The sequence below is a fragment of the Rhinatrema bivittatum genome, chromosome 3 (assembly GCF_901001135.1).
Source record: "Rhinatrema bivittatum chromosome 3, aRhiBiv1.1, whole genome shotgun sequence".
Classification (NCBI taxonomy): Eukaryota; Metazoa; Chordata; class Amphibia; order Gymnophiona; family Rhinatrematidae; genus Rhinatrema; species Rhinatrema bivittatum.
In genome coordinates this window covers 417,380,288-418,533,720 of record NC_042617.1, presented here as the reverse complement: position 1 = coordinate 418,533,720, position 1,153,433 = coordinate 417,380,288, and the positions used below count along the sequence as shown (strand labels likewise).

Here is a 1,153,433-nt window from a genome sequence, read left to right as displayed (position 1 = left end):
GAGAGGGATGAGGAAAAATGACTGTGGAAAGGTGAAGAACTTAAGATTTTCCATACTGGGTCTCACCAAAGGTCCATCAAGCCCATTATCTTATTTCCAGCAATTGCCAATCTAGATCACAAGTACCTGGCAGAATCTCCAAAGGTTGATAGAGTCCATGCTGCTTATCCCAGGGATAAGAAGTGGATTTCCCAAGTCCATCTTAATAATATGTATGGACTTTTCTTTCAAGAAGTTTTCCAAATCTTTTTTAAATTGTTCTACACTAACATATTTTACCACATCCTGTGGCAACAAATTCCAGAGTTTAATTATTCATTGAGTAAACAAATATTTTCTCCTATTTGTCTTAAATGTATTACCTAGTAACTTCATTGAATGAACTCTAGTCTTTGTTTATTCTTTCAAAAAGTACAATCGATTTGCATTTATCCATTCCACGCCACTCATTATGATATAGACCTCTATCATATCTGCCTTCAGCCGTCTCTTCTCCAAACTAAAGAACCCTAACTTCTTTAGCCTTTCCTCACTGGAGACTCATTCCATCCCCTTTACCATTTTTGTCACCCTTCTCTCTATCTTTTCTAATTCCACTATATCTTTTTTTGAGATGTGGTGACCAGAATTGCACACAGTACTCAGGGTATTGTCCCACAATGGAGCAATACAGAGGCATTCTGACATTCTCTGTTTTATTCTCCGTTCCTTTTCTTATAATTCCTAGCATTCTATTTGCCTGCCACATACTAAACAGAAGATTTCAACATAGTATCTTTTCCTGGGTGGTGACACCCAATCTAGAACCTTGCATCGTGTAGCTATAATTTAGGTTTCTCTTCCCTATGTATTTGTATACATTAAATGCCATCTGTCATTTGGATGCCAATCTCCCAGTCTCACCAGGTCCTCTTACAATATCTCTCAAACCTCTTGTGATTTAACAACTTTAAATAATTTTGTATCATCAGAAAATTTGATTACCTCACTCATTGTTCCCATCTCTAGGTCATTTATAAATATGTTAGAAAGCAACATTCCCAGTAAAGATCCCTGGGGCACTTTACTAGTCACCCGTCCTCATTGTGAAAAGTGACCATTACCCCTAAATTGTTTTTGCTATATTTTAACTAGATCTCACTCCACAATAGAATTTTGCCTTTTATCTGATTACTTTTTAATTTCCTCAAGTCTTCCATGAGGTACTTCGTCAAATGCTTTCTGAGAATCCAGATACAGTACATCAATTTTATCCATATGCTTATTCATTCCTTCAAAAAAATGTAGCAGATTAGGAAGGCAAAATTTACCTTGTCTAAATCTATGTTGACTTTGTCACATTAAACTATGACTATCTTAAATATATTTTGATCTTTAGAATAGTTTCAACCATTTTTCTTAGCACTGATGTCAGGCTCATATTTCAGTAGTTTACTGGATCTCTTCTGGAACCCTTTTTTTTTTTTTTGGGGGGGGGGGGGTAACACTGTCTACCCTCCAATCTTCAGATATCATAGCTGATTTTAATGATAGTTTACAGGTTAATAATAGTAGGTCTGTACTTTTATTTTTAAGTTCTTTCAGTACTCTGGGATGTATACCATCTGGTCCAGGTGATTTGCTACTCTTTAGTTTGTCTATTCTCCCTATTACATGTTCTAGATACACTGAGATTTGTTTCAGTTCCTCTGAATCATCACCTTTCAATATCACTTCTTGGATGGGTATCTGTTTTGCATCTTCCTTAGAAAAGACCTAAGCAAAGGATTTATTTAATCTCTCTGCTATGGCCTTATCCTCTCTTAGTTTCCCTTTTACCTCTTGATCACCTAATGGTGCAATTGACTCCCTTGCCATCTTTATTTTCAAAATTTACCTGAAAACATTTTTATTATGAGTTTTTGCTTCCACAGGAAGCATTTTTTTCAAATTCTGCCTTTGCCTTCCTTATCAATGCTTTGCATCTAACTTGCCAGTGCTTATGCTTTTTCTTGTTTTCTTCATTTGGATCCCTTTTCTATGTTTTGAAAGATGCCCTTTTGGCTAGAATAGTCTTTTTCCTCACCTTTTAACCATGTTGGCAGTTATTTGGCCTTATTTCCACCTTTTTTAATGCATGGAATACATCTGATTTGAGCTTCCAAGATGGTATTTTTAAACACAATTGATGCCAGATATAAATGTTTAACCTTTGCAGTTGATCCTTTCAGGTTTATTTCTAACCTTTTTTCTCATTTTATCATAGTCTACCTTTTAAAAATTAAATTTAACTGGAGGGAGGAGATTTTCCTCCCTCCAGTTATCAAATCAAATTTGATCATGTTATTATCACTTTTGCCAAGAGGACCAAATATTGCTACCTTATGCACCAAATCATGCATTCCACTAAGGAATAGGTCTAAAATAGCTCCCCCTCTTATTGATTCTTGAACCAGCTACTCCATGAAACAGTCATTTTTAAATTAATTTTCAAAATTTACATCAAGAACATCTTGACTACAGAACCAAACTGAAAGATCATATACAACATGTCCTAAACAACAAAAAGTAAAAAGGAAACATAAATCTTTATAATACTTTCAGTATATATTCCTCAAGATGGGGGAGCTCAAAATGAAGAGAAATTATAATAAAGAGAAATACAAATTCCAGCACTATACATTATAAAGCTTTCAGCATAAGACCATGCCTCTCATAGTTTTGAGGTTTCACTAATAGTGAATCTGCTAAAACCTTATCATACTCACACACAGATAACTGACCTCATGCCAGAGGAGTCTCAGAAAAATAGCTAGCATTATCCTCCCTGGAGCTTCCAAATTACTCTACAGGGAGATGGGTTCCTCTAAGGCAGCATGCTGAAAGGAGCAGATGTTGCTTGTTCCAGTGTCTCCATGAAGTGATATCAATTAACACATGAGAATGCATAGTTATAGCAGCTAAAATATAAAACTTCCACTAAGGACTGCTCAAGTACCATACAACTGGGTTACATATGACCTTTCAACCACTCATGCATGTATACACTCACACACACATTCCATACTCCTCTAGCCACACACACACCACACCCACACCCAATCATTCATGCATGTACACCTCACAGTCACTCATGTGTGCACGCACGCGCACACACACACACACACACACATATTCTCCACACTCCCCAGCCACACATACCCTTGTACTCCCAGCCACTCACAGAAAGACCTTTCATACTTTCCTGAGCCACATGCACCCATGCCCTACCCTACCTATATACATATACAAACCCCTTACCACACTAGCCACTTCTGCTCCCCATACCAGCTCCACACATTTACAGATGCTGCCCACCAGTACAGATCTGCCAACCATAAAACTTCAGGTTGGGATGTATTCCAGTTGAAAGGCCATATAGTATATCTTTTTAGGAGTGATATAGGCAGCAGGAGATAAGGGAGCAGGAGATTATCTGTCTACCCTATCTTATAGGTTTCCCATCATTCAATGACGGACCTTTTTGGTAGTCCATATATAGAATTTCCTAGCATTTGTGTGTTGGTGACTCAGTCAGTCATGCTCATAATGACCTATTTGAGAGAACTTTAGGGCACATCACTTGATAGATTTGGGGTCTTTAGCGCACCTCATGATTTCCCACCAAAAATGGGGCTGTAGGGATGAAAACATTTGGGAGAATAGATAGTTACGGGATTTGGCAACTAGCATGGTACTGGCTCTGGCACAGCACTTCTCTGAGCCATGTGCTGGCAGGATTTTTTCATCCTCAAACGTTTGGCACTTTTCCTTAATGGAAGCACTGGTCCTGTGCACATAACAGCAATAAATGTACATAGTATGCAATGATCGCAAAAGGACAAAGAACACGTGTGCACAGATGGGCTTTGGCACCTTGCAAATACTTTAGTGAGATAGGGGTCATGGAGGGTGAATCATTGAAAGGGCCAGTCATAAATGTTCTCTGCCCAGTTTGATCCTAACTTTCGCCCTCTCTTTCACTCACTCTCACACTTTCTTGTCTCACGTATTCTCTCTGTGTCATACAAGCAATCTCACACACAAGCATTCAGTCTCGTACACATTTTCTCATACTCTTTTCCCGCATAGTGACACACATTCTGCGATCCTCATTCTCAGACACACTCACTGACACGGTCGCTGCCCCTCTCTCATTGTATTTGCGTGTACCAAGGCCCTAAATGATATACATAGAAACATAAATAACACAAAATTTAAAACAAACGTACACAGAGACTATGACAATTACTATTTATGAGAGAAATTGCCATCCTCAGGTTTGTATTCAAATTGCTTACAGAATCAGTAATGGAATGAAAGCAAAGAGTCAAACAAAAGCCAGTCCTAGCAAAAAAAGATTTTAGGAGTGTTTTAAAAATGTTCATGCATTTTGTAAATCTTGGGTTGCAGAACTTGCATTCCATAGCAGCGGTGTAGCATTGGAGAATGCACAATCCCTTGTCACAAACAATCTTGCTGCTCTTCCTGATGGGACTTCAAGGAGGCCCTCTATTGAGAATGAAGAGTTCTTGTGGGTTGGTAAATTCATAACAAACAATTTAGGCATGGGAATGAGCTAGTACTGAGCAATTTATGAATTATCAGTAGAACTTTTTACTGAATCCAAAACTGGACAGGTAGCCGCTGGAGCCGGATCAGTGTCGGGGTGGTGCAATCAGTACATTTCTTTCCACTAATTAGGCAAGCTGTAGAATTTAGTAGTAACTGTAATAGTTTTAGTGCACATGCTGGTAGACCTTTATATACTGCATTGCAATAATCTTTTGTAGGTAGTACAGATGCCTGAACTACCAATTTAAAGTCATCACTTTCTAGGAGATTTTTTTAGGCCACAAAATACTCAAAGCTTATTAAAACCATTCCTTATGACCATTTTGATATGATTGTGAAACGATAATTTAGTGTCTAGCCATACCCCAAGGCTTCTTGCATGCAGGAGAATAGAAAATTTATGATCATCCAGGGTTATTGAGCAAGAAATGGAATCATCACTTGAACATTGAATTAACATGAACTCAGTTTTAGAAATGTTCAGGGTCAATTTGTATCAAAGCCAATGTTTGATGGCTGACAAGCAGATTCCAATTAAGCTGATAGTATAGATCATGTAGGAAGTACTTTGATGAAAATCTAGATGTCATCTGCAAATATTCTGTGACCTTCACATAATCCTGCTAAGATCTTACAAATGAGTACAAGGTAAATGTTAAATAGTAGCAAGGAGAGGGCAGAGCCTTGGGGTACACCAGTGTAATTTATAAACTATGCGAAGCTCTCATCCCCTATTCTTATTTGAGACAATTGTTGAAACAGATACGTCGAAAACCATAATACATGACCAGCAATGCCACATTCTCTCAGCTGAAAAGGCAGAATGTCATGGTTCAGCATATCAATTGCAGAAGATATATCTAGTATTACCAATACATAACTAGAACCACCATCTAGACCTCTCCTTAAATTGTCAAGCAGTGATACCATAAGAATTTTGGTATTCAGGAATTTCCTGAGGCCAAATTGATATGGGCCAATCACACGCTGTCTCTCATTCACATAATGCCACAACCATCTACTTGCCCGATTAGAAGGCATTGCTATCTCAGGCCTGGCGATAACATGGCTCAAGTCTTACTTATCCAATAGAAATTTCTCAGTCAAAATTGGTAATGCTATCTCCTCTCCCTACCCCCTACAACAAGGTGTCCCTCAAGGCTCTTCCCTCTCCTCTACACTCTTCAATATTTACCTTACCCCCCCTATGCCACCTTTTAACAGAGCTTAAACTCAAGTTCTATCTCTACGCAGATGACATCCAAATCATAATCCCTATCCAAAATTCTGTTTCCGATGCACTGCAGGTACTGGGAATCCTGCCTTGTTCCCATAAACTCTCTCCTCACGAACCTCCATCTTGCCCTGAACACTAACAAGACTGAACTCCTTCTTATTTCCCCTCATCCCCACCCCAAACCCTCCCCTTCCCCTGACACATCTAAACCCCCAGCATCTTCCATCTCACTTTGCCCTTCTACCACTAACCACTCCCATGTAAGAGATCTCGGAGTCCTCTTGGATAATCAACTAAATATGAAAAAATATGTGAGCTCCATTCTCAAAGTTGGTTTCTATAAACTCAATGTTCTAAAAAAAACTTAAGCCCTTACTTCACCCTCAAGACCTTCGTACAGTGATTCAATCCTCTCTTTTATCCAAACTTGACTATTGTAATTCTCTCTTCCTAGGACTCCCACATGCGACTATAAAGCCTCTCCAAATGTTGCAAAATGCAACTGCCAGAGTCATCACTAACACCCGTAAAACAGACCACATCACCTCTATACTGAAGGACCTACACTGGCTACCCATACCATCAAGAATAATTTATAAAACTCTCACTACTATACACAAATCCATTTACTCCCACAACTCCCTCTGGTTGGACATACCCTTCAGTGCTGTCCAACAGACCCGACCGATTAGATCAATTCACAAAGGTACTTTGCACGTTCCTTCCTTAAAAATTGCTCATCTCTCTGCCACCAGGGAACGAGCACTGTCCATTGCTGGCCTTACTTGCTAGAATTCCATGCCCATGAAGCTCCGCATTGAATCCTGCCCAAACAAATTCAGAAAGCAATTAAAAACCTGGCTGTTTCACCAGGCCTACCCAGATTAGCTTTTCTGCATCCTCTTCCCTACCTTCTTGGTCCTGCTCTCCTAGCCCCTCTCCCCCCTTTTTTTATTTTCTCTGTTCCACCCACTCCTACGAGGCTGTCCCTCGTCATATCCCTCCTGAATTTTCTCAGCTAAATCTTTCAAGTCTTTTGGAACTTCTAATATTTGAGCTACATAACTTCGTCTGTTAAAGCCACCTGTCACCTTTAGTTATTTATGTAATGTCATCTTTAGTTAGTTTATGTAATGTCACCTTATGTAATGTCACCTTATGTACTGTTGCATTGTAATGTTGCCTCACGTAATGTTGGCTCCCTGATTATCCCTCCGATGTAATGTTTCTTTATACACTGTTGCCTCCTGCAAATTTGATTATATGTACAGCCGTCGTAAGCTTTATTGATTAATGTAACTGGTTTTTTTTCTTTTAAGCCTGTTCATTTAATCTATGGTTGAATTCTGCTACGTTAACTCAGTTTTTTAGATCTGTATCTTCATAGACTGTCTTTGGTTATTGTTATCCTGTTTTTCCCCTATCCCTTGTTACACTGTATTTTCCACACCTTTTGTTAAAATGTGAACCGGCATGATGTTTCTGACGAATGCCGGTATATAAAAGCAGTTAAATAAATAATTACTTTTTCATAGAAAATCAGATACCAAGTCAATGGTAATGCAGAAATTGTCTTTTTTTTTTTTTACAGTTTTGACGGTCCCTTTAGATAGTATTTAAATAAGACTGAGTGGTGTCTGAAATCAAGTCAAGCATTTTTGTCTTCCTGTCATGAGTTCATATTGATGTCACACTGCAAGCATGATCTGTAAACTTCCTCCAGGAGTGGGGGTTGTCTTCAAAATCCAAATAAAAAGGGATTTATTCCGTTTCTCTGAGCTGCACATGGACTTTTACCTGCCTTTTCTCAATGTTACATGTGACAAACATGGCAAATACTTGTTTGCTAGAAATCTTTCTAAATTATTTTTCTAAATGATTTGCTTTGTCAGTGTTTCTTTTCCATTTCTGTGTGAAAATGCAGCAGGCTTTTCTAAGAAGAAGCTGTCAGTAGCCCAGACAGACTTTGGCAACACTGAGTGACCTCAATCCTGTACTAGTTAGTACACAAAAGTATGACTATCTTGATGAGTATATACTATCTCTCTATATAATATTTGTAAATATTTGCAGCTCCAGCACTGCTCTGGCAGGGTTGAAAGGAAATTAGATCCAAAAAGTTACCAATAAGGGCCCTGACCTCAGCAGTCAGAGTAACAGATAAGTATGAGAAAAATAACTGTGAAAGATTGCTGGGCAGACTGGATGGGCCGTTTGGTCTTCTTCTGCCGTCATTTCTATGTTTCTATGTAAAGGAGTTTTCCTTATTTGTAACAATCAGAAGAGCAGGTTTGCGGTGTTAGTTGCTGCTGTAGCTCACACAGAAGAACTAATGAAGCAGGTAGTAACAAGGAGGCTGACATAAAAATGTTTGAAGTGCCTATAGCTGGAAAATTGAATGTATGCCCTGAGTGCTTACATTTAGACAGCTAAATTCATAAGACCCCCCTATATTTAGGGGTCTTAAAAGTAGGCAAGGCCCAGAGACTGGCCAGGTTGAGGGGGTGAAGTTAGGAGCGCAATGCTGAATTCCAAACACTTAAAACTGGCTGAATATAGGCACCTAAAGTTAGGATTTGAGCATTCTCTGAATATCAGGTTTTAGTTGCTATATTTTAACTGGAACTGCACCAGAATACTTTGTTTTCCATATACTGGTAAAATTGTTCTCTGTGAGGTCCTTTCTCACAGGGGTTCATCCAGATAGCTTTTGAGTTAGCCAGACAAACCTTAAGGTTTCAATATCCAGCTCCTGAAACTGAATAAATTTTATCTGGCCAAGTCATTATTTGGATACAATTTATCTGTATAAGCTACAGGCATTCCAGGAATGTTCCAAGGTCATTTCAGGGTTGAATTAAGATACAGGGTCATTCTTTAAAATGGAATGGGCCATTATGGTGTGCGTTAGGGCATTATCACACGCGATAACGCCCTAATGCATGCAATAATGGGCAGCAGTAAAATTTAAATTAGGGGAAGGGGTGGAGTTAGGGAGGAGTTTCAGCGGAGTTAAGGCTAATGAGGTGGCGGCACCGCTGCAGGCGATAATGTTTTGGATATTTTGGATGACTGATAATGTTTTGGATATTTTAAGATGACTGATAGAAGTTTAGTGGAACTTATCATGCCTCTAGAGAGATGGGCACATGGGTGGATTAAATTCATTCTAGATTGCTTTTGCACCATATTTGGGGTCCTCATATGGTGCCATATAATCCAATGTTCATTTTGATTTTTGGACACAGATTTAGAGGACAAGCCCTCTTTCATTAAGGAAATCTAAAATGCTGATTTCCAAACTATAGCATTATTTTAAAAATGAATTATGCCTAATAAAGATACTGAACTACAATGATGCTATAAAGTTAACCGTTCTTATACTGTAATCCACAGCATTTGCATTGTATAGTAATAGGTATTGGAAGAATGAGACCTCCCAATAGCAGAAATCTCCATGCTTTAAGTTGTTGACCTTATTGCTGTCTATCCTTTTGAGACACGTAAACGCACATACACCAGTTGAAACTGACACACCAGGTACAGTCTAAAGTAATGATGTGTATCTCATGACCTAATTACTCTTAAATCATAGTTGGTCCATGGTGTATTTTAGTGTTATACAGTGTCTGCTGTACAGTAAAAATGTAAGAATTTACAAGAATAATACCATAATAATATTAGCTATTCAGTCTTCTAGTTCTTTATTGCAAAAGTAACATTATACTGCCTGATGAGGTATCTGCTCTTGAATTAACTTGTCCCTTTCAGAGCACTGATTATTTCTTTATCGTCTTCATTAGTATAAATTACAGGACAATCTCTGTTGATCCCAGGGTGGCAGTAAGGGTAGATGTTCAAGTAAATTAGATCAAAGGTAAATTTAAGTGCAATAAAACACTAATAAAGCTCTTCAAGCAACATTTCTTGTGATGAAAAGGGCAAAGAAATATATTTTCACTCTATAGGAAGCACGTTTTAATTAATTGTACAAGTATGTCATCCTCATTTTTATATAAAACCTTATAAATTTCAGTGAGACGGGATTTTGAGATTTTGAGTAATTAAAGTAAATGTGTTTTTCAGGTAAGTTAATCTCATTCTGCTTATGCCTGTGAGCTATATATTGACTTTTCTCATTTGTATTAGTACATAGAAACTGTATTTAATTAGGTAAACAGAGTTTCTCATTAGCTAAAAGTTAGCATGTTACACATTCAGCCTAGATATTTAGAAGTTTTCCTGGAAAGTTCACCATCATTTAGTTTAGTTGTAAATATCACATATTAAATAAAATAATATGGTTGCCATATTTTTCACTTGGATATATAGAAATGAAAGTCAACAAGCAAATTGTAGGTGATATGTTTTTATTGGACAATAATATATTTGTCTCTAGCTTTCAAGAGCTATGTTCCCTTTCATTAAAAGATAAATAAAAAATTAATTAATTAAAAGATAAAAGTGGAACTAGAAAAGGATTAGAGAAAGCCAACAACAATGATAAAGAAGATGGAAGAGCTTCCTTATGAAATTTAAACAAGTTAGGGCTATTCAGCTAGTGGGAAGAGACAATTGAGAAAGAATAGGATGGATGTTTATAAAATCATAAGTGGAGTGGAACAAGTTAATAGGGAATGGTTATTTACCCTGTCAAATAGAAATAGGGTATTTTTAAAATAGCACAGAGGTAGTACCAAAGCTACCATATAGCTCCAGGCTGCTTGTTGATATTTTGGTTTCCTTTTCCATGATAGTGAGAACAAAAGGTAAGGTGAGCGTAGATCTCTCAGAATCCTTATCTATATTGCATTTCTTCATAGAGTGATCCGGGAAACTATAGATCGATGAGCCTGACTTCAGTGCCAGGAAAAATCATTGAAACTGTTATAAAGAATAAAATCACAAAACATTTAGATAGACACAGTTTGATGGGACACAGCCAGCATGGATTTACCCAAGGGAAGGAAAAAGTAAGATAGATGCCAGGTGTCCAAGTGTGTTAAAATGTTTATTGATAAAAAATTAAAAATTTTAACACACTTGGACATCTAGCATCTATCTTATTTTTTCCAACCTGACGGCTTTTATAGATCACCTTCCTTTTTGCTTTTTGGGTCCCTTTACCCAAGGAAAATCTTGCCTCACAAATCTCCAACATTTTTATGAAGGGGTGAATAAACATGTGGACAAAGGTGAACTGGTAGATGTGGTATATTTGGATTTTCAGAAGGCATTCGACAAAGTCCCTCATGAGAGGCTTCTAAGAAAACTAAAAAGTCATGGTATAGGAGGCAATGTCCTTTGTGGATTGCAAACTGGTTAAAAGACAGGAAACAGAGAGAAGGATTAAATGCTCTGTTGTCACAATGGAAAAAACTAAACAGAGGAGTGCCTCAGGGATCTGTACTTGGTCTGGTGCTGCTTAATATATTTATAAATGATCTAGAAAGGGGTGCGACGAGTGAAGTGATCACATTTGCAGATGACACAAAATTATGCAGAATAGTTCAATCTCAAGTGGATTGTGATGAATTGCAAGAGGATCTTGCAAGACTGGAAGATTAAGCATCCAAATGGCAGATGAAATTTAACATGGACAAATGCAAACTGATGCATATAGGGAAAAATAATACTTGCTGTAGTTACACAGTGCTAGGTTCTATCTTAGGAGTTACCACCCAGGAAAAACTCTAGGCATCATAGTGGATAATACATTGAAATTATCGGCTCAGTGTGCTGTGGCAATCAAAAAAGCAAACAGAATGTTAGGAATTATTAGGAATGGAATGCAAATAAAACAATGCATGTCATAATGCCTCTGTATCACTCCATGGTGAGACCGCATTTTGAATACTGTGTGCAATTCTGGTCTCTGCGTCTCAAAAAAGATATAGTTGCAGTGGAGAAAGTGTAGAGAAGGGTGACCAAAATGATAAGGGGCCCTATGAGGAAAGGCTAAAGACGTTAGGGCTGTTCAGTTTGTAGAAGAGACAACTGAGGGGGGATATGATAGAGGTCTACAATATCATGAAAGGACTTGAACAAGTTAATGTAAATTGGTTATTTACTCTCTCAGATAACAGAAGGACCAGGGGGGACTCCATGAAGTCAGCAAGTAGCTCATTTAAAACAAATTGAAGAAAATTATTTTTCACTGAGTGCATAGTTAAGCTCCGGAATTTATTGCCAGAGGATGTGGTTACAGCAATTAGTGTAACTGGGTTTAAAAAAGGTTTGGATAAGTTCCTGGAGGAGAGATCCATAAACTATTAATTAATAAGCAATAGTAGCTTGTCATTTATTTAATGTTTGGGTACTTGCCATGTACTTGTGACTTGGATTAACCATTGTTGGAAACAGGATTCTAGGCTTGATGGACCCTTGGCCTGACCCAGTATGGCATATCTTATGTTCTTATGTTAATTTCCAATAATGGTGTGGATTCAGTAGAGATATCCACTGCAGGAACTGGAATGCGCTCCTGCTTGGATGTTGGGCCATCTTTGAGCCCTGACATTTGAAAGACACCTCCAACTTTAACTTTTTTCAAGGGAAAGTTCACCAAGTACATTAGTAGTGACAGGAACAGCATCTATTGACACTTCCTTTCATGGGAATGATTAAGTCTTTTCATCAGAAGCTGTTAGGTCTTCTTTAGTGGTTGTTGGATGCTCTGGAGTCCTCTGCAAATCTGCTACTCTGGGATCAGTACTGAATTTGAGACTAGCTCTGAGGAAGATATGGACCTCTGGAATCATAGGCCCCTATGGAGCTATTTGCAACCCTGCTTTCTTAGTGAGTCACAACAAAACAGAGAATAGAGCATCTTTGGATGCCATAGTTACTCTGTAGCAGTCTTTTGCCAAGAGGGTAGATGATTTAATTAGTTTTTCATCAGTTGTACAAGATAATCTCTCATCATGATGCCATCTTGTTCAGAACAGTAAAGGAGAGAATTGCTTTTTTACATCAGCATGTCTTGGTTATTCAAGTGGGAAATGTTATTTTAGTTCAAGACAATGTGGCAATCCATCAGAAACTGAAGACCTTGAGAACAGATAAACACAAAAATTTAAAAACACCAAGGCGGTCCATATATCAGTGAGTCATATAACTTGTCATGGATATTTAGTGGGTCAAGTCTACCACTAAAAATACTGAACTAAAGTTATCAACTAATGTTAATTGCATAAATTGTAAGCAGCTATATTATATTTGAATATAAACAGGTTTAAAGTTATCCAGCTATGTATACCATATAGCTGACATCTTAACTGGTTATATTCTGAGCCAACAAGCCTGATCCACACAATGCTCCTCCCCCACACAAAAACAGTAAAAATGATGTTGGCCATAGCACTAGCAATCTAAAACCACAAAGAGCAACACTGTGAACCTGTTAATTCAATCTCGTAAAGATACAAAAGGTATCGCCACAAAACATTTTTAATAAATAAAGGCTTTCACCTTCAATGCATAGAAATGTATTGTAGAAAATATTTATAAAACAACGGGATCGCATCAGCAAGCCTCTTGACGACGTGCTTGGTGCAACCAAGCCGTCCGATCTTATCTATCACTTGTGATCCGTTGTTTTGTTAGCTTTTTAGGTCCACCATCCGGCGGTTTCGACCAAACATGTAAGTTGACTATTTACTCTTATAGTCCTCTATACCACGTTCTTTCATTGATTTTGTTGTAAATCTATTTGATATTTTTGTGAATCTATAATTTAAACTTGTGACCCGACAGCGGCCGTGTTTCGCAGACGTATCGCTGCTTCTTCAGGAGTCATCAATATATTGTAGATTCATCGGGAACCGAGTCTCCTTCAGTGTTCACTTACAGAACGCCAGCCCGGCTTAGTTGCACCGAGCACGTCGTCAAGAGGCTTGCTGATGCGATCCCGTTGTTTTATAAATATTTTCTACAATACATTTCTATGCATTGAAGGTGAAAGCCTTTATTTATTAAACATTTTTTGTGGCGATACCTTTTGTATCTTTACGAGGCCATAGCACTAGACCAGTGGTTTCCAATCTGGGGCCTGCCGACTCCTAGGAGTCCTCCAGACTATAACAAGGGGTCCGCGAGCTGTGGGAGAAGACAAAAAAGCCTGTGCCAAGAAAAAGCCTGATAGGTCGCCACCGGACCCCAACACACTATGGTTGTGAGAGCTGGCTGACAGGTCCCTGGCACACTCCATTTCACCGGTGGCCTAAGAGTGAAGAAGGCCTAACAGGCCGCTAGTGGCAAAAGAATAAAGCAGGCCATGGGGCTACCAGTAAACCTCATTTTGCCAGCAGCAGAAGGATGAAACACGTCATGGGGCTGCTGGCAGCCCGAGAGAGGAGGAGGCCCAGTGAGAAGGTATGTGTGTGAGAGAGAGCCTGTGTAAGCGCATGGGAGCTTGTATGTGTGAATGAGAGAGACAGAGCATGTGTGTGTGTGAGTATATGTATATGAGAGAGGGAGCATATTTGTGAGTGTATGAAAGTATGTGTATTTGAGAGAAAGGCTGCATTTGTATGAGAAGAAGTGAGTGTGAGTGAGAGCATGAGTGTATGAGAGAGAGCATGTATGTGTGTTTGAGAGGGAGTGTTTGTGTGAGAGGGAGGGAGTATGGGTGTGAACATATGTGTGTGAGGGAGTATGTGAATGAGAGACAGCATGTGTGTATAAAAAAGAGGGAGCAATTGTTTGTGTGTATATGTGTGAGCATGTATATATGAACGAGAGGAAGCATAAGTGTGTGTGAGAGCATATGTGTATATGAGAGAAGGCTCATTTGGGAGCCAAATGTTTACACTAAATTGTGTTACATTCTATTCAACTGAATTAATATGGGATTTGTAACCCATTACAAAGTGAATTGCTCACCACCGAATATGTATAATCATTAGGTTTGTTGCTATAGATTTCCTTGAAAACAAGTGTACCCAATTAGTTCTATTTTTTCTATTATTTTCTCTTGGTATTTTCTCTTAGTATTTTCTTTTCTTTAAATAATGTTCATTGCTTGTACACTTTCTCTTTAAATAATGTTCGCTGTATATACACTGTCATTTGTAGGGATGTGAATCGTTTTTTGACGATTTAAAATATCGTCCGATATATTTTAAATCGTCAAAAATCATTAGAGCCGCGATACAATAACAATTCCCCCGATTTATCGTTAAAAAATCGTAAATCGGGGGAAGGGGGAGGGCGGGAAAACCGGCACACTAAAACAACCCTAAAACCCACCCCGACCCTTTAAAATAAATCCCCCACCCTCCCGAACCCCCCCAAAATGCCTTAAATTACCTGGGGTCCAGAGGAAGGGTCCCGGTGTGATCTTTTACTCTTGGACCTCCGTGCGTTGTAGAAATGGCGCCGGTGCTACCTTTGACCTGTCATATTTGACCTGTCATATGACAGGTCAAAGGTAGCGCCGGCGCCATTTTGGTTTTTTGTCCCCCGACATCAGGAGCATAGGAGATCGCTCCCGGACCCCCGCTGGACCCCCAGGGACTTTTGGCCAGCTTGCGGGGGCCTCCTGACCCCCACAAGACTTGCCAAAAGTCCAGCGGGGGTCCAGAACGATCTCCTACCGCGAATCATTTTTCCGTACGGAAAAATGATTCGACTGCAGGAGGTCGTTCCGGACCCCGCTGGACCCCCAGGGACTTTTGGCCAGCTTGGGGGGGCCTCCTGACCCCCACAAGATTTGCCAAAAGTCCAGCGGGGGTCCGGAACGACCTCCTGCAGTCGAATCATTTTTCCGTACGGAAAATGATTTGCGGTAGGCCGGCTGGCACCATTTTGCGCAAAATGGCGCCGGCCGTATGGCAACACGATTCGACTGCAGGAGGTCATTCCGGACCCCCGCTGGACTTTTGGCAAGTCTTGTGGGGGTCAGGAGGCCCCCCCAAGCTGGCCAAAAGTCCCTGGGGGTCCAGCGGGGGTCCGGGAGCGATCTCCTATGCTCCTGACGTCGGGGGACAAAAAAACAAAATGGCGCCGGCGCTACCTTTGACCTGTCATATGACAGGTCAAAGGTAGCGCCGGCACCATTTCTACAACGCACGGAGGTCCGAGAGTAAAAGATCACACCGGGACCCTTCCTGTGGACCCCAGGTAATTTTTGGGGGGGTTCGCGAGGGTGGGGGATTTATTTTAAAGGGTCGGGGTGGGTTTTAGGGTTGTTTTAGTGTGCCGGTTTTCCCGCCCTCCCCCTTCCCCTCCCCCCCCCCCACTGGACCCCAGGTAATTTAAGGCAATTTGGGGGGGTTCGGGAGGGTGGGGGATTTATTTTAAAGGGTCGGGGTGGGTTTTAGGGATGTTTTAGTGTGCCGGTTTTCGATTTACATGATTTACACGATATTTAAAAAACCCAAACTGCGACGATCCGATTCCCTCCCCATCCCAGCCGAAATCGATCGTTAAGACGATCGATCACACGATTCACATCTCTAGTCATTTGCATCTACTATATGCTTAACCGCATTAGAAAGTATATTCACAGAAAAAAGAAGCACTTATCGTAGTGTGAAATGGCAGCGGCAACAAACTTCTGTGCCCTGCTCTGAAGACCTGACTGTTTACTGCAGTTTAAACTTTAGACTGCTTACAATGCCCGACACTGCACATGTTTCGTGGAGAAAACTTCATCAGGGGCACGGGCTTCAACTTTGGTATTTTTCTGCGGGTAGAACTCCTCTCAGCGTTTTCGCATGTTTCAAAACGGAGCCGCCAAAAAAGCAAACTGGGGGAGGTATTTAAACCATTTGATGGACTCTCAAAAAGAACCAATGATGGTTCTAGAGCTGACTATCAGTAACCAATGAGAACATCAGAAATTGGACCTTTAAATTAGAGACATCCATTCAATAGTATCATTCATTCCATTAGGATGTTCAGTTTGTAATTTAAAAATCCAACGTTGCTCCTTGTAATTTAGAGAAGAGCATGTATCACCACCTCGAGGAGATGGAGGAATGTGATCTATAATTGTCCAATGTAAATCTGTAAAATCATGTCCCGCAGCCAAGCAATGTTGCACAATAGGGACCTCCATATTCTTTGTATTGAGACGACTTCGGTGCTCCCGTAGGCGAACTCTGATGGATCTTGATGTTCGTCCTACATACAGTCACATGAAGAACACAGACAGATCCTTGCCAAATACAAAATACAGAGACCAAAATACAGAGACCAAAAGTATAAATACAAACATGCAGAGAAAAACATCTGGAAATCGCAAGAAGTCAGACTCTGTTTGCATTGTAACAGTGGAAAAAAAGAAACATTGTTGTTCCTCATACCACATAAAATAATACAAACATGGAATATAAAAAATCAATAATAGTAAAGCCATAATAATAAAATGAATATTTTAAAACAACTGACATAAACAACATCCAATAATTAAAAATGTATGTAAATTATTTTTAAATTTCCCAAACAATAATAAAATATTTCAAAACATCAGACACATCAATAAAAGCCAACAATTAAAACTAGTAAAGATTTTAAAATTCCCCACTCTCCATACCTGGGAACTTTCAATTTTCAGCCATCTTGAGATTGCTGTGGATTAGTAGGGGTGTAGAGGAAGGCTCACAAATTTTCTGTTCTCTCTCATACACACACACATGCACATGTGCATTCTTACATATACAAACATGCGCCTTCTCTCGTACACACATGCTCTCAAACACACTCTTCTGCTCTCTCATAGACACTCACACTCCCTCCCTCTGTCTCACACACATGATCTCAAAAGCACATGCTTTTTCTCTCACACACACACGCTCCTTCTCTCTCTCAAACACATACATGTTCCCTCTATCATATAAACACATGGTCTCTCATACACACATGCTTTCACACACACACATGCTCCCTCTCTCTCTTACACATATATGTGTACACACATATATATAGGGATCTATAGTACCTGACGTGATCTGATTTCCTAATAGGAGGTGTATTGGTGTTTTAAGGCCTGATGTAATATTTGCAGTGTTGCCTTTTCATAGGTAACGTGGTTACTGTTTGAGTCTAGTAGTTAGGGTGTTATGGTATGGCAGATTTCCTATAGATTCTGAGTTACTTTTTGCTGAATTTTGTATTATATAATATTTATGGTAGTGGAGGGAGTTTGTGTTGCAATGAAGTTCCAAGCAGAGAAAAAGACTCTGGATTATACAGGCTGTGAAATCCTTACACAGAACTTACTGATTTGCGGCTGCTTTGCCAACAGAACTTTTAATTCTTGCAGTTCACTACACCTGTGGACTAGCAAACGTAGGACTGAGTTCCTTGCTCTGCATAGCCGTTAATCTTGGAGTAGCTGCCTTGTTTTATTTGCAACTTTATTTCTGACAGAAGCTTGGCAAGCCAAGTTCTTCTTTACCCTGTTCCTGCCAACATATCTCACAGAGAATGTGGTGTATCCTGTCATTTGCCTGCTGGGGTTGTTGCTGGGTTATGCCATGGCGGGCTGTGAAATAGATCCAGAAATTTTGCAAGATCATGTCCCACCAATGGGTAAGGGTGAGATAAAACTGGCTTAATTAATCTTTCAGCTGCCTTAATTAGTTGGCAAGCATTATGTATTTGTCAAATGTAGGTTGACTTGAAGATCACACATGAGTTCATGCTTTTTTTTTTAATAACAGTGCTTTGCTCCTTAAAACTTAGAAAATAAAACCAAAACTTAACAAAACCATATTAAATCTTGTCCATTCATATGTTGGACAGACCAAACAAGTGATTCATGCAAGATTAATGTTCAACCCTCTGTTGCGCTGGAGGTGGACCCTTGGCCTGGCGCAGGATTGGTACAGCCCTCTGAGGGATCCCAGAGGGCACCTGCCGCCAGGAGGCGGAGCACATAAGGTGACAGAGGCAAGGTGGAGCTTCACCAATAACGGTCCAGGGGCTCCGCAGGTTGAGCCCTTGGATTCCTGGGCTGCCTGGGCTTAGGTGGGCCTCTGGGGGTCTCCCAGAGAAATGACAGAGAGGTGTGCCCACAGAGTAGAGGTGCGCGGCTGACAGTGAACAGACGAGCTAGACCAGAACAGAGAGTACTGGAGACCACGGATACGAGGCAGGAACTGAAGGTCCACCGGGCAGGGTAGGCAGCGCCTACTTGTCTAGCTCGAGGAAGGCCTCAGATAGCGTCAATGCAGGTAAGCCTGGTGGTCTCAGGAGAAATAAAGAGTGTCCGAATGGAGTGCAAGGGTATCTGTCCGAGGATGGTCAGCCAAAGCAAGGGTCAGTTCCAGGAATCAATCCGAGTGTGGTCAGGGCAAGCAGAGGTCAGTTCCTGGTATCAGTCCAAGCATAGTCAGAGGCAAGCAGAGGTCAGTACCAAGTATCAGTCCAAGCATAGTCAGAGGCAAGCAGAGGTCAGAGGCAAGTGTCAGTTCAAGCGTGGTCAGAGGCAAGCCAAGGTCAGTACCGGATATCAGTCCAAGAAGGTACAACCTGGACTGCAGAACGTGGAACGAACACAGGAACAGGTGCTGGAACACAGGAAGGACCATGGGAACACAGGAGCAAATGCAGGAACACTGGAACGAGAACGGGAACACTGGAACAAGCACAGGAACGCAGGACAGAGGACAGCAACTAGCTCACACATCCATGCTTCACTCCTGATGCAGAGTCTGAACTTCAAAATACTCGGTCTGTTCTACTTGGATGAGCACTTCGATGCAGCATTGAAGATTAAGATAAGTTTTCTGGGATTTTGGCATTTAGACGATGTTTATGGTACAGCTTTCCAACAGAACATGCCCAAATTGACAAACATTGATTGAATATGCCTGTATTTGAGTATTTTTGGCCATTTTATTTGCATATTTAAAAAATAAATCTTTTTCATTTTACCAATGACTAAAACACAAATGCTATGAGCAATTCACAAGCTATAATGTTGGGTGCTTTTGCATCTTTTATATGATGGTAGTTATTAAATAAAGAAGGGCTTGTTGAGTTAATTTTTTCTAGAGTAGAATATTTGTGTGTATTTAACTTTATCCAAGTCATAGTTCCCTTTATAACGTCTCTGTGACTGCCATTATATCCATGACTGCCTCTGGATCTAGTACTTTATTTCCCATACTATGAGCATTAGGAGACATAGCTTTCCAGATGTTGCCCTTTTTTCTCATATCTCTGTAACTTACCTGAGTACTTTTACTTAACCTTAGCGCTTTGTGCATCCAACCCTGATGATCTGAGTTTAAAACCCTCCTCATTAGGTTTGCAGTCTGTTTTTGAAGATGAGGCACCCCTTATTCAGTGGACCCCATCTCTGATCAGCATTCCTTGGAATATCATCTCATGGTCCAGGAAGCCAAAATGTTCTTGTTGATATCATCTATGCAACCATTCTTCTCCAGATTGCAAGCTTCCTTGCCAGGATTTGCATCCTTGAGCGGGAAGACTGAGGAGAATTCTACCTGTCTAAAAAAGGGATAAGGTACATATATAAAGAAATGAGGCAATTAATATATTCTGGGTCCAGGAACTGAACAGAATCATTAAATGTTCCTTCCCCTCTCCTTCCCTTCAGTCCAGGGGGCAACTCCTAATATGGTCAATAGTCTTCTTCATAAAGCATATATGGACACAGACTTCAAGAGCTAAACAAGTATACCCTAGAGGAAAGAAGTAAAAGGTAGACATTTAATAGAGACATTTAAATACCTCAAAGGAATAAATGCACAGGAAGTGGGCCTCTTTCAACGCAATGATACTCTGGATCAAAATGTCATGGGATGAGGTAAAAAGGGGTAGAATCAGTAGTATTTTAAAGAAATATTTCTTTACAGAGAGGGTGTTGGAAGCACGGGAATGGTCTTCCTGTGGAGGTAGAGAGACAAGGACAGTATTGGAATTCAAGAAGATATGGGACAACAGAGGATCTCTGAGGAAGAGACTATAAAGCTGAACAGATGTGGGTGGACAGAGTGGATGGGTCATATGGAGGTCTATATTCAGACACAGTCCGGATAGCAAAGTTAGCCGGATAAACTGGCTAACTTTGGAGGCATATTCAACAGTGTAGCCACACTACTGAATGTAGCCGGCTATCTTTAGGACAGCTCTTTGACTTGGCCAGACTTAGGGGGTCATTTTCAAAAGTGATTGCACGTGAAAAGGGGCTTTTCACACGCAAAAAGTCCCTTTTTGCGTGCGATCACTAAGTGGGGGCGGAGTCAGTGCAGCGTCAGCCCCGGAAGAGGAGGAGTCGGGGTGGCATCGGGGTGGATGCCGCAAAGGCATCGCAGATGGCGAAAAGGTAGGAACCCTTTTCGCTGCCACTAGCACGGCCAATAGCACCAACCACCTTTTACGATGTCGCTATTGGGTGCGAAAGCCGGCAGCGATCGCACTGCGGAGGTGTGATTGCTGCTGGCTTTTTCAGGCCCGTCCCCCGCTTCACTACTCCGCCCCCCATTATCACTGGATTTTCTAAAGTCTGCGACCTTAGAAAATCCAGGCCTTAGCCAGCTAAGTCATCTGGCTAACTTTGAATATCGGAGTTAGCCAGTTAACTTAGCCGGCTACCTTGATTCCCCCCCATTTATGCCCCTGGACTATCCCTAACTTATCTGGCTAATTTCTAGTCATCTAACGTATAAGCTGGCTAGAATATATCCAGATAAAGGCTGACTATAGCCAGGTAAGTCATTTAGATGGATAACTATTATGTTACAACAAACAATGGCTCAATTCCTCAAATTAATTTTAAAACACAATCCAAACTTGAGGAAAACCTGCAAACTAGCAGAGTACGTGAATCTTTAAATCTTTATTTTATACAAAATTCCAACACCAATAGGGAGCGGTATCAGAACAGTTAGTGCTCCAGTCTCATGGGTTCTTGCCCTTACAGGGCTACAACCCCTCTCTTGCATTAGCACTGTCCAATCACGTCACTTACCACTTCCCATATGGTGTGAAGATTTTTTTAAATTTTTTTCACTATTTCACCCGTTTCTTTGTGCAATAAAGCCTCCAAACTCCCTTTTAAAAAAACCTTTTTTGTAAAACACACACTCCCATTGAAGCCACAAACTGGCTATTCTGTTATCATGTAGTCTAATTTCTATCTCTTACTTCGCTATTAATGTAACAAATAACTTATCTCATGTCTCAACATATGATCTCCTTCCTTGCCAGTTATTTCATTTGCCTGCAAGAGCCCATGAGCCTGGAGCACTAACTGTTCTGATACCGCTCCCTATTGGTGTTGGAATTTTGTATAAAATAAAGATTTAAAGATTCACGTACTCTGCTAGTTTGCAGGTTTTCCTCAAGTTTGGATTGTGTTTTAAAATAACTATTATGTTATCCATCTAAATGGCTTTTGAATATGGACCTCATGGTCTTTATTTTCTGTCATGTTCTCTGTTTCTGTGTTTCTAACTACTGTTCATATCTGATGCACATTTTAGTCTTGAATTGATTCTATGCAGTTACCTTGACACTTTAGCAATTTTCTGATGTATCAAGCTAACTCTTAATTATTAAATTCTGTCTCTTATGCAGAATCAGTTCAGACAACAAAAATAATGGAAGAGTCCAATTTTTTTCTGCTACTGTATCACAAAGATGACAGTTTTTATGGTTTAGAAGTAAGTTATAGACCTTTATTTCCAGCTGGTTCTGCACATACTGTGATGTACAGGTACTTTGCATAGGCTACAATGGATTGCCTGACCATTGCACATTTCAGGGAGCTTTTCTTTTTTTTTTTTAATTTTTTATTTATAATCTTTTGACAAATATACAAATAAACATTTGTATTGGAAATACAGAGATATAGTAAACAAAATAATCTGGGCTAACCAGCCTTATAACTTACAAATCAAAATATCTCTATCTAAATCTCTTATTACATAGGAAAAACAGGAGAGAACAGAAACTCTTACGAGGAGTACAAAACATAAGCATTTTCAAGTCTAGGAGCCCTGACCACCAACTTATTTATATATACCCGTTATTCCTCATCAGGATGTCTCCTACCAGAAATAAAAGCCCTTAACTGTTCCGGTAAAAAGAAAACATAGGTATTTCTGGCCAGTTGAATGATACATTTACAGGGATAGCGTAACTTAAAGCTACCCCCTAATGCTATGGTCTCAGCTCTCAAAGTTAGGAATTCTTTTCTACGCAATTGCGTAGACTTAGCTAGGTCTGGATATACTCGAATTAGGGCCCCATGAAAAGAAACATTGATATTTTTAAAATAATTCTTCATTATCAGTGAGACCGCCACTTCATCAAAAAAGGAAACAAAAAGCACCGCACGATCCATTATTTCATCATTAGAATTTTCCAAATAATCTGTCAGGTTCTGGAAGTCTGACTGTGGAGGAAATGTTAACGGTGTGCTGCTTCTCTTAGGCAAAAAGAATAATTTTTTAACAGGTGGTATCTCTTCACATGGTATTTTTAATACCTCCATTACATATTTCCTAAAAGTCAATAGGGGTATTTCCCCTGATATAACTGGAAAATTTAACAGTCTTAGATTAAGATGTCTCATGAAATTTTCAATAGACTCTAGCCTTCTCAAAGAAGATACTTTTTCTAAGACCATTGTAGCATTTGCGTTTTGGAGGCTTTTTATATCTTCATTAATTTTCCTAATAGAATTATCTTGCTCTTTAAATTTAATTCTTGTGTCCTTTTCAAGAACTCCGACCTTAGCGGCTATCTCGTCAAGTTTTTGAGCTTGTACATCTAGTTTGAAAGACATTCCTGCCATGAGTTCCCAGATATTATCCAGGGTTATTACCGCCGGTTTGTTCAATTGCCGGGAGAGACTTCTTACCCCGAGACCGACGACTTCGTCAGATTCACCCGATATTCTGGGGGTTGCCACTGCCGTTCCACCTTCTCCACCCGGCGTTTCAAATTCTCGGGGATCCAAGATGACTCCCTGCTCTCCACTCGTTCGGTCGGCGTCTGGGCCACCCAGCGAGTTTCTCCCGATGATGTCATCGGGCTGCGACTCAGCTCCTCGGTCGACTGTTGGAGGCAAAGTTCGCGGCGGTGTTCTAGGTTCGGGAGGGCTCAGTGAAAGTTCCCCAGGGGTGTAAGGCTCTCCTCCAGCCCGCTCTCCAGCGGGGTCTGCCGCCCTTAATTGCGTTGGTTGGAGGGCAAAGTCGGAAATCAATCGCTGTCCGGCAGCAGAGCTTGGGTCCGGTGGAAAGACCCGGACTTTACCTTTCCTTTTATGAGGCATTTGGAAATTTCGATATCTACGGCTCTCTCAGCCGAATAAAGAAGAAACTGGAGCCGGAGCTAGCGAAGGTACACCCTCTCAGGGCGCCATCTTAGGTCCTCTCAGCATCATCTCTTCAGGGAGCTTTTCTGATTAACACCCCCTGCTCCTCTTCCCCAAAAATGATTGTAATTGATACATTTTCAGTTTTCTTAGTTGTAATAATACGGTGTAAACTGGAAGCCTATCCATTTGTGGTTTAGCTACCAAACAGAATATGTTATTTCTACTTTTTACATTCATTCTGCCCCACCCCTACCACCTCTGGATAAATAGTTACTTAGTTAATTTCCCTTGCTGAGTCCTTCAGATCCATCATTTTTGCCAATGGCAATGATCCTGGGCCAGTAGCTTCCCCCTAGGCTTTGAGTGTTTCTCCTCCATTATGTGTCTTTATCCCAACAGCAGCAGTGAACAGGAAACATGAATCTGAGTCTCCAGTCATAGGAGGTAGTAAAGTCACAGAGCTAACGGTGAGCTAAATGTTTAGAATATATAAGGCAAAAACGCACAATGAGGTCTACTACAACTGTGTACATGAAGCACTTCATGACATTAGTATACGATCATTTCACAGTACAGAAATATAATTAAATATGCCATCATACTAGGCACTACCAGCATGACACCTTCATTGCCTTTCCAATAATCAAATGGCATCAACAGTAACATCCCAACACATTTTTTGCATTTTTTTTGCAAATAAAAGGCTTATCTTTGTTTCTCTCTGCTTATTCAGCTCGAATCATCAACCTGACTCAGTCTGTGTTTCGAAGCACACTATTCTGCATCAGGGGGCCATTCACAAGTATTTTTCCAGTGTAGATATTAAAATCACTACAAAGTGAAAGAATAAGTCAGTAAAATAGTCAAAGTCCTCTATTAAACACAGATTGCATCAAAGGCGCACACCCTTCAAACTGGTGCCAAATTTCCAAACCAAAAGTAGCCCTAAATGTGAGAGCATTTAAATAACACCGGTAAATTATATACAAAAAAAAATTTCCATTAAAATTATTCAGATAATTGTGTACCATTCTATCTCCAAATTTCATCCATATGATGTGACAGTTTTTAAAAAATAGTCCAAAATTGTTCACAGATATTCAGAAGCATCTCACGATCACGATGCTTGTATATGGCCCCTGATGCGGAACAGTGCATGCGGACCGTGTCAGGGTAGTGAATTAAGCTGAATAAGAAGAGAGAAACAAAGGAGCACATTTTCAAAGCCCACGCACATAAATCCTATTTTCAAAAGACCCAGCGGCATGCGTAAAGCCCAGGGATGTGTGTAAGTGCCAGGACTTGGAAAAAGGGGTGGGGTATGGGCGTGGGCAGGGCGGGTGGTCTGGGGTGGGGACAGGAGTGGGGACAGAGCCTCCAGGCACAGTGGCCATTTGCTGCTGTGCCTGGGATCGCGGGACGGCCATCCGCTGGCACGAACAACCTACGCCTACTCGAGGCAGTTGCAACTTATAAAATAAAGGTTGGGGGGGTTTAGGTAGAGCTGGGGGGCGGGTTAGGTAGGGGATGGGAGGGGAAGGTGGAGGGCGGAAGTAAAGTTCCCTCCGAGGCCGCTCCGATTTCGGAGCGGCCTCAGAGGGAACGGGGAAAGCCAGCAGGGTTTCCCAAGGGCTCGGCACGCACAAGATGCACTATTGTGCACCCCCTTGCGTGCGATGACCCTGGATTTTATAACATGCGCACGGCTGCACGTACATGTTATAAAATCGGATGTACATTTGTGCGCGCCAGGTTGTGCGCACAAATGTACACCTGCGCGTAGGTATTAAAATCCAGCCCAGGGAGGTCGGAGTCAAGATGGCGGCGGTGTAGCAGCGTGACTCAGAAAGCTGTCCCAGTTTTTCTGAAACTTTTTGATTCTTTCGATTGATTATGGCTCTGAAATGGAAAGGAAAAGTCAGGGTATACCCCGCGGAACCCCCTTTACCTCCTGGACAGTGTACCATCACTGAGCTAGCTGCCGGTTATGTAAAAGTGGAGATGCTAAGCCCCGCGGAGACGATCGCAGGAGGAGATGCGGCCTTCTCAGGGGAAACCAGCTTGAGTCCTCCAGACTCACGAACACCTCCGGTGCCGATTCCCCAGGAGTTCTCGAGCCCGGTGGGCGCAAAAGCAGACCCGTTGAGGTCAGGCATTGCAAACGCGGGACCCACCGCGGGAATTAGGAGGAGCGATCCAGGCACTGAAAGGGAAAGAACGGCAGGATTGCAAGCAGCAGGTGGAGTTATGGCAGGTACCTTTTCTGTTGCCTCTTCAAACGATTCTATTGTAGTATCTGCACCTGGGCTAGGAGTCATGAATGCCCCCTTTCCTAAACCAGCCAGTGACGTTGGACTCCCTGTGGGAGCTTGTAGCTAATCTTGAAACAGCACTGCAAGGTTATGCTCAACAATAAGTTTCCCTTTCTACAAAAACAGAAGAAACAACTCGGGACTTTAATGTCAAACACTCTGAACAGCACGAAAAGATCCAGCTATTAGAAAATCAAGGAAAGAAATTACAAGAAACATAGCCTGCTTTGGTTCAAGAATGTTTAATTTTGAATAGAAAGCTGGAACAAATAGAGAACAGGATGATACATCTGATCCTAAGGTTCTTAAATTTCCCTAAGATATTAGGGGAACAACCTCGGACCATACTTAGAAAATACATGACTGAAATATTGCAGATAGCTCCGGAGAATATACCAGCATTTAACAAAGTGTATTTTCTAGAGATGTGAATCGGAACCGGTATCAGTTCGGATTCCAGTTCCAATTCACATCGTGAAATTTTTATCTTGCAGTCCGATAACCTAAAAACACAATCTGACCCTTTAAAATGAGTTTGTTAGTATCCCCCCACCCTCCGGACCCCCCCCCCCAATCTTTAAATACATGGTGGTCCAGCGGGGGTCCCAGGAGCATTCTCCCATGCTCGGGCCGTCAGCTGCCAGTAAACAAAATGGCGCAGATGGCCCTTTGCCCTTAGCATGTGACAGGGTATCCGTGCCATTGGCCGGTCCCTGTCACATGGTAGGAGCAATGGACGGCCAGCGCCATCTTTAAAAATGGTGCGGGCCATCCAGTGCACCTACCATGTGACAGGGGCCGACCAATGGCACCGATAGCCCCTGTCACATGGTAAGAGCAAAGGGCCATTTTGATTAGTGGCAGCCGACAGCCCGAGCACGGGAGAATGCTCCTGGGACCCCCGCTGGACCACCATGTATTTAAAGATTGTGGGGGGGTCCAGAGGGTGGGGGGATACTAACAAACTCATTTTATAGGGTCAGGTTGTGTTTTTAGGTTGTGTCCTTTCTTCCCGCCCCCCGCCCCCCATAACGATAAGAAAACCCACTAAATTAATCGTGGGGTTTCCTATCGCTATCGGGGACCCCTCTGATATCTGACGATATTGAAAATATCGGACGATATTTTCAATTGTCAGATAAACGATTCACATCCCTAGTATTTTCTACCTCGTTCAAGATTAAGGGAAGAAGCAGCACCTCAGTCAATTGATATGGGAAGTCTTACAGCTTTCCTTGAGACCTCAGCACCAGAAATAATAGAGAGAGATCTACTCTCTTAGGGGTACATTTTAAAAAACAGCGTGCACTTAACTTAAGCGCATAACCCTTTTAAAATCCGGCCCTTAGTGTCTTTTATCTATGAGCAAGATCTTAGCATGATAATGAGGAATTATTTCCAATATATGCGAGTTAAGTTTCTTGGTAAAATAGTGCAGATGTTTCCAGATTTATCAAGGGCAACACAGGAGAGGAGGAGGGATTCCTGGCAATGAGACAGGATGCCCGCTCCATAGGCGCTAGTTTCACTCTCAGGTATCCGTGTCATTGTATATTAAAATTAGATAGTTACTTATGTCTTTTTTATACCTGAACAGTTAAAGATTTTGTTAGACAACAGAAAGAAAATTATGGCCGAATCCTTAGTCCAAGAGATGTCCATAAGTGAGCAATAAGTAAAGGATGCATAACACATTAAGCTTATTCTTAGTATCTATGATTCCAGTGAAAAAGTTACTCCTAATAATTTCTTTAAATCCACCCCCTCTATTCAAGATTGGGGACTGATAATTGAAAATTGTTTCCTGTGTTGCAGCAATGTACTGTCAAGTTGTATGTAAAATGTCAACTTTTATGAGTTTCTGTACGAAGTGAATATCCTTTGTAATTTTGTTGAAATTAATAAATTGAAAATTGAAAAAAAAATCCGGCCCAAAGTCTTTTATTTGCAAAGAAAATACAAAAAAATGTGTTGGGATGTTGCCTATTGATGCCATATGATTAGAATATGTAAGGCTGATTTAGTGGTGGCTTGCTTTACTGAGTATGTTGTTGGGGTCACTTTTAGGAATTTCTTATTGTAGTCTACTTGTGCAAACTGTACTAATCAACCACAGTTTTTAATTACAGGAATAGACTTAACATCATTATATCCAACTGTTATCCAGCTCAGGAAGAGCCCAATGATTCAGAGCAGCTAATCCGTCAGAGAGACAGAGAGTTGATGCCGAGATGAAAGGGGAAAAGAGGTAATACCACTTTAGGAAAAGACTACTGTGTAATGGGTAGTGTAGTCCCAGAATAACAGAGAGGCACAGAGAAAGAACCCAAAGAGGGAAGAAAAACTCATAACTTCTCTTCTGAAGTTTTGAAATCTTTATCCAAAAACTGTAGCAGGCCAGCAGCAAACAAATGGCAGTTTTTTAACCGACCTGACTCAGTCTCCATCTCCTCCAGTGCTGGCTCCTCCCTGGCCTCTTGTCTCTCTAATTTCTTGCTTCTCTGAGCTCTCCTCCTTCCTTCTTGGTACCTTTTTCTAAATTTGAAAGCAATTGCTCTCCCTCTATTTTTTTCTCCTGTGGTGATGAGATTGGAACCTCCATCCAGCCAGTTCTCTGAGGCTCTAATCCCCCAGGGACCCAGTCATACTCTCTTTTTCACTTGGGATGCTGAGACTTGAAGTCTCCTCTAGTCTCCATTTTTCTCTTGTTCTGGGGGTCTTTATCAGGCTGCTTCTATCTGTCAGCATATAACCTCCACCTCCCTGCTCTCCAAGAGATGATTGAGAATTCACTCCATCATCACAGTAGTCACTTAAGTATTTTAACAGCATCTTAATAGTGTGGACCACAATCTCTTTGTTCATGCTCCCTAACTATAAGACTGATGCACTAAAGTGTGGTATGTTTTTAATACAGAAAACCTGCCCCTATTAGTGAACAGCTTCCACTGAAGAAAACAAGAAGTACAGTAAATAATATGGCCTTTCCTCATTAAAAGCTTACTGCACCTTAGTAACTCAGCCTCTATGTGATGTATTTTTCTGTTCTCGTCTGTGCTCATCATTTACAAGTGTCAGTCTATATACTTCCATGTTTCTTGGATATCCCTGTTAATATTCTGTATGATCTGACTTCTTTTCCTTTCCCTGGCAGCTGTCATTGGTCTAAGAACTCTTTTCAATGGTCTATCTCATGGCATTTTCAAATTCGTATTTGTTGTTGAAGGGAAAATAATGGGATAGGAAAGTGGTGATTTGCTCCTGAACCTCAAGACATACTATTGTAGCAGGGCCTTGCCATTGCCACTAATATATCGCCTGGGAAGATTTTTTTTTTGGGGAGGGGGGGATTTTTGCATATGGAGATCCTCCTCAGTGTTCATGGCCAGTCCCCTAGCTTTTTGGGATTGGTCAACTCCATCATATAAAATGTGGTTGGAGCATGTGCAAAGGGTCTTTCTACTCTCTGGGTGATTGATCAAGAGGAATCTGGAGATTGTGGTTGTGATTCTCCAGAGTAGCAGTGTTTTTAGGAGAGAAGATTTTTGAGAGATTGGATTTTTGCTACAGTTTTGTCCAGTTGCTGACAAAAGGGCCAGTTTTCCCCCTTGTTGGAAGAACTGGAAGTGGATGATATCTGTCCACAACCAGTAAGCAGTGGGTTGAAACTACTGAAAACTGCTATTTTGGAAAGATACTTTGTACCTTCTGATATGAGAGGGATTTTTGGATTTAGGTCCCTCCTTACATATGTTGGAGGAAGGAGAAAATTTTCCCACCCTAGTTGGATAAGGTTTGGTGTGAAGGTTAGAGGATTTATTAGACTATGAACCATGGGTAAAAAAAAAAACTGGCTCTGAAATTATGATTTTCCTGAAGCTAATTATGATTTTTGCCTTACTTGCATGGATTTTATTTTTTTAAACTTAAGTAAAGTTTTTTAGTTGAACAGCACAGCTGACTCCTTGCTGTGTTTTTGGAGCTGATTTCATCAAAAGGTCTTCTCTACCTGTGAGTACAATACTGTGAGTACATTACTGATTGTGATTGGCAGTGAAGGTTATTGATTATGATACAGATTCCCACTACTGTATCAAGGTCCTGGAGGTGCATACCTCCTCTAGTTAGTGAACCCCGATACCCAGGGTTGAAGTCTGATGTTTTTTGAGAGAGATCCAGGAGAGAAACTGTAGCCCTAGGACTTTGCTATAGCCTCCAATTAGGTGACTTCAAACAAAGAGCGAGAGTTACACTACATTTCTTTTAGATTATTTCAGATCATTATTAATGATCTTCTGTATGTGTGCTGAATTTCAACCCTTCATTCCATCTAGGAGTGCCCAAAAAGTGTGACAGATCAACAGACAGACCTTGTGAATTGTATGCATAGCTTGCATAGAACTCAAATTCATTGTGAATATTGCAAACTTTTACATTATTGCTAATGACCCTATTGTAGTTTTGTTGCAATGATAAATGTAATGTTTGTTGCGAAATCTGACCGTATTGTCAAGATCAAATGTTGCATAATAATTTATATAAACAATTTGCAACATACAAAAAACAGCAATCTGTGAAGTCTCATTTTAGATTTCACCAAAACAGTTTAGCTAATTTTCCTGAGGTTATTGCTTACAGAAGCTGCAGGTTCATTTGTATTTAGATGATTTTACTAGAAAATAATAGCACTTCACATCAAATATCTAATTTATAAAAGTGCTTTCAAGAGTGATGAAGTACAAGCTCTTTTTCTAGCATAGCAGTACTTCATTAAAAATGTAATCCATACAAAATGGCACCCACAAGCCTAAAATAAAGAAAAATACTATCAATTTATGAGGATATATAAAAGAAAGGAAAAAGAAATGTCATTGTAAAAAATGATATTGCAGGTACCATGAACATAATAGAAAAATTGCTATTATTTCCCTGTTTCACTCATAACCCTGTTTATATTATTAAGACAACTTGAAACAAAGCTCATCAGTACTAAAAAGGGAATGAAATGGGGTATCTATGTAATTTATCAAGTCCCTAATGATGTGAATCCAACTCTGACCTCCTTGGAGGAGACAGTTTCTGGCCTGGTACTGGTATCCCCCAGGCTTCGTATTCTGGGGTAATTCAATGTCCATGCTAAAGAACCTTTAAGAGTTACTTACATCAGGCTTCCAACAAGTGATTTAGAAACCTACCCACAATGCAGGACACTTCGGGTTTTTTTTATTCTTTATTTATAATTTTCATTCACATATACATTAAAGTGAATAAAGTGGTTCTCACACCATGAAATTCCCCTAAAGGATAACATAACCTCATTAATACAATGTTAATAGGAAAATCTGTTTTTTACCAACAAAACTATACAGAGTGATTTAAATCATCTAATCAAGAAGAAAAATAAGGCTGATTTGAGTAATTTGGCAAATACTGGAGATTACTCATATTAATAAAACATCAAGGCAAACGCTTAACACAGATCACATACTGGTTTCCTTACATACTTGCCTACCTAAGCCTACTCTTCTATTGGTATTACACTAGTAGATGGTACTTCTGTTGTGACCGGCATAACTAATATATCATTACTAGATAAAGGAGAGGAGGCAGTTGGTAACTGCGCAGCCAAAACCTGCTACAATTGCTCTATTTGATGAAAAACATAAAAGTGTTCACCTTTTTTTAGCTCACACTTACAAGGATAGCACAATAAAAACGTAAAACCTAAAGAGGTTATCTGAGATCTCATTGCCAAAAATTCCTTGTGTTTCATCCTTGTAGCCAGAGCCAAATCAGGATAAATCTTAACCACTTGTTCATGGAAAGTCGTAGGGAATTTCTGAAAGTAATGCTTCATTATTTATTTATTTATATATACCAACATTTGACCTCAATTGAGATATCACTCTGGTTTACATTCAGGTACTGTAGGTATTTCTCTATCCCCAGAGGGCTTACAATCTAAGTTTGTACCTGAGGCAATGGAGGGTAAAGTGACTTGCCCAAGGTCACAAGGAGCGACAGCAGGACTCAAACACTGGTCTCCTGGTTTATAGTCCACTGCTCTAACCACTAGGCTATTCCTCCTCCCTGATATTAATAAGGTAATGTGCCATTACCTTATTAATATCCTGAGCAATAATAAAAGATACTACTAGTGTAGATCTATTGAGAACTTCTTGGTTGGAGTCTTCCAAAAATTCAGTAAGATTTGTTGGAACAAGAGATTTCTTTGTTAGGAAATAACAATTATTTATTGAGGGAATTTCCTCTTCTACAAATAATAATATTTCTCTAAAATATCTTTTTAAGGAAATAAGAGGAAGTTCTCCTTAAACTTGAGGAAAATTTGTCAATCTAATATTTAAGTGTGTTATATGATTTTCTAGAGACTCCAACCTTCGTAAACTAGCTATTTGATCTTTTATTAGACATACATTAAATTTTTGCAAAGATTGTATATTTTTTTCATTATCCTTTACTTTTTAAGAAATCAAATTATTTTGAGTTTGAACACTTGTTAATTTCGTTTGAAAATCAGAAGTTACTGCATACATATTTTTTTCAAATCTATTCATAGCTGAGCTTAAACCTGTAACTGCTTCCCATATTGTTTCCAGTGTAACCTTCCCAGGTCTCGTTAATACTTGGCTTAAATTTTCCACTTGAGATCCTGGGCCCCCTGGTTCTGACGCCACCCCCATATCTATGGTTGGAGTCTGGACCACCCCATTTTCCTCACTTCGCTGGACTAGTGGAGGTCGGCTATCTGGGCTCAGAGACACTTCATCCAAGGTGCCACTCAATTCTCCAGCTTGTGTGGCTCCAACGGATTCCTTAGCGTCCTGATTTTCCAGATGTGTCAGGAATCTATTGATTTCCAATTGGGTCAGGGAAGAAGTAGTGGGTGCTGGGGGAAATACCCTAACCTTCCCTTTCCTTTTTGGTGGCATAATACTTCTCTTATATAATCCCTGAATTCTGTGTCGCTTAAAAACTCAAAACTGAGGTGAGATAAAATCTTAGAAAATAAACAAAGGGGAAAGCCGACAGTTGCTCAGTAGTGCGTGGTTCGGAGAGAGGTATCTTTAAAGGATACGAATGATGCATTAGAATTAGGGCATCCTGACAGTGAGGTTCCAATAGTTAGAAAAGTAGTCCAAGTGCCTGTAACTAAAAACTCACCTGAGCTAAAAAATTCTAACTTATCCCTATCAATTAAAAAGTAGAATGAAAATACAAACAAAAAACAAACTTTGAAATGTTTGTATGCTAATGCCAGAAGTCTAAGAAGTAAGATGGGAGAATTAGAATGTATAGCAGTGAATAATGACATAGACTTAATTGGCATCTCAGAGACATGGTGGAAAGAGGATAACCAATGGGACAGTGCTATACCGGGGTACAAATTATATCGCAATGACAGAGAGGAGCATTCGGGAGGAGGTTTGGCGCTTTATGTCCGGGATGGCATTGAGTCCAACAGGATAAACATCCTGCATGAGACTAAATACAAAATTGAATCTTTATGGGTAGAAATCCCTTGTTTGTCGGGGAAATCTATAGTGATAGGGGTATACTACCGTCCACCTGGTCAAGATGGTAAGACGGACAGTGAAATGCTAAGAGAAATTAGGGAAGCTAACCAAATTGGTAGTGCAGTAATAATGGGAGACTTCAATTACCCCAATATTGACTGGGTAAATGTATCATCGGGTCACGCTAGAGAGATAACGTTCCTGGATGGAATAAATGATAGCTTTATGGAGCAATTGGTTCAGGAACCGACGAGAGAAGGAGCAATTTTAGATCTAATTCTCAGTGGAGCACAGGACTTGGTGACAGAGGTAACGGTGGGGGGGGCCGCTTGGCAATAGTGATCATAATATGATCAAATTTGATTTAATGACTGGAAGAGGAACAGTGTGCAAATCCAAGGCTCTCGTGCTAAACTTTCAAAAGGGAAACTTTGATAAAATGAGAAAAATTGTTAGAAAAAAACTGAAAGGAGCAGCTACAAAAGTAAAAAATGTCCAAGAGGCATGGTCATTGTTAAAAAATACCATTCTAGAAGCACAGTCCAGATGTATTCCACACATTAAGAAAGGTGGAAAGAAGGCAAAACGATTACTGGCATGGTTAAAAGGGGAGGTGAAAGAAGCTATTTTAGCCAAAAGATCTTCATTCAAAAACTGGAAGAAGGATCCAACAGAAGAAAATAGGATAAAGCATAAACATTGGCAAGTTAAATGTAAGACATTGATAAGACAGGTTAAGAGAGAATTTGAAAAGAAGTTGGCTGTAGAGGCAAAAACTCACAGTAAAAACTTTTTAAAATATATCCGAAGCAGAAAGTCTGTGAGGGAGTCAGTTGGACCGTTAGATGATCGAGGGGTTAATGGGGCACTTAGAGAAGATAAGGCCATCGCGGAAAGATTAAATTATTTCTTTGCTTCGGTATTTACTGAAGAGGATGTTGGGGAGGTACCCGTAATGGAGAAGGTTTTCATGGGTAATGATTCAGATGGACTGAATCAAATCACGGTGAACCTAGAAGATGTGGTAGGCCTGATTGACAAACTGAAGAGTAGTAAATCACCCGAACCGGATGGTATACACCCCAGAGTTCTGAAGGAACTAAAAAATGAAATTTCAGACCTATTAGTAAAAATTTGTAACATCATTAAAATCATCCATTGTACCTCAAGACTGGAGGATAGCAATTGTAACCCCAATATTTAAAAAGGGCTCCAGGGGCGATCCGTGAAACTACAGACCGGTTAGCCTGACTTCAGTGCCAGGAAAAATAGTGGAAAGTGTTCTAAACATCAAAATCACAGAACATATAGAAAGACATGGTTTAATGGAACAAAGTCAGCATGGCTTTACCCAGGGCAAGTCTTGCCTCACAAATCTGCTTCACTTTTCTGAAGGAGTTAATAAACATGTGGATAAAGGTGAACCGGTAGATATAGTATACTTGGATTTTCAGAAGGCGTTTGACAAAGTTCCTCATGAGAAGCTTCTAGGAAAAGTAAAAAGTCATGGGATAGGTGGCGATGTCCTTTCATGGATTGCAAACTGGCTAAAAGACAGGAAACAGAGAGTAGGATTAAATGGACAATGTTCTCAGTGGAAGGGAGTGGACAGTGGAGTGCCTCAGGGATCTGTATTGGGACCCTTACTTTTCAATATATTTATAAATGATCTGGAAAGAAATACGACGAGTGAGATAATCAAATTTGCAGATGACACAAAATTGTTCAGAGTAGTTAAATCACAAGCAGATTGTGATAAATTGCAGGAAGACCTTGTGAGACTGGAAAATTGGGCATCCAAATGGCAGATGAAATTTAATGTGGATAAGTGCACATGTAGCACCTAATATGTAGCACATGTAGCACCTAATATGGAACCCACAATGTTGGGTTCCATATTAGGTGCTACAACTCAAGAAAGAGATCTAGGTGTGATAGTGGATAACACATTGAAATCGACGGTTCAGTGTGCTGCGGCAGTCAAAAAAGCAAACAGAATGCTTGGAATTATTAGAAAGGGAATGGTGAATAAAATGGAAAATGTCATAATGCCTCTGTATCGCTCCATGGTGAGACCACATCTTGAATACTGTGTACAATTCTGATCGCCGCATCTCAAAAAAGATATAATTGCGATGGAGAAGGTACAGAGAAGGGCTACCAAAATGATAAGGGGAATGGAACAAATCCCCTATGAGGAAAGACTAAAGAGGTTAGGACTTTTCAGCTTGGAGAAGATACGGCTTAGGGGGGACATGATAGAGATGTTTAAAATTATGAGAGGTCTAGAACGGGTAGATGTGAATCGGTTATTTACTCTTTCGGATAGTAGAAAGACTAGGGGGCACTCCATGAAGTTAGCATGGGGCACATTTAAAACTAATCGGAGAAAGTTCTTTTTTACTCAACGCACAATTAAACTCTGGAATTTGTTGCCAGAGGATGTGGTTAGTGCAGTTAGTATAGCTGTGTTTAAAAAAGGATTGGATAAGTTCTTGGAGGAGAAGTCCATTACCTGCTATTAAGTTCACTTAGAGAATAACCACTGCCATTAGCAATGGTAACATGGAATAGACTTAGTTTTTGGGTACTTGCCAGGTTCTTATGGCCTAGATTGGCCACTGTTGGAAACAGGATGCTGGGCTTGATGGATCCTTGGTCTGACCCAGTATGGTATTTTCTTATGTTATGTTCTTAAACCACGACACTAATTCTAGGCTTAATTCAAACCAATTCGAACCAAGTCAAACAAATTCACGCATGCCCCTTGGCGCACGCGGCTTCGGCGACACGCCAGCGACAGCACCGCGCCGCAGGGGGCGCGTTCTTTATTTGATCTTCCAGCACCTCCCCCCTGATGACAGGTTCAGTCTCCTTCATGGCGCAGTCTTTTTTTCACAGGAAATCACAAATTGCCCTCATGACCAAGAGCAAAACAGGTAAAACTCACTCCGACAGCCTCAGGGAAGGACCGCAGGGGGTGCATTCTTTATTTGATCTTCCGGCGTCTCCCCCCTACATCAGGCTCGGTCTCCTTCATGGCACAGTCTTTTTTTTCACAGGAAATCGCAAATTGCCCTCATGGCCAAGAGCAAAACAGGTAAAACTCACTCCGACAGCCTCCAGGACACTTTATTTTTAACTTGGTTTTTCACTCTTCAATGCCTGATTTTTCCTTTAGGGTATCAAATACTGACATTTTTCCTGGGACATGGTCAAATCTCCATTTTATAAAATTTCTTCTATCTGGTTTTCCTTTTCTATTTGCTAGGGTAACTAGATAACAGGAAATTAAGTATCACCCTTAGATTATTCCACAAAGTTTTTCATTCATTTGGGAACCTTATGCTAGATACTGAGGCACCAATGGAAGATCTAGTAGAGGCATAGCATAAAAAACTTGACAGTGTGTTCCATTTTTTATTCCCTCTTATGATGCTTGTCGTGCATACTTAAAAGTATGTGATATGAATTATGGGGAAACTGTGGGAGTTCAAGAGAGTTAACTGAATTTTTGAAAGCCATTGGAATATGTCATAATTAGACGGGGATAAGGAAAAATGTACTGAGCAGTTGAAAACATAAAAATGTTTTTTAAAAACTCTGATTTGGTATCTACTGTTAGGAAAGCTAATAGCAATACATGAAAATTATTTGGAACAGTAAAAGATTTATGGTCAAATTCTAATACCTCTTTCCTCTATGAGGGGCCTATTTACTAAGCTGTGATAAGATACATGAAATCAGTAAACAATACATATTAACAAAGAAATAACGAATTTTATCCTGCAATTTTGCATGTTATTTGACTTATTTATTTTATATTCTGCTTTTTGCACTTTTTTTTTCAGCCCTTCAAAGTGGATTATATTCAGGTACTGTAGGTATTTCCCTATCCCCAGAGGGCTAACAATCTAAGGCCAGGATTCATCATTCAATGCAGAATGATGAATCCTGTGAAAACGAGGGGCGGGGGGGGGGTAGCCCTGTGAAAGCCCACAGCCTTTGCACCACTGCAGAGTGCCGGCTGCCGGCTTTTGCACTGAATAGCACCACTGTGAAAGATGGTGCTATTCACCGAGCTACTGCCAACGATAAACACTGCCGACTCCGCCCCCCCCCCCCAATTTGCATCATATCACATGCGACATGGGCCCTAACGCACACAATAAGGATTTAGAAAATAAACCCCTAAGTTCGTACCTGAAGCAATGGAGTGACTTGCCCAAGGTCTCCAGGAGCAACATGGGACTTAAACCCTGGTCTCCTGCCTCATTGTCCGCTGCTCTAACCACTAGACTACTCCTCCACTCCACTTAGCTAGCAAGTGGAGTGGAGGAGCAAAAATTTAATGTATGTCTAATAAAAGATCAAATAGCTAGTTTACGAAGGTTGGAGTCTCTAGAAAATCATATAACACACTTAAATATTAGATTGACAAATTTAGAGTCACTTAGCTAGCTTAAATCAAGTGCAACCCCAGTCAAAAAAATATTGAACAGCATCACATACAAATGTATGCAAGTCTGCACATTACTATGCAAAGCAGTAACATGGCTTGCACAAAAACATTGTGAGCTGCACAACTCATGAAAGTTAATTTCACCTCAAAAGGTGTAGCTTTTCCTTTGGGTGCCTGCCAATGGTCCTGGGGTAGTTTCTTAAAGAGGCTGCTAACCACTATTAAATGTTTTTCTACTAACTCCCTCATCAGTGAAAAAAAACACATGATGGCCTATGGGATGTCCCCCTTTTATCAATTAATTCCACCTCCTCAACAAAAGCCCAGACCCCACTCAATACAAAGTTCACTAGCTCCTCCTGCTCACCCCAAAAAAGACCCAGGTCCAAAGTGGGCAGAAGTGATATCATGTGATTGTTCCCTGCCATTGCCAAATTTCAAAAGGCCCTGGCTTATCCGAGGCTTCTCTTTCCCACAAATGGGAGCCTCAAGTCAACCAGTAACATTTTAGAGACTAGTGCTGATTGGACAAGGGTAAATGGGGAGCAATTCTGCCTATACCTGGGCCCTTTTGGGGGGTGAGCTGGGAGGGTGTAAAGGTGAGGGGTGGGGGTTCAGTGACAGGACACGGCTTTATTGAAGGAATGGAGGAGTGTAATATTTATTTATTTATTTATTTATTTATTTGTTGTTTTATATACCGAAATTCATTTATTTATTTATTTAACATTTTTATATACCGAAATTCATGTAGCAATGTTACATATCATTTTGGTTTACATTATAACATTAAAACACACATGAAAGAATGCGATTACATCAAACAGGTGGATAAACTTGGATCAAGTAACTTGGGAATAACGTACAATGAATACTAAACGGTAATGAGATTTTAGACTGAAACCTGGCTAAGTGTCTAGGAGTCACGGTACATGGTGTACTAGGGATGTGAATCGTTTTAGGACGATTAAAATTATCGTCCGATAATTTTAATATCGTCTTAAACCGTTATGGAACACAATACAATACAGATTCTAACGATTTATCGTTATAAATCGTTAGAATCGTGAGCCGGCACACTAAAACCCCCTAAAACCCACCCCCGACCCTTTAAATTAAATCCCCCCCCCTCCCGAACCCCCCCCCCCAATAACTTAAATAACCTGCGGGTCCAGCGGCGGTCCGGAACGGCAGCGGTCCGGAACGGGCTCCTGCTCCTGAATCTTGTCGTCTTCAGCCGGCGCCATTTTCCAAAATGGCGCCGAAAAATGGCGGCGGCCATAGACGAAAAAGATTGGACGGCAGGAGGTCCTTCCGGACCCCCGCTGGACTTTTGGCAAGTCTCGTGGGGGTCAGGAGGCCCCCCACAAGCTGGACAAAAGTTCCTGGAGGTCCAGCGGGGGTCAGGGAGCGATTTCCCGCCGCGAATCGTTTTCGTACGGAAAATGGCGCCGGCAGGAGATCGACTGCAGGAGGTCGTTCAGCGAGGGTTCCGGCGCCTCGCTGAACGACCTCCTGCAGTCGATCTCCTGCCGGCGCCATTTTCCGTACGGAAAATGGCGCCGGCCATACGCGTATGGCCGGCGCCATTTTCCGTACGAAAACGATTCGCGGCGGGAAATCGCTCCCTGACCCCCGCTGGACCTCCAGGAACTTTTGGCCAGCTTGTGGGGGGCCTCCTGACCCCCACGAGACTTGCCAAAAGTCCAGCGGGGGTCCGGAAGGACCTCCTGCCGTCCAATCTTTTTCGTCTATGGCCGCCGCCATTTTTCGGCGCCATTTTGGAAAATGGCGCCGGCTGAAGACGACAAGATTCAGGAGCAGGAGCCCGTTCCGGACCGCTGCCGTTCCGGACCGCCGCTGGACCCGCAGGTTATTTAAGTTATTTGGGGGGGGTTCGGGAGGGTGGGGGATTTAATTTAAAGGGTCGGGGTGGGTTTTAGGGGGTTTTAATGTGCCGGTTTTTCGATTTTTCGATTTTTAACGATCCGCAGGTTATTTAAGTTATTTGGGGGGGGTTCGGGAGGGTGGGGGATTTAATTTAAAGGGTCGGGGGTGGGTTTTAGGGGGTTTTAATGTGCCGGTTTTTCGATTTTTCGATTTTTCGATTTTTAACGATTTTTAACGATTTTTCACGATATTTTACCCCCCCAAACGGCAACAATACGATTCCCTCCCCCTCCCAGCCGAAATCGATCGTTAAGACGATCGAGGACACGATTCACATCCCTATGGTGTACATGTTTGGAAAGATTGAGGGGAGATTATTGGTATGGATGAAAAGCTTGTTCGAATAGCCAAGTTTTGAGTCTCTTTTTAAAGGTGATTGGGCAAGGTTCCTTCCGGAGTTCTGGAGGTAGAGAGTTCCACTGCGCAGGGCCTGCTGTCGATAGAGAACGTTTATTTAATGAAGTTTTGATGGGTGGGGCGAGGAGAGTATCTCTGTAAGCTGTTCTCACCGGTCTGGAGGTTATATGTGGATGCAAAGAGATATTGAGATCCAGTGGAATGAGCTTGTGTATAGATTTATGTATTTTGTAAGAGATTCTGAACTTAATTGGAAGCCAGTGAAGGTTTCTTAAGATGGGGGTAATATGATTTCTTTTGTTAGACTTTGTCAGAATCCTGGCTGAAGCATTTTGAAACATTTGTAAAGGTTTTATGGTGTTAGCTGGGAGGCCGAGTAGGAGGGAATTACAATAGTCAATTTTTGAAAAAATGATTGCTTGTAGAACTGACCGGTAGTCTTGGAAGTGGAGGAGCGGTCTGAGCCGTTTCAGGACTTGCAGTTTATAGAATCCATCCTTAGTGGTATTATTAATAAATCTTTTTAGGTTTAATTGATTGTCCATGATGACTCCGAGGTTTCTGACTTGAGTGGAGAGGGAAGGTTGACTAGTAGGGAGTAAGTTAGACATAGTATAGTTACTGTCCTGTGAAACGAGGAGTAATTCGGTTTTATTGGAATTAAGGATTAAGTTAAGGCTCATGAGCAGGTTGTTGATGGCTTGGAGGCAGTTGTTCCAGAATTCTAGTGTTTTTTGTAGAGATTCCGTAACCAGGATGAATATTTGCACGTCGTCTGCGCAGATGTAATGGGTTAGTTTTAGTTTGGAGAGGAGCTGGCAGAGAGGTAATAGATAAATGTTGAAGAGGGTGGGGGATAAAGATGAGCCTTGAGGGACTCCCAGAAAGGAGCGGACTGGGTGTGATTCGTTATTGTTGACTCTAACCTTGTAGAATCTGTTTTGTAGAAAAGATTTGAACCAGCTGAGAGCAGTGCCTTTTATGCCGATGTCTGATAGCCGATCCAGAAGTGTTGAGTGGTTTACCGTGTCAAATGCGGCCGATAGGTCGAGGAGAATGAGTAGACCGGGTTGTTTTTTATCTAGATTCAACAGTATTGTGTCTGTTAGAGAGATTAAGAGAGTTTCTGTATTTCAGGTTTTTCGGAAGCCAAACTGAGAGGGGGATAGTATTTTGTTATCCTCTAAGTAATCCGTGAGTTGCTTATTGACAATTTTTTCTAAGATTTTGGAGATGAAGGGGAGTTTATTAATCAGGCGATAGTTGGCTGGGTCATCTGGAGACAGGTTGGGTTTTTTCAAGAGTAGTTTTAGAATTGCGAGTTTCAAAGGGTCAGGGACTGAACCTTGCATTAGTGAGCAGTTAATGATGTTAGCAATTGGTTTGGAGACTGTTTTTGAGATGGCGATGAGTAAGTTGGTAGGGATTGCATCTGTGGGGTGCAAGGCAGGTTTGAGTTTCTTTAGGACTGTTTCAACCTCTAAGGAGGAAGTCTGCTCGAAGGTTTCCAGACTAGTGTTCTATTGAGTATTTGAATAGTAGGCTGGTGGAGGAAGGAGAGCGTTATTGGTGTTTAAAGGTTTGATCAGATCAGAGATTTTATTCTTGAAATGTGTGGCTAACTCTGAGGCTTTGCTGGCCGCTTGATCATCCGGGATGGTCGTGGGGGGAGATTTGGTGAGAGACGAAACGAGGGAGAATAAAGCTTTAGGATTGAATATGAAGTGGTGTATTTTCTGTGAGAAAAAATCCCTCTTAGTTTGTAGTATGGATAACCGGTAGTGGTGCATGATACATTTGTAGGCTTCTAGGTTTGAAGGGGAAGGATTTTTTCGCCATGCATGTTCGAGTCTTCTAAGATCTTGATTCATCAAGGATATCAAATCGGTTTACAGGATAACACAAACATATGCATATTAGGCGTTTTACAAATAACAAGCGAGTGAAAATGGAGAACATAACTGGCAACTAAGGGGAGAGGAGAATTAATATAAACAGGAGAACTATGTACAGAGATTAACAGCATTGAATTGTAAGGTTGTATACATTATTGAAAATGAGCAGTAATGGGATATACAGAGGTTGAGTGCTTAAGCTCCCTATGCTTTATTGTATATACTGCGCTTATACATACTCTATCGTATTTAATATATACTTTATTGTATATACTGTGCTTTATTGTTTTACTTTATTTTTCAATACTATGATACCTATTGTTTTATTTGTTACTATAATATGATATTGAGTTCAAAAGTTTTTCTTATAACTATTCTATGCCATGTTCAATTTGTACTGTGTTTTATAGTTATGTAAAGCCCCTCCCTTTTGGGCATCTCACTGTTTTATGTAAACCGGAGTGATTTGTATCTGATACATGAACCTCGGTATATAACAATAAAAAATAAATAAATAAATAACAGAATACATGGCTGAAATTGTATCCAAGGTGGAGAGGTAATGCAGGGTTAGGAAGGGGAGAGGGTCGTCTGAGATAGAATTTAGGCTGATTGGTGCTTTCGTGAACAGCCACGTCTTTAGTTTTCGTTTGAATGTTTTTTGGCAGTCCTCCTGGCGTAGCTCTACTGGCATTGTGTTCCAGAGTGCAGCCAAACAGGGGATTGAAGCATCCCACAGGTTACCAACAAGGGGGTATTTAAAAGGGGCATTCAGTCCCAGGGCCATGATCAAGATTTGCCCCTGGCTATATTTGTTCATTCATTTGTTCATTCATTACTAGTGACAGTAATACATACATATACAATGCTGGATTTACTAAACTGTGGAACTTGGGTCAGGATTCATCATTCAACACAGAATGATGAATCCTGTGAAAACGGGGTGGGGGGGGTGAAGGGGGGGGGGGCCTGTGAAAGCTCTCAGCCTTCGCACTACTGCAGTGTGCCAGTGGCCGGCTACTGCCGACGATATTGAAACATTATCGTTGGTAGCAAAAACACCGCCAACTCCGTCCCTCCCCGCCCTGAATCCTCCCCTCCTCGCCCCCTCTCCTCCCCCTAACTTGCATCATATCGCATGCGAAAAGGCCCTTTTCGCATGTGATATGGCCTTATCGCGTGCTTTAGGGCCCTATCGCAAGTGATAAGGGTTTAGAAAATAACCCCCTTGGGTACCTAAGTTTAATAAATCCTTCTATGTTCTTACCTATGGTAAATAGGCCCCCTGAGTAAATAGGCCCCCTGTTATCAGTTTTCTGAATGTTTGGGGGGTTTTTTTGTGGAAAAAATTGATGGTATTCATAGGAAATGAGATACTGTAGTGACTGAAGCATATTCTGTATCTGAGGCTTCTTGGGTTAAGTTTTCTGCTGCACGGCCTACTTTCAGACTGATTAATTATTCTCTGGTCATACCTTGCCTGAAGAAATTTACATCCACCTCCAGTTTGCTGGACCCCTGCCTTCAAATTTTTTGCAACCAACTAATTAAGAATTTCTGAAATAATTTAGCATTATAATAAATGCATCCTTTATACAAGGTGTCTTTCTGACTATATTAGGATGTGCTACTGTATAGCCAGTCCTGAAAAACAGTATCTTTAAATAGTAATTTATGTGAAAATTTAAGACCGGTGTCAAACTCTCTCTATTTTTTGAGGAAGATCACAGAGCATGTGATTTTCTAGCAGCTATCAGAGTATTTAGCTCAACTACTATTTTTTAACCTCATTTTTATCATTTCAGAATTGACAAGTAGTTAAAGGAAATAAATCATCATTTTGACAATATCTTTTTTAAAGGAGTCCCTCAAGGCTCTTTGCTACCATCAACATTATTTAATATTTATCTGAAACCAATTGCCTTGTTGTATATAGAATTTATGCAGATGATCTACAATTTTGCTTGTTATGCAATTTAGATGGATCATTACCATATGAAAAATGTAATGAATGCTTTGAAACTGTGCAACATTGGTTAAAAATGTTTAATCTAGTTTTGAATATGAAGAAGATGGTAGTTTTGCAAACTTCTTGAAAAACTCCTTGTGACAGGGTGTATACTTAGGGACCCCGGAACACCATAAGAGCAAGACTCAGCTATCTGGATCCAGTCCACCTTAAAACAAGGAATTCTGGATAGAGGCTGTCTCCTCTGCCCCAAGGATATAATGTGGGCTGAGAGGAAAGCAAAGGGGAGACCCCAGACTTGAGAGAGAACATCTTGTGGATTGTCCGTGAATAAAAAGGGAAAGTCAGCCCTTTTACAGTAGCTGGCTTGTTTGATTTTGTATTATTGTGTTGGAATTGTGAATGTAGAATACTGTTGGTTTATTTACATTGTAAATAAAGCACACAGAGAAAAAGGTGTTGACCACTCATTTCTGTACCACATATGGTCCTAGCTTGGGGATTTTCTACACTAAGCATTGCACAGCCAGAAATCCATGCATCAGAGGAAAATTCTGAAGTGTACATTAGTACAAGAAGAAAATTTATTTTTTATACAACCAGAAATTTGACCTCAAGGCAGAAAAGAAGTGTTTGGTGCTTGATAAAGGCTGTGTTACAGAAAACACTGCAGAACATAGCGATATAGAGCAGTGTTCATGAAATTTATTTTTTTTTAAAGTTTGAGGCCTTGCTGCAACAGCCTGGGAGTTTTGTACAGCAGGCTAAAGGGCTAGCCCTGCTCAGCATTGTCAGATAATCAGTGAGTGAGTTAGAGCTAAACTGGCAGGAGTTTATTTTGTGTACAAACTAGGAAGGGTTATTTTTTACCTCCCCTTCCCTGCTGAAGAGAAATAAAGTGGAAAACTTTTAAAAATGGAGTTGGTGATTCAGGCCCTCACTGAGGCACAAATACAATTACAGACCATTTTACAGGGCCTGGGGCAGAACAATAGTACTTCCTAGAAAATTTGAGCACTCTACAAGCAACATATGTCATTTACAGAATGTTTTCAAGCTATCACCAAATGATGTACCACAACAGCTCCCATAATCCACAAATTAGGACTGGGAAAAGAGCCAGAAGCTTTTCTGGTGAACTTTGAGCAGACTCATTGACTGGCCAGTTGGCAAGCCTTTTGACTGATCCGAGCCAAACAGCATATCAATCTACAAACCCAGAGCTAGTTATCTAGACATCAAGATGATTATGCTTGAAAGGGTGGAGTGTAACCCAAAATATATCGACTGCTATTCTGGAAATGGACCCTCCACTTTGGAGAAAGCCTAGGAATCTTTTCCATCATCTCAAGGACCTTGACTGGAAATGGCTACAGCCTAATGTGAAGTCAGACTGAGAAGTGGCTGATTTAGTCTTGCTTGAAATATTCATAGAGATCTTACAACCATCCATGCAGTGAAGGGTATGCCAACATACGAAGCTTAACCTGAAATTAGCCATAGAGTTGGCTGACACTTTCCATCAAGCCCAGCTTGCAACAGAGTATCCTGGGATAAGTCTGAGGACAGAGGGATTCCCCATCCAGATGCTTGTTCCTGACAAGGTAAATAGGAGGACCCAGAAACTGTCCTCAGGACATCAAGACCTGTGCATTGACATTCAAAGGATAGCCAGGAAGCTCCACAAATTGTTTCATAGGTGAGGCCATTTAGCCAAAAACTGTTGGCATGCAGGAAGTGAGGCCTTGGATATTGGTCTGGCATTCCTGCGTAATTGAGAGGCTCTAGAGCATGTTAACCAGAGAGAACATAAAAACATAAGAAATAAGAACATAAGAAATTGCCATGGGGCGGATTTTCAAAAGGTTACGTGCGTAAGATACGCACGTAACCCCCAAAAAGCTGCCCCTTCCACCCCCTGCGCATGCTGAGCCTATCTTGCATAGGCTTGGCGGCGCGTGCAAGCCCCGGGACGTGCGTAAGTCCCGGGGCTTTCCTGGGGGGGGGCATGTCACGGCCGGCGCGTTGTCGGGGGGCATTCTAGGGGCAGGGCCGCGGTCGTGGTTCCGGCCCAGGAGCATTCTGGGGGCATGGCCGCGGCCTCCGGACCAGCCCCCGGACTGGAACATGGCGCACTGGCAGCTGGCCGGCACGCGTAACTTGTAAAATAAAGGTGGGGGGGGGGATTAGTTAGGGGGGGGGATTAGTTAGGGGTCGGGGGTGGGTTAGATAGGGGAAGGGAGTAAAGAGTAAATAACCAATTCACATCTACCCGTTCTAGATCGCTCATGATTTTAAACACCTCTATCATATCCCCCCTCAGCCGTCTCTTCTCCAAGCTGAAAAGTCCTAACCTTTTTAGTCTTTCCTCAAAGGGGAGCTGTTCCATTCCCCTTATCATTTTGGTAGCTCTTTTCTGTACCTTCTCCATTGCAATTATATCTTTTTTGAGATGCGGCGACCAGAATTGTACACAGTATTCAAGGTGCGGTCTCACCATGGAGCGATACAGAGGCATTATGACATTTTCAGTTTTATTCACCATTCCCTGTCTAATAATTCCCAACATTCTGTTTGCTTTTTATACTGCCGCAGCACACTGAACCGACGATTTCAATGTGTTATCCACTATGTTGCCTAGATCTCTTTCTTGAGTTGTAGCACCTAATATGGAACCTAACATTGTGTAACTATAGCATGGGTTATTTTTCCCTATATGCATCACCTTGCACTTATCCACATTAAATTTCATCTGCCATTTGGATGCCCAATTTTCCAGTCTCACAAGGTCTTCCTGCAATTTATCACAATTTGCTTGTGATTTAACTACTCTGAACAATTTTGTATCATCTGCAAATTTGATTATCTCACTCGTCGTATTTCTTTCCAGATCATTTATAAATATATTGAAAAGTAAGGGTCCCAATGCAGATCCCTGAGGCACTCCACTGCCCACTCCCTTCCACTGAGAAAATTGTCCATTTAATCCTACTCTCTGTTTCCAGTCTTTTAGCCAGTTTGCAATCCACAAAAGGACATCGCCACCTATCCCATGACTTTTTACTTTTCCTAGAAGCCTCTCATGAGGAACTTTGTCAAATGCCTTCTGAAATTCAAGTATACTACATCTACCGGTTCACCTTTATCCACATGTTTATTAACTCCTTCAAAAAAGTGAAGCAGATTTGTGAGGCAAGACTTGCCTTGGGTAAATCCATGCTGACTTTGTTCCATTATTTATTTATTTATTTATTTATTTATTATTATATACCGACATTTGATCTCAATTGAGATATCACATCGGTTTACATTCAGGTACTGTAGGTATTTCTCTATCCCCAGAGGGCTTACAATCTAAATTTTTGTACCATGTCTTTCTACATGTTCTGTGATTTTGATGTTTAGAACACTTTCCACTATTTTTCCTGGCACTAAAGTCAGGCTAACCAGTCTGTAGTTTCCCGGATCGCCCCTGGAGCCCTTTTTAAAGATTGGGGTTACATTAGCTATCCTCCAGTCTTCAGGTACAATGGATGATTTTAATGATAGGTTACAAATTTTTACTAATAGGTCTGAAATTTCATTTTTTAGTTCCTTCAGAACTCTGGGGTGTATACCATCCGGTCCAGGTGATTTACTATTCTTCAGTTTGTCAATCAGGTCTACCACATCTTCTAGGTTCACCGTGATTTGATTCAGTCCATCTGAATCATTGCCCATGAAAACCTTCTCCAGTACGGGTACCTCCCCAACATCCCTGAAGCAAAGGAATCATTTAATCTTTCCGCGATAGCCTTGTTGAGCGAACAAATCTACTCCCTCATGCACCTTTTAAAATCTATCCCATACTGTTTCCAACAGTGGCAAATCCAGGCTACAAGTACCTGGCAAGTACCCAAAAACTAAGTATATCCCATGCTACTGATGCTAGTAATTGCAGTGGCTATTTTTCTAAGTCAATTTGATTAATAGCAGGTAATGGACTTCTTCAAGAACTTAGCCAAACCTTTTTTAAACCCAGCTACACTAACTGCACTAACCTCATCCCCTGGCAACAAATTCCAGAGCTTAATTGTACATTGAGTGAAAAATATTTTTTTCCGATTAGTTTTAAATGTGCTACATGCTAACTTTATGGAGTGTCCCCTAGTCCTTCTATTATCCAAAAGAGTAAATAACCAATTTACATTTACCCGTTCTAGACCTCTCATGATTTTAAAGACTCTGTCATATCCCCTCTCAGCCATCTCTTCTCCAAGCTGAACTGCCCTAACCTCTTTAGTCTTTCCTCATAGGGGAGCTGTTCCATTCCCCTTTATAATTTTGGTCGCCCTTCTCTGTACCTTCTCCATTGCAACTATATCTTTTTTGAGATGCAGTGACCAGAACTGTACACTGTTTTTAAGGTACAGTCTCACCATGGAGCGATACAGAGACATTATGACATTTTCCTTTTTATTCACCATTCCCTTCCTAATATTTCCTAACATTTTGTTTGCTTTTTTGACTGCCACAGCACACTGAGCCGACGATTTCAATGTATTATTCACTATGACGCCTAGATCTCTTTCCTGGGTAGTAGCTCCTAATATGGAACCTAACATCATGTAAATACAGCATGGTTTATTTTTCCCTTTATGCATCACCTTGCACTTATCCACATTAAATTTCATCTACATTTGGATGCCCAATTTTCCAGTCTCACAAGGTCCTACTGCAATTTATCACAATCTACTTGTGATTTAACTACTCTGAATAATTTTGTATCTTTGCAAATTTGATTATCTCACTGTTAGGAATCCTGGCCGTGCTGGCTCGCAAACGGTCTCCCTCACCTGCGCAAGCTGGAAGCCCGACTCAGCCGCCGCTCCTGGCCTCAGAATCCACTCATGTCCTACTCCGGTGGTGCCCAGTTCGCCACCGACTCCCTCTCCTCATGGTTTTCTCCATAGGCGCGTGCACGCCGAAGCACAGGATTTAAAGGGCCAACGGTAGGAAAGTTTCCCGCGGCCCGGATTGATGATGTCAGCCTTACAGGGTATTTAAACCCTGCCTCTCCACTCTCAATTCGTCTCAGCAATGGGTCCTGCTCTCCGGTAGAGTGCAAGTTGTCTGTGTTCCTGTGTTCCTGTCTTCGCCTTGCCTCACTCCTGATCCTCAGTTCCACCGCCCTTGTTCCTGTCTCCAGTTCCTGCCTTCTCCTCACCCCCCTGGATTGTTCTCTCGGTTATGACTCCTTGCCTGGTACTCGACTCTGCTTGAACTCCGCCTGCCCTGACTCCTCGCCTGGTATCCAGCTCCTTGTCTGTGGCCTTACACTGCCTGTCTGACTCCGGCTCATCTGTTGGACCTCTCCTTCACTTCATCTACTCACCCCCTGGCATCGCTGGGTAGGCCTGTGCCCTGCTCTGGCGGTGCCCAGGACACTGCCGACTCCTGCTCCTCGTGGTTTTCTCCCTAGGCGTGCATGCATGCCGAAGCACATGATTTAAAGGGCCAATGGTGGGAAAGTTCCCCACGGCCCGGATTGATGACATCAGCATTACAGGGTATTTAAACCCTGCCTCTCCACTCTCAATTCACCTCAGCAATGGGTCCTGCTCTCCGGTAGAGTGCGAGTTGTCTGCATTCCTGTGTTCCTGTCTTCGCCTTTCCTCACTTCTGATCCTCAGTTCCTGTCTCCGGTTCCTGTCTCTGGTTCCTGCCTTCTCCTCACCCCCTGGATTGTTCTCTCGGTTCTGACTCCTTGCCTGGTACTCAACTCTGCTTGAACTCCGCCCTCCCTGACTCCTTGCCTGGAATCTGGCTCCTTGCCTGTGGCCTTACACTGCCTGTCTGACGCCAGCCTCCTCTGTTGGACCTCACCTTCGCTTCATCTACTCACCCCCTGGCATTGCTGGGAAGGCCTGTGCCTAAGTCCTGCCAGCCCAGTACCCAAGGGCTCAACCTGCGGGGAATGAGGGATGGTATAGGTGAAGCTCCCATTGGGCCTTCCCTCCTGTTCTGCCTCGCCGACATCAAGGACCTCCAGGGGCCTACCCCTGGGGGTAGCAACAACCTCACCTCGGCTCAGGGTCCACTTCCCTAACATTCACTTGTCGTATTCCTTTCCAGATCATTTATAAATATATTGAAAAGCACGGGTCCCAGTATAGATCCCTGAGGCACTCCACTGCCCACCCCCCTCCTCCACTGAGAATATTTTCCATTTAATCCTATTCTCTGTTTCCTGTCTTTTAACCAGTTTGTAATCCATGAAAGGACATTGCCACCTATCCCATTACTTTTTACTTTTCTTAGAAGCCTTTCATGATGAACTTTGTCAAATGCCTTCTGAAAATCCAAATACACTACATCTACTGGTTCAACTTTATCTACATGTTTATTAACCCCTTCAAAAAAGTGAAGCTGATTTGTGAGGCAAGACCATCCTTGGGTAAAGCCATGCTGACTTTGTTCCATTAAACTATGTCTTTCTATATGTTCTGTGATTTTGATCTTTAGAACACTTACATGAATGAAGCGACAACTCCGGAAAAGAAAAAGAAAAGGGTCAGAGAAGTACCTCTCCACTTGAGTGGTAATGGTACATATCCTTTTTCCTTTTGTGTCTTCTGTGCAGGAAATGGACATGGAGAAGACTGTTGCCCCTAGATAAGGAATGTCTTGGGGGAACCCACAAGAAAAACAATGAGGGTAAAATGAAAGATGCCCTCCAGGAATGTTTCTATTAAAAGACTACAGACCACACCAGCATATAATGCTTTCAGAACACGGGTGGAACTCTTCAAATTCACCAGGAAACTAAAAATCTTAGAATTCTTTTCAACCACCGGATCTAAATACATTAACAAATCTATTGTTAAAAAACCAAGTACAGGGATACCTACAGGAACTGTTAACCCAATCATTCAAACTTATGAGACCTTAATTTTGCAAGATTTGGAAAAAGCAGACCATTCAGATGAAGAATGCTTATGGCCTTATTTCTCCACAGCAGGGAAGGGAGGGGAAAAATAAATATTCCCATTTTGTACACAAAATCAACTCCAGCCTATTCAGCTCTAACTCACTCACCTGATAATGCCTGTGGTACAAAACTCCTAGACTGCTGTGGAAGGCTCCAAGCTGGAATGGGAATACCACCTAGCAGAGCAGAGTGAAAGAGACCATAATCAACCAAGAGAAGAGAAGGATGAACTCATGTTGGGCACTGTCAAATATAAAGCAAATAAGAAATTTAGCAAGGAGGTCGCCCACCTCAAAAATGAACAGTGGGAACAGGAGTAGGCAAGTACCTTTACAAAGCTGCAACTTGGTGGAGGGGCCACATCTGGGACTGATGGACTTCGTAATCCCAGTTGAGTTGAATAAAGTCCCCAGCCAAGCTTTGATATATTCTAGGTGCAGCAAGACACTTGTGAGAAAGGAGCTAAGTATAAGAGTAGGAGTTAGCTATAAGAGAAAAGTAACCCTTGCATGTGTGTATAGAGATCAACAACAGTACCCCACTGGTCAGGTGGGACTGACAACTGTAGGACAGGCCTGTATGGAGGTCAGAATACTGCCTCATCTCCCATATTCAGTAGTAATAGGATGGGACTATCTACAATTTGAGGCACTTTGGGATCATTTCAGGACTAGCCCAAACAGAACAAAGTGGTTGGATCATGGAAGAACCAAGAAAGGGAGGAGTCCAGGGTTCAAGGACTGTGGGGAGAAGGACTCCTAGGGAAGAAGGACAAAGATCTTCACTTGATTAGGAAAAAGAGGTCAGTTGCAGTTAAGCCAAATTATACACCATAGATGGCGAAAGAGGGCTTTCATACCCCACGGAGGTAGCTCTGGCACAGGCAAGCGCTCAACCTTGTAAGCTTGAACTGAGGAGGAGGGTGTGTGATAGGGTATATACCCAGGAACTTCAGAACACCTTACAAACAGGGTTTAGCTATCTGGACCCAGTCTACCTTAAGACAGGGATTTCTGTGTACAGTCTATCTCTTCTGCCCCGGGATATAATGTAGGCTGAGAGATGAGCAAATGCAAAGCCCCATACTCAAGAAGAGAACAGCTTGCGATTAATCATGAGTAAAAAGGGAAAGGCAGCCCCTTCACGATAGCTGACCTATTTGAGATTGTATTACTGAAATTCTGAATGTGGAATAGTGTTGGTTTGTTTGTACTGTAAATAAAGCACACAAAGAGAAAAAGCCTTGACGGCTCATTTTTGTGCCACACTCCTGAAGTTGTAGAAAATGAGATAAAGTTTAAGGGCTTTACAATTCCAATAGTCTCAGAAACTCAGAATTTATGGTGTTTTTAGTTATTAAGTTTTCATTGAAACCCCATGGTTTCAACTTGGTAAAAAAAGATAGCCAAGGCCACCCTTTTTAAATTAACAATGATTCAACAGCTTACTAACAAATTTGGATTTTCGTTCAGTCCTCCAGGCTTTTATTTTGACTAAAATTGATTATAGTAATTTGTTGTATATGGATTTATCCAAGGTTTTGCTTCATATATTATAGCTTGTCCAGAATACTGCAGCTCGCGTTTTAACAGGGGTGACATATCATAAGCATATATCCCCTGTATTAGAAGAGTTGCATTGGTTAACGGTTGTAGAGAGAATTTGTTTTTAAAGTTATTACTCTGCTTTTTAAAGCAATAAATGTGGATGGCTATTCACTGGCAGAGCCAATTGAAAAATATTTTGTGGTTTGTTCTGCTTGACCGGGCTTCGGCAATCTGTTATGCCGGACCAAGGTGAAGCGTTACTTGGAGCTCTCCAGCAGAAGCAAAGAGAATGTGTGCCCTTTATGGTGGAACCGTCCAAGTCTGAGAGGTTTGGAGTAGGCGTGATGACTTGGAAGCAGACATGACGACTTGAGACTGGGTCAGGCAAGATGAGGACCTGGAGCTTAGGAACAAGGGAGAGTCCAAGCAGTGCTCAGCGGATCTGGCCGACTGGCCGACTGGAGACAAGGTCCGGGGCAAGCGGGTGAACCAGGAAAGGACTCAAGACACAGTTCAGGGAGGTGGCAACCCAACAGCCCTCCGAGGCCGGGACAGGATATGGGAGTCTCAGCAAAGACTCGAAGCTCTGGAAACAAAGGTCCTACGGAGGCATAGGCTGCAGGAGAAAAGAAGCAACAAGGCAAGCAATGTCCCTCAGGCACCCTACACAGCCCACCACAGGGTGGACCCATGGGGCTGGTCACGGACCACACTGTTCCTCTAAGCACCCTACACAGCTGGATAGCTGGTCACGGACCACAAGGGGAGCGGAACAGGCAAGCCTCAGTGCATCTTGGAAACATCAGGAATCACGAACATTTGGAGAAGACATGAAGGAATTTGGTCATCACGAACTGGAACATCCATGGACGAAGATCAAAAATGCCAGGCAGGAGCTGAAGATGGGATGTCCTTGAGAGAACACGCCCCTTGCCGAAGCAAAGCCTGAATGCAGAGGAAGTCCTTTTGTAGGCAATTCCCTGGAAGGAGTCCCGATGGGCCACACCTGGATGGCCCTATAACTGAGGAGAAGTGCTGCGGGCCGGCCCCTAGAGAGAAGGGCGCGGCCCAAACCAGAAAGTCCATGCAGATCAGAGCAGGCCTCAGGCATCTAAGGCCTCCCAGGCCCTGGAGCAAATCCTGGACAGTTCGTAGGCAAGACCCCGGCTTAGGTGTGGCCTAAAGGAAAGAGGTGAGAGGCCTCCTGTATCACAGCTACAGGAGGATTCATAACACAGTTTGGTCGCAGTGTTCAGCTAATCAAAATGTACTATGTATTCCTAGTTTTAAAAAAATTAAAATGCAAGAAACAAGAAATAGAGCATTTTCTCTGGTTGGACCCACTAGGTGGAATGTGTTTGACTAACAGCTGACAGATGAAGACAATTTTATGATTTTTAGAAAGAAACTTAAAGTACTTCTTTTTAAACAGGCTTTTAAGAAATTATGTATTTTATGTTGAATGTGTTTTTTGTCTTATGTTTATTTATGTATGTTCATCCCCCTTATCTCCCATTGTTTCCCATGGAGTTGAGATATATGAGAGCATATTTAAATGAAGCTGTGTGGTGATTAAAATGTAAACATACAGTTTAAGGTGAAGTTTAAAAGAGTTGCCTATGTAAAAATCAGCACATGCACCTGTAAATGGCATATTCTTGCATATATGCTGTTTTATAAACCTCAAAATACACAGGTAAGTAAGGATATGTAAGTAGATTTGCATGTGTAAAAGAGGAGCGGGCCAGGGGCATTTCAGGCTGGTGCCAACATTTCCACCAGTAAGTTGCTATTTTATAAGCATTTTATGCTTATAAATTTGGCAACTTACTGATATTTACAGCTGTTCCATATCTGAAGTGATCATAAACATCTTAATGTCATACTTGTTAAGAAAGTGGGAGGAGTTTGGGCAGAGTTAATGGTAATAAAGAGAGAGAGACTGACTTGTAACTTTACTATTTATACCATTATAAGACGAGGCACTTTTAACTTGGGGTGAGGTATGGGGGGGGGGGGGGGTGGGATAGGGTTTGGGGGGGGGGTTATATACACCAGTTGGAGGTACGAACAGGAAAGTCAACATCACTGAAGATTTTCTGCTGTTTGAATCGATGCACTCTCTACCTAGCTTGTTTGAAACTAGGTAGAGAGTGCATTGTACAATTTAACTCCTCTTGTACCTTTCATCAATTCAAACAGCAGAAAATCTTCAGTGATGTCGACTTTGCTGTTCGTACCTCGTACTGTGTATGTAAAATGCCAACCCCCCCCCCCCCCCCAAACCTCACTCCGACTTAAAAGTGCCCCCACTTACAGTAGTATAGTAAAGTTACATTTCTCTCTCCCCCCTCCCTCCCTCCCTTCCTTCCTCCCTCCCTCCCCCCCCCCCCCCCCATGCAGTGGACTTTGCCACAGGTGCTATTTCTGCTATAAATATAGCATTTTGATAAATCTAGGATCTTCATTTATGAACTGTTGGAAAAGGACAGGCATTATACACTTTCCATTTCTTGTATGAGAGCCATAGGAAGGCAATAAAAAACATGTACAGCCTAACACATTATTTAATTAAACCCAAGTTCTCTAGAGCATCCAACAGAGAAAGTACTAACAGCCTGAGGCTGTCCAGATAGAGCTATTTTTTTCAGAAACTTTTACATGAATAAACAGTGATTTACCCAAGTAGGACACAAACTTTAGTCAGATTGAGGGGAGGCATTCTCAGGGTTTGTGTTTTTAGCAGTTTCAGAAAATAAAGCAAGTCAAATGTATTTTCAAATCTATATAATTTTCCTTTAAAAGTTTTCCTTAACAAAAAAGCTGATGCAAAAGTCTGTGGGTCTTTCGTACTCATGGGCAATTTTAAAAGGGGAAGTATGCACGTACTTTCCCTTTGATAATTAATCACTCTTTTCATTAAGGCCAACAGTCTGAAAATCCCCCTATTATGTAAAGCTCACAAGTAAATATTAAACATAGTTGCACCTTACAGAAGACCAACCACACCAACACCTTCTGTGCTTGTATGTGTGCTGTTCATTACATCATCCACTTATAAGAACCTAAGATATGCCATACTGGGTCAGGCCAAGGATCCATGAAGCCCAGCATCCTGTTTCCAGCAGTGGCCAATCCAATTCACAAGAACCTGGCAAGAACCCAAACATTAAATATATCTCAACCTACTATTGCTTATTAATTAATACAAGTTTATGGATTTTTTCTCTAGGAACTTATCCAAACCTTTTTTAAACCCAGTTACACAAACTGCCGTAACCACATCCTCTTGCAATGAATTTCAGAGATTAACTGTGCACTGAGTGAAACAGAATTTTCTTTGATTTGTTTAAATGAGCTACTTGCTTACTTCATGGATTGCCCCATAGTCCTTCTATTATCTGAGAGAGTAAATAACCAATTTACATTAACCTGTTCAAGTCCTTTCATGATTTTGCAGACCTCTATCATATTCCCCCCTCAATTGTCTCTTCTCCAAACAGATCATCCCTAACTTCTTTAGCCTTTTCTCATAGGGGAGCCATTCCATGTCCCTTAATATTTTGGTCGCCCTTCTCTGCACTTTCTCCAGTGCAACTATATCTTTTTTGAGATGCAACAACCAGAATTGCATTCGATATTCCAGGTGCAGTCTCACCATGGAGTTATACAGAGGCATTATGACATTCACAATTTTATTTGCTATTCCCCTCCTAATAATTCCTAACATTCTGTTTGCTTTTCTGACTGCCACAGCACACTGAGCTGACGATTTCAATATATTATCCACTATAGAAACGTAGAAACATAGTAACATAGAAATGACAGCAGAAAAAGACCAAATTGCCCATCCAGTCTGCCCAGCAAGTCCCCATACTTACTTATCAGTTTTACAGACCGCCAAGGTCAGGGCCCTTGTTGGTTACTGTTTGAGTCCAATTTCCCGCCACCCCCTGTCATTGAAGCAGAGATTAATTTGTAGTTGCATCAAATGAGAAGTATCAGGCTTATTGATTAAAAGTAGTAACTGCCACATCAAGCAAGTTACCCCCATGCTTGTTTATCCAGACTGTACAGTTCAATGCCATGTTGGATGTTGTCTGAATCTAATTCCTCTTTTCCATATGTAGGGTAGTAACCGCCAAATAAAGCAAGTTACCCCATTTTTGTTTTGCCAGACTGTACAGTTCAATGTCCTTGTTGGTTTTTGTCTGAATGTAAATCCTCTTTTCCACATTTCCCTAGATCTTTTCCTGGGTGGTAACGCCTAAGATAGAACCTAACATTGTGTAACTGTAGCAAGGGTTATTTTTCCCTATATGCATCATCTTGCACTTGTACACATTAAATTTCATCTGCCATTTGGAAGCCCAATCTTCCAGTCTCACAAGGTCCCCCAGCAATTTATCACAATCCGCTTGAGATTTAACTACTCTGCATAATTTTGTGTCATCTGCAATTTTGATCACCTCACTTGTCACAACCCTTTTACAGATCATTTATAAATATATTAAAAAGTACCTTTCCAAGTACAGATCCCTGAGGCACTCCACTGTTTACCTTTTTCCACTGTGAAAACAGACCATTTAATCCTACTCTCTGTTTCCTGTCTTCTAAGCAGTTTGCAATCCACAGAAGTATATTGCCTCCTATCCCATGACTTTTTAGTTTTCTTAGAAGCCTTCTGAAATTCCAAATGCACCACATCTTCCAGTTCACCATTATTCACCCCTTCAAAAAAATGTAGGAGATTTGTGAGGCAAGTCTTCTCTTGGGTAAATCCATGCTGACTGTGTCCCATTAAACCATGTCTGTCTAAATGTTTTGTGATTTTTATTCTTTATAACAGTTTCCATGATTTTTCCTGGCACTGAAGTCAGCTTTTCAGTCTATAGTTTCCCTGATTACCCCTGGAGCCCTTTTAAAATCTCAGGGTTACACTGGCCACCTTCCAGTTTTCAGGTACAAAGGATGATTATAATGATAGGTTACAAATTAATTGAAATAGGTCTGAAATTTTATTTTTTAGTTCTTTCAGAACCCTGGGGTGTATACTATTGGTCCAGGTGATTTACTACTCTTCAGTTTATTAGTCTGGTCTACCACATCTTTCAGGTTCACCGTGATTTGGTTCAGTTCATCTGAATCTTCACCCTTTAAAACTGTCTCCAAAATTGGTGTCTCCCCAACATCCTCTTCAGTAAACACCAAAGCAAAGAATTTGTTTAGTGTTTCCACAATGGCCTTATCTTCCCTAAGTGTTAATTTAACCCTGTGATTAACTAACCATCCAATCAACTCCCTCACAGGCTTTCTGCTTCAGATATATTTTTAAAAAGTGGTGGTTTTTTTAATGAGTTTTTTCCTCTACAGCCAACTTCTTTCCAAATTCTCTCTTAGCCTGTTTTATAAATGTCTTACGTTTATCTTGCCAGTGCTTATACTTTATCCTATTTTCTTCTGATGGATCCTTCTTCCAATTTTTGAATGAAGATCTTTTGGCTAAAATAGTCTACCTTATGAGATCAATTTTCCAAAGCTATTCATTTGGACAAATTGCTTTTTAAAATTTGCCTTTCCTCCCCACAGATAAAAGGCAACAACAAATATGCTTTTACTTGCATACAGCTGGGGGAGGAAATAAAGTGAGGAATGCAAATTGCACATAGTTTGGAAGGGGAAAAGTATCTGCAATAAAAGCAGATACAAATCTTTGCTGGTACCTTTTCCCTAGGCAATTCTCAAAGGAATAGTATTTTCCTTTTCAAAACTGGTGCAAAGTTCATGCAGGCACCCACATATTTGTGAAACTTGCCCTAGATTGTATTGACTTGTATTTACAAACCTTCTTCAAATGGCACATTCATTTTTTTAACTCTGCAGCTACATATCATTTGATGCTACTAGCCAGAAGCATCCTCATCCTATCTCAAATATAATTCTTAAAATTATGTATTCTTGCATAGAGTATTTTGCATTGCTACCTACTATTTGTATCCTACATTCTCTTACATTTTCCATCTTTAGCACAGTGAAGTTAGCAGAATGGATTCTCTGCAAGTTTCACTGAATTGAAAGAGAATGACACATAACTGAAACAACTATTATGGGAATGATTTACCATGCACCGGATGATTGATGGAAAATAATGATATTCAATTTCTAGTCTATCCATGCTCTAAATGCCTGAAAGAATAGGCAGCAGTAAATACCATTTCTTTCAAAGAATATATATTTGCATGCTTATGTTTGCTTTTTCCCATGATACATTGCAGAAAAGTTTGCAGGTTTTAACTTTGTTAATTTATTGTTAGTAGGGAGATCAATTAATAGAGAAATATATTGTTATCAATGGTACATATTTCTGTTTTGATTTGCTATATGCATTTACCTACCTCACTGTAATCCACCTTCAAGTGACTAATCACCCATGAAAGGTGGAATATTAAATTAAATTTAGCCCTGAATTAAGCCTGCTGTGATAATCCAGGGGACAATTTTCATACAACCATCCTAGGTGCAAAGCCCACAGGTATTTTGTAACTGTGGATCCTATCCCTAAATTACAGAGAAAATTCACACATTGTTTCACTTTAAAAATTGCCCTCAGGTACAAAGGACTCAGACATGCTTTTTCTACATGTAAATTTGGCTGCAAAATAATGCAGATATATTTGAAAATCCAATCTACATGTGTCGCTTTCCAACCCACTCTAAACACACCCCTTGGGAAAGTCTCTTCTCAGTCTGGCTAAAAAGTATGCAAACTACAAAAACCCACACATACTTATAGCTGGATTGAATAAAGAAAATTTTCAGACAGTAAATTTACCTTGCTAAATTGCTTTATCCAGGAAAATGGCTTAGAAAATGTACATAGTTCTTTTCCATTTTTATGTCATTTACTCTACCAAGAGAGTGGTGGTGACCTATAGGCATCACATAAAATCAAACATAATTAATCAATTAACACCAGAACTAAACAATATTAAAAAACTATATAATATAATAACATTTCATCCAGATAACAAAACATAAGACAGAACATTGCATACCTAGTGAATTTTATATTTGACAATCACATTTTACATCAAACATTATAATGCCAGATTAAACATAAAAATTAAATTAAAAATGCTCCCTTAGGACCATAAAATTCTCCAGGCAATACCGGGCCTATTGTAATACCCATTGTTAGAATCCAATTATATATACCTCCTAAGTAAATAATAAAAATCAAACAAAACACCAAGACATCAGAGCACTTAACTAAAAAATGGCATGATAAAAACACATAGATAAACACTAAATTAAAAACTACGTCTTGCATAGTTATCTAAAAGCTATATAACCACAAGTACACCTTGTCTCCTTTGAAAGAGAATTCGAAAGAGTTGGGCTACAGAATGAAAAATCTCATTTCCTAGTGTCACTTTATTTTACATTGGCCAGAAGGAATGTAAAATAAAACTTTCTTCAAAGAGCATAAAGCTTAAGTTGGGATATAAAATTTTAGTTTACTCAAATACTCGTTGTCTTTAGTTAAAAAGAGCTCTGAAAATTAGTTCTAAAGGAAATCAGTAGTGAGTGAAGGCTTACAAGTACAGTCTGATGCGGTCATGTGACTTCAGGTCCAACAGAATTAGAGCTGCCATATTCTGAACATATTGTAATCTGAAGATTTTTTGTTATGAAGACTTAGTTTGCATTTATAAACTGCTTATCCAATATAGGCTCTAAGCAAAAATAAACAACACAACTGTAACACCCCCTTGACCGTTTACCTCGCAGGGCATTCCTGGGTCCAGGACCAACCTGGCAGGAGCCCCCCTTCCTCCTGGAGTACTGTTCAATCTGCCGCTGGGGTCTCCTTGCTCAAGAAGGACTGCTCCACCTCCAGATATGCCACTGTCCTTTGGTTCCTCTCCCTTCATAGGAGGACTTTTCCTGGCTTGAGTTTATAGCTCAACAGTGTTCAGTGATTCAGGTCCTCCACAGTTTCAGCTTTTATTGATTTTACCTCCAGTAAGCTCATGGCCAGTCATTCACTGTTACTCAGCCTGGATGGGTCACCTTCTCTCAGTCAAAAGGCCAAAACCAGGCAGGATCATGGGAAGAAAATGTGCATACATCCTTCCATCCTGCCTGGCTTTTTTTTTTCTGCTATCTGAATACTAGGGGTGTGAATCGTGTGATCGATCGTCTTAACGATCGATTTTGGCTGGGGGGGGAGGAAAATCTGATCGTCGTGTTTTGTTTTTTTTTAAAAATCGTTAAAAATCGTAAATCGGGGGAGGGCGGGAAAACTGGCACACCAAAAAAACCCGTCGCCCGTATGACATAGTGAGGGCAAAGGTAGCGCCGGCGCCATTTTGAAGATTGGCAATACGGCCCGCGTGCAGGAGGTCGCTCACGGACCCACGCTGGACTTTTGGCAAGTCTTGTGGGGGTCAGGAGGCCCCCCCCCAAGCCAGCCAAAAGTCCCTGGGGGTCCAGCAGGGGTCCGGGGGCGATCTCCTGCACGCTACCTTTGCCCTGTCACATGATAAGGGCAAAGGGCCACCGGCGCCATTTCTCAATGCAGCCGTGGCCAGAGAGAGAGGGAGATCGCGCTGGGAGCCCCCCACTGGACCCCAGGTAATTTAAAACATTTTGGGGGGGTTCGGGAGGGTGGGGGATTTGTTTTAAAGGTTTGGGGTGGGTTTTAGGGTTTTTTTGGTGTGCCGGTTTTCCCGCGCCCTATTTAACGATACAATACAAATGCCCCTGACGATAAATCGGGGGCATTTGTATTGTATTGTGCACTCAAACGATTTTGGACATAGTGAGGGCATAGTGAGGGCAAAGGTGATCGGCGCCATTTTGAGACGCAAAGTGATCGCGTCTCAAAATGGTGCCGATCACCTTTGCCCTCACTATGTGTGACATAGTGAGGGCAAAGGCTCCCGGACCCTGCTGGACTTTTGGCAAGAATTGTGGGGGTCAGGAGGCCCCCCCCAAGCTGGCCAAAAGTCCCTGTGGGTCCAACGGGGGTCCCGGAGCGACCTCCTGCACGCTGGCCGTCCGATGCCAGGACTCAAAATGGCGCCGATAGCTTTTGCCCATACTATGTCACAGGGGCTACCAGTGCCATTGGTCAGCCCTGTCACATGGTAGGAGCACAAGATGGCGCTGGTGACCATGTGACAGGGGCTGACCAATGGCACCAGTAGCCCCTGTGACACAGGCTATCGGCGCTGTGATGAAACCGGCAAACGAGGGTGTGAGAATGCAGGGATGGCTTCTAGATTCCCCGCTGGACCACCAGGGAGTTTTGGTAAGTCTTGAGGGGGTTGTCGTTAATTTTAATTTTAGCTGGGACACAAATTTAACTCGCCGTATTAACGCATCGGGGCGCCATACGGCCGAATGTAACACATTTGCGCCCCGATGAATCCGAATCACGAATGCAACGAAAACATTTTGGCTGCACATCCCTATGCAGCTTGCATAGACCAGAGGTCTTAGTCCTTCTGGATGTGGCTGATATAAAACTGCCTCTAAGCCCTTCAGGCAAGCATCTATATGCAATTCATAGGGTTTGCCTGGGTCAGCAAAAGCAAGTACTGGTGCATTACACAGATACTGTATGGTCCCTGTAAAGGCAACCTCACTTTCTTGAGTCCATCTTACACTAAAGGACTCTGATACCTTGTAATATTCCCTCTTGTCAGTCACCCTATGCTTCTGCTTTTTGTTCATGGGTTGACAACCATGCATCATCCTCAAAAACAGACTTACAATCTTTGAATAATCTTTCACAAACCATCTGTAATAACCACTAAATTCAAGAAAGGACTGTAACTTGCTGAGATTAGCTGGATGGAGCCAGGTAGTGAGGGCAGCTACCTTCTCGGGGTCTGCCACCACTCCCTCCTTATAAACAATATGCCCAACATACTTAACCTCAGCTTGACAAAATTTACATTTGTCCAATGATAATTTTAGGCCACACTGTGCCAACCAATCAAGTACCTTGAGTAGCTTTCTTCATGCTCCTCTAGGGTTTTCCTGAAAACTATCAGGTCAGCCAAGTAAACTAGCACTTGAAACTAGCGGGACCACCTGTGACCCCCTGGGGGAGTCAGTTAAATTGATAAAACTCTAGTGGACATATAAATGCGGTTTTCTCCTTGTCAACCTCACTCAAGGGTATTTGGTAATATCCACTGCATAGGTCCAGGACAGAGAACCATTGACTTCCAGTCAGAGGGTCAAGGGCATCCTCAACTCATGATGTAGTATACTGGTCAGGTATGGTCCTGGAATTTAGGGTATGGTAATCAACACACAGTTGTACTGTTCCATCGTTTTTCCTAACAACTACAATGGGGGAGGCATAAGGACTATGTGATTCAGTGATAATCCCTGCCTGCCTGAGTTCCTCCAGATGTCTTCTCACATCAGCTATGTCACCTGGGGCTATTATCTTTGATCTTTCCTGGAATGGGGTGTCATATGCAAGATGTATGTGGTATACTACACCCTTTGCACACCCCTCATCCCACTCAGGCCACGAGAATACGCTAGCACTTTGTGCTAATTTTTGCTGTAGTCTGGCCTTCCAAGATGGGGGTATCAGGGAGTCCCCAAACTGGAAAACATTTGGGTCAGTAGTCTGGGTACACCTTCCTTTAGGTTCTATTCTCTGCACAGCCTCCACTCGGTTCACTGTGGCCACTCTGATGCCTGGGGATAACTGGACAGGGTGGTTAGACTCATTCTTCAGTCTAACAAACACTTTCTGTGTTCGTCCCCCATCTAGTGTTAGTACACCATTCTGCACCAGTACCTCTGCAGGCAATCAGTCCTCTGCTGAGTCCTCAATTATCACTGTGCTATGTGCAAAGGTGGCATTGACTGTCAAGTGGTTACTTAATTCCTTCACATCTCCTGGGGGTATTTCAATAGGGATTTTGCTCCTTTGCTGTATCTCCTCTACTAAATCCAACACCTCATTTTTTTGCTGTCCCCCTACAAAGTACGCTTATAACAGCATTACATCTGGGGAAGGATGCCAGTCTTGGTTGCCCATGGCCTCCTGGCATGCCTGTGCCAATCAGCCATACACGTGTGAATTGGTACCTAATAATACTGGGATATGAGTTCCAAACTGGGAATCTGGACATACTAGCATCAAAGCATCTAGCTGCTGGGCTCCCCCAGTAAGCTGTTGGGGAAACTCCACTGTCACCACTATATAACCCTCATAGGGACAACTATGGTTATTTATGCCCCTCAGCACCAGTCCCTGCAATGGTTGGAGTGGAATGTGTGACAACCTAGAATCATAGAAGTTCTGGTATACAAGGGAGGCTTGGGACCCACTATCCAATAAGGCCTGGGTGACCTCACCTTCAATTCGGATTGGGACAGCTGTTTTGGGCCCCTCTGGCATAGGGTCTCCTGCCCATTTGGATGGGTTCTGGGGTGACTGAGTACTATCAACATATAGGACTTGTCGCGATGTGGCCCATGGCTAGAGCCACGAGCCACCTCTTACCTCCATCGCCGTCCCAACTAGGCCGCAGCCTGACTTCCTCGCAGCCCGGAGGCTGCTATCTTCGCCACTCCCACGGCCAGCCTGGAGCCGTCTACACCGCGGACCTCCGTGGCCCGGCCGCCAACTTGCTGGCATGGAGGAGCCATGCTGGGTCTCTCCAATGTGGCCTGGAGGCCGCTGAAGCCGGGACCTGTTCAGCTGTGCCACTCCCGGACCTCTCCTGCGTGGCTGACACCTCTGCTGACATCAGGGCCTGCCCTGAGGCCTAGTTCTTCTGCTCCGTCTCCCCTCTGCACAGCGGCAGAATGGCTGCTGTCCAAGGTCCTGCCCCTTTCCTCCTAAGGGGCAGGCCCACAGCTCTTCTCTTTATTTAAAGGGCCAGCCAGGTGTGGCCGATCTGAACACCTCCCAGGAAGTTGCCTGCTTCCTGCCCTATAAAAGGGCTTCTCCTTCAGTCAGTTCTTGCTTCAGCAAGGAGCTAGTCCTCCTGAGCTACTTCCCCCAAGGACTCCTTATTCCAGCTCCTTCCTGGCATCCTGATTTCGTCCTTGGACTTCCATGTATCCTGTATCCTGTATCTTTGTATCTCCATGGTCTCCTTCATGTTCCTGACATTTCGTGATGTTTCCAAGTTCCTGATGTTCCTAGATGTCCTGAGATTCCTTGATGTCCTCATGTCCCAAGTCCCGTTATGTTTCCGGTCCTAATGCTTCAGGTCTGGTGGGACCCGTGCCTCCAGAGATTCCCTGCTTTTAGTCTGAGTGTCCAAGCTCCAAGGTTTTATGTGATTCCCAAGTTCCGACTCCGGAGGATCCTAAGGGTTTCCACTAATCTGCACTGTGAGACTTCCTGAGCCTGTCCCAATCTCCTCGTGGTCTGCAACCAGCCATCCGGCTGTGTAGGGCGTGAGGGAGACAGTGTGGTCCGCGACCATCCCCCACGTGCTGTGTAGGGCGCCTGAGGGTCTTGGTCATCCCTCTTGTTTCCTGTCTTCGTCCCAAGCTCCACATAAGAGTCTTCAAGTTCCAGTCTTCACTCCGTTCCAGTCTTCACTCCAAGCTCCAATGCTTACGAACTTCTTCCACTGTGATCTCTGTCCGGCCTGCAGCCTCTGCTACACCCTGTGACAGGTTCAAAAGGGCTTGGAATGGTCGGTCTTATGGGCATGCAGGTTGGCGGAGGATTTGAGACTTGGACTGTCTTCACTGCAAGGGCACGCATTCTCTTTGTTCCATCCTGGAGAGCCCTAGGTTGTGCTCTGTCCCATCGTCAGCGTAACAAGACTGCCAAGCCATGAGCGTCCCAAACTCGAGACCGACATAAGCTCCAACAGGACTCCTGGGTGCTTCCCTTCTCTGGATCCTCCATGGCTCCTCTGATTTTGGGAGGTCCTCAACCGTCCTCATGTGGCCTGGGAGAACTTACATTCTCTTGTATAGTGCCCTGGCTTCCCACACCTGTGACACACACCAGAATGCTTAGTGTTTCTTCCTGATGTGAGCGCATTGTTTCTGGATTGTCTGGGCAGTTCTTCCCCCCTCCAGTTCCTCTGGGGGGGGAGGGGGGAGCAGCCCTCATTGGAGAGTTGAGTCTAGTCTGAAGGGCCTTCAGCCTTGATTCCAATTCATGGATTCTAGCCTGGTATTCTTTCTCAGGGGTTGAAGTGGGTTCATGGTGCCCTCCCCCACTCCTTTGTTCCTATGAATTCTGAACCATAGCAGAGGTTTTTGGATGATCCTGGAGATCCTTAACCTCTGGTACTATTCTCCTTTCCAATTTGAGGTAGGGTCCCTCTCTGTTGGGGTGACTTAGAGAACTCCTCATAGCCTCTCTGTCTTCCTCTTCCTGATCCCCGTCATTACAATAGCAAAGGGAGGAGTGTCCCTCCTCTTTTCTGCTAACCCAATTTTCATCACAGTCACATCCCAATATAAGGCCCTGCTGACTATCTGTTCAATTCAAGTCCTGTCCATACCCTATGCCGTGATTGTCCCCTTCTTCACAGCTTTCAGTAGGACATGCTCTAGATGGGATGCATATTGAGAGAGCTTTTCCCCAGGCCTCTGCATGTAGTTTTGAAGTGGATAAAGAAATCTTCTTCTGTACTACCATATATGCCTTCTAAAATGTCCAAGAAATCCTGGGCAGTAGCATCAGACTTGGAAAGGGTCAGAGACATTACTGCATCAAGGGCAGGGGCATGCAAACTCTATACCACCCTCTTCCTTCTCTCCAACTCAGTGCATTGCCATTCTTGTAGCATCTGAAAGGCCAAGACCATCCAGTGGTTAAACTCCTCTCCTGGTGAGGTAGACTTAACTCCTGAGAATACTCTCAACCTCTTGTATGGGCTGGTATCATAATGGGGCTACAGGTACTTCTCTAACACCTTCCCCATGGTACTAATCAGTGTAACAGGGGAATTGGCTGGCTGTCCCACCTGGGGCAGAATCCCTGCTACATCCTGCAGAGTTTTTCCTTCACTTCTTAATAGGGCCTGAACTTTTTCCAGCCAACTACTAGGGATGTGCAGCCAGAAAGTATACACTGGATTTGGGATACGTATTCGTCAGGACCCAGATATGTTGCATTCGGTCAAGGGGGGAGAAAGCCCGATCCATTAATACATCGAATTTGGCATTTGTTCCCTTTAAATTTAATTAACTACAACCCCTCCCCATCCTCCTGACCCCCCCCCCCCCAAGACTTGCCTAAAGTTCTGGTGGTCCAGCGGGGGTCCTGGATCGATCTGCACTCGCGCCGTCGGATGCCGGTATTCAAAATGGTGCCGATAGCCTTTGACCTTACTATGTCACAGGGGCTACCGGTGCCATTAGTTGGCGCCTGTCACATGGTAGGAGCAATAGACAGCCGGCACCATTTTGAATACCGGCAGCTGACGGCGCAAGTGCAGGAGATGATCCAGGACCCCCCAAGACTTGCCAAAAGTCCCTGGTGGTCCAATGGGGGTCCTGGAGTGATCTCCTGCACTCGGGCCGTCGGCTGCCAGTATTCAAAATGACGCCGATAGCCTTTGCCCTTACTATGTCACAGGGGCTTCTGGTGCCATTGGTCGGCCCCTGTCACATGGTAGGAGCACAAGATGGCACCAGTCGTCCATTCCTCCTACCATGTGACAGGGGCTGACCAATGGCACCGGTAGCCCCTGTGACATAGTAAGGTCAAAGGCTATCTGTGCCATTTTGAATACCGGCAGCCAACAGCGCAAGTGCAGGAGATCGATCCAGGACCCCCGCTGGACCACCAGGGACTTTAGACAAGTCTTGGGGGGGTCAGGAGGGTGAGGGGTTTATTCGTTCAGGATTCATTGCATTCGTGGGGGTTCGCCATACGTTTCGTGAACCCACGAATGCAACAAATAGGGACCTATTCGTTGCGGATTGCGCATTTGTTCACAACGAATGCACATCCCTACCAACTACTAGAAAGTGGAGATAGTTATCCATCCTCCCACTGGGGTTAAGGGGAACAGACACTTTACTCCCCATAGTGACTAAGGGAATAGATACCTCTTCTCCCAGCAAAACTGTAAGGGGTAGTTTGATAGGATCTAAATCCATAGAGCAAGTACAGAAAACTTTCACATTGCCCCGTGCATCATCAAAAAATCTCCCCCTAATCTTTATTTGCCCCAGCACCTGGAGATCTTCTAGGGCCTACTCAATGGCAGCTGACTCCATGTCCTCGGGGACACCATTCACCAATATAGCCCATGTCAAATTAATGCCTTCACCTCTAGACCAATTTTTCAGCACCAATACATCATTAGCATCCATGTTTCCCAATTTTCCAGTGCTGTTCACAGATTGAAAAATCAAAATTTATCAAATTGATCCCAAAGGTTGCCTCCAAAAATGTACGTAATGCCCCCTTTACTGCTTAACTCATGGTGTGTTCCTGAGTCCAGGGGACTGCTCTGTCTCCAGATCTGCTACTGTCCTTCAGTTCTTCTCCCTTGTAGAAGGGCTTTTCCTGGCTTGAATTTACAGCTCCACAACATTCAGTGATTCAGGCCCTCCACAGTCTCAGCTTTCAGTGGTTTTAGTTCCACTAAGCTCATGGCCAGTCATTTACTATTACTCAGCCTAGATTGGTCACATTCTCTCAGTCAAAAGGCCAAGACCCAGGCAGGACCTTGGTAAGAGAATGTTTGCACACCCTTCCATTCTGTCTGGCTTTTTTTTTCTGCTGTCTGAGAACTGAATACCCAAGGGTCTGACTCCTCTTGTTAGACAGGGTGGGAATCTGTTTTCTTCCTAGGACTGGTTTTCAGTACATTTTTCTCACAAATCTCTCATTCAGAATTCTCCAATGTAGGACTTTTACAGTCATAGTTATGAATGATTTAAAGTGGTATTTCACTGCAAGGTACCACTAGTAGTCCAGGGGTCTGTGACATGGAAATTTCCCTGACTCATTTATTCAATGGTCATTTAAGCACCTTTACAGTAAGTGGTCTGGCAATCTTTTCAATCTCATTCTGCATTTCCTGGGCTGGCAGCTCATGTTACATAGCTGCATTGTCCTCTTTTTTCTCTTAAATGATAGCATGCTCTTGATAAACAAAAAGAAACATAACATTAAGCTACTTTCTCCCAAAATACATAGTGAAGTTCTCAACTACATGTAACTTCTAGGTCTTTATTCAACATTTTATATAGATATTTTGCATTTGTAACTATCTACATCTGAAAATACCCTAATAGCTTGAGGATTTATTTATTTATTTATTAGAGATGTGAATCGTGTCCTCGATCGTCTTAACGATCGATTTCGGCTGGGAGGGGGAGGGAATCGTATTGTTGCCGTTTGGGGGGGTAAAATATCGTGATATATCGTTAAAATCGTTAAAACCCGCTAAAACCCACCCCCGACCCTTTAAATTAAATCCCCCACCCTCCCGAACCCCCCCCAAATGACTTAAATTACCTGGTGGTCCAGAGATTTTAAGTAAAAATCCTGCAACAAGCAAAGACCTCTTTTTTGGAAATATCTAAAACGTTAATGACCCACATACTGAGGGCCCAAATTCTGCAGAGAATTAAACACCAGTAAGGGAATCTTAAACTTCACTCACGAGATTAAAAGCAACCAGCACAAAGAGGAAATAACTGGCGGGATATGATCATACTGTTTTCAATTAAGAAAAATGAGTGCAGTAGTATTTTGATAAAATGGAGACAGTGTAGCTGTACCTTAGACTGGCCTACAATGAATTACAATACTCTAATGGTCTGGTAATCAGAGCATAAATCACTGTCACCAGGTTGTCCTGAGAAAAATATGGACAAAGATTTCGTATTAGCCATAGCTGTGCAAAGTATGATCTTACCAAGCCAGTAATCTGTAAATTTAGTGTAAGTTCATAGTTAAATATCACCCTTAAAGTATGAGCCTCAGTCTTCCCACAGAGAGAAAGAGACTCTGGACAGGAAGAAAACTAAAACAGCATATTGCCTCCAACACTACATACCCTCAGTCGATCAATCAGGATTGCATGGTTCACGAAATCATAGACCACGGACATGTCTAATAAACTCAGTATATTATCAGTCCCCCAAGATTTCATCACAAATAATCAACAAGAGCCAACAGCAATGTTTCTGTCTAGTAATTTTTATGAAATCCTGATTGAGATGTAGAAAATTCTGCTCTTCAAGAATAGTAGAGAGTTGAGCAGCAGCAGCCCACTCAATTAATTTACTAAGAAATACCGGATTCGACACATGACAATAATTGGCACCCTGCCAAGTGTCCAAATGGGATATTTTTTTAACAAGGGAGAAATCACTGTTTTCTTAAGTTCTTTTAGAAATACCCCAGATAATAAGGAAGAATTAATAATACATTGGACAGGTTCATCTATAATGGCTGAGCATTCTTTAATTAGGTGCAATGGACATGAGTCCAGGCAGCAATTACTAACTTTGCTTTAGTTAAAATCTGAAGTAGTTCATTTACAGAAACTAATTTAAAATTATAGGTAGAAAAGATGTAGGTAAAATCCAATGGAGAGGAGTCACAAATGCAAATCTAAAGGTAGCCGGATAATTTTAGACTTAAATCGGCTATATTTAACATAGCATTTAACAAAATATAGCCAGTTAAATGGTACAGGATGGGGGGGGGGCAAAAAAAAGTGATACATTGGCCTGTGGCCCCATTCCCATATTCCCAACCAATGTGCTAAAAAAGTGTACCTTGCCAGATCAAGCACCCTTGTCACCAAATCCCTACCAAAGATGGCTGTCCCTCCCCTTCCCCCCACCTCCAGTTCAGAAAAGTCTTCAAGCAATGTCTCCCTCCCTCCATCCCCAAACCCCACCCCCAACCCTAACCTTCTCACCCACCTGATGCCTTCACAAACCCCTTTCTTCCACTGGGATCATGGTATATTCATACCACAGTTCCAGCAGCTTTCAACATTGCTGTGCCATCGATGTGGAACTCTACCTCTACACTTGGAGGGGTTTGAGGGAATAGGAGGTGCTTGTTTATGCAGGTCCCATTTTTTTACATATTGGCTAAGGATATGAGAATCGGGCCACAGGCCTGCGTGTCACTTTTTCGGCTATGCCATCTGTCCAGAGAACATTATTTGAAAAGACTTGTGGGTCATTCATAGGAACCTTCGTTTTCAGTTTTTATTTTATTTTTCCTTGGAATTTCAATATTATTACAACAAAAACAAACAGAAAAAAAAAATCTGTGAAAAAGTTATTTTTCCACTGAGTTGTTTTTTTTTATTATAACATTGAAATTCCCAGGGAAAATAAAATAATTTAAAAACTGAAAAAGAAGGTTCCAGTCATTCAGATGCCCTATGGCAAACCTGAGGTTTTGTCCTTTTTAGAGAGAAGCGATTGGATAAGTTCTTGGAGGAGAAGTCCATTACCTGCTATTAAGTTCACTTAGAGAATAGCCACTGCCATTAGCAATGGTTACATGGAATAGACTTAGTTTTTGGGTACTTGCCAGGTTCTTGTGGCCTGGATTGGCCACTGTTGGAAACAGGATGCTGGGCTAGATGGACCCTTGGTCTGACCCAGTATGGCATTTTCTTATGTTCTTATGTTCCTAGATATCATCTTGTGAATGCCATTCCCATTCAGTTTTTTCCTGATAATAGGATAAGAACAACCATACTAGATCAGACCAAGGATCCTGTTTCCATCAGTGGCCAATCCAGATCTACTTGGTTAATAACCTTTTATGGACTTTTCCTCCAGGAACTTGTTCAAACCTTGTTTAAACCCATGTACACAAACTCCCTTTACCACATCCTCCATCAATAAATTCCAAAGCTTAATTGTGTTTTGAGTGAAAATATATTTTCTCCAATTTATTTTAAATGTGCTATTTATTAGCCTCATGGAGTTTCCCCAGTCTTTTTATTTTTTGGCAGAGTAAAAACACAATTTGCATTTCCCTGTTCCACTTCACTCATGATTTTATAGACCTCTATCATACCCCTCAATTTTCTCTTCTCCAAGCTGAAGACCCTTAATCTCTTTAGCGTTTCCTCATAGGGGAGCCATACCATCATTTTGGTTTTCCTTTTCTGTACCTTTTCTAGTTCCACTATATCTTTTATTTGATGGTTTGTATATGACCCCTTACATCACTTACAGTGAGAGAGGCCTGCAGATCTTTAGATGTTTGTCTGGGGTTCCTTATGATTTTGTGGATGATTATGTAGTTTGTTCTTGGTGTGATACTGGCAGGATGACAGCTCCTGGATGCAGTCACTGTAGTCTTCAACTTTTCCTATTTGTAGACTATCTGTCTGACAGTGAATGGATGTAGTCTCAAATGTGTCCCTATGCACATAGATGAGCATCAACTACTCTTTTTCATAGGCCCTCTGAAATTTCTTTTGATCATGGCATGATGTAATCCCTACTAACTTTTATGGTGAAGACCAAATTCAAAACCTTTTGGACTGTTTATATAGAACAACATTCTCAAACATGTTTATATACAACAAACATGCTCAAACATGCTTAAACCCTTGCTGCATCAGTACGTTACTTGAACTTATTTGTTAAGTTAAGTTTTGTTTGCCAGTTTCCGGCTACCCTTCTCTCCTGTTCTTGTAGTCCCATCCCCTGTCCCTGTTTGATGTACTTTCTACCTTCAGTTCAGATGTAAACCAGTATGATGTAACCACTAATACCGGTATAGAAAAGAATTAAATAAATAAATAAATAAATAAGACGCAGTCGTGCAGATTTACTCAGCAGGATGGTTTACTTGTTACCCATTTAAGAGCCTTACCAATTAAATGTATTAAGTAATCTCTGGGTTCATCTTCTATATCACATGCACTGATTCTGAAATAGTCTTGTTCCTATAATTTTTCAGGCATTATACATTATGGTGAGTACTTGGATATGTCCAATTTATCCTGCTAAGTGCCTTTTCAGCTGGATAAATAGCATCTAAGTTTTTGAATATCAACCTCTATGATTCCTAAAACATGCAGGGAAATTGCAATAACTATTCAATAAGATTTATATTGAACCAAATCAGAATTCTGAATTACTCAATCAGCCATATTGAACAATGTATAAGTTTTGCAATTGTTTCTAATGGGCTCTTTAGAAACCTATATTCCATCAGAGCAATGCACAAAACAGAGGGTATAGAATAATCCATTTTTGAAAAGTTAATGATACAGACAATTATGGTTATGAAAGAATTATTGGATGTGATGCATTTCTAAAGCAGAGATATCAGCACATTAGTTCAGTAACAAAATGAATTGCTGAACATGAGAATTTCACAAGCAAGCAGTGTTAGAGGAAAACAACCATAATATACAGAGAGCAACAACAGTGTAATACACAATAAGGGCTATTTTTAAAACATTTTAGACACAGAAATGGGCTCTTTGAAAATTGCCCATCCTCAATACAAATCAGTTTTGTCTATACTTTTTGGAAGGATTCTTGTGGAGGGGGGATTAACGCAATCCATGTTATATTTAAATTAAATGATTAGCATTTGTTTTGCATTTTAATCAGCTTTTTTACATGTTAAGGTAAAAATTCATGTGAATGGGAACAAAACAAGCTATCATTAAGGCAAAAATGTTAACACCCAAAACAAATATTCAAGCAACTGATATGCAAGGGATGTGGGGTAGGGAAGAAGCAATATGGGCCGTCCTAAACAAAGAGGATGGTACTTCCATTTACATCAGTGTGGTCCACAGATCTCTGACTCAAACAGAAGAACTGGACAGAGATCTGGTTGAAGACATCTGAAAGGTGGGAAAGAAGGGCAAAGTGTTGCTTGTTGGAGATTTTAATCTGCCAAATGTGGATTGGAGTATCACTTCTGTGGAATCTACGAGAAGTAGAGAGATAGTGGATGCCCTTCAAGGGGCTCTGCTCAAGCAAATGGTAGTGGAGCCCATGAGGGAGGGTGTGATATGCAATCTAGTGCTGAGCACCAGTGATCATCAGACGGTATAGTTTGTTATCACAAATAAGATGCAGAGAAGTCACAAGAAGGCTTGAGTTTAAAAAATAATGACTTGGTCAAAATGAGTATGTTCATGGAGGAAGAACTAGAAGAATGGGTAATAATGGACAAGCTGGAACAATAGTGGGCCAAATTAAAAGGAGCTATTACAAAGGCAACAAATCTTTTGTGTTAGAAAAGTAAACAAAAGTAAGAGGAAAAAGAAACTGATCTGGTTCACAAACATATGAACATAAGAACATGCCATACTGGGTCAGACCAAGGGTCCATCAAGCCTAGCATCCTGTATCCAACAAATTCCAAAGTTTGTGCGTTGAGTGAAAAATGCAGGCAAAAAGAGCATTCAAGAAGTATAAAGGATCACAAAAAGAGGAACACAGGGAATAATATCTGGTGAAACTGAGGGAAACAAAGAAAGAAATTAAGAAAGCAAAAGGTCCGGCAGAAGAAAGGATTGCCAAAGAGATACAGTGAGGTGCCAAAACATTTTCAGATATATTAGAGAAAGAAGGGAGGTCAAGTGCTTTAGTGAAAATGGAAGATGACGAGGAGTAATGTATGGAAAACAACAAAGAAATCACTGAAATATTAAACACATACTTCAGTTTGGTCTTGACTAAAGAAGACCCTGAAGAAGGACTGCTGCTGGTTGACAAAACTGTAGATGGGGATGGGGTAGACGAATGTTTGGGAAAAGCTAGGCAAACTGAAAATGGGCAAAGCTATGGGGCTGGATGAGGTACATCCTAGGATACTAAGGGAGATCAGAGATGTGCTGGTGGGTCTGCTGAAGGACCTGTTCAATAGATCCCTGGAAATGGGTGTGGTGCCACAGGATTGGAGAAGAGCGGTTCTGGTCTCACTTCATAAGAGTGATAGTAGAGAGGAGGCGAGGAAACTGCAAATCAGTTAGCCTCACCTCAGTGGTGGGAAAATTAATGGAGATGCTGCCAAAGGAAAGGATAGTGAACTATCTAAAATTGGGTGGGTGGCTGGACAGCATGTATTCACCAGAGGAAGATCCTGTCAGGCAAATCTAATTGATTTTTTGATTGGGTGACTTGAGAATTGGATCAAGGGAGAGCTCTCGATATGATCTACTTGGATTTCAGCAAAGCTTTTGATATGATCCCGTATAGGAGGCTAGTGAATAAAATGACAGGCCTGGGAATGAGTGCCAAAGTGGTGGCATAGTTTACAAACTAGGTGACTGATAGGATACAGCATGTAATGGTAAATGGAACTTACTCTGAAGAGAGAACTATGTCAAATGTAGTGCCACAGGGATTGGTATTGGGACTGGTTCTGTTCAAAATCTTTTTGAGTGATATTGCAGAAGGGATAGAAGGAAACATTTATCAATTTACGGTTGATACTAAGATCTTCAACAGAGTGGGCATGCCTGAAGGAGTAGAAAGAATGAAAAGTGATTGTTGAAGAATAAAGATGGACTGTGATACAAGTGTAATAGACACATGTTTCAGTTACCATAAGCCTAGGTGTTTCTTAGTTAGCTACTGCAGGTTAGGTTAATAAATAAGAATACAAGGTTTGCCATACTGCGTCAGACCAAGGGTCCATCAAGCTCAGTATCCTGTTTCCAACAGTGGCCAAGCCAAGTCACAAGTACCTGACAGGATCCCAAGAGGTAGATAGATTCCAAGCTGCTTATCCCAAGAATAAGTAGTGGATTTCTGCAAGTCTACCTTAATAATGTTTAATGAAGTTTTCCAAAGGTTTTTTTAAACGCAGCTACACTAATAGCTTTTGCCACATCCTCTGGCAAAGAATTCCAGAGCTTAATTATGCACTGAGTAAAACAAATTTATTCCCTTATTAGTTTTAAATATATTATCTAATAATTTCATTGTTGAACTAGATCTTTGAAGATTAAATTTCCACCTGCTCCGGAATCTACCAGAGCAAGGACTGGAAAGGACCGGGAGTCCCAAATTAGAGTAACTGGCAAAGACAGTTGAGGGGCTGTGACGTTGCGCCCAAGTTCAGGACCCCAACTGAACTTAGGCTGGGTAGTTTCCCGACTGACTGGGCAGGCCTGCAGGTGATGGCCAGGACTTATCCTCCACAGTACAGAGGCCAGTTTGTCTCCGCCGGAAGCGCTCTTTCGGGGACAGCCCCCCACGGCCCAACTGCATGGGTTCTTCTGTTTTGGCCAAAATGGAGACCCTACCAGTGGCAGGGCTAGTGGCCGGTGGCAAGTGGGAGTGAACCCAAGAGGGCCTTCTGGGCATCCAATTCTCCCGGTGGCACACTTGGAGATGACGATCAATTCGGCCAGTCAGATCAATGAGATCCTCAAGTGAGGGAGGGAGCTCCTGAGCTGCCAATTCATCCTTCAGCTGCAGGGATAGCCCATCCAGGTAAATAGTACGTAGGCAGTCTTCCTGCAAGAGAGTTCTGTAGCTAAGGTCCAAAATTCAATTGTATAATCAAATAGGCTTCTTTGGCCTTGTCGAAGATGCAGCAAATTAGTGCTTGCCACAGCATGCCGCCCAGGATCAGCAAAGGTCCACCGGAACATGGCCACGAATCAAGGCAATTCCTGTAGGAGAGAATCCGATCACTCCCATAAGGGCGAAGCCCAAGCCAATGCCTTCCCTTCCAGATGAGACAAGATAAAGGTGACTTTCGTGAGTTCATCTTGAAAGATGGAGGGCTACAGAGTGAACTGCATATAGCATTGGTTAATGAAACCTCTGCAGAGCTTGGAGTCACCATTGAAATGAGGCGGAGCTGGGAAAGCCAGCAGCAAGGCTCAGGGAGAGGAATGAGACAGCTGTTGGTGAGAGGAAGCTAGTACTGGAATTGAATTACCAGACAGGGCATCAAGCCGGGCATGCAGATGCTCAAGGGAGGAAGCCAGTGCCTCAAGAAACTGTTGCTGTTCTTGTACCTTTGAAGCCAGACCAGGAATAGCCTGGAGGGCATACGGCTCCACCGAGTCCTTGGCCTTTGCAACCTGTTGCACCAGAGGTGAACCCTTGGGCCGAGGTGGGGTTGATGCAACCCATAGGAGGGATCTTATGGGTCCCCACCTTTGGCAGGTGGAGTAGGCTGAATGATGAAGGCCGGCTGGTGCTTCACCAATACCAGCCCTCGTTCCCCGCAGATTGAGCCTTTGGGTACCGAGGCCGGCTGGATTTAGGTGGGCCTCTGTATGTCGTCATCGGTGGAAGATCAGAGAGATCAGCCCAGAGGCAGCAAAATTGGAGTGGAGATGTCTGTACTGGATGAGGTTGAGTCCCGGAGACCCGGGCGCCAATAGAACCAAAGTCAGATAGGGGGGCGCCCGAGCAAGAACAGGCCGAAGCCTGAATAGGCCAAGTCCAGAACATAGATTGAAGAGGCATCGTAGAGCATGCTGGAGTCAGGACCGGCGGTAAGAAGTGGTGGCAAGACAAGGCTGAGGTCTGGATGATGAGAGAGTCAGTAGCGTAGTCAGGCAATGCAGAGGTCCGGGCTTGGAGAGTCAATGGCATGGTCAGGCAATGCAGAGTTCGTGTCTGAGAAAGCAATCCGAGGAGAGGTCAGGAATCAGGAATCAGGAACTCAGGGGTGAAGGGGAAGAGGAACAGGAATTTGCGAGGATCAGGAACCAGGAATGCAGGAGGATCACCAGGAGGCAACAAGTACATGACCAGCGTGGAGACCTGTTGCAAAGACAATCATTGGAAGCCAAGCCCGGCCTTAAGTACCAGAGCTCCGGCGATGTCATCATCCGGGGCTGCAGCCAAGTTCCCACCATGGGCCTTCCATAAGAGTCAGAGATGCACGTGCGCATGCCTAGGGAGGGGTGCGGCGCTGGATGGTGGCGTCTCTCTGCGGGCCACAAGGAGAGACCCGACGCAGAGCACAGGAATCTGTAGCTGAAGTTGAGGCACCGGGGGCGGCCCGAGGATGGAGACGGTTGCCCACTGCCACCAGGGATGAGGAACCAGGCACTGGATTAGCCAGAGAGAGTTGAGGGGACCAGTCCATGGGTCTGCCGTGGCCGGCACTCATAACAGGAAAAATAACAGCTATGGAAAAAGTGGGCAAGATTAGATCAGCTGAGTGAAAATAGGCATGGGGATTGCATTTTGAAATCTGCAAGCATACTTTATGGCATGTATTTGCATCTGCTTCAATGAAAGCACAATGTACATGAGTACTTTATACCCACATTGTGCACACCAACATGTCCCCTGAGCTTCAACTCTGAATCATTGACTTCCTTTATTAATAAATCCATACCTACTGAGTTTGTTATATTTTTCTTTTTATTGTATGGGTCCACTGACCACAAAGTGAAATTAGCAAGCAAAAGACAATAAAGGGAAGAGGGTTCATGTCCTATATTCTGTATTAAATATAATACAAGTGAGTCAAGATGTTGTCTCTCTTTGCACTCCATATTTAGACTTGATAGTGAATGTTTCAACTCAGGAAACCCATAACTAGTAATATAAATCCCTTATATGTGTAGCACCCCTATGCCATAGAGTGTATGGGAGTTGAAGTTTCATTATGTGATATGGATAAAAGTGAACTTTTCCCCCTTATGGAAGACATGGCTGTCAGAGTTGATAGAGGAAGTGAGAATGTTCTAGCAGAGAAAGGTCATCTTTTGGTAAGGGGGTGCGACCAAAAATGTGGATGGTCTACGACCAAAAAGGTGGATGGTCTTCATCAAATGACTTATGAGGAGAGATTGAAGAATCTAAATATGTACACACTGGAGGAGAGGAGGAGCAGGGGTGATATGATACAGACTTTCAGATACTTGAAAGGTTTTAATGATCCAAAGACAACGACAAACCTTTTCCGTTGGAAACAACTCAGCAGAACCAGGGGTCACGATTTGAAGCTCCAGGGATGAAGACTCAGAATCAATGTCAGGAAGTATTTCTTCACAAAGAGGGTGGTGGATGCCTGGAACGCCCTTCCAGAGGAAGTGATGAAGACCAAAACTATGAAGGATTTCAAAAGGGCGTGGGATAAACACTGTGGATCCATAAAGTCTAGAGGATGTGAATGAAGAGAAGAGGCATGGGGGTGGCTTGCGGGAATGACAGCTACTACCTGGAGATTAATACCCTTATTCAATAAACATACACACGGTTAATGCGACTCCAACATTGCTCTATGCTTCAACGGCAAGAGGAAATGTGGAAAAAAGGATTTGCATTCACAAAAAAACGGGGGAGTAGCTTGCTTGTTGAGGTCAATTAAGCCTGATACTTCACTTGGAATACATATCCAGTGCAGCTCACTGCTTCAACAGCAGGGAGGAATGAAGAAAAGAGGATGTATATCCAAACTACAACCAACAAGGACTGAATTGCATAGGCTGGGTAAACAAATAAGCATGGGAGTAGCTTTCTTATTGCGGCAGATACTACCCCTAACCAATTAAACTAGATACTTCACTTAGATGCAGCTCCTGCACTGCTCTCTACATCAATGGCGGGGGTGGAAGGTAAACAGAACCAAAAAGTTACTAATAAAGACCAAGAGTAACAGATAAGTATGAGAAAAAAATATGTGTGAAAGCTTGCTGGGCAGACTGGATGGGCCGTTTGATCTTCTTCTGCCGTCATTTCTGTGTTTCTATGTTACATTCATTTCTTGGAAGGACAGTGGGAATACAGCCCCTATGGGCTCTGTCTAGGAGTAGGTAATGAAAACCCTGACTCTACTGGGTCTGGGGTGACTCCAGCGTGAAGGGACAGTTAAAGGATGTGACTGTGATTCTCTCCCAGGATTACAGAGGTGGAGTGGCAGAAAGAGGGCAAGGATTCTCACCCAGAATCTCAGGCAGCCTGAAAAAGAAAAGAAATTCTTTAAAGAAGTATTAGTAAACAGAAACAAGAAGAAAAAAAGTATCTTTTAACTAGGGTAGGAACTTATGTGGGCCAGAAGTCAAACTGTGCCAGAGGGAACTTGCCAAGGGGTTCAGAGAGGATCCTGTCTGCAGTCTCAGAGGGATACTTTCCTTGAGCTGACCAGGTCACAGGAAATTGTGAGTAAACTGAACTGGAAATGGAAAGGAAGAGAGGGCCAGCAAAGGCCTAAGAACATTAAGAGAAGAGAGCATCAGCATGTCTTAGCTTGAGTAGAACATTAAGAGAAGAGAGCATCAGCATGTCTTAGCTCGAGTAGGTAAAGTATTATTGAGGAGAGAAGAGTTACAAGGAACCTTATTTTTTGTTGAAATGTTACTGGCTCTGCTACACTGCTACAATGTATTATTCTGAAGATTACATAGTAAATTATTGTTTGGTTGGAGCACACTTTCTGAGTGGACAATGGTTTATTTCAAAGGAGTGTACTTAGCCCAGCACTGGCCCTACAGGTTATCCTGCCATCAGCTCATGGTCCAAGAGAAGTTTTCCTCCATCTTGGTAATGTGACCCCAATGTTCCCCAAGGCTGAGAAGGTGAACCCTGGTGGAACAGGGGCTATACTTGTTTTGTAGTGTTTTTGTGCTTTGGATGCTAATGGACTTTGTGTATCTCTCACCAGTATATTTTTCAAATACTACTAAAAAATATTAGACAAATGCATGGTAAATTTTCATTAGATATGTATTCACTGATGTTTGTTTCGTATAAATAGAAAATGTGAGGACAATTATTGGTTTCCCATGGCTAAGTATTTACAGACCTGAAACGCACTCACCAGCCTCACATTGAGCATTTGCAATGATGTAATTACAATGTTATAGCTAGGAAGCTGATTTCATCTCTGTTATGATATAAAGTCCTGTATCTGATCAAAATGGAATTGCTACTCATATAGGAATTCTGAGAAATGTGATAAATACCTCTTTTGATCAAACTTCAAAGATATAATTTTACTATATTATCTTATGCATATTTTGTTTGTTTACTGATATGTAGATGTTTTTCAGATATCTAAGAATTCTGATCTGTACAATGACTAACCAAATAGCTCTCAGCAATTTACTTGTGATTGCTATTTTAGTACAGCCCTGATTCTTAATGCCTTTTTCTTTTACACTATTCCAAACCGAAATTGCAAATTTAACTGAGCAATATGTTCCATACGTTTGCCTTGCATTCTACAGCATTGGCTTGTTAATCTGAGCATATCTATAGATGGGATTGTTATACCCAAACCCAGAGGCTTATATACTGAAATGTAAAGTAATAATGCAATAGATGGCTTTGCATTAAAAAAAAAAGCGCCAAATGCAATTTTGGTGTTTTTGCACATTTTGGGGCATGTTCCACATTTTTTCATGTGAAGCCCCCTTACATAAAATCACTTTGAACTTTCTCCCTCTGCACATAGTACATTTTTGTGCATTATGTGCCATGTGTGAAATTCTAAGTTGATGAGCTGCTGCAATGGAATGCAGGCAAAGAAGCTCATTAACACAGAATTTGGCCAAAAACCAGCCCACGAAGACATCTTTTCTTTCTCTGACCATTTCAGCAGCTCAGGTTCACACACAAGTTTTCTATCTGTGCCATTAATAGAAGGACTAGGGGGCATTCCATGAAGTTAGCAAGTAACACATTTAAGACTAATCGGAGAAAATTCTTTTTCACTCAACGCACAATAAAGCTCTGGAATTTGTTGCCAGAGAAGGTAGTTAGTGCAGTTAGTGTAGCTGGGTTCAAAAAAGGTTTGGATAAGTTCTTGGAGGAGAAGTCCATTAATGGCTATTAATCAATTATACTTAGGGAATAGCCACTGCTATTAATTGCATCAGTAGCATGGGTTCTTCTTAGTGTTTGGGTAATTGCCAGGTTCTTGTGGCCTGGTTTTTGGCCTCTGTTGGAAACAGGATGCTGGGCTTGATGGACCCTTGGTCTGACCCAGCATGGCAATTTCTTATGTTCTTATGTTCTTATTTGTTGGGTAGAAAACTTTCATGTGAGCAAGGCCACTAACCCAGGGGAACCCCCTGTAGCTTACTGCATTCACTCCCTGGTGTTACTTATGCAGCTATATTGGAATATTTATTTTTTTTATCACTACTTTCAGTTTGTTTATTTATTAAAATTTGATTACACACTTCTCATCAACAGACATTGAAATATAGTACAATAAAAATATAAAATCCTTTCCTCACACTCCACCCCAATACAGTTAATCACATTAATAAAACACATCTACAGTAATAACATATACTAATTATGAACCCTTTTAATGGCTTCTGACTTTCTTTTGTTTAACCAAATGACTCAAATTTTCTTCAAGGTGAAATTTAAAACATAGTTGTAAAATATAAGACTACATTGATGGACAGCTCAGCATTGTTAGAGTAATTTTCCAAAGACAAGTACCTGGGTAAATAAGAGGTCAATTTTTAAAGATATCCTTTTATATAAGTTAGCCAGGTAAGACTTATCCAGATAATTTACATGGCTATGCTGCAGAATATCCCTGTATTTGCCACTACATAGCTGGATACGTTATATCTGGCTAAGTTTAGACCTACTATTGAACAGGTCTAATTTATCTTGTTAACTTAACCAAATGTAGGCAATAATCCGGCTAAGTAGCTGGATAAATAGCATCGCTTTGATCCACCCCTGAATTATCGGCTTACTACTTTACTGGATAAGTGACTTGCTGAATGTATTTATTTATTTTATTTATTTTAAGTTTTTCTATACCGGCATTCGCGATAAATATCGCATCATGTCGGTTTACAATTAACAAGTGGATAGGGAACAAAGTCAAAAAATAACATTTAGTAATAAATAATAATAATAATAGTAGTAAAAAACATAAAACAAGCGAAGGCTAAGGAATGCAGTTACAATAAAACAAGGGAATAAAGTAACTTGGATCGGAGAAAAGAAGCAGGGGTTTAAATAGAAAGAACATATATGCCAGTCAATGTGCTTATAGCACTGATGAATTGCCCTTAAGAGGTAGGGATGTTAATTACCATGATTAAGGCAAAGTCTGGGCGACTGGTTGATAATGGAATAGGTTCAGTTTAGTTCAGGAAATGCTTTCATGAATAGCCACGTTTTAAGTCTTTTCCTAAAAGTAGGAAGGCATGGTTCCTGTCGCAAATCTGGTGGGATGGAGTTCCACAGTGTTGGTCCTGCAGTGGAGAAAGCCCTGTCTCTGGCGGTTATGTGCTTCATGGATTTGGAGTGTGGTACTTGTAGGGTTTCTCTATAGGACTCTCTGATTGGTCTTATGGACGTGAATTTTTTGAGAGGAATTTGAAGGTTGAGCTGAGATTGTTGATGTATAGCTTTGAAAATAGTGGTTATGGACTTATATATGATTCTGTAGTGAATTCTGTAGTGAATGTATATATGATTGTATATATGAATGTATATATGTATATATGAATGTATATATGATTCTGTAGTGAATGTAGCTGGTATCCTACTTATCTGGCTAATTAGCATTTAAATATCAACCCTCTAAATATTTAACTTGGTAAAATGAGCTGACTAAAAATTCTCCTTCTGAAATGCAGCTAGCAGAATGCATGGTTTCCAAAGAACATGTGGTTTTTAACCGAGAAATAAAAAGATGCTCCCGTGGGCAGGAAAATAGCACACGTACATTTGATTTCAGGAAGGAGAGTTTTAAAAGTCATTTTCTGTAGGTAAAACAGTGCTTTAGTCATGGAAATGGTCATCAGGAACAAAAATTGTGTTCTTTTTTCATATCTTTACATTTATCACTATTCTTGCCATGGCATTTTTCACACCCTTTCGGTAGCAAACCACATAAATCAGGTATTCATTTTACTTTCTTTTCTCTCTAATTGCGCTTGGCACATGGCCACCCAGTGAGTTGGCTGTACAGATGTGTTCCTCCAGTTTTTAATAAACTGCTTTCTTTAACATTCTTATTATCATTATTAGGTTGGGTCCCATTTTCTTTATTATTCATTTTTTGCTGAGCTGCTTCAAGGATGGTTGGTCTTAATGCCCAACCCCAGGGCTGCTCTCCTGTTGCATTCTCAAAATTCTGTTAGCCCATGCTAGTTGTGTATCTGCTCCTCTTGCTTGTTAAATCCTTTTTTCTTTTTTTTAAATGGATTTAACTCATGCCTTCTCACTGATAACTCGAGGCAAGTTACATTCAAATACTGTAGGTATTTCCAGTCACTAAAGGTTTAAAAATCTCCGTGTGTGCCTGAGGCAACAGAGAGGGAAGTGACTTGCCTAAGGTGGCAAGGAGCAAGATTCGAACCCTGGCTTTCCTGATTCACAGCCTGCTGCTCGAACTTCAAGGTTATTCCTCCAGTTGCTCTTTTGTTTCCCAGCAGGCTGTTGCTTTCCCAAGTGAGGGCTGATGTAATTCTGGTAGCAGGTCATGCAGCTGCTCCGCTCTTTAGACAGCTAAGGCTGGCCACACTGAGATCACCAGAGTTTTGATTTGGAGGTTATTGTTGAATTTTCTGGATGGATGCTTGCTCTGGTATAAGGCTGCCTCCCAAGCTGTGTCCCACCCACTTTGGGCCTCTGTGTCACTGCTGTCCAAGACCATGACCTCTTTCTTTTCTCTACTTTTACCTTCTCTTCTTTGCCAGCCGTCTTGAAGACTATAAAAGGCCAGTCAGTAGCAGTAAAATAGCTGTTATATCTGGTTCACTGCTGACTGATGCCAGTGAGAGCCTGCTACAAAGGCAAAAGTATACTAGTGGTGCTGCACTGAAGTCCAGAGTCTCTCTGATCCTGGCATCTGCTTTCAATCTCTCTCTCTAACTCTTTCTTTCAGTCCTCAACCATGGTGAATGCTTCACTGCTTTCTTATTTCCTTGCAGCTCTGCTGCTTCATTTGCTTTACTGCTGGCCCCTAAACCTCTTTCCTTTTAAAATTTTCCTTATCTTGACTCCTATTGAGACTTTCTTAATCCTGATAGAAAACTGCTAATTAACTCCTTTCAGCCACCCCTGAACTTCCATAACTAATGGGTTTAAACTTTCTATCCATTAGCCCTAATAAATCTAATCCCATCAAAAAGAATCCATCCATGTTGTGCTGACTCAGCCCGGAAAAGGTGATCTTTCCCTCTGTTTTCCTTCCCAATGACTCCTATTTCATCCTCCTTCTTCCTTGTATAACCCCCACCCCGGGGATCTTACTGCACTCCGGGGGTGGGGGTGGGGGGTGTTCCATAAAAGATTTAATAGTCTTTTGGGGGCTAAACCCACTTCTGACTTGCTGATACACACAATGACTTCCCCCCCAGGGATGGGATCCTTTGTTGGTGAGGTGAAAAACTTAACTTTCAGGGCCCAGAGTGACAGGGGTGATGCTTTTATTACTCTGTCCCCAGCATAGGTGTGTGCTGCAAGAGCCAAATAATACACTGGAGTCACTGGTCGAGTGTCCAAAACCAAAATCCTTTACTGGAGATAAAACAGGTGAAATAGATCAGTCCTCAGCACCATAGGAGCTTTTTTAGTTACAGTTTGTTTCCTCTGTATCTGTGCATGGGTCTCTCAGCACCAGTACAGGGGAATCTCTCACTCTCCAGGTCTTGGCTAAGCAAAGTTCCCAGGTGGTCAGGGTATCCTTAGTTGGGCAGGAAAACCCCTTCCAAACTGGCAAGAAGGATAAACCCAGTCTAATTCACAGGGGTGAAGACTGTTTGGGTGTCCTCAAAGTTCTCAAATAGTTCTTACTCACAATTAGGTAATGTTCTCTTGTTTCTTTCTCCCTCAATTGAATCCCTGATGTGAGGGATCCTTTCAGGACACTGCAGTTCTCAGGGTTCTTCTTCAGGCAGGAAGGGGGGGCAGCAGAAATCTTCCTTCTGATTCTTCTAACCAAAAACTTATTTTCCTCCAAAATGAAGTTAACACAGGAGTTGCTTTTTCCCTTGGGTCACCATCAGACTACCTGGCTTATTGAGGATGCAGCGGGGCAAGTCTTCCCTAAACTGGGCAGTTCCAGACACAGGGTTCCTTGTACCCTGAATCCAAGTGGTATCCAGGGTCTCACAAGGCTTCTACCACAAAAAAATGTAAAAATCCCAAAACAATCCAGTGGAAAGCCCCAGCCAGCCAGTTAGTGGACTGGTAGGAACCCCTCCCAACCTTGCTTAGGATCCCTAGGCAGAGTTTGCCTGGATCCTCCAAGTAGTTCTGAAAACCAACGCAAAAAATGCTCCTTACTACCACTTAACTCTCCAAAATCTAAAAGCACTGCCCCTTGAGTCTCTGACGAGAGCTGCTTAAAAACCTTGCAGAAAGATGGCCATTCCAGACCCCTTAAAGGGTAGGGATGCATTTCAATGGTAACCTCTCCCATCTTGAGTATTGTGTGCAGAACTAGTCACCATATCTCATGAAAAATATAGAAGAATTAGAAAAAGTGCAGAGAAGGGCAACCCAAATGATAAAGGGGATGGAACAATTCCCCTATGAAGAAAGGCTAAAGAGGTTAGGACTCTTCAGCTTGGAGAAGAGACAGATGAGGGGGGATATGATAGAGGTCTATAAAATAATGAATGGAATAGAACGAGCAAACAATCAGTTGTTTACTCTCTTGAAAAGTACAAAGATCAGGGGGCACACAATGAAATTATTAGATAATATATTTAAAACTAATAAGGGAATAAATTTGTTTTACTCAGTGCATAATTAAGCTCTGGAATTCTTTGCCAGAGGATGTGGTAAAAGCTATTAGTGTAGCTGCGTTTAAAAAACCTTTGGAAAAGTTCATTAAACATTATTAAGGTAGACTTGCAGAAATCCACTACTTATTCTTAGGATAAGCAGCTTGGAATCTATCTACCTCTTGGGATCCTGTCAGGTACTTGTGACTTGGCTTGGCCACTGTTGGAAACAGGATACTGAACTTGATGGACCCTTGGTCTGACGCAGTATGGCAAACCTTGTATTCTTATTTATTAACCTAACCTGCAGTAGCTAACTAAGAAACACCTAGGCTTAATGGTAACTGAAACGTGTCTATTACACTTGTATCACAGTCCATCTTTATTCTTCAACAATCACTTTTCATTCTTTCTACTCCTTCAGGCATGCCAAGAAAAGTTATGCATATACTTTTGAAAAGTCAAAAGTATGCGCTTTAATTACAAACCCTGCTCCAGCCCTGCTCGTGAGAACACTTCACAACAGGTAAAGGTAAGCACCTAGAAGCTCTATGCATGTACATTTATCAGCATAGAGGGAAGGAAATTTTCAAAAAGCCCATTTCCATGGAGAAAGTACAGTGTTACCCTCACAACTGGCTTTGAAAAATACCCTCCCTGGGATAGTTTTCATTTTTGGGGCCATTAAACATTTTCAACCAGTAATCAGAGATTAAACAAAAGTAGGTCTCTAAAAGCCCTGAGAGTCATAGTCAGGAGATCTTCCATGAGGGTCACCAATAATAGCTACCACAAGGACAAAAATGTTTTAAATATAAAGTGAATTTGCATTTAATATTGTATGCTAAAGGAAGGTAAACTGCCCACAACAAGAATGCTAAATAAACTCCTAAAGCTACAAAGAAGAACAAACAGCACCTCATCCAGCATAAACCTCTTCAGAGTTAAATCAGGTGATTAGTCATACTGAAAGGGAAAACCTTTAATTTCTACAATGCATGCATGAGTATCCTTGTCTCTGGCTGCCTGATAAGGTTTCTCTGGTCTGTTCCACTTGGTATGTCCTGCTTTACTCCCAGTGTCTGAGCAGTTTTTTTTTTTCTGGATAAAATATTGTATACAAACATTTTAGGGACTCTTTAAAGCAAGAAATATTACTGTCAGGGAGAGCATAAGGACCTGTCAAAAAGAAATATCATTAAAACAGACTGCAGTACCTCAGAGAAATGTATCGTTCAAGGGAAGAAAAGACACATAAAAAGTGCCTGTGACAAGTTAAATAAATCAATGATTCAACAAAAAAAAAAAAAATTGCATATTCATCTTAAAAAAAAAATGTTTTATTGCTATGAAGGGTTCTGCATAATGAAAACGATAAGCCATAAAAAAATGTTTAGCAATTACTCTGTTGCCTTCTTTTAATTTCATTGTTCTGTTTGACGGCCCCCTTTTGATGTGATCAATATTTTTACCTAAGAGAAAATGAAAATAAATTGCAGAAGAACAACTGGTCTATTGGACATAAATTCCACACACCAAACATGAACAGATTCACACCTCGCTATTGAGGTGTATATTATTTAGAATCAAAAGGACTGGTGGGCTTGATCAAGGGATTGCTTTTCTCCAGTCATTAAATTATCAGTAGTCAGCAAACATATCAAAACTGGTAGCAATCAAAACTAAAATACAAGGCATTGATTGTATCTATGCCTATTTATCCTTAACCGTAGAGGAATAAAAACTGAATTAAATAGACGAATCATTGCACATCTCTGTTAAATAAAACTGATAAAACAAAAGGCACAAAAGTTCCAAACCACTACAAAAGAGATTTATCTTCTCATCCCCAAAATGAAAAGCACTACTCGTGTGTCAGAAACTGGAAGAGAATCCTTTTTCCTGAATAGACTCATAATCAATATATGGATCTCCCACCTGTAAAATATATCAAAATAAGTCACTTTACATGGTTATTTGGCTTTTCATAGCCACAGCAGAAGTACTTGTTGATGACAATTTTTATGTAAAAATAAAATCAGAATCAGACAGTTGCATGAACACAAAAACCTACATAAGAACATAAGTTATGCCATACTGGGTTAGACCAAAGGTCCATCAAGCCCAGTATACTGTTTCCAATAGTGGCCAATCCAAGCGCCTAGTACCTAGCAAATACCCAAACATTAAATAGATCCCATGCTACTAATGCTGGAAACAAGCAGTGGCTATTTGTTATGCTAGTAGACCCTTGGACCAAGGAGGAGTTGGCGCTATCTCTGGGGAGGAGCCCCACAGATCCCCACCATTGGTAGGCAAGGCTGATGTAAAGCAGAGACCCCCACTGGAGCTTCACAACTACCAGCCCACGTTCCCTTTAGGTTGAGCACTCGCGTGCCGGGGCCAGCTGGACTTACGTGGGGCCTCTGCCGAGATGGAAGTCCAGGAGGAAGAGGAGGTGCTGAGGTGCAGGCCAAGTTCAGGAACAGGCAGTGAAGCACAAGGTCGGGATCCAGGCAAGGACCGATGCAGGCGACGTATCTTGTGGTCAAGTTCCAGGCGAGGGGCGTGACAGGCAGCGTAGCTCGTGATCAGGTCCAATCCAAGTGAAAGCCAAGATCAGTCCGAGAAATGAAGGAAGGAACTCAGAACGGCAATCCACTTTGCAGGAGTGAGTAGACCTATTGCCAAGGCAAAGGTTGAAAGCAGGGTCCAGCCTTATATAGTCCCCAGGTGGTGATGTCATCAGGAAGGACCGGCAGCACTTTCCTGCCACGGACCCTTTAAATAGGAGAGAGAGACGTGTGTGCACCTAGGAGGATGCCCAGCACAGGAGTAAGTTGGCGGCGTCCCAGTCGCTGAGAAGGAGAGGTCAGCAGTGTCGGTCTGGAGGCTCAGCCTGTGGAGTTCGCTGCATCGGGCTGGCAGCTCCGGGCCGAAGAAGGAACAATGAGTCAGTAGTGGCTTCCCATTGCTGCCAAGGAACCCGGGCCTGCTTCTGCCAAGGTGCAACGGCGGGTGAGTGAGGCCGACCGCTGGGCTCCACGGCAGCAAACATAACACTATTCCCTACTGATTAATAACAGTCTATGGACTTTTCCTCCAAGAACTTATCCAAACCTTTTTTAAACCCAGCTACACTAACTGCCTTAACCACATCCTCTGGCAATGAAGTCCAAAAATTAATTATGAGTTGAGTGAAAAAGAATTTTCTCCAATTTGTTTTAAATGTGCTACTTGCTAACTTCATTGAGTGCCCCTGGTCCTTGTATTATCCAAAACAGTAAATAACCAATTCACATTTACATGTTCAAGTTCTTTCATGATTTTGTAGACCTCTATCATACCTCCCCTCAGACGTCCAGATAACTATAGTTGGCTAACTTTATACCTAACTGGCGATATTCAAAAGAATATTCAGTAGTATAAAGTAGCCATATAACTTTAAATCATAGATATTCAGTGGGATGTTTATCGGCTTACCGAATATTAACTCCTAAAGTACGTTAACTATAAACAAAAGTGCACATCATGTCTAAGACAAGTATTAAATCGTGATCACTGCTTTGATTTTTAACCCACCCCTTCCAAATAATGCTCATGGTGACTTACAGCATTTATTAGCCATTCAGGTACAAAAGAAAATAAATGTACTCTTCTCATAAAGTAAGTTCTCAAAATGGCAGGATTTCAAGGTGTAACGCTTTCTTGGTGAATAGCACATATCCTGAAGGGCCATAAGAGAATTTATAACTGAGGCTGTCCTCACACTTCTCATTCTACCTTTCCTGAGTCCTCAAAGTGTGGGTCCTTTCTGTGGAAGTGAAAGCTAACCTTCTTGGCCTGGGCAGTAGTATTCTCCCATGTGTGCATTACCATAGCTCCTCGAGACAGGTACATTTATAAACCAGGCAGGACTCACTGGAAGGGTGTTCAAATTAAAGTTTACTGTAATTCCTCTTAAAAAGAATCAATAAATGCAAAACATAAAGTGTCCAGATACTCCCAGTGTTCTCAGATTTACATGAAACATGATCTGAATGTTCTTTAAGTCTGTGGAAATGGCCCTCCAGGCAGGGGCTTGGAACAGGGGTATCCTCTGTGGAAAGGAAAGATGATTAATCCAGTGTGGCTGGGGAATCCTAACAGAGGCTGGATCCCTTCCACGGTACCTGTGGGATTCCACGTTGAATCCCAAACTTCACCTGGCAGTATCCTGTGTCCCAGGGTGGAAACTCTGGTTGGGGGCCTCCTGATGTTTCTCCCTTGATGATTTCTCTTCAAAAGATAGAAGCTGGCCTCCCTGGAGGAAAGATCTATGCTGGAAACCACTACCAAAAGTCTCCAGTGCGGGGGGAAAAAGAGGGGGCAAAACAATTCTCCTTTTCCCCAAAGATGGAAAAATATAAACTTCCAAAAATTTGAATCAGGATCTCCTCTCACACAGGGTGCTGCAACCTCCTCTAATGCTGGTCAAAAAAGATGTATAGTTCCTCCTGACCACCCTGAGCAGGGAATTCTGCCTGCTAGGGATGGAGCAGATAAAAAAATGTAGAAACCTGAAAAAACTGTAAAACTTCATAATATCCCTCTCCCTTCCAGCCCTACTACAGGAACTGGCAAGGCATCTGACTCTCTGCTCCTATGTCAGACTGGGTGGGCTAACTCAGAGAGCACACATGAAACACAACCTTCCCTTCTGAAAGCAAACATCTGCACTACTCTCTCCTAAACTAGCCCTACCCTCCTTGTGCCTAAGGGATGTCCAATTCCAGACCAACTCTGGGAGAAGATGCTGTAATGAATGGTTCATCCCCCTGCAGCTGACTACCCAAGGGCTGGGACTAGGGACATCTAGTAGAGACCCCAGAGGATCTCTGCAAAGTTATAAATATAATCATCTAGAAATCTCTAGTTGAGTGTTATAAATCTGCTGCTCGGAGTTAGCAATCTGTTATCGAGCTCCTCCTGTAGGGGGAGGAGTTAGCAGTCTGTTATGGATCCCCTCCTGGAGAGGGAGGAGTTAACAATCTGTTACCAATTCCTGCTGCTAGGAGTAGCAATCTGTTATAAGTCCGCCAGGGAGGTAGCAATCTGTTATGGATCACTCTGCCAAGGGGAAGAGCTAACAATTGTAATATTCCGTAGGCGGAGTTAATGATCTGTGGTGGGTTGGCTTCCCACAGAGTGGCAGGCGTATAATACTGCTCTAGTAGTGTAAGGAATGAACACTTAAGGTAAATTGGTGAATCCCTGGGCCGATGGCAGACAACAGCACCCCCAGGAGGACATCCCGAGAGGGACCACCGGCCAGGCTGGAGTATGGAGACAAACACAGATAGTTCTTTATTAGACAGGAAGTAGAATCACCAGAGGTGGCAGTAGTGAGCTGATGTGCCTGGCAGGGCTGAAGTCCCTCTGATACTGGAATTGCGGTCTCTGGGTTGCTGAGCTGTAGAGAGAGACTATAGGTAGTGAGTAGACAGGATATGCTGGATACATAACCAGTAGTAGATGATACACTCACAATTGTAGATATCTGTAATGGCTTCTATGCAACAGAGAGTCTTCAGTATATTCAGGAACAGGAGCCGTAGGCGAGTACTGGTTCCTTTATGCAGTCTGGAATGAGAACTCACAATATCTGTGTATGAGATGGCTTATGGAATAGAAGAGAGTCTTTGGAGGGTTTTAGGAACATAGGCCCTCGTGGAGCGAGTACCGGTTCCTATCTGCAGTCTATAATAGTAATTCACAAGATATAGGTATATGATAGCCTCTGATATAGAAGAGAGTTGAGAGGGGATTTAGGAACATGGGCCCTCGTGGAGCGAGTACCGGTTCCTATCTGCAATCTGCAATAATGACTCACGATCTCCATACCTGCGATAGCATCTTAGACAGAAGGGAGTCTTCGGAGATTAGGAACATAGGCCCTCGTGGAGTGAGTACCGATTCCTATCTGTAATAGAACTCACAATCTTCATGTCTGCGATCACTTCCAGGTAATAAGGAGTCTTCTGAGCATTCAGGGACGTAGGCCCTCGTGGAGTGAGTACCAGATCCTGTCTTAGCAATCTGAAATCAAGAAGAGAGAGCGGGGCCCCCGAGGAGCGGGTACCCCTAGGGAAGGTTGTGGAGGCAGAGCAGTGGAGAAAGAATTCCCCTACTGCAAGTAGTCTTGGACAGCTGAAGCTAGTCCAACAGAGTCCTCGCTAACTCGCTTCGTAGTTGCAAGCAAAGACCTTTTAAGGTGGAAGCGGATGACGTCACCACGGGGGAACGCCCCCGAGGTTCACGCCCTTGCCGGTACAAACTCTGGAGCGCGTGTGCGCGCACGCCTTTACGTCATCAGGAACATGGCAGATCCGCAGTGTCAGACCAGCCCGGGGATTCCAGGAAGTACGGCGAGGAGAAGCCACAGCAGCATCTGTCCGTCAGACCCGAAGGGAGTCGCCACTAAGGTAGAGAGGGTGGAGAGAGGGCAAGAACAGGCACAAACGCAACATTGAGCAAGAGAGATACTTAAAGATGAAAAGAGATTAGTGGCATTAAAACAAATCTTTTTTGTAAATACTTTCATTTAAATATTACAGTATAAACACAATTATCACTCCACTCAAACCAATATGAGTGGTTAAAGAACATTTTACACACATTTTCTCTCCGCAAACCCTACCCATTGCCTTCCCTATAAGGGAAGGCAATTTTCAAAAGCATTAAACAGGATAAAATGGCCTGGCTGAAAATTGTTGTCCCTACATGAAGCTACAATTACATGTAGCTGCCATGGTCCAGGTACGTTTTGTTGCATTAAATGAAGTCAGTCCTGTTGACATGTTTAGATCGGAGAGGAAAATAGTGTACATACATGAGATTTCCAAAAGTATTTGATGCTATTTTACTCCCATTCAGCTATCTGCATAGATAGCAAATGCAAGGAAAGTAGACACTTTTTAGCATACGGACTTTGAAACTGTTTATTTTTAATAGGAAACAATGTGGGCTGCTTTCCTTTTAGAACAGATCGAAAACACGCAAGCAACAATAGTCTACATGCTTTGAACACAGCTCATGCTATTGAAAATAGGCCCCATAGAAAGATGCACTTCATGATATAGTTAAGTTTCTTATTTGGTGAGTATGAAAGCTTTACAAAAGCACCCACGGAAAAGTCTTTAATGTGGAGGAGGTCTTCATAGGATGTGTATTGATTGTGTCATTTCATCCATTAAACCTATAAGTGAATCCTTTGAACAGTTCCTTCAGTACAAGAGTAAATGGGTATTTGCATTCATTTATAGGAATATGAGTAATGGGGAGGCAGCCAAGCCAGGTCCTACTTGCTATAGACATGTTGATGAGAGGGATTGGTTGGGTCTGCTGTGGGGATAAAAGGAGGGGGACATATTGTTCCTTCAGCCTTTGCTAATTACATTGCAGCATCCAACAATGCTTGTAGTAGCTGTGGTTCAAAAACAAAAGAGATGTCAAAATGACTGCCTTTCAGTGTAATGTGTTCTAGTGACATGCTAATGCACTGCAGCAGGTCAAAGGGTGTAAGAGTCTGAGGAAAATGAAGCCTCATTGTATCAATTTTCAATAAAAGCAGCCATTTACTACTACAACTTAACAATCCAGAGGGAGCACTGAGCGGAGAGGATCAACTTGCTGGTGGCTATTTGCAGTTCTTTATTAGACAGTTTTGCTTGGGAATTTTTTTTTTTAAGTATTGGGGAGAAGTAAATTATTGGGGTATATTATTTAGCGTGTTTGTGCTTTTAATAGTCAGTAAGGCAGCTAATAAACAGAAGCTAATGTTAATTTTTAAATAGTCAGTAAGGCAGATAATAAGCAGAAGTTAGTGTGTTTATTTTTAATACTCAGTAAGGCAGCTAATAAGCAGAAGTTAGTGTGTTTGTATATGTAAAAAAAAAAAAAGAAAAGTTAGCCAGAAGCTAGAAATAAGCTTGGAACAGTGTATACCTAAGTAAAAAGGTTGGAAGGGTGTTAAGATAGTGTGATTTGGTTTGATTAAGTACCAACATTTGTTAATCAAGACAGCAGTGAGTCACTCAGGACAACTAACTGCAGTGTAAATCTCCAAAGGGAATGTTTTACACTAATTTACTACAGAAGCACAATACATATTGCAAGGGATGAGCTCAGTAACCCTTAATCCAGTGGGAGCATTGAGAGGAGAGTATCATCTTGCTGGTGGCTGAAAAGAATCAGTAAGTTTTGCTTGGGAATTTATTTATTTTTTTAAGTATTGGGGAGAAGTAAACTATTGGGGTATATTATTTAGTGTATTTGTGTATTTGTGCTTTTAATAATCAGTAAGGCAGCTAATAAACAGAAGTTAGAGTGTTTGTATTTCTCAACCCTCCCACCTCTCACCCACCCACCCCCAGCTCATCCTTTAATTTATAGACAGGTGCCACTTTCACACTAAAAATAAAAACAAAATCCGCCTTTTAACCACTTCAAGAATTCCCCACACCTTATTGAGAGTTTGATCATTCCCCTATAGGCCACTACCAGACATATAGTGAATTCACTAATACATTTAAAGGACACTAATTAGACACATTCATACTCCCATAGCAACCTAAAACTTAACTAAGAACTGAACAAAGTTGACATGAAGGCAGCAGACCAGCAGCAAGAAGGGGGCTCCCAGTCTTTTGCATCGAGAGTCACATGTATGATTTTTTTACCCGCCGTTGAGAAGTTGTACATGTGCATCTGATGCAAAGAGCTCCTGTCTCTCAGAAAGTGAGTCTGATCTCTGGAGGCTAGAGTGGCAGACCTGGAGGAGCTGAGGCAGACAGAGAGAGACCTTCAGGGACATACTAGCCAAGTCCCAACTTCAGACTGACAGCCCTGGTGCTGCCTTGGAGGAAGAAGGTCTCATGATCAGAGAGCAACAACCTGGTGCAGCAGGAAAGAATCCTGTAGCAAGGACCTGCTCTCTAAGTTGTGCATTGTCCTTTTGCACCGAGGATGTGTCACCAAGGGCTACTACCCAGGAGGGAAGGGTTAGGTCAATCGTCATGGTTAGTGATTCGATTATTAGGATTGTAGACAGCTGGGTGTATGTGAAGTGAGGCAATGCAGGGAGAAGTGACTTATCTAAGGTCTGAAGGAACATCAATGGGATCAGACTTATCTAAGGTCAGAAGGAACATCAATGGGATTTTAACACTGGGTTTCCTGGTTCTCAGCCTATTGCTCTGGCCACTATGCTACTTCTAGATTTCTTAAACAGGGATTCTGAACCTACCCCTGCCAGATATCCTTTTTGTTTTCCCAAAGAGCAGGAAGGATGGAAGGGCTGGCTCCAGCCCCAGCAGCATGGAAGCAGCAAACATGTGCCACTCTCTTCCTGCTGGTAGTGGGGAGAAGGGAGGGGCAATCATGCTGGAGAGGCACAGTCCGCTTGAAGATCACTGTGATGTTGGGCTTGGAGAAGATTTTCATCAATAGGGATAAAGATGTTTGACAGTGGTGGAGTAAAAATTGTAGGTCTGGTGAAAGAGAGGCAAAGATAGATTTGGAGCTGGTAGTAGGACAGATCAGATGAAGAACCTAGGATCAGAGTGAGGCAAGTCAAAGAATGGTAGTAGGGAGAAAGAATATGATCATGGTGGGCAAAAAATTAATGAATCTCATATTCTCCATCCAATCAAGTCCTTCCTCCATTTTTCCAAGCTTCTGCTCTTTGCATTTGCTGTGGTAGAGTTGAAGATACACACTAAAATGAGAATAAAATAAAATAAAAAACTGTAGCATAATATGTCTCAGAATATAAGGGAGTTTTTTAAACAAAATCCAAAACAGGATAAGGGAATGAAATGGAATGTTTACACTGTAAATAGTGTAAATAGTGTAGCATCAAAACTAATTCCTGGTCTGACCAAATTAAAGAATATTTGGAGAGCAAATGACGCTTATAATTAAATGAAGATGGGGAAAATAGAAATAAGCAAACTGGAATCTGCATTCATAGCCTGCATGGCAGAAAGAGCAAGGTCGCTATAATGTAATATATGAATATGTCCATGTGCTATATTTTTCAGGGGAGCAACTAGACTTTGCAGATGTTCCTTTGGGAAAATTTGTTAAAACTTCTGTCCAGCTGCAAAATCCTTACTAAATTCAGTTAACCTGACCAAGAAATATTTGGAAGACAATGAAGTTGCCCTTACTAACAAATTAGAGGGAAGTTGATTGGAAATGCAGTTAGTTCTTTCATTTTTTTATGAATTATCAGACATTCTTGACCTCTCAAATAGCAGTCTGGTTTTCATTTTGTTATGGAGAAGCCTGCACTAATGTTGGCAAATTTGCAGTTTGTAACATCAGCATCTTGTGTCAATAACATTTTAATTGAATATCATCCTTCCTGGAATGATGTTGCAGCAGTGAATAGTGACTCAGCTTCCTACTGCCCAGAGTTCACACAGAATGTGAAACTGAATGACAAACCTGAATTGCTTCATCTGTCTTCCCTGCCCATTGATTTTGGTACAGTTTCAAGTATTCCAGTAAAACAAAAAAAATATCTTTTATGATATCTGTGAAGAGATCATGTTTGAATGCAGTATTCCAATTCCTATTGTTCCAACAAAATGGTTTAGTTTGTTTTTGGTTGCATAAAGGGTGCAAAAAACATGGCAGGTCCTAATGCGTCTTTTAGATCAACAGTGGAAAAAGCCAAAAGTTGAGAAATCAACAAACTACATAAGAAGCTATCCAAACCTTTGTACAAAGTTGAATTTCTAATTGAAATATTTCAACCATTGCATGAAGCACAGAAGAAACTGGAATCCTGATGTTCTGAGCCAGCTGCTTTCTCTAATACAGAGGTGTATGGCATTCTGGCTAACAATATCAAGGCAGAACTTCCTTGCAAAAGAACATCTGGAAAGATTTTAGAAAACACAATTATTTTCATGTCCATGTTCTAGTTAACAAGCAGGAGACACTCAAAAATTGTTTTCATGAAGAACTGTTAAAGAAGCTGGAAGTTACTGTCACTTGCAATCTGTCCCCTGAAGCTTTTCATAGTGATGTATCATTCTAATAAGTAATTGTGCTGTTTGACCTTCATCGCTAAAGTGTGGCCTTAACGTATAAATTTCAAGACTATTTTCATGTTATGTCACCCTTTATGGCTTCACTTGAAAAACGCGATAAAGTGAGAAGTGAATTCCCTGCATGCAGGGCAATGCCTTATCGCAGAGAACAGCACCATCACATCTCTTGAATTGTGGAAAATCCACTGCACCAACTTTCCAGCTTTGAGCTTGCTGCTTCTTGCATCCTCAGTATCCCAGCTGGCTTAGCCGATGTGAAAATACTGATCTAAAAATGTGGCGACATCAAGACTGCAGAGGAACAAATCTTGGAAAAGATACTTCAAATCAAGTGCTGTGAGCCCTTCTTACATAGGATTTTTGGAAATGACACTGAAGTCCCCCAAGTGTTTGTAAAGACACAGATAATTGAACTCCAAAAAAGGAGCAATACGTCCACACCTAACAAAAATCAAATGAAGCCAAAAACTGAAGCTATACACGCTATTGATGTGTGTTACTATAATCCCAACCAAAGTAGCATCACATTGCTGTACAGAATAGTCAATGAATTTTGTTGTGAACATTTTGACTACAAGCAGCACAAAGCCTTCAACCCTATTACTACAAGCAAGCTTTACACTTAAAGCTTGTAGTCAGACCTTTCATAACAAATATGTTCACTGACTGTTCAGCAGCATTAATTTATAATGCCACTTTAGTTGGACCTATATTTTCATATATATAGGTGAATTTTCAAAGGAGTTATGCATGTACAGTAAATGTAACACACTATCGTAGCAATTTTCAAAAGCTATTTATCCATCTTAAGTGCACTTAACAAGGGTAAAACCTATGGACAATTCAATGGCATATATTGTCACAATTTTCAAAAGCCCACTTACATGGATAAAGTGCATTTACATGTGTAAAACCTAATTTTAAGTGTGTAAATGCTTTTGAAAATCAGGCCCATAATGTACCGTATTTGCTAGCGTACAGGACACACTTTTTTCTCCTCAAAATAGGGGAAAAATATGGAGTACATCCTATGCGCCGGTAATCAAAATTAACAGCGTCCGGTGGGGGGGAGGTGATACGGTGAGGAACAATCCGGTTGCTTATTTTTCTAAGTGGCTTTCTAAGCGGCCTATTAAAATTGATCATGCTCATAGAGCCCTAGCACCAGCGCAGGGTAATCGCCCATGCGATGTGATTATTCAGCTGCACAATTTTACTGATTATACTAACAGCGTCCGGTGAGGGAGGAGGAGTGACACGGTGGCGTTGGGGAGCGAGGGCGCACCACCCAATTGGCCGGTGCTGAGAAAAAGGAGCTTGCCGAAGTGCAGCAAGCCCCTTTTGCCCAGCACCGGAGAATGATGCACAAGACAGGGAATTTTGATTATCTACACAATTTTAAGGAAAAAATAATTTTCTAACTTGGCCGGTGCTGGGGAAAAGGGGCTTGCACTGGCCAAGTTAGAAAATTATTTTTTCCTTAAAAATGTGTAGACAAAAGGGAGGGGGGTGCATCTTATACGCCACCGCATCCTATACGCTGGCAAATACGGTATATATTTCTCAAAGGCACACACAATGCTGGATTGTGGTACCCCAGTGAATATTTTTTAGGGGAGACTCCTTTGACTTCAGCCAGAGTTTCCTGAGACTGAATGTTCTTACAGTCATTTGCACATCCCTATTATCTTTTATTTTGAATGATTTTTTTTTATTTTAAGTGAAGGTGATGATGCATCCATTCAGTCAACAGCAATTACAACTGCAGATGGAAAGCACGTCTTGTTGGAATGGTTCCACTGTATCTGCACTAAAAGGAAACCATATACTCTGCACACCTGTATAAATATATCCTCATCTTCAGGACAGAGATATTACCAGGCCATGTCTGGGGTGGCCCATTACAATAATTTGACCTACTTATTCAATACAAATGGTTAAATGCTCAAGTTTTTATTCAATAGTAAGCTGTTGATTCCAAGCAAATTGCTGTCTGTTGAGGATTTGTTAATGCATGGTGGCACAACTGTTTACAGGTTTGTTTTACTTTCTACAGCAAGCAAACAGTAAATTCTGTTCATTAAAACAATTTGCTTAATGTTTTCTTCTAACAGTACTCGCTTCTGTCCACCAAATTAAACTTGGATATTCACCCGGAAAAAAATGAGTCATTGTTTCTCCCATTTTTATTCTTACCATAATAAATCCTGATACATTTCTGGGAAAATAAAATAAAAACCAAAAATGGAGGTCCCTATTTATGATTTAACTGAACTGGGACAATAAAACTTGTTTCTGGAAGTAGGAGTTAAACATTCAGACAACATGACTGGCACAGTGAAGTTAATCACCACATATCTGTAGGGGTTACAAACAATGGGGAAGATTTTAAAAGACATACGTGGATAAATCCAGGTGGATTTACGCACGTAGGGGGGTATGCACGCCGGGCCTATTTTCAAAAGGCCCGGTGGCACGTGTAAAGCCCCGGGACACGTGTAAGTCCCAGGGCTTGAAAAAATGGGTGGTCCGGGGGCGGGGGGGTGAAGCCAGAGGCCTCTACAAGGCCTCTGGGCTGGGAGATCGCACTCCAGCAGTTGGCCGGCGCGCGTAACTTGTCAGATAAAGGTACGGGGGGTTTCGGGCTGGGGGGCAGGACACTAGTATGCACCCCCTTGCGTGTGCCGACCCCTGATTTTATAACATGCGCGCGGCTGTACGTGCATGTTATAAAATCGGGCATACATTTGTGCGCCAGGTAGCATGCACAAATGTATGCCACCCGTGTACATTTTAAAATCTGCCCCATAGTGTCACATATTCAACTGAATTATATAATATGTGTAATATATGTAATATTAGTTCAATCACTTTATTACATAATATTACTCACAATATTTTATTTCAATAATTTTTATTCATATACATATACTCAAACATATTACAACTGCTTTTATTACACTATAAATACATATAGGCATCTCATTAATCTTTTAACACTTAACCTCATGGACATGCCAAGTACAATTAAGCTCTTAAAATAACATCCTATATTCATATTCCCACATACATTCTTCCCCCATTCACACAACCCCTAAATGTACTCACCCCCCATATAAAACACACCTAGAAAAGTTTTCACTTGTGTGGTGCTCCCTCAATTATTATTCTATTCTTCCTACACAGGTACTCTCCATATCCTTGTATTGGATCGTATCTTGTTCACACAGCCTCGTTTCTTCATAAACAAGATGTTATTTTAAGAGCTTAATTGTACTTGGCATGCCCATGAGGTTAAGTGTTAAAAGATTAATGAGATGTTACTCATTGTTTGTAACCCCTACAAATATGTGGTGATTGTTGTGAATAGGGGAACATTATTGTTTGTTTACCATAACAGTGAAGTTAAAGTTGGATGAGCATTACTTTAAGGTTTGTGGTGTTTGCTTACAAGAGGAAGTCAATATTGTTGTATCTGGATTCAGAGGATCTTCCTCAGACAATATTACTTCTCTGGTGTTTTGAGGTGTTTCCTGAACATTATCCATATCCCAGCTCCATACAGTAGGAGGAGATCACAACTGCTAGATAAACTATAAGCTTGATTAATACATTCAATGCCATGATCATTGAGCACTCAGTTCTTCAGATGGCCAAAGGCTTCACTTGCACATTTGAAGTGATGTTGAATTTCTTTGTCCTTGTCTACCTTCTGTGAGAGCAGGCTTCTGTGCTACAAGAAATGGTCAATGTTCAACAGAGTCATACTTGTGAATTTGAATGACTAGAGCTGGTGACAAATAGAATCCACTGATCAGAACTGATCTTTTGTAACCTAGATTTACTGATTTGGTATGAAAAACTGTTGCTGCTTATCTGTCAGTACTTACCTACTGTGATATCTTTTTGATTTTCAAATTTGCCTTCTTTATTTTGTCTCTTCTGTGACGGCAATGGAAAGGTTTTTGCCTGGGCTAAACTCAGCCACAAGGTTTACTCCTTTCTTCTCAGGTGATCTCTAGTCTCATGGCTGCAGGGAGAGTTCTCTACCCTGGGAGAATTGATGAACTGGCCTGGCTCTGCCCTATTGACTTCACTAGTACAGATTAACTCTTTTTTAATATACTGCCCATCTGTGCTTTCTGATTATTTTGGAAATGCTAGCTGGACTGTTTAGATAGTTGAAAAGTCCAATAAATCTGGCATTTCTATTTTGAATTGTTTTGCCTATTTTTTCTTTTTCTGCTCTGTCTAATTGTTGGAATCACACTAACTGGGAAATTGAGACACGCTGTTTAAGCACTACTTGTTGCCATTATTTTTTTCTTTACTTTTCATTTCATTTATTACAATTTTATATCCCACCTATAAAACACATTATCCAGGAGATGGTACAATAAAATTCATAAGTAATGTAAATGCTTTTCTGACCTGGAACATTGTGAGCACATTAGCTAAGGTTACCACTGCCCTGGGTCAGGAAACAAGGAGCTGCATAAGTTATAATCATATATATTTCATTAACTTGAACATACATATTTTTAAGTTCTTAAGTTGGGTGAATCAAGTCCAAAGTTATTCCAGATTAGGCTTGTACAACATCAACAAATTTTTTTCAGTTCATTCATTCATTACACAGGTCACAGTCATTTGTTAGGCTCATTTCAACAAAAACAATTTTTTATTTGTTCATTTTATTAATTCATTTGTTTACCATTATAGTCAATGGAGGAAAGCAATGCAGGCTATTTTGTGTTTCCCAACTGTATTTACTAATCATTTCTAATGAAACCAGTAGATATACAGCATCAGAAGGGAGAAGGCATGCCAATGCATCAAGACTAAGTCAATGTGGCATAAAAAGTGGCATGAAGAGCCCAAGGACCCACAATGGGGCAAAATGGTACCAGCATTAGCAGGAGTCCTCCAAGGTACTAGCAGAGGAGCAAAACAGCAGCAAGAGTGACCAGATCACCCCAAGACTGTAAAAGTGGAGCTAAGGGCACCAAAAATCAAATGAATCCCCCCCAAGGCTGAATGAGAAGGGCAAAGTGTCACCAAGTATGACATGAAGAGCTCAAAGTACCATGAAGGAGGAACAAAGCACCAAAAGATTCATAAAAACCCTCATGGCAGTGATAGAGAGTCAAAGAAAGTGAAATTGTGGCATGAAGACCCCTAAAGCATCATGACAGGTGCAAAGCAGCCACCCAGAGTGGCACGGACAGCCCAAGGCTCCAGATGAGGGTCAAACGGCACCAAACAAATTGGTGGAAAACCTTAGGCAAGGAGAAGCCAGAGGAGATCCCTGGAGGAGGCCTGATGTGACTTCTGTATGGCATCATTACTTGAAGGATCTGGCTGTTAGGGCTTGAAGTTGGTCTTCATTGGTGGCTAAGATTCTACTGATTAGACACTTCAACTATTCTTTAGCCACTAGCTCTATAATATCCTGTTATTCAGGGAATCCAGGATATGATTCTTATTGCAAATAATGCCTTCATTACTTTAGAAGTCGTAATCATGAAGGAGCACTGTCCTGGTTGCTGCACTTCTGGATTTTGCAGCAATATAATCCAGTGAAGGCTAAATATCAAATGAAACTAACAATTGCAAGAACAGTAAGAGAATGTAGTTTGAAGAAAATGTCCAAGTAGGCATGAAATTGTTAAAGATAACTGGATGGGTAAGGCCTGTGTAAAGCATAAGAATCCCAGGGCAAGACCAAAAGACAGCAAGTATTTAATTTGATTTTTTTATATTACATCTTTCATCCACTTCAAAGCAGATTACATTCAGGTACTGTAGTTATTTCACAGTTTCCAGAAGGCTCACAATCTAACTTTTTACCTGAGGAAATGGAGGGTGAAATCACATGCCCACGGTCACAAGGAGCAACAGAAAGATTTGAACCATAGCTTCTCTGGATCAGAGCCTACTGCTCTAACCATTAGGCTATTCCTCAACACCAAGTACTGCAGGGGAAGGGTATTTGGAAGCCAGCCAGAGCAATAGAGGAAGGACCCTAAATTACAAATAATGGCTTGGAATGGTGGTGGCAGCAGTGACACTGGTGATTACAAAAAAATGAAATGGTAGAAGAAGAGCAACACAGCAATAAGAGTATCCAAAAACTTGAGGGCTAATACAGGAGGCAGATTGGTATCAAATGTCTGAGGAGTGGTGCAGCAGATGTGCAAAACAGATGGCCAGGGAAAGACTAAAATTCAGCAAGTACCATAGGGGAAAGGGATTTTGAAAGAACCTTGAAGACAGTTTGAGTAAGGGATGCCTATCTCAGTAGGAGGAATGTGGTTCATTCTAGCAATAGCATATGCTTCTGTCAAACTGTAAAGATTGAGACATACATATGTTAAGTACACACGGTCAGTATAGTCAAACTGTGAATGGCTCATTAAATCAGTTATTGTTCCATCTGTTACTTGTATAACTTTTGTGATTGTAGAGCTAATACCTACCAGTGAGGGCTGCTGCACCTTTGCTTCCTCTGTCCATCTCCTTGCCCCGCTCCAATACAAGAGGGATAAAAATGTATGGCAGTGGCACATGCTCTCCAAATTTCAATTGTTTCTGCCTTGAGCTGCCTACCTCTCCTGCCATTCTGCACCTAAAAATGTCTCTTTTAAATTTAGGGGCAGGAATGACTTATTTTTTCATGCTACTAGGCTGTGCTGGCTCTCCACTACTTCCTCTGCCCCTACCAAAGCTGCCAAGCCTGTCATTCCCTCCTCTCCCTTTCCCTGACATGATAGAATTTGTTGACGTGCACTGTATACTGGCAGTTTGGATATTGCAAAGGAATTTATTTATTGCTGCTGTAACTGTATCACCACTCACAGTATGGAGAATTGTCTGTCTCATACACACATACATACACACGTACACATACAGAGGCAGATTTTATAAATCTGCGCACACGCGTACTTTTGTTCGTGCACCAGGCGCGAACAAGAGTACGCGAGATTTCAATAGATACGCGCGTAGCCACACGTATCCATTAAAATCCGGGGTCGGCGAGCGCAAGGCTGCCCAAAATCGGTAGCCTGCGTGCACCGAGCCGTGCAGCCTGCCTCCGTTCCCTCCGAGGCCGCTCCGAAATCGGAGCGGCCTCGGAGGGAACTTTCCTTCGCCCTCCCCCCACCTTCCCCTCCCTTCCCCTACCTAACCCACCGCCCCCCCCCCCGGCCCTATCTAAACCTCCCCCCTACCTCTATCCCGAAAGTTACGCCTGCTTCCAGCAGGCGTAACTTTGCGTGCGCCAGGCCGGCTGCCACGCTCCATGTTCTGGTCTGGGGGCTGGTCCAGGGGCCGCTGTCATGCCCCCAGAATGGAACCACGCCCCCCTGACACGCCCCCGAAATGCCGCATCACTCCGGACACACCCCCGAAACGCCACAACACTCCCGGTACGCCCCCGACATGCCCCCCCGACATGCCTCTCCATGCAAGCCCCGGGACTTACGCACGTCCCGGGGCTTGCGCGCGCCGCCGAGCCTATGCAAAATAGGCTCGGCGCATGCAGGAGGGGGTTTGGGTTAGGTTTTCGGGGGGTACGTGCGTATCTTACATGCGTACCCCTTTGAAAATCTACCCCACAGTGTATGTGTGTATTGTGTGCACCTCGTGTTGACTGACTCCTTTTACAATTCACACACACACAAAAACTGTTAAATACTAATAGAACCAAAAAGATTGGTAGCCTTTTAAGACTCTTTGTCTCTTCAGTCTATCAGCATGCTCTCACCTTATTGGTGTCCAGACAAACAAAAAAAACCCACTAGCACTGCTACAATCTCTGCATTGTCTCCTATCCTGACCCTCCCCCACTGAAGAGATAAAAATAAAAAAAAACAGCACCACTGTCTCTGTCCTTCTAGCAAAATTAGTGAGAGCACTACAACTCAGGAAAGATCAGAAGCAGCCTTTCACCAGTGTCAGATCCAAAAGGTTTTTGCTTTTTTTTTTTTTTTTTTTTAACTCTGAGAAGCCTTCTCACAGTTCTAGAATGTTAGAGTGTACATACACGCTTCTTAAACATGCTTAGAGTTTACAATGGGAGTAGGTCAGCGCCACTTAATGCAGATAGCAGCTATAGGCTAGATTAAAAATGCTGCACTGTGATTTGTCCTCTTTGTAGTTTTCTTGCCAACTTGTCTTGCCTCGGTTTTGACAAAGATGTGAGGACAAATAGGCAAGAACTGCTTACTAAAGTTATCAGGTTTTTTGGGGTTTTTTTGCTCAGCAGCAACAAAGCCAATGAATGAGACAAATGTTTTGGGACTCCCCTTCAATGATTTTGGAGGTCCATGAATGAAACAAAAATAAACAAATGGGTAAAGCATAATAAATGAGTCTCAAACAAATGAACAGCCCTACTCCAGCTACATATAGCAACTATGATGTCAACATGCAAGAAGAAGAGAGATTTATGCAAGCAGAAATACCTATAGATCCCATGAATTAGCTCAAAATGATCATACAACAATCCATTGAGAAAATGGTCATGCAACAATCTAAAGCACTGTGATAATATCCAAATATTTTCTAAGTGTGAATGAGTCATGAACTTGAATACAAAGTAAAAAACAAATATGCCCAATCTGAATAATCAACTGCCAGCTACTTATAGTATTAACTGAGAAAAAAAAGCAATTTATTTGTATAAACTATTGTTTTTGACAAACCCCACCTGAAAAAAAAATCAGATTTTTATTGCTGAGCAGAACACAATTATCTTAAATGCTATATTGAGAAAAAAATGTTATGTTTGAGATGCAGCATTGTATAACAGCATGCATCTGCTGTATATCATGTGACCTAACGTAGTATACTAACCACCCAGATCTGATAGCATTGACTGATGAGACTATACAGAATACAGAAGAAAGTCTGAAAGGATGTGATTTTCTAACAAGCAGAAGAAAAAGGCTTTTTTAAAGCCTTTTATGGATTTTGTGATTGCTCACTTGTAAATCTGAGCTCTGCCCACCAGTAATTGCTGGATTCAGTAAGAGGAAAATAGCCACAGTTCAGTGGATTTGCCATTATTTTGTGTTCACTGACACCCTCATTAAATGGAGTCTACCTGGCATAGATCCATACCAAACGAACAAGGCAATGCAAACCTCTTCAACAAACTAGTAATTAATGGTCTAAACTAGAATAAGAAGGTATTTGCTGTTCACATAAGACACTTTTATCTGATTTCGTGAAAAAAAAATAAAAAAATAAACTTTTAACTTCAAAAAAGTAGGTATGACTTTGACATTTTCATGTCATGTAGCTCGGCATGAACAGCTCTCTGAAATGGCAAATGGCATCAGGCATGATCCAGATGAGCAGTGGCATTTTGTAGGAATTTCAATTAACACAGAACTGGAATTTCCATTACAAAAGTCTAGCTTTCATCGGTTTTGAAGGTTTAATTTTTTTTTACATCATTAAGCATTTCAATCATGTTCAATAGCCCTCGAAGTTCTCTTTTTTTCTGCACATCAATGTTTCTCTAATTATATTGATTTTAGCAAATTGCAAACCTCTTCCATCCTGATTGTCAAATATATATATATATATGTATATATAAACTTTGAGTGAACTAAATTCATTGTGCTCCTATATTTGTTTTATACCATTAAACCTTTCACTGAGGTAAAACATGATTTGAAAACTGAAATGAGACAGCTTGACAAGCCAAAGAAATCACCAAAATAAGAACTAAAGCATTCAATGTTTTCCTTTCCCCCAAAAGCACATTTACTTACCATTTTTATTATTGCTTCCATCATTAACAAAACTGAACAATTTATAATTCAGCTCACAAGTAAACAAAGACAAAGGTTAAAGAGTAGACTCATATAATAGTAGTCAGGTTAAATCTATAGTAGCAGATCTCAACTGAAATATTAAATACTAGTGTAAGGGTCCATCCAAAATGTCATGTACATGCATAGATTCACTCCCCTGATCCCCCTCCATCCTTGGGGATTCTCTTCCTCACTGGCCGAAAGTATGTGTGCTGTTTCATCAATAAATGTATGCTGAATCAGGGTGTGAAATTTTCCCAGCAGGTACAAGTACTTTTGCATTCTTTGCCCAGTCTCTGTTTGTTTAAAAAAGAACAGTATTTTACACATGTGAAACTTGTAGAAAATGACCATCTTTGCCTCCCATCAGAATATCATTTTTCTTGTCTTTCATCTTTAATTAAAGCACAATTTTTTGTGTGATTCTGAAAGTATGCCCTAAGAAAATGAAAAAAATCATTAAGTGGTCTCTGCAATAAAACTTGCATGATCTGACAAAAATATTTAACATGCTCACAAAAACTCTGCTTAACATGTTATACAGTTTTCCCATCAGTATGCTAAATTTTGGCCATAACTGTGGCCACAGTAGGACATGCATGGTTATCTAAAAATAACTATTATTCAGAAACCTACTATATGAAATTCTCTGCTGCTAACCTGCCTGAAATGAACAGTTCGCTTAGCAGTGGGATTTCCTCCATCCTGCAGCAAGACGCTAAGCATTGTCTGGGGTACCCCCATCCCTACTTCCCTCCTACGGTGTTCACAACCACCCTGCTTGATAAAAGACATTCCCCTCCTATGGAGTCAGCAGCCCCCTCCTCCCCACTAACTATCCTTTATTTACTCATTCCACCCCACTCACGATTTTATAAACTTCTATCATGTCCCCTCTCAGCCATCTCTTTTCCAAGCTAAAGAGCCCTAGCCTGCATGGCCACTCATCATGAAGAGATACTCCATCCCCGTTATCATTTTTGTTACCTTTCTTTGCACCTTTTCTATGTTTACTATGTCTTTCTTGAGATGGGGGTGACCAGAACTGCACACAATACTCAAGATGTGGTATCACGATGGCTCGATATAGAGGCTATATGATATTTTCTGTTTTATTCTCCATTCCTTTTTGTATCATTGCTAACATTCTAGTTGCAGAATGGATCCTCTTGTGTTCAGTGGTACTATCTGATATTGTCTCCATCCTTCCTTCTTTGCTTTCTCTCTCTCCATGTCCCCCATTGCTATCTCTCCATCTTTTACTCTGTCCCCATCATCTTCTCTGTTCCATTTTCCCATCTCTGTCTATTCTATTATGTTTTCAGCTTTATGTCACACAGCAGATTTTTCTATAACAGTATGTCTTTTATTTATAACTTTATCTTAAACAGTCATGAACTACTACAAAAGTACCACCTCTATCTCTGTGCTCTGTTTCCTCCTTTCTGACCTTCAACCTCCTGCAGCTAGTTGGAGGACTGAGATGTTAAAGTTATAATGTCACCAATAGCCCACTTTTAACTTGTCATAGGTTGAAACCACTGTGAAAATCCAGCTCTTTCAGAAAGGGATAAAAGAGCCCTCCTGTTAGAGACTGGTCAAACCCTGCCAAAAAGCTCTAAACCTCTCAAAGGTCTTCCATAATCTTCCACTGGTAATCCTTGAGGCCCACCAAGAAAAAGCACGTCCTTAAGACTCCTTCCTTTCCAAACCCCAACTCAAGCAGATCCAGTGGAAATCCATAGAACACCTACAACAACAAACCTGAGCATGCTCAGCCAGTATATGTATACCACCTGGAGCCCATCCCAAAAAAAGGGAGGCTGAAAGCTGGGGTGTGTGTCCTCACAATGCAAAACCCTCCTGAAGGCTGAGCTCCGTCACACTTGGCTTGTTTAAATCAGAAGATATTGAAGGGATACTAGAAGAAAAAAAAATTGGGAGGCGTATTCAGTAGTGTCTTAGCATCCAGTTCATTGATGGGGGAGCCAGAGCAAAATGAGGATGGTGATGAAGAGCAGGCAGCACAAGTAGAAAGCATAACTGAGGCCTCTGGCATTTTTTCCTCGAGGTCCACCCTCTCTACCTCAGCTCCAGTGCCAGCATTTGCCCCAGAGATGTAGAGAAGGGATCGCGGAAGAAAGCCATGATATGTAGGCACTTAAGTCAGTGAGCCCCCATGTTTTGCACAGTGTATTCATTGAGCAAAGGACATCAATTAAGAAGCAAGTAAGGCATCTGACAAACACTGTGTACAGTATCACCTGCAGAAGCAGCACCTAATAGCATTAGCATCTGGGGAGGGTGAACATACTAATTGCCAGGGAACCCCCTTCTTCCTGTCAGAGGAAAATGGTTGAAAAGGGGAAAAGTGTGCCCCAAACTGATCCCATGCCCTCAACCCCTTCCAGCAGTCAAGCGGCAGGCCAGCAGCCCCCTGCCATATGTCAGAAGCAACAACCCACTCTGGAGGAAATGGGGTGGTGTTCAGAAGCACTGTCCTGGAGTAAGAGGCAGGCAGCATCAAAAGTTGTAATAAGGAGCACGGGGAAATGATTGTCCTCGATGAACAGCCCCTGCAGATAGTGGAAAATATGGGCTTTAAAGTCTGCTGAAGATGATATCACCAAATTACAAAGTCCCCTGCAGGACCACCTTTAGTAGGAAAGTCACCCTAGCCTGAACAACCAGTGTCATAGTTGTTGCGGTCCCGGTTGCTGGACTCGCGACTGGGTCCTTACCTCTTTCCTGCCCTGGGTCTCGTGACGGGATCCAGCGTTTCCTGGGCCTTCTCAGGCCTCTCAGCGGCAGCATCTCCACGAGGGAGATGCCACCGAGCTCCGCTGCCAAGCTCCGCCTCCCTTAGGCACGCGAGCGTGCAAGGGGGAGCCATTTAAAGGCATACTGGAGCGAAACCGCGGCCAGCCCCTAAGATGACGTTAGACGCCGGCAGGATATTTAAACCTGGCATCTGAAGACTTTGCCTTGCAACAGGGTTCACTCCTCGGAGTTACTAATTGCCTTGTGATCCTGATCCAGTTTCCGTGTTCCTGATCCAGCTTCGGTGTTCCTGATCCAGTTCCAGTGTTCCTGATCCAGCTTCTGAGCCCCGGAGCCTTGCTCCGCCATAGCTCCAGTTCCTTCTCCTGCTTCTGTTTTCCTGATCCTCGGACTGACTCCCTGGTATCTGATCCAGTATGTCTTCAGTTCCTTGTCTGCTGCCTGCCTTGAACTTGGACTGCTCCTATTGACTTTAGCCTGCTCCGGGAGACTGCTCCTAAGTCCCAGCGGCCTGGGTCCTCAAGGGCTCCTCCCGGGAGGACCACGGGCTACCAAGGGTGAAGCACTTCCCTGGTATCCGGGCTCCGTGCCACCACCCGGCCATCCTACACTGCGGAGACTTGTTGTCTTCTATTCATCATCCGCACGGCCAGCCCAAGGGTCCACCACTCCAGTGATAACAGTTTGCAAGGCTATGGACCCGGCAGACATCTCGGGACTGCAAGCCATTCCGGGAATGGCTCAACGTCTTCAACAGCAGCAACATTGTCTGGACGTTCTCGCAGCTACCGTTGAGCGATTGGCTAACCGCTTGGATGCCATGCCTCCCGAGGCGCCACCTGTGCACCCTCAGGTACCTGTTTTGGGAGTCACTGCACCTACTCATCTACCCGCCCCACTTCATTACTCTGGCGATGCCAAGGGCTAACGAGGCTTTCTGAACCAATGCTATAGAAGATTTTCACTTCTGCCAAGTCAATTTCCTTCCAATTCCATGAAGGTAGCCTACATTCTGTCCTTACTGGATGGAAAGGCGCTGAGCTGGGCCTCACCCGTGTGGGAGCACAATGATCCGCTGTTGAGTAATTTGCAACAATTCATAATTAAGAACATAAGAACATAAGAACATGCCATACTGGGTCAGACCAAGGGTCCATCAAGCCCAGCATCCTGTTTCCAACAGTGGCCAATCCAGGCCATAAGAACCTGGCAAGTACCCAAAAACTAAGTCTATTCCATGTTACCGTTGCTAGTAATAGCGGTAGTTATTATCTAAGTCAACTTAATTAATAGCAGGTAATGGGCTTCTCCTCCAAGAACTTATCCAATCCTTTTTTAAACACAGCTATACTAACTGCACTAACCACAACTTCTGGGAACAAATTCCAGAGTTTAATTGTGCGTTGAGTGAAAAAGAACTTTCTCCGATTAGTTTTAAATGTGCCACATGCTAACTTCATGGAGTGCCCCCTAGACTTTCTATTATCCGAAAGAGTAAAAAACCGATTCACATCTACCCGTTCTAGTCCTCTCATGATTTTAAACACCTCTATCATATCCCCCCACAGCCGTCTCTTCTCCAAGCTGAAAAGTCCTAACCTCTTTAGTCTTTCCTCATAGGGGAGCTGTTCCATTCCCTTTATCATTTTGGTCGCCCTTCTCTGTACCTTCTCCATCGCAATTATATCTTTTTTGAGATGTGGCAACCAGAATTGTACACAGTATTCAAGGTGTGGTCTCACCATGGAGCGATATGACATTTTCCGTTTTATTTACCATTCCCTTTCTAATAATTCCCAACATTCTGTTTGCTTTTTTGACTGCCGCAGCACACTGAACCAACAATTTCAATGTGTTATCCACTATGACGCCTAGATTTATTTCTTGGGTAGTAGCACCTAATATGGAACCTAACATTGTGAACCTATAGCATGGGTTATTTTTCCCTATATGCATCACCTTGCACTTGTCCACATTAAATTTCATCTGCCATTTTGATGCCCAATTTTCCAGCCTCACAAGGTCTTCCTGCAATTTATCATAATCTGCTTGTGATTTAACTACTCTCAACAATTTTGTATCAGCTGCAAATTTGATTACCTCACGTGTCGTATTTCTTTCCAGATCATTTATAAATATATTGAAAAGTAAAGGTCCCAATACAGATCCTTGAGGCACTTCACTGCCCACATCCTTCCACTGAGAAAATTGTCCATTTAATCCTACTCTCTTGTTTCCTGTCTTTTAGCCAGTTTGTAATCCACGAAAGGACATCGCCACCTATCCCATGACTTTATTTTTCCCAGAAGCCTCTCATGAGGAACTTTGTCAAATGCCTTCTGAAAATCCAAGTACACTACATCTACAGGTTCACCTTTATCCACATGTTTATTAACTCCTTAAAAAGGGAAGCAGATTTGTGAGGCAAGACTTGCCTTGGGTAAAGCCATGCTGACTTTGTTCCATTAAACCATGTCTTTCTATATGTTCTGTGATTTTGATGTTTAGAATACTTTCCACTATTTTTCCTGGCACTGAAGTCAGGATAACCGGTCTGTAGTTTCCCGGGTCGCCCCTGGAGCCCTTTTTAAATATGGGGGTTACATTAGCTATCCTCCAGTCTTCAGGTACAATGGATGATTTTAATGACAGGTTACAAATTTTTACTAATAGGTCTGAAATTTCATTTTTTAGTTCCTTCAGAACTCTGGGGTATATACCATCCGGTCCAGGTGATTTACTACTCTTGTTTGTCAATCAGGTCTACCACATCTTCTGGGGTCACCGTGATTTGGTTTAGTCCATCTGAATCATTACCCATGAAAACCTTCTCCAGTACGTGTACCTCCCCAACATCCTCTTCATATTACACCGAAGAAAAGAAATAATTTATTCTTTCTGCGATGGCCTTATCTTATCTAAGTGCCCCTTTAACCCCTCATTCATCTAACAGTCCAACTGACTCCCTCACAGGCTTTCTGCTTCGGATATATTTTAAAAAGTTTTAACTGTGAGTTTTTGCCTCTACGGCCAAATTCTCTCTTAGCCTGTCTTATCAATGTCTTACATTTAACTTGCCAACATTTATGCATTATCCTATTTTGTTCTGTTGGATCCTTCTTCCAATTTTTGAATGAAGATCTTTTGGCTAAAATAGCTTCTTTCACCTCCCCTTTTAAACATGCCGGTAATCGTTTTGCCTTCTTTCCACCTTTCTTAATGTGTGGAATACATCTGGATTGTGCTTCTAGGATGGTATTTTTTAACAATGACCATGCCTCTTGTACACTTTTTACTTTTGTAGCTGCTCTTTTCAGTTTTTTCTAACTATTTTTCTCATTTTATCAGTTTCCCTTTTGAAAGTTTAGCACGAGAGCCGTGGATTTGCTTACTGTCCCCCTCCCAGTCATTAAATCAAATTTGATCATATTATGATCACTATTGCCAAGCGGCCCACCACCATTACCTCTCTCACCAAATCCTGTTCTCCACTAAGAATTAGATCTAAAATTGTTCCCTCTCTCGTCGGTTCCTGAACCAATTGCTCCATAAATTGGAGGAACTTTATCTCTCTAGCGTGTCCCGATGATACATGTTATGGGAACTCAGTTTAGTGGACCCTTGGGCCAACCTGCAGGAGACTGGGAAAGGTGGTCAATGTCTCTAGTATGTAGCAGGCCAGGAGGCAGATGTTCAGGCAGGACGTGGAGGTGCTCTTCACCCTGGAAGCTGGTACTCCCCCGGGAGGAGCCCATAGGAGCCCAACCGCTGGGACTTAGGCAGCTTCACCCTTGGAAGCCGAAGCCCCCCCGGGAGGAGCCCGTAGGGGCCCGACCACTGGGACTTAGGCGAGTAGATGATCAGGACTGGGAACTGGAACCAGACTAGGACAATAGAAGTACTGTAACAAGGCTCGGGTTCTGGAACCAGGCAGGAACTGTAGCAGGGATCGGGTACTGGAACCAGGCAGGAACTATAGCAGGCAGGCAGGAACTGTAGCAGGCACTGCAGCTAGCAAGCAGTAACCAAGCAGGCACTGTAGCTGGCAAGCAGGAACCAAGCAGGCACGGTAGCTGGCAAGCAGGAACCAAGCAGGCGCTGTAGCTGGCAAACAGGAACCAAGCAGGCACTGTAGCTGGCAAGCAGGAACCAAGCAGATACTGTGGCAGGCAAGCAAGAAGGAGCGAGTAGCAAGGCAGCTCACTCTGGGGCACGGCGCAACAGGGAACCGGGAGGTAAACCCATTGCAAGGCAAAGACTAAGTGACCATAGACAGCTTATCAAGGCCATGGCGTCTGACGTCAGGAAATGGGCGGAGTCACCGCTGGTGGGAAACGGCCTAGAAAAGCGTCCAAGTGGCGCACGCGCGCGCCTAGAAGCAAGGCATCCATGGGAAGCTTCCCGGCGGTGCGGCCCCCGCGGGGACGCCACCAAACAGGGCGCAAACCAAGCCTCCAGAAGCGGGAGTAGGTCCAGGAGCACAGAGGTAAGGGTCTGGTCGCAGCACTCGCGGCCAGAACCGCAACAATACATTTACCCAGTCAATATTGGAGTAATTGAAGTCTAAATTCCAAAAAATCTCTTAATGAATAACCCCACGAGGGCAGTAAATTAAATTGAGATACGTGGTGTTTTTAAATTATTAGAAAAAAATTTTACGCTGTGCATATCAAAATTTACTTTGGAAATTTAAGGACCATCATACCACCCAGTGCTCACAAGTCAGACTTGCATTTCATGCACTTCATATGGGTCACTTTTAATCAACTGGTCCATGTAGCTCCACTCAATTTTTATGAATTTTTTAAATATTTTTCAAGTAATGAATTTTAAAAAGAAGAAGAACTTCCCTTATTCATCCGTTGTCGGGGTCATTTTTCCATAGCTGTCGGAGGTACTCGTCCGACGCGCGCGTTTCGCCAAAGTAGCTGCTTCAGAGACGTATATTCAGACTCTCCTGATCCAGCACTCCCCTTGTTTCAACGGGGGATATAAACAGATCTTTAAGCATTAGTAAATTCTTGCAAAAAAGAACTTCAGTGGTGTTAAGGGTCCATCAAATTTTTCTAAAAAACATTAAAAGCCTAAATCAAATTCAGCGATATTACTTTTTTGCAACAGAATGTCTTGACGATGTATACATTACAGAGGGAAATAAAAGGTAAACTTACCGAACCCAACGCCGTCTCTCCGCTCAGAGTTCTTGGCGGTAGAGCGGCTTGGGTCGGTCTGAATTTAAATACCATTGCATCTGATATCCACCTGACAGTCAGATGATTCCTAATTCTGGCGGGCAATCACCAGAAATGGAACCATTCGATGTCCTTATTCAAGCCACCAGGGGTTACTGATTTTAATTGAAAGATCCACTTCTGTTCGCATTGTCTCAAAGTCTGTACATGATTACCACCTCTCCAGTGCTGATTGATGATTTCTAGCACGGTCCATTTGATATCATCAAACTCATGATTGAATTCTTTGAAATGAGCAACTAAGGGTTCCTCAACTCGATTGGTATTGATGCAGCATTTGTGTTCAGTAAGACGAATCTTAACCTTCCTTTTTGTTATGCCTACATAAGTTAATGGGCACGGACAAAAGATGGCATAAACTGCATGGGTTGAGTGACAAGAAAATTCGGGCAGAAGAATAGTTTTCCCCGATGCCGTGACAATTTGAGTCTGGGGAGACTTTAAAGGGCAGAATTTGCATTTATCACATGTTTGAACAAGTTCCTTGTTCTGTATAGGTTTAGAACAATTTGAACGTACAACATGGTCCCGAATGTTTTTACCACGGGAGTATGCAATCCTCAAAGGTTGATTCAATGAAGGATGAATTTGTTGAACAATCTTCCAGTGTTCCCTCATAGCTCTACTAATTGAGGCCGACAAACAGGTATGTTTCAGCACCACGGTATGTGGGTTCGAACCTGGCTCAGGATTTCTTGGCAAAAATAAGTAGTCTCTGTTCGAATAAAGCACTCGTCGGTAGGCTTTTTTAACACAGTGTGTCAGATAGCCGCGTTGTAAAAAGCGGTTAGCCATATCTTTTGCCTGAGTTTTGAAGTCCTCTTGGTCTGCACATAATCTCCTCAATCTGAGGAACTGGCCCACAGGAAGATTGGTTTTAAAACTGGTCGGGTGAAAACTGTCATATCTCAAGAGATTGTTGCGATCATTTGGCTTACGGAATATGCTGGTGACCAAAGCGGTGTCTTTTTTCTTAATCAAAATGTCTAGATAAGAGATTTGATTATGGTGATGTTCCATAGTGAATTTTAAACAGGGATCAAGACTGTTCAGCCATATATGGAACTCTTGTAGCGTTGATAGGGATCCTTCCCATATGATAAAGACGTCATCAATATAACGTTTCCAACATTTCAATTGAGATCTCCATTGGCAATTTTCTATGTGTAGAGTCTCAAACCTGGCCACAAAGATGTTTGCCACATCCGGAGCCATGGCAGCTCCCATGGCAGTTCCTCGGATCTGTAAATAAAAGTCCCCATCAAACATAAAGTAATTCCTACTTAATGTAAATTCAAGAAGTTCAATAATGTAAATAATTGGGATCCTTTTTGGATGTGAGTATACTTTTAATGCTTCTGAGACTGCAACAAGTGCTTGATCCTGGGGAATAACTGTGTAGAGAGACTCGATATCAAACGTAACTAGCCAGCAATCTTGTGGTAAGTGTACAGTATCAAGAAATTGTAGCATGCTTGTGCTGTCTTTCACATACGTGGTGGATTTTGACACGCATGGTTGTAAAATTTTGTCCAAGAAAATTGAGATCGGTTCCAACACTGATTCATTCGCTGAGACGATTGGACGTCCCGGAGGGTTACAGAGTGTTTTGTGGATTTTAGGTAGTATGTATAGTACGGGTATCCTGGGGTTTTCATTAATTAGAAAACGACGTTCTGAATTTGTTAGATACCCACCATCAAAACCCCTCTCTATAATCTCTTTTACTTCAGAGAGGATCTCCTGTGTGGGGTCTTTTTCCAGACGTTGGTAGAAGTCTGTGTTGGACAGTTGTCGATTGACTTCTTTAAGATATGCGGATTTTTCCATTATAACTACTGCACCTCCTTTGTCTGCAGGCTTTATGACCAGCTCTTCATTTTCTTGGAGCTGATGTAAAGCCTCGGATTCTTGTTTAGTCATATTGTAGAAAATATGTTTTTTTGTATGTTCCAAGATTTCAACGTCATGTAAAACCAATTCTTTAAAGGTGTTAACTACGGGATCCCCCGGTGGAGGTGGACTCCATCTAGATTTTAATCTCACCAAAGATTCTTGTGTTGGCGGTGGTTCAGAAGGCTGCTGGGACAAGAATACAGTTCGCTGTAGATGTCGGATAAATTTTTGAAAATCACATCTAAAATTGAAAGGGTCATGTCTTTGTGATACTACAAAGTTTAATCCCTTATCCAGAACTTTTTGTTGCAACGGTGTCAAAAGGTGTTTGGATAAATTAATGACCGCAGATTCTATGTCCAGTCTCTCTGCCCCCCCTGGGGCGGGTACTTGTTCCCTGTGTATTGAGACCTTGTTTTTGGGCGGTTCCAATCGGTATTTTGTTGACCTCTGTATCCCCGTCTTTTGCCTTGCGTATTCTGACCCCTGTTTTGTACAGGACGTGGATAGTCCCCCGATGGTCGATCCTCATCACTGCCTGAAGAGCTCTCCGTGGTGTTAAAGGTGACCTGTCTGGGTTTGTAGTCTCGGTTCAGCCATGGATAAACTATGCCCTGTTTATAGTCTCCCTCATCTCGGTGAAACTTGTTGACCTTCATCACTTTGATTTCAGCTCGAAATTTTTCAGTATTTGTTTTAAATTCTTGTAGACTCGTGTCAAATGTATCCAATGCCGATTCCAGCTTTAATGTGTCCAGCATGGTTTGTGTTTGTTCACGAATCTCCTGGCCTACAATTCGAGATTGGCTGACTATCAAAAGCATCAAATCCATAGAACATTTATTGAGAATAAATGACCATTTCTCCAGGAAGTCAGGATATTCTGTGTACAGTTTTGGTGCTTTGACCATCCGGAGGCCACGAGGAATACGCTGGTGTTTCAAATATTCCACCATTGTTGCACTATGTAGCTCCGTCCGAATCAGACGTTTTTGTAACTCAATCAATTCTGTCCAGCTTGTTGGTGTTGGTACCGTTTCATCATTATTGAATAAGGATGCACTTTGAAGAGCATCATTTAACTGATCATGTGAAAAACTGTAAATTTTATCCCACTGTGTAGTTGTCATCATAAAAGAGATATATAAAGTAGAAACCAAATTCCAAAAAATCTCTTAATGAATAACCCCACGAGGGCAGTAAATTAAATTGAGATACGTGGTGTTTTTAAATTATTAGAAAAAATTTTTACGCTGTGCATATCAAAATTTACTTTGGAAATTTAAGGACCATCATACCACCCAGTGCTCACAAGTCAGACTTGCATTTCATGCACTTCATATGGGTCACTTTTAATCAACTGGTCCATGTAGCTCCACTCAATTTTTATGAATTTTTTAAATATTTTTCAAGTAATGAATTTTAAAAAGAAGAAGAACTTCCCTTATTCATCCGTTGTCGGGGTCATTTTTCCATAGCTGTCGGAGGTACTCGTCCGACGCGCGCGTTTCGCCAAAGTAGCTGCTTCAGAGACGTATATTCAGACTCTCCTGATCCAGCACTCCCCTTGTTTCAACGGGGGATATAAACAGATCTTTAAGCATTAGTAAATTCTTGCAAAAAAGAACTTCAGTGGTGTTAAGGGTCCATCAAATTTTTCTAAAAAACATTAAAAGCCTAAATCAAATTCAGCGATATTACTTTTTTGCAACAGAATGTCTTGATGATGTATACATTACAGAGGGAAATAAAAGGTAAACTTACCGAACCCAACGCCGTCTCTCCGCTCAGAGTTCTTGGCGGTAGAGCGGCTTGGGTCGGTCTGAATTTAAATACCATTGCGTCTGATATCCACCTGACAGTCAGATGATTCCTAATTCTGGCGGGCAATCACCAGAAATGGAACCATTCGATGTCCTTATTCAAGCCACCAGGGGTTACTGATTTTAATTGAAAGATCCACTTCTGTTCGCATTGTCTCAAAGTCTGTACACGATTACCACCTCTCCAGTGCTGATTGGATGGCCTCCGGATGGTCAAAGCACCAAAACTGTACACAGAATATCCTGACTTCCTGGAGAAATGGTCATTTATTCTCAATAAATGTTCTATGGATTTGATGCTTTTGATAGTCAGCCAATCTCGAATTGTAGGCCAGGAGATTCGTGAACAAACACAAACCATGCTGGACACATTAAAGCTGGAATCGGCATTGGATACATTTGACACGAGTCTACAAGAATTTAAAACAAATACTGAAAAATTTCGAGCTGAAATCAAAGTGATGAAGGTCAACAAGTTTCACCGAGATGAGGGAGACTATAAACAGGGCACAGTTTATCCATGGCTGAACCGAGACTACAAACCCAGACAGGTCACCTTTAACACCACGGAGAGCTCTTCAGGCAGTGAGGAGGATCGACCATCGGGGGACTATCCACGTCCTGTACAAAACAGGGGTCAGAATACGCGAGGCAAAAGACGGGGATACAGAGGTCAACAAAATACCGATTGGAACCGCCCAAAAACAAGGTCTCAATACACAGGGAACAAGTACCCGCCCCAGGGGGGGCAGAGAGACTGGACATAGAATCTGCGGTCATTAATTTATCCAAACACCTTTTGACACCGTTGCAACAAAAAGTTCTGGATAAGGGATTAAACTTTGTAGTATCACAAAGACATGACCCTTTCAATTTTAGATGTGATTTTCAAAAATTTATCCGACATCTACAGCGAACTGTATTCTTGTCCCAGCAGCCTTCTGAACCACCGCCAACACAAGAATCTTTGGTGAGATTAAAATCTAGATGGAGTCCACCTCCACCGGGGGATCCCGTAGTTAACACCTTTAAAGAATTGGTTTTACATGACGTTGAAATCTTGGAACATACAAAAAAACATATTTTCTACAATATGACTAAACAAGAATCCGAGGCTTTACATCAGCTCCAAGAAAATGAAGAGCTGGTCATAAAGCCTGCGGACAAAGGAGGTGCAGTAGTTATAATGGAAAAATCCGCATATCTTAAAGAAGTCAATCGACAACTGTCCAACACAGACTTCTACCAACGTCTGGAAAAAGACCCCACACAGGAGATCCTCTCTGAAGTAAAAGAGATTATAGAGAGGGGTTTTGATGGTGGGTATCTAACAAATTCAGAACGTCGTTTTCTAATTAATGAAAACCCCAGGATACCCGTACTATACATACTACCTAAAATCCACAAAACACTCTGTAACCCTCCGGGACGTCCAATCGTCTCAGCGAATGAATCAGTGTTGGAACCGATCTCAATTTTCTTGGACAAAATTTTACAACCATGCGTGTCAAAATCCACCTCGTATGTGAAAGACAGCACAAGCATGCTACAATTTCTTGATACTGTACACTTACCACAAGATTGCTGGCTAGTTACGTTTGATATCGAGTCTCTCTACACAGTTATTCCCCAGGATCAAGCACTTGTTGCAGTCTCAGAAGCATTAAAAGTATACTCACATCCAAAAAGGATCCCAATTATTTACATTATTGAACTTCTTGAATTTACATTAAGTAGGAATTACTTTATGTTTGATGGGGACTTTTATTTACAGATCCGAGGAACTGTCATGGGAGCTGCCATGGCTCCGGATGTGGCAAACATCTTTGTGGCCAGGTTTGAGACTCTACACATAGAAAATTGCCAATGGAGATCTCAATTGAAATGTTGGAAACGTTATATTGATGACGTCTTTATCATATGGGAAGGATCCCTATCAATGCTACAAGAGTTCCATATATGGCTGAACAGTCTTGATCCCTGTTTAAAATTCACTATGGAACATCACCATAATCAAATCTCTTATCTAGACATTTTGATTAAGAAAAAAGACACCGCTTTGGTCACCAGCATATTCCGTAAGCCAAATGATCGCAACAATCTCTTGAGATATGACAGTTTTCACCCGACCAGTTTTAAAACCAATCTTCCTGTGGGCCAGTTCCTCAGATTGAGGAGATTATGTGCAGACCAAGAGGACTTCAAAACTCAGGCAAAAGATATGGCTAACCGCTTTTTACAACGCGGCTATCCGACACACTGTGTTAAAAAAGCCTACCGACGAGCGCTTTATTCGAACAGAGACTACTTATTTTTGCCAAAAAATCCTGAGCCAGGTTCGAACCCGCATACTGTGGTGCTGAAACATACCCTTCTGTCGGCCTCAATTAGTAGAGCTATGAGGGAACACTGGAAGATTGTTCAACAAATTCATCCTTCATTGAATCAACCTTTGAGGATTGCATACTCCCGTGGTAAAAACATTCGGGACCATGTTGTACGTTCAAATTGTTCTAAACCTATACAGAACAAGGAACTTGTTCAAACATGTGATAAATGCAAATTCTGCCCTTTAAAGTCTCCCCAGACTCAAATTGTCACGGCATCGGGGAAAACTATTCTTCTGCCCGAATTTTCTTGTCACTCAACCCATGCAGTTTATGCCATCTTTTGTCCGTGCCCATTAACTTATGTAGGCATGACAAAAAGGAAGGTTAAGATTCGTCTTACTGAACACAAATGCTGCATCAATACCAATCGAGTTGAGGAACCCTTAGTTGCTCATTTCAAAGAATTCAATCATGAGTTTGATGATATCAAATGGACCGTGCTAGAAATCATCAATCAGCACTGGAGAGGTGGTAATCGTGTACAGACTTTGAGACAATGTGAACAGAAGTGGATCTTTCAATTAAAATCAGTAACCCCTGGTGGCTTGAATAAGGACATCGAATGGTTCCATTTCTGGTGATTGCCCGCCAGAATTAGGAATCATCTGACTGTCAGGTGGATATCAGACGCAATGGTATTTAAATTCAGACCGACCCAAGCCGCTCTACCGCCAAGAACTCTGAGCGGAGAGACGGCGTTGGGTTCGGTAAGTTTACCTTTTATTTCCCTCTGTAATGTATACATCGTCAAGACATTCTGTTGCAAAAAAGTAATATCGCTGAATTTGATTTAGGCTTTTAATGTTTTTTAGAAAAATTTGATGGACCCTTAACACCACTGAAGTTCTTTTTTGCAAGAATTTACTAATGCTTAAAGATCTGTTTATATCCCCCGTTGAAACAAGTGGAGTGCTGGATCAGGAGAGTCTGAATATACGTCTCTGAAGCAGCTACTTTGGCGAAACGCGCGCGTCGGACGAGTACCTCCGACAGCTATGGAAAAATGACCCCGACAACGGATGAATAAGGGAAGTTCTTCTTCTTTTTAAAATTCATTACTTGAAAAATATTTTAAAAATTCATAAAAATTGAGTGGAGCTACATGGACCAGTTGATTAAAAGTGACCCATATGAAGTGCATGAAATGCAAGTCTGACTTGTGAGCACTGGGTGGTATGATGGTCCTTAAATTTCCAAAGTAAATTTTGATATGCACAGCGTAAAAATTTTTTCTAATAATTTAAAAACACCACGTATCTCAATTTAAGTAATTGAAGTCTCCCATTATTACCGCACTACCAATTTGGTTAGCTTCCCTAATTTCTCTTAGCATTTCACTGTCCGTCTCACCATCTTGACCAGGTGGACGGTAGTATACTCCTATCACTATAGTCTTCCCCGACACTCAAGGGATTTCTATCCATAAGGATTCAATTGTGCATTTAGTCTCAGGCAGGATGTTTATCCTATTGGACTCTATGCCATCCCGGACATAAAGCACCACACGACCTCCCGGGTGCTCCTCTCTTTCATTGCGATATAATTTGTACCCCGGTATAGCACTGTCCCATTGGTTGTCCTCCTTCCATCATGTCTGAGTTCTTTGTAAACCGGCATGATGTGCTGCACGAATGTCGGTAAATAAAAGTTAATAAATAAATAAATAAATAAATAAATAAATAAATAAATAAATGTCTCTGAGATGCCAATTAAGTCTATGTCATCATTCACTGCTATACATTCTAATTCTCCCATCTTATTTCTTAGACTTCTGGCATTAGCATACAAACATTTCAAAGTTTGTTTTTTGTTTGTATTTTTATTCTGCTTTTAATTGATAGGGATAAGTCAAAATTTTTTAGCTCAGGTGAGGTTTTAGTTACAGGCACTTGGACTACTTTTCTTATTATTGGAACCTCACTGTCGGGATGCCCTAATTCTAATGCATCATTAGTATCCTTTGAAGATACCTCTTTCCGAACCATGCACTGCTGAGTGACTGTCGGCTTTCCCCTTTGTTCTAGTTTAAAAGCTGCTCTATCTCCTTTTTAAAGGTTAGCGCCAGCAGTCTGGTTCCACCCTGGTTAAGTGTTTGACGAGCCAGCACGGCTGTCAACAGCTATCTTGGAGCTTCTGCAACTACAACAGGGGCCTCGGTCCTTGGCTGATTATGCGATCGAGTTCCGCACCCTCGCCACGGAAGTCTGGTGGTGAGAAGACAGTTTATGGGGAGTCTTCCTGGAGGTGCTGTCCACCCACATTAAGGATGAGCTGGCAGCTAGAGATATCCCCAACAACCTTAATGGCGTAATTGATTTGGCTAGGCAAATTGACTGCCGACTTCAGCAAAGGGCTAAGGAAGGGCGCCCGCTGCGCATGTCAGTACCGTTGGCTCCGGCCTTCTCAAGACTTATGACATCTACCCCTGGCCATTCAGCACCTCATCCAGAGCCGTCAGCAGAGGAACCCATGCAGTTAGGATGGATCCCTTTCACTGCAGAGGAGAGGCTATGGTGTCTAGCGTTGGGCCTATGCCTGTAATGTGGCAACAAGGGCCATTTCCTGGCTCAATGTAAGGAACGTCCGGAAAACGCCAAAGCCTAGGTGCAATGAGGGAGCTACTCCTAGACTGTGTTAATTCTTCTCCTCAATGTACGGTTCCTGTGACTCTTGAGTACCCTGGAGGGTCGTTCTCCACACTCACTTTCATCGACTCCAGGGCAGGAGGGAACTTTATCCTGTCCGATTTGGTACAACAACTTCAGTTGCCCATTCTTCCTCGTAATCCACCGTTGCGGATCACCTCCATCCGGGGCATGGTACTACCAGGGACTATCTCTGCTTCCACCGCTCCCATTACTCTTCGGACCGGAGTGCTACATTCAGAAAAACTATCCTTCCTGGTCCTGGAGAAGGCAGTACATCCTGTAATACTAGGATTACTGTGGCTACAACAACACTCTCCGGTTATACATTGGGACACTCTACAAGTGGCAAAATAGAGTCCTTTCTGTTTTTCTAATTGTCTTGAGGTCTCGTCTCCTATTAGGATGGCCTTATTGAGCACATACGCTGAATTTGCAGAGCTTTTTTCCAAGAAAAAAGCTGAGATTCTGCCACAGCACCACCCATTCGACTGTGCAATTGAATTGCTGCCCGGGACCACGCCTCCCCGAGGAAGGGTATACCCACTGTCACTTCCGGAGACACAAGCAATGTCCAAATACATTTCCGAAAACCTTGCCAAAGGGTTCATTTGACCTTCCAGATCACCCGTAAGAGCAGGGTTCTTCTTTGTCAGGAAGAAGGATGGCACCTTAAGACCATGCATTGACTACAGGGGCTTAAACGCCTTTCCTCTTGTCGGCGTCAGACAAGAGGCGGAAAGAAAAAATATATTCATTCATCGTTTGCTGTGTACATTTAGATGAATATTGCGATGGCTGGTGTGATTCCCCACATTGTATCTCTGAAGGATTCAGGTGAATGAAGTTTAAATTAGTAGTTTTTGTAGCTACCTCTAAAACATTCTATTTTGGAACTAGCACTGTAATTGAAACCCATGAGGGTGGGACCATTTTCTTTATCTACTTTTCATGTTACGGTCCCGGGCCTTGCCCCGGTTCCTCCACCTACCTCGGGGACGGCCCGGGCCGTTTCGAGGCCTCCCCGGGCCTGCACGGTCTCCAGCATGTCCCTCCCTCCTCGGGAGAGACGATATCGATCTTCCGCGGCTAGCCCCGCCCCCTAGATGCGCGCGCGTGGGGAGGAGTCCCTCTTAAAGGGGCCAGTGCGGGAAAACCCAAGTCCTGCCTCGGATGACGTCAGGCACAATCAGGGTATTTAAACCCTGCTTCTGGACAACTTCAGTGCCTTGCAACGAGGTTCACTCAGTCCCCTGAGTTACTAGTTGCTGCGATTGGATCTTGGATCATCTCTTCTGTCTTCTGGCTTCTGACCCGGCTTCGTCTCCTGACTACATCTTCAGCTTCCGCCCCTGGTTTTGGTTTTGACTTCTGACTTCTGGCTTCCGACCTGGCTCCGTCCCATGACTCTGATTCCAGCTTCCGCCCCTGGCTCTGGCTTAGGACCTCTGACTTCTGGCTTCTGACCCAGCTTTGTTCTTGGACTCCGACTTCAGCCTCTTCCACCACCTCAGGTATCCAGTACTTGCTGGCCCAGAGGATTCTCCTAAGTCCCAGCGGCTTGGGCTCTCATGGGCTCCTCCCGGGGGAATCGCAAGCTTCCGAGGGTGAAGACTCATCCAACCTCCTGGACCCAGCTATCCTCATCGTCCATCTCTTCGGCCGCTGCCTGGATCCTTGGTCACATAGGGTCACATAGGGTCCCACCTAAGTCCAAGAGGTCCGGGTTCCTACGGGCTCCTCCTGGGGGAACTCGGATTTCCAATGGTGAAGTTTTCGCCGGAGTCTCTTCAGTGTCGCCTCCTGGCTGTGATGCTCCCTGTGGGTTCCCACAGTGTAACATCTGCAGTCTCAGCCAGCCCAAGGGTCCACGACAATAACAGTTTGCAAGGCCATGGACCCGGCGGATCTTGCAGGCTTGAAAGCCATCCCGGGCATCGCACAGAGGCTGCAACAGCAGCAAACTTGCCTTGAGTCCCTGATGGCAACAGTGCAGGGGTTAGCTGACTGCGTTGGCGGAGCCGCTGCTTCCAGTTCCCCGGTACCTGGAGCTGAGACCAATACCAGATCATCCGCACCCATACAGATGCCAGCACCCTCGCGGTATTCAGGGGACGCGAAGCTTTGCCGAGGGTTCTTGAAACAATGCTATATTCGCTTCAATCTCCTTCCAGCTCAGTTCCCGATGGACCGGGTCAAGATGAGCTATATTATCTCCCTGTTGGATGGGAGACCCTTGATGTGGGCCTCCTCCCTGTGGGAGCATCAGGACTCCCGTCTAGCCAATCTGGTTCAATTCGTCACCTCCTTTCGACGGATATTCGACAAGTCCTCCCGCAGACCTACTGCTGCATCCGAACTGCTCCAGCTGCGTCAGGGTAACTGGCCATTGGCTGAACATGCCGTGGACTTGCAGACTCTTGCTGCCGAATTAAACTGGGGAAGTGATAGCCTGCACGGCATCCTGAAGTCTCTCCCCAAGACTTCAGGATGAGTTGGCGGCCAGAGATCTCCCGGACGACTTGAACGATCTCATTGATCTGGCAGGCAGTGTGGACTGCCGTATCCAATGCCCGTTCCAGGAGAGGAGGCATGCTCACAGACCCGAGAGCTCTGGAACCATACCTTCCCGAAACGGGCACTCCCTTTCCGCCTCTCTGGGGGTTCAAAACTCCGAACCCATGCAGGTGGGCCAGGGGCCTATTTCTCAAGAAGAGAGGAGAAGACGTCGGTCCCTGGGCCTGTGCCTGTATTGTGGTGGCAAGGGTCATTTCCTTGCCCGCTGTAGCGAGCGTCCGGGAAACGCTCGGACCTAGGGACAGTCAGGGAGCTAACCCTAGGTCACACCACCTCTGCCTCCCCGTGCACCATTCCGGTGACCTTGCTCCTTCCTGAAGGAGAGTTCGATACGCTAGTCCTGATTGACTCCGGAGCCGGGGAAAACTTCATCCTCAAGGACCTAGTCCAGCAACTTCAGATTGGAGTCCAACCCCAAAGACCCTCCCTCCGTGTGTCTTCTATTCAAGGGAGACTTCTTCCAGGGACCATCTCTACTCGTACCAAGCCTCTCACGCTACACACTGGTATTCTGCACCTGGAGGAAATTTCATTCCTCATCCTGGAAAAGTCCATGCATCTGGTCATCCTGGGGCTACCTTGGCTGTGGAAGCACTCTCCTGTAATCTCGTGGGATACCCTCCAGGTGGCATCCTGGGGGCCCTCATGCTTCGACTCCTGTTTGGCCACTGTTCCTTGACCACCGGTACCTCTCCTGATGACTTCTTTGGCACTGCCACCCCAGTACCAAGATTACCTCGATGTCTTTTCTAAGGAGAAAGCCGAGATCCTCCCGGAGCACCGCCCCTTCGACTGTGCGATCAACTTGCTCCCAGGTATCACGCCGCCATGAGGACGGGTATACCCATTGTCCCTTCCGGAGATGCAAGCCATGTCCGCACACATCCGGGAGAACCTGGACTGAGGGTTCATTCGACCATCCAAAACCCCGGCTGGACCAGGGTTCTTCTTCGTAGCGAAGAAGGACAGGTCCCTCCGACCCTGCATAGATTACCCTGGCCTGAACAGCATTACCCGATGTGACCGGTATCCTTTGCCCTTGATTCCGGAACTTCTGGACAGACTACAGGGGGCAAAGGTGTTCACAAAACTGGATCTCCGTGGGGCATATAACCTAGTTAGGATTTGTCCCGGCGATGAATGGAAAACCACATTCAACACAAGGGATGGCCACTTTGAGTATCGGGTCATGCCCTTCGGTCTCTGCAATGCACCGGCGGTTTTTCAGAACCTCATGAACGAGGTTCTACGGGAGATGCTACATACCTCGGTCATTGTTTACTTAGACGACGTGCTTATATACTCCAAGGACCTGGAGACGCACTGCCACGATGTCCATCGAGTATTACAGAAACTGCGAGAGAATCGGCTTTACGCAAAATTTGAGAAATGCTTATTCGAACAGGAATCGCTACCCTTTCTCGGGTACATCATATCCTCTACCAGCTTCCATATGGACCTAGAGAAGGTCGCAGCAATCAAGGATTGGCCACAACCAGTAGGGGTGAAGGCACTTCAGCGGTTCCCAGGATTCACCAGTTTCTACCGGCAATTCATTCCCCACTATTCCCGGATAGTGGCGCCTCTCACAGCCCTCACAAAAAAGGGAGCGGGTGCCAGGAATTGGCCAGCAACAGCGCAACGAGCCTTTCAGGAACTGAAGACAGCCTTCAGGATATGTGCCTTCACCACCCAGATCCACAACGCCAATTCATTGTGGAAGTTGACGCCTCCAACTTGGCTGTCAGTGCCGTCCTAAGTCAGCTGTCCAACAGGGGTAAGGCCTTACCCTGTTCCTACTTCTCTCGCAAATTTTTGCCCGCCGAGAGGAACTACAGCATAGGGGACAAAGAGCTGCTGGCCGTCAAATTAGCCTTCGAAGAGTGGTGACAATGGTTGGAGGGGGCTCAACACCCAGTGGTCGTCTACACAGACCACAAGAACCTAGAGTATCTGTGTCGCGCCCAATGCCTAAACCCACGGCAGGCGCGCTGGTCTCTCTTCTTCAATCGATTCAATTTTTCCCTACGTTACCGGCCAGCATCCAAGAACGTGAGAGCGGATGCTCTCTCCCGCACGATGGAGACCGAAGATACCATCGACCCACCTCAATATATCTTGGATCTGGCCAAAGTTCTCCTAGCCACATCTGAAGTGGTTCCCGCGTGTAAGACAGTGGTTCCCTCTTGACTTTGAAAGAAGGTACTGGATTGGGCCCATGATTCCCTTACCGCAGGGCATCCAGGAACCGCCTGGATGCTGGAACTCCTGACCAAATTCTATTGGTGGCCGCTGGTCAAAAGAGAATTTACACTCTATGTTCAGTCTTGTCCCACCTGTACCCACCAAAAACCCTTGCATGGTCGTCCCTGGGGACTCCTCCAGCCACTGCCAATTCCTACTGAACCTTGGACTCACCTGTCCACAGATTTCATTGTGGACCTGCCCGCCTCCCATAGAGAGACTGTGATTTGGGTCACGGTCAACCGATTCTCAAAGATGGCTCACTTCGTGCCTCTTGCTAAGCTGCCTACAGAACCCGAATTAGCTGCCCTCTTCATGCAACATATCTTCCGTCTACATGGACTCCCTTTGCACATAGCCTCTGTTGTGTCCATCGGTTCCCGACGCCCTCTCTCCGCCCTCCTTACCTCTTTGGCGCCTCCCTCTTCGCCCGCGGTAAGATTGGCTGTCGCAGCGTCCTTCTGCAGAAGTCCTCCGGCATCCCCGGACCGGCTAGATGCTGCAACCCACCATGTTTCTTGGAGGCCTAGGGATGCACGTGCGGCACAGCCTCGACTAAAGTACCGGCGATGGCGCGAACCTCAGGGGCATCCCCCTGAGATGACGTCACCCGCGATGGATATATAAGGTCTTAGAATTTGCTAACAGATCGAGTTAGCAAGGATTTGGGTTACTCTACCTAAGCTTCTCTGCCTCCTCAGACTTACCAGGGGTACCTACTCCTCGGGGGCCTCGCTCTCTCCTTTGTTTTTCAGGTGACAGTCTGGAACCGGTACTCGCTCCTCGAGGGCTCTCGTTGCCAGACTTGCTCCGTATTCTCTTCTGCCTGGAAGTCATCACTGCCAACTACATCAGTGAGTTACCATCGCTCTCTCAGAGCTTTCCCTGGAACCAGGTACTCGCTCCTCGAGGACCTATACATTCCAGCTCCTGGGCTTCTGTGAGACATTGTGTGTGTTACCATCAGGTTCGGTACATGAACTCTGCATACCCTACCTACTCACTATATTTCAGTTTCTCTACAGCTCAGCCTCCAGGGAGTGCTGTTCCTGTATCTGAAGGACTACAGCCCAGCCAGGCATTCCAGCTCACTACTGCCACCTCTGGTGGTTCAGTATACTGTCTAATAAAAGAGCTAGTGTGTGTCTGTCTCCTAACTCTGAGCCTGACCAGTGGTCCCTCTCGGGATCTTCCCCCGGGGGCGTGGTCATCTGCCACTGGTCCAAGGATCCATCCACAACTCTCCTAAATAACAACAGCCTCTGACCGTGGCCCGCAGTTTACTGCGAAATACTGGAAGGCCCTTTGCAGGAAGTTCGGTGTGCAACTCGACCTAACAACAGCCTTCCATCCCCAAGGCAACGGGCAAGGCGAGCGCACTAATAGGACCTTAAAGGCTTTTCTCATTGCCTTTGTGGGGGACCTCCAGGATGATAGGGTCACCTTGCTACCTTGGGCAAAGTTCTCTTATAACTGCCATAAGCACTCTGCGAACGATCAGTCCCCATTCCATCTGGTCTACGGGAAGACCCTGAGTCCTCCTCTGACATTGCCTTTGAGGGTACCATCCCCTGCAGTTCAACTTACGGCACGACAGCTACACAATCTCTAGGACTCCACCCAAGAGAAGCTCCGTCGGACAACCACCAAGGCCAAAAAATATGCAGACAGGCTACGACGCCCTGCCCCGGTCTTCCATCTGGGGGATAAGGTATTGCTGAGTACCAGGAATATCTGGTTACATATTCCCTCCAGACGCCTGGCTCCCAGGTATATTGGCCCATTCACTGTGGCCGAACGAATGGGGGCAGTGTCTTACCAGCTATGCCTGCCGACCAATCTAAGAATCCATAATGTTTTCCACATCTCTCTGATCAAGCCTGTGGTCCTCTCTGCATTTCATGCCAAGCCTCCCGAGCCTGCCGTCACCACTGCCGAACTGGATGTCACCTATACCATGAAAGATGTCTTGGAATTCTGGTTCCACCACCGCCGGAGGGAATACCTCCTCTCGTGGGAAGGATATGGTCCGGAGGAGAATTCCTGGGAACCTTCATCCCATATCCTGGACAAAGGACTTCTCCACCAGTTCCATCTGGACCACCCGGCTAAACCCAGGCCCCCGATAAGGGGGCGTAGGAGAGGGGGTACTGTTACAGTCCCGGGCCGTACCCCGGTCCCTCCACCTAACTCGGGGACGGCCCTGGACCGGGCCTGCACGGTCTCCAGCATGTCTCTCCCTCCTTGGGAGAGATGCCGTCAATCTGCCACGGCTGGCCCCGCCCCCTAGACGCACGCACACGGGGAGGAGTCCCTCTTAAAGGGCCAGCGCAGGAAAACCCAAGTCCTGCCTCGAATGACGTCAGACGCGATCAGGGTATTTAAACCCTACTTCTGGACAGCTTCAGTGCCTTGCAACGAGGTTCACTCAGTCCCCTGAGTTACTAGTTGCTGCGATTGGATCTTGGATCATCTCTTCTGTCTTCTGGCTTCTGACCCGGCTTCGTTCTTGGACTCTGACTTCAGCCTCTTCCAGCACCCCAGGCATCCGGTACTTGCTGGCCCAGAGGATTCTCCTAAGTCCCCACAGGCTCCTCCTGGGGGAGCTGTGGGCTTCCGAGGGTGAAGACTCATCCAACTTCCTGGACCCAGCCATCCTCATCATCCATCTCTTCGGCCGCTGCCCGGATCCTTGGTTGCATAGGGTCCCACCTAAGTCCAAAATGTCCAGGTTCCTATGGGCTCCTTTTGGGGGGACCTCGGATTTCCAGTGGTGAAGTCTTCGTCGGAGTCTCTTCAGTGCCGCCTCCCAGCTGTGACGCACCCTATGGGTTCCCACAGTGTAACATCTGCAGTCTCAGCCGGCCCAAGGGTCCACGACCATAAAATTTCAATTCTAATTCTCTCTCTACTTGCTGGCATAAGAAAAATGGTATGTGGCGATGTGGTTGAGCTATTGGAATAACAGTTAAATCAACATGTAGATGAATTTGTTTGCCCTTGGGTTTACCAGATCTACGTGTGAGCCCATCCTGGGAAGCTTACTATTCTCCAAAGGGGCTATAAAAGAATTTTGCTTCTTGTCAGTGCTGAAAACACTCTGGCTAGCTGTTTTAGTGCCTCTTTCCTCTGGGTGTGGATTTTTTGTTGGGTGGGGGGGAAAGTCTTCCTCTTCAAGGCCTACAGTGCTAGGGGTGACTCTTGTGTCCTTCCTTTCCTTGGGAGGAGTCCTTCTCTTCACTGTGTGTAGAGTTGGTGCCAATAACAACACTTAAGACTTTGGTTTAATGTCCAAAATAAAAGATTTGGACTGATGGGTAATCAGATGAAAATATAGCACAAGTAAATCAGTCTTTAGCACCACCATTTTACTCTTATCTTCCAATATTTTTCCTTCTATCTGTGCATGGGTCACAGTACCAGGGCATGAGAAATATCCACTCTCCAGATCTGGGCTAAGTGGAGTTCCCAAGTGGGCAGGGTATCCTTTAGTTGACAGGAAAACCCCTTCCATAAACTGGTAAAAATGGTAAATCCCAGCCTCTGCAAGGAGAGACAAAAATCCTCTCTATAACCCCAGGGGTTAAGATTCTAGATGGTTGTCCTCAATGATCTGAAAAGTTCTTACAATTATGTGATCTTCTTTGTTCTCTTTTTTCTCTCTCTCCTGAAAATCCCAAATGTTTTTTGGTTGGGAAGGAAGAGAATCAGGCAAAACACTTCCTCCCAGATCTTTCAGCAAAAATTGTCCTTTGTCCAACAACTGAATCAATAACGCCAGAAGACACTGCAGTGGTCACTACCATTCCTCTGCTTCATGGAAAGGTCAGAGAAGGGCTGGTCTTCCTTACCCAGGACCCACCAATGAGAGGTTCCCCCAAGATCCCTCCTCAAGTGCAAACCTAGGGTCTCATAGTCCTCTTACAAAAAAGGTATAATTCCCTTAAAAGCAACCCGAGGCAAGCCACCCTGCATCTTTGGAGTAGGCTGCAGGTGTGAAGTCTCTGATCCGGCCCAAGGGCTACAGACAGGATGGGGCCCAAGCCCCCAGGCAGGCCAAAAAACAAACAAAGAGAAAACTCGCCAACCTTCTCCAAACCACAAAACTTAACTATATTGCCCCTAGAGCTCTCAGGAGAGATCTGCTTTTAAGCCCTCTCAAAGGGAATAGCCATTCCAACACCTTCAAAGAGAGGGGCTGTACAGAATGGTGCCTCCTTCTTCTCTCTAACCTATAGTGCTCTAGCTAAAACAAGGAGTTTCCCAGGGCTTAATGGTAATGTGCCCAGAGGGGCCATTACATGTGCAACAATCCATCATATTCTCATAAGAATATTTTTATTTGGAAATTAGAATGCTCTTTGTTATCTACAACTTTGACCGATCCAAGAATTTCAGTATTGTATTCCTGGTTCAGAAAGTGCAGTATAGGTTACAGGGAAAGAGACTGTAAACAAAGAGTAATTCTGTGGTGCTGAGGATTAAGTTAACTTGTGCCATATTTCATCCTGATTACCCATCAGTAAAGACTTTGTTTTTGGACACTAAATCATTGGCTCAAGTGTTTTATTTGGCACTCACAACACACATAGTGAAGATGAAGAACCCCTCTTCCCTGGATAAAAGAAAGTACCAAGAAGTCTTTGCTGTTACTCTGCGCCCTGAAAGCAAGTCTTTCTCTCCACCAACAAAGGATCCAGACCCTGGGGAAAAGAGAGTTTGCGTATCAGCTAGCCAGGAGTGGTCACAGCCCCAGCAGTAGTTAGCAAGAACCCAAAGATGAGGTTATGTTTAGATCACACAGCAGACTTTATTTATTTTTATTTTTTATATTTTTATAGTCCACCTTTCAGCCACATGAAAGTAGATTACATTCAGGTACTGCAGGTATTTTCCTGTCCACAGAGGGCTCACAATCTTACAGGGTCATTCATTAAAATGTTAAAGGCCGTTATCATACCGTTAAGATTTAAATGAGGGAAAGGGGAGGGCCTAGGGCAGGGTTTGGGCGGGGTTAGAGAAATTTTGATTCCGGTACCGCTGCGGGCAATAATGTTTTAGACATCATCACTGGCAGCAGCACCGGAAATAACACCTTTCCCATTGGCAGTACCAACGCGATGTGGCCGGGTGCACATTATCACCCCGCCCTTTTTTTTTTTTTTGCGATTCCCGGGGTAAGTTTGTATATAAGTTTTTTATAATGTAATGTCCTTTATTTATAGCAGTATCAAGAACAATCATGAACTGCTACAAAAGCCTAACCTCCAACTTTGTGCTCTGCTTCTTCCTTTCTGGCTTTCAAACTCCTGCAACTTAAGTGGAGGCATGAGAAGTTAAAGGCCCAAGCAAGTTGTTACCAATATAATAGGTATGGCAGAGATACAACATTTTCCTCTGTTGATCCTTCTCTCTCTAAATCCCCATTGCTCTTTATTTTTTCTCTCTGTCCCCCTGTTGTCCACCTTGTTTGCACCAATAATGAAAGCAAAACTAAGCAATAATCAAAGCAAAACTTTGATTATTGCCCTGACGGAAACATACCAGCAGAGGTTTGCACCTGGTTTTTCTGTGGGTACTTTTTTCCTTGGAAATAATGTGGGTTGATTTGACAATGTAATCTATGCACGTTATTTCCCTCCCTCAACCTATGGGCATCCTCGGCAGTATCTCCAGACCAAGAGATACCAAGATCGGGGCGGAGTCGGGGTGGCACCGGGGCTGACGCCGTGAAGACTTTGCCGACAGCAAAAGGTACGCGTCTTTTCCACTGCCAGTTTAGCGCCGAATAACTACACCTTTTATGGTGTAGTTATTTGGCGTGACGCCGGCAGCGATTGCACCATGGAGGTGCGATCGCTGCCGGCGATCGCAGGACCGCCCCCCCACCCCCGTTACCATGGGATTCAAAGAGCCCGGCGGTATTAGTAAATCCAGCCCTAAATGTAAAACCAAAAAAAACTTCCAAAGCAGCAGAATGACCATGCATTTTGCAATTTGCTATATTTTATGGAAAAAATATGCCACAAATAAGTAGACCTGCTTATTTTTTTATATTCATACGTAAAAACCCCATTCTGTATGCAGATACTATTGATATTGTTAATTTTACCTTTAAAATTGGCAGTAAAGACTATAGTTTATGCAAAAAAAAAAAAAAAAGCACATTAATTTTATAGCTTAGACATACATTCAAAATTCATGTTGGATTTTTGGAAAGTCTACTACTTGCTCATTCAAGAGATTTCACACTGTTCCATCATCTCATTTCGAATTTGTTTCAAAACCTGGTGAAGGGCAAAATACAGAAGTGGTAACAGGTGCATCTTAAAATGCAAGAGTGAAGATGCACTGGCAAAATAGAGAAATCAAAGCATACCCTTTAGGGCAATAGCTGACTGCAGCAGATGTATTCTTCAACTAATGAATCTGATTTTGAGATATTTTTATGGTCTCATGAAAAACAATATAGACATGAGAATAAACCTTATGAATTACAACAGGGCAAAAATGTCTCAGATGAGAAATTATATAGCCACAGGGTGCAAAGCTAGCTCAGCATTAAATTCAATTCTCCTAAAACAAATTTCAATTGGATCCAGGATTATTTTTATGAAACAAATTTATATTTCATATAGCAGACTTGATTAGTGCACTAACTTTGTAAAAAAAAATGTAGGTACAAGCTAAATATTGATTGTAAACAAGGCTCAAATGTCTAATACCATGCTTCGTCTAAACTAAGAATACGGCTGTGTGAAATTTGCATGAGAACATCACACTGAAAGTTAATAGAGTTAGTAGTGGTGCTGAAATCCAAAATTCTGTTTTATTAACTCTTTTATGTCTGGAGTCCAGGGGTTTTGGACTAAAATGATAAAAGTTTATGTAACCCCTTTTTAGCAGGTGGGGAATATCCCAAAGGTTTCATAAAATAATGTATTTCTGAGGCTAATTCTAATATCTCTTTCCCCACCTTCTTATCCCAAAGAGTAAGTTCTTTTCTATGAAGGGAAGAATGTCCTACTAGGCCCAGGTGGTTTAATGAAATCCCTTTCATGTGTGTGCCACTAAACGTCTTTAGGTGATGCTGTACAGCAGGGACCAGACAGGACACAGGTTTAGCTGTTCAAAATAAAAGTTTACTCTGATTTCTTCAAAATAAATAAATGTCCAAGCCACAGAAAAAAGTGCCATATTACAGCTGGGTTTACACTGCTTTCATTCACTGAACTTAAATCCTTACTATTTCTCTCTCTCTCTCTGAGTAAGTGTCTTTAGTCTCAGGATCCTGGGATGAGGCTTATCACTCCTGGATTGGGCGAATAAACTGTCCCAGTTGGGCAGGGAAATCCTAGTAGTGAGGTGAACCCCCTAGATCTACTATTACTACTACAATTTAACATTTCTATAGCACTACATGACATACACAGCGCTGTACAATCATGCAAAAAAGACAGTCCCTGCTCAATAGAGCTTACAGTCTAAGACAAACATACAGGACAAGAGACTTGGGGCATTTCATAAAGCTAGACAATTGTTAAAAAAGAAAAGAAAGATAATTTTCCATAATCCCATAAAAATGCTGCCTGCAGTCCAGGAGTCCAGTCTTTATATCCTAGCATGTGTCCTGTGTCCCCAAATGGCTGCAGTCCCAGGGATGTGTCTCCAATGATCTGATAGCTTCTCTCTTGTTCCAAGTATTCCAGACTCATTCTGCTGTGACCTCTCTTGAGGAAAGGTCGGCTTTTGAAGCCCAGACCCAGTGTGAGGAGGAGTGATGCTAAACCTCCTCATAAACAAAAAAGGTAAAACACTTTCAAAATCCAAAAATGTCTTCTGAGGGAAAACTGTCACCTCAGCCCCTTCACATGCAGAGAGGGGCTCCCAGATCTTCTGCTCCCTGGCCTCTGCATCTGGTATTGATGCTCACCAGACTGGGCCAGGGTCTCACCATAGGCAAATGAAAAAATATCCAATATTCACTCAAAGTCTCTCTACAAAAGGAAGAGGCAGATCCTCAGAGGCATGGGGTGCATTGAAAGGTCTCTCACAATGAAAATAACACCAAGTTAAGTTGATAGGCTCTAAGTTGAACAGAGAGTCATAATCCGCTAGGGGTGTGCATTCGGATTGACCGCATTAGTAAAACGCAACTCATATTTTTTTTTTACTTAAAAAATTGATTCGACATAAACGATCGGATTTCCCACATATCGAACATAGATATGTTCGATATGTGGGAAATCGCGATTGTTGAGCCAAAATAAAAATATAAACCCCCTCACCCTCCTTAATCCCCCCCCCCCGACTTACCACAACTCCCTGGTGATGGAGCGAGGAGTGAGGACGCCATTTCTGCAATCCTTGGCGAGAAGCATGTGACGTCGGCGGCACGTCGAGTGACGCCGGCGTCACGTGATTCCCGGCTCGTTCGCGCCGGACGGCTCGTTCGGCCCAAAAAGAACTTTTGGCCAGCTTGGGGGGGCCTCCTGACCCCCCCAAGCTGGCCAAAAGTTCTTTTTGGGCCGAACGTCACGTGATTCCCGGCAAGTTCGCGCCGGACGGCTCGTTCGGCCCAAAAAGAACTTTTGGCCAGCTTGGGGGGGTCAGGAGGCCCCCCCAAGCTGGCCAAAAGTTCTTTTTGGGCCGAACGAGCCGTCCGGCGCGAACTTGCCGGGAATCACGTGACGTCGGCGTCACGTGATTCCCGGCTCGTTCGCGCCGGACGGCTCGTTCGGCCCAAAAAGAACTTTTGGCCAGCTTGGGGGGGTCAGGAGGCCCCCCCAAGCTGGCCAAAAGTTCTTTTTGGGCCGAACGAGCCGTCCGGCGCGAACGAGCCGGGAATCACGTGACGCCGCGTCACTCGACGTGCCACCGACGTCACATGCTTCTCGCCAAGGATTGCAGAAATGACGTCCTCACTCCTCGCTCGATCACCAGGGAGTTGTGGTAAGTCTGGGGGGGGGATTAAGGAGGGTGAGGGGGTTTAAATTTTTTTTTTGCACATATGTACATATACCCAACTCATTGGATTTTTTTTATGTCCATATTGGCCGCAAGTGGGACCCCCTTTCGGACATAAAAAATATGAACATAAAATTTTGCTCTGCACATCCCTATAATCCGCTATCATGATGGGAGGAGCAATCAGATAGAAGTAGCAATCTGATGTATTCCGTAGGCGGAGTAGCAATCTGTTGTTATAGATTGCTGGAGATAGTAGTGGGTGGATCCTTGTGCCGGTGGAAGATGACCACGCCCCCCGGGGGGAAGATCCTGAGAGGGACCACCGGCTAGGCTTAGAGTATGGAGACAGACACACACTAGTTATTTTATTAAACAGGTCTTGAAACCACCAGAGGTGGCAGTAGTGAGCTGAAGTGCCCGGCAGGGCTGAAGTCCTTCAGATACTGGAACAGCGATCCCTGGATGGCTGAGCTGTTGAGAAACTGTAGACAGTGAGTAGGCAGGGTATGCAGAGTTCATGAACAGAACTTAGATGACAACACTCACATATTGGTCTCAGGGAGCTCAGGAGCTGGAAAGGATAGGCCCTTGAGGAGCGAGTACCTGGTTCCAGGGAAAGCTCTGAGAGAGCGATGGTAACTCACAATGATGTAGGCAGCGATGGCTTCCAGGCAGAAGAGAATCAGCAGAGTCAGGAACAAGGGCCCTCGAGGGGCGAGTACTGGTTCCTGTCTGTAAACCTGAAAGGCAAAGAGAGAGCGAGGCCCCCGAGGAGCGGGTACCTCTGGTAAGTCCAAGGAGGCAGAGTAGCTAGAATGAATCCTTGCTAACTCAGTTTGTTAGCGATATCAGAGACCTTTAAATATCGGAAGCAGATGACGTCATCTCAGGGGGACGCCCCTGAGATTCGCGCCCTTGCTGGTACTTCACTCGGAGCGTGTGCACGCACGCGCCCTAGGCTTCAGCAACATGGCGGATCTGCAGCATCGAGCCGGTCCGGGGACGCCGGAGAGAGATGGCAGGAAGACGCTGTGGTAGCCAGCCATCCTTCAGACCTAGAGGGAGTCGCCACAGAGGTAAGGAGGGCGGAGTGAAGACATCGGGCAGCAACAGTCGCAACACAGAGATAACACAAAGAGCTAATCACTCTCCGAAAGCCAAACCAAAAGACCACACTTGCTATTCTCCTAGCCTCCCCTTCTGGACTAGGACAAAACCACTGCAGCAGTCCTCTAAGGGAGATACTGTAGGGAATGGTTTCTCCCTCCTAGCTGGTTAACTGTAGGGCAGGAATCTAGGGCCATCTAGCGGAAACCTAGGGATCTGTACATTTAGAATCTGTGAAGTCCACTTATAATCTTGCAATGCCTGCATGCACAGACTAATTGAATGCTGTACACTGTAGAAAATTTGACTCTACACATATTGGGGTAGATTTTCAAACCAGTGTGCGGGCGTACGTGTGCGCACTTCCCGGCGTGCACACATGTATGCCCGATTTTATAACTTGAGCGCGCAGGCATGCGCAAGTTATAAAATCGGGGTTCAGCGCGCACAAAGGGGTGCATGCACACTAGTGCACCTTGTGCGTGCAGATGCCCACAGGCTTTCCCCATTCCCTTCCCCCTAATCAAACCTTCTCCCCCTTCTCCTAACCTTCCAACCCCCCAGCCCTTCTCTAACCCCCCAAAATTGTTGTCAAACCTGCCAGCACGCGACCCTCCGACCCAGCGGCAAATAACCATTGTGTAGGAGGCCTCTGTCCCTGCCCTGCCCCTGGAATGCCCCATCCCCACCCCTTTTTGTAAGCCCTGGGACTTACACGCATCCCGAGGCTTTACACGCGTCACCGAGCCTTTTGAAAATAGGCCCGGCTTGTGTAACCTTTTGAAAATCCAGCCCAATCTTTTAAAAACTTACACTTAAAATTTCCTAATAAGAACTTTTGATACATAGCACACTAAAACAATTTTGAGTTTAACATGGCCCCTTGTTCTTTAACCCTAAACATCACCACATCCTAAATGTTTTAGTATTTTAAAACTTCCTTATCTAACAGTGTCTGATTTATGCTGTAGAAAATGCAATCAGAAGCATCTACACCCTATATATTCTATTTTTTGTTTGGTCACACTTTTCTACAGTCAATAGACTATACTCAACATGTGTTATAATAGCAATAACAATGCATTATAAAATACATAGAGAGGTCCATATTCAACCTCTGGCAGGCTGGCAAAGTTAGCCAAATACATTCATCTGGCTAACTTAGCCAGGGTATTCAGCAATGCATCTGTGCCACTGAATATAACTGGCTATCTTAAAGTTAGCCAGATAACTTTAGAACTGTTCTTCAACTGTTCTTACATTATCCAACTATGTTAGCCAGATAAAGCAGAAAATCAGCATTATCTGGCTAATTTAGCTAAAATAATGCTGCTCCACCCTAGAATGTACCTAGACTGCCCCTAACATGACTATATCATGAATGGTCAGACTAGCAGGATTTTAAAATCTTGGATTTGTCTCATTAAGTACAAAACTTAGGCCTAGATTCATCAAAATGCTATAAAGAAAGAAGAAACATAGCATGTTAATGTCCTGCAATAAGAAGATGGACATGGTTAGGGAAATTACCAACATACCACATCGCATATGTAAATTTTGCAACTCGTGATACTCTATCAAGTTGCGCATCATTTTACATATGGTACATTATTTTTTTTGTTTAAATATACCAGTTTCCTACAGCTGCCTTTTTGAGGGTGTATCAGGCATTGGAGAGAGGAGAGGAGAGGAGGTTTATTGGTTGGAGCTTAGGAGTTTATTGCAATTATCTGAGTGAGTTATCCTGTTTTGTGTTTTCATCTGTTTTCTGTACCTTTCTCTCTTGTTTTTATCTGTGTGTGGAAGTTTTGTTAGTTTTTATTGTTTGTCAGTTTGTCCCTTTGTGTGGAGGTGAGGAGTGGTGGTGGAGGAGTGAGAACTGGTAGAGTAGTGGAGGAGTGGTGAAAGAGTGAGGAGTGGAGGAGGAGTAAGGAATGGAAGAGTGTTGGAGGAGTGAGAAGTGAGGAGCTGGAGAGGATGAAGCATGGAAGTCATGGGGAAATAGAAGAGGCGTAAGGAGAGAAGGGAGAGGAGGAGGGATGAGGAGGGCAGGAGGGAGGAGAGGAGGAGGGAGGAAGTAGGCAGGAGTGGTAGGACGAGGAGTAGGGATAGCAGTAGAGATAGGGAGGAGAGAAGGGAGAGGAGGAGAGATGAGGAAGGCAGGAGGGAGGAGAAAAGGAGGGAGGAAGTAGGCAGGAGTGGTAGGAGGAGGAGGAGGAGGAACAGCAGTAGAGATAGAGAGGAGAGAAGGGATAGGTGGATGCTAGAGGGGAAGGGGCTAGGCAGGCAACTGTGGTGGGAAGAGGATGGCAGGGTAAGGCTAGACAGACAAGGCAGGGGCAGAGATGGCAGGGCAGGTGCAGGAGGGGAAATAAGACAGGGGAGAGGGGAGTGGGACCAAAAGCGAGAAAAGTAACACCTCTCCAGAAGTGGATGTGGCAACCCAATCCTCAGGCAGCAAGTCGGCCTCATCTTTGCACCTATAAGTTCAGTGTTGAGGACAATGAGCTGCTCATCACTGGGGTACTTGAAAATTACAGCCAGCTGTTTGGAAACCAAGCAGCAAAGACATCTGGGGCAACCAAGGGCTAGATATAGCACACCATCACTTAGGCCATATCCCAGCACAGTGGAATCAAGAGAACCGGAAAATAGATGGCCCACCACTACCAGGATTTCAAGGCACAGTTGACAAACAAGGTAGCAAGCTGGAACAAATATCTGTGCCAGACAGGAGGAGAAGTGCCTTGCCCAATAGTCTGATGCCAATGTAGCACGTGCTTGATTCAATGGCTGGGACCAGATGTGTTCAAGGGATGGATGAGGCCCTGGATGTGATGTGAGCTGAGGCTGGTAAGTTCATATCACCTGTAAATGTCAAGTCTGCTACAGATATCTGCAAATTTTGGCATAACACGCTCACATTGATTGATGCAATGTGCACATTTTATGACAAACAGAACATGTGCATTTTTTAGCATTCATACTTAAGTCTTCTTCTTTGTTTCCACAGCTCTTGCCCAGGAAAGTGACCTCTATGTAAAGCTCATAGAGGCTGCTGTGTGATAACTGAGGAGGAGTCATAGAAGTGTGGAGAATAGAGATTGCCCACTGCCCAAGAGCATACAGTGATGAGGCCTGCTGTTGTCCCGGGTTCTACTCTGATAGGTTACTCCTTCTCCTTAGATCCCCATGTCATATAAGTTTAACAGATCATTGCTCCTTAGAAATAATGTATTAGGTGGGGGCAATACATTTTTATAAGATCACAGAAACTCAATAAATCAGTCAGATATTCCTAAAAAATATTTATTTATTTTACATAAGGAAATATTATCTTATAGATCAAGTCTTATCTAGATAAAGAAAGATAATTTAAAAAAATAGCATGGTCTTATCATATATGAGTTAAGCCTACTGGTCTCGGTCTGCCACTCATTTGAGAAATGGCAGACCCAAGTACCAATTTTTCATTATATTTATACTTTTCGTTTGTTAACAATTTATGGCTTATCATCTTAACAACACATAGACTCATAGTCTTAACATCTCAGAGACACATGAACTTATGATCTCATACCTAAATCCAAAATTTTAGGTACTGAATTTATCATTAAGCTCTAGTATATGTATATTCTATTTTAAACTGTGTAAAAGCCTCATAAGAGGAAGCAGTAGAATTAAAGTTGGTATATTTTTCAATATTTGTGTATTGTAATATGCTATTATATATATTTATGTATATAGATGTATTCTTCGCTAAAAAGCACCTAATTTTAATAGCTATTGCATAAATACTAAATCATATACTCAAAGGATTTAGCTACAAAGAGATTCATGATCTCGGATATAATGTTATAATGCCATATAACATAAATGCTTAGTTTAGCTAGCTGAATGCCTTGCTTTACCTTGCTATACAATTTTATTATTATGTGCTAGAAAGAAGAGCCTGTTGCTATATTAAAAGAAATCCTTATTTCCTTACATATTTATTTATGATAAATAAAAAACTCTTAATGGTTAAATACTTTAAGCACTGATCTATGACCTATACTTGCAGATTTAAAATGACTGGTGTCCTTTTATTTTTCTTTTCTCAAGTCTGAACTATGTATCTAACTTGTGCATAAGTCCTGGGAGCTTTGCCAAACCAGACTATCTGCTACTACTGAACTGCCTATTAATACTTGGCTATCTCCCAATTGTCAACACTGTTCATGTTAATGTATTTGAGGCATAGTGGACCCTTGGTCACAGTGGAGATGACTCAACCCATGGGGAGGAGCCCCGTGAGGAACCACTGTGATAGGCTAAGCAGATAGTAGACACAGCATGGAATAAGTCTTTATTATACTGCCATAGAGATGGTAAGGTAGGAAGGTAATGCACTGATCCACGAGGTGCCAATATGCTCACAGGCTCAGTAATGTAGTCTCACCCAGATGTTCACGACAGGCAGGAGTCCGCAGAGAGGGTAATGCTGCGGCTGGTGGGTGGAGTTGGAGCACCGGTTTGTAGAGGTACTCACGGAGAGCAGGCGTCTTCCTGTATGTAGAATGGAGGGACCGAAGGTCCGTGGTACAGGATAGAAGGAATAGGCCCTCGAGGAGCGAGTACCTGGAAGTCCAATCCTGTAATGAGAGAAGAGAGACAAGACCCCCGAGGAGCAGTTGTCTAGGTAGTGAAGCCCTGAAGGGTGGTAGAAGCGAAAGACCCCCATGGAGAGGACATCCAAAGCTTCAGTAGGAGCGAGGCCCTTAGCGAGAGATAGCATCTAAGCTGGCAGCTTAGAGCAGGCAGAGTAGCGAAGAGAAGACTTTGTTAGCTCGCTAGTGTAGCGGAGGTTTGATATACCCAGAGGTATTGATGTCATGCGGTGGGGCCGCCCCCGAGGTTCCCGCCATGACGTGTACTTGAGCGTCAGAGATGTGCGCACTCGTGACCTAGGAGGCCACGAGAGTGAGCATGGTGGATGGGGACACCCATGCTCATTTGAGAACGCCGAGGCCCTCGGCACTCGGCACCGGAGACAGCCATCTTGCCCAGAGAGGAAGGGGAGAGAGAAAGGTAAGGCAGAGCGGTTGCAGCGGTCTGCGACCGACAAACGCAACAGTACCCCCCTCCCTTCAAAGGGCCCCCTCCAAGACTTCTTCCAGGTGGTCTGGACTTGCGAGGGTGTGCCAAGTGGAATTGGCGGAGCATCTCTTTATCTGTGATGGCCAGTGGTTCCCAGGAGTTTTCCTCTGGGCCGTAGTTCTCCCATGAAATGAGGTACTCCCAAGTCTTGCCCTTTTTACGTACATCAAGGATGCCATCCACGGCATATTCAATGTCGTCTTCTTTATCCAGGCTGGTGGGCTCTGTTTCCTTTCTGGAGAACTCGGAAAGTATCACTGGCTTCAGTAGAGATACGTGAAATGCATTGTGTATCTTCATTGATGGAGGCAGTTTGAGACTGTATGTTAAATTTCCTAATCACCGAAGGATGGCGAAAGATCCCACAAAGCGAAGAGCAAAACTTGCATATGGCAGTTTGAGTTGGAGGCATTTTGTTCTTAACCAGACCTTGTCACCTGGCTGGAAATGGGGTGCCTTTTGATGATGGGCATCATAGGTTTTCTTCGCCTTTTGTCCTGCTTTCACAAGGAGATCCTTCGTCTGTCTCCAGAGTTGGGATAATTCTGCTGCGGTAGCCTGGGCAGCAGGAGAGGCTACTGTCAATGGTATAAACAATGGAGGTAAAGGTTGTCTCCCGTAGACAAGTTGGAAAGGGGAAGACCCCATTGAAGATGCAGGATGTGAATTGATGGCAAATTCTGCCCAAGGCAGTACTTCAGCCCAGTCGTTCTGTCTAGAATTGACATAGGATCACAAGAATTGTTTCAGCGTCCTATTTATCCTCTCAGTCTGGCCGTTCGACTGAGGGTGGTAGGCAGAGGTAAAGCGATGTCAAACTTCTGACATAATGCTCTCCAAAACTTTGCAGTAAATTGCACTCCTCTGTCGGATGGGATATGTTTGGGCATTCCATGAAGATGGAAAATGTGTCTGGTGAAGAGTTTAGCTAATTCAGTAGCAGAGAGTAGTCCTGGTAATGCTACAAAGTGTGCCATTTTAGAGAACCTGTCGATTGTAACCCATATGGTGTTGTTGCCGCTGGATGCTGGCAGGTCCACTACAAAATCAGTTGCGATATGGGTCCATGGTTCATCCGGTGATGGTAAAGGTTGTAATAAATGCCAAGGTCGCCCAGGTGGTGGCTTTTGCTTGGCACAGACAGCACAGGAACCCACATACCCTTGCACAGCCTTCTTCATGGTTGGCCACCAATAGCATCTTTGCAACATGGCTAATGTGCGACTCTGTCCAGGATGGCCTGCCAAGTGAGAATCTTGTGCCCACTTCAACAGTTTTCTTCTTAAACTTCTGGCCACTACTGTCTTCCCAGCAGGTATCGTGTTGGTGGCTGCGAGGACCACTCATGCCAGATCAATTTTATGACGGGGTTCGTCTGGCACGTCCTGAGGTGAGAAGGAGCAAGATAGAGCATCAGCCTGGGTATTCTTTTCTCCAGGACGGTATTTTAGAAGGAAGTTGAACCTGTTGAAAAATAGGGACCATCTTGCCTGACGATGATTGAGTCATTGAGCATGTCGAAGGTACTCTAGATTTTTGTGATCTGTGTGGACTACTATTTGGTGTTGAGTGCCTTCTAGCCAGGGACACCACTCTTCAAATGTCAGTTTGATTGCAAGAAGCTCCTTATCTCCTATCCCATAGTTTCTCTCAACAGGCGAGAACCACCTAGAAAAGAAGGAGCAGTGATGGAGTACATTGGATTCGCTGTACTGACTCAGGACTGCCCCCACACCTACGTCGGATACATCGACCTCTATTATAAAAGGACGGTGTGGGTCAGGATGGCAAAGATATGGCTTCTTTTGAAAAGCCTCTTTGAGCGTCATGAAGGCAGAGATGGCTTCAGGAGACCAGTTGGCAGGGTTGGCTCCCTTCTTGGTCATAGCAGTTAGAGGGACTGTCAATGATGAGTAGGTTTTAATGAAGGATCGGTAATAGTTGGTAAATCCTAAAAAGCGACGTAATGCCTTCAGGCCTGTGGGTTGAGGCCAGTCTCAGATACTCTCAAGATTCTTAGGGTCCATTTGAAAACCATTCTTCGAAACGATATATCCCAGGAAGGGTATAGCTTCTTTGTGAAATTCACATTTCTCAAGCTTAGCATAAAGGTGGTACTCACGCAGGCATCTTAGGATCTTCTTTACATCCTCCTGATGACTTTGTAGATCCTGAGAAAAGATCAGTATATCATCAAGATATAGTACTACACTCTGGTACAGCAAGTCCCGAAAGATATTGTTCATCATATTTTGAAAGACTGCAGGAGTGTTACTTAAGCCAAAGGGCATGATGAGGTATTCAAAGTGACCATCATGGGTGTTAAAAGCAGTCTTCCGGAGGTGGAGGAGGAAGAACATTATCTGACATTTCTTATGCCATCGTGTCTCTGCACAACTGATACCGGTGGTAAGGAGAGTTAGCCTGCCCGACGGAGCTACAGGGAACTTCCAGGGCCTGACATCATTGGGGAGGAGCCAACAGAGAGATCTTCAAAAGCAGACCCTCTTGCAGCCAGACCGGTGAGGTGAAGGAGGAAGAACATTACCAGACATTTCTTGCGCCATTGTGACCCTGCACAGCTGATACCGGGGGTAAGGAGAGTTAGCCTGCCCCGACAAAGCTACAGGGAATTTCCGGGGCCTGACATCATCGGGTTGGAGCCGGCAGAGAGATCTTTAAAAGCCGACCCTCTTGCGGCGTGCAGCTGATGCCAGCGTGCCATGCACGCCTTTTCAGATCTCCTCCACCTGTAGTAAGTAATAATTTGGTTTTGCTTGTATTTGTATATCTTTCTCTGAAGCCTCCAAGCAGGAATCAAAATAATTAATACTGGAAGTTGAAAACTTTCAAATTTCTTGCAGTTTATTTCTTTTTGGTATTTAAGAATGCCACATACAAAAAGGAAGGAGAAACTGAGGAAGATGACCACCACATCTACTCCAGTGAACCCCTCCCAGTTAAAAATAGAAAGTTTTTTCAACTCAATCCCTAAAAATACTCCCGCTGAAGGAGACGCTGTGGTATCCACAATTGAGCTGAATGTGGATTCATCAGCCTCAGTCACCTCATTGAGCCCGGGAGCGCTGAATTCCCCTCCATGTGGAGATAGACCATCTTCACTTAGAGTAACTGAGTTTAACCTTGTAATATCTGAGGAAAAGGTTCTACAAGAAGGAGGTGGAGTAGGACTTTGTAAACAAAGTGAAGGAGAAATCTCTGACACATGTAAAGACATGATTGGTGTTGGAGTCCCAGATTAAGCTGCCATTTTTAAAAAAAAAAGTGGAAAGGCCTTCAGTAATTACACTCGATAATGTTTGGACTGTGATTATGACCCTAGAAAGATCTATATCCACTTTGACTAACGTAGTAACGGATGTGAATAAAAAGATGTTGAAAATGGAACAACAGAATGAGTTACAGAGTATACAAACGAAGGAATTGGATCAGAAGGTAGTATAAATAGAAAAAATACAAAGTGGACTAATACAAGGGGAAACAGTTTAGCAAAAAAAGATGGAAAGAATTGAAAATGAACTGAGAAATCTGAATTTCAGGGTGATTAATTTCCCCCAAATTACATGTATCTCAATTCAAGAACAATTTAAACAATACATGAATATGATCCTAAAAATACCAGCAGAATCTATACCACCATTGGCGAAAATATATTTCCTATCTGGAAGAAGATCTAAAGAGGAAGAACAACAAGAGCCTCTTAACGGAGCTGAGCTCCTTAAGTCATCAAACGAGGAGATAGTTGAAAAAAGAGGAACAGTTCTGGTAAAATTTATATTTCCCTCTGATAGGGATATGGTATTGAAATTGTATTTGAAGAACCGGACTGTTAAGTATTATAACCAACAAATCTGGATCTTTCCTGATGTAACAAAAGTGACTCAAAATAGAAGAAAGGAATTTTTAGCTATGAAACATCTGGTAGATCAAGTGGGAGCTCAAATGACTATTCGTTACCCTAGTAAATGTATGTTAAAATTGAATAACATAAATTACATTATTTCGAGCCATCAGATTTTAAAAAGTTTCTGGAGGCAAAGAACTTGATTGGGGACATGGTAGCTGAATAAGGGTATTCGCATAGTATTAAATAGCAGGATAAATATTATTCCTGTCTAATTTAAATATTATTTTTCTTTGAAATTTGCTCAATCTAAAATTTTGATTCTTGCATATTTCATTGTAATAGGATATCTAATAATGAGATATACTAAAAGTTTAATATGATTTTCTTGAACTTTGTGATATAATATCTCCCTTCTTCTTTTTTGTTAAATATTTTGGTTTTAGAAGTAATGAGAAAATAGCATCCGTACTGTATTATGGCAGTGTATTGTCATGAATTAAAAAATTCAATAAAGTTTAAATTAAAAAAAAAGCAGTCTTCCATTCGTCTCCTTCTCTAATACGCACCAAGTTGTAAGCTCCGTTTAGGTCCAATTTGGAAAACACTTTGGCCCCTTGGAGTCTATCAAACAGTTCGGATATTAAGGGCAGGGGGTACCTGTCCTTGATGGTAATTTCATTCAGACCCCTGTAGTCAATGCAGGGGCATAGGGTGCCATCTTTTTTCCCTACAAAAAAGAGCCCCGCGTCCATAGGGGATTTGGAAGGCCTAATAAAGCCTTTTTGTAGATTTTCCTGTATATAGGTAGACATAGCTTTGGTCTCAGCTACAGAAAGAGGATAGACTCTTCCTTTGGGAGGTTCTGAGTTTGGCTTCAGATTTTTGGCACAATCGAACTCTCTGTGTGGAGGAAGCACATCAGCTGCTTGCTTAGAGAAAACATCCTGAAAGGAGGCATATTGTGGAGGTAAGCCAGGTAATGATGGAGTTATAGGCATGCAAATGAGCAGTGAAACTTCAGCAAGACACCAATCATGACAGTCTGGTCCCCACCGGGACAGTTCCAAAGTGGCTCAAATAAATTGTGGCATATGGTGAAGCCACAGCAGACCCAACACCACCGGATGCGTGGCTTTGACCAACTCTAGAAAAGGAATAGATTCTGAGTGGAGGGCACCAGTGCGCAGGCCAATGGCCTGGGTGATCAGTGACACTTCTCCAGGAAGTGGTTCACCTTGGATAGAAGACAATAAGAGAGGCTTCTCTATTGGTGTAGTAGGAATCCTCAAATGTTTGACCAAGTGCTTCAGAATGGAATTACCTCCGGCACAAGAGTCAATTAGCGTGAAAGTCTGGAACTCGAGACCTCTGCAGAGCAGTGATACAGGTAAGGACAATGGAGGAATAGGTGAGGTAAAGCCCAGGAGAAGTCCTCCTGCAGATCCTAGGCCCGTCAGTTTCCCGGACAAATGGGACAGGTTTGGACTGCGTGACCCGATTTGCCACAGTACATGCACAGGCCCATACGCTTGCGGTAACATCTTTCCTTAGAGGACAAGTGGCTTCGGCCTAATTGCATAGGCTCTTCCTCCTCTAGGAGTGTAGACGGTAAGCTGGAAGCAGCAGGCACAGGTTTTGGATGGTTTGCCCCCACTGTAGACTTTCGTGGACTCTTAGCCTCTTGAGTACGATCGCGGATACGGTGGTCAATTCTCCCTGCAAGTTCCATCAGGGCCTCAAGGGATTCAGGCAAGTCTCAAGCCACAAGTTCGTCCTTTATGTGGGAGTTGAGACCCTCCATGATTACGGCACATAAGCATCCAGTGTCCCAATGCAGTTTGGATGCTAGGGTCTTAAATTCAATAGCAAAGTCTGTAAGTGGCTTGTTACCTTGCTGTAGGTTAAACAGGATAGATCCAGCGATGGTCTGGCGAGCCCAGTCATCAAACACAGACTTAAACACTTGTAAGAATCCTGATAGGTCATTCAGGATAGGGTCCTTATGTTCCAATAGCGGTGAAGCCTAGGCCAGGGCTCGTCCTTCGAGGAATGACAGCATGTAGGTGGTCTTCGAAGGCTCACTGGGAAAGAGGGTAGGCTGTAAAGCAAAATACATGCTGCATTGAATGATGAATCCTCTGCACATCTTGGCTTCACCCGTGAAGTGGGTAGGTGTAGACAGAGGTACAGTGGTCTTAAGGGTCACCACTGGTGCCAGCAACTCCTTTACAGGAGGAGCTGAAGAGTTCAGTTGAGCGTGTAACTGATTAAAGGCAAGATTCTCCAAAGACTTCTGTTGTTCTGTAATCTGCTGGGCTAGGCCAGGAATGGCCTGCAGTGCTGCAAGTTGAGCCGAGTCCATGGAGTTAGCAATCTGTTGTGTTTGAGGCATAGTGGACCCTTGGTCAAAGTGGAGATGACTCCACCCACAGGGAGGAGCCCCATGAGGAACCACTGTGATAGGCTGAGCAGATAGTAGACACAGTATGGAATAAGTCTTTAGTATACTGCCGTAGAGATGGTAAGGTAGGAAGGTAATGCACCAATCCACGAGGTGCCAATACACTCGACAGGCTCAGTAGTGTAGTCTCACCCAGATGTTCATGATAGGCAGGAGTCTGCAGAGCAGGTAATGCCACGGTGGGGTGGAGTTGGAGCGCCGGTTCGTACAGGTATTCACGGAGAGCAGGCGTCTTCCTGTATGTAGAATGGTGGAACTGAAGGCCTGTGGTACAGGATAGAAGGAATAGCCCCTCGAGGAGCGAGTACCCGGAAGTCCGATCCTGTAATGAGAGAAGAGAGACAAGACCCCCGAGGAGCGGTTGTCTAGGTAGTGAAGCCCCGGAGGGTGGTAGAAGCGAAAGACCCCCATGGAGCGGGTATCCAAAGCTTCAGTAGGAGCAAGGCCCTTAGTGAGAGATAGCGTCTAAGCTGGCAGCTTAGAGCAGGCAGAGTAGCAAAGAGAAGACTTTGCTAACTTGCTGGTGTAGCGGAAGCGAAGGCTTGATATACCCGGAGGTATTGACGTCATGCGGTGGGGCCGTCCCCGAGGTTCCCGCCATGAAGTGTACTTGAGCGTCAGAGATGTGTGTGCTCGTGCCCAAGGAGTTGCCTCCGTGTTTACTAATGAGGATGTTGGGGAGATACCAGTTCCAGAGATGGTTTTCAGGGGTGCTGACTCAGACGAACTGAATGAAATCACTGTGAACTTAGAAGATGTAGTAGGCCAGTTTGACAAACTAAAGAGTAGCAAATCACCTGGACCGGATGGTATGCATCCTAGGGTTCTGAAGGAACTAAAAAATGAAATTTCTGATCTATTAGTTAAAATTTGTAACCTATCATTAAAATCATCCATTGTACCTGAAGACTGGAGGGTGGCCAATGTAACCCCAATATTTAAAAAAGGCTCCAGGGGTGATCCGGGTAACTATAGACCAGTGAGCCTGACTTCAGTGCCGGGGAAAATAGTGGAAACTATTCTTAAGATCAAAATCGTAGAGCATATAGAAAGACATGATTTAATGGGACACAGTCAACATGGATTTACCCAAGGGAAGTCTTGCCTAACAAGTCTGCTTCATTTTTTTGAAGGGGTTAATAAGCATGTGGATAAAGGTGAACCGGTAGATGTAGTGTATTTGGATTTTCAGAAGGCGTTTGACAAAGTCCCTCATGAGAGGCTTCTACGAAAACTAAAAAGTCATGGGATAGGAGGCGATGTCCTTTCGTGGATTACAAACTGGTTAAAAGACAGGAAACAGAGAGTAGGATTAAATGGTCAATTTTCTCAGTGGAAAAGGGTAAACAGTGGAGTGCCTCAGGGATCTGTACTTGGACCGGTGCTTTTCAATATATATATATATATATATATATATATAAATGATCTGGAAAGGAATATGACGAGTGAGGTTATCAAATTTGCGGATGATACAAAATTATTCAGAGTATTTAAATCACAAGCGGATTGTGATATATTACAGGAGGACCTTGCAAGACTGGAAGATTGGGCATCCAAATGGCAGATGAAATTTAATGTGGACAAATGCAAGGTGTTGCATATAGGGAAAAATAACCCTTGCTGAAGTTACACGATGTTAGGTTCCATATTAGGAGCTACCACCCAGGAAAAAATCTAGGCATCATAGTGGATAATACTTTAAAATCGTCGGCTCAGTGTGCTGCAGCAGTCAAAAAAGCAAATAGAATGTTAGGAATTATTAGGAAGGGAAAGGTTAATAGAACGGAAAATGTCATAATGCCTCTATATCGCTCCATGGTGAGACAGCACCTTGAATACTGTGTACAATTCTGGTCGCTGCATCTCAAAAAAGATAATTGCGATGGAGAAGGTACAGAAAAGGGCAACCAAAATGATAAAGGGGATGGAACAGCTCCCCTATGAGGAAAGGCTGAAGAGATTAGAGTTGCTCAGCTTGGAGAAGAGATGGCTGAGGGGGGATATGATAGAGGTCTTTAAGATCATGGGAGGTCTTGAACGAGTAGATGTGACTCGGTTATTTACACTTTCGAATAATAGAAGGACTAGGGGGCATTCCATGAAGTTAGCAAGTAACACATTTAAGACTAATCGGAGAAAATTCTTTTTCACTCAACGCACAATAAAGCTCTGGAATTTGTTGACAGAGGAGGTGGTTAGTGCAGTTAGTGTAGCTGGGTTCAAAAAAGGTTTGGATAAGTTCTTGGAAGAGAAGTCCATTAATGGCTATTAATCAATTATACTTAGGGAATAGCCACTGCTATTAATTGCATCAGTAGCATGGGTTCTTCTTAGTGTTTGGGTAATTGCCAGGTTCTTGTGGCCTGGTTTTGGCCTCTGTTGGAAACAGGATGCTGGGCTTGATGGACCCTTGGTCTGACCCAGCATGGCAATTTCTTATGTTCTTATGTTCTTATGAATGAGCATGGTGGATGGGGACACCCATGCTCATTTGAGAATGCTGAGGCCCGCAGCATTCGGCACCGTAGACAGCTGTCTTGCCCAGAGAGGGAGAAAGGGGAGAGAAAAAGGTAAGGCAGCGCAGTCACAGTCATCTACAACCGATGGACGCAACATTAGGATTTAAATAGGAGCCCAGGATGTCAGAGATTATTGTTTTCTTTTTCTGATTTTTAGAGGTAAGGGGCCCTTAGACATTGTCTGAGACCCAAGAAGCCCATCCCACCATGTCACTGTTGCTTGGGACCAGGCAGACTTCAACAGACTGGCTCCTACCCCTGTACTGCCTTGAGTTGTTAATCTGTATATACCTATTAATTAAGAATAATCTCAGATCATCTTTAGCTACCCAGCCTAATGAATATGCACCGATCTGGACATACCTATTAGCTAAAGATGATCTAATGAATCATCCTGAGATCATCCTTAATTAATAGGCATGTCCAGATCAGTGCATATTCATTAGGCTGGGTAATGGACAAGTGAGGCAGCTATAGTTAGCAGCAGAACCTGTCCTCTACAAATAGCAGGATAAAAGTGCGACCTAATCTACACACCCAAAAATAATGCAGCTACATAAGGCAGATTATCTGTAGGCCTAACCTGCCAGGGTGTAACTATGGCAGAGTAAACCTCAAGTGATGTGGCCTTGTGCTGCTAGCTCACTGTCTAGTTACCAGGATATCTTCTACAGATAATAGGATAAGTAGGCCTCTGTCTAGAAAAAAAGAACATCAAATAGGGGTCCTGGCAGACCTCTTCCCCCCCCCCCCCCACCCCCAGATATAATCAACCCACTGGCTCTGACCCCTCCCCAACCCATTAACCTTGTGAACATGAAAGTACCTGGCATGACAGCACCATATGCCCTCCACCTTCCCTCTATTCCCTAAATAAGTTGAAATCATCTAAATCCCCCCAAAACACCACTGCCTCCCCCGCAGCTGAAGCTCTTCCAACCAGGCACACTCCCCAACATCAATACCAATAGGCCCACTCAAGATACTGGGTGGGAGAGCCTCAGGTGACGGGGCGGGGAGAGGTACACTACAGGAAAATAATGACATATGTGACTGGAATGTAGTCAGATAAGTGGCTATGTGTGTCATATTAGTTGTTTAGAGTGCTCCCTTTACAGTTGGCAATTGATGAAGGACCTCAGGATATATAATGTAGTTAAATATGGAAAAAGGTGTATAGTCTACCCGTACCACCCGATCACCACTGCTCTTCTTCAACCCTGTGGCACCATTCCCATTTCCAGAGATCTACTGAATAGGTCCTTCAGCAGATCCGCCAGCACATCTCTGAGTTCTTGCAGTGTCATAGTCTTGACACTTTCAGTTTGCCTAGCTCCTTCCATATATTCTCTTCTGTAAATGGAGTTTTGTCTACTCCATTCCCTTCTATGTCTTGTTAACCAGCAATGGTCCTTCTCCAGCGTCTTCTTTAGTGAATACTGAACTGAAGTATTTGTTTAATATTTCTGCCATTTCTTTATCACTCTCTACACATTGCTCCTTGTCACCTTTTAGTTTCACTTACCACTTCTGACCTCCCTTCTTTCACTGATATATCTGAAAAATGTTTGATCTCCTTGCTTTACCTCTTTGGCCATCCTTTCTTCCGCTTGACCTTTTACTTTCCTTATTTCTTTCTTCGTCTCCCTCAGTTTTAATAGATATTTTTCCCTGTGCTCCTTTTTTTGGGATCCTTTATACTTCTTACATGCTATTCTTTTTGGTTTTATTTTTTCAACCACCTCCTTAGAGATCCAGATTGGTTTATTTTTCCTCTTATTCTTGTTTACTTTTCTAACATATAGATTTGTTGCCTTTGTAATAGCTCCTTTTAACTTGGCTCACTGTTGTTCCATCTCACCCATTTTCTCCCAGTCTTCCAGTTCTTCCTCCAGGTACGTCCCCATTTTGACAAACTCCATATTTTTGAAATTCAGAACTTGGGTCTTCATGTGACTTCTCTGAGTCCTATTTGCAAAATTGAACCATACTATCTGATGATCATTGGTGCTCAGGTGAGCCCCTACCCAAATATTAGAGACGTTATAACCATTAGTGAGCACCAGCTCGAGTATTAAGCCCTCTTTTGTGGTTTCTATTACTATTTGTTAGAGCAGAGCCCTTGAAGGGCATTCACTATCTCTCTTCTTCTCATAGATTCTGCAGAAGGATTACTCCAATCCACATCCGTCAGATTAAAATCTCCAATGAACAATCCTTCACCCTTCTTTCCCATCTTTTGGATGTATTCAATGAGTTCTCTGTCCAGTTCTTCTGTTTGAGTCGGTAGCCTGTAGATCACACCAGTAAAAATGGAAGCACCATTTTAGGACAGTTCACAATGCTTCTTCTCTACTCCATGTCCCTTGCAACTGAGTTGCTTGGATATTGTTTTTTAAATAAAGAGCTACTCTTCCCCCTTTTCTGTCCTCTATGTACTTTCTTACCAAGTTATAGCCTGGAATGGCTATATCTCAATCATGAAAATCAGTGAACCAGGTCTCTGTATCAGCAATAATGTCCAAGTCTGCCTGCACCATTACAGCCTGCAGGTCTGGGATTTGGTTACCTATACTATGAGCATTTGTAGTCATATCTTTCCAGCTGCTCTTCGTATTCACCTTTTCTGCTTTTTTGAACTGATTGATTTTGTTACTTACTCTTCTCTCTTCCTGTTTTGCTTGGGAGTGACATTCCAAATTCATTGGCCACCTCCTGCCACCCCACTCCCTAGTTTAAATGCCTGATAATGTATGATCTGAATTTTTCACTTAGCATCCTCTTTCCTGCCATTGATAAATGTAGACCTTCCTTATCATATAATCTTTTATTGCTCCATTCACAACCCCAGCCTCCAATGTATCCAAATCCACATTCTTTATATGGCATAACCTTTCCTTTTCCTTTCCCTTTCCATGAACAGTTAATACTTCTGGAAAGGCAATAGTCTTTGCCACATATCTAATATTGGGAATATGCACAATAAAGTTATATTAAATTAGACTGTTAGACTTATCCAACGCAGGAAACCATGAAGTAGTGCTAGAACCAGATGAGCTGTGCTAGAATTTTATGTGTCAAAAAAATCAAAAACACACATGAATGGGACTTAGAAGCCTTTCATTAAATTGAGATCTTGATATCAGATAATGGGCTTTTAGTACATCATTAATATGTGGTTAGAGGAATAAGGAATTCCTCTCATAGCCATTAAGATGAACAGTGCCCGACTTTTGTAATCATTGGTCTCATATTATTTTTGTAACATTTTTTTACAAATAAAATATTTATAATTGGAAGATGCCATAGACACTTATCTTAGAATGCTGTGTATAAATTCTTATATCGCCAAATAGAGAGCCCAGACACTTATCTTAGAATACTGTATTTAAATTTTTATGTTGTCAATAGGGAGCCAAACACGGCTTGTGTTTCTGGTTTCTCCTTCCGCAGGGTCTATTGTTACAGCGAAAAATTCAATAATTTTCCTAGAAAAATATTTAAATACTATGAATTTATAGAAGAAAACATTCAATGTGCATCATATATTTAAAAACCTTACGTGTCTAGGTCATAGAGTCCAGTTCATCTTATAGTATTATAGGCAGCTTCAGCATCCTACGTTTGGACCTACCATTTTGTTCACAACTTCTTATACTGCGTTCAAAATAACATAGCCCATAATATTTGAGAATATGATTGAACTAGACAATCGTTCATGAGTATTTGCAAATCAGGGGTGTACACAAATCTATCTCATGCATATTTATTGTAGATATCCTGAAAAACCTGGCTTCTTTGTGGCTCTCAAGGATCAGAGTTGGCCACCCCAGCAATAGTAAATAATGAGGTGTTGAAAACAGCTAAGGATCTTGGTACTAGGTCCCTGGTGAAATTTGCTTTGACAGGGGAACAAGAATGCTGTGATCATGCAGCAACTCTTGTAATTGAATTAGAACACATCTCTCCATCAGTTTCCCTAAAGGAGGGAGATTCAAGATTGATTGGTAAGTAACTGAATCAGAGAGCTGCAACAAATGCTTCTTTAACATAGGCTGGACTACAGCCACTTCCAAGAATCTGGAAGTTCCTGTTCAGAAAGAGAAGGATTTACAATCATAGTCAGAAAATCCTCAAAATTATGGTTAAAGCCATGTGTAATCCAAAATGAACAGGCATTCAAAGGATAAAACAAAGATTTGAATGATGACAGCATGTCAGCAACCTCAAAAGAATTGAACATATAAAATGTATACCAAATTGGCAGAGAAATAATGGCAGGAGCAGATATGAAAAACTTTCTGTCACTTCTTTAAAAGAGGAATGAAGAAGAGCTATTTTTTTTCATGCATAAACTAGTAAGAATCTTTCCATCAACATCACAAACAGGCTTAGACAGCATGGTTTCTCCAGCAACTCACTTGTAGCCATGAGTAACTCACTAGGACAGTTCATTGAATTTTAAAGTCTTAAAGTAAAAGAACTTGTTAGCAGCATCAAAAACTAGTTTGTATTGCCTCAAAGCAATCTCATATTGATCATTAATCTCAGGCTCTCAATTTTTAAGCCAACGGCGCTCAAGACATCTAACTTTTTTCTTCAGTATTTAAATATCATGCAAGTACCATGGAATGAGTCATAGAGACTTGTTTGAGTTCATGGTTTTTTTTAAGAAGAGTAATAGATTCAAGAGTCTGAGATAGGCTATGATTCAAGACAACAAAAACAGTGATGTTCATATGGTCTATACTATTTTGTGGCTGTGATCAATAAAATTAAAATTTAGAGAGATCAATAGGACCCCTAATGTGTTTACACAACACCATCTGGCAGGGAAGTAATATAGGGAAATCTATTATAAGATTAAACTGAATCATAAAATGATCAGTCCAGGCAACCTCCTCTGCACAGAGCCCCTGAACATAATCATTAACCACTGAGAAATCTGGGACAGATCTAGAGTATGACCAGCCAAATGAGTAAGTAAACTGATAACCCGCAACAGGCCAACCAAAGACAAAACCATTAAAAATTCTGCCCCAAAACCGCCAAACCCCACCTCAACACGTACATTAAAGTCATCCAAAATTAAGAGACAACTTTCATCTGGAGAGAGGCAAGCAGCTCAGCCAATGGAAGCTTGATGCCATCCTGGCCAGTAGACAGATACACAGGGCATTAAGCCCAGGTTTTAACATGTAGAATCAGGTTTTCATATTCTTTAACAAAGTAAAAATGAAGATGGGAAAATTAAAATATTTTTCTAAATTAGAATAACCCCTTCCCCCATTCTGCTTGCCAGCCATAAGTTGATGCTCATATGCAAAACCTGGGGGACAAAACTGGTTCAGTGTCAGAGTGTCCATATCAGAATGCCAGGATTCTGTGATACATAATAAATCAAAGCCCTGGTCTAGCAAAAGAAGAACAATTACAGGGCATTTGTTTTTAATTGATTACATAAGCAATCAGTAAAGTAAGTTTGTCAGCTGGAGCAAATCTTATCTGACAACAGTAACTCTGAAGGGCTTTTATCAATATACAAAGCTTACCAGAACAATAACCTTGCCAATTACATGGGTATGGGTAATATCTACCTCTCCCTGTAATAGTGGAAATATTGCCTCCACTAGGCCAAGTAACATTATCGAGAGCACATTGCAATGATAGCTTATCAACACACTGAACCTGTGGCACAATAAAATGTACAGGAAATCAAGGTAAAAACATATGCAGGACTGCTTGGTCCCTAACCATGTTGTCCCTAGCTTAAGCCCTAAGTTAGGAATTAGAGGAGGAAGGAGTTGACAGACCATCCCTTGCAGGCACTTCCTGCAAGGATGCCTTGAATTGGTCAGTCAGTCTACAATAAAAGCAGGTAATGCACAAGGAGCAGTGTGGCATTTTTCATTAGGTTTTTAGAGAGTAAAGAGTGACTGAAGTAATTCCCCATCCTAGGCCCCACATCCTGGTACCCGGGGAGAGAAGCATATTCCTAGCACAGCATCCCTCGGTCTGGCGGGAAGTGTCTCTAGGCATTGGAGAAATTCTGAGATAGTTTGTTTTTGAGAAGAGGTTTTGTTTTGAATGTAGATCCTGGTCCTGCCTCAGGAGGCTTTTCCCCCTGCCTGGATGGAGGCCAGGGAAAAAGAATTGTGATTCCCTGCCTGCACTACAAAGGAAGGACAGCAGTGTGTATTTTCCATTGAAGGTGAGTGTAGCATTTGTTGAGAAGCGTTTTATTCCTATTGTTATGGGAGGAATTTTTGCCACCAATTCCTGTCCGTGAGGAGAAATGATTTTTGGATTTGGCAGTACTGGGGACTCTCCAACCCAGAGGTCCCCAAACACATCAGAAGAGACAATCCAGCTCACACCAAGAGCCCACTTTCTACCATCTGGAGAGCTGAGTCATTTTCCTAGCGTTTGCCACCAAAACTGATACTGGCTCCACAATGCAGGTATGAGGCCATGAGAACTTTTGGGGGATTTGTTTTTGTGAACATTGATTGAAGGTTGGTTGATGATTGGACTTAAGTTAAAAGTATTTTTGGTTACAGGACATTTATTTTGGAATACCCCATCAGAGTGCCCAGCCATCTTCATTAAGAGTCAGAGGTGCTGTAAAGCAAGGATATCCTAAGCGTGAGTACTGTGAAGCGAATAATTTGAGAAATTGTGTGTTGGTACCCATCCCTGTGATGCTAGAGTCCAGGAACTTAAATCCCCACCCCCGCTGGAAAGAATCCAGGCACCCTGGAGCCTTTAGTAGACTGAGTAGAAAGAGTGGGAAAAGACAGGGAGTTAAGAGAAAAGTGGCCCCGGGAACAACAGTCCCTTTGCATTCTGGGAGGTAACCAAAGAGGGGGTTATACATAGAACAGAAAAAGAGCCATAAACAATAAAACAAAACTGCACAAAAGAAAGAATAAGCAGACTACATATTGAAGCTTTTGAAGGAAGGGACACTTAAAAGGGCATAGCCCTTTAGTGTGGCCCTTCAGCATCATCTTGCTAGCATCGGCCTTCCTAAACATGGGGACCCTTTTATGAGGTGGCTTAGACTGATAATCAGACCAAGATTTGGCTGCTGGCAGCAACAAAAGAATAGCAAAGAAGGTGATAAAAAGTACAGCCCAGGACCAGGCAAGCACTGTCCACACCCTCCTTAGACCTATTAACGTGCTGTGTACATCAGTGGGAGTCTCTTCTATCTTCAGGCCCTTTTACAGGGTGGTTTAGGCTGACATCATTCTTGGGGGGATTGGGAGGAGAAGGCCAAAGTCTGACTGTCAGCGGCAGAGCACAGCACAGCAGAAGAGCATATCATAGCATAGCACAGAAAGAGATGGTTTTTCCGCCTAATATTATGGGGTTTACTAAGGCTTAGAACAATGGCTATGGGGAAAAAAATGATCAATAACTGATAATATGAAATATGGCTTCCATCTATTGCATAGATTGCAAATAAATTTATGAACCGTTCTCACTTAAGATCTTTTTTTAAATTATCAGTCAAATCCATGATCATCCATTTTAAAATCTTCCTGACACTGCAACTTTGATTTCCCACAGTGCACATGCTTCTCTCATTTTTTAATCTTCATACTGCTATTTATTCTTTGATGACTGATATAGTTTTCATAACAGTTCTTGTACTTTTCCATTTCTTCTCTTATAGGACTTGTTATCCTGCCAATATCAGTTATAAAATATAGCCTTTACTCTACACTGAAATAGCTTGCTATATATTTTAATAAGCATGAATTTAAAAGCATGTCTTCTTTAACTAATGTATTTGATTTGTGTTCCAGTCACATCATGGGTTCTATAATCAGTTGTTCTACACTTCAGAAAGGGATTTTCACAGCATAGCAATTGCAAGCCATGAGTATATACAGTAGAACAAACATGCAAACCGTCTATAAACATTCAGCAAACATACAAAATCAATTCAATGCACTGTATCAAGTGATTCTAAATTAATCATGTACCAAAGGCAAGCTGTTTACTAAGGCCTACAGTTTCTCAGGAGATTTTGCTGTCAAGCAGCTAGAGATTGAAATTCACAAGGAGCAACTCAGTCTCAAAAGCAGACACCATAACTTTAAACTGATTTTGGGTGGCATGAGTGGAGCCATATGATTTAAAAAAAAAAAAAAAACAACTAAGTCCAATACAGAAAATGATTTTTTTTTCTTCCTGCAGTAGGTCTGAGTTCTAGTCTGTGTGTTCTACAGGACTGTAGTTTATTTGCTATTTTCCCACACAATTTTATAGTGCAATCCTGTACATCTGTTAGAATGCAGAAAGATTTTGCCCAGTATTTGCCCAGTAATTGTTTCAATTGTTTTAAACATGAGTGTTCCTAAAATATTTCTTATATTGAATTCTGTTACAAGTTTTGCCTCTACAAGCCTCACTGAGAAGTTGTTCAATTGATCTGCCACCCTTTCTGTGAATAAATATTTACTCCTAGGGGAATTATGCGCAACTGTGCAAGGCAGAATTTGCACAAAATTCTTCACCCGAGCAAACTTTTCTACTTACTGTGCAGAATATGGTGGGAAAGGAAGCAGCAGTGGTTGAAACATCCACCCAGGCAGCCAGAAGAGGAGGGAGGTGTGTGCATCAGCCCGCAGGGGCAGAAGAGAAAGGCAGTGCCTCCTTCAGCCTGAGGCTGTGGTGTGTTTTGTTATTTTTTTTCAACTTTGCCAGTCTTCTCCACTTATTCTTGATGGGGCAGGTGTAGGTGCTTCCTCCCCCACTCTCCAGCAACAAACAAATGACCAGGTTTGTAGAAGCCTCCCAGTGCTGTCTGACCTTCCCCCACCTCTCCCTCACTACCTGACTCACACCTACAGCTTTAGGCTCTAATGCTGACAACGGTTTCCTGCTCCTATGGAGATACTGCAGTTTGCTGGTAAGGAAGCTGGCTTGTTTGGAGTTTGTTTGGTGGGTTTTTTTTTGGGGGGGGGGGGGGGGGGGAATGCCTGCAAGCCTGGCGGAGGGAGAAAAGTATCTAAGTAAAACAAGTTTGTTTACTGTAAACAGTGTTTTCTATAGATAGCAGGATGAATTAGCCATTACATGTGGGTGACGTCATCCTGCGGCACTGAATGGACTTGTCTCTCCAAGCTAGTAGAGCTTTGAGCTCTATTGAGCATGTGTGGGAGTTTCCACCCAGCATTGCCAAATGAGTTGCCTCACTCTATTCCAGAGCTAATCTAGCCATGTGGTCCATGCTCCAGGGAGGCGGGTGGGTATTCCATGATTAATTCATCTTGCTATCTATGGAAAATAACATTTATGGTAAGCAAACTTGCTTTTCCCATAGATTAGCAGGCTGAATTAGTCATAACATGCAAGGAGTCCCAAGCTGAGGGTTGCAGAGGAATGTTTACTTAGAAAGCAAGCCCGCCCTCATTGTGGAAAGTGGACTACAGTCAGCTCAGATATTGCAAAACTGCTTGTCAAAATGTACTACCAGTCTTTGAGAGGTTGTCAAGACTGTAGTGGGACATAAAGGTATGAATGGAAGACCAAGTTGCAGCTTTGCAGGTATCTTCAATAGGTTCTTTAAAAAAATGAGCAACTGAAGCAGCCATGGCTTTCACTTGATGAGCCTTTACAGAGTCTGTGACTTGCAGTCCTACTAAGGTATAGCAGTGTTGAATGCACTCAGTCAGCCAGTTAGACAAAGTACCCTTGGCAACCGCTGTTGGCATCATTTGAGATGAATAGTTAGTAGGTTCTACGATGTGGCTGAGCTTGTTTCTTCTAATACACTAAGGCCCTTTTGCAGTCCAAATTATGTAGGGCTTGCATATGGGGCTTAGGAAAGAAGGTATGCAATACGATGGATTCATTGATATGGAAAGCCAAGACAACCTTTGGCAGAAACTTTGAGTAAGTACAGAGAACCACCAAGTTGTGGAAGAATTGCATGTACAGAGGATAGTGGATGAGAGCTTGGAATTCACTGACTTTCCTAGTTGAATCCATTGCAACAAGAAACACCACCTTCCATGTTAAGTACTTTAAAGATGATGACTTCAATGGCTAAAAGGAGGCTTCATTAGTTGGGAAAGGACCACATTCAGGCTGCAAGGAACAAGTGGCTTTTCAATTTGCTATCTACTTGAGTATGGTAAGCCACTATAGCACTGAGGTGTACTTGCACTGAAGAGGTGGCAAGTCAGAAAGGTGGAGAAAGTATTTCAGCAGATGCTTGGGGTTACAAGACAATATGTCCAAAGCAAGTTGTTGACACCATTTGGAGTACCTATTCCATTGAGAAGGAATAGTTTCTTCTTAGTTAAAGGTTGTTTAGATGAGATTAGTCCACAATCTCTGTACGTAAATGGAGATCAGCAATCACTAAGCACTCAACCTCCAAACTGTGACATTGAGGGTTGAGAGGTTGGGACACCACAGTGTCCTCTCTTCCTTAGTTAACAAAAAGTGTGCTGGCAGGTCAAGTTAGGAAAACAGATGCTCAATTTTATGAGCGTCCATTTTCCTAACCCATGGCTGTGCACAGGTTAGAAAAACGAATGCTCGTAAAATTGAGCATCCGTTTTCCAAACCCACTGACAGCCACCTCTCCTAGGCTTCTGCTGCTAAGGAGACGCTAGGGGCATAATAGGGGTATGCTATTGTCCCTAATGCCTCCTTTTCAGCGTGACCCCTCATTTAAATACGGTATCGCACCCCCAGAAGAGGTGGCTGTGCATGCGTTAGGAAAGCGGGTGCTCAACGCTGAGTGCCCATTTTCACTCAGTGCATAGTTAAGCTCTGGAATTCATTGCCAGTGGATGTGGTTACATCAGTTAGTGTAACTGAGTTTAAAAAAGGTTTGGATAAGTTCCTAGAGGATAAATCCATAAACTGCTATGACGGTAATTAATAAGCAATAGTAGTTTGTGATCTGTTTAATGTTTGGGTACTTGCCAGGTACTTGTGACTTGATTTGGCCACTGTTGTAAACAGGATACTGAGCTTAATGGACCCTTGGTCTGACCCAGTATGGCATATCTTAAGTTCTTACTGTATCAGCCTGTGTGTGTGTGTGTGTGTGTGTGTGTGTGAGTGTCTGTGTCTGTGTGAGAACCTGTGGGTATGTGTGTGACTGTGTAACAGCCTACATGTGTGTGTGTGTGTGTGAGAGCTTCTGTGTATATCTGTCTGAGAACCTATGTGCCTGTGAATGTGTCTGTGTGAGAGGTTGTGTATTTGTGTATGTTTGTGTGCATGAGAGAGCCTATGTGTCACATATAGGCTTACACAGGCATGCACACACACATACACACGTGTGCATGTTATAAAATCGGTCGTCCATGTGCACACGCTCGCAAGGGGGTGCACAATTGTGCAACTTGCATGGCCTTTCCCCGTTCCCTCCCAGGCCGCTCCAATTTCGGCCTAGGAGGGAACTTCCCTAGGAAACGGCCTAGGAGGGAACTTCCCAACCCCCTAACCTAACCTCCCTTCCCCTTCCCCTAACCTTCCCACCCCCTAGCCCTATCCTAAATCCCCCCGAACTTTATTTTACCTGTTGCGCCTGCCTGCCAGCACGCATTCCTCTGACACAGCGGCAAATGGCCACTGTGCCGGAGGCCTCTGGCCCCGCCCCACCCCCTGACCGGCCCCCCACCTCTTTTTTGAAGTCCCGGGATATACGCGCATCCCAGGGCTTTACACGCATCGTTGGGCCTTTCTAAAATAGGCCCGGCGCACGTAACCCGATTTATGCGTGTAGGCTTTTTAAAATCTGCCTCAAAATATATCTGTGAGGGTGAAGGAGAAGCAGCATGTGTATGTTAGAGAGAGGGAGTGTGTGAGAGAATGAATGTGTTACTGTGCATGTGTGTGAGAGAGAAGATAAAATTTGTGCGGCCCCACCTCCCACAATCCATAACAATCTCAGGGTGACTGGAAATCAGATCCCGGGTATGGAAAGCAGATTTTTAAGACCTTATTAGTTTTAATTATTGTGTATAATTTGTTTTGGTATGGGAGGTTTACTATATTGCAATGGTAATTCTGTTTCTTCATGGCTTTCTGAGGACCAAGTTCACATCCAATAGGCATTACAAAAAGTCTAATTCCATAGGAGCTCCAAGTGTCTTTTTTGCAGAGTTTTCTGGTCGGCACCACAGGAGTGCATATAAATATAATGGGCCGGATTTTAAAAGGGTTACGCGCATAAGGTACGTGCGTAACCCTTTTAAACCCCCCCCCCCCCCGCGTGTGCCGAGCCTATTTTGCATAGGCTTGGTGGCGCGCGCATGCCCCGGGACGCGCGTAAGTCCCGGAGCTTGCCTGGGGGGCATGTCGGGGGCATGTCGGGAGTGACGCGGCATTTTAGGGGCGTGTCCGGGGGCATGTTTCTGGCTCAGGGGCGTTTTGGGGGCATGGCCAAGTGCCCCGACACAGCGGCCTGTGTCAGGGCCTGCCGCGCCGGCGTACGTAAGTTACTACTGCCCGGAGGCAGTAGTAACTTTTAAGATAAAGGTAGGGAGGGGGTTTAGATAGGGCCGGGGAGGTGGGTTAGGTAGGGGAAGGGAGGGGAAGGTGCGGGGGGTGGGGGTGAATGGAAAGTTCCCTCCAAGGCCGCTCCGATTTCGGAGCGGCCTCGGAGGGAACGGGCAGCGCGCGCAGGACTCGGCACGCGCAAGTTGCACAAATGTGCACCCCCTTGCGCGCGCCGACCCCAGATTTTATAAGATACGCGTGGCTACGAGGATATTCACACAGAATATGCATAAGGTACATTTGCATGCAATACCTTTAATGTATGAAAATACATCCCATGCATATTCATTGTGGATATCCTGAAAATCTGATTAACTTGCAGCACTTGAGGACTGGAATTGCCTACCCCTGACCTAGGGATAGCAAAAGGGAATGGATCTCCTCAATTTTGGATCTGCTTTCAAAAGACATAAATTGGCTACAGACCCAGAGACAGGATGTTGGGCTTGAGAAGCCATTGATCAGATCCTGCTTGGCACTACTCATATTCTTAAGAGATGATAGTCAATTTACTTTCAAAAAATCATAGGGTCTACGCACAATTTCCATTGAGAAAACAATAATTTAAGAATAAAACATTCTGGGAGGAGGAGCAAGATAGCAGCATGAGGAGGACAGGGAGCCTTGGTCTGCCTAATTTGTTTGTTGTTGCTTCTGTTTTGCTGAGATGCCTCCTAAAAAAAAAAAAAAGGGTTAGAGTTTTCCTTACAGAGACTCCTTCCCTCCCCAGCCAGCAATACATCATTGGTTTCCTATCCTGCACTCCTGATGATGGGGGTTAGAATATCCCTATTGTGAAGACCAATGGAGAAATGTTGGGTTCATCTAAGCCCCTTAGACCTCCAGCTGCTGCCGTCTGAGTGGCGTACTCTTCCCTGCAGCGCTGGCACAGTGCAGATTGATGAGGTCACCACAGCTGATGCATCAGAGGGAGCAGGAGAGGAGTTGGCATTTGTGCAGAGGACTGTTCCATTGGCTGGCTCAGGAACTGGTGGAAAGCCTTTGCTTCTGCAACAGATGAATGCGGTGCGGATGGGAGACATTTCTGCTTCTAATGCTTCATTAGAAGCTGCATCCTCTATGTACAAGTTTCAGTCTTCACAGTGTCCCAATGCTGGTGAGTTATTGTCTTCATTGGCTAAACTCTTTCATGGACTGATTAGTAAAATTTGGCATCTCTCTTTCGGATTGCTCCAATAAAATCAGCCAGCTCTCTGGGAAACTTGACTCTTGGTTCCAAGACTTGCAGAACAGCTACAAGAACATACCGAGAGAATTCATGTTTTGGAGTGTACAGTGGGAAAGCATTCAGGCTGTTAATGCTTCTCAAATTCAGGAGCATGTTGCTCTTTCAAGAAGGGTGGAATTTTTGGAGAATCACCTGAGGCATCTAAGTTTTCATCTTTCCAAAAGTAACAGACGAACTGCCGTGGGTGACTCTTAAAAAATACTTGATGCAGGTTTTACATATGTCCGAAGATACTATTCTCCCTCTTAATAGGGTATATTTTTTATGATCTGGTGAACACTCAAAGGTTCAGCAAGATCAGATGTCTGTGGATATGTTACATTTAACATCTCTTTTGGAAAGTTTTTATCCTGAGATTTATGAGAGGGCTACTTTGTTAGTTTCTTTCATTAATGAGCAGGATATAAATGTCATTATGAAATCGTATTTAAAAAATATGAATACTAGTTTCAAAGGTCAAAATATTTGTATTTATCCTGATTTAACAAAGTCTACTCAGGAGAAAAGGAAACGTTTCTTGACTTTGCACCAAGAAGTCTGTGCAATAGGGGCCTTCTTTATTTTATGATACCCTTGTAAGTATGAACAACTGTGATCTTTTATAGATGCCTGGAAAGTGGTTACATCTTCTCCAGGCAGATTTAAAGATATCTGGTCTTTATTAAGGTTGCTATTAAGCCTTTTCATGCATTTGCTGTTTCTGAAGTATGTATTTAGTTTCTTTTGAATCTCCATTGTGATATTCCCCCTCCCTGTAAATTTGTGGGCTAATGTAATGGGAGTTTATTTCTGGCTTTATTTAGATTTTTATTTGTTAAGGTTTCTTTTTTATATCTCATTGTGATTCTTTATGCAAAGTTGGAGCTTTGTATATTGTTTCAAATCTAATAAATAGAAAGTAAAAAAAAAAAAAGAATAAAACATTCTACTATAATTTACATTTCCGAAAACTAGAAAATATGATTGAAACAAAGGTTTACAGCCCAGCTTTATCACAGAAAGTGTCATTCCTAACCCCCTTAAAATTATTATTATTTATTTATTTGATGTACTGCAAAAAATCCAAAGCAACCAAGCAGTTATCCGAAGCAATCAAGCAAAAATTATGCAAATCACAGTACATTTGCTTCAGCTGAAGGGAGCTGTGTTTTGCATGATAAATTTATAACATACATTCATCACTGTGTCATTTAGTCTGCTATCAAAAAACATAGTTTGTAGCAGTATTTGCCATTATCCAGCTACACAGTTTTCACAGGAAGAAAAGTTTGTGTATTTCATGTAGTTATGAAATGTTATGGTATCTATCCTCTCTTTTCCTTTTAAAAACATCTGCACAACAAGGCATCCAGTCAAAGGTTATAGTTTTTTAAAACCATATAGATAAGAGTTTTAGGAATTTGCAACATTCCTCCCCTGCAAAGATGTATTGACTAGACTAGAGCCTCTTGACCTGAAGACGTCTTATTGAAAAGTGCTATCAATCCACATCTTTGTTCCAGTTCAAAAAGGGTATATGAATAAAAACTTTAGGGGACAAGTATCTCATTCATTCCTGATATTTTCATTTTCTGTACCATAGGTGGTTCTAGGATACCTTAATGTTCAGACACTATATTCATTAGGAGAAGAGAGAATCAATCACAGAGTGTGACAGGCTGCAGCCCATGTCCTACAATAGACCATTGTCAGAAAACACAAAAAAACCAACCAGCCAGGCAATCTTGCATAAACCACATCTTTTATTTCCCTTTGTTCAAGCTGTCACTTCACTGGTAACAATACAATCCAGTTCCTTCTTTATAACAAGGATCTTCTACCCTATACAACAGGCATTACTCTCAAGTTTGCCCCAACTACTAAGCAATCATCTTAAAAAGAAAATTGGTTCTTACGTGCTAATTTTCGTTCCTTTAGTACAAAGGATCAGTCCAAAGAAGTGGGTTGTGTATCCTTACCAGCAGATGGAGTCAGAGAACCAAAACTTTGGGCACTGCCATATATACAAGAGTGCCACGTGCAGTCCCTCAGTATTGTCCTGTACCCAAGCCAAGATAACAGAACCAAGGAGCGAGAGATAGCTAACCACGCACCCGGACTACTCCTTCGCTCTAAATAAAACCCAACGAAACCAACTGCGCATAACTGCTCCATCAACCTTTCTGCCAAAAAAGGAGCTTCATGAAAAATATGTAGGCCAATGCTAGCCAACACAGTCTTTCAGAATCTGAAGTAAGGGGTGGGCCTCTGGACTGGTCCTTGGTACTACAGGAACGAAAATTAGCAGGTAAGAACCAATTTTCTTTTCCCTATACGTACCAGGATCAGTCCAGAGAAGTGGGATATACCCAAGCCACCCTAAACTGGGCAGGAACCCAAAAGATCCGCACTCAGAACACTCTCACTGAAGAGATGATTCATCAGTCGCCTTGATGTCCAATCGATAAAGCTTAGTGAAAGTGTGAATAGACGACCACACTGCCGCCCTACAGATCTCCCAAGGCGACAGGAATTGACACTCTGCCCAGGAAGTAGCCTGGGCCCTAGTGGAATGGGCCCGAAAACCCTCAGGAACTTGACGGCCACGGGCAATATAAGCCGAGCAAATGGCTTCCTTAAGCCAATGAGATATGGTCGCCTTAGATGCTTTATCCCCTTTCTTTGGGCCCCCAAAAAGAATGAACAAGTGATCAGAATGGCGGAAGTCATCAGTAATCTCCAGATAACGCAATAGAGTGTGTCGCACATCCAAGAGATGAAGGTCTTTGTCCTGAGCAGAGTCCCTAGACCAATGTGGAAACCCTGGTAGTTCCATCATTTGATTTAGATGAAAGGCCAAAACCACCTTAGGCATGAAGGACGGAACCATGTGCAAAGACACTCGATCCTCGTGAATCCTTAGAAAGGGGTCCCGACACGACAACGCCTGCAATTCTGAAATCCGATGAGCTGAGCAAATAGCCACCAAGAACACCGTCTTCAATGTCAACTCCTTCAGAGAAGACCTGCGGATAGGCTCAAACAGGGTGCCACATAATACCCGCAGAACTAAATTCAAGCTCCACGCCAGGCACACAGAGTGGACGGGCGGTCATAAATGCTTGACCCCCTTGAGAAAAAGCACAATATCTGGGTGTGCTGCCAGCAAAAAACAGTCGAACCTTCCCCGCAATGCACCTAGTGCCACAACCTGCACCCTAAGGGAACTGAAAGCCAACCCCTTGGCGAGTCCCTGCTGCAGGAAGTCAAAAACCCGAGGGATATCGGCTGCCAAGAAATCGCAGTCCTGCTGACACCATGATTCAAAGAGCTTCCAAATCCTCACATAAGCCATGGAGGTGGCCAGACGTCGCGCCTGGAGGAGAGTGGAAATGACCTGTTCGGAATAGCTCTTCAAGCATAAACGTCGCCTCTCAAAAGCCAAGCTGCGAGAGAGAAGTGATCCTTCCAATTCGAAAATATGGGAGCCTGACAGAGCAGACATGGCAGATGGACCAGCTGCAGTGGTCCCTCGAGAGCCAGATGCCCGAGATCCGCGAACCACAGATGATGAGGCCATTCCGGAGCCACGAGGACCACTAGCCCTGGGTGAAGTTCTATGCAACACAGAAGCCGACCTATGAGAGGCCAAGATGAAAAGGCATATTAGGAGCTACCACCCAAGAAAGAGATCTAGGCGTCATAGTAGATAATACATTGAAATCGTCAGCTCAGTGTGCTGCAGCAGTCAAAAAAGCAAATAAAATGTTAGGAATTATTAGGAAGGGAATGGTTAATAAAATGGAAAATGTCATAATGCCTCTATATCGCTCCATCGTGAGACCACACCTTGAATACTGTGTACAATTCTGGTCGCCGTATCTCAAAAAAGATATAGTTGCAATGGAGAAGGTACAGAGAAGGGCAACCAAAATGATAAAGGGGATGGAACAGCTCCCCTATGAGGAAAGGCTGAAGAGGTTAGGGCTGTTCAGCTTGGAGAAGAGACGGCTGAGGGGGGATATCATAGAGGTCTTTAAGATCATGAGAGGTCTTGAACGAGTAGATGTGACTCGGTTATTTACACTTTCGAATAATAGAAGGACTAGGGGGCATTCCATTAAGTTAGCAAGTAGCACATTTAAGACTAATCGGAGAAAATTCTTTTTCACTAAACGCACAATAAATCTCTGGAATTTGTTGCCAGAGGATGTGGTTAGTGCAGTTAGTGTAGCTGGGTTCAAAAAAGGTTTGGATAAGTTCTTGGAAGAGAAGTCCATTAACTGCTATTAATCAAGTTTACTTAGGGAATAGTCACTGCTATTAATTGCATCAGTAGCATGGGATCTTCTAGGTGTTTGGGTAATTGCCAGGTTCTTGTGGCCTGGTTTGGCCTCTGTTGGAAACAGGATGCTGGGCTTGATGGACCCTTGGTCTGACCCAGCATGGCAATTTCTTATGTTCTTATGTTCTTATGGCATGCAGGAGGATTCCCGTGGGCCAGTGCCACACGAGAGCATCGATGTCCACCAAGCCCTGCTCTCGTCGACGGCTGAAGAAGTGTTCCATCTTCGCGTTCACCCGCGTCGCCATCAAGTCCAATTGAGGAACTCCCCATCTGTCGCAAATGTGGTTCCACACCTCGGCGGATGGCTCCCACTCGCCAGGGTCAAGTTTCTGTCTGCTGAGAAAATCTGCCTGCTCGTTCTCCACCCCTGTGACATGAGAGGCGGCAATGCCCCCGAAGTGACATTCCGCCCAGGCGAACAGAAGCCGCGCCTCCAGCTCTATCGCTGGGCTTCGCGTCCCGCCTTGCCAGTTGATGTACGCCACCATCGTCGCATTGTTGGAGAAAACTCAAACCATCCTGCCCTGAATCCAGGGTAAGAAGACTTGTAGGGCCAGATGCACCGCTCTTTTCTCGAGACGATTGATGGACCAAGTTCTTTCTGTCGCCAACCACTGTCCTTGCGCAGACCTCTCCACACACACCACCCCCCACCCCGAGAGGTTGGCATCAGTGGAAATTATTAGCCAATCTGGCATGTCCAAATCCACTCCTCGTTCCAGATTGGCGCGAGACAGCCACCACGACAGTCTGGCTCTAGAGTCCTGAAGCAACGGCAATGGCAGGTGAAACTGTTCCAATACCAGACTCCACCGAGACAAAAGTGCATGTTGTAATGGACGTAAATGAGCTAACGTCCAGGGTACCAAGTCTAAGGTGGACGCCATGGATCCTAGGACCTGAAGATGATGCCACACTGTGGGCTTGTTTCTCCAGAGCAAGGAATGGACCTGAGCTTGTAACTTCGTCACACGTTCGGGCGCTAGAAACACTCTTCCCTTCAAAGTATCGAACCTTGCTCCCAGGTAAATAAGCTCTTGCGTGGGCTCCAAGTGGCTCTTCTGGACATTGATCACCCACCCCAGCAACTGCAACGTGGACCTCACCAAGCGAACCGACCTCTCGCAGTCTTCTTGAGACTTTGCACGAATCAACCAGTCGTCCAGGTACGGGCGGACCAAGATCCCTTCCTTCTGGAGAAAAGCCACTACCACCACCATGACCTTGGTGAACGTTCGAGGAGCCGTTGTGAGACCAAACAGTAGGGCTCAAAATTGGAAGTGTCGTCCCAGGACCTTGAAATGCAGAAACCTCTGGTGACTCAACCAGATAGGATTATGCAGATACGCCTCCATGAGGTCCAGAGACGCTAGGAACTCCCCTTTCCGAACGGCCACCATCACCGTCAGCATTTCCATCCGAAAACAAGGAACTCGAAGACAAAGGTTGACCTTCTGGAGATCGAGGATGGGCCAAAACGTGCCCTCCTTTTTTGGGACCACAAAGTAAATTGAGTACCGGCCCCGGCCCTGTTGAGTCACCGGAACTGGAACAATCGCTCTGAGGTTGAGAAGTCACTGTAGTGTCACCCTGACCGCTTTGCGCTTGCAGTGTGAGGCCACGTGGGATTCCACAAATACCTCTCAGATCGGACTTGAGAACTCCAGTGCGTAGCCGACTCTGATGACCTCTAAGACCCATTGGTCTGAGATAATCCTTGCCCATTCCGTATAAAAGTTGGATAATCTGCCTCCGACAGCTTTGATGATGGAATGGGTGCTCATAGCTTCATTGGGAGGTTTTGCTGTTGCCAGCTTCAATGTGTCCTGAGTCTCTACCGGGATGGCGACCTCTCTGAAAGGACTGCTGTCGCCCTGAGGCTGGTTTAGCAGCCGTCAGCGCGGAATATCTGCTATTCCAGTAACATCAGTTGTCCGGAAAACGAGCTCGAGAAGGAAAGGTCTTCTTAGAGGATCTCCTATCTTCCGACAACCTATTGCCCTTGGATTCCTCAAGCAGCTGATCCAGCTGATCCTGATCTTCCCCGAAAAGGAGCTTGCCTTTAAAGGGCAGATTGCAAAGCTGAGACTTGGAGGACAAATCCGCCACCCAATTCCTCAGCCAGAGGAGTCGTCGCGCTGACACCAAGGACACCATACTTCTTGCCAAAGGCTGCACCAGGTCATACAGTGCATCCAACACATAAGCGACCCCCGCCTCTAAATGGGCGGATTGCAATGCCCCGCTGGCCACTGTACCGGAACTAGCAGCTGTCTCCTGAACCCAACACAGACATGCTCTCTGCATCAGGCTAGCACAGATCACCGCTCGAAGGCTCAGAGCAGAGGCTTCAAAAGCCTGCATGTCCTTGAGGATGGCCGCTCCCACGACCGGGATAGTGGTCTTTTTTGTGACCACAGAAACTGCAGCGTCCACCTTAGGAATCTTTAGCAAGTCCACGACGTCCATCGATAGGGGATATAGCTTCGCCATCACTCTGCCCACCTTCAGCCCTGCATCAGGAGCTTCCCACTAGCATGTCACCAGTTTACGGACTTTCTTCGGCAGAGGAAAGAAAGTTGAAGGGCCCCTAATGCCATTGAGTATGGAATTAACGTCCTCATTGTCAGATTCTTCCTGTGACACCTTAAGGCCCAGAAGTTCAAGAACCTGGGGAATAAGAGGCCATAGCTCATCTCTTTTAAATAGCCGCACCACCGGAGGGACATCGGGGCCATCCACATCATCCGTATCCATATCTGTCTGATCCTGATCCGCCCCCGCAGGAGGAGCCGGTCTTGACGCAGGCGGTGGATCTCACGGTCCTCGGGGGCCTCCTCCCTCGGAGGCAGCTGATCAATGGGGCTCTGACTAGTAGCCGTACCCCGACCTCGTTTCTCAGCCGGTTCCTCACCGCCTCCTGGGGCACAAGACTTCTTGACAGCCGCGCATTTCCGTTGTAGGAAGGCCTCATGCTTCAGAAGGACAAATTCTGGAGAAAACCCCTCCGGATCCTCCTCTCCCCATGGCGACTTGGCTGGTGTCACATCGCCATTTCCCTGCATGGGATGTTCCCCTACCGGTGCCAAAACTGGCGGAGATGAGCCCTCCATCCCAGAGGCACAAGTAGGGCATAAAAAATCTGCGTGACAGACCGGCGACTTTGAGCGCGGTCCCATGCCGGCAACGTGCCGCCTCGCGGAACCTATGGGGGAAGAGAAGGCCCAATCACACTAACTTTCACTACCGCAGAAAGCGCGCCACCTCGCGGCACTATGGGGGAGGAAAAGGCCCGATCCCAAGCGCTGGCGCAACCGCGACTCGGGAAAAATTCCAGGCCACCCGAGTCGAAAAAATTATACCCTGAAAAAAATGGCGCACAGCCGCGCCGCTGACAGGCCACTGAAATGCAGCACGATCCCGGCCGCCCCGCCTGAGCCCAGCCACAGCGAACTGAAAAAGGCAACTCCTAACAATTCACCCCATCTTCCGAAGCAACCCAGAGCCCCGGGCGCTGAGGGACCAAAACGTTGACAGCCTCCCCACACGGTCTCAGAGGACCCGTTTCCCTGCACCGACTCCTTACCTCACCACAGAAAGCAGTCAGCAGACGCACAGAGGCTTACTCTTTTTTTTTTTAACTTTACTGAGCAAAAAACCAATAGAAGAAGCTCTTGCAGGGTTCGAGGAGCAGCTGCAGCCTCCTTGGTGGGGAATAGCCAGGAGCCCCTGGCCATCACCCACCAAATCATGGTGGGCGATACCCTGCCAGGGATATCTAATCCCCCGGATGCCCGGCTTCCACTGAGGGATGGCCCACAAAGGAGCCTAACACCTCAGGAAGCAACAGCAACTAAAGAAAAATAAATTCTACCTAACTGAAAAACTGAACTAAAGACTGCAGGAGTGTATCTCTACTATCTGCTAGAGTCAGAGAAATACTGAGGGACTGCAGGTGGCACTCTAGTATATATGGCAGTGCCCAAAGTTTTGGTTCTCTGACTCCATCTGCTGGTAGGGATACACAACCCACGTCTCTGGACAGATCCTGGTACGTATAGGGCAGTGGTCCCCAACCCTGTCCTGGGGATCCACCAGCCAGTCGGGTTTTCAGGATATCCACAATGAATATGCATGAGAGAAAATTTGCATGTTAAGGAGGCAATGCATGCAAATTTTCTCTCATGCATATTCATTGTGGATATCCTGAAAACCCGACTGGCTGGTGGGTCCCCAGGACATGGTTGGGGACCACTGGTATAGGGAATACCCTTTATGGTTCTAGGGTGTCCTTCCTCTAAGCCAGCTTTGATCCACACTATAGAAAGCTTTCGCTCACCTGGTGTGGTAGCCCTAAGCTTTCGATGCTCCTTCCTGACCTCCCCCTGCTATTCTGGCTGCTTTGGTTTCAGTATAACAGGACCTTGTCCCTTCAAAGCCTTGCTGTCTCTCTTTCCTTTCTTTCTTTGCAGTTTGGATTTTTTTTCCTTGCCTTGTCACATCTAAATCAGTGTCACCTGTGTAGCAATCCTGTCAGTCTCCTACTAGAATAAGCCAGAAGAATATACCATTGGTGTACGGAGAGACACAATAGTAACTTAATGGGTTTGCAGCTCCCCCATGAGGAAGCTTGTAATAGAGGTGTCCTTCTAGTTCCTAAAGCCAGATTGCCATTTTCTTGCATGGATTCCTTGTTTGCTTTTGCAGAGACAGTGTGTCTTGGCAGGTCTCTGATTTTTCCTCTTAATTGGCTTAACGTCTCCATGGAGATTTTTAGTTGGATGGGAGTTTATTTCCACCCTCCCAATTCATGCTATCTTCTTTAATTAACTTATTTCAGTTAGGAGTACCCAATCAATTGGGATTCAGTTAAGCTTATTTAATTTTGCTCTTCAATCTAATGGGAGAGGTTCCCTTCATGTAAGAGGAATCTGTGATTATCAAAGATCCTTAGAGAGGATGACTTCCAGCCATCCTGGGAGGAAGAAGGAGAAAGGGGAGAGAAGGAGTGGACCCCATCTAGGGCCCATATACTTCTACTGAGATTTGGAGAAGAGGAGTAAGTGGTAGCACCCTGATACTACAAGAGGAGAGAGAGGAGACTGATACAAAGTGGAGTTAGGAGGTAAAAGACTAAATAACTTAAATTCTATCTTTGATAATTCATCTTGCATTGGGAGGGAAACATCATGGCTTAGCCTGTATCCAATGAGAGGGAAAAAATCAGTAAATAAAAGAACTGAATCAATTGGATTTAACATCTGAAACTGAGAAGGACTGTAAGAAGTTACAAGCTCACTTAAAAAGCAGTTGTAGTATCTTGAAAGTGAAGTACACAACTCTAAAGACTTTAATTGATCACTTTATACTTTATTGGTAAAAGAGAAATGTTGGAAAACACCAAACAACTCCCATGTGTTTTATTGAGTCGGGACTTTAATGCTCATTTATGCTGTGTTATCATCTGTGATGTGTGCATGACTTTAAGTGGGAAAAAGCTAAGAGCAATGTGAAGGGCCTTGAAAGGAAAATTTTCCTCCACACAGGAAACCCTGGAAATACATCTTATGGCAACATAACAGTGTTGCATTTGAATAATAAATTTGAGATATAGCCTCTGGAACTAATATCCAGGTTCAACCATTACAGGGGTTAACATCTTTCTCCTAAGGTGTTGGCTCTGTGGGAATTACCTTAACCATGAGCCATCTCTGCAAGACCATACTATATATCTGTACTCATTTTGGTCCTTTCCCCTTCTGAAGCTCCCCCTGCTCTCTGAAAACTTATGCTGTTTTCCTTTCTTTCCACACTTTTCTCTCTGCAGAGAGTACTACTACTCTGACAAGCTGTTCAACTGGCCTTGCAGGACCAGTTCTGTGTGCGCGGAATACACATCATCACACACCAGCTTACAGTTATCTGTGACCATTGCCTATTTCTTCTGTGGGAACAATATCCGAACGATAAGGTGTATTGCCACAAGTTATATTGCCTGAAATTACTCTAAAAGACCTGATTGATCAAGGTATTTTTCTATAGATACAAAAAGGGGGGAATGCCTTACTGAAGCGGCCTCTAAATGTGGTTTCAGCTGTTAGCGAAAGTTCTTCGCTATTTAGAGTATGTTGGCCCATCAACTCCATGAACTAGGGTATTACTGCCAAAAAGTGGTGAAGCTCCAGGTATCTGTTTCTTTCCAGATAAAGAAGGATATTGATAAGAGAAATTTATGGAGGAAAAATATCTCACCATATCCCCAAATCCTCATTTTGCACAGTATAAAAAGATATCATATACAGTATCACTTATGGCAGGATGTCTCATTGCTAAACAAAGATGCCTAAAAAAAAATCTCCTACTATCAAAACAAACAAAAGAGGGGACATATATGTAATTGTACCCATTGGTGAAAATTTGTCTGGTAAAGTTTAATCAGCAGAGGTGGCTTTTCCTCTCACCCACTGAAAGATCACCATACCGTTTTTATTGTATTAATAAGTTTTAATAATGGATCATTCCCAATATTTATATTGCTTTGCAACTTTTTAAATGTTTTTTACTTATTAAAAATTGTTCCATGTATTGTTGAAATTCCTCCATATAATCCCGAATCTAATATCCAAGATCCATGTACTCATAAACTTGAAAAATCCACTACATCTCTCTCTCATTTTTTTTTTTTTTTTTAAAAGGTAGAAGAGTGGGTAAATATAAGCTTTTGTATATGTTAGAGATTAGCGGTGCAGCAGTTTACTCACATGCCATTCAATGAACCCACTCATTCTTCTATGCCCGACACTGCCAGCGTTTCAGCAGAACACCATCTGCCTCAAGAGCTTGAGAGAATTTTTGTCCAAGATGGCAGCTTTAAACTGAATCAACTACGACAAAAAATGCAACCCATAGCAGGATGTTTTATTAGAAACATACAAATATGATGGCAGAAAAAGACTTTAGGGCCTATCTATTCTGCCAGTGCCCATTCACATAACTGCTCAGTTCTACAATGCCTATCACTCCCTCAGAGATCTCATTTGCATGTCCCATTCTTTCTTGAATTCAGATATTATTCATAATGGCAGAAATGGCTAAGCAGGGCAACACTTTCAAAATCTTTAAACACATGCACTCCTCAATAACATAACACAAGCATCAAAATGAAAAATGGAAATACTCATACTTTTTGTTTAACTACCAACTAAATTGCATAAAAATAGTGTTGTTCGGTGTTGCTGCTGTTCTGAGGCATTGCCTTTGCCAGGGTAGTTGATCTCTTATCTACAGCTGCTATATGTACCACACCACCTACCCTGGCAATGGTGATATCACAACCCTGTGATGTAATAACTGTGATGATGTATGTGCCTCTGTGACATGCCAGATGTCTGGTACTATATCATTCTGCACTCATCTAGTTGGTCTTCATTTACCAGTGCAGCAGCTTGTGGACAAGAGGAATCATAAAAGGTAAAAATATATTTAAAAAACTGAGGTGCCAGGCAAAATATTTTAGGAGACAGGGAACATTTATTTCCTTACTTTTTTCTCACTTTTTCACTCTTCTTCTGTTGTAGCTATTTTGCTTACTTGCTTTGGCTTTTTTTTTCTTATTTTGCTTTTTTTTTATGTGAACCTTGTCTGGTAGAGGGAGGTTCAGTGGGGTCTCCAAAGCCAATCGGTCAACTCTATCAATAATTAATGCAACAAATCTTGGTGATCTCTGTGATGACAGCATCACTTCAGTATGGGATGAATCCAGAAATCCCATAGGTGAGTCTTCTGCTAAGAATCCCACTGCAAAAAGTGACTGTCTACCAGTGCCTCTCCATGCAGCAGGGAATGTGCGCTTCTACAATGTGGACCCAAGGATTGTGGTCCCCAATGGAAATTCATCTGCAAATCAGCCACCTGGAGCTATAAACCATTTGCTATTCTCTGAGGGCTTTTTCTCATCTTTTCTTGGGAAAGAGAATCTTAATTCTGATGAACAACCAAGTGGCCACTTTCTATATAAACAAACAGGGAGGTATGGATTCTTATTGCTACGAAGCCATCCAGATTTTGTGGTGGACATGACATCACAATGCCCATCTCTAGGCAACTTACTTTCCAAGGAATCCAGAATACATTGAGGGACTGCCTCAGTAGAGTATTATTACCACACAAGTGGTCCTTTGATCAGAGAGTTGCAGGTGACTTGTTCAGTTGCTGAGGAAAGCTGGTGATCAATTTGTTCACCTCAGAAGTCAACAGGAAAGTCAAAAAGTTCTGTTTCATGCATTCGAACAGCTACAGATCATCTCCCAATGCTTTTCTGCTAACTTGGAACATCTTTCTATTCCCTGCATACCCACTGATTTTTCTAAATGTCAGGACTATTCGGAAGATCCTTTTGGAAAGGAGAGGATAATCCTCATTGCACCAGCCTGTCCATGGCAAGTGTGGCTTCTATATTATTACTATTCAATTTAATTTACCACCCTTTGATAGTGTCATCCAAGTGGTTTGAAGTAAAATCCAATAAGTCATAAAAATACTTAAACACAACTAACATACATTATATAAAAATCCAACACAACATATACAGTTTACAAACTATTACCACAGATATCAGAGACATAGCTAACCTATGTTGATCAACTCATAAGCTTGTGAAAGGAACCAGGCTTTTAAATGCTGCAAAATTTTAGATAATTCTTTTCCTTTCTGATCACTATTGGTTTACTGTTCCATGTAGAAGAGGTGAAGTAGCTAAAAGCTGTAAAATAAGTACGCTCTAACCTAATAGAATGAGAGAGAATCATAAGCAAGTCCTGTTTTGAGGACCACAATAAAGTGAGTAGGCTGATAATGACAGAAATCCAGTTAGTCTGTCCTCTGTGATGAGCAAACTAATGTAATCACTGCTAAAAAGGAGGACAGCACAATTGATTGTAAGATCCAAGGTAGCATGGTTTTACCAGAGGTAAATCTTGTCAGACAAATCTGATCAATTTCTTTGATTGGGTGACCAGATTGTTGGATCAAGGGAGAGCACTAGACATAGTGTACTTGGATTTCAGCAAGGCCTTTGACACGGTTCCACACAGAAGACTTATAAATAAATTGTGCACCCTTGGCATGGATCCTAGAGTGACCGACTAGGTTAGAAACTGGTTAAGTGTGAGATGACAAAGGGTAGTGGTAAATGGAGTTTTCTCTGAGGATGGGGTTGTTATTAGTGGTGTGCCTCAGGGATCAGTCCTTGAACCTGTTCTTTTCAACATTTTTTGTGAGTGACATAATGGAAGGATTGTTGGGAAAGGTTTGTCTTTTTACCAATGATACCAAAATCTGTAACAGGGTGGACAGCCAGAAAGGAATGGAAAACATGAGGCAGGATCTAGCAAAGCTCGATAAATAGTCTAAGGTCTAGCAGCTAAGATTTAATGCTAGAAAATGCAGAGTAATGCATTTAGGATGCAAAAAACCAAGAGAAAGTTACAGTGTTAGAGATTAAATTCTTCTAAGCACAAAGGAAGGGCAGGATCTGGGGGGTAATTATATCTGATTAACTTAAGGTGACCAAACAGGTGGATAAAGCAATGGTAAAAGCCAGAAAGATGCTTGGCTACATAGGGAGATGAATTGTCAGCAGAGAAAGGGAGGTGATATTGCCCCTCTATAGGTCTCTGATAAGACCTCACTTGGAATACTGTGTACAGTGCTAGAGACTTGTTGCGACTGTCGCTGCCCGACGTCTCCACTACGCCCACTTTACCACTTTGGCAACTCCCTCTTTGCCTGTTGGAAGTTTGGCTGCCGCGGCGTCCTCCTGCCGTCTTCCGGCGTCCCCGGACCGGCTTGACGCTGCACACCGCCATATTTCCTCAGAGCCTGAGGGCGCGCGCACGGCGCGGCTCCGACTGAAGTACCAGCAGTGGCGCGAACCTCAGGGGCCTCCCCCTGAGGTGAAGGCATCCGCACCAGATATTTAAGGTCTCTGATACTGCTAACGTATTGAGTTAGCAAGGGATAGGGTTACTCTACCTAAGCTACTCTGCCTCCACTCCTCGGGGGCCTCGGGGGCCTCGTTTCTCTTTTGCTTTTCAGATCGCAGTCTGGAACCGGTACTCGCTCCTCAAGGGCCCTCGTTCCCAGACTTGCTTCTGAATACCACTTCTGCCAGGAAGTCATCACTGCCTAAACACCAGTGAGTTACCATCTCTCTCTCAGAGCTTTCCCTGGAACCAGGTACTCGCTCCTCGAGGGCCTACTTCTTTCCAGCTCCTGGGCTGCTTCCAAGAAACCATTGTGTGAGTGTTCCATCAAGGTTCTGTTCCTGAACTCTGCATACCCTGCCTACTCACTATATTCAGTTTCTCTACAGCTCAGTTATCCAGGATCGCTGTTCCAGTATCTGAGGGACTACAGCCCAGCCGGGCACTTCAGCTCACCACTGCCTCCTCTGGTGGTTCAATATACTGTTTAATAAAAGAACTAGTGCGTGTCTGTCTCCATACTCTGAGCTTGACCAGTAGTCCCTCTCGGGATCTTCCCCCGGGAGCATGGTCATCTGCTACCGGCCCAAGGATCCACCCACAACTACCTCAAACACTAACAAGACTGCACCTTCAAAAGGATATAAACAGGATAGAGTTGGTCCAGAGGGTGGCTACTAAAATGGTCAGTGGTCTTTATTCTAAAGCATATGGTGATAGACTTAAAGATGTAAACTATAATTAAGAATTGTATTGCTGGGCATATGAATAGGCATGGGTTAGTGGGAAAAAGCCAACATGGTTTTAGCAAAGTGAAGTCATGCCTTAGCAATCTATTAGAACTCTTTGAAGGTATAAATAAGCATGTGGATAAGGGAGAGCTGATTGGTATAGTGTACTTGTATTTTCAGGTATATTAAATCCACCAGTTCACTCCTATTAATCAGAAAATACCTAGTTTCTGTTGTGTGTCCCGTCTGCGCTTGGCCTGCACCTGGGCCTGCTCACCTCACTAAGTTCTCCACGGGTCCAGGGTTGTCCTCCCCATCTGAAGCAGCGAGTACAGCCAGGACTCGGCATCCCGCAGCGGTGGTCGCCAGGCCTTCCACCTCCAACCAGGCCTCACGGTGGGGCTCGGCGTCCTCCGTGGCATCGGCCCTGCTCCTAGGTGTGCGCGTGGACCACCCAGTCCCTTAAAGGGCAAGGGGTGGATCCCAGCTCCGCGGCGTGCCCTGATTGAATGCTGAACAAAAGGAAGTGCCTGCCTGCACTTCCTTGCCTTGGCAATCGGGTCAATCACGTTATGATATCAAGTTTGCGTCTGCGTTTCCAGTCTGTGTTCCAGCCTTGTTCCAGTCCTGTTCCAGTCTCGTTCCAGTCCTGTTCCAGCGTCCTTCTGTTCCTGCGTCTCCCCAGGTAGTACCTCTTGGACTGTCTTCTCGGTACTGACCTCTGCCTGTTCTTGACTACATTTGATCACCGCCTGGATTTGACCTTTGCCTGTTTCCTCAACCACATCTGCACGCTTCCTGGAACCGACCTCTGCCTGAACACTTACCACGTCTGACTGCTACCTGGAACCTGACCTCTGCTTTGGCTGACTATCCATGGACTGACCACTGGTATTGACACCTGCTTTGGCTGACTATATTACCTTGACTCTGGCCTTGATCCTTGCCATACATTCAGAGACTCTTTCCTGGTCTGCTCTTGCACCTCAGACTCCAAACTTGAACATTGACCGCACACCCTTGATCATGGTGGGCACACCCATGAACTTTCTCTCAAGGAGATCCTGCAAGGCCCACATAAGACCAGGTGGCCTGGGTAACCAAGGGATCAACCCAAGGGAAACCTGGGTTGCTAGTGGTGAAGCTCCAGCTAGCCTCTGTCTCCTCCTGTGCTCCGTCTTCTGGTGGAAGGCGCTCTCTGGGTCCAACCAGGGAGCCTACCAATCCTGCACTTTTCCAAGGGTCCATCTCCCAGCGCATCAGGTTGCCAAGGCCATGGACTCGGTGGAGTCTCCCGCTTCTCGGACCTTTCAGGGTCTGGCCGCAACTGTCCAAGAGCAACGACAAGCCATAGAGACTCTTATCATCTTCTGTAGAGGAATTCTGCTCTCAAATGCAGGATGCAGTAATGGCTAATCCTGTGCGCCTGCTACCAAGAGCATCACTGGCACTGCCAGCTCCTCCTCGCTTCAATGGGGATCCACACCTCTGCTGAGGCTTCCTCAACCACTGCTTCATGCAATTTACCCTTCAGCCACCCTTGTTCCTGAAGGAATCAATGAAAATCACTTTCATCCTCTCTCGTCTATAGGGGAATGCCCTGGCATGGGCTTCTCCACTTTGGGAGCATTCAACCCCCATCCTCACTCAACTGGGACAGTTGAGTGAGGATGGGGGTTGAATGCTCCCAAAGTGGAGAAGCCCACGCCAGGGCATTCCCCTATAGACGAGAGAGGATGAAAGTGGACCAGGATCTTCAAGTGGACCTTTGAAGATCCTGGTCATCAGGCAGTTGCAGGTCATCACCTTCTCCACCTCCGTCAAGGCTCAAGATCCCTCTCTGAGTTTATGGTGGAGTTCCGGACCCTAGCCACGGAACTGGGATGGCAAGAGCACTGCCTTGGGCACTCTATTTAGAAGTTCTATCTCCCACTCTCAAAGATGAACTCGCTGTCCGTGAGATTCCCATATCTCTAGAGGACCTGATTTCCCTCACTGGGAAAATTGACCATCGCCTCCAGCAACGGCACCATGAAGTGAGAGCATCCCAGCCTCCTGCTCAATGCCCAGCATGTGCCCCAAGACCTCAGCTGAAGCCTCTCCCAAAACCACCTCCATCTACTGAAGAACCCATGCAAGTCAACCGTGGGCGGTTGTCTCCCGTAGAGTGTCTTCGGCACAAAAAACAGGGCCTTTGCCTTTACTGCGGTGCTTCTGGACACCTGAGGCAATCTTGTCTGGTCCGTCTGGAAAACGTCAAAGCCTAAGCCTGGCAGGGGTCCCAAGCTTGGGCGCAACTGTCACTGGCCCCCAACTGTTACTTCCAGTTTCCCTCTCCATGGAATTCTGTTCCTTCGCTACCACTGCTCTGATTGACACGGGAGCCAGTGGCAACTTCATCATGGACAGCATCGTCAACCTCTTGAAAATTCCCGTGCAACTCTTAGGGGTGCCTCTCCACATCATATCTATCCAAGGGGGACATCTCCCTGGACGCATCACACATTGCACGGTGGCCTTCTGCCTCACCGTGGGGACCCTCCACGAGGAAGAAATATCCTTGTACGTCTTGAAACATAAGAACATAAGAAAATGCCATACTGGGTCAGACCAAGGGTCCATCAAGCCCAGCATCCTGTTTCCAACAGCAGCCAATCCAGGCCATAAGAACCTGGCAAGTACCCAAAAACTAAGTCTATTCCATGTTACCATTGCTAATGGCAGTGGCTATTCTCTAAGGGGCGGATTTAAGAGCCCTGCTCGCCTAATTCCGCCCAAATCCGGGCGGATTTAGGCGAGCAGGGCCCTGCGCGCCGGTGAGCCTATTTTACATAGGCTCACCGGCGCACACAGACCCCGGGACTCGCGTAAGTCCCGGGGTTCTCCGAGGGGGGCGTGTCGGGGGCATGTCGGGGGCGGACCCGGTCGTCACGGCGTTTAGGGGCGTGTTGGCAGCGTTTTGGGGGCGGGTCCGGGGGCGTGGTTACGGCCCGGGGCAGTCCGGGGGCGTGGCCGCGCCCTCCGTACCCGCCCCCAGGTCGTGTCACGGTGCGCTAGCGGCCCGCTGGCGCGCGGGGATTTACATCTCCCTCCGGGAGGCGTAAATCCCCCGACAAAGGTAAGGGGGGGGTTTAGACAGGGCCGGGGGGTGGGTTAGGTAGAGGAAGGGAGGGGAAGGTGAGGGGAGGGCGTTAGAGGATTCCCTCTGAGGCCGCTCCGATTTCGGAGCGGCCTTGGAGGGAACGGGGGTAGGCTGTGCGGCTCGGCGCGCGCCGGCTATACGTAATTGATAGCCTTGCGCGCGCCGATCCAGGATTTTAGCGGATACGCGCGGCTCCACGCGTATCTACTAAAATCCCGCGTACTTTTGTTGGCGCCTGGAGCGCCAACAAAAGTACGCCAACGCGCCTTGTTTGAAAATCTACCCCTTAGTGAACTTAATAGCAGGTAATGGACTTCTCATTCAAGAACTTATCCAATCCTTTTTTAAGCACAGCTATACTAACTACACTAACCACATCTTCTGGCAACAAATTCCAGAGTTTAATTGTGCATTGAGTAAAAAAGAACTTTCTCCAATTAGTTTTAAATGTGCCCCATGCTAACTTCATGCAGTGCCCCCTAGTCTTTTTACTATCCGAAAGAGTAAATAACCGATTCACATCTACCCGTTCTAGACCTCTCATGATTTTAAATATCTCTATCATATCCCCCTCAGCCGTCTCTTCTCCAAGCTGAAAAGTCCTAACTTCTTTAGTCTTTCCTCATAGGGGAGTTGTTCCATTCCCCTTATCATTTTGGTAGCCCTTCTCTGTACCTTCTCCATCGCAATTATATCTTTTTTGAGATGCGGCGACCAGAATTGTACACAGTATTCAAGGTGCAGTCTCACATGGAGTGATACAGAGGCATTATGACATTTTCCGTTTTATTCACCATTCCCTTTCTAATAATTCCCAACATTCTGTTTGCTTTTTTGACTGCCGCAGCACACTGAACCGACGATTTCAATGTTTTATCCACTATGACACCTAGATCTCTTTCTTGGGTTGTAGCACCTAATATGGAACCCAACATTGTGTAATTATAGCATGGGTTATTTTTCCCTATATGCATCACCTTGCACTTATCCACATTAAATTTCATCTGCCATTTGGATGCCCATTCTACACACCCAGTTATACTGAGCCTCCCTTGGCTCCAAACGCATGGACCCCAATTCGACTGGCAATCCCTCCAGCTGGTCCTAAAGATTACCACACTCGCCGGCCTTCCGGCTCAGTACTCTGACTTTGAGGACTTCTTTCCAAATCAAAAGGCAGACACATTACCTCCACTCCGAAAGAATAATTGTCCTATCAAACGTCTACCTGGCACTACACTTCCCAAGGGTAGTTCCTATCCACTCTCACTTCCGGAAACCCAGGCAATGTCCGAGTACATCAAAGAGAACCTCGAAAAAGGGTTCATTAGACCCTCTGACTCTCCAGCCGGAGCGGCCTTCTTCTTTGTCAAGAAGAAGGATGGAGGACTACGCCCCTGTATTGATTACCGGGGGCTGAATGCCATCACATGCAAGGATCGCTACCCATTACCCCTCATCAGCGAATTGTTTGACCACCTGCAAGGGGCCCAGATCTTCACGAAACTCGATCTACAGGGAGCGTACAACCTCGTACGCATCCAGCCTGAGGACATATGGAAAACTGCTTTTAACACCAGAGATGGCCACTACGAGTACATCGTGATGCCTTTCAGCCTTTGCAATCCCCCTGCAGTATTCCAATGCCTAATGAATGAAATCCTCCGAGATTTACTTTATTCATTCATAGTTGTATACCTAGATGACATCTTGATATTCTCAAAAGACCTGAAGTCCCATTGCTCCCATGTCAGAATGGTCCTTCAACGTCTCAGAGAGAATCACTTGTACACGTTTAGAGAAATACATCTTTGAGCAAAATCGTCTACCCTTCCTAGAGTATATCATTTCCAATCAAGGATTCACAATGGACCCTAAAGAACTTCAAGGAATTCGTGACTGGCCCCAGCCAGTAGGCCTCCGCGCCTTACAAAGATTCCTTGGATTCATGAGAGCTTTATTGCCAACTATTCCACATTAGCCGCTCCACTCACTGCGATGACCAAGAAGGGAACCAATCTCCAAGTATGGAGTCCCAAGGCTAAAGCGGCATTCCATGCATTAAAGGAAGCGTTCTGTTCAGGTCCCTGTCTATGACCCCCGACCCAAATTGCCCATTCGTCTTTGAGGTCAATGCGTCCGCTATTGGAGACGGGGCGGTGTTGAATCAGTACTCCTCCAAGGGTACATTGGTACCTTGTTCATTCTACTCCCACACATTTTCACCAGCGGAGCAAAATTACATAATTGGAGACCATGAACTCCTATCCATCAAACTGGCATTCCAGGAGAGGCACCCAACACATTTACTATATTCACAGATCACAAGAATCTGGAGCACCTCAAAGAGGTGCACTTATTAAATCCAAGACAAGCCCGATGGGCACTATTCTTCGAGAGATTCAATTTCGAGTTATGCTACCGGCCAGCCTCAAAGAACCTCTGCACAGATGCGCTCTCACGCTCCCTTGAGCCTGAAGATGCGCCAGACATACAAAGATACATTATTGATCTGGCCTGCGTGTCTCTTGCGGTAACCTACCAACTCAAGTTGCCGCGATCCATGGGTATCCATAATACCTTCCACGTCTCCCAGCTCAAGCCTCTCATCCTCTCCTGGCCTTCACGGAAAGATCCTCCTCTTCTGCAGGTCTCCACAGAACCAGACAACACCCTCCAGGTAAGAGAGGTCCTCGACGTCCGTCGGCATCGATGACACTGGGAATACCTTCTCTCTTGGGAAGGGTAAGGGGGCTGAAGAAAACTCCTGGGAGCCCTCACAAAATATCCTTGACAAGGATTTTCTTCGAGCCTTCCATAGGGCACACCCAGACAAGCCTCGTCCGAGGAGGGGAGGCCTAGAAGGGGGGTACTGTTGTATGTCCCATCCACGCTTGACCCGCACCCGGGCCTGCTCACCTCACTAAGTCCTCCACGGGTCCTGGGTCGTCCTCCCCAGCTGCAGCAGTGAGTATAGCCAGGCCTTGACGTCCCGCGGCCGCGGTCGCCGGGCCTTCCACCTCCAGCCAGGCCTCACAGCGGGGCTCAGCTTCCTCCGTGGCATTGGCCCCGCCATTAGGAGCATGTGTGCGGACCGCCCGGTCCCTTAAAGGGCCAGGGGTGGATCCTAGCTCCGTGGCGCACCCTGATTGAATGCTGTACAAAAGGAAGTGTCTGCCTGCACTTCCTTGCCTTGGCAATCAGCTCGATCACGTTGTGATATCAAGTGTGCCTCTGCGTTTCCAGTCTTTGTTCCAGTCTCATTCCAGCCTTGTTCCAGTCTTGTTCCAGTTCTGTTCTAGTGTTCTTCTGTTCCAGCATCCTTCTGTTCCTGTGTCTCCCCAGGTAGTACCTCTCAGACTGTCTTCTCGGTACTGACCTCTGCCTGTTCTTGACTACGTTTGATCGCCGCCTGAATTTGACCTTTGCTTGTTTCCTCGACCACGTCTGCACGCTGCCTGGAACCTGACCTCTGCTTTGGCTGACTACCCACAGACTGATCTTTGGAACTTGACCTCTGCTTTGGCTGACTATCCACAGACTGACCACTGGTATTGACCCCTGTTTTGGCTGACTACGTTAGCTTGAGTCTGTCCTTGATCCTTGCCATTCATTCAGAGACTCTTTCCTGGCCTTCTCTTGCACCTCAGACTCCAAGCTTGAACATCGACCGCGCACCCTTGATCGTGGTGGGCACACCCCTGAACTTTCTCTCAAGGAGATCCTGCGAGGCCCATCTAAGACCAGGTGGCCCGGGTAACCAAGGGCTCAACCAAAGGGAACCCTGGGATGCTAGTGGTGAAGCTCCAGCTAGCCTCTGTCTCCTCCTGTGCTCCGCCTCCTGGTGGCAGGCGCTCTCTGGGTCCGACCAGGGAGCCTACCAATCCTGCACTAGGCCAAGGGTCCACCTCCCAGCGCAACAGTTTCTGAATGTAATCTGCTTTGAAGTGCCCAAAAAAGTAGAATATAAATCGAATAAAATAAATAAAATACATGAGACACTCCTCTCATTTATCATAACAGCTGTAAAACATGAAAGACTCCTCAACATACATGACAGACTCCTCAGGAAATTACAGAACTAATAGGATAAGAGGCTATGTCCTATTGTGGATTAAAAGATAGGAAACCGAGAGTAGGAATTAATGGTCAGTTTTCCCAATTAAGAGAAGTAGTTGAGTGCCTTAGGGATCTGTCCTGGAATTAGTATTGCTTAACATATTAATGATCTAGAAAAAGGGGCAGTGAGTGAGGTGATTAAATTTGCAGATGACACAAAATTATTATTTATTTATTTATTTTATTTAAAGGTTTTTATATACCGAGGTATGGCTATGTGCCTTCACCCCGGTTTACATGTACAACAACCAATTACATTTGACAGTAGACATTTAACATTTAACAGTTTAACATTTAACAGTAACTGATTCAAAAATATTAAAATATGTAAATATAAAGATATTAAAATATTATATATATTAAATATATTTTAAATATAATATTAAATATAATAGTAAATATAAAGATATTAAATATAAAGATATTAAAGTAGTTAACAAAAAAAGAATGGATTATGAGGAATTACAAAAGGACATTGTAAGACTGGGGAACTGGGCATCTAAATGGCAGATTACATTTAATGCAGAGAAGAGCAGAGTGATAAAAAAAAAGAGGGAAAAAGAATACTAACTAGGTATACATAATGCTTAGATCTAAATTAGAAGTTACCAACCAGTAAAAGGACCTTAGGATCACTGTTGATAAAACATTGAAATCTTCATTTCAATGTGCAGTAGCAGCCAAAAAAGCAAAATGGAATGTTAGGAATTATTTGGAAGGACTAGAAAATAAAATTGGGAATATAATAATGCCTCTGCATCAGTCCATGGTGTGGCTACTCCACAAGTATTTTGTGCAATTCTTCTTGCCACACCTCAAAAAAGTTATTGCAGAACTAGAAAAAGCACAGAGACAGAAAACAAACCTGATTAAGGGAATAGATCGGCTCCCTTTTGAAGATAAGCTAAATAGGGTAGGGCTCTTCGGCTTGGAGAAGAGACAGCTTGGAAGAAATATGATAGAGGTTTATAAAATTATGTGTGGTATGGAACAGGTTAATAGGCAATAGTTTTTTACACTATCAAATTGTTATGGTCCCGGGCCATGCCCCGGTCCCTCCACCTACCTCAGGGTCGGCCTGGGCCATTTTGAGGCCTCCTCAGGCCTGCACTGCCTCCAGCACATCTCTCCCTCCTCGGAAGAGACGACGACGATCCGCCGCGGCTGGCCCCACCCCCTAGACGTGCATGCGCACGAGGAGGAGTCCCTCTTAAAGGGGCCAGCGCGGGAAAACTCAAGCCCTGCCTCAGATGACGTCAGACGCTATCAGGGTATTTAAACCCTGCTTCTGGACATCTTCAGTGCCTTGCAATGAGGTTCACTCAGTCCCCTGAGTTACTAGTTGCTGCTTTGGATCTTGGATCTTCTCATCTACTTCTGGCTTCCGACCTGGCTTCGTCCATTGACTTCGTCTTCGCTTCCGCCCCTGATAACCCAAATTGATCAGCAGCAAGCTCTGTGAGAACAGATGATGCAACAGCATACAGTGCTAACCTAGATAGTACAAGGTGTACAAACCATGGTAACCAGGCCTACTCCTGTGTCACTGACACTACCTAAGATGATACCAGGAGAAGAGCCCGATGGTTTCCTAAAAAGGTTTGAATGCACAGCACAACTAGCAGGCTGGCCAGAAGACAGGTGGGCTACCTATCTGAGGAATCTACTCACCAGGAGTAGTCAAGATGTCTTCCAAACCACCCAATCTCCTTCATCAGAGTCAGTTAACACTGCCTTCATAACTCTCCTAAGCATGAAAGTTGGCAGCACATATATACCTTTTTAAAACTTGGCTCAAAATTTTGCCTCATTTTGTAATCCTTTGCAAGTTACTAAATATGCTGATGTCAAATAAAAATTGTTGGAACTTTTATGTGAATATAAAATGTATTATACCTTCTAACATCTGCTCATTAAATAAACATTAATCTGTGATGCATAATATAAACCCACTAAAGTCAACTTTGCAAAATTTAATAATCCATAGAAAAGAAAATGAATGTCTTATAAAGTATATTTTCACATATCTGTTGGAAAAGATATCCCTTTCAAAGGATAAATGACTACAACAGAACTCAGTAATTTTACGCTGCTTTATTTGCATGCATTATTTGTATAATAAAATTTCATTAAAATGAATCTTATTATGAGTGAAAACATCTTTGAAAGAGGAAATATAATCTTGACCTTTGTTTTCCAAATTCAGGGCCTGACTAATGAAGCTTTTTTCTCATAGATACAGAGTGAGAGAAAAGCCTTTGTTAAACAGGCCCTTAGTCTTGCCTACTAATATCCAAATACCCATTTGCCATCATTCATCTTCCTGCAGCTCACTTCAAAATCAATTCCCAAAACATAGCTCACTCTTCACAGTTTAAGTGTATATATAGTATTACATTCATCTCAGATTTTATCACATATAAGCAATTTTAAAAGCACTCTCATTATTATTAAGTACCATTCTAAAATCTTAAATTATAGAAACAAATATTTGCATATATTCAAATTTTAAGGTGCTTATAAAGGGCTTGATTCACCCAACTTCAAGCCACAGAACATTTTTGGCAGATAAATATTTGTCAAAGTTGGCAAATAAAATAATCCAACCTTACATTGAAAAAGGTCAGCAGAGAGGCCCCCACACCTCTCTGAAAAACTAATTAAACCCCATTTGCTTGAGTTTTTAGAACAGCCCCTGCTCTCTAATGAATAATTCATTATCAGCTTCATTATAAAATGCATGGGCTTCATTATCTTTATTTGGATAGGTGGAATTGCCTCCTGAAATCAACAACTTCTATAATAAGGCAGAGGAAGCACACAGAGCATGCACACGGCATAGTATGAGCATGAACTAAGGGCAGGAAGACAAAAATATTTGCCTACACTTCACATATAGTCACCATACTGCTTCATTTAAATGTCACTGCCAACACTTCCATACACCCACTCCATATAACCGGCAGACACATCCACAGGAATGGCCCGCTACCAGCACAGCAGCACACACGTACCTAGGCAGGTTGCCCCACCTCATGCAGGTTTTCTGCTTTTTTTCTTCTCGTAAGATCACACATAGCCAAGGGCTACAGGGTGCCCCCTCCCTGAGCTTCCTGAAGTGCTTAGAAACCTGTAGTCTGGGTAACTGCCAACCCCTGCTTCTATTCCCACAGGGACACATTTCCTTGCAAAGACAGCTTGCAGCTGCTGACTTCAGGTTTTTGTCATGTAATAACAAAGGCTGCAGTTTCTGAGCCATAGGCTTTTTGCAGTTCAGTATTCTCCTTAAAGAGATACTAGCAGCCACTTACACCAGTGCATGAAAAACAAAATACATTTTTAAACCTTTTCACACTTTCACCTCAGATTACAGTAGCATTAATGTATATACAGTAGCTGTGGCAAATATTTTATCATTCTCACAAACTTAGTTGGTATATTTTAGCACATAGATGATTGAATTGTAATCTCAGTGCGGGAATACCCTGTTATTGAACCAGGAGGCCCACATCAAAAAGGGTAAACCTTTATTGCACAGTTCTCACCACCCAAATACCTTTCTGAGAGTTCAGGATCCCCTGAAGTGGAAAGTTTAGATTCAATGTCCTTTGCATTATTAACTCACACCCTTTTGTTCCACACTTTGTAGAAAGCACTGATGATCTCCCAGCACAGGCAGCAGCAATAATCATTCTGGAAACCATCTGGGTTTCAACTCAGTTTTACTGGTAAGTTGTAAAAGTGAATTGATGATTTCTTTATAAACTCTAAATGAAAATAATCCAATAGATTTCCACACTTTGAAACTTGATAATTTTTTTTACCTTTCTTTTTCCAGCATCCGGTTCTCCAACTACTTTAGCCAATTCCTTGAGTAGCAACTACTTTAGCCAATTCCTTGAGTAGATTGTTAAGCTGAGGCTTGTGGACCCTTGGGCCGATGAGAGGATGGAATACCTTGCGGAGGTTCTGTAGGTTCTCTCGTCGGGTGGTGAGGCAGAACAGAAGAGGAGCGCAGTTGACCCTCGGCTCTGGAGGCTGAGACGACTGCAGACAGATGAAGAGACTAGAAAAGGAGCTGAATCTTCACCCCTGGATGTCTGTGGTCCCCCCAGGAGGAGCCCGTAAGGGACCCAGACCGCTGGGACTTAGGTGGACCCTGAGGAGTCACGGTATCGGTGCAAGGGCTGACTGGAGCTTCACCCTGGAAGTCTGCGGTCCCCCCAGGAGGAGCCCGTAGGGACCCAGACCGCTGGGACTTAGGTGGGCCCTAGGAGACGGAGTCCAGGAGGGGTCCAAGATCAGGTGCCAGAGAGTCGTCACTTACCAGGCCGAGGACACACACTGAGGGATCAACGCTTGCCAGTCCGAGGTTACACCAGAGAATAACTGCTTGCCAATCCGAGTCGCACACCAGAGAAGTACCGAAGCCAATCCAAAGTCAGGAACCGGGAAGACCAAGCCGAAACAGGAACAGGGATCCAAGCTCAAGAACTCACCGAGGTGGGCAGACAAGACAACGCTGGAGGACGTTGCCAAGTCAGAGAATGAGCAGAGGAAGCTCCCTTAAATACTTCCTCTGCTCAGGCTGATCCAGGACAGGTGAGGTAGTTAAAGGGATCAGGTCCCTTTAAATTAGTGAAGGGGGTGCAGCCTCGCGCCTAAAGATGGTGGCAGCCATCTTTGATTTCCTCCGCGGAGGAAACGACTGCAGAGCGGTGCAGGGGCAGAGCAGGGACGGCTCTCCCCCCGATGGTCAGGCCGGGGATCCGCGCCGGGGCACCAAGCACCCGGTCAGGGATTTCCCTGGAGGCTGCCGCGGCGGGTCGCCACCGTGGGCGAGGTAGGGGACCGTGGTCGTGGCCTGCCACAGCCGCGGGACACAACATAGATTAACTACTTATTATCTCTTCACTATTCCAAGTTATTCATGTCCCAGTTACTCTTCAGATCCTACCAAGAGAATGGGAAGGAAAAAAGGTTTATCTCAAATTACTTCCAGAAATCAGAACCAAAGTCCCATTTCTCATACTATTCCCATAGTCCTCACTATTCTTCACTCTCTGCTTGGATAGGAGTCCATTCTTCCTTGATGACACCTCTTCTTCTCCCAGTCCTTTAAAAGGAAAGCATTTCTCCTCAGACCAGCATCAGCTGAGCCCCTGGACCCTAGGGTGCTCAGTAACACAAAAAGGCAAAATCTTGCTCAACAGGGCAACTCAAAGAGAGGCAGGAAGGGTGGAAAGAATATCCTCCAGCAACCAAAACAGTTACTAAAACATGGACAAAATAATACAGGAATAAGGCACTCACTCTCCTTTCTTATCCCAAGTCTCTATGTAGTGAGAGCCCAGAACCCTACCCCAGGAAAATAATCAGAATGGTACAGCATGGGATATGCTGCCCTTAAAAGGTTAACTTAGGAATCCAAAGGGAAATCCACACCCTAAAATGGTGGCAGTGGTTTATAAAGGCTCTGATTATACAACCTGAGGAGTAGACCAACCAGAAAGCAGCATCAAGCCAAACTCCTGACACCCTCCCCCAAAATCATCAAACACACCACAATCAGAGAAAGATCATTCATCATAGCAGGCACCTCCCACTGGAACAAAATGCCACCCCACTTACGCCAGGAACCTTGCCATAAAAGATTCAAACAGAATCTTAAAACCTGGCTCTTCAAACTTGCATACCCTGACTAACCGAGTACTCCAAAGACACGCCCTTTTAGACTGACACGCCTCTACCCTTCTTAATAATTCCCCGACCCCCCCCCTTCTCATCCCTGCCTCCCCATACATCCCTGCTCCCACTCCTACCACCCTCCCCTCTTCCCTCTACCTCTCACTCACCGTTTACACCCTGCCACCCTGTTAATAGTTAAAATTTCCCTTTTCCTATGCTCTCCTTTAGAGTTATTTATTTAACCATCTCTCCTCTCGAATTATTTATTTAACCATTCTTCTCAAGTTGATTTAGTTATCTGTCTCGTTACTATACTTTAAATTATTGTAAAGCTTGTTGCTATGTTACGTTACATTGTGAACCGAGGTGATGTTTCTAACGTGCCCTGGTATATAAAAAATCTTTAAATAAATAAATAACACCCACACCTCTGCTTCACCACTTTCTCTGCACCTCCCTAGAATTTTGATTTAGTCTCTCTGGTAAGAAAAGCAAATATTCCTTACAGATCAAACTAGCTGCTGGTAGACTGCAAGTTCTGTAATAACCAAAAGACTTTTTGGAAATGCAGGTGCTCACATAGCTTCATATGTCTGGTAAGCTACTCATGGGAAGCCAGACACTTTGGCAGTAGCCACACTAGAGTTGCTAGCTGCTTGGATTATTGTAGAGCTTTGTGGTTAGCATGAGAAAGTTGGGTGCTGGAGGGAACCAAATGGAGATGTTGAGTGTTCTTCTACCCAGGATGGTGGAATGCAAAAGAAGTAGACAAAAAAGAATGTCCTGGATAAAGAGAAATCTTGCAGAAGTTCACACTCTGTGGCTGGCAGCTGAGATACATCCTTGGCAGTGTGGATGGAGTAACTGAGCAGATTGGATAAGATAGATGGTCTTTTCTGCCTTCATGTACTATGTTACTATATTGGTACAATAGCTCAACAATAGTATGTCCAGACTGAAGAGAACCAGAAAACTATGGTGAATATATGTGTCCTCAATGGAACTAGGGTGAGCTTAATTGATTACTAATACATGCGACCAGTGAAGAGGCAGAAGCCAACCTTGTCTCACCACTCATTCTCACCTTTCTACCTTTCCCCTAGTTAGATGCTATACCTCCTCTCAGCATCACAACTGTTTCTGAAATCTTCCTCCACCCACTGCTCACTATACCTCTTCCTTTCCTTCCACCAGCTGCCACTACTTCTCCTTTCACTCTATTGACCACGATGCAAACTCACACTTTCAGGAAGTGAGAATTGAAAAGTTGTCAGCAGTGAGCTCGGGCTCCCTGCTGATAGGGAACATCGAACATAGGGAGCCAGCAGCATGGTAACCAATGTGCTGCAGCTCTGGAGTTAAGAGGCTCCACAGCACCAACACAGTCTAAGAACAGTTAAGCACTGTGCTGAGGGATTTAGTAACTTGTTTGTCCCTAAACACCTGCACTTTTTATCCATTTGTCCACATATTGCCCTCTATTACCCCTCCCATCACCATCCTCACAGCAACTGCCATTCTTCCTTCATCAACCACTGCCCTCACCCACCTCCTTATTTTCCCCCTAACTCTTCCCCATCCTACTGAGAAATTTAGGTTTTTGCCACTTCATGCATTGCTGGTCAGACAACAAAATGAAGCCTGGGGTCTATACAGGATGAAACAGAACCTCAATGTAAATCTGCAACTCAAGTTCAGTAAACATACCCTGCATTTACATAAACTCCCTTAACAATGTCTGCAGAGCAGAACTAGCTCACCATGCAAAACAAATGTTCAAATGTTCATGTCCCCTCAGTAACAGCAACACAAACTCCCTCCACTACCAAGCACTCAAGGATGCAGAAAAAACATGCAAAAAAAACTCTCAGTACCTATGTAGCAAATCTGCAAAACAGCACATGCTGCCAGAACTCACACAGCATTAATGCTACTAGGAAAAAGCAGCAATGCAATTATTACACTTTGCCCTAGAACACCAATACACCTCCTATTGGCAAAACAGAATGAGCTGAACTGCTACAGAGCCAAATACAGAAACTAAATGCTAGCAAAATATCTCATAAGAACATAAGATATGCCATACTGGATCAGACCAAGGGTCCATCAAGCCCAATATCCTGTTTCCAACAGTGGCCAATCCAAGACATAAGTACCTGACAATTACTCAAACATTGATAGATCCTATGCTACTAATGCTGGCAACAAACAGTGGCTATTCCCTCTTGATTAAAAGCAGTTTATGGACTTCTCTAGGAACTTATCCAACCTTTTTTAAACCCAGCTACATTAACTGCCTTAACGACATCCTCTGGCAATGAATTACAGAGCTTAATTGTGCATTGAGTGAAAAAAAATTTTCTCCAATTTGTTGTAAATATGCTACTTGCTAACTTCATGGAGTGCCCCCTAGCCCTTGTATTATCTGAAAGAATAAATAATCAATTAACATTTACCCATTCAAGTCCTTTCATAAATTTGTAGACCTCTATCATTTCCTTCCTCAGCGGCTTTTCTCCAAGTTCAACAGCCCTAACATCTTTAGCATGTCCTCATAGGGGAGCCGTACCATGCCCTGTATCATTTTGGTTGCCCTTCTCTGTACTTTCTCCAGTGCAACTATGTCCTTTCTGAGATGCAGCAACAAAAATTGTACACAATATTCAAGGTGCAGTCTCACCAAGGTGTTACGATTCTGCTTGTGGGAACAAGACCACAAGCAGCCTCTTCTTTCTTTCCTTGCCAGCCCTGGTGCCGTTCCTTCACGGCCTGGAGGCCCCTGACTCTTCCACTGCTGCCGCTTCCCCCGTGGCCTGAAACCACCGCCAGCCACCGCTGACACTCCTCTTTGTGGCCAGGAGGCCACTGCCGAAGACTTCACTCTTCATGGCTCTTTGTGACTTCAACATGGTGAGTCACCTCGTATTTACAGCTACACTCCAGATCTTGCTGTGTATACAGAATTTCAACCTTCCATCATTCCAAGTTCCAAAGATCTCGTCTTGCTGACCTTTCACCTTAGAGAGTTGTCTTACATTTTGAACTCACCACCATCAGTCATCAGTGTCCTTCACTTAATGTTCCGAGCTGCCAAGCTAAGGACTGCAGTTACCAATCTCCGCTTAATCTGGTGAGCCTGAATAGCCTTGCAATTTATCCACCTTGAAGGACCTTGTCTTCCTTGAAGGCTATCAGTGAGATTTCACTTCGCTGTCCTTGAGTTCCTGAGAGCACGTATAATCATTTTCTCCAGAGTTTTTTCACCCTTTACACCGTTGGGAACTGTTTCCGGTCCATCATTCTCGAGATTCCTCTGGTTGGCTTTATAAGGCAATTAAAAGTAATCACCAGCTTCTGTGTCTTTCATCAATGAATAGCCTCTATTAGGAAGTACGCCTTGGTTATATCCTTAACCATCCATCTCCATGGAGGAGTGCTCTTGATTATCTACCAGAACCCTCTGCTATCCTTGAGCCTTGTCCCCAAAGCCTAATTACAATTTCAAACAGTTCATCTGATTCTAATTTGAGAAATCCTCTCCTTGCTGTCATCTGGGAGATTCCTTACAACTAATCAATACCTTAAATAAAGTATCACATGACATCTTTTGATTACCAAGTCCCTCTTGAGATCAGCTTTACCAACATTGGAAATCTATGTGAAAATACAGACTCTTCGGACAGATAATCTTGACTGAGTTAAAGGGACTTCTCTTACCATCCAGCCTTGCCAACACCTGGAATCAATAACCTTGAAGTTCCTTCTGCTTGTTTATCTCCGTCACATGCCACCTATCTTCGAAAGGAATATCTATGCCTCCATGATCAGTTCTCCATCCTTGGCAATATTCGTAGGATTCCTTGTTCTACTGGGCATTTTTCGTATCCATGCCTACCCAAGGGCATGTGAAAACTTACAAGTTCATCTACCCATTCTCCATTGGTATCACTTTCACATTCAAGATTCCAGTTTGACATTTGATTGGTCTCCATCATTGTTACCACCTAAAGAATGAAGTGTGTGTGCTTTCTACTTCCATCTTGATCAACTAAGAACCAAGTATCGAACTACACTCCATGATGTGACCACTCATCTGTGCTTCTCGTACAACCTAAACTCCTTGTTTTCAAATTCCTTCACCCTGAACTGCTAGAATCTGAGATGCTGCTCGCTGTCCTGCAATTTCTGTATCATGCTAGATCGGCACCTTCAGTGTTTGTCTACAACTTCTCGAATCCTGTTCTTCCATGTCTTCAGCTCTTTGTCTTCCAGCCTTGAATTCTTCATCGCTTCAGCTCTCCATCAAGAAGTTCCAGCTTCAGTTCATTGACCCCTCTCTATTGTAGAAGGGGAGGGGGTCTTTTGAGGAGGGGGTGCTGTTATGATTCTGCTTGTGGGAACAAGCCCACAAGCAGCCTCTTACCTTTCCTTCCTCGCCAGCCCTGGTACCGTTCCTTCGCGGCCTGGAGGCCACTGACTCTTCTGCTGCTGCTGCTTCCCTCATGGCCTGGAACTGCAGCCATCCTGCCTCTCTTGCGGCAAGCCAGCCACCACTGATGCTCCTCTTCACTGCCAGGAGGCTTCCACCAAAGTCTTCACTCTTCGCGGCTCAAGCCACTGCCAACCAGCTCTTCATGCGGCCTGGATGCCACCAACGCCCTCTACGCGGCTTGGGAGCCGTTGCTGCCTTCTCTCCTGCGGCCTGATGCCGCTCCTGCTTCTCCTTCATGGCCAGGAGGCCGCTGCTGAAGCTGCTCCTCTTCGTGGCCTGGAGGCCGTCACCAAAGCCTTCCTCTTCTGTGGCCTGGAGGCCACCCCAGAGCTCCTCTTCATGGCCTGGAGGCCGCTGACGTCATCTCCCCTGCGCGGGGAGTCTCTTTCTTCAGTCTTCTTACTTCAGCGGCAGGAACCGTCTCCGTTGCTTCGGGCCTGCTTCTCCTGCTTACAGCATAGCTGCTGTCTGAGGTCCTGCCTTCTTCCTTAGGCACGAGGCCGCGCCTCCTCAGCCTATTTAAAGAGCCAGTTCTTCTGGCTCCTCCTTGTGATGTCATCGAGGCATTTCCTCTTCAGCCCTACAAAAGGGTTTAGCCTTCAGTCAGTCTTCTCCTTCGCAAGGAGTTGGTCATGGAGTCGGACCTCTCCTGGATTTTCAGTTCCAATTCTTCATTCCAGGAGTCCTCCATGATCCCTCTTCCCTTCTTCAAGGCACTCTGTTCCTCGTTGGTCCTCCTTGTCTTCGTCCATGATTCCTGAATCTTCGTTGTCGTCTTCGTTCCATGTCCTGGTCTCTCGATGAATCCTGTCCTCTTGTCTTCAGATATCCTGATGTCTCCATGTCCAGATGTCTCCCTATCTCCAGATGTCCTGATGTCCCCTTGTCTTCGGATGTCCAGACGTCTTTTTCTTCTGATGTCTTTGCCTGTCATGTTCCAGATGTCCCTGAGATCCTCCTCTCTAGAGGCCCCAGATGTCCAGATGCCTTCTATGTTCAGATGTCCTTTTGTATCTGATGTCCTACTTTCCAGTCCTGATGTTCCAAATATCCGAGTTCCAAGCCCTGACCTTGATGTCCTGAGTTCCAAGTCCTGATTTTGATGTTCCGAGCTCCAAATTCCAAGCCTCAATCCTGATGTCCTTCGCTCAATCCTAATCCTGATGTACCGTCAGTTCCTGGCTCCGGGTTCATCTTTGCTTGCCCCAGACCTTGTCTCCAGTTGATATTTCCTGGGAGTAAATTCGTATCAATCTGGTGTCCATTTCTGGTGGCTGGAGTCCTCTTCCAGCAGGACCTGTCTTCAAGCATTGCCCAGATTCCTCCTTCATCCTGAGCCTCAGTCTTGTGCTTGTTCTGCTCTCCACGTGGTCCGCAATCAGCCTTTTCAGGTTGTGTAGGGCATGCCATGGGACAGGGTGGTTTGTGAACAACCCACATCAGCTGTGTAGGGCACCCTGAGGGGCAGTGCCTGTCAAAATCTCCGAGTATCCTGAGTCCTTGTCCTCATGCCTTCCAAGTTCCAAGAATCCTTGTCTCATCCCATCTGAGTCCCAAGTTCCAAGAATCCTTGTCTTGTCCCATCTGAGTTCTGAGTTCCAAGTCCTTGTCTGAAGTCCTTTCAAGTTCCAAGTCTTCGCGTGAGCCTTTCCAAGTTCCAAGTCCTCTTCTGAGTCCTTCCAAGAGTCCTCGTCTGAGTAACCGGAATCCTCTCCTCAGACTACGTCTGATTTCCTTCCATGTCTGAGCATCTAGCATCTGAGTTCCAAGTTCCAAGTTCCCAGAGTCCTTGTCTTGTCTGAGTTCCAAGTTCCAAGCATCCTCGTCTTGTCTGAGTTCCAAGTTCCTAGAAACCTCGCCTTGTTCAAGTCTTCAAGCCTATTCCAAGTCTGAGGCCCCATCTTGTTCCTAGTTCCAGTACCATCACCTGCCTCGACCTCTGTCCATCCTGCCACATCTTCTGCTCCCTAGTGGCAGGTCCAAAAGGGCTATTGAGTGGCCAGAGGGCTACCCCAGAGACCAGCATTGCGTTGCTGGGTCTCTACCGGTGCGTGCAAGTTCAGCAGAGGTTAGGGCAGTGGTCAGACTGCTCCTCCCATGCTTGGACACATCTTGCCTGCTGCGGCGCTTCCACGGAGCTCCTCTCTGCAGTTGCACCATGGTCCAAGGGCACACATCTCCCCGGAATCGGGAGCGCTCCCTAGTGCTCCCTCCCACAGATTCCAACACAAGAAACAATACAGAGGCATTATGACATCATCCATTTTATTTGCCATTCGCTTCAAAATAATTCCTAACATTCTGTTTGCTTTTTTGACTGCCACAGCACACTGAGCTGACAATTTCAATGTAATATCCACTATGATGCCCAGATCTTTGTCCTTGGTGGTAACTTATAATATGGACCCTAATATTGCGTAACTACAGCATGGGTTATTTTTCCTTATATGCATCACCTTGCACTTGTCCACATTATATTTCATCTGCCATATGGATGCCCAATCTTCCAGTTTCACAAGGTCCTCCTGCATTTTATCACAATCCATTTGTGATTTAATTTGTGTCATCTGTCAATTTTTTTTAATTCTTTATGAATTTTTAACAATGATTACAAAGAATACAATTTGTACAGAAAAAAAGAGAAAAAGGTAAAAATTATATAAATACAAAGCAAACCTATACTTGAATTTGTCCACCATCAAGGAAATACAAGGGGGACAGAAATACAAGGAGATTAAAGCAAGAAATAAAACAATATAAGGACATACATTATGTGACAATAGGTTGCGTCATAACTTCAAAAAAGATGTTCTACAGAGGTTCTATAGGACTGGAAGTTAAGGCCATTCTAGAGTTGATGAAAACCTGAAGCTGTTCTGGAACAAAAAAATGTAAAGCTTTCATTAGCTAACTTACAAAACATTTGCAAGGAAACCTTATCATAAATGTAGCTCCAAGTGCAAATACATCTTTGGATAAAGCTAAGAAAGCTTTCCTCTAAATCTGAGTGGCATGAGAAAGTCAAGAAAAATTCTTACTGCCAAGCCCATGAAAGAAGCAGCAATATTCTTGAAATAAATCTTCATTATAAAATTCAAATCAGACTCAGAGAAAAAAGTAACAATGAGGATAAATCTTCACACAACCTCAAGACTAGACATCTCTAGGAAGGCAGTCAAGTCCAAATCTGGAACCTGTGATTGGGAACTCCTAGATTAAATAAAATATACATTATACAAAGCAGGAATAGTCTCTTTAAATATTTTCAATGTCTGAAGAAAGTAATGCCATACAGTCATCCTGGGAAGGTCTCCTACAACCTTAGGAAAATTAGTAAGTCTTAAATTAAGCTGACGAGATGTATTTTCAAGGAATGGCAGCAATGGACTCTGGTTTCCCACTGATTAGCAGAGTTCAGGCATGAAGGAAAGAGACAGAAAGCTGGCAGTAGTGGTTTCAGTGGCATGTCATGGCTCTTTGAAGCACAGCTCTACAGCAGAAGTAGAGTCTGAAAGCAAGTGAGTGCTGCACTGTGAAAAACCTTGCACCACCCCTGGATAGAACTACAACATTTCAACTCTATATTTTATACAAAAAGGGCCGGATTTTAAAAGGGTTACGCGCATAAGGTACGCGTGTAACCCTTTTAAAACGCCCCTGCGCGCGCCGAGCCTATATTGCATAGGCTTCTGGTGTGCGCAAAGCCCTGGGACGCACGTAAGTCCCGGGGCTTTCTTGGGGTGGGTATATCGAGGGGCGTGACACGGTCGGTGTGTCATCAGGGGGCATGTCAGGGGGCGTGACGCGGTTGGCGCATCATCTGGGGCGGTGCCGCGGGCGTGGTTTCGGCTCAGGGGTATTCCAGGGGCGTGGCCGTGGCCTCCGGACCAGTCCCCGGACCGGAACTTGGCGAGCGGCAGCCGGCCCGGTGTGCGCAAAGTTACGCCTGCTTCGAGCAGGCGTAACTTGTGCGACAGAGGTAGGGGGGGTTTAGATAGGGCCAGGGGGGGTGGGTTAGGGAGGGGAAGGGAGGGGAAGGTGGGGGGGAGGCGGAAGGAAAGTTCCCTCTGAGGCCGCTCTGATTTCGGAGTGGCCTCGGAGGCAACGGGCAGTGCGCGCAGGGCTCGGCACGCGCAAGTTGCACAAATGTGCACCCCCTTGCGCGCGCCGACCCCCGGATTTTATAAGATACACGCGGCTATGCGCGTATCTTATAAAATCTGGCGTACTTTTGTTCGCGCCTGATGCGCGAACAAAAGTACGCGCGCACGCTGTCTTTTAAAATTTACCCCAAAGAGCATAACTTGCACTCACATGATTTCACTATGTCTTGCAGTCATTTAGGTGAGCACCAGATGCTTTCCCTTCTGCTAAGGAAATGTTTCCTCTCTTATCTCTGTATCTTGTGATTATGAAGCATTGCCCAGTAACCAGTGTCGAACATACTTGGAATTCAAACTCAAGTATCTTATTTATTTTACCAACTTTACAATCAAACACCACAGTCCTTAGGCAGCAGAAATGTTTACTTAATGTTGCAACTGTTACAGATGTTAAACTCCAAATTGCTGATATATTTAACAGATGCAACTTGACTCTCAGTATTTAACCTCTACATTGCTGCCCAGTTCTTTTGTTCTTCCTGTTGATCTTAGTATTGAGGTTCACTACTTAATAGCCCATTGTACTCACATCTGAAAATTTACACATGGACCTCCAAGTTAGGAGGATCTTATCAAGATTTCTGACGTAACTTCACTGGAGCTTACAATTGCTCTACAGGGATCTGGATCCTTTGGTCCTGTATAATAGGCAGAGAGTTTAGAAACTTGCCCAACTTCCACTTTCAGCATAGAATTCTCTAGAGAAATAAATTCTAGGGATGTGTATTTGTTGCTCCATTCATTTCATTCATTTTGGCAGTGCACATGTATTGCACAAAGCAAATGGTATGTGCACACGTACCATAACACATTTTGGTAAATGACCCTGCAAGTTAGCTGGATAAGTTAGACCTGCTATTGAACAGGTCTAAATTTAATGGGATAAACTTATCCATCTAACTATTAGATAGCCGGGTGTATTCAGCAGTGCAGCCATGCTGATGAATATCCCAGTCAAGTTAGCAGGATATGTTTATCCAGTTAACTTGCTCAACTGGACAGTGGCTGGATTTGGATCTCTAGGTAAATAGGACCCGATGTTAGTAGGGCAAGGATAGATTGCTATTTTTAAACAAAATTTTATTTTCTATTTAATTTGAATTTAGATACTGTTGCTGGTGAAAGTATTTTTTAAATAAATATTTTAAAATATCTTCACAAAACACAGACGACAAAGGTAAGTACCCAAAATTGTATAGGTTTTTCTCACATAACCTTTCCTTTCAGATTCATGACACTAATATAATTACTTGATCATTAACATTTTCTCTTTCTCTTATAGGCACCTGCAACTTTTCAGAACATGAAGGAACAACTCAGATAAATATTCTACTTATTAATTCAGTACTATTGCAAAACACTTTTACTATTAATTGAATTTGAAACTTTCTGATATTCTTTTCCCTTTCAGATCAATGCAGTTTTAATTGGTATCTACAATAAGGTTTGTCAGGTATGTACATATAGTTTTCCTTATTTGTACTTCTATGAAATATATGTGTAAACTATAATGTCCTGGACAGAATATATTTAGGGATAGTTAGATTGGTTACTACTCTTGTTTCATTGCTAGGGTCGATGGGTTCCTATTTGGTTGGTTTCTTCTTCCCTCTTCTTCCTTCCAATCTAGTGTCATCATCATCATCTTGTTCTACTACAGTATGTTTAATGTAAATCAATAAGTAAAACTATCGCCCTTCTCACAAACCTTCTTCCAGAAGTCTCTGGCATAAATGTTCCCTTCTTGTCAGCAATCTAATTGTGTGATGAGGATCTCTAGCTAATTAAAATTAAATAAATGTGTTCCTTTCTAGTGTTCTCCCTCCTTTTTTCCTGTCTATCTTTTGTCTGTAATAAGACATTTATCACTAATTTGATGAAGTGTGATGAATGGGGTAAATGCATTTTTTTGTATTTAATATAACTGATGCCTTTTAATTATAACACTTCCTTTCAATGTAGAATTCTATGTCCATAATTCTCTGCTGCTAAGTCAGACACTTTAAAGAAAAATGTAAATATGCTGTCAAGTATTCTTTCTCTAACTGCGATTTTTGTTTCAGGACTTAGGTTTGGTTTCTCCCTGGAAAGTCATTCCAGAATTTAATAAGATATATTCTTCTCTCCAAAGGACACTATGTTGGGGGTGGGGTGTTTTATATCAGATAAGGCTTGATAGGGTTTAAGTTGGGTCACTGCCCTAAAATGACTTATTTGCTTTCTCAAGTCAGATTTTTTCAAGTATTTTTCTTTAGATATCTTACTATTAGTAATTACTGCCCTTTTATACTTAAGCAATCAACGTAAGGCAGACAATTGAATTCCACGGGTCTGCCAATGGTACTATTATTTCAAACAGCCCCTTATGTTCTATCAGGTCGCAAGTTAAGAGTTTCAAACAAATTCATTCACTAATATTCACGTCTTGTTCAATTTCCCTTTTTTTTAAATTGGAATTCAGCACCACAGACAGCACTCAGCACACGCTGACGGAGCTTCTCTGATTCAGCTTCTTTCATTTAGGTTTGTTCAAACACTGTAAAACGGATTTTCCACTGCAATCACTGTCAGCACTACAGCTGTAACTGGTTGTCTTTGTCATTCTCCGACCCCAGACCCCCAACTGGCAACTGCCCCTCAATGGATTTCTGTCCATCAAGCCGATCCCTGCCTGCAGTGTGAGTTGTTCTCAGCTGTTGGCTCATGCTGAGGAGAGGAAAGCATTTATCTGAGGTACCGAGGGAATTTGTTTCCTTCACCCATATTTAACTTCTGCAGTTTCCCTTACAGCAGCACTATGCCTGCAGAGTAGTCTCCTCCATAGAGGAGTCCTGTTGCAGATCCCCTTCTACAGCGTGAGCCTTCCGTGAAGCCCTTCTGATGCAATATGGATAACCGTGGCATTGGCTGCTCGGTGGCTCCATGGCCTGACCTTTACTCATGGGTGTGCGGGCCCCAGTAGACATCACTGCCTCAGCCCCAGCCATGCCTGTAGCAGTGGGAGCCATCGGTTCTCATTCCCACTGTTCTCTCCCAGCCTGTCTGATGCTTTTTCCACCACAGGGAAGGTAAACAGCTGCTCGTTCTGTAACTATTGGGGCCACAAGCCACAGCAGTAAAGAAAATCAAAAAACATTGGGGCCTCTTCCCTTTTTGGCCAGGCAGTTTTGCTCCGTTAATGTAAGTACATTTTTAACATGTATTTGCAGTTAGTAACCATGAGTTACAACAGCACTTAAGAAGAATAAGGAGGGAAGCTGCTAGCTTACAGTTCATAAAATCGATGCCTAGTGTTTGATCCATGTTGTACTCATATCAGGTCATAACCCAATTCCTACAGCCAGATAGATCTTAGAGCCAAAAGAAATGGGAAAAGAGCAAATGGGATATATTTGGCTGCAGAAAAAGATAGGGCATCTGTTTAGCTTTCCCATTTCCCCCTGATTATCTCGGCTGTGAAAATAGGTGCTGGTACAAGTTTGGGATAAAATATCAAGAGTTAAGAAACTTACACAAACGAAAAGGAGAATTATGGCTCATTGCTTGAAAATTGTCAGATTGTTTGCTTTGCCTTCTTGTTAGAGTAGTTTGCTTGGGGGGGAGGGGTTACATTGTAACCAATATAACAGGGCATTGCGTTTAATATAGGGTACCCAATTAAAGCAAAATCACTTCTGTCATGTTAATGTAGATTTCCTTTTAACTTCCTCATTAATAATTTTACATTGCTAGGAAAAGTGAAATGCATTATCCTAATATTTATTCATGCCATCAAATTATTTTATGTTAAGACATAAGTTGATCGGAATACAAAATTCTTGGGTTCATACAGCTTGGTTACAATACACTTTTTACGCATATTCTGACATCAGTCACTCAAGCTTAGTTAAAGATCCTTTCTGTACTCTAGGAAAAATTATTTCAGGAAACTCAAATTAGAAAACAGGCACATAACTTTGCCAAGTTCAACATTTTCACCTACATATAAATATTTACTGTAAGTTGCTGATATTATATCTCTAAGCTGGTTGTTCTTAATTGTAAAAGAATATTGAGTTCAATTCATGAGACAGTTATGCTTCAATTATGCAGAATCTCCTTGTTGTCTTAATAGTATACTGGTACTGACAACAGAGGCAGGTCATAAAACTGCAGAAAATTTGAGACAAGTAATAAATTTTGATTTGACAGTGCATGTAAATGAAAATCCAGGAGGTTTAAAGGTGGTTAAAGTAGATATTCAAGAAGTAATACATTGATACAAGATTTTGATAGCAAAAATATGTCTCTACACATTATAAAATGTCAAAATAATATTATTAAATCTCATAGCCAAAATATATCACTTTTTTTTAAAACTGATCCAGCTATCCTGCTTACTTATGACTGGACCTCTACCTTCTTTTCTATTTTTCTCATTATATTTTATTTCCACCTCAGGAGCTTTTAAATTAGTGTTGCACGCCATAAACATAAAAGCTGAGATGTTGATTGAAACGGGGTTGGTTTTTTTTGACAACGTACAAGAGATGAGATTTCAGATTTAAAGCCAAGTCAAAATACTTGGTAACTAATCAACAGACATGAGCTAGTTACTACATGTACATAGTGACTGTCTAACACAGGTAATGTCCATCAGATTTTAGACTTCTGTTCATGATAGTCCCTCAACAAAGGCTTGAAAGGAAGGTAAGTTAGCAAGGCAGGAAAGAATAGAACATGAGGGGAGGGGTGAATGAAGACAATGCGGGGTGGGAGGGATAGAGATGAACTTGCAGGAAGGACTGGGAGACAATAACAGGCAACGAGCAGAAAACAATTGACAGGAAGAGGAGGGGAGACACATAGGATGGGCAGAAGATAGACAGTGGAAAAAAGAAAAGAGGAGAATATACTGTACAAAGCAGAGGTGTAGGAGCCAACTTTTGAAAATGATTGGTATGCTAAACTTAACACAAATTAAAGCACCCCCAGCAAAAAGAAGAGGATTACTGACCAGCCTGTATGTAATTGTCCAGAGAGAAGCAGATAATGTGGAATTTAAGAAGACTCATGACCAAAGCAAAAGCTAGGGAAGCACTCAGTCCCAGCTATCATTTTCCCCATCCACAATTCATCTCCATCAGTCTTCTTCCTCCTGCTCCATTCTTTCCCCAACAGCCCATCCACGTCAATGTATTTTCCTTCATCCTCATCGAACACCACTCTCTCAATCTCCCATTTTCTCTCATTCTCCTAATCTTTTCTTCCTCCTCTCCCCATTTTTTCTGTTTACCCCCCCCCCCCCTTACTCCCTCTGCACTCTTAATTCTCCCCCATTTGCATGGGCATATTTTGAATTTTATATCTGGGGGAGGGGGCTTAATTCTACTCTTTCAGCTCCACTCCCAACATCCCTTTAGCCTGTACTATTCCTCATTTCCCACTGACCTGTCCTTCTCTGTTCCCCTCCGAGTTCCTCTTCCCATCACCCCACTCCCCAGCAGGTTCCTCCTCATCCCACCTTACCCTTCCTTAGCCAGCTACCCTCCTCTGCAGGTTTGGTTCACCATCCCTTCACTGATTCCCTCATCAACATATTACGCTTCCCTTCATTGTGAGGCTCAGCTCTCATTTCAGTTTGTGATTCCCCTTCTCCACAAGCTTGGATTACTTCCCTGTTCTACACTCTCTGAACCCAGAGAGTGGCCAATCCAAGACATAAGTACTGGCAATTACTCAAACATTGATAGATCCTATGCTACTAATGCTGGCAACATTATGTATACGCGCATAACCCTTTAAAACCTACCCCTGTGCGCGCCGAGCCTATTTTGCATAGGTTCGGCGGCGCGCACAAGCCCCAGGATGCGCGTATGTCCCGGGGCTTGAAACAGGGGTGGGGCGGGGGCGGGGCTGAAGTGGGGTTGGGGGCAGGATAGTGGTCCGGGGGCAGTCCGGGGGCGGTCCCGAGTCCTCCAGCACAGTGGCTGTGCTGAGGGTTGGTGCACCGGCAGCCGGTCGGCAGGCATAACTCCTGCAATAAAGGTAGGGGGGGGATTTAGATAGGGCAGGGGTGTGGGTTAGATAGGGGAAGGGAAGGTGGGGGGAGTGAAAGGAAAGTTTCCTCCGAGGCGCTCTGATTTCGGAGCGGCCTCAGAGGGAATGAGGAAAGCCATCGGGCCTCCCCTAGGGCTCAGCGCATGCAAGGTGCACAAGTGTGCACCCCCTTGTGCGCGCTGACCCCGGATTTTATAACATGGACACGGCAGTGCGCGCATGTTATAAAATCGGGTGTACATTTGTGCACGCCGGGTAGCACACACATATGTACCCTGCACGCGATTTAGATAGGGCAGGAGGGTGGGTTAGATAGGGGAAGGGAGGGGAAGGTGGGGGGAGCGAAAGGAAAGTTTCCTCCGAGGCTGCACAAATGTATCCCGCACGCGTAAGATTAAAAATCTGCCCCATAGCTTTTCCGGCAGTGTTCAATCTGTGGACAATCTCGCCTGATGCTCCAACAATAGTCAGCCATCATATGTACATCCCGTCTACCCTGATACCATGCCTCCATGACCTTCAAATCTTGGTGGAATCATTCACCTTGCTCATCACTGACTGCACCAAGGTTTTTTGGGAAGTCAGCAAGATGGCTATGTAGAAAATGCACCTTGATGCTCATGTTGCAATGAAGCATTTAGAAGCTCTCCAAGAGCTTCTGGACAATTTTGGTGTAATTCTGTGCTCGTGTATTTCCAAGAAAGTCCTTGACAAGGTTTTTGAATTACAACCAAGCATATTCCGATGAAATTTTCATCTTTAATGAGCTGCCGAATCTGTGGACTGTCAAACACACCGGCCTTTATCTTTTCAAACGACAGGCTAGGAAATGCCAAAATGAGATACTTGAAACAGTCTCCTTCAGTTGGCAAAGCTTTAACAAATTGCATTTCAATAAATCCAGGCCTAAGATAGGCTGTACAGAAAAAACTTGACGTGATAGAAGAAAACTAACTGCAGTTTTGAAATCAGCATGCCTATTTAAGTCTGAAACAGCTGAAAAATCGAACTCAACAGGAATTATGTTAAAAATTGTTCCCCAGTGATATGTGGTGTTCTGTACTGATGAACCATGTGCTCCAGGTTTTTTGGATAAACAAGCAGCTCTCCCTATAAACAACCCCATCTATGGTGATTGCAAAGAACAGTGAACAGCCAGCTCCCCCACAGGCCCACTAATCCTAGAACCACCAGTCTTCCCCACTTCCTGCCTCACAAGATGCTCCACCCAAGCGGGGAATACCCAAGGCCCAGATACCACATCATAAAACAGCATGCCCCCTTCCAAACCCTGCCCTAGACAAATAACAATGTGCAGGTAACACAGACCAACCTAAGTCAAACCCCACATTTATTAATAAAAGGATATAAACAATGCAGAAGCAGCAGCAAGGGTGCTCAGCATTGGCCTTCACAAGATTTGCACAAACAAATGAGCTTCCTTCACCGAGTCAAACATGAACATTTTGTCATCTTCTCAGTGAGGCAGGATACAGCTTGGCATATGAATAATATTGTCAAGGGTCAGAAGGCATTGTCTTTCTTAACGTTTCCTTGTGGCGCTGAATATTACCATCCACTCACAAACTACCCTCGAACTAAATTGCCCTCTTAGATCCCAATCAGCCTCCAGACCTATTAGATCAATGTATCTAGGAGGCAGGGGCAAGATGGCCGCCAGGTAGGACGCCAAGAAGCGAGCTCCGCGGCGTTTTTCCCTTCTGATTGAATTTTTGAAAAAAAAATGCCCCACATGAAACGCAAGGGGAAGGTTCGGGGGATCGCAACGAGTTCCCCAAATACAGACCCCTTTCAGCCGCTGATTGAAGGCTTCTTGGCGGGAGCAAGCGGGACGCCAAGCGGGCTGGTCGCTGGTGTGGAGCCCGTGGAACGAGCGGACTCCCCCTTGACCCCGGATGTGACGCTAAGCCCTGGCGAGCCAGTTCGGCCAGAGCGCCCGAGGAGCACAGCTGATTCTGTGCCTGAAGAGACCCAAAGCGTTTTGAAACTTGTGCTTGGGGAATCTGCTTCGGTGGACCTGGGAGAGGAAGGTGCGAGTATGCACACCCCCCAGAGAGAGCCAGCGAGTGCGATATCGGAGTTGAGGGCCGGAGGAGAGAGGAGGCCCCGAATTATGGATGGAACATCGGAGAACATCAGACCGGCATTGCTGCAGGAGAGGGGTGAGTCAGTTAAAGAAATCCCTGAACTGGAAATAAATGTTGGGAAACCAGAGGATGTGACTCTTGGGAAAATGTGGTATGCTCTAAAAGCCATAGACACTGCCTTAAAGTCAATTGCCCATTCGATGTCTGAATTAGAAATGAAAACTCAAAGAAATGCTACTAAGATTGGGACTATGGAAAAACAAATAAAGGTTCAGGAAGAAAATCTCAAGAAAATTGACTCTTTGCAACAGAATCTGGTGAAATCAGAAAGCGCCATGGGAAGAAGATTGGAGAAACTGGAAAACAGCTCCAGAATGCTAAATTTGAGAGTAATAAATTTCCCTGTGGTGAGATTAATTTCTCCAATTGATTTATTTAAAACATATATGAAAGAAATTTTAAAAATTCCTGAAACTGCATTTCCGGTATGCACTAGAGCATATTATATGTCTCAAGGAGCTCCTCAGGAAGTACAAGAAAATATACCACCTTTGGATATTTCAGATATACTGGAATTATCCATTGAGACAGAGGTTAAAGAAAGGAAAGTTTTGCTAATATTTGCTTTTCTATCAGATCGTAACTTTATAATGAAAAGGTTTTTTAGGAATAGAACAGCTCTGTTCCATGGAGCAAAATTATGGATTTACCCCGATATAGTAAAAATTACTCAACAACGCAGGAAGGAATTCCTAGTTATGAAACAGAGGGTACTTAATTTAGGTGCCCGATTTGTATTAAAATTTCCTTGTAAATGCTGCATAAGTTATAAAGGGAATAATTATGTTTTCTTTGACCCTAATCAGTTGAGGGATTTCTTGGTAGGACACCCCGTAGAAATCCCTGCAGAGTAACTGACTAAATTTAATGTGCTCTGCTCGCCTACCTAATTCCTATTTATATGTAGTAAAATATGCATACTTCATTCATTTTACTTACTTGCCCTGAATTCTTATATTTAGGAATGTATATGGAAGGTAATTTGTTTTCAAAACAGAACTGAGTGTTGTATTATTATATGCTGTATTCCAGAATATGTACCGTATTTCATTAAGAATAGTTTCATGATGTAATTTGTGAAAATTTGAAAACAAAAAAAAAAAAAAGAACAATGTATCTAGGCACCCTTTATGTTCCCCCTGCTAAGTCGTCTATGAAGAAATGTGCCTTCTCCATAGCTGGCCCTATTCACTGGAACAATCTGCCTTTGGACCTGCGCTTAGAACCATGCCTGCGGACATTCAAGAAGAAACTGAAGACCTGGCTCTTTACCGAAGCCTTCACTTAAACTCCCATGCTACCAATAAAGCACCACACTACCCTTACCACACCTTACATATGAATATTCTTACTTGCATAACACGCCATATTCTAGGTATACCCTATGCATTATGGTTCACCATTTCAAAATTTTTTTTTTTTAACGTTTTAATTCGTATTACCCTATGCTTTATGTATTCCTTATTTATTAATGTACACTGTTGACTGTTGAATGTTAATTGTTCTATGTACACCATACATATGGTAATTCTAATGCTGGTTATCTGTAAACCGAAGCGATATGTACTAGTACATGATCTTCGGTATATAAAAGTCCTTAAATAAATAAATAAAATAAATAAATATGAAATACTTTTCTCCGTAGGCTTTTCTTGATGTCTGCAAATTCTTGTATCCTTTTCTGAAGGAAAATCTTGAAAAATGTAAATCCACTTGCCTTGAAAACAAAGATCTTTAGCCTTCTGGCTAACAACTACATTTTGCATTTATTGTTGTAATTGTGCAAATGCATTATTACAGCTCTTGGGATGCCATTTTCCTTTGGGACCAGTGCTAAGAACCTGTAGGCCTGATCAATTTTGACTTTGCCATTCTTGCAAGGCAAGTTCAAGAAAGCTGAGAGCCAAGTAGCAAAAAATTCACTGGGTTAGTTCCCTCTTTTTGGGGAGCCCCATGATCTATATATTATTGCGCTTATTCCTGTTTTCCTGATTGTCCTTCTGCTCTGCCACCCATTTACAGGAATGCTCCAGGGCACTGAGCTTTTATCACGTGGTTGTCATGGACATTTCTAGCTCTACAACACATCTGGTAACATTGTCCAGTCTGGCTGTAGTTTCTCCAATAGTAGGACCAGCTGGGAAATCTTATCAACAATGGATTCTAACTTTCTGTCTAAGCTAGAATGAATTTTGTCACCAAGCTGACTCATTACCGCTTTCATGGCCTCTACCATTTCAGTGGGAAGAGCACAGTCTGCCATACTCTCGTCCTTCGATGCTATCTCCTGCTTGCTTACCATTTTCTCTGTTGCAGTTTTCCAGCTGAATCTTTTAGGTTGAAGAGCTTGCTCATCCCACATCATGGGAATTGATTTCTTAGCTACTTTCTTCTGACATGACTCTTGAGCCCAAGAAATGTAAACCGGTGTGATCTGTATTCTTTACAGGAATGTCGGTTATATAAAAATTCTAAATAAATAAATAAATAAGAAATATAGCAAACAAGATGTGAAATAACAAAAGGAAGCAAGAGCCACAGGAGTTAATGAATTCTCATAGCCAGCACATCCCAAACTGCCAATTTTTAAGAGAGAGTTTGAGCCTATGATATTCGCATGCCACTACATCTTCCTCCCTCATCCCCATCCTTCTAGTAAAATACCTTATTTGCCCTGGTGATTGCAGGGCTGGAAGGAAAAAGATACCACCTGCCCCACCACTACCCCCACCCTTGATCCTGCCCAGCTAGCACAGAAATCTTCACCAAACATCAAATAAACAATTTTCCAACCTTTTTTATTATAGTTTGAATCTATCTTCTGTCTTTGTTGGCTTTTGGCATTCTCTTGGTTTCTTCTCTGCCTCCTGTTTCCTTTTTCTTTTAAAGCTTATTTTCTGATCTTCCTCTAATTTCATTATCATTTGTTATTTTTCCTCCATATGTATATCTGTATCTACCAGCTGTCTCTCCACAGCGCATTATCTTCTCCCACCTCCTCACAGTCTCACCCACTCCTGCCACTTCCAACTCTCTTCTCATCAATTCTTACCTGTTTCCTCCACTATGATTCCTTCTCTTCTCACAGTCCTTCTCTTGGTTTATGTCCTCTGTCAGCCCCCCCCCCCCCTCCACTCAGCCCCACACAGCTCCTTTCCAAGTCCTCTTCATCACTCTTTTCCTCTTAAATTTATCTCCATCTAACCACCCCTGCTCCTCTTCTTATCACAGCCCATGTCCTCTCTCCCAGATTGTATTGTCTTTTCCCTTCTTTTAGCTACTTTCACCTTCTCATAGTCCTTGTCCTCTCTGTCAGCCCTCTCTGGCCTCACAGCCTGTGTCCATTCCTCTCCTTGCCCACAACTACTCTCCCACTCTCTCTTCCCTCACAGTTCCTTGTCTCCCCCTCTCCCAGCCAGAATTCTTTCTTTCAATTCCTCTCCCAAAACTTCACAGCAGTATTCTTTCTCCTAGTCAATATTAGTTAAATCATCTCCCAGCAGTTCTCTCAGTTCTTCTCTTATCCTCCTTATAGCTCCTTTTTCCTTCTTTCCCTTTCTAGACTCTCTATCAGCAGCCCTCCCTATCTCCACTACACATTAGAAAGCCTGTCTGTCCTACACTGCTGCTGCTCTTTGATCTCTCTGCAGCCTATTGGTCAGATATTCCACAGCCAGCCAATAGGCTGCAGGGGAAGGTGGGAGTAGTAACTGGGAGACAGAAGTGCAGTGCCTGACCTCCTCTGCTGTCCCTTGGTCATTTTACAGTCATCCAATATGCTGCAGGGGACACAGGAGCATTATCAGAGGAAGCACAGGCACATCATTCCTGTCCTGCCCTGAAGCCTATTGATTAAATATTCCATAGCCAGCTAATGAGCTGTAGGGGGAGGGGAAAGCAGTAAAGGAGACAGAAGCTGTTCCTTACTGCCCTCCCCTACAGCATGGAACTCGCAGCTCCCAATTTACAGGAGTATAGGAGACAATACTAAGGTTGCTCAAACACCCACGACACCCAACAAGCCTACACCTATGAGCAGAGCGAAGAGAACATAAAGCAAAAATGGAAGTGGGACAGGAAGAAAATATCTCAAATAAGCAGGGTACAGAAAGAAAAGAATGGAAAAAAAGTATCAAGCCAGAGTGCTGAACCCCAAAAGTAGCACAAACCTTAAATGTTATGAGAAAACAACAACAGACAAAATATTTTATTTTGTTTAACAATGTAGTAACATAGGATTAGTAATCTTCCCTTCAGTGACATGTAAATACCTGAAGTTAATGGTGAAAAATGGATCTAATAAAAATTGCTTTACAAAGTGGTTTGATTGCTTACTGCAAAAATGAGATTATACATCAACATGATGCAAAATGCTGGAATAAGCTATATAGCAATGTGTTTACACCTAATTCATTTAAGTGACATCCTCTGGAGTCTCAGACATGCACATCAGTAGATATGGGCAATTTACTGCCTCCATGGTATAGATTTTTGGGATTACAAGAGGATAATAATGCTATCACACAGGGGAAAAATAAATGGCAACACAATCTTAACAATAACTTCACAAAAGAGAAAATGGAGAGCTTTCTTGTCAAGCCTTTAAAATCCCGGTGACAGCCAGAATGCAGGGAATGCAATTTAAAACGCTGGACAGATACTATATCAATCAGGCTAGGGGCCATAAAAATAGGGTTGATGAAATCTAATATATTTATTAAGTGCCAAAGGGAACCAGGCACTTTAGAAAACTGTATCCCAAGATGGGTTAAAATTCAGAACTTGTGGTTTGAAGTAGTGGAAAAACTGAAATGTTTGTTTCCATTTACATACCTTTCTCTGCTCCTACTGAGGGAACACCTAGATCTATTATTGCACCAATCTATTAAAAAAAATACGTTTATTGAATTGGTAATATTTATTAGTAAGGAATGTATTATTTCCAAGTGGATTGAAACCAGCATGCTGGATATTAATCATTCAAAAAACGAAGGGTGTCACTTGCTCAAAAAACTAATCAATAATACAATAGAGAAAAGGTATAAAGCTACATCTAATACCATCCGCATTTATAACAATAATAAGTGTCACTTAAAAGAGTTTCAGCAAGCTGGCAACTCCGGTCTTCCCCATCATAAACCCCAATGAAAATATTTTTATGAGTGTTTTTTTATACTTGTGCAAAAGTTTCCATGTAATGTCGAAAAGTGATTTAAAAAAAAATGTCCTTATAAACAACACCAACACTGAAAAACTATTTTCAAGAAATAAATAAATAATACCACATGCTCAAACAGTCTCAAGAATTAAAATCTTGACAACACTTGGTGTTTTGTAACATATACTACATCAGGGGAACATTCTCAAGTTAACTTATCTGTAAGGGGGTGGTCAACATCGGGTTTACACCTCTCATCTTATAAACTAGATACGGACCACCGCTTACACATAAGTTGCCTTTAGAATGTTCCCCTGATCTTACAAAACACTACCTGGTATCGGGATTTTGATTCTTGAGACTGTATTGGAACATGTGGGGTTATTTTTTGGAACTAATTTTTAAGTGATGGTGTCATTTGGAAGGAAATTTCTTTTGAAATCACTTTTCTGCATTACATGGAAACTTTTGCACAAGCATAAAAAGCACTCATAAAAAAAGATTTTCCTTGGGGTTTATGACAGAGAATACCGGCATTAGCGTTTTGAAGCCAGACTGAATTACCGACTTGCTAAAACCCCTTTAAGTAATGCTTACTATTGTTATAAATGCAGGTGGTATTCAATATAAATTCAGTACCTTGATCTATTGAATTATTTATTGGATATTAATCATCAACACCAAACAGAATTTCACTCAAAAACTAAGCTGAAAACTACTTTTTCAGTATGTGAGCTTCATATAATATCCCACTGGACTGCATAAATTTATGACTAATGTCCTAATTTGTGCATCATTGGTTCTAATCATTGATCACTAAAATTAAATATCACTCAAGTATATTTTTTATTGTTTTCAAAATTGCAAATAAAAAATCTTGAGGCCAATAATCAGTATGACAGCTAATGCTGATTTAGCTGGCTAGGTTTAAAAGGACAAAGACTGAGTTGAAATATTCAAATACAAACATTTGTCCACATGGGTTTAAATGTCTGGCTGTATGTGGATAGATTAATAAACAGCTAAACTTGCATATAAAAATCACCATAGAGCCGGGTGGCTCACTTATCCAGCTATGTTCAGATATTGCCATATAGCCAGATAACTCAGTTATCCGACTGTGTTCGAATATCGCCATATATCCAGATAACGTTTTACTTGTGCATCAAGCAGGAGCAGAAAGGCTAATTTTCTGTCCCAGGTAAAGGAGTTTTTGGCATGCTTGGTGCTCCCACAAGCGAATGTACTTTGTCCAGCAGGACCCATCACGGGGAATTCAAGGGCCAGAACAACTGCCTGGGCCGGATTTTAGCACCGCCGGCCACAGCAGGCCGCAACCAGGGTCGAACCGGCGGTCGCGGCAAAGACAACTCACCTGAAGTGTCGGGTGTCGGCAAGGACTCCTGCGGTAGCAGGCAGTCCTCTTCAGTGTTTCTCCTGCAGCCACTTCCGCGGCCAGGCTCGGACGCTTGGTTCCTCGGCCGGGTCAGCTCCTCCCCCTTGGCTCCTGATGCCGAGGAGGCACTAGGGATGCACAATTTCCCCTAGCACCTCCTTTTTAACGCAGTGACTCATTAGCCTACTGCATCGTATGCCTGGGAGAGCTGGATGGGTTAGGAAAGCAGTGCTCAATCATGACCGCCCGTTTTTCCTGTGCGGATATTGCATCGGCCTGATGGTGGAGGAAACCATTGTTACATTCTGTGCAATGTTCCTGTCTGCATACCTTTTTCATTGACTTATAATGTCATTATGGAGTTAATATTTACCTAGAAATGTTCCTCTATTATGTTTTGTCTTACATTTTGGACAGTAGCTGACTGTAGTCTGGAGTCATCATCAGAGTCAGGAAGTTCTCCATTGCCCTCCTCTGGTCCTGGGATCCCTCGTTGGGTTGCTATGCTGTGGAGAAAACAGCAAGTGGCAAAGATCTGGCACACCTTGTCTGGACGATAAAGAAAAACTCCTCCCGTCTTACAAAGACATCTGAAACGTGTCTTCAAAATTCCAAAGGTTCAAAATGACAGATCTGGTATGTTTATGAGACTTATTGTACCTTTCTTGTGGATTTCTAAGGGGGGGGGGGGGTGAACAGCCAGGTTTTTTTGTGGGTAACCTCTATCACTTCTGTGGGTGAAAAAAAATAAGTAGATCACCACATCTAATCTTTAAAGACACCAGCATAATATAAAGTTTAGAGGCTGACAGGAGGACCCTCAGTATCATACATGTCTGTCTGTATGATGTGGTACATTACGCTAGACAGCAGGAAGCTCCTTCATATATGTGAGGTGACTATGGGCCAGAAGCAAACAGTACAGCTGGTTGCCAAGCTCCTGGTGGTACTTGATAAGAAGAGGGTTTGTATATCTTGGATTTTCTGCATTATTCCCATTGGCACATGCCAGACTTGTACATTCTAAGCCATATAATAATATTTGAAATAAGTTTTTGGGGGGAGCTCTTACTTACCTAGGAACCAAGCCCTTTTTATTTCTCCATTCTCAAACCTCTCTGCCAGTCCAGACTGCTCAAGAATGAAATCATCATGGCAGGATCCTGGATACTTGGCCAAGATGTCTGTGATTATGCCCCTGGCATTACAAACTACCTGCATATTCATTGAGCAAAAACCTTTCTTGTTCCTATATAGGCTCTTTCCTTCTGCACTGGAGTCCTTAATGCCACATGTGTGCAATCAATAACACCAATCACTGATGGAAAGTCCACTATGTCATAGAAGCCCAACATATTTTCTTCTCTCTGCTGTGTTGCATATGGAAAGGATATGTAGTCATTCATTCTTTGGCACAGAGCATGAATAAATTGGATTATACAATGAATGGCTGACTGAGTAATGCCAGCAGTATCACCTAGTGTGATCTGGAAACTGCAGTGGCTAAAAAGGTCAAGGCAGTAGTGTACTGGCAAGGCATGGCTTCTCTGTGTGGCATTCTCTAGATCCTCTTTAAGCAAGCTATAAATATCCAAAATAGTTTGCATTTTAAAACGATATCTAGTGAATGCTTGTTCTTCTGAGAGATCAAAATATTTTTTTCGGCACCTGTACACTCTTTCGGGTCGATATCTCCTTCTTATTTGCTGCCTCTGCTGCTGAGCCCATCTCTTTTGCTGTCAACGGTGCCACCACCACAAAATGGGAAGCATGTTGCTCCCTGGCAGGCCTACAACCCAAAGCTACCCTGCTACAGACACTTAAAATGCTATCCGGCTAAAGTTCTTCATGAAAGGCCCGCTGCTGCAAAATAGCTGTCCTAAGTTCAGCCAGATATACATTAGAGTTAAGTGCCTCAGAAAAACTGAGTATCTGACTTGTCTGGCTATATTTTGGTCACACCCATGACATGCCCAGTGACATGCGGCTAAGTGGCGTCGCTCATCTAAGCTATTCAGATAAATTGCAGCTGCTGAAAATGCCCGGTAGCTGGATAAATGCTATTTATCTGGCTAAGCGTTGATTTTATCTGGATAAGTGGTGCCTAGATTTTGGAATATCGACATTGGTATGGTGAGATTATAAGTCTTATAACATATCACTTATCTGTATGTAACTGGGCCAATATCAGTTACCATTAAGCCCTGAGATATGCCTTAGTGCATTCATGAAAGAGATAATTAGGGGAGGATCCATGCAATACAGCCCCTCTCAATGAGGGTGCTGGAATGATCGTCCCACTTCAGAGGTTTTATAGGGGCTCTCCGCTTAGAGCTCTGGGAGGCAGCATAATTTTTAGTTCTGGAGGGAGATAATAGATTTTTGCCTCAGTTGTGTTTTGGCCTACCTGGGCTCCATTTTGCTAGGATCTTTAGGGATGGGTAGAGGGCTCTGCTGCTGTCCTCTTCTCCCAAGGCGCAGAGTAGATGTCCTGGGAATATTTTGGATTTTGGACTTTTATGTGGTAGGAGCTTGCTGGACATCGGGGCCTTTCCTGGACTCACGGAACGGGGAACTGTATTTGGGATGCCCAAGGATAGGGAAGAGCTGCTCTCCGAGGTATTAACTTGCTGCAAGTGTTAACACTGGTGTTATTTCCTTTTTGGGGAACAGAAGAAATTGTTTTATAAAGATCTAGGAGGAATTCTTTTATGCCCCACTTCCTGCCCACTTAAGGACCTGTGAAGCTGCAGTTCCATCTCGGATCCCTCCCATCAAGGATCCCTTTCATGTCTAAAGGAAAACTCTAACTATCAGTAAGAACCTATTTACATCTTGGAAGACACCCATCTGGAGTCTTCTCCCTGGGGAGAGAAAGGGTTGCCCACTCTATGTATGGACAGGATTTTGGCCATCTTTAGAAGGGGTTTTCCTGGCCATCTTAGTTACCATGCCCACTGGGACCACCACTTTACCTAACCCAGACAGATGGATGGATCCCTTGCCTGTTTAAAAGATTCCTGCACAGATAGAGGATAATGACTGTAACCAAAAAAAAAAAAAAAGTCTGTGGTGCTAGATTCATATTTATTGTGCTATTATTCACCTAACCTCTGAACAGTAAAGTTTTATTTTAGACACTAACTCAGTGCGTCCTGCGTGGGTTTTTGGTAAATAGCACACAGTGGAGAGATTAACCCTCTCCCAAAGAAAAATCAGTAAGGAGGAAGTCTCCTGAAAGGTTTACTTTCAGGCCCCTGCACTGGGCCCTGAAAGTAAACCTTTTCCCCCAACCAAAGGATCCACACTCTAGGGAAAGGGGCACAAAGAAGAGCTCGCCAGGGTTCCTGCTCCAAAGAGCTTACAAATTATTTTATGGCCCCCACCCATGCAGAACAGGCTCACTGGGGTAGGGTTACATGTAAAGAATTCTACTGCTGAGGAATGCAGGATATCATCGATCTTAGATAGCTTCTCAAAACTGTGCAAGACAGCCCATCAAAAAATCCTGACACTGCTGCAGTTCGAAAATAAGCTCTTCTTCAGGGATGATTGAAAGTATTGTAAAACTACCCATTCATATATATATCCCAAACAGAAAATTCTTATCAGACTTAAGAACATAAGAAAATGCCATACTGGGTCAGACCAAAGGTCCATCAAGCCCAGCATCCTGTTTCCAACAGAGGCCAAAGCAGGCCACAAGAACCTGGCAATTACCCAAACACCTAGAAGATCCCATGCTACTGTTGCAATTAATAGCAGTGGCTATTCCCTAAGTAAACTTGATTAATAGCAGTTAATGAGATCTTTGTGAGCGACATTGCGGACGGGATAGAAGGTAAGGTTTGTCTTTTTGCGGATGACACTAAGATCTGCAACAGAGTGGACACGCCGGAAGGAGTGGAGAGAATGAGACGGGATCTAAGGAAACTGGAAGAGTGGTCAAAGATATGGCAGCTGAGATTCAATGCCAAGAAGTGCAAAGTCATGCATATGGGGAGCGGAAATCCGAATGAACTGTATTCGATGGGGGGGGGGAAGGCTGACGTGCACAGAGCAGGAGAGGGACCTTGGGGTGATAGTGTCTAATGATATGAAGTCTGCGAAACAATGCGACAAGGCGATAGCAAAAGCCAGAAGAATGCTGGGCTGCATAGAGAGAGGAATATCGAGTAAGAAAAGGGAAGTGATTATTCCCTTGTACAGGTCCTTGGTGAGGCCTCACCTGGAGTACTGTGTTCAGTTCTGGAGACCGTATCTACAAAAAGACAAAGACAAGATGGAAGCGGTACAGAGAAGGGCAACCAGGAAGGTGGAGGATCTTCATCGCATGACGTACGAGGAGAGACTGAAGAATCTAAATATGTACACCCTGGAGGAAAGGAGGAGCAGAGGTGATATGATACAGACTTTCAGATACTTGAAAGGTTTTAATGATCCAAAGGCAACGACAAACCTTTACCATAAGAAAAAAATCAGCAGAACCAGGGGTCACGATTTGAAGCTCCAGGGAGGAAGATTCAGAACCAATGTCAGGAAGTATTTCTTCACGGAGAGGGTGGTGGATGCCTGGAATGCCCTTCCGGAGGAAGTGGTGAAGACCAGAACTGTGAAGGACTTCAAAGGGGCGTGGGATAAACACTGTGGATCCATAAAGTCAAGAGGCCGCCAATGAAGAGTAGGTGACTCGCCAGAATGATGGCTACTGCCTGGAGACAATACTCTTATTCAATAAACATACACATGGTTACTGTGACTCCAACATCACTCTAAGCTTCAACAGCAAGAGGAAATGTGGAAAAAAGGATTTGCACTCACAAAGACGGGAGTAGCTGGCTTGTTACGGCGGTTACTACCCCAAACCAAATATCCAAATTACTACCTCCACCTTCCTCTATTCCTGATGCCTTTCAACTAGCTTGATCACTCCATTCTTATACTTCACTTTCAATGCATATCCAGCATAGTTCTCTGCTTCAACAGCAGGGGAGAAGAAAAACTGTTACTTCACACATCCAGCAGAGCTCTCTGCTTAAACGGCAGGGGAGAAGAAAAAACTGATACTTCACGCATATCCCAGCATAACTTCAACGGCAGGGGAGAAGAAAAAAAGGATTCACACTCACAAAGCGGGGAGTAGCTGGCTTGTTACGGCGGTTACTACCCCAAACCAAATGTGCCTGATACTTCACTTTCGATGCATATCCAGCATAGCTCTCTGCTTCAACGGCAGGGGAGAAGAAAAAAAACTGATACCTCACGCATATCCAGCATAGCTCCCTGCTTCAACGGCAGGGGAGAAGATAAACAACCAATAAGGGCTGTATAACATAATCTGGGTAAAAACAAATAGCATGGGTGTAGCTTGCTTATTGCGGCGGTTACTACCCCTACTACCTCTAACTAATCAAGCTAGATATTTCACTTGGATGCAGCTCCATCACCGCTCTCTACATTAATGGCGGGGGTGGAAGGGAATTAGAACCAAGAGCTAAGAGAAACAGATAAGTATGAGAGAAAAAATGAGGGAAGCTTGCTGGGCAGACTGGATGGGCCATTTGGTCTTCTTCTGCCGTCATTTCTATGTTTCTATGTTTCTATGTTAATGGACTTCTCTTCCAAGAACTTATCCAAACCTTTTTTAAACACAGCTATACTAACTGCACTGACCACATCCTCTGGTAACAAATTCCAGAGTTTAATTGTGCGTTGAGTAAAAAAGAACTTTCTCCGATTAGTTTTAAATGTGCCCCATTAAATTTCTGCAGGCTGAGTTAACAATGGAGTAGGAAACATCAAGATAATATATAAAGTGCTCATGACCGTGAAATACAGATGGTCTTTAGATAACAACGTACTAAGGAGATCCTCATTTCAACACAAGGCTCTTGGTGTGTGGCTGCAAAGCACAAAATGCTGCTACAAGGGGCCATATTTTAAAAAGACAAACTGTGGGAAAAGTAGCTGTCAGTCAAATTGATGTTGTTACTTTTTGAAAAAAAGTAAAAGCCACCAAAGAGTCATCAAGCAAACACCAGTCAATCTTATTTAATCCCAGTGGTGTGATTGCATTTTAAAAAAATCCAAAAGTACTCACATCTAATAATAACAGTCATAATATTACCCCAGCCCCACCCCCACTCCCTCAGGTGACTTATCTGTTCTAAACCACCCCATGGTAAATCAAAAAGTGTATGACCGTGAGTAATACAATGTGATACACCTGGAGCCTGCATATTCAGACAAGTGAATTGTCAAAAGAATTTACACGTCTAAATGTAACTACTATCATAGCAATTTTCAAAAGCCATTTATGCATGTAAAGTGCCTTATGCGTACAAATCCTCTGGACAATTCAATGGCATATATTGTAGCAATTTTCAAACGCACACATGATACCTAGTTGTACATGTGTAAATGCTTTTTGAAATCAGGACCTTAAGTGTTTAAATGGCTGTGGTACTTTAATGGAGTGAGGTTCACGGCCAACATAAATCTTTGAACAGGGACACCGAAGTGAATAGACTATCTTACAGCTCATGAGTTGCAGTCTGTTTGGCTTCAATGCTGAATTACCTGCCCCATTCTAGGGTGCTGCCATGGCATACCTGGCATGGCATTGGTGCATATAGCACATTGTCCACATTAAAGGCAATACACAAGGTGGGAACTAACGACCAAAAGGTGCACGAGATCTTTGAAAATAAAATTACCTCCTGCTCTGGAATCTACCAGAGCGAGAACTGGAAAGGATTGGGAGTCCCAAATGAGTGTTACTGGGACTGAGAGTTGAGGGGCCAGAGAAGTTGCATCCAAGTTCAAGACCCCTACTGAACTTGGGCCCTGGAGTTTCCCGGATGGATGGGACAGTTCTATAGATGGTGGCTTGGTGTTCAGCAATACAGACACAAGCTGGTTTGTCTTCGCCGGAAGCGCTATTCCAGTGTCAGTTGCCCACAACCCAACTGCATGGCTTCCTCCGCCTTGACCACTCTAGTGTCACTGGATGTGGAAATCGTGATGGCTGCTAAGCGGGAACGAACCCGCGAGGGCCTCTTAAGCATCCGACTCTCCCGGTGATGCTCTTGAAGACAGTGATCTATTCAGCCCATCAAGTCTATAAGGTCTTCCAAGGAGGAAGGGAGCTCCCGAGCAGCCAACTCATCTTTTAACTGTGAGGAGAGACCATCAAGGTAAATGGCTCGAAGGCAATCCTCTTGCCAAGCGAGCCTCAGTAGCCAAAGTCTGAAACTCAATTGTGTAATCCAAAAACGACTTTCGTTGTTCCCTGACGAAGGTGGAGTAGACTGGTGCTTGCTACAACATGCCGCCCTGGATCGTCAAAGGTCTGTTTGAAGGCAGTCATAAATTGAACCAGGTCCCTCAATAGGGAGTCCTGATCATTCCCACAGGGGAGAAGCCCAGGCCAGAGCTTCCTTTCAAGGCGAGACAAAATGAACGTGACTTTGTTACATCATCCTGGAAGATGTAAGGTTTGGCAGAGCAAATTGGCACATAGCCACTGCTTTATAAACCATCTGCAGAGCTTGGAGTCACCGTTGAATCATGGAGGCGCTGGAAGAGCCAACAAGGCTCGTGGCAATGATGGAGGGTGGCTGTGGAGGAGGAGGAGCCGGATCGCTAAGGAAAGCATCAACACCGGGCATTAAGACGGTCCCATATAGGAGGCCAGTGGCCTTAAGGAATTGCTGCTGTTCAATGCACCTTAGAAGCTAGGCCTGGAAAGGCCTGGAGGGCACACGGCTCCACCGAATACATGGCCTTTGCAATCTGTTTGCGCTGGAGGTGGATTCTTGGGCTGAGGTGGGGTTGATGCAACCCCCAGGCAAAGGGCCCTATGGGTCCCCACCGTCAGCAGGTGGAATGGGCTGAAGCTAGAGGCCACTAGAGCTTCACCTATACCAGCCCACGTTCCCTCGGGTTGAGCCTTTGGGTGCCGGGGCCAGCAGGGACTTAGGCGGGCCTTCGAGATAGGACATCGAAGGCCAGGTAAGTTCAGCCCAGAGACAGCAACATCAGACCGCGTAGTATTATCCTGGACTGGTCCCAATACAGGAACCCAAGCACCAAGGAATGAGGATTGACTGAAGATGCTTGAGCAGAGAAAGGCCGGAGCCTTAAGAGTCCAAGTCCAGAGAATAGGGACAGAGGCGTCACTGTTAAACTTGAATGAGAGCTGGCAGCAATGAGAAGGTGTAGCAAGCAATGTAGAACTCTGGACACAAAGGAGTCTATAGCGTAGTCGTTCGTAGCAATGGTCAGGGCACGGAGAAGGCAGGCGAGGTCAGGCATAGTAATGGTCAAGGCATGGAGAAGGCAGACATGGTCAGGCGTAGCAGAGGTCAGGCTTGGAGAAGGCAGGCGAGGTCAGACGTAGCAGAGGTCAGGCTTGGAAAAGGCAGGAGAGGTCAGAAGTAGCAGAGGTGAGGCTTGGAAAAGGCAGGCGAGGTTGAACGTAGCAGAGGTCAGGCTTGGAGAAGGCAGGCAAGGTTGAACATAGCAGAGGTCAGGCTTGGAGAAGGCAGGCAAGGTCGAACATAGCAGAGGTCTGCACCAGGAAGTCAATCGAAGTACAGATGAGATGAACAAGGAAACAAGAACTTGGAGACACTCAGGAACAGAGATCAAGGAGACACGGAGGCAACGAGTACTCAGAACCAAACAGGGAACCGAGGAGACCTGTTGCAAAGGCAAAGCTTAAGTGCAAGGCCTGAGCATTTATACGCTGAAGGATCTGACATCAGCATCTGGGTCCACGGCCAGGTTCCTGCTGAGACCCTTTAAAAGGTTTACTGCTGTGCACATGTGCACCTAGGGAGGGGCACGGTGCTGCTGGCGGCGTCTCTCCGTGAACCCCGCGGAGAGGCCTGATGGATGGAGACATCCTGGCTAGAAGTCCCGGGAAGTGGAGCAGGGCCGGAGGTGCTGGCGGGAATCTGAGGACGGAGCTAGCGGCCCACTGCCGCAAGCTGCGGGAAGCTGGAGCTTGGGAGTTGCTTAGAAAGGTGAGAGGGCTGCATTGTGAGGCTGCTGCGGGCCGCAAGCATAACACAAACATACCAAGGTCCCAAAGGAGGAGCAAAGAGCACTAATAAAAGTGGTATGAAGACCCCCAAGGGACCAAGAGGGGAAAATGGCACCAACAACAATCGCATGAAAACCCCAAAGTGCCATGAGAGGAATATGAGAGAGTTCTGGCTGTGCCATCTGTCACCCCATTGATCACTAAGGTTGGTTCAGTAGATCTGGATGGGTAGGTGGGTCTCTTCTTCCTCTCTCACTGCGCTATGCTTGTCCCTTCAAAAGCTGTGTGCCTGGTCAAAGAAGATGAACTTCTGCAATAGAAGAAATATTTTTCTTCAGTAATATAGAGTCAGAGAAAACTCTGGAGAAGGTCCATATCAGTCATGATGAGCAAATCGGACCACAGATCCATGTATTACTCCTGGGGGAATTCTGCACTATTGCGCATTGCAGAATTTGCACAGAATTCCCCCCTAATTCAGATTTTACCTTATACCACACAGAATCCAGCAAGCTCCCATTAAAATCCACCATTCAGAGCAGTATCACAGGTAGGCTTGCGTCAATATACAGTGTCTGGCTCCATGAGCCTGCCGGAAGAGAAGGGGCCTTGAAAGTGCAGGGCTTCACAAACCCACGGTTCTAGTTTTCATGGATTCATGGAATCCTGAACTTTGGAGGCACTTCTTCTAGCAGGCTGATGGAGACAGACTCTGTATATTGCCTGAAATTGGAAGAGCCATAGCTATGGCACAGGGCAGGCTCGCGAGAGCGCAGCAATGAAAAGAACTGGGTTCTATGAACCTGCCAGAAGACTTGCGGCCTCTGAAGATCTGAGCTCCGCAAACACAGTACAAAGCACTGAAAGAGCTCTTGAAAAGTGCAGCTGCTGTCAGCTTGCCTGAAGCTCAGCAATCCTGAAGGACTGAACTATCTGGTAGAAGACTGAGCATGCTGGAGGAAGAGCCAGTGTTAAGGAGGAAAGCATGTGCCAGGAAACTAGATTGGGTCCTTAGCCTATTACCAGTACACCTACCACACAGCAACAAGCTTGCTGCCTTCTGTCTCTATTGGCATCCTGCCCTTGGAGGATCAGGTAAACCTTTTATTTAGGCCTGATTAAGGGACAAGTTTGATGAACAGCTGCCCAGGGCACCTGCCTGTTGGGGGCATTGGGGGCATTGCGAGCTTGCAGCTGTAGAACTGGTGGCTGCTGCCTGGCTCTGTGCTGCAGGCCTCGTGAGGCTCTGGATCTTTCTGCCCATGGCGGACTGAGGAGAAGGGGGAAACAGTGCTGGCATGGCCTGGCAGTCCCTGCTCCTACTTGTTTTGGCATGGGAGGTAGAGCCAAGTTGCCAAGGACCACTTCCCAAAATACAAAAAAACACACAACTTCGGAAACTTTTTTTGAAAATAGTATATATAAAAAAAGGACCACTTCCCGGCATCGGCACTCAGGTGGAGGGGTGGTGGCAGCAACTGCTGCTGACAAGTCAAGTGGTGGCTGTCACTGAGAGCGAGTGGTGCTACAGTGATGCTGGGGTGAAGTGTGACCTTCTATTGCCAAGACTGGAGAGGTGGGTTCGGAGGCTGGACACGTATTTATCTCCACCACCTCCCTTGGGAAGCTGTTCCATGCATCTGACACCCTCTCTGGAAAGAAATATTTATTACATTACTCCTGAGTCTATTTCCTTTCACCCTCATACTATGATCTCTTGTTTGAGAGTCTCCTTTCCTGTGAAAGAGACTTTCCTCCTGACAGCACTGTGTACTGTGATGAATTCTCAAAGCTTGAGAACAAAAATCAGGATGAGTTTGCTTAAGTTCAAAAAGAAGCACTGAAGAGAAGCCAGTTTTGTTTGCCAACATAGTGTGCCATAATTGTCATAGCTCCAGGCAGAACTCAATGGGGCAAGACTCTGATGATGCTAGTATATATGTCCCACTCAAAACTTCCTCCTCCCTGTGGCCTCCAGCCCTGGTCCAGCCAGGAGAACAACTCTGCCACAAACCTGGAATAGCAGCTTTATGGATTGTGAGAACAAGGAAAGCCATGTTTCAAATATAACTTTTCCCACTGATATACCTTGGGTAAGTCATTTCACCCTCATTTACTCATGTAGACATAGAATAGGTGAAAAGCCCTAGTAAATGAGGACCTTAGATTTTAAGTCCTCTTGGGTAGGAAGATACCTACTGTACCTGATTGTAATTTGACTTGAGCTTGGATTTGGAAAGGTCATTAATTACATCTAAAAACCAAATCCACTACCACCCATGGCAGCCCTGAAAAAAACTGCATGCAGACAAGGACAAATTATTCTGTACACCCTGCAATGCGGTTCTCAGTCATGACCGCCGATTTGTGAATCACTTGGCATCCAAGAAACACAAACTGAAGGAAGATCTACTTCAACAGGCTGCTGGAAACAAATACCAGAAGACCATCACAAGTACACTGAAAAATAAAACGCAGGTGGAGAAACAATGTGGATATAAGTAAAAATCTAAGATAATTTTAAAATTAGCAATGGAGTCTCTTCACTTTTGCACTTTTAAGTGATTTTTATTATTTAGTGTGAGTCGCCTTGGATAAAGGCACTCAAGAATGTTGTACCTTCCTCTTTCAGATTTGTAAAGCATGGGTGAAGACACTCGCAGATGCAAATATCCCGCTGTCCAAAAATGAACACTCACTTTTGAGGGAATTTCTCAGCAACAGGTTTTGGAATGACATTGCAGTTCCAGGAAGGACACAACTGTCTGAGAAATACTTCCCAGACGTATACCATGAAAAAAAAAGAAATCCTAAAACTGATACTTAATGATAAAAAAAAATTGCAATTATCTTTGATGAATCTTGTGTTGATAATGATGCAAGATCAATTCTGAATTTACTGTTTGTACCATTAGAACCTGATTGCAGTGGGCACATAAACTCCTTTTTGGCAGATTCAGTGATTTTAGATGCTGTTAATCACTCAAATGTTTCTCAAGCTATAGTCAAAGTGGTAAATGAGTACCAGATTGATTATGTCAGCATTTTAGTAATTGATACTGATAATGCTAGTTACATGAAAAAAATCATTTAATTCTGTATTTTCTGCAGTTTCCAAATTCTGTGTATATCACTTGCTTGGCAGACATTGTCATCTTAGTTGGTGAATCATTCAGAAAGCCTTTTCAGTTAGTTGATACATTTGTAAGGTGTTTCAAAAACATGTTCTATAACTTTGGTAGTAGGAAAGTGAAGTACTTCCATTTCATGAAGAAAAACCTACAAGAGAAATCTCCAAAGGCCAAAGCATCCATGCCTCCTAGCCCTGTTGGAACGCGTTAGAACAGCAGGTTCCATACTGTACTGTATCACCCTGAGAACTTTACTTCTACAAAGAGCTCTTCAATGAGGGGTATAACAGCAGCTCTCCGGTTTCTGTTCACACTATTCAGAAAATGCTGAGTAACCCCACTGTATTTCCACTGTTAAGAGTACAGATCACTTTTCTAGCAAAAAAAAAAAAAAAGTGAACCAATTCTCTGTTTAAATCTGGCCTTTGAGAATAGGAAACCTTGTACTGTTAAAGCATTTGATCTTCTGGAAGAACTGCAGATATGTTTCGGTTCACATCTACAACTCCCTTCAGAATGCACTTCTAAGTTCTTTGAATTTAAGGAGGCCGAAAACTTATGTCCTGTTGAAAGAGTTGCCTGTCTAGATCTCTTTAAAGAGGCATTCTATGAAGCTTCTGAAAACTTTTGACAAATATTTGTCATTTGGACAACCAGGTCTGAATTTTCTGAAGGCTTGTAGGTTATTTGATCCTCATCGGTTTTATATCCTGCCAGAATACTATGAGCACTTTCAGCCAACACCTGGTTTCTCTGTACCTGAACATGCACTAAAATTGGACAGGAAAAAGATTGTGCCTGAAGCTATTCTGAATCAAGCTATGATAGACCTCCAAGTTTTTGGCTTTCAGTCAAAGAGAAAATTCCAAATATTGCCAAACTGGCCTTCAATTGTATAAACTCTATCTCCAACTCGACAGATATTTATTTATTTATTTATTTATTTATTTAACGTTTCTTTTATACCGATGACCGTTCGCACATCGCATCGGTTTACAGTGAACACAAACCATTGGGCAGAGCCCTTACATAAAACAGATAATATAGTGAACTTGGCAACGTATAAATAATGTTTGGGAGGAGCCCTTACATAAAACAAACATCCATGATTAGATGCCATGGGTATATGTTAAGTAATTGAACTATAACAATAACTATATACAAAATTAGTGCGCAGTACAAAATCGACAGGCAAAGAGGCGTTCATACCAGGATATCAGCGTAACATTCGTAGAGTAACATTCCTAGGGGGGATTTATGTAATAGGGGGTGTAGTGGAGTAAGCCTGCTGGAAGAGCCAGGTTTTAATCTTCTTTTTGAAAGCGGGGGTATAGGTCTCAGTGCGAATATCATGGGGTAGAGAGTTCCATATCGTGGGGCCGGCAAGGGAGAAGGCTCTGTTAATAGTGGAGGAGAGCTTAAAAGATTTGATAGATTGGGCTTGGAGTGTTCCTTGGAGTGCTGGGCGGGTAGGTCTCTTGGAGGTACGGGGTAAGAGGGGGGGGTTAAGCCAGTTGAGGTTGGAATTTAATAGACTCTTGTGTATGATCGAGAGAGTTTTATAAAGAATTTGTGACTGTATGGGGAGCCAGTGTAGTTCCATGAGTGTGGGGGTGATGTGATCTCTTTTCTTTGTGTTTGACAGAATCCGAGCGGCGGCATTTTGTAGGAGTTGGAGTGGTCTGGTGTGTACTACAGGAATGCCAAGCAAGAGCGCATTACAATAGTCAACCTTCGATAAAATAATAGCTTGAAGGACTGTACGGAAATCATTGAAATGTAGCAAGGGTCTGAGCTTCTTTATTGTTTGCAGTTTAAAGTAGCAATCCTTTATGATGGATTTGATGAATGGTTTGAAAGAGAGGTGATTATCAATAATAACTCCTAGGTTGCGAGTGTGTGATGGGAAGTTGGTAGCAGTGTAGGCAGGGGGGATGTCTGGGAGCGGTTGCTTATTCGATATGACTAAAAGCTCAGTTTTGTTGGTGTTAAGAGCTAAGTGCATGTCCTTTAGGAGCTGATTGATAGAGGAAAGACAGGATTCCCAGCTGTGTAGAGCAGTTTGGATGGTGTCCGAGAAGGGGAAAATGATTTGTACATCATCGGCATAAATAAAATGCTTGATGTGTAGATTAGAGAGCAGTGTAGTGAGGGGAAGCATGTATATATTAAACAAGGTAGATGAAAGTGAGGAACCTTGGGGAACACCTTGGGGGAGACTGATGGGATCAGATTCATTGTTGTCGATAGTGACAGTGAAAGTACGATTTTGGAGATATGATTGAATCCAATCAATGGCCTTGTCAGTGATCCCAATATTTCTGAGTATGTTGAGTAGGACATCGTGATTAACTGTGTCGAATGCAGCTGAGATGTCAAGTAATGCGATAAGGTAGGATGATCCTGAGTCGATTCCTTTGATAAGGGTATCGTGTAGGGAGAGGAGCAATGTTTCAGTACTTAAGTGCTTCCTGAAACCATATTGGGTTGGAGGGAAGATGTTATTCTGTTCGAGGTGATCGGATAGGTGTGTGTTTACTAGCTTTTCGAGAACTTTAGCTAGGAGGGGTAGGTTGGACACCGGTCTGTAATTAGAAAGGGTGGTGGGGTCAAGGTTGGCTTTTTTGAGGAGTGGTTTCACTATGGCTTGTTTCAGAGAATTGGGGACAATGCCATGCTCTAGGGAACAGTTAAGAATATTTGAAAGGGGTTTAGCGATCACATTGTGTATAGAAAGTAGGAGTTTAGAGGGGATAGTTTCAGAGGGGTGAGTGGAGGGTTTCATTTTCTTAAGTATGTTCTCTACTTCCAGAGAGGATGAGGACTCAAATGATGAAAGGGAGCTGGGGGAGTTGATGATGGGAAGAGAGATATTGAGGTTGTTGTGCGAAAATTGTGCTGTGATGGAAGATACTTTATAGAGATATAGAGAGAAGTTTTTCACTATACAATTGGATACTTTCTTCCAGAAAGAAATCACTAAGCGAGTAAAACATAAAGGCTCTTTGTTTTCTGTACTATAATTTAAATGAAAGTACTGGATTGCACTGAAATGCAGGATGATTTGCAAAAAATATTATTTATTTTGATGAATAAATGTGCAGAATTTGTGCACAGAATTTTCAATTTTTTGGTGCAGAATTCCCCCAGGGCAAGAAACTAATCGAACCATCCAGAAGTTGGAGAATAATGAACTTAGTATTCCTGGGCAAGGAGAAACCAGAGGAAATTTCTGGAGGAGGCTATAAAAATCAGATTTCACACCTGTGTATGAACAGACAAAAATGACTAATCAAACCATCTAGAAGCCAAAAGATGATGAACGTAGTGTCCTTGGGCAGGGAGAACCCAGAAAAAAAACTCTGGAGGAGACCTAACATAGTTTCCTAAAGGCATCATTTGGTGAAGGGGCTGGAGGTTAAGGCTGGGAGATGGCATTCCCCTTTGCTGTGATGTAATCCATTAAATGCTAATTATCAGATGAGACCTATAGTCAGAAAAACCATAAGGGAAAAGATTTTTAAGAAAATGTCCAAGAGGGCATGAAATTGTTAAAGGTAACTGAGCAAGGTGGATTGGCATGGCCAAACCAATAAACAAGTACCATAAGAGAATATTTAAAAGAACTTTGAAAACATCATGAACAGAGACAGAAATACTCATCACCCAAAGATGGTAACTTATAAATCAGCACGCGGGCACCCATGTGCATGCGTTCATTAGCCTGCACCCAGGGTTGCAGCTTTTTTATAACATAGAGCGCAGGTATGCACACATGTTATAATATAGCCTGGCTGCTTGCATATGTCACTGAATTTTAAGTGGGCACGCGCCTGTGTGTGAAATCCCACTTCTACCGTGAAAGTGGGGGGATTTTAAAAGGGACACATACCGATGCATTTGCCAGTTTTACCAGTTCATTTCCAGTTCACCCAGTTAACAGATAGGCCCTTTAAATCCCCCCCCCCCCCCCCCCCCACCACCTTGGTTTGATAGCCAATTATCCCAGACCCTTTAAACCCCTCCGAAATGGCTCGTGATTTTTTTTGTTTGGACTTATATGCCATCCATAGCAGAAGGAAAGTTATGTGGCAGGGGGCCTCCTTGATCGCATAAGTATTTACTCGTAAATTTCCGATTACAGTCCCGAAACATCCTCGTACTGCCCATGCCCCACCCCTTTTTGAGAGGTGCATGCAGCAGTATTGCGGCAAAATTGAGCGTCTGGTTTTCAACCCAAGAGCTGCGAGCTGATTTAACTTTTTTTTTTTTAATTTTAAATTAATTTTTACTTTTGGGCGGCTACAGTAAAAACTGCTCTTCTGTACACCCTCCGACTTAATATCATGGCGATATTAAGTCGGAGGCCCCAAAAGTAAAAAATAATTAAAAAAAAAATTTTTAAATCAGCCCGCGGCTCTTGGGTTGAAAACCGGGCACTCATTTTTGCCAGCGTCCGGTTTCCGAACCTGTGGCTGTCAGCCGGTTTGAGAACCGACGCCGGCAAAATTGAGCGCCGGCTGTCAAACTCGCTGACAGCCGCCGCTCCTGTCAAAAAAGAGGTGCTAGGGATGCGCTAGTGTCCCTAGCGCCTCTTTTTACAGCGGGCCCTCATTTGAATACTAAATCGCGTGCACAAGAGAGTGGCCTGTGCGCGCGCCGGGAGAGCGGGCGCTTGCCCACTCTCCCGCGACTTTTACTGTATCGGCCCGATATTTGGGCAGCTTTTAAAATCTGCTCGGCGTGCGCGAGCCTGATATATTAGCTCATCCCCTAAGTTCGGCAAGCATCAGGCTTTTAAAATTCACCTTAAAGATTCCAAGAGTCTTTTTTGCTGTATTCTTTGGTTGGCACCACAACAGTGCATGTAAATATAATATACATATTGATGTAAATGATATTTTTACTTCAGAAGACTGAATGTGCTTTTTCATGTAAAACCTATAATTGTGTGTGGGGAGGGTGGGACTAGGGGGGCACAAGGCTGCAAGATTCACTGAGGATGCCTAATACCTTTGTAAGGGTTCAGAGAGTGTGTGCCACACGCAGACCATTCACCTAGCTCCAACTTTCCCAGTGGGCAGATGTTGAAGAAGGGTGGGGAACGGGTGCCAGGATTGCCAGCTTCCTAGAAATATTATCACTGGCACAAAGAGTGGAGGAGTAGCCTAGACATTAGAGCAGCAGGCAGGAAGCCAGGGTTCGAATCCTGCTGCCACTCCTTCAGATCTTGGGCAAGTCAGTTCATCCTCTGTTGCCTCCAGTATAAATTTAGGGCCTGATATGCTAAAAGGCTTTTTCTCCCATTCTCAGACCAATACAATAAGACATGTGCAAAAATCAGGCGCTCATAAAGAGTGCGTGTTTTCCTAACATGTGCACATCCACATCCCCTGTGCGCCTCATGCGAGATTTAAATGAGAAAGAAAGTGGAGCGGTGTACAAAATGGGGTGCTAAGGAGAAGTGTGAATTTCTGCTGCTCTAAAAGTTTATTTCATCTGGCATACGGATGTCTAAATTCTGCACTCTTATCAAAAGGTGCATCGTTTACATGAAATTACGGAAATCTGCAATGCTTGCTGTTTACCAAAAGGAAAGCAATCACCCATGATTTGTTTAAGGTGTCCTTTAGCTAATCATCATGCTCCGCTCTACTGCTCCCTATATGCATTTTTTTATTTTTTGTTCTAACCCCAAATAGCTACATCTTTTACTAATCTCTCTAAACAACCCTATCCTACAAGCGGAACAATTTTCGCAACACAGAGGACCTAATTTTTTATATTTCTCATGAACCCTTGACTGCAAGTTAACTTAACTTCACCTCCAGAGCCAGAGTTACTTTTCTAGCGTAAAAAAATGTGCATTGGGCGCCCAGCCTGTTGGCGCGCTTTCCTGCGTCAAGCGGTAATAGCTAATGTCTTCATTTACATATAATTTAAATGTGATGGGCTCTATCTGAAATGCTTCTATTAGGGCATGCGTTTTAGGTGTGCTAATCTCCTTGCTGCCCGAATCGCGGACCCAACCACGAGTAAACCCATGCACTAGGCTGGGTGCACCTCATTGCATTGTCCTGTCTGTGTCTAAGGGCAAAATGCATAGTAAATGAGGAACTTAGGGGGTCATTTTCTAAAGGGATCACGTGCGATAGCTAAATCGGGGCGGAGTCCGCACTAGAAGGGGAGGAGTCGGGGCGTCGTCAGGGCGGACTCCACGACGACTTCGCTGACGGCGAAAAGGTAGGACACCTTATCGCTGCCAGTAATGCGCCCAATAGCACCACCTTTCATGGTGGCGCTATTGGTTTGCGAAAGCTGGCAACGATGGCACCGTGGTGGTGCGATCGCTGCCGGCTTTCGCAGGCCCTCCCCCCCATTACCGCTGAATTCATAGGGGCGGATTTTCAGAGCCCTGCTCGCGTAAATCCGCCCAAAACCGGGCGGATTTACGCGAGCAGGGCCCTGCGCGCCGGGAAGCCTATTTTACATAGGCCTCCCGGCGCGCGCAGAGCCCCGGGACTCGCGTACGTCCCGGGGTTCTCGGAGGGGGGCGTGTCGGGGGGCGGGGCCGGAGCGCGCGGCGTTGCGGGGGCGTGTCGGCAGCGTTTTGGGGGCGGGTACGGGGCGTGGCTACGGCCCGGGGGCGTGGCCGCGCCCTCCGTACCCGCCCCCAGGTCGCGGCCCGGCGCGCAGCAGGCCCGCTGGCGCGCGGGGATTTACGTCTCCCTCCGGGAGGCGTAAATCCCCCGACAAAGGTAAGGGGGGGGTGTAGACAGGGCCGGGTGGGTGGGTTAGGTAGGGGAAGGGAGGGTAAGGTGAGGGGAGGGCAAAGGAAAGTTCCCTCCGAGGCCGCTCCGATTTCGGAGCGGCCTTGGAGGGAACGGGGTGAGGCAGCGCGGCTCGGCGCGCGCAGGCTATACAAAATCGATAGCCTTGCGCGCGCCGATCCAGGATTTTAGTGGATACGCGCGGCTCCGCGCGTATCTACTAAAATCCAGCGTACTTTTGCTTGAGTCTGATGCGCAAGCAAAAGTAGGCTGATCGCGCTTCTTTTAAAATCTACCCCATAGAGTTCTGCGGTGTTAAAAAATCTAGGCCTTAGATTGTAAATCCTCTGGGGAGAGGGAAAAACCTACAGTACCTGAATGCAATCTGCTTTGAAGTGTCACGAAAGGCAGAATATAAACAAACTTTTATTTCCTCTGGAAACTCTGCCCCTGCCCTCCTGCTTCCCCAGCATTTCAAATTACCAAAAGGGCCAGACTCCAAGGGGGATCCCTTCTCGGTGATTTGACCTGCACCACACCAGGGGGTTGTGGTGCCATCTTATCCCTTGCCTCAGGCAGCAGATTGCCTTGAGTCACCCCTGAGTAAATGGCAGAGAGAGCCAGCATGGTTAAGACTTGGCATAGCTTCTGAACGCTTTAATCCCTATAAGCTCGGTGAATAAAACAATCCTCAAATGCAAACACTAGCTCTTACTATAAACATAATTATTTATAGTTCTGGGATAATCTTATATAGAAAAAACTGCCATTATCGCAGAGAAAAACCACATTCATATAATCAGGGTCACAGTCTTTTTCAATTTTGCAGTGCACCCCACTCGTGTCAAAAATATAGAAAGTGAACTTCATACTTCCCTTTTTCTTAAATGTTACTTTATGAAGACTGCATTCAACACAGCTGCATCTCGGTTCCTGCCTCAGAAGTGCTGTCTTCCATATCTTAATACTTTTCTAATGGATCAATTCGTTCACATATCTGTCCCTTCCTTAGAAGGTAAACACAAATTCCTCTTCTTATCAGAAGCTTAGGATTCTGCCACTGTTTACTTTTTTTATGTAATCAGGGTCTGTATTCAGCAATGTCCAGTCTTATGCCTTAGCCAGACAGATTTGAATTATACTTCTGCAGCATTCACAGTAGGGATTTTATCGCACATTGTCAGTTTTAGCCTTCATGCAAATCCCCCAGCCCGATAGATTCATATTAGATTGAAGATGTCTGTAGCTACTCCCTCCTACCTTTACATATTGCAGTTCATTTCAGCTAACAGTATATTTCCCACCCTTTCATCATCAAACTAGCAGGAGATGGGGGAATTCATAGCTAAATGCATATGATACAACAATTGGTAAAAATATTCCAACTATGAGTTTCCATTCAGGAAAGAGGGCGCTTTATGGAAATACTCTGTTTCAATCAGTTCAGGTGCAGCAGTGGTCAAAAAAGAAAACAAATGTTATGCATTATTAGAATGGAATAGAGAATAAAGCTGAGAATATCTAATGTATGTCTAAACAGCGCCTCTCCATGCAGAGACCTTCTCCCACTGTCACGTCTGAGATTAGTGGGGTACTAGTGCTGCAAGGTCTCTCGATGGAACCTCCAGGGTTGTACTGTTTGATGCTCCTTTTCCCTATTGGGTATCCTATACAGAAATGGGGTCCAAAAACCCACCCAGCAGTCTCCTAGGGGTAGGGGAAGGGGAAGCAAGGATAAAGTTAGGATAACCATCCTGAGGGAGGATGTTATCTGGAGAACCCTCTGTAATAAATAATTCCTGTGATAACAGGTTTAACAAATTTTATTTTCCTGAAAGGGAAAAGGATTAGGGATTAAAGATGAGCATTAACAAATATTCAAGCTCTTTCAATAGGTATCTATAAAAAAATATTTCAAGGAAAATTCCTTCATTTTCTTCTTTACAGTAATCAAAATTAAACAAATATTTGAAATGTAAATGGTTTTAAACTTTTTTTTTACATGTAGAAGTGCTAAACCAATATTAATAATTCCATTCTCTTTCTTGTAGAACTTCAAGGTGGATTCAGCTCAGAGTCAGATAAGTATCACTTTTTTTTAATCCTAGCTGAGTCCCAAACTTGTATCCAAACTTCAAATTTGTATTTTAAGTAATTGAGTCTTTGTGGGATATATTTTTCTCTTCTAGGTTCTGCTGAACCAAAAAGAGTCCCTTTTATGGTAAGTATCTTTGTCTTCCTTGGCTGTATATGTTTGTCTGTTTTTTCTGTCACTTTCCTACTGAGCTCAGTAATTTTTGCTAGTCTGGCCAGACCTAGGTTGTGTCCCTTAGATGTGTGTCTCACACTTCTCTGTGGTTCCGTGGTCTTAGTCCGAGCTCTATCTGTTGCTGTGTCTCCTCCAGCAATGGGCCCTGAGGTCTTTGGCGTTGGGCCCGCCTCTGTTGGTGTCTGCCTCCAGGGGGCGGAATCTAATAGCTGTCTATAAGAAATCAATAAAAAAAGGCTGCCTCCCTGGCACCGAGTATCTTCCACAAGCCTAAGATCTCTCTAGTGTGGGTGTCCAGGAGCTTGATGGAACTGATTATATCTAGCTATGGAAAACAAAAGATAAAAGATCAGCAGAGCAGGCCGGTCCTGCGCCGATGAAATAACATGGGAAAAATCACGCGAAGCAGGGAGGAAAGAGGAATAGCAGGGGAAGGGGCAGAAAAGGGGATGAGAGACAAGAAGCTGAAATGGAGGGGTAGGAGGAGTAAGGAGGAGGTGGAGCAAGGATGTCGGGAGAGTGATTCAAACCTATGCAGGGGATTGGAAGGCAAGACGGTGACGTGGTGGCAGTAACCGTCACAATAGCTGGGCCCAGCTAGCAAGTGAAGCACTTGGCCGATTGTGCCGCTGAACTTAGATTTCGGGGAGTGTTTTTGAGAAAAATTCATAAATATCTTTCACCTTTTTGGAATAGTGGGAGTTCAAGTATGCGGAAGGTTCGTGAGCGTGGCGGAAAGCCCGAAGCGCTCAGGGCTTTGGCAGGCAAAGCAGAACGTCGGGTGACTATGGCGGCGCGCTTCGTGAGGCAACCGGGGGCGGAGGCTAGGCCCGATACTCCCAGCTCTCATACTGATCAGGTCCCTGCCAGCTTGGGTGAAAGTGGCCCGGAGATAGGGTCAGACCATGAGGGCGAGTTTTATTGCAGGGAGGGGTGGGAGACCCCCGCGATCCCACTCGACCTCTCATTGAATGCGTCGGGGAGATCTTTCCCTCCCTCCCCTAGGCCTCCCCCAGCAGGAACCCCGCCCTTCCCATCAGGAACCCCCAGGCCCGGGGCAGGAGATGCAGTGAGCTCTTTCAAGGGAGGAGCTCAGGGCTCGGGCACCGACCGGGACGAGTTAACCAGGTGCAGTGAAGAAGAAAGGGTTCCGGCAGCGAGGAAAGAGGGAGGTCGGGCAGCGCGAAAAAGCCTGAGCGTTAGCGGAAGAAGACAGCCTGCGGGATCGACGGAGGAGAAGGTGATCAGAAGTAGGGCACGAGGCATCACAGGATGCAGCAGAGGAGGGCCGAGAACAGGTGCTGGAGACGTGGAGTCGTGAGGGAGGATGAGGGGCAGCCCAGAAGCCATGCGGTGAGTGTGGTCATAGGCTGCAGGGTGCTAGAGTTCAAGGTGAAGGTGCATGGGATAGGGAATCAGGTTTTGATAAGCAGGGACAGGGTGCAAGTGGCCCTACCGGATTTGGGGAATGGCCAGCATGGTCCCAAGTCGTGCGAGAGAGAAAGGACGTATTTGGAAGGGAAGAGAGGAGGTGGGGGGACTGGGGATTGGATCACAGACCCAGGGTGGAGGAGAGACAGGGTGGTGTCAGGCCTCGGGGAGCAGGGGAGGTAAGGGGCACTGGTGTTAGGGTGGATGCTGCCGCTGGTGCGCTTGTTTCCACAGGGGCAACGAGAGAGGAGTCTCCGGGACCGTCATCCGGAGAAGCCTGGAGGGAAAGGATGCCGGCACAGACACCTGGTTAGGAGAGGCAGCAGGAAGGACGTAGGGAAGGTGCAGAGGGAGAAGTCATGGTCGGGTTAGGAGGAGCAATGACAGGTAAAGAGGCTGTAGGTCGGACTAACAAGGGAACAAAAAAGGGTGGAAAGAGGAAAAAGGGGTCCTCAACAGAGTCTAGTTCTGAGTCTAGTTCCACGGAGACAACCTCCTCGGCTTCCAGCAGTGCAGGAGGAAGGGGAGGGGAGGGAGGAGTGGGACCTAGCCAGGATATGGGGCACCCGGCCCTGGCATCCTTGCCGGAGCTATGGGAAGAAGTGCCCAAGAAGTTATGGTGCAGGATTAAAAAATGGAAGTATGTGAACATTTTTAAATTGCTGGAGTGTAGAAGGGGAGGTAGGAAAGGGAAGAAGAAGAAGAGGAAGAGTGGTACCAGCGAGGGGCTCAAGGTGTCTAAAAACATACTGAACTGGGTCCGGGGGTTTTTCGACTAGCTAGCGCAGGGGTCGGGAACCCATGGCTCGCGAGCCAGATATGGCTCTTTTGAGGGCTGCATCTGGCTCGCAGACAGTCGCCACACTTTCCCGCTGACCCAGCTGCTCCCCGGTCCTCCTCCGCCCGGGCTTAAAATGCTGTCAGCCCGGGCGGAACGCGGCAGGACAGCTGGAGTCAGCGGCACCGGGGTGCTCTCTTCTTCCCGCCCCCCCGTGGCCCGGAAGAGGAAGTGGAGAGTATCGGGTGCCTGCGCGGCAAGAAGAGGCCACGCTAGTGCGCTCGGCATCGGCCCGAAGAAAAGAAGACTGCAGCGCGGCTCGGAGGAAAATGAAGAGGTTCAACCGCGGCCGAGGCTGCTGCTGCCGCGAGTTCCCGGGGTGGGGGGAGAGAGAGAGAGTGAATGAGCGAGCAAACACAACTTGCTCGCTCATTCACTCTCTCTCTCTCCCCCCCACCCCGGGAACTCGCGGCAGCAGCAGCCTCCTCCCAACGCTAACCTCTTCATTTTTCAGCCCTCGCGGAGGCGGAGTCCATCGGCCGCGGTTGAACCTCTTCATTTTCTCCGAGCCGCGCTGCATTCTTCTTTTCTTCGGGCGATGCCGAGCGCACTAGCGTGGCATCTTCTTGCCGCGCACGCACCCGATACTCTCCACTTCCTCTTCCGGGCCGCGGGGGGGGGGCCGTGTGTGTGGGGGTGTGTTGTGTGTTGGTGTGTTGTTTGTGTGTGTATGAGAGATGCATGTATGTGAATATTGAGAGCCTGTACATGTGAAGGAGAGTATGTCTGTGATTGAGAGCCTGCCTTTGAGAGAGAGAGAGAGCATGAATGTAAGTTTTACCATTGGGAACCTGTATGTGTAAGTTTGTGATTGAAACCTGTTGTGTGAAAGAGTATGTGTATATGATTGAGATCCTTTGTGTGTGAGAGAAATCATGTGTAGTATGATTAAGAGCCTGTGTGTATAAGTAAGAGAGAGATCATGTGTGTCTGTGTGTGATTGAGAGCTGGTTTAGGTGATGGAGCATGTGAGTATGTGATTGAGAGCCTGTGTGTAAATGAGAGAAAGAGAGGACATGTTTGTAAGCATGTGAATAAGAGTCTGTGTGTGAGAGAAAAAGCATGTATTTATGTGATTGGAAAGCCTGTGTGTGTGTGTGTAGCGTGAAAAAGATAGGCAGCATGTGTGTAAATGTGTAATTAAGAGCCTAATAAGTGAGAGAGAAAAAACGTGTATATGTGAGTACTGAGAGCATGTGTGTATAGGTGTGTCATTGAGAGCCAGTGTGAGAGAGAGCGGCTGGTATGTGACTGAGAGAGGAGAAAGTTCCAAGCAAACACACCCCATCCTCCTGCTAATTCAGAACAATCTCAGGGACACCTGATATCAAACGTTTCCCAGGTATGCAGAGCAAAAAAAATTTTTGTATCCTTATTTTTCATTACTGGGTCTTGTGTCTGCTATTTTGAAATATTTTGTTGGTATCTGGAAATGTTTTATATGAGTTTTTAATTATTGGATATTCCACTCATCAGCTGTTTCGAATATGTTCTTTTTGTTAGTACAGTTTTACTGCTGATGATTTTATATTTCTTGATTTGTTTATAAGGATGGGTGATGTTTCTTTTTTCCTTTGTTACACTGCATACAGAGACTCTGGCTTGTGCAGTTTCCAATTCAGTTTTTTATGCATGCTTCGGGGTTGTATGCGTTTTGGTCTCTTTTATTCTATGTTAGGTGAGGGACAGCACGTGATTCAGGTGAGGTTTCTGCTGGCGTGTAGTGTTCTGTGTAGGACTCTTATAGCAGCCTGACTTGGTCCGTTTTCCTAATAGGAGATGTATTGGTGTCTTAAGGCCTGGTGTAATATTTTCAGAGACTTATGTACTTTAAAAGTTTGATCTTACATAAAAATGCACACATTTACTTGTATTAGTTTTAAAACATATTGTATGGCTCTCATGGAATACATTTTTAAAATATGTGGCGTTTATGGCTCTCTCAGCCAAAAAGGTTCCTGACCCCTGAGCTAGCGTGTTGGGGTATTACCAGCCAGGGCAGTGTGGGGCGCTTCTTGCATATGAGGACAGTATCATAGGTGCATTCAAGGACTATGAGGGTTGGGCATGGTTAAATTACGATGAAAAATTCCATGACAAGATGGAAGGAAATAGGTTCATGTCCTGGGGCACATAGGATATAAATTTGTGGTTTACGCAGATGACGAACAAGAGCGCAGGGAATGTCAAGCGGGGAGCGACTGGAGCTCTGGGAGGGCAAAATGTAGGGGCAGGGGGAGGAAGTGGGGGGTGGGCTCCTTTCGTGGCACTGGGAATGTCCTCAAAGGGAGCGGAACGCAGAAAAGTGGTACGGGAAGTGGGGATGTGTGTTGGCGATTCAATAGGGCAAACTGTTCCCCGATTGCAAGGTTCGTCACACATGTTTAACCTGTAACAGAACGCACCCGGCGTCCAAGTGCGCACAGTTGCTTGGGAGTGCACCCACCAAAGGGGGAAGCAGTGAAGGAATTTTTAAAAAGGCAGATTCCCCGATAGTGGCTGGATCAATCTGGCTAGGTGATTGAAGCGCTATCCGGATAGGAAGTACCGCTAGGTTTCTTATTGGAGTTCAAGGACGGCTTCCGGATTCCTACTTGGACCAGGACACGGGAGGGGGGGGGGGTTGGGGGTGTAATGCTAATAGGTCAGTGAGGCAACTGGCAGAGGTGGCAAGGAACAAGCGCGGGAAGGGGAATTGAACATGGGGTGTATTGCTAGGCCTTTCCGGTCACCACCTTTTCAGCGGATGCATCTCTCACCGCTGGCTGTGATTCCCAAGAAGACAGCGGGCAAATTCGGCTTATCTTAAATTTGTCTTAACCGCCGGGAGCGTCGGTTAATGATTTTATTCCAAGGGATTGCTGTTCGGTGAGATATGTCTCATTTGATGTAGCATTGGCTCTGGTGAGATCTGCAGGACAGGGAGCCTTGATGCTAAGACAGACATAGAAGCAGCCTTCAGGCTTTTACCGATCCACCCAGATAGTATGCCTTTATTAGGTTTCAGTTTCGAGGGAAGTTTTTTTGTTGATTGCTGTTTACCGATGGGTTGCGGCGGTCTCATGTGCCTTCTTTGAGAAGTTCAGTTCCTTCTTACAATGGGTGACTGAGCAGCACACAGGAAGCAGGCAAATGTTACATTACCTGGATGATTTCATGTTTATCGGCCGCAAGGGAGTCGCAGGAATGTAGGCAGTTGTTGAAGGGATTTTTGCAGGGTGGCAGTGCAGTTAGGCGTGCCTATAGCAGAGGAGAAGACGGAGGGGCTGGCTACCCGAATTACTTTCTTGGGATAGAATTAGATACAGTGCACATGGTATCTCGGTTACCTGAGGACAAGGTACGGCAGCTAAGACAGCTAGTCCAGGAGGCGCGGAAGGCAAATAAGCTACGCTCAGGAAAATGCAGTCCTTGATATTTTCTTTGAACTTTGCGTGCAGGATGATTCCCATGGGGAGAGCGTTCATCAGGTGTTTATCAGCAGCTACGATGGGATCAGGGCAGGTCATCATTTCATCGTGTCACCAGGAAGATCAGACCGGGTGAGGTCAGCTGGCGGTCTGGGAAGGTTTTTTAGCACATTTTAATGGTGTGCAATTGATACCGGAGCAAGGAAAGTTCGAATCAAGATTTGAAGTTATTCACGGGTTGCAGCGAGGAGCCTCGGGGTTTGGATATATTTTCAGGGAAATGGTATGCACAGCCTTGGCCGGAAGATTGGGTGAGATAGGCCTGACACTAAACATCACATTTTTGGAGTTATTCCCAATAGTGGTGACATTGGTCATCTGGGGGCGAACAGTTGCGAACGAAGAGTAGTATTTTGGTGCGATAGCCTAGGGGTGGTGCAGGTTATTAATCGTTTGTCAGCACATTGTTCCAACAGGTGTCTGAGCTTCTAAGGGAATTGGTGCGGCTCACTTTGGCGGCCAATATAAATATCAGGGCAAAATATGTACCAGGCGTTCAAAATGTGGTTGGCTGATGTGCTGTCTCATTTTCACTGGAAGGTTTTTCAGCAGTGGGCACCAGCAGCGCAGAGCGAGGCGGAGCCATCCCCGGAATATTTATGGAACCTAGGGAGGATGACGAATGGACTTTGATCCAGCGATCAGTAGCACTGGCTATGTGGACAGCTTTCGTAAAGGGAAGTAACGCAGTGACAAGTTTTCTACAGGCGAAAGGGTGGCAAGGAGGGCCGGTGCAGGAGGGTAGTTTAGTGCAGCTTATTGTATGGGCGAAGCTAGCGGGTTACTCGTTGGCGACAGTGAGGACTCAGGTAGCGGGATTTGCGTTCTTCCAGAAAGTGAAGGGTTGGGGAAACCCGATGACCAGCTTTAGAGTGAGACAGGTGCTTGGAGGATGGCAGAGGGGGCAAGGGGATCATCAAGATACCAGGAGACTCATACGATATGGTGATTTGATAAGTTTGCTAAAATATTTGGGAGGTGTGTGCTGGTCCAGGTATGATGAGGCTATTTTTCGGGCAGCGTTCTCCTTCGCCTTTTTTGGAGCATTGCGAATCAGTGAGTTGGTGGCTAAGTCACGGTTCAGTATGAGGGCTATTGGGTTAGAGCAGTGGTTCTCAACCCTGTCCTGGGGACCCCCCCAGCCAGTCAGGTTTTCAGGATATCCACAATAAATATGCATGAGAGAAAATTTGCATACACTGCCTCCATAACATGCAAATTTTCTCTCATGCACAGTCATTGTGGATATCCTGAAAACCCGACTGGCTGGGGGGGGTCCCCAGGACAGGGTTGAGAACCACTGGGTTAGAGGCACACACTGTGTACAGTTTATCCCAAAATCCAAAACAGATCAAAAAGGGAAAGGGAAGTATATTACCTTAGTACCAGCACATTGTGAAAGGGCCTGTCCAGTACGGGCGGCGCAAGGTTATGTGTGGTTGCGCCCGGAGGTGTCGGGATCCTTTTTGGTGCATGAGAGCGGTTTGCCATTGACCAGATTCCAGTTCGGCAGGGTATTGAGTTTGGTCATTGACAGATTGGGTTGGGAAGGGAGAGGGCTTAGTTCTCATTCTTTCAGGATTGGAGCAGCCACATTGGCAGCAGAAGCAGGCATATCGGAAGATGGGATAAAGAGTATTGGAAGATGGAAGTCCAATGCATTCCGAGCATATGTGCGGTTATAGGCACAGGGGAAGAGTAAAGGGAGGGATGTGGGGGAGGGGACATGGGTGGAAAGGAATATTAATCAAGGTGTCTTCTGTTGCAGAGAGGCTGGGGGTGCAGCGTTCAACGGGGTGTGCCTGGATTATGGGCCACTCCTACATACACAGGGCACAGAGAAGTGTGCTGAAACGCCCTTACGGAGAACACCTCGATCTCGAGAGTGTGGGATGGCAACTAGCCTGGTTTAGCAGGAGGGGTATGGGGTGGGACGAACTCTTGTCTTTCCTGCAGGAGAGGGTAGACATGTGGGGTGTACCTAATATCATATTGATACATCTGGGAGGTAATTATATAGGTTCAAAATCATGTCGTAACTTACTCACGTGCATGAAGAAGGATTTGTCCCAAATAATGATCAGGTGGCCGCAGGTGAGGTTAGGGTGGTCTGACATCATAGCACGTTTAAAAAATAAAGGAGAGGCATTATGGGAGAAGGGACTCAAGAAGTTGAATAGGCAGTTAGGAAAGTGGATAGGGTGGGAATGGGGGATATTGACGTCCCACTCCACAGCTCAAACCTGGGGACAAGGTATGGTTGAGCACCCGCAATATACGACTTTGGGTATCCTCCATGAAGCTGGCACCCTGTTACATTGGCCCCTTCTCCATTCTGCAACAGATTACTCCAGTCACTTATCAGCTCCGCCTCCCCGCATCACTGAGAATCCACAGTCTTTCATGTTTCCCTACTGAAGTCAGTGATCCTGTCTTGGCCAACCCAGAGACTGCCCGACCCAGAAAGGATCTCCACTGAGGAAGATGAAACGTACCAGGTGAAGAAGATATTGGATGTCAGTCGCTGAAACAAGAAATGGGAGTACCTAATAGCCTTTGAGGGGTATGGTCCAGAGGACAACTCTTGGGAACCTGGACAAAAAGCTCCTCAAGAAGTTTTATACCATTCACCCGAGAATACCCAAACCCTTGGGAAGGGGCTTAGAGGAGGAGGTACTGTTGTGGTGGCCGGCAGGGAAGCCTCATGCCCGACCACACTTACTCTCTAAGCTGGCCTGAGCCTCCCAAGTGGCCCCCCAAGCCACCGCCGTTGCCTCCCTCCAGCGCGGTGGGGAGCCGATCTACCATCACCACGCTGCTGGCCTCTACTGCTGTTAGGCAGGCACACGCGCGCGGCTCTCAAATAGATTTAAAGGGGCCGTGTCGGGGAAAACCTCCCGCGGCCCTGGATGTCAACACCAACCTTGGGCCCTATTTAGAGCAGCTCCTGCTTCCCCATCCTTGCCCCAGCAACAGGTCTTGCTCTGTTCAGAGCTGCTGGTTGCTCCTCCTCCATGTGGTCTTGTTCGTATTCCGTGTGGCCCCATCTCTGTTCTGGCTCCTCGTCCCCTCGGATTGCTCTTCTGGTTCTTGACCTGGCCCATCCCCAGATTCTGCATTGTCTGTTGCCTGCCCTGACTGCTTGCCTGCTCACCGTCTCTTCTGCTAGCCGCCTGTCCAGATCTCTGGCCTGTTCCTGGATTCTCCTGCTCACCACCAGCCCTGGCCTCTGGTACGCCTGACCTCGCTTCTACCTTCTGTCTTCAGGATCTTCTTCATCCAGGAGACCCTCTCCTAAGTCCTGCTGGCCCCGGCACCCAAGGGCTCAACCTGCGGGGAACGAGGGCTGGTATAGGTGAAGGTCCGGCTGGGTCTCCGCCACCTGCATCACCTCCCATCAACGAGAACCTATAGCAAGCCTTCTATAGATGGCACCAACCTCATCTCGGCCCAGGGGTCCACTTCTCTGCGTAACAGTACTGTTCTGTTTTGTACTGTTGTTGCAGAGTTAATAAAGATATTTAAACTAAAAAGGGCTCCAGGGATGATCCAGGAAACTATAGAGTGGTGAGCCTAACTTCAGTGTCGGGAAAAATCATGGAAACTGTTATAAAGAATAAAATCACAAAACATTTAGATAGACATGGTTTAATGGGGCACAGCCAGCATGGATTTACCCAAGGGAAGTCTTCCTCACAAATCTCCTACATTTTTTTGAAGGGGTGAATAAATATGTGGACAAAGATGAATCAGTAGATGAGGTGTATTTGGATTTTCAGAAGGTGTTCGACAAAGTTTCGTATGAGAGGCTTGTAAGAAAACTAAAAAGTCATGGAATAGGATGCGATGTCCTTTTGTGTATTGCAAGTTGGATTGCAAGGAAACATAGATTAGGATTAAATGGCCTGTTTTCACAGTGGAAAAAGGTGAACAGTGGAGTGCCTCAGGGGTCTGTACTTGGACCAGTGCTTTTTAATATATTTATAAATGATCTGGAAAGGGGTCAATGAGTGAGGTGATCAAATTTGTGGGTGACACAAAATTATGCAGAGTAGTTAAATCTCAAGTGGATTGTGATAAATTGCAGGAGGACTTTGTGAGACTGGAAGATTGGGCTTCCAAATGGCAGATGAAATTTAGCATGGATAAGTGCAAAGGGATGCATATAGGGAAAAATTACCCTTGCTGTAGTTATACAATGTTAGGTTGTATCTTATGAGTTCCCACCCAGGAAAGAGATCTAGGCGTCATAGTGGATAATACATTAAAATGGTCAGCTCAGTGTGCTGTGGCAATCAAAAAAACAAACAGAATGTTAGGAATTATAAAGAAGGGAATAAGCAAATAAAATGATGGTTGTCATAATGCCTCTATCGCTCCATGGTGAGACCGCATCTTGAATACCGTGTGTGATTCTGGTTGCCGCATCTCAAAAAAAATATAGTATCACTGGAGAAAATGCAGAGAAGGGTGATCAAAATGATAAGAAGTATGGAATGGCTGCGCTATGAAGAAAGGCTAAGGAAATTAGGGCTTTTCAGTTTGGAGAAGAGATGAATGAAGGGGGATATGATAGAGGTCTACAGAATCATGAAAGGACTTGAACATGTTAATGTAAATCGGTTATTTACTCTCTCAGATAATAGAAGGACTAGGGGGCACCATGAAATTAGCAAGTTGCTCATTTAAAACAAATCAAAGAAAATTCTTTTTCACTCAGCGCATAGTTAAACTCTGGAATTCATTACCAGAGGATGTGGTTACAGCAGTTAGTGTAACTGGTTTTAAAAAGGTTTGGATAAGTTCCTAGAGGAAAAATCCATAAACTGCTATTAATTAATTAGCAATAGTACCTTGAGATTTATTAAATTTTTGGTTACTTACCAGGTACTTGTGACTTGGATTGGCCATCAAGCCGGCCCATTTTAAATGTTTTTTTTCTTTTTTTTTTTACTTTTTTTACTCTTCGGGACCTCCGACTTAATATTGCCATGATATTAAGTCGGAGGGTGCACAGAAAAGCAGTTTTTACTGCTTTTCTGTGCACTTTCCCGGTGCCGGCAGAAACTAGTGCCTACCTTTGGGTCGGCGCTAATTTCTTAAAGTAAAATGTGCGGCTTGGCTGCACATTTTACTTTCTGTATCGCGCGGGCATACCTAATAGGGCCATCAACATGCATTTGCATGTTGAGGGTGCTATTAGGTGCCACGGGTTGGACGCGCGTTTTCCCTTACCCCTTATTCAGTAAGGGGCGGAAAACGCGCGTCCAAGGGCAGGTTAACAGTGCGCTCCGACGGAGCGCACTGTACTGTATTGGCCTGTTTATTAGCTGTAAGAGTAGCCCAGATTAATAGAATAAACTACTTTTTAAGGAACTGAAGTGATTCATGTACTGTCTGTGATACAGCTGGGGAACTCACAGATGGTCATATTAGTGAACAATGGTGCAGATTGCTAGCTAAATTATAAAGAGCAGAACCACACCACTTTCCTTCTGTTATCTTTTATAAAATCAATAAAAATTGTTTCTAATTAAAAGCAATGGTGCACATGTATTCTTATACTCTATTACTAGTCCCTATGCCAATGGTATGCACATGAAATCATATGGATTGAGTTTTACATGATACGTAGAACTGCTAGCCAAGGGCCCCTGTGCAAATCCTTGTGAAACACCTATGTAATTTTGTTTCTTAATGGATGGCCCTGTAGAAGGCAGAGTCAGAGAAAGAGGAGAAACACATTTTAGCACATACAGTTAAATCTATGATTACAACAGAAAACTTTAATCTATTTAAAAACTTTTATAATGAAATGATTTAAAACATACATTTAATTTTGCTGTCATGTACAATATATTGGCATTTTAGCTTTGGGATTGCAATAGTAAAGAGTAAGCGCCATTCTTATAATTTTCTTTCTAAACAGAAAGACTCTCCTTGGGAAAATTGTACCCTCAAGCACTCATCACAAATAATTACCCTGGAGAGTGAACATAGCCTGGGAAAAGTTAGAACAATACTAATATTACTCTTTTGAATTAACTAATAAATATTTAAAAGAGTAAAGTTAGATGACATGACATGAAAGATAAACACCAAATACATTTGCTCTACCAAACAGCTAGGATTTTTAATGCTGAAACAGAAAAAAATAAAATGCACTAGCGTTGAGAGAAATTTAAACTATCCTAATATATAAAATCACAATTACGTAATTTATAACAAATCAGGGAGTACCCTAGCGGTTATATTGATGAATTGGAACCAGAGACTGGGTTGAAATCCTGCTTCATCCACTGTCACTCTTTGTGACTTTTGCTAAGTACCTTTATCTCCTCTTGCTTCAGGTACCCACTTAGACTGTAAGCTTTTTGGGGCAGGAATTATTTTTTTTATCTGTATGAAATTTCTTGGCAACCATCCTGATGTACAAAGCTAAACAAAAATTTAAATCTTTGCTACAACAGATACGTAATAGGTAATTTTAGGGGTAAGATGGTCACTCTAGGTCAGCGATCTTGACTACTTTTCAAGCAAGGACCACACTGCCAAAAAAAAAAAACCCCTTCAGTGTGAGAGTCAGATATGCATGCACTCCCTCCATTGCATTCAGGTTAATGTAATAAATATTCATTGCAGACATCCTGAAAAGTTGTCTGCCTGGGGATCCCCGAGGACCGATTTGGAAACTACTGCTTTAGGCGATCATGCTGCAACGCTGACACTTGGAACATATCCTAGATAGTTTGGTCAGGCTGGATGGATCAGTTAATTGTTTCTGCTGCCATCTATTCTGTTACTGTATGTTACTATGAATCAAATGCTGCATTAACCATAGAAATCACTGGTGCTGTTCCCACCATGCCTTCCCTATTTTAGATCGGTAGGGAGATATAATGGTAATCTCTACTACTTCATCAGAATTGTTTGCTGTGGACATTCATATTAGTCTTGACTTCACTTTATGGAATCTGATCTAAATCCAACCAAAGATGTTGTGCCAGCTCAGGCTGAAGAAACTATTTTAGAGACACATTTTAGAGTTGAAGGTAAGATTCACCCTGATCTTCCCAGGAAAGATGGTATATAAATATTTGTAAATAAATAAAGAATACATAAATATTCATATCAAGTAAGAGGGGCTTGGTATGAACGTGTATCTTATCTAGTTGGTTGCCCTCCCATTGTCATAGAAACATAGAAATGACAGAAGAAAAGGACCAAATGGTCCCTCTAGTCTACCCAGTAAGCCTGTGCCGTGTAGGTTACCCCATGCTTATATGTTTTCCAGACCATAAAAGTCAGGGCCCTCGGTTGCTGTTTGAATCCAGTTCCTCGTTACCTCTGCCCGTGCTTATCAGTTTCCCACACTAGCCCTTGTTGATTGCTGTTGAATTCAATTCCCTGTTATGCATTGCTGTTTAAGCAGAGAGCAATGTTTGAGTTGCACCACAGGCCCACACCGTCGGGAGGCGAGGTCAGGTACGGCAGGGAGCTCTGGGTGAGACTGTGGAGAGGTCCCGAGGAGTCAGGAGGAATTCCCCAGTAGACCAGCAGGCTGAAGATAGTATCTGGACTGAGACCCCTGAGGGGAAAGGCGCCAGGCAGGCTTCTATGACATTCCTTTGTGTACAGTGGACTTTATCTTCTCACACCTTCTTTTTGGCTTTGCTACATTTGATGAGTTGGTTGTGTCCTCTCCACTCCTTCCCTTTGCTATCTATTATATAGAGCCAAGCAAGTTGTCTATCCTGCCTTTGTGCTTTCCTTGGATGCAGCAGAGACATTTGATCAGGGGGGAATACATTTACCTGTTTAAAGTTTTGGAGTAGATGAGCTATAGACCTCTATTTCTTCAGATGGCTAAAGTGAATCAAAAGCCCATCTATATGTTAATAATAGTCTTTCTTCTTCTTTTTCTTTAGGTTAGGGTACTCGCCAGGGTTGCCTGCTTTCCCTGCATCTTTTTGACCTAGCTTTAAAACCTTTAGCTCTCGTCATTCACCATATTCCCCCAATCTCAGGTCTGACCTTCGATGCCCATGAATATAAGCTTTCTATATATGCCAATGATATTTTATTGTACCTTTCTTTTCCTGAACAGAACATCCCCAATTTATTGCAACTGAATGACCAATTTGGCAAATTCTCCAGATATAAGATTAATTGGGCAAAATCGGAGTTCATGCCTTTGAATGTTCACTATGGTAAGGCAATGTTCTTTGATTTTCCTTTTCAATGGACACCTTCTGGACTTAAATATTTTAGCATATGGTTTGCTTCAGACCTGGAATCTTTATTATCTGAAGAGGCCTCCACCCTCCTTTCTAAAGTGCAGGACCTTTGTACCCATTGGTCTCCACTGTATCTATCCTGGTGGGGTCGGTTGGAATCTCTTAAGATGCGTGTGATACCCTTGGTGTTATATGTTTTGCACATGGTTCCCATATTGTTTCCAAATTCCCTCCGAAAAACACTGGATAGAATTTTATTAGAGTTTCTCTGGAGGGTGAATCTGCTGAGAATTGCCTTATGTAAATTAAGGCTTCCAAAGAAGAAGGGAAGAGGGTAAACTTTCCTGGCTTAATTTTGTATCACAATGCCTTTTTTACTGAGTCAGAATTATTGGTGGCTGGAACAAGACTGAAGTTTTCCCCCACCTGCTTGGCTTCTATTTGAAAGATCCTTGGCTACACCATTTTCATTGTTGTATTTCCCTGCTGTTTTTCTTCCTGAGAGGTTTCGAGATAATCTCACTTTATGTTCTACCCATTGGGCTTTTGCTTTGTTGGAAAACAAATGGGAGTTAAATGGGAATAATCTACATATTGTCTTTTATGGTACAATCCCATACTTAAAATAGGTCAGAAATGTATTCATTGGACAGAATGGATGTCTCATGGCATCTGGTTTCTCTGACATGTCCTGCATGATGGTACTTTTATGTTCTTTCAGGATCTTTATGTGAAATTATAGTCTCCTGTCCTCCTGCTATTTTCAATGGCTTCAGTTAAGGCATTGTGTTTCTTCTTCGAAGGTTGACCTCTCTGACCCTTGTGATGAACCTACAAGTATTGCTATCTGTTTAAAAGTTGTGGCTAATGGGCATGAAGCTTCAGGCTTTCACAAGGTGTTAAAAAGCACCCTTGCTCTAACTTCTAAGGGAATGGAGAGGTCATGGAAACATGAGTTGAATGTGACTTTGTCTGATCGGCAGTGGGAATATTTTTAGGTGAAAGTGCTTTGTTCTCTCTCTCTCTCAGCTTCCTTGACCCAATCTAATTTTTATTTTGCTCATCAGATCCTGTGGTCTCCAGTTAAGCTGCATAAGATTGATTCTTCTATTTCTAATTTCTGCTGGTTCTGTAACTCTGGAATGGGTACCTTAGATCATATTCTTTTTTTCTGTAATAATGTCCAACCTTTTTGGTACAAAGTAGGGAATATTATTTATAAAATGTTATCACTACAAATTCCTATCTCTTATTCCATTATTACTTTGATGGCTTCTATCCTCTACTAGTCTCTCTTCTCCCCCACCAGAACTCTTCTAAATGTGAACAGGTTAAAAAATTATTAAAGTTTTCTGGCTGCTGCAGGTGCATGGTTAGGCAGAGACAGCATGCTGCTCTTTTGTTTGGGTACTGTCTCTTCCCAGGTGTATCAGCTGTTTGAAGCAGAGAGAAGGGCTGCTGCTGCCAGCAAACAGAGCTGCTGGTTTACTTTCACTTTAGCAGCCCAGCAACAATGATGTCATAGCCTGGACTCTTAAAGGAGCCAGGTTACATCAGCACTGCAGGGACAGGCGCAAAGTTAAAATAAAAGAAAGTAAAGTAAAACAAAGCTAAGACAGATTAAAATAAAGGCAAGGGGGAAAGGACAAGCAGCAGAGGGCACTTACCAAGCTCCTGCAGCAGTGACAAGCTACCACAGTCCCCCTCCCTGGGAGTGATAAAGGCACATCCAAGCACGGAGCATAGCAGGAACAACAGCAAGGGATGCTAGGATAGCTTCTGCTGCTCCGCTGTATGAGAGAGGATCCTGGAGACAAAGATGAATCCTGGCAAGCAAGTCCATGAGGTCCTGGGAAAAATAGTTTAAAAATAAATGTTTGGACCAGATTGAGTGTTGGGATGACCAACTTGTTCAAGGCTGGTTTGGTGAGTTTATGGAGCCAGGTAATGCTCCCGTATTAGGATGCTAGTCTAAGCAGGAATCCAGTCCAGATTTTCCTGCAGGCACCCTGTATGTGTATTGTATAGCTCAAAAAACAAGAAGGAAGTCAGTCTAGCAAAGCCATGAGGAATATAAAACAGAGAAGTGTCAAGCACATGTTGTGCACTGGTATCTCTACAGTCGGGACATGATTTCCATAATCTTCAGATTCCAAGCCATTAACTCAAAACACTGTGTGATCTGGAGCAAGTCATTCTTGAATGTACCTGAATTATGCACATTGTTGCAAGTTTAAAAGCATCTTCGTAAACAAATTGGAATGAGCACATCAATATGATAATTATAGACCTGCCACCAATGTTTTTGGACTCTGGTTGGTGTCAATCTGAATGAGGTATGAGATAACTACATTGCTTCCTGTCATATGACTAAATCTGTCATGAACAGCCCCTGAAGCAGCCCTCCCATTGGGCGAAATTCAGGCCTTGAGTCGGGCACTTACTGGAATACTGTTTTACTAATACTTTTGAGGACTTCGGCTTCTCTGTTTTATATTCCTCCTTGTATAGCTCAAAAGCATGGGGGCTAGCTTCCTGGCTTTTGTCAGTAATTTTCCTAATGTAGGAGCACTAAAAAAGTAAAATGACTAACCCTTAGTACCTTGTTTTGGGACAGTACAGCTATTTTTTAAATATAAAGAAAATTTAATAGAAGTGGCTGACGCCTTTGCTCTGTTACCAGAAAGGCTGAGAATGGCAATTCCAGGAAAAGTAAAGATTTTAAAAAAATTTATTTTTTTTTTGCCTGTTCTAATTAGAGGGGAGTGGGATTTTGTTTTGTATGTAAAGTAACTGCTATTCCCCTGAAATTAAAGACAGGAATTTCCTGATTATCATTTACTTTCTTGAGCTAGATGAAGCAGTTTCGCCAAACTGCCAGACACCCGCAGCAGAAAGACTTTTAGCTTGCAGAAGATAACTCGGTGCCAGGGAGGTAGTCTTTGTTTTTGAGTTGGTATAGTTAGGTAGTAGGTACCCCTCTGAAAGAGGACACCGATGGAGAAAATTCGGACACCAGCAACCTCAAGCCCTATCACATGCCAGAGACCATCGCATCAGAGATTGCATCACAATGGACTGAGCTTGAATCCCAGATAAGTGTGGGCATACACGTACAAAAAAAAAAAAATCACATCTTAGATCTGGCCAGTCTAGCAAACTAGCAAGCTAGCAGAATCTAATTGAGCTCAATAGAAAAGTAACACAAAGGTACAGACAACATGGCAAGTGGGCAGTAAACACAAAAGACAAAAAGAAAAATAAGATACTTACTCTTGGTTTTAGAAGAGCCTGGAAAAAGAGAAAAAGTACTCACAAAGACTTAATTTCTTATGATACAGATCTGAAGATTAAACAGAGTAAAGTGAGTTCCAACACACAAAAGAATAAAAGTAATACTTATCTGACTTGGAGTTGAATCTAGCAGAAGGTTCCTGGAAACAGAATAGAATTGTTAATATTGTTTTTGCACTGCTACCATCAAAGAAAAATTTGGAAAGTATATACAAGTTCTGATATTTAAATTGTCTCCAGTTAATAAAAGATTTTTTGAAGTATTATTCCAAAGATACATGCAAAAGAACTTGAATACTTGTATTGTTTACTAAAGATTACATCTACTCCTTTTCTTTTTGGTAAAAATAAACTTGTTAAACTTTTTCATCAGCAATTATTTATTTCCAAGGTACTCCAGGTAACATCCTCTCTCAGCACAGTTACCCTAAATTTTTCCCTGCCCCTGGGAGACTTTGATGGGTGCATTCTGGACCCCATTCCTGTGCAGGAGACCCAGTAGGGAAGAGCTTATCAAATAGCCTACCCTGTGAGGTTCCATCTAGAGGCCTTGCAACACAGCAACTTTTAGCACCCCACCAGCCTCAGCCACAACAGTGGGAGAAGGTCTCTGCCACAGGGGGCGCTGTTTAGATAAACATTTTATTGTCTCTTGTCAACGTATTGGAAAGATTGTTCTCTTTTGAATGTTACGTTTTGAATGATAACATTCAAATATGAGATTGCAGCTCCTTATCAAATTGAACAAGCCACTGTGTAGAGCTATCTTGTTAGTTTTTGAGTCATATCCATTCTGTATTTTAATGCCATTGAGTAGTTAAATGATGCATACTTTTCTCCCTTTATCCTTACCTCTCAATGTACTCAATATACGGTGTCTCCAGGCTTGGTTGATTGCACTAGTTTTTGTTCTTCCTTTTTGTATTAAAAATAAACAGTTTTAACTTAAAGAAATCTCCCAACATACATGCATAAAAGCCAACTTTTTACATAGGTGAAAACTCCACACACATATTTTTATAGTTAGACGTAAAATACGCAAGTGAAGCAGCTGCAGGCTACTTGCCTGCATAAACTCTGACTTATCCTGCCAAGTAGCAACACTTATCTGGACAAGTTCAAATTTATTTAGATAAGTAACAGCAAAGTGTTGCATTTGTCCTATCACTGGTCTAACCCGCAATCGACCGCTGTTACCTGCTGCTCCGAGTCAGGGGGGGGCTTTCCCCTTAAACTAGAACAAAGGGGAACGCCGACAGTCGCTCAGCAGTGCATGGTTCGGAGAGAGGTATCTTCAAAGGATACTAATGATGCATTAGAATTAGGGCATCCCAACAGTGAGGTTCTAATAATTAGAAAAATAGTCCAAGTGCCTGTAACTAAAAACTCACCTGAGCTAAAAAAATTCTAACTTATCCCTATCAATTAAAAAGCAGAATGAAAATACAAACAAAAAACAAACTTTGAAATGTTTATATGCTAATGCCAGAAGTCTAAGAAGTAAGATGGCAGAATTAGAATGTATAGCAGTGAATGATGACATAGACTTAATTGGCATCTCAGAGACATGGTGGAAAGAGGATAATCAATGGGACAGTGCTATACCGGGGTACAAATTATATCGCAATGACAGAGAGGAGCACCCGGGAGGAGGTGTGGCGCTTTATGTCCGGGATGGCATAGAGTCCAAAAGGATAAACATCCTGCATGAGAATAAATACAAAATTGAATCTTTATGGGTAGAAATCCCTTGTGTGTCGGGGAAGACTATAGTGATAGGGGTATATTACCGTCCACCTGGTCAAGATGGTGAGATGGACAGTGAAATGCTAAGAGAAATTAGGGAAGCTAACCAAATTGGTAGTGCAGTAATAATGGGAGACTTCAATTACCCCAACACAACAAGTGCAGAAGAACTCGTTGGATCCAAAGTTTATTAATTTTGCAAAAATTCATATGGCAACTCCATTGTCAAATGTTTACGTATAGTTCCAATCACAGGTAGGGGTCCTTTGCACAGTCCTCTTCGGACGATTCAGCAGGCGAAGAAACGAGTTTTGGCACAGTTCAGAGGGACCGGGTCTCCGTCCCTCCATCAGACACAGCATTATCTTCATTATCGAACTATACATCAGCACCCTCTTTTTTAGAGGGGACTCAACTACATCAATCTTCTCGAAATCTACGGGGTCGCGGCCGCACTGCACCCTCTCAACAGGTCCAACAAAGAATTACACGAGCCACTCGCCGTCAACAGGATCCTTGGCAACAATAATACAACCTGATGATGCAATATTTAATTTATCTTCTAGACGGTTGTCAGGACCAGAGAAGGATCTTTTGGCTAAAGGTCTTTCTTTCGTATCGACTGTGAAATATGATGATTTTAATGTTCAAATTCATTTGTATCGATTTTTTCGAACGCTTAAGTTGAAATCCTACTTTACTGATTGTCCACAAATACCTGATCAGTCTTTGGTATATTTGAAATCTAGATGGGTACCTCATGTGGCTCCTGATCCTTTATTGGTAGCCTTTGAGAAACTTGTACGATCCGACGTGAAAGATCTTACCCGGTCGAAAGATTATGTATTCTTTAACCTTTCTAAAGATGAATGGCAAGCCATTAGATCTCAGGCAGATGATCCTGGAATAGTTATAAAACCAGCCGATAAGGATGGGGGAATTGTAATATTGAATAAGACTGAATATGATTCTGAAATTTTGCATCAATTGAACGATAGATCATTTTATTATCCCTTAGCAACTGACCCCACATCATCAATCCAGGCTGAAATAAAATCTTTAATTCAGGAAGCATTAGATCATAAATTTATTACTACTCGGGAAGCCCAATTTTTACAATGTGAGTTTCCTGTTACACCGGCATTTTATATTCTTCCAAAGGTCCACAAATCACTTATAAATCCACCAGGGTGACCTATTGTGTCGGGGCTTGGCTCCCTCTTAGAGCCCCTTTCAAAATTTATTGACTGTTTTTTAAGACCATTTGTTCCAAAAATTAAGTCTTATGTGAGGGATTCGTCACACTTGATTTCCTTGTTGGAACAGTTGCCTACACCAGATGACACTGTATTTCTAGTTACCTTAGACATTGTCTCGTTATATTCAAATATTCCCCAGACAGAGGCTTTGAACGTGATTCAAAGTACTTTAGAATCAAGACCTAATCCTATTAGGACCCCTACAAGATTTTTGATGGAATTAGCGCGTTTAGCTCTAACCAAAAATTTCTTTACATTTAACTCACAATTTTATCAACAAATTAAGGGCACGGTGATGGGTGCCACGATGGCCCCAAGCCTAGCCTACTTATATGTCGCTATGTTTGAAGAGACATTTATCTACCCATCCGTATGGTCACAGTTTTTTTCAGTTTGGCTGAGGTATATTGACGACATATTTTTAGTCTGGTTAGGAACAGACATACAATTCTTTGTTTTCTTAGATTGGTTAAATAGTTGCAATAGCAATCTTCAATTTAACTTTGACATACAGGCTAATAGTATTCCTTTTTTGGATATTCTAATCTCTGTCTCAAAAAATGGTTTTGAAACTACCATTTTTCGGAAACAGGCGGATAAGAACACCCTTTTACAGTATAAGAGTTGTCATCTGCGTTTTCTTAAACAGAATATTCCCACAGGACAATTCTTGAGGTTACGTCGCCTATGTTCCTCGAGAGAGGAGTATATGCTTCAAACTAAGCAGATGTTGATGCGGTTCACTCTGCGGGGGTACCCGCATAGAATTTTGAAACGTGCATATAAACGGGCCCTCTATGTTAATAGAGATCTTTTATTTTTACTGAGGAATTTATCTGAAGATAACTCTATTAACTGTATTTTACCATTCTCGGTCCAGAGTAAGACTATCTCAGACCTTATACGTAGACATTGGTCAGCATTATCGTTAGATCGTTTTTTTCAAGCTACCCTTCGTTTTACATACCGCAGGGGAAAGAATTTGAAAGATATGTTAGTCCATACAGTACAAAATCCTGTGACTATTGATAGCATTGGTGGCCATAGACCATGTGGTCACTGTACAGTGTGCCCTTTGACAATGACTATATCTGAATTCACCCATCCTGTTACATCTAAGGTTTTTTCCCTTCGGGGTACATCTGATTGCACAACCTCCATAAAGCTATCATTTATTTCATCCATCCAGGAACGTTATCTCTCTAGCGTGTCCCGATGATACATTTACCCAGTCAATATTGGGGTAATTGAAGTCTGAACACCACACGGGCTGGAACTGCACTCTCAATCAATAATCCAAAACACAACAAGTGCAGAAGAACTCGTTGGATCCAAAGTTTATTAATTTTGCAAAAATTCATATGGCAACTCCACTGTCAAATGTTTACGTATAGTTCCAATCACAGGTAGGGGTCCCCCGACACGGACCCCGTGGTTTTGCCCACTGGCTGCGTCGGGAGGGACAATACCATGTAATCACACAATTTGAAAATTAAATTTTAACAGGCGGCAGGCAAAGCAAAGTCCGGGTTCAGGCAGGGTAAAGGCAGGCAAAGCAAAGTCCGGGTCCAGGCAGAGTTAAGGTAGGCGGCAGGCAAAGCAGAGTCTGGGTCCAGGCAGGGTCAAGTCAGGCAGCAGGCAAAGCAGAGAAGAACCAGTAAGCACACAGGAACCTTATTGCAAAGGCGTCTGCTGGAACCCAGGGAGAGGTTTAAATCTCTCTGGGTCTTGACGTCATCTTCCAGGGCTGGCCTGGACCGCACACCGTGGCCCCTTTAAGAGGCGGGACCTGCCACGCTCTCCCCAACGCAGTAGTAGAGACGCCGGGGAAAGCATGCCACGGTCCGTGCGCCGCCCGTCGCGCCGGGGGAAGGCCCCACTCCGGAGCTCCGAGGGAGGTAGGGGGTCCTGGCCGAGGGCTACCTTGGCCAGGAATCGCAACAGTACCCCCCCCCCTTACGCCCCCTCCTGGAAGGACCGGGTTTCTCAGGATGCGTCAGATGAAAGTGCTGAAGTAAGGCTTTATCCAAAATATTCACTGATGGTTCCCATGAATTCTCCTCTGGACCAAACCCCTCCCAAGCAATCAGATATTCCCAACGCCTGCGATTACGACGGACATCCAGAATTTCTCGTACTTAATAGATCGGATCTTCCTCGGATGCAACAGCCGGTGATTGAGGAAGAATAGCATGGAAGAAAGAAGAAACCACTGGTTTCAGCAATGAGACATGAAACGAATTATGGATCCGAAGACTGGTTGGAAGTCGAAGGCGATAGGTCATGGGTCCCAAACACTTACTGATAAGGAATGGCCCAATGTACTTGGGAGCGAGTCTCATGGATGGGACCCAAAGGCGAATGTGGCGGGTACTGAGCCAAACTCGGTCTCCTGCATTAAACAGAGGGGAAGGTCGACGATTCTTGTCCGCCATCCGCTTGGCAGCGACAGCCGATCGTAAAAGTCTGGTATTGGTGGCCTTCCAAAGTTCATGCAACTGTAATGCGGAAAGGTGAGCTGCCAGAGAGGCAACTGAAAGAGGTAGAGGAAGAGGAGGGCGAGGCTGCTTGCCATAAACAATCTGGAACGGGGAATTCCCAGTAGCGGAGTGAATATGGGAATTATGTGAGAACGCGGCCCAGGGTAATAGCGTGGACCAATCATCCTGGCGGTCGTTCACGAATAGGCGAAGAAACAGCTTTAATCCTCTGTCGACCCATTCAGCCTGCTCATTCCCTTGGGGATGAAAGGCAGTGGTAAAGTCCAGTTGTACACCAAATTTCTTGCACAGCGCACCCCAGTATTTGGCAGTAAATTGCGACCCCCTGTCCGATGTTATGTGAAGTGGAAGACCATGTAGACAAAACACATGAAGAGCGAAGAGCCCAGCCAACTCAGGGGCAGAGGGTAATTTGGGCAAGGGCACAAAGTGGGCCATCTTAGAAAAACGATCTACCACCACCCATATTACTTGATGACCGGAAGAAGGAGGGAGGTCCACAACAAAATCAGTGGATATATGGGTCCATGGTTCCTGAGGTGGTGGAAGAGGTCGGAGGAGGCCCCATGGCAGGCCAGGTAACGGTTTTTGTTGAGCACACTTCGGACAGGAATCAACGTAGGCACGCAAATCCCGGCGTAAATAGGGCCACCAATAGTAATGTGATAATCTTTCCAAGGTACCCGTTCTCCCGGGATGGCCAGCCGTAAGGGAATCGTGTGCCCATGAGAGTACCTTGGGGCGAAGGCGGAGAGGAACCATTGTTTTCCCTGGTGGTGCAGTCTCTGTGGTGGCCAAGATCACCTTGGCTGGATCAATAATGTAGCTGGGGAGGTCAGGTGTGTCATCGGTCTCATGAAGTCGGGAAAGGGCATCTACATGAACATTCTTGGTTGCGGGGTGATAGCGTAATACAAAATCAAAGCAACTGAAGAATAGCGACCATCGAGCTTGGCGTGGGTTCAGTCTTTACTAAGGTATTCCAAGTTTTTATGGTCTGTGTAGACCGTAATTGTATGTTGTGCACCCTCCAGCCATTGCCTCCATTCCTCAAAGGCCATCTTTATAGCTAACAGTTCCTTGTCTCCAATCCTGTAGTTCTTTTCGGCTTGGGAAAATCTGCGTGAGAAGTAAGAGCAAGGGAGTAACTTCCCCTGATTAGAATGTTGGCTAAGTACGGCTCCTACTGCCACGTCCGAAGCATCCACCTCCACAATAAAAGGACGTGTGGGATCTGGGTGACGGAGACAGGGTTCTTGTAGAAATACAGTCTTGAGATCCTTAAAGGCTTGAATAGCCTCGTCAGGCCATTTCCTGGGATCCGCCCCCTTCTTAGTCAAGGCCGTGAGAGGTGACACCATGTGAGAAAATCGAGGGATAAAGGTCCTGTAAAAATTAGCGAACCCAAGAAAATGTTGTAGTGCACGAATAGCCTGACGAGGCTATTCAAGCCTTTAAGGATCTCAAGACTGCATTTCTACAAGAACCCTGTCTCCGTCACCCAGATCCCACACGTCCTTTTATTGTGGAGGTGGATGCTTCGGACGTGGCGGTAGGAGCCGTACTTAGCCAACATTCTAATCAGGGGAAGTTACTCCCTTGCTCTTACTTCTCACGCAGATTTTCCCAAGCCGAAAAGAACTACAGGATTGGAGACAAGGAACTGTTAGCTATAAAGATGGCCTTTGAGGAATGGAGGCAATGGCTGGAGGGTGCACAACATACAATTACGGTCTACACAGACCATAAAAACTTGGAATACTGGTTGTGGCCATTCCCGAATGCTAGCCAACTTGTCAGGGTCCATTTGAAACCCAGTGGTAGAAATGATGAATCCCAGAAAAGGTAGTGATTGTCTTTCAAAGAGACATTTCTCCAGCTTTACAAATAACTGGTTCTCTCTCAGGCGTTGAAGAACGTTTCGGACATCTGTGCGATGAGCACCCAGGCTTTGGGAATAGATTAAGATATCATCAAGATAGATGATTACTACTTGATTCAACATGTCCCGAAATATCTCATTCATTAAGTTTTGGAATACCGCCGGGGCATTACAAAGTCCAAATGGCATCACCAGATATTTATAATGGCCGTCACGTGTATTAAACGCCGTCTTCCATTCATCTCCCGGTTTTATCTGAACTAGATTGTATGCCTCGTGTAGGGCTAGTTTGGTAAATACTTTAGCTCCATGAAGGCGATCTAGTAATTCCGGAATTAGTGGAAGAGGATATCAATCCTAGCGAGTTATCGCATTAAGTCCTCGGTAATCAATGCATGGTCTCAACAACCCATATTTCTTGGGGACAAAGAAGAACCCTGCTCCCGCTGGAGATGACGACGGTCATATAAATCCTTGTTCAAGATTGTCTTTAATGTATTGAGACATAGCCAGGGATTCTGGCCCAGATAATGGGTACACTTGCCCTCTAGGTGGACATGTATTAGGCAGCAGATTTATGGTACAATCAAAGGTACGGTGTGCCAGAAGGGTCTCCGCTTTTTCCTTGGAAAAAACATCCATGAAATCTGCGTATTGCGGAGGGGGTCGGAGTCTAGTAGCCGCTATTTGGATCTTGGGTTGAGGTCTCTGATTCAGATAGGTAGAGAAACATTCTGGTCCCCAAGCTGTAATCTGAAGAGTTCTCCAGTCAATGATGGGTGCGTGTTTCTGTATCCAGGGGAGGCCCAATACCACCGGATGAACTGTTTTTTGCAAAATGAAGAAGGATATCTCCTCCCTATGGAGGACCCCTGTATGGAATGTTATCGGGGCGGTACAAGAAGTGACTTGACCCGGAAGATTCTCCCCCTGGATTGACGAGATGTATAGGGATGTCTCGCGAGGAAGTATTGGAAGTTGTAGTTGGTGAACCAAGTCTTCTAAAATAAAGTTTCCTCCTGAACCTGAATCGATGAGGGCTAGAGTTGTAAGGGATCCATGGAGGTAATATAGTGTGACCAGAACAGTACAGTGGGGGGCGAGATTGGTCCTAGGGTCAGCCCCTCTAAGACACCTAGGTCCGATAGTTTCCCGGACGTTCGGGACATTGAGCTAATAGATGTCCCTTATTACCGCAATAAAGACAAAGTCCTATCCGTCTTCAATGTTGCTTCTCTTCGGTAGTCAGATGGCTCCTACCCAACTGCATGGGCTCCTCCCTGCCCTCGGAAGAGGTTTTGGAAGTGGTAGGATGAACCATGGAGCGGGAGAAGGTAGGGGCCAATGGAACTGTAAGACGGTAGGATCTAGACTCTTTGGCTCGTTGCTGAAGCCTTCGATCGATATGACCCGCAAGAACGTTCTCTAAGTTGATCTTAGCTGTTTCATAATAGATTTTACCTTGATTATTATCCGTTCATTATATTCGATATGTTCCATGTAAACCGCCTCCCCGGCGATAGTTATTTCTGTTAAATGTGAACCGGAGTGATATGTATTGTATACAGGAACTTCCGGTATATAAAAACCAAAAATAAATAAATAAAGATCAATTAATGCCTCAAGGTCATCTGGAATCTCTCATGCTGCCAACTCGTCTTTGATGCGAGGAGAAAGTCCTTCCAGAAAGATCCCTCTTAAGCAATCAGTCTGCCATCCCAGCTCAGATGCCAAGATGCGGAACTCTACTGCGAAATCAGCCAAAGTACGGGTGCCTTGATGGAGATTAAGGAGTTCCGAGGAGGCGGTAGACAGTCGTCCTGGTTCATTGAATATTTGGCGGAAGGTCCGAACGAATCATGGCAGGTCACCCAAAATGGAGTCCCCACGTTCCCAGATCAGGGATGCCCAGGCTAGGGCCTTCCCATCTAGCAAGGAAATGATGAAGGATGTCTTAACCCGATCTGTAGGGAATTGTTGTTCCTGTAGCGAGAACTTGATGAAGCAATGGTTCAGAAATCCTCGACATTGTTTGGCATCCCCGGCATAACAAGGTGGAGCAGGCAAGTGGGTTACAGCACTAGCACTGTTCGGAATTGCAGGAGTAGGAACAGCGGCCTCTGCTCCTTGGACTGCATCAAGTCAGTTTGCCAAACATTCAACCGTGGCAGTCAAATTCTCTAGGCACTGTTGTTGCTGTTGCTGCTGTTGCCTTTGTTGCATAAGTTGTTGAGCCAGGCCTGGAATAGCCTGGAGACCTGTCAAGTCCACCGGGTCCATGGCCTTTGCAATCTGTTCTCAGTTCTATGTGGACCCTTAGTCCGGAAGGTACTCACCGAGGAATGGTCCTGATGAACTCCTCTCCGGAAGGTGGAGCAGCAATGTCTAGGGTTGTGTCTAGACAAGTGGTAGCAAGCAGGAACTGAGTCCAAGCAGGATCAAGGCAGGCGGCCAGCAAACAAGGTCTGGGTCCAGGCAGGGTCAGGGCAGGTGGCTGGCAAAACAGAGTCTGGGTCCAGGCAGGGTCAAGGCAGGCGGCAGGCAAAGCAAAGTCCGGGTCCAGGCAGGGTCAAGGCAGGCAGCAGGCAAGGCAAAGTCCAGGTCCAGGCAGGGTCAAGGCAGGCGGCAAGCAAGGCAGAGTCCGGGGCCAGGCAGGGTCTAGGCAGGTGGCAGGCAAAGCAAAGTCCGGGTCCAGGCAGGGTCAAGGCAGGCAGCAGGCAAAGCAGAGTCCGGGTCCAGGCAGGGTCAAGGCAGACGGCAGACAAAGCAAAGTCTGGTTCCAGGCAGGTTCAAGGCAGACGGCAGGCAAAGCAGAGTCCGGGTCCAGGCAGGGTCAAGTCAGGCAGCAGGCAAAGCAGAGAAGAACCAGTAAGCACACAGGAACCTTATTGCAAAGGCGTCTGCTGGAACCCAGGGAGAGGTTTAAATCTCCCTGGGTCTTGACGTCATCTTCCGGGGCCGGCCTGGACCGCGCGCCGCGGCCCCTTTAAGAGGCGGGACCTGCCGCGCTCTCCCTGACGCAGTAGTAGAGATGCCAGGGAAAGCATGCCGCGGTCCGCGCGCCGCCCGTCGCACCGGGGGAAGGCCCCTCTCCGGAGCTCTGAGGGAGGTAGGGGGTCCTGGCCGAGGGCTACCTCGGCCAGGAATCGCAACAGAGAGCTTTTTTGGATTTTTTTCTTTAAATACAGTTATACCTTTTGGCTGAATGAGAAGATAGATTACATTCTTTGTGATGTATTCTTCCTCATTTACATGTAGTGTAAGCTTCATTGGGCACAAACAATATGGTGATTGACAGTTCCCTTCTCACCTCTAGCCTTTTAAAAATGGCATCTGCACAACACACAGAAGAAAACCTCTGAAACTAGAAAGGATTTTCTAAATAATCATGATGCCAGCATATGTTATTTTAAGTCTTTCAGAGATGTCTTTTTAGAAATCATTTATCTAGAGGTATCTGTGCAAAGTTTGTGATATTTGATAGCATGCAGCACTAATGTGTTTTCCAGTCCTGTAATGATATGCTCAGCTTTTTCTTTGGATTCAGCATGATTACATTTGTATATTTTGAAACTAGATTTGAAGAAGATCGTGATTTTGGGATACGTGACAGGATGAACAACCCTCAGGAAATCTTTATGCCTCTGAAACAGATATGCAATTTTTGAAATGCTGAATCAGCGCAGGACACTCAGTGAGTTATTTTCTGCGGCTTAACATCTTGCCTTAAGTCCCTCACACATAAGTGCTTAATTTTTTTGATATAATGCACCAACCTAGAAGATTTTTTATGTGGAACTTAAAATGTTCCCAAAAAAATGACTAAAAAGAATCATACAAATTTCACAGTTGTTGCGGAGGTGGACCCTTGGCCCGAGATGGAGTTGACGCTACCCGTGGGGTAGCCCCCACCGGTCCCCCACCATCAGGAGGCGGAGCAGAACGGGAAGCGGAAGCCAACTGGAGCTTTGCCAATACCAGCCCTCGTTCCCCTCAGGTTAAGCCCTTGGGTACTGGTCTTAGGTGGGCCTCCGCATGGATGATCCCGTGAAGGATGTTCAAGGCAGGGAGCCAGGAAGCAATGGGGACACAGGGTCCAAAGGAGCTGAACTCAAGACAGGGCCTGGATCCAGAAGCCTGGACAGGCTGAATCAGGCTAGAGAACAGGAACAGATTAAGTCCGGACTTGTAAGTAGGCAAGAGCCTAAGAAAGGCCAAGTCCAAGTAGTCAGATGGAGGAAAAGTCATGTTCAAGCTGGAGTCAGGGCAGGCGGCAGGAGACAAGGTCAGGAGCAAGCTGAAGTCAGGGCAGGTGGCTGGAGACAAGGTCAGGTGCAAGCTGAGGGTCAGAGCCAAGGAATCCGTCCAAAGCATGGTCAGGAACAGCGAGGGTCAAAGCCAGGAATTCGTCCAAAAGGTAATCAGGAACAAGCGAAGCTCAGGAACAGGAAACTGGAATTGGAACAGGAATGCAACAGGTCGAGCACAGGAGCAGGAACACGGAGGAGTAGCAACTAAACACATGACAGGAAACATGGAGACCTGTTACCAAGGTAAAGACCGAATGGCGGGGCCTGCCTTAAGTAGCAGGACCTGGCGACATCATCATCCGGGGCCACGGGAAGGTTTCACGCCGCGGCTCCTTTAAAGTCGGGGAAGGTGTACACGCGCCCGCCTAAGGTAGAGTGACTGGAACTACATGATAAATTTATACACTGGGCAAAGAATTCCAAATATCTCCTAATCGTTATACAATCATAACGATCATGGCGAATACAAGATAATAGTCTTGAAGCAATGGAAATGAAGCCATTGTAAATTAAAGAGATACAAAGTGTTGTATTTGAAAAACTGATTGTTAATAACTAATAAGCAAATTTTCGCAATCACAATGTACTGGAAATGTTTTTAATATGCTTTTAGGTGTGTGTGAATGTGTTTGAATGGGACAGTGAGTATTTTATTTTGTCTAGATAGAATTAATAAAGTTTTGCACATTAATATCAAAAAAGTGGAATACTCCTTGTGTTTATTATGATTGGAGCTACATGACGGCAGTGTCTCCCCTCCACGCATGTGGGGAGACCCGACTGGGACCGGAGGAGGCTGCGGAGCTGCCGGAGGTACCTGGGAATGTGGTAGGAGCATGAGCGTGTAGGTGGCTGCCAAAGAGGAAGGGCCAGGTCCGGGACCCGGGCATCAGGGTGAGTAGGGCCGGTCGCGGACCTGCCGTGGCCAGGACACGCAACAACAGTACTGTGACCTATGATTAAAACTTATGACACTGCCACTGGACATAATTCTTATAACTATGAATGCTGTCCTGTATCTTGATTTCTGATGGGCAAACGATATATTATAGCATTTCTGTTTGCTAAGTGGTAGGGTAGAATTGTCATTATTTATTGATAATTTCACTTCAGTGTTCTATATATTTTTAGTATGTAAACCTACATATGTGAACAAGCATGGCTCTTTCAAGGCCAGATGTACTAGGCAATTTTCCCATAGACAGCAAAAGGAAAATATCTTTAAAAAAAAAAAAAATTAAAGCCCACCTATATCAACATCATTTGTTCTAGGTAGATAATTTGAGAACATGCATAATAAAACTTTCTTTTCAGACACAAAAAGACAGAAAAGGAATTTACAGACATATTTTTCCCTAAATGTTTTTTATTGTGTATTTAAGAATAAATCCAAACTAACCAATTTTATTGAGATACTACTTATACCATAATCCATGACCGAAATATAGTGGCAACCTTTGCTAACAATCTCTCTATTTTAACTTACAAGGGAAAAACAGCATTGCTGAAAGTGTTTGTCTCTACGAATCAGTAAAACCAATTTGAACTGAGCTGAATCAATGGTACAATGTTAGTATGCTAGTGCCTTATGCAATGCTTCAATCACCAAGTATCAGTGTGGCTGTGCATATAAAGAAATCAATACAAGACTACTACTGTTCAGATCCTGTGAAATGAACTTGATTCACATCCCAGAATTAATAAAAGGAGACTTTAGATTTGACACGTTAGTCATATCTAGTGGGACTACCTGCAAACACTGTTTTCAGTGGCAGGTGCATCATGATGGGGAACAGAAGGACAGGTAAGTAGTTAAAAAAACCCAAAACATACTCCCATGTAACACCATATTGGGGCACATAAAAATGATGAAGTGTCTAATGCCAGTTTTGCAGCCTTAGAGCAGTCTCTGTGGGTTTAAAATACAAATATGGTCAAATAGATGGTATAGTGCAGTGGTTCTTAACCTTTTTTTCGGCTGAGACACACCTAACAGATGGTTCTCACATGCCTGACACATTGAACATGTGTCAAGGGTCTAAATGTAAATATACATTCTGCATCCTCAGGAACCCCCTTGACCCCCAACAATGGGTGCAGAGCAGAACTAGAGCATTACCTGTACAACTCACCATACAAAAAAGATATTCTGATTCTGATGACATCTCAGAAAATGCAAAACAAACTCCCTTTACTGGCAGGCACAATACCCCTCCTTATGAAAAGACAGTAATTTACCACTAATGCATGTCCTACTGAGAAAACACAATAAATAAGATTGATTTAAATGCCTACATGCTAGTAAAATACCTCACCTCGGTCACACATCCAGAACTGACCTTCACCAAGTACAGAAAGACCACAAATTATAAATATGGAGTCAAACTGGAATGGAAAACCAAAACAGTCACTCTGCATGCGGAGCAAACCTGGAGAAATGGAAAGAGAAATATAGCACCTAACATAGTCCCAGGATCTGCAATAATGCACACAAACTAACCCGCACAAAGTTACACCTATATTATGGAACACACTCAAAACAGTAACAACCCTATCTATGAAAAGGCAACACTACGAATATTAAACCAGGCCCTAAACACTGATAAACCTCCTATTAGGAAAACAGAGCAAGCCAAGCTGCTATAGAGCCCCACATAGAAATAATTATAAAAACTATACTAATAAATGTTACAAAACAGTTGATGAACAGAATGACATCCACAATTAAAAACTCATAAAATTATTAACAATTGTCCAAATATCAATAAAATATTTCAAAACAGCAGACACATCACGAAATACCCAATAATTAAATAACAGTCAACCAAGAAAAATAAACTTAAAAAGCCACCTTTATTTACCCTCTCCAGCAACTCTCCTACTCCTTTCCCTTGCAGGCCAATAGCACAAACCAGAAGCAGCAGTGGCTGCTGAAGTTCTGTCCTCACGGTCCTCTTCCTTAGGGCCCACAACCAGTCACTCACACACACAGGGGCGGATTTTAAGAGCCCTGCTCACCTAAATCCGCCTAAATCCGGGCGGATTTAGGCGAGCAGGGCCCTGCGCGCCCGTGCGCCTATTTTACATAGGCCTACCGGCGCGCGCAGCGCCCCGGGACTCGCGTAAGTCCCGGGTTTTCAGAGGGGGCGTGTCGGGGGGCGGGCCCGATCCGCGCGGCGTGTCGGGAGCATTTCGGGGGGCGCGCCCAGGGGCGTGGTTACGGCCCGGGGCAGTCCGGGGGCGTGGCCGCGCCCTCCGGACCCGCCCCCAGGTTGCGTCCCGGCGCGCTAGCGGCCTGCTGGCACGCGGGGATTTACGTCTCCCTCCGGGAGGCATAAATCCCTCGACAAAGGTAAGGGGGGGGTTTAGACAGGGCCGGGCGGGTGGATTAGGTAGGGGAAGGGAGGGAAAGGTGAGGGGAGGGCAAAAGAAAGTTCCCTCCGAGGCCGCTCCGATTTCGGAGCGGCCTCGGAGGGAACGGAGGTAGGCTGCGCGGCTCGGCGCGCGTCGGCTATACGGAATCGATAGCCTTGCGCGCGCCGATCCCGGATTTTAGCGGCTACGCGCGTATCTACTAAAATCCTGCATACTTTTGTTTGCGCCTGGAGCGCCAACAAAAGTACACGAACGCGCCGTTTTTGTAAATCTACCCCACAGTCTCTGTCTCACACAGACCAGTAACCTCCCTAACCAGTCTCTTCCTCACACACACACACCAGACACCTCCCTGACCAGTCTGTCTCTCTCACACACACACCAGTCACCTCCTTGACCAGTTTCTGTCTCTCAGACACACATACATACCAGTCACTGTCTTGGCCAGACTCTCTTCCTCACACACACACTCCAGTCACCTTGCTGACCAGTCTGTTCCTCACAGACACCAGTCATCTCACTGACCAGTCTCTGTCTCTCTCACACACACCAGACACCTCCCTTACCAGTCTCTGTCTCTCTCATACACACACCAGTCACCTCCCTGACCAGTCTGTCTCTCACACACCCACCAGTCACCTCCCTGACAAGTCTCTGTCTCACACACAACACACACACACACACACAAGTCATCTTGCTGACCAGTCTGTCTCTCTCTCACAGAAACACATCACCTCCGACCAGTCTCTCTCTCAGTCACACACATGCTCTCTCACTTACATACAAGCTCTCAATCACACACAAATGCTCTTGCTCCCATTCTACCACATACCCACAAAGCTGCCACTCACGCACTCAGACACTCATTCTACCACACACACATAAAGCTGCCGCTCACATATCCAGGCACTCATTCTAACACACACATATAAAGCTGCCTCTCATGCACCCAGGCACCCATTCTACCACAGGCACACAAAGCTGCCACTCACACACATACACAAACAAAAAGCTGCCACTCTCACACACACAAGCTCACGTGGAGCCTCTTCTCATTGTTTGGCCCAATAAGCCTGGCCTTCGCTCTTCAGCCGCTGCCGGCTTGGCCTCCAGCGGTGGCACGCAGCGTCTCTCCAATCTTCAGCCACTGCCGGCCTGCTCCGCTCTTCAGCCCCGTCAGCCTGGCCTCTGGTGGCAGCCAGCAGGGTCTCTCCAGGCACCGGCCTGGCCTCCAGCAGTGGCACGCAGGGTTTCTCTGCACTTCAGCTGCTGCCGGCCTGGCATCCAGCGGTGGTACTCCCCTACCAACCGCATCGGCCAGTCCGCCCCTGGGGAGAAGGGAAGCATAAGTGGAACAGTGGGACACCGGGAGCCGCAACACACCTGCCGGTGCTTGGCGACACACCAGTTGAGAATTGCTGGTACAGTGGACCTCGCATAGAAGCAAGTGCTCTATTTCTCAAACTGGAAGGAGAAAACAATACCAATGTTTCTTTCTTCTCTGTGACCCATTTGACTACACCCTACTATTCTGTTGACTGCAAGATGCCTCACACAAATACATACTTTGGAAATAAGGAGGATCTCACTCAAAAGCATCTTCAAACAAAACAGCTTTTATTGCCAAGTCTGGTATTTTCCTGCAGTCAGAGAAAATAACTCTCGGAGAGAGGAAACTCACCCAAAGATGAGATTTGTGCAATGTTCTCTCAACCTAGCTTGATGGACTCTCTACCTGGGTAACATCAAGCTAGGTTGAGAGAATATTGCACAAATCTCATCTTTGAGCAAGTTTCTTCACTCCGAGGGTCATCAAATGTTCACAAGAGAGCACTGTTCTGTTCGTACGTCTCACATTGAATGTCAAAGTGGCCCCTAACCCCCTACACTAATATCTAAACCTCACCTCGAATTACTGGTGGGCCTCCCATAGAGATATAAATACCTATCTAGGGTGAGGGCATTATGGCAACTCTCACTCACTCACTCACTCACTCACTCTCACATAGCTAGGCAGGAGCTTTAAATCTAGTCAAACAGGCCTTTGAGAACACAATGCAACCTATCACACAGCTTACCACTACTTTAAAAGGCATAGTTAAAGCCATGCAATAGGACTTCACAAAATGGTAAACTCCTCCTCTGTTTCAGATTTGCATCGCACCATACGATATGATGCGATCGCAAGCATTAAGGGCTTACTGCATGCATTAACAGCGCTTTTCGCATGAGAAAACGCCTTATAGCATTTTGATAAATGATGGTGGATAAATGGTAGAGAAAGCAAATATTGAGGTGAGGCATGTGGGACGAAGCCGTCTGAGTCCGATGGACGCAACAACAGTCCTTAATATAGACCATGTTATGTCACCCAGCTAGCAACGCAGATCATAAATTCACACAATCCCAAATCTATGAGTAGTGGCCAAGCAAGGGATTGAAACAGAGCTACAGATTCTCAGCATCCCTGTCACTTTGAACTCACAGTTCATGCCATGACAAAGCTTTTCTTTTGATAGTAGTTTCCAGGCCCCCTCCTATAGCTTCCTCCTAGGCAGCCTGCAGGATATTTTTAAACTTCTTTAACCAAAAATATTCTGTACTCGGCTACTGCCAGAAGGGATTTGGGTTGCACCCTTCTTCCTACAGCCCCATCCCAGGAAACCAATCCAACAATACACATAAGCTGGCTTCTGCCAGTACATTTAATTTTAGAATGCTTCCCTAGGGTTGTATTTTCTGCTGCACTCAGCCCCTGTGCCCTGTCACATGGAGAAATTACCATAAGGCCAATAAGTTAATACTCAAAGATTTAAATATGTATAACCTATAGTGGTCATCATTCTTAATTTTGTATTCACTTTTTTTTAGTTATTTATTAATATCAAATCCAGAGTGACATTTCTCTTTCTGGGCTCTCTGATTATTTAATAGAGTTGCTCCTTAGCAAATCAATAAACCCCCTTCCTTAGCTGTCAAAATGGATAATTAACATCTCCCACAATAAATAGACTTTTTCTTCAAATTGTTTGTGGTGGTAACAGCAAGAAAAGTGAAAGCATTTACATAGCTGTTCTTTTGGCAAACCTTGCATTATTGAACTATGTTTAATTATTTTGTAAATCAGACAAGAAAAGCATAAGATACCAAGTATTACTAAAATTAGTTTGCATAGACTAACATGGCAGCCAAACTACTACAACTACTACTCAACATTTCTATAGCGCTATACGACATACGCAGCACTGTTCAAACATACAAAAAGACAGTCCTTGCTCAATAGGTCTTACAATCTAATAAGACAAACATATAGGACAAGAGACTTGGGGTAGTTCATAAAGCAAGACAATGGTTAAAAAGAAAAGAAAGTTAGTGAAGACTAAAAGCAGAAATCAGTTTGGGATAATTGCTCCTTATTCAAATGGCAGGGACTTTTTTGAGATGAGTCTGGTAATTTAAATAAGACTAGAAGCCGCACAAATACTTTTCCCAGTGGTCATCATGGGATTTTTGTAGGTAGGCTTTTTACGTATCCTGCACCTCCCCAGCTTTTGGGACATCCTCTTTTTGGGATGGGTCTCGGGTGCATAAATTGCAAATAAGCACGTGCAATAGTCAGAGGCAATGAGAAAGCCAGAGGATTGGTGGTACAAGGTTAGAGGAGAGAGAAGGCGAGACTGCAAAAAGCAGAGGGTTACGAGAAATCAACTAAGCCTAAAGATTTGGAGAGGAGATTTTGAGTAGGTCCTCAAGGCCTAGTCAAGTGAAAAGGTTTTTAGAGACTTAGGGGGTAATTTTCAGAAGAATTTACACTCATAAAACTGGAATTTACACATGTAAATGCACTTTATCTATGTAAATGGGCTTTTGAAAAATGCTACTATATATGCAATTGAATCGTTCATAGGTTATATACATGTAAGTGCACTTTATATGCCTGAATGGCTTTTGAAAATTGCTACGATAGTATGTTACATTTACATATGTAACTCCTTAGAAAATTGCCTCCTAAGAGTTTTTGAGAGGTTTGAGAGGATTTTTTTAATATTTTTGGATCAGCTTCTGACTGAGAGGAAGGACCCCCTGGAAGGAAGATCTGGTTCCCTGTTTTTGCATCTTGCACCCAGTTAACAGCAAGGTGGAAGACAGATTGGAGATTTTGAGAGATCTGGAATTTTGAGAGTTTTGAGAAATACTTTGGAGATTGTTGAGCCTTTTATTCAACTGTGACCTTTTGGATAAGCAGACCCTTTCATTGTGGGCCTGAGTTTCAAAAGCATTTTTGTGCATAAAACTGGGTTTTACACATCCAAATGCACTTTACCCGTGTAAGAGGGCTTTTGAAAATTGCTACTATATATGCCATTGAATTGTCAATAGGTTTTACCTGCATTAAGTGCACTTAAAGGTGAATTTTAAAAGCAGGACATGCGCCAAAATCTGGAGATGGGACACATGTAGCACATTCGCAGGTCCACCCAATTTTATAAGCCGCTCACATGCACGCATAAGTATCAGTGAGCGAATATCTTGATTTGGGGAAAAAAGGGGCAGAATGTGGGCGGTCATGGGTGTTCTGGTGCAGGACCAAGAAATATCCATACAAAGAGCGACGCACCTGGGCCCGCGCTCAGGTATACTTGAGCGCAAATTTACTTCTGTTACGGAGGAGGTGTAAGTCTTTATAAAATTATTTCCTGGCATCTCTGCATGTTTGAGGGGTCTTGGTTAACTGGGGGGAGTACAGGGGGTTTGGCGGGCCTAGCTCTACAGTGGGCAAACTGGTGGACGAGCTGCCTGGTGAAACTGGTAATGGGCTGGAGGCGTGTCTGTTATAAAATTCCAACACTTATGCGTCCCAAAGCGACTTACGCTGCTTTTCACGCACAAGATTAAAATTAGGAGCACACATACATGTGCCAGGGTTAAACATGTGCACATATGCCTGTGCAGGATAAAAAATTGCTGCGCATCTGGCTGCGTACCCATACAAACATGTATATGTGCACCCATAAGCTCGTTTGAAAGTTACTATCCCTATGCGGGTACATTGCTTTTGAAAATTGCTATGATAGTATGATACATTTACACGCATAACTCCTTTGAAAATTCACCTGTGTGAGTATTATTCAAAGCGTGAGAGTGACTGTGTAGCCTGGTTACCTCACACACAACAATTAGGGCCCAAGAGGCTTAGGACTCCTCCCTGCCAGGAGTAAGAGTGTTTTGGAGATCCAGGACAGTCAAGACAGCCCCGGGATTTTGCTGTAGCCCCCTGCATCAGGGACCCTCCACCAGGAAGGGGGTTAATATACAAATTAAGAATTATATTAAATTTACCTCACAGAAAGTTACATTTCAGGTATGCTATGTATTTCCCTGTCTCCAGAAGACTTCCAATCTATGGGCCTGAATTACTAAGCATTTTTCCCTTAGACACAGAATGGGAGAAAAGCCTTAGTAAGTCAGGCCCTAAGTTTGTATCTGAGACAATGAAGGTGAAGAGATTTGCCCACCATCACAAGGAGAATCAGTGGGATTTGAACTCTGATTTCCCTTATATTTAGGATAATGCTCTACACCCAAGGCTGTTCCTCCACTCTGTAGATATGCCACACATATACGACTTAAAATGCCTTTGACACTAATCTTTGTAAAGCAATAAATTATTTATCTTCAATAATTCATTTGTGTTTAGCATGTGATTTCCTTTTCCTATGGTCAGTCCTCTCTTGGTATGTAGTAGCTTTTCAGTTGATTAAATATGTGAGAATGCTATATAAATCATCTTTCATAAAAATACTATATAACTGGAATGATGCAATTCATTTGCAGGAATTACAGTATAAGTTAGGTTTTAAAAGCCTTGCGCCCGCAAAAATGGCCACATGCATAAGTGGGCCGCACGGGAGCTACGCGAATTTTAAATAGGTGTGAAAGACACGCACGTACATCGATGTACGCGCGCCCAGAAAAAGTAGGCAGAAAAGGGGCAGGGCATGGGTGTTCCAGAGGCGGGGCCAGCACTGACGCACATAACTCCTAATTTTCCTCAGAGTCCGGGGAAAGAGAGAAAGAGAGGCACTTTGAATCAGGGCGCGTTTTCAGGAGGTGGGTTGGGGTTGGAGGGTGGTGTTACAGACACATTCTGAGGTATGCATTGTAAAATTGACATCGGTAGAGAAGTTTTGACCTTATAAGTGATGAAAATTCTAACAAGAGGAGTGGATTTGTACACTGCAGTGGCTGCTCGCTGCATTGTTCAAATCAACTCTTTTTCATCACTAATAAGGTGTAAAATTCTTTACTGATGTCAGTTTTACAATGGATACTTCTGAATGTGTTTGTAACAACACCCCTGTAACCCCAACCCACCTCCAGAAAACTCACCTTGATCTAAAGTGCCCCTGTACAATGGTCCATATATAAAGTATCAGACTGAGCCTTATAAAGAATCTCTCTCTCTCTCTCCCTCTCTCTCTCTCTCTCCCCAATGTTCACCAGACTCCTGCACCTACTAAGAAAGTGGCATGTGCAGATATGTTCACATAGGTTATAAAATAGTGTGCTTTTATGGGCACATGCATATCCCTTTTAAAATCTACCCGTACATTTCTATTTTTCTACTCTCTATACAATAGTTTTAAATCAGTATTTCAAAAAAGCAAAACTCTGCCCTTTGATACATACAGAATCCTTAATAATACAGCAATAGCATGTACTGTATACATGTAAACATGTATGTGAAAGTGGAAACAATAAATAGGGGAAGAATGTGCGAATCACTGTGAGGAACTGCAGGAGGATCTTATGAGATGAAGAGATTTAGTAGCTAAATGGCTAATATGGTCAAGTACAAAGTAATGCACGTAGGGAAAAATAAACCGGAAAAATAATCCAGTCCAGTTCCATGTTAGGAATTATCACCCAGGAAAAGGACCTCGGCGTGCTTGTGGACAGTACCTTGAAATCTTTGGCTCAGCGGGTGGCAGCGGTCAAAAAGACAAATAGAATATTAGGAATTATATGGAAAGGAGTAGAGAACAAATCTGAAAATATTATATGGCCCAATTTAGAAGGGCATACGCGTAAAAAACGGGGGTTACATGCATGGCTGGGCCTTGCGCCCGCCGCACACATTTTAGAGCCAGCCCTGCCACTCGCGTAAACCTCATTACCACGCCGTCGTGCTGAGCCCTGCAAAAGAGGCAGCCTGGGGGTCATGGACTGCGCAGGGAGGGGTTGGGCAGGGGATGGCCATTAGTCGCTATCCCAGGGAAGCACGCACCAGCAGCCGGCCAGGGCACAAAGATTATTTCTGCTCCTAGGGAAACAGTATAGTATTTAAATTAAATAATGAGGGATAGGTAGGGTTAGGTTCGGGGTTGGGGAGGAGAGGAGACGAGGTCGGACGAGTAGAGTTAGGGATAGGAAAGTTCCCACCCATTCGCTCTTAATTTGAGAGGCCTGGATGGAACTGGGGGAGGCTCGATTGTGGTCCACTGCGTGTATTTTGCTAAAATCCCGCCTCTGCGCTCGCAAGTCGTGGGCCACCTGCACATGGGTACGTGGATTTTAAAATCCGGCGCTCATGTGCGCACGGCCATCAGATTTTATAACATGCGTTCGCCAGCGCGTGCATGTTATAAAATCAGCGTGGCCATGTGCGCACCGGGAACCGCACACACATGGATGCATCCGCGCGGGCCCTTAAAATCAACCCATAATGTCTTTATATAGATCCATGCTCCTTCTCAAAATAAAAACAAAACAAACATGGCGGACATAGAAAATATACAGAGGAGTGTGACAAAAATAATAATGGGGATGGATAAGTTGCATTATGGACAAAGGCTAATACATTAGTTGGAGCTACGTGCATACTGTTGCATTTCAAAGTATGGGAGTAGTTTTTGCTAGCAGAAATACCCACATAAATTAGCAGTGCAAATATGTGTAGGTGCTTTTCCTTAGGTAACTTTCAAAGTTAAAGTATGAAAGCGCATTCTTTCACTTTGAAAATTAGTGTACCTGTAGACTTTGCACGTATGCAGCCTGTCTTAAAATTGCCCCCCAGAAAGGGAGAAAAGCCTTGATGAAATCTGTCAGCCAGGTCTCAGTCCACGTCTGGGCTTGTCAAGCGCTTGAGCTCTTCACATTTCTTAGTCCCTTGCTCTTTTCATTCCACTTTGATTGTGGTTGGCGGAATTGAGCAGTTCGTCTTTTCCTGGTATTTCGGCCAAGTAATATGAGCTCTGCTAAGACAAATAAGAAATTGTATCATTTTTCTTAATCACAGGCAAATTGGGGGCTCTGGATTGCACACACGTTGTAACAGTGCCCACCTCATGAAAGGGAAGACTGGAAAGGCACTTTTCATTCTCTCAATGTGCAAATGGTTTGCCAACTCACACATGAAACTTCTGAATAAGATGGCTAATTCCTGGAGTTCTGCCATGCTTCTTACAGCCTGCATCATTCTGTCCTCTTCTGGCAATTTGAGGTTGGCATGATGGCCCAATGATGGTTGTCAGGTTAGTACAGCACTAGTAGAATGAGGTGCATATCAAATTCAAAGAGAATTGACTTTGCAAGCTGGAATGTCGCATATATCAAGTATGTCTTTTTATTCAGTGATCATAATAAGCAGACCTTTCATAAGCATTCCTTTCAACCAAAGTCAGTCCATCGCAATGATCGTGTGTTTCACATATACGCTGCATTGGGAAGGATGAGTACTGAATGGATGGATGTTTAACAAGCAACTGACCACTGCTTTATACCTTTCTTTTGGATCATTTTACATACACATGATGCCTCTTTACCACATGTCAGTGATATCTGGAGGCAATGCCAAGGTGTCATGCCTTGCAAGGAGTACGTCATTAGGTTGCTAGCAACATATCATATACACCCACACATGACTACCTCATATCCTTATTGGGACTTGCTGTATCTGCTGCATTGTTGCACTGACCTGAATCCCAGAGGATGTCCTGCTGCTTAACAAATTTCTCACTGATTTGTTTGGTTTCAAAGATGAAGCAGGATATGGATAACAACCATGATTGCTCAATCCTCTAGCTATCCCAAGGAGGCCAGCAGAGAAGAGATATAATGAGGCATACAGAGACACTTGCTCTATCATTGAGAGTACATTTGAACTGTTAAAAATTCAGTTCAGATGTTTGGACAAATCAAATGGTGCTTTATAGATATTCTCCTGAAAAAGTATCTTAACATTGTACATGCCTGCTGTATGCTTCATAATATTATAGTAAGGCATCATGTTATCTGACATGAATTCGGACTTCCCTCGTATCCCTGAAGTCAGAGAAACTACATGGAGTGGAAATCAGATCTGAACAAGATTAATGTGCATTACTTCACCTGTAAGCCTTTGAAAACTCAAGATACTTAAGATTAAAGCGTATTGGGGGAATGGGCGGAGTGGGTAGAGATCAAGTGCCCTATAGGGCTGATTAGATTTTCTTCCTTCATAGAGCAATGCTACTCTCTTGCTCTCTTGATACTGTTGTTCCTTACAAACATCCTGATTGCCACTGTTGACATCTCAGCTTATTGGTTGCTATGTATGTATGAAAGGAGCCATGTCTTGGTGTTACTAAGCAAATGGATGCACGTTTATGGGTTTTAGGAAAGATGGCTATGATAAAAAAAAAACACAGACAGCATATAATCTTCCATAATAACTTCTTTTATTGTCATCATAGAAGCAAACTAGTGGCAAAGATTATTAGTATGAAAAGTACTTTATGTACAAGAAATAAAGTTTAGAAAATCATGTACAAGGTACAATTAATTGACATACAAGCTTTACTTTCTATTATTACTACAGAAAAAATGTTAGAAACATATATTTCTAAGAACAAAAGTGGCACCATATATCATTATAAGTCTGAGAGTAAAAAGGCATCAACACAGAGTCCTTGGATAGCAAATCCAGCAAGAGAATTAGGGATACAACATGGCAGAGCAAACACAAGTCCTCCAACATACAGTTCAATGCAAGTAACTCCAGGTATCACAGCATCACAATCAGCCAACAGATCCAGGGTATATCATTCCACAGTCACCAATTCCAGGGCCAGTCAGTAATTCCAGGGCCAGATAGCATCAGTGTCAGACAGCAACTCAAGCCAGAAACTCCAGGGAAAGTAACACCATGGTCAGCCAGACACTCCTGGAAAGGTAGCACAGACCAGATAGCAAGTCCAGTAGGCAACCGCTGGGAAGGCAACAACAATCAGGCAGGATGTAGGGATGTGCAGGGGAAAAATGTTTCATTTTTTTGTTTCATTTCAGAGAAGTTTCAGTTGTATTCTCATTATCACCCTCCAGGGAAGACAGCACACAGTCAAACAGCATCTCCAGGGAAACTGTTCCATCAGACAGGAACTCCTGGCAAGGCATGCAGATGTACTTCTTTCTTACAAGCCAAAGACATAAAAAAAACAGCAAGCTTACAGGGAAAAAAACAACCAAGAGAGACTCATGCTTATTCCTGTTCTCTAGCAGACAAGGCAAGTCAATAGGAAGGGATACAGTCAAGGAAAATAAACAGAAAACAGCTCACTCAGAAATCACAAACCTCCTCTCTTTCATTTTCCTACCTCCCCCCAAAAAAGCCTATCCTCCATGTCTAAATCCAACAGCTTTCCTTCCGTCTTAGAGCAGTGATGAGTTGCTATGAAGGCCAGCCTGTTTCACTTTTCAGGAGAGATAGCACTCTTCTATATTGCTTTATACATTTGTACACAGTGACTAGTAAAATGTCTTTATGATAGTTCAAATGTTGGAGTTCAACCCAAAAGGAAATCTCTAGAAGAATTTCTCCGTACTGAGCAGTTATTGGAGGCTGTAGGATGGTCCCAAATTAGGCAACTGCACAGCTGACAAGTGTTATAGGCCTCTGTTTATACAACAATGATTTGATTTGTGGTCTCTGCAATACTAAATAAGGCCTGGATTTTCTAATGGCACACGGCTTTCTGAATCCCGCGGTAACGGGAGGCGGGGGGGGGGGTGAAGCGGGGGGCGGACCTGCGAAAGCTGGCAGTGATCATACCATCGCGGTGTTATCGCTGCCAGCTTTCGCACCCAATAGCGCCACCATGAAAGGTGGCGCTATTGGGCGCGCTACTGGCGGCGATAATGGGTCTTACCTTATCGCCGCCAACGAAGTTACCGCCACGTCCGCCCCAATGCCGCCCCAACGGCACCCCGACTCCTCCTCTTCCGGTCCCGACTCCGCCCCTATCTAGGGATAGAAAATGACCCCCTAATAGACATTATTTTGCAAGTATCTGTTCTCAGGAGACTTTTTATTTGTACAAACCTATTTTGCAAGAGGTCCATATTCAGTGCCATTTGTCTGGCTAAGTTCGGAATTAGCTAGACAAAGGAGGGAATTTGAAAATTCCATCACACTGACGGCCCCAAGATAATCAGATAATTGTTTATCCAGCTAAAAAGTTATCCGGCTACCTTAAGGGTAAGTGGGGGTGTTCTGGAGTTGAGCCAGCTATCCAGTTAAATTATCCAGATAAATGCCAATTTCAGGGTTATCCAGCTAGCATAGCCAGATAACTTTAGAATTGAAGAACAGCAGTTTTAATGTTAGCTAGATAAACGTATCTGGCTAATTTTGACATTGCCAGACATATTCAGTGGCAAGGCTGCGCTGCTGAATATCTCAGCAAAGTTAGCTGGACAAGTTTATCCAGTTAACTTTGCTAGCCAGCCAGCATCTGACTATGGACGTCCAAATATTTCTAAAAATAAGCCTCTGAAGCAGAAATTTTCTACAGAAACAAAGCCACATTGGATTAATTTTTTCAAAGTTCTTTTAATGGTACCTTTTTATATTTATTTTTTATATAGATATATATATCTATATAAAATGCATCTTCATCAATGCTTCACTTATCCAGGGCCTAGTGCCAACCTCACTCAAACTCGCCATCCTGAAACCACTGCTAAAAAAGCCAAATCTCTCTCCGGATATCCTAGCTAACTTTCGGCCAATAGCAAATCTCCCTTTCATAGCTAAGATCCTTGAAAGAATTGTAAATCACCAACTCTCCGAATTCTTAGACGACAACAACATTCTAGCCTCAAAGCAATTTGGCTTCCGTAAATCCAGAAGCACCGAATCCCTTTTAATTTCACTGACAGACAACATTCTTTTCAACCTTGAGAAAAAACAACCGTGCCTTCTCATACTCCTTGATCTATCAGCGGCATTCGATACTGTAAACCATGAGATCCTCCTTAACCGCCTAGCAGAGATTGGAATCAAAAACACCGCTCTCAACTAGTTTAAATCCTTCCTTCGAGACAGGTTTTATAAAGTTAAGATCAACCAGAAAGAGTCCCAGCCGATCAGCTCAACGTTAGGCGTCCCTCAAGGTTCCTCCTTTTCTCCGACCTTATTCAACATTTACCTGCTCCCTCTCTGCAACCTACTAACTAATTTGAATCTAACCCACTACATAAATGCGGACGACGTCCAAATTCTTATTCCAATAACCAAATCACTGCAAGAAACCCTCCAATTTTGGAATTCTTGCTTCTTTTCCATTTCCAAACTTCTTGAGGACCTCTGCCTAATTCTTAATGCCAACAAAACCGAATTCCTCCTCATCACCCAAGATGGCAACTACCAGCTCTCTAATACTCTTCCAGTGGCAACCCCTTCTCTATCTCCTCAGGTCAGAAACCTAGGAGTTATCATGGACACCAACTGAATCTTAAAAGCTTTATTAGGAACACAGTGAAAGATTGCTTCTTCAAGCTCCAAGTCCTAAAAAAGACTCAGACCATTACTCCACCCCCAGGATTTCAGATCAGTTTTGCAAGCAATCATATTCTCAAGAATTGATTACTGCAATTCTCTCTTACTTGGTCTCCCAGCAATATCCCTAAGACCTCTACAAATGCTACAAAATGCCACTGCTAGGATCCTAACTAAAGCAAAAAAAAGGGACCACATCAATCTTAAAGAATCTCCATTGGCTTCCTATAAAACACAGAATACTCTACAAATCTCTTTCAACTATACACAAATCTATCTACAAAAACTCGCACCTCGATCTCAGGATCCCACTGCAGCTACACTCATCATCCCGCCCATTGAGATCGGCACAAAAAGGCTCGCTAAAAGCCCCTTCAATCAAAATATCCTCAAACAATAGAGCCTTCTCCACAGCAGGCCCCAAACAATGGAACTCTCTCCTTTCAGACCTTAGGCTCGAACAATGCCCAATAAACTTCAAAAAAAGACTTAAGACTTGGCTTTTCACCCAAGCATACGACTGATTTCGACTGCACTATCACTCTCCCGTCTTGGGCAATACATCATGTACCCCAACACTTAATATCCCCAGAAACAAATTCAATCTCCTCCTGCCTAAGACTGACTGACTACTTGTTACTTTACCGATCCGAATCGCTAGTATGCTAGTATGTTAGATTTCATTAAGTTAAAATGTTGTTTCTCTTAATGTTTTAAGCAATTTAATTTAATTTATTTAATTATTCACCCAGTTCTTCATTTCCTTGTTATATGTAAGACACATGTGTTATGTCATCCCAAAGTTATATGTAAACCGGAGTGATTGGTAACTTGTTACCAGAACCTCGGTATATAAAAAATGTTAAATAAAATAAATAAATATATATATACATATATATACATACTCACACACACATATCTATATACATACATATAAAGTTTATACAATGTGTTTGGGTAAGTGACTTCTTCCTAAGTGTATCCAATGGTAGGGGGGCACACTTGATACAGGGGATGAATCCTAACTCATGCCTTATAATCCCAGTAGGGTTCTCTGATGAAGAAAAGGGTTCATCTTCAGGGCCTGAGGTATTGGCAGATTCCTTAGCTTTTACCAATAAACATTCCTCACATGGGTTTAATGTTCCAACACAAAATAAACTTTACTAAGGTTTTTCTTTAACAGAAAGATCTGGTACATTTCTTGTGTGTGACATCCGTATTACATGATGAAACATTACAGAGAATTTGTTCTTTACTTTCTCACTCCCTGGGATCCCCTTAGTTCCTGCCTGGATTTTAGGATTCTACCTGGGATAGATGATTCAGTTCCTCCTTTCCGAAAAGGATTCCTCTGTGTAACTAAGATACACTGCTTGCTCTGTGCTGTTAATACTCTTTCATGTAATTTGTTGACACTGACTCCTTCATGTAACTTGGCTGCATGAGCACCTAGTTGATTGCTCACTTCTTTCTCCTGCTAAAGGGTGTTGACTGGGCACCTGCTTCTCCAAAAAGATTTTTGCCATGTTGGCACTAAGTCTCACGAAATGAGTGACACAGGGGTAAACTGCAAGATTCCCCAAAACACTGGGGCAAGCTCCAGTCACAAAAAGACAAATCCTACTTCCAAATGTGATTATTAGGCTCCCTCACGCAACAGGACAAGAAACTTGAGAAAAATTAGGCTTTTTTTTCCCCCAGTTCTTAGGCAAACTCTATCCTTGTAAGAAAAAGGTGGCACAAAATTCCTTCCAAAAGAAAAGACAGAGAATCAGTTCACCAGCCCCCCCAGCAGAACTCAAAGGAGCAGGCCCTTTGGCGAAGGCCTGCCGCCAGATCTGCCTTTTAAAGAGTGAATCAGACAGGGGGCGTGACATCATCCACTGGTGCCGGAGAATCCTGAGATGGAATCTGTCAGCAGCAGATCAGGATTATCTGGGTTCGGGTACTGAAGCTCACCAGCAATAGAAGTAGCATCAGGAATAGCAGCAAGCCAGTTTAAGGTGTCATAGTGCTATTAAACATATTTCATCCAGGCCTGCATTTTAAAGAGGGCATCAGACAGGGGTGTGACATCAATAGTACCAGAAAAGTCTATCAGTGGCGGATCGAGATTATCCAGATTCAGGTACTGGAGCTCACCAGCAATAGAAGCAGCATCAGGGAGAGCAGCAAGTCATTTTAAAGTGCCTTAGTACTACATATACCCCACGGTCCTTTGGGTTATTGACATTGTAATTCACAAAACTGAGGCACTAATAGGCTTCAGCTATCCATTCACCTCCTGACATCCCTTACTGCAGGTTATCCAGGACACTACTCTACCATGGGAGGACCAACTATGCCCTGCCATTCCATTGCCACTGTCTCTCCACCAGACCCACCTCGGTATTCCCTGGGAAAGGGGGCATCCAACAGTCCATGCCCATTTGATTCCTCTTCTCTGCAAGCGCTTTAGAAATCTGCATACTATAGAGACCCAGCTGCAGAAAATAAGGATTGAGATCTGGGGGAATTTCTCCCTTGTGTGTGCTCTTAATGTCAGCTACAGTATATGGACCTGCAAACCCCCAGCCCCAGTCACTGAAGCCCTCTCAGCCATACCAAGATGTGTTGCTTGTGGCTTACTTTTTGGTGGAACCTCCCACTTCCTTGGCTGAGTGCCCCATGATCTGGGATGTCTGTGCTTACCCCAGAGGGTGCCTTTCTATAATTTATACTCTTATCTGTGAAGTATCACTACAGTTTCCAGCAACCCATGCCTTACCACCTATTTATTTGTGACATTTATAACCCGCATCATCCAAACCGATTAAATTGTGTGGCCCTTCTCAGGACCCTTTTGTCACTTATGGGGCCTAGTCATGATCCGCTAACTCCTCCAGTGCTGGAATCACAGTAAGTTCTGAAAGAGCTGGTTGTTCATTATGAGTTCCTGCCTCATCCTCCTGCCTGATCCCCTCTGACCTTCCAGCAGTGAATATGTTTATTGGACAAATGGTAACAGAAACACAAAAGGGTGGAATCGGTACAAGTTTCAAATTTTGAAAAGTAGTGCCAGTCATCAAGGCTTCGTATCTCAATAGCTTGTATATTAGGGATAAACAAATGGTAATCCAAACCAAAGCAACATTTTCATTTTGTTTCATTTTACCCTAAAACAAAAGAACAAGCCTTTCAAAAATCCCAAAAATTCATTTCAGAAAATAGTCCATGCTATTTGCTAAGAGTGAGTGCTAGTTGCAAATAGTGCATGCAATTTTCCAAATAACAACAACAATGATTTTAGAAAGTCCACAAAATGAAAATAAATGAATAAAAACTGGAAAAAACAAAAAAATAAACTGAAATGAAAGAAAATTCCCTGGACAGCACTATTTATTTATTTATTGCCTCTCTCAAAAGGTTACAAGGTGGTTTACAATAATAAAATAAATAAAATTAAACCCAAACACAAAATTACAACCAAAAATCACAATTAAGCAAACACTTGTGAAACAACAGAAACATATACAGCAAGTTACAGCAAATACTTGCGAGAATAATTAGGCCTTACACATTTTTTCTGTAACTTGACAAATCATTTATAGTTAGGGACCTTCATTTTCAGTTTTTATTTTATTTTGTCTGGAAATTTCAATATTATAATGGTTTAATAGTTTATTAAGTTTTATATACCGATACATCGGCAAGCCTTCACATCGGTTTACAAAGGATAAAACAAAGTCAGAAATACAATATTCATAAAATAGTAACAGCTAAAAACTACACAAAGTAAAAGAATAAATTAGCTGTTAAGAAAAGATAAAAACTCATAAAAACATAAATCAAAATAAATAAGATAAACACAGTTATAAAACACTAAAGTTAATACATATATTAAACTAGATGATATACTAGTAAATAGAATAAAATAAAATAAAAGGTAGCTCATCAGGATGGTTTAGAACAAAAGCGTGCTTATGCTGTACTGCTTGTTTCTAGCATTGCTGATTAATCGTTTCGTGCTCTGCAAAGGCGCATTTAAATAACCAGGTTAAAGATATCAGTGAAAAAAATGATTTTGATAAAACACACAGGAGAAAAATTGGTAGAAAATTCATTTTTCCTCTGATTTCTTTTTTGTGCTAACATTAAGGATCCAGCTGTTGAGAAGTGGACCCCTGAGCCGGCTCGGAGATGGATGACAACCGCTGAGGGAAGGCCTTCAGGGGAACCCGAGACCGGGAGGCGGATCAGGGCCAGGAGATCAACAGGGCCTTCACCTATACCAACCCCCGTTCACCGCAGGTTGAGCCCTTGGTTACTGAGGGGGCCGGCAAGACTTAGGTGGGGTCTCCTGGTGAAGAATAGTCAGAACACAGTCCAAGTCGAGGCAGGCGGCAGTGGAGCGTAGTCAAGGGAATCCGGAGGTCGAGGCAGGCAGCAGCGATGCAAGTTGAGGAAGCGAACCAGGAGTCAGGACAGGCAGCAGGCTAGCGGAGACTGGAGACAAACCAAGGATCAGGGCAGGCAGCAAACAGGGGTTCCAGGAGCGAAGCCGAAGTCAGGAACCAGGGGGCATAAGCCGAAGAGGAATCAGGAAATGGAGCTGGAGAACAGGATCAGAGCAGGAACACGGAGGCTGGACAGGCAGGATCAGGAACGCAGGATCAGGAACGTAGCAACTAGTAACTCAGATGAGTGAACCTCGTTGCAAGGCAAAGCATAGAACGAGCTGCTGGGTTTAAATACCCAGTGGCGTCTGACGTCATCCTAGGGGCTGGGCCAAGGTTTCCCGCCACGGCCCCTTTAAAACCCGAGCCCTTGCGCGTGCAAGCGCCTAAAGGGGGCGGGGTTTTCAGCAGGATGTTGGCAGCGTCTCCCTCGTGGAGATGCCGCCACGGAGAGGCCGAGCCATGGCCCGGGAAAGGTCGGAGAATGCCGCGACTCAGCAGGAGCCGACAGCATGGCAGGTGAGAGCCCGGCTGAGTCCCGCGGCCGGGATTCATAACACCAGCACCTGAGGGTGGGTATTTTTAACAATGGTGATGGGCTGGAGGATGGGGTGGGGCCTGTGACCGGGGGTTTATTTTACTTTTGGGAGGTAACGGCCACCTTCAGGGGCAGTGGGGAGAGAATGGAACAAGAGATCTCTGGAGACTCCCGGTTTATGCTGTTTGTTTTGGATAACCATACACACTGTGTGCAAATAGTGCACAATCCCCACAAATTTTTGTTTTGTTCTGTTTCGAAAACGAAATGAAATAAACTGTTTATGCCTCTCCCTGTGTAACCTAGAATCTCTCTGTCTCTGATCACCACCTTATCACACAATTTCACTGCCTTTAGATCATCAAACTTAATCACCCTGAGGCCTGGCTCCTGGAGATAACACCTATTGTGTCCTGCTCCTTTACATTTCTGCACCCCAAATGCATGATTCTACAATTTTCTTTCATTGAATATTATCTCAACCACTCCTTGAGCTTTCTGTAGTCACTTTTCATTCTGTCTATTCCCTCACAGGCCGAGGCACGCGTTAATCAGGCGCTCCTGATCGAGCGCCCGCTCCCTTAATGCGCACTGATCCACCTCTCCGGGGCGCCCAGTGCAAAAAGCAAATGGGCTGCTGCGGTAAAAAGAAGGCACTAGGAGAAATTGTGCATCCCTAGCACTTCCTCGGCAGCGGGCGCCTAGGAGAGGTGGCTGTCAGACGGTTAGGAAAACTGATGCACATTTTTTTTTTTTTTTTTTGCATTGGGGGGAATAGATAATAGCCGTTTTGTATAGGGGGTTATGGACACATGTCCAAAGCATGCATCCAGTCACGGGTTGAGCCATGTGCTGCAACCAGCACATGGTATTGCATGGGCCTGTCAGTTATCCACTATGTCACAAATCTTAGTGTCATCTGCAAAAAGCCAGCTTTTCCTTCTAAATCCCTCTACAATATTGCTCATAAAGATCTTTAACAGAAGTGGCTCCAGGACAGATCCCTAAAGTACTCTGCCAATCATGCTTCTTTCCTCAGAGAAAATTTCATTTATCACAACCCTCTACCTTGTGTTCCAGTTCCTTGCCTGATTTTAATGGACCCACTGGGCATGAAAATGAGAACTTTATCTTTATAGCTAGGCCAGAGAACTTAAATATTCCTAATTTAGCTGATAGTAAGTTTCAACAACAAAAAAGATAAAAGCAACCAGAGACTGCCAAATCTGTGCTTAATTTTATATTTTGTTAAACTTACTAACAGTTAATGAAAGACTAGACAAGGAATTAGGCTTAGCTAGAAGAGATAGGACTCATATTTTTATGACTGAGAGGACCAGCAAAAAGTAAGCTGAAAGCCTGGAATTGGGGCAGAAAAAAATGGGAGCATTAGCATGACAGGGAAGCATGGGATGTAAGGAGATCTAAACTTTTGGGGGTTAAGGAAAATTACTGAATTGAAAACATGGAAGACCATCACTCCAAGGATGATCCAGACTGGCTTGTATTATTGTACTGGGTCATTGATCACAGCCCTCAGTAGTGGATTAAGAAACATTTAATAATGTATAACTAATAATTAATCAATGGAGTGACCTAAATGCCCCTTTCCAGGCATTTGTCATTATAGGGGTTCATCTATTCACAAACAAATAAATACACAGTCAATTGTGCAAACCAGTTGTAATGTGCCACCAACGCGGCCACCATGCTGCCTCCTTCACTGCTCATTCCTTGCCTCCCATAGGCACATGCAGGCACTCACAGAACAGTGATATCGGTCCCTCAGCAGGAAACCTCTCTGCGGCACCGATGGATGACATTATCACTCTTGGCTACTTAAACTCCCACTGGACTGCATGTTAATGCCTCAGCAACAGGTCCACCTGCCTTGCAGTGCGTGTTGCTACTCCTGTTCCTTGTCTCGCTGTTTCTGTGCCTCCTTGGTTTTTCCTGTCCCTGCCTGTGCTCCTGCTTTTCCTGGTTTGTTCCCTTGTCCTTTTCCCTTCTTGTCCTCCTTGTCCCAGTTCTCAATTCCTTGTCTTGTCTGTCTTGTCTCTTGTGTCTCGTTTCTGTCTGTCTTGGCCTGACTTTCCAGTTCCGACCCCAGCTTGGTTTCTGACTCCTCTCTGGTTTGCTGCCTGCCCTGACCTTTGGCCTGGACCCAGACTCTGTCTTCTCACTGCCTGCCTCAAGCCTTGGACTGGATCCGGATATCCTCTACTCACTGCCTGCCTTGACGTTTGGACTGCACCTGAATATCCTCTACTTGCTACCTGCCTCGACCATTGGACTTTCTGAAGGATTCTCACCTAAGCCCTCCTGGCCCCTGGAACCCAAAGGCTCAAACCGCAGAGAACCGAGTTGGTATATATGAAGCTTCAGTTCCTGTCCCAGCAAGGGCATGTCCTCCAGCTGTTGTTATGGGCCTAGTGGGCTCGCTTACCAGGCTGCGACAACCATGTCACAGCCTAAGGGATAGTCAATGCTATCTTTCTGGAAAAAAAAATGTGCCAGTGCTCGCATACATGATGTATGGTTTGTTTGTTTTTTTGAGGGACTACAGGTCAAATCTAGCAGGGGAGGAAAACGGTACTAGTACTCAGTACCAGTAAGTACCCCCAGAAAAAAAAGCTCTGTGCATAGTTACAAAAATTGCAGATGTATCCCTTTCAAATTTCTCAGAGGATTACTTCCTTTCCAGTTTATATTTAAAAGCAGCATTTGAAATTCATACCTGCTGCAGATAAGTTCAGCTTATTTGTGCTGCATTTATTCATGACTATGTAAAAATTAAACATTGAGCTCCATCTACTGGGTACTGTATAGAAAACAAATTTGATATTAAATTATAAAATGCATTATATGTTTCATGCACACCACAGTATCATGGTTCCTGATGTGTTTGTTCCTCATGGTAAGGCCTACTCTGACCTCACCCAGTGTTACATTCAGGGCAAATTCTTTTTTTTATTCTTTAGTTATCTCCCGTACTTATTGCAGCAGGCAATTTTCAAAGAGATCTAGCTAGATAAGTAAGAAGTTAGCCAGTTGCATTCCCCAGGGATAACAGCTAGCAAGCAGAGTATCTAAAAACAGCTGCCCAGTTTCACTACCCAGGTAGTTTCTCTTGATAATTTGCTAAAGTTAACCAGGTAGAAATGTACTCGTGTACTTTATTACTAGATAGCTCAACCCCCTTAATGTCAAGTTGTTCAAAACTGGAGCCAACATTTCTTTTTTTCTCATTCATTTTTATACCGATAATTTTTAGCAAGTATTCAAAACTAAAAACCTTAAGATTAGAGCTGTGGGCTTGTGCTGCTGTTACAGCCCATATTTCATCTTAAAACATCCCATCAGTTTTGCAAGCATCTTATGAGTCTTTTTTGGAAAGAAAAAATATTCCGTGATCAGTTCTTCCCCTGATCTAATTTAGGAATAGAACAGGGTTACTTTAATGATACATTTTGGGTGGTATGAAAGCATAATTAAAACTTACCCTCACACTTCCTTGAAATATTGCAGAGCTGTTTGTTTTTATACTGGAAACATTTTTAATCATTTTCCTTGGTGGCCTTGACTCAGCAAAAAATTGTTTACAACAAATAATTGAAATTTAATTTAATTAGAATTGAAACAACAAGCAGAGATTCACGTAATGCTTTATAACTTGCATACCCAGTACAGTGAAATATTTTACCCAATTTTTTGTTGCTATACAGAAATTAAAAGATTTGCAGTGAAATGTTTCATCCAACTACTGTTTGATATTACAGATGGAACATATGCAAATGTAAAAATCAAGAAGCAGGCTTGTATGAATTTGCATAAAGGAATTATTAAAGGATTATTTTGTTAATAGAAAGCAGGTCACCAAATACAGATTGCAGTATATCGCAAAATCCTTTATTATTGTTAAATATTTCAATTGGAAATAAATGTTTCTTTATAATTTTCCTCACAAGAGAACCTAAATGTATTTATTTATTATAAGACTTTATTACTCATTCTTTTACCATAGTATTCAGAGCGAGGTACAAGGTTATTTAGTAGCTTTCATTCAAATGATATAAGAGAGGGCTCCTTCAAAGAGATGGCAATGCTCTTGCCAATGATGCCACTTGCAGAGTTGTCCAGACCTTGCCCCATAACACAAATTTAACCATTTTGCTTTCTTCGCAGATTCCAGAATAAGTGACTTTTGCTGAACTTTGTACCATTGCAAGAGAATGTTGCACAAGAACATGCATTATGGCAGAAACAGGGATGCACCTGATCTCCTGATGGTCTATGGAGGGGCCCAAATGCTTTACTTGTTGCCCCTTCCCAATGTCATAGCAAGTGGGCGTGGGAGGTGTCAAAGCCCCTGGACATGGACCTGTAAGAGGAGCCCGGGGACCTCTTTTTGTATTTTTTTCAGCCACATGCAGGCAGAAGGCGAGAACTGGAGAGTTATTTGAAATGTCTGCTGTTTCTTTGACCTTAAGCATTCCCACAAAGACAATAATGGTGGGGATGGTGGGAAGGAGGTGGGGCACAGGGGAAGTAACACAAATATATTAGGTCCCCAAGTGCCGGAGACCCTTGCTCTGCCACTGCTCCTTTCATGTTATTACTTTTTCTGGCTCAAATAATGCACTCCTGTTCTCACTCCAGGAAGCCACGGGTGATGAAAGAAATGTTATCACAGAGGTGGGCTCCTATGTTGGAACATAAAATAGAAAGTAAAATAAAGAATTATTCTACATACACAATCCATAATGTGGGAAAAGGGTTATGAGTTGTACCTTCACATCTAACTGCCCTGAGGGGCCCATTTATGAGATTGTAAATGGATGTTATTATGACACAGGTGTTACAATGGAAATATATTCTCACTGTAGCTTGCATGTTCATAGGGAGGTTAGAAGCATTTCCCACAGCTAAAGGTGAAGCAGCGACAGTGGCAAAGAAACTGCTGAAAGAACTGATACCCCAATTTGGGATTCCTGAGCTAATTGAGAGTGATTGATTCCCCTACTTCATTGGACAGGTAATGCAAGAAGTGGGAAAAGCATTGGAAATTTAACTTTCACTGTACATATAGGCCAGAAGCCTCTGGTTTGTTAGAGTGATTGAATCAGACACTTAAGATAAAGACAAAGCTGGTCAAACTTAGAGATGAACCTTCACTTAAGTGGCCTGATGCCTTACCTTTAGATTTTATGAGTATGAGAAATATGGACTGACTCCACATGGGATTCTCTTTGGTACGCCAATGCCTGTGCCTGCAATACCAAAGCTACCAGTGGACTTACATTTTGTTCAGGATGAATTAATTTTGTATTTTGTATCACAGTTACATCAGTAGACCCAGAAGATCTGGCAACAGATTATTTCGGTCTTCAAAGAACCTCCTAATAAAGAGATGCCAGATGTCCAACCTGGAGATTTTGTCTACTTCAAAGCATTCAAGTGCAAGCACTGCCTGGGACCTCGGTGGAAGGGCCTTTTCAAATACTGTTGGTGAATCATTATGCACTAAAACTACAAGGATTGGATCCTGGGGTCCACGCGAATCATTATAAGAAAGCCTATGAACCAGTGCCGGCTATTCTTATAGATGATACAGAACTTGCTGAAAGACATGTAGCGTCTACTTCGACTGACAAACAAGATTCATATCCAAAGAGATGCCAATAAGGGGAGGCCTGGAAGGGTCCCTCAACAGCTGAATACACCAATCCAGGTATTCTCATAGATCCTTGTGGAAGGCCAAGATGAAACTGGCCTATCTTTATGCCATTTATGATATCAGAAGATAATGGCTATGAGCAGATCACCAAGGCCCTCCAGTCTCATGGACTGTTGGATTTGCTTTAGGATATCTGCTTCTGCTATTTCCTTTTTGGCATCTAAAAACTTCCAGGTAGTGCCAGCAAATCTCAAGGCCAAACCCTCCAGTCTTGTGCATGCAGGTAAAAGTTCCCCACCAAAAGGAATGGATTCTATTGAATTAATGCTCCTTCACTGTCTGCTGAGGGGTGTCATCAATATTTAAATAAATATTGATTTATTTAAAAAATAAATAATTATTTGTTATAATGTAACTTTATTCCCTGATTTCTTCTATTTCCTCCTCTCTGTCCATTTTAATGTAAACCGATGTGATGTCCATACGAATTTTGGTATATAAAAGTGTTAAATAAATAAATAAATAAATAAATAAATAAATAGATAATATGTGCCAGGGAACCAGACTGTGTTTTATGCCAGTAATGATGATTTTCCACATTGTAAAAAAACCATCAAGACTTTTGCTAATAATACCTATGTTGTTCCACCTGGCTGGCAGTGAAATTGATCTCGCATTGTGACAAATGCATTGTGAGCAAGGCATTATGGCCAGTGGGCATATGTTATAATGAAGGACCCACAAAGCAATGCGGTAAACGGTCAAGAAAAGCCACGGATGTGAAAAAACAAAGCAAGACCGGAGCCTTGGAAAGAAGAAGATTTATTGATTGGTTGTATATGGCCCGACTCTGGCCAAAGTTTTGCCTTTTTAAGGCTGCATTAGGGGCTCTAGGAGTAAAAAAATTTTAATATTAGAAATAAATAATAATAATAAGTATAAAACAAAACCCAAAATGAGATAACAATTAGGGGATGTGTTAAACATCAATAATTGAATTATAAGGATAAGGAGTACAGTGATTGTCAATCTTCCTTTGCAATTTATATGATTATATGTCTGTGTCAGAAACTGTACATGGGGAGAATGCAATGTATGGCTAGTAGAACATCACAGCTGCATAACTACAAACAAGTTACAGGTACAGCACTGTATGGAACAGTCACATTCTTTTCAGGTCTTAAGTTGGAGAATTTTGGAAAGAGTGGATGAAGCGACACATGGAGGGATGACTAGATTGAACCAGCGGGAACAGTCTTGGATATTTTATTTACAATCTATGTTCCCCCAGGGTTTGAACACTGAATTGGACTGGTATTCTTTGATTTGACACAAGCTGGTATGTGTGTATGTACTATATATATACCAATGTTATGTCGCATTAACATCTTATTTCCAGTTTGGCAGCCATGATGTCATGACAAGAATGGCAAGATGAAAGTGGGTGTCTAGGGAACTTACAGACTGATAAAGTAAGGATGTGGATCGTAATAATTTAAGTAAGTCTATAATTGTCTTTTAGGAAAATTGACCATACCCCTGAGGAAAAACATGGAAATCAGTTTGGGCATGGACATTATACTACAGCAGGAATGTTATAAATCAAAATGCAGCATTCCATGAAGAATTTTATAAAAATAAGTGTTATTCTTTGAAAAAATAGTATAGATATAAGTGATACTACTAAAATTTGGATTTTTGTTGCACTTAAAAAATGAATTTTGTGCATGGATATACAGACACTATTGATCAATAATTATATATAAGACAGAAGGTATATGAAGGTGAGAACCATTCTGATGATGCCCATTATGAAGGTCAATTATACAGTATCAAGTGATCATTGAGTATTGAGCCATTTGAAGTGAATGTTTAAACTTCCTAATCACCATTATCAATGGTACATAAGTTCTTTTTCTCAACTAAATGAGACACAAGGACATATTCCCAGAGTTCATGAAGTTTTCTTTTTGAATGGAAAGAGAGTATTCAAGGTGTATTCTGGACAAAACAGTGAAAGAATTACATTGGGTATACTATCCCTAACTTCTTAATTCGTCATCTTCCCAGTTCTACTTGACATGCATCTGCAAGCTTCCACCCAAATATTCAACCCTATCAATTAGTCTGAACTCATTCCTATCTTTTTTATGTCTTTCTTTCCACATCTAGGAGTTTTTGTTCTCCATGACGCTCTACAGAACTGGTTTTCAATAGTGAAACAAATGGCACATGAAACTAATGAGGCCCTATCTGGACTTCAAGGAGAAATAGCTTGACTAGCTGGAGTAGTGGTTAATAACAGAATGGCATTAGATATTCTACAAGCAGAAAAGGGAGGGGTGTATCAAATCATTACTGTGTCTTGCTATACATATGTTGATGAGTCTGGGAAGATTGCTTAATCTGTATCTATATTGAGGAACTAGGCTCATCAAGCTCATGAGTTATAAAATGGGTTAGAAGGTTGGAAATGGGATGTATTGGGAATTGGGTCATGGTTTGGGGGACTGAGTAAAAAGATTTCAGGATGGATACTGATCATTGTTGTTTTGATCGTGGTTTTGACTTTTTGGTGTTTGTGGGCAATGTATCTTCTCAATTTCAAGGAATAACTTGTCCACTGCCACTACCATGATGGCACTGAAAACATTTGAAGTGACTACTGCTTTTTCTGCAACCTTTCATCCTAGTGCTGAATAAATTGAAATGCTTACTATTGAGGCTCATGATATTGAAACATGTGAGTACTACTGGACCCACTCTGATATCTAAATAGGGAGGAATTATGGAAATTTAGAAAGCTTTTTGTGTGCTTATACAGTTTAGCTATCAGAACAGGCCAGAGGTAGAAATTGCACCATAGAAACTAATAATCATGAAGGAAATTTCTAGCTAACCAGAAGTTGCAGAAACTGGTTAAGGCCGTACTTTTCAGAAGTAGGTCTAAGAGCTATGGTAAAGGGGACTGAGATTATTATGCCATGGTTGCATAAAAGTTGCTAACTTCTGATATTGCTTAGCATTGCAGAAAAATTTGTGATAAGGTTGAAAAATTATTATTGATAAATTGCTGAAATAAAATGCAGAGTTAAAACTGTGATTGGTTTAGCTGAAATAAAATGTTATGGTAAGAGAATCACATGTTAACATTGTAAAGGTATAAAATAATGCTTAGTTCCTGTTTTAATTAGAGCTGTGACACTTTTTCTCTGTTGCACTTTTGTGCATAAACATTATCAATAAAATATGAAGTTACTTACTGCAGCAGATTTGGATATGACTTTCTATTTCATCTGGGTGAGGAAAGAGCAAGGGACAAGGAATTTTCCAGAAATTAGAAAGGCACTATCCATAGAACCTTCATCTCTTCTGCTCTAATATTGAACCATATCATCTGGTAATCACTAAATCTGATAGGATTTGCAGCGCTCATCCAGACTCATGCAGCAGGAATGCCACTAGACCCAGCTTCCATGCTGCCATGCTTGCTCTCCCTATAGGAGAGCAAGCACCCTGCATGGCAGGGTGCTGGGAAGAACCTAAATGGCAACTCCTGATGATGTCGACCATCTGTGCTCTACTTTAGCCCAGGCCCTATAATAGTTCCTTGCCTCAGCAACAAGTCTCCTGATGTGCCTTGTTCATCAGTGCATGTTGCCTTGTTCTTGTGTTCCTACTCATTCTGTGATCCAATGTTCTTGCATTCCATTCCTGTCCTTGTCTCCTGCCTTTGTCTCTTGCCTTGTTCCTGAGTCCTTGCCTTGCCTTGTCCACTTCTGTTCCTGTCTGTGCCTTTCTCCAGACTTGTACTGTTCTGTCTTTTCTTGTCTCTCTCCCTCCCTCAGCCTGACTTCCTAAATTCTGACCTCGGCTCTGGATTTTGACGATCCTTGTCTGAGCCTGCACTGACTTCCAGTCTATCTACAGATTTTCCTTATCTGCTGTCTGCCCTAACTTCCAGCCTGCCTGATTCTCTTTGTCTGTTGCCTGCCCTGATCTCCACCCAGGTTTTGGACTCTTATTCTCACAATCACCCTAGGGACCCATCTAAGACCTGCTGGGCGCTGGAATCCAAGGGCTCAATCTGCAGGGAAGTCAGCTGGTATAGGCGATGCTCCAGTCTGTCTCACCACAGGGCACGTCCACCAGCTGTGGGGTGGGCCTAACAGGTTCACCCACTAGGCCATGCCAATCACCCCTTGGCACCAAAAGTTCACCATTACCTATTCCCTTGTTGGCATTATAGAATCCCATATGATCATCAACTACAACTTCAGAGATACTGTAACCATTGGTAAGGACCTGATCCAGGATTGCTTCCTCCCATGTGGGTTCCATTACCAGTTGACAGAACAATTCTCCTTGCAGAGAATCAAGGATCTCCTTCTAGATGACATTGCAGCTAGGATATCTCAGTCAACATCTGGTAGAATGATATCCCCTAACAATAGCACCTCTCCTTTCATAGCAATTTTATAAATATCCTGGACTAAATCTCTATCCATCTCCTCTGTCTGTGATAGAAGTCTGTATATTACATCAATATAAATAGATGTTCCATTCATTCTTTCCACAGTGCCTCCTCCTTACTTCAATAAGCCTTGCAATTCTGTTGCTTTAATATTATTTTTTATATATAATGCCATACCTCCTCCCTTCCTTCATATCCAGTACTTCCTGAATAGATGGTAGCCCAGTAAATATTCCAGTCATTGTTTTCTGTGATCAAGTCTCCATGACGGCCACTACATCCAAATCAGCTTCTTCAATGACTGCTTCTAGATCTGGGACTTTGTTTCTCATACCATGAGCATTAGTGTACATAGCTAACCAGGTATTGCCCTTTTTTCCCATTTCTATACAATTGTTTTACTTATCTTACTGTTTTGTTCACCCATCTTTAACCATTCAAATTTAAAGCCCCCTTTAGTAAATTTTCCAGTCTATGCTGGAAGATGCTGCATTTCTTCTTTGACAGATGGATTTCATCTGTGCTCCTCAGTCCTTGAAACATCACCCCATGGTCCAGGAAGCCAAACCGCTCTGGTTGCCACCATCTACATAGCCATTCATTTCCAGAATGTGAGCTTCTCTGCCTAGGTCTTTATATTTGACTGGGAGAATGAAGGAGAATAGCACAATGCATCCATCTGCTTTTTACTCTCTCCCATAACCATGAAGTCACTTTTCATATGATGTGTGTGATACCTGACAGTATCATTCATGACAACATAGATGAGCAGCAATGGATAGTAGTCCGTAAGCTTGAGGTTTTTTAGCAATTTCTCCATAATATATAGTATTTTAGCATCTGGAAGACAAAATACTTCCAGGACAACATGTCTGGTTGGTAGACAGATGCCACCATACCTCTCATAAGTGAGTCACAAACCACCACTACCCTTCGCCTCTTAGGTGCAGTGGTTGTTGAGCCCATAGTTTTGGGGTCTGCATGTTTTGGTTTCTCCTCATCCTGGGATAGTTTCTCCTCCTCCACTTTCAGGGCTGCATACCGGGTCTTCAGCTCAAAGGAAATCTGAGTCAGGGTGTAGGGTCTAGTAGTGGTAGTAATTTTGGTCTAGCTGTCATCTCACGGACCAGTTATACCTTACCCTCTGTTTGAGTTCTCCATCTTTGATGCCTTGATAAGCATTTTATTGATGTAGTCCTCATTCTCCCAGATGCTTCTCAGTCTTACCATCTCCTCTCTAAGTTCTGCCACCTGTTTCCTAAGGGAGTCAATCTGCAGATGTCTTTCACACTGAACCGGTTCCTCACTGTGGATCAGAACATCTGTCTAACAGCAGCAGAAGTAACAGTGGCAACGGCTTTGTCATCATTCAGTTGTTGGAAGCTTCTGGTACCTGTTGAAAGTAATGATAAAGATCTTATTGACTCTCATTTTAAAATAATTCCCTGTTAGTGTCTCAACCCAGTTGTAAATTTATAGTAAGGGGTGATTGGCACACACTTTACGGTCTTCTCCTGCTGGAAGTGTGGAAGCTGGAACTGTGGGAGTCGATGCCTGGATGGCTTGCAGTGTCCTCTGCTGGGGCTTATGGAAGAAGTATGCAGATAAACCTCCCAGTCCTCTCCTGCTTGTTCATGCAGGTAGCTCAGGTAATTTCAAATTTAGCAATTTTTTTCGCGACCAACATTAAACCACCTCCCCTATGATTTTTTCTTGGGATTGAAAACTTGTCATAATATTCATTACCTATTTGATTCACTATTACATAATCAATTTTTTTCAACCAGGTCTCTGTGACAGCTACAAAATCTGGTTTCTGATCTTCTAAGAGATCAGATAAGATCATGGTTTTCTTAGTTAAAGACTGTGCATTTATTAACAAAAGAAATAGAATAGCATAATTAATTAGGGAGTCTTTGATGGTAATTGGAATGGTTGTCCAGCATATTTGCTTATTTATATTTTTTACAGGTTTTACCTGTAAGTCTCGTGGGCGTCGTAGGTCATATGCTCCTCTGTTCATGATTACTGCAATTGGTAGTCCGACATAAGAATTCATTATTGAAGAAATTGAGATTTATACCACAAACTTGGGTCTGCACGAAGGGGTGCACAAAGGGGTATGCCCCTTTGTCACGCTCCTTATGCGTGCAATGCCAGGCGCGAGGTGCCAAAGCTGCCCAGCGCGGCTTATGCCCCTGTTGATGCCCACTGATGACATCAGTGGGCATGATCTTGATTTGCAGGGGAAACAGCCAGCATTTGTTGTCCCGGGGTGGTCTTCAGCAGACAGGTAAGAGCAGGTGGTAGTGTCCCAAGCAGCAGAATGGGCCTCAGGTGCAATTCGAGGCAAATGTCAATTTAGATGGATAAGTGGCTGAATATACCACATTTGCCATTTAGATGGATAACTTATGAGTTATCCTTCTAAATGGCTTTTGAATATGGACCTTCTTGATTTTTGTAAAGGTTTTTTGGTGATAAATGCTTTGAAATTTGGTGTCATGTATGTTTAAAGCCCATTGTGTGCACAAGACAGCAGATTCAGACAATTTCATCTCAAGTTTCTGATACCACCAATGTCAATCTCTTTAGTTTATCTTTACCTCTATTACTGGATTACATTTTTGTATGGTATAGGATGTTTGGTGCTTTATTACTTTGGGGTATAGTTATACTAGGCTATAGTCTATTCAGAAAGGACAGGGTAGGGAAAAGGGAGGAGGAATGGCACTATATATATATAAAAAAAAAAATATTAAAGCAACAGAACGTAAAGGTTTATGAAGCAACAAAGAGGCACTGTGGGTTATTCTGGAAAGAGTGAATGGAACATCCATTTATATTGGTGTGCGATATGCCTTCCTTCACAAGCAGAAGAAGAAATAGAGATTTAATTGAAGACGTTCATAAAATTGGAATGAAAGTGGAGGTGCCATTGTTATGTGATTTCAATCTGTCAGATGTTGATTGATACATCCTGGCTGCAGTGTCTAGAAATAGGGAGGTCCTGAATTGTCAACAGGAAAAACCATTCCGGCAACTGGTAACAGGGAGAGAGTGATACTAGACTTGGTGCTAATAAATGGGGACAGTGGTTCTGAAGTCATAGTGGGGGATCACCTGGAATCCAGTGATCACAGAATGGTATGGTTCAGTAGTAGAGCACAGGCAGATGTGGTTCATTCAAAGTTGAGGGTCCTGGACTTCAGAAAAATTAACTTTGCTAAGATGAGGGAATACCTTAAGAGGCATTAACTGTATAAGATAAGATAAAGGAAGTAGAAAAGCAATGGGCAAACTAAAAGAAGATATTGTAAGAGCAACATATGTTTTTGTTAGGAAAGTAAACAAAGGTAACAGGCAAAAAAGCTGTTATGGTGTTCTAAAGAAGTGACCAAAAAAGTAAGGGTAAGCATTTTAACATTCATAAATTACAAAAATTGCAGAAAGAGAAAAACATGGAATAATATCTGGAAAAGCTAAGAGAATCTGGAAGAGCGAAGGCATTATTGGAAGAAAAAATAGCTAATATGGTAAACAAGGGGACAAGACCTTTCTAAGATATACAGGGTGGCCCATGGAAAAGTAGCCCGCCTCCAATGGAGGCGGGCTACTTTTCCATGGGCCAATCTGTATTACTGACAGGAAATACAAAAATGGGATACTAAGACTCAGCCACAAAGGGAAGGAATAAGTAGAGGCTGATGAGAAGAAAGAAGAAGAATGGAAGAATTGGTTAACAAATGTTTCTATTCAGTGTTCACTGAAGTTAGGTGTGGAGTAGGATCACAGGAAACTGCCATAAATAAGAATGGAAGTGAGTTACACCTCAATTTTCAGAAGACTGTGTTCACGAGAAGCTAGCAAAACTACATGTAGATAAATTATGGGGCTTGATGGGATACATCCGAGGGGTTTAAGGGAACTTGGGGAAGTTCTGGCACCTCTGCTGTCTGATCTTTTCAATAATTCTTTAAAGTAGGGATTTCAAAGGACTGGGGACAGGCAGAGTTGGATCCTTTTCATAAAAGCGGAAGTAAGAAGTGATATATTTTTCTCCTTCTCTGCTACCAGTGCAGCCCAATCTATTTTCTCCAGGTCAGATCTGAATATGTACAGCAGGAGCTCCACGTCTAAGAACATAAGAACATGTCATACTGGGTCAGACCAAGGGTCCATCAAGCCCAGCATCCTGTTTCCAACAGTGGCCAATCTAGGCCATAAGAACCTGGCAAGTACCCAAAAACTAAGTCTATTCCATGCTACTGTTGCTAGTAAACACAGCTACACCAACTGCACTAACCACCTCTGGCAACAAATTCCAGTCTCTAGGAGAAACACTTACTGTGAAGTAGAAATGGCTCAAAACTCTTCTGTGGCAGTATGTAAGAGTCCTTCATTTGAGAAATTAGGATATAAAAACAATAGATATTATATACAGTACACAGTTACATGGCTCTGTACAGATGATTGCGCTATTATGAACAGCACAATAGGCAGGAAGGAAAACAGAAACTCAATTCACTAGTTTAGGTAACATCCTATCTAGGTAACCTTTGCATCCCAAACTCTTCCATTCAAAGTCAAGTAACACACCTGAGGAATATTGACCCCCATGCAGTCTGGATTGGAGGATGACTTTCTGTTGTTGGTCCTCCAACACTGCTTCTCAGTAGCTAAAGGGTCAGCCTTCAAGACCTGTCCTCTCTAGGATATCCCTGTGGCAGTGTCTGGTGGAAACCCTTCAACTGTCCACATGGATAGAGTCTTATTTCTCATGCTGCTCTCCTTCATTCCCTGGTCGAACATGTAAGTGGTCTTCCAGTGCTCTCCCAGATTGAGGACTCCAGCATTTCTTGGACTTGCATTCTGTACAACAGTCTGCGACCTAGTATACCGTTCATTGTCCAGATACACCTTTGAAGTACAGGTTCCTCTTTAGGCTCCTCACCTTCAGTGTGTCTGGACTGTCCAGAGTTTCCTCTGTCTTTGTCTCAGCTGGTTACTTCACATTCTCATCTAATTGCTCTGTTATTTATCATAGTTTTAAATTTACAGTTCAAGAAGAAAACAATTTTTCAGCATATGAAGACAGAAAAATAAAGGGAAAACATTTAATCATATGAAAATTACAAAACTTCTTGTCCATTAAAATCTACAATAAATGAGTAAACTTAACAAAAAGCAAAGGAAATTACAGAGAGGAAAAAAGAAAAGAAGACTAACTTATTGAGGAGTAAGGTGGGAAAAATCAGTTAACATTAACCAACAACTGGAGTTTGACCCTCAGAAACAATGTTATCCCTTAAAAAAAAAAGAAAATTGTCTAGGTTCCGAAAAAATATAATTTTAGACAGTGCTGGAGAAGAGCCAGTAATTGTGGTACATGTGGGCACCAACAACATGGGAAACTCTGGGAGGGAGGTTCTGGAAGCCAAATTTAGGCTCTTAGGTAGAAAGCTGGAATCCAGAACCTCCAGGGTAGCATTCTCTGAAATGCTCCCTATCCACTCTCAGGTCCCCAGAGGCAGGCAGAGCTCCAAAGTCTCAATGTGTGGATGAGACAATAATGCAAGGAAGGGGGAGTCAATAATGCAAGGAAGGGGGAGACAATAATGCAAGGAAGGGGGAGTCTTTTCTGAAGGGATGGGCCCATCTTAACCAGAGTGTACCAAGTTGCTGGTGCTAACCTTTAAAAAGGAAATAAAACAGCTTTTAAACTAAATCAAAGGAGAAAGCTGACAGATGCTCAACAGCACATGGTTCAGAGGGAGGTACCTGCGAAACATACTAATGAAGCATTAAAGTTAGAGCATCCCAACTAGAAATGTTCCTTCGTTTTCAGCCCGGCCACAGGAAATTTTGTATTTCCTGTGGTTTGCGCCTTTGCACACTAACTCCCATTAGTGCGCACTAATCTGAAAACTGAATTTTCCCAAAATTTTGGGAAAATTTGGTTTGGTTTTCAGGTTCCCTGAACCAGGACGAATTAGGCAATTTCGTTGAAATTGCTAAAAGATTCCAGTTTATCCCTGTCAACTGAAAAGCAGAATGTTAATACTTTGAAATGTTTGTATGCTAATGCCAGAAGTCTAAGAAGTAAGATGAGAGAGTTAGAATGTATAGCAATGAATGATGACAGATTTAATTGGCATCTTAGAGACATGGTGGAAAGAAGATAACCAATGGGATACTGCTATACCAGGGTACAAATTATATCGCAATGATAGAGAGGAGCAACTTGGGGGCGAGGTGGTGCTTTTTGCCTGGAATGGCATAGAGTCCAACAAAATAAAGATCCTGCAAGAGACTAAATGCACAATAGAATCTTTATGGGTAGAAGTCTCTTGTGTGTCGAGGAAGAGTATAACAATAGGAGAATACTACCGTCCACCTGGCCAAAATGATGAGATGAAAAGTGAAATGAAAAGTGAAAGTAGGGAAGCTAACCAAACTGATATTGCAATAATAATGGGAGATTTCAATTACCGAGCAACACAATGAGCTAAACTTGCACTTCAGCAAGTCCATCCACAAGACAGTGCAAGTAAATGTAGTAGTCCCAAAGGTTTAATCAACAAATTCTCATTTATTAGATTTTCATACTTATAGCGGCAACTCCACTGGTTTCACAAAAGAGCAATTTTACACAGAGGTCCCCCGACACGGACCTGTGTTTCGCCGTGGCTGCGTCGGGAGGGACATGAAGTTTCGAAATACACTCTTCAAATTGATCCTTCTTAACTTGACAGGGAGAGCCATCTGGAAGGGGGACAGTAAGTAAATCCACAGCTCTAGCACTAAACTTTCAATAGAGAAACTTATAAAATGAGAAAAATAGATTTTAAAAAACTGAAAGGAGCAGCTACAAAGGTTAAGAGTGTGCAACAAGCGTGAACATTATTAAAAAATACTATCTTAGAAGCAAGGTCCAGATGTATTCCACACATTAAGAAAGGTGGATATAAGTTCAAATGATTTGCAGTATGGCTAAAAAGTGAGGTGAAGAGGATATTTTAGCCAAAAGATCTTCATTCAAAAATTGGAAGAAGGCTCCATCAGAAGAAAATAGGATAAAGCATAAGCATTGGCAAGTTAAATGTAAAAAAAACAAAAAAGAGCCCAATTGATTTCCACTTCAAATCAAACAACAGAAAAAAGAAAATCACATATACTTATTTTTCAACATATCGCCATCCACAGATATTTTGACTTTTATTTATATTTTTCAGTTTTTTCAATTTTTTAATTTTTAATTTTTACTTATTAAATTTTTCTTTTGCCGCATCAGCAAGCCTGACAACGTACCTCAAGGGTTTTCATAATTGAGGCCGTCCGGACTTTTAATCATTTGCGGTCTAAAAGATGAATAAATATAGAAAGATGGTGATCAAATTCAAAACTATATTTTTACATATAGGCTCAAGAAGACTTGAGCTCTCCACTTTCGCTCTAGCTCGACATTGGCCGATGTTTCGCGGGTAAAAAGCTTCATCAGGAGCTGTATCACCACTTGTTTTTCTATTCATATTCCTTTTAAACGGACAATCCTTGTTTTGAACAACCTTCAGAAGGCAAAAGAAAAATTTAATAAGTAAAAAGTACGATGAGTGAGGAGATCAAATTTGCAGATAAAACAAAATTATGCAGAGTAGTTAAATCTCAAGCGGATTATAATAAATTGCAGGAGGACTTTGTGAAACTGCAAGATTGGGCTTCCAAATGGCAGATGAAATTTAATGTTGGCAAGTGCAAGGTGATGCATTAGGGAAAAAGTAACCCTTGCTGTATTTACACAGCGTTAGGTTTTATCTTAGGAGTTACCACCCAGGAAAGAGATCTAGGTGTCATTGAGGATAATACATTGAAATCATCAGCTCAGGGTGCTGCGACAGTCAAAAAACCAAACAGAATGTTAGGAATTATTAGGAAGGGAATGGCAAATAAAACGGTGGATGTCATAATACCTCTGTATCGCTCCATGTTGAGCCTACACCTTAAATAGTGAGTGAAATTCTGGTCGCCACATCTCAAAAAAGATATAGTTGCACTGGAGAAAGTGCAGAGAAGGGCGACCAAAATTATAAGGGGCATGGAACAGCTCCCCTATGAGGAAAGGCTAAAGAAGTTAGGGCTGTTCAGTTTGGAGAAGAGATGACTGAGGGGGGATATGATAGAGGCTTACAAAATCATGAAAGGACTTGAACAGGTTAATGTAAATTGGTTATTTACTCTCTCAGATAAAAGGACTAGGGGCCACTCCATGAAGTTAGCAAGTAGCTTATTTAAAACAAATCAACTTTTTCACTCAGCACATAGTTAAGCTCTGGAATTCATTGCCAGAGGGTGTGGTTACAGCAGTTAGTGTAACTGGGTTTAAAAAAGGTTTGGATAAGTTCCTAGCGGAAAAATCCATAAACTGTTATTAATTAATTAGCAGTAGTAGCTTGATATCTATTTAATGTTTGGGTACTTGCCAGATACTTGTAACTTGGATTGGCCACTATTGGAAACAAGATGCCGGGCTTGATGTACCCTTACTCTGACCTAGTATGGCATATCTTATGTTCTTATGCTCTATGTTTCCTCACTGGTATATAAAACTTCTCTGTAACCTTAGGGAATTTATCACATCCTCAATACTGATTCACACACTATTTCATTTTTTTTTAGGTAAATCTGGTTTCTCCACCCACTAACCAAATCCTTTATCTCATATACTTTTACAACTACTTTGCAATTGTTCTTATGAGTCTCTTTTAAAGGATTTACAGTATTTTCTCACATGCTGCACAGTTTTCCTGATTTACAGGAACATAGGAGGCCCAGCCGATTGAGGCAGGGAGCCTCATAACTGGGCGGGCGTGCTGCAGCCAGCTCGGGGGTAGGGAGGGTGTTAGCCTATTAATTGGCAAAGGGTGATGGATATATGCAATACATGGCGCAGACCAAGATGGTGGCCGGTCTGGGGGTGGCCAAATGGAGGCCTGGCATAAATAAATAAATAGGCATGGCCTGCAAGGACGGCCAGGGGAGGAGTGAGGCAGCATCACAATGCACGGAGTGGCAGTGGCCACAACAGCATTCATGGAGCGGAATGCCAGTGGGTACCACCTTCACGGAGCGGAAGGTTGGAGGGCTGCCACATCATTGGGTCAGCAGCAGCAAACGGGGGGTAAGAGCACGAAGTCTGTTACCCCCCCCCCCCCCCCCCCCATTTTTATAGAAGGTGAATGTTAAGCTTGCTTAAAGTCTTTCTGGATGTTGATGTTTAAGTTCATGTTGATGTTGATGTTTAAGTTCATGCTTGTATGGTTGTGGCCATTTCATCCACTCAATAAAAGAGCATTATGGACCTTGTAGTGCATCATTGTTGGCAAGGGGGCATTTTCGGGGCAGGGGTGGGATGCCCGGAAGCTAAGGCATGCCCAAGCTATGCTTCGCACAGTACTTACTTAACAGTACTTACTTAACAAAAGAACCAAAAAACTTAGATTGTAAGCCTTCTGGGGATAGAGAAATACCTACAGTACCTGAATGTGAACCGATGTGATATCTCGATCGAATGTCGGTATATAAAAATAACAAATAAATAACACTTTTGGTCTAAGGTTGTATTCTTTCCAGACCTCGTTTAGGCACCTCTGTCTCAGAAAATTTGCTTCTCTGAAACACTTTTTTCACAGGATCTCATGGTAGAGGTTTAACTGTTCGCCCTATAACTTATCTCTCTAAGAACAAGTCTCAGACACTTTTCCAGGTTTAACAGTTCTTGGATTGATACTATCACTCTCTCAGTCACGGGTTAGCGACCTGCCTCTGGATACACTCATGGAGGAAACCCCATGCTTCTCTGTTTCCTCAGAACACTGTGACTGCTACAAAGTAAAACTTAGTTTCAGTTTCCCCCTAGGGAACCATTTCACTGTGAGACCAGCACACTGCCGTTCCCCTGTAGCCTCATCAAAAGAAAAAAGAAAAAAGAAAAAGAAAAACCTGGAGCTGCTGAATCATAGCCAGGAGACAGCTCTAACTTTCAGTGTTATTTTAAAGGGACAATACACAGTCAATCCCTTCCATGTAAAAATACAAACAGACTTTTTTTTCTTTTAATATTTTAGCAGTTTGATCCCTGGATACATATACAAAGAATCTCAGAAAGGCAAAGACAAGAAATAATAAGTGGATGTGCTGAAAGAAATGTGAAAATAGAGCAGCAAGGACAAGAGCAGAATAAAATATAGCTAAGCTGTTAAGGCAAGTCAAAATTATTTTTTTTATCAGATATATAAGTGAGAGAACAAAGGGCAGAGGAAGGATTGTAAGACCAAAGTGAAAAGAAGGAATGCATTATATGGAGGGTAATAACTTTAGTTAAGAATACTTAATTAAGGACTTTAAGTTTCAAAATAAAAATGTGTTCTTTGAAAACATATATAAAAGCTATAATGAATTCATAAAATATAATTCCAACATTTTGTGTTTTCTTTATGCCTTAAATATTCACTATTTTTCATTATTGGTCACTGATTTCTATACATAAAGAAAATGATGCCTTCTGTCTAACTTTTATATTCATTTATAGGAAAGTGAACACAAATCTGTAGCTGCATTTTCTATACATGTGAAATTTTTAACAGGCTGTGACTTGCTACATGTAATCATCACAGGAATTGCAAAAAAAAACAAAACAAAACAGAGTGCATAAGAAATGCCATTCTGGGACAGACCAAAGGTCCATCAAGCATAGCATTTTGTCTCTTGTCAGTGGCCAATCCAGGTCAATAGGATCCCAAAGAATATGTCCAATCCTTCTTGCTCAGGATAAGTATAGCTTTTTGAAGTCTACATGGCTAATGGTGGTTTATCTCAACATAAACACCCAAAACATAAAAATGATACATAAGCCAACAACAATCTGGTCGAATTTCAATCTGGCCTCCTCGCTGGAAATCCAAACAATCATCAAAAAAATGAATCCAGCAAATCACCCCATTGACAGCATCCCCATACCAACAATCAAATTGACCAAGACCTCGATAACCAAAACGGTAACTGACATAGTTACCCTATCCCTCACTGAAGGAAATTACACGGAATGTTTAAAGTCAACAATAATTAAACCCTTAATAAAAAAAACAACCTAGACCCGGAAAACCTACTAAACTACTGACCCATGTCCAACCTACCTTTCATTGCCAAGATCATAGAAAAAATCGTCCACTCCCAGCTCACTGATCACCTAGAAAGGAACAACATACTGCATCCTTCACAATTTGGCTTCAGGAAAAACCTAAGCACAGAAACACTACTCCTTTCATTAAATGACACTGTACTCAGAGGATTTGACAGCAGCCAAAGCTACTTACTGATTCTCCTGGATCTATCAGCTGCATTCAATACAGTAAAACACACAATCCTTCTCGACAGACTGTCGGAAACAGGAGCCACTGGTAAAACTTTACAATGGTTTTCATCCTACCTATCACACAGAAGTTTCCAAGTAATATTCAACAATACCCTCTCGAAGAAAATAAAACTCAACACAGGAGTGCCCCAAGGATCAGCACTATCCGCAACTCTCTTCAACATTTATCTCCTTCCAATATGTCATCTGCTAGATCGCCTTGGTCTAACTCACTTCCTATTCACAGACGATATACAAATACTGACCCAATACATAATACCTTGGAGGAAACTTACAAAAAAACAGCTATGTATCTCACAGAAATTAAACAGCTATTAACCAACTTAAAGCTCATAATAAATATAGACAAAACAGAAATAATCATCCTAGACAGAAAAAACAGCAACTCACCCACACCGCCACTCAAAATGGAGACCCAAAAAACATCCATATCACCAGTCACGCATACAAGAAACCTAGGTATCATCATCGACAGCGAACTATCCTTCAGGATCCACATAACTAACAAAATCAAGGAAGGATACCACAAATTACTAACTCATAGATGTCTTAAACCTTTCCTCTCACAGGACAACTTCAGAACAGTGTTACAACCACTCATTTTCTCCAACCTTGACTACTGCAACTCCTTACTATTTGGCTTACCACTCGCAACCATCTGTCCACTCCAAATCCTACAGAACACAGCCACCATAATCCTCACAGGAACTAAAAAACATGAACATATTATTCCAAATCTCATAGCGCTACATTGTCTCCCAATAAAATATTGCATAGACTACAAAGTACTAGCAATACTACACAAACTAATCATAGGACATCATACTAACTGGTTAAGTAAAACAATTGAACTCCATGCCCCAAAACGAGACCTCCACTCAACCAACAAAGGTCTCCTGAAAATTCCACCCACCCTAACCACACAATTCACCACAACTCATGAAAGAGCCATATCCATCGGAAGCCCCAAACTATGGAACTCCCTTCCAATCAAAATAAGAACACAACCCAACCTAAAAACCTTCAAGAAGGATCTGAAAACCTGGCTATTCACCAAAGCCTACTTAAATAAACATGGACAACCACACATCTAGATACCTACCTAGCTCACCCAAAAGAAGCATACCATCCATACCGTCTCCATGAGAACCTTATATATATTAACTCAAGAAACTGATAGAATTTATATAACTAACACAAAATGTATATCTAACCATATAATTACTGTAATTGTACCCTGTTCATATTATAGTTAACTTACTTCTGTAACCCTATCCTGTAACTTTATTGGGTAACTTTTCTCTGAACATATTGTATTTGCTAACCCGCTAACATCGATAATTGTAAACTGTTATGATGGCAAAACTGAATGACAGTATATAAAACTCGATAAATAAAAACAAAAAAATAAAATTATGGACTTTTCCTCCAGGAACTTGCCTAGTCACTTTTAAAATCCAGCTGTGCTATCTATATCACATATCTTCTGCAATAAATTCCACAGTTTAATTGTTCGCTGAGTAAAAAAATACTTTCTCTGATTTGTTTTAAAAGAGCTACCTATTAGCTTCATGGAGTATCCCTTAGTCATAGTGCTACTGGACAGTGTTTTCTATTTACTTGTTCCACCCCACTCATTATTTTATAGACTTCTATCATATTTCATATTTAGCCTTTGGGGAGCCATTCTATCCTCTTTACCATTTTGTCACCCTTCTGTATATCTTTTCTAGTTCTGCTATATCTTTTTGGAGATGGGGTAATCATAATGGCTTTCAATACATAAGTTATGGTTGCAACATGGATCAATACAGAGGCACTATGCTATCTTCCATTGTATTTTCCATTTGTTTCCTCATAATACCTAACATTCTATTTGTTTCTTTGACCTCCACTCAACACTTTGCCAAGGATTTCAATTTATTGTTCACAGTGACTCCAATACCCTTTTCATAAGAACATAAGAACATAAGAACATAAGAAAATGCCATACTGGGTCAGACCAAGGGTCCATCAAGCCCAGCATCCTGTTTCCAACAGTGGCCAATCCAGGCCATAAGAACCTGGCAAGTACCCAAAAACTAAGTATATTCCATGTTACCATTGCTAATGGCAGGTGCTATTCACTAAGGGGTAGATTTTATAAATTTGTGCGAGGGCGTACTTTTGTTCGTGCACCAGGCACGAACAAAAGTACGCTGGATTTTATAAGATAAGCGCGTAGCCGCGCATATCTTATAAAATCCGGGGACAGCGCGCGCAAGGGGGTGCACATTTGTGCAACCTGCGTGCGCCGAGCCCGGCGCGCGTTGCCTGTTCCCTCCGAGGCCGCTCCGAAATCGGAGCGGCCTCGGAGGGAACTTTCCTTCACCCTTCCCCCACCTTCCCCTCCCTTCCCCTCCCTAACCCACCCCCCCGGCCCTATCTAAACCCCCCCCCTACCTTTGTTGCCAGATTTACGCCTCCTGAAAGAAGGCGTAAATCTGCGCGCGCCAGCAGGCTGCTGGCACGCCATCACCCGACCCGGGGGCTGGTCCGGAGGCCTCGAACATGCCCCGGGCCTGCGCCACACCACCCGGTCCCGCCCCGAACCACCCCTGACCCCGGTCCCGCCCCGGACATGCCCCCTCCCCTCCCCTTTTACGAAGCCCCGAGACTTGCGCACGCCGGCTGCCTATGCAAAATAGGTGCACCGGCACGCGAGGGCCCTGCGCGCGTAAATCCAGCTGGATTTACGCGCGCAGGGCATTTAAAATCCGGCCCTAAGTGAACTTAATAGCAGGTAATGAATTTCTCCTCCAAGAACTTATCCAATCCTTTTTTAAACACAGCTATACTAACTGCACTAACCACATCCTCTGGCAACAAATTCCAGAGTTTAATTGTGCGTTGAGTAAAAAAAAAACTTTCTCCGATTAGTTTTAAATGTGCCCCATGCTAACTTCATGGAGTGCCCCCTAGTCTTTCTACTATCCGAAAGAGTAAATAACCGATTCACATCTACCCGTTCTAGACCTCTCATGATTTTAAACACCTCTATCATATCCCCCCTCAGTCGTCTCTTCTCCAAGCTGAAAAGTCCTAACCTCTTTAGTCTTTCCTCATAGGGGAGTTGTTCCATTCCCCTTATCGTTTTGGTAGCCCTTCTCTGTACCTTCTCCATCGCAATTATATCTTTTTTGAGATGCGGCAACCAGAATTGTACACAGTATTCAAGGTGCGGTCTCACCATGGAGCGATACAGAGGCATTATGACATTTTCCGTTTTATTCACCATTCCCTTTCTAATAATTCCCAACATTCTGTTTGCTTTTTTGACTGCCGCAGCACACTGAACCGACGATTTCAATGTGTTATCCACTATGACACCTAGATCTCTTTCTTGGGTTGTAGCACCTAATATGGAACCCAACATTGTCTAATTATAGCATGGGTTATTTTTCCCTATATGCATTACCTTGCACTTATCCACATTAAATTTCATCTGCCATTTGGATGCCCAATTTTCCAGTCTCACAAGGTCTTCCTGCAATTTATCACAATCTGCTTGTGATTTAACTACTCTGAACAATTTTCCTGGGTAGTGATGCCTAATATGGAACCTGGCATCATGTAACTATAATTTGGATTATTTTTCCCTACATGAATCATTTTATACATGTCCACATTAAATTGTATCTGCCATTTAGATGTCCAATTCCCCAGTCTCACAGGGTCATCTTGCAATTCCTCATAATCAGCTTGTGATGTAACTACTTTGCATAATTTTGTGTTATCTGCAAATCTGATAAACTCCCTCACCACTCCCTTTTCCAGATCATTTATAAATATATTAAAAACCACCAGTCCCAGTAGAGACTGCTGAGCGACTCCACTATTTACCTTTCTCCATTGAGAAAAATGAACATTCAGTCCTGCTCTTTCCTTCCTATTTTTTAGGCAGCTACTAATCCACAATAGGACATTGCCTCCTATCCAGTGTTGCCAGATGGGTGGTTTTCACGTCCAATTGGGCTACTTTTAAATGAGCTTGTGCGGGAAATTTTTTTCATTTTTTCGGCTGCGGGATTTTGGGCTTTTTTTTTTTTTACTTGAGCATCTCTTTGGGCGTCTTCTGCCTGTACTCCGGAAGCACTTTTGCTGATGCATCACCAGCTACTGCCCAGCTTTTTAGCTGGCTGTATAGAGCAAGAAAGGTTTGTATCTAGAAAGAATGTTGTACTTAGATGAAATAATTTGAAAGTGATAAAACTTTTCAAGCATCTTTATTGTCCACCACCAAATGCTCTATAAGCTAGTACTGAATCAGCTCCAGTTTCCACCCCTCCCATATTCTCTCTACCCAGTGGGATCCCTCCCCACAGCTAAGCAATCAAACTATACCTTTGCATTTAAACTTACTCAATAAAGTTACTGAATCTCTCAGTTCTTGAGCACTATCAGTGAAGCTGGTTTTAGTTGCTGAAATTCAATAATATTTTAGTTTGTGTAGAATTACAAAAGATCCATAGGTTGCGAGGTTTGGAGATATGCCCATGCATTTGAAAAGCAGAATAATAATGGTACTGGAGATTTGAAGCAAAACAAAAAAGTTTTTAGTGCAGTTATAGCTTAATTATTGGAAGTACAGAGAAACTGCTTTGAGTATAAGATGACATCTTCACACTAACTTAAAGCTGGTCACAGATGTATTTAGTCCATTAAAAAGGAATTGTCTACAACTTGTTTGCTTATCTTTTTTTCTATTAACAACAGAAAATATTCCTCCTGTACACTATAATTAAGGACCATTGTTTTCAGTTGTATGCTGATTTCTGCATCCCCCCCCCCCCCCCAACCCTTCTTGATTTTTAAGAGCAAAAGAGAAAACTCCAGCAAAGAGAAAGGAACTAGGGCGCCGGTGCAGGAGTCTGCTATCTTCTCTCCGACAACCTAGATTTCTAGGCTTTTCTAGCCTTGTTTTTAAACTTTTTTATATCCATAGGTATTTTTGTCAACTTGTCTGCATGCAAGGCAGGACTTTGTGTAGAATCTTACATAATTAAAATATTTTTTGCAATTTTTTAGTTTTGGGCTACTTTTGAGCTACATTTTGTGATTGATTGGGCTATAAAAAATTTTGGCATCTGGCAACACTGCTCCTATCCCATGACTCTTCAATTTCCTGTTGAGGCACTCATGAGAGACTCTGTCAAATACCAGATCACTATATCAACCGACTCACCCTTGTCCAAATGTTTATTAATCCCTTCCAAAAAATATAACAGATTTTTTTAATTTATGCATTTTTATATAGTGTTTTCCAAGAATACACTTGAAAAAGGATAAACAAGAAAACAGATATGACTTATACTTAGAGCAAAATAATAAGAGGTTAAATAACCATATCCAATTCAATCCCAGTCCTCAAAAGGGAGCTCCAATTCTGTCAATCAACAGAGAAAGAAAAAAAAACCCCTAAGACAATACAAAAAGCTGACAGAAGGATCCTAAATCTAAAACAGAACCAATTACCCTGCTACCTCCAAAAGAAAAGGAAAAGGGGCAATTCAAGAATGAGTAGACTGAAAGGAAAAATGTTCCCCCTGTAAGTGCTTGCCACTAAGAAAATGAGTCAATTAGAGAACTGAAAAAAAAAAAGATATATGAAAAATCTTTCGGGTGAATTTTAAATCCCCCCCCCCCCCCCTGCACGTAAAATCCTGGAGTTATGCACGTGGCTGAGCCTTGCACATGCCGCGCGCATTTTAGAAGGGGCCCGGCCATGCACGTAACCCCTATTACGTGCACAAGAGCTGGGCCTCGCAAAAGGGGCAGACGGAGGGACAGGGAGGGCAGGGAGGGGGCGGGGAGGGGCAGAGCTGGAGGTGGCCGGTACAGTGGCCATTTGCAGCTGTGCCAGCACGCGCAACTTACACCAGCTCAGGAGTTGGCGTAAGTTCTTAAACAAAGGGAAAAAAAAAGGTATGACCTTTTAAGGGGTCAAGGAGGACAGGGGAAGAGGGAGAGAGTATGGGCAGGGGAGTAGGGAAGTTCCCTCCCAGTCTGCTTCTTAATTGGCGTGGACTGGGAGATAACTGGGGAAGGCCGGGTTGCGTCGCCACACAGAAATTGCATAATTCTCCCCCCCCCCCCCCTTGTGCGCCACCCCGGATTTTATAACATGTGTGCGCTGGCATGCACATGCTATAAAATCGGCATGTCCATGTGCGCGCACCGGGCAGCACGCGCACATGGATGTGCACGTATATGTTTAAAAATCAACCCCTTTATATTTAACTAAGCATTTACAGGGGTATTTAAGAAAAAAAGAAGTGCCTATTTACACTACTCTAGGCCACAAAATAAGAAATTGTTTCCTCTTTATTTGCATTTGACGTGAAACATCTGCAAAAACCTTGACCTTGCAGCCTAAGAAGACCTCGGTATGCTAACAAAATACATCTTCAGTATCTAATCTCTATCCGGTTCAAGTATAAAAGAAAAAGCATGGTTGCAGAACTTGCCAGTTCAGTATCCGATGTCTCAAGGAATGTGGAGATATTTAAAACACCTGAATCAACAGGCATCAAAACATGAATTCACAAATCCACATTATCGTCTTTCTTAAAGTTAGACAAGTAATATATTTTAGCAACTGGGGGAACAACTTGCTCAGGTACCTACAATATCTCCATCAAATATCTTTTAAATAGATCCTTGGGAGATGTTATTGGCAACCGAGGAAAATTTATAAATCTGAGATTCTTCCCTTTCATAGAGTTCTGAAGATTTTTCAATTTGTTTGTCAATACCAAATTTGCCTACAGCAGAGATTCCTATAGTGACTTAATGTAGTCCATCTCTTGTTTGAGCTTATCCAACTGTTGAATCATATTGTTTTTAGAAAGCGCCAATGTTTGCACATGATTGTCCAAATCTGAAGACTTTACTACCAGCAGATTCAATTGTGCAGTATGGTATGGTCAAGGCCTTCTATAGTTTCCCATATAGATTCTAACATAAATTGAGCTGGCCTTACCAAAGAGAAATGTTCTGAAGCAAACGATGATACAAGCACAGGGGAAACATTTGAAGAAGAAAATTCTTCAGCCCTTATCCTATTTTGAGGAGCAGGAACACCCCCAAATCACTGTTGATATTAACAGGGAGCAGAGCAGATCCTCTCTGTCTCGGAAGATTGTCGTGGTGGCGTCATCAGTTCACGAGCTGCAGCAAGATTGATGGAGGGAGTTCTGTCAATCGGGGAAAAAGTTGGTTCAGAGTCAGGGGAGGGAGCGAGTGAAATCCCTTCATGCGCACTTCACAATGACTGCACAACCGAAGTTGCAATCCCCTTCACGATGTAAGCATCCATTGGGCCAGTAAGTGAAAGCTCAGGAGTGGCCACAGAGATAGCCCTCTCCCTAGCCCATCTTTTCCAAACTTGAATGCAGCATACTATTAAGTAAATAACAAAAAATCAGAAAATCGATGAAGCTGCCTCACACTGGTGTACAGCTACAACGCCATCTTGGATCTGATATAACAGATTTGAAAGATATGACTTCATTTTTTTTATCCTATAAAAAGAGTGTAGACTCATTTGGAGAGAACCATGTCCCTTGTGTTTTGATTTCTAGAATGCTTTACTGTTCATCTCTGTCACAACAGGATATATGACCTCCCCTTGGCACTTGCCTTCTCTAATGGAATCATTTGCATTGAAACCAGAGTCTACAATTCATCTTGTTCTCATGTCTAGCTGAACTAGGTTGATATTAAGAATGTGCAGGGGCAAAATCTCCTTCAGGATCCTGGAAACATATGTCCACAGAGTTTTTATATGGGGACAGTCCCACCACATATGCAAGTACATTCCCAAGTGATGGCAATTACGCCAGCAGTGTGGGGTGTTGGAGGGGCAAAAGCGATTTAGGTGAACCGGGGTGAGGTGCCAACGATATAAAACTTTGAAATTAGCTTCCATAATCCATGCCGAGATGGAGCCTTGTGATTGGCATGTTAAAATATTCTCCCATTCATCCTTAGAATATGAGCAATCCATGTCCTGTTCCCAAGCCACTATGTGTACAGGTTTTGTTGGTGGGCTGGACATCAATAAGTTATATAGTTTAGAAATTAAGCCTCCAGATAAGTGGGATTGGTGCAATAGCCCTCGAATAGAGATCTCTCGGTAGATAGTAGATTTTGTGAACGAATCGCATAAATGAAGTGGCGAAGTTGCATGTAGGGAAGAAACTCAGTCGTGGTAAATTGATAGTCCTTTTGAAGAGTAGTGAAAGGAGTAATGGTGCCACGCGAGATAAGATGGGATATTTGATGTAATCCTTGAGATTTCCATGTGAGATAAACTGTTTTGGGAAGGCCTGGTGAGAAGGATTTGTTGTGAAAAAGGGAAGTCTGGAGAAAGTAAGCCTCCTCACCCACTAGCTTTCTCTTCCAAGGTTGCCAAATAGTAAGAGTGTGTCGGGTGAATGGCAACATGGTAGATGTCGGTTGCCAGGTAGTGCTGGGTTGCCATATAACAGCTGAGATAGGCATATCCTGTAAGCAAGTTTGTTCCAGCTGGACCCATGATTTTACATCTGTAGTACGGTGCCAGTCAATAATGGGATGTAGTTGATTTGGGAGACCTAAGCCTCCTTGGGCTTTAGGTTGGAAAAGAACCATTCTGGCTATCTGCGGAGGTCTACATTTCCACAGGAAGCGTAGTAGTTTCTTCTGCCATCCTTTCAGTGTAGCATTGCTAATGGGAATAGGTAAAGTCTGAAAGAGATATAGTAATCATGGTAATATATTCATTTTCAGAGTCGCCAGACAACCCAGCCAGGTTAACGGCAAAGAGTTCCACCTTATTAGATCCTGATCAATATTGTTAAGTAGGGGGGTATAATTAAGCTGATATAAATCAGTGGAATGTTTACTCAAGTTAAGTCCCAGGTATTTCAACTTATGGGGGTGCCCATTTGAAGGGATGAGAAGACTGGAGAAGATTAACTAAAGATGGAGGACATGAGATGTTCAGGATCTCCGACTTATCCCAATTGATTTTAAATCCGGAAACTGCACTATAGCATGCAAGTTCCATTTCTAACTCTGAGAGAGTGGTGGCTAGTTGACCAACTATAAATAGAATATCATCGGCAAATAGCGATAATTTGTATTGATGTGTATTAAGAGTAAAACCTTTAATTCGGGAGTTGGTTCGTAAATGTATGGCAAGTGGTTCCAGGAAAATAGCAAAAAGGATAGGGGAAGTGGGCACCCCTGCCTGGTTCCCCGCTGGATCTGAAAAGGAGGGGAATATTGACCATTTATTTTCAGGCTTACTGTGGGAGAGTGGTAAAGCATCAATTTTGAAACGGGACACCAAAGGCCATAGCAATGAGTGTGTGAAAGAGAAAAGGCCAATGAACCATATCAAAGGCCTTTTCAGCATCAATGGCCAGTAGAAGGTAGTCAGGCATAGTTTGGGAGATTCCCCAGAGAATATTAAGAATCTTCCACACGTTATCACTGGCCATGCGACCCGGTATGAAGCCCGCCTGGTCAGAGTGAATAATTTTTGCAATGAAGCAATTTAGCCTGTCCGCTAATATTTTAGCTAGTAGTTTAAGATCTAAATTGATCAATGATATGGGCCAGTAAGAGGTACATAAAGCTGGGTCTCTTCCTGGTTTAGTGATGATTGTTATTCCCACTTTATTTGAATCTGGTAGCCATAGACCCCCTCACGTAAATAATTAAAATGTTTTTGCAAGTGAGGTACCAGAAGAGGACCAAAGGATTTATAAAATTTAGCCATGAGGCCATCTGGTCCTGGGGTCTTACCCACTTTAAGAGTTTTGATGGCCCTAAGAATTTCAGGGGTTGTAACCTCTGTATTGAGTATGGAGCGCATATCCTCCGTGAGTCTCAGGAGGGCCACAGATTGTAAATAGCTATCAATATCTGAAGTAGATATGTGCTATTCGGCTGCATATAGTGTTTGATAGAATTTAAGGAAGTGCTGGGTAATTTCCGAGTTAGTACAGACTATTTGGCCTTGTTCATTCTTTATTTTTAGAATGTGATTTTGATAGGTGAGTTTTGATAGGTGAGTTTTTTCAACTGTGCTAGCAGTTTTCCAGCCTTATTCCCCCCCCCCCCCCCCTCAAAATGGATCTGGCGGGTGATATTCAGTTGATGTGCTAATTGATCAGATTCCAATCTATGAAGATCTTCTCTGGTTTTGGTTAGTTTGGTTAGTATACGTTGCGAACCTGATTGAATGTGTTGAGAAGTTAGCTGTGTGATTTTGTCCCTGAGATGAGAACAGGCTGCATCCTTTTTGTGCTTTTCATATGAGGATCTTGAGATGAAATGTTGCCGTATAAAAGACTTAAAGCAATCCCATACAACTAATGGTGAGTTCACTGAGGCGGCATTAGTCTGAAAAGAATTGTGGATATGATGAGACATTGTTTGTACAAATGATTGTTCTTGGAGGAGAGAATCATTAAGCCTCCAGAATCTGTTTCCATGATTGCCCGTGTGTAGTTGAAATGAAACAGAGATTGGAGCATGGTCGGACCAGGTAATTACACCCACCTCCGCTGTCTAGACCGAATGGTAGAGTGATTTATCGATCAAAAAATAATCAATTCAGGAGTATGAGTTGTGCGGGTATTTCACTCGCCATGCATCTACCAAATGATGGTCCATAAGCAGTGCCTTAAGGGCCCGGGGATGAGTCATGACAGTATAAGAATGACCCTTAGAGGTATCTAGATTCGGTGATAAGACTACATTAAAATCACTGCCAATAATCAATTTTCCAGTGGTGTGTTGTAATAACAGTTGATGCATTTACTTAAAAAATACAGCCTGATCTTTGTTAGGGGCATAAAGATTGAGAAGGGTGAGCTCAGAATCATTTATCTTAATACAAAGCAATATGTATTGATCCTATGGGTCTCTAATACACTTTATACATTCAAATACCAGATGAGAGGCAAATAGGATACCCACCCCCACGTACTTAGCCTGTTTATTGTTTGCTGAGTAATATTGCATAGCGTATTTGGAGGACTTCATAAGACTATCATGTTTGCTGGAGAGATGTGTCTCCTGGAAATACTATATCGGGAGAGGATATTCCCAATTCCTTAAAGAAAAAGGACCGTTTTTGTGAAGAATTTAGACCTTTAACATTGATTGAGAAGAGTTGTAAAGCCATCATAGCTCATGTGAAATTAGAACCTCTGAAAATACACAAGAAATGAAAATCCACCCCCCATCCCTCAAAAGTTGTGAGTGCCCTCCCATCTGGACCTGCTGTGAGTGGTTTAGCGTACTGAAATTCTAAGAGCTTTGTAGAAGATCCCCGAGAGTCCTCGCCCAGAGGTATTCCCATCCCTAAGAAAGCCCAGATATGATAGAAAATAATTACCAATGCATTAGAACCAGCATGTCTAGCATGAGAACCCTGGGAGCTAAAAGCGTCCCTAATTTTGGAAAAAAAAGCCAGCATACCCCTCCACGCAAGCTTTCGCCATCCCCTAGTCGGGGGAGTGTGAGTGCCACTTGCTGGTGAGGAGTCTATCCATGGAACCCCACTCCCAGTCATAGCATGTGTGAACTGTAAGTACTTTAGATCTGCAAACAACAATTAAATATAAAAACAGATAACATCATTAACAGTGAGACTGATAGACAAGAAATCATGTCAGAAAACTGCAGGGTTAAGTTAACGTAAGGTATCCCAGTGTTAGAGGACAATATTTTCCTGGGTTGACTAAGACAATGTTAGCTTTTCAAGCAGTGCCTTGGCTGTTGGCAGGGGTGCCTGATTGGCGTCGCAGCCTGCTATTTCTTTTGCCTGTACGCTGCCAAGCTGGGTATGGCTGTCGTGCAGCAGAGCCCCTGTGCACTACTGCTTGCTCCTGAGAGCTGGCGAAGCCACATGTTGTGAGAGCTGGTACTATGTCAGCAGGTACCAGAGCTTTATGGGTGATGCCTTCCAATACAAAGGAAATCACAAATGGGTGTAACCATCGATATTTAATGTTTTTGGTGTGAAGAAAAGATGTTATTTCCCGGAAGGTTTGTCTGTTCTGTAGGGTGGCAGCTGAGAGATCAGGGAAGATGACTATGTCACTACCCTCCCATGGCCACGCGGTTTTAGCTCTGGCTGCAATGGCAATCATTTCTTTCACTGTATAGTCTTTGAAGCACACAATAATATCCCTAGTGCGGTAGAGTTGTGGGGCTTGGAGAGCCCTATGTGCCCATCAAGCTGGATCTCCGGTGGTGTGTAGCTATCAGTGGGATTTGAGGCACGCAAAAGCTGCTGGCAAAATCGCTGAATGAGGGCTGCACATTTTTCGGGGCCTTCAGCCTCGTGGAACTCCTGAAATCTAAGATTACTCCTGCGTGCGCAATTTTCTAAGTAAGTGATTTTAGTGATCAGCTGGGTAGTTTCCAAATGCATGGCCTCATGATCGCTCATGTTGTTGTGAATTTGCTCTGCTTGCCCTTCTAGGTGCCTGCCCAGCTCATCCACGTGGTGCCCCATGCATGTGAGCTCCTCCTTTGTTTCCTCTATGTGAGCGAGGAGCTCTTGCCGATATGTTTTAATGTCGGCACGCAAACCAGCAAACCATTCGCGGAATTCTGCTTGGGCCGGGTGTCAGAGTCCGGCGCACTCGCAAGGTCGGGGCTCGGATGGAAATCATCGGGACTGGGAACCCACTATTCGGCGCCATTTTGGGCCGCCTCCTCCCCTGAGGCAATGCCGTCTAGTGCCTGCTTACCTTCTCTGGTGTAAGAGAACCTGTGAAAGTCAATATTTCTTTCTTTGACGCCATGCTGAGGTGTTTATCTTGCGATCCACAGCAGTTTGGTACAGTTTTGTTGCTGTTGCAGGGTAGATGAGTGCTGATTAGCCATGAGCTGGTGAGAGCTCAGAGATTAAGCTGCCATCACCGCTTATGACGTCACTGTCTCCCGAACTCTCATGATTTTAAACACCTCTATTATATCCCCCTTCAGCCGTCTCTTCTCCAAGCTGAAAAGTCCTAACCTCTTTAGTCTTTCCTCATAGGGGAGCTGTTCCATTCCCCTTATTTTGGTCGCCCTTCTCTGTACCTTCTCCAACGCAATTATATCTTTTTTGAGATGCGGCGACCAGAATTGTACACAGTATTCAAGGTGTGGTCTCACCATGGAGCGATACAGAGACATTATGACATTTTCCGTTTTATTCACCATTTCCTTTCTAAGAATTCCCAACATTCTGTTTGCTTTTTTTTCCTGCCGCAGCACACTGAACCGACGATTTCAATGTGTTATCCACTTTGACGCCTAGATCTCTTTCTTGGGTGGTAGCACCTAATAATACAGTACTGATTTTCGTACTGTGTTACAATCCTTGGTCTTTTCAAAAATTGACTATTGTAACGCGCTTCTATTAGGTCTACCTAAAAACTCCATAAACCCACTACAAATTCTGCAAAATACGGCAGCTCGCATTCTCACTAACACACCTACAAGGGAACACATTACCCCTATACTTAAGAAATTACATTGGCTTCCTGTCCACTACCGTATTCAATACAAAATATTATCACTCATTCACAAATCCCTCCACAATCCAGAAATGAACTGGCCCGCCAATACCTTTCAATTCAACAATTCTAATAGGCCAACTAGAAATCCCTATATTGCTACTCTTCAAACTCCCCCACCTAAACAATTTAAATATGTTTCCACCAAAGCTCGTGCCATTTCCATAGCTGGCCCTAAGCTATGGAACACTATGCCCACTGACTTGCGCCTTGAACTGTCCGCTAAGACTTTCAAACATAAGCTTAAGACATGGCTTTTTACTAAAGCCTATACTTGATTCTTACCTGTTTCCTGCTAACTCATTTTATCGCATCTGATCTTTCTTAACCTTTATCTCTTTCCCCTCCCATTTTAGTCTGTCAACTTATCTATCTACTCTCTCAACTAATACCCTTCCCTTAAATATTCTTTACCGCATTCTATTATTCCTCTCTACTTTATATATCACTCTGTCTTATTACTAATCTTTTACCTTCAACCCTTTCTTTATCTTTGCCCCTCTCTACACATTCCTTTTACCTGTTTATCTGTTTATAACCTCTGATTTTGCCCTCTATATATTTGTATATAACCCACTCCTTCCTGACCCTCCTTTTTTTCTGACCCTTCCTTTTCCCTCCCCATTTCATTTATCTCCCCTCCCCACTTTCCCCCTTAGATTACTTTTTGATTTTAGATTTAGTTATGCTGCTATAGTTATCTACATTATATTGTTTTACATTATCTTTTTATTAGCTAAATAATTTGTTCTTGTTACTGTTTTATATTGTTTAATGTAATTTAGAATTCATCTATTATTATCCTGTTATATGAACACGCAATTGCGTATTTTTGTTCCTTGTACACCGACGTGATATCTTTGATGAGCGGCGGTATAGAAAAACCATTAATTAAATAAATAAATAAATAAATAAATAAATAAATAATAAATAATATGGAACCCAACATTGTGTAACTATAGCATGAGTTATTTTTCCCTATATGCATCATCTTGCACTTATCCACATTAAATTTCATCTGCCATTTTGATGCCCAATTTTCCAGTCTCACAAGGTCTTCCTGCAATTTATCACAATCTGCTTGTGATTTAATTACTCTGAACAATTTTGTATCATCTGCAAATTTGATTACCTCACTCATCGTATTTCTTTCCAGATCATTTATAAATATATTGAAAAGTAAGGGTCCCAATACAGATCCCTGAGGCACTCCACTGCCAACTCCCTTCCACTGAGAAAATTGTCAATTTAAACCTACTCTCTGTTTCCTGTCTTTTAGCCAGTTTGTAATCCACGAAAGGACATCGCCACCTATACCATGACTTTTTACTTTTCCTAGAAGCCTCTCATGAGGAACTTTGTCAAATGCCTTCTAAAAATCAAAGAACACTGCATGTACCAGTCCATCTTTATCCACATGTTTATTAACTCCTTCAAAAAAGTGAAGCAGATTTGAGGCAAGACTTGCCTTGGGTAAAGCCATGCTGTCTTTGTTCCAGTAAATTCTATATGTTCTATATGTTCTATATGTTCTGTGATTTTGATGTTTAGAACACTTTCCACTATTTTTTCTGGCACTGAAGTCAGGCTAACCAGTCTGTAGTTTCCCGGATTGCCCCTGGAGCCTTTTTTAAATATCGGGGTTACATTAGCTATCCTCCAGTCTTCAGGTACAATGGATGATTTTAATGATAGGTTACAAATTTTTACTAATAGATCTGAAATTTAATGTTTTAGTTCCTTCAGAACCTGGGGTGTATACCATCCGGTCCAGGTGATTTACTACTCTTCAGTTTGTCAATCAGGCCTACCACATCTTCTAGGTTCACTGTGATTTGGTTCAGTCCATCTGAATCATTACCCATGAAAACCTTCTCCAGTACGGATACCTCCCCAACATCCTCTTCAGTAAACACCGAAGCAAAGAAATAATTTAATCTTTCCACGTTGGCCTTATCTTCTCTAAGTGCCCCTTTAACCCTTCGATCATCTAATGGTCCAACTGACTCCCTCATAGGCTTTCTATTCAGATATATTTTAAAAAGTTTTTACTGTGAGTTTTTGCCTCTATGGCCAACTTCTTTTCAAATTCTCTCTTAGCCTGTCTTATCAATGTCTTACATTTAACTTGCCAATGCTTATGCATTATCCTATTTTCTTCGTAAAACTAGATAAAGCAATGTTGCCAGATAGGATACAACCGAGGGTATTAAGGAAACTTAGAGAAGTTCTGGTGGATTGGAGACAGGCAGATTTGGTTCTTCACAAAAGTAGAAGTAAGGAGGAGGCTAGAAAGTACAGACCGGTTAGTCTCATCTCTGTGGTGAATAAATTAATGTAAACATTGCTATAACAGAGGATAGTGCAGTTTCTGCATTCCAGTGGATTACAAGATCTGAGGCAGCATGGTTTTTACCAGAGGTAGGTCTTGTCAGATTAATCTTATCAATTTCTCTGAATGAGTGACCAGAAAATCAGGGAGAGCACCTTATGTAGTGTTCTTGGATTTTAGTAAGGCCTTTGACATGGTTCCAAGCAGGTGACTAATAAATAAATTAAGTGCCCTTGATATGGGCCCCAAAAGTGACTGACTGGATTTGAAACCTGTTGTGTGGGAGGTGAGAAAGGATAGTGGTAAATGAAGTTCACTCTGAGGAGAGAGATGTTGCTAGTGGTGTGCCATAGGGATTGATCTTTGGACTAGTTCTTTTCAACATTTTCATAATCAACATTACAGAAGGATTGTCAGGAAGGGTTTGTCTTTTTGCAGATGATACCAAAATCTGCAACAGGGTAAATAGCCAAGAAGGTGTGGAAAACATGAGGAGAAAACTAGCAAAGCCTGAGAAATTGTCTACAGTCTGGCAGCTAAGATTTAATATTAAACAATGCAGGGTCATGCATTACATTTTTCAAAGCACAAAAAAAGAGCAGGGTCTAGGGGTAATCATATCTGATGATCTTAAGGTAGCCATGCAAGTGGATAAGACAACAGTAAAAGCCAAAAGGATGCTTGACTACATAGGGAGAGAAATGCTCAAAGGAAAAAGGAGGAGATATTGTTTCTGCATAAATCCCTGATGAGAGCTCATTTGGAATATTATGTACAATTCTGGAAACTGCACATTCAGAAGGATATAAATCTGTTGTAGTCAGTTCAGAGGGTAACTTCAAAAAGGAACAGTGATCTTCATTTTAAAACATATGGAGACAGGCTTAAAGATATAAACATGTATACCTGGAGGAAAGACAGGATAGGGGAAACATGACAGAGACATTTAAATCCTTCCAAGGTTTCCATGCACAGGAGATGGCCCTCTTTCAATGGAAAGGAGGCTCTAGAACAAGGGATCATGGGATGAAAGTAAAAGGGGATAGACGCAGGAGCAATCGAATGAAATATTTCTTTGCAGAGAAGGAGGTGGATGCTTGGAACAGCCTCCCCATGAAGGTGGTAGAGACAAGGACAATATCTGAATTGAAGAAAAATAAGATAAAACAAAGGAAATCTGAGGCAGTGGTAGGGATAGTAAAACTGAGTAGTTGGTGTAGATGGGCAGACTAAATAGGCCATATTTTTTTTTCTGCTGTCACATTTCTATGACAAGAAAATGGAAAAATTCTTACACTATGCGATATTATCAGAGGTTCTCTGCATGGAATCATGGAATATATCAGTAGTCAGTTTTACAGCATTTTTGGAGTTCATAAATTTTTACAGAAGATTTATCAAGGGATTCTTAAAGGTATCGGTACCACTTACAATGCTGTTAAAGAAAGAAATGATGTTTAAGCAAATATAGGAGGTTCACCAAGTTTCCAATTGCTTGAAGTTGATATTCATATCTTCACTCATCTTCATGCATATAGATTTGGTAGAACCTTTTATGGTGGAGATGGATGCATCCAGCTCAGCACCTAGAATTATAATGTCTCAGAGAAAGGCACCAGGGAATCTGTTCCATCTTTGCTTTTTTCAATCCGAGAAATTAACCATGATAAAAAGAAACAACCACATCTGGGATAAGGAGCTATTGACCATCAAGGTAGCATTTGAGGAATGGAGCTAGCTCATGGAAGAGGCACACTTCCTGCTACAGGTTTTTATTGACCATAGGAACTTAGAATTTCTTTTTTTTTTTATTTATATTTTATTCAGGTTTTCAACAAATTTTTTACATTTGCAAAAATCAAGAAATTAATCTTTAGAACTAGGAACAAATAAGGAATAAATCTCAAAAATATTATTAGTACATCAGATATATAGTCCCCAATAACGGGAGGATATACAAAAGAAAAATAACCTAAGTTAATAAGAATAAGTATACATATACTGAAAAAGAGACTATTACATTCTTTTTATTGAAGTCTTTTATCACCCCTGTTCTTTATCCATCAAGAATGTCTAGAGATGGGTAGGTTCTTGAAATATAAATTTGGTTTTTTGTAAGATAATTAAACATTTACACAGGAATTTTAAATAAAAGATCGCACCTAGGGATATAACCCTTGGCTTCAATGCCAAAAATTGCTTCCTCCGTAGCAATTGCTCTACTGGGAATATCATCCACTGAGGCCTCTAGAAAAGATGTCAAATTTGGAGATTCCCATTGTACAATGTCTAATTCTTCCACACCTTCTTGAGTTTGAATCCTTGACTTGGGTATATAGTACAACTTAGAAATACTTTTATCATCTATTGAGGATATAGACAAAATTTCTATCAGATATTTCTTAAGTAATTCAGAAGCAGACAACAATCTAGATACTGGAAAATTAAGAAACTTTAAATTCCTAATACGATTTTGATTTTCTAGTATTTCTAGATGAGGATGTATTATTAAACTATCTTTAACAAAAGAATTGTTACATGCTTGCAACGATGTTATCTGAGTATTTATTACCTTACCATTTTCATCAATTTGATTTAACCGACTCTCATGTTTCTCTATCTTATTATTAATCTCAACTGTGTCCTTCTTGAACTGTAAACTAGAATCTGATAAAGTTTTCTTTACATCAATGAATACCCTCCATATATCATCTAGGGTGATATTTTGAGGATCCATTAGTTCAGGATTCATATTACTATCTAAAGACACTTCTTGTAATAACAATACACCTGAAATTTCTTGTATCCTCCCACTCACTTTATTTAGTACATTACTAGGCTGTACAGAATTTACTGTCCTCCCAGTCCCTTGTACCAAACTTTAAGTTTAACTTTAAGTCTCAGTGACTCCGTCAACATCAGAGGTGACTGCATCTGGGATGGACTCTCCGGGGATCCTGATGAGAAGGAAATTTCCAGTATGGCATGTCTAGCAAATTGATCTACCCGCCTTGCTACATGGGAGTCCATAGGTCCTCTAATTACTGGAACTCCTGGTGATGAAGTTAAAAATGTTGTTTTTCTTTTCCTGCCCATAGATTAGTAGGGAGGAAAAGAAATAGAAAAAATTTAGAAGGGGTGCGCCCCTTTGGCGCACGGCTTCGGCAGCATGCCAGCGGCTGTGTGCCACAGCCCTTCTAGCTTTATCGGGAGTCCTGTCTCCACTTGATGACTTCAGTGGGGTTAAAGTAGTAGGTAAGATGTTCTCAGCTCCCTGGGCTCCCTGAACTCAAGCAGGCACCCCGTCATTGTCCTCCTGCCCTCCTCTCTCTCGAGAGGCGTGACTCTCTGATTTCCTCCTTCTGAGCCTCGGCAGCCCTTCTGGCTTTATCGGGAGTCCTGTCCTCGCTTGATGACGTCAGTTGGGTTAAAGCAGTAGGTAAGATGTTCTCAGCTCCCTGGGCTCCCTGAACTCAAGAGGTACCCCGTCACTGTCCTCCTGCCCTCCTCTCTCTCGAGAAGCATGTCTCTCCGATTTCCTCCAGAAACTTAGAATTTCTAAGAACAAACTGGAACCTGAATCCCAGGCAGACCTGATGGTTACTGTCCTTCTCATGTTTCAATTTTCTCTTGACATACCAACCAGGACCAAAATAGCAAGGCAGATGCCTTCATAGAAACATAGTAATAATGGCAGAAAAGGACCAACTGATCTACCCAGTCTGCCCAGCAAGCTTATGCCAGGATCTGCTGCACTGTGCAGGTTACCTTCATGCTTATCAGTTTCCCAGATTGTAAAAGTCAGGGCCCTCGTATGCTGTTTGAATCCAATTTCCCTTAACCCTTGCCATGGAAGCAGAGAAAAATGATGGAGCTGCATCAAAAGTATCAGGCTACTTCCTCAATAACGTTCATAATAAATCTCTTGCAAGTATTACCTCTATGATGTTTTAGCAGAAAGACATGTGCTTAGATAGGATATGAAATTTTGCTATTTTTATAATATATTTCTAATATGAAATTATATTGTGATCCATCAAAGTGTTCATGTCAAAGCTAATGTATTTCATGTGCAAAGTTGTTTATTTTGTATAAATATTGAAAAAGTAATAAATAAAATTTAAAAAAAAAAAAGTATCAGGTTTAGTGATTAAGGGTCGTAAAAGCCACATCAGCAAGTTACCCCTATGTTTATAAATCGTAAACGTCGGGGGCCCTCGTTGGTTGCTGTCTGAATCCAATTCCCTTTTTCCCACTGCCATTAAAGCAGAGAGCAATGATGGAGTTGCATTAAGCCTCTATGCTGTTATTTGTTAAGGGTAGCAACTATCATACCAGCAAGTTACCACCAGTTACTCCCCTTTCTTTATTTCCATCCTCTAGCCTTTAGGGATCCACAGTGATTATCCCATGCCCCTTTAAATTTCTTCACTGTTTTCATCTTCACCATCTCCTCTGGAAGGGCATTCCAGGCGTCCACCACCCTCTCAATGAAGCAATATTTCCTCATGTTGGTTCTGAGTCATCCCAGGGCATACATATTCAGATCCTTCAGCCTCTCCTCATAAGTCTTGCAATGTTGACACTTCACCATTTCGGTCGCTCTTCTTTGGACAGCCTCGATCCTGTCGTTATCCTTTTTAAGATACGGGCACCAGTACAGAATGCAATACTCCAGGTGAAACCTCACCAAGGACCTGTACAAGGGCATTATCACCTCTTTTTTCTTACTGGTTATTCCTCTCTCTATGCAGCCTTGTCCAGAAGAGACTGAGAAGAAAACCCAAAGAGGAATGGCCTGATGATCATCATCAGACCTAAACACTTTGCACTGATTGCCAGGAATGAGAATCTCAGAAAACAAATTAAGTAAAGGATAACCATTGACCACATTGCCCAAGAAATGAGATGGCAAATATTCAGAACAAGAGAGGAACAAAATATATCATAGCATGGGGATTACCTATACAATAAAAATAACCTGTATCTTCCAGAAGCGGCACGGTAACTTTAAGCCCTGTGAATATGCCACAACTGATTTCTAGTTGGTCAACCTGGAGTATATGGAACAGGAGCACTGACAGATCACTTTTTCTGGTAGTGAGGGAAATACAGACATAAAGAAATACATAATGGGGGTAATTTTCAAAAGGAGTTACATGCGTAAATGTAGCTGCTATTGTAGCAATTTTCAAAAGCCATTTACTCAAGTAAAGTGCACTTATGTGAGTAAATCCTATAGACAAGTCAATGGCATATATTGTAGCAATTTTCAAAAACCCACTTACTCAAGTAAAGTGAATTTACTCCAGTAAACCTGGTTTTTACTCGAGTAAATGCTTTTTAAAATCAGGCCCAATATGTAGAAGTTTGCACCAGATCCAAGATACCATGAGATAAACTACAAGGGTAACTGGTGCCCTTACCAAAAATATCTAGACCATGGGAGTAGATGGACATTCTCTTTTCTTACAGAACTATGCCTATTTCAAGAGAGGTCCATGATCATGGTGTTAGAGGACTCTTGTCCAAAGATAGCACATTTCATTCCAGCTGCAGGCCTCCCTTCAGCACAAGGAGCAGTCCAAATGTTTATAACAGAAGTGGTGAAATTAAACACTGTACCATCTTGTACAGTCTGTTGGATAAGTGGACCCTTAATACCAAAGTGTAATTGACGCAGCCTAGTGAGCAAGCCCATTAGGTCCACACCGTCAGCTGGCGGAAAGGCCCTGTGATGGAACTGGTGGGACTGGATGGAGCTTCGCCTATACTAGCTGCTTCGAGCCTTTGTGTTCTGGCGAATGACAGGTCTTAATTGGGTCCCTAGGGCAATCCAAAGGCAAGAGTCAGTCCTGCCTGCATGCTGTTCCTGAGTTCCAGTCTCGCCTGCACACTGTTCCTGTCCAGTTCTTGGTTCAAATATTACCTGCACCCTGCACCAATGGCATAAGTAGCCCTGTCACATGATAAGGGCAGCCAACCCTGTTATGTTTTTTTCCTATTATTTTGTTTCAAATACAAAATGAAACAATATAGACAATAGGGATGTGAATCGTTTTTGAACGATTAAAATTATCGTCAGATAATTTTAAAATCGTCCAAAATCGTTAGAGTGCACGATACAATACAAATGCCCCTGATTTATCGTCAGGGGCATTTGTATTGTATCATTAAATAGGGTGCGGGAAAACCGGCACACCAAAAAAACACTAAAACCCACCCCAAACCTTTAAAACAAATCCCCCACCCTCCCGAACCCCCCCAAAATGTTTTAAATTACCTGGGGTCCAGTGGGGGGGTCCCGACGCGATCTCCAGCTCTCTGGCCACGGCTGCGTTGAGAAATGGCGCCAGTGGCCCTTTGCACTTATCATGTGACAGGGCAAAGTTAGCGCGGGCGCCATTTTGGTTCCTGGCTCCCGACGTCATGCGTGCAGGAGATCACCCCCAGACCCCCACTGGACCCCCAGGGACTTTTGGCCAGCTTGGGGGGGCCTCCTGACCCCCACAAGCCAAAAGTCCAGCGGGGGTCCGGGAGCGACCTCCTGCACGCGGGCCATATTGCCAATCTTCAAAATGGCGCCGGCGCTACCTTTGCCCTTTCACATGATAAGGGCAAAGGGCCACTGGCGCCATTTCTCAACGCAGCCGTGGCCAGAGAGCTGGAGATCGCATCGGGACCCCCCCCCCCCCACTGGACCCCAGGTAATTTAAAACATTTTGGGGGGTTCGGGAGGGTGGGGGATTTGTTTTAAAGGTTCGGGGTGGGTTTTAGGGTTTTTTTGGTGTGCCGGTTTTCCTGCCCTCCCCCGATTTACGATTTTTAACGATTTAAAAAAAAACAAAAAACACGACGATCAGATTTCCCTCCCCCCCCAGCCAAAATTAATCATTAAGACGATCGATCACACGATTCACACCCCTAATAGATATACTTAGTCCCAGAGCAAAAGATTCCTCCTGTTTTTCTAAATCTTTTTATTTGCCCTCCTTTAAAAAGGGCAACCAAGTACAAGTAGGCTTGCAAGAACTGGAACCTTTAGCACCAACTAACTTGGGTATTTTGGAGCTATTGGGAACATCAGATAGTCTTTTGGCGGAAGCTGCCACTATGGTAGTATCATTTGTATTGGAACCAGACTGAGACTGGGTATTAAGGCTCTATTTTAAACATCAGCTTGATCAGGATACACCCAGATGTTTCCATCCAAACCCAGAAGAAAAGACAACAGTTCCTATTAATGAGATCTAGAGTTTACAAATTTGTTCATTTTTCCTACTTAAATTTCCCTGTAAATGTTTAGTAAAATTTAAGGTTTTCTAATATGTTTTCTATTTTCCATCTCAATTGTCTCAATTCCTGTGTGACAAAGTAGCACAGCAACTCGAAGTTGTATGTTTTTCTTTACCAGACCCGCTACAATTGCTGAATGTTCTCTAATAATTGAAATCTTCATTTATAACTACTGCTATTTCCTTTATTTTTCTCTTAGGATCTTTTCTTAAAATTGTGTGAAGGAATCTCTCCTTGTGGACTTTGGAAATGTAAGAGTCATTGGTATTTCCGGATTCTGTTTCTTATGTTTGTAATTCACTCTTATCTTTCTTTTCAATGCAAGATGTTTTCTTGTAATAATATTTGAAAATTGCATTTAAAAAAAGCAGCTCTCTCCTGAGAGCTCTGGGGGCAGTGCAGTTTTGGTTTTGAAGTTAGAGAAAGTCTAGTTTTCAACAATAACCCCGCAAGCAAAGATAACTTTTTCTCATGTCCTTCCCTTTGCCTGCCAATTAGTTGGTCAGCTAGTTGGTATCTTTATGGAATCTTCTTTTGAAATCTGTCTTAGAGGAGCCACTAAAAATGTATGTATTTATGTGGTGTGAATAATGCATGAACTCATTCCTTGCTGTGTGTGATATTGTGTTCCCTATAAACTCATTCATTAATATATATGGAACAAACAATGGGAGCAGGTCAATATGGTTGAGAATAATTAGCAATTGATTTGCACCCAAACAGCCAAATAAAAAGACACATTTTTTCCCTAAATGACTTCAGTAGTTGAATTAATTGATAAGAAACAAAGAGGGCTTTTTTTTTTTTTTTAGTTTAACCTGTCTTCTTCCAAAGCATTGGGTAGACATTTTCTAAGTAGATTGCTGTATATTTGCACAAACAGGGAGAGTAGGTTTCAAAGGGTCTTCAGCAGAGAATTTAGCACTTTTATAGAAATGGGCCTTGAGAAAATTGCATGATCAATATATGTGTAAAATTATATTCATATACACTGCATGAACGTACTTTTGCATGCAAAGCAGAGAGACATTCTAGGGAGTGGAATCTGGCTGGGATTCAGACTTACATGATTGCTTTTTTTATTTTAAAAAGCATGCATATTAATTTTCTTGGTAAAAAAATGTATGAGTTTCCGTTGCCAGCCTGTGGGTGGCTCAGATCCCAAGAGAACCAGGTGATGCAGTCAGCTTCCTCCTCCCACCAGCATGTATCAGAATGTTTCCTTGGCCAGTTTGTTTGTTGTTTCAAGCTCTATGGTTCCCATTTCCTCTTGAGGGATATCTTATTTCCTGGTTCATTGTATATATATTCTGTGGACCTAGTCTGCTTTTTTTGCCAGAGCATGTTCCTAATTATACTACTGCAGTGTGCACCTTGTACTTTCTGTCAGGCAGTTGCAATTTCGGTATGCATTAGACGAGCACTCATGATTGAGTGCCCACTCTCTTAACATGCACCGATCTACCTCTCCCAGGTGCCCGATTTAATATTTAAATTGGCTGCTGTGATCTTTATTGCCAGTAGTTCTTTATTCCCAATGCCGTAGTTCTTCTCTGCTGGCGAGAAACGTCTGGAAAAGAAAGAACATGGATGCAAGATTTTTGAGTCACTGGCTGGCTTAGCACGGCCCCTATGCCTACATCCGAGGCATCGACTTCCACAATGAAGGGCCGTGTAGGGTCCGGATGGCAGAGACATGGCTTACTTGAGAAGGCGTCTTTCAGCTTCTGAAATGCTGTCACAGCTTCCGTAGACCAATTGGTGACATAGGCACCTTTCTTAGTCATCACTGTTAATGGATCAGTCAGTGAAGAATAATTCTTGATGAAGGTGCTGTAGTATTTAGTAAATCCCAGAAATCGTCTAAGAGCTTTTAGACCAGTAGGTTGTGTCCATTTTTGAATACTCTCAAGCTTCTGAGGGTCCATATGGAAGCCTTTGTTAGAAACAATGTACCCTAAGAAGGGCACAGATTCCTTGAGGAATTCGCATTTAGACAACTAGGCATATAAGCGGTTCTCGCGAAGTCTCCGCAGCACTCTTTTGACATCTTCCTGATGGGTATTCAGGTCTTGGGAAAATATCAAGATGTCATCTAATTATACAATGACACATTGGTAGAGTAGATCAGGCAGAATGTCGTTCATCATGTTTTGGAAGACAGCCAGGGCATTGCACAGGCCGAATGCCATCACCAGGTATTCAACGTGCCCATCCCGGGTATTAAAAGCCGTCTTCCATTTATCACCAGAGCGGATGAGAACTAGGTTATAGGCTCCTTTGAGATCAAGCTTAGAGAATATCTTGGCTCCCTGTAGTCTATCGAATAGCTCCGAGATGAGTGGTAAGGGATAGCGATCCTTTACAGTGATCTCGTTTAGACCTCTGTAGTCAATGCATGGACGTAATGTTCCGTCCTTCTTCCCCATGAAGAAGAAGCCTACGCCGGCAGGAGACTTAGAGGGTCTTATGAAGCCTGTCAGAAGATTCTCATGTATGTACTCAAACATTGCTCTATTTTCTACTACGGAAAGAGGGTAAACCCTTCCTTTGGGTGGTTCTGTGTTAGGCTTCAAGTTGATGGCGCAGTTGAAAGATCTACGTGGAGGCAATACGTCAGCAACTTCTTTGGAAAATACATCTTGAAAAGATGCATATTGAGGCGGCAACCCAGGCAACAACGGGGTAGTTGGCATGCAGGGTATTGGTGAAAATTCCATCAGACATTTGCCATGGCAATCTGGGCCCCAACGTGAAAGCTCCAAAGTGGCCCAGTTGAATTGTGGCATATGTTTCTGCAGCCACGGTAGCCCAAGTACTAAAGGGTGCATGGCCTTCTCTAGCACAAATAAGGAAATTGTCTCTGTATGAAGAGCACTGGTACGTAAGCTCACTTGTAAGCAGGGTTACTTCACCTGGTAAGGGCTCTCCATGAATAGAAGACAGAAGAAGCGGAGACGTCATGGTAGTGGTGGGGATCTGCAGATGTTCTACTAGACGTTTCAAAATGAAATTTCCACCTGCCCCAGAATCCACTAAGGTAAGGGTCTGATATTCTAGAGGTCCGCAGATTAACGATACAGAAAGAGAGAGTGGAGGAGAGGGTGCAGTTAGACATAAGAAGAGACTTCCCACAGGATTTAGGTCTGCCAGTTTCCCGGACATATAGGGCATGTTTGAACAGCATAGCCAGCTTGTCCACAATACATGCATAGTCCTAACCTCTTTTGCGTTCTTCTCTCTTTAGAAGTCAAATGACTGAGGCTTAATTGCATTGGTTCTTCTTTGCCAGCCACAGGGCCTGAGAGAATTGGCCTGAGTACAGACTTGACTCGAGTCTCTCCCTGAAGTGGTCTTCTGGGACTCTTGACCTCTTGAACCTTGTCACGAAGTCGGTGATCAATCCTTCATTAGTTCTCTCGAGCCGCCAGCTCATCTTTTAACCGGGAGTTCAGGTCTTCAAAAAAGAGAGTCTTCAGGCATCTAGGGGCCCAATGTAATTCTGAAGCCAACTTCTTGAATTCTATGGTGAAGTCTGGCAAAGGTTTATTACCTTGTTTCAGATGAACCAACCTAGATCCTGCTGTTGTATACCGGACAAGGTCATCGAATACTGATCTGAACAGTTCAAGGAACCCAGCAAGATCATTCAGGATAGAGTCATTGTGCTCCCACAACGGAGAGGCCCAAGCCAAAGCTCTTCAGTCCAGATAAGACAGGATATAGGTGGTCTTGGCATAAGCTGTAGGGAAATGATTAGGTTGCAGCAAAAAGTGCATGCAACATTGATTTATAAATCCTCTACCTTTCCAAACTTCCCCTGAGAAGCATGTTCAAGTAGATAGAGGTACAGTTGCCTTGACCGTCACTTCTGGCAGTGTAACTTCTTTACCTGTGGTGGTAGGTGTATTCATCTGTGCGTGCAACTGTTTAAAGACAGTAGTCAAGTTATCCAGCAAGTTCTGTTGTTCAGAGATTCTCTGGGCCAGGCCTGGAATGGCCTGCAATGCAGTGAACTGAGCTGAATCCATGGAGTTAGCAATCTGTTATGGTTTTGAGGTATTGGAGTGGATTCTTGGGTACTGCGGTGATGGCCACTCCCACGGGGAGGAGCCCCATGAGGAACCTCAGTACTAGGCTAGACTCGGGACACGTAAACACAGAAGACTTCTCTTTATTATACAGCAGTATGATACCACCAGAGGTGGCAGTAGTGAGGTGATCCAGTAAGAGCTTTAGGTGAGATAGACTGTCAAAGGTTAGATTACGCACTAAGTTGGTAGCTATATTGATGGAGATCCCAGCAGGCAAAAGTAGTTGAATTGCAGGCACCAAGGTAGGGAGAGCAGGCCCTCGAGGAGCAAATACCTGGTATCCCAGACAGGCACCTGAAAGAAGGCATAGGGCCCCCGAGGAGCGGGTACCCAGGTTAGTAGAAATACCCCGAAGGGCAGAGAGAACTTCCAACAAGGAAGCGGCAGAGTAGCTTAGACCAGAGGCATATCCAATCCTTGCTAACTCAATTTGTTAGCAATCAAAGAGCAGGTTAAATACCCGGATGGTGTGACATCACTCAAGGGGGACGCCCCCGAGTTTCCCACCATGACGTGAATAAAGACGTGGGTGGCGTGCACGCACGCACCCTAGGAGGCCCTGAGGAGAAACATGGCAGATAGATGCCGGGGAGAGCGGCATGCAGACGCGGCGGTAGCCATCTTCCCAAGGCTAGCGAGGAGTGAGGCACAGAGGTCGAAACTGTCTGAGACCGACAGTCGCAACACCGGCCAGTTTCAAATCGTGAGCCCATGCTAGCAATTTATTTCTTAAATTGCAGGGTACAATGGTCTTGCCCGGGGGTACCGGATGTGTAGCTGTCAAAATAACTCTCTTCTGGTCAATAATATGCTGGGGTTCATCAGGTACATCTTCAGAGAGAAAAGAGCGAGATAATGCGTCTGCTCTGACATTCTTATCACCAGGGCGAAATTTCAGCACAAAGTCAAATCTGTTGAAGAACAGAGACCATCTCGCCTGTCTATGGTTAAGGCGTTGAGCGTGACAGAGGTACTCCAGATTTTTATGATCAGTGTAAACAGTGATCTGATGTTGTGCACCTTCAAGCCAGGGGCGCCATTCTTCAAATGCCATTTTTATTGCCAGCAATTCTTTAAAACCCAATGCCGTAGTTCTTCTCCGCTGGCGAAAAGCATTGGGAAAAGAATGAGCAGGGGTGCAAGATCTTAGAGTCACTGGTCTGGCTTAGCACGGCTCCTACACCTATGTCAGAGGCATCGACTTCCACCACAAAGGGTCGTGTAGGGTCCGGATGGCAGAAACATGGTTTACTTGAGAAGGCGTCTTTTAACTTCTGAAATGCTGTCACGGCTTCCGTAGACCAAGTGGCAATGTTGGCTCCCTTCTTAGTCATCACTGTTAATGGAACAGTCAATGAAGAGACTTTGATGAAGGTCCTGTAGTAGTTGGTAAATCCCAAAAATCATCTTAGAGCTTTTAGGCCAGTGGGTTGTGTCAATTTTTGAATACCCTCAAGCTTCGAGGGCATGGATTCCTTGTGGAATTCACATTTAGTCAACTTGGCGTATAAGTGGTTCTCGCGAAGTCTCTGCAGAACACTTTTGACATCTTCCTGATGGGATTGCAGGTCCTGGGAGAATATCAAGATGTCGTCTAAGTAGACAACGGCACATTGTTAGAGTAGATCACGCAGAATATCATTCATCATGTTTTGGAAGACAGCCAGGGCATTGCACAAGCCGAAGGGCATCACCAGATATTCAAAGTGCCCATCCGGGTATTAAAAGCCGTCTTCCATTCATTGCCAGAGCGGATGCAAACTAAGTTATATGCTCCCTTGAGGTCAAGCTTGGAGAATATCTTGGCTCCCTGTAAGCTGTCGAATAGCTCCGAGATGAGTGGTAAGGGATACGATCCTTTACAGTGATCTTATTCAGACCTCTGTAATCAATGCATGGAGTAATGTTCCGTCCTTCTTCCCAATGAAGAAGAAGGCTGCATCGGCAGGAGACTTGGAAGGTCTTATGAAGCCTTTCTGGAGATTCTCCTCAATGTACTCTGACATCGCTTTATTCTCTACAACAGAGAGAGGATAAACCTTTCCTTTGGGTGGATCCGTATTAGGCTTCAAATAGATGGCGCATTCATAGGATCTGTGTGGAGGTAATACATCAGCGGCTTCTTTTGAAAACACATCCTGAAATGATGCATACTGAGGCGGCAACCCAGGCAACAATGGGGTAGTTGGCATGCATGGTATTGGTGAGACTTCCATCAAGCATTTGCCATGGCAATCTGGACCACAACGTGAAAGCTCCAAAGTGGCCCAGTTGAATTGTGGCATATGTTTCTGCAGCCACGGTAACCCAAGTACCAAAGGGTGCATGACCTTGTATACTTGTATACTTAGATGCATGGCCTTCTCTAGCACAAAGAAGGAAATAGTCTCTGTATGAATAGCACTGGTACGTAAGTTCACTGGTTCTGTAAGCAGGGTTACTTCACCGGTAAGGGCTCTCCATGAATAGAGGAAATAGTAGAGGAGACATCATGGTAGTGGTCGGGATCTGCAAGTGTTCCACTAGACGTTTCAAAATGAAATGTCCCCCTGCCCCAGAATCCTCTAAAGCAAGGGTCTGGTATTCTAGAGATCCGCATATCAAGGATACTGGAAGAGAGAGTGGAGGAGAGGGTGCAGTTAGACCTAGGAAGAGTCCTCCCACAGGACTTAGGTCTGCCAGTTTCCCGGACATATAGAGCATGTTTGAACAGCATGACCAGCTTGTCCACAATACATGCATAGTCCCAACCTCGTTCGAGTTTGTCTCTCTTTAGAAGTCAAATGATTGCGGCCCAATTGCATTGTTTCTTCTTCGTCTGCAACAGGACCTGGATGTATAGGCCTGGGTACAGACTTGACTCGAGTCTTTCCCTGAGGTGGTCTTCTGGGGCTCTTGACCTCTTGAACCTTGTCGCGAAGTCGGAGATCAATCCTTGTTACCAACTTCATCAGTTGTGCTAAGGTCTCAGGCATCTCTCGAGCCGCCAGCTCATCTTTCAACCGGGAGTTCAGGCCTTCAAAGAAGAGGGTCTTCAGGCATCTAGGGTCGCAATGTAATTCAGAAGCCAACGTCTTGAATTGAATGGCAAAGTTTGGTAAAGGTTGATTACCTTGTTTTAGATGAACCAAGGTTGATCCTGCTGTCGAGTACCGGGCAGGGTCATTAAATACTGATTTGAACAGTTCAAGAAACAAACCAAGATCATTCAGGATAGGGTCATTGCGTTCCCACAGCAGTGAGGCCCAAGCCAGTGCTCTTCCATCCAGATAAGAAAGGATATAGGTGGTCTTGGCATACGCTGTACGAAAATGATTAGGTTGCAAAGAAAAGTGCATGGAACACTGATTGATAAATCCTCTACATTTCCAAACTTCACCCGAGAAGCGTGTTGGAGCAAACAGAGGTACTGTAGTTTTGACCGTCACTTCTGGCGGTGTAACTTCTTTACCTGCGGTAGTTGGTATATTCATCTGTGCATGTAACTGGTTAAAGGCAACAGTCAAGTTATCCAACAAATTCTGTTGTTCGGATATTCGCTGGGCCAGGCCCGAAATGGCTTGCAAAGCGGTGAGCAGAGCCGAATCTATGGAGTTAGCAATCTGTTATGGTTTTGAGGTGTTGGAGTGGATTCTTGGGTACTGCGGTGATGGCCACTCCCACGGGGAGGAGCCCCGTGAGGAACCGCAGAACTAGGCTAGTCTCTATACACGCAGACACAGAGGACTTGTATTTATTATACAGCTTGGAGATATTGGCCAGGGGGTGGCAGTAGTGAGGTAATCCAGTAGAAGCAGTCCAGGGGTCCTCAGCAGAGGAGACCAGTCCCGTACTTGAATAGATGGTAGGCAGCGCAAGATAGTAGAGGAAGTTCCGGGTGTAGACTCCCAGCGCTGAGTTGTAGGTGAGACAGACTGACAAGGTTAGATTACTCACTGAAGTAGATAGTTGTATTGATGGAGATCCTGGCAGGCAGAAGTAGTTGAATTGCAGGCACCAAGGCAGGGAGAGCGGGCCCTTGAGGAGCGAGTACCCGGTATCCCAGATAGGCACCTGAAAGAAAGCATAAGGGCCCCCGAGGAGCGGGTACCCATGTTAGAGATGAAAGACCCCGAAGGGCAGAGAGAGCTTCCAGTGGCAGCAAGGAAGCGGTAGAGCAGCTTAGACTGGAGTCGTTCCTATCCATTTACGATCCTTGCTAACTCAGTTTGTTAGCAAACGAAGAGCAGGCTAAATACCCGGATGGCATGACGTCACTCGGAGGGGACACCCCCGAGGTTCCCGCCATGACGTGGATAAAGACATGGATGGCGTGTGCGCGTGTACCCTAGGAGGCCCTCAGTAGAAACATGGCGAACACCGTCGCCGTTGCCGTTCCGGGGACGCCGGAATGAAGACGTGCAGCAGCCATCCTCCCAAGGCTTGAGGAGAGAGAAGGAAGAAAGGTGAGACACAGAGGTTGAAACCATCTGAGACCGACGGACGCAACAGTCTGTCCAGCCCTTATGTCACTACAAGGGCCTAATCTCAAACGCTGTGCCTGTCTGAGGTTAGTTCTAGTATTTCTAATTTGAGTTTCATGTATTTGTGCATCACTTCTTTCCAGAATATTCTTTTTCCTGTTTTGCAACATTTGGAATGTAAGAACATAAAAAGCTGACTTAAGCTGTTTGGAGCTTACATATTTCATATGCTCAATAGTTTTCATGACCTTCATAATATGGGCCATTTTCCCTAAATCTTTCTTAGGTGCCAACATTAATGTTTCTAGTACTATAGCAAACTGGTGGTAGTTGCACATTAATGTTTCTAGTACTATAGCAAACTGGTGGTAGTTGCACTCTAGTTCATACTCTGTGTTCCATTAGTTTACAGAGGCACTGTGTAAACTACAAAGTCAACATAGGTTGATATTGTAGATTTGGACTTGAGTAGCGTTTTTCTTATTTCTGAGAGCTCTTCAAGGTCCTTTGTCATCAGCTGAAGTGCATAAGTACAGTTAATAGATACTGGGCATTTACAAGGGCTTGACCTCAAATGCTGTGCCTGTCCGTCCAGGCCTTATGTCCCTACAAGGGCCTGACCTCTAACGCTGTGCCTGTCTGTCCAGGCCTTATGTCCCTACAAGGGGTTGACCTCTAACACTGTGCCTGTCTGTCCACACCTTACGTCCCTACAAGGGCCTGACCTCTAAGGCTGTGCCTGTCCATCCAGGCCTTTTGCCCCTACCAGGTCCTGACCTATAACGCTGTGCCTATCCACCCAGGCCTTACGTCCCTACAAGGGCTTGACCTCTAAGGCAGTGCCTGTCCATCGAGGCCGTATGTCCCTACAAGGGCCTGACCTCTAATGCTGTGCCTATCCGACAAAGACTTATGTCTATACAAAGGCCTGACCTCTAACGCTGTGCCTGTCTGTCCAGCTTGGAGCTTGTATATTTCATATGCTCAATAGTCTTCATGACCTTCGTAATATGGGTCATTTTCCCTAGATGTTTCGTAGGTGCCAACATTAATGTTTCTAGTGCTATAGAAAACTGGTGGTAGATGTACTCTAGTGTACTCTCTGAGTTCCCATAGTTTACAGAGGCACTGTAGGGTACAAAGTCAACATAGGTTGATATTATAGATTTAGACTTGAGTAGCAGTGGGGTCCACTTGTGGCACAGTGGGGTCTGCTCCAAATTCTGCGCAAAAACTGGAATTTCTGTGCAGAGGGGGAATTCTGCACAAATTGCGCTCCGCAGTAGCACAGAATTCCCCCAGGACTATCAACTGAAACTTTCCAAATGAGCATTACTTTAGAGACTGCAATATAGTTACAAGCTTATATGAATTCCTTTGGCTTTTATGCATTTTGCAAACTGCAGATTTAAAAAAAATTATATTTGTTTTACAATTTGTCTTAAAGGAAAAATTTAATTTGATGTTTTTATTTAAAAGTTCTAAAATATTTCACTTGAGTCTTTCATGCCTTAAATAAGTTTTGTTTTCTTGTACATACCAGGCATATTTTCCTTAGCATGCAGCTTGAGTATTAAATTTTAGAACAGACAGCAGACTCCAGAAAAGCTTTTCCTTTGTGTAATAATTTCTTTATAAAGTATGTGTATTTTATATGATAACCAATAAACCTGACAATCTAATTCTCAGATTTTGGAAAAAAAATATTTTAATTTGATTGCATGAGAAGATCAGATTTGTGATTACAGTACACTTTCTGCATGTTAGAATCAACATTTTTGTTGGTTGCTTTCACACTAATAAAAAAAAAATCAGCCTTTTAACTTCAATTCACGAATTCCCCACACCTTTTTGAGAGTTTGATCATTCCCAGATATATAGTGAATACATTAATAAATTTAAAGGACACTAATTACACACACCCATAGCAACCTAAAACTTAAATAGGAACTGAATAAATTTGAAATGAAGGCAGCAGTTCAGCAGCAAGAGGGGGGCCTCCCAGTCTTTTGCATAGAGTGTCACATGTATGATTTTTTACCCGCCAGTGAGAAGTTGTACGTGTGCATCCGATGCAAAGAACTCCTGGCTCTCAGAGAACGAGTCTGATCTCTGGAGGCTAGAGTGGCAGACCTGGAGGAGCTGAGGCAGACAGAGGTATATAGATGAGACCTTCAGGGACATAGTAGCTAAATCCCAACTTCAGACTGGCAGCCCTGAAGAAAGAAGTTCGCATGATTGGAGAGCATCAACCTGGTATAGCAGGAAAGGATCCTGTAGCAAGGAACTGCTCTCCAGGTTATGCATTGTCCTCTCGCACCAAGGATTTGTCTCCCAGGGCTGCCACCCAGGAGGGAAGGGTTAGGTCGGCCATCATAGTTGGTGATTTGATTATTAGGAATGTAGACAGCTGGGAAGCTGCTGGGCATGAGGAATGCCTGGTAACATGCCTACCTGGTGCGAAGGTGGCGGACCTCACGCATTGCCTAGATAGGATTTTAGACAGTGCAGGGGAGAGAGAGAGAGAGATGGACTCTCTACCTGGGTAACATCAAGCTAGGTGGAGAGAACATTGCATAAATCTCATCTTTGAGTGAGTTTCTTCACTCCGAAGGCCATCAAATCATCACGAGACCACTGTTCTGTTTGTATATCTCACGTTGAATGTCAAAGTGGCCCCTAACCCCCTACACTAATATCTAAATCTCACCTCGAGTTACTAGGTGGGCCTACCATAGGGATACAAATACCTATCTAGGGAGATGACATTATGGCCGGACTCACTCTCTCTCTCTCTCTCTCTCCCAGTGGTTGTATCAGGTCTGGCACCAATCACAAAGTTTGAGAATGTTATCACAATTTGCACTAACTTAGCTCTTCACATAGGGGTGGATTTTATAATATATAATATATATAACATAAATAATATATATAATATATATATTATTAATAATATATATAATATAATATATATATATAACATAAATATATATGTTATATATATTTAAACCCCTGCTTCTTTTCTCTGATCCAAGTTATATTACTCCCTTGTTTTATTGTAACTGCATTCCTTAGCCTTCTCTTGTTTAACGTTTTTTACTACTATTACTATTATTTTATTATTATTATTACTTAGATCAATGTTATTTATTGCCTTTTGTTCCCTATCTACTTGTTAATTGTAAACCGACATGATGCGATTTTTATCGCGAATGCCGGTATAGAAAAACTTAAATAAATAAATAAATAAAATAAAAAATTTTGCGCGAGCACGTACTTTTGTTCGCACACCAGGCGCGAACAAAAGTACGCTGGATTTTAAAAGATATGCGCGTAGTCGCGCGTATCATAAAATCTGGTGTCGGCGCGTGCAAGGGGGTGCACATTTGTGCAACCTGCACGCGCCGAGCCCAGCGTGCACTGCCTGTTCCCTCCGAGGCCGCTCCGATTTCGGAGCGGCCTCGGAGGGAACTTTCCTTCACCCTCCCCCCACCTTCCCCTCCCTTCCCCTACGTAACCCACCCCCCCGGCCCTATCTAAACCCCCCCTTACCTTTGTTGGCAGATTTACGCCTGCTGAAAGCAGACGTAAATCTGCGCGTGCTAGCAGGCTGCTGGCGCGCCATCACCCAACCCGGGGGCTGGTCCGGAGGCCTCGAACCCACCCCCAGGCCGGCACCACGCCCCCCGGGCCCGCCCCCGAAACGCCGCATCATGCCCCCGAAACGCTGCATCATTTACGGAATGCCCCTGACATGCCCCCTTTACGAAGCCCTGAGACTTATGCGCGTCCCGGGGCTCTGCGCGCGCCGGCGGCCTATGCAAAATAGGCACGCCGGCGCGCGAGGGCCCTGCGCCCGTAAATCCGGCCCTATTTAAAATCCGGCCGATAGGTAATTAGCACAAATTGCAATAAACTGAATATTTGCATAAACCATGCCCCTTTTGCTATCGCATGCGATACTTACCGCATTTTGATAAATCCAGGCCTTAGTGTCCTACGGTCAAGGACAAATAGGTGTGAGCCTTTCTCAAGAAGTGGAAGAAAGCTCTTATTCTAGTAATTTAAAATTTTTAGGGAAGAATCCTATCCTTGGAGCCAGACAGTTCCAGTTGGGTTCTCCTCAAAGGATCTTGGACCCACACAGCAGTCCACTGTAATCTATCAGAGAGAAACAGGAGTACACTGTCTTTCCAGTCAGTGTAATAAGGTGTCAGCACTGCATTTCATATTTGGAAGAAAAAGGGCTGTTCCAATACAGTACTGCAGTTATGCAACCAAAAAGGATTTCCAGGTATCATGGGTGTCCTAAAAGGTGTAGGAATTCCCCAGAAATAATCAGTAGGAGAACCTGCCATAGTGAAGTAATGAGATCCTGACTAATTGAATTATTGGATGAGTAAACAGAGACTAAATGGTTTACATAGAAGACATTCTGTTACAGCAAAGGCATATTTAAACCACCACTCTTAAGTGTTTTTCTATGCAAATCCTTCACTGTAAAAGTCTTGAAGCTTCCCCATGCTTGAAAATGACACATACCCAGTGCCCCCTTCTTAGTGAGGACTGTGGGGGAAGGGAGGTGGTTACATGTCCTTGAGACAGATACAAAGGGGCTGTAGTGGCAGGTTAGGGAAGGGCAAAGACATAGATTATTTATTTATTTATTTGCTTTATAAAATTTATATTCTGCCAATCTACAAATCTTGATAGATTACAAAAGTACAAACCTAAAAATAAAAATCATAACTAACAATACCTATAAATCAGCAGCAATAACATAAACCAACCACTTCATTAAAACTAGTAAAATAATCAAAACACATAGCTCAAACAGGATCTGCGGCTGAATAGTAATCAGATAACACAGTATCATAGTAGATGTTGCTAGATAAGGACTAATTGGCCCACCCAATCTTCCTGATTTCCCTACCTATGAATATATACAAGCCTTGGTGCCAATTCAGTTTGGTTGACCTTGTCTCCTCTTCTTGGAATCTTGATGCAGCCCTACTGCTACTTTTTGCACTTTGACGTTTGTCTACTCTCTTCTTTGGCCCTCTGTTTCACGTGATTCGAATGGGCAGACTGGATTAACCAAGTGGTTCCTATCTGCCGACATTTTCTATGTTTCTCTGTTAATTCTTGTTTTGTTAAGCCACTGTCAGTGCTAGTCACCAGTTTTTAATAAAAACAGTCCTCACTCATTAAGCAATGTGCAATAAGTTGAGATGCACACAACACATGTGCTCTTTTACTTCCCCTGCTCCCAGCTATATTTTCCATATACTGCTGTACTCAGAATTCTATCAAGTGTACGTTTAGTTTAATTAGGTGTGATATACTACTTTTCAAAAACAAATCAAAATGATTTGAAAATCTAAATACAATATACATCAATAAGAATTTCAAATGCAGAAAACAAGAATTCAACAAAGGTTTACTTTCAAATTTGCAAACGGCAAGTGTCAACAAATGAAATGAAGTCTCCAATATCAAAAAGAGATAAAAAGAAAAAAAGAAATGACTTAAGGCTTTATCTTTGCTTAATTAAAATCGATCAATGCTTTTGATTATAAAAACGGAGAAAGAAGAGCATCATTAATCTTGAGAGCAAATCAACTGCAAACTGCTTCAGGGAAAATTGATTGTTTTATAAGGGGTTTTCACCAGTCATGGGTAAGTTTTCAATAAGGCTTAAGCAACTTAATAAAGACTCCTTTCAACCATTCTCTTCTGCATTAGAGGGACATTTTTCTTTTGGTCTCTGCATTTCAGAAAATAGAGCATCTGGCACTAAGAGAGAGACTTCATGTCTCCTATGTCTGAAGAGTCTAAAACAAAACAATGCACACCTGATAAAAAAAAAGTTTTCTTGTCTGAATTTTTTTATATAAAAATGAGTAGGTCCAATATTTAATCAGTTTTGCACTTTATTTATTGCAAGATCCCATCTGAAAAAGGGCCAATACTTTTCCTGACCTCATGTATCATCCTATTATTAGATACTTTTTTACTGGAATAACATAAGAATTATCATGACCGGTATAAGAGTATTAGAAGTCTGCACTGCATTTATTGCAGGCAATCTTGGCATTAGATTTAACTAAATGAAAAACATTCTGTGTAAACTTACAAGACCAATTATATACATTTGCTGGTTTCATTCATGCAATAGATTTAGCCTCATATTTATCATATAAGTAGTATACAATTCATATTTCCTTTTTTTTCCTTTCTAGCTGGAATTATGATCACATCTGGGAAGTAAGCCGGTTGCAGGCAAAAGTGCATGTTACATTGATTCAGGAAACCTCTGCACATAAGAGGGTTCCCAGAAAAGTGTGAAGGTGCCGGTAAGGGCACAGTAGGCCAAGGAACTGGCAAAGAGGTGGAAGGGCTGAGCTTTGGAGACGTCGTGGTGGCAGTCACAGCGGCATCTAAATGAGTGCTGCTGCTAGTGTTTCCAGGAACTTTTGTTGCTCACTGATTCTTTGTGCCAGGCCAGGGATGGCCTGTATAGCTGAGACCTCTGCCAAGTCCATGGACTTGGCAATCTGTTAGGATTCTTGGGTTTTGTGGACTCTTGGCCCGAGGTGAGGGTTGATACAGCCTGTGGGGAGGAGCCCCACAGGTCATCACCGTCGGGAGGTGAGGTCAGCTGCACATGATAGTAGTTAGTAGAGAGAGAGAGAACGTTCTGCGTCACTGCCACATGATTGCAGGTACTTGCACAGAGAGTACTGTGAGGTGTCCCGAGGAGCGGGACTAGAGTCACAGTTCGGAGGAAACACACAGTACTCAGGCAGGACTGGAAATACAAGTACCAGAGCAGGAATCTCCGACAGAGGAGCACTAGGCAGGCCCCGAGAAGCGGGGAGCATGAGATAGGAACTTCTGGAGGAGTGATGCAGAGACTGTCCCGAGGAGCGGGACAGCGTTGTGACAGAAGCTCTGGTGTGATGACGTAGGGCTGCCCCGAGGAGCGGGGCTGCGTAAAGTAAAGTCTCTGGTACAGAAACGTAGGCACTGCCCCGAGGAGCGGGGAAGTGCAGAGTACAGTCACTGGTGTAGACACTGCCCCGAGGAGCGAGGGAGCACAGAGTCGAATCTCCAATGTAGTAAGGTAGACACTACCCCGAGGAGTGGGGAAGTGCAGAGAAGGGATCTCTGATAGGCAGTTCGTGAGGCAATCCCGAGAAGCAGGGAAGCCAGCAAGCAGGACCTCTGGACAGGCGCAGGGACTACCCGGAGGAGCGGGGAAGCCTGGAGACCAGGTCTCCCACAGGAAGCGCGAGCAGGCCCTCGAGGAGCGGGTATCCGAGCCAGAGTCCAGAGCTGCAGGTAGATCCAAGGCAGGAATAACGGGTCCGAGGAGACAGGATCAAACACCAGTAGGCGAAGGAACTCGATGTCAAGTCGATTAGCATAGGCCAAGGGAGGTGCTTATAAATTTCAATCTAGTGACGTCATCAGTCAGGGACGCCCCTGAGGTTCCCACCATTGGGCCTTTAAAGGGAGGCCCGGTGGCGCGCGTGTGCGCCTAGGAAGGCTTGGAGTCAGCATGTGGGGTCGGCGGCGTTCTGGCCGCCATGAGGAGTCTCAAGAATCCAGAAGTATGCAGTGTAGTGGCTAGCCCCAGCCGCGAGTTCACCCAGAGTGGAGAGTAGGGCAATACATGAAGTGAGTCGAGTCGGTCGCGGCCGCCTGCAGCCGATGGTCATAAAATATGAATAAAGTATAATCATCCCTGATGTGATCTGGAAATGAGCAGATGTAGCAAATGACCGCTCCCCTCAGGCATTGGTAGAAGCGGTCCACAATCTTGGACCATGACTGCAAATGGCACCACAAAAGATTCCCAGCCTTCCTTACCATCATAAAAGGCCATTTTGGGTTTCAAGCCGGCAAACTGATGGGTCTGTGGGCGATTCCAAATGTACAGTTTGCTGCACCCCATACTAGTGTGTAGTCTTTTTTTCTGTCCTGGAAGATTGTTTGTTTTTGTATATACACTGATGTCCTTGTGAAGTTCTCTTATGTACCACCAGCCACCCCACAGGTCCTTCTGTTCCCTCATTGGCTGTGTCTTCTCTCTTGTACCTGCATGTGCACACATGCAGCAAGCTAGAGCACTAGTCTCAGTAGCTGGTAGCTCTGCTTCCCAGTCTACAGTGTGGCAGTAGCAGAGATTGGGGAAGTCACAGCAGCGGAACGTAGGAGGAAGAGCAGCACAGCAGTGGCAGCTCCCACCCAAATTTACAATGCCATGCTGAAGACTATGACAGAATCTATTACAGGACTCCACAGTCACTGACATGGGAAAGACATTCAAAACAAGGCATCTTACTCATGCTCCTTTGCTACTGTAGTATACATTATTCAATGCAGAAAATTTGAAGAGCGATGCAACATTGGTGAAATAGACTAGAAGCAAATATCTTTTTTTATGGAAAGAAATCAGGAGTCCAAATATGAAACTCCAAGGGGGTAGATGCAGGAGCAACATCATGAAATATTGTTTTAATGGAAAGTGTTTTGTGTGCCTGGGATATCATTTTAGAGGCGATGATGGAGACAAATGCGGTAACAAAATTTGATAAATCATGAGATAAACACCAAGGATCCTTAGTGGCAAGAGGATGGTAATGAAGCACTGGGATAACCTACATGGAATGGCAGTTTAAACCCTAAACAGCAGTGTCACATCAGCATTGGGCTTCCAAGAAGGCTGGGGTGTCCTGCATGAAAGAATCATGGTCAAAACTCAAATTTCAATGAGCATGGGACACCAGGTTTCTTTAAAACAGTCTAGCTAACCTTGGTGGCTGTGAGGATAATTACATAAATTATAGAAGGGGCCTGGGTGCTCTTTTGAGTATTAGTCTTGTAAGAAGCAAAGATGAAGATGATAAGGCCTGAAACATCCTACTAGCAGAGATGGTGGAGGCTATCACTATAAGAGATTTTTGGGCATGCTTGGGACTAGGGTACTTGCCAATATTGAGTACCGCCACCTTTTCCTCCACCTGCCTGATTTGCCCTGTGGTCTCTCAAAAAATCATGCATCCTGCATGTAAGCACCAGCACCTTTTTTTTCCAGAAAGATAGCACTGCTTGGGGCAGATATGGAGGACAGTGGTAGAAAGAGATAGAAAAGTTAGGTAAAAGACATGAGGAGAAGGAAGTTGGTGTTTGGCTGCTGTAATAGGAAGTACATTCCATTCTTCTGCCTGGAGGGTGGCAAGAATCTGTCTAAATCCAGTGAGGCACACTCTCCAGAGCAAGATTAAGAATGGTAGAAAGTCCAAAATTACAGCTTCCAGAAATCCAAGGACCTCTAGCGGGAGATGTTCCTGAGAGGGCGAGGGTAGGGATTTCCAAAGCTCTGAAGCTAGGGGAGAAACTAGGGGAGGGGCAGAGGTACAGGAAGAAAAGCAGGTGGAATCAAACAAAAAGGAAGAAGCCTGGGGAGAAGAACCATGGACCAATAAGTGAACAACTAGCAGGTAAAAGAGGCGGCGTAGCCAGAATTCATATTCTGGCAGGGCCTGAGGTTAACTTGGGTGAGCACTAGGCATACAAATGTGGCCATGATAGCTATACATTTATCCAGAAACCACCACCCCATGCCCCCAAGTAGTCACTCAGTCTCTCTCTCTCCCTTTCTCAGTGTTCCTTCTCCCCATGATGCGAGAGAGACAGACTGGTGGAGGAGGGACATTGAGAGAGCACAAGACTGCTGGGGACAGGAAGGGTAATAGGGGATGAGTCTCTCTCTCAAATCTATCTCCACCCACTTCTCCCCAGTAGCCACTTTCTCTCAGGTTCAGAGCCCCTCCACTGTCCCCAGCAGAGTCTGTCTCAAATCCCTTCCTTTCCCGCATCTCTCTTGAACTTGCCACCAAGTCCTCCCAGAAGCAATGCGCTCTACGAAAACTCAGGGCTCTTATGTACAGAGTCCCCACCAAAGGTTTGGTAACAGAACCAATCATGATTTCCATCCTCCTGCCATCAAGAATAATCCTGTCAAAATACATAATTGAACATCATACTTTTATATTGTAACTTTAAATTAATATTCAAATTCTGGTGTCACTTTAGTACCACAAAACAAACTTTCTCCACTGCCAGGCACACTGAAGTAGTACAAAACTTAAGAAAATAAGTTGTGCCATACTGGGTTAGACTAAAGATGCATAACGCCCAGCATCATGTCTCCACCAGTGACTAATCTGGATCATTAGGAAGTATTCAGCAGATCCTGAAGAGTAGCTCCAGTTCTGTATTGTTCACTCTCAGGGATAAGCAGTGATTTTCCCATATCTACCTGGCTAATAATTGTTTATGGAACAATTGTCAGACTTCTTTTAAACCCCGCTATCATATCCTCCAGCAACAAATTCCACAGCTTAATTGTGCATTTAGTGAAAAAATAATTTCTCTAATTTTTTTTAAATCTACTGCCCTACAAAAGACATGCAGGATCTACAGAGCAAATCTATATCAGCACTAACTCCCAGAATGCACATAGCAAGGAAAAGGCAGCACTGCAAATATGGTACATCAAGCCCTAGAACACTAATACACTTTCAAATGGGAAAACAGAATAAGCTGAACTGTTATAGAACCCAACACCAAACAAACTAACCTTTACCTAAAACAAAGTAAGGGACCACAAACTAGAAACAGAAATATGTAGACAAAAATTAAACATGAAACCCCAAGAATCCATCTTTACATTCAGTACATTGGAAAAATAGAAACAGCATGCATTTTCTCCTGTACTAAAAAAAATATAAAGATATCAAAGATACACATTCCCAAAATTAACATATTCCAATCATTAAATTGAAAATAAAATGCTTTTTTTCTACCTTTATTTTTCTACCTTTATTTTTCATATTGCATTGGACCCAATTTCTCTCCCACTTTCCTCTATCTTCTTTTAACTTTTTTTTCCAGGGTCTCCTTTCTACTGTCTATTTCTTTTCTCTCCTCTTGTCTTCTTCACTTGCTCTTCAACATCTGTCTCTGAAAAAAACTGAAAGGAGCAGCTACAAAGGCAAAAAGTGTGCAAGAGGCATGGTCATTGTTAAAAAATACCATCCTAGAAGCACAGAGCAGATGTATTCCACACATTAAGAAAGGTGCAAGGAAGGCAAAACGATTACCGGCATGATTAAAAGGGAGGTGAAAGAAAAATAGCCCAACAGCAGATCCTAGTTTCACCTATACCCCCTTCAAGACCCAACCACGTCAGATCTGAACTACTCACCTGTTTAAGACTTCTTCTCTGATTCATCAGTCTTCCTTAACTCATGCATTTCTCGCATATTTTGCACATCAACATGGTCTATGTACCCCCATATCTCAATTTAGTCTACCCTTTATTTTTTTCTAGATATTTATTCTTGCTTTAAACATGCTGAACATTTACCCACGTCCTGTTGACGAGTTACTATTATTATTATCTATGTAATATTTAATTTTATTATTAATATCTATATGTTATATGCTATATGCTATATGTTATACATTATATGTTAAGAAACGCTGTTCCATGTAACGCCTTTTGTGCGAAAGTTTTGTTATATGTAAACCGACCTGATTCGATACTTGTATTGAGAATGTCGGTATATAAAAATCCGAAATAAATAAATAAATAAATAGTCTCCCACTTCTAGTCTGTACTCACCATTTTCCCAGTCCTCATCTATTTCCTCTGCCTTTCATATTATCACCAGCCCCAGCTTCTTCCGTTGCTAATTCCCTCCCTAACTCCAGCTCTTTCCATCTATCTCTTATCTCCTACCTAGCCTCTTATTACACCCTCCTTCCTAGGCCCTTTTCCATCATCTCTCACTCCCTTCACAGAACCCCCCTCCAGCTCTTTTCACATCCTTTTCCACTGTCTTTTACCCCAAGTCATTCATACCCCTCTCAACTCCTCCCCACTTTTAAGCCTCCTTGTCGTACGCCCATCTCACATACATAGCCCCACCTCAAATTTCCCACTCATACTCTCCCAGTCCAATTAACAACCCCATCTCATAAGCTTCCTTCCAAATGCCAAGTCCCCATTATCTTCCCAGTCCCCACTCAGTCTCTTGTCTATGCTCTCCCCCATCCCAGAGTCCCTACTTCCCCACCACTCTTCTTAGTCCTTTTTCAATCTCGAGTTCCCACCCTCCCCCAAACCATACCGTCCCACAGTTCTCTCCTACCACCATTCCCACCCAATCAGACTGTCTCCAAGTCCTCATTCTTTTCCCTTAAACCTTACCCAATTCAGTCCCACTCTCCTCACAATCCACATCCAGTCCCTGAGCCCTCACTAACCTCCTACTCACCCTCAAGTTCCCAGTCTCTCCCCCCACACACTTCACCTAATCCAGATCTCCACTTTCACACCATTTCCCAGTGCCTCCAATATCCAACCCACCCCACTCTTGAATTTCCATTCTCCCCCAAAGTCTCCACTCTCTAGTCCCTAAGCTTTTCACTTAGTTCTTCCCCTTCTCACGGCCCTTGATCTCACCATCTCCTCCTGAACCGGCTCTCGCACGCAGTGAAGAACCTTCTTTCCATGGAGTCCTCACTTCCCGGAGCATACACTTTACACCCTTCACCACCCTCTTCTGTGCTCCAGTATCAGCAAGCAATTGCTCTAACTCTCCAACTTCTAGCCACCAGTGTCGCTCCTCCCCACTCCTGTTTGGTTCAATGATCAGCTTTTTGAACCAAGGGGAGCTCTTTCTCTACAGAGCCCCGAATGGTTCAAAAAGACCATTGAACTGAATGGGAGGGGGTAGGAGCAGCACTAACAGCTAGAAGCTGCCTGGTTAGATGTACAATGTACGATCGCAGCATTGGGAGGACTCATTGGCCTAGCAATGGCTTTTTCTCTGGTACCTCAAGTCAGCTCTGCACAGTTCCTGATGCTTATGCTGCCTCTTTTCCGCTGGCGTAGGGCTTCAGAAACTGACCTTCCTCTACTTTTGGCTGAAATTGGGTGGGCCTGGCTTCAAAGTGGGTGTGCCATGGCCCACCCAGGCCACCCATGGCTATGCCACTGGGTAAAAGTGCTTTGCCTTGGACATAAAAGAATAGGGACTGCTATGGGAGGTTGTGTTATTGTTTGTAAGGATTTGAGTGGACCCCTGGACTCTGTGGCTGCTGACCACGCCCACGGGGGGAAGTCCCGTGAGGGGCCACAGGTCAGGCTCAGCTTTAGGACACACACACAGTTAGATCTTTTATTAAACAGTATTGAGGAGCCACCAGAGGTGGCGGTAGTGAGCAGGAATGTAGCCCGGCTGGGCTTGTAGTCCCTCAAGCTCTGGAACAGCGATCCCACAACTGCTGTACAGTAGTGGAGAGAAACTGAGATTGTGAGTAATAGCAATATATGCAGGGTTCAGGAATAGAGCCTCGTTGGTATAGTACTCAGACAGCGGTCTCTCGGTATGGAGCACAGAAGCTGAAGTAAAGGTAGGGCCTCAAGGAGCGAATACCTGGTTCCAGGGAACAGCTCTGAGAGAAGTAGATGGTAACTCACTGATGGTATAGGCAGCGGTGTCTTCCAGGCAGAAGAGAAGTCCAGGTAGCGGGTCCAGGAACATGGGCCCTCGAGGAGCGAGTACCGGTTCCAGACAACGACCTGAAAGAGAAGAGAGAAAGGCCCCCGAGGAGCGGGTACCCCAGATAGAGTAGACCAATGGTGGAGGCAGAGTAGCTAGGTATGGAGAGCGAATTCCATCCATTAGGAAACCTTTGCTAACTCGACGGCTAGCAATCACGTAGGCTATTTGTATCCGGGATGCGTGACATCATCACAGGGGGACACCCCTGAGGTTCGTGCCAAAGAAGGTACTTGAAGCAGGGCTGCGCGGTACGCACGCCCTAAGGCAACTGGACAGCATGGCAGGAGGCAGCGCCCAAGCCGGACCGGGAACACCGGAGAGGATGGCAGGCAGATGCCGCGGCAGCCAAATGGCCGTCAACCGTAGGAGGAGTCGCCAGAGAGATAAGGAGGGCAGAGTGGAAATGTCGGGTAGTGACAGTCGTAACAGGTTGTAAGGAGGTTTAAAGCAGGTATGGAAAGCTCAGACCTTTTCTCTGCAAGAGAGAGATGACAATGCACTCCAAATAACCTCTGGGGGGACCAGGAAGTGTGGCAACACACCTGCGTGTGCTTGGCGGACACACCGGTTGAGAACCGCTGCCCTAGAGGAAAGGTGGGATGCGGTCAGCCACTAATTGGCCATAGTTCCTGGCCCTTAGGATTTATATCAGCTAAGGTGGAGACAACTCTGCAAGGGCCCTCCCCCAGAGGCTGCCTATGGATGATGATCTCCCAGGCCACAAGGGGGGGGGGGGGGAGCCCTTGGTAGAGTGTGGCAGTGTAGCTTTGAGTTCAAGAGGGAAGGAGTGTATTTAGTGAGCTCTCCAAGTTAGGCCCACAGCTTAGCAGACACTGCCCTGTCAGGTCCTCAGAAGTGGACCGGAAGGAAGAGAGAAAAGCAGAAGAATTTTTACAGTTTTGAAGTTTTTATAGTTTTTCCCTGAGCCTTCTGGCAGGCAGAATCCCCTGCTCAGTAGGTCAGGAGGAAGCTGTTTACCTCTTCACCCAGTCTAAGAGGAGAGTGACTGTGCAGACAGAAGAGAAATATTTTGATAAGAAATTGAGTTTTGCCATCAAGAGAGTGAAGCCGTTTTCTGCCACCCTTCCTTGCCCTGAGCTGGAAGCTGTAATGACTGATTTCAGTGGCTGGCCTTTCCTCCAGGAAGGCTGCAGCTGTATTCTGAAGAGGAGTCAGAGGGAGAGAAGCGGAGGACATCCGGAGACCCCCTTAAAAAACATCCCGGGGACACAGGAGACTGTCAGATTGGAGTAGAGGATTCTTCGTGGACCTCAGGTACTGGGTAGGGTATCTGTCATGGTTAGGACACCCCAGCCTATTTGGGACACTTATTCCCTGATATGGAGGATAAGCCAGTTTCAAGCCCCTGCCTGGAGGTGACAAATCCACAGAGTTAGGAATCAATTAAATCCTGGCTCATGTAATTCTAAGGACCCTGGATGTAACTGGACATTTTATTTGCTTCACCTCTTGATAATTTTGAACCCAATCCAAGTAAACTTTAATTTGAACACCTATCCTGAGACTCCTGCCTGATTGGTATACATGTCCTGAAGAGCAAGACCCTGCCTGGGCCAAAATGGTTTTCCTTCACCCCAACAGAAAGGACTCACCCCTTGGGAAAAGAATGTGGGGAAAGAGATTTGAGGAGCTAGCCACCGTTAAAAAATTATTTTATGGCTCTTTGGAACTTGACACATTCCCAGGGAAGGAGTTACACCTTTAAATGCCTCCAAAGTTTCCATGCACAATAGGCAGACCTCTTTCAAAGGAAAGGAGGCTCTAGAACAGTTGTTCCCAAACCTGTCCTGGAGGACCCCCAGCCAGTCAGGTTTTCAGGATATCTACAATGAATATACATGAGGGAGATTCGCATGCACTACTTCCACTGTAAGCAAATATTTTTATTCAGTGTGGATATCCTGAAAACCTGACTGGCTGGGTGTCCTCCAGGACAAGTTTGGGAACCATTGCTGTAGAACATAAGGCATCACGGGATAAGGGTAAAAGGGGGGTAGACTCGAGTAATATTATTTTAGAGAGAGGGTACTGGATTCATGGAACAGTCTCCCCATGGAGGAAGTGGAGACAAGGACAGTAGCTGAGTGAAAAAAAAATGGGATAAAGAAACAGATTTTTGAGGGTGTGGTAGGAATTGTAAAGCTGAGTAGTTGATGTGGATGGGCAGACTAGATAGATCTTCATCTGCCATCATGTTTCTAAATTTGCTTTTTACTAATTTTTGCTTCATTTTATGATTCACTTGTATTTTTGGGCAATGTTGACTTTTGCTGACTCTGTTTGGGATCTGAGAAAGGGATCATCAATTGCTGAAATCTAGTCAAGAAATCTATTGTTAGTCCAACGAAAAGAAGAAATTGCCTACTGGGTCAGAGCAAAGATCCATCAAGCCTCGTATGTGGTGGTGTCTGATAGTGGACATTCCTAGGCCTGAGTTTATGCACAGATACCTGCCTCTGGCACCAAATTTTGAAAGGTGCCAGAGTGCTGTTGCCACTGCCATGTCTTTATCCAGGCCTTGTTACTTAAAGCAGCAGTGGTCAGTTTTGGCAGTAGCAGCAACAACTTTGAAAAAGAAATTCAGCATGGGGCCTCCAGCTGCCCATCGCACACTTAAGGCTGTGGCAGCCTTACATAGGTTTTCATAGTAACAAAGTCTGTTTGGGAGGAGAGGGCAGAACTGGCAAAGGGCTTTGAGTGTGTGGTGGGCTGCTGGAAGACCTGTGCTGGGAGATGAGGAAGAGGACCAGAGATGATCTAGGCATCCCCCATACTGCTGATGACTTCAAGGGGGAGTGGACTCCCACATGCCGGGAAGTAGGGAACCCTCTTGCCCTGCCGTTGCTGCCTATGAGGACCCAAAAATGTAAATCTGGCCCTGCCTAATCTGGATCACAAGTACCAGGCAGGATGGATCCCAAAAAAAGAGATCCAGTCCTTCTTGCTCCTAACCAAGGATAAGCAGTGGCTTTCCCAAGTCTACATGGCTAATAATGGCTTATAGACGTGTCTATATATTTTGGGGTTTAACCTTTATAACTGTGCATCCAAGTGAACTAACACAGCAACTACACTATTTAAGAAGTATGTTGTCCAGTGTCTCTCAATTGCATCCTAAACCCTTTAAACTTAAAGCAAAAGAGTAGAGGAGTAACTAGTGGTTAGAGTAGCAGGCTGAGAACTAGATACTTCAGGGTTAAACTCCTGCTACTCTTATAACTTTGGGCAAGACATTTCAACCTCCATTACCTTAAGTATATTTAGCCACCTGGGGACAGGGAAATGCCTACAGTAGCTGAAGCTAATCTGCTTTGAAAGGTGGATTATAAATTTAAAAAAAAGTTTTACCGCTAACCTGGTTGAATGTCTTATCATTCAACCAGTTTCTAGATAAGTCAATACCAAATAATGTTTATTAATAAATAATAATAATATCAAATAGAAGGAAGTTCTTGAATTAAATATTTTTTTTCGCAGTGGTTAGAAAGAAAAGATCATGACCACAAACGAACGCTTGTGCAAGACACAGGAAAAAACATCCATATCGTTTTTTTAATGAACATATTGCTTCCCAAACCCTATAGATAAATAAGAAACGCTGCAGGTAAGGCACGCATCTGGTCGTTACCACTCACACCCTCAACAACGTAACGCCGCAGGTTCCCTGAGCGCAACCAATCAGCACTACACCCCTAACCAATGAACGGCGTCGCTTCGGCCTTCTGCGCGCTGGACGCTGCGCGTGACGTTACGGGGCTGGTAGGACGCGGTGCGTATTACGTGTGTTTGAATGGAGGCGCGGGCTGTAAGGGGTGACCGTTACCATTGATAGCATGGCCGTCGGCATAGATAGCAAGCAGCCTATACTGAAAGGTAAGGCGGTAGAAGAAGGCGGAGACGATATCCTGCTCTTAGGTGAGCTGGATAGGTATCTCTCTGGTGTTTGACGAAGGAGAGGCTGCTAGCCCTTGCCTCTCATACGCAGTCCAGGCCCTTTACACTTGAAATCAAATAACCCTTATTCCGATTTATTTGTCTACATTCAGTTAACTTCATCTTTGTGAGGTTTGGAGGAGGAATGTTCAGAGAGTTTCTTAAGCCAATATCTGCCCTTCCTAAAGTGTGACAGCACTTCCGAGGCCCTTATTCATTGTAATGGCACCGTGATGATTTTGTGGTGCAACTTCCTTCTTTTTGCCCACTTCGCCCCTTTGCGATCTCTACAAGATGTAATGGCGAAATAATAATGGGAAAGGCTTTCTCTGCTTCTGTCAACCCGGGGTGGTTCTGCTGACTTCCTGTACTCTGGGTTGCCCTTCCCTATTCTTTTCATAGACGTGGTGAATATAGTAACATTTAGGTTGATGCAATATTGGCATATGAAAAATGGATGCTCATGATTGAGGGCCCGCTCTCCTAACGCACACTCAGGCCGATACAGTACAGTGCGCTCCAGTGGAGTGCACTGTGAACCTGCGGCTGGACGCGCATTTTCGACACGCTAGCTTTACCCCTTATTCAGTAAAGGGTAATAGCGCCTCAAATGTGTGTCTAAACCTTCCCCCCCACCCCCGAAACTAATAGTGCCCGCAACATGCAAATGCATGTTGCTGGCCCTATTAGTTATTCCCGTGCGATTCAGAAAGTAAAATGTGCAGCCAAGCTGCACATTTTACTTTCAGAAATTAGTGCATACCCAAAGGTAGGTGTTAATGTCTCTCGGCACCAGGAAAGTATGCAGTAAAAACTGCTTTTCTGTACACCCTCTGACTTAATATCATGGCGATATTAAGTCGGAGGTCCCAAAAGTAAAAAATAATAAAAAATACAAAAATTTAAAATCAGCCCGCAGCTCACGGGTTGAAAACTGTGCGCTCAATTTTGCTGGCGCCCGGTTTCCGAACCCGTGGCTGTCAGCGGGTCCGAGAACAGAGGCCGGCAAAATTGAGCGTCGGCTGTCAAACCTGCTGACAGCTGCCGTTCCTGTCAAAAAGGAGGCGCTAGGGACATGCTAGTGTCCCTAGTGCCTCCTTTTACTGTGGGCCCTAATTAGCATAATTTTATTTACTATATCGCGCGCACAGGACACTGGCCTGTGCACGTGCCAGGAGAGCGGGCGCTTGCCCGCTCTCCCGCGTTTCTTTCTGTATCGGCCTGACTGATCGATCTCTCTGTAATGCCTGAATCAGTATGCAAATGGGCTGCCATGGTCAAAAGGATGTGCTTGGGGAAATTGTGTGCCAGGGGAGGTGGCAGTCGGTGGGTTAGGAAAAGGGATGCTCAATTTTATGTGAGTACCTTTTCCTAACCTGTGCACAGCCACAAGTTAGGAAAATGGAAGCTTGTTAGTTGAGCGTCCCTTCTTCTAACCTGACTGCTGGCCCACTTTTTTTTTTTTTTGGGTCAGTTCTTATTTTTTAGGTCCTCTGACTACACTTTTTGGGCTCCTCAAAAATTAATGCATGCTCTGGGTCAGGTGTTAATTTTGGAGAGTAAAAATGTGGGTATCGGGCACTTTTTTTTTTTTTTGCATGGGGAGGGAATAGCTAATAGCCTCATCAACATGAATTTATATGTGTTGAGCACTAATAGCTACACTCACGATTGGATGTGCTAATCTCCTATTTTGCATCAGGGGTTATGGATGTGCATCCAGTCATGTCTTGAGCCATGTGTACATGTTGTTGCATTGCCTGAAAGACTGTAGAACCAGTAGTCTGCCTAATTTATTGCCTGCTGCAGACAGTGCAATAGACCTGAGTTGATCTTTCTCTCTTGCTTGTTTGCCACTAGATATCCTCTGTATTGCAGTCTCCCACTAGGCAGTAAGGGAATTCAAGAAAGCACAGGATAAGCACAGAGAATATCTAGTGGTGAGCAAGCAAGAGGGAAAGAGAGAGGTAGAAAATACTGTTTTCGAAAGGGCACACACAAGAATTTTATTTATCCTAAAAGGCGCACAAAAGAATTTTTATATCTGGGGATGCCTTCACTGTCTCCTCCCCTTCCTTCAGTATCCAAGGAGTGGGTCCTTTCTGTGGGGGTGAAGGTATACCTTTGTGGCCCAAGCAGTAGTATGCTTTTCCCTTAGGTGTGTGTATATTTCCTGTTGGTATCTTTGAGTAATGATGCTGGGGAGAAACAGGGCATTACCTGGTGTTAAAATAAAAACTTTACTAATTCTTTAAAAAATGTAACTCCGTATCCAATTAATCTAAAATTAAATGATTTACAGCTGTTAGTGGGTCTACTTCTGTGTAGGTGGTGTTGTGCTTAGGTTCCCTGGGATTTATTTTACCACTCTTGTACTGGGTGCATAAGAATCCCAGCTACTAGGGGATAAGTCCTACTCTGGGCAGGGTTCCCCTTAGACACAGAAAAATCCTGAGTCTCACTTTTCAGTCTCGTACCCAGCTTGTATCCAGTCCCTTAGGATGAAGATCCTGTAGAGGGTCTCCAGTATCTTTCTTCTCCTTCCTGATGTCTGTGACCTCTCACAAGGAAAGGTCTGATGTTACGAAATTCAGGAGCAAGCTATTACAGTCCAGCCCCACTTGAGGAGGGGTGGTTAAAAAAAAACAAAAAACAACTGACCACCAGTCTTTTTCCTGTGGAGTAAGTACTGTTCTTGCAGGCCCTTTTCCCTTAAAAGTATGCTCATAGATCTTCAGTGCCTGGGCCTCTGAATCCAGGGGATGTCTGCAATCATGGACTCCAGGTTATCACCTCCAGTCAAACTTTAAAATAGATGCAATTCATAACAAAGTTGCTCTTTTAATTCAGGGCAGCCCCACACTGACAGGCAGTGCCTTGCAGGGATTTCCTTTACCCTAAAACTTCACTAAGTGAAGGGGATAGGTCTCATGTAGAAATGGAAACTATCAGAGCTCCTTAGTTTTCAAGAGCTAACTCAAAAAAACACACCTAACTTGCTCCTAGCCCCCACTTCAAGGTAGGGGTACAACCATCTCAGTTATTCTCAGGAGGAGGTGCTGACAGGATGGTATCTCCTCTGCATGAGCAGGGATCTAGGGCCATCTAATGGTGACCAGGGGTCCCTGCATATATTTAACCTTTATTTATATTCTACTTTTCGGCTCTTCAAAGCAGATTATGTTCAGATACTGTAGGTATTTCTCTATCCTCAGAGGATCTAAGTTTTTATATCTGAGGCAGTGGAGGGAAAAGTGACTCGCCCAAGGTCACAAGGAGCAGCAGTGAGATTTGAACTCTGGTTCTTAGCCCACTGCTTTATCCACTAGGCGCCCATTCCACCTCATAAATGTGCTTCCTTTCCCTTTAAAAGAAAAGGGAAATCTCGATGGAGACTTTACTTTATTTTGGTTGGTAAATTTAATTTGAGTCCTTCAACAGCTGTAAAACAGGCAAGATGAAGGGCTCAAGTCAGCTCCTTTTGCATGGATCATCTTTGTGAGAAGAAAACAAATATGACAATTTGGAAGAAAGTTTGTTAGCCCATACCACCATTATGGATTTTAGTAGTTGGGATTCTTCTGTGCTGTATAGCATTAGAAATCTGCATTTCTGTTGTGATAGACCCAAACTACTCTTCTCATACTCATCTCCAATCTATTTTTGTTTCACTGTATTTAAATTTAAGTGAGACTTTTTTGGATTAGCAACTGTACCACACTGTATCTGTTTGGGTTTAAATTTTACATAAAACTTGTTTTCTCATGTCACAGTGTATGTTGATTATGTCTATAAATGAGTGTTGTTCAATTGCAATTTGAATTTGTAACCTGCTTTTCTTAATATGACTCAGCTAACAATATTTTTGAAAACAACATAAAATACAAAACACGACTGTATCTCCTTGGTTTTTTTTTTCTGTTATAACTTCTCTTCACCATTTCTTCTTTCCTTTGATGGAAACTATACAGAAGAAAGGATAATGAAGTTTCTTGAATTCAGTGGGATTCAGGATCCAAGGCAGCATACTTTTTAACCAAAGGGAGGTCATGTTAAACAAATCTGATCAATTTTTTTGATTGGGTGAACAGAGCATTAGATCAGGGACTTGTGCTGATATGGTGTACTTGGATTTCAGCGAAGCCTTTGATACCATCCCATACAGGAGACTTGTGATTAATCTGAGTGGTTTGGGGTTGGGGCCAAAGGTGGTGTACTGGATTAGAAACTGGTTGAGAGATAGATGGTGGAGGGTGGTGGTAAATGGACTTCAGTTTGAGAAACGAAAGGTAATTAGTGGAGTGCCTTTAGGATCTGTGCTGGAGCTAGTTCTGCTTGATATCTTTTTGAGCAATATTGAGGAACAGAAGGAAAAGTTTACAGTACCTTTGTACAGATAACATTAAGATTTGCAACAGAGTGAGTTTAGTTTGAGTCATTTTAAAGAAGAAAACTGGAGGCCACATGATGCTGTGAACCTGGATGGCTGCTTGGGTGCTTCCCTGGCATTATTAGCTGCAAAAAATGAGCAAATTCCACTTTTTTCACGCTCCTGAGTTTGCAACTGGTGGGGGAATATTTTGTGGACAAATTCATAACAAGAACCTGGAAGGTAATGACCACCAGGTTCGCGAAACGGGAAAAGGAAAAACATGACTGTCTGAAACTAAAATGGCATCCTTGACTGAAGTGGTCTATAAGCATTGAGTAGCTGGTTTGATGTGATTTCCACTCAGATTTCAGGAGTGCAAAATATGATTGCTGATTTTGGATTGCATTTGGACACACTGGAGGGGAGAGTTGGCGTGGTGGAGGATGACTCCACTTTCATAGCGATAAATTCAATTGCTTGAAAAACTTCTTGCGGAGCCATCTGCAAAAATAGACTATTTAGAAAATCGCTCCTGCCGCAACAATTTGCGGGCGGTGGGAATTCCAGAATTGATAGAGGAGTGGAAATTAAAATCATTTTTGGAGATGGGTGTAGCTGCGGGCCTAGGGTTACCAATGGCCAGTGGTGGCAAGCAGAGTCAGGCCGCGAGTGATCATATTTTAAATTGCTCAACTTTGCTCAAAAAGTAGAGATACTGCAACAATATCATAAAAATAAGGAGCTATAAATCGGCGATCAGTGGCTTTTATTGTTTAAAGACTACTCTGATGGTTTCTGCTCGAAGAAAGGAATTTGTAGCCATATGTGCGGCATTAAATGCAGGCAAATCTGGTTTGCGTTGCTATATCCAGCTCGAATGCATATCTGGTACCAGAACAAGACTCATAGCTTCAATGCGGTGACAGATGCGAAAGTCTTCATGAACTCTTTACTTCCATTAGGGGAATGAAGAACTGACTATAGCAACCATGAAGTATGAGCTGCAATTACATAACGGCACAGTTCTGTTTGGAGGTGCCTCTGATTCCTGACTAAGGAGATAGTATTTAGCTATATTCCTGAGATTTTCTTGATGTATGATACCATGGTTTCCGCAAGTACGCTAGCAGACATTGGAAGCAGTAGACATTAAGTGGATACGAAGCTATACTCATCTTCATTTCCTAATTTTTGTCCAGTTGAATTGGTTATTTGGTTCTATGTGCTTTAACGAATGCATCTGGAAGTGTTATAGTGTATGAAAATATAGTGGGGCCGATAAGGGGTAATGCCTACTGTTTTTGGTTTATGTTGTTTACCCATCAGATTTTAATATGTATGCTGGGGCAGCACCCGATCGCAATTCTTTTTGACCTTGGCCTTCTCTTCTTTGAGGGTGTTCTACTTGGGGGGGGGGGGGGGGTTCTTATTTTCATTTCCATTTGTCTTGTATTTGGGAGTAAATCTAGGAAGTGGAGGGAGGGAAGGGTACTATCTTTAGATGTGCAGTTATTATTAGGGGTAGGTGGTTTTAATGTATAGACCTCAAGAATTTAATCTTTCTGGTGTTAACCGAACTTGGAGCACTTACTATTTGTTTAATGGAAGGAGAACAGGGCTCGATCTGGAACAACCTGACTTCCTTGTAGTGCTTTGGGCACTGCTAATATATTGTCAAAATGAAATTTGGGATGGGGACCCTCATTGAATGCATCACTTAGAATGTGGCAGGGTTGGGGGCCCCAGTCAAAAGAGAGAAAGTGTTAACGCAATTAAAAAGACTCAAGGGGTACATTATATTCTTACAAGAAACGGCTATGCTAGATAAGCATAAAAAGAGGAGGTGGACTAGATAAGCTAGATAAGCAAAAAAAGAGGAGGTGGACGACTCCTCGCAGCTAAAAAAAAAAAACACTAGGTCTGACATTGCAGACTTCTAATATCATATCAAATATTGAATTTGCGCTCTTCAACTCGAAACACCTGACAATCGGTCTAATTTATGCCCCGCCTGGAGCACTGGAAACAGACCCTTCATCAATAATAGAACTCACAGCAAAACACCTAAACTCCGAAAAACCCGCCATCCTCCTGGGAGATTTTAACTTGCACGTAGATGTACAACCTCACTCCACCAACTGTAAAACTCTTCTCGCCTCTCTCAGCAACATGGGCTTCAGACAGATTGTGACAGAACCAACCCATAAAGCAGGTCATACGTTGGACCTCGTCTTCATAAACGAGGGAATCGCAACACACACCATCCCAACTTGCCTTCCGGTACCGTGGACAGACCATTGTATCATATCTTCGGTATTAGAAATAAAAGAGCTCCCTCCGAAATCCACACAATCAATAACTATATCCGTCAGGAAACAGTGCTCTGGCGACCAACTAAGCGAACACCTGGCCAAGGAACTAGTGCACCTGGACCTCTCAGACGCCAACTCTGCAACTTCATCATGGACCAACATCACCAAAAAGGTTGCAGACCAAATGTGCCCCATGACGTCTAAATATATCAACCCTAACAAAGACAACAGGAAACCCTGGTTCACCCAGGAGCTGAAAAAACGTAAACAAGAACTTAGATGCAAGGAACAAAATTGGAGAAAAAACCCATCTTCAACCACCCTCCTCATCTACAAAGCGTGCCTCAACTCATACACAAACGACATCAACAAAGCCAAAAGAGAATTCTACTCCAAAAAAATCCACCACCTCGTCTTTGACTCAAGGGCACTTTTCTCATATGTTTCAACTCTCACTAAACCCCCTGCGCCCTCCATTCCAGATGATCAAGCTCTCAACAAAGCAAATGAACTAGCCGACTTCTTCAACAACAAAATCACAGCACTCCTAGCCCCCCTCAAGGGAACAGCTACACTTCCAAACCACAAGCAACAATCATCACACTCAACCGTTCAACAATCATTGCACGCAACAAATCAACAAACCTATCATTCTATCGTCCAGCAATCTTCACCATCACACACGCAACAACCATCGCACTCAACCACTTTACAACCCAACACAACCCCAACAGTGCTCGACAAGTTCGAGCCCACTTCCACACTTGAAATAGAGAATATCCTCAAGAAGATAAAACCATCCTCTCACCCATCAGACCATATTCCATCAAACACCCTGAGTCTGATCACCAACACCATAGCCAAACCGGTCACAGACATCATCAACTGCTCTCTCACCCAAGGCCATTTACCTAACCAACTCAAGTTAGCCATGCTCAAACCGCTCCTTAAAAAACCCAACCTTCCCACCTCAGACCCAGCTAACTTCAGACCCATAGCAAACCTCCCTATGATAGCCAAAACTATGGAGAAAGTTGTGAACAAACAACTCACAGAATTTCTTGAAGAAAACAACATCCTCACCCCAAACCAATTTGGTTTTCGTAAGACTAGGAATACCGAATCGTTATTAGCCACCCTATCAGACACTATTATCTTTAATCTAGAAAAAGGCCAACCTTGCCTCCTCGCTCTCCTCGATCTCTCATCAGCGTTTGACACAGTAAACCACCAGTGCCTCCTGCAACGACTAACGGACATAGGCATTACAGGAACAGCATTCAACTGGTTCAAATCATTTTTGGAAAACAGATCATACAAGGTCAAGATAAATAACAAAGAGTCTCACGCCATCGAATCCAAAAGGGGAGTACCGCAAGGATCATCCCTCTCCCCGACTCTCTTCAATATATATCTTCTCCCGCTCTGTCAATTACTCACCAACCTCAAGCTAACTCACTTTCTATATGCGGATGACATACAAATCCTCATCCCTATAGAAGACTCACTACACAAAGCTATGTCACACTGGAATAATTGTCTGTCAACTATCAACAATCTTCTCACCAGCCTCAACCTAGTCCTAAACACAAACAAAACTGAAATTCTCATTATAGCACCGGAAAACTATGTCCCACCCACACCTCTTAATGCTAGCCAAAGCCAAGATACCTTTTCGCAACAAATAAAAGACCTGGGAGTCATCCTAGACAGTGGATTCAGCCTCAACAAATTCGTTAATAACACTACAAAAGAATGTTTCTTTAAACTACAAACCTTAAAGAAACTAAAACCACTCCTCCTATACAGAGACTTCCGCATGGTACTACAGGCCATCATACTCCCAAAACTGGACTACTGCAACTCCCTCCTTCTAGGCCTACCAGCATGCACCACAAAACCACTTCAGATGGTCCTTAATGCCTCAGCAAGAATCCTCTCAAATGCCAAAAAAAGAGATCATATTACCCCAATCCTTCTTCATCTCCACTGGCTCCCGATTAAATTCAGGATCCAATTCAAATCCTTAATGATGATACATAAAGCTTTGCACAACATCGCACCGCTCAAGTTAACATTCCAAATTCAACTACACACATCTATGAAACCGACCAGAAGCGCTTATCAAAACAGACTAATCACCCAACCGGCTAAATCCTCGCTGAGGAAACGCGCTCTATCCACAGCGGGCCCTTCACTCTGGAACTCGCTTCCTCCAGACCTTCGCCTTGAACCATGCCACGCTACATTAAAAAAGAAACTTAAGACTTGGTTATTCAAACAAGCATTCCCGTAGAACTAAGAGCAGGAAGAAAGTCAGTCACATATTTTCCGATTACCCCAGCATATTTCACATAACCTTGTTATTTAACCATGTTATTTTCTCATTAACCCTCATGTTATTTTACTAACTGCTACTGTATGTTATTTATTGTCATTTTTATTGCCATTTTTCATTGATATTTATTGTTGTTTATTAATTATTTATTAATTGTTATTGCATTTATTTTCATTTATTAATTGTTATTTATTAATTGTTAGCATTGTTATATATATATTTTTTTCTGTTTCTTGGATTAACTATGTTCATTGTAAACCGCTAACTTGAAGCGATAGTTACTGTTCATTGTAAACCGGGGTGATATGTATATTATACAGGAACCTCCGGTATATAAATCCTTAAATAAATAAATAAATAAGCTGCTTTGTTGCTGGATATCACAGGTATTCTCTGCACAGGGTTCTACTAAACAATGTGGAGTGGTCATTTTGATCCATAAAAGTATATCTTTTCAAATGGATCAAGTGAAAGTGGATCCATAGGGTAGGTATGTGTTGGTGAGGGGCAAACTGTTTAATCAGCTTCCATTTATGTTCCTAATGTATATCAGCATGATTTTTTCACGGGTCTAATTTCTAGCTTACAAGACTTGGGCCCAGCTCTTGTTATTATGGGTGGGGATTTTAACTTTGTAGTGGATCCAGATATAGATCGGAGCCCAAGTGTAAAATTTTGCCGGCTCATATGAGCAAAAGAGTCATTGTGCTTTGTGCTACTCTGAATCTTTTGGATATTTGGCAAACCCACCACCCAGGGGAGAAAGATCTTTCACATTTTGCGAGGGCCCATTCCACTAAATCTTGCATAGATTGTTTTGGTTAGTGAGAGTCTTTTTCATCAAATACCAAAAGCTACGATTGGTTCTTTGGTCATATCAGATCATTGCCTAGTGCAATGTACTCCAGTTCTGACGATCCAGGGTACTAATGCCCTATTCTGTGCATGCTTATGTGGTTAACTAATGATGTTGCATTTTGAACTTTTTTAGAGACCAAATAGTGGGAGTATGAGATAAATGCACAGCATCGTGAGACTCCTGTGCTCTATTGGGAAATGGCAAAAGTTGTTATGCGAGGGGAAATGATTAGTTATATTGCATCCGAGCAGAAAGCCCTAAATCGTTCTGTGTTAGCTCTTACTAAACAGCTGAATCATGTCAACACCGCTTTAATGACACAGGACAAGAAAAATGTTGAATTTTTTCTGCTCAGAAATTGCTCAATGATTCTCCATCAATGGGCCATAAACTCGTTATTTCTGTTGAAGCATAAACTGTATAAATATGGCAATAAATCAGGCAAGTTACTTGCAAATTTGGTCTGGATGCAGAGGGGTTCGGTGCATGTTTAAAGGTATAAGAAGTGAAATGGGAGGGTGGTACTCTGATAATAAGGGGATAGGGAATGTTTTTCAGATATTTTTTTACTGTGGGCTATATTCTGCGGAGCCGGAGGATGTAGTGTTGAGGGAAGACTTCATGTGGAAAGTGAGTTTTCAGAAATTAAATCTGCCACTTACTGAAGGGGAGGTACCTATAGTCATTGGAGAGCTTAAGTCTTTTAAGTCCCCAGGGCCAGATAGCCTACATACTCACTTTGGAACAAAGTATGAGTGCTCCTTACTGATATATTCAATGATACATTTCGTGCAGGGAGAATGCCAGAGTCCTCTCGGGCAGCTGTGGTAATTGTTTTGCCCAAGCCAGGGAAGGATCCAGAGTGCCCATCCTCATATTGGCCGATCTCATTGCTTAATTTGGACATAAAGATATACGCTAAGCTTCTGGCCAACAGACCCAAATACGTTTTACCTTCCTTGATATCATTGGAGCAGTCTGGTTTTGTGGCTGGACGGCAGTCCTATGCTAACATTAGGAGACTACTTTTGGCTATGAAAAAGTATGTTTAGTAACATTCAGAACCCGTTGATAGTTTTTGATGTGGAGAAGGCCTTTGACAAGGTCTCCTGGTCCTTTTTGCAGTGTGTTCTAGAGGCCTTTGGTTTCCAGTGCTTTATTTTTACCGTTGATAGGAGGGCTGAATTAGCCATGCTGTCATGGGAACTGTCAATCAGGAACCGGGAGGTGGAGCTTTACCAAGCAGAGTCTAGAGTTTTCAGTCTCTGTGGCTGCGCGTGTGTTCCCGCGCAGGAAAGTAACAGATTCTTCTCAGTCTGGTTTTTCTGCGCACGGGAGCACATGTGGAGCTTGATTCTCCTCTCTTTTTTTCGTGTTTTTTGACAAACAGTGTTGAAGAAACCTTCCAGTTTTAAATTGTGTCCATGCGGAAAGGTAATCTCTGTCTCCTTTTATTCATTAGTCTCCAAATTCATGAAAGGCTGGAGGCATTCTAAACCACCAGTTGTAAAACCTGTTGCGGATCTAAATGTCTTCCTGATATAACTGATGAAGCTGCCCTTTGAACCATTGGAGATGTTCTCACTCAAATTTCTAACATGGAAAATAATCTGAGACCATGAAAATGTAACAGAAAGATATAGAAATAGCCCCAATTATATCGGTTGCCACTGGCCTGATTAAGAAAAATTTCCTAGCACATCTTGGTATGTTGCCTATACAGATTACGCTCTGTGAACTCCAGATGGAGGCACTGCACAATGAAGTATTAAAAAGGGCATTAGCATATGAGAGATTGAGATCACTACTAGTATACCGTGACTAATGATGTGGTTCATTCCTGTTAAAGTATGCACAAAATAAACCTATTTGGAGACACTGCCCCTGTGAGAGAAGCCTGTGAATCAGGCCTATAACGTCATTGTGTCCAGAGCATTAATCCTAAATCTTCATTTTTTTTTTCTATGATTTGTAGATATTGGGCCTTCCTTTTTCTCTAGCACCATATTTGCCACACTTGAAATTATGAAACAAAATTTTTTATAGATGGTGAATGGGGTAACTCAAATATGTTGCTTTCAGGTTGGGGGTTTTTTTTTTTTTTTTTTTAAAGTGTGGTGATGACCTCCTGTATTGATTACATTATCAATCATTAAAGCTGCTTACGCATAAATTTAGATATCCAGAATGTCTTGGTCTTCATGTGCAAATCTCTGAATAATATTAATATAAGACTTTAATTGTAATGATTTTTTTTCCAGATGTTGTAGCATATGTGGAAGTCTGGTCATCCAACAAAACTGAAAATTATTCACAAGCCTTTGCGCGTCAACTTTCCGATTTGGGAGCAAAAGTAAGAAATAGAGTTGGCTTTGAAATGCAAGATATGTTTTAGCTGTACTAAATAATTTGGTTTTCAAATTTTAATCTCTGAATCATATTGACAGCAAGCTGACTATTAAGTGGTCACTTTCAAACTATCTCCTTTTTAGAATCTTAAAATATCAATATCTGAGCTGCTAAACATATTTTTGGTGTAAAAGATCTATTCTGTGGGTCCTCAAAGCATATGTTTCTCAGCGTTCAGATAGGTTAATCCACAGTCGGTGGGTTGTGCGCCTCTACTAGGAGAGAGAGCAAAGCTGACGTCACGTATATATACACCCCTACTCTGACAGCCCACTAGTATTCTTCATCTCCAGCAAGTGGAGGATGTGCATCTCCCTACTGGGGATTGCTTGTGGTTTTGTTTTTTTTTTAAAGAGAGACAAATCATGCACCGATTCTCCTGAGGTGATATCTTATGGTCCCTCCCTCAGTTGTGTTCTCCTGAGGCGATACCTTATGATCCCTCCCTCAGTCGAGTGCCTTGGTCTGGTAGCCAGTTCCTGTGTGGACTTAGCTGCCAGGAGAGAATCAGCTGAGAGACTAGTGGATGCAGGAAGCTGAGCACAGGGGTGAAGGCATTAGCCCTCTCCCCCCGCTGCTTGCAGAAGACTCTCTGTACTTGGCCAGGATGGGCTGAGCTCAGGTAAAGTTTAAAAAAAAAAAAAAAGTAAGAGATTTAGGGATTGGTCTCCGAGCCTCAGTGTGCCAATGTGACATGCGTTCTTGACTCCATGGGGGACTTGGAGAATTATGGCAATTTTGGCAAGTTGAGTGGCCCTTTGTGCTAGGCCCCACTCAAGTTTCTCTGGGATGTGTGGCAGGCTGCAATGGTGTTCGCATGCTTTTTCTACACAAGTTGGCTGCGAAAGCAGTGCCTGACATCGATTCGCGCCTGTGTGTTCGTCTGGACTGCGTTTTTAGATGTCTAAGTTTTGGGTGCGTTATACAGGCTTTCAATGGGGTGTATATATTTTATTTTTGTGCCCAAGAAGGAGTGTTCTTTTCAGCCCATCCTGGACTTCAGTCGTCATTTGCAAGTGACTCGTTTCCACATGGAAACCTTACGCTAGTTGATACTGGCATTATAGTCTGGGGAGTTTCTTACGTCTCTGGATTTTCCAGAGGCGTATCTACATATTTTCATTAGTCTGGAGCCTCAATGGTTTCTGCGGTTTTGGGGTGACATCAGTTTCAAATGCCCCCCTTCGGTTTGGCCACTGCACCCAGAACCTTCTCCAAAGTGGTGGTGGTTCGCGTAACGCTGAGAGAAGCTGGCATTGTTGTCCACCCGTGCCTAGATGACTGGCTAATTCAGGAGAGAAGCTTGGAAGAGAATCTTCAAGCTTCACTCAAGGTGGCCTCCTTGCTGCAGGAGTTAGGTTGGGTGGTGAACTTGGTCAAGAAAAATTTACAGCCGTCCCAGACACTGGAGTATCTCTGTTCGTTTTGACATGAAGCAAAGCAGGGGTTTTCTGCAGGAGATCCGCATTCAGAAACTGTTGGCTCAGGTGCGGCTATTGATAGAAGCAGTTGGCCCAATGGTATAGTCTTACCTGCAGGTGCTCTGTTTGGCGGCCACCCTAGAGGTGGTACTGTGGGCAAGGGCGCATATGTGTTCTATTCAGCGCACGCTGTTTGCCTGGTGGAGTCCACAGTCTCAGGACTACTCGATACGGCTTCAGTTACCAGTGGAGATCAGCATTCAATTGAGATGGTGGTTGCAGGTGGACCATCTAAGGAAGAGAGTTTCTGTGCAAGCTCTGGACTATCTGGTGCTCATGACAGATACAAGCCTCCAGGGTTGGGGAGCTCACTGTCAGTAGTTGATGATGGCACAGGGTCCCTGGAGTGCAAATGAGTCTCTCTGGAGCATCAATCGTTTGGAAGCGCATGCTGTTCGGTTGGCATGCTTGCAGTTCGTGACTGCTTGCAGGGTCAAACAGTCCGAATGATGTCGGACAAGCAATGACAGTGGCTTACATCAGTCACCAGGGAGGCTCTAAGAATCAACAAGTGTCGCAGGAAATAGAGCAGTTCATGGTATGGGCAGAGGTACATCTCCAGGAGATCTCTTCCTCCCACATTGCGGGAAAAGACAATGTGAGAGCTGATTTTTCTCAGCAAAAAATCTGGATCTAGGAGAATGGGAATTGTCGGATGAAACCTTCCAGCTCATAGTGGGCCATTGAAGCCTACCATATCTAGACTTGCTAGCGACATCATGCAATGCAAAGGTTCCTCGTTTTTTCAGTCGCAGGTAAGATCCAAAGTCTCTGGGCATCGTTGCTCCAGTGCAGAATTGGTCAAAGGGCAAGCTTCTGTATGCCTTCCTCCCATGGCCCTTGTTGGGCAGATTGGTTCAGAGGATCGAGAGGCACACGGAGATGGTTTCTGGTGGTGCTCAATTGGCCCAGAAAGCTGTGGTATGCAGATCTGCTGAGACTCTTGTCCGGCGCTCCTCTCCAGTTTCTGCTCCAAAGAGATCTGTTGTGAGAAGGGCCTATTCTTCATGAGGATCCAACTTATTTTGTCTTACAGTATGGCCCTTGAAAGGGCTCAGTTGCTGAAGCAGGGATATTCCACTGCTGTGATTTGCACCTTGCTTTGAGCTTGGTAGTTCTCAACCTCCTTAGCCTATGTTTGGGTTTGGCAAGTGTTTGAGGCTTGGTGTGAGGAATGAAGGTTCATCCTCATTCGATTAAGTTCTCACTCATTTTGGACTTTTTGCAGGATGAGTTGATTAAGGTTTATTGCCTGATACTGGGGGCTAGGTGAATGGTGGATCGTTGTCTGCCCATCTCGATGTGGTGCAGTTCTTGAAGGGGGTGAAGCATTTTCATCCTCTTTTGCGGTTGCCAGTGCCCTTGTGGAGCCTTAATCTGGTTCTAGATTTTCTTGCAGTTCCCTCCTTTCAGCCACTGCATACCCTTTCTTTGATGCTACTTAGCTTGAAGAAGGCTTTTCTGGTAGCAATTTTTCTGTGCATAGAGTTTCTGAACTGCAGGCTCTTTCTTGCTGGGAACCATTCCTGCAAGTAACTCTGGGGGTGGTCCAGTTGTGAACTATTCCATATATTTTTTTTAACAAAAGTGGTTTTGGATTTTCACTTGAATCAGTCAATTTCCCTGCCAGTGCTGGCTAAGGAAAAAGATATGGAAGAATATCATCTGTTGCAGACCTTGAATGTCAAGCGACATCTCTTGAGGTATTTGAAGGTTTCTAGTTCTCTTAGGAAGAATGAGTCTGTTTTTGCTCCATGGTGGGACTAAATGGATGAGCCAGCGTCAAGGACTACAATAGCTCGCTGGATTAAAGAAGTTAGCACGGCTGCCTACATGGATGCTGCGCAGCCATTACCTAAGCGGGTTAGGGCTCATTGCACTAGGACTCAGGCAGTGTCATGGGCGGAGCTTTGATAGTTGTCTCCCATAAAATTTTACTGAGCAGCGACGTAGTCCTCCTTTCACACTTTTTCCAGGTATTACATCTGAATGTGCAGGCCTGAGAGGACACAGCCTTTGTGCATGTAGTTTGGTCGGACTGTGGGCAGCCTCCCGACCTTTTTGGGAGTAGCTTGGGTGCATTCCACTGATTGTGAATTAACCTGTCTGAATGCTGTGAAATGAGAAATTGCTGCTTACCTGATAATTTCATTTTCTCTAATGAAGACAGGTTAATCCACCTTCCTGCCATTGGCTGCCAGTTTGTGGTTCTGTTGTCCTCCTGAGTGGCTGTGTTAACCTGTCTTCATTAGAGAAAAGGAAATTATCAGGAGAGTAACTTCTCAGTAACGATCTTGCAAGAATTAGTTAGAAAGTGACTAAACCAAGACTTGCCAGAAGATAATTGCCCACCAGGTAGAGTCATGTTTTATCTCATAAACGGAGCATGTTGTTTGATATAGTTTTCTATAATTTGAAATTAAGAACATAAGAATATGCCATACTGGGTCAGACCAAGGGTCCATCAAGCCCAGCATCCTTTTTCCAACAGTGGTCAATCTAGGCCATAAGAACCTGGCAAGTGCCCCAAAACTAAGTCTATTCCATGTTACCATTGCTAATGGCAGTGGCTATTCTCTAGGTGAACTTAACAGCAGGTAATGGACTTCTCCTCCAAGAACTTATCCAATCCTTTTTTAAACACAGCTATACTAACTGCACTAACCACATCCTCTGGCAACAAATTCCAGAGCTTAATTGTGCGTTGAGTAAAAAAGAACTTTCTCAGATTAGTTTTAAATGTGCCACATGCTTAACTTCATGGAGTGCCCCCTAGTCTTTCTACTATCCGAAAGAGTAAATAAGCGATTCACATCTACCCATTCTAGACCTCTCATGATTTTAAACACCTCTATCATGTCCCCCCTCAGCCGTCTCTTCTCCAAGCTGAAAAGTCCTAACCTCTTTAGTCTTTCCTCATAGGGGAGCTGTTCCATTCCCCTTATCATTTTGGTAGCCCTTCTCTGTACCTTCTCCATCGCAAGTATATCTTTTTTGAGATGCGGCGACCAGAATTGTACACAGTATTCAAGTTGCGGTCTCGCCATGGAGCGATACAGAGGCATTATGACATTTTCTGTTTTGTTCACCATTCCCTTTCTAATAATTCCCAACATTCTGTTTGCTTTTTTGACTGCCGCAGCCCACTGAACCGACTATTTCAATGTGTTATCCACTATGACGCCTAGATCTCTTTCTTGGGTTGTAGCACCTAATATGGAATCCAAATTGAGGGTTAAGATATTACATACTCATTGATCTAGGCTTTAAATGAAAATATGTGGGTACCTAAAATAGTATATCGGTCAGAGAACCCTAAAATAGGGCAAGTAACACTAATGTTTTAAATGATTTCAGATGCTTAATATTGCAAGTGACAAAGAATATCAAAACTATTCAAAAACACACACACATTAAACAGTTGTCCTAGTCAATCATTCCTCATTCACACCACTTCTAAACTCTTTAGAGTCATGCATTTATAACATGTATAAACTTTAATATGAAACATTGCCAAAATATATACAGAGTAGGGATGTGAATCGTGTGATCGATTGTCTTAACGATCGATTTTGGCTGGGAGGAAGGGAATCTGATCGTCGCGGGTTTTTTTTTTTTTAATAGTTTAAATCGGGGGAGGGCGGGAAAACCAGCACACTAAAACAACCCTAAAACCCACCCCGACCCTTTAAAATAAATCCCCCACCCTCCCGAACCCCCCCAAAATATTTTAAATTACCTGGGGTCCAATGGGGGGGTCCCGGTGTGATCTTCCACTCTCGGGCCACGGCTGCGTTAATAGAAATGGCGCCGGCGCCATTTTGGTTCCTGTCCCCCGACGTCACGAGCGCAGGAGATCGCTCCTGGACCCCCGCTGGACCCCCAGGGACTTTTGGCCAGCTTGGGGGGGCCTCCTGACCCCCACAAGACTTGCCAAAAGTCCAGCGGGGGTCCGGGAGCGACCGCTTGCACTCGTTGCCGTATTGCAAAATGGCGCCGGCTGTATGGCCGTATTGCCGTATTGCAAAATGGCGCCGAGAGTGGAAGATCACACCGGGACCCCCCCACTGGACCCCAGGTAATTTAAAACATATGGCCGGCGCCATTTTGCAATACGGCAACGAGTGCAAGAGGTCGCTCCCGGACCCCCGCTGGACTTTTGGCAAGTCTTGTGGGGATCAGGAGGTCCCCCCAAGCTGGCCAAAAGTCCCTGGGGGTCCAGCGGGGGTCCAGGAGAGATCTCCTGCGCTCGTGATGTCGGGGGACAGGAACCAAAACGCAGCCGTGGCCTGAGAGTGGAAGATCACACCGGGACCCCCCCACGGGACCCCCCCACTGGACCCCAGGTAATTTAAAACATTTTGGGGGGGGTTCGGGAGGGTGGGGGATTTATTTTAAAGGGTCGGGGTGGGTTTTAGGGTTGTTTTAGTGTGCCGGTTTTCCCGCCCTCCCCCGATTTACGATTTAAACTATTAAAAAAAAAAAAACAAAACCCGCGACGATCAGATTCCCTTCCTCCCAGCCAAAATCGATCGTTAAGACAATCGATCACACGATTCACATCTCTAATACAGAGTGCTTTTAATGAAACAATAAAACCCTTTCATTAAAGTTGAACTTCAAGAAGATACTTCGTGAATTGCAAATAAGTCACACGAAAGACACCTTTTTTAAAAAGGGGATACAGTTGAACCACAGACCACAAGAAAAGGATACTTTGTAATTGTTTCACAGGAATGTTGTGTAGAGTCCCGTGCATATCTTTATCAATTCATATAGTTTCCACTACTGTTGTGATGCTATAGGTAAGGCTAATTCAGATACTGGTAAGTATGGTGTGCTATATTATATGTAGCACTGACATTTGGCATTCTCTTTGATGGTATGGTATTCTTTCAAGTGATGTACTATTGTCACTTGAAGACTTTTAAGAACATCAGAAACCACATGGAAGGAAGTGTAAGGTGTAGAGCAGGTAGGAGGATCTTGGACAGACATTGCAGAACCAGCACATTGCCCATCAAAACAGAAACTGCAGTGTGAGCTTCAAGCTAGTGAATGCATTGCTTTCTAGGTAGCCTTATACTAGGTGGCCTTTTTTTTTTTTTTTTTTTTGTTAGAAGCAAATGGTGTTGGCATCTATGCTCTTGAGGTTTGAAGTTTATATATTTAATTCTAGAATCTTAAAGGACCAAATTCAGCAAGTAAGCCGAAGATATAACCAATATTAACCCCCTTTGAACTTTACTTAATTGAATTGCATGAATATATATGCAGATGGTTAAATTATGGAAAGATATGATTTCAATTAATGTTTACCTGCTGGGTGATTCTCAAAGACAGAAATTATGGTGAATACACTGCTTGCACAAACCACATCTCAAAAAAGATATAGTTGCGATGGAGAAGATACAGAGAAGGCCAACCAAAATGATAAAGGGAATGGAACAGGTCCCCTATGAGGAAAGGCTGAAGAGGTTAGGGCTGTTCAGTTTGGAGAAGAGATGGCTGAGGGGGGATATGATAGAGGTCTTTAAGATCATGAGAGGTCTTGAATGAGTAGATGTGAATCTGTTATTTACACTTTCGGATAATAGAAGAACCAGAGGGCATTCCATGAAGTTAGCAAGTAGCACATTTAAGACTAATTGGAGAATTCTTTTTTACTCAACGCACAATTAAACTCTGGAATTTGTTGCCAGAGGATGTGGTTAGTGCAGTTAGTATAGCTGTGTTTAAAAAAGGATTGGATAAGTTCTTGGAGGAGAAGTCCATTACCTGCTATTAAGTTCACTTAGAGAATAGCCACTGCTATTAGCAATATGGAATAGACTTAGTTTTTGGGTATTTGCCAGGTTCTTATGGCCTGGATTGGCCACTGTTGGAAACAGGATGCTGGGCTTGATGGACCCTTGGTCTGACCCAGTATGGCATGTTCTTATGTTCTCTTCAGCCGCGCTATTTTTCCCGGCACTGAAGTCAGGCTCACCGGTCTATAGTTACTTGGATCACCCATGGAGCCCTTTTTAAATATTGGGGTTACATTGGCCACCCTCCAGTCTTCAGGTACAATGGATGATTTTAAAGATAGGTTACAAATTTTAACTAATAGATCAGAAATTTCATTTTTGAGTTCCTTCAGTACATTAGGATGCATACTATCCGGTCCAGGTGATTTGTTACTCTTTAGTTTGTCAATCTGGCCAACTACATCTTCCAGGTTCACAGTGATTTTGTTCAGTTCGTCTGAATCATCACTCCAAAGATCATCTCCGGAACTGGTATCTCCCCAACATCCTCATTAGTAAACACGGAAGCAAAGAATTAATTTAGTCTTTCTGCAATGGCCTTATCTTTCCTAAGAGCCCCTTTAACCCCCTCGGTCATCTAATGGTCCAACTGACTCCCTCACAGGTTTCTTGCTTCGGATATATTTAAAAAAGTTTTTATTATGAGTTTTTGCCTCTATGGCCAACTTCATTTCAAATTCTCTCTTCGCCTGTCTTATCAATGTTTTACACTTAACTTGACAATGCTTATGTTTTATCCTATTTTCTTCAGATGGGTCCTTCTTCCAATTTTTGAAGGATGTTTTTTTGGCTAAAATAGCCTCTTTCACCTCACCTTTTAACCAATGACGGTAATCGTTTTGCCTTACTTCCACCTTTCTTATTGTGTGGAATACATATGGACTGTATTTCTTTCTGCAGCAGATGTTCATTTTCTAAGCAGGACTGACAGGGCTGCGCCAGGTGCAGCAGGATTAGGCTGCTCTTGAATTTCAGTGGGTAACCCTCCCTAATTTATGTTCAGCACCGAATGATCTGCAGTAATCACTGTCCAAGAATATTAGAAGGTCGATATACTGCTTCCCATGTGCAGTGATAGAGGTGGCCCGGTTACTCCTAAAAACCTTGTTGGGGTTTTGGGGTGTTGCCCCGCGGTGGACATTGCTTCCACTGACCCCGCAGTCTATTCCGGAGTTGCTGCTGTTGCGACTGCGGCCTGCTCTGCTGGAAGTTCGGTGAATGATAGGCTGGGTACGGCCTATAAGAGCACCTCTGATAGTAACTCCTGCTGAAGCTGGAGTAGCATTTCCTACCCGCTGACTGCTGGTCCGTGGGTGACCACAGCGACAGGATTGCTATATTTTGCTCCTTTAATTGGGAGACCATTTCTTGCAGCTTGTCCCCGAATAGATTAATCGCCCTTACACGGGAGGTCAGCTAGTTTTTCACATACATCTTCCTGAATGGTGTTGGGGCACAACCATGCCAGTCTTCACGCTGCTATGGCCCCTGCAGAAGTACAGGCGGATGTTTCCAAGGCCTCATATGGAAGGTGTCTCAACCCCTCCCTCCAGGTCATAAAACTGCGGTGGAGCCACATCCGAAGAGACCGAGGCAAGATGGGGCTTCAGGGACTGCAAGCATTCATGCATGATGTAAAATTGATGCTGCTGTATTTTCACATTCAGCATACCTGCTTGGAAAGCTTTTTTTTTTACTGAAGTCATCTAAATACCTGCAGTCCCTGCCCGGAAAGGTATTGGAATGAAGGCAGGTCTTCTTGAGTGCTTCATGGCGGATTCTACCAGCACAGAAGCGTGTGGGAGCTGGACCAAGCTTTATAGTATGGCGACTGCCTCATTCTGAACATCAGGTCAGTCTTCCTGACTGGAGAAAGGAGACTCCCATTCATTTGCCATAACAGAATCCAAAAAAAGGTGGTCGGTTCCGCCAGAATCTCGAAAATTTTTAGAATTCCTAGCCCTTCTGTTCGCGGATCTGGAACCTTCTTGAGCTCTATGTTGAGGCGAGCTCCCGCCTTTTCCATGAATTTGGAGTAGGAAAGGTCTTCCAGTAGTGAGAACGGCTCTAGCTGTTCTTATGGCGGGTCAGACGGTATCCTCTAAGAACCCGGTGAGGTTGGAAGGGAGTCTTTCGGGCCAGTGTCCAGCTGCAGGGAAAACTGGGAGGTCTGAGCTCCCAGGTTTTTGAGTCGGGTTGCTCTCGCTTGGAGGCGGAGAGGATGACCTCCCTTGAGGCGAGATATCCAGCGGAGGATGGGCAGCCCTTTAGCTCTGCTAAGGAGGTGAAGAACTGGGACAGAATTTTGGAAATCTGAGACATGGCCTATGAGGCCAGATCTCCCTGGCTAGGAGTGGAAGTTGTTCTCCTGACATGATCTGCAGGAGGTAAAGCTGCTTTCGGGGTATCAGAGTCTGGGCCCCTGGGGCGATATTCCGACCATTCTGTTTTGGAAGTCTTCTTATGTCTCTTTTGGAGAGTTTCCTGCAGCTGCGGGAAAGACCTCTTCCTCTTTGACACGGAGGACAAATCGGAGTAGATCCTTTCCGAGGATCCAGAAGAAGCCGTAAACAACTGCTCAGAGAGTCTGAGAAATCCAATTTCCCAATCTCCTCCAGTGCAAAAACGACTTGAGGGACCATCACCAGCTTATGCCTAGGAGGTGGCTTAGCAGCTGAGGAGCCTGGCACTGGATATGATTCCAACATTTTCTGCGACATGGATTTAGACATCCATGGCTTCTGCGCTGAAAGATGCATTTATAACTCCGCTCGCGTCAGATGACGCTCGACGGTGCTGCTTCAGTGCGTCGGCGTGCAACACATCCTTGCATGGGTGCGTCTTCGACCAAGCATCGACAGTGCCTCCCATGCGTGGTGCGCAATCCTTGTGTCGCGTTGTCAGGCATCGGAGCCTCTCTGGTGCGCTATGATGACATGAGCTTCAACCCTGATCGCCGCGAAGTTGTCTGTGGACTTTGGCGCTGCGAAACCAGACACCCATTTTTGCAGAGTGTGCATTGCTTCGTGGGGGGCTGACCCACTTGGCCTGGCCGTTTTTCCAGGAGTCCGAGGGAGAAGGCCCTCTTGGGTTTTATCAGGCGATCCGAGCGCAGCCCCAGTGATGAGTGGGCTGATAGGTGCTCCGGCGAGGCACAGGACCCCAAAGACTCTTCCCTCAGTCGGGCAATTTTTAACGCACATTGGTGCTGGGCCCGGGCCAACATCCGACCACAGCCTCTGCAGGACTGGTCATGATCTGGGCCCAGGCAAAGATAATTATGTCTGTCAGTGATGGACATAAGTTTTCTGCACTGGCAATATTTAAAGCCAGGGAGTTTTGGTACCATGCTGGAGCACTGAAAAGTGCTGTTTAAGCTGAAAAAACTTCCATCGATCGAGAAGAAAAAAGCTATGCGTGCGGCCTGCAACAGACTGAGGAGAATCATGGTACCGCACAGGTAAGGACATGCAGCCGCACAAAGCAAAGCACTGTGATCTTTGACAAGCTCCACTTTGTCTGCCCTGGAAGGACGTTCCCATTCAGCATGGCTAATTCAGCCTGCTTATCTGTGGGGGAAAATACTATTGAGTATTCTCAGCCCCTCAGAAAGGGAATCCAGATCATCATACAAGAGGGATATTTATGAATGGGATTCAGGGTACATGGAGACCAGAGTCCCAAGTAAGCTATACTCATTGATCCCCTACCAAGACCTATTGCTCCAATGGCCAACAGGAAGGAAATAAAAAATGGCAACTAGAGGAGAACATAGTGAGCTGCAAAGAAAGACTCATGGTGCACTAGTCCTATAAAAGGCAGATTCAATTGACCTGGAAACCTAAAGATGCACCTGTGTCTAAAAACATGAAATGAACATAGATTATTCTACATCTAATTAAGGAAACAATGTTTTCAAAAAACAAGCAAAAGCCAAAACATAAAAAATGCAAAAGGTGTTTATTCATTATTATGCTAAATAATCATAAAAAAATAAGTACTAATGTAATGCCACTAGAAAAAAATGGAGACATAAGAAATTGCCATGCTGAGTCAGACCAAGGGTCCATCAAGCCCAGCATCCTGTATCCAACAGAGGCCGAACCTGGCAAATACCCATACACCAAGAAGATCCCATGCTACTTACTGATGCAATTAATAGCAGTAAAAAAGAACTTTCTCTGATTAGTTTTAAATGTGCCCCATGCTAACTTCATGGAGTGCCCCCTAGTCTCTCTACTATCCGAAAGAGTAAATAACCGATTCACATCTACCCGTTCTAGACCTCTCATAATTTTAAACATCTCTATCATATCCCCCCTCAGCCCTCTCTTCTCCAAGCTGAAAAGTGCTAACCTCTTTAGTCTTTCCTCATAGGGGAGCTGTTCCATTCCCCTTATCATTTTGGTAGCCCTTCTCTGTACCTTCTCCATCGCAATTATATCTTTTTTGAGATGCGGCGACCAGAATTGTACACAGTATTCAAGTTGCGGTCTCGCCATGGAGCGATACAGAGGCATTATGACATTTTCTGTTTTGTTCACCATTCCCTTCGATCCTGCTAATCTCCAGAACGGTATAGAAGTGCATCGGGGACGTTGTGGATCTCATTATGATCGTGCCTAATTGACTTTTACAGCCCTGGTATGCCTATCTGGTTCAATTCTCCATTGCCCCACCTATTCCCCTGGGCGACAACGTAGATTTCCTGACTCAGGAGCATGGCACCTTGCTTCACCCCTTGCAATCCTTGTTATACCTCACTGCATGGAGGTTGAAAGGATAGTATTAAGTCACTTGCACTTGCTGACAGATTCAGGAGGGCTTGGTTTCATCCAGAAAGTCTTCTACTAGGAAAAATTATCAGGACAAGTGGCAAAGATACTTGGCCTGGTGTGACAGCAGAGACATAGACCCCTTCTCTTGCTTCCTGGATTTACTACTTCAGTACCTTCATTCCCTTTATCAAACAGGGCTGACTAAAACTTCTGTGTGGGTCCATGTGAGTGCCATCGCACTCTATCATCACCCTTGCAATGGGCTGCTGGTATCCAGCCACCCGCTAGTCTCCTGTTTCATGAAAGGGATATTGCGACTAAGACAGCTTATGCTGAAGCTGCCAGTTCCATAGGACCTCAACCTAGTGCTGGAGCAGCTCATGCTTCCCCTTTTCGAACCACTGGATAGCAGCCACATGAAGTATCTCACTTGGAAGGTATTTTTCTTGGTGGCAGTTACCTCAGCTAGAAGGGTCAATGAGTTACAGGCAGTTTCATCATGACAAGGTCACTTTACAAACACATCCCTTATTTTTATCCAAGGTAGTTTCGGCTTTCTACCTCAATCAGACCATCACTTTGCCAACGTTCTTCCCAAAACCACACAGGAATGAGAGGGAGCGAATGCTCCCTCTCATGGGACTGCAAGAGAGCCTTAGCTTACTATACGCGTAGAACGCATTCAGAGAAAATACTTCTCAGCTGTGACGAAACAGGCTCTATCCATTTGGATTTCTCAGTGTATCCAATTCTGTTACACCAAGAGATCAATGAAGCTTTCTAGTATGCCAAAGGCACACCAAGTAAGAGCAATGGCAGCTTCAGTGGCTCTCTCTATCAAGTTCCATTGCTGGATATTTGTAAGGTAGCCACGTGGTCATCACTACATACTTTCACGTCGCATTACTGTCTTGATCAGTAAGCCGCATTGGACGCTGTGCTGGGCTAGTCAGTTCTCCGATCAGTGACAAAATATTGACTGTCCAAATTAGGAGCGGGTTGAGCGCGCAGTGACATTTGTGACAGCAGGACAATGCTGGATCCGTCCATGAGTCTTCAGACTGTGCGCACAACCTTCCCAGACAGCATGGCTAATTCAGCTTTCTTATCTGTGAGGGGAAAAAGCAAATTTGCTTACTGTAAATGGTGTTTTCTGTAGATATGATGAATTAGCCGTGCTGTTATGCCCCAGCTCCCTGGACAGCCTTCAAGTTCGAAGCTTCGCATGGTGGGCTATGTTATAGACGGAGGAGAAATCATGACGCTGCGTGGGAAAGGATGCGCAGCCGCACAGAGCAAAGCTCTATGATCTCTGAGAAACTCTGCCTCGGCTGCCCCAGAAGGACGTCCCCAGACAGCATGGCTAATTCATCCTTCTATCTACGGAAAACACCATTTATGGTAAGCAAACTTGCTTTTTCCATCTGCCTGCCTAATGAACAGAAGGTAGGTGCAGGAACTGAACCAGGTCTCTCACGGGATTCATACTTTAAAAGGAACACTGTATCAGGGTTAGTTAAATGGAAGACATGATTACAAGCATATTGCAGCAGAAAGGGTGTATAAATTGAAGGGCTTATATTGGTTGAATCTGCTGCATTCCAGTAGAACTCTAAAACTATAAATAAATGTAAACTAGGTATTTAATGCTTTCAAATTTGTATAAGAACAATGGAAAAAACCATGTAAATGCAAGACATTATTCTCTAAAATGATCTTTTTGTTTCAGCAGTTACCTGTATACCAGCCCAGGTGGTATCCTTCCTGAGTTTTGTCATACCAGTGACGTAAAAATGCAATAGCAAAAGAATAACTTGGAAACAAATATTACTGTGCCCTTGATTGAGACTGTTGATTTGGAGTTTATATATATATATATCTATATCTATATCTATATGTATATATATCTATCTATACCTTGAGCTCACTAATGAGAGACAAGGAGCTAAAAAACCCTCAGATTAGAGTGGTGAAACAATGCTCATTCTTGTGTGACATCTAAGATAGTTCAGTAATACCTGATGACATTGGTGGATTATATTATTTCCATATATTTTTTTTTTAATTCTATAGATTTCAAAATGTTTTAATAAGGAGGTAACACATGTAGTTTTCAAAGATGGACATCAGAGAACATGGAACAAGGCAAAGAGGACTGACGTAAAGCTAGTATCTGTCCTTTGGGTGGAAAAGTGAGTACCTATGGAATTAACACCATTTTAATGTTTTTGAAAGATATTTACTGCAGCAGTACCACAAGAATGTTAAGTATTAGTAGAGTTTGGTTGTTATGTGCTATGCGCAATTACCTTGTGGAGTACTGAAGGCTCTGTCTGTCTTGGATACTTGGTACCTGGTGCCTCCACCTGGGGGAAAAGGGTGTTATAGATAAGATTTCCCTTCCCTCCTGCCCCAGGAAAACCCCCAACTTGGACGAGACTGTGAAAAAGCTGACAGTAAATACTAGTCATTACACATCTACAAGTTTCCACAAACAATATTTATTTGACATTTCATATTCCACCTCTTTTCACAAGTTTTAGCTAAGTTACAGTACATTGGTTAAAGGTCATTTTACATTTACAGTTGAATCAAATTTATAATGAATAGCATTGAGAGCACAGGGTGTATAAATTACGGTCCTTACTTGATGGTTACTTAGGTCGGAAAGACTGAGTTTACATTAATTGTCAGTACATTGAGACTTTAATCCCTGCAAGCCATCACCACTCAAGGAAGAAACAGCTTATCCTATATTTCTTTCCTTCCACTACAACTGTCTCCCCTCCCCTTTTCCTCCTCCTGCACTTTCCAACGCCACAGCCATTCATAGGACTGCTACTGGGCAGTTGGATGCTGTAAGTCATACAGTGGATTTGCACTGTCACCAGTGGGTCTAGATCAGCCTCTTAACAGTTAGCCATCTCCTTTTTTTCTGTGTTCACTCCCCTCCTGGGAAACCGAAGGTCTGCTGTTGTGGGTTCACACCCCTCCTTGGAGGAGACTGAAGCTCTTCGGCTCCTCAGTTACTCAGTCAAGGCCCTTTCTGGGGGAGATGAAACATCGCTGCTCCTCTTGAGAGGACTATAGCTCATTTGCTTCTTTATTACTGGGACTATGCCTTTCCTAGGGGGACCGAATCCTATCACTCCTGACACTAGGTCATTGTGACTCCCGGGGGAAACAAAAGCTTCATTGGCACTGTTGCTGGGTTCTTACCCTACATGGAGCAGGGTTGGGAAGCAGAAGCTCTGCTGCTCCATCCAGATATTCTCTAGTGATCAATGCTTTACTTGATCCAGTCCTTCCTGGCTAGGAGGAGTTTCCTCACTCGCTGATTAGAGCTTTTCCTGGCCACCTGGTCCTCCACGCTAGGGGTAGGGAGCACTGGGTTGTTTTTTTTTTTGTTTCTTTTTTTTCGTTGTGTCCGGAAGTGGACAACTTGGAAATTTTGGAAAAATTGAAAACTTCTTTTGAAATATTTTCTCTCTTAGAATGAAATGGTATTCAGGACACATTTTTTAAAACATTATCACTGCCTACCTATTGCACTCTCTCTTAAACGTTTGTTAATAAATAAATATGAAGATGTAAAACAATGAAATATTAGATTACAATTCCAATTCTGAGTAAAGTATTGTGTTAAGTTGTAGGTGATACACTTTTTTTTTTTTTGTCTACATCAATACATCTGTGACTAGCTTTTGAGAGGTAAGCTGTCTTCACCAGGTCACTGAAGTAACAGTGCAGTTACACTGGGTTGGAATAGTACAGATCCAGCTAGGCCGTAGATTTTCTGCATATGCCATTCTAGCTTAGTAAGGAGGAGGTGACAGAGGTAGCTGACAGTGAAGACTTGCTTATCTGAGAAGGCCTTTTTCCAACTGAAGTTTATGGTGATTAAGTGAATGTTTTGTGATGGTCTCAGGCATTTTGTAAGTTTGTATTGTTTTCATATAAATATGAATGGGTTTTATGTGAACTGCACTGAATGTAATAATGCAATATATATACATGTTTTTAAATAAATAATCAGTAATAATTGTCTTGCTGCAGTGTAATTGTAATATAGATGATCACTAGGTGTCACCAGAGCTACATAAAAACCAATTACTTGTTGAAATGATGAGCACTAGTTTGCTTTTGATTTTCTGTAGTGAAAACTCATTCTTAGGTTATATGGGACCAAATATAAAAAAATATATGCAAGATTTTGGTATGGCTAGAACCTAAAACTTTCTGACTTTGATGTGATCAATGTTTTGTGGTTAATGCTGAGTGCTGTACAATCTTTCGACCAATAATCAGGCCGATACAGCATTTGGACGTGTGTTTTCGATGCACTAGCTTTACCCCTTATTCAATTGGTGTCAAAGTACTACTACCCAGCGTACAAGAAGGCCTATTTCCAGAGACGTCTTTATAGGCCATATTCAGCGTATCGCCTGCCTGCTTACTCTCTGGCGAGACCTCAGCCACTGCAGCAGGCCTGAGGCAGGCAAAGGAGCCAAAGACACTCTTGGGAAGCTATCACCTCTGACCGTTGGGTCCTCTCCATTGTCAAGGAGGGCTATTCCCTCTATTTCAAGACCACACTGACTCTCCCCGACTTAGTAACCCAGCATCAGTCCACCTTGGGGAACCTTTGCTGGTTGCAAGAGGAAGTGTCTACACTGCTCCAACAGCGTTCAATCCGGATTCCCAGATTGCAGCTGAATTAGGGATTCTACCACTAATACTTCTTCATTCCCAAAAATCAAAAGGGCTTTGCCCGATCTTGGATCTCTGAGCTCTCAACAGGTTTCTAGAGAAGGAGAAATTCAAGATGACATCTCAAGTCCATCCTTCCCTTCCTGTGGCCCAATGATTGGATGTAGTCGCTGAACCTCAAGGATGCTTACTTATATATCCCTATGCACCGTTCCTCCTGGTGGTCCCTGTGCTTTCAGGTCAACAGTCGGCACTATCAATACAAGGTTCTTCCCTTTGGTCTCTTGTCTGCCCCAAGAGTCTTCATCAAATGTCTATATGATCAAAACAGTATGAAAATAGAAAAAAAGAAAGGGAAAATGTACTATTCATGTAGCTTCCTACAAGCAAGACTAGTGGAGGTGAGAGAGAGAGCTTTCTTGATAGCCCCTACACTATGGAAGTCTTTCCCAAAAGCTCTGAGGACATTAGAATGTACAAAGACGTTCAAGGGCTTGTTAAAGATGTTCCTATTTAGGCAAGCATTTCCCTGAAGGGATAACTGATGGACCATATTTTGTGAGGAGTAATTTAATCTTTTTAAGTAGGTAAAAATATTCAGGTACATTTTAAAAGCGTTGCACAAAAATGTAGTTTCTCAGCATTTAGACAGGTTAATCCACAACCAGTGGGTTTTGCACTCTACCCAACAGGTGGAGACTGAACAGAGCTGATGTCACAGTATATATACTCCTGCTCTGACATCAGCCCGCCAGTATTTTCCGTTTCCAGGAGATGGTGGATGTGCTTCTCCCTACTGGGGATTGCTTGTTTGAAGGGAAAAAAAAAGAGAGAGAGAAGGACCGATCACACACTACTTCTCCTGAGGTGATACCTTGTGGTTCCTCCTTCAGTCGCGTGCCTCGGTCTGGTAGCTGGTTTTCCGGCATGGACTTAGCTGCCAGGAGAGAATCAGCTGGGAGGCTAGCGAGTGCAGGAAGCCGAGCATGGTGGTGAAGGCATTAGCCCTTTCCCCCCACAGCCAGAAGCCGACTCTGTACTCGGCCAGGACATGCTAAGCTCAGGTAAAGAATTAAATTTTTTTTTTTTTGAGTAAGGAGAGAGATTTAATAATTCCTCTCCCCTCTTCTGTTTCTGGTCTCCGAGCCTCGGCTTGCTGATCCACTGTGCATTCCGATCTCCGCAGGCCAAGGACGCTATGGTGTAGGTGGTATTTGCCGGCATTTCCACCCTCACCACCATAACTTTACCATGACTCCCATTATTACATCTACTACCCTGAGTTTTGTACTTATCAATGTACAATCTATATAAAAAAAAAAAAGTCTGCTGTTATCTATGACCTTCTTGCCTCTGGAACCTATGACTGTCTGTGTATAACTGAAACTTGGCTGAAAGACCATGACATTCTAATACTTAACTGTTGCTGCCCATCAAACGTCTTATACCTTCATAAATCAAGGCAAGGGCGAAGAGGAGGAGGATTGGCTGTTTTCTTTAAATCCCACCTGAAATTCTCTATAGTTGATGTCTCTATTCCTTCTCCATATGAGTTGTTATGCTTTAAATACTAATATCTGTTTGACCTACTGCCCACCAGGGCTACTTGCTTATAACTCCTGCCCACTTTGTGAATTGATCCTTAATCTCAATTTAAATCCCGCTACAACCATCATTTTAGGAGACTTTAACCATCACCTTCCAACCTTCTCATCCCTTATCCAAACACTGTTTGATACCCTACTTTCTTGTGGCTGGAAACAAACCATTTCCTCTCCCACTCATAGGAAAGTTAATTGCCTAGATATGGTATTTATTAATCCCCCAGCCTTCCAGATAAAAGTGACCACTTCTTTGTCTCTTTCTCGCTCATACACAAATACGTAAGCAAGTTTCCCATAAGAATAATACCACTGGCCTTAAGGCTTTTAGATCCTAAGACCCTGGCATCTAACCTTATACCTCTTCTAGACAGTAGTACCTGTAATTCGTCTGAAGAATTTTTAGACTTCTGGAACACCTCCCTAACATCTACCCTTGATAAACTTGTTCCTTTGAAACCTTTCTCAACCAAGAGAGCTAACTCAGCCCCATGGTTCAATAATACACTTCAAACCAAAAAAAATGCGAGCTGAGGAGATGCAAGAGAACGTGGCGAAAAGACCCCCCCCCGAGACAAACTAATCTATGATTGTAAACGTGCATCCTATGAAGATGCCATCACCTCTGCTAAGAAAACATTTATACGAATCTGGCACCTACGCTAAACAGCCCAAGAGAATTATATTCTTCTGTAATAAAAATTAACCCCATTCCAGTTCCTGCTACTCTACTGTCAATGCTCCCTGTGATGAATATCTCAAACATTTGCATCATACTTTAGTAATAAGACAGCAACCGTAAGCAATACCTTTAACTCCCTGCAGATGATGCCAACAACTTGATTGCTGATGGTGCCGTCTGGGAATGCTTTAATAAAATCTCAACGTCTGATACCACTGAGATTATCCAATAATATGAAACTATCATTTAATCCCCTTAACACATGTCATACTACATTACTCAAACTGATCAAACTGGACATCACTTCTTTTATTACTAACTTCATTAATTCTTCTCTACAACATGGGATCATTCTCGACCTACTAAAACAAGCTTCAGTCCAGCCCACAATGAATTGGCTAACCCAACTTTTATCTGCAACTATTGCCCGATCTCTTCTTTCATTCATGGCCAAAAGCATAGAAACAGCAGTTCTTCACCAATTGTACAACTTTATTGACTCTAATATCCTTAATATCAATTAGCATTTAGGAAACATAATAGCACTGAACTGCTGTTACTTTCCAGTTTTGACTCTGTGAGACAAGGCTTTGACCAGGGTTCAGCTTTCCTCCTATGTCTCCTAGATATCTCTTCAGCATTTGACACAGTAAATAATCTCATCTTACTTTCTAGATTGCACTCCTTTGGTATAACTGGATCTGTTCTGTCATGGTTCTCTTCACATCTCAACAACAGGACCCAACAAATCCATTTTGATTTCTCTACCTCTTCCGTGACGTCCCTTAACTCTGGGGCACCCCAAGGATCTGCTCTCTCTGCTGCCTTATTTAACATCTATTTAACACCATTATGCTGCACCTTTGTTGGCCTTGTGTGCGCTATAAGATCTATGCCGATGATATCCAATTCTTCTTTCCTCTGAAAGACACACGAGTCCTTACAGAATCGTACCTTACCTACTGTCTCATAACCATCCACAAATGGCTTCACTGCAATAAACTAGCTCTCAACATGTAAAACAAAAATCATTGTCCTATCATGTTCTCCTAATGAAAATGCACCCAACAATTTGATACTCATTCTTTCTCTCTCTCTCTTCACAACCATATAAGAACCATTACCGTCGATTCTTGAACAGTCTGATTTTCGGTCTGTCCTTCGATCTTTATTATTCTCAGGTATTGATTATTGTAAACTCTCTCCTAATAGGTCTCCCATTATATTCCATCCGTCCATTGCATATTAAACAAAACTCGGCAGCAAGACTATTATCTGGCACTTCCATTCATGAACACATCACTCCTCTCCTCGAAACATTTCACCGGCTTCCATTTGCATACAGTATAAAATACAAGCTCGCCATGATCATACACTCAACTATTTGCAACCTACACTTCCCCTGGATTTCCTCTCTACTAAAAATCCACACCCCGTCACGGTCCCTCAGGTTAGCAAACCTAATGCTACTAGATGTCCCATTTCCAAAACTCACCCACCTTGATGTAACCAGAGAGCATGCTCTCTTCTCTGCAGGTCCTCTCCTATGGAACAGCTTACCAAAAGAAGTAAGATGCCTCCGGGAAAAAATATTCTTTAGAAAAGCACTAAAAACTTTCTTCTTCAAAAAAGGACTCCTGAATCTAAGTGATAATGGATTACCCTGACATCTCCCTACCTCAGCGTATCCTCAATCTATTTTAGACTTCCCGATTGGCTCCTCTTTTGTTGGAATTAACTCCTATATTTTAATATGTTGTCATGTGATAGGCTATGTTTTCCTTATTCAAGAATATGTAATGTTATATGATCCTGTTCTTATCTATGTATGTTCATAATGTACCCCGCCCTGAATGTAGGAAGGGTGGGTAATAAATGCTTTTTAAATAAATGGAAAGCAATCGAAATCTCAACTGATTTTAAATTTTTATTTTTTTTTATTTTTTGCTCGATTATTCTCAATGATCTGACAGGCTTAGAATGCGTTCCTCCTGGATTGGGGGAAAAGACCCCATGTACGCTTTTCCACCAATTCCCTTATTCTCGAACGGTTCAGAAACTCCTGCGAGACCACATCCTCATAGCGCCTGCATGGCACAGGCAAAACTGGTATGTTGTCATATGACTCTCTAGTTATACAAGAAGATGGATGCTTCCTTTATCCCGATCTGCAGGACCTCAACCTCACAGCTTGGATGTTGAGCACTCAGTAATGACTAACCTCTCATTGTCTAAATCTATCAAGGATGGCCTACTTTCCACCAGAAAACCTTCAACTTGGAGAAACTACTCATTCAGAAGGACTAGATATGCCAACTGGTATGCTCAGAATTCTCTTAATCCCTTTGCCTGTGCTACGCACCATTTGTTATCCTGTTTATACCTCTTACCTGACTCTGGCCTTGCCACGACTTTTGTGAAAATTCACTTATGTGCCATTGCGGCTTACCATAGCTTTGTGGATAACAGGCCAATCTTGACTTATCCCCTTATCTCAAACTTCATAAAAGGTCTGTGGAACTTGAAATCTTCAGTGTGCAAGCCCCCAGTGCCCTGGGATTTAAACATTGTTTTTCGACATTTCATGGATCTAGCTTTCGAACTTTTGCAGGCAGTTTCACTAAAATACCCAAAGTGGAAAGTGATCTCCTTTGTTGCAGTAATCTCTTCTTGAAGGATTAGCGAGTCCCAAACACTCATGCACTACCTTCCTTATAAGCTGCTCTTTCACAACAGAGTACTATGCATTCATGCAGAGTTGCTGCTGAAAGTCGTATCAGTCTTCCATCTCAATCAATCCATTGTCTTGTCCACTTTTTCACCGCCCACATGCACATGATGGGGACGTGTCTTCAGATCTTGGATTGAAAATGAGCTCTTGCCTAATATAAGAAAAGGTCTCAACCTCATGGTCTAGCCTCTCAACTTTTTGTCTCATAGGATCTTAATAGACTGGGTATGCAGGTGACTAAGCGCACCGTATCCAATTGGATAATAGCCTGTATCCCGCACTGTTACATTGCAGCAGGACTTAGGCTTTGATTGGATTAGTAAGATCATCATGGGAGAGCTATGGCTTCTTCCATTGCCCATTTGAAAGATGTTTCTCTGGAAGATATCTGTAAAGTTGCCGCATGGTCATCTGTATACATGTTCACTTCTCACTCCTGTGTAGATAGTTTTTCCAAAGCTGAAAGTGGTTCTGGACAGACTGCGTTATTGAATGTATTCTCGCAGTAATCTCTCCATGGTGGAGTCTGGATTGCTTATTAAGAAAATGTTCTGCTGCAGTGCTCCGCTTAGGACTCCCCACATATAATGGCTAATTCTGCCTGCTTATTGACTGAAAAAGCAAGTTTGCTTATCATAAACTGTTTTCCATAGATAGGTTTAATTAGCCATGAAATACCTGCCCTTCTCCCTGGAGAGTTGACTATCTGGCTAGATTAGCTCTGTTACTGACTGAAGAGACTCACGAGGCAATGCCCACATGGGAGCTCCTGCACATGCTCAATAAAGCTAAAACCTCTATTAGCTAGGAGAGATGAGTCTGGTGCCATTGGATGATGTCACTCACATGTAATAGCTAAATCATCCTGCTATCTATGGAAAACTGTTAATAGTAACCAAACTTGCTTTATACATCTTCATTGTAGCAGTTCCTTCATGTACTCCTCTCCATCAATAAGGGAAACAGAAAAATGGGGAGGGGGGTTCTCTAGAAAGCTCTGGAAGTTTTTTTTATAGCTCTGGGTGTTGCACATGGTCATGTGACCCAGTTGTGTGACTGAACTGCTAACCTCAGAACACTTGTTAAAGTAAGCCACTTTGCTTTCCAGTTCCATTTCTTTAAATATTTTTTCTTAAAACTAACCAACTTTCCTTAAATATGCAAACGTTAGTTTTTCAACTGCAGGCATTGAATCACATAATTGTTAGCTAAATTTTAAAAAGTTATTTATTAAATTTATTGCATAGGTGCAGAGAAGCAGCTACACACATTGATGAGTCATCTTTTCCTGCAATAAATGCTAATGATGGATTATTAGTACCAATTAAGCGAAAAGTAAGTATATAATTAATGAAATATCCCGGCGATTGTATAGTCATTCCTTTCACTTTCTTATAAAAAAAAAAAAAAGGGAGCTATGCCTTGAAAAATCAAACTTAAAGGACATAACAGGTATACAGGGTATGGCTTGGTTTTGTCATTTCTTTGAAGGTAGATCAAAGGAGTGGAGTAGCCACCTAGTAATTAGAACAAGGAAGGGAGACCAAGGTTCAAATCCTACTTACCTGCTCGTTATGACCTTGGACGAGTCACTTTACCCTTTGCCTCAGGTACAAACTTTGATTGTAAGATCTCTGGGGATAGGGAAATAGTTTACAGTACCTGAATATAATCTGCTTTGAAGTACTGAAAAGCAGAAAATAAAAATCTGATAAATTTTAATACACCACCTATAATAGTTGTCTTCTGGTGCAGAATGTTCTAAGGAAAATCATATACAAGAAAAGTATTGTGAGTAAAGTGAAAATGGTGAATTTTGAGTATCCGTTTAGTTTGTTTTGGCATTTTACTGGTACTCTTGTGAAAGTTGGATTCACCACAGCATAAATACAAAGTTTCAGATGTGTAGTAATTTCCTTTTTTTTTTTTAAAAATTCCTTTCATAATTAGTTTGATTTAAATTTTGGGCTGATCTTTTCATCAGATTCACTCTCCAGAAAACAAGTTGTGCAATATAGAGAGCCCTAATTTTCTTATGTACATAATTGATGAGAATAACAGTCCTTTTGAAATTATCTAAGCTTTCTCTTCAGCCAGCCAGACCAATCCAGATGCATCGGCTATGCTTCCTAGTCAGCAGATGATGAGAGAACTGGTTTGCTGCAATCACCCTATATAAGATCCCATGCTGCATTTAGCTTGCCCATATTCTCTATATCAAGAAGATGGTAGGTAAGCATATCCCGTGCACTCTAAGACCTGGATTAGGTCAGGTGAAGCAAAACTAGTGGATGTGGCTGTTTCTGAGGTGATTTATTTCAGGGTACCCAATTTAGCTTAGCATGTCGTTACCTCCTTCCTGGCTATTTGTTTTCTGTCTTAAGTCACTCTACTGGGGCTATATTTGTTCCCTTAAAAAAAAAAAAGTGGGAGTTTCTTGTCCTTTTCCTAGGTCTTTCTTCCCTATTCTGCCTCCTGTCTGAGCTAATAAAGTTAAAAAAAAAAAAGGAATATAAGGGTTTATCCTTTGATTTGAAAGAGGAAGCTGCCCTTCCAGTGCTGGATTAAAGCAGAATGGCAGGTTTATTTTATTCTTTTTGCCTATCTGTTTCGGAGCTGAAAACGAAAGTGGTCATATTAGGCTCTTTGGAGTGCGGGAAACAACTTCCTGCATGTACTCTTGGAGAGTCTCAGTGGGAGAGGAAGCCTTTGCTGGCAGTGTGAAAAGAAAAGCAATCTGCATGAAGGAAAAAGTGAGCAACTGATGGATGCAGTGGGCGTGCAGGAGAATCCATATAGTCAAAACGGCTGGTCTGTCTGCTGCTGCCGATAAGTTTTCTGTTGTGGAAGGAACGGCAGTCATTTTGGAATCACAGGGAGGAACTGGCAGGGAGCTGTGGCCTCTTTCCCTGCTTCCCAAAGACCTGGAAATCATGTTAGGTGCTTCGGGTTCAAACAATGCTTTGATGACCAGACCGGGTAGAACTTTCACTTCAGATTCTGCCTCCTCATGGTCAGTGGTCTCAACTGAGTTTTTAAAATGTCTGCATCAGGCATTTTGTATGGGACAGAGCTCTGCCCCTTGAGGCTCCTCTTCCTCCTCAGCTTGGTTGCAAAGATACGTGCTATGCCCTCAAAAATGAGACCTAGAAAGGCTGTGGAAGTTCTCAGAGGATGAGTCCTCTGATACTGGAGCTTCTTTGGACACTTTTAAAGGTTCAAAGCTTGAGGGAAGAGAGTAGGATTTGGAATAAGGAGAGTATTCTCATTGGGAAGAGAATGGCTCACTGGTGGTGTGCCTATTTCATAAAGAGGAATTGGCTGGTCTGATTTTAGTTCTTAGTGGGTATTGCATATCAAGGAGGACAAGGAAGTAGAGAGAGCCAATCCGGATGAAAACACAATCATGGAAAGTTTGGGAAAACCCACCAAATTTTTTCCACATCATAGGCCATTTAGGAGTCGATAACTAGTGAATGGGAATCTCCGGAGGCTAGATTTAAGGGTGTCAAGGCGATGTCTAAGCTGTACCCTCTAAATGGACAGGAGAAGGAGAGCCTGAGTGTTCCAAAGATAGATGCACTTGTTTGGCAGTGACCAGGAAGGCCACAATCCTGGTGGAGGGAGGCGCATCCATCAAAGATGCTCAGGTCAGAAGGATTGAATTGGCTGTCAAATAGACTTTTGAGGATTGTAGTTTACAGTGACACTGGTTAGGGCGGGTTGTCTCTTGCAATGTATACAGAAAGCAGACTTGGAAGGTGCTGCTGTGGAGGACACAACTTAAATGGAACCAGGGGTGGCCGCCTTAGCAGATACTTCAAATGATTTGGTACAAGGCACTGCTTAGTGTAAGGTCTCGATTGTGGTGGCAAGGCACTTGCTTTGTCTGCGTAAATGGTCTGTAGATTCAATTTCCAAACCTCAGTTGGTTAATTTCCTTTGAAAAGAAAATTGCTTTTTGGAGAGGACCTAGAGACTTTTGTTAAAGCCTTGGGAGAGTCGAAGACACCTAGATTGCCAGAAGATAGGTTCAAGGGTGCTACTCGTTCTTCATCATCCAGGAGTCAATTTCAGGATCTGAAGTGTGGAATGTCAGGGAGATAGTCTGGTTAACAATGACCTAGACCTTGCAGCAGACTTCACCTTCATAGCAACAGAAAAGGAGGTAAAGATACTGGTTTGAACAACACCATTGTTGTTCAGAGCTCTCAATGAAAGTTTAAGGGACTCATTCTTCAGTATAGGAGGTAGGCAGGCATATGTTAGCATTTATTGGAATCGGTCTAGATCATGTCTGATCATGGATTCTAGAGGTAGTCAGGTAAAAATAGCTACACTTTCAGATGTTTTTTATGGTGTCTCTTTTCATACTGTTTAAAAAGTGAAGGCCATACAAGTGACTCAACAGGTGCTTGTGGTTAGGAGCCATAGTTCCAGTTCCTTTTCCTCAGTGGTCAAGGGAGGTATTCAGTGTATTTTGTAGTACCAAATAAGCATGAACGTTTGGATCTAAAAAGGGTCAAAGGGGCTCTCCTTACAAAATGGATACTAAGATCAATCAGGGTAGCAGTAAGATTATAATTTCCAATTTCTCTGGATCTGACAGAAGCATATTAGCATATTCCAGTAAGGGAGGACCATCAGATGTATATTCCTTTTGCCGTTCTGGGAGATCACGTTCAGTTTTGGGCCCTTACTTTTGATCTGGCTACGGCTCCAAGACCATTTTCTAGGAAGGTGGTGATGGTGTTGGATGTTCATCAGAAAGGAATTTTGGTGCATGTATTTCTGGATGTTTGGTTGATCCCGGCAAAGTCGCCTTAGGAAAACAAAGTGGCTACATCCATCATGGTACAGTTCTTTCAGGAGCTAGGCTGGGCAGTGAACTTTAAGAACTATTTATTTCCATTACTGTCTTTGGAATATCTGGGGGCACATTTCAACATAAGTCCAGGTCGGGTACTGAAGATAGAATTCTGTAGCTACAGAGTCAGGTGATGTCCTTGTTGATAGGCCAGAGTCCCACAGCTTGTGACTTTCTACAGGTGCTGGTCTATATGGCAGCATTGTTGGATCTGGTGCCTTGCGTGAGGGATGATATGAGAACATAAGAAATTGCCATACAGGGTCAGACCAAAGGTCTATCAAGCCCAGCATCCTGTTTCCAACAGAGGCCAAACCAGGCCACAAGAACCTGGCAATTACCCAAACACTAAGAAGATCCCATGCTACTGATGCAATTAATAGCAGTGGCTATTCCCTAAATAAACTTGATTAATAGCAGTTAATGGTCTTCTTCTCCAAGAACTTATCCAAACCTTTTTTGAACCCAGCTACACTAACTGCACTAACCACATCCTCTGGCATCAAATTCCAGAGCTTTATTGTGCGTTGAGTGAAAAAGAATTTTCTCTGATTAGTCTTAAATGTGCTACTTGTTTACTTCATGGAATGCCCCCTAGTCCTTCTATTATTCGAAAGTGTAAATAACCGATTCACATCTACTCGTTCAAGACCTCTCATGATCTTAAAGATCTCTATCATATCCCTCCTCAGCCGTCTCTTCTCCAAGCTGAACAGCCCTAACCTCTTCAGCCATCACAACTATATCTTTTTTGAGATGCGGCAACCAGAATTGTACACAGTATTCAAGGTGCGGTCTCACCATGGAGTGATAGAGGCATTATGACATTTTCCGTTTTATTAACCATTCCCTTCTTAATAATTCCTAACATTCATCTAGGCTTATTGGTTAAGGGTATTAATCCCATGCTTCTTTTAAGGATAGTAACTGCTGCTCTGTTCTGGTTACTCCCATGCTCATCAGTTCCACAGATTGTAAAAGTCAGGTGCCTTGATGGTTGCTATGGCTTATGGTGTCAAAGGTGGAGGAGATATCTAGCAATGCAGGATGTATGAGTGTCCTTTGTCCAGTCCTTTGAGGAGAGAGTCTGTTAGGGCGATTAGGAGGGTTTCCGTACTGAGGTACTTACGGAAGACAAATTGTGATGGGAAAAGAATATGATGTTTTTCTAGATAGTCTGTTAGTTGCAGGTTTACTACTTTTTCCAGAATTTTTGCAAGGAAGGGTAAGTTACAGATTGGGCGATAGTTAGCCAGTTCTGTGGGGGCAAGCTTCGGTTTCTTTAGTATAGGTTTGACTATAGCTTGTTTTAGTGAGGTTGGAACACTTCCAAGGGTGATTGACCGGTTGATGATGTTGGCTAGTGGTTGGGATATTATGTTAGGGATGGACAGGAGGAATTTGGTAGGAATCGTATCTGGTGGGTGTGATGAGGGTTTCATTTTCTTTAAAAGAGTGATTCTTTTTCGGTGGAGGCAGTGGTCAGTTTAGGGCGGCATGTGGGTTTTTTGGAAGGACTTTAGTGGGTGAGGGGGCTGTTGGAAAACGTGTCATGAGTTTGGATATTTTGTCGTGGAAAAATTGTGCTAGGTCTTCACATTTTGTTTTGACGTCCTCTTCAGGTATGGGTGAGGGGGAAGTTTTGGTTAGATCTGAGACATATGCGAATAGGGCTCTGGTGTTAAATTGTAGATTATGGATTCTCTGAGTGTAGAAGTCTCGCTTCGTTTTAAGGATGGTCTCACGGTAGATGTGTAGGGAAGATTTGTATTTTGCAAGTTGTGTGGGAGAGGCATCTTTACGCCATTCCTTTTCCAGTCTTCTTAGGTCGTGCTTCATCATTTTTAATTCTGGAGTGTACCAAGGTTTTTTAATGTTGTGTGAGGGGTTTAGTTCTTTAGTATGTAACGGGCAGATTTTGTCAGCAATGATGCTAGTGAGGTGATTCCAAGATGAAAGTGCAGATTTGGTGTCAGGTCAAGTTTGTCAAGATCATTGGAAAGGGCTGTGATTAGGTAGTCTCTGGTACATGGCTTTCTGAAGTGGATGGTATTTTTTTTTGTGTGTGTGAGAGTGGCTGTGTTTTTTTAAGGAAAGGTTTGCTCTAATGAGGTAATGGTTAGATCAAGGAATGGGGGTGCAGGAGGGAGCGTCTGGGAGGATTAGAAAGTTTATAAAGATTAAATCTAGCGAGTGGCCTGCCTTGTGTGTGGGGCTTATTTGCTTGAGGCCCATCGCATTGAGTGAGGCCAGGAGTGCATCACAAGTGGGTGAGAGTGATACGGAGTCTACATGGAGATTGAAATCCCCGAGGATGATGGCAGGAGTGTCCATTGCTATATTATCAGCTTTGAATTCAATGATAGGGGATGAGTTTCTGTCGGAGACCTGGGGGGGTGTAGACTAAGCATATTTGAAGTTGTGGTGATTTAAAGAGACAAATTTAGAATTTGGGTGCAGGGTTGACAGATTGGGATATCAATCTGAGGTCTTTTTTTTGCTGCAAGTAGGAGACCTCCACCTCTTTTCTTGGGTCTTGGTATGGAGAAGATGTCATATGTGTGGGTAGGGAGTTGGTTTAGTAGTACTGTATCAGTTTCTTTGAGCCAAGTCTCTGTTATGGCACAGATGTCTGGTTTGACATCCAGAAGGATATCAAGTAAGGGGGGGGGGGGGGGGGGGGTTTGACAATGGATTGGGAATTGAAGAGAATGAGGGTGAAAGTAGTGAGGCCAATGAATTGTGTAAGCGGGGTTACCATAATTGGAAGTAATGATCTGGGGTAAGAGCAAGGGTGGGTAAAGTGGACCCAAGTTTTGCAGTTCAAAAACACAGACTTTGATGAATGGGGAAGTACCTGGAGGAAGAACTAGTACGCTGGGAGAACGAGAGAGATGTGGAACAGTGGACCAAACTAAAAGGAACAATTACCAAGGCAACTAATGTATATGTTATAAAAGTAAAGAAATGCAAAAGAAAAATGAAACCTATCTGGTTCTCAAAGGAGGTGGCTGACAAAATAAAGGCTAAAAGAACAGCGTTCAAGAAATATAAAGGATCCCAAAGGGAGGAGCACAAAGAAGAATATCTGGTAGAACTGAGAGAGACAAAGAAAGTAATCAAGACGGCAAAAAGTCAAGCGGAAGAAAGGATCGCCAAAGAGGTAAAGAGATGTGACAAAACATTTTTCAGATACATCAATGAAAAGAGAAAAGTTCAAAGTGGTATAGTGAAATTGAAAGGTGAATAGGATCAATGTGTGGAGAGAGATGAAGAAATGGCAGAAATATTAAACGAATACTTCAGTTCTGTGTTCACTAAAGAAGACCATGGAGAAGGACTGTTGCTAGTTAACAAGAAATTACAGGGGAATGGAGTAGATGTAACTCCATTTATAGTGGCCAATCCGGGATACAATGAGCTGGTAAGTACCCAAACATTAAATAAATCCCATGCTGTTAATGCTGGTAACAAGAAGTGGCTATTCCCTAAGTCAGCTTCATTAATAGCAGTTTATGGATTTCTCCAGGAACTTGTCCAAACCTTTTTTAACACTATCAACACAACTCCCTGACCAGCTTCTGCTGTAACGCTGGCAGCCACCACTTACTCCCTGTGCTCGGCGTCCTTTTTCTTGCCAACCCCCCCCCCCTCCCCCTCGCCACACCTTTCGCCCTCCCACTTGTTACACTTTTGACTTTGTCAAGTGACCACACTGAAACAGTTATTGGTATCAAAAGGCCGCAGCTTTATTTCTATTAACATATTAATCAACTTCCTTGGGGCCACCCGAGCCGGTATGCTGTCCGTGACTGCCCGCCGTAACCAAGCCAGGTGTCCTTTAGCCATGGGCCCCCGCCGAGTCCCCGCTCCCAGGCGGGGGTCCCGCCATTGGCGCATTCGGCGCCCCACCTTTGCGCGACCGGCTCCCACGCCGCCGGCACCACTTCCAATATATCCCCCGGCCCGGGTAACCGCCATAACACGAGGTAGGGGTACCCTTGCCTCGTGTCCCCCACTCAACTAATTAGCTGCGGCCTGTACCTTGCTTGCATACCCTGCTTCTATGGCATCCTGCAATGCATTATTAAATATATCATATCCAATATCAGACAAATGCACACCATCCTCTCTGAATAATCCCGGGCACCTATCCTCCGCCCATTGGTGTCTGATCTGTTGTATCCCTCGTTTACTTGTCCACACTCCATTTGTCTGTTAATTTTCTTTCTGCCTCTATTCCATAATTTGGAGTCTTTCCACTTGGGTCTTGGTATAATTTCTGACCATACCACGGTTGTCTCCGGGTACAGCACCGCTATGATATTTAGATCGTTTTTTACCTTGTTGATCAAACTCTTGCATGTTACCGCACTCAAGTCATTGCCCCCCAGGTGTATGATCATTACATCTGGAGCCGCCCTGGAATCTTTCAGGCGCCATAACAAGGGCAGTAACTGATCCCAGCCCATGCCGGGCTTTCCTGTCCATGAAACGACCCACCCTTGCGTTGCCAATCCCAGGTGCTGTCCGTAGGGTCGCCCGATCGCTCGCTTGGCCGCCCAACGAATGTACGAGTGACCAATAATCCATGCTATTCGGTGCACTCGTTGTTGCTCTGTAAAATATAATCAGAAGATTGGTTAACATTTGCAGCAGACACTCTGTCCAACCGCACATATGCCTTGACTGCATTCGACCTCCATCTTCCTATTTTCTTTATCGTGTCTTTTCCTAAACCAGCCTGTGCTGCGCTTGTTGCTGCTCCAATTCTGAAGGAATGCGAGCTGAATTTCGTGTCCCACTTTAGCTTGTTTACTGCCGCTCTCAAGTCTGCTGTGAATTGAAATCTTGTCAAGGGAGAGCCGTCGCTATGAATCAGCAAGTGTTTTCCTCCTTCTGGTCATACGGCCAAATATTCTCTTGCATTCAAGATGGGGCATGTATTACAACCCACAACCCGTTTCGGCCATAACGTGGTGCCTCTCGCCTGCTGATCCGTCTTAGACCTGTGTATTTTGATGCTTAGGGCTACCTCTGTGCACTCGACGTTCTCGCGCAGCAATCTGCCATGTCCGTCGTCCTTCTTGTTGGGGGCCACCAATTCGCTGACCCGTAAGGCTCCGAAGAAAGCCAGCGTGAATGCGACTCTAAATAACCTGGTCTCGTATGCAGATGAGCAAACCTCTGCCAAGGTCCCCCATAACATTTTCAGCCTGTGTTGTGTAATAGGATGTCTCCCGTCTCTGGTCGCGCCAGTCTTCCTTGCCCATCTTGCCAGCATCTTCTTTAAAATGAAGTATTTTGTGGGGTCGCCCCACCCGCATGCCTTAAAAAAGAAAGCTGCTCCTGCTAGGCGCTTGATGACGGCATTTCTGGATACTCCGCTCTCTTTTGACGTGTCTATGAATTTGACCATAAGTTCCTCTGCGGCTGGTCCTCGTCTCCACCCATTCTTCTCCAAGAAGCTGGTTACCTCCTTGAAACCTTGACAATATGACGCCCAGGTTGACGGTGCTACCGATCTGCTGAGTAGTTCTCTCGTTGTTGCAGACCAATTTCCCATAGTCGTGCCGGCATTGCGGTTGCTGTTGTCTCTGCCGTGGGTACCTGCTTATGAAATAAATTCCATTTAGCACGAGATAAAGCGTCAGCCGCGCCATTCAAGACCCCTGGGACGTGTTTAGCTCTAAGGGTTATGTTGTGGCGTAATGCCTCTAAAACTATCTCCCTCAGCAGGTTGACTACCATCGGGCATTTCGCCGACTGAGTGTTCAGCACGTGAACAACCGATTGGTTGTCGCACCAGAAAATAATGTGTCTATTTTGGAGTTTTGTGCTCCACAATACTAACGTCACCCATATGGGGAAAAGCTCCAAGAAGGTTATGTTCTTCGTTATACCCTTCTCTTTCCATTCCTCCTGCCACGGTTCGGCACACCATGCCCCTTGACATAGTGCTCCAAAACCCCAACCGCCTGAAGCATCCGTTTGTATGTTCAATTCTGTACTCGACATTGGTGGGTCTTGTATGACTGCCACACCGTTGAAATTTTTGAGGAAGGAATTCCATACTCCAAAGTCCGCTCTTATCTCTTTCGATATCCGAAGATAATGGTGCGGTCTCTTTATCCCTACTGTAGCTGTAGCTAACCTTCGCATGAAGGCTCTGCCCATGGGAATCACCCTGCAAGCGAAGTTTAGTGTTCCCAAGATTGCTTGCGCGACCTGGAGCGTTATTTTCTTTGCCGTGATCGTCTGTTTTAAAATGTCGCGCAGCTTGTCTAGTTTTTCTTTCGGTAATCTAGCCATCATTTTTTCAGAATCTAACTATATTCCCAAAAATGATAGGATTGTTGTTGGACCCTCATTTTGTTACTGGCCAATGGCACTCCGAATTCCTCCGCCACCCTCTGGAAGTCGGCAAGCAGGTCTCCGCATGTGCGAGAATTTTGTGGGCCCACGAATAGAAAATCGTCCAAGTAAAATAAAATCACTAAATAAATAAATAAATACTGGATGACGTTTTTGGATTCCGTCCTTGTTGCTACAACCCAATGCAGAAATGAGCTGAATAGCTCGAAGTATGCGCATGAGACTGAACATCCCATGGGCATGCATTTGTCGAAGTAGTAATGATTGAACGTAAATCCCAACAACGGGAAGCTATCCGGGTGCACTGGAAGTAACCTGAATGCAGACTCTGTCTGCTTTTGCCATCAGGGCCCCCCTTCCGCATGTACGTAACAGCGACACTGCCATGTCAAATGATGCATACCGCACGGAACATCATTCCGGGGGGAGATGATCATTTACTGACTGGCCCGGAGGGAATGACAAATTCTGTATAAGCCGGAACTTTCCTTTTCCTTCTTGGGAATTACTGCTAATGGTGAAACGAACATGCGCTGGTATGGTTGTTGTGTGAATGGACCTGCTATCCTTCCAAGTACTAGCTCCATTTCCAACTTCTCGTGGACTATGTCTTCGTATCTTGTTGTTGATGGAGCATTGACTGTGTTTGTTGTTTGTATTTGTCCTTGAAAAGGGATGATGAACCCTTCCTTTAACCCTTGCCTAATCCTGTCTGCTTTTTCTTTGTTCGGGTACATTGCAGCGCCACACCCAATGCATTTTGTCATTGGGTGTGGCGCTGCGCAATTAGTGCAGACGTGTTTAAATTTGCAATCTTGAAATGAGCATACGGCTTTGTTGAATCGCCAACAAGTGTTGTCATGAGTCGCTGCCTGTCTTGTGGTCTGCCTGTAAGGTGATGTCCGTCTTGCGCTCCTTGCTCTCATTCCTTGGTCGGATGACTTGCGCGTCATGTGCTCTATCCAGAGGCTGACATCCTGCGTTCCCCAAGTCATGTACTGGTTCTCTTCCATCTTATCGCGGAACTTCTCGTCATAGTTCAACCATGACCAGCCCTCGTGTTGTTGGTATGCTCTCATGATGTTGACCGCATAGGTCAGCATGGGTCCGTATTGCGACGGATCCTTCCGCCCGACCACGCTGGTCATATATAGGAATGCCTTCGTCCAGTTGATTATGTTCTTGGGTATTCTGATTTCCTTATCTTTTATTGTTGTTGAGTCTTTCGACGACTTTCGCTCATCTGGTTTTCGTCGCCCGTGCAGGATGCTAAATATATCAATATATTTTCTCCTGCATATTTTCTTTCTCAGTTGTTTGGGAACTTCCTCCCAAAGCTCCGATAATGTTGTGAGCGCCTGTGGCCCCCTTGCCTCTTTATCTATTGTTTTAGGTGCGTGCTGTTCGCTATCTGCACTCGAGCCTGTGGAGCTATCGGAGCTGGTGCTTGCCCTACGCCTGCGCTTCACCTTGCGCTTCTTTTTGGTGGCATGGCTGCCTTCCGTCCCCATGTGCCCCGACCCTGACGGCATCGGCTTTTGCCCGTTGTCCCCTTCTTTGTGCCCGCACTCACCCGCACTGCCTTGCTCAGCCTGTGCTTGCTGTGCCGCTTGACTAGTCGATGGTTGTTCCTCATCACGTCGCTGTTCTTGCGCCCCTCTCCGTAGGGTCTGTCCCTACTGCGTCCGAGGCCTGTGCTGGTGTGTCCGCTCTTACTTCAGTGCCACCTGTGTTTCTGACAGGCCACGGCTCTTGATCCCCTTCTTGATACTGTGATGGCCCAAGCGGCGGCGCCGACCAGGGTCCCCATGAAGACCGGACTTAGTGGCCGGTCAATTCACCCTGTGGGCCCTCCCATGGTCGTCTCACCGGACCCCATCCGCGGTACGGACCTGGATCACCCCAGCCCGATCTTGGGCCGTCATACCATCCTGCGCCGTCTTGATTCTGCCACCGGTGATCCATTTGATTGTCGTATCCCCATTGGTCCCATGGCCGTGGCCCGCTGCTCTGAAAGTTCGGGTGACTCATTCTGTATGTGTACCATTCTTCGTCCCTCCTGTTGGCGTGGCGTGGCGAGTGTCCTCGGGCACCCCGGTGTCCTGCCCACGGCTCGTGCGCACTGCTTCTGTCGCGAGTGTTCTCTCCGATCACCTCCCCTCTTGCTGGTTCCACTGCTTCCAATTCTGCTTATTCCTCGATTTCTGTTGCTTGCTGCTCCCCTCTTCTCTGGTCCGGCAACCTAATGGTGCCCCCTCTTCTTCTGCTGGCCGCTCCTCTTGTTCTCTTCGTACCACGCAGGCTCCCTGGTGCGGTTTTGGGGGTCGTTCCCCGTTTGTCATTGGCTTTCGCAGGTGCTGAGGATCTGGTCACAATCTGTTTTCTGCCTGCTGTCTTGGCCCTCTGCGAAGCTCTTCCCGTTCTGCGGGATGACATGCTGCCTATGATTGCCGCAAGAAATCAGTGGGTTGTTATTTGCTGTCCATACCATTAATCTGCTGCTAAACATAACGTTTAATATCACATTCAAACATTCACATTTCAAACATTTTATCTCACCTTCCAGACCCCGCCTGCATTTGCAACCATCCACCCCCCCTCTTTTTCCTTTTTACATCCTCTTAAATTTCGTGCATTCCTCCACATCCCTCCTGTCTCCCATCTCCCCCAAGGTAGGCACCCCCCCCCTCTCCTACTCCGTCTTGTGGCCCACCACGATCCCAAGTTCCTGTGTCCAGCGGGCCCCAATCCCCCCCCCTTTTTTTTTTTTGCACACACAATAAAATACAGCCTGGGCCTCGAAACCAAAAGGCCCGCTCCTCCCTTGCCTGACTGTTTCCTTCTTGCGGTCTCCCCCGCTCCGTGGATTCAGCAGCACAGACTCCCGGGGCGTGTGGGCCCGCCACAAAGGGCAGAGAGCTTGCCCATGTTCACGTTGGGCCACTTCCGGACAGCCGGTGGCCCCCCGTCGTCCCCTCTGACAGCCGTGCTTTTCCTCCTCCCTCCCTTGTAGCCTTATCAACCCGGGGGCAGGGCCCAAATCACAAAAGGATTTTTTTTTTTTTTATTTACCCTCCTGCATTTTTTAAACATTTATAATTTATTTATTTATTTATATATATATATAACTGCAATTTTTTTTTTTCCTAAATTTATACTTGCTGTTGCTTTCGCATGTGGCTCCCCTCTCTGCCGGTCCTGTTGTGCTCCTGTATCGCTCCTGCTCCCTCCGGCAAGCAGCCTGCACCGCGTGGCTCCCCCTCTGTGGGCACTCACTGGCCGCAATCGCCTCGCCGCCGGTCGCTGTTGTTCCCGAGGGATGCCGGCTCTGTCTCCTCGCCGCCCGAATCGCCGCCCGATCAGCCGCGGCACATGATGTTGTGCACGGGCTTACCTCGCGGCCTCCGACCGCAGAGCGCCGCGACTCGTCCTGGGTCCTCAGGAGGGGGAAAAAGGGCGGGCCTGCTCCGATCGGCCCTTTAAAGGGGGCGCCGCGTCACCGGCCCGCACTGCTGTCGCCCGCCGATGATGCGGCGCCCCTGAGTGGGACGCGTCATCAGCGGCGCCCGTGTCGCCGCCGATGACCCGCCCCACTCTCGTCCTCCGCACCCGTCTCGTCCCTGCCCCCCGATGGCCGCCGCACATCGCGGGTGGTGCCCCGTTACGGGGCTGGGCTCGGCCAGTCGTCTCGAGCCCCCTGATTTCTATTTGACGAATCAAACAAAATTGGAACAGCCCAAAATAAGTAAATCCAACTAACTTACCCTTTATTCAATCAATGTTATTTTAAGTACAAAAACAAATTTATAAATTTTAAAGCCTATAGAAGAAATAAATCAATAGCAGGATCTAAATGCTTCATTCGATTCTGAAAAATGTAAATCACAATTATAAATTTTAAGAACTAATACCTCCCTACTCTTCTCAATATCCAGATCTGATCACTCCCACACATCCATACATGTGCACTCACCATCATTCATATAGACAAACATGTTAAAAAAACAAAACAAAAGAGGAACCAAGATGGCCGCGGGAGCGGATGCACATTGATCTGCTCCGTAGCCCCCGTCCTCACAGTTTCCAGTGATTCTTTTTTCTTTCGAATTATCAATGCCACATAAGAGGAAAGGGAAAATCCGGATTTTTCCTCCCACTCCGGAGAACCCTGAGGGGCAACGGCTGATATATCAATATGCTATCCCTACACCAAGAACGAGGACGTCGACCCCCATTGGTGAGGAAGGGAAAGGAGCCCTATACTCACCCGGGGAACTATCTCTGACGCCTCCGGACCCTAAAACGCCGGTTCAAGCAGCTCTACTGTTAGACTCTGTGCCTGCTGAGACGCCGTTGGAAACTTCCTCCGGCCATGCTCAGTTGGGAGGCAAGCCCAGAGTTGTTACAGCGGGGCGGGGGGGGGGGGCAGTCTACGCTCCTGCTTCTGCTGAGATTGTGCGAGTGGTGGAGAGAGAAGCCAGTGGAGAGGGGACATCTGAGCTGACTGCTCCGTTTACCCCACAGAGAATTACAAAACCCTTGATAGTTACGCTTGATTCAATGCCACGAAGCTCGACGGACAGGCCTATAAACTGGAGGAGGTTTCCAAAAGAATAAACAAGATTGAAACTGACCAGGCGAATCAAGAAAAAGTCTTAACAAAGGTAACCGTTGATGTAAAAAAATTACAAGATTTAAGTGCAGCTACAGTAAATGAGAGACTATCGTCTTTGAGAAGATTGGAGTCGGTAGAAAATTACCTAAGATATTTAAATTTAAGGCTCTTAAATTTTCCTAAGGTTATGGGAGAGTTGCCTTTGCAGACCTTTAAAAAGTTTGTTATTGAGACTTTAAAGATACCTCCTGATAATGTTCCCCCTGTTAAAAAAAAAATATTCTTCTTAAGACAAAGGAGCACCTCAATATTGCCTGGTTTAGGGATGGCTATGGAAAATCTATCCAATTTCCTAGAGACATCAACTGTGGAAATAATAGAGAGGTCTGCCCTGTTTGTGACTTTTTATGCAGAAAATGATGTTGGTTTGATAATGAATTATTTCAAAAATTTGAATGTTTCCTTTTTGGGAGGTCAGGTTCGTATCTTTCCAGATTTGGCAAAACCAACGCAAATGCGAAGGAAAAAATTTATTTCTCTGCGCCCTAAAGTTTTAGCATTAGGGGGAACCTATGTTTTACGGTACCCCTGTAGGTGCATTGTAAAACTTTTAGGGAATACATATGTATTCTTCAGTCCGGAACAACTTCAGGCCTTCCTAGAAGCACGAGAGCATGACCTGCATCCTATAGAGCAGGATCCTATAAATATACCTGATGTGTAACCCGCCTTACTTGCAAATTGTTCTTATGTTCTCCTTTATTTCTGTTCCTCCCTAGTTTCCTACGAAGTTAGAGATTGTATGATTTTTGTCATGTTCCCTTTTATAACAAATTCAATTCAAAAACATTTTTCATGTAAAGAACAATATCTTACATCTCTTGAGTTTCTATGCAAAATTTTCTTTGTATTAACTGAAATGATAAATAAAGAATAAAAAAAAAAACAAACAAAAAAAACTTAAAAATCATATACAGAGAATACCATGAACAATTTCAAAAACCACTCCTGGTACAAACCAGGGTATTTAGCTTATTATGTCCATTGGAAGATCCAAAATATTTCAGATGTAATATTCCAAAAAATCGTATTCCAAGGAGAAAGTTTTTTTAAACGCCAGTCTAATAAGTCAAAATGTCAGCGTCAGATGACCAGCTTCCAAATATTGTATGTCCGATGAAAGGATGAAAAATTGTATTCCCTTCTATCTGTGAGTCTGCGTTGCAGGAGCACAGCGAGCTCAAATGTTCTCACCGTGGGACAGAAGACTCCTGTTACCTTCTATTGTTGAATTTAAATTCCAGGAATTGTGAATGGTTTACATTTGCTTCGTACTTTTCTTTGTGGATTGTTTGAATGAAGACTCTTTGTGAATCCCCTGATGCAGGCACTAGGGTGCCGAAATGCTGTAGCATCGGGAGCATATATTTGCTCTAGTTTTGCTCTGCGTTGGGCACTCCTGATACATAATAGAGTGAAGAGAACAAGAGTTTTGTGGTGTCCCATGACCCACTCTCATACTCTTTTATGAACAGTCATTTTTCTTTGTTTGCTAATTGTTAAACTGAGTTGCAGTTGGTTTGGTATATGGGTTGCTTCTTGTATGTTAGTTGTCCCTGATGGAAAATAAATGTTTCATTGACACATGTCATAGGGAAGATGATCCATGTTTGTGAGACCATTGAGCTGCTGTTACTCCTGGAAGATTTCTGTGCTATTGTGCAGCTCAGAATTCTCCTCTGCAGAATTTCAAAATTTGTTCAGAATATGGAGGGTTGGAGAAGAGGATGTGAGAATGAGAGGCTGTTTTTTTGTGTGTGTGCATGAGAGAGCATGGGAGTGTCTGTTTGGTAGAATATGCATGTGTGGGAGCCCCTGTATGTATGTAAGAGTGAACAAATGTGTGTGTGTGTGTACATGCGATAGAGAAGAGAGTTTGTGTGCAACAACTCCACCTCCCTACCTTATCAACTAATCTTCAACAATCTCAAAACATTTATAAATGAAAAGTTCCCAGATATGGAAAGTGATTTTTTTTTTAAACCCTCATCAGTTTTAATCGTTGGGTGTTATTTGATGTCTGCTTTTTTTGGAGTTTGGAACATTTTAAAAAATGTTTGAGTTAAATTATTGGATGTCATTCTATTTGTCAGCTGTTTGAAATATTCTTTTTAATAGTATGTTTTTACTATTGTTTTATATTTCTTGATTTTATTTGATATTTTATGAAGAATGGCAATAATTCTATTTTTCCATTGTTGCACTGCATATAGAGTCTGCTGTTTAGTTTTTGTTTGCACATTTTTAATTTTTACTTTATGGTCTTTATTCCTTATTTGGTGAGGTTCTGTCTGTGCTCTGCCTGCATGACCAAACTTTGTTTTCACATTTTGATGTTGACAGAAGCCTTGGAGAAAAAAATCGAGCTATTTAAGAAAACTGACTTTCATGCATTTTATACATTTTTTGCCTTACATTGGTCCAAAACTGACATCTAATATTTCATTGCACTGCTTAGTGTTTTCATCCACTACTATCTTGCAGCACAAATGTATGCAACCAAAAGATTTTATTGAAAAGACACCTGAAAATGATCGAAGACTGCAGAAAAGACTGGATAAAATGGTTAAGGAACTAGATGTACAAAAAGCAACTGTTGGTGAGTAGTACAAATTCTTAATTTTTATTTTTGTATGATATTCTACTAGTCACAAAAATGACAAGAGGTGGCTAGCACCTTAATTGACTAACCAATTTATTGAGGCATGAAAAGCATACTTTAGAATGTCTCTGTGATTGCCAGAAGTCTGAATAGCAAGTTTGGAGAGTTAGAATGTATGGTGGCATATGAGGATATAGACATTATAAACCTCTTAGGAACCTGGTGGAACCAGTGTAACCAATGAGATGCTGAGATACTAGGGTATAAATTATATCGATGTGACATGGTAGATCGAATTGGTGGAGATATGGCAGTGTATTTAAATGGTGGCATAGCTTAGCATTATAAAAATTCTGTAGGAAACATGCTCTGGAATTCTTATGGATAGAAATTCATATGTGGTGGGTAAGAGTATAGCAGTGGGTGTATATTACTGTCCATCTGGTGAAATGAAGAAACAGGGTGAAATGCTAGCTGAAATAGAAAAGTATCACAATAATATGACACTGACCCAGGTAGATTGGGTCAGTGTCTCATCAGGACATACTAAGAGTGGTTAAGATGGTAATTTTAAAACGAGTGCACAGCTGCTTTATACACGCATGGATGGGCACATGAACGAACATACACTGGAATTTTAAATGCCTACCATGCGTAAATATGCTCCTAATTTTAAGTTTACTCAAGCAAACCTACTTCATGTATCTTCAATAGGACTTTATCGGCTTTAATGTATGAATGTAAGCGAATTTTAAAACATGCTCGCACTTGGGACATTCTCAGTTGGTTTTTTTTTTTCCAAATAATCCACCAGTTTGCCAACTAAATCTGGAGGTCATCCAGACAGCACTGGTTCTTCAAACTGCATACCACCTAGTTAACCTGGACCCCTCACTCTGTTTTATAAGCCTAAAACCACAAGATCTGTGACTTACTCCTCATCAGGAGCAGCAGTAAAGTTATTAGGCTAAGAAGCCACTGTGGCCTCTTGTTTTAAAAATCAGAGTTAAAAAAACATCTTTGCTCCGCCCCAGAATGCCTATGCCCCACCCCACAGCACCCCTTTGTTACTCGCATATGCATATATACACATGTAACTTCCAGTTTCTAAAAATTAGCTCGAGTGCGACCCAAATACTCACATATATGGTCTTTTTAGTGCGAACAATGTTTTTAAAATTCAGTCCTGAGGTTTTACATGCCAAAAATGGCTGCTTCATTCTAGAACCGAGGAGAGAGACGTGGAATGGGCGACCTGGTGTTTGAGGTTACAGTGGTGGGGCCTCTAATCAATAGTAGTAATTATGCAATCAAATTTTTAAATCACTGAACAGAGAACATTAAACTACTATAGTAGCATATAACTTTAAAAAGAGAGACTATGGTAGAATAAGTAAACTAGAAAACGCTGAAAGGACCAGTTGCAAAGGTTAATTTTTGTATGAATCATGAATATTGTTTAAAAACTCGTGTTTTGAAATCCAGATAAAATGGATTCCATGCATTAAAAAAGTCAATAGAAGATCAAATGGTTGCCTGCATGGTATAATGGTGAGGTAAGAGGCAGTTAAAGCCAAAAGGGCATTGCTCAGAAAAATGTAAATGGACCCAAAAAGAAAATAGGCAAGAGTAGAAGCACTGGCAAGTTAGATATAAAACAGAAATAAGACAGGCCAAGAGAGCATTTGAGAAGAAGCTTCCCAGAGGGAAAGATTAATAATGCAAACTTTTTTCCAACTTCATTTGAAGGGAAAAGCTTGTGAGGATGTCATTTTGGCTGCTAGATGACCAAGAAGTAAAATGGGTGCTCAAACAGGACAAAGAAATAACAGAGAAACTGAATTAATTCTTTGCCTCTTTCTTTACTAACAGGCCGATACAGTACAGTGCGCTTCGATGGAGCTCCAATGGAGCGCACTGTTAGCCGGCATTTGGACGCAAGTTTTGGACACGCTAGCTTTACCCCTTATTCAGTAATAGCGCGTCCAACCGCCCCGAACCTAATAGCGCCTGCAACATGTAAATGCATTTTGATGGCCCTATTAGGTATTCCCGCGCGATTCAGAAAGCAAAATGTGCAGCTAAGCCGCACATTTTGCTTTCAGAAATTAGCGCCTATCCAAAGGTAGGCGCTAATTTCTCCTGGCACCGGGAAAGTGCACAGAAAAGCAGTAAAAACTGCTTTTCTGTGCACCCTCTGACTTAATATCATGGTGATATTAAGTCAGAGGTCCCGAAAGTGTAAAAAATAAAAAATATTTTAAATGGGCCCGCGGCTGGCAGGTCGAAAACCGGACGTTCAATTTTGCTGGCGTCTGGTTTCCAAACCCGTGGCTGTCAGCGGGCTCGAGAATCGACGCCGGCAAAATTGAGCGTCTGCTGTCAAACCCGCTGACAGCCGCCGCTTCCGTCAAAAAAGAGGCGCTAGGGACGCGGTAGTGTCCCTAGCGCCTCTTTTTACCGCCAGGCCTAATTTTAATAAATTAAAATACTGAATCGCGCGCTGGGAGAGCATTTTTACGGATCGGCCCATAAGGAGGATGTTGGGACACACCCACACCTGAAACATTCTTGGTGATTGAGAGACTAAGACAAATCTGTTAATGGAGGATGTAATGGATCAATTTACTAACTGTAAAGAGTAATAAATCATCAGGACCAGTGAGCCTGACTTTCATGCCAGGCAAAATGGTTAAAACTGTTCTTAAAAACAAAATCACTAGCATATCTGTAGATGTGGCTTAATATAGGGTAGAGTCATTATGGGTTTTGTAAAGGTATTTTCTTGTCTTTATTTAAAGTTTTTTTTTATACCGGTATTTGTCGAAACATCATATCGGTTTACATGTAACGTGTAACGGAAGGGAAATACATTAAACAGGGTGAATGCTGAACTTGGAAAGGTATATAGAGGATAGTTAACAAACTTTGTTAGTCAAACATTGCATATCGTCAAACATTGCATGTCGTTGAGGAGTAGGAGGGGGTTTAAGTTTCTTAAGAGTGGAGTTTGAAGAAAGAATAAGCCATGACATTGGAGTTAGTATTTACCATTAGATTAGGCAGATAAGATTGATGCGAGGGGGGGCGGGGAGGGAAGGGTAGAGGGTTGAATAAATGGGGGGTTATTCCGGGAAGGCTTTTCTAAAAAGCCAAGTTTTAAGCTTTTTTTTTTTATTTTTGGGTGCTTGTTTCCAGTCGAAAGTCTGATGGCATGGAGTTCCAAAGTGTGGGACCTGCTATAGAGAAGGCACACATTTTAGTGGAAGTTAGACGATAGGTCTTGTGAGGTGGGATGTGGAGGTTGCCTTTGTGGATTGCTCTGGTGGGGCATTCAGAGGCATATAGGTGAATGTGGTTGCTAGTCCAGTTAATGTCGTTGTGAATGGATTTGTGAATAATGAGTAAGTTCTTGTAGAGGATGCGGGCGGAAACTGGCAGCCAATGCAGATCCTTAAGGATTGGAGTTATGTGGTCAGTTCTACGCGTGTTAGTATCCTGGCTGCAGCATTTTGGAGTATTTGTAGGGGTTTAATGTAAGAAGCAGGGAGTCAGAGAATGATTGCATTGCAGTAGTCAATTTTCGTAAGGATGGTAGCTTGTAGGATGGTGCGAAAGTCGTTGAGGAGTAGGAGGGGTTTAAGTTTCTTAAGAGTGGAGTTTGAAGAAAGAATCTTTTATCGTGGCGTTGATGAATTTTTTAAAATTGAGTTGGCTGTCAATGGTGACTCCAAGGCTATGCGCTTGTGGTTGGAGGGAAATTGTGGGTGCATGCTAATTTCTGTCTAAGTACTTGGTGGTGTTATGCTGCGAAATGAGGATGAGTTCTGTTTTAGCAGTATTCAGAGCAAGGTGTAGGCCGGTAAGGAGGTGGTTTATTGAGTTGAGGCAGTTCTCCCATATTTTGATGGCTTTGTCTAATGATTCTTGGACAGGAATGAGAATTTGGACATCGTCCGCGTAGAGGAAGTGTGGGAGCTCTAGGTCGGTGAGTAGTTGGCAGAGGGGGTGGATGAGAGTGCGGATCCTTGAGGGGACCCCTTAGGTGGGTGGGTGTGGATTCGGAGTTTTCAATTTTGACCATGTAGCGCCTATCCTTAAGGTAGGAGGTAAACCAGAGGAGGGCTGAGCCAGTGATACCGATTTCAGATTGATCCTGAAAGGAGGACTGCAATCCTTGAAAACAATTCTATCCAAAAAAAAGACTTTACCAATCTGTTAAATCTTTTTTGAAGGTGAGCCAGTTAATATAGTGTATTTAGATTTTCAGAAGGCATTTGACAAAGTTCCCCATGAGACAGTTCTCAAAATATTAAAAAGTCATGTGATAGGATGCAGTAGCCTGTTGGTGGATTGGTAACTGGCTAAAAAGACAGGAAACATAGTATGACTTAAATGGTCAACTTTTCAAATGGAGAAAAGTTGTTAGTGGAATACCACAGAGATCAGTACTGGGATCTGTGCTGTTTTAACTTATTCATAAATAATCTGAAAAAGGGAATGACTAGTGAGGTGATCAGATTTGTAGGTAACAATTATTTAAAATTAAATAAACTACAGATTGTGAGGAACTGCAGGAGGACCTTGTAAAACTAGGAGACTGGGCATCTAAATAGTAGATGAAATTTAATGTGGAAAAGTGTAAAGTGAAGCACATAGGGAAAAATAATTGCAACTAGAGGTACACAATGCTGGGTTCTCTGTTGGGAATAATCAGTCAGGAAAAGGACTTTAAAGTTCTTGTGGACAATATATTGAAATTTTCTTATGTGGCAGTGATCAAAAAAGCAAACAATGCTATGAATGATGTGAAAAGGAATTGAGAATAAAACAAAATATCTTGTCTCTGTATTGAGCCATATTGCCACCACACATTTGAGTATTGTGTGCAGTTCTGGTCGCCCCCATTTCAAAAAAGATAGTGTGGAACTAGAAAAGGTACATAGAGGATAAAGGGATCGAAAGTTCTCCTTTATGGTGACAGCCTACACAGGTTAGGGCTCTTCAGCTTGGAGGAAAGACAGTTGAGAAAGGACATGATAAAAGTTTATAAAATCAGGAGAGGGGTGGATAGTTATTTACCCTTTCAAATAATACTAAAACAAGGGGACACTCGAGTAGTGGGAGGCAAGATGGCGGCGTAGGCAGACGCATATTCGTTGAGCTCTTGATACCTGCAAACTTTTCTTTTATCTGCAAAAAATGCCGGCAAAACAGAAGGGCAAACTCCGCACCTATCTTTCTGATGCGGAGCTTATGGCCGAACAACGGTTGATAACTTCATATGCGTCTGCTAAGGTATCTGAGATGGGTGGAGCGAGCTCCGCTGAGGGAGCCACCAAGGAAGCGCTGGACTCCCCTGGAGAAGTCACCCTAAGCTCCCCGGATCCTCGGAAGCCCGACATTTGCAAATCCTCCCAGCTGCCCGACGACAGCGGAGCAGCAGACCCATGAGGTAGTTGCGATTGGCTCAGTAGAAGGAGGTCAGAGGGCAGAAGACGCCGAAGGGCGCAGCATGACTCTGAGAACCCTGGAACCGCAGGGGCAGAAAACTTGATTCTCGTGCCCCCAGTATCAACCCCTGTTCGGGAGGAAGACACAGAGACATTGAGAGGAGCGACTTCGGCAATAGTGGGGGAAAATCAACTGGCTGGAATATTGCTGGTGTTAAAAACGGGTGAGTCCAATTTAAGACCCCGTTTTCAAATGCCTACTAAGCCAGATAAAATAACTTTAGAGGCAATATGGGACATAATGGCAGCGTTGGTGAAATTGATTGGTAACTTTCAGGACAATATGGAGATAGCAGAGCAGAAGTTGGAAGTATGTGAAAACCAATTGGGAGAGATAATGCCAAGGCTGGCAACAGTTGAGGCAGAAATGAAGAAAAACCAAGAATGTAATGTAAAGATTATAAAGGACATTAATCTGGTATCAAAGAGATTGAAACATTTGGAAAATTTCTCAAGACATTTGAATTTAAGATTCTTAAATTTTCCTAAAGTGGTTAGTGAGCTCTCATTTATCACATTGAAAAAGTACTTTGTTGAAAATTTGAAGTTTCAAGAGGGAGAAATCCCCTTAGTAAATAAATTGTATTATCTGCCAGTAATGAATAAGAGTAGAAATGTATTGCAAATGAATGTGAATGAAGGGAACTTAACCAAGTTTCTAGAAGATTCTGCAATGGAATATTATGAGACATTCACCTTAATGGTATCCTTTATATCAGAAAAAGATCTATCAGAGATTATGAAACGTTACTTTCGGAATATTGAATCTCAGTTTAGAGGGGCACAGATATGTGTTTTTCCAGATTATGCTCCTGATACCCAGAACAGGAGACGTGAGTTTCTTGCAATGAGATCTCAAGTTCCTGCATTAGGTTTTTCTTATATTTTAAAATATCCATGCAAATGTGGTGTTAAATCTGCAAGAGATATTTTTGCTTTCCATTACCCTAAACGCTAGGAGGGTAATACTTCCCTTTGATGTACAACAACATTAATTCTTGGATCATAAGTAGATAAATACCTTTTGCTACGTTAAGCCAATACATGCTATGTTTTTCCTTATTTCTTCCTTTGGGTTTCTGCCTCCACTCAAAGGTTTCTGTGTGAAATGCAATATGTAATGTTGGAATTAGATAAGATTATTCTTTTGGATAATATGGAAAGGATGTAAAATATTGTGACTTCTTTTCTTTTTCTGTAAGTAAGTGATGGCTTGCTGTGAATTTTGAAATGCATAAAAACAAAAACAAGGGGACACTCCATGAAACTAACAACCAGAAGATTTAAAACAAATCATAGATAGCACTTTTTCATTGTGTACAATCAAGCTGTGGAATCTGTTGCTAGAGGACATGGTCAAGGCAACTGGTACAGTGGGGTTTAAGAGGGTTGGACGTGTTCTAGGAGGAAAAGTCCATAAAACATTATTAGTTAGTTTCTTAGCATACGGACAGGTGAATCTAAAACCAGTGGGTTATGCACCTCTACCAGAAGATGAAGACGGAGCAAAGCTGACATCACATCATATATGCCCCTGCAGTCATAGTCCACCAGCATTCTACATCTCCAGGAGATGGTGGACATACATCTTCCCTACTGGGGGGATTGCTTTAAAAAAAAAAAAAAAAAAAAAAAGAGGATTATTCGCCCCACTCTCCATACCTTATGGTCTCTCCCTCAGATGAGAATTCCTGAGGTGATTTCCGTGGTCTCAGATGAGTGCCTTGGTCTGGTAGTTGGTTTTTCAACTGGAGAGGACTCAGCCATAAAAAATAAATAAATAAAAATAAAAAAAAACCAGCTGAAAAGCAAGCGGGTGCAGGCAGCAGAGTGCAGCAGTGAAGGTTTGTCTTCTCTCCCCGCAGCCAGAGTCCGACCTTGTACTCTGCGGGATGGGCTGAGCTCAGGCAAAAAGGGTAAGTTGAAAGGGAGTTGGGTAGGGATTCCTCCCTCCCCTTCCGGTCGCCATGCTCAGTGTGCAATCCGGTCATTCCCGCCTCTGATCGAGTTCAGAAGACCGGGAGGGGGGGGGGGGGGTAGTCTTTGCAGCTAGGTCCTGCTCTCAGGCTCGTCTGGTTCGCTGCGTGGTAGGCTGTGGTGGCATTTTTGTGTGCCGAAGAATGCCCTCTTCAGTTTCCGTTGGATCGTGCTTGTGTGCCCAGCAATGCGGCCCTTTGTGTGGTTAGTGGTGCACCTAGTTGGGCGCATAGGAGTGCCTACTGGGGCACCCACTTGTATACACACGCATGCGTTTTTTTGCTTGCGCTATCTAAGCGTTCTGGGGAGTTCAGTTTGGGCACTTATATACATTTTGGGTCAACTTTTGTCAGATGCCTGTTAGGGCGTATTGAAAAGCTGATGACGCCCATAGCGAAGAAACCTAAGCGCCTTGTCCTATGTGTTGCTTGTCATATTTGGGCATCTCAGCCTGGTGTTCCCTCTAACTTGTCAGGGCTGTTTGGAGACTTAGGGAGAATTGCTTTCATCTGATTTTACTAAGCCTGGTTCTTCCCAGCCTGGTGTGGGAATGGAAAAAGAGCTGCTAGAAGGGTTGCCTGATTTTGGAGCTTCCCTTACTGGTTCATCAGCGGGGGAAGATAGTTCAGTGGGCTGCCCCCTGGTTTTGGCATGTATCCTTCTGCCTTTTCTTGAGTAGAATTGTTTTCAAGGATTGCAGTTCTCCTTTCAGGGTCAATCTTAATAAGTCAGTGAAATTTTGCACGCCTGGTGCTGTGGATTAGCATTGGGGTACGCCTGGAGCCGTTCCTCCCAATAGGGACCCAGAAGGCACGGATGATGGGACTGATCCTTACTCCCTGGAGGGATTGGGAAATTCCTCCAGGGTGGGAGCCATATAGAACTGTGTTGCGATTCTTTCATAGAGATGAGTTACTGGCTCTGTTTTCCCAGACATTGAAGATGCTGGGAGTACCTGAGGCTGAATCCATGTCTGAGCCAAAGAAAGATCCCATTTTGACTTCCTTGTGTAAAGCTTCATGTTTCTTCCCTCTTACGGAAGCCATTCAAGAATTACTTGATCCCGAATGGGGCGCTCTGGAAGCTAATTTTAAAGGCGGACGAGTTGCGATCTGGTTGCAAGGGAGCAATTGCATTTTCTGAAGGTAGATGCATTTGTGTGTTGCTATTACCAAGCAGACGACTATTGCCGTAGAAGGGGGAGTGGCCTTGAAGGATGCACAGGATAAAATTGAGATTATCCTTAAGCACACTTTTGAAGCAAGGGCAATGAATTTGCAGATAGTTTCCTGTTCCTTGGCAGCTTGCTCTTGTTTACTGCTCTCTCAGGAGATCGATGAATCTGATGTCAGTTCCAGTGCAGTGGTGGAACCAGCAGCCGCCTTTTTGGCAGAGGCGGACTGTGATTTGGTCTGCACTTTGGCCAGAAGGGTGGCTTTGGTAATAGCGGCTAGGCATCAGCTATGATTAAGAAATTGGGCAGCTGAGACAACCTTGAAGCCTAATCGTACGAAGTTGCCCTTTAAAGGCTTGCTCTTGTTTGGGAGTGAGCTGGAGAAAATGTCCAATAAGTGGGGTGAGTTCCCAGTTCCTCGATTACCAGAGGATAAGAAACAGGTGCCACAAATCTTCAGCACTAGAGGTTGTACTAGGGGTTCAGACGTTTTCAACCCTACAGAAGAGTGGCCTTTCAGAGGACTCAACCTTTGGGTAGTTCTCAGTCCTTTTGTCTCAGGCAGCCCAGATGGGGTGCAGGCTCAGGTAGTGGGACTCCCCGAGCCTCCAATGAAGATATGCTGACCCTCCTCCGGGATCAGAAGATAGTTTGTGCCTCTTTTTTTTTTATTGGAGTTGGGTCGAGATCGTTACAGACCAGTGGATTCTAGAAGTGATAAGAGATGGCTATGCGCTGGAGTTTCTCAATGTTCCTCGGGACGTTTTCATGGTGTTTCTCTGCAACTCTCCATAGAGACAGGCAGTGGAATGTATGCTGTCAAGGCTCCTCAGCCAGTGGGCTGTGGTTCCAGTGCCTATGTCTCAAGAAAATACAAGCTGATATTTCATTTATTTCGTTGTGCACAAGAGAGAGGGCTCTTTTCATCCCATCCTGGATCTCGAATGAGTCAACTGCCATTTGTGTGTGACTCGTTTTCACATGGAAACTTTGTGCTCAGTGATAATGGCAGTACAGTCAGGGGAGTTTGACATCTCTGCACTTGTCCGAGGTGTTACCTACATATTCCCATCTGACTGAAGCATCAATGATTTCTGCGTTTTGCGGTTTTGGGGTGTCCGTGCTCAAAACTGATATCTTTTGGTTTGGCCACCGTACCCAGAACATTTTCCAAGGTTATGTTGTTGAAGGTGGTGGCAGAGCTAAGAGAGGATGGGATTCTGGAACATCTGTACTTGGGCGACTGGCTGATTTGGGCCAGGAGTCTGGAAGAGAGCCTCCAGTTCTTGCACAAGGCTATCTCCTCATTGCAGGAGCTAGGTTGGGTCGTGAACTTGGCCAAGAACAACCTTCAAACATGACAGTCATTGGAGTATATCTATGTTCAGTTCGTCACAAAGCAGGGCAGGGTGTTCCTGCTGGAGGGCTGTCTTCAGAAGTTGATGGTTCAGGTGCGTCTATTGACAAACACGATTCGTTCCACAGTGTGGTCTTATCTACAGATACTCAGATTGATAGCAACAACCCTGGAGGTGGTGCCATGGGCAAGGGCATATGTGTCTTCAGCACACTCTGCTGTCTTGTTCGAGCTCACGTTCTCAGGACTTTGATTCGGCTCCACTTACCGATGGAGGTCTGCATACATCTGCAGTGGTGGCTGCAAGTGGATCATCTAAGAAAGGGGGATTCCCTAAGATCACCGGACTGGCTAGTACTCAAAACAGATGCGAGCCTCCAGGTTTCAGGAGCTTACTATCGGGCCTTGACAGTGCACTTGCTCTGGACTACAGAGGAGTCTCTGGAGCATCAGTTGGCTGGAAGCCTGTGCTTGAGATTCAGCGACTGATTGCATGGTCGAGCGGTCCAGATAATGTTGGACAATGCAATGACAGTGGCTTAAATCAGTTGGTAGGGAGGAGCCAAGAGCCAGCAAGTGTCGCAGGAAATAGACCAAATTATGGAATGGGCTGGAAGTGCATCATCAGGAGATCTGCTTGTACTTTGCGGGAAAATACAATATAGGAGCTGACTTTCTCGCAAAGTCTGGATCCATGAGAATGGGAATTATCAAATGAGGCATTCCAGCTCATATTGGATCTTGGGGGCCTCCCGTTTCTGGACCTGCTGGCGATTTCTCGCAATGCGAAGGTTCCTCGCTTCTTCAGTCGCAGAAGAGATCAAAAATTCTTGGGTACTGATGTCCTTGTGTAGGAGTGGCTGGAGGCAAGCTACTGTATGCCTTCCCCCATAGCCCATGTTGGGCAGAATGATTCAGAAGATTGAGAGTCACGTGGGGATGGTGCTCCTGGTGGCACCAGATTGGTTCAGAAGAATGTGGTATGCACACTTGTGAAGGTGGACTCTCCAGTTTCTGGCTCACTGGAATCTGCATTGGCAGGGGCCTATTCTTCACGAAATCTGACTCGATTTTGTCTTATGGTATGGCCCTCAATAGGGCTCGGTTCCTGAAGCGTGGATATTCTGCTGCGGTGATTGCCAACTTGCTACAAGTGAGAAAGTTCTCCACTTCCTTAGCCTATGTGTGGGTTTGGCAAGTGTTTGAGGCTTGGGATTTAGATCGAGGGGTTCCTCCTTGTTCGGTTAAGATCCTCTCATTTTGGAAGTTTCACAGGATGGATTGAGTAAAGGGCTGGCCCTTAATTCATTAAAAGTACAGGTGGCAGCTCTTGCTTCTTTCTGAGGTCAGGTGAATGGTGAACTCTTGTCAGCTGATCCAGATGTGGTTACCGGTGACCATATGAAGTCTTAATCTAGTTTTGGATTTTTTTGGCTGGTCCCACTTTTCGACCAATGCGTAGCCTTTCCTTGAGGTTACTGACCTTGAAAACAATGTTTCTTGTGGCAATTTGTTTGGTGCATTGTCTTTCTGAACTGCAGGCCTTGCCTTGCCGGGAACCCTTTCTGTGGCTGACTCCGGGGGCGATACAGCTGTACAGTATTCCTTCATCTTTTCAAAAGTGGTTTCAAATTTTAACTTTAATCTGTCCATTTCCCTGCTGCCTCTGGACAGGGAAGGAGATGTGGAGGAATATCGCCTGTTACCACCCTTGGGTAACAAGAAGTATGTCTTGAGGTAGTTGGAGGTTTCTAAACCTCTCAGGGAGATGGATCGCCTATTTTTTTTCCATGGGGGGAGTAAACAGGGGAAGCCAGTGTCATGAGTTGCGATAGCCTGCTGTATTAAGGAGGTAGTCTCAGCTGCATATGTGGATGCTGAGCAGCCGTTGCTTAGTCAGGTTAGGGTTCATTCCACTAAGGCTCAGGCAGTGTCATGGGCGGAGGTTAGATTTTTGTCTCCCATTGACATTTGCCGAGCTGCAACATGGTCCTCCTTACATACTTTTTCTAGGCATTACTGCCTAGATGTGCAGGCCCGGAAGGAAACAACCTTTGCGTGTGTGGTTTTGATTGGACCGCAGGCAGCCTCCTGTCCTGTTTGGTACATCCCACTGGTTCTAGATCCACCTGTCTGAATGCTAAGAAAGGAGATTACTACTTACCTGCTAATTTCCTTTTCATTAAGGACAGGTGGATCCACCTTCCCACTTTGGCTGCCAGATGGTTGTGCTATTGTCCTGCCTAGCTGCGTGTTTTGTCTGAGCTCAGTGTTTTCCTGTTGGCTGAGTGCTGGAATGGTTATCTGTTAATCAAAGTTTTGTTTGTCCACAGTTTACTTTTGCAGAAAATACTGGCAGGCTGATAGCACTGCAGAGGTATATATACTGTGATGTCAGCTTTTCTCCATCTCCATCTGCTATTAGAGGTGCATAACCCACTGGTTCTGGATCCACCTGTCCTTACTAAAGAAAAGACAATTTTCAGATAAGTAGTAATTTCTCCATATCTGAATAATCTGGTATCTTATAGATGTTCAAATCTATTTCCATTAACCTTTAGCAAAATTTATTTATTTATTTAGAATCTGATATTCCAGTTTTATTATTTGATGAGGATGCTTCATTAATCTATAGCCCCAAACCAAAGATTACAGACTGTTACAGTGCAATGGAAAAAAGAATAAAGGAAATGAAGAACAAAAGGGAAAATCTTTCCCCGACTGGTAAGAGATTTTTTTTTTTTCAGTACAGTAAAGGTAGTTATTTTATTTATTTTACTAACTTATATACCACTTGTCAATGTTTCTTTTGTGAAAAAGGGAGGAGCTTAAAGGTTAGAATAGGGCCAGGAACCCAAAACATGAGTTCCAAGTTTTGATTTTGCAACTGATTTTGTGATCTTGGACAAGTCATTTTACCTCTTGTTGGTTTTGGTACCAACTTAGACTTGTGAGCTGTGGCAAGCAGGTATTCATTATACTTGCATGCAGTTTGTTAAATGGTTTCTGATTTAATATCATATTGACGACTGATTAGTCATTAATGTACTCATTAAAAAAAATGTAGAACTAAGCAAATATCCATGATTGCCTTTGTAATGACATTTGTGGTGAACTGTTGCCTTACACTGATGTTAGTTTTGTTTCACTGATGAATTAATGTAGTTGTTCAGCATCTCTTAGCCTAACCTAATTGGCATAAGAAAAATCCAGTTTGTAAATATGAGGTAAGAAAATTTGTCTATTGGACCATGGCCTGAAGTGAAAAGACCAGCAGGAGCCCATCCCGTCATAGCCTGAAGTGAGAAGGAGACTGGCAGGGCCATGATGGAACCCATCCCACTATGGCCTTAAGTGAGCAGGAGACTGGTGGGGCCGTGGTAGAGCTCATTCCACCATGGCATGAAGAAGCCCCAAAACTCTGGGTGCTGCTCCTCATTCCTGCCCGCACGGCTCGGAAGAAAGAAGTTGCCAGAGCCACGTGAGTAGGAAGGAGGAGGAGCGTCGGCCCATGTGCAGAAAAAGAGCAATGTCTGTGACAGGGCCGTCGCAGATCCCATCTCGTGTGGCCCAAGAAGGAGAAGGTCCAGAAGGGAGAGGGAGGCTGACGCCCTGTAGAGTGTTGAGAGATTGTGAGTGTGTGTGTGTGTGTGTGTGTGTGTGAACATGTGAGAGAGAGCCTGTGTGTGTGACTGCATTTAGGAGAGAGCCGGTAAGTATGAGACAGCATGTGAAAGTGAGAGCTGTGTATGTGAGAGAGCATGCAAGACATATGTGTGAGACAGCATGTGAGAGTGGGAGCCTTTGTGAGAGCATGTGAGTATGAGAGCCTGAGTGTGTTTGAGGGAGGAAGGGAAGAAAAGTGGAGAGAGAAGAGACCCTGTCAAAGGAATTTGTAAAAGATGGAGAAAGGGAACATGGGAAAGCCTGTGACTCTCCAATTAGAAAAATAAGATCAGACAAAAGTAAAAAAATGTATTTTAAATTTTTAGTGAAATGTTATCTTTGGGAATGCGCATTACATATTTGTATCTTTTTTTTTTTTTTTTTTAATTTTTTTTTATATTCAGCATTCTACTTTCAGAGTCTGATTTCTCTGGCTTTCCATTTTATTTTTGTTTGCATGTTTCTAATTTGTAGTCTGTTATTCTCCTAGGACAAGCAGGAAAGTAGTCCTCACATGGGTGACATCATCAAAGCCCAGCATAGAAAACTTGTCAGTTTCTAGAACTTTCACTGGAATACTGAGCATGCCCATCATGCCATTATCAACGCAACCACGCATGGTCCCCCTTCAGTCTTTTCAATTCCGCAAATTGTTTGCCTTGTGATTGTGGAGCTCTGCTCTTTGTGTTTTATTTTTCGATATTTTTCTGCACCAGATCCCCCTTCTCCCCATTGGCGCTTCAATAGGGCAGCATGGTAAGTTTTTTGTTTTTTTTTTTTTTTTTCCCTTCTTTGCGGTCGATTCCCAACAGTACCGTTCCTCAGTGACTGCTGGTCATTGATAGCTCGCCGGCTATTTTTTCATGGCTTCAGGTTTTCGCCAATTGCTCCCAGTGCTCACGGACCATGTCCATTACGGATCCGTGTGAGGTCTCTATCCTCTACCTGGGGGCTTTGCACAACTTCAGGGGTGCCATCTATGCAATCAAATGACCCCCAAGGTCATTGGGCTTGATTGGACAAAATGGAGAAGCTCTTCGGATCCAGAAAATCTGATCCTTCAACTCTAGCATTGGGCAACTTGACTGCCATGGGCCGTGGGGAACCGATGGACGTGGTTCCATCAGTGTCTGTTCCCACTCCGGGGCCCTCACAGGAACAAGGGGCCAGGGATAGGCCCTCCTCAGTGTTGTTGTGCTCCAGGACCTCAGGTTCTTCTTCATCTTGGCGCCCGGGAAAGACTGGGCTGAGCACCATGGGAAGCCTCGGAAGCATAGACACCAATCACCATCATTACACGGTACCGGACTCGGGGCGGCACCAGTGTTTACATTGATGACCCCATGGAGAGGAGACATCGACCTCCATCATACCTGGGAGTTTCTAGAAACTTTGACTAGGCACACTGAGCATGCCCTATGCCACAAGTCCATGTGGAGGTACCTCTTCAATCTCTTTTTGTTAGCCTCACAGTTTGCTTGAGCTCTAAAACTTTTGGCTTTTTGTCTCGTGGAAAACTTCATTTTTGTGTTTTTTATATCTGTCTTCGAAAGTCCATTGCTGGGTCTTGGTGCCTCCCCATAGTGCCCCAAGTCAGGTATTCTGGTAAGCTTCCTTTCATGGTTGGTTCCCCCCATGGTGGTGGTGCCTCTGTGCTCATCTTCCATCTCCGCTTGCCGCCATTGTTCCATGTTTTTTCTGTTTCGCTCTGTCATGGCCACATCTGGCTTGTGTCGATGCACCCAGTGCCCGAGGACCATGTCAATCACTGATCCTCATAAGGTTTGCATCCTCTACCTGTGGGCATTAGATGACGTCAGGGGTCGCTGCTTATGTGCCCAGATGATCTTGAAGGGATGTCTGCTTTGACTCTGCAAGATGGATAAACTGAGTCGAAGAATTCTGAGCTTTGGCATTTGAGGACCTTGGAGCAGCACTGATGGACACCATGCCATAGACATCAGTGGGACAGTCTGCTCCATCGAGGTCGTGAGTGGATAGGGGCACTAAAGACAGACCATTGTCTATTTCCTCTGGGCTGAGGGCGTCTGGTTCATTGTTTTCGACCTTGGAACCGAGGAAAGACCTGGCTGAGCATTGTGGGAAGACCAAGAAGCATCGGCACCGGTACCCATTGATGCACGGTGCCAGATACGGGGACGCACAGGCTTTTGCTACAATGCCCCCAAAGCGACCACGTGGCAAGCAGCGCCAAATCTCCATCTATGCCTGGGGTCTGCGATGATCTCCACCATTCCTGGTGCAAGTCACCGATCCTCCTTGCAGGTCCGTGGAAGATCTGGCCACCTTTCCATCCTCTAAGTCTGTTGGCATCGGCAATGTTTGAGGAGGAGCTGGAGCATCAAGTCCAGCTATTGGTGGAGTGGGCACTGCAGGGCTTCAGTCCCATGATGATAGCACTGGAGCCGGTGCCTCCTGTGCTCATACTGCTTCTGGAGAAGCTCAGTGTACTTATTGATGCCTTACTGACCCTGCTGGCATCTGTTCCTGGATGGCACTAGTGCCTGGCGGGTACACTCCAGTTCCATTGGTGCCTGCACCTCTGGATGTTGGCTGAGTACCTAGGGTCCCTAAGTCCCTTGGGGGGATGATCAGACGGAATCCTTCTCCAGGGATTCAGATGGTCTCCCGTCAGACTCTTCTCCTCCAAAGGAGCGAAAGAAGACCCTGCCTGAGGACTTAACCTTTGTGTAGGGTTTATCAGGGTGATGGTGGAGGCCATCCCATTCCAGCTTTTGACTGAAAAAGACGCTTAGCACAAAATGCGTAAGGTTCTTCAGTTTGTGGAGCCTCCTAAGTAGATTGTGACAGTCCCAGTACTGTCACAATCTACTGCTGAGTATCTGGTAACACCCCTCTCACAGTGCCTCCCATGAATAAGAAAGTAGACAGGGTTTACCTCATCCAAAAGGCTGCCAGATTTGATAAGCATCAGCTGCTCCACCAATTTGTGGTCGAATCCGCTCTCAAGAGGGCCGAGTGCTCTTGGACCCACTCCTCAGCACCTCTGGGGAAGGACCACAGAGCGTTGGATGCTCTTGGGAGAAAGGCACCATATGTATTGACTGCATCTCTGCCTACCAGCTCTACATGAGTGAATACGCATGGACTGAAGTGGAGGAGGTTTTTTGTGTGGTGTGAGCAGAAGACCCTAGCTCCATTCTCCTACCCCACACAAAAATTGCTTGACTACCTTCTACAGCTGTCGGGGGCTGGCTTAAAAACCATCTCCATCAGAGTTCATCTTAGCCATCTCTGTACAGCCTATAGCTGTATGTTTCATGCGGGGCATGCTTCAATTGAAGCCTTCCCGAAAGTCTCCCAGTGTGTCTTGGGACCTCAGCGTAGTGTTGGCTCAGCTGATGAAAGCTCCTTTTGAGCTGCTGCCCTCATGTGACCTGAAGTACCTGACCTGGAGGTCATATTTTTGGTGGAGATCACTTCAGCTCACAGGGTCAGTGAGCTCCATGCCTTAGTGACTTATCCACCTTATACTAAGTTGTAGCATGACAGGGTGGTCTTGCATACGCACCCTAAGTTCCTGCCTAAGATGGTGATGGATTTCTGTCTTTACCAGTCAAAATGAGCACTGCACAGTGTGGGACTGCAAGCAAGCCTTAGCCTCCTACCTGGAGTGGATAGAAGCCCATAGACGACAGGTCACCCAACTTTTTCTTTTGACAAGAATAGGTCGGGCGTTGCTGTTGCCAAACAGACAATATCCAATTGGCTTGCAGATTGCATCTTCTGTTATGCCCAGGCAGGGACTGCATCTTGGGGGGTCATGATGAGGCTCATTCTGTCAGAACCATGACAGCATCTGTTGCCCACTTGTGAGCAGTTTCCATAGAGGAGATCTAAAAGGCTGCAACGTGGAGTTCTCTCTACACATTCACATCCGATTACTGTCTGGATATGGATGGCCAACATGATAGTAGGTTTGGCCAGTCTGTTCTCTAGAACCGGAGGTGTTGAACCCAAATCTCCCAACGCTAGGGCTCATTGTTTGGGTTCAGGCTGCCTCCCCCTCAGTTACCAACAGCACTGGTGTTGTGCTGTTGGTACCTTGTTAGGTGTCTTGGTTCCCTTTTGTGTTCGTGTGGTCCTGCGTATACATCCCAAGTTCCTGCCTAAGGTCGGGACTGGTTTTCAGATCAATCAGTCCATTGTGTTGCTCACCTTTTTTCCAAGGACCCATTCCAATCAAGGGGAATGGGCTTTACAAACATTGCAAGAGAGCTCTGGCCTTCTACTTAAAACGTTCAGCAGGCCATAGACAGTCCACCCAAATATTCATATATTTCGATAAGAACAGAATGGTGGTCATCGTGGGTAAACAGACCTTACCCAACTGGCTGGCAGATTGCATCTCATTCTGCTATGCGCAATCAGGCCTTCAGCTGGAAAGCCGAGTTAAGGCTCACTCTGTGAGGGCTATGGCGTCATCGGTGGCCCACTTACAGGCTATCCCTGTTGCCGAAATCTCAGGGCTGCGACGTGGAGCTCCCTACACACGTTCGCTGCCCATTACTGATTGGACAGGGATGGTCAACAAGATGGTAGATTCAGCCAAACTGTCCTGCGCAATCTCTTCCAGACTTAAACACAACTCTTCCTACCTAGGGCCCCCTAGTTGAGACCAGGCTGTCTCCCTGCCATCCAACAGTACCTCAGATGTTTTTTATGCCCGTTGGTAAATTGTTCGGTAATTGTTAGTCTTGGTTGTTGCTGGGAACAGCCTGGAGCTTGAAATTCACCCATCTGTGAGGACTATCATCCTGCTTGTCTTAGGAGAAAGAGCAGTTGCTTACCTGTAACAGGTGTTTTCCTAGGACAGCAGGATGTTCTCAGGAAACCCGCCTGCCACCCCGCAAAGTTGTTTTTTTTTCTCCTTTGTTTTCTTATTTTATTTTTCTCTCGTATTTTGCTATGTTACAAGACTGAAGGGGGACCTCACGTGGACGCGCTGATAGCAGCATGCTGGGCATGCTCAGTGTGCCAGTCAAAGCTTCTATAAACTTTGAGAAATGTTTTCCGTGCCGGGCTCCATCTGATGTCACCCATCTGTGAGGAGTAACATCCTGCTGTCCTAGGACAAAACCTATTACAGGTAAGGAACTGTGACTTCTGCACCCCGTGTAAGTTAGGCTGTTCACTAGCTTTGTCAACAGTCTCTGTGAACCTCTGCTGGGTCTCGTGTTGATCAAAATAAATTGCTGAGTAAGGGTCGTAAGCTTTCTTATAATGGCTAATGCGCTCCCTATTGTCAAGGCCTTATAATTTTAATGCAGAGTGACTCACCAATAGTACTTGATAAGGTCCCTTCCACCATGGCCGTAAACAGTGATTTTCTTTTAAACGCTTTGTAGTATACAAATTCATTTGGTTGGATATCCGGAAAGTCTGTAGTTTGTGGGCTTTGGAACCCCAAAGAAATCTGTTTAGCAATTTTTTTGTTCTGTAGATACAATTGTAGCACAAAATGTAGAATTAATTCATCTTGTGTCAAGTTTGTCTGTTGGCAACTTTGGCATAGTGGGCACAAGCATAGGGCCTACCAAACAGTATCTCATGTAGAGTGAGTCCATGTTTATGGTTAGGCATATTTCTTATACTCAAAGCCAAAGGTAAAGCATCAGGCCACTTCAAAGATTTTTCATGAGTAATTTTTCCCACTTTAGTTTTATATATGATTGTATTTCTCCACCAATTTGCTGGCCTGTGGTCCATACGGTGTATGACAATGTAACTTTATACTCGGGGCGATCCCCAAATCTTGCATTATCTGTCCAATGATATGGGGGCCTCTGTCACTTTCAATCACTTCTAGAATTCCAAATCTTGGAATTAATTCTTTCAACAATTTTTTTTTCTTCTACAGTCTGTGAGTCTGCCTTAGTGGTTGGAAACTCTTCTCATTATCCAGTAAAAAGACAGATTACTGTTAAAATCTACCTTCAATTCATTGCCTGTGGCATGTTTATGAAATTCATTTACAGTCGCACAATTGGGCCTCAAGGGGCAGTCAAATATGAGGGTGTAACAATCTTTTCCCCATATTATAAAGAGCACTAGTGGAACTATTTTTCCTATCTTTGGTGCCCACCAATGATCCAAAATGTTTCATCACCCCCAGTTTTCCAGAGTGAGAAATGGAATGAACCACTCTGGCAAGGTAAGGAACAATGGAGGCAGGGGCAACAGGGAGTTGATTTGGCCCAAGCCATAGTCCAGTGGGGGAGCAAGTGCATTCCTGATGTTGCGAGAAAGGGAGGAGCTTGCCCCCGCTATCTAACACATGACCCAACTGTGTGTTGCCCTTATGTGCTCATTTCTTAAAACCAAGGGTTTGGGAGCCCGGCATAAACTGTGCGTTACCCTGTAGGGGAAGCAAATATGCGCATTGCAGGGGGATATGGAATCGTTTACAGAGACGTTTCCATGCCTGTCTAATGGGTTCTAGGAGCTCATGTCCCCTCAGCAGTTCCGGTAATTGAGCGGTCGGCGCCTGCACAATAAACCGTAAGTCTAATGGGGTAACTAGCGTCCGATCAGCCTGAATATGAGTGTAATGACCGGAGTGCAATAGCCAATCTCGAACAATGCGGAGATTACTTGGTAAGTTGTAAAGGGCTAGGTCAGGGACTCCCATCCCTCCCCTGCCCCACCGTAACTGTAGTTTCGTAATGGCAATCCTGGGTCTCCAGCCTCTCCAAAAAAAAAGGTGCGAAGCATGGAGTCTAAAGCCTGCAAGTCACACCGTTTGAGCAGGAGCAGTAAGTTCTGGAGTATGTATAGCCAATGGGGCAATACCGTCATCTTAAAAAGATTGATTCGGCCCCCCCTCCCCCAATGAGAGCGGCAGATTTCTTTATGAATGAAGTCTATCGCACGTGCGTTGTAATAGGGGGGAGGGTATATTAAGAGAAAATAATACCCCTGGCTCCACTGATACCCAAAGCCCAGGTACCTAAAACGGCCCTCCGCCCAGCGCAGGGGGAAGGGCCCCTCCCATTGCACCCGAACCGATGCAGGGTAGCTGAGTGCTTCCGATTTGTCCCAATTTATCTTAAGCTCTGAAAAGATCCCAAATGTTTGAAATAGCTGGAGAAGCGGGGGAAGTGATCTATGGGGCCGAGTGAGGAACATCAAAATGTCATCAGCGAACGCTGCATATTTGAACACTTGTTGCTGAAGCCTAATCCCTCTAATCTCCGGTGTGGGGATTGTATTGCTCGCAATAAGGGCTCTAAGGTCAAAAGAAAAAGCAACGGGGACAGAGGACATCCCTGCCTCGTCCCCCTGGAGACAGTAAAGGGTTGCGGCTGCGTGGAGTTCGCAATAATAGTTGCAGCGGGTCATGATAGAGCAAATAAATACTTTGGAAAAAGAAACCCTCCATGCCCATATGTTGCAGGAGAGAGAACATATAATTCCAATCAACCCGGTTGAAGGCCTTCTCCACGTCCAGACTGACCACTAGGAAAGGGTCCCCCACCCGCCAGCACAAGGCCATAGCCGCTGTCACCCATCGAATATTTGTCAGGCATATCGTTCCCTGACCAATCCCACCTGTCCCAAGGAGATCAATTTTGGTAGAAATATCACCAACCGTTCTGCTAAAATTTTTTCTAAAAGCTTTTGGTCCACGTTCAAAAGGGAAATGGGCCGGTAGGATGCCGGGGAGAGGGGGTCCCTTCCTGGTTTTGGTATCAAGATATGTGCGATGATTGTATGCTCCAGATATGACCCCCTTTGAATTAAAACATTAAAAGTTATGGATAGCAGGTCACCTAGCTCGCCAGACAGGGTTCTATAAAATTCAGCTGTATAACCATCCGGTCCCGGGGTCTTAAGGCGCGGTGCCAGGTGGATAACCTGAATTACTTCTGAGACCATAATGGGTGCGTTTAAACCGAGCCTGCTGCCTCCGCTGTTAAACACGGCAAGGATAGTGGTTGGTTCTCTGCTGCAGAATAAAGATCTTTGTAAAGCCTCCGAAATGTAGCCTAAATGCCTGGAGTATCGTTCAATACTCTACCCCCAGCATGCCGGATAGCCGTTATCTGTTTTGGGTGGCATGAGGCACGAATTAAATTGGCCATAATTTTCCCCGCCTTGTTTCCGTATTGGTATAAGTGGAATTGGTAATATTGTATACTTTTTCCCCCCCCTCTGGTGAAGTAGGGTATTCAGCACGGATTGTGTGGCCATCATAGTCTCTCTATTGGCCTCTGTAGGGGCGCGTATATATGTCCTCCTCACAGTCTAGAAAGACTCTGTTAGGGAGATCAAACGCTTGTCCAACATTTTCTTACGGTGCGCTAAATATGAAATTATATCCCCCCTAAGAACAGCCTTTGCCGTGTACCAAAACAGAATTTGATCCCCCGCATGTTCTTGGTTGGATTGGGAATATGCTAACCATTTTGCTCGCAAAAAATCTTGGAAATGGACATCCTCCGCCAAAAAATATGGGTAACATCATAAATTCTTTGAGGACGATGGCGTCGACCATCGGAGCTCCATCCAGATAGGGGCATGGTCTGAAATACTAATCTCAGCAATTTGTGCAACCCCCACCTGAGAAACGTTGGGTCGCTCGAATCTGTCTTGTGCGCACAGTTCAGCAATTTTGCAATTACCACCCTGGGCTTGTCATTATCAGCGCGTTTGGGGCCAAGGCGGTGTGCTCTTTCCACCCTGAGGGGACCGTGGGCATCCGACAATTTTAATTGAGCAGGCAGCCAGCGCTCCAAGAATCGCGGCAGATTATTTTCTTCAGGAACTTCAGGTAAGCCCACGAATCTTAAATTCGAGTGCCTAGCCTGATTCTCCAAGTCTTCTAATTTGGAGGAGTGCTGTGTTGCCGCCAACTTCGTGCTGCGATCTCCGCCTGGGCGGCCTGGAGGCCATCTTGCTTGGCGCCTCCACCTCCGAGCCACCCAGCAGGGATCCGCGCTGCTCAATGAAAATTTAAAAAAATCCTTATTTCCAAGATTTTTCAGCGTACCTGTCTGCCCAATGTCGTACTTTGGCTCCGTATTGCTCCCAGCTATTTGAGAGGGGCCAGCGGGCAGTTCTCATATACCCGGCTAAAGTGAGGGTACAGACTACCTCGGGGGTCTGTTGGTTCACAGAGGTATCTGCTCTCCAGCAATAAATTGGCTCTTTCCCTGCCAGCCCTCCCTCTGCTGCACCACGAAACTCAGAGGGTGACAAACCCTGCCATACCTGCTTGCAGCTCTGACAGTTGTGCCGAGAGTTTTTGCAGTTCGGGAGTTATTGCCGCTATCACTGCCGCCGTTATCGCTGTGGGACCCGTGAGCAGATCGGAGCCGGATTCAGCCGTTCCCGGCCTCTCCTCCGCCGATGGCTTGGGTGTTCGGGCCTTGTCCTTATCTTTTTCTTTTTCCTTCTTGGATGCACAAGAAGCCATTTTTTTGAATAGAAGAAATGAATGAAAATACACCAGCACACAAGGAGAGAAGCGACAGAATTTGCAAAACAAGAGAAAAAAATGTAAAAAGTAGGGCCAGCAGACAAGGAAAAGCAAGTGAGAAATGCACATATACAGCTGGAACTATAGTTACTTCAGCAACTGAAAATATATTAAAACCTGACACAGGATGTTGGGGAGGTACCCATAATGGAGAAGGTTTTCATGGGTAATGATTCAGATGGACTGAATCAAATCACTGTGAACCTAGAAGATGTGGTAGGCCTGATTGACAAACTGAAGAGTAGTAAATCACCTGGACCGGATGGTATACACACCAGAGTTCGGAAGGAACTAAAAATTGAAATTTCAGACCTATTAGTAAACATTTGTAACTTATCATTAAAATCATCCAATGTACCTGAAGACTGGAGGATAGCAAATGTAACCCCAATATTTAAAAAGGGCTCCAGGGGCAAGTCTTGCCTCACAAATCTGCTTCACTTTTTTGAAGGAGTTAATAAACATGTGGATAAAGGTGAACCGGTAGATATAGTATACTTGGATTTTCAGAAGGCGTTTGACAAAGTTCCTCATGAGAAGCCTCTAGGAAAAGTAAAAAGTCATGGGATAGGTGGCGATGTCCTTTCGTGGATTGCAAACTGGCTAAAAGACAGGAAACAGAGTAGGATTAAATGAACAATTTTCTCATTGGAAGGGAGTGGACAGTAGAGTGCCTCAGGGATCTGTATTGGGAACCTTACTTTTCAATATATTTATAAATGATCTGGAAAGAAATACGACGAGTGAGATAATCAAATTTGCAGATGATACAAAATTGTTCAGAGTAGTTAAATCACAAGCAGATTGTGATAAATTGCAGGAAGGCCTTGTGAGACTGGAAAATTGGGCATCCAAATGGCAGATGAAATTTAATGTGGATAAGTGCAAGGTGATGCATATAGGGAAAAATAACCCATGCTATAATTACACAATGTTGGGTTCCATATTAGGTGCTACAACCCAAGAAAGAGATCTAGGTGTCATAGTGGATAACACATTGAAATTGTCAGTTCAGTGTGCTGCGGCAGTCAAAAAAGCAAACAGAATGCTGGGAATTGTTAGAAAGGGAATGGTGAATAAAACGGAAAATGTCATAATGCCTCTGTATCGCTCCATGGTGAGACCGCACCTTGAATACTGTGTACAATTCTGGTCGCCGCATCTCAAAAAAAGATATGTTTGCGATGGAGAAGGTACAGAGAAGGGCTACCAAAATGATAAGGGGAATGGAACAACTCCCCTATGAGGAAAGACTAAAGAGGTTAGGACTTTTCAGCTTGGAGAAGAGACGACTGAGGGGGGATATGATAGAGATGTTTAAAATCATGAGAGGTCTAGAACGAGTAGATGTGAATCGGTTATTTACTCTTTCGGATAGTAGAAAAACTAGGGGGCACTCCATGAAGGCACATTTAAAACTAATCGGAGAAAGTTCTTTTTTACTCAACGCACAATTAAACTCTGGAATTTGTTGCCAGAGGATGTGGTTAGTGCAGTTAGTGTATAGCTGTGTTTAAAAAAGGATTGGATAAATTCTTGGAGGAGAAGTCCATTACCTGCTATTAAGTTCACTTAGAGAATAGCCACTGCCATTAGCAATGGTAACATGGAATAGACTTAGTTTTTGGGTACTTGCCAGGTTCTTATGGTCTGGATTGGCCACTGTTGGAAACAGGATGCTGGGCTTGATGGACCCTTGGTCTGACCCAGTATGGCATTTTCTTATGTTCTTATAATTGCATCACAGATAATTGCATCACAGATAAATGTGATTTTGTAGTACATAACTGGAAAAGTTTATATATTTTGTTGCTGGGTGCAATGTGCTGATGTTGGAAGGCCTGTACATAGAGGCAGAATAAATATCTCATCAACTGAAAACTTTAAATACTGTATCATTGCTGTACTAGAAACATTGGAAACATGACCCTGACAGAATTACAGAAAATTAAGATATGATCATTTGAGAAATTCCCAGTTCATCTGATAAAATAAAAAAACTTGATGCTAGAAAACTGTATACAATTGTAAAAAGAAAAGCAAGAATATTACTAATAGATGTTTCAAAACCAAGCAACTATTCTCTATTACTTATGGACAGAGGAAGAAGATAAGCGTACTGAGAAAAATATGGGAAGAAGATACAGAATTTGTCCCAATTGTATTGGGTGCTACCGGTTGGATTAAAAGGAACTTTCAAGCTGTCCTTGATTTCTATGTATAGTATACTTTTATGAGCTCCAGAAGGAAGCACAAAGTAAGCATTAAGAGAATTAGCAGTAAGTTTATATAAGATGTTACCTTTTCATTGGATTAACAATATTTCTTGAAATTCTGAGGTGATTGCATGCTACATCTGCATATTAAAAAGGTTAATTTGTTTTACTTTCTAAAAATAATTCTGTTTCTTGTACGCCTGGTTAATTTGTTTGGTTTCTTATTTTTTTTGGGGGGGGGGGGGAGCGGGGAGAGTATCCTAATGATCACTGGGAAGGGAGGCCGGGCATATAGGGGTAGGGGAGAGAAGAGAGATGGCAGAGATCTTGGGATGGAGGAGAATGGGATAGGGGTTGTAGAAGGAATGGCAGAGCCGAAACAGGGGAGGGGAAAGGGAAACAGGATGAAGGAGGAAAGGGAAGGGGAATTTGGGATTGGGGATAGAGGAGGCTGAGATCTAGGAACAGTGAAGAAAGGAGGATCCTCTCCATCCCATGCCATCCCCTCTACTCTCTGATTTGGGCTTGGCATTATGAGGACCACAGTAGTGTGTAACACTTTGGACTTTGGACTCACAGTTACACACAGTAGTTACTCACAGTTACACACAGTAGTGTGTAACACTTTGGACTGTCCCCTCCTCCTTGTGCTGATCAGGGAAAGACTGAAGTAGTTCAAATTGTTCTGTTCTGTGGTTTCATGCACAGTTCAATTTGCCACAGTCTGGGTACAGGCCGCAGAGGAGGATACAGCTTGAAGTGCTGTGCCATAGTGTTTTCAGTCAAGCTTGTATCTGTACAAGATTCAGAGGATAGAGATGTGTGGGCTACTGCTATCACTTCTGCTTTGACCTTGTCCCCTGGTCTCCGACAGCAGTTCTGTGGAAAAAGTGAATTTTCTGGTAAGGGCACTGCTTGTAATATTTCCTTATCTAGGCAGTTTTTATCATTTTTCTTAGAGCAAAAGCAGGATGGCAGTCCTCACACATGGGTGACCTCATTCGATGGAGCCTGGTATGGAAAAACTGTCAGTTTCCAGAACTTTGAGCCTCACTGGGCATGCCCTCAGCATACCATTATAAAATGCATCCACAAGGGGTCCCTTTAGTCTCTCTTACCTCAGAGCATTCCAATTGCAGTTATGCCTCAATCTCCTGGTCTGGGTATTTTTCTTAAGGTTTTTTGAAAATTTTGCGCTCTCAGCCAAGGAATTGTTCATGTGGCATTCTGTGGGCTTTTCCTAGTTAGTTGTCCCAAGGTAAGGTTTTTTGGAGTTTTTGTTTTGTGGTGTTCCTTTCTGGCAACAGGTCCCTTTGGTGCCTATCGGCCATTGACCCATTGCCACCATAGAGTTCAGTTATACATCCCTTTTGTTTCAGTCCGACATGTTTAGTGCAGGGGTGGCCAACTCCAGTCCTTGAGAGCCACAAACAGGCCAGGATACCTACAATGAATAAGCATGGGATAGGTTTGCATACAATGGAGGCTGTACATGCAGATCTATCTCATGTATATTAATTGTGGAAATTCTGAGACCTTGACCTGTTTGTGGCTTTCAGAGTTTGGAGTTGGCCATCCCTGGTCTAGTGTGTTCTCCAGCGATGCCCCCTTTACAAAAGGACTATGTTTATCACAACGCCTATTGTATGTGTCCTTTTCTTGGGGCATCTCATGATTGTCCATAGGTGTCACAAATGTGTGTCCATGACCCAATTGTACTTATGGCTAGAATCTTCAGGCATCTGAAGACTGATCCATTGGCATTGGAGGCATCAACACTGAGGGACTTCTAAGCTACACCAATGAAAGTTGTCAGTGGCATCAGGGGGTTAAAGTATACACGAGGAACAATGCTTGTACTTTTACTCATGGGAAATGTAAGCAGGCTCAGAGTTAGAGTTAGGTAGAGGATTTACCAGTTCCTCAGGGTTCTGACCAAAATAGTCAGTTGCTCTGATTCAGAACCCGTTGACTGTGGACAGTGCAGCAAGAGAGTCCTCATTACCAGATAAGGATGAATTGGGCTCTCAACATGTGTGGAGGTATGGCTACAAATTTGCAGACCTCTTTGAAGAGGAGATGTCTGCGGGTCTTCCCCCTCCAACCATTCTCCTCTACCAGATAAAAGGAAGTCTCTACCTAAAGACCTCTCCGTTGCAGGTTTTGTGAGAAAAATGGCAGAAACCATTCCATTTACATTGCAGATGGATGAAGAGGTTCAGTACCAAGAGGCTGGACATTCTCCTATTCATGGAGCCATCTAAGGAGATCATGGCTGTCCCAGTTTGAGATCCTTCAGTTAGCACAGATAATGTGGGAGAATCCCCTCTCTGAATCCCTTTCCATAAATAGCGAAGCAGATGTGGTCTGGCTCATCTAAAATCCTCCTGGATTCAAGCAGCAGCAGCTATCATGCCAATCTGTGTTTGAATCCTTTCTCAAAAAGGCCAAGAGATCTAGAACCTATTACTCAGTGCCCCTGGGGAGGTATTAGAGCTATGGATACTATTGTGAAAAAGTTTTCATGTTGCTATGCTCATTTCCTGCACAGTATTTTCCCAGCTCTTCATGGGCCAATACATATAGGACATCCTGAAGCAAGTGTAGGGAGTGGATTAGTAGCTTCCTCAAAAGCAGTAAGGCACCTTCAAGTCACTGATGGACAAAGGATTGAAGTGTGGAAACCATGTGGTTTGTTTGACATATGTTTTTAAACTGCATTGAGAGTCTTTGCTGTGGGGATAGAGGACTTGGCTGGCTATGAGTCTCTGATCTCCATTCAGAAGTGCAAAAAAATTTGTTGACATGTCATATAAAGGAGACAATCTCTTCAGAGATAGCGTCAAGGATATTGTAGCACAGATCCAAGGTCATTGTGCAGTGCTCCAGCATTTCTCTGCTGGCACTCCAGACCCTGCTGCCACCTCCAGAGCAGAGGAGATGCTATCCTCCACTCCTAAGTTCTGTTCACAGCAGGTCCCTCGTGCCTGTCTAAGGCCTAAACGGCAACCCAATCAACATCTGGGTGGGGTTTTGACTGGACTGCAGAGAGCATAGCCAGGATCTTGGTACCAGTGCCAGAGGAGCTCTCGGTTGGGGGACAGCTGCAATTTTATGTAAACTGGTGGCCCAGTATAATCTTGGATATGTGGGTCCTCAGCATCACCATAAAAGGGTACAAATTTAACCTACTAGCTCTCCTGTCAAATCGTCAATCATACCTGCCTTGGGTGTCAGTTGCCCGCAGTATTCTAGCCTGTTCTACCAGGGCAAAGAGCGGTGATCCTATACCGAAGAACACAGTGGGAATCTGTTCCATCCTAAACCTAAGGATCTTGAAATAATTTATCAAAAGAGAAAAGTTCAAGATGGTTTCCCTGGGCACTTTAATCCTATTTCTTCAAAAAGGAACTGGCTATGCTTTCTTGATCTCAGGGATATTCACATAGTGATTTTCCCTGGTCATAGTAATTTTCCCTGGTCATAGTGATTTTCCCTGGTCATAGTAAATATAACCAGATTTGTAGTAGGAAACAGCCACATTCAGTGTCGTATTCTGCCGTTTAGGCTAGCATCTCCTTCATATGTCTTCTAGAAATACCTGGCCCTGTTGGCAGTGCACTTACGCAAACTGGGGATGCATGTGTTTCCTTAGTTGGTTGACTGCTCAAGAGCCCCCTTTGGGCTGGAGCCAAGTAATCAATGTGCCTGACCATCTAGGTGTTGGAGTTACTAGAGTTCATTATCAACTCCTCCAAGTCTCACATCAGCCCATCACCTCAATTGGATTTTAGCAAGCTCTGCTAGACACAGCTCAAGCGAAAGCCTAACAACCACAGCAGAGGGCCACTACTGCTTTGGCCACAGCTGAAGAGATCCAAATGTCTAGATTGGGTGACTAGAGAACTGGATTGGGGAAGAGTGCTCGATGTAATTTACTTGGATTTTAGGAAAGCTTTTGATATGGTCCCATATAGAAGACTCCAACAGAATGAGAAGCTTGGAGTGATCTCCAAGGTGGTGGCATGGCTTATAAACTGGTTGACGGATAGAAGACAAAGTGTGATGGTAAATGGAACCTACTCTGAAGAGATAATGGTGTTAAGTGGAGTACTGCAGGGATCAGTGTTGGGACCGGTTCTGTTCAACATCTTTGTCAGCAACATTACAAAAGGGATAGAAGGTAAAGTTTGTTTATTTGCAGATGATACTAAGATCTGCAACAGAGTGGACACGGTGGAGGAGTAGAGAGAATGAGATGGGATTTAAGGAAGCTGGAAGAGTGGTCAAAGATATGTCAGCTAGGATTCAATGCCAAGAAGTGCAGTGTCTTGCATCTGGGGTGTGGTAATCCGAAAGAACTTTGTGTTGGAGGGTGAAGGGCTGATGTGCACAGAACAGGAGAGACACCTTAGGGTGATAGTGTCTAACGACCTGAAGTTGACGAAGCAATGGGACAGGGCGATAGCTAAAGCAGAATAATGCTGGGCTGTATAGAGAGGAATATCTAGTAAGAAAAGGGAAGTGATAATTCCCTTGTACAAGTCCTTGGCGAGGCCTCTCCAGCAGTACTGTGTTCAGTTCTGGAGGTCATATCTCAAAAGGGACAAAGAATGGAGGCGGTCCAGAGAAGGGTGACCAAAATGGTGGGTGGTCTCTATCAAATGTCTTATGAGGAGAGGTTGAAGAACCTGAATATGTATACCCTGGAGGGGAGAGGAGGAGCAGGGGTGATATGATACAGACCTTCAGATACTTGAAAGGTTTTAATGATCCATGGTCAACAGACCTTTTCCATTGGTAACAATTTAGTAGAACTAGGGGTCACGATTTGAAACTCCAGGGAGGAAGACATAGAACCAATGTCAGAAAATATTTCTTCATGGAGAGGGTGGTGGATGCCTGGAATGACCTTCTGGAGGAAGTGGTGAAGACTAAAACCGTGACGGATTTCAAAGGGGCATGGGATAAACACTATGGATCCCTAAAATCTAGAGGATGGGAATGAATGAAAAGAAGCACAGGGATAGTGGGTCTGGGGGTAACCTGCACAGAGCAGCAGTTACTACCATGGGAAGCTTGCTGGGCAGACTGGATGGACCATTTGGTCTTTTTCTGCCGTTGTTACTATGGAGATGGAGAACTAAATGATATATTGCATCAGTAGGCAGGGGAGGTACAGAAGACTGACCAGCTGTGGAGCTGGGCCATCTCTTGGGAAATGGTTCTCAGTGCCATTCACTTGGGCAGAGTGGAGAATGTGATAGCAGACTGTCCGTCCTTATAACCACACAAGTGGTCCTTTAATCGGGGGGGGGGGGGGTAGCAAACAAGATCTGCTGCTGGGGAAAACCAGTGATGGATCTGTTCCTGTCTGCTTGGAACAAGAGGGTCCCACTCTTCTGTTCCAGGCTAAGGGCATGCAGCAAACTAGCCTCTGATGCTTTTTGCCCTGCATTTTGGCAAAGGTGTTCTGTATGTGTATGTTCTGATACTGCTTAGTAGTGAATGATTTTTGAAGCTCAGATAAGGGGGTCGTTATCTTCAGGGCTTATTGGCAGTAGGGAGAATTTCATTTGGCATAATAGATAGATAGAGGTCAGATTTAACTCACAAGAACAGGACTGTGGTAAGACCTCAAAGTATAGACAGACAGAGAGATGTAACGGAAGAGGAATTTTTTTTACCCAATTTTTTTTCTCTTGCTAGTCTAGTCTAGGAACTTGTGACCTAAATTGGCCAATGTTGGAGACAGGATGCTAGGCTCAATGGACCTTGGTCTGAACCAGCATGGCAGTTCTTATGTTGGTATGAATAAACCTGCTCTGTTAAGCTGAGTGAGTGTGTGCTTGGTATGAGTAATGCTCATATTCTAATTTTTTTTCTCTCTCAGTATTCTTATATCCATGGTATTACTAAGGAAGTGCTCAGATTGAAGGAGATATATAGTAAAAGGAATACTGTGAGGGATTAGTGTTCGAAGCCAATAGGTAGTGCTATAAATTGGCAGAATATAAAGGCCAGGACTTCCCAAACCTTTCCTTGGAATCCCACAGCCAATTGAATGAATATGCATAAAATAAATTTGCATATTCTATCACTAGGATATGCAAATTAATTTCATTCAGAATTCATTGCCAGTATCCTGAAAATCCAACTGTCTCGGGTGATCCTCAGGACAAGTTTGGAAAACCCTGAGAGAGAATTAGCAAATATGAGTCCTTTTTTCCTAAACTAGGATAAGTACTAGAATTTGGGTTTACCGAATGCTTATGATGGGGGGGGGGGGGGGGGGGGAGGGAAACAGGTTAGCTCAGTAAGTTAATGGAGGGTGGGGAAGGTAGAGAATTTTATATAATAACTTTTTATGTATTAATATCTTTTATCCATGATTGATTTTATGAATGTAGAATTTATCATTTTACTTGTTTTTAGCTTCCCAAATGATGGCTGAAACTTGTTCAACAACGTTTGGTTCACCTGTTTCTATATGTAAACCTCTATTTGATTGCACCACTCCTGATTCAAGTAATGCTGCATTCCAAGGTATGTAATAAGTGTTTGAAATTGGTATTATACTAATAATGTTGCAACACAATTGTGTTGATCAATCTTAAGTAGATTGTAAAGAAAACTAGTATGACTTGTTATAATACATAACATGTAGCTTCTGTAGTTAAGTAGTTTGAGCCTCTATGAAATGAGTTGCTTATCTTAGTTAAATTCTTAGAACTGTGCACATACAGTATAAAACTATAATTTCTTATCTTTCAGACAGGTTAATCCACACCAGTGGATTATGCACCTCTACCAGCAGATGGAGAGAGAGCAAAGCTGATATCATGATATATATACTCCCCTGCACTGACATCAGCCCGCTAGTATTCTCCTTCTCCAGCAGATGGTGAATGTGCATTTCCCTACTGGGGATTGCTTTAAAAAAAATAAATAAATAGAAAATGAAAGGAGAAAAGAAGGAAATCAATTCACCCTGCTCTCCTGTGGTAATACCTTTATGGTCCCTCCCTCAGTCGAGTTTTCCTGAGGTGATATCTGCAGATCCCTCGCTTAGAGTCCCTCTGTTCGGTAGCTAGTTTTCCAGCATGTACTTAGATGTAGCGAGAGAAACAGCTGAGAGGCTAGCATGTGCAGGAAGCCTAGCACGGTGGAGAAGGCCTTTGCCCTCTCCCCCCGCAGCTGGAAACTGACTGTACTTGGCCAGGATGGGCTGAGCTAAGGTAAAGAGTAATAAAAAAATAAAATAAAAAAATAAAGGGTTTCCATTCCCCTTCTGGTCTCTGAGACTTGGTGAGCCAATCCGATATCATGGCAGCTTGGCGGGTAAGCAGCCTTTTGGCTAGATCCCGCTTTCCGGCTTTGCTTAGATGTGGCATTTGCGCGCTTTTATATGGTTCGGGCTTGCGCGCCCAGGTGAGTACCTATCTGGAACCGTGTATTGTGAGCCTATATTTTGGATACTTATTGGTCAGGCCTTGTTTTTGGATGCCCTGTTCTCATTTGCTTGTATGGGCATGCAGCTGGGCACATAGTTGTCAGATGCTATGGAGGCGTACTGCTCCCGGGTATTTACCTTGTGTTCCTTGCCATATTCAGGTATCTGAGCTTGGTGTCCCCCCCCTAACTTGTGTCAGCGATGCTTGGAAAGTTATCTCTGGCTGCTTTTACTGAGGCTGCCCTTCCCAGCATGATGTGGGAATGGGACCGGTGGGGGACCTGTCAGATTTTGCCTGGTTTAGGGGCTCCCCTAATTGGTTCGCCAGCAGGGGAAGGCTACTTAGTGGGTGCAGGATCGACTCTCCCTAGTTTTGGTATGGACCGTGGCGATGTTTGCATGCTTTTCTACGTGCAAGTCTGCTGCAGAACGCTTGGCGGGTTGAGCAGCCTTTTGGCTAGGCCCTGCTCGCAGGATTTGCTCAGTCACTGCTTGCTAGGCCTAAGTGTTCAGGATTGCAAACTGCAGAACCTTGCACGCCTGGTGCTGCAGTTAAACGTCAGTACGTCTACACCTGCTGATAAGGATCTAGGTGGCACAGATGATGACGATGACCCTTACTCCCTAGAGGATGAGAAATTCCTCCAGGGTTGCAGCCGTATAGAACAATATTGCATCTTTCATAGATGAGTTGCTGTCTCAGATCGCCCTGTCACTGAAGATGCTGGGGGTGCTGATGCCATGTCTGAGCCAAGCAAGAATTCCATTTAGATTCCTTTTGTAAAGCATTATGGATCAAAAATTGATTGATCTTGAATGATGTGCCCCGAAAGCTAATTTTAAAGGGGGATGAGCCTTGGTAGTGCTGTACCCCTTGGATCCTGCAGAGAGAGAGAGAGAGAGAGAGCAGTTATACTTTCTGAAAGTGGATGCGCTGGTGTGTGCTGTCACCAAGCAGCCGACTATCCCTGCGGAAGGGGGAGTGACTTGAAGGAAAATGAAGGCTATCCTTAAGCAGGCCTCGAGGCAGGGTCAGTGAATTGCAGATGGCCTCTTGCTGCTCCCTGCTGGATTGCCCTACTCTCTCTCAGATGCAGGCTACAATTTGGTCTGCACTTGGGCCAGAAGAGTGGCTTCAGTAATATCAGCCAGATGCCAATTATGGCTGAGGAATTAGCTGATGCAACCTCCAAAGCTAATCTTATGAAATTGCCTTTTAAAGGCTCGCTGTTTGGGAGCGAGTTGGAGAAGCTGGCTAGTAAGTGAGGCGAATCTCAGATTCCTCAGTTGCCGGAAGATAAGCAGTTGCTGCGCCCCTTTGGTATGAGGGGTTGTCTCAAAGGTTCCAAATGTTTTGTCCCTACAGAGGGACAACATTACAGAGGTCTCAGCCTTTTGGCAGATCTTAGCCCTTTCATCCCAGATAGCCCAGGCAAGGTGGGGGCTCGGATAGTGCAACCTCCCAACCCTCCTAATGAAGGTTTGCCGACCCACCCAGGGAACAGGAGATGGATGACGCCTCTCTTTTTTATCAGAGGTGGGTCTAAATCACATTGGATCAGTGGGTCCTGGAAGTGAATCGAGAAGAATATGTGCTGGAATTTTGCAGTGTTCCTTGGGATGAATTCATGGTGTCTCCCTGCCACTCCCTGCAGAAGAAGCAGGCGGTGGAGTGTACACTGTCAAGGCTTCTCAATCTGAAGGTTGTGGTTCCAGTACCCACGTCTCAACAAAATATGGATCGATAATCCATTTATTTTATTGTGCCTAATAAGGAGGGATCCTTTCGTCCCTTCGTGGATCTCAAAGGGGTCAACCGTCATTTGTGGGTGACTAATTTTCGCATGGAAGCATTACGCTCACTGATTATGGCTGTGCAGTTGGGGGAATTCTTGACTTCCTTGGATCTGTCCGAAGTGTACCTCCACATTCCCATCCATGTGGAACACTGTTTTCTGCGTTTCGCGGTGTTGGGGCGCTATTATCAATTTTGCGCACTGCCATTTGGTCTAGCCACCACTCCCAGAGCTTTTTCCAAAATTATGGTGGTGGTGGCGAAAACACAGAGGATGGGATACTAGTATACCAGTATTTACACAACTGCTTGATTCGGACCAAGTCTCTGAAGAGTGCCTTCTGGTGACCTGCAAGGTGATTTTCCTGTTACAGGAGCTCAGTTGGGTGGGGAACCTAGCCAAGAGCAGTCTTCAGCCATCTGTCATTGGCGTACCTGGGTGTACAATTCAACATGATGCAAGACAAAGTTTTTCTGCCAGAAGCTCATATTCAAAAGTTGGTGTCTCAGGTGCAACTCTTAGTGAACAATATACGCCCAACAGGGCTTGGAACCACCACAGGAGGTGAGAGCACACTTCTATTGGCAGGTGGAGTCAAATCTCATAGTCCCGAGAATGCGGGTTCCAAAGAGGCAGGGAGCGCTGAAGGAGACGCATATGTGCCCTCACCCACGGCACCGCTTTCAGGGTTAACATCAACTGTTCATAACCAGAGACGTATATCTCTCGAGGAGTTGACAGGGCGAGGCGTATATCTCTCGGCCCTCAGAAGGCTGGCAACCAAGAACAACTCTCAGCCTTATATCTCTAAGCAACAATCTTTATTAAGTAAAGTAGGAAAATAAGAGTAAGATAAGAAAGCAAGAAAGTATAGACAGTTTCTTGGGAGTAGCTGAAGCTGCCTAACAGTGGTGTGCTCCAAATTCTACTCAGTCTCTATATGGTACATTGCTTTGTTATATACATGTATCACTGGGAATGTTTTACAGTTTTTTTTTTACTTTTTCGGAACTGCTCCTTATTTGGAATGGAAAGTTACTGAAACCTACTAAAGCTAAGGCTGCCAGGTGCCATATCTGGTACACTCCCTTCTTCCCCGTTCAGTAGTCAGGCCTTGAGACGTGGGCAAATTTCTACACCAACTGTTTTAATTTCCCACTCAAGGTTATTGCTCATATTAACAGAAATGCCTTCTTTTACTTGTGCTGAGCTGTCCTTTTATTTTATTATTTAATCCAGGTTATCCTCATTCCCCTCTTGAAGGATTATTGCTAATAATCTTTCACTTCGGATGGCCCGTATCTGGCTGTCTTAGGTTGTCCGGAATGGCCCATCCTAGTGGTAGGTTATCCGAATCTTACCCGTCATTGCCAAGCATACTGTTTATACCACCGGTTTACATTAGGGATTCAATCTCGGGAGCACGTGGCTCAGCATATTGAGTTTGCACAATGTTATTCTGAGAAACCATTATCTTGGGAGTGAAAGGCATCTTTGGTCAAAGTCGTTGCAGGCATGAGCAGATGCATGGGAGACAGAAACATAACAGTAGGCATAGGGCAAGGAATCCAATGGCAAAGCTAACAAGGCCTTGCAAGTGACTGCCTAAACTAGAGAACCAGGAAGAGAAAGTGTTCCATCACGGCACTGACAAACCTCCTTCAAAATCACTAACTTGAAGTCTAGCTAAGTTTTGTATCTTTTGCATAGCATTGTGTACAATATTAAAATGATTTACCATGACAGTACAACATTCTGAACTATTTAAAACAGTGCATAAGCCACCTTGTGCTGCAAATATATAATCTAAACCATGTCGATTATATGTAGAAACAATGGTAAGTTCATCAACAGTGTGTTGCAAAGCTTTCAATGCAATCCGTAGCTCATGTGTCATAACATGTAATACTGATTGCAAATGTCTAATAGCCATTCCTAACTCAGCAGCAACTGTGGGTTGGGCAAAGGGTAACCACGAGGTGTAACTAAGTGCATCTAACCTAATTTTAGTTAAGGGATAAGTAGAGTTAATATAATCTAACGAAAGTTGAATTGCTTATTTTTCAGGAACAGCTGAGGGAACATTTCTATGAAAACGGTCATGAGTGGGTTTTAACAGTGGAACCATTTTTGTAAAGTAATTAAATATAACCAACACAGAGAAATCATATGACTTGGGGAGTTTGAGAAAAACTATTCATCACATAACCAATAGTGTCCAACATAAAGATTCGTAAAATTTTGTATCACAGAATAATTCACTGTCATAAGGACCATAAATGGAAAATTGAATTGTCCTCCTCGTAGAACACAAGGAACAAGAAAGGAGTTAAGTTCAGGTCTAAGGACTGTGCAAGCAATGTATGTGGAATTGAAGGTGTCGGTGTAATGGGTTTCTGTAGCCAGGTGCTCAGCTTCTGTTAGTCATTATACATGTTACACAGGGTGAACCTTCGGACGTGGAAAGGGAAGTGCTGGTAGAGGAATTACATTTCCTTAGAAATCAGAGATGGAAGGTCTGGGTAGAATGGTTCCTTTATGAATAGCCCATGTGCTATTGCGGGTGTAAAAGGTATAATTGCAAGAAATTGGGTTTTGGGAAGTATTTTATTTATTTTATTTAAACAGTTTTATATACCGTTGAATGGACAAATCCATCTCAACGGTTCACAAAATTGAAAAACATAATACATCCTAGAAATAATTAGAATGAAAATACATAGTAAAATAATATAAAATATCTAAGAACAGGAAACTAAGAAATATAAGGTTAACCAAAACTATAAGTAAAATATTATCATTAAAAAGATTAAAAGACTAAAAGTTAAAGGAAGAAGTTGTAAGAGCCATTTACATACAGTCATCGCCTTGGGATTCTGTTTTGTAATCTACTCATCTATATACACTTGCCGAAATAGCCAGGTTTTTAAATCCTGCCGAAATTGTTTAATATCCTGTTGTACTCTCAAGTCCGGTGGTAATTTATTCCACAATTTCGGACCTGCAATTGATATGGCTCATTCTCTCACTTCGCAAAAATGGGCTGACAATATTCAAGATCGAGAGAAGACCCTTATTCAAAGATCTTAAGTCCCGTTGAGGTACATGTAGTCTTATTTTCGTGTTAAGCCATTCAGTAATGTCTCCATATAAAATTTTATGTATAATGCAAAGCACCTTAAAAGTTATTCTCTGGTCGACCGGTAGCCAGTGTAACTCTTTCAGAACTGGCGTTATATGTTCACTCCTTTTGGTACCTGTTAATATCCGAGCTGCGGTGTTTTGCAAAACCTGCAACGGTCTCAGAACACTTTTTGGCAATCCAAGGAGCATTGCATTGCAATAATCCAATCCAGTAAATATCATTGACTGTAATACTAATCTAAAGTTCTCTTGTGATAACAATGGTTTAAGTCTTTTCAACATTATCAGCTTTCCATATCCTTCCTTGATTATCTTTGAAATATGTTTTTGGCAATTAAATTCTGTATTGATAAGGAATCCTAGATTCCTTGTTACATTTTCAAATTTCATATTCTTAAAATCAGTAGTTAAATTTAATGTTGGCTCCTCATAAAACCTTTTCCTATCTAAAATAATAAATACTGTTTTTTCAAGGTTTAAAATCAATTTCAGTTGTGACAATACTTGTCTGATAATTTCTAAGTACATTTTAATAAGTTTATTTGTTGCATCTAAATCAATCTCAATAGGGAACAAAATCTGGATATCGTCTGTGTAAACGAAATATGTCAGGCTAAGACCCGCTAGTAAATGACAAAAAGGCAATAAATATACATTGAACAATGTCGCAGATAATGCTGACCCCTGTTGTTAGCTGCAAGCTCTCTGACATATTCTCATTTACTTTAACAGCGAATGATCTATTACTTAGAAAAGACCTAAACCATTTTAGTGTTATATTTGTTACACCTATTTCCTCCAGTCTAGTTAACATTGCTAAGACAAAGATAACCATTTCTAGGTAGCTCAGCAGTGAGTAGGGGATGTGCAATATTACTCAAGTATTGTGTCCATGTTTTTCCTGCTAATGGATCCTGGGAAATGTTATGATGGTCACAGGCGTTAAATCATAGTATGTGGCATAGTTGAACTGGTAAGGTGATTGCTGGGATATGGGAAACGGCTCTAGGGTGAGGAATACAAATAATTCAATCAGTAATGTGGGAAGGTAGAGTCTTAACTAATTCATGGATACCTCAAACCCATAGGCTAGTCTGTCCTTGGAAGGGAGCTCGTCCAATGGGAAGCTCAATCGTCAGGGGGTACATGCACATCAAAATACATACAACTGGTAGCAAGAGTAGCATTATGTCTTTCGGCTGATGTCTAATGTCCTTTACGTGTGTCCAAACAGTGTCTCCTTCCAGGCGGACGGCAGTAGGAGTGGCAGCAACAACTTTGTAGGGTCCCAGGTATACTGGATCCTTCCAAGTCTTGTAAGTGAAGTGTTGTCGATAAACCAAATCTCCAATGGCAATGGGAAGTTCAAGGTGGCCCTTCACGGGGTCTTTATCTGAAAGAGAACAAGAAATTATTTGTAAAGCGTGTCTAAGGCTGGCCCAATATATAGGGAAATCGTCCAGCTGTACCATCTCAGTCAAGGATTTCCACGGCATGGGGCATCCTGTGCAGATCTGAAAAGGGGACAAATTATGCTTTCAAGTAGGGGCCTGTCACAGATATAACAAAGCCCATGGTAAACAAGTGATCCAATCACTCTTCAATTCCATACTAAGAATTCAAAGTTGGGTCTTCAAGAGTCCATTGCACCGTTCTACCAGGACATTGCTGGTCAGTCGATATACAGAAACTCGTCTGTGATGACATTTCAAAGTTGAAACTAGGGTATCAAGTAAATAATTGTGAAAATGAGATCCATTGTCAGTAGCAATCACATTTGGAAAACCAAACCGAGGGATGATGTGCGTACAAAGGGCCAGATGACTGTAAGAGCACATTGTTTTCTGATACAATTTCCCATAAGTATTTTTGAGAATGTTTAAATCAAGAAACTGTGAATGATAGGTTCCTCTAATATTGTGGTTAGTTAGTTGTAGATTTACATTGAGAAGGATTCATAAGCCTAAGGAATATAATAGTTTGTGAGTTCATTACAAAGGGCTTTTGCCATTTCGGCTCCTGTCTCTTTCCTGCAGGAGCATGCCTCTATCCACTGGGAGTAGGCATCGACACAGACTAAAAGATAACTATATGGTTCCTCATGGCCAGTCATATCAGTGAAATTACAATGCCATTCCAGGCCTGGGCCTGACGGTTTGGTAATGTGACCTTGTTCTACACGTGGACCTCGTCTGGGAATAGCAGTTTAGCATATCACACAATGGGAAACATAGTCATGACATATTTGAGTAAGTCCTGGGGTCCACCAAAGCTCATGAAGACGACTGGCTAACTGTGTGGCCGGTACGTGAGCAGGGAGATGCAAGTAAGGCATTAATTTTCTAAGGCCTAGGGCAGGGAGACACATCTTTCCCGAAGAATGCACATAAAATACTTAATCATGTCCTTCTAAAGTGTGTATACTGGCTCCTGCTGCAATCCATGAGTGCAATTCCTTCTGTGTGTGAAGTTGTTGTAATGCAAAAGCATGCGTAAGAGAATATTTATCATGGAATGTAGGTTCCTCATCTGTACTATCTGAGTCATTGAGAATTGTGGGTATTGTATTTTGTCCAAGTCATAAACAGGACTAGGCTCCGGGCCTTCTGTGTTAGAGGTCTCTCTCCGAGCTTGTGCTCTTGTGGTTACATAAGCACTTTTTGGGAGGGTGGCAGTAGCTGCTTGATCAGCTAAGTTGTTTCCATGTGCTTCCCTGGAGAGTAGATGGTCCTGGTGTGCCTTGACCCATACTATGGCTATTGTGTGTCCCTTGTCAGAAAGTGTGTGTAGGGTAGTGAACAGCTTGTCACATAAGGGTAAAGATGCTAAAGTAGTGCCTGAACTAGAAGCATTCCTCTCCTCTGCCACTTTCGACGGTATGTGTGTAAAGATGCATATATGTAATGTGAATCAGTGTAAACTGTAACCTGTAAGTCATGGTTTCTAGTAGCATGTTATTCCAAATACTGTGTACATGCCCAAGTGACTGCACATAATTCTGCTTCCTATGCTGGTAAATGGGGTGGCAAGGCAAAGGCATGTTAGTGGGTTGGGGTCTTTCTTTGGTAAGGTAATTCTATTACTACAAAGCTCGTACCTCCTCCCTTTCCACCTCCTCCTTATCTCAAGCTGCAGCTGCTGCCACAATACCTCTCTCACAAGCTGACTTTCCTAATTCTACAATAGAAAATTTTCCTGAGAGATACAAAACAGGTAAATCACTCTGCATTCCCTCTGCTGTCCATGAGCGGCGGCCTTGGGTTACCCATAAATCTATTGGGATGGAGGAATCAAAATACTGTAAAGGACGAACTGCGCATGCATCTAAAATAAGTTGACTCAATAACCTTTTTTCTTCTTCAGATAAACATACCGGGGATTTTCCAATTCCTTTTGAATGGGCATACAAAAAGAGTGTTCGCTCACTAAAAGCAGGGATCCATAAACGGCAGAAGTTAAGCAAACTTAGGACGGCATGGACTGCTTTGACTGTTGTAGGATTTCCTAAAGTAGCTAAAGCAGCAGTTATGTCTTCTCTTAGGATTCTAGCTGTGGGGTCAAAACAGCCTCAATACTCTTAGTAGTCATTTCCTTAAAATTAACATTACCATGCCATAACTCACTTCATCAGTTACACTTACGCGCACCTTCAAAACAACTTACAGTAATAACGTTCTGTTCAAACAAAACTCTTTCCAAAAAGGAAGAGCTCATTCAATTCTGTATTCCCTGCACTGACAAGATACAGATTTTTATTTGTCTTCTCCTGAGAAACACTTTCCTGCATCACCCACTCACCCCCCTTTTCTCTCTGCAGTTAACCTCTTAACTGCCAGTGTCCTTAATTCCAAAATAAAGGCAAATAGTAGAAACACTTTCTTTTAAGTCTAATCACCTGGGAAGACTCTTACATTTACTAAAGAAACTACTGTGAATATTTTACCTAAAGAAAGAAATCCTAATCTGTTCTAACCACGTGATTTTTAATATATTAAAGCAGAAAAGTAAAAAGGAATCTTATCTCATCTCTATCAGGTCTCTGTATAAACAATTTCAAGCATCTACTTTGTTTAAAGAGCAAGGCACTCAGAGCTGAGAAACTAGTCTTCATACAAAACTAGGTACTATGAGTAACATACAAATCTTATTACCAACTATAAAAACAGACGGTCCAAGGCGGTAAATGTAAGGTTCCCTGTACTATAGACTAACCAAGGGTTAAATTCTTATTCCTTGCTCTCATAAGGGGGAGGGGGAGCATATACAGCGTGGAACCGATCCTGAACTCTGGGAATCTAATCCATTGCCTATCTTACGCTCCCGAATAACCATAAACATACTAAAATTATGAAAATGTCATGTTAGACTTTCCTGTCTTTTTTTATGCTCAATGAATTGGAGTACTTACACAGTCTGCCATTGTCTTACAATACTCTTCAATCCTTTTATCAAGTTTCTTTAAATTCTTATCCAATACTTCTAATGCAGCTGGGTCATCATGCTGATAACCACAGGTCCCAAAATTTTCACTATTTTGTTCTAGGTCCTGACTTACTGTCATTTGATCCTTATGGTCATGTTCTCGTTCCAGAGACGGAACTGGTTCTGGTATAGATTTTATTCCCATACATTTCCTCTCAACAGGTGTACACTGAACTCTCCTAGTAATATCAACCCAAGCAGAATCAGTCTTGATGATAGGGGGGGGGGCATTGGCACTCAGATGTCAAATCAGGATAGATAGGCGTATAACCAGATGCTGTTACAGGAGTTTCACTGAACTCACTAGATTTGGTCTGGGTCTGAACAGTGAGATATGCTGTAGCGTGAGGGGAAGGGGGAGCATCAGGAACTGGGATTTCAATTTTAGGAGGAGTGTCTCGGGGCTGGCATGCACTGTCAGAGTTCAAATAAATCTTAGTCGTAATAAACCAGCTGTGTACTTGTCTATGATAGTTTAGCTTAGTATCATTGTCTGAGTATGCTGGATGTATGTCAAGATCTGGGAAAGCTGGCTCTCAGCAAACGATCCTCCAGCTGGCCAGGCTAGGAAGGCATCAGCAGCAGACCAGTTTACCCATTTATCATGACATTTCTGTATCTATTTCTCATTAGGGCAATGGTAACTAATTATTTGTGCAACTGGGGTATAGGCGCCTATGCCTCCGGTGCAAAAGTAAGAGTTTTCTTACAAAACCGTCGCATCCTTAAATGAAAATAGATATGAAATTCTTAAGAAAAAGCAAAACAGCACAGCTATGATAAGCACACCAAATTCAGCACAAAAATATAAGCAGTTAAAACAAAACTGAAACTTACCCCTATGATGGCGAGTGCGATTCCTTCACTTACCCGTATCTCATCAGCAGTGTTATCATGTGATCATCACGTTGAGGGGTCACCAAGAAACGTTCATAACCCGAGGCATATATCTCTCGGGGAGTTCAAATCATTACCCAAGGCGTATATCTCTTGGGGAGTTGAGAGGGTGAGGCTTATATCTCTCTGCTCTCAGAAGGTTGGCAACCAAGAGAACTCTCAGCCTTATATCTCTAAGCAGCAATCTTTATTAAGAAAAGTAGGAAAATAAGAGTAAGATAAAGCAAGAAAGTATAGACAGTTTCTTGGGAGTAGCTGAAGCTGCCTAACAGTGGCGTGCTTCAAATTCTACTCAGTCTCTATATGGTACATTGCTTTGTGTTATACATGTATCACCGGAACGTTTTACAGGTTTTTTTTCTTTTTCGGAACTGCTCCTTATTTGGAATGGAAAGTTACTGAAACTTACTAAAACTATGGCTAAAGCTAAGACTGCCAGGTCACTCCCTTCTTCCCTGTTCAGTAGTCAGGCCTTGAGACATGGGTGAATTTCTACACCAACTTTTTCAGTTTCTCACTCAAGGTTATTGCTCATATTAACAGAAATGCTTTCTTTTACTTGTGCTGAGCTGTCCTTTTATTTTATTATTTAATCCAGGTTATCCTAACCCAAGTACCTGTAGATAGGACCAAACTTTGACAAGCACACTGAGCATGCCCAGCTTGCCGCGAACCATGCATCCTCTTCAGTTTTAGAGTATGCGAAAAATGAAATTAAAAAACTGAGAGAAACCCAACTCTGCAGGGTGGCAGGCAGGTTTTGTGAGGACTAACATCCTGCTGTCCTTGGAGAACACCTATTACAGGTAAGCAACTCTTTTTCTCCAAGGACAAACAGGATGTAGTCCTCACATATGGGTGATTAAGTAGCTCCAGGCCTCTCCGAACAGGAGCAGCAAAGAACAAGTGCCAACGTGCATAACAACTGCAGCTGCAGTAACCAGAGGAGTAGGCCTGCGACCAAGGATAGGGCCCACAGAGGAAAGAGTTGAGTTTTCATGGCTGGAAGAGGTTACGGAGGACGGACTGACTGAAATGACTGCCCTGCTGGCAATCATTGATCAGGCAGTAATGTGAGGAGAAAGTGTGGAGGGTTATCCATGTCACTGCCCTGTAGATCTCATGGATGGGAATAGCACACCCAAGTGAGCCACCAAGACCGACATGGCTTGGACAGAGTGAGCCTTAATGTGACCATCAAGCTATAAACCCGCCTGTGTGTAGCAGAAGGCGATGCAGTCCGCCAGCCAGTGGGATAGTGTCTGCTTGGAGACCGCAACTCCTAATCTGTTCTTGTAAAAAGAAAAGAACAGCTGAATAGAGACATGGTGGGGCACTGTCTGTTCCAAATAGAAAAGCAAGCACCCTCTTACAATCCAGTGTGTGCAGAGCACGTTCACTGCGGTGAGCATGAGGCCATGGGAAAAATGTCAACATGATAGATTGGTTGAGATGGAACTCCGAAACAACCTGGGATATGAACTTGGGGTGAGTCCGTAGGTCTAGCCTGTCGTAACAAAAATTTGTATAGGATGGATATGACACCAATGCTTGCAACTCACCTACCCTGCAAGCCGATGTGACCGCAACTAAGAAGATCACCTTCCATGAAAGGTACTTGAGAGATCACAAGAATGCAATGGTTCAAACGGAGGTTTCATGAGTGGCGAAAGGACCACGTTGAGATTCCAGGAAACTGCCAGGGGGCGAGTGGGAGGCTTCAATTGAACCATCCGAACCCCGATGGTATGCCCCTGTGGCACTGAGGTGGACCCTGACTGACGTGGTCTGCAGACTGGACTCAGAAAGGGACAATAGGTAGTCCAAAGGTGTGGGAGGGGAGCAAGAGATGGGATCCAGACTGCTACCCTTGAGCCATAAAGAGAACAGTTTCCACTTCAGATTACAGGACTTCCTGGCAGAGGGTTTTCTGGACTAGAGAAGGATACGGGATACCCGCTCCAGTAGGCCGAGGGCTTCCACAGTCACCCAATCAACATCCATGTTCTGAGGGCCAGAATCTGGATGTTGGGGTGACGGAGTCTGCCCTGATCCTGGGTGATGAGATCGGGGCCATTCCCAAACGGATTGAGGGGTGTGCCTTGAGGTCCTGAAAGGTCAGGAATTAGACTTGATGGGGCCAACAGGGAGTGATCAGGATCTTGGAGCCTCGATCCTGCTGCAACTTCTTGAGTGTCCTGGATATGAGCAGAAGGGGCGGGTAGGCGTACAGCAAGCCCATTCCCCAGTGGATCGAGAAAGCATCCGCTATCGATCCTCTGCCCCTCCTGCCGAAGGAGCAAAACCGATGCACTTTCCTGTTTTCCACGGAGGCCAACAGGTCTATGTCCGGGGTCCCCCAGCAGCAGAAGATGCTGTTCGCCACCTCCTGAGGTGCCTGAATGTCCAACTCAAGGTTGTCCACTCCCATAAAATACACCACCTGGAGAGTGATACCATTCTTGATGGGCCATGTCCAGAACTGGACTGCAACCTGGTTCCTCCTTGTTCAGTACATGGCCACCTGATTGTTGGTCTGAACCAGACCTACCTTGTTCACGAGAATCTCTCAGAACACCCACAGAGCATAGTGGACTGCTTGTAGCTCCAAGAAGTTGATCTGGAGCCAAGCCTCCTGAACTGAACAAAACCCCTGGGTGTGGTAACCCAGAAAGTATGCTCCCCATCCCGTCTGAGAAGCATCAGTGATGAGTGTGGCCTTGAACTGAACATTCCAAAAAGGACAACCCCACTCCAGATTTATGGGTAGTGTCCACAGGAGGGACTGCCACAACCTTTCGGTGACTATGATGCAAGCATGCATGACCTGCTATGCCTGACACCACAGAGAGCACAGCATCCATGGCGCATGTTTAGCCGAGCGAATGGGGTGACCTGCACAGTTGCTGCCATATGGCTCAGCAGAAACTGACGAGCAGAGAGAGATGGACAGCTGGAGACATGTTTTGCAAGAGCTGCTTGCTAAGGTCTCTGCCCTTCCTGAGAGAGGCAGGCCCTCTCCTGGACAGTGTCCAGGTGAGCCCCAATAAAGTCCATCTGTATGGCCACCTGAAGGTGGGACTTGGGATAGTTGATCAAGAATCCCAGGGTCTCCAGAGTTTCGATTGTGAGGCACGTATAAACAGTATAAACTGTTTCTTGGTAAAGGAAAAGTTCAAGATGGTCTCATTGGGCACTCTGATCCCCCTTCTCAGGGCAAGGGACTGGCTCTGCTCCCTTAATCTACAAGATGCGGACGCCCATATCCCTATTTTCTAGGTGGATCGGCATTACCTAACTTTTCTGGTCGACGGGCACCAATATCAGTATCTAATTTTGCCCTTTGGCTTTGCATCTGCGCCCTGGATTTTCAAACGTCTGGCAGTTGTCTGTACCCAACAGGATACCAAAAGTACTACAAGATTATAGTATAAACGCTTATAAGAAATATTGATCAGTCATAATAGGCTTCATCGTATAAGCAAAATTGCTAGATGATTTGCCTTATTTATAATCTTCGGTCAAGATCCAAATTGGTAGGTAAATTTTTTAAAGATATTTTCATTTGCAATGCATATAATTCGTTTATATATCTTAACTTGTGGCTATCGCTGATAATGTTGGGCTCGGAAGCCGTGAGTTGTCAACACGCAAATCATCTAGCAATTTTGCTTATACGATGAAGCCTATTATGACTGATCAATATTTCTTATAAGCGTTTATACTATAATCTTGTAGTACTTTTGGTATCCTGTTGGGTACAGACAACTGCCAGACGTTTGAAAATCCAGGGCGCAGATGCAAAGCCAAAGGGCAAAATTAGATACTGATATTGGTGCCCGTCGACCAGAAAAGTTAGGTAATGCCGATCCACCTAGAAAATAGGGATATGGGCGTCCGCATCTTGTAGATTAAGGGAGCAGAGCCAGTCCCTTGCCCTGAGAAGGGGGATCAGAGTGCCCAGTGAGACCATCTTGAACTTTTCCTTTACCAAGAAACAGTTTAAATTTCTCAGGTCCAGTATGGGCCTGAGGTCCCCCGTTTTCTTGAGAATTAGGAAATACCTGGAGTAGAACCCTCTGCCCCATTGGCTGATTGGAATAGGTTTGACGGCTTGAGTGGAAACGAGGGCCGAGAGCTCTACCTGAACTATCCCAATGACACCTGCCCCTCTCCACTTGGAAGATGGGGAAGAGCAAGGTGGAAGTTGCTGGAAATGCAGCCGGTAACCCTGGAAAACGATGGATAGGACCCAGAGGTCTGATGTGATCAAGATCCACCGAGCAGCAAAAAATTGGAGCCAGTGTCCCATAGGCCACCAGTCAAAATCCAGTGGCAATTCGATGGCAGAGCCATGGGACAGGCCTCTGAGCCCTGGCCCTCTGTGCAGGCGGGTAATATTTATATAACGTGAAACAGCTAGTTTTTTTTACAACTGAGAGTAAAAGCACTTAAGTATTATGTATTTTTTAGATTATGAGGCAGATAGAAAGGCCGCCTCAGATATTGCCGTGAGGGCTTCCTCGTAGGCTCCGTGTCTGAAGTGCTAGTTGACAATTGCTGAAGGGTTTCTTGATGATCTTTCAGCTGATCTATAGTCTTCTTAATCCAGTCTCCAAACGGGTTCTCACCCGTACACAGCATGTCAGCGAGACGGTTCTGTACCTCTGGGCGCAAGTCGGAGGCTTATAGCCAAGCTGTCCAACAAACGCCAATGCCTGCTGCAGCGGATCGCATGGCTGTCTCGAAGATGATATAAGCTGAGCGGACTTTGTGTTTATCACACTCCAGGACCTGCTGGACGATAGCCTGAAATTCCTCCATTTTTCTTGCAACAGTGGAACAGAAATGGGATGCTCCCAGAGGCGGGTTACCAGTTCCTTGAAAATGTCATGAACTGGTACTGCCACCACCTCCTTCGGGGCATCAATGAACTGCAGGATCTCAAGCATTTTGTGCCTGGAGTCCTGCTCTGTTAATAATGTGAGGCACACATTCACTGAACTCCAGGGCCCGCTTCCACAGATTCTGGGAATATTGCCCCAAGTACAGCTGGTAGCAAGCTATGTGGACAATGAGCATGGCACCCTGAAGTACCTGGCATCCCAACACAAGAAGGGCTTTATGTTCGCACCCTGGCGGAGCCAAGGCATGGGTACATACCCACATAGCCTTTTTCAGGGCTGACACTACCACCACCGATTGGTAGGGAAGTTGACGACGGTCGAACCTAGTCGATGGCTAGACTAGGTATAGAGTGTCTGTTTTTCTTGCAACGGTGGAACAGAAATGGGATGCTCCCAGAGGTGGGTTACCAGTTCCTTGAAAATGTCATGAACTGGTACTGCCACCACCTCCTTCGGGGCATCAATGAATTGCAGGATCTTGAGCATTTTGTGCCTGGAGTCCTGCTCTGTTAATAATTGGAAGGGCACCGACTCGGCCATTGCCTTGAAAACTCCACAAAGGAGAGGTCATCGGGGGAAGATTGCAGTTTCCTCCAGGGGAGAAGGTTCAGAAGGCAGATCCTTCGAGTCCTCAGGAAAATATTGATGCCTTCTTCTCCCAGGGGTCATAGGGGGCTTCACCCTCGCTGATACCCTCTGAGTATGCGGGGGCTGAAGGCCTATCTCACCTCAAGGCACTTCCTCCTCAGAGGAGTCGCTCACCAGTATGGGGGCCAGTGGCAATGGCAGCGGTGCACCCAGAGGCCATTGGGAGGCTTGGGACACTGGAGCCGGCTGTGAGGGTAGTATTTTGAGCAGCATGTCCAATCTCTATAGCAAAGGTGCAAGCACCAGTGGACCAGGCTCCTGAGGCAGCGGCGGTACCCAAGGAACCGGAGGCTTTAGGCCCTACAGGGCCCAGCCGACCGCCAGCCGCACACACCTCTCTAACTCCTCCTCAAAAGCCTGCGAGGATAAAACGGGCTGAGGAAGAACTGGTGGAATCGGTGTTTTCCTTGGCTGAAGGAGAACCGTGCCCTTCACCAGTGCTGGTGGAGGCCTTGGGGTTGGAGGGAATGACTTCCTCCACCCTTGACCACGTCATGGGAGGCACAGAGGTTGATACCTTCTCACGGTCTGGTTTGGAGGCAGAAGAATCTATGCCGATGCTTCTTGGACCTTTCTGAACAATCACCGCGGTCCTTGCTCGATGTCGAGGACCCCAATTGGGGAACGGGACAGGGATAGCGGTCAGTCCCCCGCACCAAGCTCAGGACCCAGTTGGGCTGGGGCAGGAGAACCTGATGGCGCCGCGACCGGGGGCTTCTTGCCAAGCGGGGTGGAGGTTCCCGACACCAAGGAAGGCTCCGATCGCTTGGACACGAAAAGTTTTTCCATTTTGTCGAAATGAGCCCGACAACCTTTGGGGTCATCTGGGCTCAGAGGTCACAGATGCAGACATCATGGGAAGCCCCCAGGTAGAGGGGACAGACCTCATGGAGGTCTGTGCTGGACATAGTCTGGGGCACTGAGGGCACCAGTGGAAGCCAGTTGAGGCTACAGGAAAAAGACAGAGTAGTGCGGTCGATGTTCAGCAGGTTACGAAGGGAGAAGGACCCTACACGACGTGTGGAAGGCAAAATCATTTTGCAGTAGCAGAGTATCAAAAAGAAATGCAAGCTCCAAAACAGCGAGGTGACAGCTCCACAAAAAAAGAGATTGAAAAGGGGCGCATGGTTAGCAGCATGCTGGGCATGCTCAGTGTGCCTGTCAGTTTTTCATGCCGGGCTCCATCTGATGGTCACCCATGTATGAGGATTAACATCCTGCTGTCCTTGGAGAACACCCGTTACAAGTAAGCAATTCTGCTTTCTTCCTTGTTCAGTTAAGATTTTGCTCACTTGGGAATTTTTACAGGATGGATTAAATAAAGGGTTGGCCCTTAATTCCTTGAAGGTACATGAAGTTGCTATTACCTGTTTTAGGAGCCAGGTGAATGGTGAATCCATATCATCTCATCCTGATATGGCCCATTTCTTGAAGGGAGTGAAAGATCTTCATACTCCCTTATAGTTACTGGTTCCTTTGTGAAATCTTAATTTGGTGTTTGGATTTCTTGGTGGGCCCTACGTTTCGAATGCTGTGTAGCCTTTCCTTGTGGTTACTGACCTTGAAAACAGTTTTTCTGGTGGCAATTTGTTCTGTGCGTCACAATTCCGAGTTGCAGGCCTTGTCTTGCTGGGAGCCATTCCTTCGGGTGACTCCAGGAGCATTACAGCTGCATACTGTTCCTTCATTCTTGCCTAAAGTTGTTTCGGATTTTCACTTGAATCAGTCCATTTCCTTGCCGTCCTTGGATAAGGAAAGAGATGCAGAAGAATATTGCCTGTTGCATCCCTTGGATTTATTTATTTTATTTATTTATTTAAAAATATTTCTATACCGTCTTTCACAAACAAAGTTTGACCAAAACGGTTTACAAAGTTAGATTATAAAAGAAATAAAAAATAGATAAATAAAATTGTTTTAACTAAAAACAGTGAGAACTAAAGATAAAATAAAAATAAAATAAAACCAAAAATGATGTAGGCATTTCAAGAGACGTGAGGTATTGAGATGTTTCTAAACCTTTCTGAAAGTTGGATCACCTGTTTGTCCATCATGGTGGAGGAAAACAGGGTGAACCAGCTTCGTAAGCTACAATAGTTAACTGGATTAAGGAGGTGGTCACGGCTGCAAATGTGAATGCTGAAAAGCCGTTCTCCTAGGACAAGCAGGATGGTAATCCTTACATGTGGGTGACATCATCCAATGGCGCCTGGCACAGAAAACTTTTGTCAGTTTCAAGAAGCTTTGACCAGCACACTGAGCATGCACAGCATACTCCTATCTGCGAGAGGTCCCCCTTCAGTCTCCTCTTTTCCATGGTGCAGTTGCCTTGCGGTTTGTGGAGCTCTTGCCTTTTTCTTGTTTTCTCGACAAGTATATTGGGTTTTTTCCCAGATTCTTCGTCTGGTCGGTGCCTCCTCAGGTTGGTAGGTTTTTCTTACTTTGCGTCGATTCTCGACTGTTCACCGCGCGGTGGCCCCATCCTCCGGTGTCCCTGGTAGTTCTAGGTGTTCCCCGCCAATATCGGTGCCAGGTACGTGCCTCCTCAGGGACCCGAGGAAGAGCTGGTCCCCTCCCTCAGTCCTGGCCACACCAGACTTTCAGGAGGAGTTGGACTGCAGGGTACAGTCCGATGTGCTTAAGGCACTTCAGAGCATTGAGCTGCTGGTGCCATCGGCCCCCATACTGGTATCCGAGCCCCCGCCATCTGTTTTAGCACCCCTGCTAGAGCATTTGGACATCCTTTTAGGTGCCTACCAAAGCAACTGGTGCTCGAGGGAGCCTCAATTCCTCAACAACCACTGATGCCCTCCTCCAGAGTGATCCCGATCCTCGGGTCCTCTGAGGAGGAAGAGGCAAGCCATGGTGTGGTTCCGAGACCACAATTTCCCGAGCCTAGGCCGGGCCCATCTGGACTTTTGCGGCCAGTCCCCTCGATGCCAGGGGAACCGTCGATGCCCATGGTTCCTGTGCAGCCTCCGAGGCCATTGGAGCCCAGGGCTGATGCCCCACACGTGCCTCGTCCATATCACATGGGCCCTAATGAGGAGGAAGGGCCTTACGACCCTTGGGGAGATGATTCTACGGAGTCTTCCTCTGAATATTCGGATGACCCCCTCTCGGAGCCCTCACCGCCGGAAAAACGGTGCCAGTCACCCCCAGAGGACCTGTCCTTCGCGGGGGTTGTAAGGACCATGGTTTACACCTAGATGTCTTTGAGAAAGCAGCCTGTGTAGCCATGGTGGAGATCTGTGCCCGAAGGATGGCATGGCTTTGAGCCTCTGACCTCCAACCGGAGGTCCAGGAACGGCTAGGCGACCTCCCCTGCACAAGTGAAAACCTCTTCGGGGACAGGATCATCTTGACACCCTTCAACAGCTGTCCGCTAGTGCCTCCAAAGGCTCGTCCTCGGCCAGGAAATCCTCCAGACCGGGATCCCGGAAGGCCTTTTACCAGCAGAGAAAATATTATCCAGTCTCCCTGGCTCATGCACCAGCTCCAGGGGCCGTCCTCACCAGCAGCAAGCGCCTAGACCCCAGCAAGCCCCGGCCACGGGCTTTTGACTGGGGACGGGGGAGCGGAAGTCAATCGACCGTACCCCTGACACCAGATCCCCCAGTAGGAGGCAGGTTTCATGGCTTCACCCATCGCTGGGAAGAGATCACTTTGGACCGATAGGTCCTTTCTATCTATTAGGGGTACCGTATGAACTTCAGCCATCTCCCAGGAACCTCTCCCCCATGTCCATCATGGGGTTCATCAGCCCGCCCAGCAGGTCATATTTCAAACTGAAATCCCCACCCTTCTCACAGCAGGTGTGTTAGAGCCAGTCCCTCGCTCCCAGCAGGCCAAAGGGTTCTATTCGAGATATTTCCTCATTCCAAAAAGGAATAGTGGCTTGCGCCCATCCTCGACCTCCGAGTGTTGAACACATTTTTTGCAAGAGAAAAGTTCAAGAAGGTCTTTCTGGGCACGCTAATTCCCCTCCTCAGAGAAGGAGACCTACTTTGCTCCCTCGACCTCAAGGAAGCGTACGCTCACATAACCATTCTCTCATCCACAGGAAGTACCTCCACTTTGTGGTGGGAAAGGCTCATTACCAATACAGGGTGCTGCCCTTCAGGTTGGCTTCTCTCCTCTGCGTTTTCACCAAATGCCTGGCAGTGTTGGCTACCTATCTGACATCGATCGGTACGTTTTTCCGTACCTTGACAGGGGCCCTAAGTGCGCTGGCTCTGACGGTGCAGGCACTTCAGATGTTAGGGTTCATTATCAACTACCCAAAATAAGAACATAAGAAAATGCCATACTGGGTCAGACCAAGGGTCCATCAAGCCCAGCATCCTGTTTCTAACAGTGGCCAATCCAGGCCATAAGAACCTGGCAAGTACCCAAAAACTAAGTCTATTCCATGTAACCATTACTAATGGCAGTGGCTATTCTCTAAGTGAACTTAATAGCAGGTAATGGACTTCTCCTCCAAGAACTTATCCAATCCTTTTTTAAACACAGCTATACTAACTGCACTAACCACATTCTCTGGCAACAAATTCCAGAGTTTAATTGTGCGTTGAGTAAAAAAGAACTTTCTCCGATTAGTTTTAAATGTGCCCCATGCTAACTTCATGGAGTGCCCCCTAGTCTTTCTACTATCTGAAAGAGTAAATAACCGATTCACATCTACCCGTTCTAGACCTCTCATGATTTTAAACACCTCTATCATATCCCCCCTCAGTCGTCTCTTCTCCAAGCTGAAAAGTCCTAACCTCTTTAGTCTTTCCTCATAAGGGAGTTGTTCCATTCCCCTTATCATTTTGGTAGCCCTTCTCTGTACCTTCTCCATCGCAATTATATCTTTTTTGAGATGCGGCGACCAGAATTGTACACAGTATTCAAGGTGCGGTCTCACCCTGGAACGATACAGAGGCATTATGACATTTTCCGTTTTATTCACCATTCCTTTTCTAATAATTCCCAACATTCTGTTTGCTTTTTTGACTGCCGCAGCACACTGCACCGACGATTTCAATGTGTTATCCACTATGACACCTAGATCTCTTTCTTGGGTTGTAGCACCTAATATGGAACCCAACATTGTGTAATTATAGCATGGGTTATTTTTCCCTATATGCATCACCTTGCACTTATCCACATTAAATTTCATCTGCCATTTGGATGCCCAATTTTCCAGTCTCACAAGGTCTTCCTGCAATTTATCACAATCTGCTTGTGATTTAACTACTCTGAACAATTTTGTGTCATCTGCAAATTTGATTATCTCACTCGTATTTCTTTCCAGATCATTTATAAATATATTGAACAGTAAGGGTCCCAATACAGATCCCTGAGGCACTCCACTGTCCACTCCCTTCCACTGAGAAAATTGCCCATTTAATCCTACTCTCTGTTTTCTGTCTTTTAGCCAGTTTGCAATCCACGAAAGGACATCGCTACCTATCCCATGACTTTTTACTTTTCCTAGAAGCCTCTCATGAGGAACTTTGTCAAACACCTTCTGAAAATCCAAGTATACTACATCTACCGGTTTACCTTTATCCACATGTTTATTAACTCCTTCAAAAAAGTGAAGCAGATTTGTGAGGCAAGACTTGCCCTGGGTAAAGCCATGCTGACTTTGTTCCATTAAACCATGTCTTTCTATATGTTCTGTGATTTTGATGTTTAGAACACTTTCCACTATTTTTCCTGGCACTGAAGTCAGGCTAACCGGTCTGTAGTTTCCCGGATCGCCCCTGGAGCCCTTTTTAAATATTGGGGTTACATTTGCTATCCTCCAGTCTTCTCAGCTGGACTTCATAGCGGCCAGGCTGGACATGGCACAGGAAAAGGCGTTTCTTCCCAGGGATCAGGCTCTTGCCCTCGCCTCACTAGCCATCCTTGTCCGGAACAGTCTACAGGTGTTCACCCACCTTCTGCTCTGTCTGCTAGGCCATATGGCAGCTTCCGTCCATGTGACCCCTCTTTGCCCGCCTGTGCATGAGAGGACTCAATGGACCTTGCGATTCCAGTGGTGGCAGGCCTCCCAGGACCTTGAGACTCTTGTTGCAGTCACAGACCCTCTGCGAGTGTCTGTCCTGGTGGGAGTTCCTCTCCAATTTGGAGAGGGGGATTCCCTTCCAAATTGCTCCACCTCAGGTGATGCCTCTCCACATTGCTGTGGAACCCATGTGGACGGGATCCACACGCAGGGTCTCTGGACCGTCAGTGAAGCCCGCTGTCAAATAAACTTCCTGGAGCTTCGGGCAATCCAATACACCTTGTGGTAGCGATGTGGTATATCAACAAGCAGGGAGGCATGGGCTCATTCCTCCTCTGCCACGAGGCGGTGCAAGTGTGGAGCTGGGCCCTTTCACAGGGGATATCTCTTTGAGCAACAGACCTACTTGGTCATCTCAATGTTCTGCCGGACCATTTAAGCCGCTCCTTACAGCCACGTGAGTGGTCCCTCAAACTGGAGGTAGCGGCTGAACTATTTTGTCATGGGATACGCCGGATTTGGACATCTTTGCCTCCACTCACAACCACAAGGTGAGCAGGTTCTGCTCCCTAGTCCTGGGGGGCGGACGTCCAGCTTACAATGCTTTTTTTCTTCACTGTGGGAGAAGCCTGCTACATACGTATCCCTCTACCGTTCCTCTTGAGGATACTGCTGAAGCTTCAGCAGGATAAGAGGGACCATGATCCTCATGGCATGAACAAATTTAGTTCCCACTTCTGCAGGACGTGTTGGTATAGGCACCCATTCGGCTGGGGATGGTGCCTGATCTCATTTTGCAGAATCAGTGTGCTCTGTGCCATCCGAACCTCCAGGCATTGGCTCTGACAGCTTGGATGTTGAGTTTGTAGTCCTCCAGCCCTTGGCACTCTCGGACTGCGTCTCCTAGGTCCTGGTGGCGTCTCGGAAGCCTTCCACCAGGAAGTCCTATAGCCTGAAGTGGAAAAGATTTTCCATCTGGTTTGCAGGACATGGATTGGATCTTTTCTCATGCCCCCTTCCTCAGCTGTTGGTCTACCTGTGGCATTTTTCCGAGTCTGGGCTTCAGGCCAGCTCCGTCAGGGTGCACCTTAGCACTGTTAGTGCGTACCATCAAGGTGTGCTATTGCATCTGTTTGTCCAGCCTTTTCATGCGGGGCCTCCTCCAGCTGAAGCTCTCTCTGCAGCCCCTGGTTGCTTCCTGGGATCTTAACATTGTCCTGGCGTTGTCATGCGCCCTCCCTTTGAGCCTCTGCAATCATGCAACCTGAAGTTCCTCACCTGGAAAGTCATATTCCTGTTGGCGATCATGTTGGCTCGTAGGGTTAGTGAGCTTCAGGCCCTTGTCACATACCCTCCTGCATCCTAAGTTTCTGCCCAAAGTTGTCACTGATTTTCACATCAGTCAGTCTACTGTTTTACTCACCTTCTTTCTGAGGCCTTACTCCCACTCAGGGGAACAAGCTCTTCATACTTTGGACTGTGAAAGGGCCTTGGCTTTCTATCTAGATTGCACTGCTGGCAGGGAGTCATAGTGGGTAAACAAACCTTGTTGAAATGGCTTATAGATTGCATTGCCTTCCACTATGTGCAGATGGGCCTTTTGCTACCCGGCAGAGTAAAGGCTCACTCTGTACTGGCTATGGCAATGTCGGTGACTCATTTACGGACAGTCCTAGTCGTCGAAATCTGCCAAGTCGCAACCTCGAGTTCTTCACACGTTTGCGACTCATTGCTTGGATAAAGACTGGCGTCAGGACAGTGCTTTTGATCAATCCGTCCTGTGCAACCTGTTCCTGGACTGAACCCAACTCTTCATGCTTCTGTGGAAACCAGACAGTCCCCACTGAACTACAGTGCCGCAGTTATGTTGTGCCCGTTGGCACCTTGTTCGGTCGCTGTTGCTCTTTCCTGTTCTCAGGGACAGTCTGGAGCTTTTTGTTCACTCATATGTGAGGACTACCATCCTGCATGTCCTAGGAGAAAGCGCAGTTGCTTACCTGTAACAGGTGTTCTCCTAGGACAGCAGGATGTTAATCCTCGGGAATTTCATTGCCTCCCCATGGAGTTGGGTTCTCCTTCCGGTTTGTTGCTTTATTTTCTCGCTTGGAATTTTTCCTTCTATGTTACGAGACTGAAGGGGGACTTCGTGTGGATGCTCCGATAGCGGCATGCTCAGTGTACTGGTCAAAGCTTCTAGAAACTTTGACAAAAGTTTTCCGTGTTGGGCTCCACTGGATGATATCACCTACATGTGAGGATTAACATCCTGCAGGAGAGCACCTGTTACAGGTAAGCAACTGCACTTTGCCTACTCAGGTTAGGGCTTATTCCGGTAGGGCTCTGGCCATGTCATGGGCGGAGGTGATATTGCTGTCTCCCATCTACATTTGCCGAGCTGCGACAGGGTCCTCCTTACACACCTTTTCCAGGTATTATCGTCTGGATATTCAGGCCCGGGAGGACGCAGCCTTTGCACGTATGGTGTTGACTAGACTATGGGCAGCCTCCCACCCTATTCAGGAGTAGCTTGGGATCTTCCCACTGGTCCTGAATCAATCCATATGCTAGGAAATGAGAAATTACTACTTACCTGATAATTTCCTTTTCCTTAAAGTGCATAGAAGGATTCAGTTTCCCACCCTGGCTGCCTAATGATTGTGTGATGGTCCTCTTTTGTGGCTACATGTTCACTTGGAGTACTGGTAATTGTTCAACCAGTCCCTAGATTAGTATGCATGCATTCTTGCCTGAGTTCAGTGTTTCTAGTTGGTTAAGTACAGAAATGGTTGTCTGTTTTTTATTCACGTTTTTTGCTAGTCTGTCCACAGTTGCTTTTGAAGAGAATATTGGCAGGCTGATGTCACTGCAGGACTCTATATACTGTGATTCTGTTTACTCTTTCAGATAATAGTATTAGGGGCATGCCATGAAGTTAACAAGTAGCACATTTAAAGCAAATTGGAGAAAGTTTTCACTCGGTGCTCGATTAAGCTCTGGAATTTGTTGCTAGAGGATGTGGTTAATGTAGTTTAGATGGGTTTAAAAATGGTTTGGTCAAGAGGAGAAGTCCATAATTTGCTATTAGTCAAGTTGACTTAGGGAATAGCCACTGCTTATTACTGGAGTTAATAGCATGGGTTCTATTTAATGTTTTGGTATTTGCCAGGTACTTGTATTCTGGATTGGCCACTGACCTTTTTGTTTTTTGGCCACTGACTGAAACAGGATGCTGGGCTTGATGAAACCTTCAGTCTGACTGAGTATTGTAACTTCTTATGTTTTTATGTGCTCTTTCTGGCTAGGCAACTCTGATTCAGAAGAGGATCATAGGTTGTTGGAGGAGGTCATGCTGTAGTTAAAGGATTGGGTAGCAGAAAACTCTGAGAATCTAGTTGGTGTCCTGTGACTCTGCAGCCTTTTACCTCATGGGATTTGCTGTCCCATCTTGTAGCCTTGTGCTCATAACCTAGACTCTCTTTGCCACTCTGGCATTTTCCCTTCTCCTTTATGGTAATCTCTCCACCTGAACTACATGCTCATTTCCTAGTTCTCATTACATGCTATTCTGGCACTCACTTTCAGATGTAGATGAAGTTCCCAGATGCTCCACAGCAAAACTTGACCCTTCATTTGAATGTGTCTTATGTCTGCTTGATACCTTGCCTTTAATTACTTCATAGATATTGATTCCAGATTACCTTGAGTGGAAGGTCTGTGTTTTAAGATGCAGGGTTTCCCCTACCTCAGTGGCTATCATCTTAGCTGTCCTTGTTGGCCCTCTACCCAGGAAGGCCCCCATGTCTGCCTGCATTTGTGATTAGAGCAATTAATTGTTCCAGGGACTGCTTATTGACTGACTGGTGTAGGTTGTTTTGTGGGACTTATCAAGAGTTTCTGGTCTTGGACATTAGCTGATCTGCCTTTTGTGAGCCTCTCTCTGCAGCTGTAGCTACCATACTGTCTGGACCCATGGTAGTCTCTATATGCCCAAATTGCATGGCCTTCCATATTTCTCCCTTTCAAGCACCACATACAGAGCTACAGGGAGCAGGCAGGCTGTTTCCAGCTCTTTGCCAGTTATCTCTGTGTTGGCCAGTTGATCCCAGGGTGCATTTACTGACAATGGCATTTTGGAAGCAGGAGAGAGAAATTTTGGCTCCAGGGTGTTGTCAAACTACTTTTGGAGTGACATGGAGTTAGTATATCTTGGTGGTGACCTTGGCACCTGGTCCTACCTGTTCACATGCTGGCTAGTTCTTGACCACTCTCCACCAACAGTTTCCTGTGATATGGCTGTCCTCTCATAGAAGCAAGGTGCTTCAGGGTAAGAAAGCCATGACAGAACCTGGGTGATCCATGTCTTTAATAGCCAACACAGCATGTTTCCTCTTGGGCTGATGGGGAATTGGGCAGATACACAAGGAAGATGACCATCCAGAAAGTACCTGTAGTCTTCTTGCAGTTGATAGTGAAGGGATGTCAGACACAGAAAGATCAGCACTACTCAGGTGGGCTAGGTTTGCGGAGGATGACATTTTCTGTGTTTGTGGAACAGCTCTAGCTGGCATCGGCAGTGTATAGGATAACATGGAGACTGTGGGAAAGAGCGTAGCAAAACAAAGGCAAAGAATCCAGCTTCTCTCCCCCCCCCCCCCCCCCCCCCCCATAAATTCACCCTGCCAACCGCCAGCCACTTTTCCTATTGCATCCTTAACAGGTCTTGGCATCCTAGCTGGCATCATGGGAAGAATGAGGAGGAGACGTAGGTGTTCTATTTCATTAAACAAAAACAAGAAATAAATTGAGATAAGATGTCACTAATGCTTGAGAGGTGGGCTTCTTACTTTGTTTCTGAAAGAAATCTGTTCTTTCCATGAAACGTCATGCTTATGTGGCATAAAGTGGCCTCCTATTTTTCCCTCACTGCAGCTTTGTAAAGAATTTCATTGCTTTACTGGTAATATTTTCTTTAGGTAATACTGTTGCAGGTTGGTTGTCACTTTCAACTCTTGACTTGTATAAAAGTCAAATGAGCAAGGAGATAAAAGAACTTTGTGAAAGGTAGGTTTGTGAAACTCATTTGCAAACAGCATTAGTAGTTATCGCTTAGAATTTTGTATATTTTGTTCATTGTTCTAACTTGCAGTATTTCTGCTGTTGATATGTTTCAGAGAAAATCAGTGGAATTCTGGACTCAAGTTATGATGACATCTGTAAAAGCTTTAAGTGCAAACAAGAGGAAAATGTGACACTTCAGTGCATGCAGGAAACTGAAAAAATATCTGCATGTATAGTAACTTCAAAAGATGGCCCCTTACCTGTGTTTAGTAATGAACTAGTTCATTTGACTCCCAGGAAACCGGACATAGAGACATCAAAGAAACAGTTGCATTTTCAAGGAATCAAGATAGGAGAAGTACTAGATTCTGGAAAGAGAAAATGTATAATGTATGAAAATGAGCACCCTGGCCAACCTGACTTATCCTTCATATCAACTGCAAATATGCAGAATAAGGTTGTGTATGCCACACAGTACCTAGATGAGAGAATCCATTCTGAGAAACCAACAGAAATGATAAATGATAGTAATAAATTTAATTCTACAGATGCCATTGTTCCATATCTTACAAACAAAAAATCGTTTATTAGTTCCCCAGTTTTATTATATCAACAAGGTGTTAAATGCAAATTGCAAAAGAACTCAATGAAAGATAGTTTATTCTCTAGCTTGAATTCAAGAACACCAATATTGACTTCAGGAAGTTCTGATGAGGGTATCTCACCAATGTTGGCTATACTTAACAAGTCTGCACATGTTTTATCAGACAAAGAGGAGGAACTTCCAGATTTTGAGGATTATTTTTCACCCACTAACTTGAAAGAAACCAAAACAAAATTCACCTGGCTTTCTTTAAGAGCAAAGTTGAGCAAATCGCCCAGCCCTCCTCTAAGAGGGCTGGGAAAAAAGGAACTTTCAAGGAGTAAAAGAAAAAAATCCCCAGAAGATACTGTCAAACAATGTCATAAGAGTAACAAAAAATCCAGAAATGTTCCAAGTAGCAATAGGGTGCCCAAACAAACTATAAATTCACAATCTGAATTAATTTCAAGTGACATATCAGATGACAAATATGATAAAACCTTGGGAGCTTCTAATTGCTCTCTTGGTTCTGAAACAAACAAACAATCTTGCATATTGAATGCCAATATTAGTAGATTTCCAGCTGGATGTGACTCATTCAACAGAAATAACTTCTTACAAACTATAATACCATCTGACTTTGAATCCACTTGTGAGACTTCATCACCAGCTTCAAAAACATTGGCAACTCATGTGGAGAATGCTGTTCCAGCTAAAGCATTGAATGGTTTGCAAGGCAGAACCAAGCTGAATGCCCTTGAGGCACGAGAACAGGAACTAATTTTGACAGACTGCACAGAGCTAGCATGGTCTACAGGAGAGAGAGAGAAAATTCTACAAAAAAGATTCAGTAAAAGTATGTGAATTTTTCTTAATCCTGGTAGTGATTAAATATATTACTGTGAACATTGTTAGAAGCAACCAAATGGGGTCAATATATTCATATTAAAAGTAGTTTTTATGTACTGGACTTTATATAAAAAAAAAAGAATTGGACTTTTAAAAATTATATTGTAGGTTACATATTAAATGTTAGCATAATTTAGCATACTGTTAATACACTTGAGTTAATAAACAATTGATTAACTTAATTCACTGTATTGTTGAAACTAGTAAATATAACTTCTGCCACCTTCAGATAACAGTTCTAATTAAGTTGATGTTCTATTGGCAACAAAAAATTTCAGAGATTGCTTTCCAAATTTAATTAGTAGAAAATCTGTGAGACTATGAATCCAGACTTCCTTTTATAATAAGGAATTTTGTTTCATTAACATTTTCTATTGGTAAGATTTTTAGATCACAGGGATTATGGTTTTTGCAAATCACTTATTTACAGTAGAAGATTTGTGATTCCTAAAGCAGTGTTGAAGATCAGCACATAGTCACCAATATACTTTTTGTAAAATAATGATTTTGGGACTATATCATAAGAACACAAAGCTCAGTGTCCTGTTTCCAACAGAGGCCAAACGAGGCCACAAGAATCTGGCAAGTACCCAAACACTAAGACGATCCCATGCTACTGATAGCAGTAATAGCAGAGGCCATTCCCTAAGTCAACTTGATTAATAGCAGTTTGCTAGCATGTAGCCAGATGGACTCAGGACCAATGGTTATTGTGCTCTTCTGCTAGCAGATGGGAAACGGAGTCAGATTTCCAAGCTGACATCACTCTAGATATACCCCTGCAGTAACCTCAGCTCTTTAGTATCTCACCGTCTCGTAGCAGATGCAGACACTATCCCACACACTAGAATAGTGTTAAGAATTACAGCAAAGAAGAAAATTTACCTTTCCTAGCGTGTAGCAGATGGACTCAAAACAAATGGGTATAGTGTGCTCGTGCTAGCAGTTGGAGACGGATCTGACGTCAGCACGGGTACATATACTCCCGCAGGAAGTGCAGCAATTCAGTAATTTCCGTCTCCAAAGCAGTTTGGAGCTACCCCACGCTCGCTGAGCATGTTTCCAAATTCTAACGACTAAATTCCTAGAAGAAACCAATTGAAGCATGCCCCGCACTCCTGTGGTGATACCACTCACCCAGTTGAGTTTCCCGAGCTGACTTCCGTGGTCCCTCGGAAGCGAGAGCCTCGGTCCAGTGGCCGGTTCGAGGCAGGGACCTAGCCCCCAAGTGAGAAGGGCTCGGGCGCGGCTTGGCCCCCGAGCGAGACGAGTTCGGGCGCGGCCTGGAGGCAGCCTCGGTCCCGGTGTGGACTTGGCCCCCGAGCGAGACATCTCAACATCGGCAGACTGCTGTCCAGATACCTGGAAATGTCAGAAGCAGTACGAAAGACGGACCACCTGTTCGTCCTGCACAGCGGGAAGAAGCAAGGGGAAGCGGCCTCACGGCCAACCATCGCCCGCTGGATTAAAGAAGTTATCAAGGCAGCCTACATAGAGGCGGGAAAACCACCGCCTCTATAGGTCAAGGCTCATTCTACCAGAGCACAATCGGCCTCTTGGGCAGAAGCTAAGCTGCTGTCGCCTGCAGAGATATGTAAAGCGGCGACGTGGTCCTCCCTCCATACCTTCTCCAGATTCTACCGTCTGGACGTCCAGGCCAGGGAGGACACAGCATTTGCAAGGGCAATCCTAAACGGTCCTCGGGCAGCCTCCCGCCCAGTCCGGGAGTAGCTTTTGTACATCCCATTTGTTTTGAGTCCATCTGCTACACGCTAGGAAATGTAGAGATTACTTACCTGATAATCTCGTTTTCCTTAGTGTATGCAGATGGACTCAGCATCCCGCCCGGCTGCCATCATACATGGGGATTCACCGACTCACGGTAAGCCATGTTTTCTTATAATAGGCCATACACCCTGCTGGGTGTCGACGCCTTCCGGTTGAGAACACTGGCGGTCTCCAGCTACTATCAATCGGTCAGGGTAATCCTGTTCATTTAATCGATCGGTCAGCTATAGCTTTGCAAGGAAGATTACTGAATTGCTGTACTTCCTGCGGGGGTATATGTTACCCGTGCTGACGTCAGATCCGTCTCCATCTGCTAGCACGAGCACACTATACCCATTTGTTTTGAGTCCATCTGCATACACTAAGGAAAACGAGATTATTAGGTAAGTAATCTCTACATTAAGGAAGATCGAGCCCCGCTCTCCTGCGGTGATACCTAAGGATCCCTCCCTCAGTCGAGAATTCCTGAGGTTGATCTCAGATATCCCTCAGAGGTGTGCCTTGGTCTGGTAGCTGGTTCCCGATGTGGACTTAGCCCCCAGTGTGGCTGAAAGGCAGCAAGTGTAGAAACAAGTGTGGTGGTGAAGGTAAAGCCCTCTCCCCCCACAGCTGGAGACAGTCCGACATGATCGGTAAGCAGAGACCAGGTAAGAAAAAAACCTTTAAATTTAGGTTTCCGGTCTCAGGAGCTTGGATTGCTATTCCGAATTAGTCCCTGGCGAGGTTAGAAGGGAGCACCAATCGGGTAGACCGGCCTTCATTGGGCTAAGCCCCGATCCTGTGCAAGGGTCCACACACGTGGGGACCCTCGTGGGGCGCCATCTTCCCTTCTCGACCGCCGGTGTGTGCGGGGCATGCCGGCCGAGGCGCCTTACTTGCGCACGTCCAATACAGATGCGCGCACAGCTGAACGCACCATGTGCGCATATCTACACGCACAGCCGTGTTTACAACTGCATGCGCGCAAACACATAGAGACAATGGCACCGGCACCCAAGACGACCAGAAGGCACTCTCTTCGCACAGCCTGCCACATAATTTTATTTATTTATTTAAAAACTTTTATATACCGGTATTAGTATGCATACATCATACCGGTTTACAATGTAACTTAAAAGGCAGAAATTACAATGAACAGGGAGGGCGAACAAGGAGGAGTATACAAAGAGCAGGAGGTGGAGGAATTAAAGCAATAAATAAAACTGCAACGGACTATTTACAGGAATATACAAGGCGTAGGCAAGATACTTGCGGAAGTCAGTGTGCTTAATCAGGGTAGGCTTGTCGGAAGAGCCATGTTTTAAGTTTTTTTCTGAACTTGGCGTAACATGGCTCTAGCCTGAGAGTGGTAGGGAGGGCGTTCCATTGTTTAGGGCCTGCAATGGATAGTGCACGGTCCCTAGTAGAGGAGAGGTGGGCTTTTTTCAAAGGGGGAATGGAGAGTGTGCCTTTGTTGACAGTGCGAGTGGGTCGTTCAGTGCGTATAGGACGAAAGGGTTCATCCAACCAATTGGAATTGTGCGAGTGGATGGACTTGTGCACTATGGTTAGAATTTTGAAGAGAATTCGGGATGCGATGGGGAGCCAGTGGAGTTCTTTGAGTATAGGGGTAATGTGATCAGCTTTCCTTGAGTTGGTGATGACCCTGGCGATGGCATTCTGGAGCATTGTAAGGGCTTGGTGGTGGAGGAGGGTAGGCCGAGGAAGAGGGCATTACAGTAGTCCAGCTTTGAGGAAAGGGTGGCTTGGATGACGGTGCGGAAGTCATGATAGTGGAGGAGGGGTCTGAGTTTCTTCAGGATGTGAAGCTTGAAGAAACCTTCTTTGAGGATGGAGTTGATCTGTTTTTTGAGATTGAGTTGTTGATCTATGATAACCCCAAGGTCTCTTACTGTGGGTTGGGGTGTTATGATGTTGAAAGCTGGATCGTTGGAGATCGGTGGTTTGGGAGGGAGGTGAGGAGAGATAAGGAGCAGCTCTGTTTTGGAGGAGTTTAGAGCAAGGTGGATGTTGGTGAGGAAGTCATTTATGTTGGCAAGACATGTGTTCCAGAAGGCAAGGGCATCTGAGAGAGAGTTGTGAATGGGAATGACTATTTGAACGTCATCTGCATAGAGGTAGAATTTGAGGCCGAGGTCTGTGAGGAGCTGACATAGAGGTGTGAGATAAATGTTGAAAAGGGTGGAGGAGAGGGAGGAGCCTTGTGGGACACCTTGAGAGCCGCACAGCCTGAATTGGAGTCCTGCCTTTGTCAACATTGCGAAGAAGCCCAGGGGGAACCATAGCCTGGCCCCTTACTGTCGAGAGATGGTTCTGGAACTACTGACGATAGCTCCCCGGACCTATGCATCTCAGAGATGGCTTCCCCACAGGAGGGCACCTCTGGGGCCCCTACTCAGACTCCCCCTGGGGTTAACATGGACCCAGGGACCTTCTCCTGGTTGGAATTTTTCCAAGGGCTGCAAGCCTTCGTTCAGGCGCAATCAGCCCCAGCTGTGCCCCAGGCTCAACCCCCGCCGGAAGCACAAGATCCTCCCGGCTCGGACGCCTCGAGACATGCTTTGCCTAGCCAAGAACTTCCCTAACAAGGATCCAGACACCTCAGATGAGTGACTCCCTGGAAGAAGGAGAAATCCCTCCAGGAATGGAACCATACCGACCCATGCTTCGCTTCTTCCACAAGGACGAATTTCCAGCCCTTGTTTCCCAGACTCTGTAGATGCTGGGTATTCCTAGCACGGACCCTATGGCAGAACCAAAGCAGAACCCCATCTTGGTGTCCCTTCGTAAGGCCTCATGCTACTTTCCAATGATGGAAGCCATCCAGGAACTGATTGACCTGGAATGGGATGCCCTGGAGGCCAGCTTCAAAGGGGGTCGGGCCTTGCAAGCCCTATACCCTCTAGAACCAGCGACCAAGGAATGCCTGCATTTCCCGAAAGTGGACGCCATGGTCTGTGCCGTCTCAAAGCGAACGATTCCCGTTGAGGGAGGGGCTGCATTGAAGGACACTCAGGACAGATGATTGGAATTCATCCTTAAGCAGGCCTTCGACGCAACAGCAATGACATTGCAGATTGCTTCCTGCTGCGCACTGGTGGCACGTTCCTGCTTGTTCCTCGAGAGAGAGGCAAATAACTCTAATGTATACTGGTGAGTGACGATGGAACCTACAGCAGCCTTCCTCACAGACGCAAGCTCAGACCTGGTGTGCACCTCAGCCAGGGGCTGAATTGGTCTGCAGACGCGACATCTAAAGCAAATCTCACAAGAAATGCCTCTTAAAGGATCTCTCTTGTTCGGAAGCAAATTGGAGAAGTTAGCAAGCAAATGGGGCGAATCCCCAGTGCCTCTGCTACCAGAAGATAGGAGTAAAAGATCTCAGCGTCCCTCCCCCAGAAGAACTAAGGGCAGAGGATTGCAGCGCTTTAGATCCTACAGGAACTCGCAGTTCCAGGCACCTCCAGAAGATCCCAGCCCATTTAGAACAGACAGACCAAGAGGCGAGCAGGCCCGGGGGCAGGCTTCAGCCATGCTCCACAAAGAGAATGGGCCGACCCATCCACAGCAAGAGGATATAAAGGCTCGACTTGATGTCTTCCTCCAAAGATGGGTCGAGAGAAAGTCGGACAAAAGGTTCTAAACATCATTCGAGAAGGTTACTTTCTGGAGTTCCACAGCATCCCTCGAGACAAATTTATGATGTCACCCTGCCACTCCCACTTCAAGAGACTGGCAGTACAAACCACTCTGACAAGACTACTCAGTCTGAAGGCAATAACTCCGGTTCCCATGCCCCAACAAAATATGGGGCGCTATTCCATCTATTTTATCGTTCCCAAGAAGGAAGGATCATTCCAGCCCATCTTGGATCTCAAGAACGTCAACTGTCATCTGCAGGTTCTACACTTCTGCATGGAAACTCTTTGCTCTATAGTAATGGCTGTACAACCGGGAGAGTTTCTAACCTCCCTGGACCTCTCCGAAGCCTCCCTTCACATCCCAGTCCATAAGGGGTCACCAGCGCTTCCTGTGCTTTGCGATACTAAGTCACCATTACCAGTTCTGAGCACTACCCTTCGGCCTAGCAACCGCCCCTAAAATCATGGTGGTTGTGGCGGCAACACTGAGGAAGGAAGGGATCTTGGTACACCCTTACCTGGACGATTGGCTAATCAGGGCAAAGTCTTCGGAAGAGAGCCGGCAGGTGACCAGCAGAGTCAAGAGCCTACTGCAGCAGCTCAGTTGGGTCGTGAACACTGGCAAGAGCAGCCTGCAGCCCTCTCAATCGCTAGAGTACCTGGGGTCGTTTGAACACCAAACAGAACAAAGTCTTCCTCCCTCCTCCAAGGAGAAGGAAACTGATGGAACAATTACGATGATGGATGACCAATGCACGTCCCAAGGTTTGGGACTATCTTCAAGATCTCGGCCTCATGGCATCAACCCTGGAGGTCGTTTCTTGGGCAAGGGCCCATATGCGACCGCTCCAGCGTCTTTACTGTCACAGTGGAACCCATTGTCCCAGGACTGTTCTCCTCCAGCTACCAGCAGAGGTACATTCTCAGCTCCAGTAGTGGCTATAGGAAGACTACCTAAGCAGAGGAGTAAGCCTATCCCCACCAAACTGGGTCTTGCTCACCATGGATGCGAGCCTGTGAGTTTGGGGAGCCCACTGTCAGGAACTGACGGCCCAGGGACAATGGAACAAGGAAGAGGTGGAATGGAACATAAACTATCTGGAAATTCGAGCAGTCAGACTAGCGTGCCTGAGCTTCAGCCACAGACTCCGAGGCAAAGCAATTAGAGTTATGTCGGACAGCAGTTGCTTACATCTACCACTGGTGAGGAACCAAGAGCCAGCAGGTGTCTCTGGAGATAGACCCTCTCATGGCATGGGCGGAGATAAACCTACAAGGGATCTCGGCCTCACACATCGAAGGAAAAGACAACATTTCAGCAGACTTCCTCAGCAGAGAGAGCCTGGGATCCGGGGGAATGGACGCAGTCAACCACAGCCTTCAAACTGATAGTGAATCGCTGGGGCCTCCCAGCCATGGATCTACTGGCCACCTGTCTCAGTGCCCAAGTTCCCAGGTTCTTCAGCCACAGATGAGAGCCACAATCCCAAGGAATCGACGCTCTTGTCCAGACTTGGCCAGAGAAAGACCTACTGTATGCTTTCCCTCCATGGCCACTACTGAGCAGGGTCATCCGCAAGATAGAACATCACAGGGGACTAGTTTTACTAGTGGCCCCGGATTGGCCAAGACGACCGTGGTACGCAGACATGCAAAAACTACTTGCTGGGGACTCTTTGTACCTACCTCCACACAAGGACCTTCTCCGGCAGTACCAGATTCTCCAAGAAGATCCGCCTCTATTCTCTCTTACGGTCTGGCCATTGAGAGGAATCGCCTGAAGCGCGGTTACTCAAAGGCTGTGATTGACACCCTGCTCCTAACACGCAAGTTCTCCACATCCCTGTCATACATAAGGATCTGGAGAGTATTTTGAAGCCTGGTGTGAGGACCGTGGGATTCTCCCGTAGACAGCCAAGATTCCCATGATTCTGGAGTTCCTACAGAACGGTATGAAGAAGGGGTTGTCACTCAACTCCCTCAAGGTCACTGTCCTGCTTCAGAGCTGAAGTAGACAGTATCCGGCTATCAACCTATCCGGATTTGTCCCACTTCCTGAAGTGGCCGGTGCTTCTATGGAATCTCAACTAGTATTAGACTTCCTAGCTGGGGCTTCCTTCAGATCAACACGCGGTCTGCTACGTGCCTCTTAACATTGAAGACTACATTCCTGTTGGCAATATGTTCAGCTCGTCGTATCTCCGAACTACAGGCACTATCCTGTCGGGAACCGTTCCTTAGCTGCACGCCTGGAGCCATACAACTGCGCACTGTCCCCTCCTTTCTACTGAAAGTGGTTTCCAAGTTTCACTTGAACTAAACAATCTGCTAGCATCTCCAGATGACCATAAGGACTCTGTAGACTCACGCCTTCTTCGTCATCTAAATGTCTACAGACTCCTAGTACGGTACCTGGAAAAATTGGAACTGATGCGCAAAACATACTGCTTGTTCATTCTTCACAGCAAGAAGAAACAAGGAGAAGCTAGCCTACATAGAGGCAGGAAAGCCCTTACCTCTACAGGTTAAGGCTCATTCTATGAGGACCAGGCAGTCTCTTGGGCAGAAAACAAGCTGCCGAGATCTGTCGGGCGGTGACGTGGTCCTCCATACACACCTTCTCCAGGTTCTACTGCCTGGATGTTCAGGCCTGAGAAGACACAGCTTTCGCAAAGGAGGTATTAAGTTGGGCACGGGCAGCCTCCTGCCCTGTCCGGGAGTAGCTTTTGTACATCCCATTGGTCCTGAGTCCCTCTGGCTACATGCTAGGAAATGGAGAAATTATTTACCTGATAATTTAATTTTCCTTAGTGTAGACAGATGGACTCAGCATTCCGCCCACGGCTGCCCCAGAAAAGGAGAACCTCTGATAACAAACCTCGAGACTAAGTAAATATGGGTAAATCGCTGCCTACCCCTAGTTCAAGACACCCACAGTTTGGCCGGTGTCGGTATTAATTGGTTGAGTGCACTGGCGGTCTCCAGTTTGGAAATTAGTTGAACCAGTTCACGTTCTAATCAAGTTTAATCAAGTTATTTAAGCAAAGATATATCCACAATGGCTTTTCGAAGAGAATACTGAAGAGCTGAGGTTACTGCAGGGGTATATCTAGATTGACGTCAGCTTTGAAATCCGACTCAGTCTCCCATCTGCTAGCAGAAGAGTGCAATACCTATTGGTCCCGAGTCAATCTGTCTACACTAAGGAAAACGAAATTATCAGGTAAGCAATTTCTCCATTAATGGATTTCTCCTCCAAGAACTTATCCAAACCTTTTTAAAACGCAGCTACACTATCTACACTAACCACATTCCCTGGCAACAAATTCCAGAGCTTAATTGTGCATTGAGTGAAAAAGAATTTTCTCTGATTAGTCTTAAATGTGCTACTTGCTAACTTCATGGAGTGCCCCCTAGTTTTTCTGTTATCCGAAAATGTAAATAAGATTCAGATCTACTTGTTCAAGACCTCTATCATATCCCCACTCAGCCGTCTCTTCTCCAAGTTGAACAGCCCTAACCTCTTCAGGCTTTCCTCATAGGGGAGCTTTTCCATCCCTTTATCATTTTGGTCACCCTTCTCTGTATCTTCTCCATCGCAACTATAACTTTTTTGAGATGCAACGACCAGAATTGTATGCAGTATTCAAGGTGCAGTCTTACCGTGGAGAGAGAGAGGCATTATGACATATTCCGTTTTGTTAACCATTCCCTTCTTAATTCCTAACATTGTTTGCTTTTTTGACTACTGTTGCAGCACACTGAGCCAACGATTTCAAAGTATTATCCACTATGAAGCCTAGATCTTTTTCCTGGGTGGTAGCTCCTAATATGGAACCTAACATCGTGTAACTACAGCAAGGGTTATTTTTCCCTATATGCAACACCTTGCACTTGTCTACATTAAATTTCATCTGCCATTTGGATGCCCAATCTTCCAGTCTTGCAATGTCCTCCTGCAATGTATCACAATCTGCTTGTGATTTAACTACTCTGATAATTTTATATCATCTTCAAATTTGATTACCTCACTCGTCGTATTCCTTTCCAGATCATTTATACATATATTGAAAAGCACCGGTCCAAGTACAGATCCCTGAGGCACTCCACCGTTTACCCTTTGCCACTGAGAAAATTAACCATTTAATCCTACTCTCTCTTTCCTGTCTTTTAACCAGTTTTTAATCCAAGAAAAGACATCGTCTCCTATCCTATGACTTTTTAGTTTTCTTAGAAGCTCTTAGAAGCCTCTCTTAGCTTCTGAAAATCCAAATACACTACATCTACTGGTTCACCTTGATCGACATGTTTATTAACCCCTTCAAAAAAATGAAACAGATTTGTTAGGCAAGACTTCCCTTGGGTAAATCTATGTTGACTGTGTTCCATTAAACCATGTATTTCTATATGCTCTGTGATTTTGATCTTTAGAATAGTTTCCACTATTTTTCTCGGCACTGAAGTCAGACTCGCTGGTCTACAGTTTCCTGGATCACCCCTGGAGCCCTTTTTAAATATTGGTGTTACATTGGCCCTCCAGTCTTCAGGTACAATGGATTTTTTTAAAAAAATTTTATTTATAGAATTTTCAAAAGTTACACAAATACTTCTTTTTTGCAATAAGAAAGAAAACTAAGTGCAATCTTCCAAATTAATATAACATTTAGAGGTACACTAATACATCAGTTATCTTCTATAATCAAGGAAATTTAAGTGAAACTATCTTAAATCATGAGCTATATTCAGAAACAAAATTAAGGAAGATAATAGTGCAACGTTACTGCCCCTTCTCTATTCTATAGCCGGTATTTCATTAACAAGGAAACTTTTAAGATGCTCTGGGTCATCAAATTGAAAATATTTCCCCTCGAGTTTTACAACACATCTACAAGAGTACTTCAAAAGGAACCCCCCCCCCCCCCCATCTATTACTTTTTTTCTCAATTGCAAAAACTTCTTGCTACGAAGCTGTGTACACTTTACTAAATCATGGAAAATCCAAATTTTTTGGCAGTAATACATTGTCTGTCTGTTACGGAAAAACAATTTCATTATATTATCTTTATCTATTGTGAATGCAAATTGGACCAAAAGTATACCGCTATTTTTAGCCTCAAGGTCCTCATGGGACTTTTGTAACAAATCATAGATATTTAAGGAATTATCTACCCCAACATTCTTAAGTTCTACTACCTCTCCTTGTTGAGCTGATTGAATTTCCTCTTGTCCACCTTTCCTGGTACCTACATAATAAGCTCTTATAATAACCGGTACACATTTTTTTGGGGATATTCAGAACTTGTATAACATAATTCTTAAACAATTCCATTGGGCTCATTTGTTTTATAATGGGAAAATTAATAACTCTTAGATTTAAGATTCTAATTGAGTTTCCTAGAATTTCAAATTTTTTCTGAAACTCATCTTCGGTCTTAATTTGATGGCTCTGTATTTTCTCAACTTGCATCAAATGTTTTTCTATTCCTTCCATTTCTTTTTGTTGTTTCTCATTTTTTTCCATATTTTTGCTTTAAAGAGTTATTAATTTCCTTAACATCAATTAGATTAGTAATAGAAGCATCAATTTTAGCCATGTAATTCCACAATGTTTCTAATGTTACATTGGTAGGTTTCATCATTGCTGTAGATTTTAAAACTGCTATATCTTGCTTTTTTTTTTTTTTTCCTTTAAGAGGATTCTCTACTTTTGGAATACTTTCTAATTTAGGATTAGAAATCAAACTTTCTAACTCTCCCAATCCAGATGACTCATTCATATCCTGACCCTCCAGATCTGTTATCATCCACTATTTTCTCTGGCATATTTACAGTTCCATATCCATTCCCTGGAATTTCTAAAGGGTTGCACCCTTCCTTTCCAGGTGGTGGAGTAGCCGGTGCCCCTGGGCTTAAGGATGTTTCTTCGACTGAACCCCCTCCTAATGCGGTCAATTCCACAGGGGGGGTATCATGGGGCATCTCTAGCCATTCCATTACAGTCTTTTCCCTGGAGCTTATATCAACAGCACTAGAGGAAGGCCTCAATCTTGCTTTCCTTTTAGTGTGTGGCATTTTAGTGTAAGAAAACCAATAGAGGCAAAGAAAAAAAAAACAACTCTGCTCCAGGTATAAAGGGTAGGTAGACACCATTGCTATATTAGTAGGTTCCACTAAAATGGATTATTTTAATGATAGTTTACAAATTATAACTAACAGATCTGAAATTTCATTTTTGAGTTCCTTCAGAATCCCAGGATGCAAACCATCCGGTCTAGGTGATTTGCTACTCTTTAGTTGTCAATCTGGCCTACTACATCTTCCAGGTTCACAGTGATTTGGTTCAGTTCATCTGATTCATTACCCTTGAAAACCATCTCCGGAACTAGTATCCCCCCAACATTCTCATTAGTAAACACAGAAGCATAGATTTAATGTAGTCTTTCTGCAATGGCCTTATCTTCCCTAATAGCCCTTTTAACCCCTCGGTCATCTAACGGTCCAACCGACTCCCTGACAGGTTTCTTGCTTCGGATATGTTTTAAAAAAAAAAGTGATCTTCCAATTATTCTAACCTGAGAAACTACAGAAACAGTTTTAAAAAAACTGCTATATGGCATAGCTGGCGTTGTTACAGTTGACTAAGTTTTAAGTGTATTTTCAGGTCCAACCTAACCAGCTAGGACTGAAAACAGGCCTAAATCTAGTTGACTAGATTTAAGCTAGCTATCCCTGTATACAGAGATAACCAAACATTTAGCTGGTAAATTCCTACCCTACCATGCCTTCCACAAAACCCATTCTCACAGAACAAGCAGGATAGTAGTCTTCACATATGGGTGACATCACAGGATGGAGCCCAATCATGGAAAACTTCTGTCAAAGTTCCAGAACTTTGACTGGCCCCTACTGGGCATGCCCAGCATGGCACTAACCCTGCAGCCAGCAGGGGTCCCCCTTCAGTCTTCTTTTTTCCACGCAGCAGTAGCCTCGCGGTAAAGGAGCTCTGAAGAGATTCCTGACAGGAATTTTCCTCACGGAATTACTAAAAGTTAATTGCCCCACAGGGGTCCCCCCTCTAACTTTTCTCAGTCTGCAGTACTCCGGTAAGTTTTTACCTGTTTTTCCGTCGATTACTGTCTAGTTTGGCCCTCGCCGCCTACTGGCTATCGACCGTACCGCGGCTCGATTTTTTCCGATGGCCATGACGGGGTTTCGTAGGTGCCCGGACTGTACCCGCACCATGTCTATCACAGACCCCTATAAAGTCTGAATAATGTGCCTAGGACGCGAGCACAATGTCTTGACCTGCACCAAATGTGCCTTAATGAGACCGAAGGGTCGCAAGGCCAGAATGGAGAAGATGGAACTTCTCTTCCGTGCTCAAACCCTGACTCAGTCCATCGCATCGATGTCGTCTGAACCGGCACAGTCAACTCCGCGCCAGCATCGACCACCGACCGGTGATGACCGCCATAGACGACTTCTCGGCCATCGACACCCTCCACTCCCCCTCAGGATCGAGGGGATCATGGAGAAACATCGCCATCGACACCGGTAAGACTCAGACCATCGAGGGAGTGAAATCATCGACCTCGCCATCGTCCGAGCCGCTGTCGAAGAGACCCCGTCCAGGAAAGGCACCGACCATTTCTGGTCGGTGCCTTTCCTGGACGGGGTCTCTTCGAGTCCCCGAGGCAACCCTCACGCGATTGGGGATCGGGAGCCACGACTCCGCCTTTAATGGTGGTCCCTCCGGCTATGCCTCTGCCTCATTCTTCTGTTCTGGAGCCGCGGCTGATTGCTCCAGGTCTCCAAGAAGAACTGGACCGGATGGTTCAGGAGGCCATCGACAAGGTAATGCAACGTCTTCAGGTTCCTCCGACACCGGCACTGTCTGTGGAACCGATCATTGACCTGATTCTGGCAGCGCTGGCACCGCTGCTATCCAGGATGGAAGCGCTTATGAGCGCTTTTCCTCCGATGGTTCTCGGGTCTCTGGCTCCGATGCCCTACCCATTGACTGCGTCAACGGGAGGAGAAACACTGTTTCCCATACCTCCATCGGGAGCTCTGCCTCTGCCATCAGTGCCGATACGTTCCTCGCCACCGACCCATCCATCAGTGCCGATGCATCCGGCGCCACAGAGTCATCCATCGATGCCCTCTGCCTGCACCGGTGCTTTCGATGCCATCATCGGTACCTCCGATAATTCCTCCGATTCCCTCTGAGCCTAGACCGGACCTTCAGGTCTACAACCACCCTGTCTCCCTCTAGTTCCTAGAAGAGCAGGTGCTGATCCTTATGACACTTGGGATGATGACACTTCATCAGACACCGATGATTTACCTTCACCCACTGAAAGTAAGAAGTATTCTCCTCCAGAGGACATCTCCTTTATAAACTTTGTGAAGGAAATGTCCGAATTGGTCCCCTTCCAATTTCAGACTGAACAGGATGATAGGCACCAGATGATGGAATTGCTCCAATTCCTGGATGCCCCCAAGGTAATCACATCTATACCCATACATCAGGTCCTTCTCGATCTCCTCAAGAAGAACTGGGAACATCCTGGTTCAATTGCTCCAGTACACAGGAAAGCTGACACTACCTATCTGGTACAGTCATCCCTAGGTTTTCAAAAATCACAGCTTGATCACCACTCGGTCGTTGTAGCGTCTGCACAAAAAAGGTCAAAGAGATCAAAGCCTCACTCATCTGTTCCTCCTGGAAAGGAACAGAAGTTCCTAGATAACATTGGTCGCCGAGTAATCCAAGGGGCCATGCTCATCTTCCGAATTGCCGCCTATCAGCTTTATATGATCCAATATAGCAGGGTCATTTTTAAGCAGATACAGGACTTCTCAGACTCCCTGCCTCAACAATTTCAAGAACAATTACAAACCCTAGTCAACAAGGGTTTTGAGGAAGGCAAGCATGAGATTAGAACATCTTATGACATTTTTGACACTTTTCTACCAGAGTGTCTGCAGCTGCCATCTCAGCGAGGTGGTGGGCCTGGTCAAGTCTTCTGACCTTCGCCCGGAAGTACAAGACGGGTTATCCAACCAGCCTTGTGTCGGAGATAATCTGTTTGGCGAGCAGATTCAGCGGACGGTAGCAGAATTAAGACCATCATGAGACCATAAGACAGCTTTCTTTGATGCCTTCTGACTTCTCCTCAAAACAGCCCTTCAGAAAGGACTCTTAAGAAGTCATTCTTCCTTCCGAAGAAGTTTTACCCGCTACCATCCAGATCCCGTACCACAAGACCTTATCAAAAACTGCAGTCTCGTCAAGCTCATATACAAAAACCACAAGCAGCTCCTCAACCAGGACCTGCTTCAGGTTTTTGACTTCCACTTAGAGAGCAGCAGCTACATTCCTCTGTCGCACATACCAGTGGGAGGTCGATTGTGCACTTCCACAACATGTGGCATCCAATCACAGCCGACCAATGGGTATTGGCAATCATTTCTCAGGGTTACCATCTGAACTTTCTTGTCCTGCCACCGGACTCCCCACCTCTACAGACGTGGAGAACATCCAACCACTCCATTCTTCTGGAACAAGAGGTTTCCCTCCTTCTCCAGTCAAAGCAATAGAACCCGTTCCATACTCTCAGCAGGGCCTAGGGTTCTAATCCCGGTACTTCCTAATCCCCAAAAAATCGGGAGGTGTCCATCCTATTCTAGACCTACGGGCCCTCAACAAGTACCTTCAACGAGAAAAGTTCAAGATGGTCACCTTGGGATCGCTTCTACCTCTTCTACAAAGAGGAGACTGGCTCTGCTCTCTGGACCTCCAGGATGCATACACCCACATTATAACTCCAGCTCATCACAAGTTCCTGAAGTTTCTAGTAGGCCCCAAGCACTATCAATATCGAGTGCTCCCATTCGGCCTAGCGTCTGCGCCACGAGTCTTTACCAAATGCCTCGTACTTGTTGCAGCTTTCCTCAGAACCCAAGGTGTTCACGTCTACCCCTACCTGGACGATTGGTTAATCAGGGATCCCACTCAGCAATCTGATCTGTCGTCCCTCAATCTAACCTTACACACTCTAATTTCGCTAGGATTTCTCGTCAATTATGACAAATCCTACTTAGTCCCATCTCAAACCTTATCATTCATTGGGGCAGACTTGGACACCTTACAGGCAAAGGCTTTCCTACCTCGACAACGAGCACTGACTCTTGCGTCCCTTGCTCACCAGCTGCAGTCTCAGCACTCCGCGACTGCACGCCAATTTCTTGTCCTCCTTGGGCACATGGCGTCCTCAGTCCATGTCACACCAATGGCCCGCTTGGCCATGAAACTCATGCACTGGACTCTGAGGTCTCAATGGACTCAAGCTATTCAGCCTCCGTCAGCCATTGTCCACATAACAGACTCACTCCGTCTGTCCCTCGCCTGGTGGAAAAATCAGACCAATCTCCTCTAAGGATTGCCCTTCTAGGCTCCAAATCCTCAATTCATTCTAACTACCGACGCTTCCAACCTCGGGTGGGGAGCGCACGTAGCTGATCTGCAGACACAAGGCTCTTGGTCTCCAGAGGAAGCCAAACACCAAATACATTTCCTCAAACTTCGAGCAATCAGATATGCTCTCAGGGCCTTTCAGGATCGACTCTCAAAGCAAGTCATCCTGATTCAGACAGACAACCAGGTGGCAATGTGGTACATCAACAAACAGGGAGGCACAGGCTCCTTCCTTCTGTGTCAAGAAGCTGCGCAGATTTGGGAGGAAGCTCTCTCCCATTCAATGTACCTCAGGGCCACCTGGTTTCCGGGAGTACACAATGTCTTGGCAGACAAGCTGAGTCGTGTCTTTCAACCGCACGAGTGGTCTCTCAACCCCTCGGTAGCGAACTCAATCTTTCAACAATGGGGATATCCTCGGATAGATCTCTTTGCGTCCCTGCAAAACCGCAAAGTGGAGAACTACTGTTCTCTCATTCGCAGCAAACACTCAACCCAGAGACGCATTCTCCCTCTCTTGAAAACCGGTCTGCTCTACGCATTCCCTCCACTTCCTCTTCTCTCGAAGACTCTCGTGAAGCTCCGTCAGGACAAGGGAACCATGATCCTGATAGCACCTCACTGGCCACGCCAAGTGTGGTTTCCAATACTTCAGGACCTCTCCATCCGCAGGCACATTTCATTGGGAAAGGACCCGCTTCTGATCACTCAAAACGTCGGGTGCCTACGACATCCCAATCTTCAAGCCTTGTCCCTGACGGCATGGATGTTGAAAGGTTAATCCTTCAACCACTTAACCTTTCTGAGCCAGTTTCCCGTGTCTTGATTGCTTCACGGAAGCCTTCCACGAGAAAAGCTTACTCTTATAAATGGAAAAGGTTCACGTCATGGTGCTCTTCTCAGTCCCTTGACCTCTCTTCCTGTCCAATCCCGAAATTTCTGGATTATCTCTGGCATCTATCAGAGTCAGGTCTTAAGACTTCCTCCATTAGAATGCATGTCAGTGCGGTAGCCTCCTTCCATAAAGGTATCGGGGATGTCTCTTTAACCGTACACCCCCTTGTAACACGTTTTATGAAGGGGCTGCTCCACATCAAGCCTCCGTTACGTCCTCCGGCCCCTTCTTGGGACCTTAATCTGTTTTTGGGTCGGCTCATGAAACCACCATTCAAGCCTCTTCACTCTTGTGAACTTCGATATCTCACATGGAAAGTGCTTTTCCTTTTGGCTATCACTTCAGCTCGCAGAGTTAGTGAATTGCAGGCCCTAGTTACCTATCCGCCTTACACTAAACTTCTGCAGGACCGGGCAGTACTCCGCACTCACCCGAAATTCTTACCTAAGGTAGTTTCGGATTTTCATCTAAATCAATCCATCATACTACCTACCTTTTTTCCCAGGCCCCATGCCAACCCAGGAGAAACAGGCTCTGCATACACTTGTCTGCAAATGGGCTCTAGCGTTTTATCTAGACCTACAGGGAAAACATTCAATTGTTTCTCTTTCCACCCAAACAAGTTAGGGAAACCTGTGGGTAAGCAGACTCTCTCCTCCTGGTTGGCAGACTGCATATCCTTTTGCTACCAGCAAGTGGGCATTCCATTTCAAGACCATGTTAAAGCACACTCTGTGAGCGCCATGGCGACTTCAGTAGCACACCTACGATCGGTGTCGCTTCCTGACATTTGCAGGGCTGCCACCTGGAATTCCCTCCACACTTTTGCAGCCCACTATTGCTGGACAAAGCTGGAAGACAAGATTCCATCTTCGGCCAGTCTGTCCTTCGTAACCTATTTACAACGTGACATACCAACACCCTTCTGCCTGCCTGGTGGGGTTCAGGATGCCCTCTACCAAATTCCACCCCAGTTGTTGTGCCTGTTGCACGCCTTTGGGTACATTTGGTGCATGTTCGGACATCCTCAGCTTGGTATTCACCCATATGTGAGGACTACCATCCTGCTTGTCCTGTGAGAAAGCAAATGTTGGTTACCTGTAACAGGTGTTCTCACAGGACAGCAGGATGTTAGTCCTCACTAAACCCGCCCGCTGCCCCGTGGTGTTGGGTTCGTAACATTTTGTTTTATTTTTCGGCACTTTCTGTAGCTTTCAAATAAGACTGAAGGGGGACCCCTGCTGGCTGCAGGGTTGGTGCTATGCTGAGCCTGCCCAGTAGGGGCCAATCAAAGTTCTGGAAACTTTGACAGAAATTTTCCGTGATTGGGCTCCATCCTATGATGTCACCCACATGTAAGGACTAACATCCTGCTGTCCTGTGAGAACACCTGTTACAGGTAAGCAACATTTGCTTATTTTTATTAGCTAAATATAGCCATTTAATGAAATTAGTCTAAGAAATTGCCATACTGGTTCAAACCAAGAATCTATCAAGCTCAGCATCCTGTTTCCAACAGTGGCTAATCCAGGTTGCAAGTACCTAAACAGTTAAATCCTATGTTACTAATTCGGGTAAAAAGTAGTGGCTAATCCTTAAATTAGCCTGATTAAAAGCAGTTTATGAACTTGTCCAAATCCTTTTTAAACCTAGCTATGCTAACTCTCAACAATATCCTCTGGCAATGAATTTTAGATCTTAATTGTGTGTTGTGTGAGAGTTTTCTTTGATTTGTTATAAACAAGCTACTTGATAACTTCATGGAATGTCCCCTAGTCCAGAGCTTCTCAACTGTGCATGGCACACTGTTGTGCTGCAGTAAGATCTGTGCTGTGCCACTGTAATCTCCCGTCTCCCCTTTTTTGTCCACTGTAGTGTTGCACTGCAGCAGGGGTGTCGTTAGCTTCAGGCACATGGGGCCTGAGTCTGTCGCCTCGCTATTTTTTTTCGATCTCAGCTGGGCCCCGGCTGAAGAAAGAAGTCTATTAGGGTCTTGTGGCTGAGGAAAGAAAGTTCCTGGTTGTGTCTTTTCAATGCGGCCAAAGAAAAAATTGCCAAGTCAGCCTGGGCTGTTTGGCCAATGAGAATACATTGCTACGTTGCGACAGGTTGCTCTACCTAGACGTTCAATGCATGTTGTGGAAGAGAGATGGCTGCAAAAGGACCAAAGGGAAGAGACTGCTGCTACCGGCGAAATGCATATCCAGGGAGGAGAGAGAAATGTGATAGCTTGTGTGGGTGAGTGTGAGCAATAGCATCTGCGATACGTTGTGTGTGTGCAAAAGCATTTGTGAGCAGTAGCATGTGTGAAAATGTATGTGAGTGATGCTTGGGTCCAATGAGGTAAAGGGTAGATTTTAAATGACTCGTGAGCGTTAATCCCGGCGTTTACATGCGTGGTCAGATCTTTTTAATGCTGGACGAATTTCTGAAGAGGCCCAGCCACACGCGTAAACGCCAGCTTGCGAATAAGTGCCGGACTTTTTTGAAGGGGGGGGGGTGGTGCGGGCCACGACAGCGTAATTGATCTCTGTCCAAAGACCGGGCTGCCAGTGCGTGCAACTTATTTCAGCTCAGGAGCTGAATTAAGGTGTGAAACAAAAAAAAGAAAAAGGTAGGGTTTAGGGGGTGCGGAGGAGAGGGGAAGGGAGATTGTGCAGGGAACTGGTGAAGGCTGGAATGCGTTGCCGTGCGGAAATTGCAAAATCCCCCCCCCCCCCCCCCCCGCGTGCGCATCTGGCATGCAAGTGCACTCGGCCCACAGATTTTCTATCACATGCGCATATTAGAAAATTGGCGCATCCATGTGTGAGTACCAGGAAGTGCGCGCAGAGTGGAAAATCTATCTTTAACTGTTAATGTCTACATATCCCAGGAAGAGAGAGAGCATGCAAAAACATATAGGGGAGAGAGATCGTGAGAGGAAGTGTCTTTGTGTGTGTGAGAGAGAGAAGGATCTCTCACAGATGGTTGCGTGTGTGCCTGTGAGAGAGATTGGGAGCCTGCTTGTGTGTGTTTGCGAGAGAGAGAGCACGAGAGAAATATATTGAACTTATTTGTGTGTGTGTGCCTGTGGGAGAGAGACTGAGAGCTTGCTTAGCATGTGCCTGTGACAGGAATTGGGATCCTGCTTGTTTGTGTGCGTGCGAGACAGAGGGATTTGGAGCCTGCTGCTTTGTGTGCATGTGAGAGAGGGAGAGATTGGGAGCCTGCTTGTTTGTGTCTGTGAGTGTGTCTGAGAGAGAGAGAGAGGGATTTGGGAGCCTGCTTGTGTGTGTCTGTAAGAGAGAGGTATTGGGAAGTTTGCTGCTTGTGTGTGTGTCTGTAAGAGAGAGGTATTGGGAAGCTTGCTGCTTGTGTGTGTGTCTTTGAGAGAGAGAGGTATTGGGAAGCTTGCTGCTTCCCAATACCTGTGTGCCTGTGAGAGAGAGGGATTGGGAAGCCTGCCACTTGTGTGTGTGCCTGTGTGAGAGGGGGATTGGGGAGCCTGCTGCTTGTGTGTGTTCCTGTGAGAGAAGGATTGTAGAGCCTGCCTTGTGTGTGTGTGTCTGTGAGAGAGAGTGTGATTGGGGAGCCTGCTTGTGTGTGTGCCTGTGAGAGAGAGTGTGATTGTGGAGCCTGCTTGTGTGTGTGCTTGTGAAAGAGAAAAGGGATTGGGAAGCCTGCAAGTGTGCCTGTGTAAGCGTGTATGGCTGTGAAAGCCTGTGTCACAATCAGGCTCTCACAGGCACACATACCCACACACAATGTGTTTGAGGGAGAGAGAGCCAGTGTGTGTGAGAGCATAGGCATATATAAGAGAGGGAGTGAGTCAGGGAATCATTGTGTTGTGTATGTGAGAGAAAGAGAGAAGATGCTGTCCTCCCTCCCCTAATTCATGACTATCCCAGGGTGACTGGAAATCAAAAGATCCCAGGTATGGAAAGCAGCAGTTTTAGAAATCATTTTAATTATTGAGTTGTATTTGATGTTTCTGCTGTTTTGAAATATTTTGTTCGTGTTTTGGAAAATTTATAACAAGTTTTTTGTTTTTTTTTAAATTATTGGATGTTGGCTGTTTTAACATTTATTTTTGTATTAGTATGATTTTAATATTATGATTATTTTATACCTTGATCTTATTGCTTGGTTTTTGTGAGGAATGATTCTGTTTTTCCATTGTTGTATTGCATAATACAGTCAGGCTTGTGGTTTCCAGTTCAGGTTTTTGTTGGCATATTTCTATTTATACTTTGACCTTTCTATTTTGTTTTGGTGAGGGTCTGTCTTATAGAATGTTAATTCTTGCTGTGAAAATGATAGTGCTTTTCATCACTGGCTTTTATGGCATTATGGTCATCCCTTCTTCATTTCTGTTTTAACAGAGGTTTGTTCTTTATTAATTTCACCTGCATGCAGAAAGCAGTTTTGAATGTTGCGGAAAATATTTTTTCATACACAATTTATTTTCACTCCTGTTGATAGATATTAGGCAATTATTTTAAATAAGAGATGGACTTAGCCAATGTTTCCTTTAAGGATTGGGTTGCTGTGAGCATAAAAGTGATGGGCTTTTTGGATCAAAGAAAGTAGTGTTCAAAGGGTAATATAACCAAAAATGTATGCAAACCGTAAAGCAATCCTTAAAGGGAACACTTGGTGTTGGGGAGAAGGAGATTGGGATTGGGTTTAGAGAGAGAGAGTGCTTCTAGGATTGGTCCTTCAGGAAGGAAGGTAGTACTATTCAGTTTAGTTCAAAGTACATTTCCTGGCATTTTCACAGTCACATGACCAGTGACCAGCAGGTATGAATATATGCAACACTGTAAAATTGGTTGGGTACTTCATGAGGATCAGGCACACTTGAAAGCATGCCCTGATATAAAAATAGAGAAGCTTTGCCTAGTCCTTGTATTATCTGAAATAGTGAGTAAACAATTCATAATTAGCTGTTCTTTCCTCTCAAGATTTTATAGACCTCCATCATATCCCCTCTCAGCCATATCCAAGCTGAACAGTCCTAACCTCTTTAGCTTCTCATGGAGGAGACCATTTCATCTACTTTATCATTTTGGTCACCCTTTTCTGAACTTTTTCCAATGCAGAGATATATATATATATATATATATATATATATATATATATATATGTGTGTGTGTGTGTGTATATATATATTTTATTTTTTTTTAATGCAGAGCCCAGACTTGCACACACAGTACACTGTCATTAAACTTCAGTCAGAATCATTCTATTGCAACTATTTTAAGAATGTGGAATCTGAAACACATCAAATTTTCAGCAATTACATGTCCTCGTGTACATTTATTTATAGTGATTGGTAGAATCCTTTTGGTCCAGTTTCTACTGTTATAAAATGCCATTTTAAAAAAATATTTCCTGTTTTCTTTTTCTTATATGGGTCTTTGTATTCCTTCCTTTAAATATTGTCATGGATTACAAACAATAGACTACTTTGAGCTTTTTAGAAATAAGTATGTTAAGGAGCTAAAGTTGGATTTCTAAGGACTCTTAAATTAGGTGTATTTGTTTTTATAAGTTCAAAGTAAAATTCCTTAGAGGCCATTTTCTTAGTCATTTTCTATTTGTTTTGTCAGTTCATTAGAAGAGGCGAAAGCAAAATGAATTCTTCCTAACAGTCCCTTACTCTAATCAATGTAATTATTAGTATTTAGTTTTTGTCAGTATTCATGAATTCCTTAAATGTTAATTACATCTAAGGAAAATCATTGTTGAAAATGATCCCATCTAGACAGGAAAGGTTGGTAATTCTCTAAAAATTTAGGAACAAATTAAAATTTTTATTTTCCTTTTCTTGATGATCTTAGGCTTTTGCTATTAAATTAATTTTCTCTGAGAATAAGACGGTAGACCTCACAGATGGTAGATGTCAGCCAATAGAACTCGGGTTGGAGCTTTTATCCAACTGAACGAAATGCCCTACTAAGAACATAAGAACATAAGAACATGCTATACTGGGTCAGACCAAGGGTCCATCAAGCCCAGCATCCTGTTTCCAACAGTGGCCAATTCAGGCCACAAGAACCTGGCAAGTACCCAAAAACTAAGTCTATTCCATGTTACCGTTGCTAATGGCAGTGGCTATTCTCTAAGTGAACTTAATAGCAGGTAATGGACTTCTCCTCTAAGAACCTATCCAATCCTTTTTTAAACACAGCTATATTAACTGCACTAACCACATCCTCTGGCAACAAATTCCAGTTTAATTGTGCGTTGAGTAAAAAAGAACTTTCTCCGATTAGTTTTAAATGTGCCCCATGCTAACTTCATGGGGGACTTTCTGCACTAATGGAATACTTGCAGGGCCCTTGTGTTCCCTTTTTCCATGAAGGCAACAGTTTGTTCTTGATCAGCACATGGAGGAATAAGATTTTACCATTTTTCTTCAAGTTTTCAGTTGCAGGTGCCTCTCTCTTCTGACCCTCCTGTGGTGCCCAGTCGAGTCTTTTTTTTTTGTCAAGTTTTCTTTCCTGGAGAGCTTAGTTGGCCATTTTATTTTTTTTTACTGCAATTGATTCCTTTGATTTCGTTGCAGCTATTTTTCGGCTGATATCCCTAAAGGAACCAAAGATATGCATGTTCAGCAAGCACAGTGCCTCCAGTTCAACTGTTCAGTATCAATTACAGTTAGCACAATGTGTCTGTAGTTTTTCTGGAGGATGGACACAATGTTTCTGGCTCTAGCTGTCATAACAAACAGAGACCGTTGGACCTGTATCTAAGCCAATGAAAAGCTCTTTGGTTCAAGTAAGTCTGGCCTCTCGGCTTCAGCAGTATCGAAACTGAAAAACCCAAAGCTCTACAAGATGCTGCTAGTCCATTAATACTGAGGGGGTATTTTCCTTTATCAAAGTTGTAGTAAATAAAAACAAAACCCTGCTTTTGTGCTGTATCCAGGGGAAAAAATATCCTGTTAAGAAAAAAAAACCTCATACTGAAAATACTGAGTATGTTTTAATTTACCGTATTTTTCGCTCCATAAGACGCACCTAGGATTCAGAGGGGGAAAATTAAAAAAAAAAAAAAAATGATGTGCTAAACCAGCTCTGTTCCCGGGCATCTGTGCGTCTTATGGAGCAAATTAGGGGAGTGCATAACAATTTTTTTTGTCCCCATTTCGTTTTTGGGTCTGGGGAGGGCCATTTCGGTCCACTCTCCATGTAAGCTATCCCACCGCGTCATTTGCTTATATGCCCAGTTGTATATACAAACCACCCACCTACGCACCAGATTCCCTAGCACACAGATACTCTTCCCCTCCCCCCCTTCCCCCCTCCCCAAGATTCACCAGTGAGGTACCCGTCCTCACCCTGATTTCAGTGGAGGAATGGCATCATCCCATGTTGCCTGCTGTAAGTATACCAAATAGGAATTTTCCTATAACCTGTATGCATATATTTCCCCCCCCCCCCCCCCCTATTCTTGATACATCTCCAAGAACAAATCTTTGACAATCCTTAGAGTAGTCAGTCCTCAGTCCCTTATTGCTGAAGTCCTCACCCTCAAAAGTTCTACCATGCATCCAGTTGGCATAGAGATGAAAAGCACATTATTAGGCATCTCCTCGAACCGTATAACTGGCCCAAAGGCCTCCATGCAGGGTCACCGCGTCACACAGCAGCCGAGTCTGCTGGGTTGCTTTGCTCCTCCTGTCTTCTGAGACGCTTGCCTCCCTTCCCTATTCTCTGTCATCTGGGAGCCGCTACGTTCCCTGTAGAGGATCCCTGTTCTGTCTGTGATTTTACCGCTATTCCTTGCTGCCGCAAAAACTTTTCAGCCCCCTCCGGGGTCCTGGCTGTGCAGGAATGGCCGCTGATGTTAAATAATATGCCAAAAGGATACAGCCATTTATAGCGCACATTTTCTGCTCGAAGAGTATCAGTGATGTTCTTCATTGCCTTGCGCTTCTGCAGCGTGACGGCTGATAAGTCATTAAAAAGTTGGCGCGCTGATCCTTTCCACATGATATTCCCCATAGCTCTTGCTTTGTTCATAACCTGTTCCTTCACCGGGAAACTGTGTAGACAGGCTATAATATTCCGAGGGCGATTGTTTATAGGTCTCCCGAGTGCTCTGTGCGCCCTGTCTACTGCGATTGCTTGGGAGTACGGCTGTGGGTCCTCAGAGCTTAATATAGCCTTGCAGATGGCTTGCACCACTCCGACATAGTCCATGGACCCCTCTTCCTCCGGGACCCCTCAGATCCTAATATTATGTCTATTTCTGTTTTCCATGTCTTCCATTTTGTTAGCCAAATCTTCGTTGGCTTGTTGCAGTGCTGTGATCTCTTTGCTGTGCTGCGTCAGCGCCGCAGCATGTTCATCGGTGGTCTGCTCCAGCACGTGTACTCTCTCACTGATTTCTGCCAGCTCGGCCCGTATGGTTCCCACAGCTTCCTGTAGTTCAGCTTTAAAGGCTTTAATTATCTCTTGCTTCATATTATGGAGCCACGATTTCAGCTCCTGCCGTGAGGGGGTATCTTCCCCGTCCATCTCCCGTTGTTCCACGCTTATCGGCGCCTGAACCGGCGCCATGACACCTTCGTCCCCGGAGGCCAGCGTTTTCGGAGCCGCTGCAGTCCCGCTGTAAGAGAACTCACTAAGGTCGATTGATCGTCGCCGGGTTGCCATCTGCTTCCCTAGTCGATGCCTTGATAACGTTTTGGAGGTACTTGTGCAATTATTATTCCTCTTTCAAACCTCAGCTACATGGAGCTAAAGTATCAGGCGGCCATTCACAGGGGATGACGTCACTTCCTCCTCGGTCCACTCTCCAGATCAGAAAACTCTTTCTGTGGGAACCCATCCCAACCCTTTAAATTTAATTTACAACCCCCCCCCAAAACCTGCGAAAGGTCCCTGTGGTACAGCAGGGGTCCGGGAGCGATCTCCTGCGCTTGGGCCATCAGCTGCCAGTAATCAAAATGGCACCAACGGCCCTTTGCCCTTACTATGTCACAGGGGCTGACCAATGGCACCGGTAGCCCCTGTGACATAGTAAGGGCAAAGTGCCGGCGGTGTCATTTTGATTACTGCAGCCGACGGCCCTTTGCCCTTACTATGTCACAGGGGCTACCGGTGCCATAGGTCGGCCCCTATGACATAATTGTCGAGACACTCGGGGTATGTGATAGTTCTCAAGGGGGTCCTGGTGTAGCCATTGATATGCTCCAAGTAATACAAGAAGATGTGACCCCCACTCCTGCTTCCCATGCTGTTTTGGTATTGCCAACTTTTGAGGAGTTTAATAGAGGTGGTGAACGGCAGCTTAGCTACCACTAGTATTTCAGCATTATTGATGTCAATGCAGATTGATGCTCACTCAATTCTAGAGACTCATTTGGTATGGCATTGATGCAAAGACCTGGAGAGGTGTCTGCTTTGATTTCCGCTGCACTGATGTCAATTTACAGTGCATTGGAGGAGGAATCTCCACTTAAGTGTAGGATTTATCTGGGTCTAGACAACAGTCAAAGGGAACACTCACAAGGCTTCTCTGCTAGCCTAATGCAGACTCGAAAATCCTAATGCAGTATTCTGACTCAGAATCGGACTATTCTTGGGTTATGCTTCAGAGTCTGAATACTATTCTGAGTGGTAGGGCTTAATAGGTCTCCCTTAAGAATTCTCTTCTCCACAGGAAAGGAAAATATGTCCTGAAAAGCCTCTTCTATGCCAAGTTTATTAAGGAGATGACAGAGACTATTCCATTTGAGTTGGAAAAGGAGGCTGAGCTCAGGGTACAGCTGTTGAATTGTCTACAATTCCTGAATTCTCCTAAATCCTTGACAATCTTAAGGAGGACCAGATAAACTCTTCCTCCCCACCCCCTGCACTTCCAGTCACTAGGAAGGCGAATTCAATGTATTGTGTCCAGATGTCTTCTGGATTGGTAAAACTGCAACTGGCCTCATCAGTCTGTGGAAGAATCCACTCTCAAGAAGGCCAAGGGGACAAGAATTTACTCTGCATGTGAGTCATGCACCTTTGACCTTGTTGGGAGGAAGGTTTACAAAAACACTATGCTGTCTTCCTGCATGGCATCCTTCCAACTTTTCATTGTCCAATACATGGAAAACATTCTACAAAAAGTGTCACGTTTTCTCCTCCAGGTAAAGCCTGACAAGGAGTCACTAGTAGACAAAGGGTCAAGAGTATGGAAAATATCTGGTCAGGCTGAACTACTATGATTTTTGAAACAGTATCAAGAGTTTTTGCTACTGGGATAATGGGAATCTTTTATGGCTGTGAGCTTCATATGTCTGCCATGATATGCAGGATAGGCTTGCAGACATGCCCTGCAATAGAGAAAATCTTTTGGGAGATAAATTCAAGGAAGAAGTAGATCAATAAAAGACCACTATGCCATACGTCAGACCTTCTCTGCAGCTTTTTCTGACCTGCCTTCCATTCAGCTAGTGGGCAAAACCTATGATGAAGTTTTGACTGGATCCAGGAAAACCTAGCCAGTACAGTATCCATCCAAGAGAAACCTACCTGTGGGAAGAAGGCTGTCTTTATGCAAACCATTGGCCCAGAATAACATTAGACAGCTGGGTTATTGGTATAATTCAAAATAGGTATAATTAAAAAAAGAGAGAATTTGAAAAGAAGTTGGCTGTAGAGGCAAAAACTAACAGTAAAAACTTTTTAAAATATATCCGAAGCAGAAAGCCTGTGAGGGAGTCAGTTGGACCGTTAGATGATCGAGGGGTTAAAGGGGCACTTAGAGAAGATAAGGCCATTGTGGAAAGATTAAATGATTTCTTTGCTTCGGTGTTTACTGAAGAGGATGTGGAGAAGGTTTCCATGGGTAATGATTCAGATGGACTGAATCAAATCACGGTGAACCTAGAAGATGTGGTAGGCCTGATTGACAAACTGAAGAGTAGTAAATCACCTGGACCGGATGGTATACACCCCAGAGTTCTGAAGGAACTAAAAAATGAAATTTCAGACCTTTTAGTAAAAATTTGTAACCTATCATTAAAATCATCCATTGTACCTGAAGACTGGAGGATAGCAAATGTAACCCCAATATTTAAAAAGGGCTCCAGGGGCGATCCGGGAAACTACAGACCGGTTAGCCTGACTTCAGTGCCTGGAAAAATAGTGGAAAGTGTTCTAAACATCAAAATCACAGAACATATAGAAAGACATGGTTTAATGGAACAAAGTCAGCATGGCTTTACCCAGGGCAAGTCTTGCCTCACAAATCTGCTTCACGTTTTTGAAGGAGTTAATAAACATGTGGATAAAGGTGAACCGGTAGATATAGTATACTTGGATTTTCAGAAGGCGTTTGACAAAGTTTCTCATGAAAGGCTTCTAGGAAAGGTAAAAAGTCATGGGATAGGTGGCGATGTCCTTTCGTGGATTGCAAACTGGCTAAAAGACAGGAAACAGAGAGTAGGATTAAATGGACAATTTTCTCAGTAGAAGGGAGTGGACAGTGGAGTGCTTCAGGGATCTGTATTGTGACCCTTACTTTCCAATATATTTATAAATGATCTGGAAAGAAATACGAGTGAGATAATCAGATTTGCAGATGACACAAAATTGTTCAGAGTAGTTAAATCACAAGCAGGTTGTGATAAATTGCAGGAAGACAATGTGAGACTGGAAAATTGGGCATCCAAATGGCAGATGAAATTTAATGTGGATAAGTATAAGGTGATGCATATAGGGAAAAATAACCCATGCTATAATTACACAATATTGGGTTCCATATTAGGTGCTACAACCCAAGAAAGAGATCTAGGTGTCATTGAAATTGTCGGTTCAGTGTGCTGCGGCAGTCAAAAAAGCAAATAGAATGTTGGGAATTATTAGAAAGAGAATGGTGAATAAAATGGAAAATGTCATAATGCCTCTGTAACGCTCCATGGTGAGACCGCACCTTGAATACTGTGTACAATTCTGGTTGCCGCATCTCAAAAAAGATATAATTGCGATGGAGAAGGTACAGAGAAGGGCTACCAAAATAAGGGGAATGGAACAACTCCCCTGTGAGGAAAGACTAGGAGGTTAGGACTTTTCAGCTTGGAGAAGAGACGACTGAGGGGGGGATATGATAGGGATGTTTAAAATCATGAGAGGTCTAGAATGGGTAGATGTGAATTGGTTATTTACTCTTTCAGATAGTAGAAAGACTAGGGGGCACTCCATGAAGTTAACATGGGGCACATTTAAAACTAATCGGAGAAAGTTTTTTTTTACTCATCGCACAATTAAACTCTGGAATTTGTTGCCAGAGTATGTGGTTAGTGCAGTTAGTATAGCTGTGTTTAAAAAAGGATTGGATAAGTTCTTGGAGGAGAAGTCCATTACCTGCTATTAAGTTCACTTAGAGAATAGCCACTGCCATTAGCAATGGTAATATGGAATAGACTTAGTTTTTGGGTACTTGCCAGGTTCTTATGGCCTGGATTGGCCACTGTTGGAAACAGGATGCTGGGCTTGATGGACCCTTGGTCTGACCCAGTATGGCATTTTCTTATGTTCTTAGGTACAAACTGCACATACTGGAAACTCCACCAGACTACCTATCAAGGCGCTCATGGTTTACCTGTCAGCATCAAAAAGTGCTTTTTACGGATCTCTTTTCTCTCTTAGATGCCAAAGTTATCAAACCTATTCCACTGTGGGAACGAGGTCAGGGATTTTATTAAACAGTTTCTGACCCCGAAAAAGACAGGAGAACTCATCTCATCCTAGATTGGAGGGCCTTGAACAAATTTCTAGTAAAGTTCAACTTTTTTTTTTCTTGGCATCTTAATCACTTTCCTGGTAAAAGGAGACTGGCTATACGCCCTGGATTTAGAGGATGCCTATACTTAGGGAGATTTCCAGGCTACAGGTAATGTCTCAGATTTGTACTAGGGAAATCACAACATTCAGTATTGCATACTGCCATTCAGCCTGGTGGTCAACGTCATGCATACTCAAGAAATGTTTAGCAATGATACCAGTGCAACTTTGCAAACTTGGGAGTATGTGTTTTCCTTTCTGGATGATTGGTTGATCAAGAGCATGTATCAAGGAGTTGCAATTGATTTAATGAATAAAATTATCTGGGTGTTGACATTACTGGGTTTTGTCAATTAGTACCCAAAATCCAGTTAAACTGGTCATCTCACTTGAAGGTCAGAAGAGCTCTGCTAAATATAACTCTGGCAAAATTCTTCCTTCCACAAGAAAGGATAACTAACCTGGTATCCATATGCAAAGAATAAAGACGCGGCAAACAGCATGGGATATATTATGGATGTCATAGCCTTGGCACATCTCTACATGAAATCAGCCCAATAGGGCCTAATCTCAGTGAAGGCACACCATGCAAGATCTTCAAGCCAGTATACAAATCACTGAGCGACTCTGGGTCTTGTCCTGGTGATTAGACTAGAGGAACGTGGCTGGGAGTGAGATTGGGAGATGACTTTCTAAATTGTCATAACAAATGTATCCAACCTGGGCTGGGGAGTACATGGGTGTGTAGGGGCTTTGTACCTAGTGTCTTTGTTTTGCTTAGGATAAACTTCACATAAATCTCCTAGATGTAGTTTGATCTGGCTTTCAGAGATCAGTTGGCCACCAAAATTCAAATTCAGAGAGACAACCAAGAGGTCATTTGCTATGTAAACAAGTAGGGATGAAGTAGGATTCTATGTTGGGAGTCTGTCAATATCTGGTCTTGGAGAAATCCACAAAAAGAGGATGGAGGGAATGCTGCACTTCAAGCATACATTAATGGACAGATGGGGAAGCACAGCAGACTTTAATAAGTCCCAAAACAACTTCAACGTTGTAAATTTTTCAACACTTTATTAGCTGCAACTCCATTGCTTAAAGAGACAGTGTTAAAACAGGGCCCCCGACACGGACCCATGTTTCGCCAAACGCGGCTGCATCGGGAGGGACGTGTTTAAAGCGGGGTTCATATGCTGTAACAAAGAAACATTATTTAAATAAGAGGGACTCAAAACTCAAAAGAGGGCCCTGTTTTAACACTGTGTCTCTTTAAGCAATGGAGTTGCCGCTAATAAAGTGTTGAAAAATTTACAACGTTGAAGTTGTTTTGGGACTTATTAAAGTCTGCTGCGCTTCCCCTTCTGTCCAGTATCTGGTCTTGGGCCATTTTGCAGGAAATGACCATGAGAGCTATGTAGCTTTCTGGAAACAAGGATAGTATCATAGCATGCAAACTGAGTAAGATCCTGGAACCACACAAAAGGTCCCTAGTGGAGGGGAAGCAATTCAGATATTCTGTGAGTGGGGAACACTCATAGTCGATCTGTTTGTGTTTCCTCTGAACAGAAAGATTTCTCAACTTCGTTCCAGTAGAAGATCATAGGGCAAACTAACCTTAGAAGCTACTTTTCTAAATTGGGGAAGGGTCTCTCGTATGAATAATCTTTCGATTTCTCTAGAAGGGAAGACCCTGCTAAAGCTCAAGAGACAGAGGGACTATGATTCTCATAGCTTCTTATTGACCGAGACAGATTTGGTTCCCACTCATTTACCTACAGTACCTGAATGTAATCTGCTTTGTATTGCCAAAAAGTGGAATATAAAAATCTAAATAAAATAAATAAAAATAGATGTCCATAAGGGAAACAATCAGGTCAGGGAATTCTTCAACCATCTCACGTAGAACAAGTTATACCTCGTATCCAGTTCCTAGATATCTCAGCCTGGATTTGAGAAAATATCAGATTCCCTAAACCTATAAGTGGACATGTCTTATATTCTTCTGTCTTCTGGAAAAGCTTCCATCAGATCATCTTATGGTTTTAAATGGGTGAGGTTTGCTCAGTGGTATGCAGGAAAGGCCTTAAATCATTTTGCCTGCTTAACATAAAAATGCTTGTACTTTCTCTTTTGGAGTGGGTCTGAAAACCAAGTTAAGGGTTCACTTTAGAGCAACTAATGCTTATCACCATATAGAAGATACAGCCTGTAGTTATCTCTTCCCCCTTTGCCAACTCCTATTTAACCTAGGCCAATGATGGCCAACCTTTTGAGCTCAGTGTGTCAATTCATAAAAAAAAAACCGAGCATAACTAGGGTGGTGTGTCACTTCTAGAAAAATCCATAATTTTGTGATATTTGTAGCTCTAATCAATAACAAAAAGTTATAATTTTAATATGTACTGTATTTATTAATAAAGCAAAAACAAATAATTCTTTACCTTACCTGCTTAGTGACTTTTTTGTTGCTGAATTTCATTGGCTAAATCTTCAATTGAAGGTTGGTATTTCGTACACTTCAAGTCCAAGCAAGCGTTACAAACTTCATCTGTCAGTCGGTTTCTTTTATTGGCTCCCATTCATTTTCACACCACTCCCTCCCCATCCCCCAGGCATGCACACATTAATTCTCACACACACAGACCCCCAGGCAGGCACCCATGCATTCACACACATACACCCCCAGGCAGAGTCCCATTCATACACATGCACACACTAAAGGCAGAACCCCCTCTCTTTTGCCAGCAATCTCGGAACCTCTCTCATTCCTCTGCTGTCACTGTCACTGCTGCCACATGGCTATTGGAGAGGTGCCGATTGCTGCTACTGACACTGAAGCCCATTCTGCTGCCTCCTCTGTGCAGGCCCCGTGGGCTTCCACTTTCTCCATGCTGATCTCGTACATTGTGAGATCCGTAGAGAAAGTGCTATTCTTGCACATTCCCAAAGATTACATGTGCCAATCACTAAAAAGTAATTTTTTTTTTTTTTTTTTTGCCTTTGCTGTCTGATCTTAGTTTTCTAATTGGTTGGTCACAGGCTTTTTTTTTCCACCTTCCCTTTCTTATTTTTTTGCCAATTCCTTTTATATTGTCTTTTTTTCTGTTTCTTTTCTCTCCATCTTCTTCCCTCAAACACAGTCAGGTTCTCATTCTCACATGCATTTCTCTTTCTCACACACACACACAGGCTCTCGCTGGCACATGCTCTCTCTCATACAATCATTCATACACACAGGCTCATGCTCTCTCGCATACAATCATTCATACACACAGGCTCATGCTCTCTCTCATACAATCATTCATACACACAGGCTCTCACTGGCACATGCTCTCTCTCTCTCTCTCATACAATCATTCATACACACAGGCTCTCACTGGCACATGCTCTCTCTCATACAATCATTCATACACACAGGCTCTCACTGGCACATGCTTTCTCTCATACAATCATTCATACACACAGGCTCTCACTGGCACATGCTCTCTCTCTCTCATACAATCATTCATACACACAGGCTCTCACTGGCACATGCTTTCTCTCATACAATCATTCATACACACAGGCTCTCACTGGCATATGCTCTCTCTCTCTCACAAACACACAGAGGCTCTCACATATGCTGTCTCTGCAAACATTCAGGTCTTCACTCCCACACACAGTCTCTCAGCTCATCTCAAACTCGCACACATGCACACTCTACAGACCCTCAGCCTGTCTCTCACCTCTGGGCCTCCTCTTCATGGGTCGCCGCAGGATGGGCTCTGCAGCGGCCCTGCTACCGGGCCTCTTCCTCTTCTCGGGCCGCTGCGACTTGGAATTCGCGGTGGCCCGTAAACGCGAATGCTGCTCCTCTTCTGCACGCGCTGATGCTTCACCTCCTTCCTGCCCACGCGGCTCCGGCAACGTTTACTTCCGGGGACGCACAGGCAGGAAGGAGGAGGAGCATCAGCGCGTTTATAGAAACATAGAAACATAGAAATGACGGCAGAAGAAGACCAAACGGCCCATCCAGTCTGCCCAGCAAGCTTCACACGTTTTTTTCTCTCATACTTATCTGTTTCTCTTAGCTCTTGGTTCTATTTCCCTTCCACCCCCACCATTGAAATATCTAGCTTGATTAGTTAGGGGTAGTAGGGGTAGTATTAGTTAGGGGTAGTAGGGGTAGTAATGTAGTTTAAATGCGTTCTTTGTCTTGAGCCTCATTTCTGCGCCGCATGAGCCTTCCTGCGCCCGGGGGCATTGGTGGAGGGGTCCGGAGGGTAGGGGGATACTAAAAAAACAAATTTTAAAGGGTCGGCGCAGCTGAAAAAGAAAAGGCTTGGCGCAGCCAATTAAAAAAAAAAAAAAAAATTCCCGATAGTCCTTGAAACGCTGCGCGAGTCAGCAAAAACGTCTCGGCGTGTCACCTCTGACACACGTGTCATAGATTAGCCATCACTGACCTAGGCCTTACCCATTTCATCTACGTGGACGATATCCAAATTCTCATTCCTATAAATGAATCTGTCTCCAAATCACTCAAGATCTGGGACAACTGCCTTAACTCCATTAACCTGCTTCTCAAAAACCTCAACCTTGCCCTCAACCCATCAAAAACGGAACTACTCATTATCTCTCCAGACTTAAATCACCTCTCCCCTCCAGACATGACAGTTTCAACCACCCACCAAGTAAAAGACCTAGGTGTTATTCTAGACAACCAGCTGAACCTGAAAAAATTCATTAACACCGCAGTAAAAGACGGGTTCTTTAAACTCCAAGTTCTAAAGAAATTAAAACCCCTCCTCCACCTCAGCGACTTCCGTATAGTCCTCCAAGCCACCCTATTCTCAAAAATCGATTATTGCAACTCCCATCACCTAGGCCTCCCAATGGCTACCATCAAACCTCTCCAATTGCTCCAAAACACCGCGGCCAGAATCCTCACCAACACCTGCAAGAAAGAACATATTACCCCCTCATCCTCAAGGACCTCCATTGGCTCCCCATCACTTAAGAATAATCTATAAGAGCCTTACTATCATCCACAAGTCACTCCACAACCATCGCACTCACTGGCTGAATGACTTTAAAATACCACACATATAACAGACCCGTCAGATCAGCTTACAAAGGATCCCTCCACACACCATCTCCCAAACTGTTCCACCTTGCTGCTACCAAAGCACGGTCCTTTTCATTAGCAGGACCCAAATTATGGAACTCCATGCCTCCAGATCTACACGTGGAACACTGCACTCAAACCATAAAAAAAAACCAAAAAAACCTCAAACTGGCTGTTTAAACAAGCCTTCACATAGACAATTCATTCTCTGATTCACCCTACCGCTATCCGCCTGTATCCCTTTGCCCATGATCCCCTTCCTAATTTTACATAAATTATTGTATATATCCACTGTATCTTGCTTTAGTATGGAATACATTGTATATACGCAACAGTTTAGAAACCACTGGATTCCAGTGGTCACACCTCTACTTCCTAGTTAGTCAAATTATGCTCTATCTAGTTAACCATGACTTCCTTACCACTTTAATTTCTGTTTTCTTTTTCCCCTCCAAGTTACCCCCCCCCTGTTCATTGTAACTTTGTCTCTTTGTTGTGTTAACCAAGTTCTTTGTAAACCGATGTGATATTTTATATGAATGGCAGTATAGAAAAGTTCTTAAATAAATAAATATTGAAGCCTCCCTTCAAACTTTCTGCTGTGTCATGGGACCTAAAATTGGTATAAATTCACCTTTTCGAAATTGGATTCCTGTACTGCACTAAGTGCCTAAGCTGGAAGGTAGTAATGTTGGTGGCAGACATGTTGGCATGTAGTGTCAGTGAGTTCTACGCTCTAGTTACTTATCCCTTCTTCATCAAGGTTCTCCACAGTATATGCATTCTAATTTCCTACTTAAGATCATGTTAGATTTCCACCTTATTCATGCTTATACATTTTTTTCTAAACCACATGTTCACAAAGATGACATGTCTTGCACAGTTGGGAAGTAGACCCACCTAGGTATGGGTTCTGGTTGCCCAAATCATGCTGGACCTACTTCATTTGATGCTTCCAATCAGGCCTCCAGCCATGTCTTGGGACCTCAGTGTGGTTCTGTCCCAATTAAGAACATAAGAAATTGCCATGCTGGGACAGACCAAGGGTCCATCAAGCCCAGCATCCTGTTTCCAACAGAGGCCAAAACCAGGCCACAAGAACCTGGCAATTACCCAAACACTAAGACGATCCCATGCTACTGATGCAATTAATAGCAGTGGCTATTCCCTAAGTAAAATTGATTAATAGCCATTAATGGACTTCTCCTCCAAGAACTTATCCAAACCTTTTTTGAACCCAGCTACACTAACTGCACTAACCACATACTCTGGCAACAAATTCCAGAGCTTTATTGTGCTTTGAATGAAAAAGAATTTTCTCCAATTAGTCTTAAATGTGCTACTTGCTAACTTCATGGAATGCCCCCTAGTCCTTCTTTTATTCGAAAGTGAAAATAACAGAGTCGCATCTACTCGTTCAAGACCTCTATCATATCCCCCCTCAGCCGTCTCTTCTCCAAGCTGAACAGCCCTAACCTCTTCAGCCTTTCCTCATAGGGAAGCTGTTCCATCCCCTTTATCATTTTGGTTGCCCTTCTCTGTATCTTCTCCATCGCAACTATATCTTTTTTGAGATGCGGCGACCAGAATTGTACACATTATTCAAGTTGCGGTCTCACCATGGAGCGATATAGAGGTATTATGACATTTTCTGTTTTATTAACCATTCCCTTCCTATTAATTCCTAACATTCTGTTTGCTTTTTTGACTGCTGCAGCACACTGAGCCGATGATTTTAAAGTATTATCCACTTTGATGCCTAGATCTTTTTCCTGGGTGGTAGCTCCTAATATGGAACCTAACATCGTGTAACTACAGCAAGGGTTATTTTTCCCTGTATGCAACACCTTGCACTTGTCCACATTAAATTTCATCTGCCATTTGGATGCCGAATCTTCCAGTCTTGCAAGGACCTCCTGTAATGTATCACAATCCACTTATGATTTACGTACTCTGAATAATTTTGTATCATACGCAAATTTGATAACCTCATTCATCATGTTCCTTTCCAGATTATATATATATATATATATATATATATTGAAAAGCACCGGTCCAAGTACAGATCCCCGAGGCACTCCACTGTTTACCCTTTTCCTCCGAGAAAATTGGCTGTTTAATTCTACTCTGTTTCCTGTCTTTTAACCAGTTTGTAATCCACGAAAGGACATCGCCTCTTATCCCATGACTTTTTTTTTTGTATAAACAATTTTATTGGTGAGAACAGATGAACATTGTAAGTAAACAATAAAAGAAGTACAGAAACTGCACCATTTTTATCCAGTTCGTCCCCTGAACACCCCCCTACCCCCCCTGTTCCCATCCATCTAAGAGTCCCTAAAATAAAAGTGTGGAATAGAGTATAAGTATGAGTTCCTCTAGGGTAGACGTGTCTCATGATTACGGCGTGTGTGTCAGTCAGTGCCCCACTCGTCATATTGATCGGGCGGCCATAGCAATCAAGGAGTAACAAACATAACTATGTCCTCTGGGAGAATAGTAAAATGTCCTTAGGTGTCCCAAGTAGCACGCCAGCGCAAATACGGGTCCCATGTTTGTTGAAAAGAGCGCAGGGTCCGGCTTCTCTCCGCAGTCAGCTTATTTAATGTGCAGACCTGGTCCAATCTTTGGAGAACAGCCGCGAAAGTAGGTCTTTCCTTCCGTTTCCAGTCTTTTGCCATCTCTAATCTAGCTGTAATACATACTTGAATACAGAAAGGATGTGCAGAATAGGTGCCATCACCTGCTACTGCATGTAACAGTGCATACGCCATGGTTAGCTTCACTGAGACAGATAACACTTGAGCTAAGAAATCTTTTACTTGTGACCACAATGGTGAAATGCAGTTTCCTGACCACCATATATGCATAAATGATCCCATAACTTTACAATCTCGCCAACATGTCCCATCACAGTGTGCATAAAATTTACTAAGCCTTTCAGGAGTGATGTACCACCGGTATAGCAACTTATAGCCATTTTCAATGATAGAAGAAGAAATTGAAGCCTTACATATGTGTAGATAAATTTCATCCCACGTCTCAGAGGATATATCTCTAGCTAGATCCGTCACCCACGCCTGAATATAGGACTGTGATACCGTGAGCCTGGTATTCAGTAATTTATAAACTTTGGAGATTAGACTCCTCGGTTGCATTGAAGGCGAACAAAATCCCTCAAACAGAGATTTCCCTAATGATAATGCAGTCTTGATGTTTGGACTCTGACAGAAATGGGAAAGCTGATGATATGCAAGAAATTCTGTGACAGGTAAGTGATATTTCTGACATAGAGAAGCAAAGGGAGAGCATCCTATCCCCCTCCCCCCCAAACATGTCCTAACATAGTCACGACTGGAAAGCTGCCAGCGGAATACCTATGGGAAAGTCATGATTATGAAATATACCAGGTGAGTGGAAGTAGTCTTTCCTGCCCACCAATTTCTCCTTCCACTTGTCCCATATTTGATTAGTGTGCATAGTTGTAGGTAGCATGAAGGGACACTATCCCATGACTTTTTAGTTTTCTTAGAAGCCTCTCATGAGGGACTTTGTCAAACACCTTCTGAAAATCCAAATACACTACATCTACTGGTTCACCTTTATCCACATGTTTATTAACCCCTTCAAAAAAATGAAGCAGATCTGTTAGGCAAGACTTCCCTTGGGTAAATCCATGTTGACTGTGTTCCATTAAACCACGTCTTTCTATATGCTCTACGATTTTGATCTTGAGAATAGTTTCCACTATTTTTCCCGGCACTGAAGTTAGGCTCACTGGTCTATAGTTACCTGGATCGCCCCTGGAGCCTTTTTTATATATTGGGGTTACATTGGCCACCCTTCATTCTTCAGGTACAATGGATGATTTTAATGATAGGTTACAAATTTTAACTAATAGATCAGAAATTTCATTTTTTAGTTCCTTCAGTACCCTAGGATGCATTCCATCTGGTCCAGGTGATTTGCTACTCTTAAGTTTGTCAATCTGGCCTACTACATCATCCAGGTTGACAGTGATTTTGTTCGGTTTGTCTGACTCATCACCCCTGAAAACCATCTCCGGAACTGGTATCTCCCCAAAATCTTCATTTAGTCTTTCTGCTATGTCCTTATTTTCCCTAAGAGCCCCTTTAACCCCTCGGTCATCTAATGGTCCAAGAGACTCCCTCACAGGTTCTTGCTTTGGATATATTTTTAAAAGTTTTAATTATGAGTTTTTGCCTCTATGACCAACTTCATTTCAAATTCTCTCTTCACCTGTTTTATCAATGTTTTAAACTTAACTTGACAATGCTTATGTTTTATCCTATTTTCTTCAGATAGATTCTTCTTTCAATTTTTGAAGGATGCTTTTTTGGCTAAAATAGCCTCTTTCACCTCATCTTTTAACCATGACTGTAATTGTTTTGCCTTCCTTCCACCTTTCTTAATGTGTGGAATACATATGGACTGCGCCTCTAGGATTGTATTTTTAAACAATGTCCATGCGTGTTGAACACTTTTAACCTTTGCAGCTGCACCTTTCAGTTTTTTTCTAACTATTTTCCTCATTTTATCAAACTTTCGCTTTTGAAAGTTTAGTGTTAAAGCTTATAAGTTAGACTTATTGTCCCCCTTCCAGTTATTAGTTTAAATTTGATCATGTTATGATCACTGATGCCAAGTGGCCCCAACACTTACCTCTCACCAAATCCTGTGTTCCACTAAGAATTAAATCTAAAATAGCTCTCCCTCTTGTTGGTTCCTGAACCAATTGCTCCATGAAGCAGTCATTTATTACATCCAGGAACTTTGTCTCTAGCAAGTCCTGATGTTACATTTACCCAGTCAATATTGGGAAATTGAAATCTCCCATTATTATTGCACTGCCAAATTGGTTAGCTTCCCTGATTTCTCTTAGCATTTCATCATCTGTCTGACCATTTTGTCCAGGTGAACTGTAGTATACTCCTATCACTATACTCTTACCCAACACTCATGGGATTTCTACCCACGTGATGCCAATTATGTCAATCTCATCATTTGCTGCTATACACTCTAACTCCTCCCATCTTACTTCTTAGACTTCTGGGATTGGCACACAGACATTTCAAAGTGTGTTTTTTGTTTGTATTAACAATCTGCTTTTCAGTTGTTAGGGATAATTTGGAAATCATTAGCTTCAGTGATTTTTTATATAAAGGCACATGGACTGTTTGCTTTTAATGGAACCTCTCTGTTGGGAAGCCCTAACTCTCCTGTTTCATTAGTATCCTTCAAGGATACATTTCTCCGAACCATGCACTGCCGAGTGACTGTCTGCTTTCCTCCTTGTTCTAGTTTAAAAGCTGCTCTATCTCCTTTTTGAAAGTTAGTGCCAGCAGCTTTGTTCTATTCTGGTTAAGGTTGATGAAAGTTTCCTTTAAGCAACTGCGCTTGTGTGACCTGAAGTACCTGACCTGGAAGGTTGTACTTCTGGTGGCGGTCACCTCAGCATGTAGGGTCACTGAGTTTCTGCATACATGTCCTAAGTCTCTGCATAAAATGATGTTGGGATTCCATCTTAACTAGTCAGTTGTACTTCCAACATTTTTCCCAGGCCACATGCCCACCAAGGTGTACAAGCTCTGCGCAATTTGGACTTCAAAGAGCCTCTGCCTTCTATCTGGAGAAGATTGAAGCCCTTAGAAAAATCCCCAGCTTTTTGTGTCTCTTGATTCCACCAGACCTGGAATTGCCATAGTCAGTTACATATTGTCTAATTAGATAGCAGATTGTAACTCTTTCTGTTATGCCTAGGCAGGTCTAATTCTAGATGAGCATGCCAAGGCTCATACTGTCTGAGCCATGGCGCAGCGTCAGTGGCCCACTTAAGATCAACCTTCATGGAAGAGATCTACAAAGCTGTGCCATGGAATTCTATCCACACATTCACATATTATTGGTAGGGATTCACAATGCAACAGTAGATTTCTTCTATTTGTCTTCATGATGCTTTTGGGATTTACTCTCCAACTCTACCCCGTCCCTCCTCCTACCCAGTCCCATTGCTTTGATTTCCAGGATGTCTGAAAAATAAAGAAAAAATTGCAAAATGCCATGTTGACAATAAAAATGTTTGCCTGTTAGCATTATTGTTCTTACCCTTTTTTATTTCTGGGCAACCTGTAGCCAGCAATTTCCATCTGTGAGGACTGTTTTATCCCTCTTGTTCTTGGATAAAGCAGAATTGCTTACCTGTAACATGTTCTCAGAGGACAGAATAAATTTTCACTGTCCCACCCTCCTCCCTTAAGAATTGGTCACTCATCTGTGTTTCACTGATGTGGGAAGTATCTCCCATGCTTAACAGAATTTTTTTTTAAAGTTAAGCTTTGGAGAGCTCTGACCCCAGTCCTTTCATCTGACATTTCCCATCTGTAAAGCCTATGTATCTTGCTACCTTTGGGGAATACACATGTAAGGTAAGCAATGATGCTATCTAACTCTAGCTACTGTGTAATTCTGGAAATCTTTTGCATAAAAAGTATCAATTAAAAAAACATTTCATAAAGTCGCTTCTTTGTTTTCCATTGAAACTGTTTTATCTAAATGAATGTGCTTTATGATTGTTGATGTGAAACATTAAACAGAATATGTAACTGTTGCCTATAGATGAGTTTATTTTAATTGAGTGAGGGGAATTGTTTCTAGAAGACATTATTTTGAGGGGGCAGGTAGGACAGCTGGCTGTTTCCTCCTGCCCCTTTAGGACTTCTAGGTTTATTGGAACTGTAGCTGTGATCTGGTTTTGAATCTTCATTTGCAATTACCCAAGGATTTCCCCCTCTTTTATGACAGCCTCTGATACTGTGGACATTATTTATTCAAGGTTATGGGTCCATGATATCTAAGGCAAGACCTTGAATTGGTTCTTAACTTTTCTGCAAAGTAGAATGAGGACATATTCGGGAAATGTTATCTGGCTGCAGCGCTTACAATGCAGAGTACCTCAGGCTTTCAGACTGTCTTGTATTTAATGTATATATTGAGCCTCTTGCTCAGATGATCAACAGAGTACTTTTTAAATATGTCAGAAAAAAGTGAAAAGGCTTAATAAATATTTGAAAGAAGTAGAGGTGCAAAATACTGCAGTGTGCTTGGTTTCAGGGGGCAATATCTCATAACCATATCTCTCCCATCCTTAAGACTTTGCATTGGTATTTAATTAGCCAGAGGATTGATTCGAAAATAATATTTCTGTTGTTAGAACTTTAAATAATTGGGGGAGACCAAGATTGCTGCACTCTAGGGTGGACGCAGGAATGCTCTCTCTGATACCTGTTGGAATTAAACTTATTTTTCCCCAAATATTAACGTTGCCGCATACCAAGAGAAAAGCGAAATTGAGAGAAGCTTTGGCTTCTTCTCCCTTACCTTTATTTGAATCCTCTCAATCACGGATAGAGGTGTTTTTCTCGACTCCTCTACAAGTACCGGAGGGAAGGGCCGCGGATGTGTCTGGTGGGGCGCGAATGCCAATCCTCGTGGCCGAGGAAACATCTTTAAGACCCGGTGCCCCAGCGATCCCACCTCCCCCCTCTGCCGCTTTTGCTGATGTCTTGGAGGAAATGTTACCTTCACCAACGAAAATAGTTAAACCAAGGAACTGTCTGCCCCAAGAAGTGACACTATTTTGGCACAAACTTCAGAGCTCTGTAAGGGAGATTCTAAGGGCATTCTGGGAAAGTTCTCACCTGATAGCAGAGAGAAGGTGGTGGGGAACCCTTCAGAAAGACAAGGTGAACCAAAGGTACGTTTAATTATTCAGCCCTCCTTGACTCATCCCTCAGTGATTAACTTAGAGGCAATATGAATGTGTTAACATCTTTGGAAAAAGCAATATGTTCTTTAACAGAAGCTATGAAAGAAAATACAACGAAAACTGAGAAAGTAGAATCTCAAATATTGGCGGCAGATATTAGAATAAAAGAGTTGGACACTAGCATGGCATCTGTAGAAGCAGTACAAATTTATTTATTTATTTCTGATTTTTATATACCGATTTTCATGCATCAAATGCATATCAGACCGGTTTACAGTGAAACAGTGTAAGCAGGAAAAATAGTTCCTTAGTCTAAAACATTGAACATCTGTAACAAACTAATTGTACATAGAGCAAAAGGCTACACAACATTACTAAGGTAAACTTAACAAAAATATACATACAATTATTTTAAAAGGAGCACGAAGATTAGCACAAATGAAGCTAATACAATTGAATACCAGTCATCTTAAGAAATTGGAAAATTTAGAAAATATATTGAGGTTTAAACTTAAGGATCCTGAATTTTTCATATTTGAAATTAATACCCGCTCATGATATTTTCAGCAATTTACCTTATAAGGATCCTTAAGTTACCCAAAGAAGCAATACCGGCAATTACTAAAATTTTCTATTTACCATCATCTTTGAAAGAGGCACCAGTGGATCAAGTACAAGATAATACTTTAAACATCTCGGATATTATGGAACTTTCTTGTGAGGCGGATATTCAGATCAGAGGAACTCTGCCTGTAACTTTTGCGTTTCCATCAGAGAATAATTTGATATTAAGAATTTTTCTTCGAAATCAGGCTCTTTTGTTTCATGGCCAGAAGATCTGGATGTATCCAGATGTAACGAAAACTACACAAGAGAGGCTTAAGAAGTTCTTGTCAATGAGAGCTGAAGTGTTAGCACTTTGAGCTAGGTTTATACTGAAATATCCGTGTAAATGTTTGATTAATTATCAAAATTCAAATTGTGTTTTCTGAAACATCTCAATTAAGTGCATTTATAGATTCACACTCCTAAAATTTGTTCTGAGGGTTGTATGGGGGAATACAGAAGTTTTTGTAGGGGAACAGATTTCCTGGAGAAGATTGTTCTTTATTAGTCGCTCCTATACTCATCATTGGTCTCCCCCTATTTTCTCTATAATATGGAGGTACTTTATTTTTGTTATTGCTATTTATCATAATTTCCTGGATTATAAAGAATTGATTGTAAAAGTATATCTTATTGTGTTTACAGGTTATGCTTGTATGTAAATTTGAAATGCAAATAAAATTTAAAAAAAGACTTTATATAATTGTACTCCACAGTATCTTAATTCCCATGTACTATACCACTTCCCCGGGGTGAGCTTTGTGGTCCTCCCAACTCTTGTTCCTCAGAGTCCTAGAGAAAATTAGAGTAGGAATCCTTTTCTTGTGCAAAACCATTTTATTGGAATTCCATCACAGAAGACTGTTAAATTAGTGAAAAAATTAGCTTATCCCAGGACAAGCAGGATGCTAGTCCTCACATAAGGGTGACATCAGTAATGGAGCCCTATACGGAAAAACTTCTGTCAAAGTTTCTAGAAACTTTTGACTGGCACAGTGTGCCCACTGAGCATGCTCAGCATGCCATGATATTCTCAGCCACAGGGGTCTCCCTTCAGTCTTCTTTTTTCCGTGGAGCCGTTAGCCTCATGGTTATTTGGAGTCCTGTGAGGTGATTTTCACCACATAAAGTTTATAAAACAATAGGAAAAACTTCAGAACCGCAGGGGTCTCCCGTTTTTTACCATCATGGTAAGTTTTTCTCTCTGTTTTTCCAGTTCCGTACCATCTATTTCAACCGCTAGTTGTCGACGGCTGTCCGACTTTGCTGTGGCCTCGGGGTTTTTTTTAAATTCTTTATCATTTTCATAATTTATAAAGAAAACAATTTTATATAGGTAGAATTATCACAGTTGGATATAACAGAAACCTCTATGACCACAATATTAATCCTGAAAAAATAGTTAACTATATCCAAACTATACCTCCTTAACAAAAGTACACTTTTGAAAAAGAATAGAGAAAATATTTAACATTCTACCTTTAACAACATAAATATTACACTTGAAGTAAATAAAAGAAGAGGCAAGGGAAAACTAAGTGAGAGAATTACAGGAATCTGTTGCATACATATGGCATTAACATAGGTTACATACCGGAGCTATTACATTTAATTACCCTTACTTAATTAACCGGGGAAGAAGTGGTAGGCCTACGGGCATTTACAAATTGGCGAAACTGTTCTACCTGGAAAAATATAAAACAGTCATCCCCTTTTTTAAGAATGCACTTGCAGGGATAGCAAAGTGTGAACATATATATCCTAGGGAAACAACATCCTGCCTTAAGGACAAAAATTCTCTCCTTCTAATTTATCTGTGCTAAGTCAGGATATATTCTTATTGCTTGACCATAAAACACTAAAGGAAACTTTCTAAAGAAACTACGCATCACATTATTTAGGTCTTGCACAGAAATAAATGCAACTAGCAAAGTATTTCTTTCTAATACATCCGTATCAGAGTTCTCTAAGAAGCTGGTTAAATTTATTGGGATAGTTGATACTGCGGCTGTTCCTATACCATAAGGTTTACTATTCAGGAATCTACAAAAATTAATAGATGGCATATCATCATCAGAAAATCCTAGACCTTCTCTTAGGAGCCTTTTCAGTGTAGTAAAGGGAATCTCTCCAGCAACTTTAGGAAAGTTAAGAATTCGAAGGTTTAAATGCCTAATGTTATTTTCTAGGGTTTCCAAACTATTGGAGCATGCCATCTGTTCTTTAATTACCGCCACGTTAACAGCTTGAAGAGACTGAATTTTAATTTCAGTCTCTAAAACTTTATTTGTCTCTGTGGTTTGCTTCTGAATTCCAAGTATTTTTTGCTGAAAATTATAATTTAGGGAGTCCATTTTAGTTTCCAATCTTTTCATCGAATGTCCTTGACCAGCTACTACTTGAGAGTCACTGCGTCCGGTCTAGATGGTAATTCTGGGGACTCACCATATGCGCCGGGAGATGATGTAACTTGACCTCCGTTCCCTGAAGCCTCCTCGTTCCTCCTCCCGAGGCAAACTTCTGATCCAGAGGTTCCCGAGGCTCCCACACCGGCAGAAATCTCAACTTCTGCCCGGGTAAGTTCCTCAGCTCCCGGCGTTGTAGCAGTCAGTTTCCACCCCCCAGTCGCTCCGGCCACGTCATCGACCTGCGACTGGGTAGTGACTCTGTCGGGGTCACGCCGCGCCGGAGGCGGTCTGATGTCAGGGCTGAAGGATGCCTCGTCCACCAGAGCTCCCAGCTCTCCCCCGCCGGGGCTTGCATCGGGTTCACTGGTTCCTCCTTCTTGCTCCAGCTGGCGCATAAATTGCAGGATATCTAGTTGCCCCGATGGAGGTAAGGATTCTGGTGGAAAGATCCTTACTTTCCCCTTTCTTTTGGACGGCATATCTCACTCGCTATAGCAACAACAGGAAATTCTCGGGCAACCTGCATTTAGCGATCTGTCTATGTTGCCATCTTGCCTCTAGGCTATGGCCTTGGGTTTTAAAAAATGCCCAATTTGCTGCCGTACTATATCCATTACGGACCCACACTTAGAGTGTGTACTTTGCCTCGGCAAAAAACACGATGTCTTAATGTGTTCGAAGTGTGCCGAGATGACACTGAAAAGCAGAAGACTCCGGATGGAGAAAATGGAACACCTGTTCCATTTGCAACTAATGCCATCGACGTCCACGCAATCGTCTCCGGCTGAAGCGATCCGTAAAGTTGTCCTCAAGAAGCGAAGACCAGATGAAGCGGGGGATAGGCCGTCGCCATCCCCGTCTAAGTCCTCGATACAATCGATGTCGGTCATTGAAAAAAATCCACCGAGGGCAAACAAAAGCATCGAAATCAGAAGCCGCACGATCCTGAAACCGACCCGATATCCGGTGGTCCATCGAGGGATTCTGAATCGGCACCAAAGAAACCTCGGAGAGAGGAGGTTTCACTGAGGCCTTTGACACCGAGGCGATCCCCAATGCCATCACAGAGACCATTACCAACGACACTGTCGATGCCATTAATGCCAGTGCCTGACTTGTCTTTTTTGCACCAATATTGGCAAAAAACTAGACACTCTTATCGGTGCCATTCCGATAAAACCTCAAGAGCCATTGGTTCCACCACCGACTGGAAAAGATATTGCACAAGAACCATTGATTCCAGACCCAATCCCAGGTCCATCGGGGATTCCACGCTCCCACCCACCAATGTCACCATTATTTCCATCAAACCAATGGAACAACCATTGAAGCCAAAGGGGTTTATACCTTCTACACCTCTTCGGTCCCATACACCGGAGACATGGCAAGATACAGACACTGATACCTCTTCAGAAGAAATCCTTTCTGAACCATCTCCTCCAGAAGAAAAGGAGAAAAATCTCCCCTGGAGGATCTATCATTCTCAAATTTTTTCAAGGATATGGCCAATATACCATACCCTTTCAATTACAAACTGAGGAAGATGCCAGGCAAAAGACCCTGGAAGTACTGCAATTCATGGACCCAACTAAAGAGGTTTTAGCTATTCCGGTCCACGAAGTTCTTGTTGAACTATTGCACAGATTATGGGAGCATCCCTGCTCCATACCTCCAGTGAACAAAAGGACTGATGCGACATATTTGGTCCAGTACATCTCTGGTTTCCACAAGACTCAACTACCTCACCACTCAATGGTAGTTGAGTCAGCACAAAAGAAATCGAAAAGGGTAAAAACTCCCTCTTCAACCCCACCAGGCAAAGATAATAGGTTCCTAAACAACATTGGCAGAAAAATGTTTCAAGGTTCTATGTTGGTTTCCCGGATTGCGGCCTACCAATTGTATATGACCCAATACCAACGTAATTTATGGAAACAGATACAAGAACTTTCTGAAGCTCTCCCTCAACAACTTCAAGAATCCTTCTCATCCATAATTCACAAAGGCCTGGAGGCAGGTAAACATGAGGTTTGTGCAGCATACGACTCCTTCGAAGCTGCATCCAGAATGTCTGCCGCCGGTATCAGTGCTCGAAGATGGGCCTGGCTCAAGGCATCTGATTTAAGGCCTGAGATACAGGACAAACTAGCTGATCTTCCTTGTGTAGGAGACAACCTGTTTGGGGATAAGGTAAAGGAAGAGCATTCAGAAACTCTAAAACAACTGCCTCTGCCTCAAGAGTCTCAAACATCATCACGAAGACTCCCAAGAAAAGAGTCCAAGCGCCCGTACTATAGACCGAGGCGTTAATATCCACCTCCTGCCCGTGGACGCTCATCTAGGCCGACTCAAAGATCACAGTCTAGACAGCCAAGAATAGCCAGAACACAATCCCCTCCACAGATAGGGTCCACTTCAGAGTTTTGAACAGCAGCCTATCTTCCAATCCGATACCAGAATTACCGGTAGGCAGTCGGATCACATTCTTTCACCACAATTGGTCATCCATCACCACGGACCAATGAGTTCTTTCTATCACAACTCAGGGGTACCACTTGGACTTTCTCACTGTACCAAACGACACTCCACCCACCTCATTTTGGACAGCAAACTACCAATCCACACTTCTGCAAACAGAATTATCCATCCTTCTGAGAGCCAGGGCCGTGGAACCAGTTCCCCGACCTCAGCAGGGCAGAGGATTCTACTCCCGTTATTTCCTCATTCTAAAGAAAACAGGAGGCCTACTTCCCATTCTAGACCTCAGAAATCTCAACAAATTTCTGAGAAAAGAAAAATTCAGAATGGTTTCTCTAGGCACCATATTACCTCTACTTCAAAAAGGAGATTGGCTCTGTTCTCTGGATCTTCAAGACGCTTACGCTCACATTCCTATATTCCCTCCTCATCGAAAGTATCTTCGATTCCTAGTGGGTACTCAACATTTCCAATACAGGGTGCTACCATTCGGCCTTGCCTCAGCACCTCGAGTGTTCACAAAATGTCTAGCAGTGGCAGCAGTTCACTTACACAAGCAAGGCGTGCACATATTTCCTTATCTGGCGATTGGCTAATCAGGAGTCAAACAAGACAAGGAGCTCTCAATTCTCTCAAGCTCACAATAACTCTACTCCATTCCTTGGGATTCCTCATCAATTACCAAAAATCCCACTTTACACCGTCTCACCTGTTGCAATTCATCGGAGCAGACTTAAACACCATAATAGCAAAAGCTTTCTTACCATAGGACCGTGCACAGACACTAGCTTCGTTAACAGACTCTCTACGAGCACATACACGAATAACAGCGCATCAATGTCTCACACTATTGGGTCACATGGCCTCCACAGTTCACGTCACTCCTATGGCCAGATTAGCCATGAGATTCACTCAATGGACACTCAAAAACCAATGGATACAAGCCATTCAACCAATATCTTACCATATCCACGTAATGCAGGAACTATAGTCCTCGTGCCTATGGTGGACAAACCTGGACAACTTGCTCAAAGGCCTACTTTCCAGCAACCAATTACGTAAGTGACGTTAACTACAGATGCATCCACCTTAGGCTGGGGAGCACACATTGGCCATTTACAGACCCAGGGTACTTGGACAAAACTCGAAGCTACATTTCAGATAAACTTCCTAGAGCTTCGAGCTCTACGTTATGCGCTTCATGCGTTCAAGGACTGCCTTTCCCACAAGACTGTTCTGATACAAACAGACAACACAGTAGCCATGTGGTACATCAACAAGCAGGGAGGTACGGGCTCGTATCTCCTTTGTCAAGAGGCAGCCCAGATTGGGACTGGGCCCTAGCACACTCAATGCTCTTACGAGCCACTTATCTAGCAGGAATTCACAATGTAGTGGCTGATTGCCTCAGTCGTCAATTCCAACCTCACGAGTGGTCTCTAGATCCAGAAGTGGCGACCAAGATTTTTCAACATTGGAGCCATCCAACAGTAGACCTCTTTGCATCACAACTGAACTACAAAGTGGAACATTACTGCTCCCTGTACAAGCAGAAAAACCGCTTACCCAGGGACGCCTTTGCTCGCCACTGGAACTCAGGCCTTCTCTACGCGTATCCCCCGATACCGCTAATAACCAAAACCCTAGTGAAGCTACAACAGGGCAAGGGGTCCATGATACTCATAGCCCCGTATTGGCCTCGACAAGTATGGTTTCCAATACTCCTCGATCTCTCGATCAGAGAACCAATTCGCCTGGGCACAGCACTCTCTCTCATAACTCAGGATCAGGGCAGGTTGCGTCATCCCAACCTTCAATCCCTTTCCCTAAACAGCATGGATGTTGAAACCTTGATTCTGCAATCTCTCAATCTTTCAAATAATGTCTCTCAAGTGCTTGTAGCTTCATGAAAACCCTCCACACGAAAGAACTATCATGCTAAATGGAAAAGGTTTACTACGTGGTGCACACAAAACAGGGTTGACCCTTTTTCCTGCACTATATCATCTTTATTAGACTACCTATGGCATCTCTCAGACTCTGGTGTACAGACCTCATCTGTAAGAGTACACTTAAGTGCAATATCAGCTTATCACAATACCGTCGGAGATGCACCAATATCAGTGCAACCCCTCGTTAGTAGATTTATGAGAGGTTTAAATCAACTAAAACCTCCACATCGCCCACCGGTCACAGAATGGGACCTTAATGTGGTCTTAACACATCTCATGCATTCCCCCTTTGAACCCATGGATTCCTGTGATGTTAAATTTCTCACTTGGAAGACTATCTTCTTAATAGCCATCACGTCGGCAAGAAGGGTCAGTGAGTTACAAGCACTCACATACTCACCCTACACAAAATTCCTTCCCTTGGTAGTTACGGAATTCCACTTGAATCAATCCATCATCTTGCCTACTTTCTTCCCAAAACCGCACTCTCACCAAGGGGAGAGGGCTTGACACACCTTGGACTGTAAACGTGCGCTCGCGTACTATTTAGATCACACTACAGCCCAAAGGAAATCCACCCAGCTTTTTGTTTCTTTTGTTCCAAACAAACCTGGAAAAGCGGTGGGCAAGCAGACTTTGTCTAATTGGCTTGCCGATTTGTATACAATTTTGTTATGAAAAAGCAGGCCTTCTTCTCCAGGGGCGAGTAAAGGCTCACTCAGTAAGAGCAATGTCATCCTCAGTAGCACACTATCGTTCAGTGCCACTAGCTGACATATGTAAGGCCACAACATGGAGTTCTCTTCACACCTTTGCGGCTCACTACTGTCTCGACAAGGAAGGACGACAAGATTCAGCCTATGGACAATCTGTCTTAAAGAACTGGTTTCCAGCATGATCCAACTCCTTCCACATCCGATTTTTCATGATTTCAGGCTGCCTCATTTTTCCCCAACAGTAAACCAGTTGTTGTGCCTGTTGCACAAGTTGTACACTGTTGGTCCAATACAAACATGACTCAGCCTGTAGCTTGCTAATCACCCATATGTGAGGACTAGCATCCTGCTTGTCCTGGGATAAAGCAAAATTGCTTACCTTATAATAGGTGTTATCCCAGGACAGCAGGATGTAGTCCTCATGAAACCCACCCACCACCCCGCGGAGTTGGGTCCGATACGTTTTATTATTTCATTTTTGCTAACGCTCATTGCTACAAAAGAGACTTTAGGGAGACCCCTGTGGCTGAGAATATCATGGCATGCCGAGCATGCTCAGTGGGCACACTGTGCCAGTCAAAAGTTTCTAGAAACTTTGAAAGAAGTTTTTCCGTATAGGGCTCCATTACTGATGTCACCCTTATGTGAGGACTACATCCTGCTGTCCTGGGATAACACCTATTACAAGGTAAGCAATTTTGCTTTCTTTTAGAAAACTATGCAAAGCTTTGGCTGTTTGTGGTTACCTTTGTGTAATTTCAGATTGATGTAGCACATGCAGTTATTGGATCTTAGGTTTTTTTCTTTATTTTCTGGAGGTTTCTATTTTTGATTATTATTTAAATAGGAGCCTGTTTGATTTAGGGACCTTATATATGTGTTTAATTAGATTATGTGATCTCAGTTTTATTGTATTGATTATTTGAATATCTTGTGCACTATTTGTAGGCTTTTTTTGAGAGAAGTTGTTTAAAAATATGAAAAGAAATCAAATCCTCTAACACTGCAACAGTCATTACAGCTACTATTATCGGCATGGAGCCGGTCCTGTGATCATGTAATTACTAACCCTAATGCCTAATGTTGCTGTTGAGCAGTGACTGGGACTCCCTCCCTTTCAGGGACTGTGAGTGCTGCTTCCACAGCATCCCTACCTGGCCCAAGAAGCTGAAGACTTGACCCATGATTTGAACCTAGGTCCTCTGCATGATAGCATACAGTACTGCCATCAGGCTAGCCCCATGAGCAATGATTCAAATTTATTTTTCTTTTTGGCCAGCTTTATGGTGCAGTGTTGTGTACAATGTAATTTGCACTTTATTTTTAACCTTTTTTTTTTTTTTAAAGCTTTCTTTGATTCAGGAACATTAGCCCTGATACAGGCCAATGCAATATCGGCACACGTTAAACAGGTGCTTATAATTGAGAACCTGCTCTCAACTTGTGCCGATCCACCTCTCCCGGATGCTCTATTTAATATTTAAATTGGCTGCCGCGGTAAAAAGGAGGCACTATGGAAAATTTTGCATCCCTAGTGCCTCCTTTTGTATCGGGTGCTCGGGAGAAGTGAATCGGTGCACATTCAGAAAGCGGGTGCTAAACCATTAGGCACGGGTTAGGAAAATGGACGCACGTTAATTGACCATCCCTTTTCCTAACTTGCCTGCTGGCACACTTTTTTTTTTATTAGGGTTCTCCTTTTTTTATTCCTCTGACTTAATATCGCCACAATATTAAGTCAGAAGAACTACAGAAAAGCAGTATTTTCTTTCTGTAAACATTTTGGGCTCAAGAATTAATACCTGCTCCGGGGTAGGTATTAATTTTTGAGGGTGAAAATATGCGCGTCTGCACATTTTTTATTTTTTGTATCAGGGGGAAATAACTAATAACCTCATCAAAATGAATTTACATGTGATGAGCACTGTTAGCTTTGCACTCGGATGTACATTTTGGACATTAACGCCCATTTTGCATCAGGGGTTATGGACACATGTCCAAAACACACGTTCAATCACATGTTGAGCTGAGCGCCATGCCCAGCACATGGTATTGCATCAGCCTGTTTGTTTTTTCAATTGTTAACTTGTTTTTGTTTTTAGATCTTTTTCTTTGAAAAGCAATATAGTTTTTTTAAATTATTTTCTTGTTTTCATTCCATTTCAAATGTATTCTGTTCAATTTTGCTGTAGTCTGATAAATGAAGCATCTTCAGTATACTCTGCTGTTATTCACCATCTTTCTCTCCTCTTTCCTTCCTGTATATCTCCCTATCTAATTCGCTACTTGTTTTGGTCTCCATTTTTCTTAGTCTATCTGAATCTTTCTCACTCTGATCTTCCCATAAGAAATGCCATGTTGGGTCAGACCAAGGTCCTGTCACAGACAGTAGCCAGTCAGTGGATAAATTACCTGAGCCCAGCATCCTATCTCTGATTGTGGCCAGTCAGTATCTCAAATACCCAGCAGATCCATAAAATAGATCTATTTTCTGTTACTCACTACTAGGGATGGCAATGACATTCCCTAGTCTACATGGCTGCTAATGTTTTATGGATGTTTCCAACAGGAACTTGTCCATACCTCCTTTGAAACCCTGCTATACTAGTCACCTTGACAATGCCCCCTGGCAACAGATTCCCCAGCTGATTTTACTTTGAGTGAAAAAGCACTTTTTATAATTTGTTTTAAATCTGCTAGTTTTTAGTTTCATGGTGTCCCTTTGTTTTAGTAGTTTTTGAAAAGGTAAATAATCCTTTACTTACCCATTCTACCTCGCATATGATTTTATAAACTATCAAATGATTTTATAAAACTATCATGAAGAGCCCTAGCCTGCAGAGTTCCTTCCTAGTCTTAAAAAAAAAAAAAGTTAATTGCATATATTAAGGTTCAAGTCATCATTCCAGAGAGTTATCTCTTACAGAATTAGAGTACATAGCACACTGTTTATAGAAACTGAATGTGAATAAAGCTATGGGGTTGGGTGGGAGATATAGAGTATAAGAGATTCTCAGATCTCTTTGAAAGATCTTTGAATATGGGAATGGTTCCACAAGTGGAGAAAGATGGATGTTGTCCCACTTCATAAAAGTGATCAGAAGATAGGAACCTGTAAGCCATTTAGTAGTGGAAAAATTAATGGAGACTCTCTTCTAAATGAAAGAACAGTGAAGTAGAACATAATCTGCTTTGAAGTGCCGAAAAGTGGAATACAAATCAAATCTTTTTTTTTTTTGTTCAAACATTTTTTTATTGAAGTTTACACAAAAAAAACCCTGCAACATTGAGGAAGGTGTATTCCTAAACCAACCTCAGATTCAAAATTCCTACAGCTATAAATTTACAATCTTTTGTTCCCCAATCCCTTCCCCTCCTCCCCAGTAGAGCTATGCAGGTGAGATGGTTTGACGTCTGTGAGTAGCCAAGTAGAAATGCCTTTCATTATCCTATGCATCGAAGAACTAGTCATTCTTTACTAAACTGCGTGCGCGATGAGGCAGGCGTTGCAGATATGGGTCTCAAATTGTAAGAAATGTTCGGCAACGTGGTGATTCTCAGGACACCAAGCTTTCCATAGTAGTAATGGCGTGAAGGTGGTTTCTCCAGGCCCAGAAGGACGGCGAGTCAGAGGAACGCCATACTAACAAAATCACTTTTTTCCCACTAGGCATGCTTTTTGCAAAAGTAGTCGTGAGCCAGGATCCTTAAGCCGAATAGGGGAAACACACCCAAATAGGAACCACATGGGGGAAAACAGAAAAGTCACATCCAGTAAGTCCTCCATGTAGTCCGCTACTTTGCGCCAAAAGCGTCTCACAAAAGGGCAGGACCAAAAAACATGAGAGAGGGTGCCCACTGCATTATTGCAATGAGTGCAAGTAGCCGAAGACGCTATAGTCAATTGTCGTGCCACTAGAGGTGACACATACGCCCAGCATAAAAATTTAAATTGCAACTCCCGGTAATACATGTTGGTAGAGATCCTGGCTATGCGCCAAAAACCCATCCGTAAAATCCCCATCATGATTCCAACGGGCCTCTAAAAGAGAGCAAATATCCAACCGTACATGTTGACGCATATGTTTATAATAACCAGACAAGGAACTTTGTCACGCTCAAAATGAAAGACTTTATCCAAAGTATGGAACACCGAAGGCTGCTTAGAGACTGCAGGTAATGCACCAATATAATGACGAATTTGTAAGTATGAAAAAGTGTGGGAGGCCCCTAGACCATAAAGGTCGCAAAATTCTGCAAAATCTAAAATTTCCCCTTCCTGCGTAAGAAAGTGCCCCAGGAATGTAATGCCTTTAGTTTTCCATATTCTGAAATTACCAGATTGGGATCCCAGGGAGAAGTCAGCATGCCCCATTATAGGGAGAAAGTAAGCACATAATTGGAGATTTGCAAGAGCTTGGATAGCCGCACCCAAGTTTGCCGGATGGGCTTAATTAGTGCTGACTGAATTAAAAATGGTGAGAGGCGGTCAGACACTGCCTGCAAAACATATGAAGGGGCTCGTGGGTATGTAACTGCAATGTCCGCTCCCAAAGGAACATAGTGCGATTTGCTCAGAAGCCAATCTCAGAGCACTCGCATGTTGCAGGCTAAATTGTATAAGACCAAATCCGGGAGCCCCAAGCCTCCCTCCCCCCGACGTGTTTTCAACCAGGAAAGAAGTAGCCTGGACTTCCCACCCCTCCAAATAAAGCGGCGGAGAGCACCATCTAACCTAGCCAGGTCTCTTCTCTGCACCAATAATGGTAAATTTTGTAATAGGTAAAGACATTTTGGGAGAATGGCCATCTTGAATAAATTTATCCGGCCCCCTAGGGAAAGTGGTAAGGTACTCCAATTAGCCAAAATATCCTGAGTTTTTCGAAGCAACTTTGGGGTATTCGCCTCGTAGGTCTGTTCTGGATTAGTGGGGATAAGCACACCAAGATAGCTAATGGTATCTCCAGCCCATTGCAGAGGAAACTGATCTGGCCATTGATCTTTCAGATCATTAGGAAATGCTAAGGCAGAGTACTTAGATTCAGTTAGTCGCAACCCTGAAAAAACCCCAAAACCCCATATCAACCGCAACAATGGGGGCAGCGAAGCCTGCGGGTCTGTAATAAAAACAAGTAAATCATCCGCAAATGCCACACATTTAAAGATATTTGGGCCGAAACGAACGCCACGGATGGCAGGCTTGAGCTGAATGGCAAGCAAAAGAGGTTCCAATTGTAATATAAACAATAGAAGAGACAAGGGGAAGCCCTGTTGCGTACCCCTTGTCACAAAAAAGGGCTCAGATTGTGCCCCATTGGCGGTGATTACAGCCTGAGGACTTTGATACAGCAGCTGGATGGCTTTGGAAAAAAAAACCCTCGAACCCCATCTTTTGCAATATATAAAATAAATAGTGCCACTCCACTCTATCAAATGCCTTTTCAGCATCAAAACTAATGGCCAAATATGGGGGTAGACATTTGCTGGCACATACGCAGAGTATTGACCAAGTTCAATGTTATTTACTTACTTATTTACTTATTAACCTGCTTTTTAGTTATTAACTGGTTAACCATTTTATATACTTCTCTCAAATTAACTATTTATGTTCATTTATGTTTATTTATGTTTATTTATGTTTCATTATGTTTTCTCAAATTAACTATGTTCAATGTAAACCGCTAAATGTTCAATGTAAACCGCTAAATGATCGTTTCCTTAGCGATAGTTATGGTTCCTTGTAAACCGGGGTGATATGTATACTATACAGGAACCCCGGTATATAAATTCTTTAAATAAATAAATAAATGACTATGTTAGCTAAAGCATAACGCTGGTGCACAAATCCTACCTGATGGTCCCCAATAAGAGTAGGAAGAATGATGGCGAGCCTGTCAGCCAATATCTTAGCTAACAGTTTCTGATCGTAATTAAGAAGAGATATGGGGCGATAAGATTCGGGTAATAGTGGATCTTTACCGACCGTAGGTATCAGTGTAATGTATGCGAGGTTTGAGTTGATAGGAAACGAGCCTCGATCTATTAGGTCTGTAAACATAGCCACCAGCGGATGGGATATGGAGCCTGCAAGGAGCTTATAAAACTCTGCTGTGTATCCATGAGGTCTGGGGGCTTTAAAGCCTTTAGATCGATGAATAGCGAGCCGAACCTCTGCCTCTGTTATAGGCATATTAAGTCCATCCCGCTGATCCCTTGTTAAACAAGGAAGAGATAGTTGAGCACAAAATTCGTCGCAAGCTGCAGCATTCCAGCCCTCGGTTGCATACAAGGAAGAGAAAAAAAATCGCGAAAACAACGCAATATAGAAGGGAGTATCTCTTAACATCTGACCATGGGATGATCGCAGTGTCAGGATAAAGCGGCACGAACGCTCCGATTGAATTAAGTTGGACATCATCTTCCCCGCTTTATTACTATATTAGTATAATTGAAATTGGTAGTATAGGTGACTCTTTTTAGCCCTTTGATGTAGAAGGGAATTTAGTGCGTGCTGTTGGGATAGATACAGGGTTCGTGCCTCCTTCGTTCCCGATACAACCAATTGAAGGCGAGATTTACGCACTTGAGCGCTAAGTGTCAAAATGCGATGGTTAAGTACCTTCCGGTGGTGTGCGACATAGGAAATTATGTCGCTCCGCAATACCACTTTCGCGGCATATCTAGACAGTTTGAGACTCATGAGCCCGGTTAAGAGCTGCATAATCTGCCCATTTAACTCATATAAACTCCCTACATTTTTCATCAGAGGCAAGAAAATAGGGGTAGCGCCAAATTTTCGGTGAAGTTGTAGTATCCAAGAACCGAAAATCCACCCACACCGGGGCGTGGTCCGAGACCACAATGTTATCAATGCCTGCATCCCGGACACGATGAAAAACATGCGAGCTAACGAGGAAGTAATCTAAACTCGAAAAGTCGCATGCGCCCGCGAGACGTGAGTAAAATCACATTTGGTCGGGTGGAGGGTGCGCCAAACTTCTAACAAATGCAAAGTATTTTCTAGCATTGCAGGGCCTTTACCAATACCTGGTTCCCGGTGGCAGCTCTGGGACGCATCCACCTGGGGGTCTCGAATGGTATTGAAGTCCCCCCTTATAATCAGAACCTTGGTTAAATAAGGGATCAAATGAGTATAAAGTCCTCTGAAAAAACAAGAATCATAAGTATTAGGCGCATAAATATTGCACATTACCACAGTCTGATTAAAAAGCTGTGACCAGAATGAGATAGCGACCCTGGGGGTCTTTTACCTCCTTGCAGATTTTGATGGGGAGTTGCTTATTGAGTAAGATTGCGACCCCCGCCGACTTAGAGGAAGCCGAAGCAAATCTTACTTCCCCCACCCAAGTGCGACAAAGTTTCACATGCTCAAGATCCTTAAGGTGAGTTTCTCGCAAAAAAGCCACTGCTGCAAATTTTTTCTTCAACAGATTTAGCACCTTAGAGCGCTTGATAGGGGAATTAAGCCCGCAAACATTCCAGGAAATAAATCGTGTAGAATTACTCATGGTTCCTTAAATAAGAAAAATGCCATTGCTGAGTGGCTCTGATTTTCCCTGTGGGAACCCTCCCAGCTGAGGTCCCCACATAAGCCCGCCTCCTCATGAAGCAGGTTAGTACGAAATGAAAGGCCAACTGAAGCAGCTCACAGACCTGCTCGAATCTACCTCCCCTTCCAAACCTACCCTACCCTCCCTCCCATACCCCCTCCTACCCCCTCCCATCCTCCCCCTCCCAATCTCCTCTGATTTCCAACCCCCATTCGCCTAAACACCCATGCCATGTAGTCCCCTGCTAAGGAGACTCGGAGATCCAGTATTGATGTGTCCCGGGTCCACTCCAGTGACTGTCTACATTGTCCATACAACAGAGTTCCACAAGATCTCATCCCAAATGAAGGCGTTCTTGTATATCCATCTGAGGGGAGCAGATCATAGACTCCAGCCCTACAGTGTGAGACACAGGCAATAACAGAAGGTCCCCAATAATATAGTTCAAAAACAGAAACCCCAACGTTGGTATGATAGGGATGACCCGTTGTCTAAAAAAAAAGTCAAAACACAGTGAATAGACAATAACAAACTCGAGACATGAGAGATACAGGCAAACAATCAGGGTGGGAAATGACTAGGAGCATACCCCACTGTCCGCAGCTAGCTGCAATTATAGCTTGGCCGTTCTGCTACCCAAGTGTCCCCAAGGGAAGTAAACCCCTGCGAGGCCCCCACGGGCTGGTTCCAAAGATTATTACAGGGGATCCATCCGCTTGTGATGAATCGGAGGGGCTGCTGCAGATCAAACATGTCGAGCCGCATAAAAAAAACTAGGGCCCGCAGACCAAAAAGCCGAACAGCCCTGCCAACTCAAAGGTTGCAAACGAAGTCTGGCCAGTCCTATCATCCATATCTTATGGACGAGAAAATCACTATTTGTGCTCCAAAGGGGGCGATCCGGCTGGTATCTACAAGTCCAGAGCGCAAGGAAGTAGAACTTGAAGAAAGAGTCCCACTGTGCAAACCTCTGACCTGACAAACAGATGAGAGGCGCACTGTCTGCCTCCTGAGCACTGAGGATCTGGTAGTGTGGCCTATGTAGTCTCGGGCAGAGAACTCCAAAATTGTTAATGCAGTAGCGACGTAGCACTGTATGAGTCATTGGGTGGTCAGAATAGCATTTCCCCGATTAAAAAAATAACAAAAACAAAAAACAAGGGGGGAGAAAATCTGGGTACGAACAATCGTAGAATCTAGCTTAAAATATGGGACCCCAGCAATGTCTTGGACTCTCAGGTCATCAGTACTCGTAACTCCCCAGCAGTCAATAACGGAAACAGTGGGTGTTCTTTGTGTAACAGATCCCATAAAGGAGCAGTCCGGCTCCTCTACATGCATAGATCAGCAATTTCTGCGCCTTCAGTTGCCCACCTCGAGCACACCTCCGGTTTCTGAGAGAAAAATATATCCAACCTTATGTAGCTGGCTATCCCCTCATGTTTGAGTCCTGTGAAGCTAACACATCCATCAACGAGAAAACAATTGAATAAGTAAACCGGAACAAGTATGGCGCTCATTTAAACAAGAGGGTCCTGGTTAAGTAGTCCCCTCGCCGGGTTAAAATCACAGGGCGGAGGTACCACTCCTAAATTCCAAGAAAATAAACTAGAACTTGGTACTTGCAGGACATCAGCCTACAACAAAGCTCCAAAGTCAACAAGGCAGAGTGTCCAAAAAAGCTTGCGCTGCTGCTGGCATCTCAAAATAATGTGCTCGGTCTGAGTGCCAAACTCGCAGGCGAGAAGGGAACAGCAGTGAGAATTTTATACCCCGATTAGGAAGGGTAGAGCAAATTGGCATGAAGCTCCGGCGAGCTTCAGAGACTGCTTCCGAGTAATCTTGGAACACTTGGATGGGGTGGTCTTGATACCGCAGCTCCGATCGCATTCGGGAGGCCCGCCAAATCTTGGACTTGTGGGCTGAGTTTAAAATTTTTGCGATAATTTTTGCGATAGTTTCCCTTGTAAATGAGGGAGCGCCATTGCCTCGGGAATCCACTCTTCTAGTAAAGTGCAGAGAGATCGGTCGTCCATTTCCTCCGGAAAACCTAAGAAACGGAGGTTATCCCGCCAAGATATGGAGGTTTTCCAGCTCGTCCACTTTTACGTGCAGGGTTAGCAATTGCTTATCCCTGTCCGCCATTTTGTTCTCAGTCGTGGTTGCATTGTCTTCTAACAAAGAGATCCGGCTTTCAGCTTGATCCAGCCGGTGGTGAAGTGCGGATATAGTGTCTTTAACTTCCCCTAACTGGAACGTTATGTAAGCCAACTTGTCGTCCAGGGCCTTCTTAATCGCTTCCTTTATGTCTGCGATAGTAAGTGTCATGGGAGGGGAGGGATACTCACCATCACTTAACGGCCGCCATCTTAGTTTCGGGAGCCCTTGGTTTTTCCTTCTTATGCTTTCTCCCTTTAGAAGTCATCACTGGTGAAGTTTTGTTCATAAATCGAACGATTGACATAAGCACTGTTTACCAGGATATTTGCAACTCTAAAATAGTAGTTTGCGCGCTGAGATGGATTGCGCTAGGCGGAGTGGGCCCTGGAGCCAGTGAGAGACATGTCCTCCTGGCTCAACACATCACGTGATCTCCATAGATAAATAAATCTTAAATCCCTCAAGTAGCACAATCTAAGGCCAAGGAGTAATTTTAGCAAATTGTGATTTGTCAAGAAGTCTGAATTTCTTTGATTGTGTGACTAGGCAATTAGAGCAAATGCTGGATATGGTTTACTTAAATTTCATCAAAGCTTTTAATATTGTCCTGCACAGGCTGCTCAAATATGGTTGCCTGCATTGGAAGCTGGTTGGATAATAGAAAATGAGAGTAGTGTTAAATGGAGTTTACTCAGGATGGGATTTAGTGGAGTTTCTTGGGGATTAGGGCAAGTTTTTATTTTTTAAGATTGGAGAACCCTAAGGAAGTAGACAGTGAAAAGATCTAAGAAAGTTCAAGAAGTTGAGTGCCTGCAGCTGAGTTTGAATGCACCGACATGCACTTGGGGTACAGAAATTCATGGGAGTGGTGTGCAATAGGGTGTAAAGCTCTGATATGCACCAAGCTGGGTCCACAAATCTGATAATCGAAAGGTAGCAAACCAGTGCAACAAAATTGATGTCCGAATCAGACAAATGCAAAGAGAGGCGTGATCAATAGAAAGGAAAATGTGGTAATGCTTCTGTTCAGGTTGTTTGTGAGACCTTATCCAGACTAGTTCTGGAGGTCATAACTCTAAAACAATAGAGACAGAATGGAGGTGGTTCAGTGAATAGCTGCCAAAATGGCACAGGCTCTGCATCAAATGTTCTATCAGATAAGACCTAATGACCTAAAAATGTATATCTGAGAGAAGATAGGCTTTCTATAGTAGAGACATTAAAATAAATAAAAGGTATATAAGAATTGAGCATTTTTCATTGGAGCATTATTGTAATATTTTTACTTTTATCTGGATTACTTCTCATTTGTTAACGGAGTATGTTTGTGTCAGCTTTTATGTTGTATTATTTTTATGCTTTTATGTTGGTTGTTATCTTATTAAAACTGATGTACTGTGTTTTGTTTTGTTTTTGTTAACCACTTTGGTTTCATGTTGAAAAGAAAGAGGGTATATCAAAGTTTATCTAGAACAATAGAACAAGAGGTTTAGATGGGGTAGATTCAGAAGTAACTAGAAAATATTTCTTCACAGAAAGGGTGATGAATGCATAGAATTGCTTCCCAGAGGAGGTAGTGCAAAGAACAATTACTGAACGAAGAAATGGTATAAGCATACAATCCCTGATTGTGAAAGAGTGAAGGTGAAGACCTGAATTAAATTGTGCAGACAAGATTAATCTTATGATTCTTTTTTATTTGTTCAAAAAGTTCATTTATTGCAAACAAAAAAAATAGCAGAAGCCTTTAGAATACAAGCCTTTAGAATACAAACAAGTATAGTTTCTTTTTATTTCCCCCCTTCAATTTATCTCGCCTAGTTACCTTTCCCTATTTCCCAAACCCAACCCATTAATATCACAAAGACGTCTTGCACTCCCAATCCTACATCTTTTCTCAGCCCTATCTCCTAATAATCCTCTTATTCTAGATTCAAAATACTTCTTTCTTTCCTTCAATAGTCCACTCTCAAGATCCTATCCTACCTTATCCTACCTTAATCTATCCTACCTATCCTACCTTAATCTAATCATGGAACACTATTCGAAACTAACCCCAAGAATGAGTTTAACATCTGAATATATTTCTTCTAGGTAGCCAAAAACAACCTTCTCTTTTGAAAATTAACATTTGATGTACCGCTGTCCATTTTGCATCACGTTAAGCAAGAAATTTTGCCATTGCCAAAAAGATGGGCCTTGTTCCTTCATTGCTCCAAGATGATTTTCTTGCCCAACGCACAAGCCTTTCTAGCAAATAATGTAACTTTGCAGGTCTTGAATAGCATAGGTGGAAAATTTTCAAATAGTAAAGCCTGCAAAGTCAATGGAATCCCATAGCCCAAAATCTTCGACACACGTGATCACTTCAGACCAAAGCAACTGAATCTCTGCAGAGGTCCTTAATCTCTTTTTTGATTGTAAGAGGGAGATTTTCAATATAGCCACCTCTGCAGATTTTGTACTAGCAGAGGCACAGTTTACTTCCCTGAGCCACCATCTTTTAAATTTATGGTGTTCTACATCATTCAGATGAGTTTCTTATTATAGGACCCGATGTGCCTACTTCTTTTTCAAAGCAGACAAAATCTTAGTGCGTTTGGTCATAGATTTAATCCTGTATACATTCCATGAAATTATTTTCACTTCATCACGCTTCACAATCTCAGTCTATTATTAGCTTTATTTTGAAGATTCAACCTTTGGTGTCAATACAGCAGGGGCGAGCCCTCTCAGCAGGGGCCTTCCTAAGGAATTCTTCCCCATATAGCAAAATGTTCTCAAACAAATAGGGCTGTTTTAAGCCATCAAATGAAGCACCTATAAGTTGTCAAACACACACACCCCTCAATCACCATCACCATTGTCTTATGGTTCTTATCTGCTGTGAAACTGTTTCCAAGTCATCAAGAAATATTAGTTGAGAACCCATGATATAACTTGCGCCTCAGTACATTCTGTGGGAAAATAAGTGCACTGAGTTTTCCAATAGCATAAGAGGTAGGGATATTCATGCATTTTAAACAAATGTGAAAAATATAACAGGCCATTTTTGGTTTATATGAATAATACAAATTGAAAATAGTCTTTGGGTGAAAATACCCCAACATTTTGAGGCATTTTTGTTTTTTCCCAAAAGAAAACATAGGCCCTCTGGCAACAGGAACAGGCCTCAACCTAGACCCATCCCTGGGGCCTGGCCTGAAGCCAGGTCCCATCATGGAGGGCCTAGGCATGATGGGGCCTGAACCAAGGCTGGGTCCTGGTGGCCAAGGACTAGAATTGTGGCTAGGCCTTTCCCGAGACTACATACCAGTTGATGAGACCCATACTTAAACTCAGGTCCCGACACCAGGGCCCCAGCCTAGACAGAGGCCCAATGCCAATTGCCTTGGACCCAGCTAAGGCCATGTCCCATTGATGAGGACTAGGCCCAGGCTTGGTCCCATCACCAGGGTCTGGACCTAGGCTAGGCATAAACCCAGGAGCAGGCCTTCTGGCATCTTTCGTGATCTGGTGACTAAAAAGGATATCCTTTGCCTGGAGAATGAGCCTCTATTACATTACTGCAAAATATTCCTCCAGAATGAACAGCACCATTTATTGTACAGTTATACAACAAAATGGAACCATCTGCTATGGAGGAAGGTGCCACAGTATTATTACTGCAGAGTATTCTCTGAATGGAGGATGTCATTTTTAAGTGCTGGATCAAGAAAGATATCAGAAGGCCTGCTCCTGGGCCTCTGCGATCTAGCAATGAGACCCAATGTCAGACCTGAGTCTCAGTGAAGGATCCAGAACTTGGACCTAGGCCTGGTTCTCAGTGATGGAAACTGGCCTCTTTTTGTTAGACTTGGGCATTAGGTGTAGGACTTTGGCTATGGGACCTGGTGTAGGGCCGGCCTGAGCTGGTCCCTGACATTAGGCCTTAAGCCCTGACCTCGATGATGGAACCCATTTTTGGACCCAGGCCTGGGTTTTGGTAATGATAACCCAGCCTCGGGCCGGGCACTGGAATTGGACATAGTCCTAGGCCTGTGCGTAGTGATCCAGGCCTAGGCCTCTGCAATTGAGACCCGGACACTGCCCAGGTCCTGGCATCAGACTTGGGCCTTGGCATCTGGATACGGACCTCAGCGACCAAGACCTGGGCCTTGAAATGAGACCCTGCTTTGACCGGGCTATGGCAATGGGACCCAGCCTTCTGCCCAGGCTTGAACTTCAGTGACTGAGCTCAGGTTTGGGCCTGGTCCCTGGCCTGCTTTTCTTTTGCATTGAAGTGCTTGTGGCCTTCCCTCATTGATATCATTGGAAAACGAGAAATGAATGAATGAATTTTTTTTTTTATCCATTTCAATATTATAACAATGAAAACATAAAGTAATATAAATTCCTCCCATATAATAAGTAATAAGGGGGATCCCTAGAAGGTAATTAGAGCGATTCTATATATTATTCAAACATTTTAAAATATATACTCATTATGAACATGCGGTCGAAATATGGCACTTATGTCAAGTTTTTTGTTTGTATATGATACTTATTGTCTTTATGTGGTTAATTATTTTAATTGCTTGTATTTATTTTGCAAATTGTGTTTGTTTTTGTTGTGAACCGTTTTGTAAAGGCGGTATACAAACAATTTTTAAATAAAGAAAGAAATAGGAGTATTCCAAGCCTTAAGTTAAATGCCTCTCATTTTGAGTGCTTTTAGGTGTGAGCATTTATAAAAGATCTTAACTGCAATGGTTAAAAACAAAAACATATTAAACATTTTGAAATTTCACAATACATTTACATGGATAGCATAAAGTAAATTGAATTCCACATGACAACGCTTCTGCTCTCAAGGTAGAAACTTCTTCCTACATTCCTGTGTGACCCTAGTCACATCAGGATATATCCACACCTTATGCTCGTGGAATAAGGATTCCCTATTCTTAAGAAAATACCTAAGAACAGGATTTCGATCGTGTTCAAATTCAAAGGAAATAACTAAAGTCAGTAAATTTCAGTAATTCTGTTATGTTCAGGGAGTGTTGATCCTGGTTTTCCAATCTAGATGTTTCTAAGATTTTGTGTGTCATATAGTAAGTCTTCGTAATTAGAGGCATTACTTCTGTTGGAATCTTTAAATTATTTGCTAAATAAGTCTTAATGAAATCTGAAAATTAATAGCCCTTAAAATCAAAGATATTAAGGCATTCTTAATATTTTCAAATTTCTTAACAGAAATAGCCTCAGATTGTAATAGATTGTGCTGTATTTTCTCCATAGAGGTAACTTTTATCTATTGCTTCTAACCTTTCTTCACATTGACACACTTTATTATCTGTGTCTATTTCACGTTTGTTAGTCTCTATAAAGACTTGAGTCAAAGAGGTAATCGCAGATTCAATAGAGACTGTGTTCCAAACAGAATCTAATGTTACTGTTCCAGGTTTGATCAAAGTAAACACAGTATCTCTTGTCAATGTAATACCACCCCGAGGGAGGAGTCATATCCACTTCGACCAAGAGTTCACAATATGCCACAAACCCAACAAGAAGTTAGAATGAAAATGATGAAATCCAAGACTGTAGAACATTTTGAATTCATATGAGGTTAGTTTACATTCCATCTAAGGAGATGAGGTCAGTTAACATTGTCTAAAATTATAGAAACATATCTAGAACAAGAACGAGGCCAATTGACATTCCATCTAAAATTATAGAAACATTTCCTAGCATTTAGCCAGATGGACTCAGGACCAGTGGGTTATGTGCTTTTCTGCTAGTAGGTGGGAGACGGAGTCAGATTTCAAAGCTGACGTCACTCTAGATATACCCCTGCAGTAACCTCAGCTCTTCAGTAACTCTGTCTCCTAGCAGATGCGGACACTATCCCACACACATTAGAATAGTGTTAAGAATTACATTACAGCAAAGAATTAAAAAAAGAAAATTTGCCTTAAAAAAGATCGAGCATCGCTCTCCTGCGGTGAAACCCTCCCCCAGTTGAGACTTCCTGAGGTGATTTCCGATATCCCTCAGAGGTGTGCCTTGGTTCGGTAGCTGGTTCCCGGCGTGGACTTAGCCCCAGAGTGGCTGAAAGGCAGCAGGTGCACAACCGAGCAAGGTGGTGAAGGTAAAGCCCTCTCCCCCCGCAGCTGGAGACCTTCCCGGCACTCGATTGGTAAACGCCGAGACCAGGTAAGCAGAAAACTTTAAATTCAGGTCTCCGGTCTCCGAAGCTCGGATTGCTGTACCAATTCGATTTCTTTTCCAGCGAGGTAAAAGGGAGCACCGATCGGGTTAAGCAGCCCTGGTTGGGCTAGGCCCTGATCCGGTGCAGGGGTCCATGTGGAGACCATCGGAGACATCATCTTACGCATGGGAGTGTCTGCGCCATCTTCCCTTCTCGACCGGCGGAACGCGCAGGGCAGGCCAGGCGGTCGATGCACCTAACTTGTGTGCGTCCAGTACAGACGCGCGCATAACTGGGCCACGTGCACAAGCGAACGCACACCGCGTGCATAATTGAGTGCACCCCACACGCGCAACTACACACACAGCCGTGTTTGTAATTACACGCGCGCATTGAAGCTAGAGGCAATGGCACCGGCACACAAGGCCAGAAGGTACTCTTTGCACAGCCTGCTACATAAGAGCCATGCAGCCTGAACTGGCGTCCTGCATGTGCCAATATTGCGAGGAAGCCCAGGGGGAACCAAAGCCTGGTCCCTCACTATCTGGGGATGGGTCTGGAACTACTACAGATGATAGTTCCCCGGATCTATGCATCTCTGAGATGGCTTCTCCACAAGAGGGCACCTCAGGGGCTCCTACACAGACTCCCCCTGGGATTAGCATGGACCCAGGGACCTTCTCCGGGTTAGAACTTTTCCAAGGGCTGCAAGCCTTTGTTCAGACACAATGAGCTCTGGCTGCACCCCCGGGCTCAACCCCTGCTAGAAGCACAAGATCCTCCCAGCCCTGCTCGGATGCCTCAAGACATGCCTTGCCTAACCAAGAATTTCCCTGACAGGGACCCAGACACCTCAAATGATGTTGGCGACTCCCTGGAAGAAGCAGAAATTCCTCAGGCCTGGAACCATATCGAACCATGCTTCGTTTCTTCCTCAAGGATGAACTGCCAGCCCTTATTTCCCAGACTCTGGGTATTCCAGGCACGAACCCGATGGTGGAACCAAAGAAGAACCCCATCCTGGTGTCCCTTCGTAAGGCCTCATGTTACTTCCCAATGATAGAAGCCATCCAGGAACTCATCAACCTGGAGTGCGATGCCCCGGAAGCCAGCTTCAAAGGGGGTCGGGCCTTGGAAGCCCTATACCCAGTACCAGAGACCAAGGAACGCCTGCGTTTCCTGAAAGTGGGCGCCATGGTCTGTGCCGTCTCAAAGCGAACAACAATTCCCGTTGAGGGAGGGGCTGCATTGAAGGATACTCAGGATAGATGATTGGAATCCATCCTTAAGCAGGTCTTCACAACAGCAATGCCACTGCAAATTGCTTCCTTCTGCGCACTGGTGGCACTTTCCTGCTTGTTTCTCTCTCTCGAGGCAAATAACTCCAGAACCAATACCGGTGAGACGATGGAACCTGCAGCAGCCTTCCTGATGGACGAAAGCTCAGACCTGGTGCGCATCTTAGCCAGAGGCGTAACCTCTGTAGTGGCAGCCAGAAGATAACTATGGCTACGGAATTGGTCTGCTGATGCGACATCTAAAGCAAATCTCACAAGAATGCCCTTTAAAGGATCTCTCTTTTTCAGAAGCGAATTGGAGAATTTAACCAGCAAGTAGGGTGAATCCCCAGTGCCTCGGCTACTGGAAAATAGGAATAAAAGATCTCAGCGTCCTTCTCCAGAAGAACCAAGGGCAGAGGCTCGCAATACTTTAGACCCTACAGGAGCTCGCAGTTCCAGGCACCTCGTCCCTCCTGAATGTCCCAGCCCTTTCGGAACCGATAGACCAAGAGAGGAGCAGGCCCGGGGGCAGGCTCCAGCCAAGCTTCACAATGAGAATGGGCCAACCCATCCACAGGAAGAGGAGATAGGGGCTCGACTTGCCCTCTTCTACCAAAGATGGGTTGAGATAACGTCTGACAAATGGGTACTAAACATCATTCGCAAAGGTTACTTTCTGGAGTTCCGCAGCATCCCTCGAGACAAATTTATGACGTCACCTTACCACTCCCACACCAAGACACTGGCAGTGGTAACCACTTTTACAAGACTACTCAGTCTGAAGGCAATAACTTCAGTTCCCATGTCCCAACAAAATACGGGGTGCTATTCCATCTACTTCCTCATGGAAACTCTTCGCTCCGACATAATGGCAGTACAATCAGGAGAATTTCTAACCTCCCTGGACCTCTCCGAAACCTACCTTCACATTCTAGTCCATCAAGATCACCAGCATTTTCTATGCTTTGCGATACTGGGTCATCATTACCAGTTCTGAGCACTACCTTTCGGCCTAGCAACCACCCTCAGAACATTCTCCAAAATTATGGTGGTCGTGGCAGCAATACTGAGGAAGGAAGGGATCTTGGTACAGCCTTACCTGGATGACTAGCTGATCAGGGCAAAGTCTTCAGAAGAGAGCCGGCAGGTGATCAGCAGAGTCAAGAGCCTACTGCAGGAACTCGGGTCATGAACACGGGCAAGAGCAGTCTGCAGCCCTCTCAATCTCTAGAGTACCTGGGGGCCTGTTTCGACACCAAACAGAACAAAGTCTTCCTCCCTCTCCCGAGGAAAAGTAAACTGATGGAACAATTACGACGATTGATGACCAATGCACTCCCCAAGGTATGGGACTATCTTCAAGTCCTTGGCCTCATGGCATCAACCCTGGAGATCGTCCCGTGGGAAAGGGCCCATATGCGACCACTCCAGCACTCCTTACTGTCCCAGGACTACTCAATTCGCCTCTAACTACCAGCAGAGTTACGTTCTCAGCTCTAGTGGTGGCTACAGGAAGGCCACCTAAGCAGAGGAGTAAGCCTATCCCCACCGAACTGGCCCTTGCTCACCACGGAAGCGAGGCTGGGGAGCCTACTGTCAGGAACTAATGGCCCAGGAACAATGGAACAAGGAAGAAGCGGACTGGAACATAAACCGCCTGGAAGCTCAAGCAGTCAGGCTAGCTTGTCTGCGATTCAGCCACAGACTCCGAGGCAAAGCGATTCGAGTAATGTCGGACAATGCTACAACGGTTGCTTACATCAACCGCCAGGGAGGAACCAGGATCCAGCAGGTGTCTCGATAGATCCTCTCATTGCATGGGTGGAGATAAGTCTACAGGGGATCTCGCCCTCTCACATCGCAGGAAAAGACAACGTCTCAGCAGACTTCCTCAGTAGAGAAAGCCTGGACCTGGGAAAATAGACACTGTCTACCATAGCTTCCAACTGATAGTGAATCACTGGGCCCTCCCAGCCATGGATCTACTGGCCACCCATTTCCGTGACCAAGTCACCAGGTTCTTCAGCCGCAGACGAGAACCACACTCCCAAGGGATCAACGCTTTCGTCCAGACTTGGCCAGAGGAAGACTTACTGTACGCCTTCCCCCCTCCCCCCATGGCCACTACTGGGCAAGGTCATCACAGGGGACTAGTTCTACTAGTGGCCCCGGATTGGCCAAGACGGCCATGGTACGCAGACATGCAAAGACTCCTTGGTGGGAACCCATTGTGCCTACCTCCACACAGGGATCTTCTCAGGCTGGGTACGATTCTGCACGAAGATCCGTCTTGATTCTCTTACGGTCTGACCCTTGAGAGGACTCGCCTGAAGAAGCTCGTTTACTCAAAAGCTGTGATTTACACCCTGCTCCAAGTGTGCAAGTTCTCCACATCCCTGTCATACATATGGCTTTGGAGAGTATTCAAAGCCTGGTGCGAGGACCGCGGGATACTCCCACGGACAGGCAAGATCCCCACGATTCTGGAGTTCCTACAGGACGGTATGAAGAAGAGGTAGTCTCTTAACTCCCTCAAGGTTCAAGTAGCCGCACTGTCCTGCTTTAGAGCCGAAGTGGACGGTATCCGGCTATCATCCCATCTGGATTTGTCCCGCTTCCTGAAAGGGGTTAAACAACTCCGACCACCCCTAAAGTGGCCGGTGCCTCTATGGAATCTCAATCTAGTATTAGACTTCCTAGCAGGGGCTTCCTTCACTACGCGTGGTCTGTCACTAGTCCTCTTAACATTGAAGACTGTATTCCTGGTGGCAATATGTTCAGCTCGTCACATCTCCGAACTACAGGCACTATCCTGTCGGGAACCATTCCTTAGGTTCACTCCTGGAACCATACAGCTGCTCACCGTCCCCTCCTTTCTACCGAAAGTGGTTTCCAAGTTTCACTTGAAACAAGCCATCTCCCTACCATCTCCGGACGAACATAAGGACTCTGAAGACTCACACCTTCTTTGCCATCTAAATGTCAGCAGACTCCTAGTGGACCTGGAAAGATCGGAACCGGTGTCCAAAATGGATCGCTTGTCCGTTCTTCTCAGCGGGAAGAAACAAGGAGAAGCAGCCTCGCGGGCGACCATAGCCCGTTGGATCAAAGAAGTAATCAAGGCAGCCTACATAGAGGCAGGAAAGCCCTTACCACTGCAGGTTAAGGCTCATTCTGTGAGGGCCCAGGCAATCTCTTGGGCAGAAACCAAGCTGCTGTCGCTCGCTGAGATCTGTTGGGCAGTGACGTGATCCTCCCTACACACCTTCTCCAGGTTCTACTGCCTGGATGTTCAGGCCCAAGAAGACACAGCCTTCATGAGGGCAGTATTAAGTGATCCATGGGCAGCCTCCCGCCCTGTCCGGGAGTAGCTTTTGTACATCCCACTGGTCCTGAGTCCATCTGGCTACACGCTAGGAAATGGAGAAATTACTTACCTGATAATTTCGTTTTCCTTAGAGTAGACAGATGGACTCAGCATCCCGCCCACAGCTTCCCCAGAGAAAGAGAACCTCAGAAAGCGAACCTCGAGGCTAGGTAAATACGGATAAGCCACTGCCTACCCTTAGTTCAAGACACCCACAGTTTGTCCAGTGTCGGCGTTGATTGGTTGAGTGCACTAGCGGTCTCTAGTTTTGAATAAGTTGAGCAAGTTTAATTAAGTTAATTAAGCAAAGATATATCCACATTGGCTTTTCGAAGAAAATACTGAAGAGCTGAGGTTACTGCAGGGGTATATCTAGAGTGATGTCAGCTTTGAAATCTGACTCGTCTCCCATCTGCTAGCAGAAGAGCCCATAACCCACTGGTCCTGAGTCCATCTGTCTATCTAAGGAAAATGAAATTATCAGGTAAGTAATTTCTCCACTCTTAGACAAGCACAAGGTAGCTAATGCTGGCAAATTCTAAGAAAACATTTATGTATGAGAAAAGGATTAATTAACTTGGAGAATGAAAGCAAATTACCATACAGCCATTCAGATTATTTGTTTATAATAGCCAATAATTGAAACTTTGACACTTATGTAACCTAGTTTAGGTGTTGAAAATATACAACTGAAATTCTAGATAATGCTGTATTATCAGTAATATTTGAGAGGAAGTTTATGCTAGTGTTTTGCCTGGAACTCGTCCGCTCCTTAAGGTACCTTATTTAATGTCTAAGATTTATATTATATTATCTCTGTAAATTAAAAACTTTCTCTACAGCTAGTGGCTTTAAGCATTCTTATTTTTAATGAACCACAACAGTCTGACCTGCTCCACATTCTCTGTTTACCAAGCTGCCTCCAAATTATGTACTTCTCCAGGGAAAGGAGTGTGTGTGTGGGGGGGGGGGGGAACAAAAATTCCTGCTAGCCTATTCGGCCCTTACTGCTTGACCCATAACTACACAGGTGAGGCTAGCCCCCTTGGCCTCTTGTGTGAAGGCTGGGTGAGTGGAACTGGAAGGCCCCAGGAAAAAGGAAAAAAACCCCTGCAAGGCTTTCTGTTGCTGTTTTTCTCTGTCCCCAGTGAATCGCCAGCCTAACCAGAAATGTTGCAAGTATGCTGTCTCTCCCCTCCCCTCATCCAGACAGTCATTACCAGCACATCCTACACCCAGTAATGCTGCCACCATAATCACTGGTCTGGGCTGGAAACACTGTATCCTGCTCTGTTGGTGATCGCATGATCACCAACAGAGCTGGAGTGGCTCAAATGTGGGAGTCCTGCCTCCTCTCTTTTAACTGCAGTCACCATCACTGCTGGCTGCAGAGGGAGAAGGTGACTCAAGACACTCCCTCATTTTCTTCCTGCTAGCTCTGTTAAGAGCATAAGTTGCCATACTGGGTCAGACCGAGGTCCATCAAGCTGAGCATCCTGTTTCCAACACTGTCCAATCCAGGTTATAAGTACTTGGCAAGTACCCAAACAAGTAGATCCTATGCTAGAAATGCCAGTAATAGTAGTGGCTATTCCCTAAGTCTGCTTGATTAATAGAAGTTAATGGACTTCTTCAGGAACTTATCCAAATGTTTTTTAAACCCAGCTACACTAACTGCCCTAACATTCTCTGGCATCAAATTTCAGAGCTTAATTGTGTGTTGAGTGAAAGACTTTTCTCCAATTTGTTTTAAATGTGCTACTTGCTAACTTCATGGAGTACCCCATAAACCTACTATTATCTGAAAGAGTAAATAATCGATTCATATTTACCAGTTCTAGACTTCTCATGATTTTATAGACCTAGCATATCCCCCCCTCAGCCGTCTCTTCTCCAAGCTGAACAGCCCTAACCTCTTTAGCCTTTCTTCATAGGGGAGCTGTTTCTATCCCTTTTATCATTTAGGTCGCCCTTCTCTGTACCTTCTCCAGTGCAACTTTATTTTTATTGAGATGCGGTAATTAGAATTGTTCACAGTACTCAAGGTGCGAGTTCACCGTGGAACGATGCAGAGGCATTATGACGTTTTCCATTTTATTCAGTTTTCCCTTCCTAATAATTCTTAACATTGTTTGTTTGCTTTTTTGATTGTCGCAGCCATCTGAGCCGATAATTAAATATATTTTCCATTATAACGCCTAAATCTTTTTCCTGGGTGTTAGCTCCTAATATGGAACCTAACATTGTGTAACTACAGTATGAGTTATTTTCCCCTATATGCATCACCTTACACTTGTCCACATTAAATTTCATCTGCCATTTGGATGCCCAATCTCACAAGGTCCTTTTGCAATTTAACAATCCGCATGTGATTTAACTATGAATAATTTTGTATCATCTGCAAATTTGATCACCTCACTTATTGTGAGTTTTTTAAAAGGGGCATTTTGGGGGAGAGTGGTGTTGAGAGGCAGTGAGCCTAAGTGTGAGGGTTAAGAAAGATTTGAGCCTTAAAGGGGAGGTTAAGCATGGTTATAGTGGAGTCACTGTGGGAAGGAGAAAATCTTGCCTCTCAAATCTACTACATTTTTTTTTTGAATGGAATTAGAATCGTGGATAAAGGTAGTATATTTGGATTTTCAGAAGGCATTTGACAAAGTCCCCCATGAGAGGCTTCTAATAAAATTAAAAAGTCATGGAATAGGAGGTAGTGTACTCTTGTGGAGTGGAAACTGGTTAAATGACAGGAAAAAGAGAGTAGGATTAAATGATCAGTTTTTCAATGGAGAGAAGTAAACAGAGTGCCTTAGGGATCTGTACATGGACTGGAACTTTTTAATATAGTTATAAATGATCTAGAAAGGAGAACAAGTGAGGTGATCAAATTTGCAGATGAGACAAAATAATTCAGAGTAGTTAAATTTATTTATTTATTTAGATAGTTTTATATACCGACAACCGTTTGCACATCGTGTCGGTTTACATGTAACTTACAACCAAAGTAAATATAGGCAGTGCCTTTACAAAGAACAGTAGAACAGTAAACGCAGTAACAGATAAGTAACAACTAGATAAATTAGAAATGGGGATTGAGACTAGGAGAGACAAAGGAGGGAGGGGGGAGGAGGGAGGGAGAGGGTCACTGTTACCCCTCCACGGTACAAAGGGGAAGGTTATATACAGGATTTGGTAAAAATATTTGTTATGTACAGGGTATATACATGATTATATAACCCTGTATACAACACTCGTGGGAAAGAGGTTATATACATGGTTATATAAAATTCTTTATATACAAAGTAAGGTGAGGAGAGGAGGGCTAGAGGGGGCAAGTGTTAGTGCTGGGTACTGAGGGGGGAGGGTTGGTAATTGATGATGAAAGGGGGTAGGCTTGGAGGAAGAGCCAGGTTTTAAGTTTCTTTTTGAAGTTAGGTGTGGAGGTTTCAGTGTGTAGGTCAAGAGGCATAGAGTTCCAAAGGGTGGGCCCTGCGAGGGAAAGAGCTCTGTTGGTTGTGGAAATGAGTCTAGTGGATTTTATGGAAGGAGAAATTAGGGTTCCACGGAGTGAGGAACGAGTAGGTCTTGTAGAGGTGCGAGGGAGGAAAGGTGGGTTAAGCCAGTTGTAATGTTCATTGATGATGCTTTTGTGAATGAGGGTTAGGGTTTTGTAAATAATTCGTGAGTGAATGGGAAGCCAATGGAGCTCGATGAGGGTGGGAGTAATGTGTTCTTTCTTATTTATATTAGTGAGGATACGTGCTGTGGCGTTCTGAAGGAGTTGTAAAGGTTTGATGTAGGTAGCGGGGAGGCCAAGGAGGAGAGCATTGCAGTAATCGATCTTTGAAAAGATTATAGATTGGAGTACAGTACGGAAATCAGAGAAATGGAGGAGGGGTTTGAGTTTTTTGAGGGTTTGTAATTTGAAATAACAGCTACTGAGAATGGATTTGATGTAAGGTTTGAAGGAGAGTTGGTTATCGAGTATAACACGCAAGTTTCGTGTATTAGAGGTAAAAGAGGTAGAAGAGAGGGTAGGGGGTATGGGTGTTGGCGAATGTTTAGAAGAAATGAGAAGGAGTTCAGTTTTTTGGGGATTGAGGGATAGGTGAATATCAGTGAGGAGCTGGTTGATGGAGGAAAGAAGAGTCCCAGTTTTGGAGTGCGGTGAGAAAGGAGTTTGTGAAGGGTATGAGGATTTGCACGTCATCTGCATAGATGAAGTGTGTAACCCCAAGGTTGGAGAGGAGGTTGGTGAGAGGGAGCATGTAAATGTTAAATAGGGTTGAAGAGAGGGAGGATCCTTGGGGGACACCACAGTCGAGATTAACAGGTGAAGATACAAAGTTGTCAGTGAGGACTGTGTAGCTACGATTTTGGAGGTAAGACTTAATCCATAAGAGAGCAGTGCCGGTGATTCCTATGCTGGTCAGGGTGTTGATAAGGATATTATGATTCACGGTATCAAATGCGGCAGATATCTAGCATAGCAATGAGGTAGGAGTTTCCAGCGTCCATTCCTTTGATTATGGTATCTGTTAGGGAAAGGAGAAGGGTTTCCGTGCTGAGATGTTTTCGGAAACCAAATTGTGTTGGTTGGAGTATGTTGGATTGTTCAAGGTAGTCAGAGAGGCGGGAGTTTACTAGTTTTTCAAGGACTTTGGAAAGGAAAGGGAGGTTAGATAGGTTGGAGGGATCAAGAGAGGGTTTTTTTAGGATGGGCTTGACTACTGCTTGTTTTAGGGAGTTGGGGACCAAACCTTGTTCAAGGGAGCAGTTCACAATTTTGGAGAGTGAGGTAGCAATGGTTTTAGGAATGGCGAGTAGGAGTTTAGTGGGAATGGTTTCTGAGGGATGGGAAGAGGGTCTCATCTTTTTTAAGATGTTCTCTATTTCTAGAGTTGAAGAAGGTTCAAGTGAAGAGAGTATGGTGAGTGTGTGTGGGGTGGGGAGGGTTATATTGTTGGTATTGGCAGTGAATTTAGCAGTAATATTGGAGATTTTATTTTTAAAGAATAGGGCAATTTCATTGCATCGAGACTGTGTGGAGGGAACCTGAGGTAACAAGCAGATTGTGATAAATTGCAGGAGGATCTTGCGAGTTCGGAAGATTGGACAACCAAATGGCAAATGAAATTTAATGTGAATAAGTGCAAGATGATGCATATAGGGAAGAATAACCCATACTGTAGTTACATCATGTTAGGTTTTTTGTTAGCAGTTACTGCCCTGGAAACAGATCTAGATGTCATTATGGACAATTCATTGAAATTGTCAGCTCAGGGTGCTGCAGTGATCAAAAAAGGAAACAATATTATGAATTATTAGGAAGGGAATGGGGAATAAAACTAAGAATGTCATAATGCCTCTATATCGCTCCATGGTACGACTGCACCTTGAGTACTATGTTCATATCTGGTTGTTGCATTTCAGAAAAGATATAGATGTGCTGAAGAGGGTACAGGGAAGGGTGACCAAAATGATACAGAGCATGGAACAGCTCCCCTAAGAGGAAAGGCTAAAGAGGTTAAGGCTTTTCAGCTTGGAGAAGTCTACAAAATAAGAGGACTAGAACCAGGTAAGTGACTTTGTTTACTCTTTGAGATAATAGGACTAGGGTGCTCTCTTCGAAGTTAGCAAGTAGCACATTTAAAACAAATCCGAGAAAATCTTTTTCAGTCAACACACAAGCTCTGGAATTCAATGCTAAATGTGTTTAGGGCCGTTAGCTTAGCTGGGTTAAAAAAAAAGGTTTGGACAAGTTCCTCAAGGAGAAGTCCTTAAACTGTTATTAGTCAAGTTGACTTAAGGAATAACCACTCTAATTACCAGCATTGATAGCATGGGATCTATTTAATATTTGGGTACTTGCTAGGTGCTTGTGTCCTGGATTGGCCACCTTTGGTAGGATGCCTGGGTAGATGGACCCTTGATGTGACCCAGTATGGTAACTTTTTATGTTCAAGTGATCCTTTAAAAAAAAAAAAACAAAAAAAAACAAAACCCTAAAAACTGGCTTGCAGGCTTGAAATTCGATGGGGACTTGGGGATTGGTGAGATTTCAGGGATTGGATGGGAATGTGGGTACTCAGTGTGTGAACAGAGGAATGGAGACTGAGATCTTGAGTGGGAGGGATGGGTTCTAAGCATTTGGGTGGATGGTATGTGTAGGGATGTTAGATGTGCTTTGGTGTGGCAGGGTATAGAAAAGTAGCATGGGATAGAGGATGTGAAATTGAAGGATCTGGAGGGGGATGGGAAGGGAGTGAGAGAAGTTGAAAATGGGTAAACTGTGGAGGATGGGTAATAGGAAATGGAGCAGGGGGTAAGAGACAGAAGAAAGGGATGGAAGATGGGAAAGGGGATAAGTGACTGGAGGTTCTGGGGGTGATGAGAAGCAGAGGAAGGTAGATGAGGGTGGGGGAAGGGATGAGTACAAAAGGTGAAAATGGGGACCTAGGAAGTGGTTGAAAGACAGGGAATAAACTGGGGAAGGCAGTGAGTGATGGGGTAATAGGTTTACTAAGCGGATTGGGAGATAAAAAGTTGTCATAGGTAAGATGTGAAGAGAGTTTGAGGTTCAGAATGTGAGAGGGAGAGAAGTGAAATCCTAGCTGTGAGTGGGATAGAGAAATGGAGAAAAAAGTTGATAGATCAGTGTCTAAGATAGATGAAAGAGAATACATAGATTTTATGTTTTGCCTTCTAAATCCAAGCACATTTCAGTCAGATATAGGAGATACTTCCCTTCCTTAGCTTAAAATATATTTACTAAGCATTTTTCTCATAGATATTTAAACTGGCTTCCCTGTCTGATAGCTCACTGCTCTAATAGGTTACTACTTCACTCTGGGGAAAGGCCTTGGAAAAGGTTTTAAGAGAAGACCAACATAAGGAAAGTAGGAAAGAGACTGGAGCTATCCTGATTAGAAAAATAAAATGCTCATACAGCAAAGGTAGAAAAAAAAAATAATTTTCAGTTTTTAATGAAAGGAATGTCAACTTTGGGAATGTACATTTCTTATATCTTTGTTTTCTTAGTGTCCAAATAGTTGAATCCAGAACAAGTGGGTTATGCTTATCTATTAGCAGATGGAGATGGAACAAGGCTGACATCACAGTATATATATACCCCTTCAGTGACAACCTGCCAGTATTCTCTGTCTCCAGCAGATGGTGGACTTCCATCTCCCAGCTGGGGATTGATTCAAGTTTTAGAAGGAGAAAAACTTTATTTGCCTGTTCTCCTGCGGTGATACCAAATGGTCCCTTCCCCAGTTGGGAATTCCTGAGGTGATTTCTGTGGTCCCTCAGATGCGTGCCTTGTTCCGGTAGCTGGTTTTTCAACTGGCATGGACTTAACTGTTTGAACAGCTGAAAGGCAGTGGGTACAGGAAGCCAAGAACGGCGGTGACGGTATATGCTGTCTCCCCCCGCAGTCGTAGACAGACTCTGTACTCAGCCAGGATGGGCTGAGCTCAGGTAAAGCTTAAATAAAAACAAACAAAAAAAAAAAAAGAGGAGGGTTTTTTGTAGGCCTTCCTCCGGTCTCCGTGTGCCGATCCAAAGTTCGTTCCTGTCCCCGAGGTAGTTAAAGGACATGGGCAGCCTTGGGCTAGGCTCCACTCTTAGGCTTTTCTCTGTGCACCGCATGCTATCCCGCGGTGGTGTTTTCACATATTTTCCTGCACATTAGGCTGCCCTCTTCAGGAATGTCAGTTCATGCGAGTGCGTCTGGCTGTGCGCCCAGTATTTGGATACTGAGTTGGATGGCTGCTTGCAGCATCTGTTTTAGGCACGCGCTTGCCTGTACGCACAGTCTGGGCTGCATTGAAGGCACTCAGTTTCTGGGTGCCCATCAAGCACAGACTTATAGCTTAAATTTTGGACATATTTTTTAAAGTACGAATTCAGCTGGACGCATGCTTTTCAGTCGCCTGTTAACTGTACTGACAGACTGATGGCGCCTAAAGCTATGAAACCTAAGCACTTTACCCTCTGTGCTGCCTGTCATATTTGGGCATCTCAGCCTGACCTTCCCTCTAACTTGTGCCAACGCTGCTTAGAGGCTCAGGGAGAATTGCCTTTATCTGATTCTACTAAGCCCGGTTCTTCCCTTCCTGATGAGGGCTTGGGTAAAGACATGTCAAAAGAGATGCCTGACCTTGGAACTTCCTTAACTGGTTCGTCGGCGGGGGAAGGTAGTTTAGTGGGCACAGGACAGGTGCCTCCTGGTTTTGGCATGAATCTTTATGCCTTTTCTTGGGTGGAATTTTTCAAGGATTACAATCCTTTCTGTAGGCACAGTCTTCTGCCTCAACCAATCTTGCCAGGTCAGAGTAACAGGTAGTGACTTCCCACACACCTGGTGCTGCGGCTAAGTACCGAAGTATTCCTAGATTGGCAGCTGGTGTTCCCGATAGGGATGCAGGTGGCATGGATATTGGAGTCGATCCTTACTCTCTGGAGGATGGGGAAATTCCTCTGGGATTGGAACCGTATAGGACTATGTTGTGGTTCTTTCATACAGATGATTTACTGGCTCTGATTTCCCTGACAGTAAAGATGCTTGGGAGTACCTGGGGCTGATTCCATGTCTGAGCCAAAGAAAAATCCCATTTTGGTTTTTGTGTAAAGCCTTTTGTTTTTTCTTTATGGAGACCATTCAAGAATTGACAGATCTTGAGTGGAGTGCCCCGGAAGCTAATTTCAAAGGGGATTGAGTCTTGGAAGGCCTATACCCCTTGAATCCAGTGATGAGAGAGCGGTTGCATTTTCTGAAAGTGGACGCGGTTCTGTGTGCCGTCTCCAAGCGGATGACTATCCCTGTGGAGGGAGGAGCAGCTTAAAAGATGTGCATAGTAGGACTGCGGCCATCCTTATGCAAGCATTAAATGCAATGGCGATGACCTTCAGATAGCCTTTTATTGTTCCCTAGTGGCTTTCTCCTGTTTATTTCTCTCTCAGGAGGCCGATGATTCTGGAGTGAATTCCAGGGCAGTTATGGAGCCAGCAGCCGCCTTTTCGGCAGATGCGGGCTGCAATTTGATCTGCACCCCAGCCAGAGGATGGCTTCGGTAATAGCAGCCAGGCTTAAAGTTATGGCTGAGAAATTGTTCGGCTGGTGTGACCTCAAAGGCTAACCGTACAAAGTTGTCCTTTAAAAACTCGCTCAAGTGTGGGAGCGAGTTGGAGAGAATGGCAATAAGTGCAGCAAATCCCCTGTTCCTTGGTTGTTGGAGGATAAGAAGCAGGCGCCACACTCCTTTAGCATGAGAGGTCATGCTAGGGAATCCAAGCATTGTCGACCCTACAGAGGAGCGGCTGTTCAGAAGACGCAACATTTCAGTAGGTCTCAGTCCTTTCGACCCAGATGGGGGTGCAGGCTCGGGTAGTGGAACCCCCTCGAGTCTCTCAATAAAGATGTGACGTTTCATCCCTGGGAAAAGAATTAGGGGGTCACCTCTCTCTCTTATCAGAGGTGGGTCAAAATTGTCATACCAGTGAGTCTTGGAGGTAATACGAGATGGATATGTGCTGGAGTTTCGCAGTGTTCCTCGGGATGTGTTTATGGTGTCTCTTTGTCACTCCCTGCAGAAGAGGCAGGCAGTGGAATTTACGATGTCAAGGATCCTCAGTCTGAGGACTGTGGTTCCAGAGCCCATGTCTCAAGAAAATATGAAGCCTATATTCCATTTATTTCATTATGCCCAAGAAGTAGCGCTCTTTTCATCCTATCCTGGATCTCAAAGGGGTCAACTGTCATTTGTGGGTGACTCATTTTCACATGGAAACATTGCGCTCTGTGATAATGACCATGCAGTAGCTCAATGGTTAGCTAAGATATTTGAAGCCGATTTTAAACTGTGTGCGATTGTCACAGCTGTATAGTAGGGTATTGGTACTGTAAAAGGTTGCCAGTTTAACCATTTCTGCCGTTTTGTCTTCTCAGTAGTACATGTATCTTCTCCAATAGTTTGTATTTATCTCTGTTTCTACGTATAAGCTAGATATTTGAAGCAAATGTATAAGCATCCAGGAAATTTGATCTAAACTGATCTTGTTGACTGATCCCAGAATTGTGGATTCCTCTGTTAGAATATATTTTAAAAGCTTCCTATGAATTGCTTTTTATTATATTAAGAACTTTTCAAATCTGTGTCTAATTTGATTTCATTTCCTTTGGTTTTTAGATGTTCAAAATACAATTTCAACTTGTGGCACATATGATTTATGTGACACATTTAAGAAACAAAGAGAGAGATATGATGAGTCCAAGAAAAAAGTGAGAGCCAAAAAGGTCAGTCTAACTCCAAGGAATGATTTAGTATAAATATCTGATAGAAAATGTCAGTCTTTGGTAGTCAATATCATGGCTAGTCTGAATGTTGAATGGCAGTGAATAAAGCATGTTCTTAGATTTGAGTGAATTTTGGTTCTCTTGAAAATGAAATATAGATAAGTTGACTAAGGACAGGATATGTATTGTGTGATGTAGATTAATATTATTTATTTCTAGGGGCTGTGCCCCTACTCGCTTCGCTCACCATCCCCATTAATAGACTCTCCACTCTAGATTCCTTGTTTGTACTTAGGTGAAAAATACAAGGAATGGCTTAGTGGGGAAAGTGACTTTAATGAAAAGAAGTGCAGGGTAAGAGCACCCTTGACTGTTAAGATAACACCCAAAAGAAGAGAAAGTGGTAATTGAATCAAAAAGTATATTTTATGACTCCATGACCTGAATGTGTAAATTGAAGTTTTGTACTTGTTCTGTTGGAGTGCGGAGGAGTGGGGGCCTAGGTCCCTCTTTATGTGTGGCATTGCCTCCTAAATCAGGGTCACATGCTCGGGCCCTCCTGTGTCCACCATCATGTGCAAACGCCATGGTGCAAAAAATGCTGGACTATGTTCGAAGGGATGTGGATCAAGATGACACTGATGATGATTTGAGTTGCTCCCCTGTTGAGGAAGGGGAAATTCCCCTGGATTTAGAGCCACATAGAAATCTCCTCAGTTTCTTTCACAGAGAGGAGGAGTTAGGTCTGCTTACTCAGACTCTGAAGACCCCTGGAGTGGCTGGGAGTAATTCTTTGGGTGTGCAGAAGAAAGATCCCATACTAGTCAGCTTATGCAAGGCTTCATGTTTTTCCCCTCCTGGCTGCGATTCAAGAGTTGATTGACCTCAAATGGAGCGCCAGAGGCAAGTTTTAAAGGAGGACACCCTTGGCAGGTTTATATCCCTTGGTGCGTTGGTGCGTTCTGTCAATAAGTGAACCACTATACCAGTTGAAGGAGGGGAAACTGTAAAGGATGCTCAGAATAGAAGGATTGAAGGTATCCTTAAGCTAGCCTTTGAGGCCATGGCGATGAATTCGCAAATTGCCACTTGCTGTTCCCTGGTAGCTTGAGCTACTCTGCACCTCTCCCAGGAGTCTGGGGGAATGGTTTTGGATGGAAGAGCAGTAATAGAACCGGAAGTGGACTTCTTAGCTGATGCAGGCTGTTACCTTGTTCACATTGCTGCCAGAAGTGTTGCTTCCATAATGGCAGTTAGACATCAGCTGTGGCTGTGCAATTGGTCATCAGACACTATTTTAAGTCTAATCTTACCAAAAGATGGTTCTGTTTTCTTTGGCTGTGAGTTGGAGAGAAGCTCAGGTCTCTCGTTTGCTGGAGGAGAAGCCGGCTTCAAGGCCTTTTTGAGCAAGTGGCCACTCTCGAGATGTCAGGTGTTTTCATCCTTATAGGGGATCTTCCTCTGAGAGACCCTGTCCCTTCGGTAGGTCTCAGTACTTTCGCCCCCAGAAGGCCAGAGGCTCCACAAGTTGAGTCTCTCAATCATCCCATTGAAGGTTTGCAGACTCACCTGCTAGTACAGGAGATAGGCGGCCGTCTATCTCACCATTATAAGAGATGGGTCCAGATCATGTTGGACCAGTGGGTCCTGGAAGTCATTCGGAATGCCTATGATCTAGAATTTATTTGCATTCCTTTGACTGCCTTTATGATTTCTCTGTGCAGCTCCCCTCAGAAGAGGGTAGCAGTGGAATATACATTGAAAAGACTTTTGGAGCTGAAGGCCGTGATTCTTGTTCTCAAATTACAAAAAATACGGGTATCTATTCCTTCTATTTTGTCGTACCCAAGAAAGAGGGGGTCCTTTCGATCCATCCTGGATCTCAAGAGTCAATCATCATTTGTGGGTCACTCATTTCAGAATGGAGACTGTAAGCTCCATAATAACAGCTGTACAATCAGGGGAATACCTCACGTTTCTGGATCTGATGGAGGCATATCTGCATTATTCCCATTCGCCAGGAACATAAACGGTTCCTAAGGTTTGCAATTCTGGGACATCATTACCAGTTTGAGGCTTTGCCTTTCGGGCTGGCCACTGCACCCAGGATCTTCTCCAAGGTCATGGTAGTGGTAGCAGCAATCGTATGGAAGAACAGTATCCTAGTTCACCCCTATCTGGACAACTGGTAGATTAATGCCAAGAGCGTGAAAGAAAGTCACAGGGCCTCTTGCAAGGTGATCTCCTTATTGCAGGACCTAGGTTGGGTGGATAATTTGTTCAAGAGGATCTTATAGCCATCTCAGATGCTGGAGTATCACTGTGTTCGCTTCAGTACGGAGCAGGGCAGAGCGTTTCTGCCAGAGAATCAAATTCAGAAGTTGGTTGCTCAAGTTCAAACCCTGAGAAGTCCTGTTCACCCGACAGTGTGCTCTTATCTTTAGGTCTCTGGTTTGATGGCAGCCACGCTGCAAGTTCCCTGGGTGAGGTTGCATATGCGAACTCTTCAACGCATGTTGCTTTCCTGTTGAAGTCTGCAGTCGCAGGACTATGTGGTGAGGCTTCTCTTACCATTGGAGGTGAGAATCCAATTGCAGTGGTGGTTGTAGGTAGATCATCTCAGGAAGGGTGTTTCCTTGGAGACATTGGATTGGTGAGTGCTCACGACAGATGCAAGCCTCCTGGCTAGTGGGCAGCCCTCTTTGTTGTGGCAGCGACCTATTCTTCACAAAGATCCAGATTGATTTTGTCTTACGGTTTGGCCCTTGAGTGGGCTAGGTTGTTGAAGCATGGTTATTCACCTGCAGTGATTTCCACTTTACTTTGGACCATGAAATTTCCTACATCTTTTGCCTATTTGAGAGTTTGGAGAATTTTCGAGGCCTACTGTATAGAGCAAGGTTCTTAGCCTATGAAGTGAATATTCCATTGATTTTTGGAATTTTTACAGAGGATTATGTAAAGGTTTGACCCCTAACACCTTGAAGGTTCAAGTAGCAGCCCTCACTTGTTATAGGGGGCGAGTCAGTGGTGGGCCCTTGTCTTCCCATCCCGATATGTCCCGGGAGTTAAGCATCTTCGTCCTCCCTTGCGACTGCTGGTGCCTCTGTGGGACCTTTAATCTACTCCTGAATTTCTTGGTGGGTCTGACCTTTTGGCCACTAAGTGGCCTTTCCTTGTGGCTGCTTATTTTGAAGATGGTTTTTCTAGTGGCAATCTTTGGCACGTCAGGTTTCCCACGTGCCAAATAGATTGCCATAAGCCTTTTCTGCATATGACTACAGAAGCGATACAGCTTTGGGCTGTGCCTTTTTTTTTTTTTTTTTTTTGCCAAAAGTGGTTTTGGAATTTCATTTGAATTAATCCATTTCCCTGCCACATTGGTTTGTAAGGATGACATCACTGCTTGGCAAATTTTGTCAGGAGAGAACAACCTGAGCCCTTATAGAATGCGGTCTAATCTGCTTTGGCAAAGGAATGCCAGCATCCACATAGGTGGCAGTAATGACTTCCTTAATCCTGCGGGCTTTAGTTTCCCATGTCAGCAGTTCACCTTGTTTACCTCCATCATGGAATACAAACAACTGATCAGACTTCCGGACACTCACACTCAATAACAACCAAAAAATAGAATTAGAAGAGAAAGTACGGAACCTAGGAGTAATAATTGACACAGAACTAAGCTTAAAATAACATATCTTTAAAGGTAAAGGAAGGATACGCCAAACTCATGGTTCTCAGAAGACTTAAACCACTTCTAACAACTGCCAACTTCGATCAGTGTTACAAGCATTAATTTTTGCAAGCACTGATTACTGTAACACCCTTTTACTAGGTCTACCACACACCTCACTAAGACCACTACAAATTTTACAAAACACAGCTGCACGAATTTTGACCGGTAAAAGTAAAAGAGACCGCATTACTGAAAACCCTGGCTGAGTTACACTGGCTGCCTATTGAACAAAGAATACAGTACAAAACACTATGCGCCATATATAAATTAATACATAACAATAAAGCAGAATGGCTGAACACAGCTCTTCGCGTACACGTCCCCAACAGAAACCTGAGATCAGCCAACAAAAGCACTCCTAACTATTCCATCAATCAAAACAGCAAGACTAGCACAAGTAAGAGAGAGAGCACTATCATTAGCAGGACCCATGCTATGGATCACCATGCCCTTGGAGTTAAGATTACAAAGAGACAGCAAAACCTTTAGAAAAAATGTAAAAACCTGGCTCTTTAAACAAGCTTATCAAAAAGAGAAGGGAGAATAAAACCCAGGGAAGTCTAAGGTACAAACAATCAAACACCCACACACATTGCCGTAATCAATGTGTGTAGTTTTTATTTTTTTGTTCGTCACTAAAAATTACAATTATAAAGCTAGTATTGTATTCAAAACTGATTTAAAGAGAGTTGGACATGATTTATAACATTTACCAATTAATATTGTTTACAAACTGTTACCGAACCATTATGGCACCTGTGTAGCATCATTATTTTTATGTGCCTTACTGTAAACCGTTGTAACGGGATCCATCTTAACGACGGTATAGAAAAGAGTTAAAATAAATAAATTTAGTAACCATCAAGTATCACAGCAAATGATGCTTGACATCCAAGCTATGCAAAAGATGATACTCGCTCATTTCTGTCCCTGACCAACGTGTCAGGGAAATGGATTGATTCAAATGAAACTCTGAAACCACTTTTGGCAAAAAAAAAGGCACAGCCCAAAGCTGTACCGCTTCTGTAGTCATATGCAGAAAAGGCTCATGGCAAGAAAGAGCCTGGAGCTCAGAAACCTGACATGCCGAATAGATTGCCACTAGAAAAACCATCTTCAAAGTAAGCAGCCGCAAGGAAAGGCCACTTAGCAGCCAAAAAGTCAGATCCACGAAGACATTCCTCTACCACTGTCTTCCTTAGAGGAAAGGAAATTATCAGGTCAGTAGTAATTTCTCCTTTCTGTGAAAATGATACTTCTCACTACTGGCTTTTACGGCATTATGGTCAATCCCTTCTTCATTTCTATTTTAACAAAGGTTTGCTCTTTATTATCTGCATGCAGAATGCAATTTTGAATGTTATTACTGAAAATATTTTTTCATACACATTTTTTTGCACTAGTGTTAGTAAATATTAGGCGATTATTTTAAGCACATTTTTGACTTAGCCAATATTTTCTTTAAGGATTGGGTTGCTATGAGCATAAAAGTAGGCTTTTTGCATCAAAGAAAGGGTAATGTAACCAAAAACTTTTACTCATGTGAAAATTTTTTGCACACCGCAAACCAATCTTTAAAGGGTACACTTGGTGTTGGGAATGAGATTGGAATTGGATCTTGAGAGGGTTTGGGTTTAGAGAGAGAGAGAGAGCTATTGGGGTTGACCCTTGTGGAGGAAAGTAGTGCTGTTCAATTTAGTTAAAAGTACATTTCCTGACATTTTCACAGTCTCATGACCAGTGATTAGCACGTATGAATGTATGTGACATTGTAAAATTTGGTTTAGTGCGCCACGAGGATCAAGCAATAGATTTTGGATCAGCAGCTTTCATTTAAATTTGGTTGTTATACAATTATCATCCTGTTATAAGAGAAGTTTTATGCCTAAATGTTATTCAAGGGTTACTAATTTGCATTTGTCAGCCTGATTGTGTTCACAATGCCCAGCATTTATATGAATAGAACTCTCCTAGGACAACCAGGATAGTAGTCCTCACACATGGGTGACATCATTGGATGGAGCCCGGCACGGAAAACTTATGTCAGTTTCTAGAAACTTTGACTGGTACACTGAGCATGCCCAGCATGTCACTATCCACGTGTCCACGCAGGGTCCCTTTTCAGTCTCTCTTCCATGGAGCTGTCATTTCACAGTTGTGGAGATTGTGCTTTTTCTTTTGGCAAAACTATGTTCCACTGTCATTTTTCAACTTTTCCTGCGCCGGATCCCTCTTCCTACTCCACAGCTTTAGTTAGTCTTGTGGTATGGTAAGTTCTTCGTTCGGTGCAGTCTATTCCCGGTTGCAGAGTCCTGCGGAGCCTACAGTCATTGAACATTCGCCAGTTGTTTTTTCATCATGGTGACGACGGGTTTTCATCTGTGCGTCCAGTGCCCTCAGACTATGTCCCTTACGGATCCGCACAATGTGTATATCCTATGCCTGGGGGCATCGCACGACATTTGGGGATGGTGTTTCTGCAACCAGATAACCCCCAAGGGCTGGTGCGCCCACCTGGACAAGATGGAGAAGCTGTTCGGATCGAAGAAGTCTAAGCCCTCGAAACCAGCATCGGAGGCATCAACTGCAAAGGGCTGTGGGGAATCTATTGATACCGATCCCTCGGTGTCCACCCTTCCATCGGAGCTTCCAGTAGAGATGGGGGCCGGAGACCGGCCTTCATCGGTCTCCTGTTGCTCAAGAACTTCTGTATTATCTCCTTCCTCTTCTGTTCCTGAGAAAGACTAGGCTGAGCACTGGGAAACCCCAGAAACATTGCCACCGGTCTCCGTCCTTACATAGTACCAGGCTCGGGTTGGCACCGGTTTCTGCTGTATGCCCCCGAAGCAACCCTGTGGTGAGGAGGTACCATCCTCCATCGATGCCCATGGTCTGAGGCGTTCCCCACCTTTCCTCGGGACTCTGAGGGAGATTTGGCTATGCTTTCTCCTCCTCAGCCCATCCTGTTGTTGGCGCCCTTCGAGGAGGAGCTGGAACACAATCTGCAATTGGAATTTGTTAGAGCCTTGCGGGGCATCGAGGCACCGGCCCTGCCGGTGCCTCCACTCGTGTCGGAGCCTGTGCCGCTGCTGGAGTGCTTTGATGCTCTTCTCGGCGTCCTCCCCATGCATTTGATGCTGGTACCTGGGGTGCCATCAGCCCCAATTGGCACTGCCGCCTCCTCTTGGTACCATACCTATCATGAGGAGGAAAGGCCCTTCGATACCGGAGGCACCATCAAGGCCTTTGGTTCTGTGGCCAGCATTGCCTAGTTCGGTTCTGAGTGCTTTGGGGTCCTCTGTGCCATTGGTGCCCAGGCTGCGGGACCTGAGAAGGGCCCTACCACCGGCTTCTCCAGGTGATTGTAGTGATGATGATGGCCCTTATGACCCATTGGGGGGGGGGGGGTAACACCTCTGAGTCTTCCCCTGATGATTGCAGTGGCCATCCCTCAGACCTGTCTCCTCTGGAGAAACAGCGCTGTTCCCTGCCTGAGGACTTGACTTTTACTGGTTTCCTGCAGGCCATGGCAGAAGCCATTCTGTTTCAGCTTCTGATGGAAGAAGATGCCAGACACAAGATGCTGGAGGTCCTCTAATTTGTGAACGCCCCAAAGGAGATGGTGGCTGTTGCTGGCCATGACATATTCAATGAGTTACTCCTTAGAATTTGGGAACACCCCAGTTCCGTGTTTCTGGTGAATAAGAAGGTCGATGATGTGTACTTGGTCCAGCACTCAACGGGTTTTGAGAAGTGTCAGCTCCCACACTGTTGGTTGTGGTGGAGTCTACCCTGAAGAGGGCCAAGCGTTCTCGCACCCATGCATCCGCTCCTCTTGGGCGTGAACACAGGACATTGGATGCACTGGGAAGGAAGATTTTTCAGGGTGCCACGTTGATTGACCGTATCACCTCCTACCAGCTATATATGATTCAGTATTCTTATAACCTCTGGAAACCGATCCAGGATATGGCTGATCACCTGCCTCAACAGCAGCAGGATGCTTTCTTGATGGGCAACCGGCAGGGTCTTGAATGTGGCAAGCATGAGGTGTGTTCCACCTATGATGTCTTTGAGATGGTGGCAAGGGTAGCAGCCATGGGCATTGGTGCCCACAAGCTGGTCTGGCTCCTTGTTTTGGATCTCCGCCCTGAGGTGCAGGAGAGGCTTGTTGACCATCCATGTACCAGTGAGAATCTCTTTGGTGACAAGGTGAAGGGATTCTATGGCTTAGTTAAAGGATTATCATGAGACTCTCTAGCATCTCTTGGCCAATACATTGGACCTGCTGTCCTCAGCTAAGAGGTCCTCCCTACAGGATCCGAGGAAGACCTTCTACAAGCAGAGGAAATACTGTCATCCTGCTTCTTGCATCTGATCACAGCAGATGAGCTCTAGGGGCCATACCAGGCAGCAATGCCCCCCCCCCCTCCCCGCCAAACCCTGCCACGGGCTTTTAACTGATTGCAAGGGAGCATAAACTAGCCACCTGTACTCTTAACACAAGACCCTCCAGTCGGATGCCGGCTATAGTTCTTTGTGCACAGTTGGCCCAGCATCACCTCGGACCAGTGGATTCTGTCCATGATTCATCAGGGGTACAGGCTGAACTTTCTGGGTGTCCCTCTGGAGCCCCCCTCCCCGTGCCCCTCCTGGGTCCAATGATACATCAGGACATGCTTTTGGAGGAGCTCTCCTCCCTTGTAATGACGAGGGCCATCAAGCCCATTCCGCTGAAGCAGCGGATGGGGGTTCTACTCCTGATATTTCCTGATTCCAAAGAGAATTGGGGACTCCTTCCTATTCTAAACCTGAGAGCCTTGAACAAATTTCTAAGAGAAAAGTTGAAGAGGGTCTGTTTGGGTGCCCTGATTCCCCTCCTGCAAAGAGGGGACTGGCTATGCTCCCTCGATCTAAAATACACTTACACTAACATCGAGATCTTCCATGGTCACAGGAAGTATCTAATAGTTTGTGGTGGGTGGGCGACACTTCCAGTACAGGGTGTTGCCATTTGGACTAGCCTCAGCCCCACGCATCTTTACCAAATGTCTGGCCATGGTGGGTGTGCACCTCTACAGGCTGTGGGAGTGCAGGTGTTTCCCTACCTGGACGATTGGCTGGTCAAGAGCGCTACCCAGGCTGGAGCAGTATGATCCCTGCACTTGATCATTCGGGTATTGGACTCCCTGGGAGTTTATCAACTACCCGAACTCCCATCTTGACCAGTCACCTCAGTTGGGCTTCATTGGGGCCCTGTTGGACATGGCTGGGGCCAGAGCTTTTCTTCCTCATGATCTAGCGCTCAAGCTGGTGTCCATGGCGGGAGTGGTCCAAAGGAGCCGGCAGATTTTGGCTTGCCACATATTGCAAATCCTGGGTCACATGGCCGCGACCAACCATGTTACTCCCTTTGCTTGCTTACATATGCACAGAGCTAGGTGGACCTTGTGGTCCCAGTGGCAACAAGCCACCAGGACCTCCATGTGTACATTCACATTACTCCGCCTCTCCTGGACTCCTTGAGTTGGTGGGGGAGTCTTTCCAATTTGAAGCAGGGGGTGTTCTTTCAAAATCCCCCTGCCCAAATTGTACTCACCATGGATGTATCCAACCTGGGGTGGGGTGCCCATGTGCAAGGGCTCTGAATCCAGAGCCTGTGGTCTGCCCAGGAAGTTGTCAAATAAACTTCCTGGAGCTCCACACAATCAGGTATGCCCTTTGGGCATTCAGAAATTGGCTAGCCAACAAAGGCGGTCCTGATCCACACAGACAAACCAGATGGCGATGTGGTACATCAACAAGCAGGAAGATATGAGGTCGTTCCTCCTGTGCTAGGAGGCGGTGCAGATTCGGTCATGGGCTCTGTTCCAGGTATAGAAGCATTGATGGAGGCAGGACGGCATGGATGGGGGTACCAACCGCAATGAGGGCACCGAGGGAATCGATGAGAGCATTGATGACCTTAACGGCGGCGGCCCTGGCAGCAACGGTAACCGTGGACGTCCCTATCCCTCTAGCCCCAATAGCCCGGTGGAGGATTGCAGGAGGACACTCGCAGACTTTGTGGGGCTAACTGAGGATGAAAAATATAGGGAGAAGGGAGGCCGCAATTTGGTTGGTAAGCCTGGGAAACCGTTAGTGAGGTTACAGGAACTGACCGAAAAACAGGGCATATTACTTACTGAGCATCGATTTAAATGTATGTGAAGGGAGACCCGTGTAGGGAAAATTATTTGTGAAGTAAAACTTCAAGAATTTCCATGAGGAAAAGTTGTGAGAAATCTCTCAGAGCTCCTGAACGCAAGGCAAACTGCAGCGTGGAAAAAAAAGAGCCTGAAGGGAGACCCCTGTGGACATAGGGATAATGACATGCTGGGTATGCTCAATGTGTTCAGTGTTCCAGTCAAAGCTTTCTAGAAACTTTGACAGAAAAGTTTTCCGTGATAGGGCTCCGTCCAGTGACGTCACCCATATGTGATGACTACATCCTGCTGTCCTGGGAGAACACCTGTTACAGGTAAGCAACTCTGCTTTTCCACACTTCCGCTTCTTACTACTGTCTGGACAGGGGTGGCAGACACAATAGCAGTTTCGGCCAGACTGTCCTTCGGAATCGTTTTCAGCTGTAGAATCTAACTCTTCCTGCCTAGGGCCCATTATTCGGGTTCAGGCTGTCTCCCTCTATTAGCAAGAGCACCAGGTTTTTGTGTCCATTGGCACCTGGTTAGCTGTCTGTTGGTCTCTTTGTTTGGGAGTAGCCTGTAGCTAAGGATTCACCCATATGTGAAGACTATCATCCTGCTTGTCCTCAGGTGTTCTAGGACAGCAGGATGTTAGTCCCCAAGAAACCCGTCCGTCACCCTGCGGAGTTAGGTTTCTCCTATGTTTGTTGTTTTATTTTTTCGTAATTCTATGTTACAAGACTGAAGAGGGAACCCCGCATGGATAGTGGCATGCTTGGCATGTTCAGTGTACTAGTCACGTTTCTAGAACATTGCTTTAAGATTTTCGTGCCGGGTTTCATTTGATGATGTAACCTATGTGTGAGGACTAACATCCTGCTGTGCTAGGAGAACACCTGTTACAGGTAAGCAACTCTGCTTTCTCTGAAGATATTTTTGGGGGTTTCATTTTTATCAAGACCACTAGGGAAGAAGCAAGAGCTGAGGGGCCAGATGTGGGAATAGTGTTCCATCATGCTACATCCTGAAGACTAACATAGTTGTATCCATTTTTTAGGTTTCACTTGTTGAATTGTATATAATTTTCACCAGTGATTTTAATACAGATTTCCTTTTCATCAATCCAGACAAGTGGGTTATTTCCCCCCTTCAAGCCAAAGGCTTAGGCAGTCATTGTGTATGTGTGTCCCTTAATAGCTTTATTTGGTGTCCTGTCCACACCAAATTTTCAGGAAATATCAGGGGCACATAAGGACTCTGACAAGGTGTTTTTTTTTTTCTTCAGATCTGTGCATATGTACAGATGCATAAGAAATTCTATTGCATTGTGAGACCAATAGTCTATCAAGCCTAGCATCCTATCTCTGACAGTGGCCAGTCCCGGTTCATTTGGAAGTACCCAGCAGATCCCAATTGGAAAGTCTGTTCCATATTGCTCTTTCCCAGAAGACTTGAGCACATCCAAGTCTGGCTAATATTTATGGACCTATCCTTCAGAAATTTGTCCATGTTCACCTGTTCCATACCATTTATAATTTTATAAACCTCTATCATTATCCCCTTTAAGAAATCTCTTTTCCAAGCTGAAGAATCCTAGCCTATTTTAGCCTTTCTTCATAAGGGAGCTGATCGATTCCCATAATAATAATTTTGGTTGCCCTACTCTGTACTTTTCTAGTTATGCTATGTCTTTTTGAGGTGTGGCAACCAGAACCACCCACCATTCTCAGGGTGTGGCCTCACCATGTATCATTTTTATTTCATTTATTATTCATATACCACACCAGACTTGTTCTCTGGCTGTAATTGCATGTTCAAATGAATATAATAGCAAAATAATTATGCACCACTGGCAACCAATGCAGCTGTTCTAGCAAAGGAATTGCATGGTCCCTTATAGTAATATAATGTAAGTCATCTTTCAGCTTCTGTTGGGTCACCTCCTTTTCTTTATTCCTTATAATGAAGGCAATATACTACCCCTGGAGATAAGTTTTTTTTCAAGGCATCCCAAAACATCCTTTGGGAAATTGCAATCTGAAAAGAATTAGATTTGCTCTATTATGCAATTTTGAATGAGATAGAAACATGCATCAGAAAATACCCACCTTAATGTTCCTCCAGTGTCCAGCATAGTAATGATTGCAGCTAGATCAGCGATCACTATATTTTATGTTACAATCTCTCTCGAGGGAAGTCTGACAGAAGCATAAAAACCATATCAATTCTGGAATGTGATTTTTCAGTATTTGCAGAAAAAAAAAGTAAAATCACTTTGCCTTGGATGAAGCAAGTACCAAATATCTATTAGTTCTGATTCTTCATATGCCATCTTAAACATAGAAATGACGGCAGAAACGGACCCTAAGGTCCATCCAGTCTGCCCAGCAAGCTTATGGTACTATCTGCCGTGCTGTACAGGTCATCCCCATACTTATCAATTTCCCAGACCATAAAAGTCAGGACCCTTGTTGGTTGCTGTCTGAGTTCAATTCCCCGTTACCTCTTACTGTTGAAGCAGAGAGCAATGTTGGAGTTGCATCAAAAGTATCAGGCTTATTGGTTAAGGGTAGTAACAGCCGCATCAGCAAGTCAACCCCATGCTTATTTGTTTTCCCAGACTGTAAAGGTCAGGGTTCCTTGTTGGTTGCTATATGAATTCAGTTTCTCTTTTCTTCTTTTCCCCTCTTTTTTTCTTAAATATTTTGGACTTTATCATTGGCTGGGCCCATACTATGGAACACGATGCCCCCTGAACTCAAATTACAGAGCAATCTCAAAACTTTTAAGAAAAATTTAAAAACATGGCTCTTTAAAAAAGCCTTCACTAAAGAGTCTGGAGGGTAGAGAATGAAAGTACAGGGTAATGCAGATGAGAATGAATTTACTCAATCCTACATTTAAGAAGTAATATCTCAAAGAGATAGTAACTCAATAATATACCTGGACTTGACCAACAATGCTCAAATAATGATTTTATTTATGAAATTGTAACCAGACTTTATTGGCACCTGTTAGAATGTAGGATAACCTACATTTACTTACCTTAGTCTATGTGCCTATTTGTAAACCGTTGCGATGGTATATAACTTAGCGACGGTATAGAAAAGTTTTTAAATAAATAATAAACATATGTTGGTTATTGTGGGTTAAATAAGTGCCTTAAAATCCAGAAATTATCCCATAGAGCTACATTCCCCTGCAGTTATTTTCAGACAACGGATCTTGAGCAATGTTTCCCAACTTTTTCAAGCCCAAGGCACATTTACATTAACAAAATATGCTGTGTGCCACAAAATCCCTCCATGGAACAGGTAATGTGAACATGGAGAGGGCTCATATAATCAAAAGAAGACCTAGGGAAGCACTGAAAGCTGCACCAGTCTCTTCCAATTTTTAAAATAAAGGGAGAGAGGAGTTAGAGACAAACACGAACTCGTCACAAGTGGCCAGTTCTCTCTGTACACAAGTACAGGAGAAGGGAGAAGTTGGCGTGAGGCAAACAACTGGCTCAGTTAAAAACCTTGGCAGCTGCTAGAGCTTCTCCACTACTGCCACTACTAACATTCAGAATGGGTTGTATCCAGCGCTTGGTGCACGCAATCTCCATCTGACTCAGCCTGAGCAAAAGCTGGAAGGACTTAAAGGAGAAGCTCAGAAGGGGAAAGATGAGGTGCTGAGTGCCCTGTGTCTGCCACACAAAGCAGGACCCGGGTATCCTGCTGCCCATTGATTACCACATTCCAAGGTTCATGCTGTAGTTAGGAAGAAGCGTGCATGATTACATGTTCTCAGAAAGGACTGCATGTTTAAAAGCTGGCGAATCTTGTTACGGTGAAGTGATGCGAGAAGAGTCCAGGTGCTGGTCTGGATCTGAACATCAGACAGTGTTGACTTTTTCATGGCACGCCTGATCAGGTCTGAAGGCACACCAGTTAGGAAACGCTGATCTAGTGCCATAAACTCATTGATTTTGCAAAATGGTCATTGATTGGGGGCATATAAATTTAAATTTTCTAACCTGTTTGCCACCTATTCATTATAGGATGTACAGCCAAAAAATGTGTTTTCTTTCCAATTTGTTTCACTTTGAAAATTAATGTTGTGTGGGGTTTTTCTTTTTTGTTACATTTTTGTTTTTTAGTGCACCAAAAATCAAAATTGTGTGCACTCATTTTTTTTAATGCACACTAAGAAAACAAATATTAAACAAATGCATCTCCCTATTATTCATGTCAGACAATCTCCTAAGTTCGTTATTTCTTCTACTCTAAAGGTGGCTGCTTTATCTATAAAACTTGCTACCCCCTTTCACCTTATAGTTATAACTGGTGAAAAAGACTTGGCCCACTCATTCTGTGTGAATTTTTTTCTGATCTGTCTCTTAAATGTGTCCCCTGTTGAAGTGAAGTCATGGTTCCAGAATTCTTGATTGAATTCAGTGCTTTTCACCTTTTTATTGGGTAGTTATCAAAGGCATTAACGTGGAGACACATTTTGAGGGGCAAAAAATGTAAAATTTCTTCCAGGATTCTCAGCAGAAATATAAACCAGCTTGTAAGTGAAATCACAGAAGAAAGTAGAGATTCTAAAATTATCTGACAATAGAGGTTTATAAAGTGCAATTTTAAGGGTGTATTTTTCATGCAATTAGGTGTTTGGATACAAAAATATAGGTGTTTGTGGATGTTTTCCTGGCGCAAAATGTAATTTGTGGTACATTTTTAGGTGTATTCTATTTAAAAAAAAAATTCAGTGTTGATGCCTTTATTATTTCAAAGTTAAAATTAAAATCAGCATTTGCAAAGATTACAAGTATGTGCATTGCATAGTAAATTTGCAACGCATGTGTGAATTGGAAATGCTTAATATCAGATAAGCTTCATATTTAAAAAAAAAAATTGCAATAATTCTCATTTTCATAGTAAATTTACAACACCACTGGGCTTTGATTAGTGCTTTTTTTGGAGTGTACAATCAGGACCAGCAGCAGCTGTGGAAGTAATTGACTCTGGATCCCCTTCTGACCTTGTTTCTCTCTCAATTTTGTACACCCAAGGGATGAGGACTACAGAAAACAAACCTCTTCAAAACACCCAAGGGATGAGGACTACAGAAAAAGATACGCTGATACGCGCGTAGCCGTGCGTATCAGCTAAAATCCAGGATCGGCGCGCGCAAGGCTGCTGATGTCGTGTAGCCGGCGCGCGCCGAGCCGCGCAGCCTGCCGCCGTTCCCTCCAAGGCCGCTCCGAAATCGAAGCAGCCTCGGAGGGAACTCGCTTTCGCCCTCCCCTCACCTTCTCCTCCCTTCCTCTATCTAACCCACCCCCCCGGCCCTATCTAGACCCCCCCTAACCTTTGTCGGGGGATTTACGCCTCCCGGAGGGAGAAGTAAATCCCCGCGCGCCAGCGGGCCGCTAACGCGCCGAGACGCGACCTGGGGGCAGTTCCAGAGGGCGCAGCCACGCCCCCGGACCGCAACGCCGCGTCCCGCCCCCAAAACGCCGCGCTGATCCAACACGCCCCCCTCGAAAAACCCCGGGACTTACGCGAGTCCCGGGGCTCTGCGCGCGCCAGTAGGCCTATGGAACATAGGCGCACCGGCGTGCAAGGCCCTGCTCGCGTAAATCCGGGCGGATTTACGCGAGCAGGGCTTTTAAAATCCGCCCCTATGCTATTGCTGAGTAAGAATTTGTCATTTTTCCCCATTCTCTTCATTGTATTTGTTGGTGGTGACATCACAAATGCATTCATTTCCAACCTCCACCCCGTCTTCTAGTTTAAACACTTGCCAATGTAATTATTCACTTAGGATTTTTCTTCCTGCCACAGAAAGATTTAGGCTACCTTTACAGTATAGCCTCTCTTTAAAACATTCCTCCTTACACCATATTTTGAGCCACATTTTGAAGAGGTTTGTACAACTTAGACTTTCTTCTACTTTTCCACAAACAGGCAAAACATCTAAAAAGGCAAAGGTCTTTAAGATCCTTTCCATGATTCTGTAAATCTCTCTATACTACATTGATATTGCTTTTAGCCAGGTTATTGGTCTCCAATTGGAGGATGTGTTGAGTACACACACTGTTACATAGGGGTAGATTTTCAGAGGGTTACATGCGTACGTTACACGCATAACCCCCGAAAACCTACCCCAAACCCCCTCTGCATGTGCCTAGCCTATCTTGCATAGGCTTCCGGTGCGCGCAAAGCCCCGGGACGCGCGTAAGTCCCGGAGCTTTCCTTGGGGGGGGGGGGGGGCGTGCCAGGGGTGTGACGTGACCGGTGCGTCATCCGGGGGCGGAGCCACAGGAGTGGTTTCGGCTGGGGGGCGTTCTGGGGCATGGCCATGGCCTCCGGACCAGCCCCGGACCGGAACATGGCACGCAGCAGCCGGCCCGGCAGGGGTAACTTTCGCGACAGAGGTACGGAGGGGGTTTAGATAGGGCCGGGGGGGGGGCCGGGTTAGGTAGGGGAAGGTGGGGGGAGGCAGAAGGAAAGTTCCTTCCGAGGCCGCTCCGATTTCAGAGCGGCCTCGAAGGGAACGGAGACAGGCTGCGTACGCAGATTTATAAAATCTGCCCCATAGGACCTGTTCCTCCCTCCTAAAAAAAAAAAAGTCTTTGCTACAGAAAACCAGGACCATGAAAGCACTGCAGGATACTGTCTTCCAATGCTGCTGTGCCTAACAAACAGTTAAGTGCTGTTTTTTTTGGTTTTTTTTTTAACTGCTTTCATTAGAGAAAGAAGAGTAAGAAGAGTGAGGAATATACTTTTTTAAACTGCAAGTGCTACTGCAAAAGGGGGTTGTGAAAGCACAGAAGCTGAAAAAAATATGACATTTTCCCCTCAGGAAGAGAGAAAGCTTATTCCTGCCCATTCCTTTGGTCCTTCTTCCTGGCCCATTCCTTTAAGAAATGAGCCTGAGAAAGTTGTCTGCCATATAGATAAATAAGGAGCAAGTTTTTAAAAACTATTGGAAAGTGGGGACAAAAAAAGGTTGTGTTTTTTATTTTAGGTTGTTAGTGCTAAAGTTGTAGGAAGGACCAGCTGACAAAAAAAAAAAAAAAGGCAATCTTTTTCTGTAGTCCTCATCCCTTGGGTGTACAAAATTGAGAGAGAAACAAGGTCAGAAGGGGATCCAGAGTCAGAAGAAGTCTACTAAAAGATCCAGAGTCAGAAGAAGTCTACTAAAAAAAAAAGGCAATCTTTTTCTGTAGTCCTCATCCCTTGGGTGTACAAAATTGAGAGAGAAACAAGGTCAGAAGGGGATCCAGAGTCAGAAGAAGTCTACTAAAATCAAGCGTACTTTTGTTGGCGCCTGGTGCGCCAACAAAAGTACGCAAAGGTGCACTTTCTTAAAATCTACCCCATAGAGTAGGAGAGGAGACCAGGTATGATGCCATAGGGAGTACTGAGCCAAGGAAAAATAGCTGCAAAGCAACAGTGTGCTCACAGTCGAATCATTAAGGCTCCAGATTGAAAACCCTAATGGTGAAGGCAGACTTAGGCATAGTTCTGAGAGTCCCATATATGGGTTATAGCTATACCTGGCTAGAATCTATTTAATAAGGACAGAGATGGCAGAAAGAGGGAACGAGTAGTTCTTTATGTAAAAAAAAAATGATAATAAAGTAACTGAAATGCAGGGTGCATGGGGAAAAGTGGAGATACTATGGACCATCTTAGAAAGGGGTGATGTGTAGAGCACACTCATGTGGTTGGATACTACCAATCTGGAGGAACTAGACAGATGTCTGCCTGGAGACATAAAAAGTAGGCATGAAGGGCGAGGTGGTGTTGGTAGGAAACTATAACCTGCTAGATGTGGGTTAGAGTATCCCAACTGTGGAATGAGCTAGAAGTAGAGAGATTGTGGATGCTTTTTAAGGGCTCTGCTCAGAAAGTTGGTGCTGAAACCTACAAGGAAAGGGATGATGCTGGACCTGGTTTTTATAAACAGCAACAGTATCGCCAATATCCAAGAGGGGATCCATCTGAGCACCATCGATAATCAGATAGTATAATCTGATATAATGGCCAAGGTGGAGTGGAGTTGAACAAAGTGCAAAGTCCTGGATTTCATAAATACTGAATTTGATAAAATGTCAAAGCACTTTAACGAAGAGCTGATAGAATGGGAAGATATAGCGGAAGTTGAACAGTGGGCTAAATTAAAAGGGCAACACATTTTTATGTAAGGAAGGTAAATAAAAGCAATATGGTTTCCAAAAGAGGTGGCTGAAAAATTAAAGGGCAATAGATTAGCATTCAAAGAGTTCAAAGGATCTCAAAAAGCTAAACACAAGGTAGAATATTTGGCAAACCTGAATGGCACACAGAAAGAAATCAGGTTGTCAGAAGTATAAATAGAAGAAAAGATTGCTAAAAAAAGCAAAAGAAGATGACCACACTCTTTTCAGGTATGCCAGAGAAAGAATTGTAAGATTAAAAGCTAACTAGAAGCAATGTGTGATGAACAATGAGAGCACAGAAATGCTAAACAAATATTTCTATTCAGTGTTCACTGAAAACCCCCCTGGAGCAGGACCCGTTGATGGCTTGCATTGTTTAGTTGGGAGTATGATAGATACCATAGCAGTCACAGAAGAAGATGTTTGTATGGAACTTGCAAAATTAAAGGTGGACCAAAGCCATTGAGCAGGATGAAGTACAACCAAAGATAAAAAGGGAGCTCAGAGAGGTTCTGGCAGGTCCACAGAAGGACTTGTTCAATAGACCATTAGAGACGGGAGTGGTTCCACAAGGTTGGAGGACTGTTATGGTCCCTCTTCACAAAAGAGGCAACAGAAGAGTTTGGAAACTACAGACCAGTAAACTTTACCTCAGTGAAGGGAAAATATGGTGACACTGCTGAAGGCAAGTATAGTGAACTGTTTACAATCTAGTCTGTTGCAAGATCTCAGGCAGCATGGATTTTTAGCAGAAGCAAATTGTGTCAAATCCGATTTTTTTTTCTATTGGGTGACAAAATATGACTGAGTGTGCACTAGATGTGGTTTACTTGGTTTTCAGTGATATTGTCCTAGCCTTATGAATAAACGGAATAGCTTGGATATAGGTTAAAAAGTGATGGACTGGATTAGAAATTGGCTTAGTGATAAATGACAGAAGGTTGTGGTAAATGGAGAGAGGCAATTAGTAGAGGCCACAGGAATTGGTCCTCAGCTGGTTCTGTTCAATATCTTTGTGAGCAATATTACAGAAGGGTTAGAAGGAAGCCTGTCTCTTTGTGGATGACCCAAAGATGTGCAGCAGAGTGAACACACCAAAAGGAGTAGAGAGAATACAAAGTGGCCTAAAAAAGCTTTAATTATGGTTGAAGGCTTGACAGTTAAAATTCAGTGGAAATAAAGTTCAGAGTCATGCATTTGAGATGCAGAAATTCAAAGGAGCTATACATGATTAAGTGGTGAGGGGAAGAGGAATGCACTTGTTAGGAAAGAGACTTCAGGAGGATAGTGTCTGATCTCAAGGTGGTAAAATAGTTTTACAATGCTGTGGCTAGAACTAGAGGGATGATATTTATTTTATTTATGATGGTTTATTAATTGCTTTCCAGACTAATCTTCCAAAGTGATTTACAACATAATTTAAAACAAATAATCACAAATAAAACAAAATTAAAACATTATCATAAAAATCCAAAACCTGGCCGACTGACAAAGATAATGTACACCTAAACCAAATTTTCCACCCTAACTGTACAATTTCACTTTCCTAGACCTAAATGAAAAGAAGGGAGCTGATTAATAATTTTTAGGTTTTTTTTATTTTTTTAAACTAGTACCCTGCAAAGTAGAGATTAACCCTCCGTATGCAGTGGCAATTCTAAAATCCCATTACTAAACATAGGACTGGTCTACTGTCCTCCAAGTTTACTACTAAAAGATTGCTCACTACTTGTTGAATTATTCGCTAAGGTGTTTCCATCACCAGAATCAACATTAATTGTAGGAGATTTTAACTTCCAAGTAGACAAAACACTGAGATCCCTAGCCTGTGAAATGTTCTTAGAAGCAATGGAAGCCCTGAGATGATCACAATTTGTCTTGGAAGCCACTCATAAAGCGGGCCACACTCTAGGCCTAATATGTGCTAATACAAGTAATCACCTAATCAGTACTTCGCACATGATATTGCCCTGGTCCGATTAATTAATAAAAACAGAAATAGCCTTCACCAACCAAATCCATAATAGTATAGATGATCAGCTTACTTTTACCTTCAGGAAAAAGATAGAGATGGAAGTACTTGATGAAGCAATAGAAAATAAGCTCCATGAAATAAATCAAACCAATTCAACATCGCCATTTGATTCCTGGGATAGTCAATGACATAGCTGAAAAACTTAGTCCTGTGCAGACAAAATCTATTAACAAAGAAAAGAATAACTCCAAACATAAGAAGCCCTGATACAATAATGAATTAAAAAGCACCTTAGAAAATTAGAGAAACAATGGCGGAAATGCCCATCTGCTGAATCCCTAGGAAAATTTAAATCTTTCCTTACAAAATACCATACACTAACTAATAAAGCAAAAAAAGATTCCTACACTAAACGAATTCATGGGGTTATATTTAATTCTAAACTGCTCTTTAAGGTTGTTTAAACATTTAATTAAAGACCCAACATCTTGAGAAACTACAACTTCACAAAGGCCTCTTGCAATGAATATGCCACCACATTCTTAGACAAAATGGATAAGTCAAAAAAAAATTCCCTATCTGTTCTCCAACAAAAGTACCTGAATACTCAAATAGCATGGATAAGTGGCCAACGTTCAAGAGAGTATTGAAGCTGGAAATTAGCCAAATCATTGCTAAAATTAAACCTGCAACTCGCCCACGTAACCCAATTCCAGTCAGTTCCTTGAAACAAGTGCACCATGTTATCACTCCGACAATCACTGCCTTAATTAATCATTCACTATCAGAAGGAATCATGCCACATGGATTAAAACAATCGGTAATAAAGTTGATCCATAAGTAATAATTCTTTTTCATTTACTCCGTTTGTAATTTTATTGTTTAAAAGCCGCTGGTCATGAATGTTTATTGTGTTATTATTTTAATGTTAGTTTTAATTTGTTTTTATTTGTTAAGTTTACTCATTATGTATGTTTGGTTGTAAACCGTTTTGATTAATTCTTTCGAATTGTAAAAGCGGTATATAAACATTTTTAAATAAAATTTAAATAAAATCCTAAAAAATAAGACTGGTAAGAACTGATGATTGGGACAACCAATTGCTCCATAAAACTTTCATTTATTCCATCCAGGAACTTTATCTCGATAGAATGTCCTGATATTACATTTACCTAGTCAATATTGGGATAATTGAAATATTCCATTATTACTGCATTAGCAATTTGGTTAGCTTCCCTAATTTCTCCTAGCATTTCACTGTCCGTCTCACCATCTTGGCCACGTGGACGGTAGTATACTCCTATCATTATACACTTCCTCAACACACAAGGGATTTCTACCCATAAAGATTCCCATTGGTTATCCTCCTTCCACTATGTCTCTGAGATGCCAATTAAGTCTGTCATTCACTGTTATATGTTCTAATTCTCCCTTCTTACTTCTTAGACTTCTGGCATTAACATACAAACATTTCAAAGTGTGGTTTTTGTTTGTATTTTCATTCTGCTTTTTAATTGATAGGGATAAACTGGAATCTTTTAGCTCAAGTGGGTTTTTAATTACAGGGCCTTGGACTACTTTTCTTATTATTGGAACATCACTGTTGGGATACCCTAATTCTAATGCATCATTAGTTTCCTTTCAAGATACCTCCCTCCGAACCATGCACTGCTGAGCGACTGTCTGCTTTCCCCTTAGAGCAGCTTTTAAACTAGAACTATCTCCTTTTTAAAGGTTAGCGCCAGTAGCCTGGTTACACCCTAGTTAAGGTGGTTCCCATCCCTTCGGAAAGGACTCCCCCCTTTCCCCAAAAGGTTCCCCAGTTCCTTACAAAACTGAGTCCCTCTTCATTGTACCATAGTCTCATCCACACATTGAGATTTTGGAGCTCTGCCTGCCTCTGGGGACCTGCGCATGGAACAGGAAGCATTTCAGAGAATGCTACCTTGGAGGTTCTGGATTTCAGTTTTCTACCTAAGAGCCTAAATTTGGCTTCCAGAACCTCCCTCCCACCTCCTATGTTGTTGGTGCCCACATGTACCACGACAGCTGGCTCCTCCCCAGCTGTCTAGAATCCTCTCTAGGTGACACGTGAGGTCTGCCACTTTCACACCAAGTAGGCATGTTACCAGGCGATCCTCAAGGCCAACCAGCCACCTAGCTGTCTACATTCCTATTAATCGAATCACCATTGGGCCGATACAGTAAAAATCACGGGAGAGCGGGCGAGTGCCCGCTCTCCTAGCGTGCGCACAGGCCACTCTCCTGTGCGCGCGATTCAGTAAATTAATTTATTTAAATTAGGGCCCACGGTAAAAAGAGGTGCTAGGGACACTAGTGCGTCCCTAGCGCCACTTTTTGGACAGGAGCGGCGGCTGTCAGCGGGTTTGACAGCCGACGCTCAATTTTCCCGGCGTCGGTTCTCAAACCCGCTGACAGCCATGGGTTTGGAAACTGGATGCCGGCAAAATTGAGCGTCCGGTTTTTAACCTGCGAGCCACGGGCTGATTTAAATTTTTTTTTTTAAATTATCACCATATTATTAAGTCGGAGGGTGCCCAGAAAAGCAGTTTTTACTGCTTTTCTGTGCACTTCCCCGACGCCGGCAGAAATTAATGCCTACCTTTGGGTAGGTGCTAATTTCTTAAAGTAAAATGTGTGGCTTGGCTGCACATTTTACTTACTGTATCACGCGGGAATGACTAATAGGGCCATCAACATGTATTTGCATGTTGCGGGTGCTATTAGTCTCGGGGGGGGGGGGGGGGGGGGGTTGGACGCATGTTTTACTGAATAAGGGGTAAAGCTAGCGCGTTGAAAACGCGCGTCCAAATGCGGGTTAACAGTGTGCTCCGCCGGAGTGCACTGTACTGTATTGGCCTGTATGACAGCTGACCTAGCCCTTCCCTCCTGGGCAGTAGCCCTGGAAGACACATCCTTAGTACTAGAGGACAATGCACCTCCTGGAAAACAGGTCCTTGCTATAGGATCCCTTTCCTGCTGCACCAGGTTGATTGTTCCCGAACATGAGACCTTCTTCCTCCAAGGCAGCACCAGGGCTGCCAGTCTGATGTTGGGACATGGCTACTGTGTCCCTGAAGGTCTTATCTATATACCTCTCTGCCTGCCTCAGCTCCTCCAGGTCTGCCACTCTAGCCTCCAGCGATTGAACTCGTTTTCTGAGAGACAGGAGTTCTTTGCATTGGATGCACATGTACAACTTCTCACCGGTGGGTAAAAAATCATACATGTGACACTCGATGCAAAAGACTGGGAGGCCCCCCTATTGCTGCTGGACTGCTACCTTCATCTCATATTTGTTCAGTTCCTAGTTAAGTTTTAGATTGCTATGGGAGTAGGAATGTGTGTAATTAGGGTCCTTTAAATGTATTAATGTATTCACTATATGTCTGGTAGTGGCCTACAAGGGAATGATCAAACTCTCAATAAGGTGTTGGGAATTCATGAAGTTAAAAGGTGGATTTTTTTTTTTTTAGTGTGAAAGTGGCACCACCTATAAATTAAAGGATGAGCTAGGGGTGGGTGGGAGGGTTGGGAAATACAAACACTCTATTTTCTGTTTATTAGCTGCCTTACTGTCTATTTTAAAATAAACACATTAAATAATATACCCCAATAGTTTACTTCTCCCCAATACTTTTAAAGAATTTCCCAAGCAAAACTTACTGATTCCTTTCAGCCACCAGTCTTCCCCCAATTCCACTGAGAACCACAGGGAAACACATTTTTCCCCAACAGTAATCTAATTTTTCTATTCTTTCTAAATGAGCAGTGTTCTCCAACAAATTAAACCAACCATTACTTATCTCATTCACATCCTCATTATCCATCTTTACCTAAAACTGACCTAACAGTTCCGCCATTCTCTCTGAATTTATCTGCATCAGTTTTACTCCATCTCTTTATCAACTGACTACTTTTTCGAGTTATCAGATTTCTCATTCAAGAATCTAAAACATAACTTTACCAGAAAATGATCTAACCATGCAACATTTTCTGTCCCCCAAAATGTTAACCCACCCTCCTCGCAAGGTAAAGGAGAGCCAAAAAACAGATCTAAAATATGCCCCCTCTCATTTGTTACATTAATAACCATTTGCACTAGACCATCTACTCCCAGGGTATTCAGAAAATCTTGTGAACACATCACAGAACCTTGATCAGAATGTATATGAAAATCGCCGGAAACTAAAAGATAATATTTAGAAGCCTGATTTAAAAGAATTTCCAATACCTCTTCCATTTGTTGTACCAAAAGACCTGGCTGACAATATCAGAGAAAGAGAACAATAGGGATAGCAAAATCTAATTTTGCTAACATTCACATCCTAACACTGGGTCCACAAACAATTGCCTACGAGAGAGGGAAGTTTGAAAAATAGCTTCTACCCCTACACGTTTTGTTTTCCTATCACAAGTAATCAACCCATATCCCTTTGGACAATCCAAAGGATCTAGCAATATCACTATTACCCAATATGCTGCATAGAGAGAGGCATAGCCAGTAGAAAACAGGAAGTGATATGTCTGTGCAGGCCATTTGTGAGGCCTAACTTAGAATAATGTGATCAGTGCTGGAGGCAATTTCTGGAGGCTAGAGGTGGTTCAGAGAGAGACAACCAAAGTGGTCTGAAGACTGCATCAAAAGACATTGAGATGAAACTTCAGGTCCTGAACATGTATACCATAGAGAGGAGATACAAGAGGGTGTGTATGTGTGTGTGAATATGATACAGGCATTTAAATACCTAAAGATATTAACACACAAACTTTTTCTAGGATAAAGGAAGCTATAGAACTAGGGGGTCACAGTTTGAAGCTACAAAGAGTAGACTAAGGAACATCATCACAAAATATTTTCTCTGAAGACAAGCAGGATGGCAATCCTCACACATGGGTGACATCGGATGGAGCCTGGCATGGAAAACTTATGTTAAAATTTCTAGAACTTTGACTAAGCCACTCTGAGCATGCCCAGCATGCATTATTCCACACATCCATGCAGTTTCCCTTTAGTCTCTTTTTTTTCTGTAGAGCCTAGTGTATCACAGCAATTGAATATCTCTTAAACGTCTTTGAAATTTTTTTTTTTTTTTTTTTTGCATATTGTTAAAAATCCTTCTTGCGGTATCGATGTGGGGTGGTCCTTGTTCTCTCCTTAATGTCTTGAGCCAGGTTTTTCAACATTTAAGGTAAGTTTTTTCTTTAGCTGCCATTACCTCCAAGCGATGATGCCTTTGATGCCCGCTGTAGGCCAATCAGACATAAGATGCTGGATATCCTCTGGTATGTGGAACCTCCCAAGGAGATTGTGGCAGTCCCAGTACATGAGATCCTTGTAGAGCTGCTGATGAGAATGTGGGAACACCCCCTTTGTTGTTCTTGTCAGTAGGAAGGCAGATGCATTGGATCTCATCCAGAAGGCTCTCATTTGACGAGTATCAGCTACTGCACCAATCTGCGCACTCATCCCATTTCTCTGCTAGCATCAGCCCCACATGTCTACATCTCAAGCCTACCTGACAACTTACATAGCGAAACCCTTTAATCACAAATGGTTATCCCTCTGTCCTTCTCTTTCTTCTATTCCCAAGTTTGATCTCCTTGTTATATGTAACTTTTTTACCTCCTCTGATTATTTTACTGTTAAACGGTTGATAAGAATGTTTACCCCTTGTTCCATGTAAACCGATTTGATATGACACCGGTCATGAATGTCGGTATATAAAAGAATTAAATAAATAAAAATAAAATGTCTTTTCAAGATGTCTGGCCATGGTGGCGGAGTACCTGTGCAGACTGGGAATCCATGTTTTCCCTTACATGGACTGGTCAAGAGCACGCTTCAGGCAGGAGCAAAGGAGTCTTATGTGCTCAACCATCTGGGTGTTGGAGTCACTTGAGCTCATCATCAATTACCCCAAGTCCCATCTCAGCCAGTCATCACAATTGGACTTTATTGGAGTCCTGCTAGACACGGCTCAAGCCAAGACTTTCCTGTTGCATCAGAGGGCCATCACCTTGATGACTATTGTGGCAGAGCTTCAAATAAGCCAGCAGATGTTAGCATGGCACATGTTAAGTCTTTTGGGTCAATTGGCTGCACTCCCTTTGCATGTTTTCATATGCAAAGAGCCTAATGGACACTAAGATACCAATGGTGTCAAGCTATTCAAGGGCTTTGGGACTGCATCGGAGTAACTCTGTCTTTCTGGGACTCTGTCTGTTGGCAGGAGGATTCCAGTCGGGGGGGGGGGGGGGGGGGCGATTCTTCCAAAGTCCTTGAGTCCAAATTGTATTGATAACAGATGCATCCAACCTGTGGTGGGGATTTCAATTAGATGGGCTCAGCATCCAGTATCTCTGGTTCGCCCAGGAACAGTTGTGTTAAATCAACTTCTTGGAGCTCCAGGCAATTAGGTATGCTCTGTGGATTTTCAGAGATCAGCTGTCCAACAAAATTGTATTGATAGAGACCAACAACCTGGTGGAAATGTTATGTCAACAAGCAGGGAGGTATGGGCTCATGCCTTCTATGTAGGGAAGCAGTCTAGATATGGTCATGGGCTCTCTCTCAAGGGATAGTGCTCAGGGCGATATATTTGGCCGGAATGGAGAATGTGATAGCGGACAGACTGAGACATTCATCCCTTCCAACCTCACAAATGGTATCTGGAAGCCTGGAGGTAGATCTGCTCACTGCACCTTGGAACAGGAAGGTTCCTCAGTTCTATTCCCTGTACAGGTTACATGGCAAACCAACCTTGGATGCCTTCGCTTGTCATTGGGGCCTTCTGTATGCGTATCCTCCAACTCTACTGGTGTTGAAGAATTTGTTGAAGCTTTGCTAGGACAAAGGGACTATGATCCTCATAGCCCCTCACTGGCCGAGACAGGTCTGGTTTCCACTCCTCCAGTAGATGTCTTTCAGGAAACTGAGGCTGAGGACTTCCCCAGATCTCATCACCCAGGATCGAGGCAGGTTGCAGCATCCCTTCCTCCAGGATCTGTCGCTTATAGCCTGGATGTTGAGAGGCTGATTCTATAACTTCTCAATCTCTCGGGAGGTGTGTCTTAGGTCTTGGTAGCTTCCAGAAAGCTGTCCAATAGAAAATCCTATGCTCTGAAGAGGAGGAGGTTTTCTGTGAGCAGAGGGCCCTTGCTCAACACAAAAAACTACTTGATTATCTTCTAGACCTTTTGTAGATTGGTCTGAAGACTAACTCTGTTTAGGGTTCACCTCAGTATGATTGGCATATATCAAGATGAGAAGTATAAGCCCATCTCTGCAGCCCATAGTTGTACGGTTTATGTGAGGTCTGCTTTTATTGAAGCCTCCCCTAAGGCCTCCTGCTGTGTCCTAGGATCCCAGCAAGGTTTTAGCTCAGCTGATGAATGCTCACTTCAAGCCTGTGTGCTCCTGTGACTTGAAGTGCCTGACCTAGAAGGCCATAATTTTGGTGGTGGTCAGTGAGCTCCAGGCATTAGTGAATTACTCGCCTTATACTGTTTTTCCATAATAGACTGGCCATGCTCACACACCGTAAATTCCTGCCTAAAGTGATGTTGGACTTCTATTTTAAGTAGTCCATCTTACCAACATTTTTCCCCAGGCTCCATTTGCATCAAGGCGAACAAGCCTTGATGCAAATGGCCAATAGCACGCTAGATAGAAGCCAATAGTCAGCCCATCCAACTTTTTGTTTCTTTTCATCAGAACAGGATGGGCATCGCTGTTGCCAAGCAGATGCTTTCCAATTGGCTAGCAGACTGCATCTTCTGTTATACCCAGGTGGGATTGTATCATGGAAGCCATGTCAAGGCTTACTCTGAGAGAGCCTTGACAGCACCGGTGACCCACCTGCGAGCAGTCTCTATGAAGGAGATCTGCAGAGCTACTACGTGGAGTTCCATCCACTTATTCACATCTCATTACAGTTTGGATAGGGATAGCTGATGCAACAGTCATTTTGGCCAGTCTGTTCTTCGGAATTTGTTTAAGTTATAGAACCCAACTCTGTTCTTATTTTAATTTTTCATTCATCATTTCTGTGTTATAAGACTGAGGGACCCCACGTGGATGCTTGGTATAATGTATGCCAAGCATGCTCAGAGAGGCTCTGTTAAAGTTTTAGAAAATTTGACATAAGGTATCCATGCCTGGGGTTCCATCCAATGATGTCACCATGTGTGAGGACTGATATCCTTGGAGAACACCTGTTACAGGTGAGCAACTCTGTGTGTTGTGTTAATTTAATTAGAAAGTATGTTTTTAATTGTATTGTTTTGCCTAAAACCACACAATGCTTACTAATTTAACTGTACATGATATATGTTTGACTATAAACTGCTTAGTACACCATTGTTTTAGGTGGTACATAATCGTTGCAAAATAAAATAAATCTGAGGCCATAGCCGCTCCCATGGCAGTCTCATGCATCTGTAAATAAAACTCCTGTTTAATACAAAATTAATTATGATAAAGTGCAATCCATGCTATGGACATTGAAACAATTTAGTATTCTATTTGGTTCTAGTTTTCTGGTTAAAGTGGAAGCTACAATATCAAGTGCTGCTTGTTGAGGTATGTTTACATATAATGTTGCAATGTCCATGATCAAAATTGTGTCAGGAACGAGGGAAATATCACATAATTCCCTCAACACGCTTGACAAATCCTGTACAGGAACAAGAAGTGCTGACAGACTTTAATTTTCAAAAGGGCATAGCAATATTATAACATACGCACGTATATTATCAAATAGCCTAGGCGCGCGTATGTGTGCGCCTAATTTTGCAAGTAGGCATGCCCAACCATGCAAATTGGGTTTCAGCCATGTGAGGGAATTTTATATCCAGCGTGAGTTCACACCATGACCAGTTTCACCAGTTTGTCCACCAGTTCACACAGTATAGAGCTAGATCCTGCAGTCCCCCCTGGTTTAATAGTCTGCACTTCCTCCAGTTACCCCAGACCCTCTAAACCCTTCAGAGATGGCTATTTGTTTTTTTTAAACTTACACCTCCTCCATAGCAGAAATAGTTAGTTGGCACTGGACCTGGGCACACAACCAGGTGTATTAGTATTTATATGTACGTTTCTTGGCCCACACCCTGGAACGCCCACATCCCCACCCAAACCATGCCCACACCACATTCCTTTTTGAATCAGAGTGAGATACATGCATGTAGGTGGCTTTTAAAATCTGCTGGGCACACACAAGTCATATCTGCATGCACATCTGCCGATTTTGGTGCATGCCTGGCTTTTAAAATTAATTTTTAAAGGTTTTAAGAAAAATATCCACAAAAGTAGACAACAGTTTTAAAATGGAACCATTTGCTAAAACTATAGGTCATCCAGGATGGGCAGTGCAAGATTTGTGTATTTTAGGTATGGCATATATACCAGGTATCCAATAAAATTTACTCAATAGTGGCTCACTTCCTCAAATTTATATTCAAACAAAATTTCAAAAACTTGAGGAAAACTGCAAACAAGCAGATTTTATATTGACAATGACACTTAAAAGAAGACTTTAGTAATTCTTTTCTTAAGTCAATTCATTTTTCTTGACTAACGCAACGGAACTTACGGTTTGGCTTAACATGATTCCTCCTCTCATCTTCCTCATTCAAATATGGCGCTCAAACGCCGTCTTTCTCACTTTACCGGATGTCAGCTGTTTTATGCTCGTAACATGAATGATAATCCAACCTATCAGCTACAAGTATACCGACCAGTCTACTTCTTTATTGAGACCCGCAGGGGCAACAGTATTCAATTTAAAAATCCATCGCTGTTCACGCTGAAGCAGGCAAAGATTTAAATCCCCTCCTCGCTCGTCTCTCTCAACGCTGTCCAAAACTGTGCTCAATAAGCTTTCAAAACTGTGAGATTTATCCACACAGTGCTGCACTAACGGGGCTTCCAGCTTACCCAGTTTCAATGCACTCTTGTGCTCTATTAGACTAGTTTTTAATAATCTAGTTGTTTTACCTATATATATATATAAGCCCACATGGGCACCATATAGAGTAAACTACATTTCTTGAAATACATGATGTTCTTCTTATTGGCTTAAATTTTCTCAATTTTTCCAATGGTATATCAGTGTTAGAATGGGCACATGGCACAAGACCCACATGGAAAATGTCCCTCTCCTTCCCCAGAACTGTCTACTGTTGCCTTAAAATGTGACCTCACCACCTGATCCTTGATATTAGACCCTCTTTTGAAGGCTATTAAAGGCTGTGCTTCAAAGACCGTGTGAACTTGTAAGACATTCCAGTGGCGTCTGATGCTACGTACTACCTCATTCACTCCCAAAGAATATGGTAACACACATGTTAACCGTTTAGTGGGTTCTTTCTGTGCCCATTAGCCCATTCTAACACTGATATACCATTGGAAAAACTGAGAAAATTTAAGCCAATAAGAAGAACATCATGTATTTCAAGAAATGTAGTTTACGCTATATGGTGCCCATGTGAGCTTATATATATAGGTAAAACAACTAGATTACTAAAAACCCGTCTAATAGAGCACAAGAGTGCATTGAAACGGGGTAAGCTGGAAGCCCCGTTAGTGCAGCACTGTGTGGATAAATCTCACAGTTTTGAAAGCTTATTTAGCACAGTTTTGGACAGCGTTGAGAGAGACGAGCGAGGAGGGGATTAAAATCTTTGCCTGCTTCAGTGCGAACAGCGATGGATTTTTAAATTGAATACTGTTGCCCCTGCGGGTCTCAATAAAGAAGTAGACTGGTCGGTATACTTGTAGCTGATAGGTTGGATTATCATTCATGTTACGAGCATAAAACAGCTGACATCCGGTAAAGTGAGAGAGACTGCGTTTGAGCGCCATATTTGAATGAGGAAGATGAGAGGAAGAATCATGTTAAGCCAAACCGTAAGTTCCGTTGCGTTAGTCAAGAAAAATGAATTGACTTAAGAAAATAATTACTAAAGTCTTCTTTTAAGTGTCATTGTCAATATAAAATCTGCTTGTTTGCAGTTTTCCTCGAATATATACCAGGTATACATGGATTTTTCAGTCAAAAACTGAGGTAGATTTTAAGTGTTACTCGTGGAAAAATAGCCAGAGACGTGCGAATGTGGGTTGCATGTGAGCAATGCAAATTTTAAGAAGCCGCAAAGACACGCATGTATACCCATATGTGTGCCAAGTATAAGGATGTGGAAAAGGGGCAGGGTATGGGCATTCCGGGCCACACGCATAACACCGAATTTTTAAAAAGCTGACCGTGGCACGTAACTTTACTGCAGGTCCTGATGAGGAGCAAGTCTAGAGATCTTGAGTTTAAAGGCTTTAGCACAGCATGAAGGTTCGGGGTCAAGTGGGGGAGGGGGGGTGGGCTTAGTGGATGAAGAACCAGAGGGGTCTTGAAGATATGTATATCAACTGGAAAACTGTTTTTCCCTCGCACGAGTATGTTTTTAAATCCTCCTGCAAATTTGCATAAAAGCCGCTAAAGCCCTAGTGGAAAAACATTGGGACATTTACTGAAGCCGCCTCTTAAGATGCACTCACATATGCGTGGCAGGGGGGGATTTTAAATATCTGCGCACGATATAAAATTGTAGCGTATTTCTGCTCGTGCACAGATACGTGCATTTATGGGCGCGGGCCCATTCCTTTTAAAATTACCCAAAAAATGTGTTAAATTCCTAAAGTGCTGCTATTTCAGACTAGATCTCAGGTGTAGGATCCTGTAACAGTATCTCGGTTATATACTACTGTTATTTTTGAATAATGTCTGCACTGCCCTTGTTACTGGTGTGAAAACCATTCTAGTTCCAGTTAAAGCTTCCTGTACCCTAGCACTTTACATAGCATCTTTTATTAATTTGTTTTCTTTCTCTCTACTTGCACCATCTCTGTCTCTGGGATGCTTGCATAGCTACTTCTAGTCTCTTTGCTATAATATGATACAGTTGTACTTAATTTCTTTTCTCTCAAAATTTCTGCATTTCAAAACTTCCGAAAGGCTGCTAATTTCCATGTGTACACTTCCCTGTCATTCTAATCAGACCCAAGACTTTCTGAGCCCTTGAACCAACTGTTCCCATTGTTTCCCTTAGTTTCTGTGTTATCTATATTAGACTGTGCCATTCTTTTCAGCTAGGTTGCAAACTTCAGATCTGATATAATTAGATGAGCGTTAAAACTGTGCGCTGAAATTTAATGCACAGCATCTTAAAGCACAAGTTAATTTTTTTAAATTCCCTAAGCAGTAAGCTAATTGTATACTAACAACTGAGCACCCCTGCAGTGGACAATGAAAGCCATCACTATAAGGGTGATCAATGAAAGCTCCTTGCTCCAACCCTATCCTGTCCTGTCTTCACAGTGCTGCTGATTGCTGCAAAAACAGAAGGTAGGGGCTGAATCAAGGAGCAGTGATTTTTCACTGTTCATCCTTAATCTATCCCATTCTATCTGCAACCAGCAGCACAGGAGGACAGGAAGGAAAGGGAGCAAGATAGAATGGCAAAGAAGAGCTAGTCAGCTCCCTGCTCCAGCTCTCTCCATCCTGTTTAGCCCCCCCCCCCCCCTCCACCTGCTGCCTGGAAGTGGTCTCCTCTCTGTTATACTGTCCAGAGGAAAGAAGATGGAATGAATACTGCTCCAGGCCCAGCAGATCACTGTGTTACCAGGACTTGGGATTCAGCTAACAGAGGGTAGGAGAGAATAATCTAGAATACCAGTCAGATCAGAATGATTTCATTGTGACAGAGGATGAATGCTTTTGGGGGGGGGGGGGGGGTGAGGGTGAGAGTGGTGAATATTGTGGGAGGTAAAGAAAACCGAGCCATAGCATGTTATGAGTTACCCAAGTTCCTTTGTTTTATGGATGATGTATGTTTTTTTTGTTTTGTTGTATGCCCTGTACATTGATTATTTTACATGATTTGCTTTGTGTTTTGTTGTAAACCACTTAGCATAGTTTTTCTGATATAGGTGGTATAACAAAATCTGTAAATAAATAGTGAGAGATATGAATGCTTGAAGGAAAAGTGGTCCATGAGGTGGTGAATGCATTTTGGACAGTGACATGAAAAGGGGTGAATGTTGGCAGAGTTGAGGGTGATGAATGTTGGGAAAGAGGTGAGGTGAGATTTGAATGCTGTTGGACAACACAAGGAGGAGCTGAATGCTGTGGAAAAGGTGAGGAAGAAGTGAACTTTATCTTCCTCCCTGTCTCCCTGAAGTTAACAATGCAGATTGGACTGTTTAGCACCTTATTCCTTCCCAAGATCCATACTGCCATGAGTTCTGCAGCAAATGTGAGGGGAACCAAGGGAGTGAGAGAGATGGCCAGGATAGGGGATTACATGAGAGCCATTATATGAAAGGGATATAAGTGTGAAATGAGGGAAGCGTGGACAAGAAAGTCAGGAACGGGGGGATTAAGTGGTTCAAAAGAACTGGGAGAATGGCACTAGCGAGGTGTGAGAAAGCTATACTGGGAGGTTGTGTGTGACAAAGCCAGAGGTGGTGATTGGGGATGATAGAGCCAAAAATGTCAAGTTGGGGGTAAGGAAGAAGTAGTGATGAGGGTAGGTATGAGAGAGAGCCAGAGATAGCAAAGAGAGGATAGTGACAGAGAAGGGATTGGGCGTGAAAATGAGTGACAGAGCCTTAGATAAAAAGGGCTGGGCTTGGGTAAAAAGAGAAGCTATCAGGTGGGTTACTGTACTGGCAGAGTGAGGAGAAAAGGGTACAGGAAGAGTTATGTAGAGGCTGCCGAGCCTCCATAGTTCTTATGGGGTGAGGGATGTTATCCTCAGGCTGCTGGGGGAAAAGTACAGAGTAGGGAGATTGTGAGTGTGAGAGACGGACATTGGGCAGATTGTGAGACAGAGATACTGATCAGAGACTGGTGGGGATAGGGTGGGAGGATTGACAGACTTGAGGAGACAGGATGAGGAAAACAGAGAGATTGGAAGGGACAGGATGGAGGAATTGACAGTGACACAGTATGGAGGCAGCATTGAGATAGATTGGTGGGGTTAGGATGGGATTTAGAGAGAGAGGTTTGCCACAGGGTGGGGGGTATTGAGAGAAAGATACTGGTAGGTATGAGGGGAAGGGGGTTGCTATTGGGATTCCTCACCATGCAGGGAGTTGCTGGGCAATACATTATCAGTGCCCCAGGCAAGGGTTGCCTTTGACATTCCCTTCCCCTTTTGGATTTGTACACAGACTCAAAAAGATAGTGAGGTGTGCTCTAGCTTGGTACTCTGGGCAGTAGCCCTACTTTTCTACCCCTTGCAATGGCCCAGCTCTTTAAAAATGTGAGATTTTTTGGTAGTGTACATTGTTTGGCTTTTGGTGTATGGAAGGTTGGCCACTACAGACTTAATTTATTCATTGGTTTAGTTAATAGTTTTTGTGTGTTTATGCTTATTCATATTTATATTGTATATTGGGTTGTAATTACTGAATTTTATTTAGCAGGTTTGAGTAATATTTTATATTAGAAAAGCAGAATATAAATACAAAATGTATTAAGACTAGGTATCTTTAATTCCACTTAGGTTACAAAATATAATGTGTAAATATGACTGCTTTTGAAATGAGGCTTTTTTTTTTTTTGAGTATTTCATTTAACAAATATCAGCACTGTTCATTTAGTTGACCATTAGAGTGCGCTCCTGTATCAAGCAGCCCAACATGTTAGCAGCTGTGTTCAGTTGTACTAATCTGAAAAGTTGTGTAGTTTTTCCAATAATGGTTTTTATATTTTGTTATAATTTTATTTATACGAAGTTATTACAGAAGCAAAAGCTTTACAGTAAAAAAATAAAATGGAAAAACAGGAAATTCCCTTACTTGTCACATCCATGATAGTAAGCCACAAGAAAAAGGGAATTCCAGGATCTTAAAGGAAAATGAAAAAAGACAACTGACATCCAGGCTGTTGAATCCAGTTCAAGCAAAAAAAAGTAATCAACCTTTCCGAAAAGGCAATTAGCCTCCAGTCTTATTTAGCATCTGCTGATAGGACTCTAATAATAATGAAAGCTGTTCTGGAAGAAAGTGTATCAATATTAATAGGTAACTTTGCACCTACAGGGGTAAATCAAAAGGAACGTAATCCCCAAAGCAGTAATCTAGAGTCTCAAAGATAAAGTCTTTTGTTTATGGATTTGGATCTCCTTTGTTACATCAGGAAATAGTCTAATCACTGCTAAGAAACCTTTTTATGACAGAGGAAGAACGGTTTAAAAATCCATTCAAGATCAGAACCTAGAATCAAAGTCACCAATGATATGGCATTATTTAGGGATTCTGGTAAGAACTTAGAAGAAGAAATACTCTCCAGAGATGTATCTACTTTGTTTCATCATATGGTAGGATTCGTCCATTGCTCCTACCATGTGACAGGGATCAGCCAATGGCACTGGTAGCCCCGGTCACATGGTAAGGGCAAAGGCCACTGATGCCATTTTGATTATTGGCAGCAGACGGCCCAGGAGTGGGAGATTGCTCACGGGCCTGCCTCTGGAGACTGCCTGGCAAGAGACCGGGAAGCGCCAAGACAAGGTAAGGTAGAAAACTTTTTTCTCTAAGTCTCTGGTCTCCAAGGCTCTGATAACCGCACCGATCGTCCCACCGGCGTCTGTCTAATCGGGTTGAGCAGCCCCGACCGGGCTAGACCCCGATCCGGCTCGAGGATCCTCCCATGTGGAGACCCTCTGGGGGGGCCGCCATCTTGCCTGTGTGGTCGCTGGCGCCATTTCCCCCCTCCCCCCCAGTCGCCGCTTGTCCGCACAACTGAGCCGTGCGCACAGCAGTGAGCCAGGCGCATAAAATACTTGTGCGCACAGCGCCGCGCACAAAGGAGGCCGAGCGCACAACTAGGCCCGTGCGCACAGCCACTCGCGCATCTTCAGTTACTAGGCGCACCCAGCGCACAACCAGGCCTCCCAGCACATACATCTGTACAGGATACATGCGCAAATCATGGCACCGCCGTCCAAGACAGCTAAAGGCCCAGTCCTTTGCCCGGCATGCCACCTGAGAGTGGCACAGCCCGAGGTGACCTCCACCCTGTGCCTGCTGTGCGAAGAAGCTCGGGGGGAGAAGAGACAAGGTCCCCCTCAGCCTGTAGAGGACGCTGGATCTACCAGCGAGACTACCCCGGACCCTCTCTTCCCGACTCGGCCCTCCCACAGTGGGGACCTTGGGGAACGCCGTAGGACCCAATGCGGTCCCAGGCAACTTCACCTGGGAGGGATTCTTCGCAGAAGTAAAATCCTACATCCACGCACAGACAGGACCACCAGAGCACAACCACAACCCCCGCCAGTGGCCCAGAACCTCCCAGGGCCCTCCCGGCCTCCACCAGATGAGCCACCCCTGGACAAATACCTCCTCTTAGGGGACACAGATGATTCGGAGGAGGAACCAGAACCCCTGGAAGAAGGGGAACTCCCTCCAGGAACGGAACCGCATCGCACCATGAGGCGCTTCTTCCCAAAAGACGAATTATCAGATCTTGTAACCACAAGTCTGAAGGCATTGGCCATCCCGGACACATGCAACACAGCAGAGTCGAAGGCGAGTCCCTTCCTGGCCGGGCTCCGCCAAACCTCATGCCATTTCCCTATGCTACAGGCCGTACAACAACTGATCGACCTGGAATGGAACGCCCAAGAGGCCACCTTCAAGGGGGGTTGAGCCCTAGAAGTCCTCTACCTCTTGGACCCCGTGACGAAGGAACTCCTGAGGTTTCCCAAGGGCGACACCTTGGTCTGCGCCACCACAAAGCGCACCACCATACCAGTCGAGGGTGGAGCTTCCCTCAAGGATGCCAATGACAGACGGCAGGAATCCATCCTCAAGCAGTCTTACGATGTATCAGCTATGACCCTACAGATTGCTGCTTGCTGCGCCGTGGTAACGCGCGCCTGCCTGGCGATGGCCAGGGACGCAACTACGCCAATCGAGGCATTACACCCAGCAATATAATTTCTCATGGATGCGACCTCAGACCTGGTGCGCACCTCAGCCAGGAGCCTCTCGTCCATAGTGGCATCTAGAAGACAGCTCTGGCTCCGAAGCTGGTCAGCCAACGTGTCCTCAAAGACGAGGCTCACAAGAATGCCCTTTAGAGGATCACTCTTCTTCGGAAGCGACTTGGACAAACTAGCCAACAAATGGGGCGAGTCCCCAGTACCCTGCCTACTGGAGGGCAGGAGCAAGAGGAACAAACGCCCCTCTCCCCGGGCACCCAAGGGCAGAGGATCCCAGCGTTATAGACAATACAAAAACACTTACAAAGCCCCCCGCCGGCAAGGGGCAGTCCTTTCGGAACAGACACACAAAAGTGGAGCCGGCTCAGGACCAGGCCCCAGCCGCAACACGAAATGAGAATCAGCAGACCCATCTACAGGAAGAGATCATAGGGGGCAGGCTTGCCCTTTTCTACCAAAGATGGGTCAAGATAATGTCGGACAATTGGGTCCTATCCATCATCCAAGAGGGATACTACCTGGACTTCCACAGCATCGCTCGGACAAGTTTGTGATTTCTCCGTGCCACGACCCCTCCAAGAGGAAGTCAGTGGAAACTACACTATCAAAACTACTCGCCCTAAAGGCAATAACACCTGTGCCTCCGCACCAGCAACATTCGGGGCACTATTCCATTTACTTCACCGTGCCCAAGAAAGAGGGAGCATTCCAGCCCATACTGGACCTTAAGACTGTCAATTGCTACCTGAAGGTACCCCGCTTCCGCATGGAAACCCTGCGTGCGGTCATAAGGGCAGTACAACCGGGAGAATTCCTGACCTCCCTGGATCTGTCAGAAGCCTACATCCACATACCGATCCATCGCACCCACCAGCATTTCCTACGCTTCGCGATATTGGGCCATCACTACTAGTTCCAGGCCCTACCGTTTGGGCTGGCTACGGCTCCCCGAATGTTCACCAAGATCATGGTGGTAGTAGCGGCAGCACTGAGGAAAGAAGGAATCCTCGTGCATTCATACCTGGATGATTGGCTGATCAGAGCAAAATCGCCAGAGGAAAGCCAGCAAGCAACCACCAGAGTCAAGGAACTACTGCAGAACCTCGGGTGGGTTGTCAACACAAGAGCCACCTGCAGCCTTCCCAATGCCTGGAATACCTGGGAGTCCGGTTCGACACCAAAGGGAGCAAAGTCACCCTTCCCCCTACAAGGAGAAGGAGATTGATGGAATATCTACGAGCATTGTTGAATTCCACTCTCCCCACAGCATGGGACTATCTCCAAGTCCTCGGACTCATGGCATCAACCATAGAATTTGTCCTGTGGGCAAGGGCCCACATGCAGCCCCTACAACATTCCTTACTGTCTCGATGGAACCCGATGTCTCAAAACTACTCTGCCCCCCTCCGGCTACTGGCAAAGGTTCGGAACCAACTACGATGGTGGCTACAAGAAGACCACCTGAGGGAGGGAACAAGCCTATCCCCATCGGAATGGACCTTGTTCACCACAGACGCAAGCCTGCGGGGATGGGGGAGCCCACAGCCAGGAGCTAACGGCTCAAGGGCAATGGGACGAAGAAGAGTCGGCATGGAACATAAACAGACTGGAAGCCCGAGCAGTTAGATTAGCCTGCCTATGTTTCAGCCACAGATTCCGGGACAAATCAGTCAGTCATTTTGAACAACGCCACAACAGTGGCCTACATCAATCGTCAGGGGGGGAACCAGGAGCCAGCAGGTGTCTCTGGAAATAGAACCCCTAATAACGTGGGCAGAATCAAACCTACAAGGGATATCAGCCGCCCACATCGCAAGAAAAGACAACATCACTGCAGACTACCTCATCAGAGAGAGTCTGGATTCAAGGGAATGGACACTGTCGACAACAGCCTTCCAGTGGATAGTAAACCACTGGGGAACACCAGCCATGGATCTTCTGGCAACAGGGTCACACACCTGGGTTCCCAAGTTCTTCAGCTGAATACACCAGGGAATTGACGCCTTCGTCCAGACCTGGCCTCAGGAGGACCTACTGTATGCCTTCCCTCCATGGCCACTACTGGGCGGAATCATCCGCAAGATAGAACACCACAGAGGGCTGGTACTTCTAGTGGCCCCGGACTGGCCAAGAAGGCCGTGGTACATGGACATGCAAAGATGTCTGGCGGGAAACCCTCTACGCCAGGGGTGGGCAATTCCGGTCCTCGAGGGCCACAAACCAGTCGGGTTTTCAGGATATCCCTAATGAAAATGCATGAAATAGATTTGCATACAGTTCTCTCACATGTATATTCATTAGGGAAATCCTGAAAACCCGACTGGTTTGTGGCCCTCGAGGACTGGAATTGCCCACCCCTGCTCTACGCCTACCTCCACACAGGGATCTACTCCAGCAAGGACCGATCCTCCACGAAGACCCAACGAGATTCTTGCTTATGGTCTGGCCATTGAGAGGTCTTGCCTGAAAAAGAGTGGATACTCAGGACCAGTGATAGACACACTGCTCCGAGCGCGCAAGTTCTCCACCTCCTTAACATATATATGAGCATGGAGAATATTCGAAGCCTGATGCGAGGACGGCGACATCCTTCCACGGACAGTCGAAATCCCCATGATCCTGGAATTTCTGCAGGACGGCATGAACAAAGGGTTGTCTCTCAACTCCATCAAGGTACAACTGGCCGCCCTGGCCAGCTTCAGACCCAGGGTGGATGGCAGCAGCCTAACGGCCCACCCAGATGTCTCCCGCTTCTTGAAAGGGGTCAAGCACATTCGACCACCTCTAAAGTGGCCAATCTGGAATCTCAATCTAGTGTTACACTTCCTAGCGGGAGCCTCGTTCAGACCAACTCGTGGTCTGTCCCTATGGCTCCTGACCTTGAAGACTGTGTTCTTCGTGGCAATCTGCTCAGCCCGTCGAATCTCCGAACTTCAAGCACTATCATGCCGGGAGCCGTTCCTTAGATTCACGCCAGGAGCCATACAGCTGCGCAATGCACCCTCCTTCCTGCCAAAGGTGGTCTATCACTTCCATCTAAACCAAACCATCTCGCTGCCATCTCCAGATGAGCATAAGGACTCGGAAGACTCATGCCTCCTTCGCCACCTGAACGTCGGCAGACTCCTAGTCCGATTCCTGGAAAGATTGGAACCTGTACGAAAGACGGACCATCTGTTCGTTCTTAACAGCAGGAAGAAGCAAGGGGAAGCGGCCTCACGGGCAACCATTGCCTGCCAGATCAAAGAAGTAAACAAGGCGGCCTACGTAGAAGCAGCAAGCCCCCACCTCTACAAGTCAAGGCCCATTCCACAAGGGCCCAGGCAGTGTCCTGGGCAGAAACCAAGATGCTGTCACCTGCAGAGATCTGTCGGGTGGCAACGTGGTCCTCCATCCACACCTTCTCGAGATTCTATCGCCTGGATGTTCAGGCCAAGGAGTTCACAGCATTCGCAAAGGCAGTACTAAATGGGCCATGGGCAGCCTCCCGCCTGGTTTGGGAGTAGCTTTTGTACATCCCATTGGTCCTGAGTCCATCTGCTACACGCTAGGAAATGGAAAAATTACTTACCTGATAATTTCATTTTCCTTAGTGTAGACAGATGGACTCAGCACCCAGCCCATGGCTGCCTCGCAATCAAGAAGCCCTGCGGGAGCCTCCCTTTGAGTGTAACACAAGCACAGGTAAGCCAACCCTTATTTTTAGTTCAGACACCCATATTACCAGGTGACGGTGCTTCTCGGTTGAATGCCCTAGCGGTCTCCAGCTAGAAACCTAGTCATCCAGTCCGAGTAATCAAGTTTCAAGTTAATCAAGTTAACCAAATTAATCAAAATTATCCAAACACACATATATCCATAATTGCTTTTCGAGGAGAAAACTGAGGAACAGAGCCTCGTGCACAGGTATATGTAGTGCTGACATTAGATTGAAATCTGACTCAGTCTCCAACTGCTATCAGGAGCACACTATACCCATTGGTCCAGAGTCCATCTGTCTACACTAAGGAAAATGAAATTATCATTTAAGTAATTTCTCCATTAGTTGAGCTGCTTCCACAGGCCAGGAACAGGAGAATGAGGCCTTTTATGGCCCCAAAAGCCTCACTCCACATTGCTACAAACAGGAGGAGGAGGGACAAAAAGGGGCTGTTTGCTTCCATTAGGAGCATCAAACTGCTTTTATCCATGTTTAGCAGAGGTGTGGATTAGAAGTACTGACTGCAGCCCTCAAGTATGATAAACCCCACTACTGTACTAACAGGTAGATCTTAAAAACATTGCCTGTACAAAAATGGCCCCATAATACATATTTATTTATTTATTTATTTATAATTTTTTTATATACCGCCGCTCATCAAAGATATCATGTCGGTGTACAGTGAACAGGAACTTACGCCGGAGCATTATACATTTAACAGGGTTATATAAGCGTTATACATTTAACAAAGGTAGGTATATAAATATTTGAACATAAAACAAGTAGAATCTTTTAGAAACAGAACTATCATTTAGGTATAAATTAACTGAGCTGAGTTAAACAGAACTGGAAAGTAAAGGGATTCTAGGAAATTAGGTGTGAGGTTAGGGACAGGTTAGGAGGAGATGGAGTTCTAAATTAGAGGTGATAAGAGGGGGGAGAAAGCGCTTCGAATGCAATTAAGAGCAATTATATGGATGGGTATTTACAGTAAGAGCAGAAATAGGGGAAATTAGAGATGGTGTATAGACAGGGGGTGTTGGGTAAATAAGGCAGGGAATATAAAGGAGAGGAAAGACATATATATTTCAAGTATAGGCATGTGTGAATAACCATGTCTTGAGTTTTTGCTTGAATGTTTTGGGAGATGGCTCAAGGCGCAGTTCGGTGGGCATGGTATTCCATAACAAAGGGCCAGCAAAGGAAAGCGCTCGTGCTTTGGTGGAGGCATGGTTATATAGTTTGGGTGAAGGGGTCTGTAATGTGCGAGGTATTGATTTCTGGTAGGTTTAATAGAAGTTTGAAATTGTAGTGAATTATTAAACCATTTCATTTCAGGATTGTGGAGGGCTTTATGGATAAGTGTTAATGTCTTGTAGTGTATGCGAGATTGAATGGGGAGCCAGTGTAACTCCTTCAAAACTGGCGTAATATGTTCCTTTGAGTTTGTGTTAGTAAGGATACGGGCTGCAGTATTTTGCAGGATTTGTAAGGGGCGGATGGCATTTTTAGGTAGGCCTAGGAGGAGTGAATTGCAATAATCTGTTTTGGAAAACAACATGGCTTGTAGAACTGTCCGGAAATCAGATGTGTGAAGCAAGGGTTTCAATTTTTTGAGTGTATATAATTTGAAAAAGCACTCTTTAAGGATTGCACTGATACATTTTTTGAGGGTCATTTGGTCGTCAATAATGACGCCTAGGTCTCGGACTTGGTGAGAGAATTGTATGTGCGTTGATGTTATAGGTGAGGTAGGAGAAGCATGTAATGGGGTAGGAGGAGATATGATCATGAGTTCTGTTTTTGTGGAGTTGAGGGCAAGTTGTAAGGAGGTTAATAGATTATTGATAGAAGCGAGAGTAGTGTCCCAGATTTCAAGGGCTTTGGTTAAGGATTCCATTACTGGAATAAGAATTTGTACATCATCAGCATACAAAAAGTGTGGAAGCTTAAGGTTGGCGAGGAGATGGCAAAGCGGTAGAAGATAGATGTTAAAAAGGGTAGATGAAAGTGAAGAGCCTTGCGGGACTCCTTGCTTCAGGGGGATTTCTTTTGATAGGTGGTTGCCAATTTTGACTTTATAATTACGGTTGGACAGGTAGGAAGCAATTTTAGATCTAATTCTCAGTGGAGCACAGGACTTGGTGAGAGAGGTAACGGTGGTGGGGCCACTTGGCAATAGTGATCATAATATGATCAAATTTGATTTAATGACTGGAAAAGGAACAGTGTGCAAATCCAAGGCTCTCGTGCTAAACTTTCAAAAGGGAAACTTTGATAAAATGAGAAAATTTGTTAGAAAAAAACTGAAAGGAACAGCTACAAAAGTAAAAAATGTCCAAGAGGCGTGGTCATTGTTAAAAAATACCATTCTAGAAGCACAGTCCAGATGTATTCCACACATTAAGAAAGGTGGAAAGAAGGCAAAACGATTACCGGCATGGTTAAAAGGGGAGGTGAAAGAAGCTATTTTAGCCAAAAGATCTTCATTCAAAAATTGGAAGAAGGATCCAACAGAAGAAAATAGGATAAAGCATAAACATTGGCAAGTTAAATGTAAGACATTGATAAGACAGGCTAAGAGAGAATTTGAAAAGAAGTTGGCTGTAGAGGCAAAAACTCACAGTAAAAACTTTTTTAAATATATCCGAAGCAGAAAGCCTGTGAGGGAGTCAGTTGGACCGTTAGATGATCGAGGGGTTAAAGGGGCACTTAGAGAAGATAAGGCCATCGCGGAAAGATTAAATGATTTCTTTGCTTCGGTGTTTACTGAAGAGGATGTTGGGGAGGTACCCGTAATGGAGAAGGTTTTCATGGGTAATGATTCAGATGGACTGAATCAAATCACGGTGAACCTAGAAGATGTGGTAGGCCTGATTGACAAACTGAAGAGTAGTAAATCACCTGGACCGGATGGTATACACCCCAGAGTTCTGAAGGAACTAAAAAATGAAATTTCAGACCTATTAGTAAAATTTGTAACTTATCATTAAAATCATCCATTGTACCTGAAGACTGGAGGATAGCAAATGTAATCCCAATATTTAAAAAGGGCTCCAGGGGCGATCCGGGAAACTACAGACCGGTTAGCCTGACTTCAGTGCCAGGAAAAATAGTGGAAAGTGTTCTAAACATCAAAATCACAGAACATATAGAAAGACATGGTTTAATGGAACAAAGTCAGCATGGCTTTACCCAGGGCAAGTCTTGCCTCACAAATCTGCTTCACTTTTTTGAAGGAGTTAATAAACATGTGGATAAAGGTGAACCGGTAGATATAGTATACTTGGATTTTCAGAAGGCGTTTGACAAAGTTCCTCATGAGAGGCTTCTAGGAAAAGTAAAAAAGTCATGGGATAGGTGGCGATGTCCTTTCGTGGATTGCAAACTGGCTAAAAGACAGGAAACAGAGAGTAGGATTAAATGGGCAATTTTCTCAGTGGAAGGGAGTGGACAGTGGAGTACCTCAGGGTTCTGTGTTGGGACCCTTACTGTTCAATATATTTATAAATGATCTGGAAAGAAATACGACGAGTGAGATAATCAAATTTGCAGATGACACAAAATTGTGCAGAGTAGTTAAATCACAAGCAGATTGTGATAAATTGCAGGAAGACCTTGTGAGACTGGAAAATTGGGCATCCAAATGGCAGATGAAATTTAATGTGGATAAGTGCAAGGTGATGCATATAGGGAAAAATAACCCATGCTATAATTACACGATGTTGGGTTCCATATTAGGTGCTACAACCCAAGAAAGAGATCTAGGTGTCATAGTGGATAACACATTGAAATCGTCGGTTCAGTGTGCTGCGGCAGTCAAAAAAGCAAACAGAATGTTGGGAATTATTAGAAAAGGAATGATGAATAAAACGGAAAATGTCATAATGCCTCTGTATCGCTCCATGGTGAGACCGTACCTTGAATACTGTATACAATTCTGGTCGCCGCATCTCAAAAAAGATATAATTGCGATGGAGAAGGTACAGAGAAGGGCTACCAAAATGATAAGGGGAATGGAACAACTCCCCTATGAGGAAAGACTAAAGAGGTTAGGACTTTTCAGCTTGGAGAAGAGACGACTGAGGGGGGATATGATAGAGGTGTTTAAAATCATGAGAGGTCTAGAACGGGTAGATGTGAATCGGTTATTTACTCTTTCGGATAGTAGAAGGACTAGGGGACACTCCATGAAGTTAGCATGGGGCACATTTTAAAACTAATCGGAGAAAGTTCTTTTTACTCAACGCACAATTAAACTCTGGAATTTGTTGCCAGAGAATGTGGTTCGTGCAGTTAGTATAGCTGTGTTTAAAAAAGGATTGGATAAGTTCTTGGAGGAGAAGTCCATTACCTGCTATTAAGTTCACTTAGAGAATAGCCACTGCCATTAGCAATGGTTACATGGAATAGACTTAGTTTTTGGGTACTTGCCAGGTTCTTATGGCCTGGATTGGCCACTGTTGGAAACAGGATGCTGGGCTTGATGGACCCTTGGTCTGACCCAGTATGGCATTTTCTTATGTTCTTATGTTCTTAAGTAAACCAGTTATGAGCAGTACCAGTTATTCCAATCTCGTGTAGGCGTTGGAGGAAAATTTGGTGGTTAACGGTATCAAAAGCCGCTGAGATATCCAGGATTACTAGAAGATGAAGTTGATTTCTATCTAGGCTTTTGAGAAGGTAATCAGACAGTGATAAAAGAAGAGTTTCAGTACTATGTAATTTGCGAAATCCGTATTGTGAGGGAGAGAGGATTTGGTGTTCTTCTAAATAGTCACTAAGTTGACGGTTGATAGTTTTTTCTAGGATTTTAGCAATAAATGGGAGATTAGAGATAGGGTGGTAATTGGCAAGGTCTAATGGGTCAAGCTTAGGTTTTTTTAAAGTAGGTTTAAGGATAGCAAATTTGAGAGAGTTGGGCACTTGCCCAAATTCGATGGATGCATTGATAATGTTAGAGATAGGGCTGGCTACTGGATCAGGGACAGTGAGGAGGAGTTTTGTGGGGATGGTATCAGAAGGGTGAGAGGAGGGTCTAGCTTTTTTGAGTAGGGATTCAATTTCAGTTGTTGCTGTGTTTTCAAAGATTGTTAGCTGAGGTGCAGAGTCTTTTGTGTGACAGAGGTTATTGAATTGGGGCATGTGGGAATTGTGGGGGAAGCGTGTCATAATTTTGTTAATTTTGTCCTGAAAGAAAGAGGCCGGTTGTTCGCATTTGATTTTGGCTTCTTCTTCTGGGATGATATTTGGAGTGAGGTTAGTAAGTGAAGTGACATATTCGAACAGCACTTTTGGATTGAATTGAAATTGGTGTATTTTACCAGCGTAGTAATTCTTTTTAGCATTGTTGATCATCTCACTATAGTTTTGCAGCGAAGTTTTGTATCGTGCGAGTAGAGTAGGTGTGGGTTCTTTACGCCAATTTTTTTCAGCTTTTCTAAGGGCTTGTTTTAAGTCTTTTAGTGTCGGAGTGTACCAGGGTTTTTTTGTATTTTTCTGAGAGGAGAGTTTTTTTGTAATGAGGGGGCAAATGTTATTAGCAACTGAGAGGGTGTATTCATTCCATGATGTTAAAGCAGTGTCAGCATTTGATAGATCAAGGTTAAACTGGGTGTTGGATAGAGCTGTGGTAAGCTCGTCTCTATTGCATGTTTTACGGTATTGTATAGTGGTAGAGCAGATTGGGAGGGGCGGAGGTCTTTGTAGGGTGTTAGATGTTCTTATGATATAGTGGTCAGACCATGGGATGGGTGTGCATGATAGAGAATCAGTTACGATGTGACGGTTGGTAAAAATGAGGTCGAGTGAGTGACCAGCTTTATGTGTGGGCATGTTTATGATTTGCTTGAATCCTAGTGATTTCATGGCTTCCAGGAAGGAGGAGCAGCTAGGTGTAAGGGGTGTTGTGTTGACATGGAGATTAAAGTCTCCTAGGATAATAGCTGGGGAGTTGATGGAGATATTTTTAGCTATATATTCAATGAGAGAAGAAGGGTTATTGTTAAGAGTTCCAGGGGGAGCATAAATGAGGCAGATTTGTAGAGAGGGGGCTTTGAACAAGCCAATTTCTAATTTAGCTGGGGGGGGGGGATGGGTTGGAGTGTGAGTTTGAGTTGTTTGTTGGTGGCTAAGAGAATGCCTCCACCTTTCTTTTTTAATCGGGGGATGGAGACTATATCGTATATATTGTTGGGGAGCTGGTTAAGGAGAACATTGTCAGTGTCTTTCAACCATGTTTCTGTTATTGCACAGATGTCTGGTGTTTCGTCTGAGAGGATGTCGTTGAGTATAGAGGTTTTTTTGTTTAATGATTGTGCATTGAAGAGGATGAGTGTGAGTGCTGTGAGGCCGATGATTTGTGTGAGTGGTGGGGAGATCATGGTTGTGTGAATGCTTTTGAGGTATGATCGTTGTATGGCATGAGGTGCAGTAGGTCTATGTCTATAATAGCTGAGTGTTGGGATGTTTAGCATTTTGAAGCTGCACAGGAAATAGTGAGTGTGTATTTGTGTGTTTATGTGTTGTGTAAAGTGAGGTTGTATTTTGTGTTGAGTGTAGCAGTCAGTAGATTGCGGTAGATGAGGGCTGACAAAGTGGAGGATAATAGGAAGCAAAGTAGCTTATCTATAATTAAGGGGGAGGGGGGAGGGAAGAAAAGGGGAGTTTGAGTACGTGAAATTAGAGTTAAATAAGGATAAGTAGAAGAGTGCTTAAGAGGGGTGCTTCAAACTCTAGGTGCTTTAGGCCTTAGGTGCTGTTGTATCCAACCAACTCTAGGTAAAGACAGGACAGTAATCTAGGTAAATACAGGTAAGCAAGTAAGATAGGTAAATGAGACAAGTAAGCGGCTTTAGGTACTGTTATTTCTAACAACATCTAGATTAAAACAAGTAAACACTTGCCTCTAAAGGCTGCATCCAAGGTGTTTTGTTTTTTTTTATGATTGTTGCAACAACGTTTGATGGCAGGGCATAGCACAGAGCTTTATATTGGGTCACAAGGGTCACAAAGGGCGCACGAAGGGGCGCTCACTCCGGCGCGCGGCGCCGTTTGGGTGAAGATTTAAAGGCCTCAGTGGCCGCGTTTGGTTGGCTGGCGGTGCGGCTCTGCGATAGGCTGGTCCCCGGAGGGACTGGCTGGAGGCGGAGTTATCGGCGTGCTGCGTCGGGGCTGCCGGCGGTGGATGGATGACCAACATATGTTGGTCATGTGTGAGCCACACAAATTTTAAGTAGCCAGGAAGTATGTGTACATATCAGTGCGAGATATATAGTGTCAGATTCTCTCTAACAGTGTCTTTTCTCTCTCTCTCTCGCCCCCCCCCGGGGCACTTGTGTGAGTACGCACATAAAGGCTTCACGCATGTGCTGTAGGGATATTTTAAGTGATGTGAATGTACTTGCACAATATAAAAGCTATGCAGCCTCTAAGACATTATTGATAAATGGATTAAGAAAGCTATTGCTTTAACTTACATTTCTAAGGGCTTGTTGGTTCCAAAGGATTTTAGGGTCCAGGCCACGAGAGGTCAAGCAGCTTCATGGGTGGAGACCCTGAGGAGATTTGCAGGGTGGCCACGTGGTCATCTTTGCATACCTTCTGAGACCATTTCCATGATATGTACTTTGCCTTCTTCAGGGCTTGGGTCCTGAGTCAGGTTTATCCAGCTTTAGTACTCCCCATATGTCCTGGTCAGGTCAGCAAAGATAATAAGGAAGGGAAAGTTAGGGTCAAAACCTCATAATTTTCTTTCCTTGAGTCCAACCAGAACCAGTTTAGAGTCCCATCCGTGATAGATGGCTACCTGCTGGGTATATATTTCAGGTTCTGTTATGCAGCTTCTTTTAGGATTAATTATTAAGAAGTCTTGTTGATTCTCCTTGTTCTTTGGGGTGAAGATTGGTGATGATTGTTTTGTTAGTTATACAGGAATGCTGCAGCCTTCACATTGCTCTATAAGGGGTAATGTCAGCGAATCAGATTTCTTCTCTGTCTCCATCTGCTGGCAGGGGTGCTAAACCCATATATCCTAGAGTGGTCTGGTTGGACTTTAGGAAAAAAAAAGCTCTGATAGGAAACTTAATTTTCTCCTAACTTGCCTGCACACCTCTTGGCCCTGTCCCAGAAACCCCCTAGACCGCCGCATTTTTGCATGCATAAATCAGTCCATGAGACTGAAAATACACGCATGCTTTAGATTTTTATAAAAAGGCGTGTACACGAGTACAAACTAATTATGGGCATATATGCTAATTTTACATGCATAAATGTTTTGAAAATGTACCTTGTGTCTAAATATTGACTTGTTATGGCTTAAAGTACACATGTATACTTAGTGTTGAAAAGTAGCATAAGATATGTACTCTATAATTTCAATATGCCTATTATGCAAGTACATTTTTAAAATTTAAATGTGCATGCTTAATTTTAAGCCACACTCCTGGAATACTTATGTAAGCAACTTGTGAAAGTATATTCATCCAACAATTTTACCTGCCATTAATGTATATTCTATGTATGTAGATCTTGACTATGCCTTTGAAAATGTACGTCTTTATCTTTTCTCCAGTTCCATTATGTGCTTGACTTAGTTTATAAAAATATTACCATACCATTTCAACATAGGCCAAAATAACACCTACTGGCACTTGAGATTTTTCCTTTTCCACTATCACCAAGAAAAATGCATTTATTGCTAAAAATATGACATGACAAGAATTACAATCCTCAATTCACTCAGTACAAACTGATAAAGATTGTGTCGTCATTGCTGAATTTGAATATCTTCACTAATAGGGATGACAGGAAAACTTTTTTTATTTGTTTTTTTTAATTGTCCGAACTCTGGCAAATTTGAGGAAAACATTTCATGATTAGTTTTTTTAAAAAATCCTGAAAATTTAATGAAAAGTGCTTATTTTTTTTATATGTGACTTTTTTTTTGTTTACTATTCAGTTTCTCATAACTTTTACCTGTTAGATTTTATAATTGATGCCTATTGGGAATAGATTGAATTGTATCTCTTTATTGTTAGGGATGGATTTCCAAACCTAACAGGATGCTGCAGAATACTTGAATTTGAGTTCTCAATCTGATTTTTTTTTTTTTTTTTATGTTTGGCTATCTGTAGTCACTAGTCCTATAATTATATGTATCATTTGTATGAATCATTCATATTTAATAAGGAAAATAAAAGCCTAACAATTTTAATTTTTCTTTCTCTTTTATTCCTCTAGCCAACAAGATCGTTAGTCATGACCAGTATGCCCTCTGAGTAAGTTCCTTTTTTTAAATTCAGATCTATTTATTATTTAAACAATTACAACAAGAAAAATAAAAACACAAGTGTGGAATACAATAAGAAATAATGAAGAGAGGAAAAACAATAAAAGAGAGGAAATTCCTGATGGTGGTAGAATTAGGAACAACAAAATGACTGCACAAACGCTGACAAAACTGGAAGAGAGAGTTTCAAAATATTTATCCAAGGGTTTCCACACTACTGCCTACTTAGAATTTGGTGAACTTTTACAGCAACTGATTGTTCTTATTTATAGTACACACAAATTGAATACCACCAACAGTATTCATTAAGCAAAGCACTATTCTTCCAGAATGGTAAGAGATATTTTAACATAATTGCTAAGAAACAATCCAATAGCTTCCTATATGGGATAGAAAGATACATAGGGAAGGCTGCCACATGGATAATAACTATGCAATATGTAGGCAGACACTGAAAGTTTAATATTTGTAAAATGGTATGCTAAAATTGATAGTTTATAGGGCAAAAAAAAACATATGGGATAGAGTGGCTTTAGGAGAATTACAAGATAAACAATGATGGTTGGGAGCCAAGCCAGCCCTAAATAATTTCCAAGGAGTCCAAACAGCTTTATGCGTAATAAAAAAAAAAAAAAAATTGCGTTATGCTGGAAGGTAATGAAATGCATAATGATGTATTCCAAAAATAAGACCAATCATCATTAATACAATCTACATCAGTGAGCCAAGCCTTATGTAAACCTATTAAAACAGGAAAATGTCATTTTTATCGCTTTATATGATGTGGAAGCTAGATGGCCCAGTGGGCCAAATTCATGTTGCAATCCTAATACCCTAGAGGAGAGTATTTAAAACATATTTAGAGGAAAAATCAGAGCTAATAATATCCCGGAGTTGTATGCAATAATAGAATTGAGACTTAAGCAAGTGGAATTGTCCTTAAATCATCAAATGATAATATTTTAAGATCATTTTATATGGAAGTCAAAAACCAAATGCTATTAGATTGGCATATCTTCCAGTTTAGACACTTACCACCAAGCTTGATATGAGGGAGGATCATAACAGGTAAAGCTGCAAATGGGACTGAGGGGATAAGATATCGCTTCATATTTAGCCATCTGGGATTATCTGTAGCATGCAAAAAATCTGACATCCAATGATATCGTTGCTGAAGTATATAAGCCTGATGGCAGCTATAAAAATCGGGAAAATTAACACACACACACACACACCACCACCAACACACACACACACACCCCTGGCAACTTTTATTTGGGAAAGCACACTTTTTGGAGGCTTCTGCTGCCATAGGAAACGAGGTAACATACAATCTACCTGCTTATAGAAGTCCCTGCAAAAGAAAATAGGGATCATAGAAGAAAAATGTATTCTAGGAGAAAAACCATTTTAATCATATCTAACAGTCACCACCATGTAAGATGGAGAAGGATTCATGAAGCTGTTGTAAAAGGGATGTTTCACAATGATTGTTGGTTTGCGAGATAGTATGAAAAAAATGTATATCTAGATATTTAAGACTATCATTTCTTTGAAAGGGTAATTTGTCAAATCCACATGTCTCAGAAGATTCAGTGGTATTAATTCAGTCTTTTGCCAGTGTTACGAATGCACCCTGCGGGCCCTGAGGAGGGACGCGGAGGCGCAATAGTCTGCTTCTGGGAGAGAGTGAGCCCTTGGCCCACAGGTCGACTCAGGGAGGAGCCACAAGACAAGTGAGCGAGTGCAGGCATGGGCGGAGCAAGTACACTGGAGCTGGGACGAACAGGGTCAGCCCCCCACTGAGCTACACACCCCAGTGATGTCAGACTGAGGCAGAGGGCTGGGAACGAAGAGACCAAGAACTGGAACAGGAGACTCCGGATCCTAGAAACAAGAGAAGAGTCAGAGTACATAGAAAAGGTGAGGACACTTGGAGACTTGGCTGAGATGAGACTCTTAGAGACTTGGACGGTACTGTCCCTCAGGATGCCCTACACAGCCCAACGTGGACTGGTCATGGACCACCCTGTCCCACTGCGTGTCCTACACAACCTTGGAAGGCTGGTTACGGACCACATGGAGAACAGAACATGCACAGTAGTGAGAAGAGATCTGGACAGCGCTTGGGAGAAGCCCAGCTGGAAGGAGACTCCAGTCACCCAAAGATGGACACCGGATGAGACGGATTTACTCCCATGAAGGACGGCTGGAGACGGAGTCCGGTAGAAGGCAAGGCTGCTTGTGGATTCTTCAGGATAGAGATAAGGAATGAAGGAGGATGGAACAAAAGGGAATGGTACCGCCGAATACAAGGGCAACTGGATGAGTGGACATCTAGACATCTGCACGAGAGGTCAGGAGGACAACAGGACGAGTGGACAAACGGACATCTGGACCGGCAGACAAGCGGATGTTGGATGAGAGGACATCTGGACATCTAGACACAGACGAGGAACTCCAGGACGGGAAGCCGAGGATTGGAACATACCTCGCAGGAGATCCAACAAGGGGCAAGACCCAGGACATCGGACGGAGACATCAGGAACACGAAGAACATGGAACGAGAAGTCATCTGGCCAGGAGGAGCAAGATGGACCACGATGGAGCACCACGGAGCTGGTGAAGTCCATGGAGCAGATGTAACTCCATTTGAAGGCCCTGAGGAACTGAAGCAGGGCCTTTAAATAGGGCAGGACCAGGAAGAGCCCTGAAGACGTCATCTGGTGGGGCCGAGCAATACTTCCTGTCTCTGGCCCTTTAAAGCAGGAAGAGAGGCACGCGCCCATGCCTAGAAGGAGCCCCAGAGGAAGGTGGGTGGAGTTAAGGCCTGCAGCAGCATCCTGCTGCGTGGAGGAGAGGAAGCAGGCCGGAGGCGGCTTCTGCCGCGAAGAGCCACGCTGGGGGCAACTTCCTGCCCTGAAGAAGAAGGAAGACGGCGGCGGGTCTGTGCCGCTGAAGAGGAGCTCTGATGGCAGCACTCAGGCCGCGGAGGAGTTGGCGGCGTGGCTCCAGCCGCGCAAGAGGAAGCAGCAGCAGTAGCAAGGCTGCAAAGATGGAGAGGCGCAGCTCGGCAGCGGTCTGGGCTGCGATGAAGACGGCAGCGTTGGGCCAGCACAGGAGAGAAGGTGATAGCCTTGTCCGCAGGATGGGGTCCACGGGCAGGATCGTAACAGCCAGTTTACTCGGTAACCTGAAAATGCTGAATAAGCTGTTATGAGGGAAAATAGATTAGGGAGAGAATAATCTATATCCTTGACATACAATTATGAAATGTAATTTATCTATTGTACTCAGCTTAGCTCAAAGTAATCTGTTATAGGCAGTTAACAAATGTTTTTAAATAAATAAAGCAACAGGACATCATCAGCATTAGCAGAAAGCTTATATATGTCAGCGCCTACTATTATTTCCAAAATTTCAGGATGTTTGATAGCCAGCAAAAGGGATTCCATGCCAAATTGAAAAGAAAAGGGGATAGGGGCATCCCTGTCTAATCCTTCTATGTTGTTCAAATCTAGAAGAAATTCTGTTAATATATAAACTCGCTAGTGATTTATGATAAGCTGTATCCCTGCCATAAAGTTGGCACCAAAACCAAACTATTGTAAAGTAGCAAAAATGTAGTCCTATTCAACCCTGTAAAATGCCTTTTCGGCATCAAGAGAGAGGGTAATCAATGGAGAAGGAACAGATTTGGCCAGATTGAGCAAGTACAGAAATTAAAGGAGAATTGTTAAAGATGAACTGATCTTTAATGAAGCCAGATTGATCTTTATGAATTAAATCACCTGTAGTATCGACTAGTCGAAGAGCTAGGGTTTTAGCAAAGATCTTAGTCTTTATTAAGTAGTGAAATAGGTTTGTAATTTGAAACCAATTTGGGATCCCTTCTTGGTTTAGGTAAAACCACAAAACTGGCATCAGAAAAAAAAAGGATCCATAGCAGGGGACAATAACAGATTAGAGAAGTAAGTATATAATCTCGGAAGAATTGTTTTGCTGAAGGCTTTATAGAATACAACAGAAAATCCATCAGGCCCTGGTGCTTTCTCACCATGTAGCGCTGAGAGAACATTAGAGAACTCATCCACAATATGTGGACTGTCCAACTTTATTTGTTGTGCTGAAGAAAGAGAGAGATGTTTTACCTATGAGAGAAATAGGTTAACAGTAGAAGAAGAATCTTGAGTTTCAGACATACACAAGGTACGGTAAAAAGTCCAAAATGGCTCTAAGATTTCAGAATCAGTAATAGCCAAGTGAGCATCATCAGTGTGGCTTGCATGCATGTTTAACTATTTTCTTTTTAAGGTTTTTAGCTAAAAGATGACCACATTTATTATCCTTAGAACAGTACAGAGCCTTTTGAATAAACAGTCTTCCCAGCCTGGGCACTTAAAAGCTTGCTATAAGTGTTCCTAGCTTTCTGAAGCAAAAATAAGAAGATATTATCAGAAGTGGAAATATGAATTTTCTGTAGGCATTAAACCTCTGTTAGGAGCGAATTGATCCGGCTTCAGAGTTTTTTTGCGAGAAGCAGAACTATAGCTGATTATTTCACTGTGGATTGTTGCTTTGAAAGCAGCCCATACCATGGGAAAAGAAACAGATTTAACATCATGTTTGAAGAAGTCATCTATTTTCTCTTGAATATAGAGGAGAAAGGTAGGGTTCCCCCAAAAGGCTCACATTAAACCACCAAATATGATCTACCATAGATGTTGAAGTAGTGATATGAAGAGTCACTGCTGCAAGATCTGAAATTAAAATGGGATGGATAGTGACAGAGAGAACATCAGACATTTCTCTAAATATTAGAAAATATTCGGTTCTAGAGTAGGAAGAATGGGGAAAGGAACAGTAAGTATAATCCTTATCTGTGGGATGCATTATTTGCCAAGGATCAGAGATCCCACAAGAAGTCATGAGGCTGGAAATGACCTTTTGCAACTTAAGTATGTTATTTTTTATTTAGATTTTTTATCCAATAATGGATCCAAGGGTTGATTAAAATCGCCCTCAATAATAATTTTAGTAGGCTCATTATCTATGATATGAGAGGTAAGTTGTTTAAAAAATAATTACAGGGTCATCAGTGTTAGGAGCATATAAGCTTTAAAAAAAAAAAAGTTAACTTTTTGCTTCCGATAACAACGAAATCGGAAACCATCTTCCCTCTTTGTCCATGACATAATTCAGAATGTGGACTCCTAGTCATTTATGAAACAAAATTGCTACACCATGCATCTTTATAATCGCTGGAGAAGAAAGCACCTCTTCCACCAAATCTTATTTAAGCTTGAATGACTCTAAAGAGGAAAGATGTGTTTTTGACAGATAACTACATCAGATTTCAAGGATTTTAAGTAGGATAGCACTTTTTTATGTTTAATGAGGTGCGAAAGAACATTAATATTCAAGGAAACTACAAGAATGTCAGAGAGATTATCCATAGAATTGTACTGGAAAAGATATAATATTCCATATCTGAAACAGCAGCATAAGAAAGTAAGTGGGAATACAAAACATGATTATAAGCGATGAAACAAATCCAACCCTCAAAAATCAAATAGAAAAAATATAACACTGATTTCCTTTGTTATTATGATTGATAATGATACATTACCTGTCATTCATTGATGTATGTAATGATTTGAAAAGTTTAATAAAGTGTAAATTTAAAAAAAAATATATATATATATGTATAACACAGTCTTCTTGAGAAAGATGAAAGAAACAAAGCCCATAACAATGGGAACAGGCAAAGGCCAAACATGGGCCTCATGGCAGGAAGCATAGCCAACCAAGAACTAGCTCAAATATGATGATAAACATCACCCAAACAATACATGAAAGCATTGAACAGGATGTTGGCATCTGAAAAGTCATCATATAGCAGTGTTCCAAAGGAAAAGGTATTAGCTGTTAGTCTCCACAGAATCGAAAAACATACTGAAGGGAGAAATATGGGAATGTAGGTCTAAAATTGGGATCAAGTAATCATCTCATATAAGGATTCCAAAGTAGAAAGGAAGGTGCTTAATTCATCCGGAGATTCAAAGGATTGCATTTTGTTATGGCATGTAACTCACATTCTAGTAGGATACACGAGACCATATCATGTGCCTAGTGATTGCAGTCTCGATCTGAGGGCAAGAAAGGCCTTCCGTTTCTCCACCGTGGTTTTGGAAAGGTCAGATAAAAACCAGGGAATGGCCTTTTAGGTTACATCGCCTGCTGGTACCAAAGTTACTTTAAGATGATCGGTCTGAGATATCTGGAATTCTTCAGAGGCCTAGAGGGGATCCAGTGAGCCTTCTTAATTTCGAAGGGAAGTTCGAACTGAATGTTAAGGCAAGTAGAAATCATTCTGGTAAGAAAAGCAATATTATTTGAACCTTCCATTCCTTCTGGAACACCTAGAATTCATATATAGTTTTGGAGGTTTCTATTTGCAGTGTCCCCTAGATCGTGTTGTAGTTGAACAACCTTGCGCAATGCAAGCTGGAGGGGCTCTATTATAACAGTCATTGACACCGTTTTTTATTCTATGGCTTCCAGACGTTCCTGAAATGCTGATACTCATTGTGAAAGAGATGTATCCTCTGTTCAAATTGCCAAAGTGGTGTCCATGTTTGTTTGAAGCATTTCTTTGAGCAATTTAAGTTCTTATAGGACCAGACCGCAGATGCCATGGATTTATTTTATTTATTTATTTATTTATCGTATTTTTGGGTATGGAACAAACCTTTACATCTGTTTACAATCTCATAATAAAACACAATATCAACATCAAAAATAAAAATAAATACATACATCATTAGTAAAAAAAATCTAAAACTTCTTACAATTAAAATACCTAACCTAAAAATCACTCAAACATAAATCCTATTTTTTCATTTGTGTCTTGCAACAACCTGTGTCCTGCATCGCTCATTTGTTACTCTCATTGAAAGCCTGTTTAAACAGCCAAGTTTTAAGTAGTTTTTTAAATTCTGGCTGTCTTGTTTCTAGCCTTAATTCAACAGGTAGAGTGTTCCAAATCTTGGAAGCTGCAAGGGATAGTGCCCTTTCTCTAACTGATGTTAGTCTAGCTGATGATAATGATGGAATTGCCAATAGTCCTTTGTTTGATCTTAAATTGCGCTGTGGTGTATGTAGTCTTATTGATGCATTTTTAACCATTCTATGTGTTCCACGTGTATTGCCTTGTGTAAAATTGTTAATGTTTTATATCGTATTCTTTGTTCGATTGGGTTGTGACATCTTCTCTGGAGTTGGGGGATCTTGCTTGGATATTTAGAGCCTGCAGCAACTGCAAAGGCAGCTTCAGTCTTTCCGGATTTGAATCCTGATATCCTCACTTTGTAGTGCAGTGAAAAATATAAAGAGAAGATAAATATAAAGAGATATTGGATTATACAGCAGATCTTGGAGAGTGTAGAAATCAAGTAGCCATCTTGTAGCTGTGCAAGAGCATACCCCTCTCTCTGAGTAAGTTCTAAATATTTGATGTATTTCTATTTAGTGCAATATTTTAGAAGACTGCTGGTAAGCTATCATTTTTAATCCCTTTATTGCAATGGTGATTCTTAGGTCCACACAGGTGACATCTGACTTTTTTGAAAAGTATTGTGGTTTCTGTGTTAGTCTACTTGAATATGTAAAAATAAGGGCAAAGATACAAGTTGTAGGTGATAGTTTTATTGGACTACTTTAATAAATCTGTGACTAGTTGTTAAACCTTGATGAAGCGAGCATAGCTCTTTAAAAGTATCCTATAGATGTATTTAGTCCATTTCTGTTACGCTCTCCTCCTCCTCCAGAGGGGAGGAGTTAGCTATCTGTAGTGCTTAGCCCGCCAAGAGGGCGAAGTTAGTAATCTGATAGCGAACTGCTGTTAGATGCTCCTGTAAGGAAAGGAGGTAGCAATCTGGTATGGATCAACTCCCCAGGGAAGAGGAGTTGGTAGACTGTTAAATGATACTCTTCTGAGGAGAGGAGCTAACAATAGGTATATTGTACTTCGCTACTGAGATAGCAATCTATCATGCCTCCACTACAGAGTAGCAATCTGTTATATATAGGCTGCTGGCAAGTCCCATAGAAAGAGAAGGTAGCTAATCTATATAATACTTCCATAGGTGGTGGTAGTGGTTGGCTCCCACAGAGTGATGATAGTGTAAGGAATGACCACTTAGAGGACATGGTGAATCCCTGGGCCGATGGCAGATGACAGCGCCCCTAGGAGGAGATCCTGAGAGGAACCACCGGCTAGGCTAGAATATGAAATAAACACAATAGTTCTTTATTAGGCTGGAAGCTGGACCACCAGTGGTGGCAGTAGTGAGTCGATATGTCCGGCAGGGCTGAAGTCCTTCTGATACTGGAATATAATCTCTGGGTTGCTGAGCCATAGAGAGAGACTAGAAGTAGTGAGTAGACAGGGTATACTGGATACAAGATGGTACACTCACAATAGTAGATGTCTGCAACAGTCTCTATGCCACAGAGAGTCTTCAGTACATTCAGGAACAGGAGCCGTAGGCGAGCACTGGTTCCTACAAACAGTCTGTAATAAGAACTCACAATAGCTGTATATGAAATGGCTTCTAGAGTAGAAGAGAATCTGTAAAGGATTCTAGGAACATGGGCCCTCATGGAGCGAGTACCGGTTCCTATCTGCAATCTTGCCAATATAACTCTTGATCTCTCTATCTGCGATAACGTCTTGGACGGAAAGGAGTCTTCAGAGCTATAGGAATGTAGGCCCTCGTGGAGTGAGTACTGATTCCTATCTACAATAGGGCTCACTGTGTTCACGTCTGTGATCACTTCCAGGCAATGAAGAGTCTTCTGAGTATTCTGGCAATCTGAAATCAAGAAGAGAGAGCGGAGCCCCTGTGGAGCGGGTACTCCTGGTAAGTTTGAAAAGGCCGAGCAATGGAGAAGGATTCCCCTCGCTGACTCGGATTGATATTGCAAGTATTGTGGACTGTCGAAGCAAGTCCTGTTGGAGTTCCTTGCTAACTCGCTAGAGGTTAGCAAACAAAGACCTTTTAAAGTGAAAATGAATGACGTCACTAGGGGGGGACGCCCCCGAGGTTCGCGCCCTTGCTGGTACAATGTTTGGAGCACGCACGCGCCCTTACGTCATCGGGAACATGGCGGATCCGTAGCGTCCGGCCAGCCCTGGGATACCGGGACCAAGAGGCAGGTAGAAGCCACGGCTGCAACTGTCCATCAGAGCCGAAGGAAGTCATTCCCAAGGTAGAGAGGGTGGAGTGAGGGGCGAGAAGAGGCACAAACGCAACAATTTTATAAGGTATTACTTACAATTTGTTTGACACTTATTTCTACACGTATTTTACAAAATAATTTTGAAATCGCAATAACTTATTGCATGGTTTACCTAGGTAAACATGAACATTTTTTCAGCACAAAGGTTTTCCATCTCTACAAAGCTCTCAGTAGGTACCATGCAATGTTTATCCAAAATCTCTCTCTAGGTGATGACAAACATTTTGTTTCAATAATGTTTTAATTCAAGGAAATGTATACGTAACCTAACATTGCACATGAAAAAAGTCAACCATCCTTCCATTGCCTTTAGTAGCATAGATTCCTTGTAAAATCACCCCTAGCCAGGCTACAGCAACTTTTGACTGAATTCCCTTCCTTCACCCAAGCCATAGATACACCACTCCTGGACAACAAAATGGGATACTTTAAAATATTTGAGGATTATGAACCAATGCCAATTGTTTAATCTGTAGCCACGATCCTATGTAATAAATTCATCAAAGGTGGAGCTTAGCAGCTTGCTAACTAAAGATGCCCTCATCCTTTACTGGGATGGAACAGCCCCAAGATAACGTGGAAAAATTTATAGCAGTTAGTCTAAGACCTTCATATAAATGAATATGGTATAACTGACCGTGTCTGATTCTGAAACAAGGTAAATAGATTATGATTGATATACAGATGAGTTTTGTAGATGGTCAGGAGAATTCTCCTGGAATGAATAGGTTTTGGTTTGGGACACATCTACCTGCAGGGAAATTTGCATTCAATGTATTACAAAAATACACAAAATATATAAATTTTATATATCTAATATATAACCTGAATGAAGGAATAACCTAGTGGTTAGAGCAGCTGACTGAGAGCCAAGGACGTGACCTTGGTCAAGTCACTTCACCCTTCATTGTCTCAGATACAAACTTAAACCTAGAGCCATTAAGTCACTATGGTTTGTTTTTTTTGTGGGAGGGCTCCCACTGTTGCAAGAGGGGGTTTGCCGCAATAGTGGGCTTCTCTCCCAAAAAAAAAAGCAAAACACCATGTGGCAAAATAATGCGGCTACTGGCCTTTTAGACATGATGGCAGCCCCAACCTCAAGGAACCGACGAGAGAGGGAGCAATTTTAGATCTAATTCTCAGTGGAGTGCAGGATTTGGTGAGAGGTAATGGTAGTGAGTCCACTTAGCAATAATGATCATAAAATGATCAACTTTGAATTAATGAATGGAAGTGGGACAGCAAGTAAATCTACGGCTCTAGCACTAACCTTTCAAAAGAGAAACTTTGATAAAATGAGAAAAATAGTTGGAAAAAAAACTGAAAGGTGCAGCTACAAAGGTTAAGATTGTGCAACAGACATTGACATTGTTTAAAAAAAAAAAAAAAAAAAGCCATTTTAGAAGTGCAGTCCAGATGTATTCCATGCATTAAGAAAGGTGGATGGAAGGTCAAACAATTGCCAGCATGGCTAAAAAGAGAGATGAAAGAGGCTATTTTAGCCAAAGATATTCATTAAAAAAATTGGAAGATGGATCCATCAGAAGAAAATAGGATAAAGCCATAAGCATTGGCAAATAAAATGTAATACATTGATAAGACAGGCTAAGAGAGAATTTGAATATGTTAGCCATAGAGGCAAAAACTTTTAAAAATATATCAGAAGCAGAAAGCCTGCAAGGGAGTTGGGTGGACTGTTAGATGATCGAGGGGTTAAAGGGACACTTAGGGAAGTTAAGGCCATCGTGGAAGGACTAAACAAGTTCTTTGCTTCGGTGTTTCTGAAGAGGCGAGATAGCTGTTTCGGGGACTGTTTTCAAGGGTGAAGATTCAAATGAACTGAACCAAATCACAGTGAACCTGGAAGATGTGGTAGGCCAGATTGACAAACTGAAGAGTAGTAAATCACCTGAACAGGATTGTATACACCCCAGCATTCTGAAAGAACCCAAATATGAAAGTTCAGACCTATTAACAATTAATTTGTAACCTATCATTAAAATCATCCATTGTACCCTTTAATCGATAATGGCCACCCAATCCTTTCCCCACGAAAGAGTACCCCTCCACCCTCCCTTTGGAAGGATTTCCTCCTTACCTGATCCTGAATTGAGGACATTGCACAAATATCTGAAAGAAAATCTAAAAAAGGAATTTATTTAGCATTCTACTTCAACTATAGGAGCCTTAGGTTTCTTCATACCCAAGAAGGATGACTCCTTGCTTACCATCATAATTCAGAGTAAATACCCTGTCCCACTTATTTAATTATTCTAACATCTTAGAGAAGCCTTATCTGTGCTACAAGGGGAGATGAGTGGAAGACAGCTTTTAGAAAAGTTATGGACAGTTTGGACGCCATAACTCACTCTCCATATTCCAGCATTTTAACGATATTTTCAGACACACATTTGACCAATTTATTTACCTATGTAGATAACATTCAGAATTTTTCTAGAGTACTGATAGAATACAAACAGTCTGTGCCTTTATATAAAATACCTCAAAATTTATAAGGTAATCTTCAAGCTGGAGAAATGCAAATTCAATAAAGATCACCTGGGGTCTGGAGAAGAGAGAGAAGAGGCAAAGGGACCCGAAGGGGATCAGAAAGTCCCCGACGTCTGACGTCATCAACGCGAGACCATCGAGGGACTTTTAAAAACTGCCCCATTGTGGCGCAGTGCTGAAGCCGCGCGCGCCAAAGGGGTGTGTGGCTTACTCTTTTTTTTTTTCTCCTCTACCAAAATGGATTTCATCGTTAATGGATATTTAACTTTGACATTCCACATCGATCTTCCTAAGTAAGTGCAACTCTCTCTCCCCTTAATTTCCATTATTTAAAACTTCAAGAATATATGGGGAAAAAGAGGAAAGGATCTGTACGTGTGTTTCCCTTCAACCCTACAGACCCTCCTTTAAGGACCCAGCTGACTATTGAAGGTTTTATGCAACCAATTACAACCAGTACACCTTCAGGAATGTTGGGAATTGGCACAGAATCATCTTTGCCTGCATCCCCAGGGACTTCCATCTCGCTCAGTCCTGAACTTCGCCTGCCACCAAACAAGGACTCTGTTTATAGTAGATCCATGGGAGGGTCAACTGCAGCCAAACAGAGCTGCATCAGATCCCCCAAGGGAGGGGGATACTGCTATATTGAATCCCCAGGCAAATATCAAAATGCCTGAGACCATCGGTGATAACCCTGGAAACACTGTGGACTGCAATAAAAGCTCTAGAAGCCTCTTTAAGGGTTAAAATAGAAAATATTAATAAATCTGTTGGCATGATTCATTCTCAGATACAGGGGCATGACACTGCTATTAAGAAAAATATTGAATCATTAACTAATTTGGAGAAGCATTGTGATGAATTGGGGAAAACTGATTTGGCATTGATAAAAGGACAAGAGTCTAATTCACATAGATTAGAAATTCTAGAGAATTACTCTAGAAGATTAAATTTAAGGATATTAAATTTCCCTAAATCACCAACTATCACTCCTATTGATATGTTAAGGAAATTTTACATTGAGACATTTAAAGTATCTCAAGATACTATTCCCCCATAACAAAAGCATTTTATATTTCCTTGAGAACTACTGAAAATCAAAGTATTTCCCCTATACAGTCAAACAATCTAGAAAATTTGACAGATTTCTTACAAGACTCTCAAATTAACATTGAGAGTCGTGCTACATTACTAGTAGTGTTTGCCCTTGAACCAGATAAAATATGGACAATGAAATTGTTCTTTTGGGCTACTGAGAAAAAGGTTCCTTGGTCAACAGCTTACAATATTCCCTGACCTTGTTAAACCTACACAGATGAGACGGAAAGTATTCTTATTGAAAAAACGAGGATTAGATTTAAGTGCTACATTTTTGTTACAATATCCATGCAAATGCTTGGTAAAATTAGGTTCCATTAAATATATTTTCTTTGATGCACATCAGCTAGAAGGTTTTGTTACAGAATAGGAAAACCCCTATAAATATTTCCTCATAAATATTATCACATGTATTTATTGGAATAAGAAAATGAGCAGAAATTGATTATATTAACTGGTTTATTTCTTAATCTTTATTATAAGTTTAACAGTCCCCATTTGAGGTCTCTTTGAACTAGTGTTTCCTGGGATTTTGGTAAGTGAATAGGAAATTGTTCTATTCCTCTAAAATGTTCAACATTTCGTTTGTCATGTTGGTGGATATACATTGTAAAATTTTGAAAATAAAGAATTAAAAAAAATCACATTGGATCAGAGTGTAGGCATGAATTCTAGGAAGATCATGCAAATCGCAAAATGTTCGGGTCACAGAGAAGTTAAAGGGATACAATACTTTCTGGGATTAACAAATTTGTACAGAAGGATTTTCTAGAGTAGTGGAATTGATCATATTTGCCCTCCTAAAGAAAAAACTCTGTTTCCAGTGGCTGACAGCAGTCCAAAAGGCCTTTGATGCTTTCAAAAGATGATTGATCTCATCAATTATATGCTTAATAATCAGACATTATGTAATAACATCAACTCTTCGGGTATAGTAGTGGGGCTCAATCTATGCATCAAGGCCCAGACAAAGACCAGGACTGGTGGAGAATCTCAAGATATAACTAGCTGAGAGATCTCTGCTGTCATGAAGAGCTACTAGTACATTGCGAACTGATGCAAGTTTGCTTTTTGAAGTTTTTCGTCATGGATTATTTTTTAGAGCATTCCCCTGAAGTAGGCTACAGTTTATTGTTGCCAAAATGTTGCTATCTGGATTGTCACAGTTTGTAAACTGCTCACTTGCTGGATGGTGTTTCAATTTTCGGATCCGGTTTTTCAAAATGGCATTCTATTTCATTTTGTTATTGGATTGATGTCAGTGCTGCTTCATCAACTAGGTCAGTGTATCAATTTAGTTTCCTTTGACATTACATATGATTTAATCAATTTTGATGGAGTTTATACATCACCAGGTTAAGAAAGTTTTACTTAATTTACTAATATAAATAAAATTAGAGGAATGTTTTTACTGTAGATGATTATACTCTTGGTGTACAACACACTTGATATGACATCTGTTTAAGATTTTTTTTAGGGAAATTTAAGATTTGTTATATTCTTTCTTGGTTTTTGATCTCATATTAGTGTAAGGTAATGTATACACTGTTAGAGTAAAATTATATAAAATAAAAACACAACACTAATGAAACAAACATGGAGAATTCAAACTCTTAACAAGTAGTAAAACTTTTGGTGCTAGAGCTAATCGATTGAGAATTTGACCATCTTCAGAGTACTATTAGCAACATGTCAACAATTGGTGATCAATGCAAAGAAATCTTAGTATTCTTCCTTGATTCAAAAAGCTGGAAATAATTCCAAGACTCTGTTCAATATAGTGATCATTTAACAACTTTTCATATGACTTAATCTGCAAGCTCGTGAATGATTCTAAACATGTTGATGCAGATGCGTTTTTGCAATTCGTTTCATTGAAGCTAGCAAAAATGTCTCTTCTTTTAACAGTTCTTCTAGATTAGCTAATCACAGCATCTCTAAAGTTGATACAAAATGGAATTCTTTTGAGCCCATTACTATGGAGGTCTCTAACATTATTACTGCGATGAATGTTTGTAATTGCCCACTTAATATCTGTAGAGTTTGTTCTTAAGATGGTAAGAGTCTATATCTCCATCCATTGCGTATATAGCTAGCCTCTCCTTTTCTAAAGACTATGTACCTGAATCTCTCAAAATGACTGCTGTTTGACCACTTTTAAAAAAGCCTTGCCTTGATAAAGATGTTCTAATGAATTATAGTCTCTTCTCTTTTTCTCACTTTCCCTGCAAAGATCATAGAATCAATAGTGTTAACTGTCTGATTTTGTAGAGGAGAATGGGGTTCGCTACCAGCATCAGTATGGCTTTAGTAAGTCTTTGAGTACTGAGATATTATCTCTTATTGATACCATCGGAATAGGTTTTGACAGAGGACACAGCTTTATCCTAATTATGTTGGATCTAACCGCTGCATTAGATACAGTTGTCCATGCCCTTTTGTTACATCGCCTTCAAGAGCTTGGTATTTTGGGGCAAGTATTAGACTGGTTCCAATCATATATTCAGTGGAGAAAACAACAAGCTTGGATTAATGGCAGTTCTAATTACTATCCAATGCCTTCAGGGGTTCTGTAGAGCAATGTTCCCTCTAAGCTATGCACGCATGTGGGCGCGCACGGCCCGTGAAGGCCGCGCACATGGTACAAAGTTTAGCTCTCAGAGTTTTTAATCCTAGAGTTTTTTCAGAAACTAGGCAAATTATTAGGCATAAAATCATTATACTTGCACAGCAATGATGGGAGACACCTAACGTGCGCTACATAATGTCTGTTACTTAGAATTGACTGCTAGCCTGATAGGTCATTAATGGAATGAGATCAGGGAGAGTTCATACTCCCAACCTCCAAGGCCATGGCATAGCTGCAGCGGTTCAGGGTACAGCGAAACAGTGTGGATGGGATGCTAGCATTGCTAGCCTACACAATACACACGCGTACCCCGTCCGGTCCCGCTCCGTTGCCCGACAAGTCCGGCGTGAGCATGTAAATCTGGCGCTGATCCGTTCTCTCGGGCGTATGCATGCACGCGACCCTACCCCCGACTCATCCCTTTCCATCCCCCAGATATTCTCCTTGGCCCACGACGATCCCCCGCTCCATGAACAGGACGCAATAAATGGCCGTAGCGGGTCAGACTGAGGGTCCGTCGAGCCCAGTGGCGTCCGATACATGCCGTAAGCGCCCGGCGAGCATCCAAAAACTGTCTGTCCCGTGCCGCCGACGCTAGCGACTTGTACAAGAATCTATGCTCTGCATCAGCAGCTAGATGACTGAGTGTATATGATGCAATGTGGTAATATAAATTATAAAGAACATTAGAAAAAGATAGTGTCAACTGGTTGTTTAAATAAGTTGATAATATTTAAGTAATTACAATTAAGATAAAATTTGAACGCATAAAAACCAAAATGAGTAAAGGTGTTAAACGCAAGAGAACAACTACATCATTTAAATCTGAATGGCCAGATGAGACTGTGGAAACTAATACCGCGAAGTCGCACGGCCTAACTCGTGTAGCCCTGCAAGAAATGTTTTCATATGATGAAGACAAAGGAGTCATTTGTCTGATCTGCACTGAAGCGAAAGCTGGAGGAGAGTTTTCTATGGGAAAAGTTGAAATGAGGTCTGGAAACTGGATTTCCTCACAAGACATCTAGTAAGTAAATCTCACATTGACAGTGTAACAAAATTGAAAAATATGAATCCACCATTTCGTGGTGGGTTGAAGAACCTGTTACTAGAGACTTCAGAAGAAAAGCAAAGGAGGCAAATCGTTGTAGAACGGAAGTGTTTAAATCCAGATGAGATAAAGGTCCTGATTGACAACGTCTTGCTAGCCATCAAATTGAACTCCTCTATGCTGGCTGTCACAGATATAAATGAACACATGGCAAAATTTGTAAAGCTGCCAGATAGTTGGAGAAGTAAAAATTACACATTTGAATTTCTTGAAGTCATCAACAGCGTTGTTCAAAATGATATAATGCAAGAAATTTTTTCGGCATTGTTCCACACTTTAATCGTTGATGAAAGCACTGACATATCTTTGACCAAATGCTTAATACTTTAAGTATCGGCCTAGCAATGCTTTGGATTGCAAAGTATCGTTTGGTGGCATTTTGCGATTAGAAGATTGCGTTGCTGCTTTAATTGTATCTGCCATCAAACTCTTTTATACAGCAAACAAGCTTGATTTAAGGAAGATGGTTATGTTTACATCGGACAGAGCCTCTGTTATGTTAGGAAGAAAAAATGGGGTAGCAGCGCAGTTGGAAAAAGAAATCCCACACCTAACTCAGCAACACTGTGTAGCACATGGTGAAGTTTTAGGAATAACTGATACATGGAAAGAAATCAAACTAATGAAGACATTGAAACTCTTATCAAAACTGTGTACTCGGTTTAGTAGATCTATTTCGAAAAGATTTAAATTTCAAGAAATCGTTGATGCCTCAGAGCATGATTCAGTGGCATTCAGAACTTTAAATGAAGTACGATGGCTGTCGAGGCATTTTGCTGTGCAAGCTATAGTTCGAAACTATGCTGAGGAGGACTGGAAGGCTCATCTGCATACTGCTCCCAGCATCCCTCGGGAGAGGAGTCCAGAGGTCACCGCAAACGATCCAGGGATTGACTTCCAGAGACCCCGCACCCTTTGCAGTAGAGGAGGACAGGAAGGCTCATCTGCATACTGCTCCCAGCATCCCCCGGGAGAAGTCACCGCAAGCGTTCCACGGATTGACTTCCACAGCCCCAGCTTCCAGAGGCCCCGCACCCTTTGCAGTAGAGGAGTACCGGAAGCCTTCCATTAACTGTGTGAAGATTAATTTAAGATTAAAGAGGATTGGTAAGTATAGCTTTCAGAAATTTTTGGGCTTATAAAAGTTTGGTGAAAGGTGAAATTAAGGGATATATTATTTATTTATTTTCTTTATTTATTTAAAATCTTTTCTATACCGTCGCTAAGTTATATGCCATCGCAACGGTTCACATTTATTTATTTAGAGTTTGGGTGTGTCTGAGGTAATAAGCAAGCCAGAGATAGTTAATTCTAATGTCTGTCTTTCCCACCCACTCAACCCTTGATTTTTAGGCACAAGACACTTTCTCATTAAAAATCAATCAGGGTCTTATCTAAATTATACTATTGTACCAGCCCGTATTGAAAGTTTAATCATCCCCTTGTAGGACATTAGCTGATTAATTAGTAAATTCACCTGTAAATTTAAAGTACCCTCATTCCAACTCCCTTAGTATCCTAAACTTAACTAGGAACTCAATAAAACTAAGATGAAGGCAGCTGTCCAGCAGCAAGAGGGGGGATTTCCAGTCTTTTGCATTGAGTGTCACATGTATGATTTTTTACCCGCTGGTGAGAGATTGTATGTGTGCACTCGGTGCAAATAGCTCCTGGCTCTCAGGGATCGAGTCCAATCTGTGGAGGCTAGAATAGCAGACTTGGAGGAGCTGAGGGAGACAGAGAGGTACATTGATGAGACCTTCAGGGACATAGTAGCCAAGTCCCAAATCCAGTCTGGCAGCCCCAGTGCTGCCTTGGATTAGAAAGGTCTTCCAGTAGGAGAACATCACCCTGGTGTTGAAGGAAGTTATCCTGTAGCAAGGACCTGCTCTCCAGGTGATGTATTGTCCTCAGTGCGAGAGGACAAGTCTCCCAGGGCTACTGCCCAGGAGGGAAGGGTTAGGCCGGCCATCATAGTTGGTGATTCGATTATTAGAAATGTAGATAGCAGGGTGGCTGGTGGACGTGAGGACTACCTGGTGACTTGCCTGCCTGGTGCGAAGGTGGCAGACCTCACGTGTCACCTAGATAGGATTATAGACAGTGCTGGGGAGGAGCCGGATGTCGTGGTACATGTGGGCATTAATGACATAGGAAAATGTGGGAGAGATGTTCTGGAAGCCAAATTTAGGATTTTAGGTAGGAAGCTGAAATCCAGAACCTCCAGGGTGGCATTCTCTGAAATGCTTCCTGTTTCACGTGTAGGTCCCCAGAGGCAGGCAGAGCTCCAGAGTTTCAATGCGTGGATGAGACGATGGTGCAGGGAAGAGGGATTCAGCTTTGTAAGGAACTGGGGAAACTTTTGGGGAAAGGGGAGACTTTACCGAAAGGATGAGCTCCACCTTAACCAGAATGGAACGAAGCTGCTGGCACTAACTTTCAAAAAGGAAATAGAGCAGCTTTTAAACTAGAACAAGGGGGAAATCCGACACTCTCTCAGCAGTGCATGGTTCAGAGAAATGTATCCTTGAAGGATACTAATGAAACAGGAGAGTTAGGGCATCCCAACAGAGAGGTTCCATTAAAAGCAAACATAGTCCATATGCCTATATGTACCAAAACTAATGTTTTTCTGAATTATCCCAAACAACCGAAAAGCAGGTTAAGAACATAAGAACATAAGAAAATGCCATACTGGGTCAGACCAAGGGTCCATCAAGCCCAGCATCCTGTTTCCAACAGTGGCCAATCCAGGCCATAAGAACCTGGCAAGTACCCAAAAACTAAGTCTATTCCATGTAACCATTGCTAATGGCAGTGGCTATTCTCTAAGTGAACTTAATAGCAGGTAATGGACTTCTCCTCCAAGAACTTATCCAATCCTTTTTTAAACACAGCTATACTAACTGCACGAACCACATTCTCTGGCAACAAATTCCAGAGTTTAATTGTGCGTTGAGTAAAAAAGAACTTTCTCCGATTAGTTTTAAATGTGCCCCATGCTAACTTCATGGAGTGTCCCCTAGTCCTTCTACTATCCGAAAGAGTAAATAACCGATTCACATCTACCCGTTCTAGACCTCTCATGATTTTAAACACCTCTATCATATCCCCCCTCAGTCGTCTCTTCTCCAAGCTGAAAAGTCCTAACCTCTTTAGTCTTTCCTCATAGGGGAGTTGTTCCATTCCCCTTATCATTTTGGTAGCCCTTCTCTGTACCTTCTCCATCGCAATTATATCTTTTTTGAGATGCGGTGACCAGAATTGTACACAGTATTCAAGGTACGGTCTCACCATGGAGCGATAGAGGCATTATGACATTTTCCGTTTTATTCATCATTCCTTTTCTAATAATTCCCAACATTGTTTGCTTTTTTGACTGCCGCAGCACACTGAACCGACGATTTCAATGTGTTATCCACAAACAAAAAACACACTTTGAAATGTCTGTATGCCAAGGCCAGAAGTCTAAGAAGTAAGATGGGAGAGTTAGAGTGTATAGCAGCAAATGATAAGATTGACATAATTGGCATCACAGAGACTTGGTGGAAGGAGGATGACCAATGGGACAGTGCTATATCAGGGTACAAATTAAATCACAATGATACGATCAACTTGGTGGGGGGTGTGGCACTTTATGTCCGGGAGGGTATAGAGTCCAACAAGATAAAGATCATACCAGAGACTAAATGCTCAGTAGAATCTATATGGGTAGAAATCCCATGTGTGTTGGGTAAGAGTATAGTGATAGGAGTATACTACCGTCACCTAGAAAAAATGGTCAGTCAGTCTGATGAAATGCTAAGAGAAATCAGGGAGGAGGACCGGACTGACTTTCCAGCCCAGCCCCGGAACAACCCCTGCCGCTGGAAGTCTCGGCGCGAGAAGGAGGAGCCCACGAGCCATAAAAGGCGGCTCTGGAGCGGTGCGCCATTGAGGACCGGACTGACTTTCCAGCCCAGCCCCGGAGCAACCCCTGCCACCGGAAGTCTCGGCGCGAGAAGGAGGGGAGCCCACGAGCCATAAAAGCGGCTCAGGAGCAGTGCGCCTAAGGGGCGCGCGCGGCTTGGTCCGGATTGGACGGACTGACAGGAAATTCTGGTTCCGGTCCTACCTACTGAGATCTACGTGAGTAAAATTGCATAAACTTGGAACTTTCGTTCTCAAACTGTTCCTGATTTTTCAAGTAAATAGTTTCCTTCTATAATGCCTGCAAAAAGGAAAGGGAAGGTAAGGGTCTTCCTTCAGAGACCCTGCCCCCATTAATGCAGCTAGAGATCGATCGTTTCATGACACAGCTAAGAATTGAGGGCACCAATGAATCTATTGGGAGCTCCCCGGAAGGAGAAAGGGTAGCTCCCCTAGACGAGGCTTCCCTTAGTCCCGACCAACGTCCGCCTCCAACTCAACGTGGAGTCAACGGAGATGCAGCCGTGTCGCCCACTGAAGATGAGGGGCGAGTAGCGGTGAATGAAGGAGCAGCCTCCGTCTTGGAAGTGGGAAGTGGTGGAGTAGAGGTGAGTGGAATACAAGAGGGAATCCCCCTAGAAGAGGGGGGAGTAGTAGTCCCTGTAAGTTTACATCAAGACTCTCCTCTATATGGTTACCCAGAAGAACATCAGCCCACGTTATTAAGATCTGAGACGGTCACATTGCGAGCTATTTGGGATTTGGTGAGCAATTTGAATGTGACACTGAATAGATTAGAAGGGAAAATTGACTCGGTTTCCTCAAATCTTCAGGGTCAGTTTCAATCTTTGCAGCAACAAACGATGGAAGTTACAAATAGAGTTCAAGAAACTGAGGAAACATTTAAATCTATTCAATCCCTGAACACTGCTATGATTAAAGACCAAATAATGTGTTCTAAAAGATTAGAAATGTTAGAAAATAATGTGCAACATCTGAATGTTAGGTTTCTTAACTTTCCTAAAATTGCAGGAGAAATCCCATTTGTTTCGGTAAAGAGATTTTTACTTGAGGTACTTGGTTTTACTGAAAATAATTTGTTATCCATTAATACATGTTTCTTTGTTAAAAAAAAAAAAAAAAAGACCCTCTCAAGTAGCTGTTTCTATCCCTGCAAATCTCACTAGTTTCTTAGAAAACTCAACTACGGATATTTTAGATAGATACCTTAGTAGTATCCTTTATTACAACATCAGATATCAGTAAACTTATGAACAGTTATTTCCAGAAGTATCCTGTATCCTATTATGGTCAAAATGTAAACATTTTTCCAGATTTAGCCCCTGTTACTCGTAATAAGAGACGAGAATTCTTAGCTGTAAGGCAAAGAGTTATCTCGTTGGGATATTCCTTTTTCCTTAGATACCCTTGCCAATGTATCCTAAAAGGAGGAAATGAGTCTCTTAGTTTTACTTTGGTAGATCAATTGCGTAATTTCACAGAAACACGAGAACCAGCGACATCATCACCAATAGCTCTAAATGTGTAAGGTATAAGGATAAAAAAATAAATAAATAAGAAAGCAGTGTCAAGTGCTTTGATTGTGCTTAAAGAATAATTTCTATTGAATCTCCGTGGTCCAAACGTAATCTCAGTGTATTTTGTTATTCTTTTAGGTAATTACTTTACAAATATAAATTGATTTCTTTTTGCTTTAGGGGATGCATCTCAATCAGAATCCTATTTTTTGTTTATATTTGAAATGTATGTTTACATTTTCAATGCAATATATTGAATGTAAGTTCTTGTTTGTAAAATGGAAAATGATAAATAAAGAAAAAAAAAAAAAAGAGAAATCAGGGAAGCAAACCAATTTGGCAGTGCAATAATAATGGGAGATTTCAATTACCCCAATATTGACTGGGTAAATGTAAATCAGGACTTGCTAGAGACATAAAGTTCCTGGATGTAATAAATGATTGCTTCATGGAGCAATTGGTTCAGGAACCAACAAGAGAGAGAGCTATTTTAGATTTAATTCTTAGTGGAACGCAGGATTTGGTGAGAGAGGTAATGGTGGGGCCACTTGCAACAATGATCATAACATGATCAAATTTAAACTAATAACTGGAAGGGGAGAGATTGAAGAATCTAAATGTACACCCTGGAGGAAAGGAGGAGCAGGGGTGATATGATTCAGACTTTCAGATACTTGAAAAACTTTAATGATCCAAAGACAACGACAAACCTTTTCCGTAGGAAAAAAATCAGCAGAACCAGAGGTCACGAGCTGAGGCTCCGGGGAGGAAGACTAAGAACCAATGTCAGGAAGTATTTCTTCACGGAAAGGGTGGTGGATGCCTGGAATGCCCTTCCGGAGGAAGTGGTGAAGTCTAAAACTGTGAAGGACTTCAAAGGGGCGTGGGATAAACACTGTGGATCCATCAAGTCTAGTGGGCATAAATAGAGAGGAGGCAGCAAACACTGCACGGAGCGGCAGTAGCCACTGAGGCATTCACGGAGCGGGATGCCAGTGGCCAGTAGTTGGTGTTCCACCTTCAGGCAGCAAAACACTGCACGGAGCGGCAGTAGCCACTGAGGCATTCACGGAGCGGGATGCCAGTGGCCAGTGGTTGGTGTTCCACCTTCACGGAGCGGAAGGATGGAGGGCTGCCATCTCAAAAAAAAACAAACAAACAAGCAAACAAAACAGGGATGGGTAAGGGGCAGGGGTGTGGCCTGCTGGTTGCGGCGGTTGCTACCCCTGATTGAGTTGGATGTTCACTGGGATGGCGCTGCTCTCTGCATTGGTGGAGGGGTGGAGGGGAGTTGGGGCCGGAGGGTGCTGGAAGCCAATAGAGACGGGTGGGAGGGAGGAAAAGGGGGGGGAAAAATGGATAAACTGCGTGGCTTGCTGGGCAGACTGGATGGGCCGTTGGTCTTCTTCTGCCGTCACTTCTATGTTTCTATGTTTCTATGGGACAAAAAGTAAATCTGCAGCTCTAACACTAAACTTTCAAAAGGGAAACTTTGATAAAATGATGAAAATAGTTAGAAAAAAACTGAAAGGTGCAGCTGCAAAGGTTAAGTGTTCAACAGGCTTGAACATTGTTTTAAAATATAATCCTAGAGGCGCAGTCCATATGTATTCCACGCATTAAGAAAGGTGGAAGGAAGGCAAAACGATTACAGTCATGGTTAAAAGGTGAGGTGAAAGAGGCTATTTAGCCAAAAAAAATCCTTCAAAAATTGGAATAAGGCTCCATCTGAAGAAAATAGGATAAAACATAAGCATTGTCAAGTTAAGTGTAAAACATTGATAAGAGAGAATTTGAAATAAAGTTGGCCATAGAGGCAAAAACTCATAATACAAACTTTAAAAAATATATTCAAAGCAAGAAACCTGTGAGGGAGTCGGTTGGACCATTAGATGACCGAGAGGTTAAAGGGGCTCTTAGGGAAGATAAGGCCCTTGCAGAAAAACTAAATGAATTCTTTGCTTCTGTGTTTACTAATGAGGATGTTGGGGAGATACCAGTTCCGGAGATGGTTTTCAGCAGTGATGAGTCAGACGAACTGAACGAAATCACTGTGAACCTGGAAGATGTTGTAGGCCAGATTGACAAACTAAGGAGTAGCAAATCACCTGGACCGGATGGAATGCATCCTAGGGTAATGAAGGAACTAAAAAATGACATGTCTGATCTATTAGTTAAAATTTGTAACCTATCGTTAAAATCATCCATTGTACCTGAAGACTGGAGGGTGGCCAATGTAACCCCAATATTTAAAAAAGGCCCCAGGGGCGATCTGGGTAACTATAGACCAGTGAGCCTGACTTCAGTGCCGGGAAAAATAGTGGAAACTATTCTCAAGATAAAATCATAGAGCATATAGAAAGACATGATTTAATGGAACACAGTCAACATGGATTTACCCAGGGGAAATCTTGCCTAACAAATCTGTTTCATTTTTTTGAAGGGGTTAAACATGTGGATAAAGGTGAACCGGTAAATGTAGTGAATTTGGATTTTCAGAAGGTGTTTGACAAAGTCCCTCATGAGAGGCTTCTACGAAAACTAAAAAGTCATGGGATAGGAGGTGATGTCCTTTCGTGGATTACAAACTGGTTAAAAGACAGGAAACAGAGAGTAGGATTAAATGGTCAATTTTCTCAGTGGAAAACGGTAAACAGTGGAATGCCTCAGGGATCTGTACTTGGACCGGTGCTTTTCAATATATATATAAGTGATCTGGAAAGGAATATGAGTGAGGTTATCAAATTTGCAGATGATACAAAATTATTCAGAGTAGTTAAATCACAAGCAGACTGTGGAGAAGTGCAAGGTGTTGCATATAGGGAAAAATAACCCTTGCTGTAGTTACACGACGTTAGCTTCCATTTTAGGAGCTACCACCCAGGAAAAAAATCTAGGCATCATAGTGGCTAATACTTTAAAATTGTCGGCTCAGTGTGCTGCAGCAGTCAAAAAAGCAAACAATGTTAGGAATTATTAGGAAGAGAATGTTTAATAGAATGGAAAATGTCATAATGCCTCTATATCGCTCCATATTGAGACCACACCTTGAATACTGTGTACAATTCTGGTCACCGCATCTCAAAAAAGATATAGTTGCGATGGTGAAGGTACAGAGAAGGGCAACCAAAATGATAAAGGGGATGGAACAGCTCCCCTATGAGGAAAGGCTGAAGGTGTTAGGGCTGTTCAGTTTGGAGAAGAGATGGCTGAGGGGGGATATGATAGAGGTCTTTAAGATCATGAGAGGTCTTGAATGAGTAGATGTGAATTGGTTATTTACACTTTTGGATAATAGAAGGACTAGGGGGGCACTCCATGTAGTTAGCAAGTAGCACATTTAAGACTAATCAGAGAAAATTATTTTTCACTCAACGCACAATAAAGCTCTGGAATTTGTTGCCAGAAGAGGTGGTTAGTGCAGTTAGTGTAGCTGGGCTCAAAAAAGGTTTGAATAAGTTCTTGGAGGAGAAGTCCATTAATGGCTATTAATCAAGTTTATTTAGGGAATAGCCACTGCTATTAATTGCATCAGTAGCATGGGGTCTTCTTAGTGTTTGGGTAATTGCCAGGTTCTTGTGGCCTGGTTTTGACCTCTGTTGGAAATAGGATGCTGGGCTTGATGGACCCTTGGTCTGACCTAGTATGGCAATTTCTTATGTTATGTTATTACAATATTTCGAGGAAGAGCGGGAAAAAGACCCAATTGCCAAATACTGCTTCAAGAAGCTGAGCACTTCTGAGTTTAGGGTAGCTCTGGAAATTTTGAATAATGTTCTATCAGATTTGGCTTTGTCTTTTCTTCTTCAGAAGAAGGGTTTAACAACTCTAGAAGCTCACCATATAGCTCGAATCAAACTGAACAAGATCAGAAGTCAATATCTAACAAGCTCACCTCAGTGGAGTCAGTGTAAAAGCACTATTACAGGTACCAACCAATAGTGCAGTTGACAGAAGCTCGATGATCACATTTATCTATCTCTTGTGTGTCCATCTGTATGAAAGGTTTCCAGAAGAGGAAGTACAGGCATGGGCTGCACTTGATATTGGGTCACTTGTCAATTGTGACTTCGATTTTGGAATTTATAACATAAAATCACTTTCTGCTCAATATAAAGAGTTTCTGCCTGAGGATTTAACAGTAGTTGATCAATACAACGACTTCAAATTCGTTGTTGCTGAGAAAATCAAAGACAAAGTTGTTTCAAATTTGTCATCTATGTTGTCATTTGTAACTCAAAATGAACAATTCAAAGACCTCGCTGTGTTGATGGATATTGGAGGAACATTCATGGCATCTAGTGTAGACTGTGAACGTGGCTTCAGTTTAATGAACGCTACAAAACCAAATCGCAGAATCTGTTACAAACGGAGCATTTGGATATGGTCATGCGTGTGAAGAACTATCAACTAGATGTTGGAAATATAGATATTGACAGAATGTATAACGAATGTAGAAAAGTCAAAGGCCACAGGGAACAAATTTAAATATTATGGACTGTGAAGTTGTGAACTGAGTTATGAGGCACAGTCACCCAGTATATATGGTATAAAACAAATAAACTGCTATGCTTTCTACTTGCTACACCTTAGTAGCCTCTTTAGTTAGGAAGTATATAAACATGTTAACATTTCACTTGGTCTTCACTTCTTTTTTAACTCCAGTAGGCTGAGTTATAAGTTTGGATGCACAACATTAAGTTAAGTTTTGGAAAAGTTGCACACAACAAAATTTTTGTGCACATAGCATGTCGGAAATTAGAGGGAACATTGCTGTAGAGGTCAGCTCTTTTGGCCGCATTGTTTAACATTTACTTGGCCTCTATTTGTCAACTATTGGAAGTCATTGAGAAGGGTTCAGGATTTATGCTGATGATATTCAGCTTTATTTGCCAGTAGGGAATTATTGGGCTGTAACAAATGAAAAAAGTTCCAACTGTATGACTGCAATTAAATCCTAGCCGACAAATAAAAGGCTCACATTTATTTTATCCAAGATGAAATCTGCCTTGGACATAGGGACCCTATTTTAAATCCTATAATTGTTGATGACAATGATGTGACATTGGTCTCACAAAGGAGAAATCTTGATATTGTAATTGACCAGAATCTTTCATTTGTCTCAAAGAAAAATCATAATTAGAGTTGGATTTTTTTAAACTACGATTATTGCGCACCCTGAAGCAGTTATTATAACTGCTTGATTTCCAAACAGTAGTACAGGTATCAATAATACTTCTTTTTGACTACTGCAATGCTCTATATTTAGGTCTGTTAAAATAATCCAAGGGAACAAAATCCAGTCAGTAGGAAAAAAATCTTTTTTTTTTTTTTATAAATTTTCACAATCTTAGCAAGTCTCACAACAGTATTATCAAGTAGATTACTTATACAGCCAAACCCTAATGTGCCCTAAGTCATTTATTAGCTGTAGTGGTGATGACAAAATATTGTCATTACCACAGTGTATGTGATGTCAGATATATTTAATAAAATAATTTGTGTATTAGAGGTATGGGTGTTTTGTGAATGTTTGACTGTGTGAGTACAGTGCTTTTCAAACATTTTGACAGGTGGCCACACCCACTTACAGTTTAAGCCCCACTCCTGACCCTCTTAGCCTATCCACGATCTCTTCTGGGTTAAGCATCGCCCTGGCCCAGCCCCTTGACATCTGTCATAGCCCCACCCCTTATGTCATCATCACTTCTGGTCGCGCCCCCTCTCTAGCCCTGGTCGATGATGCCCTTGTTTCTCATTCTAAACAAAACATCTGAGCATACTCAGGAATGATGTCATGGTTTGTAATGTCATTCCAATATGGCTGCCTGCACTTGGTTCACAGTGTCAGAATTCAAACACACTTTTTCGGTTATACTGCATAAGCGCGGCTGTGATGTCATTTCCAGACCCTCCAGAACAACCACCATCTTGAAGGCGCGTCATTTCCTGTCTAAAAGCCACTGCCACCATCTTGAAAAATGTATTTCTGGTTCCAGTCTGCGTCATCTACAAGAGCCATACAGGGGCGTGAACGGAAGTGATGTCATCAAAAAGAGTGAGGTGTTCGCAGGGCTATGACTGATATCCAAGTGGACGGGCTTAGTGCAGAGAAAGGGGCAGGGCTTACCGCAGAAGTAAATGCTGACTAGCTGAAAGGGGGTCAGTGGGTGGGGCTTATCCCAGAAGTGCGTGTTGCTGCCTTTCAAAACAGTTTTGCCATTTACCGTATTTTTCGCTCCATAAGATGCACTTTTTTTCCCCGAAAAGTGGGGGGAAAATATCTGTGCATCTTATGGAGCGAATATAAAAAAAAAATTAAAAATATAACAAAACACCTGACCCCCCCCCCCCCCAGACCTTCCAAATTAATTTACTATATCCCCCCACCCTCCTGACCCCCCCCCCCCCCCAAGACCTGCCATAAGTCCCTGGTGGTCCAGCGGGGGTCCAGGAGCAGTCCGGGAGCGATCTTCTGGACTTGGGCCATCGGTTGCCAGCAATTAAAATGGCACCGACGGTCCTTTGCCCTTACTATGTCACTGGGGTCGACCAATGGCAGCGGTAGTCCCTGTGACATAGTAAGAGCAAAGGGCCGTCGGCTGCCAGTAATCAAAATGGCGCCGACGGCCCTTTGCCCTTACTATGTCATGCTCTACCTGCGTTCAAGGACTGCCTTTCACACAAGACTGTTCTCATTCAAACGGACAATACAGTAGCCATGTGGTACATCAACAAACAGGGAGGTACGAGCTCATATCTCCTTTGTTAATAAGCTGCTCAGATTTGGGACTGGGCCCTGACACACTCCATGTTTCTCCGGGCCACTTATCTAGTGGGCATCCACAATGTAGTTGCAGATCGACTCAGTCATCAGTTCCAATTACACGAGTGGTCCCTGGATCCCTCAGTAGCGACTAGGATATTCCAACATTGGAGGCAACCAATAATAGACCTCTTTGCATTGCACCTGAATCACAAAGTGGACAGATTCTGTTCTCTACACAAACAGAAAAACCAGCCAGCCAAGGACGCCTTTGCTCGCCTTTGGAACTCAGGCCTTCTATACGCGTATCCTCCGATACCGCTAATAACCAAAACTCTAGTGAAGCTGCAACAGGACAAAGGGTCCATGATACTCATAGCCCCTTATTGGCCTCGACAGGTATGGTTTTCCACGCTTCTAGACCTCTCGATCAAGGATCCAATTCACCTGGGTGTAGCTCCCACTCTCATAACTCGGGATCAGGGTCGGTTGCGCCATCCCAACCTTCAATCCCTATCCCTGACAGCATGGATGTTGAAAGCTTGAGCTTCCAACCACTCAGTCTTTCAACCAATGTCTCTCAAGTGCTTATAGCTTCACGTAAACCTTCAACACGGAAGAACTATTCTTCGAAATGGGAAAGGTTTACTTTGTGGTGCAGACAAGAGTATTGATCCTTTCTCCTGCCCCACAACTTCCCTACTAGACTATTTATGCCATCTTTCAGACTCTGGTCTCCAGACATCATCTGTAAGAGTACATTTAAGTGCAATCTCAGCTTACCATAACAAGATGGGAGATGCACCAATATCCATACATCCTCTTGTCAGTAGATTTATGAGAGGTTTAATTCACCTTAAACCACCAATTCGGCCACCAGTCACAGAATGGGACATGAATCTGGTCTTAACAAGGGTCATGCGCTCTCCCTTTGAACCCATGAATTCCTGTGATCTTAAATTTCTCACATGGAAGATTATCTTCCTAATAGCCATTACATCGGCTACAAGCACTTGTCACATACACACCCTATACAAAATTCCTACATGACAGAGTGGTTCTCCGGACACATCCAAAATTCCTCCCCAAGGTATTTAGGAATTCCACTTGAACCAAGCCATAGTTTTACCCACATTCTTTCCAAGGCCTCATTCTCACAAAGGAGAAATGGGCCTTACATACCTTGGACTGTAAACATGCGCTAGCATATTACTTAGACTGCACTGCAGTCCATAGAAAATCCACTCAACTCTTTGTATCTTTTGATCCAAATAAACCGGATAAAGCAGTGGGTAAACATACTCTATCTAATTGGCTAGCAGATTGCATACAGTTTTGCTATGAAAAAGCAGGCCTTCCTCTCCAAGGGCGAGTAAAGGCGCATTCAGTAAGAGCAATGTCAACCTCAGTAGCACACTATCGTTCAGTGCCAATTCTTGACTTATGTAAAGCAGCAACATGGAGTTCTCTTCACACCTTTGCAGCTCATTACTGTTTAGACAAAGGACGACAAGATTCAGCCTACGGACAATCTGTCTTAAAGAACTTGTTTCCAGTTTAATCCCAACTCATAAGAACATAAATTGCCATGCTGGGTCAGACCAAGGATCCATCAAGCCCAGCATCCTGTTTCCAACAGAGGCCAAAACCAGGCCACAAGAACCTGGCAATTACCCAAACACTAAGAAGAAACCATGCTACTGATGCAATTAATAGCAGTGGCTATTCCCTAAGTATAATTGATTAATAGTCATTAATGGACTTCTCCTCCAAGAACTTATCCAAACCTTTTTTGAACCCAGCTACACTAACTGCACTAACCACCTCCTCTGGCAACAAATTCCAGAGCTTTATTGTGCGTTGAGTGAAAAAGAATTTTCTCCGATTAGTCTTAAATGTGTTACTTGCTAACTTTATGGAATGCCCCCTAGTCCTCCTATTATTCGAAAGTGTAAATAACCGAGTCACATCTACTCGTTCAAGACCTCTCATGATCTTAAAGACCTCTATCATATCCCCCCTCAGCATCCTTCGACATCCAACCTGCTGTGATCTTCGGCTGCCTCATTTTCAACGACAATACTTCACTGTTGCTTCACTACAGAATGACTCAGCCTCTAGCTTGCTAATCACCCATATGTGGGACTAGCATCCTGCTTGTCCTCGGATAAAGCAAAATTGCTTACCTTGTAATAGGTGTTATCCCAGGACAGCAGGATGTCCTCACGAAACCCACCCGCAACCCCGCGGAGTTGGGTCCGATATGTTTTATTATTTTATTTTTTGCTAAAGCTTATTGCTACAAACGAGACTGAAGAGAGACCCCTGTGGCAGAGAATATCATGGCATGCTGGGCATGCTCAAAGGCCTCATAGGGCCAGTCAAAAGTTTCTAGAAACTTTGACAGAAAGTTTTCCACAATAGGGCTCCATCAATGATGTCACCCATACGTGAGGACTACATCCTGCTGTCCTGGGATAGCACCTATTACAAGGTAAGCAATTTTGCTGTACCCTATAACTACTTGTGGTATATGACTATGAATTAATTTTATTGCTCTTTTATTTATATGAATCTAGAGCTAATAACATTTTGTGAAAATTTATAATAGATTTTTTTTCTTACTTAGGATTTTGTTCCCTTGGGCCATTTTAACATTGTATATGATAGGGGACTGTGTTTTAGTACCTACTATTTTTAGGTCTCCCAGTTGTTGCAACTAAATCAGTGCAGCTTAGATTTGGGCTTTCAATTCATGAACATATTAAATCTGTGTTAGCTGACCTCCATTGGCTCCCTGACCAGTACAGGATTATATATAAGGCTGTTGTATTGGTTCATAAATTGTTTGCCCTTTCCTCTGATACATGAGTTAACACAATGTTAAAATCATGCAAGTCAATTATAGCATTACGCTCTTCAGATTGGACTCTGTTAGAAGTCCCTTCCTCTATGTTGGAAATTTTTCAGCGTGCCTTTTCGGGTGCCTCTTCTTTGGAACAATTTGCCTTATGAAATGAGATCACTACAATGTATTAAAACACTTAAACAGCTAAAAACATTACCCTTTGAACTAGCTTACTCTGATTATTGCTGTGTTTTTGACTATTTTTTTTTAAACTCCGTAATATTTAATGCTTTGTGCTACACAACTTCAAACTGTTTTTAGTTTGGTCAGATTTTATATTATATATGTTGGTTGTAAGCCACTTAGGGCATGTGCACATAAGTGGCATATACCGTATTTTTCGCTCCATAAGACACACTTTTTTTCCCCCAAAAGTGGGGGGAAAATGTATGTGCGTCTTATGGAGCGAATATAAAAAAAAAACAAACAAAAAATCTAACCACCCCCCCCCCCCCCTGACTCCCCCAAGACCTGCCGACTTAATTTACTGCAACCCCCCACCCTCCTGACCCCCCCAAGACCTGCCGACTTAATTTACTGCAACCCCCCACCCTCCTGACCCCCCCAAGACCTGCCAAACGTCCCTGGTGGTCCAGCGGGGGTCCAGGAGCGGTCCGGGAATGATCTCCTGGGCTTCGGCCGTCGGCTGCCAGTAAACAAAATGGCGCCGACGGCCCTTTGCCCTCACTATGTCACTGAGACCGACCAATAGCAGCGGTCGGTCCCAGTGACATAGTGAGGGCAAAGGGCCGTCGGCGCCATTTTGATCACTGGCAGCCGCGGCCCACGCCCAGGAGATCATTTCCGGACCGCTCCTGGACCCCCGCTGGACCACCAGGGACGTTTGGCAGGTCTTGGGGGGGGTCAGGAGGGTGGGGGGTTGCAGTAAATTAAGTCGGCAGGTCTTGGGGGAGTCAGGAGGGTGGGGGGTTGTAGTGAATTAAGTCGGCAGGTCTTGGGGGAGGATCAGGAGGGTGGGGGTTGTTAATTTAAAGGGTTGGGATGGGGGGGGTTTGGGGGGGAGGGGTTCCCAGAGAAAGAAATGTTTTCTGATCTGGGGAGTGGACCGAAATGGCCCTCCCCAGACCCGAAAACAAAATGGGGAGAAAAAAAAAAGCTATGCACTCCCCTAATTTGCTCCATAAGACGCCCAGACGCAGAGCCGGTTTAGCACAATTTTTTTTTTTTATTTTCCCCCTCTGAAGCCTAGGTGCGTCTTATGGTCAGGTGCGTCTTATGGAGCGAAAAATACGGTAAATAAATTAATCTTATTCTTAACTGTCTTTCATCCTAAGGACTACTTAATACCAATCTACCCATTTGTAATCCTTTGTAAAACATATTTGTAATGCAGATTCAATATACTCCCTTTCAACAGAATAAATACTAGCTGATAAATCACCCCAGAGTTTGGGTAAATAGCAAGTTTTGACTTAACAAAACTTACATTTTGCTTTTCTCTAACAACCAATGGCAGTTTATTTCATAGAGCTGTACCATAACTAAATGCACTGTTACAAATTAATGTCAATTTAGCCCTAGTGTAGCACCATGTGCAGTAAGAATGGCCAGAGAATAGACACAGGTTAGGCTCTGACTGAATATTCAGGGACTTTATTAAGGTACAACAGAAAACACACTGTGTATCTTCATAGCTTATAAACAAAAGAAGTAGTACCACAACTTAATCTCTTTTTTGGGTCCTTTCTAAGGTTCCTCCTGTTTTTTCCTGGGCCTGACTAGATATACACCTTCCCAGGGGCTTCCTCCCGGACCTGATCTCTGGATCTGGTACCTTAAGGTATTCTGGGGTTTTCGCTTATATAATCCTTCACACCTGTCTACAGGCCCCTGCCACCATCTTCAAAAATGTATTTCCGGTTCCTGTCTGCATCATCTACAAGGGCCAGACAGGGTGGCGTGAACAGAAGTGAAGTCATCAAAAGGGCAGGGTGTTGGCAAGGCTATAACTGATGTCAAAGGGGGCGGGGATAGTGCAGGGCAGGGCTTACCCCATAAGTAAATGCTGATTGGCTGAGAGGGGGTCAGTGGGTGGGGCTGTTGCAATGACCTTAATGACAAAACACATTTTGAGAACAAATTTGCCAGGTTTTCCAGGTCGCCTCTTAATACACAGTGAAAAACAAAAGTCAGAATCTTAAACTTAATTCTGGCCTCCACTGGCAGCCAATTCAAGTCTTGCAAAATTCAGAAATAAGTTCAAATTTCCCAGCTTCTGCTAAGAAGAAAAATTTAGTATAGTTTTGTATTTTTTTTCTTAACTTTACTATTTTTTGTTTTTTATAGATTACTGGGGGTTTTTTTTAGGTAATTTCATTTAATTAATCGATACTATCTCCTATTTTATTTTATCTCTTGTTTTTATTTTATAAAAGTTTTTATTGTAAACCATTTTGGTCAGCTGTTGTCTGTGAAAAGACAGTATAAAAATGTTTTTAAATAAAAACCGTATGGTGGTATTTTAGAGCAATTGTAACAGCTTCAAGCTAGTATCTGAATTCCCTGATATAGTGAATTGCAGTAATCAATTCTAATAGTGATATTAGTATGAATTACAATAGCCAAGATGACAAATGGTGGCACAATTGTAATAATCTTAAGCCATAAAAATAAATGCTAACTATGGAACATATTTGAGGCTTAATGAACAGATCTTTATCCAACTTAACTGCTTAACTTGTAAATTCTTCTTGTGGTGTTACCTTCATTCCTAGAATTTCTGATTTTATTGATAATCATAAAAAGCTTAATGTAAATATGTAAGAATTGCATTTTAGCCAGTATACTATTTATATAAATGATTCACCGGTGCCTTTTCTGATTTTTGTTTCACTTTTTATTTTTGCAGAAAACAGGATGCCCTTATTCAAGTGGTAAACAAATTTGGAGGCTTTTTATTTTCAGACAGTGTGTGTGAAACTACTACCCATGTAGTTGCTGGAAACCCACGGCGCACTTTGAATGTAATGCTAGGAATAGCTAGAGGCTGCTGGATTGTTTCCGCTGATTGGGTAAGACTATGAAGTTATATACAATATATTAGAAACATTGTTAAGAAATTAAAGTTAAATATCTTGTGTTGTAGCTTAACAGTTCAATTTTAATTTCACTACTCCAAAGCACATTATTCCAAAATGATTCAGGCTTATTAAGGTATTGTTTTATATACTTTAGATATGTAAAATCACAGGCAGCGCACACAAGGCGGGGTAGACGTAGGCCATAATCATGCGGCAACGCATCATCCGTCTTTCTCAGTTCCCTCCCACTCCGTCCAATTAATGAGGGAACTTCCCTACCCCCTATCCTAACCACTTTTCCCCTATCCTACATTTAGTCTTAAATGTGCTACTTGCTAATTTCATGGAATGTCCCCTGGTCCTTCTGTTATCTGAAAGTGTAAATAACTGATTCACATCTACTCGTTCAAGACCTCTCATGATCTTAAAGACCTCTATCATATCTCCCCTCAGCCATCTTTTCTCCAAGCTAAACAGCCCCAACTTCTTCAGCCTTTCCTCATAGGGGAGCTGTTCCATTCCATTTATCATTTTGGTTTCTCTTCTCTGTACTTTCTCCATCGCAACTATATCTTTTTTGAGATGAGGTGACCAGAATTGTACACAGTATTCAAGGTGCAGCCTCCACAGAGGCATTATGATATTTTCCGTTTTATTAACCATTCCCTTCCTAATAATTCCTAACATTCTGTTTGCTTTTTTGACTGCTGCAGCACACTGAGCCGGCGATTTCAAATTATTATCCACTATGATGCCTAGATCTTTTTCCTGGGTGGTAGCTCCTCATATGGAACCTAACATCATGTAACTACAGCAAGGGTTATTTTTCCCTATGTGCAATACCCTGCACTTGTCCACATTAAATTTCATCTGCCATTTGGATGCCCAATCTTCCAGTCTTGCAAGGTGCTCCTGTAATGTATCACAATCCTCTTGTGATTTAACTACTCTGAATAATTTTGTTTCATCCGCAAATTTGATAACCTCACTCGTCATATTCCTTTCCAGATCATTTATAAATATATTGAAAACACCAGTCCAAGTTCAGATCCCTGAGACATTCCACTGTTTACTCTTTTCCACTGAGAAAATTGACCATTTAATCCTACTCTCTGTTTCCTGTCTTTCAACCAGTTTGTAATCCATAAAAGGACATCGCCTCCTATTTCATGACTTTTTAGTTTTCTTAGAAGCCTCTCATGAGGGACTTTGTCAAACGCCTTCTGAAAATCCAAATACACTACATCTACTGGTTCATCTTTATCCACGTTTATTAACCCCTTCAAAAAAATGAAGCAGATTTGTGAGGCAATACTTTCCATGAGTAAATCCATGTTGACTGTGTTCCATTAAACCATGTCTTTCTATATGCTCTACGATTTTGATCTTTAGAATAATTTCCACTATTTTTCCTGGCACTGAAGTCAGGCTCACTGGTCTATAGTTTCCCGGATCGCCCCTGGAGCCCTTTTTAAATATTGGGGTTACATTGGCAACTCTCCAGTCTTCAGGTACAATAGATGATTTTAATGATAGGTTAAAAATTTTAACTAATAGATCAGAAATTTCATTTTTTATTTCCTTCAGTACCCTAGGATGCATACCCATCCAGTCCAGGTGATTTGCTACTCTTTAGTTTGTCAATCTGACCTACTACATCTTCCAGGTTCACAGTGATTTGGTTCAGTTCGTCTGACTCATCACCCTTGAAAACCATCTCCGGAACTGGTATCTCCCCAACATCCTCATTAGTAAACACAGAAGCAAAGAATTCATTTAGTCTTTCTGCATTGGCCTTATCTTCCCTAAGAGCCCCTTTAACCCCTCCGTCATCTAACGGTCCAACTGACTCGCAGGTTTCTTGCTTCATATATAATTTTAAAAGTTTTTATTATGAGTTTTTGCCTCTACGGCCAACTTCAGTTCAAATTCTCTCTTCACCTGTCTTATGAATGAATGTTTTACATTTAACTTGACAATGCTTATGCTTTATCCTATTTTCTTCAGATGGATCCTTTTTCCAATTTTTGAAGGATGTTTTTTGGCTAAAATAGCCTCTTTTACCTCACCTTTTAACCATGCTGGTAATCGTTTTGCCTTCCTTCCACCTTTCTTAACGTATGAAATACACCTGGACTGTATTTGTAAACAATGTCCATGCCTGTTCAACACTTTTAACCTTTGCAGCTGCACCTTTCAGGTTTTTTCTATTTTCCTCATTTTATCAAATTTTCCGTTTTGAAAATTTAGTGTTAGAGCTGTAGATTTATTTATTGTTCCCCTTTTAGTTATTAGTTTATATTTGATCTTGTTATGGTCACTATTGCCAAGTGGCCCCACCACTGTTATCTCTGTCACCAAATCCTGCGTTCCACTAAGAATTAAATCTAAAATAGCTCTCTCTCTTGTTGGTTCTTTATGGTTGAATAATATTTCACCTGCCTTGTTTATGTAACACTTTAAAAAACTAAATCAGGAAAAGTATTATATAAATGAAATTTACTCTAAAACAAAAGGCCAAAAACTATTATATATATGTATATAATTTAGTCCTTATTTGGTGGCTACTTGGCTTTTAGCTTGTCTCTTGTATTCATTAAATGAAACATCTCTTGTCACTATCTCTCAATAGTTTGCAAGAATTGATGGGATCCCTTTGCCCTGATACTGTTTATTCATTGTTGTAGCGTCCTGGTGAAATCACTTGCCATGCTCACTGTTCTCTGCTTCACAGTTTGGTGGAAAAAAAGTCTAGATGAGTGCAAAATTGTATCTTTAGTGACATGTTGCAGCCAAGACTTTTGTATTCCTTGAGGAGGTTTTACACCAACTCCTTGCAGTTGTCTGCCTTATTGGTTCCGAGAAAATTTGTTATCAATAACTGGAAGGCTTTCCTCATCATCTTTGCCTTGCTACGCAACGCATAGTTAAATGCATAATCTTGAAAAAGATGTAAACTGAGTTATGATTCCACCATCTGTGACTTCTAGGAATAACATAATCCAATTCATATCATGTATGATACAGTATAAGCTTCAGATTGCATCATTCATTGTTGTGCTCAAAAAGCAAGTACTGTTCAAACCATTCATAGATTTATTCATAGATTCAGTCAAAGATGTATAAGTCATATCTGGTTTAATTTAAGATCCTTATCCTCCACAATTTTCCCCAAGTCAAATGTTGTATATACTGATCCAGTAAGCATATCTTGAAAACTAAAGCCAATCAACAATCTTAAGCATCATTTTCATTCTCAGTTACCCAGATTTATTAAAGTTTTACTACATTCGTTTCAGAAGCATTTTGGCGATAGACAAGTGTAATATATATTATGACATTAAAAAGTACACTTGAAATGTTCTAATGATGCTTTCCACCTATCGGAAGAGATTTGCAGCCCTTGCTCTTCCAATGGGCTTAATACATATGTCCAAGGCAACTTGGCCAAAGCAGATTAAAGGAAATATTTTTTTAAGCTTGATTACCAAGGAGTGGAAAGCCTTGCGCTGGTGTACGGGAAGGCCCTGGAATGTCTCATTTTCTCTCCCCATATCACAAAATCCTTCCTGTATACCAGGCCTAAAATCCACTTTTTGCTGGTTGGAGGGAAAGGGGTATACATTTTCTGCAACTTTTGGTAGATGCAAACTCTGGTCTCTTTGTAAGTTTCTCCCATCTACAAGAAAGCTTTCATATCCCAAGTTCACATTTTTATGGCTGTCTGCAAGTCTGACATTATTTTCATTCACTGGGGCTGACAGAGATCAGATCAAAGCAGAGCTTAAATGGCAATGAAGTAGATCATGTAGCAGGGGGTAAAATAACTATATCAGGCTGGTACAAGCTCTGCAAATCCCGTTCACAAGGGTTGGGACTTCACAATTTAGCAGATTATTGGCAGAAGGAACTAGAATGTATGATATCTGAAGTCGTCCTGGGATCAGTTTTTGAAGATCTGAGTAGATTGCCAGTTGAGGTAACTTTGAAAGAAATGCAATTCAAAATCATACATCACTGTCATATAGATAGAATACACCTGTGTAAAATGGGTATGGTGGACTCTGAGGAGTGTCATAGGTATCATGTAAAATTGCGTTCTCACACCTTTTTGTAACTTGCTGTCAGATTTTTTTATTTTTGGAAGGAGGTCATTTTGGATGTTCAAAAGTGCTCTGTAACCATGCTCTTCCGAGGCAATGTGCTGCTGTTAGGGTTTGAGCATTTTTCGTTCAGCCATACCTTCTATCACAAAAAGCCGTTACTTTTTTGTCAGTTGCTCTACTGATGGCTCATAAATGCATTTTGGCGGAATGGATTACAGGGAGTTCCCCTTCCATAAGTCATTGGAAGGAATATATGACCTCTTTCATGCAGATGGGAGAGATATGATGTCTGTCTATTACATCGGAGGGTCCCACAAGAATATCTCTCCATCTGGTGCATTTTTCATGACACTTTGACACCGCAGACCCAACTCAGACTGAAAGAATTAGGATACTCAGTGAGGTGGTGGGAGACAGGTCCTCACCAGGAACTGTAACCCAATCATAAGTATACGGGAGGAGGGGAAGGGGATATGTGTGTGTGTGTGTGATTGTAGGATGGTTGAGTTTGTTTTTCTGGGGGGACAAATAGGTAATTGTTACGATTGCAAGTATAATAAAAACAGGCATGGGGATGATGGCATGTGATTTTGTTTGATTATTTGGGCGCTACTACACTTATTCTTATTGGCTGATTCGGTTTGCTTGAATGTTGAAATTTTTTGTTATTCTATGGTTTGTAACATCACCTCAATGCCTCAATAAAAATGATTTTGGAAAATAAATAAGTTCGCTTGATTCATCTAAAAAAACCAAAACCAACAAAGCAGAGAAGCTTGACGAAAATGACTAAATATAATTCTAATAGCCCACAATTTAAGAGGAGACAAGAAGAAACAGAAATTTGCAAAGAGAAGCTTCTCAGCACTAGGTTGTTACTCAGAAAATAAAGATTACCTGACAGAGACAAATCTTCATATAGTGCTGTAGTTCCCCATACAGCAATCAAGATGTGGAGCTAACTGCAACCAACTTGGATTTAGTCTGAATAAATTGCTTTAGATATTCTGGTTCCCAAAAGATATCTCAGTCCATGAAACTTAAGCATTTATAAGAGAACCATCTGAAAGAGCATGAGACCTCATTGATAGAAACAATGTTTCCCTTGTGTAGGCTTGGAGATATCTGGAAATAGCTACTTCAAAACCCCAACATAAGTCCCCTCTATAATGGAACAGAGTCTCGAGTAGAAAATTTCTATCTATTTATAAGACAACACCAAAACTGTTGCAGAAATATACTTCTTTAGAAGTTTGTAACAACTGAGGAACATCTAAATTGTCCAGATTTAACTGCATAGCTGGTTGTACTTTTTCTACATTTTCCAAAATCATCTGAGACAAATAATAAATGTTAGCAGTCAGAGGCAGTGCTTCAACAGAATAATTTAAACCATCTGTCAAATACTTCAGGAACACTTCTCTTGCAGAGATCATGGCATTTCTAGGAAAATTTGAAATTCTAAAATTGTATATAACCTTTTGTCTGTGCATGAAATAGTTTTACATTTAGAAATGCATTTGAAAATTACCTTCATACTTCACCTCATTCGAATAATTTAAAATTAAATGTAATAACCTTCACTCTCTTCCTCTCCCACCTTCCCCTATGCTCGATCTCTCTGTAAATTCTTGTTCTCTCTCTCCCCTGTCTATGGTCTCTCCTTCCCCTTCCACACTTTTGCTCCCCCATGACACCTTTTTCCTCTCCTCCTTCCCCTTCCTCTCCATTCCTGTGCTTTCTCTTATTCCTTCCTTTTCTCTCCCCCTCCCACCGTAGGCTTGATCCCTCCTCACTCCCAGCTCCATCTCTTCAGCTTCCATCATATCTGTGTGCAGCAGCCGTTGCCTTCACTTCCTTCCTGATCTAATGCCTCCAACCTAAGGCAAAGGCAACTTATCTTTCTTCCTGGCCCTGAAGTCTAATGATGCAGTAGCTGATCATTCTTACTGGCCTGATGTTACTGCTTTTCCCTTCTGGCATGGTGTAGTGATGTAGCCTTTGACCTCACAATCATCTGCCTTCCCAGGTTGCCATATTCTGCACAGGAGGGGAATTCTACTCACAATTCCCCCAGGAGTATATCATGTATGCTCTATTTTAAGGGGACAGTTAAATTATTACATATGATCTTTTACTGGTCAAAAAATTCTTAATTCTTTGGGTTCTGTGTGCTTTAAAGACCTCCTCAAGCATTAAATGATGGGGCATTATTTATCAGTCTGCTACAGTATGCTTTATTTCTGTGCATTAACATGATTATAGAAACATAGAATAAGATGGCAGATAAAGACAGCAAGGCTTGTGTAATCTGTCCATTTTCTCTTTTTTCTCCCAGTATCACAAATTGTGCTTGCTCTCTGGCTTTATCATACCGATACCCATACCAGTTGTATCTGTGAATAAAGATTTCCTTATGTTGCTCCTGAGTCTACTTCTTTTCAGCCATATATCAAGACCTCTTGCTATGGAATTTTTTACATTGAAAAATGTTTGACTCTTGTGCCTTATTTATATCTTTGAGGTGTTTGAATGTCTGTCATAAATCCCTTTCTCTCATCTTTTCTAATCTTTATATCTGGCCCCGTATAATTTATAGTGCAGATTCTGCATATTTTTGTAGATTTCCTCTGGTCTTCTGTTTTCTATCTATATTCATTTGGAGATATGGCTCCAGAATTGGACAGACAAATACTCCAGATAAGGTTTCACCAATGATTTGTAAAGAGGCAATATCTTGTATTTCTTATATTTAGACATTTAGATATTTCCCAATGCACTAATGCATTTCTATTGTGTTGCCATTGGATAGTTGCACTGTTTTGCAACCTTGAGACTGAAAACCATCAGATTTCTGTCCTTTTTGCATATAAGTACCTCATTCCCATCAAATATTACTGTCTTGGATTTTTGTACCCCAAATGAATGACTGGAATTTTTTGTGTTAAATCATAGTTGATAAATTCTTAACCATTCCTCAGTTTTTACAATTTAATGTTTATTAAAGTTTTTAATGGTTACAACATCGAATGAAAACTCATGATACAGTGCAAAAGAATAAAGTCAATACCTAGACACATACCGTGTTCTTGTCTGTACATCATATAGTGTAATCCGATTTTCCCCCCTCCCTCCCACTACCCATATAGTGGAGCCGTATTTATCTGCAAAAACCTAAAATTGGTACCAAATACAGTCTATTACCGTAAATACAAGCACATGAGATCAAAAGAAACAATAATAAAAACAAGTTTGAGAGAGCGCGTACATATCTAGTTGCGGGCAGAAGCATTGGCTAAAAGTAGAGCAACATCACTGACTCAGCAGGTAGTCGGAAAAGGGTTTCCAGGACTTTCTGAAGGGAGCTTCTAAGCGATGTTTCATCGCGGTTAGTGCTGCTAAAGTATAATATGATTGTAGTTTAGCTAATATGGCCTGTAAAGTAGGGATTTGAGTCGTCTTCCAGTGACAGGCCAACAAAGATCTGGCCGCTATAAATACATGAACACAAAATCTGTGATACTTAGATTCTAGGCTATCTGGGAAGACATGCAGGAGAGCCATCTCTGCCGACGCCCTTATCGGCTGTGATAGAATCTGTCCAAGCCACTCAAAGAGGGATTGCCAAAAAGGCGTAATCACAGGACAGTCCCACCAAATATGTATATAGGAGCCACTTGCCCCACAAGCTCTCCAACATAAGTCAGATAGAATCGGGTAACACCTATATAATTTAACTGGGGTAAGGTACCACCTATAAATCATCTTTAAACAGTTCTCTTCTACTGTGGCTGAGATCGAGCTAGAGCGTGCCTTCAGAAAAACCTGTCGCCACGTGTCTCCTCCCAGGGATCTGCCCAAATCTGATTCCCACTGAGCTTGGAATCCACAGGGGTGTGATGGGTTTGGTATAAGTAACTGATAGTTTGGAAACTACACCTTTTATGACATCACAATGCTGAATGTATGACTCCATCAAGGACTGGCCCGGCCTCAAATATGAGGATCTCTGGAGGAGGTGATTAAAGTGTGCCACCTGCGCATAAGCCAAAAAATCTCTGTGGTCTAGGTGAAAAGTGGCAAAAGATTTGTCTCTAGGCATAACAGTTCCCTGGAACAACATTTGTCCAATGGAATGCAGGCCCTGAGACCTCCAAGCCGCTAGCCTTGCTGATTCATAACCTGTAGGGAATTGGATATTATTCTGAAGGGAGGATTGATAATAATATAAGTATCTCCTGACCAATCTTTGCCTGCAAGCAGCCCGCAAGCGTAGTGTGACTCTCAGGGACTCCGGCATTTTACCCACTGGACGCCATGTGTTACGGCGTTGCCACATCATAGCTGCTAATTCCATGGGTCCTACAATGGCTTGTTCTATGTGAACCCATTGCTTCGGCGATAGGCGCCGATAAATGTCTATACAGGCCCATAGTTGGGATGCGCTATAGTACCAAGCAAGGTTAGGAACTGCCAGGCCTCCTCTAGCTTTAGGTAAGTACATCACATGTCTAGCCACCCTCGGAGGCCACCTCCTCCAGATGACATCAAAGATTTTCTTTCACCAGGATCGGAGAATGGCCGCAGAAAGATATATGGGTAGCGAAGAGAACAAATACAGGAGTTTAGGCAAGATGGACACTTTTACGATGGCTATTCTGCCTAACCAGGAATAGACGTCCTTATTCCACCTACTCATATCTGTGACTATCTTGGATATGAGTGGTCTATAATTAATGTCATGTAGATCAGGTAAATGTGATGAAATATGCACACCTAGATATTTGATAGAGGATTTTGCCCATTTAAAGGGAAGTTGTTGGCTAATAACTTGCCGGTCCTGAGCTGGTAAGTTAATATTTAGTAGCTCAGATTTTTTCAGGTTGACTTTGAGACCGGAAACCCTGCCAGAATTTTGCGGCTCCCGCATGACTCCCCTTAATGATTGTTGGGGGTCCGTCAACATAAGAAGGACTTCGTCAGCGAATAATGATAACTTATATTGAGTGGCCCCCAATGTGACACCTTTGATATCAGAGGCATGTCTTATTTTTGTGGTCAGGGGCTCCAGGTAAAGGGCAAAAAGTAGGGGAGATAGTGGGCATCCCTGCCTAGTTCCCCGCCCAATGTGGAACGCCGATCCATACCCATTATTCACCTTAACCCTGGCCTGAGGGTGATCGTATAGTTTCTGTATCCACTTAATAAAGAAGGACCCAAATGCCATCTTACACAAGGTGTGAAAAAGAAATGGCCAGTGGACCAGGTCGAATGTTTTCTCAGCATCAATTGAAAGCAATACTGCCGGTTCCTTCTCCTCTCACACCCACCACACCAAATCCAGCACTTTACGAATGTTGTGTGCCGCCATGCACTGCGGCACAAACCCCACTTGATCAGAATGTATTAAGCCAGGGAGTCTCAGGGCAAGAAGTCTCGCTAGGATCTTGAGATCAACATTAATTAGATAGGGCGGTAAGAACTACATTGTGTTGGGTCCCGCCCAGGCTTGGCAAGTACTGTTATGCCTGCGACATTGGCCTGAGAGCTAATAGAACCATCTCCACAAAGGTTATTAAAATACTGCGCTAATGGTTCGGAAAGTGTTTGGGCAAATTTTTTATAATAGGCCCCTGATAGACCATCGAGGCCTGGAGATTTACCCATCTTCAAAGATTTAATTACCGCATTTACCTCCCCAGCAGTAATCGAGGAATCTAAAGAAAGACATTGCTCTGGGGTAAGGGTAGCCAGTGAAACTGACTGCAGGTACTCCGCAATCTGATGGCCGTGGATTGATTCCTCTTTACTGTAAAGTGTCTCATAAAAATGGGAAAACGCAGCACGAATGCCTGAGGAATCCGTAAGTATATCTCCACTAGGCCCTTTAATCTTGGCGATGTTGTTTTGGGATATACGAGCCTTCAACTGTCTAGCCAGGAAGCACCCTGCTTTGTTCCCTCCCTCACAGTATACTTGCTTAGTGAGGTCTAGGGAGTGCAGTAAGTGACTATTATCTAGTTGATGGAGTTCAGATTTTAAGGCCAACAGCTTAGTATAGCAGTGGTGGGACCCATTCTGCATATGTTCCTTAGTTACTTTGTTGATCTGGGTCATTAGGGCAGATCTAGCTTGCGTTTGTTTACGTTTACATTCTGTAGCTCTGGAAATAAATAACCCCCTCACCACTGCTTTGGAGCAATTCCACAGAGTGCTGGGGGAAATGCCAGGGTCTGCGTTCAAAAGAAAATATTCTTGTATCTGTGCCTCCAGAGTTTGAACAAACTTGTCATCCCGCACGAGGGATTCATTTAATTTCCAAAATCAATCTCCCACATCCCTGACTCCCAACTCTACCTCCATGAGTACTGGAGCATGATCTGACCACGTAATGGCTTTGATGTCTGCTTTGCGGACTTGGGGGCATAATAGTTTATCTACCAAAAGGCAGTCAATCCATGAATAGCTGTCGTGAGGTGCAGAGTAGAATGTGTATGTTCGAGAGTGAGGATGTCTATGCCGCCAGATATCAACCAACTGCCAGTCCTCCATTAAACTTTTCAATTTACGACGATTGGACGAGTTGACAGGGGCCCGGCCAGTAGAATTATCCAGGGATTGACATAGGATAATGTTAAAGTCACCTCCTACAATAAGAGCCCCCTCAGCATGCTTTAGTAATAGGCTATGGAGTTCCTGGAAGAAGACTTCTTGGTCCCGATTGGGTGCATAAATAGATACTAAGGTATATATGGTAGTACCAACCCTTATCTTTACCAGCACATATCTACCAAATGGGTCTACAACTTGCAAAAGAAGATCATAGACCAGCTGGGCAGAAATAAGTATTCCAGTACCTGCGTATTTGTTAGATCCCCCACTGGAAGCCAAAATAGTGTGTGAGAATTCCTGAGACCTTAAAAGATGATTATATTTACGTCTCAAATGCGTTTCCTGGATAAAAGTAATATCAGCTTTAAGCTGCTTTAATTCCCGCTTCAGGAGATATCGCTTCCTATAGGAATTAAGCCCCTTTACATTAAGTGAAATTATAGTAACCATGTTTAGTGAACTTATAAGAAAAACATATGACGGAACCCACCATGTCTGATATTAATCTGAAAACAAAATCTGCCAGCCATATTTCGGCCTGCTGCTTAAAGTATAAAATAATATAGGCTATATGCTGTCCATTCAAAAAAAAGTCCCCATGTGAGCTCCAACATTCCCCCTCCCTACAAGGGTCAGATTCGCCACCCTTTCGCGAATCAATGGTCGTGGGGTACATCATGAGCGGCATTCTGAGCCGCCATCCCGCCTCCCCCTCCCTGCAATAACAAGATAAATAAAACATTAACATTCAGGCAACATTTTAGTAGCAAAATAGTGATGTTCACTCGACCCACTAATAGTGGAAAAAATATACTGTCGACTGCAATGTTTCTGCATCGAAAAGAAAAAGAAACAGCAATCGCAGAGACTGGTCCTGCGACGGTAAGTAGTCAGCTGCATCCCTCTGCAGATGAAGTTCAGCCCTCGTTCGTGCGCTGGTCGCTGAATTGCGTACGCTGTTGGCGAAGGCGGCCTCTCCCAGGGCCCGGCCGGCGCCATCTTGATGTATTATCGGGCAATGCAGGGTTCGGCTTAGCTGTCATGGCGAACATGGTCTCCAGACCCGCCTGCAGGAAGCAGTCCACCGCCTCCGTCAAAGACTTTACCTTGTAAGAAATCCCTTTGTGTTGGAATATTAGCGCAAATGGGAATGCCCAACGGTAGCGAATGTCTGCTTGACGCAGGGCAGCAGTCACCTCACATAGTTGATAGCGTTTTTGCAGCATTATAGGAGCCAGATCATTGTAAATGGAAATATGTAGGTCCTGCCATCTCCACTCAGGATGCGCACGTACTGCTTGAATAATCTGTTCCTTAGTCTTGTAATGGTGGAACTTAACTATAATATCACGGGGTTGGTTATCCCTTTTAGGGCCCAAAGCCCGATGCGCTCTTTCCAGGTCAATTTTGGGCTCTTCCTCATTCAACGGTGCATCCTGTGAGTGCAGGTTTAAAAGATGTTTGCATAGCAGGACCACAGTTTGCTCGCAGTTTTGATATTGATATGTCTCTGGCACCCCCCGAAAGCGCAGGTTTGCCCTTCGCGCCCTATTCTCAATGTCTTCCACCTTTTCTGCGAGGGCTTCCAGCTCCGAAATAGATTGTTTAGTTTGGGCTGCCAGGGAGTCCAGAATCTGACTGTGGTTGTCTGCTTGAGAATCTAGTTCGTCCACCCGATGTCCCATAGCGCAAAGATCCTCTTTCACTTCGGTAATGGACGCCAGTAACTCTGTTTTATGGGCCTTGAGAATCCGCCCTCAGCTCCATAAACCAGCTCCTAATCTCAGACTGGGTCGGAAGGTCCGCATACGTGCCCTCAGGATTGTGCTTGGCTAAACCAGCAGGCAGTTCTTGCGATCCCGCCTCAACGTCAACGTGGTCAGGAGGCTGGGAGGCCTGTTCCTCTCCCACGTTCGTGAGCTCCTCAGCCACTTTGGTGAAGGAGAATTGTTTAAGATCGGTCGTCCGCTTTTGGGAGGTCATCCTGAGTCGTTCTCACGTCGAGATATACAATCACGGAGGAGTTGGGTCGAGTTTGCTTTGCAAAAATTGCCTTTATTGCGATTGAGGTTCGCGGAGCAAGCGGTTCAGGTGGCCATTTTGTAGCGCGGCTCAACAGGGCCCCAACCATTCCTCAGTTTTTCTATTGCATCTAGCGTATTCACTTTGTTACAGATCTTGGAGTTTCTTTTTCAGGCAAAGCCTTGACTCCATCGACCGCTTCGACATCGTCTGAGCCGGTGCCATCGACCTCTCACCAGCAGTGATGCTGCCCGACCGGCAACGACTACTCCGAAGGTGTCGACTTCTTCCTCATCGGCTCCGGAGAAGGACCGAGGAGAACATTGTGAAAAGCGTCGACACAGTCATCGGAAAGCTCAGCCCGCTGATCTAGGCAAGCCCTCAGCATCGACAGAGCCACCGACAAAGAAATCCAGTCCATAGAAGTTCCCATCCTCCTCTGCGACTGGGTCACCGAGGTGTTCCCCCACCTTCGTTGGTGCCGGTAGCCGCGACTCCACTTTCACCGGTGGACCCTCCGGCTACGCTAATATTGCCTCCTACTCCGGAGCTGGGGTTGCATGCCCCAGGCTTCCACGAGGAATTGGATCGGATGATCCAAGAGGCCATCGGTAAGGCACTGCAGGTCTTCCAACGTCCATCGGCGCAGACACCGATGCCAGCCCCAGTCACCGACCCATACCCACGGCGCTCACACCGCTACTTGGCAGACTGGATGTGCTGATCGGTGCCCTTCCTCCAGTGGAACCGAGGATACCTTTGTCATCAGAAGACAAGGAAACACCGATGCCGGAACCTATCCCCGGATCGTTGTGGATCTTGCCACCGATTCGCCCGTCGATGTCACCGGTTCCATCAGTGCCTATTCTGCCATCGATACCGCATCATCCTCAATCGGTGCCACCATCGATGCCGTCGGTACCTAAGCCTGATCCTTCAGGAATAGCTCCATTACTCCCCTCTGGAGATACTATGGGAGCCGGTGATCAACCTTACGATCCTTGGATCGATGATTCTTCCCAGGATACTGATGATCTACATTCAGAGCCACGTCTCCCTGAGGAGAGAAGATGTTCTCCTCCAGAGGATCTGTCCTTTATTAATTTTATAAAGGAAATATCTGAAGCCGTACCATTCCAACTTCAGACAGAAGAGGACTCCAGACACAAAATGCAGGAAGTGCTCCAATTCGTAGATACACCCAAGGAGATCATGTCCATACCTGTTCATGAAGTTCTCCTGGACTTGCTGAAGAGAAATTGGGAGCATCCAAGCTCTGTACCACCGGTGAATTGGAAAACAGATGCCAACTACCTGGTACAGACAGCCCCTGGTTTCCAAAAACTACAGCTGGATCACCATTCTGTGGTTGTGGTCAGCCCAGAAAAAAGCACGATGTTCTAAACCTCATTCTTCCATTCCTCCAGGGAAAGAACAGAGGTACCTCTATGCATTTGGCCATCATGTTTTCCATGGATCAATGCTTATTTCTCGCATTGCCTCCTACTAGTTATACATGACCCAATATAACAGAGACCTATTCAAGAAGATCCAGGATTTATCTGAATCTTTACCTTACCAGCTTCAGGATCAACTTAATGCCTTGGCTCAGAAGGGTCTAGATGCTGGCAAGCACGAGTTCTGTGCTGCCTATGATATTTTTGACACTGCCTCTAGGGTGTCCGCAGTGGGAATTACTGCACGAAGGTGGGCCTGGCTGAAGTCCTCTGTCTTAAGACCAGAGATACAGGGCCAATTGGCTGACCTGCCCTGCGCTGGAGACAATCACTTCGGGGGACAAAATCCAGGAGACTGTAGCACAGCTCGAAGACTACCACGAGATGCTACGCCATCTTTCATCCGTGCCTTCTGTTTTCCCGTCCACCTCTAAAAGGACATTCTGAAGAGACACTAAGCGGCCGTCCTTCAAGCCTCGGAGATATTATCCTCCTGCTACTCGAGGTCGCCCCTCCAGACCTTACCAGAATGGTCAGGCCAGACAATCCTGGCCTCAGAAGACTCAGCCAGCACCTCTACTGGGCCCAGCTGCTGGATTTTGATGCCTCGCTGGAGAGCATACGCCAACCTCCTCTGCCGTCCGTACCCGTCGGTGGTCGGTTGTGCCACTTCAACATATGCACACGATCACTTCAGATCAGTGGGTTCTCGCTGTACTGACTCAAGGTTACCACCTCAACTTCCTAACTGTACCGGCGGACTCCCCACCTCGGCTGATGTGGAGATCATTCGACCATTCCTCTCTTCTGGAGGAGGAGGTTTCAACCCTCCTGAAATCCCAGTCAGTAGAACCAGTGCCCCTCTCCCAGCAGGGGCATGGGTTCTATTCCAGGTATTTCCTCATCCCAAAAAAGTCAGGAGGCATTCGTCCAATACTGGACCTGTGTGCCTTAAACAAATATCTGCAGAAGGAAAAGTTCTGGATGGTAACCTTGGACTTTCTACTTCCTCTTCTACAAAGAGGAGATTGGCTTTGCTCTCTAGATCTTCAGGACGCGTATACACATATCTCGAACACTCCGTCTCACTGCAAATTCCTTCGATTCCTGGTCGGTCCCTGTCACTTTCAGTACTGGGTACTGCCGTTCGGCCTAGCATCCGCACCTCTCGAGTCTTTAGTGGTCTCGTAGTGGTCGCGGCCTACTTGAGATGTCAAGGCTTCCATGTCTACCCTTATCTCGACGATTGGCTGATAAGGGCTCCAAATCAAAGGGATGCACTAGCCTCCTTATGTCTAACTATCCATACGTTGCTGTCTCTCGGGTTTCTGATCAACTACCCCAAGTCCAGCCTAGTTCCATCTCAAACGCTATCCTTCATAGGAGCCGACCTGGACACCATGCAGGCAAAAGCATTCCTCTCTCAGGATTGAGCTCGTACTCTCATATCCCTCGCACAATGCCTCCAGAATCGAGATTACTCGACAGTTTGTCATGTCCTCATTTTGCTGGGTCACATGACTTCCTCTGTACATGTTACTCCAATGACACGCCTCGCCATGAGAGTCATGCAATGGACTCTAATGTCCCAGTGGTCTCAGGCTTATCATCCAATGTCCAGCATTTTCCATGTTAGCAAGCAGCTCCGCCTGTCACAGGCCTAGTGGATGCAGCTCTCCAACCTCTTTCAAGGCCTTCCCTTTCAGGTTCCAAAACCTCAAATTGTCCTAACAACGGACGCCTCCAATCTAGGTTGGGGTGCTCATGTTGACGACCTACAGACTCTCAGGGTACCTGGTCTCCAGAGGAAGCCAAACATCAGATAAATTTCCTGGAACTTCAAGCGATCAGATATGTCCTCAGAGTCTTTCAGGATTGCCTCTCAAACAAGACCAACCTGATTCAAACCGACAACCAGGTAGCAATGTGGTACATCAACAAGCAAGGGGGAACGGGCTCCTACCTTCTGTCAGGAAGGTGCACAGATATGGGCATGGGCTCTTTCCCACTCGATGTACCTCAGAGCAACCTACTTGGCGGGCGTGGACAATGTTCTGGCGGACAGGTTGAGCCGGACCTTTCATCCGCAGAAATGGTCTCTCAATCCCATGGTAGCGGACACAATCTTCCAACGTTGGGGTTATCCACAAATAGATCTCTTTGCGTCCATTCACAACCGCAAAGTAAAGAACTACTGCTTGCTCACTCGCAGCCACCACTCACAGCCAAGGGACGCCTTTGCCCTCTCGTGGTCCAGCGGTCTCCTCTACGCGTACCCTCCACTTCCACTCATATCGAAGACTCGTGAAGTTACGAAGGGACAAGGGTTTAATGATTCTGATAGCCCCTAACTGGCCACGCCAAGTCTGGTTCCCAATCCTCCGGGACCTATCAGTTCACCAGTGCATCCCTCTAGGGAAGGATCCGCTTCTGATAACTCAGAACGAGTGCCTACGCCACCCCAACCTCCAGGCCCTGTCCCTGACTGCCTAGATGTTGAAAGGTTACTTCAACCCCTTAACCTTTCAGAGTCTGTATCCCGAGTCCTGGTAGCTTCACAAAAGCCTTCCACGAGTCTTATCGTTCTAAGTGGAAAAGGCTTACGGTCTGGTGCACGTTCATGTCCGTATACTCCTTCTCTTGTTCCACAGCGAAGTTTCTGGACTATCTCTGGCACCTGTCCGAGTCAGGCCTGAAAACTTCCTCTATAAGGGTGATGTCAGTGCGGTAGCCACTACGGCGTGGGAGATTTCTCTATTTCGACACAACCCTTAGTCACACACTTCATGAGAGGTTTGCTCCACCTGAAATCTCCATTGCGCCCGCCTGCCCCTGCTTGGGACCTTAACGTGGTCTTAGGACTACTCATGAAACCTCCGTTTGAACCCCTCCACTCCTGCAATCTCCGCTAACTCACTTGGAAAGTGATTTTTCTTCTTGCTATCTCATCCGCTCGCAGAGTTAGTAAGTTACAGGTATTAGTCACCTACCCCCCCTTACACCAAAATTCTACATGACAGAGTGGTCCTCCGGACACACCCTAAGTTTTTACCAAATATAGTGTCTGATTTTCATCTTAATCAATCCATTATCTTACCTACTTTCTTTCCAAGGCCCCATTCAAACCCAGGAGAACAGGCTCTACATTCCCTGGACTGCAAACATGCCCTAGCCTTTTATCTAGAGCTCACATCAGCCCACAGGAAGTCCACTCAATTATTTGTTTCTTTCGATAACGTCAAATTGGGAAATCCAGTGGGAAAACAGACCCTTTCCTCCTGGTTGGCGGACTGTATCTCCTTTTGCTACCAGCAAGCAGGCATTCCGCTGCAAGACCATGTAAAAGCGCACCCTGTTAGGGCCGTGGCAACCTCAGTGGCACACCTTCGTTCGGTGCCACTTATTGATATTTGTAAGGTTGCGACCTGGAGCTCTCTCCATACCTTTGCAGCCCATTTTTGCTTAGATAAGGCTGGCAGGCAAGATTCCATTTTTGGCCAGTCTGTTCTAAGCAACTTATTCTCAGCTTAGCTACCCAACATCCTGCCAGTGACCCGTTCAGGGTTTTCAGGATGCCCTTCTACCCAAATCCACCCCTGTTGTTGTGCCTGTTGCACGTCTTTGGGTGCATTTGGTGCATTGCTCGGGCATCTTCAGCTCGCTACTCACCCATATGTGAGGACTACCATCCTGCTTGTCCTGTGAGAAAGCAGAGTTGCTTACTTGTAAGAGGTGTTCTCACAAGACAGCAGGATGTTAGTCCTCACGAAACCTGCCCGCCACCCCGTGGAGTTGGGTTCTCTTGCGATTTATTTTATTTTTCGCACGTACTTCTTGCTATACAGGAGACTGAAGGGGGGACCCCTGCTGGATGCAGGGTTAGTGCCATGCCCAGTAGGTGCCAGTCAAAGTTCTAGAAACTTTGACAAAAGTGTTCTGTGATTGGGCTCCATCCTGATGATATCACCCATATGTGAGGACTAACATCCTGCTGTCCTGTGAGAACACCTGTTACAGGTAAGCAACTCTGGTTTCTCCTCTCTCCACTTTTAACAACTAAGGATTCTCTGTGCTTATCCCATGCTCTCTTAAACTCTATATTTTAGCTGCTACCATTGCCCACTGCAAGTGGGCATTCCTGATTCCACTACTTTTCAATGAAAAATATTCCTGGAAGTAGCTCTTCATTCTACCCCCTCAGAGCCTCATATCATGACCCCTTGTTCTAGAGCTTCCGTTCATTTTAATCAGGTTTGCTTCTTGCACATTATTAATACCTTTCAGGATTTGAATGTGTATCATATCTCCTGCCTCACCTCTCTTCTAGGATATACATGGTTAGATTTTTAAGTCTTATCTCATAGGGCTGCTAAAACAAACCCCACACCATTTTGGTAGCCCTTCTCTGGATCATCTCAGATCTATCTATATCCTGGTTTAACGTCTCCAGAATTGGACACAGTACTCTAAGTGAGATCCCACTAATAAATAACCTGTATGATGACATGATCGCCACCTCTTTTCTAATAGTAATACCCCCCCCCCCCCCCTCTTATATGCCCCTGGTCTTGCTACTGCCTTGTTGCATTATTTCCCTACCTTGAAATCACAGGATATTATCACCCCAGGTCTGTCTCCTACTTCATGGACATCAGTACCTCAGCCCTTATTGTATACTGTTTCTTTGGATTCCCATGTCTAGAAACATAGAAACATAATGGCAGAAAAAGACCATATGGCCCATCCAGTTTGCCCATCTATCCAATTAATTTAGCATTATAATTCTCATCACTTCCTTAGAGATTCCCTGCATTTATCCCATGCTTTCTTGAATTCATATACTGTTTTTGTTTCCACCACTTCCACTGGGAGGCTGTTACATGCATCCACCACCCTCTTTGTAAAGAAACATTTCCTAAGATTACTCCTGAATCTGCCGTCCTGTCATCCTCATTTCATGACCCCCTAGTTCTAGAGCGTCCTTTCCATTGAAAAAGGCTCATCTCCTGTGCATGGAAACTTATCGTGCCTTTCCTCTAAAATGTATAATTCTGAGCTATTTTGTATTGGAACTTATCTGACAAGTAATTGCCCTACTCTTCAAGTTTTCTTCGATCTTCTCATTCCATCTACTTCTTTAAGTGTTTCTAAGAGGATACTGCCTGCTCGCCCGCCGCCCCCCCCCCCCCCCCCCTCTCTCTCTCTCTCTCTGGAATACTGACAGAGCTACAGAAACATACCATTTACTACCTTATATATGATCCGAGAAGCCCATGAATACATAGTCATTTATCTAAAAATCAGACTTATTTCAGAGTAATACACACAGCTTATGCCTCTTAGTTAAGAAACTTATACTGCAATCCTTAACAGCATGTACGTATAATGATTAAAGCTGTGCATATATTATAGGTGAACTCAGAGCAACACACAAGATAACCTTGATAAGCTTTGGATGTTGTTAATAAACTTAGCTAAATGTCCCCATAATTCTTAAAAGATTACCCTCAGTTTCACCATGGAAGATGTCTTTATTGTTGAGCTGAGAGGGAAGCTAGAGTTCACAGAATCTCTCTGCCAATGGAAGCACACGTTAGTGGCTCCAGACAACTGTGGAGCTAAGAGGAGTTATCTGATCCCTAGAGAGGAAAAATATACTTCCTCTCTGGCTAGAAAGTGGCAGGCAGGAGATTTCTCTTACGTGCAATGCCCTCCAGGATACTGAAGCTCATCTGCTTGGCTGCAGGGAGCAGCAGAGAACGATGGCTTGGATATAGTCTTCTGATGGTGTTAATGGATCTTCTTTACTACTGCCTCCTTTGTTCCTCTCCCATGCTGTTTATAACAACCTGGGTATGCATATTCAGGAGCTCATACATAGTAAAATAGGAGCATGAAATGGAGTTTCGTCTTCACTTTGGGCTGCTACATACACACACACCCCAAGCGGGATCTCCCCTCCTCCTTGGAGGGTCATCCGTCCAGTGTGTGACAGATGCTGACTAGGCTACGTGACAGCTGACCTGTCTGATAAAGCATGCCACTAATGAACAGTTTTTCCTCAGAGTAAATTCCATGTATCACTATCAATCAACCAGTTTTTAATCCAGTCCATCGCTTTGGGGCCCACCCCAAATTGCTTAGTTTATGAACCTCCTTTGAGGAACCATATTAAAATCTTTGCTGAAATCCATGTAAACCATAGTTAGCACACCCCTTTGATCTAATACTCTAGCCATCCAATTAAAGAAATTGAACAGATTTGTCTGACAGCTATATCCTTCTTTTCAATCCATGCTGCCTTAGATCTTGCAACCTGTTGGTTTCAAGATAATTCACTGTCTTCCTTTGGGATCTGCTGGATAACTTGTGAAAAGGATTGGACATTATCAGAGACTTTATGCTGGGCTTGATGGACATTTGTTCTGACTTTGTATGGCATATCTGATCTTTTATTATTATTATTTTCACAAATATACAAATCAGTCCAGACAATCTTAAAGAAGAAATACCATGATATAAAACAAACAACAAAAAACAAAAGGAAATAATCTAAAATGAGCCGTCAACACCATGTGTAATTAGACCTCAGTTGGATGGGGATTATTAGGAAATAAACAATGCTTCAATATCATAAAAGCAGATTCAAGGCAATCTTATATTAGTCAATCACTTTAATTGGCAACTAGGTGAATAGATGAATTATGAACTTGACCCTGCCCTGCATGAAACTAATAAGCTGATCTGGTTCAAACAAAATATACTTACTATTCCCTAGCTTTATTTCACATTTGTAAGGAAATCGAAACACAAAAGCACCCTCCTAAAGCAATTGCCACCTGCTTTTTACTCAAAAACAATTTCTGTCTTTATGTGGATCTAGATAAATCGGGGAAACATTGCCATTCTATGGCCATGAAGCATATTTTGCTTGGCACGAAAAAACAGTTTCAAGTCCAATTCTTACTTGGTTCCAGAGTGAAAACAGCCAAAAACATAGCCCTGGAAGTTACTTTAGCTGAAAATATTTTTAAAAAGCAGTAAGGTGTAAACTATAGCTCAGCTCTTCCAAGTGGATTTGATGTCCACCCCCCCACCCCACATGAAAGGTTTTCATTTGACTGTAGCTCAAGTTGACTTATATTTAATGACTTGAAAGTCATTTTTAGACTATGGAGTTGTTTCGATCTGTGCTGTAGTCACTATTTAGACAACTTGATTTTTATAATAGTTTGTATATCGGTCTTCCTAAGAAGCATTTGTGAGCACTGCAACTTTTCCAGCGCGTATTCTGTCTGACGTTGGTCGTTATGAGCATATAACTCCCGTGCTTATGAGAAGCACTGCTCCCTATCACCCAAGGATCTCGGTTTAAGATAGTGGTTCTTGTATAAAAATTGTTATACGCTGAGAAGTCTTGTACCTTGGCCAGATTATTAACTAAATATGTTCCTGGTGAAATGTTAAGGTCACAAGGAGATAATCTTTTAAAGGTACCATCCTTAAGTGACTATAAATTAAAATCTACCCGGGGCAGAGCTTTTTCCTATATGGTTCCTGTACTATGGAATATGTTACCCAAGCACCTGCGGTATATGGAAGATATCAAATATTCAAGGAAACATGTTAAGGCATTTTATTGTAATACTGTTTTTAATATGGTAATGTTTGTTTTGTTATGTCGATCAATTATTGGAAATTTTGGATTATAAAACGTGCTAAATATTTACATTCTGGTAGAGAGTTATGTCCTTTTTCCCATAGGACTTACAATCTAAGGGCATGATTTACTATAGCTTTTTCCTTATTCCATGTTTATGGGGGAAAAAGCTTAGTAAATTAGGCCTCCAAGTCTGTACCTGAGGAACAAAGGATAAAGTGACTTGTGCAAGTTCACTGGCTTTTCCAGTTTTATCAGCCTGCTGTTCAAACCACTAGGCTACTCCTCCACTTTTGTATGGAAGAGAACTCAGGAAAAATCTATCTGTTCAGTGCTGAGTGTGATCACATAATTTATATAATTGGTGAACTGCTATACTCAGAGAATATCTGCATTAGGCAAGCAATTATGCTTTGTTGCTAGCCATGGCAGTATGGCTGTGAATTTTTCAATGTTTTTCCAAACTAAACTTAAACATACTATATACATACTGTTGAAACAGTACTAGCAGATAAAGCTACCCTTTTATATTCTAATGTAGGCATGAGTACTTAAGAATTGCAGCCATCCATAGTGGTGTTTTATTATCTTGAGTGTGTGTTATAATTATGTAAAAAAAACAAAACAAAACACTATCTTACGTATATATTATTTGTGAGGTAAAATGTAATACTAATGAATCAATGAAATAATCCTCCTACCCTCAATTTCTAATAATCATATTTTCACAATAGACGCTTGAAAATGTCCATCATCGAATTGTGCTATTGATTGGTCATTACTCATTCACAGCTCATCCTATAATATGCATATTTTCTTATTTTTCAAAATTTTTTTCTTTTGCAATTAAAATGTAATTTATATGATTTCTCTTCAAAATATAGAACCACAAAGGGAACTTATCCCAATGTCCAAGGCTTGGAAACTATGCCGAAGAGTGCCATAGCTGTAATGCCCACTGTAAATCTAACCCTACGCATGACCATGTTTCAAACTTCAATAGTTCTTCAAGGGACGGTGTTTCACTTGTGTCTGAAGATAATAACATGCATGAATATCATTTCAGTGCATCAATGACAATATAATACATTAAAAAAAAACTTAGGATTATTTCATTGATTCAAGTATGTCATAATTGCTTTTTATTTAATATCTAGATTTTGTTTTGGTAAAAATGAATTATGTTAATTTGAATCACATTTTTTACATTTGTATTTTGTATTTTTTGTTACCTTTTTGGTATTCTTCGCTTTGAGTTCTATTTGATTTTAAGCGAGTAAGAAATGTTTTAAAATACAATACAGTAAATTTGGTATACTGGAGCATTATGCTTAACTTTGGCATATCTAGCAATATGGCATGGTTGTCCAGAGTGGTAATATGGCTGATTCTACTGGACATGAGTCCCAGATCTCACTGAAAAGGAAAAAGTCCTACTGACATTGATAACATAAGTATGATGATTATGGCATCTGTGTTCAATAAGTTAAACATTACTTTTGCCTTTAAAATGTGCTAAAATCTTTTGAAATTTTATAATATTAATGCAACACCCTTCCATCTTTGTTTATCAGATGTGTGGTGGAATTTTCTTTTCTGAAAGGATGAGGAAACGTTTCATTCCATTCAAAGTAAAAGCAAAGGAAGTGTTTTGTCTGACCATGCATTATGGAAAAATGTAATTTGAATCTCTCATCAGACAGTTATATTTTCAACCTTTGCTACAATCAGTTTGTAATCGTCCTGTTGGGAATAGTAAAATGAAGCAGCTGCTACCTACCTATTCTGCTCTGTAGCACTAAATGTCCTTGATCCTTGATCCCAAATTCTGATATTCTGCCCCTGTATTCTTTCAGGGCAACCAGAGTTTATTACCATCACTGAAACTTGGTGCCTGGCACAGTCAGCTCTTGAAATGAGGATAAGCTAGATTTATTCCCTGGAGGCTCCACTGGACCAAGAATTGCTAACCTCTGTCAATGCTTTCCTGATGACATCTTTTAAAAAAAATGTTTGTTTTGATAGTGGCTTATTATAATCCACACTATATTCTTTAGTTAAACAAGATTTTCACATGCTTTTTGAGGTCTGTAATGAATCAGTTTAGTTAGATTTGTCTCTCTTCATTGCTAATTAGCACTATCTTGCATGCCACAGAGCTTGAATATTATCTCATTAATCACATACAAAGAATAAATGTAATATTAATTATAGTATCACAATTTTGTGGCATAATTCAGATATGTTGGAAAAGAACCAGATGCTAAAAGTATGAATTATTCCTTTGCAAAAATAAGCTATTATGTTTGAATAGTTTTAAGAGCATGTAGACATGGATCCATTCATTATTATAATTTTTATTTAGTTGATATCAGTGTATGTGATAATTTACATGTTCTAATTTCCCTGTCCCAAATAAATTAGTATCCAAATTTGACTAAAAAGAGATTGTGATCTACTTAGTCACACTGTGTATGGTGAATTGAGAACAGATGTAACCTAGAGTTGTTTGGAAACAATTTGAATTGAAGAAGTAAATAAGATTAATGAAGATGTCACTATAATTTAAATTCCATATAAAATAGTCTTGTTGATAAATCTAGAGTTTTGAAGAATGAGAGTGTTCAAGTGAATGACCTATGATTAAATATAAGGCTGAATGCAATAAAATGTATTTTATTATTTATTATTTATTTAACACATTTCTATTCCGACCTTCATGGTTGAGGACCATATCAGATCGGTTTACATCGAATTGGGGAATTGAACCAGTAAGTGTAACCATTGGGGAATTGAATTGGGGAATTGAATCAGCGAGTGTAACCAAAAAACAATTACGGTATACTATAAGCAGATGAAGCCTGCTTCACAATGGTCACAATAAGGCATTAAAATAATTTTTTAGATAAGTGTAGATATTTTATATCAATGAATTGAGAATTGAACCAGGATCCCTCCATTTACATTTCTGTACTCCAACCATTAAACCATGATATCAACATTTTTTATTTGTCAATTTTGAAATTCTGGTTTGAGCATTCATATTGCTTTCAAACCTTAGAACTAGATTGATGCCTTTGCATCCCAACTTTTACCTTCTCTGCTTTTTTAGAACTGAAATCTTTTGGTTTGCTAATACTTGCATCCTGTAAGTACATTTCCCAATTAGTTAGAGATAACCTTCTTCATTATTTGATCTGTCCAAGGAGTCTCTTTATGAATCAGTTTTGCTGATGGTGAAATTACTAATGCCATATTGAAGTTACTCTGGTAATTCCTACAGGAAGCACATAACAGACTTAAATATTTCTACCCCAAAACAGCTTTGTGATTTAGATGTGCTCTGCTTACCTTGTAGGATACTTATGCAAAATGCTTTATACTGTATGTTTCTATATTTAGACATGGGTCAATTTTCAAAGGTTTTAGATGTCTACTTTGGAAATTAAGCATATAAATTGGCTCCTTTGAAAACTGACAAGTTTAGGGGTCTGGTTTCCAAGTTGCTGAAATTTAGGTGCCTAAAAGGTGGGCAGCTAAGTGGCTAGAGTTAGGGCATGGACAAAATGTTAGGCCTTAACACTGATTTTTGCACTAGGTATCAAGGTGCCTCAATCTAGGAAAATAGTCTTAAATTTACAATTCTAATTTTTAGTTTTCTAAATTTAGGGGAGTATTCAGTTGAAAACATAAGTGCTTAAATTAAGCTGAAAATCTATGTAAATTTGGGTGCCTAAAACATAGAGAAACTAATTTAGGAAATGAGCATTTATTTTTAACATTTACCCTATTGTGTCTACTGTTTCTGGAGAAAAGATAAAATTATGGCAGAAGCATGCAAAGGTGAAGCTCATGGTAAATTGCTCTATTGGTACCTTCCAATCTGACATATTGGAACATATTTGGAACATAGTAACTGTAGCACAAAACTGTATCTCATCTTCTGTTCAGGCAATTGCATTTGTAATTGCAATGTGTATGAGCATTTTATAACGGCTCTTACCAAAGACTGATTTTGTCATTTTCATTTAAAAAATATTTTCATCAGTCTTTTACAGCCATACACCCTGCACTTCCCTCTCCCTCTCCGAATCCTACTAGTACTTACCCATCCTTCCTTACATTTTCCCACAGACATACAAACATTTAGATCATTAATGCATCTCCTTGGGAAGATATAACTACAGTTTTATTATACATGGCTTATGTAATATGTGATGTACAATAAGTTGAGACCTGAAGCTCTACACAGCTTAAGCTAAAAACCAGGGCCGGCGGAAGCACTAGGCGAACTAGGCGATCGCCTAGGGCGCTGAGCATTAGGGGGCGCCGAGCCGCTGATGGCCAGTGGCCGCCGGTGGACGTTATCCCAATAGCGGCTGAGCGGTGAACTACTGCTATGCTGTGTGCCGAATACACACAGCAAGAAGATCGGCGGGGCCGTGGTGGAGCTCAAGTCACCACGGCCGGAAGAAAACAATCGCGTCTAAACATGCTGGTGCTCCAGCTCCTTCCTGCCCGCGCGGCCCCGGAAGAAAAATGTTGCCGGAGCCGCGCGGGCAGGAAGGAGGAGGTGCATCAGCCAATGCAGGAGCTTCTCCTCCTTCCTGCCCGCGCGGCCCCGGAAGAAAAATGTTGCCGGAGCCGCGCGGGCAGGAAAGAGGAGGAGCATCAGCCGCGTACAGAAGAGGAGCAGCGCGGCTCGAGAAGTCCGGGGCCGCTGCAGAGCCCATCCTGCAGCGGCCGTGAAGAGGAGGCCCAGAGGTGAGAGAGAGACTGAGGGTTTGTACAGTGTGTATGTGTGCATGTATGAGATGAGTTGAGAGACTGTGTGTGGGAGTGAGGACCTGAATGTTTGCAGAGACAGCATGTGAGAGCCTCTGTGTGTGTGTGAGAGAGACAGCATGTGACAGTGAGAGCCTGTGCTTGAGCAAGACAGCATGTGGGAGTGAGAGAGAGCCTGTGTGCCAGAGTCAGACAGCATGTGCCAGTGAGAGACTGTGTGTATGAATGATTGTATGAGAGAGAGCATGTGACAATGAGAGCCTGTGCTTGAGCAAAACAGCATGTGGGAGTGAGAGAGAGCCTGTGTGCCAGAGTCAGACAGCATGTGCAAGAGAGAGACGGTGTATACATGATTGTATGAGAGAGAGCATGTGAGAGTGAGTGCCTGTGTATGTGTGTGTGTGAGAGAGAGAGAAAGCATGTGAGAATGAGAACCTGACTGTGTGTTTGAGGGAAGAAGACAGATGGAGAGAAAAGAAATATGTTATAAAAGGAATTGGCAAAAAAATAAGAAAGGGAAGGTGGAAAAAAAAAAAGCCTGTGACCAACTGATTAGAAAACTAAGATCAGACAGCAAATGTAAAAAAAAAATAATTATTTTTTACTGATTGGAACATGTAATCTTTGGGAATGTGCAAGAGTAGCACTTTCTCTATGCGGATCTCACAATGTACCATGAGGCCTGCACAGAGGAGGCAGCAGAATGGGCTTCAGTGCCAATAGTAGCAATCAGCACCTCCGCAATAGCCATACAGCAACAGTGACAGTGGCAGCAGAGGAATGAGAGAGGCTCTGAGGTTGCTGGCAAAAGAAAGAGAGGGGGGTCTCTGCCTTTAGTGTGTGCATGTGTATGAATGGGAGTTTGCCTGGCGGTGTATGTGTGTGAATGCATGGGTGCCTGCCTGAGGGTGTGTCTGTGTATGAGAATGAATGGGTGTCTTCCTGGGGTTTGTATGTGTGAGAATAGATGCCTGCCTGTTTGTGCTGTATGTGTGTGTGTGTGTGAGAATAAATTGGTGCCTGCCTGGGGGTCTGGGTGTGAGAATGAATGTGTGCATGCCTGGGGGATGGGGAGGGAGTGGTGTGAAAATGAATGGGAGCCCGCCTGGGGGGTCAGTGTGAGAATGACTGGGAGCTTGCCTGTGTGTGTGTGTGTGTGTTTGTGTGAGAACGATTGGAAGCTTGCCTGGGAGTGTGTGTTTGTGTGTATGTGAGGGAGCCAGTGAGAGCATGAGTGTGTATGAGAAAATCCAGGGGAGTAAGAGTTTGTGGGGGGGGGGGTGTGGAGGGGGAGAGAGTGCCTTAGAGCCTGAGTGTGTCAGTGTCTGTGAGAGCGAGAGGTTATGGTTGGGTATAAGAGCATGAATGTGTATGTATGTGACAGTGTATGTGTGAGAGAGAATGGACATGTGAGTATGTGTGAGAGAGAGAGGATAACCTCAATCAAGAGCTCCCATGTATGGACAGCAGGGGCTTTTTAAAATCCTTATTAGTTTTAATTATTGTGTGTTATTTGATATATGTGCTGTTTTGAAATATTTTATTGGTTTTAGGAAATTGTAAAAAATGTATATGATTTTAATTAATAGAAATTCTATTTATCAGTAGTTTTAAAATATTATTTTATTAGTATGGTTTTACTATTATAACTGATGCTTATGTTCTGATTTTATTTGTTTTATGAAGAATGGTGGTTCTGTTTTTCCATTGTTAATACACAGAGTCTGGCTTCTTGGGGTTTCCATTTCAGTTTTTGTCTAATTTGTGCTCCTTTATTTTGTATTCTGTATTTGGTGAGGGTCTGTCTCTGCTCTGTGTGTGTGACCATGATGAGAGATTCTGCTAGCATAGGGATCTATAGCAATCGGGTTTGTTTTGTTTCCTCAGTAGGTGGAGTATTGGTATTCTAGGACCCAGTGTAATATTTACCCTTGCTTATTCACAGGTAGGGTTATTGTTGTTTGAGTCCTTGGTGTTATTACTGTTATGTTATGATGGGATTGCAGTATAGATTTTGAGTGTCTTTTTTTGTGGTGTTTTGTGTTAGTTCACAATGTGCCTGGCAGTGGAAGCTGTTTGTGCTGCTGTTACTGTGAAGTGACACCAGAATTTGAAAATATCTTTCAGTATGATGAGCTGTAAGGGAAACATCCAAGCTCCATTGTTTGGGGGAATTTCAGTGGATGCACAGAGTTACAGAACTGGAGGTACAGGATTTATATTGACCTTCTGTTCCTTCCTATATATTCCTGACTTCACTCTCATAGCCACATAGAATCAGTTGACTGAGGCTATCAACATAATTTTATAGTGTGAAACTGGCCAGCTTTTTAAAATAACGCAGAGGACCCTTTGGACTTTTTTATTAACACTTTTTTTTAATAACCAATTTTAAAGCAGGATCCATGCTATAGAGGTGGGTGAGATGAAGAAATGTCATTTTTGGCGCCCCCCCCCCCCCCCCCAATTCTTCTGTCTGGAGACACCACTGATTTTCTGTGACCTTAAGCATTAGTACAAGAAGGATTAAGGGGGGATGCTGGAGAGGCACACAAATGCATTGGCCCCCGGGCACCGGAGACCCTTGGTACACCACTGGGTGCGAGCCATATGGAGCCGCAAGTGGTGGCAAAGAGGAGTGGAGTTTGGCAGGCCGCAAGCAGTGCCCAACCTGCTTGCGACCCAGAAAACCCCAGTCAGCGGGCGTGATCGAGAATGAGGTAAGGGTCGGGGCCGAGACCGGGGGGGGGGGGGGCGCAAAGGAGAAGGCTCGCCTAGGGCGCCAAATCCCCTTGCACCGGCCCTGCTAAAAACATTCCATAATTGTCTTAATCTGTTAAGTCCTTAAGAGGTATTATGCTAAGATAAACCAATGATCCATTGAGCTGTCTGTGACATTAGCAAGTTTGGGTCATTTTGAAGAGCCCAACAGATTCTATTAGGAAAGTCTTGAGGTGAAGAGAATAATTGAAGTCCAGAGCTCTGAAAGGGAGAGATTAATTGAATCTCTCACTAACGGCTCGATACTGTAAGGCCGCGGTAGAAACAGTGCGGCAGTGTCAGGCGCACCCTTCCTCCCCGCACGCACAGTTCTCTTGACCTAGCGCCTGATACTCTCTTCTAATTGCATTTGAAATGACAGGTACCAGCGCACCCAGGTTACTGTATAGGCGCTTAATACAGCGCCTATACAGTAACCTGGGTGCGCTGGTACCTGTCATTTCAAATGTCATTTCAAATGACATTTGAAATGACATTTGAACAGGCGGCGGGGGCGGGTGGATGCGCGTTAGCTTCAGACAGGCGGCGGCGGGAGCCGGGGGGGCGGTCACGTGTTAAATCTAGGCCGGGTTAATTAAACGATCTGTCCATAATAATTCACTCTCAGCTCTCGCCAAGCACTGGCAGCATCTAAACTACAGCCGGGGGAGGGGAGAGAGAGCTGGATTGTGAACAAGACATTCAAAGCCGTACGTCAAAAGCCACAAACATCCCCCTCCGTGGCCACCGGGAGCACGGTCCCGAAAGGGAAACGCTTCCTCCCCTCCTGTGTCCTGGAATATAATCGTCTTGCTCTCGTGAAATAAACAAAAAGAAAAGCCATGATTGATGCACAACTTGAATTCTGCGGGTGCTTTCAGATTTGAAATGCCACCTTGCTGATATCTCTATCTGTTAGCAAACTAGCATTGAATTCCCAAGAAACAGAGATCTTAAGGATCAAGACGAATGATCTGGGTATCTATTCTATTTCCATCTGCACAGAGTGAAATTGTGCAGGATTTTCTACAGCTGTAAAAAGTCTGATAGTTAAATTGGACTCTGTTTTCACTCTTGGGTCTCATATTTCATGGGTGGTATGGGAATGCCTTAAGTTGAGATCTATAAGGAGGCTCTGGGTATTTCTTGATGCCAAATCCTTCCATTCAGCAATTCTCTCACTGGTAATGATACAGTTCGACTACTGTAATAGCCTATGCATGGACTTCTCTGAGCAACTTGTGTAGAACACAAGTGGTCCAGGACGCTGCAATGAGAGTGGTACATGAAGCATTCTAAGCACATATCAATAAGCACACTTTTGTGACCTTTGCATTGGCTCACTAATAAGGCCCATATACAATTTAAGGCATTGTCATTGATTTTTCAGGTGATGAGGGAAAATGGTTCCTTTCAGAATTAAATTATAGTGGTAGACCCCTAAACATTTGTGTCAAGGAACATTGCTTGCTTTTTCCATCTTTAATAAGATGAATAAAGCTGATTTGAGGGCAAGAGCCCTTTCAATAGTGGCCTTCTGTTTTTGGAATAATTACCTCTGGAGATCTGGTTGGAACAGAATTATCTTCCATAAACAGGTAAAATCATGGATTTTTCTTTGGGCCTGATGAATGGCTGAGTGACTTTGAGGAGGGTTTGGGGTTGATGTTGGTACTAGTTTAACTAATGGGCATGGGGCTAGGAGATGATGGGATGTGGGCTGGGTCATATGTAGGGCATGGTAATAGGCTGCTATTTGTTTTAGGGTGGGGAATTTGTATGATTATATCATCTGATTCATGTATGTATGCTTGGACACTACATTGGGCGGCTGCTATGAGACTGGGAATGCAATATAGAAAAACAAATTAGTTTTAAGGGTGCAATAATGTAATGTAACTTAAAGCCATTTTTAGCTTGACCTTGAACAGTTACTCTTTATAACCTGAGGAGGTTAGTTATCCTTATAAATTGTTTTGTTTTGGTTTTTTTTGTCTTTTATTGACATTGTAATATGAACTGCATTTGAACCTTCAGTGCAGGAGGTTTTAAAAACAAGTGTGCAGATGTTCCTAACAGTAAGACAAACCACTAAATGAAAACAAATAATCTCCTTTTGTAGTTATTGTCTGTATACATGTACTTTAGTTTTTAGCCAGAAATGGAAACTAACAGTTCATTTTCATTGCCTGCCGTGTAGCAAAACTAGAGTTAGAATGAGTAACTAACAGGTCATTAACATTCAAAGCAGTTTGTGCTGCTTATGTGTATGCATTTGTATTGACTTCATTTAGTGTGCCTTCTGTGTCAGTATAAGCTGTAGAGTCCATATTCAGTAGGACATTTAGTGGACAAGCTTTTGGGACTGCAGGACCTGCCATCTGGAACACCATGCCTACGGATCTCAGACTTGAACACTACCTTTTAACATTTCGAAAAAACTTAAAACCTGGCTATTCTTACAAACCTTCCCGCAACAGGTTTGAACTATGAATAAAAGACATGTAGGAAAGCACTCCTTATAGATCCAGGCATCCCCTAGTTTTACCACTTGTTTAAGTCCTTCTCCTTTTTTCTGTAGCCGCTTGCTACCTCGATGTCCAAGTTCACTCCACCTTTTTTTTGTAACTTTGCCTCTTGTTCAATGTTAAGTTAAATTAATGTTTACCCCTTGTTCCATGTAAACCGGCATGATATGATATGTATCATGAATGCCGGTATAGATAATGCGGGCATCCAGGACATCACTCGCTCGCATCCGTCCTTTTACATTTTAAATCATTACAACAGACAACAGGTTTTGGGTTAACAGGGCCACAGCTTTAATAACAACCTGGAGGCCCGAGCCCCCTTAACATTACAATCTTAATCAACATACATCCCTAACCGTCTGCCGCTCCTCCAGCAAGACGATCCTCACCAGCCACACGGCTCGTCCTTCGGCCCCTCACCGAGTTCAGACTCCTACCACCTGCCAGCAAAGGAGCCAACCCGGTGGGCCACCGCCGCCAACCAGCAAGGAGCCAGGCCAGCCAGGTGACCCCCACCGCCAGCCAGCAAGGAGTCCGCAACTGACAACTACCCCAGTTGTCACCACTCTCGAATTGCCCCAGAAGTCCATCTTATCAGATAACCACTGTATAGACTGTATTGGCTCGGGCCATCCGCCATAGACATGGGCATGACATGTCCCGTGACCCCCCAAAGATGCAGCCCCGACTACAAAGGAAAAAACTCCTCCAAGGCCTCCTGAATCGAATTAAGGAACAGGTCCATCCCGATGAACGAGAGGTGAATCCCGTCCTTACCGAAAAGCCCTGTGACCTTCCCCCAAGACCATTCATAGCGAATGTGCCGTCCCCCAATAGCACCAGCCAGGAGCCAATCTGCTGGTTGGCTTTAGACAGACTTCTGCGCCATATCACCTTCTCCGATTCAGCAGGCCTTACTATAATGTCCGACCAACGCAGCACAGTAGTGGGCAACAGCATGGATACCATCATCAAATCTTTGCGGACCATGCTGATGAACTGCCGACCAGACATCTTCCCCCAATCATTGCCCCCCCCAAAATGTATCACCAGCGCCCGCGGCAAACCAAGCCGCTCGCGGCCCTGGCGCACGCAAGGGTTCAATTCATCCCACACCATTCCTTGACACCCCAACCAGTGTACCCGAACCCCCCCCCCCCCCCCCCCGCTTGTGTAAGTCCAAGTGAGGCCCGTAGGGCCGTCCGCAGGCATGCCTGTGAGCCCAGTAGGTGTAAGAATGCCCAATAATCCATGCAGACTTCCCCGTAGGCGCTGCATCTGAAAAGAAACAAGAGTTAGACACCCCTCAAAAATGTCCCGGACTGGGACGGACATAGCCCTTGAACGAATCGGACCGCCAGCAACCTATTCTACGAATCACCCCACCTGGTAAGCCCGCAGACGCCGCCGCGGTCGCCGCCCCGATTCAAAAAGAATGAGTCCCGAAGCGACTAACGTCCAATCCCACGAATAACAAAGCAGACCGCAGAACCACTTCAAATTGATACTTGGTCAAGGGACGCAGGTCCACATGAACCAGGAACTGCAATGGCCCCGACGCTCGCCACCAGCAATACTGCATCACGTTGCCCACGGGGCAAGAACGCAGGCCCGGCACGGCTCGCAGCACCACAGACGACCCCTTGCCTTGTTGGTCCGTCTTAGATCGGGGAATACAAATCACCACTGACCGGCTAGTGACTACCACGTGCCTTGCCAGTAGTCCCAGAAAGTCCACACTTGCAGCGGACCGAGCCGCTAACTCGGAAGGCCCCGAAGAAGACGAAGGCCACCCGAAAAAGAGCCGTTTCGTAAGGAGAGAAGCAAATACCCGGTAACATGTTCCAAAGTCGCAACAGAATATCATGCGTGATTGGAAGACGCTTGTCCGAACTCCGCCCCACCTCCCTGGCCCAGCCGCCCAAGACCCGCTGCACAATGAACCGGCCCGACGGAAAGCCCCACTCGTGAGCCCTCATAAAGAACGAGAACCCCGCTAGCTGCCTCCCCACGGCCGCCTTCGAACAACTGCCCGCCCTGGCTTGCTCCAGAAAACGGAGAAGAGAGACATCCGAAACTGGACCCCCCTTCCAGCCCTCAGAAGACAGAAATGCCACCACTTTCCGGGCGCCACCCACGTAACTTGCCCACGTTGAGGGAGCTAATGAAGCCCGCAGCAGGATCCAGGCTTCAGGGAACCGAAACTCCAAAGGGAAGATGGCACCGCAGCTCCACAGGGATCCACTTCCGGGACCAACTCTCGAAACAACTCCCACTTGAAACGAAAAAGAGAGTCGGCCACACCATTAGCGACCCCCGGCACATGACGGGCCCATATGGTCACATTTAGGGTCATACAACACAATACCAATTCCCGCAGCAGTTCGGACACCCAAAGGCACTTAGCTGCTCTCTTGTTCATGACTTCCACTACCCCCATATTGTCGCACCAAAACACGTCCCTCTTGCCCCGGAGCCGCGGGCCCCAAATGTGAAGAGCCACCACAATCGGAAACAATTCTAGGAATGTGATATTTTTCGTTACTCCTGACTCCACCCATTCCCCTGGCTAACCCGCCGCGTACCAGGATCCTTGAAAATAAGCGCCAAAACCGATGGACCCGGCCGCGTCTGTAAATAGGTCCAAATCATGATTGGAAAGAGGATCCAATTGCCAAAAAGCGGTCCCATTGAAGGCAACTAGGAAGTGGTCCCAAATGGGCAAGTCTTCCCGCATCAAGACCATCACACGCACCCGGTGATGACGCTACCGAACACCCGCCATGGCATTTGCTAACCGGCGCAAAAATACCCTGCCCATAGGAATCACTTGGCATGCGACGTTGACTGCCCACCAACGATTGCAACTCCACCAGGGTCAACTTGGGCCGCCACAATGCCGTGCGCACCAACTCCCTTAGCTGAACGACCTTGTCCATTGGCAACCGTGACACCATCGCAACCGAATCCACTTCGATCCCCAGAAAAACCAATTTTGTACACGGGCCCTCCGTCTTGCCAGCCGCCAAAGGGATCCCGAATTCACCAGAGACTTCCTGAAAACACCGCAAAAGAGTCAGGCAATCACTCGAACCAGTCGCACCAACAAACAAGAAATCATCCAGGTAATGGACAAGGTTTGAGGACCCGGACCGCCTTCCCACCACCCAGTGAAGGAAGGAACTGAATGCCTCGAAATATGCACACGCAATAGAACAGCCCATTGGCATGCATTTATCAAAATAGAATGCCTGCTGGAAACGAAAACCCAATAAATGAAAACTCTTCGGGTGCACTGGCAACAGCCGGAAAGCCACCTCAATATCAACCTTAGCCATCAACGCACCCGGACCGCAGTACAAAATCACGTGCACCACTGAGTCAAATGAAGCATATTTCACTGCACACAGCTCCTTGGGGATGCAGTCATTCACGGAGTCCCCGTCCGGGAATGACAAGTTATGAATCAACCGGTACTTCCCCGGCTCCCTCTTCGGCACTATCGCCAGCGGGGACAATACCAAATCCGAAAATGGAGGAGCCGTGAAAGGACCGGCAATCCGACCTAAGGCAATCTCGGCCTGCAACTTATCCCTCACTACTGAAATCAAACGTTTTACCGAAGGACAATTCATCCCACCGGGACCCGCTCCAGACACGGGATCCGGAACCCCTCTGTAAAGCCCTGAGTCAATAACGCTGCCACACCGCCAATCGGGTAAACCTGCAACCACGGACGCATCGCTGCTATCCAGATAGGAGTGGCAGCCCTACCCAGACTCTCATTTTCCTGAACCTTTGGCGCCGGAAGCTGTGGCAAGCCCGTCATCCTGCCTCTTGGCACACTTAGTTGCAGGATGTCCTGCTCCACAACTAGAGCACGCGTGCCGAAATTTACAGTCGCTGAACATACACAAGGAGCGGTTAAACTGCCAGCAGACATCACTAACGCCTGATCCTGCCTTACCCGTGCCACCCGCGGGGAAACCCTGCCGAAATGGCCGGTTGGAAGCAGGACCCAGAGATGCCCCCACCCCCAAACTTCCCGCGGGCACCTTAGAGGCCATTTGCGTCAGCCACAAACCCACATCCTGCGTGCCCCAAGACATGAATTTGTTTTCTTCCATGCGGTCCAGAAAACGCTCGTCGTAGTTCAACCACTACCACCCTTCTTATGTCTTGCTTGCCGCCAATATCGCATCCGCGTATGACAGCAAGGGGCCATATTGCGTGGATCCCGATGGCCAATCACGCTTGCCAACCGCAAAAAGGACCGCATCCAGTTGTGAATGTTCTGTGCGACCTTCATCTGTGCTCCCGGAAAACGCTCGCTTTTCCCCCGCTTCTTTTTACCTTTTCGCTTCCCACGACGCCCCTCCAACAATTGAAAAATGTCAAATTTTCGACGATGAATCTTCCTCCTAACCGATCTTGGCACCTCCTCCCATAGCTCCGTGAGGGCAACCAACGCTTGGGTGCCCCGAGCCACCTCCCCCGGCTTGGAACCAGCTTTCACTGATGCCACAGAGTCTGCCGACGTGGAGGAAGAGGACGACGATGAAGAAGACGAAGACTCAGAGGAACTATCGCGCGCCCGCCGTTTCCTAGACCTGGATTTCTTGGCCGATGCCGTCCTAACCCTACCCCCAACTGCCCCTGAGTCTGTCCCTTCCCCGAGCCCCTGCCCAGGCCCCCTTTCTATGTCCACCCCCACCCTGTCCAGAAGGGCGTCAGTCGCCCCCCTTCCACTCTCACCCCGTCCCCGTTGGCAAGGGGACCTTGCCACCGTCGCCAAGCCTGGAACGAGTGCACGGTCCACCTGTGCCCGCTGCTCCGTCGTGGCTGCCTCATTCTACCACTCCTCTTGCCTCGAAGGGCCCAACCCTCTCCCACCAGAACCACCTGCGGAGAAACAAAAGCAGGCGCAGGAGAAGGAACCAACCCAGTCCCAAAATTCCTTGTCCTGCCCATCCCAGAACTAGGGACCGTGGCAGCACACCCTGCCCAACCATCCCCACCCAGGCCGAGCGACCCCGCAGGAATGCCCCTGCCCACGGATGGAGACCTCAAAGGCTGAGCCCGACCCGGACCCCTCAGGACAGGAAGGCTGTGACGCCGCCCCCCTTCCACACACCCCCACCGAGGACCTCCCGCGACCCGTAGTGAAACTCTCACGTGCCACAGACTGCCTCTCCTGCCGCCACACCAAGGGTGACTGGCTAGGGGCACCTGACCATTCCAGCCATTGCCCTCCATCATCAGACCCCCTCAGCTCCCCAGGACCCCCTGCCAGCACCTCCCTGTGCCAATCCGGCTGGAGACCCTGACCAGGAGGTCCCCAAGAAGAAACCCCAAAAGGAGGCAAGTCGAAGCCCGGTAGCTCACTCGCACCCAGGTCTGTGTCGCTAAAAGGCCCGACCAAAGCCCCCCCCGGTGGACGCTGCAGCCCCACCTGCCTGCCCCCTATCCACCACAACCTCCCGCCCCGGAGCCCCGCGCCCCACATCTCCCCCTGCACAAGGCTCCTCCCTAGGTAATCCAGCTCCTCTTCCCCTCCCCCCCCCCCCCCCCCCCACGAGCACGCGAAAGAGAGCGAGAAACCAGCGGGACTCTCCCTCTGCCGGCACCATGGGCCATCTCGGTAAGGCCCGGAGCAATCCCCAATGCGGGGCTCTCCCCTTCCCCGCCCCTACTGCCGCCGTGGACCGCCCTTCACCCAAGTCTCCACCAACCACCACCTCACTCACCCAGTCCACATCACCTCGACTCCCGCCACACACCGGGTCCCGCAAAGCCCCGACCTCCTCTGGCTCTTCTGGAACGAAGGCACCTTCTTCTGAATCCATCGCAGGCCGCTCTCCGCTTCACTGCCGGGGACGCGAACCACCACCAGCCGAACGCCGCCCCTCCCCTCTGATCACACCCACGCCGAGCTCGAACCGCGCCCCGACAACCAGCACAGCCTCCCGATAGACGCTCCCCTGCCGTCGCACTGCCCTTTCCTCTTCTTTAAAAAAAATTTTTTTTTTTGAAAAGAAGAAGAAAAAAGCGGCCGGCCGGCTCCCAGAGCAGACGCGACGAACTGCAGAGCCAACGTCGTGCTGCTCCAGGACTCCGCCTACCATCTGCACTCAAAATGCGCCCCAGCCAATCCCGGTCGGCCAGCACAACAGCTCTCTATCTCCCCCCAATCAATGCGCTCCTCTAGCGGAGCCTATACCCCTCCTATCCACGGCCCCCCTCCCCACCTCTTGACCCTCAACTGACCCTAGCTACCTTCTACACGCTCCCCCCCCCCCCCCTCCTTAGGGCGCCACCACAGGCCCGGGCCAGCTTTCCGAGTGTGCCTGGGCCCACATTACCCTGTCCCGCCGGACATTAAGTCCGCCGGGCCTCTCAAAAGCGTTAAATAAATAAAATAAATAAGTAGCTGGATAACTTGTCCTATATATTCAGCAGGATAAATGTTCCGCTAAATATACTTGCTTAAAGTTATCCAACTAACCATAACCGGATAACGTTACACACAACCGGATATTCTATTTGAATATCGCCGGTTACGTATAAATTTATTTGGCTATGGTTAGCTGTATAACTTGAGATTTAACCAGATATATTCCAAAACGAATATATCCAATTAAGTTACGCTCAAGAAAAAAATAAAATCGCAATGCGGCTTGTCCCCCTGCCTTCCTTCCACCAGAGTTGCAAAGGCCCTCCGGGGCCACCCTATCCACCCTCCAAAAACAGCCCACTTAAATAAAATAAACATTTAATAGTGCTAGGAGAACCCCTTCCCCCACCCACTGCACCAACTCCCCTTAAATATGTACATTTTTAATTTAGTAACCCTCTGAATCACCAAACCCCCAATGCCCACCCCAACCCTTTTCCTTCTCCCATTCACAGCTGCTCACTACCTTTATTTAAAATTGATGGCCAGGATCGCAGTAGCCTGCTACTGCAGTCCAGGCCCGGTGCTTCTGAGGATGCTTCTGCCATTGCTGGGCAACTACAATGGAGCCATTTAAGGGGAAGTTGATGCAGTGGGTGGGGGATAGGGTACTCTCGGCATTATAAAATTTTTATTTTATTTAAATGGGCCGTTTTTGTGGGGTGGAAAGGATGGCCCCAGAGGGCCTTTGCAACTTAGGTGGGAGGGAGGTTGGGGGACAGGCTGCATTGGGATTTTTTTTTCTTGAGCGTAACTTAACAGGATACATTCTTTTTTTAATATAAGGCTCCATGAGGCTGGATAACTGTAGACCTGCTTCCTTAGTGGAATATACCTGATATTCAGTTAAGTTAGCTGGATAATGGGACCCCTCCCATGGGAATGCCCCCAAAATGTCCCTTTTATATCCGGCTAAATCATAGCTGACTGATTTAGCCAGATAAGAGGCTCAATATGCCTTTTAGTCATTTAGATGGATAACTTGTGATTTATCCATGTAAACTGAATCGTGGGATATTTCAATTAGGCTTCATTATTTTGAATTTATTTCATCCTGGGGTATATAGATCTGTGCTTTGCAACAGTTTTTGTTCATCCTTAGTTATGATGTTTAAATGTTGCTCACTGCATCTTTTCTATGCCTCCATTTTTCTTTTCTGTTCCTCTACAAAAGGAATGTATATATAGATTTATAAAGCTCAAAACTCAAAATTACTGCCCTTTTGTTAAGATGCTATCCCATTGCTAAGTGCTAATACTCAGAATATAGATTTTTTTTTTTTCTTAATGTGCATTTTGAATTTATTTATTTTTATTTTTATTTTTACAATTAAACTTAGATTTTGCATCATATAATTGTCAGTTTCATAGCTTAGCACTGACCATGTATACTCTGGAAGTGAGGAGATGCAGGGGAGATATGATACAGACCTTCAGATACTTGAAAGATTTAAATGATGCACAAACGACAAACCTTTTCCATTGGAAAGAAATCAGTAGAACTAGGATTTATGAAATGAAAGTCCAGGGAAGATGACTTAGAATCAACGTCAGCAAATATTTCTTCACGGAAAGTGTGGTGAATGCCTGGAATGCCCTTCAGGAGGAGGCAGTGAAGACAAAAAACAGTGAAGGAATTCAAAGGGGCAGGGGATAAACACTGTGGATCCCTTAATGTTAGAAGATGGAAATGAAGAAAAGAGTGCATAGGAGTAACTTGCTGGTGCAGCGGTTATTACTCTTTATCAATAAGCCTTCATACTGTTGATGCAACTCCATCATTGCTCTCTGCTTCAACAGCAGGGGTAAAAGAGGAAAAAGGGAATTGGATTCAAACAGCAACCAACAAGGACCCTGACTTTTATGGTCTGGGAAACTAATATCTGGCACAGCAGATACTACCATAAGCTTGCTGGGCAGACTGGTAGGACCATTTGTTACGTTTCTGCTGTCATTTCTATGTTTCTATGTATGTGTGACCATTAATAGGGTGGTGCAGGTATAAACATGCACTAAAAAGCCCAAAATCATGTAAGGTAATGATAAATTGAAAAATATAATCTACTTTTGTGATTTCAAACCCCAGCCACAATCTGGGTGTATGCCCAAGGACTGGAATTATAGGATTATGATCAGAGGTTTTGATAATAGAAACCCAGAAAATCGGGATGTGAATGACCAGGGTTTTTTGGAGGGGGAGGGGGGTTAAGGAAATGTTAGTGACATGCTAATAATAGTCCTATAGAAGTCTTATTTTTTTCTTCAGAGGGACATAAGAATCTTTCACTAAATTCTCATTTCCTGTAATTGCAAATGTTTCATCTCATGTTTGAAATGTAATAAAATTGTGCATAAATGAATGACAAATCTTACTGCTGAAACTCATTTCAGGTGCTTTGCTCTCTGGATCATGGGCGCTGGATCCCTGAGGAACCATATGAACTTTCAGAACACTTCCCTGCATCTTCTGTAAGTCCAGTGGTATTTTATGACTTTAATAAAATGTGACTCGCATCTCCCCCTAAGGTTAATGCCTATGAACTTTATCAATAGAGATTTTTTTTTAACATATGTTGCAAATGGAAGGCCTTTATTGAATAAAGTTCTGATATCTTATAAAAAATATATTTCAAGTGCCTATAGAATCACAGAAGAGGCAATATATTTGCAAGCTTTTCTAAAACATGAAAGATACATTTCACTTGCAATGGTGCCCTGTAATTCAACAATGAATCTTTTTAGACGCCTCGACCGTGTCAGATGTGTACTCGCTGCCTCCTTCCCAAATGATCCGTAACTCCACCTCCCCTCCCATCCCCAACCTTCCCTCTAGTTTTTTTATTGCATGGATATGGCCGCAGTATAAGTCAAATTACAATACAAAATTCAACCATTAATTAACCCTACAATATTATGCAATCCCTATAGGGTGATATGCCCTCGCCCAAATTGCAGTTCATAAAGCTAATTATATATTATGCTAAAGTAGTATTCTGGCATTGTTAGGGACGCAGGTCTGTCGAAGCCTTGCCCCTTCGACAATGTCCTGGTCTGTAGCAAGAGCATGACTCACTTGTTCATGATGCCACAGAGTAATCAGGCCAATCCCAGCCGTCAAAGCTGAAGACTTGACAGGCAACGCGTCTATACTCTCACCCACCCCATGCAACACAGTGGCAGGAGATACCTACTTGGTATTCTCTGCCTGGACAACTTTTAAAATAGCACTTGCCGTGCACCCTTAAGGAATGGTTGACCCCTGCCACAAGCCCATAGTAGAGATACCTCACTTGCATTGGGCACCCCACAACCCAGCTGCGGCCATATCCCAATAACATCAATTCCGCCTAAAGCAATAGTACCTTTACAGCCCAATGCCCTAACATGGTAGAGCCCACCAATTGCTGAAAATGCCTTTAGCTGTATCTACTATTGAGAAGCTTGCTCAATTACTTGTACACCATGATTATTCCGCAAGAATACTGCCTACTACTGCCGAGATAACACGTCCCTGTCTCTATCAAAAGAGGATATTGCAGGTCGGCACCTCAGAAGCATGATTGCCTATATTCAGATAGGTAAGCCATAAATAATGCTGCAAACATATTGCATATTGCTACCTAAGGTAGCACAGCCCTTCTGAAGCCAAAGTATATTCCAAATTGGCACCAACATGTGCAATTCAGGAATGGCAATACACTCCATATATTTTCAATCTCCTGCCAAAACCTCATCAGGTCCAGCAGGATCCCTCTGCACATGAAAGGGCAGTCAGTCTGGTGTGGCGGGTGAGGGAAGACTGCCATGTATGCGAAATTCGTGCTGCTAGCAGGCGGGCAACTGGACCCAAGTTGCCTCCTTCGGCCTGCAAGCATGTAGTCCGGTGCTGTGGGAAATGGCCCACCCAACGCAATGCCCTTTTCAAAGAGGAAGGCAGTGCAAACAACTCAGGAGAGAGCACAGAGGAGTTGGGAGATCGCCAACCAGGATGGACTCCCAGATATAGATGCACAAATAGTGATGTGAGTGGAAGCATCCCCATTGCGGAAGACCCTGTTTCTCAAGGCCAATCGGCTGAAGGCAAGCCCACGGGCCTACTGCCTCAACATGCTGCACCTCTGGATGACTGCTCCCAAATTCACGAAGGCACAGATGGCTAGCACTGATCTGGGGGAACAGACCTCAAATTTAGGGCAGTTCAAGGAAAGAAAGCTGTGAAGGGAAGCAGAGGAACTCTATCCTTACCCTGCAAAAATCTGCCTGAAGAAGAGACTTGTGAGAGGACCATTTCTGGTTTAAATTGTGTTCCCTGGCACTCTCACCAGCTTCTGTACCCGTCCTTGGAAGCAGAGAATCTCCACTGTTGTGGCCTCCCCCCCTTAGCTGGGGTGGGGGTTCAGCTCATTTCTCTTTTTATCTTACTTTTATTCAGTCTTCCTCCCAGTACAGTATGAACAGCTGTGACCTTTAGTACAGTAGAGCATATTAAGTTTTGGAAAAATGCCCATTCATTTAGTTGCCATTTCCAGTTCAACAAACATTTGAAATGAGGATATTACCTTGTGTTCCTAATTGTACCTGAATTGATATGGTAAATATCACAACCTATAATAAACTAGACTGATTCTACAAGGTAAAACAAGAGCCATAATTCATATTCATCCAATCATTTTCAGTTTCCATTTCCTTTTTAGAGGAAGAAGAGATCCATGGTGCAATAACATTGAGATTGATGTTCATATTTTTCTTCTACACACATTGAATTAGAGGCTTCTTTTATCTTGAATTCAAGTTCTGTGCCAGTATTTGTTAGTTGGCTCTGCATTTATCTGATATATTTCCAACAGAGCTGTAAATAAATTTCTTAATTGATGCAGATTTCTTTCCTCTCTGTCCAACTTTGATGGCTCTGCTCACTAAAAAATCTCATCTCTGCAGTTTCTGTAAAAGATTTTAATTGTTACAAATTTTCATCTTAAAATTAAGTGCCAGTTGATATGTTCAAAAAGTGTTATAAGATGAAAGCAAAGCAAACAGCTAAGAATTCATTCTAGTACAGTAGTATATTGCTACAGTTTTTCATGGTGTTAACTGTTTGAGAGGGCAAAATGCTGGTTTAATTGACGATTGAACCTTGCTCTACTAACCACTACATATGTCTATGGTTAAAACTAGCTTTTTTAAGTTCCTTTTACTTCCATAAAATATTTATTTATTAAATCTCATAATGTTTCTTGGCAAGATGAAATTTTGTGCTTCTTTAGAGAGTTTTGAACTAAATATTTTGGGTGTTCTAGAAATCTCCTGAGTCAGGAGCAATATAGATTGAATTTGGTCCATTATCCAACAGAGTAAAGAAGCACGTTTAGATTAGACCAGTTAGCTTGACATTGATGAATCGCAAAATAATGGTATCCTTTAAGAGTTAAAGGTATTTCAATTATGGTCTTTTTAGTTTCGCCCTCTGTTCTTCTATTTCACCTGTCTTCTCCCTGTCTGCCAGTACCCCCTTAAGATACTTCCCCATTTTAGCAAAATCAGTATTTTTGAAATCTAGTATTTTAAGCTCTGTGTGATTCTCTTCTGCCTTGGTCTTATATCAAGCCAAGTTATCTGATGATTACTGGTACTCTGCTTTTTTTTTAGCCAGTACTTCATAGTACTTACTACCAGCACCTTTTTTTACCCTCTTTATATCAGCCTCTGGGAGATGACTGGAGGATTAGGGAGCAGAGTAGCTCTACTTTGATTCAATGTTTTTTTCTCTGCAGAGCACTGACCAATAGAATTGGGGCACCAGCCCAGTATGCCATGACCAGGGATAATAAAGAACAGCACCAGAACCTAGTGATTGCCATATATTAACCATTTTGTACCCTGTAATTTTAATTACTGTTATTAGCATTATTATATATTTTGTCTTTTTCCTCCTTTTAACCACTTTATGTATTACTTTGCCAACACATGTACATATTTTGTCATGACAAAGTTTCCTGAATTTAATTATGAGGAAAGCAGCAGTGGTGCCTCTTTCATCTTCCTTCCCCCACTGGTGCTCTTCCCATGCCATGATGGTGGCTGAAGAGGTACAGTAGGTAAAAACATGCTCTCTATATGATCTACCTGTAGGGGGGAAGATGGGAAGAGGAGGAGGATCATGCAGTGACTGAACCTGGTAGCTCATTGCAGGGAGTGGGGCTACCTTGGGGGGGCAGGGCACTAGACAGTTGCCCTGATTTCCTCTGACCCCAAGGATGGCCTTTCATCTGAGTACCAGCACCTTTTTTTCTAGAGAAAAAAAATCACTGCTGGTGTTCAGAAGAGTGCATTCTCTATTTTCATAAATACAAGATCCAATATCACTCCTTCCCTTCTGGATTCCTTCATCATTTCTAAGGAATGGCGGAATGCTTGGCAGTTAAGGTTCAATGGCAAAAAATGCAGTCTCATGCGCTTGAGGTACAGAAACCTGTATGAGTGTGACATAATAGGGAGGTGCCTCCAGTAAAATTTCCTATGCCATTAAAGTTTAGTTATTGAATTTTTCATACTGTTAAACTGAAGAGCAGTCAAGATTTGGACATGCAAGGCATGAGGCATGTCTCATCTTGCAGCTACGCGTATGGGTAATACTGGACTAGTCCATCCTCGTGTGATTGCCAGTGATGTACAACTTGAAAAAAGAAAAATGTAACCTTCTATCTTGGAGGACATTCCTTGGAGTGAGTATGATTAGGCCTTGTAGCCCGCTGCCAAAATAAGCAAGATTCATGGAAGAAATAAGAATAGGCTGGACAAATACTTGTCTGCTAAGAATACTGATGTAGAGATAAGGGGTAACAACCATAAAATGTCTCCTCCATTTACACACTGCTGTATTGTTGCAACATTATAGCATGCTATTTTTAATAAAGGACCTTCATCTGTGTGGCTGGTATATGCACCTTTTTCAGGTAAATCACCATTTGTATAATCTTTGGTCCTCGTACAGTTTTATTTCAAACATTTTGAACTGCAGTTAAAACTCTGAACATAACAACTTAGCCCCAGTGCACTATTTCTGCATCAGGGAGATGCTGTCTATGAAGAAATATGACATGTTCCCCCTTAAGGCAGAAATATCGAAACGCAGGCTCGTATAGGAGAGTTAATCGTGGGTCTCAGTAAGCTAAGAGCACTGGGGCTAAGTTCTTGCATTCAGAGTTTTAATTGCAATTCAAAAGTTTTGTAAAAAAAAAAACAAACAAAAACTGTATGAGGACCAATATTGTAGACTATTGAGAGTGGATTACCTGAAAACGGTGCATACACCAGCCACACAGATGAAGGCCCTTAATATTAACAATAATATGTTATAATGGTGCAGCAATTAAGGAGTGTAAAAATGTAGGAGAAACCTTGCGGTAATTATTTCAGTACTGTTTAGTGATTTCTCAGTTTATGGTGAGATAAGGGATAATATCCATTCATACAATATGTGAAAAATTAAGGGATATAATAAGCACGTAACATATAGTCTTCTGGATTTTTGGTAATGATATGATTTCTAAACATTATTTATCTCTACAGACATGGAAGCTTATTAAGACCCCATGATAAGCTCTACCAGCATACACATGCTTTCATAGCCCTTTTAATAATCAGAGTTCAGATCATTATATTTTGTAGATTTTAGAGGACTATTTGTTACGAGATAAGGGCTAAATCAACAATGCATAGAGTTGTTTTTTTTTTCTTTTTTGGCAAGGTACGTAGACTTATAGTTCTCATTGCCAGCATACTATGTTACTGCAAATCAATGAAGCCTAGTATAAATCTGATCAAGATGGAATTTTAAATAGAGCTCTGTGACTGATTTTAGATACAAGTATTATTTTCAACCAGGCAGCTTCATTTTATTTCTTTGAACTTCCTATTTAGCCAGAACCTGCTCCATCTAGGATTATAATACCATGAGTCTTTGCATGCAGCTATCCAGGATTTCCCTTATATTTTTATTCCCTTGTATCTCTTGTAATCAAAACAATGCAGTGACAGTCCTTGTTACTGTTGTGCAATCAATATAACTCTTCTAGGAACTATGAATGCAGCCTTTTCAGCTGCCTCTCGCCTACTGAGTGAGAGATCAAAATTTGAGTTTGGGAATCTAACCTAGGTATGTACATGATAGTGGAAAGCACTGCCAGAGCCATTGGGTCATTCTCCCAGGACAAGCAGGATGGTAGTCCTCACATCTGGGTGACTGAGCCCTATCATGGAACACTTTCTGTCAAAGTTTCTAGAAACTTTGATTGGCACGCTGAGCATGCCATAATCCCTGTAGCCACAGGGGTCTCCCTTCAGTCTCTTTTTTTTTCCACGCTGCAGTTTGCCTCGCGGTTAGGAACTCTTTGAGAATTTTCTCACAATTTTTTCCTACGGAATACTTGAAGATTGCTTCTCCAAAAACTTCCCTCATACGGGTCTCCCATCGTGACATCGGTATTTGTCGCTCGGTGAGTCAATTCCACTGTCTTCGATCGGTTCCTGCCACCCCTTTCTTCGGTGTCCACAGGCCATCAATCGTTTTTGGGGCCTCCCTTTTTTTCCATCATGGCAACAGGTTTTAGAAAATGCCCGGAGTGTCCCCGTACCATGTTGATTACCAACCCGCATGATGCCTGTGTGCTGTGCCTCGGCTCATCACACGACGTTCATCAATGCCCAAGTTGTGCCCAAATGACCCCGAAAGATAGGCGGGATCAAGTTAACTCAATTGACATCCACCCAGTCGTCACCGGCAGGAACATCGAAGAAACTTGTCGACAAACCTCGCCGGGCGCACCAGAGCAGCGGTGACCAAACGTCACTGACTCCATCTAGGGCATCCGCATCGTCTTCCTCTGTGCCGGAGAAAGACCGGACCGAGCACAAAGGGAAGCACCGATGCAATTCTACTCCCGGTGCCGGCACAGACACCACATCGGCCTCGATGGCTATCAAGCCGATTGCGAAGAAGACACGGATAGAGAAGCCTCCAACCCCCTCTCCACCCAAGCAACCAAGGCGATCCCCACCGATATCGGTGCCAGGTACTGAGCCCCCACAAATTCCTGTGGAGGTGCCAGTAGCGCCTTGCCTGCCTCCCCCTGTAGCTGCGATATCTACACCAGCTTTCAGGGAGGAACTGGACGGTCTCATCAGCCAGGCAGTGCTCGATGCCCTCCGAGACTTACAGCCATCAATGTTTACACCGCTGCTCAACCAACTGGATACACTTATCGATGCCCTTCTGACACAGCCTAGGCCACTGATGCCAAAGCAGCCCGCAAAGTCTCTGAAAGCCCCAGACCCATTCCTGGGTCATCAGAAGACGAAGGCATGGACTCCAGTCCTCTCCCAACACCGATTCCACCGATGCCGGAACCGATGCCTGGTTCATCGGGGCTCTCTGGACCGAGATGCCCACATTTTCCCTTGACGCCTTCGATGCCGCCGAAATCCACATCTGTGCCACTGCATTTTCCATTGAGGCATTTGAAGGATCCATCGGTGCCGACATGTCCTACAGTACCAACCTTCTTCCCTCCTTCAGGATCTCAGCTAGTGACCCTTTCTAACACATGGGAAGATGTTGACACCAACACATCTACGGAGGACATCTTAACAGAACCATCTCCTCCGGAACAAAGGAGAAAATCTCCCCTAGAAGACCTCTCCTTTGCAAATTTTGTAAAAGAAATGTCAGAGGCAATCCCCTTTGACCTGATTACAGAGGAGGAAACATGCCATAAAGCATTGGAAGTTCTCCAGTTTGTTGAGGCTGCAAAGGAAGTTATGGCTGTCCCTGTCCACGAGGTGCTCGTGGATCTCATCATCTCTGGGAGCATCCTTGTACTGTCCAAGCAGTGAATAGGAGGACAGATGCAACTTATCTGGTCCAGCATATTCCTGGATTCCAAAAGCCACAACTACCCATCAGTCAGTAGTGGTTGAATCCGCACAGAAAAAGGCCAGGCGTCTGCGCCTTCACTCTTCAACACCTCCTGGCAAAGATCAAAAATTCTTGGATATATTGGGTAGCAAGATGTTTCAGGGCTCTCTGCTAGTGTCACGCATAGCTGCATACCAACTTTACATGACACAATATCAAAGGAATCTCTGGAAGCAGATTCAGGGAATAGCTAACACACTTCCCCAACAACAACAAGATAGTCTCAACGCCATACTACAGAAAGTCCTTGAGGCTGGGAAACACGAGGTACGGGCTGCCTACGACTCCTTTGAAACTGCATCTCGCTTGTCAGCAACGGGAATCCGCGCCAGGAGGTGGGCCTGGCTGAAAGCATCTGACTTGAGACCTGAAGTCCAAGACAAACTCGCTGATTTGCCATGTACCGGTGGCAACCTATTCAGGGACAAGATACAGGACGCAGTGGCTCAACTAAAAGACCATAATGAGATCCTGCGTCAATTGTCCACGATTGCTACTGAGGCCCCTTCCTCTGCAAGAAAGCCCACGAGAAGAGACTATAGAAAACCATGTTATCACCCATGCAGATACTACCCACCTACATCTTGCGTGAGGCCAACCAAGCCATCTCAGAGACATCCTCGACAGCCCAAGCCATCCAGGCCTCAGCCAGTCCCACAAACAGGCCAAACCTCTGAATTTTGAAAACTATCCAGAGAACAGCAGCCACTCCACAAACCCAAATCCAAGCTTGCCAGTAGGAGGTTGGATTCACCATTTCATACAAAACTGGCTCGCCATTACCACAGACCAATGGGGTTATATCCATCATAACCCAAGGTTACTATCTCAACGTTCTCAAGATACCCCTGAATTCACCACCCAAACCACTGTGGATACAAAAGGATCACACAACTCTTTTAGAGTCAGAACTGTCCACCCTCCTGAGCGCCAGGGCTGTAGAAGCCGTTCCCCTGACACAGCAGGGCAGAGGGTTCTACTCCCACTATTTCCTAATTCTGAAGAAATCAGGCGGCCCCCCGCCCCATCCTAGATCTCAGAAATCTCAACAAATTTCTACAAAAAGAAAAATTCAGAATGGTGTCTCTAGGCACCATGCTTCCACTTCTACAACACGGAGATTGGCTCTGTTCTGTGGACCTTCAGGATTCTTATGCGCATATTCCCATCTCTCCACACCACCGCAAATACCTGCGTTTCACAGTGGGGCATCAACATTTTTGGTACAGAGTACAGTGATACCTCGGTTCTCGAACGCCTTGACTTTCGACCAAATCGGTATTCGACCAGGAGATTCGAGAAACTTTTGTCTTGGAATCCGAACAAATATTTGGAAATCGAACTTCCGAGATGAGCCGAGTTGAGCCGAATGGCGTTCATTCGGCCCAGCGCGCCTTGCTTGCGTCATCAGTGTGAGTGCAGAGAGAGAGTCACGCTTTGTGGAGAGAGTCACGCTTTACACTGAATTTAACCCTTAGACATGGGTCCAAAGAAAGCCAGAAGTGGTAATGCAGACAAAGGTAAGCGGAAAGCTGTGAGAACAACTATTGAGCTGAAGAAAGAAATCATTGCCAAATATGAACAGGGCACACGTGTTTCGGATCTGTCTGCTGAGTATGGCGTGCCAAAATCAACCATCTCTACTTTCCTTAAGAATAAAGCTGTTATAAAGGCTGCCAATGTTTTATTTCTTGTTGAGACTCATGTTTTTCTACATATTATATACAAATTAGGCCAGTAAATAGGCATTTTCTGGGGCTTGGAACGAATTAATCCAGTTTCCATTATTTCCTATTGGGTTTCATTGCTTCGGTTCTCGAACAATTTGGTTCTCGACCGTCCTCCTGGAACGAATTATGTTCGAGAACCGAGGTATCACTGTACTACCTTTCGGACTAGCTTCCGCACCTCGGGTGTTTACAAAGTGCCTAGGGGTGGCTGCAGCCAACCTACATAGGAACAATATACACGTCTTCCCTTACCTGGATGTTTGGCTAATCAAAAGACAATCCAAACATAGAGCTCTTGACGTGCTCGATCTCACCATAAATCTGCTACACTCCTTGGGATTTCTCACCAATTACCAAAAATCCCACCTGAATCCATCTCACCTTTATCGGAGCGGAATTGGACACCACAGTTGCAATAGCTTTCCTACCCAACGACCGTGCAGACACACTCTCCAGACTAGCTGTAACTCTGCGCACAAAGAAAACAGCCTATCAATTCCTAATGTTACTGGGCCACATGGCTTCCACGGTCCATGTCACTCCTATGGCCAGGCTGGCCATAAGAATAACTCAATGCACTTTGAAATCTCAGTGGCTCCAAGCCACTCAGCCTCTTTCATCCCAAATCCATGTAACCGACCAGCTGCATCTCTCACTTCTCTGGTGGACAAACAAAGCCAACTTGCTGACAGGTCTACCCTTCCAGCAACCAGTTCCACAAATAACCTTAACCATGGACACATCCAACTTGAGTTGGGGAGCTCATGTCAACAACCTTCAAACTCAAGGTACTTGGACACAGCTCGAAGCAACGTTTCAAATCAACTTCCTGGAGCTTCTAGCCATACGTTATGCTCTATATGCATTCAAAGACTACCTTTCATACAAGACTGTTCTCATACAAACAGACAACACAGTTGTAATGTGGTACTTGAACAAACAGGGAGGAACAGGCTCTTATCTCCTCTCCCAGGAAGCTACACAAATCTTGGCCTGGGCCCTTGCACACTCCATACATTTGTGGGCCACTTATCTGGCAGGCATACAAAACGTAGTAGCAGATCGCCTCAGTCAACAGTTCCATCCACATGAGTGGTCTCTGGATCCTGTGGTAACAACCAGAATCTTCCAATGCTGGGGTCAACCAACAATAGACCTCTTTGCATCCAAACTGAATCACAAAGTGGACAGATTCTGCTCCCTGCACAGGCAACAGAACACATTAGCCATGGTACCCTTCGCTTGCCCCTGGAACACAGGTCTCCTAAATGTGTATCCCCCGATACCGCTGACAGCCAAACCTCTCGTGAAACTGCAACAGGACAAAGGGTCAATGATATAGCCCCGTATTGGCCTCGAGAAGTATGGTTTTCCATGCTTCTCGACCTCTCGATCAAAGAACCCATTCGCCTGGGCACATTCGCCTGGACACTTTCATAACTCAGAACCAAGGCATGTTATGCCATCCGAACCTTCAAACCCTATCCCTCACAGCCTGGATGTTGAAAGCTTGATCCTAAAAACCGCTCAACCTTTCAACTGATGTCTCTCAAGTGCTTGTAGCCTCACGAAAGCCTTCCACACGAAAATCCTATCATTCTAAGTGGAACAGATTTACCATATGGTGCACGCAAAAAGGTATCAACCCCTTTTCCTGCCCCACTCCATCTCTATTAGACTATCTCTGGCACCTTTCAGACTCTGGTCCCCAGACTTCTTCGGTGAGGGTACACCTGAGTGCCATCTCAGCGTACCACAAGGGTGTAGGGGATGCTCAGATAACTGTGCAACCCCTTGTGAGTTGGTTTATGAGAGGACTTCTGCAATTAAAGCCCCCTCTACAGCCACCAGTCACTGAATGGGACCTAAATGTAGTACTTACAAGGCTCATGCTCTCCCTGTTTTAGCCTTTGCACTCCTGCGATGTTAAATATCTTACATGGAATGTTCTCTTCCTAGTAGCCATTACATCCGCTCGAAGGGTTAGTGAGTTATAAGCAATTGCCACATACTCACCCTATACCAGGTTCCTACATAAGAACATAAGAAAATGCCATACTGGGTCAGACCAAGGGTCCATCAAGCCCAGCATCCTGTTTCCAACAGTGGCCAATCCAGGCCATAAGAACCTGGCAAGTGCCCCAAAACTAAGTCTATTCCATGTTACCATTGCTAATGGCAGTGGCTATTCTCTAAGTGAACTTAATAACAGGTAATGGACTTCTCCTCCAAGAACTTATCCAATCCTTTTTTTAAACACAGTTATACTAACTGCACTAACCACATCCTCTGGCAACAAATTCCAGAGTTTAATTGTGCGTTGAGTAAAAAAGAACTTTCTCCGATTAGTTTTAAATGTGCCCCATGCTAACTTCATGGAGTGGACCGAGTGGTCCTCTGTACTCACCCAAAATTCCTTCCCAAGGTGGTTACTGACTTCCACTTGAATCAGTCTATAGTCTTGCCCACATTTTTCCCAAGGCCTCACTCTCATCAAGGCGAGAGAGTTTTAAACACCTTGGACTGTAAGCATGCACTTACATTTTACCTAGCCCGCACTGCAGTCCATAGGAAATCTACCCAACTCTTTGTTTCTTTCGATAAAAACAAACTAGGAGCTGCAGTGGGCAAACAAACTCTCTCCAATTGGCTAGCAGACTGTATTGAATTCTGCTATGACAAAGCAGGCCTTCCTCTCCAGGGACGAGTGAAGGCGCACTCAGTGAGAGCCATGGCAACCTCAGTAGCACACTATCGTTCAGTACCGATTGCTGAGATCTGTAAAGCTGCAACATGGAGCTCTCTTCACACATTTGCAGCACATTACTGCCTGGACAAGGAAGGACATCAAGACTCTGCCTTTGGCCAATTCGTCTTGAAGAACTTATTTCCAGTATAATCCCAACTCCTTCCACATCCATCTGCTGTGGTTTTCAGGCTGCCTCATTTCTCCCAACAGTACACCAGTTGTTGTGCCTGTTGCACAAGTTGTATGCTGTTGGTCCAAATTAAATATGTCAGCCAGTAGCTTGCTAATTACCCACATGTGAGGACTACCATCCGGCTTGTCCTGGGAGAAAGCAGAGTTGCTTACCTGTAACAGGTGTTCTCCCAGGAAACCCACCCGCCACCCCGCGGAGTTGGGTCCAAAATCGTTTTATTTTATTTTTTCGCTCGCACCTTTTCCTACTAACGAGACTGAAGAGAGACCCCTGTGGCTACAGGGATTAATGCATGCTGGGCATGCTCAGTGTGCCAGTCAAAGTTTCTAGAAACTTTGACAGAAAGTGTTCCATGATAGGGCTCCATCTATTACATCACCCACATGTCATCCTGCTATCCAGGGAAAACACCTGTTCCTGGTAAGCAACTCTGCTTTCCTGCATAATGTCATACTTTCATGTTCCTTAAAAGTACAACTGTTTTACATCAGAAAGAGTTTCACTTTAAAATAATTTTTCTTGAAACTTCGTTTGTGCTTTATATTAGTGACCTCCAAAGCTTGATCTATAAGAACATAAGATTTGCCATACTGGGTCAGACCAAAGGTCCCATCAAGCTTTGTATTCAGTTTCCAGCAGTGGCTAATCCAGGTCCCAAGAATCTGGCAGGATCCCAAAAGGTAAATAGATTCCATGCTGCTTATTCCAGGGATAGTAGTGGATTTTCCCAAGTTCATCTTAATGCTTTATAGACTTTTCTCCAGGAACTTTCTAAACCCAGCTACACTAAAAGCTTTCACCACATCTTCTGTCAATGAATTCATGGGCTTAATTATGCATTGAGTAAAAAAAATATTTTCTCCTATTTGTTTTAAATATAATAGTAACTTCATTGAATGTCCCTTAGTCTTTGTACTTTTTGAAATAGTAAACGATTTGCATTACATATTCCATTCCATTTTGCTCATCATATCTCCCATCAGCCGTCTCTTCTTCATTCTGAAGAACCCTAACCTCTTTAGCCTTTTCTCATGGGGGAATTGTTCCATCCCTTTTATCATTTTGGTCACCCTTCTCTGTTCCTTCTCTAATTTTGATTTTCCTAGCGTGTAGCAGATGGACTCAGGACCAATGGGTATAGTGTGCTCCTGATAGCAGTTGGAGACTGAGTCAGATTTCAATCTGACATCAGTACTACATATACGCACGAGGCTCTGTTCCTCAGTTTCTTCCGTCTCCATAGCAGTTCGGGACTTCACACACGCTTGCACAGCGTTAGAAAACCAAACTCCAAATTTAAAGAAGAAAGAAAGAAATCTTACCTACAGACGAGCCCCGCTCTCCTGCGGTGATACCTAAGGGTCCCTCCCCCAGTCGAGAATTCCTGTGGTGATTTCCGAGATCCCTCAGATGTAGCCTCTGTCCCGGCGTGGATTTAGCCCCCTGAAAAGGGAGCAGCTGAGAGGCAGCAGGTGCAGACCGAGCATGGTGGTGAAGGTATTCCCCTCTCCCCCCGCAGCCGGAGACCGCCTGGCAAGAAACCGGGAAGCGCCGAGACAAGGTAAGGTAGAAAACTTTCTCAAAGTCTCTGATCTCCAAGGCTTGGATAGCCGCACAGCTCGTCCATCCGGCGGCTGTCTAATCAAGTTGAGCAACCCAGGCCGGGCTAGACCCCGATCCAGCGCGAGGGTCCTCCCACGTGGAGACCCTCCGGGGGGGGGCCGCCATCTTGATCGCATGGTCGCCGGTGCCATTTTCCACTCCTTCGTCACCCGCTTCGCCCGCATCCTGAGCAGTGCGGTCAGCAGCGAGCTGGGCGCATAAAGATACTTGGCCGCATAAAATACTGAGGCGCATAGCAGCGTGCGCATTTGTGCCTTGCACACAGCGATGCACATAACAGGGCCGTGCGCACAAACAGACCCATGCGCACAACCGCTCGCACACCCTCGGGCTCTACGTGCACGACGTGGGCGCACCCAGAACACACAACAAGCCCCCCGGCAAGCGCATCCGAGAAGGATTCACGTGCAAATCATGGCACATCTGGCCAAAACATCTGAGAGACAGGCCCTCTGACCAGCCTTCCGCCTGAGAGCGGCGCAGCCAGAAGTCGTCACCACCTTGTGTCTGTAGTACGAAGAAGCTCTGGGGGAACCGAGACAATACAGTCCCAGGTAACTTCTTCTGGATGGGATTCTTCGCAGAGCTGCAATCCTTCATCCACGCACAGTCAGGACCACCGGTGACAAAGATACAACTCTCACCAGTGGACCAGGAAGTCTCAGAACCCCTGGAAGATGGGGAAATCCCTCCTGGAACAGAACCGTATCGATCCATGATGCGTTCCCCCCCCCCTAAGACGAGCTGCCAAATCTCGTGGCCACGAGCCTGAAGGCATAGGCCACCCCAGATACTAGCACCACAGCAGAGTCCAAGATCGTATCTGGTCGGGCTCCGTCTGACCTCATGCCATTCCCCAACACTACAGATCGTTCAACAAATGATCAACCTGGAATGGAACGCTCCAGAGGCCAGCTTCAAGGGAGGTCGGGCCCTAGAAGCCCTCTAACCCTTGGACCCCTTGACTAAGGAACTTCTGAGGTTTCCCAATATCGACGCCCTGGTCTGTGCCACCACAAAGCGCACCACCAGACCAGTCAGGGAGGAGCGGCACTCAAAGATGCCCATGACAGTCTGCAGGAATCCACCCTCAAACAGTCCTTTGTGATTGCTATGCCCTTACAGATCGCTGTGCCGTGGTGACAAGCGCCTGCCTGACTATGTCCAGGGACATAACTACGCCAATCTAAGCATTAGATCTGGCAATCTTATTTCTTACGAATTCGTCTTCAGACCTGGTACACATCACAGCCAGGGGCATCTCATCCGTAGTGGCAGCCAGAAGACAACCCTGACGTCGAAGTTGGTCAGCCGACCCGACCTCCAAGACAAAGCTCACAAGAATGCCCACTAGAGGAACTCTCCTGTTCGGAAGCGAACTGGATAAGTTAGCCGACAAGGGAGGGCGAGTCCCCAGTACCCTGGCTACCGGAGGACAGAAACAAGAAGAACCTGCTCCCCTCTCCCCGGGCACCCAAGGGCAGAGGATCTCAGTGTTTTAGATCATACAAAAACACACACCACGTACCTCGCCCCTCCAGCAGGGGACAGTCCTTTCGGAACAGACACAACAAAAGAGGAGCCTGCTCGGGCCCAGGCCCCAGCCGCAACACTCAATGAGAATCAACAGACCCATCGATGGGAAGAACCCGTGTGGGCCCGACCTATTCTACCAATGATGGGTCGAAATAACATCGGACAACTGGGTCCTAACCATCATCTGAGAGGGATACTACTTGGACCTTCACAGCATCCCTCCGGACAAGTTGTGAATTCTCCATGCCACTCCTCCTCCAAAAGGAAGACAGTGGAAACTACACTGACAAAGCTTCTCGCCTTAAAGGCATTAGCACCAGTGCCCATGCACCAACAAAATTCTGGGCACCACTCCATATACTTCATCGTCCCCAAGAAAGAGGGAACATTCCAGCCCATCCTAGACCTCAAGACCTTCAATCACTGAAGGTACCCTGTTGTCGCATGGAAACCCTGCGTTCGGTCATAAAGGCAGTACAACCGGGAGAATTTTCAACCTCCCTGGGTCTGTCGGAAGCCTATCACCACATACCAATCCATCACAATCATCAGCGTTTCCTAAACCTCACAGTATTGGGCCATCCTACCAGTTCCAGGCCCTACCGTTCGGGCCAGCTACGGCTCCCCAAACGTTTACCAAGATCATGGTGGTTGTAGTGGCGACACTGAGGAAAGAAGGAATCCTCGTGCACCCATACCTGGACGATTGGCTGATTAGAGTGAAATCGCCAGAGGAAAGCTATCAAGCAACCACCAGTGTCATGAACCTTCTGCAGAGCCTCGGGTGGATCATCAACACATCCAAGAGCTGGCTGCAGCCCTCCCAACTCTAGAATACCTGGGAGTCCAGTTCGACACAACGGAACAAGGTTACCCTTCCTCCTACAAGGAGAAGAAAATGGATGGAACTACTACGAGCATCTCTGATCTCCGCTCTCCCCACGGCATGGGACTACCCCCAAGTCCTCGGACTCATGGCTTCAACCATAGTAGGCGTCCCGTGGGCAAGGGCTCACAGGCAACCCCTACAGCATTCCCTGTTCTCACGGTGGAACCCGATATCTCAGAACTACTCCGCCCCCCTCCAACTACCGGCAGAAGTTCGGTAGCAGCTACAGTGGTGGCTGCAAAAAAACCACTTGAGCAAGGAAATAAGCCTATCCCCACCTGACTGGATCTGGCACACCACGGATGCGAACCTGCGACGGTGGAGAGCCCATTGCCAGGAACTAACGGCCCAAGGGCAATGGGTCAAAGAATAGTCTGCATGGAACATAAACCGACTGGAAGCACAAGCAGTCAGACCAGCCTGCCTACAATTCAGTCACAGACTCTGGGGAACATCAGAATCATGTCTGACAACGCCACAACAGTGGCCTACATCAACTGCCAGGGGAAACCAGAAGCCAGCAGGTGTCTCTGGAATTACAACCCCTAATGAAGTGGGTGGAAACAAACCTACAAGGGATATCAGCCACCCACATCACGGGAAGAGACAAAGTCACTACGGACTACCTTGGCAGAGAGAGTCTGGACCCAGGGGAATGGACACTGTCCACCGCAGCCCCCAGCTGATAGTGAACCACTGGGGGACCCCAGCCATGGATCACCTGGCAACCGGGGTCTTCACCTGAGCCCCCAAGCTCTACAGCCACAGACGGGAATCGCTATCCCAGGGAATCATGTCTTCGTCCACACATGACCACAGGAGGTCCTGCTGTATGCCTTCCCTCCATGGCCACTACTGGGCGGAATCCGCAAGATAGAACACCACAGAGGGATAGTACTTCTAGTGGCCCCAGACTGGCCAAGAAGACCGTGGTACATGGATATACGAAGATATGCGGGGGAACCCTCTGCGTCTACCTCCACCAGGGATCTACTCCAACAAGGACCGATCCTCCACGAAGATCCAACGAGATTATCGCTTAAGACCTAGCCCTTGAGAGGTCTCGCCTGAAGAAGAGCGGATACTCAGGGCCAGTAATTGACACCCTGCGCCGGGCGCGCAAGTTTTCCACATCCTTAACCTATATACGAATATGGAGAATATTCGAAGCTTGTTGCGAAGACCGCGACATCCGGCTGTGGACAGTCAAAATTCCCATGAGCCTGAAATTCCTACAGGACGACGTGAAGAAAGGGTTGTCACTCAACTCTATCAAAGTCCAACTGGCTACGCTGGCCTGTCTCAGAACCAAAGTGGATGGCATCGGTCTAGCCGCCCATCCAGACGTCTCACGCTTCCTGAGAGGGGTCAAACATCCGACCACCTCTAAAGTGGCCGATACCCCTATGGAACTTCAAACGGGTACCAGACTTCCTTGCAGGAGCGTCCTTCGGACCCACGCGCAGTCTGACCCTACGGCTCCTGACCTTGAAGACGGCATTCCTAGTAGCATTCTGCTCAGCTCGCCGAATCTCCAAACTTCAAGCGTTATCATGCCAGGAACCGTTCTCCATTTCACACCGGGATCCGTACAGCTACGCGCTGTACCCTCCTTCCTTCCAAAGATGGTTTCTCCCTTCCATCTTAACCAGTCTATCGCACTACCATCCCAGACGAGAACAAGGGCTCGTAAGACTCACGCCAGCTTCACCATATTAACATTGGTAGACTCCTAGTCCTATATCTGGAAAGATCGGAATCCGTACGAAAGACGGACCATCTGTTCGTTCTTCACAGCATGATGAAACAAGGGGAAGCGGCCTAGCGGGCAACATAGCCCACTGGATCAAAGAAGTAATCAAGGCAGACTACTTAAAGGCAGGCAAGCCTCCACCGCTGCAAGTCAAGGTCCATTCCGCAAGGGCCCAGGCAGTGCCCTGGGCAGAAACCAAGATGCTGTCACCCGTCAAGATCTGTTGGACGGTAACGTGGTCCTCAATCCATACCTTCTTGAGGTTCTACCGCCTGAATGTCCAAGCCAAAGAGGACACAGCATTCACAAGGGCAGTCCTAAATGGATCACGGGCAGCCTCCCACCCATCTCGGGAGTAGCTTTTGTACATCCCATTGGTCCTGAATCCATCTGCTACACGCTAGGAAATGGAGAAATTACTTACCTGATAATTTCGTTTTCCTTAGTGTAGACAGATGGACTCGGCATCCCACCCATGGCTGCCCGGTAAATACGGGAACCTCGGAGGACATTCCCCGAGAGCAGGATAAGCGCGGGTAAGCCAGCTCTTACCCCCAGTAAGACGCCCACAACGACCGAGTGCCAGCATTTCTCGGTTGAATGCTCTGGCAACCTCCAGCTAGAAATCATATCAACCAATCCAAGTTAAACAAGTTAATCAAGTTAGCCAATCTCACATTTATTTATTTTATTTAACACTTTTCTATACCGACCTTCATGGTAGAGACCATATCAGATCGGTTTACATCGAATTGGGGAACTGAACCAAGAACAGTAACCAAAAACAATAGGTTGAGCATGAAAAAACAAAGTTACATTTAACAGGGAAATTAAACTTGGAAGCATAGGCTGCTGGAAGGAAGGAAAGGCTTGAGATAACGGAGGAATTATTAGTATAAACAAAGCAGAGTCAGGGGGCTCTTATTCTGGACATGGGTAATATGGAGATCCATTGCTCCTGAAGGAAGTTCTGTCGACTATTGTGTGTCATGGGTATCTGAGAAGGCTTGGCGGAAAAGCCAGGTCTTAAGTTTTTTCTTAAATGTTAGTAGGCAGGGTTCCATTCTGAGGTCAGCTGGGATGTTGTTCCAGATAGTTGGGCCTGCTGTTGAGAAGGATCGGTCTTTAGTTGAGGTGAGGCGTGTGGCTTTTGTAGGTGGGGTCTGTAGGGTTCCTTTATATACTTCTCTAGTCGGTCTGTTGGTGAGGTGGAGATTGAGGGGGAATTCGAGGTCCAGATGCAAGTGATTGTAGATGGCTTTGTGGATTAAAGTGAGTGATTTGTGGAGGATTCTGTACTTCACTGGGAGCCAGTGTAGGTTACGTAGGATGGGGGATATGTGTTCTCCCCGGTTGGTGTTAGTCAGGATTCTTGCTGCAGCGTTCTGTATCAGCTGTAGCGGCTTAGTGGTAGAGCTGGGGAGTCCCAGGAGGAGTGCGCTGCAGTAATCGATTTTAGCAAATATCAAGGCTTGCAGAACTGTTCTGAAATCGTGGAAAAAAAGTAGGGGTTTGAGTCTTTTTAGGGCTTGAAGCCTGTAGAAACAATCTTTGGTTGTGGTGTTGATCATTTTCTTGTGGTTTAAGTGGTTGTCTAGTAATACCCCGAGATCTCGTACGTGGGTATGCATGAGCTGGGTGTTAAGGTTGGTCTGTGGGAGAGGGTTGTCTTGGTTAGAGGAGATGAGGAGGAGTTCGGTCTTGGATGCGTTAAGGACCAGATTAAGGCTGTTAAGAAGGTTGGTGATCCGATTTAGGCAGTTGTTCCAGTGCGAGAGTGCTTTTGCGATGGATTCTGTTATCGGAATCAAGATCTGCATGTCATCTGCATACAGATAATGAATAAGGTTAAGGTCTGTTAGAAGCTGACAGAGTGGGAGGAGGTATATATTGAAGAGAGTGGGTGATAATGATGATCCTTGGGGTACTCCGAGTGAGGACCTTGTCGAAGGAGATTCTTTATTATTTATTTTAACTTTGAAACTTCTATTACTAAGGAAAGACGTGAACCAACTGAGGGCTGAACCTGATATACCTATTTCTGCTAGGAGAGTCAGAAGGATGTTGACGGTTGACGGTGTTGAAGGCTGCCGAGATGTCCAAAAGAACTAGAAGGAAGGAGTGGCCCTTGTCTAATCCCAGAATGATATGGTCTGTTAAGGAGATGAGGAGTGTTTCTGTGTTGCGAGATTTGCGGAATCCGTATTGGGAAGGGAAAAGGATGTTGTGATCCTCTAGATATTCTGACAGCTGAGTGTTAACCAGTTTCTCTGTAAGTTTGGCTAAGAATGGTAGATTTGAGATGGGGCGGAAGTTAGCAGGTTCTTTGGGGTCTATGTTGTGCTTCTTGAGGAGGGGTTTAAGAGAAGCGGATTTTAAGCTATCTGGGTATCTCCCTTGTGCTAATGAGCAGTTTATAATATTAGCTAGAGGTCCTGCGATCATGTTTGGAATCAGTAGCAGGAGTTTGGATGGTATATTGTCCGTTGGATAGCTAGATGGTTTCTGTCTCTTAAGGAGGGATTCAATCTCCCCGGTAGATGTCAGATCGAAGTTGTCGAGCTTGATTCCAGTGTGGGTGTGAGTAGTGGAGAATGTAGAGCATGTGGTGGTGTTGGTAGGTAGGAGAGCCCCAGGGTATTTGTAATCTTCTGTTGAAAGAAAGTAGCAAGTTCATTGGCCTTGGATTGTGCTTGTTCATCAGGTATCGTTGGTGGGGATGACTTAGTGATTTGTGACACGTAAGAGAAAAGTGCCTTGGCGTCATATTGGAGGTTGTGGATTTTACTTGCATAGTATTCTCTTTTTGACTTTAGGATTGCGGTCCTATAATGGTGTAGGGTTCCTTTGTAAGATGAGAGTGTAACGGAGTTGGGGGCTTTGCGCCATCTATTTTCTTTGTGGCGAAGGATTTGTTTCATCCGTATTAGCTCTGTGGAGTACCATGGTTGATTTCCTTTCTTTTCAAGGTTTATTGTTTTGGAGACTGCAGGGCATAGTTTGTTAGCCACTGCTTCCGTGATGTTGTGCCATGAAAGAACTGCAGAGTCTGTGTTGGATAAGTCCAGGTTAGAGAGTTCTTTCGTAAGATGGTCGCTGAGAGTCTCGGATGCACATGATTTCCTGTAGTGAATGGTGGACTGAAGCTGCGGGCTGTAAGTTTGTTGTTTAGCAGTGATCTTGGTGGTTATCAGAAAGTGATCTGACCAGGGGACTGGGGTGCAGGTGGGTGTCGATGAGCAACTGAATTTTGAGTTGATGAAGATGAGATCTAGCGTGTGTCCTCCTTTGTGAGTCGGGTTGTTGACGATCTGCGTGAATCACATTGCGCTGAGAGAGTTGAGGAAGGTTTCGCAGTTGGGGGAGAGGGGTGAGGCGTCGGTGTGTAAGTTAAAGTCTCCCATGATCATGGTAGGGAGGTCAAAGTCGATGTGCTTCACTATGGATTCGATGAGGGGAGATGCGTCCGCTTCAAGTAATCCCGGCGGAGCATAGACTAGTAGTAGTTGCAGATGTTGTGATTTGACTAAGCCCAGTTCCAGTTTGGACTCGGACTTGATTGTATGTGGAGTAAGTTTGAGTTCTTTTTTGGTTGCTAGTAGTAAGCCTCCCCCTCGTTTTTTGTGTCTGTGGGTTGATAGTATTTCATACTTGTGTATAGGTAATTGGTTGATGAGCGCGATGTCGGAGTTTTTTAGCCATGTTTCTGTGATGGCACAGATATCGGGTTCTGAGTCCAGTAGATAATCGTTGAGGATGTGCGTCTTTTTAGTCAGTGATTGTGCATTAAATAGAGTTACCGAGAGTAGTGTGAGTCCTAGGAACTGGGTAAGAGGGGTGATCATGATTGGTATGAGGGATCTGTGACTTCTTGAAGGTAGTTCTGGCGTAGGATAGGTGCTGGTTTGGCGACGGAGATGTCTGATTGGAATTTGATGAGTTAGTCTTTCTTCCGGTAGATGTGATGGCAGGATTTGTTGCCGGAGTAGGATTTGAGGTGATGGGGAATTAAGGTTCCGACGAGACGATGGCGTTGGCATAATGGGTCCTGTTAAAATCGTGTTACTGCTCTGGTGTGGCTTGAGTGCTGGAGAGCTTGGAGTCACGCTGGTGTGGCTGGATGAGTGCTGGAGAGCTTGGATTCACGCTGGTGTGGCTGGATGAGTGCTGGAGAGCTTGGAGTCACGCTGGTGTGGCTGGATGAGTGCTGGAGAGCTTGGAGTCACGCTGGTGTGGCTTGATGAGTGCTGGAGAGCTTGGAGTCACGCTGGTGTGGCTGGATGAGTGCTGGAGAGCTTGGAGTCACGCTTGTGTGGCTTGATGAGTGCTGGAGAGCTTGGAGTCACGCTGGTGTGGCTGGATGAGTGCTGGAGAGCTTGGTGTCACGCTGGTGTGGCTGGATGAGTGCTGGAGAGCTTGGTGTCACGCTGGTGTGGCTGGATGAATGCTTGGAGTCACGCTGGTGTGGCTGGATGAGTGCTGGAGAGCTTGGAGTCACGCTGGTGTGGCTGGATGAATGCTTGGAATCATGCTGGTGTGGCTGGATGAATGCTGGCGTGGCTGAGTGAGAGTCTGGAGGTACGCTGGTGTGGGTAGCCACTCAGTGGCTGCACGAAGGGGCAGCCACTGAGTGGCTGCCCCTTCGTGCAGCCACTGAGTGGCTATACATATATACACAACTGCGTTGTGTATATATGTATAGCCATTATATTGTGTATATATTGTGTATATATATTGTGTATATTGTGTATATAAAGTGGCTATACATATATCCACAACTGCGTTTCGAAGAGAAAACTGAGGAACAGAGCCTCATGCACGGGTATATGTAGTGCTGATGTCAGATTGAAATCTGTCTCCATCTCCAACTGCTATGAGGAGCACACTATACCCATTGGTCCTGAGTCCATCTGTCTACACTAAGGAAAACGAAATTATTAGGTAAGCAATTTCTCCAATTTCTTTTTTTTTTTTTTGTGAAATGGTGATCAGAATTGTACGCAATACTCAATATGTGGTCACACCTTTGAGCAATATAGAGGCATTATGATATTCTCTGTTTTATTCTCCATTCCTTTCCTATTAATTCTTAGAATTCTATTTGCTTTCTTGGCTGCTGCTGCACATTGAGCAGAACATTTCAATGCATTATCCACGATGACAACTAGATCCTTTTCCTGAGTGGTGACTCCTAATGTGTAACCTTGCATTGTGTAGCTATAGTTTAGATTGCTCTTCCCTAAGTGCATCAATTTGCAGTTGTCAACATTAAATGTCATCTGCCATTTGTATGCCCAGTCTCCCAGAATGCAAGATCTTTGTGCAACTTCTCACAATCCTCTTGTGATTTAACAACTTTGAATAATTTTACATTTGCAAATTTGATCTCACTCATTGTTCCCATTTTCAGGTCATTTATAAATGTTAAAAAGTAGTGGACCCAGGCCAGAGGTACTCCACTATTTACCTTTCTCCATTGAGAAAATTGACTATTTAGCCCTACTTTCTGTTTTCTAAGTTTTAACCAGTTCCCAATCCTCCTATCCCATTACTGTTTAACTTCCTCAGAAGTCTCTCATGAGGGACTTTGTCAAATGCTTTCTGGAAATCCAGATATACTATATCAATTGGTTCACCTTTATCCACATGTTTGTTTATACCTTCAAAAAAATGTAGCAGATTGGTGAGGCAAGACTTCCCTTGGCTAAATCCATGTTGGCTTTGTCCCATTACATTATATCTATATGTTCAGTAATTTTGTTCTTTATGATCATTTCTATCATTTTGCCCAGCACTGATATCAGGCTGACTGGTCTATAGTTTCCTGGGTCACCCCTGGACCTCTTTTTCAAAATTGGTGTTACGTTGGCAACCATTCAATCTTTATAGTAGATAATAGGGATGTGAATCGGGTGATCGATCGTCTTAACGATCGATTTTGGCTGGGGGGGGAGGGAAATCTGATCGTCATGGTTTTTGGTTTTTTTAAATCGTAAAAAATCGTAAATCGGGGGAGGGTGGGAAAACCAGCACCCTAAAACCCACCCCGACCCTTTAAAATAAATCCCCCACCCTCCTGAAGCCCCCCAAAATGTTTTAAATTACCTGGGGTCCAGTGGGGGGGGTCCCGGTGCGATCTCCCGCTCTCGGGTCACGGCTGCGTTAAAAGAAATGGTGCCGGTGGCCCTTTGCCCTTACCATATGACAGGGCAAAGGTAGCGCCGGCGCCATTTTGGCCATGTCACCTGACGTCACGAGTGCAGGAGATCGCTCCCAGACCCCTGCTGGACCCCCAGGGACTTTTGGCCAGCTTGGGGGGGCCTCCTGACCCCCACAAGACTTGCCAAAAGTCCAGCGGGGGTCCGGGAGCGACCTCCTGCACGCGGGGGCCGTATTGCCAATATTCAAAATGGCGCCGGCGCTACTTTTGCCCTCACTATGTCGACATATCCCCACTGGACCCAGGTAATTTAAAACATTTTGGGGGGCTTCGGGAGGGTGGGGGATTTATTTTAAAGGGTCGGGGTGGGTTTTAGGGTGCCGGTTTTCCCGCCCTCCCCCGATTTACGATTTTTTACGATTTAAAAAAAACAAAAACCATGACTATCAGATTTCCCTCCCCCCCAGCCAAAATCGATCGTTAAGATGATCGATCACCCGATTCACATCCCTATTATCTACTATAAAGATTGAATGGTTACCAACGTAACACTATGTTGACATAGTGAGGGCAAAAGTAGCGCCGGCGCCATTTTGAATATTGGCAATACGGCCCGCGTGCAGGAGGTCGCTCCCGGACCCCCGCTGGACTTTTGGCAAGTCTTGTGGGGGTCAGGAGGCCCCCCCAAGCTGGCCAAAAGTCCCTTGGGGTCCAGCGGGGGTCCGGAAGCGATCTCCTGCACTCGTGACGTCGGGTGACAGGAACCAAAATGGCGCCGGCGCTACCTTTGCCCTGTCATATGGTAAGGGCAAAGGGCCACTGGTGCCATTTCTTTTAACGCAGCCGTGGCCCGAGAGCGGGAGATTGCGCCGGGACCCCCCCCCCCCCCCACTGGACCCCAGGTAATTTAAAATATTTTGGGGGGCTTCGGGAGGGTGGGGGATTTATTTTAAAGGGTCGGGGTGCGTTTTAGGGTGCCGGTTTTCCCGCTCTCCCCCCTCCCCCGATTTACGATTTTTTGACGATAAATCGGGGGAATTGTTATTGTATCGCGGCTCTAACGATTTTTGACAATTTAAAATATATCTGACGATTGTTTTAAATCGTCAAAAAACGATTCACATCCCTAGTAGATAATTCTAAAGATATTTTACAGATTGTGTGCAATTTCATTTATCAGTTCTTTAAACATTCTGTGATGTATTACATCTGGTGCAAGTGATTTCTACTCTTTGGTTTGTCTGTTTGCCTTATTACATCTTCCTGGTTCACTGAGATTTATTTCAGTTCCCCTGAATCATCACCTTTAAATAAAATTTCTGGCATGGGTATTAACCTTATATCTTCCTCAGTAAAGACTGAAGCAAAGAATCCATTTAGTCTCTCCACTATGGCCTTATCTTCCCTAAATACCCCTTTTATCCCTTGCTGATATAATGGTCCAACTGATTACCTGAAAAAGTTATTATGATTTTTTTGCTTCCATGGAAAACTTCTTTTCAAATTCTCCTTTGCCTTTATTATTAATGCTTGGCTTCTAACTTGCCAGTGCTTTTTTGAAAGATGTTCTTTTAGCTATAATAGCTTCTCTCACCTTGCTTCTAACCATGCTTGTAGTTGTTTATCCTTCTTTCCACCTTTTTTAATACATGGAATACATCTGGCCTGGGCTTCCAAGAAGGTATTTTTAAACAAGGTCCATGCCTGTTGTAAATTCTTAACTTTGGCAGCTGTTGCTTTTAGTTTTTTCCTAACCATTTATTTCATGTAGGAATTTCACCTCCTTAGCATGTCTTGATGTGACATTTACTAAGTCACCCATTATTAATGTGCTGCCTTTTTTTTAGGTTCCCTAATTTCTGTTAGCATTTCATTATCTGTTCATTCTAGCCATGTGGATGCTAATACGACTCCAATACTATTTATTAGGGATGTGAATCGTTTTAGGACGATTAAAATTATCGTCCGATAATTTTAATATCGTCTTAAACCGTTATGGAACACAATACAATACAGATTCTAACGATTTATCGTTATAAATCGTTAGAATCGTGAGCCGGCACACTAAAACCCCCTAAAACCCACCCCCGACCCTTTAAATTAAATCCCCCACCCTCCCGAACCCCCCCACAAATAACTTAAATAACCTGCGGGTCCAGCGGCGGTCCGGAACGGCAGCGGTCCGGAACGGGCTCCTGCTCTGAATCTTGTCGTCTTCAGCCGGCGCCATTTTCCAAAATGGCGCCGAAAATGGCGGCGGCCATAGACGAAAAAGATTGGACGGCAGGAGGTCCTTCCGGACCCCCGCTGGACTTTTGGCAAGTCTCGTGGGGGTCAGGAGGCCCCCCACAAGCTGGCCAAAAGTTCCTGGAGGTCCAGCGGGGGTCAGGGAGCGATTTCCCGCCACGAATCGTTTTCGTACGGAAAATGGCGCCGGCAGGAGATCGACTGCAGGAGGTCGTTCAGCGAGGGTTCCGGCGCCTCGCTGAACGACCTCCTGCAGTCGATCTCCTGCCGGCGCCATTTTCCGTACGAAAACGATTCGCGGCGGGAAATCGCTCCCTGACCCCCGCTGGACCTCCAGGAACTTTTGGCCAGCTTGTGGGGGGCCTCCTGACCCCCACGAGACTTGCCAAAAGTCCAGCGGGGGTCCGGAAGGACCTCCTGCCGTCCAATCTTTTTCGTCTATGGCCGCCGCCATTTTTCGGCGCCATTTTGGAAAATGGCGCCGGCTGAAGACGACAAGATTCAGAGCAGGAGCCCGTTCCGGACCGCTGCCGTTCCGGACCGCCGCTGGACCCGCAGGTTATTTAAGTTATTTGGTGGGGGATTTAATTTAAAGGGTCGGGGGTGGGTTTTAGGGGGTTTTAATGTGCCGGTTTTTCGATTTTTCGATTTTTAACGATTTTTCACGATATTTTACCCCCCCAAACGGCAACAATACGATTCCCTCCCCCTCCCAGCCGAAATCGATCGTTAAGACGATCGAGGACACGATTCACATCCCTACTATTTATCCCCCTTTTCACATGGAATTTCTATCCACAAGGATTCAGTATGTTTTTAATTTGTATTAACAACCTGCTTATCAGTTGACAGGGGAAATTTGGAATCTCTCTGCTCTGTCTGCTCTTTACTTGAAGACACCTGGGTTAATTTAGCATTTATTGCAACCTCTATCTGCAAGCCATACCTCCCCTGTTTTGTTAGACTCTTTCAAAGATACATCATTCCAATCCATGCCCTCCTGAGCAACTGTCAGCTTTCCACTATCATCTAATTTAAAAACTGCTCTATCATTTTTTTAAAGGTTAGTCCCAGCAGTCTGGTTAAGGTGGAGTCCATCCTTTTGGCAAAGGCCCTCCTCCTTCCCTAAAATACTGCCCTGTTCGTAACAAACCTAAAGCCCCTGCACCATCGTCTCAGCCATGTATGGAGGCTCCATTGCTCTGCCTGCCTTTGAGGGTCTTGTGTGTGTCATGGGGAGCATTTCTGAGAATGCTATCCTAGAGGATCTGGATTTTAACTTCCTTCCTAAAATCCTAAATTTGGCTTCCAGAATCTCCTTCCTGCATATTCCTATGTCTTTGGTGCCTACATGGACAAAGACAGCTGGCTCTTCTCACTGTCTATGTAACATGTAAGGTCCGCCACTTTCACACCAAACAGGCACGTCATCAGGTGATCCTCACGTCCACCATTCACCCAACTCTCTACATTTCTACTGGTCAAATTATCATCTACAACAGCCTTCCTAACCTGCCCCTCCTGGGCAGATGCCCCTGAAGACGTATTCTCATTGCGAGAGGATACATCATCACCTTGAGGGCAGGACCTAGCTTCAGTATTGCTTCCTAGCATACCAAGACAATGCTCTCCTTTCAGGTGACCTTTCTCCTCCAAGGCAGCGCAGAGGCTGTCTGAGAGGAGGTGGGACTGCTTTACTGTGCCCGTGAAGATCTCTTCAATATATACCTGTCTGTCTCTCTTAGCTCCTCCACATCTGCCATGTTAGACTCCAGAGATCAGACTTGTTCTCTGAGGGCTTAGAATTCTTTGCATCGATTTTATATGTAAGGAAGGACCACTATAAGATGAAGCTGCCAAAGAAAGTCTGAGTCTTGGAAATAAATCTTTTTCAAACTTTTTTACCATCAGTCATCATATCTTCAATTTGGCAAATACCTTGTAGTCCACAGAAATCCAGTTGATTTTGAAATACAAAGTACAGTACTTTTGTACTTTTGTACTTTGTGTTTGAATATTGGCTTTTTATATATGACAAGGTACACACATACACTTATGCTATCTAAAATGATGGTGAAAAGTACGCAAGTCTGCTATGCATGTACATTTTTAAAATGTTAGTGTGTACACACCATTTTGTTCAACAACCAAGTTATGCTCCCTGGTAACACCTCTTTTTATTGTGGCTAAAAGTACACATGTGAACATAAGATATGCCATACTGGGTCAGACCAAGGATCCAACAAGCCAGTATCCTGTTTCTAAAAGTGACCAATCCAAGACACAAGTAGCCAAACATTAAATAAATCTCAAGCTACTATTGCTTATTAATTAATAGAAGATTTTTCCTCTAGGAACTTATCCAAACTTTTTTTAAACCCAGTTAAACTAGCTGCTGTAACCACATCCTCTGGCAATGAATTCCAGAGCTTAACTATGCACTGAGGGTCTGATTTTAAAAAGCATTTACATGCGTAAATCTGGGTTTTACGCATGTAAATGCACTTTACTCGAGTAAGTGGGCTTTTGAAAATTGCTACAATATATGCCATTGAATCGTCCATAGGATTTATTCGCATAAGTGCACTTTACGTGAGTAAATGGCTTTTGAAAATTGCTACAATAGTAGTTACATTTATGCGCGTAACTCCTTTGAAAATTACCCCCTGAGTGAGAGAATTTTCTTCAATTTGTTTTAAATGAGCTACTTGCTAATTTCATGGAGTGACCACTAGTCCTTCTGTTATCTGAGAGAGTAAATAACCAATTTACCTTAACTTGTTCAAGTCCTTTCATGATCTTGTAGACCTCTATCATATTCCCCCTCAGTCGTCTCTTCTCCAAACTGAACAGCCCTAACTTTCTTAGCCTTTCCTCATTAGGGCAGCCTTTCATGCCCCTTATCATTTGGTCACCCTTCTCTGCACTTTCTCCAGTGCAACTATATCTTTTTTGAGATGTGGTGTCCAGAATCTCACTCATTATTCAAGATGCGGTTTCACCATGGAGCGATACAAAGGCATTATGACATTAATCATTTTATTTGCCATTCCTTTCTTAATAATTCCTAACATTCTGTTAGCTTTTTTGATCGCCACAGCAACTGGTCCGACGATTTCAATGCATTATCCACTATGGGCCTCATTTTCTAAAGTATTGCAAGCCTGCGATACTTTAGAAAATCGCGCTAATGGGGGCCGGGGGGTCGACATGGAGGGCGGTCCTGCGCTAGCCGGCAGCAATCGCACTGCCGCGGTGCGATCACTGTCTGTTTTGCACGCAATAGCTCCACCATAGAATGTGTAGCTATTGGGTGTGAAATAGGATACGAAAAGGCACCTACCTTTTTGCTGTCCACGGCGTCTTCGCGGAGTCGGCCCCGGTGACGCCCCGACTCCTCCTCTTCCGGGGCCGACTCCGCCCCGATTTAGGTAGCGCAGGCCCTATGTCACCTAGATCTCTTTCCTTGGTGGTAACTCTTAAGATAGAACCTAACATTGTGTAACTACAGCAAGGGTTATTTTTCCCTGTATGCATCACCTTGCACTTGTTCACATTAAAGTTCATCTGCCTTTTGGAAGCCCAATCTTCCAGTCTCGCAAGGTCCTCCTGTAATTTGACAATCCACATGAGATTTAACTATTCTAAATAATTTTGTGTCATCTTCAAATTTGATCACCTCACTCATCGTTCCCCTTTCTAGATCATTTATAAATATATTTTAAAAAAACAGTCCAAGTACAGATCCCTGAGGCACTCCATTGTTTACCTTTTTCCACTGTGAAAACTGACCATTTAATCCTACTCTGTTCTGTCTTTTAACCAGTTTATAATGCATGAAAGGACATCACCTCCGATCCCATGACTTTTTAATTTTCTTAGAAGCCTCTCGTGGGATTTTGTCGAACGCCTTCTAAAAATCCAAATACACCACTTCTACCAGTTCACCTTTGTTCACATGTTTATTCACCCCTTCAAAAATATAAACATGAACTTTTAGCCAGCTGTACATCCACTTAGGCGGCTTCAGCCTTACTACCTGCATAAACCCCATTTTTACCTGCATATTTATCAATTAAGTCTGAGAAAATCTACCCCAGAATGTACCACAAATCTACTCCAAAATGTTTTGTCTTATAAAAATGATCAATATTCTGTCATTGAAGTATTAAAAGATTAGTCTGCTCAACAACTTACTCATAATGATATGTTAAGTCTTATTTCATGTTTCCCTTTTGTCAGATGCTATGTATTTTTACCTGTCCTGAGACATTTAAATGTTTTGCAAGACATACAATATTATTTTTATCAAGGTTCCTCCTTTACAGTATTTTCATATTCTTGTAACAAAGTATTTATACACAGAAACAGAACACCTTTCTTTGGCATTTAATTGACTGAAATTATTTTACATAAATTAGTTACTATAAGAAAACAGAAGTGGCCTTTGTATAAGATGTTATGTAATAAATGATATACTTCTGGGACTTTCTTCAATTATCAACTAAATTAATTGCAAAATGATAGTTATGCTGAAACCACAGTCAATAAATGTAGTTACAGTTCAAGGCACTTAGAGGATTAAATGTTTGAATATACTGGTCTTTTAGGAGCTTCTTGAATAAGCTGACATGCTGAACAAGAAATTTCTTATTTAAATCTAACAGTGGTTTGCAGCACAGCTAAAAGTTCTAAGATCCTTTAAAAAAATATGTTGCAAATTATAGATCTATGTATACTGTACACAAAATAGAAAAAGTCCACACTGCAGATAACCATACTGTATAGCCTATATAAAAGTGTCATGTTCAAAGTCAATGATAATGTGTATCAGATGTGTTCTAAAATGAAGTGCATTTCACAGTTCCAGTTATTTATGAAGCTATACACTCAACACTTCATGACAGTGAAGTTTCAAGTTTCTTCACAGTTTCTTTGACATGGTATTCCACTAAAGTCATAAAATCTGATTCTTTCGTACTTCAGATTTTCCTTTGGTTGCCTCAACAAATCGTTTTCAGCTAAAGAAAGTTGCTAGGAATTGGAACATGTTGATCCTTTTTGGAATATTGATGTATTTCTTTGCAGTGAAACATGGGCAATTTGTGTATTTTAATCCTTTGCAAATGAAATAGTTGAAGACTGTATAATACAAAAATATTCCACAGAATGCAAATATATTTAGAAATCTGCAGGTCTGATCATCATTGTTGTAGCTTTGAGAGAGTAGCCTGATCCTTTCCAGTAGTACCATTTAATTCCATTAAATTTGTTTGTGTTCTGTCCCAATGAATAGTACATCCCGTTCAGGTTAGAAGGACCACAAGCATCAAACCACCAGCCTGTAACAAGACACAGCATAAAGGATTAGAAAGAAACCAAGCACTTGTTTTAACTTATTTGTATTTATTTTCTTATATTTATAACCTTATGGCTCATAGTGGCACATAAACCAAACTAAAAATACAAATTAGTACAGAAATCTAGCTAATCCAGACATACAATACATATAAAAATAATTGCAAAATCAAATAAAACAATTAAGCAAACTAAAAAAATTAGTGTTGACCTAATAAGCAAACCACCAGGCATCAAGGAAAAGCAAAACAAAAAAGCCAGTTCTTTTGAGAATGTAAAATAAAAACTGTATGGAATTTGTAATCTGTTTAGAAAACATCTGAAACAATCAAATATTTTCTTTTGCAGTAAAGAAATAGGACCTACAGGAGGCCATTTTTTAAAAAAGTTGTTCCATTGAAAAGAAAAGTCTAACCTATAATTGTAGCAGAGGTGATGGGTGGGTTCTTGATATCAGTTTGTTTTTCTTCCATTTGCCATGCCTCTATCCCCCAACTGGGTACTCTTGAAGTGCACACAATTGGTGGTCAGGGCAAAAGCATGACAAGTGGAAGAGGAAGGAAATAGAACACCATGGACCCATCAGTATTTTTCTCAAAAAGCTTATATGCTTTTTTTTTCTGATCTATTTCTTGTTATATACACTCTCAGATGGCTTTAATATTTTGCTCTAAGTTTTAAAATAGAATTATACCAATATATCTCAGTCTCTCAAAAAGGAGCCAACTTTTCTATATTGCTGAAATCATATATCTTGAGAATATGAAACCGCTGGGAGGCTATGAGGCTCAAAGCGGTAAGCTCTGGAGTAACTTTAGAGCTTATTTCTTCACAATGGAGTGGTGAATATATGGAATAGTTTCCGATGGAGGTGGTGGAGGCAAGGACAGTAACAAAATACATGCTTATCTCCTGCTTATCAAGGCATAAGAACATAAGAAAATGCCATACTGGGTCAGACACCAAGGGTCCATCAAGCCCAGCATCCTGTTTCCAACAGAGGCCAAAACCAGGCCACAAGAACCTGGCAAGTACCCAAAAACTAAGTCTATTCCATGTTACCATTGCTAATGGCAGTGGCTATTCTCTAAGTGAACTTAATAGCAGGTAATGGACTTCTCCTCCAAGATCGTATCCAATCCTTTTTTAAACACTGCTATACTAACTGCACTAAGTATACAGGATACTTAATTTCAAAGAAATGAAGGGGAAACCAGGGATCAACTGTGGTCTAGGACATTGCAAAAGAAAGCCAGTTGAGCAGACTAAATTGTCCTTATGGCCCTTATCTACTGTCATATTCTAGATTTCACTGCAGATAAATTGTCATCAATTCCGTGGCACTTTTTTCTATTAAAATAACATGAAAGTTCAGCGTTTTAATTAAAATTGAACAGATTATTTTTCTTTTCTTTGAGACCAGCACAGTAAAAAGTGGTTGCTGTAGAATATTTTATTTTCTGCAGTAAGGAATGATCTCTTCATAATTGTATTATTTTTCTGCTGTTTTAAAAATATCCTGAAAACAATGCCAAAAGTACTACCGGTACATAATATAAACGCTTGTTAATAATGTTGACCAGTCATAATAGGCTTCATCATACAAACCAAATTGCTAGATGATTCGCCTTATTTTTAATCAGTCAAATCCAAAATCATGGAAAATATTTTTAAAGATTTTTTTCAGTTGCAATGTGCAAAGTCTCTTTTATATGCAATATTTTGTGACTTATCTTATAAACATCGCTGATGATATTAAGCTTGGAAGCCATGAATTATCAACACGCCCGACATAGGTCCATGTTTCGAATGCTGCCGTTCTTTGTCAAGGGCTCAAAAATCAGCCCTTGACAAAGAAACGCTATGTTGTGAATTCTTCAAACACTTAGGACTACAAATACAACGCTGAGAGTAGAAAATCACCTGGACCGGATGGTATACACCCCAGAGTTCTGAAGGAACTAAAAAATGAAATTTCAGACCTATTAGTAAAAATTTGTAACTCATCATTAAAATCATCCATTGTACCTGAAGACTGGAGGATAGCAAATGTAACCCCAATATTTAAAAAGGGCTCCAGGGGCGATCCGGGAAATGCAGACCGGTTAGCCTGATTTCAGTGCCAGGAAAAATAGTGGAAAGTATTCTAAACATCAAAATCACAGAACATATAGAAAGACATGGTTTAATGGAACAAAGTCAGCATGGCTTTACCCAGGGCAAGTCTTGCCTCACAAATCTGCTTCACTTTTTTGAAGGAGTTAATAAACATGTGGATAAAGGTGAACCGGCAGATATAGTATACTTGGATTTTCAGAAGGCGTTTGACAAAGTTCCTCATGAGAGGCTTCTAGGAAAAGTAAAAAGGCATGGGATAGGTGGCGATGTCCTTTCGTGGATTGCAAACTGGCTAAAAGACAGGAAACAGAGAGTAGGATTGAATGGGCAATTTTCTCAGTGGAAGGGAGTGGACAGTGGAGTGCCTCAGGGATCTGTATTGGGACCCTTACTGTTCAATATATTTATAAATGATCTGGAAAGAAATACGATAAGTGAGATAATCAAATTTGCAGATGACACAAAATTGGTCAGAGTAGTTAAATCACAAGCGGATTGTGATAAATTGCAGGAAGACCTTGTGAGACTGGAAAATTGGGCATCCAAATGGCAGATGAAATTTAATGTGGATAAGTGCAAGGTGATGCATATAGGGAAAAATAACCCATGCTATAATTACACAATGTTGGGTTCCATATTAGGTGGTACAACCCAAGAAAGAGATCTAGGTGTCATAGTGGATAACACATTGAAATCGTCGGTGCAGTGTGCTGCGGCAGTCAAAAAAGCAAACAGAATGTTGGGAATTATTAGAAAAGGAATGATGAATAAAACGGAAAATGTCATAATGCCTCTGTATCGCTCCATGGTGAGACTGCACCTTGAATACTGTGTACAATTCTGGTCGCCGCATCTCAAAAAAGATATTATTGCGATGGAGAAGGTACAGAGAAGGGCTACCAAAATGATAAGGGGAATGGACCAACTCCCCTATGAGGGAAAGACTAAAGAGGTTAGGACTTTTCAGCTTGGAGAAGAGACGACTGAGGGGGGATATGATAGAGGTGTTTAAAATCATAAGAGGTCTAGAACGGGTAGATGTGAATCGGTTATTTACTCTTTCGGATAGTAGAAAGACTAGGGGGCACTCCATGAAGTTAGCATAGGGCACATTTAAATCGGAGAAAGTTCTTTTTTACTCAACGCACAATTAAACTCTGGAATTTGTTGCCAGAGAATGTGGTTCGTGCAGTTAGTATAGCTGTGTTTAAAAAAGGATTGGATAAGTTCTTGGAGGAGAAGTCCATTACCTGCTATTAAGTTCACTTAGAGAATAGCCACTGCCATTAGCAATGGTTACATCGAATAGACTTAGTTTTTGGGTACTTGCCAGGTTCTTATGGCTTGGATTGGCCACTGTTGGAAACAGGATGCTGGGCTTGATGGACCCTTGGTCTGACCCAGTATGGCATTTTCTTATGTTCTTATAGAAAAGTTTTTAAATAAATAAATAGAAGGAATTTGATTGTAAGAAAACAGCTTTGATAAGTCTATTGATATTTTTTCATGTGTTTTGAGATTCTCTGCAGTGGATTGCTGATGTTTTGTAATTGTTTAACACCCATGCTATATTTAATTTGTATAATTTGAAGCTTGAATTTACTTATTCAAAGAATTTAATTTGTTGTATTTGCAATTTTTTGAAACTGGAGACAATCTTAGTTTAGTTGATTGATTTTCTTGATTAGTACTGTATTGGCCATGAATGTTAAATGGTCTCAAATATAAAATGACCCCTTGTTTCTGAGAGGATGAAATTCGAAAACCATTTTTCTCCTCCTGATTTCTTTCCTATCTTCTATTTCTCTTTGCTTTTTCCCCCACCACATTCCTTTTTGTTACGTTTTCTCCTCTCCTGTCGCCCTTGCTTTTCTTCACCCTCTTTTTTCACTACTCTGCTGATGACTCCCCTGCCAGCCAGATGCAGGCCACTGTTGTCTCCTGGATTGCTGGAACTGCTGCCATTGCCATTGTTTCCCCCACTGTTGTCTCTTTTCACAGTTCGCTCTTACCCATTGCTGCCGCCTTCCTTGTTGGGCCCAGACTTGAATCCAATACTTCCTCCCCCCACCAAACCCAGAAACGTCACTGCTGCCTTTAACAGGATTGGGCCAATAGGTTGCCACTGTTTCTACCCACCATTTCTCAATGACCCCAGTCCATCTATAACTATCTCCCCTAGCTCTCTTCAGCATCCTTGCCTGATAGCCTTGATCTAACCACTGCTTCTTCAAGATGGTGCTTTAAATTCTGCTGGCTTGTCCTGTACTGGTATTGGTGAGATGTTACTACTATCTCTTCCATCAAGCTAAGCTGAAAATATAAGATGAAATTGGAAACACATAATTTAAAAAAAACACGCTGTCAAATTTAGCCAATACAATAATTGTTTTGTTATAAGATTGGCATTTTTATAAACCCTTAGAAGGAGCTGTCACATTCTGTTTGTATAGTTAGAAATTACAAGTGGTATCATATTTCAGAGTAAATACTTTTTATATATTTTCAAGTAAAAATTCACTGTTAGCATTTCTGTATGTCAGTTTGTGGATACTGTCAGTAGGTAGGATTGTAAAACATGGCCAGTTATGTCCATCATAAATTGTTTCAGTGCCAGTAAAAATAAAATTGTGAAACAGAAAACCAGTCATACCTCCTGTTGCCATTTGTGAACATTTGCAAATACATTTGTCGTTGTCTGCATCCTTTGTACTAAAATCATTTCCTGGTTGGCTAATGCTATTTATTTTGCCTGCAGTCCCTGTGTATCCTTTAAGGTGAATCCTGTGGTGATATAAAAAAGAAAATATTAGATGGAAGAAGGCCATTATTGATTTGCATTACTGAAGTTATTTTGCAATCTATAAAGTTTGTCAAATAAAGGGTTCTGTTCTGCTTTGGTTAATGTACTGATGTTTCTCACAGGACAAGCAGGATGGTAGTCCTCACAAATGGGTGACATCGAGGATGGAGCCCTGTACGGAAAACTTTTCTGTCAAAGTTTCAACAAGCTTTGACTGACACTGGCACACTGGGTGCACTGAGCATGCCCAGCCTGCAATTATCCCTGTGAGCCACAGGTGTCTCCCTCAGTCTTCTTTTTTCCGCTCTGCAGTCAGCATAGCGGTTGGAGCTCTGTGAGGATTTTTTAACTAATTACCTCATGGAAACACTTAACTTTTCACTTCAAAAAACACTTTTCCCTGCACAGGTCTCCCTCCGCGTACGTTTTTACGACGCTCGGTGAGTACTAATTCTTATTTTTCGGTCGGTTCCTGTCACTATCTTAAGGCTGTTAACTGACTGAAGCCTTCCCTTCCCCAGTTTTTCAGTTAGCTTTAAACAGCTTGCGAGTATCTCTGTGACACTCTGCTTGCTTATGCTAGTGGGGTAGGGATTTTTTCCTTAACTTTAGGACCTCTGTAGCTTCAAGTCCTTCGTTCCCTGGTACCCTCACGCAGTCGATACCCTATCGCTACACCGGGACCCTCCTAAACCGCCCTGGGCTTTTATATGTCATCAGCGCCCCTCCCCCCACGGTGCCCTGATGCCTTTATCCATGTTTTTTGCTTTTCAGTGCTACCAGGCTTTTTCCTCCTATGCACTGTTTTTTTCCTTGGGCTTCCTCGGTGCCGTCCCTACCCGGATGCATGCCATTGACGCACACGCTGTTAGTCACTGCCATGCATACTCGGGTCGCCGCCACCGCTGCCCGAGACACTTTTTAACGATCCCAGGGTCACTTCATCGATGCCACCCCCCCTTTTGGGGATGCCATCGATGCCCCATCCTCCCCACCGATGTCCAGCCCTTTTCCATCGGTGGGCATCGGTGCCACATCGATTCGTCGGTGGGCATCAATGCCGGATGGTCCCCATCGGTGGACATCGGTGCCGGATGGTCCCCATCGATGGACATCGGTGCCGGATGGCTTGTCCGTCGATGGCATTGGTGCCGGATGGCCATCCGTCGATGGCATCGGTGCCGGGTCCTTTTGCATCGATGGACACCGATGCCCAGGTGTTTCATCCATGGGCATCTATGTTAGAATGCATCCATCGAGGGCAGTCGATGCCAGGCTGCTCCCATCGGTGAAATTCGATGCCCAGGTGGGTCCCATCGGTGGGTATCCATGCCGGCTCGATTCCGTGGATGGGCGTTGATGCCAATGCCAGCCTTATGGCTGGCATCGATGCCCATGCCGATTCCAGGACTGGCGTTGATGCCGGGATGGAATTCATCGACTGGGAGATCCATGCCATCGATTCCATACGTGTCCATATCGATGCCACCGACACACGTGTCTGGGGCACCGATGCCATGTACACTTGGAAATCTGAGTCTGTCCAAATCGATACCATCAACGTCTGTGGCCCTATAGTTGATGCCCGTGGCCATGCCACAAACGGCATAAATGCCCGCCTCCATGCATCGATGCCCTCGACACCTCCGTTTTCCTTCGGTGTCCTTGACGCCCTATTGATTCGACTTCGACTCAGTCGATGCCGGTATCTTTTTCAATAACGGCAATGTTTTTCGATTATTCGATTCCACATCGTTTCAAAGATACCTATGCCACTGCTGTCAGTGCCCGTCACTGTCATCATTCTCCTGGCCAGTCATCGACGATTTTTCATACCCATTTTGATGATATCCTCGAAGCCCCTTAAGTTGCCTTCAATATCGTCAATACCGACATAGCACCGCCACATAATACCCTCGCCTCCTCACATTGCTCCACGCTTTGGGTTCTTTTTTAAGCCCCGTATTAGCTTAAGACACTCCATTGTGTCAGGAGCAGAGCAGGCGTGCTGACAGTTCGTCATCGATCGCCTTCCAGGACGACGAGGGCTTCCATCTCGGCGCTGGGGAAAGACCGGGCCGAGCACCGTGGCACCCATCATCGCCGACATCGTGATCGTCCGCCGCTGACGCCATCCAGCACATCGGTGCCATCCTTCTCCAGGCTGGACAACGCTCGGGCAGAGCGACATCACCACTGCCATCAGCACTGTTCCTACAGTTTTGGCAGTCCTTGGTGATCCAGAACTTCCGGATCCAGGTCCGACAGCTTCTGCATTGGCGTCACGACACATCGAGCCGCTGTGACGAGGGAAGGGAACATGAGTTTCCGTTAGGGCTCCTCTGTTCCTGGCGTGCCCCCACCGTCAAGTGGTGTGGGACTATGGCCATCTGTTACACTTAGCAGTCTAAACGCCACTCACGCCTGGCCTGTCTCCTCTGTACCTGTGCCACCATACCGGGTTTCAGAGCGAGATGGACGTTTACGTCCCCGGCCTTACCCTCGAGGACTCCGGAGACCGTCGGGGTCAACAATCTTCACCGGCTCGTCTTGCGGCGATCCACGTCGGATGGTAAGTACCCGCTTCGGCGGCATTCCCATAGAGTTGTGTTCTCCCATTCGGACCGTGGTTCGAAAAGTTCTGGGTCATGTGCCTTTTAGAACTGTATTAGTGTCACATATCACTATGTTAGCTATGTTAGCCACAATATCAGGAGAACCCCTCTATCTTCTTGGGATTGCAGCAGGGCTTCTTCTCTTGTCAGTAACAAGTCCCTGTGCCGACCAATGCTCTGACTCTTGGTTCCCTCCCAACCAAGGTCCAGCTGCATTGGCTGATCTGCTAAACATGAGATTCAGCAACCATTGCCCCATGTACAAGTCCACCTTGAGGCCTGGCCACAGGTCTCAGTGTCTCCTTGTACAGCATACAGAAATGCGGGTACCACTTACCGCTCACACACCTGCAGGAGCCTACATGATATCCTCCATTGGGACACCTCCTGGTCTCCCATCTGGTCAGATATCAGAGCGGCCACCCCACCTTGTACCAAAGTCCCGGTACACTCCCCCAGGCGCTACGAAGTGCAGAGGGGAGAAGGGAGGGGGGTTGGGGAGTTTTAATTGCACTATTCTTTCTTTTAACAGAAAATAGTTACTCTCCGCACATCCTGGACCTAAGAAAATCCAACTTTCTTTAGACGTCACAGGTACAATGGTATCTTTGGTTACCATCACTCCATACTGCAGTAAGTACATTATTTTAATGTTTCTATGTGCTTTATGGTGAGTCAACATTACAACCCCAAGCTCTGCCGCTGGCACCAGCTTCGGTAAGTGAACTGTCTCTTGCATCACTGTTGGTGAATGCTGTTTTCTCTGCGGAGTGTAACATCATTCACTTTCCTTGCATAGACTACTGCTAACCACTTTCAGTACATGCAAGGAGCTCTCACTTTTTTCAGGACTCACTATACATTTACTAACTGGGATTACTGTCACTGCCATAAATCCCTTCTGTAACACTTCTGGACACCACAGTCTTAAGACCCTCTTGTCCAGCATGCGCACAGACATTCTGATACATTGTTATATGTCCCTGCGCATATTTTCCATAACCTCAGCCTTTCAACTTTTCATGGTTGGGCTATGGGGTTTCTTCCCACTATGCATTTTTCTCATAATTCAAAACTGCTATGGGTTATATTCAGTGACATTCTATACTCAATGGACCTAAGTGGTTTCATTGCTTTCGTCCCTGATTCTTATCCCAGTTCGAACTAGGACCTAGTCTCCTTCGACTCATGCTCGCAATTCCTTAGGGTTATAAAGTTTCTCCTGAAAGCTGTCAACCCATTATGCATCTATTGCACTCCAGCATAGTTTCTCATAAACGTCCTGGACGTTGCACCCATGAGTTATGCCCTTATGCTTTCCAATACTGCTTTTGCAACAATTCTTTGTGCATACAGACAGACAGCATAGGGACAATGTGCTTTCCAACTCATAAGCACGCACAACCTCTTAGCTGCTCTGCTAGACAGCTGCGCAGCTCTACCCTTGGCCCTTGTTCACTTCATGCATCCTTGGGCCACATATCTAAGAGATTTAATGAACGCTCTATCTGACCTTCTCCACGTAGGTTCTATCCTCTCGAATGGTCTCAATTACATGTGTACAGGGCAAATCTTTTAACGCTGAGTTTAACTAAACTTTCCTCTGCGTCTGCATCATTCCATACGATGCACAGGTTCTGCTCCCTACACATGTTTCCTATGCGTTCCCTTAGATGCCTTTTCTTCCATCAAAGGCCTCTTCAATATATCTCTTCTGCTGCCTCTTGTAGCCAGCATTCTTCTAATGTTGAACTGGGAAGGGGTTCAGTATTCTTTTCCCCACTCCCTGACTGAGATCAGTATGCTTCCCATACTTCTCAATCCATCATATCAGTAACCTTTTATTCTCTCACCAGTCAGTCCCAAATCATAGACTTACTGATGTTCTTAGGTTCTGGTAGCGTCACAAAACCTTCTAAACATAAATCTTGCCGTTTAATATGGCAGGCTTTACCTCCTGACGCTAAAAAAAAAAAAAAAAAAAAAAAAGAGGTATTACCCCTTTTACTTTTCCACCATTTTTTCTTACTCCCTCGGATTCTGTTCTCCAGACATCCTCCACATAGATACACCTTTCTCTTAGGAGGTGTATCGTTTTGGGAGTTGGGTTCCCGTTTTCGGTAATCCTCTCTGAGTCGGCTTACCATGGATTATCCACTGATCAAGCCGCCTCTATTTCTCTAATCACGGAATGAACATATATATTCTCCTTATAAGTCTCATACATTCTACGTTTGAGCCTTTCCATTCCTCTCTTCCACAGTTTGGCAAGGGAACTTCTTTCCCTCTTAATGTCATTCCTGCCAGCAGGGTCCGTGAGTTATGCACTCTTTCCATACTCACCTGACTCCGTTCCTCTGCCACTGAGTAGTTCTACGCATTCAACTTTCTATCCTTTTCAGGTAGATGTTGTATCTCCTTTCCTCAGGAAATACTCTATTAATTTTTCCTAACCTCTCTCTCTCGCCCTAGGGAGAGACTGGGTTTTCCACATTCCTGGACAGTAATGCTGCGCTTACATTCTATCTACATTGCACTGCATTCCATGTGAATTCCACTTGACTCTTTCCTTCATGCAAGGGTCAAGCTGCTACTTCCAGTGGCCACACAGACCTAATCCTTCTGATTAAGTGGTCTATATTTCCTTTCCTACCAACAAGCAGACATTTCACTACAACACTGTGGGTATCCACATACTGTTGTGTCCGTCTTAGCCTTAACAGCTTCCCTTTGGTTACTGCTGCTTGTACTTTTTTATCAGGTTGCAGCCTGGAGTCCTCTCCATACCTTCGCAGCCTATTATTGCTTACATTTGACTAGCCGGCATGCTCCATGTTTGGCCAGTCCGCCCTACTCTTACTTTTTTCAATTCACTACCCAACATCCTTCCACGAACCCATTATGGTGTTGCGGATGCCCTCCGTTCCCATTTCCACCTCAGTCGTTACGCCTTTGCGCATCTGCGGTGTATCTGGTGCATTCCCGGGCATCCTCAGCTCGGTACTCACCCATTTGTGAGGACTACCATCCTGCTTGTCCTGTGAGAAAGCAAATGTTGCTTACCTGATGTAACAGGTGTTCTCACAGGACAGCAGGATGTTAGTCCTCACGAAACCCGCCCGCCACCCCGCGGAGTTGGGTCTGTATACTTTTATTTTAGTTTCGCTTGCGCTTTTTAGCTATAAGACGAGACTGAGGGAGACACCTGTGGCTCACAGGGATAATTGCAGGCTGGGCATGCTCAGTGCACCCAGTGTGCCAGTGTCAGTCAAAGCTTGTTGAAACTTTGACAGAAAAGTTTTCCGTACAGGGCTCCATCCTCGATGTCACCCATTTGTGAGGACTAACATCCTGCTGTCCTGTGAGAACACCTGTTACATCAGGTAAGCAACATTTGCTAAACCTTGCTTGCCATAGATTACAGAGAGATGCCTAAGAGGAGCAGCACAGTTTAAGATTAACCTTAGCTTCTGTGTCTTTAGTCCATCCTTGTTTTTTGTGGGTTTTTTTTTATTTTGGAACATGATATAAGAGCTTAAAGAAAGGAAAAAGCAGTCATCAGAATTCTGACGTCTCATTAACCTGTCTTTCACTAGATGCCAGTGTTTTCATTGGTAGTATACTAAACTAAACTTGCATTGCACTCTAGATAGAATGTCTGTATTATGAAGTGATCAATATCCCACATACATTCCTATTCCTTTTCTTGTTAAATAATTTCTAATTAATTTTACAATAAGCAATATAATGTAATTACATATATTTGCAGTCTTTCAAACATACTAATCAGGGCCATTGGAATGGAAGAGACAGGCAACAACCCAAGGCATCATCTAATGTTTAGTGGCATAAAATGTCAATGTGTTACTGCTGCCAGTAATGAATTGCCGATACCTCACCAGTATCGCAAGGCCCAATGTGAAACGAGATGTTCCCTTTGTGACCATCCACCAGCAGAAGCAGGCCCCTGTGGGATATAAAGCCATGTAAGGTAAGCTGACATTTTGAATGGTGTAGCTGGCAGGCTAGGAATCCTCTCCTGCTGCTTTCAATTAGTGTGCCACCAATGATTAGATAAAGGTGGTCCTGCTCAGCGGGCAAGATGAGAAATGAGGTTCAACATGCCCTGGGGTGCATGCTTCTGCTGGGGGAAGGAGGATGGACATCCTGGCCCACATCTTGTTAGTCCCTGGAGGCTAATGGAAATAATTTACACCTCATGATATTTAACATGAGTTGTAATGACCTTATGTTAATACTAATGAGTTGCTTGCATGCATTTGTATGTGACATAAGTGTGTTAAGACCAACAGGATTAATGTGCATTAAATTCTAGTTTAACATGCATTAAAGCTTTGTTAGATGTTGCACTCATTAGTACACTGGCCCCAAATTTGTTATAATAGATTTCAAAAACATTTGTTTCAGAAGGAAATCACCTTATATCTCTACTATTGCAGTAGCTTGTAAAGTACAACACAGTCATGCCCTTTTAAATAATAAAAAACCACAGTATCTTTCTTTTGGCTATAACATATTATTGTATATTAAAACACAGTTACATTTTAATAGAAAATCTTTTACAACCTGCCATCTTAATTTTTAATTTATTTTTGTAATAATGTTAATAGACAAGGGTAATGATCCATTCTGCAAGGTTGTCTCTATAGGCATTCCAATTACTTACTTTTAAATAATACTTTTTTCTGTTTTGCTGAAGAATCTAACTCTTACCAGATGAACAAATATTTTGTTTGGATTAGAGGCATTTTCTTCTAGCTGTGAAATTTCTTAATATCAAAAGAATATAATTCAGTCATTTCCTTTCGAAACTGACTTTTAGTATTTAAAATACAAATGATTGGCATCATAATTTTTATGCCAAGTATTAACTTTGTAAAATAGACTAGTATTATTCCTGATTTAAAATATTCATGGAAGACAAATTTATATACTGTATAAACTTCTACTGCAAAGAGAAATAAATCATGTTCTACCTTGTGATCTATATTGAGCTAGGAGCTTAATCCATTTTTATAAACATGATATCTTTTGTAGGTTGTGATATTTTTTTACTGGATAAACATAAGTATTGTTCAAAGGTGATGATATACATAAGCTTTTAACAATATCACTTTTGTCAGATAGCTTGTCACATCTAAAGATGGATCTTTGTGGTTTTGAAAGTTCATGTTTATTATCTTTGGATATCCTTTTGTCTAATAAAAAGGCTATCACAACCAGCAAAATATCCAGTTTTACCCAGAACCATTGTCTCTATTAGAATAGTTGTTTTCAACCCAGTATTTGGAACCCACCAGACTTGTCTAGATTTCAGGATATCATAAAGAATATGCATGCGATTATAATTATGTGCAAAAGTTTATACACCCCTGATCAAATTGTATGTTTCAATGATCTGTAAGTGAATAGAAGCCGACACTCTCTGCATGGTACAAATTTAAACATGACAACTTTCTGCAATTTTCAATGCAAAATCATTTGCCAATGTAACAGATTGAAAATAATAAAACAGTGAATATGGCATGTGCAAAAGTTTGGACCCCCTTCCAGTTGATTCATTACTCCGGCTTTTTTTTTTGTTTGGTTTTTTTTAAGTTGTTAGTAAGGACCAAAAGATTAATTGTCTTGTTGGGCATTCAGTTAGGTGAAGAAAATTCCACAGTTGAACAAATACTCTGACCTTTCTAATCTCTCAAACTGTGATTGTTCTTTCTGGACTACAGCCATGGGCTCCTCAAAGGAGAAGGCTATATATATACAAATGCTTCCATCCAGCAATTTCAACTGTCAAAAATATTGTTAAAAAAATGGAAGTTACATGGAGCTGTTGAAGTCAAGGTAAGATCTGGAAGACCAGGAAAAATCTGATACAACTACCCAAAAACGGGTCAGTTCTTCAAAACAGAAATCACAGATCACGTAGATGACCTTGCAAAAAGTTTAACTAACACTGGAGTAGTTGTCCATAGCACAAACAATAATGTTCTTACACAATAATGTTCTGCATGACAGAGTTGTCAGAAGGAAACCTTTTCTAAGATCCTATCACAAAAGTCATCATTTAAAGTATGCAAAATAAGTTTGATAAGCCTAAACCTTTTGGAGCACATCCTAGAATTTAATGTCCCACAGTCAATGAAGAATTGAAGCTGAAACGAGGTTGGACCTTTCAGCAAGATAATCTGTTAAAATCAGCATAAAGTAATGTTACATTAAAAATTGCAGAAACTGTGACATGTAGAGATTGTCGGCTCCTTTTTTTCTTAGAGATTCATTGAAAAATACAATTTGACCAGGAGTGCCTAAATATTTGCATACAATTATAGATTTGCATACAACAAAGGCAATGCATGTAGGCAAATTTCAGATATATTCATTGTTGATATTCTGAAAACCAAAATGATTGGGTGGTCCTCAAGGACCAGGTTGGGAAACACTACACATCAATAGTCTGCTACTGCTAATAAAGAAAAAGATGATTTTCCCAAAATTGTTTGTAATTTGAGGAATGCACAAGATGTTTGTTAAAGGAAAATTTGAACATAGTATTGCAGCATATAGTACTGCAGCCAAACCATATATAATATATTACAATCCAGTGTTCATATGTTTGTAGTTCAGCTATAAAATTTGTACCTACCTGTAGTTTTGTCCTTCACTTTCCAGATAAAATTGTTCATACAGTGAATAGGCTTCATTTCCTTCCCAGTCTTTCAAAAGTATTTTGAGAACATAACGTTGGTGATTAGTCAATTGAGAAACAAATTCATTTCCCAGCCAATACTCTCCAGAAACTTCACCAAATCCCTGTAATCCAAATTATAAATGTAAGTATCTTAATTTCTGTGGAATTGTGACTTTGAGGTTACCACTCTAATAATTTCTAATGTAATGGAATTCAGCCCTGCAGCTACTATAAACATAAGAGATAATATATAGTAATTTTCCATTCAGTAAACAATTTCTTTTCACTGATCATGACCAAGAGAAGTTTCTGTAAACTTTCAGGCCGATACAGAACAGTGCATTTGGACGAGCGTTTTCGACGCGCTAGTTTTACCCCTTATTCAGTAAGGGGCAATAGCGCGTCCAAAACGCACATCCAACCCGCCCCCAAAACTAATAGCGTCCGCAACATGCAAATGCATGTTGATGGCCCTATTAGTTATTCCCACGTGATACAGAAAGTAAAATGTGCAGCCAAACCGCACATTTTACTTTCAGAAATTAACACCTGCCCAAAGGCTGGCATTAATTTCTGCCGGCACCAGGGAAGTGCACAGAAAAGCAGTGTAAAAACTGCTTTTCTGTGCACCCTCCGACTTAATATCATGGCGATATTAAGTCGGAGGCCCCAAAAGTAAAAAAATTAAAAATTGGCCCGCGGGTCAGAAGACGGACGCTCAATTATGCCGGCGTCCGTTTTCCGAACCCGTGGCTGTCAGCGGGTTTGAGAACAGACGCCGGCAAAATTGAGCATCGGCTGTCAAACCCGCTGACAGCCGCCGCTCCTGTCAAAAAGGAGGCGCTAGGGACGCGCTAGTGTCCCTAGCGCCTCCTTTTACCGCGGGCCTTAATTTGCATAGGCCACCCTCCTGAATCGCACACCCAGGAGAGTGGGCTGTGCGCTCGCCGGGAGAGCGGGTGCTCACCCTCTCTCCCGCGTGTTTTTCTGAATCGGCCTGTATGTATAGTAAAATCCAAGAGTTGTCTATAGAAATCATTTCACGGTTATCATGGATTTTGTTTATTCCATGTGTATGTCTGTCTGCATATATCTACATATAGGGAGAGAAATATGTATACAATGATATAATTATCCATATGGTCAATCAATGAAGACTGATTTTATAAAGTCAATGGCATATATGTCACTTTTGAAATAGCAAACATAGGCCATATAAGGAAGGCTGATGTAATTTTGAATGTATATTTTTCATATAGAACAACAATTGAACATTTTCAAGGCTCTACCTTTCCTACTTACTGCAGACATTCCTTGAGATATATGGATTTATCCTTATTTAACTAAGTATCTTCTGTACTTCTCCCATAATTTCATGAATTTTGTTACTGGCCTTGATCCTGCATCCTCTGTTGGGATACTATTTCAACTATCCACCATGCTTTTTATGAAGAAATGCTTTCTTGCATTACTTTTGATTCTTGTCTCCTTTCAATCTTACAATACCAGCTCTGGCCTTTCTTTGATATATCTGAAAAATGTTTTGTCACCTTGCTTTACCTCTTTGTTGATCATCTCTTCCACTCAAGCTTTTGCCATCCTGATTTCTTGACTTATCTCTTTTGGCTTTACCAGATATGCTTCCCTGTGTGTCTCTTTTTGTATTCCTTTGTATTTTCTGAATGTTTATCTTTTTGCCTTTATTTTTTCAACCACCTCTTTAGAGAAGAACCATATAATTTCCTTTTCCTCTTTTATTTATTTACTTTTCTTACATAAAGATTTGTTGCCGTTATAATAGCTTCTTTTCATTTAGCCCACTGTTGTTCCACGTCTCTTATCTCCTAGTCTTTTAGCTCCTCTTCAAGGTACTTCCCTACTTTTTCAAAGTCCTTATTTCTGAAATCCCATTACTTTGATCTTCATGTGACTTTTCTCCATCTTAACTGCTTTATCAAACCATATCATCTGATGATCATTGGCACTCAGATGGGCATCTACCCAGATATTAGAGATACTATTTTCATTCATGAGCCTCAGGTCCAGTAGCACTACTCCCCTCATGGGTTCTGTAAGCATTTATCTAATCGGAGCCTCTTAAAAGGCATCCACAGTTTCCCTACTCTTACAGATTCCACAGCAGGGATTCTCCAGTCCACATTTGGCAGATTAAAATCTCCAATGAGCAACATTCCTCCCTTCTTTCCCACCTTTTGGATGTCTTCAGCCAAATCTCTGTCCTTTTCTTCTGTCTGATTCGGAGACCTGTAGACCCACATCAGTGTAAATGGAAATGCCATCATCTTTTTGAAGAAAACCCACAGCACTTCCTCCCTCTCCCATACCCCCTACATTTCAGTTGATTTAGAGCTATGCCTCCCTGTTTTTGCCCTCTCAATCTTTGCTCAACAGGCTATAGCCCAGGATGACCATTCATCAGATTTGCTGATCTATGTCTCTATATAGCAGCAATATTCACTTGGGTGTCATATTTATTCACTTGGCTATATTTATTTACTGCGTCATATCTATCCACAGTCATATTTACTCACGTTGTCTCATTTACTCACAACTATGTTACTTGATGCAACTGGCTGATATGTACTCACTTTGCTATACAATTATGTTACTTGATGAAACTGTCTGATTTGTAAATATCTCTTTGTACACTTTCTCCCCCCCTTTTCTGATCCTAGTTAATTTTCCCTGTTTTATTGTAACTTTCTCACATACTTATTATTGTTTTACTGTATTTAAAGTTTCAATTGGGAAATTTGTTTATTATGTTACGCTTTACCCTACACACATTGTTAGCTGTAAACCGGGTTGATGTGATATTAGTCATGAAACTCGGTATAACAAAAATAATAAATAAATAATAATAAATAAATAAATATCCAAGTCTGCCATACCATCAAGGCCGAAAATACTGAGAATTTCTTACTTATAATATTAAATGTGGCCTATAAAGAAACTTATATTCCAGCGACCATCATAAAGCACAGGGTCCAGTTTGTCTTGTATAATCATCAGTTGCTTGAAATAGTGGTTATTTGTTTGGGTGGATTGAAGCTCGTGCAAAGTCACAATTATAGAATTCAATGTCCTGCAAAATATAATATGGGCAAAAACTGCACTTATCTGATAGTTGCCACTTGTTGCTGAAGTTCGAAGGCTGTGTGCTCTTGCCCATGTTGTATGCCTGATTAAAGAATACCTTCACCTGTTCGGGCTATGTGCTTGTGCCGATGATTTGCTTGTTCAGATGATACATGTATGGGTGATGGTGTGCTTGCACCTAATGCTGTCAGAACACTTGCTGTCAACACGCCTGACACTGCAGATTTTCAGACGAATCTCCTTCAGGGGAACAGCTGACTTTTCAAATCCTTACATGTTCTGCATACTCAAATCCTACTTATACAACGTGAGTGCAATCGGCTCAGCTCCTCTGCATGTTGTAGTAAAGAACATATTCCTTTGGCATGCCACAATTGGAAGTCCTTGGGGGTAGATTGTTGGTGCTTGAGACAGCTTGTGTTCTTTTGGATTGAAAAGATTCAAACCATTTAAGGACGCTGCCCTCAGTGCCAGTGTTTCCTAATTGCTGAATCAGGAGTTGTGATCAACTTGGTCAAAGGTAGCAAAAGATCTAATAGAAGTACACCCTTTGTCTGCATTAAGAAGAATACTGTTGGTGATAGCCAATAGGACTGATTCAGTTCTGTGACCTTTCATGAAGCTGGATTGGTGAAGGAGTATGATATTCTTGACATGGAAGTCAAGGAAAACACTTTTTCTACTAGTTTGGATAGAAAGGGGAAGCTGGAGACTTTGTGGTAATGATCAGTTATTTTGGATCAGAGCTTAGTTTCTTCAGAATAGACTTGATTGCTTATTAAGTGAGCTTGGTTGGAAGACTTGAGAAAAGATGACATTGAATATGGAGCATAGCTATGGTGCTAAGTCCTGTTTCCATGTTGCAGGTAAATCTGGGAGGAATTGGGTCTAAATAATTTGTAGATTGGATGATTTTTGAAGGATTTTTTCCACCTCTTGGGACATGATAGTTCTAAAGTCAGACAGTGGGATGCTGGAGGGGTTGGGGTGGTCTTGCCAAGGATAAAGAGGTGGATGGAGATGGAAACACATCAGAGGAGTTTTTCATCGCTTTGATTTTATCCAGGACAAATGTTGCAGTCTTCTGCAGGTGTGGTCTCCTGTAGTGTTTGTAGTTATTTCAGTTCTGTTCTAGTTTAAGTGGTTTACTCAGTCTGTGCATAAATAACTCTAATTGTTTGAAGATGTAATCTTTTTTTAGCTTGTAGAATGACTGCTTTATATTTTGTTTGGGTGTTTTTCGTAAAGGTAGAGGTTGTCATCTGTTTTGTGTTTCCACCATGCTCACTCTAGTTGATGAGATTGCTGCTTGAGGAGAAGACCCTTGTGGTATCATGGGCAGTTTCTAGGATTTGGGCTTGAGAAGGGCTAGAGTATTGATAGCTGATGTGAATTTGTCATTCCATTATTGGACCAGGAATTTGGATGAGTCTGTAATAGTTAAGTTTACCAGAATGTTAAGGATGTTTTTTTAAACTGTGATAGAGAACAGGTTTGAATTGGGATGTGAGATTGGGTATATTGTAGCATTGGTCTGGAAGCCCATATCAGGTAGTGGTCTGACCAGGAAATTGGATCCACTGCTATTGTGTTAGGATCAAGGTTAATATTTGCAGAGCAAAATTTAGATCGCGAGAGTGACTATGAAGAGTATCTTGATTAGTTGAGTGAGGCTGAAATCCTCTGTTGCATCGCAAGATAGCTGCATTACTAATGGATGGATTTTTGCATGGTAGTTGAATTCTCTTAATACTATGAGTTTATGGGACATAGTGGCCATGTCACATAGGAATTCAAAGAGTTTCAGAAAGGATTATCTTGTGGGCAGTATATAAGGCCAGTTTTGGCACTTCGCTGCCTTGGAATTTCAAAACAAGCAGTTAACGTTAGTTATATGGATGGTGATCTAGAGACAAGGTGTGGCAATTCCTCCTCCACAGTCCATGGTTCAGGAGATGTATTAGCATCCTGAAGGAAAGTTGGGCGATGGTTACAGTGTCACCCTTTCTCATCCAGGTCTCCTTAAGACACAGGATGTGGACCTTGAATTCTTCAATAAGTCGAGGACATGGTGAGATTTTTTTTTTGCTGATTGTATATTGAGAAGGCCAATTCATAGACAAGAGAGACAACTTTTAGGTTTGGTATAGGTCCTGTGTTGTAGGGTGAAGTTGTTTGGTTAAGGAAGTTCTCCTCTCCCAAATCATCTGTATGAATGGACCTATTGATTAAGAACATAAGAAAATGCCATACTGGGTCAGACCAAGGGTCCATCAAGCCCAGCATCCTGTTTCCAACAGTGGCTAATCCAGGCCATAAGAACCTGGCAAGTACCCAAAAACTAAGTCTATTCCATGTTACCATTGCTAATGGCAGTGGCTATTCTCTAAGTGAACTTAATAGCAGGTAATGGACTTCTCCAATAACTTATCCAATCCTTTTTTAAACACAGCTATACTAACTGCACGAACCACATTCTCTGGCAACAAATTCCAGAGTTTAATTGTGCGTTGAGTAAAAAAGAACTTTCTCCGATTTAAATGTGCCCTATGCTAACTTCATGGAGTGCCCCCTAGCCTTTCTACTATCCAAAAGAGTAAATAACCTATTCACATCTACCCGTTCTAGACCTCTCATAATTTTAAACATCTCTATCATATCTCCCCTCAGCCGTCTCTTCTCCAAGCTGAAAAGTCCTAACCTCTTTATTTCCTCATAGGGGAGCTGTTCCATTCCCCTTATCATTTTGGTAGCCCTTCTCTGTACCTTCTCCATCGCAATTATAACTTTTTTGAGATGCGGCGACCAGAATTGTACACAGTATTCAAGGTGCGGTCTCACCATGGAGCGATACAGAGGCATTATGACATTTTCCGTTTTATTCACCATTCCCTTTCTAATAATTCCCAACATTCTGTGATCTTCTGTTGTGGTTGTATTTCCTGGCCTACCTCTTCCTCCCTTGACTTTGTCTTAAGTGCAGGTTGTTTTGTCTTGTTTATAGGGTGTGTTTAAACTCAGATTGGATGCCAAAGTGGGAGTTACTTGCATTACAAATGGTTCTCTTGACTGCAGGTGTATCCCCCATAATAAGTTGATTCTACTGAGGATTATATACCAGGTAGTAGTTTGAAAATAGTTACTGTTGGAAGGCAATAAGCAGATAGGCAGTGAGTCAGGAGACAAATGTTTGGTGCATTAATACCAAAGTTGGGCACAAAAGACCCTACCCTTTTGTGTGGCCCTTCAGCACTGAGCCCACTAGCAGGAGGACCTGCCTATGATGGCCTCTAAAATGACTCCTGGTGCTGCCACTGATGGTATGGCAGTCTCTGGAGGAGCTGGCTATCCCTCTTTCCAGCCCAGATGTAAATGGAGAGGGATGGGGTCCTAGTGAGCAATGGTGGGGTCTCACTTCTGGTGGCAGCTGCTGCTGCTGCTGCTCTTGGGGCCTGCAACTGTATGATCTTCTAGCCCTAAAGGGGGCCTTCTGGTGCTACCACTGACGGTGGAGGCTTTCCAGCGGAGGAGACAGCCATCCCTCAGTCCTGCCCAGGTGCTTCAGTGGTGGAAGGGGATAGGAGCTTAGTGAGTGATGATGGAGTCTCTCCTCTTCACCTCTGGCTACTCCTGGGGCCTACAGCTGCATAGTGTTCCAGCCCTAAAGGGCCAACAAAGCAGGAGGGTAGGCTATCTAAAAAAAAAAGCCGTGAGGGCAACAAAATGGATTAGACGCCAAATAATGTCCGATTAGAAATTTTATTAATGGAGACGTATTCTTTGAAAGGTGAGCCCGACTCAAGTTGTTTTGCCCCCACACTGGGGCTGCCTCAGGGGCTGTATGTAATGATTCTTTAATGTATATAAGTTCAATCTCATAACATATATTTCCTCTGAGAGTTTTTTAGGTGCATAGGACCAGCGTGTGCCGCCTCCACTCTAATCGCAAAAGAGTGCCAGCCCCTAAGACTCAAAATGTTTGCAATTAGAGACGGCACACACTGGTCCTATACACCTAAAAAACTCTGAGGAAATATGTTATGAGATTGAACTAATATACATTAAAGAATCATTACATACAGCCCCTGAGGCAGCCCCAATGTGGGGGTGAAACTCGGCCTGAGTCGGGCTCACCTTACAAAGAATACGTCTCCATTAATAAAATTTCTAATCAGCCCTAAAGGGGCCTCCTGTTGTTGATGGTGGAGTCTGTGCCCCCTATACTCAGGCCCTGACCAGGCAATCTCCAGATTAAACAACTGTCGAATTGACCGACAAGGACCACCAACAAAGGGTCCCTCCATGTGCCATCCCTAAAGAAAGCACACCTCCCAGCTACAAGGGATCGGGCGCTCTCCATTGCTGGACCTATGCACTGGAACTCATTCCCAACCCACCTCAGACTTGAACCTTGCATCACCAAATTCAGAGCCCAGCTCAAAACCTGGCTATTCAAACAAGCCTTTCCCCAACACCCTTGATGAATATTGAATTGTGATGGATCATGACCTGAATTTGACTATGACCTTGTTCTTATGACATTATAGTTCACTTGTTGTTTGTTCCTATGCTTCTCTGCTCTCCTTATGGTTTTTTGTACCCCTTACCCTTCCCCTGTTACTTGTAATTTCCGTTGCTTTTGTTCCATGTAAACCGAGGTGATGTTTCGACTAACATCGGTATAGAAGACTTTTAATTAAATAAATAAATAAATAAATAAATAAATAAATAAATAAAGTCTTGAACCGGGGGGAAGACTATAGCCACATCCAATCACGGGTGACTTTAGAAGAAACAGCCCTACCTTTTTCCCACCAGGTTTGGAGTCTGGATTTCAAACTGGATTCTAGACTCATCACTGAAGCCCAGGTATTTTCAGTAACTAAATCCACAATCCAACATTTATGCCATTCCCACCACCTTCATCCCTTCCTTGATAGCCTGGCTATTGCACCGGTAATCCAGGCCTGTGTAAACTCTGCCTGGACTACTGCAACTCTTTAAACATTGGCCTGCCCAAAAACTCGATTGCCACCTGCAGCTCATATACAATGCAGTTGCACAAACCATACAAAATGCCAGAAAATTTGACACTCACCCCATTCTACTAGCTACCAATTTTCAAAACCCTGGTTCTGGTTTTCAAGGGCCTCAAAAGCTTGGCACCACCTTATCTGAAGAACCGACTCACACCTTACATTCCCACCTGCCCACTGTGTTCACTACCTCAAGCTTGCTTAGTAGTGCCAGCCCCCAAGACTCAAAACCACCAGAAAAAGAACCTTCACAGACTCAGTTCCCACCCTCTGGAATTCTCTGCCACTTGAAATCAGGCTTGTCCCAGACCTCCTCACTTTTAGGAAGTGACTGAAAACCTGGTTATTCATAGCAGCTTATAGTTTACAGCCTGAACCTGTACTTCTGACCAGATCCCCGATGTTCTACCTTAGTCCAAAGGAACCACATAAACTGCTTATCTACTAGGCCTTTTCCCCTCTATCTTACTGTAAACATTTACCTCACTAGAAATCATGTTATGCTAGAAATCATATGTTATGCTATGCTTGTATATTATAAATTTTCTATTGTTCATAATTAGGTTTACCTCCAGTTCTGGATTTGTCAATAGGCACCCGTTATGCTTGTGCCTAGAGCAGCAAATATTTTACGGCAGCAAGCTGGCTAAGATTTGCTGCCTTCCATCTCTGAGAAATCTTATTTAGCAGAGAATAGCCTACTGCTACCTGTAACTGCCCTTTACAGGAGGTGGGGAGATAAAAAAAAAAAAAAAAAAAAAAAAAAGTGCCTAAGGGTGGCAAAATCAATTATTTTTTGTCTTTTATTACCATCATTTTTAATCACACTATACTTGCTATATTTGTCTTCTATTGATTTGTCTGTAACTCACTGTTGGCTAGATGTCTGTCTGTTCTAATTTTGATGTAACTCTTATGGGGGAAAAGCATGAAAAAAAAGATGAAATTTAAGATACATTTCTTTACACTGGCCTAACAAGGTACCTAATTCTTCAGTCTTTCTTCTTAGAGTGCCATAGAAATATTGTAAATAAATATATACATAATTTTGGCACTGAACGTCATTCAATTTCAGATACTATATGCAACAGCAAAATTGCTAAAACTGCATTGATATGTATTAAATTTATTAGGCTTGTGAAAAATTGCCAATAGAAACAACTATAAATTCCTCAATAAAAGTTACAAATGTTGAACTATAGCAAGATGGTTGACTTTCAGAAAAAAATGTAACTTTCTTTTACAAAACAAACACCACATTTGCACGTCTCTTCTTAGCTAAACAGTTCAAGTTACACTGGCATCTTTTCAGTTAGAAAATAGCTTATTTTAGTGCAAAGAAAAAATAATTTCATCCTGCCTTACTGCCAACTTTGGTTCATGAGTTTATATTGCTCTGAAGTCCTGGTTGTGTATATCTGGAGAACAGTCCAAACAATTAGAGCTTTAAAGACATTATTACCATCTTGTATTCTTTCCATGTTCGATGAAAGTCTACACCTCCGTCTATGCGCCGCTGAATAACAGTCCATCCTCCTCCACTGTTGTCCATGTCACAATATGTCTGCCAATTGTAAATCATATATACAATAATTGCATGCCCTGTGCATACATATTCTACAATATCATTCAACTTATATTTTGTGTATCATGATGTATAACACACATCATTTACTGTTAATATTCTAAACACATTCTGATGAAAAGTTATCCATTAGAGAAAACTAGTGGCACTTAAAACTTTTTATGCATTTTATTTAGATAGTACCTATTTCTGTATGGATGGTTCTATTTTCAAAAGCCTCTGAAAAAATGACATTTATTAACTCAGTTATCAGAATATTTTTGTCAATAACTTTTTATTGATATGAAATATCACTTTTAATTTCAAATTAGTATTTGAAAAAAAAAATTTTGGGGGGGGGTAGTGCAGGGAGTAGGGTAACTTCTGTAGCTCTTTCTCACAATATTTGAGGGACCTTGATCTTTAATGCAATTGTGCCCATATCAGTAAACAATTTTTGTCAAATAATTGTTTGCATGGATAGTGATTTGAACTAAGCTAAAAGCAAGGGCATGAAAAGGAGTGATTATGAAAGAGCAGCTATCTAATAAAATCTATTGTTAAGAACACTATTGGTATAAGAAGCATAGGAGATGTTGGTAGAAAAGGACCATTTCGTCCACCCAGTCTGCCCATTTTTGCCTGACTCTTGTGCTCTCATAGGTTTTGCTTGATGTATGATCTTCTCCTTCCCACCATTAAAAAGATCCCTTTGTATCTATTTCTTGCATGCTTGAATTCTGCCACTCTTTTGGCTCTGAAAACCTTTGCTGGAAGTCTATTTCAGGTGTCTATTACCCTGTTGGTGAAAATGTATTTTTTTCATATTTTTTTTTCGCTTCTGTCCCTTCTTTATCATATGATGACCCCTTTCCCTGGAACTTTTCATTCTATGACAAATGCTGCTTTTTGTTTCTTTATTGAAACCTGCTAGATAAAGGTTTCTATCATTACAAAATGGATTTATAAAAAATAGTCTTTATATATTCATTTTGCTAAAGTGCTATACTAGTAGCAAAATTCACTGGGCTTTTGTCGTCACTATTTGCTTAATCTGGCCTCTAATTGGATCACATTTTAATTACTTCCTTATTGGCCCCATCCAAGAATGAGAGCACTTAAGAAAGTTTTTCAGGATTATAATAATTTTTCTTTGCAGAATTTGTTTAAAAATGTTTTCATTTATATATATTTTCTTACTAAATAGCCTTTAGTGAGTTGCCATTGCTGACTGCTAAAAAAAAAAAGTAATAGTTCAGAGATTTGAAGTCACCCATATATCCTGTTTAGACATAAGATCCATAAAGCATAGTCTTAATATTAAAGCATGATTACTTGCTAAGTTATATATGTACAAAGGTAAAGACTTTATGGAGAATAATATCTCTTAAACAATTGACACATGCTCTGCTGCTTTAAGAAATTTGTTGTGAATGGTGAGCTGGTCAGGCATGGACTCAAAGGAAACTACCTAGAAGTTTAAGAAAAACAACTGTTGAAATGTCACGTAGAGTCGCGACCTGTTTAGCAGCAATGCCTGGAAGCTGTTTAAAGAGAGGAAACAACAGAAGATTTGTCAAAAAGAGAAAACAGGATCCAGGTTTTATGAAAAATAGTAAAAGTGAGACTATGAAAGGAAATAACTGCATCACAGTGTGATGCTAGAGTATAGATGGGAGGAAGGGAATGGCTTTAGGAAATAAGTGACTGGTTCATTTAGACAAAACTAAATGGCTAGATTCTTATAAATTTATTAGGATTAAATGAAATAATTGGAAAAATTCCAATAGCTTATTCTTTTCAAGTGCAAAGATGGCACACAGATCAACTCAGTCAAACCTTAATTTTAGACTAATATAATATTTTCTAAATAGCTTTCTTTAGAATTATTACAGAAAGTTAAGTGGGAGAAAAAGATGAATGACTTAAAAGTAACTCTGCCTCAGCACGTACCAAAAAGAGATAAGTAAAGAAATGACTGTACAGTCTTCTCAAATGTGAGGAATGAGAATCTCACATGGAAGTGATAACTGGAATATTTTGCAAATGGAATAAGATAATAACATTACTGTCTGTGACCCTGCCTGAGCAATTTATTAAAGTAAACCAGTATATGATTTATACACTTGTGTAAAATTCAGGTTATACCCAATGAATATTTTAAGTCACAACATTATATTACACAGCTTACAGATGTCTTAAGGAATGATTAACACCAATGTGTCGAGCTTGTTATACCACTGATAAGAGACCTTAAGAAGAACCGGCATATATGGATCTGTTCTATGTTCTCTGGGCAACATCAGAAATCCTCAATTTTAAAATTACTTATTGTTCATGTTTTATATTATCAAGAATGTCATGAAATCTTGCTCATGAAAAATATATGTAAAAGATGGTGAGATGATATGAAATTTTCTAATTTCAGTAGTATAGCATAGACTAATAATTCTATAAGATTTAGAAACATGAGACTGTTACTTTGTGAGGTTGGGTCATATAATTTGTAGAAAAGCAGGCTACAAATATGTATAGTCAGTGGATTTAAAAAAAATGCAAAGATTAGAAAAGAAGCAGAAATATTCACACACATATCAGAAAGAAATGAAGACAAGCTTCTTGGATTACAAGAAACCATAAAGGTATTTCATGCACGCTTTTGATGAACATGCCACTGCTTGGCTCAAACACCGAATAGCTATACCACAACATGGACATGAAGTTGGATGTCTGTCAGCAATGATGATTGAGTTAGTCTGCCATACCCAGCAAGTTTATGGTTAGTTTATAGATCAACTATAGACAAAAAGGGAAACCAAAATATCTTAAATAGGAAGGCTTTTTTTGATTACGATTTTGAAGTGAATATGAATTCAACTTGCTGAATTAAGATTTTAAGGTGTCGGCAAGTTGACAAACCCTGGAAGAATGGGGCTGAAGTTCTCTTTCAGGTTCTGTTACGTTTTGATAGTCATTACATCAGCAATTTTAAATTGATTACAAATTCCGTCCGGTTTCAGTTTCAACTTGAAAAACCTGAGATCAGTTTGGTACGATTTATGGTATTTTCGCTGTGGGGCTACATAGATAAGTATTCACTAAGAAAGATTTTTCAGAGAATTATTTTAATCAATTGTTTTTTATGTTTGATTTTTCAGTATGAGACTGTTGATTAATAAAACCCCTGATGAACCTTTTTTAAAGTGAAACATCGGCCGTGTCGTGCTTCATTTAGAATTTCATCATCAGGGTTTTGAAACTATTTGAAACTCTTTGATTCACGTTTTCACAAATCTGTTGATTCATTTGAGTATGAGACACAAAAGATATAAGGTGGATGATAGAAAAGACCAGTTGGTTCAGTTTCAGTTAAACACGCCGTCTGGCTTGCTGGCACCTTAAAATCTTAATTCAATAAGTTGAATTCATATTGACTTCAAAATTGTAATCAAAAGTAAGCTTTCACTATTTAAGATATTTTGGTTTCCCTTTTTGTCTGTAGTTAATTCCCTTATGGGTTACCTTGTTGGCTCTGTTGTATTGTAGTTTATAGATCAGACAACAAACTCTTCAGTGGCTGAAATGTGTACAGGATGTTACCCACACAGGGTGTTAGGATCTGAGCTACAGTCACTCACAAAGGAAAAGGAAAGAGCAGCCATCACCCCAGTAATAGCAATAACATAGAGTTTAGAAGGACTATTGAAATTACTATGAATATGCACAGATATTTTACTGAAATAAGACATGATAGTATATCCAATCACAGTGGGGGAAAGCAATTGAAAAAATGTTGAATATATCCTTTGAAAAAGCCATCAACCAGTGCTGTTTCAGGGCTTTTAATTGTAGATAATGATACAATAGTAAAGCCAGGCAAGCAATATAGGTCTGAGAGAAGTATTTTATGTACCCCTTGGGAGGTAAAAAGGTGTTAAGAGGAAAAGAAATAAAACATGCTCAGACCTACTGGCCTTTGCCAAATGAAAGGGGTCATTCTGTTTCCTGTTCTACATTGACATAAAGGTCAGTAAACAAGTGCTAAGTGAAACCTATTTATTAGACTAACTTAATACATTTGTGAATAGCTTTAGAAATTTACAGTATGCTTCCTTCAGGCCAGTGTGGAATGTGCTACAGATGATGCCTTTTCAGTGAGATTTTTCCTGTTGTGAATGGTAATTTAATGCAACATTTAGGTCATAAACAAGATAAAATGGGAACACATGTAAAATGCAAAACAATTATGTACTATAATATAGCCTTCAAGCACATAAAAGCACAACACAGTGTCTGTTTATCAAATCCATTGCCACAGCAGTTTTTGCTTAGGCAGTTCTGTCATATATAGCAAGTAGTTAATGATTTAAAATTTATTGCAGAAACTGTTTAAATAATAAGTGGTTGATAACTCGGGTAGTCTTGGCAGTGTCACTATGAAAGATTTTTACTGAGGGAGTACTATGAAAGCCTTCATTTTTCTTTGATTTTGCTGAGTAGCTTAAATGAAAATATTATATTCCCATCTTTTATTTTCAAGGAAAAACAGATATTTTCTATAATGAGTAGAATCTAGCAAAACTGTGTAGAGTCTGCCGCATGAAGAAAAACTCACGAATCTAAATGTGTATTGTCTAGGGGAACAGAAGAATACCTTCTTTATAATATCGGCAATTAGAATATTAGGTATTAGGAATGGAATGGAAAATGAAACAGAAGATATAATGTCTGTGCATCAATCCATGGTGCGACCTACACCTTAAGTATTGTGTACAGTTCTGGTCGCCCCATATTTAAAAAAAAAAAAAAAGTTTGTCTCCTGATTTTTTGAGTTAGGCCTCTAAATTGGCCCTTTTGAAAACTTACTCAGGTTGAGTTTCTAAATTTAGGCTCCTAGTTTCATTAGTCTCCTAAATTTAGGACCCTAAAAAGTCTGTGGCTACAGGGGTGGAGTTAACATGGGGAAACACAGGTAATTAGCACTGATTTTCAGAACTAGGCACCTAACTTACAGGTCGATACAGTAACGTTCAGTTAAAGATTCCCCGACTGTAACGTGCTGGGAGCGCACAATACAGACGAGTAAGGCCATCCAGCGATACAGTCTCCAGTTTCACGCGTCCTTAGCGCTTCCTAAAATAGACACATAACCCTTTCCGCACCCAGCATGTAAATGAACGAAAAAGCTGTATAATGAAGGAATTAGCTATTCCCCTCCGATACTGTAACGGGCGCTGATACTATCTCCTCAGTAACGTGCTGTTTTGCCGCGGCCTTAACGTGTTAGTTTACCGCCTCCCCCTAGTAGGTGTTAGTGTAGTGTAGTGCCAAAATCGCATGGGAAAGGGAACGGGAAAAGAGAGGTTTTACTTTTATTAAGAACTGTTATAATTTTTTAAACACTGGGGGGGTTCTTTAATTTTCTGGGGGACCTCTCCCCAATCCCACACTTGTCTGCACTGTAACTGATCCACATAATTTAAAGAACATAGGGTAGGCAGCGAGGGGGCAGGGGCAGCGGGATCGGGGGGCGGGTAGGTGGAAAAAAAAACAAACTTTTCTGAGCCATCAGCAGCGACGGTGGGATCCGGGGGTGGGGGTGGGGGGGGTGGGTACGTGTTCGATCGGGCGAGTAGGCAGGTAGGCGACAGCGGCGGCGTGAGCCATCAGTAGCGGCGGCGTGTTCGATCGGGCGGGTGGGTAGGTGAAAAAAAAAAACTTTTCTGAGCAATCAGCAGCGGCAGCGGGATCCGGTGGGGGGGGGGGGGGGGGGGGTACGTGTTCGATCGGGCGAGTAGGCAGGTAGGCAACAGCGGCGGCGGCGCAGCAAAAAAACCCAAAGCGACAAAAGTAACTTACTTTTCTGGGGCAGCGGGATCGGGGGGGGGGGAGGCGGCGTGTTCGGGCGGGCGGGTAGGTGGGGAAAAAAAAAACTTTTCTGAGCCATCAGTAGCCATCAGTAGCTCCCCCGACGAAGACAAAAAGATGGCCGCCTGCACGGGGGAAAGCGTGCAATTGGCCGCTGAGGACGTGACGTCACACCCCGTGACGCCAAACGTCGTGACGTCACGTCTTCAGCGGCTAAATGCACGCTTTCCCCCGTGCAGGCGGCCATCTTCGTCGGGGGAGCTACTGATGGCTCAGATCGAACACGCCGCCTACCCCCCCCCGCCCCCGATGCCGCTGCCCCTGCCCCGCTGCCGCGGAAAAGTAAGTTACTTATGTCGCTTTGGGTTTTTTTTGCTGCGCCGCCGCCGCTGTCACCTACCTGCCTATTCGCCCGATCGAACACGTACCCACCCCCCCCCACCCCGGATCCCGCCGCCGCTGCTGATGGCTCAGAAAAGTTTTTTTTTTTCCTTTGGTTTTTTTTTGCTTGCCGCTGTGTCTCACCTCCTCCCGGAGCAAGACTGCTTTCGTGCCCTGCTCCGGGAGGAGGTGAGACACAGCGGCAAAGCAAAAAAACCAAAGGCAGGAAGTAAGTCGCTTCGCCGCCTCCCGCCTCCCTCCTCCCAGTGCCTGTCATTTCAATGACATTTGAAATGACAGGTACCAGCGCACCCAGGTTACTGTATAGGCGCTGTATTAAGCGCCTATACAGTAAAATGGGTTGCGCGGGCATAACCCTTCCCTAACGCTTCACAGCCTCGGCATGCATTTGCATGCGATTAGAAGAGAGTATCAGGCGCTAGGTCTAGAGAACTGTGCATGCGGGGAGGAAGGGTGCGCCTGACACTGCCGCACTGTTTCTACCGCGGCCTTACTGTATCGACCTGTTACTGGGTCAGTTGTCATTTCACATTAGGGCCTTATCGTGCGCTACAACACCATAATTTGTGTGATAACTAATGTAACACAAAACACGTACACAAATTGAGTATTCAAGTGGGAGGAGTTTGGGCAGAGTAAAATGGAAATGAGGGTCTGCTAGTGCGGCTTGTGATAGAGTAACGCACGCTATCGCAGAGTTTAATGCCAGAAATATACACTTTTCTTTTCTTTTTTTTTTGCAGTATGGTGGAAAAACTATTTATCACAGGGGTGGGCAAGTCCAGTCCTCGAGGGCTGCAAACCAGTCGGGTTTTCAGGATACCCCTAATGAATATGCATGAAATAGATTTGCATACAACTGAGGCAGTGTGTATGCAGGTCTCTCTCATGCATATTCATTAAGGATATCCTGAAAACCCGACTGGTTTGCAGCCCTCGAGGACCGGAATTGCCCACCCCTGATTTATCATGTTCCTGTTGTCGATATGGCGGTATTATCGCAGTGATTATTGCGTGCGATAACGAGGAATTATAACAGGCGCACCTACCAGGTTTTCTTACCTGGTCTAGCTTCCTAAAGCCATAATATTTGTTGCAAGTTTAATTGTTGGGGGATAATGAATGCTTCGGGAGGCAGGCCACAGCTAACAAGCGGAAAAAATACAACCTCAAGAACAGACAAGGCCTGTTCCAAGCCCTCCCAGGGAAGTCCCTGTATCGGAGGCCAAGCCATGGGCCCCACAGCGTTGAGGCCCAGCGCAGCGCCTAGCACACAAGCAGCCACAGTGGAAGAGATACAGGGAGTGCATCTTTCTACCACAAACGTCTTTGCTAGTTATGCCAGAGGACTATGTGGTTTTTCAGGTATCACCTCAACTCTCGGGCTATCCTGGATTTATATGTAGAAATCCGAGGGGATTTGGATCCAATTACTGAAAGGTCCCACACTGTGCTTGGCCTCACCAAACTGTTGGCCACCATGCATTTCATGGCAACCAGCTCCTTCTAAATGACAGTAGGGGTCATGGAGGGAATGTCCCAAACCACTTTTTCACACTGTCTGGACCAGGGTATCATAGCAGTCTCTGACCACATTAATTACTACGTAGCATTTCCTCAGGACTTGATGGACTTGGAGAGGCTTTTATGCCTTCGCAAACTTTTGCAATGTTCTGGGAGCTATTGACTGCACTCACGTGGCCATCATTCCACCCCGTGACAGGGAGGAGATGTACCGCAACAGAAAGCTCTTCCACGCCATCAATGTGCAAGTGCTCTGATACTCGAATACGCATCCTCAACATGGTGTCCAGGTAACTGGGAGCCACGCAAGATTCCTTTATACTTAGGCAATCGGGCCTGTGCGAAAATTTTCAGGACTGCCTGTACAGTGACAGTTGACTCATAAGTAAGAGAGACTCTTCTTTCTATATTCCATCTCTGGCTATGTGTTTGTGGCAAATGGCATGGACATGGGGGGGTGGCTGGGGGGAGGAAAAGCATCGTTGCCATGACAATTGGCTTGCACAGTTACATCTGCAGGCCACTGCCCTAGGGCCTGGCTTTTTCTCCCCATGCTGCAGAGGCCTGCTAATCTTGTGAGGGCAAACAATGCACCAGCCCTAAAGCTTTCAATGTGTTCATTTTCAAAATGGCCCTTTTCCTATCCTCCCATTGGGAGCTATTTAAATCTCACTGGTTAATGACAAGCTTGAAGTGTCCATACTGCTGGTACTGCACAATCACGTGTGGCTAGTTAGTGATGTGTCATGCAGATTGTCAGCCCCAGTTTGTCTTGAGCCTCACTCACCTCAACCAGAAGCAGTGACCTGTGCATGTTGGTGGCCTGGCATATTCCCTGTGTCGGGGATCACAAATTGGTTTTTATGGACGACATATGCAGAGCAGGCGGGACATTTGCAATCACACCATGAGGTACTGTTTTTTTCAGCTAACACAAGGGTGGCAGCTCTTTTGTATTGCTTAAAGGTTGGCAGTCTGCTTCACACCAGTAGCCTTAGCTCAGTTGCGAGGGCCTGGCAAACAATTGTTGAAATACCCAAATGCGATTTAATAATCTAGAAGAGCTGAGCTACTCTTGGCTACTGCTATCCTGCACATATACTGCCCCAGAACAATGTGACATGCACTTAGGCTATGCAGATTGGCCTTTAAGGGTCAGGGAAAGGTACAAGCTACCTTAAACAGTCTTATAGGATGCTGTGGATTGCAAGCCAGATCTGCAAGTAACAAAACAATGATTGATGGCTTAAATCTGTCTTTGCTGCAGGAGATTCTGGGTACAATTCTGGCTTCTCACCCCCGTGGCCACTGCCAACTTGCCGGCAGAGACAAGGTACAACAAGGCCTTATGTGCTACCCGCTGTGTCATCAAATGTATCCTCGGAGTTCTCAAAGTCGATTTCGCTGTTTGGACAAGACCGGGTGGAGCTTTAATGTATACTCCACCCAAAGTTGGAGATATAGTGCTGCTGTTCTGTATCTTCCATTATCTCGCTCTACTCCATGGACTATGAATGGATATAGTTCCGGATCCCACATGAGCCGAGGACAGCATGCTGAGTAGCAGCCAGCTTCAACAAAACATTATACAATGCTACTTTGCCTGATAGGCCTTACCTACCACATCCCCTTCCAGGGAAGGGAGGCCAGTAAACTGTTAACTGCTGCGCTCGCTATCATCTTTCTTTCTCTCTGTCTGGGTCACTGTGTAACAGAAAACACATATGCCTACTGAGGATTCGTCTTGACATTGGAGCCATACAATGTACTGGAAAAGCAGTTGTGAAAGTAAAGATGACATAAAAAATATGTGGCTGCCATAAGGTATTTTGCTTCATAGTAACACTAAGAGGCATGTGTGGCACATGGGTTTGTGAATCACTGCCAACACAGTGTTCATAGTTTGGCCTATCTAGCACCGTGTGGCTTACCGGCCCTCCCCTGTGGACCCCATCTTAGTGCTCACATGTAGAGGAGATAGTACCACAAGTGTGATGCCATCCAGCTAGTCCTTGAACATGGAGAGCTACAGCTCTGGAAATGCTGTAACTATCAAATAGCTCTGAAGCTTAAAGGCATAGCCTAAATGTACAGGTAGACAAAGGTTTCAGTGACAGAGTTCCCATTTTACTGCCTCATTCTTTAGCTGTCATGTGTACATGTGAAGTTATACACCTGTACTGGTTCAGCTTACTGTCAAATGAGCGTGACAAGACAGCTTGACAAGACAGCACTGCATCACCAGTTTTAGAGCCACTGCTGACTGTTTTCCAATTGGATCCAGATTTCCTGGATATGTTGATCCAGTCCTGGTCTTACTCCCCCCTGCATGCAGGTATTGATAGTTTTGGTTTTTCTCAGAAAAGCTATAGGGAATTTTGATGAAATCTCTGCATGTAATTTGTTCCAAACTAGGACTGGATTTACCTGTCCTGAAAATTGGATCCAGTTGGCAATCCTTTTGATGACATCACAGTGCTCTAGTAGCACGCCTTCCCTTATAGCCTTGTGTAAAGGGCCTGTGCTACCTGGTGCCATTTCCACAATGTGCACAGGTCCTTCCAAGTAGTATACTTCTTGGTGGTTGCATGCACCCTGACACACATGCATCTTACTCCACCAGCCTATGCAATTTGTAAATGATAATGTGCAGAACATGAGGGCCCTGGCCATTGTGATCTCATATAGGTTCCATTAGCTTCTAGGTGAACCTACACCAGGATGCACGTCTGGCTCTGTGAAGGCACAGGATTAGGAATCAGATGGTGTCCTGCCTTCACTACTATTTTCCTATGAGCTCGGAGATATCACCGTCACTGTATACTTTCACATGTCTCTAAGAGCACACACATCTCTCCAGAGCAAAGGTTAATGCCATAGAAGCCAATGGTTAAGTGTGTTTTATCCTCCTGCCTTCAAATCACCTGTCTTAGCTACACTTTCAGAGATATTGAGATGTCTGGGTGCTGCAAGGCCCTTGCCCATTATGGCTCACTGATAGTCATGTAGTGCAACTGTATGTACATATGTATGTACCCAGAAAATATGCAGAGTATTTTACTTTGAGCAATAGCTAGTATCTCTTACAGTCCTGGTGCAATCTGTTATCACCCTTAAAGCACATAAGCTGAGTATTCCTGCGCCAAACAGCTTGCAGATAGTTCTGTTTGCAATTTCACTCCACGCATTTCTGTGGTTTAATGGTTGTAGTCCCTTGCTGATCCACATATCTGTCACGACTTGTGGGGAATCAGGAAGAGCTGCTGTTATTTAGGCTGTGCCTCATGTGGTGTAAGTCACTTTTACAGTTAGTGGTGAGCAGGGCAGATGTGCTCCTATATACTCAATGATCTGCTCTGTGAAAAGCGTTAAGGCTAGAGAAACTGAACCTACAAGCTGCTGAACGTATAGGCCTACTGCTTCCAAAGGTATCGTGGTTGGCATGATGGTGTGTTGGTCTCTTGCCAGACATGCATTTAGTGCCACCTAAGACTTTGAGGGGTCCATGTCAGTAGCTCAGACAAAGTAGGTGTCATATATGCCTCTGACAGATGTGTTTTATGTGGCTTGGTATACATAATCAGTGTCACGGAAGTACTCGAACTCATTAGCAGATATGGACAAGCTGCCACACACATCAGTGTTTGATGACAAACATTTCAGGAACATACTTATTGCCCATGTGTAGGTGCACAAAGTGCTGCAGTTAGACCGTACTCAAAAGATAAGTGTGCCATCCCCATAGCGGGCTGCCTTCAGGATCTGGATACTATTTATTTATTTTTATTTATTTAAAGCTTTTCTATACCGGCATTCATGATATAATCATATCATGCCGGTTTACAAAGAACAGGGGGGTGCAATAACTTTGTTCTTTTAACAAGTGCAGAGGAAGCAAAAGTTACAATATAACAGGGTTTTTGAAACTGGGGAAGGAAGAAGAGAAGGAAGGAAGAAGAGAAGAATAGACATGAATAATAGAATCTTTTCAGAAGTAAATTAATTTACATTGTGCGGTAATGTCTCTTTATGTATATTATTTACATAATGCAGTAAAGTCTCTCAATGGATATTAGACTCGGGAAAGGCTTGCTTAAATAGCCAAGTCTTAAGCCTTTTTCTGAATGTTAATAAGCAAGGTTCAAGTCTAAGATCAGGTGGTAAGGTATTCCAAAGAGAGGGGCCCACCGTAGAAAAGGCCCGGTCTCTGAATGCTATATGGTGTGTTGATTTAGTTGGGGGAACGGTCAGGGATCCTTTGTAGGCTTCTCTGATGGGTCTGGATGATGTGTGTAGTTTGAGGGGGATTTGTAGGTTGAGAGGGGCTTGGGAGTGGATGGATTTATGGATGATGGTGATGGACTTGTGTAGGATTCTGTAGTGTATTGGCAGCCAGTGTAGATTTATTAGAATGGGAGAGATGTGGTCTCTTCTTCTGGAATTTGTCAGAATTCTGGCTGCCGCATTCTGGAGCATCTGAAGTGGTTTGATGGATGAGGACGGGAGACCTAGTAAGACAGAGTTGCAATAATCCATCTTGGAGAATATTACGGATTGTAGGACTGTTCGGAAGTCATGAAAGTGTAGGAGTGGTTTCATTCTTTTGATTACCTGCAGCTTGTAGAAGCAGTTCTTGGTTGTGTTGTTAATAAATGTTTTTAAATTCAGATGTTTGTCTATTACTACGCCTAGGTCTCTAGCTTGTGTAACAATGGTGCTGACTGGAGCAATTTGTGGGGAGTTGCTGTTTTCGGGGGTGATGAGGAGGAGTTCCGTTTTGACCGAGTTTAGAATTAGGTTTAGGTTTGCGAGGAGTCAGTTGATCTCTTGGAGGCAGTTTTCCCATTGTTTGAGAGTTTTTGTGATAGATTATTTGATGGGTATCAGAATTTGTACGTCGTCTGCGTATAAGAAATGTTTTAGTTGTAGGTTCGTCAACAGTTGGCATAGAGGAAGAAGGTATATGTTGAATAGAGTTGGGGATAGTGAGGAACCTTGAGGAACTCCTTGTGAGGAATTGTAGCGTGGGGATTCTTTATTGTTGATTTTAACTTTGTAACCTCTGTTACAAAGGAATGTTTTGAACCATGAGTGAGCAGTGCCTGTAATTCCAATGTCCGAAAGGCGGTTAAGGAGGGTGGCATGATTGACAGTGTCAAAGGCTGCCGACATGTCCAATAGAATTAATAGGAAGGACTGTCCTTTGTCCAAGCCCATGATGAGGTGGTCTGTTAGCGATAAGAGTAGGGTTTCAGTGCTTAAAGCCTTGCGGAACCCGTATTGTGTGGGATGTAGTATTTCGTGATCTTTGAGGTAGTTAGAGAGTTGTGAATTGACCAGTTTTTCCAAAATCTTTGCTACAAAAGGCAGGTTGGAGATAGGGCGGAAGTTATTTGGATTCTTGGGATCCAAGTCTGGTTTCTTTAGTAGTGGTTTAAGAGAAGCGGTTTTTAGGGCGTCGGGGAAGATTCCCTGTGATAAGGAACAGTTTATAATGTCCGCTAGTGGTTTGGAGATGGTTTCGGGTATTAGCAGGAGCAGTTTTGACAGTATTAGGTCGAAGGGATGGGTGGAAGGTTTCATTTTCTTTAACAGAGATTGGATCTCTAATGCGGTAGTAGGTTTGAACGAATCCAGTGAGATTTTTTTGTTGAGGAGGTGGTAGGAGCTGGTCAGAGGGGTGGGGCTCGGTGGCAGGAGGGTTAAGAGATTAGTGATTTTACTTTGGAAGAATAGGGCTAGTTCATCGGCTTTGGATTGAGCTTGTTCATTGGGGATGGACGGTGTGTTAGGTTGTGTTAGTTCGGATACGTAGGAGAAGAGGGCTCTGGTGGCGAAGGTAAGGTCGTGAATCTTGAGAGCGTAGAAATCCCTTTTTGCCTTTAGGGTAGAGTTCCTGTAGTGGTGGAGGGCAGTTTTGTAGGTGGAAAGTGTGCTGGGACAAGGGGATTTGCGCTTACTATCTGTAAGCTTACTATCTGTAAGCTCATCCTTACCTTAAGATGAGCTTACTATCTGTAAGCTCATCCTTACCTTACTCTTATTATACAGATCCCTGAGCCATGCCAGTACAGGGGTTCCAGCCAGTCTGTGGAAGTCTGCCTGGTCCCAATCAGCAGCAGCCCTCTAGGCCTCTGCTGTTGGCCTGTGGACATTCTCAACACAATACTCCCTCACTCCTCCTCCCTAATTGTCACACAGCAGCTGATACTCTGTTCCAGCTATCAGCAAGACGACGTCATATTTGGTTTACTGTGAAAGGTACAAATGGTTGGGGACAGTCTTGAGTCATGATACAAGTGAGGGGGTTGAAGATCAAGACTTGTGTGAAAATGACTCTAACTTTCCCTTAATACCACACAAGCTCTATATGTACACAGTATACTGTCACCCAACTAGCTACTGTCCATCTTACAGACCCATGTAAGCAGAATTTAGCTAAGAGTATGTAGTGTGAAGAAGGCAACAAGAGGCAATACAGAAGGTCCTCAGTAATAAACTTCTTCTTTAGCTCTTGCTTTCTTCCTTAGGAACATATACTGAGCGTTCAGTTGTATGGCCTACCCCATATGGTCTTGCCTGCTAAATAAGTGACTACTTGGAATGTGTAAGGGTATTCTAGCATACAAGGTCATGTGGAGGGCAAGCCTTATACCTAGTGAACCGTTAACACAAAAACCACACAATAAAGGAGCCAAACAAGCAGTGTATTTTTCAAAGCAGTGACCACTTTATTAGGGAGTACATGTTGACTGCTGCGACCAGCGTCATAACATTGTGTGTTTGCAGCAGTCTGATCTCGCAGAATCTGGTTCTGCCTGTTCACAGCCCTCCTGAGGCACACTAGCTCTGCCCATATGTGTCAAAGGTGTACCCCATGCCTCCTTTCGAGCTGGTCCAGCTGCTCGTGCATAGACTCCTCTATTGGTGGCAGGGATGTTGGTGCTGATGCCAGGCCTTATGCCAGTGCTGATGGCACTGCTTTGATGGTGGTGTGGCGTGCAGGAATTTGGGCCTCCAAATGTGGCATGATGGGGCTTCTGGGTTGCTCCTGCCAAGGGTGTGATGCTTCGGGCAGACACCATGGTGTGCTGGCTCAAGGTTGTGATGAGTCTATTGAATCCCACTCAAGGCTTAGTTCCTCCATGAAGCCAGAGAGGTTGAGGGACACATTGAGTGGTCTGGATGAACCCCCAGGGGTTGCAGCAACTACAGTGGCTCCTGAGCCGCTGCCTCCTCCTGGCTCACCTGGGTCAGGGCATCCATCAGGAAGGGCCAGTGCAAAAGGGCTGCTGCGTTGCTGGTCCCTGGGGCTTCCTAGCTGGGACCTGCAACTTCGTGGGCGAGAGTTGTGAAAACAAAACATAAGATATAAGTACCAATGGCAGCAAGTATTCTTTTTTAATTTGGCATCAGAGGTACACTCTGCTTTTTAGTATCATGAGCATCTTATGCCAAATGATGTGGACACGCGTTGCCTGCCCATTTACAGGTGAGGTCAACTTACTGGCTATGGCTCGCGTGGTGTCCAGCTGCTAAGCCATGCCCTCGAAGACATCTGATCCCAGCCTTTGCACGAAGTGCTCCTCCATGGGCGTGAGGACAATGGGACAAGGGGCTCTTCCTCCGGTCCACTTTATATATTTATTTCTGGCCACCATCTTGGCTTTCAGCTGCACTCTGATGTCCCAGTACCTGCGAGCCACCTGCTTCCCACTTCGTTGGACTCCGCTGCGCCTGGAGAGGCCCTGGGCTATGTTGCACCAGATCTGGCCCTTGGATGCCTTTGAGATCTTGGCCGCCCAGTTGCCAAACTGCTTGGCATAATGATGAAGGACCCCTGCAATGACCACCCCATTTTCCTGGACACTGAACTTGATACCCCTAAGATGAGGGCATCCTGCTGCATGGCTACCAGAAGGTGGATGCCACTTCCACTTCCAGAGAGGTGTCCTCCCTTTTCTCACACTCCCTCCCACTCCCTTTCCTTTCTCTTCCCCTCCTGCCCCTGCCCTGCAAACTCCCTTCCCTTCTGACCCCTCTATCTATCCCTAGCCTTCCGTCCTCTTCCTTCTGTCCTTGCTTGCCTATCCCCTTCCCCCTCTCGCCGCCTTCTATCCCTTCCTTCCTGCCTATCTCTACTCCTGTCCCTATTCCTACTCTTCCTTCCCCTAGCACTCCTGCCCACATCCTTTCCTCCTTCCTTCCCCTCCTCTCCTCATGCCTCTCAAACTCCATCCTCCTCACCACAAACACAACTCCTCTACACTCCTCCACCAACATTACTCCATTCACCACTCCTCACTCCACTACCACTATTACTCTTCACTCCTCCACCACCACCAGTCCTCCACACCAAAAGACAGACAGACAAACTGGACTAACAAAAACTTTCACTCCAACAAAGAAGACAAAAGGCCAAGATAAAGGGAAATAAGGCCTACTACTTCCCTCTTACCCGCGACCGCCTCCAGCGCCGACCACGAGGCACCCCCTGCCTTCTCTCCGCAGACGCTCCACCGCCGTTCTGCTGCTTCCGCTTCTGCTGCCGACAGCCAATCCAGCGCTCCCATCTTCGGCAGCCAACCCGGCGCCTGGACTCCCTCGCCGACCAGCCAATCGGGGGACAGCCCCGATTGGACTTTAAATTCTTCACAGCTCCTAGGCGTCGCGCGCCGGGCGTCGCGCGCCGAAGGAGCACGACAAAGGGGCCTGCCCCTTTGTGCGCCCCTTAGTGCAGACCTGAGTGCAGACATCTGGAGCATCACCATCCTACTAATGCAACCATTGGACAATTGCAGTAAGTACAGAACAACTCTCAACATCAACCCGTACTACTGCAAGCCCTCAGCAAGCATATTATATCTTCATCACCGCCAATCAGAATCTACACCCCAGGGTCATCACTATACTATCCTACCACCAATTCAAAGGACCACATCTAAATTAAGCACAGCGAACCTAAACTATACTACTCACATAACCAAACATGACTTTATCAACTATTCCCATCATCCACAATTTCAGGAGATTCACAACAAAAAAACAAGCTACACCACAATCCTTACAAAAAAGACTCATTCCTATCATCATTTCACCCCTAAACCAACTACTCGGCCTCTCACTCTTCACCTTATCACTGTTGAACGCACAGTCTTTGACTAAGAAAACTCACCTCCTGCATGACTACCTGCTGGAAACAAACACTGACCTTTTTGCAGTCACTGAAACATGGTTAAAACCAGAAGACATCGCCATTATCAACCAACTCCCTACGCACTCGCACAACATATTCTCTATTCCTAGACTCAAAAAACGAGGAGGCGGTCTCCTCCTTGCAGCAAGAAAATCATTGGGAATGGAGCTAAAAACTACTATATCATCACACTCCCTGGAATTCGCAGTATTTAAAGCTGCCCACCTACAAATTGGTCTCATATATGCTACCCCAGGTTACCTAGAATCTGATCCTTCACCTTTGATTGAAAATATAACTAAGCACATTAATACTGACACACCAGCGATACTCCTGGGGGACTTTAATCTTCACGTGGATGTATCTCCTCTCTCTCCGAGCTGTGAAACATTCCTAAATACACTAAACTTCATGGGTTTTAAACAACTAATTAAAGATCCTACCCACAAAGCAGGCCATACGCTGGACCTCATTTTCATAAATCAGCAACTTTCTTCCTCCTCTCACCCCACATGCCTCACAATCCCCTGGTCGGACCATAAACTGATCAACACTGTACTAAAAATAAACCTACCTACTCCTCCAAAAAAGCTAAATAACACTATCCAATTCAGGAAAATATGCAGCCAGGAGACAATCAACAACAGCCTAACAACTGAACTTAACAATCTGGACTTCACAAACGCGGACTCAGCCATATTATCCTGGGACAACATCACCAAAAAAGTGGCCGATGCTTCATGCCCAACTATCACCAAAGCTGCCCGAACAAATAAAGACAACAAAAAACCCTGGTACACACCACAACTAAAATCCATAAAACAGGAGCTCAGAAAAAAAGAACTACATTGGCGTAAAAATCCAACAGCTTCTAACCTCTCGACATTCAAGTCCACGATGCACCTATACAGAACATCCATCCTCCAAGCAAAAAGAGATTTCTACTCACAAAAAATACACCATTTCATCTTTGACCCCAGAGCGCTCTTCTCACTAATCTCATCCCTCACGAAACCTCCATCGACAGACATACCAGATGATAAAGCGGCAAGTAAAGCAGAAGAACTTGCAATTTACTTCAAGAATAAGATCCCAAACCTACTAATGCAGTCCAAGAACAACAACAATTTTACGCCAGTCACACCACATATTACCTTCCCATCACAAAAGACATGCCTGAGAGAATTCGAAATGACTGCCTCTTTAGAGATATAAAATATCCTAAAAAAAATCAAACCCTCCTCACATCCTCAGGATACCATTCCCATCAATCTCCTCATCTCATGCGCTAAAACCATATCCAAACCCATTGCACAAATCATCAACTGCTCCCTATCCCAAGGGCTAGTCCCAGACTCTCTCAAAATGGCAATCATAAAGCCACTCCTGAAAAAACCCAACCTCTCACCAGATATCCCATCCAACTTTCGCCCAATAGCTAATCTACCGTTCATCGCTAAAATCCTAGAACGAGTAGCAAATAAACAACTCACAGAATACTTAAATGATAACAACATTCTCTCTCCAGCCCAGTTTGGTTTCCGCCAATCTAGAAGCACAGAAACCCTCCTAATCTCCTTAACGGATTCCATATTACTGAATCTTGAAAAAAGATGTCCTTGTCTACTCATCTTACTAGACCTATCAGCAGCATTTGATACGGTCAATCATAACACATTAATAGATCGTCTGTCAGACATTGGAATTAGAGATACAGCTCTCAACTGGTTCAAATCGTTCCTTAAGAACAGACAATATAAAGTCAAGGTCAACAAGGAAGAATCTCAACCAATCACCTGCGACTTGGGAGTCCCTCAGGGATCATCACTCTCACCAACCTTATTCAATATATACCTCCTCCCACTCTGCCAACTCCTGCTCAACCTCAAACTCATCCACTACTTATACGCAGACGATGTACAGATTCTAATCCCCATCACCGAATCTCTCCAAAAAACTCTGGATTTCTGGAACACATGTCAACAAGCCATCAATAACTTACTCACAAGCCTAAATCTTATCCTCAATCAAAACAAAACAGAATACCTACTCATTTCTCAAGATGGAACCTACTCACTTCCCAGCACCAACTTATCCACCGAAATAACTTTGTCACCACAAGTCAGAAATCTAGGAGTTATACTTGATCACCAAATGAATTACAGAGCGCTCATCAATAACATAGTAAAGGACGGATTCTTCAAATTACAAGTCTTAAAAAGACTCAGACCACTACTCCATTTTCAAGATTTCCGATTGGTTCTACAAGCGATCATACTCACGAAAATAGATTACTGCAACTCTCTTCTAATAGGCCTACCAGCAAACGCCTTAAAACCATTACAGATGTTGCAAAACGCTTCGGCAAGGATCCTAACCAAGACCAACAAAAGAGACCACATCTCACCCATTTTAAAAAGCCTACACTGGCTGCCCGTCAATTTCAGAATACTCTTCAAAGTGCTCTCATCAATACACAAAGCACTACACAACCTAGCCCCACTCATGCTCAAAACCCCTCTCCAACTCCACACCTCTACTAGACCAGTGAGACATGCCTACCGAAACAATCTCCAGATACCACCAATGAAATCAGCTTTAAGCAAAAGAGCATTCTCCACAGCTGGTCCTAAACTCTGGAATACGCTCCCGCCGGAACTCAAATCAGTGCAATGCCCCATTATTTTCAAAAAAAGACTTAAAACTTGGCTCTTCCACCAAGCTTTTCCATAACATCAGACAGCACAAGCTTCTCTGCCAAGGTCCCCCTTTAAATCATTTTCAATCAAACCATAAGAGAACTATATAAGAACATCAGTTGTTGTCAACAACCTATAAGAGAACTATACAAGAACTAGACAAGTTCAATTCTAAAAACTCTTTGAACCCCTATTCAATACCCCATAGAACAACACAAAGAATTCCATAGAACATCACAAAGAATTCCCCAAAGAATTCTTCAACTTTAACTCCTTGGCAGCCCAAAAGTACAAAATGCAATTCCCAACCTCCTGACAGTCTTAAAAGCTATACACAACCCCACACAGAAGTTATCTGCCTCTGCCTATATTAGGCTATGTATATTGTATTTCTTTGTTTAACCCCATATATTCATTTCCAAGTTATTCTTCCTGTTCTCTGTAAGACATTTGCTTGTCACTGTTATTGTTCAAAATGTAAACCGAATTGATCAGTAATTCTGTTATTGGAAAGTCGGTATAGAAAAGTTCTAAATAAATAAATAAATAGATGGCAACAGAAGACCAGACAATGCACTCAATCAAATCAGAAAAAGCTCCTTCTCACTAAACCACTCACCAACTCTCCTCTCCTCTCTCTCCTGTGCCTGACACATTCAAAGAGGTAGCTGCAGGAAGCCAGGATATATAAAACGAAAAAATTATGAACCACGCACTAATTTACGCTAGCCATGTAAAATGACGCAGTACGCGGAGATGCTATGCACAACACGCTAAAACAATGCACCGTGCGCTGACGTAACACAGCATGCATTATTTGCCTATGCGATGTGGCAGGCTGCAAATTATCCTAACCATGCCCTTTTTTATCACAGGTTCTATTTTCGCTATTTTTATAGCAATTTGATGAATCTACGTCTTAGGCTGCTTAATCTAGGTATATGAATAGCAGTCTTAAATTTAGGATACAAAAAGTTCGGGACCAAAATTTATGTGATTTTTCAACTGAAAATAAGTGCCAAACATAGGAATCTAACTTAGAAGCCTAAATTTAGAAGTTTAGCTTTTTTTGAATATCAGCCTCAGTGGAACTAGAAAAAGGTAAAGACCAGGGTGACCAAAATGAAAGGGGATGGAAAAGCTTCATTATGAGGAAAGGCTAAGCAGATTAGGGTTCTACAGCACGGAGAAGAGATGGCTAACATGAGATATGATTGAGGTCTGTATAATCATGAGAAGGATGGAGCTGGTAAATAGAGAACAATTATTTCCAAAAGTACTAGGATTAGAGGAGGCACTTAATTAAGCTAATAGGTAGCACATTTAAACCAAATCAGAGAAAGTGATTTTTTTTTTTTTTAATTATTTACACAAACTGAAATTTGATGCCAGATGATGTGGCAAAGACAGTTACCATAGCTGGGTTTAAAAAGGGTTAGGACAAGTTCCTGGAGGAAAAGTCTATAAACCACTTCTTAACCCTGGTTATGAACTAGAAAGATTGCCACAATTCTCTGGGATCCTGAGTACTTGTAACCTAGATTGACCACTGTCTAAGATAAGCTGCTGCACTTGAAGGATCTTGATATGATCCACCATGGCATGTCTTACATTATCACATTTTCCATGGCAACCATACTACTTATCCAGGAATATTGAGAAATGTTCTTGATAGAAAAGATGGAGAATGTATGAGACAGCCTCATAACAACGGTGATGGTGACGAGGTAGGCAATCGTTTGTTAACCGGGGCCACATCACTGACTTAGGTCTGTATCAAGAGGAGGTCTCCCTTGGAATTCTCTCTCTCATGCTCACTCGTACATGATCTCTCCCTCTCTGCTCTCTCTCACCTACACTCCTATAGGATTCGGCAGAAGTGGTAGCAAGGAACTTGTGGGCTCCAGACCTCACAATCCCCCCTCCCCTCGCTGACCACTACTATTCTCCTCTATCTCTGGTACCTGGCTCCCCTTTCTTCATTGCCTGCAGAGCGTCTTCCTGCTACATTCGAAGCCGCCCTCATTGGCACTGGATCCTCCTTCATCCTCTGTGTGTGCACTCTTCTGAAAGAAGTCTATTGCTCCAGAGGCTCAGAACTTGCATGTGGTGGAAAGGGGAAGATGCCATCCTAATGCGTGTGTGGGATTACCCTTATTTCCTACCAACTGTAGGGGAACATTTACTCCCTATTCCTCCCTCTCTGTGGAGAGTGTCTTCCCACATTCCTGTGTTTTCCCCCTTTAGCTCTTGGGGGGAGGGGGTAGGCAGGCATTTTCTGTGTAGAAATGTAGAACGTTTCCACAGCCTGCCACCACCAACTCCTCTCCTTGCGACTGCCATTTTGGCAGACAGGGGCTGCAGCCTGCATTCCCTTCCACCAGGAGTCACTACTACCCTGCTCACATGGTTCTCTTTACTATTCTCTCGGTAAAGCCAGTTCATTTTTTCCATGGAAATTCTGTCTTTGCGGCAATTGCGTCCCAGATTCACTGTGCCTATACCAGGCACAGTGTCGTGGTATATGTGGGGACCAAAGACATAGGAAAATGTGGGAGAGAGGTTCTGGAAGCCAAATTTAGGCTCTTAGGTAGAAAGCTTAAATCCAGAACCTCCAGGGTAGCATTCTCTGAAATGCTCCCTGTTCCACGTGCAGGTCACCAGAGGCAGGCAGAGCTCTGGAGTCTCAATGCGTGGATGAGACGATGGTGCAAGGAAGAGGGATTCAGTTTTGTTAGGAACTGGGGAACCTTTTGGGGAAGGGGGAGTCTCTTCCGAAGGGATGGGCTCCACCTTAACCAGGGTGGAACCAGACTGCTGGCGCTAACCTATAAAAAGGAGATAGAGCAGCTTTTAAACTAGAACAAAGGGGAAAGCCGACAGTCGCTCAGCAGTGCATGTTTCGGAGAGAGGTATCTTCAAAGGATACTAATGATGCATTAGAATTCGGGCATCCCGACAGTGAGGTTCCAATAATTAGAAAAGTAGTCCAAGTGCCTGTAACTAAAAACTCACCTGAGGTAAAAAATTCTATCAATTAAAAAGCAGAATGAAAATACAAACAAAAAACAAACTTTGAAATGTTTGTATGCTAATGCAAGAAGTCTAAGAAGTAAGATGGGAGAATTAGAATGTATAGCAGTGAATGATGACATAGACTTAATTGGCATCTCAGAGACATGGTGGAAAGAGGATAACCAATCGGACAGTGCTATACCGGGTTACAAATTATATCGCAATGACAGAGAGGAGCACTCGGGAGGAGGTGTGGTGCTTTATGTCCGGGATAGCATAGAGTCCAACAGGATAAACATCCTGCATGAGACTAAATACAAAATTGAATCTTTATGAGTAGAAATCCCTTGTGTGTCGGGGAAGACTATAGTGATAGGGGTATACTACCATCCACCTGGTCAAGATGGTGAGACGGACAGTGAAATGCAAAGAGAAATCAGGGAAGCTAACCAAATTGGTAGTGCAGTAATAATGGGAGACTTCAATTACCCCAATATTGACTGGGTAAATGTATCATCGGGACACTCTAGAGAGATAACGTTCCTGGATGGAATAAATGATAGCTTTATGGAGCAATTGGTTCAGGAACCGACGAGAGAGGGAGCAATTTTAGATCTAATTCTCAGTGGAGCACAGGACTTGGTGAGAGAGTAACGGTGGTGGGGCCGCTTGGCAATAGTGATCATAATATGATCAAATTTGATTTAATGACTGGAAGAGGAACAGGGTGCAAATCCAAGGCAGTCGTGCTAAACTTTCAAAAGAGAAACTTTGATAAAATGAGAAAAATTGTTAGAAAAAAACTGAAAGGAGCAGCTACAAAAGTAAAAAAGGTCCAAGAGGTGTGGTCTTTGTTAAAAAATACCATTCTAGAAGCACAGTCCAGATGTATTCCACACATTAAGAAAGGTGGAAAGAAGGCAAAACAATTACGGGCATGGTTAAAAGGGGAGGTGAAAGAAGCTATTTTAGCCAAAAGATCTTCATTCAAAAATTGGAAGAAGGATCCAACAGAAGAAAATAGGATAAAGCCTAAATGTTGGCAAGTTAAATGTAAGACATTGATAAAACAGGCTAAGAGAGAATTTGAAAAGAAGTTGGCTGTAGAGGCAAAAACTCACAGTTAAAACTTTTTTAAATATATCCGAAGCAGAAAGCCTGTGAAGGAGTCAGTTGGACCGTTAGATGATCGAGGGGTTAAAGGGGCACTTAGAGAAGATAAGGCCATCGCGGAAAGATTAAATGATTTCTTTGCTTCGGTATTTACTGAAGAGGATGTTGGGGAGGTACCTGTAATGGAGAAGGTTTTCATGGGTAATGATTCAGATGGACTGAATCAAATCACGGTGAACCTAGAAGATGTGGTAGGCCTGATTGACAAACTGAAGAGTAGTAAATCACCTGGACCGGATGGTATACACCCCAGAGTTCTGAAGGAACTAAAAAATGAAATTTCAGACCTATTAGTAAAAATTTGTAACCTATCATTAAAATCATCCATTGTACCTGAAGACTTGGAGGATAGCAAATGTAACCCCAATATTTAAAAAGGGCTCAAGGGGCGATCCGGGAAACTACAGACCGGTTAGCCTGACTTCAGTGCCAGGAAAAATAGTGGAAAGTGTTCTAAACATCAAAATCACAGAACATATAGAAAGACATGGTTTAATGGAACAAAGTCAGCATGGCTTTACCCAGGGCAAGTCTTGCCTCACAAATCTGCTTCACTTTTTTGAAGGAGTTAACAAACATGTGGATAAAGGTGAACCGGTAGATATAGTATACTTGGATTTTCAGAAGGCATTTGACAAAGTTCCTCATGAGAGGCTTCTAGGAAAAGTAAAAAGTCATGGGATAGGTGGCGATGTCCTTTCGTGGATTGCAAACTGGCTAAAACTGAAGAGTTCGTTATTGAAACTTAATTAGTCATGATTGTTTCTGTAAGCTCATCTAAGCTCATTTATGCTCCTTTAAGCTCCTTTATGCTCCTTTATGTTTCTCTGTTAATTGTTACAATGTAAGCCGCCCCCGAGGCGACAGTTTTACTTCCTTGTACACCTGTGTGATATGTATTTTATACAGGAACATCGGTTTATAAAAACTAAAAATAAATAAATAAATAAAAGACAGGAAACAGAGAGTAGGATTAAATGGACAATTTTCTCAGTGGAAGGGAGTGGACAGTGGAGTGCCTCAGGGATCTGTATTGGGACCCTTACTTTTCAATACATTTATAAATGATCTGGAAAGAAATACGACGAGTGAGATAATCAGATTTGCAGATGACACAAAATTGTTCAGAGTAGTTAAATCACAAGCAGATTGTGATAAATTGCAGGAAGACCTTGTGAGACTGGAAAATTGGGCACCCAAATGGCAGATGAAATTTAATGTGGATACGTGCAAGGTGATGCATATAGGGAAAAATAACCCATGCTATAATTACACAATGTTGGGTTCCATATTAGGTGCTATAACCCAAGAAAGAGATCTAGGCGTCATAGTGGATAACACATTGAAATCGTCAGTTCAGTGTGCTGCGGCACACTGAACTGACGAAAAAGCAAACAGAATGTTGGGAATTATTAGAAAGGGAATGGTGAATAAAACGGAAAATGTCATAATGCCTCTGTATCACTCCATGGTGAGACCGCACCTTGAATACTGTGTACAATTCTGTTCAATGACACAATCATACTCTCAATGGCTAAAGAACATTTCTGCTTGCTTTTTGCTCAAAGCATTTGCAAAAGCATGATACTACATTGGAAGGCCTGTGGGTATTTCCATTACAGAGGTCACAAAGATGGAAGCTATAGACTCCAGGTCTAGAACACAAGAAGAGAAGCAAGAGGAGACCAAGAGACAGTCTGTCCTGAATACCAGTTAATGAATGGGTTATGTAACTGAAGCCATAATAGCCCTAGGAGAACCGTATAGGAAAGTGATTTGAGGACTCAAAATGAAATGGTTTTGGAATGCCACGTACCCACTAGTAAATTCAGGTCCTTTATGACCCGTGCCCCCTCCCCCTCTTCATCCTTGCAGACCATATGGTTGAAACTGTCCCACCACAAGAGAGAAATGGGGATTTTCTTTAGGTACTTACTAGTTCCCAAGGAAACTGGAAGAAAAAGGAAAGATTCAAGATGATTTTCCTAGGTACAATTCTCATTCTTTTAGATTGAGACTATCTATCTTTGGAGCTCAAGGAGGTGTACATCTACAAAGGACTACATGCATGTCACAGGTCATATCTTCAGTGTATGTTAGGAATACAGTGCTAATAGTTTCATGTTCTACTCTTTGACCTAGCTCTTCTTCAAAGGTATTTGCCAAATGTGTTATGGCTGTTGTGTCATATTTCACAAGGTGGGAGTGCATGTATTTCCCTAACTGGACAATTGGCTGATTAAGGGCATATTTCCCGCAAGGATGAACAAATCGGTGTGGATTATCACTCAGAGGAATTTATCATCAGTTTTCCCAACTCATCTGAGTCCATTATCTTAATGAAGCTAAAAGGAGCTTTATTATACATAGCATAAGCCAAGGTCTATTTCCCTGTTTAGATCATTAAGTAGTCACATCCACAACATGAAATAAAATTCAGTCAGCAAATGTTAGCCTGGCCAATGTTGAGAATGCTAGACCTAACTGCTACAATGGTTCGTGTTACTCTTAACTTCTTAGGAGACAAGTCCAATAGACCTTGAAGTTTCAGTGGATTCAGGGCTGCATGTGATCTCGGAAAAGCTAAGAAAATGTTTGTCTAGTTGCTCTCCAGTTCGACTAAGAGTCTCCCTTTTCATAGTCCTCCACATCAAATTATTCTCACTATAGATGCATCTAACTTAGGCTTGGGGCTTACCTAGAGGAGATGCTCACCCAGATCCTCTGGCCCATCTAAGAAAACTAATTTTATATGAGCTTCTTGGAGATAAGGCAGCTTTGAGCACTCTGAATTTCTTCAGAAATTGGGTGGTTAAAAAAATGTATCCTAATGCAGACTGACACCCAAGTAGTTGTGTTCTGCATGAAAAATGTGGGAGAAATGAGATCTTATCTCTTATATTGGATAACTGTCAGTGTTTGTAAGCTAAGTTATAGTAATTCAGAGTAGCTGATTAAGAACTGAAGCCACTATTTGAATTTAGTAATGTAATACCAATAGAAAATGTAAGTGAAGTGATAGTCTTTATACAAAAATCTACAAGTGTTCCATTTTATACTTTATTCTTTTCTCCTACATTATTATTATTCACTGCCTGTTTAATTTATTTTGCTTATCAAAAATTCTAAAAGCTTGTACCATGTGATGACTATTTGATTTACCTACCCTGCTACTAGGAGAGTGGTAAAAGTGTTTATTGGGTGCTGTGGGGCTGGAAAAAGTGGGCAAGAATTTGTCTATCCTAGGTTCTATCTAGTAACCCACCATCCCCATCCAGTTTCCCCTATGATTAGGGGAAACTGGATGGAGATGGTTTTCTTCAGATACAGCTTTCCCACCCACCCCCTTTACTTGGCACCCTTGTTATGCTTTATAATCTAATTGCCATATTAAAATTCTAGAATAGTCTCTTTTCTGTTCCGTAACATGTGCAAATATATATTAGGATTAATACTCAGCCTTAAGTACTAGACTTGCACAATAAAAAATGCATGAGATGATTCTATTACATTACCAATAGAGACAATATGTTCTTTAATTAAATGTATTTACTGATCAGACTAGAAATATTTGTGGTTCTCTCTAGATTACTTTTATTCTGCATATCAAATCTAACACTATTTAGTTTATTATATTTAGAAAATATCCTACCTTGATATGTTCTGTTGTGTTGGGTACAGTCATTGTATAGATGCCACTTGTTGTAAGCCCTGATTTGTAAGCTTCAGCACAGTCCTTGAAAATGATTTGTTCTTCTGTAGCCACAAAGGCAGTCTTGCCAGCTAAAATGAATAAACTCCTTTTAAAATCATATTTTTAAAGAGATACACAAGATACATTTCTTAGTCGGTAAATATAGTATATACTGTAAAGGTTTATAATTCAGTTGCAAAAGGACATGCTGTAATATTTTTAAACCCTCCCTTATATCCATCATTCTTGTAGCCAGAAATTTTGTTTCTCTGAGTTAAAGTATGGGGCAAAGCTCTCTTCAGAGTTTGGATGGGCACTCTGTAAAAAAGATATCACAGCACTGCCAGGCTGAGGAATAGATATGTAAAGATCTAATTTAGAAAAGGGTTTTCCACAGGTAATGTTAGAAAACCTTGATAAATCAGACCCAGAATCTCAAAACATATCTGGGTCTTCCTAATGGATAGAATGCAGTTTTGCCATTAATCCATTTGATCATCCTACATTTTAATTTGCTATAATGTAGTTAATATAATATCCACAAAATGTTTAACTCAATCAGGAAAGAGCTGCAAAATCTCAATGTTAGCAATGGATAAAAGGTGAATCTTCCGGCACAAGAAAATCAGTGACAGGGAACAGAAGATGCTTTTTTAAATGTGCCAGATGAGAATGTTTTGTGGCAAATAGTGTCAACATTTTTATTTTCATATCATACTGCCAAGCCAGTCCAGAGAGTTCTTACAAATGGATTAGGTTCCCCTACCAGCAGATGGAAGCAGAGCACAAAGACTTTCTCCATCACATTAAGGATAGATGGTACAACACAGAGAAGCTCCAAGTAAACTCTGCCTCCAGTAGAGGGTAGGACACACTGGTGGTAAAGCAGGATTTTATTTTTATTTTTTAGAAGATGCTGACATTACCATGGATCAGATACCTGGTTATGCCATGAGAGCAAGGCCAAATGTAAGGTTCCCAGTCACGAGGGGAAGGGGAGAATGTCTCTCTAGAAAAAAAAAGGGAGACAATAGAAAGGGGTCTTTAATTCAACCTTTTTCAGCTATCTGGTATTTTGAAGAGAATCCTTGGCCCCGCCCCCTCCTTTTTCCCTGCCTGCTTGTCACTTTAAGAAGAAGTTAAAAAAAAAAAAAAAAAAAAACCACAGCAGTGGCTCTGAGCTCTGCACAGAAGGGCCTTTTTGCAGCACGTACAAGTTGAAGCAAACCAGTTTATAGTCTCCTTACTTACAGGGTGAGTGACCTGTTCTAGGAAGAGGGTTCATTCGTTACCCGATGCTACAGCAAAGCAGAAGCTATCTCAGTGCTGACATGAAGAAACAGGAGCATTACTATCGCTGTCCTGCATACAACTCCAGAGACAGCTCCTTTTCAGAGATTATTTTTCTGGCATGTGGGTGGGGAAGCCATGATCTTTATGGGGGTGCTGCTGGTCCTCTGGGGTTTTTTCCTCTCTATGCTGAAGTTGAGAGATGGCTTTATCTGAATGGGAGATCCCTGAGAGTGGGTTCAAGGGTGGAAGAAACCTTCTTAGGTTATTCCCTTTTGGTTCTTGCCACTGTACAGCATCTGTTTCTGATGTCTAATACTGATGCTTTGGACACTGGTCACAAGTCGGACTGCAATTCCTGTCAAGAGCAGCATTTCTCTTGAGGTTCCCCAGGATTGGAAGAATGAAGTTCAGCTGAAACCCCTGTTTACTGTCTCAGTTCTGGCAGTCTGAATTTCACTTAGTAGGGTTTTGTGATTGGAGCTTCTTTGTGCTGGATTCAGCAGCTCCGGAGACCCAGTTAGAATATAATCTATGGCATTTCAGCTGGTGCCCTTTATGATCATGGTTTCCTCAGCTTCCTTGAGAAGCTTCTCTGGCTTCTCAACTGGTTTGCAAATTTACGGTTGGAGTCTTGGCTGGATAAGCTTCCTGTTTGGCAAGCTCCTTGTCGGGGAAGATCTGGAGCAGATAAGAATCTTGTGGATCCTAAGTCCCAGAGACTCCCAGTCAATAAGTCACAGTTTTCCTTTAATGCTAATCATGTTCAAGGTCAGCTATAGGACTCTAAGTGCTATTGGTCAGGAAAGCAATCTTTTCTTATTCCTTGCAAGGCTCACAGGATGCAAGGGAAGAAGGTCAGTCCTTTTGTAGTTTCAGAAAGCCAAGGGGCGGATTCAGTCCCCATCGCTAGAGCCCCGTCAGTCATCTTACTGAAGCTAAGCAGGTCTTTCCCTGGGGTTAACTCTTGCTAGCAACAGTTTTTCCTGGACCTGACCCACATATCCTCAGAACAGTGGGTCTTGGATGTGATCCATTTTCGTTCCACTCTGGAACTTCATGCTTCTATCCTTGATGCCTTTATGATTTTTCCAGGTGATATGGTGACCAAGCGGAGGGCAGCACCCAATGCTTTGGTGTGGCTTCTGCTCTTGAAGATGGTTGCTATGGTGCCCATCATGGAGGGGGGGAATAAGTCTTTATTCCATTTATTTTGTGCTTCCCCAGAAAGACAAATCTTTTGAGATACATTCTTGATGTGAAGGTAGTGAACCTTTTGCTTGTCTGTTATGGCCATCCATCAGGGCGAATTCTGTGACTCCTTATTCCTGGTAGATGTGTACTTTAATATTCCCATCAGGGAGAGGTTGAGTGGTATTTCCACTTTTGTATTCTGCTGGAACATTTTCAGCTCCAGTCCCTTTTGGGCTGGTGACCGTGCCATGGACATGCACCAAGGTAATGGTGGTGGGTGGTGTCAACTTTTTGCAGAAAGTGTTTTGATTCTTCCCTACCTGGTCAATGTGTTGATCAGATCAAATTTGTATCAAGAAGGTATTCATACATCCCGCAGAGCAATCCAAGTCGTATCAGACTTGAGTTGTTTAGTTTTTGTCAAAAAGAGCAGCAGTCTTGCTCCTTCTCAAGCTCTGGAGTGTCTGGGAGCACATTTTAATATGGAGATCGATTGTGTGTAGCTGATGGAAAGAAGGATGGACATGTTAATTCAGAAGGAGTGGTGTTACAGGATTCTGTTGAGCATGAGTCTTAGGACTGACTTTGACTTCTGGGCTCCATGGCTATCATTTTGTATTTGGAGCTTTGAGCTAGAGCTTACATGGGTCCCTTTGTAGTCAGCTCTCCTGTCTTGGTAGTTGTCTCAGTATCAGGATTATGTGGCATGTCTTCTCTTGCTAGTATTGGTGAAGAGCAGTCTTTGATGGTGGCTGTTTCCACGGAACCTGATGTGGGCTGTCAGCTTGGCGATTCCTTCCTGATTTCTGGTCAAAATGGATGCCAGTTTGTTCAGTTGAGAAACCCATTCAAAGGGCTCTGAACTTCTCGGGAATTGTCAACCATCAATCATCTGGAAACCATAGCATTACAGCTGACTTTCTGACATTTCGCTTTATTCATTTGTGGGAAAATGGTCAGAGTGTTGTCCAGCAATGTGCCAGCAATCACATATGTGAACAGGTAATGTGGAACCGAAAGTCGGGAAATGTCTGAGGAGATGGATCTTCTCTTTCCATGGGCAGAGAAGCATCTGAAGATCTTATCAGTAGCCCATATTGCTGGCCATGTGAATGTATAAGCAAGTTATCTGATTAGAAGAGTGCTCCATATGGATCTGATGACTACTCGCAAGAGTACCAAGGTTCCTGAATTCTTGTAGTCTTTGCAAGGAGTTCATCTCCAAACACATGGATGATTTGGTGCAACCTTGACAAAAGGAGGACCACTTTTATGTCTTTCCCTCTGGTAAACAAGGGGCTGCAGATGATTAAAGCCAAGAGTGATTGGGTGATCCTCTTAGCACCAGATTAGTACTGAAGACTGTGGTATACAGTTCTAAGCAGGCTTCAGGTGGACTCTCCCCTCCATCTGCTGGATACTCAGGTACTCCTGGTACAAGGTCCATTCGTCAAGGACGATCCCATTCCATTCTCTCTCGCAGTTTGGCTCTTGAAATGCCTTACTTAAAGAAGGAATCCTCTTCCTCTGTTTACATCTTGTTGAGTGCTCGTAAGGCCTTCACTTCTCTGACTTATAGCCATGTCTGGCACATTTTTAAGCTTTTTGCAGGGGACACTCAATTTCTCCTTGGAATTCGGATCCTCCCTGTATTTTAGCCTTTCTTCAGTCACGGTTGGAGAAGGACTTGGCTTTGAATTCTCTGAATCTGCAGGTTGTGGCTATTTCCTGCTCAAGGCAAGCTTCAGTAGCAATTCTTCCAGATGTGGATCATTTATTCTGGAGTGAGTTAAAGATTTGCATCTTCCTTTCGAACCATTGGTTCCTCAATGGGATCTCATTCTGGTCTTGAGTGCTTTGGTCTCCTTTATAAGCCTCTGAAACAGGCTTCTTTGATGGTTTTTACCTTGAAGGCTGTTTTTTCTGGTAGCGATTTCTTCTGTGAGCAGTATTTTGGAAATTCAGGCATTGTCTGTTTCCATCCTTTTTATCTATAGTGATTTCAGTATTCCATTTGTGTCAGCCTGTCACTCTGCCAGCACTAAGGAAAGATATCCAGGATGTGAACAAGATTTTGAAGTATCTAGATGTTCATTATATTTGCCTTCATTATTTGGGTATGTCCAGTTCTTTCAGAGGCCTGACAAGCTGTTTGTCCATGTAGAGTTACCTTAGCTCTTAGTATTAGGGATGCATTCTCTCCTGCCTGGCTGCTTAGGTGCTGGTGGGTTCCTGAGCTTATTCATGCCCATTGTACTAGGGCACAATCCTCTTCCTGGGTGGAAATAGTGGCTATAGGCAGAGCGACTACCTGATCATCCTTGCTTTCCTTTGTGAAGCATTATCGCTTGGATGCCCTTGTGAAAGGGAACTCAGCTTATGGTACTGGTATCCTTAGGTGGCCCTTACTTTTCCCTCCCTCATTAGTGGGACTTTGGTATTTCCCACCTGTCAGGCCTCACTGGATTGGTGTAGCAGCATGATATGGAAAGAGAAATTTTCTTACCTGTTAATTTTCATTCCATGAATCTTGCTACACCAGTCCAGAACCCTGCTGGGAAGTTGGGCCTGCCTGAGTCAGTTAGGATATTGATTACTGCATCCTGTATGTACTTATTGCTGAAGGTTAAATCTTCCCCTCTTTTTAAAATTCTCCTGTTTTTATCATATTCAGCAGTTATTCAACAGGGTGGTGGTTGTTGGACGTTGTTCTCTTCAGTCATGTTGGAAGTGTTTAATTTGATTTTAAAATTATATTAATGCAGTTTGTTTTTCAGTTCTTTGTCAAGGATATACTGCATCCCTGTACATAGTGGTAATAATATTACAAAGAAAGTCTTTGGGCTCTGCCTCATCTGCTGGTAGGAGGACATAACCCATCTGTAAAGATTCACTGGACTGGTGAAGCAGGATGGATGGAAAGAAAAACAGATAAGAACATTTCTCTTTGTTTTATGGTTTGTTTTTTTTAAGCAATGTGACTGCAAATCGCTTAGAATATAGGATAACAAGGTAAAAAATTTTTTTAAATAATAATAGTAGAATATAGTAGAGAAAGAAGTTGGAGAATAAAACATGAGAGGGGGATTGGTGAAAAATAAGATCAACAAGGTTTGTGAACTGGAGGCTTTAGAGAATGAGTAAGACCAGACCATTTTGAATAGGATTTTGAAAGAAAGATTTATTCATCCTATACTCAGTTGCTGTTGCATTTAAATCTTCAATAAACTACAGTACATTGCTTTTTATTAAAATAATATTACATTACTTACAATATAAATTTGTGTTTGGGCTCTATTATAACTCCCCCTGTCTTATAACTATTCATTTTTTCTGATAGTTTATTTTTTATATTTTTTAATTTTTTAGCAATAAATGCTTAACTTCTTATGAAAACTCTCTATTTAAAAATCTTTCCTTGAGTATGCCTACAGCGGTTTTTGTTATATTGATACTTTTCAGTGTGATGTTTGCATGTGGTTGTAATGCCTGAGGATATTTAACAGATCCAGATTTACCTTGATCCATAATATTGGCCATAATGTTGATGTAAGAAGAAACAGCTTCTAAGAACTTTTAAATACTTATGGCATCCTTAGATATAAGAATCAGAATGAATAGGGATGTTATTTTTAAAGCCATCTGAATTATTTGGTAGGACTGTTGGTCTAAGGCTCTTAGGGATTATCTAGTCATTTGATATCACAATAAAAAACTTAACTAGTGTAACCTGAGAAGCAATGACCCCATTGCCACCTGCTATACCCTCCTCATATCCTGATCCCTTGAATCAGCAAGTGGGATTAAAAGGCCAAAACTTGGTTTTCCCTGTGGGTAGTGATTGCATCTGTTTATGGTACCGCTGGAGGGCCCTATAAGATAGACTTCAGTGGGTCAGAGCTCAGAAGAAAATTTCAATTAAAATAGCTTGGCTTCCAAAATGGAATTACCTTACTGTTGGTATGGTGTGCTATAGCTGCTCTTGTATAGTGTGTATGACAAGGAGTAACTGGATGGTGACAAGATCACATGCTTTCCTTGGATCACTGTTAATCACTTGATGACAATAGCTTGGGTAAGACTGTACCACTACTAGGCTATATGAAAAGGCTGGGCCAGTTCAGCAGGTGGCCACTATTCCCCACACAAAGCACCCCTTTCTCCCTGTCTTGTCTGCGTAAGGTACTGAACAATTAATGAACAGGACAGGACCTGGAATGCATCCTTAGCCTGATAGGAACAGCTCGTGGTTCCTATATTCCTTGTTTGTAGAATGTCCCAGTTGAAAGAGACAGACAAATAAACTACCAGACCATGTGACTTTAATGTGCCACTGTCTCTTAGTAATTTAAGAGTGAGAGATTTCACATAAGGAAGGAAAAATTAAAGGGATGAAGAAAAGGTTTAGGGAATTGCTGCTTGTCATAATGTAAGATTGACTGCAATAGTAATTTAATCTAAGCAGTACCAAGTTTCATAGTATTGTGCTCTGACTAGGAGCAGGGGCAGATCTATAATGAGGCAGGGTGGGATGGCCACCTCAGGTGGCAAAATTTTGGAGCAGCAAAATGTACATCTCCCCCCCCCCCCCCCCCCAAAAAAAAAAAAAACAAATGCCAGGCAGTGGCAACACCTTGCCACCAGATTAAATGGTTAACTAAACATTGGCAGGGTTCCCAACCCCTGCTGGCAACCATACAGAGACACATTAACAGATTATGGGACCTTTTATATGTAAGAAAGCACAAATGAGCCAAGCCTGATGATTGTTTATGTTCTATGTCTATGTACTTCTTTCTATAAACATTTTAATGTTAGCCACCTTGAGCTATGGACATATGTGGGATACAAATGTTTTAAATAAATAAATTGAAGATTATAACACCTTAATATGATACTGTGTACTTTTCAAAACAGGTGATTTAATTTACTGTTAGTTGTATATGTGAAATAAGATAACTCTGAACAAACTTAAGATCCAAATCCTGAATCAAATATAGGACAAGATTTTAGAAGTATTATGAGGCTGCTGATTAGAAAGGTTTTGTTCTATAAGTATATACATATTGTCTGTTGGAAGATTAAAGTGGTAGACTTACAGTTTGCTGGAGACACCATCGTAAGTAAGTTGTGAACAGTCTCCATCAGATCATGCTGCTGTTTTTGCAAAACAGAGTTGTTCGCTGTGGCTGTTACTAATTGTTTCTCTAGCTCCTCAATGATCGAATTTTGTCTGGACACTAGCATTTGAAGCTTCTCTTTCTCATCTTTCATTGACTGTAGCTGAACTGTGTGCTTGTCTTCCATATTCAGAACTTTCTTTTCTAGGAAACTAATAAGAAATGTTAGTGGTGTTGCATTATTTTTGTAGAAGAAGTAGATAGCTTAGCCTCTTGGCAGAAAGTTTGTTTGCTTTCTTAATTCAGAAGCAAAATTTCTGCCATCTATTGTTTTTCTACACTACTAAGTAAAACTAAATGCAAATGTTTACTTTTGAATATAATACTGTAAATATAGTATGTTGCTGTGTTGCACTTATCACTTACATTTGATCTATACTTATACAAGTTAAATACTTAGAGATGATAAAATTTTTGGTACCAAGTAAATTAATGCAGTGTGGTCTCCTTGTGCTTATTGTTATGGAAAGAGTATTCTACCATCAAAATGCACTAAATTAGATCAAATAGCCTTTTCAAATGATCATTTTAACCAAAATGCTAAATGGGCCTTACTGGATATAATTTCCTTTCAGATGACTGCTAAGAATAAGCAATGAAAGTATTCTGTTTCTATAACTTTTGCAGTTTATTACATTCTGTAATTGGCATCATGTAGTATTCTGATGTTTCAAAAATTGCACATCTACTAGATATCTTGGGTAAAGTTCTAAAATCACACGTATTATAATCTGAATTTTTTTCTAAAGTCCATGGTCTTTTTAGAGCAGTGGTTCTCAACCCAATCCTCGGGACACCCCTAGTCAGTCACATTTTCAGCAGGGCTGGATTTAGGAATAGGCAACATAGGCACGTGCCTTGGCTGCCAGATTCTGAAGGTGCCCAAAACCTGGGATTTCCTATGCTGCTTCTTGATTTCTGGGGGCAAAATCTCCTACCCCTGATCCCCCTTCCTATGGAAGCCACAATCTTAAATCTTGCCCTGGTTTTCAGGATGTACACAATGAACATGCATGAGATAGATTTGTAAGCACTGCCTCCATTGTATGCAAATCTTTCTCATGCTTTTACTTTGTGGCTATCCTGAAAACCGGACTGGCTAAGCATGTCCCGAGAACTGGGTTGAGAACCTCTCTTTTAGAAGATAATTTACCTGGTAAATTGAATGGCTGAACATTGCCCTCCTCTACCTGGCTGAAAGTATGTGCCAGTTTCCACAGCATACATAATTTTAGCTGGATTGAGAGGCGGCATTCCCAGGGTAGAGGAAGGGCAGATTAGGAAAACAATACAGATCAATTTGATTTTTAAACTTTATGCACATAATTTCCCAGCAAATTTTAGCCTGTATAAATTGCAGGTACAAAGTTCTTTGCTACTTTTAACCTACAGAACTTGTAGATGATTATCAAAGGAAAACTATTCATATAGCTTTACTTTGACAGTTAGCTTTTGTATCTGTGGACTTTGCAGCTGCAAGGTTTATTTGAAAATTGCATTCTCAGAGGACAAGCAGGATGGTAGTCCTCACATATGGGTGACATCATAGGATGGAGCCCAATCAAGGAACACTTTTGTCAAAGTTTCTAGAACTTTGACTGGCACATACTGGGCATGCCCAGCATGGCACTAAACCTGCAGCCAGCAGGGGTCCCCCTTCAGTCTTCTTTTTTCCGCGCAGAGATTTCTGACAGGAATTTTCCTCACGGAATTACTAAAAACTTTCATACTCCACAGGGGTCCCTCCTTTGAATTTTTGAATCCGCGGTATTCCGGTAAGTTTTTACCTGTTTTCGGTCGATTCCCATCGAGTTTAGTCCTCGCGGCCTACTGGCCATTGACCGTACTGCGTCTCAATTTTTTCAGAGGCCATGGCTCAGGGTTCCGTCGGTGCCCGGACTGTACTCGCACCATGTCCATAATAGACCCTCATAAAGTCTGTGTAATGTGTCTTGGGTGCGAACATGATGTCTTGACCTGTACCAAATGTGCCTTAATGACACCTAAAGGTCGCAAGGCCAGAATGGAGAAGATGGAACTTCTCTTCCGTACTGAAACCCTGACGCCGTCCACTTTGCGCCAGTATCGGCCACCGGCCGGTGACCGCCCGGTGTCGACAACTTCTCGGCCTTTGACTAACTCTACCCCCTTCAGGACCGAGGGGATCGTAGAGAGAAAAACATTGGCATCGACACCGGATGTCTCAGACCATCGATGAAGGAAAGTCATCGTCCGAGCTGCCATCGAAGAAACCCCATCCAGAAAAGGCTCCGACCCTTTCTGCGACCGGGTCACCAAGGCAACCCTCACCCAGACGGGTATCGGGAGCCGCGACTCTGCCTTTAACAGTGGTCCCTCCGGCTATGCCTCTGCCTCCTACTTCCCTTCTGGAGCCGGGGCTGCTTGCTCCAGGTCTCCATGAAAAACTGGACCGGATGGTTCAGGAGGCCATCGATAAGGTGATGCACAGATTGCAAGGTCCCCCAGCGCAGAACCAACCATCGATCCCATTCTGGCAGCATTGGCATAGCTGCTCTCGAAGATGGAAGTGCTTATAGCCGCTTTTCCACCGATGGATCCTGGGTCACTGATGGCTCCGGTGCCTTCCCTGCTTACTCTGTCATCAGGAGGAGAAACACTGTTCCGCATTCCGCCATCGGGTGTCCTGCCACTGCCTAAACCATCGATATCGATGCGCCCATCTGCGTCACCGATCCATCCATCGATGCCCTCGATACCTGCACTGGTATCCTCGATGCCTTCATCGTTGCCTCCAGTACTTCCCTCGATGCCTTCGGAGTCTAGACTGGGACCTTCAGGAATACCATCATCCCGTCCTCAGGTTCCTAGAGGGGCAGGTGCTGATTCCTATGACACCTGGACCGACGATTCTTCTCAAGACACCGATGACTTGCATCGCCACCTTCTCCCACTGAAAGTAGGAAGCGTTCTCCTCCAGAGGACCTATCCTTCATAAATTTTGTGAAGGAAATGTCTGGTTCCCTTCCAATTGCAGACTGAAAAGATGACAGACATCAAATGATGGAGCTGTTACAATTCCTGGATGCTCCCAAGGAAATAACCTCCATCCCTATTCACCAGGTTCTTTTGGATCTCCTAAAAAAGAACTGGGAACACCCTGGTTCTGTTGCTCCAGTCAACAGAAAAGCTGATACCACTTATTTGGTCCAGTCAGCTCCAGGATTCCAGAAACCTCAGCTGGATCACCAATCTGTGGTTGTAGAATCTGCCCAAAAAAGGGCAAAAAGATCAAAACCCCACTCTTCCTTTCCCCCAGGTAAGGAACAGAAATTCCTGGATGCCATTGGCCGGTGTGTCTTCCAGGGATTGATGCTTATCTCTCGGATCGCCTCCTACCAGCTGTATATGACCCAGTACAACAGGGTCTTATTCAAGCAGATACAGGACTCTGCAGAGTCCCTGCCTCAGCAATTCCAGGAATAACTTCTAACCCTAGTACACAACGGTTTAGTGGCAGGGAAGTATGAAATAAGATCTTCTTATGATATATTTGACACCGCTTCCAGGGTATCTGCAATTGCTATTTCAGCAAGAAGATGGGCCTGGCTTAAGTCTTCAGACCTGCGCCCTGAAGTACAAGATAGATTATCTGATCTGCCCTGCATAGGAGACAATCTGTTTGGCGAACAGATTCAGCGGAGGGTGGCGGAACTCAATGACCATCATGAAACCCTTCACCAGCTATCTCTGATGCCCTCTTAGTATCCTCCAAACAGACATTCAGGAAGGATACTAAAAAGTCATTCTTCCGTCCAAAGAAATCCCATCCAACACCATCTAGAACTCGTTCCAAGAGACCTTTCCAAAAGGCCCAGTCTCGTCAACATCGTAAACAAAAGCCACAAGCAGCTCCTCAGCCCGGCCCTGCTTCCAGCTTTTGACTCCTGCATAGAGAGCAGCCAGTTTCCACTGCCTCTGTTGTACCATTTCAACAGGTGGCACACAATCACCTCAGACCAGTGGGTCCTTGCATAATTTTTCAGGGTTATCGCCTGAACTTTCTCACCATTCCACTGGACTCCCCACCTCTACTGATGTGGAGTACATCCGACCACTCACTACTCCTGGAGCAGGAGGTCTCCCTCCTCCTCCAGTCCAGAGCAATAAAACCAGTGCCTTATTCACAACAAGGCCTAGGATTCTATTCCCGGTACTTTCTAGTCCCCAAAAAATCAGGCGGCGCTCATCCAATTCTGGACCTACGTGCCCTCAACAAGTACCTCCACTGAGAAGAGTTCAAGATGGTAACCTTGGGTTCCCTCCTTCCTCTTCTGTAAAGAGGAGACTGGCTCTGCTCTTTCGATCTCCAAGATGCGTACACACACATTGCAATAAATCCATCTCATCGCAAGTTCCTGAGATTTCTAGTAGGCCCCAAGCCCTGTCAATACCGAGTGCTCCCATTCGGCCTGGCATCTGCACCATGAGTCTTCACCAAGTGCCTCGTAGTAGTAACAGCCTTCCTCAGGACTCAAGGTGTTCACGTCTACCCCTATCTAAGACGATTGGTTGATCAGGGCTCCCACTCAGCAAGCTGCTCTGTCATCCCTACGTCTTACTTTACACACTCTGATTTTGCTAGGATTTCTCGTCAACTACGCAAAATCCTGCTTAGTCCCATCTCAAACTTTATAATTCATAGGGGCAGACTTGGACACCTTGCAGGCAAAGGCATTTCTGCCTCGACAGTGAGCTCTCACTCTCATCTATCTCGCACACCAGCTACAGTCTCAGCGCCGCACGACTACACGCCACTTCCTCATCCTACTGGGACACATTGCGTCCTCAGTATAGGTTACCCCAATGGCCCGCTTGGCCATGAGAGTCATGCAGTGGACTCTAAGGTCACAATGGACTCAGTCCGTCCAACCTCTGTTGATCACTGTCCACATCACCGAATCACTCCGTCAGTCTCTAGCCTGGTGGAAAAATCAGATCAATCTCCTCCAAGGCCAGCCCTTCCAGGCTCCAGACCCTCAAATAATTCTCACCACCGATGCTTCCAACCTTGGCTGGGGAGCCCATGTGGCTGATTTGCAAACACAAGGAACTTGGTCTCCAGAAGAAGCCAAACACCAAATCAATTTCCTGGAGCTGCGAGCAATCAGATATGCTCTCAGGGTCTTTCAGGATCGCCTTTCCAATCAAGTCATCCTGATTCAGATGGACAATCAGGTGGCCATTTATTTATTTATTTATTTATTTATTTATTTATTTATTTAAAATAATTTATATACCGGAGGTTCCTGTATAATATACATATCACCCCGGTTCACAAAGAACAGTAACTATCACTACAAATAGCGGTTTACATAGAACAGAATAAAAGAAGTTTTACATTGAACAAAAACTAAGTAAACAAGTTTTTACATTGAAGTCAGCATGTGTAAATTTCTGATTAACAAAGGAAGAAAAAAATAGATCTGAATAACTCGTTGTGGGCTTGAAAAGACTTTTCTTCGTGTTCTTGGCTCTAGGGGAAAGCTTGTTTGAAAAGCCAAGTCTTAAGTTTCCCTTTAAATGTAGGGTGGCATGGTTCCAAACGAAGGTCTGGAGGGAGCGAGTTCCAAAGTGAAGGGCCCGCTGTGGATAATGCACGTTTCCTCAGAACGGATTTCGCAGGTTGTGTGATTAGTCTGTTCTGATAGGCGCTTCTGGTTGGTTTCACAGATGTGTGTAATTGAATTTGGAATGTTAGGTTGAGAGGTGCGATGTTGTGTAAGGCCTTATGTATCATCATTAAAGACTTGAACTGGATCCTGCATTTAATCGGAAGCCAGTGGAGATGGTGGAGAATTGGGGTGATATGATCTCTCTTTTTGGCATTTGATAGAATTCTTGCAGAGGCGTTCAGGACCATCTGAAGTGGTTTGATGGTGCATGCTGGAAGGCCTAGGAGGAGAGAGTTACAGTAATCCAGCTTTGGGAGTATGATGGCTTGTAAAACCATGCGGAAGTCTCTGTATAGGAGGAGAGGTTTGAGTTTCTTTAATGTTTGAAGTTTAAAGAAACATTCTTTTGTTGTGTTGTTGACGAATTTGTTGAGACTGAGTCTGTTGTCTATGATGACTCCCAGGTCTCTAACTTGTTGCGTGGTGGAGAGCCCTGCGGTGACCGGATGTTGATTAGTGTTAGAATGTGAGGAAGGGGTATAGTTTTCCGGAGTTATAATGAGGATTTCAGTTTTGTTTTTGTTTAGAACCAAGTTGAGGCTGGTGAGTAGATTGTTGATAGCTGACAGACATTTATTCCAGAATGATATGGCTTTGTGTATGGAATCTTCTATAGGGATGAGGATTTGAATATCATCCGCGTATAGGTAATGTCTTAGCTTAAGGTTAGTGAGAAGTTGACAAAGTGGGAGTAGATAAATATTGAAAAGAGTCGGGGAGAGGGATGATCCTTGTGGAACCCCCCTTTTGGATTCGATGGTGTGGGACTCTTTGTTGTTTATCTTGACCTTGTATGTTCTGTTCTCCAAGAACGATTTGAACCAGTTAAAAGCTACTCCTGCAATGCCGATGTCTATTAGGCGTTGCAGGAGGCATGAGTGGTTAACGGTATCAAACGCTGATGAAAGATCCAGGAGAGCGAGGAGGCAAGGTTGGCCCTTTTCTAGGTTGAAAATGATAGTGTCTGATAATGATGTTAATAATGATTCGGTATTCATAGACTTACGAAAGCCAAATTGGTTTGAGGTGAGGATGTTGTTTTCGTCAAGATATTCTGTAAGTTGTTTGTTTACAACTTTCTCCATAACTCTGGCAATCAACGGGAGGTTTGCTATGGGTCTAAAGTTTGCTGGGTCTGAGGTGGGTAAGTTGGGTTTTTTGAGGAGCGGCTTGAGCATGGCTAACTTGAGTTGGTTCGGGACATGTCCTTGAGTGAAGGAGCAGTTAATAATGTCTGCTAAAGGTTTGGCTATGGTGTTGGAGATCAGACTCAGTTTGTTGGATGGAATATGGTCTGATGGATGGGAGGATGGTTTTATCTTCTTGAGAATATTCTCTATTTCTAGAGTGGATGTGAGCTCAAAAGTGTTGAGCACTGTTAGTGAAGTGTTAGGTTGTTTGACATTTGGGTGCGATGGTTGTTGATCTGTTGGGAGTGGTGGTTGAGCGGTTGAATGAGGTGTTTGTTGAGTGGGTGATTGCGAAGATTGGGGGGTGAGGTTGATTACGTGTTTTGGATGTGTAGATGGTCCCTTGAGGGGGGCTAGAAGTGAAGTGATTTTGTTGTCGAAGAAGTCTGCCAGTTCGTTCGCTTTGAGTGCTTGATCGTCTGGAATGGTAGGTGCTGGGGGTTTTGTGAGGGTTGATACATAGGAGAAAAGAGCTCTTGAATCAAAAATGAGGTGGTGGATTTTTTTGGAGAAGAATATTCTCTTTGTTGTGTTGATGTTGTTTCTGTATGAGTTAAGGCATGATTTGTAGATGAGGAGAGTGGTTGTAGATGGGTTTTTTTGCCAATTTTGTTCCTTGCATCTCAACTCGTGTTTATGATTTTTTAGCTCCGGTGTGAACCAGGGTCTCCTGTTGTCTTTGATTGGATTGATAGATTTAGTTGTCATGGGGCAAATTTGATCTGCAACCTTTTTAGTGATGTTGGTCCATGATGAAGTTGCTGAGTTTACGTCGGATAGGTCTAGGTGCTCAAGTTCCTTGGCTAGGTGTTCACCGAGTTGGTCTCCTGAGCACTGTTTCCTAAGCGATATAGTTATAGGTTGTGTGGATTGTGGTGGAAGTTCTTTTATTTTTAAAACCGATGATATAATTCGATGGTCTGACCAAGGTATTGGAGTGCAAGTTGGAGTGGTGTGGGTTGTGATACCTTCATTTATAAAGATAAGGTCCAGCGTATGGCCTGCTTTGTGGGTTGGTTCAGTCACTATTTGTCCGAAACCCATATTGTTGAGAGAGGAGAGAAAAGTTTTACAGTTGGTAGAATGAGGTTGGATATCTACGTGCAGATTAAAATCTCCCATGAGGATGGTAGGTTTCGTGGAATTTAGGTGTTTTGCTGTAAGTTCTATGATGGAGGATGGGTCAGCTTCCAGTATTCCGGGGGGAGCATAGATTAGGCCGATAGTCAGATGTTTTGAGTTGAATAGGGCAAATTCAATCTTTGATATGTTATTGGAAGTCTGCAAAGTCAGACCCAGTGTTTTTTTGGCTGCGAGGAGAAGTCCACCTCCTCTTTTTTTGGGTCTGGGAATAGAGAGAACATCGTAATCCTGTATGGGTAACTGATTTATTAGTGCAGTGTCGGAGGGTTTTAACCAGGTTTCTGTGATAGCACAGATGTCAGGTTTTGTATCGGATAGGTAGTCGTTGAATATATGACTTTTCTTAGTGATCGATTGCGCATTAATCAATGTGAGTGAGAAGAGAGTTAGTCCAAGGAATTGAGTGAGTGGTGTCAGCAAAATGGGCCTGAGCCTCTGTTGACGATTGTGATGGGGGGGGGAAGGGGGCTTTGGTGTTCTCCATTTGGGATTGTGTATGATGGGAATTGTGAGGGGGTGCATGTTGGGATGTAAGTGGTTGAAGTGGAAGACTGTAGGAATTGTTACGGTCAAAAGGAGTGCTAGGCGAATGTTGTCTGAAGAGAGCTGGACGAATGTGGTTTGAAGAGTGCTGGGCGGATAATGTTAGAAGAGTGCTGTATGTATGATGGGCGTATGTTGGGCGAGTGCAGTCCGGAGAGTGATGGGCGAGTGCAGTCCGGAGAGTGATGGGCGAGTGCAGTCCGGAGAAAGATGGGCGAATGTTAAGCGGAAGCTTAAGGAAGACCTGGTGGTAATGGATGGACGTGTAATGAGATGTTAAAGATCCTCTGAGGAGTCTGCTGGCAAAACTGGAAATTCTGCGAGCTTTCTTTGTGAAGTTGGTTTGGATTGTGCAGATCAGGGGCTTGGAGTCTCTGGTGCCACTACCTACCTGTATGTGGTTTGGTTACCAGTTCTTTAGTAGATAGCTGGGGCTTGAAAGTTAAAGCCGTTCTTTAGTGATGTTTGTGCTTTGATTTGTTGGTGCTGATATATTGAATGAGCTGGTAGGAGGGCAGACAAAGATGGAATGGAATTATAGAATCAGACCAAAGACCAAGATGTAGACTCGGGGCTTCCTCGGGGCCGCGCTGAAGGCCATGTGGTACATCAACAAACAGGGAGGGACGGGCTCCTACCTACTGTCTCAGGAAGCTGCGCAGATACGGGCGGAGGCACTCGAACAGGGCCACCTATTTGCCGGGAGTGGACAATGTGTTGGCGGACAACCTAAGTCACGCTTTCCATCCGCATGAGTGGTCCCTCAACCCCACAGTAGTGGACTCAATATTCCAACGTTGGAGTCATCCTCGCATAGACCTCTTTGCGTCACCTCAAAACCGCAAGGTAGATAACTTTTGCTCTCTCACTCGCAGCCAACACTCTCAGCCAAGAGATGCATTCTCCCTCTCATGGGCAACCGGTCTCCTATATGCATTCCCTCCACTTCCACTTCTCTCGAAGACTCTCCTGAGGTTACGTCAGGGCAAGGGATGCATGATCCTGATAGCACCTCATTGGCCTCGCCAAGCATGGTATCCAATCCTTCAGGATCTCTCCATTTGCAGGCACATTCCCTTGGGAAAGGACCCGCTTCTGATCATTCAGAACGGCTGGTGCCTATGCTACCCCAATCTTCAAGCTTTGTCCCTGACGGCCTGGATGTTGAAAGGTTAATTCTTCAGCCACTTAACCTTTCGGAGCCAGTTTCCTGTGTCCTGATTGCTTCACAGAAGTCTTCCACTAGAAAGTCTTACCTATACAAATGGAACAGGTTTACGTCATGGTGTTCTTCTCAATCCCTTGATCCCTTTACCTGTTCCACCACGAAGTTTCTAGACTATCTCTGGCACTTGTCAGAATCAGGTCTAAAAACGTCCTCCATCAGAATGCATGTCAGTGCGGTGGCCGCCTTCCATAAAGGTGTCGGGGACGTTCCTGTTTCGGTACAACCCCTCGTGACACGTTTTCTGAAAGGCTTGCTTCACCTCAAGCCTCCACTGCGTCCTCCGGCCCCTTCCTGGGACCTCAACCTGGTTTTAGGTCGGCTTATGAAACTATCATTCGAGCCTCTCCAATCCTGTGATCTTCGCTTTCTCACATGGAAAGTGATTTTTCTTCTGGCGATAACATCTGCTTGCAGAGTTAGTGAGTTACAGGCCCTAGTTACCTATCCGCATTACACTAAACTTCTGCAGGACCGGGCAGTACTCCACACTCACCTTAAGTTCTTGCCTAAGGTAGTATCGGAGTTTCACATTAATCAATCCATTATACTACCTACCTTCTTTCCCAGGCCCCACTCCAATCCAGGAGAACAGGCTCTGCATACCCTTGACTGCAAATGGGCTCTAGCCTTCTATCTAGACCGTACAGCCGCCCACAGGAAAAGCACTCAATTGTTTGTCTCTTTCCATTCCATCAAATTGGGGCAGCCTGTGGGTAAGCAGACTCTCTCGTCCTGGTTAGCGGACTGCATATCCTTTTGCTATCAGCAAGCAGGCATTCCACTTCAAGACCGTGTTGAGGCACACTCTGTGAGGGCCATGGCGACTTCAGTAGCGCACCTACGCTCGGTACCGCTTCCTTGTCTAAGCATAATTGCCATTATTGCTTAGACAAGGCCGGAAGACAAGATTCCATCTTTGGCCAGTCTGTCTTGCGCAACCTTTTTACTACTTGATGTACCAACACCCTTCCGCCTTCCCGTTAGGGTTCAGGATGCCCTCTACCAAATTCCACCCCAGTCCTTGTGCCTATTGCACATCTTGGGTACATTTGGTGAATTTCTCGGACATCCTCAGCTCAGTACTCACCCATATGTGAGGACTACCATCCTGCTTGTCCTGTGAGAAAGCAAATGTTGCTTACCTGTAACAGGTGTTCTCACAGTACAGCAGGATGTTAGTCCTCACGAAACCTGCCCGCCACCCCGCGGGGTTGAGTTCGTTACGTTTTCTTATTTTCTTTTTCGGCACTTCCTGTAGTTTAAACAAGACTGAAGTGGGACCCCTGCTGGCTGCAGATTTAGTGCCATGCTGGGCATGCCCAGTAGGTGCCAGTCAAAGTTCTAGAAACTTTGACAAAAGTATTCCGTGATTGGGCTCCATCCTATGATGTCACCCATATGTGCTGTCCTGTGAGAACACCTGTTACAGGTAAGCAACAGTTGCTATCTTTAGTGAAAGTAAGTGTTGCATCGTCACTCTCTGTACCTTAAATGGAAATTAAACAACCATTTAGGGGTCCATATTCAGTGAGCAGGAAAGTTACCCAGGAAATGTAACCTGGCTGTTCATAATAATAAACTCAGATAAGTGTTCCATTAGATATATCTAGCTAAAGTTACCCAGGTGGTATTAGGACAGCTGTTTTTTTTACCAAACTCATCCAACTAGCTTTGGTCTGGTAGCAGTGAGTGTCAGCACTCACTGGCTAAAATTTAGCTATGCCCCCCCCCCCCATCACAGCCTGTTTTTTATCTGACTATATTTTACTTGGGTAAAAAGTTACCCGGGCAAAATGTATTTGGGGAACAGGGGGAAATGTTCAATTCTCAGTTGTCTGAGTAATTCAAAAAGTTACCGAGAATATGGCCCTTTGACTTTAGACCTCTTAATGTTCTGAGGGATTATATGTTCTTACACTTCCAAACTTGTTTATACGGAAATTTAATTTAGGTTACAGTGTTCTGTCCTTTATTTTTACTGCTTTAAGTGTTTCATCCGCATTTTGTGATTGTAAATAATATTAAAGTGCCACCTAAAGCACAAAGAATAAAGATTCAAGTCAACAATTAGAATGGGTTAATCTCCTATGTAATGAATAGAAGCACAACTAATAAACTAAACATTGTGTTTCTTCACACCCATATGAACATTTAAATTTGGAATGATCCTATCACAGTAAAGCTACAATATAAGGGGAGAACATAAGAAATTGCCATGCTGGGTCAGACCATCAAGCCCAGCATCCTGTTTCCAACAGAGGCCAAACCAGGCCACTAGAACCTGGCAATTACCCAAATACTAAGAAGATCCCATGCTACTGATGCAATTAATAGCAGTGTCTATTCACTAAGTAAATTTGATTAATAGCTGTTAATGGACTTCTCCTCCAAGAACTTATCCAAACCTTTTTTGAACCCAGCTACACTAACCGCACTAACCACATCCTCTGGCAACAAATTCCAGAGCTTAATTGTGTGTTGAGTGAAAAATAATTTTCTCCGATTAGTCTTAAATGTGCTACTTGCTAACTTCATGGAATGCCCCCTAGTCCTTCTATTATTCAAAAGTGTAAATAACCGATTCACATCTACTCGTTCAAGACCTCTCATGATCTTAAAAACCTCTATCATATCCTCCCTCAGCTGTCTCTTCTCCAAGCTGAACAGCCCTAACCTCTTCAGCCTTTCCCCATAGGGGAGCTGTTCCATCCCCTTTAGCATTTTTATTGCCCTTCTCTGGTGATTTTATTTTCAAAATTGCTAAATTTAAGATTTAGGAAAAAGTTCCACAGTGATTTTTGCACAAGATTTTGCTTGTACAATTTTTTTCTGGCACATTTTTTTTCTAGCACGGAAGTTACAGGAAATTAAATTCTTGCACAAAATATATGCTGTTTCAAAATTGTACAATGCAAATTTTTATTCTTTTTCTCTTTAATGCTCTACATTTACCTAAAACCTAGAAGGTGGATTTTCAAAGAAATTATGCCTGTAAATGTAACATACTATTATAGCAAATTCAGAATGCTATTTACCTGCGTTAAGTACACTTATGCCCATAAAACCTATTGATAATTCAATGGCATTTTTGTAGCAATTTTCAAAAGCCCCCTTACATAGGTAAAGTGCATTAACACATGTAAAACTCAGTTTTAAGCATGTAAATACTTTTGAAAATTAGCCCTAAGACTGGCTAGAGGCATTGCAGGATACTTACTGAAATTAGGGCCCTCTGTTCCCCTCTGGAGATGAGGGAGTGGAAAAGAACCTCTGAAGACATACCTTTCTTTTTTTTTTTTATTTGGTTTTTTATATAATACAAAGGTTATTTTACACAGAACTACATTTCAATTAACATGAAACATTGGTACAGTGTAATGAAATAGAGATACATTTAATACAACAATGAAGTCACAATGAAACTGTGATATATCAAAATGGAAGTCGATGAACAATAATGACACTTAACCAACACACACCAGTCATATGAAGAATTCAAGCAAACTTGTGAATGAAAAAATGATCATTAATACTCATACTTTAATTCCCCATCTTTGCAGTCTGTGTTATGGGCCTGAAACACTATAGCTAAAGCTAAGATAATTAAACCTAGAATGGGAATCCAAATTTTCGCCCCAGCTCTCTCTCCACCCCCTTCCCCCTCCCTCCCTCTGTGCATAGGGTACTTATAGGATAATCAGCCTGTATATTTAGACTGCTAAGTGTAGAAAGAGAAACCAGAAGCCAGATATAGGAGAAGCCAACAAACGAGATATATGAGAAGTGACAAGATCTATTGATTAGGAATAAAATTCTGTAGTTTAAAGTCCCTTCTACCTTGGGCATAGCATACCATGGAGTTTTTCCAATCAACCAAATTAGCCTTGCAAGACCCTCCCGGAGCTACCAGTGAAGTCTTCTCTGTGTTATATTCCTGAAAATCTCCAACGCCTCCGATTTATCCGCATTGATTTTAAGTCCTGAAAATGTCCCATAATCAGTTTGGTATGCCAATACACGGGGGAGTGACGATTGTGGATGAGTACAAAAAATCAAAATGTCGTCCGCAAAGGCCGCCACCTTAAATTGAGGTCCCGAGCTGGCCAGCCCTGTGATATTGTCATCTTCGGATATGATTTGTAATAAGGGGTCAATGGCCATAATATACAGCAAGGTGGATAAGGGGCATCCTTGGTGGATTCCCCTTTGTGGGATAAATGCTTGTGAGGTATGACCATTGGCGAGGATGTGCGAGGTTGGGATTGTGTATAGAAGGGATATATAGTTGAGATTTCTTTGTCGCCCAAAGCGTTTTAACATCGAGAAAAGATAGCCCCAAGAGACCCAATCAAATGCTTTTTCCGAGTCAAAGCTAACTGCCATGGCCGGAATTTGGTGAGTTTGACAGTAAGCAATTGCTATGATAATCTTAGTGATATGTGAACTAGGCATCCTCCCTTTAACGAAGCCCACCTGATTAACTGAAATAATCTCTGGAAGAGTGGATCCCAGTCTTGTGGCTAATATTATAGCTAAGATTTTGAGATCACAGTTCAGCAGGGATATAGGTATATATGATGCTGGATGCACTGGGTCTTTGCCAGGTTTAGGGAGGATTGTAATATAGGCCTTATTAAAATTTGAAGGAAATTGGTGAATATCTATCACTTGCCTATAAAAGGAGCCGAGGGCTTCTGTGATTTGTTTTCACCTAAAATTTTATAATAATCGTATGAAAAGCCGTCTGGTCCAGGTGCTTTACCTGGTTTGCTAGTTTTAATGGCTGTTAAGATTTCGGCTTCCGAGATGGGAGAATTAAGACGCTGTAATTGGGACGGCTTAATTTTGGGTAGTTTAACTTTTGCAAAGAATGAATCCTCTTCTTTCATTCCCCCCAGGTCTATCTTCTGTATATAAATTTTCATAAAAAGACCTCAATACCTCACAGATCTCTGCACCCTGAACCGCCCATGATCCTTGGGGGGTTTGCAATTTTTCAATATATGATTTCCGTTGTCGTAGGTGTACTAGTCTAGCCAGTAATGCCCCTGACTTATTTCCATACCTAAAGTATGAGTGCTCCTTAAATTGGTAATTTTTTAGAGCCTTCTGGTGTAAGTAAGATTGCAAGGAGCTTAATAGGGCATAGTATTTAGCTGAGTTCGATCTAGAAGAAGAATTTATCATATCTCGCTTGGCACTCTTTAGTTCAGCATCTAGTTTTAAGATCTCTGCATGTAAATGTTTATTTCTACTCGTCACATATGAAATTATTTCCCCCCTTAGCATGGCTTTCCCCGTTTCCCAGAACAGGCCCGGGTTATCTTTATGTTGTGCATTCGATTCTTGAAAATGGTCCAACTTATCACGTATGAAATTTTGGAATGGGGTATCAGTTTTCAGATATGTTGGAAATTTCCACCAAACATTTAATGGTGTCCACCTATCCAAATTTAGATCAATCCAAATTAGTGCATGGTCTGATACCACAGCGGTTCCAATATTTGCTGAGCTAATTATGGGAAAAATAGAGGTTGAACCTAGGATATAATCAATCCTTGATAAAGTACCATGTGCTTTGGAAATGTGTGTAATCTCGCTCACTATTATGCAATACTCTCCAAAGGTCAATGAGATGCAAATCATGACGTATCTGGCTAATATAGATTTTCTGAGTTATGCGGGTCACTTTTACAGGAGGTGCAGAGCGATCTACCAGTGGGTCATGGACACTATTAAAGTCCCCTGCCAAAAATAGATACCCTTTCCCATGAGTCAGATTAGTTATGGTATTGAAGAAATTGGAATTTGGAGAATTCAGTCCATAAATGTTACCAATTGTAATCTCCTTACCATTTAATTTCCCAACAAGGATAATGTATTTGCCCTCTGAATCATGAAACTCTGAGAGTAATTGAAAGGAGACACTGTGATGTATAAGAATCGCTACACCTGCCTTCTTACCTACTGCAGGGGAGAAAAAATTGGCTCCCACCCAATCTTTTTGCATTTTCTTTCTTTCATCAGTGGTAAGATGAGTTTCCTGAATACATGCAATATGGACTTTTGATCTTTTAAGAAATTGTAACACCTTGGCGCGCTTTATGGGACTTCCCAGTCCGGTAACATTCAGACTGGCCAATCTCATATTGTATCAAGTGATGCCTATTATATTTCTTAATCTGTCAAAGATTGTCAGCAATTTAGGACCATGGGCTCCCCACCCTAAACCTACAGCCAAGCTCCTTGTCACCTGGTTATGCACTTCATTTATTTCATAGCTTACCCTCCACAGTGAGGGGGCTTCAAAACTCAGAAGGTGTATGTACCCCCATGCACAGATCAATACAAAAAAAAGAAAGGGGAAACACTCACTACCTATACCCTCCCCCCAACCCAACCCCACTAAACATATCATTAGTCTATCTCCATCTAGAAGAGATAGGGGGGACATGATACTGATGTGCTGTGACCCCGCTCCCCCAAACCAGCACCTTTCAATTAAACTGAAACTAAGCAACTTGTTGTACACCCAGCAGTATTGGGAAAAGAGAAACTGTGATGTGATCTCCAAATGTAAATAACATATTTATGAAAAGGAGCAAAAAGTAAGCAAAGCCTTTAACCAATACTTCAGTGGCCCTGCAGAGCACATAAGTAACTAAATTAAGCTCCCGATATCAGAGAGAAAAAGTATACAGCAGACATCCAGAGTGAAATGAGTCACTGTGGGAAAGGCTGAAATCTCCTGTCCGCGTTTTTTTTTTGTGATGTGCTCAGTCAAAGGCCATGACACCCGGGCATAGGAAAAATGTCCCGGTCTTTTACTGTAATACGGGGGATGATGCCAGAGGCCGCTTCTCCACGAGCACTCTGTACTTAAGATCTTACTTCAGGTCTCTGCAGCAACGAGGGGAAAAAACTGCCAGGTGAAACATACCAACGATTGTACGCCTCTTGTTATACACCCAGCAGTAGTGAGAGAAGCGAAACTGGAATGTGATCTCCAAATGTAGATAGTGTATTAAGGAAAGGGAGTAGAGATTTAGCTAATCCTTAAACCAATACTGCAGTGGCTCTTCAGAGCACAACAGTAACTGTAAAAAGCTGCTGACACCAAAAGGGGATAGTACACAGCAGGCATCCAGGAATGAATTGATTCACTATGAAAGGCTGTAGTTTCCTGACCACGGGTTGTTTTTTTTTCCCGTATTTCTCAGTCGGCGGCCATTGCACTCGTGCATGTGAAGAAGGACTCAGTCTTTTGCTGTAACACAAGAAAGATTGTCAGAGGCCACTGCTCCACGAGCGCACTGTATGGGAGATCCTACATCAAAACGCTGCCACAACGCGGGGAAAAATCTGCTGGGTGAAACATACCAACGATGGTAATTGAAGAAAAGAGAAACATGTGCTCAGTCAGATGTTAGCTCTTCCACAAACAGTCTCGCAGCCTCCAACTCAGAAAACACATGTTCCTTTCCTCCATGTTGGATTCTTAGGATGGCCGGGTAAGCAAGCTGAAATCTGATGTTCTTTTTATATAAGTCGGTGCACAGCGGGCTGAACATCTTGCGCTTCTGTGCCACTTGTGCTGAAAAGTCTTGGAAAATACGGATTTCAGCATTTTGGTATACGATCTTCTGCTTTCCCTGGTAAGCTTGTAGTATTTTTTGTTTATGTGCCCAATTCATAATTTTGGCAATAATTAGTCGGGGCCGCCCTTCCCCATCTGTCTGCCTGCCAAGACGGTATGCACGCGCGACACGCAGGGGCTCACTTAGGTCCTGTAGCGTAAGAGCCTCCAGGAGCCATTGCTCTAAGAAGGCTTCCAAATGTTTCTCTCCCGCAGTCTCAGGGAACCCTGCCAACCGTATGTTGCTACATCGTGCCCTGTTCTCCAAATCATCTATTTTTCCCATTTAGGTGTCCGCGATTTTTTCCAGGGCAGTGATTTTATTTAATAGACTAGCATTATCGTCCTCCAGGGTAGAGACGCGGCTTTTCACATGATCCAGCCGCAGATGGAATTCAGCTAGTGCGTCCTTAACTTCTTTAAGTTGGGACCAGAGCTCTTGGAAATGGCCATCTAGTGCCAACACCACCGCGTTAGTCACACTTGTTGTTAGTTCATTTTGGGAGTTAGTCGGTGGATTAATACCCGGCGAGGGGTCCGCCATTTTGCTTCCCACGCAGACAGATTTTTCCTTATCTTTTTTTGTTCCCTTCAGTGGCATACCGCTCGTCGCTTTCAGCATAAATTTATCTGTCGACATGGAGGTTTAGGTATCTGAAAAAATGAGTGAGGACACAGCCAGGATGCCTGTGATTTGTGCTGATTCAGGAGAGTGGGGCACGGAGCCTGAGCAGAAAACGTCCGCTCAGCTTCACCGCATCACGTGACCTCCCTACCCTCTTTTCTAAACCAGTGTTTGTAGCTGGCCCACAAGCCTCTGCTCCCTTAAAGGATGGGAGTATCCTGTTTAACCTAGTCCCTTATAGATGCAGGGGCTTGTGGATCAGTGAAAGGACACTAGCATCTGGGGTACTCGCACATAGAATCGGGGCTTGGGCCCTGTATGCCAGTGCCTAGCAATGTGCCAAAGATTGACCCATAGATTTATGAAGAACAAATCTTGCCAATACTAATAAGAGAGAGGTCTTCTGGACTAGTGGTGATCCTTTGCCAGAAATTGTTCCTGTTCTTCCTTTGCAGAATATTGGGCTTCAGTTTCAGACTGAGATTAAATCTCTGTATTTTAGATTTGGCCTTCACAATGAATAATAACTGCTGTGACTACAATGGAAATTCTTTGCCTTTGTTTATTAAGGCAACTATTCCCTTTTTTTGCAGTGATAGGACTATAATAGAGTAATACAAACTGTAGTTTTAAATGATTTAGACTGCTGCAATGCTATTTATGTAGGACTCCCTTAGAAAAGTGTGTGCAGATTACATATAGCACTGAAAATGGCCGCTAGATTGATCACAGGAAGTAGAAGATGGAAGAGAGCCGTGCTGCTTCTATTCTGATTATATTGGTTAGGTCAGTGGTTCTCAACCTTTTTCCTATCGTGACACACCTGACAGGCCACGCTCAACTGTCACTGCTCATTACAATTCACAGTGGAAATAAAAAGTCCGGTAACTATTTGTATTGTTTAAAATGATAGAAGGAAAAGATACATATTCTGTCTGAAGAGAAATTGCATAAATAGTAAACATCCCACACCAAAACAGCACCAATTTCCAGCACTTAAACAGTAACCACCTTCCTAAGAACAGGCAACACTGAAAATATTACACCAGGCCTTAAGACACCAATGCATCTCCTGTTAGGAAAACGGACCAAGTCAGGCTGCTATAGAGCCCTACACAGAAACTACATGCCAGCAGAGAACCTCACCTGAATCACTTGTGCTGACCCTCACCTAACAAAGAATAGAGAGACCAAAACGCATAACTAGAAGCATGCAGACAAAAACTGAATTGGGAACTGCAACAAGCCAGAGTCTCTGTATGCAGTGTAATAAAGGAAAAAAGAAACATCACCCATCCTTATAAAACAAATCAAGAAATATAATATCAGTAGCAGTCAAACTGTACTAACAAAAAGAACAGATTAGTTCGAAACAGCTGATGAGTGGAATATCCAATAATTAAAAACTCATAAAAAAATTTCTACATACCAATAAAATATTTCAAAATAGCAGACACAAAGACCCAGTAATAAAAAGTAAGGATACAAAAATTTTTTTGCTCTGCATACCTGGGAACATTTGATATCCAGGTGTCCTGAGATTGTTTTGAATTAGCAGGAGGAGGGGTGATTTGCTTGGAACTTTCTCCTCTCTCTGTCACATACCAGCGCTCTCTCTCACACTGGCTCTCAATGACACACCTATACACACATGCTCTCAGTCACTCACATATACACATGCTTTTTCTCTCACTTATATAGGCTAATTACACATTTGCACACTTGCTGTCTATCTTTTCATGCTTACACATACAGGCTTTCAATCACACACATACATGCTGTACTTTTCTCTCACACACAGACTCTCATTCACATGCTTACAAACATGCTTCTCTCTTTCTCTCACTTTTACACAGGCTCTCAATCACATACTCACATGCTCCCTCAACTAAACCAGCTCTCAATCACACACAGACACACATGCTGTCTTTCTCTCACTTTCACACAGGCTCTCAATCACATACTCACATGCTCCCTCACCTAAACCAGCTTTCAATCAGACACAGACACACATGATGTCTCTTACTTATACACACAGGCTCTTAATCATACATACACATGATCTCAATCATACACACATACTCTTTCACACAAACAGGTTTTCAATCACAAATTTACACATACAGGTTCCCAATCGTAAACTTACATTCATGCTCTCTCTCTCACAGGCAGGCTCTCAATCACAGACATATACTCTCTTTCACATATACAGGCTCTCACTCATTTACATACATGCTATCTCACTCACACACACATACACACACAGGATCCCAAACACACATGCTTGTAGCTCATTCACTCTCTCTCCCTCCCCGGAACTAGCAGCAGCAGCAGCAGCCTCCTCCCAACCCTAACCTCCTTCATTTTCAGCCCTTGCGGAGAAAGGAGTCCCATCGGCCGCGGGGGTTGATGTTCTTCTTCATTTTTCTCCGAGCCGCGCTACTCATTCCTCAGACCGCGCCTCTCTTCTGTTTTTCGGGCTGATGCTGACCACACTAGCATGGTCTCTTCTTCCCGCGCACTCACCCGCTGCTCACCATTTCCTCTTCCAGGCCGCGGGGGGCGGGAAGAAGAGACCATGCCGATGCCGCTGACTCCAGCTGTTCTGCCGTGTTCTGCCCAGACCGAGAGCATTTTAAGCCCGGGCGGAGGAGGACCTGGGAGCAGCTGGGTCAGCGAAGGACCGGGAAGTGTGGCGACAATAGATCTGAAATTATTCTTGGCCTTACTTAAACTTTCTTCATGCATTACATAATTTTATGTCTGCTTTGTATCTCTTCTCAGTTGTCTTTTTTTCAAGCTTGACGAGTCTTTGTTTTTTAATTTCTTCTACAGAAATGTTCATACCCCTAATGAACTCTGTTGGTCTTTTCTGGACCTTTTCTAATTGTATGTATGTATGTATATATATGTGTGTGTATATATATATATATATATATATATATATATATTAGAGGAAAACAGAAAGTAAAATGAGTGTAAAATGCAAACAAAGGGATCGATTTTAAAAGTGTTGCTCGCGCAAACATTCTCAAATGCGCACATATGTAGGCCACGTGCAAGCAACGCAGATTTTAAAAAGCAGCAATTTCTGCGCGTATGTACCCATGCAGATGCCAAAGAAAAGGGGTGGGGCATGGGTATTCAGGGGTGGAGTCAACATTTATGTGCATAACTCTGTCTTTTAAAATCAGAGGCTGCAGCGCATGTCGGCTTGGTAGCCGCATAAATTTACTGCTGCTCCTGATGAAGAGCAAGTCTATAGATCTAACATTTTATGGCTTACAAGACAGGGTGAGGGGTCTGGGTCACCGTTGGGGGGGGGGGGGGGGGGGGAAGGGCATGCAGGATAAAGAACCAGAGGGATCTGGAATATCTTGATATTGACTGGGCAAATTAGTGAACTGATTTGAAATAATGAGAATGTCTCTCGCATGAGAATGTTTTAAAATTTGTGTACATACAATCATTAAAGCTGGCAAAGCCCTATGGGAAATACACAAATTAGGTTTGATCGAGTAAACTCTTAAAATTAGGAGCATACTTATGCACAGTAGGGGTATTTTAAATCATACATGCATAGGTGCTTGCATGATTTAAAATTCAAGCATTGCTCTGCTCGCACGCCAATATAGGTGTGTATGGATTCACAAGTGCATGTTCTACAACTGGCTGATAATGTAGTTGCATGTTTCCTCAGTTATAATTAATGCTAATTTATATACTTTGTGTATGTGTGTTTATAAACACATATACATACAAACAAAAATTTATACTGGTATTTGCATATATATATATATATATATATATATATATATCTTTAGTGAACAGCATGACAGCAAGAGGAGCATATTCCTGGTTTCTGTAGTGAGGTTTACTGGAAAATATTTGCTCCCAATGAAAAACTGAATATGTAATCATCTTTGCACAGTATATAGTACAGGATGTTTTTCTCACATTCAGGATGCTTGAACACCGTAGTCAATGATCCTGTCCTGAATAAAACTCACACTCATCTACTTGTTCTCAGTTACTAAAATAAAAAAAAATTATATATATATTTCCACTTTTATGCTTTCTAAATTTTTGTTAAATTTTGCTTCAATAAATATGCACTATAGTTTCCTTAAAATTCTTAGAGATGTTTAGGAAAGGCCGTAAAAATAGAGTGAGAAAGAAACACAGATGTGTCATTCTATATGGAAATGCTTTTTTATCTTGCTTCGGAGGAAGAACCTCTGAACTCTGGCACATTTATTGTTTCATGCAAACAGATGGTATTTCCTCTATTGATCAGATGGGAAAAGTTGGTTATTCCATTAATAAGCTCTTAATTAAAAACACTTTTGTACCGTAGCTCACATTGCAGACAGTTCTGTTACATTTGAAACGGAAATAGTTTTTCTGAAATGTTGACATGTCGCTACATACCAATTACAACAAATTGTGGAAAAACACTGAATGCAGAGTTGGGTGCTGGCACTCTGTACATAACAGGTGTTACAAAAGCACATTCGTCCTCTTATATTTAACTTTGGAGGAACACAAATCTGTGATATGGATGATATTATTTGGGCCAGAATACAAGAGGATAACAAATAGGCAAAGTTCCATAGATAACCTGATACAATTTAATAATCAATCATATATTGTAATACATTAAAACATAAGAGTGGGAATGAGCTCCATTCCAGGCAGGTAGTATCAAGTTTTACAAAACTAACCCCATCATTCATCAAAAAGTGTTGTTAACGCATTGATAACGCCCACGATAAGGAAAAGGGGCGTGTTTATGGAAATTTTGGAGTTACCGCATAGTACGATAACTTACCGCTTCGCTATTTTTCACATCCTGCGCTAAGGGGGGGGAGAGAGAGCGCCTATCTACAAGGCCCTCATAGTAGGGAAGTATTTATATCTCTTTAGGAGGGCCACCTAATAGGTCGAGGTGAGATGGTGGTGGTTTAGGGTTTACGGGCCAGTTTTGCATGTAGAGTGAGCCATGCGAACAGCACAGTACACCTTGGTAAAGATTTGACGTCATTTGGAGTGAGGAAAGTCTCACAAAGATGAAATTTCTACTCCACCTTACCTTGACCTATTAGGTGGCCCTGCTATAGAGATATAAATAGGTGCACACAGTGAGGCCCTCCCCAGAGGCTTGCTGTCTCTCTACTCCACTCCTCCCCCTCCCAAGCCCAGAAATGGCCAAAATGCACCAAATATTTATCGTGAATTGCATTATGGCCATTTCGGGCATATCGCACAGCTTAATGCCAGAGAAAAAGGTGTAGTTATTTCCGGCGTTAAAACCGTGCGATAGCATGCGTTATGCTATCGCACAGTGCAATATTGCCCCTAATTTAACTAATTCCTGCCCAAACTTCCTCCCCAATCCCACCCCCAAATAATTGCATTCGCGCCATACGCTACATTGTTTTTCGCATGCGTTATGGCGTTATCGCATTATCGTGTGCATTAATGCCATAACGTATTTTGATGAATGATGCTATTTGTTAGTTTCCTTATGGGAAAGAATATTGTGCAAACTTAACATAATAATTCAAGAGGTGTATGATTACCTGTTCTTTTCTTGCAACTTTGTTATTTCGTTGGTTTGATCAGAAATCTGTTTTTCTAATTTGTTTGTTGAAAGAGAATGCTCCAGAAGCTGACGTTCAAGTCGTGTTGTTTGATTTAATACCTAAATATTGACATGTAAAGAAGCGGTACAGATCAAAAAGAAATCTTGTTTAAAAATCAATAAAAAAAAGTTACATTACTTCTCCCAGGACAAGCAGGATGGTAGCCTTCACTTATGGGTGACGTCACTGGACGGAGCCCTATCACGGGAAAATTTCTGTCAAAGTTTCTAGAAAGCTTTGACTGGCACACTGAGTGCACTGAGCATGCCATTATCCCTGTGTCCACAGGGGTCTCCCTTCAGTCTTCTTTATTCTGTGCTGCAGTTAGCATCTCTTTCAGGAGCTCTGTGACAAATTTCTCACAACTTTTCCTCACGGAAACACTTGAAGTTTTAGTTCACAAATAATTTTTCCCTACACAGGACTCCCTTTGCGTACATTTAATCGACATTCGGTGAGTACTATGCCCTGTTTTTCGGTCGGTCCCTGTCACCTCACTAACGGTTTTCCCGGCTTACCAACCGAATTGCGGCCTCCCTTCTCCCTATGTTTTCATCCTCAGCCCCACAAAGCCTGCGAGTGTCATCCTGCGATCCTCCACCGGGTTATTGGGGCTAGAGGGATAGGGACGTCCACGGTTACCATTGCCACCAGGGCCACTGTCGAGGCCATCGATACTGTCAATCCCATCCATGCTTCCATCGATTCCCTCGGCGCCTTCGTTGCGGTCGATGCCCCCATCGATACCGTCGGTGCCTCCATCCATGCTGTCCTGTCTCCATCGATGCTTTCATTGATGCCATCGATGCCCGCATCGATTCTGTCAGTGCCATTGATGTTTACATTGATGACACTAATCCCTCCATGAAGTCCATCAATGCCATTGACGCCCACATGGATTCCATCGGTGCCATCGATGCCCGGGTCGATGCCCATGTCGATTTCATCCATGCCATCGATGCCCGGGTCCATTCCATCCATGCCACCGACGCCCACATCGTTTCAGTTGATGCCCTTGGCTATTTCATCCATGCCAGCAATGCCCGGGTCCATTCCATTGGTGCCATCGATGCCCGGGTTGATGCCCTTGTCTATTTCATCCATGCCATCGATGCCCGGGTCCAGTCCATCCATGCCACTGACACCCACGTCGTTTCCATCGATGCCTTCGTCGATTCCATCGCTACCGTCGATGCCGCCATTGATACCCTCGATGCCACCTTCAATGCTGCCATCGATACCGTCAATACTACTGGAGCACCTAAACGCAATGCTCTCAACTAAACAAAATGCTCCATACTTCGGGTTCCTAACCAAAAACTAGACAGTGCCAGGAGCAGTGCAGGCATGGTGAAAGTCCATCATCGCTCGCCATCTGAGACAGTGAGGGCATCCACCTCGGCGCTTGGGAAAGACCTGGCTGAGCACTGTGGCAATCATTGTCACCGGCACAGTGACCATCCGCCACTGACGCAATCCAGGACATCAGTGGCATCTTACTTGGTGCTGGAGAATGACCAGGCTGAGCGCTGAGGGAGACATCGCTACTGCCACCGCCACTGTTCCGCACATCAGTGGCAGTTCCTCTGTGCTGGAGAATGACCGGGCCGAGCTCCGAGGGATACTTATTCCGCACCTGCGTCAGTCCATTGAGTTAGTTGTGAAGCGGGCCTGGGTTCATGAGTCCTGTGCTCCTCTGCTCCCGAGGTGTTCCCCACTGACACCTGTGCCGGGTACTGAGCCACCACAAAATAATGTTGAAGCACCAGTTACATCTAGCCTGTCTCCTCTGTAGCCGCGCTACCGTACCAGCTTACAGAGTTGAGCCAGATTTTTACGTCCCTCAGGCTGTCCTCGATGCCTCCCGAAATCCACGGAGCCATCGATATTCACTGATTCGTCCTTCTGCGATCCACCATGAAGGACGGTAAGTACTCTAATCCCACTTCAGCTACAATCCCATCGAGACCTTGTCGCTAAATTGGGCAACATGGTTTTGGAAGGTTCTAGGTCGCATTCTCCTCCAAGAACCGTATTAGTGTCACATATTGCTATTGCCAGCTATGTTTGACACAACACCAAGAGAACCTCTCTACCTAATAGGAGTCAATCCAAGCAAGGAGCTCTAAATTCTCCACGACTCACTATAAATCTACTACCTGGGATTTCTATTTAACTACCATTTCTGTTTAACTACCAGTTCTAGAAGCTACTATCGCAACGAACTTCCTGCCCAACAACCGAGCAGACATCCTGTCAAATTCCTACAGATCTCTGCGCGATGGCAACATAGCCTCAACCCCTCAATTCTTTCATTGATGGGCCATGGGGTTTTTTCACTATCCATTTCACTGATATGCCCAGACTGGCTATGAGTAAGATTCAGTGGATTTTCAAATATCAGTGGCTCCAAGCTGTTCAACCTCTTTCGTCCCTGATCCATATTACTGATCCAGAACCAAATCCTCAGATGGTCCTGGACATGGTCGCATTTACTTAGGGTTAACGAGTTTGAATCCACATCTTCCCAATCCAATATACGTCTATTCCACTCCATACAGAGTTTTACATCAACTTCCTGGAGCTTCGAGCCATGAGTTATGCCTTTTATGCCTTAAAATACTGCCTCTGCAACAAACCTTTGTGCATACAGACAGACAGCATAGTGGCAATGTGGTATTCGAACACACAAGCACGCACAACCTCTTAGCTGCTCTGCTAGGAAGCTGCGCAGTTCTAGCCTTTGGCCCTTGCATACTCCATGCATTCCCGGGCCACTTATCTAACAGACTTACCAAATGCATAAATGTTTCCATCCTCTCAAATGGTCTCTGACTACATGTGTAGTGAGCAAAATCTTCTAGCGCTGAGGTCAACCGACCTTGCCCTCTGCGTCCCAATCGAATCATACAGTGGACAGATTCTACTTTCTACACATGTATCGGAATGCGTTCCCATGGACACCTTTGCTCGCTCTGCAACAAAGGCCTCTTATGTGTCTCTTTTGACACCTCTCGTAGCCAAAACTCTCATTATGCTAGAACAGGACAGGGTTTACTGTTTCTCAGACCCACGTCCTGACAGCAACAAATATGCTTTCCCATTCTTCTCAACCTATCACTCCAGTAACCAATTTGCCTGCTCACAGGTCAGTCTCATATCACAGATTCACTGATGTTCTCAGGTACTGGTAGCGTCACAACAGCCTTCCACACATAAATCTTATCATTCGAAATGGCATGATTTACCACATGGCGCATACAAAAGGGTATTAGCCCCTTTTTCTACACCATTCCTTTTCTCTTACGCTTTCTAACAAACCCTCAGATTCTGGTCCCCAGACATCCTCCGCATGGGTACACCTCAGTTCCAATTCAGCGTACCACTTGGGAGTGGGGATGCCTGATTAACGGTTCAACCCCTTCTGAGTCAGCTTACCATGGGTTATCCACTGATTAAGCCGCCTCTATGTTCACTGGTTATAGAATGGGGCCTACATTTAGTGCTTACAAGACTCATACGTTCCCCGTTCGAGCCTTTGCATTCCAATAACTTTAACAGTCTGACATGGGAACTTCTTTGCCTTGTAGCCATTACTTCTTCCAACAGGGTCAGTGAGTTACACACCCTTGTTGCATACTCACCCAACCCTGTGTTCCTCCGTGACCGAGTGGTCCTACGTACTCACCCTCATCTTCTTGTTAAGGTAGACTCAGCCCCTCACCTTACTCAGAATATACTCTGCCCACTTTTTCCCCAACGCCTCTCTCTCACCAGGGCGAGAGGGTTTTCCACTCCTTGGACTGTAAGAGTGCACTAGCATTCTATCTAGTTCGCACTGCACTCCATAGGAATTACACCTATCTCTTTCCTTCTTTGACAAAAGACAAGCTGTGAGTTCAAATGGGCAAACAGACTCCCTCCAACTGACTAGCAAACTGTATCGAATTCTGCTATGACACACCAGGCCTTTCTCTCTAGGGGAGAGTGCAGGCACATTCTATAACGGCCATGACAACATCAGTACCACACTATTGTTCAGTACCAATTGCCAACATCTGCTAGGTTGCGACTTGTAGCTATCTTCACACATTCGCAGCCCCCTACTACTTATCAATGAATTTCTGTCAAGGCTCTGCCTTTGGCCAACCTGTCTTTAAAAGCTTTCTTCCACTATAATCCCCAACTCCTTCCACAACCACCTGCTGTGATGTCAGGCTGCCTCATCATTGCCAATAGCACCCCAATTATTGTGCCTCCGCACGAGTTGTCTGTTATTGGCCTGTTGTAATGTGAGTCAGCCTGTAGCTTGCTAATCACCCATATGTGAGGACTACCATCCTGCTTGTCCTGGGAGAAAGCAGAGTTGCTTACCTGTAACAGTGTTCTCCCAGGACAGCAGGCTGTAGTCCTCACGAAAACCACCCGCCACCCCGCGGAGTTGAGTCTGCTAACATTTATTTATTTTAGTTTTCGCTCGCGCTTTTTGCTACAGACGAGACTGAAGGGAGACCCCTGTGGACACAGGGATAATGGCATTCTGGGCATGCTCAGTGCACACATTGTGCCAGTCAAAGCTTTCTAGAAACTTTGACAGAAAGTTTTCCATGATAGGGCTGCATCCAGTGACATCACCCATATGTGAGGACTACATCCTGCTGTCCTGGGAGAATATCTGTTATAGGTAAGCAACTCTGCTTTTCAGACTATCTTTAGTCAAAACATATTTATAATACAAATATGTAAAAGACTATAGAAGAGGCGCCCTCTGGAGATGAGGAATCTAGATTCTTATCTTTCCTTCTGCAAAGGATTAAAGGACTGGCTCTTCACTCAGGCCTCCTCTTAAGTATGAAGAGAATATGACAGGCTTTACTCCCCTATAGATTTGTTTGCAGAATTTTGCAGTATTTAATAAAGTTTTTATTTTATACAAATTTATTAATTGTATTTGGATCGTCTCTGTTACATCTGAGATCTCCAGTATCTCTATGGTCTCTTTTATTGCCTGTAATGCTGGTGACAACTTAGTAGATAGTTTGACTTGCACAATGTATATTTTGTCTGTGTTTATTATTATTTTATGTTATAGTGATTCTTAAAACAGAAATTGTATATTGTAACATGCTTAGAGCATTAATTTGATCAGGCGTGAAACAAATTTAATACATAAAAATAAACATTGTAATTCCTTGCATTACAACATTGTTGGAGACCTAGAATGGATATGGTAACATACTCAAACAAAAGAGCAACATCTCCTTCCTTTTGAGTTAAGTGGACAAAGTCACACAGCTAAGTATAGTGGGATTTAAGAATAACATATATTTTAAAAGTGATTGCTAGAAATAAAAAGGTAAACATTTTTCGATTACCATGATTGATGTTTAGCGACATACATTTTTTAGATGATTTAGCCTTTTGAGAATAAATATTTTGTGAAGAAATTTTGAAGGAATTTCGGTATATGATTTGAACTTAAGGAGGTTTACATACTGATACTGTTTGAAGCCCATTGCGGGCAAGAGACAATGGATTAAAATGTATACACCTAATATTCTGATACCATTTTCCTCCTATTGGTAAAACATTTTTTGAATTAAAATAAGATTTTGAGGTTTTTTTGTTTGACTATTTTGTCCTTGCACCTCATATATTTTTTTGGTTTTTGGATTATTTTATAGTAACATACTAACATAGTACTGACAGCAGAAAAAGATAAAATGGTCCATCTAGTCTGCCCAGCAAGTTTCTTATGGAAATAACTGCCGCTTCATGCAGGTTACCCCCAAAACTGATGTTAAGGGTAGTAATATTATAATCAAAACCAAACACTGTCAAACCCATATAAAAATTACTATCAACATTTTTACAAGGTGAGCAACCTTCTTCATAATTCAGATAATGCTGCTTGAATGTGCTATGCTTTAGGACTTGGCCGTAGAAGCAGTCCTGCAATTTTTCCCTAATGTCTGCATATCTGTACCCAAAAGCCAGGGCCCTGATTCCCCGCCCCCCCCCCCCCCCCACCCCCGCCATCAAAACGGAGAGTGATGTTGCAATTGCGTCAAACTCATGAAAGCTATTTGGTTAAGGGTAGTAATCCCTATGCCTTCTGATGGGATAGCAGTTTTCAATAATATATTGTTATAAATTAAAAATCTACTTGCACAGCATGTTGAAATGCTAATATAATATAACAATAAGTAGTCAACCCTTATTAGTATTGTGAATGCACAGTTGTTTTCATTCTGTATTTCTTAATTCTAGATTTGCTACCTTCAGTTTGTGTCATTCAGATTGTGCTGCATTTTTTTAAAAGAAAGTAATGTAGGAGGAGACAGATTATGACTGTATAAGATTTTACAAAAACTGGGTAATTCAAAACTTTGACTAGATGACCAGTGAATTAGATCAGGGTTAGGCACTTGTTGTGGTGTACTTGGATTTCAGCAAATATTTTGCTATTTTCCTACATAGGAGCCTAGAGGTGGGCCCCCAAAGTGGTGGATTGGTTTAGAATTTGTTTAGATAGACAGCAAAGGGTGGTGGTAAACTGAATTCACTCTGTGGAAAAAACTGATGCCTCAGGAATCTGTCATGAGGTCAGTTCTGTTAAATAACTTTGTGAGTGATAATGTGGAGGGTTTAAAAAGAAAAGATTGCTTTTTTTTTCAAATGACACTATGATCTGTAAGAGAATGGACACTCCTGAAGGAATAAACAGAAAAAGATGTGATCCAACAGAGTTCATGGAGTGGTTGAGTGCTTGGCAATTAAGATTCAGTGCAAAAGAGTCCAGAATCATGCCTTGGGGGGGCAGAAATCTGTGGGAGCAATACGTGTTGAATACTGATGTGCACTAATCAGAAAAGAGACGTTGCAGATGATCATGTCTGAAGTCTTCGAGGCTGCAAACGTGTGTGATAAGGTGGATGCCAGAGGGATGCTAGGGTATAGAGGATAAGGCATAACCAGTAGAAAAAAAGGTTGTGACAATGCCTCTGCACAGGTTGTTAAGACTTCATCTAGAATATTGCACCCAATTTTATTTTAGAAGGCTGTGTTTTGGAAAGGATACAGAAAGGCTATCAAAAGTAGGCCTCTCCATAAGTTGTATGGGATAAGAGGTAAGAACTTAAATATGTATGCTCTAGAGGAGATATGGGGGATACAGACAGATTTAAATAGCTCACATTCTCAAAGAAAAGAATGCTATAGAACAAGAAGTCATGGTATGTGTCTCCAAGGGTGAAGGGGAATGGTGGATGCATGGAATAATCTGTTGGAGATGGTACAGACAAATCAGTAATGAACTTCAAGAAAGCATGGGACAAGCAAGAGGAGCCCTAGTTGCAAAGAGATCAACTGGAGTCTATAACTTTCACTAGGAATGAAACGGGGTAGACCAGATAGTCCTTATGGCAGTGTTGCCCAGCCTTTTCCAGCCCAAGGCACACCAATCTCTAAGGGGCAGGTAATGTGGACATGGAGAGAACCCACATGGCCAGAAGGGCTAGGAAAAGCACTGAAAGCCCACCAGTCTCTCTTTCAAATTTTACAAATTTTAAAACAAAGGGGGGGGGAGAGAGTGCAGAGGCACACAAACTCATTACAATGGGCCATTTCCTCTAAATGCAAAGTGGAGAAGGAAGAAGTTGGTGTGATGCAGTCAGCAGGCTCAGTTAGTGATCCTGGCTGCCACATGTGGTTGTTAGTGCTCCTCCACTGGTGGTGTTCCCAGCATTCAGAATAAGTAATGTCCAGTGCTCAGTGCATTCTCTTCCTGTCTTGCTCAGCTTGGTGATAAGACAGAAGGTAGAAGGAATTAAGTTAGGAAGCTCAGGAGGGGTAAGATGAGGAGTTGTGTGCATTATAAAGGGTAATTTTAAAAAGTTATACATATAAATGTAACATACAGTACTATCAATAATTTAAAAAAGCCACTTACATAAAGTGCACTTACACATGAATATCCTATGGACAATTCAATGATTCATAGCAATTTTCAAAAGCTCACTTACATGAGTAAAGTGCATTTTCACACGTAAAATCCAATTTTAAGTGTGTAAATGCTTCTTAAAATTACCCTCTGTGTCTGCCTCACCAAGTGGGCCTGGCTATCCATGTCCTGCATGCTGTTCATTGATTAGCACACTCCAGGGTTCATTCTGTAGCTAAGAAGAAGCCCCATGCATGATTACACATGTTCCTAAAAAGACTCTCCTACTTGTTTAAGAGTTACCACTAGTGACTCTTGCTGTTGTGAGGTGCCAGCAACAGAGCCCGGTCTGGATCTGAGCATCAGGCAGTGGTCACTTTTCCATGATACACCTGATCAGGTCTGAAGGCACACTGGTTGGGAAGTAGTGCCTTATGATCCTCATCTCTCATCATATTCTCTGTTCTTATGTTTAAATTGTGCTAGAGATTAAAGAATATAATTAAAAAGCATCCTTTCATATCATTTGAAAATGTTTCTTTCTTTATACTTTGCAAATAAAAAATTATTCAAGAAAAATGTATGGAAATAAAAAATCAACAAACAAAACAAATATAAGGTGATACTTTTTTATTGGACTAAATACATTTCTTGAGTAACTTTTGGGAGTTACCATGCTTTTCCTTGGTTCCAACAGAATCCTAAGGAAAGGAGTGTTAATTCTTGAAAGCTAGTCAATAAAATGTCACTTCCATGCATTTAAGTGAACTAATATGGCAACCACACTACTTTATCCAAAGAAAATGTAAAACACACATTAATGCATATGTCCCCTGAATTTATTCAAATCCTTCTCCAGGTGTGCATTTGTGTTTTTGTCTAAACTCCTGACATCAGTGCCTGATTTAGAAAATTACATCACTAATGAGGAAACAGTGTTTGGTATGCAGAATTTTGTACTGTTGTGGACCTTCTCACGTGCTCACTAGACAATATTGAATCAGTTTTTGCATTGTATTAAGGCACTTTTCAAGCTTTCCTAATCTGTGTGAAGTTGACTGTCCTTGGCAGGAAGAATTGGTTACTCACATCCTTCATGTTAAGCGGTCATTCAGGATGTGATTTCACACTTGAGTGTAATTGAGAATTGTTGCCAAAGAATAAGTGTCCTTGGGAGAGCAATATTTGGTTTAATCTCCTTATATTGTCAATTAAACCCTTAACCCAGTCACTACTTTTTTTTAAAAGTAGAGGGAAAACTAGTCACAAGCATGTGGGGACCTTTGATTTTAGGGATTTTCACTAAATTACTACTTAAATGAAAAATGTCCTTTGTGATATCAAGGTGTCCCAATAGCAAATATCCTTTTCTTCCCAAAAGTACATTTTTGATGGTTTTTAGGATTTCTCGGGCTGGGATTTAGTTTTTTTCTTTGCCCCTGATAAGTGTAGGGGTGGGGAATATATTATATCTGAATTTAATTTCTGTGTAATTTATAAACTGTTTATGAATTATTATATGCAATATACATTAATTTATGTAATTGATCTTTTGTTTTCATTATTGTTAGCTGGCCTGGGTCCTTTTCTGAAAAAGCGTGGGATATAAATGCAAATACATAATACTTATGAAAAGGAACAACTTAAATACATTTATAAAAGTTTTCAAAACTTAACACCTCAAAATTCCTGGATTCTTATTTAAGGATAACCTCAGAAGTAGACTTCCTTTAAAACACATTGAAAATTGTTCAGTTCAGTTTTTACTCTAGAAATGAATATATTAGGGATGTGACAAGCATCATTTGGATGTATACAGCTCTTTTCCAGCATGCTTTAAGACTTACTTAAATACTTCATAAATATACAAGCAGCCACTTCTTTGGATAACCTGGCAGCACATTTCTAGTACCTGGACTACACAACAGATTCAAAAGGGGGAAATATATTTCTACAGTCCTACCCAATTATGTTTATGTGCCGTGGTTGAGTAGGCTTTGAATTCACATATCAGGATTTTTTCTGATTTCTGGTTTAATGTTCTAACCACTAACCTAGATTTGGATTCACAAGTTTATGATAGAGAAGATGGAATTTTCAAAGTATCGTGGTTTTTTAGCACATTATTCTTTCCATTTGCTATTTTTCTATTTGATATGGGCTGCATGTTCGGTGTACTATAAAATAAAATACACACATGTAATTCTAATGCATATTCCGTATTTGGGGATTACTAAAAGTTGTTAAAGCAGAGCCTCCTGCTTTAAGTCACTTAGAAAACAAGTTTAGTGATGGAGTTGTTCTTCTGACCACTAAATGCTTTAAAATGACAGCAGTTTAAGAAGCATGTACCATAGTTTATACAAAAGTGATTACTGTGAACTTTGAGTAATTCTGATTTTAATTTCAGTATTTTTCGTTAAGCAACATGTGCTGTCAGGCAAATTTACAGAGCAGGCAGACAGTGTCTCATAGATGATTAGATGAAGGGGAAAGGGAGGAAATTAGTACTGCAGAACAAGCCAGAAAAGCATAAAAATCCAGTGTGATAGAGAATGAATTGATTGAGCAAGAGGTTTTAGGTCTTTTGTTAGATAATTACATTAGGAATATAAATTACAGTTCAAACTTGAAACCCTAACCATGTATACACTCGCCAAGTAGGCATGATTGAGCAGTTTCCTGTAATGTGGCGTTAAATATAACATTTTACTGCCCAACCGCATACCAACTAGTTGAAATGGTATTTGGCTGCAGCTGAGTAATAAATAAAATGTAAATATAAGATGTTGGGCGGAACCTAAAGAGGCCAAATTTCAGACTCTTTATAATGCTTGCTGGCCTGCAGGATGTTTTTTAAAAAGGAAACTCCCTTTCCTGGTGGGGATGACAGGTACAGAAGTGCTGCAGAGTTGGCAGGTACAAATTCTTCACCAGGAAATATGTGGGGGAGAGTTAAAAGTGAACTCCCTGTGTGTACTATGATGGGTTGGCCAGTACAACCCATTTTCTCCTTGGAGAAAAGTATGCACACAGAAATTTCCCCATACTGAGGGAGGTTTCAAAAGGGTTTTCTCCATAGCAAAGCACCTATTTACCCGCGGATGATCCCTTTTAAAAATTATCTCCAAAAGATTTGTTGTATCATGCAGTGTCATCCTAGTAGAAACTGAAGAATGCAGAAGATAATTTGATCTGGATTATTTTATGTCAGCATTAGGATTTGTATCCCACCTTTTTAAACTATTGTTCACCCAAAATGAGTTACCAAATATCTTATCAAAATGTCATTACTTTCTAATTGTACTTATGTTAATTTTAAAGAACGTAACTATTAACTATTTGTTCTAAAAACAATAGGTTGAAAGTTGTTAGTCTAGTCTAGAAGAGAACAGAAACCTAAGGAGCCTTGTATTTCGTAAATACAATGACATCAAACTGACCGGAAAGCCTGGCATTGAACTAAGAAGAAAATCATCATTATAATATTCTGCTACACTGCAGACATGATGAGGAGCTGAGATTATATGAGGCAGATTTGAAGTTTAGAAAAACATGTTTTGCAGGTAAGACTGTTGCAATGTTCATAGATATCATCTACAGTGTTAGACATTTTGGCAGTCCACACTAATAAGCCTACTAATCCTGGAAAATGATTGCTGTTGATATGCTGCCAGTTATATTTACAGCAGTAGCATAGTAACTCACACCATTGTTAGGCTGTTCAATTGACGTGCCCCAGAGTGAGCTAATCAACCACTTGCAGCAGCTGCAGTACATTTTTTCCTTTTTGTTTCAGCTGCATGGGGCTCATCGTCAATTTATCAAATTGGATATCGGCCGGTGCATCAAATATTCAACTTGGAATGTGCTATTTAAAAATGATTCCACTGACTTCAAATAGATTTCAGCAGAAATTCAGCCATTTGACAGCTTAGAGCCAAATGTTGGTATAGTTTGTATCCCATTTTGATTAGCTAAGGGTACATTATTTACTGTTATATTTAGGAACTAACCACTTGTGATGAAACTCTACCAATTTAAAGAGCACAATTGCCCCGCACCTGCATATTAAGTCCCATCCCTCTCCTCCCTCTCTCTCCAGCTCTGTCCCTCTCCCTCTCTATGGAAATTGAGCTCCGCCCCTCTCTCACTGTATTTTCCAATCCACTATTACCACATCTAAAAATTGAGCTCTGTTCCTTCTACTGGCTGTACTCTCCAGCTCTACCCCTTTCTCTCTCTCCCACTCTCTCTAAATTATCCAGTCCACTCTCTACCACCATACAGAACACCTGAGGTCATCCTGCACTCTTTACTCCATATATCTTAATTATGCACTTCCTATATGTCACAGTATTTCCTTGTCCTTGGATGGGCTTTTACTACTAGTATTTTGATAATCCTGCAGTGCGACTCTTGTTTTCATCCAAATGCCAGTAATTTTATATACAATGAACTATGTTAAGTTATAAATAGTTGATCATTTTCTCTTGCTGTAGTAATAAAGAAAAGCATCCTCTGAAATGAATGCACTTGTGAAATTATAGTATTTAGTAGAGGATAACCTAGGAGACCAATATATAACTGAAAAACTGAGGAAAATGACTGAACATGGAAGTCATTTCTTGAAGTATCCATGACCAAATGCTGTTGTTATTACACGTGAAATATAAAAAAAAATGCATTTCAAATTTAAGTTGTAATTTAATCTACTTATGTTCTTCATGGGGAAATCGATGTGCTATGGACACAGTTGCTAAGAAGAGATGGGTAAATGGATAACTAGAACAAGTAGACTGTGAATTGGGTCTAAGGATTTGCTAATTGAGCATAAATGGGGTTAGACTGAAGATTCATGCTGTTGGTGGTGATATCGTCAAATGGGTTAGTTTTGCGCATACCACGAGAAGTGTGAACCTGACACATAAGCCAGGATATGTTGAGTACAATCTCAGTTTCTCACATTTACTGCTATTGCTAGTCTTAAAACTTGCATTGTGCCAAAGAGAGCTAGCTTCCTGGATTTCATAGGATGTAATATGTAAAAGGCAACCCATCAAGATGCACGCAGAAAATAAGAACATAAGTGCCATGCTGGGTCAGACCAATGTCCATAGAGCCGTCTCCTGTCTCTGTCAGTGGACAGACCAGGTTACAAGTCCTGACATATCCCAAATAGCTGATCTGTTTCACTCCCATGGTTAAGCAATGGTTTTCCCAACTCTACCTTGCTACAACTGTTTATGGACTTTTCCTTCAGGAACTTATTCAACTTTCTTTTGAGCCCGCCCCCCCCCCCCCCCCCCCCCCTTCTATATTAGTTGCCTTGACCACGTACTCTGGCAACAGATTCTATAACTTGATTGTGTGCTGAGTGAAAAAATACTTCCTATGATTTGTTTTAGATCTGCCATTTGTTAGATCTGTCATAAGAACATAAGAATTGCCATACTAGGTCAGACCAAGGGTCCATCAAGCCCAGCATCCTATATCCAACTGTGGCCAAGTCAAGTTAAAGTACCTGGCAAGTACCCAAACATTAAATAAATCTCAAGCTACTGTTGCTTATTAATTAAAAGCAGTTTATGGATTTCTCCTCTAGGAACTTATCCAAAACCTTTTTTAAACCCATCTATACTAACTGATGTAACCACATCCTCTGGCAATGAATTCCAGAGTAACTATGTGCTGAGTAAAAAAGAATTTTCTTCAATTTGTTTTAAATGAGCTACTTGCTAACTTCATGGAGTGCCCCCTAGTCCTTCTGATATCTGAGAGAGCAGCGCTAGCTTAAACAAGTCCGGGAACACCACGAAACAGACACCTGAAGAAAAACTGCAAGAATTCTTGTACAGATCACATCGTGCAGGGAAAAGAGACAGAACTAGCGCTGTTCTCAGCACTGCTTACTGTCAGGAGCGCTTTCCCGTCCCCTTTTTGAAATCAAAAGAGAGCTCTTTACAAATCGAGGCTGTCTCCGGAGCTATATTCAATTTGCTGCTAACAACGAAAATATAAAACTTCTGTGGTTCAGTGAAACTTCAGTGAAACCTTTTTTACACTACATTGAAAAATGCAAGGGACATCCACGATTTTTTTAAAACATGACACCCTGAAGAAGCTATATATATAAGTGAAACGGGGACCTCTATCAGGGTCCTCATTGCTTTGAATTTTTCTTGTATCCATGTGTAGGTTGGGTTATGAAAGTGATTTTTTAATGTGTGTCTGTTTTGTGGGTTATTGGTGTTTACTAGAATGTATGTGTTTGGAAGTTTTAATTCCTATTATGTTCTATATGGCATTGTTATATAACTGGGGTCCCATTACTGTAAAAGCTCTTGTGTGTGTTTCCTTCAAGCAGACAAGTCACAAGGGGATATCCAATACATTTCGACCTTATCTGAGCATCTTTCCTACTCATATTTCTTTATATTGCAGTCTTCTGTCAAGAGAGATTTTTAGTTTTGCTTAGTTTTCCTTTCAGGAAAGTTGCCTTAGTACATTTGTCCAAGCCAGATGTCATCCTGATGTCATCTGAGAAGCTCTTCACCACTCGAGTTATTCTGCTAAATGATCATCACAGGATATGTAACGTTTCAAATCATCTACAAATAGGTGCAATATCATCTGTGTCTCTAGGATTAAGGCTAAACAGCACAAATTGTTAATGAGACTACTCGTTGGATTAAGTGATAGGGAATTTCTTGAAATATTCCTCATTGGATCTTTTTTTTTGTTTATTTAAAATCATTTATATTCTCCAAGGACAAGCAGGATGGCAGTCCTCACACATGGGTGACATCTTGGAATTGTTGCGACCGTTGCTGCCTGATGTCTCCACTCCACCCCCCTTACCTCTTCGGCGACTCCCTCTTTGGTTGATGGAAGTTTGGTTGCCGCGGCGTCATCTTGCCGTTCTCCTCCGGCGTCCCCAGACCGGCTAGACGCTGCTTTCCGCTATGTTCTCCTGAGGGCTAAGGGCGCGCACGCTGCACGGCCCCGACTCAAGTACCAGCTCTGGCGCAAACCTCAGGGGCGTCCCCCTGAGATGACGTCATCCTCACTGGATATTTAAGGTCTCTCGTCTTGCTAGCTAATCGACAGGCCGATACAGTAAGGACACGTAAGAGAGTGCGGCAGTGCCGGGCGCATCCTTGTTTGCCGCGCGCACAATTTGGTTCACATACCGCTCAATACAGTATTCAAATTAGATGCAAATCCAAGTGGCGTCCAAAGCGCGTCAATGAAGTGGTAGGCGTGCGCGATCCATCTTACTGTATACAGCGCCTATACAGTATCCAGGGTGCGCTGGTACCTGGTATTTGAAATGTCATTCCACCAGGTAAGTTCTTTTCTACAGACCCCGCTGCCTTGAGCACCTGGCTGGACGTCCAAGCCGCGACCTTGGACATCTGGCTTGGACGTCCAGCTGAGCGCTCAGGGCAGCGGGAAGGTCCATGAACGGACGCCGCAACTCTCGTAGAATAACCTCGTTCCTCCATGTATTGCTGATGTCCTTTACCAAACTGCCACTTCCTCTGAAATCTCTCCAGACAGTGAATCTACAGCTCTGCACAGGAGGCGAATGCAGACCCCTGGCTTTCCTTTCCCATTAGCTCTTATTTGTTAACTCTTCCTCGTGTGTGTGTGAGTGAGAGAGAGTGAGACTCTACTTACGAGCATGGGCTCTGCCTTCAGTCTCTCGCAGGTCAGGAGCCATCTCCAGGCGGGGAGGACGGGAGAAGGAGATTCCAGATCCCAAAGGTTAGCGTGACCCGAGTGCCTCCTAGGCAGTGATTCCCTCCTCATCGGATGCCCTCCTTTTGGAAGCCCCAAGACCTCCGTGGCCCACGACCACCCCCGCTGCCACACATGGCCATGGAATTGCCACCCTGCCGGCTCCTCGGATATCGCGACCTCCCGCTGCCTTGAGTGCCCGGCTGGACGCCCAAGCCGCAACCTCGGACATCCAGCTTCGGCGTCCAGCCGGGCACTCAAGGCAGCGGGAGGTCCATGAACAGACGCCACGACCTCCCGCTGCCTTGAGCGCCCGGCTGGACGCCCAAGCCACGACCTCAGACGTCCGACTTGGGCGTCCAGCCCGGCGCTCAAGGCAGTGGGAAGGTCCATGAACAGACGCCACGACCTCCCGCTGCCTTGAGCGCCCGACTGGACACCCAAGCTGTGACCTCAAACGTCCGACTTGAGCGTCCAGCTTGGGCGTCCAGCCCGGCGCTCAAGGCAGTGGGAAGGTCCATGAACGGACGCCGCGACCTCCCTGCTAAACTGCTCTGCCACGCTTGGGGAGGAGAAGAAGGGAAGGCTTTCGGGGTCTCCAGCTCCCTTCTTTCCGGAACTTTCCGGAAAACTGGCGCAGCGGGGGGTTGTCGCCTGCCTCTTTAGGGCGTCCCCGCGGTGGCAGGGCAAGCGGGCCCAGATCGGGCCTTCCCAGCTGCCCGGCACTAGAGTGAAAGGAACATGTTTTAAATGACTTTTGTGCAGAGAAGGTTGAAGGAGGGAGATCCAGAGTGGGCGAAGATACAGCTCAAGGCAGCGGGAAGCTGACTGAACACCACACTAACGCCAGGGTCAGGGTAGGCGGTAAATTTGCAGGTTAAAGACGCAGCAAAATAGCCGGTTAAAAAGGCAATAATCTGGGCGAACGTTACTGTATCAGAGGGAATAGCTAAATCCATCATTAACATATCATATACATGCGGTGGGCGGAGAAGGATATGCGTCCATTTCAGTTAGCGGTAAGGACGCGTAAAACCGGATATTGAATCACGGGTTCGCCTTACGCATCCAAATTGTGCGTCCAAAGCGAGTTAGAAACAGGGTAACCGAGGCCGCGCTTTACTGTATCGGCCTGGTTGTTAGCAAAGGTTAAGGTTACGTTTACCTAGCTTCCTCCAGGTATCGCTGAGGATGGGATTTGCTCTCCGCATACCTTGCTAATCTGCCTCCTTGGACTTTACCAGGGGTGCCCGCTCCTCGGGGGCCTCGCTCTCTCTCTTGCTTTTCAGGTTGCAGTCTGGAACCGGTACTCGCTCCTCGAGGACCCACGTTTCCGGACCTGCTACCGAATACTACTTCTGCCAGGAAGTCACCACTGCCTATAACACCAGTGAGTTACCATCTCTCTCTCAGAGCTTTCCCTGGAACCAGGTACTCGCTCCTTGAGGACCTACTTCATTCCAGCATCTGGGCTACTTCAAGAGACTATTGTGTGAGTGTTACCATCAAGTTTCTGTTCCTGAACTCTGCATACTCTACCTACTCACTATCTCAGTTTCTCTACAGCTCAGCCATCCTGGGATCGCTGTTCCAGTGCCTGAGGGACTACAGCCCAGCCGGGCTCTTCCAGCTCATTACTGCCACCTCTGGTGGTTCACTATACAGTGAACCACCAGAGATCTAGTGTGTGTCTGTCTCCCAACTCTGAGCCTGACCGGTGGCCCCTCTCAGGATCTTCCCCCGAGGGCATGGTCATCTGCCACCGGCCCAAGGATCCACCCACAATTATCACAAATAATAACAGGAATGGCGTCCTGCCTGGAACTTTAATCACAAAGATTCTTAAACTTTCAAACATGCCCTACTAAGCATGTGCAGCTGCAGTTATTACCCTGCCCCCTAGGCAGAATCCCTCAGTTTTTTGTTTTTTTTTTAACTGCAGAGCCATTCAGTTGCTGGAGTCGTATTGTCATGGTATTCGGTTTTGCTCTCTCCTCACAGTTTTTGTAATATGATTTTTTTCTAGAGCTGCAGCTGTTTTTCTTTTCCTTTATCTTTTAGTAGTTTTATTTTCTGTTTGCTTTTTCGTCTTCTTTCCACTCTCTGCCAGCTGCATGGCAGGCCTTAGTCGCTGTGCAGCCTCGCAGAGTCTTTTATTAATAAATACTGAACCTACAGTTTAGTTTGTGTCCTCTCCTTGCCTTGTCTGCTTTTGTACCTTGGTCGAATGCTGGCAGATCTGACAGAATGTGGTCTGTGAGTGATCCATACAGGATGCTGAGCCTGGGTACTCACCCAAGTTCTACCTGGGCAGGAGTTCCATGTCATTTTACTAATTGACTGGCAACAATGGAGGTTCGGACAGTGAAGAGATCGAGGACCACACAGTTCCTGTGAGTGGAGAGAGCTTATCCTACTCACATTCTAAGGAGCTAGTCTCCAAAGGCAGGAGCCCTGCATGATATAATTTCCCCTCCTGCTTGTCTGTGATGGCGGTACAGTCTCCTTGTGAGAGAGGGTGAGCTGGAGCAACTGCAAGCAGCTGCCATGTCCAGTAACAGTTGCCGTGCACACCCATGCCAGTTAACTGACGCATCGATGTCAGGACAGATCAGGGACCAGGACTGCCAGTGAGCATATGGTTACTCTTGATGCCATCAAGGTTGCTGGGGCGCTTTGATCCCATCAAGGTGGGATACCACCCTCGAGGACATAAGGGCCGTGACCGTGTGTGCCATCAAGCGCTGTGCATGCTGTCGAGTACGCTGGCTGGGCTTCTGTGCCATAGGCGTCAACGGGTGCCATAGACACAATGAATGTCATGGGCGCTCGATGCACCAGAGGAACGGCATCAACCCCAGCATCATCGAGCAACATGGACCTCTGTGCAGAGGAGTAGCGGCACCGACCTCTAGTGTCACGGTCCGGACTGCATCTGGGACAGGTTTGCTATCAATCCCACCCCAAGTTATTTTCATGTTCTCAATTTTTGTTCAATTGTAAAGTATTTTCGCTGTGGTTACGTTATATGTAAACCGATATGATGTCTCCAGCAAATGTCGGTATAGAAAAACTGTAAATAAATAAATAAAGCACCATGGTCACTCTAGATGCCATCGGAGCCGTCATTGATGCCCTAAATACTATCGAGGGGCGGGCCTGCTCTCGAGGCCATTGAGCGGTGGAGCAGCCTTCATGGCCATTCATTGCTGCTCTCGGCGATATTGAGCACTATCGACGAGGCACAGGGATCGCCATTGAGTGCCTTGATTGCCCTCAAGGCCATCAACCACGGGGGGGGGGGGGGGCTCCTGAGAGTCCTCAAGTGCCACTGAAGCCCTCAGGCAACAGGGGCTTCAGACCTTGGACGACCTTGGCGCTGTTGAGTGCCATGGTCACCTTTCACCCGTGGTATCTGCACAGTGGTCCGATGCCCTTGAGGTCCCTTTGTGGTGTCTGGACGGAGCATTGAGGGCAACAAAAGAGGTTTAGACGCCAAGAAATGTCCAAATGCAACTTTTATTAAAATGGAGACCAATGATTTTTTTATGTGCCCGACTCAGGCCAGAGTTTCGCCCCACTCCGGGGCTGCCTCAGGGGCTGTGTGTGTCGATGTGCAATATTTAAAATCAACAATATTCTCAAATGAACCGGTTTAGTGGTCAGATCCGTTTTGCACTCACGTGGAGATCGAGAGAAACGGGTACATGCGCTGAAAGCATCTGACCACTAAACCGGTTCATTTGAGAATATTGTTGATTTTAAATATTGCATATCGACACACACAGCCCCTGAGGCAGCCCCGGAGTGGGGCGAAACTCTGGCCTGAGTCGGGCACATAGAAAAATCATTGGTCTCCATTTTAATAAAAGTTACATTTGGATATTTCTTGGCGTCTAAACCTCTTTTGTTGCCCAAATGGCTTTTTTAGATAGCCTACCCTCTTGCTTTTTTGGCCCGGAGCATTGAGGGAGCATCATGGTGTCCCATCACTGACCTACGGCCAATGCCGATGATCTTGGGGGCCCTGAGCCACTGGGATCGTGGGCATCAGAGGCCCTATCGGGCTTCAAGTACCATCAGTACTTATAAGCACTAGGATTGCTGTTGAAGCTATCATCAGCCATGGGTGTTGGAGCAGTACACCATTGAGCTCACAGGATCGATGCCCTTGTGGCTATAGGTGAACTAAGGGGAACATTCAATGGCACCAGCAGTAATCAGTTCCTTAGGGCACCAATGTGATGTGTCAGTGCCATGTTAGGGCCGCAGAGCCTCTGGCTTCAGGTGCCACTGGCGTACTTGATACCACCGGTTCATTGACGCCTTCAGGCAGCAGGGTCTCCATCAGTGCACTGACCCCCCAAAATTTTCAAATTTCAGTGTTAGTGAGTCATCCATGCCTTCAATTGTTGAGGGCCATAGATGCTGCCAGGCTATCGACAACCACAGGCACCTGGGGCACTGTTGATGGCACTGTATACTGTCACACTGCAAATCTGCAGTATGGAAATTGCCATTGAAGCTCTGGGCACGGCATCTTTTGGTGGCATTGATGCAGACACTTTATTGGTGATCATGAGAATGCTATAGCACCATGGGCATTGTCAACACAGTGTGTACCGGCGGATGTGTTCGGATGCCGCAGGATACTGCTGCAGAGCACCATGGGCACTGTCGATCACCATGGACTTTGCTGCTGCCAGTACATGATGGAAAGAGTGGTGAGCCATTCATAGAACGCCGCCCACTACCATGTCATAATCAGAGCCCCAGTGGTACTGCGGAGGCCATCGTCACGCTGTTCCTATTGACTCCATTAGGAGTTAGTGCAACAGTAAAGTGCAGCATGTGCAGTTGGTATGGCGAGGTTTGTCTAATCCCAGCATCTTAGGCACTGGCAGGCAGCATTCTCTCTGTCAGTTTGGTACACATCCATGCCAAATTTCTGCCATCGTCGCATCAAGGTATCAGCTTCCTCATCTGTTCTGTACCATAGGGTGCTAGGGAAACTGGTGAGAGGGCGCCATCCCTAACTCTGTGATTGATTTTAGGTGGTTTTCGGTTCTTGCAGTGCTGTGGGATTCCACCCACAAGCACGGCGAGTGAGTTTGTAGGTGTGCCGCCATTTGCAGGATGGGATACTGCTGTGAGAGTACTGGCATCTCGCTTTTAAAGTGGAAGGCACTATTCTTCCAGTTGCCCTTCAGGGTATGTCTGTGTGTGTGTTTCCCTCATGGCGAGCACAACAGGTTGTGCACCACAGCCATAGGACTGGCCTAAGACTGCATTTCTGGTCGAACCCCTATGGGGGTGGATTCAAGGAAGGTAGTGTTGGGAGTCTTCCCCTTCCTCAGAAAAGGAGTATGTCTCTGGATCTCCTCCCATGTTAACTCACAGTTGAATCCCCTTCTTGGGGAAGCCCCTGGGCCTCTGTCCATTGCAGGTCTATCGCCGAGCTAGAGCCTTGATTCTTTTGAATCAGTTTATCTCCTTGTAGGCCAGGACCAGCAGAAATTGGGGTCCATCCATTGATTACTGTGGTGGTGTAACCTGTTTGATAGTAGTTGTAAGTGACAGATTTGGTCACTTATGAACCTCAGTGACTGCAATCCAACTCTCACCTGGAGAGTTGGCAGGTTTTCAGGATCAGGAGGTCCTGATTCCCATTGCTTTCTTGTCCCTACAGAAAGAGGAGATATGACTGGCTTTAGAGAGGCAACCCTTATGGGTTCCCTCTGGATGCCTGATTGTAAACCCCTACAATGGGTGGCCCTCATTCTCCGTTTTCCTGAGAAGGGATTTCACTGCTTCTGATTGGCACTCATTCTCTTATTACTGTGGGATCTGAGATCAGGTCGGATGATAGTGCTCTTCATTGGTCTATTTCATGAGGGAGCCATTCCAGATTGGGTCTCCCCCTCGTACTTATGGTCTCCTCTTCAGGGTACCTCCCTGGTGAAGATTAGGGGTTTCTCCTGTGCGGGAGTCACCTTTGATACCTGCTGAGCTCAGTTTGTGTTTTTTGTGGATGATCACTTTTGCCAGTCATTCTTGCCTGCGGGACCTTACCTCAGTGAGGAGGGTTCTAGCCCATTTAATTGGCAGTTATGCCTTTCAATCTCTCACCATATCCATGGCTGAGAGAGTTGGAGGAAGAGGAACTCCGCAACAGAGGGACTACTCTTTTTGTATACTTCCCCATTTTAGATAACCCTGTCTGTGGACAGAAGAGTCCTGGTTCATGTAACAATTTACGTTAATTGGACCACATGCTTCTTTGGGGGAACTATATATAATCATGGCTGAAGGATGGATACTTAGGCCAGGTTGGTGGGCATTCTGTTTTGAGATCAGACTGACCTGCCTTTGACTCTTAGGGTTTCTAGGCCGGTAAAGAAATCCTGTTCTGCAAGAGTTTGCACTTGCAACATTCCTGCTTCCTGACTCATTTCCAGCTGTTATTTATTTATTTGTTTTTATATACCGCCGCTCATCAGAGCTATCGCGTCTGTGTACAGAGAACAAGAACATACGCCGGAGCGTTATACATGGAACAAGAATAATAGTTTAAATCTTATACAAAGCAACTAATACAAATTAAATCTTATATAAAGCAGCTATTAAAACAGAGCTCTAACTTAAAACATATTTATAAGGTAACATATAAAGCAAAGATTAGCGGAAAAGGTGGGGAGACTGGGAGGGAAAAGAATAATAGTTTAAATCTTATATAAAGCAACTAATAAAAAAAACAGAGCTATAACTTAAAACATATTTATAAGGTAACATAAAAGCATAGATTGGCGGAAAAAGGTAGGGAGACTGGGAGGGAAAAATATATAATTTGGAAGAGATGGGCAAAGAAAGGCGTTGAATCTTGGAGAAAGCATATGAGCGAAAAGAGAAACATGAGTAGGGAGGCGTAGCGATTACACTATGAATGGAGAGAAAAGCATAGTTAAGGGAGTGTAGCGTTTACATAAAGGGTTATATGGGGTGCAAGGGTAGCAAAGATGAACGTGAGAGAGTGGCATAATATAAGAAAATATTTATTGTGAGGAGGAGGGAGGTAGAGAGTGGCAGAGCGTGCAGGAATCATGTGTAGGCTTGGGTGAATAGCCATGTCTTGAGTTTTTGTTTGAATATCTTGGGAGATAATTCAAGACGTAGTTCAGTAGGCATGGAATTCCATAACGTGGGGCCAGCTAAGGAAAGGGCACAGGCTTTGATAGATGCATAGTTGAATAGTTTGAGAGAAGGGGTTTGCAATGTGGCTAGGTATGGATTTCTAGTTGGTCTGTTAGATGTATGCAATTGTAAAGAGTTAGAGAGCCAATTCATTTCAGGATTGTGGAGGGTTTTGTGGATGAGGGATAGTGCCTTGTATTGTATGCGATATTGAATGGGGAGCCAGTGTAATCCCTTTAGAATAGGGGTAATATGATCCTTTGAGGTAGTGTTAGTGAGTATACGAGCGGCAGTATTCTGCAGGATCTGTAGAGGGTGGATAGAATTTTTAGGAAGGCCTAGTAGAAGTGCATTACAATAGTCAATTTTTGAAAAGACCATTGCCTGTAAGACAGTGCGGAAGTCAGAAAAGTGGAGTAGAGGTTTAAGTTTTTTGAGTGTGTGGATCTTGAAATAGCATTCTTTGAGTATTGTGTTAATACATTTTTTGAGTGTCATTTGGTCATCTAGAGTGACTCCTAAATCCCGGACTTGGTGAGAGAATTGGGTATAGAGAGAGGTTGTAAGTGTTGTAGGCGTGGTGAGTAAGGGTGTGGGAGGCGATATAATCATGAGTTCCGTTTTTGTGGTATTAAGGGCAAGTTGGATGCTACTTAAAAGGCTGTTAATAGAGGTAAGAGTGGCATCCCAGATTTCAAGAGCTTTTGATATAGAGTCAGTTATAGGAATGAGGATTTGTACATCGTCGGCATACAAATAGTGTGGAATCTTAAGGTTGGTGAGGAGATGGCAGAGGGGTAAAAGGTAAATATTAAATAGAGTAGATGAGAGTGAAGAGCCTTGGGGGACTCCCTGCATAAGGGGAATTTCCTTTGATTCGTGATTGCCAATTTTGACTTTATAATTACGGTTGCAAAGGTACGAACTAAACCAATTGTATGCAAGACCAGTTATTCCAATCTCGCAAAGTCGCTGGAGTAGTATTTGATGACTAACTGTATCAAACGCAGCTGATATATCTAATATTGCTAGAAGATGGGATTGCCCTTTATCTAGACTCTTGATAATGTAATCAGAAAGTGATAGGAGGGTTTCTGTGCTATGTAACCTCCGAAAGCCATATTGGGATGGAGAAAGGATTTGGTGTTCATCTAAGTAATCGCTGAGTTGGCGGTTGATAGTTTTTTCTAGGATTTTTGCAATGAATGGGATATTGGAGATGGGGCGGTAATTGGCGGGATCAGTTGGGTCGAGCTTAGGTTTTTTCAGGGTGGGTTTAAGGATAGCTTGTTTTAGAGGATTTGGTTCATTACCAGAATCAATGGATGTATTGATAATGTGCGATATGGGAAGGGCTATTAGATCAGGGACAGTGAGAAGGGGTTTTGTGGGGATGGTATCAGAGGGGTGGGATGAGGGTCTAGCTTTTTTGAGTAGGGATTCAATTTCCTTTGCCATAGTGAGTTCAAACATTGTGAGGTTTACGGCAAGGTTGCTTGAGTGAACGGGGTGAATACTTTGGGGTATGTAAGGGATGGAGGGAAAACTTGTCATGAGTTTGTTGACTTTATCATAGAAGAATGTTGCTAGTTGTTCGCATTTTGTTTTGGCCTCTTCTTCTGGAATGATATTTGGAGTGAGATTGGTAAGTGAGGTGACATATTCAAATAATGCTTATCAGATTGAAAAGTCTGCCCTGGAGGGGCAAGTCCCTACTGGAATCAGCAGTGAGTTATTCAGTTGGAGTTGAGATGTACAGCCTAGTGGCCTTATCTTACCCCTACAGCCCAGCGGTCTGCCTCCTTGTGTTTTTTGCTCCTTCTGACTTCCAGTCAGAATGTTGGGGGTAGGGGAAGAAAAGCTTGGGCTTTCGTGATATGTCTTAGTGTATACCTGCAGGGAACGATACACCACCTTTTTCCCTGTTTTTTCCACCAAGTTCTGGCCAGTAATGCCTTTAGCTTTTCATACTTGACTGGGTTGTCCAAAGTGCCTTCCTGCTCACCTGAACTAACTTATAAACAGGATGGATAGGCCTTCCCTTGACAAGGTGAAGTGTGGGTGAGCTTCAAGCCTAGGGTTTGGCCTAGCGATGCTATTTCATCCTCTCACAAAACTGACGCTGACCTGTGTGGTTAGTTATGTCTGACACTTTGGAAGATAGGATCTGCCACAGACCCTACCGTTGTTGCTGATTCTTCCAAGCGTTACATGGGTTTTTTCTGCCCATTGTGCCTATCAGCCAAACATGGGGCACACTTCTGCAAGTGCATTCTGTCATTCAGATGCCGGTGAAGTGCGGTGTTTTCCTGGAGGGCTCTCTGGCCACAGTTGATTTTTCGGTTGCTTGTGACACTGAAGGAAACTGTGTGGTTTTTGTCCAAGAGTTCTTCTCCTGGTTGCTTCTCTAGGCCTTTTCCTGTATCCAGGTAGTTCTAAACCTACTGACGTTGAAAGGGGTTGCTGATCTGAAACCCTGCTAGAAATAGTTTCCATAATGCAAAGTATGTTTCTTCCTACCATTCGCATCACTCCCCTGTCTTAGGCTCCTCTGCTACGCATTGGGGTTTTGTATCTGTCTGTTCTATGGTTTTCTTTTTGTAGAACCTGATTCTTTTCCCACCTAGACCCGTTTTTGGGTTGGCTGCCTCAGAGGCAAAAGGGAGAAAGGTGGTGCTTTCAGCACTGTGTGGTTTCCTGCTTATCCTGCTCAGGCAGTCTATAGCTTGGGACTACCATCCTGCTTCTCCTCAGAGAAAGTAAAGTTGCATACCTGTAGCAGGTGTTCTCCTAGGACAAGCAGGATGGTAGTCCTCACATGTTTCCATGTTTCCATAATGTTCCATCTGATGGAACCCGGCACAGAAAACGTTTGTCAACGTTTCTAGATGCTTTGACCAGCACACTGAGCATGCCCAGCATGCTGCTATCCATGCGAGGTCCTCCTTCAGTCTCTTCTTTTCAGCGGTGCAGTTGCCTTGAGGTTCGTGGACCCTCTGTTCCCCAGTGGCCACAGATGCCCTTCACCAGAGCAATCCTGATTCTCGGGTCGTCCAAGGAAGAAGATATGGCCGTTACTGTGTTTCTAGACCATGGTTCCCTGAGCTCTTGCCGGGTCCTTCCGGCCTCCCATGGCTTCCGGTCCCCTTGATGCCAGGGGAACCGTCGATTCCTGCGGTGCCCTCAAGGCCATCGGAGCCCAGAGCTGATGCCCCTCATGGATCGCACCCTGGTCCCAGGAAGGGAGGAAGTAGGAAGGGCGATGACTCCACAGAGTGGTCCTCCTTTTATTCGGACAATCCCCTCTTGGAGTCCTCCCCTCTGGCATTGGTCGTGGGCCCCCCCCCCCCCCCCCAGGACCTGTCCTTTGCAGGATTTGTCAGGGCCATGGCTTCGGCCGTCCCCTTTCAACTGCTCACTAAGGAGGAAGCATGACATAAGATGATGGAGATTTTCCAGTCCGTAGCCACTCCTAAGGAGATCATGGCGGTTCCTATCCACGACATTTTCAAGGACCTCCTTCTCTGCATGTGTGAGCCCCCCATTTCTATCTCCCCCATCAACAGAAAGACTGACACCACTTACTTGGTGCAGCAGGCGATGGGGTTTGAGAAGCGGTACCTCCCCCACCAGTCGGTGATCATGGAGTCCGCCCTAAAAAAAAGGCCCAGTGCTCCCGTACCCATGCCTCCACCCCTCAGGGACGTGAGCACAGGGAGCTGGATGCCCTGGGCAGGAAGGTCTTCCAAGGTGCCATGCTGGTGGCCCACATCGCTGCCTATCAGCTCTATATGACCCAATACAACCACCAACTCTGGAAACTGGCACAGGACTTTGCAGAGGTCCTATCTCAACAAAAACAGGAGGCCCTTTCAGACATTGTTGGGTTTTGAGGCCGGGAAACACAAAGTGCATTCCAACTATGATGTATTTGAGACAAAGGCCTGTGTAACTGCAGTTGGCATCGGCGCCAGGAGAATGGCATGGCTCAGAGCCTCTGATCTCCGGCCAGAGGTCCAACACAGGCTTTATCCCCTGCACAGGTGAAAACCTCTTTGGGGATAAAGTCCAGGATGCAGTAGCACAATTGAAGGACCATCACACCTTTCAACAGCTTTCTTCTAGCGATTCTGATGCCCTGTCCTCGGCCAGGAAGTCCTCTAGGCTAGGATCCCAGAAGTCTTTCTACAGGCAGAGGAAGTATTATCCTCCAGCCTCCAGGGCTCGCACACCTCGCACCAGCTCCAGGGGCCGCCCTCGCCAACAACGAGCGCCTAGGCCCCAGCCGGCATCCCAGCAAGCCCCGGCCATGAGCATTTGACTGGCAGCGAGGGAACCGAAGGTCAATTGACCGTACCCCTTCAGTCGGATCCCCCAGTTGGAGGCAGGCTCTTGAGCTTCACCAATCACTGGGAAGAGATCACGTCGGTCTCATGGGTCCTTACTATCATCCGTCAGGGGTACCATATAAACTTGTCGGCTCCCAGAGACCTCTCCCCCATGTCCATCGTGGGTTTCATCCACCCACCAGGTCACATACTTCAGTCAGAACTCGCCGCCCTCCTCCTGGCAGGTGCAATTGGAATCGGTCCTTTGCCTTCAGTGGGACTGAGGGTTCTATTCAGAGTATTTCCTTGTTCCGAAAAAGAATGGTGGCTTGTGCCCCATTCTCGACCTCCAGGCATTGAACAAGTTTCTCGTAAAAGAAAAGTTCAAGATGGTTTCTCTGGGCACGCTGCTCCCACTCCTCAGAGGAGGAGACTGGCTTTGCTCCCTCGATCTCAAGAAGGCTTATGTGCACATTGCTATCTTCCCCAGCCACCAGAAGTTCCTCCGCTTCATGGTGGGGAAAGCACATTACCAGTACAAAGTGCTGCCCCTTCAGGCTGGCATCGCCCCCCGTGTTTTTATGAAATGCCTAGCGGTGGTGGCCGCCTACCCCAGGCATCACTTGGTGCACGTGTTCCCCTACTTGGACAACTGATTGCTCAAGAGTAACTCCCGCTTAGGAGCTTTCCATGCTCTGACTGTGCAGATGCTGCAGGCTTTGGGGTTTGTTATTAACTTCCCCAAGTCTCATCTCTGCCCGACTCCTCAGCTGAACTTCATAGGTGCAAGACTGGACACGGCACAGGAAAAAGCTTTTTTGCCCAGGGAACGAGTGATCGCCCTTGTCTCGCTGGCTACCCTTATCTGGAGTAGCTGGATGGTACCAGCCTGCCTTCTGCTCCGCCTGCTGGGCCACATGGCAGTCTCTGTCCATATGACCCCTCTGGCTTATCTCTGCATGAGGAGGGCCCAATGGACCTTGCGGTCCCAGTGGCGACAGACTTCCCAGGATCTCGAGGCTCCTGTCGCAATCACGGACACTGCGAGTGTCTCTATTCTGGTGGGAAGATCTTTCCAACTTGGAAAAAGGGTTTCCCTTCCAAACCTCTCCGCCCCAGGCGATTCTCACCATTGATGCTTCCTCTCAGGGCTGGGGAGCCCATGTGAACGGTATTCACACGCTAGTTATCTGGTCTGCCTCTGAAGCCCACTGTCAGATAAACTTCCTGGAGCTTCGGGCAATCTGGTATGCCTTTGGGCATTCAGGGACCAGTTGTAGTCCAAGGAAGTTCTGATTCGGACAGACAACCAATACCTCTGAATTGTTCCATGAGACAACTACACCTCAAGTATTATCCTCAAATCTGGTTGTCTAGTTTAGAAAAGGTATAGTGGAACTAGAAAAAGTACAGAGAAGGGAGACCAAAATGATATAAGGGATGGAATGACTCCCCCAGGCTAACTAAGTCATGAACAGGCTACATAGGCCATATGGACATTTTCTGCCATCAAGTTTCTATGTTAGAGCTCTTCAGCCTGGAGAAGAGAATACTGAGAGAGAGATATGGTAGAGGTCTATAAAATCTTGAGTGTGGTGGAACAGATAAATAGGGAATGAGGACACAATATGAAGCTAGTATCTAGCACATTTAAAACAAATTGGAGAAAGTATTGTTTCACTCAGTGCACAATTAAACTGAAATTTTTCCCAGAGGATGTGGTGAAAACAGCTATTGTTGCTGGGTTTAAAAAGAGTTTAGACTCGTTCCTGAAAGAAAAGTCCATAAACAATTATAGCCATGTAGACTTGGGAAAGCCACTGTTATTCCTGGTTATGCGCTAAAGGATTAGATCTATTCTTTGGGGTCGTACAGGGACTTGTGACGTGGATTGACTACTATTGGAGTCAGGATGCAGGCCTTTAATGCGCTTTTGGGGGTGAATTTTATAATTTTGCGCGAGCGCGTACTTTTGTTCGCTCACCAGGCACGAACAAATGTACGCTGGATTTTATAAGATACGCGCGTAGCCACACGTATCTTATAAAATCCGGGGTCGGCGCGCGCAAGGGGGTGCACATTTGTGCAACCTGCGCGCGCCGAGTCCAGTGCGCGCTGCCTGTTCCCTCCGAGGCCGCTCCGATTTCGGAGCGGCCTCGGAGGGAACTTTCCTTCGCCCTCCCCCCACCTTCCCCTACCTAACCCACCCCCCCGGCCCTATCTAAACCCTCCCTTACCTTTGTTGGCAGATTTACGCCTGCTGAAAGCAGATGTAAATCTGCGCGCGCCAGCGGGCTGCTGGCGCGCCATCACCCGACCCGGGGGCTGGTCCAGAGGCCTCGACCACGCCCCCGGGCCCGCCCCCGAAACGCCGTGTCATTTACGGAACGCCCCGACACGCCCCTTTTACGAAGCCCCGGGACTTACGCGCGTCCCGGGGCTCTACGCGCGCCGGCGGCCTATGCAAAATAGGTGCGCCGGCGTGCGAGGGCCCTGCACGTGTAAATCCGGCTGGATTTACGCGCGCAGGGCATTTAAAATCCGGCCGTTGGTCTGACCCAATATGGTATTACTTATATTTCTTGAAAGAATAATCTGGTTAAATAAGCTCTGTCTAATTCTCACTGTTGTGGATTATGAAAATTTATTTTGTAACTTCTGGATAATATATATTCCAGTATAGCTTAAAATGTTACATCTTATTATACATGATTTAATATGTACTTGTATAATCTGTAGGAGTGTTCATAATCATAATGCATGAACTATACAATAGCAATGTAATTTGCCACTCCTCCTCTAACTTGGCTTCCTGCTACTTCTCAAGGTACAAATGAGTACTAAGTGGCTTTTCAAATCCTCAGAATCCCCACCTTCTTTTCCTTGATTGCACAGCTCCAGAATAGGGAAAAGCTCTGCTTTTTGGGGAGGGGAGGAGGAAATGGCTGTGATAGCCTCCAGCCAGTTATTACTGGATTCCTCTTAGCCTCTTCTCCATTACCCTTTTCTTGTTTATTCCAGTTTCTCCATTCATCCTCCCAAGAGCTGCCACCTTCTTCAGGCTGCCCTTTTATGTGTTTTTTTTTTAGCCCTAGTAGGGTGGGCTAGTTTGGGTGAAGCTTGGTTCTTTGCTCTCTGGAAGCTTCTGCCCTAGGGGTCACCCTTTTGTCTCTCTTCCTTTTGTACAAATGTATTTGTACCAACAGTACTTAGAGAATTTTTTCCCTGGGATTTAACTTTTGGCCCTGTTGCCTTGAAATCTTCAGCCAATCAAACTGTTTTCCTTGTGGGGAAATTATCCTCTGTCACATACTGTCAAATATATTTATATATAGTGTTCATACAGCAATACCATCATCAGCCTGAATGCTTCCCTTTAATTATATTCCCATTTCAGCTTTGAGTAAGAACAAAACTTGAGCTATCCCCTAAATTTAGGGATATTTCTGAAGACTGCATATACATGTGTAACTTTAAAAAAAAATCATTATTTACCTGTGCTTCAACATCAGTTAATTTGCGAGTTTGTTCAGCTGTTCGATTTAGTAGGTTGGTTCCTATCTCAATCATCACTGCAGTATGGTTCTGCACTGCATACTGCTGCATTTCTACCATCTCTCTCTTCATGCTGTCCTGGATATAACTCTCCAGCTGTGCAAAGAGAAATAGTGAAAGAAAGCATGTTTATTTTTACCAGAATTTGATAATTTATATGGAAAATACTAGTACAATATAATCATACTGCTCTGGTTTTTAATTACAATCTTTAAAATGTTATTTTAAGTCTTGAATCTATGCCATTAATTGTATTGAATCCTTTTGGTTATCTACTTTAAAAGTTTTTGTATCTGGTGAGAAATTAATATGCTGTGAAATATCTCAATAATTGTTTTAATGTAACATTCACAAGTGCTTAAATTACAAATTTGTCCTTTCTTGTCTCTCATAACAATGCCACTATCACAAATACAAAAAATATAGTTTCCCACTTATTGCATGTGACTGCTTGGCAGAAAGAGAACAGCTTCTAATTATTTTTCTTTTCAGTACAGCGTTATTGTATATGGCATCTTTCATAGAAATGTATCTCACTGTTTCAAGGTGAAAAGAAAGAGGTGTGACTGCATACCAGATTGTGCAAAGATTTCTATTAAGGTGATGGACAAAAATCAAAGGCAAGTGAATAAAGATGGGTTTGAAAACTAAGTCAGGATCCATGATGGCAACTGCTGTGGAAATCCTGTACGCTTCTGGCTTGATTTTTCAAATCTTAACTGTGACAAATTGCTTTGACCATATTCTATAAAGACAAACAGTTCACCTAGTCACACAAGTGGGTATCGTCAACCAACATAGCACATTTTCTAGAGTGTTCCAGCAAAGACCTGAAGACCCCTCTAGGCATGGGCAGTAGTTTCCACATTGCTTCAACTGCATGGCGTGCCTCATTTTGTCTCTCTCTCTTGTTATAATGGTCACGCTTTTGAGTTCTGCTCATATTTCACTGTTCCTTGCAGTATTTTTTGTGGATTTTCTCTCTCCAGCTTTCCCCTTAGGCAACAGTGTGCCTGGTGTTTTTTCTTTTCTCTCTGTTTCATAATTAGGATTTTCAGTGTTGATAAAGTTGCTTTCCTTTTCAATGTCCTTGTCAGCAGGCCTTTCTTTCAATGGCTTCTGTCAGGCCTCCCAGCCATGGTCTCTTTTTTTTCTTATTGAGCTGTCTGCTTTAAAATTGTATTTTCTCTTTGTTTGCTGCATCTATTTTTCTGACAGCAGAGAGACCACTTCAGTAAGTGCCCACACTGCAATCAGAAGATGTCCATCACTGGACATTATAAAACACACTAATAATATTTGGCTGAGGATCATGATTGTTCCACTAGAGCACTGACTCCAGTATGTTGCTGAGGACCATCGAGTTCTGCCAGATGAGATTTCTGCTGAGTTCCATTTAGATCAGCAATCTTCAAAGAGAAGTTTTGGAGGCAGATAGCCAAAGTGGTTTCTCAGTATATGAAGAATGTGAAGCAGTATGCACTGATTTGCTCGACTCCACTTGGAGTGTTGAATGACCTACCTACTGAACTGATGTGCTTTTTGGGTCCTGATTCAAGCGTCACGGATTGATGTTGGCACTGAGCCGTAATTGAATGGTTTCTGAAAGATAAACTTCTGCAGACATACATCGAAAGTTGTCTCTTGGATCTAAACGATGGATGATTCTAAAGAGTCACTTCCAGTTTTCATAGAGAATGTCTCTCTTGAACATTCATGGGCGTTCCCTTATGAGTCAGAGGAGATTTACTCCAAAGAGGAATTCTCATCTGCACTCCCCACAGACCCTTCTACTCCACAGACAAAATAGGTCTCCACCTGAAAACATTTCCTTTTCAGAATTTACTCAGTCTATGATTAAGTCAATTCCCATTCAGTTGCAGATTGAGGAGGAGCCCAGGGCACTATTACTTGGCTGCCTCAAATACCTGGATATCCCAGATGAATCACAGCAGTGTGCCTATCCATTCTCTCTACTAGGTATTCAATAGAATGTGAAGAACCACACACACACACTCCTTGTATTTCTTATTGCAAAGTATATTGTGTATGTATGCATAAAAACACAGAAATATTACATTTTTTAAATAGCAGAAAATCAGTTGCTCAAAGTGGAAAAGGCTATGCCATCTCTTTTTTTTTTTTTTACTTTTTATTTAACCGGTTGCATACCAATGAGTCAATATACATAAACTAATACAGCTGATTTCTGGCAAGAAAATGTGCCTAAGACACACAATACATAATGCACAAAGCATAATATTAAGCAATCTTTCCGGGCTGTATAGTATTTCTAATAACGGTCCCATTTACCATTGTACTTAAACTTCTGACTCTTCAGGAGGTAATGGAGTCTTTCAATATCAGTAATGTCTCTAGTTTGAGCCTGTCAATAATCTATACTGGGATAAAATTTCCATGTGCTAACAATTGTAAATCAGACCACCAGGAGATGCTACAACACTAACTTCCTATGTCTAACATCCCAGATCCTGCCCAAAAGACAAATGGCTCTTGACAAATGAAAAGGACAGTCAAGAATACCTGAAATTTCTTGTCACATCCGACCAAAATCGATTAACTCCAGGACACTCCCTCCATATATGTATGTATGTGCCTGACTTTCCACATTCCCCTTCAACGGTTAGGACTCACTCCTTCATATATTTCAGCAAAGTAGCATGGTGTACGATATGTTCTATGTAACAACTTAATCATCAGCTCGATTCTTAATGCAAAGTAAACTTTTATATGCAGACATCCACAATTTTTTCCAGTCTATCCATAAGAGTAAGATTCAGGTCATCATTCCATTTATCTATTGGGCATCAGTGGTCACTCCTAACTTAGCCATCACTATTCCCTTGTAGATAATAGAGATGCCTCTGGAATTAGCTTCCAACTCTACAAAGAAATATTCCATATAGTTAAGTGTGCAGCAGGCTAATCCATGTTTTAAAATAGTTGAAAATACTTCTTTCATCAACCGTGACAAGGATGGAAAAGAATTATAGCAAAGCAGGCACATAGAGGGAGTACAGAGTAACATATGGAGAATTTTAGAAGCAGGAAAAACAATTTGGCCCTGGATCTTGAAAGAGACAAAACTAACAAAATTCGCTAAAGATAGTAGGAATCTGAGCTTTTATTTTGGTGTAAGTAAGGAGTCAATGCATTGAGATTTTAGACATAGTAAATTCTAGAAAACTGAGACTTGGTACCTTCTAAAGAGTTTCAGTAATAGAGCAAGAGGACACAAAGGTATTGTATGAGTATTTATTTTAGCAGGGAGAAATTTGACAATGCTGTAGATGTAAGCAGTTTTTAAATATGTGAGAAATGAGAGGCAAAAGACAGTTCATTACTAAGAGGAACAGTAAGGTTACAAACAGAGGTGAAAATATGTAAGATTAGATTCAAGGAATGAGATATAACAGATGTTTTTAATAAAACTCCTCCTACGCAAGAAAAGTACTCTCTTTGAAATATTTAGTTGTAAGAAATTGAGGTAGAGCCAATACTTGAACAAAGAAAACAGATGGCAAGGAAGAGTCACAAAAAAGTCAAATAAGATATACTGTATATAGTGGGGGCAACAATCTAAGATTTTTTACACATTTTGAAAATTGCTTTCCTTTTCCTATATTGAAAAAGTAACAGTGCACGTAATTTTACGCGCACAACAAAATAAGTGGAGTTAGAGTGAGGGAGTAAAAAAATATCTGAAGAGTATTCTTTTCAAATTTCCATGAATACTTTACACCTGCTTCCATGGAAGTGTAAAATATGTGGATACAAATATATCAGTGTTATACATTCTGGCTGCTTTTTCAAATGGAATCTCTGCATTTCAAAATGAGCTTACAAGCTCTGTGGGGAAACTCAAAATTGCTCTTAGTTAAGTGTCATTTGCATCAAAGTGATAATGAAGTTGAAGATAAGGGTGGCCAAGGTAAAGGAGGTTTTTCTTTCTTTTTTTTTTTTTTTTTAATATACTTTATTTTTATTAAAGTTTAACATTCCAAATAAAAGACATTGGAAGGAAATACAGAGGAGATATTGATGATAGTATACAAATAGGATAATAATAAAAAGGAAAAGTTACACAGCATTTCACCTCTTAGTAAACAAAAATAAATACAAGGGGGGAAGGGAGAAAAGGGTCTAAAGGCAAATAGACCACAAGTCAAACAAAGGAAAAGGAAAATAGACAGCGCACTGCTATTACAATACCCACAAACTAAATGTCATCTTTAAGTAGGTTGAGGGGAACAGCACACCTAGCATCAATGAAGTCTCTCAATTGAGCAGGGTCAAAAAAGATAAAACCTAACTGCATTCAATACCACTATACATTTACAAGGTATCTTACAATGCAAGAAGCCCCCAGAGATAACACATCTGATTGCATGGCAAGAAACTTTCTTCTATGGTCCTGAGTGGACCTAGCAAGATCTGAAAATACCCATATTTTCTCCCCTTTAAAGGGTATATCACATTTACCAAAAAATAAACAAAGAACATTATCTCTATTTTATAGAAATATAAAACAAGCAAAGTAGCTCGATTTATGAGATGGCAAAGAAGAGTTCTCATGAAAATCTGTAAAATTCAAAAAAGCTTCTTGTAATTTCCTATCCGAGTTCTTAACAAATGGTAAATAGGCCTTTTGAAAAAGAGGGTAAGCAGATTCTTGAATTTGTAAAACTTCTTTCATGTAGAGCTTAAACATCTCAATAGGAGAGAGTAATTGAATTTAAGGAAAGTTCAAGAGACTTAGATTTAAATTCTTAGATGCGTTCTCCAAAGCTTCTAATTTTCGTGACACCACAGAAGATTTACCACCTGCTTAGTTTGTAATTCCTTAATATCAGAGACAGATGTCTCCAGATTGGAAATAGAACTTTCACAAACAGCCATACATTGATCTTGATTTAAATACTTAGCATGAATGTCAAGTGTGATGGTAACTAAAGATGAGACAGACTTCTTGACTGATTTGAGAACACCCCATAAACTGTCCAAGGTTACATGAGCTGGCTTGGTCAGCACAGGTCTAACTTGAAGAATAATAAGGGAGTCTCAAATCTCTTGAGAGCCTGAGACCTTGCCAAATGACGAGACCTCACCCACTGCCAGGGCACTGGGGGCCGCTCCCTCAAACGAACAGTCTGTCTCCTGTTTCTGGAACTGCTCTGCTGCCTCAAAACATGATCCCTCAGCAGCAGCAGAAACAAATGCTGTCCGAAGAAGCAGGAGGAATGCCGGAAACTGCGTCTGCCTTGGCGATTCAGCTCCCGTGTCAGCGGCAAATCCAAGAGGCAGAGGTAATGACCGAGTGACCGGGCTAAGTGATGTTTCAGCAATCGGGCTGGCCCCCACACCGGCCAAGTTAACGGTCCATGTCGAAGAGGGTGTTGTAAGTGTGAGCTCAGGCAAGGTGGTCTGCCACATGGCATCGGCTGAAGGGTAGGAACGAACAACCCCTTTCCTCTTCTCCATAATCTCAGAGTAGGAAACGCAAAAAAAGCAATGTGAAAAGAGAGAAACACCGGAGCTCGGGCCTGCATGTCTCAGTAGGGCGCCATCGTAACCACGCCCCCCCACAATCCATGCAGTTTTAAAATGCCCAAAACTTAATGAGAAGGGCCCAAAAAACATGATTTAGAGCCTCACGATACACTCCATTATCTTACCCGGGGACCACTCTCCAAGGATTATTTACTTGGCTAAGAATGACTTGTAGTCGCCTCCCTAAGGATTCTACCCTGAATAGATTTGCTCCTGTTCATAGCCCATACCCATGTAGTTAATTATTTTATTTTCCTCTCATGGAAAAACATTGGAGCCAGCCAATGCCACACTGTTTCCTATGACTCTATGCTGTTCCATTGAAAAAGAATCAAAAAAAGTCCAGGTTCAGAGCCGTTAATATTTTTAAAGAAACAGTTCAGTAATGGCTATGGCACATTACAGCACTTTTTTTTTTTAAATGACTTTAACAGTTTCTACCTATCTGACTAGTATTCCAGCTCACTAACCACTCAAGTTAATGCCTCTTTCTTTCTCCAAGGACAAGCAGGATGGTAGTCCTCACACATGGGTGACATCAGATGGAGCCCAGCACAGAAAACTTTTGTCAAAGTTTCTAGAAACTTTGACAGACACACTGAGCATGCTAAAGAGGGACCCTGTCCACGCAGGGTCCCTCTTTAGTCTTTCTTTTTCTGCGAAGCTGAAGCCTCACTGCTGTGGAGCTTGTGCTCTTTTTCTGTGAAAAACTATCTTTTTTTTCATCCTGAGTCCCATCGGGTCCCTCCTGCATTTTTGGGGGATTTTTCCCAGGCACTGCTATAAGTTTTCGCGTAGTTTGTGGTTGATTACCGACAGCACCACCTCCCGGTGGCCGCCAGGCATTGAATGCGCCTGCATTTTTTCCCATAGCGTCATCCGGCTTCAGCCATTACCCTAGTGGACCCCCCCACGAGGTCTGTGTCTTGTGCCTGGGGGCATTGTATGATGTCCGTGGCTGCGATCTTTGTGTCCAGATGACACCCCCCCCAAAGCCCATCTGGCGCGCCTCAATAAAATGTAGAAATTATTTGGTGCCAAGAAATCAAAACCGTTGACATCAGCGTCAGGCACTTTGACGCCGAAGGGTAAGGAGGTCTCTGTCACGACCCCCTCGGTGTCCCCTCCACTACAGGTACCTGGCTTAGAAAAAGGTGTGGGGAACCATCCGAGATCGGTGTCCTCGAGTTCCAAGTTGGGATCTTCGCCATCTCCCTTGGCTCCAGGGAAAGAATGGGCCAAGCACCGGGGAAAATCCAGGTCCTCGTCGTCACTGACTTCGGACCACGAGAAGGCTTCGGCATCATCCTTGCTGTCTCGAAGTGGTCCCAGACTGAGGACGTCTTGCTTGCCAAGCAGCCCGAAGGACCGCAGCGATCCCCACCAATGCCAGTGAAGGGTACAGATCCCCCCTACGGTTCCGGGGTCGATCTGATTTTGCTGCCGCCTCCTCCTCCAGCTGTCCTATTCTCAGCAGCCTTTCAGAAGGAGTTGGAGAGACGTGTGTGGCTGACGGTCAGCCGGGCCTTGCAAGGCATCGAGCCACTGAGACCAGGATCGCCACAGAAGCAGACTCCATCAGTGCTTGCAGCTTTGTTGGAGTGGCTGGACCTGCTGCTCGGTGTCTTACCAACACAGCCTGCCCCGATGCCCCGAGTTCCTTCGTTATCAAAGGGAGCATGGATATGGCCTCCAACAGTGGCTATCCCAGTGAGTGACTCCTCTGATGAGGAAGGACCATTGGGGTCGATGGCGCCATTGCTGCGCAAGGCACCCCGACCGGTGCTAGCTCTCCTGGGACATTTGGGATCAATGCCTTCAGAGCCACCAATTTCCCCTGGTGCTCCCGATGCCTATGGGGCCTTCAATGCCGGTGCAAACACCCCCCCCCCCCCCCTCGGGTTCTACCAGTGCTTTGGTGCCTGCACCGGGTACCACTGGGGGCTCCATTTCAAGTGTCTCCAGGTACACAGAGTGAGAATTATGGCCCCTATGATCCTTGGGAGGGGGAGGCGTCCTTTTCTTCGGAGGGCTCTGAGGACTTGCTTTCCGAACCCTCTCCCCTGGAGGACAGGCGTAAGTTCCCCATGAGAGAATTTGACCTTTGGGTTTGAAAAGGCTATTGCAGAATCAGTGCCGTTCCAGCTCTTAACAGAGCAGGATTCCAAGTATAAAATGTTAGAGGTCCTACAATTTGTTGATGCTCCTAAAGAAGTGATGGCTGTGCCAATGCATGCCATATTCAAGAAAATGGTTGTCCAGCTCTGGGAACACCCCATCTCCATCCCTCCAGTGAACCAGAAGACTGATGCTGTCTATCTAGTCCAACCCACCACAGGATTTGAATGCCATCAATGTCCATACTAGCCAGTGGTGGTGGAATCCTCCTTAAAAGAAAAAGCAAAGAGGTTGCGTACTCGTGCTCCGGGTTGTGAGGACTGAGCCCTGGGCGCTCTAGGAAGGAGAGTCTTCCAGGGATCCATGTTGGCAGCCAGAATCGCCTGCTATCAGCTCTATATGAGCCAATACTCCAGAAACCTCTGGAAACAAGTCCAGGATATGGTGGAGCACCTCCCACAGTTTCAGGACGATTTCCAGAAGGTAATTCAACAGGGCCTTGAATGTGATAAACATGAAGTCCACTTTGTGTACGATGTATTTGAAACAACGACAAAAGTTGCTCTGTCTGGCATTGGTACTCTGCGCATGGCTTGGCTTTGCGTTTTCGACCTCCAACCCAGTCTGGCAGACCTACCCTGTACAGGAGAGAATCTCTTCGGAGACCAAATCAACGAGGTGGTAGCACAGCTGAAGGACTAACATGAAACCCTTCAGCAGTTATCAGCCAGCGCCTCGGACTCTCAGTCCTCAGGTAAAAAGTCACCCCTGGTAAAAAGTCACCATTGGCAATACACAAGATGCTCATTTTACCAACCACGGAAGTATTATCACCTAGAACCAATGTGTCTTAACCATCGTTTAGTGGGGATATAGATTGTGTTTCCAATGGACACCTCCAAGATCTCCTCTGTGACCCTGGTGGAGATCTACAGAGAACCAGCAAATACTTCGGCTAGAGCTCTCCGCCCTCTTAATGGCTCGAGAGATCGAACCAGTGCCACCAAGTCAGCAGTGCAACAGATTCTACTCCAGGTATTTCCTGATTCCCAAGAAATCACCCAGTACTAGATCTAAGGGCGTTGAACCACTTTCTTGTCAGAGAAAAATTCAAAATGGTCTCATTGGGAACTCTGATCTCTCTCCTCAGGACTGGAAACTGGTGCTGCTCTCTCGATCTCAAAGATGCATATACCCATATTCCCACTTCTTCCGGGGATTGGAATTACCTCTGCTTCCTGGTAAGGGTTGAACACTATCAGTATCAGGGTGCTGCCTTTTGGCCTCATATCGGCATCCTGTGTCTTCACAAAATGCCTGGCAGTGGTGGGGCTTATCTCAGGAGACGAGTACATGTCTTCCCCTACCTTGACGATTGACTGATCAAGAGCAACTCCAGACAGGAAGCATTGCATTCTCTTCTCTCCACCATAGGTGCTCTGGAGCACCTGGGATTTCTCATCAACTACCTGAAATCCCAACTTCTTCCATCACTGCAGTTGGACTTCATTGGGGCTAGGTTCAATAAGGTCCAGAGAAAGGCCTTGCCCTGGGAATGAGTGCTGAACATCGTTTCCCTGGCGGGGGTGAACTCTCGCTGCCATCATGTCTTGGCGCACCATATCCTGCACCTTTTGGGGACATATGGCAGTGATGGTCCATGTCACACCCTTCGCTCGGCTGCACATGTGCAGAACGCAGTGGACATTGCACTTTCAGTAATGCCAGGCCACCTAGGACCTTCAAGCTCGCATCTTAGTCACCACACCACTTCGACAATCCCTCATGTGGTGGGAGACCCTGTCCAACCTGGAGAAGGGGGATTTCTTTCCAGGTCTCTCAGCCTCAAATTATTCTCACCACAGATGCTTGTCACACGGGTTGGGGGGTCCATGTTGCAGACCTCAGCACCCAGGGCCACTGGTCCTTGCAGGAGCAACGTCTCCGGATCAACTTCCTGGAGCTCCGGGCAGTCCAATACGCCCTATGGGCATTCCGGGACCACTTGGCCAACAAGGTAGTTCTTGTTCAAACCGGAATCCTGAGACAACAGTTCAAGACCAGTCTGTGCCTTGACAAGTGTCATACATGATTTTTAACAATTCTCACATATGACATCAATATGTGACTTTGGGCAAGTCACTTTATCTCCCATTACCTCAGGTACTTACTTAAGTTTTAAGATGTTTGAGACAAGGACTTATTTGTGGCAAGACTTGAAGACTGCAGTCCACAGATGATCCACAGCCAACCTGAAAGAGCTTGAGCTCTTCTGCCAAGAAGAATGTGTAAAAACTACATCATCACACTGTCTTGACTGATATTAATGCAAAAGGGGTTTTCATAAAGTATTGAGCCTTAGGAAGCCAAATTTTGAAGGCACCAAAAATCTAGGCCAAAGAGGAACCTCTTTCTACTTTTAGGGTTGTGCATGAGCACAGCTTCAAAGAGTTATTACTTTTGCGCTGTGAAACCCCTCTCCCACTACCTGTTCTCTGCTCCCAAGTTCTGGCTGTGGGTCTCAAAATCTTAAATCTGGCTCTAAGAGCATGTTGTTAAATCACTGAAACAAACTCCTACTTTAATGCATTTTAATTTGCATTTTTTTAGACAGAATATGAAAAATGTACAGGGGTGTGAAGACTTTTGCAAGCACTGTATGAAAAAGATTTACATACAATGCAACTGAATGATGTTAATATGCCTTTTCACTAATTAACCTAAAATTGCAGGTTGTCTTGCATTTAAGGACTAGAGTTCCCTATCCCTAGTATTAAAGAGCATATTTTAGTTTAAGAGCAATATTCAACAAAGGGTTTATTTATCATTTAATTTCAGCTCCACATGTAGCTTGAAAAGGTGTCTTAAAATGGGCTGGAATCTGAACATTGTCTTTATAAACTCGTTTAATTTACTTCTTCCTTTTTGAACAGCTTATAGGTTCTTTCTAAAGAGTTTTCACAGAATTTGTGTTGCGTTATATTCTGTACTTAGTCACATATGAATTATTTCTGTTCTCATGTAGGAAATTCATGTATTGTTTGTATAAGAGAATGGGAGTTACTCTCTCCTGTTTTAAGTAGTGGAGTCACTTTTCCCAGAGCTGTCTTTCACAATCTAACAACTCCTTGTACCTTTTCTGTAATTAATGTTTTGAGGACACTTATGCATCTCTTTAACTGCCAAAATATAATACCTTGTTGTGACATGCTTTGTGGCTCAACATCCCATAGATAGCTTTCCCTAGAGAAAGATCAATATTCCTCATTAAATTTCCATATTACAGTGACTTATGGTAATGTATTTTGTATTTGTCAATAACATATTTTTTAGAGAGGTTGATTGCCTCTTTTTCAATGTATTTATAGCTGAAGAACTTGCTGAGCAGTAAAGTAAATTAAGACTATAACAGGAGTGACCAACCCTGGTCCTCAAAAGGCATAAACAGGTCTTGTTTTCAGAATATCCACAAAGAATATACAAGGGGAGATATGGCTAGATTTTAAAAGGCATGCGCATGTAAAATCCAGGGTTTACGTGTGTGGCCGGGCCTTGTGTGCACCACGCAAATTTTCAAAGAGGTCTGGCCACGCATGTAAACCCTGGTACGTACACAAGTGCTGGGGGGTTGGGCTGGGACAGCACCATTAAACGCTGTCCCGAAGACTCGCATGCTGGCAGCTGGCCGGTGCGCGAACTTACTTCAGCTCAGGCCCTGAAGTAAGTATTAAAACAGAAAAACCAAGAATAGATAGGTAGAGTTTATGTTGTGGGGAGAAGAGGGGAAGAGAGAAGGAGTTTAGGTAGTGGGGTAGGGAAGTTCCCTCCCAGTCCGCTCCTTAATTGGAGTGGACTGAGAGGCAAATGAGGAAGACCCGATTGCATCGCCGCGTGGAAATTGCAAAAGTCCCCCCTCCTTGTACGTGCTGCCCGCACATGCGCGCAGCCACCCAATTTTATAACATGCGCACGCCAGTGCACGCATGTTATAAAATCAGCACGTCCATAGGTGCGCGCCAGGAACCGCATGCACATGGACGCATGCTTGTTATAAAATCTACCCCATAATGTATTTGAATACGTAGGAGGCAGTGGGTAACAATATCTCCTGCATTTTGTGAATAAACTAAAAAAACCAAACAACCCTGTTTTTGGCTCTTGAACACCAGAGTCGCCGCCTCAGTACTATAAAATACATACTGATATATTAGAATTGAAATGAGTAACAAATAATGGATCTAAATCAATACCCCCCTCCAGTGTATCTCTTCCCTGGTTTTGTTAAGGGCTATGCCCTAAAGTTAACTGTATTTATCTGTTCTTTGTAAGGGCTTCGCCCATAAAGTTCATGTTTTACTGTGAACCGATGCGATGTGCGAACGGACATCGGTATATAAGAGACATTAAATAAATAAATAAATAAATAAATAAATATTCTTTGGGATCTGCTGGGTACTTGTGACAGATTGGCCACTGTAGAAGACCAGGTGCTGGGCTCGATGGATCTTTGGTCTGACTCAGCAAGACACATTTTATATTCTTAAGATACAATACTCAGTATTATACTTTTTTGAAGGGAAATGGCATATGCCTTATATAATAAAAAAGTTTTACATTCCTTTCATTTTCATATGAAATCTGAGTCTGACTTTGTGTGGGCATTTGATGCAGGCTGGAAATATTGGTAGGGTCACTCTCAGCTCTTGCTTGTTTTCTTTTAATGCATCTCAGGCTTGAAATATTTACCTTGTCAAACATGGAAGGAAAATAGAGAACATATATTCTGAGATTGTTAAATATGTCTGACACAATAAAGCAGAATATTGACAGCTGCTGATAAAATATGTTGTCAAACTTTATTATCATAGTGAAATCTGGTCTTAGTTCAAAGTTGCTTTTGAGTCATGATTAGAAGATTTGCATTTTATTTTGGAAAAGAATTAAGACTCCCCAACTAAGACTGGTCTCTGAGCTGAGGCCAATTAAGTCCATCATCATCATTTTGGGTTGTTTTTTCATAAGAGTTCAACGCGTGTTACATCAAATTATAACAGATTGCGACAACAGTGAGCTATGGTATGCAATTAATAGCAGTCAAATACAGTAAAATATAGTGGGATTAAAAATGATGGGAATAGGCAATACTAATTATAGACAATAGAAATTGTATAAAACACAAGTATAGCATAACAAATATGATTTCCAGTGAGGTAATATTTAGTAAGCCAGCGGGTAGACAAGTTATCTAGCAAAAGTTAGCTGGATAGCTTGTCATAGACATTCAGCGGGATACATCTCCCATTGAATATACTTTCCTAAAGTTATCCAGCACTCTTTAGCAGTGTACCTTTAAACCTAATTGGGTATATTCTGAATATAGTTGGGTAAATTTACCCAGGTACCTTTTATTAAAAAAAAACAAAACCTAGGCCTTCTAGCTAGATTCTCTGGCCCCTAAGAATAGTTTAAGATACTGTGGGCTAACACTTGATCCCCTCCCAATTCCCCTAACAACCAACATTTTTTAGAAAATGCCGGTCACAGATATCCAAGACCAGCCCCTCTTCCATGATATTACATGGAACCCCCTTCTGTCCCCCGCCCCACCCACCCATAACCTCCACCCTCTCTATCACCTCGCCTTGGAGCTCCCCAAACTCCAGCTGGTGTTGCGGTGCAGCATTATCCAACCCCAGCTGCTTCCAGTGTTGCTGTCAGAGCAATGCTGGAAGAAGCCTGGTGTGGGTAAGACTATATTGCACTACCAGCTGGAGTTTTCATGGGTCCAGGAAGGTGGGACGTTTTGGGGGCAGAAGGGTGCTCAGTGAATTTGTATGGAATATTGATGGGGGAGAGCAGCGTTGGATCAATATGACCCATATCTTTTTTTTTTTTCTTTTTAAAATTTTGGTGACTGGGGTGTTGGGAGGCGGATTGGGCACTAGCCCACAATACCTTTAAGTATCGTGGAGGGCTGTGGAATTGGGCCAGAAGCTGAGCAGGTTTTTTGGGGGGTTTTTTTTAAAAACACTTGGCTAGCTATATTCTGAATATAGCCAGGTAAGTATTAAGTTATCCAGGTACACACACCAGGATATCTTTAGGAGTACTCTGAAGCAGTCCAGCTAATTTAGCTGGATGAATATTGGCTAAGTTAGCTGGATAATATTTCTCTGCCGTGGAATGCTCTGCTCCGCCTTGGGTTTATCTGGCTACAACTTAGCTGGTCAGTGGAGGCTCATATTTAAACCCCAGATTTTTCCAGCTAAGTTCTTTGAATATTGACCTCCCTGTGTTCTATGTCACAAGAGAATTGAATTTGAGTCTTAGGTCTCATGGGGCTGCCAGGAGACGGGGAGGAAATGATACACTGCATCTTCTGCTGCAATCCTGCTCCCAAAAGAATGATACTGAAAATAAGTCTCGAAAGACACTTCTCTCCTATCTTCCTGGTATGGATGAGCATGTGTCATCTGGGCACATCATCTAGGGTGGGAGGTGTGTATAAAACTGAGCAGTGGTAATAAAAAAAAAAAAGAACAGCTTTCCAGCCACTTTGGGCCTCATTTTCCAATATCGCATTGGTAACGCATTAGGGGGCGTTACCAATGCAAATGAGGCTTCTTTCGTGCAGTGGGGAAACATTGCGTGCGGCGATGTTTTCGCCATTCGCGAAAACATTACCGCCGCACACGATGTTTTCCCAGTGTGCGATGATTCTTTCAGTCTTTTATCGCGGTGCACGATATTTGCCGGTTTTTGGACTTCAATCATCGCGGGCCACGATAGTCCCAGACAGCCTGTTTCAGGCTCCCCGGGGGGGGGGGGGAGAGAGAGAGAGAGAGAGAGAGAGCGCCTTACTATAGTGCCTATGCCCTAGACAGGTATTTGAATCCCTATGGTAGGGCCACCTACTAACTCGGGGTGGGGATTAGGTATGAGCGTCGGGGGTTGGGGGCCACTTTCGCATTCCACATGAGACCTATGGACAGAACAGTGGTCTCTAGTGCAGATTTGCTGGCCGTCGGACTGAGGACGCTCACTCCAAGAAGTGGTTTGGGCAACGTTCTCTCTACCTGTTACGGCTATGGCTGCTGTGCAACCGCCTCACCACCAGGGGTCCCTCTAGTGCTGGCTCTCCTGACAGGCCCAGTCCATCTCCCTTCTCCTCTCTATGTTCTGGGCTGTCCCTTATAACCCTGCCTGACAGTTCCCTCAGTGCTTCGGCATCGAGCTCGCCTGGGCTCCCTGCTCTAGCCTTCCTTGCTTGCTGTGCATTTGGTCCCTGGACCTTCCCTTGCGCGGCCTTCAGGCCTTATTCCTTGCCTTGCCTTGCGCGGCCTTCGGGCCTTATTCCTTGCCTTGCCTTGCCTTGCGCGGCCTTCGGGCCTTATTCCTTGCCTTGTCTTGCCTTGCCTTGTGTGGCCTACAGGCCTTCTGTGTGTGTGTGGCCTACGGGCCTTCTGACCTGCCTTGCCCTGCTTACGGTGTGTGGCCTACGGGCCTTCTGTGTGTGTGTGTGGCCTACGGGCCTTCTCTGCCTTGCCCTGCTTACGGTGTGTGGCCTACGGGCCTTCTGTGTGTGTGTGGCCTACGGGCCTTCTGACCTGTCTTGCCCTGCTTACGGTGTGTGGCCTACGGGCCTTCTGGGTGTGTGTGGCCTACGGGCCTTCTCTGCCTTGCCTTGCTTACGGTGTGTGGCCTACGGGCCTTCTGTGTGTGTGTGGCCTACGGGCCTTCTGACCTGCCTTGCCTTGCTTACGGTGTGTGGCCTACGGGCCTTCTGACCTGCCTTGCCCTGCTTACTGTGTGTGGCCTACGGGCCTTCTGTGTGTGTGTGGCCTACGGGCCTTCTGACCTGCCTTGCCCTGACCCAGCCTAGACCCAGACACTGCTACTTGCTGCCTGCCCTGACCCAGCCTGAACCCAGACACTGCTACTTGCCGCCTGCCCTGACCCAGCCTAGACCCAGACACAGCTACTTGCCGCCTGCCCTAACCCAGCCCGAACCCAGACACTGCTACTTGCCGCCTGCCCTGACCCAGCCTAGACCCAGACACTGCTACTTGCCGCCTGCCCTGACCCAGCCTGGACCCAGACACTGCTACTTGCTGCCTGCCCTGACCCAGCCTGGAACCAGACACTGTTTCTAGCCATTCCTGTCTCTCTCCACCTGGAGCCACCCTGCTGGGTGGTGTTCACGACTCCTGACCGGAGCCCAAGCGTAACACTACCTAGCTTGATGGACACTCTACCTGGGCAACAACATGCTAGGTGGAGAGAATGTTGGCCAAATCTCCTCTTGGAGTGAGCGTCCTCACTCCGACGGCCAGCAAATCTGCACTAGAGACCACTGTTCTGTCCGTAGGTCTCATGTGGAATGCGAAAGTGGCCCCCAACCCCCGACGCTCATACCTAATCCCCACCCCGAGTTAGTAGGTGGCCCTCCCATAGGGATTCAAATACCTGTCTAGGGCATAGGCACTATAGTAAGTCAGTCTCTCTCTCTCTCTCTCTCTCTCTCTCTCTCTCTCTCTCTCTCTCTCTCTCTCTCTCTCTCTCTCTCTCTATCGTGGATGGCGATAATCCTTTTCTGGCTCGTAGCGCAGTCCATAACGCACATTTGAGGTTGTAGTTATTAGCCGCGATAGCAGCCGCGCTAACACTGCGGCTGTTTCGCCGCACACGATAAACAGGTTCCCACTTTACATATGCTCCGCCCCAACTCCGCCCCCTGAATACCAAATTACTAATTTGCATTCGCAAATCGCGTTAACAGCTGTTAACGCGATTTGCGAATTTATCGCACGCGGTAAAGTGCTTGGAAAATGAGGCCCTTTGTCTTTTACTTTGAGGTTCAGATGTTTCACTACTGTGAAACATACTTGTCCATAGGATTGGAACATACAAGCATATTTTATAATTATCTAATCTGTTTTGTACGCAAATTGGAACAATGGAGTATAAAGTTAAGAAATGTAGATGCCATTCCCTCCTGACAACTTAATGTCATATGATTGATGTAGTATTGTGTGATTTTATCCTTTCTTCATCATGTGCTTACACAGAGTAAAGTACCAGCATGCTGTGTGGTGCTTACTACCAGCCAACAACCAAATCCCCCAAAATTATCCCCCATGCATTAGTTTTCAAAAATGTCATTGCACACCTGACAACATACTGCCTTACAGTACACTCATTAGGAAATACTGTATTGGAGTTAATATGTAGTGGATTATGTTTTAGGGTTGAAAGGAAGAACAAGGAAATCTGAAGCATTAAAAGGAGACTTTTTTTCATGGTATACGTAACATGTTGGGAATTTTTCCTTTTATGCACAGAGACAGAGAAAGTCAATTAGAAATTGGTATACATTGCATAGAATTTAAGGAAGTCATCACCATGGTGAATTCATAAAAAATATAAACTTTCAGAGCAAGCTTGACTTACACAAAGTTACTAGTAAAATAAGATTTAAAAAAAACTTACTTATATTAAGCTAAGACTCTCATAACAGAGGCATATATTTATGTTCAGATTTAAAACCATTTGTTTAGATATAAAACCATTCCTGTCATTCTTTGTTAATATAGATCACTTTAAATAATAAAATATGACAGAAAAATGTGACTAGTTGCCAAGAGAAAGAGAGGTTTAATCATGTCACACTTTCAAACTATCCCATTATTGTCAAGTTGAAGAAAAAATGCAAGCTTAAAACTGGCAAGTGAAATGAAAACATTTACAATGTGTGATCAAATCAAAATATTTTAGTTATCCATTAATAAATGCACAGTATTAATGAAACCAAAAGTGATAGAGGTAAGGGAGGGGGAGTTAAAACCAAAATAGTACAATCAATTGGAGATGTGTCAGTAAAGGAGAGTAAAATCCTCATAAATCTGAAGTTTCAGACACACCTTTTTTGTGTTTTGAAAACAGCATAACTGAGCAATTAGGACACATAAGGAGTCCAGTGCAACAATCCAAGCATTTGTGTATCCTTAATCTGAGTGCTGGTAGTTTTCAGGCCTTAGGCACCAAAAATGTGATATTTTCTAAGTGATGGCTCTTTACTTCAGACTTTGGACTCATGATTTGCTTTTGTATTATAGCATGCTGCAGTTTGAATCTGAGCCATTCATTTCTTTCTATGATCTTTTGGTCCCGTTCCAGGGTTCTGCTTGGAGTTAAGGTCACTAGGCTGGTTCAATGTCAGTGCTGTATGAACTTTGACCTTTGTGGGTGTGGACTTAGTTACAGTAGCCACTCACACATTGATTTCCCTCATTGACAGCCTATTTGATAATTGCCCACATAACTCCCTTTAGTACATAGATGCCTAAAATGGCCAATGAGATCGTCTGGTACATATTATATCTTTCTTTATGTGGGGGAGATGTAGTTTAACAGCCATGATTTACATGGTCTTTTCAATATCGTAAATAAATAAATATAGATTCAGGAATCTTAAAATGTTTTCTCACATCCTGTTTGTAAAATGATAGGATCCTCCCAACTTTGTCTTTCATTCATTGTAAGTGCAAATTTAGTTTTTCCTGCAGTTCAGACAAAAATTACTGATTTGTGAACACAGAAATTAAGGTCAAGAAATAAGCTGCAATATATTTGTGACTGGCTTTTGAGAGCTATGCCTCTTTCACCAGGTCAATGCAAAATGAGCTAGGTATGAAGTTGCATGTTGAATATTGTGAATGATTTGTGAATGAATTTAAAGGTACAGTTCTTCCCAAATTATGGATCATTCCGATTTAACTCCTTAATTCTAATTTAAGGGAAAAATAATATGCAACGACAAATAAAAGAAAACCAGTAAAGTAGTTTGATAAAGATGATGGGAAAAGACTATGAATTTTCAGAATGTGCAACTTTGGATTTTGCTACACATACAAAAAAAAATATAGAAATGTATTTATTTCTTTAGTATACACATGCAGGCACATAAATGAGCCTCTTAATTATGTGATTTCTCAGAATTATGAATGTGCAAATATATGCAGACTAAGACAAGGGGAGTGTTTATAAAAGTAAAACGTTACTTAAGCTTTCTTGTAATAATCACTGCTGAATATATACTCAAATATCTTCATAAAAATAGTTTCATGTAATTATAGTTGAATGTTGTCCAGATCAGAACATTTATTTTTCTTCTTTGCGAATGAAAGTCTCCCTCTTCTACAAATTTGGTGTTCTTTTGCAAACATAGCTACAGTTTATAGAACAAATAGAATCCATCTGGCACAAGTACATAATTTTTGGCTGGGATAGTATCAGTTTAAAACTGGTTTGTTGCCCTTGGTGCTTGGGGCAGGAAGTCCCTTTAGACTGCTGCTGTTTCTCAAGAAAAGCTCTTGAGAATATGGATGGGAATGCTTGAGAAATTTGCACTAGGAGTTCTCCGCGTGCCCTGTTGAGTGCAACTGTGCCAGTAAAGACCTCCAGTTAAACTTTTCAGCCTGTCTTTATCTCTCCTCTCTGTCATCAGACAGAACGTTGAAGATTAGCAATATAAATTAATGCAAATAATACTGTAGATATGGCTTGTTTGACAACAGAATTACACTGTCACTTCATTTACTCTATAACAGAGTATGTAAGTAATGAGTAAGAAGTGAAAGATATTATTCCATTTTGGGAGGGGGTGAGAGAAAAACATAAAATGAAAGAATTTATTTCTAAATAAAACAAAGACGCTACGTCTTTGTTTTATTTATTTAATGTGAGGGTTAAACCCATATATAAAAAAAAAAAAACCTGAACGCTTGGAGCTTAATTCATCAAGGATGTTTCCCACAGGCACAAAATGGGGAGAAATTTTGGATAAATCAGTTCCTTAATTTTTCATTTTAGAAAATAATTTGGAATGCACTCGGATCCCAGGATAGGGGATGATTTTTCTGCATGCATAACCTCTCTCTCAAAGAAGATGTCGCTTCAGACCATACCAACAGGTGTGGACAAACTTTACTGGACCGCTTTCTCTGGGGAAGAGAAGTAGAGCTGGGAGGATAAATCTTTTATGTTAAATATGAATTAGGTTTTACTTTTTTTTTTTTTTTTCTGAAGCAATAATTTAATTTCCATACCAGTACTTAAAAAAAAAAAAAGGTTTCCAGTGTTGCCAATCCAGTGCTTTTTGTTTTAGGATTTGTATAAGTTTTGATCGTTTCTATCCATTTCTTCCAGTAGTTCATTGTACTATCTATATTGGTCCTGAATAATACTGCATTCTTTGTAAACTGTGATATGTTCTATTAACCCAATAGAAGAATCACTCACATCTATATATGTAAATAAAGGACCTATGTGGTCTTTTGGATTATTCTTATTGGTCTAAGAAAAGTATTTTGTTAGCAATTAAACAAGATGATAAAAATGTAAGTTAATTTGGGGGATTGTTTACTAAACGTTTTCTCCCATTTTGTGCCTATAGAAAAAATGCTTAGTAAATACAGGGCCCTGAGTTTGTAATGTGCATCAACTATCCAAACAAAAATACAAAATTCTCATTATGTAATGTGATATTTAAACTATCATGCTTATTTTGTTTCAGAGATTCTTTGCTTCCTGGGGATCACAACAGGAATATACTGTATTTTTGCAATTAAGATTAGCCCTTTATCACTAACTACTTGTCTTTCCCAACTATAAGAATATAAGGTCCATCAAGCCCAGCATCCTATTTTCAACAATGGCAAATCCGGGATAAAAGTACCTTGCAAATACCCAAACAGTAAATAAATCTCATACTACTGATGCCAGTAATAAGCAGTAGCTATTCCCTAAGTCAATTTGATTAATAATAATTTATGAACTTCTCCAAGATCTTGTCCAAACCTTTTTTTAAACCCAACTATGCTAACTACCTTTACCATATCCTCTGGCAATTAATTCCAGAATTTAAATGTGCTACTTGCTAACTTCATGGTGTTGCCTCCTAGTCCTTGTATTATCTGAAAGAGTAAATAACCAATTCACATTTATCCATTCTAGTCCTCTCATAATTTTATAGGCCTCTATCATATCCCCCTCAGCTGTCTTTTCTCCAAGTTGAACAACCCTAACCTTTAGCATTTCCTCATAGGGGGAGCCTTTCCATCCCCTTTATCATTTTGGTTGCCCTTCTCTGACCATTTTCCAATGCAACTATATCTTTTTTGAGATGCGGCGACCAGAATTGTACACAGCAGTCAAGTTTGTGGTCTCTTCATGGAATGATACAGAGGTACTATTACATTCTCTGTTTTATTCACAATTCCTTTCCTAATAATTCTTAACATTTTAATTGATTTTAGGCTGCTGCACCTCACTGAACTGATTATTTTAATGTATTGTCCAATTTTTGATGCCCAGATCTTTCTCCTGGGTGCTAATGCCTAATATGGAACCTAATATTGTGTAACTACCACATGGATTACATTTCCCTATAAATCACTTAGCACTTGACCACATTAAATTTCATCTGCATTTGGATGCCCAATCTTCCAGTCTCACAAAGTCCTCCTGCAATTTATCACAACCCACTTGTGATTTAACTACTCTGAATAATTTTGTGTAATCTGAAAATTTGGTCACCTCACTCATCATTCTCCTTTCCAGAGCATTTATAAATATATTTAAAAGCACCAGTCCAAGTACAGATCCCTGAGACACTCCACTGTTTACTTTTCTCCACTGAGAAAACTGACAATTTAATCCTCCTCTCTGATCTTTTAGCCAGTTTACAATCCACAAAAGTACATTGCCTCCCATGACTTTCTAATTTTCTTATGAGTCTCTCATGGGGTCTTTGTCAAATGCCTTCTGAAAATCCAAATACACTCAATCTACTGGCTGTCTATATGTTCTGTGATTTTGTTCTTTAGAATAGTTTGTACGATTTTTCGTAGCACTGAAGTCAGGCTTATCAGTCTATAGTTCCCCGGATCACACGTGAAGGCCTTTTTAAATATTGGGGTTACATTGGTCACACTCCAGTCTTTCAGGTACAATGGATGATTTTAATGATAGGTTACAAATTATTAATAATAGATCTTTGAGTTCTTTCAGAACCCTGGGGTGTATACCACCTGGTCTGGGCAATTTGCTACTCTTCAGTTAGTCAATCTGGCCTTCCAGGTTCACAGTGATTTGTTCAAGTCATCTGAATCATCAGCCTTGAAAACTGTTTCTGGAATGGATATATCCCCAACATTCCCAACTATTTTTGGTGTAAGTGTTATTCTCCATATTGTCCCAGTGTCCTACTCAAAGAACGGCTTCTTAAAAAATTTGAGACATAATGGGTTAGCAGTGATGATAATCAGACATTTCAATTTTCCACCATGTTAAAAATTCTAATTTGAGTAAAATGAACAATTCTAACTAAAACAAGGCACAGTACAGATTAACTTTACTACAGATACATTTGAAATATATTCCATTACAGTAAATGGAAAATTGTAATGACTTCTGTACTGTAAGAGTTCCAGAGAATAATTTTCAATAGCATGCATAACTCAGCACATACAAGCATAAATAGGTGTGCTTAAGGTTGTGCCTATGTTTTCGAAGCTGTGGGAGCTGCACATTGCATATTACCCCACTGAAAGTATGCATGTATGCTTCAGTACACACACATTTTTTTAATCCAAGGAACCGCATAGTTTATATATCTACTTTATAAAAATACATCTATATATTTTGCATGTTAAATAATTATATGTGCGTGTAATAACTGTTTATGTACAGAGGTAGGTATTTAAAGTTGGCTGACATACACGCATATCTCACTTATGAAAATCATTGTGTGTTTATTCCCAAGCACCAGTTTGCTGAGACCTCCATAAGTTGACCCAGACCTTCACAATTTCACCCCTACCATCCACCACTTGCTCCAGACCCTACATCCAATAACTGCAGACAAAAGAGAAGTCAGATTTAATATTTGCAACTTGATTAACAGGAATAAGGCATGTGCACATGTTTGATGATATAAAGCCAAAGTCTGTTTATAAAACACTGTATGTAAATATGCACGTATTTCCAAACCCCACCCTGGAATGCCCTGAAAGCACTCTGTCCGTACATACTTTTCCACGAGGCAACAACAGTGAATGCATACTCCCATCCTTCTGAAAATGTGCATGCTGTGCACAGAGACTACTTCTGTGCATACTGCATATTTTGATTTTACATGCTAAACTATATAAGTCTTTGAAAATTACCTCCCACAAAGACCTCCCAATCCAATGAACTTTTCAAGGATCTATATTTGCAATAATTTTCAGGGATCTTTCTTTTTTTTTTTTTTTTTTTTACTTTTTGGGAGACTGCTGCACTTTCCTTTATAATGTCATTCACATGGACATATTTTCATTCAAAAATGAAGATGCGTATGTTTAATTACTGTCATAATGGGGGAATGTTCACTTGAGCCCTAGGGTTTCTGCTATCCTGGCAAGGGCAAATTTTATTGCACACTAACTCTATCTTCATGCTGAGGATACATTTAATTGGTGTCTAGATTTCTGTGCTTCATTTCTAAGGGCACATTTAGTTAAGGTTTAAATATCTCTATCCTTATGCAAAATTTACATGAAACCAGGTCCTCGATATCTCTATCTCTGAATGAGCAAAGTTGATCATGCCATGTATACAGTAGCCAGTACAACAGAGTCTAATTGACAACTGTAATGTATCAAGAGTCATTCTCCAAAGTTTGCAGTCTTTTCATTATAACCTATCTGGTTTCTTACATCTTGTGCACATTTAGTAAATGACTGATCAGCTTCTGGGAACAAAAGAAAACAATTCAGTTGTAGATCTTGCAATGGAATTTGTGGAAGCTCAGCAGAGCTGCAACTGCTGGTTCCTTTTCATTTCCGTGAGGTCCCCTGCTGTGTGTGGTTGTTCTTCCTCCCCTCAAAGCCGAAGTACGTCACCCAAGTATTTCCTTTATTCTGAAAGTAGTATGCTAGAATGTTTAAAGCTTTTGTTTTCTACATCTTAATTTAAAAATGGTACTGTTCCAGTATTCAGTTTGCACTCGAGGAGAAGAAATCTTCAGGCAACTGTGGGAAACAGTTCGGTTTGGTGGCTATGAAAGGGAATCTCTTTAATATTTTAGGGCCTGTAACAGTCATACCTGGTTCCAAAATTCAGCATTTCACAACATACTCCTTATAAATGACAAAGTTTTCTGTTTGAAAGCATATATTTTAAACATGCTTGAGATTCTTAACGCATTGTGTATATAAGTTAGTAGGTACACAATATTTAAATGGATTGAATTTCAACTACTCTTACCACAGTCTCCTGTTCTGTTGAAACTTGTCTAAGAATTGCATAAAGTAATTTTGTCTCCACATATAAGCAAAGCATGGGTCCCAGTATGATTTTACAATTTTTCCCTATGAAAAATGTGGTCAGGGAAGTTCTAATATCACTTGTATTTGTTTCCTGACCTGAGGTCAAGATGCAAATGTTCATACTAGTACATATCCCTGTCTCTTCCTGTCCTGCTGTCTGATTAAACAAAAGCATGCCTTCAGCAGCTAGTACTGACTAATAATGAGTCTCTTACAGCAAAAACTGGCTAGAGAGCTTATTATGCCCTCATAATCTGTTTTACAGCTTTCACTTTTTCAAGTTTTATATACTTGTAATTCTGTTTTTTCTGGCATTGATGCACATGTTGAATGAAGTATATACTAGTTAAAAGATCAATGGGCCAATGCAGTAAAGTGCGCTCAGGCCGAGCGCGCTGTTAGCCCCCAGTTGGACGCGCGTTTTCGGCGCGCTGTTTTTACCCCTTATACAGTAAGGGGTAATAGCGCGTGGAAAACGCGCAGTCAACCCCCCCGAAACTAATATCGCCCGCAACATGCAAATGCATGTTGATGGGCCTATTAGTTATTCCCGCGCGATACAGAAAGTAAAATGTGCAGCCAAGCCGCACATTTTACTTTCAGAAATTAACGCCTGCCAAAGGCGGCCGCCATCTTTAAAGATGGCGCTGGCCAGCCAGTGCTCCTACCATGTGACAGGGGCCGGCCAATGGCATGGATACCCTGTTACATGGTAAGGGCAAAGGGCCATCGGCGCCATCTTTATGATTGGCAGCCGATGGCCCGAGAACGGGAGATCGCTCCCAGGACCACCACTAGAGCACCAGGTAATTTAAAAATGTTTTGGGGGGTTCGGGAGGGTGGGAGAAGTTAAGGGGTCATCTTTAAAGGGTCGGTGGGTGGTTGTTTTTTAATCGGCGCCATTTTTGAGTGGCAGTCAAAATGGTGCCGATGGCCCGAGAGCGGGAGGTCGGTCCCCGCGCCCCCACTGGACCACCAGGTACTCGTAAAAAGTTTTGGGGGGATTCAGTGGGGTGGGGGAAGGTAAGGGATTAGTTTTATAGGGTCGGGGTGGGTTTAGGTGTTTTGGTGTGCCGGTTTTCCCGCCCTCCCCCCAAATAACTCCCATTAGTGGACACTAATGGGAGTAACGATTTTTCACGATAAATCGTGAAAATTTCTATTGTATCATGCACTGTACCGATTTTTGACGATTTAAAAAATATTGGACGATTTTTTTAAATCGTCAAAAAACGATTCACATCCCTATTATAAAATAAGAGGAAACTAATGGTACATTTCATCTCTTTGAAACAAAATATTTACATAGTTATGTATTTTTCTCTTATATGTATGTGTGTTGTGTGTATAGATATATAACGTGTGTCTGTACCTCATGAATTGTGGATGACTAAAGTCAAACATCTTTGATTGAGTTCTACGATGTTATTGTTTGCTATTGGTGAATTCCTTCTGTAGCAAGAACAAATTTGTCTGCTGTCTGGAATATTTGCAGGTCATGCTCAGGGCTGTTTTTAACATTATGGCCCCTCTAGGTAGAGGAGCAGGAGTGAGAGGCTTTTGCCCTTAGAAGCAAGGAGTGGGAGAGGGAAGGCTAGTTTTTGGGCACTTTCAGAATCTGGAGCCCTAGGCATGCGCCTATGTTGCCTATGCCTAAATCCGGCCCTGTTTATACTACCTTTTAAATGAACAACAGGAAAGTTGTAGTATTGTGAATTTTTGAGACCTCACAGTCCTCTTCTTCAGATGTTTCCTGTCTGCAAATACAAGCAAACAATTGTGGGGCTAGAGTAGGGATTTTCAGGGGAGAGGGCTCCTCGTTTAGTATCTCTGCATCAATGCGTTTTTCAACTATTCTGGTGCTGTACTTGAAAATGCATATCTGTATGACCCTATTTGTCTTTCAATGCTTAACTGAGAGGAGCATTAGAATTTAAGAATAAGACTAGTAATCAGCACAACTCCTAGGACTCATGATTTCTGTTCCCATTTCTGCTACTACATTGCTGCAGTGGCAAGTCATAAACAAATCAGATTACTTCAACATGCCTTTATTTATCTCTGCCTACGCTCATTTGGATAATGATAATTTTCCATTTCCTTTCTCTCTTTTGAAAGCTGTCATGCAGTGGCTATATACACTGCATCTTAGTTAATCATAATGCTTGTTCGAATCCTGTTCAGATTTGGAGATACATTTTCACTATTTCAATTAGAATTTAAACAAATATTAAGTTGAGAAAAATTCTCAGTATTTCAAAAGATAAAATATTCAACCACATATTTATCAATGGTTTATACCCACCTTTCTGGACACAAAGTGGTTCACAGATATTACATAGTAACAATAAGTAAAATGTTAAAATCACAAAAATAGAGTTGGTAGCCACAACAATACATAATTAAAACAGTAATTGTAATTCATCCCCCATCCAAACGTTGCAGTAGCTATGCCCCCATGCATTCCATCCATCAGACATAAGACAAGGCTTCCCAAACCTATCCTGGGAACTGCACAGCCAGTCAGGTTTTCAGAATATCCACAATGAATATGCTTGAGATAAATTTGTATATACCAACTCTTTATGGCAGGGATGGCGAACTCCAGTCCTCGAGGGTCGCAAACAGTCCATGTTTTCAGGAAATCCACAATGAATATGCATGAGAGAGATCTGCATGCACTGCCTCCATTAGATGCAAATCTTTCTCATGCATGCTCATTGTGGATATCCTGAAAACCTGGCCTCTTTGCAACCCTTGAGGGCTGGAGTTCCCCATCCCTGCTTTATGGTATGCAAATTTATCTCATGCATATTTACTGCAGATATCCTGAAAACCCGTCTAACCGTTGGGTCCCCAGGACAGGTTTGTGAAACTTTGATCTAGGAAAACCTGACCAGATCAATAAAATCCACTATATAACAATCTTAAATAACCATGCTCCCCTCCCAACCAGAAATCACAAAATTGAAATGTGACACGTCACCACCAGAAGCCCTCTCTTTTCTATAAATGCACCCCAAACTCTTCCACTCCACCCAGACTTCTCCAAACCTCTTACCACAACCATTAGCTGGGAACAAGCTGTCAATTGCTTTCACAAATCTGGCGTCAGGAACTGGACAATTGTTCCCAACTCAGCTATGATAGAGGTTCGGGGGGAGGGAGTTCCAGATAGAGTGGGTGGGTTTATGGGAGGGTGTGCTTCTGACAGTGACATATATATTAAATTTCAATTTTGCTATTTCGGGGATGTGGGGTGAGGAAGGATGTTTTTTTGTACCTATGGGCCTGCAACATTGTTCTGAACTAGCAAAGGCCTCATTTGCTTCACTGGGGGTGGTGGTGGTCAATAAATTTAAAAAAAAAAAAAGAAAACTATGACTGCATTACTAGCTATATTGTTTTGAATATAGCCAGTTAAGTTTAAAGTTATCAGGGCACACGTGTCTGGATAACTTTATTCAAGGATATTCAGCAGGATATTTCTTCTGCTGAATACCCCTGATAACTTATCAATTGTATGAGTTTTTTTGAGTATTGACCTCTGTAAACATTTAGCAGTTACTGCTATTGTATTATACTTTTCAGATCCCTGTTTGTGGTGATGGCATAACCTTTACCTAGACTTATTATATGGCCCTGTTCAGTGTTATTATATAGAAAGATCAATGTAGGAATATCATTCAACTGGAACTTTTTGGCATCTAAATCATAAAAATACAAATTTTTGCACATTTCAGTATCAACCTACTTTATTTGTACTAGCTTTCTATTAAATTTTTATCCTCACAGATTCAGTATAAGATTAAACAAATTTGGATAAGAATTTGATATAAAAACATTCAAGCTATTATACCTGGATTGTTCTTTGTAATACAAGACATTTATTTAATGGAACAATATCCCCTTCAAGTCCCTCCTTACCACACCCCTTCTCTGTAGCCTTCCTGTAATGTTCGCCTTTTTAAAATTTTTCATTACATAAGACCTTTTCTTAAAGTGTTTGGCAGCTTCCTGGTAGCATGGTAACTAAAACGCTACCATGGCTCCAGCATGCTTGGCTCTAAGTATGTCTAAACTATAATAGATAAATGAATGCTGCATGCACCCTGTCAGCTTTTGCCAACCTGTCGAAAATCCAATGTGCTTGAAGTCGAAGCCATGGAAGTCTTTTATTAACAGACTACCAGGAAGCTGTTCTCCATTTCCAAAGTCAGTGTAACTTGCTTAAGTATCAAAAAATGCACACAGAGTAGCATTTCAATCTTGCCAAACATTCCGAGAGGACTAGAGGGAAGGGAGGATATTGTGCATTTAATTAAAACTGCAGAATCTTATTTCATGAAGAAAATATTGTAATTTAGATTTTAAAAAAAATAGTGAGTATGTAAGATTTTTAATTTTATTATAAATAAAAGCTACTTGAGCTCATGTTGCAAAATTCCTGGATATTCAGATGCCCAGGTCAGTGAAAAAAAAAAATCAAAACAAAAAAAAAAAAAACCTACCTCTGGGGCAACTAAAAATGGCTAATTCCTGACCAATATAACATCCAAGTTTATATCTATCACTACTTTTTCTTACCAAAGTTTCCAGGAGCTGCAAATGGGACTGAAGATTTTCTAAGTAATATCTTTCTACTTGTGTTCAATTCTTATTTATGGTAAAAGCATATGTTCAGAAACTGCAGCTGCTTTCTTCAATAAGCTTCAGGCATTTATATGGAATATATTATCAGACGAAGATACTCCCTAAAAGTAAAAGGCTGTTTTTGATGGCTATTAGCTAGTAAACTTTAAACCTGTTAAAAGAGACATTCTATGACAAAGGAGGCCTCAGAAATGGAGGGGGAGAGAAAAGAAGGCAGGAACGGAGAAAGAAAAACAAAACCAGGGGCAGATGCAATAAGATACTCGTTGAAAACAGGCACTTGTATTGCACGCCCGTTTTCCTAATGCATACGCAGCCACATCCTCTGGGCACCAGGTGCACTATAGAAGAATCATGTGTCCCTAGTGCTCAAATGTATCGGGCACCCACAAATGCAATGGGTGCTCAATACAAACATCCGCTTTTATCCTGCTTCTTCTGGCTGATTTTGCTGAGGTTGCTGAAGATGCCCATAGCTAAGCGCCTCTTGCTATGGGTGTCTAAATTGTGCATCCAGAAGATTTAATGTTTCTATACCGCAAGCAGTAAATGTAAGTGTCACATGACTAAGTAGGAGGAACCACAGAGGACCATATTTTTTAAATTTTCCATGATCCCTGGAGGTGGAGGAAAGAATTGACTTTACTCCACCTCCAGGGCTGGAGTTAAATTTGCCGTGTTAAAAAGTATGTGTTGGACGCCCAGCGATTTTCTTCATTGGGGGGTAATAGCTAATAGCCTTATCTACATGGAATTTACATGTGATGGGCACTATCGGCTATGCATTTGTTTGGGCATGTGTTTTGGGCACGCTAATCTCCTTATTGCATCAGGTATTAGTCTAGCGCGTACAAAACGTTCGTCCAACCGTGTGTAAACCTGTGTGCTAGGCTGGGTGCACATTATTGCATCACCCCCTAGTGAATTAAAAAGAAAAGAAGCCTAGAATATGGCAGCAGTGTAGAGCCCATTTAATCTGCCCAAAGTCCTTCCCGCTGCATGCTGTAGAACCCATTTGATCTAAGGTTTCCCTTCATTTTGTAGCGACTAGTGTCCTATGCTTATCCCATCCTTTCCTAAATTCTGTTACTGTTATCACCTCTACTATTCCTCTAAAAGGCTGTTCCATATTACTCTCACTCTTACCCGCCTTGGGGCCTTCTAAATGGAAATGAACAGAGAGAGAAAAGCAACAAGAAAATATTCACCAAACTTAAAAGCATGGTAATGGAGAATTCAGAAAGCAGGGGGAAAGCACTACAAAATAGATTTGGAGAAAACGAAGTAAGAAAGTCAGAGAACAAGGAGATGACATATTCAGTGAATACAAAAGTTGAACAAGAAAGCATGGAAATTAAGTTAAAAAATGAGCATTTTCCAAAAAGGTAAATATTGTTTGCAGTGGGGTTAAAGTGGGAGTGAGGCTGGAACCTTGGCTGTTAAATCCCATGAGCAGAGATGCATCTTTTGAACTATCAGTATTTGCGGACATGTGTTCATATACTCAGGCAGGTTCTTTTTTCAGTTGCCAGCCCAACTGGCACACAGATTTTATTTTATGCTCTGCTTAAAATCTTAATTTTACAACTAAAATATTATGGCCAGAAATGCTCATGGAACAAAAGGTGGGCAAAGTAAGTGTAAAACCCCTGCAAGTCTTTGCTAGTACACTTTTAAAATAGCACAAAATGATTGTGTTTCTTTAGAATTACCCCACCTTCCATATATTATTGTGTTTGGATATTCACACCTTTTTAGTAGGACATCTTTTGCACAAGGATATCATTTCCTGCCTCTTCAAGACAGAAAGGGTGGTACGACAAACATCTCACAATATTTTGTACATATGTTTTTGCTTGCACAATTCTTTCCTGTGTATTTTCCCCCTGCCTGGATTGGCAGGAAATTAATTCTTTGGGCAAAAGATGTCCTTTTTCAAAAATGTGTAAAGTAACTTTCAGGCTTTTTGTATTTATTTGAGCCAAAAAATAAATGTGGCCCTATGAATTCTGTTTTCAGAAATGAGCTTTGGAAGCCCTCTATGTTTACAGCTTGTAAGTGTACTTAGTTATTCTTTCCTAAGGCATCTCTGGAATTGATGAAGCATAGGATTATAAATTCAAGCTCCAGACTCCAGATTAATCCCTTATTATAGCAAATGCATTCTTTACAGTAATGATTTCATCAGTGAATAAGTCTGAGATTTTACATGGAAGATCAATAAATCTTTCTAACATTTAGCTTTCAAAATCCAAAGGCAATAGTCTTCGAAAATTATATTGATAATTGGATGCATAGTTTATTCTTTAAAAAAAAAAAAAAGAAACTGCAGTTTCCTCTAACTCTTCTATACCTCCAACTCAATCAGAGCCAGGGCTGTGATTGGGCGTCATAAGTCTTTATTCACAACTACCTGTGCATTTTTCTTCTATTTTATATCACTTCTTGCCCACAACGTAATCATTACAGTGAGGGTCTTGGGCTAGGGACCATGTACCTGAACTTCTTCTGAAACCCTGCAATTATGGGCTCTGAATCCAACTAGCAGGTGTCGCCCTTAAGCAATGATCATCATTTCCTTTCCCCTGGGGGCTGCAGCATCCCCAGCCAACCTGGGGATCTCACAGAAAACCTTTTTGCATGGCAGTGCACAACATTTCCCATCAGGTCAGCCCATGTTTTATAATACTATGTAACCCTCCCCAATTATTATTTTAGCCTATTAAGGCACTGACATTATAAAAAACAAGGAACTGCATGATTTCATATTATCCACCACTGTTTATGATGATCTTCCCGAGATTAATTTTACAGCTGGGACAAATCCCTACTAAAAGCAAAATATTGTACAGAGATAACATTCTGTTGTAACTTGCCAGTGGAGTGATAATGCAAGGTAAACTTTAAAGTTGAAAATACAACTTAACAGCTCAATACAAGACCCAAAAATATGCAAAAAAAAAAAAAAAGGAATGTTGGTTTTTTTTTAAGTTGTTTGTATCATTATATAGCTATCAAAAAATTATGGGTATTTGCAGATCTCTTGAGTTGTGGCATTTCTTTCTATATAATTCAGCTTTGGTGTAATAGTTTCTGAATTAGCTTGAATTAGAGTGGAAATTACTTCAGTACCAAACATGTACTGCTCAGTTTGAAAAAGAATATATAATTGTGCAACATTTGATAAATATGCTTGACAAAATTTATGAAGTTAAAGAAAAACAGACACATCACATTTAAAATTATAAATCAATAATGTTATCTCAAGCATTTTTCATTTAAAAAGGTGACTAGCGATTCCAAATATCCTTGAGATCCAAGTATAATAATTAAAATATTTTATAATTTATTTTAATTAATTTATATCCCACCTTTCAGGTACTTCAAAGTGGATTACATTCAGGTAGTGTAGATCTTTCCCTAGTTAGTCCCAGAGGATTTACAATCTAAGGGGGTCATTTTCTAAACTCTGGTAGTTTTCCCGGAGGCGAAAATACTGCAGGATTTTCAAAGTAATGGTACTTGGCACTGCTGCTTTGTAAATCCTGCGGTATTTTCCTTAGTAGAATAATGATATCAGGAATATACTGCTGTGTTAAAAGGCCCCAAAATTTTCTCATGATGGTGGTCCCAGAACTGTGGGGCCATCATGTCTTAAAAGGGCTGATTGGCCCTGACTAATATTCCCCCCATATGAAAAAGGTCCTGGAGGTCTCCAAAGATCCTCTGTACCACCCCTTCCCACCCACCTCCCACTGCCTCTGAAGGCAGCTGAAGTGTTTAAAAAAAAAAGAGAGATTTTTAATTTTATAGCTCCAAATAGGCCCTGTCTCCAATCCCTCCCCTAAACTTTAAAATCAGCCTCCCCCTCTTCCCCCCCCCCCCCTCCCAGGTCTGGATCCCCCTGCACTAAAAATAGAAGCCCTTGTGCCCAGGGGTGGCCATTTATTAAAATGGTGCTGGCTGGAACTTGCCTTTTCCCCTATCAGTGTCATTTTGTAAAATTGCCACCACTGGGCCCCTACTACACCATCGGGGTTTTTGTTGTAAGTGAAGAGGTTTCCGGAGGGTGGGGGACAGTGATGATAAAGTTTAAAGGGAGGGTTTGGGGCAGGGCCTGCCTGGAGCTATAAAATTAAAAATGTTTGGTTTTTTTTATATTATGCCCACCTCCAGGGGCAGCAGAGAGAGGAGCAGGTGATCTATGAAGGTATGCTAGTTAGAGACATTTGCATTAGCATCCTGATACTTTTGAGTTGTAGCTAACTTTAATTCAAATAACATAGCTTGCCATTTTTGAGGCAAGTCACATTATTTATTTGCATGTTTTGGGGTATGAATGAGCTGATTATTCTAAATATCTTGTATTATCAGTCCATTTTCTGCCTGGCAAACAGCCTAACGCAGATTTGTAAATGAGGTCCATAGTTTGAACCTGAGGCAATGGAGGGTGAAGTGACTTGCCCAAGGTCACAAGGAGCGACAGTGGGATTTGAACCCTGGGTTGCAGCCTGCTGCTCTAACCACTAGGCAGCTGTTCCACTCCTTATAAGCTGAGTGTTCTTATTATGATCTTATGTTAGGAATTATTTCCATAAAAAGGAATATATATGAATATATATATATATATGACTTTGAGAAGGTGATCTTTTAAGTGTAATATTCTAGCAATAGGAATTTGTATCCTTTAAATAGAAGGAAGTGTGTACCAGCCAGATAGTGACCACAGCTAAGCCACAAACCCAAACCATAAGGGCATGTAGTATCACCCAGTTATTTTTATGGTCTGTCATCACCACTGTAGCACGTACTATGCCCCACAGGTTTATAAAAGTATGTCAGTATATATGTCAGTTCCGGTTGCTTCATGTCAAAGAGATATAGCAGAACTAGAAAAGACAGAGTGAAAGGTGATCAAATAATAGGGGATGAAAGCTCCCCTATGAAGAAAGGCTAAACAGATTACAGCTCTTCAGCCTGGAGAAGAGAAGGCTAAGAAGAGATATGATAAAGGTCTATGAAATCTTGAGTGTGGTGGAATGGGTAAACAAAAAATTATTTAACTTTTCAAACAGTACTAAGACTAGGGGACACTACACGAAACTGATAGGTAGCACTCTGAAAACAAATCTGAGTATTTTATCAACCAGCACTCAATTCAACTGTGGAATTTGTTGCAGAGGATGTGGTGAAAGTGTGTTAGCATAGCTGAGTTTTAAAAGGGTTAAGATAAGTTCCTGGAACCATGTAATTTGAAAAACCACTGTTTATCCCTGATTATGAGTAAGAAGGATTAGACACATTCCTTTCTGAAGACCTATAGATCTAAAAAAAAAAAACTGCAGGATGACCAATAATATATTTAAAAAAAAAAAAAAAAAGACAAACCTGGAACCAGACAAACATAAAAACTACAACCCAGTATCCAATATCCCCTTCCTAGGGATATTAATAGAACAATCAGTAAGAGCCCAATTTACATGATTGGTTAGCAGAAAAAAAAACTTAGTTATACCTGTACCAATCTGGATTCAGAAAAGATCACAGATTAGAACCAGTCCTAGTCACCCTGTTGAATGATCTTCTTAGATATTACTATAGAAGCCAGGCAGTAGTGCTAGTGCTACTAAATTTCTCTGTAGCCTATGACACTGTAGACCACAATATCATATTATATCAACTAGCAGAATCTAGCCTAAATGGAAAGGTTCTGACCTGCTGCAATTCATTTCTATCAGACAAGCATTAATCTATTAATTTTGCTGACACCATGTCTAAACTCAGGTTCTTAAACTGTGGGGTCTCCCAAGGCTTCATACTATCACCCACACTCTTCAATATATACCTCAAACCACTGGTAAGACTAATCAGAACTTTTGATATAAAAGCCTACATCTATGCAGATGATGTCCAGCTTGTACTACTGATGGACCCAGACCCACCTACACTGATAACTAAGGTAAGCAAGTGTCTTACAGCCATCAAAGAATGGATTTAAAAAAAAAAAATTATCTAAATCTAAACAAAATGGAGATTCTATGAGCACAAAACATGGATAGACAAATTCCTGACCTAAAAATCCCATTTGGAGCCTATAAACTCTCAATAAAGACGCAGGTCAAAAGCTTCAGAGTCTTAACGGATTTGGAGCTGTTCATGCTGCCGCAAATGCCAGCAACAGTAAAGAGCTGCCATTTTCAATTATGAAACTTATGCAGACTGTATTTGCTCATCGAGAAGAATAACCTATTCACAGTTGTTCATGCCATGGTAACCACTTGGCTGGATTACTGCAATGCACTATACAAGGTTGAAATAGATAAAGCTCTCCACTACTCCAGATAAATCAGAACTCCACTGCAAGACTGATGGAAGATGCAAACTACATGATTACATCATACCTGCCCTACAAAAGTTGCACTGGTTACCAATACCATACAGAAAAAAATCGAAAACTTTGAATACTGATGTATAAACCTAAGAGGAGACGAGTCTGTCTACCAGAACAAAAGGCTATCTTTATGCATGCTGTCCAAACTGCTAATATCCTTACTCGTATCTTCAATGCCAATTCCACTGTCAAAAGAAAAGATACCCAAAACATAGAAATGATGGCAGAAGAAGACCAATAGGCCCATCCAGTCTGCCCAGCAAGCTTTCACACTTATTTTCTCATACTTATCTGTTACTCCGACTGCTGAGTTCAGGGCCCTTATTGGTAGCTTTTTGATTCTAATTTCCTTCCATCCCTGCCATTGACGCAGAGAGCAGTGTTGGAGCTGTATCAAAGTGAAGTATAAGACTTAATGTTTGAGGGTAGTAACGGTCGTATCGAGCAAGTTACCCCGATGTTTGTATACTCATACTGCTCAGATCAATGCCTTGTTTAGATGTTGGCTGGATGTAAATTCTATTTCTTCATTCCCCCTGCCATTGAAGCAGTGAGCTGCACTGGATATGCTTCTAAGTGAAGTAACAGGCTTAAATTGGTTTGGGGTAGTAACCGCCGCAACAAGCAAGCTACTTCCACACTTATTTGTTTACCCAGTCTGTGCTACCTTGTTGGTTGTTGCCTGAATGATATCCTCTTTTCCACATTTCCTCTTGCTGTTGAAGCATAGAGCAATGTTGGAGTCTCATTAACCGTGTGAATGTTTATTGAATAAGGGTAATAATCACCAGGTAGTAGCAGTCATTACTGCAAGCCAACCCCATACCTCTTCTATTCATTGCCATCCTCCTGGCTTTATGGATCCACAGTGTTTATTCCTACAAGCCACCCTCATACCTCTTCTCTTCATTCCCATCCTCAGGCTTTATGGATCATTCACTCAGATTCTATTCTCTCTAAGCAATCTAAAGAAGCCAACATAAATAGGAAACATTTTAAAAAGATGGATTCATTGTTTTATGACATACATTAAAAAAATTGTTCCATTTATTCTGACCTTCTCATAAACCATTCTGATAATTTTAAAACAATATTCATTATGTGCTCTATTTCTAGCCTTAAATTAATACACATTAACTGTCTAATCCTAACAGTAGAGTTTGCTGCTTAAGTATCAGGATTATCTGTATCTGAATGCTCTGGGGTATGACGCTCCTGATTTTTGTCAAGAAACTTAACAGCCATGTCTTTTTCCAGGAAAATATGCAACTTTTTATGTAGAATTTGCAGTTGAGCTGGACAGAGCAGAGCAATCAAAGCTTCCATCTTTTTGCCAACATTTTAAATAGCACTGTTTCACGTCATTTGCCCTGTTTAGAAGGGCCAAGTTCTGGGAAAAGCACAAACTTTTCATTTCCATAATTTATATCCTTGTACTTCTTTGCACTATTATTCTGTTTTGTCAATAAAATCAGTATAAGATGCAACAAAAGACCCTTTCTATCTAAAGACTATTTCATAGGGCACAAAACACCATTCCATACACACAGGATCTTCATTTATATCTGATGAGCTTAAAAATCATTGAGGTTGTACATTACTGACAGCATTGGCATTTTAACATAATGTGCAGTGTGCTGTATGGTGATGGTATTTGTGAAGACACTGGTCTCCTACAGAATGATGAGTATGGTCAGGCTAAGTTCTACTGCAACCACCCTGTCACAATATATCATAACAAATTAACCTCAGTGACTACTTTATTCTTTCTTACATGTCAGTGTCCTCAGAGGTGTAGCTATTGTATAATATGATTGGTTCTCTTAAGTATTTTACTTATTGCATTACTTATAATGAAAGGTCAGCAAGCCATTTTTTTAAATTAAATTAATACATCTATGAGTTACACTCCCTTCAACAAGTCAGATACATGCTATAGTTGGCCTTAGCACACATCCTAAAACCCTGAAGGTGCCCAACCCACAAGAATCTGCAGCATGCTTTCTGATCTGCCAAAAGTAATGTAACCCTTAAAAGCTTTTCACAAATATATTAGGTTAGTCTAAAACACTATTGCCTGCGAGTTGTCTAACCTTTATTTCTACAATATTTAAAATAGACTAACATGGCTACCATATTATTTCATTCAAAATGAGTTACTGTAATGTACAGTAACTCAGTGCAGTGTTGAACCAGATGAGATGGTGAACATTTTGCAATTTTCTTTTTATATCTGCATCATGAATTTCCAACATTTCTTCTCAGGTAGAAAACAAATTCTCTGTCACCATCATACATATGAGTCTAAGCAACTATACTTTTAACTTTTGAATTGGTGAAGAGATAGATGCTCCCAAGATATCTTTGAGTTATCTTTCTGAAATTAAGAAATCAACAGTTATCATATCATTTGCATTCAGTCCAGCATTCATTAGCAAGCTTTTTTATTGCAACTTTTTCCATGCTCTGTTCCAATGTTTGCCATTAGCTTTTGAAAATGGGCCACATAGGAGAATTATAGGAGGAAGAACTCTTCCAAAACACCCTCTCCCAAATAATCTCTCTAGTGTGATAGCCACACATTTCTCTGCTTCTGGACTTAATCTGTTTTGAAACATAGACAAATAATGGCAGAAATAGATCATATGGCACATCTAGTCTGCCCATCCACCAAATTAATTTAGCTTTATAATTCCCATCACTTCCCTATAAATCCCCCATATTTATCCCATGCTTTCTTGAATTCAGATACTGTTTTTGTCTCAACCACTTCCGTTGGGAGGTTGTACCATGCATCCACTGCCTTCTCTATAAAGAAATATTTCCTAAGATTGTCTGTCTACCCTCTTATACCCTCATTCTACGACTCCCTCATTCTAGAGCCTCCTTTCCATTGAAATGTGCATGGAAACATTTGAGATATTTAAATGTTTCTATCATATCTCCCCTATCTAGCCTTTACTCTAGTGTGTTCATGTTTAGATCTTTAAATCTATCACCATGTGCTTTAGAATGAAGACCACTGACCATTTTAGTAGCCACCCTCTGGACCAACTCCATTCTGTGTATATTCTTTTGAAGGTGCCGACTCCAGAATTGAACACAGAATTCCAAATGAGGTCTGCCTCTCTCTATCTCTTTCTGCTGACCATTCCTCTCCCTATGCAGCAAAGCAATTTTCTGACTTTTGCCTTCACTTTATCTATCTGTTTGGCCATCTTAATATCATCAAATACAATCATCCCCAAATCCCACTCTTCTTTCATGCTTAGAAGAATTTCACCTACAATACTGTACCTCTACCTTGGGTTTTGTCATGGCTCACTCCAGTATGGGTCTGGAAAATGGGTATAGTAGCAGATGGACATACTTTAGGGGGAGAGGGTTGGCATTCAGCACCAGGCGTGTTTGCCTGAAGTAGCCACCATTCCCCATGGATTGAGCTCTTGGGTTCAGGCGGCCACCAGGTATTTTCAGGAGCAGGCAGGCCAGAGGTCTGGAGAGCACAGGGGAACCAAGGGAGGACGGAGCAGAAGGCCAGGACAGGACCAAATCAAGGGCCAGAAGCTGGAAGCCAGAACCAGGAAGCCAGGAAGCTAGAGGGTAGGAACAAGGCCAGACAACAGGATACATGGACTGAACTCAGCATTGGGCCATTGGACCTCCAAAGGTGTTTCCAGCTAGGCTTCCTTATATATTGCTGTTAAGAACCACACCTATTGCTGGTTCAATAGGAGACCTTTAGAGGCAGGCCTCCTTAACATTTCTTGCTCTGGAATCTGTGTTTCTGAATCTCCATGGCTATGTCACCAATTCTTCTGCTTTGAACACCCAGGTCTGTGGGTTTGAATTCCGCTGACCCTGACAGAATACCCCCGCTCTCATCTTTAGCTTTTTGGAGTATTCCTGATGGAACCTGCTCACTAATTCCCTTGCATGAACATTGTCGGCCAGCTCCCAACTGCGATCTTCAGAGTTATAAGTGTCACTGGATTAATCTGCTGCTGGATTTAGAAGGGTCCCATGAACTTCTGGTTGAGTTTGCTGGATGGTCTTTTACTCTTGATGTGCCTTGTGGAAACCAGGACTTTGAATCCTACAGCAAACTCAGGAGCCTGCTAACAGTGGTGATCCACAAATTCCTTCAGTGAGTTTTTGGCACGCCCTAGTTCACCTTGAATTCGCATATGCAGCTCTATTAACTCTTTCACATATTGTATGGTTGCGGGGACGTCTAACTGTCTGTGTTCTCCTAAATGAAATTGAGGGTGAATACCAAAATTTGCCAGGAACTGGGAGATTTTGGTTGACAAATGTTCTGAATTATTTTAGGCAAATTCCGCCATTGGTAATAACTATACCAAGGTATTTTGGTGGAAATTACAAAAACTGATACTGTTCCAGTGTCTGATTTACTTGTTCCATCTGTCCATCCATTTGTGGGTGATATGGGGAGGACAGGTGAAGCTGGACATCCAATAGTTTATTTCCTTCCAGAAATGTGCTACAAATTGGGAACCATGATTATAAACAATAAGCGATAGCAGACTGGCAACGTACCACTTCACAGATTAGTAAATTCACTGTTTCATTGGGATGATGGAAGACCACCAGTCGCTATCAAGTGGGCCATTTTTGTAAAAGAGTCTACCACCACCAAGATTGTAGTTTTTCCCTATGTTGGGGGAGGTATAGAGATCCACTCCCAGAGTCTGTAGGGCATTAGTAAGGGTAAGAGTAGTCCGTGTGGATGGTGCCGAGCTATCTTGTTCCTGGCACATGCTTCATAGGAGGTAACATACTCTGCCACTTCTCAAGTCTATCCTGGCCACCAAAACATTCAGACAACAAGTTGTTTGGTCTTGCAGCAACCCAAATGCCCTGCCAGTGGAGAATCATGGCAACTTCATGTAATGGACCTTATTGTTAGGTTACCATGGGCGAGTCCATATTATAGATAGCATAGGTTAGTTGAGGGGAAGGATTCCATGCCAATACAGCCCCTCCTTTTGAAGGTGTTGGGATGGCCATCCCTCTGAAGGTTTTAAAGCAGCTACATAGAGGGAGTGTGGAGGCAGTCCCTTTTATTTTTGCTGAGGTTAAGAGGCAGTAAGGAGCTGTTTTGCTCCACTGGCTTTTTAGACCTAATCAGTGGAACCAGGCTCAATCAGCCTGGGGATCCTGATTAGGGCCAGGAGGGGGTAATACTTCCAGACCACTTTCTGGCTGGTTGGGATTTCCCTTTGGGTTTTTTCCTGGGTTTTGTATATCCTGATTTGTAGGAAGCCTGTTGGAACCCTGTGTACCTCCTGGACTCAGGAAGTGGGGAACCTTGTTTTTGGGGCTGTATAGTTTAGGGAAGACCTGCCCCTCTACACCCTCGAAGAGGACTGAGGAGGTATGATGACCCAGTGCCAGGACCTTCCAATGATAACTTCATTTGGAGGGGGAAAGACTTTGTTTTGAGATCAGGAAGAAGAGTTTAGCTGTCCTTTCCTACATGAAAGGAACACCATGAGCTGCTGTTCCTTTGTGGATGCCATCTAGCCAGGATCCAGAGGGCAAATAAAAGAACAAGGAGCTAATAAACTGTGAGTAAGAACCTTTCTTGCCATTCTCGGGGATGCCCACCCAGAGTCTTCACTCCAGGGGAGAAAGAGAGGTAAATTTCAACTTTCTGTGTCAAGACTGGTTTTACTCATTGTTATCCAGGGTTGGAGGGGAAGCCCTACTAAACTCATAAGGTACTTGTCCACAGAGGACCTCCACTTTTACACAGCCTGGAGCTCCCTGAACGGAACATTGCTATAGAGATTCAGAGAATTAACTGTTATCAAGTCGCTTTCCCTGTGGCGCTAAGGACCAAGTCATTTGTGCCATTTTACAGCTACTTATCTATCAATAAACCTTATGTTTGGACACTACTGAGTCTGGAGTGACTTTTTACATTTATAGCCCACAGTGGGGATTCATGCAAGTGTGTACCCTTTTCCCAGGGATATAAAGAACTACAAGCCAACCTTAGGACTCGAGATCATGAAAGGAAACTTTCCCCCACCCAATAAAGAACTCACACTTTGTGGAAAAAGAGAATGTGGTTCAGCTAGCCATACGTTTTGCAAAGTCATCCTGATATACACCCATTTTTATGATTTACATTAACTCCAGGTGTCTAACTCCACAAGTGAAATTCTTTGGCCAGAGAATAGAAGAGTAGGATTCCAAGTTTACCGGCTCTTCTTTCCTGCATGACAGAGCATCCACTTTATTATTCATAGAGACTGGTTGGTAGGTCCGGACAAAGTCATAAAGCAAAAGAATAGAGACCATCTGGTGTAGAGGACGATCTGGTTGTATATGTTCTTTAAAATTCTAGATTCTTAAGATCAGTGAAGATTTGGCCTTGACGACAGGCTCTTTCCAACAGATGGCGGCATTCTTCAAAAATCATTTTGATAGTTCTTTATCAAAAACATAATTCTTCTCGGCTGGGGTAAGTTTGCGAGAATAAAATATGCAAGGATTCAGAAAATATTTTGGCCCCTTCCTTTGTGAGAGTATTGCACTGATAGCTCTCCTAAATGCATCTGCTTGCACAATAAACGGTTGCTGAGGGTCAGGGTATATTAAAATTGAAGTGGTTGTAAAACTGATTGTTGGTCCATTTGAAGGAAGACCCTTTCTTGAGTACCTCTTTAAATGGCACTGCCAACTTAGAGAACCCCAGGATAAAGTGGTGGTAAAAGTTTGCAAATCTCAGGAAGTGCTGGATTTCTATGACATTCTTTGGGTTAGACCACTGGGCCACTACACTGACCACCTTCAGGTCCATCTTTATCCTGTCAGGAGAGATCATGTGGCCCAGGAATTCCACAGTCTGTTTATCAAATTCACATTTTTTCAAACTTAGCATACAGCTTATGTCTTTGAGGACATTCCAGGACCTAACAGACTTGTGCCTAACATGTTCTGGGTTTTCAGAAAATATCAGAACTTCATTTAAATAAATCATCACACACTAGTCCAGCATGGCTTGAAAAATCTTGTTTACAAAGTGCTGAAAAGTGGCGGAGGCATTCCGAAAGCCAAACGGCATCACAAGGTACTCAGAGTGTCCATATCATGTTCGGAAGGCTGTTCTCCATTCATCCATTTCTCAAATGAGAACCAAATTATATGCCCTCCTCAGGTCAAGCTTGGTAAATACTTGTGTGGCTTGAAGACATTCCTGTAATTCACTTATCAGGGACAAGGAATAACGGTTATTGATAGTAACCGCATTCAAAGCTCAGTAGTCTATGCAAGGCCAGATGATGCTATCCTTCTTACGTACAAAGATGGGTACTCCATGCAGGTTACTCATGCCTTCCAGGAAACACAATGCAGTCAAAGCACTTCTGTTTTGGGTTGCAACTGCCACTCCTTGCAGGTTATCTCAGTGCTTCATTACTCTTATCTTGCCACTTGGGATCCCCTCTATTTATCCCATGCTTTTTTTTTTGTCTGTTACTGTTTTTGTATTCCCCACCTGCTCTGGGAGGGCATTTAATGTATCCACCACCCTCTCTGAGAAGATATTTCCTGATGTTGTTCCTGAACCTACCCACTTGGAGCTTCATATTGTGATCCCTGATTTGTCAGCTTCCTTTCCATTGAAAAATCTTTGCTTCTTGAGTACCTTTCAGTTATTTAAATACCTGTATCATACCCCCTGTCTTGATTCTCTTGTAGGGTATACATATTAAGGTCCTTCAGTCTCATCTTATATGGCTTTTGATACAAATTCTGCACCATTTTGGTTACCTTTCTCTGAACCATCTCTAGCCTTTATATCTTTTTTGAGATGGGGCCTCCAGAACTCATCACAGAACTCTAAGGTGAGGCCTTACCAACTACTTGTAAGGAAAGAAGCATTATCACCTTCTGTTTTCTACTAGTTATTCCTCTCTATGTAACCAAGCATTCTCTTGGTTCTGGCCACAGCTTTATCACACTGTTTCATTACCTTGCAATTATCTTACACTATCACCCCAAAGTTCTTTTTCTGGTTGGTGCACCTAAGCTCTTTACCACCTACTGCATACCGCTCCTGTTTATTTCTGTACCCCAAGTGTAGGATTGTTCTCTTTTTGGCATTGAGTCTTAACTAGTGTTGAAAATTATATCAACACATAGCCATTCAAACATCCAAAGCAGCAGATTCCATTTGAACGTAATAATGTTCACAAAACAACATTTATTTATATATATATATATATATATATATATATATATATATATATATAAGGAATCAAACCTGATCATTGATAGAAAATAGAGACCTCTAAATTGTATCATTTCTATAGATCACCTCAAGCCTTTGTGTATCCTTTATGAAGTATGGCCTCCAGAATTGAACATAATATTATAGGTTAGGTGTCACCAACAGTTTATACAGAGGTATTAACACCTCTTTTTTTTCTGCTAGTAATACCTCTCCCTATGCATTGTAGTATCTCTCTTGCTCTGGTTACTACTATTAAATTATCATCCTATTTCATCATTACCATACCTCCATAAAATCATTGAAAATATAGTACTTCAGCAACTCACAAAGTTTCTCTACTCATGATATTCTGGATCAATATTGATTCGGTTTCCGCAAACATCATAATACTGAAACACTCCTACTCTCCAGTTTTGATACCCTTAGACGTGGTTTTGACCAGGGAGAATCCTTTGCTCTTATCTTACTTGATATTTCAGCAGCATTTGACACTATAGACCATATGCTTCTCACTCGACTTCAATCTTTGGGTATTGCAGGTTCTGTATTGTCCTGGCTTTTTTTCTATTTTACTTATCGCACATACAAAATCAAGGTTGAATCTGAAACATCTGCTTGGATACATTAAACTGTAGTGTATCCCAAGGCTCAGCTTTATCAACTGCATTATTAAACATCTACTTGATCCCCTCGTGTCATTTTCTTGCCAGCCTTAGAGTACAATATAAGCTGTACGCTGACGACATACAATTCTTTTTTCCACTTAAAACTCACAAATCTACTTCACTTTTTTAAAGGAGTTAATAAACAGGTCGATAAAAGTGAACTTGTAGATATAGTGTACTTGGATTTTCAGAAGGCATTTGACAAAGTTCCTCATGAGAGGCTTCTAGGAAAAGTAAAACGTCATGGGATAGGTGGCGATGTCCTTTCGTGGATTACAAACTGGCTAAAAGACAGAAAACAGAGAGTAGGATTAAATGGACAATTTTCTCAGTGGAAGGGTGTGGGCAATGGCGTGCCTCTGGGATCTGTATTGGGACCCTTACATTTCAATATATTTATAAATGATCTGGAAAGAAATACGACAAGTGAGGTAATCAAATTTGCAGATGATACAAAATTGTTCAGAGTAGTTAAATCACAAGCAGATTGTGATAAATTGCAGGAAGACCTTGTGAGGCTGGAAAATTGGGCATCAGAATGGCAGATGAAATTTAATGTGGACAAGTATAAGGTGATGCATATAGGGAATAATAACCCATGCTATAGTTACACAACGTTAGGTTCCATATTAGGTGCTACTACCCAAGAAAGAGATCTAGGCGTCATAGTGGATAAGACATTGAAATCGTCGGTTCAGTGTGCTGCGGCAGTCAAAAAAGCAAACAAAATGTTGGGAATTATTAGAAAGGGAATGGTGAATAAAATGGAAAATGTCATAATGCCTCTTTATTGCTCCATGGTGAGACTGCACCTTGAATACTGTGTACAATTCTGGTCGCCGCATCTCAAAAAAGATATAATTGCGATGGAGAAGGTACAGAGAAGGGCGACCAAAATAATAAAGGGAATGGAACAGCTCCCCTATGAGGAAAGACTAAAGAGGTTAGGACTTTTCAGCTTGGAGAAGAGATGGCTGAGGGGGGGATATGATAGAGGTGTTTAAAATCATGAGAAGTCTAGAACGGGTAGATGTGAATCGTTTTTTTACTCTTTCGGATAATAGAAAGACTAGGGGGCACGCCATGCAGTTAGCATGTGGCACATTTAAAACTAATCGGAGAAAGTTCTTTTTCACTCAATGCACAATTAAACTCTGGAAGATATGGTTACTGCAGTTAGTATAGCTGTGTTTAAAAAAGGATTAGATAAGTTCTTGGAGGAGAAGTCCATTACCTGCTATTTATTAAGTTGACTTAGATAATAACCACCGCTATTACTAGCAATGGTAACATGGAATAGACTTAGTTTTTGGGTACTTGCCAGGTTCTTATGGCCTGGATTGGCCACTGTTGGAAACAGGATGCTGGGCTTGATGGACCCTTGGTCTGACCCAGTATAGCATGTTCTTATGTTCTTAACTTCATGTATTGATATTGAGAAATAATTGTGCATTGCTTGTCCAATATTCCATACCTGGTTAACAGCTACAAACTTGCTCTCAATATTTCAAAAACTGAATTTGGTTTTATCTCCTTTCCCGAATCCATATATCCCAACTGGAGTTATTTTCAAGAATTTTAAGATTTAACTTTCAAAATCTGTTCATAATTTTGGTGCTATTATTGATCCTGCCCTTTCAATGCAAGGACACATTAAATCTCTCTCATAAGCTTCGGTTGTTATATCTCCTGAAACCACTATTAGATCCTGTCTATTTCTGCACTATTCTTCAATCTCTTCTTTTTTCTAGTCTAGACTATTGTAATTCTGTTTCTCTGTCTTGCTTACAGAATCTGGCCCCTTCAAATCATTCAAAATTCGGCAGCCAGATTATTGATTGATTTACCAAATTGTAACCATGTAACTCCAGTACTACAGTCACTACATTGGTTACCTATCACATTTCGTGTTCAATATAAATTGGCAATCACCATCCAAAACCTTCTTTATAATATTACCTCCCCTTGAATCACTGCGGTTTTAAAAATAAGTACCCTGGCAAGATTGCTGAGATCATCAAGTCATTGCCTATTAGTTGTTCCCTCCCCCTAAATTACACATCTGAAAGAAACTAGAAAACAAACTTTCTCAATAGCAGAGCCCTTATTCTGGAACTCCCTTCCAAATGAAATCAGATTATTAAGAGCCCAAATTCTTTAAAAAGGCATTAAAAACATTCCTATGCCAAAAACCTACTCTTTATAAGTATTTCATCTTAATATTTTTGTGGGCTATACTTTTGTCCTTTATTGTGTTTTTATGTTATTTTATGAATGTTATTGATTTTTTAAATTATGTATGTGCCTCGAACCCTGCCCTGAATGTAGGAAAGGTGGGTAATAAATGTTTTCAAAAAATAAATACATTTTATTACACTGTTTCAGTATATTAAGATTATCAAACAAAATCACCACTAGGTCTTGCACCTAATTGCCTCACATCAGCTTCTTCCTCCACTATCTTTATGAACATAAGAATTGCCATACTAGGTTAGACCAAGGGTCCATCAAGCCCAGTATCCTGTTTCCAACAGTGGCCAATCCAAGTCACACAAGTACATGGCAAGTACCCAAACATTAAATAAATCTCAAACTATTGTTGCTTATTAATTAATAGCAGTTTATCAATTTTTCCTCTAAGAACTTATCCAAACCTTTTTTAAACCCAGTTACACTAACTGCTGTAACCACATCATCTGGCAATGAATTCCAGAGCTTAACTATGCGCTGAGTGAAAGCTCATTTAAAACAAATCAAAGAAAATTCTATTTGCTAACTTGCTCCCTTGGATTTCTGCAATCTAAATACATGATTCTGCACTTTTTTGAATTGCATTTTAACTGCCAAGCACTCAACCACTTCGTGAACTTTCTTAGAACATTTTAAGTCTGTCTGTCTCCTTGGGAATGCTCTCTCTATTGCAGATCTTAGTGTCATTTTCAAAATAGCAAACTTTCACTAACTCTTCCGCAATATGAATCATAAACTCATTGAATAGAACAAATCCTTGGGGCGCTTCACTAATCATATTTCTTTCCTCTGATTGAATTCTATTTACATTACCTTCTGCTATGTATCACACAACCAGTTTCTAATCCAGCTCACCATCTTGAGCCCCACCTCCAGATTGCTGTGTTTATTTATGATCCTCCTAGATGGGACAGTTTCAGAAGATTTTCTGAAATCCAAGTAAACCCATCTAGTGCATGTTCTTGATCTAATTTTCTTGGTAACCAATTAAAGAAATTAATCATATTTTGCAACCCTGTTGGATTTTGCAACCCTGTTGGATTACTGTCCTCTCCTTCAGTAGAGCCTCCATAAATTTTTCCATCACTGCAATAAGACTACCTGGCCCTTAATTTCTAACTTCCTACCCGTTACTACTTTTATTTAGGGAGACAACATTCTCCCTCTTCTAGGGGTCAATGTAATAAAACCCACAATAAAATCAGAGTTAGATTTTAGTGTGGGTTTTATTTAATGCTTGAGTTTAAAAAAAAAAAAAAAAGTCTCCACAGGATACAAGAAGCTAATGACATACAAATAGACCAGGATTTAAAAGCATGCCTATCTGGAAAAAACATGCGCTTTTTAACTCATAGTCCGTTTGCATACCATTCAGGCTGATACAGTAAAGCGCGGCCGCGGTTGCCCGTTTTTTAACCCGGTTTGGATGCACGTTTTGAGCGCGTAAGATGGACCCGCGATTCAGTATCTGCTTTTACGCGTCCTTAGCGCTTGCCGAAAAAGACGTGTATCCATTTCCGCCCGCCGCATGTATATGATATGTTAATGATCGGATTAGCTATTCCCCCCGATACAGTAATGTGCGCCCAAATTATCGCGTTTTTAACCAGCTTATTTACCATGTCTTTAACCTCAATGTTTACCCCCTACCCTGACCCTGGTGTTAATGTGGTGTTCAGTCAGCTTCGGACCGGACAATGTCATGGACAACATGCATATAGTGGCTCTGGTGATCTTTTTCATTTGGTTGAGAAGCAGAATGAGAAATGCTCGAAATGCTCGGCAAGCGAATTCTACAAGGCAGATTGGAGAGGCCAACAGGGGAGCCCAGCAGCAAGGAGAACCCAGCCAACCGGAGAACCCAGAAGCAAGACCGGAGGGAGGTATGTGTTCAACTGTACCATCCATCTCTGGGCATCTCTGAGGCTCCGGACATGGACGCCTCTACGGACGCCGGACAGATGGGAGCCACGCCAGGCCTTCCTCCGGCATCTGCTAGGCGTCCTGAGGCTCCTGGGGTCCAGCGGAGACAAGGATGCCTCTACGGATGCCTTCTGGGGTCTGCTAGGCATCCTGAGGCTCCAGGGGTCCAGCGGAGACATGGACGCCTCTACTGACGCCTTCCGGCGTCTGCTAGGCGTCCTGAGGCTCGGGAGGGAGGGCCAGCGGCGCCTATATGGACGCCTTCCTCCTGCATCTAGAATTAGGCATCCCTGAGGCTGCTGATTGTAGTAAACACTTAAATAAGAACACATAGCTCATTTATGAATATTAAAAGCTTAGCTAAAAACGCATAGCTCATTTAAGAATACAAACTTGAGAATCCACAGTGTTGCAGATCCATGTATGTACTGTTAAACAATTTATATGTGCTGCTAGTAAAACTATGTACACCAGAGAATCCACATCCGTCTGATCTTGGACGCCCGGATAGAGGCGGGAACTTCCATGAATGGAAGCCACGACCTTGGACGTCCAGCCGGGCACTCAAGGCAGCGGCGGCCATGAACGTTGGAAGGCAGCGGAGCCTCCGATCATGGATGCCCGGATAGAGGGGGGAACGTCCATGAATGTAAGCCCCAACCTTGGACGTCCGGGCGCCCGGACGTGGAAGGTTGGGGGTGGCCTCCGAACAAGAGGACATCCGGATGCTCAGGGCAGCGGCCTCGGTGTCCATGCGGGGTCTGTAGAAAAGAACCATTCACTTACCTGGTGAAATGACATTTGAAATGACAGATACCAGCGCACCATGGATACTGTATAGGCGCTGTATACCGCTCTATACAGTAAAATGGATTGCGAACACCTACTGTTTCATAGGCACGCTTTGGATGCTCATTTGCCGCCGCTTGGATTTGCATCTAATTTGAATACTGAATCGAGCTGCTTATGAACCAAAATGTGCATGTGTCAAACGCGTGGGCGCCCGGCACTGCCGCACTTTTTCTTACACTTCCGTACTGTATCGGCCTGATTCTATGCTAAAAAAGAAAAAAACAAGTTTCCCGACCTCCCAAGTGGCGCTCTCGCCCTCCTGCTTGGCCTAATGTGGCATTGTAGGGCTGAGTGGGTCAGCTCGACAAGCATGCTGAACCCCCCCTCCCTCTCACCTTTTAAAAAAAAAAAAAGTTAGGCCAGGCAGGTCAAGGTCTGGTCCAGGTCCGGTAAGTCCTCCTTCCCTTCCCCCAGCCCCTTCCCTCTCACTTTAAATAAAAATAAATTGGGTCAAGCGGAACTCCCCCCTCTGGAATCTCCTACCCTCTCCAAATTGCCCCCTACCAGACAACCCCAGCCAGAGAAGCCCTTATCTCCTACAGCAGAGGTGTTCCCTCATTGGCAGCCAGGGGCTTTTCTAGGTACGTAAAATATCCGGAGCATGAGCCCAAAAGTTTTTATACCGCCCATTCCAAGATTTAGATAAATGATTTGAAGAATCACATTTACTTCCTCCCTCCATGCACGATCTTCTAAAAATACATTAGATATCATACTTTAAATTCTTTTAAGCATTTATAATGTTTTAATGTTTTGTAAATATTATAAAATGTAATTTATCTATTGTACACCGCTTAGCTCAGAGTGATCTGTTATAGGCTGTTAAATGATTTTAAATAAATAAACACTGTATTTCACTGATAGAAAAAGTACAGATAAAGAAAAACAAAGATATTGTATAACAGAAAAAATATATAAAACATACTTTCAGAACTGCAGGATTTTGCATTTCCTGAACACACATTTTGCATTTCCTCTCCTACAAATGCAGAAAGGAGCCTGAAAAAAGGGGTCATATATTTAACATAATATAAACTGTTCCCTTAGAAATTATTTGAAAGCATTATTCTATGCCACCTCTTTTGTAAGTTAGCAAAGCGGTCAATGACTGAATCCTCAGACACAAAATCCAACATACTTTTTTCAATCAAAAGCACTGCCAGGTATTGTAGTCTAGTTTGTCTCAGCGTGCTTCTCAGCCAGGTATGCAGTCGTCTTAAAACACTGAATAAGCTTTCACAGCTATAAATACTCACTAGGATAATTAGAACAACTTGTACCACTTTCTTGTTTGTCTCACAGTGCAGATCCAGGATGCCTGGTGCTGTAGCTACCATGTGTGCTTGGCGGGGGGAGTGAGTGAGACAGAGAAAGTAAGCTAGCATGTATGTGTGTGAGAAAACGTGTATGATTGAGACTGTAAGTAAGAGAAAGAAGGCATATGTAAGACAGAGAAACTAATGAAGGAGGTGACTGTGTGTGACAGAGCAAGAGACTGATCAGGGAGGTGACTGGTATGTGTGAGAGAGAGAGAGATTGGTCAGGGAGGTGACTGCTGAGTGTGAGTCAGACTAGTCGTGGGCCCTAAAGAAGAAGACCGTGAGGACAGAGCTTCAGCAGCCATTGCTGCTTCTGGTGTATGCTATTGGCCTGCAAAGGAAAGGAACAGGAAAGTTACTGGAGAAAGTAATTAAAGGTGGCTGTTTAAGGTTATTTTTCTTGACTAACTTCCCTTTTAATTATTGGGTATTATGTGATGTATCTGCTGTTTGAAATATTTTATTGGTGTTTGAAGAATGTTTAATAATGTTATAAGTTTGTAATGATTGGATGTTATTCTATTTATCAGTTGTTTTGAAACATATTTTTATTCTAGTTTTAGAATTATTATTTTATATTTCTTGAGAAATGTATAAATAGAAATGTGTAGACAAAAACTGAACTGGAAACAGCAAGAAGCCAGACTGAGTGTATACAGTACAACAATAGAAAAACAAAAATATTAACTTGATGGTCACTTTATTCTGTATTTGGTGAGGTTCTATGTGTGTGACCCAGGTAATGGTATTACTCAAGCTTGTAGTTTCTGTGTAGAGATCTATAGCAGCTTGGCTTGTTCTGTTTTCCTAATAAAATGTATTTTGATGTTTAGGGCCTGGCTAAATATTTGCAGTATTGCCTTTTCATAGATAGGGCAGTTATTGTTTGTGTGTGTTCCATAATGCAGGTGTAACTTTTTGCGGATTAGTTTGTGTACATTATTGCATATCCTGGGCCTATGTTAGGAGCTATATTTCTGCTTCCATTTCTCCAGTTTGCACTGCATGCAGAGTGGCTTTTTTAGGCTTCCATTCCAGTTTCTGTCTCCATATTTATAATCTGTGGTCTTTCTGTTCATGGTGAAGGTCGATTCTGTGTGTGTGACCGAGGTGAGGTATTTTATTAGCATGTAGGCATTCGTATTAATCTTATTTGTTGTGTTTTCTCAATATGACATGCATTGGTGATAAATTACTATCTTTTCATGGGAAGGGCTATTACGCCTGGTAGGAGGAAGAATTTAGGTTGCCATTACTGAGATGATACCAGAAATATATTTTTTGTATGGTGAATTGTATGAGAAGTGTCCTAGTTCTGCTCTGCACCCATTGTTGGGGGGTTAGGGCGATTTCTGTAGATGCAGAATGTATGTTTACATTTAGCCCAGTGACCGTCGTGTGTTCAGTGTGTCACGTATGTGAGAACCATCTGTCAAGTGTATCCAAACTGATAAAAGGTTGAGAACCACTGCTGTACGTAATTTACACAGCTTACTAACAAACCAGCAACTGTTGGAGATGTCATTTCTGGCAGTCACTGTACAACAGCTGAAAAGTTTTGTATCAGTGTAGGAGATACCAGACATTTCACTACTGTATGCAACCAAATATGAACATTGACTCCGCAAGAGGGATGCTGACTTCATATACTGGACACTGACATGTACTATATGCTTCAACAGAAAAACAAGATGAGGAACTTTTGACCAGAATAACAATATATGCCCAGGTTATCTGATCTGCATGTTTAATTTAGCACTATAGCTCTTTCCACAAACAATGAGCTAAGACTGCCAGGACGGAGGCGAAAACAACCTAAATCTGCTTGGGGACAAAATACAGCCTATCCAAAGAGCAGTTTAACAGACAGGTCAGCTCACAGAAAAGCGCTGATACAGCAGGACAGCATGCTGGTCAAGAAGTTACCGGACCCGAGACCAGACCCCAGCCCAGGGTCGCCAAGAAGCAGTAGCTACAAACCCGCCCCTGATGAGACGGAGGGGCTAGCAGTCAAATGAAGAAGTGACACCATCTGTCCCTGTTTGACTATGCATGAGCTGTTTACATATGCATGTCTGGACTGTTAAAAGCAGCTGGGGAGAGGACACAGTGGGGGTGGTGACCAGCTGAAGAATTCCATACACACCAGCAGAAAATGACACCCAAAGCTTCACTCCTGCCCCTCCCTGCGGTGAAGCAGAAGAGCTACTTTGTCTTAGAAATCTGTACTTAAGAGAGTCCTGCCTGTTACCTGGCTCTCTTTTCCAGGACTGAGAAAGCCTCCTCAGCCCAGCAAACGACATGGACCAAGAACACAAGCTCTCTTCAGCAAAGATGGTCTCCAAGACCTCCAACCAGAGACTGCTGCAGTGTGAAACAGAAGGTAATCTTCTAAGGTTATGGGGGGTAATTACATTTATTAATATACCCAAAGCAAATTAATATCTCAGATATGTTAATTTTTACTAATGATGCAGAGCTTACTCAGTGTAAACCTGTGCTGTGTTAAGGATGTTAGAGGCATGTGTTTATCTTATTCCAACTGCTAAGTCTGAAATGTCTGAAAATAAAGCAGTCTGATTCTGAGACAAACAGGAGTCCTTTCCACATATAAGGTAATACATGGTAAGTTTCTGTAGCAATGGCCAGTATCCCCCAGGAAGGAGGAGGGGGAGCAGGCAGTCTCCTCCCGGCTATGTATGCCCTTATATTTCAAGTGTAATAAAAAAAAAATCAGTAACTTCCTTGATTGCCTTACACGTGTGACAGAGTACCAGCTTGAGTACTTGTATCATCATAATTATTCCACTTGTATCATCATACTTCTGTGCTACACATTGAAGACGGTCTTACTCATTGACTCTTAGGCTATGTTGTATTGCTTCAGTGATTGAATCATGAGAAAATCTTCGAATTCACTGAATCCCAAAAAATGTTCTTCCACTGCACTTATTTCTGGAACACCATACCAAACAGGACTAATTGCTCTTTGTTTGTCCCTTGCTTCATCTGCCTCTATTGCATACATTCCTGATTTCTTCAATTAACTGACTGTACTGCATTTCACTTCTTCAGAACTGTACTGAATAACTTCATTCTGAGATGAAGGGGAAGTATAGCTATCATTGGATGGTGTTTGGTAATTTTAAAGAAATGGGTCCATTTTCTCAGTAAATGTAAGCACTCAATACAATTTCCTTTGTTTTGGCATTCCTTGCTTTCATCATGACCTTAAAGTTATTGCTTGTTTCCCAAGAAATTCTGCAACACAATGCACCGGAGGTACTCCCTTCTTTCTCTGATTTGATCTTTGCTTGCTGCTTTAACTGTTCCATTACATTGCCTTACATCTTACTGTCTCTGAAGGCCGTGCAAGCCAACATGCTTGCCTTATGAACTGTCTTTTCATGTTCTTTAAAGGAGTCTAATGCTCTCTTCCAGTTTTTGAAGCCGTAGTTAATCAGTGCATCCATGTTACATTTGTTTTGATCCAAAGTTTTTGCATGCAAAACAAAGTGCAGCATTTTCTAGGACAGATATTCCAACCATCCATGTTTTTCAAACCAATGATACTGAAAGTGGTTATTTTTTAATCCAAATTAGTCATAAGGATACTGCGCTAACCTTGGCTGTGCTGGAAATCTCTTGATATCTCCTAAATCAGAAGCCTCAGAAGCTGACTTGACACTTGATGCCTTTGCCTCCATGTCTTTACTGGAGCCTTCCTCCGCACTTGATTTGGCTACTCTGCATTCCCTCGCTCCTCCTGCTGACATTGCTGTGATGTGACCTTACTGATAAAATTCTACCTGATATCCATTACCTACAAAGAAGGAAAATTTACCTCAAGTCTCATTTCTTAAGAATATAGTTACAGAATATGCATCACTTTTGTAGCCTCTCTCTTGACAGCATTTCAGTATATCTACATCTCTTCTGTGGTACAGCCTCAAGCTCTCTTAGAACTCTTCTCATTCTGCCTGCTTCCTTAGGGGTGTCTACTCTGTTGCAGAACTTAGTGTCATATATAAAAATATAAGCTTTTCCTATTAATCCTTCTGCATATCGCTCACAAAGATACTGAATAGAAATAGCCTCAAGACCAAGCCCTGAAACAATCCACAATTAAAAGACCTAGGGAAAGTCTCTTTTGCTTTTAGGAATTGCTATTGATGTTTGTCTATTTTTGATATTGAGTTTTTAACTGATTCATTTTTTGTAGACCACTTGGAGCCATCCTGATAGGGCAGGTAATTAAATGAAAGCAAATAAATAAAATGATATAACATTTTAATGTACAGCTCATCACACAAAAACTACTCAACTTCTGGTGTCACTTCATTATCAACAATACAACTCCATTATCAGGCACATTGTGAGCTAATACAACATTCAGCAGAAAGGGTACTCAGAATCTAAAACAAATCATCTATCGCAAACCTGCTGGACTAAATCAGTGTAAGACTCAAACAGAAACAATTCTACATATGAAAAGCCAACACTGCAAATATTATAACAGGTCCTAGAACACCAACACATTTCCTACTGCAAGAATAAAACAAGCCAGACTGCTATAGATCCTTATACCTGTACACAATTAAAAAATTATACATTTATAGATTTTACATTAAAAAAAAAAGACATTCAAAGATAAAAATATTTACATGCATCACTGTGATGCCAACCAGAAAACAATGAAAAAAAAAATTCTGAACCCATAAGTAAAGCATGTTGGATATGGGGTTGGTCCTCGGAAAGCCCAGAGTAAACTGAATTACATTTACAATATAGTATACTTGTCATACCAAAGAGGCACTGACTGCTGGTACTCAAACAGTAACAATCCTACCTATGAAAAAGCAATACTGCAAATATTCCAGCAAGCCCTATAACAAACACCAAAACACCTCCTATAAGAAAAACAGAATAAGCCAGGTTCCTATAGATCCCTACACAAAAACTACATGTTAACAGAATACCTCACCTTGGTCACATATGCAGAACACAGACAGACCCTCACCAAATACAGAATAAAGTGTCCATAACATTTATCTAGAAACATATAGGCAAAAATTGAGCTGGAAACCACAAGAAGCCAGACTTTGTAGGCATTACAACAATGGAAAAACAAACTTCACCATTCCTCATAAAACATCAAACAATAAAATCAAGAAATATAATTATAATATTAAAACCATACTAAATAAAAAGAATATTTCAAATTAACTGTGAAATAGAATATCCAGTAATTAAAAACTAATAAAACTATTTAAAAATTTTCCAAACACCAATAAAATATCTCAAAACAGCGATTGTCCGACCAATTTTAAAAAATAGGGCCTAGACTATTAAGAATTATCCAACTTTAGACTAATTTCTTCACTTTCTTTTGAAACAAAAATTCTTGACTTTTTTGTTATCCAACAGCTAAATGACTTCATAGATGTAAACTTTATTATTTTCTTCAGTGGTTAACATCATGAAAACATAAGAAAAATGTTACAATCGAATTAAATTTTTACAGATATCAATCAAAATAATAACATTTATTTGTTACACATATCCCATAAAATGGGGGAAAAAAAGAAATATGTATGGATAATTATCCATAGATATATACTTTCCCATATAATACCCTCTTATAAACTTCTGGGCATTACTGGGAAACAAATTAAACACAGAAGAGAGAGAGAATTTTTTTCATTTTGTAATGGATGTTGCTCTCTGATATCTGAACGGGATTTTTATCAATCAAAACGTTTCCAAATGAGTAGGGTCTATAAATCCAAATTTTTTCCCCTGATAGGTCACGTAACAAGAACATGGAAACTTTAAGAAGAATGTTGCCCCAAGTACCAACACTCGACTTTTTAAAGATTAAAAAAAACTTCCTCCTTGCTTGTGTAGCACGTTCCACATCCGGGAATATTTGGACTTTATGACCACAAAATAAAGCATCTTTATTTCTAAAGAATTTTTTAAACAATATATCCTTGTCCTGCTCAGCCATAAATGATACAAAAAGGGTTGCTCTATTATTAATCACATCAACTGATTCTTCCAAGAAAGTTGAAATGAGCACTACATTCTTGACTGTTTTCAATTTGGTTTCCTCAAGGCCCTTAGCACGAAACTTTAGACTTTTTCCACCAGGGCTTAGACAGTGGGAAGAAGTATCTGCTGGGTTTTCTTTTAGACATCTCATCTGCCTTTGACACCATGGATCACTAGATTTTACTATTTCGTCTTGAAGAAATTGGATGGTCTGGTCTTGTACTGTCCTGGTTCAAGTCTTATATGTCCAATCCATCACATCAAATTAGAATCATTACCAATTGTTCCTCTTGATTGATATTCCCTTTGGAGATACTCAAGGTTCTGCTCTTTTAGCCTTATTGTTTAATATCTATTTAATACCTATAGAAAAACTACTTGCGGGACTCAATGTGGGATATTCTATTTTTGCAGATGATATTCATTTCTATTTTGAACGCCAACCATCCTGGGATGACACCTTGAGAGTTCTATCTCTCTACATGTCCACAGTTAAAGCTTGGATGAGACATAATAAATTATCTTTAAATTTAATGAAAACAGAACGTTTACAGCATACCTCCGCCTTTGATATTCCTACCACTTTAAACTGTAACAACGTGCCCTTGTCTATCTTACATCAAGTACAAAATCTTGGCGTCTGGTTAGATTCTAGACTTTTCTTTCAACACCAATTAGATCTGGCTTTTTAAACTGAATTTACTTTGCAGCCTAAAGCCATTGATTAATGCTGATGACTTTCGCTCGGTTGTCCAAGCTTTAATTCTGCCATCTGTTGAATACTGCAATGTAGTATATTTGGGTCTCTGATCCGTGGCTCTAAAAGCACTTAAGCTGCTGCAAAATGCTGCTGAAAGGCTTGTCTCAGGTATGCACATTCAAGAGCATATTATGCTTGTACTTTTCAGTTTGCATTGGCTTCCAATCCAGTGGCGGATAAAGTGTAAAACCTCTGTGAATGGTATACCACCTGCTTCAGATTAATTGTTTTTCATGAGCTAATGCTCTACTGAAGATTCACACTTCCACTCGTAACTTGCGATCACAAAACAGAGATGTGCTGGAGGTACCCTCTCATAAAGGGCCAGATTTTCAAAAGGGTACACGCGTAAGATACGTGCGTACCCCCCGAAAACCTGGCCCAAACACCCCCTGCTCGCGCCAAGCCCTGGGATGCGCATAAGTCCCGGCACTTTCCTGGGGGGGGGGCGTTTCGGGGGGTGTGTCGCGATCCATGCATTATCTGCGGGCGGCGCCGCAGGTGTGGTTTTGGCCTGGGGGTGTTCCGGGGGCATGGCCGCGGCCTCCGGACCAGCCCCTGGACCGGAACATGGAGCGCGGCAGCCGGCCCAGCGCACACAAAGTTACGCCTGCTTTGAGCAGGCGTAACTTTCATGATAGAGGTAGGGGGGGTTTAGATAGGGCCGGGGGGGGGTGGGGAAGGGAGGGGAAGGGCGAAGGAAAGTTCCCTCCAAGGCCGCTCCGAATTTCGGAGCGGCCTCGGAGGGAACGGAGGCAGGCTGCGCGGCTACACACGTATCTCTTGAAATCACGCGTACTCTTGTGTGCGAACAAAAGTACGCGTGTGCGCAGATTTATAAAATCTGCCCCAAATTGTCTCTGCTTCAAGAGACTAGAGAGGGAACATTCTCTATTGCAGTTCCACAGTTTTGGAATTCACTAGCCATCCAATTGTGACTAGAGACAAATGCTAAACATAAGGCTGAACTTAACTGACTTGTTCTGCCTGGCCTTTGCATGACTTTTGTGTTCTAGTTTCTAAAATTCCAGCTGATATGACGAGCTGTTACTTATAGATGTTTTTGCTATATTTAACCTATAGTGTATGGTATGTCTAAATGATTATGTACGTTTCTTTTTATTGTAAATCACCTAGAATTCTGTACAATTGGCAATTCATAAATTTTAATAAAATATAAACATATCAAATAACATCCAATAATTAAAACTAATAAGGACTTTAAAAAATCTCCTGCTCTGCATTCCTGGGAATTGTTTATTTCCAGGCATCCTGAGATTTTTATGAATTAGGGTAGGAGAGATTTATTTATTTATTTATAGATTTTTATATACCGGGGTACATAAGTAACATCACCTCGGTTTACATTCAACAATAATTCAGCATTGCGCTTTACAATGAAACATAGTAACTGAACAAATGCAGAAACTTTCTCCTCTCTCTTTTCCTCCTATCTCCCACACGCACGCATGCACACACACATGCTTCACTCTCTCATGGATGCACACACACATACTTGCCTCTTTCACATAGGCACATGGATGCTTCCCTCTCTCTTACATACACACACACAAATACACTCCCATTCTGTCACTCACACATGCTCTAGCCTCTTTTGCTGGGCTTCTTTCTCCGCTGGCTGCAGCTGGATGGGTTTCTTCCTCCTAACCAAGTTGAAGTATTTCAATTCATTCTTTTACCCTTCACATCTCCCATCTCAGATACAACCCCCTTCTCCCCAATTTGTTGTATTCTCCCTCCCCAGGCTTGAACTACTCCCCTCTTCCATTTCATCTCCTTGATCCCCTTGAGGGGGGGCAGGGGGGGAATCAAGCTTCAGTGGGGATGGAAGAGAGGGAGAACTAGACTTCTATCCTCACTAAGGCTTGACACTTCCTCTCTCTCTCTCCTGACTTGCCCAGGAAAAAATAAATATCAGCTGCCTCCACCTTCTAACCTGAACAGCTGAGCTTCATGTAGGCTCTGTGCAGGCTGCCCCTCACTTGTCTTCATCAACAACAGCAGCAGCTGCTGCTGCCTCCTTCTAATTCTAGCCCTGTACAAGTCACACTCTTCCTCCCTCCTCCTCCTTCTTCTGTCTCCCTTCAACTTCTGGCTAAAGACGCAATCCCTGGCTTCTAGCTCTCATTTTGCTCAGGGGTGACTGCCCATGGCCCGCCCCTTTCTGTCTTCCAATTGACTGCACGGCGGTGCAGCACCAAAAAGGACAAAAGCATCAGATCCACGTTCGATCTGCATGGGAATGGCTTAAAATTGTTTGCTGCCACTGGTTCTCCCTGCATCATGTTGCTCCATTGCTGCCGCTGCCTTTCCCTTGTTTCTCTGTTGCCTCAGCTGCTGCCCCTCAGATATGTAGCTGAGACTCAGGGCACTGCTGCTTGGTCTCAGGACATGGGCCCTATGTGCCCAACACTAATGACACCATTGCTGGCAGCCAAATGGTCCCTCCACTGTCACATGTCAGTGATAGAACCAATCCACTTTTAGAATTCTGAAAAGACAGCTTTCTAAAAGGGGATTGGTCTTTTCACTAACAGTGGAGGACCAATCGGCAGACAGTGAAGGGGTGAATATTTAATATTAAGTATTTATTCACTACTTCACTGTCAGCCAATCAGTCCTTTACTGTCAGTTATCAGTGAGAAGTCCAATCCCTTTTCAGAAGTCTGTCCTTTCGTTGACATAAGATAGTGGATAGACAAATTGGCTGCCAGTAAGGAAATAACTCTGCTGGAGGAGGTAAGGTCTTTTTTGGGTTGAGGGATTTGCAGGACTCCCTCTGTTTTAATGGATAGGGGGTTCCAGAGGTAGGAGTTACACGTGGCCTGATTTCTTTTTTTTAAGGTGATGGGAAAGGATCTGGGAGGGGGAAGGATGATCTATTAGAATCGACCCTACCCTGCCTGGCCCAACTCTTATTTTAGGTAAACAACAATAAACATTCCAGCACTCCCGCTGAAAATATCAAAGTAGCAATTAAACTTATAGGGACCAACAATATACAAAGATATAGCAGGACAAGCTAATGTAAAACGGAGGATAAACAATCCAAAGGTCCTGCAACCAAACAGGGCTAGTGAATTCCAGCAGAGTCTGCGCCTTCTCGACGCAGCACTAGAGAAAAGTAGCCGCCCTGTCCAAACTTAGAGCAACCAGCAACAAGAGTGTAGACACAGCTCATCCTTGTGGGCCGTGATCCGGATGTCTCCGGAGCCTCTTATCCCCTCGGTTAATCCTTTGCCACCTGGGCGGATCTTCCTTGCGCATAGGTGGCTTAGGAGCCGCGGGCAGCTCCGCAACCGCTCCAAAGCCCGCCGCCTGTAGCACCTGCGAGGCCTCCCCCGGGGTTTTCACTCGGTGCGCTTCTCCTTTCACTGAGAAAGACAGCCCAAACGGTAATAGCCATCTGTAGCGGATTTCTTCCCTTCTCAATAGCTCAGTAACAGGCTTAAAGTCCCGCCGTTTTTTAATGGTCACCGAGGAAAGGTCTATAAAGATCATGACCTCGTGGCCTTGCCATTGCCACTTGTTTTGTCGCCGGGCAATGCCTGCAATCTTCTCTTTTAAAACATAGTCCTGGAAACAGGCAATAATATCCTTGGGCAGATTGTTAATCCTCGGGCCCAGCACCCGGTGTGCCCTAACAAGCTGAACCTCCGTTGTCTCATGGGGGGGCTGGTCCGGCTCGCCAGCAGTCAGGAGCATGGTGCAAATCTGTTTAACTACAGCCCCACAATTTGCATAGTCCGCGAGCTCAGGCACACCCCGAAAACGGAGGTTGTTCCGGCGGGACCTATTCTCTAGATCCTCAACCTTTTCTTGGAGACGGTCCACTTCAGTTTGGATGAGGGTAAGGTTTTCACGATTTACCTTTACTTCCTCACTGTTTGCCTCTGCTCTGGTTTCCACCTCGAACAGGCGCTTCCCGTTCTCAGCCAGGTCCCCTTTAATATCTTCTATCGATGCTCGCAGATCGGCTGTGTTAGCTGCTAGTTCATGCTTTAGATCCGCGAACCACCTCTGCATGTCCGCCCGGGTAGGTAATTCTGAGGTATCCAGCTGGTCTTCTGTGATCTCCACCGGCGATTCCGCCGCGGCCACGCTGCCGGCCGCCATGTTGTCTTCCAGCGAGTCCTCAGGCAGCGCTAGTTTGTAGTAGGAATACTTTTTAAAATCGAGCGGTTTTTTCCGACTCGACATCAGCGAGGTGCTGGGGTGCTCTGTATGCAGTTTGGTCCCAATTCGGCGCCGGGGGAGTGCCCGATTCTTTTAGATGCTGTGTCGGATCAGAGGAGCCATAGATTCAGGCTGCTGTCAGCATGGATGACGTCACTTCCTCCATCCCCAACTCTTATTTTGCAGTGAGAGGGGGAGCGGGCTTGCCATGCTTGGGAGGGAAGAGAGGACTCTCCCACTGACTCACCCAGTCCTTCCGAGTGGGGTTTGATGTCCTCCTCTCTACTGTGGAAAATGTAACTCCTGCCTCTAACCAAGATTTAAATTTCCCATGGTAAAAGAAGACGCGCTTAGCAGCTTCCCCACTAGCATGCCTCTTTGCATTGCAGAGTAATAGCTGATAAGTCTTATTACCCTGCAATGAGCATGAGATGTGCTAATCTTGCTGCAGGTTTTAACTCCTGGTGGTTTTTGGTGCTAAAACACCTGGTGCATACCGGAGTTAGGTTACCACCAAAAAATGAATGCTAAAACAGGAGTTAAAACCCATGGTAGGATCAACACAGATTATCCCATCAGCCCCCTATTCCTACAGGGATAACTTCTGTCTCCAAAGATATATTGAACAGATCCTTCAGTGTACTCACAAGAACCTTTGGGGTTTTTTTTGTTTTGTTTTGTTTTTTTAATGGCATTCACTATTTAACAAGCCCCTATCCTGTTTAATGGCTATAATATATTTCTTCTGCTATTTACCATCTTTCTTTTCTAAGCCTACTTTTGCCTTTCTTTCATGATTAAAGTATTGTCTCTTTATCACACTACTCCCACCAAAATGTTTTGAGCAACATAATTTCGGCATGGTTACTACCTCATATTACTACTGCTGCACTTGATATACTGATATCTATCTATACCTGTATATGAACAGATAGATACACATTAATCTAAGGGATAGGATGTATTCTCAATACTGTAATTATTACTAACCACACTGTATACACTTACAATAATGATGCATAATAACCATCCCAAAAAGCCTATCTCAGCTTTTTTTTTTTTTTTTTTTTTTGCTGAGTTGCAATATAACATACAAGACTAGCTCATCAACATATTTGCTTGCACCACTATCAGCTCTTATACATATCACCACCCTTACATACACTGTACAACCTATCTATTCACAGACATCACTACAGACTCTAGTAAATAGAAAGCACCAAGCATATTATTTTATAAGGAATATGTTGATATAAACAATATATTTTTAAAATTTAGTATGCATTGTCTATGGAGGGAGATGCATACTGGCCATGGAGTCATTTTTGGTGTTTGTTGCTGGTAAAAGAGACTTCTGATCTGATGCCTGCTCTGCAGCTCTCCCTTCTTAGTAAGGAGGATTTCATTCAGTGACTGAAAAAGAATAAAAACAATTAATACTGGAATACATCAACCACCCTTAAACTCTACCTTTTAACATTACATTAGAGTTAAATTTAATGCTACATTACTACTACTACTATTTATTTCTATAGCATTTCTAGATTTATGTAACACTGGTACTGTTAAACAAATCTTTAAAAAAAAATTAGGTATACAAAGGATTATTATATAAACAAATTAAACACAAAAGAATTTGTTGTCAGAGGATGTGGTTAGTGCAGTTAGTATAGCTGTGTTTAAAAAAGGATTGGATAAGTTATTGGAGGAGAAGTCCATTACCTACTATTAATTAAGTTGACTTAGAAATTAGCCACTGCTATTACTAGCAACGGTAACATGGAATAGACTTAGTTTTTGGGTACTTGCCAGGTTCTTATGGCCTGGATTGGCCACTGTTGGAAACAGGATGCTGGGCTTGATGGACCCTTGGTTTGACCCAGTATGGCATGTTCTTATGACAGTGATCCAAAAATCAAATTATTTAGAGATCTATATTATAAATCATCTCTGGGTACAATTACAACAAATACTTTAATACAAAATGTTTATAATCCAAATTGATAACATTTTATTTTGAATTCATATTCCTTTTAAAGACACAATTTTCGGCTACCTACTGGTAGCTGCCTTTAGAAGATATACGGTATATGATTATTGATTGTGATCAGAGACTTTTGTTAGGTATTAATCTGTTAGTATTTCACTTATTTATTTAGGATTATTCTTCTTTGGGGAAGTTATAGTTTTTCTTATGTTTATTTGTTATGGCTATTCATGTTACCCCTTTATGAAAAATATTAATTTGAAATGTTATTAATTTGGATTAATACAAATTGTATATTAAGGATTTTTTGTAATTGTACTTACAGATGATATATAAGTTAGAGCTAAGTAATTTGATTTTTGTAATGCTCTTTTTTTTGTTTGCACTATACAGAAACACAAGAGAGTACCTGCATCATGGTGCTTATAATCTAGTCGAGAGGTAAGACAAATAAAGGTCTTCAGGAAATATTTTAATAAAAAACATGCTGCAAATTCAAAAGGCTATGATAAAGGAGAGCCATGGTTAAAAATTGAAAAGCAGCCTTAGCAGAGTTGGATTTTAGGCAAGATTTGAATATGGCTAGAGAGGGGGCATGTTGAACCTAAATCAAGAAGATGATTTCAGGTATCCTTGCAGCAAAATGGAAAGCACAGAGTTGGGAGTTGGTGATGGAGGAGAAGGCACACATAAGAGCAGCTTGCCCAGTGAAGTGGAGGAGTAGCCTAGTGGTTAGAGCTGTGGGGTAAGAACCAGAGTTCAAATCCCACTACTTCTCCTTTTGACCTTGGATAAGTCACTTTACACTCCTTCGTCTCAGGTACAAACTTATAGGGTCATTCATCAAAATGTGTTATGGAATTAATGCCATAATGCATGCGATAATAACACTAGTGCATGGCGTGAATGCAAATTTTGGGAAGGGGCGGGATTAGGGAGGAGTTTGGGTGGTATTTATGAAAACGAGGGGCAATATCGCACTGTACAATAGCATAATGCATACTATCGCACGCTTTTAATGCCGGAAATAACTACGCCTTTTATTCTTGCGTTAAGCTGTGTGATATGACCGAAATAACCTTAACACAATTCGCGATACATTTTTCAAATTGCATTTCGGCCATTTCTGGGCTTGAGAGAGAGCGCCTCTGGGGAGGCCTTCACAGTATGCACCTATTTATAGACCTATAGGAGGGGCATCTAATAGCTTGAGGTGAGGTGTTGGTGGTGGTTTAAGGGACAGGAGACAGGTTTTCGTTCATAGTGAGACGTACAAACAGAACAGTACACCTTGGTGGAGGTTTGATGTCATTTGGAATGCGGAAAGTCTCACAAAGATGAAATTTTGTACCATGTTATCTCTCCCTAGCTTGATGGTACCCTGTTATAGAGTCCATCAAGCTAGGGCGAGAGAACATAGTAGAAATGTCATCTTTATGAGACCTTCACTCCAAATGATGTCAAATCTTCATCGAGATGTACTGTACTGTTCGTACATCTCACTATGAATGAAAACCTGGTTCCTGAACCCTAAACCACCTCCAACACCTCACCTCGAGATATTAGCTGGCCCTCTTAAAAATGAGATAAATACTTGACTACTATGATGGCCTTATAGATACTCTCACTCTCTCTCTCAGCATGAGATGTGAAATAGGAATTATCACAGGGAGCAAAAAGTTTACCGCACTCCTTAATACTACCGATGCGAAGTGCTATGTTACTACATGGTGTGGTATTTTTAAAATTTCCATAAACACACCCCTTTTTCTTAGCACTGGTGTTATCCATGCGTTGTTATAGTATTTTGATGAATCTAGGGGCTAGATTGTGAGCCCTTTGGGGACAGGGAAATACCTACAGAATCTGATAATCTGTTTTGAAGTGCTGAAAAAGCAGATTTAAAAAATTGTGGTACCAAGGAGAGATATTTGGAGAAATAAGAGATGAGAGATAATGAGGATCTGCAGAGTGAATGTACTTGGAGGTGAGTAGGAGAAGCTTGATTTGTAAGCAGATAGAGAATCAGTGAAGATGGGCCAAATGATCATAATGACATTGGAGGAAAATGTAATTTATCTGAATTTTGAATAATTATAGATTATGGTTCATTGAGATACTTGTAAGGAGCAGGTTGCAGTAGTCTAAATGGGAGGTAATGAGAGAGTGGAAAAAAGTTTTGGTAGTATTTCAGAAAGAAAGGGTCAGATTTTGGTGATGCTGTAGAGTAAAAATGATTGTTATATGATCATGTCTCCACTGGTCATTTCTTTAACAGGAGGATTAAATCTCTTGCTAAAAAAATAAAATGACCAAAAGTACAAACATATGCAATACAGCAATATCTGCTGCAGTATCCTTGACAAAGATCAATCATTTTCTTTCAGCGAAACTTACACGAGACACAGCAGCTATGCCATTATACAAGTGTCAGCATGTGAAACTGTGATTATATTCTTGCAGTCATATACACAATCATGAAAGTACTCCTAATCAGGATACAAGAAAGGTACTCACAAATAGCAGAAGACTATCCACCAAATCACTCCTGCAGAGTTTTAGAATCCTTCCCACCACTCATTAGCCCACTATAGCACTTTCCCGTCAATATTTTCTTCCCTGTAGTAGGTGGGTGAATGGAAGGATGGGGTTCCAGTTGCTACTCTGCACCAACATCAATGTGTTGATTTCTTGTCTTTCTATAAAACAGGGCAAGATAAGTGAATACATCACTATACATAATCCATAAATATATTATGCACTGAACATTTCCTACATAGGCATTAACCACTTAAAAAGATAGGACTCATCAACTATATGCACATCTAGATTCTATGTACAATGCAATATATAAATAAAAGTAATAGCATGATCCTTACTAGTGTATGGAGTAAATATTCCAGGGGACATCCTCCAGTGCCAATATTAGTCTATGCAATCATCTCCCTACACAGGTGCACAAAGCATGATGGTGCTTCAACCTCTATTAGTTTATCAATTGGGGGGGAAAAAACACATGATAGCTATGAATTTACAGACTAGTCCTTGACCACAAGAGTGACTCCTCGGGTAATTATAAAGTCATGGGATAGAAAGCAATATCCTATTGTGGATTAGTAATACCTTAAAAAAAAATCTAGTGATTGGCAAGGCAAGACTTACATTTTCTAAATCCATGATGGCTCTTTCCTATTAAGCCATATCTATCCATATAGTCAGTAATTTTGTTTAAGAATAGCTTCTACAATATTCCTCGGAACCATTCCTGGATTACCCTTGGAACCTCCAGTCTTCAGGTACTGTGGCTATTTTTAATGATAAGTTATAGATTACTAGTAACAGATCGGCAATTTCATATTTGAGTTCTTTCAGAGCACTAGGGTGATATATTACTCTTTACTTTATCAATTTGTTCTTTTACATCTTTCATTTTCACAGTGATTTACTTCATTTCTGATATAGGTATCTCCCCAACATCCTTCTCCGTAAAGACCGAAACAATTCATTTCGTTTTTCTGCTATGGCCTTATTCTCTCTAAGTGCCCCTTTTAACCCTTAATCATCTAGTGGTCCAATTAGCTCAATCACGGGCTTTTTGCTTTGAATGTTCTTGAAAAAATTTGTATCATTAGTTTTTGCCTCCATGGCAAACTTCTTTTCATATTCTTTCTTGGCCCACCTTATTAATGTTTTACATTAAACTTATCAGTGCTTATAGTCGTTCCTATTTTCCTCATTTGGATCTGCTTTCCATTTTCTGAAAGATGCCCTTTTGGTTTTAATTGCCTCTTTCACCTCACCATTTAACCATGCCGGTAGTTGTTTGGTCTTCATTTGACCTTTTATATTGCATTGAATACATTTTATCTGGGCTGCAAATATGACATTTTTTTTAACAATGCTCATGCCTCGTGCAAAGTTTTAACCTTTGTAACAACTCCTTTTATGGTTTTTTTCTAATCAATTTTCTCATTGTCTCCTTTTTTAAAGTTAAATGTTTTGCAGTGTTTTTACTTAATGTCCTCCCTTTGGTGATTGTCAAATTTGATTGCATCATGATCATTATCGCTAAGTGGCCCCACTACCATTATTCCTTGCACCAGATCTTGCATTCCACTGAGGACTAGATCTAAAATAGTGCGCCCCCCCCCCCCCTCCCCGACTTGTTAGTTCCAGGTCCAGCTGCTGCAAGAAGCAGTCATTTATGGCATCTAGAAACTACCTCTGAAGACTGTTCTGATGAGACGTTTACCCAATCAATACTGGGGTAATTGAAATTTCCCATTATTATTGAATTTCCAATTGTATTTGCCCTTCTAATATCTGTTAGCATATCACTGTCTGATTCTTCATCCTTACCAGATGGACTGTCATATATACTTGTTGCTATGTTCTTCCTTGTCACACATAGAATTTCTAAGATTCCACAGTGCATTTTGTTTCCTTCAGGACTTTTATCCTTCTTAATGCTATTCCATTCTTAACATATAGTACCATCCCTCCACCAATTTCATTTACCCTGTCATGTCGATTTAATTTGTTCTCTGGTATTAGTGTCCCACTGATTATCTCCCTTCCACCAGGCATCTGAGCTGCCTATTATGTCTATATCTGCCATACTTTCTAACTCTCTAATCTTAGATTTTAGATTTCTAGAATTCACTAATTCACAAGGATAAACAGCACCAAAGAGGAACAAACTTGGGCCTACATTTTTCATTCCGCTATAAATATAGCGGCATGAAGAGCTGCAGCCAGAAAAGGGGTGGGGGAGGCTAGTGTGCATCCGGCCACATCGCGATAGTACGTTTTCGCCCGTCGCGGTTGCAGCTGCGGCGCACACTACCGCCCCCATAGAGCCCCTGCAAAAAGGTGTAGTTATTTCCAGCGCTACTGCAGGCGATAATGTATAAACAGTTATTGCCTGCAGTGCAACCGAGCTCACAATTTTTTTAAATCCTGCCCAAACTCCTCCCATTTCACTCATTTAAATTTTAGCATCGTGATGCGATCGTTATTGCATGTGTTTGGGTGTTACTGCACACGATAATGATCCATCGCGTTTTGAAAAATTACCCTGTTAGATTGTGAGCCTTCTAGGGAGAGGGAAATACCTATATATAGTATCTACCGTATATGTAATCTACCTTAAAATGCCTGAAAGGCAGAATATAAAACAAAATAAATCTGTATTCAGAAACTGCTTATTACTAGTTGATATAGGTAATTTGAATTTTTCATATTTGCCAGATCTTTATTTAATTCCACCTCAGCTGCTTCAGTATTTTACTACAATCTCTCAGGATATTCTAATTCCCCTAGTTTTGCCAGTATCCTTTAAAGATACCTTTCACACCAAGCTATGCACTCCCGAGTGACTGCTTTCACTCATCATTTGATTTAAAAATTCCTTTGTTTCCTTTGTAAATATTTGTACCAGAAGCCAGATTCCAGCTTGGTTAAGATGGAGCACATCTTATCTGAATAGGGTCTTCCTTCCCCTAAATGTTCCCCAGTTCCTAAAAAATCTAAAACCCTCTTCCCTGCAGCATTTTCTCATCCACATATTAAGACTTCTGGAGTCAGCCTGCCTCAGGGATTCTATTCATAAAGTGGGAGAATTTCTGTAAATGCAACCCTGAATTTCAATTTCCTATCTAAAAACCTTAATTTGGCTTCCAGAACTCCCTCCTGCACCTTTCTATATCAGTGGTACCCACACAAACCACAACAGCTAGTTTCTCACCAATGCTCTCTAAATCCTATGTAGGTGTCACATGAGGTCAGTTACCGCTGTACCACACTGGCAGTTTACAAAGCGATCCTCATGTCCACCAGTTAACCATCTTCATGTCTAATGATCAAATTGCAAATTACATATAGACACATGCTCCCTGAAAAAGGATAAGACATCACCTGAAGGGCAGGTTTTATCTACAGGATCTCTTCCCAGCACACCAAGGCAATACTCCCCCCCCCCCCCCCCCCCCCAGGTGACCTTGCTTTTTCAAAGCAGGAGTTGCCAGACTGGAGGTGGGACTGCTCTATTATGTCCCTTCAGGTCTCCTCTATATAACTTAGTGTCCTACATTCTAGCTTCCAGAGATCAGATGCATTCTCTCAGAGTCTGGATCTCTTTGCACTGGGTGCATACTTACAACTCTAACCAGTAAGTAGATAATCATACACGTGATACTCAGTGGAAAAGACTGGATAGCCCCCATCTAGCTGCTGAACTGTTGTCTCAATCTTAATGTTATTGAATTGTTAAAATTAATTAAAGTTTATAAGGCAAGGGGATGCTTAATCCAATTTAAAATGAATTTAAGGAACTTTATTTTAATCTGTGTGACAATGACCTGCAACAAATGTGTAATGCCTACTAGCTGTCATCCAACATAAGAACATAAGAAATTGCTATACTGGGTCAGACCAAGGGCCATCAAGCCCAGCATCCTGCTTCCAACAGTGGCCAAACCAGGCTACAAGAACCTGGCAAGTACCCAAACACTAAGAAGAACCCATGCTCCTGATGCCAGTAATAGCAGAGGCTATTCCCTAAGTCAGCTTGATTAATAGCAGTTAATGGACTTCTCCTCCATTGGAATATATCCAAACTTTTTTAGATCCAGCTACACTAACTGCACTAACCACATCCTCTGCCAACAAATTCCAGAGCTTAATTGTGTGTTGAGTGAAAAATAATTTTCTCCTATTAGTTTCCAATGTGCCACTTGCTAACTTAATGGAGTGCCCCCTAGTCCTTCTATTATCTGAAAGAGTAAATAACTGATTTACATCTACCCGTTGTAGACCTATCATGCTTTTAAAGACCTCTATCATATCCCCCCTCAGCTGTCTCTTCTCTAAGCTGAACAGCCCTAACCTCTGTAGTCTTTCCTTATAGGGGAGCTGTTCCATCCCCTTTATCATTTTGGTCGCCCTTCTCTGTACCTTCTCCAGTGCAACTATATATCTTTTTTTGAGATATGGTGACCAGAACTGTACACAGTACACAAGGTGCGGTCTCACCATGGAACGATACAGAGGCATTAGGACAAGGCAGTAAAGATGAACCTATGTTATCTTACTACATTCATCAGCATTAAAGGGATCTAAATGTATATGCTGAAGACATTTCTTGTTTTTTGTTTTTGTTTTTTTTCTTTTTGGTTTGGGTTTTTTGGACATCAATTTTATTTAAAAGTGATACATGATAGAGTATGCAAGGATTTCCTGGAAGAGGAGAAAACTATTTAAGATTCCTTTTTGTGTGTATGTGAGGGGGGGAGGGGAGCATTACAAATTATGCATTACTAGCTTGGTGTAACCAGACTTTGTTGACCTTCAGGTCACTGCAAACACATTTCCAGTACAAATGTTTTCTGCAGAATGTTATCCCTTCACCCAAATGTTTAAATCATCTTGTGATACATACTGTATAGTCTAGATCCACAGTACAAAACTAGTTTTAACATTTTGGTGTCTACATCATGATTTTGAACTCAGATTTTCTCATTCATGTTTTATCAAGTCTTAATAGTATCCTTTTGTATTGTTTTTAAGTATTTTTTGTGACCGTTTCAAACCAGGTCTCAATTAATTTTAGTACATTTTTTGTTATGGTTAATGCCAACCTAGTTCAGCACAACAGAATTTTCATTAGTTTAAGGGAAAATCCATTTACTTGGATTTGTCTTATATAATAGCTACTTATTTATTTATTTATGTTTTTTTTATATACCGGCATTCATGATAAGATCACATGCCGGTTTACATTTGAACAAGGAGTGCAGGATAACATAAAACTGAAAACTAGTGCATTGGAAATGAAGTTACAATGAACAGGGGTAATGGAACTAGGAGAAGAGAGAGAAAGGCATGTGTAGGTTAACACTTAAAAGTATCAAGTCAGTTTTGATTATATTTATGGGATATAAAGAGAAAATTATATTCGATATCCTAAAAGATCACCAAATTCTGAAAATATCAGCATAAATATGGCATGGCTTAAGCTTAAAATATACTGAATAAACCAATTTCAGTCAAGGTTTATGCAAGTAAAGTATAACCAGATAGTTTTGTGCAAAATCCAAACCTGTTCATCCATCCCTAGCATAAAACAATTTGCATTAATTCAAACAGGATCACAACATACTTTACAAAATTATTTTACAAATATATGTAAAGTCACATATAGGCTGGATGGCCATATAGCTCAAGCATTGCAAAGGAATAAGGAACAGTGTTATAACTGTAATCTACTTGCAGTATAAAATACTCAGAGGAGATTGTTTTTCAAGTATATTTGTTTGAAGTAATTGCCTTTGAAGCAAATATATATAGGAAAGCAAGAAAAGAGCAGCTTTTAAACTAGAACAAAAGGGAAAGCTGACAGTCACTCCGCAGCGCATGGTTCGGAGGGAGGTATCTTCAAAGGATACTAATGAAGCAATAAAGTTAGGGCATCCCAACAGAGAGGTTCCAATAATAAGAAAAGTAGTCCAAGTGCCTATAATTAAAAACTCACCTGAGCTAAAAGATTCCACTTTATCCCTGAAAAGCAGAATGTAAATACAAACAAAAAACTCTCTTTGAAATGTTTGTATGCTAATGCCAGAAGTCTAAGAACTAAGATGGAAGAATTATAGTGTATAGCAATGAATGATGACATAGACTTAATTGGCATCTCAGAGACATGGTGGAAAGAGGACAACCAATGGGACAGTGCTATACCGGGGTACAAATTATATCGCAATGACAGAGAGAGCATCTTGGAGGCGGGGTGGCATATTATGTCCGGGATGGCATAGAGTCCAACAGGATAAACATCCTGCATGAGACTAAGGGGCAGATTTTCAAAGGGGTATGCGCGTACCCCCCGAAAACCTGTCCCAAGCTCCCCCTGCACGCACCAAGCAAGCCCCGGGACGTGTGTTGGGGGGCGTGTTGCAGCGGCGTGTCATCCAGGGCGGGGCCGCGGGCATGGTTCCAGCCCGGGGGCGTGGCCGATGCCTCCGAAACTGCTCCCAGGCTGCCTCAGGCAGGCATAACTTTTCAAACAAAGGTAGGGGGGGGGGGGTTGGGGAAGGGAGGGGAAGGTGCGGAGGGTGGAAGTTCCCTCCGAGGCTGCTCCAATTTCGGAGCGGCCTCAGAGGGAATGGAGGCAGGCTGAGTGGCTCAGCGCTCACAGGCTTCCGATTTTGCGCAGCCTTGCGCGCACTGACCCCGGATTTTAAAAGATACGACGTACTCTTGTTTGCGCCAGTCGTGTGAACAAAAGTACACGCGGGCGTACATTTTTAAAATCTTCCCCTAAATGTACAATCGAATCTTTTTGGGTAGAAATCCCTTGTGTGTTGGGGACGAGAATAGTGATAGGAGTATACTATTATCCACCTGGCCAAAATGGGGAGATGAACAGTGAAATGCTAAGAGAAATTAGGGAAGATAACCAAACTGGTAGTGCAGTAATAATGGGAGATTTCAATTACCCCAATACTGATTGGGTAAGAGAAACATCAGGGCATGCTAGAGAGATAAAGTTCCTGGATGGCATAAAACACAGTTTTATGGAGCAATTAGTTCAGGAGCCAACAAGAGAGGGAGCAATTTTAGATCTATTTCTCAGTGGAGCAGAGAATTTGGTGAGAGAGGGTAACGGTGGTGGGGCTTGGCAATATTGATCATAATATGATCATTGATCATAATATGAATAAATTTGAATTAATGACTGGAAGGGGGACAGTATGTAAATCCATGGCTCTAGTGCTAAACTTTCAAAAGGAAAACTTTGACAATGAGAAAAATGGTTAGAAAACAAAACCCAGAAAGGTGCATCTACAAAGGTAAAAAGTGTGCAACAGGCATGGACATTGTTAAAAATTACCATCCTAGAAGCACAGACAAGATGTATTTCATGCCTTAAGAAAGGTGGAAGGCAAAACAATTACCGGCATGGTTAAAAGGTGAGGTGAGGTGAAAGATCTTCATTCAAAAGAAAATAGGATAATGTATAAGCATTGGCAAGTTAAATGTAAGACAATGATAAGACAGGCTAAAGGAAAATCTGAAAAGAAGTTGGCCATAAAGGCAAAAACTCACAATAAAAACTTTTTTAAAAATGTCCGAAGCAGAAAGCCTGCAAGGGAATCAGTTGTACCGTTGGATAATCAAGGGGTTAAAGGGGCACTTAGAGAAGATAAGACCATTGCGAAAGATTAAACGATGTCTTTGCTTCCGTGTTTACTGAAGAGGATATTGGAGAGATACCCATTCCAGAGAAGGTTTTCATGGGTGATGATTCAGATCAACTGAACCAAATCACAGTGAACCTGGAAGATGTGGTAGGCCTGATTGACAAACTGAAGAGTAGAAAATCACCTGGATCGGATGTTATACACCCCTGGGTTCTGAAAGAACTAAAAAAATGAAATTACAGACCAATTAGTAAAAATTTATAACCTATCATTAAAATCATCCGATGTACCTGAAGATTGGAAGGGAGTGGGCAGTGGAGTGCCTCAGGGATCTGTATTAGGACCTGTACTTTTCAATATATTTATAAATGATCTGGAAAGAAATACGACAAGTGAGGTAATCAAATTTGCAGATGATACAAAATTGCTCAGAGTAGTTAAATCACAAGCAGATTGTGATAAATTGCAGGAAGACCTGAGACTGGAAAATTGGGCATCCAAATGGCAGATGAAATTTAACGTGGTTAAGTGCAAGGTGATGCATATAGGGAAAAATAACCCATGTTATAGTTACACAATGTTAGGTTCCATATTAGGAGTTACCACCCAAGAAAGAGATCTAGGCGTCATAGTGGATAACATGTTGAAATCATCGGTTCAGTGTGCTGCGGCAGTCAAAAAAGCAAACAGAATGTTGGAATTATTAGAAAGCGAATGGAAAATAAAACAGAAAATGTCTTAATGCCTCTCTATCGCTCCATGGTGAGACCGCAACTTGAATACTGTGTACAATTCTGGTCGCCACATCTCAAAAAAGAAATAGTTGCGATGGAGAAGGTACAGAGAAGGGCGACCAAAATGATAAGGGGCATGAAACGGCTGCCCTATGAGGAAAGGCTAAAGTAGTTAGTGCTGTTAAGTTTGGAGAAGAGACAATTGAGGGGGGATATGATAGAGGTGTTTAAAATCATGAGAGGTCTAGAACGGGTTAATGTGAATCAGTTATTTACTCTTTCAGATAATACAAAGACTAGGGGGCACTCCTTGAAGTTAGCATGTGGCACATTTAAAACTAATCAGAGAAAGTTCTTGTTCACTCTGCGCATAGTTAAGCTCTGGAATTCATTGCCACAGGATGTGGTTAGTGCAGTTAGTGTAACTGGGTTTAAAAAAGGTTTGGATAAGTTCCTAGAGGATAAATCCATAAAGTTATGACGGTAAATAATAAGCAATAGTAGCTTATGATCTATCTAATGTTTGGATACTTGCCAGGTACTTGTGACTTGGACTGGCCATTGTTGGAAACAGGATACTGGGCTTGATGGACCCTTGGTCTGACCCAGTATGGTATATCTTATGTTCTAACTGAGTAAACCTCAGTCCAGAAGAAGTGCTGACAGCAGAACTTTCATCTGCTTGTGGTAATTAGACTTGCTGGGAAAGAGCATTTTAAAGAAAAAAAAACTCTTGCAGGGTTAAACTATTACTTGCTCATATATTGTGTGCTAGTTTTAAGGTTAGATTTTGATCACCAGTGTTAGAAATGTGTATATTTTAGGTAAATAGACTTTACATTATTTCTGTGAGCTAGTAAAGGTTAGTATTTGATTGCCTCTTGTATTTACCCCAGAGTTCTAAAGGAACTAAAAAATGAAATTGCAGACTTGTTTCTGGTAATTAGCACACAATCATTTAAAATAGCCTCAGTACCTGAAGACTGGAGGGTGGCCAATGTGACGCCAATTTTTAAAAATGGCTCCGGGGTGATACGGGAAACTATAGACTGGTGAGTCTGGTGTCAGTACCAGAAAAAATGGAAGAAGCTATTCTTAAAAACAAAATTATTTCCTGCATAGACATGTGTTAATTGAGGAGAGTCAACATGGTTTTGCAAAGGGAAGTCTTGCCGTACCAGTTTACTATAATGTTTGGAAGTGTTGATAAACATGTGGAGCAAGGTGAGATGGCTGATATAGGGGTAGATTTTAAAAAGGTGCGCGCAGGCATACATGAGCGCATGCTACCCGGCGCACGCACATGTACGCCAGATTTTATAAGTTATAAAATTGGGGGTCGGCACGCACAAGGGGTGCAGTTTGCGTGTGCTGAGCCAACACCGAGCCGCTCTGTCTTCCCCCGTTCCCTCCCAAGCTGCTCCGAAATCGGAGCGGCCTTGGAGGGAACTTCCTTACCCCCCACCCCACCTTCCCTTCCCCTACCTCCCCGCTCTCTCTCCCCTACCTTTCTTTTTCTTTTTTCTTGTTTTAAAACTTACTTCAGCCCTGGGACTGAAGTAAGTTGCACGTGCCGGCCAACTGCCGGCGCGCGATCCCCGGCACAGCAGCGAATGGCCTCTGGCTCCGCCCCTTCCTGCCCCCTTAGTAAAGCCCCGTGACTCACACGTGTCCCGGGGCTTTATGTGCGTCGCTGGGCCTTTTGAAAATAGGCCCGGCGCGTGTAAGCCCTCTGAAAATCCAGCCCATAGTGTTTTTGCATTTTCAGAAGGCATTTGACAAAGACTGTCATAAGAGATTCCTCAGCAGATTGGGAGGTCCTATAATAGAAAGAAGTGTCATATTATGAACTGGTAATTAGCTAAAAGATGGAAAACAGAAGATAGGACAAAATGGTCCGTTTTCCCAAAGTCATCAGTGGAGTGCCCCAAGGGTCTGTATAGGAACCTGTGCTATTTAGAATATTCATAAATGATCTGATAAAGGGAATTGTGAGTGAGTAGACCAAATCTTCAAATGACACAAAATTGTTTTGAGTCATTAAAACAGCAGATTATGAGGAACTGCAGAAGGACCTTGTGAGCCAGAAAACAGGGCTTTTAAATGGCAGATGCAGTTTAAAATGGACACACAAAGACTAATGCACATAGGGAAAAAAGCTGGGTTCATATTAGGAGTCCCCCACCCAAGCAGAGGACCTTAGAGTCCTTGAAATCTTCACCTCAGTTTGCAAAAGTGGTCGAAAAACAAATAGAATGTAAGAAATTATTTGGAAAGGACTAGAAAACAACAGAGAATATCATAATGTCTTTGTATAGCTCCATGGTGCGATTGCGCCGTGAGTATTGTGTGCCGTTCTGGTCACCCCATCTCAAAAAAGACATATTGGACTTAGAGAAAAGGTACAAAGAAGGACATCAAAAATGATAAAAGGGGATGGAAAAGCTTCCTTATGGAGAAAGACTAAACAGATTAGGGCTCTTTAGCTTAGAGAAGAGCAGATTGAGAAGGAATATAATTGAGATTTATAAAATGACGAGTAGGGTGAAAAGAGTAAATAAGGAATGGTTATTCATTCTTCCAAATACACAAGGGCTAAGGGACACTCCATGAAACTAGCAACCAGCAGATTTAAAACAAATTTTAAGAAATATTTGTTTCACTTGGCACAAAATCAAGCTATGAAATCTGTTGCCAAAGGATACTATCAAGGGCATAGGAGGGTTCAAAAGAGGGTTGGATAAGCTCCTGAAGGAAAGGTCCATAAACAATTATTAGCCAGGTATACTTGGAGTGAGATATAAGAAATAGATCAACTATTGAGGATCTGCTGAGTTTCAATCACCCAGACTGACCATTGTCAGTTACAGAATGCTGGGCTCAATGGATTATGGTCTGACCTAGCATGGCACATCTTATGTTCTTACTTATTTTGTATAGACCACCTATCAACATTTCTAGGTGGTTTACAACAGTACAATCATAAATATTGGCTACATAACATACCGATTACAGGACAAAACAATAAAACAATACAGCATTCAGATGCTGCAGCTCACCATAAAGAATATAGTTAGCTTCACAGCATAGTGGCCTCAAGCATAAAAACACCTAAGCCAACATTTTGTCAAGCCTCATCTCAGGTCCTCAGTTACTACCAGCCTCAGTTAGATTGTTTGCTTGACTAAAAAAAAGATTTTATCACCTTTCTAAAAAGTAAGGAGCATTCCATGGGTAGAGTGTTCCAGAGAAGAGGTACCTGAACACAAAATAGTCACGAGACTAATCCAGTCTAATGTATCTGAACGGTGGAATATTAAGTAAGCACTGGAAGAAAGATCTTAGAGGGGGCGTGTTGGCTGGTATAGTTTCAAGGTGGCATTATGTTATTAATTTTCTTTACACAATTGCTGCACTTATTTAAACTGAGTCACACAGGTAAAGTAACTTACTCAATGTCACACAAAGTAATCTGTAGAAAGAAATGTGTTAAAATCATATCCCTGGATTCCTCCTATTTCCTTTCCTGTATAGGCAGCTTATCATAGCACAGATAGCATCTTAGACATTTATTTGATTATGGTACTTTTTATTGTAGCATAAGGAACTGTATGACCTGAAGAAAATAAACTTCACTATTTATGCACTCATGCCTGGTGATGTTGCACATGGAAATTTGAGTACTAGCAATGCACTTTTCAATAAATATTTGGTTGCAATGCACATTTTAAGAAATGTTTGGTTGGAAGGATGTTTTCCAATTGCTGTAAAGTTGAAACTGGCTGATAAGGAATTTTGTTCTTTGGGCTATAAAGGTAATATTTTTGGATATTAGAAAATTATTAAAGGCCATATTACTAATGGAGCATAGGGTCCTATGAACTGGACATAGCACCAGTAGTGGACCTAGATTTTGTGTTCACACAAATGTATGATCATCAGTGCTGTTTTGCATTAATCACAATGGGCTGAATTTTCAAAAGCATTTATTTACTCTAATAAACATGGTTTTATGCATGTAAATGGGCTTTTGAAAATTGCTCGGTGGAGGGATTGTATGCATAGAAATAGGCATAGAAGTGATTCCATGTGTACTTTTACACGTATGCCAAAGAGCTGTTCGGGGGGTGGGGGGGTGGGTGGATAGCATTTACACTCATACTCTCAGTTTTTGACATAGTTCTGTTCTTTAAATACCAATGGAACTTCAACATAGTTTCAGTGTGAAGCAATTTGAAATACTTATTCAGTCACAGAAATGAATAACAGTAAATGATAGATAAAGACCAAATTGGTCCATGCAGTCTGTCCAATAGAGATTAATCCAATTTAGGTATATGCACATAAAAAATCCCATATTCAATCCAATACCAACTCCCTCCTCCCCCCAAATCTCTTACCTGTCCTCTTAAACCCTTTTCCTACCGCTGTCCCAAGCAAGCCCAGAATCTGCTAAAGTGATGCCCCCTCTCTTCTATAAGCAGGCCATTTCAATCTCCGCCATCTTCAGATTTGTTTCTCACAAAACAAATACCCCAAGCTATAACATCCTGATGCAGTTATTCCACTGTTGTTTAGGCTGTAATTGCTGTTTACAGCAGGTTACCCTAATACTTGCTCCATGTGGGTTACCCCAATGAACTCCTGGAAGCACAAAACAGTCAGACCGCTCTTGTTATAAAAAATGCTGCTCCATGTGGATTATCTAGTGCTTCTCTGTTTTTAAAATTCTTCTACACTTTTGTCTCTACCACCACCTCCAGAAGGGCATTCCAGTCATCCAGCATCCTCTCTGTGGAAAAAAATGCTTCCTGATATGTTTCTAAATCTACCCCCTTGGAACTTCATATCATAACCCCTAGCTTTACAATTTCCTTTCCATTGAACAAGATTTGATTCCTGTGCATTGTTAATTCCTTTGTTATTTAAATGTCTGTAATATATCCCATCGATTCCTTCTCTCTTCTAGGGTATACATATTGAGGTTTTTCAGTCTCATAGGGCTTTTGTTGAGGACCTCACACCATTTTGGTTGCTTTCCTCTGGACAGCATAACTGAACATAGTATTTTAGAAGTGACACCATCCATGACTTGTAAAAAGGGGTTATCACCACCTTTTTAAAACTGTTTGGTTTTTTCCTCTCCCTATGCACCCCAGCATTCCTCTGGCTCTGGCTAATGCTTTTTCATACTGTTTAAGTACTTTGAGATCATCAACCACTATCTCTCCTGGTCAATACACATCACCTCTTCACCATCTGTCACATACCACTCCCACTGATTTCTGCAGCCCAAATACATGACTCTGAACTTTTTAGGCACTGAATTTTAATTGCCAGGCATTCAACCACTCCTTGAGCTTTCTTAGATCACTTCTCATCCTGTCTCCTCCCTCATGGTTGTCTAGTCTACTGCAGATTTTTATGACATCTGCAAAAAGGCAGACTTTTTCCTCTAACCCTTCTGCAATATTGCTCACAAAGATATTGAACAGAATTGGCCCCAGGGCTGATCCCTTAGGCACTCCACTAATTTATTTCTGAGAGTAAATTCATTTTTCTACTACCCTCTGTTGTCTATCACTCAATCAGTTTCTAATTCAGTCCACCATATTGGGACTCATCCCCAGACTGCTCAGTTTCAGGTCAATACAGTAAAGTGCGGCCGCGGTTACCCTGCTTCTAACCCGCCTTCTACTCACAATTTGGCCGCGTTAGTCCAACCCGCAATTCACTATCCCCTTTAACCCATTCTTACCGCCTCTTTAAATCAACGAGTAACCCCTTCCGCCCGCAGCATGTATATGAGATGTAAACGATCGGATTAGCTATTCCCCCCATTCAGTAACGCGCGCCCCGACTATCGCCTTTTTAACCTGCAGTTTAGCCGCATGTTTAACCTGCTAATTTACCGCCTACCCCTACCCCTGCATTAGAGGCAGGGGTAAGGGTAGATGGCAAACTTTCCCCCAAAAGAAAACCTAAAAACCTAAAATCCCCTCCTCCCGAAGCGACTGGACATGTAAAATATTGAAAACCTAAAATCCCCTCCTCCCAAAGCGACTGGACATGTAAAATATGTGAATAAGTGTAACCAACTTACTTTTTGTTTCTTTTTCAGCCCTTTCAGCCTTCTCTGCCATCCTCCGGAGGGGGCAGCCGGCGGCGAAAGCGGCTTCCAGCGGCCCACGCCGGCGAAGACGGACGAACGCACGCCCGTAGTGCACGGGCGCTCAAGCCAATGAAAGCACATGGACGGGCGTGCGTGACGTACGCCGTGTCGTCACGCACGCGCGTTCATGTGCTTTCATTGGCTTGAGCGCCCGTCAATTTGGGTGCTCTAGCCAGCGAAGCGCATGACGTCACAGCATACGCTTCGCTCCAGCGAAGCGTACGCCGTGACGTCATGCGCTTCGCTGGCTCTAGCCATTGGCTGGAGCCAGCCAATGACATTTGAAATGACAGGTACCAGCGCACCCAGGATACTGTATAGGCACTGTATAAAGCGCCTATACAGTAAAATGGGTTGCGCGGGCCTAACGCTTCTTGGACGCGGCTTGCATTTGCATGCAATTTTAATACAGTATCGAGCGGTCGGTGAGCCGGACTGTGCGTGCGGCAAATGCGGGTGCGCCCGGCACTAACGCAGCTCTTCCTACCGCTCCTTACTGTATCGGCCTTTTTATTAATAAGCCCTCTATGTATTACAGCATCAAAAGTTTTGCTAAAATCCAGGTAAACTACATTCAATGCATGTCCTTGATTTAATTCTCTTGTCATTCCATTGAAGAAATCAATCTGATTTGATACAATCTGCCTCAGGTAAAACTATGGTTCCTTAGATTCTGCAGTCTACTGAATAATAGATAGCTCGCTAGTCTTTCCTTCAGTAGAGTGTTCATCAATTTTCCCACCACTGAGATAAGGCTAAGCAGCCCATGGTTTCCAGCCTCTTCCTTATTACTACTTATGTGAAGAGGGGCCACATCCATTTTTCTCTACTCCAAAGGAGTTACGCCTTTCTCTAGAGATCAGATCCCATTGCAGATCCACCAGAATCTCTCTGAATTCCCTTATTATCCTGGCTGCATTGCATCTCACCCGATGACTATGCTACTTTCCGTTTTATTTATTTATTTATACAATTTATGAATCGCTTTCCAGGTTTTACAGTAAAATCTTCCAAACACTAACACACTCTTCCATAAATGGTGTCATGTCTATCCCACTCCATGTACCCTTGGGCAACAATCAGCAATCCTTCTCCAGTCCCTTCTTTAGTAAAAACAGAACAGAAGTATTGTTTAGTATTTCTTATTTGTTTAGCATTGCTGTATTTTTCTCATCTCTGTCTACAAATTGCTCCCAGCATCCTCTTAATCTTACAGCTCCACTTCTGGCCTGCCTTCTTTCACTGACATACTTGAAAAAGTCTTTTACCTCCTTTTGCCTCTTTAGCTATCTTTTCTTCCATTTCTGATTTTGAAATTCTGACTTCCCACTTATTTCAGCTTTACAAGATATTTTTTTCCTATGTTGTTTTTTTAAGATCCTTTTGTACTTTTTAAATGCTAATCTTTATGCCCTTGCTTTTTTAGCCTTCTCTTTGGGGAGCAATATTGGTTAGTAACTGAGATATTATCCTGACTTAAGTTACTCCACAGCACAATAATAAGCATGTTCATGTCATTCACACTGTAGATGCAACAAAAAAGGTGCATTTCTCTGCATATCATCAGGTCATTAACACACAGTTCCAGTGGTGTAGAAAATACCTTTAACACTAGCAAACAGTTGAAATCTGAAACAAAATTACTTAACACAAGAAAAAATTAAGTTAAAATAGATGCTGCAATTTCACATAACTATTAAATGGGTTTATGGTTTGTATTTTTTAAATTTCTCTTTCATCTATACATCTACAGTATATCTATATCTGAACAATCAATATTCTTAAGACAGTAACATAATAATGATGGCAGAAAAGGACCAAATGGTCCATTCAGTCCTCCCATAAACTGCTTATGGTAGTCTCTGCCCTGTCATGCAGGTTACCCCCATGTTCCTCTTAAGGGTAACCACTGCCTCTCTGTGCAGTTATCCCCAAGCCTTATGATAACCCATAAAAAATTTGCTGCTAGCAACATTTTTACTGGGTATTGAGCCTTCTTGAAAATTCAGACAATGTTGTTTGACATGCTTTACTTATGGACTTGGCTGTAGAAGCAGCCCTGTGCTTTTTTCCTTATGTCTGTGTAGTAACATTCTTAAGACCCTTTTACTATATGACTGAATTCCTCACTTTTGAAAGGAATTATGTTCCTCTAGACCATTATTCCTAACCCACTGCACAATGATTTTTACATAGTAATATGGTAATATTGGCAGAAAAGGACCAAATGGTCCATCCAGTCTGCCCTGCAAGCTTCTTATGGTAGTATCTGCCGCGCCATGCAAGTTATCCCATGTTTCTCTTAAGGGTAGCAGCTGCCGCTCCATGCAGTTTTTTGATGAGCCTTTTTGAAAATTCAGACAGTGCTGATGTGTTTTGCTTATGGAGTTGGCCTTAGAAGCGTACCTGTACTTTTTCACCTATGTCTGCATAACAGTACCTCAGACTGTAAAAATCAGGGCCTGTGTTGGTTGTCGCCTAAATCCAATTCCTCTTCCAAGCCCACCACCACAACCGCCATCAGAGCGGAGAGTGATGTTGTAGTTGTGTCAAAAGCATCAAGCCTTATTGTTTAAGGATAGTAACTGCCACACCAGCAAGTTACCCCATGCCTTCTTTTCTTTATTTATATTTGATCCTTATAAATCAGTAAGAATGAAAAGCCCCAATGCCTGAGATGATTTTTGTACAAACCAAATAGCATTTGGCATGCTGCTCTATTTATGCACCTTGTTTCTTATTTTATGGAATATTCATGTTTCTTTACTGGACGGTTTCCTATTTGACTTCACTTTGAAGTTTAACTGCCATATTTTGTCAGTCACCTTTTTACCACAATGTTCAGTTCCAGAGCCATCGCTGGTTATGTCTCATTATTATCCTAATTCTGTCTGAAAAAACATCCTAATACAAAATAGTAAACTGTGCATTTATCAAATGCACATCCAGATTGAATAGTTATTTTTTCCCATTGATAAGTGATACTAATTTATCTGTCTCTGAGAATGAAATGCTGAGACATACATGGTGGTATTTGAACCTGGAAACATCAGGTGTACAGAGATGTTACCCTTGCGGATTTTAAAGGCGCTACATGCGCCAAAGCCAGAAAATATGCGTGTGATTTGGCCCAGCGCATGCCACGTGGATTTTAAAAACCGCACAAGTATGCACGCATCTCCTGGTACGCACACAAACCAAAAAGTTCAAAAAGGGTCAGGGCATTGGTGGGCCGAATGTGTAACATGAAGTCTGTGCATAAGTATTTATGCGCACAAGCGCGCCGGGGTCCCCTACCGCATAACTTTACTTCTGCTATGGGCGGCATGTAAGTAATAAAATAAAAGCTAGGCTAGTCGGTGGGGTTTTAATGGTCAGGGCTAATAGGGTAAAAGGGAGTCGAGTTAGCTTGGAGGTTTAAGAAGTCCTCTCCTTTACTGGGGCGAACTGGGAAACAGGTAATTGTGTCGGCCTGCGTATCTACTAAAATCCCCACGCTTAACGCAAGTGAGGTGACATTTGCGTGCACATGCATGCGTCAATATAAATTCGTGTGCACATGTATAGCCAATTTTATAACAGGCGCAAATATGCGCACATGTACATGCATATGTTATAAAATCGCCGCACACGTGTTTATGTGCGTGGGTCTTAAAATTCGCCTCTTAGCTTCCCTAGAAGACTATGCCCTCTAACTTGACTTTAAAAGGCCTATGTACTAAGCATTTTCCCCATAGGTGCAAAATGAGACATTTTGCTCATTCATTTATCTAGATTGGAAGATCTGTAAAGGTAATAGAACGATTATTTTTTGTAATATAGCTTATTAGGGGTCAAAATACTCTTTAAAAAAAAAAAAGCTTCAGTTGGGAACTTATACAGTAATATACATTAAAAAAAATATCCTGCAAAACCTTTAATTAGCTACACAGTATTGGCAGGGGAGGGAAGATGAGCTTATTCATTTTTCAGCAAATTTGTATAGGATGCGCTATAGAATATTACTTTAAAGGCCTTACCTTTTATTTTTGTTAGAATTATTACATTAAATCAATACATTTGTATTTCAATAATTGTCAGCTATTTAGCATTGTTAATTGTCTCACCTGCTTATGTTTAGACTGGTCAAAAAAAAGGGATTGTGGGCTGTTTGGTTAAATAGATTTGGAGTAACTGTACTGACTTTCATGTTGTGACATTTTATTGAGGGAATGTGCTTTAGTAATGTTGCATTTCATTCTTGGCCAATATGTGTTTCTTGCTATGTATTTTAATGATCAGGCTATTACTAAGTAAATCAGAAATACTGCCTTAATTCTAAATTACCTGTATTGTATCTACTTGACTACCATTTTTTGTCCCCTGCAATATCCTGACAAAGATGTGCAAGTTGTAGCCTGTTTCTAACAATTCATGGAGAAAAACACACTACTTTATTTAATAGAAAGCCACACGCGTATGTGCAGGGGAATATTTAGTAGAGAGCACATAGGGTAGCACTTAGAATTGGGTGAAAAAACCAAGATGTTAAAAAGTCACATGTGCACACATCTCTTAGCAATGATATAAACATTTTTATATTTTTTTAAATGATCTAGTCTATGCCAATATCTATAAATGACTGGAGCAGTACCTTATGGACATTTTATTGGTTGTTTTTGCTGTATTTATCAAAATTTCCCTTGGTAATATCCAAGAACTCAGAAATTATTCTATGATATATGCTGCACTGTAGTTAAACTTCACTATTTCTATGACATATTTTTACATCAAATCTGTTATATCTGTTGTAAATTATGCTTGCTTATTCTGGAAGATCACTAGTCTGCTAGTCTAAACATTTGTGCTGTATTGAAATGAAAATGTTATTTATCTGATATTTACATCATGCATTAATGGAATGCTTTAGTGTCCATTAGCTGCTTTACTGAAACAGAATTGTAAAATGATTTCTTTCTTTGTGATATTTATTATAACTGATGGAATCTTTCTGACCTTTTTCCTGTAAAAACATTTTGCGTTGTGCATAAAGTCTAGGAATTTGCTGTACATGGTTACAGGAAAACATATCACTTTTCTTTTTTTCTACACTTTAAACTCAGTATTGAATGAGAAGAGCTGTACATAAGATTCAAAACAAATCTTCTAAATGCATAATTTGTGTAATTTTAGATTATGGTTTTCTTAGAATGACCAGGTATAGCTGTCTGATAAAGCAGATTATTTTGATAAACTTAGAACTTGGTATATGTTATAATTATAAGAAATCTGAAAAGCTATGATATATTAATCTATTAATTTTCTTCCCTACAAGCCCCCTCCCACTGCCAGTTTATAAGTAGGTTTCTTAGTTATAGATAAATATGCTAAAGGCTGTGTCTGATAAGGTAAGATATATTCTGTTGTTTGAGAATAATTAGCTAAATGTCAGATTGTCCCAAGTATTAAAAAAAAAACAAAAAAAAACTTGTGAACTATTTTAATGTCTGTAAAATGTTCTCAAGCTACTGTTTTTACCCTTGAATTATTTGAATAAACTGGTCAGAGAGAATATTCTGAAGGTTAATCCATCTTCCTTCCTCCTTCCGCCCTTTTGATAAAGATTCCAAGCTTCAAAGGGAATGGTTTGGTTTCAGCTAGTGCTGTATATGTACACAGTATGAAATAAAATTGCTAGTAAAAGTAGAAAGCACTTTGCCAAGACTCTCATCCCTAGTAGTTACTAGATTTAAAATATTCTCCTACCTTCATTAGCCACTGAGTATTATTTTCCATGATGTTTTCGAGGAGTTGCAGTCTTTGTACCGAATCATCGTAATCCAAGGGAGCATCCCTCTGCACTGCGTTAGACGCGTAGGAGTTGTGGGTCGGCAATTGTCCGCCTCAGGTAGCAGAAACGTGTAACTACATGCTCCGTGCTGGACCTGATACTGCTTCTTGCTCATCGTGTCCATGTTTTTCCTAAGGGAGTTGTACCCTGAAGCAAGAATAGTTTCAAAGTGCAAAAGGAAGACAGATAGAAGAGCAAACCACATCTTTTTTTTTCGTACTTCTGTCCTTAAAAAAAAAAATAAACCGATTAAAATGTATTTTAGTGCAGTTGAAAAAAAAAAATTCCAGCTTCTCAGCTTATCTCCACCAAAAGTCTGTACAAACACATGCAAAGCACTTAGAATGAGTCCTTTAAACTTACTTAGCTGTAAACTGATTTTTAAACAACTATTGTCTTCCTTCTAGCTCCCCTGTAAACAGAAACTAAACACTGAGGCAGCCCTGACTCTTCAGTTGCAAGTTCTGTGTTGTGTTTTAAAATAAGCTCTGTTTTTCCTTCTGTTTGTTTCTTGGCAAGAGGTGTTGCAGCTTCAGTATTTGAATCAATCACATTCCTCTGACAAGAGAAGCCAGACATGTGGAGTGAAACTGCTCCTCCCTCCTGGCTTATCCGTTATCTTCCTGTAGGGGGGTCACTTGTGTGGCAACAGGAAAACTAGAGTTCTCTGAAGTGCTGATCTCAAAACCTCTGGGAAACCGGGACTGGTTAGAAAGCCCTTATAAATTCCATAGCACTGCCCTTATTAAGCATTTCTTAGGCATCAGTCCTCTTCCTTTGTAACAATGATTTTACATTTGAGGCTTATAAAATAGCTGTAAATATACATCACACACTTTTTTTTTTTTTTTTTTCTCATAAAAAAAAAAAAAAGAAAAACTGAAAATTTTTTACCAACACCAAAAGACCTTTGCTTTGGCTCCTGTTAACTACTTTGTATAAATTGTGTGATGTTTTGATGATCAACCAAGAGCAAGCTGTAGCTTGTCCTCTCAATAAGAAAAAAAAACTGATGGAAATTAGGAGGGGTTTTTTTTTCCCCAAAGCAGTTATTTTTTAAGGCTTGACTTATTGATGCCTTGGCACACCATTAGAAAAGCAGTAAGAGCTTTAAAAGTAATGTTACGCCCTCTGTGAGTGAATATCACTGTTCACTGCAGTCAAGAAGATTGGCTTGTTTGTGATACCCTCTCTTTTGGGAAATATTTTCTCAGGTTATGCCACTTACTTTTGTAACAACGGTGTCGCTACAGTTAAATTTTTCTTCCTTGTAAACTTGTTGAGGTTGTTCTTAATCAGTTAGCTATTTTAAATGGCATCTGGCAGTTTATCTTCCCCTTTTATCAACTGTGCCATCAGGATACTAGACTTCTGTGATATGGTTATTTTGTTGAAGCACTAAATCTGTGATAAAATGATTATGCCCATCTTTATTAACAGTCTTTTTTGGACTGGCAGGTTCTTCCTGCTCTTTTGGGTTTCTAACTCAGTTGGAACCATTCTCTGTTGAGTGACAGTAAGCTTTCATTCAGAACTACTTGGGATTTTTACCCCCATTTTTCCATCCCTTCCCAATGCTGCCCGGCCATCCTGTCAAGTGTTTTGGCCAGGAGCCACAAACCATGGCTTCCTCTAAAATCCAGCAAACATGGACCCTGAATCTGGTCACTAAATATCACCGTTTAGTGTTGGCTGAGGCTTCCTCCCCCCCCCCCCCCCCCCCCCCCCCAGGGCTATGGATGCTGCCTCCCCAGCATCCCGATACCAGCCAGCCTTTGGATTCACTCCTTTGTGCCCCTTGGGAGAGATCCAAGGGCCATGGCTCCTCTTGGGAGGAAGGTGCTAAAGGGAGCTATGTTTATGGTTCACATAGCAGCCTACCTGCTCTTTATGGGCCAATAAATGAAGGACATTCTGAAGCAGTTGCAAGAAGTGGCCGAGCAGCTTCCTCTGCAACAGCACGATACCCTTCAGTCTCTGATGAATAAGGGTGTGGAGTGTGGAAAGCACAGGGTCCCTTCGACCTTCGATGTTTTCGAATCCGCATCAAGAGTATCTGTTGCAGGGATCGGTGCCCGCAGACTCGCCTGGGTGCAGGAATGACTTGCTGACATGCTGTACACAGGAGAGAATCTCTTCAAAGATTGTGTGAAGGATGTGATGGCACAGATCCATGATTACTGTGTGATGCTTTAGCAGCTCTCTACTAGCAACCAAGATCTGACCTCATCATCAAGGAGGACTCTGAGATCAGGGCCGAAGAAGTCTTTCTGCTATCTGAGGAGACACTGTCCTCTGCCATCTCAGTCTCAGCCACAGCAGGTTCCTCATAGCCACCCCAGGCAACTTAATCCACTCCAAGGGCGGGGTTTTGACTGCACTAGAGAGAGTGTAGCTAAGATCCCAGTACCCATGTCAGAGGGCCCTCCAGTCAGGGGCAGGCTATAGTTCTACACAAGCCAGTGGCCCAGTATAACCTTGGATGGATGGGTCCTCAACATTGTGTGAAGGGGTACAAGTTAACTTATTGACAGCCCCTCCAAATCACCCTCAGAGTCCATCTTGGGGACTCATAGCTTGTCAGAAAGTGCTATTCTCAGAGCTCTCCTTCCTCTTAACGGCCAGAGAGGTCAAGTCCATTTCACCAGGGCAAGGAGGGCTAGGATTCTACTCCAGGTACTTCCTAATTCCAAAGAAAACCAGAGGACTCCATCCTATCCTAAATTTAAAGGCATAGAACAAATTTCTAAAAAGTGGAAAAAATTTTCTCACAGGACAAGCAGGATGGTAGCCCTCACAAATGAGTGACATCACAGGATGGAGCCCAATCACGGAACACTTTTGTCAAAGTTTCTAGAACTTTGACTGGCACCTACTGGGCATGCCCAGCATGGCACTAAACCTGCAGCCAGCAGGGGTCCCCCTTCAGTCTTCATTTTTCCGTGCAGCAGTAGCCACGCAGGTTAAGGAGCTCCACAGAGATTCCTGACAGGAATTTTCCTTATGGAATTACTATTTATTTATTTATTTGTTTGTTTGTTTTTATATACCGACATTAAACATGGGTATCACATCGGTTTACATGATAACTTTTGTGATAATGTGACGGAGGTCATATTATCTTTACATTGTAACATTATTAATAACACAACTATGTATTGATTTAACAATGTAACATTATAAACAATGACTAACAAACGTTAATACATTTCTTAACATTGTCTTTAGCTTACCTGAATGTTAGTGTTGAAATATGTTGTTTGTTTGAGATGTTATGAGGTCTCTTGGTGGGCTGTGAGATCTCTTGGAGGGAGTAGGGATGGATCTAAGTAGTGTGGGTTAATTGTTGTTGGAATACTTTTATCCCAACAAAAATTTACCCTCAATTAACCTACACTTATCCCAAAAGTTGGGAAACTTTTATACCCCACAGGGGTCCCCCTTTCGAATTTTTGCTTCCTCAGTACTCCGGTAAGTCCCTTACCTGTTTTCGGTTTGATTCCCGTCGAGTTTGGCCCTTGTGGCCCCACTGGCTGTCGACCGCACTGCGGCTCAATTTTTCAAAGGCCATGGCACGGGGTTCCATTGGTGCCCTGACTGTACTCACACCATGTCCATGAGAGACCCCCATAAGGTCTGTGTAATGTGCCTCGGGTGTGAGCATGATGTCACACCCGAGGCACATTCCAGAGGGAGCACTGAGAGGAGAGGATCACCTTGCTGGTGGCTGAAAGGAATCTGTAAGTTTTTGCTTGGGACATTGCCCTAATACTTTTGATAAAGACAAAGTTAACTTTTTGGGAATATTATTTAGTGTGTTTGTGCTTTTAATAGTCAGTAAGGCAGCGAATAAACAAGTTAGACTGTATTTTTAAATGGTCAGTCATTAAGGCAGCTAGTAAGCAGTAGTTTATTTTTTAAAGTCTGTAAGGCAACTAGTAAGCAGAACTGAGTGTTTGTATTTAAAAAAAAAAAAAAAAAAGGTAGCCAGAAGCTAGAAATAAGCTAGGAGCAGTGTATACCTAAGTAAAAAGGTTGAAAAGTTCAGTTCAGTTACTCACCTTGGAAAGGTGTTGAGGTAGTGTGATTTGGTTTGATTAGGTACCAACATTTGATAATCAAGAGAGCAGTGAGTCACTCTGGCTGACTAACTGAAGTTAGACTGTTTGGATTTCCCAATCCGCCCACCCACCCCTAGCTCATCCTTTAATTTATGGGCAGGTGCCACTTTCACAAAAAAACCAAACAAAAACTTAATTGAGAGTTTGATCAGTCACTTGTAGGCCACTACCAGACATATAGTGAATTCACTAATACATTTAAAGGACGTTAATTAGTCACATTCCTACTCCCATAGCAACCTAAAAGGAACTGAACAAAATTGAGCTCCTGGCTCTCAGAGAATGAGTCCGATCTCTGGAGGCTAGAGTGGCAGACCTGGAAGAGCTGAGGCAGACAGGTATATAGATGAGACCTTCAGGGACATAGTAGCCAAGTCCCAACTTCAGACTGGCAGCCCTGGTGCTGTCTTGGAGGAAGAAGTTCTCATGATTGGAGAGCATCAATCGGGTGCAGCAGGAAAGGTTCCTATAGCAAGGACCTGCTCTCCAGGTGATGCATTGTCCTTTCACACCGAGGATATCTCCCCAAGGCCTACTGCCCAGGAGGGAAGGGTTAGGTCGGCCGTCTTAGTTGGTGATTCGATTATTAGGAATGTAGATAGCTGGGTGGCTGGTGGGCGTGAGGATCGCCTGGTAACATGCCTACCTGGTGCGAAGGTGGCAGACCTCACGCGTCACCTAGATAGGATTTTAGACAGTGCTGGGGAGGAGCCGGCTGTCGTGGTACATGTGGGCACCAACGACATAGGAAAATGTAGGAGGGAGGTTCTGGAAGCCAAATTTAGGCTCTTAGGTAGAAAGCTTAAATCCAGAACCTCCAGGGTAGCATTCTCTGAAATCTCCCTGATCCATGCGCAGGTCACCAGAGGCAGGCAGAGCTCCGGAGTCTCAATGCATGGATGAGACAATGGTGCAAGGAAGAGGGATTCAGTTTTGTTAGGACCTGGGGAACCTTTTGGGGAAGGGGGAGTCTCTTCCGAAGGGATGGGCTCCACCTTAACCAGGGTGGAACCAGACTGCTGGCGCTAACCTTTAAAAAGGAGATAGAGCAGCTTTTAAACTAGAACAAAGTGGAAAGCCAACAGTCGCTCAGCAGAGCATGGTTCGGAAAGAGGTATCTTCAAAGGATACTAATGATGCATTAGAATTAGGGCATCCCGACAGTCAGGTTCTAATAATTAGAAAAATAGTCCAAGTGCCTAAAAAATTCTTACTCATCAATTAAAAAGCAGAATGAAAATACAAACAAAAAACAAACTTTGAAATGTTTGTATGCTAATTCCAGAAGTCTAAGAAGTAAGATGGGAGAATCAGAATGTATAGCAGTGAATGATGACTTAGATTTAATTGGCATATCAGAGACATGGTGGAATCAGGACAACCAATGAGACAGTGCTATACCGGGGTACAAATTATATAGCAATGACAGAGGAGCACCTGGGAGGTGGTATGGTGCTTTATGTCCGGGATGGCATAAAGTCCAACAGGATAAACATCCTGCATGAGACTAAATACAAAATTGAATCTTTATGGGTAGAAATCCCTTGTGTGTCGAGGAAAACTATAGTGATAGGAGTATACTACTGTCCACCTGGTCAAGATGGTGAGACGGACAGTGAAATACTAAGAGAAACTAGGGAAGCTAACCAAATTGGTGATGCGGTAATAATGGGAGACTTCAATTACCCCAATATTGACTGGGTAAATTATCATCGAGACAAGCTAGAGCGATAATGTTCCTGGATGGAATAAATGATAGCTTTATGGAGCAATTGATTCAGGAACCGACGAGAGAAGGAGCAATTTTAGATCTAATTCTCAGTGGAGCACAGGATTTGGTGAGAGAGGTAATGGTGGTGGGGCCGCTTGGCTATAGTGATCATAATATGATCAAATTTGAATTAATGACTGGAAGAGGAACAGTATGCAAATCCACGGCTCTCGTGCTAAACTTTCAAAGGGGAAACTTTGATAAAATGAGAAAAATTGCAAGAAAAAAACTGAAAGAAGCAGCTACAAAAGTAAAAAGTGTGCAAGAGGCGTGGTCATTGCTAAAAAATACCATGCTAGAAGCACAGTCTAGATGTATTCAACACATTAAGAAAGGTGGAAAGAAAGCAAAACGATTACCGGCATGGTTAAAAGGGGAGGTGAAAGAAGCTATTTTAGCCAAAAGATCTGCATTCAAAAGTTGGAAGAAGGATCCAACAGAAGAAAATAGGATAATGCATAAACGTTGGAAAGTTTAAACTAAGACATTGATAAGACAGGCTGTGAGAGAATTTGAAAAGAAGTTCGCCGTAGAGGCAAAATCTCACAGTAAAAACTTTTTTAAATATATCCGAAACAGAAAGCCTGTGAGGGAGTCAGTTGGACCATTAGATGATCGAGGGGTTAAAGGGGCACTCAGAGAAGATAAGGCCATTGCGGAAAGATTAAATGATTTCTTTGCTTCGGTGTTTACTGACGAGGATGTTGGGGAGGTTTTCATGGGTAATGATTCAGATGAACTGAATCAAATCAGAAGATGTGGTAGACCTGATTGACAAACTGAAGAGTAGTAAATCACCTGGTCTGGATGGTATACACCCCAGAGTTCTGAAGGAACTAAAAAATGAAATTTTAGACCTATTAGTAAAAATTTGTAACCTATCATTAAAATCATTCATTGTACTTGAAGACTGGAGGATAGCTAATGCAACCCCAATATTTAAAAAGGGCTCCAGGGGCAATCCGGGAAACTACAGACTGGTTAGCCTGACTGCAGTGTCAGGAAAATTAGTAGAAAGTGTTCTAAACATCAAAATCACAGAACATATAGAAAGACATGGTTTAATGGAACAAAGTCAGCATGGCTTTACCCAAGGCAAGTCTTGCCTCACAAATCTGCTTCACTTTTTTGAAGGAATTAATAAACATGTAGATAAAGGTGAACCGGTAGATGTAGTGTATTTGGATTTGTCAAACGCCTTCTGAAAATCCAGTGGAAGGGAGTGGGCAGTGCCTCAGGGATCTGTATTGGGTCCCTTACTTTTCAATATATTTATAAATGATCTGGAAAGAAATAGGATGCGTGAGATAATCAAATTTGCAGATGATACAAAATTGTTCAGAGTAGTTAAATCACAAGCAGATTGTGATAAATTGCAGGAAGACCTTGTAAGACTGGAAAATTGGTCATCAAAATGGCAGATGAAATTTAATGTGGATAAGTGCAAGGTGTGATGCATATAAGGAAAAATAACCCATGCTATAATTACACAATGTTGGGTTCCATATTAGGTGCTACAACCCAAGAAAGAGATCTAGGCATCATAGTGGATAACACATTGAAATCGTCTGTTCAGTGTGCTGCGGCAGTCAAAAAAACAAACAGAATGTTGGGAATTATTAGAAAGGGAATGGTGAATAAAATGGAAAATGTCATAATACCTCTATTGCTCCATGGTGAAGACCACACCTTGAATACTGTGTACAATTCTGGTCGCCGAATCTCAAAAAAGATATAATTGCAATGGAGAAGGTACAGAGAAGGGCTACCAAAATAATAAGGGGATTGGAACAGGTCCCCTATGAGGAAAGACTAAAGATGTTAGGATTTTTCAGCTTCGAGAAGAGACGGCTGACGGGGAGTGATATGATAGATGTGTTTAAAATCATGAGAGGTCTAGAACGGATAGATGTGAATCGGTTATTTACTCTTTCGGATAATAGAAAGACTAGGGGGCACTCCATGAAGTTAGTACGTTGCACATTTAAAACTAAATGGAGAAAGTTCTTTTTCACTCAATGCACAATTAAACTCTGGAATTTGTTGCCAGAGGATGTGGTTAGTGCAGTTAATATAGCTGTGTTTAAAAAAGGATTGGATAAGTTCTTGGAGGAGAAGTCCATTACCTGCTATTAATTAAGTTAGAAAATAGGCACTGCTATTACTAGCAACGGTAACATGGAATAGACTTAGTTTTTGGGTACTTGCCAGGTTCTTATGGCCTGGATTGGTCACTGTTGGAAACAGGATGCTAGGCTTGATGGACCCTTGGTCTGACCCAGTATGGCATGTTCTTATGTTCTTATGTCCTGACTTTCACCAAATGTGCCTTAATGACACCAAAAGGTCGCAAAGCCAGAATGGAGAAAATGGAACTTCTCTTCTGTTCTCAAACTCTGACGCAGTCTATTGCTTCGACGTCGTCCGAACCGGCGCCGTCCACTTCACACCAGCATCGGGCACCAGCTGGTGACTGTCCGGCGTCGACGACTTCCCTGCCATCAACTACCTCTACTCCCCGTCAGGATCGAGGGGATCATAGAGAGAAGCATCGATATTGACACCGAAAGCTTCAGACCATTAGTGAAAGAAAATCATCGACTTCACCATCGTCTAAGCCGCCATCGAAGAAACCCCATCCAGAAAAGCATTGACCCTTTCTGGGACCGTGTCACCGAGGCAACCCTCACCCGCGACTCCGTCTTTAATGGTGGTCCCTCCAGCTATGCCTCTGCCTCCTTCTCTCCTTCCAGAGCCAGGGCTGCTTGCTCCAGGTCTCCGTGAAGAGCTGGACTGGATGGTTCAGGAGGCCATCAATAAGGCGATGCACAGATTCCAAGTTCCTCCGCCGAAACCGGTGCCGGTTGTGGAACCGACCACCGATCCCATTCCAGCAGCATTGGCACCGCTGCTCTCGAAGATGGAAGCGCTTATAGCCGCTTTTCCACCGATGGATCCTGAGTCACCGATTGCTCCGGTGCCTTTTCCACTTACTCTTGTCATTGGGAGGAGAAACACCAGTGCCCTCGATGCCTGCATCGGTGCCTCCAATACGTCCGTCGATGCCTTCAGAGCCTAGACCAGGACCTTCAGGAATACCTTTGTCCCGTCCTTCTCAGGTTCCTAGAGGGACAGGTGCTGATTCCTATGACACCTGGACTGACTATTTGTCCCCAGACACCAATGATTTACCATCACCACCTTCTCCTGCTGAAAGCAGGAAGCATTCTCCTCCAGAGGACTTGTCCTTCATAAATTTTGTGAAGGAAATGTCTGAGTTGGTTACCTTCCAATTACAGACTGAGCAAGATGATAGGCACCAAATGCTGGAGCTGTTACAGTTCTGGATGTGTCACTTTTCAATTAGACACTAACAGGTCTTATCGATCATTCACCTTCCTCATTTTTTTAATGCAACAATTTTTTCTTTTTTATTTTTCAATAGATAAAAATGTCCTCCGTTTACATTAACCAGAATGACTCTTTCAAAAATAGTTAAACAGCATTGCCCTACACGGGCCGGTGTTTCGCTGGGTAAGCTTCCTCAGGGGCATATAGATAATTGCAACGAGAGCCATTTATCTAAAAAAGATTATAAAAATGTACAAGTAATAATATAAAGGAAGGAATGAAAACAAGTACTTATCTTAAACCACCTTGGCTACCTTTTTCGACGGGACCAGACGTCTCAACCATCTTACAGAAGAAACAAAACGGAGGAACCGGAACCGAGGCTGGCGTCCCTTTAAATACGCCATTTTGAATTGACGTCAGCCATCATTAATGACGTAATCATTCTGCCAAAGAAAAATCTGTCAATGGTGATTGAAATTAACCCAAAAATGCATGTAAATCCAGTTCATTATTTAATCCTAATGGAAAAACAGTTTGTAAACGATAGATCCAACGTTGCTCTGATTGTAATAAAATGCGCTCACGGTCGCCACCGCACCAATGTAGAGGAACATGATCTATTGCACAGAAACGTAAGTCCTCAAAAGTATGTCCCTTATCCAAACAATGTGACACTAATAGTCATATTGTTTGGATAAGGTCACATTTAATGGTAATTTAAGTCTCCCATTATTACTGCACTACCAATTTGGTTAGCTTCCCTAATTTCTCTTAGCATTTCACTGTCCATCTCACCATCTTGACCAGGTGGACGGTAGTATACCCCTATCACTATAGTCTTCCCCGACACACAAGGGATTTCTACCCATAAAGATTCAATTTTGTATTTAGTCTCATGCAGGATGTTTATCCTGTTGGACTCTATGCCATCCCGGACATAAAGCGCCACACCTCCTCCCGAGTGCTCCTCTCTGTCATTGCGATATAATGTGTACCCCGGTATAGCACTGTCCCATTGGTTATCCTCTTTCCACCATGTCTCTGAGATGCCAATTAAGTCTATGTCATCATTCACTGCTATACATTCTAATTCTCCCATCTTACTTTTTAGACTTCTGGCATTAGCATACAAACATTTCAAAGTTTGTTTTTTGTTTGTATTTTCATTCTGCTTTTTAATTGATAGGGATAAGTTAGAATTTTTTAGCTCCGGTGAGTTTTTAGTTACAGGCACTTGGACTACTTTTCTAATTATTGGAACCTCACTGTCGGGATGCCCTAATTCTATTGCATCATTAGTATCATTTAAAGTACCTCTCTCCGAACCATGCGCTGCTGAGGGACTGTCGGCTTTCCCCTTTGTTCTAGTTTAAAAGCTGCTCTATTTCCTTTTTAAAGGTTAGCGCCAGCAGTCTGGTTCCACCCTGGTTAAGGTGGAGCCCATCCCTTCGGAAGAGACTCCCCCTTCCCCAAAAGGTTCCCCAGTTCCTAACAAAACTGAATCTCTCTTCCTTGCACCATCGTCTCATCCACGCATTGAGACTCCGGAGCTCTGCCTGCCTCTGGTGACCTGCGCGTGGAACAGGGAGCATTTCAGAGAATGCTACCCTGGAGGTTCTGGATTTAAGCTTTCTACCTAAGAGCCTAAATTTGGCTTCCAGAACCTCCCTCCCACATTTTCCTATGTCGTTGGTGCCCACATGTACCACGACAGCCGGCTCCTCCCCAGCACTGTCTAAAATCCTATCTAGGTGACGCGTGAGGTCCGCCACCTTCGCACCAGGTAGGCATGTTACCAGGCGATCCTCATGCCCTCCAGCCACCCAGCTATCTACATTCCTAATAATCGAATCACCAACTATGATGGCCGACATAACCCTTCCCTCCTGGGCAGTAGGCCTTGGGGAGATATCCTCAGTGCGAAAGGAAAATGCATCACCTGGAGAGCAGGTCCTTGCTACAGGATCCTTTCCTGCTGCACCTGGTTGGTGCTTTCCCATCATGAGACCCTCTTCCTCCAAGGCAGCACCAGGGCTGCCAGTCTGAAGTTGGGACTTGACTACTATGTCCCTGAAGGTCTCATCTATATACCTCTCTGTCTGCCTCAGCTCCTCCAGGTCTGCCACTCTAGCCTCCAGAGATCGGACTCGTTCTCTGAGAGCCAGGAGCTCTTTGCATCGCATGCACATGTTCAACTTCTCACCAGTGGGTAAAAAATCATACATGTGACACTCTATGCAAAAGACTGGGAAGCCCCCCTCTTGCTGCTGGACTTCTGCCTTCATCTCAATTTTGATCAGTTCCTAGTTAAGTTTTAGGTTGCAATGAGAGTAGGAATGTGTCTAATGTCCTTTAAATGTATTAGTGAATTCACTTATGTGTCTGGTAGTGGCCTACCGGGGTCTGATCGAATTCTCAATAAAGTGTTTGTTGGTTTTTTGTTTTTTTTGTGAAAGTGGCACCTGCCTATAAATTAAGGGATGAGCTAGGGGTGGGTGGGTTGGGAAATACAAACAGTCTAACTTCAGTTAGTCAGCCTGAGTGACTCACTGCTCTCTTGATTAACAAATGTTGGTCCCTATTCAAACCCAATCACGCTACCTCAACACCTTTCCAAGGTGAGTAACTGAGCTGAACTATTCAACTTTTTTACTTAGGTATACACTGCTCCTAGCTTATTTCTAGCTTCCTGCTACTTTTTTAGGGGGGGTTGTGGTTTTTGTTTTTTTTCAATACAAACACTCAGTTAATATTAAATACAAACACTCAGTTCTTTAAAAGTCTAGAGGACAGTTTTTAAAAGTCTGGAGTTTCATTGGGCTCATAGTGTTTATAGCCATAACAGTTTTGTTCACCCACTTAAGGTCTACCTCAATGGAGGAGAATTGCAAGCATTAGGTTTCAAACTGATCACAGATAAACCAACACACAAACAGGCCGATACAGTACAGTGCGCTCCGACAGAGCACACTGTTAACCTGCCATTACCCCTTATTCAGTAAGGGGCGGAAAACGCTCATCCAACCCACCAAACCTAATAGCGCCCTCAACATGCAAATTCAGAAAGTAAAATGTGCAGCCGAGTCACACATTTTACTTTCAGAAATTAGCGCCTAGCCAAAGGTAGGCACTAATTTCTTCCAGCACCAGGAAAGTGCACAGAAAACTGCTTTTCTGTGCACCCTCCGACTTAATATCATGGCGATATTAAGTCGGAGGTCCCGAATAGTAAAAAAAAGTTAAAAAAAAAAAAAATTGGACGTCAGCTGGCGGCTGTCGGGTTGAAAACCGGATGCTCAATTTTGCCGGTGTCCGGTTTCCGAGCCTGTGGCTGTCAGTGGGCTCGAGAACCGACAACGGCAAAATTGAGCGTCGGCTGTCAAACCCGCTGACAGCTGTCGCTCCTTTTGCCCGTTTCTACCGCCGGGCCTCATTTAAATACTGTATCGCGTGCACAGGCGAGAGTGGCCTGTGCGCGCACCCGCTCTCCCGCGGACTTTACTGAATCGGCCTGAAAGCTGGCCACTCATTAGATCTTACTTTCATTAACAGTAGCTTCCTTGAAAACATAAAAACCGAATACACACAAATCCCATGGTCAGACCAGTTCCTCATTAACTCTCAGATCAAGCACACAAGACCAATAATAAAGCAAAACATAGAACCAGCTAAATTCTCATACCATCCCCCTTTCAACACCGATATACTCAAAGACCGACTAATTGAAGAATTAACACACATCAACCTCGCAAATAGCCACAACGCAACAAACGACTGGTTAAACAGAACCACTACTTTGGCTAACGAATTAAACCCTATGCAAATGGCCCACATAAAAGAACCAAAGCTAAATAATCCATGATATAGTGAACAAATCAAAGAATTAAAATGAAGCTTTAGAAAAAGAGAAAAAGAATGGAAAAATAACAAAACTTCTGAGAATTTAACAAAGTACAGAAAACAACTAGCATACTACAAAAAAACAATTTTAGACACCAAACAAAAATGCTACAGCTCAAAAATAGAAAAATTTTCAAATAATGCCAGAACCCTATTTAACATAGTAAAGAATCTAACAAGTGACAATACAAACAACCACTTAACCCTACAAGAGAACCAATGCAACGAGGTAGCTCAATTCTTTAAGGAAAAAATCGAGAACCTGAGAAAAAAAATCCCTAACACTACAAAACAAGAGATTAAAATGCCCACTAGAGACGTTAGTAACTGGTCTGAATTTGAAGAAGTATCACAAGTTGAAGTCGAGAAAATGATAAATCAAATGAACCCTGCTACCCACGTAATTGACACCATTCCCATTACTGAACTAAAAAAACTAGCCAATACAATAACCCAACTTTAACTAAGATCATCAACCTCTCTCACTAGATGAAGGAGTAATGCCGGATACTTTGAAAGCAGCTATTATCAAACCAATAATTAAGAAAAAGAACCTCGACCCCCTAAATCTCAATAACTATAGACCAGTCTCAAATTTACCCCTATTAGCCAAACTAATTGAAAAAACAGTACAAAAACAATTGTCAAACCACATTGAAAGTAATAACATATTATACCCAAAGCAACATGGGTTTCGCAAACACTACAGTACTGAAACTCTGCTACTAGCTTTATCAGATAATATATTAAGAGGTTTTGATACAGGAACACACTACATTCTAGTTCTATTAGATCTCTCCGCAGCATTCGACACGGTAAATCACAAAATACTACTCAGTAGACTGAAAGAAATAGGCCTCACTAATAAAACAATAAAATGGTTTGAATCCTACCTAAACAATAGATGTTTTCAAGCACAAATCAAAAATACACTCTCAGACAAAGTCACACTGCTAACCGGTGTCCCACAGGGATCAGCCCTGTCGCAACACTCTTTAACATTTATCTCCTCCCGGTATGTCACCTACTAGCGGGACTTGGAATCATACATTACTTATACACAGACGATATACAGCTACTGCTACCCATTGTGGCTTCCAATTGAACAAAGAATTCAATATAAGGCTTTATGCATAATTCACAAACTAATCCACGATGAAAAAGCTGACTAGCTTAACACTGCACTGCGCGTACATGTCCTGCAAAGAAACCTGAGATCTGCTAATAAAGCTCTACTAACTCACAATCCTCCACGAAGAATTCCCCAAATTCCTAAATTCCTTTTAATTGAACCTCTGAGTTATCCTCTTCATTTGAACCTCTGAGTTATCCCCGTCACCCTCAACCTCTGGTACCCCCCTCCCCCCCCCCCCCCCCCCCGTTTACCCTAGTATTATCACTTTTCCCTTCTCCATTCTTTTTCCCACCATCCTCCCTTCTTTGAGCTCACTCACGATCCTCTCCTCTTGATTCTTATTTAAACAATTGTTCAGCTCAGACGCTGTTCTTACCTCCTTGTAATTGATCCAATAGCATCGCTCTGGAATGACCATGAACTGCTGTACATTTTGTATTATAGTTCACTTTATATAGCATTCTAGCTCATTAGCTTTATATGTAACACATAGCTCCTCAAATTTAACATTTAGTTATTCTACTGTTCCTTATAATTGTTACTGTTACTGTTACTGTTCCTTATAATTGTTACTGTTACTGTTCAGGGTTCGTCTCTTTCCCCTACCCTGTTCAATATATTTCTACTCCCTTTATGCCAGCTACTCAATAGTCTCAATCTCACCCACTTTATATACGCGGACGATGTACAAATCATAATCCCCATCTCAGACCCCATCTCTACTCTAAATTTCTGGAACAACTGCTTACACGCCATCAACCTTCTGCTCTCGAGTCTCAATTTGGTCCTAAATACTTCCAAAACGGAACTACTGGTTATCTCCCCTTGTGACAACAACCCCCTCGCAAATAATGCTAGCATCCCATTAGCAAACCAGGTCAGAGATCTTGGGGCCACCCTTGACTCTAGAATGAATTTCAAAAAATTCATTAACGCCACAACCAAAGAATGCTTCTTCAAGCTACAGGTCCTGAAGCAACTTAGACCGCTCTTACACTTCAAGGATTTCCGTTCGGTGCTTCAAGCCATACTGTTTTCAAAGATCGACTATTGTAACGCTCTATTACTTGGTCTGCCCGCTTCGTCCACCAAACCTCTTCAGATGCTGCAAAACGCAGCGGCTAGGATCCTTACAAACACTCGTCGCAAGGACCATATCACACCAATACTAAAAATTCTACACTGGCTGCCCATCCAATATAGAATACTTTTCAAGGCTCTCACCATCATCCACAAATCAGTCTACCAGCAATCCACTCTCCAACTCACCTTCCCACTTGAATTACATACTTCCGCAAGACCGATCAGAACTGCCTACAAAGGTTCGCTCAAGGCCCCCCCCCCAACAAATCATCGGTCCACAACACTATTCACAAGCAAGCTCTTTCAACAGCAGGTCCACTACATTGGAATTCACTTCCACAAGACTTACGCCAAGAACAATGCCATTCAACTTTCAGAAAGAAATTGAAAACCTGGCTGTTCGCAGAAGCCTACCGCTGAAGGATCTCCTCAACCATCACTGACTCTCACTCCCCCACCCCTCCCCAATCCCTTCCCCCCACCCAACCTCACCCTTTCCTTCTCCCTCTGGACATACCAGGCTAATAACTGCCTAGGATAAACCTATGTTTTTGTATCTTACAGTTTTTGTTGATTTATATATTTATCTCTCTCTAATTGTTTCTTAGTTTAAACTCTGTACTGTCTTCCATTGCCCAGGTTTTATGCTCCCTGTTTAATGTAACTTTACTTTCTACCTTGATGTTAATTGGTTTCCCCTCAGTTACATTGTAAACCGGTACGATAAGACCTAGTCTTGAGCATCGGTATAGGAAAAGAAATTAAATAAAATAAATAAATAAATAAAAATGTAAGGGCTCTGCCAATATGTAAATGGCTCTGCCTAAATGTTCCTAGTTATATGTAAACCGATACGATGTGCAAACGGCTATCGGTATAGAAGAAACCCTAAATAAATAAAAAATAAATAACTATCCCCTCTGTCAAAACAGCCCGCCTCACGCAAGTAAGGGAAAGAGCACTATCACTGGCTGGCCCATGCTATGGAACACCATGCCACTCGAAATAAGGCTGCAGAGAAATTTGAAAATATTCAAAACCAATCTAAAAACCTGGCTCTTTAAAACAAGCTTTTTAAAGATAAAGAGAAGGAGAAAACCAGTTGATTGATAAGGACTCACCAAACTAGAACTTGTTACTTGTAACCTACAAGTGCATATTAATGTTAAATTCAAACCACCTAATATGTTCCCAGCAGACAAGCTTAACTTACACACTTAGTTTATTGTATTAAATTGTTACCGTACTGTGATGGCACATGATTAATTTGTAATCTATACCTTTCATATTTTCATTATTGTGCCTTGCTGTAAACCGTTGTGATGGTTATCTAACTTGACAGTATAGAAGAGTTTTTAAATAAATAAATAAATAAATAAATAAATAAATACGCTGGCAATATATAATTCTTTCCAAATATTCACATCCCACTACTGTCGAGATATTCCCTCCTAGTCAAATAATAGGTTTGAACTGTCCATCCTTCACAGTCTCACTGAGTGATAAAACCCAACTAAATCCATTCTAGGACCCAGTAATATAATTTCAGGATGAAAAAGGGGGTTTTCTCCCAACAGAACATTTCCTGATCATTCATGGTGATTCTTGTTTTTCCCCATTCTTTGTTGAAGACAACCCTTAGCTAGGAAATTCCGGTTCTGTGGCAAAGTGAACCTAAGTCTTCAGACAAAACAAAGATGTTTGCTTTTAACAGATGTTCTCTGAATGAAGACAAGCACCCAAGCCCTCCCCCCCCCCCCCCCCCCCCACCACACACACACACACACTCAAAGCTGGTTTATAGAAGTAAGTGGAGTTGTGAAGCTGTTGCAGTGTTGGAAGTACTGCACATGAGCAGTAAAGGTCATCAGGCTTTTCCAAGAATCTCTGGTGAAAACATCTGTTAAGTGCTGTGTATGAACATGTGCCCAACCTGTGTGTCTAGTGAGCTGCCATCTTCAGAGAACACCTTTAATAGGTAAGCAACTTTGCAGTTTTTATTATTTATTTAACTGTTTAGCATTGGCAATTTGGAATTAGGTAGTTAAAGCTTGTCTTGCATTTAAGATGTTTGTCACTTTAGCTGATTTTATTTATTAACATGTTTTACTGTGTTTTTCTTTTTTAACTATTGTTGCCCTTACACTTAAGAAGTTAGGTTACTATTTTTGGTCATTATAACTTGTGAAGTCTGTTTAAATCTAGCAATATAATTTTAGTCCTATGTTTTTGCTTGTTTTCTTTAGTTGGAAATACAGTTTATTTTTATTGTATTTATTTATTTAGACATTTTATAGACCTTCGTTCCATATAAAGATTGATACAGAAAAGAACAAACACTACTCAGTGTACTAAAAGTAGAAAACACTATCCAGTGTACTAAAAGTACAAATTAAATGCATGCCATAGAAGTCAGTTTTGACAAAATGATGTACTGTATATTTTATCAAATTTGAAGTACAAATGCCAAAAAAGCTTTTTGTCAGATGTGCTTAAGATAATTTCCTATACTGTGAAGCAGCAATTTCTCCTATTCAACTAGTCATGTTTTTATACCATCCAGTAATATAAGTAAGCTACTCTCAAATACAGATGCCTAGAAACCATTGACATTATCTCTCCCAATTATCTGTCAGTTTGTAGCTGCACAGCTTCTGTTTGACAGGACAGTACATACAAAGACACTTCTGTTAAATGACTAGCATTGAAGCATTAATGTTAATGGTACAGGAATGAAAGAAACTGACTCTTACTTGCATATTTACAAGTATATTATAAATCTACTTGTAAATTTTACACCCGCACATTTACAGATTAAGATTAATGGACTGAGAGTATATTATTGGTATTCATTCAAATATTCAGTGTTTGAAGAAGCAGGTGAGAAACAGGGAAATTTATTCTGTACAATTTATACGTGTATATTTTGTGTCACATGCTTATAGAATTCTGGAATAAATTATAGAATTATTAGGAATAAAAATATAGTAACAGCCTGTCAATCATTTGATTATATATTAACATTTTCACAGCACTACCTGCATTTAAAATATAGTTGCTGTTTTGGCAATTGGCCGGTCCATTTAATATTACTACCATGTGTTTCTTGACTAGCTATATTATCCCCTTTAGAACCTGTCTATAATAACTCCATTTGTCAACTCCAATAGGTAACTATGGGGGTCATTTTCTATCAGTATCAGCTTGATAGGGGCGGAGTCGGGACCGGAAGAGATGGAGTCGGGGCGGCGTTGGGGCAGACGAGGCAGTAATTTCACTGGTGGCAATAAGGTAAGACCCGTTATCGCCGCCAGTAGCACGCCCAATAGCACCACCTTTCATTGTGGCCTATTGGGTGCGAAAGCCGGCAGTGATAACACTGTGGTGGTGCGATCGCTGCTGGCTTTCGCAAGCCCGCCCGCCCCCCCCCCCCCCTCCCACTTCGGCCCTCTGTTACCACGGGATTCAGTAAGCTCTGCGTCATAAGAAAATCCAGGCCTATATGTTTTTTCTCTCTGGTAACTTTGTGGAAAGGTTTTCCTCAGGAAAATATGACAGGAAAGTCAAGATGCATAACTACACAATTCAATATTATAAAAAAAACTCTTATTGGAACTGCAAACCCATAGATCAAACCTTAAACAAATTCAAACCTCTTCAATCTTTTTTTTTTCCTTATTTTTCCTTATGGAAGACATTCTAAACAGGCTGGTTGCAGTGAGCAAAGATCAATGAATGCATTTCCCTCACTCTCATGGCAGTTTATTTTATTTAAAAATGTTTATATACCACTTTTACAACATATGTCGGTCAAAACAGTTTACAGGTTAAAATAACATAAATAATTTAAAATGACATAAAAAAGAAAAACATGAGACTTATAGACAGCGAAATAATAGTAACATAAATATATACAGACATCGTGCCTGGAGATCCGAGAGTTATCAATACAGATGTAGTTTAGTGCTATATAAGCATGAAGGGAATGCTTAGATGACAATATTAAGTAGCAGTGAATGATTTACAGGTTATTGAGAATAGGAATGTTTTAAGGGGGGTTTTTATTCTTTGAGAAGATATCTGCCTTAGGTCATCAGGGATGGAATTCCAAATTGAGGGGCCAGTGACTGAAAAGGCACTCCTTCTGGTGATATCAAGCCTGGCTAATTGAACTGTCGGTACCTGCAATAAGTTTTTGTGCTCAGTGTGCTGCAGCAGTCAAAAAAGCAAACAATGTTAGGGATTATTAGGGAGGTGAATAAAACAGAAAATGTCATAATGCCTCTGTATCACTGTATGGTGAGATCACATCTTGAGTACTGTGTACAGTTCTGGTCACCGCATCTCAAAAAAGATATAGTTGCACTGGAGAAGGTATAGAGAAGGGCAACCAAAATGATAAGGGGGATGGAACAGCTCCCCTATGAGGAAAAGCTAAAGAGGTTAGGGCTGTTCAGCTTGGAGAAGAGACAGCTGAGGAGGGATATGAGAGAGGTCTTTAAAATCATGAGAGGTCTAGAACAGGTAGATGTAAATCACTTATTTGCTCTTTCAGATAATAGAAGGACTAGGGGGCACTCCATGAGTTAGCAAGTAGCACATTTAAAACTAATCAGAGAAAATTATTTTTCACTCAATGCACAAGTAAGCTCTGGAATTTGTTGCCAGAGGATGTGGTTAGTGCAGTTAGTGGTTTTAAAAAAGGTTTGGATAAATTCTTGGAGATGTCCATTAACTGCTATTAATAGTTTGACTTAGGGAATGGCCTCTGCTACTACTGGCATCAGTAGCATGGGATGATCTTAGTGTTTGGATACTTGCCAGGTTCTTGTAGCCTGGTTTGGCCTCTGTTGGAAACAGGATGCTGGGCTTGATGTACCCTTGGTTTGACCTAGTATGGCAAGTTTTATGTTCTTATCGTAAGTTTCTGCTAGGTTGATAGATGCAAAGTTAAGTGCATAACCATGTGGATGAATCGTTACATGTCAAATTGTATATAATTGAGAGAATTTTGTATTGTATTCTATATTAAATTGGGAGTCAATGTAAAGAGTATAAGATTGAAGAAACGTACTTTTCGAAAGGTTCTGGTCAGGATGCGGGCAGCGGAGTTCTGAATTAACTATAGGGGATGAAGGGCATTGTCGTGTAGACCAAGTAAGAGCTCATTACAGTAATCCGGTCCAGTAAAAATTAGAGATTGGAGTATACAGATCTCCAAAGTATACATATCAGTGTGATAATCCATTCTTATTGTCAGGTCTGCTGAACTAGTTATTTAATTCAATGTGATATTCTGCTTTATCAAAGAGCATATGAAGCATATTAGAGAAATAATATATGGAAAAAGTACACTACATAAATATACTATAAAAGCAAATAAAGCAAAGCACATAATGAATGTATAACCATGTTCTATACACAGCTAGTTCATGTTATAATCCAATGCTATAAATAAATCTGAACAGATATTACACACAAAATGATCTGCATCCAAAAACTGAAAGGATTACTGAACTAGAAAAACTTAAATTTCTAATAGAAATATAAAACCAGAATAATCACAGCTCTATGTGCTTTGATTAATTTTTAAAAATCTGGCTTAAAAAGCCAGGCTTTTAAGAACATAACTGCCATACTAGGTCATACCAAGGGTCCATCAAGCCCAGCATCCTGTTTGTAAAAGTCACAAGTACTTGAAAGGATCCCACCAGTAGATACCGTAGATCCCTTGCTGCTTATGCCCAGGAGTAAGAAATGGTTAATAATTGCTAAATGCTAAATGGCATGATTAAATACTCATAACGCTCGACTTGGATGTCTTATGCAAATAGATTATATCCTTCTCACAGGTTTAAGTTTAGGAAAATGTTTGCCCCTTGTTAGGCAGTCAAACAGCTCAGAGATAAGAGGTAGTAGGTATTGATTCTTTTTTTGTGATAGCATTGAGGCCCCTGTAATCTATACAGGGCCTGAAAGAACCTTCCTTCTTGCCTATGAAGAAGAAGCCTGCTCCAGTTGGGGAAGAAGATGGCCAAAAAAAGCCCCTTACCAAGTTCTCAGTGATATATTGGCTCATAGCCTCGATCTCAGGAACTGATAAAGGATAGACCCTCCCCCACGCAGGTACTTTGTTGGGCTGAAGGTCTATAGCACAATCATAGGAGCAGAGGGGAGGCAATGTTTCAGCCTGCTGTTTGGAAAATACATTGGAAAAGTCAGCATATTGTGGTGATAGTCACTGTCATGAGAGACATCTAATTTGACTGCCTTCTCATTGACTGTGGCCAGAAAAAGGGGATTCACAATCTGGCAAAACTGTCCTCATCAGATACAGAGGAACAAAGTCCAATGCACAACTACACAAACTAACAGTTCTTCATAATCTCTGGAACTGGATTGCTTGGGCTAAGCCCAAACCTAGCTAGAGCACTATTCTCCTTTTCAAATACTAATTCTGACCAAAGCCCAGTTATCTTGTTCTGAAATGAGATTGCAAATTTTTGTATTAAACAACAGACTATTCATAGCCGCCTGCTCTCTCAGAGTTTACCAAATTCTAAATTTCTCACAGGTCAAGCAGGATGGTAGTCCTCTCACATATGGGTGACATCACAGGATGGAGCCCAATCAGGGAACACTCTAGAACTTTGACTGGCACCTACTGGGCATGCCCAGGATGGCACTAAACCTGCAGCCAGCAGGGGTTCCCCTTCAGTCTTCTTTTTTCCACACAGCAGTAGCCACGCAGCTTAAGGAGCTCCATAGAGATTCCTGACAGGAAATTTCCTCACGGAATTATTATACAACTTTCTACTCCACAGAGGGTCCCCCACTTTCATTTTTACGTCCACGGTGGTCTGGTAAGATTTTTTACCCGATTCCGGTTGATTCCCGTCAAGTTTGGCCTTCACTGCCTACTGGCCGTCGACCGCACCGCGGCTAAATTTTTTCACAGGCCATGGCGTCGGGGTTCTGTCGATGCCCGGACTGCACCCACACAATGTCCATTACTGACCCTCACTAGGTATGTGTAATGTGTCTGGGTAGCGAGCATGATGTCCTTACTTGCACCAAATGTGCCCTCATGAAACCTAAAGGTCACAAGGCTAGAATGGAGAAAATGGAACTTCTCTTTCGGTCAAAAACCCTGACGCCGTCCATAGCCTCGACGTTGTCTGAACAGACACCGTCTACATCGCACCATCATCGGGCACCGGCCGGTGTCCGACCAGCATCGACAACTCCATGGCCATCGACACCCTCTGTTCCCCCTCATGAATAGGACAGAGGTGACCGTCGAGAAAAGCATCGACATCGCAGGTCTCAGACCGTCGACGCAGGCAAGGCCTCGACGTCGTCTTCGTCTGAACCGCCATTGAAGAAAGCCCGTCCAGAAAAGGCACCGTTCCTATCTGGTTCAGGGTCACCGAGGCAACCTTCACCGGGACCGGTGATAGGAGCCGCGATTCCACCTCCAACGTGGTCCCTCCGGCTACACCTCCTCCTCCCGCATCGGGGCTTCATGCTCCAGGTTTCCGGGAGGAACTGGATCAGATGATTCAGGAGGACATCAGCAGAGCGATGCAAGGCTTCAAGGTTCCATCGACACAGATACCGGCACCGATGCCTGAACCGGTAGCCAATCCCATTCCAGCAGCGCTAGCACCGTTACTCACGAGAATGGAAGCACTGATCGCTGCTTTTCCTCCGAGGGATCCAACGACTCCAATGGACCCAGTGCCTTCCTCTCCGATTCCTCTTTCATCGACGGAAGAAGGAGAAACACCATTCCTTCCGCCATTGGGAGTCCTTCTGATGCCTAGATCATCGGTTTCACTGATTGCATCTTTGTTTCCATCGGTGCCACCAAATCCGTCCATCGATGCCCTCGGTGCCACCATCAACACCATCGATGCCTTTGGTGCCTCACCCGCTACCTTCAGGTATACCAAGTTTTTGTCCCTCCAAGGATACTGGGGGTGCTGGAGATGATCCCTACGATACCTGGACTGAAGATCCATCCCAGGATACTGATGACTTGCCATCGCCACCCTCTCCTGCTGAAAGCAGGAAGCGTTCTCCGCCAGAGGACATGTCCTTCATTAATTTTGTGAAGGAAATGGCTGAAGTGGTTCCTTTTCAACTTCAGACAGAACAAGATGATAGACATCAGATGATGGAGCTTCTTCAATTTTTAGATGCTCCTAAAGAACTAACATCTATTCCCATCCATGAAGTCCTCCTGGATCTTCTCAAAAGAAATTGGGAACATCCTGGTTATGTGGCACCAGTCAGTCGGAAAGCTGACACTACATACCTAGTCCAGTCAAATTCTGGTTTCCAGAAGTCCCAATTGGACCACCATTCAGTGGTTGTTGAGTCAGCCCAAAAAAAGCCCGAAGATCCAAGCCTCATTCTTCCTATCCTCCAGGAAAGGAACAAAAATTCCTGGATGCTATAGGTCGCCGTATCTTTCAAGGGGCTATGCTTATATCCCGCATCACCTCTTATCAACTTTATATGGCCCAGTACCACAGGGTCCTCTTTAAACAAATACAGGACTTTGCTGAGTCCCTACCTCAGTTGACACAATTTTCTTTCATTTCAATCTTTCCCTTAGATTAACAAAATGCTTCAGATTTATCAACCCACTTGAACTCTACCAGCATCACAACGAGGCTTATTAGATGTTCACATGTTGCAACATGCTCGCTTTGCAGTTACAAGGGAATAAGCTTTTTCCATGGCATCTCCAGTATTATGGAATTCTTTTCCTCTGGAACTACGTTTTCATCATGCACAAAATTATTTAAAACAATGTTAGCCTGATTGTTGAGGCAAGCTTTTCCCTAAGCTCTATCAATTTTACAGTCCTGATGGCAGTATTTTGTCTATTGTTGTTGTTTTTATTTATATAAATTTTATGTATGTTTTGCTGTTTACTACTTGGGGCTATGGGCATAAATGATATATACATATTAATAAATATAAATACAAATACAATTTCCTTTGCACATCCCAGCTGACCTCTTTGTGTACCTTTTAGTGAGCAGCTTCATATACAGGCTTTCACAGCATATACATAACCATTGCCTCTCACTGAGCCCACAGTATAATCACTGGTCCAAGTTATCACTCATAATAATTCATAAATGGATATCCTTTTTTAAAATGTTTTCATATATGCAAATACAAATATCCATACTTCAAAGCACTCTGATACTCTTGTCTAGGTCTCCCCACAGTATCTCTGGGATTTTGAAAGCAGTTGGTTTTCTGATTGGGGGTGGGGGTGGAGTTCCTTATACTCTGCTTCCTCAATACTTTCTTATTTTCTAGATAGCATTTCTGCAGACAGATTAAACGACACACTATTTAAAAGATAGCACTTCACACCATGAACTAATCAAATGCTTATACTATTCTTATCTTCTTATTCATGCATGGACTGCCATTGATTCATTGGTTATCTTAATATAAATCTGAAAATATAACCCCTGTCTCATTCACATTGTGGATACTAAGCTGTACCATTCCACTTCCATATTAAGGCCCTCTTGTTGTATGTACTTCAAATTATAAATCCAAAATTCATGTTTCACTTGACAGGTCAAAAATCATTTCCAGCCTATTTAGAGCATCCTCACATCTTTTCTTGAGCATTGAAAGTGCTGGTTGTCCTTCAGTCCTGGCTATTGTCTTCTTCCAGAATCTCTTTAAGGACATGATTGGCATGAATTAGTCCACTCCTTCCAAATAAATATTTTAAATAAATAAGATGTCACCTCTTCCTTGGATACCGTGCTAGCCTACATTTTCCAATTCATTTCCTGTAATATGCAGGAGAAACAACAAATATAAAGATATTTTTATGAAATAGCTCACTTTCCCAATATGATTAGTGCAGTCGATTGCACTTACCATATATGGGCTTAGCACCCTCTAGGTCCCAGGAAGCCATCTATTGTTGTCATAAGCTTTATCGTAGTCTGAACCTGCTATTGTGTTGTAACTATTTTATATTGGAATGGTCATTAAATATATTTCATTTAGTATTTCTTCTCCTTCCATTTGTAACAATGTTTGATTTATTTACAGTTTTTAATACAAACAAATCAGACTTGACTATAAAACTTTAGTCAAGATTGTCATTTCCATTTAATTAATTATCCATGCAAATGTTTGGTTGGTGTTTTAGACACCTTCAGCTTACCTTCAATTGTGCTTCTTCAATCTTTTAATGCATTTATTTACTAAGAACATTTCTCACTGAAAGAACCTCTGAGCCTATGGCATCTATTTTGTCCCTTCCATATTATTACTAGCTTTTCCAACAGGCGTAAAGTGTGTTGAAACCCCATTTTCCTCTCCTTCATGGATCAAGCATTCTCTTTGACATGTGTAGACAACATTTTTGTTCTGAGGCAGCTATATGGTAATACCATCACAGAAACTGGAGCTCAAAACTCCTCAGTAAGCAAAGTTGTTCATCCATTAATCATATTTTCCATTATATGTTGAGTCATGAAAGATTATTTTATGTTAAGAAATGTGATCCTGCAAACATTTCCTTGATGTTATAGTCTTGGAGATGGTCTTTGGCACAGTAGGAGCACTGTCAAATGTTAAATCATGATTGGATTAAGGCAGCATTACTACCCAGAGCATTTTTTTAAACTTTATTTATTGAAATTTTAAAGGCAATATTTCAAGAATAATCCTTAAAACAGATATGACATTGAAATACTATAAACACCACCAAATTACACTAAATAAATAAAACTGAATCGATATCCACAAAGTGCATGACAGAGGATCTGGCCAAAAACTGAATAAAAGAAAGATAAATCAAAATAAAAACCCATCATAAACCAAAGCAGTAGCCAAATTATTATATTATAGCCTTTATAATATTCCCAATGACAACACAGACAAATAAATTGATATGGTGCAAATGAACAGAATAAGGCATATATTTTACAGGTTTATCTCTCAAAAAATTAGAAAGGAGAAGGATTAAAAACCATGAGTGTTTTGATATGAAAGTAAACATATACAGGAAAAGGTGAGAAAATCGCAAACACTCAGTTGTAGCACTCTAGCTCTTTTAAGTCTACGAATAACTTCCTTCTTTTCTGAGTAGCTTGAGGCACATTTGGAAACATTCAGATTTTCATATTCAAAACAAAATATTCATAAGATGGAAACTCAGATTCAAGATCCGCGACCTGTCTAATTCTAAAATAAAATTAACAGAGTAAAATTTGTTGCTGTAATATTTTGGCCAGCCACGGGATGTCCCACAACCGGCTGCACTTACCCTAAAAACCAAGATGCTGCCATGTGCCCTGGATGTCCCTAGGCACACACATGTGTGCCATGCCTATAATTAAAGACTCTGCGACAGGAAACTGAGCTGTCAGCGCTTGCTGATGTCGTATGACTGGGTATTTAAACCCCTTGCCTCAGCAATAGATCCTCCTGCCTAGCAGTGCAAGTTGCTTAAGAACATAAGAAATTGCCATGCTGGATCAGACCAAGGGTCCATCAAGCCCAGCATCCTGTTTCCAACAGAGGCCAAACCAGGCCACAAGAACCTGGCAATTACCCAAACACCAAGAAGATCCCATGCTACTGATGCAATTAATAGCAGTGGCTATTCCTTAAGTAAACTTGATTAATAGTAGTTAATGGACTTCTCCTCCAAGAACTTATCCAAACTTTTTTTGAACCCAGCTACACTAACTGCACTAACCACATCCTCTGGCAACAAATTTTCTCCAATTAGTCTTAAATGTGCTACTTGCTAACTTCATGGAATGCCCCCTAGTCCTTCTATTATTATTCAAAAGTGTAAATAACCAATTCACATCTACATCTTGCTTCTGTGTTTCCTTGCCTGCCTTACCTTGTCGTTATCCTGCCCTGCTTGTGTTCCAGTCCCTTGGTTCTTCTCCCCGTCCAGTCCATTTATCTCTGCCTGACTTCCTAGTTCTGACCTTGCTACGGACTTGACTACTCTTGCTTGCTGCCTGTCCTGACCTTAGCTTGGACATGGATACCATTTGTTCACTGCCTGCCCTGACCTTGGCCTGGACCCAGATACTATTGCTGCTGCCAGCCCTGACCTTTAATTGCTACTCAGCCTCATCTGACCGTTCCTTACTGGGCTCTCACCTAAATCCTGACCCCTGAAACCCAAAGGCTCAACCTGTGGGGAACAGGGCTGTATAGGGGAAGCTCTAGAATCATCCCAGTAGAGACAAGAATACCTACTGTCAGCATGAGCCTAGTAGGTTCACCTGCTAGGCTGTTTCAACCATGCCGTAGCCAAAGGGCTCACATTTGTGACAGTTGCCACTTGTTCTTTGATTTTCTCCAAAAGTGACATTTTTTTCTCAACTGTTGGAAGCCATTTCTCCCTTGATCCTCTCCATCTCCCCCAGAACACTTTTTATAGGAGGGGTGAAATATTCCTTGGTAGCTGGAGGCCAAGCCATAATACAAACAAAATTCCTGTAAAGAGTACAAATACTTCTACCTATAACATATTATGTCTACTAATCTGTATGTATATATATATATATATATATATATTTATTTATTTATTTATTTTTAACTTTTATATACCGACATTCTTGCATTAAATGCAAATCATGCCGGTTTACAGTGAAACAGAAAAAGCAGGAAAAAATTCCTTAGTCGAATACAATGAAACAGCTTAGTTAACAAAGGAAACATAAAAATAAATTTTTACATATACACAAAGGTTTGCACGAAGGGGTGCATAAAGGGGAGAGCACTTTTGTCGCGCGCCTTTGGCGCGCGACACCTGGTGTTGAGGCTGTCTTAACTGTCCGATGTTAGTGACATCATGGGGGGGGCGGGTCTAACGAACGCAGCACTTACATCGCTGCTTCTTTCCAGTTCCAGGTGAAGATCAAGCTGTTTCCTTCACTTCCCCTCCCATGACTGTGGGGTGAGAAGCGCTGCAGGGTGCCCCTTGATGTTATCTGGCTTCCCACACGTGACGCCTGGTGTTGAGGCTGTCTTAACTGTCCGATGTTAGTGACGTCATGGGGGGGCGGGTCTAACGATCACAGCACTTACATCGCTGCTTCTTTCCAGTTCCAGGTGAAGATCAAGTATATATAATCTAATTACAAAGTTACCCAAATATCTACATACATAACAATACTTTGAGATAATCATGAAACTGACAAAAGTCTATTATGTTGTTCTAAGTTACAGCTCTGAATGTCAAAGTGGCCCCTAACCCCTACACTACTACCTAAACCGCACCTTGAGTAACTAGGTGGGCCTGCCTCCCTCCCTCCCCAAACAGCTTAAAATACTGAAAACACTATTTGTGAAAAGATTGCACAGCTTAACACAAATGAAAAAGGTGTAGTTATTTCCGGCGTTAAAACTGTGCAATATGGCTTCACAAATTGCGAAGCAGCCCACATGGACAGAAATCCCGCCCCAAACTCCTCCCCCATTTCCAAATTAGCATCGCACCATGCAAAAAGCCCATAACACGGCTTGCAAAATAACTCCCCCAGATTTGAATTTTATTGGTATTCCAGGTCATGTAGCAAATGCAAAAAGAAAGGTAAAACCTGTGCTTGCTCCACCTCAAGCCAATTTGGAGGCTCTTCTGTTTGCAAGTTCAATTTTCTAATTGTATTTTCTAGATTCCCAGTCTTATGTAAGGTTATATGGAGGTCAACATTCAAAAGCTTATATGGCATATTCAGCCTCTTATCCAGCTAAATTAAAGCTGGATAACTACTTAGCTATCTATAATTTAGCCATATAGAAAAAGGGACATTTCAGGGGTGTTCTAGAGAAGGGGCTGAGATATCCGGCTAACCTAGCTAAATATCTAGTATATCCAACTAGGTTAGGTTAAGCAGATAACTTTAGACCTGCTTCTGAGCAGGTCACTGCCTACCCTACCCCACCTAATCCTTCTGCCTGCCCTAGTAGTATGGCTGCCCTGAGCTTCTTAGAAGACTGCAGCAACCTGAATGAAGTGATCATGGTTAAAACCAAACTTCAATGAGTATAGGACGGCCAGATGTTTTGGACAATAGCCTTGCTGGTTTTCATGGCTGTATGGATTGTTAGTATGCCTAGTGCCCCTCAGCCTCAAGGAACAATCCCTTTCCCCACCCCCACCCCCAAGCCACAACTTTTGCCTGATTTCATTAAAAATATTATAATGGAAATCCCCTGGACTTCACCTCCCCTTCCTTTCAAGAAATACTAAACAGGCTCACCCCTCCTGCACCTAGACTCCCCCATCGCCCCCTCAATTTCCTGAATCAATCTCTGCTGATCTGTTCAGCAGCACTGGAAGCGTAAGCTTCGCTTAGTTTACATTTCCAGTTCCTCCCAAGTGGTGTTATGCTTGCTTAAGTAGTAAGTTATCCAGCCACACAAGGCCTTGTGTGGCTGGATAACTTTAGACCTGCTCCACAGGTCTAAAATTATCTTCTTAACCGGATATCTGAAGATTGTATAAACAGTGATTCTATTTCAGAAAACAAAATAGATACTCAGTAATTAATTAATATGTGCACACAAAAAAGAAAAACAAAGGTGAAATAGTAAATTTTATGTTCCGTACTCCTGGCTGAGACTGTGTGCTGATTTTTCATTCATATGTTTGATATTTACAAACAAGTGTCTATATGAAAGTTCTCTTTTAATAGTTTTCCTGTATACTTGTGTTAATGTATTCTGCCTTGAGGCGACTGTTTTAATGTATTTCCGCCCTGGAGGCGACTGTTCAGTTCCTTGTAAACCGGTGCGATATGTATTCTTTACAGGAACATCGGTATATAAAAATTAAAAATAAATAAATAAATAAATAAATATGGGTTTGGGTTAAAGTAAGTCTCTTAATTAGGAATGGACTAACTACAGAAAATATGAGTACTTGAGAGACTTAAGAAGAATTACAGTAAACTAGTTCATATGAAGCTCGAATATAGTTTGAGAATTTTAGGTCTGCAAGTGGATTTATTACTTTGAAATCTGACAATGTATGAAAATTTATCACACACACAAAATGGATTCCTTTAGTATCTCTACACAGTGTCAAAAATCTTTCAGAGATTACAGAATCTTTCAGAGATTACAGAATGTCAATCAAAGCACCCATCACCTTTTCCATACTCCAAGGTGGTAGACTCAGGGTCAATGTCAGGAAATATTTTTTCATAGAAAGGGTTGTGGTTGCCTGGAATGCCCTCCCAAAAAGAGTGGGCTAAGTTGGTGACAGATTTCAAAATTGTATTGGATAAACACAAAGACTCTTTATTTTCAAAAAGTGAAGAGACAGTGGAAACATGAACTAGTGGCAACATGGGCTGTGAACCTGCACAGAGTGGTGGGTACCGCCCAACAACAGTGATTTGACTGCATTGGGCTACTAAGAGCAAATTAGCACAACATGCATGGGGTGGTGGTGATGACCCTAACGCAGTATTAAGACTGATTATTGTTTCCAGTAGTGAATTGAAGTAATCTGAACGGAGTGGTGATTACATCCTTAACAGCAGTAGTATGCAGTGCCGGTGGAAGGGTGTCTAGCTGCCCTAAGTGGTGGTGATATCACATGATATCTCTCTCTCTCTCTCAAATTGCACATGACAAATGACCCCAGCTCCTCAAAGAAATACATACCCAACAACAGAAAATGCTCTCCAGCTCCATTCCTCACCTGCGCCACTTCTCATCTCACCCATCCTTTCAAAACTGCTTCCCCGTCCACTTCCTGTACCCTAGGCCACTACCTACCCCACCTAATCCTTCTGCTTGCCCTGGTAGTATAGCTGCCCTGGGCTTCTAAGAAGACTGCAGCAACCTGAATGAAGTGACCATGGTTAAAATCAAACTTCAATGAGTATAGGACGGCCAGATGTTTTGGACAATAGTCTTGCTGGTTTTTATGGCTGTATGGATTGTTAGTATGCCTAGTGCTAACAAATGGAGGAGGACCTTGATGTTGGAGTGGTATTTGTCTTATTTATTATTTATTTATTAACGCTTTTATATACTGACATTTGTTTGCACATCACTTCAGTTTACAGTAGAACAATTGAATGAAAGGAAATTACATTTTAACATTTGGAGTAACTAGGATATCATAGTATGAAACAACTAGGGAGTTCAGAGTGAGTGAAAGGAGATAGGAACATAGAACAATGCAGAGAGGAACAAGTAACTAAAAATTGTTGTAACTGTATGATGTATAACCATTTCGGGAACATGATTATGTGGGGGGGGGGGAGCTTGTGTCTGCTTGCGTGAGCGTGTGAGTTAGTGGTAGGGCTTGCTTAAGACCATGTTTTAGCTTTTTTTTTTTTTTTTTGAAGCTTTGTGAGTTGGGTTCAAGCCTTAGGTCTGGGGGCATTGTGTTCCAGATGATAGGGCTGGCAATGGAGAGTGCTCGTTCTCGCATCGAGGATAGGTTGGTGAGTTTGGGAGAGGTTATTGGTAGCATGCTGTTATTGGCAGATCTTGTGGATCTTCGAGGGTTGAAAATGGAAGGTGGAGTTGAACCAGTTTGTTTTGGTTGTATAGTGTTTTGTGAACTAGGGTGAGACTCTTGAAGCGTATTCTGAGGTGTATAGGGAGCCAGTGAAGGTCTTTTAGTATAGGGGTAATGTGATCGTTTCTTCTGGTGTTTGTGAGGATTCTGGCAGTGGCATTCTGAAGCATTTGAGGGGCTTTAGGAAGTTTGCTGGGAGTCCTAAGAGTATGGAATTACAGTAGTCTATTTTGGTTAGGATGGGGGCCTGAAGGACTGTTCTGAAGTCGTTTTGATGACAGAGGGGCCTTAGTTTTTTTAACACGTGGAGTTTGTAGTAGCATTTTTTTATGGTTGAGTTTATGAATTTTTTTAGGTTTAACTCATTGTCTATTATGACGCTAAGGTTTCTAACCTCTTTTTCAGTGGGGGGGTTTGGCTTGGGTGGGGTAGGGTCTTAGGGATGATTTTATTTATTTATTTATGTGTACGCTTTTATATACCGAAATTTAGCTAAAGGCCTTCACTCCGGTTTACAGGTATAACAACATGTTACAAGCGAAACACATAGGGTCTAACAAACATCGTACAAGCAGAACACAACTGATATATCAATAGATATGGACTGGTTAAAAACCTCTGATACAAATTGGGAATATATAGCATCTTATGTGTAAATGGCTTGGGTATATCATCAGTTCTAAGGAGAATAACTATACGTTATCATCGGAGGAGATGTTTATCGTGTGAATGATTAGCCAGTCCCTTCTTTGTAGATTTGTTTGAAGAGCCAAGTTTTGAGTGATTTTTTAAAATATTTTAGTGTTGTTTTGTGCTCTTAGGTGTTCGGGTAGGGAGTTCCAGAGGTGGGGTCCTGCTATTGAGAAAACTCTGTTTCTTACGGTGGTGAGTTTGGCGGTTGAGACAGAAGGTATGTCCAATTGTAATTTGTTTGTTGATCTCGTATTGCGTTGGGAGTTGTGTCTTTGTATAACGGAGTTAAGTGCTGTACTTTCCCTGTTGTGTATTGCGTTGTGGAGAATGGCTAGAGCAGGGGTCAGGAACCTTTTTGGCTGAGAGAGCCATAAACGCCACATATTTTAAAATGTAATTCCATGAGAGCCATATAATATGTTTAAAACTAAATACAAGTAAATGTGTGCATTTTATGTAAGATCACACTTTTAAAGTACAATAAGTCTCTGAAAATATTACACCAGGCCTTAAGACACCAATACATCTCCTATTAGGAAAACGGACCAAGTCAGGCTGCTATAGAGTCCTACACAGAAACTACACGCCAGCAGAAAACCTCACCTGAATCACGTGCTGTCCCTCACCTAACATAGAATAAAGAGACCAGAAACGCATAACAAGAAGCATGCAGACAAAAACTGAATTGGAAACTGCAACAAGCCAGAGTCTCTGTATGCAGTGTAACAAAGGAAAAAAGAAACATCACACATCCTTATAAAACAAATCAAGAAATATAAAATCATCAGCAGTAAAACTGTACTAACAAAAAGAACATATTTCGAAACAGCTGATGAGTGGAATATCCAATAATTAAAAACTCATATAAAACATTTCCAGATACCAACAAAATATTTCAAAATAGCAGACACAAAGATCCAGTAATGAAAAATAATAAGGATACAAAAATTTTTTTGCTCTGCATACCTGGGAACGTTTGATATCCAGGTGTCCTGAGATTGTTCTGAATTAGCAGGAGGTGGGGTGGTTTGCTTGGAACTTTCTCCTCTCTCAGTCACATACCAGCGCTCTCTCTCACACTGGCTCTCAATGACACACCTATACACACATGCTCTCAGTCACTCACATATACAAATGTTTTTTCTCTCTCACTTATATAGGCTCTTAATTACACATTTACACACATGCTGTCTATCTTTTCACGCTTACACACACACAGGCTTTCAATCACATAAATACATGCTGTCTTTTTCTCTCACACACAGACTCTCATTCACATGCTTACAAACATGTCCTCTCTTTCTCTCATTTACACACAGGCTCTCAATCACATACTCACATGCTCCCTCACCTAAATCAGCTCTCAATCACACACAGACACACATGGTCTCTCTCTCTCATTTAAACACAGGCTCTCAATCACATACTCACATGCTCCCTCACCTAAATCAGCTCTCAATCACACAGACACACATGGTCTCTCTCTCTCATTTAAACCACAGGCTCTCAATCACATACTCACATGCTCCATCACCTAAACCAGCTGTCAATCAGACACAGACACACATGATCTCTCTCTTACTTATACACACAGGCTCTTAATCATACATACACATGATCTCTCTCACACACAAAGGATCTCAATCATACACACATACTCTTTCAAACAAACAGGTTTCAATTACAAACTTACACATACAGGGTCCCAATGGTAAACTTACATTCATGCTCTCTCTCTCACAGGCAGGATCTCAATCACAGACATACTCTCTTTCACATATACAGGCTCTCAATCATTCACATACATGCAATCTCTCACTCACACACACAGGATCTCAAACACACATGCTTGCTCGCTCATTCACTCTCTCTCTCCCCCTTCCCCCCCCCCCCGGGAACTCACGGCAGCAGCAGCCACCTCCCAACGCTAACCTCCTTCATTTTCAGCCCTCGCGGAGGCGAAGGCGGAGTCCCATCGGCCGCGGTTGAAGATTTTCATTTTCCTCCGAGCCGCGCTGCAGTCTTCTTCCCGTCGGACACGCACCCGATGCTCTCCACTTCCTCTTCCGGGCCGCGGGAAGAAGAGAGCACGCCGGTGCTCTCTTCTTCCCGCGGCCCGGAAGAGGAAGTGGAGAGCATCGGGTGCCTGCGCGGGAAGACCCGCGCAGGCACCCGGCTGACACCCGATGACTCCCGCGCAGGCACCCGGATGACTCCAGTCGGCGTGCTCTCTTCTCCTCCCCCCCGCGGCCCCGGAAGAGGAAGTGGTGAGCATCGGGTGCCTGCGCGGAAGAAGAGACCACGCTAGTGTGGTCTCTTCTTCCCGCGCAGGCACCCGATGCTCTCCACTTCCCCTTCCGGGGGGGGGGAGGAGAAGAGAGCACGCCGGTGCCGCTGACTCCAGCTGTCCTGCCGCGTTCCGCCCGGGCTGACAGCATTTTAAGCCCGGGCGGCGGAGGGACCGGGGAGCAGCTTGGGTCAGCGGGGAACCGCGAAGTATGGCGACACTTGTCTGCGAGCCAGATGCAGCCCTCAAAAGAGCCATATCTGGCTCGCGAGCCATGGGTTCCCGACCCCTGGGCTAGAGCTTTATATTCAATTCTCTTTTCTATAGGTAGCCAATGTAAGCTTTTTAGAATAGGAGTGATGTGATCATATCTTTTGTGACTGGTGAGGACTCTGGCTGAGGCATTCTGTAGCAGTTGGAGCGGTCATATGGATTATGTCATTGTATTTATGGCTTATTAATAAGATTTCAGTTTTGTTGGTGTTTAGTGCTAGGTTCATTTGGTTGAGGAGTTTCTTAATGGAGGTGAGGACAGGGATAGGAAAAGGGTTAAAAAATTCAGGATTTGGACATCGTCGGCATATATGAAGAATGTGAGTCCTATGTCGGTTAGTAGTTTACATAGGGGGAGCATATATATGTTGAAGAGGGTGGAGGATAGGGAGGAGCCTTGAGGGACGCCATGTGTTAGTTTGGGCTCAGATTCATTATTGCCAATTTTGATTTTGTACTGTCTGTTCTCTAGGAATGAGATGAGCCAATGTAGTGCGATGCCAGATAGTCCAATTTCAATTAGACGGTCAATGAGGATGTTGTGGCTAATGGTGTCGAATGCTGCTGATATGTCTAGCAAGGCTAGGAGGAAGGATTGTCCTTTATCTAGATCTCTGAGGATGGTATCGGTGAGGGAGAGTAAAAAGGTTTCCGTGCTAAAGAATTTCCGGAAACCAAATTGGGAAGGGTGTAGTACATTGTGTTTTTCTAGGTGTTCTGTTAATTGATTGTTTACTACTTTTTCTAGGATTTTTGCAAGGAAAGGGAGGATGGATATGAGTCTGAAGTTGTTTAGTTCTGAGGGGTTCAGTTGGGTTTTTTTAAGATGGGTTTGACTAGGGCTTCTTTTATGTTGGTTGGTACATGTCCCTGAGACAGGGATGTGTTGATGATATCTGCTATGGGTTTGGCTATGATGTTTGGGATAGATTTTAGATGTTTAACTGGGATTGCGTCGGCAGGGTGTGATGCAGGGTGAATTTTCCTAATAAGTGATTCTATTTCTGAGGAGGAGATATTTTCGAATTCATTAAGGGCGGCTTCTGGGATTTTAGGTAGGGTAATTTTGTTTGAGTAATGGGAGGGAGGTTGGCCATTATGTTAGTGACTTTATCCTTGAAGAAGAGGGCGAGTTCATTACATTTTGTTTTGGCTTCGTTGTCCAGTGTAACTGTTGGAGATATTTTCGTGAGTTCGGAAACGTAGTAAAACAGGGCCTTGGGGTTGAATTGGAACGCGTGTATTCTTTTCGAGTAATAATCACGTTTTGTTTTGAGGATTACTGTTCTATAGTTGTGTAGAATGGTTCTATATTTGGTCAGGATGGTGGGGTTGTGGGAGTTCTGCCAGTTTTTTTTAATTTTTCTGAGGTTTTGTTTAATTTTTTTTTTTAGTTCTGGGGAGTACCAAGTGTTTTTGTTGTACTTGGAGGGATTTATGTCTTTAGTTATTAGAGGGCAGAGTTGGTTGGCGATGTTATTTGTGATGGTGTTCCATGTAGCGAGGGCAGATTCAGTGTTTGTTAGATCTAGGTTTTTTAGTGCGGGGGAGAGTGCTTCAATCAGTTCACCTTTTTTGCATGGTTTCCTGAACTGAATAGTAGAGGAGTGTTTGGGAGAGGGACGAGCAGTTGTGATTATGGAGAAGTTTTTGTGGTTTAGGGAGTGAATGGACCAGGGAACGGGGGGTACATGAGAGGGGTTCCGATGTTTGTATGTGTGTGTTTATGAATATTAGGTCTAGGGGGTGTCCTGCTTTGTGAGTGGGGGAGTCGATGATTTGTTTGAAGCCTATGGCTGCGAAGGAGTTGAGGATGACTTCACAGGAGGGGGTTAAGGGGATGGAGTCAATGTGTAGATTGAAATCGCCTAGGATGATGGCAGGGATGTTTGTTTGTTTTCGGTGATGAATTCAATAAGTGGGGAGGCAGCGCGTTCCAGGAGGCCCAGGGGGGTGTATACTAGGCATATTTGGAGTTGATTGGATTTGAAGTAGGCAATTTCGTAGTTAGGGGCTGAGTTAGTGGTTATTAGTTTGATATTGAGTTATTTCTTTGTGGCTAGTAGAAGGCCACCGCCTCTCTTTTGATCCTAGTGATGGAGATGATGTCATAAAGGTGAGTACGGAGTTGGTTGGTGAGGACAATGTCAGTTTGCTTGAGCCATGTTTCTGTGATGGCGCATATGTTGGGATTGTGGTCTGTTAGGATATCATGCAGGATGTGTGTCTTTTTCACTAGGGATTGGGCGTTGAATAGAATGAGAGAATAAAGTGAGGCCTAGTAGTTGGGTCATGGGGGAGATTAGGATTGGAATTAGTGATCTTTGGTGAATGGCAGGTTTCCTGTTGTAAAGTTTCTTGTGTGGTTGGATTGTTTTGTTTGTTGGAAATTGCATCGTGATCTTGATGGGATGTAATTTAGGATGATGAGAGAGAGGGTAGAGGGGAAGGTGGTCTGTAACGTGAGAGGGTCTGAAGAGGGGGAATTATGGGGAGATATACTGAGCTGGTTCAGGGGGTGGGGGGGTGAAAGCGATGGTCTAGGGAGCAGGAGGGGAGGTACTCGATGATGGTGCTTGGCAGTGTTCTTTGCAGGGGGGAGGGGAGGCCAAGGAGGCTGGGGGGAGAGTGGGATAGAGGGGGTAAGAGAGTGAAAACATGGTTCGATATATGTGGGGGGGAACAAGTGGTTTGAGGCTAGGGGTTTTCCGGGAAGGAGAAGGGACTAGGTGATGAAGAGAGGTCGAGGGTGGGAGTAGGAAGGTGGGCAGCAAATGAGGGGGTCAACACAAAAGAGCGCACTAAGGAGCATGCCCCTTAGGTCGCGCTCCTTTGGCGCGAGACGCCTGGGGTCCCGGCCTTACTTTTATGTAGTACTAAATAGCTGGCGTGATGTCACTAGGGTGGTGACGTCAGTCACTGCCGATGACGTGGGTGCTGGGCGGGTCTTCGGGCTGCGTGGGGGCTCCGGATCTAGGAGGCGCTGAATGGCCGACAGGGATGCGGTCTGACTCCCTGACCCCAATGGGTCAACGCTGATAGCGCGGGGCCGGCATTATCGGTCGCAGTGGGGCGAGGAGGTGAGCCCTCACCAGTTTTAAAATCTTTGAGTCGCCACTGATGACATGGGTGCTGGGTGGGTCCGGATCGAGGAGGCACTGAACGGCTGACGGAGGGACACGGTCTGGCTCCCTGACCCCGATGGGTCAACACAGATAGCTCGGGGTCAGCAGGATCGGTCACAGCGAGGTGAGAGGGCGAAGAGGTGAGCCTCACTGGTTTTTAAATCTTTGAGTCGCCACTGATGACATGGGTGCTAGGCGGGTCTTCGGGCCGCGTGGGGGCTCCGGATCGAGGAGGCGCTGAACGGCCGATGGAGGGACGCGGTCTGGCTCCCTGACCCCGATAGGTCAATGCCGATAGCGAGGGGCTGGCAAAATCGGTCGCAGTGAGGAGAGGTCTTGTAAGAATCTCAAAGAATGGATGTGATAGAGGCCAGTACATTATCAGATTCTTGGCATGCTTGGGACTGATGGAGGACAGGGATAGGAAAAGGGTTAAAAAATTCAGGTATAAAACGTGGGGAAACAGTGGGGAATAGGTATTCAGTTATAAATGGATGTATGCTTAGCTAATCAAAGTGGAAGAATCTCGCTTCGGTAGATTGAATGGACTAATCTGGTCTTTTTCTGCCATCATTTACTATCTTATTATCAGGCCGATTCAGTAAAAACGCGGGAGAGCGGACGAATGCCGCTCTCCCGGCGCGCGCGATTCAGTATGTAAATTAGGTGGTGCGGTAGGAAATGGCAAAAAGAGGCACAAGGGACACTAGCGCGTCCCTAGCGCCTCCTTTTGACCCGGAGCGGCAGCTGTCAGCGGGTTTGACAGCCGACGCTCAATTTTGCCGGCGTCTGTTCTCGAGCCTGCTGACAGCCACGGGCTCGGAAACCGGACGCCCTCAAAATTGAGTGTCCGGTTTTCGGCCCAACAGCCACTAGCCCAATTTAAATTTTTTTTTCTTTTTCTTTTTTTTTTACTTTTTACATCCTTCGGGACCTCCGACTTAATATCGCTATGATATTAAGTCGGAGGGTGCACAGAAAAGCAGTTTTTACTGCTTTTCTGTGCACTTTCCCGGTGCAGGCAGAAACTAGCGCCTACCTTTGGGTAGGCGCTAATTTCTTAGAGTAAAATGTGCGGCTTGGCTGCAGATTTTACTTACTGTATCCCGCGCGCATACCTAATAGGGCCATCAACATGCATTTGCATGTTGAGGGCGCTATTAGGTGCCGCGGGTTGGACGCGCATTTTCCGCCCCTTACTGAATAAGGGGTAAGGGAAAACACGCGTCCAAGGGCAGGTTAACAGTGCGCTCCGTCGGTGCGCACTGTACTGTATCGGCCTGTATGTATGTTACTATGCAAGGAATGCACTGCATTAATACAAGGCTATATGAAAATCTTATAAATAATACACTAATACATCATGCAACTTTAAATGCAAACCAAAATGCTTTTCTAATAATCCACAGGCCCATTTTCAAAGAGCTGCTGATAAGCAAAGATAACTGGTTAATTTCAGCCAGTAATCTGTAGGTATATTTCAGCTGAACTTAACCAGTTAGGTGTGTTGCTAAAATGCACCTAAATCTAGTTGGTTAAAGTTTGCCTAGTTTTAGATGTGTAAGTTAACTGATTAGAGCTAAATGTTCACACTAAGCATCTAAATTATTTCCTTTAATCTGACCATGCCACATTTGTTGACCTGAGATTGAAGAGGAGTAGAAATGTCATCACTGTCTCAACTCCCTTGTTAACTCAAACATAGTTTAGAAAAAGTGACTCTAGCAATTCTCACTTATTGCAGTAAGGGTTGTCCTCTTTCTCATAGCAAATGTAAATACAGATGGGACATTTGCTTGATAAAAATTATTTTTAAGGCCTTCATTTTCAAAGGAATTTTCGTGCATAAAACCTTTCTTTATTCGCATAAGCGGTGCTTTGAAAATCAGGGGGGGGTCTGCTTGTAAAAGTACATAAAACCCCATTTCATACGTACTTTTAACAACATAGGCCGAGGTGTTCCAGTGAGTGAATGGGGCAGGGAAAGAATTTACACATTTACCTTGAAAGTATGCGCATAAATGTACAGGCAGAAAGTTACACCTGCTCGAGAGCACGTTTAACTTTCTGTGTGTATGTGTATGCACGTACTGGGTTTACCGGCGAATTTTCAAAATGTACTTACTTGGGCAGTTATAAAATAACTCTTTATGACAAAATTCAATATGGTAACCCACTTAGATGACTATCATAAACTGTAGAGGTTCAACTTGCAAATTTCAAAATGTTTATTATGCCCCAAAATAAAAAGCTTCTACTCTTTTCAGTTGTTCAAGAGAAGAATTTGGTAGAAACCATTTACAAAGGTTACAAGCATAAACATCTGAATAAACAAAAATATTGAGAGAAATAAAACATTGTGATCTCTTTACTGTTTTTACCCTTTTTTAAAAAACAAAAAAAAAAGCAAATGATGGGTGCCTGAAGCCAGTTGCTTGTGAGTTATTTCTGCTGCTTGAATCATACATCTAATGAATTCTTTTTGGGAAAAAAGTCATTATAACTGGTTTAAACAGTAAAGCTGTAAGCATATGACTGTAACATAACACTCGGTTTCTTTTCTTGGTTGCATTATTGCTGCTCAGGCATGAAAAACAGTGCCAATGAGGCTCTTTGTTTAAACACTACTTCTTTCATGTTTTCTTCGTCAATGAAATGCCATTTGGAACTGAATCGTTGATGTCAGCCAATTTCTCTTTAGAAGACACCTGACAACAGAGTGGGAAATGTGTGCAAACATACCTGTTTTGAGAGTTATATTATTTGGCTGTCTAAAATATTTTCAAGAAATACATCAAGTAAACCTGATGGCAAGGCTAAACAGCTCAGGCTGTAGTTTCAACTTTGATCAAATGCCAGATTAGATATACACTTAGCACATTCCAATGGGGATACATAAGTTGCTTCCTACATTTGTGCTGCATACTTGCTGTTTACTGAGCTATAGCATTTACATGTTTTAGGTAACAATTTTTTTTATTTGCTCTTTCATTTCTTTGCAGATTATTTTATTTTTAGGATTTCTGTTTTTTAGTAAAGTTGGGAGAAAAAGGAATACAAGAATACACTCAAATAAAACCAAGTAGTGGAGTAAAATGAATGTGCATGATTTGGAGAAGAACTTCTAGCGCATGCTCTTTATATCATTTTGCAAAACAGGGAAAGTGATGGAAATCAAAATAACATTAAATTGAAATATTAGAAAATGTAAGTTACAGTACATAATAAGAGGCTGATATAATAAACCCTGTGCAAAAACTGTAGTAAAGGTTTAGCACCAGTTTCTCTTACTGCACACGTTAAAAACACACAGCCCCACTTGATACAGTAAACTAATGGTGTGCAAATCAAACCGGCACTAAGAATCCACAGTAAGTGCAAAACATGTCAAAACAGGAGTTAAAACCGAAATGCAGAACACCGTAGTAAAACAACAGCACTGCAGTATTCCCTATTGGTTGGTAAATGTTGCCTAGGCAGACAAGTGGTGGAAAACACATTCCCAAGACAGCTGCTTGCAGTAAATGTCACTTTTTTAATGTGTCAATGTCTCTGTTACACTCTCAACTTTGGCTTCTTTTCCCTGTGATAGTGTGGTTTTCTTAGTAAGCAGTTGGTAGTCCACTACATGCCAGAACAACGTGCCCAGCATTACACAGAATTGGTTTTCTCCCTCAGTACCTTAGCGTAGATTTCAATCCCTAACTCAAAGGATACAGGTTGGTCTGCTTCCCAGGAAATTCCTGGCTTGTGTCTCCCTCCTCCTGCCTCTCATAAGAACATAAGAATTGCCATACTGGGTCAGACCAAGGGTTCATCAAGCCCAGCATCCTGTTTCCAACAGTGGCCAATCCAAGTCACAAGTACCTGGCAAGTATCCAAACATTAAATAAATTTCAAACTACTATTGCTTAATTAATAGCAGTTTATGGATTTTTCCTCTAGGAACTTATCCAAACCTTTTTTAAACCCAGCTATACTCATTGCTGTAACCACATTCTCTGGCAATAAATTCCAGAGATTAACTATGTGCTGAATGGAAAATAATTTTCTTTGATTTGTTTTACATGAGCTATTTGCTAACTTCATGGAGTGCTCCCTAGTCCTTCTATTATCTGAGAGAGTAACCGATTTACATTAAATTTTTCCTTTCATGATTTTGTAGACCTCTATCATATCCCCCCTCAGTCGTGTCTTCTCCAAACTGAACAGCCCTAACTTCCTTTATCTCATAGGGCACCTTTTCTATGCAACTTATCATTTGGGGCACCCTTCTCTGCACTTTCTCCAGTGCAGCTATATCTTTTTTGAGATGCAGCAACCAGAATTGCTCACAGTATTCAAGTTGCAGTGTCACCGTGGAGCGATACAAAGGCATTATGACATCCATTGTTTTATTTGCCATTCTCTTCTTAATAATCCTAACATTGTTTGCTTTTTTGATCGCACAGCACACTGAGCCGACAATTTCAATGTATTATCCACTATGACGCCTAGATCTCTTTTCTGGGTGGTAACTCCTAAGACAGAACCTAACATTGTGTAACTACAGCAAGAGTTATTTTTCCCTATATGCATCACTTTGCACTTGTCAACATTAAATTTCATCTGCCATTTGGGAGCCCTGTCTTCCAGTCTTGCAAGATCCTCCTGCAATTTATCACATTCCACTTGAGATTGAACTATTTATAATTTTGTGTCATCCGCAAATTTGATCACTTCACTCGTTGTACCCCTTTCCAGATCATTTATAAATATATTAAAAAGCACCAATCTAAGTACAAGTCCCTGAGGCACTCCGCTGTTTGCCTTTTTCCACTGTGAAAACAGACTATTTAATGCTACTCTCTATTTCCTACTTTTTAAACAGCTTGCAATCCACAAAAGGACATCGCTTCCTATCCCATGACATTTTAGTTTTTTTAGAAGCCTCTCATGCAAGACTGTTGAACACCTTCTGAAAATCCAAATACACCACTTCCTCCGGTTCACCTTTGTCGACATTTATTCACCCTTTCAAAAAAAATGTAGGAGATATGTGAGGCAAGACTTCCCTTGGGTAAATCCAAGCTGGCTGTGTCCCATTAAACCATCTAAATGTTTTGTGATTTTATTTTTTGTAACAGTTTCCATGATTTTTCCTGGCACTGAATTCAGGCTCTCACCGGTCTATAGTTTCCCAGATCACGCTGGAGCCCTTCTTAAATATAGGGGTTCCATTGGCCATCTTCCAATCTTCAGGTGCAACAGATGATTTTAATGATAGGTTACAAATTAACTGAAATAAGACTGAAATTTATTTTTTTTAGTTCTTTCAGAACTGTGGGGTATATGCCATCTGGTCCAAGTGATTTTACAACGCTTTGGTTTATCAATCTGGCCTACCAAATCTTCCAGGTTCACCGTGATTTGGTTCAGTTCATCTGAATCATCACCCTTGAAAACTGTCTCCAGAATGGGTATCTCCCGAACATCATCTTCAGTAAACACCAAAGGAAAGAAATCATTTAATCTTTCCGTGATTCCCTTATCTTCCCTAAATGCCCCTTTAATCCCTCGATCATCTAACGGTCCAACAGACTACCTCGCAGGCTTTCTGCTTTGGATATATTTTTTCAAGTTTTTGTTAGGTTTTGCCTCTATAGCCGCCTGCTTTTCAAATTCTCTCCTAGCCTGTCTTATCAGTGTCTTAATTTAGCTTGCCAATGCTTATGCTTTATCCTATTTTCTTCTGATGGATTCTTCTTCCAATTTTTGAATGAAGATCTTTTGGCTAAAATAGCCTCTTTCACCTCACTTTTTATCCATACTGGAGTTTGCTTGACTTTCCTTCCACCTTTCTTAATACGAGGGATACATATGGGCTGTGCTTCTATGATAGTATTTTTTAACAATGTCCATGCCTGTTGGACACTTTTTACCTTTGTAGCTGCACCTTTCAATTTTTTTAAAACTATTTTTCTCATTTTATCAAAGTTTCCCTTTTGAAAGTTTAGTGCTACAGCCATGAATGTACTTACTGTTTCCTTTCCAGTCATTAATTGAAATTTGATCATATTATGATCACTATTGCCAAGCAGCCCCACCACTGTTACCTCTCTCACCAAATCCTGCGCTCCACTGAGATCTAAAATTGCTCCCTCTCTCATCGTTTCCTGAACCAATTGCTCTATAAAACTATCATTTGTTCCATCCAAGAATTGTATCTTTCTAGCATGCCCTGATGATTCACTTACGTGGTCAAAATTGGGGTAATTGAAATCTTGGGCTATGTAAACAATTATTTTCAAGAGCCTGCTTTATGATAATCTCTATGGATGGAGGACTATTTTAAGAAAAATTGAAAAAAATGCCATAAAAATATTTTTTGAAGTATTAGAAAATGATGAAGGTGAATGATTAGAAGACCGGTTGATGTCTTTTATTCAGAAGTCACACAATGTCAGGTTTGCTGACACCTACTTAGGCTATAATTCAAAAATTTGTTGGGTTCCACACCGTTTGTTTTTTGGTAATCGAAATTTCCTATTATTACTTATATCAGTGACAGACATTTCAAGGTAAAAATTGAAAACCATGAATCCAACCCCATCAACATTACAAGGGGAGTACCCCAAGGCTCCTCCCTGTCATCCACACTCTTTAATATATATCTCCTTCCCCTCTGCCACCTACTCTCAAACCTTGGTCTCCCCGCACTTTATCTATGCTGATGACATGCAAATTCATATACCTATCACTGACTCCATCTCCAACGCCTTTAAAAAATGGGATAATGTCTTCTCCATCAACAGCCTACTCACTCAACTTAACTTAGCCTTAAACACTAACAAAACCGAACTCATGATCATCGCACCCCAATACCCCCACCCATTATCTATCTCCACCAACTCTCCCCAGCCACCCCCCCCCCCCCCCGACTTTTCTCAAAACGTAAGAGACCTAGGTGTAACCCTTGACTCCCAATTCAACCTCCAGAAATTTATCTCCTCCACCATCAAGGACTGTTACCATAAACTACATACCCTCAAAAAACTCAAACCTATCTTGCACGCTAGCGACTTTAGAACAGTCCTACAAGCCCTCATTTTATCTAAGATAGACTACTCAAACGCACTACTCCTAGGGCTACCTAAGAACACTACAGCCCCATTGCAGCTGCAACAAAACGCAGCGGCTCGTATATTAACAGGTACAATCAGAAAAGAACGTATTACACCCATTCTCAAACAACTTCACTGGCTCCCCATCACCTCTAGAATTCAGTTTAAAACCCTCACCCTCATACACAAAGCTATCCACAATCCAAACATGCTTTGGTTCACAGACACTCTACACATTCGTTCCACCTCCAGACCCACCAGAATGCCATATACAGCAACTATACACACACCATCTCCCAAACTCTTTCAACTGGCAGCCACCAAACAACGTGCCTTATCGTTAGCTGGACCTTCTCTATGGAACACAATGCCCACCCAGCTACACCTAGAGACCTGCCCTAAGAAATTCAGGCAGAAACTCAAGACGTGGCTGTTCACGCATGCCTACACATGATCCCCCCTCTGCCTACATCCCCGTCCCACTACCTCCTCCTCTTCTCCCATCCCCTCTCCTCCCATCTAGCTCCTCCCCCCTCAGATTTCCTCGCATCTCACCCTCCTCTCCCCTACTAGTTCCCCCCTTCTGCCCCCCTTGCCCCTCCCGACACCCTCCCTCTCTTCCATCCTCAGCCCTTCCTCACCCCCTCCCTCCTACTCCTCCGTGTTCCTTTGATTTTATATAACTTGTATATATGTATCTAAACTTGTTTCGTGTTTACTGTATGTACACCAAAACCCTTTGATTGTATATAACTTGTATATATGTTTCATAACCTGGTTCATACTTACTGTATGTACACCAAAACCCTTTTAACCCGTTCCTTTCCCTATACTCTCCCTCCCCCTCCCCTAAGTTATATTATCAGTTACATTGTAAGGCCCTGTTGGCCAAGTTCCTGTTACATGGAAACCGATGTGATGTTTTCTTAACGAGGATCGGTATATAAAAAACCTTAAATAAATTACTGCACTACTAATTTGGTTAGCTTCTCTAATTTCTCTTAGCATTTTACTGTCCGTCTTACCATCTTGGCCAGGTGGACAGTAGTATACTCCTATCACTATACTGTTCCCCAGCATACAAGGGATGTCTACCAATAAAGATTCAATTGTGCATCTAATCTCATGCAGGATCTTTATCCTGTTGGACTCTGTGCCATCCCAGACATAAAGCGCCACCCTGCCACAAAGATCCTCCTCTCTGTCATTGCGATATAATTTGTATCCTGGTATAGCACTATCCCATTGATTATCCTTTTTGCACCATGTCTCTGAGATACCAGTTAAGTCTGTCGTCATTCACTGCTATATCCTCTAATTATCCCATCTTACTTCTTAGACTTCTGGCATAAGCATACAAACACTTCAAAGTGTGTGTTTTTGTTTGTATTAACATTCTGCTTTTCAGTTGACAGGGATAAATTGGAATCTTTTAGCTCAGGTGAGGTTTTAACTATAGGTACTTGGATGACTATTATTCTTATTGGAACCTCTCTGTTGGGATGCCCTAACTCTAATGCTTCATTAGTATCCTTCAAAAATGTATTTATTTATTTATTTATTTTAAAACTCTTCTATACCGTCGTTAAGTTGGATAACCATCACAACGGTTTACATATAGGCACGATAAAAATTATGAGTGGTATAGATTACAAATTAATCATGTGCCATCATAGTACGGTAACAGTAAAGTACAATCAGCTATTTGTTTAAGTTAAGCTAATCAGTTTGGTATGACATTTTATCAGCAGTACAAAATTAACATTAACGTGTGTTTGTTTGGTGCGTCCATGTTAATCAATTGTTTTTCTCTTTCTCTTTGTCTTTATCGAAAGCTTGTTTATAGAGCCAGGTTTTCAGGTTAGATTTAAAGATTTTCAAATTTCGCTGGAGCCTTAATTCAAGAGGCATGGTGTTCCATAGTACAGGGCCAGCCAGTGACAGTGCTCTTTCCTTACTTGAGTGAGGCGAGCTGATTTGACAGAGGGGACAGTTAGTAGAGCCTTATTCACAGATCTTAGATTTCTGTGTGGGACATGTACGTGCAGTGCTGAGTTAAGCCAGTCGGCTTTTTCCTCATGTACAAGCTTATGAATTATACATAGAACCTTGTATTGTATTCTTTGTTCGATTGGGAGCCAATGTAGTTCGGCAAGTGTTCCTTTTATGCGGTCCCTTCTTTTTTTGCCAGTCAAAATTCGCGCAGCGGAGTTTTGTAGTATTTGCAGCACCCTTAGCGTAGATTGTGGTAGCCTAGAAAAGGCTTGTTGTTGTCTTTGGATCATTAAAGTTTTTCAAGTATCTGAAAGTCTGAATCATATCACCCCTGCTCCTCCTTTCCTCCAGGGAGTACATATTTAGATTCTTCAATCTCTCCTCGTATGTCATCCGATGAAGACCCTCCACCTTCCTGATCGCCCTTCTCTGTACCGCTTCCATCTTGTCTTTGTCTCTTTGTAGATACGGTCTCCAGAACTGAACACAGTACTCCAGGTGAGGCCTCACCAAGGACCTGTACAAGGGGATAATCACTTCCCTTTTCTTACTCGATATTCCTCTCTCTATGCAGCCCAGCATTCTTCTGGCTTTTGCTATCGCCTTGTCGCATTGTTTCTCAGACTTCATATCATTAGACACTATTACCCCAAGGTCCCTCTCCTGCTCCGTGCACATCAGCCTTTCTCCCCCCATTGAATACAGTTCATTCGTATTTCCACTCCCCATATGCATGACTTTGCACTTCTTGGCATTGAATCTCAGCTGCCATATCTTTGACCACTCTTCCAGTTTCCTTAAATCCCATCTCATTCTCTCCACTCCTTCCGGCGTGTCCACTCTGTTGCAGATCTTAGTGTCATCCGCAAAAAGACAAACCTTGCCTTCTATCCCGTCCGCAATGTCGCTCACAAAGATATTGAACAGGACCGGTCCCAATACCGATCCTTGCGGTACACCACTTAAAACCGCTCTCTCTTCAGAGAAAGTTCCATTTACCATCACACATTGTCTTCTGTCCGTCAACCAGTTTGCAATCCAGGTCACCACCTCGGCACTCACTCCTAAGCTTCTCGTTTTATTCACCAGTCTCCTGTGCAGAATCGTATCAAAAGCTTTGCTGAAATCCAAGTAGATGACATCGAGCGCTCTTCCTTGATAGGTTACAAACTTTTACTAATAGGTCTGAAATTTCATTTTTTAGTTCCTTCAGAACTCTGGGGGTGTATACCATCCGGTCCAGGTGATTTACTACTCTTCAGTTTGTCAATCAGGTCTACCACATCTTCTAGGTTCACCGTGATTTGATTCAGTCCATCTGAATCATTACCCATGAAAGCCTTCTCCAGTACGGGTACCTCCCCAACATCCTCTTCAGTAAACACTGAAGCAAAGAAATCATTTAATCTTTCCGAGATGGCCTTATCTTCTCTAAGTGCCCCTTTAACCCCTCGATCATCTAACGGTCCAACTGATTCCCTCACAGGCTTTCTGCTTCGGATATATTTTAAAAAGTTTTTACTGTGAGTTTTTGCCTCTACGGCCAACTTCTTTTCAAATTCTCTCTTAGCTTGTCTTATCAATGTCTTACATTTAACTTGTCAATATTTATGCATTATCCTATTTGATCCATCCTATCATTGTGAAATAATTTGTACCCTGTATTTCACTGTCCCATTGGTTAACCTCCTTCCACCAGATCTCTGAGATGCAAATTATATCTACCTCTTCATTCAGTGCTATGCATTTTAATTCTCCCATCTTATTTTTTTTAGACTTCTAGCATTTGTATGCAGACATTTCAAAGTATGTTTTTATTTATATTGACAATCTGCTTATCTGTTGACAGGGATAATTTGGAATCGTTCTACTCTGTCTTCTTACTCAAAAGCACCTGAGCTACTTTAGTAATTATTGCAACCTCTCTATCAAAATCCCCAGATTTCTCTGTTTTGCTAGTATCTTTCAAAGATATATCATTACAAACCATACCCTTCTGAGCAACTGTCAGCTTTCATCCATCATCTAGTTTAAAAGCTGTTTTGTTCCCATTTTAAAACGAATGCCAGCATCTTGGTTACACTCTGGTTTTGAGGGTGTAAATAAACATGTGGATAAAGGTGAACCGATTGATATAGTGCATTCAGATTTTCAGAAGGCATTTAACAAAGTCCTTCATGAGAGACTCCTCAGGAAATTGGGATGTCATGGGATTGGAGGCAGTGACCTATTATGGATTGGTGACTGGATAAAAGGCAAGAAACAGAGGCTGGGACTAAATAGTTTTCCTAATGGAGCAAGGTCATTAGTGAAGTGCCCCAGAGGTCTGTATTGGGACCTGTGCATAAATGATCTGGAGAAAAGAACAATGAGTGAGGTGATCAAATTTACATATAACACAATTGTTTCTTGTCATAAAAAAGCAGGGGATAGTGAAAAACTGCAGAAGAACATTTTGAGTCTAGGAGATCAGGCTTCTAAATAGCAGATGCAATTTAATGTGTACAAGAGAAAGTAATGCACATAGGGAAAAATATTCCCAATTACAAGTACACAATGCTGGGCTCCATGTTAAGAATCACCACACAAGAATAGTATTTTTGATCATGCAGTACTCCACAACTTGTTCAAATAACAGCTTCAACTATCCCATCATCCTCTTTTTTCCAGGTTATATGCTTTTTTAAATTTACAAGTGAAGATTTTATTTTAATCCATACAGCACTCATTTTGGGACTCCCCACTTGAGGGACTGTTTGTTCTAGCCTGTCCAGAGATAAAGCAAAATTGCTTACCTGCATTCTCCATGGACAGACAGCAGAACAGATTAACCACACAATCCCACCTTGGTCCCCATTCAGCTGAAATTTAGTTTGTGAAATAACTGAAGAGACTTGTGCAGCAGAGGAGCTCCCACACATGCTCAGAAAGTTTTATTTGTTCTTTCTCAGCTAAGAGAGAGCATATTCCATCTCTGTGCAGTTTTATGTCGTCACCCACTTGTGTGGCTGATTGGTTCTAATGTCCATGGAGAAAACCTGTTACAGATAAGCAACTTTGCATAGCCTCCTAGAATCTGTTCTCCAGCTCACTGCTGCTTTAATGCTCCAAAATGAGTCTTGTCACATGGGGGGAAATGATTAAATGTGGAGCTGTTTTCTTGAAAATACTTTCTATTGACTTTTTGTTGTCAAGGATCTTATTACATTAATATAAGTTTTCTCAAAATTTCATAAAAAATGCTCCCTGTATTTGTCAGGTCAACAGTGAAGCTGAATGAAATTGATCTGTTTAAAATCTACAGGTCATAAAAATGAGGATGTTTTTTCTTCACTGCCAGTACAGTTGCTAGCATGATGAATGATTCTTGTTTTTCTCCATACTTTAATTAGAATGACTTTGCATTTGCCAAAGAAAATGTTGGATCACAGACAAAAAGCAGAGCATAGGAACAGGGCTTGATGTAATAGCTTATTTGTAAAGGAAACACAACTTGTTTGGTATTTCATTGAAACAGGAAGTTCATAGCCCTGTACACAGAAGTGCAACAAATTCTCAGGTGCTAGTTGAGTCATCTGTTGTTGGAAGTATTCTAATTGTAGTTTTCCTCTCGATTTGCTTTTAATCTTCAATTTACAGGAAAAGTAGGGAAGGAAATGACAATGTACTTAGATAATGTACAAACTTTTTATGTTAGTCAATCTTGATGAAGAATGCAGCAAAGCAGGTGCAATAGAAAGTGCCATCTTGATATGATTTATTTTTGTCAATGTGCAGATATGCCTCAGTAAGACAAACTATCATCCATTTGTTTTTAAAAGCTTTTATAGTTTATGTTCAACTCATCTGCTTTATATTGTCAGCAGTTTCTGTAAAAGGACTTTGTTTATGGTAAAGGCAATTTTCAAAAGCCATTCACTCAAGTAAATACCCATTTACCTGGCTAAACTGCCTGTTTGAAAATAGTTCACCCCTTTTCTGGGTGAAACAATGTGTAGGGATCAGCAGAGCACTTAATTTTTATGCACATTCAAAGTAGACCTTCCCAGGGGCACATTTGGGTCATGGCAAGGAAATAACATGTAGATTACATTTTCAAATCTATACACATTTTCAAGGGAAAAAGGACCCACAGAAAAAAGCATATTGTAAATCTCTGCAGGTATTTTTTTCCTGGGGCAATTTTCAAAGGAAAAGGTCTCTTTGTACTTTCCCTTTGAGAATTAGTGCAAGGTTTACAAGTAAAAGTATCTATGGATTTTGTATCTCTGCAAATACTTTTCTAAACTGTCTTTTCTATGGGGCAATTTTCACACATGTACTGTGCCCTTTGGAACCTACTTGGGCATACTTCTGGCGACAAACAATCTTTTTGGCTATATGGAATAGCTATTCTCCTAGGACAAGCAGGATGGTAGTCCTCACACATGGATGACATCATCAGATGGAGCCTGGCACAAAAAACCTATGTCAGTTTCTAGAACTTTGACCAGTGCTGATACCTCTGGATAAAGGCCAAGCACCTAGTGCCCCATCCCCTTTGAATTACAGTGAGGATGAGGCCCCTTATGACCCCTGGGAGGATGACTCTGCGGAATCCTCCTCCAAGGACTCGGAGGGTCTCCCCTTAGAATGGTCTTCTTCAAAGGTTTTGTGAGGGTGATGGCTGAGGCCAGCCCTTTTCAATTGATGATGGAGGAGGATGCCAGGCACAAGATCCTGGAAATCCTTCAGTTCATGGAGGCTCCTAAAGAGATCATGACAGTCCTAGCGCACGAGATCTTTAAGGAGCTGCTGTTGAGGATCTGGGAGCAACCCCTCACAGTACCTCCTGTAAACAGGAAGGCAGATGGGGTTTACCTGGTCCAACAGGCTTCCGGATTCGAAAAGCGTCAGCTGTCAAACCAATCGGTAGTGGTCAAATCCGCTCTCGAGGACCAAGTGCTCTCAGACTCATGCTTCAGTGCCCTAGGAAAAGGATCATAGAGCAGTGGACATTCTTGAGAGGAAGGTATTCCAGTGGGCCATGCACATGGCCCACGTCGCCTCCTACCACCTCTACATGAGCAAATACTCATACAACGTCTGGAAGCAGGTATAGAAGGTGGCCGAGCGGCTGCCTCAACAGCAGCAGGACACCTACTTAAGACTGATGCTTCAGGCCCTGGAGTGTGGAAAACACGAGGTTCTGTCAATCTATGATATTTTTGAGACAGCAGCAAGAGTCACTACAGCAGAAATCGGTGCACGCAGAATGGCATGGCTGTGGGTCTCGGATCTCCGATCGGAGGTACAGGAAAGACTCGCTGACCTGCAGTGTACAGGGGAGAATCTCTTCAGAGATAAGGTGAGGGACACGGTGGCCCAGTCGCAAGATCACCATGAGATCCTCCAGTATCTCTGCCAGTATTTCAGACCCACCCTCCTCAGCTAGTAGGTCTGCAAGGCAGGGTCAGAGGAGGTCTTTCTACTGCCAGAGTAAATACTGTCTTCCAGCCCCTCGCTCCTGTTCGCACATGGTGAGCTCTCGCGGCCGTCCGAGGCAGCAGTGAGCTCCCAAGCCCCAGCCGGCATCCCAGCCAAATCCTGGCATGGGATTTTGATGAGATTGTAGGGAGTTGAGCCAGCCACCTGTACCTGAGACATTGGGCTACAGTTCTTCACCAGTCGGTGGCCCAGTATAACCTCTGGACCATAAGAACATAAGAAATTGTCATGCTGGGTCAGACCAAGGGTCCATCAAGCCCAGCATCCTGTTTCCAACAGAGGCCAAACCAGGCCACAAGAACCTGGCAAGTACCCAAACATTAAGATCCCATGCTACTCATGCCAGTAATAGCATAGGCCACTCCCTAAGTCAACTTGATTAATAGCAGTTAATGGAATTCCCCTCCAAAAATTTATCTAAACCTTTTTTTTTTTTAATTTTATTTTTAATCATTTATAATTACAAAGCAAGTCAACCAAACTCACTTACAGAAAAACGGAATGCTTTTACACACAAAAAAAGAAACATATAACCACATTATATCCCATCATATGCAGTAAAAAGCATTCCCCTTTTTAGAAATCTTAATAGAGGGACAGCATATAGGAAGATAATAATAAAGCAAACAATTACAAATAAATGGCTTTACATAGATTAGAGACCATCATTCAATTTTGATCCTTGTTTAAGGCTTTAATCCGGGGGTAACAATTACTCTCCTTGCATTCAAAAAAGATTTTAATTGCTCGAGGTAGAAAAAATATAACATTCTTTTGATGATTTTACAACACACTTACAGGGATACTTAAGAACATATGAGAAACCAAGAGCAATCACCTGAGATCTCATGGCAAGAAATGCCCGTCTCTTATCCTGAGTAACGGGGGCAAAATCTGGAAATGCACGAATCTTAGATCCCCTAAATTGGAGATCAATATTTTTAAAGTATCTTTTCATTATCTCTGTTATATCTTTTTCAATTATAAATGATACTAACAGTGTAGCACACTCATAATATTCTGAAGCTGAATCCTCTAGAAACCTAGTCAGATTACCTTTATCTAAATCTATTTGCTCTTTTTCTCTGTTTCTAACTGATATAGGTAAAAAATACAATTTATTCACTGATGGTATTTCACCTTCTTTAAATTTTAACACCTCTTTGAAATACTTCATAAGGGTAACATAGGGTAATTCCCCAACCATTTTCGGAAATTTAGAAATCTTAAATTCACATGTCTCGAGTGGTTCTCTAGAAATTCCAATCTCTTAGATACAACATTTAAATCCTTTATGATTTTCACATTACAGTCTTGAATTTTCCCCGTCTCAATTTTAACTTTTTCCAATCTCGGTTTCATCTCTTTTATCTGCCTGTCGAAAACCACCAAATTTTGTTCCACATCATCTAAATTGTCTTGAAAATCCCCAATTGATTTTACCAAGGCAGCCATTATATCCCAAATTGCCTCCAAAGTTATTTTGTCCGGCCTACCAGGCATTTGAAACTTCTCTTCCAGGGTCAATCAACACTCCTTCAAGCCCCTCAGCCACCCTCTCTGTAGTCAGGGTGGATGCCGGGATCACTGCGGTCAAACCTTCGGCTCGCGTTGTCTCAGGGCCCGCTGAGGACTGCTTCGGGATGCTGGCGCTTCCGCCCTCTGACCTCCTCCTAACCAGGTCGCATCCACCGCGTCACGGTCCTGCGACTCAGCTGTCGGAGGGCTCTCGGGAAGTGGAGTTATTTCTGGCTTGCGTGGATCTGGGGGAGAAAGAGTAACTTCTCCGGGTAGAGCCAATGCTTCCTCAGTGAACTCCACAGCGGAGTTTTCTCCTCCCATTTCGATGGCCCTTCCAGGTACGTAAGATGTTATTAATCGTTGAGTGGCCATAACTTCCGAATCAAAAGGGAAAATTCGGAGTTTGCCTTTTCTTTTTGCGGGCATAGTTGAGAAAATCTTAGCAGAAATCGGAGCTCAAACGCCTACGTGTCTGGCTATGCCGCCATCTTGCCCCTCTCCACCATCTAAACTTTTTTAAACCCAGCTACACTAACTGCACTAACCACATCCTCTGGCAACAAATTCCAGAGTTTAATTATACATTGAGTGAAAAAGAATTTTCTCCGATTAGTCTTAAATGTGCTACTTATTTATTTATTTATTTATTTAACTTCTTTTACTATACCGACACTCAAGACCAGGTCTTATCGTACCGGTTTACATTAGAACATGGGGAAACCAATTAACGTATAAGTAGAAATGAGAAGTTACATTAAAACAGGGAGAGTAAAAACATGGATGTCGGAAGATAGGACAGAATTAAACTATAACAGAAAGTAGCTAACTTCACTCCATGAAGTTAGCTACTTGCTAACTTCATGGAGTGCCCCCTAGTCCTTCTATTATCCGAAAGTGTAACTAACCGATAAACATCTGCTCATTCAAGACCTCTATCATATCCCCTCTCTTCAGCCTTTCCTCATAGAGGAACTGTTCCATCCCCTTTATCATTTTGGTCACCCTTCTCTGTACCTTCTCTATCGCAACTGTATCTTTTTTGAGATGCAGCGACCAGAATTGTACACAGTATTCAAGATGCGGTCTCACCATGGAGTGATACAGAAGCGTTATGACATTTTCCGTTTTGTTAACCATTCTCTTATTATAACTCCTAACATTCTGTTTGCTTTTTTGACTGCTGCAGCACACTGAGCCAACAATTTCAAAGTATTATCCACTTTGATGCCTAGATCCTTTTCCTGGGTGGTAGCTCCTAATATGGAATCTAATGTTGTGTAACTACAGCAAGAGTTATTTTTCCCTATATGCAACACCTTGAACTTGTCCACATTAAATTTCATCTGTCATTTGGATGCCCAATCTTCCAGTCTCGCAATGTCCTCCTGCAAAGTATCACAATCCGCTTGTGATTTAACTACTCTGAATAATTTTGTGTATCATCTGCAAATTAGATAACCTCACTCGTATTTCTTTCCAGATCATTTATTAAATATATTGAAAAGCACCGGTCCAAGTACAGATCACTGAGGCACTCCATTGCTTACCCTTTTCCGCTGAGAAAATTGACTATTTAATCCTACTTTCTGTTTCCTGTCTTTTAACCAGTTTGTAATCCACGAAAGGACGTCACCTCCTATTCCATTACTTTTTAGTGGTTTCAGACCATCGTCTGTCAAGGGTACCAATTGAACCTATTGGGTGTCCCACTAAATTCTCCTGCTTGCCCATTTTGGCTGCCAATAGTGCATCAGGAGGTCTGTTAAGGGAACTCTCCATCCTCTTAATAGCCAGGGTGGTTGAACCTGTCCCACCAAAGCAAAGAGGACAGGGATTCTAATCCCGGTACTTCCCGAGTCCAAAGAGAACAGGGGGTTTCTGTCTCCTCCTAGACCTTAGGGCCTTGAACAAGTTTCTCAAAAAAGAAAAGTTCAACATGGGCACCCTGTTTCTCCCCCTTGAAAAATGGAGACTGGCTATGCTCCTCTGATTTAAAGAACGCATACACTCACATTGAAATCTTCCCAAGTCACAGGAAGTATTTCAGATTTTTGGTGGGAAAAACAGCACTTCTAGTACAGAGTGTTGCCGTTCAGGCTAGCATTGGCCCCACGTGTCTTTACAAAATGCCTGGCCATGGTGGGAGCGCATCTCTGCAGGCTGGGAGTGCATGTCTTCCTTAGCTTGAACGACTGGCTCATCAAGAGCGCCTCTCAGATGGGCAGATTGGTCCATGCGCTTGACCATCTGGGTGTTGGAGTCAACTACCCAAAGTCCCATCTCAACCTGTCACCTCGATTGGATTTCATAGGAGTCCTGCTAGACACAGCTCAGGCAAGAACTTTCCTGCCATGATCCAGGGTGGTCACCTTGGTGTCCATAGCGGCGGTGATTCAACAGAGCCAGCAGGTGTCAGCTCAGCACATGTTGAGGCTGTTTATTCCCTTGGCATGTTTACACATGTGGAGAGCCCAATAGACCCTGAGGTCGCAGTGGCGCCAGGCCACCCAGAACTTCCAGGCCCTCATCCGAATCGATCCATCTCTCTGGGACTCTTTGTCCTGGTGATGGGATCTCTCAAATTTGGAATGGGGAATATCTTTCCAAACTCCCCTTACATAAATTGAAACTATATCATGGGTTATTTTTCCCTATATGCAAGGTGATACACAATGTAGGTTCCATATTAGGTGCTACCACCCAAGAAAGAGATCTAGGTGTCATAGTGGATAACACATTGAAATTGTTGGTTCAGTGTGCTGCAACAGTCAAAAAAAGCAAACAATGTTGGGAATTATTAGGAAGGGAATGGTGAATAAAATGGAAAATGTCATAATGCCTCTGTATTGCTCCATGGTGAGACCCCACCTTGAATACTGTGTACAATTCTGGTCGCTGCATCTCAAAAAAGATATAATTGCGATGGAGAAGGTACAGAGAAGGGTGAGCAAAATGATAAGGGGATTAGAACAGCTCCCCTATGAGGAAAGACTAAAGAGGTTAGGACTTTTCAGCTTGGAGAAGAAATGGCTGAGGGGGGATATGATAGAGGTGTTTAAAATCATGAGAGGTCTAGGATGGGTAGATGTGAATTAGTTATTTACTCTTTCAGATAATAGACTAGGGGGCACTCCATGAAGTTAGCTTATGGCACATTTAAAACTAATCGGAGAAAGTTCTTCTTCACTCTTCGCACAATTAAACTCTGGAATTTGTTGCCAGAGGATGTGGTTAGTGCAGTTCGTATAACTGTGTTTAAAAAAGGATTGGATAAGTTCTTGGAGGAGAAGTCCATTACCTGCTATTAATTAAGTTGACTTAGAAAATAGCCACTGCTATTTCTAGCAACGGTAACATGAAATAGTCTTAGTTTATGGGTACTTGCCAAGTTCTTATGGCCTGGTTTGGGCACTGTTGGAAACAGGATGCTGGGCTTGATAGACCCTTGGTCTGACCCACTATGGCATGTTCTTATGTTCTAACCATGGATGCATCGATCTTGGGTGGGGAGTTCATGTAGTGGGACTCCGCACCCAGGGCCTATGGTCCACCCAGGATGCACAGTGTCAAATCAACTTTCTGGAGCTTCAGGCGATCAGGTACTCTCTGTGGGCTTTCAGATCCAAACAGATAGCCAAGTAGTGATATGGTATGTCAACAAGCAGGGAGGCACAGGATCATACCTCCTGTGTCAAGAAGCGGTCCAGATCTAGAGATGTGCATTCGTTTTTGCCGAATTGGAAAATTGCAACGAAATTGTCCAATTCGGCATGTTTCAGGGAGCCCAAAAAAAATCAGGATTTTCCTGTTTTTTCGCAAAAATTCGTTTTTCCGGTTAGCGCGCACTAACGGGAGTTAGTGCGCGCTAACTCCCTGTTAGTGCGCGCTAAGTCCTGTTAGTGCGCACTAACAAAAACTAACAAAATCTAACGGTTTTTGTTAGTGCGCGCTAACAGGAGTTAGCGCGCACTAACGGGGAGTTAGCGCGCACTAACGGGGAGTTAGCGCGCACTAACTAAAAATCGATTTTTCGCGAAAAAAAAGACCCGAACCGAAAAATAACGACATTTTTCATGGTGGCCGAAAAACGAAGAACGACACGAACACAAAAAACGATGCACATCTCTACAGATCTGGTCCTGGGCCCTGTCCCACAGGATGGTACTCAGGGCCATGTATCTGGCCGGGATGGAGAATGTGATAGCAGACAGAATGAGCCGAGACTTCAGACCCCACAAATGGTCGCTGGACCCCAGGGGGTGATGAATCAAATCTTCTGCCTCTGGAGAAACCCATACGTGGACTTGCTTATATCCACCTGCAACAGAAAAGGGGACTCAGTTCTGCTCCCTGTACAGGTCAGACAGCAAGGCAACCTCAGATTCCTTTGCTCGCCAGTGGGGCAAGAGTATTTTGCACGTGTATCCTCTGATTCCTCTGGTGACAAAGACTCTCCTGAAGCTTCAAGAGAACAGGGGAAATATGATCTTCATAGCCCCTCATTGGCTGAGACAGATCTGTTTCCGTTCTTTCGGGAGTTGTCCATCCGGAAACCGATCAGTCTGGGGACTTCCCCAGATCTCATCGCACAAGATCAGGGCAGACTGGGCATCCCAACCTCCAGGCCCTGTCGCTCACAGCCTGGATGTTAAGAGACTAAACCTGCAGCTGCTTGATCCTTCAGATAATGTCTCTGGTCCCAGTGGCTTCTAGAAAGCCTTCCACTAGAAAGTCTAATGGGCTGAATTGGAGGAGGTTTTCCATGTGGTGTGAGCTGAAGGCCCCACAACAAACTGCTTGATTACCTTCTACACCTATCAGAGGCTAGTTTGAAAACCACCTCCCTTAGAATTCATCTGAGTGCAATTGGCACATACCATCAAGGTGTAGATGGTACGCCCATCTCTGTACAGCCTACAGTTGTACATTTTATGTGGGGCCTGCCTCAGTTGAAGCCTCCCCTAAGGACCTCCCTCTGTGTCTTGGGACCTCAATGTGTGGTATTAGCTCAGCTAAAGAAAGCTCCTTTTGAGCCACTGCACTCCTGTGACCTGAAGTACCTGACCTGGAAGGTCATATTTTTGGTGGTGGTCACTTCAGCGCACAGGGTTGGCGAGCCCCAGGCCTTAGTGATTTATCCAACTTATACCAAGTTTTATCATGACAGGGTGGTCTTCCATACGCACCCTAAGGTGATGATAGATTTCCATCTTAACCAGTCAATCGTCATACCAACATTCTTTCCCGTCCCCATTCACACCTAGGCGAATGAGCACTGCACAGTCTGTATTGCAAGAGAGCCTTAGACTTCTATCCAGAGCGGATAGAAGCCCATAGACAGTCCACCCAACTTTTCATTTCTTTTGACAGAAATAGATTGGGAGTTGCTGTTACCAAACAGACACTATCCAGTTGGCTAGTAGACTGCAACTCCTTCTGTTATGCCCAGGCAGGACTGCATCTTGGGTATCTTGTCAAGGCTCATTCTGACAGAGCCATGGCAACTTTGGTGGCCCACTTGCGAACGGTTCCAGTGAAGGAGATCTGCAAGACTGCAACTTGGATTTCTCTCCACTCATTCGTATCTCACTACTGTCTGAATTGGAATGGCCGAAGTGACAGTAGGTTCGGCCAGTCTGTCTTTCTGAATCTCTTTGAGGGTTAGAACCCAACTCTTCCTGCCTAGGGCCCATTGTTTGGGTTCAGGCTGCTCTGTTACAAACAGCACTGTGATTATTGTGCCCATTAGCACCTGGTTGGTGTCTGTTGGTCCCCTTTTGTGTTGGGGAGTAGCCTGTAACTAAGGATTCACCCATGTGTGAGGACTACCATCTTGATTGTCCAATGAGAAAGCAAAATTGCTTACCTGTAACAGGTGTTCTCCTAGGACAGCAGGATGTTAGTTCTCACAAAACCTGCCCACCACCCCGTGCAGTTGGGTTTCTCCTATTTTTTTTTTTGTTTCATTTTATTGTAATTCTGTGTTACGAGACTGAACAGGGTCCCCAGTGGACACGTGATATAGGGCATGCCCAATATGCCTATTCAAAGTCCTAGAAACTTTGACATATGTTTTTTGTGCCAGGCTCCATCCGATGGCATCAACCATGTGTGAGGACTAACATCTTGCTGTGCTAGGAGAACCCCTGTTATAGATAAGCAACTCTACAGTATTTACTTGTGTATTCTCACAGCCTAGTACTCAATTATTAATCCTAAAGCCTCCAGCCCACTTCAGTGGGTTTTCAGTGTGGATACTTAGATGACTATGACTCAAATAATGGTGCTTTGAATTGTGAGACTGTAAAATGGTGGTATGTATAGGGTGTTTTAGGGGAAGGGTAGGTTAGGAAATATAGGTAGAGGGAAAGGGAGGGTAGGTCAAGATGAATCTGAGATTGTTGAGGAGGGGAGAAATTGTAATGGAAAAAGTTTGTAATTGTCCTTGCATAGTTGATCTGCTGTACATAAACAAATGTGTGCTGAGTGGTTGTTTGTATTGTTTTCTGCTTTCAATAAAAAGTTCATACTAAAATACCTGCAGTCTTTTTCACCTGCTTTTTGTGGGGATAGATTTTGCAAGGAAAATAATGCCATAAACTTGAAAATACAATCTATGCACATTATTTTCCAATTCTACCCAAAACATGTCTTGGGAAATGCCTTCACTAAATATGGCTAAAAAGTAGACATGTACTTTTAGTCATATTGAGGAACAGCAATTTTCAGACAGTCAATTTTTGCAGGTACATTGCTGTTTACCCATGAAAATGACTTTGAACATTATCTTCAATTGCTAGGATTGAAGTTGTTGGAAACAAATTTAATTAACTATGACTGATCAACTTTCTGCTACTGTGCAAACCTTGTTCTTTTATCTACATACCATTTACAGAGTATTCTGGGAAAGAAAGGTATGTAATTCATTATATCAAGGTTGCACTACAACTTTGGTCAAGTGGCTACATCTATTCCAAGATACCACTGCCAAGAGTCCCTGGATTTTGCCTCATATGATGGGACAAGATCAGGTCGACTCCATTTTGCAAAACGGCATTGATGGGTCCGGAGCTAGGGAGCACTCCAGGCCCCCACTGAAGAGCAGTTATTTCAATTAGAGGTATAGGGGTGGAGTCCAGCTGTCACGTCCCCACTCAAGACCACCAGGGTCCTCTTTTGATGCTTAGGGGAGAAACACTAGACCCCAAGGATAATTCTTTATTTGGATGGGGGAGTTGTATGGCTAAGGAGCCACTTTTTTTGGATTAAAATGAAGAGTTGGGGAAGGGAGCGGGCCTTCACCCCACAATTTCTCTTTAACTATTTTTTTTTTTATGTGGAGCCAGAGCCACTTCGGAAGGTGGTGGGGGGAGGCGGATGGAGGTCGCCATTGATACCCAGGGGCTTTTTGGTTAATTTGGAGAGGGGTGGATTTTGGGGCCTTGGGCCCTTTAAATACTGGTGGCCACTGGACGAGGTGGGCCACCATTGCACGATTAGGCCCTGTACTGCGGCGCAAATTTTTGTCTCACGTTTATGCCACAATAAAAAATCATGCCACAGTATGGCCATGGTAGTTTGCTGGGAAAGGGCTCTGTATTATAGAAATGCCCCACCTCATGATATTTGGTTCCTCCTGCAATAAACTATCAAGCTTAGTAATCTCCTTCTTAGCAGGCTAGAATTTAGCTGGATAAGTGCACAAATCTTAATTTAGCCGGATAACTTCTGAGTTATCCGGCTAAATGCTTTTGAATATGAAGCTCGAAATATTCACAAACCTTCTGCAGATTAGCTAATTTTTCCAGTAGAATGGACAGATGACCTATTCCTTTTGTATTGACTGTTTATCAATGTAAGCTGAATTTTCAACCACCTTATGTGCAGAAATCTGTAATTTTTCAAACTGCTGTTTAAGGATGTTAAACAAGGATAAAGTGGATTTCTTATCCATATTTTTCCTAAAGTAATGTTTTTATTCCCTGAGAAAAGAATTAGTATTAATACATTTAAATGCATTTGATGAGCAAAAAATGTATCTTACTGGGACAAAATTTGGGTTATGCCTAAAACTGTTACATGGATATTATATCCTCTAATATCTTGTTGAAATCCTGTTGGTACTAGGGACTTAAGACCATAAGTGTTAATGGCTTAGTTTGTTTTTAATTCCAAGATTAAATTATACTATCTGAATTAATAAAATCAATCTGATGCTATCCATCAAAATAATGTTAACATAGGTATTTATTTAAGACAATCAAGGCAGTATTTTACATGGAACCATATCTTGTATTTCTCCATGAATGGCATATCATGTTCACATTTATGCAACTTTGCTTTCAGTATACATGAACAAAAATAATGGAAGCTAGATCAATGAATACATTTTAAAGACAGAATATACATTCATAGTGAAATCCCATTTTTGTTTTGCTATAGATTTAATGAAGATTCTTGGCCCAGCTTCTGCCACAGAGGCAGTGCAGCGTTCACAGTCCATGGGGGGATAGGGGGTGTTACCTGCTGACCAGACTTAGCTTGTACAGGTATTGGGTTCAGAAGAAAGCTGTAGTCGGTAGCCCCTGTCCAAGGACTGTCAATGCAATGGCTATGCTAGGTTGAGGGTTATAAAATAGGCGAGAAGCCTCCAGTCAGTTGCAAATGAAGGCTTATGTTACTGCAACCCAATAGAGGTCAGTTCCAAATTAACTGCATTCCCAATAAGGCAGGAGAAACTACCAGGCCAAAAAGGGTTAACATATTTATTTATTTTATTTATTTAAAATTTTTATATACCGGCATTCATGTTGCAAACACATCATGCCGGTTTACATATAACAGGGGTGTACAGTAAACAATTCAATAACCTATTTGTGTAGAAGGAAGCAGTTACAAATAACAAGGTAATAGAACTGGGAGGAGAGAAGAAAAGAAAGAGAATAACATTAGGTATAGGTATTTACATTAGTAATAACATTTTTACATGTGGAAGTGGTAGAATCTGGCTGAATAGAATTAATCGGTGTCCGGGAAAGCTTTTTTAAACAGCCAGGTCTTAAGTCTCTTCCTGAAGGTTGGGAGGCTGGGCTCCTGTCTAGGTCCGGTGGGATGGAGTTCCATAGAAGGGGGCCGGCTGTTGAAAAGGCCCGATCTCTCAAGGTAATGTGTTTGGTAGTTTTGGCTGGGGGCACTTGAAGAGATCCTCTGAGTGTGTCTCTTGTTGGTCTGGAGGAGTTATAAATTTGGAATGGGACTTGTAAGTCGAGTGGGGTGTGTTGATGGATGGTTTTGTATATTATGGAAAGAGATTTGTAGAGGATTCTAAAGTGAACAGGCAACCAGTGGAGATCTTTTAGGATTGGAGATATATGGTCCCTCCTCCTGGAGTTTGTCAGTAATCTTGCCGCAGCGTTTAGTAACATCTGGAGGGGTCTAGTATAGGAGGAAGGTAGGCCCAGAAGGATAGAGTTACAGTAATCGATCTTAGAAAAAATGATAGCTTGTAGAATGGTTCTGAAGTCCTGAGTGTGGAAGAGTGGTCTAATTCTTTTCAGAACTTGGAGTTTGTGGAAACAGTCCTTGGTGGTTCTGTTGATGTAAGCTTTAAGGTTCATCCGGTTATCAATTAATACTCCTAGATCTCTCACCTGTGTAGTAGTTGGGATAGTTGGAGGATTAGAGATGGCATTATTATCTGGGGAGATGAGAAGCAGTTCTGTTTTAGAGGAGTTTAAAACTAGGTTTAGGTTAGCCAGGAGATGTTTAATTTCGAAGAGACAGTTTTCCCAGTGAACCAATGTTTTTGTGTAAGATTCTTTAATGGGTATCACGATCTGGATGTCGTCGGCGTAGAGGAAATGTTTGAGGTTAAGGTTGGAGAGGAGTTGGCAGATAGGTAAAAGATAAATGTTAAAGAGTGTAGGTGACAGTGAGGAGCCCTGGGGGACACCTATGGATGCGTCCATTCGTGAAGATTCTTTGTTCTGTATCTTAACCTTGAAGCCTCTGTTGGAGAGAAAAGATTTAAACCATGAGAGAGCTGTGCCTGAGATACCTATAGAAGCCAGAATGGAAGTGAGAATGGAATGATTGACCGTATCAAAGGCGGCTGATAGGTCCAGTAGAATTAAGAGGAAGGATTGGCCTTTGTCAAGGCCCATTAATATGAAGTCAGACATGGAGATGAGGAGGGATTCTGTGTTCAGTGACTTGCGAAATCCGTATTGTGATTGGAATAGGATTTTGTTTTCTTCTATGTATTCGGAGAGTTGAGTATTGACAACTTTTTCTAGAATCTTGGCTATGAATGGGAGATTGGCGATAGGACGGAAGTTGTTGGGGTCTTTAGGATCCAAGTTGGGTTTCTTGAGTAGAGGTTTGATGGAGGCCAATTTGAGGTCGTCAGGATATAGTCCTTGGGAGAGTGAGCAGTTTATGATGTCCGACAAGGTTTTAGCGATGGAGTCAGGGATGGCCAGGAGCAGTTTGGTGGGGATAGTATCCAAAGGATGGGAGGAAGGTTTCATTCTTCTTATAAGAGTTTGTATCTCTAAGATAGAGATGGGTTCAAGTGTTTCCAGACCATTGTTGTTGAGGGATGATTGTTGAAGAGACTGGTAAAGAGCAGGGTCGGTGGGATTAGAAGGCAGATGAGTTAGAAGGCTGTTGACTTTGTTGTGAAAATGAAGAGCAAGTTCTTCAGCTTTGGGTTGTGCTAGGTCGTTGGGAATCTCCTGTGGGATGATTTGGGTGAGATTGGAGACATAGGCGAAGAGGGCTTTTGCGTCGAAGATTAAGTGGTGAATCTTGGATGCATAGTAGTCCCTTTTGGATTTAGAGGTAGTTGACTTGTATTGATGGAGGGTGGCTTTGTAGATGGATCGTGTATTGGTGCTTGGGGATTTGCGCCAGTCGCTCTCTTTCTGTCTTAGATTTTGTTTTAGCTTTCTTAGTTCTTCCGTGAACCATGGTTGTCTTTTGGAGGCGTTTGGGAGTGATTTTTTGGTTGCTAGCGGACATAGCTTGTCGGCTATGGAATCTGTGATGGCTTTCCAAGAGCGGAGAGCTGTGTTCGGGTTTGAGAGATCAATGGATGGAAGTTGAGAGGCTAGGTGGGAGCTGAGGTCTTCTGTAGAGCAGGATCTTCTGTATGGGAAAGATGGTGAGGGCCCTTTGGAGGTGGAGGGTTTGTTCAATGAGAATGCGGTTGAGATAAGTGAGTGATCAGACCAAGGGACCTTCTTGCTTTTGAGGCGTGAAGAATGTTTGATGCCTGGGTTAATAAAGATAAGATCCAGCGTGTGGCCTGCTTTGTGTGTGGGTTTGGTAACTAGTTGTTTGAAACCCAGGGCTGAGAGGGCAGAGAGAAAGGATTCACAGCTGGATGATGGGGTAGGATTGTCCACATTAACATATAACTGACCTGGTCACAATTCCACCAAGTTATACTTAATAGTAATCATATTTCCCTATAAAAAAAAACAAAACAACTTAAAATATTTGTATTTCCCAAAAATACCAAATACTTCAATGAGAAATTGCCATACAGGGTCAGACCAAGGGTCCATCAAGCCCAGCATCCCGTTTCCAACAGTGGCCAATCCAGGCAACAAGCACCCGGCAAGAACCCAAACACTAAGTAAATCCCATGCTACTGTTGCCAGCAATAGCAGTGGCTATTCGCCAAGTCAACTTGATTAATAGCAGTTAATGAACTTCTCCATGAACTTATCCAAACCTTTTTTAAACCCAGTAACACTAACTGCACTAACCATATCCTCTGGCAACAATTTCCAGAGCTTAACTGTGCATTGAGTGAATCAATTTTCGCTGATTAGTTTTAAATGTGCTACTTGCTAACTTCATGGAGTGCCCCCTAGTCCTTCTATTATCCGAAAGAGTAAATAACCAATTCACATTTTTACCCATTCTAGACCTCATGATTTTAAAGACTTCTATCATATCCCCCCTCAGCTGTCTCTTCTCTAAGCTGAACAGTCCTAACTTCTTTAACCTTTCCTCATAGGAGAGCTGTTCCATCCCCTTTATCATTGTGGTCGCAGCGGGAGCCTCGATTAATATAAGGCTTGACAGTAAATACTCGGAGGTAAGGGATATTGAAGGAGACTGTTGGGAAGGGGAGCCAGCCAGCAGAGAAAAGGAGGGGCCTTAGGAAAGGGGAAAGTCTGTGGTGGTGCCACACTGTTTTTTGTTTTCTTTCTCTTTTTTATTCCTGAGGTCCATGATGGCATCTGAAGCAATGATCAAATTGATGGAACAAATTTAAAAAAAAGCAAGAACTAACACATAGTATGATACAATAGATGTTGGCCAGTAAACACAACAACAATCACTAATCTCCTTGATAGTCTAACATTCCAGGAAGACTAAAGCCTTATTGGAACACCATAAGCAGCAATGGCATCCCATGAGCAAGACAGAGGACTGGCAAGGGCTGAAGAATCAAGTGGATGGGGTCTGCAGATTTGGGTGAACACCTGAGGAACTCAGTGTTCCAGGTTGCAAAGGATGATGACAAACCTACTCTTTCTATTGAAGATAAAAAGTTCTTAAGAATCATGGACAAAGTATTATTTAAAGATGATTCAAACAGCTGGGTGGCTCCTCTACCATTTTGAACACCCAGACCTCAGTTCCCTAACAATAGATATCAAGCTTTTTCACGATTTTCTTCATTACAGAAGACTTAAAGAGAAAACCAGAGACAAAAAAAACACTTTGTAACCTTCATACAAAATATTGACCAATGGTCTTGTAGAGCCAGCTCCACCTTTGAAAAAGGATGAAGAGTGTTAGTACCTATCTATTTTTGGGGTGTGTCATCCTCAGAAACCAGGTCAGATTTGAATCGTATTTGACTCCAGCACTCAATTCCAAATGAAATGAAAAAGAACCTAAGAAATTGCTAATCTTCAATGAAATCCAAAAGACACCACACATTTCAATGTTCATATGTGTAATGCATTTGTTAAAGTCATCTTAACTTTTATATTTGTCAGGTTTCTTGGGGCCCATGGTTACTCACAATTCAATCAATGCACTGCATACAGGAGGTGAGATTGCAGCAAATAGTTCTAAAAGGCTGGGGCAAGATGATAGCCAAATGCCTCAGAATCAGGGACCAAAGCAAGATCTATTGGTTTTTGAAGCTAAAAAAGGCTGGCGTAGAGCAGGCCTCTGAAGCAGGAAACAAGACTGAAGATTCACAAGCAAAAAGTATAGGTGGTCTTCTGGTTGCTGGGAACAGCTTCCTAGCTCCCAGCAACCTCTCTTAACTGAGCCCCAGCAAATCCTGGTGCTCTAAGGGTGTTGCCACAAACCTCCAAATGCAGTCTTTTCTCCAGCTGTAGTTTAGTTGCTGGTAGAGTGGCCAACTCAGAGTACCTGAAAAGAACACTCGCCTCCCAAAAAAAAAAAAAAAAAAAGAGGACAAAATGCAGGACAAAAATTTGCGTTGCATTTGCATATATAATTAGCTGAAATGAATTTTAATATGCAAATATGTTTACATAGATGCAACATTACAAATTATTACTATCATTTAAATAGAAATACAATGCACCATATTGTAGAAGATTATAACCAAGTAATGCAGATTACGGTTTGTTTAGATTTCAGGTACAATAATGCCCCTTCCCCAAAGAGCTTACCATCTATGTGGGTTCCTCACCCCATCTCTTGCTCTAGCTCCCTAACCTCACAACCTTTTATATTCCATGCAATCCAAGAGGGCTTTTGCCACTTCAGAGGTTGTCAGAATGTTTTACATAAGTAAGTGACTGGATATATGATAACAGGCTAGTTCTAAATCTGCAGAATCTTCCACTAACTGAGATTGAGATAAAGATGCAATCATGTAAAATTACACTGCCAGTGGTGACTGAAGCATGAAACTTGGGTTTTGTATTGGACTCACCTCTGAACATGAAGTCACAGGCAAAGGCAATAGCGAAAACAGCATTCTATAAATTGTGCCATCTTAGGCATTTAAGGCACTTAGAAGTTGATATTCAAAAGCCATTTAGACTGCACCGCTGAATATACCCTGCTAGTTTGATGGATACATGTATCCAGCTAACTAGCTGACTCGCACAGTGACTGAAAATGGACCCCTTAATTCCTCCGCAGGACTTTAGACTTGGGATACAGACAATAATATCTCCATTTGACTACTGTAAAACACTGTTTATGGGGTGCTCAAAATCATTCCTTGCAATCATTACAAACTGTTCAAAAAGCAGCCACAAGATAGTTATGGGTACTCGCTATTAGGAAAGTATTGCAGCCAAATTGTTTGAATTACATTGGTTACCATTTCAACAACAGGTTTTATTCAAGGTGTCATGTATTACTTCACATTTTGTGAGGATATCCATTGCCTAAATAAGCAGATTAAAAAATAATGCCATCTCAAACATTGCATTCAGTGGATAAATAGCTAGTAATCCCCATACTGAAGGAGGCTAGATTGCAGGATACAGGGAAAAGAGCATTTTCTGGGACAAGGCCAACAAGTGTGTGTGTAAATATGTACATGCCTGGATGCATGCCCAGGTCTACTGCTGTGTAACTTTTCTTCTGCTTGAAAGAGATGCAAGTTTAAAAATAGCTGTTTTGGAGGGGTTTAAAGGGTCTGAAGTAACTAGGTGGTGTGCAGACTATTAAACCAGGGGATTTTGGAGGGCCTAGCTGAACATTGGGCGAACTGGTGAAACTGGTGATGGCATGGATGCACCCCCATTATAAAATACCGTGACTTATATGGTAGAATCGAGATTTACACACCTAGGCATGTGCCCATTTAAAATTGGGCACACATGTGCATCCATCCAGTGTATTTTATAACATGCACGCATGTTATTAAATCACTGCATCAATGTGTGCATGCGGTTTGAAATTTACCCTTTTAATATTCTTGCTTTCAAGAAATTTTCATTGCATCCAAAAGCAAACCTGACACCAATGTTTCAGCAATTTCTCTGCCTCAGGGATCTAACATTTTTCATTTGAAATACAAAGTCTTCCAACATGTCTTCTGTGTGAAGTTACTGGGATACTGACTGCTCTTAGAAAAATGAAGCAATTAAAACAATATTTATTTATTTGCTTTTATATTCCGCCTTTCAGGTAATTCAAAGTGGATTGCATTCAGATACCATAAGTATCTCCCTGTCCCTAGAGGGCTTACAGTCCAAGGGCCTGTTTTACTAAGGTTTTTCCTCCCATTCTGACTCTGGGAAAAATGCTTAATAAATGAGGCCCTAAATGTTTAGCTGAGGCAATAGAGGGTAAAGTGATTTACCCAAGATCACAAGGAGCAGCAGCAGGATTTGAACCCTAGTTTCCCTGGTTCGCAGCTCACTGCTCTCACTAACTTATTGGGGTAAAAATGGTCTAGCTTTGGCAATGAGAAAACTAGATGAGTCTTTTATACTCTTCTTCTATCTGAGACCTGGATAAAGAGGAATCTTGCAGTTGACTACACTCCGTGGCTAGCAGCTGAGATACATCCTTAATAAAGGGCATTTTACTCCAACTTCTTTTCTTCTCCACCTTTGACTACTGCAACTCCTTACTAATTGGATTACCTCTCTCAGCCCTCAAGCCACTCCAAATCTTACAAAACTCAGCTGCCAGAGTCCTAACCGGCACAAAAAGAAGTGAACACATCACACCAATTCTGACAGCACTTCACTGGCTACCCATCAACACACGTGTTGCATACAAATCAATGACTATAATCCACAAAATCCTAAATAATGATAATCAAGGTCTTAACTCACTAAACATAATCCCTCAAAAGCCTGCAAGAAACCTACGATCCAATAACTCTGGTTACCTAAACATTCCCCCTGTCAAAGATGCACATCTAGCAACCACAAGAGAAAGAGCCTTCTCAATTGCCTCACCCAAAATGTGGAATACCCTACCTAAATTCTTACGAATTCAACAAGACCTAAAAACATTCAAAAAGGACTTAAAAACAATAATGTTCCGCAAGTTCCTCACTGACTTTCAACCATCTAATCTTCCCGACTTTCAACTGAACTCCTAATCGCTTACCCCATAATTCACCCTTTTCCCCCTATTCCTACTTCCCCTCTCCCTCTATCCTAATATTATTTCATTCTGGACTCAATATCTATTTCTCTGATATTGTTTAATGGTTCAAATGTTTCTGTACTGCTACCCATTTGTTAAGAATCTGTTTACTGTTCTTACTAATGATCAGTTACAAGATATTGTACACTTTTGTAAACCGTTATGATGGCTCAACCGAATAACGGTATATAAAACTCATCAAATAAATAAATAAATTGAATAATTAGACAGACTGCATGGGCTGATCTTTTTCTGCCATCATTTACTATGGGGCTGATGCAATATTTTGGAGAAGAAAGCGGGCGCTGAACAGTCAGCGCCCACTTTCTTAATGCGCCCCCAGGTGCCCTCCATGCATTATTTAAATTAGAGGGTCGCGTTAGCAAGGAGAGCCCGAGTGCATCGGCCCTCCACCAGTTAGGAAAGCCGACGCCAAGTTTATTGGCATTGGTTTTCCTAAACCGCACAGCCAGTGGGTTCAGGAAATGGACACTTCTCAATTGAGCATCAGTTTCCTGCACCCGACTGCTGGTGATTTTTTTTAACCTTTTTTTTTTTTTTTTTTGGTTAGATTAGTTTACTTTTTTCTCCTACTTAATATCGCAATGATATTAAGTAGGAGGCAGTACAGAAAAGCAGTTTTTTCTGCTTTTCTTTACTGGTTTAAGGAGCACACATTTTTTTTTGTTTTGCATCGGGAGTGAATGCCTAATAGCCTCAGTCACATGCATTTGCATGTGATTAGCGCTATTAGATTCACTCCGCATTGGATGTGCTTTGTAGCGGCGCTAATCCCTATTGCATAAGGGGATTGATTAGCGCCTATACAACCCGCGTCCAACTGCGGGTTATACAGTGCGCGCGGCCCCTATGTTTCTACATTCTTTTGTGTTGTATAGATTTAATGTACAATTCCAGCTAGCGCATTAGTTTAGCCACAACTATTACAGAGTTATTTCACATAATAAATTTTGTAACTGAGATATGTAGTTGCAAGTATAGTATTCTGAGCAAGAATCAAGAAACTGTGAGATTAATTAAAAAAAAATAAAAAAGGATAATGGTTCTGCAGATTGAAGTAACATAAAACACATAATTTCACACATTACCTCTTGCATAAGGCAATTATCCAGTAATTTTTAATTTTATTATTGAAATATTTGTCAATAAACTTGGGTTTCATACTCCAAGAAACAACTCTAATTTTTTTTAATATTATGCAATGATAAAAGAACAAAGATGCTTCCTCACTGTTCAATAAGGAATATTTATTTATTTGTAGAGTTTTATATACCGTTATTCAGTAGAGCCATCATAACGGTTTACAAAATATGCAATTATCATACAAAATTTGCAAATAGCATACAATCAAATGGAGTTAACATAGTAGTTGGGAACAGTAGAGTTTTGTGAACAGTAAACATTTTTTCTTAGTAGTTGAATAACAGAATAGTGAGGAGAACATTTTCAATGAACTTAATGAATCAAGTGAGAGAGCAGGGAGGGGTGAAAAAGGAGGGTACATCAGGAAAGCATGAAGAAGGAGGATTATGCTTGCGAGTTCTGTTGAGGGCTGGGATGATCAGGTGTCAGTTAGAATAGAGTTTGCGGAATAAAAATGTTTTTAGGTCTTTTTTAAATGTTTTCAGGATGTGCTGGGTCCTCAGTTCTTTGGATAGGGTGTTGCAAATTTTGGGGGAGGCAATGGAAAATGCTCTTTCTCGTGTAGTTGAAAGATGAGCGACTCTTAAGGTGGGGATGTTTAAGAATCCTGCGTTGTTAGAGCATAGGTTTCTTTGTGGGTTTTGGGGGGTTATGTTTAAGCCTTTTAGTCCCTGAAGATCATCATTTAGGATTTTATGAATGATGGTCATTGATTTGTAGGTAATTCGTGCAGAAATAGGTAGCCAGTGAAGAGAGGATAAAATGGGTGTTATGTGTTCGTTTCTTTTTTTTCCTGTAAGGATTCTGGCAGCTGAGTAGGAGATCTGTGTTAAATGGTGGATGGTAAGATATTATTTTTGGGGTGCTTTGAAGTGTTTTTAGGTTGAGTTTAGCTTGGATTAGGTGATGGTCAGACCATGGTATTTCTGTAGTGTGAGTAGAGATTGATTTCCAAATTTCAGTGTTGATAAAGATGAGGTCATTTACCACAAGGAAGCAAACTGAAGTGTGAACTCGGAGAACTTTTTACTGAACAAATAAAAATGTTAGTAGTATTTTGGAGGAGAAAACAAGGAAATCATTCTTTTTATGTTAGTGGAACATTTAGAACAATATAGCAGAAGCAAAATTATATTTCTAAGCACGGAAATTATAAAAGAATGTAGTGAGATCAACTGGCTGAAAAATGAAGCATATAAAACAGATTAATCGGGGGGTTTCTAAAGTTATTTCTAGATTCCCAAGATAATTTCTGTTCCCATCCCTTGTATCTTTCAACTCTTAAATGAAGTTGAAAAAATAAGAAATTTGGCTCCCACTACCGGGGTGTCTTAATGGCATTTGGCAATATATAGTCACCATTCCTCAAATTATATTTTGTGTTTTTGACAAATTATAATGTCCAATTTTTGTATACATTAAAAGATAAATCTGAGGGAGACAATGTCATGTTAGATTACTGTTGTGATAAATTATCTTGGAAAAAGGTCTTTGGGGAGCTTCTATATAACCCTTCATAACTGCCAGCCTTTCTTTTTTAACTCCCACTTATTTTGTTTTTGCTGGAAATGGAAATGTTTGTCTTATCAAAATAATATCTCTCTGTATCCTAGCAGATGAAATAAAGCTAATGACAGTGTTTATCAGTAATGAATGAAACCTGGTATTGGGAAGATTTGCTTTCATTCATGTAAGGGTGAATGCAAAATGCTGTATTGGCCCAATTACAAGACAATTTTTAAAAAATGTTTTTCAAAAAGTCAACCTCATCTTATAACTGCGGGACTAGAGGTTGGCAGAGGAATTCAGTATGCGACTAAGGAGAAGGAAGAGATGCCAAATGAGATTCAGGCTGCTGCTGCCTCCTCCTACCCCAGCTCCAGATGGGGGGCCAAGAAACAAGCAGCAGCCTGATTGGCACTAACAGAGAAACGTCAGTGGCCAGAATGGCAAGCAGAGCAAAAGAGGGGAGAGGAGAGAGAGAAGAGGTAAAGGTCCAGAGGGGAGAAAAGAATGGTCTTTTAATTGTAAGGGGACCCCCTCAAATCTGCCCCTTACTATGGAGTTCCTCTTAACTGTAATGGCCACAATACTCTCAACAGACCTAGTGTACTAGTAGTATAGGATCAGAGATCTCAACAGACTCTGCCCCTCCTAGTTAGGTCAGTGTAGGTGGAGTGTTTGAGGTTTAGTACGCCTAGGTGGGAGGTGCCATAGGTTTACTAAACTGCTGTGTCCATGTGACACAGATTCAGAGGGAAAAGGAGATTCAGATTGGAATCAGGAAAAGCCAGGCTACAATCTCCCAATGCAGTGGTGCTAGTGGGGTCTTTATTTTCACAGGAAAAGTACCTGGAGTGGAACCTTCTCACAACTAAGGAGAAGAGTCCAGAAAAAGAAGAATTCCTGTCCAGTGAAGGGGACTAAGACCCAAAGGAGGTGTATCTGATACTTCGAGGAAGGAAAAATTAAGTGAGGAGATTACCAGGAAGCTGAAATGTTGTATTGTTTGGCCAGTCTCAGGAAGGCCCCCACGACCGGCCACACTCACCCAGGACACAAATGTACTTCTTTACAGCTCCCTTGCCGCCATCTGAGTTTTGCCACTGCCCTACTTAGGGCACCTCCTAATTGTCAGGCCCTCCAGGCCATTTAACTCCACTGAATCCTTGAAACTTTGCCTCAGCAACAGGTCCTCCTGCATTGCAGATGGGGTTGCTACTTGTCTCTGTGCCTTTTTCCTACCTTACCTTATTATTGTCCAACCTTGCCCAACTCTGTTACCTTGCCTGTCCGCCCTTTCTGTGTCTTGGTCCTCTGTGCCATGCCTTATCTTGTTTTGTCTGTCTGTCTCTGCCTGAATCTTGATTCTGAACTCTGCTATGGATACTGACTACTTTTCTGAACTGCTGCCTGCCTTGACCCCAGCTTGAACCTCAATCTGCCTTTTCACTGCCTGCTCTGATCTTGACTTGGACTCTGAAACTGATTGCTCGCTGCTTGCCCTGACCTTGGCCTGGATCCGGATTCCATTGCCAGCCCTGACCTCTGCCCAGAACCTGACTTCGTCTGACCACTCTTTACCGAACTCTCACCTAAGCCCTGGCAGCTCCTGGAACCCTTAGGGCTCAACTTGTGGGGAAAGGAGCTGGTATAGGTGAAATCCCAGCTCCAGTCCTAGTAAGAGTAAGTCCAGCTGTTATCAGTGTGGGCCTACTAGGTTCACCTGCTAGGTTGCATAAACCACGCCAGAGCCCAAGGGCTCACATCCATGACAGTTTCTAAGGCCAAGAGCTCAGTGGACTCGTCCCCAGCTCAGGCTATGTCAGAGTTGGCCCTTCAGATACAGCAGCAGCAAGTCCAGTTCAACAATATAACCGATATAATCCAAGGCCTGGCAGTATAAAATGGAAACCATGCAGGTTCACGACCCTGCACCTGCACTGGCATCTCCTCCAGTCATTCCTGCCTGATATCTGGGACCCATGCTGCATCTCCCACCACTGCCTAGGTATGAGGGGGATCCTAATGCCTGCTGAGATTTTATCAATCAGTGTAGGATGCGCTTTGAGCTGCAGGCCATTATGCTGTCTCTCCTGGCGGAACTTACTCTAGCCTGGGTATCACCCTTCTGGAAATGGGACTATTCTCTGGTGAAGAACCTAGATAACTTTCTCCAACAATTCCGGCGGTATTCAGTGAGCCTGGTCAGACCTCATCTGTGGCTACTGAGCTACTCTGTATCAGACAGGGCACCCGCACCATGGGCTACTATGCCAAAAGTAGATGAAATGTGCAGAAAACCCAGAACATAAGTGGCCCCTATATCAAACTCGCATTGGAAAACATCCAGAATGGAAAGCAACAAGATTTTGGTACTATGAAATGAATGAAATCCAAATTGAAACCAATCCAGTACGTGATTATCATCAAGGAAAGTTTGGAGCTGCCTCAATACACAGCTCTCAATCAGATTTTCCAAAAAATTAGTTTTCTCAAATCAATGTCAAGAGAAGCAAGGCCTCAAAAAACACAGACGTATAGGTAACAAGAAATCCTGGAGGGGCATAGGTGAAAGATAAACGCCATGACAAAGCAGAATGAAATCAAGAAACAAGAATCTACAGAAATCTGAACAAAGTTAATAGACTTCTTAAAAATAATGAGACCATCCCCATGCTTAAGTTTACAAGGTTGTGAGATATTGGAATATGTTGGTTGACAAAGCTGTTTTAATACTACCCCATCGAGGTCTAAAAGCCCAGACTTAGAGAGACATAGCAGATCTGGTTGTTCATCAGTCAACATGTCAAAAATTACATCTACTTGCTTTCTTATTCATCAAATATAAAGATATAGTAGAAAATGTGAGATCAGGAGGAGGAAGGAAATAGCTTTAAGCAGCATGGACAGACAACAAAATGCTAATAATACAATTGATAAATGCCACCATAATGACCCATACCTTGGATAACTAAAATAGTGTAGCCATCGATAACAGACAAATCGGTGGGAGCCATCACAGTCGGAAATATCAGAATGAAGTAGTTCACCATAAGGTATCTATCTACACCGGGAAAACACTTGGAATGCACAAAGGAGCAACTCCTTTGTTATGCTCCTTCATGTGTGCAACAAAGTGAGCGTACACCAGCATAGACCCCAGACATTTAAGCCGGCCTCCTGAGGATGTCAGAAGGGGAGGGTCCAATTATGGGCAGCAGGAATAGGAGAAGCAGGGCTGCAAAAATAGTAGCAGAGAAGATTATGCCACGCGGACAGGTCAACTGGCACCACAGTGACTCTGGGCAGGCAAAGATGGGCAGTAGAGCTTGACTCTATGGTGTAGAGCCTGGATGTTAAACCAGCCTCCTGATGATGTCAGCAGGATGGGAAGGGCCAATCACAGATGGGCAGGAAGTAAGAATAGGAGAAACAGGGCTGTAAAACAGTAGCAGCAAAGATCATGCCAAGCAGACAGGTCAGCTGGCATTACAGCTTCTCTGGGCAGGCAAAAATGGGCAACCCCAGACCTTTAAGCTGGTCTCTCAATGATGTTAGCAGGTGGAAGGAGCCAATCCCAGGTGGCAGGAATATGAGAAGTAGCCTTGGTTTGTAATTGAGCTCCTCCACAATGATCTCCAGCAGGAAAAAATGAATTTGGACAACTTGAATCCACTATGGCTTGATTATTTTTGTCACTTACTTTACAGACTATTTTTAAAGATTAAAATAAAGCATATTTTTCAGTTTGTTATCTGATAAACCTGTTCAGAATAAGAAGTAAATGATCAGTACATTATCTGTACTAAAGTTTTCTAATAGCACAATCACAAATACTATTATCTGTTATTGGATTTTGCTTTTTCGTATCAGAATTTCAACAACTTGTAGCAAGGACATTTTGATAATCGCATATTTATTACAGTTTTCATCTTAAAAAATAGGTCACTTGTTTATGGGATATTTTTCTTTAAAATTTTGAACTGAAGAAAGACCTTCTCCAAATATCTTTAAGCATGAATTGAATATCTGCCAAACATTAGATTTATTTGCCAAACATTTTCTACAATGTTCCCACTGGAACTTTCTCTCTTAGAAAATATATTGTAATTAGCTTTTCTTATCAGTCTCTGTGATTTGATGGAAGTAAAGCTTGTCTGCCAACACTATAAAATGTTATTAGTAACAATTGCATACTTTGCAGCTTTTTTCAGGGGAGGGGGGGGTTGCATGGAACAGGAAAAAAAACAAAAAGTTTAATAATACCAAGTCTTTTCAAATAAATGTGCCCTATACATGAGTAATTTTTCAGAGTGCATCTAACTGCAAAGTTACATGCATTCTTTTAAGCACACACAAAACAAATTGATTTTCCAACATAAAGTTGCTACATAAATTGTTAGAATATCAAATTGTTATACTACTAAATGTGCACATGTAACTTTACCTGTTTTAAAACACAAAAATGGTAACTTTCAAAGGGACGCATGGGTGAACAGTGTGTGCGCGTTGGCACACTCCCAAGGATGCAGCAATTTTATAACATACGCATGTATATTATAAAATAGACTGGGCGCACATATTTGTGTGCCATATTTTGCAATTGGACGCGCACAGCCATGCATATTCAGGTACGAGCCACACAAGTGGGGAAATTTTATAACCGACGTGTGTCCACGCCATGACCAGTTTCACCAGTTCATCCACCAGTTTGCCCAGTATAGAGCTAGATCCTCCAAACTCCCCTGGTTTAATAGCCTGCACTCCCCCCAATAAATCCCAGACCCTTTAAACTTCTCAAGGATGGCTTTCTTTTTTTTTTTAAACTTACACCTCGATAGCAGAAGTAAAGTTAAATAGCACCGGACCTGAGCACGTCCCCAGGCGCTTACGTATGTGCACACATATCTCTTAACCATGCCCTAGAATACCCATATCCCATCCAAACCATACACACACCACAACCCTTTTTGAATTGGAGTGAGATATTTGCACTTCGGGAGATGTGTGCACATGTAAGTGGCTTTTAAAATCCACTGGGCATACTCATGTCCTATATGCACACACATCTCTTGATTTTTGCATGCTTTTAAAATTCATCTCATAGTGTGTAAGTTATACATGCTATTGGCATGCTGTTTATGTACAAACATATGGGGAAATGTAAATTACGCATGTAGATTCATTATATACCCAAAAGGAACACAGGCCACATTATGAAGAAGTTTGCATATTTTTAGACAGTTGAAATTTCACTTAAGCACATTTAGTCAACTCTTTATTTTCCTTGCATAAATCCCAAATTCATTTTTTAACATGTACTCCTTAATGTATATTTGTCCTTTACTTGTACTCTTGGAATACTTTATTTTATTTAGGCGTTTTATATACTGTCATTCAAAAGAAGATCACAAGGGTTTACAAAGTCAGCATTAAAATTCTTGGTCGACATTCACATACTGTGTCAACATTCATATTCTAGGTCAGCACAACAGCAAATGCATATTCTAGATCATATCCATACATATTCTAGGTCAACACATTGGCAAATATATAATCTAGTACATATTCATACATTTTCTAAGTCGACACAACAGCAAATACAAATTCTAATTCTACTAACAATACATTTTACATCATTCAGTCCTTATTGCTTATTGCTGACGCTGAAGTTATCAGCATATTGGTATTTTTCATTAAATCGTATGCATTTCTAAAGAGCCACATTTTCAGCTCACACTTGAAACTCTTTATTTCTCACAGGACAAGCAGAATGGTAGTCCTCACATATGGTTGACATCATCAGGATGGAGCCCAATCACGGAACACTTTTGTCAAAGTTTCTAGAACTTTGACTGGCACCTACTGGGAATGCCCAGCAATGCACTGACCCAGCATCCAGCAGGGGTCCCCCTTCAGTATTCTTTTTTCCACGCAGCAGTAGCCACATGGGTTAAGGAGCTCTCTGGAGATTCCTGACAGGAATTTTCCCTATGGAACTTCATTCAAAAATTTTCAAAATATTCTACCCCATAGGGGTCCCCCTATCGATATCCATACTCCGCGGTCGAAAGGTAAAGTTTTATCCTTGTTGCGGTTGATTTCCGTCGAGTTATCCCTTCGAGGCCTCCCGGCCGTCGACCGCACCACGGCTACATTTATGTCGGAGTCATGGCTTTGGGTTTTTGTCCGTGCCCCGACTGTACTCGAACAATGTCCATCACTGACCCGCATGGGATCTGTTATGTGTTTGGGGTCCGGCCACGATGTCCTTACTTGCACCAAATGTGCCTAAATGACACCTAAGGGACGTAAGGCTCATTTAGAGAAGATGGACTTTCTATTTCAGTTAAAAACCTCGACTCCATCGATAGCTTCGACGTCGTCCAAACCGGTGCCATCGACTTCTCGCCAGCACCGGGACACCGCTGCTGTTCGACCGGCGTCGACAATTCCAAAGGTGTCGATTGCTTCCTTGCCTCCTCAAGAAAAGGACCGAGGGAGAACATCATGAAAAGCGTCGACACAGGCATCAGAAGGCTCAGTCCGTCGATCCAGGTGCGTCCTCTGCATCGATGTTGACAGAGCCACCGACAAAGAAGCCCCATCCAGAAAAGGCCCCATTCTCTTCTGTGACCGGGTCACCAAGGTGTTCCCTACCCTCAGTGGTGCCGGGATCCGCGATTCCACCTTCACCGGTGGACTCTCCGGCTACGCCAGTGCTGCCTACTATTCTGGTGCCGGGGTTCCATGCCCCAGGCTTTTGCGAAGAATTAGATTGGATGATCCAAGAGGCCATCGGAAAAGCACTGCAGGGCTTCCAACCTCCATCGACGCCGGTCACCGATCCAATTCTATAGCGCTCGCACCGCTACTGGGTAGATTGGATGCGTTGATCAGTTCCCTGCCTCCAATGGAACCAAGAGCACCGATGAGTCCAATACCTTCCACACCATTATTATCAGATGATGAGGAAACACAGTTACCCATTCCACCGTCTGGAATTTTACCACCAACTCGTCCATCGACGTCACCGGTCCCTTCAGTGCCTCCATCGATGCCATTGGTTCCTCCGTTAATGCCTCCTTCGATGCCATCGGTGCCTCTTCCGATGCTGTCGATGTCTCAGCCTGGTCCTTTTTTACTCAACGCACAATTAAACTCTGGAATTTGTTGCCAGAGGATGTGGTTAGAGCAGTTAGAGCAGTTAGTATAGCTGTGTTTAAAAAAGGATTGGATAAGTTCTTGGAGAAGTCCATTATCTGCTATTAATTAAGTTGACTTAGAAAATAGCCACTGCTATTACTAGCAACGGTAACATGGAATAGACTTAGTTTTTGGGTACTTGCCAGGTTCTTATGGCCTGGATTGGCCACTGTTGGAGACAGGTTGCTGGGCTTGATGGACCCTTGGTCTGACCAAGTTCTTATAGACCCTTTCACTCTGCGAGGTTCCTGGACTGTCTCTGGCACCTGTCAGAGTTAAGCCTAAGAACCTCTTCTATCAGAGTGTATGTTAGTGCAGTGTCTGCACACCATAAGGGTATAGGAAATGTCTCCATTTAAACACAACCCTTAGTATCACGTTTCATGAGAGGCTTGCTCCATTTAAAACCTCCACTGTGCCTTAATGTGGTTTTGGGACGGCTCATGAAACCTCCGTTTGAGCCTCTCCACTCCTGTGATCTCCGCTATCTCACCTGGAAGGTAGTTTTTCTTCTTGCAATCACGTCTGTTCGCAGAGTTAGTGAATTTTAGGCATTAGTTACTTACCCGCCTTACACTAAGATTCTGCATGACAGGGTAGTGCTCCGCACTCACCCTAAATTTTTTATCCTACCTACCTTTTTTCCCAGGCCCCATTCCAACCCAGGAGAACAGGCTCTGCATTCCCTGGACTGCAAACGTGCTCTAGCTTTCTATCTGGACCGCACGACCGCCCACAGGAAATCCACTCAATTGTTTGTTACTTTTGATACCATCAAATTGGGAAATCCTGTGGTTGTGGGTAAGCAGACCCTCTCCTCCTGGTTAGCGGACTGCATTCTTTTTGTTACCAGCAAGCAGGCATTCTGCTACAAGACCGTGTAAAAGCACACTCGGTAAGGGCCATGGCAACATCAGTAGCACACCTCTGTTCTGTGCCGCTTGCTGATATTTGTAAGGCTGCTACCTGGAGTTCGCTCCATACATTCGCAGCACATTATTGCTTAGATAAGGCTTGCAGGCAAGATTCTATCTTTGGCCAGTCTGTTCTACGCAACTTATTTTCAGTTTAACTTACCAACATCCTTCCACCGACCTGTTAGGGTTCAGGATGCCCTCCTAACCAAATTCCATCCCTGTTGTTGTGCCTGTTGCACGTCTTTGGGTGCATTTGGTGCTTTGCTCGGGCATCCTCAGCTCGGTACTCACCCATACGTGAGGACTATCATCCTGCTTGTCCTGTGAGAAAGCAGAGTTGCTTACCTGTAACAGATGTTCTCACAGGACAGAGGGATGTTAGTCCTCACGAAACCCACCCGCCATCCTGCGGAGTTGGGTTCTTTTACGTTTTCTTATTTTATTTTTCGCACGTACATTTTACTATACGACGAGACTGAAGGGGGACCCCTGCTGGATGTAGGGTCAGTGCATTGCTGGGCATTCCCAGTAGGTGCCAGTCAAAGTTCTAGAAACTTTGACTAAAGTGTTCCGTGATTGGGCTCCATCCTGATGATGTCACCCATATGTGAGGTCTAACATCCTGCTGTCCTGTGAGAACACCTGTTACAGGTAAGCATCTCTGCTTTCTGTTATCTGACATAATGACTTTCTTTTAATAAAAAGGTATTGTATGGGAAATTTCATAGGTGATAAAAGTTCATAGCACAATTTTTCTGGTGTTTCTGCGAATTTTAGTTAACCCTATATTTAAGGGGTTTTAACTGGGAGAAAATATTTAAAACAAAAGCAACCCTATGATATCTGAAAAACTCATATTCTACAGCATTTTTGAGTTATTCTTACGTTGGTTGAACAAACGGCATCACAAACTACAAAGAGTCCAATTGAAAATAAGAAAAAGCAGTCAGAACTAAGACAAAGTTAGGTAACTTTCCAACTCAGGCTATGGTCGTATAATTGTTTTATATATTGTCTTTGTATCCTCTGATCATAATTATTCAGGCATCCTTACTGACTGATTCTGTAGGAATGAATTAACTTAATTTTGCTGTTATTGCTTTTCAATTTATGTAAAAAAGCACTAACGGACTGGTGCAGATTGGGTTCAGCTTTAGGAAAAGGAAGGAGATGGAGCATGGGTCTGGCACCTATCCTATTGAAAATGACATCAGTTCGATAAAAGTGAGGACATTTTCAATATGGTTACATTTTAAAACCACTAGAAAATCCATGGATAAGTATAGTTTTTCATGTATTTGATTGTTTAAGTGATAAGTATAGATTAAGAACATAGAAAGTGCCGTACTGGGTCAGACCAATGGTCCATCAAGCCTACCATCCTGACTCCAAAAGTGGCCAATCCAGGTTACTTGGAAGTACCTGGCAGATTTTAATGGGAATATCCCTTCTCCAGTGCACATTCTCAGCAATAAGAATTGGTAATCTGCACATCTGTCTATCTAATTATTAATAGACCTATCCTCTAGAAACTTGTCCAAACCTTTTCTAAACCCAGCTGTACTATTAACCTTGACCACATCCTCCAGCAGCAAATTTCACAGCTAAATTAAGCATTGCATGAAAAAATATCTGTTAGATGGGAGTGTTCCCTAGTCCTAAAACGGTAAGTAACTGTTAAAAGAGTAAATAACAGGTTCATATTAATCTGTTCCACACCACTCATGATTTCATAAACTTCTATCATATCCCCTCTCATATATCTCTTCCCATCGTTGAATACCTTATTTTCTTCTGGGTCCCAGTTACACAAGGAAATAAAGAGGCTTGCCCACATTAACATAGACGTTCAGCAGTAGAGACTGGTCATGAATTAAAGTCTGTATTAAATATTTTAACCACTGGACTATGCCATGGCAGATGCTAATAAAATCTAACATTTTATCCAGCTGGCTAAAATTCTCATGAAGGCATTGGTAGCAAGAAGGCCTCAGAGTAAATTATAAATGAAAGTAACATCACATCCAGAGTTGATAAATTACCTTATGGCAATATATGAGCATGTTTGCAGTAATGAGACCACAAGGTCTGCTGTTTCCAAATTTAAAAAGCTTGTCATTAATCTTAACACAAAGAATTCTTGTGAAATTATCTACACCCATGGGAACTGACAGACCTTCATAAGTTATTGCCCTTGATTATAAATATATCAGGATTAAAATCAACTTAAATGTGCATGACTAGTAGAGAAAACACATGGCCTGGAGGGTTTTTAATAAAAACACAGTTTCCGTTTTGAAATTCATGTGCCCAGGAGGGAAGGGTTAGGTCAGCTGTCATAGTTGGTGATTCGATCATTAGGAATGTGGATAGCTGGGTGGCTGGTGGACATGGGGTTCACTTGGTAACTTGCCTGCCTGGTGCGAAGGTGGTGGACCTCACATGTCACCTAGATAGGAATTTAGACAGTACTGGGGAGGAGCTAGCTGTCATGGTACACGTGAGCACCAGTGACATAGGAAAATGTGGTAGGGATATTCTGGAAGCTGATTTTATGTAGAAAATTGAAATCAGAACCTCCAGATTAGCATTTCTCTGAAATGCTCCCTCTTCCATGGACAGGACCCCAGAGGCAGGCAGAGCGTGGATGTGTGAATGAAACAATGGTACAGAGAAGAGGGCTTTAGTTTTATTAGGAACTGGGCAAAATTGTGGGGAAGGGGAAGCATTTTCTGAAAGGATAAGCTCCACTTTAATCAGAGTGGAACCAGGCTGCTGGTACTAACCTTTTAAAAAGGAGATAGAGCAGCTTTAAAATAGAACAGGGGAAAGCCAACAGTCACTCAGCAGAACATGGTTCAGAGGGAGGTATCTTCAAAGGATACTAAAATAACAGAGGAGTTAGAGCAATTCAAACAAAGATTTCTAATAAAAGCAAAAGTAGCCCATGTGCCTATAAGTAAAGAACAAATTGAGTTAAAATATTCCAAATTATCCCTAACTGCTAGGAAAATTGAATATATAAATAGAAAACATACCTTGAAAACTTTGTGCTAATGCCAAAAGTCTACAAAGTAAGATTGGAAGAATTAGAATGTATAGCATTGAATGAAGAGGTAGATATAATTAGCATCTCAGAGATCTGATGGAAGGAGGATAACCAATGGGACTGTGCTATACCAGGGTAAAGTTATATCACAATGATAAGTTGGATCTGGTTTTCAACGGTGTCCCCAGTGCCTGCGGACCATGTACATTATGGATCTGCATGAGGTGTGTATCCTTTGCCTGGGAGGCCTTGCACAACATCCGGGGATGTCATTTGTGCGACCAAATGACCCCCAAAGGGCATGGGGCGTGCCTAGACGGAGAAGCTCTTCAGATCTCCTAAACCCCCGACTTCGGCTTCAGTATCCTTGACGCCCAAGGACTGTGGGGAACCGTCCCCTTCTCTTATCCTGGCGATCCCACTATCCAGTACCCCTAAGGATGGAGGAGAGGGGGATCGATCCTCAGTGGTCTCTCCCCTCCCGTTAACCTCGGGGCCTTCTCCATCCTTGGCGCTGGGGAAAGACCGGGCCGAGCACCAGAAATCCAGAAAGCATCGACACCAGTCACCGTCTATACTAACTGCACTAACCACATCCTCTGGCAACAAATTCCAGAGTTTGTGTATTGAGTGAAAAAGAACTTTCTCCGATTAGTTTTAAATCTGCAACATGCTAACTTCATGGAGTGCCCCCTAGTCTTTCTATTATCTGAAAGAGTAAATAACCGATTCACATCTACCCGTTCTAGACCTCTCATGATTTTAAACACCTCTCGGTGCCTTCCCCTCTGGAGGAGTGGCATCAATCTTCACCCGAAGACCTATCATTTGCCAGCTTCGTAAGGGCTATGGTAGAGGCCATCCCCTTCCAACTCCTGTCGGAGGAGGATACCCGTCACAAAATGCTGGAGATCCACCAGTTCATCAATGCTCCCAAGGAGATTGTGAAGGTGCTGGTCCACAACATCTTGAAGGAGCTCCTCCTCCCTATGTGGGAACACCCGGTGTCTGTGTTCCCGGTTAACAGGAAGACCGATGCAACTTATCTGGTGCAACAGGCTGTGGGCATTGAACGTGGCACCTCTCCCCCACCAGTCAGCAGTTGTGGAGCTCCTGGACACATGCTTCTGCCTCTCCGGGGCGCGTTCACAGGGAGCTTGATGGCATAGGAAGAAAAATGTTCCAGGGGGCTATGCCGGTGGCCCGCATTGCAGCCTAGCAGCTATACATGACCGAATACAACCGCAATTTGTGGAAACAGGTCCAAGACTTTGCGGAGGGCCTCTCCCAGCAACAGCAGGAGTCTCTCACAGCCATTGCCACGCTGGGCCTTGAGGCAGATAGACATGAGGTCAGGTCTACCTATATATGTTCGAGACCGCAGCCTGCTTTGCCGCCGGGGGCATCGGCACCAGACGGCTGGCTTGGCTCCGGGCCTCAGGTCTCCAACAAGAGGTTCAGGACAGGCTTGTGGATCTCCCCTGTATGGCAAAAACCTGTTTTGGGATAAGGTGAAAGAGGACATGGTACAGCTGAAAGATCAGCATGATACTCTTCTGCAACTCTCCTCCAGCCCCTCTGAAGGCCCTTCCTCTGCTAGGAAGTCCTCCAGGCCGGGCTCCCGAAAGCCCTTTTATCAGCCGAGGAAATACTATCCTCCAGACGCCTGTGCCTGCCCGCCTCGGTCCAGTCCCAGAGGTCGTGGCCGACAGCATTGGGTTCCGAGGACCCAACCAGCCCCTCAGCAGGCCCCGTCCACCAGCTTTTGACTGGCAGTGAGGGGGCACGAGCCAAACATCGGTTCCCCTGGCAGTCGATCCCCCAGTCGGTGGCAGACTCCTTTGTTTTGCCCACCATTGGGAAGCGATCACTTCGGACCGTTGGGTCCTTTCCATTGTCCACTAGGGTTGCCACCTGAATTTCAGCAGGCTCCCAGAGACCGCTCCCCCATGTCCATCATGGGGCTCTCCCGCCCATCAGTTAGTCCTTCAATCGGAACTCTCTGCCCTTTTAGCGGCGGGCGCAGTGTAACCGGTCCCCTGCGAGTAATGGGGCCACAGCTTCTTCTTGAGGTACTTCCTCAAACCGAAGAGAAATGACATCTTGCGCCCCCATTCTTGACCTCAGGGCGTTAAACCGATTTCTCCAAAATGGTCTCTCTGGGCACGTTGATCCCACTTCGAAGAGGAGACTGGCTCTGCTCCCTCGACTTAAAGTAGGCTTACGCCCATGTTGCAATTGTCCCCAACCACAGGAAGTACCTCCGCTTCCTGGTGGGGTCAGCACATTTTCAGTACAAAGTGCTGTCCTTTGGGCTGGCATCAGCCCCACGCGACTTCACGAAATGTTTGGCGGTGGTGGTTGCCTACCTCAGGTGTCGCTCGGTCCACGTCTTTCCATACCTGGACGATTGGCTAATCCGGAGCGATTCCCACTCCGGGGCCTTGAACGCACTGACCCTGACTGTTTAGACCTTGCAAACATTGGGATTTGTCATCAACTTCCCCAAGTCGCATCTCAGTCTGTCTCCACAGCTAGACTTCATCAGCACCACGTCATAAGCAAAGGTTTTTCTGCCCAAGGATCAGGCAGTTGCCCTCTCCTCATTGGCCGCCCTCATTCACAACAGAAAGATGGTGCCGGCCCGTCTGCTGGTCCGCCTGCTGGGCCACATGGCGGTCTCTGTCCGCATGACCCCCCTTGGCCCGCCTCCGCATGAGGAGCCCTCAATGGGCTTTGCGGTCCCAGTGCAACAGACATCACAAGATCTAGAGGCGCCAGTGACTGTTACGGACCCTCTCTGCCTCTCCCTGATCTGGTGGGAGGTCCTTCCGAATCTGAAAACTGGGCTTCCATTGCAAGCCCACACTGCCCCAGATGACCCTCACCTCCGATGCCTCGCCTCAGGGGTGGGGGGCCCACACAGATGGCCTGCATACCCAGGATCTTTGGATTGCGACCGAAGTCCACTGCAAGATAAACTTCCTGGAGCTTTGAGCGATCAGGTACGACTTATGGGCCTTCCAGGACAGGATGTCCTCCATGGTCATCCTCATCAGAATGGACAACCAGGTGGCGATGTGGTACATCAACAAGCAGAGCGGCACAGGCTCCTTCCTCCTCTGCCAGGAAGTGATACAGGTCTGGGATTGGGCCCTTTCCAGAGGGATGTATCTATTCATGTGACCTTCCAGGTCACATGAATACACTGGCGGACCGTCTCAGCCGGTCCTTTCAGCCACACAAAGTGGTCCCTGAACCTGGGTGGCAGCCAACTTGTTCCGTCGCTGGAGCATGCCAGACATGGACTTGTTCACCTCTCCCCACAATCACAAGGTGAGCATGTTCTGCTCCCTGATTCTGGAGAAGGGCCATCCGACCTGTGACGTGTTCTCCCTTCACTGGGGACAGGGACTTATGTACGTGTACCCCCCTATCCCGCTCCTCTCGAGGATTCTGAAGAAACTGCAAGAGGACGGGGGGACCATAATCCTGGTGGCGCCCTCTTGGCCAAAGCAGGTGTGGTTCTCTCTACTCCAGGACCTGTCCGTGAGTGCACCAGTCCTACTCGGGACGGCTTCCGACCTCATATCGCAGAACCAGGGGACCATGCACCACCTGAACCTCCAGGTCCTGACCCTCACAGCGTGGATGTTGAGCGAATGATTCTCCAGCCCTTGCAGCTCTCGGGTGGTATCTCCAGGATCTTGATTGAATCCCGAAAACCTTCCACCCAGAAATCTTACAGCTCGAAGTGGAAGCATTTCTCAACCTGGTCACGGACTGGACCCTTTCTCCTGTCCGCTCCCCCACCTGCTGGATTACCTCTGGCACCTGTCTGAGTCTGGCCTCCAAACCAGCTCGGTCCGAGTACACCTCAACGGCTTCAGCACCTACCACCAGGGTGTCTCCGGTACGCCTGTTTCAGTCAAGCCGCTGGTCGGGCGCTTCATGCGGTGCCTCATCCAGCTGAAGCCCCCGCTTCGACCGCCAGCCACACCATGGGATCTCAACGTTGTCCTGGCCAGGCTAATGTGGCATCCATTTGAGCCTCTCAAGTCCTATGACCTGAAGTTTCTCACCTGGAAAATTATGTTCCTAGTGTCAATCACTTATTTTATGTTATTTATTTATTTGTTTAACATCTTGTCTATACCGTCGTTAAGTTATATACCATCACAACAGTTTACATACAGGCACATTAATTAAAGTGGTTAACTGTGTACGGTAGTACATTCTAACAAATGCCAAAAGATTCGGTTACATTATGTCATAATAAATCTTATTTGTTGAGTGGGGTAAGTCTTGTCCATGTATACCTGTCAGTTAATTTTTACAGGTATAAGTCCCATGTTCTGTTTAATTCTAGTAAGTTAGCTGTGAGGTAAACTAATAAACTACTCCGAGTACTTTTTGAGAAGTGCTTTTTTCTGCTGGTCTTCTGCCTGTTCCTGCATACTTTCTATTCCCTGTTCTCTTTGTGAAAGGCTTGTTTAAAAAGCCAGGTTTTAAAACTTTTTTAAAAATGTTTTGAGTTCTCTTTGTAATCTGATCTCTAGTGGCACTGTGTTCCACAGTGTAGGGCCTGCTAAGGATAAGGCTCTTTCTCTAACTTGGGTGAGTCTTGCTGTTCTAACTGAGGGAATGGTTAGGAGTGCTGCTTTGGCTGATCTCAGGTTTCTGTGTGGGACGTGTACCCATAGTGCTGTGTTCAACCAGTCTGCCTTTTCATCGTGTATTAATTTAAGTATTGTACAAAGGGTTTTGTATTGTATTCTGTGTTCTATTGGCAGCCAGTGTAATTCTGCTAGAGTTTGTGATATGGTCCCTCCTTTTTTTTTTTTTTGTTTACCAGTCAGTATCCTTGCTGCAGTGTTTTGTAGTATTTGAAGTGGTCTTAACGTTGTGTGAGGAAGTCCCAGTAATAGGGCGTTACAGTAGTCAGTGCTGGAGAATATTAGTGCCTGGAGCACTGTTCGAAAGTTTTCAGGTGTTAGTAAGGGTTTTAGTTTTCTTAGAATCATGAGTTTTGCGTAGCCTCCTTTTACTTTTAGTGATGTGTGCTGTTTTAGACTGAGTTCTGTGTCCATTATTACTCCGAGATTCCGTACCTTTTCGGTTAATTCTATTTTCTGGTTGTTTTTGAGTATTATTGGAGTTAGAATGACCTCGATATTTTTCCATTCTAAGTGTAGAAATTCAGTTTTTTCAATGTTAATGACTAGTTCTATTTGGTTTAACAGCTGTTTGATAATATCTAAGTACATGTTGGCTAGGTTTAACACTTTCTCTATTGTGTCCTCAATTGGTAGAATTAGTTGAATGTCGTCTGCGTATATGTAATGTGTGATTCCCAGTCCTGCTAGTAGATGGCATAACGGTAGCATGTATATGTTAAAGAGGGTTGCGGACAAGGCTGATTCTTGCGGTACTCCTGTTTCAAGGTTAAATTTGTCTGATATTACGTCATTTATCTGTACTTGAAAGAATCTGTTATTTAGATATGAACTGAACCAGTTTATTGTTTTGCTGTGTAGTCCTATTTCTTCTAGTCTTTTAATTGTATTTCATGATTTACTGTGTCGAAAGCTGCAGATAAGTCTAGCATTATTAGAATGTAATGTTTTCTGCTATCAAACCTCTTAGAATATTGTCAGTTAGTAAGAGCAGCAATGTCTCTGTGCTGTAGTGTTTGCAAAAGCCATGCTGCGAAGGATACAGTATATTATTATTGTCTAAGTGTTCAGCTAGTTGTTTCTGTACAATTTTTTCTATTAATTTAGCTATTAAGGGGAGATTTGAGACCTGGCGGAAGTTACTCAGGATAAGGGAGTCGGTTTTTTTTCTTAATGATTGGTTTTATAATTGCCCCTTTCAATATATCTGGCATTGATCCTTCTTCTAAGGAAAGGTTTACAATCTTAGCTAATATTGGGGAGACAATGTTGGCTGTTTTTTTTATGTCGAAGGGCCAGTGAGATCCAGGCCCTGGTCACGTCCGCTCACTACACGAAATTCTTCCTAAGGTGGTGACTGCTTTCCACATCAACCAGTCAATCATCCTTCCCACATTTTTCCCATGGCCTCATTCCCACCCGAGGGAATGTGCTCTCCACACCCTGGACTGCAAGCGGGCACTCGCTTTCTACTTGGATCAAACAGCGACCCATAAGCAGTCCACTCAGCTCTTTGTGGCTTTTGACCTCAATAGACTGGGAGCAGAAGTGGGGATGCAAACCTTGTCAAACTGGCTAGTGGATTGCATTGCCTTCTGCGACGAGCAGGCAGGCCTTCAGCTAGCTGGTAGGGTTAAAGCTCACTCTGTGCGGGCTATGGTGGCGTCAGTGACCCATCTGCATGCGATCCCTGTTGCCGAAATTTGTAGGGCCGCAACCTGGAGTTCTCTCCACATGTTCACGGCTCACTACTGCCTTGACAGGAATAGTCGCCAGGACAGCGCTTTTAGCCAGTCTGTCCTGTGCAATCTATTCCAGTCCTGAACCCAACTGTTTTTCATCGTGCTCTCTGTGGGACCAAACCGCCCCTGTTTTCCCCACAGCGCTGCAGTTGTGTTGTGCCCGTTGGCACCTTGTTCAGCTACTGTGGGTCTCTCTGGTTGAATGGGACAGTCTGGAGCTCTGTAATCACCCACATGTGAGGACTACCATCCTGCTTGTCCTAGAAGAAAGCGCAGTTGCTTACCTGTAATAGGTGTTCTCCTAGGACAGCAGGATGTTAGTCCTCAGGAATCCTGCCCGCCTCCCCATGATGGGTTCACCTTTGATTTGTTATGTTATTTTTCTCACTTGTATTTTTTGCTATGTTATGAGACTGAAGGGGGACCTCGCATGGATTGCAGCAGTTTTCCATGCCGAGCTCCATCGGATGATGTCACCCACATGTGAGGACTACCATCACATGTGAGGACTACCATCCTGCTGTCCTAGGAGAACACCTGTTACAGGTAAGCAACTGCGCTGTATGTATGTGCCTGAAAGAGAGGGAGCCAGCATGTGTGTGTGTGAGTTTTGAAAGCATGTTTGTGTATGTCTGTGTGAGCATCAGAATTGATGTGTGTGTATATAAGAAAGGAGAAAGCTTGTGCATCTTCCTTCCTCTCCCACTAATCCATGACAATCTCAGGGAGACCGGAAGTCAAAGGTTTTCAAGTATAGAGTGTGATTATTTTTTTTTTTATTCTTTTTAATTAATCGGGTATTATTTCATCTGTATGATGATTTGAAATATTTTATTGGTATTTGTGAAATGTAAAAAAGAAAATATATGCATTTTTAATTATTGGATGTTCTGTTTATCAGTTGTTTTGAAATATTCTATTAGAATTGAAATATTTTATTAGTATGATTTTACCATAATAATTATTGCTTTAGATTTTTTGATTTTATTGCTTGATGTTTTCTGAGGAATGGTGATGATCCTGTTTTTCCATTGGTGCACTATATACAAAGTATGACTTTTTGTGATTCCCAGTACATTTTTTGTCTGCATGCTTCTATTTATGGTCTCTTTATTCTGTATTTAGTGAGGGTTTATCTGTATTCTGCATGTGTGACTGAGGTAAGGTATTCTGCTAGCATGTAGTATCTTTGTAGGGATCCATAGCACCTTGGTTTGTTCTGTTTTCCTGATAAATGGCTAATTTGTGTTTTAAAGCCCTCTATAAAATTTGTAGTGCTGCCTTTTCATAGGTTGAGTTGGTACTGTTTGAATGCTGGAAGTTAGTGTTGTTTTGGAATGATAGGCTTAATATATTTAATTGTATTTTAGTTTGTTCATGGCTTTCTGAAGATCAAGTCTACACCAATATGCTTTACAATAGCCCTAATACCATATATTTCAATTGTCTTTTAGGCTTTTATGCAGGGCTTTCTGGTTGAAACCACAGCAGTGCATTGTAAATATAATATACATGTTGTGATATTTTTACTTCCGAAGACTCTGTGAGTGACCTTTTCATGTAAAATCTTGTATTATAAATGCCAGATTTTAAATTATGAATGGAGAAGGCTGTAGTGGGCGGAGGCCTGGGCTCAAAGCTGTAAGATTTACTTAGGGTGCCTAATACCCTTGCACTGACCCTGATTAGAAAAAGAATACAAATTAAACACTAAAAAAAAACAGTGAGGAAGGTCCGGCATAGTAATTGTTTGTGTGGTTGTTACTGAGGTGACACCAGAATTTGAAAGAACCTTTGTATTTTGATTTGTTATGGACCTATCTCTTAGAGTGCAACCCTTTTGGGTACCTTAGCAGGTGCGGCGGCAGGAATGGGAAATGGGCATCTCATCCTATCCTATCACTCGCCTTAGAGACAGCAGATCGCCATGAGCTGTTCCTAAATGCTGGCATTAATTACCGGTAAAGTAAAGCTCTGATCCTGCTCTGAGCTGCCAACACTCTGAACTCCCTCCCACAGACTGACATCAACATCATCAAAGACCATCTCAATGTCACATGTGTTAGCATGTCAAAGGAGACATTTTGAGCCTGGCATTTATTGATGATGTCAGATAGGACAGGCAGCTCAGAGAGTTGGTTACATGGCAGTAGCAAATATTCTGATGCACCACCAACTTCAGCAATCACCCTACACCCCTGAGGGATGGCATAGAATCCCAACAAGATAAAGATCCTGTAGGAGACTCTCGCCCGAATTTTATGAGGCGTGCACGCATAAAATCCGAAGTTTCACGCATGGCAGTGCATGTTTTAGAAACGGCCCGGCCACATGCATAACCCCCGATACACGCAGAGGTGCCAGGCTATGGAAAAGGGATGGGCGGGGTCTGAGAGGGGAAGGGATGGGCGGGACAGCAGCCATTAGGCCCTATCCCGGGGAATTGTGCACCAGCAGCCGGTCAGGAAAAGGGAGGCAGGATAGGAACAGACTGGGAGGGAACTGGGGAAGGCCTATTTGAGTCACCATGTGTTGGTTTTTAAATACACACAGCCCCCCGCGTGAGTCCCGACCTGCCCGCACGTGCACGCGTGGATGTTAAAATCCAGCGCATGTGTGCACAGGAACCGTATTTTATAACATGCGCACACTGACTCACACATGTTATAAAATCATCGCGTCTATGTGCGCACACCGGGATGCACACGCGCTTGTTTGAAAATTGACTCCTAATTGCACAGTAGAATTTTTATGGGTAGAAATTCCATCTGGATGTGGAAGAGTATCGCGGTGGGGGTATACACCATCTGCCTGGCCAAAATGAAAGACATGCTAATAGAAATTATGGAAACTAACAAATTTGGCAGCACAGTAATAATGGGAGATTTCAGTTACCAAAGAACAAACGAAGCAACAACCTGCACTTAAGCAAGTACTCAAAACCACACTAGTGCAAGGAAATGCCTCAATTCCACCGTGAGTCTTGAAATATGTATATTTATTTCATAACATTAAACTGGCAACTCCACTTTTAAGCAGAAAACATCTCATAAAGGTCCCCCGACACGGTCCCGTGTTTCGCCGTGACTGCGTCGGGAGGGACCGTAAACTTCACTATAATCTTATATATTTGCATTGGCGCTCCTTGGTGAAATTTGTAATGCCAATATATAAGATTATAGTGAAGTTTACGGTCCATCCCGACACAACCACGGCGAAACACGGGACCGTGTCGGGAGACCTCTATGAGATGTTTTCTGCTTAAAAGTGGAGTTGCCAGTTTAATGTTATGAAATAAATATACATATTTCAAGACTCATAGTGGAATTGAGACATTTCCTTGCACTACTGTGGTTTTGAGATTTCAGTTACCCCCATATTGACTGGCTAAATGGAAAATTGGTACATTTATTTATTTATTTATTTATTTTCTTTTTATATACCGATGTTCCTGTATAGAATACATATCGCACCGGTTTACAGAGAACTGAACTGTCGCCCCCGGAGGCGGATACATGGAACAGGGTTGATACTATCTTATGTTAAAACTAGACTAACAGTGAACAAATGAGAAGCAATTTAAAACAGGTTTGCTTAAAGAGATTGGAACCAATTAAAACATATTTACAATGTCCTATTTACAGTGGTATAGGTGGAGGAAGGACTGTGCAGTACCATTCCTCGGATCTTATCCCTCTGGGAATGCCTGGCTGAATAGCCATGTTTTTAGTTTCTTTTTGAATACCAGAGGGCAGGGGTTTTGGCGGAGGTCCGGTGGGAGCGAGTTCCAAAGGGGAGGACCCGCTGTGGAGAGGGCGCGTTTCCTTAGTGAGGTTTTGGCCGGCTGGGTGTGCAGCATGTCCTTGTACGCTCTTCTGATAGGTCTATTAGAGGTGTGTGGCTGCAGTTGGAAGGTTAGGTTGAGGGGGGGAGATGTTGTGTAGCGCCTTGTGAATCATCATTAGGGCTTTAAAAAGAATCCTGAATTTAATTGGCAGCCAGTGAAGGTTCTGAAGGATGGGGGTGATGTGTTCCCTTTTGTTGGTGTTTGTGAGGATCCTAGCAGTCGCGTTTAGGACCATCTGAAGTGGTTTGATTGTATTAGCGGGTAGGCCCAGAAGGAGTGAGTTGCAGTAATCTAATTTCGGAAGGATGATAGCTTGTAGTACCAAGCGGAAATCTCGGAGGTGAAGAAGTGGTTTTAATTTTTTTAATACTTGCAACTTGAAAAAGCACTCCTTGGTAGTGTTGTTTACGAATTTGTTTAAGTTGAATTGGTTGTCAAGCAGTACACCAAGGTCTCTTACATGTGGAGAGTGGTCAATTGATGTATTGGAGAGTTGGGAAGAAATTGGGGGGTTGAGAGGAATGCAGCTGTCCGGAGCAATTAGGAGGAGTGCTGGGTTAAAAATACTTTTTTTTTACATGCTGGGGAGGAAAGTTTCTAGATGAAATAAATAACTGTTTCATGGATTAGCTGATCCAGGCACCAATCAGAAGGGGAGCCATTTTAGACCTAATTCTTATTGGAATGCAGGACTTGGTGTAAGAAGTAACAATAGTGGAATAACTCAGGCAACAGTGATCATAATGCAATCAAATTTGACTTAATGATTGGAGGGAGGACATAAAATAAATCTACTGCTGTAGCAATTAATTTTCAGCTACAAAGGTTAAGAGTTTACACCAGATGTGGACATTGTTTCAAAATACCAACTTGGAAGCCCAGATCAGATATATTCCATGCATTAAAAAAGGTTGAACGAAGGTGAAATGACTGCCTGCATAGTTAAAAGGTGAGGTGAAAGAAGTATTTTTAACCAAAAGAACTTCATTCAAAAATTGGAAAAATGATCCAACTGATGAAAATAGGGAAGAACATAAGCACTGGCAAGTTAGATATAAAACACTGATTAAACAGGAAAAAGGAGAATTTGAAAAGAAGCTGGCCGTAGAGGTAAAAATGTATAATTAAAATATATTTGAAGTAGGTCGGTTGAACCATTAGAAGATTGAGGGGTTAAAGGAGCACTTAGAGAAGACAAGGCCATAAAAGAAAGATTAAATGATTTCTTTGCTTCAGTATTTACTGAAGAGAATATTGAGGAGACACCTGTCTTGAAACGGTATTTAATGGTAATGATTTGGAAGAATTGAAACAAATCATAGTGAACCTGGATGATATAATAGGGAACACAGACAAACTAAAGAGTAGCAAATTTTCCCTAGCTAGATAGTCTAAACCCCAGAGTTATGAAAGAAATCAAAAATTAAATTACAGATCTATTATTGGTAATTTGCAACCTTTCATTAAAAAGGGCTCCAGGGGTGATCCAGGGAAACTATAGACCAGTGAGTCTGACTTCAGTGCCAGGAAAATTGTAGAAATTATTATAAAGAATAAAATCACAGAATCAAAACCATGTCTTATAGAAAGACATGGTTTAATGGGACACAGCCAGCATAGATTTACACAAGGGAAGTCTTGCCTCACCAATCTGCTACAGTTTTTTGAAGGGGTTTAGTAAATATCTGGATAATGGTGAGCTGGTGGACATAGTATATATGGATTTTCAGAAGACATCTGACAAAGTCCCCCATGAGAGACTCCTGAGAAAAATAAAAAGTCATGGGATAGAAGGCAGTGTACTATTGTGGATTACAGAGTGTAGGACTAAATGGTCAGTTATCTCAGTAGGAAAAGGTAAATAGTGGAGTGACTCAGGGATATGTTCTGGGATTGGTGCTTTCTAATATATTTATAAATGATCTGGAAAAGGGTACAATGAGTGAGGTAATCAAATTTACAGACAAAATTATTCTGAGTTGTTAAATCACAAGCGGATTGTGAGAAATTGCAAAAGGACTTTGCAAGACTTGGAGACAGGACATCCCAACTGAAGATGAAATTTAATGTGGACAAATGCAAAGTGATGTACATAGGGAAAAAGGTTCTATATTACGAGAAAAGGATCTGGACATCATCATGGACAATGCTTTGAAATTCTCGGCTCTGTGTGTGGTGACTATCAAAAAAGCAAAGAGAATGTTAAGAATTATTAGGAAAGGAATGGAGAATAAAACAGTAATTTCATAATACATGTGTGTCATTCCAGGGTGAGAGTCCAACTAGAGTACTGTGAGCAATTCTGGTTGCTGCATCTCAGAAAAGATAGTTGAACTAGAAAAGATGCCGAGAAGAGTGATCAAAATGATAAAGGGGATGGAACAACTCCCCTATGAGGAAAGGCTAAAGAGGTTAGGTGGGTTCAGCTTCGAGAAGAGAAGGCTGGGTTGCGGGGGGGGGGGGGGGGGGATATGATATAAATCTATAAAATCATGAATAGAATGGGTAAATGTGAATTATTTATTCTTTCAAAAATTTAAAAATTAGGGGACACTGCACTCCATGAATTTAGTAGCAGATTTAAAACAAATTGAAGAAAATTATTCTCTGGAATTCATTGCCTGAGAATGTGGTAAAGGCAGTTAGTATAGCTTAAAAAAGACTTGGACAAGTTCCTGGAGAAGTCTATCACCTGTTATTAACCAGATAGACTTGAGGAAAGTCACTACTTATCCCTGGGCATTAGCAGCAAGGGCTCTATCTACTGTTGGGATCCTGGTAGGTACTTTTCACCTGGATTGGCCATTGTAGGAAACAGGATACTGCACTTGATGCACCCTTGGTCTGACCCACTACAGCAATTCTTATGCTTTTAACCTGTCAAAAAAGAACAGCATGCCAAATTGCAAGATTGTTTATTAATTTTACAATGATAATATAGCATAGGACTTGTTTGCTAAAGATAATTTTTCTTAGATATACAATGCGAGTTTGCAGCTATATTTCGCTGGTGTCTCTTACAAGAAATATACTGCATGCTAACATCAAAGCATGAGTTTGAATTATGTAGACTGTGCTCATATTAAGAGTAATTTTAAAAGGAGTTACATAAATGTAACATACTATCATAGAAATTTTCAAAAGCCCACTTACATGAGTAAAGTGCATTTACATATGTAAAACCCAATTTTAAGAGTGTAAATGCTTTTTAAAATCATTCCCATTGTCTCTTTAATATTATAGGTTATAGGTTTATAAGTTTATTTATATGCTATCTATGCAATAGACCTAGGAGGCTTACAGGATAACATACATAATGGTTATTTAGCAAGACAAAGAAATGGACCAAACTGGTAATAGAATGCTACAACATAAAACAAAATTACTCAAGAGGGAAAATAAAAACAACCTTGCTAAAATAATATATGAACATTTCTAGTCCTCTAACCCAAAATCTTGCTCTTAGGATATTACAATCTTCAAACATAAAATACAGTTTGTATGACACAAAGCTAGAGTAATCATACAGACCCATAAAAACTAGACAAATGATCTGAGGGAATTGGGGCCACCATCCCTTATAGCTAAATTAACAACAAAGGCATTGCAAAACAAAATCCAGGACTATCACAGCAGCCGTTATCCCTACAGCCCAAATATCTGCTTGAATAAAGTGTGCTATGGCACTTTTCAGAGAGCACAGATAGTTTGGAATGCTCTTTCCCTTGACGTGGGCTGGTTTGTTCCTCCTTCCGCTCACACTGCACTTCAGAGCCCGAGACTGAAGCTATCAAGTTTTCTTGCTCATTGAAAAGGAACTGGTTCTAGCATTCAACCGGTATTGACAGAAGAGATGCCTTGCACTGGCGGGGCATGTCTTGCATGATCATCAGGGGCCTTGGATACAGGACATGGTGACCAACAATTGTGAGTTCAAACACTCAAGCCAAGCTTGTCTAGGTCATTTTACAATTTGGGCTTTGCATTACCCAGTGTAGATGCAAGATAAGGAAAGCATGAACAATCACAAGTTAATATTCAGTAACATAGCCATCTGGGACTTCCCAGCTTCCCTCCCACATTCTCCCTTTTCCAATAGCACACAATTCACAGCATGATGGATTTAAACAAGGTTGCAGTTTGTCAACACAGACATGTACACAAACCAAGCCCAATATATAACATTAAACACAACTTCTCAAAATCTCCTTACTCTCTACCTCAGAATTACCTACCATCTCAACTAGCAGTAGCCTGCCAGTAGCTCACCATGGATTACAAAGCTGCTCCAGTGGATCTCCACCACACACCAAGTCCTCCCTGACACATACCAACAGGAGAGGTCCACAGCATATTCAATGACTTCACCATTCCACCACTGCCTTGTATAACAGCCCCCTGACCCCTCCAAGTTCAAGAATTTCAATTCCAATTGCTTCATATATAAACTTAACCAGTTTTATACATTGGCGACAACCTGGGCTCAGGTCACCTACCACTGCAACATGTTTACTATGAACATAATGGGAGGGAGATAGAATCGAGACAACAAGGAAGAGAAAGATGGGTGGAACTCTTATCACTGACATAAGAAGGGAGCACAAACACCCTACCCCAAACTCCAGCACACACGTAGAGCAACCAACCAGGGGCCCCTGTGTGATTCAGAATCCCTACGAGGGCATAGGAACATAAGAAATTGCCATGCTGGGTCAGACCAAGGGTCCATCAAGCCCAGCATCCTGTTTCCAACAGAGGCCAAACCAGGCCACAAGAACCTGGCAATTACCCAAACACTAAGAAGATCCCATGCTACTGATGCAATTAGTAGCAGTGGCTATTCCCTAAGTAAACTTGATTAATAGCAGTTAATGGACTTCTCCTTCAAGAACTTATCCAAACCTTTTTTGAACCCAGCTACACTAACTGCACTAACCACATCCTCTGGCAACAAATTCCAGAGCTTTATTGTGTGTTGAGTGAAAAATAATTTTCTCCGATTAATCTTAAATGTTCTACTTGCTACCTTCATGGAATGCCCCCTAGTCCTTCTATTATTCAAAAGTGTAAATAACTGATTCACATCTACTCGTTCAAGACTTCTCATGATCATGAAAGACAGAAAAGGAACACCAGTCACCCTGATCCCCCATAAAGACCCTAGGGCAAAAACCTCAAGCAAGACTGAGACAATATGGGAGGGAAGCCCGGCCCATCGCCTTGTTAATAACTGCAGGTTGGGACTTTGCCTTCTCAGCTTCTTACTTCTAGAGTTGACTATGACGGATAAGGGCTCCAACTGTCAGTATTTTTATTAAAACTAACAGTAACAATCTTGTCCTTTTCAGCCCTTTGAATATCTGTGTTCTTATGTTTCCTGGTTAAAAATAGTCAAATTGTTATGTAAGATAATTAACTTACCCTAAATAAGGAATTCTAAACAGCATGCAGAATTTCATATCTCAAAGTGTGGGTATTCTGTTGTTAAGGGGGAAAGCTTTTACTTTAAAAAAAAAAAAAAAAAAAAAGTCACCTCATTCCCTAGACATCATTTACATTTCAAAACTTTACCTGAGGTCGAACATACTGTGGTTTTATTTATGACTTTTTCAGCAGCACGTTGGTTCTTCCGGTATGTTGTTATCAGTAGGAGACATGAGATAAAGCAGAATGTATTTAGGGTTAATTGGCCACTTTATAGGCCTCTTTTCCCTTCGAAACTTTTAAATATAAATTTCCAGAGAGGAACTGTATCGTAAGTTAACATACTAGAGAGAACATTTTCCTTATCTGGCTCTTTTCGGTTTATGATTATCTTTCAGACATATTTATGAGCACAGTTGTATGTTTTCCAGTTGTATGTGATCAGGCTGCTGCTAAAGTCTGAGACTCATATGCTCCTGGACCTGAAATTGCTTCTCTTCAAAGTTCAGTGGCTCAGCAGTTTGCGATGCGCAGTTCTATATGTCAGCGTGCTGAGTTTTCCCAAGTATTTCTAATATGATTCTAGGTACTGAAATGAGGAGCATGACAGCTGCTATACTTAACACAGTGTATATAGAGCATAGACCATATGTTTTACCCAATATATTGTTTTGATTAGTGTATTGTTTAACTAAACTATGGTAGATTTTCTTGAGTTCATCATTGTTCCCACGAGATGGATGTTGTGCTGAACGCAAAATGGAGGTAATTTTCAAAAGGATTTACACATGTAAATGCACTTTAAGATGTAAATAGGCTTTTGAAAATTGGTACAATAGTATGTTACGTTTAACACGTAATACCTTTATATACCGTTATGATGGCTCTACCGAATGACGGTATATAAAACTCAACAAATAAATAAAAAATTACCTCCCCTTTGTAGAGATCTTTGTTTTCAGTTTTCATTTAATTTTTCCTGGGAGTCTATCAGTGTTTCTTCTAACAAACAAAGGGCCTCCTTCACGAAACTGCATTAGGCCATTTAATGTACAAAAAAGTTTTACACATGGTAAATGACCTAACATGGAGATAATACAAGGTATTTCAAATACCTTGCATTATTGTAAGCCTGGCATGTGCATATTTAAATAAGCTAATTGGCATGCTAATGAGCTAATTATTACCCTAAAATATGTAAATCGAATAATGCAGTTTACTGACAATTTTGGAAGCCGCGGTTTTTGACTTGAAATTAACAGCAACAACAGAGCTGTTAATTTCCCACAGATGCCTCAGGATGTTAATACATCCATGGCCTAACCTTATAGAGGACCCAAAGTCAAGTAAAAACCCCTTGGGGTCTGCTTAGACCCTCTTGTTCCACACCCCAGCCACCATTGAAAGCAGCCCATTATTAAAAGAATAAACTTTTTAAAATCCTGTAGTGACACTCCACTCCCCACTCCAAAACCAACCCACTCCCCTTACAATAAAACTCAACCCCCATAGGCTGGGGCCCTGATCTTCTTCTCCCCCCCCCCCCCCAAACCAAAAATGATCTCTAGTAGTCTAATAAACCCACCTCCCCCTAGTCCCTCCAGACCCCTGTACCTCAAAATTATCATTGGTGGGGCGTGGGGGCCAGAGTACCCCCTGAGCTCCAGGCCCATGCTGCGCCATTGTCCAGAATGGAACCTCCCTGCCTTTTCCCCTATCATATGATGAAATGCTAAAATTATTATATAAAAGATGTGTTTAATAGTTCTGTAAACAATTAAAAATAGCCTCCCTTGTCAGTCCAGTAGATTTCCTGTACCTGCTTCCTGCTCCTTGGGTTGGCAGGGGATGTTGCAGATGCTGAGTTCACAGCCTCTGGGAGAGAGCCTCAAGTATCACTCAAGCACAACACCTGTTAACTGACTTGGCTATGAACTTGTGCCAGATTGCCAGAGAGAACTGCAGTTTGCAACTCTTAGCTAGAAAAGCATCAATGACTGACCTCAGAGGAGAGGGAATTAAAACAGGATAAAACTGAAGGTAGCTGTGAATGAAGACGCATGCTGCCAGAGCCTCAGATAGGGCAGGTTCCTCTTGACCTAGATGCCCAAAATAACTGGCCTGCTTAAAAAATAGGGTTGCCAACTTTCAGCTGTGAAAATTCCAAACATTTGGACCCATGAAGCCAATTTTTTGCCTATGTCCTTCTACACAACAATTTATTTTAAATATGCAACTAAACACCAACTCCACCCCCCTCCCCACCTTGTCTTTTTTTTAATTTGATGTCACACTTCTTTACCCATCACTGCTATCCCAGGGTTGCTGCAAGGGTATTAAGTTCACTAGGCAAAGCTTACAGCCTTGCGTGACCACTCCCTACATACAATTAAAAATGGTACAGTTATATTAGGTTCAAAATCTAGTCTTCTGAGGTAAACATATCACAATATGTATATTATGAGGTCCATATTCAGCTGCCACATGGTTCTGCTGGTTAACCGGATATACCTATGTGATTAACTAGTGCTGTCACTGAATATACCCAGCTATCTTAAAATTAGCTGGATAAGTATATATGACTAATTTTAAGACAGCCCTATGGCCTGACCGGAATTAGCCAGATAAATCAGCTAACAATAAATATCAAGTTAGCCGGTTAACTTATCCAGCTAACTTACCTCCTCCCTGATTTAGCCAGCTAAATACTTGATAAGTCACTTCTTCGGCTAAGTGGCGCCCACTGACGTAGCCAAATATTCAGCAGCACCACTTAGCCAGATAAGTAGTACTTAACTGGCTAAATGCCGTTTTAAATATCGGCCTCTCCATTTACACATACTGCTGTGGTGCAAACTAGAAAACCTTGCAAAAAAGACCCTTGGAACCCATATTGCATTAGGCCTATTGTAACGTGTGTTGGATGTGGGCTTGCTGGTCAGAAAGCCATGAGGGAACTAAATTATAATATAGTAAACCCTCCTGAATCAAAACAGCATTAACTGCCAGCACTCAAACTGTAAAAACCCTACCTAAGAAAAGGCAACACTGCAAATATTACTACAAATCCTACACACCAATACACCACCTATTAGAAAAGCAGATCAAGGCAGGCTTCCATAGATCCCTACACAAAAACTATATGCTAGTAAAATATTTCATATGACACAAACATATGATCATAAAGTATAAATAGAAACATGCAGTGGGAAATTGCAATAAGCCAGGCACTGTATAACATTCAAGAATGGAAATGCAGAAATATCTCCATTCCTCACAAAACAAACTATAAAACCTCCTGATAGTAAAACCATACTAAAAAGAATACATATTTTAAAATGAGTGTTGAATAGAATAACATACTATTGTATGTTATTCTATTCAACACTCATATAAACATTTTTTTTAATTTACCAAATACAAATAAAATATTTCAAAACAGCAGATACATCAAATTAAAGTCCAATAATTAAAACAAAACGAAAAATTGTCCTGCACTCTTCATACCTGGGAACTTTTAATTTCCATTCACCCTGAGATTGTCATGGATTAGTTGGGGAGAGGGTGCATACTTTATTTTCTCTCTCTCTCTCTCTCTCTGTGTATATATATATATATATATATATATACATACACACACACACATATCCCATATTGTTTGTTCTCTCTCACACATATTCACTCTCATGCATACTCCCTCTCACACACACACATGCAAAGGTTCTCTCATACACAGGCTCTCTCACATTCATTGGCTCACTCTCACTCACTGGTGCTCTCTCCCTCACTCTCACACAAGATCTCTCTTTCACTGGTGCTGTCTCTCTCACTGTGCTCTCTCTCTCTCTCACTGTCACATGCACATACACACAAGCTTTTACTCACTGGCACTCTCTCTTCACACACACAAGCTGTCAACTTTCCCTCTCACACAGACACACACAAGCTGTGTCTCAATCACTGGTGCTCTCTCCCTCTCTCTCACTCATTGGCACTCTCACGCTGGAGCCTCTGCTTCAGATGACATACCGTTGGGCCTTTCTTTATACACCATGGACAGCAGAAGGAGGTGTCAGCAGCTCCGCTGGACCTTTCTTTGTTGCATGGTGGGCGGGAGGGGAGATACTGATGGCTCCAATGGGCCTTTTTTCTTCTGCCATGGGTGGAGGAGAGGTGCCGGCGGCCTTGCTTGGCCTTTAATTGCACCCTGCAGGAGGGAGGAGGTGTCAGCGATCTTGCTCAGCCTTTAATTGCACACCACAGGTGGGAGGAGAGGTGCCAGTGGCCTTGCTCGGCTTTTTTTCGTGTGCTGTGGGAGGGACGAGAGGTGCTGGCAACCTTTAAATTGCGTGCCGCGGGATGGAGGAGAGGTGCCAGTGGTCTTTCTTGGCTTTTAATTGAATGCTGCGAGAGGAAGGAGAGGTGCCGGTGGCCTTGTTTGGCCTTTAATTGTGCACTGTGGGTAGAGGGCTGAAAAAGGAGACTCGGGGCATGAACTGTTGCTGCAGGAGGCAAAGGGGAGGTGTTCAGGCAATTTCCTAAACTGTAGCGCCACCCATAGGCTGTGGAGTGAAACCACAGCTCCTTCAGGCTGGTTAGCAGATGTGATACCTCACTGGACTGGAGGAATAATATATGGATAATTTCAGGACATTTTAACCCTCCATCCGGCTTTCAGACACTGCCTTGAAATTCTGTACTGTCCGAAGAAAATCTAGACAGTTGACAACCCTATTACAAAGGCTAGTTAAGACTTGTAAATGAGATTACATATAGAGGGATCAACAGAATCTGTGTTTACTGAGTTATTTAACTCATAAATTCCCAGGAAATTTATTTAGATAAATAAAAATGACATAATTCCATTTTCAAAGGCAGATTTTGAAAATTAAACTAGGAAGAGAGCAGATTTTATTTTATTCATAGTTATAATGCCTTGAGTTTGATGGTTACACATCATTTCAGATGTCATCTGAACATAAAATGCCCTTTGTTACCCAAATTCCTTCGTTTCGGTTTAGTGAGAGAGCCAAGGGGCTGATTCCCTCACGAGGATAGATGTTGAAATCTAGACAATGCTGGACTCCCAGCTTCAGTATAAATAAAATGCTTTTGGGCTTCTAGCCACGGGATGGGGGTCATTTAAAAAGAAATCCAACTCAGTTCAGCAACAGGTTAAAAATAGCTTTAGCCCTGTTCAGGGTTTTCTGAAGCCTCTGGCAGCCCCAGCTTGAGGCTGTCCTCCAGGCACACTCAAAGCTTAAACACACCAAGAGTTCTGGCTTTCTGGTATAACCAGGGTATTACATATATCCACCAGGCTCTCAAAACTTAATTATATAACTCCACTACAGCCCTCTAGCTAAGGTGGCAGGACTGGGTTGATTTCAGAAAAAAAACACAGAAAAGGTATACATGGGTTTTCCAAAAAAAAAAAAAAAACACCTTTATTTGTTGGGACTATTGGTAGTCTCCACCTTCTATTCCAGTTACAATAGGGAAAAGGAAGCAAGGCCAAAAAACCTTCCAAGTTCCAGGTTAACAAAAGGATGTGATTTGGCAAAATATTCATCTCTATACATACCCTTATAAACAGCAGGCATCATAGTTATTAAATTCAAAGCAGCCCTTTCACTAAGCTACTAGGGCTGGGCTGTTACAATATTGGTACAGGTACTTGTTTTTACTAAAACATACCGGTATTTCAGGTGTTCAGCAAAGCTTTACACTGCCACACAGTGAAAGAGCCCAGTCAGGTATTTTAAACCAGGAAAAATCCCTCCCTTTTTGTAAAGCAAACTTTTTTAAATTTGGCTTTCTCAGGGTTGCAGCAACTTTGCAGGAATCCCTCCAAACTCTCCCCCTTCGCTTTCCATCTGTATTTGACAGACTGAGGTTTTATGAGGAGGCAAGGTTTAGCTGCATGATTAAGCCCAATATACCTGCTCCTTCCTGCTCTAGTTGGTCCTTATGTAATAAAATGTGCAGAGTTGTGTGCCTGAGGCCTACTTAAAGTATTTAGCACCCAGCATGGATACTTCCTTTGGCACCCCCAGATATAATTTTTAAATTTAAACACACAGAAAAATATATTATGTTTGCAAGTAGAATTTTAAATAGTAGTATACTAAGCAAATTGAAAATAAAAATGTGCATTAATAATTCAGTAAACAGGTATTGCTGCATTTTATTTTATACACAGAAATACAGAAAATCTAGTCTCACTGCTCAGCCTATTACCAGGAATTAAACAGCAACACCCATACCCAGGAAAGAACAGCATTGCAAATATTACAACAGGCCTTAGAAGACCAATACACCTCCTATTGAAAACAGAATAAGCCAGATCGCTATAGACTATACCCTAGCAGAATCCTTCACCTTGATCACAAACACAGAACATAGAAAGCCCAACAAACAATAAAATCAAGAAAAATAAAAGATCAATCATAATAGTAAAGACATACTAATAGAATATATTTCAAAACAGCTGATAAGTAGAACATCCAATAATAAAAATCTCATAAAAATGTTTAGAAATTTCCCAAAATAAGAAGTTGCTATACTGGGTCAGACCGAGGGCCCATCAAGCCCAGTATCCTGTTTACAACAGTTTACAATCCAGGTTATAAGTACCTGGCAAGTATCCAAACGTTAAATAGATTCCATGCTACTAACAGGAGTAGGGGGCAATCCATGAAGTTAGCAAGTAGCACATTTAAAACAAATTGGCAAATATTATTTTTCATTCAACGTACGATTAAGCTTTGGAATTTGTTGCCAGAGAATGTGGTCAGGAAAGTTAGTGTAGCTGGGTTTAAAAAAGGTTTGGATAAGTTCCTGGAGGAGAAATCCATTAACAGCTATTAATCAAGTTGGCTTAGGGAATTGCCATTGCTATCACTGGCATTAGTAGCATGGGATCTACTTAATTTTTGGGTACTTGCCATGTACTTGTAACCTGGATTGGCCACTGTTAGAAACAGGATGCTGGGCTTGATGGACCCTTGGTTTGAACCAGTATGGCAACTTCTTATTTTCTTAATGCCAGTAATAGCAGTGTCTGTTGCTTAAATCAACTTGATTAATAGCAGTTATGTCCATAGCAGTGGCTGTTCCTTAAGTCAACTTGATTAATAGTAGTTATGTTCATAACTTTACTTCCCACATATATACAGTCCCTTGCTAAATGACCTCTCCTTCCACAGTTGAAGCAAACAGGAGAGGCTGTGGCTGGTCTGGTTACAGAAAATGAGCTGTCCACCTCAGAGGTTTGCTGCTGGGGTCCTTCAGTCTCATTACTGTGCCGTGGTGGTTGTGCGGGCTGTCTTTCTAGCCTCCATACCACATTGGGAACTGTGCTTGGTGAAAGTTGTCTGCCACTTCTATTTCCTTTTCCAAAGTGAGCCTGGGTGGCACAGACCCAGTTCTGCATCGGCAGGTCAAGCCCATCTAATAACTGTTCTAGAAGCTCCTGTTTGGCTACCTCAAGGCCGGTCTTTGCCTCCAGCAGCAGCCACTTTCAGCCAGCATCTTTTAGACAATGGCACAGGTTTCAGAGCTTTCCCTGGGCTGTAGGACGCCCCACTGGAACTGCTGGTATGTCTCTGAGTTATACTCAGCTCTTTCTAGGATGATGGTCTTGACTTCCACATAGGTGGCCCTTCCATCCAGTTTGGCTGCTTGAAAGGCTACTTATTTTTTGCCTGTGAACAAATTTGTCTTGCATGTGTTCCAGCTGGCTTCTGGTCAACCCAATAGGCGGGCGGTTCTTTTGAAGTTTTCAGAAAAATCTCTGGGTCCTCCCCTGCTTTCATCTTAATCAGGACTTTAGCTTTAGCTATCGCCTTGTCACATTGTTTTGCCGACTTCAGATCATTAGACACTATCACCCCAAGGTCTCTCTCCTGCTCCATGCACATCAGCCTTTCTCCCCCCATCGAATATAGTTCATTCGGATTTCCACCCCCCATATGCATGACTCTGCATTTCTTGGCATTGAATCTCAGCTGCCATATCTTCGACCACTCTTCCAGCTTCCTTAAATCCCAACTCATTTCCTCCACTCCTTCCTTGCAACAGAGTGGACACGCCGGAAGGAGTGGAGAGAATGAGACTGGATTTAAGGAAGCTGGAAGAGTGGTTGAAGATATGGCAGCTGAGATTCAATGCCAAGAAGTGCAGAGTCATGCATATGGGGAGTGGAAATCCGAATGAACTGTATTCGATGGGGGGGACAAAGGCTGATGTGCACGGAGCAGGAGAGAGACCTTGGGATGTTTGTTTCGCCGACTTCAGATCATTAGACACTGTGACAAGGCAATAGCTAAAGCCAGAAAAATTCTGGGCTGCATAGAGAGAGGAATATCGAGTAAGAAAAGGGAAGTAATTATCCCCTTGTACAGGCCCTTGGTGAGGCCTCACCTGAAGTACTCTGTTCAGTTCTGGAGACTGTATCTCCAAAGAGACAGAGGCAAGATGGAGGCGGTCCAGAGAAGGGCGACCAAAAAGGTGGAGGGTCTTCATCGAATGATTTATGAGGAGAGATTGAAGAATCTAAATATGTACACCCTGGAGGAAAGGAGGAGCAGAGGTGATATGATACAGACTTTCAGATACTTGAAAGGTTTTAATGATCCAAAGACAACAACAAACCTTTTCCGTCGGGGAAAAAAATTAACGGAACCAGGGGTCATGATTTGAAGCTCCAGGGAGGAAGACTCAGAACCAATGTCAGGAAGTATTTCTTCACGGAGAGGGTGAATGCCCTTCCGGAGGAAGTGGTGAAAACCAGAACTGTGAAGGACTTCAAAGGGACATGGGATAAACACTGTGGATCCATAAAGTCTAGAGGATGTGAATGAAGAGTGGGTGGCTCGTGGGAATGACGGCTACTACCTGGAGATAATAACCTTATTCAATAAACATACACACGGTTAATGCGACTCCAACATTGCTCTAAGCTTCAACGGCAAGAGGAAATGTGGAAAAAAGGATGTGCATTCACAAAATGGGGAGTAGCTTGCTTGTTATGGCGGTTACTACCCCAAACCAAATAAGCCTGACACTTCACTTTCAATGCATATCCAGCATAGCTCTCTGCTTCAACGACAGGGGAGAAAGACTGATACTTCACGCATATCCAGCATAGCTCTCTGCTTCAACAGCAGGGGGAATAAAGAAAAGTGGATCTATATACAGACAACAACCAACAAGGACTGAATTATATAGTCTGGGTAAACAAATAAGCATGGGTGTAGATTGCTTATTGTGGCGGTTACTACCCCTAACTAATTAAGCTAGATATTTCACTTAGATGCAGTTCCAACACTGCTCTCTACATTAATGGTGGAGGTGGAAGGGAAATAGAACCAAAAGGTTACTAAGAGCCAAGAGTAACAGATAAGTATGAGAAAAAAAAAAGTGCGAAACTTGCTGGGCAGACTGGATGGGCTGTTTGGTCTTCTTCTGCCGTCATTTCTATGTTTCTATACGACGTGAGGTAGATTCATCTGGGTTGTGGCAGCTTGCATGGCTTGGGAAATCTGCACCAGCAATCCCTAATGCTGGGTGAACTGTTCATGTAAATTTTGCATGAATTTCTGTAGCTGTGTCACCTATTGTATCTGAAGCTATTGTTGTGCTTCCCGGCTGCGTTGGCTCCGTGGCCGGGCCTTCACCTTTCCTGACCATCCACAAGCTCCAGGCTCTCTCACGCCGCAGCCAGTTCGCGGCGTCCCCGGCTCCCCCGCACTCAGGCTCCAGTCCAGGCCTCACGGCGGGGCTCGGCATCCTCCGTGGCATCGGCCCCGCCCTTAGGCGCACACACGCGGACCGCCCGGCCTCTTAAAGGGCCGGGGCAGATCCCACCTCCACGGCGCATCCTGATTGATAGCTGTGTTAAAGGAAGTGGTCTGACACCACTTCCTCGCCTTGGCAATCAGGTCGTACATTCCGGTGTGTCTAGTTTGCCTTCCAGCGTCTCTTGTTCCAGCGTCTCCTGTTCCAGCATCTTTGTCTCCTGTTCCAGCGTCTTCTGGTCCTTCGTCTCTCCATCCCTGGTAGTACCCTTTGGACTGATTTCACGGTACTGACCATTGCTTGCTCCTGACTATTCTTGATTGCTGCCTGGACTTGACCTCTGCCTGTTCTCTGACTACTCCTGATCGCTGCCTGGAACTGACCTCTGCCTGAACACTGACTACTCCTGATCGCTGCCTGGAACCTGATCTCTGCCTGACCTGACTACTTCTGGATTGACTACAGGTACTGACCCCTGCTTCGGCTGACTATTCTGAACTGTTACTCTGGCCTTGATTCTCGCTATTCATTCGGACTCTCTGTTCTGGCCTCCTGTGACCTCTGGACACTCTGGTTTGGACATCGACTGCGCACCCTTATTCGTGATGGGCACTCCTGTGCACTTCCTCTCTAGGAGACCCTGCGAGGCCCACCTAAGACCAGGTGGCCTGGGTAACCAAGGGCTCAACCTGAGGGAACACCGGGTTGCTATTGGTGAAGCTCCAGCTAGCCTCTGTCGCCTCCTGTGCTCCGCCTCCTGGTGGCAGGCACTCTCCGAGTCCGACTGGAGGGCCGTACCAATCCTGCACCAGGCCAAGGGTCCACCTCCAGCGCAACAGCTATATCACCTGCTGTATCGTCTCTGCTTCTCCAGCTGTGCAAACGGTGAAGCTTGAAGACTGTCTGGGATAAGAGAAAAAAATAACAAAAAAACCCCCTTTTCTGGCCTATTCCCAGGCTGTTTCTGCAGCCAGGCTCCAAAAAAACCCATTTTTTTTCTTCTGTCTCTGTGGCCTCCTGTCGGTGCTCCTGTTTAGAACAGGGATCCACTACTGCCACTATATGTGGTGGTTCAGGCACAGCCACAAGTTCGGAAACAGCTAGGAGTACAAAATGGAGGCTGATTCCACACAAACCAAACTCTTTATTGACAAGCAAAACCAAAAATACAGTGCGAGTCTGCTTACCTCAGCAGTCTCGCAACAATCCAATATATGCAGTTACTGCTAAGGCTCACTTCCTGCCTTCTCTCTGGGGCTATCTCAGCCTTCTGGGCCCTGCCTTCTTATCCAAAGCTGCAGGGATCCTCCCTAGCCCAGAATTCGTAGCTGGATTGCTTGTTAAGAAGGACCGGGCCAGATAGCTGTTTTGAGAGAGTTTTTTATACACTCCCTCACACCCATGGGCATGTGTCCTTAGTGCACAGTGGTGCACAGGCACCACCAACTGACTGGCGGCCTAAAAAGAGAGGTCCTTTCACAGGGCTGGAGCATGTACATCCAAGGGAACGGCAACAGCGAAGAGGAAGAGGTCTGCAAAGTCACCGGTGGGAGAGAAAAGGAACAGGACTGAGAGGCCACCAGAAGCCGATAAGAAGAGCAAGCCTGGGAGGCCGCTGATAGACCCCCATCCCGCCGGCGGCCAAAAAGAGCAGGACCGGGAGGACGCCGGTGGCCGAGAGGAGAAAGGAGCCCAATCTCCTGCTCCTCTAAGTATGCCTGTCCTCTGAAATTCAAACCACATATGGCCAGTAGGTGCTCTGTGCTGATCTCGTGCATCACAAAATCAGCATAGAGGAATTACTAGCCCCTTGAGTTTTGAATACTGCGGGACAGGCACAGGAGGAGCATCTTCCGATGGGGAGTCTGCCTGGAGGTGTGTGGGTGTGAGTGAGAATGGTAGCCTGCCTTCGTGTGGGGGGGGGTGTGTGTGTGTGTGAATGTTAGCCTGCCTTGGGTGTGGGTGTGTGTGTGTGTGAATGTTAGCCTGCCTGGGTATGGGAGTGTGTGCATTTTTGTGAATGGTATCCTGCCTAGGTGTGTGTGTGTGTGTGGGGGGGTTTCTGTATGAATTGTAACCTGCCTGAGGGGGGGGTATGTGTATAATGGTAACCTGCCTGGGGGGTGAATGGGAGCCTGGGTGTGTGTGTGTGTGTGTGTGTGTGTGTGTGTGTGAATGGAGGCCTGCTTGGGGGGAGGGAATGTGAAGGAAGCCTGAAAGAGGGCATGTGAGTGTGAGAATTTGTATGTGAGAGAAAGCATGTGGGAGCCTGCATGTTAGAGTGGAAGCATATGTGTATGTGTGTGATAGTGGCAGTCTGCTTGTGAGAATGAGATCCTGTGTGTCTGTGTACGTATGTATGAGAGTGGGAGTCTGTATGTGAGAGCCTGTGTGTTTGTGTGGGAATATGAAGCTATTTAAGAGAGCATGTAAAAGTGAGAGCCTGTGTGTGTCATTGTGGGAGGATGAGAGAGAGCCTGTGTGTATGTATGTATGGAAGTGGGAACCTGCATGAGAGAGCCTGTGTGTGATAGAGCATGTAAGAGCAAGAGCCTATGTGTGTGTATTTGTGAGAATGGAAGTCTGTATGTAAGAGCAGGCACCACTGAGAACCTGCATGTGAGAGAGAACATAAAGTGGGAGCCTGTGTGTGGGAGTGGGCACCTATGTGTATATGTGAGAGAGCATGCAAGAATGAGATCCTGTGTGAGAGCGCACATGTGTGAGAGAACCTGTGTGTGTGTATGAGGAGGAAGGGAAGAAGTACAGGAGAGAGAAGAAACAGAAAAGTATAAAAGAGACCCTGAAAAAGGAATAAGGAAAATACAGACAAAGGAGAAAAAAAGACCAGGACCAACCGATTAGAAAAATAAGATCAGACAACAATGGTAAAAACAAATAAATAAAAAAGATTATTTTGTCTTTCAGCGATTGGAATATGCCATCTTTGGGATTGTGAATTTCTTATATATTTGTATTTTACTTTTTCTTCAGTATTCCAGAGTTCATAGAGTCTGGTTTGTTGGGCTTTCCATTTCAGTTTTGTTTACATGCTTCTGTTTCTAATTTGTAGTCCATTTTTCTGAATTATGTAAGGGTCTGTCTGTGATGCACATGTGTGACAAAGGTTCAGTATTTTGACTGGCATTTAATTTCTCTATAAGGATTTGTAGCAATCAGCTTGTTCTGTTTGCCCGGTAGGTGGTGTATTAGTGTCTAGGGCTTGGTGTGTCACAGGTACATGCACATACACACACACAGATAAGGTGTATGTGAGGGCCAGAGAGCCTGTGTGTGTGTGAGAGCATTGGCGTTTAGATGAGAGAGGAAGTGTTTGAAAGAACAAATGTTAGTATGTGTAGGTGAATGAGAAAAAAGAGAGAGTTTGTGTGGCCCTACCTCCTCCAGTCTAAGATAATCTCAGGGTGAGTGGAAATCAAAAGATCCCAGGTATGGGGAGCAGGAGATTTTTTTTTAACCATTATTAGTTTTAATTATCTGGTGTAATTTAATGTTTCTATAGTTTGAAATATTTTATTTTTGGGTAGAAATATTAGAACTTTTTTTAATTATTGGGAGGTCGATATTCAGCCGCAGAGTGATTAGTTAAGTTAGCCAGATATAGCTAAGCGGCTAACTCTGAATATTGGCTCTGCCCTCTCCGGAACATCCCCAGCTTATTTGGCTAAATTTGGATATCAACCTCTATATATTTTATTCATCAGATGTTTTGAAATATTTTATTAGTGTTTGATAAATACTAGCACTAATTGATGCACATTTTTTTTATATCTCTTGATTTTATTGCTTGATTTTTGTGAGGAATGATAATGTTTCTGCTTTTGCATTGCTGCACTGCATAATACAGTCGGACTTGTGGTTTCCAGTACAGTTTTTGTTGACACGTTTCTATTTTGTATATGGTGAAGGTTTGTTTGTATTTTAAAGGTCAATTTCTTGTATACTTTGAATTATGGTTCTCATCACTGGTTTTTATGGTAATATTGTCCTCTCTTCCTCATTTCTATTTTGAACAGAAGTTTGCTCTTGATTAATTTCATATGCATATAGAAAGTGCTTTTGAATGTTCTTCCAAAAATATTTTTCCATTCATATATTTTATTGTATCCACTGTTAGGAGACTGGGCAATTTCTTTAAGAGATGGACTTAGCAACCCAATCCTTAAAGGGAAATTTGGCTGTGAGCATAAAATTGATAGATTATTTGCATCAGAGAAAGTAGTGCTTATAAGGTAATATAGGCAGGTGTACTATGTTCTAGGGCATCTAGCATCATCAAATTTTCTGGTGTACCACCAACTTCAGCAGTCACCCTTCGCCCCTGCTCATTCCATCTTTTAAGTCATTTCCTAAGAGGCCATTTATTTAATATCATTTATATTAAATATTGTGTCATTTAGGGGAGCTGCTCTTAGTTCTGTTAACTGGGAGGGAATGCTTGCTTTATCACAGTTATATATGCAGAAAAAGGTTTATAAGAACATAAGAAAATGCCATACTGGGTCAGACCAAGGGTCCATCAAGCCCAGCATCCTGTTTCCAACAGTGGCCAATCCAGGTCACAAGAACCTGGCAAGTACCCAAAAACTAAGTCTATTCTGCTAATGGCAGTGGCTATTCTCTAAGTGAACTTAATAGCAGGTAATGGACTAAACTATAGCACCTGTAGGACAGTAGGAGGACATGATTTGTAGTGATCTTACTGCTAGGCCTGGCGCCTGGCCTGTATCTCATCTTGCGGTCCATGCCAGCCACTCCTGCTCCTGTTTTTTACTTGCATCCCTCACTATCCACCTGTACTCTGGCACTGCAGAGCAGCCATGCATCTTGTCCAAGCCTGCCCCCTTATATGTTCAGGGACTCTAGGGCCGGTAGCGATTCTAATGCTGTGTCCCCATGAATCCCCCACCCTTTTAATAGGGTGGGCTCAGATGGGACACATACTGCCCTTTGTAGCCTTGCCTTCTGCACTGGCCACTCTCTGCCCCACGAGGGTTTGCCCAATCCCCCAGTAGGCCAGTCTACCCTTGTTTGAAACAATCTAAAAATTATTTGCAAGGACCCAAATAAAGATATTTGGAGTGAGCAGAAGACACAGCCCACTTACACTTTCCTTTTTCAGTCTCCTTTCTGTCTCTATTCTTGCCACCAAAGGATTATTATTCCACCTAGATACATGGCTTTTGGCTTCCCAGATCCTCCACTCCTGCTTAGAGGAGGAGCAAATCCATCTGGCCGTCCTTTTGCACACATAGCCCCTATTATTTCCTTTGTGAGGAAAATGTAACTCTTCATTTCCTCCCATAGAAAATAATGGGAAATGGCCCATGCCACACTATTTCCTTTTACTCTAACTTATTCTATTGCAATGAAATTAGCAAAACATCTTAGGAAAGACTTAGAGAAAAATACTGTTTGGAGCTGTTTCATGCTGCTTAAGGGGTTAGTGACTTTGATAATCCATCACATTTTTCTGTTATTTTAACAAACTGTTGTGTCCCCGTTCCCCCCACCCCCCACCCCCCCCTTGGTCCGGGCTATGAATTATTAATATGATTTATCTTTGGGTCCATAGCCTAAGTGGGGGATGAGATAGAGTTCCAGTCACCTCAATACCACAGTTCTGTGCCCTTCCCAAACACCCTCTCACTTGTGGCACTACAGTCCAGATAAAATCATCAATACCAGAATAAAACGGTAATTAACCCTTTTACTCGTATTGTGTAAGTAGACAGTAAAATCAACTAGAACATTAAATGGGAAAAGTACAGTAGTGAAGTATAATATAAGCTTTCAGTTTTCTTATTTTAAATCAAACAATGCAAAAATAACACCGAGTATGGCCTGTTAGCCAGGGCAACCAACATACTCATATGGATTGTAAAAACAAAAACTAAAAGGAAGATCTAATAGAGAAAGGTTGGGGGGGGGGCAAAAGCAGTGAAGTACACAGTTTTCAAAAATTGTCTTTAGCCCTGAGTACTCAAAAAGGGAGAGGGGGAAACATCCCAAGGTCACCAGTTTGTAAAGGGTGCACCCTGTCCCAAACACAAAATGGTAGGGGGGAAAAAACAATTAAGAAAATGAAGTAATCCCTCTTGATGGTGGAGCTGGCTAGATGACAAACCAAATGAGCATTGCAGTGTGTAAAAAGGTGTCTCTTTCCTGGAGAGCTTCCCCAAATGGTTTACTTGGTACTAAAAAGAAAGCTGACCTGGTTTAAGTCTCTTACAGAAAGACCATGGTCCACCAGTTTTTCTTTCCCAGCATCTGCCAGCAATGGTTTATGTTTGACTTTGGCTGAAAGGCTGAAGCAATTAAGGTGAGATACTGAATTTATGACAAAAGGCAAGGAAATAAACCTTCTCCCTCCTCTGCCAAGTTACTCTTTGTGAAAGTTTAAATTACTTAAGTAGGTCTCTTAGGAGGGTGATCCAGCCATGTGCTCCGGGGCCTGCATATCTCGGGAAAGGAAGTCTCTCAGCTTCTGGCTCCTCTGTCCCTTGTTGGGATTTTACATGTAGCTCAGCTATGAAGCAAGAATAGTTATCTGTCTCTCTATTTCCTTACAGCATGGACTTCTGTCTCTCCCATTTAATAATTAGCTCTTCAGGAGAAGAACTGATTGCAGGGCTGCCAGATATGCTCCTCTTCCTGGCTCCAACTCCTCGTCATCCCCACCCTGCACACACAGACAGAGCCAGCCAAATTGCGCCTTTTCTACCTTAAATGGTCTCCCAGCATTCCGTTGACTTCTTTCTCTGCTGGCTATGTAATGCTGTTTTCTGAGCAGGCTAAACAGTACAGCCCTTTTCCCAACTTGTTAACAATATGCGTGTTAGATACCTGTTCTTGCAGAATATTTGTCATTCACAAGAGAGCACACAACGATTTTTGATGTATTTTTATATTCCTTCATTTTGATTGCAGCATGTTGCAGCCTCTGCAGGGTTGAAAACCTTTTTTTTTTTTGACAGGTCTAAAACACATCATTCAAATCCAGATATAACTCAGACCACATTATAAGGCTCCAACACTTGATAAGCTCGTGGAGGTAGGAACCTGGTTTATAGTGGTTTGCTACACTGTTTTTAAAATTAATCTTGGCAAAGAGAGATACCAAACAATCATTAATTTACAATACTTTTCCACACAATACCAATATGTATGTAATAAATAATAAGAAAGCGTACTAACAAGGAACTTTCAAAGAATATTCTTCTACAATGAAAACCATTTATTTTCATTTTATGCCCTTCCACCCCCACCCCCACCATCCTCTTCCCTCCCAATATACATTACTCTTATCACAAACTCTCAATTACCATTAACATTTCACATTAGGATTTTCCCACGTACGGGATAACTTCCTTTCATTCTTTCTTCCTTTCATTGTATTTTCCTTTATATTTAGAGGACAATAGTTCCAACTCAAGTAGTTTTCTCACTTCTACAATCCAAGTACATATTGTAGGCATGGAAACATTGTTCCAATCTCTTAAGATTACTCTCCTACCCATTAGTAAAATCTTCTTAATTACTTTTATTTTGTATCTACCTTCTAGACCCTGAAGCCAGTAAAAAAAAAAAAAAAAGTGCCAAAAGTTACTCCTAGCATATGCGTAATAAAGTCTTTATCATTGGTCCAACAATCATGTATTTTAGGGCATAACACTAATATATTTATTTATTTGGAACTTTTATATACCGACATTCCTGTGCAAAATTACATATCACATCGGTTTACAGTGAAACGATAAAAGCAAATGAATGCATTACATCAAACAAGGGATACGGTAACTGGGATCAAGGTTACAAATAAATACTAAGCTCTTCATGAGAGCAAGAAACTAGAAATGCACAGTATCACATATCCAGGATACATAACAGGGGATCAAAGCTAACTTTGCTAGGAAAAGGAGTCTAGAAGGAACAAAACATATGAAACTGGGTGAGAATGGACAATGGGTAAATTATCCGGGGGATGGGATAAAGGTGGAGACAATAAGCCAAAGAATGAAGACAAATTTACTAACATGGGAGGTAGAAAGATGCATAACCTGCCTGCGAAGTTATGCCTTGTTCAGAGAAAGAAAAGCTAACTAAAAAGCTAGTCCAGTTATTAGAGGGAGAGATGGATGGATCATCTCAATTAAGGAAAAGCTTGAATTAAGCTTAATATATGACATAGATCTCCTCCATTCTCATAAATTCTCCATCACTTATCCAACTTCATTTTATCTATAGTTGTCAACCACACAGGAGTCAAATATGCTTTCATATAAAGATGTGCTCATAATTTTACATACCCCTGGCAGAATTTGTAAGATGTATAACATTTTAAAAAAACATGAGTGATCAGACAAAACACGTCTGTTATTCTTAATGTGTTACAAATTAAATTATTAGGGGTGGACCCAAAAAGCAAGAAGGTATGCGATCTAAAAAAGCCTTTAGGAAAAACAAAAGAGGATTAGACGCCAAAGTCTTTTTCAATCTTTATTGTAATGGAGACTTTTTTTTTTTAAATAACTGCCCGACTGAGGCCGTGTTTCGCTGCTCCTGCAACGGCTGCCTCAGGGGCTTAGACTCTCATTTGAACTCAAAACCATTAGGGGAGCATCAAGCTTGTAATTCAATATCGTTTAAAAATAATCCACAGTGGGAGCGTGTCTTGATTGCTATGAAAAAAATCATAATCTCGTGGACTCCATTCATATAATGGTGCCTTCGCTCCACGAACCGGATATCTGATCTCCACTTCTCTTAAATTTTGAAAAGACTGGCATCTAATCCTCTTTTGTTTTTCCTAACAAATTAAATTACTATGCATCACAAAAAAGCACAATCATTAAACAAACTATAGCAATAAGGGAAATAATAAAATGGTCCTGTTCAAAAGTCCGCATACCCTTGAATGTTTGGGCTAATAAAATACACTCAGGTTGACAAACACAGCTTGAGATGCCTTCTTTGATTATAATTAGTATCTGTGTATAAATAGTCAATGAGTTTATTAGCTCTTGAGAAACCATTGTGTATTTCATCCAGGGCCGCATTGACTTTAGTGGTTACTGAAGCATGGGGAAAGCAAAAGATCTGCAAGCAAAAGCAGTTCAACTTTATAAATCCGGAAAAGGATATAAAAAGATATTCAAAGATTTGAACATGCCAATCCGTACTGTTAAAACTCTGATCAAAAAGTAGAAAATTATGGGTTCTGTTAATACCAAGGTAGACTAAGAAAGATTTCAGATACCACTGCCAAGAAAATTTGTTGGGATGTAAAGAAAAATCCACAAGCAACTTCTACTGAAATACAGGCTTCTCTGAAACAAAGTAGTGTGGGTGTTTCAGCATGCACAATAAGGAGATACTTGAACAAAATGGACTGCATGGCAGAGTTGCCAGAAAAAAATCCATTGCTCACCGCTTACAATATTCCAAACAGTGCCTAGTGAAGCTTCAAAACATCTGGAACAAAATAAATTGGAGTGATGAGACCAAAATTGAACTTTATGGTCACAACTATAAATGCTATAAAGAGAAGCAAACCATCCCTACTGTGAAGCTTGGAGGTGGCTCTCTACTGTTTTGGGGATGTGTGAGCTACAGTGACTCAGAGAATTTAGTCAAAATTGATGGCAGGATGAATACAGCATCTTATCAGAAAATATAGATGGAGAGTTTGCATTCATCAGGTAGGAAGCTATGAATAGGGAGCATTTGGATTTTCCAACATGACAATTATCTGAAACATAAGGCCAAGTTGACCTTTCAGTGGCTGCAGCAGAAGAAAGTGAAGGTCCTGGAGTGACTATCACAGTCTTCTGACCTCAACATCATCGAGCTACTTTATGGAGAACTCAAACATGTAGTTCATACTACAAACAAAGAATTTGCACAATGGTGTTTGTCCTCCCCAATACCATTTTTACAGAACCTCTCCAACAAAATGACAGGATACTCTGGTCAAACAAATTATCTTTTCTATGGTATGAAAATGGTCGCAGCACAAACTTAACAGTAGAACTTAATACATATTGGTAAATATAATATATATAAACACATATCTACTTTTGTAACTAACACCTTTGGGGTTCACATCTCAGTAAAAAAGCAAATGTCAATATAGATTTACTTTTATAATTGTTACCACATCCATTCATATTAGTGCTTTTTCTCACTCCTTTGGAGAGTATTTGGGTTTGTCAGTCAAGTAGCTTACATTACTACATATTACCAGATTTTTTTGTGTATATATATATATCTGTTCTCTCTCTCACACACACACATGAATAGTGGGCTTTCTCATACACCTTCTCTCACACACATGCATACAGGTTCTCTTACAACACACATTCGCACACATGCTCTGTCACACAAATCCTCATACCTCCTCACTTCCTTTTGACACTCATACCACCTTCATCCTTTTCCCTTCCACTCCAGTTCATCTTACCACTACCAGGTTTTACTGCTGGCGGGGAGTGGAACCGCCAGCATGTCGTCATGGTGTGCCACTGCTATGGGACCTTCCCATTGCTGGCTGGGAGTGAGAACCTCTCCAACACATCATCTGCAGTATCCCCGCTGTCATGAGACGTTCCTTCTGCTGGCAGGGAATGGAAACCCTGCCAGCATATCGTCATGTAGTGCCATGGGGGCCTGCCTTCTGCTGGCAGAGAGTGGGAAGGAACCCTGCTAGCATGTCATCCAGCAACGCCGCCCTGCAGATCTTCCTGCCAGCTGGGTGTGGAAACCCTGCTGGCGTTAAGATACCAAATAGCTCTTCTGCAGAGGTATTTTGGGGGTCAGTGACTGCCACCTCAAAATTTGGCTGTCTGAAGCAGCTGCCTCACCTTGCCTCATTATAGAACCACCTATAGAGTAAATTTTCAAAGGAGTTATACGTGTAAATGTAGGAATTTTCAAAAGTCTATTTACTTGCGAAAAACCTTTTGACAATTATCTCCATGCACTCAATGAAGCTATGAGTACATATGATTCCAACGGGGGGATGTGTTTGTATGCATGAGGGACTATGATGGAACTAAAATCGCTTGGAGACAACAGGACCTAAGAGAAGGTTAAAAGAGGAGAGGATGAGGGGAAGAACTTAATGGCAGGTAAAAACAATCTTAGTATAATATAATAAGGAATAGAGGAACTGATGCTAATACATATTAGTAATAAATGTTCATTGCCTCATATCCCAGACTGTAAAATTATGCCCACATATATCTAAGTTTTTTCATATGTTGGTTAAAGCACCAATTTGTACAGGAATAGAACAATTCTTCTGAGCCATTTTTGCAAGGCACGGGAAGTGCCTGTTTAATTTTTACATAAGCCTTATAAAATTATCTTAAAAAGTTTATACTTTGATTATGCCTAATTTATAAAATTCTGTAAGTATGCAGGATACACTAAGCTTTGAGACTTGAATTGGAATTTGAGACTAAAACCAACCAATTTTGTGATTCTTACTCTCATAAGTTTGCAAAACATGCCTCTTAAATGTTGACTGTCCAGCATAGACTTTATTCATGTGTGACAGTGGGACTCTGTTTCCCTCTCTAAACCTGTGTGGGACTAGGCATGGGGCCTGGTCCACCTTAAATACCATGGAGGGAAAGAGCTCTGTGGGCGGGACCCAGCTGGGGCTGGGATAAGAGTACAAGCCAGTTCTGTCCAGGAGGCCCCTATGCCTCCAGGAGGAAGGCAGCTCCTGCAAAGCGCTCTATCCAACCCAGAAGGGAGTAAAGGTACACTGACCTGAAGCAAGGCAGTCTACAGTCCCTGTGTGTTTAAATGACTACTGCTAAGGTAGGAAGTCCATTGTGAAGTATTGTGTTTGTCTAATAAAGTTTTATCTGTATCAGAAAGGCGTCAGTGTGGCTTTCTGTATCCAGCCAGGGAAACGCCACTCGGTCTCCCACATCTTGCTTGCTTTGAAATCTTTTTATGGTTGTTCTATAACCTGAGTTCAAGAGTTAGAAAATTGTCCAGCACAAAATTATTTGCAGATTTAGGCAAATAAAAATATTCATAACCTATATTTTGAAAAAGCAAATGAGAAGCCCTGCATATCTCAGTGAAATTAATAAACTGCTTTCATGTGGGATAATAGAATTTTCTCACTCTCAAGTGCATAATACATTATTAGTTTAATTATAGCATGCATGAACCTCATTATCCCTTTTCAGAAATGTGAAATGACTCTGCTGACATCATCAACATCTATAATAAGGTTACAACCTGGATGGACCAGTTTGTTCTTTTTCTGCCATCTTTACTATGTTACTATGTTCAAGCAAACAGTGAAAATGTAACTTTGAACTGTTTTCTGCTTGATCAATCAATTAAATCCAGTGCTATTAATTCAGATTTAAAACATGTTGAAAGATGAAATTACCATTTACCTATTTGGGATTTCAAACTTCCTGTGTTTGCACTGTTTTTATGGTTTTTACAATATTTTGGCATCAGCAGTCCGCCACCTCTCCCTTCTCTGTCTATTTTAGTACTAACTTCAGATCAGGGTGCTGGGAAAAACACCTGACATTAAAATGCCTACAATTGAGAAATACTTGCCTATAAAAAATGTAGTTGTGAGTATAAAATCTGGTATTACATAAATTATCCTTAAATTAAAATTTAATGGACAAGGTCAACCATATGAGCCAACTGTGTACTTCACTGTGAAGTGGCTCCTGCTGTCTAGACTAGCCAGTTCTCAATGTGCAACTAAAGTACCTATTACAGGCCCTAGGAAAAAGAATTGAGCCAAGTGCTACTATTAGAGTTACGTCAAGTGTTTAGCTCAAGGGTGGCCAGCCATGGTAGTTGAGAGCACTGCCTCCATTGTATGCAAATCTGTCTCATGCATATTCATTATGGATATTCTGAAAACCAGGCCTGTTTGTGGCTCTTGAGGACTGAAGATGGCCAGCCTTTGGTTAGCCTCGAGGATGGAAGATGGCCAGGCTTGGGTTAGCCAAAAGCACTATCAAAGAAAGCTCTAAAGAGAGTTGCACCTCTGATTCCTAACTAGAGAAAGTGACTGCTACTCTGAGAATAGATGTGGTTGAATAAAATAAAAACAGTATGATGATTTTCTGAGGAATACCAAAAGGAAGATATAAGGCAAGAGCTCCTATAATAATAAAAATTAATGGATTGTAGTTATCCTCTCCTATATATAGTATAAAAGGTAGTTTGTGTGTAGATTATATTTGTATGTCTTGTTGCAGCAAATGTGCGCATGTGTGAGTCATGAAAAAGCAATATGCTTAGAGGCAATAGACAGAATGAGTGATGCGCATTGTAATGTCCATGCGCGAATAGACATATCCTTTTTCAGCCACTCACTGTGCATGCCCTTGCCTCCATGGTTGGCCTGGGCTACAGCAGTCAGCGGGATACTAGCCTGATCAATTCCTGACAGGACAGTGAAACAGGGAATGTCACTGAGGAGAGGCACAGTTCGCTATGCCAGAAGTAGGGATACTTCAGGCTGTGGTGTCTATGTGCAGAGGCTGTGCCTGCCATTCAGGTTCTTTCATCTAGTAAATATGTATAAAACAGAGCACAGATGCAGTTTGTTTTATTTTGTTCTCAATTTCTTTTCTTTATTTGAAAACAGATTTGCAGATTGCAACGCCATCTATCAGCGGGGGAATTTCGGCATGACCTGTTTTCAAATCAGCTTGCTATGTTTATATCCTTGAGCAGTGAACCACCTTGTCACAGTCTTACAGAACTTGTGCAGCTATGTGGTGGAAAAGTGTGCAAAACAGTGCGACATGCAAAAGTCTATATCGGAGACTGCACAGGAAAGAAGCATCCTGAAATAAAGTATTTATCAGAAAAATGGATACTAGGTAAGAAAATTCCTTTCACTCAAAAATATCAGAGCAAGTATAACTAATGTAGAATAGGGTTTCCAGAACCTGTCCTGATGATTCCAAAACCAGTCAGATTCTCAGGATATCCATAATGAATATTCATTAGATAAATTTGTGCAAGTTTTATCTTATGCATGCTATTAGTAGATATTCTGAAAACCCAACTGGTTTTTGAGGGTCCTAGGACTGGTTTGGGAAACCCTATAAGTGATGACTGGCTCCAGATTATTGAAACAGGTTTACAGAGCCTTTTACCTCTAGATCAGCGATTCAAATCTACTCAGGCTGATAGTGACCAAAATGTCATTACCTTCTGAAGTGAGTTTGTGCTCTCAATCCTGTTCTCATAGAACAGATGTCCATATTACTTACCAAACACAATCACAGTTTGTTACAAATTGGCATCGTTGCTGGCAGTCACAGCAGAAACCAAAGACTTCACGAACATGGAGAATGAATTACATTCTCACCCTTTGAGATGTTTCTTTCAGAGCAGGGCTGAAAGACACATTGGCAGAACAGTGTGAGAAAGTTTCCCCCACCATTGCCCTTGCAGTACCCATTCTGGAGAAGAAACCTAGTGGTAAGAATAGTAGGGTGAGAACCAGGGAAGCCAGTGATCAAATCCAGTTGATGCTTCTTGTGATCTTATGCAAATTGCTTCACCCTCCCTTACCTCAAATAGCAACTTAGATTATAAGCCCTCTGGGAACAAAGGAAAATGTACTGTACCTGAATGTAACTCGCCTTGCACTACCAATCAAAAGGCGTAAGATAAATATAAATACATAAAGTAAATGGGAGACTTGTTTTCAGTCCTGTCGAGCCAGCAGATGTCAAATACACTCAATGCATTATAAAAATTAAAAGTGAAAAGCTTGTCAGACATGCTGTTTATACAACAGTGTTAGCTGTTTCAACTTTTTGTATATGTGATACTAGTTAGGTTTAACTATGTGGTGCTGTGTTCAATATGGGGAACTTTCCAGGGAGGTATAAATCAGATAGTGACTGACAAGAGGGTTCGTTCCTTAAAAGTATAAAGGATGTTCCCATGAGGCATAGGGAGGAGAACTTGAGGAGTGTGGAATTTGTGTTTTGCTGGGAGCCAGGTAGGGCAGCAAGCAGCTGTAGCCTTTCTTGGAGTTCCAGTTTTTGGTAAATGGGAAAAAAAACGGATTGGTTCTCCAAGTGGCAAGAGTCTACTCAAGAACTTCAGACTGTCGGAAGCTAGACCATAGGCAGCCAAGCTATGAGTATGCTAAGGATTTTCAAGAAGTCGTCTAGTTTTTACCCTGCAGCTAAGTAGAAAAAAGCTTTTCAGTAGATGTAGGCCAACATAAGTGGTCTGCACAAGTGATGGAGATTTTTTAAGGGAACTGTAAGCTATTTCTGATTTTTGAAGTATGATTTTGTCTTTATAATTTTTCTTGTATCTACTGGAACTTTGATTTTTTGCAATAAACTTTCCTGTATTTTGGAACACATCTTTTGGAGTGGACTGGTTTATTTTGTGGTCTTACTTGTAGGCTCATCAGCCATGTTAACTAGCTTTAGAGAATGTTTCCTATAATATCATTCATAAGCAAGTGTAATTCTGATAAATGTATCTGCTCCAGAATACAATTTGAATTTCACTGGCCTACCTGCAATTTAGAGTCTTGTATCATGCTGGCTCCTGATCTGACACTAACTTATTCACAGTCAGCTTGTCATTGGCTATTTCTCTTGTTATAGAAGCTAGAAACCAAGGTTTCTTAATTTCCTATCTGACTACTTACACCTGCTTAGTGCAGCACACTGCTGCAAAGTGGCCAGCTTTCTGGCACTTACTGCATTTTCTACTTCAGAGTGGTCATGCATTGGTGGACAAGTGATCTTTGCCACATTTCCTCATTTTTCCTCAGGGAGTAAGGTCTCTGGGTACTTGCAATGTATTTCAGCTTGTTCTGGTTTGCTTCCTGTTCTGAAGCATATTTTTGCCATGTAGCACCTCCTCTGTGTGTTTGGATCCTAATTCAGTGATTCAACTCGTTCAAAGTGTGTAGTCGTCTTAACGTCGAGACCGCTGATGCACGGCACACTCACCTCCACTCCCCCTCCCAGCCAGAACCTGCTAAGACTTAACTAGAAATATGAGGCGCAGGCTTTACGTGGTTGAAGAGGCAGGCCACAGCTTTACTGTAGTATTTCAATTCAAAACTGGAACTAATAAAATGGGATGCACGAGTCACTAATCATATCTGTATATATATCCAGTAGTCCCGGGTGCCTTCCGCCATGTCTCCTAGCAAGGTGGCCCCTTTGTCCGACTCCCACTGTGCTCTTACTAGCAAGGGGACCCCGGTCCAGGCCTACCACATCCGGCCCCAACTCGTGCACCCGCCTAAAGCTGCGACATGTGGCGTCACAGCTGTACACTACAACAATTAACAAAACAAAGGAGTGAGCAATTATAAATGCTGAAGCAAACTAACAATGCAAGTGGAACAAGTTAACAATTATTACTGTTCTTAATACATATATATCTTTGGCTGCCGGGGGTGGGTGGGTGGGGTCGCTTGCCGTCAGGTGAAAAGGCAGGATGGCGGCGACAGCACTCACTTTTATCGGTGCTGTGATGCGCTCTCGGGCGCACGTCGCAGGCCGATGCTGTCATGCGTGCGTCGGCCAGGCATGCGCGCTCACAAGGAGCCCACGCCCAACCTGCCCTGGAAGACCTGCATGTGGAGGGACTGGTGAGGGCGCCCTGTCCCCAGCGGCATTGCCGTTAGGGGTGGGGCTAAGTGCACGGGGCGCGAGCCCTTGTATTGATGTCGAGACCGCTGATGCACAGCACACTCACCTCCACTCACCCTCCCAGCTAGAACCTGCTAAGACTTAACTAGAAATATGAGGCGCAGGCTTTACGTGGTTGAAGAGGCCGCAACTTTATTGTAGTTTTAACAATTCAAAATTGGAACTAATAAAATGGGATGCACGAGTCACTAATCATATGTTTGTTTGTTTATTTATTTAAAATCTTTTCTATACCGTTGTTAAGTTATGTACCATCACAACGGTTTACAGCAAGGCATAAATGCTAATGTTACATTAATGACATTGAGTAGTACATTATCAAAAATTACAAAAGTCCCATTAGGGTTTCGGTTACATAAAATTTCAATATAAAGACTATTTGATGATTGACCTCATGTTATGTCCATTTGATACATGTATCCTTGTTAATTTACATGTTGATCTTTCTTGTTTATCTAACGTTAAAAGTGCATCTTAACATTAAATCACATAGAGTCTTGGTGCCGAGTGTTGATGTTATATTGCCTGCTTTATTTACTTTCTTTTTCTCTGTTTTCTTTATAAAATGCCTGTTTGAATAGCCAGGTTTTTAAACTTCCTTTAAATAGTTTGAAGTTTCTCTGCAATCTTATCGCAAGCGGCATTGTGTTCCATAGTATCGGGCCAGCCAGTGACAATGCTCGCTCTCTGACCTGGGTCAGTCTTGCTGTTTTAACAGAGGGAACAGTTAGTAGTGCTTTGTTAGCCGATCTTAGGTTTCTATGTGGCATATGTATGCGCAGAGCTGTGTTAAGCCACTCGGCTTTATCATCATGGATTAATTTATGTATTGTGCATAGTGCTTTATATTGTATTCTTTGTTCTATGGGTAGCCAGTGTAGTTCAACTAGCGTTTCAGTAATGTGATCCCTTTTTCTTTTACCAATAAGTATTCTTGTGGCCGAATTCTGAAGTATTTGGAGTGGTCTTATGGTTGTGTATGGTAGACCCAAAAACAGGGCATTGCAGTAGTCTGTGCTTGCAAATATTAGAGCCTGCAGTACTGTTCAAAAATTATCTCGTGTTAATAAAGGTTTCAACTTCCTTAGAACCATTAGTTTTGCATATCCTTCTTTTACTTTTAGTGACACGTGTTGTTTAAGGCTGAGTTCTGCATCTATTATTACTCTAAGGTTCCATACCTTCTCTGCTAATTCGATCTTGTGATTATTTTTTAGCGTTATAGGGGTTTGTATTAGTTCCAAATTATTTTGTTCTAAGTGTAAGAATTCAGTTTTTTCAATATTAATGACTAGTTCCATTTGATTTAATAGCTGCTTAATAATGTCCAGGTAGATGTTAGCTAGGTTTAATGCTTTTTCGATGGTGTCTTCAATTGGTAAAATGAGTTGTATGTTGTCAGCATAAATGAAATGTATGATTCCGAGGCCTGCGAGTCCCAGATGCCTCCTGCCGTGTCTCCTAGCAAGGTGGCCCCTTCGTCTGGCCCCCCACCATGCTCTTACTAGCAAGGGGGCCCCCGGTCCAGGCCTACCAAATCCGGCTCTGTCTCGTGTACCCGCCACCAGCATGAGATAGTAACACTTGCCTCATGCCCCCCCAAAGCTTTGGCCTTCTCAACCAAACAAGAATTCAGTGGCCGCCTGGATAGAGTTATTAAAAAGGTCATTGCCGATGTCTGATAGGTGTATACGATCAGGCCTGTATAACACTTCACACATGTTGGCCCAGTCGTGGCGTATGTATCACCCTCCCAACCTGGTGGCCCAACGCCCGGCTTGCTGGTTTATCTTTTTGCGACCTCTTTTCCATAGCCTATTATCCAGGCATTGCAGCCGCATCATGCACGAATTGGAAAACCTGGAAACCAGTTTGCTCCAATCATGTTTTATGCGTCTTATTAATTCAATGCACGACATAGCTCCCAGGTCGTTGCCCCTGAGGTGAATGATGACTGCATCTGGTTCAGCCAGTGTGTCTTTCTTGTGCTGCATTATTGGGAGAAGCTGATTCTAGGTCATCCCTTTATGATCCATCCATATGATGTGAATGTTTTTTGTTGCAAGACTCAAGTGAGTCCCTTAGGAGCGAACCCGCACCCTCCTGGCTGCCCAGTGAACAAAGGAATGTCCGATAATCCAGACAAACCTTTGCCGTTGTGGTGGCTCTGTAAAAGATGTCCATACATGAGGTTATGTCTTCACACGATGCTTGGCCTGATATACATGTAAACAGCATCAGACTTCCATCTCCCAATTTTTTGGATGGTGTCTATGTTTAAGCCTGCTTGCGCTGCGCTGGTGGCTGTGCCTATCCTGAACGAGTGGGTCCGAATTCCTTAGGGTTGTGTCCTATTTCTTTGATTGCCAAGTTGAGGACTGCCGCAAATTGATATCTGGTAAGTGGGGAATGATCGTGATGGATCAGCAAGTGTGTACCGCCCGATGGGCGGGCTAGTAGATAAGTCTTTAAGTTTTGGACGGGGCATGTCAACAAGGTATTGGTCCTTCTTAAGCACAATTTGGTGCCTTTTGCAGCTTGGTCGGTTTTTGACCTCTGTATGGTTATTTGGGCTACTTGTTCTGATACTGTAATGTTCCGCAATAATATGCCCTCGGAACCCACTTTCCGTTTTGATGCAGCCACCATCTCGCTAATTCGCAGTGCTCAAAAAAAAAAAAAAAGCGAGCAAAAATGTGGTCCTAAATAATTTAACCTCAAATTGGGATTTACATACTGATGGTAACACCAACCACAGCTGGGTGAACAGCTCGTGTGTGTTTGGTCCTGATTTCCTGGCCCATCCCGCCAGTATTTTCTTAACAAGGAAATTTCTAGATGGGTCACCCCCAACCTCTTGCTTTCAAGAAAAAGGCGAAGCCAGCTAGCTGGTTTGTCACCACGCCCCTTGATTTACCGCTCTCTGTAGTGTCTACTATAAATTTGACAATTAAATCTTGGTGAGCGGGTCCTGCATTCCAACCTCTCTCCTTCAGGAATTTAGACACACTGTCGTACGACTGATCGCTTCAGGAGGTCCCTCGTGGCATCATTTCAATGCTCCACAATCTCTTGGGTATCACTGTGCCTTCCTTGTCGGCTCCGTGAACCTGTTTTCGAAACAAATTCCATTTAGCTCTTGACAAGGCATCAGCAATGCTATTATGCACACCCGGGACATGACGCGCCCTTATGGTCATGGTTAATGGCAAACTGGTTAATATCACTTCCCTAAGCAACTCGGCCACTCTCTGACATCTGCCTGATTGTTTGTTGAGTACTTGCACTACGGACATATTGTCGCACCAAAAGATTATATGTTTATTACACAACTTATTTCCCCATATGACAAGTGCAACCAGAATAGGAAAAAGCTCTAGGAAAGTGATGTTGCACGTTAAACCATTTTGTACCCATGCCTGAGGCCACTGCTCTGCCGCCCAGGAGCCCTGCCAGTATTTGCCAAAACCCCATCCTCTGGATGCATCTGAGTAAATACCGAGGTCCCTGTTTGAGGTAAGGGGGTCCTGCCACATAGATGTTCCATTGAACTTGTCAAGGAAAGATGACCATAATGACAAATCCTCCTTCATTACCTGCGTGACTCTGATGCGATGCTTTGGACGGGAAACGCCAATCGTGCTTGCGGTTAACCTCCTCAGGAAAGCTCTGCCCATGAGTATAACTCGACATGCGAAGTTCAGGATGCCTGTTAGTGACTGAACATCAACAAACGCCATCTTCCTTGCTGTCATCACCTGCTTCAGCCTGCTCTGTATGTCGCAAAGTTTTTCTTGTGGTAATCGGGACTCCATCTTCTTGGAGTCAAGTTCAATACCCACGAATTTGATTGCAGTGCTGGGCTCTTCTGTCTTGTCGTGTGCTATGGGGACTCCAAACTCAGATGCTAGTGCATGGAATGTACTTAGCAGCCTATAGTAAGCCGTGGAGTTCTTAGGGCCAACGAAGAGGAAATCGTCAAGGTAGTGCATGATGTTGTTCAGCCCTGCTTGTTGCGCCATCGCCCAATAGAGGAATGAACTGAATGCTTCGAAACTTGCGCATGATACCTCACACCCCATTGGCATACTTTTATCAAAGTAATACTCTCATTTGAAGCAAAATCCAAATAAGGGGAAACTGTCGGGATGCACCGGGAGAAGCCAGAATGCTGATTCGATGTCTGCTTTTGCCATGAGAACATCTTTTCCGCATCTCCACAAAATGTCTATGGCGCTGTCGAATGAAGCATATTGCACTGCGCATTCTTCATCTGGCAAGTGGTCGTTGACTGAGGCGCCGTAAGGATATGATAGGTTTTGAATCGGCCTGTATTTTCCAGGCTCCTTTTTTGGGATGATGGCCAACTGAGATATCATCATTCTACTCAAAGGTGGGGATTGGAAAGGTCCGGCTATTCTGCCTCTTGCTATTTCTTTGTCAATTTTCTTTTGGATGAGTGCTTCGTGTTTTGTCGCAGAGGTCACATTATCTGTCTGTGTTTCCCCAATGCTTCCTTGAAATGGCATCTTGAAACAGACGTGGAATCCCTCTATCAGCTTTGCTGCCTGTTTTCTGTGCGGGTAATGATTTAGCCAAATGAGCATGGCTTTGATGTTGATTGGGGATGGCACTTTGGTGAATATGCTTTTGTCACTTCGCCTTGGGATTACTCCCCGTGTTTGCCTTCTTATTGCACTTGATGGCTGGATGCAGTGCCGAGCAAATCAAGCATATGTGCTCGAATTTGCAGTCTTGGAAAGAACGTGACGATTTGTTATACCTTCAGCACGAGCCATTGTTGTTGCTATGCGCTGATTGTCCTGTCTGTCATCAGGTCCCAAATTGTAGGTGCCTGGGATTTTTCCAGCCATGGCGATGAACCCTTGCAGGTGAGCTTGAGGTTGATTGCTTGAAGAGCAGAGAAAGTGGTGTAGAAAAGCTGCTTCAGGAACAGAGAGAAACGTTAGGTAAATACAGGAAGCTCTGAAGTGGTCTGGGAATTTGGGAGATGCAATAGTAAGACTCCCAGGACAGCAGACGAGAGAAGGGTTCCAGAAAAGGGAGATAATGTAGGCATATGTTGCTACTTAGGTAGGGAAAAGATTGGATTTTGAATACCTGTTTTATGAGACAAAGTACAAATACTCCAACAACATCTAACAGAATACACTGGCATAACATACCCTGAGAAGATAAGGACTCTGAAAATATAAGTCCTAGTCTATTTTACTAGAAAGGTTCTTAGAGTTTAGGGGCCAGTGAAGGCCCCTAAACTCTAAGAACCTTTTTATTTAAATGGTCTCTTTTCTTATCTTTGAAAGAAAAATACAACATTTTAGAGAGAAATTGTAACTCTTGATATCTGAAATAGGATATGTGAATGAGCAAAGCCCCAAGAGTTGGATCCTAACAGAAAAGGAAGGGGTAACATTGCCACAACTGAAACAATTTGCTGGGAATCTGCTTGACACTCGAGATGGATTTGTTTTTAGCAGTCCTGAACAACAAGGTACTAACAAGGTCTCCAGCTCTAGGAGGCGATCAAGAGGCAGATTAGATGCAGATGCCATCTTCGTTCTTTGGTTGACAAGTCTTCTGTGTGCATATTGTCTAATACTTCAGGAGCAAGGACTTTGGTAAAACTCAGCAAAGACCAAGAAACTATGTTACTTGTATCTCCCTTTTGCACAAGACAGATTTAATTTTTAGAATGTAAGAATATCTGAAACGTCGTCCTCATGTTTATCACCACCTCCCCAAAAATCTTTGCTCCCTTGGATCTCAGCACAAACAGCCATAGGGATCAAGAGTGCAAGTGGAGTGATGAGCAGGTTCTCTGCTCTTCTGTTTAGCAGTTAATGAGGGTGATTGTTCCATCTGCAGACACTTTGTTCTCACCAGGCTCAGAGTACAATGGAGAAGCAGCAGTACAGTGTGCAGGATTGCCTAATTTTTAGGCTGATGCAATAACCTGTGCGCTGAATGCACTTTATTTCATCGGCCTGTTTGTGCTCTAAGTTCTGGAAAATGTCCAACCCCATGTCTTGCTGTATTAGATTTTTTTTCTGTTGTGTTTAGAAGTAAATGCACAGAGAAGGGCAACCAAAATGATAAAGGGAATGGAACAGCTCCCCTATGAGGAAAGGCTAAAGAGGTTAGGGCTGTTTTCAGCTTGGAGAAGAGACGGCTGAGGGGGGATATGATAGAGGTCTATAAAATCATGAGAGGTCTTGAACGAGTAGATGTGAATGTGTTATTTACACTTTCAGATAATAGAAGGACCAGGGGGTATGCCATGAAATTAGCAAGTAGTACATTTAAGACTAATCGGAGAAAATTCTTTTTCACTCAACGCACAATTAAGCTTTGGAATTTGTTGCCAGAGGATGTGGTTAGTGCAGTTAGTGTAGCTGGGTTCAAAAAAGGTTTGGATAAGTTCTTGCAGGAGAAGTCCATTAACTGCTATTAATCAAGTTTACTTAGCTAATAACCACTGCTATTAATTGCATCAGTAGCATGGGATCTTCTTGGTGTTTGTGTACTTGCCAAGTTCTTGTGACCTGGTTTGGCCTCTGTTGGAAACAGGATGCAGGGCTTGATGGACCCTTGGTCTGACCCAGCATGGCAATTTCTTATGCATGTGTGTTTAGTTGACTTGGTCTGGCTTATAACCGCATGCTGCTTGTTGCGTCCTGCACCTTGCTTCTCATGTGCCTGAGCCATAAGTTGACGTCTTGTGTTCCTGAAGACATGAAGTGGTTCTCTTCCAATTTGTCCCTGAAACGCTAGTCATAATTAAGCCATGCCCATTCTTTGTATTCTCTGTATGCGAACCCCCCCCCCCCCCCCGAGCTTGCGGAACAGTCAGGTAAAGTGGCCATATTTTCGCTACTGCTGCCTCGGATATGGAGGATCCCAGTTGTGACTTAATCTTGTGACACTGGCTTACCCTTGTACTTGAGGCACTGGCTGTTCTTGTTCTGGCATGGGGGGTGGGTTCATTGTCTCCACTCTGTTCTTACTCCCTGCTTCGGTGGATTCAGTGCACTTGCATGTCATTCTCTGTTGCTTTTGCCTGCCAGCAGGCTGCTGTGAGCGTGGCCTGACCGTTGGTGCCTTGCTTGTCTGTGGTGCCCTTCCCTTGGCTTTTTTCAGGACGGTGGCTATGCTGACAGAATGACCTTCCCTTTATCTGGATCCCAACTAGCGTGAAAAAAGGGGAACTCCTTGGCCAGCACTTATTCCCTCCTCTAAATGCTTGGATTTTTTTTTTTTACTTACAAGGGGAATATAGGGGGGGCCTTTGAGCTCAAGAGCTCCAGCCCCTTCCTGGCCTAGCCACTAGCACCTGCAACCTCAGCTCTTTAAGTTGAGCCCTCAAAGGACCGTTTGGTTTTTATATATATATATATATATATATATATATATATATATATATATATATATGCAAAACCAGGTGGGTGCTTAAGTCTCTAAACAGAGAGTCCGGGGGGGGGGGGGGGGGGGCTGCCGCTGGGTGCCGTGCAAGATCCTTCAAACTTTTTTTTTTTAAACGCGGCCTCTGAATGAGGCTTTATCCCCTTCCCCTTCCCATTAGCTTAAAATGTCTTCCCCTTCCTCTTAACTTCCCCATCCCCTTCCCTTTAGCTTAAAATGTAAAGCATTTTAAGCTAAGTTCTTGTTTCAGTGTAAACCGATGTGATATTCACAGAGTATGTCGGTATATAAAATCATTAAATAAATAAATAACTTCCCTTGCCGATCGCGGCATTTGTGCGTTGTTGCGCACTGCCCCACCCCTCAATCTTTTACTTGGTGCTCTGGTCCAGTCGCGTGGTCGCTTGCTGTCGTGCCAGGTGAAAAGGGAGGATGGCGGCGACAGCACTCGCTTTTATCGGCGCTGCGTCACAAGCCGATGATGTCACGCATGGTTTGGCCGGGAAGACCTGTGCATAGAGGGGCTGGTGAGTGCACCCCATCCTCAGCAGCGTTGCTGTTAGGAGCGGGTCTACTTGCACACGGCGTGAGCCCTTGTATTATGTATAGCTGTGGACAGAATCAGCTCTGTCGGCATTTTTTACTTCAGTGAATAGCTCTTGTCTCGAACTCCAGTCACCAGTCTGTTCCAGATCTGGTCTTTTTTGTGGCTCCAAAGTTAGTGTACAGCTAGTTCATACAGCAACCTAATGAAAGTTTTCGCCCATTTTCCCCTTGAGCTGAGCTTGTAGGCGTTATCTTGCACTTTAATAAAATTCACTGCACTTTGGGATAAAGTACTCCTTATATTCTTCCAGGACCTTCTCATACCTCTTTCTGTGTTCCTCAGCCTGGAAGATAAATGACATAGAAGATATGCTCAGATTTGGGTCCCATAGTGTAAATGTGTGTATACACCAGTACCACCTTGTCCTTTGCCTGCAACATGGTTGCCATCCTGTTCTTAGCAAACTGCTGCTGTCAGCCAAGCAAGGATACCAGATCAGCAAAGTTGAAGCTTCCAGAAGTGTTAAGCTATGTCACCTTGATGCACTGAGGGGGCTCATGGTGGGCTGGAACTTGGCTCTGAGGCTTTCACTCACCTGAGATTCAAACGTTTTACACCATGTCACGATCTAGACATTCTGAAAGGGAGATACCAGATGTTTTACCATTGTATGCAACAGAATATGAATTCTACCTTCTATGAATACTGACCTCAAAGGGACACAAACTTTAAAAGATGGATGCTGACAAGTATGTTCCAGCAAAGAAACACGATCTCAGCAGAGAGAAACAACATAAGGAACTTTGACCAGAATAATACCGGTAATATGGGCCCAGCTTATCTGATATGCCTATATAATTAAGGGCTATAAGCTTTTTCCATTAAAAATAAGCTAAGCCCAGGACAGGGGCAGGTTATAGAGGTGAAAACAATTATCCAAAGGGCAGTTAATCAGACTGGTCAGCTCACAGAAAAGTGCTGACACTGCAACACATTTCACCAGTTAAGAGATTACTGGATCAGACACAGGTCAGGACCCCACCCCCCTTCCCTAGCTTTATTTTTTAACATAAATTGAGCAGCCAATACCCTGCTCCAGAATTACCATGCAGCAGGAGGAGTGCCCCCCCCCCCCCCCCCCATAGAAAAGGCAGAGGTCAGTGATCTGAAATGCAGAGACACCGTCTGCCCACTGCATAACTATGCATGAACATTTTTCATATTTATTAGCTGACTGTTATAAGAAAGGGCAAACAAGAAAAGAGGGTCAACACCTGACAATGCAGAGGCATAAACCCTGCCTCTCCCTTTGTCGAGCGGATAGAGGACTGGGAGTGTCCTCGGAGAATGGAGAGAGGAAAGCCCTGCCTGATATCTGGTCACCAGCCACAAAGCCAGAGATGGACCCAGAGTTGAGAGAGACCTCTTCAGCCCAGCTGGTACCAGGACCAAGGAAACAAGCTCTTTCCTTTGAGATGGTTCCCAAGAAATCCAACCTGAGAATGCTCTAGAAGTAAACAGAAGGGAATCTCCCAAAGTTGAGTGGGGTTAGCCAGCTAGTTAACTTTATTAATACTCTAAGCAGGCCAGGGTTTCTGGTACATTTCAATCCACTAATGATGCAGAACTTTATTTAGCATAAACCAATGCTAAGTAGCAAGGGCTGTAGAGACAAGTACTGTTTATTTTCTTCTAAATGCTAATCATGCAAAGTCTGACACACAAAAGCTCTGAGCGGTGCTGGAAATGTAAAGCATGGGTAGCTCATGCTTCCAACGCTACTTCTGACAGAGCAGCACTGGAAGTGCTGGGAACTGGTAAGGATTTTTAGGGTTGAAGGGGCTGGGGATGAGTGGCCCGGATCTTTGGGATTGCAGGTGGGTGAAGGATAGGAAATTGTCTGCCTAATTTGAATTTAAAAATAGAACTGGGGAAGAGGTTGGGGGGTGTCTAGCAGGGCCTTCTATGAAATTTGGGGGGGGGGGGGGGGGTGAGAGAGGGAAATCAGGCCACAAGCCTCCTTTACATCTTTTACTCTATATAGCTATTTAACCAGATATCTTTGAAGATATCTGGTTAAATAGCATGTTATCTGGCCACAGAGCCAGATATCTTAAAAACGTAACTAGTTATATTCAAACGTAGCAGATTAACTTTTTAAGTTATATGTAGCCAGATAAATTTAGGTGAGTATATTCAACAGGTAATTTATCTCACTTAATATCTGGGACAATATCTGGACCCCGCCCCTTAGGCTCGCGCGCACGCAGAGGGACCCCTTTTAAAGGGCCTCTGGCGCGAAAGCAGAGCTGGCCTCCTGCGCTGACGTCAGATGCCGGGGGGTATTTAAACCCGGCGTCTGATCCCGGATCCTCGCCTTGCAACACGGTCGACTCTTCAGAGTGGTGAGTTGCGTTCCTGTTCCTGCTCTTCCTGTTCCTGCCTGTCCGTCCGCTTGTCTGCTCCTGCCTACTTGTTCCTGCCATCCAGCCTTGGCTGCCTGCCACAGCTGTTCCAGCCCAGGTTCTGGAGATTCCTTGGATTGCCTTCTGGTTCTGATCTCGGTCTTGCCTTCTGCTGCCTGCCTCGATCCTGGTCCGTTCTTCCGCCTACGCCTTTCGTCACTCTCCTAAGTCCCAGCGGCTAACTCCTCACGGGCTCCTCCCGGGGGGAGGTCGACTTCCAGGGCGAAGACACCTAAGTCCCAGCGGTCTGGGTCCCCACAGGCTCCTGGAGGGATCACGGACTTCCAGGGTGAAGCTCCTCTGCCTTCAGCTGCCGCGCCGCCTTCCGACCGGACTCTACTAGCGGAGACCTCCTTCATCCAATCTCCAATCGGTCGGACCAAGGATCCACGTCTCAGTTCACAACAGTATATTACTGACATCCCTATTTAGTTTTACTATCCTCATTGTTATATTAGATTTCAATACTCACTTGGATTCCTCTGTTTCTGCAATTTTTCTTGTCTACGGTTGCTTTTTTCCTTTATTGTTGACTCCTACTCACACCATTATTCACTATCTGGACCTTCTCTTTTTCATATTTTGCTTGGTCTGTCATCTGTCTTTCCACCCTTCTACACTCACTCTGCTACCTACCTCACTTTATATTCTGAATCCTCCAGCTCTATCCTAATGCCTTTATCACCACAATCACTATAATCTGGAGTGTTCTCTCTGGCTCTTTATTCTATCATTGCCTCCTTTTCTTTCTGTTTTTCAGTCCCGTCATACTTCCTCTACTTCCTACAGGCATTGGTAGATAGGATTTAGGTAACCTTTATTGTATTAGGAAGAAAAGGGAGATGGAGGAAATGACATTATTGGAGCCATCGGACACTTAAACCGGAGCTCCTGCACCCAGCAGGTGAGATTTCTAAATCTCAGGCATCTTGGCTAATATTTTCCTCGAAACTTATGGCTTTTGTCTAAAGCTGTGCCCCAATATCCATGAAAAGAAAATCGGTGGATTTTCGGAAATTCTCCTATTGTAAACTTGATTCTAATCGGGACCCTGATGCTGATAAGGTGGTGTCGACTGATGGCACAGAAAGCTAAGGAGGCCCCGATGACACTCCGTTTCTTTCTGACTTACCGAGGGCAGAGTTCCATAGTTGGTTCTGTGACTTGAGACAAGACATTAAAACTTACAAATAAGAAATGATGGAATTAATGAGCAAGCTGAAAGAAGAGATCTTTGAGCTCAGCCATTGGCTGGACGAAATGGAAATGAGGGTGGACTCTCTCACGGAGGAACTGAACCGCTTGCACGATGACAGTTATTCCCTCCTTGCCAGTGTATCTTCGCTGTCTGACAAGATAGCATATCTTGAAAATAGATTCTGGCAATGCAATGTGAGGTTCAGAGAGGTTCCCGGAGACCCCAGAATATCAGGACTGTGAATCAGTAGTCCTTCAAATATGCCAGAGAACTTGAAAGCCTCCAAGGACACAGATCCGTTTCTAGGGTCTGAAATCAAACTGGACAGGGCTCACCGCTTGTTGAGTAAGCCTGTGGTGAATAAGCCACAAGTTATTGTGGTTTGTTTTCACAACTATGTGATTAAAGATAGAATTTATTCTTTGGCACGGAAGCAGACGTCCTGGAAATGGAATGGACATATCTCCATATTTGCTGACCTCTCGCAAATCACCTTATGCAGATGGCTGGAAATGCACCCGGTGACTGAGTTTCTTTGCAGGGAAAATATTTGCTACAGATGGCTTTTTCCATTCAGCCTGGGGTTTACAAATCAAGGACAATCTTACCAAATGAAATCACTAGAAGAAGCCTCCGCGATTCTCACGTCAGCTGGCTTTACTCTGCCTGTATTCGTGAGGTGGCCACATACATCTGTATCTCAGAAAGAAGATTCTCGGTGCTGGCAGTGAGTTGGAAAGGGAGGCAGCAGATTGTGGCAAAACTCTGAGGGTTCTCCCAGAGTCATAGCTGCAAAATAAAAGGCCTGGGGACTTCATAATTGTGGTTTTTCAATGTTTTTGCAGGTTTGTCGTACATGCGATGTCTGGCTTGGGAAAAGTTTGGTTTCTTAATACTAACTTGAGATTGCTTATTAAGGGATGCACACAGTGTTTATCATTGCTATGTCTTTTCTGTTTTCTCTCTTTATTTTTATATGATCTCCACTGGCTTTTAGGTACATTGGCTTCCATGACTATTCTTCCTGGGATGCATATGAATCTGCGACTTTTTGGCGGACAGATGCTTCTGGGGTAAATTTGAGGGGGAGGGGAGGAGGTAGGAATAATGGTACCCTTTTACTGGGTTTTAATTTTCTATTGTACGGATGGAGGGGGATTTTTTTGTAATCTAGTACTGGAAGCTGAGACACTGATATTCTCCTTTTTAAATACCAACTTCCTGGTTTGTTTACTGCTATGGGTAACAGCCTTCTTGCTACATTTGTTTTCACCATTATATCATGGCATATTTTAAGATTTTTTTCTTTAAATGTTAAAGGCATGAATTCTCCTAGGAAGAGGCAGCTTTATTCTGATCTGACTAGAATGCAGGTTAATGCAGTGCTTTTATAAGAAACACATCTAAAAACTAGATAAGAATTCTTAATGCGATCTGATACATATCTGGTACAATATTGGGCTGCCTGTTCCAGGACTGCTAAATATTACTCCTGGGGGAATTCTGCGCACAAAAACTTAAAATTCTGCATATTGGTCAAAATGACACAATTTACATGACAGTCTTTAAGTAATTACATTTTAAATTAATACAGAAAAAAGTTATTACTTAGAAATGCAGAATTTTAAATATTTTGAGCAGAATTTCCCTAGAAATTCACTAAGAGTGTCCCTTCCACTCGCTCTCCCTACTCCCCTGGCCACTTTGCCCTCTCAGGTCCCAACTCTTCCACCTACCAGTATCTCTCCCCTCCACCTCTAGGCTCAACCCCTTCCACTCTCGCCAGTCCCAGAGTTTGACCCCATTGTCAGTACTGCACCTCACACAGGCTCCCTCTGTCCTTACCTCTCTCACACACATGCTCCCACTCTCTAGTACACATACACACACCCTCATACAGGCTCTCACTCTCTCGCACACACACATTCTCTCATACAGGGTCCCTCTCTCTTGCATATACACCCACTCAGGTTACCTATGTCTCTCTCTCACGCACCCCTTCAGACAGACTCTGTCTCACACATACACAATCCCTTCACACAGGCTAGCACCCTCACATACACCCGATCCCTTTTTCATACAGACCAGCTCCCAATCTCTCTCATATATACATATACACTCATTCATAATCTTCTCATATAGGCTCCCTCTCTCTGGCACCCACACTCAAGCATCCCCTCCCCCTCACCTCCCATGTTTTCTCTCACCCCCTCCTGCACACACCCCTGCTGTCTCGCACCCTCCCCTCTCTCACCCTACCCTTCCCTCTCTCACACCCCTCTCCCTGCTCTCACCCTCCCCCCCCCCTCACATCCCTCTCCCTGGTCTCTCACCCCCTCTCCTCTCACACACACACATTCACTCTCACCGGGACCTTCATCTTCGCCGCAAGCAGAGCACACTCCATTCGAGGCACACAGCGAACAGCACGCATCCCGCAGCACCGGGGGCCTTCATTTTTGCTGTAATCAGCACACCAGGGCCTTTATCTTCGCCGCGAGCAGAGTACGTCCCATGGCGCGCCGGGGCCTTCATCTTCATACACTCTGCTCGTGGCATGCTAGGGTCTCCTCTGCCATTTTCTGCACAGAATTGCCAAATTCTGTGCAGAAAATGGCAATTCTGCACAGAGGGGGAATTCTGCGCAAATTCTGCGCTCCGCAGTAGTGCAGAATTCCCCCAGGACTAAAATATACTGGGGTGGGTATACTCTTTTGCAAGGATTTTATTTTTGAATTGCAAAGTTGCTATAGAGATCCAGATGGGGGCGATATCCTTGTTAGTAATATTGGCTGGTGGGGAGATTTATATTCTGATTTCCGTTTATGCTTCAAATTCAAACCGGGTCCTTTTTTTCCAGCAGATACTGTGATAAGTGCTGGAATGTTGGGGGGAATTTCAACATTATCTTAAATCCCACCATGGATAACTCCACGGATCTATCTACCGAGTCACATCAGCTTAAAGCTGCTTCTGACAAGAGTGAATATTATAGATGCTTGGAGATCCTGTTTCCCAAGATCCTAGAACTATACCTTCTGTTCATGCCCACATAAATCTTACTCCCATATTGATTTATTACTTGTTGATAAAGGAATCATTAATAAGGTGACAGAGATTGATATTAAACCTATTACATGGTCCGACCACACCCCTGTGTGAAGGATGCTATATTTTCAACACTATGATAGAGGCCAACTTTACTGGTGGCTAAACGATACTCTACTCGAAGATCACAATTTTACTTCTCAGTTACAGGATAATATCACCCAGTACTTAGATATTAATGAATCCCCAGATATGTCTCCGGTGGTAGTATGGGATTGCCTAAAGGCGATGGTGAGGGGTCATTTGATAATGTGGGCATCTCATGTTAAGAAATTAGTGGCACGAGAAATGAAGGCTTTTCTTGACCAGCTAACTCTTTTAGAAAGATCTCACAAACATTCTCTTTCTGACCATGATAGGAATCGTTTAGCTGATATTCGCTATACATTGGCAAAGTTGAATGTGGCATTGTATCCTTACTGACTGGAATTGACCCATCAACAATTTTTTGAAGGGGGAAACAAGGCGGGCAAGTTATTGGCCAAAAAACTGAAAAAGAGAATAACACAAAATAATGTGGTTAAAATTAAAGATGAGAGGGGAAACTTGTTGATGGCTAATCAAGACATTAGACAAAGGTTTATATGCTTTTATTCTGCTCTTTATAGCGCTAATTCCGCAATTGAGATGGAAGCGATCAACAGCTATTTGTCTAGTGTTTCTGTCCCAACCTTAACCGAGACACAGCGCCTCAGGCTTGATGCAGAAATTTCACATCTAGACATGTTACAGGCTATCAAGCAGCTCAAACCTGATAATTCTTCTGGCTTGGATGGCTTCACAGCCAGATTTTATCGGAAATTCTCAGAAGTGCTTATTCCACCCCTGGTGAGAATGCTTAATTCCCTACGGGAGGAGAGTATGCTCTTACCAAATTCCAATCTGGCTGGTATTACCATTTTAGCAAAGCCGGTCAAGACCCATTAGTGTGTGTAGATCTTACGTCCTATTTCTCATGTTAATATAGATCTCAAACTCCTAGCTAAAATCCTGGCTGATAGGCTTAAAATTATCATGCCTTCCATTATTCATCCTGATTGAGTGGGCCTTGTTACTGGCCAGATGACTTCTGATAATGTCCGCAAGATAGTAGATATGTGGTGAGCATGTCAACAAGCTTGACCCTTTTCTTCTCCTTACCATAAATGCTGAAAAGGCCTTTCCTTTTCAAAACTTTATAGAAGATGTGCTTTGGGTCTTTTTCCCTCCGGTGTGTTGGCTGACTTTATGATTCTTCAAAGGCTTATATTAAAGTAAATGAGGGCTACTCGGATTTGTTCACTGTGGGTCGAGGCACAAGGCAAGGTTGCCTCCTATCTCAATTACTGTTTTCAGTTTTTTTGAGCCATTTGCTATAAATGTTAGAACTAATCCTCTGATAATGGGGTTTGCCATAGGGGAGTTTTCATGCAAACTATCCCTGTTTGCTGATGATGTGCTTTTCACTTTATTGAATCCCCTTATATCTTTGAGGGCTACGGTGGATGAAATGGCCAGATTTAGTTTGGTATCTGGATTTGCTATTAATTGGTAAAAATTGGGGATATTAAATGTAACAACTCCTCCCTCACAGTTACGGTTGTTGCAGAATTCTTTTTCTTTTAAATGGTCGCCACATAAAATAAAATATCTAATGGTCTTTCTTGGTGTGCAGTAAATTTATTTCAACTCAATTATCCTCCATTGTTGGCAAAAATTTTTAACAATCTGGAAGAATGAAGCAGGTATCATATTTCATGGTTGGGTTGTATAGTGATAATAAAGATGAATGTTCTGCCCAGACTTAGCTATCTGTTTCAGACACTTCCAGTGGCAGTTTCTGCTGCTTTATTGGAGCGTTGGCAACGGAGAGTTATGCAATTTATATGGCGGGTCGCAAAGTGGATTCTCTTTCAATTTAAGAACCAAGGGGGATTGGGTGTTCGAAATCTAACCTGGTATCACGCAGCCTCTCTTGTTAAGGCCATTGTAGAATGGCATAAACATGATGTTCAGAAACCATGGGTGGTCATAGAGAAAGCGTTAGTGGGCCCTATGCCCTTGACAGCTATGGTGTGGCAACCTAAGCAGACTTGGAGAGCTCTAGGACTGATTCCCCTCCTGTACAATGCACACTTCAGGTGTGGAGAAAGTGGAAGGTATCTTTGACTGGTCTTAGAGACTATTATTATAGTACTTCCTTGTATCATAATGTTGTCTTTACTCCAGAAATACTGCCTTCAGCTTATGCTTTCTGGAAACAGAAGAGGTTACTTAGATGGGAACACGTGTGGGGGCTACATGGCTTTCATACATTTTCAGACTTACAGTGTGTCTATGATTTACCAAATAGTGAAATATTTGCTTATCTTCAACTTAGACATTTTATGCACAGTTCTCAATTGCAGGATAACTTATGTAAAGGGATCTCTATGTTTGAATCATTTTGTAGAAATGCTAATAGGTTGGGGAAGATGCTTTCTAAGATTTATATTCTCCTCAACCGAGATATACCGGCCAAACCAGCATGTATAAAGGCTTGGGAACATGATTTGGGCAATGAGTTATCAGAGGAGGACTGGAGAGCTATATTTTTAGCCACTGGTAAAGGCCATATCTCGGCTACTCTCATTGAAAATGGATATAAAGTCCTTTTTCAGTGGTGGTATACTAACGATTACATACGTTCTCTTCCACTACATCGATAGATGTTGGAAGGGTTTGCTAAGTCTGGGATCCTTCTTTAATTTGTGGTGGGAATGCCCTCATATTCAGACATTTTTGAGGGAGGTTGCTCAATGGCTCCATCTGATTTTGGACATTCCCCTCACACTCCAACCCCTTCATGCTTTGTTAAGTGTCCCTATATACTATGGAGATCTCTTACAGTGTAAATTAGTACAAAGGATTCTAGTGGCGGCTCGTGGGGAAATTGTCCGTCTATGGCAGTCTTCAAAAGTTCTTACATTTTCTGATTTACAAGTCCATTTAGGGGCATTGTACTGCTTGGGGAAAATTACGGCGTTCAAACATAATGCCACAGCCAAATTTACTGATATTTGGGCTCCTTATGTTAGATGGAAAGAGGCTAATCTTTAAGAATTCCATATCTTGGTTGTATAAGACAAGTCCCTTTCCTGTGCTGGTTTAAGTCATAGTCTTTCTCATAAAAGTTCCCTCTCGATTTATGTCTTCTGCACTGGAATCTCTAGCTGGAAAACCCTCTAAAATCAATGATGTATCTATAGCAGAGTTTATGAGGTGGGGGGGGGGAGCGCAGGTTGTTAGACAGGGTTCTATGAGTCACATGATATATTATATTTATACTGACAATGTACAATTGTTATTACCAATAAATGATTCAACGGAAAATACATTGAAACTATTGGAGATATACATGTCTTCAGTTCAACAACCAAAAGGCCGAAATAGTTTTTTAAAATAACAAATTAGGGCAGAACATAGCAATGACTTATAGATTCGGTCCATCTAATATTAATTTAGTTAATTTTACTTGGGATCTTGGGATATTTTTGGATAGAGAGTTGAATATGAAGAAAAATATAAACAATATGATTAGAGAGAGTTTTAATAAATTACACATTTTAAAGAGATTAAAATCTCTCAAATTTTAGTGACTTTCGGACAGTTTTACAGACATTTTTTCAAAAGTAGATTACTGTAATATTTATTTATTTAAAAACTTTTCTATACCGTCATTAAGTTAGGTACCATCACAAAGGTTTACAATAAGGTACAAATAGTAATGATGGAAACATAATGAATTCTATCCACTAAACAGGTGCCAACAATTTACAGTAACTGTTATAATTACTCAAATAAACATTGTGCTAAATGTACAGTATATGAAAAATAATATCCTCCTCTTAGGGCTTCCTAATAGCATATTGAGACCTCTTCAGTTATTACAGGATGCAGGGCTAGAGTTCTAACTGGAGGATCGAAATATGATCATATAACACCAACTCTGATAGATCTACACTGGTTACCTATAAATCAATATACAACAATAGACTAGAATGGCTAAATGCATCTTTGAGGATTCATACACCAAATTTAATTTAAGATCAGTGAATAAAGCCTCAGTGAGGTCGGCCCATTTGAGCAGTTAGAGTAATATCAATAGCTGGGCCCAAGTTATGGAACTCGCTTTCAATTGAGCTAAAACTACAGACCTATTTTCAAACTTTTAAAAAAGATTTAAAAACTTGGAGAAGAAGTAATAGGGTTTTTATAGGGTTGTTTATATGAGCTAGTGAGGTTTTTAGGATGATATTTTAATTGAATTCTGTTTGCAGATTTTAGGTGTTTATTGAATTAGTTTGTATTTTATTTTATATTGTACTATTATATTGATTTGAATTTTTATTTGTTTTATGTGATTTTATTTGTATTTATGCTGTGAACCATTATGATTGTTATCAGAATATTGGTATACAAAATAATATAAATAAATAATAATTATTATGTTATTGATGAGTGGCATTGCTTTTCTCTTTTCTGAAATGACCTCCTTTTATTGTTTGCATTAGTTGTCTGCATTCGTTGTTATATTCGGGGGTTACAGTTTTTATGTAGTTGTATGTCCAATTGCTCCAATATATGCATTTTGGTTTATTATGCAGACACTGTTGTATTTATGTTTGGAATGTATGTGCATTGCCAGTTTAATCTGTTTGAATATTATTCATGTATTCAATACAAATTTTAAATATAAAAAAAAGGGAAGAAAAGGGAGATAGTTGTACCCTGTCTGTGCCTATGAGGTTGTATACTCAGTTGTATTTGACTGGGGATTATGATGTCCCTAAGACCACTGTCCTGCTTGTGAATGCCAGATCAATAAATAATAAGGTCCTCCTTCATGACATAATTTTAAATAATGCTGATCTTTTATGTATTTTTGAGACCTAGTTAGGAGAGTATGGTCAGGATGTCTTATCACAGCTGTGTCCTAATGCTTATACTTTATTTCCTATCATTATGAAAATTTAGGAAAGAGAAAGGAGGAGGTGTGGTAATTATTCACTGAAAGCTAATTGATCTGATGGAACTATCCATCTGTCAAGTAGAAGGGACTGAGTGCTTATTTGTGAAAATAGGCAAAATGTTTATACGAAACACCAAATAAGGCTGGATCTTCATTTAGTGAATTACTAGATCTTATTTCTTAGGCAACTCTGGCCTTAACCAAGCTAGTTGTATTGGGAGATTTTAATATTCATTTCGAGTTGGAGTTAAGCTCTTCCTCAGCATTTATGACCATTGTGTCAATCTTAGGTCTCTCCCAAGTAATTTAAAACCTATCCACTTTGCAGGTCACACCCCAGATTTGGTTTCTAACATTTTGGCAAGATCCATGCTGAAGCTTGAAAGACGGAGTGATCTGGTCAGACCACCATGTAATATAGATTCTCTTTAATTATAAGAGGAGGAATATAGAAAGATACAGAATAAAGCTCAACTGAAGCCTAAATTTGTAGAACATGTAGGTTCTTTTCCTAAAAATTAAAAAGACTGTAGTGTGGAGATGCTCATGAATGTGTGGAACACAGAGTTTAGTAGAGCCATTAACTTTACTGCTCGTGAGAAGTTAATAAATCCTCCTCTTGGTTTAATGAAGAGCTAAGAATGATGAAATGTAGAGGGCATAGGCTAGGAAAACTTTGAAGAAATCACAACATGACGCAATAAAGTTATGTATAAGGCATTTTTCTACCTATACGATAGCAGTGAAGATGGCAAAAGCATTATTCAGAAAACATTAAGGGCCGGATTTTAAAAAGGTTGGGGAAGATGCTTTCTAAGATTTATATTCTCCTCAACCGAGATATACCAGCCAAACCAGCACGCATAAAGGATTTTAAAAAGGTTACGCGAGCCTATTTTTAAAAGGCCCGGCGACGCACGTAAGTCCCGGAGCTTTACAAAAGGGGCGGTCCAGCGGCAGGGCCAGAGGCCTCCGACAGAGCGGCAAGTTATAAAATCGGGTGTACATGTGTGTGCACCGGGTAGCGCATGCACATGTACGCCCGCGCGCACCTTTTTAAAATCTACCCCTATCTACAATTTACACAATTAACATACAATTTTGATTTATTTCTTGCCTTTCTAGTATAAAATAATACTCAGTTGCTAAAAATAAAGGAATTGTTTTCAATGCCAGCTTTCCACCCTCCAAAATAATGTCTTGGCACTTTCATAACAATGCTGTAATAAGTTTGCAGAGTATTTTAAGGACAGTCACCAGCATCTGCCATGCATTTGAACAAAATGGTGTTATGACTGTCGGCCACGGGCGGCCGCGGCCAACGTAACTTACGACATGTCATGCCCTGCTCTCCACTTTGAGTGAACTTGCGGCTGTGGCTAGCCGCTACCACCGCGTACCTCCTGGCTCCCAAGACTCCACATGGCAACTGGGACGCCGCCGACTTAAACGCCGATTCTGGGCCTTCCTAGGTGCGCGTGCTCGCCACTGGGCCTCCCTTTAAAGGCCCAATGGCGGGAACTGCAGGGTCGTCCCTGGCTGATGACATCACAAGCCTGGGATATTTAAGAACCTCCTTTGGCCTACGCTAATTGACTTGGCAACGAGTTCCCTGAGCTCTGTTGGTGCTTGTTCCTATTCTCCGGATCTGTCGTTCCTGCCTTGCATCTCTGCTCTACTTTCTGGACTCTGGCTTGAGTACACGCTCCTTGGATGCCTGCTCTGCGCTTTCTGTTCGGGGACTTTGTCTTGTGCTGCCCCGCTCTTCGGGGGTAGCCTCAGTGCTACTCTGCCAGAAATCTATCCCAGAGATCCTGTCTCTACGCTTCCCCACTCCTCGGGGTAGCCTCAGCATAGCCACATCAGAGTTCCTGTCTCTACACTTCCCCGCTCCTCAGGGTAGCCTCAGGACTGCCACATCAGAGTTCCTGGCTCTTCGCTTCCCCGCTCCTCGGGGTAGCCTCAGCATAGCCACATCGGAGTTCCTGTCTCTACGCTTTCCCGCTCCTCGGGGTAGCCTCAGGACTGCCACATCGGAGTTCCTGGCTCTTCGCTTCCCCGCTCCTCAGGGTAGCCTCAGGACTGCCACATCAGAGTTCCTGGCTCTTCGCTTCCCCGCTCCTCGGGGTAGCCTCAGCATAGCCACATCGGAGTTCCTGTCTCTACGCTTTCCCGCTCCTCGGGGTAGCCTCAGCATAGCCACATTGGAGTTCCTGTCTCTACGCTTCCCCGCTCTTCGGGGTAGCCTCAGCATTGCCACATCGGAGACCCTGTTACTACGCTTTCCCGCTCCTCGGGGTAGCCTCAGCATTGCCACATTGAAGTTCCTGTCTCTACGCTTCCCCGCTCCTCAGGTTAGCCTCAGTGTTACCACACTGGACATTCAGTCTCTACGCCTCCCCGCTCCTCGGGGTAGCTCCAGCACTACTGCACCAGAGAGCCAGTCTCCTGGCTTCCCCACTCCTCGGGGCACCTGGCAGTACTCCTACAGTACAGGTGTCTGCGATCACGTGGCTGTGACGCAGACAGCTTGGCTACGCCTCCTTTCCCCTGGGCCACAGCCATGGGTCAGACACTTGTGTTTCCAATCCACCTCGCCTCCCGACCATGGGGCCCTATGGGTTCAATCCCTCAGGGAGAGTCAACTCCCACCAAGGGTCCACAAAACCTACAAAACCTAAAAAATGGGTAGATTATTTTTCCAAGAACTCTGTAGGAAACACTAGACTGTATTCACTTAGTTGGAAATGTCCAGTTAGATGATATCCTTGCTAATGTAAGGACCACCACTTGCTTACAGGATCCTTGCCTGTCATGGTTGGTTAAGGCAGCAAAGGGTAGTCTGCTGGACTGGGTTAAGCACGTAGCTAACATTTCCTTAGCTGAAGGTGTAATATCAAGCCTTCTTTAAAAAAAAAAAAAAAGGCAGTGGTCAGGCCCTAGTTTAAAAAAAATACCCGCTCTGGACCCATTTAATGAGGACGACTATATCCCTTACTTAGTTAAAATCATGGAAAAGTTTGTAAGTATAAAACTCCAAATTTATAAACATTTTTATGAGGTTTTAATTATATTCATCAGTTGTTTTGAAATATTTATTCTGTTTATTAGTATGGTTTTACTATTATGATTGTTTTGTGTTTCTTGATTTTATTGTTTGTTAGTCCTTTATTCTGCTTTTGTTAAAGATTTGTCTGTTTTACTTGTGTGACAAAGGTGAGGGATGCTGCTAGTGTATAGTTTGTGTAGGGTTCTATATCAGTCCATCTTGTTCTGTTTTCAGTAGGAGGTGTATTGGTCTTCTATGTCTTGATGTAATATTTGCAGTACTGCTCTTTCCTGAGTAGTGTTGTTGCCTTTTATCTTGGGAGTTAGTATTGTTTTGATATGGCAGATTTGTGTTTTGCGGTAAACTATATTTTTGGCAGCCTATGATAGCTTATATTGGACCTATGTATGTATTATCCAAAAATACTGTATGTGAGTGTGATGCAGTGCCTCTATTTTCCCCCTTAAACCTGTGCAGGACCAGGCTAGATGCCTAGTCCACCTTAATTCCCCTAAAGAGAGAGAGCTCTGTGGTTGGGGCCCAGCAGGGGAGGAATAAGAATTGGGACTCAGGTGGGGTTAATCAGACCAAGCCCAGATCTCTAGGAAGAAGGCAGCTGCTGTGGAATAATGCTGTCCAAACAGTGAAGCTGTAAAGGAAGTTGTGAGTATTGACAGTACACTGTTCTGAAGTTTAACTATTACTAATGTTTGTTTGATTAAAACTGTAAAATAAAGATAAAGTGTTTTGAAAAGGCTGGAGTCAGTCTAGATTTGTGCCTCCAGCCCAAGGGATCGCCGCAAAGGTTCCACATATGGTGTTATAGATGGTATTTTTTCTCTCAAATTCCAAAGCCTCCAGTGTGTGTGTGTGTGTGTAGCCTTCTAAGAGTTTGGAAGCTAAATAGCCTGCAGAAGAGAAGTGTCTATTCAAATTATAGAGAATTATGAAGAGAACCTTTAGTTCTAAAACAAAATACAGAGTGCAGGAGTGCACAGAGGCCTGTGAAAGCATGTGGCTCAGAAAGCGGCACTAAAGAGAAAAAAAACACATTTTAAAAGTTTCAGATAGAGAGAAAACTGATTAATGGGTTTGGTTGCAGGGACAACTAGAACATAGTAAAGTTTAAACCGGCTAAAGAGAGAAGTTCCCCTAGAGATAGGGAATAAAAAGTGAGCAAGTTAATGCTGGTTATGCAGGCTTTTTTTTGTTTGTTTTTACCTTTTTGCCTTGAGAAAGAAAAGGGAGAGAAATAGCAATAAGGCTGTGTTGAGCAGGGCATATACCAGCAGAAAGTGAAATTGCTACTGTGCACAGGAGCTAGCCTTCAGCCATCAGTTTAGCCTCTGAGAAGAAAGAAAAAAAGAGCAGCATCAAAATGCAGCAGTCTGAAAGCATGACTGAAGGAAATTTGCAAGCATTAATTCAAAGACTCTTGAAGGGCAAACGAAGTATCAGGAGAACCTCAGATAGCGCCAGCTGCCCTGGGATAAGGCTAAAATGATCCTGGAAGCACACAATGCTCTTCTTGTCCCTTTACAAAGAAGAACTTATGCAGCCTGGGAGCTAAGGAAGCCACTATAGAGAATCCAGTGGGAACACAGCAGCTGAGGGACACACCTGACTATAGCTCAAGCCTACTTTGAGAGTTCATGTCAGGGAGCCTGGGAAGCGGCAACCTGGCTCATGCCAAAGCAAATCCTGAGGAGCATGAATCCCCAGTGCAGAAGGCAACAGAGAGCTCATGGTGAAACTTCATAGCCTTGCCTGGAAACTGCAACCCAGAGGGCCCAGAAGGGAGCTTTATGGAGTGGCCTGCGCAGTGCAACACTGATTGGCCTAGAGGAGGCACAGTAGGAGAACTTGATAGAGCTGCTACCGCAAATACCCCGAACGGGGATGCAGCAGAGACCCCAGTGGGAGACACTGTCACAGAACGCCCAGAGAAAGGGGTCTGTGAAAAACCCATAGAGTGGGGTCAGAGAGAGCCCTGGGGAGGACAACACAGATTGCCCAGAAGGAAGCAGTATTAGGAAGTCTTAATTTGGGTGCTACAGGAGGCCCTGATGAAGGCTCTATAGGGTGTCCAGACACTGAAGAGGAGAGTCCCTAGCAAGAGGGAGCTCAGAGGAGCCAATGCATGGCACTGTGGATACTCCAGCAACAGGGGTTGCAGAGGAGCCAGTGGCTGGCATGGGCAAATGGACAGAGAGCACTGAGAGGACTGCGGAAGAGGAGGCATCAGTCGCTGGAAAATACCTACAGATGATACCATGGGAAACCACCACTGGAGGCCCCACAGCCAGTCCAAAAAATTCAACCAGGCTGGAATTTGAACCTGGAGCCAGCCAAGGGATTTGGTTAAAGGACTGGGTATACACACTGCACAGTAGGTGATGACCATAGTGTGATCTGGGGTAACCCTGGGAGATGGGAGTGAGTATCACCCTAGAACCCCGACCCCCAAGCCTAACTGGCAGGAGGCCAAATAAGAGGGAGTGGGGATGTGAGACACTTCCCTGTATGGGATACAGGGGGCATGAAAATGCTCGGTCCAACAGGTCCAAGCTGTGGGGGGTATGTGATGCAGTGCCCTATTTTCCCCCTTAAACCTATGCAGGAGCAGGCTAGATGTCTGGTTAATATTAAATCACCTAAACAGAGAGAGTTCTTTAGGTGGGGCCTAGAAGGGGAGGAATAAGAGTTGGGACCCAGTTGGGTTAGTCAGACCAGGCCCAGGTCTCCAGGAGGAAGGCAGCTCCTGTAGAATAATATCCAAACACTGAAGCTGTAAAGGATACTGTGAGTATTGACTGAAGCTGTACAGGAAGCTGTGAGTATTGAGAGTACATTGTTCTGAAGTTTAACAGTCTACTAATATTTGATTGAAGCTGTAAAATAAAGATAAAGTGTTTTGAAAAGGCTGGAGTCAGACTAGATTTGTACCTCTAGACAAGGGATCACTGCTCGGGTCCCACAGTGAGCTATTGAGACAATATAGGACCTGTGTAAATGTGTCTGCTCTGACAACTGACGAAGAGGCCTATGTAGTTTTAAAAGCTTTTGCACAATATTTTTAAATACATGTAGTTTTTTAGGCAGCCTAGCTTGTTCTGTTTTCCTAATAGGAGGTGTATTGGTGTTTTAGATCCTGATATAATATTTGCAGTGCTGCCTTTTCTTAGGTAGGCTTGTTAATGTTTTTAGTACCGCCAGTTAGTGCTGTTTAGTCATGGGAGATTTACTATATTCTAACTGTTTACTTATGGCTTTCTGTGAATCAAGCCCACACCCAGCTCTCTACAATAGGCCAAATGCCATATGGGTTCCTGGTGACTTTTATGTCTTGGGGAGAGGGGGCTGATGGAGATTGGAGACCTGGGAGAAAGAGGGGTGGGAGAGGAGAGTGACTGAGTGCGTGAGACTGCTGGTAACTCAGAGAGGGGTGGGATGGGAGTAGATAGGGGCCTGAGGGAGCGAGACTGCATATGACTCTGTGTGTGTGTGTGAGAGAGAGAGTGAGTGTGAGTCGACATGTATGCATGTGTTAGTGTGCCCAGTTCCACCCCTTGCTAATTGACAAAAATCTGAGTGGCTCGGCATCAAAAGTTCTCAGGTATGATGACAGCATTAACACAAACCCAGCTCTCAGAGCTTAGTAAAAGTATTACTGGGCATGCTTGGTAGTTTCTGGTGAGTACTCTGCCTCTTGAGCCCCTCAGTCTTTGTCCAAGCTACCATGAAGACATGTTCCCAATCTCTACAATTTAGTTTTGCTCTTGTTGGTTGGTCTAATTCTGCCTCATTGTACTTTTTTGGCTTTTGTCGCTGCCTTGGCAGTCCCTCAACAGATGTTTTCAGTCTAAAAAAGAAAATAACATGGAAAAGGCTAAGAAGAATGCAATCAGCGGTTGTAAGACCTACCTCTGTGGGCCCCAGATGGCCATTACAAATACACATTCTGTCTACTATCACTGCCTAGGCCCAGATCATGATGTCTCCAACTGTTGTCCACAAAGTCATAGCAATACATAGAGACCATGATGAAGGCCAGAGCATCAGCACAAGGTGGCATAGCAGAGCTGTTCCTCTTCCTGGAGTGCAGTGATGTCGGATTCTCGGTGCAAGAAGTAGAGGCAGGGTTCCTCTCCATTTCTTTCCCTCAAGTCCAGGAAGACTCCCTTCCCGTCCAACCTCCCCCCCCCCCCATCTCCATCTGTTTCAGGTCAGGAATTGAGCATGGTGCAGAAGACTATGGCACCTAGAAGAGGAATCCCCTCAAAGGTCATCTCCCTCAGCACTGAAGAAGAAACCAGCATGGGGTTCCACTGGTGCAGACCCATCCTCAATTCCAAGGCAGAAGATAGCCTGCTCAATGTAGGTGCCATCATCCTTCATGATGCGGAAGACCCTCAAGGTGCTGAGACATCTATTCTATCCAGACCTGATGCCAAGCAGAGTGCCATCTATCTGATAGTCATGGAGCACACACTCCAGGACGCATTTAACCCCCTCGGTGCAGCATACTAAGCTCCTTCACTTTCATTGGAGCAGAGCGCCTCTGTACACAAATACAAGAGTCCCACTAGAAAGGAAAGCAGGACTCTGACACAGAAGGAGATTTACCAGTGCCAATTATCAGACCTGGCAACAGCCAATGAGTAGTGTCAATACAACAGGCATGAAGTGCCTAAGAGCCTTCTTCAGTTGCTGCACTGTGGCTGTAAGCTCCTGCTCAGTGTCACTGAAGTCAACAATCCTTAATGAGGATGAAACCAATCTAGGTTTCTCAAGAGGATGTCTTTCCTTCAACTCCAACACAAGTGGTCCCTCAGCCAGTGGGAACCCAACTGTCAGAGCTGGTGAAGAATTTCTTTGCATTTTAGTCACGGGCATTGGAAAGAACCCACAATACTTTTACTTTGAACAGTTCAGAAAAGGTTCTAAAAATAAAAATTAACTGAGCGAGTCCACTTTTTGCTGATAGGTAGGGGACTGGACAGAAATTCTTATAATGCTTTTTGTAAAGTCTTGAATTTTTCAGGACTGCTTCATTCAAACCTTCCCTCTGGCTTGGGCTTGTCCAAACTGTCCAAGTTATCAGAGCTCGACAATCGGAGGCCATCTCAGAGGGAAGATGCGTACATGGAGAGGCAAGGCCAAGGCACGATGGTGGAGTCCAGGGGCTGGACAAGAGCACAGGAACTAGAAAAAAGAGGAGGAACATTGGAACAGGAACTCTGGAAACACCATCATTAGGCAGGAACACAGGAAATAGGGTCAGGATCAGAGGCCAGATGGATAGCACTTCCGCGAAGCAGATGCCAAGAAGTTTGGTTGGACCAGCACTGTATGCCTTTTGAGAGTTCTTTATATGCGAGACTCAATTTGGGGTACACTCAGTGCTAATTCAGTAGGACTGCTCCAAAGGTGGGTCTAGCTCTTCCAAGAATATAAAGAAGAAATGCTACAACTCCCTGGAGAGCCAGAAGCTTCAGTGGCAGGTTCACTGTCTGCAACTGTCAGGGCCATTAGTTCAAGCTTCTTTGACCCTTACGCTTATCCACTCTGTGTCTGAAGCATTTAATACCACAAGCAGAACTTTGGCTACTTCTATAGGGCACAAAGGCTCACATTCACAGCCATCACTCAGTAAAAATGTTGCTAACAGTAACATTTTTATGGGCTATCATAAGGCTTGGGAATAACTGCACGGAGCGGCAGTTGTTACCCTTAAGAGAAACATGGGGGTAACCTGCACAGCATGGAAGATACTACCATAAGAAGCTAGCTGGAAAGACTGGATGGACCATTTGGTCCTTTTCTGCAGTCATTACTATGTTACTTTATACAGGCTGGTTAAAGGTAATCCCCTGGCAGGAGCAATACAGGACACAAGCAGGGCTTCTGCCTGACCGGCCACCTCCCCCTTGGGTTGAGCCCACAGGTTCTGGTGGCCAGTAGGGTTTTGCTGGTGGTGCAGCAGAACAGGGGTCCAGACAGAGACGAGGCAGGCCAAGATCAGGGAAAGCAGCATCAAGAGGCAGGCTGGGTCAGGAATGAGAAATCCGTCCAAGGTGGAGGAAAGACAGGGCAGACAAGACAGGAACAGGGAAAATAAAAACAGGGCAAAACTGGAACGGGGACAGGGCAAGGCAGGGACCAGACAGACAAGATACTAAAGGGACAAAGACAGGAACAAGGCAAACAAGGGCAGGACAGGGACAGGGCTAGGCAGGTACAGGATAGTACAAAGGGCAAAACAGAAACAGAATGCAGGATAAGTCAGGAATCAGACAAATAACAGAAAAACAGGCAAAAGGGCCACTGGAAGGCTGCACAGGAAAAACAGAGAAAGAACAGACAGGAGTGCCAGTGGAAGGCCCTTCAGAAACTAGGAAAACACATAAATAAGAACAAAGACAGGGAAAGAAGGCCTCTAAAAGGTACACAGAAAACAGGAAAAGGCAAGACAAGAATAAAGCAGAGAGGAGACTCAGTGAAGAGGCAATGGGCTGTGTGTGAGGCAGGCTTTTAAGGCATGGCAGCCTGCTTCATGTGCCTTTGAGGCATGCCTCATCAGTTCAGACTGCAGCTCAAACTGAGTCCCTGCAGGTAGGAAAGCTACAAAGCAACCAGGGTCATTACACTCACATGGTTATGAGTGAGTGGCCTTGACTAAGATGTTCACAACAAGTTAGCAAATGTACCCAGTATAAGAGACAAACTTGATTGGAGATAAGCTACAGGAGATAGTCTGATTAAGGAGCATCAATGCGCCCTGCAGTCATTGTCAGCAGCAGCAGGGAACCAACTGGCCCCAGCCCAACAGATGTACTTTTCTTACAAGTGTCCATTCTTCCAAAAATGTCCTTTCTACTCTCTTCAACATCTATCAAGGTCCTCCCACTCTCCAGCAGCAACAGCTGCCCTCTAGAGGTCCATAGCAGGATAGGCATCAACCATAGGCCTAGCAGCAATCACAGCCTAAGCTTGGAACCAGTTTTTGACATCCTTGAGGCCTGCCTCCCTGCCCTGTTTGGTGGTGGAAAGGGTCCAATTCTTCTAAAAGTCTTGTTTTTTGTAGCCATCACTTCAGCTCTAAGAGTAAGTGAATTGCAGGTTCTAGTTTTCCCACTCACTCTACCCTCAGTTTTTTCAAAACAGGGTGGCTCTACGGAAAGTGGTGTCCGCTTTCCACATCCACCAAACTATTGTGTTACCTACTTTCTTTCTAAGTTGCATGCGTACAAAGGAAAAAGGGTTCTTAACTCCTTGGATTGCAAGAGAGCCCTGACATATTACCTAAAGTGGGCTCATCCTCACCATCAAGCTTCTCAGCTATTTGTGTCCTTTGATCCCAATAGATTGGGACGGGCAGCTGCCAAACAAGCTCTATCTAATTGGCTAGTAGACTGTTCTGCGCTAGCTGACTTACCGATTACAGATATTGTCAAGGCTTATCAAATGAGAGCCATGGCGACTTCAGTGGCTCTTCTCAGGGCCACTTCCAGAAAAGACATATGAAAAGCTGCTACTTGGTCATCAGTTCACACTTTTATATCCCACTACTGTGCAGATACATGTCTCAAAGAGACAATAACTTTGGACAAGCAGTTCTGCGCAGCCTGTTCACCCAGTAGTCCACTCTCCATTGGAGAGGTCCCGGTCATCTCTATCAGTAATTGCTCAACAATGTAACGCTCAGCTTGGGACTTCCCACACATTGTGGCTGAATTGAGCCTGCTTGTTAACATAGAAATCAAGTTTGCTTACCTGTGAACAGGGTTCTCCATAGACAGCAGGATGAATCAGCCAGACTTATTACCTACCCTCTTCCCTAAAGAATAGACTACCTTGCTGAGACTGAGGGGCTCTCAAAGCAGCAAGTGACCACAGGAACACCCCCGCATGCTCAGTAAGACTTTTACTGTGTTTTGGGAGCTGAGTCTGTGTCAGCACTGTTGGATGACTTCACCCACACATTATGGCTGATTCATTGTGATGTCTACGGAGAGCCCTGTTTTCAAATATGCAGACTTGCTTTCTTTGATACAAGAGATTCTTTTTTAATGCTTTGTGAAGATCCCTCAGCTTTTTTTAAGTTATCACCTCACATCTCACCACACCACATCATGCTGAGCTCATCATTTGCTATAATTGCCTATTTAAACATTTTGATGCAGTAAAACAGAAAAACTGTTCTCTTTACAAAGTACAAAATATTTTCTATAAATATAAAGAAAACTCTATTCTGATTCATTATTAATGAATCAAAATAGACTGCATCTGATACCCAGAGATGTCTAACCAAACTGGAGCATGAACTGCACAAATGCATGATATTAAGATATATGCTTCATGAGTTTAGGTGAGGCTGAGGTATTTTGTATTGTAATAGGTGGGACATTTTTGTAATGATTTTTATGCTGTTTTGTAATTGATTTTAATGTAAAACACAGTGGGTCTCATCAGATCAAATGCAATCCATAAATCCTAATTAATTAATTAAGATCCTTGCGAGGAGGGAGAAAAAAGGTCCACTGAGGCATTAGACTCCAACTTTTCTCGAGGGAAGGAAGAGAAGGGAAGAAATTCTTAGGGATAGCAGTGCCCTTTATCTATATGCCAGAGGGGTGGGGAGATGAAATGCCCCCTGCCTTTCATTTCAGGCTAGTGAGCACAAGGGATTTCAAGACTTTCCATGCTTGCTAACAAGTTAACATCTGATCCAAGGCAAGTGTTAACATTTTGGCTTTATCAGGTCCACAGAAAATAGTAGGTGGAGGATAGCATACTACACTATTTACCATGAGTGTGGTAAAGCCTTGTTTGGATGTAACACTCCCTCATTTGCATTTGTGCTGGTGTTAATTTTAGCATATACTGTTAAGGTGTTGAGGGAATCATCTTAACCTGCATGTTTAAACTTTATTGCTGAGCCTATTTGTAACATCTGCAAAATGGCCTTAACATGCAAGACTTTAGTGCATAGGCCCCCCTACATCTTTGAATATGTTAGGGTGTTCATATTAGCAAAAATGCCTGAATCAGTCAATTAAGACTTTACTAGCACATAAATAGAAACATAGAATATGATGGCAGACAACCCAAGACTCATTTAATATGCCCATTTTTCCTATATCCTGCTGTTCTTATTAGATCTTCAACTTTACCTCATTCCCCCACCACTAAAGATCCTCTGTGTTATCTCATGCCTTTTTGAACTCCAATACTATTTTTGTCCCACCATTTCCACGAGGAAGCTCTTCTATGTATTTACCATGCCTTCTACGACGAAATACTGTTTTATGTTACATGAGTCTACTACCCTGTCCCGCTTTTCTCCATCCCACTAGCTTCATATCATGAGCCCTAAATCACCCTATGTTGCGGACAGGTTGTGCAAACATTTAGTTTGAAATAGGCCCTAATTTCTTGTGGCCTGGCACTAATAAATAATCAGTCTGTTTTCTTTTTCTTCAGATTCCATTACACAGCACCGGATCTGTCCAGTTGAAAACTACCTCTTGACAAAGTGAACTATAGAGGTTGCAGTCCTGTGACTGTGTGGAATAACCAGACTTTATTATTGTTTCTGTCTCAATGAAAGAAAATAATCTGTGAAGAGAGGATTTTAACTGAAATGTAAATATGCTGAAATAAGTCTGTATGAAATTATCAATGTCACGTAATATCTGTAATTGCATATTTAATTCCTTTGCTTTTATAGTATTTTACTCAATAAAATGTATATGCAAGCTTTATGTATTAATATCTGTGAACGTCTTTGTTTCATATTTATCGCACAGATGATGGACATAAAATAAAATGTTACACTATGGAAATGGAAACACTATGCAGAGTTTCTGTATGCTATGAAATGGTTTTATCTAAAGACCTTTGATTATAAAATATTTTATTGCTATAAAATTTCTGCATGTGACTCTCAAACGCAACTGATCTATAAGGGTAGCTTTGAAAATAGATGTGATTCATCTTACAATGACTTATAAACAAAATTGTTTGGTATCCCAAGTTGTATAAATGACACACAAGTTTTTAAAGACTACCTCATTTCAGAAATATGTAGAAAAAGAAATTGACTGTGAAATATTGAAAGCTAAAAATGTAAGTCACATTTTTTGTTTTTAATAAATGATGATAAAATGTTCACTAGCCAGATGTTAGATCTTACTGTTAAAATATGGTGAAGGCAATTTTCAAAGGCATTCACCTGGGTAAATAGCTGTCTGAAAAATGCCCAGCCTGTTTGTGGTAAAATTACATGCAGGGGATAAACAACAGCCTTACTTTTACCTGCAGGAAAAGGTTAGGTAGGGGGAGACAACAATGCACATAGTTTTGTATTTTCAAAACTATGCGGGTTTTTTTTCCTAGGGAAAAAGTATCCCCAGGAATAAAGAAGTGCAAATCTCTGAGAGTACTTTTTCCCCATGCAATTTTCAAAGAGAATGTATGCATGTACTTTCCCTTTGAGAACTAGTGCAAAATTTACGAGGAAAAGTACCCAGAGATTTTGCAATAATCCATGTTGTTTTGAAAATTGCTCCCTATATGTCCACAATAAAAAAAAAAAAATCAGAACATGAAATCTACAAAGAATTTTCATTCAAATGCCATTTTTGGGAGGGAATTTTATTTTTTGTTCAAAACTTGGGCATTTACAATGATTTTAGTCTAGGGGTTCTCGCAACACATTTTTTGGTGGCCTCAAATTGTGGCTACCAACTCATACTTGGTTGCTGCTTTGACTAGTTTTCCATGACATACTAACCCCTCCTCCACAACATCCACCCAAGGGATTAACCCACCCCCAGCCCCATTGAATGCACTCATCCCTCATTCCCTTTCCAATGCTCTAACACCCCCCCCTCCCCCCAATAGCTATTCAACTCGTCATCCTTTCCAGATTCAGATTAGGTGAATGGAGCCAAAATGCATAATTAGTCAGAAGCTCCTATAGGAATAGCATTCCTAAAAATAAAGCACAATGGAAAATCAAAGGATAAAGATTTTCTTTAAAAAGTGGTATTGGGTGTCAGACAGTGGATTAAAAATGACACAAAGCGGTAGCACCTTATAGACTAACCATTTTATTGAGGCATAAGCTTTCAAGAACAGAGTCCTCTTTGTCAGATGCAACTGTACTCAAAAGATGCCACCTGCCTCGTGTCATTTTGCTACATCGACTAACATGGCTATCCCTCTGAATATCTGAGGCAGTGGATTGTTCTGGAAAGCTCATGTCTCAATAAATTGGTTAGTCTATAAGGTGCTACCGCTTCGTGTCATTTTTAATCCACTGTCTGACACCCAATACCACTTTTTAAAGAAAATCTTTATCCTTTGATTTTCCATTCCTTCCCATTCAAGCTACGTATAAGATTTAGTGTAAACGTCGAAGCTCCATTACACAGCTAACTTAATTCCTTTGTTCCCAAAATCTGTTGTCTTTTTCTTTACCTCTTAGAGCAAGTTGGGGGATGTAAAATTCCAGTTTACCCTTGACCTATTAGAACTGGAGGAAAAGGTATACAGCATGAAGTTGATACTGTAATTGTTTGTGAAAATATTTTTTTTCCTGGCAACTTGTGTCTTTATGCCTTATTTTGTTTCCTTCCTACATTCCTTGAAGTCACAAGTTTCTGCAAATGGTTAACCACAATAAACAGCTTTTTAAGTTAAGGGCTGAACATATTATGCAGCTTTATTCAAAAAGATTTCTAGTCTCACCCTTTTAACCCTATGGACAGTTATAAATAGAGGATCATGTCTGGGATTTCCACAGCTGAGCGCTACCACTATAAATAGTTCCAAACATTTTCCCACTTCATACTTTCTCAAAGAATATTGTCCATTTCCTTTCTTGGTTAACCCATGGGAATAGTGTTTGAGAACGCTCAACAAAAGCATGTAAGAACTGCTGCTTGAAACTTAATTTGGTTAGACTGAATGAAAGTAAATTGAAAGGAAACAAAATATGCAATTTCAGGTTTTTAACATGTATAAGAATCTAAAATGTAGATAATGTTGACTTTAATGTATTTAAAAGATGTATTTACAACATCTGACCTGCATCTCCCCTTTCTCTGACACGAAAGCTAATGCTGTGTTATGGCAGGATCTACTTGGAACATATATTATATATTTAACTTTTAAATAATTACATGTTTGATTAGATTAAAACTATATCAGAGATCCATCAGTTCCTATTTTGTTGGTCGTCTTTTTTTTTTTATTCTTGTCATAAAGCAATATAATCTAAGAAATAAGCCTCTCATACATTGGGGTAAAGAAATATGAGTATCCCAATGGAGTTTTCATTCAATTTCCAAAACAAAAACTGTAAGACCATTGAGAAGGCATTCAAAAAATGATAAATGGCCTGCAACATAAACTCTACAAAGAGAGGCTCAAGAAACTAAAAATGCAATCATTTGAGAAAAGAGGGAAAATAGGACAATTATAAAAACATTCAAATATTTGGTGGGCTTCAATAAAGAAATGGAAGACAAAGTTTTCTATAGAAAAACAATTTAAGGACAACGTCATGATCTGAAGTTGCAGAGAGAAAACTTGAGAAAATACTTCTTAGAAGGTGGTAGATACCTGGAATAGCCTACTTTACTCCTTCAAGAGTGGAGGCAAGAGGCGAAGTGATGAGCAGAAAACAACGTGCAGAAAAAGGGAGCACAAGCTAGCAATATTTTAGGCCATAGGCTAGTCAGATGGGAACCAGCAGGCTAAAATTTATCAGAAACCAGCTAGGTTAATACTGACAGGTTGGTGATGACCAGGTTCTAACCAGCAAGGCCAGAAGGACATAGGTTGTCAGATAATAGAGCAATAGCCTTGATAGTTCTGGCTGCTGTTTAGATTAGTCATTGACCTATTATCTAATCCCCTTAGGACTTGAGCTAGATCAAATAAGAAGTGTCAGATATCTAGTCATTACCCAGAAAGCATAGCTTTCTGGGTAATGAGAGAGAGTGTGGTTGAGAGAGAGACTGAGGCTGGATAGTGGATGGTGATGGCCTCCAAGCTCCACATGAGGCAGCTAAGTTGCCAGAAGGATTCACTCCAGCGACCAACTATATCTACCACAAGATTGGTTATCTGGAGTTTTTCAATTATCTGACCTCAGGACATCATCACTAAAACGGTTATTTGTTAGATAATAGTTTAATGACTATTGCAAAGCTTGTGGTAAGACATGGGGGTGAGATGGCTGGGGCATTGGATTAAGTATGGGAATTTATATGCTGATCTACCAAGAATGGTAAAGAACTAAAGAGGAAAAGAACAAAAACTTTCTTGGATGAAGAGTGATATCCTACAGTGGTCAGACTTCTATGGCTAGCATAGCCATATAGCTTAATAGTGTAGACCAGAAATACTGAGCCGATTGGATGGGGCCAATTGGTCTTTCTGTACTGTCATCTATTATGTTATGTATGCAAAAATCTTCCATCCAGTTTTAGGCTCCGACAAAGTGAAATGAGAGCTCAGAACACACACAATAATTTAGAAGAAACAATCATAATTATAGACTGTATTACAGACAATTACAAAACAGCAAACTGCATTTCCTAGTATGATGATATTAACCCTTAATGAGGGATATGAGAGAGGAATAAAAGGAGTCTAACTTCTCAGTTATGAATACTCAAAAAAGACAGTTGATCTGCATTAAAGAAACTGAATACATTTTATTTGTAGACCACTTGCATTTACATATATGTCTTTTTAGGCCTTCAGTTTTCTCCTGGTCCTTTGGATCCTAGCTCAATTGGAACAGGCCTCCTTTTTGAATTATGACATCATGAGCCTTCATTCAAAATTACCTGGGGGTGGGAGGGAGATTTCTCTTATTTTATATCCCCTCTCAACTCACTCAGTTCAGCCACTGCAGTGATGGCCCTCAGACCATAGGTCCCCCCCCCCAGAATACAACTGCTAGGAGTTGCCATTGATGGAGCATGCCCCCTGGAGGTTATAAACAGTTTCTGCACCATCCTCAATGCCAGGAAAGAGAGTCCTGACCAGGAATTGAATCTAGGCCTTCCCCATGGAACACTGCCAAATACAGATTCCTGACGCACTCCACTGTTTACCTTTTTGCACTTAGATTTCCAACTCCTGAATAGTTCCTTCATGCTAATTAATAGCCAATCAAAGCATAGCCATAGTTGTTTTCTTCTGTAATTTATCAACAGTCATTCCTTCTGCTAGTTGGCTTCTTTCCTTCAAACTCCTCCAATCTAAAGCAGCTCTTCCCACCACGTTTGCTGTGCTGAAAACAGGAGCTGGCCCCTGCAAGAACACCACAAAGCCCGACCAGACCCAGACCTGAGAAGGGCTGCTACTACTTTCCACCCTAGTAGATAAGACTGGTTCCTTCTCAGACTTGGAAAATATTTCTCCTGTCTCCCACTGATGCCACATGGAGTATTTACTCCACTGGCTGACAACCGGCACAATCAACAAAAATAAAAATAATCTGCTCCACCAGAGACCCCATTCATGAAGTGCTGAATAAAACTTTTGAAAATTTGGAAGGCTGGGAAGAGTCTGCTCCCCTTCTGATGCCCAGTGTTGAGGACTCCCACTCTCCTCTGTCCCCAAATAGACTATGAATGCTGCCTCCACAGAATTCTCAGCTCTTCTTGCCTTGGAAATAGAAGATCTGAACTGGGGATCAAGCTCTGGTCCTATACGTGGCAACAAGCAGAATTTACATGGGTCAGTCTTGTTTAACACTCTAATGTGCTGTTTCACTGAGTTTATACTGAAGTGAGATATCTGGGCCTATGCATTAAAAGATTAGTGTGCATGCTATGGCCATTTAGTGTGCACACAGAATAATGTGTTATGCACTTAAAAGCCTTGAGCCAGGCTCAAAGAGAATTAGCAAGTATGTACTAACAGTAGCATATTTCTGCAGGTAATTAATGAAAGAACTTCATATGCAAATGATGCTTTAGCTAGGTCCTGTGAAATAGTGTGGCATATTCTCCTCCACATGCTAACATGTGCTCAACTAGAATCTGCCTTGGACCAAATGTTAAATTTTTAGTGTACATGCTGCCGGAGCATGAGGAGCTATGAGAGCTGATGAAAACAACAGGGAAGAGAAGATGAGCAAGGGACATGAGGAGAAGAGCAAGAGGCTGAAGGAGCAGAGAGAGTGGTGAGGGAGGGAGAGAAAAATGATGAGGCCAGAGAGGCCCTGGTTCAGAAAAAGGTTTGGACCAGCAGAGGATGCAATCATGGGCATGCATATCGGGGGGGGGGGAAGGTACTCTGCATGTAATACTTAAGCTCAGAGGTCATTATGCCCCATATGAGAAGGTTAAAGCCAATATTGATCTTCAGATACCAAGTTACAGGCCATATCTGGGCTTGTGCAACTCTTGACTCATCAATGGCCTAATCTTAAATGGCTGGCACACGTGAAAACCAGAAGACATGCACATGACTGGGCCACACACATCGCAGGGATTTTTGAACGCCCGCAACCACACGCTTACCTCCCGGTATACATGGAAGGACCAGATGAAAAGAAGGGGCGGGGTGGGATCTGGGCGTGGGCAGGCCAGGGTAGTGCCATTAAGGCACTGTCCCTTTGCCGTGGGCACTGGGAACGCCAGACCCACGCAACTTGCTCCTGCCCTAGACTGTGGGTAAGTATTAAAAAAATTAATAATAATAATGATAGATAGCCGGGGTTTAGAGGTCAGTAGGGGAAAAGTGATACATGTTAGCTAGCGGGTTTAGGAAATTCCCTCCTAGTCCACTCCTTTATTGGAATGGACTGGGAGGGAACTGGGGAAAGGCCGAATCGCATTGCCATGCAATTCTTAGAAATTTTACCCCCCTTACTCGCACAAGTCAGCACTTGCGCACACATGCACACACCGATATAAAATCAGTCACACATGCATGTGGGTAGCAGATTTTATAATATGCACACGTCAGTGCGCGCATGTTATAAAATCAGGGGTCGTCACGCGCAAGGGGGTACACAATTGTGCACCCTGTGTGCGCCGAAGCCCGCGGCCTTCACCCGTTCCCTTTCCCCTACTCTATCCTTCCCACCCCCTAGCCCTATTCTAACCTCCCTGACCTCTATCTTTTGTGCCTGCCTCCAGGCAGGTGCAAGTTGCACGCACCGGCAGCCTGCCGGCACGCGATCCTCCAACACAGCGGCAAATGGCCGCTGTGCCGGAGGCCTCTGGCCCTGCCCCCTCCCCTTTTTTGAAGCCCCGGGACTTATATGCATCCCGGGGCTTTATGCACGTCACCGGGCCTTCATAAAATAGGCCCGGTACTCATAACCGCCTCTACGCGTGTAAAGCTTTGAAAATTCGGCCCTTAGATAGCCAGATCAGCACTAGAGTAGCAGTACCTGTGCATCAGCTAGGACAGCCGAGAAAGACCGAAGGACCTTGTCCTCGCTGCAAGAAAATGTTGGAAGGGCCAGGGCCTGGGTGCCTCACCCCATTCTGATGCCCCTTTTAGCTTCCAGCTCAATTGGCGCTTGCCTCTACTGGGATTCTGACACCATGAGGTTTTCATGCACAGCTTCTTAAGGCAGACAAAATCTGAACTGGAAAACAAGATGCCAGCCTGCATGAAGCTCCCTTGGTGTAAGTGCTGTACACTGCCATTCAGAAGGACTCTGGCTCAATCCCTGGGCTGGGTCTTCTGCTTCCCAGTTTGACTGGGGCCAGAGATTTTGTGGAGGCAAGCGGTGACACCTAGTGGTTGGATTCAGGATCCATGATTGCAGGGTCCCAGAAGGAGCCCTGCTACGTGGCCACAGCCCAGTACCATCACCACAATTACTCGGCTAAACAAAAGTTGGGAGGGGATATAAAACAGGGGGAAATGTCCCTGGGTGGTTGTGCATACAGGCTCATGGTGCTAGGATCCCAGCCCTGATTCCAACCAAGCTGGAAGTACAAAGGAGAAAGAAAACTGATGGGTCAAAAAGGCATTTCCTCCAATGCAAAATGCAAAGACATCAACAGAGATGTACATTTCAGGGAAAACTCTATCATTCTGGAGGAAGCAGGAGCAACATAGGGTAGATTTTCATACCTACGCGCGGGCGTACGTGTGCGCCGACGCCCGCGGTCTTCCCCCCATTCCCTTCCCCCTAATCTGACCTTCCCACCCCTCCCCCCCCCCAGCCCTATCCTACACACCCCTGAATTTTTATCACACCTTTTGCGCCTGGTGGCAGCCTGCAAACACACAATCCTCCAACACAGTGGCATCTGGCCCCTTTGTAAAGCCCTGGGACTTAGACTTTACGCGCGTCACCGGGCCTCTATAAAATAGGCCCGGCGCACAGAAATCCAATGGATTTACGCGCGTAAAGCTTTGAAAATGTGGCCCGTAATGTAGCTACAGCAGCTAAATAAATTGGATCTCGCCACTAGGCCAGAAGCATCATCCGATCAGGGACAATTTGGAAGAGCACCAGAACCTGGTTTTTTTTTTTACCCTGTAATTTCGTTTTACTCTTATTAGAATTATAATTTTATCATTTTTTTCTCCTTTTATTGTTACTTTTTTGGGGGTAATTGTATAACTGCCCAGATATATTCAAAGTCAATTACCCCCAGACTTTGTATCCGTTTTGGAAAGGGAAAATGCACACATGCTTTCCCTTTCAGAATTAGCCCAGAAAAACTACCTGCTAACTTATGTGAGTAATTTTTTCAAGGGAAAAACATGCATATTCAGCCCCCGGAATTGCTTTCATTACTTTGGAGGTGCATAAAGGCCCTATATGCATATATTTAGCCTCATATAGGGAGGGCAATTTTCTAAAATCCCATTTCCCTGGGTAACACATGTTAAAAAGGACCTTCTCTATGTATTACTTTGGCAAGATATATGCTAGGATCCTGCCTGTTATGCAGTCTCCCTGCCACCAGAAGTCTCCTTGGAGGTACACCTACCAGTGGCGTAGCCAGAATTGATTTTTTGGGTAGGCACAAGGTTAACATGGGTGGGCTGTAGGCATGCAGGTCTACTAGTTGTTTTTTTTACTGATAAATAATGCCATATACTGCACCCTAGAATGGCTTTCTAAGTAATTTGCAACAGCCATTATGCATCATGTATGAAACTTTAAAATAATTTACTTCAATTATTTCTAGCACTTACCAGCATTAAAAATTCCTTATTAATCAGAATGTATTTTATATTTATTGCAATTTACAAATGCACAAGTATAGAAAACAATCAGATCCAATCATGTAATAAAACAAAAATGAATGTATTCTTTCATGAACCATCTTTGCAGAAAACCATAAATCTTCATAAATACAATAAAATATAATTAATCATCAGAACAGGTGCAGCACAGAGCTAGGGCAATTCACATTACAACTAACAAGAAAAAAAAATTCAAATTCTGGTGTCACCTCAGCAAAAAATAACCCTCCACTGCTATTTTGTGAAGTAACACAAACTCTTGCAAAGAAAGAGGCATCTAGAACCTTGCCATACAGTCACAGCACTGACTCTCAGGATTCAAATAACAGCAACCTTATGAAAAAGCAGCAATGCAAATACTACACCAGGCCCTAGAACATTAATACATCACCTACGGGAATAACAGAACGAGCTGGACTACTACTGCAGAGAAACTACACACTAGCAGAAATACTGCATTTCTGTCATACACAGGCAAAACTGAGACCGACCCTTATCTAATATAGAAATAAGAGACTATAAATTAGAAACAGAAACATGCAGATAAAACCAAAATAGAAAGCCTGAGAAACTAAAATTTCTGAACAGTGGAATACTTAAGAAAGAGCAAATACAAAAATATAAGAAATACACATTCCCAAACATGACATATTTAAATTGCTCATAATAATAAGGCTAAAGTACAACAGATTATCAACAAAACAAATCACAGTGAATTACGTTTTTTTGTATCATTAAGTAGACCTAATACATAGGCGTAGATGTGAATGCTATTCAGCATAATGTTTTACACCAGTAGTATAATCATGGGTCAGAAATGAATTTTATATGCTTAGTGAGTCCAAAGTGAAAAGAATTCAAAGTTGATGTAGCATGACATTTCTCATTGTATTCATTGTTGCAGAATTTCTTAATGCATCATAGTAATGACAACATTCAGTTTCTTAAGATAATGTAGGAATGTGAGGAAACGCATTACTTCCATGTTGGTGAAAATGCCAAGAAAATCATCTCACATACATTCGGCTCCTTGATGAAGGCAGACGCCGAAACACGGTCCGTGTCGGGCTAGTACACCTCGAGCCTTGTAACATCTTTAACTCTCAGGCATTTCTTCACATGTAAAAAAAGCTAAGTAGCTAAATTATCTTAAGAAATTGAATGTTGTCAATACTATGATGAGTTAAGAAATTCTGCAACAATGAATACAATGGGAAATGTCATGCTACATCAACTTTGAATTCTTTTCACTTTGGACTTACTAAGCATATAAAATTCTTTTCGGACCCATGATTATACTACTGGTGTAAAACGTTATGCAGAATAGCATTCACATATAAGCCTAATTATGAGGTCTACTTAATGATACAAACATAATTCACAGTGATTTGTGGTACTTTAGCCTTCTTATTATTATGATTTTATACATAAATTTTGAGAGAGCGGTTGTGTTGCTTATATTTAAATTGCTAGCATCTCAAAATATATATATATTTTTTTTTTACCTTTGTTGTCTGATCTTCGTATTTTTCTAATCAGTTGGTCCTGGTCTCTTTTTCCTATTTTTTTCCCTTGTTGCTCATTTCCTAATTCCTTTTCAGTGTCTTTCTTCTATTACTGTCTTCTTCCCTTACACACACACACACATATACACTTTCTCTCACAGACTCCCCCACACACACACAAGCTCACATTCTCTGCAGACACACATACAAGTTCTCACTTTCTCACCCCTCCCCAAGCTTATATTCTTATGCACAGACAGACACACATCCAGGCACCCATTCTCACTCACACACATAAACCCAGACTCCCATTCTCACCCACAAACCCATGCTCCCAGTCTCACCCACACATACACATATTCAAACTCCCATTCTCACTCATACATACACACATTTAAGGTCCCATTCTCACCCACACATACACATATTCAAGCTCCCATTCACCCACATATTCAAGCTTCTATTCTCATCCACACCCCCCCCCCCCCCCCAGACTCCCATTCTCATCCACAAATACAATTCAAGCACGTGCACAGCTTCCGCTTCCTCCCCCCAAAGCAGGAAGATCAGCTGGCCTCTCCTGCTGCCACCGGCCTCCTGCTATCTTCGGGGTCGGGCCGTACGGCCCACCGATCTTCCTGCTTGGGGGGGGAGAGGGGGAGGAAGTGGAAGTTGTGCACTGTGCTTCCGCTCCCCCCCCAAACAGGAAGTTCGGTGGGCCGTATGGCCCGAAGATAGCAGGAGGCCGGCAGCAGGAGAGGCCAGCTGATCTTCCTGCTTTGGGGGGAGGAAGCGGAAGCTGTGCACGGTGCTTCCGCTCCCCACCCCCCCAAACAGGAAGATCGGGTGGCCATACGGCCGCAGCAGCGCTTCTCCGTGTGTGCAGTGATGGCGCGGGTTCTCTTGTTCGCTGTCGCGGGGATGGGATCCCGCGACAGCCTTGCAGTTCTGGTGCCAGTTGGGTGGGCCTGGGTCTAAGTTGGGTGGGCAGCTGCGCCACTGACACCTACTCTTGTTCTAATCGGAATTTCTGTGGTCCCATGACTTAGCAGGCTCCAGCCTACTTAACCCTGTCTCTTACAAACTCCAGTGTCTTGTCATCAAGTCTACTCAGCTCCCTGCTTTGGCCCCATTCTTCTGTGTATTACTTTGTGGCCTCTGGGCCTTCCGGTTCTTCTCTAGCATTGCCTTGTAGTCTTTTCTGGCCGCCTGCTCTAACTTTGCCTTGTGGCCTTTTCAGGTCCTGTATCTAGCCTGCTGCCTTCGGGCATCTGTGTTCCTTGTTCTCTGTTCTGTCTAGTCCTGTCCCCATCTGGTCTAGTCCTGCCCTTGTATCCAGCCCTTGCCTCAGCTCCCAGTCCTGTCCAGCCTGCACCTCAACTCCAGCCACAGCCTAAGTCCTTCCAGCCACTAGAACCCAAGGGCTCAACCTGCAGAGGAGGTGACTGGTACGGGCAGAGGATCTGCTCTGTCTTGCCCTGAAGTCCTGAACTGCTCCCATGGTGGTCCCCCCAGCTCTAGCTGGACCCTCAATTGTGATAACATGTATATATTGTCATGCCAATAAAGTTTTCTGAATCTAAATCTTGTCTCCATATTTTTCTTTCTCCTCCATAGCCCAGCATTAACACTCCTCTGGCCAAATATTGCATACCTGTACTAGTGTGCTTTCCAGCCAACCGATAATATATTGATGAACCTGATGTAATTGAACAAGCAAAAATTATGGATTGGGTTGTTTTTGGGTTGTTTTTTTTTGGAGGGGGGCTTAGGTGGAAATGATTATATAACCACTTGCAGCATGGCTGTGTTTGATAAATGTTTGAAAATATTCCCCCTTTCTTCTTATAGCTTTCATAATGAAAGAATAGTTATTTGGCATTGTGATACTTTTCAATTACTATTGGTCTTTTATTTCTTGCTTGTTTTATTAGTTTTTACATGGTTCAATTCACTCTTTACCCATTCTGCTTATGCAAACTTCATTATGCCTGACATTTAGGTCTTTTTATTTCCAATGGAAAGACTGTCTGAAGAAACTACAATAGCAGACAGGATATTTTCTTTGTCCTTATCAGCAGTAATTTTGTTTCCCCATTGTGCTATGATGGGTAGATAGAACTTATGTATCAGTAAAGGTAAGGATTGAAATCCTCCCTGTGCTGATCATGCTAAAGCAGCAAACTTCCCAAATAACAGAGACTTCAACAGGCTGACCAATCTGGAGAGCTGATTAGCTGCACCAAGCTGAACACAGTTGTGGTTACTCAGACATGGTCTTTATAAAGCAATAAGATCTCCCCTTCTATGGCTGGAAGGCTGAATCCTGAGCAGAAGACAGTTTGCATGAGAAGGGAAGAAATATCTCAGAGTAACTATGTGGAATTTTTGTTTATTTTCTACTGTTATATTTTGAATTTCAGCTGTTGTAAGAGTCAGTCTGTTTGCTTATTTAGTAACTCTGCTAAAAGGAGAGACTTCTCTGAATTTTTTGTTTTATATTTGAATAAATCTTACAAGATTGCCTGTTTCTCCAGCGCATTTGTCTCAACTCCAACCAACTACTATGCCAACCCACTAGATGGACCTACAACATCTTTGTTGTCCCTTCATTATTAATTTACAAACACTTGTTATGGTTGGCATTAAATGACAGTCTCTTTTTTTTTTTTAATATATCTTTATTCAAGAAACAGCATATACAAATCCATCAACCTCAGGAAAAAAATGAGAAATAGAACAACAGAAGGTAAAGCTGTTAACAAGCAAAAATGGAACTACAAAAATCCTGTCTCTTGATTTTTTTTTTACAATAAATCCCAGAGCACCCCTCCACCCTTTGGCAGATCCATACACATAAACCACCAGGTCAGTACACACTCGCACTAACATTCACACAATCTAAACATTTGCTTGAAATCAACTATTCAGTGTTTGAAACATCGCAATTGAGGATTGGATTTTTACTGGTAGGATTTTGCAGAAGTTTGACTACAGCTGAAGAGATCCTTTTACCCTTGCAGGTTTTCCCTTCCACAAGAACAAACATTTTTTATTATAATGTTATCATAAGCTGTTCCCATAAAGAATTATTTCGAATCTGAACCCATTGAACTAACTCAAGGCGTGCCACAAGGTTCCTCACTATCATCCACACTGTTCAATATATACATGCTGCCAATCTGCAAACTTTTATCTGGCTTAGGACTCACTCATTTCATTTATGCAGATGAGCAGCAAATCCTAATACCCCATCACTGAATCCATAACTAAGTCACTCCAACTCTGGGAAGTCTATCTCACTGCCATTAACCAACTACTCACTCAAATGAATCTAGCCCTAAGCACCTCTAAAACCGAGCTCCTATTAATCTGTCACAAACTAAATGATAAAGTCCTATCTGACATTACCTCCAATCAAATTAAATACCCAATTGCACAGGAAGTGAGAGACTTAGGTGTAATCCTAGACAGTGAATTAAATTTAAAAAAATTCATAAGTACAATAAAAGACTGCTACTATAAATTACATGCACTAAAGAAACTAAAGCCCCTGCTACATCATGGTGATTTCAGAACAGTCCTTCAGACACTAATCTTCTCCAAAGTGGACTACTGCAACACCATACTATTAGGACTCCCAGCGGCAACACTTAGACCCCTCCAACTTTTACAAAACGCCACTGCCAGAGTCCTTACTAATACTCGAAAAAATGGACATATCACACCCATTCTTAAAGATCTCCACTGGCTTCCGATTCCACTCAGAATCCTATTTAAGAGTCTAACTTTAATCCACAAGACTCTATATAACCAAAATGTACACTGGCTCTATGCCTCCTTTCATTTTCAGACCCCGCAAAGAACCACCAGATCCGCCAACAAAGGAACCTTGCCCATACCCTCACCCAAATTAACACACCTCACCTCCATCCATGAACGAGCACTATCACTTGCCGGTCCTTCCATCTGGAACTCAATGCCCCAAGAATTAAGACTAGAGCCCAACTCGCAATCCTTCAAGGAAAAAAAACAAACTGAAAATCTGACTGTTTAAGCAGGCCTTCCCTTAACAATCCCCCTCCCAGACAGTCAAGCCCTGAAGCATGAGTTCTCTTTATTAAGAGCCTTGTATAAAGTTTATTTTCTCCATACTGTTGTTATATTATATGTTAAAACAGCCATTAGTTGTCTCTCTCTTATTTCTCGCCTCTGATGCTTCACTCTACTACCTGTTGCTTAACTACCATTTGAAAATTGAGATGTTTGAAAATTGAGATGTACTTACTTATCTTATGTTATCACTATGTTCACAAATTTACATTGTAAACCAATGTGATGTGGAAATGAACGTCGGTATAGAAAAGCCTTAAAGAAAGAAAGAAAAAGCAGACGGTGCATCATTCACTCAATGCTTCAAAATTGCTTTCTTACCAATCGAGGTCGCTAAATATAAGAAATGCTGTCCCATAAAAGTGTAGGAATCCTCTGCAAGATCTAGACCAAAAATTATTATTGCAGGAGTCAAGTCTAATGGTGTTGCCAGGATCCTTCCCAATCTATGCTGGATGGCCCGCCAGAAAGACTGCAGGTGCACACACTCGATGAATAAATGTAAAGAAGTGCCTGAGGCCATTTGACATTTAATGCAAAGGTCTGAATCAAAAAGGCCAAACTTATAACCCCTGTTTCTGTCTAAAAAGGCGCTATGTAGAATCTTATACTGCGTCTCTCTGGTGTAGACATCTGAAGTCAAATGATATATAGAGGAGAAGTAGTCTGGTATATCATCATCCATTTTTTCAGTTCTCAAGTCCCTATACCATTTGGCAGCTAGATCAGGTAAATGGGAGACATGAAGATTGCTTCTAAGGAGTTTGTACCACCATGCTATCTTATTGAATTTTTAGGTATATTTTTAATGCACTGATCCAGCTTCCCCACAATCTGCGCCACAGAATGTTGTCTGCAGAGGGCTCCTATGAAGTGTCGTACTTGCAGAAAGCTATAAAAGTGAGAAGATGGAATGAATATTCCATTTTGTTGAAGTGCAGAAAAGGAAAGCACATCAGTTGCATTATTAGACACACAATCCCAGATTTTAACTAAGCCTTTGTACCTCCACAAATGAAAACTACCAAATGCCTTGTCCGGGGAAAAAATGTACAAAAGGTGAGAAATGTGGGGACACTTTAAAAGAGGTCTATAACCACTTCCAAGTTTTAAGCTATGAACGTGTCAGTTGGGAATCTTTATCTGTTTCAAAAGAACTAATTCTTTTAAGGTGTAAAAAGTTAATTAATGAATCTGCTGCATTTGTATTATGCAGTAAAGGAATCACAGCATATTTATTATGCCCCAGTAAGTAGTCTCATCTAATAGGCATAATTGTACCATCGAAGATCAGGCAAACAGAGCCCTCCCAAGTGTCTGTCATGTAATCTTGAGGCTTATCTTAGCTGGTTTCCCCTGCCAAATAAAATTTATAAAAGCAGATTTAACAGTATTAATGTCGCATTGCTTAACCCAAACAAAGAAGGTGGAAACCCAAAATCACTGATATACTTAGGAGACAATAATAGTGATTGGGAAAAAGGTCAAGGTCCACAAAATTCAAATAGCTGTTAAAAAAATGTATTTTATTTATTAACAGAAGATAACATCTTAATGAATCATGTTCACGGTCCCCGACATGGACTGTGTTTCGATTGATTGCATCCGGAGGATCCAGATCTATAAACAAGAAACAGAAACAAAGGTCCTTCAGAATGGACTGAAAACAGAGTAAAACAATTGAGCACACCTCAGCGAAAAGTCAAAGTAAATTTAAATAAAATTTAAATTAAAATTAAAAAAAGATTCACATATAAAATTGATTCACATTCAAAATAAGGACACTCGGAAAAAATTAGTGGCAAACCAAATGAAACTTAGTAGGGGGTAGAACAAATACTAGTTGGCCTTCACTCCTACCCGGTCTGGCACTCTTCTTCACGAAAAAATGGACTCCGAGACTTTCAGGTTAAAGCTCCGTTTTTAAGTTTTTAACTCGTACACTCTATGGTAACAATACTTTTATTACCGGCCTTTCTTCTTTCCAGCTTGTTGTAAGCTTCCAAGTTCTCTTCCCCTGTTGATTGTAACTTTGACTTATTCCTACCTATTGTTATCTTTCGTTTACTTGAATAGTTACTCCAGTTTTTCCCTTGTTAAACTGTAAACCGATCCGATATGGTTATTTACTATGAAGGTCGGTATAAAAAACTGTTAAATAAATAAATAAGTATAGATAGTATTAATACTGAAAACGAAACAAAAGACAGGAGAATGAATAATTAAACAAATAGATTTCAAAGGCAAAAACTAGAAAAAGCAGTTTCATATATCTACATAATAAAAATGAAAAAGCAAACACTGAAAAATAAATATATAAGCAGTCCGGTGCATATATACATATTTAAACAAACCATGAAAGAGGAAAGGAAATAAATAAATTTACTGGAATTGAAAAATAAATGAATACCCCAATAAAGTTCTTATGGGGTCTTGCAGATAAGATAACTTAAGATCAAATGGGTTTGATGAAGAACTGCGTTATGGTTGTTTGGGTGGATTCTTGGGTACTGTGGCAGATGACCATGCCCACGGGGTGTTTGGGTGGATTCTTGGGTACTGTGGCAGATGACCATGCCCACGGGGAGGAGCCCCGTGGGGAGCCACAGTACTGGGCTACACTCAGATGCACAAACATAGAATTAGATCTTTTATTATATAGCCTGATGTATACCACCAGAGGTGGCAGTAGTGAGGTTGTCTGGATGTAGCAGTCTCGGGACCCTTCTCACCTCGTTGGTATAGGAAAATTTCGGTGTAGGTTTCTCAGCAAGGCAATGCTGTGGATGAGACAGACTGAGAGTTAGATTACTCACTAGATGGTAGCTGTAGGTATGCGATTCCACCAGGTTGAAGTTGATGGTACTGGCACCGAGGCAGGGAGAGCAGGCCCTCGAGGAGCGAGTACCTGATCCCTGTAAGGCACCTGAAATAAAGCAGAGGGCCCCCGAGGAGCGGGTACCCAGGTTAGGCAATACCCCGAAGGGCAGCGAGAGAGCTTCCAGTGGCAGCACGGAAAAGGCAGAGTAGCTAGACCCGCCAAGACCAATTGTTGCTAACTGAACTAGCTAGCAAGTAAGGGTAGGCTAAATACCCAGATGGCGTGATGACATTAGAGGTTGACGCCCCCGAGGTTCGCGCCAATGCTGGAATAAAGATGAGGGTAGCATGTGCACTCGCACCCTAGTAGGGCCTTGGGAGGAGCATGGCGGAAGGCAGCACCATAGCCATTCCAGAGAGGGCGGCTAGCAGACTTGGCGGTAGCCACTTTCCCAAGGTAAGCGGGAGGAGCCGTGAACAAGGTGAGGCAAACAGGATGAAGCAGTTTAGGACCGACGGACGCAACAGTACCCCCCTTCAAAGAGCGCCCTCCAGGCTTCCTACCTGGTCTTGGTTTCTGAGGATGCATTCTTTGGAATTGTTGAAGCATCTCTTTATCCATGATATTAGCCAAAGGTTCCCAAGAGCTTTCTTCAGGTCCATAAGCCTCCCATGACAGGGGGTATTCCCATACTCTGCCTCTTTTTCTTACGTCAAGGATTGCGTCTACCTTGTATTTGATGTCTTCTTCTGCATCTAATGGTGTAGGTTCAGGTGTCTTGGTAGAGAACTCACTAAGGATCATTGGCTTCAATAGTGAGATGTGGAACACATTATGAATCTTCAATGCTGGTGGTAGCTTCAGACTATAAGTGAGGTTGCCTAATCGTCGGAGAATGGGAAAGGGTCCAACAAAGCATGGAGCAAAGCAAGCTAAAGGTAGTTTAAGTCTTAAGTGCTTTGTGGATAGCCAGACTTTGTCACTAGGCTGGAAATCTGGAGCCTTGCAGTGATGAGCATCGTATCCTTTCTTTGCTCATTGTCCTGCTTTAAGAAGCATCTCTTTGGTCTGAGTCCATAGTTGTTGAATATCTTTGGCAATAGATTGAGCTGCCAGGGACGAAACTGACAGTGGAAGTGGTGGTAATAGTAGTCGTCCGTAGACCACTTCGAATGGTGTTGATCCAGTGGATGTTGCTGGATGAGAGTTGATGGCGAATTCAGCCCAGGGCAACAGTTCAGCCCAATCATTCTGGCGAGTGCCCACATAGCCATGAATGAACTGCTTGAGTGTCCTATTCATTCTCTCTGTGGATGGTATGCTGAGGTGAAGTCAAGAGAAATATCAAACTTCTTGCACAATGCCTTCCAGAACTTAGCTGTGAATTGGGCTCCTCGATCGGAGACTATGTGCTTAGGCATGCCGTGTAGGCGGAAGATGTGCGTGATGAAGAGCTTAGCAAGCTCCATGGCTGTGGGTAAGCCAGGAAGAGCCACGAAGTGAGCCATCTTTGAGAACCGATCAACAGTTACCCAAATCGTGTTGTTTCCTCCTGAGAGTGGTGAGTTTACCACAAATTCTGTAGCAATGTGTGTCTATGGCTCTTCTGGTACTGGCAAGGGTTGGAGTAGGCCCCAAGTTCGACTGGATGGCGTCTTCTGTCTGGCACAATTAGCACAGGAAGCAAAGTAAGAGAATGTGTCTTCCTTCATGGTGGGCCATCAGTAAAACCTTTGCAGTTTAGACAGAGTTCTGCGTTGACCAGGGTGTCCAACCAGTTTGGAGTCGTGAGCCCATGCTAGCAGATTCTTGGGTACAATGGTTTTACCCGCAGGTACTGAGTGAGTAGCTGCCAGGATAACTTTTTTTGGGTCGATGATGTGTTGCGGTTCAGCGAGGAATGAGCAAGATAGGGCATCTGCTCTGATGTTCTTATCTCCAGGGTGGTATTTCAGCACAAAGTCAAATCTGTTGAAAAACAGAGACCATCTCGCTTGCCTATGGTTTAGGTGCTGTGCGTGGCGGAGGTACTCCAGATTTTTATGGTCTGTAAAAACTGTGATCTGATGTTGTGTTCCTTCGAGCCAAGGGCGCCACTCTCGAATGCCATCTTTATTGCCAGGAGCTCTTTACCTCCTATTCCGTAGTTCTTCTCTGCTGGTGAGTAGCAATGGGAGAAAAATGAGCATGGGTGTAATGCCTTGGAATCACCGGCCTGGCTAGCACGGCCCCTACACCGACATCTGAAGCATCGACCTCAACGATAGATCCTGGTGTGAGAGGCATGGCTTGCTCGAGAAGGCGACTTTTAGTTTCTGGAACGCTGTTACTGCCTCCATAGACCAATTGGCAACATTGGCACCTTTCTTCGTCATGGCTGTAAGCGGAACAGTGAGTGAGGAGTAGTTCTTGATGAAAGTTCTGTAATAGTTGGTGAAACCTAGGAAACGTCTGAGAGCCTTTAGACTAGTGAGTTGTGTCCATTTCTTAATGCTCTCCAGCTTCTGTGGGTCCATCTGGAAACCTCGGTTGGAAACAATGTACCCCAGGAAATGCACTGATTCCTTGTGAAACTCGCACTTAGACAACTTGGCGTATAGATGATTCTCGCGGAGTCTTTGCAGCACTCTTCTGACATCCTCCAGATGAGTGGTCATGTCTTAGGAGAATATCAAGATGTCATTTAAGTATACAACGACACTTTTGTAGAGGAGGTCCCGTAAGATGTCGTTCATTAAATTTTGGGCATCACTAGATATTCAAAGTGACCATCCCGGGTGTTGAAGGCTGTCTTCCATTCATCACCAGAGTGGATGCGAACTAAATTGTAGGCTCCCTTAAGATCAAGCTTGGAGAATATCTTGGCTCCCTGTAGTCTGTCAAATAGCTCTGAGATGAGTGGTAAGGGGTAACGATCTTTCACAGTTATCTCGTTGAGACCCCTGTAATCTATACATGGACGCAACGTTCCATCCTTCTTCCCCACAAAGAAGAAGCCTGTGCCTGCAGGAGACTTGGAGGGTCTTATGAGGCCTTTTTGGAGATTCTCCTGAATATATTCGTTAGGAAAACACAAAAGGATTAGATGTCCAAGGCTTTTTCAATCTTTATTGCAGTGGAGATGTGTTTAAAATTTTTTTGCCTGACTCAGGCCGAGTTTCACCGTCCGTGTGACGGCTGCCTCAGGGGCTAAGAATGAATCACAAAAAATATACAATAAATAATAGAACACAATTTAAAAACAAGTATATAACTAATGGAAAATTCATAAAATGGTGACATTTAGATGAACATCTGTTACATAGGTATTTCTAAATGTTACATGTACCAATATATGCAAAAAATAGGGTCATATATAAAATAATATCATGTTAAGATGAATTCTGTAATGTGTTACTAAACTATTTCCTTTTATTTTAATTTATATTAATAATTTTACCTTAAACTCTCATTGAAACTTGGGACCATTAATGTAGCATCAAGCTTAAAATTCAATCTCATTTAAAACAATCCGTGATGGGAACAACTTTGTATGGAAATACCAATGCACATAAATTAATTAATAATGATCTTTTAGTCTACATAACGTTTGAATAATGTAGGACGAGCTGAACACCAACCTTCGATGCTCTGAAAGATTGATCTGATAATTGACATTCAATCTCCTTGATGTATTTGTCAATATCCATCACAACAATGGATCCAACCTTATCTGCCAGTTTAATCACAATATTGGGGTCCTTCTTTAGATTTTCTATTGCATCCTTTTATTTTCTAGTGATATTATAGAACTTACGGCACCCCTTTATTCTCAAGTTTAGACATTTCTTGTAAAACCAAAGTTTCATAAGTATATATTGCTGGATGGTAACTTCAGGGGGAATCCAAGTGCTAGGTTTTTTTTTTTTTACTATAGATACATCATTGTATTCTGATCTTGTTTTTGAGAAAAATTCTATTATTTTAAGTTTCCTTATAAATTTAAAAAATTCAACCCTCATGCGAAAAGCATTGTATGATGGCGTAGGGATAAATGATAAACCTTTGTTTTGTGTATTGATTTCATCATTATTAAGAGCTCTAGAAGAGATATTAATAATTCTGTTATTGTTTGCTATTTTTAGTTCTGATTTTGAAATCTGCGGTCTTGGTATGTCTTCTAATGATTGTTGAAACTGCCTCTTCCCCTCCCTCTCCCTCTCCCCCTCCACTCTTGTCCTCAGAAAAAAGATACTGATGATTTTGGTTCAATTATATCATCTCTGACTGAGCCTTTCCTCCAGAACTTGCCTATCTCATGGATTCCTGTAAATGGTCTATCATTGACTTTAAGAAACGGATCTTTTCTTTATAAATAACTTTTTCTCAAAAAGACAGCAGTGTTTTTTACATAGCACCTGAGTTATATATTCCATTCCATATTTGCATTCTGTAAGCGATGAGGCCAGCACGATGTGATTAGACCTTCCTGTTTAGTTAAAAATACAATGGTAGAATAACCGGCACTTGTTTAGCGTTTTTATGACTTCTAGTTATATGCCTCTTAAGCAGTACATATAAACCTTTTTACATACAACAATTTTCTTAAGTTTAGATTTGAATGAAATTTCCCTATTTGTTTAGAAATACGCTATAAGAAAGACCGGGAACAAACTGTTTGCACTGCCCAGAGACATGCGCTATTCGATTAACATATATATATTTGACAACATTTTTAGTACAAGAATTTAAAGATCACACCTTTTGTGTTTTTTGAATTCGTTAGTAGGATTTGCACATAACCTAAAGAAAAGATATTTCATATATATCTCAAAAACTATTTTGTAATATTCAGGCACTGTCATTTGAATACAGCCCACGAGATTGTGACTTTTTTAGAGCATTGAAGGTTGGTGTTCAACTCTTTCTACATTATTCAAACGTTATGTAGACTAAAAGATCATTATTAATTAATTTATGTGCATTCGTATTTCCATACAGAGTTGCTCCCATCACGGATTGTTTTAAATGAGATTGACCACGCCCCCGGGGGAAGATCCTGAGAGGGACGACCGATCAGGCTCAAAGTTAGGAGACAAACACACACTAATTCTTTTATTTAGACAGTATACTGAACCACCAGAGATGGCAGTAGTGAGCTGGTAAGCCCGGCTGGGCTGTAGTCCCTCAGATACTGGAACAGTGATCCCTGGAGGCTGAGCTGAAGAGAGATTGAGATATAGTGAGTTGGCAGGGTATGCAGATGGGAACACTCACACAACGTCCCAATGAAGCCCAGGAGCTGTAAAGTATAGGCCCTCGAGGAGTGGGGTACCTCTGGTAAGTCCGAGGAGGCAGAGTAGCTTAGGTAGCGAAACCCTTGCTAACTCGATGTGTTAGCAAATTCCAAGACCTTAAATATCCGTTGCGGGTGACGTCATCTTTGGGGGATGCCTCCGAGGTTCGCGCCAATGCCGGTACTTCAATTGGGGCCGCACCGCATGCGCGCCCCTAGGGCTCAAGGAAACATGGCGGTTGCAGCGTCGAGCTGGTCCGGGAATGCCCAAGGACAAGTGGCAGGAGAACGCCGCGGCAGCCAATCTTCCCACGGATGGAGAGGGAGGCGCCAGAAAGGTAAGGAGGGAGGAGAGAGGGCGTCGAGCACCGACGGATACAACAAGTACTGGGGCTACCGTGGAGGCAGCAGCATATGCCTCAATTCAATTGGGCCACTCTGGAACTTTCACGTTGGGGTCCAGATTGCCATGGTAAATGCCTGATGAAGGTCGCTCCTATACCCTGTATGCCAACTACCCCATTGAGGCCGGGGTTGCCGCCTCAATATGCATCATTTCAAAATGTCTTTTCTAAAGAAGCTGCAGTTGTATTTTTTCTGCCACCGGCCCAAGGATCCACCCACTACTCTCCTAAATAAATCCCAGAAAATAACAGTACTATAGTGTGCATGGCCTTTTCTAAAACAAAGAAGTAGATGGTTTCAGAATGGAGAGCACCAGTCCGTAGACATACTGGTTCGGTGAGCTGGGTTACTTCGCCCAGTAAGGGCTCTCCATGAATTGAAGATAGGAGTAGTGGAGACATCATAGTGGGAGTGGGAATCCACAAGTGCTCCACTAGTCGTTGTAAAATAAAATTACCTCCTGCCCCTGAGTCCACTAGAGCAAAAGTCTGAAACTCTAAGGGTCCGCAGATCAAGGATACAGGAAGAGAAGAGCGGAGGAGAGGGCGCAGTAAGACTTAAGAAGAGTCCTCCCGCAGGACTTAGGTCTGCCAGTTTCCCAGACATATAGGGCATGTTTGAACAGCATGGCCAGCTTGTCCACAATATATGCACAGCCCTAATTTCTTCCATGCTCTTCTCTCCTTTGACATCAGATGGCTGCGGCCTAATTGCATTGGTTCTTCGCCAGCAACTGGACCCGAGGGAACAGGCCTAGGAGTGGACTTAACTCGAGCTTCACCCTGAAAGGTTTTTCTGGGAGTCTTGGCCTCTTGAACCTTGTCACGAAGTCGGCGATCAATCCTTGTTGTCAACTTCACCAGGTCAGCCAAAGTCTCAGGCATTTCACGAGCAGCGAGCTCGTCTTTCAAACGAGAGTTCAGTCCTTCAAAGAAGAGGGTCATCAGGCATTTAGCGTCCCAATATAATTCAGACACCAGTGTCTTGAATTCGTTAGCGAAATCAGCTAAAGGTTTAGTACCTTGCTTCAGGTGAACCAATGAAGATTACAAAGGAAATACTATTGAGTAGAGCACATCAAATATGTAGCCATATAGGGAACAGGGTGCACAGAACAAACCAAGGACAATGCAAAAATTTACACGACGCACTGGTCCCGAAGAGGTTTAGGGCAAAAGGTCAATGAAATAAAAACAGACCAGGTTAGTGGTTGAAATAATCAAAAACAATGAATTACTAATAGAAAAAGATACAGAAGAACTTTTTTGATGCAAAATATTTAGCAAGTCGACCTGCAGCAAGACTTGACAGAGTGCGGATAAGAACAGCTCTGAAGGAGCAGTCGGCAATAAATAAAGGTTACCTGTAAAAACCGTGTGAAAGCTAAGGTTACATGACAAAGGAAATGTAAACAAACAATTCAAACCCAAGGAATAGGAAATTAAACTTGTGATTTCTAGTATAAACGGGAAGAAGGTAAGATAAAAATCAGGGGGGGGTTAGAGTAGGGCTAGGGGGGGAAAGGTTAGGGGAAGGGATAGGAAGGTCAGGCTAGGGGGAAGGGACGTTCCCTCACAGGCCGCTCCAATTTCGGAGCGGTCTGGGAGGGAACGGGGGGAAGGCAGCACAGCTCAGCGTGCACAATTGTGCACCCCCTTACGTGCGCCAACCCCCAATTTTATAACATGCGCACGCCTGCACGCGCATGTTATAAAATCATGTGTCCCTGTGCGTGCCGGATAGCGCGCGCGCATGTCTTAAAATCTACCCCTTTGAATTTAAAATAAATAGACTTTACGTTTGCACACTTTTCCAATAATTGATATAATTGCTTCTTGGCAGCATGCAATTGTAATTTGTCTGCCTCCTGTATAGTACGCAAATACTGCTGTTTTAAATATTGAATATTGCAAGTCAGTTGTATAATACTAGCATCACTCTTTCGTCTCTTTCTTGTTACATATGCAATAATATGACCTCGGAGTATCGCTTTCCCAGCCTCCCAGAATGTGATCTCATCTACTCCAGAATGTATATTTTCTTTATAACAAGTGGACAAAGTCAAAAACAAATAGATTTGAAACTCCTCGTCAATATAAAAAGGGGGATTCATCCTCCATGGTCGAGGTCTCTCCCTTTCTCCACAACTAAAAGTCAGGAAAGAATGGCGTAATCAGAAAGGACATTGTCAAGAATATTGGTAGCAACATATTTGAGAAAATGGTGCTGGAAATAAAAAACATATCCAAATGAGAGTAGATGTCATGAGGATGGGAGGAAAATGTAAAATCTCGTTTGTCCTGATGCAGGACCCTCCAAACATCGAGGAGCTGTAATTCAGAGAAAAGAAAGTTCACGCCCAAGTGCTTCCAGTTGTTCTTGGGAACCTTAGCAGGTTTACAATCAACCTTACGTCTGCTGTAATATTAAAGTCATCTGCCACATCAAAGTGATACCCTATAAATTGACTTAATCAAGCTAGTATATTAGAAAAAAAAAAGAATGACGGCAACCAACAAGGACCCTGACTTTTACAGTCTGGGAAAACAAATAAGCATGGGGATAACTTGCTGATGCGTCTGTACTACCCTTAACCAATAAGTCTTGATACTTTTGCTGCAACTCCAACGTTGCTCTCTGATTCAACAGCAAGAATTGGATTCAGACAGCAACCAACAAGGGCTCTGACTTTTACAGTCTGGAAACTTAAGTACGAGAGTGAATGTACTGTGCAGCAGATACTACCATAAGCTTGCTGGGCAGACTGGATGGACAATCTGGTCCTTTTCTACCATCATTTCTTTATTTCTGACCCATTAGGGTGCCAGTCAAAATAAGATATCATCTTTGGGAATCTTCAATACATTTTTCTACCTGAAAGGGGAAGTTTTTGTGAAGAAGAATGGCAACTCCCCAGACCCTTGAGGAAAAAGAGGCTGCATAGCACTGACCTATCCAGTCTCAAGTCAATTGTGAATGCTCTTTCTTATCCAAATTAGTTTCTTGTAAAAAAAAACCCCCCAAAAAAAAAACCAAACAAACTACATCAGTGTGGTATCTCTTAAAAGCATTAAGGATCTTTTTCCTCTTCACAGGGGAGTGAATGCCATCTACATTTAAGGAAAGGAATTTCAAATTAGCCATGATCCAAAGAATGCCTCAAAAACAGGTAAAAAAAAAAAAGCAGATTTCTCCATGAGACCCCCCCCCCCCCAGCTAGGTCTCTCACCCCAAAATATAAAAGAGTACGCCTGACATTCAAGTGAAATTCCTGACTGAAAGCATTTATAATCAATCCATTCACCAGCAGCATACATACCCACTGACCCCCATTCACACCTTCTCCACTGTTCCCTCAACCCAAACCCCTCCTAAACAAAAGATTAGCCAAAACAGCAAAACCTCCCTCAATGAAGTCACCCTTTTCCCCTCTCTCTCCCCTGTCTATGGCATTCTCTCCAATCACCACTAACATCCCTCTCCGCAGACCCATTAGAAAAGATTCAATTTAGAAAAAAAACACACTAGACATTGTGCACATATCTGCTACCAAAAAATAAAGTACTTAACTAGTACAACATAAATAATGGTCCAGACCCAATACAATAATTTTAAAAAAGTATGCTGTTTAACAGAGTCGAGACCTATCTTATTACTGGAATTGGAGTTAAAGAAAAGGAGAAGCAGATCCCAGTGCATACTAATTGGAATTGGGCCCAACATTAGAGGTACTCCATGTAAATTCAAGCTGGTACATGCAATTAAAAAAAAAAAAAAAAAGATTTATCCATTCATATCAGTAGATAGAAAACCAGCCTATGTTCTTATCTTTCTATCAAATAGCATGAGACAGAACCTTCCATTCAAACCAAGACCAGACAAGTCAAGAGATTTTTAATAGAAGCGTGACCGAGGGAAACTTTCTTTTTTCTTCTTTTCCTTTCCCTTTTCTTTTCCTTGTTTGAAATGCAAAGTCGAAGAGAACAAAGAATACAATGCAGTATTCCCACCTAGTGAATCTTCTTACTATCATATGATAATTATCCAACAGCCCTGAAGAAATGATCTAACAAAAAATCAAAACGGCGAGACTCATTGAGGGCAAGCAGGCATGCAAACTACCCAAAAAAAGGTGTTTCAAAGCCTTGGCAGAAGCAAAAAAAAAAGGCTGTAAAAATAGCAACTATGCCTTGCTATGGAGCACTGAATCAAGGAGATTCCCCTTCCTGTAGTCATAAAGTTGACTAAAGATTCAACAGTGTATATTTCCGACTCTAATGTGGCTCTCAACTTTTACTGCACAGTTGAGTTAACACCCAGTATCTGAGACACCATCTTAGCTTCTAAAAAGTACTTAAAAAATTTTTAAAAAAAAAAAGCCCCCACAAGGCAATGTGCAAACCCTGATTGACTGCAAAACAAAGCCAAAAACTTTTATTGTCGAATGTCACACCAGTTGCAGTAAGAAAGCTTCAATCTCCTTGTTGCCATTCAAGACTTTTGTTTTACCATTATGGCTAATTCACAGTTTGGCTGGAAATTGAAGCTGAAATCTTATTCCCTTCTGAAATAGCTTTGCACAATAGGAGACATTTCTCTGTGCTCTGCTGAGACTTTATCAGAGAAATCAGAGAAAATCAAACCTGAGAACCCTCGTAAAGCAGCTCCCTTTTTTTATGGAATGCTGCCATGATCGCTACATGTCTGCATAATTAAAGATTTTTGCGATCACTTGGCGAGGTTTTAGGGCATTTTCCCGGAGTACTCCCAGCCTGTGTGCTCTTTCTACTGGGATCTTCTGACGATCACTAAGAAGGCCCAGCTGCTCGAGTAGCCAGTTTTCACACAGATTTCTAAACTCCACATCTTTTACAGATTTTGGAATACCAATGAGGCAGATATTGCTCCTAAGCGGGATCTGTTTTCAAGATCCTCTACTTTGTTAGTGAACTACTCATTAGTTTGTAAAAGCCGTGATACTTGCGTTTGAAGATTTTCAAATCTATCCTCTTGCTGTGAAATGCGGGATTCAGCTACTTGAATCTGTGTTGTGTGAAGGTCCATGTGTAACCCACCTTTAGTAAGAAGACAATGACACTATCAAAAACTATCACTTGTGACACTGAAAGACTGCCAATTCGGTGCTGTCTCTTTAAGGGCTGCAAACACACTGCAGAGTTGTAGTCAGTTTGCAGCATGTGCAGGCAGAGCACTGTTTCCTCAGCAAGACAGAGGAAGTTCCCTGCTCTGCCCTGAAACTAAAGATATTGTCTGTTTATAATTAAGGTAAGAGACCATTCATATCTACATTCATGTGAATTGTGCTAGAGTTAGCTATGATTATTCTAGGAGCCTTGTAATGGAGTTTCATCATTATTTTGCCTATATAATAGTACAAGTTGTTAGGGTTTAAAAATGTGCAAACTACATATTACATTTAAGTGTTGATTATATGATAATAAAAAGAGATGTGCATGTGAAAGGGGCATGTATGGGCAGATCACTGTTTCTCAGCAAGACAGGAAGTTCCTTGCTCTGCCTGAAATGAAAGATATTGTCTGTTTATAATTAAGGATCCATGCTTTGAAGGACTTAAGAGTCATTTGATTTGCGAAAGACTGAAGGTTCCCTTGGCTGGAAGCTGCTGTAAGGAGGGTTCAGCTGTTAGCAGCAGAAGAAACGCTGATGTCATCTCCCACCCTTCAGCATTCAAAGAGCTCCACGGTAGGACACAAGCTGGGAATTTATCAGTGCAAAGACTGTATAAGATTGAAGTTGCCGCTGATTTAGCACCAGTTTGAAATCTTTGAGCAGGATTTCATGTCATAGCCTCTACAGTATTCTTGTGTTTTGAGGAGTGAGCAGATTGATCAAGTTTGCTAATCATTCAGTAAAGTTTAATGCTGTTACATGCTAATGAGGTGTGTAGTTTCATTATTGGTGCTGGGCTACCAGTTAAACCGCAGGTCTCTACAGCCTTAACCTTGCATAGTCTGAAATCGGTTAACCCTGGAGTAATAACCTATAACAAGAAACCCCTGTCACTTATATATTGCAAGGTTACACATGCGCTCCTTGAGTTCATCCAGGAAAGGTTGCATTTTAGAGAGCCGATCCTCCAAAACATCTGTCACTGATTAATAACAGTCTTAGAGATTTCCAGAGAGATTTCTTTAATAAAAGAGAAGCCGGGCAAGCCTGTCTTGCGCGGCGTTTATAACTTGGGGAGAATCAGCGAAGGAAGGGAGGGCCAGAGGGTGGTGGTTTTTAGGAAAGGCGGGAAAGAGGGACAATGAGGAAAGGGGAATCAGAGGGCGGATTAGCCAATAGGGTTAAAGGACTGAAACGAAGAGAGGTGGTAGCGACGCCAACGGTCAGCAACCTGAGGGGAATCCAGGCGACAAGACTTGTTTTTTGTGGCAGGCGGGTAGGTTGTGTGAGACCGAGACGCTGATTAGCGAATTTGTACAAAATTAAGAAACAAATACTAATAAAGAGCATCGAGGGAGGGAAGGTCAAGGAGGTGCTGACTGCCGCCTTATACTTGAGAACGGTGTGCCTAATGCCTCGCGGCAGGGAAAAAAGTACTAGGCCCGACCAGGGTGTAGAGGCGGTATACAAGAAGGGGAGAAAAGCCCAGAGTAGTATGACGAGCGCTCCCAGACAGCATACGGAGCAGGTTTTCCGGCGCTGCCACCTCCTAGACAGGCGGCCAGCTCGGGGGAAAGAGGTCCAGAAGTGGCTCCTGAGGAGGAGGACGCGGTCGCTCATAAGAGCGGACAGGGCACCAGGCTTCATGGCCTGGAAATGTCCTTTAGTGCTTCGGGCAGTGATTTTCAGGCATCGCCCCCCAGCAAACCAGTTTCCTCGCCTTCGCCGCCCTTACCGTCTGAGCAACAGTATGCTCCCGCAGACGCGAGTCCAGAGGAAGCTATCGGCGAAAAGGACAGACGATCGACGGCGGTGCACCCAGAGTGCAGGGCCATGACACGCGGGAGAGAGCGAGCATGCACGCGAAAGATGGCGCCGAGCAGAGTTGGGTGGGAAGGAACGAGTCAGCAGGCCGCAAGCCTGAGCAGACGTGGAAGAAGCTGGCAGACGGAAATTGGGAGCCGAGCTGAGATGGGAGTGCGCGGTCGTAGCCGGGGTGTACACCGAGTCACTTTTGAAGTGGAGGGTCGAGCAGCGCGGAGCAGAGAAGTAGCAGAACAAGCATGCGGTGAGTGCGGGCAGGCCACGCGGGTGACCAAGCAGTCCATAATAGCTAACCGGGGGGTAAGATTGGGTAGGGGATCAGCACCGGCGATATTAGGGAGGCAGAAGAGGGGACAGGCACAGGAATTCAGGGAGCACGAGGAGGGAGGTGAGGAGTACAGGCGGACAGAGTTTGACATAGGGGGAGGTAAGGGGGAGGCAGGATACATCAAACTGGATTAGGAGGCAAGGGGGACAGGGAGACGAACAGGGGGAAATATCTTTGGAACAGAGGCTGCCGGTAGTGTGTCTTCATTTGCAGGTGCAGCGCTCAGACAAGAGCAGGGAGCGTCTACTGAACAATGGCGTGAACGGTCTGGGGACAAGAGGGACTACCCCGGCAGGCAGTGGGTCGGCGGTGAAAGCAGAGGAGCACAGGCGGTTATGGCTCACTTGAGCCAAGGATCGACAGCAGGTAATGAGGGTGACGTTATCATTAAGAGACCAGCTCAAAAAGTTAATAAGAGAAAGAAAGAGCACATAGGGGGTTCTAGTTCCAGTTCGGATTCCTCGTCCACGTCAGATAGTAGTGCTTCGGCGGCATTGAGAAGGGCAGGGGGGTCGGGGCCGAGCCAGGATATGGGGCACCCTGCATTGGCATCACTCACAGAGTTATGGGAAGGGGTTCCCAAGAAATTACGGATGAGGATCAAGAGAAGGAGATATGTAAACATTTTCCGCTTGTTAGAGGGCAGGAGGGGAGACAATAAGACTAGCAAGAAGAGGAAAGTGGACCGTAGCGCCGGGTCAAGATTTCCCAAAAACATAATTAATTGGGTGAGAGGTTTCTTTAGATTAGCCAGCGTAGTGGGGCATTATCAGCCGGATCAATATGGAGCCCTGTTGTCTTATGGGGATAGTATCCTAGGAGCATTTAAAGTTTATGAAGGGTGGGCCTGGTTAAATTATGACGAGCGCTTTCGGGAAAAAATGGTGGGGAATAGGTTTATGTCATGGAGAACTCAGGATATTAATTTATGGTTGACCCAGATGACCAATAAGGGTGCAGGGTCGGGGAGAGCAGGTCAAGGTGCTATCACAACAGGAAATGAGGGAGGTAGCGTAGGAGCCAGTTATTCACATCCAGGTAAAGCACCGGGGAATACAGTCAAATCTACCGATCAGAATACGGCGGCGTCAACCTCGGACGTGTGTTGGAGATTTAATAGGTCCACATGCTTATTTCCGGATTGTAAGTTTAGGCATGCGTGCTCATCATGTAATGGATCACATCCCGTTGTTAAATGCGGGACAGCGCAACCGGCGCCAGCGGGAAAAAATGTGATACAGGGAAAACGCATATAAAAAAAAAAAAGAACTTTACATACATAATACTACATGGGGATCAGAGGGCAGATTTCCGGAAAAAGGGAGAGAGGGGGGTTTCCAAAAAAAAAATTGAGGACCAACATAAGACGAGAACTTAAATATTAAGTTTGCATTAAATTAATCGTGCAAATACTTAAAGGGGTGGGCGAGGTTTTACAGGAATGTATTGAACATGTCCTTGCAGACTTTTACGGGTATACGCAGAAGGGCGATGGACGGCCAGCAACTAGCATCGGGCAGGGTGTCGAAGAGGAATGGGAGCTGCTCCAATGTTCAGTTGCCCCAGCAACTTGGAAGGCCTACCTTCAAGGAGCTAAGACGGTCATAGGTTTTTTCCTAGATAAAGGGTAGACTGGGGGTCAGGTGTCTGAACACTCAGTAGTAGAATTTATTATAGGGTCCAGGAGAGGTGGGTATTCAGTGGCATCAGTATGGTCCCATTTAGCGGGTTTTGTGTTCTTTCAAAAGGTATGCGAGTGGGGCAATCCAACCAGCAGTTTTAGAGTAAAGAAAGTGTTAAGGGTTTAGGAGCAGGGTGCGAGTAAGATGGAAGATGTTAGACGGCCTATCAGATACGAGGATTTAGATGGCTTGTTTGCAAATTTGCCGCAAGTTTGCTGGTCACGTTACGAGGTTGTGCTGTTTCGAGTTTCGTTTTCCTGGGCGTTTTTTCGGTGCGCTATGGATTAGTGAGTTGGTAGCGTTATCTCGACGGAGTGTACAGGATGTCGGTCCAATGTCAGTTTGTACAGTTGCTGGAGTCAGAGGTAAGACTCTTCATTGCAAAGTCAAAAACGGATGAAGGGGGAAAAGGAGCCGTTATTAAGTTAGGATGCGATGCAAACCGAAAGGTGTGTCCAGTGAGGCTAGCCGAGAAATATATGGAAGTTAGGCCGAAACGTAAGGGGGCCTTTTTGATTCATGAGAATGGGAGTCCTTTGACACATTTTCAATTCGGGAGAGTGTTGGAGCGCAGTATTCGGCAAGATGGGACGGGATGTGCGGGCATGTAGTTCACATTCCTTCCGCATTGGAGCGGCAACTCTGTAGCCAAGGCCAGTCTCTCGGTTAGTAGCATCAAGGGCTTGGGGAGATGGCAGTCAAATGCGTTTCGGTCATATATTCGATCGTAAGGGTCCTTAAGGGAATAGGGGGGGGGGGGTTGGGGGTGTAATTAACAATCTGTATTTATTTTGCAGAAAGAAGGGGGTTGAGGACTTTTACAGGATGTGCCTGGATCGTGGGCCATTCATACATCCACAGGGCACAAAGAAGAGCGCTGAAACGTCCTTACGGGGAGAATTTGGAGTTAGACAAGAAGGGATGGCGGGTAGCGTGGTTTAGTAAAAGGGGTATGATTTGGGATGAAATCCTACCTTTCCTGTATGAGAGGATCGACATGTGGGGAGCGTCAAATATTCTCATCATTCACTTAGGTGGGAATGACATTGGATATAGAACATGCAGGGAGTTACTTACCTGTATGAAAAAAGACCTTTCGCAGATTTGGATACGGTGGCCGTACAAGCGCATCGGTTGGTCCGGCATAATCATTCGTTTACGCAATAGGGAGGAGGTAATTTGGCAAACGGGAGTCAAAAACTGAATAGGCAATTGGGTAAATGGATGGGGTGAGAAGGGGGATTTTGGATTAGACACACGTGGTCGTGGATGGAGGAAGCAAGGTGGTTCGCGGGCGATGGGTCCATTTATCCGACGTCGGTATGGACCTGTTTAACAACTCCATACAGGAGGGGTTGGAAAGGGAAGTAGCAAATTGGTAGAGCCACAGTTTTGGGGGGAACAAGTTGAGTAGCTCAACTTGTTTGTGGCAGAAAAACCCGAGCCCAAGAGGAATTTGTAAGGGGGGGTTTACAGGGGGTGAAAGCCTCGTGTAGCCAGGGGGGGCCGCTACATGGGGGACCGAAAGCTACAGGGCCTGGTTCTCGGTATTAGCTTACTCTCGCTGGTACAAGGCGGAGTGAGCGGGGTGGGGCTGTTACTTCACCATTGGGGATAAGGTGTGGAGAAAGGGGAGGAATAACAGGAGGAGGGAAGGGGGGGAAGTTGGGTTGAGTTTATTCAAGTTTGTAAGGGCTCGGGTTTAGTTGTAGTAATAAACTGCGGCCTATATAATCCCAGTTTCTGTGTGTTTGTGTATTTTATTCAAGGGGGAGGGTGGGTCGAACAGGTATTCTATCCACAAGTTACCTCCTCCAAGGTGACTTTGGCAGCAGCAGACTCCAATATGGGTTTGCTCTTATCAGCCATAGGTTTCCTGGCTTAGCAGATATATCAGGTGGTTCCCTGACAGTAGTTTTGTCCATAAAATCCTTCCAACTTCACCACCAAATGAGAGATAAATTCAAGAACGAAAGTTCCAATAACAAAAAAAAGCATCAAAATGTGTATAATCCAAGGTCCAGAATGTAAAATAGGAGGGGTCTGCTTAGGAGCTCTCACCCATCTTTCCGCTGTCTCAGCCGGTCATCAAGTGACTCCGACAGTCTTTTTTCATTGTTAATTTTAGCTGGTTTGATTATTCTCTTGTGTTTTCGTTTACATGCAGGCCGATACAGTACAATGCGCTCTGGCGGAGCGCACTGTAAAACTGCGATTGGATGCATGTTTTCCACGCACTAGCTTTACCCCTTATTCAGTAAGGGGTAATAGCGCGTCGAAAACGCGCGTCCAACCCCCCCCCCCCCCCCCCCCGAACCTAATAGCGATCGCAACATGCAAATGCATGTTGATGGGCCTATTGGGTATTCCCGCGCGATTCAGTAAGTAAAATGTGCAACCAAGCCACACATTTTACTTTAAGAAATTAGCGCCTACCCAAAGGTAGGCGCTAATTTCTGCCGGCACCGGGAAAGTGCACAGAAAAGCAGTAAAAACTGCTTTTCTGTGCACCCTCCGACTTAATATCATGGCGATATTATGTCGGAGGTCCTGAAAGTTAAAAAAAAAAAAAAAAAGTAAAGGAAAAAAAATTTTGAAATAGGCCCGTGGCTCGCGGGTTGAAAACCGGACGCTCAATTTTGCCGGCATCCGGTTTCCAAACCCGTGGCTGTCAGCGGGCTCCAGAACCAACGCCGGCAAAATTGAGCGCCGGCTGTCAAACCCGCTGACAGCCGCCGCTCCTGTCCGAAAAGAGGCGCTAGGGACGCACTAGTGTCCCTAGCGCCTCTTTTTACCGCCGGCCCTAATTTAAATAAATTAAATTACTGTATCGCGCGCACCGGAGAGTGGCCTGTGCGCGCACTCGCTCTCCCGCGATTTTTACTGTATCGGCCCGATGGTTTGTAGATTCACAAGGTTTCCTCTGGAACTCTTTCCTTATTTTAAAAGTGCTCTTTTTCTCAGATTTTTTTTTCTGGGCTTATTGACTGAACCACATGGGATTTATCCTTCATTTTTATATATGATTTCTAGGAGTTCATGCAGTACTTAAGAACATAAGAAGTTTCCATACTGGATCAGACTGAGGATCCATCAAGCCCCTGTTTCCAACCGTGGCCAATCCAAGATACAAGTACCTGGCAAGTACCAAAACAGTAAATAAATTCCATGCTACTAATGCCAGTAATAAGCAGTGGCCATTCTCTAAGAGGCCATTTTAAAAGCCCGGCACATGCAAATCCCGGGAGATATGCGTGTGGCTGGGCCGCACACAGGCCGAGCACATTTTCCAAGTGACCCGGCCATGTGCATATCTCCTGGTATGCGTGGAAGTGCTGGGCTTTTAAAAAGGGGAGGGCAGGGGCCAGCAGGACAGCGCCATTAGTGCTCCGGAGAGCAAGTAAGTAGCCAAGAAATTAAAAAAAAAAAAAGTAGTTGGGGAGGGGTATAGAGGTTGGGAAGAGGAAGGAAGGTTAGGTAGGGGGTTAGGAAAGTTTCCTCCCAGTCCGGGAGCTGGCTGCCAGCATGCACTTCCCCACAACACGGGCTAATGGTGCTGTCCCGGCCTGCCCACTGTCCAGACTACGCCTCCCAGGCTACCCTTTTTCCCCTCGGCCAGCACTTCCCCACGTACTGGGGTTTACGTGCATGGCTGGGCCCCTTGTAAAATGTGTCCCCCTCATCCGTGTTGCTTGATATATGGGTCAGTATTTCTCTTGCAGCAGATAAGAAGCTGGTTTCCCAGCTGCTGCACATTGCAAAGTATTCCATTACAATGGAAGAACAAACCAAGGTTTAATGGGTGGAAAATTCATCTATGCAATATTGCATCTATTGAGAAACTGACCGTCTCTTTGAAGACTGATATGACTCCTATCATGCAATTTTGGTCTACTATAGTCATATCTCATTTGCAGACTCTATAGTATTTATAGATGTTCATATGTGTTTATTAAAATTGGCTTGTGATGTACCATGAGGTACGCTGTATTATCACAAAACTATAGCCCTATTATTCCTATATATTTTTAATCTGATGAGTTTGTTAAAATAAAAAGTTTTTAAAAAAGCATATCCTAATTACAGCAGTGTAATAAGTGAGGAATCCTAATGAGGAGCTGTGGAAACCTGGCAGCTAGAAAGGAGCAGAGAATTCCAGTGAGGAGCTGCAGAATCCTGGCAGATATCAACACGGAGTCCACCCTCTTAAAGGGGCAGCAAGTCCTCCAGCAACCCGCAGCTGAAACCCATGGTGCCACGCGTCCCCAAAGTAAAGGACCCGCTTGGTTTCCCTTTCTCATAGCAGATCGCCATCTCCCACCCCCGAGTAGCCCTTTCTATGGTTCCATCTCTAGCTCACAGCTCTGCCCCGCCCGCCCCCGCCCATCCAATATGCTAAAAAATACACACAGGGCTGGTACTAGCTTTTTTGCTGCCCTAAGCGAACAATTATTGTGTTGCCCCCCCCCCCCCCCCCCCAATTCATTCAGTCTCTATCCCGGGCCCGTCACATAAAGCTCATTAATTGACAAGCCCCAGCCCCTGAACCCATTAGGGAAGGGTATTAGATACCCCAGGCAAACCTTACAGCCTTGCACTGTTGTGTCTGTCGCTGTCTGACGTCTCTGCTCCGCCCACCTTACCTCGTTGGCGACTCCCTCCGGGGTTGATGGAAGGCTAGCTGCTGCGGTGTCTCCAGGCCGTCCTCCTCCAGTGTCCCCGGACCAGCTCGACACTGCAAGCCGCCATGTTGACCAGATGCCTAAGGGCGCGCACGGCCTGACTGATGTACGGGCGTTGGCGCGAACCTCAGGGGCATCCCCCTGAGATGACATCATCAGCTCCAGATATTTAAGGTCTCAGTTTTCGCTAACAAGACGAGTTAGCAAGGGGATAGGTTTACCTAGCTTCCTCCAGGTCGCTGCGGATGGGATTCGCTCTCCGCAAACCTAGCTACTCTGCCTCCTCGGACTTCACTAGAGGTACTCGCTCTTTTTCTTTTCAGGTCGCAGTCCGGAACCGGTACTCGCTCGAGGGCCCATGTCCCGGACCAGCTCCTGAATACCACTTCTGCTAAGAAGTCATCGCTGCTTACAACATTAGTGAGTTTCCATCTATCTCTCAGAGCTTTCCCTGGGACCAGGTACTCGCTCCTCGAGGGCCTAATGCATACCATCTCCTGGGCTGCCTCCAAGAGACTACTGTGTGAGTGTTACCAACAAAGACTTGTTCCAGAACTCTGCATATCCTATCTACTCACTTTCTTAGTTTCTGTACAGCTCAGCCACCTTGGGATCGCTGTTCCAATACCTGAGGGACTACAGCCCAGCCGGGCGCTTCCATCTCACTACTGCCACCTTTGGTGATTTAATATATTGCTTACTAAGAAGTCTTTGTTGCTTATAACATCAGTGAGTTTCTATCTATCTCTCAGAGCTTTCCCTGGAACCAGGTACTCGCCCCTCGAGGGCCTAATGCATACTAACTCCTGGGCTGCCTCAAGAGACTATTGTGAGAGTGTTACCAACAAGGACTTGTTCCTGAACTCTGCATGTCTTGCCTACTCACTTTCTTAGTTTCTCTACAGCTCGGCCACCTTGGGATCGCTGTTCCAGTACCTGAGGGACTATAGCCCAGCTGGGCGCTTCCAGCTCACTACTGCCACCTCTGGTGGTTTAATATATTGTCTAATAAAAGAACTAGTGTGTGTCTGACTCCTACACTAAGCTGACCAGTGCTCCCTCTCAGGATCTCCCCTGAGGGCATGGTCACCTGCCACTGGTCCAAGGATCCACCCACAACTATTCTAAATAATAACAGATTGCTATCTCCAGTAACTCCGTTAATAACAGATTGCTATCTCTCAGCTTTAACAACAGAGCTCTAATAACATGCACACACACACCACCCGCCTCCCCAACACACACACGCCTACACCCTTTTCAGATACACACAAATTATGCATTTACATCAAATTTTACATGAAAAAGAACATTCAAAATACAGTCTTCTGAGGCAAAAATTTCACAACATGCATTTTATATTTACATGTACTGCTGTGGTGCCAACCAGAAAACTCTGCAAAAAAGACTCTTGGAGCTCTTATGGAATTAGACTTTTTGTAATGTGTGCTGGATGTGGGCTTGGTCCTCCAAAAGCCATGAACAAACAGGATTACCTTTACAATATAGTAACCTTCCCATACCAAAACAACCTTAACAATTTTATCAGAGGTATAGCGAGGGTCTCCGGCGCCCGGAGGCCAATTTATTTATATATTAAAATCTTATATTCACAACTTCTTTGCAAAAAGCATTCAGTGTTGTCTCCCCTGTGGAGGGCCCCCCCCCCCCTTATCATTTGCCAGCGCATCACCACGTGGCACCACCACGTGGGGTTTTTCACTGGGGAAGAATGGGAACTCCGCGAGCGATCGCCACAAGGTGCAGCCATGCAGGGCCAGTGCTAACTTTTCTGCAGCCCTGTGTAATCAATTACTGGGCAGGCCCCTCCCCATTCTGGTTTTTTTGGGGTGATTGTTTTTTTAACATTTAAATTTGTATTCTTTTACTAATTGGGTCAGTGCAAGAGTATTAGGCACCCTAAGTGAATCTTACAGCTTTGTGCCCAGCGTTCCCCTACCAAGGTCCTCTCCACACACAATTTCAAATTATGCATTCATAATAGAAGATTTACATGAAAAATCACACTCAAAGTACAGACTTTTGAAGTAAAAATATCACAACAGCATGTACTGTTGTGGTGTCAACCAGAAAACCCTGCATAAAAGCCAAAAAGACACTTGAAACACATATGGTATTAAGATTATTATAAAGCAAATTGGATGTGGGCATGATCTTCAGAAAGCCATGAGCAAACTAAATTACAATTACAATATAATAAATCTCCCATTCCAAAGCAACATTAACCTCCAGCACTCAAACAGTTATAACCCTATGAAAAGGTGACTCTGTAAATCTTACACTAGGTCCTAAAACACTAATACACCTCCTATTAGGAAAACAGAACAAACCAAGGTTCTATAGATCCCTATATAGAAACGACACATTAGCAGAATACTTAACCTAAATCACACATGCAGAATACAGACAGATCCACACCAAATACAGAATACAGTGATCATAAAGTAATAATATAAACATGCAGACAAAAACTGAACTTTGTAAACCATAACAGGCCAGACTATGTATGCAGTGCAACAATGGAAAAACAGAAACATTACAATTCTTCATAAAACATGAAACAATAAAATCAGGAAATATAAATCATCACTAGAAGTAAAGCCATACTAATAAAAAATAATATTTCAAAAAAGCTGACAAAAAGAATAACATCCAATAATATAAAACTCATTAATTTTCCAAAGACCAATAAAATATTTCAAAACAGCAATCACAATCACCACCCAATACTTGCTGTCCATACCAGGGATCTTTTGATTTCCAGATGCCCTCAGACTATTGTGGATTAGCAGGGGAGAGGAGAGGAATTGTTGCTCACAGTCTTCTCTCTCTCATATAAACACATATGCTGAATCATAGAATATGTTCTCACACACACACATACAGACATGCTCTAACATACATACATATATATACACACACACACAGACAAGCTCTCTCATACACACAGACATGTTCACACACACACACAGAGACAGATATGCTCACACACACAAACACACATACAGAGACAGACATGCTGTAACATACACACACACAGACAAGCTCTCTCTCTCACACACACACACACACCCCTACCCACAGATATACTCAGTTCCTCCCCCTTCCCCAGCAGAAACATTCACTTTCTCCCATCAGAAGTAGAAGTCCAGTGGGCAGCCTCCTCTTCTTGAGGCCACAGGGGCTGATGCCACAGTTTCCCGCATATATGGGGGGGGGGGGCACACAATGCACTGTTGCTCATCCTGTGGTCAAACACTGCGCAGGCCCAGGGCTGATGCTTCCTCTTCCTGCCACAGTGCAGAGGACATGCTGTTTTCTCTAGCTGCAACGGCATGGCCTCTCCTCCTTTCTACCTGCATAGACCTACCACTTCCTTTTCTGGGCTGCACAGGCAGGAAGGAAAGACCATGGTGGAGCAAGCAGATACACACAAACACAAAGAGAGGCAGATACAACACCATATCCAGACAGGCATCTCACAGTAATAGCAGCACAAACTCCTTCCACTGCCAGACACATTGGGCCGGATTTTAAATGCCCTGCGCACGCCGGCGGCCTATTTTGCATAGGCCGCCGGCGCGCGCAAGTCCCGGGGCTTTGTAAAAGGGGCGTGTCTTAAATGACACAGCGTTTCGGGGGCGTGACGTGGCATTGCGGGGGCGGGCCCGGGGCGTGGCACCGGCCCGGGGGCGTGGTCGAGGCCTCCGGACCAGCCCCCAGGTCGGGTGATGGCGCACCAGCAGCCTGCTGGCGCGCGCAGATTTACATCTGCTTTTAGCAGGCGTAAATCGTGCAACAATGGTAAGGGGGGGTTTAGATAGGGCCGGGGGAGTGGGTTAGGTAGGGGAAGGGAGGGGGAGGGCAAAGGAAAGTTCCCTCCAAGGCCGCTCCGAAATCGGAGTGGCCTCGGAGGGAACAGGCAGCGCACGCTGGGCTCGGCGCGCGCAGGTTGCACAAATGTGCACCCCCTTGCGCGCGCCAACCCCGGATTTTATAAGCTACGCGCGTATCTTATAAAATCCAGCGTACTTTTGTCCGATTTCGGAGCGGCCTCGGAGGGAACAGAGGCAGGCTGCGCGGCTCGGCTCACGCAGGCTGCCGATTTTGCACAGCCTTGCATGCGCCAACCCTGGATTTTAAAGGATACGCGCAGCTACGCGCGTATCTATTAAAATCCGGTGTACTCGTGTTCGCATGGGCGTACTTTATTAAAATCTACCCCATAGGCTCTCACAGGCTTACAAACACATTCACAGGAACATAGACTCTCACACAGACACACATGCACACAGGCTTTCACATTGACACACACACACATGAACACAGGCTTTCACTTACACACACATACAATCTCACATATATACACACACATGACCTCCCGTTGTTTATCAGGCCGTGGTGGCATGAGCTCCACCACGGCCCCCAGGGCCTCCTGTTTTCATTGGGCCATGGTGGGATGAACCTCCATCAGGGTCCTGAGAGCCTCTTGCCTTCAGGCTGTGGTGGGACGAACTCTAGCAGAGCCCAGCAACCTTCCTGCTTTTGGGGGGAGGGGAGTGAAAGCTACGTCCACCTGCAGGAAACGTTGTGTGCGGACGCGTATAAATGCACGCAAATTAAAGGAAACACGGGGCCTCTCATTTTTTAGCCACCAGCAGGCGGCCTCTCTCCTTCTTCAGCCACTGGCGTGTTCGGCTCCGCCGATGGCCCCATGGCATCTTCTGCTGTCGCCAGCCTGCTGCTTCCCCTTCCTCGGCTCTGCTGCCCTGTGCAAATGCATGGTATGCATGCCCGGTGACGCTAGGCCTGCATACACAAACTCTTCCCATCAGGAGTCTCCAGGTTCTAATGGGGCAGGAGCAATTCCAAGTCACTCCTGCCCCACTGGCACTATAATTCAAAAGGGTGACAGCTGAGCCCAGGCTCGACTTTAGCTGCAATAAACAACAGAGTGAAAGTGAGCACCATGGTTCATTATCTTCTCTCACCTGACTTCTTCCCTGGTTTACCTTTTTACAAGGTACCCAAGGGGTTTATCTAATGCGCACAGGAACTGGATATAGAATGTCAAAAAAAAGTGCATGTTGTAAAACAAAACAATATGGGCCTGATTTTTAAAAGCAATTACATGCTTAAAACTGGATTTTACATGTGTAAGTGCACGTTACCCCTGTAAGTGGGCTTTTGAAAATTGCTACAATATGTGCCAAAGAATTTAACAGGTTTTACCCACATTAAGTGCACTTAACATTAGTAAATGGCTTTTGAAAATCGGTACAATGTATGTCACATTTACATGCATAACTCCTTTGAAAATTCATCTGTATATTTTTAAAATTAAACAAAATAAATGGAAAATTTTAAAAAAACAAACCGCTTTTTACATGCACACTCCTGCCTGGTGGCACCTGTATTTGTGTCAGTTCAAGCTCTTTCTTTTAGTATTGATCCCTCTCGTGCTGGCTGCAGCTTCTGTGGCCCAGATCTGATGATAGGAAGCTGTTGCCACAACACAGTATACACGAGGATGGATGTAGACTGAGTTATCAGGGTTTATGCATGGAGGCAGAACTGTTATTGCTACCCACTTGGTGAAGGTGGGGGTTGGGTGGAGATAGTGCCTGCTGTTACAACACAGGGTGATAAATTCTCTAGCTACAGTACTATTTAGTTCTCCTCCTACCTTTCCACTACCTGCAACTTTTTTTTTAATAAACAACCACACAATTGCACCTGTAATTTGTTATGTTTTTTATTTACCAGCACAGTCTCCAGTGTCTTCAGTTCAGATAAACCTGGTGTCTCCAGTGCACTATTTAATTGCACCAGAGATTTCTATTATCTGGCTTAATTTCTCCAGGGACCCCATAGCCTACTCAAACTGCATGAGATGTGTATTACTTGGTTTGACTGACTCTATGTATTGCCTGGTCTGCTGCACCAGTCATATCCCTTGCCTATGCCAGCATAATCTGAGATCTACATTAGTCAGACTGCCCGCACCAGTCACTTTCATTTATTTCACTGAATTTACTATCTGCTTTTTCAACTTTAGCTGAAAGCAGTTACAATAAAACTCAAGCCCAGCTAAAGCTCAAAACAAAGCTAGAACACTAAAAATGTATCCGAATAAGCATTATAACAGACAATACTATGGCTGCTTCCATATTCACTACACAGCCTCAAGTGACCAAGAATCCTCAATTATTATTCTCTAAAAGGGTCATGCTTGAGTAAATAATATCCTTCAGGTTGTTCTGTTCGAGGTATGCTGGTTCCTATCTCATTTCCTCACTCTGAGTTAACTGGCCTGGAAGTCTCTGTATACACATTTTGTCATGTCACCGGAGGTGGGTTTGCTGCCTTACTATATGCAAAAACCATTACAGTATAGTATTTGCAATGCATCTTATTCCTCCTATGTGCTTTTGATCTGGTATCAGTAAAAATAAACATACAGATAAGCTATGTCTAAATATTAGGAGTCAGAATCTACCACCACTTAGATACTGCTATAAACAAAAAGTGCAGAAGTTCAGCGTTTGCGGGCTCACTCTCATATTACAGACAACACATTTCTGATTTACTAAGCAGTCTCAGCATACAGGATGATTTGGTATTTGTTGCAGTATTTAAAAAAATGATTGCCCACCTCTTTCACCTGCTTTATTTGCCTCCCGGCCTTCAGCCTGTCGTTTGTCCTTTTCCCCTCACTATAGAACACATTTTAGTAAAGCAGAATGTGACATGGGGCAGCAGAGAGAGAAAACTTTACAAGGGGTAACTATGAATGACATGTTGTAGTATAGCCTTGGATAATCTCCCTTCCTTTTCTCCCCAACACTGGTCAAGCATGACAGAAATCCCTTTCAAAGGGAGAACCCAACAGCTGCTCCGTCAGGAATCACTTACAGTATTGTTCTTATGCCAAGTAAAAGCTGTATTCATAAGAGATAATGTCCTTGCCCCAGGAACTGTGAGTCCTATGTCGGCCACATTTCCAGCTTGAATGGCCTACGCTCCAGGATTTTGCATAGAATCTAAGTTGTGTTCTTGAAATTACTATCCAGTTAAACATAAAGTGGCAAATGTAATAAGACAATAGTAAAATATCCACTAAAATTTAGCACACTTTTTTTTTTTTTAAACTATAGAGCTAAAAATGAGTTTTCCCACCGATGTGGTAAGCTAATGATATGTATACTATACATTATATAGTGCATAGTAGTAAAAAAAAAAAAGTGTGAAATATTTCTACACTGCTTTGGGTATCCCTGTTTATGTGGCTGGAAGGTGGGTTTTTTTTTGTTTTTTTTAACAACTATCAATAAATACATGTTAAAAAGGTATTAAATTTAAAGGGATTACTTGTCAAAGTGGCGCTTTGAAAATCAGTTAGGGGAGTGTGTGCATAAAACTACATGCAAAACCACATTTCACCTATACATTTACCAGAACTAACAAGAGCCATTCATGGGGGGAGGGGGGAAGCATTTATGTGCAGATTTTCAATATATCCTGTTTACAGGTTTTCCAGGCCTGGAGCTCACTAATTAACACCATTGGCCCTTCAAACTCTGTAACAAGGACTCTCACGCTGGGGAACCCTGGAACCAACGTAGCCTGGGTGACCTGCTTACATGCGGGCCGATACAGAAAGAAGCGCGGGAGAGCCGGTGAGCACAGGCCAGTGTCCTGGGCGTGCGATTCAGTATCGGCCCGCATGCAAATGAGGGCCCGCGGTAAAAGGAGGCGGCGGCTGTCAGCGGGTTTGACAGCCGACGCTCAATTTTACCAGCGTCGGTTCTCGAACCCGCTGACAGCCACGGGTTCGGAAAACAGATGCTGCTTTTCTGTACACCCTCCGACTTAATATCATAGCGATATTAAGTCGGAGGCCCCAAAAATAAAAAAAAATCCAAAATTAAAAAAATAATAATTTTTAAATCTGCCCGCAGCCCGCGGGTTGGAAGACGGACTATTACCCCTTACTGTATAAGGGGTAAAAATAGTGCATCGAAAACGCACGGCCAAACGCGGGCTAAAACTGTGCTCCGCCGGAGTGCATTTTACTGTATCGGCCTGATGGTTCTCAGGGCTAAGGGTGTTTGCAGATTTTCCAAGCCTAGGAGTTCTAGTACAATCAGGATACCCAGGGTCTGTAAACCCTGGGGACTAACATTCCCAAGCCTGGGGACTGAGAGCTCTGGGGCCCAAAATCTCTAACTTGGATCTCTCCGGACCAGGACTAGGGACTCAGGCCCTGGGACTCGAGGGTCCCCAAACTGGGAATCCCAGGTCTCTGGGTGGGTAATTTTTTTTTAAATCTCCATTTGGATTTGTAATTTAAATAACTCACTTTTCCAAATCCAAGCTCAAGGCAAGTTACATTTAGGCACAGTAGGTATTTCTCTGCTCCAGAGGGCTTACCATCTAAGTTTGCCCCTGAGGCTACAGAAGGTTAATTGATCTTCCCAAGGTCACAAAGATGTTAGTTGCATGAAAAGTACACTCAAATTAATTAACTTTTTTCTACTGTATATAAGGCCCCATTGGAAATTTTCACTCAAGTGTATGTCTCTGTAGCAGAGTAATGCTATATAATGTAGGCCAGAGACCTTCTGTCCACACCACCCCTATTGGCTATAATAGTCTAATCCTTTTTCTGTATTAGAGAATGATCCCTAGTAGTTTTTGTGAACTTTTCAGTTAGAGTTTGAGAGATCAGGAGTTTTCTATCTCCTCTTCCCCTGCATGAAATCTGGAACCCCAAGCCTAGGTGAAGAGCCTAAGTTTTGGGTGAGAAATTGGCTGCTACTTCACACCCAGTGGCTAGTAAGGAATGTCTCTCTTTCATATTTTTGTTTTGGAAAGAAGTTTTGTCATCCCTTCCTTTCCAGGAAAGAAGATAGAGGTTTGTCCAAGTCCAGGACAGAACATTCTGGTCATCTAGGGTTCTGGGTCCTTGTGAGCACAGACTGGGAATATTTTGTAAATAAGGAGTTTTGTTTTTAGTGGCTGGAGGTTGCTTGAGAGATACAGTGGCAACACGGCAGAAATTTTATGAGGAAGTGAGTGCCAATCTAGTACTATACTTGTTGCATGTCCCGCCCGCGGCAGGCCTGCAACCTGGCCTACTCATCTCTGTCGCCCTGCTCCTGGACCTGGCCCATCCTCTCTTGGAGCTGTGGGCAGTCGCCTACGCTCCTGCACCTCCGTTGCCTCCTCGGGCGTTCCTGGCTCCTCTGCAGACCTCCACAGCTCCCGGCAGGTCTCCCCACATGTGCTGCGGGGAAATGCCGCCATGCAGCATCCTGCTTGCCTCTAGGCGTGCGCGTGTGCGCGCATTGCCAACATTTAAAGGGGCCACGGCAGATGATGACATCATCGGGCCCTGCTACTTAAGGCAGGGCCTGCCACTAGTTCCTTGCCTTGGCAACAGGTCTCCACGCTTGTCGTGTGCTCGTTGCTCATTCCAGTTCCTGACTTCATTCCTGATCCTGACTTTGTTCCTGGTCCCTACCTAGCCTTGTTTGGACTGATCTCTGGCTTTGACCCTCGCTACGTTTGGACCATGCTGATAAGTGATCTCTGGCTTTGACCCTTGCTACGTTTGGACCACCCTCAGGACTGATCTCTGGCTTTGACCCTTGCTACTTTTGGATCACCCTCAGGACTGATCTCTGGCTTTGACCCTTGCTACATTTGGACCACACTCAGGACTGATCTCTGGCTTTGACCCTTGCTACATTTGGACCACACTCAGGACTGATCTCTGGCTTTGACCCTTGCTACATTTGGACCACACTCAGGACTGATCTCTGGCTTTGACTCGTGCTACTTTTGGACCATGCTCAGAACAGACTTTTGGTTTTGACCCTTGCTTTATTGGAACTCCGCACCTTGACTAGCTCTGCTGCCTGCACTGACTTCAGCCTGTTCTCTACTACGCCTTCGGTATCTACCTAGACTTGGCCCTCTCAGGCTCCGGCCTTCTAATACCCGGGCATCACCTGTTCTTGCTCCTGGTCCTTCCTTGGCGCCCGGGTCTCTGGATCCCTGCTTCGATTGGACCTGCTACGGGCCCTCCAATACCTCTGCTGGTCCCTGGCTACCTGCTACAACATCCACTGGGAGTCATCTGACGGAGACCTGCTTAAGACCAGCCGGCCCCGGCACCCAAGGGCTCAACCTGCAAAGAACATAGGCTGGTATTGGCGAAGCTCCAGTTGGCCTCTGTCTCCTAGTCTGCTCCGCCTCCCGACGGTGAGGGCCCGTGGGGTTTGCCCTACGGATAGCATCAACCCCACCTCGGACCAAGGGTCCACCTCCGGCGCAACATACTGGAAGGAGAAGGAAAGCATTCCGCTTTCCATCCAATGCTCACCCAGCTGAGACAGATCAGAGGTGCCAATAAGGTACAACAAAAAAGAGAAGTGGAGTGAAATTGAGTTTCATGATCAAGCAATGGATCCAAGGTTTCAACAAGGAGAAATTTTATGAGAAAGGAGGAACCTTCCCAACTACCAATAATTTTAGCAATAATTATTATAGATTTGACAGTTGCTTGGTTTTAGATTGTAATTATTTCTACCCTTAACGTAAACAGCACTGAGAGGCAGGTAATACTCTTAACAGAAACATAGGGGTAACCTGCATGGAGCAGCAGTTAATATAAGAAACTTGCTGGGCAGACTGAATGGACCATTTGGTCTTTTTCTGCCGTCATTACTTTGCTACCATAGGGGCAATCGTAAAGACTAGGTGGGTACAGAGGGAACCCCAGGGAGAAATCAAGACAACACAAGATTGTTTTTAATGCTTCAGTTATATATTATGGATGCAAACAGAAAGAAATGTACAAAAGATGGTCGCACATTGCTGAGTTCCGGTTGATAGCATTCCTTGAACTTTTTACTTTCGTATGGGGAAAAGAAAGGGTAAGGCTTGGGAACTTCTGCACCATCTCTGGGTGGCCCCATTGATTCTTTCATGCAAAGACCGGGCCAGGAGGCTTTGGGAATGGGTTCCAGGGTAGCATAGTTGGGATCACCAGGAGGGTGGTCTAATTCTCAGGCTACCCCCGACGCTGAGACATTCTTATCTCCTGAGCATCGTGAACCTCCTCAGCAGCCCAGGCAGCTAAGAGACCAGCCACTGGAGATGTTCTCCATGTGGGTGTGGATGATGACATCCACCTGTCTGGGGAGATGTTCGAGAGTCCTCATTTTCAGGATTTAATCGAGTCACAAGAGAGGACTGAAGCAATTGTTAGAGGTGCAGTCCGAGGATCCAGGATTTTACTTGTGCTTGCAGTTTCTGGATGAGAGGTCAATGAAGCAACATTGTCAGGGCAGCATACTACCAAACTGACATTTAAACCTATAATAAAACTCATCTAGAAGTGATAACCTTAGTGGGAATATGGGAAGCAATGCAACACTATCTGCTCAAAGGGCCCAGTTTTTCCCTTAGTATTAGGCTTTGGTAACCAATGTCTAAAATGTGGAAAAGATATCTCTTTGAATAAACTGTTATAGTTAGTGAGGTTTTGGGTGGGCCCTTGGACACTGTGGCAGCTGACCACGCCCACGGGGGGAAGTCCCATGAGGGGCCACAGGTCAGGCTCAGCTCTGGACCCACAAACACAGATAGTTCTTTATTTAGACAGTTTGAGAAGCCACCAGAGGTAGTAGTAGTGAGTAGAAGATGTAGCCCGGCTGGGCTAGGATTCCCCAGGGCGCTGGAACAGCAGTTTCTCCAGTAGCAGTGCTATAGTGGAGAGAACTGAGAAAGTGAGAACAATAGAACATTCACAGAGTCCTAAGTATGGAGAAGCCCCGAGATAGGGAGAGCTGGCCCTCGAGGAGCGAGTACCAGATCCCTGGAGGAAGAGAGACTTGTTGGCAAAGTACTCACACAGCGGTTCCACGTAAGATATGGCACTGGCGCTGGAACGGGGGCAGGCCCTTGAGGAGCGAGTACCTGGTTCCAGGGAGACAGCTCTGAGGAGTAGATGATAGTAGTACTCACTGTAGCGAATTCCTCCAAATAGAAAAGGAGATAGATGCAGGCAGTGGGTCAGGGAACATGGGCTCTCGAGGAGCGAGTACCGGTTTCCTGACAGCGACCTGAAAGAAGCAAAGAGGCCCCCGAGGAGCAGGTACCCCATTAGCAGAAAGAGTCCAATAGAAGTTGGAAGGCAGAGTAGCTGGGTACGGAGAGCGAATCCCATCCGTAAGATCACCCTTGCTAACTCAATGGCTAGCAATAAACAGTAGGCTTAAATATCCGGGCAGCATGAAGTCATCACAGGGGGATGCCCCTGAGGAACGCACCAATGAGGAAATAAGAATGAGGGCCGCGCGGTGCGCGCGCCCTAAGGTACCTGGAGAGCATGGCGGGAGGCAGCGCCCAAGCCGGTCCGGAGATGCCGGAGAGGACAGCAGACGGATGCTGTGGCAGCCAGGCGTCCATCAAGAGCAGGAGGAGTCGCAGATAAGTGAAGCCGTCGGGCAGCGACGGAAACAAAGGGTGGATAAATTAGAATTGGAATTTGCAAATGTTAGGTGCTTGAAAAGTTTTACCTATGAAGGTATTATTACTACACTGAGTTCACACTGATTAAACCTGTAAAATCAAGATTGCTGACATACCAAAATATGCTGAAATGCTAGAATGTAGGCTAGAAGTCAAAAAGTATCTCAAAATTCTCACAGGACAAGCAGGATGGTAGTCCTCACATATGGGTGACATCATCAGGATGGAGCCCAATCACGGAACACTTTTGTCAAAGTTTCTAGAACTTTGACTGACACTACTGGTCATGCCCAGCATAGCACCAATCCTGCAACCAGCAGGGGTCCCCCTTCAGTCTCTTTTTTTCCGCGCAGCAGTAGCCACGCGGTTAAGGAGCTCTCTAGAGATTCTTGACAGGAATTTTCCTCACGGAACTTTCTTTAAAAATTTCAAAAAATTCTACCCCATCCGGGATCTCCCTATTGATTCCGTACCCGCAGTCGTGAAGGTAAGGCTTTACCCTCCATTGCGGTCGATTCCCGTCGAGTTTTCCCTTCGAGGCCTATTGGCCATCAACCGCACCGCGGCTAAATTTCTGTCGAAGCCATGGCGTCGGGTTTTCGTTGGTGCCCTGATTGTCCTCAGTGTCCATCACCGATCCGCATATGGTTTGTGTGTTGTGTTTGGGGGCGGACCATGACGTCCTAACTTGCACCAAATGTGTCCAGATGACTCCGAAGGGCCGTAAGGCCCGCTCAGAAAAGATGGAGTTTCTTTTCCAGGTGAAACTACCGACTCCATCAAAGGCCTCGACGTCGTCTGAGCCGGCGACATTGACCCCTCATCAGCGACTGGATTCCGGTGCTTCTCACCTGACGCCGACTGCTCTGAAGTCGTACACTTCTTCGTCCTCGGCACTGGAGAAGGACCGAGGAGAACATCGAGAAAAATAACGGCACTGCCATCGTAAGACTCAGTCCGCCGATCCAGGCAAGCCCTCGGCATCGGTGTTGATAGAGCCTCCCAGTAAGAAACCCCATCCAGAGAAGCCCCCATCCTCCTCTGAGACCGAGTCACCAAGGCATGCCCCACCTTCATTGGTGCCGGGAGCCGCGACTCCACTTCTACCGGTGGACCCTCCAGCGCTGCCTCCTACTCCGGAGCTGGGGTTACACACCCCAGGCTTCCACGAGGAATTGGACCGGATGGTCCAAGAGGCCATCGTAAAAACACTACAGGGCTTCCAGCCTCCATAGATGCCGGCACCGATTCCAGCTGACCCGATACCCACGGCCCTCGCACCATTACTGGATAGATTGGACTCCTTGATCGGTGCCCTTCCATCGGTGGAACCGAAGACACCGGTATGTCCCACTCCTTCCACTCCAATTCCTTTGTCATTGAAAGATGAAGGCGCACCGAGGCCGGACCCCCACCCCCAGGCTGTTGGGAGTCCTGCCACCGACTCGCCCGGCGATGTCACTGGTTCCATTGATGCCAATTCCTCCATTGATGCCACATCGTCCTCGGTCGGTGCCACCAACGATGCCGTCTGTGCCCCCCTCCAGTGCCATCGGTGCCTCGGCCTGATCCCGCAGGAATAGCTCCATTTCTTCTATCTGAGGATCCCATGGGGGCCCTCAGAACCTTCTCTCCCTGAGGAGAGAAGGCATTCTCCTCCAGAGGACCTGTCCTTTATACATTTTATTAAAGAAATGTCTGAGACCATCCCTTTCCAGCTTCAGACGAAAGAGGATTCCAGGCACAGGATGCTGGAAGTGCTCCAATTTGTAGATGCACCCAAGGAAATCATGTCCATCCCTGTTCATGAAGTCCTTCTTGTCCTGCTGAAGCACTGGTTAACCGGAAAACAGATGCTACCTACCTGGTACAGAAAGCCCCTGGATTCCAGAAAACACAGCTTTCCCATCATTCTGTGGTCGTGGAGTCGGCCCAGAAGGCACATCGTTCTAAACCTCATTCTTGGAGAAGAGATGACTGAGGGGGGATATGATAGAGGTGTTTAAAATCATGAGAGGTCTAGAACGGGTAGATGTGAATCGGTTATTTACTCTTTCGGATAGTAGAAAGACTAGGGGGCACTCCATGAAGTTAGCATGGGGCATATTTAAAACTAATCGGAGAAAGTTCTTTTTTACTCAACGCACAATTAAACTCTGGAATTTGTTGCAAGCGAATGTGGTTAGTGCAGTTAGTATAGCTGTGTTTAAAAAAGGATTGGATAAGTTCTTGGAGGAGAAGTCCATTACCTGCTATTAAGTTCACTTAGAGAATAGCCACTGCCATTAGCAATGGTTACATGGAATAGACTTAGTTTTTGGGTACTTGCCAGGTTCTTATGGCCTGGATTGGCCACTGTTGGAAACAGGATGCTGGGCTTGATGGACCCTTGGTCTGACCCAGTATGGCATTTTCTTATGTTCTTATGTTCCATGCCTCCAGGAAAAGAGCAAAAGTTCCTGGATGCTTTTGGCTGACGTGTTTTCCATGGCTCAATGCTTATTTCCTGCATTGCTTCCTACCACTTATACATGACCCAGTATAACAGGGATCTTTTCAAGAAAATCCAGGATTTTTCTACATTTCCTGGAACTTCAGGCAATCAGATATGCCCTCAAGGTTTTTCAGGATTGCCTATCGAACAAAACCATCCTTATCCAGACCGACAACCAGGTGGTGATGTGGTACATCCTCAAGCAAGGGGGAACGGGCTCCTACCTTCTATGTCAAGAAACTGCACAGATAGGGGCGTGGGCTCTTTCCCACTCGATGTACCTCAAAGCGACCTATTTGGTGGGCGTGGACAATGTTCTTGTGGACAAGTTGAGTCGCACCTTTCATCCGCACGAATGGTCTCTCAAGCATACGGTAGTGAACGCAATCTTTCAACGCTGGGGTTATCCACACATAGACCTCTTTGCTTCCACCCACAACCACAAAGTACAGAACATCTGCTCGCTCACTCACTCGCAGCCACCACTCACTGCCGAGGGATGCTTTCACCCTCTCATGGTCCAGCGGTCTCCTCTATGCATACCCTCCCTCTCATTCCCAGGACTCTCATGAAGTTACACAAGGACAAGGGCTTAATGATTCTTATAGCCCCTCATTGTCCACGTCAAGTCTGGTTTCCAATCCTCCAAGACCTCTCAGTATGCCAGCACATTCGTCTGGGGGCAGACCCGCTGCTGATAACTCAGAACGGCGGGCGCCTACGCCACCCCAACCTCCCGGCCTTGTCCCTGACGGCCTGGATGTTGAAAGGTTAACACTCTGACCCCTTTCAGAGTCGGTGTCCCGAGTCCTTGTAGCTTCCCGAAAGCCTTCCACGAGACAGTCTTACCATTCTAAATGGAAGAGGTTTACGGTCTGGTGCACGTCCATGTCCATAGACCCCTTCACTTGTTCCACTGCGAAGTTCCTGGACTATCTCTGGCACCTGTCAGAGTCTGGCCTACAGACTTCCTCCATTAGGGTCCATGTCAGGGTGGTAGCTGCTTTCCATAGCGGGATAGGTGATGTCTCTATCTAGACACAACCCTTAGTAACATGCTTTATGAGGGGCTTACTCCATCTAAAACTTCCACTGCGCCCTCTGGCCCCCGCTTGGGACCTTAACGTGGTTTTAGGACGACTCATGAGGCCTCCATTTGAACCTCTCCACTCCTGCGATCTCCGCTATCTCACGTGGAAAGTACTATTTCTCCTCGCAGAGTTAGTGAATTACAGGCCTTGGTCACCTACCTGCCTTACACTAAAATTCTGCATGACAGGGTACTGCTTCGCACCCACCCTAAGTTTTTACCAAAAATAGTATCGGAGTTTCACCTCAATCAATCCATCATATTACCTACTTTCTTTCCCAGGCCCCACTTGCATCCAGGAGAACAGGCTCTGCATTCCTTGGACTGCAAATGTGCCCTAGCCTTCAATTTGGAGCGCATGTCAGCCCACAGGAAATCCACTCAACTATTTGTCTCTTTCAATAAAAACAAATTGGGTAATCCAGTGGGCAAGCAGACTCTTTCTTCCTGGTTAGCGGACAGTATTGCTTTTTGCTACCAGCAAGCAGGCCTTCCGCTACAAGAACGTGTAAAAGCACATTCTATCAGGGCCATGGCGACCTCAGTGGTGCACCTCCGTTTGGTGTGAGGCTGCTACTTGGAGTTCTCTCCATACATTGCAGCCCATTATTGCCTAGATAAGGCTGGCAGGCAAGATTCCATTTTTGGCCAGTCTGTTCTACGCAATTTATTCTCAGCTTAACTTCCCAACATCCTTCCAGCGGCCCGTTCACGGTTTTCAGGATGCCCTCCTACTCAAAACCACCCCTGTTGTTGTGCCTGTCTTTGGGTGCATTTGGTGCATTGCTCAGGCATCCTCAGCTCGCTATTCACCCAAATGTGAAAACTACCATCCTGCTTGTCCTGTGAGAAAGCAGAGTTGCTTACCTTTAACAGGTGTTCTCACAGGACAGCAGGATGTTAGTCCTCACGAAACCTGTCCGCCAACCCATGGAGTTGGGTTCGCTAACGATTTACTTTATTTTTCACACGTACTTCTTGCTATATATGAGACTGAAGGGGGGGACCCCTGCTGGTTGCAGGGTTGGTGCTATGCTGGGCATGTCCAGTAGTGCCAGTCAAATTTCTAGAAACTTTGACAAAAGTGGTCCGTGATTGGGCTCCATCCTGATGATGTCACCCATATGTGAGGACTAACATCCTGCTGTCCTGTGAGAACACCTGTTACAGGTAAGCAACTCTGCTTTCAGCCTTGAGTTTCATTCCTGCTTTCTGGGCTCAATTTAGAAAAAAAAAATCACATGATTTACAAGAATCCCAGCTCAATTAACATACATAAAATAAAATTATAATATTACCCTATTAAGACAATTTTGTGTTAATGTCACCCAACTAGGAAAATGTTATACAAACAAACTAGCTCATTGCTGTGTAAATTGGAGATGGAATCTATTTAATTTGTTGTGTCAACAATGGTCTGAGAGAGTGCTTCTGAATTGCTCAGCACTCTCCTGGAATATCCTATATTTTAAATGAAGATCTTTCTTTAAAATGCCAATATTAAGGGGCAGATTTTTAAAAAGTACACTCGTGTGTACTTTTGTTCGCGCGACCGGCGCAGAGTACGCCGGATTTTAATAGATACGCGCGTAGCCGCACGTATCTTTTAAAATCGAGGTCAGCGCGTGCAAGGCTGCATAAATTTGGCAGCCTGCCTGCGCCGTGCCACGCAGCCTGCCTCTGTTCCCTCCACCCCCCCTGCACCTTCCCCTCCCTAACCCACTCCCCCACCTTTGTTTAAAAAGTTACACCTGCGCAAGCCGGTGGGCTGCTGGTGCGCCATCACCTGACCCGGGGGCTGGTCCGGAGGTCTCAGCCACACCCATGGAACGCCCCCGGGCCGGCACCACGCCCCTGACATGCCCCCCGGAACGCCGCGCCGCCCCCGACACACCCCCCTAGCAAAGCCCCAGGACTTATGCGCGTCCCGGGATTTGCGCGCACCACCGAGCCTATTCAACATAGGCTTGGCGCGCGCAGGGGGAGCTAGGTGCAGGTTTTTGGGGGGTACATGTGTATCTTACGCGCCTAGCCCTTTGAAAATTTGCCCCTCAGTGTTTATTTTGGTAACAGCTATAAAAGACCTTAAAACTTCTTTAGCAAACACCATTCACTTCTACAAAATAAAGTGTAACTGTTGGAGAATGTGATACTATAAAATGATTTCAGGTTTATTAATCCCTCAACAAAACTGATTCTCCAGTGTTGCAGTTCTGGCCGTGAGTGCCGCGACCAGACCCTTACCTCCGTGCTTCTGGACCTACTCCAGATTCTGGAGGCCTGGTTTGCGCCTTGTTCGGCGGCGTCCCCACGGGGGCTGCACCGTCGGGAAGCTTCCCATGGACGCCCTGCTTCTAGGCACGCGCGCCACTTGGACGCTTTTCTAGGCCGTTTCCCACCAGTGGTGACGCCGCCCAGTTCCTGACATCAGACTCCATGGCCTTGGTAAGCCGGCCGCGGACACTCAGTCTTTGCCTTGCAACGGGCTTACCTCCTGGTTCCCTGTTGCGTCGTGCCCCGGAGTGAGTTACCTTGCTGCTCGCTCCGTTTCTGCTTGCTTGCTACAGTACCTGCTTGGTTCCTGCTTGCCTGCTACAGTTCCTGCCTGGTTCCAGTACCCGAGTCTTGCTACAGTTCCTGCCTGGTTTCAGTACCTGAGCCCTGTTACAGTTCCTGCCTGGTTCCAGAACCCGAGCCCTGTTACAGTACGTATCTACTGTCTTAGTCTGGTTCCAGTTCTCAGTCCTGATTAAAAACCCACCTAAATCCCAGCGGTCGGGCCCCTACGGGCTCCTCCCGGGGGGGCTTCGGCTTCCAAGGGTGAAGCCGCCTAAGTCCCAGCAGTTGGGCTCCTATGGGCTCCTCCCGGGTGAGTACCAGCTTCCAGGGTGAAGAGCACCTCTACATCCTGCCTGAACATCTGCCTCCCAGCCTGCCACATACTAGAGACATTGACCACCTTTCCCAGTCTCCTGCAGGTTGGCCTAAGGGTCCACTAAACTGAGACTCCATAACACTCCAATGGATATGTTTAAAAAATATTAACTAAGTTCTTAAAGTTCCTGAAAATTTGTTGCCTCCAATATCTAGAATATATTATATACCACCTTTTAAAAAGAAGTTGGAAGAAAATTATAAGGTAGCCAGTCCTTTGTTGGATATTTCCAATTTGACAGTTTTCCTGCAAAATAAATCAGTGGATGAAGTTAACTCTTATACTCTTATTGTTAATTTACTAAGGAACTTGGACAGAGACTATTTATTGAGACTTTATTTCACAAAAGAGATAAGACTTTTATTTTCAAAAAAGTTATATATTTCCAGATGTGGCTAAGTCCATCCGGAGTAAGAGGAAAAGATTTTTGTTATTGAACTGTTACACGTGCCGCCCGCGGCAGACCCTTGGCGTGGCCCTCTCACCTTCTCATGTGGACTCCAGCTCCAGGTTCCTCTTTGTTGGCGGTGGTGAGCCACCAGCTCCGACCTAGAGTTGCCTCCAGCCCTGCCATGGGCCCCAGTGTTGCCAGCCAAGATGGCCTTACTCATCGGGCCTCTCCGCGTGGCCCCCAGAGAGACGCCGCCATCAGCGCCACGCCCCTCCCTAGGCGCGCGCGCATCACTAGTTCTTTTAATGGGCCCGCGGCGGGAACCTGGCTGCGGCCCCGGATGCTGACAGACTCTTCAGCGTATAAAAGCTCAGGCCTCACTCCATAGCGTTGCCTTTGCAACAGGTCTCCTCGTACTCTGCGTACTCGTTGCTGATAGGAACACGAAGTAGAGAAGATTCTCTGATTCCTGTGGTTCCTGGTTCCTGTCTCATCTATGTGTTAGACTGACTCTTTGGATTTCGACTCTGCTTTGTTTGACTAGTCTTCAGCCTGCCTCCAACCCCAGACCTCCACTACCCCTGACTAGTCTTCAGCCTGTCCCCAAACCCGGACCTCCGCTATGCCTGACTAATCTTCAGCCAGTCTCCAATCCCGGACCTCTGCTACGCCTGACTACGCTTGCTTTATTCGTGCCCTGACCATTGCTTTGATCAACTACGCTATAGACCTTTCTGCGTCCCGAGTTCTACGCTGCTTGCCATGACTTCCACTTGCCGCCAGCTTTGATCCTAGCCTGTCAGTGACGCCTCCTCTTGCCTATCCTCTGGACGTGGACTTACAAGGCTTAGGCCTTCCTTTGCTTGAGCGCCTCTAGTTACTTCTTGGCGCCTGAGTTCCTGTACCGAATCCAGTCCAGGGTAGGACTATGGCATCTACCGGCTGCTGTCTCTGGGCTGAACCACTTCTCGTTACTAAATAACCTCAAGGCGCACCTAAGTCCTGCTGACCCCGGCACCCAAAGGCTCAACCCGAGGGGAACGAGGGCTGGTATAGGTGAAGCTCCAGTGGCCTCTAGCTTCATCCCACTCCACCTGCTGATGGTGGGGACCCGTAGGTCCTTACCTACGGGTTGCATCAACCCCCCTCGGCCCAAGGGTCCACCTCCGACGCAACAGACACCAGGGGTGTCACAGCTAGGGGTATTATTTTGGTTAAATTTCTCATGTAAATGTGTTGTTAAACTTGCTGGGGTAAACTATGTATTCTATGATCCTGCTCAGCTTGTTCAATTCACTAGTTATAGACAGGCACGAGTTCAACCGCCAATATTCTTATCTTCGATGGCCATCTTCTCTCTGTAAATTAAATCATGTGATTGATAATAAGAATTCTGCAGCTATATTATGTGTCCTTTCTTTTTAGATATAGTTCTCCTGGCCTTTTGAATTGTTTCTTTCTTTATTATATGTAGTAGGGGATGTCATTTCTTTATTATATGCAGTAGGGGATGTCATTTCCTTATTTGGTTTGATTATTTTAACTTTTTCTGTATTATTTCTTATTGCACTAAAACCCTACAAGTTTGTCTTGGATGTATAAGTTGGAAATTGCCATAAATCAAAAACAATAAAAAAAAAAGAGAGAGAGAGAAAGAAATGTACAATGTCCCAGACTATTTATGGTGAGCACGTAATTCAATAAAGTTTTATACTAAAACATCAGCAAGAAGTCCTGACTATTTATTGGCATAACACAAAGACAGACATAGTTGGCGTCTTGGGCCCTAAAGATTAATTCTTGCCCCCATCAGAGAATCCAACCAGAGTTTTATAAAAGGAAGCCAAGACTAAGCCCTATTGAATATGTGCCCCTCATCTAAAGGAGAGCCTGGGAAAAGGTTATAGGTAGTTATTTTAAATGACAAAAAACTGTGCTAAAATGGCAGCAAAATGTGCACTAATCTTAGCCCAATTGATTATATCAGCTACAAAATCAGGCCAGGACTGGCTTTTAAAGGGTCAATCATACTGAAATTATAGTGTTTGGAAATAAATTGTGTACGTTTTCTGCAGCCCAGTGCTGCACAGTAATATCACACAAAATCTACTGAAAGCCGTTCCGGTGCACTGCACCTAAAAAACGAGCAAGGCATGGTCCATTGTCAATGCCTGACCTGAGGCATCCTACAACATTCTCTTTCCCCTGTGGCTTTGCTCTATATGCAAAGAAGAAAGCTGATTTGCAGTGCTTCAAGATAACATCAGCTGGCCCTGTGCAAGAGATTAATCTTAATTTTATACATTACTACTGTGTAGCCATAGGTGCAGTTTGGCGGAGGTAGAAGAGAGGTATGGGAAGGGGGGGCAATACTTCCCTAGATGCACCAAGTGCTGATTTGGGACCCTATGCCCCCCTCCCCCCCCCCCCCCCCCCCCCCCCCCCCCCCACCAAGCCAAGGGGGCAAACTATGGCTGTGTAGCACATAGTAATACATTTAAAAAAAGACAGGCAACAAAGATAACCACAGAGCTAGTTAAAAGGGATATAGCAACATGAAATACTCTTGAAGGCTGAAAATATTTGATATAGTCAATGAGCTTCTTCCAGAAGGAAAGAGATGAAGCTTGCACACCAGTCCGTGATGCCTCGAAACTAGTATTTTCATTGGCTAAACAGAGCAGCACTATTGCCTCAAGGTCACTGTGCTCTGTGTGTGTTTATTAGTAAATATAACCTCTGAAAAACCAGGATGATAATCACTTTTCAAAAGGTCACTTTACCCTGATCCAAACAGAAAATGTCTTGTTTCCTATTGAGTTTCCGGTACAAAATCTATAAGTAGTTACCTTTCAGTATCTGAGCTACAGATATTAGACTATTTCTTCCGTTTTTAAATTGTGTGGCAGTTATGTAATTTGCAAAAACTAGAGAGGTTGAAATGCTTCAAAAGGGTTTGCCATAGTAAAATAATGTTACACACCCTTCAAATTACCTTGCTACGCTTACCTTACTTTGCTTCTCTGCTCACTCCACTATTTGCCTGTTGAGTATCAAGCAAGTTTTAAGCTTCTTGTTTCCATTATCAAATGCATACCAGATCTCACCCCACACTATCTTTCTACGCATGTGTTGCTATATTCTGTCCTTTTCTCTCTGTTAAGTGACGCACTGTTCTCCACATCCCACGTATTAAATAGGCTGCCTCGTTCTTTGGGTCTCTCTCTTTGCTGGCACCATTTCATTGAATTTCAAGAGGCTTCCTTGTTTTTCAAACTTCCAGTCAAAATTGAAAACTCATCTTTCAAATATGCCTGTCCTGATATTTGGCTGCCTGAATTACTGTCTTCTCTGTTCACTATCATTTTTTTTTTTATATACCGGTACATACTAACTCTTGTTTTGCATTTCTTGTTGGAAGGCCCGTGGGTAGAGGTCCAAATAAAAACTGTAAATAAAAATAATAAACATAGACAACAAAAGGACTATATTCCTCGGTACTTCATGTTAAACACCCCCCCCCCCCCTTCCTCGTATGGAGTTGTAATAAGGATCTCACCCCCTCACATCCTAATGGTGTTGGCCTAACATGGTCACACAATATTTGGTCTGGTAAATGGTTAATATATAAACTGGACCTCTGGTGGGGAAATGGTTTATCCTTCTAACATCAAGAGAACAATACTCCACAAGCAATAGCTTCCCCCCACCCATAGAAAGGACTCACCCCTGGGGTATAACCAGCAGGGGGTGATAAGTGGCAAAGAAGACAGCCTCAGCTATATAAATTAATTTTATGTGCTCTTGAGGAAATATGCCATTTCAAAGAAGAGGGTTAACATACATACCATAAATGAAAATTCCTTACAGATCCCATATTTCAATAGTCCAGACTATTGTTACACATTTGTAATTCCTACTAGTGGCAATATGTAACAAATGGATTCAGGCAGTTTAGGGCATGCACACAGTGCACATGCTACTCAGGAGCCTGGAATTTGGTGCCCCAAATGGAACAAACAATTCTGCTTCATGGTACTGCACCCCCCCTATTGAAAATTCTGTTGAACATCCCCGCGATGTTATTAAAATTTATATATCAGCTATAAAAAGATTACTACAGCATCTGAGGCTAATTTTAAATATGGAAAAAAACAGAAATAGTACTACTTGAGCGAAAATGTAGTTACAATATATTACCTGACTTAATATTAAACAACAATGTTAGAATAAAACCTTCTCTTTTTAGTAGGGATTTAGGGTCATATTAGACACAGAATTTTCTATGAAGAAAAATATAGCTAACAAATTAAGAGATGGATATTTTAAATTACTAACACTAAGAAAGCTGAAACCGTTTTTAGATCAATGTGATTTTTTGCAAATATCGATTATTGCAACGCTCTGCTTTTGGGACTTCCAGCATCTACCATTAGACCACTTCAGGTGTTGCAAAATGCGGCCGCGAGAATACTAACTGGTAAATGGAAATGTGACCATGTAACTCCTACTCTTATCTCGTTACACTGACTACCGGTATATTATTGGATTCATTATAAAACAGTATGCATTATCCATAATATTATTTATGGAGAAAGTACATAATGTCTCAATACATCCATGTGATTGATTACACGTTCCTCAAAAAAACCTGAGATCGGCTAACAAAGGACTCCTAACAGTTCTGACTATCAAATCTGCAAAGCTTTCTCAAGTAAGAGATCATATAATATCAATCGCAGGAACAAACGTATGGAATACGCTACCAACTCAAGTGAGATTACAAGTGGACAAAAAGAAATTTAAGGCAGAACTGAAAACATGGTTATTTAAATGTGCCTGAAACAATGCTCAGAAAGATGGGTGGAGAACGGGTCCAAAAATCAACAATAACAATAAAGAAGAACCCTCTTTCCTATTCTCTTAGCATTACCAGACGCATTAATTCATGACCTTCATAATAGGCATCATTGTGTGGTATATTATACCGTAGTCACTCTGCCTTATGCTTAATCATAGGTCAGTCCATACGTTTTTTTGTGTTTTTTCTTTTGATACACCACAGTGAATATTTTCTAATTATTAGTGCAAAAATCTTTTCAACTTAGTGATGATTAACCAGACTTATCTGCATCGCCATTGATTTGGATATTCATTCTTCTCCTCAGTCTTTAAATCATCAGCAATATGCGAATTCTCCACATTACTGTAATGTGCCCGACATTGTACAATGTTTCGGACCTGGATCAAGTCCTTTCTCAAGGGCGTAATCTGCGTCGCAAAAAAACAGAAATTACACTTCGCATCATGCTTTTCATGCTCAACTTAATACAGCCCTCTACTCACATATTCGACAGCATGGCGTCTCTCGGCGTTTTTCTTAACTTTCTTTTCCGGTCACCGAACGCCACTATGATTTAAATATCCCGCAGAAATGACGTATACTTATGCGTCATTACAGGGAATACCACTCAATAGTGCTGTTCAATCCTGATGGCATCACCGTGCCCATCTTGAAGATCCATTGTTGTTCTCTAAGATTTAAATGGAAATTTGGATCGCCACCTCGCAAATTCAAAGGCACTACATCCATGACTCTCCATTTTAATTGCTGAAAGGAATGTCCCTTTTCCATGCAGTGAACCACCATAGGCGCTGCTATTTTTTCTGTAGTAATACAACTCCTGTGCTCTATTAAACGTGTTCTAATCTGCCGTTTTGTGCGTCCAATATAGTATAGATCACATGGACAAATGATTAAATAAATCACATTTGTGGATGCACTATTAGTAGATTGCCATGTTTTGTGTGTGATCCCTGATTTATCTAGCCATTCCGTCCCTTCAATGGTTTGGGCACACATAGAGCAGTGGTTACATTGCCAATGACCCTTCTTCATTTGTTGGTCCACCTGTACATCCGGTGCCAAAAATGAATGTACAACATTGTCTGCTACATTTTTACCTCTACTATAAGCAATTGTCGGATATTCATCAAATACTTCATGAATTTTCAAAACAGGCCTGTAATGACGCATAAGTATACGTCATTTCCGCGGGATATTTAAATCATAGTGGCGTTCGGTGACCGGAAAAGAAAGTTAAGAAAAACGCCGAGAGACGCCATGCTGTCGAATATGTGAGTAGAGGGCTGTATTAAGTTGAGCATGAAAAGCATGATGCGAAGTGTAATTTCTGTTTTTTTGTGACGCAGATTACGCCCTTGAGAAAGGACTTGATCCAGGTCCGAAACATTGTACAATGTCGGGCACATTACAGTAATGAGGAGAATTCGCATATTGCTGATGATTTGAAGACTGAGGAGAAGAATGAATATCCAAATCAATGGTGATGCAGATAAGTCTGGTTAATCATCACTAAGTTGAAAAGATTTTTGCACTAATAATTAGAAAATATTCACTGTGGTGTAACAAAAGAAAAAACACAAAAAAACGTATGGACTGACCTATGATTAAGCATAAGGCAGAGTGACTACGGTATAATATACCACACAATGATGCCTATTATGAAGGTCATGAATTAATGCGTCTGGTAATGCTAAGAGAATAGGAAAGAGGGTTCTTCTTTATTGTTATATTTAAATGTGCCTACAGGGAGGCTGAGCAGTAGTAACTCAAGGGCTAGTTCTGTTTTTTAGTTAATTAATATTAATTTTAGTATAATACCTGTGTTTTTTTAGGCATTCTTAATACTTGCTCTTACTGAATTTTATTTTAGTTTGATATTTTAAAATTTTTACTATGTATTTTAACAGCTAATTTATATTTTCTATCCTTTATCTTTTAGTATTATTAGCTGTTAGCTCTCTTTTATGAATTTATTGTATGCTGATGTAACGGTATAGAAAAGCAATAAACTAAACTATATTCTAAGTGATATTCTTCAGGTTTTGACAGACCAGATCGGTTCAATATGAGGGGTCAGCAATCCTAATTTTTCATTGATCACAGCATAAAATGTTTTCATCTGTTCAGCATTAGAATGACGGATCCCATTTGCCTTGTTGTTTCCAGCAAAGTTGAGGGTGAGTTTTGATAAGATTACTTTTTTCAGTTCAACAGAAAAAGCCCATGAGTTTCTATTGACCATTGAGTCTGCGGCTACAAGTGTCTCTCCAAGCCCATAAGGGAAGATCTGCTGGGCCATGCACGAAAGCAGTGGATCAGCAGATATGGGACTACAGTGTGTTGCATTAACTGTTCAACAACATTCTTTTTTTTTTTAATTTTATTTTTGATCTGCTGAAGGCTACTATCAACTAGAGGGCGTAATTTGGAATAGCTATTTTTTGTGATTCTGAATTTTTTTTTAAAGTCTGGCTGGAAAAGGAGAACAGGTTCTAAGTATTCACTCACTGCGACTGGAATAGATTTCGAGGGGTTAATGAGAGGTGGACCTAACCCTGTTCAGGACATTTTGCCCTCTCATATATTAAAGTGATGGTATATGAAGGATTTTTTTCTTCTTTTCTCTCGGGAAAGGGGAGCAGGGTCCCATCCTATCCAAAGTGCCTACAACACCTCAGAAGGGGTGATGATGGGAGCTACAGAGTGATTGTGTTTGGGAAGGGTGGGAGGAACGGAATGATGAGAGGGGTTGGGTGGGAGTAACCTGGAAGTGTGAGGATGGGTGGATTATAGCAACTGTACATAGGGCGCTGCTGAGATGCAGTGGGTATGTTTGGATAAATGCCTCTTCAGTGAAGATAATGGGTTGGGATTTAAGCTGAGGGGTCACTATCCTTCAAAGGTATGTGGAGTGTTTTCAAGCATGTATTTATCATATGAGATAATATGACAACATCGACTGTTAGGTATTGAATATGGAATGTATCTGGTCTTGGTTCACATATAAAAAGACATAACATATTACGGGCATTGCAAAGACATAATGTTCAGATTGCTTTGTTGCAAGAAACATGATTAGACAAGGAGAAACATCAGAAGTTACATCAACGGTGGGCGGGGGAAGTTTTCTCATCCAGTCTATCAATTACACAGCAGGGATGGCTATTTTGGTAGGAAAGTAGATCCCATTTCAGGCAAATAACATTCTAGCGGCCCCTGAGGGCAGGTACCTAATTGTGGAGGGGTTGATTTAACGAAATTCTGAGGTGCTCTGTAATATTTACGCTCCCAATATTTGTGGCCATCGCTTTTTCGCAAAGATAGTAACAATGCTTATGGCGTATGGGGGTGTGCCAATATTATTGGGAGGCCACTTTAACTGTGTACTAAACCCGAGTTTGGACCGTTCTGCAAAGAATGTTTCTCAAGCTGGAATCGGGGGAAGGGTGTCCCTTATGTGTGTGATGCCCTGGAGTTGGTTGATAGCTGGTGAGCCCTGCATCCCTTAGATAGGAAATATATGCATTTGTCAAGGGCTCATGCCACCTTCTCTCATATTGATTATCTACTCATGAGCAGAGCAGACTTCTCCAAAATAGTTAAGTTGAAAATAGGAGCTTTGGAAATATCAGACCATGCTCCTGTATAAGTGGATTTGGAGGGGTTCAGGCATATATTCTCCTGGGCAGAGGAATCCTCGGAGGTTTCCCAAGTACCTACATAAATATCCTAGGCTTAAAGAGTATTTAGTTTAGAAATGGGCTGAATTTTGTGAATATAATAAAGATCATAGGGATAACCTGATTTTATTTTGGGAAACGGCAAAAGCAGCGTTGCAAGATGATATAATAGCTTTTATGGTGGCAAGGAAACGTTCCATGGCGAATGAGATTCTTAATTTGGAACAGCAGTTGTAAAGGATGAAGAGACAGTTGGAAAGTAGACTGTCTCTTGCTCATAAAAGCAATTTTATTAATATTCTAATAGCCTTAAATTCACTTCATCAAAGCGCAAGGAAGTCTTTATTATAAGAGCAAATTTTTTCACTTTGGTAACAAGTCGGGGAGAATGCTTTCCAACCTAAGAATTAAGGAGGTAACTGGCAGACTCAGAGGGGAAAGTTGCAATTCTTGACTGCACGCTTCAGTGTTGCGACTGTTGCTGCCCAACGTCTCCACTCCGCCCACCTTACCTCTTTTGCGACTCCCTCTTTGGTTGATGGAAGTTTGGCTGCCACAGCGTCATCTTGCTGTTCTCCAGCGTCCCTGGACCGGCTGGACGCTGCCTTCCGCCATGTTCTCCTGAAGCTTAAGGGCACGCGCGCGGCCCCGACTCAAGTACCAGCTGTGGCGCGAACTTCAGGGGCGTCCCCCTGAGATGACATCATCAAGCCCGGATATTTAAGGTCTTCGTTTTTGCTAGCTATTCGAGTTAGCAAGGGGATTCCTCCAGGTATCGCTGCGGATGGGATTCGCTCTCTGCATACCTTGCTACTCTGCTTCCTCGGACTTTACCAGGAGTACCCGCTCCTCGGGGGCCTCACTCTCTCTCTTGCTTTTCAGAGCGCAGTCTGGAACCGGTACTCGCTTCTTGAGGGCCCACGTTACCGGACCTGCTACCGAATACTACTTCTGCCAGGAAGTCACTGCTGCCTACAACACCAGTGAGTTACCATCTCTCTCTCAGAGCTTTCCCTGGAACCAGGTACTCGCTCCTCGAAGGCCTACTTCATTCCAGCCTCTGGGCTGCTTCAAGAGACTATTGTGTGAGTGTTACCATCAAGGTTCTGTTCCTGAACTCTGCATACTCTGCCTATACTCAGTTTCTCTACAGCTCAGCCATCCTGGGATCACTGTTCCAGTGCCTGAGGGACTACAGCCCAGCCGGGCTCTTCCAGCTCACTACTGCCACCTCTGGTGAACCACTATACAGTTAATAAAAGATCTAGCGTGTATCTGCCTCCCAACTCTGAGCCTGACCGGTAGCCCCTCTCGGGATCTTCCCCCAGGGGTGTGGTCATCTGCCACCGGCCCAAGGATCCACCCACAGTTATCACAAATACATTTATAGACCAAACATTTACAGAACATTTACAGACCAAACAAAGGCCAGAGTAGCTTTTATAAGAAATTGACCTTGGACTTGCCTCATGATATGATGGCAGGGTGCGATTGGTACTGCGAGAGAAGATTATAGGATTTGCTAGCCACTTGAACTGGCTGCAAGCTAAACACGAGATTCCTAGTTAAGAAAATTGCAGTATTATAGAGGCAGCATAAGGAGAGATGTTCCTGGAAAATCTGGAAGGAATTTTAGAACTGCACAGTGGAACTGGACCATTTGTGAATTTCCCAGGTTGAGAAATCTTTTTGGTTTATAAAACATAAATTTTATAAGCTTGGTAACAAAACTGGAGTCTTTCTGGCCAAGATGTTGCAGAAAAAGCAGTCAACCAACATGATTAATAGAACATGCACAGGATCTGGGGCATTTATGTACCAAACAGAGGCTATTAACCACACTTTTGCAGATTACTAGGCTCTATTCGGGGGATGAGGGGATGTTGTTTTCTGAAATAAATGAGCACTTGGCAGGCATATGTTTCCCTCAGATGACTGAAATGCAAAATAATAAGTTGTTAGCTCCTATTACATTGGAAGAAATTTAGCAGGCCATGATTTAAATGCCCAGCAAAAAGTGTTTTTTTTTACAAAAAATATTTTTACCTAGACTGAGCATATTTTTATGTAGGGCTTTCCTGTACCAGAAGGAAAATCCTAGTTGCCTGCAAAGAATGACAGATGCTACCATTGTACTTCTTCCCAAAAAGGGTAAAGACACATGTGACCCTGGATCATACTGTCCAATTTCATTGCTTAATGTGGATATTAAGATCCTGGACAAAGTCCTACAGCTGTGTTTGGATGGAATCATACTCAGCTTTATACATCCAGATCAAACTGGCTTTGTGAATGGGAGGCAGTCCACCGCCAGCACAAGATGTGTTTTTAATTTGGTTGCTTTGGCGGGTCGGGAGGCACACTCAGGAGCAATTGTTCTTTGGATGCAGAAAAGGCATTTGACCACTTACAGTGGTCTTTTCTTTTTGCAGTTTTAAAGCAGTTTGGGTTTGGCTCCCCCCCCCCCCCCCCTTCTTTGAGTGGGTACGGACCATATACGCACATCCACAAGACAGAGTCTTGACTAATGGAGATCTGTCAGCTCCATTCCCTATAAGGGGTACACGACAAGGATGTCCCCTCTATCCACTGCTGTTCAACTTGGCCATAAAGGCCTTAGCCAGCTTTATTAGACAAGATCCACAGATAGCCAGTTCTAAATTCATGGGCAGAACCCACAAAATTTCACTCTATGTAGATGACGTCTTATTATTTCTGACAGACCTTAAGTGTACAGTTCCTAGATTGCTTGAGAACTTATCGGAATATGGCCGAACTTCTGGCTACAAGGTAAACTGTCAGAAGTTTTCTTCTAAATCCCAGAGTGGTTGGTGCAAAGGTGATATCTTCACTGCCCTTTAAACAAGCACGAGATGGGTTTCGTTATTTGGGAATGTTTATACCACGTAAATGGGAAGATTCATATGAAACCAACTATTCCCCTCAGGTCAGCAGTATACAGGCTGATCTTTTTAAATAGAAAGCTTTGTTACTATCTTGGGCAGGTCATATAAGTGTCCTTAAAATGAATATTCTGTCTCATCTGATATATGTATTCCAACATGCTCCATGCTTGCTTCCAAAAAGTTTTTTTTGCCTTATTAGATGGTTGCATCTCTAAGTTTGTATGGCAAGGTAAACCCCCCAGGATTAAGCTAGTGACCTTGCAATGATCAAAATCAGTGGGAGGGATGGTGCTTCCCAATCTCAGATGCTATTATTGGGCAACAAGGTTGAGTGGACTTAAGGGATAGGTAGAGCGAGATTACACAAAAACGTGGCTGTCCTTGGAAAATGGGTTGATTGAAGGGAAAGACGTAGCTACTATTCTGTTTCTCCCACAAACTTCTGCCAGGGTACAGAAGGTAGTCAAGTCTAAACTGGGTATATCACACACTCTGAGGGTCTGAAGGGACCTTTCGGGTTACCAGAGGGTATTTTATCACCAGTCTCCTTGATGTGTAATAATCCGTCTCTATCCATTCATACTTTTAACAGCGCAATGTGGGAATGGGATAAGTTGGGTGGAATTCTTTTGCTCAATTACAGGAGGATTATAGCCTTAGTTCTACAACAGGTGTGCTATACGAGCATATGAAGGGGGCTATCCAAAAGCTAGAACAGTTGGGGTGAGCTAGGAGGCAGTCGTCAACATTTGAATGAAATTTAATGGATACAAGCAGAATTGAAAAATTGGTAACTGGCTTTTATAAGGCTATACAGTCTCAAGGGGATGGCCCACCTAGGCGTCATGGATAAGTAGAACTCGGACTTGGGCCTGGAATTGGATGCAACAGACTGAAAAACTATATGGAAAAGGGCCTCAGAAATCTCCATCTGTAGCTGTAGAACAGCTTATGTACAAACTACTACATAGGGCTTATAGATACGTGGTGTTTTAGGGCTGTGCTGGTGGGGTTGTGGCTGGGTGGGTACATTCTTGCATATGTGATGGTCATGTCTGTATACTCAGTCATTCTGGAAGGAGGTGCAGACTGAAATTTCAAGAGTCCTTGGGGCCACGATACAGCTCACAGCAGAGGTTTGTTTATTGGAAGACCTTTGCAAACAGCCTCTTTGGAAGGACCAGTGCAGGTTGAGTGTGCATATGCTTCATGTTGCATGTTTTACAATTGCCACCATGTGAAAATTGACTCCCACATGATGCACTGATGCAAACAACTCAAGGAGATTGCGTTGCTTGAACAGCACACGTACGCACTGCAGCACAAGGATTTGTTATATGACAGAATGTGTGGTCCATATATTGGACAACCTATTTAAGTTACGAAGCGTGGGGGATTCTTCTCCATAAAATCGGGTTGGCCACTGTTCGGTATTGGACGTTTCATTAATGTCTTGTACTGTATGGTATATGATCTGTCTTTTTGAATGTATCACTTTGGGAAGGATTTTGTTGTACTTGTTACTGTGCTTGCTCTTTGGGGTACAAAAGTGAGATACAAAATATATTGCCACTTTGCGGGCACCCAATGGGGAGTTGGTAAATTCAGCAGAGGGTATCCGTGAGGTGTTTAGATCAGTTTACTGTAATTTGTATACAGCTAAGTCTAGGGATTTGGAGGCCATACAGCTGTACACAGTGTCTGCGGCATTACCTCAGCTAACCCCAGACTAAGTAGAGTGGATGAATAAGCCAATACAATTTAGAAGATTTGCAAAAAGGAAGAAAGCAAGCTAAAGCCCTTAAGATGTCAGGATCTGATAGTTACCCAGCAGCGTTCTATAAGTTGTTAATGCAAAGTTAATGTAAAGCAAAGTGGTAACTCTGCTTGTTGACTCTCTTCACCTGTACTTTTGTATATTATCCAGTTAGCCCTCTTTCCTCGTTCATTGTAATTTCCTTTCTCAGTTACTTGTAAACAGACATGATGTGTCCTACGAATGCCGGTATAAAAAAGTGTTAAATAAATAAATTAAATAAATAAATAAATGTGGAAAATTCTAATGCCATTGGGAGACATGTATAGTGCTTTGATAGAGGGTGGGTTTCCTTTGGCCCCAAATGTGCCTGAGCCTGGCCAAGATTTGACATCTCATGAGTTTTATAGACTGATCTTGCTACTTAATTGTGACAAAGTTATTGGGCAAGGTGATGGCGGATCGTTTAGCCAGAATAATGTCCTTAGTGGGGCCAGAGCAAGTTGGCTTTGTTACAGGTCAAGGTTCATCATACAATCTCCACAGAATTTTAGCTTCTATTGAGAGTAGTAGGCGGGGGTGCCTTTCCTTGGTGATATTAAGTTTTGATGCCGATAAGGTGTTTGACCGCATAGATTGAGAATTTCTATTTGTTGTGCTACAGATGGTGGGGATAGAGGGTTTCTTTTTGCAGGTGGTCAAAGTGTTATACCACAAACCCACTATGGCAGTGCTAATAAATAGTACACAGTCAGCCCCTTTTGAATTGCGGAGGGGCACCTGCTTGAACCTTTGCTACAAAGAATTCGGAATGATGCTGTAATCCAAGAGATTCCCATGGGAGGCCCAATACCAAAGAAGTTTAATTCAGCAGCTTTTGTGGATGACTTATTTATCCACATTATGAACCCCCAATCTTCACTTGTGCCTCTATTGGAGGAATTTAAACATTATGGCCGGGTGGCAGGCTTCAGGCTTAATTTGGAAAAGTCGGTGGCTTTGCCACTGGCAGATGCTGTGGTGAAGGCATGTGGGGCAGATTTCCCAATCCCCTGGGCCAGAGAGTCGTTTAAATATCTTGGGATTCAATTACATCGAAACCCATCTCAGTTGCGGGAGGTCAATTTACAGACTTTGCTGAGGAAAACTAAAGCTACGATCCAAAAATGGATGGACCTTCCTGTGTCGCTTGCTGGTAGAGTGAGCATTGTTTAGATGGTCCTCTTTCCAAAATGGTTGTACCTATTCCAATTGTTACCTATTTGTTTAACTAAGAAAGATTTGGCAAAGATTGAATATTCATTATGCCAGTTTTTGTGACAACACAAGAAACCTCACAGTTCCCTCACAACACTGTTCAAATCGTGGGAGGGGGGAGGTATAGGATTCCCTGATTTACAGTTCTACAAAATGACTTGTCTGTTGCAACACCCAGGTGATTGGCTTTGGGCATGGATTTTTATATTCCATGTGATATGGAAAAGGGCTAGGCTACATCCTTGGGATCCCAGGTATATTTTGCAAACATCACCTCTTGTCTGGCCAATTCACATACAAAGAGGAGTGTACTGGTGACTGCGATGGTGCAAGCTTGGAAATGGTTGTGTACAAAATTATGCCTAAATTATAAAATTTCACACTTTTTACCTATTTAAGGTAATAACAATTTTTCCCCAGGGGTGCACTCTCCTATATTTTCTGAATGGGGGGAGAAACGAATTCAAAATATCTCAAGTTTAATAGAGGGTGAGATGATGAGGGCATTTGGGGATCGCCAATAGCAATTCTCTATTCCTCAAAGCATTTTTTCACACAATTGCCAAGTAAGGCATTTTATATTGTATTTGGATATAGAGGATCCAGTCAGAAGAATTGTTTCTTTTTACCGAACACTTACTAAATGGTGAGAAATGCTGTTATGGTATACTGGCATTTCGGCTGACTGGTGTTGCGTTCGTGGCTGATCTTCGCCCTCGCTCCACCCTCTCTACCTCTGTGGCGACTCCCTCGGGGTCTGATGGACGGCTTGCTGCCGCGGCGTCTTCATGCTGCTTCTCCCCGGCATCCCTGGACCGGCTCGATGCTGCGGATCTGCCATGTTCCTGATGATGTAGAGGGTGCGCGCACACTCCGAAGTATGTACCAGCAAGGGCGCAAACCTCAGGGGCGCCCCCCTGTATTGACGTCATCCGCTTCCAACATAAAAGGTCTTCACTTTCGCTAGCAGATTGAGTTAGCAAGGATTCAGACAAGGATACGAATTTGTCCAAGCTACTCTGCCTCTTCGGACTTACCAGAGGTACCTGCTCCTTGGGGGCCTCACTCTCTTTTCTCTATTTCAGATTGCAGATAGGAACCGGTACTCGCTCCTCGAGGGCCCATGTTCCTGAATACTCTGAAGATTCTCTACTGCCTGGAAGCTATCGCAGATACAGTCATTTGTGAGTTACCACCGCTCTCTCAGAGCTTTCCCTGGAACCAAGTACTCACTCCTCGAGGGCCTAACTCTTTCCAGCTACTGAGCCTCCTTAAGAATCTATGTGAGATTGTCATCTACTACTGGCTATGAATACAGCATACCCTGTCTACTCACTATCTATAGTCTCTCTACAGCTCAGCAACCCTGGGATCGCAGTTCCAGTATCTGAGGGACGTCAGCCCTGCCGGCCATATCAGCTCACTACTGCCACCTCTGATGGTTCTACTAACCTGTCTAATAAAAGAATTATCTGTGTCTGTCTCCATACCCAAGCCTAGCCGGTGGTCCCTCTCAGGATATCCTCCTGGGGGTGCTGTCATCTGCCATCAGCCCAAGGATTCCTTTCCAGCTGAGTACCCTTTCTAGCACTCCGCTGGTACAGATTGCCAACTCAGCAGTCTACATCAGAACAAGATTGCTAGTTCCGCCTACGGAGCATATCAGATTGCTAAACTCCTCCTTCTATGGGAGCTAGTCCCTAACTGATTGCTAATACCGCTCGGTGACTCATAACAGATTGCTGCCTCCTTCCCCAACAGGAGTTTCCAGCAGCAGATTTACAAGAGTGCTCACTCCTCCCACTTCAGGAGATGAGCACATCAGATTGCTAACTCCTCCCCTCTGGAGGGGCAGTTCTCTAACAGATTGCTCCTCCCATCTGCTTGCTCCTCCCATCAGCATAGCAGATTCTAACAACTGGTATGCAGAAATAGGGTTGAACATGACTATACCCTAGTATCTTAACTGTTTTTCTAGACTCCAATCTTTGATCATAAGCATTGCGCTAAGGGAGACTCAGTCTAAATTCCTATGAAGGTGTTACTACCCCCAAAAGCATGCTTACCTGTTGAAGCTTTTAACTTGAAACTGTCTATTTATAATGGATTCTTCTATCAGATTATTTAAAAAATACCACCATGTAATACCGAAGATAGCTCGAGCCTGAGGTATATTGTAGACAATGAGACCTCATATATTATGGCAAGGCTTTTAATGCATTTGCGTATGCCCTCAACGCCTTGAATGATATTGTGCGGTGATAAAAATTTTTACACCGTATCAAACTGTTATAATCATTGGTCTCTTTGTCAAGGTTTAGTGATAGTTCCTTGCATCAAGGTTACAATATAATGAAAAGCAATGAGAAAGATAAACACTTATTGTAGCGAGATAGGCAGATGTGCAGCAGGGATAAAGTTCTGGCGTTGGCCCGACACGGCTCGTGTTTCTGGGAACCTTCTTCAGGGGCCGCCGATTGCCAGTGCAGTAATATAATATAACAACGTTAGAACTTTAAAGACATGCTATGCATGACTGTATGTCACTATGTACCTACTTATTCCCAAGTCTGCCGTCTAGTTCTGCTACTGGGCTGCAGCGATATTCGGGCAGCAGGATCCGCCATTTTAGACCACAGGTTTTGTACCTACCGCTGGGGGCGGAAACAATTAATGTTGACGTCAAACCACTTAGTTGGATAATTGATTTTACTAAATGAGCGAAGACCATTCTACAGACTCATTAAGACCGGACGGTGATTCTGATGTTAAAGTGAAAATCCACCATTGTTCGCGGAGGTTCAGTAATTGATTGGCATCTCCACCGCGGGAACTTGGCCTTATTTGTTCAAGTATTGTCCATTGAAGTTGATCGAAAGTGTGGCCGTTTGTGATACAGTGATTAACCATGGGTGCCTCCATGTTTACAGTATTGAGGCGGCTACGATGTTCAGTGAGCCGCGTTTTGATTTTTCTACTTGTGCGTCCAACATATATTAATTGGCATGGACACTGTATCAAATAGACCACAAATGTGGAATTACACGTGGTTTCTGATCTTTTATGATAGATCTGGCCTGTGCGGGGGTGCTGCCAAGACGATCCCTCCATGGTGGAAGAACACATTCCACAATTACCACATGGGGTGTGTGAGCCTTTAGTGCTGCGGTGTAGCTGATGCAGCCTTGACGACGAGTCCCCAAGGCCTATGTTGGCAAATGCATCTTGTGATGGGTTAGTCTGGAGCTTCACCTTTACCAGCCGCCTCCTCTGCAGGTTGAGCCCTTGGGTTCTGGCGGCCAGCAGGACATAGGTGAGTCCCTAGGGCAGAGGTGGCAGGTAGAGTCCAGAGACATACAATCTAGATTGTATCCTGCACTGAGCATAGGAAGGGCGGGTAATAAAGGTTTTAAAATAAATAAAGTCAGAAGACAGCCAAGGTTGGGGAAGGCAGCGAGGAGAGTAGTCAGATCCAGACGGCAGGCAATCAAAGTCAGGTCCAGGTTAGAGTAATCACTCAACATCAGTCAACTACCTAGCATTCCACCCCACCCTTGCTCCCACAGGTTATTTTTATTTTTATTTTCATTGCAAATTCTCCCCACCCCTTTCTCTGTCCCTTGATTATAAAATGAACTATGGCCCAGCTCCATTATTACTAGATTTTTGTTAATACCATTACCTATTAGGTATATACCAGTTTTTGTATTTTTTAATTTTATTTTCAATCCTATTTTATTTTTACCTTTGTAAACCATTTTGACAAATAACCTTGCTTTGAAAAACGGTATATAAATACTTTTAAATAAAGAAATAAAATAAATAAATAATCATAGGTCCAGGCAGGAGGTCATGATCCAGAGCAGCAAGCCAAGCGAGACATGGACTGTTATGGTTCCGTGTGGTTTGGTGGATCCTTGGATGCTGTGGAGATGACCACGCCCCATGGGGAGGAGCCCCGTGAGGCACCACAGCACTGGGCTAGACTCATACTACACAAAGTACACAGATAGTTCTTTATTAGACAGCTTGAAGAGAGCAACCAGGTGGCAGTAGTGAGGCAGACCGTAGTGCAGTCTCAGGGACCTCGGCAGAGGGGGCCCTTCTCTCCTAGATGATGTCAGGAGGCTCCGCAGCAGGTCTCCCAGTGAGGAGATACTGTGGAAGATATAGACTGAGAATTAGAGTGTTTGCTGTAGGTGTGCGATTCCACCAGATATGTTGTAGATGGTACAGGCACCGAGGCAGGGAGAGCAGGCCCTTGAGGAGCGAGTACTTGTTCCCTGTAAGGCACCTGAAAGAAAGCAGAGGGCCCCCGAGGAGCAGGTACCCAGGTTAGCAGTTACCCCGAAGGGCAGAGAGAGAGCTTCCTGCGGCAGCACGGAAGCGGTAGAGTAGCATAGAGAAGAATGGATTTGAGTCCTTGCTAACTCAACGAGCTAGCAAATTAGTGAAGGTAATATACCCGGATGGTGTGATATCAGCATGAGGGAATACCCCCGAGGTTCGCGCCAAGGGTGGTACAAAGACTTGGGTTGCACGCGCATGCACCCTAGTAGGTACCTGGGAGGAGCAATGGCGGGAGGCTGCACCATAGCCGTTCTGGAGATGCCAGAGAGGTCGGCTTGTAGATGCGGCGGTAGCCATATTTCCCAGGTAAGCGGGAGGAGCTGGGAATAAGGTGAGCAAACAGGGTGAAGCTGTCTAGGGCCGACGGACGCAACATGGACACACAGGAGACATTGACGACAAGGCCGAGGAAGGCAGGCTGAACAGGCTGCACTGGAGGACAAGACTGGAACTGGGAGACAAGGCGAGGGTGGGTTGGAAGATGAGACGAGGCACAGGAACACTGGCAACATGTATTACAAGGAATGCAGGAGAGCCAGTGCTGAGGTGAGGGAGTCTGGAGAGCTCTTAGATAGGGCTAAGGCTGCTGATGTCAGCCATGGGCACTGCTGCCTTTTCCTGCTACAGGCCCTTTAAAGGAGATGATGTTGAGCGTGCGTGCGCATACGGGGGTCAGTCAGAGGCAGTGGTCATGGCGGCATCCCGCTGTGGGAGTGAGGTCCAACTGATGCAACATTGGAGGTGAGTGCAGCAGCCATCAGGGATAGCCTGTCCGCTGCCAAACATAACACACAGGACAGGAAACAGCCAGTAAGATGAGAGGATGACTTGATGGGGTATGTATATAGAGAACTGCACTAGGGTACTACAGGAAGCTAAGAAACTAAGATGAACAGACATATAATGTGAGTATGCTAATTTAAGTTACTATGCTTTTTGTTTGTCTATTCCTGTTTGTAAATACACAATAATGTGTGGTAGGTCAAGCAGTAGCAGCTTGGGAATAGACAGAGGGAAAAAGGATGCAGGCTCTGGCTGTTCCTTAAATGTAGTTTATTTACAGTGAAAACAAGCAAAAGTGCAGTGTACAGCAAAATGAAACAACTTAAGCAGCTCTCTTTAGCTTCAGGTATCTCACAAATCTCAAAGAATAGTGCAAAGCAAAACAATCACTTGGAGGCAGCTCACCTTGACTTCAGGCAAGTCCCAAACGTAAACACAACAGATCTTAACAATGTCAGACTCAAACCTTAAACATAGCAGGTCTTCTCATAGGGCGGGACACTGTCTCTTCCCCAGAGCCCGCTTAATTCTTCTATGCCCTAAGGTCATATACTCTGCAGAAGGGCTCCTGCATTCACCCAGGATTCCCTGTGGATCTCAACCTTAAGGTTGCCTGGGCAAGACAGCTGTGCCCGATCCTTTAAGGTGGTTTGGAGGAGTTTTCTGTACATACCTCATTTACAGACCGATGCAATACTGGTGCGTGAAAAACAGGCGCTCATGATTGAGCACCTGCTTTTATAATGGACTCCCACCTTCCTTTCCTGGTGCACGATGCAGTAGGCAAATAAGCCACTGCGTTAAAAAGGAGGTGCTCTGGGAAAATGGGGGTCCCTAGCACCTCCTCAGCATTGGGTGCCCAGGTGAGGTGGCTGTACATGGGTTAGGAAAATGGATGCTCAATTTTATAAGCACAACCACCAATTAGGAAAATGGCCGCTCATTGAGCATCCGTTTTCATAACCTGACCCCCAGCAAGACATTAAAAAAAAAAAGTTATGTTATTCCTTTTTTTCAGTTCCTTCGACTTAATATCGCCATATTAAGTCTGAGGAACTACAGAAAAGCGTTAGTTTTTGAGAGTAAAAATGTACATGTTAGGTGCACATTTATTTTTTTACATAAGGGGAGAATAGCTAATAGCATTCATCACATGTAAATGCCATGTTGATGAAACTATTAGCTACCCGCTGATTTTGAGGTGCGTTTTGGACACGCTAATCCCCTTATTGCATAAGAGGTTATGGACGCTCGTCAAACCATGGGTTAACCTGTGCGCTAGCCTGAGCACATGGTATTGCATCGGCTTGACAGTATTAAATAGAGGAAAGAGAGCCTGAAGCTCTGTAGGTGGGTGACCGGGACTCTAAAGGAGAGGATCCTGCATATAATAGAGAGAAACACCCTGCTGCAGATGCTGGGAGAGTAAACCAGTAACAGGCTCAGGAAGGGTCAGTGTAATCATCCAGTACCTGTGCTTTTCCAGTCTGGCACTGTGCCTTCTACATTGCACAGAAACTGCTCTCAAAGTCTCTAGTGATTTCTTTGTGGCCAAAGCCAAGGGCCTTTAATTGATCCTCATCCTCCTTGACCTACTTTTGACACCGTTGATTACCATCTACTCCCTGACACACTGTACTTGGTTGGATTTCAGGACTGCTCTATCCTGGTTTTCTTCTTATCTCTTCAATTGTACTTTTACTGTATCCTCTGGTGGTTCTTCCTCCTCCACTATTGGGCAATGTACTCAAGGCTCTGTTCTCTTCTCTTTTCCTCGACGGTCTCATCTTTCATGACTTTCAGTACCACTTCATGCCAGAAATTTCACCACAAATTCAGTCCTAAATTGCAGCCTGTTTGAATGACATTACCACTTGGATGTTCCACCGCCATGTTAAACTTAACATGGCCAAGATGGAACTTCTTGTCTTCCAACCAAAACCTGTTTCACCTCTTCCCTCTTTTTCTGTCTCTATGGATGGCACTCATTTTCCCGGTTCTTGTGGCCTGTAACCTTGAGGTCATTTATGATGCTTCTCTCCTGTTCTCTATGCACACCCAAAACACTGCTAAAGTGTGTTGGTTCTTCCTTTATAATAGTGCTAAAAATCCATCCCTTCCTTTCTCAGCATGCTACCAAAATGCTCATCCACTCTCTTATCACCTCTCACTTAGACTATTGCAACTTGCTCTTTGTTGACCTCTCGCTGAACTATCTTTCCCCACTGCAATCTATTAAAAGAAAAAATGTTTACATTTATTTATGCACTTTCATACACAAAATAAGAATTCAGTCCTTGTGTGGGAAAACCACACCAAGAAAGAAATGTAATGAAAAACAAAAGGAGACATACTTTATGCATAAAGACAAGCTTGCTGCTACAACCAGTCTATAAATTATGTGGGAGTGTACAAAATAAACATCATTACATGTTTTAAAAAGGGGCATGGACTAAAAGGCTCCACGCATTTTCTAACACAGGTATCAATGCCAGAAGCACATCTAAACTGGGAGAAACCACAGGGGAAAATACTGTTTGTACTTCATCAGAAGAAACCAACATAGTGCTAAGAGAAGTTGTTAATTGAGGGAACTGGGAGAAGACATACCTAACAGCTTTATACTTAATCACACAACTGCATGGATATTTTAGCCAAAGCGTTGCTTCCAATTGCAACACTAGGGGACACAATTAAAAATTGGTTGCTTGTGTGTGTGTGTGGCCCTAGTCACATCCTGGAAAATACGAACTTTAGAACTTTAGAATTCAAGAAAAAAAGCTTCATGACCCAATCTCTGGTTCAAGCACAAATTTCACAGTCAAAGTAGAAAAGTAGTAACTTCATCCTCTGTCTTTTCAAGATCACCAGTCAAAAACCTTCTGTGAAGCTTCATGTCAATCTTTTTTTTTTTGAAAGGACGAATATAATATATGTTAAGAATAAGTGGACATGCATTTTCAGATATCCTGAGAATATCTACAAAATGCCGCTTAAGCAAAACAACAATGATGAAGATGTTGTTATCATTTTAGGAAAATTTATAAACAGCAAAGTTCTACTCCTAATAGTATTCTCTAATTTCTCCATTTTATTATGAATCAAATTGTCCTTAAAGAACAAACATTATCTTGAAGTTTTTCTATATCAGATCCCACAGTCTCTATAAAATGTCTTTTGATCATTAAATGACTTTTCTAATTCATTAACCTTTTCAGGCATTTCTTGAAAAAGAAGAGATATAGGCTGCAACTGTGCAGTCATAGACTTCTCCAAAGCAATTATGGCTTCCCAAATCCCTTCCAAAGTGATAACATGAAGTCTTATCAGGAGCTTTTCCAGTCGTTAGAAAACATTATTCTTCTTCTGCAACTCCCATGCGTTTTCCTCTGGCACGAAACTCCCTCCTCGTGTGCTCTTGATTGCAGTCTGATGTTCCCCACAATTGTCTCAGCAGCCTCCATTCCTGCACTATCACAGTGTCTGACATCATTCGAAGGTGCCTGCAGGCTTAAGTCACCAAGATATATTCTGCATACAGGCAATGGCAGGGGGAATCTGATTTCTTGGCTAAAGGAGGGTTCTCATTCCAGAGAAGCAATCACCTCTGACTCCACTGATGATATGGTAAAGGTGCATCCATTGGACCAGAGGCACTCATCCTTTCCTGGACTGCAGAGAAGAGCCATGTCAGGCCTGACAGCACTCATGAGATTCAAAGCCACATGTCCACCATCTTCGGCATGCCACTCACTGCAATCTGATCACAATTCAGCTGCATAACTTATTTTCCTTCATCCTATGCCTAGTAACCCTCTTCTCAAGCTACATACAGTTCAAGCTCCTCTCACGTGCCTATAAATGTATTCGCTGTACAACTCCACATGATCTTTCTCCCTACACTCTTCCTTATGAACTCTGTTCATTGGGCAAGTTGCTCTTATCTGTGCCTTTCTCCTCCACAGCCAACTCACAATTCTACACTTTCCACCTTGCTGTGCCATATGCCTGGAATGCACTTCTTAGTTGGTGCATCATGCTCCCTCTCTGGTCATATTTGAATCTTGTTTAAAAATTCACCTGTTTGGAGACTACTTTTAAATCTTAAGTACTTCTCTACAATACATATATGACAAATATGTTCATCATGACTAGAGTGTAAGCTACAAGGAGCAAGGACTGTCTCTTATGTGTCTGTACAGCGCTGGGTATATTTAGTAGTGCTTTAAAAATGATAAATAGTAGGAGTAGTAGTCCCGTAAGCAAACCAGTGTGGAGTGGAGCAGCCACCACCAGCTAGACTGAGTTAACATTACCAGGGCTGTTGGGAAGTACAGCACTGAGAAAATGAAGTGATCTGTATTTTGGAGAAACACAGAACTGAGCCTGAGTGGCAAGCTGTGCCTGCAGTGTTCCTGATGGTTATAAATTGTGCACACAAAATAAAGTCTATTGAACACTCTTCTATAACACAATGCCACAAACCCAGGGCCTCAGACATAGAAATGAAAAGAGGAATTAAAAGGTGTAATAGCACTTTTCAGCTCAGTGAGAAATAAAGTCCCAACAAATAGACACTGGCATGATAACCATATCTTGAAGAAAAAAAAAAAGTGGCCATATCCATAGAAGCCAACATTTCAAAATGATTAGGGGGTGCTAAACTCAACACAAATTATCCCTCCCTAGACATAGTGAAGGTGCTTGCTCAACATTGGGGGAGGGGATGCTCAAATACCAACTGCACCCACAGAGCTGATACCTATGGCTATATTTCATTGGAAACATGGATCTTTGTCATCAAAATAGCACTCCTCAAAACAGTTCAAAGTGATTCCTCAAGAGCACTGCGTGCTTGCTTATTATACAGGGAAACTCTGGATTTGGCCCAGAGACTCCAAAATTCCAAAAGAAACTGCCAGGTCTCCGGGCCAACACCAGCAGGGAACAGCCTATGCAGGGCTGGAAAAGGCAATCACCTGGGCCTGCACAAGCAAAAGGGAAACTGAGCATTAGCTGCTAGACAGGAAGAAGCAAAAAGAATCCCATTGGCCCTCGCAGCTAGAACAAGGAGCTGCGATAGGGTCAGCTCTTGTAAGCCAAAAAAAAAAAAATATCAAAGGGGGGGG

General features: G+C 43.1%; 2 protein-coding genes across 13 annotated transcripts; one reads left to right on the top strand and one right to left on the bottom strand.

Annotated features, from left to right (window-relative positions):
* The first annotated feature begins 360,584 nt into the window (after window positions 1–360,584).
* On the top strand, window positions 360,585–1,075,419 carry MCPH1 (microcephalin 1). 12 transcript variants are annotated; one of them, XM_029595742.1, is made up of 14 exons: window positions 360,585–360,719; window positions 373,026–373,117; window positions 387,316–387,434; window positions 396,214–396,301; window positions 413,368–413,482; window positions 426,090–426,230; window positions 445,347–445,457; window positions 473,408–474,733; window positions 556,169–556,275; window positions 606,337–606,374; window positions 641,031–641,193; window positions 681,981–682,058; window positions 1,037,333–1,037,570; window positions 1,072,677–1,075,419. In XM_029595742.1, exons 1-14 carry the CDS (start codon window positions 360,650–360,652, stop codon window positions 1,072,730–1,072,732), a joined length of 2,742 nt encoding a protein of 913 aa, XP_029451602.1. In that variant the 5' UTR covers window positions 360,585–360,649; the 3' UTR covers window positions 1,072,733–1,075,419. The 12 variants fall into 12 exon arrangements, 9 of the variants coding, with proteins under 9 accessions (XP_029451602.1, XP_029451603.1, XP_029451605.1 ...); XM_029595743.1 differs by having other exon boundaries at window positions 360,692–360,823; XR_003855670.1 differs by lacking the exons at window positions 360,585–360,719; window positions 1,072,677–1,075,419 and adding exons at window positions 360,762–360,865; window positions 808,027–808,232 and having other exon boundaries at window positions 1,037,333–1,037,399.
* On the bottom strand, window positions 712,386–914,374 carry ANGPT2 (angiopoietin 2). The gene is given in 10 exon segments (XM_029595750.1): window positions 712,386–713,784; window positions 718,572–718,702; window positions 728,001–728,167; window positions 737,664–737,765; window positions 765,295–765,425; window positions 772,920–773,152; window positions 796,662–796,783; window positions 827,424–827,579; window positions 913,710–913,828; window positions 913,831–914,374. Coding segments are annotated over 10 exon segments (1,491 nt in total). The 5' UTR covers window positions 914,000–914,374; the 3' UTR covers window positions 712,386–713,623.
* Window positions 1,075,420–1,153,433: the final 78,014 nt, after the last annotated feature.

What these genes read in the sequence shown, in the direction of transcription:
- MCPH1 (XM_029595741.1), top strand. Translation starts at nt 360,784, where the DNA reads ATGGCCGTCGGCATAGATAGCAAGCAGCCTATACTGAAAGGTAAGGCG. An exon ending in AAGTAATGCTGCATTCCAAG is followed by an intron (nt 445,458 to 473,407) that starts GTATGTAATAAG and finishes GATATGTTTCAG; the next exon opens with AGAAAATCAGTGGAATTCTG. An exon ending in ATCAGAAAAATGGATACTAG is followed by an intron (nt 1,037,571 to 1,072,676) that starts GTAAGAAAATTC and finishes CTTTTTCTTCAG; the next exon opens with ATTCCATTACACAGCACCGG.